This window comes from Cydia pomonella, chromosome 9, assembly GCF_033807575.1.
Source record: "Cydia pomonella isolate Wapato2018A chromosome 9, ilCydPomo1, whole genome shotgun sequence".
NCBI classification, from domain to species: Eukaryota; Metazoa; Arthropoda; class Insecta; order Lepidoptera; family Tortricidae; genus Cydia; species Cydia pomonella.
In genome coordinates this window covers 3,046,479-3,919,975 of record NC_084711.1, presented here as the reverse complement: position 1 = coordinate 3,919,975, position 873,497 = coordinate 3,046,479, and the positions used below count along the sequence as shown (strand labels likewise).

General features: G+C 36.2%; 18 protein-coding genes, 3 long non-coding RNA genes and 6 other non-coding genes across 48 annotated transcripts; 11 read left to right on the top strand and 16 right to left on the bottom strand.

The window, feature by feature from the left end:
* Positions 1–9,969: 9,969 nt before the first annotated feature.
* LOC133521146 (CD63 antigen-like) lies at positions 9,970–36,308 on the top strand. 2 transcript variants are annotated; one of them, XM_061855932.1, is made up of 6 exons: positions 9,970–10,137; positions 27,207–27,392; positions 27,842–28,006; positions 31,155–31,358; positions 32,076–32,171; positions 34,912–36,308. In XM_061855932.1, the coding sequence occupies exons 1-5, from the start codon at positions 10,078–10,080 to the stop codon at positions 32,145–32,147; spliced, it is 687 nt and encodes a 228-aa protein (XP_061711916.1). In that variant the 5' UTR covers positions 9,970–10,077; the 3' UTR covers positions 32,148–32,171; positions 34,912–36,308. The 2 variants fall into 2 exon arrangements, with proteins under 2 accessions (XP_061711916.1, XP_061711917.1); XM_061855933.1 differs by having other exon boundaries at positions 9,972–10,137; positions 32,076–32,134; positions 34,908–36,308.
* A 1,288-nt stretch (positions 36,309–37,596) lies between these two features.
* LOC133521145 (ero1-like protein) lies at positions 37,597–50,897 on the top strand. Of its 2 annotated transcripts, none has more exons than XM_061855930.1 (2): positions 37,597–39,234; positions 50,786–50,897. In XM_061855930.1, exons 1-2 carry the CDS (start codon positions 37,790–37,792, stop codon positions 50,841–50,843), a joined length of 1,503 nt encoding a protein of 500 aa, XP_061711914.1. In that variant the 5' UTR covers positions 37,597–37,789; the 3' UTR covers positions 50,844–50,897. The 2 variants fall into 2 exon arrangements, with proteins under 2 accessions (XP_061711914.1, XP_061711913.1); XM_061855929.1 differs by lacking the exon at positions 50,786–50,897 and adding an exon at positions 46,610–50,474 and having other exon boundaries at positions 37,600–39,234.
* Positions 50,898–56,400: 5,503 nt separating this feature from the next.
* Positions 56,401–671,154, bottom strand: LOC133521123 (uncharacterized). 7 transcript variants are annotated; one of them, XM_061855897.1, is made up of 13 exons: positions 670,214–671,154; positions 483,917–484,322; positions 433,029–433,139; positions 290,555–290,691; positions 96,495–96,585; positions 80,234–80,383; positions 76,560–76,719; positions 76,198–76,343; positions 75,765–75,894; positions 73,489–75,679; positions 73,225–73,357; positions 71,743–71,881; positions 56,401–60,437 (listed from the first exon to the last, which is right to left on the bottom strand). In XM_061855897.1, the coding sequence occupies exons 1-13, from the start codon at positions 670,249–670,251 to the stop codon at positions 60,268–60,270; spliced, it is 4,002 nt and encodes a 1,333-aa protein (XP_061711881.1). In that variant the 5' UTR covers positions 670,252–671,154; the 3' UTR covers positions 56,401–60,267. The 7 variants fall into 7 exon arrangements, with proteins under 7 accessions (XP_061711881.1, XP_061711879.1, XP_061711882.1 ...); XM_061855895.1 differs by lacking the exon at positions 670,214–671,154 and adding an exon at positions 639,317–640,260; XM_061855899.1 differs by lacking the exon at positions 670,214–671,154 and adding an exon at positions 639,317–640,258 and having other exon boundaries at positions 60,296–60,466.
* Positions 108,353–112,924, top strand: LOC133521141 (uncharacterized). The gene is made up of 2 exons (XR_009799867.1): positions 108,353–108,870; positions 112,548–112,924. It is a non-coding gene; the product is annotated as an uncharacterized LOC133521141 (long non-coding RNA).
* LOC133521117 (sodium-independent sulfate anion transporter-like) lies at positions 358,980–361,912 on the bottom strand. Its single transcript, XM_061855883.1, has one exon. The coding sequence runs from the start codon at positions 360,852–360,854 to the stop codon at positions 359,103–359,105; it is 1,752 nt and encodes a 583-aa protein (XP_061711867.1). The 5' UTR covers positions 360,855–361,912; the 3' UTR covers positions 358,980–359,102.
* Positions 510,059–574,178, bottom strand: LOC133521144 (uncharacterized). Its single transcript, XR_009799869.1, has 2 exons — positions 573,523–574,178; positions 510,059–510,185 (listed from the first exon to the last, which is right to left on the bottom strand). It is a non-coding gene; the product is annotated as an uncharacterized LOC133521144 (long non-coding RNA).
* LOC133521116 (uncharacterized) lies at positions 585,530–587,438 on the top strand. Its single transcript, XM_061855882.1, has 2 exons — positions 585,530–586,898; positions 587,351–587,438. The coding sequence occupies exons 1-2, from the start codon at positions 586,079–586,081 to the stop codon at positions 587,371–587,373; spliced, it is 843 nt and encodes a 280-aa protein (XP_061711866.1). The 5' UTR covers positions 585,530–586,078; the 3' UTR covers positions 587,374–587,438.
* On the bottom strand, positions 607,433–607,504 carry Trnad-guc (transfer RNA aspartic acid (anticodon GUC)). The gene has a single exon. It is a non-coding gene; the product is annotated as a tRNA-Asp (tRNA).
* On the bottom strand, positions 643,593–643,663 carry Trnag-gcc (transfer RNA glycine (anticodon GCC)). Its single transcript has one exon. It is a non-coding gene; the product is annotated as a tRNA-Gly (tRNA).
* Trnag-gcc (transfer RNA glycine (anticodon GCC)) lies at positions 657,001–657,071 on the top strand. The gene has a single exon. It is a non-coding gene; the product is annotated as a tRNA-Gly (tRNA).
* On the top strand, positions 659,520–659,591 carry Trnae-cuc (transfer RNA glutamic acid (anticodon CUC)). Its single transcript has one exon. It is a non-coding gene; the product is annotated as a tRNA-Glu (tRNA).
* LOC133521133 (uncharacterized) lies at positions 668,035–682,064 on the top strand. Of its 2 annotated transcripts, XM_061855914.1 has the most exons (3): positions 679,727–679,918; positions 680,722–680,922; positions 681,520–682,064. In XM_061855914.1, the coding sequence occupies exons 1-3, from the start codon at positions 679,852–679,854 to the stop codon at positions 681,957–681,959; spliced, it is 708 nt and encodes a 235-aa protein (XP_061711898.1). In that variant the 5' UTR covers positions 679,727–679,851; the 3' UTR covers positions 681,960–682,064. The 2 variants fall into 2 exon arrangements, 1 of the variants encoding a protein (XP_061711898.1); XR_009799864.1 differs by lacking the exon at positions 679,727–679,918 and adding an exon at positions 668,035–669,288 and having other exon boundaries at positions 680,722–682,064.
* On the top strand, positions 671,594–671,664 carry Trnag-gcc (transfer RNA glycine (anticodon GCC)). Its single transcript has one exon. It is a non-coding gene; the product is annotated as a tRNA-Gly (tRNA).
* LOC133521115 (uncharacterized protein PF3D7_1120600-like) lies at positions 675,671–679,496 on the bottom strand. The gene is made up of 3 exons (XM_061855881.1): positions 678,700–679,496; positions 677,435–677,677; positions 675,671–676,725 (listed from the first exon to the last, which is right to left on the bottom strand). The coding sequence occupies exons 1-3, from the start codon at positions 678,773–678,775 to the stop codon at positions 675,734–675,736; spliced, it is 1,311 nt and encodes a 436-aa protein (XP_061711865.1). The 5' UTR covers positions 678,776–679,496; the 3' UTR covers positions 675,671–675,733.
* A 2,722-nt stretch (positions 682,065–684,786) lies between the features above and the next one.
* On the top strand, positions 684,787–687,088 carry LOC133521130 (uncharacterized). The gene is made up of 3 exons (XM_061855913.1): positions 684,787–684,973; positions 685,497–685,697; positions 686,557–687,088. The coding sequence occupies exons 1-3, from the start codon at positions 684,907–684,909 to the stop codon at positions 687,006–687,008; spliced, it is 720 nt and encodes a 239-aa protein (XP_061711897.1). The 5' UTR covers positions 684,787–684,906; the 3' UTR covers positions 687,009–687,088.
* Positions 687,089–692,228: 5,140 nt separating this feature from the next.
* Trnag-gcc (transfer RNA glycine (anticodon GCC)) lies at positions 692,229–692,299 on the bottom strand. The gene has a single exon. It is a non-coding gene; the product is annotated as a tRNA-Gly (tRNA).
* A 323-nt stretch (positions 692,300–692,622) lies between these two features.
* Positions 692,623–708,035, bottom strand: LOC133521126 (23 kDa integral membrane protein-like). 4 transcript variants are annotated; one of them, XM_061855908.1, is made up of 9 exons: positions 707,845–708,035; positions 706,308–706,412; positions 704,812–704,881; positions 701,057–701,220; positions 699,969–700,157; positions 696,597–696,773; positions 695,705–695,870; positions 694,730–694,812; positions 692,623–692,942 (listed from the first exon to the last, which is right to left on the bottom strand). In XM_061855908.1, the coding sequence occupies exons 3-9, from the start codon at positions 704,834–704,836 to the stop codon at positions 692,844–692,846; spliced, it is 903 nt and encodes a 300-aa protein (XP_061711892.1). In that variant the 5' UTR covers positions 704,837–704,881; positions 706,308–706,412; positions 707,845–708,035; the 3' UTR covers positions 692,623–692,843. The 4 variants fall into 4 exon arrangements, with proteins under 4 accessions (XP_061711892.1, XP_061711890.1, XP_061711891.1 ...); XM_061855906.1 differs by lacking the exon at positions 707,845–708,035 and adding an exon at positions 704,063–704,110 and having other exon boundaries at positions 706,308–706,400; XM_061855907.1 differs by lacking the exons at positions 706,308–706,412; positions 707,845–708,035 and adding exons at positions 704,063–704,110; positions 706,223–706,240.
* A 14,138-nt stretch (positions 708,036–722,173) lies between these two features.
* On the top strand, positions 722,174–758,956 carry LOC133521128 (23 kDa integral membrane protein-like). The gene is made up of 5 exons (XM_061855911.1): positions 722,174–722,397; positions 749,123–749,305; positions 753,922–754,104; positions 755,223–755,468; positions 756,232–758,956. The coding sequence occupies exons 1-5, from the start codon at positions 722,335–722,337 to the stop codon at positions 756,304–756,306; spliced, it is 750 nt and encodes a 249-aa protein (XP_061711895.1). The 5' UTR covers positions 722,174–722,334; the 3' UTR covers positions 756,307–758,956.
* Positions 758,957–761,848: 2,892 nt separating this feature from the next.
* Positions 761,849–766,666, bottom strand: LOC133521113 (23 kDa integral membrane protein-like). The gene is made up of 5 exons (XM_061855878.1): positions 766,510–766,666; positions 765,893–766,081; positions 764,606–764,782; positions 763,905–764,144; positions 761,849–763,568 (listed from the first exon to the last, which is right to left on the bottom strand). The coding sequence occupies exons 1-5, from the start codon at positions 766,570–766,572 to the stop codon at positions 763,473–763,475; spliced, it is 765 nt and encodes a 254-aa protein (XP_061711862.1). The 5' UTR covers positions 766,573–766,666; the 3' UTR covers positions 761,849–763,472.
* Positions 766,667–768,862: 2,196 nt separating this feature from the next.
* LOC133521112 (23 kDa integral membrane protein-like) lies at positions 768,863–774,715 on the bottom strand. Of its 2 annotated transcripts, none has more exons than XM_061855876.1 (6): positions 774,537–774,715; positions 773,763–773,951; positions 773,138–773,317; positions 771,773–771,893; positions 771,252–771,357; positions 768,863–769,550 (listed from the first exon to the last, which is right to left on the bottom strand). In XM_061855876.1, the coding sequence occupies exons 1-5, from the start codon at positions 774,609–774,611 to the stop codon at positions 771,284–771,286; spliced, it is 639 nt and encodes a 212-aa protein (XP_061711860.1). In that variant the 5' UTR covers positions 774,612–774,715; the 3' UTR covers positions 768,863–769,550; positions 771,252–771,283. The 2 variants fall into 2 exon arrangements, with proteins under 2 accessions (XP_061711860.1, XP_061711859.1); XM_061855875.1 differs by having other exon boundaries at positions 771,760–771,893; positions 774,537–774,714.
* Positions 774,716–775,945: 1,230 nt separating this feature from the next.
* On the bottom strand, positions 775,946–807,257 carry LOC133521114 (superoxide dismutase [Cu-Zn]-like). 2 transcript variants are annotated; one of them, XM_061855880.1, is made up of 5 exons: positions 807,148–807,257; positions 785,265–785,332; positions 784,055–784,270; positions 783,250–783,500; positions 775,946–777,418 (listed from the first exon to the last, which is right to left on the bottom strand). In XM_061855880.1, exons 2-5 carry the CDS (start codon positions 785,322–785,324, stop codon positions 777,325–777,327), a joined length of 621 nt encoding a protein of 206 aa, XP_061711864.1. In that variant the 5' UTR covers positions 785,325–785,332; positions 807,148–807,257; the 3' UTR covers positions 775,946–777,324. The 2 variants fall into 2 exon arrangements, with proteins under 2 accessions (XP_061711864.1, XP_061711863.1); XM_061855879.1 differs by lacking the exon at positions 807,148–807,257 and adding an exon at positions 786,708–786,790.
* Positions 807,258–810,963: 3,706 nt separating this feature from the next.
* LOC133521136 (uncharacterized) lies at positions 810,964–822,497 on the bottom strand. Of its 5 annotated transcripts, none has more exons than XM_061855920.1 (4): positions 822,441–822,497; positions 813,439–813,774; positions 811,966–812,084; positions 810,964–811,200 (listed from the first exon to the last, which is right to left on the bottom strand). In XM_061855920.1, exons 2-4 carry the CDS (start codon positions 813,635–813,637, stop codon positions 811,114–811,116), a joined length of 405 nt encoding a protein of 134 aa, XP_061711904.1. In that variant the 5' UTR covers positions 813,638–813,774; positions 822,441–822,497; the 3' UTR covers positions 810,964–811,113. The 5 variants fall into 5 exon arrangements, with proteins under 5 accessions (XP_061711904.1, XP_061711905.1, XP_061711906.1 ...); XM_061855921.1 differs by lacking the exon at positions 822,441–822,497 and adding an exon at positions 818,907–818,941; XM_061855922.1 differs by lacking the exon at positions 822,441–822,497 and adding an exon at positions 814,564–814,690 and having other exon boundaries at positions 813,448–813,774.
* LOC133521129 (superoxide dismutase [Cu-Zn]-like) lies at positions 814,964–827,762 on the top strand. Its single transcript, XM_061855912.1, has 4 exons — positions 814,964–815,201; positions 819,588–819,653; positions 826,314–826,541; positions 827,404–827,762. Exons 1-4 carry the CDS (start codon positions 815,025–815,027, stop codon positions 827,656–827,658), a joined length of 726 nt encoding a protein of 241 aa, XP_061711896.1. The 5' UTR covers positions 814,964–815,024; the 3' UTR covers positions 827,659–827,762.
* A 597-nt stretch (positions 827,763–828,359) lies between these two features.
* On the bottom strand, positions 828,360–830,968 carry LOC133521138 (acyl-CoA-binding protein homolog). Of its 4 annotated transcripts, none has more exons than XM_061855925.1 (4): positions 830,790–830,968; positions 830,334–830,368; positions 829,633–829,750; positions 828,360–829,159 (listed from the first exon to the last, which is right to left on the bottom strand). In XM_061855925.1, the coding sequence occupies exons 2-4, from the start codon at positions 830,346–830,348 to the stop codon at positions 829,020–829,022; spliced, it is 273 nt and encodes a 90-aa protein (XP_061711909.1). In that variant the 5' UTR covers positions 830,349–830,368; positions 830,790–830,968; the 3' UTR covers positions 828,360–829,019. The 4 variants fall into 4 exon arrangements, with proteins under 4 accessions (XP_061711909.1, XP_061711910.1, XP_061711911.1 ...); XM_061855926.1 differs by lacking the exon at positions 830,790–830,968 and adding an exon at positions 830,591–830,712; XM_061855927.1 differs by lacking the exon at positions 830,790–830,968 and adding an exon at positions 830,533–830,654.
* A 915-nt stretch (positions 830,969–831,883) lies between these two features.
* On the bottom strand, positions 831,884–849,278 carry LOC133521139 (acyl-CoA-binding protein homolog). Its single transcript, XM_061855928.1, has 4 exons — positions 849,162–849,278; positions 848,916–848,956; positions 835,046–835,163; positions 831,884–832,487 (listed from the first exon to the last, which is right to left on the bottom strand). Exons 2-4 carry the CDS (start codon positions 848,928–848,930, stop codon positions 832,348–832,350), a joined length of 273 nt encoding a protein of 90 aa, XP_061711912.1. The 5' UTR covers positions 848,931–848,956; positions 849,162–849,278; the 3' UTR covers positions 831,884–832,347.
* Positions 840,789–841,300, bottom strand: LOC133521140 (uncharacterized). Its single transcript, XR_009799866.1, has 2 exons — positions 841,046–841,300; positions 840,789–840,825 (listed from the first exon to the last, which is right to left on the bottom strand). It is a non-coding gene; the product is annotated as an uncharacterized LOC133521140 (long non-coding RNA).
* Positions 849,279–856,262: 6,984 nt separating the features above from the next.
* On the bottom strand, positions 856,263–871,122 carry LOC133521110 (acyl-CoA-binding protein-like). The gene is made up of 4 exons (XM_061855874.1): positions 871,037–871,122; positions 864,657–864,691; positions 861,776–861,890; positions 856,263–856,444 (listed from the first exon to the last, which is right to left on the bottom strand). The coding sequence occupies exons 2-4, from the start codon at positions 864,669–864,671 to the stop codon at positions 856,317–856,319; spliced, it is 258 nt and encodes an 85-aa protein (XP_061711858.1). The 5' UTR covers positions 864,672–864,691; positions 871,037–871,122; the 3' UTR covers positions 856,263–856,316.
* Between the last annotated feature and the right edge of the window lie 2,375 nt (positions 871,123–873,497).

Below are 873,497 nucleotides of genomic sequence, written 5' to 3'. Positions count from 1 at the left end.
ATACCTAAAGCTGATTTATCTATTGCACGAAATACCTAAAGCTGATTTATCTAATGCACGAAATACCTAAAGCTGATACACTTAATGAACGAACTACCTAAAGTTAAATGACCGAAGCTTTAGCGAAGGTCTACGTTATAATTCGGGCAATTTGCTTTCGTATGTCCGGATGTTCTTCGGGATGAAATTTTGTAAGCAGGTTCAGTAGCTACATAGAATTTTCTGTCGTTTCGTTTTTTGAAAATGTTCAAAATGGTGGAAATTGGCATAAAGGACTTAAGTGCCATAACGGTCTACGGCCTTTAAGACAAATGTGAGTACGCTGTAAAAATGACTCAATGAAATAAGTATTTTTTTGTTTTTAGATGTTTTAAGAGCACAGAGCTACTAATATACCTAATAAATCGATTTCAGGTATTATGATATATATTGTAGCCATAATTGGTCCGCCTCTTTGTGGGCCTTTCTGAGTCCGTATGTGTTCACTACTATACGTAGTTAATACCTAGAGCCAGTGGAAACACCGCTGTATGATGCATAATCGCTCGTTTTCGCCGTTCCAAACGTCGTTTAAAACCAATCTTGGTATTACGATTACTGGTTAAATAAAATTTAATTCCAGCACATAATTAGTCGTTTAGCCAGTGCACATTAGCGTTTGTTAGTGGGTGAGTATAGTAATCATTCACGACAGGAAGTATTGTTTTAAAAAATGCCTATGCTAAACGAACCTGTACGTGTATATACTTTGTGTCAGAAATTACTCAGGACAAGTAGGCAACCCTAAAAATCCGAGCTATATTCCGGTGTACTTAGGTACCTTGCAATGGTGAAAAGTATCTAGCTCATTTCCAATTCAATCTCGCAGGAAATCTTTACACCTACAAATACTACATACAAGTAAATAACTGCCTTGACTTCTTTTACGTTTTGCAACCGACATACAATGCAATGCGTCCGACATTGCAATGAAATTTGCTTACATTGGTTAACTGTTTTGAGGAAGCTGCACCTTACACAACTTTGATAGTTATGTCGTATAATTGACAGAAGCAGCTCATTCGGGCAACCAATGTCACTTTGACGTTAGAAATATCGTAGATAGATCTTATTGGGATCACAGCGGAATCGAAATAAACGTCAAGTTTGACATGTCGTTTAGTTATCAATCTTTTAAAGATCTTTCCAAGATCTTAAACGTGTCTTAATCGTTGTTCGAATCGGGCCGATCATCTACCTTCATAGATAAGCATAAGTAAATGTTGATGCCAAGTTTCATGCAATTTAAGCATGTTGTTCTAAAATAAGAGCGTAAGGCCCTCAGCACACGGAGCGTAAGCGTAAACGTCGCGTCAGCGTAACGTAAAAACGTTACGAGTACGAGACGCGTAGAGTTCAGTGCCCCTAGTGTAAGTGTTGTCGATAGCGAAACGTGATATACGCGTTTGCGTTAAGTCTCATTTTGTATGGGTTTTTGAACAGCGCGCCAAGCGGGACGTTTTGGAAAGTCAAAAATCTCATACAAAATGACACTGAACGCAAACGCGTACGTAACGTTTCGCTGTCGAAAATATTTACACTAGGGGTACTGGGCACCATCTCATACGCTACGCTGCGACGACGCTTCGTGTGCGGACTTATTTGAACTTGTACGTGCTCGTAGCACTCTCGTTCTACGCGCGTATTACGATTCGCTTACGCGTCTCTTACTCTTACGCGCCGTGTGCTGAGTGCCTAACTTCGATTGTATGGATACTATGTTTGTGTTTAACATTAGCAACATTGACCCCCACTATTATCTATTTGACGCTGAAAGTATTTTAACATTTTAATCATAATATTCCAATAATTTAACATCGCTTGTTCATTTTATACATAAAATATAGTTTAGTTTAGTATATTCGGAATGTCATTAACCACTTACACCAGCCTATCCGTACCAGTTGCAACTAAATCTAGCCAACTATCTAATCTTAAATTCAGCCTAATCTAGATCCTATACAAGACTAACGATCAGAGAACTAGATCATTGAATATAAGTATAAAATACTGGATCACTAAAGCTGTACCGTATCTTGAATAGCACGCGCCTCCATCTCCATTACGGTCGATTTCTATGTTGTGGTAAATTTTTTGTCAGATTTAATTTGGTAAATATGAAGAGCTCCTCTGAAGAGACAAAAATGTATTTCTAATTTTCCGTTGAATTACTAAAATTCCACAACGTTTTCGTAACTCAGAGGAATACTTCGTACATACCTACGGTGAAATTGCTTGTGAAACTCTATTTACCAATTTTTTTCGAAATGTGACAAAAAAAACCCAATGTTTTGCGACCTTGATCTACTATGGGAGATCTGTCAAATCTGGATCCATATGTCTGGATATATTCTTACTAGTTTAATCCAGATTGCAATAAGGGTTGAAAAAAAAACCAGAAAATTGTCGTTTTTTCTAAAAGCCATGTTTTTAAGTTTTATTCTATATTGTGTCTATATTTTTCCGATAAAAACTAAATAATCAGAAAAAAACGCACTTTGAAAAGAACTTGTGAATTTTTTATTCATATATTTAATCCATAGTTTAGGTAGCTACACCTGCTTAGACGTGTGTTCTGTTATCCAAATGCTGGCAATCTTTCCCAAACAAAGTGAAAAATATGAAAAAAAAAAAAAAAAATTTCAACCCCAATTGCAATCCCTACCTTCCAGTAATCATTTAGAATTAAAAAAGGAAGGAAAGAGATCAAAAGCGTAGGTGAGGTTTATATGAAGTACTTCTAATATCAGGTACTATTTTGGTAGTATGCTGTTATTTAGAGTGAAGTCAATTTGATCTACACTGAATAACAACTACATAGGTAGTCGACACAATTTGTTCAACACAAAACGACTTCATTATATAACCTACAAACATGTATGTAGGTAACATTCGTAAATCCAATGAATGTCGCAGCATCGCCAAAAAGGACGCTGACGATGATATAACACCGCTGTCAGCTACATACTTATGTAATATTATAGTGATAAAAGTATATGTAAAATATTTGCCAATAACAGACAAAATGTACCGCTAAGTATTTTGATAGCTATTTTGTGTGGGTGCTGGTACTGTACTGATTTTGGTACAGTCGAGTTCATAAATATATATACATTTTTTCACCTTATTGCAATGGATTAAAGGTTAAGAAATGTATACATGTTTATGAACTCGGCTGTACCATGCTGTCCAACCACCTATGTCCAATAACCTACCAACAACATTGCTATGTCCAATTTGTTATTTAGGCACGTTTTGTGTTATTTGAATTGGCATATTTAATTTGCACTTTTAGCTATAAGTACTGTGTTAGCAGCTGGTTAGCAGGCTTGAATAAATTTATGAACCCTACTATGATCATGTCAATTAAATGAATTAATCTTTCGTAATATGTGGCGAGTTGGCGACTGGCGGGAGCATGCACAAAGCCGTGACGAGTGGCGGGAGACAGGGAAGGCCTTTGCCCAGGAGTGAGACACAAATTGACACAATGTAGGCTATTCAAAAAAAATATATATATGTGATGGTCAGTAATCGTAAATTCAAACCTCGGTTATGCTGTATCTATAGAGCCGAAAGAATCATTTCAGAAAAAAATGCAAAAAGGTGACCAAAAATTCGGTGACCAGAATCCTTATCATACCTTTGTATTATTCTATTCTTGAAGTGGTTTAATTGTCTTAAGATAAAATTGTGACTTATTGTATTACGTACATAATCTTTACTTCTCAGAATTTGATTATGAGTGTGTTTATTTATATAAGATAGTGATAGGTTGTGATCGTCGATACAAAAGAAGAAAACGTTTTTCCACTTCTTAATATTTTCCATTCTCCATGATTTTTTAGTCTGTTATTGACACAATGAAAAACTAAGTTTATAGGGTATTTTTCAAAATTTGGTGGGTAAACAATAACCTTTAAACCTAGAATATATTATGCTGAAGCGATCGACATCAAAATCAAAGTGATTTGTTAAGATTCAGTTAGTGGAAAACGTTTTCTCCCGAAATGGTATTTCATAGAAAAATTACCGTTACTTCGTTAAATTTAAAAAGCTATTCTTCCTTCTTAATATCAATTCTACTTGTGTTACAACGAAGATAATGTATGGTTGCTAAATCGTAAGTCACTTTACATCAAGCGCAGTTTTAGCTTGTTTCCTTCGCGTCTGATCGCCCAAACTCAGCATTGTCTCACCTACACACTATAAATATTTACCATAGGCCTTCGATTCGAAAGTGGTCGCTTACCACGGCTGTTATTCCGCTTCTAGCCGGGTGAAGGCGAGTGTGTGCCTCAGATAACAAGTACAGGTAAGATCGTAGTGGTAGGTATAGTTAGTGAAGCTGATAGTCTCCAATGATAGCTTAGAATAAGTGATGATCGTGGTTGGAAAAGTGGAACGCGAAAGGGTCCCCCCACCAACTAAATGATCTGACCAAGTTAAGGTCACCTTAAGCAAACTCAATCAAGAGGTGAGAGCTACGGGAGATCGAGACCGACGGAGAACTGACCTCACAGGAACTGCAAAACCAAGGGTCGATCCTCAGTAATGCGGGACCGACAAAGGAGAGAGGAATACGGCGGAATGTACGGAGTTGCACAGTTCCGAGCAATAATATCTTAGATATTTTTTATACTACGTGGCAAAGAAACATACGGCCTGGTGGTAAGCAGTCACCATAGCCTATGGACGCCTCCAACTCCAGAGGTGTTAAGTACATGCCAGTCGCACCCTCGTTGAGCTCTGGCAAAGCTCTCGCGAGCTTTGTGTACGCGTTAAAAACCGACACCCGATGATGGATTGGGCACGAGCGTTGCATAGGTACTGTAATGCTCGTAATGCTGTCCACACGCATAATTCCTGTTACATTACACGATGCATTCGTCTGGACCCGGCTTTACGGCTGGCTCTACAAACATATTATGTCAGATATTTTTGGGCGTTTTGCTGTGGAGGATAGTATTAGAACAGCTGAGGAGCAATGAGGGCTTAACACCAACTACGTAAAATTTAAAATCGTTATCTACTTCTTTTCTCTAACGCTCTTGCATATTCTATTTGCAACAGAGGGGTAGATAACGTTTTTCGATGTTGGCGCTAACGTTGGATCTACACCCAGGATACTTAGCCAACGTGCCAATCGTTAACGCTCCGAAGCGTAGTCATCTCTCTCTATCACTCTTCCATACGACAGTGACAGTTGCGTTTCGTTCATACGGAGCGTTCACCATTAGCACGTTGGCTACTAACGGTGTATTGATTCAAACGCTTGGTAAGCGATAGGAACTCAGACACAACGCCGTCGCCTTCGGCTGTTTACTTACCACTTTCTCGGTAGGTTTGCACTACCTTTTTTGTACGTGTTGTGTAAGCGTTTGTGTGTAATACTTTTGCAGGGCTAATATGGTTTTAAATGAATTTTTGACTGGTCTAAATAAGTACGATGAGGTAACCTAATGAATGTGGTGATTTTGGTTAGATGTGATATTTACTTTTATTTATTCGCATTTGGATTATAATAAGTAATAAAATCATTTATTTCGGATAACCAGACCCATATAGTGCAGTACATTAAGTTCTAATTAAATTAAAAAATATATTAACGATCATTATGGAGTAGGTATTTTTGCAAAATTAAGCCACCGGAGCTAGCGAAGCAGTTTTCAGAGTCGCCTTATATCGGTTATGAAAAGCTGCCAAAAACATCTTATGAATGACAAATAGAGTAGACACAGTGTTAAAGACGAAGCAAAATATCTAAGTAATTGGAATTTGTAAGTAGGTACCAACTTGATGAAAACGTTATTAGGTACCTTAAAAACTTTGAGATACACGTGTAGTATCTGGTGTTTTCTGGTGACCCTTGTTCAATACACCTGTAATATTATGTTATAGATTATTGAAAATAAAGGTTGGCAAAAATACGTACCCTAAATTCGCATTTAATACATAACTTCGCCTTTACTAGCGTTCAGTCATAATTCCACTAACTTGTATCACGGCCCGTTAAGTAATTTAACGTTAAGGGATTTGGAATATGTTTTAGCATAATTTTCATATAAAAAATAGGCGAAGTTGGGGGCCGATATTTTTGATTATTTAGTTTGCAACTTTTTTTATGCAACTGTATTTATTCGAATTCAATTGGCTATTCTATTTTGGTAAAAATATTATTTTAATATTTTACTTGGCCGACGTTGGGCACCAAACGGTGAAAATTTCCCTACGATGGGTAGATAGTTTTACCAAACCTTTTTCCAATGGATTGCAACATTGATGACGGGGTTTTTGTTACCAGTGTGTGTTCTGTAGACTATTGTTCAATTAATTTTCCATAAGTATATCCCATTTCATTTACCATGGCGGGATTCCACTTGAAACGGTCATTAGGCGTAAACAATACAAGTAATGACAACAAAATATACCCGGCAAACTTTTTTGCGGCGTCGTGTCATGTAAGTGTCCAGTCTTGATCCTTTTGTGTTATTATTTAACCACACGCTGGCTTTGAAAAGCAGAGCTCGTAAAGCAATTGTTAAACTATACATCAATATTATGGTTCCCTTGTGCAGTTTCGAGTGGAATCCCGCCAGGGGGCGTCCACAAATTTCGTAACGCAAATTGGAGGGAGGGGGGGTCAGGGCAAGCGTTACGGTCCTGTTACGTTGGGGAGGGGGGGGGGGGTCAAGGTTTGCGTTACGTCACGCACGATTTTATAATAATACATAAAACATTTTTTTTTTGTTTTCTTATGTATTATTATTAAATATTAGCCACAGAAGATGAGATCGCCGCCGAAGCCGATACCGATTGTGAGAGCGATTCTGATTTACCTTTAATAGAATGTATTAAGAAATGAAACCAAAACCCGTTCATAGATGATTAAATTTCTTGATTCCTTGAAACCACAGTTTAATGATTTATTGAAACAGACAGATTTTTGATTAAAAAGTATCTATACTACCACCTGTCTTTCTTTTCTGAATATTAACCTAAAGATTTTTACAAAGCACTTGTTACGTAACGGAATTGAAGGGGGGGGGGGTCCCCAGATAAGCGTGACGGTCCTGTTACATGAGGGGAGGGGGGGGATCAAAAAATTAGGAATTTTGCGTTACGTTATTTGTGGACGCCCCCCCCATGGTAAATGAAATGGAGATATCAATCGTTTCCATTCAATAGTCACACAAACGCAGTCACGTTGTGTTTTACTACTTTCAAGTTACGAAGTGGTAAAACCATACCACGAAGCAAGGGCTCCGACATTGGCCCAGCGAGTTTAACTTTCTCTGGTCGCTTTTCGAGCCACGTAAGGTCGTTCGTTGCGTGGCGACCACTTTTTGCGAATCGAAAGCTAAAAATTGAGAATGCTGTTTGCCCGCGAATGAACTGTGAATACTGCGTTTTATGGTTTAAGGGTGCTTCCACATTGGCTGGTATAAAAAATTACTATTAATATTTTTACTATCATGATGTCCCTGTTCCTGTCACACGATGTTGTATAACATTTTATAACACCCAATTTTCGAGCACCATAACTGTAGAAATGGTTGAACATGGTGAATGGTGATGTTGGTGATGTTATGATAATTTGCCCAAAGTTTCAAAGTACCTACGATATTATAATGAGAATATTGGTTGAGATTTTTTTTTACGCTAAAGTGTTGATAATTTTAATAAACGTTTCGGTTTCATACACAAGTATGAAGGAGAATAATTTAAAGAGAACAATTTATTTGTTTTATATAATATATTTGGTCAAAGACTTGTAAGTAAGAAAAATATTCTTATTTTTTTGTTTTTAAGCCTCGCGGTGCGGAGTGTTAGAGTCGGCAACGCGCATGTAACTCTTCTGGAGTTGCAGGCGTCCATAGGCTATGGAGACTGCTTACCATCAGGCGAACCGTATGCTTGTTTGCCACCGACGTATTATAAAAAAAAAACTTGTAGTTATAATATTGACGGGATGAGCTACTGATAGTTTGAGATACTTCCAAATGAACCGAATTAAACTAAAAACCTAAATCAAAAATTAAATTACAGAAAAATCCTGAATGTCATTTAGCTTAATAACATATTAATATAAGTCACGGCACAAGGTGAACGAAACATAAATAATGGAATTATAATTAATTAATTAATTATGTTTTCCTGTTCATGTCATTAGATCATCATATATTTGGTACCTACTAAATATATACCGGATATACATATAGGTATGTAACTTTCTCACATATGCCCGGAAATATTCACCTTTTGTAGCAAAAATAGTTAAGGAAGTTCTTAATTATTGGCCAAAAAAATTTGGGTTGGAAGGACTGGAAACATTTTGTTTTCAACCAGCTCAAATCGTTATTAAAACAAAATGGAAACTGTCAAGCGGACAATTTGAGAAATGAAGTGTGCTTTAATTCGTCTAGACCGCGGCATTATTATGCGTGTCGCCGTGTCGCGCCTAGCTCAAAATACAAAATGGCGGCCAGAATTATAATTGGAGATAGCAACTTGTTATTTATTGCTTATTCTGTAACAAGTCTTCCAAACTAAATTCCTAAACTAAAATCTGTAATATAATAACTACATATCCTGCCCTTTCCCGGGACCTAGACTATACCATACCAAAGTGCATAACAAACAGAAAGTCAGACAGAGTATACCTACACATTTATAATACTATACTACATTAGCTGATAATTGTGCCAAATATCAAGCTGTCAACTGTAGTCTGTAGCAGATATAAGATTAATTTCAGTAATACAAGTAGCAATATAGTAAAACGCTGGTTTTGACAGATAAATAATTGCATAACTGCAACCGAGTTTATCTATGTAAAAGTCTAGGACATCATATTTCATGCAAGTACTATTTTACATGGAGATAAATTAAATTTATACGTACATATCAATATCAGAGGACTTGTGGTTTATAGGGTAAAACACCTATTAATGGGTCCCAAAACTTGAGTGTTTGTTTGGACTCATATATTTCCTACTATTGTCGTCAAAATTGCCTTAAAATAAACTTGATGGCGTCTATAATCGAATCAGTACAATGCAATTTTAGCAGTTTTAAAACATCTAAACTGTCCTCGAAATGGCAAAATCCACTCATCTCGCATTTTGTGAAAAGTAAGTATAGGTATTATTTATGTCTCTGGTTCACACCCTGCCAACTTCATTCATATATCTATGTAGGTATATCTACAATATATCCTATTCACTCGGACTTTAAGTATTTACCGTGATCCTGTCTGGCTTTTCTCCCCAAGTAACCAAGGGAGCATGACTAACTTCAGCAAACTCTTATCACATCCATGTTTTCACTGGAGTTTCAACTTTATTTATAGAAACGTCTCTAATCGTTTGGGGTTACAATCGAGTAAGACGAGAGCTTGGAGAAGTTATCCTTTGAAAATATTCTGCATTCCGAGCATCTGATCATAACAAGAAAGCAAAGATGCATCATAACGGGCTATTCATTGTCGAGCATGTTCGGTGGATTTATTCTTTTTTTTAGTACCTATTCTGGTCTGTACCCAACTTGGTTCATGGATCACTTTATGTATGGGAGTTATGAGATTACTTCGGCACTGTTCATCAGCCAGACCATAGCAGTAATTTATGTTTAGGTTTCTCTAATCGGCCTGGCCTAAACTGGTTATTGCTGAAAGAAGTGGCCCCATTTCATAATCGACATAATCTTAAAAGCGAACCTTATCTTAACTTGAACAAAAAGTTGTTGCAGAATAGTGTGGCATCTGGTAAATAATAGAAGTTGTAGATTGCATCGCACGCGAGATGAGATAATGCAAGTCAAGCAGGGCTTTTTGTCGACGAACATGTTCGACGATGAATACCCCGCGTGTAGCTGCGAGCGCGGGGCGAGGTGAGGGGGCAGGGGGCGAGCGGCAGCCATCGCGATCATTCCTCACAGAGTCTCCGACGCCAACCCGAGTAGGCTGCGTCCCGTCAGCGCACCAAGTAAACAACCGCGAGTGTGTGAAGTTTTGTGAGAATCAAAACAGTGTCCAACATGGGTTGTGGTACGAGTTTTGTGAAATATGTGCTGTTCTTCTTCAACTTGTTATTCGCGGTGAGTGAGAACCGGTTTTTTGTTCCGGTTCGTGGTCAACCAACAGCCCTGTGACGTGGCCATACCTGTGGAGCCATTAAGGTTCGGAGGCTTACCTGCGGAGGTTGCGTCAGTTTTACAATTTGAACGTAACGCTCGCTCGGATTCGGATTGTCCGAGAGATAACAAAACGTTGAAACAAAAGGATGTACTACTACTACAGAGAAATCGTGAACCGTTGAAACACAAAATTTACTTTATGGTCCTCTTGGATACTTAATACCTTTTACCATGATGTTATTAAGTATTGCCCAACTATTTGCATTAGCGTGCGTAGTTAGACCTAAAAAGGCAATATAATAATTATGTAGGTATGTTTATCCCAAAACACCTGAAATACCACTTATTCACAAAACTACACTTACTTATTGCATATCACCAAAAACGTGAACAATATGTGGTTGTGGTTACGGTTATGTGTTAAAACTGGATACGCCCAATTCTTCAATTCCTAAGTACAAAGTAACTAATAAGTGCACAATACCAACGTAGTAAAAACCTAAAAGCGAGTAGTTTTTAATTAAAACTAACTTAATTTTATTGTTACTTAAAATAAGTAACGACTTGTTTGTTTCTTCTTTCAAAGTGATATTTTCAAGTAAGGTAAACGCCCCAATAAGCGTACCTCCCTAGTACAATAAAATAAATATGTTAACGCGTAAAGTACGAATCAATAAAAACATGCAATAGTAGGACTAGGAATAAAATAATCATAAAATAAAATAAGAAATCCTAACTGCTAAAAGTTTAAAATGCAAATAGAATATTATCCGAACGAAACTTTTTGCACCTGGCGCTCTTTTTTGGTCTCAACAACACAATGGCTCTGACCTTGAATCTCAACGTTTGGTTGGTTACTAGGTCGATTTTAGCTAAGAAACCAATCTTATTATTCTGTTGAGTAATATGAATACGAAATATTTTTACGTCTGCAAAAAGATAATTACTCGAGAGCTCATCAGGTTTTTTTGCCTTGAATTTAGGTTAAGTACTTACTAATAGCTTATGAAAATACCCCTAAGTGACGTATAATAGCGCACCTATTTGAAACTTCACACACATTAATAAATAACAAATAACCTGTCACTGTAATTGGATGACATGACACACCTATCACCCTATTCAAATTAACATTGTCAGTGTACAGAAAGTAACTTTAAGGCGATTTCATTTTTAATTATTGAATAATAATTATACTCAAGAAACATTTGACATACTTATTAAAAAATAAAAAAAGAGCATTCAAGCTGTTTTTTTAAAGTAAAGCCAAACTAAACAGACGCACCTAGCACTGATAATACAAAAAGCCGACAAAACAATTCAAAAATTCTCAAAGGGCGTCCATGTTACCTATTTCCAGTGGGTAAGTCCTTGGTAATGCAGTGCAATGTAATAAAAGGTAGATGTAAACCATGTGTGGCATATGCATGGCGTTTGAAAAGGGGAATACCAATGCATCGTCACCTGCCGGTATGTGAAAAAACGCCATGTGTTCGAGATCACGCGCAGGCCACACAATGGCAACATACTACCGAATGCAATATGCTGAAAAGGCGTGGTATTCATTTATACATTCAACAATTTCAATACAAAGCATAAAGCCTGTAGTAACAGCCAAACAATTTACTGAAAATTGGCAAAATATTTTTGCTTTCGATAACATCCATATTCATTAAGTCAGACAAATGCTCTTCAATATATTGAAAATCCACGTGCAGCTGGTACCTGTTTATTCACCGCTGATGGTGTGACACTCAAAGAAGAAAAATAAACACCTGAATGAGCATTAATCCTGAGTGACAAAACTTGGTTACATCTAGAAATTACCTAGTTGAATTAATTGAATCTTTGATGTCGCGCAGCTTGATTTCCCAAATTTTCACTAATAGAGCTTAAAACATGGTTGAATTTACTAATCATTGGAGGGATGTAGATATATGTAATAGGTATTTTTACTTTACATTATTTCCTGCAGGTGCTTTAGCAGGCAATTGCTTTTTCACAAGTGTTGCATGATTCCTACTGCCTTCCTTATTAGATTATACACAGTCGTTGCCCGTGCACTTGTTGTGCCTTGTAAAATATTTGACTTGCACAGCACCCTGCGCTCCCCTAACTGGGTCGCGGCTCGCGTGACCAAGCTCCCTTCGCCCTGCAGGCAACAGGTGTAGCACCTACTCATTGAATAATTAATGTATCGTAACCCTCCAGTAATTTCCTCGTCGTTTTTCTGTGGCTGAAATCATTTAATACCAGATACCACACAATGACGTTTGGCTATAGGTATCACTGATTCAGCTATTTACTGACGTTATTGGCTTAGTAATGATCGGTGGCATACAACACGACAAAGGGTTGTATACGCAGGTTATATACGCAGGGTTCACCGGCGTTGTACCGGAACGAGTTATTGATTCCCTTCTTAATGCCTCTGTCTGTAATCTAGTAGTCTGTTGACACTGGACTCCTTGGAAATTGTCTCGATAATTTTATAGCATTATGCCATCTATCCTCTATTAATAATATGCAAAGGACAATCTCTAGACGATAAAAAAGATCGTAAACAGCAAAATATACTTATAGGTAATAATTTCGGTAGAGTACGAGGAATCTCATTCGAGGAAAACAAGCTTGAAATCACTTGCGATGCCAAAGATTTCTCATTCGAAGGTTGCTGTTATTAAGGCTACGACTTTCATCGTACCGGATGCCCTTGTAGAAACTCCTTCAAGAAGTAGGTCAAGGAAATATCCTCCGCTCGGAAAATCCAAGGCTAGGAAGTAGGATGTGAGACGTGACTTAGTTTCAAGGGTTTTCCGAGTTTTACCTGGCTTATTATCCTTGTGGACTCTGATTATTGTATACGGATAATCTTTTAATCAATCTAACTTTTAATTTAACTCAAATGATCATACTTCAACTAAACGAATGCGAATTCCACCTTCTGCGTACAATTTTTTGCACATATTCCGCAATCTATTCTGTACTGTCATTGAATAACTGAGGGTTCCAAATAAATAAAAAACTACCAATACCATCAGGATAATGGTAGGTACACCAATTTCTTGTTCGTTGGTTCTTTACAATAATAGTGTATCTAATATCTATAACTATCTTAAATCTGAAATAGGCCTTTGAGGCATTGTACCATTGGTTCTTAAAATTTGGTTTTGATATTACAAAAGATAAATCTATAAACATACCTAGACCTAGCTCAGTTCTCCCACATGACCCGATCCCGTGACATCATCGCATAAACGAGCACTCTCAGACGCCCCACTGGCGCCGCCAATTAAGCTCCAGCTACCAGTGCTTATATGTATAATCAATTAATAAACGTATTGATAGGATTTATTCCTTTTTACAATCTCCTTTAAAATAGGAATCGCAATTTCAAGTGGTACGTTGTTGTTTTTTGTGTTTAAATAATAATGTCTCAATGTTGGCTACACTCTCATTTATTTTATCGTATCAAGATACCGCTTAAACTATCTTTATTTCTGAATATTTTTCCTCCACTTTTTCTTCAAGTCGCACGATGACATCATTGTAATCAAGCAGTCTTATTTACATTAGTAACACGTTCGCACACTACAAGCATAGCATTAAGGCTTCATAATTGAGGATGTTGCGTGTCGACCTTGTTAATTCGATTTTATACTTCATTTCACAATTGCAACACATTTGTCTTGCAATTTGAAGGATCTACATTTATTCAAGATGACATGATGTGAATACATCGATGTTTTATAGGATTATCCTCGAAGCCTGTATAAGTCGTAAAGACTAACGGCATGTTTCTTATTGTATTTGCGAACACCGAATGAAGTCATCGGTAGTTAAGTCCGCCACAATGGCGCGGATCCTTGGCGACACCCTAATGAATATTTTAGACAATCCACTACGAGTTCTGTTTGTTGCAGCTTTTTAAATACGATTGTTTTGTTTCATTGAGTTATACGGTTGGGTAAACATAGTAAGGTGTGTTGAATTCAGATAACCAAACACAACATATTCCAGGGACTACTATAATGAAATAATAGCTGTCCTTATATACACATAGAAGAATTAAATAGGCTGTGACAGACGGATAGACAGACACACGAGTGATAATGGTTCCGTTTTTCATTTTGAGGTACGAGTAGTACGGAACCCTTAACAACAAGTTAAAGAGAGTTTATTTCAGTCTAGATATATTTATAAGATAAAATACTAAAGGAAACAAAAGTAAAACACGCATGGAAACTCCAATATCCAGTTACGCATTCGTCGTGAGCTTGTGACCATGAAAGGGCTTAGGATTACCGTGTCCATGGCTCCTAGCTCGTCTATAGGCCTGCCGCCCCCTCGTTCACGTGGCAGCCATTGTCGCCGGTCGACGACCCGCTTATGCAACGTTGGGACACCTGGAGTTGTGTAACCGGGTCCGCTATTTTCTCTCATGTTAAGTTGATTGGCGCGAAATCGTGTCAGTTTTAAATATAGCTTGTCATTGTCACTCTAAAATAAAAGACAATAGAGCGTCGACAGGATCCTCCCTTTCCCAATTAGAAGAATTCAAAACAGGATCTACTTCTATCGGTGTGTCAATCTTTACAATGGGTACATATACGGCCTCAATTGGGACTTGTATCATTTAGTTCACAGCTAACTTGGCTCAATCAGTCGCTTCATTAAGCAGATAAAGAATGAATTTCCTACTTGTTTATTCGTGCCCTGGAAATAAGGTCAACACCATGATGGGTTGCTGACCGCGCGTTAGCTAACAACGAGCTTGCAGCGTTCTATATTAAAAAAACACTCATTTACGCGCATTTAAAGTCTATTTTTACTTGACTGCACTGCAGTATATCCCTGTGCATTCTGAGCTAAAGTGCTTACTGGTAACCAGTGGCTTTGCTGTAACATGCTATCATGCTGGCTGTAAAAGTGCAATAACAAAGGGCTTTAGAATGCGGTTTTGTAGAACTATAAAATGGCTCGTTGGTCTGTAATTTGGTCTATTCCCACAGACCACTTACACGAATAGTGAACGGTATTTAGATTTTTAAATCTGTTACGGTTTAGTTATAGATATAACTTGTCAGCTGTCAACAGTAATATTTCTTCAACCAAATGTCACTGTTGACGGCTGACAGATCATATCCCTAACCGTTTCATAACAAGATATTACTATCTGAACTCCTCGGCCTCGGGCCTCGCGTTTAGCAGATTCTTTTGAGAAGCCAGTTGTAGTGTTATAAATAAGTATGCCAAACTCAAAATAGCAGAGATTGGTGATTCGCATCTCAAACAAAAATATATTGTGTGACATGCTTCCCAAGCAAAAGTATATTGATGGCATCTATTCCGTTAATGTAAACATCCATAATGACCAAGTCCCTTCTCAGGTCAAACGATCAATATGAAACGATAGCGTCACTATCGCTATACTTGGAAGTTTCAACAGACTCAGTATAATAATAATAAGAAGTCTTCATAGTAAATAAGAATTTATCTCAACATAAGTCTTTAAACAAACGTGTTTACTTCAAATCGCGTAATCTAAGTCCAGTATAAAAGTAAAACCCTGTGTTGCACCGTTGCATTATAAAACATTAAGGAACATCTCAAAATAATAATAATTTAACCCTTTGATGGACCAGATTAAAAATTCTCCATAAAAAATGCAAAAGGATGATGGTATAAGGTGGTCATTTTGCCTTACAAATCTTACAATATCTGATTGTGCCCTATAAAAGGTTAAATATCAATACTCAAAGTGTAATATCATTCAACCTCAGTATGTTTCAGTCAGCTATAAAATAAAAATACATACCTGTTCATTTGATACTAAGACTTTTTTCAAAGTGACATCATACGTTGGTTAAGTTGCTCAACGAGGATTACTCACAGCTGCGGTATCCGCGCAACGTATAATTACGCCAGTTATGCAAACGCGAGAACGTGTAGTTAGTTTTTAGAACTCGTATTAAAATATATCGTCCGCTCATGGGTGCGTTTACCCCACTTTTCCTGTTGTGATTTTGACTGCAAAATACAGTTACCGTTATTTATGTAAAAGTGTCGCTTAATGGTGCACTTACCCTACATTTGGGAATTTTAATGTAATTATAATTCTTAACATTGTGTTTTGTAGCTAATGGAAATATTTTTGTGGGTTGGGTTGTTATTATTGCTGTTTATAATGCGTGGGTTTGCACTCCAAGGTCGACAGTCTGTTTTTTGGGTGTAGATACTAGTTTTGGTAGGGAAACCCCCGAATTAATGTCATAAATTAGACATGTCCGGGTAAAAAAATTATTCCTTACATTAAAAAGGTTTTCCTTAAATATTAGATTAGAAGACTTATTCGGCGCCAAAATTGTATTAAAGACTTTTTTTACTTTACATAGTCTGCAGCTATAATTCACCTGATTATCTTCACTGATGTCCAATTTCAATGAATGAATGAATGAATGAAAGTTTATTCACAAGAACATAATTTAAAATAAGCATCATAGCATGTTACTACATTTTATATAACTTTTATAACAATTATAGGTACAATAATTAAGAGGTAAGGGGACGGCCGTTTTTCCATACAAACGTTCTCCCCATTTTCTTCTCTGAATATTGACATTGTGGAAAATATTTTTATATAATTTGGTGTCTATTAACCATAACCCTACGTTTGACTTTTTTAATTATTGTAAAAATTATAAGCGAAAAACAGATGTTATACAAATATTAAAATAAGTAATTAAAAATTCGAAAAAAAAAATCAAACGTAAGAAAGAGCCATAGCTGTGGTTGATATGCAACAATTTCTGTCAAAATATTCACAATAATGTTATAACCAGAGAGGAAAATGAGGACTACGTTTGTATGAAAAGGTGATTTCGCGCGGGTTCTCCACATTCGTCTTAAAAATTGTAATTACTTAGAAAAAAAACTTGAGAGATATCTTGTTATCTACCTACTATGTAATTATATCTACCTACTTAACTGACGGGCCTATTTTTTCTCTCGGTGTGGCAGGAAGCCAACAAAGTCAAATCATATTATTTCTTACTCGTACCGTAGCTTAGCTGAAAGATGGATGCTCGGATGACTCATTCCAAGAGGGCATCTGTATCTCTCTCAAAGGGGGCCGAGCGATACAATAAATTAGGGTGCATTCCGTCTCGTCTCTGTGAGCTAAGAAAATGTCAAGGATATCTTTCTACGATAGGTACCTACTACTACTACTATACATATATATTGATACGTTTTGTACCAAGGCACGGAACAGGTTTATAAAATACCGGTAAAACCGGTTTATAAGAACGTGGACGTTTTAAGAACTTTATTGTAACCTAAACCGGTTTATTCGACGAGCGACGAAACGGCCTGGTGGTGTGCCACGTAAATATATGGTTTTTGCTCTAAACCAATTTGACAGGAACTGTTCTGATAAAAACCGGTTTTAAAATAACGGATAACCGAATTAAAAAGGTTTTGCGCCAAGTACATAATAACGCTTTGGAAATTTAACCGGTTTCCGAGACTTAATTTGTACTTAATAAGAGATGATTAAAATACACTTGCATTTGTAACAACAGCTTTTGAAAAACGTCTGATACCTCCTTGAATTACTATTTTTATAGCCTGTGTAAAAGACTCGAATGCTATTGATTATAATAATTATACCTACTACTTTTTATACCAATCAAGTTCAGAACCATAAGATTGTTTTCTGTTATTACAAGTATACTACCGTTAACGTCCAAATTATTTATAAATAGCATTTTAGAGGTCATAAATTTATAAGAACTTTAACATCTGGTTGTAATAAAGTTTCACTATACTAAAGGTATATTTATAAGTGGTTTTATGGGTGAAATTCGGAGGTTTAGATGACAGATTTAATACGGACGGGTATCGGATGGGCACGATTAATAACTACGCGATACGTTTGATCAAATTGTAGGTGCCTACGCACATGTTTCTTTATGTTAAGTATACATTTCGAGAAAGCTGGTAGCCTTTTCTATGAACAACTTTTACACATTACTGTCGTTGCTGCCTACATAGACCGCGGGCCAGGAGCATATGCTGTCAGTTATCACCTCCCGGCTGATACTTTGTCAGATAGTTTAGGTAATCTCATGAATAAAAAAAATAGTCATTCGGTTGTACTGCGATGGAAAGACCGTTAGTTGATGACATGAACATGTAAAAAAAATGTTATTCAGTCATCGTCTCCCGATTGATACTGCGTCAGATTATGTTTAATGTTATTTAAAAGAAACCGTCAGCCGGTTGTATCGCGGTGGAAAGACTTTCCACGAAAACATGTAAAAAATACGCGCCTTACCACTAAAGCTAGCACTAAAGCGCTTATTTTTTACATGTGCATGCGACCAGCTGACGTTCTTTCCACCGCGATACAACCGGCTGACGATTTTTTAAATTCAAATAGTATCTAAACTATCATCTGACAAAGTATCAAACGGGAGGCGATGAAAATTTTTACGTGTTTCGGTGGCTGCCATTCCTCAGCCCACTAACGGAGCGGCAGCTAACGTCCACGAGAGTTCATCATATGTATGCTATGTATGCCTACGTAGACTATACGAGTTATCGTACGGGAGGTGATTGGTCGTGGAAATCTGTCTGGCTCGCGGTCTAACATGTGCACGCCATAGCGGCGCCAGGATGGCGGCTATGGAACCTATGCAATATAGCTAGCTACCTATTAGTTATTTGGGTGAACATGTTTCTTGTCACTAGTTACCATGGTTGCCGATGCCTTGTTCACTCTTAAAACCCTTGTTTTATGGTATTTAAATTAATCAAACATGCATATTTGTGGTAGTTATTATACTTTTTCCACAATGGGCTGTCGTTCAAGCACGATAATATATATACATATGTAGTACGAAATATTTTGTAATGGCTCCTCTACACGATGGCCCAGCGCTAGACCAGCGAAATGGCCATGCGATGGTTATGGCTCCTCTACACGATATCCCATCGCTGGACCAGCCAGATGGCTGTATGATGGTTGAAAGACCGCACTATGGAATGGGCCGCGTGTAGATGCATACCCACGGTCGCTGGCCCACTACCTTTGATGTGCGAACGTAAGGGCTCCTCTACATGATGGCCCAGCGTAGGCCAGCCTAAGGGACGCAGCTATGCGGTGGAAGGAGATAGCAATGTCACTTTCTCCCTCTAACGCATAAATGCGTCCCTTGGACTGGCCGACGCTGGGCCATCATGTAGAGGAGCCATAAAACCGACACTATGGCCATCCCATCGCTATCCCGCCGCGCCATAAGCCATCCGACACCACTACGCTAGTACGCTCTCTACACACTGGCCTATCTTAGTGGGCCAGTATAATAGCCCATCATATAGAGGAGCCATAACGAACTATGCTGTTATTGTCGCCTGGGTGACGGGACAGAATAACAACAAGAAATAGTTGATTCACCCATTTAACAATGGAATGGACATACTTATGTCAAATACACGTTTACAATACTTTTTGTAGAATCGGAAGATGCGTACTCATTTTCCCTACGTTTCTACGATATAATGTCATTGTTAACGTCACAACCACAATGGGACCTACTTCTCAAGATACAATGGGTGAAAACCCAGTCCTACGCGACCTTAGTACGTTGACTAATAATAGATGACCTAGAATTATGCCTACAGTTGCTAGTTTTTCCATTACAACTAATGGCTCCTCTACACGATGACCCAGCGCAGGCCAGTCCAAGGGACGCATTAGAGGCAGTAAGTGATATTGCTATCTCATTCCGCCGCATAGCTGCGTCCCTCAGACTGGCCTACGCTAGGCTATCGTGTAGAGGAGCCCTGAAATAGCTTTGTTATGAAAAGTGGAAGTAAGGATTCATCTCAAAGCGAATGAGAATGTAATTCTAGCAAATTATTCCATCGAGGTAATTAGTATTGTAATTAATGAAAAATCTACAATGTACCATAATTGTAGCAAATATAAAACTATGCCTAAATATGACTATGATTATCCATAACTCTACCATTAAACTCGCCCATCTTACCTATCGCATATTTGTTTATAGATTTTTATATTATTATTAATGTTATTTATGTTGACAATAAAAATAATACATTTTGTTATGTTTATGGCTGTTACTTTTTAGTGGAACAGTTAAAGAATTTAATTTCAGTACCATTTCGTAACTTGTCAGTTTCAATCAATATGAAAGTAGGTAGGGACCCAAAGAGTAAATTAAGTTATAGGGACCTCATACAATTGTCACTGTGACAAGATACGAAATGGTACTAAGTTAAATTCCTTGACCGAAGCTACCTGTTATTTTAGTTGAATTCAAAATCTTGTTTGCCTAATATCGGTCGAGTCGCTCTCAGACTCATTACACAGATTGATTACTATGTTTAAAACCTCCGGGCGATATAGTTACATATTCTCTCAATTTCCATGCAATTGACCTCTTAATTGGCGTAATTGTGTAAATTAACAAATGAGGGTGAAATACAGGTCAGGCGCATTCAGTGCACTTTTCTCATTAGGGCGGCAAAGCTCTTCTTAATGACATAAGTAATGGAACGCACTTACTCATACTGTGAAACTACCTATGTACCTAACGAACATTAGGCTTCACCTTATTGGCTACATACGACACGAAGACAAGATTTTGCTTCAAAATTAAATACTACCACATCAAAAGCATTAAGGCTTGTCAAGTGAGTATAAAACTTGTTAGAAATACGAGTACTTTACTAAAAACGTGGACTATGCCACATTTAGCTGACTTTTACAACTGTTACAGTTACATAAAGGAAATCCATGTAATTGTGGCCTATATTAACGTAACATAAGTTGTGTTGACAGGTTGACACCGTCAATTTAAAGTTGGTAGATGCTGGGTGAATAATTTGATAAATTTAATTTTTTTGTTTGCGTTGCTTCAAATAGATGCCAAATTAAACGATCTGTGGAAGCATATGCGCCGTAGACTCAAATGAAATCACAGAAAAACGTCATTCACAGCAAACAGTTTCTAAACAAGGTTAGACAAGGTGACTAATGTGCAAAACATTGAATTCAGCACATGCTCTCACGAACATCTACGAAGCAAGGATGGTCCCTGAATTTTCGTGACAGCAATTTGAAGTCTACTTAAAAAGATGATACAGTACAGTTTAATATACATATACAAGCTAAGTGCTAGAACCGATACCTAGAACTATAACCAATACAATAGTTATTATAATTTTCTCCGTCTAACTGCGCTCCAGAACTGGTATCATAGATGTGGGTGTTAAGGCCGCTAAGCTTAAGTGGGGTTGGGCAGGACACGTCTGCCGTATGCACCCGGATCGGTGGGGTACTTCAAACCGTGATGAGTGGCGGAAAAAAGGGGAGGCCTTTGCCCAGCAGTGGGACACAAAATAGCCTATTTAAAAAAAAATGCTTCTTTTATGCTTAAAATTTTCGTCATCCATACATACTCGTCATTTCTGCATACTGCGAATGCATGACATCAACCGCCGCGAATTGTGTTTGTATCGCAACATGAATCACTGGCCGGTGGACCGTCACGTGGGCGACACAAGCCAGCTAGAGGATTAAAAATAAAACAGTGTCATTAAAAATATCGCTTCAAGCTATCGGATCATTACTAACTCCACTTTGAAACAAAATTGTACTGTCATCACTGGGATATATTTAACTAATATTTTAATGGATAAAAGCACGATAAAAGTCTGTCAAAAGTAGGTAAGGCTCCGATTATGACATGGCATTACTTAATTTCGAAATCTCCCAAAGTAACTTGAAATTACCCAAATACATCGTTTTGAATTTAATTAGCGTTATATTTTTATAAATAAAACAATTAAGAAATGCACTATTGTCTTGAGTCATTGCGCTGTCTTTGTCTCAATTGCAGTTCCTTCCTGTCTAGACGTCTAGCCTAGTCGGCTCAGGTACATCCTACCTAGACCCTCTAGAGGTCACTGGCTTAGCTCGGACATCTTAGCAATTTATTAGTTTTATTTAGCTATTTAAGCTATAGGGGTTTCGATTCATTCTTACACGATTTATCAAAATCAGTACGTCATTTATGTACACATAGTTATATATATAACGACTTCAACTTTCAGTGGGTACCTAAATATGTAAGATCATTTATTCAGGGACCATTATTTAATATCCGCAACGCAGGCTTCGTCAGGTGAACACAAACTATTAATCAGCTACAGGCTTCGTCACAATGTAATACAACAACAATACAATATAATAAATATCTGACATGTTAAAATTGAATCAAAATCGGTCCAATCGTTTCAGGGACCAAAACTATACACTATAACAATAATGCAACAACTTTAATGATAAATACAACATCAATATTTCAAGAAAACTTAAGATTTTCTTATGGTTACTCGTTTCAAGGTTAATTAAGTTCGTTATCAAGCATCCACATGTGGATACTTTAATACCTACGTTATAGCCTACAATATAATAACATAGGCAGCCGGTAAACAACTTAATCACCTTGGATACTAAATATATACTTATACTTATCGAGTACATCGTATAACCATGGAAGCAAGGAAACGCAGATAATAGTGCATTCGTAAGTAAATATTATGCTTTTTCTACTTGTCAACTGTAATAGTTGAATTAGGATTTCGTTTACCAAACTATAATTGCGTACTTTTCATGCATGGGCACCCAACTCGACTATAATATTCGTTTCGATACGCTGTAGTCACTCTTCATACGTAATGGAAAACAAAACTCTCCGTCTTGCTTTTAGGTATGTATGTACAAGCTTTTATTTAACTTGCCCTGTTAGTATGTAGGTATGTTAGCGTGGATCAAATCTTGGAAGCTAAATTTGACCCACTTCCTGATTTCCTATTCAGCTGAAAATTTGCATACATAATGTAAGGCTCGAGCTGATCTGATGATGGAGACAGGGGGTGACGATAGGAACTCTGTGTTGAAGCAACGCAACCTTATTGGGTTGTTAAAAATTGTCTCGATGAATATTAGAGTTACCTGTGGTAAGAAAAGTAAAGTCAGCGATAAAAGCTTGTACCAAAAATGTTTTTTCTACCAAAAACTTATTTTAATAAAGTAATCTAAATACTTATTTCCGATCCATGTTGCAAGATCCTACTGGCATTTCTTCAAACTCTATTAAGTACTGGCTGTGAGCTGTAGACTTCGCGAGCATAGCTTAAAACTGAATAAACGTATTGCTCCGCCATTATTAAAGTTTTTTAAATTATTAAAAATTGAATAGACAAAATAAATCAACGCTCATACAATTTCACGAGACTCTGTTGAGAATTGCGATTTGCGACGTGTAGAGTAGAACATCCGGAATTCCGGCCAATACGAAAGCATTTTTGCTCCAAGCAATTATCCTATTCAACTGAGGTGTTTATAATGCAACAGTGTGACAATAAGTCAGGTTTTGTGTTCTTTAATCTGCCTATAGTTTAGGAAATAGGCGGCTAATTTAAAAAATATAGGCTCGTAGAGATGACTTTGCGCCTTTTTCTATTGACAAGTTGGGTGTGTTTTAGTATATAAATAAAATCTTAAAACAAACCACGTCCCCATAACCCATAAACAAGTCTCAAAGCTACCGAGAGTACGGAGTATTCGAGCCGACATTTAACCCGTTCGCCGCTTGAAAGGTTAACAGCCGGGGCGGGTTAAAAATAGCCCAATCGACGCAGCGAAACCAAACCTTTTTGATTAGGCTAATAAACTCGCTGAGTGATCTCGGCTTTTAACTGGCCCTATTAAAAAATTGTTTTCTATTTTTGATGATGGTAATATTTTCGTAGTCCTACAGCCTACTTATAAAACTTCGTGTGTATGGAAATACACAAATATAGGTACTAGAACGTAGTGATTATATGCTCTTTGATAGGTATGTTCTTTTGTAGTAAAAACAGCATTAGTAACATAAGTATTTGATGCAAAATGTATTGAATTTGACACATGAAGGCATTATGTATGTAACAAATCGGGCGAATGATCAGCGACCATCACTGACCTACTTCAGTGATCAATCTAATTGAAAGAAATAGGTGCCAATTTGCGATATCGCTAATATTGGTCTCGTCTATTTCGCTAGCGGGAATATGACCTAGCTTCGTGACAAAATTTGTTTAGCACTAGCCGTTCTAGATACATGCAAAAACATTGATGACCTCGTCTAACATTCTGAAAGTTGTTTTTCACCAATTTGAAACTTATCTAGTAACAGTCATCAGCAGAAGCGGGCTAGGTGCATCGATTTAAAATACCGGGTATTTTAAATCGAGGGATTTAGAGGAGCCATTTTTTGGTTTATACAGAAAAGTTGTGTCCGTCATACCTATCTGAAAGACAAATCTTTCAATTTATTGTGGGAATTAGGGAAAGATGTATACAGATGCCGGGAGTCTGTCTGCAAAGACATCTGTCTAATTCTGCAAGATAGATCTGACGGACTTATGTGTACGTATATACCTATTAACTTACTTACTGCTGTGGCGCAACAACCCGAAGTGAATTTTGGCCTCCAACACCAAAGATGCTTCTTTGTCCAAACCCGAGTTCGCTAAGGATATTTTTGTACTTCGTCTCTTTAGCCAGGCTATTTACTGTTTCATTATATTCATCTGTAGTAAATAAATCGGTGTTTACTACACTATATTTAACAGTTACTACTCCCAACTAATCTCTCAACTAGAAGTAATAAATTTTAGCACTCACACCAACATAAAATTACAGAATGATTCAATCAACTGACCTCGATATCCCGCATATGTCTGTACCGTTACGTAATGAATACAAACTGCCCTTATGTTAATCTCTCTATCATTCTCTACACGTGTGAAAAGGACGAGAAATCTTAAACTTCACTAATCCATAAGGTTACAAGTACAATTATGAAATGGGTATTATAGTGCCTTTTCAATCGGTGGACTAGTAGTGTAACCATATTCCAAATGCTTGCGAAGTAACGTGAATGACGAGGTTCATAACACCTAAATGTGAACATTCGTTTCCGACCGCAGCTGCACTACTGTCCCGGCATTTCTGCAGCGGCCTGAAATTTGGCGTTATAATGCCGGACCGCAATACTGCGACTGCAGACCGCACGACCTGAGTCCTGAACTGAAATGTTTTTGGTCACAGATATGTTCTAAGTTTGAGTATTTGGAGATTCGCATGTTTATTTTTCATCACATTTGCTAGTAAAGGAAAAATATTTTACAGTACATATGGGGCTACTTTATAGCACTAGTGCGAGAAGTAGCATATTATGTTACTGTGTCGAACATTTAAAGGGCCATATGTACTGTAAAACGTTGTACGATACATGTGCGAATAGGTAATTCGCAACTCGTGTCGATTTAAAACACTCCCTTCGGTCGTGTTTTAATTTATCGCCACTCGTTTCGAATTTCCTATTTTTCGCACTTGTATCGTAATGTACTATTTTAACAAGCAGAAACGTCTGCAAACGATGCTATTAAGCTTAGAATACATTTAAAAGTGGAAAAATTACTGTCTTGGGTGAGACTTGAACTCACGGCCTCCACTTTTAAATTTATTCTAAGCTTAAAATATGTAAATTAAACAAAGTTAGAACAAGCTAACTCTGCATGCCATTTACAATGACAATGTTATTATTTATATTATATTATATTAATTTCGATGAAAATAATGTAAAGTTAGCTAGAGACGGACTCCTTGACAGTCTCGACTCCTCGTGCTAGTAGGGTTACTTCTTATCTTGAATGAATGAATTTTTTTAAATTTCGCCGTATCTACGCTGCACAAAGATACCTCTATAAATTTACATATACTGCCTCAACATTTGACTAAAAAAAAAAATCTCTAAGCAGTTTTATCATACAATGGCATCATACAGTCGCATGAAAAATACATAGTAACGTTACAAATTAGTACAACACCCACTACCTGGGTAAACATTACATTATAAAAATCTAAAAAAAAATAATGACTACAATATAACAGAGATGTATAGTCTCCATAGTTAACAATACATTAAATTTGAAGATGTAAAAGTTCTCCGACCCGCCTCTGATCGGTGCATGATTGGACGAATTTTAAAAGATCAAAGTTACTTTAAGCTGTGGTCACTTAGGATATTTCCAAGGTGCATCTATATGCGCTTGAACATTATTAAGACAATGCCATTTGAGATATAGGATTGTGATTGAATAATTAGGTATGGACATTACCATCTCTTGTAAACATTAGTTGTTGTTGCTACTTCTGCATGAAGATGGAACGGGAACCAGATGTCTAATTATTTACAGATAAATATCGTGATCTATAGGCTTTATTTGTACCTGTCATTAATCCGTGTACAGTCAGCAATATTGTTTGCTTAGCACCTTTGCATTCACATTTTTATACAGGGGGTGCCTTTACTCTGCAGCTGACTGTACATATAAGGTGGATCTTGTAATACGAGCAATAATTTAAATGGTAGATTTTTAGTTTGGTGGTGAAGTTTAGTATGAGGTCTGTATATGAAGATAGTATGTATATCGCAATAATTATAACCTTAATTTATGATAATTTGGTAAATACTAATAAGCCACATTTCCAATTAATGAGATCATTTGTATTTATAAGTAACTCACTCATTAGTAATTGCGGAATATATGATTGTGATAAACAATAGTAGGTAAACTGTGTCATTGAAATCATTGCATTTATTCGTGATAAACTATGACATACAAAAGTATAACAACATAACAAAAGAAAGAAACATACAATAAATAAATAGTTTACCACGAAATGGTCCCGCCTCAGCATTAATGCTAACTCAAAAGTCAGCGCTGATCTTCCTTCATTGATGAGTACTTTTAAGATATTGGTACTCTGACCAGTAGTTTTTTTCTTTGGAGTAATAAGTTCAAGTCGTGCTCATATGGTAAAAAAAAATCATTATAGTTTTGAATGTCGGATACTGTTACTTATCATATCTCCTCTTTCACAGCTGATCGGCATCGCCATGGTGGGCATCGGCGTGGCAGTCGTGCTCAACTGGCAGGTGGTGAAGGACGCCTCCCGAGGCCTCAACGTGGCTCCCTGGCTGTTCATCGTCATCGGGGCTGTGGTCTTCCTCATATCGTTCTTCGGGTGCTGCGGAGCTATCCGCGAGAGCCACTGCATGGTTGTCACGGTATGTGTAGCGTCATTGACATAAGGTTTCAATTTGCCTGGCATCTGGAACTAGCAGGTGGTGCAGGACACATCCCGAGGCCTTAATGTGGCTCCCTGGCTGTTCATCGTTATCGGGGCTATAGTCTTCCTCATATCGTTCTTCGTGTGCTGCGGAGCTATCCGCAAGGTTGTCACGGTATGTGTAACCCTTTGTAGCATTGACATATGGTTTAAATTGGCCTGGCATCTGCTGGTGCAAACGCGAATTTTCTGAAAGATTTCTAGGTACAATAATTTCTTTTTCTGTGACTAACGGACCTAATGGTCTAAAATATGCACAGAAAAATAATCGCCTACTTTAAACACCGAAAAAAAGTCGCAACACAGAAAATAAAATGCGTCCGTACGGGACAGTCCCTGGAATGCTCCCTCTACTTTTGTAATAATTCTCTACTTTTCCGTTTCCAGTACGCGATCTTCCTGATTGTGATCATCATCGTGGAAGTGATCCTGGCCGTGTGCATCTTCGTGTACGCCGACAGCATCAAGCACGCGCTGAAGACTGGCATGGACAGGTCCTTCGAGGAGGGCCGCTCGCTGAACCCCAACCCCTTCCACCAGATTGAGCGTCAGGTGAGCCATCACAACCTAACAACACGAAGGACCAGTCAAACCGTCGGTCATCGTAACAATGTTCGTTAAAATTGTACGGGATATATCATAGTTTTCTGCAGTGACGTTAATCCGTGTTTGGTGCAACTCCCCTTAAGTGCGTTTGCACATCGTTTGATCCGATATCGACATCCGACCAGACATCCGATAACATGCATCCGATATTTTTTTTATCAATTACAATGACACTGTGAAAACGCTCTATGGGTGAAAATTGAGTGAACGCTCGCAGGCGACCAGCGGGGCGTGTGGCGTAGCGTCCAAGTAAAACAAATGCAAACGTATTCGAGGGGCCATAGTGAACGCTGATTCAAGTTTCAAACCCTTGGACGCTCGGTAATGCTGCACGACCTTCCGAACGCGCCGCTGGTCGCTCGCCACTGAGGCCATACGTACACCCATCTGCAAAAGTACATGGTGCCTTTATGAATAAATTCCATTGGTAATATGTGCATGCAATTTTGCAGCTCGCTGTACACTCAACCGCAAAATTTCATAGCCACTTTATGAATGAATTCATTCATAACGTATCCATGTAATTTTGCAGCTCGCTGTACAGTAATCATATACTTTAAAGACGTGTCCTGACAAACAGCATAGTATCATATAATAACTGTAAATATTCGAAAAATGTTGTAGTTAAATCGTTTCATCTATGTTCTTATTCTTATACAGCATATTCTGTTTTAAAGTATAATAATTAAGTCTGATAAAAATAATTAAAAAATAATATATGTATGTACGAGTACGTAACATAATCTTATCACCAATATGCCTGTATAAAGTCACTTTGGTATAATGTCGAGAGATTAAAATTAATAACAACATAAAAATAATATATTATGTGCGATTAATGAATGTGTTCCTGTAATCGTACATTGCATATATTTTAATGTTTACAATCAGTACACGATAATGAAATACATGTTTAAAAGAGTCCCCGGCAAGTCGGCCGAATTTCACTTTCCCATACAAACGGAGTTTCGTTCTCATTTTAAAAGTACGTTTTGGATTGTAATGTAACTTTTCACATGCAATAACAATATACACACACATACGAATTAATCGACATTCATGCCAATATCATTTCTTCCTATTCGCAATTCTACACAGTCTAAATTCCTCACAGTAAGTATTTAACCACATTCGCTATTGTGCACAGTCATTATTTGTGTACAGTAGCGATTCAGCCTTTTCGCAATTCTGCACAATCTGAATTCTACACAACGGCATTTCACCACAGTCGCTACTGTGCACAGTCATTATTTGTGCACATTAGCGATTCTCCCTGTTCGCAATCTCGCACAATCTTAATTCTACGCAATATCATGTGATAATAATATCATTATTTATTTATTAGGATAATGAAAAGACGACTAAAAGCTAAAAAATATAGTATAAATTCTATTAATAGAACATTATTACAGAGGCCGGGATGAAAGGGGTTGCCGGCCGAATGCATATAGTTATGAGGCAGGCAACCTTTTTTCACGCCTAGGTATGTATAGTGCTTCTCTCAAACTAGCAATGAAATTAAAAACAACTATTAAATAAGAAATATTGTTTTCAATTATTTTTTTCATTTCTGAATGTCATGATGCTGTGTTCCTATATCTGTGAAATGAAAATTAAAAAATAGTACTTAGTCGGCCTAGGCCTTTAATTTAATTGCCGGCTTCTTGGATGTGCTCCGCCCGAAACGAAATGTTTGAAGCCTAAAATACCGAACAGAATGACAATATTTCATTGCATGCTTGAGAAAATGATATTGCGTAGAATTAAGATTGTGCGAGATTGCGAACAGGGAGAATCGCTAATGTGCACAAATAATGACTGTGCACAGTAGCGACTGTGGTGAAATGCCGTTGTGTAGAATTCAGATTGTGCAGAATTGCGAAAAGGCTGAATCGCTAATGTGCACAAATAATGACTGTGCACAGTAGCGACTGTGGTGAAATGCCGTTGTGTAGAATTCAGATTGTGCAGAATTGCGAAAAGGCTGAATCGCTACTGTACACAAATAATGACTGTGCACAATAGCGAATGTGGTTAAATACTTACTGTGAGGAATTTAGACTGTGTAGAATTGCGAATAGGAAGAAATGATATTGGCATGAATGTCGATTAATTCACACATACAATAGGTATATCTATGCCTAAAATTTGTTTATACAACTCCAGCTAATAAAACAAACGAAATAGAAGAAAAACAAATTTGCTATGAAAAACTTAAATTCGCTGTATTTTTTTAGTTATGGTATCTGAAGTTCTGAAGCTACTTAAACATGCTCTAAAACTTCGTACTTAATACAATAGGATAAGGTACTTATATACAATCTAGCTAGTCGTTTTAAAATGAGAGCGTAACTACGTTTACAGTACATATGGTGCTACTTTACCGCACTAGTTCGAAAATTAGCATATTACGTTACTATGTCGAACATTTAAAGGGCCATATGTACTGCAAAACGTTGTACGATACATGTGCGAATAGGTAATTCGCAACTCGTGTCGATTAAAACACTCCCTTCGGTCGTGTTTTAATTTATCACCACTCGTTACAAATTTCCTATTTTTCGCACTTATATCGTAATGTACTATTGTATTGAGAACCGAGCTTGCAGCGGACGCTTTATAACACCATTGAGCTATGAGTGTACGAGTATCTGGTATTTGGCTACGCGACACGTGGTTGTGGTTTGATGAACCTAAAGCATATGGCTGCAATATCAATTGAAGCATTGTAAATCGATATTGATGTCGCAATGGCTCTTGATTTCTTTTTTGTATTATTAACCATGTATAGATACTTATACCAACCAAATTAAATGTACATTCCGAGGCCTACATAACATACGTGTATATTTTATTTTACATCAGAATGCATTGTTACAAAAAGCTTCTGATATTTGTTAACTTTGTTCCGGAAAATTACGCTAGGTATATAATATCAAAATAGCCGAATTGAATATTTCTTGCCGTAATTATTTGCTCACCACATTTTTTTTTTAATTATGGATCGCATGTATCTGAAATAAAGAAAATTTATTTTTTTTATTTTTATTTTCAAATTCATACAAAATATGTTAACTAAAATGTTCAATTCTAGTTGTCCTGCTGCGGCAAGACCGGCCCCATCGACTACAACGTCCAGGCCGTCGCCAACCTGCCCCCAGAATGCTGCGACCAGGGCTCTCAAGTGTGCTCCATCGTCAACGCCTACTCCACCGGATGCACCACCAGAATGCTGGACTACTATGACAAATCGCACAAGGTCATCGCTGGAATCACTATTGGAGTCGCTTGTGTTGAGGTAATTTCCCCCAAATAATCCAACTTTTTTCTATTCCGTTGACTTGGGTCCGAGTTTTGTGAGTCACTAAAAAGTCATACGACCTCCACCGTGAATAATCGACTGGATGTACATGTACCACGAAAATGCTGGAATACTACGCTTGTGTTGAGGTAATTTTTCCCAAATAATGTTCCAACATTTTTTTCATCCGTCGATTTCTTGGCGTCAGTGTTTCCTAAGTGTTACGACTAGAAAAGTTAGGTATGTCCCACCGGGAACACCTACTGGACTGAATGCTCCACCAAATTACTTTATTACTATGACAAAACACACAAAATCATCACTGGGATCGCTATTGGAGTCGCTAATGTTGAGGTAATTTTGCACTTTCTTTTTATGATAAAAAAGTCTTCGAAGTTCGAAGTCCGTGTTTCCTGAGTGATGCGACTAAAAAGGCTTCACCAACACCATGAACACAAGTTCATCATTTAAGATGCTATTGATGTTCATTGTATATTTTTTTACTGCCCATGTTATGGCATAGCACTCTTTATAAGTTAACGGGATCGATAAAGCAAGGCACGAATGAAAGGAGGTAGGTTACTTATGGTTAATGGAAGTAAGAGGGAGGTAGGAGTATTAAAAATGATGTTGTCGGGATGTGTGACTTGATGGAATAATCAACATATTTACTTAGGTATTCCTTTTACTTATCGTTTTTTTTTTCTTTTTCAGGTTATAGGAGCGCTGTTCGCCCTGTGTCTCGCCAATTCCATTAGAAACATGGACAGAAGGTCTCGCTACTAATATTTTGTACATTAAAACTGGTACCTATTATCACAATTTATTTTTGTTTTGACTTTTTAACATAATTTTAAGCGGGCTGTGTACTGCATGGATGCACGACAGGAATCTGAAACATGTTTAGTTGTTTTTAATCGTCTCCAAAAATTAGTGTTGCCAGTTTATAAATCAGTTTCAACTAAGCGTGTTTCATAAGTGTTTCAAACAATGATTTTTAATAAAGATGACGTCGCCTTAAATGTAACTTAGTACGTTATTAACTATTATAATTACCGTTGCAAACGGTTTTTAAATCTTGGTAAGGATTGCTTTTTCCGTATAAGGCTTTATACCTACTAACAACTTGCGCAATTAATAATTAACTAAGGTCGATTTTTACGCATCGATAATCAATAGCATACCTATATTGTCTATGGATTATCAATATCTAAAAAAATCGGCCTTAAATTAAATAGAGTCGAAGCGGGGGGATTAATTAATAAATGCATTTAAGTGGTTTGTAATGGTTTGTATTTAATGAAAATCACACTTAACTTAGGTCTAAAAAGGGTCTGATAAAGTTAGACAAAAAATGCACGGTTCGATATAAATTAGGGGGACTGAAACGTTTATTTGGATTTACTAGGATTTAACAGCAATGCATTATTTAGATTTTAAAGAAATATGTTATTGATTTTATTCATTTCCCCAAATTTATAAACCTTCACGGTTTGTGTTTGCAAGTGCTTTGGATGTTTTGCTAATAATTAAAGCTGTCACTTGTTAATTAATAATTAATACTATCTGTCATTATCTTGTAATTAAATAATACTTAGTTGGTAAAAAGCATTATGCAAGAGGCGAGGAGCGAGTCAGTGTAAAGGCTTCTGCAAACGTTGCGACAAATGATATTCGATTTAAGATAATTGCCGGCTAAGTTGGAGCAACGAATTCAATCGATCGGTCAAATGCCGCAATGTATCGCAAATCGCATGCGATTATCGGTGACGTTTGTATAGGCCATAAGTGAGCGTTCCGATGTTTCGCCAATAATACGATACGCTGCCTCGGTGAAGACTCGCATGCCAGGCCGCGTAGCCAACGTTACAATCGTTAACGCTCCCTAGCGTAGCGTAGTCATCTCTCTCTATCACTCTTCCATATTAGTGTGACTGTGACAGTTGCGTTATGTTCGCCACGGAGCGTGAACGATATGCACGTTGGTTACGCGGGCTGACCTTGAACATTGCCTCTGAGGGTCATTTGTCAGAGGGAAAATTGTTTACGGCTCTCGTATTGCTCCTATTTGTAAGGCCTAGAATTTATAGCCTTTGGTGTATTTTAGATGTCGCTATTATATGGAATTGTCCAAGAATCTCGAATAAGTATTTTTTTATTACATTTTGTAGTCAATAAGCATTTATTTCAAAATCGTGCTTATTGCACTTCTGTAATGATTGTGATATTTCTTAAAAATAATTTATAAAAATATATCTTTTTGGTACCATATTTTTGATGATTAAATTACCACATAATTATGGCAACGTAATTTTGCGTACACAATTATTTAAGGCACAGTTGATATTTGGTTATCACAAAAATATTAACCTAATGTGATGGTCTCAATCGGTGTTTTACTAATATTTAATATACTGAACTAAAACATTTTTTAGTAGCTAATAGCCTGACTCGGTACTTAGATTTTGTACGTAATATATTATGACTTTATTCTGCGGTCATGGCCGATATAAATAAACCGGTTTGAGTATTGGGAATTATTTCCAAGTCCATACCTATTGATAGTATTGATGGTTCAATTTCCTAGGATGTGGGTATAATAAAGATGCATTACTAAGATTATAACATAAATCATTAGTAGAGGAAAGCCGCCTGAGATCATTAGTCATGCCCAGAGGCATATTTAAATATTTGGCGTCACGGGCCAATTAGATACGCCGCTCCATTAAGTGATGGTGATAAAAATGTATTTCATGAAAAAAAACCCTGTTTTGCTGCCCTATGCAGCATGCCGCACCGGGTCATGGCCCTCTTGGCCCTAAGGGTAAATACACCCCTGGCCATGCTCACTCGTATACTAATTACGTGCCAAAAACACTCGGTTTTGCTTATTATATCTGCAAAAAGTGTGCCTTGCTGTATTTCGTTGACAAAGAATATTATAAATTCAATAAACTATATGTGTGACTCATGGGGTTTTGATTTACACCTGTATTACTACTGTATGTTCTAAAATTTAGGACCTAAATAATGACAACGTCGTAGGCAGATAAGTCCACACTGCTTATTAATTTATCAGTCTTTTATGTTAAAGAATACTTTAGTGCTTTAGCTCTCACTAAAGCACTAAAGTATTCTGCAGAAATTACTTGGGGTTGTAAAACACCCAATGATTTGCCTATTCATTTTCCATTATTTTGGGACACCCTCTTAACTTATACTTTTTTGCACAAATCGGTTAAAAATAGGTGAGTTCGTTGTAAATACATATTAACATGGCATGTTTGTGTTGTTTGTTCCTAATAATAGCATGTTTATTAGATCAGTGTAATATGTAGGTAAACTTCTTATTTTTTGTTTCAATGTTGTACAAAGAAGTATTTAAAAATGATAACTTTGATTTGGTGATTGTTAAATGTTTTTTTGGTGTTGTTTTTTTTCTGGTTAGCACTATTGGTTGTGGTTATCTATGGTACCAGTGATTTTTTTGTATCGCTTTTGTATGTTGTAAGTTGAACTTTATCTCACGATAATTTATATTTACAGGTACGCCTAAAACGAAGACATCACGAAACATTCGAATAAGAACAATAAGGGATATTTACGAAAGAAACTCACCACACTATGTTATGTACAAGTTAATTAAGTTAGATAACTGTTAAAAAGCTAGAACGGTCAAGTATGGCCAATTAATTACGTGTGTCATTCCTATTGCCTTTATACCCTTTTGTACTTTATGTACTTTAGTATCTATACCAGGGGTCACCAATTAGTTTCGCTCGGGGTCTGTATTAAGAAATGAAATGACCATCGCGGTCCGCACAACATTTTATAGAAAAAATATTTTTTAAACAAATGTAATTACAGAAATAACAAAGGTATTTTTTTACATATCAATGAGAAAAATGACATTTTTTGTTGCGGACTATCTGGACTATCTTAGCTAGTGACTTCGCCCGGCCGTTTTCAAATTGACGTCAACAAAGATAATGCGGGGGATACATTTTTATTTTAAATTACGTACTCTGTAGTGCAAAAGTTGCTGTGTTCTCGCGGTCCGCACAAAATGGGTCGGCGGTCCGGATGCGGACCGCGGTCCGCCATTTGGCGACCCCTGATCTATACGGTATAACATCAATAATTTTATAATCAACTTTAATGCATAATTCCTAATAGAGTTTAAATCAATTGGATTACGTAACCTACGGAATTAGTTGCGCGTAAAAAATACCTACCTCAAAATGTTTTCATGCAACTTTTACACGCACATGTCTTATGAACATTTTGAGGCAAATGAGTTTATTAGAGGCAGTACGAATGATACAAAATATACGCCTACCCTTTAGAATAAACAATGTTTAGTTTTTGAGATTGACTGAAATAGTGCCAGGATTAAATGTGTACTGTTAAAAGGTGGCACAAATTGCGTTTTGCTGTATTCCCTTTTAGAAAATAATTTATCTATGCCGACCATAGTGAATGTATGGTACGCAACATTACAGACTTCTATGGTATTTATTGCGGATCTTCCATTTTTGTTGACCAGCACAGGTTTTATTTTAATTTTGACATGAATTTTAAATATAAACCATGCTCTACCTTCATTTGATTATGTTTGTTGCATTAAAACAATTGTTAAGTTTAGTTAAGAAATTGTTTGTAATTTTACAATACTGTATTTAAGAACTATAATAAAAGTATTTTCATACTATTCAATGTTGTACGTCCAATTTACAATACTTATATTTAAAGTGTTAAAATTTATATGCATTTCTATTACAATGTGATTTAATAGGTGTTGCCTTACTAGCATGTATATAAATAGTTATTTTATCGTATCGGGAACAAGTGTCTGTTTAACGTGTTTTGAATCTCGTGCATTTCCAATGATATCGCTTTTGTGAATGATACTGTTCTGTATGGCGAAATTAAATTTTCTACTATTAATCAGGTGTTTTCTCTTTTATTATACTTACCTTTACTTAAAAATCTGTCTCTTCGCAATCGGCGCATATTTGTAGTGGGCGGGTCCACGCCCGCCCGTCCGGGCATGTGCACCTTTTGGGGATTCACGCGCATCAAGTGTCCACCGAATCTAAAAATCTAAATCTACCTACCTTTTGTAAGCAAAAGAATGGAAAGCATGGGCCGTTCCGGTATCACCTTCAAGGGTTTCAGAAGGTATTTTTCGTAAGGTTTTGCTTAACAAAACCGTAGGTCTATAAACAGAAAACTCGTTTGTAAACAAAGCTACGCTAAAAAAACGCGTTCGAATGAAGATTTCGTTCGGTTTCTTCCCGTTAAAAAAATTACCTAAAGCGCCAATTACATCCATAGCCCGATTTCGGGCCTGATAATCGTTTTCGTGTCACGAAATATCATCACATCGTTAACACTATTTGAAATGTAAAGAATACTTTGTCTCTAATTGCCAAATTCGCTCTAAACAAATTTAATATACTGTTTTGTATTTATCTCGATAAGTGAATTGTAAATTCTTATGAGAATAAATGATCTTAAACCTAAAAAGTGTTGTGTTTGATATTTTTGCTTAAACCCATTTTTTTACATTTAAAATATTGTGAATGATGTGCTGATATTTGGTGAAAAGGAAAAATATTATTTCTTGGGCCCGCAAATGGGTCTGATATAGCCTGATAAAATGTGGATGTAATGGGCACTTAAAAACTGGTTCTAATTCTAATATATACCTTTATTGAAATGAAAGTTATGATTTATTGAATAAACGAGACAACACTGCCATCTGGTCAGTGTTGGTGAACTTGAGTTGCTACTGCCATCTAGTATGCCTTTGTCTAACTAATTTGGCAGGTCTATACAGTCTATGGAAGAACCCATAGATGTTGGAACCCATTACGCCTGATTTACATGCGTGCCGAGATTTGGCGAGCGTCAGGGCTATAACCGCGAAAATCGAAGTTCATCTATTGCGGGCATTTTTCTGTCACTATTAGAATGACGTCTTACTGAGAGTAAAAGAGAAAGATCCCTGCAGTTTACGAATTTCGGTTTTTGTTGTAGGACCCCCAGGGACGAAGTTATTCATTAGAGTGAGCAGGCGATATTGCTATCTCATTCCACCGCATGGCTGCGTCCCGGATGCTTGCCAAGTCTCGGCACGCATGTAAATTAGGCTTTAGGAACATGTTACGAACTAGCCAACCTGGCAACATTTTGAACTGTCAATAGTGTCAGACTCGACACAAATATTGGCTATCTGTGGTCAATCAAACTTTGAGATGTGTGACGGCTCAGTGCTCGTCTCTACTCAATATTGTCGTATTATTCGGTTCAAAATATTCACTTTCACTTTTTATGTTATGTGACTCTGAAAAAGTTCACTTAATATGTTGTGAGAAGTCTTATTGGATTCTAATTATTGTTTCTTGAGACCTTCATGTCATAGAATGAAATCTGAAATGGCATATAAAAATTGTTGTGTAGTGTTTATAATTTTCGCTTTAGCGATAGTTCAAGTGGTCGGTTACGACACGGAACTGTACGAATCGACGCCTTGCGATAGCAATGTGTGCTTCGAAGCGCTCCACGGGGCCTTGGGCGACTGCTCCTGTAATGTAGACACGATAGACTACTTTAATAACGTCAAGATATTTCCCCGCATACAGAGCTTGGTGAGCAAAGACTATTTTCGCTTCTATAAAGTCAATTTGAAGAAAGAATGCCCTTTTTGGGCAGACGATAGCCGATGTGCCATGAAGTACTGTCATATTAAAACTTGTACTAAGGAAAGTGTACCTGGATACGAAAACGGATATGAAAATGAGATTTTAGATGAAACACCAGCTAGCAAATACTCTAAAGAGGCTCAATCTAACTGCAATTCTGATTCTGATCATGACCCGGACCTGGGTTACTTGAATATGACTATTAGTGCAGCCAGTCAGTATGAAATAGCAAAGTGGAAAGCCCATGACGATGCCCTTGAAAACTTCTGTGAATGCGACGACAGAGATGCCGAGGCGGAGTATGTAGATTTATCTCTGAATCCTGAAAGATACACAGGATACAAAGGCCCTTCAGCACACAGGATATGGAGGAGCATATATCAGGAAAATTGCTTCCGTCCTAAGGTTAATCCTTATGAATCATTCCCATATGTTTTGAGTACTGATTTGAGTAACATGTGTTTAGAGAAAAGGGTATTTTACAGAGCAGTTTCTGGCATGCATACCAGCATTAACATTCATTTGTGCTCCAAGTACCTCCTGTCTGAAAAAGCAGTCGGTTTTGTTGCTTCCCCAGAAGGTGAATGGGGACCGAACCTTGAAGAATTCCAGCGTCGCTTTGATCCCTCGCAGACACTAGGCGAAAGTCCAAATTGGCTGAAAAATCTATATTTTGTTTATTTATTAGAAATGAGAGCTTTAGCTAAAGCAGGTCCGTACTTAGAAAGAGAAGAATATTATACAGGCAATCCCACGGAAGACGAGGAGACTAGAGAAGCTATTAGAAACATGCTTGGTGTCATTTACAGCTTCCCGGACCATTTCAATGAGTCTTCAATGTTCAACGGAGGTAGCCAAGCTGCTAAACTGAAAGTTGAGTTCCGAGAGCACTTCCGTAACATATCAAGGATCATGGATTGTGTGGGATGTGATAAATGTAAGCTGTGGGGGAAGTTACAGACCCAGGGGCTTGGCACTGCCTTGAAGATCTTATTCTCAGGCAAATGGGACGGCCCAGAGGATGACCCAGAGCAGGGCCACAGATTGCCACTGAGGCACAAAGCTCATGAAAGGTTGCAGAGAACAGAGATTGTGGCATTATTCAATGCCTTTGCTAGACTTTCTAACAGTATTAGAGAATTGGAAAACTTCCGGAACATGCTCAGGTGAGATGCTATTTGATTTTTTCTGACTTAATTTGAAATTTGTTAGCCAGTGTTTTAGTTAGGTAGCTCTAGTGTTGGTTCTATATAGGTAAAATTACTAGCTAAAGTTGATAGTTTGTGGCATGTAGAAAAATGGTGGTGGCAAATATTTTCCATTAAAGAAAAAATACTAAACTTTAGAATAATCCTAGTATTCAGAATCTAATGATTCTAGTTTCAATTATGACATAATATGTTATGTTCGCCATAAAGAAGTAAATATTTACTTTTATCATTGTTTGTATATAGGTCATGGTGTGAGAGTGTGTTTGTGTGTTTGATATTTTCAACTGATAAATGGACTCTAGACATCTTCACCAACCATTAATTCACTAAACAGTAATTTGGTCTAACTCAAATGATTTACTTGTATTGCATGATCATTTTACTCAACATCTTAAAATAGATCCCTAAACATAAACGTCATACATTTTGTATATGACGAAATTCGACGCAACGTTTCTCTTTCGACGAAATAGAAAGTGATTGGTCTAACGTGAGGATGTCAATTGTCTGTGTGTTCCGTCTTATTAGCAGCTCTTAGCTTGGCCCCCGTTGGCTAAAAACCCTCAAGACATTATACCTACAGTAAGTCTATTGCTTACCACACTCATAGGCTGGTTTGCCTCTGTACACAGTGTTGGCCGGGCGTCAATTACAATTGACAATTAACCATTACAAATTGAACCGTAAACCGTAACGGACGGTTACAGTTTACGGTTCAATTTGTAATGGTTAATGGTCAATTCTGATTAACGTTCGGCCAACACTGTCTGTACACTTTGTAGTGTTCAAAATGGCATAAATTATGGGCGCCAACGCCAAGTTAAGTGTGAATCAATCCCTAAAGAATAATTCAAAACAAAGTAAGTAGATTTATGATAAAAGAGGTTATCAAAAATTCTCAAAACACTGCCGATTTGAGACTTGTTGAAATAAAGTACATAATTTGGATTTCTGTTGTCTAATGTCAGTCGGTTATTCGTTACGGATTGTATTGTATATGAGTATGACATATGAGTAGGTATGACTTTGAAAGGTTGCTTAGATTTTTGAGTGTGCCTTGTGTTGCTATGGTGAAGGTTTTTAAACATATAAAATTAAAGTCGTGATTTTTTTGTAATACAACTACTTAGGACAGTTGATGTAGGTACGTAGGTAGTAGGTATGGATGGAGTTGAATATTTGTAGAACCAATATTAGGCATTCGATCTCTTGAATTCATTTACATTTAAGAAACAAAATACCTACATACACTGATATTTTTTCTACTATTTTGTTTTAACCAACTACCTAACCTACCTACCTTAAAAAAACTAAGTACTACCAATTTCTGCTTCGATCAATGGAAAAACAATAAGAAATTGTACGCGAATACCCGATATTATGGCTTTGAACCGGCATCACCATGGTATACGATCAAACAAGCCATATAAATTCGTATATCGCACAAATCATTTACATATTATAATAAAATTACTGTAAGGCCGGCGCCCCACTGCTGCGCACGCTACATCCACGGCCCACGTTTTAATACAAACCGTGGGCAAGCCCACGAAATTTTGTATAGGAACGTGGGTCGTGTACATAGCGTGCGCTGCAGTGGGGCGCCGGCCTAAGACAATATTAAAAAATAATATAGTGTCCGTCTAAAATGACTCTGTGTTCTCACAGACTTTAAATAAGTGTTCAGGAATAGTATCAAAAATATTTTTATTGGAATCAGCACTTCCACACTCAAAGTCTGTGCAAAATTAAGTTGGTCCAACTATTTTTTTTAATACATTAAATACAAAACGGTCTGTGCAAAGTTGACTTTGTCCGACTCCAATTAAAAAAAATAAAAATAACAGACGTCTTACAAATAATGATATATGCCGGTAAGGTAAAGGCATTTCTTTCCTCAAACGCACTATAATCAGAATGAGTCGTATAAATTCGTACGTTGCAGCAATCACGTAGGGCCTGAGTCACACTCTCTCGGTAACAGGTGGGCGTGGGGTAATCCGACACCTATCACAAGTGTAATATTTCATAAGGAAAAGCAAAGAAAACAAACAAATACAATCTCTTCTTCACTGAAGTCTTGTATTTTTTTAGAGCGTTAGTCTTAAGCGCCCTAAACGTAGGTTCGGTCTGTCTACCAAAATCCGCAGTCTTTTAAATTGAGGTCCTGAATTTGGCAGATTTCCGTGACGTTCTGAATCTCAAGAACGTCGCCAGCTGATGGGCTATTTTTGCTTCATCATTATGTATCTTTAGACGTACTTATTGGCAAGGATATTTTCATGTCCTAAATTATCGAAAACAGATGGTTGTGGAGCCAGATTCGCAAAAAAACAGTCGATGTCCGAAATAGATTAGCTTCGTAACCTTAATAGGTTAATATGGCCAGAATGAAGTTCACTAGACTGTGTAAGTGTGTAGAGCTGTGCACTCGTGTTCAGATAATTTTGAATATTTTTCTCGCGTAGTTACGTTTTCTGCAATCGAGAGAGAGCCACCTGCAATCGAAATCACCAATTTAAGGAAGCTTATAGAGCCCCAAATGTTGTTTTCAATGTGCTCTCAAGGGTTAATTTTATGGGTGACGTCTTCACGTCACTCATAAAATACTTAAATAATTGTTAATAATTATTGGGTTGGTGTAATAGTGCTCCAAAGAGCTGCATGCGACTCGCGAGCCGCGGTTTGCCGACCCTACAAGACTTAACTCATTAAAAATTACAGCCTAGATTCAAGCGCATGTCCTTTAAAACAAGGGTATATTTATTTAAACATTTATTTTCTAGGTCCAATAGCTCATTTAGGAGTAAATACAACCTTTACAAGGTTAATGAGATACGATAGAGCTAATCAATCAAACAGATTAGTGCATATAGCATATCGATTACGTTTAAGCGATAAAAGATCCATATGAGTATTTTGCTTGTCAGATCGCTCGGTTAAAAGGTTTCGCCTTATAGAGGCCATCGACTTAGGGAGGTTCTAATAGGATTTGGTTCGCCTTAAAATGAGTTCGAATTATAGAGGTAAAAAGCATGAAAAATTCTTATTAGAGAGGTAATTATACATACGCGTATTGAATCTTTTTTTAATTATTTATTTAGAAACCAAAAATATCAAAAATGCAATACGAAAGATGTACCGCAACAAAAGGAAAATACAACAAAAAGACCCGGACCCGGACCCAACCGGACGTAGTTTAAGGACCGGGTATGTCCTTAAACTACGTCCACAAGAGAGGTATGGGCATTGTGAATGTCATCTCGCTCTGTGTGGTAGGGCACAGCACAGCGGATGTCATTCCAGATCTAGAGCAGAGCCCAACTGGGGAAGTACCTCCACCTTACAGAAAATCGCAGCCAAATAACACTAGACCCTACTCATAGTGTTGTGTTCCTGCCGGTGAGTAAGCTTGCCAGAGCTCAAAGAGGGTGGGAGGGGGTTAGGGTCGGCAACGCGCATGTAACTCCTCTGGAGTTGCAGGCGTACATAGGCTACGGATACTGCTTACCATCAGGCAGGCCGTATGCTTGTTTGCCACCGACGTAGTATAAAAAAAAAGACCTGGAGGTTCATAATTATAAATATGTTAACTGAAATAAATTAAATTATAGCTGATGCATATTTATATCAGACAGAAAAATAACTAATATCTGCACTTGTTACTAAAACAACTTCCGTTTAACTATATTTTTTAGACTAGTCAACGAATTTTGAAAGCAATCTACTTCGAATAGATGTTTATTATAGTAACTAGGAACTCGTCTGTAAAAGGTATGCCTGGAATAGTTTTTGACAGAAAAACTAATATGAAACAGCGATCAAGGGCGTAAGGGGTGATGCGGACAACTGAAATCACACTTACATACAATTAAAAATATTTTTTAGAATTTTAAATAAAAACATTACGTCTAAGTATATCCTACGGTTAAAAAGAGAAGGTACTCCAAAATGTTTCGCCGCCAACGTTGAATTAATCTATAACTTATCGTCTTATTGACTTTTCGAGTAAGGTATGTTAGTAAATAACTTCGAGATATAGCGGCGATAAACAAATACGCCAATTTTTTAAAGTTATGGAGGTAAAAAATCATTTTTCGAGTAATAGAGGTAAAAATTGTATAGAATAGTCGTGAAGGGAATCTTTGTTTATTTCGCGTTAATGAGGTTAAATTTTTCGAGGAGGTTAGGGGTCATCCATTAATTACATCACACGTTTATGGGGAGGGAGGGGGCCAAGAAAATGTGACGTGTTGTGACAAGGGGGAGGGGGGAGTCAAACTTTGTGACGTCACTTTAAATTTATCAGTATTTATTTGATTTTTTTATTCGCTGTACAGTTAAATAACGAGTTTTTGGAACGATAACCGTTTTATGCGTTTAATTTACTTTCCTAATCGGTTTTGTGTTATAATTACTAATATTTATTTTGTCAAAAATATAAAAATATGACGTCACATCCGGGGGGGCGGGGTTTGCCAAATGTGACCAAGTGTGATAAGGAGGGGGGAGGGATCAAAAAACCTAGAAATTCGTGTGATGTAATTAATGGATGATCCCTTATGGGCTTTGAAGAGAAGGGAATAGCATTATGTTTCGTGCTAACGAGGATTTCGTCTTATCGAGATTAGTTAGGTTAGGTAAGAGTTAACGAAGTTCCACTGTACAACTAAAAATAAATGGAAATTAGACATGTTTTCGTGTTTTTTTTTCTATTGGGCCAACTTTTACCTTTTAAAGTCTGCTCTGGCAAATATAGTTTTGTTTCCATGTGAATTATTTCATGACAATAGCCCTTGATCAAAATGTTCAAAATAAAAAACTACAATTCTGCGTTGGTCCTCTCTTAAACTTTCATGTTATGTATGTTTACATATTATTATTATCAGGAGGTTTTTATTCGCTATTAAAATATTTAACCTACATTTTAAATAGCAATGATCAGTTTCCTAATAGCCAGGTATTTATTTCGTCAGCCTATTTAGCGTGTACACTTGTACGGCGTCACGTATTTAAGGTGCTGCATCAATGAAACTCGAAAATTACTGATAAATTAGCGAGTACTCGGATTGCCAGCCATACAGGTGTTGCAGTTTAGAAAGGGGCAAATAGGACGAATACAATCACACAGTATACAAATTGTGTAGCAAGAACAAGAAGATTATTTCTTGTCTATATTCGACGTGTTATCGTTGTGTGTGTCTGAGTACTCGTAATACTAATTTAATAGAAATGTCACATAGTTTAATAACGACTGAAATGAATCTTATAGTTTGTGCGATCTCAGTTCACATCAGACAGTTGTCTATTTTAGTTTGTAGTGTTTCTAGGATGTATCGTTTGTCAAATCTAGCGATTGTAAACGAATTACATAGTTGAATCGATTTTCACGTCGTATTTTATTAACCGTCGAATTAACCTTTTTTTCACGTCGTATTTTATTTTATTGTCATTTTGTTTTTGTTTTAAATGTATTTTTTATTATTATATAATCGGTTTTTATCAAGTTACGGAAATGTCATACGAATCGAAACGACAGACACGGCCAAAACACGGTTTTAAAAAAAAAAAGACAATAGTTAACTGTTTGCGTGATAAATTACTATAGTAAAATATTAAATAAAAAAAAATGTAACGTTAACTAAGTTATATTTAAGAAAAGCGAAATAGTGTTTTTAAGTACTTGACGAACCCTGATATTACGGGATTTTATTTATAATTTCTGCGGGCGTTGTCATGTGTCAAATGTATGAACTTAGATCTCACAAAGTATAAGGTATCACGATTCATAGTAATTTAAAATAATTTTATTACTACCTTTAAGGGCAAGATTTATTTAAATCTTGTTTTGAAATTGGTTATACTGTATCGTTTTATGACTTCTTAAGGCAACTGCAGGTGGATTTCCTTGCTTTTAGCTGAAGAGTTGTTATAATACTGAGTAAAACGCGAGACTTATTGGAGATTATTTATGCTTTTAGTATCATCTACAATAGTTAGGAATAAATTATTCGCTTCGAATTAACTTTGTCTTATAAAAGAATACCTAAGTTTTTCGCTAGACTTCAGTTCGTCACCTGACGCTCGTCTACGGCTATATTATAAAATGTAAATGTAGCGCTCCAATGTAAATGTAGTGGTGTAGCGCTCCATAAAATATTCGTTTACAGTACATATGGGGCTACTTTATAGCACTAGTGCGAGAAGTAGCATATTATGTTACTGTGTCGAACATTTAAAGGGCCATATGTACTGTAAAACGTTGTACGATACATGTGCGAATAGGTAATTCGCAACTCGTGTCGATTTAAAACACTCCCTTCGGTCGTGTTTTAATTTATCGCCACTCGTTTCGAATTTCCTATTTTTCGCACGTGTATCGTAATGTACTATTTTAGTACGTTTGATAGGCCACTGAATTTACAGAAACCATATTTCTATTAATATGTCTTTCATATGTACCTATATCACGAGTGTATACTGTACCCCGCCGCGTTGTACTGTACTTATTGCTGTGGTGGTAACGTATGATGCACGGTGAATTTTTATAGGTTTTAGTTCCTATAGCACTGGTAAATATTAGTAGATAGTGGGTTTGGTCTGATTTCAACCAAAAAGTAAATTATTACGTTCGTAACTCCGCTGCCCATGGACCAAATCACCAGTTTCCTGTGATCCTAAATGTGATTGTGACCAATTTGGCCGTATTATTATTGAATATTAATTATATCGGCCGCCCTGGTGTAGTTTGGGTAATTTCTTGCAATGAAGTCGGGGTTTCGGAGAGAGAAAAGGAATCTCAGTACGACTTTAGTATACTGCGTGTCTTCCACTATGACGCGCAGATTTGTCAAATCTAACCATTAATAACATGACAATATGAGTCAACCCACGCGTCTTCGTGCATGACACGATCTATACTTAATAAATACTATTTTGCCTTCAGGCGTCTTATAAGAAACACTTACGACACTTTGTATGGACATCGATTGAGTGATTTCTAAAGTGCGTAGTTAGTTCTTCCTAAGTTCATGGCTTAGTGCATTTTGAACCGGGTTTCAAGCTAGGAACGCTCACCATGTCACGTAGTCATGACTCAAACCTTTGTTGACCTGAGAGTTTACTGACGTGGCCCAAACAAACCAGATGACGTCATTACGTCATCAAATGGGAAAACGATACTATTCAACTTGACTCTTATCATCAAAATGTTTATAGATAAACCTGTTATCAGAGAGAGGTTACGCAGTTATTTAATTGGCAGAGATTTTATGTACCCAATATATTATGTGGCATTTTTTTTATATATATGTTTTAATTCTCAACGCAGCTCGCAAAAAGAGACACCGAAGCAAAATATATTTGGCGGCGCTAGAGATTCGAGTGACAAGAGTAAGGTGAAGGAACATTGCGCTTCCAGCGGAGCGAAGCCGCAAATTTGGAGCTAGAGTGTCATTTTTCAGCATACATAAATGTACAGTCAGTTGCAGAGATAGTTAACCCCCCCTACATCGGCTGTTTGTATGCAGAGGGTCAAATATCTCTACAGCTAACTGTACATAGATTACGAATTTTTTGTAATATTGGCGTAAGAAAAGTGAGTCATGATCTCATTATGAACGGGTAATTAATAATGTAACGCACAGGTTGATGTTAAGTAACATGTTCGTTTGAACAATAACAAAAGCAACAATTCTTGGAAGAACTTTTTGGCTATCATGAAGTAACTTGAGGAAAACAACAGTGTATTTTGTACAAATATCTGCGGAAAAAACCCTAGCGGTCGTCAGCTATAAAAGTAATTGCTCTTATCTTGCTAACAACAAGCCAGCAGCCGTTATCGACTAAAAGCGATTAATTGCATTTAATTGCACAATATCGCTAGTAGAAAACTCAATAGAATTTTCTAAAAACGCTGTCTAGGTCGTTAGATTATACTCTAATAGCTATTTTTTTTCTAGTTTGGAAAATATATAAAACTTCTTTAATAAAATAATGTTTCATGAGTATTATGAATGTAATCGTTTGGGTAAACAAATATCTTCGGCGTGTTCAGGTGTTGCAAAAAATCAGTAATGGTGTACTTAAACCTGATGTTTTTATTGCAATAGCCCTTTTACCTATTTCAAAGTTTGTGATTTTAGCATGATTTCAGTTACGAATCGTAAGATTTGTTTCATAAATTAAAATCTCACAAGCGTAACATTCATTAACATGGCATTTTGTTCACTGTACTTTTTTTACGCCAGTATTATGCGGATCATCACAAGACTAATTTATTTATATCCAGTGACGTGTTGAGCTTATTTATAATGCGAGGTAAAGCCGAATATAGTGTTTATGAGAATAATGATTACCTAACAGCCACCCACTATGTATAGATTTGCAACAATAATTTCCTAGAACAGAATGAGTACCTAAATAATGTAAAGTTTATATTTTACTCGTCAAAAAATTCCGTGCCCGGACCGAAATTTAAAATCTAAATGATTTGAAATTTCGGTCCGGGCACGGAATTTTTCTCTCCATGGAAATTTTATTCTGCTGGCACGGAACTTAATTTTCTTAAGTTTACTTTTTTTTCACGTTGACTTATTCACAGCTCAGTGCAGACGTACCTATGAAAATCCTTAAAGGTGTAGGTGCATACGTATAGCGACAGTTTACACAAACAAGTACCGCGCAATACTAATTGCTGTTATTGTTGTGTCGAACTACGACATCATGATAATAATATTCCTCTATAGCTACAGTTACACCTGAAACCATATACTTAATGTATATATGTGTCTGTATGTATGTGTCTTTAATCTGTGGAGTTTTAATATATTTCCCGAATTTTAATACATAAAGACGAAAGTGGAAGACCCGTGGGAAATCGCCTTTCATACAATCGTAGTCCTCATTTTTCTCTCTGGATATTAAAATCATTGAAAATATTAAGACACAATATGTTTAAGCGGCCGACTTTCAATCCGGAGGTCGCGGGTTCGAATCCTGGCTCGTACCAATGAGTTTTTCGGAACTTATGTACGAAATATCATTTGATATTTACCACTAGCTTTTCGGTGAAGGAAAACATCGTGAGGAAACCTGCATACATCTGCGAAGAAATTCAAAGGTGTATGTGAAGTCCCCAATCCGCATTGGGCTAGCGTGGGGACTATAGCCCGAGCCCTCTCGCACATGAGAGGAGGCCTGTGCCCAGCAGTGGGACGTATATAGGCTGAATTATTATTATTATTATTAATATGTTATATATCAAGAACAGCTATGCCCTACGTTTAATTTTTTGATTATTATAAGAGTTAGGAGCATTTAAAAAATTGTATAAAAATCTGGTTTTTCCAAATTTTTGCAGTAATCAGAAAATCTAAAAAGGGCATAAGTAGCTATGGTTAATTATACATCAAATAATATACAAATATCTTCCATAATCCAGAGGAAAATGGGTCTAAGTTTGTATGCAGAAACGGCCGTCGCCTCTCCTTATAACATAATTTCAGTATTATCTTGTAATTCTAGTGAGGACTTGTTCACTTAAGTTGTGTATTGTAAAATTAACCTTTTATGATACCAAACGAACTCTTATGTCGGATATGACTGACTTAATTCTGTCTGATATGATTTAATCTTACTAAGTACACTATATTCGGTTTTACCTTTATCTTTATCTTTGTACTAAGTAGTAGTAAGAATCATAAATTAAAATGAAATAATGCGAGGGATCTACATTCTACGACATGCAACTGTTTGTGTATCCTATTTCCATTAAACCGAATTTTAATATATTCTATTAATTCTGGACCAAAATTATTTTACCACATTATTAAGATCATAAGATTAGAAACAATTAAGAAGCTTATGCAGTTGTGTTTTAAATTTACTTCTAGTTATGTTACGAACGTTGAATATGATGCTATGCTATGAATTATGTATTTACCGAATAGGTTGTTTTAACATAAATTCGAACGAAATATTTAATATTCTCTAGATTCATATGTTATATGTTGTCCAATTTCATAATATTATTACTGGTCCCAGTATCAGTCGTAAATCAAAAATGTCATTTCAGCAGTAAAATTTTTCAAACTTTAAACAGATCCTTATCAAAATGTATCAAATATTAGTACATTCTACGGAATACTTACGACACTATTTCTCAACTCTCTATATGTATATTTCTGAATTATTTTGTATATTTAATTTTAATATTATTTAGTTTTACAATGTACATATTTTTTATTATTATTTGACTTGTTGTTTTCAACCTTGATCTTCAGTTGTACCGGTTATTTTGGCTTTAGTGCAAACTCATTATATAATCATTTTTGAATGTACAGTCACAAATAGTCATTTGGCATTCGCTCAGAGTTTCTTCTAGAGAGGACAAATATACTCGGTGGCATTATTCGCCAAACTCAATTAGGTTTAATGCACAAATGTTATTTAAAGCTATACATTCATGCTAATTGTTGGTCGCAAACCAGTTAAAATTACTCTTCTTTTTATAAGTTTAATGTAAAAATCCTCAGAAATAGCTCTTAAAATTAGACCAGATCTCCAAAATCAAACAATGTAATTGTTTGTTGTATAATTATGACTTTGAAAAATTATTTACTTTCAAGCTGAAAATGTTTATGTGTATATTGTATTGGCTGAACTGTATATTTTTTGTAACTATCCTTTCAATAGTGTTGTATTTTCTTAATCTGTTCATGTGATAATTGTCTTATATTCCCGACTGTTTTTGTCACAAAATCCTATTTGGTTACAAAATAAGTATTAATTAGTATAAATAGTCACTTATAAGTACATCGCACCTTAATAGTTATCAGTAGTTAATTAAGTCCGGCTACAAAAAGTTGTAGCATTAACTTAAATAGTTTTTGATTTGAGCTGTAACTTATTTCGTAGGTTATGTTTGCTCATTTTTAAATGCTTCATAATGAAATTCGACTTCGTTCTATATCATCTTAGTTGTAATGGTTCCTAAAGATGTTACAAATACTATAATTTCATTTAATATTACAAAATCTATTTTGTGGTTCCAAAAAGTAAAACGGCTCATGATTGCTAGCTTAACCTTTGCAAATCAATTAGCAGAGGATTTGTTGTCTGTGATTTTAAGGTCTAAAATACTTTCATGACAAAATTATTTATTTTATATTTTAATTAAATGTTTTTCCAAATACCGTGTGTTGTATTTTTTATTACCCTGCTAATATGGATATTTCTGTGTTTCATTAAACTACAATTTACAATTGTACAAGTCTAAAGCACTATTGGGTTAAATGTTTCCAGATAAAGGTATCGCTTCTAGATTTTTAAATTTGTGATTGTTGTTAACTGAAAATTCTATCTGATGTGTAAGTATTTAAACGAACTAACATTGTGTGAGTATCGCCACATGCAGTGTGTTTGGTAAACTAACCAGAAAACTAATTCAGCTAACATGCGAAAGGCACATGGTGTAGTAATTCACGATAGTTTTGCTCATTTTCAGATCCCACCAAGAGCCACCCGCTTTTCTGGAATGCACCAAAGGGAAGGTTGTACGATGAACTCTGTAGCATTGCTTAGAAATTTAGTTGTATTTTATTACAAAATTGCCAGTATGCGTTGTATTTATTAATTATAGGTTCCCCGCGCCACCGCTACGTTTAAATACACACTCGGGTTAATATTACCCCGAATTTAAACAAATTTACTAATATAAGAATCCTTGGGGTTTACCTACTGATTTTCTATGGCCATTTAGTTTAGAAAACCAGTACCGGGTGCATACTCGTACCTACTATTATTTATTTCGCCCTTCGCTATTGGCGTTGAATTTCGTCACGTGCATTCAAAAATTAAGTCCTTACTGACACGTGTTTTGTTGACTAAGTTGTTATCAGACGCAATACGTTTTTATTTTGTTGTTACCGAAACCTGAATATTGTCTGGGCAGGCTGGGTCTAGTCTTTCGCAACTTTGTGTACTCACAACACTAAGTAGTTTAAGATTTAGATCTTCAAATCCTTTTCCACTGAGGCAGATTTGAGCGGATATGAGAGGAGACATGCAGGAATCAACCAATATCATCGGTTGTCTTCTCCGCTACGCTGGATTACAACAATGCTATTGATTGGTTCCCACATGTCTCAGTATTACAATATTGTCTGTTGACAGCGGGTACGTTAGTATTATGCCCGTTTTATTTGTTGCTTGCAATGCTGGGCCTGTGCCTCTTATCAGGGATTTCGCTATAATCTTATGGCCTGGTACGGATTGAGATAGTCACATATAACTTTGATTTTTTTGTTATCAATATGCAAATATTGGTAGGAAAAATACATATCTCAACTATCTTGCGACATCCATTACTATAAACCATATCTACGTTAGGTCAGTGTATCGTTTCCTCCTTGAGTTGTACGACGCTGATATGCGAAAGGCACATATTGTAGTAATTCACGATAGTATGCATTGCTGAGAATTGTCAGGCAGTATACACCAGGACAACACACGTGGAATGTGGCTTATGACGGATGGTTGTTTTGGTCGCACAATAGTGCGATAATCATCAACATCCTGATTTCCAACTAACAAACTTTATTCCCATTTTCAGTGCCAAGCGCCCCATTTTTCACCCACCCACCCTAAAATGAACCCACCTAGCGGGTAGCGGGGGCAGTGAATATGTTAAGTAATAGACTACTCTTAGGCTTAGGTACATAGTGTAAAATTCTAATTAAGTAGTACGCATTAATTTGAGCAACCAATATGTGATGTAAATTGGTTCATTCATTAAAGTGCAAACTAAACTTAGCTGATTTTGTATGGGGTGCACTATTTTCTCGACTATTTCAGGCAGTTAAATATCGATACATGACTGCGTTCGCCGCGATAGAACGCTATACAGCTATATAGAACTTACCTTCTTCCCTCTCTCGCTATTATAGAATCCCTTATATTAAGAAATGGGGACAAGTTCACCGTGGCCTAGGGGCTATGGAGAAAGTTGCAAATATTGAATACTCTATTTCAAATCCGGTCTTACTGCGGCACTAGGTGTTTATGTCAAATTGTCTTTATATACTACGTTGATATCAATTAAAAATAAACTCACCTCTACCTGTCATAAACGACTACCGGTGTTGAAACGTAACTCCGCCGCACACCTACTAGGTTATCTGCCCACACGTGCACCGGCCATCCGTGAAGATAGTCTGGCTCTGAAGGTTGGGCTAGTCCTGACCTAGGGCTTATCAGTCAGAAAACAGGCAGACAAAAGTCGTTCGTGACTAAACTGTGTTTTTATCCCAAGATACTAAAATGACGATTGGTTAATTAAACACACCCAATCCAACCATCATTTTTAACGAGTTCAAAAAACATGGCGGAGGTTATTAACTGACGAGAATTATGACTCCGCCGTTTTGAAAAAATCCTATAAAAATGAATCGTCAAAATAAATCTCTAACCTTTTCGACGCCAAAGACGGATATATCCGAACCGCAGGTTCAAGGCCAACGACGGATTAATCCGTCACAGACCACAAAGCAACATAGAGCTACGTACATATGCGTAAAGTTCAATTTTAGTTTTGACTCTTCGGTGACGTGTGGCGTCCGAGTGACAGCTTTTTTGTGTGACACGGCGTCGAAAAGCTTAATGACGTGTTGACGAGAATTGGTTGAGAATTGCGACCTATAGAGGACATCCGGACATAGGAAAGTATTTTTATTTTACCAGGCTGAAACGGAGACCTTCGCTAAAGCTCGGTCAATTATTATTATTCGCCTTCGGTTTTTTTTGGGTTTTTACGGGCTTTTATTAGACAACTTGACAAATTGGGAAGTAGGTCAATCCAACCCGGGACTGGGAGATAAACAGCACAGCTTATGGTATCTGCAGAAGAAAATGAGTTTTATGAATGTAACTTATTGTGTCTTACTTGATGAATGGAGTATTTTGGGACACAGACACAGTTGGCCGAGCATTAGAGAAGGTCGCCGTTTCAGGTTGGGCAAAAATAAATGTTTTTTTATGTTCTCTGCAGGTCGCATTTTTTAACCGATTCTCGTGAAATTGTGTGAGCAGGTTCGATAGTTAGATAAAAAAATGTCTGGCGTTTCGTTAATGGAAATAAAGGTCTGACTTAAGACTATTGTGAGTTCGCTGTGATAATGAATACTGATACAACGAAGTATATTTAATATTTAAATTTTTTGAGCTTATTGCACCGTAAGGTCTGCAGCGCATAGCGTCACTAGTTTGTAGAATTGACGACATCCAACATCAAACTTCTTTTTCTGGATGCGTTTTGTAGAATCTGCAAACGGGGGCCTAGCTAAGATGCCAATCCAAGCCAATGTTTAATTCATCTTCTAACAAATCCCGTAACATATATAAAAACAAATATGAGTTATTCGTATTCACACAACTTAAACTGCATTGAAATAACTTAACGTATATTTTTTCAATAACCGATGAAATTTAATTCGTCGGGGTAAATAAAGTATTAAATTCCATGCATAGCCGTGAGTACCTATAGTAATAGACGTACGAATGTGGCCTTCCACAGGTTTTATCTGATACAAAATATAAGGGTACTAAATATACCCATAGGTTAATGGCGTGATCGATAATTGCTCTACATTTTCATGAATTATGTCTACACGCTACATACTAATTATCGATAACAAACTCTGAATTTAGTTATAGCTAAAGGACCTATTTGACTCGAGAAAGTGTCAGATGAGGTGGCTAATATACTTTGGAGGGTGGCATTAACACGATCAAATTGTGAAAGTGAACCGAACTATCGCTTTTTTCATTCATATAGATCCCCTAAGGTGCTACTGTACTTGGAGGATTTAACAACTGGAGTCGCTTTTAAGAGCTTACCCCTCTGTCCAAAACCTCGGCCAATGGTCATATGTATTGTATGGACTGACGTTTATCTGACATGGCTATTTGTACGATACGTACATTTGACGTGACCCTCCTCCGCAAAACTCAGCAGACTATTTTGTACAGAAAATTACAGACGTCTCCAGTTGTTAAATCCTCCAAGAGTGCGTAGGTAATTTGATTAGGTATATGCTTTCGATTTCTACGTTCCACCGGCAGTTTTAATCAAGTAAAGTTATTGCAGGAATGCCATTTTTGCATTAACATGAAAATCTCCGCGGAAATGTAAGCCTGCGTAATGCAACAGTTGGTTCGGTTATGAAAAAACAATAACTTTAAAAAACGGTATCAATTGAGTTCTTAATAAAATACAGTACTCTGCTCATACAATACGTTATGAGGGACAAAAACCTCTCGAAGGTTACGTTAGTTGTTTGGATTTATTGTTTTATTACTTTTATTCAAATACGTGTTTTACGGTAGGTAAGTAAGTACCTACGTACTTACTTTCGGGAGACCGTAGGCACAGTACGTACGTAACGTAACGTTCAGTACTACCGTACAGAAATGACACTTCCTGCACTAGCAACACCTCATCACAAATCTCGTGTGTATGGTAAATCTTTTGCGGTACGAGCGGTTCAGCTTTGGAATGAGTTGCCAAGCCAAAGTTAAGGCAATCGCGGTCCGTAGCATTGCTTAAGGGGCAGTTAAAGAAGCTGTGGCTTTCTGACTAGATTTAACTTATTTGTGACTATAAATATATAATTATTGTATATAATATAGGTATTCTATATATTTGTTATACTATTACTTCTATTTTTTAATTGAATTTTATTTATTTTCGCCCTCTTTTATAATTTTATTGACTTTCCTCTAGTCTATTATACTCAGTGCTATATTTGTCTACCATTCTTCATCAACTCTCATCTACTCAAAGGTTAACTGGAAGAAATCCCTTAAAGGGATAAGTTCGCCTTTGTACTGCTTATCCTGTGCCATATTTATATTTTGTATTTTGTACAATAGTTTATACATACATACATACATACATAATTGCTCGGAGCAATGCTGAGCCGAACGGAGTCAGGAAAAGCTGAAAGGAGGATTGTCGCCCCACTGCAGTGGGGCTGGCGCTTAAGAGGAATTTCATTTGCGATTTTTCCATACAAACGCTCTCGACTGTTTCCTCCCTTAAATTTTAATTTAGAGCAACGATTTTTTCAAATAAGATCAATATCTGTGCCGCTATGCTTTGCTTTTTTGGATTATTTTATTTTGAAGAGTGACAGCGCCTCGAAAATCGCAAAAACGGCTCAATTGAATTGGCTGCAAAAAAGGCACATATACAAATATGACAACAAATATCCAAAAAATTAAAACATAGCGGCAAAGATATTTCTTCCTCTTGCAGTTTTAAAAATTTCATAATGTTTGGTTGCGTTTTGGAGGAGGAAATAGTCAAGAGCCAAACCTCGATTTTTGAGTTTTTTGCGTAGGAATTTTAGTCCGAGCTGCAGTTGTCCTTATCGCACGCACGCGCTCCCACCCATCGCAGCGCGACAGAAACATAGCTTCAAAGTTTCGAGATTTGAAAAGTTGCTCAGCTAGGAATTGCTCTTAACTCTTCCAGCGTATAGGTACTTATCGCTGGCAATACAAAGAGGTAACGCGGCCACCGATGTGTGGATCAATATCGCAGGCGGAGGACCTTCTTTCTGGACTGGGTGTTTGTTTCATAGATAGCAATACCAAGCAAATCAAATATGTATGTCTATACTATAGGTTCTCTTTTAGGTTTGATTTGTATGAGCAATTTTCAAAACCGTTCACACGGCTAGACGGTTTTATCCCGCATAGACACAGTAGGTATAACGATTTTAGAAGTGGCCATACAAATTTTCTGTCGCTACGATATTCGATAAAATCCCGTAAACGATATACGGGAAAAAGTAACCGTATTCTAGTCGTCTCTTTGGATAACGCCGTGTAAACCAAGTAAGGATCCTGATCGAATTTCTAGTCGTGTTTTTGGATTCTTCTCGAGAACGATGTTTTCCGATCTATACAGCAACGGCGGAGGTTTAGACCCACAATTTCTGATCGTAGGTAGTTTCAGCGACTTCTTTTGAATCTTATGTTATTACACTTTATAGGAAATATGAATTGAAAGAATATAGTATCAAATGTAGTAGAAGTAGGTGTAAATCAAACAAAATATCAATTGGGAACGGAATCGTTTATTGAACCCATCTGTTATAGTTAAATTATACAGTTATTCTACACTTTTTGTACTGTTCAAAGTACCTACCTATCTCAAGTATGCTATTTCTTAGGTTAGAATGTACGAACAAATGCACCGATAACCGAGGAATAATTTAATTTTCATTTATGTCGAATTGTGCTCCAAAATTAAGTGGTAGTTACCAATCACAGTACCTCTTGGATCCTACGATTATTTATAATGAATATAATGATTATAATATGTTTTATTATGAAATAAATATGCCAATTCGTTTTAACTATGTATTTTACATGACAATTAACAACTATGGATAGGAATGAAAATAGGAAAATAGGTACATCTGAATATTCGGAATATAAATGATTTAGCGAAAAGGATCCAATTCACAAATAATTTAATTTCAAAATTTTTAGATAATTTTACTTAGATTAAGTATCATCATTTTGTAGGTTGGATCCATTTCAATACCATCGACAATGGTGGTGACATTGTTTTATTTCAACATTCTTTTCAGTCGCGACAAAAAACAACCACGAATTTACATTATTTTGGGTAATTTTCCGGAGGTAAATTTCACTGATGTTATCAAACTTGTTTTACTAACATTACTATTTTTAGGTATGTTTTGATACATCAAACATAGGGTTACCCAACATGGACAATAATATGAAATTAAACTGATATTTTTAAATAATAGGATTCTCTACAATAACTTCTCGATTGTATAATCGTAATAACTATCAATTAGTAAATACCCAAAATGTACAGACGTTTCCTGTCCAATTCGCATTTACAGAATACCAAATACATCGTATCAATAATGTAGGTAACCTATACTAATAAGTTAATATTTTAGATATCGATCGTTTCGCTTCGTTTATATTTATCAATAATTAATAATAGGTATAAATCTTCCTTTATTGTCTTCAATATTAACCATTAAACAAGGCTGGGGTAATTTTACCGGGGATCTGGGACAAAAGTTTACAAACGAAGTTACTAAAAATATTCACTTAGGTAAGAGGTAAGTGAAAATGTCAAATTGGGAAGTGTACATATGTAGATATATGAGTATGACATTCGTAAATTCGTCTGGAAACTTTAAACCAAAGCCCCTAAACTGAAACTGTGTGTGCTTAACGAGTGGCTTTCGTGAAAATGTTAACGCTAAGAAACTAGTAGGTACCTAATTGACCGAAACTTGCAGAAAATACGGAAAAATTCCTATTGAGCATCTATTTCACTTTGTCAAAGTGAACTTTAGATGCATCAATAAACCAGTAGGGACGCGGGTTTGGTGCGTTCAAATGAAATATAATATTGTAACCAATGAGATCAAAGCAAAGTGTAAAGGTCCTGGATATTCAAGTAGGCAAGACTCCATTTCATAGGACATCTAAATTTAGAATAAGTCTAAAATGACCCGTTTTTTTACAAGCTTCAATGGCGATCACACGCGCCTTATCATTTCTTTTGTAGAAATTAGATTGCTATTATTAAAGCCAGTGTTGGCCGAATGTTAATTAGAATTGAAAATTAACCATTACAAATTGAAACGTAACCTGTAATCGTCCGTTACGGTTTACAGTTCAATTTGTAATGGTTTATTTTCAATTCTAATTAACGTTCGAACAATACTGATTATAGCAACCTAAATATTGCTACGCTGTTTTTATGCCATTTCTGTGAGTTCTAACAAAAAATAACTTCTTCATTTCTTTCCACGTTTTTGCTTCTTCGCACGTAAGATATGGTGGGATTTATTATAAACGGATAGTTTATAAAAGGATCCAAATGACACAAATCACGACATACGTCCTAAGCATGCATTTAAAAATGCTTGTTTGATTTGGATCCATATTGCAAAACTATGAAAATAAGCGGCAGGATGATGTCATTATAATTTAGACGCGTTTTTGGACATACGCAATTTAATAACCATATAATAGGCAAAGGTTTACAACCATAAGCAATCAAAATATATAGATATAAACAATTACGAGCAAGTATACATAACAGACGTACCTTGACTTGATCCGATGGTGTGCAAATCAACCGGAAACGAGTAAAATGGTTGTCAATTAACTGATGAAAAGATAACATTTTCTTAGACATGCGCCATACGGGTAGAAAAGACGTTTAAGAGGCAATTAAGAAATTTGCTTGCGTAATTGGGCGTAACTTGGGGAAAAGGATCCATAAAAATCTGTCACTAAAAATTGAACTTTCCGTCAAAAGGAAATGTCATTAATTTAAATGACAAATTTTAGAGGATGGAACCTTTTATCTACGTCCAAACAATTTGGTTGCATAAAGTAGTTAAGTATTACTACGGTATCGTTTCCAGGTTGAGTGTGCACATTACAAAGTTGGAAGCATCAAGTTATATAAATTGTTAATATAATTTACCTATCACTCAGCAGCAGTTCAGTATCAGCAGTTATTTTCCATCGCCGCTATCGAACAGGTGTCCGACATACTGTCCGACAGGTGGAGCTATATTTGCTTAACATTTTTATAAACCCTTTGAGATTCATGTTACAGAGGTAGTCGTTTGCTATATCAAACCAAATTGTGACCGTTCTCAAGTCAAGAATCGCCATAATCACGCCAATATAAATATATAATAAACGAGAAATTCATGATATGTACCTAAGTATACCACAAACGATCGAAGACCCGCAAATGATACAAATCAATAAATAGCATCAATGACAAGTAATATTATGTACACTTAACATACTTTAGTACCCTTCGATTTTAATGGATTCTGTATTAAGGTTAACCGTTACACTATAATATAGATGACTATTCTTTATAATTAATAGGTGTAGTTACTATAGCTCGTTACGCGAATTAATCATCGTCAGTATTTACATAAGTACCTAATAGTTAAAATACGTGGCGACAGTTGGACGTTACAACGAATAATTGGTTTCAAAAAAGTTGTAATTGACAATAGCGCCATCTCTTACCGGATTAGTACAACTTCAAGCATATATCGTGCAACTACCGCCAACGCACGACACTACACGAAAACACATTTTCTTTTCACCCTAGAACCAACAGCTGAAAACGCTTCGTTCGGTTACAAATGAATCCATTTAAATGTATACGAAAATAAGTGGGACTTACAGTATATACAAAAATATCACATTACTTCGAGGCCGCAGCTTTCCATTTTCTTAGTCATTAGTTCGTCTTCTTACCTAAGTCGTTCGAAGCGTAAGCAAGACATCGCTGGGAGTATTCAACCGTTCGTATTGCTATTGTAATAAAAGCTATTATCGCTCTTAAAAGCTGTGTTGCAAGCGTTTACACGCAGATAAAACAATCAAACACAATAATTATGCAAAACAGGATTGTGAATTTCATTCAATGCGGTACGATTTTGTTACACGAATAAACAAACAAAAAAGTTTTACCAATTTGTACATCAAACACATCTTCATACAACTCGGCCCATTTTCTACCCTACTTAGTAAAAACGAGGAAGATTTTAAAGACTAGGTGCTTCGTCGTAGTTTCGAGTTAACGTTACAAGAGTGAAATACTACACCTAAAAGTAGGTACTCGTAAGTGTTTTTCATCCATCCTGATTTTGCCAGAGCAAGAATTAATTAAGTATTTTCAAGATACAGAGACAGTATCCACGGGGCAAAATCAAGATGGATTTACAAATACGTAAAACGTCTAAGAAGCCGCAGCCACACCTGCGTGCAGCAATCAACAACGCTACACTAGAAAAACAATTTGGCTCGCACAAACGCGGAAGCGGACATACTCGTACACTTCAGTCACCGTATCACATAGAAAAATATAGTTTTTAGGAGTCGTTATTGCTAATAGGTACAGTCTTTGGTCTCCTCGTCATCGAGGAAGTCGAAGGTGGCGACGGCGGCGCGCTCGGGCTCGCCGTAGCGCACGAAGAAGCCGTCGCGGCCCAGGATGGACGGGCGTCGCGCGCGCGGCCAGCGCAGCACGCCCAGCCCGCGGCTGCGCAGCGCGGCCGCTGCAACGTACCACACGCTTACGGCGACTCTACGGAGACGGGACGGGTGAGCCGCGCCCGCAGCCAGGCAAGCTCCCGTCTCTCACACGTCTAGCGCCTACTGCTACCGTTGAGGGGGATACCGACAGTTCCAATCTCACAATGACAGACCAGTTTAAGGCTGGTTTTAGTGTCGCATTGACCAGTGTGGAGCGATCCGCACCGACCAACGGTATTAAGTTCATGTCTGCATAGACGACCGTCCACGCGGACTCGTCAGCTTTACTCTAAAACGCTCAATACATATTAGACGGTTCCGATCATTCCGCAGCACGACATCGAGACTAAGATCAGCCAAAATAGTATCCGTCTACGCAGGATCTGATCGGATAAAATACTGAATAGGAATAAAAACACAGTCACCAATTTTTTTATTTGTAAAAAATAATTAGAAAAAAAAAACAACAGTTATTCGTCAGTAGCCCCCTCATCTGTTTCTTAGACCACACCCAAGTCAAAGAACAGTGTCTTGTAGCTTTCCCTGATCTAATTAATATGAAACTTATCTACTTGAAAGTTCATCGGTTCATAAAACGCGAGTTACTCTCAAGTAGATCATTTAATGATCGGCCTACTGCTTTGCAAATTTTATTAAAATAATTTTGAATCAAAATAACTGTGAATTCACTGAAAGTTAAGAACAGAGTCGTGACATGAATGAAATATGACCAGTGGTGACCGGCGAGTAGAAAATAGCGAGATTTTTCTTCGCAGGCAAGTGTTTTTGTTTACAACAAGTTCTCGCTGCATTTGTTATGTGAACAGTATGAATAGCAATCAACGATATATAACGATAGTATGCATCTCCTGTATTCTCAGGGCACGATTATTTTCATTTCAGTATTAAGAGTCCGCAGCAAGCTCGTCCAAAATCCGCCTCCCGGAGTTTCATTCTCATTTTAATTTTTTTATGGAATATATGAAAAGCTTAGTCGCTGTATTTTCTTAACTATGGTACTCGTATCTGAAGCTACATAAACTAATTACAGGCATATACCTTATCCTATTGTACTTAAGTACAATGTTTCAGAGCAATCTAGAAAGTCTTTTTAATATGAGAGCGTAACTACAATATTTACGTTTGTATGGAGAACTACATTCAGATAGCGTAAGATATGACAATGATATTTTTCTGTGAATTTCCATTTGCAAAGCCGTAAGGGATTTCGTATGATTCTACTCGAGATGAGGCGATAGAGTGAGGTGCGTGAGTGAGAGCGGAAACGTGACGTGGCTGGACGTGACAAGACATGACACACACGACGGCACCTGTCACTGATAGATGACGTCGCTATATGACAACACATGACATGACACAGATAAGAATATTGGCGCGTGAATTTGAGAAACATTTGCTCTAAATGGTGTACAAGCTACGTCATTCATTTGAATGCAGATGCAAGGCTCCATTTCAATGAAAACTTTGTTTCTTTTTGGAGTGAGTATTAGTATTTTATGCAACAGTTGTATAAGAAGGGTCAAAAAAGGCGAGTGGCGTGAGTTACAATGTGAGCCGGAGCCGAAGGCGTAGGCGAACATTGTAAAGGAATACGCCACGATAATTTTTTGACCTACTTATACAACGTTGCATACAATATTTTTCCTACGAGTCAACAAAAATAAATCTTAATTTAGGTAAACAAATTACAGCAAAAGTATATAGTCAAGACGCGCGAGCATACCTTGTTACGCGCCCGGCCCGCCCCGGGCCGCGGCCGGCCGGTCGGCGACACCTCCTCGTAACTCATGAGGCCCTGGTACTTGCTACTTGCTAAATTAATTTTTTGGACAGTTTTTTCTCAATTTTGGCCACCGTAGCCTACGGAGACTAACAAGCAACGCTAAGCGGTCTTCGTAGTCTATGGGTGTTGCTATATTACGGGTGTCACATGCGTGTTTCTGACTTATGAAGTAATTATTTTTACTATGCAACCAAATGAATATTTTGTAAGTTGGCATCAATGCACTTAGTTTAAAACTGTATTCGTTTTGGTTTTGTTAGGTTGGTAGCCATTAATCGCAGTAACATTATAGCTTATAAAAGCACAAGAGCTTTTATGGGGAATAGACAATATAGACTTTTCTTGAAATCTTTTATGTATGTTCTTATATTCGTGTTAATGAATGCATAAATGACAGATAACAGTAGAGGAGTAGGAAAACATATTTTACGCTTCGATTCGACATTCAGAACCATATGCAATGGTAATAACTAATAACTCTTATCGCGCGCTTATTTAATTGGAACGAAGTACAATATTATATACACCACTATTATAATCGATTGTAAATGTATTTAAATTATTACGCGTGTTAAATTAAGCAATCCATTTTACCAGATAGTTACTGTTTGTTTCAAAAATTCACGCTTAAAAATAAATGTTAAAATAAAGCTTTAACAAACTAAAATGACAATGAACTTAAACTAAAAGTCTGCACCGTCAAACATGATCAAGATTGAAATGAAAACCTTTTAGCCCATGAGTGTTTAATACATGTTTATCAGTGCCAGGAAACTAACAAAACATTAAAAAAGGAAGACAATCAGTCACATGATTCCCAAATTATACCTAATATTTAAGACCACCCATAGACGAACAGTTTGTATTGCGTCATCATGGGACTACAATTTCTCAATCGGTCTCTGAATAAAACTGAAATTGAATTGGAAATTTGACTTTTTATATGAATTTTCGTCTATGGAAAGCCACAGATATGGAAGGTAGGGGCAAGGAACAGAAACTCTTTAGGCAGAATTGTTGGAAAAGTGTCCAGCTGTCAGCTATAAATAATAGTTCCAAATCTCTCCAGAGTAGCGCTAGAGTAGCTAAAAACCTAGGCGTTATTGACGGAGTGAAGTGCGCTGTCTATGATTAGATTTTTTTCTCAAGTATTCTAGGCATTGTAGCGCCGCCTATTTATGGTATTTTCTCCGGACACTTTTTGGTATATGGAGATTTTGTTCCTTGCCTCTACCTTCCATAGCCACAGAGTTGTTACAAAACGTCACCCAGATCTAAAATTAACAAATACTGAATTACTAGCTGCAAAACCCGGCGTTGCTCGGGTTAAAATAAATCGCATGTTTAATGGTATAAAAAATATTTGAGGATGCATTTTTTAACGTAGATAATATAGATTTCTATCTTAGATATTGAAAGACTTAGTCGACCATTAAATATGCGGTGTATAGAAAGTATATTTAATTAATTAACTAATTAACTAATTGAAATAATCATAAGTTAGAATAAAAAACACCTTAGTAAATGGAAAATTTATGTTTTATTCACACAATTATTTACATATGATATTCTACATACTACATATATGATAAATACATTAACATATTACACGTTATATTATACATTTACATTTTGTTTAATTTTTCTATAATACTTGCTTATAGACTACATTTATTGTTTTATTGCCCGGGCTGTAGATGAACAAATTTCGAGGTGATCCTGCTCGTGAGCATGCAACGTATAATTGACCATGTGCAAAGCATGGTTCCTTTAAGTCAACGCCACAGTATTTGAATGTTTGGCCCTGTGCTTTGTTGATGGTCATACTGTAAGCCAACTTCACCGGGAATTGTAAACGTTTAAACGTAAAGGGCAATCCATTTGATATTAAAGGTATTCGTGGTATAAATACTATTTGTCCTTTTTCTTTACCAGTCATTATACTGGCTTCGATGATGTTATTTTGTAGCTGTTTAATACAGAGTCTCGTACCATTACACAATTTTGGCGAGTTCAGATTTCGTAATAGAATAATTGGTGAACCAACTTTCAATTTAAGGCAGTGCAATGGCATTCCTGGAACATTTAGTGAATTCAAAAATTCAGAAGGAAAATTTACGCTTTCTTGTTCATCAGTCATTGTATCGATTGAGTTGTAGATTTTCTCTTCTCCCGGAATCATTTCCTGGATGATGTTGTTGATGCTATTGACAATGTCGTTTTTCGTGGCTAGAATAATGCGCTCCCGTAACCATTCTGAATTAGTATAATTTTCAGCAATACTTGGATACACTTCATTTATAAGTTGTTCCGGTGTTTCAACAGCATTACATAACTCATTAGTTAGTGTGATTTGGCCAGTATTTTCGTCTATTGGATAAGTGCCCTCTCCTATTTGTAAAAGTTTTTCAGCAAATTCTTGGGCCTTTTCATCTCCTGAAATCTGTGCTCTCATATTTGTTGTTAATTTAATTATTTTTACCTGTTCCCATATGAACGACTTCTTCAGGCAAGCGTTAATTTCATCTGCCGGCGTTGATTTCGGAATGACAGGTAGCGTTTGACGGAAATCGCCTGATAGTATTAACAATACACCTCCCATTATATTCGTGTTGTCGCGTAAATCTTGAAGTGTTCTGTTTAGTGCTTCTAGGGATTTTCTATGAGCCATTGTGCTTTCATCCCATATAATGGCTTTGCACTGTTTTAATATTTGTCCACGTGCCGATGATTTTGTGATGTCACATACCGGGAATTCGTAGTTAGCTACATCTAATGGTAATTTTAAACCAGAATGTGCCGTTCGTCCACCATCCATAAGTGTTGCCGCTATTCCAGATGATGCTAGGGCGAGAACGATTTCTTTATTTGCACGGATTTCAGCTAGAATTAAATTTATCAAAAATGTTTTCCCGGTGCCACCAGGTGCGTCTAAAAATATTATACCACTTCGCTGATTTTTATAATAATCCATTATTATGTCGTAAGCTTGTTTTTGACTCTCAATTAATAAGGGTTTGTTGTGTTGGATGTAAAGCCTCAATTCGTCGATATTATAATTTGTTTCTCTTAAAAATTCACTGTTCATAACATCCAAATGATTTCGTTTAGGAGATTGAACACCTAGTTGTATTAACGTTTGGTTAGAAATTGCTAAACATTTATCTTCTATCAATATCAAAGCTTTGTTAAAAATTTCTTCATTAAAATTAATTTCTAAGTCCGGATTTTGCTGTCGTAAATCAGCCAAGATGTCATCGCTCATATATTCTCGATATTTAAGCCATAGTCGATTTGGATTAGAAGGATTACATGTAGTTAATATGATTGCAAATAGCTCACGAATTTGACTTGCTGTTGCCGTTTGGGCTGCTTCATTCATAGCTAACTCCCAATGATTATCGTTTTCTAGTAGACCCAATCTTTGACATGCTTCACGATATGTCTCACAAATGTAACCATTGACAGTTTTTAGGTCTTCAAAACACGTTGGACCACGAATAGTGTGAAGTAATAAGCGTAGATAGAAACATTCAGCGTTTTTTGGATGCACTGTGTAGACTCGTCCTATTGTGTTACTCTTGAACACTCCATCATGTCCTTCTACTTGCATTCCACGTTTTCGAGGATTAAATTGTTTACTTGTTGTATCCCATGTATAATAGCTGGGTACTTCTGAGTAAAGTAAAGTCTTAGCAAATTGGTCTTTCTGGCATAATTCAAAAAATGCTGTTAAAGTTGTTCGAGTTGGTGGTTCCGTCGCAACTTTTTGTGCTGTTTCTGTTGTAAAAAACACACGTTGTCCATTTTCTAGGTGGACGGATAAATGTTGAACCGGTGGATCTCGATCGTGTATTGGAAAACTTAAAATTCGCCAAATTGCTTCGTTGGTATTAATGTAACGACCCATTTGATACTGTACTATTTCATCATGCTGGTTTTCATTGGTTAACGTAAAAACAGCCATATCACTGCCTTTGTTAATATATTTGCATACATATTTTATAGATTTAACAGAACTGCAGTATTCAACATTGATATGGGCATTGAACATTTTAGATAAAAGTGGATTATATGGTACTACCCATTGATTATTAACTTGAATTTCTGCATTACCTCGTATTTTAATTTTAGCTGTAAATCCGCCTTGTTCTGGTGATCGACGTCTATATTTAGGATATCCGTCTTCGCCTGTAACTGTTTCGTTCAAAAATGGCTTTGGATAACGTTTCGTACATTTTCCATCTTTCATACACGGAGAATTTCTATTTAGCTCACCACACGGGCCATGAACCATGTTTTTTACGATTATACTATAAAGATCAGAATCTTCTTCCGGGTTTGGAAATTCAGCTTTGATGATATCATCTATTTGATTCGGTTGAATTTTATTTTGGAGCCAAATTAAGTTGTGTGAATGTGGCAATCCTCGTTTCTGCCATTCAATTGAAAACATCCAGCAGATAACAACACCAAATATTTGATTTTTCACAATGGCGTCTATAAATTTAATTTGTTTTTGACGGAAAACTCGGGCAACAATATCATGTCGATCGCTGGCCGTCTGACCATATTGTAATTCTTCTTTGATTTCCATCCATGAAGAATTACATGTGAATGTTATAAATAAATCTGGTCTGCCGTGTTTCCTAACATAAGTTATTGCATCTTGAGCATATTCATGCATGTGACGTGGACTTCCAGTGAATGTCGATGGCAAGATGACCAATTTTCCCATGTTATCGACGTTTCCATCATTTATCATTGCATCTTTCAAATGGATGTATTCATCCGAACGCAACTTTCGTTGATTATGGCGAATAAAATCTAATCTTTCCGTTTCAATTTTAGCATACATGTCTACAATAAACTGCTGAAATAGCTGCCGACAGTTTAAAATATGGTTATATTCACCATTTCTAGTCATAATTCGATAAGCATAGAATTGCATAGCTGATACTTTTTTGTTAGTTTCGACACCTGTAGCTGGATTGATTTGTTGAATATTGAAATGATAACCATCCTCACCTTGCCAAAAAATTAGCGGATATTGTAGCGCATCATAACTACGATGTGTTTCAGCAATACGTTGCAATTTATTACTTCGACGTTGAATAATAATATCACGACGACTACATTCGTTATCAACAATGACTACGGCAACTTCGTTCGTTTGAGGTGCATTAAACCTTCGTTCGTGTTGACCGGCTGGTCTTTTATCTGCTCGAATGACGATCTTATAATTATCTGCAGCCATTTGGTCTAGAGAAGTCTTGAACACATTGATTAGTTGATTATGATTATGAAGTAGACGTTGTAATTTTTGAATAATATCTCGTTGCAGTCCCTGAAAGTTAGAGCAACGTTGGTCTGTTTCAAGTTCATCGTTACCAACAAAGTATATTTGAAGAAATTTTGGAGATTCATTAGACATCGGCAAAAGAGAGCCTAATCGGTGATAAATTTGGCCTTGAACCTTAAAAACCGGGCTGAAATTTTCTTCCTGACATATTAATGAAGCTCCAAATGAAGTCATTTGAAAACAACAGTTGTATCGACGTATATTTTGTAGAAAATGATTGGAATCTGGTGTTTCTCCAGTCATATATGCGAGTAATTGAGGTGGTGGTACATCTAGTGCTGGTAAATTGACTTTACCACTCGAGCAGCATATACCAGCAGTTTCGCCTTTAAATTTCCGGGCATGACAATACTCGCATATCGTATCCATTTTTCCGATGACAATATTTGGATGTTCACTGTATTGTTTTTTGCAATCATAATGGAAAGCCTGAAGTTCTAAACTTCCAACTTTACATGAAGCAGCTCGTCGTTGGCGTAAAGTAGCCATTCTTTCTTTTTTTTTGGTATTTTCCAGTTCACGTTGATCAGCAGATTGACGATTTCTGAGTGATCTTACTCGACATCTGGTTTCTTCATTAATACGTGCTCTTTCCTCTTCGGTTAAATTTTCTCTAATTCTTTTTACTCCTTTACGAATGTTTAAAACACGTTTTTCTTTTTGTTCTTCTGTTTCATTTTGACGTGCTATTTTTCTTCTTTTTGAAACCACTTTGGGTTTTGTAAATACTTTTTTTCGCCTTGGCATTGTAAATATAAAAAAAGTAATAAAATTAATCAAAACGAATATCTTGGTTGTTACAATGATAAAACTAACGAAAAGTTACTCACTTTCGGTTTATATACCGTTGAAAATCGAAATTTCTAGTATCAGAACACTCTAGAATAGTCAAATAGTTTTTACTTTTTCATTTGTTCAAATCACTTCAATTTATGTAATCACTGTTCACTCTTGGCTTCAATTGATCTTTTCGCGACTGTAAACACGGTTCAACTGACAAAAAGTCACTGATTTTCGGTTTATATACCGTTGGAAATCGAAATTTCTAGTATCAGAACACTCTAGAATAGTCAAATAGTTTTTACTTTTTCATTTGTTCAAATCACTTCAATTTATGTAATCACTGTTCACTCTTGGCTTCAATTGATCTTTTCGCGACTGTAAACACGGTTCAACTGACAAAAAGTCACTGATTTTCGGTTTATATACCGTTGGAAATCGAAATTTCTAGTATCAGAACACTCTAGAATAGTCAAATAGTTTTTACTTTTTCATTTGTTCAAATCACTTCAATTTATGTAATCACTGTTCACTCTTGGCTTCAATTGATCTTTTCGCGACTGTAAACACGGTTCAACTGACAAAAAGTCACTGATTTTCGGTTTATATACCGTTGGAAATCGAAATTTCTAGTATGAGAAAACTCTAGAACATTCCGAGGTACTTAATTACGATCTGGATCGTCAGGATTAATTTCAATAGTTGCACACATTTCGGAACTTTCTAGAAGCTTCTAGATTATTCTAGTCATTTCTAGAACTATCTAGAGCATTCCATATCGATTTTTACACTTGCAAACAATTTTGAATCTTTCTAGATCTTTCCAAACATTTCTAGAACTTTCTAGATCATTCCAGAAATTTTTAGAACTTTCTGGAACATTCTAGATCGATTCTAGCAGTCACACACAATTTTGGAACTTTTTAGATCATTCCAGAAATTTTTAGAACTTTCTGGAACATTCTAGATCGATTTTAGCAGTCACACACAATTTTGGAACTTTTTAGATCATTCTAGAAATTTTTAGAACTTTCTGGAACATTCTAGATCGATTTTAGCAGTCACACATAATTTTGGAACTTTTTAGATCATTCTAGAAATTTTTAGAACTTTTTGGAACATTCTAGATCGATTTTAGCAGTCACACACAATTTGGGAACTTTTTAGATCATTCTAGAAATTTTTAGAACTTTCTGGAACATTCTAGATAGATTGTTACAGTCACACACAATTTGGGAACTTTCTAGATCATTCTAGAAATTTTTAGAACTTTCTGGAACATTCTAGGTCGATTTTAGCAGTCGCACACAATTTTGGAACTTTCTAGATCATTCCAGAAATTTCTAGAACTTTCTGGAACATTCTAGATCGATTGTTACAGTTGTACACATTCTGGAGTTTTCTAGATTATTCCAGAAATTCCAGAAATTTTTAGAACTTTCCAAAAGTTCCCATGAGTTAGAAAAGGACAGATATATATTTTTTCACATTTTAGCCACCCACAACCACCTACTTCCACCCACCGCGACCAAACTCCCTTACTCCCACCGGGAGACCAAGGGGTATTTACCACCCCAACAGGAAGTTGATTGGAAATAGTGGTGATAGAGAAAACCGTGTCTTTACTTACGCACATTAGCATTTTATATATATATTAAGATAACAGTGAAGTGTGTTGATTTTCTCTTGTCCAATTAGATCCACACTTGGTAACACTCCCGATGTCGGGCCCGATTAGAAACATTTTTTTTAAATTTTACATTTCAGTTATTGTTATCGATGTGCTGATATTTAGTGAACCGGAAAACAACTCTTTTTCGGGCTCGATTTCGGGGGTGTTCGGAAGTGTGGATGTAATTAGCCTATTAGTGGGTTATATAATATGTTTCAAACCCATTTCACGCAAATGCCATTATTTCTTTGATATTAAGTAGTATTTATTTAAACTTTATTGCACAACATATATACAACAATGTAAAAATGGCGGACTTAATGCCAAATGGCATTCTCTACCAGCATGGCATTCTTTACTTTTTTATTTATTGCTATGATTCAGGCTTACAATATTAGGGGTTAGGTAACAATAACTTCCCAGTTGAAATGGTAAACAAAATCTAAAATTTGTCTAGTAGTGTAAGGCTCTCCAAACATTTTGATATCTGTTCAATATGAATATACACGTGCTTGAGCGTGAGAAACTTGGCATTAAAACTAAACTCATGAAAGTACTTTGGGGGGCTTAAAAACAGTTTTAAGTGTTTTAACCGACTTCACGTCAGAAATTAAAGCTTTAAATTGGAATTTTATTTCGCTGCTTTATTTTTAAGCTGCTTTCTTTCTACTGAGCAATTGGTTTGATAGATTATAACTTTGTTTTAATTTGGAGACCCCTGCCTTAGAAGAAAGTGTGTACCACCTAAATTACTAGACGGATTACATAAGAAAATAGAGATCACCACACATACGCTGTTCCGTACCAATTTAGTATGGGAACGAAAGTAACGAAACCGCTTTTTATTTTAAGGTGCCTAGTCAATGTGACAATCGTTTGCGCTACGATAACGAAACGCTTTGTGTTTCTCTATCACTCATACTAATATGGAATAGTACGACAGTGGAAGTTGCGTAAAGCCTAGCGGTAAGAGCGTGCGACTTTCAATCCGTAAGTCGCGGGTTCTAATCCCGGCTCGTACCAATGATTTTTTCGGAACTTATGTACAAAATATCATTTGATATTTACCAGTCGCTTTTCGGTGAAGGAAAACTTCGTGAGGAAACCAGACTAATCCCAATAAGGCCTAGTTTACGCTCTGGGTTGGAAGTTGGAAGGTCAGATGGTAGTCGCTTTCGTAAAAACTAGAGCCTACGCCTATTCTAGGCATTAGTTGCCAAGCGGATTTCAGGCTCCCATGAGTCGAGCCGTGGCAAATGTCTGGACGACACGAGGAAGGAATAGTTGCGTATCGTCCGCTACGGAGCGTAAAAGATTGGCATGTTGGCTATGAACGCCGTACTCGTATAAATTAAAAATATTTACTAAACTTGCTTTAACGGTGTACCTGGGTTGTTACAGTATACAATGGAAGAAGAATATAACTCATTAGTGCTGATTTATCCGTAGAGTTTTACAAGTAAAATCACAGCTATGTGTGATGACCTCGTGCTCTTTGTAAACGCTTCATATGGCTGTGTATTCGCATCTATGGGCGGATAATGATTAGGTTAGGAATGAATCCTTCCCGTCTTTGCCCGGCGGGGACAGATGAAAATAAATTATTGAAATTATTTCCATCTGTGATTGAATCATTACCATCTGTGCCCGCCCACCGGCCAGGGGAATACACCCATAAGGCGGTGTCTATGTAGTGTATGGTGTATTTACCGGTCTTCTGCCTCCGGGAGCGGTGCAGGCGGTGCAGGCGCGAGTAGACGGGCGGCGGCGGCTCGGCGGGCGACGAGCCGCACGACGACGGCGACGAGTCGCTGGACGCCAGCATCACGTCCAGCAGGTTGGCGCGCGCCTGCGGCACGGACAACTGTTACTAAAGCACTGGGGGCCGATTTTTGGATTTCGATTGCTCGATTTCGAGTTCTCCCTTTAATACTATCTCCACTACTAGACATTTAAATTCTACCGATAGAATCGAAAACGAGTAATCAATACCACTAGATTCCCAATTTCTATCACTCGTATTTCAAAAATAGCATTTGTCCGTTTCCCACAGATTTTCGAGTGATTAAATCTAGCGCTCAAAATTCAAAAATCGCCCTGGTCCTTTTTGCATTACGAACACTCCTAGGAATGATAAAGTCAGAGCATAATCCGGTACCCTTGGGCCAAAAAAGGCCGTCATGTGGCCCTCGGGTTAGTTATCTTACCCCTCTCTTACGTGTAGTAAGACAAGTTATAATAGAGCACTGGGTATTTTTTCTACTATTAGTCGAAGTAAGTCAAATAGACTTACGAAACCTACTTTTCCTTGTATTCGTTGGATATTTAGCTACTGACTAGGAAATTGAGACATTGCAATTTTTTTGAAACATATATAAGCACTTTTAGTAACTCACATTTTAGAATAAATTTTCGTTGAACACCGTTGAAGAAACAATAAACAAACAAGCCTTATCGTACGTAGATATTGATTGATCATTTAAAACATTATTGCTAAAACATTCATTTTATTTACAAGTCTTTTTAAAATATAGTTTATACTACGACTAAATAATATATATTAAAACGTTATCAACTAATCAGTAATTTTAATAATCGAGAGCGATAAAATACTCATTATGGGATGACGTACCTACTATATGAATTCAAACAATAATATTTTACTAAATACGTCACAAATTATCACCAATTAATCTACAATTTATAATCGGGTTCTTCCCATTCCGCGAAAGTCCTCGTTTTGCCTTAGCTCTGACCCTAAGGACTGCAACTCTATGACAATACTTACATAACATTATTACTTTATAGGGACCGTGCGCGTTGGAGGGTCTGCCATCTTGTGGCCTGAATCGGAACCATAAATATGTACATTTACACGTCACGTGTTTTCTTGTGCATAGTAGGTTCTGCCATCTTGTGGGCTACATCGGAACAATAAACATCACATTTATGCCTCGCGCCAAAAATCTGACGGCTCCTGTGCTGCCTCCTACAGTTCATGCACGCTAACCTGACAGTATCATAAGATAACTGGAAATAAATTGTGTACCTAACCTACACTGATTTTACGTTTATTCCGCTTGGTCCAAAATCCAATAATGTGACCATTGCGTGGACATCAGCAATTTCGAGAGACATCGACTATTTTGACTTCAAAGGATGTTGTTTGATGCAAAGAGGTTGTGATTTTACCTTAGGGTCGCTGAAGTCGATGTCCTTTTCAACATGGACCCAGCCGGTCGGTGCCCAGAGTGCGCCATCTTTCTGCGCCGGCCCTCGTTCTTCACTCTTCACTTCTGAGGCGCCCTCATTCTGACGGATCATTCTGAAAATAACAAAAAAAAATTGTTTCCGAAATTCAATTGTAGAACAATTTTATCCCAAGGTTGTGAACATCATTTTTAATTTTCTCTATGATTACATTGGTATGAAGCAATTTATAATGATGAAACTAACCTGTTCAGTTCTTCAATGACGTCCTTAGAAGTAGCAGCTTCATGGAAACTGAGCGTGTGCTCCTGTTTGACGATGATCGGCTCCGGCGCCGCTGCCACACATTTCTTCTCCACCACGGGGATCTTCGACCTTCGCGGCGACGACGGCGGCCTTTTCCCGCCCAGCAACATCGGTATACGACTCTTCTCTTTTGGCCTCTCCCTCTCCTTATTACTTACTATCACAGTTTCAGCAGTGGAAGTGCTGGTCGTATTCGATTCCGTCATTTGAGGCGAGCTCGTTTCAGGAGATGAATTCTCCTCTTCTTCGGGAACGGTAACTAAAGCTCCCGTGCTCCGCCTACAAGCGCTCAGCACTTCCTCGACTAAAGACACTTCAGTCTCGCCGCCGGCGAAGGGGAAGCTCGATGATTTTATAAGACACGTATCTAGTTCTGGCCTCTCGCTTAAGCCTTGCTTCAACAATATTTTTACAGCAGTCTCTTTAAAATCCTCTGGTTGACTAGAATCAATATCACATGACCTCTCCTCGAACTTTTCAGACATGTCTAAATCAGTAATTTTACTTAGGTCATTCGTTCTATTGATTTCATTCTTCCGTTGTACTTTTAAAAGGTGATGCTCCTCTAATTCATTTTCATCGTTGTCGGTTCGTGTAAATTCGTCGTAGTAGTCCTCTGACTCTACGTAAGGACCTTCACGTTCGATGAAACGTGGAGTAGACCTTGGCTCGGATACGGTATCACAAAATTGGATTCTCGGCCTCTCAGGAAGGACGTCACAGGAGTCGTTTTCTGAGAAGCTACTAAAAGAGTCTGGTCGTGGCCGGTCTTCTGAAACTTCGCTTCGCGGTCCTATTGAATCATCATCGAAATCGGCAGCCGCGTATGGAGGTGGTAGTTCTCTTATTTCAGATACGGGTCTTGAAGACATGGAATCAGATTCCTCTCTATCACGACAATATTTTTGCTGTTCTGCGATGAAATTAAGTACATTTTGAAGCGCTTGCTCACGATCTTGCAATGCCATAGCTTGAACATCGTGAAACCGTAAATGGTTATTGCCGTCAGCTGTCGGTAAACCTCTTGAGGAATTTGATGCTAAGCTTTTTGTGCTCTCATATTTAACTAGCCTATAAAAGTCCCGGGTGAAATCAAGCCCTACGTTTGCGCAATCGCCATCTTCACTCAGCGCTGTGCTTGATCGTTTGTCTGGAGCGTCCGATGCACTAGACCACGAGCCACCAGGAGAATGAGTTCTGGAACATTCCCACCGCTTTTCTGATGTCTCTAAGTCTTCTCCTATTCTACACTCGTCAATTTCGATTGTCGCGAAACCACAGTCGTTCCATAAACAATCACCTACGTCTTCCTCAAGTTCTAAAGCATCATCTTCTCTTATACTCGGTAGTGTCGATAACGAAATTTGTCCAGGTGTTGTTATTTCAGCGAATGGAGATTGTCTGTCTCTGAGATCCTCACATGATAGTGATAAGCTCCAATCTTCTAATTCCGCTCTGTCGTACTCCAGCTCGGCTATATCTCGATGTCGCTGTTGTAAGGCTGACCTGGCATCATCTAGCTCGAGCCAATGTTGAACATAGTCAGCATCGTACTGCGAACCATCTGCGCGCTCGTCTGCCGTACTCCCCCATGAGACTCGTTCAGAACTCGTTGTTGATACAATTGCTGTTCGCCTCAGTGGTCTCTCTGGGCCTGGGTTTAGATCTAAAACTAACATGCCTGAACTAGGGGTTGGGCTGTCTAGACAACTCGTTGGGCATGTTGTTCCAGCGAGTAGTTTCAGACAAAGATGAGAATCGGAGAAGCTTCTCACAACGTGTTGAAAGGGCAAAACTGGTCGTGAGGGAGGGTAGCTACCTCGCACTCCAGCGAACGCTACACCGATTGGAAAATATATATAATCCGCATCGGTTCCTAGTAGCCTTGCGTGCCGGCGAGATTCTCTGGGGTTTATGGATACTATTGTTTGATTATCTGTTTCATCAGACGCTTCGTTAAGGTCAGGTAGGGCTCTGTCCGCCGCATGGTCACTCTGCCTTGACGCGTCGGCTTGAACATCGCTGGACATTGTGGAGTAGCCCTCATCTTTGGCGCCGCTTTCAGGAGACTCTGCGCCTGCTTCTCCAGTCTCGCAATTTTCTTCTTCTGTCACCTTATCCCCTGCTCCATCTGAAATATTTACGAAAACCATGTGAATGTCCACTCTAAGATTCTTCCTACAGTACTATTTATATGAATCATACTGATATACTACCTCTAACAGGATCTGAACAGGCTTGTGGCATGTTGAGGCTTAACGTGGCTGGTCGGGGTGGCGCTGCCCAAAGGGTCGGGTCTACTGCAGACAATGCTCGGGCCAGGTTAGCAGGGGTCACCTCCAAGCCCTGAAGACACAAAAAAGATAAGCTATAAGGGGAAAGTGTCCAAAAGTCCATGAAACAATTTAATGAGCTATTCATCCGCAATTTTATGGGCTATATAATTCGAAAACATCTGAAGTTGCTGTCAATAATCCGTCAGTCAAAACACGTCGGTTTGCTTAGTAGGTATCGTCTCAAGTCAGAATAATTGTTGGTTTTCTGTCGATCCTCTCACCAAAACCCCAGTCCAAAATCCGTACTGCGTCTTCTTATCTTTTTTTTACATATTTCTGGTTTACTACCCAATTGTGCATCAGTTCAGTTTACCTTAAGTTCAGTCCAAATGTCCGCAAGTATCTGGTGCCGTCGCTTGTCGTCGTGGCAGAGCGCGGGCGCAGGACCGGGCGGTGGAGGAGGCGGGGAGTCGCGGAACGAGATCAGGGAGCCACAGGAGCCTACGTCTACGAGATGCACTGAAATTTGGAGAAGATTAAGGTTAAAAATGTTTTTTAGTGAGACCTTGGACTTCTATAAAGCTGCCTACCGTACAAAATGAAGATAAAGGCTTAAAAGAGAGATCTTCAGTAAACAGAACAGTCAGTCAGTGGGGTGATTCATGACGCCATCGGCATGTTCTGTTTGGCTAGGCTCTAGCAGCGCACTAAGACCATCTTCCTTCTCGTTCTTACCTTGCAGGTCTCTGGCGGGCGTGAGCGGTGTGTGCGGAGTGGCCGGCGAGGGCCGCGGGACAGGGCGTAGCTGGCGGACTAGAAGCGCGCTAAGCGCTCGGTTCTGAGCTTCCAGCTCTCGGACGCGTGCTCGTGCGCATCCCAGCTCTTCGCGCACGCTCTGGAAATTACGGAAGTATTTGGTAAGTGTGGATAGTCAGTTAAATTTAAAGCTTCATTTTACTTATACGAGTAGTACGCTTTAAGGGTTAAAGTTACAACACCAACAGACAAGCACGAGTCTCTCTCAAAATACTAAGACCAGGAAACTATAATTCATTGTGTATTGCCGACTTTACAAACATCTTAGAACTCTTTCGCAGCTGTATGTAAGTTTCCTTACGATGTTTTTCTTAGAATGGCATCAGGTTGGATTAGCTACAACGTGGCGCACAAAGTATCAATTCAAATAAATAAATTCCTATATTTTTTGTGCTCCGTACATAACTTAGTTCACGAAGCACTTATGCGATCAGTTCAGTCTTGCAAAACGGTTATTTCCTAAATCATCTATTAATCTGTATATTCAAAATATGAATAGAGCATAGCAGGAAATAATTGTTTCTGTATTTGGCAGTTCTTAAGCTACGTCACCATTAAACGGGTATAATAAAGCCATTATTATTCACTTTAGAACCCAAAACCGTATAAATGACCCATCAGCGCAGAAACCAGAACCAAATGCTCCAAATTTTCAATAAGAATAATGTTTGCCAAGTAAAGAGGCTATTTCGTGAATTTATATAAAGCTTTAATCAGAATTTTGTACTGAACGATATAAATTACGAGATCGTTTCGACCCCACTCTGGGATCGTCAGACATCTTCAAAACAAACGCGTATATTTTAATTACGCTTCATTAGTTAAATTAAATTCAAGTAGAAGTAATTGACAAGCGGTAATTAGAAGGGGAGGGGAGATGCAGATAGGAGATGGCAACAAGACATTGCTTTCAGTGTTGCCAACTTAAAATTCGAAAGCATGGCCCCTTAGAGTTTGTTTAAGGATTTCCAAACTTTGTTAAATTAGTTTAAACATTAATTAAAGGCGTATGAGTTTAATTAAGATGGTTGAAATATAATATTTTTGAAAGCCGCCAAACGCAGGAGATAATTATAATTACGGAAGTCTCCGAATTTGGACGGCTTCGCGTCGCGTCATTAGCAGGAACTTCAAGACGTCAGCCATATTAAATAACATGCTTTCACTTATTTTGAAGTTTGTAACGCCTCACAAACACATGTATAGGGAGTGTGCATAACTTTAGGGAGCAACACAGGAGACGTCAGATTTTTGGCGCGAGGTGTAAATGTGAAGTCTATGCTTCCAATGTAGCCCATAAGATTGCATAACCTACTATGCATAAGAAAAGGTACTAGAACGGTAGATGGCAGCACTCAATTTGGTGTTAGGTGTCAATGTACATACATGTTTATGTTTCCGATTCAGACAAGATTCCGATTCTGGCAGACCCTCCAACGCGCACACGGTCCCTATAGGTAGGTACTTATGTGCTTAATAGGGAAAACAAATTAAAAACGGACTTTTTTATTAAGAAAAAGGATCCCGTTTGATTTATAACTCTAATGATTAAAACAGATATTTCGTGCTTAGAGTTTTTTCACGGAATGGTGGGTATGTAAAGTCGGAGTGGTCTGTTACTGTTGACTATTATGTTTAACATATTTTATAATTTTATAAATTGCTTCGGGACATGTAAAAAATCTACTACTACCTATTTAAATTGCCAGTTTCACCAGGTATTAGGTTAAATTAATAATAGCCTGAAGTACCCACCTGTGAAATTTCGATAAGCAAAGACAATGATTAATAACCAAGTATCTCACAATTCTCTCATCACAACATTATACCGCCGTTTGACTCATAATATCTCCAGAATATAATCAACGTCACCCAGCTTATGATTTGATTGATCATCCCCTGAGTTTATTGATAATATAATGGGCTTGATATGCAGATGTTAGGGCGCCATGTGTGGAACGTCTTGAGAAATTATCTTAAGTAATAATTAGAGGGTCGAGTCGAGATGAAAGCCTGTCTGCGTTATTGGGTTTCAGCTAAATTAGGTGGAAATTGACATAAAGGTGTTAATTACAAGTAGGAAATTGTGAGTGGAATTAAATAAGTTTTTAGCTAAAATTTCATTTTTGAGACAAACTTTCTTACTGACTGTACTTTTCTTTCCACAGACAACAACCCAAAACACAATTAGTTTACGTTGTTTTAACACAGAGTTTCCAGCGCCACCTCCTGTATCCATCGTCAGATCAGCTCGATGTCATCATAATATTGCATTGTCATCCGATTTACATATGTATGCAATATTTCAGGACAATCGGAAATCGAGAAGTGGGTCAAATTTAGCTTCCAAGATTTGACTCACATCATCATATTAGGCAAGTTAAATTAAAGCTTGTAAAAAGTAATAAACAAAGACTAACAAACAACATATAAACAAGCGTTAAAAAGCATTCATATAGGGTGGTGGGTTAGTGTTATTTTGAGAAAGTTAGTCAAAGGGAATAAAATAAACGCAACCTAAAGCGAGTAACCATTAATACTCGCTCAATCTCAATGTAAAAGTTTCTTCACAAAAGTTAAACGTTCCCACAGAGAACACCTGTTAAACTTTCAAAAACAATCAAATGAACGCAGCCGTTCCGTGCACCCGGCGCCATCTTTGTGAAGTTCGCGCCAAAACTAAAACAACATGGCGGACATTCACAAACTGGATTTAAACGCAAACACTCGCATTATCGGCCAGATTACGTCCAGATTACTGCGGGCCAGGCTTTGGAAATTATTACGGTAACAGCTAAAACCGGGGTGTCCCATTTCAGGCGATTTATGTGCGAATGTAGCCGCATAATCCGCGACGGCGAAACAGGTCGACTATAATTATGAGAAAACAATTTCTGGGATGCATCTTAATGCTTTTACTGGATTAAGAGACACAGAAATTGCGTCGAATTGTGTGAAATATTTGGGTGCCTAAGCGGGTTTTGTTTTTAGCGAATTAATTTTAAGGATTTGTTTTGGGTAAACGACGTGCGTTAGGATTTTCATGCAATATAGTGGATAAGCAAGCTTTAACTGACCTTTAAATTTGTTGCTGTAGCAGAAACTGGGTATTTGTTGTATTTTGAAGACTTTTAGATTGTCCTAAAGTACACATTATTTGTTTTGTTACACGACGTTCTACAACGCCGTCGAGCATCTTGTATCATTTTTAAAAACCTAACACTTTATGCCCCAACTCATGTTGTTGTATTGTATGACCGTTCCTTTGCCTTTGGACCATTCCTTCTTGTTCTCTACTTAGTTTTATTCTGCTAGCATGGCTGGTTGAATGAGTAAGGCCTAGAACATTGTCTAGGTCTGTCTTTAGCAGTAAAGAGTTGTTGATAATTATTAAATACCTTTTGCGACAGTAATGCTCGCACGACCAGCTGCGCGACATCGTTGAGCCGCCGCTCATGCTACCCACCGCCCGCCGCCAGGTGCGTGCGCAGGCGGTCGTTCTCCGCCGTCAGCGCAGACAGCTGGCTCGGTAATGCGCCGCTGAAGCTTACCGCACACCACCAGTTCTAAAGCACTCTATGCTGTTGATTTACCTTTTGTGACAGTAATGCTCGGACCACCTGCTGCGCGACATCGTCGAGCCGTCGCTCATGCTCCCCACCGCCCGCCGCCAGCTGCGTGCGCAGGCGCTCGTTCTCCGCCGTCAGCGCAGACAGCTGGCTCTGGTAATGCGCCGCTGAAGCCTGAAAGGAAGCCATGCTAAAGCTCTTGCCGATTCAAAAAACCAGTACCTATATTTTGGACATTTGTACAATTTTAGATTGACAACATGTTTTGCCAATGAAATGCAGCCATGCTACAGCATTTAGTAATAATTGGACGGAGTATAAATCGGCAATTTTGTAACCATTTTTGCTTGGTAGTGAATATTGAAGATAATTTTTTTTACTCCTCTGAGGGACAAAAGCTACAGCAAATTCCATATATTAAGTAAGGCTGATTTATAACGTAATTTAAAGCTTATATATTTTGCTTCATTCTACTTTCAATTTCATTATTAAAAGTGAGCAGCAGTAGTTTCACATTCTGATTAAATAATACCAATAGGCCATGGTAAATAATGACGTCTTTTATAATAAATCGCACCGAAATGTATACTTGCTTAAAACGCAAGCATCTAGAGTCAGATGCAGAGAGAGGTGACCCCCTGCATAGACTGATTGTATGCACGGGGGTCACCTCTCTCTGCAGCTGTCTGTAACTAATTGAAAACTATTTCGAGAATATTCAAAATATATCCCAAACACATCTAATCAACCTCGCGTCCCAGAGCCCGTTAGTTAACTCCCGGAAACCAATTTAAGCGACATGGCCCGCAAATGAAGCTTCATATTTAGGCGTCACGGCTTCACTCGGCCCATTATCATTTAAAAAACACCCCGAAACTCCCATCATTCGCACTCTTAATTAAGCCGCCCACAGTTACTAAAATAAACAAACCAGTTTTATTTGAACTCCCGCGTTCCAATCGACCAACAGTAAGGTCGATTCTGAGTAAACAATTTGTTAAGGTTTCGATCATGTTTTCATACGACCTTGATCCTTCACGCTGATTGATCCCAGCGCGAACACGGGATAATTCGTGTCATTAGGAAAATCGCTCGTATTGGTGCGCGTGAGATGCACTGCGATCCGTGTCAAGGTAGTATCATAATAAGATAAAAACTATAAGAATGTATAAAATTTGAATCGGCCTCGGTTTAACATTAGGAATGAGTTTTCCATTCATAGTTGAAGGTCCCTGGTGTGACACGGTCCAATTGCCAATTTAAAGCTGCAGTTTTATTGACTAATTTAGTCTTTGGGGCGTCGAGATACGGCCGCGGTTGACAGCATTGTTTATAGTATATGCCTTTCATTAGGGTGAGACACAAAGAGTCTGTTTGTCTGTTTGCGCGCCTGTCTGTCTGAAACAACATGCGGTTGATACAAGGGGAAGGCTTGAATGATGCTGCTGCTAATTTGGACTTTTATTCCAGATCTGTGTTTGGTTTCTAAATGGTTTGTTTTTGAGGATATAGTAAAAAGGCCCTCTGTCTATTTAACGAAGAAATACAATGGTTTTGTCAATTTGGGCGCTCTTTTCCTTTTATTTTTATTCTGCAGGCATTTTGCAGATTGTTTTGGATGCTAAAAGAAAGAGTTCGCTTTGAAGCGCAATCAATAAAAACCTTTGATGTATTTACCGTAATAGTAAACAACATAACACAGTAAATATTTACATTAAATTAGCACTACTGTTATATTTTATACAGGTTACTATTGGAAAAATGAGATGATTTTTGTTTTGAAAGAGTATTGAGTATTTTTGGTTTGACGCTGTCATTTTGCAAGAACATATTTTCTATCAGAAAGTTATATTATACTAAAAAAAGTTAAAAACCATAGACAAATATGTAATTACAATTGAGGACAAAAATAGTGGCCGCGAACTGAATTTAATCAAATTTTAAATTAGCGCAGGAATTTTACCGTTGCAGTGAATTTATAAAATTTATATTTGGAATTCGTGACCGCAGCTGAAGCAGCTAATTAAACTGAATCCCCGTACTGTAATTGCTTTTCCATCAATGACAGAAAATAACTTGAAATCGAAAAGTACTTTGAAAGGTATAAAGCCATAAATCACCGTAAATAACCCTTGGAGTTACGCTTTTAATACGTTACAATTAAGTCTATATTTAAATTTATTTTATCTAGAATTCAGCGTTCTGTTTAAAGTAGATGAATGGAGTTTGGTCGGGTTTCATGTTAAGGTTTAATGAAATGAGAAATATAAAAGGAATTTCACTCATAGCGGGTACATTATATTATAAGTTTAAATAAGGCAAAGTAAGTCTATATTAAGAGTAGGTAAATAAGTAGTGATACAGTAAGAAAAGAGTATAAGTAAGTATGTTTAAACAACACAAAATGGAAATAAATTAAAAGTCGCAATATGTCGAGTTGTGTACAAATATTTGCGTTATCCTTGAAACTATAGACATGACGGGACGGAGCAATTAATTTAAAAGGTTCTGCATTGGATTTTTATATATTTTTGCAACAATCAAGAACTTAAGAATAAATTTGTCATAAGCTTATAGTAAGTACGCAAGGTAAACTTGCACATATTTTTTAATTAAAATACATACTGCAATTTGTAATTTTAGGACTCTGTAAAATAATCATGAAAAACCTATTTAACGTTGATTAACAAAGAAATTGCGTAATAAAACGTGGTTTACCAGCAGAAATATAACTGCAGCGGTCTTTAAATTCTACACCTGCTGGCAGTAATAACTGGCTTATTAAATCCGGAACGAGTAATGTACATGACCATTCCGAATAAATGCATTACCTGTCATTAGTTTCACGCCAGCAACGGCCTAATGCCGCAGTTAATAAACAAACTGACCGTTTTTTAACTTAGTGACAGATACAATAGAGTTAGACCAAGATAAGTCTGTAATGATTTTGATAGCACACGCAGTGCAAGTGTTATTTATACGTCATAATTTCATATACGTTTGACGTTTAACATAACACTTGCACTGCGTGTTCTATTAAAATCGTTGCAGTCTTGTCTTGGTCTGATTCTACTAATATTACAGTAGTTAGTTCATTGTTAACAAACAGTTTCACAATCGACAGGGAATTAAGAAACAATACTAGTAGAATTTTGGGTGGATGTATTGGCAAACAACTTTTTGTTTACGTGTTAACAACAGTTAAGTGTAGGGTCAAGGAGGGAATAAGTTGTAAGTATATGAAATATCTAAGTATTTACAAAAAAAATGGTTTATAATTAAAAAAATGTTTGTCTCATCTAGTATTACAATAACTTGTATTTAATTTTATTTTGTTATATTGTGAATTATTTGTAATTTTGCAGGTTCATTGAAGAAACATGAAAAAGGGGTGAAAATCAGGTTGAACAGTTTTTAATGACTTCTATACGGAAGAAGTCTGAAGATAATTCGGCTACCTAAATTAAACTATGAAATAACTTTAAGACAGTAATTGTACTGGTATATTCGTTATTCGTGGTTAGACATTGCTCGACCCCTAGTGACCGTGTCGATTTATCAAATGTTATTCTTTTGTCATTACCGGGCACGGCATCAGAGTTTGCATTTTTATGCTCGCTATAAATAAATGGGAATAGGAAATGAAATGACATTGAGTAAAAAGTTCTCAGGGACGTTTGTTAAGTTCAATATGCCTATATATATTTTTTACACGCTAACTTGAGATCCATTAGTAAGAAGCACTTTGTCATTTTTCACATGTAGTAGAAAAATCAGAGACAATGTACCTACGATTTCAAGGTAACATGGTCATTTATAAATAATATAATTACTATTAAAAACACACAATACGCAATTATAACTTGCTTTTGGACTACCTGTCAGATCGGTAGTGAATGCCTACCCTGCCTATGAAGCCAATGGTCTAGGGTTCTAATCCTGTTAAGGGCATCTATTTGTGTAATGTCAACGGATATTTATACCTGAGTATTTTCTATGTATTTAAGTATTTATAAATCGTTGTGTAAGCACTCACAACTCCAGCTTTATTTTTTAAGCTGTGGGCCTTAGTCAATTTGTGTACTTAATAATGTCCTATTATATTAATTCTTCTATTATTTACATTGTTATAGCAATTAGGTTATCTTTAACTTGAAGCCTATTAGAACTTTAAAAATCCAATGGATCTGTTATTCACGTAATACGTACATGACATCGTAGTGCACTGTATTCGAAAATTGACTTTCGATACACGTATCTACTATAACCATTTATCCTCGCACACATAATTGAATCACTGACGCAATTAACTATTACGACATGACGTTGCAGAATCCCATCGAATCAACACAAATGGCGTAAGTCAAGATTAATCCGAAAATAGTTTACAAAAGCCCTTTCAGCGCGGGTGGCGCCGCTGCGGCAATAACTGGAATTAAACGCGTATCATTAATCATGGCCTGGAGTATAGGGACCTGGACTTATTTGTCACATATCGAAAACTTTATTACATTATGTTAAAGACTATTTTTGTTTGATTGATGGCTTGGATAAGTTGGTGGGCGTAGACATCATTAGCTTTGTTTGTAGCGACGTGTAGAGTAGATGCTTTGATGAAAGCATTTGGTTCATTGGATTGACTGTTTGCGAATAGGTAGTTCGGTTGCTAATTAATTCGTAGTCATTATTTTGGCTTTTAAACACAGCCAAGGCGGGCTTAGGTGGACGAAGATTGGAATCAGAGTTGCTTCAATCATTAATAACTTTTTCGGTTTGGTTACAAATAAAGACTATTCTGTTGTTTATTGACGTACGTCAGTCTGTCAAGTAGGTATCCGTCATTGTGTATCTATGTAAAGATTTTTACATTGAATTTTTAATAATAATAAGTAATACATTTTCGTATTATGTTGTGTGTTCGATTTTGGTGAGTGATTGTGTAAAATACAAGTACCTATCAGTTACTCTGCGTAAGTCTTAATTCCTTAAATGTCTATTTTGGTAAAGCCTGACCAGTAATATATGATCACGCGCCATATTGCGGAACTGCCACTCTATACATGAGAATAACAGCGCCCTCTTGACAATGATCATATATTTCTGGTCGGGCTTTATACTTCGGGCACTGGGGAATTTCGTAAGCGGGGTAATTTTGAAAATGCTTACTATCTTTATACTTTGGCAACACACGCTACTGCAACGCACGTACGAACCGCATCTTGCTTATAGCTCCTCTATACGATGGGCCATCAACATCATAGTGGCCCACTAATATGGGCCAGCGTGTAGAGTTTCGGATGGCTTGTGGCGCAGCGGGAAGGCGATGGGATGGCCACGGTGTCGGTTTTTCGTCCGCATATCAAAGGTAGTGGGTCAGCGATGGTGCGTACGCATCTACACGTGGCCCATTCCGTGGTGTGTGCTTCCAAACATCGCATTGCCATCTCGCTCGTCCAGCGCTGGGCCAGCGTGTAGAGGAGCCATTACTGGTGCTACAGTAGAAAGTGCTTCTAGTTACCAAAACAGAATAGAATATGGCGGACACATTTATCCATCAATTGGTATTTAGTGCCAGTTCATAGATTTGCTACTACACGCAATGTAACAATAGTATGGACACTTAACACTAAAGATTAGACAATCCGGCCCTAAGATATTTGAAATCTTTATTATTATCCTGCATTCGAAGATACCGCAATATACCTTATGTAATCCAATATGAGTATGTAGATATCCACGCGCATTAATAGTTGAAGAGGATGCGGTATTACCTTCCAATTACATCAAATTATCTTATCGGATTCCGATCCAAGAGGTTTCAAAGTTGAAATGAAGGCAACAAGGCATAATCCGTAGCGGGTTATACACGACTATTGTGTAGGTGTTCTTGTGGTTTAGGGAAATGAGTAGGTTCATTGACATTGTATTTGTAGGTTCAATCAGATCTTTGTGAAAAATCGTATGAATTTGATAGGAATATCGAAGAATCTTTACAATGCCGAGATTAATACTAAAAAGCCGAATTTAAAGTAAGCGTTCATTTGTCAAATATATCACCTACTTTATTCAGTTTCTAAGAGCCCAATTCAAATGATGCTTATAAGATGTCACAGCGATACCCATCCCGTGACATTTTGTTCTAATTGGGCCGTACGTTTCCAATACTATTGCACAATATAGGTTCTAGAAACTTATGAAATGGTGGTGAGGTGACGCTAAAACTCCTTCAGACCCGGTTATTTTCATATTAATAATTTAATGTAGGTTTCCCAATTGTCTGGAAACGCTTACGAATATATCACTAGAAAATTATAATTATAAATCTATCGCTGATTCTTATGATTTAAAACCCAGCAACCGCACTGGCAATATTAGCCGAATAACCGAACTAAAGTTTCAGGGTAGATCATAAAGGGCTACCCCTCAACGGTAGGCTATTAGTAAATATGAAACTTTATAACACGGATTATATGTTTGGTTTGAAAATGCAAATAACCGACGGACCGACTGTATAGGACGAAATTATAAGTGTTCCGTTTTTCTTTCTGCGGCTACAGAATCCTAAAAATGTTTTTTTAGAGAAGTTTTAGCTAGAGGTTATAGATACCAGTAACGGCACCCTTCAGTTTTCTTGCTAGTGAATAAAATAAAAGTTTATTACAACTGGTATTTCTTACAAATGCTAAAAATGAACAACAAGGGGTACCTTCAAATCTTTTGATCTAAGTTGTATTTTTAAAGTTTCTAGACGCATCCAGAGTAGGTTATATTATAAGGGCTGCACCCCACAATGGTTAGACTATTAGAGAAGTTTATTATAACTCGCATTTCGGTTAGAAATGTTGAAAGAGAAAAACAAGGGGCGCTTCCAATTATTTTGAACTTTAAGTTTTGAACAAAGCAAGTTCAGAAAAAAATTTTGGTTTTAGCATTCCATGGAAAATAGAATAGATAAAAATTATAAATATTAGGGGACAATCTTACAAACTAAGCAAAGTATGTACTATGGGTACTAGGCGCCGATATATACATAAATAGATAAATACATACTTATATACATAGAAAACACCCACTCAGGAACAAATATTCGCTGTGCTCTGATGCTCATCACACCAATAAATACCGTTACCGTTCGAGAACATTATGTATAGAACGACATATTTAAAAGCACCTACACGTAGTAAACCTTTTAAAACGTGAAACCCCCAAAACAAGAAACATGTATGCATAGATATCATAATAGAATTATCACCCAAACAATCTTACTCGAAAATACCATCGCGCTTTACGCGGCTAGTTAATTGGTTTCATTAGGGAACTATGCGGCCGATTCCTGCCGCTTGCGTCCCGCTTCCGTCCCGCTCTCGTCCCGCAGCCGCATCAGGGTTGCCATTTTTAGGGTCCCGTAGTCAACTAGGAACCCTTATAGTTTCGCCATGTCCGTCTGTCTGTCTGTCCGAGGCTTTGCTCTGTGGTCGTTAGTGCTAGAAAGCTGAAATTTGGCATGGATATATAAATCAATAAAGCCGACAAGGTCGTAGAATAAAACAAAATTTTTTTAGGGTACCTCCCCTACACGTAAAGTGGGGGTGAATTTTTTTTTTGCTTCAACCCTAAAGTGTGGGATATCGTTTGAAAGGTCTTTCAAAACTAATAGGGGTATTCAACAAACATACTCTGAGCATGGCCCGATATGCTCTTGGCCGATTTTTTCTAGTATGTTTAGGAGTAATGTTTCTTTTGAAAGGTGTACGATAATCTTTTCAGAGGATAATTTTAAACATAAATTACGTTAATTAATTTGCAATATTTTAATTGGAGCTTTAACGCATTCAATGCCAGCGACGGGTTTTCTGTTCGTAGGCCATTGTCGCTACAAACGGGAAAACCGTGTTATCGGTCACGTTCGTAGCGCGTAGCTCGAGCTGGCAGTGAATGTATAAACAGTTTTTCTAAAAACAATGAAACCCTGAAAATTGGGATTTCACTACACCTTATAAAACAAAGTCCCCCACCGCTTCTGTCTGTCTGTATGTTCGTCTATAACAAACTATAGTCTATGACTCAAAAACTACTGAACGGATTTTTATGCGGTTTTCACCTATCAATAAAGTCATTCTTGAGGAAGGTGTAGGTGTATAATTTGTTAATGTTTTGAGTAAACCGTGCGAAGCCAGGACGGATCGCTAGTAAAAGTTAAAAGTAGGGTACTTTTGAAATTAGTTAGGTAAATGATCTGGGAGCCTAGCTAAGATGGGCAAGATTAAATTGAAATAGGTAGTGTATGAATAGTCAGATGACCTTTCGTAAGATATTATACCGATACCGACATTTTTACAAGCTTTTATTTAACTTGCAATGTAGGTATGTATGTAAATTGTAACTATGTTTTTACGGGTCAAATCTTGAAAGTAATGTTTGACCCACTTCCCGGTTTCCTATGAAGCTTAAAATGTGCATACATATGTAAGTCGGGTGACAATGCAATATTATGGTACCATCAAGTTGATCTGATGATGGAGACAGGAGGTGGCCATAAGAACTCTGTGATAAAACAACGCAACCTAAATGTGTTTGGGGTTTTTAGATTTGTCTCGATGAGTATTAGTTGCCTGTGGAAAGAAAAGTACAGTCAACGATAAAAGCTAGTACTAAAAATTATTTTTTTGCCAAAAACTTATTTCTATTCGTTTGCCGTTTGTCTATTCATCAGGGGACCCTGCATAGCCGTCCCACAGCCGTCCCGCCGCCGTCCCGCAGGACGCTAGTAATGGAATTACGTACTACCCGTAGATCGCGTAATGGATAACTTGCCTTGTTCGCAGTTTAAAATGCGAATCCGTTGTTTTGAGCGGTTAGTTCATGTTTTTTTCATATTTTGTGCTGCTCATATTATGAGCTTTGTGTAACATTATTATCTATTCTTTGCGAGTTTTCCGTATCACTTTATTCGACTAATATTACTACTAACTCTGTGAGCTGTAGACCTCGCATATAGATATATTATGTTTGAAAAAGCATGATTATGTATATAAGTAGGATACTTTTTTACCTAAATTCAAATGAAAATTTTAAGAGATCCTAAGAAGTGCAATTTAGTACGAGAGTTATACGCGAATGAAGTCGGGTGTCCTCTACACTAGTTTGTAGGTAATATTTTTCAACTTAGAATCAAAAATTATAGTATGTAAGTGCTAAAAGTAGTCAATTACAAAAACATATCCCTGCGACATATGTAAATTGGCATAAAATTATATCAAAATGCAATCCCATTTCAATACATATGTCTAGTGTAACGATATATGTAATACTTGTAAACGTAGCCATTCCACAAAAGCACTCGACGCCCCCGGACTAGGTACTCACGTATTTAACAGAACCTTTGTAGTTCTTATACCGCCGCAATACGGTTTATATTCGGTTAATTTATTTCAATGGTAGTCGGTTAGGGAAAAATACTCGGAACTGTAATAAACGCACACACGCAACGTACAAATGACAATACAGACAAATTTTCAGTGTGGTGTGAGTCATGAAATAATTTCGTGATTTTTTTTTGTGGGAGTGCATTTTACTAGGCAATATTTTAAAAATAGCCATTCATAAAGGAGGAGGTCATGGACACAAACTAAATCTGTAGTTGGTTTCGTTATTAAACATTTTTCTTATTTATGTACCTATGTTTCCAAATTGTCTAAAACGGCTGGATTGAAAAGCAATTTTTAAGGTCTGCTTCGAGAATGGAAAACGTGTGACCTGTTTTAATATATTTAATTCCATATCTAAATCAAATATATTAAACACCTGCTTACAAGGGAAAGGAAAAGTGGAAAATATGGAAAGCTCTTAACAGAATTAGGATAGGAGTTGATCGGTTGGAAGACTAACCTATTGAGATGGGGAATTGGGCGACAAGGTTATACATTCTGCTAATGTGGAGTCTCCCAAACAACAATACACATGAAACAGCGTTGCTTGTGTTCAACTATGTGCACTGAGGAAGATGTCCTGAGGGCTACACCCCGAGGGTTAGTAGTGGCAAAGCATTGATAACGGAAAAAATAGTTTTAACAAGTTTGATACACAAAGAAGATTATCTAAATTATTTTAAACAGAATCGCTGTTTCTCAGTCCTCAAACCACACCATCCACACTCGGACATTAAAATGGCGGAAGGGAAATCGGCAATGCACAATGCCGGGGTTTCCCGGTTTAAAAGGTCCCCCGCTAAACAATAATTCAGCTTCACCCTTCCGAAGTGCAAGGGCGCAGTTACGAGGGCTGTAGGGATGTGTAACTAATTCTAGGTTTAAATACTTTAAATAGTGGAATTTATATATTTTACTATTCATAGCCGCCAAAGTTAGGGACCTAATTTATAGATAGATGGCGTTTTTATTGACGAATTTTGACAACACTCGCGGTTCAGTGCTTCTACTTTTGACACTGACACATCCAATCCATGTCGTATCTTTAGGACATTTTTGACGTATCGTATAGTTAGAATCAGGCCGTTTGCATTAATGCACTGTTAGTGTTACGTTCGTATCATAACAATAACACAGCAGATTTTTTACTTTGAATAGGCCACGTGAGTAATTTAAAACATTAACAAGTGTTGAAAATACGTCGTATCGTAAATATACATATATGCATGTAATCATTCCATTGATAAGCCACCTTATCATATCTCACCGCGAGCCGTTAATATTAGTCTAATTTAAACAATTTTGATTACAAAAACAACACCAATTGGAATACTTTAAACCTGGAACCGTAGTATAGAAATATCAGTGGAATATCAGTAGAGTATATTTTTACTAGCTCCAAAATATATAAGTACAATCGTTGATACCTAGGTTTGTCTCTGCCCATCCCTAGGGAGGGTGCACCCCTCACGCATCTACACCCGCGCACTAATTGTGTTGCCAGCTACTCGGTTATGGTGTGTGCAAACGAATATTTAAGGTGCTATTCAAATTTGCTAATATGCTAATGTGTCAAACCCAGATTGCGCCGTGACCATGGCGATGTTTAATTAATTTATTTGGGACCGATTTATTTAGCGAAATTTTGTAATTCTTTTGTGTTGCCATTGTACTCAAAATATATTAATTAATATTCCAGTTGTAATATGGGCAAATTTTCCACGATTCGTAAATTTCTTAACTTCCTATAATTTAACCTTACCAAGCTCTGCTTGACTTGAAAAAACCGTGATCCTCTCCTAAACAACTGCTAGTATTTAATCTCTAATAATGGGAGATATAGCGGCCATTTTCTTGAATTTAGCTTAATATTTTCGATCATTTATCAGGAAATAACACTGTCCAATGTGTTTTATTTCAAAACAATCAAAAATTGGCAACTCAGACTTCGCCCAAAATTCACAAAAGTATACGTAACAATAAAAATACAATTGTTACGCATACTACTTCGCCCAACTTTGAAATTACTAATAAATTTCCGCACAAATATATTACACTAATATATTTTTAAGTGAGACGTTACTTGACTGACGCACTTTTGAGGTTTTTTTTCATATGTGGAAAAATAAACTGAATAAAATTATTGGAACACAGTTGGGTGGATTTACCTGTGGTAGCTTATACTGTAGCCCTTCATTATCATAACTTAAGGGCTTTGCTATTGTTGGTGGAGAAATCCTTTCCAATCCTTTCTTTTCTGGACCAGTCTTTTGATTTCCTCATACGACGCGTTATTTTTCACTTCACTGAGATATGTAATTCTAGGCTCTCCTCTGCTTCTAGTTTTTTCACATTGTTCCAGAAAGCCAGAGCACTGAAAGCTAAAAGTACAGTGTTCAGATATTTGAGAGCACCTTGGCTGCTCCGATATATCTGATGGCGACTGTACAACACAAATCTATAAAAGCTACGATTTTTATTTTTAAATACAATTTTTGTTTCAAAATCAATACTGATTTTATTTTAACTGATATATTGATAAGCCACGAAAACTACACTAGTACGTAAAATAGTAAGGTACAAAACTACTAAAATATAAAATTCACAAATCTTTACACTAAAATCTTTGGTACTTAATTATAGCATAAAATACGTAAAATTGTACTAAAAGGTACGTTCTGGCAACAGTGCCGGTGTTCCCAGTCCTGCAGCCGGGTAAAAACAAATAAACATTAACCGTCACAGCCATTTGACAGCCAGCTCACGACACCGTATCAAACTATCCACAGCCGTCCATTATGACCGCCATCTTAGTCTTAAGTATTTCTAATGTGCCATCTCAGGTTATTTGTCGGGCCCCTTGATATTATAAATGTTGGTTTATCTGACCGGGGTAGATGGGATTTGGGAAGACAACAATGTCTAACTATAAATAGTGTTAACTATAAATAGTAATTTGACCGGAGGGAATTATTAGACGGCCAACGAACGACGAGTACGAGTATGTAAGATAAATCATGAAGAACGTTTATTATATTTATATAGTTATATTTTTATATTATACCAACCTATAAAATTTAATATGAATAAGAGTAAGAAACTTAGCTTGATAAATCATTGATGTCTACCGCTTGGATTGGCTTAGAAGACAACTTTGCCACCAACGTCACTTTCTGACGGAACATTTGCAATACATGGACTCACAGGTGTCACATTTTACTTCTAAGCGGCAGACTAATGACCCGATTTGAACTTTAATACACGTCAAAAATTTGCTTGGAATCGGAATATGTCAGTGTCCAAAGTGATGTTTTTGTTTGATGAAATGTCACTTTTGACCGGATCGGACCGAGAGGCAAGTTTTATTTTGATTGATTGTCAGTTTTAGGTTTCTTGTTTTGTTTCAGTTTCAGTTTGATTCAGCGAATTTAATCTTTAGGATGTGCCTAAGTCATACAGAAATTTAGATTTGCATTATGACATATCCTAAGTGAAGGCTTACGTTGTTGTTGTGTTATTTTTTCACGCGTCTAAAAAAGTAAACGAAATAAACATCATGACATAAGTGCAAACTAAGGGGTAGCCCGATGCATCATCGCATGAGTCACTGCAACAACGGGCCACGTGTCCGCCCCTTCATGTCTGACAATACGTCGTGTATTTCGTTTACAAGTCATATTTATCAGCTCTATTGAAAACTTAACCGTGTTACAGTAAAGGCAAGATAAACTGAGCCCACGTACGCAACATATGCAATGCGTTATGTTAATCTGAACTCTGAAATTCGTATGCTTGGAAACATACATGTCATACGCAACGCAACGCATGAATAGAAAATTTCCAAGTATACAAATTTCATTGTTCAGAACCCCTATTGTAAATTTCATTCGACAGTGTGACGAGCTTTCACGTTTGCGATATCTCTGTTTTTGTATGGGATTTTGAACAGCGCGCCAAGCGGGACGTTTTGGAAACTCAAAAATCTCATACAAAATGATACTTAACGCAAACGCCGTACATCACGTCACGATATCGAATTAAGTTTACACTAGGTGTACAGATTATCATAACGCATTGCATACGTTGCGTGCGTAGGCTTTTTTTATGATACTTTTATGATGATTAGAAATCAAATTAAACAATTTAATCTAAGTCTAAGTTAGTGCAAAAACTTCTCGGTCCGGTCTGTTCTTAATTTGGCGCCGGTCGTTTAGCGACATTAAACCCCATTTATCGAGGAGGGGGACAGGCGATCATTTTCGGATTACTGCCCCTACAGATGCGAATTAATTCTCGAAAATACTCACCAACTTGCCCTGACCCCTCACACTTTTAGAACTATATCGAGTTTGGTCTAAGTTCTGAAAGAGGGGTAGACCAAGTTACGTTGGTTGGTCATAACTGGACGTTCTTTGAAGGATTATGAGTGTGTATGAAGGGACGTTTTTGCGTAATTAGTCGTCTTTCTTCCGATAAGTGCTTGGATGCAGGACGTCATAAATTAATTTAATAACTGCTTATAAAAAGCGAGTTAAAAAAAGTTTGGCGCTGACATTTTCTCCCATTCCCAGCAAATAACGACGAGCAAAATAAGTTGTATTTGCAATAAACACCAGGAAAAAAGTCAGCAAAAATATAAAAAGCACGAAAAATCGACGAGACACCTACGCTGACAACGCAAAAAGTTAAGGGCCGATATTAAAAATAGGGGTTCCTTTACAATGGGCACAGGTAGGTAAGTAGGCATTATATTTAAAAGCTCAAGCGAGCACTAAGCTTATAACCATTTTAAATTGAGCCCCAAATATAAATAGTTGTTACAGTTCTCGAGTTCGCAATGACACTGGTTGGTTTGAGTCAAGTTTTGTAAGTGATGAAAATACTGGCAGGTATTGAAAAGTACGGGAAATGGAAAAATCAAAATTCGCGTCCGCCATTCAAATGCGTAGATAACGGTGACGTTGATGGGGGAGCAACAATGACCAGGAGCGAAACGGGAACATACCGATTTGTCCAAATCGTAGCTTGTATCCTTTGCTTTCGGAAAACTGAACCTGCTCCGTTTTAATAAGGTTCTAATTTTAAGTAGTTGTGATTATGTGATAGGAGGTTGAGAAAGTAAGATAGATTATTTTCTATTGTCATTTTGGAAGCTTTGATGTGTCAGATTGTATTGTATCGTACGTAGTGATAGGGAGTGAATATATTAAAATGGACAAAAGGCACCTATAACAAAATGTATATCATAACTGCGGAATGTTAATTTAATAGTTAATGTTAAACGGGGTCCTAATAATAATCACGAAGGCTAACTGGAATAACAAGTGTATTCAAATATTATAGGATATGACGTTAGTGGTTGAAGAAATGTCACTTTTGGCACTGACAGATTTGATCTATCTATTTTGTTAAATATCAAAAAGTGGCGCCATCTTCAAAGGCCGAAGGTATGGCGGCATCGTTTCGAGCGATGGCGCCACAATCTTTATGTTATGCCCGGTAAGATGGCGCCACTTTTTGATATTTAACAAATTTAACATATATCAGTGAAATAATAAGGATCAATGTCAAATAGCGTTCTAAAAGTTTAAATCATGTGTCTATAAATGGCAGTAAATTTACCGTGGCTACAAAATTCTCTTTGTCTATATTTAATGTGAAATGCAAAGCCATTTAATAAAAATGCAATATCCTTTACAATGCAGAATCAGTATAAAATACCAATAGAATTCCATGCTGTAATAAAAAAATAGAAATCGGCTATCATACTACGTACGTCCAGAAAACATTTTGCATATTTTCTATTACTATTACACTGAAAAGCGCCATCACCCGCCAACTTGGACTTTTTCCTGTTATCCCAATTGCTTACATAGCGCAGGAGAAGCAAATGTTAAGATGAACCATTATAAGTGCACTTTAAGCTTACCTATAGTTGTTAGAGAACGGTAGGTCACGTTATACTAGTTAGGGCTAGAGTTCAAAATGCCCTAGCACGTTCAATTTTCCATTACAATAACATGTAACTATAGCAAGCACGTAATGAAACCCGTTTAGCTATTGCAATTGTGACCTTAATGTAAAGAGATACAGTTCAATTTAGTGTAACTTAAATGGCAAGATAAGAGACGAGTGATGTTATTAGTGAATAAAATGAAGGGTTTTTTTAAACTGGTGTTTCATGCAAGCATTCTTACTGAATTTTTAATATGACAAGTTGAGGAATTCGGGCAATTTACGATCAAAAGGGATCGATGCGATATATTTTTATAAATATCGGGGACGTTGTTAGTCATATAATAAATATTTTTTGAAAACGCATTGTGTGTCGAATGGTCGATATCATAATTTCGTTTGGTGGGATATTTTGCTACTATTGACCAGCTTTAAATAAGTATATATATACTTATGTATTTTATTTTTTAGTAATATAATGACAAAAACTGCCTGCTAGATCTAGATTTGCTCATATAACTTAGATGTTTGTTGTATAAAGACTTACCCCCTTATTCATAAAACGTTACGGGCCTGATTTAGTTATGTTTTATCCCTTTCTGACAAATACGGAAGTCAAAATGACAGATAAAGACAAACGACGCGACGCGTTTATGAATAACGCCATTATAATTTATCTTTAAAGAAAAAATAAATAAAATAAAAATACAGTTACTGCAAACCACAGCTTCTTAACTATACTTTTATGTAAAAAAATGTAATTCACCCACGTATAATCAAAAATTTTCACTTTTACAATTGAGTTTGCTATTCCTTTAGCAAACTCGTAACTTGATCCGCCTAGTCATAGCAATTACGACCGTATTCTAAATAGTTAAAGTACAATTTTGAATGTTGCTTACCTCCAGGGCGGAAGATAGCGAAGCTTTCTCTTGCTTCAGAGTTTCCACGCGGCCCTTGTATTGCAGCAGCGATCGCACTGTCTCCTCCATCCTGCAACAAGCAAGCCTAACCTTAATACAAGGAACACAGAGCTCATATTACTAGTGTCTAATGTGTATTAGCGTGTCATGCACGGATTTTGTGGTCACATATAACCTCCTAAGTCCCGATGTCCTTTTAAAAGGACAAATTCAAACCCAACTTGTAATGGAATAAAAGGAGTTATACATTCAAAACTGCAAAAATGACTGTATCTCAAGGACGATAAAATATTTATTATTATATTTTTTTCTTTACATTCAAGAATTTAAAGAAATAACTCATAACTTATATTTACTACTACTGTAGGTACTACAATACTACCCAAAATGCTGTCCGTCTAATAATTTCCTCTGGCCACTATTTATAATTACAAATTTTCAGCTGCCGCCAGTACCACAATGTTCTACTGATAAATAAGTATACTTTGTAATAGGGAGGAAGCAATGCCAACATCACTAACAAAATTTCCGTACACGGTTCGAGCCATCAGTTCCATGTCTGCCAACTTAAACACGTGCCGCGCATAGACAATAGAGGAATATTCACTTAGTTCGTAATTTAGTGCTTCCACACGTAACTAGAAAACTTGCCACTTTGAGCACTGTTTCAAGATTTTCTTTGAGGACTTTGTTGGTTAAGATTGGATTATTTTGAAATGGTGATAAATAATCGTATTCGCAATACTTAGTTAAAAAATATTTTTATAACGGGATTCAAACTGTAATAGATCGCCAGAAACAAATTTTTGTTTTTAACAGCTGTTGGGCGCCAAAGCTTGCGGTTCACGTAGACATAATCAAATGTATCCCTAGCTACGAAATACAAAAAAGGATTCTTTCAAAGGTATTTGAGAGAGTAATGCGAAATAGGATTGTAGAGTGTATAGAGAAACATAATATATTAGCTGAGGAACAAAACGGATTCGTAAAGGGAAAATCGACAACACATGCTGCTTATTCTTTAGTTAGTAACGTTACGCGCAATATTGACAGGAAAAAGTCTGTGGTGGCTGTATTTTTTGATATGTCTAAGGCATTCGACCTTGTTGACCATTGCCTTTTATTAAAAAAATGCGAACATTATGGAATTCGTGGAAATGCTTCCAACTGGATCCAATCATATTTAACCAATCGTAGCCAATGTGTTGAAATTAGCAGACTTAATAGTAACAATGAATTGACCCAGTATAGATCGTCATTTCAAACTACTTTGAGAGGAGTACCCCAAGGTAGCGTTCTAGGACCGCTACTATTTATACTTTATGTCAATGATATCCCTCACGCAACAAGACATCAAATAATTATGTACGCTGATGACATATCGATTATTATACCTCATGATGATACGACGATGACATTTGAATCCTTAATAAATAATGCTGTTAATGATATTGATAATTGGTTAATTAATAATAAACTAATGATGAATGTAAATAAGACTACTTGGGTACAGTTTTCTAATTATAAAACGCCACGAGCCTCTTTAACCATTGATTGTAAAGGACAAACCATAAATGATTGTGACCAGGTGAATTTTCTGGGCATTACAATCGATAGATTTTTTAATTGGAAACAGCACGTAACAAATATTTGTAGCAAGCTAAGTAGATTTGTCTTTGCCTTAAGAAGACTGAGAAGGGTAGCAGATGAATCAACTGCTCTGACAGCTTACCACGGTTACGTCACATCTGTTCTTCGTTATGGAATCATTATTTGGGGAAACTCTACAGCTGTTAATCAGATATTTTTGACGCAAAAAAGTTGTATACGTGCTGTGGGTGGAGTAGGGTCATTAGATTCGTGCAGACCTCTTTTTACAAAATTCAAAGCCTTGACCTTGGCTAGCATTTATATATATGAACAAGCTAAATTTGTGCGGAACAACCCTGAGCTTTTTTTTAAAACCAACTCAAAACCCAAGGTTAAGGAATAGAGATATTAATAGGATAAATCAGCCACTATTTAATTCAGCCCAGTATAATAACAACTGCTACATGATGTCAGGAAAAGTTTATAATAATATTCCTCTAGATTTAAGACTGCTACCAGATAATTTATTTCAACGGAAACTCCGACATTGGCTCATTGATAAATGTTTTTATAAATTGAATGATTTTTTAAATAATTGTTATACCTAGGTTAGAAGTCGACATTGTAAATTTGTATATTCTTTATGACTGTGATTTTATTTTATTTTAGTTGTAATGATATTAATTTTATTTTAATTCAATTAATTCATTTATTTCAAATTGTATATTTTAATTTGCATGCCACTAAAAATGGTGAATTGTGCTGATCCATATTATTTTAAGTCCATCACATTGTACCTGACCATGATTCTAGCAAATAAAAACTTTGAACTTTGAACTTTGAACTTTGATATTGGTAAAAGTACAGATATTTCTTTTCTACAACTCTTCCATATAGAGACCGGCATCTTATTACGGGAAGATCTCTCAATAAAGCTGCTATTCTTCACCACACTTTTCATTTACCATAAGAACGGAGCACTGTGTCATTTCACAGAGAGCCTCGAAAAAAGGCAACAAAAGCCGGAACGATCTTCCTCAACGTACTTCATTACGTAGATGGATCAAACTCGCCAACTGAGCATAATCTCTAGACGCGAGGATTTGCATATTCTACGACGAAAAGAGAAGGCAGGCTATTGAACATGCGTGCGAAAGAGAGACAGAGAGGAAGTGCACTTGACGTCGTCGCCACTTCATTAGCGGGTGGCTTCCGTTCGCGACGCTGTCAAATGACGCGTTCGAAATTTGAATTGTTTTCGTTTGTTTATGATTTTAGATTTGGAACCAATGAGCATTTTAAAAATAAAAGTCGATTTGTGATGCCTTTGCTTGTTGTTTTCAACTTTTTGCTTTTGAAAAGTTTTAGACTTTCCGGCCTTGTGACATGTCAAATGGGTGGTCCTTTGGTAAATTGAGAACAGTGTTTGACAAAAGTTACATAGGAACGGTTACATGTCGTGATAAATTTTGTACCAAAAAATAATAACAATTGAACTCCATAAATGAGTTTTTTTAATTTAAAAGCAATTGACCAGGATATTAATTGAAGCCGAAATCCGACCTGTAATTTTAATCCTTAATTCTCGAAAGCCGAACCAAACAGGGGGTCCCCCAAATCGGCTTACATTCTTTAAAACAAAACCCCCGGCCGGGAATAATCATTCTGCCCTCTTTTAATTATTAATACACCGCTGAGAGCAGATTACAGTATTAAGAAAAACCTAATGGAGTTATTTGAGTAGGTTTATCTTGGATCTGTGAGTGAAGAAAGCTTTGTGAGCGTAAGATTAGTATTTTCATAAATTACGGGAAAACATACCTACATATACTCTGGTATTAGCCAGCTTTGTCTTGAAGGAAAGCTTAATTTGTATTTTAAAGTTTTTACTATACTTAATCAACTTAATGCAAACCACTAATTTAAACGTACTGACGAAAATATTGCGGAAAGAAAATTTTAATAAAGTTATTTCCTGGGTTTTTATTTTTACTGATAGAATTTCAAACTTTGGAATAACAAAAGTAGGTAGGTATTACTATAGTTTTCTGCTGGTCTTTTTTCTGTATTTGAAAATAACACTCAACGTAATTTGAATCGGAATTTGGGTTCTTTGATAAAATGAGTATTTTTTTTAAAGTCAGGGGTGAATGAACTAACATCTGACGAGATTTAAAAAATATGGACGAGAAAAATAAGAACCTTTTAAAAAGATAGGTTGAATGACCTCTCAATAAAACGCAGAAAACTGCTTGGCAACTTGGCACACAGTGCTCGCTCTTTTTCATTCCACCCAGCCAGATTTTTGATTACAATAGAACGCAACCATTTCCAATATTCTAAATTCAAATCCGAAGTATTTGAAATTCGAAATGGCTAGGACTGCGGAGCTATGAAGAGAATTTAATAGGCGGTTTTATTGATATTCCGTATAATATCTTCAATTTAGTTCATACACTGGTAATAATATTGTTGCATACTATTATTATAAATAAAGTTCCGTTTAGCCACTAGTTCGATCGTAACACTGATAAGAACGTTTGGAATTTCGAAAATATGCTGTTATTATAAACGAGATTGCATTGCATCAACACATGTTGGCATACCATAAACAAGAGCTGCGGCCAAATCCATTCTTGCCATCCCTTTACCGTAATTAAAAAAGCGACCATAAACAATTTACTTTTTCGCAAATTTCCCATGTGGAAAATCTAGGAGCGCGCGGTCGATCACCCTGGCTGTTTGGGCTTCGGGCCTTCGGCTTATTACAGTATAATTTAATGTTTTGTTTTTTTCCTACGTTGTTTTTTACTGCGGCCAGTCACGACAATATCGACCAGCTGGTAGGGCGGTTTTTCTATTTCTAGAGCGTGTAGTTTGGCTATTTTTAGTTTTCTAATGGAATGTGAGCTTGACTTTCCATGATTAAATCGAAAAAGGTGCTGGATACAATTGTAGTTTGCGAGATGTAAAAAAATTTAATTACGATACATTTTGGGATATTTCTCAAATATAATAAATAGGAACGATAGGCATGTTATTTTAGTAAGCAGTATCGTTACTCGTATTTTTTGCCTATAAATAAGAGTTATCGCTGTGCCCCAATACGAGGGTTAATTCTAGTAGAAATCATAGAGATTAAATGTAAAATAGGCAGGTTTTTTTATGCTGACCTAGCATACTCGTAATAAAACCTTTCGTGCAACCTAGCCTAACTGAATTGGTCGTTACGTTATTGAATTCATGCCCTGTCAAGCTATGCAAAGAAAGGATGTTTGATAAGAGTTTGCATATTTTTCTGGGCTTTCATTTTTATTTATTTAAGTAACTAACGAATTGCTTAAAATTAATTAAATGATTTTAATCGTTCAAAACTATACAAAAAAAAAACAATGGGTTGCACTCCGGGAGTGCCGGCAGAGGTGAAAATTTGAATATGAACGTAGTGCATTTTTGATATTTTGGAATGGTTTTCCCCATCACAAAAAGTGCACAGCGCCGCTAAAGAAGTTTTCACTTCAAAAATCTGTACATATTCGTGGACAAAACTAGTTTTTTCACCCAACTGCAAGAAGATAGACGGAAAGTACGTAATTTACTTCAGTTATGGACGTATGTTTGTGACGTGTCTTCGACTTTTTCTTGATAGTCTGTGGTCAAAAGTACTGAGTCGATTATGACAAATGTAATAGCAATCGATTCGTCTTTGTTTCCATTTTCACAGACTTTCAAACTAGAGGACGGACTACAAAAAATCGGGTAATAGTTTTCAAAACGTTTAGTTTTATAAACTATAAAACCTTTAAAAAAAGCGATTTTGCGTATGTGGCAGTGTGGCTATACACAGAAATCGCCCCTCGCGACAAATGACCGCGTCCAACCCTTGACCAGATGAGTGCTGTCGTAAATCTTATCTATTAAACCCGCCCGAGCGTTAGCGTGGTCCAAGTTATTAATACAAGCGTGTTGAAAGGCGATATTTTCCCGCTTTTATTGCATAGGCGCGATTTTTGCGAGAGATACCCTGGCAGCCCTCTTATTTAATCATCAATATCTCCCATATAGTCATCTTTCTAGCGTTTAGTCCCGGCTTTTTTCCAAGGCTCATGAGAACCTGGAATTCACTTGGGTACCATCGTTTTAAGCGATTTCCATTTGACCTTCCAACACAGAGGAAACATTATTGGAATTAGTCCGGTTTCTTTAGGATATTTAAGTTCACCGTAAAGCGACTGGTAAATATAAAATACATACATAAGTTTGATACAGGGATTGAACCCGCGAATACCGGATTGAAAGTGGCATGCTCTTACCTACCTAGGCTACGCTAGGCTAATCATCTTAATTCATATAATAAATAAAAATATAAACTTCTTTAATGTCTTGTTATATCTATTAGATACACAGTGTATTGTTCGGTTTCAAGCTGGGAACCGTACAAAATCTGGCAGTACCATTAAAAAAAAATAGAACACAATTTTCCATCCGTATTAAGACGTATACGTAGACGTGTAGCACGTGATCGCCAATATAAAAAAAAAAAAACATTTTTCCACTTCTAAATATGTTCCATTCTCCATAATTTTTAGTATGTTATTGACACAACGAAAAACTAGGTTTATAGGTTTTCCTTTTCTTAAAAATTTGCAAAACAAAAAAAAAATTAAGCGAAACCTATAAACCTAGAATACGTTAAGCTGAAGCTATCGACATCAAAACCAATGTGATATACAAGATTTAGTTAGTGGAAAACGTTTTCTCCCGAAATGGAATTTCATAGAAAAAGTATTGTTATTTCGTTAAATTCACAAAGCTATTCTTCCCTCTTAAACTCGCTACCCGCTATCTATTACACCAAACCCACCCGGCCTGTATCAATGTCCCCTAATTGTATATCCAGGGATTGTATCCGCACCTGAACGGCCGCTGGCCGACGCACCGAGCCAGACGGCCAGCAAAAAGAATTTGATTTTCCGTACAAATCGTTCGTCAAACTTTTTTAGACCCTTTTATTTATTTTTCACGTGTCTCATTTGCTTGTGTGAGAAGTGCGTGCTGGGGAACTAAAAACGAAAGCGGTGATGTGTCAAAAATCCCAAAATTTAATATTGACATCTGTGAACTGTCAAAAAACTATCTCTAATCCCGCCAGGCGGGAGCCACTGTCAAGTTACTCAAACAGGTTATTTTTTTTGTGTGATACACAAAAAATGTATTTTTTTGACAAGTTTAAAAAAAGGTATGAAATATAGAAATAGAAATATATTTATTTGCGTGAAATGTGGTACAACAAATTAGATGGTAACATTTTGTATACGTTCAGCACATCTCGCCGACAACATGGGCATGCAAAATATTTACTTAAATCTAAATATTATTTACATAATATTTAGATGAGATGTGATAAGTGCTAGGTGTAACCAAAATGTATTCTCTAGCTACATAATAATGATCACTAATGATGATATTCAGAACGCATCTTATTGGCGTCACCGAGGACGGCCGATGACCTCCGAAATTTGAAGATTCGGCAGCGATCATCCCCGTATATAACATCCGCCGACAGCAGCCAACGGAAAATCCAGTCAGCCTCTAAAAGACACCAGAGCGACATGTTGTACTGTAATTTCATCCTTATTTATAAAAATAAATCCATGTACAAAAGTTTTACTAAAAAATATTCATTGAAGCTTCGCTTAGGCATCCCTGCTCTACCTAAACAGGAGCCTAGATCTCAACATTTAATCCTTCGAACCGGATCACGCTTCGGAACGGAACACATCATAAGATGCGTTCTGAACAATAGTGATAATAAATAGCTTAACCAATACACTTAACAATCTAATGATTTTGTTTGCTTTATAAGGCCCATACTGTATACTGTAATATATAGTACCCACATCACATATAGGTGAATAGCTTCCCATCACACGCCTACACATACACTTGACGAAAATTCTCGTCAAAATGACAAATGACACCGCCACACATGATCAACATTCTGAAAACAAACTGCGGATAAAGGATAAGGGCGCGCGCACAACGACTCCCAAACGGCAGGTGTGCACCTGACCCACTTCGCTAATATATTAAAAATGTACACGTTCGTGTGTAGATTACCTCCCGCTAGGTAGGTTATGAAGCACCTAATTCTTTCTTCTCGCCTTTTCCTGCGATACGGGGTCAGCTTTTTTTAATCAGATTCCCCACGCAGTTATTTTCTGAGCGTCTTCTTTACGTAAACTTAGGCTTTCAATATCCTTCTCGATACTTCTCATCCATACGGTAATCCTATTCTTTACAACGTCTCGAGTAGTTACATTGCCTTGTAGCCCAAAAGTCGAAGCTATCAGACTTAAAAGAACAGATGGCGCAAGCTGCATCATTGGATACGTTTATGTTCATGACATGGAGGCTTAATAGGACTTTACTGAATAATTTTATTCTGATATCACTTTTACACCTTACTCGTGCATACTCGTATTGGTCTAAGCAAGATGCGCTGCAAGTGAAGCCAAAACAAGGCTAATATAAAATCAAGTTTGTATGTAAGTTTGAATAAACCTCTTAGGCACACGATATAAAGTTTTGTAAAAACTGAGCACAGAAATAAACATGGGCATTGGACAATAAATAATTAATATACCTAAGGCCATAACGGAGTTGGCAACTGCCAAACTTTTTTATAGATAGCGCCAGCATAAGTTTAACCTGAGATTGGGTTTGAGCATCCAGGCGATAAAAATCCAAAAAAGAAAAATTATACTCTATTTGTAGGATTGACAGTTAAAACCTTATGCTGGTGCCATCTGTAAAAGACTTCGATCGGTCAACCCCATTTTTATATATTATGAATTTATGGTGACCGGCAGTCGTCTCGTATACACCATCTAGTGGTAAACAGTGACCTGGCGTTCGTGTAACTAGGCCGTATCTGTGAACGCGCCTAAATTACGACGCCGTTCTAAATTTGAAATTTTGACGTCCACCGACGGTTTATGGAGCATGCTGTTTACCCGCATAGATTATGTTTTGTTTACTATCGTTAGTTACTCAACACGTTCCGTGTTACGCTAGGTGATAATAATTTTTAAAGTTATGTACTTATCTAGGCGGCTTTGCAATTTCAAATTTAAATCGCTAATGGCAAGTGGCTATGTTGGCAATGTCACTTGATAGTCAAGTCTACAAATCGATGGTTGTTGTGTTGCTATATTGCTTAACACGGGTTCATTAGTAGGCAGTGATATCAGATCATAGTGGCTGCCGCTTTGAGCCTTTCTACCTATGTGTTTGTCCCTATAGAATAATTATAGGGTGAGTAAGGTTGCCAGAGCTCAACTAGGGGGGGAGGGCAGGTTTTGGGTCAGCAACGCGCATGTAACTCCTCCTGAGTTGCAGGCGTACATAGGCTACGGAGACTGCTTACCATCAGACGGGCCGTATGCTTGTTTGCCACCGACGTAGTATAAAAAATTAACTTTTAAATTCAAGAAAGTGTGTCAGCGGGTTCGTGACCAAGAGCGATATCAAAACATCAATTAATATACTCAAAATATCAAATGAAGTTGAAACTTAAAGTTAAAATTCCCTACCGAGTCATGGAGTTCGGCCTCGCCTCACTCCTGCATGGGAAGCAATCGTATTAACACATGAGGTCGTCAGGGCCTATTTGCGACCTCTCGTTATCGACAGGTGCCAACTCTGCCTTAATTGGGTTGGTAGCTGAACTTAGGGCTTCTTGCTAGTTCTGATACAATGTTCTGAGAATCAACACATGCTCAGTTGTGTTAGTAAATAATATACCTATGCTATATAGATAACATAAAGAAGCATAATGATAATAATTCAATAATTATTTATCTTACTATAAAACCATTAACCATAGTACAGTACGTTTACGTCCCACATTGCATTAGCGTCTCCCAATAGTCGCCCGCCCATTGGACCCGGGTACGTCCTTAAACTACGTCCACAAGAGAGGTATGGGCATTGTGAATGTCATCTCGCTTTGTGTGGTAGGGCACAGCATAGCGGATGTCATTCCAGATCTAGAGCAGAGCCCAACTGGAGAAGTACCTCCACCTTACAGAAAATCGCAGCCAAATAACACTAGACCCTACTCATAGTGTTGTGTTCCTGCCGGTGAGTAAGGTTGCCAGAGCTCAACAAGGGGTGGGAGGGGGTTAGGGTCGGCAACGCGCATGTAACTCCTCTGGAATTGCAGGCGTACATAGGCTACGGATACTGCTTACCATCAGGCGGGCCGTATGCTTGTTTGCCACCGACGTAGTATAAAAAAAGAAAAAAAAGTCGCCGTCTAACCAACTCTATGGCTGCTCGACGCAACGTTGGCGCAACTGCGCAACGTTGGCGCAACGTTGGCGCAACGCCATTTTCCATAGCGCTGACTAGACGCCGACGCTCAAAAGACGCTAGTGTAGTACCGAGTTCCCGCATTCCCTAAAACTCTATACTACTCGCACTATACTAAAAAGTTATCTTCTTAATATATTCAAGCCAGAAACGAGGTTTAGTTAGGTAGCTAGTTAGGATATAAATCCTAGAGCGTAACAAATTGATCTGGAAGACAGCCAGGAAAACTTTTTCCCGCAATTGCCGGTAATTAACCAGTTTGAAAGGATCTTGGCGTCGAATCTTATAAATGTTCTAGAAGAAAGTATTGATAGATGCATTATAGCATGTAATAAAAACTAAACTTAGACCAAAGACCGCCAAGTTCAGTACCTCATACATGTAGCTTTACTGCAGTGAAAGGGTCTAGCAAGCTAAGCTAAGAAGATTGGCCCCCGCAAGGGATTTGGTTGTAATTTGAGGTGCAGTAGTGGCAGGTCCTAAGAACACTGTATGCGTAATATCAGCCTTCGATCTTCTTTTGTTTCAGACTTATCCACGAAAATGTCAAAAAATCAAGGTAATTTTTAAACTGTTATTGCAGCTAAACCAAGCAAGCGAGAGCAACCAAATAAATTCAGAATTAAGGAGCATAAAATGGGGTTCATAATGCATATTTTTACAGACATTCATTTCCTTGAACTTGGTGAAAAAAATAATGTTATTTTTTTCTGCTCCATTTTTTTGCCACTTCTCGCGGAGACACAACTATCAAAAAAAATTACTTGATAAGCCACAATTGTTAACTACGTGTCCATTTAAAAACATTTTGAAAAATCATGGTGCGTCATGTCAAAAAAAAAAACAATTACGAAGATATGTTTACTATATCATATTATATCAATAGAGTAGTACCAACTACCTAGTGGCAAATGTGTCTGTGGTATAACTTCCTCTTTCGTTCATTATGAAATAATTAATTGACACATTTTCTAGCTATTTCTTATGCAATTTTAATAATGTCTGAAAGAAGGTGTAAATGTTGTAATATATGTTTACGCAAAACAAATGGAACTAAAAAAGTGATAAAGAACGCTGCAAAAATTGATTGCTTTAGGTATTATTTAATTTTTTTTAAATTTATGCAAATAAGAAACGAATTGGGTACATAAAAGTATTGGATGTAAAGTCATTGACAAAAACATTTTTTATTACCATTCCATATTAACAAATAACTCGGAACAGCAAACAGAACAATACAATTAAGTAATAGCTAGAAAATGTGTAGTTGTAAATGTATGACATATGTACGTCATTGATCAATGACAATTAATTATTTCATAATGAACGAAAGAGGATGTTATACTACAGACTCATTTGCCACTAGGTAGTAGGTACTACTCTATTGATATAATATGATGTAGTAAACTTATGTTCGTAATTGTTTTTTTTTTAATATGACGCACCAAGATTTTTCAAAATGTTTTTAAATGGATACGTAGTTAACAAATGTGGTTTATCACGTAATTTTTTTGATAGTTGTGTCTCCGCGAAAAGTGGCAAGAAAATGGAGCAGAAAAAAATTACATTATTTTTTTCATCCAAGTTCAATGAAATGAATGTCTGTAAAAATATGCGTTATGAACCCCATTTTATGCTCCTTAATTCTGAATTTATTTGGTTGCTCTCGCTTGCTTGGTTTAGCTGCAATAACAGTTTAAAAATTACCTTGATTTTTTGACATTTTCGTGGATAAGTCTGAAACAAAAGAAGATCGAAGGCTGATATTACGCATACAGTGTTCTTAGGACCTGCCACTACTGCACCTCAAATTACAACCAAATCCCTTGCGGGGGCCAATCTTCTTAGCTTAGCTTGCTAGACCCTTTGTTTTAACTATGACTCAAGGAAAAATACATAATAAAAATATAAATAAACACATAATAATTATATACAGGTTTAAATAAGTTGTTGGCAAAATTGTAATTTTTGGTAAAAGCTTTTATCGCTGACTGTACCTTTCTTTCAACAGGCAACTAATACTCATCGAGACAATTCTAAAAACCCCAAACACAATTAGGTTGCGTTGTTTTATCACAGAGTTCATCAGATCAGCTAGATGGTACCATAATATTGCATTGTCACCCGACTTACACATGTATGCAAATTTTCTGCTTCATCGGAAACCGGGAATGTATATAACTATGTACAAACATACATAGTTACATTGCAGGTTAAGAAAAAGCTTGTAAAAAGTTCCGAAGTGTCTCCAAAGCAATTCCAATAGAGCAAAGCAGCAAAACTTGGAAATATACGGTTACCTTCCCGCAAAGAACCACGAAAGCCGAATACAGCATGCACCGGCATTGTGCACATAGCGAGTCAGCAATGCCAACCTTCACAATGCGATGTTTGTGCCCCGCATACGATTGTATTGTAGTTCTTTGAAAATACGCTTTCATATTGCATTCGTTGTGACGATGAATTATGTACGATATATTCGGACCACACGAAAACTAAAAAAGGGTAATTTGACATTTGCAGTCTAACATTTTCAGTAGAGTCAGACCAAGATAAAGCCCGACGAGAAATTTATGATCGTGGTATGATCATTGTCAAGAGGGCGCTGTTATTTTCATGTTTAGAGTGACAGTTCAGTTTAGTATGAAAAATTTAGTTTCAATGAAATTGCGCAATATGGCGCGTGATATATAATACTGGTCAGGCTTTAAGTTTTAAACGTCAAACTTTTATGAAATTATGATGTTTACCACTTGCACAGGCTGGGCTATCAAAATCGCTGCCAACTTAGCTTGGTCTGACTCTACCAAGCGCCCCATTTCCAATACGACACGAACCCACCTAGCGGATTCATGGCATTAAGGGTTATCGTCACCAGCGTATAATATATATGTAATACTAGCTTCTGTCCGCGACTTCTTCTGTGTGGAATGATAATAATGATTGTAAAAACGATATCCTTCCCGGGCCTCCAAACGGTTTTCATACCAAAAGTGATCGCGGATTTTGATATCAGTTTAGAGGTAACAGACAGACAGACAGAGTTTTTCGCATTTATAATATTAGTATGGATATAATATTAATCTGGACATTCATAGGCTGATTGTACTCAGAATCGACAGCATTCTTCATCCTACCATTAAAAAAAATGTACCAAAATGCACGTTCCATTACGTCACGTTTTAGTGTGAATTTTAACTTGTATGTGCGTGACGTAGTGGAAAGTTTTGAGACTTTTTTTAGTATCAGGATTTGAATTGCTAGTGATTCTAAGTTGAAACAACCCAAAAACACTAGGATCTGTAAGAATCAAGTCTTCATTTTTTTTGCAAATGCTCTATTAAATTCCTTTCTGGGTACAAAGTGAATTACTTCATAGGTAAAAATCTCAACTTTAAAGTTTTAAGCAAAAATGACCCAATACCATCGCCAATACTTTGTCAATTTTTAAACCTTAATGATTTGATTTACGGTTAGCCAGTTGTCAGTTAAAGGCTGACTCAAGTCCAGGTCGGGGTCGAGGCACTTTAGTTTTCTATATACCCGTCATAGAAACTGAAGTCTTGGAACCCTCGGTTCCGGACTCGGACCATTCCAGCATGAGGCGTGAGTCCTTCCTCTTCCTTCCTCTCCTTCCTCCTTCCTTCTTCCTTGGTCCTTCTTTCTTCATTGACTTACAAATGGATTAAAATTCGTGTCGCCCAAATAACTTCCCACGCCGCTACATGAAAACTTGTAACTCTCAACAAATACATCGCGACTGAAAAATTGCCTTAATTTTTCCTACACGTCGTCAACAGTTCAAGTGAGTAAAGTTAACCTTTGCCATTTCGAGCCAAAATAACATAAGGAAACGGGCGCCATAAACTAAACAGCTAAGTGGGCGGAAAATAAAACTTTCTCCACTACCTTAATGCCTTGATATTTGTAATGGAGGATGTAATGGAATGTATAGTCGTATGTGTAAATGTAAACATTTCTTTTGGTAAGGGATGTTTTAACTTTTGTGTATCATGTTTGCTGTCATGTCTCGGGAGTAGGTACTTAGTAATCGGGAATAGCTATATGGCCGATCATTCTAGACAGCACATTCAGTTGTCGGACGTCAGACCGTCAATATCTCCAGCATCTCCTGATAAAACCATCCATAATAAGTACGCGCGCTGATCCCACAAAACTGTATTGTAAATAAAAATGGCGTCGCTTCAGGTTTTCGTAGCCTTGGCTCAGAATTAACTTTTCAGCCGTGTTCAGCCTTCAGCTGCATTATTAATCACGCTTAACGTCTTTCCGATTTACAAGGGAAATGCTTGGTTTACTCAACGATAAGGTTTTCAGTCGACATGAAATAGCCTGGACGTTAATACGAATGGTCGATCTAAAATATACATACCTATATTATTATTTTGTATCAAGAAAAAAAACACAATTTTATAAATGAGTAAATGCAAATATAGGGTTTTTGCATTTATTTCTTATTACACGAATAAGATCCGATTATTCGGAACACCCCTGTTAGGCATATTCCAGATTTAGTTATTCGATCTGTTTCCGATATGATACTGATCTGTCAGTGTCAAAAGTGACGTTTTTGATTGAAGCATTGGGATTGGCCTGTATGTTACGTTTTATTCCCATATAATGTAATTCACGTAGTTTAAAAAAAAGAAATCAGATCGACGCCAAACTCCATATTTGTATTCATCCCGGACATCCTGTTTGACCTTAGTACCAGAATAATTATTCTGCGTGGAATTAGTATTTTTAACTTTTTGTGCTGCAACATGCATTTTTTACGTGTTACGTTTTACATAAGTACTTACACTGTGTAAAAATGGCCAAACATGAACAAACACGGCAATGTAAACAAGCCTGGTAATAAAGCGGGAATGGTGCGTTTTGCGGCCTGCATTTGATGTCGCCACATATTAAACTTTTATTGCGCTGTTGAAGCGTTTGAGCGAGGTACATGTTACGTATAAGCTTAAAACACGTCATTGACCAATTTATAAACATGACTGTGCCAAAAACAGACAGTTCGTATAGTAGTAATATTGTTTAACAACAAATTATAAATTGAAATAGATGCCGTTTACTAAAAGTGACCAAGCCCTGAGTAGCGGAGTCCGGGTCCAGAAGATTCATGTTTCCCGAGTTGTAGTCTAATAGAGTCTAGTAACATCCTTGATTGTATGGTTACTCTAACCAACAACTATACCTATTTATCGAACGGTATTCGACTACAAGTTAGGAAACAAGGAAGTTAGGGATCCGGACTGGCAGGTATTGGTCACTTTTTCAATTATTTTATTAAAAAAAAACCTTGGGCAGATTATCGACATTCTTGAGGTACTGTCTGTTATATAGAGTTATATACCTCCTTCCCAAGTTTTGGAATTAAAACACTTTTCTAAAACATGCATGTTTAAATGCGGCGCTCCGGCAACGAATTTTCCTACGAAGTTAGCGTCTTAGGCCGGCAAAGTCACTGTGTGCGCACGGCAGGCGCCGCACCGTAACTTTTAGTTTATTTCTGGCTTTTTAGTAGGGAATACAATAGCCGGCCAAACTTCATAACCGGTTTTTGGTTACGGTTAACGGTTATGCCCGAAAAAAAAATCATAAATAAGGGAAGTAAATTTTCGTTATTAAAGTACACGAATGACAAAAATTATAGTCACAGGAATTTTGAATTCAATTTTGTAGTCATTAGAAGATCTACGAATTTAAGTCATAAATATAGATAAATAACCGAAAATAACAGTAACCGGTTAATGGAGTTTCCAATAATCGGTTATGGTTTTAACCTATTATTTCGGTATGGTTGAAACCGATTTGCATTACCTTTTTTTTAAGTGTTTACTTTAATTTGGAGAAAAACACGTGTATAAGTACATTGGAATAGGAATTACCGTCCTCCGGTGTTCATAAAATGGCCTCGCAACGCTCGGTTCTTTTCGACAATTCCCTCTCTCCTGGCTTTTGTAATACTCGTAATGTACTATTATTTAATTATTGTGCCTGACCACAACAAAACACGAGTAGGAGTATTCTGTTTTTTTCCAGGGCATCACATAACCAGTTTGTGGGTTACGGCAGGAAAGCCACTGGAACAAAACAATGGCGCACAATGGAACAATAAGTGGCGAGTGGAGGGGCTTTTAGTGAGGCGTTCGCGCTCGTAGTATGGGTAAGACTGTGGTTTGAGTCCGTTTCCGCTACCGCTTATAAATCTAGCGTGTGTTACTCGTATTACTAAGTAGTGTGGCTGCAACTGCATAAGAATCAGTCGTCCCCCAAAACGACGGCGAACGAGTGGGGCGCGAATGGACACAATATCCACAGCAGGGATGCACAAGAGACCTCTCACATACTCACCCAAGGAAGGGTGTCGAATGAAACCCACACATACAAATTAGTCGAATAGATGCACCTGCGCGAGACGCACCTCTTTCGTTTCCTTGCCCCGCCCCTGTACTCCGACTTACAGCGAATAAGTGGTAGGTATAGTATCCGTAATCTTAACAGACGTCTGCGGTGGCAGCACGGTTCCATTTTTATCACTTATCACTATGCCCGTCACTTTCGCGCTTACATACTTGTTAGAACGTGACAGGCATGGTGACAAATGATAAAGCGCCGACCATCTTAGCCCTACTGAACTCGTAAAAATTACCATTCGCACTTGCATGTTTAGAAGTAAAAAAAAAAAAGATTTTGAAGAACTATTTTGTTAACTACCTGCCACTTAACTTTCATCAAAGTCTGCTTTTATATGTAGTATTCCTTAAATTGTCTTAAGAGCCTTTATTAAGTTTTAATTTAAAGTCTTAACGATTGTATTCCATCCCTTTACCACCAAGGTTTTCACTTAAAACATAAGGTATGGCAATGTCGCTTTCGCTTCCGCTCTCGCTCATGCACTAACCGTTCTAAAAGCATCTTCACACGGCTGACAAAGCGCGGAAACCTCTGAAAGCCGATATATCGGTGTATTGTATATTGACTGCTTGAACGGGAACAGTCTATAATGATCTAGCCACAAGACGTATGAAATCTGATCCAATTACTACATCATGTGCTTTAGCTATAATAATTAGAGTCTAATCTTACTTTGCATCGATTTGAATAGAACAAAGTGAAGGAGTGTCATTATACACGTCATATTTTCTTAGAAATGAATGAAAGCATGCAGAGCATACAGAGTTATACTTATGTTTATTGTAAATAAGGAGGGTGGAAGATATAGCTTTTTAGTGATAAGACCTCCGATCTTCTGCAAATCTTACTGATTGCTTAGGCTTGATTTGAATCTTGTAATATATTGGTGCGAAAAAAAGAATATATAGCTAACTAAATTGTAGAATACTATTATGAAATGAAAACTAGAGTTAAACCTAAAAATAAAATTAAATATAGAAAATAAGGAAAAATAGAAATATACTTACCTGCATATTCATAACTTGTATAAAAAAATAGATAAAAACACATAAATTTACTAATTGAAGATTGTAAACTTTTATGAATAAGATAAACCTAAAAATAAAATTAAATATAGAAAATAAGGAAAAATAGAAATAAATTTACCTGCATATTCATAACTTGTATAAAAAATAGATAAAAACACATAAATTTACTAATTGAAGATTGTAAACTTTTATGAATAAGAAGGTTTAACGTATCAACTTGTAACTTCGCTAAGCGTAAAAAAAAGACTTGCCTACTAACCCAACACTAGCTTTTAATGCTCAAACATACGTCTAAAACTATAATCCCATTTTTCCCATTTCCCTACTCAACCAGCGTAAAATACCTCACATTATCTGCATTCACCATGAATCCGATCGAGCATACCATCCATTATAACCAGACCCGCGACAGTCTATACACTACCAATTTTCTCAAACACTCCCTTTTGAGCTTGGAGATAAGACGGGTCTATTTATACTGGTCATATCTTTAAGGTTCAACTGAGTAACAATGAGAAGGTATGAAAGAGCAATTCTTAAAGGCGTTTGGCATATTAAAAGGAATCTATTACGAAGTCTTTTAGTTTGGATAAAGATTGGCTTCAATTAGAATTTTCTGGACCAAATCTCCTAGTTGTTTGGTTCAAACTGCCACAGTTTCAGGAAAAGTATTGGATTGATTGAAGATTATTTTAGACATATTAATTACACCCAATTAAATTAAGATTTTTATTCTTTAAATTATTTTATTTCCCATGCAAATTTTTAGCTCCCATGAGCCGTGGCATAATGCCGGGACAACGCGAGGAGAGGAAGAAGATTCTTTAAATTATTTTTGTATTTTATTAATTTTATAATTATTCGTTACTATTCTTAGAGCCTGTTTCACAATATCCAAGTAAAGTCCTGAATAAGCTACTTGCCACTTATCTGACGAATAAAGTCATCGTTGGCGTTTCACAATCTTCAAATAAGCTGTACTGGTAGATAAAGTTTTGCAGGATGTTTTATCTGGCAGTTAATTTATTTGCTAATTAGCTATCCAATACTTTAATTGGACATTGTGAAGCAGGCCCTTACCATAATGCGTAATTACTTCTTTATTTTTATTTATATATATATGCTTTCTTAATCTTTTATTATTATTTTAAATATTTATTTAAATTTTCTAATGACTTTCTTGTTATGTTTAAATGCGTTAATATGAAATGTTTGGTTCGATATTGTGTATCTTCTTCGACTTAGAAGTCCGTATACTTTTCCTTTTTGGAAATAAAGAGATGGAATATTAATTTCTGCGACTTGGAACTACGAAGCGATAATACTGTTTAATTATTAATCAAGGTTGAAAGAATAACATACTATTGTAGAGGGAATTAATATTTAAATCATGGTAACACTAAGCCACCAAGGTCTTATACGAGTAATAAATCATCTAGTACACAGTTTATTTTTAAAGGTAACTGTAAATATAACCCTTCAAGAAAACTTAACCACCAAACAAGTAAGAATGTCGTTACAATAATAAATGTATGAGATGTTGATTGTCCCGGATCATAAGATCATCCGTTTTAACTTTATAAAATTGTATCTAAAATAAAATAGGGTCAAACAAACTTAGAACTTCGGCGTTCGCGGAAGGCTAGACTCTAATAAGCTCCATAATACCGTAAGAAAAGCGTACTCCCATCTTAAAGGCTGGCAACGCACTAACAACCCCTCTGGTGTTGCAGGTGTCCATGGGCGGCGGTAATCGCTTACCATCAGGTGATCCGTCTGCTCGTTTGCCTCCTCTACCATAAAAAAAAAGAAAAAAAAAAAGAAAAAAAAAAGTTTCTCTCTAATGTTTAGCTTCTGTGACAAGCGCCTTGGTGCCGATTAAACCACGAAAAAAAAAATCATCACACCAACATGAGAAAAATACTAAATATTTGTCATCATTTAATCATCACTTGAAAGTAAATTGTACTAGCCAACATGAGGAAACAACTTGCATCAATTTACTTTGTAACTCTTGTAAATAAAATGGAACTGTGTCATAAGTATTTTAGTAAAAATCTGTTCCAAATTCGAATCGGCCTTCATTCAGTTCTTTTTATTCATCGATTATAGTATATCTATTAAGGGTCTGTTTCACAAAGTCTCAGTAAAGTATTGGATAACTAATTAACAAATAAATTCAAAAATCTTAGCACTTTATCTACCAGTTAAGCTTATTTGAAGATTGTGAAACGCCAACGATGACTTTATTCGTCAGATAAGTGTCAAGTAGCTTATTTAGGACTTGACAATGACTTTGACATCGTGAAATAGACTCTAACTTGTTTTTTGTGAAAATTTCTTCAACTATTCCACTGGCCTTACACATCACCTATATTTCATAACATTTTCCTACAACTAAGTGGTCATTAGGATGACCATTACGGTGGTTATTATAGCTGATAGGACGGACGTTACTCATTGGGCGCAGGTGGCGGTAATGTGGCGGTTTTCCATCGATGGGGGATGGTTGCGATTATTTGGCCTTATTACAGGTGTGGGGAGATTAATAGTACGCTATATTTGACCTAAGCCCGATTCAGATATGACATTTTGTTAAGGTTTAGATCTTATTTTGATACGACCTTGAAGACCACTCACGCTAATTGGGGCATGCGAAACGAAGTAACAATCGTGCCTGAGATGCGCGCCAATCGACAAGAAGATCGTCAAGGTCGTGTCCAAACCCAAGTACTAAATTTCCTGGATGCACCTAATCGTACGATCAGCCGCCGACACATACAAGACATAACACACAAATATATACTTGACACTCATAGTTTACCACACACAGTGCAAGTCAAACAGCGTGTCCCATGTAATATGACACGGGGAACAAAGAGCAGATAACGCCCGCAGTGTATTGTTGGTGCATCAACCCGATTGATTGGATGCAACAATCCAGGGCCGAAAGGGCTGGGGATTAAATTATTTTACACAAACTACACATAGTCCTACATTGTGTCATCAAGTGACCTTGGTGCCGTGATCATTGTAAACAGGTTAAAATGAAGTATAAACTAAAAACAGCTTTTTAGAAATATCTACGTACATTTCGTATCGTAAAATGCTTATGCATCCATTTGAAACAATTACATTTATTGTACTTAAAACACGCACATGTTTAAACGTCCCAAAGTTCTCATGTTATTAAAATCAAGCGTTCACCCCAGGTACGAACAACATCCGTCCTAATTGTTCAACTGAACTTTGATCGTTACGCTCCTCTTTTTGTCTCGTCTAACAGGATTACGTTCCGTTCCGCGCAGCTCAGTTCCACTTATTAAATTTAGAAACGTTCCTTTTCACGAATAATATGTTTAACGACAAGATTCCGGAGTTATTGGGCGGGAATTAAAATAAGACGCGTTTTCCTTATTGAGTGAAATGGATGTGTATTTTGTCTAACGAGTGTCTTCGAGAAGATTGTTTTTTGTATTGCTCGGGAGAATGGAGTTGTGAGGACCGAGGAGGCATTTAAGACGGTATTTGACGGGAATGGCTTCACATAAGAGTTATTTATCTACTCTTTAGTCACAAGAATTATTATCTAAGCAGGTATCTTATAGCAACGCATATATAGTTGGTCAAACCAATTTGTCAGTAAATAAGAACAATAAAAACTATACTCCTCCTTTTCTTTTGGATGCTAGTACTAGTGTAAGACAAAGATAGTATGACTACCTCTGTCTATGTTTGAAATGAGATAGCCCTTTGACAAACTATAGTTTATTTATTTTTATTTTTCTAAGCATAAAAGTAGAGAGTTGTTGTTGTTGTTGAATTCAGCTTGATCCTAAATATTTATCGTATAAGTATTTTGCGCTAATGATAAATTTAATATGTTTCCTTTGAATGAAAATAATCGAATTACCTTAAGTAAGCATCACATGTTATTCAAAGGTAAATCATAATCTATAATTATAAATCATCTTTAAAAGTCGCAATTTCACCAAAATTCCAGTGAAATGACTAACCAAAATTCCGATAAAAATGACGCAATGAAATTAAAATCCTCATATTCATACGTTGAGCTGCGGATATTAATTTCCCTTTAGCTTTTCCCGAGCATAAATCGCACTAACTGGCCATTGTTGAAAAATTCCATTTAAGCAAACAAATGCTGAAATTTAGCACTGTAACACATGCGATACCTCATTCAAACCAATTATGTACTCTACCGATATAAAAATAAAGTTGAAAGTAGCTTGTCGTTTTAAATCGTGCGTTCATTAGACGGATATGACGTTCAGTTGGCATTTGTCAAAGTTGTTTGAGGTAATGGTGGGACTTGGAAAAGTTAAAAGACGGTTTAAACAATACTGGAATTAAAATGGAGGACGTGTTGCACGTGCAATTGGGATGTAAGGAATTAGTAAAATGGAAGTTTAAATTAGTTTTGGAAAATCATAATTGCAGCAGTTATCTGTAATTGTTATTATTAATATTAACAAGTTATTGCTATGGAGTACTTATACATATTGGGCGCCGAAATAGACGTTATATTGAAAATAACAGGCACTTTTCTATCGGAGGACCACCCATCGCGCCTACATTTTTTAAATTTGCCGCCTTTTTTGACTGAAGGAAATGGTTTGTCAAACTATAACAAATATGTTTTTGCACACACAAAACTCTTGTGGGTACATACGTGTAAGGAAATCAACTTTGCCTGTATAATTTAGAACATCTAGCTTCTTAAATGCAGATGCCGCTGCTGAGCGTGATTACAAAATTGAATTAGTGTGTGTACAAAAAGTTTGCGAATAGATTGTTAACAATAAAAATATTTTACGTGATTTCACTTGATATAAATAACTGCTTCATGAACGCCTACTTCTTAATGTAAACAAAGTTGCTTGTCGCTTTAGCTGCGCAATCTTATGACTCTAAGTCAAAAGCGAGCTGAAGCGGTATTCGAAACTTAGAATATGACATTAATTTCTGCGTTTGAACGTGGCGCAAGACGCCTGGACTGGAACAACTGGAGACGCCTTGTCTGTAATTTTTTGTACAAAGTCTGCCGATTTTTGCGAGGGAGGGGTACGTCAAATGTACGACTATTTACTGATTTAACCTTTCTCGATTTTTACACATTATTAACTAACACAAACGGACCTTAATCGCGTATTATGTTTTAAATTTACTGCGACGTTTCGAGGCCGGCGTTGTCCCCGTGGTCTCGGAGAAGACTGGCTAAAGTTGACATCAACAACTTATAGCCGCGCGAGTTTTTCGAACTACCCGCACTTGATCTTGTTTATTGACTTGAACATTCTGCTCACTAGGGATACTCTGTCGACACACAACACTAACGATATTCGATTTTTCGACTGTCGATATTCGTTCTCGCTTACATATACTAATGACTGGATTCCATGTGGAATTTAAAACTTAATACGCGATTAAGTCCCGTTTGTGTTAGTTAAGAGGCTGTCAATACCTAAAGCGCGCACACTGTCTATTTGTATCGGAGTAAATGAGATAGCACTGTCGCATGTTACTGGGCCTGGGCAAGGGAATAATAAGAAAAATATTTAAATAAAAAAAAGTGGATTACTAGTGTAATATTTTACTCAACCACGGTTTAGATATAAATGTTTTGAAATTGTGATTTTAATTGCAGACCCATAAGTCAAAACAATAAAGACATAAAACCGTTTAATTGTGATTTTAAGACCAATCTTTGCAATTATTTTCTATCGAGCCGATTTCGTTCAATCGTGTATCGAGTACAACCACGGTCTTTGAAATATAATTAATATGAACATATATTTTTCTTACTTGACTAAAACAAATAGTCTTTCTTAAAAAACTGTTTAAGTAACATCAATTTCAAGACCATTGGGTGTTGACAGCCTCTTAATAATGTATGACTATTTGTACGTAACGTACAAAAAGTCATGTCAGATAAACGTCAGTCCATACAGTAAGTATGATGTTAGTATGACCAGTGGCAGAGGTTTTCGACGGAGGGGTAAGCTCTTAAAGGCGACTCCGGTTGGTTAAATGCTCTAAGTAAATATTCGTTCTAGCCAGCGCCATTGTGTCGGGGCCGACTTCCGGTACCACTTCCGGTGTGATCTTGTTATTGATGGTTCAGACTTACCTTTTTTTCTTTCGTACTTTATCTGTCATTTTTACAGTCAAGAAAACTAATATAAGAGGGTCGATCAAATATTTCTTGTTGTTCTGTCCTGTCAGCCAGGAGACAAAAGTAATAGTTTGTTACTTGGGTGAATTGACTTTTTCTTGTCACTTTTCTGGTTTCAGTCTCCTGGCTCCCTGGTTTTATGGCATTTTAATTAACCAACATTATAGTACATTTTTTGTGAATAGTACATTTTTTGTCAGGCTGAGTTTGTATTTTTGTATATGTAAAACCGTATACACCTTTTTATTGAATTCCGTTAACTTCGAGGTATTGGTAAATACGTTAAAAGAAACTACATGACATAGTTAATTTTCAAAAAAAAAAAATTTTCTTAATTTTTTATTTTTATTTTTTTTGTTATAAAAAGTAATTAAATGTCGCATATAGCGTTGTTGTTGCACGGGCATTACATTTATCTCAATCAAACAATTGAAAACTGTGACATGTCAATGTCATTTCGAACATCGATCGTCCGAGATAGTACTTACGTTTAGTAGCAAATGTATTAACCCGTACTAAACACTAATCAATTTGTGAACGGGCCCTAAGGTAAGTGTACACACTCGTAAGGGCTTTATAAGATAAAAATAAAATATTGATTATCTCCGAAATGGAGTTAATTAGAATACCGGTGTCTTTGAGAAAGTTACTTAATTTAAGCTCAGGAATGCACCCTTGAAATTAAAGCAAATAAAAAAAAACACGGTGTATAAAACCGCATAGGCAAAGTATAGGTAGTTTAGGCTTTAATAAACACACTTTCATAAGTTTTACAAAAAACAGACGACTTTTATTTTTCCATACAAAATAATTCATCAATGTATCATAACTTTGTTTTAACTCAAACTACGTCTAGTTTAAGTTTGCGATTATATCCAAAATACAATAATGAATGAAATAAGATAACGATAAGTTCTAGTTTAGATAAGTTTTCATTTAGATATCGTTTGTATGTCGTATAATTGACAGAAGCAGCTCGATTCGGGCAACCAATGTCACTTTGACGTTAGACATATCGTAGACCTTATAAACCTTCAAGAAAAGAGCGTAGTCCTATCTTAAAGGCCGGCAACGCACTTACAATCCCTCTGGTGTTGCAGGTGTCTATGGGCGGTGGTAATCGCTTACCATCAGGTGACCCGCCTGCTCGTTTGCCTCCGCTATAAAAAAAACAGCGGAATCGAAATAATTGTCAATTTTGACATGTCGTTTAGCTATCGATCTTTTAAAGATCTTAAACGTGTCTTAATCATTCTTCGAATCGGGCCGACTGTATATTAAAAGAGCGGTGTAGATAGCAAGCTACGAACGGACCTCTACGAACTCTACAACTTGGACTCGTAGCATTTTGCCGCGTAGCAAGGCGCGGCAACCGTTAACGTTTCGTAGCACTACGAACAATGAAATTATTCAATCATTTTTGTCAGGCCTATTCGAGTTTTAGTTATTAGATATTATTCCGATATGATACTGATCTGTCAGTGTCTGTTACACAGTTTGGGAAATTTATATTACTGTTTATGTATGTGTTTTTTTATATAGAAATAAATAAAAAAGTGACATTTCTTCAACCAAAAACGTCACTTTTGACACTGACAGATAAGTATCATATCGGAATTAAATCTAATAACTAAAACTCGAAGAAGACAGTGTGTTAACACATTAAGTGCCTGGAAGCAGTGAAGTGTATTTTTTATTATTTACGTTTTTACGTGTTTTGACGCTATTCTCGTTTAACAATCTATAATTGTTACATTACTTAATAATACTTGTGACACGAATGCATGATATGCAGAATATCATCGGGTATATGTATGAAAATTCGCATCAACAGCATAATCTATCACAATGATTGCCGTGTTATTGTCGACCATTTATCGTTTCATGACGTCACAGGTGTCATTACCTGTCATCGTTCGGCATCCCCCTGTCATGATACTCATGATATATCAGGTATTTGCAATAACAGGGAATTTATGAGTTTTTGGTGACGTTTGAATGGGTCGGGAACGAAAAAAATACACAAGAACACGACGTTAACGGATGAGAAGACTTGTCAGGAGACAATGGAGACATGTATTAATTTAACTGAATTGTAATGCAAATTGACAAGATGGCTGCAGGAGGGCAGTTCGGACACGACAGAATCGTCAAATACGTTTAAGGTGAACTGCCAGGCCGTGACCTTCGAGTCATCGCGATGGACAAAGGCCGAGGTCTAAGATTTGATCAAAGCTGAGCGCGTCGCGCTATCGTCCGAGGCCGAAAGTCAATTAGCACGAGGCCTAAGATCTGACACTGAAGTTCCACGTATCGTATTCCACTGCAGCTGCCTCCCAGATACAACCTAAAAATACCTGTAAAAAATATTCCTACAGAGAGAAAATAACTATAACAGCCTTAAATGTAACTTATAAAAGATAGAACAAGCACACGAAACGTGTCAAAAACAAGACTCGCACATTTACTCCTGTCACTACAACGCACATTTCAGTCTGTCATTCAAACAAGCTTATACGCTCCTTAAGTTACATACTAAAGGCAATCCTAATATTAGAGCTACAAGGTGCAGTTTTATAGAAGCCGGTATTTTGTAAATGGGGGAGCGTGACAGGTAACATGTTACGCTTGCTAATACATTAAGTCGGTAAACTTTTAAGAAAAGTCGTAGTCATCGAGGTGTGGATACGGAAATACTCGTGTGAACAAATAAGCCCAGAAGAAAATATATATTTTATGTGTAATGTTAAAGATAATGAATATGACAACGTCAGAGATAAAAATGTGAAATAATAGCAAGTAGAAGAGGTTGTCTTTGAGATTCAAGATAGCGAAGACGTCTCGAGTTTTTTTTTTTTTGTATTTTGGTCATAAAATGTTGTTTAAAGTGTATACTGATAGCTTATTATGCAGTGAACTATCGTGGAAGTGTGCAGCTAATGAAAAACGAATCTCGAAACGCGTTTAACCATGTTTTAATCAACACTCGGCAATCCATCGTGGGTTTTAGTAAAGTCCACCTATTCTAAAAGCAACTACCGAACAACGTCATGCTCTACGAGCACACTTAAAAGTTACTACTGAACAACGACACTTGAAATTGGCAAAATCATCATTGATGGAGGCCATACTTTAAAAGAACAAAAAGGTTAAGAAGAAATTCGAGAATATTTAAAGTTGACTATAGATAAATCAGAATGTATAAAAGACAGCTGAATTGGCATTGACATGTGTAACTTTATAAGAAAAAAGAGTAATTTATAAAACTTAAAATATGTACTTATAACTTTGCAACTATCTACTTGCAAACCTCGTCTTTCTAAGATGGCATATATAGTCGAGAAATTGGGACGGGTACCGTCGTGAGCGTGACGGGGTAGCCTAGAGGTCTAGTGCGTTAGTCGCGATGATATGATATCCATCCAGTTTATAAACAATATTAATTTAATTAGAAATAATGGGTAGCTAGCTAATCTAGCATGCCTTGCTAAAAAGTGTTGTAGAGCACATTATTGTGAAAATTTGAACTGCCTTTAGTTTATTAACTTATACAAACGGGACTTAATCGTGTATTAAGTTTTAAATTTACCTCCCATGTTCAAATCAAATCGACGTAAATCCGTGTTTTGCCTTTAGTTTATTTCTATATACTTATTAGCAGTTTTCTAAACAACCCCGCTTCCAAAATTAGCCGAAAATAACTTTAACTATAAAAAAACATCGTTCATCCACGTTAAACCACAAAAAGGAGTTTTGAAAACGTCTAACGAGCAACGAAAATAGTTTATTCAGGCAATTCAAATAACACTTAATGGTGTCGACGGAAAGGCCAATAAAAGCACCATTATTAAGCGATAACTCGAAAACCATACTGACTCGCTGAAATACTACGTAAAAACCAACGAAACCTTGCCATAAAACATACCGCTGGCAACATACATAATTCGCACACACAATATATTCACGTCACCAAAATACCTTTTCAACTACCCAAATACTAACTGAACTAACTCTATCTTATTAGAAAGACACAAGGTTGAAATTTAAGCAAACTTTAGTAAGAAGGCGGAAAATTAAACGCTGTATTTCACTTTCGTGAGCGAAATACGAGAAATGGCGTCACAGGTTTAAACGCTTTGATGACGTCATAAAAACGGAGCGGTTATCAACCTGCCCTATATAAATCAGTATATTACAGCTGTGTACGAATTTAGACTTTAAACTTAAGTGCTTAAAGTAAAGTTAAGATTGGAGGGTGCATATTAAAAATAAGCTCATTGAAATTCAAGTAACAATTGCGTTTTACGCTCGAATCACACCTTATGTGAAGTATTAAGCCACATATGCAAATTTATAACACTTTGACGATCTTAAAAGTCGTAAATGTTACGCCATCTTAATAAAAACAGTTGTAATAATAATAAAATTGTGTTTTAAGGCCGTAACGGTGTATTGGAAGAGATTACAGTGTAGTAAAAAGTGTGTTTAAAGTAGGTATGCAATTTTCTTGTGTTGTTTTTATTTTAAAGGGGCGTGATTATCAGATTTTACGAATAACTGACAGGCCGATATCGTCCGGCGAACTGGTAATCAGTGAGCCCCTTTACGATGTGATGGTGATGATTTTTTGGTACAGTAGCTGAATAAAATTCTAAACTAAAATATGTTGTTACATTAACTACAAGGATGATATTTCAAAAAGTACGTCAAGAACACTTAAATGAGTAATTCTTAATAGGTAGAGCAAACGGAAAACGACCGCGTAAAAGGCCACCTATGCGATGTACTGACCAAATCAAAACTGCCATGCCACCCCTGAACGCATTTTCCAGAATGACCTTCAACCGCGAAGAATGGCGAGAAATCGTACGGCAGGCAACATCAACGCCTGATGTCAGTTGTTGACCACGACACTCTGCATAGAGCACAACTGGAAATAAAAGAACCGGACTATCAAACATTAGGACCATTTTTGAAGCCGACTAAAAGATTCGATCAAGATCGCAGTGATAAAAGCTTAAAGTAATGTAAGTAAATCTTATATTTCTGTAAGCTGTCTAGACAGAGCAATCTTGCGGTATTATGTAGGTACTACCTACTTTGAAAATCACAGTAGTTAGTGATAGATTATATTGGAATGTATAATTTTTGACACTCAGGCCAATTAGAACTTACACTACATCAGAATGATATCTGAATGATAAGTAAGATGATAAAATGTTTAGTTATTGTGCGTCTCACCCGCGCCAATACATGTACGGACAAGTATGAGCGAAATGCACGATAGCTAAATAACATCAGTTAGATGATAACATCAGAATTATCTTATGTCAGTGTATGTTGGAATGGGCCCGATTATATGATGTCGTTTCTTTCAATATCTTCGTATGTAGTTAACTTAAACTTCTAGTATTTTTAGAGTAGTTATTTGCCCCATAATTTTTTTTTTTTTTTTTTTTTCTATTTATTTAGAAACAAACAGTCATACACAATTTTTGATCAAAACTTATAGACAAAAAATAGACCTATAGTTTCATATGTAGAAATAAAATATACTTAAACAGGTCCTTGGCTATTACAAAAAACAAAAATACTTAAATCTGTATTTTATAATAACAAATACTTGAAATATGTAAATCAGTGATTTGATAAGTCTGCAGAAAATAAGTTACATATACATCGTAGTCTCGTAGTACATTAAATTTAAGCAAATAACAAATTCCAGTTATAATCAATATTTAAATGCATTCTTAAGTTGTGTTAGTGAACAGTTAAAAATGTCTAAATCATTAAGTTTTTGATTCTCATTAAAAAGTTTACATGCGCGTTTGATAAATACATTCCCACCGTAACCAGTCCTGCTGAATGGAATAAAAAATAAGTTTCTTTTACGACAACAGCGCTCACGTCTTCGCGGAACTCTAAAACAGATTTTATGTAAAAGAGTAGGGGCTTCTAATTGTGAATGGAAAATCTTAAAAAGCAAAACGGAATCAGTGGAATCTCGACGGTCACTAAGAGTTTGAATATTTAAACGTTTACAGGTATCGGTATAGTCAGCAGTATAAGCTAGTCCAGTCCTGAAGCACAGTGATTTAATAAATATTTTTTGAAGTCGCTCAATTCTGTCGATGTGTACTTTGTAAAAAGGTTTCCACACTGAGCAAGAAAATTCAAGGTGACTACGCACAAAACTATTGTAGAGAATTTTATATGTCAAGCGGCTTTTAAATGGTTTCCCAACACGCATTATGAATCCTAACTGTTTATATGATTTTGTCAGCATTTTATCAATATGTGGGATAAAAGTAAGTTTGCTATCCATAATCACACCAAGATCTCTAATTTCGGTTACTCTATTTAAGGTTTTACCCGATAAGTTGTAAGAATAATTAATTACATTTTTCTTTTTTGAGAAGGTGATAACATTGCATTTATCAAAGTTAAGAAACAAATTATTTATTTCACAGTAGCTGACTAAGTTGTTTAAATCATCTTGTAGCTTTTCACAATCGCTGATATTTTTAACTATCCTAAAAATCTTTGTATCATCTGCGTAAAGTAATAATTTAGAGTTCTGGATGTGATTAGTTATATCATTCACATAAAGAGTAAAGAGCAAAGGACCCAAGTGAGAGCCCTGAGGGACTCCTGAACCAACAGACATCCATTGAGATCGATAGCCCAACAAGACGACCGCCTGACTTCTGTTTTCTACGTAAGATTTAATCCAGCGAAAGAGATCGCCATGTATACCAAGTTTCCAAAGCTTAGATAATAGCGTATAATGACAAATTTTATCGAATGCCTTGGAAAAATCAGTATAAATAGCATCCACACTATGGCCATCGTCCATTGCAGCATAAATTTCATCAGTGAAGGTTAGTAAATTACTGTCAACAGATCGACCCTTATAAAAACCATGCTGATTTGGAATGATATGGCGACGTACAACACCAAATAATTGATCTGTAACAATTTTTTCGAGCAACTTACCAATAATACACAATTTAGATATGGGACGGTAATTAACAACATCACTACTAACCGAACCCTTGGGAATAGGAGTGACCCATGCTTGTTTCCAAGTTTTGGGCACAATGCCCTCTTTAATTGACTTAGTATATAATATGGTGACAGGAGTTGCAAGGGTAGAACTACAAGATTTTATTAAAAGCGGATGAATGCCATCGGGCCCAGCACCTTTATGGACATTAACTGTTTTTAAATATTGTAAAACTATGTTGTAATTAATCTCTACTGTACTTAAGTCGATAATACAATCAGGCGCTGGAATATTTGTTATGTCACCCAGGTGTAGATTACTAGGTTTTTCAAAAACAGATTGAAAATGATAATTGAAAAAATTACATATCTGTTCGCCGTCAGAGCTAGTTATGCCTTTATAGTGCATTGATTGAGGTGGTCTATTTTTAGAAAATATAGACTTTACGTATGACCAGAAAAAATTAGGATGATTTTTAATTTTACTTTCTGAATAAGATATATAATTATTATAACATTCCAACTCTAATTTATTAGCTCGTTTGCGCAGAGTACTAAAAGTCTGATAGTCTAAGGGGTTGCCGTATAATTTCCAACGTTTATGATATTTCCGTTTTTCTTTTAAAACCTTACGTAAGGGTAAGCTGTGCCAAACAGGAGCGGAACAAGTTGGCTGACGAACAATTCGTTGTGGAATATACTTGGAAATTAAATTTTTAACCAAGTCATTAAATTTTTTTACACAGTCATCCATATTCAAATGTTTAAAGAAACTAATCCAATTAATAACGGAAAGTTCAGCATTAATTTTTTGATAATTACCAGCATGAAAGTTAAAAACACAGTGAGGCGCCGGCTTTAAGTGACATAAAGTTTTCAATTTTAGGTCCATACAAATAGCTCTGTGGTGTGCATCTTCCGGCGTGAGTGGTGAATCGCAAGCTGATAAGCGGCATTCATTGTTTGAAAAAATTAAATCTAAAATTCGGCCGTTGACATTAATTATGGAATTATACTGTTTAGTTCCCGTATATGATAAGAATTCGTATATCAATTGAGTACTAAAACTAACACATGCTGTCAACTCCATCTCAGATGCTGAATTCATAACCCAGTTCGCCTCAGGTATATTGAAATCACCAGTAATTAAGAAAACGTCGTCGGGCCGATCAATAATTATTTGACTAGCAAGGTCAACGAAAGTGGTTAGTGCATCTCGGTAATTGGGTCCATTAGGAATATAAATACACGCTATGTTAAGATAAGATTGTTTTTCATTATGATAAGGGAACGATAATGTCATGTCGTGTTTATTCCGTTCAATGGGAAGTGAAACCCATAAACATTCACAGTGGGCAAGCGATGGTACTGGCCAGTCACGGCGCACCGGCTGGTATTCTGAGCGCACGGCAACCGCGACCCCCCCGCCCCGCGATGCACCACTTGCTTCTGCTGACCGATCACAACGAAAAACGCTATACCTATTATCAAAGTACTCTAAGTCATAAAAGTCAGCGGTCAGCCACGTCTCCGTTAAGCAAATGAAGTCATAATCAGACTTAGTTACTTGAGAGAAAAAATCCTGTGATTTTGTTCTTAAGCCCCTAACATTTTGGTAATAACCCGAAAATAATATTCTATTCACTTATAACAGTTAAAGTTAGTACATATATACTCAAGAGCAAGGAAATTGGGCTGCCTTGTATGAAAATTTCTATAAGAAGGGACCCACCGGCACGATTATTAACGTCAATTATAACATTTTTCTGCAAAGACGGGAGTAAATGAACGTATGTAATAAACGTAATAAACAATGATAAGGATAATATGTAGGTGCTACAAGTGAGAAGTAAACAACATGATTGCAATGCAGGCTGTGGCACAGGTGTGGAAATAATATTATTACTTAAATAGCAACGCGAGTACACACCGTTATGATGTATATAACACAATATCTGTAAAACTAAGTTAGGCATTTCAAATACGATAGTAAACAAAAATAGTAAACAACATTTGGATGGTATGCAGAGAAACATTTTCGTGAGAATTAAATAGTACAAATTTGGATATGTGTGAACAAGTTTAACATTATTTATTGTAAGACCGATTAAAAATTTGAAAAATTGTCAGGTAAGGTTTTTCAGAACAGACTCACTGACAATATGGATAACTTTGCATTTTTCGTTTTTACGTAAAAATATTTTACAGTCCCTTGTCCACAAATATTGATAATCATGCTCCGTTTTAAACTGCCTCGCGAGTTTTAATAATAATTTATTTGAAGGCGTAAGGTGATCGCTCAGGTACAACGTAGATGCGGGTCCAGACAGTTCTATGTCAGCGGTAGTAAGGCCGCGTCTCGCTCGCACAGCAGCTAGTAGTTCATCTTTTCGCCTACGTTGAGTGAACTTTACGATGATGGCGGGTGGCCGTATATTAGTTTGCGAGTTGCTATGCAAAGCCTGAAAGCGACGTACTCGATGGATCGTGTCGACATCGGTATCTAAAAGGGTGTATCCGACCTTGGAACAAATGTTGCGAAAAATAGTGTTCAAATTTTCGCCTTTAGTAAGCGGGACACCCGATATTTCAATATTGTTTAACAATGCAAACTGTTTGAGGCTGTTGTTCTCGGCGACCAGGCCCTCGATGGTTTCTTTCACCTTATTAACACTGTCAGCAGCTGCTGACAAACTAGTTCCCTGCTCCTCAACTGACAAGATCCTATTGTTTAACTCTGTTAATTCCGACTTCATGCGGTCTTGCTCTATCGACATTTTTTCGGCGAGCTCCTTGACGGAATTTATTTCAACTTTGATGTCTGCTACTATGTCTCGTCGCATACTTTGGAGGTTTTCGTTGTGTCAAAATCGACATCATCTCCTTCCGAAATGCTGCCAGGTCCTCTTTAATACTGCATTCGTGTTCGTGTTCAGGTTGTTTACGTTTGCGAAGAAAAGAAATGTGTTGTGGTTCATGAACATCCATTTTGGATAGATCGGGCTGCGAGCCACCAATATGTGGCGTAGTATCAGATATATTATCTGGCATTTAAAAGGAAACCGAAACAAATAATCCTTAGAAACACACGGCACGGTAATTGAAACTATAATTCACTACACGAATTACGAACGAAAAACAACTTAATCACTTTAGAATAGGAACTAATTTGCACTGACGCGTTAAGTAACAGCTCTTCGCGATAAGCACACGTCCTCTCGGTAGCTAGTTAAGACGGTTTAGTTAATAATTGCAAGTATCCTAGGTGACCTTAACTAATTAAAATATGTACTTTAAACACACCAATATATAGTCGAGATCTACAACTATGACCCACAAGTTCAATAAGTAATTAAGTATAAATACCAATTATTTAACCATAGAAAGTCACCTATAAACACTTTCATTAGCTTAATCATTCATTTATACTGTAATAGTTTGTTAAGCGACGTACTAATTTATTTCTTAAATAATAGTATAATATAGTACGTCAATAGAAGTCATAATTCACGGCGGCTATTCACGTCAAGGCGCGAGTGGTGCCTTTTATGCTTTATGTGGATATAAATCCGCGCGGTCTCGTGTCGCTGATATTGAGGTTGGACACAGTTATAGCGGAAGCCGGCACTTTTTCCGGCTTTTCACGACACGACAAGTCTCCGCTCCGCTCAATTTCCGCTTGCTTAGCACATGACCTCACGCTTCCTCAGTGCACGAGTGTTCTAAGAGGCGGAGTAGTTAGTGATTGTGGTTATATAAAATAAAATAGGCGCAAATACGGTCTCTTTATGGTCGGAATTTTAAGAGCATTTTCACATTGTCCTATCGGATATCGGATGTATAAATCCTACATCCCCGGGGGCGCCGTTTTTAGCGGTGAGGCACACTACAACAAACATAATACCTACACACACGTACATAAACAAATATTATCAGTCCGACAGCTAACGGGGGGCTCCAACATGGCTGAAATTATTGGAAGCGCCTTTCCGATATCGGATATCAGAAGGCGCCTACGAGAAAAACAGTTGAAGGAGAGTGCCATATGGCATCAAGTCCGCCTTTTTGCGTAAAAACCTGTGTTACAGAAGTCAAATGAATAAAATCAATAAAACACATTGCTACATTTTACAGGTTTTGTTTTTACCCTTTCTTAGTATATATACATTATAGTTTGTAACTAATGTTTAACGAAGGTATGATTACTAGTTTTGGCAAAAAAACTTACTATTTTACTTACATTTTGACATTCGATGTCAGATCGGGCAATGTGAAAACGCTCTAACATTTTGACCGCCAAAGCCGTGAACTGACGCGCGAGTCTGCAGCCCAACATCAAGCTTCCTGCATTCCATTCCGATGACGCACCGTGAAAGGCTAGGCGTTGAAAGGGTTAAAATATTTATCATATTTCAGCAATATAGTACCTATATAAATTATGAGCCGCTCCGCTTATGAACTCGCTTACACTCGCACTTCCAAAGCATTATACTGAACACTTTACGAGTCAATCCGTGCGTTCCTTTTGATGTTATTATGCGTTTCGTTTTATGTCGCCTTCATACCGACCGGCACGGAATCGACGTGGCATTGAATTTTACGATAAATAACTTATTACATACGGCTTTATACCACACAAAAGAGCTTAAGACACGTTATTGGTATATTTAGATATGACCTTTTTTTCTTAGATAAGTTTTTCCCGAAAAAGTCATAAGAGATATTTTTCTTTTATTTAGGATATGCCCTTTTGCAAACAGGTTTTAGGGATGGCGTTATATCGGTAGTCGTTACGTTTAAAGGTACGTAAGTCAGTGTTCAATATGTTTTGTGTCAGGTTTGCGTGGTAATGTATAATGCAATAAGACGGTTTTTATCTTTTTGAATTAAGCGCTATGGTAGAAATAAATTCGGAATTGTTCTTTTGTGATATACTTAATAATCATAATTTGTGTCATGTGAGCTTATACATATGTACCTACTTAAATACATTGACTTACGGTAGAGGGTGCGTCGTTGAGGTAAAATAAATTTCATTTGAAACAACATCTAAGAAGGAGGAAATTAACAATTATTTTTGTATTAAATACTTACGTAATCATGTCCTCTATAAATTTAGTTCAGATGAAAATCAGATTGTACGAGTAGTAATGCTTAATAAACTAAGGTATGTATAGTCAGGAAAAAATCTTGAAAGAAAAATTTAGAAAGTTCCTTAATAAGGAATTTAAAAAAACTTTGATTTTTACTATGATATGCTAAGATATTTTCTAGACTTTATCTCATAAACCCATATGCTCTAGACTTTATTTCTACCTGTGGAAACTTGTAATTGGCCTACTGTTTCTATTTCGCAACCTATTTTGTTACTGTAGCTCGGGGGTCACCAATTAGTTTCTTCAGAGGTCCGGTTCTTAAAATAAAAAGACCATCGCGGTCCGTTTTTACTTGAGTTTATTACATAAGCAAAAAATTTAAATAATCCACACCGGTCCGCCATTGGGTGACCTCTGCCTTAGCTGTAAATTTTCCTAAGAAATAAAATAAAACAAATAAAATAATGCACAAAGTAATTTTATAATTCACATAAACAAAACTATTAGCTTATCATACCTGCTTACAAATATGTATGCAAAGGTGCAAATAATATATGTATGCTAACAGTTTTGCTGAGTATATATTCGTATTGTACATTTGTAGTTTCATAAGGTTCGGCTTTCCTAACTCTCTAGACAGACAAGACCTAAGTGTAACTGACCACAACCGCATTTCACCGGATCCAGTAACTCGTAAGCAAGTCATGTGGCAAGTCAGCAACTTGAGCTAGCATTTGCACTTTGCTAGTTCTGTCATATTATAAACGGTATTGCTCGGCGCTTAGAAATTTGGCGTTTAGCAAACAGTTTTAAGGCATGCCTTTGTGCAAGTTACGTGCGATTTGAGTATTAAAATGTTCACTATTTTTTCATTTTCTATCTTATATATGTTCATTTATGCTTGTATCACTAGTTAAAACTAGTTTTCCGTAAGGTGTAAACTAGTTCTAAGTGGGATTTTTCATTCAAAAATAGTATTCGTAAAGTGCCTTGCGGGCCGATTCGAACTTTAAGATCAAAAAATTACTAGACACGATATGGATCGAATATGTCAGTGTCAAAAGTGACGTTTTTGTATGAAGAAACGTCACATTTGACACTGACATCTAAGTAATCCATACTGTATCTTTAGAATAATGTTTGTCTTTAGAATAATGTTTGACGTATCTTAAAGTTCGAATAGGGCCGTTGGTAAAAAAATAGTTTTGACTGATTCATCAGATATTCATTTCAGTGAAAACCAGTTTTATGTGTGTGTAGTGTATTATGTGTGTCGTCTACGACACACATAGTACAAAATCGTTTTTTTTTTAAGTTGACATAATAAAATATATAAAGTCGGTTCTGGCGCTCGCTGGCCGCTGCCGCGACATCCTCACTTCGCTCGCTCGGCTTCGTGCGCCCACTGTTAATGTTTAACCTAATACGGGTTTTTACTGTAATATATATGACGCAGCCATCTGGTCAAGATAGCCTGATATTTGATTAAATTCCCCCGACCCGATACCGACTGCCTAGGTCGATAGAAACTCACTCAACGTTTAACAACTAAGCGTACTCAGCCAAATGATTTAAATGTAACCTAAAAACTGAAAGAAATGAAATACCATAACATAAAATAAATAATAAAAACATTTACAATAAAATAATAACCTAACCTGACCTAACATCAAATTAATCAATGTCCAAATTAACTAAATAACTACACGACGTTCAGCCATCTAAACGTGGCGATCAATGCCGAGTTGTTCTTCAGCCAACTAATTAGCTGGCTACTTTAACCAGTTGGCTGCAACATTATACATTTCTAAACTCTTCTTGTCAATGTCTCAGAGAAAATGCCTTTTCACAGTGGTTCAGACATAAACGAAACATGGAATACAAAGAAAATCCCAATCACAAAAACAATGGCTCCCGTAATCACGTACCAACCCTAGGCTGACGTGATCGAAGCTATAAATATTCCCCATTCGTCAAACTTCAAAGCGATTCATTAACCAGTCACTTGGAACTCTATTTCCTATGTAATAAGGTTGACGGCTGGAAACAGCACCAAAAGCAAGTGATTAACTCATAAAACCTTGGAACGCCTCTACGGATTCCATTTGGAGCTTAGGGCTGGCGGTCACGAATGTATCTATGGATATATGTATTAAGAAAGTTAATAGAACTTCTTTGACGTAAGAATAATTTTTTTCCTGTGATATTTGGTGTCCTATCAAGGATTCGAAACTACTTATAATACGTATATCTAGTTTTGACATATACAATCTAAGATTCAGTCTTTATTCCACTTAAATTCAGACTTGCACAATACGAGTACGTACACGTATTAAAAAAGCGGCCAAGTGCGAGTCGGACTCGCCCATGAAGGGTTCCTTTATGACGTATTAAAAAAAACTACTTAAACTACTAGATCTCGTTCAACATTTTACCACTTTGGACACACATTTTACCACTTTGGTAGTGTCTCTCGCGCAAACTATTCACTTTAGAAAAAAAATATATTAGGAACCTAAATATCATTTTTGAAGACCTATCCATGGATACCCCACACGTATGGGTTTGACAAAAAAAATTTTTTTTTTAATTTTATGACGTATTAAAAAAAACTACTCACTAGATCTCGTTCAAACCAATTTTCGTTAGAAGTTTGCATCGTAATGTATATCATATATTTTTTTTAGATTTTTCATTCTGTTATTTTAGAAGTTACAGGGGGAGGGACACACTTTTTTTTACTTTGGGAGGTTCTCTCGCGCAAACTATTCAGTTTAGAAAAAAATGATATTAGAAACCTTAATATCATTTTTGAAGACCTATCCATAGATACCCCACATGTATGGGTATGTTGAAAAAAAAAATTTTTTTTTTAATTTCATGACGTATTAAAAAAAACTACTTACTAGATCTCGTTCAAACCAATTTTCGGTGGAAGTTTACATGGCAATGTATATCATATATTTTTTTTTGATTTTTCATTCTGTTATTTTAGAAGTTACGGGGGGGGGGGGGGGGGACACACATTTTACCACTTTGGAAGTGTCTCTCGCGCAAACTATTCATTTTAGAAAAAAATGATATTAGAAACCTCAATATCATTTTTGAAGACCTATCCATAGATACCCCACACGTATGGGTTTGATGAAAAAAGATTTTTTGAGTTTCAGTTCTAAGTATGGGGAACCCCCAAAATTTATTGTTTTTTTTCTATTTTTGTGTGAAAATCTTAATGCGGTTCATAGAATACATCCACTGACTAAGTTTGAACAGTACAGCTCTTATAGTTTCGGAAAAAAGTGGCTGTGACAGAATCGGACAGACAGACGGACATGACGAATCTATAAGGGTTCCGTTTTTTGCCATTTGGCTACGGAACCCTAAAAATGAGTACCTGGGCGACCGAGCTTTGCTCGGTTATAACTATTTATTGTAATATGGTGGTGTATAGGTGATAATCTAAATAAACTTAAAAAGTAAAATGTGAACTGACAATTATTATTATTTACAATCGATTTTAACCTTACAGCACTTGTCACAGAGTAACGCCATCTATTGTCAATTTCTCTTATTACATAGGTAATTTTTTTACTAAATTAAACTTGTCTAAAACAATAATAATTAAAAAATTATATATAAACTTGAACATATAAAAAAAAACAAAAGTTTGACACCGGGCGAGATTCGAACCCGTAACACCCGTTTAGCAGTCCGCGTCTTAACCCGCTGGACCAGACGGACAGTGGCCGGCAACACGAAATTAGCGACCGTATTCTGCGTCGTAAGAAAAACGCATGAAAACTCGAAAACACGCGTTTTCCCAAACATAAGACTAATCTAGATAGATTGTATACCCCCAAAAACCCCCATATACCAAATTTCAGCGAAATCGTTAGAGCCGTTTCCGAGATCACAGAAATATATATATACAAGAATTGCTCGTTCAAAGGTATAAGATAAGACAATTTTTTTCGTACATATCATCTCTATTTTATGTAAAAGAAAATGTACCCTACGCCATCCGGGACGTAAAAAATATCAATTGGTACATCATGCAGCAATCATTAATTTAACATGTTGTACATTGAGCTGCGAAATTGCATGGAGAAATTATAAATGAATTCATTGATAAAGTCGCCATGCACTAATACTACCTGTAGTGTATACGATCAGATATTCTATGGGTACTTAGTATAGGCCACTCACACATACACACGCAATCGTTTTACCGAACTAAAACCTACATTGCTTTTCATTTTGCGGTAGTATTAAATATACGCTATATAAGCAGCGTTGTTGTATAATCTAACACTTCTCATGCCCTACACATGATATTTCCCATAGATTCTCCCTCGGCAAAGTCTGTTTAAACAGATTAGTGTCTGTAGCCTAGACAAAGTAAACGGCCTCAGACTAATCTCGTCTAACAAAGACAGCCCGGTGTTCGTAACCCGTGACTGTCCTCAAGAATTAATTAATGTAATAATTAATTAATTCTTGAGGACATTTTTCGCAGCTTATCTGCTTTGCGAAATGAACTGAGTTGGTTTGTGCTGGAAATTATACATTTTTTTAAAGTTACAATGTATTTACAGGGAATAGGTACATTGTAATTTAAAAATGTCCAATGTCTTTGTTTCTCTGTATGTTCTACTTTTTCCAAATGTAATGTGTTGTGGCGTTAAATAAATGTATTTTCTTTCTTGCTTTCTTTCTTTCAAAAATATACATTTTATTATAATACTATTAAAGAAAAAGTAACTCTGTCTGTTGCCTCTTATTACCACTGAACCGAATTCATCTTAAATAGAAAAATACAATTTAAAATTAAATTTTGATTATCTTGCCCACTGAGATTAATAACTGGCTGGTACTTAATATAAATGCATATAACAATATTCATAACATAATAATTTCAATCAGGAACCCTCCATAAAAATCCAAATTGAATTTAAAAATCGGGATTAATTTAATATCTTCGCCTAAATAGTCACCGAGGGGGCATTAAAGGGGTAAAAAAGGCAGATTGGTGGGCTTAATAAACAAGGAGTCCGCCTTGGGTGAAATATTGAGCCTTCTATGAATTATTATTGAGAGCCCACGGCAAGAACATCAGCGGGTTCATAAGCGGAAAGATATTTTACACTGCTTAAAGTGAAATACTACAAGACAGGTACCAACTATCTAGTTACTTACCTACTTTTGTATAAAGTGGAAATGTGTACTATACAATTTGATAGGCAGAAAATCCAACGTCAATTCGTCTACGCACGTTCACGAATTCATGACACCTCGGTTTTGGCATCGTCACTTATCTCAAATGCAGTCAATTATGTTGTGAGATAAATCGTTGGATGCGTATAATAATGCATTTATTTTAAAGGAGTTCTTGTCTTACATAAAAAATACTGTTTTTTTTTTTAATATTTTATGCAAATAATGTTTAATGTCCCATACTTAAATGAGTAAAAACGGATCACGAGTATTATAGGCTGACTCGCTATAGGCTAAAACTTAAATCACATTTCTCCTTAAACTTCAAATCTTCCTTGCACCTTAACCCTTGCGCTGGAGGGTTGGCCGCAATGTTAGTCCCGGTAATGAAATATCTCAGCTGATTAACTACGCAAAGGACACGGCAGGGAGGGATGTTTTTAATTCTGAGGACTGCTAACTGGTAATGACGTTTCGTATTAAAAATCCTTTGTGTTTAAAAACGGCGATTTTTCTTATTTTGATTTTTGAAAGTGAGATTATTGATTTTTAGAATCCTCCTCTTTGAATTAAATAAAGGATCTGATTTTCTTCTCCCTTTTACGTTTAATTGTTGGGTGCTAAGTAAAGTACTTATACAGATAAACGCCCAATGATTAAAAATATTCAAGTACTTTATGAAAGATAAACATTATTATATACGCAATTAACTAGAAAATAATTGACTTAAAGGTCTATTTTCGACTTCCTCCTTTAAAATATAGCAGCAAACGGTTTCGCTCTGAAATGTAGCAAACAAAAACGATGTAATTTTTTTAAAGCTAAATAAAGTGCGATTTCCCCACTTTTTTCTTTAAAAAGACACTCAAGTAAACATTCTAGCAACTCTCTTAACGTTTTAACTTCAAGTACCGCGAAGACTATCTCTTAATCCTTTCAAACCTTGAAAGAAAACTCATTACCGTCTTCAAAACTTCCTTTTTCCACTTCAATGCTCATCAGCAAACAAGTTATTCCAAAAAAATCCAAACTCATTGAATTAGATTCTCACTTCGTCAGGGGTAAAAAAGTGAAACTGCGTTAGTAATCCGTAGATTTAATTTTACTTTGGACCCGAGAGCATTAAAGGCAGGGATACGCAACCTTTGTGCAGAACAACGCTCCACAATTCTTGAATTCTCTTGAAGTTTAATTGTATGAGTTGTAGGATAAATGTAGAGGAAGGGTAGATAATTTCTTACAGCGTTCGCGTTTAGGGAGAGGCCCCTTGGTTTGATGGAAGTATTCACTTAGTTGATAAGATTTAATTCAAGGCATGACAAAGAATATTAAGTATTAGTAGAACGTTAAGTAGAACGTCAAATATATAAGGCTTCAGAAATAAAATTTGAAGAGGCCATAGTATAGTCCATCAAAAATATTTCTTGTGCATATTACTGAACCAAAGGTCTGACTTATTCCTACCTTATCCTTCAACCACTCAGCTGACTAAACGGTGAACTTATAATATTTATTGATAGGAAATAATTTAAATTTACCTAGTAGCCATATTCTTATTAACTGCCGAATAGCAGTTTAGATTTCTCATCGCTTCTGTTTTTTAAATGATTTTACTTACCAACTGTAAAACCTTGCTTTTAATTTCGAACTCTTCGATTCTCGAGCACATACCTGTAACAAAAAATAGCCAAATGATAATTGAGTTACAGAAGCTTTAAAAACTTCCATTTGATTTTCGAACGTTTCGAATGAGCTTATGGAAAATTTAATTTCCTGTCCGCTTTTGTTGAAGTTATGGAAACCGGGAAATTAGGTATGGAAATCTGGCTGGCTCGCTGATATCGGTCGTGGCAATCAATGGTTGCCAATTATTCTTTGAGCTTTCTTCTACGGCCTCATTTGATAAGAAAGTTATGTGTACGTTTGTTGAAATATCTTATTATTAATATAACCTTTCATGTGTGTGGTGGTCAAATAAATGCTGGTGGCTTAGGGGTAAGAGCGTGCGACTTGCAATCCGGAGGTCGCGGGTTCAAACCCCGGCTGGTACTAATGAGTTTTTCGGAACTTATGTACGAAATATCATTTGATATTTACCAGTCGCTTTTCGGTGAAGAAGAACATCGTGAAACCGGACTAATTCCAAAAGGTCTAGTTAACACTCTGGGTTGGCAGGTCAAATGGCAGTCGCTTTCGTAAAAACTAATGCCTACGACAATTCTTGTGTTTAGTTGCCAAGCGGACCCCAGGCTCCCATGAGCCGTGGCAAAATGCCAGGACAACGCGAGTAAGATGATGATGTGGGTTGTGGTTAAATAAATACCGTGGGTTCAAAACTCGTTGGTGCTGTATATGCATGGTAGACATACGCCCCATTCCCCTTAAAAACCAAATGTACTATAATCCAAAAGTTTCCCTAAGTATATTTTAACGAACCATTTCATCCATTTATAAAAGTATCGAAAAGCAACTTGATTAAATTATAAAAAAGCAAGAGAGATGCGAGGGTTTTCGCCGCCCAAATTGCCGGATTTTACTTAAGAATGTCTCATGGGGAAGTAACTTCACAAGCCAAGTTTGAACGTCTTAAAATTCAGTTTATTCTGCCATTAAGGCATTTGACGAGGTATACATTTTAAATTTTGGTAAAATATTTACTCTGTCGGCTTATTTAAGGTTTGATTTATGTGGGCTCGCGGCATGAGCGTGTAGCGATTTGTTTTATGGTAATGATGATTGATTGATGACAGCTTTGCACGGCATTTGTAATGATTAAGACTATATTTATTTGTGTTATTGACTTTTGAGAATGACTTGTAATATGAACTGTTAGGCAGTGTTAAAGACCCTTTGACGAGCATAAGGGACATAAGGGTGTCAGAAATTATGCAAAATTGAATTATGCAATATAACTTTACTAAAAAGTTGAAAATCACAGTGGGAAATGTGATCTCTCGACTCTCTGACTTCAAAAGATTAAGCAACAAGTAATAACAGAAACAATAACAACAAAGGGACAAAGAAGTAAATAATATAAATAAACTAAAAAGAAAAATATCCAAAAACAAGTGCAGCGATTCGCGTAAATACTTCAAATTATTGTGTACCTGTAATTTTTTGTACACAATTGTTTTTTATCTATTAATTTGTATAGTGCCTTAGTTTTCTTTGTAATGCTATACTAATTTTGTATGTAATTAAAAATAAATAAATAATAATAATAAAACATAAATAAGCTTTCAGTTGAAAGGTTATATCAATCGAAAAAAAGAACTTGATATACCAATAGAAAAAAATTGATATTACTCATATAGATTAAAAATAAGCAAGCATATGAAAAAATCATTAAATATTTGGGTGAATCAACTTTTTTTGTTTTGTTATCCTGTCCCGTTGTCCAAGGGACAACAGTGGCACAGTTTGTTTGAAGAGACGTTGTATGCCGTTCTATTAACATGCTTAGTAGGGGGCCCATTATGGACATTGGTTATAACGACCACAAAAACGCAAATTTAATTAATTTAAGTACCATAAAATCAGTATTTCCATGAACTTTTGTCCCCTGGACAACTAATCGTAACCATGGCAACGAGTGACGCTAAAAAGTTGATTCTCCCATTTACAATTTGTTTTGAATAAATAAAAAATAATAAAAAAAAATAATAATTTATTTCAGGTATACCAACCCATAAGACACATTACAAAAAATACTAAAAATAGAACGTAATAGTAGTCGTAGTATTTATTGCAGTAAGATACATTAGCAGCGATATTTCCAAGTATAATGTCGTGTAAAGATACAAAGCTGTATGTGTTTGTACCCCAGACTAATTTCCCCTGGAGATTAGTAGATATTCCTTCAATATTCATACTCCTGGAAGCCGAGGGGGTGGGGCAGGGGGGATGGAGGTAAAGTTTCCGCCTGAGATGGATTTATTTAGATTGTTTCAAAGTTATCAAGTGGATTATAAAGTATAAGATATTTGGATTAGACGTCTAGTTGGACATTAGCATTTTGCGGTGTAGTGAATTGTACTGTATTGTAAATACATATATTGATTTTTAATTACAAATTGGTCTGTATTAGACTATAACACCTATAATGGATAATCCGAAATATTTAAAGCTAGCTTCTATCCGTGACTTCCTCAGTCAATGGTGATGAATATGATGATGATTGATAAAAACTATAAAGAACAGGGCATCAAAATCTCTCCACACCAAATTTCATCAAAATATGTTCAGCGGTTTAAGCGTGAAGAAGTAACAAACAGACAGACAGAGTTACGTTTGGATTAAATTATCTATCACTTTACTTAACCGATTTGCGAATAGGCAAAAAATTGCTTTTTCAAAACGAACATAGCCAAATAGAGACATGAAGCGACACCAGGGGCTCATTTCTCGAACAGTTATTAGTCTAATATTATTAGTGTGTTGCCATGGTTACCCATACGACTTGACAGTATATTAGACTAATATTATTAGTCCACTAACTGTTAATTCGTATGGGTTACCAAGGCAACACGCTAATAATATTAGTCTAATTCCGGTCGAGAAATTGGACCCAGTTCGTGGACTGATAATATTAGTCTAATAGTATTCGAGAAATGGGCCCTAGTTAAAACAAAAAGGTGAATGTGAAAAAATACAATGGGTAATATTTCAGACGGAAAAAGGATATAAATTAGACAAATGAACGCCGTAAGTAAAGGGAAAAAGCTCGCATTAATATAATTACAGTGAATGACGTTTAGAACGTGATTAGCGCAACCCTTTCCGTCTGTCTGTCTGTCACAATTACAGCCCCACGTATGACGTCGCTAATTCATTACTGACGTGATTTGTATTATAAAATAATGTAATCTAGGCAATTCCACCCGTTATACATCTGGTCATTTAGAATTCTGTATACATATACTATAAACATGACCATTATTTCATGCATCGTTAGCGTTTTTATTGCAAATGCGCTTGTATTGCAAACATAACTGCGTTTTTACTTTATAAATGGTTTTTGATGACGCTACTCTCAGTTGCGCTAGAGTGTACGAATATTTTTATTTTATATAGGAAACAGTCGAGTAGATGAATCTTACTATTGTGTAAGCTCTTTCCTTGCGAATTTGAATATTAACTTCACTTCATTGAAAATATCAATAAATACAAATTATTTTAACACATTGAGTACCGAGAACCCGCTCGGCGGGTTCTCTGTTCGTAGTCGCTTTCAAAGCGGGAAAACGCCGGGATTGGCTACGAGCGTAGCGCTACGAAAACGTTGGTGGCGAATGTGAAATTAACGGCCAGATTCCAAAAATGAGATACGATACCGATAAGTTCTGTTTTAGATAAGTTCTCATTTAGATATCGTTTTTATGTCGTATAATTGACAGAAGCAGCCCAATTCGGGCAACCAATGTCACTTTGACGTTAGAAATATCGTAGATAGATCTTACTGGGATCACAGCGGAATCGAAATAAACGTCAATTTTGACATGTCTTTTAGTTATCGATCTTTTAAAGATCTTTCCAAGACCTTAAACGTGTCTTATTCATACTTCGAATCGGGCCGTTAGATTTTTAAAGTTATACATACAGTTATAGAATATCTTAAGGTACTTAAAGTATTATAAAAAAATAAACCACAATTCGCTCAACTCTCGCTTTCAACTCGCTCGCAAATCACCAGTGTGTCCCTTATTGGGACTAAAACTTTTTTAGTAGTTATGTAGGTAAGGTCTACAACTCTATAGAAAATACGCCGGGTTTCCAAAACATTTTTGAACCTAATAGAATAGACATAGCACAAATACACAACGGTAGTGGTGACTTAATCTCTACGGAGAATCAGTCCCTCTCATCGAGTGCCTAGATAAAACGCATTTAACGTTGGACTGATTGCATCCATTCCTCTCGCATCTGCGGCCCTGTAACTCGTTTAACTTGCATTGCTGTTGAACTGCATTCTAACCCATGGGTATTTAAAAAGTTACAAGGAGAATTCGAATTATAGAATTATATTTTGATTCGATGGAGATGTAGTTTTTCGCTTTGCATCTGTGTCTATTATTAACGATTTGACTTAACCGTGCTGACATATATGAATAGACTCCCAGTAAAATGACATTTTACTATTATGAAATACCAAGATTTTTGAGTAAATATATTACAAGTAATAGAACAAAAGTATCGAAATTTATACGATATCTGATCATTACCGTAAAACACCAGTATATCCTACCTAATTGTTTTATTTTAAACATTTAAGAGTTCGCAGCAAGCTCGGTTTTCCATACAAACGTAGTTACACTCTCATTTTTAAACGACTAGCTAGATTGCTCTGAAACTTTGTACTTACGATAGGATAAGGTATATCTGGATCAAAATTATTTTCGTTGTCTTGTTTTTGACCACTCTGTTAAGCTTGTATTTGTGTCGTGACCCATCTATGCCTGTAATTAGTTTATGTAGCTTCAGACACCATAGTTAAAAAAATACAGCAAATTGAAATTTTTCACACAAAACTTATTCTTGCTATATTTCGTTAGTTTTATAAGCTGGAGCTATATAAAGTAATTGCTGGCATAGATGTACCCTATGTTACTATTTTGACAAAGTTTCATCACAATCCAATACGTAGTTTCAAAATGAGAACAAAACTCCGTTTGTATGGGAAAGTGAAATTCGGCCGATCTTGCTGTGAACTCTTAAGGTATAATACTGTTGCATGCCTATTTACTTAACAACTTAATACAGATTTCAAAATGGATTGTAGGATAAGGATCTTTTAATACGTATAGAAAACATTCATAACTAATGTGTTTGTGATAAAAACACAAATAAATGCCCTTACCGGGATTTGAACCCGGGACCACCAGATACGTAGGCTACCAACTAACATTGGAACCCGTAAAACATTGATGAAATGTTTCATATATGAAACCCAATCAAAGCTCGCGGTTTGTGTTCATAAAGCTAATACCAGACACAATATTGATTTTAATTAATTAATAACCGGCCAAGAGCATGTCGGGCCACGCTCAGTGTAGGGTTCCGTAGTAACTCTTCCGTCACAATAAGCTAAACTGGAGCTTAAAGTATAGTAAATTGTTAACCAAGGGATGAAACGGTACCTTTCACCTGAGTTAAACAAATAGGCAAATTTGCATAATCAGTACCTAATTAAAATAAGTCTTTTTACTATGAAGGGAAAACTTTTTGCGATAACTCAAAAACAGCTAAACTGATCACGTCCGCTATAGTTTTCATTTAATGTCTTTCTTAAGCTCTACTTCCACGATTTTTTTCATATTTTTTGGACCTATGGTTCAAAAGTTAGAGGGGGGGGGGACACATTTTTTTTTTCATTCGGAGCGATTATCTCCGAATATATTCACTTTATCAAAAAATGTTTCTTGAAAACCCCTATTCGTTTTGAAAGACCTTTCCAACGATACCCCACACTCTAGGGTTGAAGCGAAAAAAAAATTTCACCCCCACTTTACGTGTAGGGGAGGTACCCTAAAAAAAAATATTTTTTTAGATTTTATTGTACGACTTTGTCGGCTTTATTGATTTATGTATCCATGTCAAATTTCAGCTTTCTAGCACTAACGACCACGGAGCAAAGCCTCGGACAGACAGACAGACAGACAGACAGACAGACAGACAGACAGACAGACAGACAGACAGACAGACAGACGGACATGGCGAAACTATAAGGGTTCCGTTTTATGCCATTTGGCTACGGAACCCTAAAAACGCTCTACAGTAGATAAACGCCAAATATTTATTCGCAAATACGTGTAGCGAGTCCAAACGACTCCAGTCCACGTATTCCTATTGCGGACGTAATTGTATGATCAGGGCAACCGGTATAATAGTGATCACGAGATCACCACTAGAAGCTTAAATACTAATATGCAGTTTGCGCCTCGAACACAAATTAATTGTAGCAACAATTTCATTTTTGGTACAAGCTTTTATCGCTGACCTCACTTTTCTTTCCACAGGTTACTTATACTCATCGAGATCATCTGCGTTGTTTTATCACAGAGTTCCTCCAGAGTCACCTCCTGTCTCCATTTTCACTCGTATAACATTCGTCTTGAAGTTAGCTTCGAGTCCTATGACGTGACAACATGGCCGACAGCGTTTTCAGATTTAACAATTAAAATAAAAACACATTTTTTTAATTAAAAATATGGTTTCTTATGTCAAATACTACGGAAAATAATCATTTATTGTGCCAAATTTGCTACGAGTCTATCAGCCTATTGAAGATCGCATTTATTACGGTTTTTTTCCGAGCGTTTTGGTTCGGTAAGTGATTGGAAGAGCGTCCCACTGCGTGTTTGCTTTGAGAGCTGATCGCTTCTCGACCGATGCGCATGGCAAACAACGGCCTTTTTACATTGTTCAACCCTTTATTAAAAACAAGCGTTTGTCTGCCCAGTGAAATAAATAAAGTTACGCTTCATCAAACCAGCCAGAAGTCCTCTATCAACAACTGGTCGCTGCGGTCGTCGTGCTTGGACTATGTCAGGAGTCTTCTACTTTTACAATAATAAAATAAGTCAATAACTTCAAAGATTTTTATACTTATAAATGCTTAAGTATTTCGTTTGTACGTTAACAAATGTTAGTTGATAGAGCTCTCTTAAATGATGGGATCGTTTTAACTCACATAAAAATGTTGTTATTTACTCTTCTTTGCAATTAAGTATTTTCTACTACTACCACAACTATAGGTACCCACTTGTTATATATAGCAATACATTGTGACTTTAATCACAATGACGAATAAAAAAGTCACACAAATAAAAATGCTTTTTTTTTCAACCATTGAATAGTTATAAATGTAAAGCTTCATACTGCGAATCTAATAAACTTATTGAATGCATGCATTTCAGAATCTAATTAACAGTAGAAACGGCTCTTAAAAGAATATCTGTACGTACAAATATGAAGTAAATTAGGGCCCAGCTCCCTTGGGGGAGACACTTTGCAGATTAGTGTATGGCATTCGCAATTTGAACTCCGCTTTTTCTGCTTAAATTTAATATGCGTACCTGCAGCTTGGTCTCACGGAAACTCCCTTTTTGCGAGGTAAAATGTTTGCCGTTTTATTATGTGAGAGTATTAGAAGAATATATTTACTTTACAGGATATTAACGGAAAAGTAAATATTTGAGAAAAATATTTTCAATCGTTAGAAGTAAAACTAGCTCATCTTTTTAATGGTATTCTAAAACAGATCAGTGTTAATAGATTCAACATTTCCAGAAACATTTGCATCCTTACATTTTGTAGAATAATCGGTATCACCTAATGTAGAAATAAATATCGGTTAAGCTAAAGCCACTGATGTTTTGTCGCATTTCTTTCCTTCAATTTTAAAGAGACACCAATAGCACCAGCAAATGATATATGTCCTGTACAGTGATTGATGAGCACTGAACGACCTCACAAACTTTAACTCAGCCGAATTCAAAGCATTAATGTATCTTCAACCAGACAGAGGCGTAACGACATTTACATACCCTACATAAAATACATTCAATAAAATTACATCTTGGCAAATAGAAACCTCGTATCTAAAGGGTCCTAAGCACACATCGGCCATTTAATTGGGTTCGTATGTTTGTCCGCTCCTGGGTTATTATCCTTCGGGATATTTGCAAGACCCTTGTATCCACCGGGTTCTTTGCAAATTCAATTTGTATGAAGATAGGATTATTAAAATATTGGTCGAGGTGCTTCTTGTGTAAGGATTTTGGCTATTGAAATTGATGCTTTGTTGAAATGATAAAGGACGGTCAAAATCTGTTCAATTCAATAGTTAAATTATCTTCTTCGCCTGTTTCATCTCGGTCATAGCTGTCAATGGTATTACTGACTCCCAATATATTTTACATTACATTTTACATTTGGATACGGTCTTGGTCATTAAATTGGACATAAGTACATTTGCTATCCACGCTTGGAATCTAAAACTTGTGTTAATTTGTGTTTTAAAAAATTTGTGTGCATTAAGTACCTTGGAACATACAACCACTGGAATAGCCTTATGTCGTATTTGCGTACAAAAATGTCTGTCGAATTTTGCGGAGAGATGAATAAGTAGAAGATTACACATACATCAGAAAAAAGATATGTGTCAAGACACGAAGAGCCACTCGCACATATGCATAAAAATTAAAACATTATCATTTTGACGCACAAAAACATATCACACATGAAAATGTCTTTATTATGGAAGGTAAGGAGTGCAATTTCCATAGGCAGAACTGTTGCAAAGGTGTCCAAGCTGTCAGCTATGAATTATAGTTGCAAAACTCTCCAGAGTAGCTAAGAACCTAGGCGTTTTTAACGAAGTGAAGTGCGCTGTCTGTTTGTTTTTTTTTTTCAAATATTGTAGGTATTGCAGCGCCACCTATTTAAGGTTTTATAACGGAAACTTTTTGGTACTTGGAGATTGCATTCCTTACCTCTACCTTCCATAGTCTTTTTATGATTTTTTGCACACTGTGCAAGGTTTTTGGGAGTGGGGTAAGTTTCTGAAGGGTTAGTTCCGTTATCTATGGTTTAAGAATATACTTATATACCTACTCATATTCCCAATTCCCAAAACAAATCAAATTATTTTTACAAAATATTCTGATTTGTGTTTTTGAGTACACTACTATATATATAACGTTCTACTAGACTGCTTGGTAACTTTTTTTTGTATGACATCTATTTCAGTTTATATGGTCATAAGATTAAAAAAGATTCCTCTTTTATCAGCGCGTTTTCCACCCTCTCTATTTTTCTTCAAAATGCTCCCAATTTCTATTACGCATGTACAGCGGTCTTATTCAAGCATTATATCTATAGATACTTAAACAAATAAATTTCACGGTTAATTACGTATCAGTCGGCAGCCTGAGGGCGGCAATATCCTGGCCTGAGCAAACAGCCCGCTTCGCACGAAAACACTGGACGGGAGAGGATTAGAAGCTATCGAATCTGCAGCGGCATGGCTGCAGTTTGCAGGAAATTATTGTGTATTAGCCTTTTCTCGCGACTTTGTCTGCGTGGAATGATGATGATGAAAAGTATCCTTTTTTCCTTCCCCGGGTAAATTCTCTCCATACCAAATTTCATGTAAATCGTTGCGCCGTTTTAAGCCGGAAGAGGTAACAGATAGACAAAGTTACTTTTGCATTTATTATATTTTAGATTATTGTGTCGTAGTCCGTGATCCACGTATGACCGTGGATTTTAACGTTGATATACAGCAATTGGAATTTATGTCTAGTAACTTAAAGTAAAAAAAAAGATTTCCAAAATCAATAAAAAGAGAATCTAAAGAGGATTCTACTAAAAACAAACACCAATTAAAAACCGGTCAAATAAACCATAAACACGAGAAGTTTATAGAGTAAATAATAATAATAATAATTATTGGATATTAGTATACCCAAATTGACTACCTTTTTATGCATATAGCCATCTAGACATCAAAACTTGCCAAGACAATGCAATTTTTAATTGTGAACATAAAGATTTTAATTAGAATGAAATGGAAGAACTTTTTATGGACCTCTGGGAGCATAGACGACATGTAGAAGATAAATGATAAAGGTACAGTTGAATTTAAAATTTATTAGGTATTGTTTTTGTAAACCTAAGATAAGGAGAATCAAACACTTAGTTGAAATACATAATGTGTCTAATATCTAAGTTTGACACTGCTCGCATCACGCTGCAGCAGTTAGGTACGTTGCAATAGTAATGCTGCTGTACCAATAGTTGCTATCCGAATGTGACCTTTACTTGTATTTTGCAAATATCTGACCGCCAAAGGTCATTGCCACTGCAAACGTATCAAATCAGATTTCTCCGAACCAATCAAAATCACCTCCCTCAGTGGTCAGACCGACCTGTATGTGGCAATCAAATGGCTATATATTCGTATCGAGCTCCGAGCTTGACTCTTTGAGATGCCCGCTTTGATCTGTTGGGCGAAAACGCTGTGGTTTATGAGTTTGTTTTAATTTCAATAGATCTACATTTGCTGACCGAAGTGAAGCAAAAGCCTCCGTTGCAGCTTGGGCAAAATTCTTATGTAAGTACGGCATTCTTCAACCGATTCTCGTGAAATTTAGTGAGTAGGTTCTGTAGTTAAGGTGCAGTAAATAGGTTTAGAAAACTGATTTTTTTAAAAGTCATAGCGCTTTTTTTTAGCAATCTTAAGGCCTTTTTCGAAGGACTGTATCGATTTGAATCCTGACTTTTTGACTTTAGCTCGATGATAGTCAGAGAAGAACATCTACTTACTGGACCTTAAATGAAAAAAAAATGTTGCTTCAGTTTTTGGAAATTTTTCTAAATGGCTGAACCATGGAGTTCGAATATAAAATGAGAATCTTTACGATTATGAAACAAAGGAAGTAGGTAAAAATTAAAACATTTTCGTTAAAAGGGCAGTTTTAACTGTTTACGAAAATAAAGATAAAATTTTACCACCGCGCAAATAGAGGACCTCGGATCGTAAATTGAGTTTTTAAGTAATAAAAAAAATTCGCCAACTTGATTCGTTCGTAATAAATGAAGACAGAAATTGCGTTGACGGCAGACGAACGCCATATTTTTTTTAATTTCGCTAAACAACTTCACAAGGCATGCTATTAGATTATACTGCCGTCTTCAAATAATTTAATTTGTTGGTTGGGGTTCCGAATTCTTTCCGAATATTTCCGTAATTGGATAACGATTGTTTAATACAATATGGTTTAGTGTGAAACAAATAAATGATAGACCTACGTCTTTTACTTATCCTTGATCATGATTAATGCTAAATTGCAATTGCAATATTTCTTTTTCAAAATGAATTAACATATTGGTTGACTGGTAGAAAATGCCTTAAGGCATTAAGTCCGCTATTTGTATCTTCATGTATTGTGTAATAAATATTAAATAAATAAATAAATTTAAATATTAGCGACATTGAAGACAACGAAATCCATTACCCATTTTAGATATTTAATATTGAAAAAGTTATTGATTTCTTCATATTTATATCAAGAATTCAAGCAATTAGCCAATTAGTATTCGAAACTAATGACGTCTAAACATTGATACATATAACTTTTGAAAGCTTGTCTTCATCAATACGTAAACACAAGTGGACACAACTCAAAGAACAATGAGGCAAGTCGTTATTGTAGGTAGATTCGATCCTAACAAGATTAACTTTATCCGTCCGACGAAAAAACTTTTTAATGACGCGAAAGTCCACAGACAAAAGTAATGGTTAAACCTACAGAACAGTTACAATGGGCCTCCTACAACGAACATTAATAAGAATTTCTTTCCCCCGAAATTCTTTTAATTTTTACCCCAGTTTTCCCTCGACTTTATGAAATAAGTTTCTTTAACAAGATTACGTTTTATGACGAAGAAATTGGTGGATAACGAATTTAGAAGTGTATGGTGTCGTCGCTTTGATGAAATTCACTTTTTTCTCAGGGAATTGTTTGAGTCGCTCAGGGTAAGCTACTTGGCCCCATATTTGTTTTGAGGAAGATATTAAAATTAGGATTTTTGATGAGGGGCTGCGTTATCCGTCGTAGCATATTTGACGTATTACGTTGTGTGTTTTATGAACGTTGGGAGTAATATCTTTTATTTTGTAGCCTTATAAGTTACTTCATAAAAACGTTGGCGCGTTATTAAATGAAAGTGAAAGACGAAATTTCTAGCAGGTTTGTTGCCTGGGAAGTTATAGTCAAGCGTACAAAGTACTGTAAATTAAATAACATTTGGAAATTAGACCAGCCGATCAGTATGACTTAGAATTATTGTCTGTTAATAGTTTTTGACATTTACATAAAAGGTATTGTATTTTTTTCACACGCAAAACAGTCGAACACCTCATCACCAACTAAAAGCTCTAATGTAACTACTTAATATGAAAATTATATGGATTAATTAATAGAATGAAATGAATTAATTACTGAAATATATTTTAATTAACATCCGAATGAACAACAAGTAATAAATAATAACACAGCGCAGAGCTACGTATTCAACGGTTCGAGCCGGATTATCATATACATGAATACTTGATAGACGCCGATTGAATTAGAAATGTGGCCCGTCGGGAGTTAACGCGGTAATGCAAATCTCAGCTCGAGTTGTTGAGGTTAGTCCGTTTAAGACTTGCGACTACCGATGTGCCGTCGAAAAGTTTCCAGAATTGAGAAATTTCCACGTTTTAAAATGTCAGAAACTTTGAAATTTTCCGTTTCTTATAAATTTGGACAGATTTCACAGGCCATAAATCCCGGTCTTGTGTAAGCTTGCATGGAGATATAGGTCCAAAACGTATAGACCCTTTAGAGAGCTTCAAAGTCATATCAATTATTATTAAAATATCAAAATTAGAAATATTTCGCTTAACCGATGTTAGAAACCGCTACCTTAAGCTGACAAGAATACTTGTATGAGCAAATCTCATGATTTTTTCTTATTCGTCATTTATTAAGGTTTATAAACACTTACGATACTATCTATAGATAGGAGTTTATGAGTTTGTGCAGTCAATGAATCCAGTTAATCAATTACACTCCAGAAAAAACGTTGAAAAATGAAAACAATAGTTGCTTGTTTCTCCTTTTCTTTGGATACTCGTTTATCTTCTCTTTTCTCATAATTTATCTCATAGTTTTCAACTTTTTTATTCCTATATGTACCTACAGACTGAAAGTAAACAAAACTTCGAAGAACAACTCATTTCTACAGAGATAATGCTTGCGCCGAGCGGGGGTAGTAAATCAGCTGTTTCCGCCATCTTTATGTTTATTCATGAAATAGCTCATCTAACGAAGGGAGCACTGGTGTGGTTTGTTTGAGTCTGTGAATGAAATTACTGGGATGGGTGTTAAAGGCATCCTTGCTTAGTCATTCTTTTATTGGTGTTTACAATAACAAAATAAGACCTACAATGAATAAAGGACAAATTGTAAACGTGCAAGTTTAATATATTGTCGATGTGACGAACGATGTGAACGGATTATATAATGTATAATAAATTTAAAATATGTCCCGACGTTTCTAACCCTTAGCAACGTTTTGTGGTCAACGGGCGACGGAGGAAAAAATATATATTCAAAGTTACAGTATGCAAGCCAACATACAAAAATTATAAAACCAAAAACTATAAAGCGAGTAACGAAATATCGGGATGTGTTTGTAAGTTATTCTACGCGACATAATCCGTTTTGATATTTGTAAAACTTGACAATTTTAAAGAACTAGTTGCTAGGCCTATTTGAATAATAAATATATTAACTTTGACTTTGATTCGACGTAGAATCTTCACTTTGCGCTGTCAAACAGCGAAAACGCTTTCAAAGCGAAGGAACTACATAGATTCGCCACTCGATTTACAGACATCTGGGTCATCTCACCGTTTAAAACCACAAAGGAGGCTTACATCGAAGCACTCAAAAGACTGCTACCAGATTTCACTTAACCTACTTACGGAGGCTCGTTTCAGTGAAAAATGCGCGTTTTGGATCCGGTAGGGATGGTTATGCAAAGTGTTATTATTATTTTTTTGAATTGAAGGCGCAGCGGATGCGGGTGGAGGACTTGTTGTATTTTCGCGACGGGTTTGAGTTCAGGCGATTAGAATAAGAATTGTGAAAGACCGTATGACTAAATTTATATTGACAGACATTAATTTAGATTGTCAGACTAACAAGGTGAATAATGTCCTTAATTTTTTTCCACAATTTTTTTATTATTTACCCAGATATATTTTTAAAACATATGTACATTGGCGTCTATATCTGCCATTAAGATTGTTTGTACTTTTAATATTCGATATTCGGAAACTCTTATAGCCTTCCGGATAGAAATGAGAACAACATGTATAATGAATATACTTATAGGCCAATTCGAACGTACACTGATATCAAAATGATGTCATTCAGTTATCTTGCATTTCACTCATACTTATCAGTACAATGTACCTATTGGTGCCAGCGAGATGCACAATAACTAAATTACATCATTCGCCTGCGGTATTTCCGTACTCCCATCTTAAAGGCCGGCAACGCACTTACAACCCCTCTGGTGTTGCAGGTGTCCATGGGCGGCGGTAATCGCTTACCATCAGGTATCTCTTACCGTCTGCTCGCTTGCCTCCTCTATCATAAAAAAAAAATTAGATATCATTCTGATGTCAGTGTACGTCCTAATTGGCCTCTATGATAACTTAAGCCCATAAAATAACTAAATATGTTAAAATACGTGAGTAACCCGTTTATATGTCTGTGTCTCACGCAAGTTTTATTATTAAAACATAAACTAACTATTTAAAAATAACACATTCCACCATATTAGTTTTTTTTTTCAATAATTCACTGAAGCATACAAATCCGCCAGCAAAGGGCCACACCTCTCCCGGAAGTGTGCAGCATTACGGCCCGGAAATGGGTCAGGCTAGGATTTGGCGGAACAGCCTGATTTAAATATAAGAGATGAAAGGATGCCGACTGATTCGCGGGTTCAACGGCCTGTTCAGATCCTGTTCTTTCCTGAGGAATGTCATTTTAGCTATATGTAAGTTAAGATGGGGTAAGATTATCATTGGGGCACGAGATACACTTTTAGGTCCCGAGCAAAATAAACTGTTTCTTTTACCCCACATGACCTTAACATAACATTACTGTATGTATACATTCAAGTAGTCAAGATATAGTGAATGCATTCCATTCATAAATTGGGTATGCCATTGATATATAAATAAGAACAGGCCTTACGGGCAATAAGAATAAATAAATAATCTAAGGATGGGCCTTACGGGCAATAAGAATGGTGCTAGTTCAGTGGTGTCACGTGGGTGTCACTCACGAATTCGAGCCAATCGTGATGTATCCCACCACATGAGTTCGCTTCACGCGCGCTATTGGTCGCAACTGGTTGCGTTAGATTGCACGATGGGCTCGAATTCGAAAGTGACACCGCTGAACTTCTATCAAATTATGAGGATAAAATAACACTTTCACAGTAAAGATATGTCACTGACTTGAGTCAATGTCAGATGATGTGTTATTTTAATACGTAAATACTGGTTATAAATAAATACTAATTATTATACCAGATTTAAGACAATGTAAATCCTACAAAAACACCGTTACGAATCCCATTTAAATATAAACAATATGCGAGCCCAAAATTAACAATTAATGAAACAATCGTAAAACATAATTAATAACGTTCTCATTGTATCACTTTACCCTTTCAGGGTGAATATTCATCAAATTGTTTTGAATATTGTTTTTCGTTTGAAAACAGACGAAATCTTAATGTTTCCGAGATATTGTTTACAGAAGCATTGTTGCAATAAAGGAAAATGATAATTAAATTTGGGCAGGAGAAAGAGCTTTTACGTTGTACCTACTTACTAAACATTTGTCTTAATTCTTTCAGAGAGCATGACACATTATATATTATTGTCAAGTTTATGCTACATATGGACTTAAATCCTGTACATATCGGCGCTGATACGACGATAATAATATGTAAGTTTGTTTATATTATAATATTATATTATTCAAAACCAAAAAATAAGTAAATATCATGGACCTAGAATACTAAGGACGTAGTTTCGCTAAAATACAACTAGGATTCCATCATCCACCAATTTCCTAGTATTAGCGCGTGACACGTGAAACGTCAGTGCATTAATTGTTCGAATAAAAAATTTGAATACGCCGTGTATGGTCAAATGTAGCAAAAATTATATACCGATTGAAAGAAAAAATCAATTATCACGTTATCTTTCGTAAAATCCGAGATTATTCCCTGAAGTTGTACTTAAAGTGGAGGGCGCTCCCACTTTTTTGCCATACTAAATTGAACCTTATCACCGAGCTGCGTCACAGCTGGTCGTCAGTGACGCGGCTTCTGTCAAATTGTTCCTCTATGTCAAATATCAAATATCAAATATCAAACATTTATTCAGCAAATAGGCCACAGGGGCACTTTTACATGTCCATTTTTACAAACAATAAATTAAAAAAAAAAACAATTACAAATATCGAATCTATGAAATAATAAATACTTTATTAGAGATGTATACTGTCTCTAAATGTCAAATTACACAAAAAAAAACTATGATAAAAAAATAAAACCATAAAATGGTAAATGTAATAAATATTTGGGGACAATCCTAGACTGATCCCCCAAACTACGCAAACCTTGTACTATGGGTACCTACTAGGCGAAGATGTACAAACTTACATGGATACAATCCATAACTCAGAAACAAATGAGTACTTACCTTGTACGGATAAAAAAAATATACCTTATAGGTACGGATAAAAAAGATCTCCTCATAAACTTTACTTCTTCTATGTTTTTTTCTCCAACCGTATTAAACCGCCATTCAGTGCACAAATCAATCGCGATCAAATCCTCGAGGCAATCAAAGGAATGGGCTGAGATAGCCCTCTTGGTCCTTTTTGTCTTCCCTTCTCTAGGGTTCCATGTGAAAACCTTTGAATAAAATTGTTTTTTTTAGGTTATTTATGAGTTATTTTCGTTAGTATCCCGTTAATTAGGACGGATGTTCCGCCTGTTTTCTCCTTTAATACCATCGTTAGGATATTTACAACAGTACCTATTTTACACTGCCTATATTTTTTCCAAACGTTGAATGGTAGAACGCGGGTCCGGCTCCTACACGAAATCTTTGTTTGTTAAGCAATAAACATTACAAAACAAATAAGTAAAGCTTTTAAATATATCGTAATAAAACTTCAATAATAAGATTTAAATTCTACAGTTCTACTTCACTTATACCTTTCTTAAAATATCTATCTGCTTTGGCTCAGCGATCCAAAAAGAATCATGGCCTCCGAAACGAGAGAACGCCACCTGTCCCGATCCAGCGCGGTTTTCTTAAAATATAAAAAGATAAAAAATGTTTATTGCCATAACTACCAAAGACAAAAAATAAAATAACATAGAACGTGAGATAAAACAAAATACACTTAATTGCACAAAAAAAAAAATATACAAAAAAAAACTTAAGAGGATAGGCCGCTTCTTCATTAAAACGTGATGGTCCTCATTTTTCTCTCAGAAAGTGGGGACTACATTTGTATGGAGTATCGATCACGTGACATCCTTCCCTCTCATCTTAAAGATGACAACCTCAGGTTAAGAGCAGTATAATAATAATAAGAGGCTTTTTCATCTATGTGAGATATTTTAAGCAGTATCTTGGTAACGACACCTACGTTCATGGCTGTTTAGCCCTATGCGAGAGAGGAACCCACGTATGCTCCCCCAGGTGGGCGGGGGTTGAAGGCCTGCTCGTGACGCCTCATGCGTTTCTCTTTTAAAGAGGTAAACCAGGCATCGTCGTGCTTGGCGACGCCACATGGGTCGGTCTTCGGCCAGTTTTTGCCATTGGTTACATGAGATATTAAAAGCAACCATATCACGCTTGACGCAATCTTTGAAGCGCAGCATTGGCCGCCCGACCGGTCTTTTTGGGTCTGCACCCTCTCCTAGCAATCCTGCTAGGAGAGGGTGCAGACGCTGCTGTTGATAAGACAGCTGGTGGAACTATATACAATCACAATTAATTAGAAACATGCTTTATACCATCACAGCATATGGAAAAGCCGAATAATCATATCTTCACGCCCGCTCCCAGCCATGCAAAACCTCGCACGTTTTCTCATTTAATTATATCGCTGCAAAACTTCTCCAACTATAGAACCTCCAAACTCCTAGTCAACTCTCCACAACTTCATTCACAATGGACTTTCAACTGAACTTTCCATATAACTAGACCCCTAGTTACTTAAGAACCACGCACAATTGAAGGTCGGGTTTTGCTAGTCGAAATTTCACCGTGGCTGGTATACTTTTGCGAATGGCAGAACAATTCCATTCGAAACTGCGGCGACAATTTACGACGACACCCGAGCATGCCCGAAGCTACCCGAGTCCTAATTCCGTCTCTCATTACTGGATGCATTCACTTAGTCCTTTTTGCCCCAATTCCCTCTTATTTACGATTCTTTTGTGCCTATTTACGACAGTTTTAGCGATGAGTTTGTTTTTGAAGGAAATCATTGGGGTATTGGATGTGAATCAATTGGTGAATGAATGTTTTACGTGTTTTATTCGGCAGTTGAATTAATTTTGTTTTGCTTATGGCAGCTCCTTGTATTTTGATATTGGTGAAAATGCTACATTAAATTTTTTTGTATACTCGGAGTAATACCTGGTGGTAGTTTGATACCAATAATGAAAAATCATTTTTTTATATAAAAATCGGTTAATCTAGGCAACCATGGACTGGACCAACTTTTTAATAAGGCAACCTATTTTCAATTAGATTATATATAAAAAAATCTTTCGTTTGAAATATCATACGATGAAATAACAAACAAACATAGAAGTAAAAAAACTACCTATCTCCTACCAGCAGGGGTCTGGCTTAGCGTGGCTCTACTGTAATTAGATTAAAAAAAAAATTGACAAAATATAACATTATTCAAATTATTAGGAGTAAATCAGCAATAAGTATCATTTCAAATTAACTTATGAAGCAACATTCTAGATCCTAGATCCTGTGTCAATTCGAGTAACAAATAAAGAAGTCTATCCCGAGAAATATGTTGACGTTAAATCTCAATTTAAGCCTTTATTGCACCTAGAATAAATCTATCCTTAGGTTGTAAGTAAACGGTGGTTTACAATTTACTACTAACATTTCGTAAAATAAACACAAACCATTTACAAACCAATAAACTACTGTCATTTACTATTTCTCTAATTTATAGCCACCGTCATAAATCATAAGCTAAATTAAATATTCACTATTATTGACACAAACAGCTGTATCCTTTAATACCTTTACATACGCAATAAAGACAACTCCATAAAGTTTACACTCATGATCCACCAGATAAATTCCTAAATTAAATTAACATACCCTCAAATCAATATAGACTTTGTGGCAAAGAAGATAAGGTTGGAATTCCTTGGAAAATGGGAGTGTGAAATTCGGGCTTGCCTTAAAATAATGCCGGGTATACACTGAGGTCGTTGAGCTAGGAAGTAGGTCAGATAGTGGCGGTTAGTGACGTGACGTGGGAATGTTTTCGTATTCCCGGGAACATTTCTGCAATATAATCGCTTTTTGTAACTATGTTTTTGTGGTACATTTTTTAATTCTATCGAATACGAGTACAATATCAAGAATAGCTGCGTGTCTTAAATAAACATGCGTTGTTCATATTTTTATTTGAGATGGAATTTGACATTTTTATGAAGGATAAGTTATAAGATTCTAATAGGCAAAATAAGAGTTCTTTTTGATATACCTAAGGTATACCGTGATATAACAAAAAGACTTACATATTATAATTACTACGGGACTAATTTCAGAAACATGGGAAATAATTTGAAAATATGCCTTAACCTCGGAACCTCGGAACAGAGGTTGCAGACTAAAAATGAAAATGATGTGATTTGGGTTAAAAAAAAAACTTTTTATGCGACTTTCCTGTGGACATCATAAAATAAACAGTATTTAAAGCCAAATTTTCATACTGTATCCTTCTAATAGGCATGTTAAAAACTTCAATTTATGCATATTTGTATGATGGGAACCTTAGAAAAATGCGTCCAAATCGTCAACTTTTGTAATGTGCAGAGAAAAGACGCTTGTTTTCCCGAATGTTTTTGACGCATGTTACCGCAACTTCCCCATGACCGTCCCATCACTATTGGCGACATTTTCTGTGCCATGGATTTTTTCCTTACAAATGAGTAATGCCTTCCTTGCCTCAGCTCTGCTTGGCCTAATTGGCAGTTTGGGTAATTGGTACGGGAAATGGGCGCGAATGGTACATTCGTTGTGTGATTGAGTTTTGGTGTTTGGATTCTTTGGTTGGTTTCATAATCATAATTAAATACGTCAATTGAATATACTTAAATACAGAAAAAAATTTAGAGGACAAATTTTCTTTCTAAATGTTTTAATTACCTCATAATAATATGATTCCTAATCGCAAGTTAAGTGGGTAGATCCACTTTTTTTGTTGTTATCCGTCAGCCGTGGTTTAATAATATGCAAACCAGGGTTTTATAATGGTCCACGGCGCCATAAGCTCGCAACGAGTCACTAGAAAAAATCGATTCATCCAAAAACCTTTACAATCAGTTAAATGTTACGAATATTCTAAGTACTTTTGTATCCTCTTAACCCGTTATCAAGCAATGTTAGTCATCCTTTACATTTTGGTGAAAGTATGTATAAATGAAGTAAAATTATCAGTGTTTTTGATGCTATTATTGACTTTGAAGTACAAGTCGTCCGTGAGATGCTCGCCAGACCCCAGGATGATTGCAAAGTTCATATCGAAACCGACCTTCCGGTGAAGACCGAACAACAAGGGAGAGAAATAAAATAAGTTTTTGTCAATAATTTCATTTTTGGTACAAGCTTTTATTGCTAACTGTACTATTCTTTCCACAGGCAACTAATACTCATCAAGACAATTCTAAAAGCCCCAAACACATTTAGGTTGCGACTTAAGTATGAATGCAAATTTTTAGCTTAATTGGAAGTCGGGAAGTGAGTCAAATTTAACTTGCAAGATTTGACCCGAACAAACAGATACAAAGAGATACATTGCAAGTTAAAGCTTGTAAAAATGTATACGAAGTATACAAACAGAGTATCGTTATCTAGAAACAGCGTGGCGGGCGAAGTTGGGCGAGACTAAGTTTTGAGGAGATTAAAGGAATGCACGGGATAAGCAAATTGGAAGGAAAATACAATTAAACTAGAGGATATTTTAGTAAGTGAACTTTGTCCTGTTTAAACACTAGAGTCTTAAAACTTAAAAAATGAGGTTAAAACCTTTGTGTACTTACTTCTGAATCTACAATGCATTTTTGTGTAAACATCACGTTTTTTTAATTTCTTAGTGTTTTAAATACCTAACTTACCAACAGTATGACACTATTGCGTTTATTTCCTATAAATTTTCTAATAAGGTGAATTGAACAAAAATTTTGCTGTACCTTTTTAATTTGACTCTGACAGAAGTCCTCATACTCCTATTTTTTACCAATTGTAAATTACAACCCTCCCTGTAAAAGTAACCTAAAAAGTATACTTTAAAGAACGCAGAGTTCAAAAGAATTTTAAATCATAGGAAAACTTCGACACCATATCATCCACAAACCTTAAACTAAAACTTAAAAGCCGCGTCACAAATCGCGTACCCATCAAACTAAAAGGTGCTAAGTCTTTTTACCCTTTAAGTCAGTAAGCTCTTTTAGTATTAAAAATTACTCAAAGAGCCACCCGAGTTGAAAAGACTATTCGGAGATCGATTCTGTTTTGACAATTATGAAATAAAAACAGTTACTGCCAGGGCCAAGTGCAGATACTGCATTACAGAGTACCTTGATAAAATAATTAAATCATCATCACAGGCTTTTGCGTCTATTGCAGACGATTTATGCCTTGGAGGCCGATGCGTGAGTGGCACGACATCCCACATTTTTGGCAGAGATAGCTCATGCCACCTGAGGTTCCAGTCCCGGTTTGCTTTCTGCGACAGCTTATGCTATCTAACGCATTAAAACAGGCTTGGTCGCATAGCCTTCTCCCCTCCAAAATACGCTTGCGCCATCCATCGTGGTCTTCAGCTAAGGCTTCCCAGGAATGGTGGTCGATTTCAAATGCTGACATGTCTCGCTTAACACAATATAATTAAGTATAATCTTAAAAACTAAAGATCATTTTGGGGACACAACAGTTGTTTGCATCGCCTGTTCTGGTGAAAGATTCGACGCCCAAATACCACGCCATTCGGCCAGAAGTCCGCGCTTGCGATGGTTTCGACAAGCTGGAAAAACCTCTACTCGTAACAGAGGGCCTAGCCAAGATGCCAATAATTTGCGCCGTAGCCAACGAAACGGTAATATCTCTCTATCAGAGATACATTAGCATTACGTTATCTACGGCTCAACCTAAAAGATTGGTGTAACTGATTTGTATGTAGCGCCTATTTCCATCTGTGCCCGGCGGGGACAGATGGGAATATACCCCTGAGCTTCTGAGGTCTTCTTGCTAACATACTGATTCCAGGACATCGTCTGATATGATTTTTATCTTATTTTGTTACAACGTTGACTTTAGCTTTAGCGGCTCATGCCGATTGGTGCTGACGAAATGCAATCCAGAGTTTCACAAGGTATTTCTCTCGCACTTCTTGGTGTGCGTGAGATGCTCGATGTCCCGAATCAAGATTGGTATCAAAATGAGGTAAAGATCTTACCAAAACTTTCAATCAAAATCGGCTCCTTGTAGATAAAGTTCGAACAGTAGAAGGCTATTTCCGTGGTAGAAAAGCTAGGGAAAATATCGCCTGCGTTATTTGAGTCCGTTTGAGAACGGTTGAAATACGCTCTCAACGGTTTTTGTGATTTGAAGCTGTGGAGTGGAGAGTGGAGTCCTAGTGTCTGCGATTTGTTATTGTTAGGATTAATATTTGTATCTAGCTATAGTTGTAGCCTGTTTACGCAGTGTCCATTTGTTTCTATATTTATAAGTACATACGTATGCATATATAGCGCATCGCGCGGACCAATAAACGTTAGTTAGCAACCGACCGTGTGCGTGTATCATTCTCTGAGTCCTAACCTCAAACTTAACAGTTATCTGTGTAGATTATTTCAAATTTTGGTTGGTAAACCATGCAATTCCTATTATTAGTTTAATTTTTGTTTGATTATGTCAAACCAAGGTCACATTTTAAATAAAGTTTAGGTTAGGACTACAATTCGATTAAGCATATTAAGCATAAAATTCTAATTGAGGACAGCTAACTACAAAAGCTTTAACATAAACGTATTTCTGTCGTTAACGTATTTCAAATTCAGTCTTTATCCTTCACTAAACTGAAACAGTATATTGTATATACACGTATAACACTTCATTTAAAAGTAAAAATGAAATCCCTATCAGTCGCAAAGAATAAGCAGCCTAAAGATTACCCAAGATCTCACAAAACGCAGACCCTATCCAATGCAAAAGTCGAGACAAATTTATGTGCATATTGAATCGCTATTAAGGAACTTTACCGATATTGCCATTGCATACCAAACGCAAAGTATTAGTTGAACCAGCTTAAGGTTGACCTTGTGTAATGTAATGTATATAGCCTGGTAAAACATCAGATATTATTTCCAACGGCTTGCTATCGGCCCGACATCGACTGACCCTTTAACTGTCAGACATATGGGCCTCGAACTGGCCCTTTAGTTATCAGATTTGATTCCAATACGATACTGGTCTAATAACTAAAACTCGAATTGACCCGATAAACAAGTCACCATGATGTCAGTACACTACACTTTGAGATTTGTACCCCTAGTGTAAATTTATTCGATAGCGAAGTCTCATTTTGTATGGGATTTTGAGTTTCCAAAACGTCCCGCTTGGCGCGCTGTTTCTAAATCCCAAACAAAATGAGACTTAACGCAAACGAGTACGTCGCGTCACCCTATCGAATAAATTTACACCAGGGGTTCTGTAAAATCCTGAGAGCGGTATACTGTTGGGCGGTAAAAAGAGAGTTTTTAAAATGTTTGGTTACTTAAGCCAAGTTGTTCAGCTCATACAAATGATTGCAGAGAAATAACGACTCATCAACGATCTGCGCTTAAATAAATTAAATCTTGCAACAGCTTCACGATCACTATTCACAGCTGCTGCTGTATTAAATTTGAGATGTTCGCAAATGCTTGCAATCGCAATTGCTAGGATGATCGCAAGCTCAGATCGCTAAGGCTAAGTGTATAGTTAGGCTAAGTGTATTTAATACCATTATTTGTAATCTCAAGTATCTCTTTCAGTTACGTTAAAGAAATTTCCTCGGTAAGCTATGAGAATCACAGTCTTGGCAGTGAGTTCGAATTGAATTCTATCCTTCGGTATTGTTTCGCATGCCTTTTTCAGACTTGCTAACTTGATAATAGACGATCGCTATCGTACTGTGTTTATTGACTTTGGAACTTAAACCGCGAATGTAGCCTAATATTTTAAAAAGAAGGTCCCGTTAAAAAAAAACGTCGTGAAAGTGACTAAAGTGATCCTATGGTTGATTCAATGGTTCTTTTGTATTTTTTATTATAGCAGACGTAGCCAGATTTAGGATAATGTTCGTTAATTGTAACTATGTGCGTATGTAAGCATACAACGCGAGGAAGAAGAAGAGGTATTTTTTTTTGTTATGACTATAGTCTAAACACAAAGAAGCTTGCATATACTACGTAGGGTGTCCGCTAGCTGGCGCGGGTGAGCGGGGTAGCGAAAAATAGTAAGGGCAACGCTAACTGTCGCGGACGCGTGCGGCAGATTTTACAAACAATGACACCCGTGTGCGTGCTTGCGCTCCGTTCACCTGCACAGCTAGAGGACGCCCTTATTAAGGTTTGCTACCCATTGTTACCTCTGAATGAACAGTCAGGTGATTTAAAATTTCATGTTTATAATATTTAAAAGATTGTTTTTATTTCTGTAGTAATTTTTGTGTTCTCAGGTACTTTATAGAAATCACCATTACACTTACACCTCACCAAATAACCCTTCAACTGCTAATTTTAATCGCGCCATCCTGCTCTTATTGGTAACACACGCTATTTCCGGTCCGGGCCGTCCCTCACGCTCGTCCGCTTCCGGAAGACAATGTCCGGCCTGCCTACGTCCGATCACCGATTTCCGGTCTATTTCAAATCGTCGCCGGACCATCTCCAATTCCAAGTTTGAATTTTGAATTCGCATTCCAATTTATGATTTCGTTTTGTTTAAAAGTAATGATTCTTTGATCGTTGGAGCGGTATTCGTTTGTTTGATTCGGTTTTCCTTATTTTGTTTATCATCGTACTGATTGATACCTTAGTTTAAAGTGCCAAGAACTTTTTTCAAATTACAGGAAACATATACGAGTAGTAATGGTATCGTCTTAGCTCGTCTTAATCATATTTTGTCAAGTTCTTAAACTCGTCCTGTTCTGCTTTTGTCGCCCATTCTTCATTCGTCATTTTCGAGGGTCGTCTATGTCTTATTCCGGCTCACTTCGGTATTCATCAACATTTTCTTTGGGCGTGTTTGATGTTAAGCTATGTTGTTTTCAGACTCACTCGTTATTCGTAAACTCGTTGTTGGTCCTATTCGGTTTTTGACAAGTTCCTAATTCATCTCATTCTGCATTCGTCACTTTCACTAGTAGTCTTTGTCATCTTTGGTCATGTTTGTTGTTTGTCCTTTCCTAGCCTAGGGCAAGAAGTAATATAGGGAGGCATAAACAAGGAACTTCATGTCTTCATTTCCTGATACATACATTTGGGAACATGTTTGTGAAAATATATATTTCAGCAATCTCCGAAACAGTCCTAATGAATTCGAACGAGAATAATAGAGAATGTGTCTAACAAAGAAATATATGAATTCCAAAAGAAGCGAAAGAAGAAAAATACTAAATAACGAGTGAGTCTAAAAACAACATAGAGTAACATCGAACATGGCCAAAGAAGATGTCGACGAATACCGAAATGTGCCGGAATAACAAATAGACAAACAACAGAGATTACCAAAGATTGTATGGACGACCCACGAAAGTGACGAATGAAGAATGGGTGACGAAAGCAGAACGGGACGAATTTAAGAACTTGACTAATAACGATTAAGACGAGCCAAGATGATACCCAACCGTGCTGCTCGCCGGTCTAACATCGACTGACTGTAACTGTCAGTGACGTCACCATGACGTAAGCACTCAAAACGTCTATACAATACATACCTGTATATTTCGTATTTTTTAACTTCTACTAAAACTTCTATTTTTGTCAGTATCCATGTATAGACAGATCGACGCTATACGTCAATGTGTTCGCTAAATACGCCGTAATTATGCTACATGCTATAATGTAGGCAAATAGTGCTACGAGTTGGCGTTTAAAGGCAAGAGCATGCCGGCTGTGTGTGCATAAACTTACACATGCGCTAAAATGTTGAGGGGGCCTACCGCGAAAACCGAAATTCGCAAATTGCGGGGATCTTTCTCTTTTACTCTCACTAAGACGTAATTAGGGTGACAGAGAAAAATGGCCGCAATTGACGAACTTCGATTTTCGCGGTTATAGCCCTCCACGCACACCTTACGCAAGCAGTGTGCCGTCTTTCATAAGGAGTTGTATATTACAAGGCGCAGTACAAGTGCAAGTTTACGCACGAGCATCTGGTGCGCACAGGCCTGAAGGGTAAAAGTTGCAAAGTACATACAAGTCCAAGCCCATTATATCAACAGAAATATATATTGAAGTTTAGGTAATTAAATATACATGATATTTTACGTGTTTGAGAACGCTTCCAAAGTTTTCTCAATGTCGGATGGTCGAGCGTATGGTAAATTATGTAAATATTTAATGATTAACACTGAATATTGACACCTATTTTTGTAAATTTATATGTCCCCACTGTTTGTGTGGTGTCCGTAATCGCGAATTTTACCCTATTAACGATTGATTTAAATAATCTTTATTTATATAATAGAGGTATTACTATCACTAGTTTAAATCTAAAATAGGCCCTTGAGGCATTGTACCAAGAATACTGGCGGCAATTCCTCGTTGTATCGTAATACTGATACGTTGTGCGAAAAAGCCGCCAGCTCTTCGGACACCAGTTACGTCAGCCAGACGCCTCGCGATATCTGCAAAAAACTTGTGCGCGCTGGGACCCCATGGACCTAGAGTTTCAACACCAACGATTGAATTTATATAATATACGATACCATTTCAGACGCCAAGAATTAACTACCTTAGAAGTTTCAAACTAAACTAGAACTTAAACTATAATGCCTAACACCATTGTATTCCATCTAGAATATTCCAAATGTTCAACCAAGACATTCCACCGCACAATACTATTACAACTAAAGGTCGTAAGCGCCAAGTATTATAAACAAGATACTCCCTTTTGTAAGTGCTGTGGTGGGATTTAACTTCGAAGTAGATTTGGAGTTAGGTTGGATTAGAGATTGCGGTAACCAAGTATTAAAGGAACTAGACGATAGTTGGGATTGCCACAGATACATAAGTAGATCGTCCAAATGCAGTCGTGATTATGAATTTTCAGATTATCTTTCTTATTTTTTTATTTAATTCTTAACAATATACATTGTGTCGAATAATAATTCATACATATTCTTCGTGTTGTCCTGGCATTTAGCCATGGCTCATGGGAGCCTGGAGTCCGCTTGGCAACTAATCCCAAGAATTTACGTAGGCAGTAGTTTTCACGAAAGTGACTGCCATCTGACCTTCCAACTAGGGTAAACTAGGCCTTATTGGGATGAGACCGGTTTCCTCATGATGTTTTCCTTCACCGAAAAGCAATTAGTGAATATCTAATGATATTTCGTACATAAATTCCGAAAAACTCATTGGTATGAGCCGGGGTTCGAACCCGCGGCATCCGGATCGCAAGTCGCACGCTCTCACCGCTAGGCCACCAGCGCTTTTTTTTTTCAATTTTCAGATTAATACCTACCTATAATATGTAATTGAGAATATCATTAGCATTGCTTATACATATTACATACTACTAATTACCTACAGATGTTTCATACATAATATGATTCCAACTTTAAACATGATACCTAACACAACATATACATATCTTAGTGCGTCTAAAACAGGAATGTTGACTGTATGTAAAATAAATTATTTCACACCATGCATGAAATAAAGCACCAGAACATTAATAGAGAAACGTAGGCAGCAGTTATTTTTAGACACAATTTCTATTTTATATATCGTATAGAACTATAAAGAGTAGGTAACTTGACCGTGACGTCATTTGGTAGTGTTTCGTATAAATTCCATAGTGGCAAATGGTTTTGACAGTTCGAAAAAAGAAACTGATTGAATTAGTAGTCAAATACCCTATTATCTAAAGCCCGACCAGAAATATATGATCATCATTGTCAAGAGGGCGCTGTTATCCTTATGTATAGAGTGACAGTTGAGTATAGTATGAAAAATTTAGTTCCAACGAAACTCCGCAATATGGCGCGGGCGCGTGGTCATATACTGGTCAGGCTCTACTTAAATTTTTGATTAAGGTAATTAAAAAAGCTATGTTGCCAAACTTCAAGCTTACAATACAAAGTTTTGTTTAATAAAAACATTTTAATTACATAAAATAAAACTTTATAGACATTCGCAAGAAATAAAAAGGCAAAAGTCTACTGATTAAAACGCACTAAAAATTTGATTTCCAATGCAAATCGCGTTCAGCATTTAACAGCTATTTTACAGCCCTGACGCACTGCGTCTTTGTCATTCCTTGAATGAGGAAGCGAGAGGCAAAATCGTCTTATGGCGCATCAAACTCGAAATAATTACTTACAGAGTAGAATGGTACAGAAAGTCTTTTATATACAAACGTACTTAGTTATTCATTTTTATTCCTTGCATTTTGCGACTGATCAATATCAGTTTTAAGCCTAGGCTAAGTACTATGATAATGCATAGTATTCCACATTTGCAAATGGTAATACATTGTATTTTTGCTTCATCTATAATTAACCTAGAATTTCCAAATCGCACATGTAGAATCCATAAGCAAGTTAGCAAGATTTTATTGAATGCTAGTAAGACGCACTTGGTGAACCGCTCGTTTATATAAATTCTTTAGTTATCAAAAGTGCGAAAAGTAGGAAACTCGAAACGAGTGGCGATAAATTAAAACACGACCGAAGGGAGTGTTTTACATCGACACGAGTTGCGAATCACCTTTTCGCACGTGTATTGTAGAACGTTTTACAGTATGGCCCTTTAAATGATTGACATATGCACGTATAGTGCTACTTACCACACTAGGACGGTAATGTTAACACCATATGTGCTGTAAAAAGCTTTACCTATACTTAAAACGAATTAATTTATACGGAAATGTCTTTAGTGACATGACGTTGTTTTTTATTTGCTCTCTTAAATTTGCCACAAATCATCAATAGCTAGTGTCGCCTGGATGAGTTTGCACGAACTAAATGAACCATCTGCCGCTCACTACGTTGTGTAATTAGGGTTGCCAGCTATAAAATACTTTCTTCATCAACTTAATGGGGCGTCTTGATGGCGTTGCCGTTTTGTGCCAGTCACTCTTTTGTTTTCGGCGCTCGAACTATGAACGATGAGTTTGAATTTAGAAGGTCGGTTAGAGAAAGAGTGTTATTCATAAACACGTCACTGGCCTGAACTAGCTATGAATCTTTTGTCTTTATCTGTCATTTTGGCTTATGTATTTGTAAGAAAGGGATACCTAAAACATAATTTAACTAAATCAGTCTCGTTTTATGAATAAGGGGGTGGGTGGGGGAGTTGTATTTAGAGTCAGACCAAGCTAACTTTACGCGTATTTCGCAATGACAATATAAGGGTGTGGCTATATCCTCATTCATGTTAAATTTTTATGAAAATATGAGATATATAATGGCTTATCATGCTATAGATACCTAAATTCTCATTTTGCTTCATATAATTTATGAAATTCACTTGAAAATTGTAAGTAATTATGACGTTACTGGCAGCTTTTACGCCAGTCATCATTTTGTTTTAGGTGTTGCTTGATGAGCGATGAGGTCGCTTAAATAATATATATAGTTCGTGTCATCCACGATGACGCGCAGATTTGTCGAATCTAACCTTTAACAACATGCAGTACCAGTCAAGGCACGCGTCTCCGTGAATGGCACGATCTATACGGAGTTAAGTTAAACAACCAACTTTTGAAGTTACGATATTATGAAGGCTTTTAGTATTATATTATAATTTTAAACTTAATACATTATTTTATTAAAATATTACCGTGCATTTCCCACGTTAGAGTTAGACAAAGACAAAAATACATATAAGTATTGGACAATCTTACACAAATGGACTAAGCCCCACAGTAAGCTCAAGAAGGCTTGTGTTGTGGATACTCAGACAACGATAAATATAATATACAAATACTTACATAGAAAACATCCATGACTCAGGATCAACGCACGATGCTCATCCCACGAATAAATGCCCTTACCGGGATTTGAACCCAGGACCATCGGCTTCATAGGCGGGGTCACTATCCACTCGGCCAGATCGGTCGTTTGATTTTCATAGCACTCGCAATGCAAGGCAAGTGTTCAAAATTATGACGTATAAATAACACTTGCACTGCGTATGGGCCAGGCCACACTGTGCGTTGCGTTGGGTCGTATCGTATCGTCATAAAAATTAATAATAAATATATGTAAAGCGACGCAGCGTCGACGCTGCAAGGACGCCTGCGGCCAAAAAACGCAACGCAACGCAACGCACCAGTGTGGCCCAACACTATGATATCAACATCTTGGTCTAACTATCGGCCCGATTCGAATAATGAGATACGATAACGATAAGTTCTGGTTTAGATAAGTTCTCATTTAGATATCGTTTGTATGTCGTATAATTGACAGAAGCGGCTCGATTCGGGCAACCAATGTCACTTTGACGTTAGAAATATCGTAGATAGATTTTATTGGGATCACAGCGGAATCGAAATAAACGTTTATTTATCGATCTTTTAAAGATTTTAAACGTGTCTTAGTCATTCTTCAAATCGGGTTGCAATACATTTATTGTCGCACTAATGAACGAATACTGAATGTATTTTAAAATTCATATTTCAAGGCGCGGACAACTTTAAACAAACGGCCACATTCGAACTTTAAGATACGTCAAATATTAGATCTAGATACGATATGGATCGGATATGTTAGTTTCAAGAGTGACGTCTTTGTTTGAAGAAATGTCACTATTGACAGTTTATCGTATCAAGACCTAATATGTGAACGCGGCCGACAAAACGTCCCACTTTGTCGCTTGCCATAAGAACGCCTTGACAGGTTATTCGTACAAAGATACAAGCAAATCTCGTCCTTATGGCAAGCGACTAAGGACGTTTTGCCGGCCGCAGTCACATACTCATACTCATAGTTTATTGATAATGTAAATTACAGGTCAGGCTTACATGACTAGTATAAATTACAGGTAGATAATTATACAACATTCATAAATTTCAGAAATAAATTCAATTAACAAGTTGATTATTACGACATCATTACTATTATTATTATTTATTTAACTACAAATATTTTGAGGTCAAGTATTCCTCGACACTATAAAACTCCCGCTCAATAAGCCAATTTTTGAAACTAAAACTGAATTAACATATTTGGCGTATCTTAAAATTAGGATTGGGCCGAAAGACAGTAATTTTGCTAATAACAGTGTTACCAACATATCCCAAAACCCACTATATTACATGGAACATGACAACGACACGGCAAAAATACGCATTGCCGCACTAGTGAACTAAAACTGAATTAATTTGCAATTGCGGCCGGCAATGTGACTCGCGGGACTAATGTTGCCATAATTAGTAATGTTAGAGTAATTATTGCCTACGGCACTGGTAATGAATTGGAGTTTAGGTGAAAATGTTTTGCTGGAAATACGTGTGGCGTGTAGATTTGTCTTTTTGATGTTAAATGTAATTATATATTAGATTTTGGACTACGTCACATTTAATTCGATTTTTTTTTAGTTTTACCTAATATTTTATGTTTTATGCAAGTGTACATTAATGTGTTTGCGATTTTATATGACTGCCCAAGGAACGGAGTGTAAGTCATGTTTTCATGATATTTCACGTCTCACAGATGAAATCCATAACAGATTCAAAACAAAAAAAAACAGGCTCACGGAGGCGTATTCTGACTGAATAACAGGTTAGGATATGATCAAGTGACATACAAATTAAATTCATAACCTGTTATTACTATCAGAATCGGGCTCATGATGTTTATTAACAGGCGTATTGTTATTTTATTTACTGAAATAGGTTTCTTCAGCCAGAAACGTCATCATTGACACTGACAGATGATATTAATAAACAAATAAAAATAAATAAATATTCTTAACAGGGTACTCAAACCCGGAACGATATATATAATATACAAATACTTAAAATACATAGAAAACAGCCACAATTCAGGAACAAATATTCGAGCTTCGAGGACAAAAGTTCGAGGGATTCGAACCTTGGACCATCGGCTTCATAGGCAGGGTCACTACCCACTAGGCTAGACTGGTCGTAATTCATACCTAATCCGGATCTTATTCATAAACTGTTATTAAAATCAGAATAGGCCAGCAAGACTTATGCGTTTACGCACACATACACGTGTGCTACAGTGCTACGGCGTAGCGCGTGGCAAGTAGAATTCTCGTGTACAGCGAAAACATAATTCGTAGCACAATCATATAATGTAGCATGCTGAACACCGAAACATGCTATATGGCTCGATTCGAAGGTTAACATACGTCAAATATTAGTTCTAGATACGATATGGATTGGATATATTAGTGTCAAACGAAACGTCACTTACTGACTTACTACTGTATAACATTTTTGTATATGTATAACGTAATTTTATTTATTCTTACATGTGCTTTGTGCTTATTTTCTATACAATTCGATGTCTCCCTTCGAAAACAACGCCAGCTGCTTATCATAGCCGCTACATAAGTCAATGGCCAATAAAGACATCAGTGGCGCCGTCAAGCGGAAAGTTGATAATGAGAGTGCGGGTTGAATTAACTTATTTTTTATCCCTGTGGCTTTACAGGTACCGTTTAAACACAAGTATCTTAAAAATAATCGATTTGTTGTACTTTTTTTCCGTTCTATTTTTTTGTATAGTATGCAAACACTATGCTCTTCTTTACTTTGGCAATTTTGTGATAGTTTTTTTTGTCCTATTATGACAAATAATAGAAAAATCCCAAATATAAATAAACCCGGCCCATTGCAATTTGGACTCGCGCACGAAGGGTTCCGTACCATTGTCTATAAATCAGGCAAAAAAAAAAACACGTTTGTTGTATGGGAGCCCCCTTAAATATTTATTTTATTCTGTTTTTAGTATTTGTTGTTATAGCGGCAAAATAAGTACATCAGATAGCCATCAGAGATAAAGCCTAGTGACAGACGGACGGACGGGCGGACGGACAGCGAAGTTTAAGTAATAGTAATAGGGTCCCGCTTTACCCTTTGGGTATAGAACCCTAAAAACTAAGTGTTTTACTTCTTTAAATAAAATAATCCATATCAAGCGGTAATCGCTTACCATCAGGTGATCCGTCTGCTCGTATGTCTCCTCTATCATAAAAAAAACGTTCGGTTTTGCTTACGTTAACGAATATACTTTAAAATAGAAATTACATTATAAATAACATAGAAAAAGGGTCATCCTACTCTCATTCCCAGTGACACAGTCACCAAAATTAAGATTCTAATAAAGCGGAATTTCCTGGGAATTTGCGAATAGGTATGGCCAGGGGAATGAGATTTTTGTAGAATGGCAAAACGCATTTTTATTGAGTTTGTACTTTTACGGTCCTGCCTGAGACGCTTCTTACCAATCCAAAAGAGTGTGTATGAGTTCAATTAGTACCTGAAACAAATAAGTTAGAACATTAGTACAGGGACAGAATCGTTTAGGAAAACTGGCGTCCTTTCTGTGGACATTACAAAAGTTTGCAATATGGGTACATTTTTCTACGATTTATCATAAAAAAATAAGAAGTACAAAGTTCTATAATGCCTATAATAATAAAGTAAGACAACAAGGCCTGTTTATTTTTTACCTTATTTTTTACAAATGAATAAAACTTGAAATATAATTCTGAATAGAAAATATACCATAGCTTAGATTCATAGGGCAATATGATATATATTTTTGAGCAATTTTATTTGTACTGCTGGTATTTTATTAATGAGTTTGCTAAATATTTTGCAAATTATCGTCGTACGCAACGTCACAAAAGCAATACTTACCTCATTCCCAACTTTATTACATTTCCACAGTAAATAAAATTCTAACAAGCAAACGACCCCGGCCTCCAAAAAAAGTATTAAAAGCAAAAAACAAAATGGCTGGTATGCCTCCAAGCAAAAATGTTACAATATTACAGTTATCTAATTCCCATAATATGCGTTAGACGTCAAACTTCTCAGATAGGACGTTTATGTGTGTGTTGCCAGCATTTTTTGGCTGTTTGGCTGAAAGAATGTGCCGCGGGCCGCGCGGTGGGAGCCGTGATAAAAAAAGTATAAAATGTTAGACCCTTGTGCCCTGCAGTGTTATTTGTTTTGTTGACGTTTTAATGAGATTAATAAGTTACCTACTAGGGCTAGTTGAGACGATCAGGGATATTTCTTTTATTCTACATCAGAAATCCTAACAAATAAAATACATACAAACATTACATCAACAAAACGAAATTTTAGACATTGCCTGAGAAATACAGACAAAATTAAATTATTTAAGCACAGAACAGGATACGGCAAAAGAAACATCATGTCCGAGGGAGCACAGATGTACAATAACTTACCTAGTGAAGTGAAAAATTGTAAGTCATTAAAAATGTTTAAAACCAACCCAAATAATGACTGCCAGGAATAATTTCACAAGTAAAACAGTTTTTTAATACCACGCCGGTGGCAAACAAGCATACAGCCCGCCTGATGGTAAGCAGTCACCGTAGACTATGGACGCCTGCAACTCCAGAGGTGTTACATGCGCGTTGCCGATCCTTAAAAACCTGTACACTTTTTTTTTTGAAGATACTGTGTTTTATTCAACTCCGTTAACTTAATTGGGTTATGGCTAAGTACATTTATGGAAACTGAATGGTATAGTTCATTTACAATACATTTATTTCCGTAAAAAGTAATTAATAGCGTTGTTGTACAATCAGCATCAAAAGTAGCGGATCAAACAAGGTTTCAAAAGTATCTACCATTCTGTAACAGCTTAACAAAATGTGATGGTCTTAAATGTAGAACAATTAAGACAGTATAAGATATACTAGTATTGTAGAGGTTTACGAGTATCTATATTTGGAAAAGTTATCCGGAATATCAGATACTTTTGGCGCGTTGTTTCATCCGCTACTATTGACGCTGACTGTAGCACACATATTATATTTAATTCCACCAAACAGTTGAAAACTATGACATATCTATGACATTTCGGGTATCGATTGTCCGAGATTGTACTTGCGTTTAGTAGCAAATACATAACTCATACTAAACACTAATCAATATGTAAGCCAGCCCTAAGGTAAGTGTACATGCTCGTAGGGGCCTTAGTAGATAAAAATAAATCATTGATTATATCCAAAATTCAGTTCAATGGAATACCGGTTTCTTTGAGAAAGTTACTTAATTTAAGCGCAAGAATGCGCCCTTGAAATTAACGGACTTTAAAAAAACACCGTGTATGATATGTAACGCCAAGATTCTTTTTGGATCGCTGAGCCAAAGCAGTTAGTTAGTTATGATATGTAACGTGTTGTCGTTGTCATCATGTCAATAATAATTAATATTTTAATATTTTGGGGACAATTTAAGCTCAGGAAAGCAATGAGTATCAAAAGAAAAACGAATAATACGATACCAAATGCGTAAGATATTCATGCTTCCGCGTCTGCCGAGATTCAGACATTGAAAAAATTCCTTAGGTACTTTACAAATCTAACTTGCATGGAAAAATAAACTTTATGACAATAATGATAGAAATTCTCTTAAATGCATTATGAAGTTGTTTGCTTTACCAAAGAATTTTAACCTCTGAATTTAAACTTTTTTGTCAAGTAAAAATGGGCTATAAGACGCTTCTTTAAACTTGCCATTATATTGAAAATCTACATATAATTTGTATTCACTTCTATTCATCAAAATATACCTTATGCATTTGTAACACGAGCTGTATTAAATGCATATTTTTGGGAAGCGTTCGCCCTAAAGCATGCAGAATATCTTCTAAAAGTATTTGAGGATTCAGCGAGAGAGTCTTATAAAATAACTCCCGAAAACAATGTTTGATCTGCTTGACGGTATTCTTATTAAAATGGGACAACTTTTGGGGCTTTCTTGTATTATATTTTTACCGGTGCTGAACGCCTTTGTCATTCATTTTTGATCGGTCGTCGTCTATTGTTTTAGAATTTTTCATTGTGAAAAGGAAGTAAATTGTAATGTCAAATTCCATTTGCTAATAAAGCTACAAATTGAAGCATACTTATATTTTCTTCCACATCAAGAATGATGATATTGAATAAAAATAAAGAATTAGTACCAACTACTACTCTGATATTTATCATTTTATGTTGTTTTCAAGTTATTGTACCTATTACATATTTCATGAAACATATTATGTTTATTAATACATCGCGTGTAAAAGTATCATACATGTGGCTGTGTGTGTAAATAGTAACTTTTTAGTTACAATAAACACTTAGACTGTCGGCCCGATTCGAAGTTTAAGATCGTCAAATATTTGGTCTAGATACTATATGGATCGGATATGTCAGTGTCAAAAGTGACGTTTTTGTTTGAAGAAACGTTTTTTAGACCTATTATTTGACGTATTTTAAAATTCGAAGCGTACCGTGTTTATTTGACTTAAGAAGATCTGCTAATATATGAAATTGTATTGTTCAAAGAGTTTTAATTATCATCAAAGCATTTAGACAATATATTAATGACTGATACTTTACCAACAAAATAAAATGTACACTCTATACGCTTGGCAGACAAAAAGAATCCCAAAAAGCCTTCAACGTCGGCCTCCGATAGCCCCGAGCATTAACCGTACCGCCTTCTCATTTGTCTCTGGCCTTTGGTACCGGTTGAAAAAAAATGGTTGTCTATTTCCGGAGCAAATTAGCTAGGTTTGTTGGTAGCTAGTAATCATTTGGGCAAGAACTATTGTGTTTAAAATAATTATTTGCGGGTGGAAAATCTCATTTCATCTGGATTGAGCAAACTTCGATTGCTCAATTAGAGCGATCGGAAGGGTGTTTCTATAGGTCGAGTACGAATTGATCGCTTGAGGAGGTGAATTTGTCTATGGTGTGGAAATATTCTTGACTTAAAATAAAACATCGTAAAAACCGAAATAATTCCAATAAAGCCTAGTTCATTACTATTAATTAAATGTATACATAAATATTAAAACGGCACTTTTAAAGTTCTTTCGTTCTTTCTGATAGTATCCGACATCCGATATCGTATCGAACAAAGTGAAAATACTCATATGAATATCAAGAGGACCGCGGCATCCAACACATTTAGGATTTAAGGTATAAATACAATAATAACCCCTATTATATCCTTTAACGTAATTAAATGTATGAAATCCCATTAACTATACCCGTATATTTACTCCCAGCTCGCGTAGCCGACGCGCCAATCGTTATGGCTTACGGAGCTGTAGCGAACGAAACGCAACTCTCACTGTCGCATTAATATGGAAGAGTGAGAGAGAGAGAGATTACGCTACGCTACGGAGCGTTAACGATTGGCATGTTGGGTATGGGCAGGTACCTTTTAATCCCAAATCGTATTTCGGATCTGTTCTTCCGAGTGCCCATAGCGATGTCCATATTAAGAGAAAATTGACGATCCCTTAATCTTCTGCCTATTGAATAACGGAGGGTATTTGATTAAGTAAAGATCTGTCTATTTTATGTAAAAGAGAAATATAGTATATTTCATGTTCAGTGTATTGGGTTTATACACGTAATTTGAGTTGTGTGTTTTAATATGATGGTGTTGTAGGTATTGTTGGTTTTATAAAGTTAAGTATGTATTCAGTAAAAATGTTGCACAAATCTACCAGTTTTACAGTAAACTTAACCCTTTCACTGCCAATGATGTCAACTCACATTAAAAGGCGTACATCAATAGGCGTGGCATTAAAAGGTAAACCGTAAATCCATAAGGCTTGTGTTGTTGGTAAGACGGTACTAGATATTTTAAAAATTCTCATTGTTTAGTGTTTTAAAATAATTTTAGGGGATGTATGATAAAGGGTAAAGATAATTAAGAACTATTATTTGACAGAAAAATTATTATTTATTAAGTATTTGAGTTAAAACGCTTTCTTGTGCTCTAAAAACATTACAAAAGATAACTATGAAAAGTAGGTATTTTTACTTAATACCAAAGTTTTAAGAGCCCAGAGGAACTCGAAAATACAGTTATATTTCGTAACAAACTCATATGAAGCAAAAATAATGAAATAAACCTTTCTGCCAAACTTAATTATTTTTTAATGCTTATTTCAAGACCGTGTCAAAAAGTTCTTTTAAAAAAACATCCTTACCTTTGAAAATATTCCCGTTGACTTTTTTATTCCAGGACGACTAAATCACATCAGCTCGCTCAGAAGATTTAATTTGCAAGCATTGTTACACGACACATGCTCCACATTACTTTTTAAAACTCATATCTCACTATCAACTACATTGTAAAAGCGACCTTACTTGTATACAATAAAGATAACTTTTAAAACAATGCACGTGAAAATGCGACATGGATATATTAAACAGCCTTCGCTTGGAAGTAACAAACGTCCGAATTAATAAAATTACTCAATGTAATTAGAGTCTTAATGAGGATTTTTAAGGTTGAAATTGCAATGAAGTTAAAGTAGACTTAGAACATTTTAGTTGCGTATGTGTACATGTTTGTAAAAAAGTTAATCCTGTGGAGTTTTATTCGCGATGAATAGGGTTAATTTATTCGTGTTGGTTGGTTGTTTTCTTTCTGTGGGATTTTATTTCGTAGTTTCTTCAATGGGAATAAAAATTGTATCAGCCATTTCATTTTAATCCTCTCGTTTGTGAATGTTTTCGATACATTGCTTACAATTGCGACAAAAATAGCTACTTATGATATTGACTACACATGTCATTTGGTAATAAGATTAAAACACATTAAACTCTCGGGTTTTGTACACATATTTAATGTTCTTACATATTTAAAGCTCGACCACAGTGCAACCTGGCTAAAACATAGGATAAAAGGTTACATAATGTAAAATCGCGTTAATGATATTAAATATGGATATTAAGATTGTTTTCTGTAGATAAGTTAAATCGTTCCACAATGGTTATCAAATAAAATTTTACTGGAATAAACAGACAAACACAGGTTCAATGAAATATATTTATGAGCTTTAAATTATAAAGAAAGGAAACAAAAACTAGTCATACCTAGTTGTATAAAAAATATAGAAGTCGGTTAATAAAAATAAGTAACCTACTATTTTTTTCAACTATTTGTTTTGTAATTTTCTCTCCCAAGCTAAGTCCAACCCCTGTCTTGTCACTACAGAACATGCATCTGACAAAACAAACAATTTCCTACAACCATCGGACATTTGGCGGCGTAATGGCCCCTGACTTAAGCCGTAAGTGCGTCTTAAGCCGTGCAGATCATCCGACCAACCCAACTTTAAGAAAATACTAAGTATATTTGTAACACTTCATGGAAAAACGGGCCTAAGTGAGATTGGCGTTTACTGCTTTACGCTGTAACACAAATGCTGCCATCTTAAGCTAAAAATCAGTATTTTAGATGAAAATTGAATGCAAACTGTACCTCAAAATCTTCACCAAAAAGTTCTATTTTCAAGTAAGTTCATTTGTTATTGAGATAACGCCTTTAAGCTTAGGAGGGCGGAACAGGACGGTCGAGGACGTAAGCGCCAGTGTTCTTAAAGACGATTTTCGTATGAATACGAATCCTGTCAATGAGATATAAGTCGTTTACAAGTGAAGCTTTTAAAGGGAAGTAATTCACGGGCGATGGACAGGGAAGAGGCGGGTCTGGGGGGGAAAAATGCTTTTTATTTGGCATATAATGTATGGCTGTAAATTATGTGGGGCCTTTGTTAAGTTTATGACTGCATGGTGAATGTGTCCGTTGCTGCTGGAAACGGACAAACAACGACACACCGACTTTTTATGTGTATTTACTATTTTTTTTACTAATTTCTTTGGAACACATAAACTTTTGGAACACAGCTTTGTAGGTTTTCGAATGTAGAATCTCTGCTTTTATTACTAAATCTTTTAAGAGAGTCTTTGATATAAGTCTATTTAGAATCAAAAACTTCGAATTCTGTGCAATAATAATAATATTTTTTATTTATTTTGATACTTATGAAAGTTAAGTTACTATAATTTTAACTTTAATACGTATTTTTATTCAGTCTGTAATTTTTAATTTCAGTCACAAAAAGGGAAAATACTGGATACAATAAATGGGAAATTGGATTACCAAGGTTTACTGAATACGGTGAAATTTATTATTAAACAACACGTACTTTACATAGGCTACAGAATTAGCGAGAAATAATTCACCCCGTAGGATTACAGCCCCAAAAGGTACCTGCAAACTAATTACTTTTATACCCCCTGTATACTTTACTGTAACATAAGTGAACACTCTCAAGGAGCGGTCGAGACGCATCCTTTCTTGAAAGCCCTTCACACGTCCAGCGAAGATAGACCCCACTTAACACGACCACATACCCTGGCCGCTATCTAAATTAACTAAGCAAGGGAGGTGGGGGAGGTCAATGTATATTGGAAAGCGTGGAAGACATGACCACTTCAGCGGGTCTTATTTGAAGCTCTCGCGCGGCCATTCAAGAAAGACCTTCGCTGTTCTTCTGTTTCGAACGCTCGGAAATTCCTTGACATAATTGCTGCTTGTGCTCTATCATCCAGCGTAACAAGACGCTTATATTAGTTACGTTTCTAAGGGTAGAGAGGTCTTTTTAATTGGTTGGTATATAATGGATTACCGTCAATAAATAAGCAGCATTAGCATTACGTCTGAATGATGGCGGGGCTCATTTGAGCCGATTTTGGCCGGATTGTGGTTTCGCGAAATGCGTTGTGAGTAAAGGGTTATTATATAATCATTGTATTGTTGGTGTGCGTTAATTAATGAAATGAGTGTCTAAATTGATGGGATCATGTTTCATAGAACTGTATATTCTAGAGAATATTGTATTTGGACAAAATTTATCGGATGCATCTAAATGTAAATAATATTTCGTGCATATTTTGTAGAGTTCAAAACAATACAACACAATAATATTCATTGAAGATTTTAGTTACTTATTTAAATTTTTTGAGTTAGGTTTAGTTATATTAGTTTATTTAATTTTGTCCCGACAATGCCCTCTTTGTAATTTATTTATTTATTTTATAAGTAGTTATTATATATTTCTTGTAACTTAAATTTAGTTTGTAAGAGGCTTAGCGGTAAGAGCGTGCGAATTGCAATCCGGAGGTCGCGGGTTCAAACCTCTCGGCTCGTACCAATGAGTTTTTCGGAACTTATGTAAGAAATATCATTTAATATTTACCAGTCGCTTTTCGGTGAAGGAAAACATCGTGAGGAAACCGGACTAATCCCAACAAGCCCTAGTTTCCCCTTTGGATTGGAAGGTCAGATGGCAGTCGCTTTCATAAAAACTAGTGCCTACGCCAAATCTTGGGATTAGTTGTCAAGCGGACCCCAGGCTCCCATGAGCCGTGGCAAAAAGCCGGGACAACGCGAGTAAAAAGTACATTATTTAATAATAAACGTTTTATTTTATTTAATTGAAAATACCACTCTATCATTTTCATCTAAATTGAGTTATACGTATATCTTCCCAAAATTATCTCCCTACAAGTTTCAAAATAAGTAAATTGAATTTTTACGTTATTTCAATGATAACCAATATTTTGTAAGTTTTCGCGGATATTCCTAGAATAAAAAGTTAATATGCCAACAGCAAAAATCGTGGACAATTTTAAGGAAAACGCCATTACCTTACTCGCGGCATAGCGTGAACGCAAAATATTCCCTAGACTCAAAAACTCTAATGACATAGCCAAACTTTTACTACCCTCTGTACTGTGTCAAAAATGACGTAAGTAACATGAATTTTCAGTAAAAATATGCCCTTTTATACAAAGAAGCAATAGTCAGTTGCGACCCAGTTACCATCGCAATAATATTCAGCAACAGCTTACCAACACTCTTATTACTGATTTATATTTGACACACTACCAACCGTAAACGCTTGGAGTAAGGTTCATGTTTGTATAAATAATTCGGTTAGATACGAAGTTTATAAATTTATAAATGGATATGAATATCGGTGAGCCAATAAAAAGTTGTGCAGTAAACGGTCCGCACTTTTTATTGGCATTTCAGCTTATAAAGTTGCTTAACCTTATAAAGTTGCTTCAACTCGTAAAATTGCTTTAGAGTGTAAAGTTCGGTTCGTAGAGATATGGGTCTATGGTATTCGAGCAGAGTGAGTAATGGATATAAAAATGGATAAATAATTGACTGTCTCTATTTAGTGTCTTGATCAACGACAAACGTTCTAGATTTGGACCAAACTAACTCTGCAAGGTATTTTCTGTAAAGGTATTAAATTGGAACCTTGCGACGTGTCGCAACTGCAGACGATACGTCGCCTCGTCACGAGTGTCACGACTGATTTCTATGATATACCATTTGAACTCAGAAGTCAGCGACATATTCGAATCGTAGCGCAGTTGTATCTCTACACAAACATTTGAAAAGTTAAGTAAACAATATTGATCCACGCAAGAATTACTTAAAATAACACTACTTACTCTCAGTTACACAATGATTTATGTCGTTATAAACAATATTAATTGTATGGCATAGGGAAATAAGTAAGAAAAAAACAAAGAACTAGGTAAAGCCTGACCAGTAATATATGATCACGCGCCATATTGCGGAATTCCATTGGAACTAAAATTTTCATACTAAACTGAACTGTCACCCTATACATGAGAATAACAGCGCCCTCTTGACAATGATATGATTTATATTTCTGGTCGGCTTTTGTAAATTTAGATAAAAGCCAGTCAACCCCTTGAAAGTCTTTATACAAATGAAATGATTTTTATTTGGATTAAATTGTTGATGTTTTCACACATAGCTTTACTATACGTATACTTTAAATTGGCATAACAAACTAGTGTATAAAACAACCAAAGAACTCACTTAAAATTCAAGTCCTCTTAAAATTTAAATCGCAACTACATACGCAATCTCCCAGACTAATAAAGCCCCCCACACACGTAAGTCGCATCACACCCGCCTAATAAATCTCCGCGGCGAATTAATTCATTTCCTCGTACGTGACGGCGGACATCGAGCAGTCGGCTTTAAGGGTGGCATTCGGACTTGGTATTCTTGATTCGCTACAAGTAGAATTAAAAGAAAGCTGACTGCGGTTTTGCAAGCAAGTTTAATCTGATATGATTCTTTTCGTTGCCTTTTTTTGGTCTCCAAAAATTTGACGAAGTGGAGCTTTATATAAGATGTAATTTAGTTATACATTTTTCTCATGTAAAATATAATCTACAGTTAGAAAGACATGCGATTGCACTCGACTTCCTTTTATTTATTTGATAGAAAACAGAAATACAAGCATGACAGAGTGGTCAGAGACAACGAAAAAAATTTTGTCCCACGTATGTTACCCGTTTTAAGCGAAAACGCATTTTCCCTTGTTAAAACTAGTTTTCGCAAGGCCCAAGGCGCAGCGGTAAAAACTAGTTTTAGGGAAAACGCGTTTTCACTAAAAACCGTTTTTATGGTAACATGTATAACGTTTCTCATTCCAAATTTTATCTAAAGTAGTGGCTCTGTGTTCTATACAACTGAAGAATCGACAAAAAGAATCTAATTTGTAGGAAAAGTGAATTCTAATTTTTTTTTTGAGAAATAAAGATCTTAGAACCGAATTTTATCAAACCTGCTCTCCAAAGTTCGCGAGGATCGGTTGAGAATGCGTCCTGTAAAAGAGAACATTCGGACAGGCGGACAGATTGCATGCATTTTCCTCAAGCTGAAACGGAGACGTACGCTCTCACTCGGTTGATAAGGGCACACCGTATGCACTAAAATTAATATCAAATTAAGTTGCAACTTTTCAAGTTCGAATGCGGCCCTCGGAGCACGTTTCATTCGCACTGGGGAAATTGATAATAAGCTCAGGATACTTTTCTTGTGGCTTGGTGTTTTTCTGTTTGTCGGACAGTGTGCAGGCGGCTAATGCACGTTTTGTTGTAGCAAGGAAGGATGCAAATTATGTAATAATAAGTTAAGCATGGACTTTTCCTCTGCCGTTTCTAACTTCAGTCGGTTGATTGTTAAAAAAATCAATTAGCCCGTCCCGGGCCCTAGTCTGCAATACACGTCGCGCGCTTGCTACAGACAGTGCTCTTGTCGAAGGTCTTCTAAATAGATCGAAACATGTTTAGCGATTGTTCTATTAAAATTCTGTGTAACCCGCTAATTTTAAAACCAATTAACATTAAATTCGTCATATTTAACCGATTTCAGGTATTATAATGTAGCGTATTATAAGGAAGTATTAAAAAATACAAAGTTTAAACAGCTAATATCAAACAAACACAGTTTTTTTACTAACCAAAGAACGTCAATAAATTAACTATACTAATTTATAAATTAGTCAAAAAATTAGGCATTTTTTATTATTTCGGTACATGCATAATGTTGAAAATTAATAACCATAACTCACTGCTGCTCGTAATCCTACGTTATCTATTTACCCCACATCAGCAAGCCATAAGCGTGCATAACGCGCGCGTATGCATAATACGCATCCAGCGTGCAAACAGCTTAACACTAAATACACTAATTAGTGTTCACTAATTGCGGAAGAAATAGTTACGCGGATGACAGGAATATGATGCAATTTGAGCTTTGAAGTTAATAGGGACCTAGGTAATCAATATAGGTATAGACTTTAATAACAGTTTGCTAATTTGTTTCTAGATAGTTTGTGGAGAACTTATATTGCTATTTATGTTAAATGATGGTTAGTGATGAGGGGCGGAAATAGTACATTATGTATTAAGGGCGGAAAACAAGAATTTACGAACAAAACTATTACGCCCGAGGGCGTAATATAGCTTATTCTATCTCAGCATGCTGGCATATAATAACACCGTTTACGAGCAAGTGTGATAAAAAAATGAGCTTAGCCAGTAATGAGTTAGGTTTCTTCTTTATATTTTGGGTAGGTGTTCGTTTTCTAGGTTATACGAGTAAGTATTATGGTTTTCTTTCTTTTCATTTGTTTGACATCGAAATATTTGAATTAATCATTTGTATTTAGCGTTAAAAAACATCTGTAATATGTCATGCCACAACCGTCGCCTATTTTATTTATTTATAACAAAAATAATTACAAATGTTGTCACAATAAAATGTTAATTTTAAACTAGTTCCCAAATTCAATTTACAGTTCTCATGTACTAGTAAATAGCTCGGTTCCATGCATTCAAGTTAGTTGCGAACTGCGCGATTGCAATTATAAACTTTGCCTGTATTTATCCTGTTATCCTATTAATAATATGGACGGAGAGTTTAAATTATATTTTAAAGTTTTAGGTGATATGTAAAATGCAAATAATTATTATCGTAACATTCACTAACTGAATTAAAACAGAGAATAAATGTATAATGAGTCATATTTATCTAAAATTATTAATTGTTAATTTTGTAGTAATCCTGACAAGCTCGCCATGAAATGGGTTCATAGTTAGAGGGTTGAATAGAGTTTAAGTGACCCATTCATTACGGAAGATTCTTGGTATCCAAGGATTAAGAGTGGGTAAATCGAAACATAACTTATTAATAAGCTACAAGAAATAAAATTGAATTATATAACCTATAAACTTAAAATCTAAATCTTAAAATAAATAATTAAAAACTATCCCCTGCGCATGGTGCCATAGATGCTGGCAGCATTTCCTCGTTTTATCGCAATACTTATTCGTTGTGCGAGGAAGCTGCCAGCTCTACGATCACCGTTGACGTCTGCTATTTTTTTAGCTACTTAATTCCTTAAATAATATTATTGCTTACTTGCTATATAATTACGAGCATCGCATATTTATATTGCAGACAGTATGTTATGTTGTTAGTGTGTTTTATATGTAGTTACTGGTAATATGTTAATTTAAGCATATAGTGTAATACCAATAGCTCTTTTAAATAAGGATGAAGTAATGAATTGGAAAAGCGTGCGTATTATCAGATTAAAAAAAATAGCACCTATTGCCATCAGGAAATAAAATAATAACATTTATATTCCAATCCTTTCGACGATTGATCGTGTGTACACAATTTCTATTCGTATTTTGTTTTCGCTCATGTCATCAGATAGATTCCCTAATTAATTAGAAACTTAAAGCTCTGGTTTCCTAGAATAGCAATACCGTCATATAGCAGCCGTTGTTAAAGCCTGAACTTTGGCCGTAGGGTCCAAATAAGTAAATTTATGAATTAAAAATGCAAAAGTAGGTACGTTTATTACGAATATAATACTGTCCAAGAAGAAAAAAATTTACATTGTTAAATGTTACCATGGAAAACAGTAAAGTTTTTAATGTTGCTATACAATCTCGATTCTGCAACAGCCGACTCATCCATGTTTAGTTGTATTATTTTGTATGGAAACGTCGCTCTGACGGCATCGCTATCCAAGGAAAACACAGCCTAAGCTTTCGACGATTAATTGCAGGCTGTTTAGTATTAAGTAAAGTTAATACCGTATATAATTTGTAATTGTATTTTTCTTTAAATCCCTCATCTGTGTTGTATTGTAACCTTATCATTTATTCAGCGACTCTGTAAAACTACCATACGAATAAATAAATCTCTTAACTTCACTTTCAGCAAGTAGCGTACCCGTATATTGAAGTTAAATAATACATCAATTTTAGATAAACGCGCGGCCGGATAACTGAATGCAGACGTAGGAAATTGCGACGTCTGCGAGGAGTACAGTCGACGCGAGATTGTAGAAAAATTTCAACTAGACAGATTTAATAGGGAACGTGCTTTCGCGAGTTGGCATTTTTGCAACTGCCAGAAATAATTCTTCTCATTACTTAAAAACTGATTTAAAATCTGTCTAATAATAACAGGTAGGTGCTGTAAGGGTATTAATGTTTCGGTTTGTGATTCGTAAGTGCAAAATAGAGAAATGAGAATATTTAAATATACTTTGATATTTAACTCACAGAGTTCTGAATTGTACAGACTTTTTTTAGTGGATTGTTATAAAAAATTTCTATAATATTTATTTTTTATTTATTTTTTATTTTATTTATTCATTTTAATTAACACAGTATAACAGTTAAAACTAAAGCACTGTGAAATTACATATTGAACCTAGACAATCTAGACATGTATAATTGGAAAGAGTTGACATGAAACATCAAAATACTAATTAGAATACAGGTGACACTTATAACACAGAGGAGGGACGAATATCCATCATCTCGCTGAACCTCAGACATTCATCACGCACTGACATCCATCTACTTGCAAACACATCACATTCAGGCGCTGATGCGAGGAGTGAATTCAAGCTGCGTAAAGCTCGAACAAAAGGAGCGTTCCTGCGCGACACAGTTCGGGAACCCGGCACAGATAAAAGACAGCGATTACGAGGCCGAAACTCAAATCTAGAAGGTGTTGGGACAAACAGACGCACTACTTGTGTTGTTAACTCGACACAGTCAGAGTCACCGCGTAAGATATTACAGATTGTAGTGAGAAGTGCTGAGCTGCGTCTTACCTCTAGGGAGTTAAATCCCATCATTCCCAACAAAAACTTGGTAGGATAAAGGAATGGGTAATACCCGTACATTTTTTTGTATAGGAAGCGCAAGAACACTTTCTGTACTTTTTCCAGTTGTAAGACATATGTTGTCTCGTAGGGACACCAAACGACAGAGGCCGTCTCAAGCTTACTCCTCACTAAGGCATTGTAGAGCAGTTTTATTGTTCTTGAGTCAGTAAAATCCCTGGCATTTCGAATGACAAATCCCAACCTCTTGTAACAATTACGGGTCAATGCATTCAGGTGCTCATGGAAATTGAGACGAGAGTCTAGAATGACACCGAGATCGCGGATGGAGCTAACACGAACTATTGCGTCTGAACCCAAAATATATGTGTAGTTAAGTGGATTTCGTGCCTTGCTAAAACTTATAACCGCACATTTAGAGACATTAAAGGATAGTCTATTTTTTACGCTCCACTCGCGCAGTTGGTCAAGATCCTTTTGAAGAGATTCACAATCTGAGATTCCTTGTACTCCATAGATCAACTTCAAGTCATCGGCATAAAGAAGGCATCTAGCGAAACTCGGAACGGATGCCAAGTCATTAATCATTATACCGAAGAGCAAAGGGCCCAGTACCGATCCCTGACTGACGCCAGACCTAGTCTGATAAGTGTTCGATATAAAGCAGCCATGTTGCACATATTGACTCCTATCGCGGAGATAACTAGCGAAGAAACGGAGTAGTTGCGGGGAAAAACCGATATCGCACAACTTGCTCAATAGCACATCGTTATCCACGCGATCGAATGCTTTTTGGAAGTCGAAGTATAACACGTCTACTTGTATACCCTTGTCCATATGATCGGAAACCGAGTCCACCAAAGTTAGAAGATTCGACTCCACTGAACGCCGAGGCCTAAAACCGTGCTGGGAATCGCTAAGAAAGGGCTTAATTTGAGGAGCTACGAGCCTATTTACAATGCTCTCAAATACCTTGGCAATCGACGAAAGAATGGCTATAGGTCGATAGTCTTCCACGCGAGTTGAGTTACAAGTTTTAGGAATAGGTCTCACTCGTGTGACTTTCCACTGATGCGGGTAAACTCCAGTACACAATGATATGTTCAAAATGTGGCATAAAGGTTGTATAAGCCACTCACTACACCCTTTTAAAATATAGGCCGGGACATTATCAGGTCCAGGGGAGCTACGTGGTTTTAACCGTTTTATTGAGGCTTCTATGTCTTGCGGAGATATTTGGTTAACGTGAACGTAATTAGAATTACAAGACAAATCCTCGCGAACAATTTGTTCAAAGTCAAGATTTGGAACATTTGACAAAAAGACAGATGAAAAGAAATCTGCGAAGGCCTGGGCTGCCTCTGTCCCCTCAAACTCTCAAACTTTAATTTAAATATTATAATTATTAAGTTTTGTATTCCTTGGGGCCACCCCACACTAGCGTCTTTTGAGCGCTATGGGAAAAGGCGTCGCTGCGCAGTTGCGCCTACATTGCGTCGAGCAGCAGCCACAGAGTCGACTAGACGCCGACAGTGTCGGGAGACGCTAGCGTAGGGTGTCTCTTATTCTAAAGCAAACCTTCAATATTTATATTATATCTGCCTGATCCGCGACCCTAAAAGTGCAACGAATGCAACGATTATAAAATGTTTGCATTTCAAAAAACCATACTTGTCTCATAATTTTTTTTTATTAATGTGAAATTAACAAATTTTAGACTGTGATCATTGTGCTGCTGTCGCTACACCACTTATGAAAAGGTCTGGTTTCCATAACTCCCCAATGAAATGAGGTGTGAACTTTCCATTATTTCGCCTTCCATTGTGCCCGGAGCGATTTGCGCCTCAAATCCACAGGGATGGGTTTTGAAACATTTTGAAGAGTGTCAGATGAATTTGTTTCACGAATTGAAACATGCATTTCAGCCATGCGTGTACAGGGTGAATGATTTTGCTAAAATGGGGAATAGATTGGACGTGTACTTTTTGTTTTCTGCGCGCTTGAGTTGTCAATACGTTTGGTTTGTTATTAGAAAAATTGCGGCATGGTTTGCTGATGAAATTTTTAAATAAAAACTTAGGTTGAGAAACTCTTTCAGATTTTGAAGCTTTTTTAAAAGCTATATTAACATAGTTATGTTTATCTAATTACACTAGTACAACTTGAGAAATATATACTCAACTGTCCCAATTTAATTTGTTAATGTGCCATTATTGTTTTATAATTGTTAATACTTATAATTATTAGTTAGTTTAAGTTTCGTGACGCATTGGTTCAACTGTAATGTCATGTAAACATTTTTATCAATAAAATAAATAAATAAATATAATGTGTTTATCCCAGTGGTACATGATATAGGCTGGCCTATTCGGTTTTTAATTACTTAACGCGTGTCTTTACTTTCCTGTGGCGCTTCGACTTTAAGTGCATATTTTATATTTGAGTACTTTTTTAACCTTCATTTATTATCGACGGACGGATTTAATATAAATACAAAAATTGTTTTGTATGTAGTTTTAATTTTTTATTTATTAGTTTACTGTTTTTTCTTACGTATCTAATTTTTTATAATAATATGTTTTCAATTTCAATTTCAATCTTAGTTATGTACAGTAGCTAAAATGTTTTTTTAGTATGTATAAGTTTTTCTTTGTGTTCCTTTTTATGTCAGTTTTTTTCTGTTTTCTGTTGCCTTGACGTATGTGCCGCCATTATCATAGTTTTAAGTCAGGTCCCCACTGAAAACCAGCGCCACGGATTGCCGCGGCATTATGCTGAGTGGAGATCCTATTTTAGTGTCCAATGTTTTTCTTTCTCTGTATGTTCTTCTTTTTTCCAAATCTAATGTGTTGTGGCGTTAAATAAATGTATTTTCTTTCTTCTTCTTCTTTCTATTGAGTCTTTTTACAGTATATGTTTTTCTTTATCCAAAGATATAAATAGGATATAAAATCTAGTTTCTAGTTGAAATCTACCTACAAATTTATTAGTGAATGGCAGATAAAGTTGAGATTATAAGATAGTATTAATACTGTACGTATGCTTTTAAACAGTCGTATATCCACTAAAATAATCACAAAGATTACAGTCTTATTGTGTTACGATACAGTTGTCGCGAACGTATTGCGAACCAGCTAATATTTGCCAACGTCATGGAGTAGATGGCGTTAGTAGTCACGTTTAAGTAACCGCTTCTAGGTTATTGGGATTTTTTGAGGGAAGTTGAGAGGGTAGATGAGAACGACAGTAGGAAAAAGGAGGTTGTGTGCGAACAAATCGACGCGGCAGTGATATTTGCTTTTAGATCAAGTCAAGAACGTTCTTATGGTGTTATTAGAATAATGATGTGTCTCTGGTATATTGTGACCAACGTTATCAGTACTCAGAGTGAACAGTGATCCAGTGAGGCTAATATGAACTTAAGGTAAACTTTGTGTGAGGAATGGGGTCGCTATGAGGGGAGGTTTGGAGGCGACTATTAAGCTCAAGAAACCAGGTGGATAATCATGTGATACTCATGTTATATGTAGGTAATAAAGTCGGACACCAGCACAACTCATATCGTCATCTCACTAACATCCAGGCCTCATAGGTATGTAGTACATTAACATATCGCTTTCCAGTATCCGTAAAAGCATTAGCTCATTCGATAGGTTAATAAGTATGGTGAGCTTGACGACAACAGTCTAAGAATTTAATTTCTCTAAAGTCTAAGTGCCAAGCTATTGTTATAGGTAGTTCCAAACAGCTTACTAAACTAGACTTGGACGCACTTGCACCAGTAAACTTTAACGGCTCCCCAATAATATTTAGTCAAAGTGTTAAAGACCTGGGTGTTATTTTAGACAGTACCTTGAGTTGGAGAGCACAGGTTACTGAAATCAGCCGTAAGGTCATGGGCTCACTTCATTCTCTCAACAAAATGAAGCACTTCTTACCGATCAAAACTAAAGTTGCACTAATTAACACCCTTATACTGCCCATTATTGATTATGGTGATGTGTGTTATCCGGACTTAAACGAAGAGTTGCTCGATAAATTGGACCGCCTGCTTAATAACTGCATTCGCTTCGTTTTTTGCCTCCGCAAATATGATCACGTTTCTTCTTTTCGCGCACAACTTGGCTGGCTTCCCATTCGTCAACGACGCAATATTCGCGTGCTTTCCACTCTTTTTTCTGTGCTTAACGATCCACATTCTCCTGAATACCTCAAATCCTTCTTTCAATATTATGGCGTTACCCGCGACCGTCAACTTCGCTCTTCTGGCAATATGTCTCTGTCCATCCCTCTTCACCGGACTGGGTTCATGTCAAATTCGTTCACCGTGCAGGTGGCGCGTCTTTGGAATGGACTTCCTTTTTACATCAAAAATGCGCCAAATAAGTTCGCTTTCAAAAAATCATTACGTGCTTTCTTTGCTAGCAGAATGAAAGATTCTTAATGTATTTATTTATTAACTTCAGATGTTTCGTCTTTATATATATATATATATATATATATATATATATATATATATATATATATCTATATATATATATATATATATATATATATATATATATATATATAGTATATATATATTTATTTATTTATATATGTATGTGTGTATTATGTTTGTATGTATATGTTATTTTATGTATTTTAGCTTGATTTTGTTTTGCTATTGTAATTGTAGCACCGCTCTCAATCTCTCTGCTTAGCCTTAAGGTTGACTGGTAGAGAATGCCTCGTGGCATTAAGTCCGCCTTTTGTACTATAAGATTGTTTTCTTTTGTGCAATAAAGATTAAATAAATAAATAAATTTCCGTTCCATTTTGTACCTTGTCACATTTACAAACCACACTATTGACTGTAACAAGGTAAGGAATGGTACTCAAATTAAATTCCATGGCCGTGTGTATCTTTTTGAGACCTATGGGTATACTTATTTGGCTAGTCCCGTATAACCTAACCCCACTACTCTCGGTACAGTCGAGCGCAATTTGTCAAAGTGCAAATGTCCCTGACGCGTCGTTAGCCGTCGCTGTAGCCCGCGATAATGCGCTTAACCCGGACTGTGTTCAGACATGACTACGAGTACTACAGATTGAAATTTAACATTATACCTATTACATTGAACAGGATTGTAAGAAGAAAACGTAACATATCTGTTACAAAAAATATATATTGAAAGAAAAACAAAAATCAAACACGAATGAAAAAGAAAGGAATTGATCAATGAGTGCCCCTAAAAAATAATACTCTAATAACCATGAAAAATAGATATTGTCAAAGATAAAATATAAAAGAAATTTTCACGAGGAAACTGCTCCGCCGATAAGAATAGCTATTTAATTAATGATGATGATGATGACTTGTATTGTAACTTTCTGCCTACTTGTTTAACTGGTGTGTACTCGTAATACATTTTATTTTCACTAATATACCTGCTTGGTCACTACAGTCACTACAACTGCTTTAAAATTAACAATCGTTGTATTGAATTTATGTATGGAAGTAAAGATAGGTTTTTGGACACATATTACGAAACATACATAAAACTATATCAAAAAAGAAATAAGGAATATAAAAGAAAAGGATGATTCCCAAGGTCACAACACAAACAAATTGACCAATGAAAATGAAAAGAACAGGAGAAGATTAGCTTTAAACAATATTTATTTAAACTCATGCATTGCTCCACTAACAAGTATTGGTGACAAATAATGAGATTGATGAAAATGTTTAATGCTTGGACAATATTGCCTATTTTTTTCCATAACTGTGAAATCTGAAAGCGGTACGTACGGTGTGAATTGTGTATGAAATTAAAGTTTGGGGGCAGAATTGAGGCCCGCTCCATTGAATTGCAGTGAATCTTTAATCTTTAAAATGTGTTGACATTAATCCCATATAGCTCTGACTATAAATGCCACTTTACATATAGAATTTATTTTTAGAAACCGAGTTAAATTGGTTACTCCGGTTTCGTGCTACTCGGAGCGTGTAAAAGCCAATAGGATTTCAATTTTATACGAATGGGGCAAACACATTGACTCTTTGTCCTAGTTTAATAGTTATTGAACACTTTGGTATATATGTAGTTAAATGATTAGGCAGAAAAATACCAACACAATAATACAATATTAAAATAGAGAATTAACGACTTTTGGTATTATTCATAAACGTCTGTTAAGTCTAATACGCCGTTTGCGTTATGCTGAGTCATGGGTGTTTTCTATGTATTTAAGTATTTATAAATAATTATATGTTATATATATCGTTGTCTAAGTACCCTCAACACAAGCCTTATTGAGCTTACTGTGGGGCTTAGTCAATTTGTGTAAATAATGTCCTATAATATTGATTTATTTTTATAACTTCAAAAGCCTAATTGAGCGTACTTACTGTGGGACTACGTCGATCTGTGTAAAATTATTCGATAATATTTATATTTATTAATATTTTTCATTTTTTTTGTTTGACATTTGTGTTTGTTGGAAAGAGAAAAAAATTACGGAGGTTTGCCAAGTTTTATGAATAAATGCCTAAATGCCATTATTCATGACAGTCATAGACGTCAGTCAAATCTTATAAGCTCGTTAGTTCCTCCCTTTTGTTTTTATTTGTTAGAAACAGGTTAGATTTAATAGATGTTTGCTAAGTTTTATGTGTGAATTTTAACACACGGCACCCTTGTTAATTTTGTTTCACGGGCACCCACTCGGCGGGTTCTCTGTTCGTTAGTCGCTTTCATCTGCAAAGCGCAAAAACGCCGGAATCGGCTACGAGCGTAGCTACGGAAATGTCGGCAGTGAATGTGTTAAAGCAATTATTTTGAGGCATTTCATAAAACAGTCTACTTTTTCAGGGACGTGACGCGGTATGAAAGCTATACATGAACAACTTATTATATTATTATTATATTGATTGATAGGTATATAGCTGCCATTAAATTAGAAGCTAATTTAAAATTGTTACCTATCATTCCAAATATTGGCTTCTTAGCTTTATCAGTACCCCTAGTGTAAATATTTTCGACAGCGAAACGTGACGTACGCGTTTGCGTTAAGTGTCATTTTGTATGAGATTTTTGACTTTCCAAAACGTCCCGCTTGGCGCGCTGTTCAAAAACCCATACAAAATGAGACTAAACGCAAACGCGTACGTCACGTTTCAAAATCGAATTTATTTACACTAGGGGTACTGAACTATTATTTTTGGTTACTGCAATAGTTACTCATGAAAAAATTCGTTTTCATAGTTTTATTTATTAGAACTCTTGAAGAATTGTGAGTCCTTTAACTCCGCATTTTGTGTCACATTACATCATGTTTTCCAACTCTTAACTACACAGAATCCGCGCTAATCTATCAAGAAACCTCAGCCTGGTCTTAAGATGCCGTAAGCGATATCGACGCGATCAAGCGGAACCCTCTTGGGGCCCTAATCGGCCCCCAGCGCCAGCCCCTAACCCGTCTATCGTTAACTGCGCACCGGTAAATTAGGGATTGTAATCGGAAATCATATTTGTTTCTAAAATTGAATGAAGGAGAACGGTTTATGGTTGACTGCCCTTTCAAAATTCCCTAGACTGTTGAGAACTATTTTATTTTCTAGTTTAATTTGTTGTTACTTACTGCCCGTGGGTTTTTGTTTAGTTTCACGGGTAAAAATATATTAAAACATAATATATTATTTTGAGTCGTACCTATTAAATAAGCCTGAAATTAAAGTTTTGTCTTCTAAAATTGCATAGATATTTGACCGAGCGTTAGCGAAGTATTCCGTTTCAGCTTTGGCAAAAATGCTTTTGTATGTCCGGATTTTCTCGGTTGTATTTTTCAACCGATTCTCGTGAAATTTTGTGAGCTGGTTGTAGTAACATATAATTTTGCTGTCGTTTAGTTTTTGGCAAAATGCTTAAAATGGTGGAAATTAGTTTAAATGATCAAAGTGCCAAAGACTTTGGGCCATTGTGAGTTCGCTGTCATAATGACTAAACGAAGAAAGTATTTATTTATTTTTACATACTCCGCCTTTGTTGTATTTAATTTACTCTGTAACTGTGTTTTTATTTCTATGTACAATAAAGTATATACATACATACATAGATAATCGTGAGGTCACAGAGCCACGAGTAACTTTTTTAAATTTCCTTGTTTGAAAAAAGAAAATCTACAATTCACCTTCCAATCGAAAAATCCTACAAAAATTACCAAAGTAGGAATGTCTACCTTATAATACGCAAAAGGCATTCCGTTTCATATCGTATAAAACTGGCGGTTATCAGCTATTCTCAAAGTTACGAGGTCAACTGATATTTGCATTGGTCTACAATCTCAGGCGGCTCAAATTCTCGAGCTTTGCCAGTATAACACGACCCCTGGATCCATAACAACAATGCGTTACATGAAAATGTGCGTATATTGGTTCTTCTGAGACTTACTTTTCATTGGGGATCGAATAGCTCTCCAGGGTGTCCCGCACGGTTGTAAATCGCGTCGGTCGTTTCGTCCACGTATCTCCTCGATAAGGGAAAACAACGACGATATGGCGACAAAAGTGGACGGCAGGAACGTGCAATGAGCATTTATCGTTTTAACCCTCTTTTGGCTGTCATCAGTATTGGGTAGACGTACTGTGGTAGTTTGGGCTGGGAAATATGAGATTTGTGTTCAGATTTTAGTATATCTCCAAATATAAGTATTTTATGTGATCTACATTTGTGAGTTTGCGCCATGCTCGGCATCAAACTTCAAGACCGAGTGAGGAATGTCGAGATCCGACGTCGCACCAAGGTGCAAGACGTCGGACACGTCATTACCAAATTAAAATGGAGCTGGGCGGGACATGTTGCCAGGCAGAGTGATGGCAGGTGGGCGAAAATGCTAACGGAATGGTGGCCGCTTTCAGACGAAAGGAGTGCCTGGCGTCCGTTGGCTCGTTGGGTGGACGACATTCGGAAGACTGCGGGTCACTTCTGGATGAGACTGGCTCGGGACCGGGATAAGTGGCGTACTAGAAGAGAGGCCTATGCTCAGCAGTGGGCGATAAAAGGCTGATATGATGATGATGATGATGACATTTGTGAGTCCCGTTTCCGTGTGCTGTACTTATTTGAGTAAATCAAAATATTATTTAACATTTTTAAAGAATGTTTTTATTATAAACCTACTTTAAAAGACGGAGGTACTCAATTCATATGACATCTCACAATTTATTAATTAGTTTTCTGATTTTTTTTGCAAGTTTGATTGTGATATTTGTAAGAATATTATTAATATCATAGTATGCATGCAGCATGTAATATTTAGGTATGATATTGAATTTGTACATCCATATTTGTGGATAAAACATAGTGATCGAAATGTATTTAATCGTACCACCTATATACACCTATGTTGAACAAATAAAAATATTATTAACTGGTTGAGAATTTCCCAATCAGAGCTTTCCCGGATTATTTTTAATACATTTCAAAGTTTACACAGAATTCGAATGGAGAGGGTAACAGTCTCATTTCTGTGACCAATATTATAAAGCATTGCCTGAATAAATACCATTGAGTTTCCGTGCCTATATCTAGGGTCTGAATTACGCACAAGCAGTCTTGGAGTCAGCTGCTACTAATTTAGACCACCAGTTACCACCCAAGAGTATATCTGGAGCTAGGTATGATTTGTTTGTATTGCGTGTTACCACAACTTACACGATGTGTTGGTTGGTTTACGAATAATATTGACGTAAAATTTGCACGTCTCGGTGAGATGCACGCAGCTCGCAGAATTTGATGGTTTCTCGCATTCTGCAGCTGGTACACCGTAACTTGATAATCATTGAGCTACTAAAGTTTCCATTATAGGAGCTCAATAACATTTTTCACATCCCTCCTTTTGGGATTACAATACTAACATAAGAAAAATACGGTACGATTCTCTCTGCCTATGTTCTACTGACAAACGACTCGTACCAAAGTATATGAATAAACGACAATTATTCTCCACCAATTGATTGATGGGTTTTTTAAAGCTAAGATTTTATCTAGTGGCGCAGATTTGCATCCCATTGTTTTGAATAAAATAAAAAATATTACGCTGTTTTTCCACAGTCCTCTTTGACATACCTGAAACCAACAGAAATATACATTAGTTATACAGCTTTCCATAACATACTATGAAAAGAGTTTGAGTCTGAGTACATAATAGCGTAGTTTCATAAGAATAATTATTTCTGCCTCAGTGCTTGACAAAGTCTAAAGAGATGAGAGTGTATTTTACGTTAATCATAGTAAACCTGCCTGTTTATTATGAGAGAAAAGACATACGTCAATATATGTAGTTACAATAAAAACTAGTTCCAAGGGATTTGAACCAACGGCCTCCGACTATCAGCACTCAGTTAAATATTTAATAGCCCTGTTAAATGTAGAAACTGTCGGAACCAATCAATGTTCTGCACCCATAATCAGCTGCAGATGTCCGTCCGTATTTGCTTTGAGCTCAGACAGAGCACACTCATTGATGAAGATATTATGCGTCAACACTACACATTAATTACTGTTCTAAACACTGACCAGGCTACCTAAACCTCTATATCACATCTACATATATATGCTTCAGGGTTCAAATAATGTTGGTCTTTGAGAGCCCTACTAGGGAACATTATAAATGCTTGTCGAGTCGATCGCTCAGACTGATCAACATACTTGTAATGTACGATTTACATAGACTGGGTCAGACCACGTTACAGCAAACGCATTACACCTGGGAGGCCTACCCAAGATGACAAACGTTGATAGAAAATGCCAATCGAACTTGTTAGATACCGGGAAAGCCAGATGTTATCCGCTACGACGTAGCGCTACGACCGCAGATCAGCGGTGAATGTATTAAAAACTACTGTATACTGTGTATTTTTGATACGACCGCATAACTAAAGGGTAGTTAGTTTAGGCTTTAATTAACTTTGATTTTTATAAAATTTTTATTATTTTTTTAAATTTTTATAAAATCAGACAACTTATCTTTTTCTATATAAAATAATTCAGCAGGAAATGTGTCACTTCTTTGTTTTACCTCGAAACATCGCATTTAATGACGCGACGTTACAACTGTCACAAGTCCATATGATAAGTAAAAAAATCTTTCATAATCGTTTTATAGCACTAAACCTACGTTTGGTGTTTTATCAAAAGTACACACTGAATAAGCTTGTTCGTTTGGCATAAGTATGGTAAGCAATGCCTGGCCTGGCGTGGCCCGGTCCAGTCGATTTGAATCGTAGTACCATCACCAATCACGTGTATTTTTTACGCATCCAGTGTTCAATGTGACATACAATCGCTTAAAAACCTGGACTCATGCAACCAATGGCAATGTGGCTGCAAAGTCCACCAAAACTTCTTCATCATACGTCCAGCCGAAGCTACGCGAGCTCAGTATATTTTGGTCAGTAACATGACTAGTTTAGAAAGACCCTTTGATTGCAAAGCTGGAGTACAATTCAGATTGAATAATTTGTTAAGGTTTTGGGGCATTCAAGAGAACTATCGGGACGTGACACTATTTTTCAACACTTCTGATAATAATGAAGCCGATATTTTAGCTGAGCAGCCGGCGATGCTAGAAGTGTAGTTATTCGAGCGTCGTAAAGATCTATTGCAATCGAAGGTTTTGATGATAGGAAGAAAAAACGTAATATACAATTTTCTTTTCCCCAGCAAGCAGGAAAGCGTCTACAGATTTTTTCAAAGTTTGGGGGGTTGGTTGAGGGTTAAAAAATCGTGAAGTAGATTGGGGATATGGTTATTTTGGTTGTTGTAAATTTTTCAATAACTTAATAAGACAATTATTTGTACACATTTCCTTAATCTGACGATCACAATTGCATACATAAAAAAGGGACAGCATGGTTAGTCCCTGAATCGCTGTCAAACTTCGGTTTTGTAGGATTCGTTTCTGTACGATAGTACTACATATATTATTTATTCTATGCCTGAAGATATCCACTATGATTGGTGAATACGGAATGAAGTGAAAGTCGTGCGCTAATCACCCATACGATCGACATGGTCGCATCCAAGCCAGTTTAAACCCATAACCAATTGTTAAATTAGAATCGATCTCCTGGCTATATTCTGATGTATATGTATATATATGTTAGTTTGCGAGCGTTTAGGTTATCAGATTGCAGTGTTTTGTTTGACCGAGCCAGACGTGTCGCAGCATGTGTAGTTAGTAATTGGAATTTAGGGATTTTGAAGAGGGCGGGCAAAGCGAATAGAGGTATTACATGTTGTATGATTAAGCGTGCCCTATAGGAAATTTTAGTTTTATGAAGATGAAGATGAAGAATTATACAGTGCTAAAGGACCGATAGACCTCAATAACATAAACAAATGTACTACCAGCAAAGGTAGAGAATTAAATAGACCTGAAATAGAAGAAAGCGAAATCCTAGAGGCATTGAAAAAATTTAAATCAGACAAAAGCCCGGGCTCAGACAACATAGCAAACGAAGCTTTGAAAATAGCCGCCCCCATACTAGCAGCACCCTTAACAATTTTTTTCAATTATGTCCTTGAAACTGGAGAGACACCAGCTCAGTGGTCTGAATCAAATATCATTTTGTTATACAAAAAAGGCGACCCAAACGATATCGGGAACTATAGACCAATAAGTTTACTCCCAAGTATCTACAAGCTATTTTCCACAATCCTTACCAAAAAAATCAGCTCTACATTAGAGAAAAAACAACCCATAGAGCAGGCAGGATTTAGAAGGGGCTTCTCTACAATCGATCATATCCACACACTGGAGCTTCTTATAGAGAAATACCAGGAGAAAAGAAGGCCGCTCTACTTAGCATATATCGATTATAAGAAAGCTTTCGATTCAGTGTCACATAATTACATTTGGGAAACACTAACAACGCAGAATGTGGAAAATTACTATATACGAGTCATCAAGAGCATATACAAAAATAGCAAGAGTAGAGTTAAACTAGAAACAGCCGGTCCCTGGTTCCCTATCAAAAGAGGTGTAAGACAGGGGGATCCTCTATCTCCTACACTTTTTATAGCTGTACTAGAGTCAATAATAAACAAACTTGACTGGAAAAAACACGGTATAAGAGTCAAAAATAAGTACCTAAGCCACCTACGCTTCGCCGACGATCTGGTCCTTATATCAGAAAAAGCAAATGAACTACAGTATATGGTAGAGTCTCTAAATTGTGCTAGCAAAGTCGCTGGTTTGGAAATGAACCTCTCCAAAACTATGTTAATGTCCAACAGCACCAAGCTACCAATATATGTCGACGACGAACCACTTGAATATACTGAAAAATATATTTATCTCGGCAAACAAATTAGCTTCGATATCTCAAGCAATTACCAAGAGGTGGAACGCAGAGCACAGCTAACTTGGAATAAGTACTGGAGCTTAAAAGAAATATTTAAGAGCAATCTGCCAATCAATCTAAAGACCAAGGTAATGAATACTTGCCTCATACCATGCCTGACCTATGCTTGTCAGACATGGAAGTTTAACAAGGATTTACAAAATAAAATTACTACGTGCCAGCGCGGAATGGAGCGCAGTATGTTAAATATAAAAAGAATAGACAGAATACGCCACACTAAAATCAGAAACATCACCAAAGCAACAGATGGCTTGACATATGCTCTAGCACTGAAATGGAAGTGGGCTGGACACGTCGCGCGCCTTCAAGACCAGAGATGGACAAAAATTGTCACCGCGTGGAGGGGACCACCAGGCAAAAGAAAGCAAGGGAGACCCCGAAATCGGTGGGAGGACGAAATCAAACGTACAGCGGGTCCAAACTGGATGCAAACTGCAAAATCCAGAGACGATTGGTTCACCTTGGAGGAGGCCTTTACCTGCAGAGGGGTTCTTGCAGAATAACTCACAGGAAAACGAAACAAACAATAATAATGCTATCATATTTTTATAATTCTTAAAATTCTAACAAACTTTTTTCACGATTCTTACCTACTAACAACAACTACTTTTTGTAATTAAATATAATATTAGTGTAAATTTAACTCTGTAAGAAATAAAGGCTTTTTTATTTATTTATTTATAGGAAATTTTCGATTGGTTGACCGTTCCGTGGTGATAAGAATTATGTGGTTTTTCGCTTGATTTGAAGTTACAATAAAATGGTCACTGAATCAGTAAAATACAGGCATAAATTAGATACATTGTAAGTAAGTAAGTAAGTAAATATCCTTTATTGCACCAACAATTATACATTTTACATACATGTAAAACTACAAATGAATTTTAAAGGAAAATAGAACCAGGTAACAACAGGCGGTCTTATCGGTAAAAAGCGATCTCTTGGGTATGTAGCATATACGGAAAACATTAATCGTTATTTCTTTGTTTCAATTTGCTCGCAACCTCTCAACGCAGTCAACTCGAACTTTCGCGTTAACTTGGGTTCCGAAAGAAGTAGGTGCCATACAAATTTATTATAGATGTGATCTTTTACAACTCGATATTGTGGCATAGCCACACAATACTGTTAAGCTGCTGATCGATCTAGAACTTTCTCCGTCCTGAAGATTCATTCGGATTGTATAAATTTTTATTTGATTTACATGATAGAAACAATGAATTGTCTACCATAGATGATGGTAGCTACAGTCCAATGTTGATATTAATGTACTATTCGAACATTGTATATACATTGATTGGATTGGAATAATTTTGAACGCACTTTGCTCGGTCCAGAGCGGACTCGACGCAAGCTTTTGACTGCCTTTTGAAGTGACGTGCTCTTGTGTTGGAAGCCAGGACTCATTTTTGGTCATAGCGCCAACCAAGTAAGTAATTTTAAACACAAGAGTAATGCAACAAACGTTGTGCGAACCCCTGACAAGCTAGACCAAGTTAAACTGTGGAATGAACTGCCCCAAGCGGTATTTACCGATACGATCTTCCAAACTTCAGAGAGCGTACCTACTCTCATATTAAAGGCTGACAACGCACTTACAAACCCTCTGGTAAAGCAGGTGTCCATAGGCATCGGTTATTGCTTACCATTGAGCAATTCGTCTGCACGTTTGCCTCCTACATTGTCCATAAATAACTTACCTAAGTTAACCTAACTCGAATCGTGAACGTAGGTAACCAATTTTCATACTCAGACACTTGGTTGAAAGATTTAAAATGAAAATGCCTAACAGACAGAGCTTCATCGAAATGCTTTAAAAATGAGCGCCGGAGATTGGGCCCCGACGGAACTGCGAAACAAATTGCGGATTTGCCGGATTTCAGCTGGATAAAGAATTATACTTTTATATAGTTGGGACTTGCGTTTGACTTAAAGTTCACATCACATTTTTGGTGTGAGTTTGTAAATTGGGTAAAATACATTACTGTTTCGTGATTGTTGCACGAAATAGCTAATTTAACAGCTACGTAGGTATTCTTAATGACAGTTGTATGACAAAACTGTTCGATTACGCCTATTTGCATTATGTATAGTTTTTTTTTTAAAGTTACCAAATTTGTGACTCGTATTTTTATTTTCTAAAATACCTATGAAGCAGTAAATTTATTGAACCTTACTGAAAAAAATCCCTTTTATACGAGTAGATATAATAAAACATGGCAAAAGCATACATGTCATGCTTTTAACTGACAATGCAGTAATGAAATATTGATCTATTTCTCAAAATTTGTGACCCAAAATCATTCACTTAGTCATCAGATTACATATTTCGCCCATCTGTTATCATTCTATTTTAACACGGACATCCTCTACGACATCATGGCATCTATAAATATATATTTATTTTCTTATATATTCCCAGTGCTTGTAAATTTGACTGTCCAAAATAAAACGAATTAAAAACTGTCTGGCCTCAAAGACTTCATATACCTTGTAAAAGAAAAAAGAATTTCATTACCGTTTTATTCACCGACACCGGAGGCGTGGACAATAAAATTGGAATCATCGAATTACTGGGACGTTGGACGATAAGCCGAATCGTAAATTCGGCGTTCGGCTCCCGTTTCGCCGACGGTTCATTGGTCGTACATTGTCCGAAATGTCAGCGTTCAGCGTTCACGCTCCGGAGGAGGTATTGTTTTTCTAAATGACGCGTTCCATTGTTCCGAATGTGAATGATTTATTCATTGCGTCCGTGTGAAAATTGAAAGGACAGTGCGATAGCGTGTTTACATTTGGTTTATTTAAGACCTTTTCAATTTATAGACTTGGTTACCTACGTGGAATTTAACAATGGGGAATAATAATTTGATTAACCTTGAGTTATATGCTATTAGCCTTTTTTTATTGTAAACGACGTAAACCTTGCATAAACACCTATGATGTTATTCATAAACGCGTAACAGACAATCTGCAGTAGCTATTGTTTGTCTTAATCTGTTATATTGACTTATGCATTTAAGAAATCGATAAAACAAAAATTAATTAGTTGAGGCATGTAAAATTTTATGAATCAGGGATTTCTCCGCAAGACTTTTACATCTTTTGATGACTATGGAATAAACAGATCATCTCTACTCTAGCATTAACTTACGGCTCAATTCGAACTTTAAGATTCGTCAAATATTAGGTTTAGATACGACACGAATCGGAAATGTCAGTGTCAAAAGTGAATATTTAACAAATTTAAATGTTTGAATAGGGCTGTTAAACTCAACTTTCATTCTCGTGTAATTAATGAATGGATGAATGATTGTTTACAATAAGTTGTTACAATTTTAGTTCCACCATGATACTCTACTTAGTTAATTTCCATTTCCTTGCTTATAATACCTACCTAGATATTACTATATACTATACCCACATCCCACATTACCACATCTGACTGAATAGTTTAAAATTAGCGGTCGCTGCGTTTAGATTAAAATGGCGGGTGATCAGCAATCATCTAGTTTCAGGGCACGATCCACTAATCCGTGACAACGAATGATAGCCCCACCGCAGAATATTAAATGCGCAGATGCAATTATGGTATGTACGCTATAATGTGGCACATTCACTGTTTATTACATATTTGTTTATTTTGACAGTTTTATACGGCAGGGTGTTAAATCGGTAGGCGGCTCTGAGAGAAAGTCACCAATAATATTTTGGATATAGGCTTATTTTGGAGTGAGGTGAGACAAATCAAAGCTTAAATAATGTATGTATGTCGAAGCAGTCGAAGGTACACTTTTCGATTGCCGTTTTTTGAAAACCGATTCTTTATTATTTAAGATTTATTGCACAAATTTACAAAAAAGAGTACTAATGCCTTAACGCCTTGAGGCATTCTTTACGAGTCATCCATTGGGCTAAACAGAAAGAGCTTGGTATAGGACTGTAATTTTTTTATTTTTATGGTAGAGGAGGCAAACGAGCAGACGGATCACCTGATGGTAAGTGATTACCGCCGCCCATGGACACCTGCAACACCAGAGGGGTTGTAAGTGCGTTGCCGGAATTTAAGATGGGAGTACGCTCTTTTCTTGAAGGTTTGAAGGTCGTATCGGTCCGGAAATACCGCAGGCGACAGTTCATTCCACAGTTTAGCAGTGCGAGGCAGAAAGTTCCTGGAAAAACGCACAGTTGAGGACTGCCAACCATCTAAGTGGTGAGGATGGAAATGTTGTCGCGTAGGGCTATGGCGAAAAGAAGCGGCAGGGATTAATCCGAACAATTCCTCGGAGCACTCCCCGTTGTACATGCGATAGAAAATGCAGAGTTAATTGATATGAAAATAAACACAAGTCGAGACTCGAGACTACTACTTATACAAATATACATTTTAAATATATGTACCTACATTCATACAAATTCAATATATATAGTTAAACATACATACATGTATATATTATTATGTACATAGAGACATTCAGTCGCGAATGTTTTCAAATAAGTGCTTACGCAACTTGCTTTTAAATGAAAGCTTACTCGTACTCTGAGCTTGTCTGATAGGCAGAGGGAAAGCATTCCACCGACGATTTTATCTTGGCAGTACCTACCTATTTTTATTAATTGAATAACAACATCCAACGCTTTATAGTAAGTTTTTATATTGTTTGTATCCCAGCTATGAATTACATGTATTTACTTCTTTAAACGAAAAATGGTGTAATATTTGCACAATCAACGCTTAATCCCAAACAACTCTTGTACCAAAAGGTACCTACATCGTTTTTACAATTATCAAAATCATCAAGTTTATCTAGCGTGACAATTATCCTGACATAAATGACGCTATCAACGTCACATAAAAGCATCTCATCTCCCGGCGTCCGACCACTAGAGGCCTAATTCTGTATTATTATTTTTTTTTTTCATTTTGTTTTGAGACGACCTCAAATCGTATCATTGGGCATCTCACGCACACCAATAAGTACGTGATTGCATTTCGCGAGCATCAACCAATGTGAGCGAGATGAAAACATTAGAAGGCACATCACTTGGACCCGGTTATGTCTTTACACTACGTCCAAAAGAGAGGTATGGGCACTGTGAATGTCATCTCGCTTTGTGTGGTAGAGCACAGAAAGCCGCCGCCATACAATCAAAGTTACGCTCTCATTTTTATAAGATATTCTAAACACAACATGAAACTTGATATTACCATTCATCTAACATATCTATATACATATATGTCTATACAGACATATACAGTCTATACTTGCCGCAAAACTAACTGGCCACTGAGATCATAATGCTATCTCCTTTACCCTTGTTAAGACCAACCAAGAGTGAAAGAGATGGCATTATGACCTGACCGGCCAAATAGTTTTGCGGATAGTATAGTACTAATTTCCGTTGTAACAAATTGTGACACAAATTAAAGCGCGTAGAAGTTTTACATACAAAACTTGTATGCTATTTTATTTGTTTAAATTTTTTTTGCTACTTAAACTAGTAGGTAAAACGTCACAGACATATTATAGACATACTTGTTACGTAAATATTTATGTCAAGTTCCATGTAAATAATTATATCGTTTTAAAATGAACGAACGTAACTTCGATTGAATGTGAGTGGCTTTTCAGTTCGTCCGTGTCTTAATAAATTGTGACATCAGAATCGGCCTATACTCGTATCACCACAAACCAGCCTGGGGATGGCAAGTGTTGAAAGCTGCGTAATGACGCAATACGTCAATAAATACTGAACGCGATCCATTTTAATGAGGCTATTATTTATACCATAACGCGGTATAAATAATACGGGTTATAAGATAAATAGATAGATAGAATACTCTTTATTGGCACACCTCAGTAAAAAGATACAAGAAAAATAAACAATTGATTAAATGTAGAGGCAGACAACAGGCGGTCTTATCGCTAAAAAGCGATCTCTTCCAGACAACCTTTGGGTAGCGGAAATAGAGAAGTTAATCAAATAAGTAGGTGTTGCTAAACCGTTATGAAGCCTACATTCACACACAATTACAGTGAATTAACATACACATATAAGTTTTTGTAGGCTCGTTGATTTTAAATTGTTGAACATATTTCATATGAAAGATTTTTTTTAAACACTTTTTTACTAGTGCTTAACAATAAAATATGATATTTTATAGCCAAACTGCGAAGACCTGACTGGCCTAGTGGTTAGGTTAGGTTAGATTATGATTCGACCCTGATTATGAAGCCGATGGTCCCGGGTTCAAATCCTGGTAATGGTATTTATTCCTGTGATGAGCATGGATTTTTACTGTATTTAAGTATTAATCTAGGTCCATGGGTCCCAGCGCGCACAAGTTTTTTGGAGAAATCGCGAAAAGTCTGGTTAACGTAACTGGTGACCGAAGAGCTGGCGGCTTCCTCGTACAACGTATCAGTATTACGATACAACGAGGAAATGCCGCCAGCATCCTTGGTACAGTCAGCGTCAAATACTTCGTAGCAGTCAAAGTGGTCAAATAGTTCGGTACACCATACTAAATATATGGTGTACCGAACTATTTGGCTACTTTGACTGTTACGAAGTATTTGACGCTGACTGTACATTGCGTCAAGGGCCTATTTTATAGTAATAAAATAATCTGTATATATCATATACCTACCCACAACACAATCCTTATTGAGCTTACTGTGGGACTTAGTCAATTTGTGTAATAATGTCCTATAATATTTATTTTATAAATTTTAACTTCGTGATAAAATGGCATTATTAAGTAACAGTTTTTTTTAATGGCACTGATGAAGAGGGATTTATATAAACGATTAATTACTGTTTTTTTTTAAATATTTTTTCTTAGAAAAGTGCACCTGTTGTATTTAATTAAAGACTTATAGTTAAACAAACAAAGACGCTTAACAGCAGTAAACTCTTGTAAAATTCTCATAAAAAGGCACACTACCTCTCTAAATAAGCAACACGAAAAAAAAGGTGTATTAATTATGAAAAAACGCCAGCTAAAGCGTCTAAAAACCCTGTAAATTTGCTAAGTGCGAAACTCTGCATAATTCCGCTTCTCAACGACAGTTAAACGACTTGAGTGTCGCCACTCGCCTCATTCCGGTTTTTTTCCCTTTCTTTATTGAATACCGGTTTTTAGGAGATATTTTTTAATATTTTGTGAAGGTGGGAAAATTCATGCCGAGGCAAAAGATAACCGTTTCGCTGTATTTTGGAATTGAAAACATTTAAAAGTTTCATGTTAATTAACCTAGCTTTAAGATCTAACGTCCTTCCATACAAGAAAAAACCGGACAAGTGCGGTCAGACTCGCACAGCGAGGGTTCCGAACTTTTTAGTATTTGTTGTTATAGCGGCAATAGAAATACCTCATCTATTTTCAACTATCTAGCTATCACGGTTCATGAGATACAGCCTGGAACAGATGGACAGACAGACAGACAGACGAACGGACAGTCGAGTCTTAGTAATAGGGTCCCGGTTTACCCTTTGGGTTCGGAACCCTAAAAATGCCAGTCAAAAATTAATCAACGGTATTATATTCTGTTTTTTTTTATTCCGTAGACTAAAATGACATTTCATGTGGTACTAAGAAATGTCATGTCTTACATATGAAACGTCATTTTAGTCTACGTAATAAAACAACAGACCTTACATAATAGTAATTAATTTGTTTCGTAGAAATCGAACGCAACAAAACAAAAGCAACTATGTTACATTTAATAATGATTTAAATTTAATTGGAAGTAATTTGTACTTTTTTAAAACAGTGGGACGCAGAAGTTGGCAGTAGAAGTTGAAATACTGATTTTAAATCATATATTGTATTTAGGTAAATAGCACATTGTTTTAGAAATCTTTGACATTAAGATGGAATAAACAAATATATATATAAGTACAATGAAACTTCATTACATTGAGAGCGTCAATCAGAATAAAACAACAAAACAGTTTAACAAAGCAGCTCAAACTTTAGCACTTCTTAAAACTCTAGATTAGCTGAAGCCTCAAAGTTATAACTCTAAAAGCTGTAAAAGAACCGCAAGCTTCAAGTAAAACTTACAAACAGCAAACCAACAAAACTACATTTAACTTAGCGGTGAAGCATAAAAACTGCAGTAAATATTGCACTATTTTATTGCTGTAACGTCACAGAGAAACCGGAGTGGCAGACTTCAGCAAAATTATTCATTTTTTGTCCCTCTTTTACTTACTTTTCTTATGTATTTTTATCTTTTTCTGGCTAAGGGTGAGTTGTGGAGTGAGCAAGAATTGTGTTTATGGTTATTGGATGGAGAAAAATTGCTTATGTTGTGATAGAACGTTTTTTATGCTAAGCCAGCCGCAGGAGTCGGTATTGATAGTTGCTTTCGCTGATATTTTTGTGGCGGTTTTTATCTGTTGATGTGAAATTTGGTGAGGGTGAAAAGGCTGTAACTTTATTATTGTACTAGCTGCGAAACCCGGCGTTGCTCGGGTTAAAATACATCGCATGTTTAATGGTATAAAAAATATTTGAGGATGCATTTTTTAACGTAGATAATATAGATTTATATCTTAGATATTGAAAGTAAGTAAGTAAGTAAGTAAGTAGTCGACTATTAAATATGCGGTGTATAGAAAGTATATTTAATTAATTAACTAATTGAAATAATTATAAGTTAAAATAAAAACCGGCCAAGAGCATGTCGGGCCACGCTCAGTGTAGGGTTCCGTAGTTACTCTTCCGTCACAATAAGCTAAACTGGAGCTTAAAATATAGTAAATTGTTAACCAACGGATAAAACGGTACCTTTCACCCGAGTTAAACAAATAGGCAAATTTGCATAATCAGTACCTAATTAAAGTAAGTCTTTTTACTATGAAGGGAAAACTTTTTGCGATAACTCAAAAAAAGCTCAACTGATCATGTCCGCTATAGTTTTCCTTTAATGTCTTTCTTAAGCTCTACTTCCACGATTTTTTTCATATTTTTTGGACCTATGGTTCAAAAGTTAGAGGGGGGGGGACACATTTTTTTTTCTTTCGGAGCGATTATCTCCGAATATATTCACTTTATAAAAAAATGTTTCTCGATAACCCCTATTAGTTTTGAAAGACCTTTCCAACGATACCCCACACTCTAGGGTTGAAGCGAAAAAAAAAATTCACCCCCACTTTACGTGTAGGGGAGGTACCTTAAAAAAAATTAAATTTTTAGATTTTATTGTACGACTTTGTCGGCTTTATTGATTTATATATCCATGCCAAAGTTCAGCTTTCTAGCACTAACGACCACGGAGCAAAGCCGCGGACAGACAGACAGACAGACAGACAGACAGACAGACGGACATGGCGAAACTATAAGGGTTCCGTTTTATGCCATTTGGCTACGGAACCCTAAAAAACACCAATTTATGTTTTATTCACACAATTATTTACATATGATATTATACGTATTACATATATGATAAATACATTTACATATTACACATTATATCTGTATCCCAATGATTATCGTTTTCAAGTAGACCTAATCTTTGACATGCTTCACGATGTCTCAAAAATGTAACCATTGACAGTTTTTAGGTCTTCAAAACACGTTGGACCACGAATAGTGTGAAGTAATAAGCGTAGATAGAAACATTCAGCGTTTTTTGGATGCACTGTGTAGACTCGTCCTATTGTGTTACTCTTGAACACATCATGTCCTTCTACTTGCATTCCACGTTTTCGAGGATTAAATTGTTTACTTGTTGTATCCCATGTATAATAGCTGGGTACTTCTGAGTAAAGTCTTAGCAAATTGGTCTTTCTGGCATAATTCAAAAAACGCTGTTAAAGTTGTTCGAGTCGGTGGTTCCGTCGCAACTTTTTATGCCGTTTCTGTTGTGAAAAACACACGTTGTCCATTTTATAGGTGGACGGATAAATGTTGAACCGGTGGATCTCGATCGTGTATTGGAAAACTTAAAATTCGCCAAATTGCTTCGTTGGTATTAATGTAACGACCCATTTGATACTGTACTATTTCATCATGCTGGTTTTCATTGGTTAAGGTAAAAACAGCCATATCACTGCCTTTATTAATATATTTGCATACATATTTTATCGATTTAACAGAACTGCAGTATTCGCCTTTAAATTTCCGTGCATGACAATACTCGCATATCGTATCCATTTTTCCGATGACAATACTTGGATGTTCATTGTATTGTTTTTTGCAATCATAATGGAAAGCCTGAAGTTCTAAACTTCCAATTTTACATGAAGCAGCTCGTCGTTGGCGTAAAGTAGTCATTCTTTCTTGTTTTCTGGTATTTTCCAGTTCATGTTGATCAGCCGATTGACGATTTCGGAGTGATCTTACTCGACATCGTGTTTCTTCATTAATACGTGCTCTTTCCTCTTCGGTTAAATTTTCTCTAATTCTTTTTACTCCTTTACGAATGTTCAAAAGACGTTTTTCTCTTTGTTCTTCTGTTTCATTGTGACGTGCTATTTTCCTTCTTTTTGAAACCACTTTGGGTTTTGCAAATACTTTTTTTCGTCTTGGCTTTGTAAATATAAAAAGTGTAATAAAATTAACCAAAACGCATATCTTGGTTGTTACAATGATAAAACTAACAAAAAGTCACTGACTTTCGGTTTATATACCGTTAGAAATAGAAATTTCTAGTATCAGAACACTCTAGAATAGTCAAATAGTTTTTACTTTCTCATTTGTTCAAATCACTTGAATTTATGTAATCACTGTTTACTCTTGACTTCAATTGATCTTTTCGCGACTGTAAACACGGTTCAACTGACAAAAAGTCACTGATTTTCGGTTTATATACCGTTGGAAATCGAAATTTCTAGTATCAGAACACTCTAGAATAGTCAAATAGTTTTTACTTTCTCATTTGTTCAAATCACTTGAATTTATGTAATCACTGTTTACTCTTGACTTCAATTGATCTTTTCGCGACTGTAAACACGGTTCAACTGACAAAAAGTCACTTATTTTCGGTTTATATACCGTTGGAAATCGAAATTTCTAGTATCAGAACACTCTAGAACATTCCGATGTACTTAATTTCGATCTGGATCGTCCGGATTAATTTCAATAGTTGCACACATTTCGGAACTTTCTAGAAGCTTCTAGATTATTATAGTCATTTCTAGAACTATCTAGAGCATTCCATATGGATTTTTTAGAACCTTCTCGAACATTCTAGATCGATTGTTACAGTTGTACACATTTTAGAGTTTTCTAGATTAGTCCCGAAATTTTTAGATATTTCTGGAACATTCCATACCGATTTTAGCAGTTGCACACAATTTTGAATCTTTCTAGATCATTCCAGACATTTCTAGAATTTTCTGGAACATTCCACATCGATTTTAGCAGTTGCAGACAATTTTGAATCTTTCTAGATCATTTCAGACATTTCTAGAATTTTCTGGAACATTCTATATCGATTTTAGCAGTTGCACACAATTTTGAATCTTTCTAGATCATTCTAGAAATTTTTAGAACCTTCTCGAACATTCTAGATCGATTGTTACAGTTGTACACATTCTAGTTTTGTAGATTAGTCCAGAAATTTTTAGAACTTTCCAGAAGTTCTCATGAGTTAGAAAAGGACAGATGTATATTTTTTCATATTTTTGCCACCCACAACCACCCACTTCCACCCACCGCGACCAAACTCTCTTATTCCCACCGGGAGATCGAGGGGTATTTACCACCCCAAAAGGAAGTTGATTGAAATTGGTGGTGGTAGAGAAAACCCTGTCTTTACGTACGCACATTAGCATTTTATATATATATTAAGATTATGTACTTCTTCGAGAAAATAGAACAATCTTCAGATTACAGAAACCGTCATAAATTGAATACCATAATTTATATCATGATTTTTTTATTTTACTGTTGCCTACAAAGTTTTAAAACCATTTTACTTTATAATATGGTTTGATTACTTTAGATATAGGTAAAAAAATTGCTTTTAACACTATAAGGTCTATAAGTTTATGTTAAATAAAAAATAAATTAAATCGAATATATATTGTTAAATTAGTCAGGTACACAAAACAAGTCCATTTTACAAGCTTTTATTTAACTTGCAATGTAACTGTATGTTTGTACGCGTGATATCTTACAAGATAAATTTGACCCACTTCAAATTCAAATTTGCATACATAATGTCAGGTGACAATGCAATATTATGGTATTATCGAGCTGATCTGATGATGGAGACAGGAGGTTGGGGTTTATAGAATTGTGTCGATAAGTATTAGTTGCCTCTGGAAAGAAAAGTACAGTCAGCGATAAAAGCTTGTACCAAATATGATTTTTTAGTTTATGTTAGCTAAGGTAACACCAAAAAAACCAAGTATCCTGTTTATACTTAAACACAATAATGTATTGTAACAGTCGACTTTAACAGTTTGCTGGCAATATTGCCAATTTTTTCACACAATCCTTATTTCCTCTTGCCAAGAATTTGAAAATGGTAGACCGATGCTATAAATCCTTACACATAATCCAGTAGACGGAGGAAATCTATAGGCTTAATTATAGCACTAAAATTTATTGAATTGAATGCAGTTTTAAGTCGTATTTGGGTACTTTGCAAATGTATGTATAGACTGGGAAACAAACTTGTCAGTAGAAAAGGCGCGAGATTAAAATTTAGCCCTTTTCTACGGACTAAATTGGTTTAATGAAGTATTAGAAAAATCATAACAATTGGAAGGGTACCTTTAGGTACACCAAGAAGTTTTAGACGCCGTAATCGATTTTAGTCGTAAACATTTCAAATTTATAGATTTATTCGATGAAAATGTACAACTTTTGTTAACTATTAGAAATAACAAGTAGTGGTTTCTATTAGCACGTCTTGTTATCTTTCATTTTATTTTATTTTTTGTGAAAACAGACTCACTTAATTAGTAATGTTTTTTTTTTCTGATGGACATTTAGGTAAACACGCGTAAAGCACTGATTTTGTCCATCTTATTTGTACATTTCTTAAAGTTTGTACTGCCAAAATAGTAATTTTGTATTACACATATATCCTGTACTTCAACTTTAATAAAATTGTTTTTGTTTTTATAAATTTGAAGTAGTGTTAATGAAAGTTAGACGAAATCAATTTTCTCCAGAAATTACTTCAAAACAAGTGACAAATTCTCTGAAAATCTACTTAATTTCAACGTAATTTTGATACTTAAACAATCTATGGCATTTGCTAAAACTATTCATATACATCATTTTGTATAATTTACCCCATAATTTTTTGATGATTTTTTTATAACTGTCCCTTTTCGTCAGATATTACCGGGGACGCACGCTTGCGACCTCGTTATTAAAAGACATGACGAGAAGACGTGCTAATAGAAACCAATACTTGTTATTTCGATATTACGTAACAATAGGTGTACAATTTCAACGACGAAATCTATTAATTTTACATTTGTGCTCTAAAATCGTTACCGGGCTCTTAACGCATTGAGTGCCGAAAATCCGCTCGTCGGGGTCTCTGTTCGTAGTCGCTTTACAAAGCAGGAAAATGCTAGGATCGGCTACGAGCGTAGGCGCTACGAAAATGTTGGTAGTGAATGCGTCAGTAAAAATATATTCCAAATTTAAAATAGAATTTCTAATTTCGAACGCGATAAAATACGTCATCCTGCACAGATAACAAAGAGATGACAGCATATTCAAAAGGATTCACTTAGTATTGTAGCCAGTAAATTGTAAAAATATTAATGCGTAAACACGCAACCAACCAACAACTTTCAAAAGAGTGTACAAACATTACGTCTTATTGAAAATAAAACTGTAATATCATGTAACAAAGTCTCTATTCGATTGTACCATAAAAGTTGTGAATATACCGGATTGTACGTATTCAAATGAGATACTCTTTAAGGTTTTCGCTGAGTCAATAGCTCTCATTAGCGCCATGAAATTGTAAAAACTCCGAACTGGGCTTCCGTGTTTGTTATGACTTTTGTTTTTAACTGGAACAATGAGTTTTTGGGTGTTGTTGAATTGTTTGCGTGCTTGAAAACCGGTTTGAATTAATGAATCAAAACGTGGAAGTAATCAATGAAAATATCCGGGTAAATAGCGGGTACGTAATAGACGGTGTATTATACTATTACTGGCCACCTTCCAGTGGCCACTGTATGCTAAAAAAGTTTCTGTTTAATATTCACACAATCCAAGTAAATTTTCAGAACTAATGTTACTTGGTTTACTTGAATTGCTGTGTGAATAAATAAATAGAGTAAGACGAAGCTAAGTTGGCAGCGATTTTGACAGCCCAGACTGGGCTTTTTAAAGGGCATAATTTCATAGAAGTTTGACGTTTAAAATAACACTTGCACAGTCAGGGCTATCAAAATCGCTGCCAACTTAACTTAGTCTAAGTTTAGAATTATTATCTTAGCCCTTTTAGTATAATGTGGCCCGTAATATACCTGGTAAGATATAAAAATATTATTTAATTAGGGACTTAAAATACTTATATTATTACTTGTGATGCTGACTAAATATACTTACGCAAAAATCTCGACAGCAAGATAAAAATCTCACGCTTGATACATAAAAACATGAGATTTTTTCTCATTTAACATAACACAAGATTTTTTAATTAAAATAACTCGTATGCCAAATCGTTATAAGAAAGATAACCATATTTTTTTTTCATTCTTCATTCCGTTTTACCAAATTCTTTAATTAGAATGTCAAAAGTGAACAAACAATCAATGCTGCCAAAATTTCACGCAAAATATTCCTAAATTCATGCAAAGTCACGTTCCTGGACCCCCGAATATTTTTGCATGTATCTGTGGAAGTGTTGCTAGCTACCGTCTGTTTGTTTGGGATTTAGAAAAGCTGAGGTGGCAACACTGTTCAGGTGATAATAAGCAAGGGTTAATATTATTAGGAATTTACGTGGGTTCGCGGTGGGATTTAATTTTTGGTCTTTGCTGAGGACAAAGGTTTTAATAAGGTGACGGTGAATAGGGTAGAGATAGGATTCTATAAGATAAACACGGTATAGCTAAAATTAATTGAACTGCTTTTATTAAATTTGAATTAATTTTGTTTCAGAATTAAATATTGTATTAAAAAAAAAACTTGCAATCATATAAAAAAGTAATTATTTTGATGCTTAGGTTTAAGAGGCAAAAGAGTATCAGAAGTAAAATTGAACCCTGTCACTTTGAAATGAAGTTTAAAATCATTGGTATATGGTGGCCATAAAAAATCATTAACATTAACATTGTTTCCAACGTTGTGTTAGTACCTATTGCTTCGAAAACAAAACACACGGTAGACCTCGTCGGAGATGGCGGGACGAACTTGACGCCTTTGACAGAGACTGGTCGAAGACTTTCGAGGATCGGGACACGTGGAAGAATAAGATGCCTTTGCCCAGCAGTGGGACAATATGGCCTCATAATAATAATATTTCGAAATCTAGGTTCGAATTCCGGTAAGAGCATTTATTTGTGTGATGAGCACAAATATTTGTTCCTGAGTCATGGGTATTTTCTATGTATTTAAGTATATATATATATATATTATATATATATATATTACAAATATTATATCGTTGTTTGAGTACCCACAACACAAGCCTTCTTGAGCTGTAGTACTTCGTCAATCTGTGTGAGAATGTCCTGCAATATTTATTTATTTGTTATAAATCCTATGTTTGCAGATAAAACATATGTATGTTACAAATCTACTACAATATATAAATAAATATATCTACAAATGTATTAAAATTTGTTCATACACATTCAACGAGACACAGATTAAGACGAGAGTTTAGTGCGAGCTCATACTACCCCTGCATGTGTTTCACTGACAGGTGGCCAGATCCAAACATTAAGATACGTCAAATATTATCTAGATACGATATATCAGTGTCAAAAGGGACGTTTCTTCAAAATATTTTGACGTTCTTGAAATTTTAAGTTCGGGCCGAGAGTATAAAAGCGAACAAAATGAACTCCGAAATCATTATAGAAGTCTCTAAATTCACGAAAATGTTTCGCCCCAGTTTTTCGGCAAGTTTCATAAGCGCTGCTATCAGCCCACGTCGTTACCCGCTACGTAGACATTACCGTATGCATTTAAAACACAAGATACAAGCTTTTACTTTAAACTGTGTTTATTAATTATTAAGGTGTGTTCATTAGAGCTCCGTACAAAACTTTGTTGAAGGAGCTCTTATGGAATCACTTCGGTCTTGCAAATCGGTTAAATGCGTTTTTTTATATGACGCAACATCAGATGGGTAAGTGCGTTGCCGGTTTTTGAAATGGGAATACGCCCTTTTCTTGTAGTTTTGAAGGTTGTATCGGACAGGAAATACCGTAGGCAACAGTTCATTCCACAGTTTGGCTTTAAGAGGCTGTCAATACCTAAAGCGCGCACACTGTATATTTGTATCGGAGTAAATGAGATAGCACTGTCGCATTATGTTACTGGGCCTGGGCAAGGGAATAATAAGAAAAATATTTAAATAAAAAAAAGTGGATTATTAGTGTAATATTTTACTCAACAGCGGTTTAGATAATAAATGTTTTGAAATTGTGATTTTAATTGCAGACCCATAAGTCAAAACAATAAAGACATAAAACCGTTTAATTGTGATTTTAAGACCAATATTTGCAATTATTTTCTATCGAGCCGATTTCGTTCAATCATGTATCGAGTACAACCACGGTCTTTGAAATATAATTAATATGAACATATATTTTTCTTACTTGACTAAAACAAATAGTCTTTCTTAAAAAACTGTTTAAGTAACATCAATTTCAAGGACATTGGGTGTTGACAGCCTCTTAATGTTAAAGCACTCTTCGTCGACAGGTTTTAAGATTTTATACGACCTTATTCAATTCAACTCAATATCTTTATTTTGCGTACAAAATTTTTATTACAGTATTTTGGTACATAAAAGTAATTTAAAGATATTTACAGGTTCACAAAATTAACCAACATATGGCATGGGTGAAAACTAATATTATTCCTAAGTTTAAGAGCCCTTAATCCTTGGAGCGTTCTCCGATTTCACGAAATAACGCTCGATAGATGGCGTTGGCGCTCGGTACGCAAGCGCCGGCAACGCGACGCGCGTTTCAATGCAGACTAGAATAATCTTGATAGTTTTCAATATAATTTCAAGCAACATTAATTTTAGTGTCATATGATATCATATGGGCACTCTTTATTTTATTGTATATGCACAGTAGTTTTTTTTTTAAGTACACTACTACTAAGTGTACAGACTACAGAGTGTACTATAACCCTTGCTCTTTATTCTGTCTCTTTCACACCAATGGAAAATGAAGAAGTTACTAAATGACTGCAGGTATAAATAAAGTATATTAGTGCGATAGAGAGACAGATAGTGTTTCGTTGTCGTATCGTAAACGATTGGCATGTTGGCCACACACTTGCTTAGTGCCTAGCCAAAATACCAATCGTTTGCGTATATTAGTGCGATAGAGAGAGAGTAGTGTTTCGTTGTAGTATCGTAAACGATTGGCATGTTGGCTACGCACCCATGATACCTAGCCAAGAAGCCAATCAATTGCGCATATTAGTGCGATAGAGAGACAGATAGTGTTTCCTTGTCGTAGCGTAAACGTTTGGCATGTTGGCTATGCACCCATGCTGCCCAGCCAAGATGCCAATCGTTTGTGCATATTAGTACGAGAGAGAGACAGATAGTGTTTCGTTGTCGTATCGATTGGCATGGTGGCTACGCACCCATGCTGCGTAGTCATGATGCCAATCGTTTGCGCACATTAGTGCTATAGAGTTTCAGTGTTATTTGAAATCACGTTAGGGTTTGTATTATTATTTTTGACCCGAATGAAGTCCATCCAGGTTCTTATGATGGAGTCAGGAGTTGGTCACCAGAACTCCTAATCTACTCATTATAATTCCATCGTGCTTGGGCTCAAAAGATTTGCCCTGACGAACACCATCGATCTAGATGAGGTCCAGGGTCTCATGACGGAGTCAGGAGTTGGTCACCAGAACTCCCCAGAACTCCTAATCTACTCATCATAACTCCATCGAGTTTGGGCTCAATAGATTTACCCTGATGAGCACCATCAATCTAGATGAAGTCCAGGGTCTCATGATGGAGTCAGGAGTTGGTCACCATAATTCCTAATCTACTCATCATAACTCCATCGTGTTTGGGCTCAATAGATTTGCCCTCACGAGCACCATCAATCTAGATGATGTTCAGGGTCTCATGATGGAGTCAGGAGTTGGTCACTAGAACTCCTACTCTACTCATCATAACTCCATCGTGTTTGGGCTCAATAGATTTGCCCTGATGAACACCATCGATCTAGATGAGGCCCAGGGTCTCATGATGGAGTCAGGAGTTGGTCACCAGAACTCCTAATCTACTCATCATAACCTCATCGTGTTCGGGCTCAATAGATTTGCCCTGACGAGCATCATCAATCTAGATAAAGTCCAGGGTCTCATGATGGAGTCAGGAGTTGGTCACTAGAACTCCTAATCTACTCATTATAATTCCAACGTGTTTGGGCTCAAAAGATTTGCCCTGACGAGCACCATCGATCTAGATGAGGTCCAGGGTCTCATGATGGAGTCAGGAGTTGGTCACCAGAACTCCTAATCTACTCATTATAATTCCATCGTGTTTGGGCTCAAAAGATTTGCCCTGACGAGTACCATCGATCTAGATGAAGTCCAGGGTCTCATGATGGAGTCAGGAGTTGGTCACCAGAACTCCTAATCTACTCATTATAATTCCATCGTGTTTGGGCTCAAAAGATTTGCCCTGACGAGTACCATCGATCTAGATGAAGTCCAGGGTCTCATGATGGAGTCAGGAGTTGGTCACCATAATTCCTAATCTACTCATCATAACTCCATCGTGTTTGGGCTCAATAGATTTGCCCTCACGAGCACCATCAATCTAGATGATGTTCAGGGTCTCATGATGGAGTCAGGACCTGGTCACTAGAACTCATAATCTACTCATTATAATTCCATCGTGTTTGGGCTCAAAAGATTTGCCCTGACGAGTACCATCGATCTAGATGAAGTCCAGGGTCTCATGATGGAGTCAGGAGTTGGTCACCAGAACTCGTAATCTATTTATCATAACTCCATCGTGTTTGGGCTCAATAGATTTACTCCGACAAGCACCATCAAATTACCATTATGATGAATAGATTAGGAGTTCTGGTGACCAACTACTGAGTCCATCATGAGACCCTCGACTTAATCTAGATCGATGGTACTCGTCAGGGCAAATCTTTTGAGCCCAAACACGATGGAGTTATGATGAATAGACTAGGAGTTCTGGTGATCAACTCCTGACTCCATCATGAGACCCTGGACCTCATCTAGATCGATGGTGCTCGTCAGGGCAAATCTTTTGAGCCCAAACACGTTGGAATTATAATGAGTAGATTAGGAGTTCTAGTGACCAACTCCTGACTCTATCATGAGACCCTGGACTTTATCTAGATTGATGATGCTCGTCAGGGCAAATCTATTGAGCCCGAACACGATGAGGTTATGATGAGTAGATTAGGAGTTCTGGTGACCAACTCCTGACTCCATCATGAGACCCTGGGCCTCATCTAGATCGATGGTGTTCATCAGGGCAAATCTATTGAGCCCAAACACGATGGAGTTATGATGAGTAGATTAGGAGTTCTGGTAACCAGCTCCTGACTCCATCATGAGACCCTGGACCTCATCTAGATTGATGGTGCTCGTCAGGGCAACTCTATTGAACCCAAACACGATGGAGTTATGATGAGTAGATTAGGAGTTCTGGTGACCAGCTCCTGACTCCATCATGGGACCCTGGACCTCATCTAGATTGAAGGTGCTCGTCAGGGCAACTCTGTTGAGCCCAAACACGATGGAGTTATGATGAGTAGAGTAGGAGTTCTGGTGACCAACTCCTGACTCCATCATGAGACCCTGGACCTCATCTAGATCGATGGTGCTCATCAGGGCAAATCTTTTGAGCCCAAACACGTTGGAATTATAATGAGTAGATTAGGAGTTCTAGTGACCAACTCCTGACTCCATCATGAGACCCTGGACTTTATCTAGATTGATGATGCTCGTCAGGGCAAATCTATTGAGCCCGAACACGATGAGGTTATGATGAGTAGTTTAGGAGTTCTGGTGACCAACTCCTGACTCCATCATGAGACCCTGGGCCTCATCTAGATCGATGGTGTTCATCAGGGCAAATCTATTGAGCCCAAACACGATGGAGTTATGATGAGTAGATTAGGAGTTCTGGTGACCAGCTCCTGACTCCATCATGAGACCCTGGACCTCATCTAGATTGATGGTGCTCGTCAGGGCAACTCGATTGAACCCAAACACGATGGAGTTATGATGAGTAGATTAGGAGTTCTGGTGACCAGCTCCTGACTCCATCATGAGACCCTGGACCTCATCTAGATTGAAGGTGCTCATCAGGGCAACTCTGTTGAGCCCAAACACGATGGAATTATAATGAGTAGATTAGGAGTTCTAGTGACCAACTCCTGACTCCATCATGAGACCCTGGACCTCATCTAGATCGATGGTGTTCGTCAGGGCAAATCTTTTGAGCCCAAACACGATGGGATTATAATTAGTAGATTAGGAGTTCTGGTGACCAACTCCTGACTCCATCATGAGAACTTGGACTTCATCCGGGTCAAAAATAATAATGCAAACCCTAACGTAATTTCAAGTGAAAATGCGTTTTTCAGAAAATCGCAGCCAAATAACACTAGACCTTACTCATAGTGTTGTGTTCCTGCCGGTGAGTAAGGTTGCCAGAGCTCAACGAGGGGCGGGAGGGGGTTAGGGTCGGCAACGCGCATGTAACTCCTCTGGAGTTGCAGGCGTACATATGCGGGCCGTATGCTTGTTTGCCACCGACTTAGTATTAAAAAAAAAGTAACACTGAAAATCCATCAATAAGCGAGTCTGTTAGGCATACTGTAAAAAATGAACTTTTATTAAGATTTTCTAATCGCAGTATATAGCACTTCTCGGAAATCCGTAGCTGATTACGATCGCAACGAATGCCTGACAATCGAGCACAGGTCCGTCCTCTAAGCGCGCTCCGCGCGGACTGAGAGCGGGGCGTCGCTGCTGCGTGATTTATACTTGTTTTAAAAAAATATAAATTTACGGTAATGTAGGTCCCATAGTTACGATTTTTTTTTTATAGGTTAACATAAAGTTACAGTTTGCTATAATATTATTTTTAAAGCAAAATATGCGTACAATTTGCGGAAATAAAATATAATAAAACCCTGTTTTCGCCAAAAAAATGAAGAAAACTCGGAAGGTATTTTATCAGTTTTTTCAAATGAATCTTCGATTGTTAATCATTCCAGCCCCTCGTACGAGATATGTTGAATCAAATTGTAGTCATTCATGTACCAAATGATTCTTGTTTATAGCAAAATTGAGAACCGAAACGCCACATCTCACTGCAAAATTTGGAAAAGACTCCCAAAAAACCTCATTAAAAAAGAGGTTTAAAAGAGAAAATGAAAATTTGAACTGTTGGAGCCGCTAGTTTAGGAAACGATTATTTAAGTACGTTACCAGTTTTTGAATAAATACTAATAGTTACGTCGTAATCTTGAATGAAAAAGGAAGCATTTTACAAAATACGCTCGTCTGTAGGAATAAGGACTCTTAAAAATAATTTGATAGATCAAGAATTTAAGAGCTTCAAACCGTGCGAATAACCCTTTTATTTAGCAGCGTTTTCTATGTTAGTTTTGATAAAGTATAATAGGAAATAAAAAAAAAATTGACGTATTTTCTTCCAACTAATAATGAAATCGTTTCAGTATAATAAACATTATTAATTATAATCCCTCGCTACGCTCTCGTCGCTCACGCCATAGCCTCGCGCATGTCGCAATCGTCGTTATCTTTGCCTTCGTTAGGCCGACGCCTCGAGCAATTTACATGACGCTGTACGTGGCGTCTAAGATGTCTGCCGTGTCACTGACGGATTGAATTTGGGTATCTCACGAAGGATTAGTTGAGACAGAGTAACATGATACATCACATAATACGAGTATCATACATTGGTGACGACCGGTCTGGCTTAGTGGGTAGAGAGTGTAGAGACCCTGCCTGTGAAGCCGATGGTCCCGGGTTCAGCTCCCGGTAAAGTTATCAAGTTGTGTGATGAACACAAATATTTGCTCCTGAGTCATGGGTGTTTTCTATGTATTTAAGTATTATATGAAGTATTATATATAGATGTCTAAGTACCCACACCATAAACCTAAGAGACAGACCAAGATAAGTTGGCAGCGATTTTGATAGCCCAGACGGTGCAAGTGTCAAGTATACGTCATAAGTTCAAGTTTGATGTTTAAAATATCAAAATCGCTACCATTATATCTTGCTTTGACTGTGGGACTAAGTCAATTTGTGTAACAATGTCCTATAATATTTATTTATATAAGTAAGCTTCATCTTTCTAAGCTTGTAAGCTAATAACTGGCACTTTACAAGGCATCAATAGACAAGTAGGTATACTGTGCATCGTGGGAACGAAACTATCACAATATCGGCCTACGAATTTGCATGGATATGGCGCCCCGGCCTTCATAATCCCAACTCGCCTAAACTGATTTAAATTTTCACCTCCGCGGAGAGGAGTATTATGAACAAAACTCGGAAAAACACCCGTCATTTTGAAAATATAACCATAATTTAGGACCTATTTATGAGTTGAAAATGTTCGTTCATATTCTACCGACGTCACTGGGGCATATTTAATCACTAGACTTAAATCGGCCAATACAAAAATGCAAAGCCACTTTATTTTATAAATTCCATTCATAATGTGTCCATGTACTTTTGCTTTAAAGATTTATCAGATCACATAGCACGGAATTACTCGCCAGAGACGTAACGCAACCAAACTCACAAAATGTTAATATGTATTATTTTTCCTTTTTTATTGTGGAACGTACCACATTACAATCTGTTGTATACACAGATGTCAACCACAAAGATAGAATAAAGAGGCTGTCAATACCTAAAGCGCGCACACTGTCTATTTCTATCGGAGTAAATGAGATAGCACTGTCGCATGTTACTGGGCCTAGGCAAGGGAATAATAAGAAAAAATATTTAAATAAAAAAAGTGGATTATTAGTGTAATATTTTACTCAACCACGGTTTAGATATAAATGTTTTGAAATTGTGATTTTAATTGCAGACCCATAAGTCAAAACAATAAAGACATAAAACCGTTTAATTGTGATTTTAAGACCAATCTTTGCAATTATTTTCTATCGAGCCGATTTCGTTCAATCATGTATCGAGTACAACCACGGTCTTTGAAATATAATTAATATGAACATATATTTTTCTTACTTGACTAAAACAAATAGTCTTTCTTAAAAAACTGTTTAAGTAACATCAATTTCAAGGACATTGGGTGTTGACAGCCTCTTAACAACGCAACGCATGTCCTAAGGGTTGGTTAAGTTTGTAAACCTTAAAATGCAGATGTCGCTAGTGACATCACAGTTGCAATGGTTTTCGCGGTAAATGACGGATGGTAACGCATTGGACCGGCAATCCAAGGATGTGGGTTCGAGTCCCTCGTTGACCATAGTTGATTATCGTTGATTTCTTCATTGTGATGGACATCTGTATATACAATTTACAAACTCATAAAGTTCAAGTATTTTGCCAAAAGTTTTGCTGCAGCTATTATATTATACCTATTCTAGAATAAGGCTCCCGTATCCCGGCCTATATCCAGGGATAATACGCTCTCTATTTACATTTTCGCTTTAAACAAGTCGGCGGCAGAAGTGATTTGGAAGCGCGAGCGATCGATCACAGAAATATATTCGAGTGTGAAAATATGGGATCAACCGGGCGTTTTTTACCGTCGCGCTTTATGTGAATAAATTAAGATATTTTTTATACTCACTGATTTACTATGGTGCAGTTATTACTGACGTGTAATAAATATGGATGTTATAACACCTGAAACAGAGCCCATCGCCAGAGATCGTGGCGAAGCATAATTTCTACAGGGTGTTAATTTATTCACCTGCAATAATTTTGTGAGGTTAATACTATAGGTCATACTGAGCAAGTTTTACTATGGGACCAACCCCGAAATCGCGAAAAAAAATCATCTGTTTCATACATTTTGGCTGTCTGACCTTAAGATTTTCTATGGGAAAGTTAATTTCTTTTCGCGAATTCGAGGTTGGTCCCATAGTAAAAGTCGCTCAGTATGACGTATATATTCACCCCGTAAATTATTGCAGGTGACTAAATAAACACCCTGTATTACGAGTATTTGATTTGCAGCTATATGTTAACAACGAATCACCGATTCGCGTTATACAGCGTGTATTTACGACCACATAATTAAAGGGTAGTTAGTTTAGGCTTAATAAACACACTTTTATTATGTTTCATAAATAAATTAAGACTTTTATTTTTCCGTATAAAATAATTCAGCAAGCAATGTATCAACTTAGTTCAGCTCAAAACGTCGCATTAATGACTCGACGTCACAACCGTCACAAGTGATCACGATGTACGAAATATATTGCCGCTCGAAACATTATAAAAATGAGTTATGCTGTTGTGGACAAGAATAAAAAAAAACAGAATTATTTCATACCACTAAAACCTACGTCTCATTAAAGTTTGTGGTTATATCAAAAATACACGCAGTATTTACTTTTATTACTCATTAAGTTACCTATCCCCATCAACGACCGATCTGGCCCAGTGGGTAGTGACCCTGCTTGTGAAGCCGATGGTCCTGGGTTCGAATCCCGGTAAGGGCATTCATTTGTGTGATGAGCACAGATATTTGTTCCTGAGTCATGGATGTTTTTCTATGTATTTAAGTATTTGTATATTATATATATCGTTGTCTGAGTACCCACCACACAAGCCTTCTTGGCTTGCTGTGGGACTGAGACAATCTCTGTAAAAATGTCCCTATAATATTTATTTATTTGATGGTTATGGTTCACACAAGTCATAAACTATTTGCCAAACGCCATTCTACCACACTAAACTGACACAAGCCAGCAAGCATATTACGTCGAGACCACTCATGTTACTGTCACCGCCAGTAGTATACTCTACTAAATGCTGAATAAACGTTCTGTTCCTTTATTATACCTCTTCAAGCCAAAAAACCTTATCTTACACAAGTTTCTTAAGCACATACGTCTTTTTGACCTGAAACATTTTGTTTTTAATGGCGAAAATCCTTAGTAAATGTCACAAACAAATGGTGAATTATTCGACTGGTTATATTTAAATTTGTTCTTTGTAAAAAGGAGACATTTGTGCGCTGAGAGCGGAGATGTTTCGGCTCTAGTGCATGAAATAACAATGCAAGATTTTTAAAGTAAAATGTTTGAACAGGAAGCGTATTTTGATTGTAGTAACAGGCTTTGAATTTGATCTGGATTTATTATGGATATAACGTTGGCGGATAATATGTTTGTGTTATATCTATTTGTGAGAAAATTCGTAATGAATGATTTCTAAAATAAACAATTCCTTGCCAGTCTGCCTGCGACCAACACCTGTAATGCCACGTTTGAAAAGTCAGGATCTTCCATTACAGTTGGTTTATAACAACAATCTGAATCTTTATATTAACAAATCAAAACTGCGTTTTTTTTGGAAATTTTTACTAGACAGCAGCGTCTAAAAGATGAAACTAAGCGCACGTGACACACGACAGTTTAAATAATGTGTACTAATAAGAATATCGTATTTTCATCAATGATCACGAATGAATATTCCAACCAGCAAGTAATCACAGCCCCGAATTTCCAATCTGGCGGAGCGTTCAATAACTGACGATCGGCCGTCACACGCATGAACTGTTAACGCATAACACGTGTTTGTGTTAACGTGTTTACACGAAACGTTTGCAACGTCAGTGTGAACAGCTACTATATTGACTTGGACGACTAAAACCAATGATTGCACTTGGTGAAAATCTGGACTTTGGGTTCTGGTTGTCTCATTAGATAGTTATGAGATATAATATGAGTTATGTACTCGTATGTGCTGTTTGTACTGCTCACCGTCTGATGACTGTTTGACAACGTACCTAATCCAAAAGGGGTGCTTATAATACGAGTTTCACGTATTGGCTAATATGTCAGTATTTGAAAAAATCTTGTGATACGGATTAATAGGGATCAGTACCCGTACCTAACACGCCCCTCCTCGCATCGCTCGTTGTCGCACCTATTTTGTCTCTGTCAAATAATTAGACGTTATCGTATTAATTCTTTTTTTACCCAAATGAATGGTTTGGCGAAAGAAATGTATTCCAAATGTTGTATGTCATAAGTAATAGTATTCTACTTAACAATAAATCTACTAAGTAAAACGTTGTCGTGAGAGTTTGTCGAAAGTTGGTTGCCAAAGTAAACCATCTACGAAAAGTTGGTTGGCAGTGTATGAGTCACTAACAGTGTCAAAACTGACATATACGCTATCGAGAACGTAATTTACTTTCTATACATCTCGCTCGCACTTATATGCGAGTACGAGCGAGATGCATACAAAGTAAGTTACGTTCTCGATAGCGTTTATGTCAGTTCCGAACTAGGGGTAGCCACAATGGTAATTATAGTTTCGATTTAACGAAGCGTTTGATACTGATTGGCATTCTCGCATATAAATTAATATGCAATATATGTATAGGTAATATCTAGAAGCTCATAGCTCATTATTATGTATGCACGTAGGGATTATGTTGATTTGTAATAGGTATTATATATTTATTTCAAGACGCTGACGTTAGCTTCTGCAAGCAAGCGTTGACGGGTAGTATGGTTGCGTTTGTTAGATTATTATTTATAAATTGTATTATGTATGGAACTGACCTGTTTCTCTTTGACGTCCAATGTTGATAAATATTCACTACCTATTTAAACACTTAACTCAATATCACGCGAAGTTTACACAATTTGTGATTTATGTGGGTACGATACGAAACCACGGTTGATTAGAGAAACATGGATAGTGGTAACTTTGAGACAGTAGTTAACCTACTAATAAGATTTGTTAACTATTTTAAAGTGATTATATTATGTATTAATATTACTTATTAGTAATTATGTATAACGGTACGGTGTAGGTTATTGAAAAGATGTTGTGATCATTTTATTCTGCATTATTCAATATATCGAATATAAAAGGGCACGAGCCCATTTATTTGGATCATTCTCATTGTGATTCTTCGTTGCGCTGCAGCACTGAGTTAATCGTCGCCACAGGAATATTGAAAGTTAAGTAAATACTATGTTGATCGTTATTTTAATGGTTTTTGTACTTACCTGATTAAATTGTGAATTATAAAGTATTAGTGATTGTATTTACTAGTTGATGACGATAAAGTTAATAAATTGGTTTATTAACTATAATAAAAAGGTTTTATTTTCAATTATATTTGTTCATTATTTAATTTATCATACTAGTAATCCAAATAGCATCTAGTGATTGATTTAGCAGTTTTGAATAATTCTGAATCAAGGTAAATAAATAACTTGATGACAAGTTATGCCAAAATTATATAGTTAACTTAGTGTTATCAAGCAGTATTGTGAATTTAAGGTAATATCGACTATTAATTCTGTTTTAATTGCTTGTTACGTGTGTTTTAATAACAGAGGGGTTTGCTTTTATCTACTCGGACATCCATTTTAACTTATTATTCTTACACGTTCATAATTATAATTTTATTATTCTATGCGACTTGTTTTCTTAATTATTGCATTTATTTGTCTTGCGTATCTTTGTAATGTTTTATATGTACATTTATGTGTTATCTGTCGTGGCATCGCCGAATGGGCCCTACGACCAGCGCTTGCTGACCAGCATTATGCTGAGTTGGGTCCATTTCGTGATGCACACTCATTGATCTGTTCTTTATTTGCTGTCATTGTCTGTACATATTCGTACATGTTTTGTGATCGTCACAAATTTGTCTTTTATCTTTACCTTTTATAGCAGCAACTCTGAAATAACAAAAAAAATCTAGTCCCCTAAAATTGTGTCGAGTCAAACGTTCGTATGTATCTTTTTTGCGATTTCAGAGTTGCTCTCATAACAAAAAATGCTCACAGTAATTACTAGGTACAGTTGCGTACATATATTTTGAATAACCTAAAAAATTACACAACTTATACTAACTACACAAGGTAACTTCTACAAATTAGCTTTATTATAGACATATACGTATTTTCATAAGAATTAAGTACTTCTGTTTACATATGTATTAGTACCTACAGGACGTTCTAATTAACAAACAATCAATCAGTCGTCGTGATTAACAGCGAGATTAACAGCTGATTGGATTTGTGCTAGTAATTATAATTAGTGATGATATTAGTAGTAGTAAAAGCAAAAAGTCGTTTTTCGGAACTTAGGTACTTTTGTACGAAATATCATTTGACGTTTACCAGTTGTTTTCGGTGAGTAAGTAAGTAGGTATTACTAGATATCATACTACTAACTTCAACTTCCTTGCCTTGTCCCAGCATTTTGCCACGGGTTATGGGAGCCTGGGGTCTGCTTGGCAACTAATCCCAAGAATTGGCGTAGGCTCTAGTTTTTAAGAAAGCGACTGCCATCTGACCTTCCAACACAGAGGGTAAACTAGCATTATTCCGGTTTCCTCACGATGTTTTCCTCCACCGAAAAGCGACTGGTATATATGAAATGATATTTCGTACATAAGTTCCGAAAAACTCATTGGTAAGGGCCGGGGTTTGAACCCGCGACCCCCTGCCCCCCGACCAAGTCACACGCTCTTACCGCAAAGCCACCAGCGCTATGTCTACTGAAAAATTTATTTTAATTAATGAAATAGAAAGCTCTTTAACGTAGGTATTGAACTTTTCTTGCTTCACGTTATAGCTTTCTCAGGTCGAAAGACAAAGTAATTTAAAATCAAAACCTTTACTTCGCCTTTGAAGTCTTTGATACAACTTTAAAGTTCTTTTCAGCTTTATTTTAAAAGAGCAAGAAACGGAAATTATAGGGAGCAAGTTAACTTAGTCCAGTCTTTATATTTTTTAATTAATTGTAATAACATTTCTTTATGAGTTCACAAATTAATAACTTCGCTTTCTATAGGTACTTAAAAACATTATATGAATGAAAAAAGCGGTACATTTTTTATGCCCACAGGAAATAAGAAATTAGTACGGCTACAAAAGTACATTATTACAGAGGCCGGGAAATGGCAATTCGTGGACGAGTTTCTATTTTGTCGGACGACGCGTAGACGCGTGCCGAGGCATATATAGTGCTTTTCTCCAAACATAAAATAATCATCAACCAGCACTCAAATCGAACCTTCACATCAAAAACGTCAAAAACAAATTCCTTCTTTAATAATCTAAAAAAAGTTTAAAGGTACAGCTTATTCTGCCATTCAATACCATTCAATATAATTGTGCAATATAAGCTGTATGTGCGGGCACGAGATCCTTATAAAAATTATAAAAGTTATATAGTCTTTAATTTTATTAAGCAGTATTCGCACGATCATACACGACGGTCTTGTAAGAACGAGACATGACACAGCTTGAAGTAATGCTGACCGAGTCGTGTAGACGCGGCGCGCGGCTATAATAATTGGCTGTTTGAGTTTTTCTTAGTGGATACGTGTCTTTAAAAAGTCAAAAACAATACAGTAATAACTTCCCGTCCGCTATACAACACGACAGTAATGGTTTGAATTTTTTTAATTTGAGTTTGACCATAATGAAGACCTTCCTGTACTATTTTTGCTACAATAAGGTGAACATTTCCAAGCATATTGGAGAAAAATGTATACCTGTATAATGTATTTTACTGTTCTATGAAAATACTTAAAGGCAAAGTTATCACATAAGTGCAGTAACTACTACTTGCTCTCTGCCGCTTTGTGCAAGGCGTTACGGCGTTGTGACTAGGGGCAACTATGTATAATCTGTGCTAGTGATGGGAATATCAGAGGGCCTACGGCCAACATCGAAAAATCCTCCTTTGAAATTACTTACAACTCTTATATCACAAATAAATTAGGTAAGCATATCAAAATTAGGAAAAAAATACTTTTAGAATTCAGATAGAAGTCTTTCTACGACACAACTATTTATTTTACGTTCTTAGTAGCAATTCCACTTCATTTCTTTTAAAACTCTACGCGTTTGAAAGCAAAGTTGATACTGGAAAAGAATCTTGAAGCATTTGGTCGTTTTGGACTTAAAGAAAAGTGCTTTCAAAAGAATATTTACATTTCATTCATCGCATAAAGATATTCTCGGAGCGATTTTGTATGAAATATTTATTTGAGGCCGTAAAGCAGCATTAATCTCTAGTAATGTTTCTGAGATTCCGCGCAGTTAGATGCAGAACCCATTATTATAATATTAAGTACTTCGTCCGTGTAGAAGTTGTTAAAAACTCTTTTTAAACCCATTTTTACCTATTTGGGGTCGAAAAAAACATGTTTGTGGTGGGAGAGCTCGTTTGAAGAATATCCAAATATCAGGGTCAATCTATATTATACGAATTAGACTATGCGTTGCGTGCGTTATAGAATTAGGCAATACTCTGTGGAAATTCACATAAATTAAAACAAAAATATTACTCAGCTGATCCGCGAAATAATAACGTGCTAGTCAATCAGTGCTAAGCTAACCCAAAGTCTAGCTAGTGCTAAGTCAATATTTTAACCCTCCCACCGCCAAAATAAAGAGGTACGCAAATTAAGAGTCCACAGAAAGCTCGGTTCTCCATACAAAATGAGTTATTTTAAAACGATTTTCTAGATTGCTCTACTTATAATAGGATAAGGTACATATAGATAAAATTACAGGCATAGGCCTGTATTTAGTTTATGTAGCTACAGATACCATAGTTAAAGAAATTGAATTTAAGTTTTTAACAAAATTTGTTTTTGCTATATTTCGTTTGTCTTATAAGCTGGAGATATATAAACTCATTACAGGCATACATATACCTTATGTTATTGTATGTGTAAGGTTTCATTACAATCCCACACCAAGTTTTAAATGGGAACGAAACTCCGTTTGTATGGGTAGGTGAAATTCGGTTAAGCTTGCCAGACTCCATATCCATATTTATAACAACAACGGAATATAACAAACCACGACCAAAAGTACAAAACTCGACAAGTGTTTGGCTTCTCTACAAGACATCATGGAGCTGATCTGATGATGTAGACAGGAGGTGGCCATGGGAACTCTGTGATAAAACAACGCAAACGAATTGTGTTTGGGGTTGTTAGAATTCTCTCGATAAGTATTAGTAGTTGCATATGGAAAGAAAAGTACAATCAGCGATAAAAGCTTGTACCAAAATGTCATTTTTGCCAAAAACTTATTCTTTTTGTTTGACGTTTGTCGATGTGCGGTCGTCATCTTGTCTAGCCCTGTCTAAGAAGGTAACGGAACTATTTTATATGTAACCACCAGCTTTGCTCAGTTAATAACAGATTAATAATTTTTTTCATGTTCGAATACTGCCCCTGGTGCACCTATAAATGCAATATTTACCAGTTTTGTCTCTTGTGTCAAATGGCGATGTTTCTTCATTGTTTACATACCTGTAATAATAAAATATTATGCATTTAGTACAAACACGTATACTTAAATGTCTTAAATAGATAGTTAAAAATAAAAGATAGGTTATAAAACTGATTCAAGCTCATAATTTATTGAATCATGTGGAAATTCATAATAATGGAACAGTAATATTGCTTTGCCAATTAAAGCTAACCCGTTATACTTACTTGCGGACACGAGACCGTCAATATTTCTAGCATCTTCTGATGTGTGTTATATTAACATTACATTTTTTTTTATACCACGACGGTGGCAAACAAGCATACGGCCCGCCTGATGGTAAGCAGTCACCGTAGCCTATGGACGCCTGCAACACCAGAGGCATTACATGCGCGTTGCCGACCCTTTAAAAACCTGTACACTCCTTTTTTGAAGAACCCCATACTGTAGCCCTTCGGGAAAACCTCGGCAGGAAGCTCATTCCACAGCCGAAGCGTTCGCGGGAGGAAATTCCTCTTAAACCGCACAGTACGCGACCATTTAGGTTCTAGGGTGTGAGGATGAACACCCTGCCGACGGCGAGCGGTGCGGTGATAGAAAGCGGCCGTTGGCATCATGTCAACATTAATTGGATGCAATGCATACGCAAGTAACTATAACGGGTTAGCACGTTATTGTTACGCGGATTGAAAAAATAAATATTGTTATTTTTGTTTTAATTAATTAGGCGCAGAACCTACGCAGCGGCGTGGCACCGCTCCGCCGCGCGGCACGGCGGCGGCGCGGCGCGAAGTTTTGTATCGAGGTGGCGCGGGGTCGTGGGTGCAGACTAGGCGGTTCACTTAACCCATCATACAAGGTTCCCACCGCGCCGCCGCCGTGCCGTGCCGCGCAGCGGTGCCACGCCGCTACGTAGGTTCTGCGCCTAGAGCCGAGACAAACCTAATGATAACCAGCTTTAGCCGGCCATTTAAACCTGCGTGCCAATAAAATTAGCATACAATTTTTTACAGACAAACGTAGATTACTAAAATTGTAGGTGAGTTAAAGTTCGGGAAACCTATCGTCTTTTCAGTGAACGTTAAAAAAGTAAAAAGTTACAACTAACGTTTAAAAGAATTTAGATACGTTTTTTTAAGACTTTCATCATGCAAATTTAAAGAAGTGGAATATTTTAACATGCCGATAAGAATAAAGTACGAAAATTAGGCTTTAAAGTTAGTTCATTATATGATGTCCACAAAAAAGCATCCCTTAACTAATACTAAAATAGTTTTATTCCTGGTGAACCTTTATTGTAACACTTCGGATAAAAAAATCAACTTACAAAACAACACATAAAACAGTGATCAGCGTGCGATAAATCTGCTACATCGCGGTGCGACATACTCGTACGAGCGCGTCGCGATATTTATGCAACGCGGCGCGGTGGTAACGCCAGCGTTGCGTATTAATTGTCATTGGGCGGTGATGTTGCGGTTAGTTGGATTTATTTGTTAATTATTAAATGTATAGTTATAAATATTATGTTATATAAATTCACGGGCTCAAAAATTGAAGTCAACTGAATGAAAAGTGAATGATAACTGTCCTGTTTTTTCTTATATTTATTATAACCTTTCTAAAGGACTGTAAACTGTTTAACTTCTTTGCCTATAAAATGATCTCATGACGTGACTGAGGTTCAAATGAGAATAATTACAAACTAAACGTCAACTCTCCAAACTTCATTAGGCCCAGTGTCACTGAATCTTTTAACCGTTGATTAAACTGTTAATTGGCGCGGGTCGCGCTAAACGTAGTTTACACAAGCACTAGTTACATCCGTTGACTTTTCTCATTTAACTGTTTGATGAAGGACCCTGGCCGTTTGACGGAACGTACGTTGACGTTAATTAAATAGAAATGACAGAAGGATTGTAATTTAATTGGAATAACGGAACGGAAGGGAACGGTTTTCTGAAAAGTAAATGGTTTAATTAAAATTAAGAGCCTGGTATATCATGAATAGAGACTATAATCCTAAAATAAGTCTATGCGATAGACGTAAATTTATAGCAGTAGCCCTTATTCTGGTTTCCTTAAACCAAGTCCAAGTTATTTAAAAACTATGAAAGTGACATTTTAAATATTAAGATGTTACATTTTTACGTTTAGTCAACTTATAGTTAAGTAATAATGACTTTATACCTATAATATCGTTTTTACATAGTAAACTGCAAAGAAATCTCGTAAGTAAAAAAATAACCAAATCAATTAGTAAATATGCGATTTGTCTGCCATTTTCCAAAAAGTAGTTAGTTCTATATATATAGTAATTATTTAAACTTATTACGTATCGTGCTTCAGCAAGTTATCCTCATCCTCAATAAGTCAGTTGTGTGCCAATAAATATTTATTGTTAGCAAGATAAAGTAACAAGCCGTAAGTTGGAAATAGATAACAGTTACCGTGGCCTAAAAACCTTTAAAGGTTTCAATCGCTTTAACAGAACAATTGAGTAACTTTAGATTTAGAAGTATAACTTAGACATATTTTATAATTTTAAGTAGTGGACTTCTGGTCGGTAGTGGCTCTGCCTACGAAGCAGAGAAATAAACTTTTTTTTCAGTTACTCTTTCAAAGTCGTATCTCAAAAAAGCCTTAAGCCCAATTGACAACAATAATGCAGGTATTTGTATAAATACATTTAAGTAGGTTTGCATTATTGAGGTCCAACTCTGCAGTAGTTATGGTCTTTTACCATTAAGAATGAGTAACAAAGTGCGCTATCAAAAAGTCAAAAGTTAGATTTACGGCTCCGTAAATCAAAGAATCGGTTTACAGTCGTCCTACATGAAAAATGGCATTTTAGTCGTCCTATATGAAGAACAATGGTATTAGAAATGTGATCGGAATGGAGATTTAGTGGAAAAAATGCGGTCAGAGCAACCGATACAGCGTTGTTTGCATGGATGGACGTGGTTTCCATTTCGTTTTATGTTCTCGAAGTTGTTAGTTTTTTCCGAAAATGTTGTTTGATGTATTTGGTTGCCTACTATATTTGTGACGATCCACGATAAAAGGTACCTTATGGCGGTTGGCGCTTACGCTGTTATTTACGACGCTCCAATACTAATGCCATGCTATGCAACGTAAGCGCCAACCGCCATAAGGTACCTTTTACCGTGGAACGTCACATTTGTTTAAATTGCATATCTGAAAAACTCAATATGCCTTTCAGATATGCAATTTAAACTAATATAGTAGGCAACCAAATAAATCAAGTCAGTAGCAAAATCGCGCCCTATATTTATTTTATTACCCTTAATTTATTTTGGAAGAAACAGAAAAACACGTGACTGTTTACAGTAACTATACTTATTAAGTTGGTTTGATGGTAGAAAACTATCTGATGGTTATAAAAACTGACTTATTTTACTAATTAATGCAAAGTCTAAATTCCCTTCCCTCTCGAGAGTAATTCTACGAGTTAGAACTATGCTAAGCCGACGGATTTGCCCGTCACTCCCACGTCCGATTACCGACCGCAGAGAGCGGTTAACTCCATTATCTGCGATTAACAGTAATTAATAGCTAATTTTGTGCTACTGGGCCACATCGTTGGGTACGGTACCGGTTTTAAAAACAATTACACTCATTAGCTTAACTATAAGTTAGTGTGAACAAAACTAGTTAAAAAATACACAATAAATACTTAGTAAACTGCGAAATTTACAGGATTTTTTTTCATATCACATTTATAAGGCTTTTAAAGCTAATCAGGCTTAGGCGTATAAGGTTTAACGCCGTAAATTTAAAAGGACGCAATTTCATATAATAGCGGTATAATATGTGCCTTTTGGGGTCGATGGGATAATAAATTTAAGGTCATTATATTAAAATGTACAAGCACGCTATAATACGTACCAGCGTTGACGACTAGAGTGATTAAAACAATAGCTTGTACTAATTTCTAAGCCTTTTTTATCGCTTTTTTTTTGCTGAGCGTTTTGTGGCCTTCACCAAGGTGCTTGCTTTGGCTGAAGAGTGTTAAGTTCCGGCGGCTCTGTGGCCAGTTCCATGACAACGCGGGGTTACTTAGTGCCTTAACGTGTTTTGTAGTTTTTAGATATATTTTTAAATATGTATGCTAGTTAAAGGTGTTTAACTATGGGCCACTATTTGTCTGAAATAAAGATTTTTAATTTAATTTCAATGTCTTGGGTTTTTATGATTATATTAATATATTTGTTGTTAAACATGTAGTTTTCTATAGAAAAATGATAATATATTTGCATAAATACTGCCTAATTTAATACTTACCTAGGTAGGTACATTTATTTTATGTCACACGACACCTTAGAAAAGTCTAGAAAGTAAAACTTAACACAATATCTATGGTTTGTAATATCGCTCCTTCAATCCATTATTGTTATAGCGAAATATAAGACAATAGTCACATTTTCCATTCATAGCACGAGACATAAAACAGCTAAATTGATTAGTTACATCATTAATAATAGTAAACGTTTAAATTCTCCCTTTAATCTACAAAAACCTTTAATTAAAAACAGTCATTTTTGCTAAGTCTTTTAAAACCGTCTTCATTAAATGCAGTTAAGCCGCCAGTCCACTAAAATTAAAGACTTCTGAAGATTTAATAGTTTCAGTAATCCCTGCCTTTACAAAGGCGCTAATTTGAGAAGACTCGCGTTAAAATGCTTTGGGTAGCTTAATCCTTAAGACATTTTCTCCGTTAAAGGCGTTTTAAGAAAATTGATATTTAAAAGTTTTTTTTTGCGTCTTTGTCGCGTAGAGATATTCTCTGTCGCCTGTATAAAATGCTGGCGGTTCTAATTTCCTAGTTGATGTGACAAAAAATCTCCATGTTCATATAAGTATATAGCTGCTCAGAGACCTATAAAAAGGCCTACCGTTCCATTGTATTTTCAATCTTTATTTTGACAATAGGGTTGTTTCCAATTTTTCGAAACGCTTGTATTACGTTCTATATTAACTAAAAGTGCCCCAAAATTCAACTTTAATACTAAAAACGGCTTTAAATATGTTAATTTAACAAAATACATTTTGACAGATGCTTTCGCGCCCAAAACGCTCTTTGAAAATTGTGTGACGTCACAGTTTACGGTTTGACACATAACTACATACACACGCAGAAGATACGAACTGTCAACTGACATTTGTCATTTGTTGTTTATCGCCTAACTGTCAACAGTGTCAATCCGAGAGTTGTGACGTCATCAGAATCTTCAATTACGTTTCGAGTTTGGTCACGTGACGTGTGCCAAAAAATATTTTAAATTCAATATTTACAATAATATGGTCATTACAGGTCCCCTAAAAGTAGTTTAACATGTTCTTATAATCCAAAAGAATTTATTGGGATACAATTCTGCCCTGAGATTTGTAGATGGAAACAACCCTATTCAAAATTGCATTAACTTGGCAATTTTTGATTCGGGGGTAAGTAGAGGATAAGTAAAGTGTATTCATCCTTACTTGCCCTATCATGTAACCAAACACTTCTCAAAGACGTTATCACACTTTTCTCTGGAACAATAATCATTACTTAAAATGTTGTTGTATACTTAAAGAAAGTCACAAAGTATTGAAATCAACCAAATAACAACTGAAAAATATAATTTCTAATAAGATTTTATTAATAATCACAATAACGAACGGTCTGAAATTACGATGTCTAGATTGTCTATAAATCGCATTGTTGTAACGTCACGTTTGTTTATATATAAGACAAGTAAGAAATAATAAAGTGTAATGTTACATTTTCGCCAACTATGATCTAATACATAAGTCGATTCAAAAAAAAAAAAAATCAAAATCAAAATATCTTTATCCTACGTATTATTTGCATATCATGGTCAACGAAACCGCGAGTAAAGAGTTTTCCATTTTCACATGCAGAAAGCAGGGCAAAAGACACTTGCTACATTGCCCCGGGAAAATATGTTCCAAAATAAATCTCTGCCTGATAGAAATTCCAGTTTAATTACAGAGATAATGTGACAAAGGAATTCATTGCACATATTGGCACCAATTTACAGCAAATTTTATGACATGCGACATAAGGCCGTGTAATACCAACCGTTGAGCAACTGCAGGAGAATTATTCTTCAGAACAACCAGCTAAAGGTGGCCTTTCGTTCCGTACCACATATGTGCTATTAGAGACCTCACTTATCCTCGTTATACTAAGCCATTGACTCGCCAAGTGTAGTAAATGTCTCCTAAGTCAGCAAACGTTGAACTATGTTCGCTCACTAGCAAAGTGGAGTCGACAGAGAATTTTATCGACAAGCGATCACCCGATAAATTGAAATTTACTGATGCATTTTTGCCGAGCGTAAGGGCCCGTGCACACTGGCCGTAATTGTGCAATAATCGCCGTCTAGACCGGGTTTTGTGGGCGCGGCTTCATAGGTATTAAATTCCTTGAACTATGTGGGTAACGCGCGGAGATTTATATTTTAAATGTGGAATTTTTCGCAGAGCTCTAGTGGCTTTATATGGGTTTAGCGATAGTTTTTTGTGAGTAGTTCTATGTGTTATCTTACAAAATATTGTAACTCTGTAGTTTGTATTTGCGTTCATATCTAAATACATTACAAGAAACTAGCATATTTGTTAGCAAAAAATGTGAAAAAACGTGAAATATTATAGAAGTAGTCTTTTCACTTACCACTTTCTTTGTTAGGTAATAAATTACGTAAGAATCGGCCATTAGGTACTGATATGCCGTCGTAGTTTCCAAAATTACGAAATTTCCACTTAGAAAAATTTCGGAGTTCCCATATTCTTCAATAGCATCGAAATTTTTCATGTACAAAATGAAAGCTGCCTTTGTTTCCTGTGAACTTTTTCAGAAATTTCCGAGAATTAAAAAAAATCAACTTGCGCATTTATAGCCATAGGTGTGAAGAAAATGTTTTTAATCAACTTCAACCATTTTTAGTAGTTAATCATCAGAGCGCATTCTCAATGATTTATACAGTTAAAACACACCCGTTGTTTGAACTCCGATTATTAATATTGTCACGCAAGTGTGAGGGGCGCTTAATGGGCTAAGATTGAAAATGGACTTGCCAAAGAGATAATGGTTCTTGAAACACTTTATATTTACATTCCGATACAATCGGAGATTTCAGTAATAAAATTGGTTTGATATATGTCTAACCAATTACCAATAAGTGTATCTTATATATGTCTAAAAACACTTTTTTCCTTACTCGATTGCTGTAAAGGATTTTACATACATGTACGAAATCTACAGTACACACTTGGGTTCGTCTTTGACGTCTCTAAAAACTGGTCAGAGATTTTAATTTTAAACTAATTAACACAAAAGTTATGGCCAGTAACAGTTTTTTGGCCTGAAATTGTTTAAATTTGACGCCAAATATCTCGAAGGCAGCGAACTTTGAAGTAAATATGGGATACTATATTGCTTTGCAGCCGTTGTTGTTAATATGATAAGCTACAAAACACATTAGAAATCTAAGGGATTCAGATCGAAGGTCATTGGCATTAGAGACCCCCTTAAATCTATATACTGAACCTTCACAGTCTCGTGGTAGATAACTGGCAACGATTATTTGAATTCAGAAATGTCGCCCTGCTGAAGGAATAAAGATCTGCAGGCGATTCATTCTGGAAATGGCAAGCATCTAAGATAGACCGTATCTCTTTACAATACTATTAACGAGTCATACCGTAGTGCATATCCAACTGTCCTTATATGTATGAGCATTGTATAGTAAGGACGCCGACAGTCGTCTGTTTGTTTACCCGTTCTGTCCAGTTAACTGTATCTTCAAGTCACGTTCTGATCCCCAGCGATTACCCTCTAACGTGTGGCTAAACTGGATGCACTCTTAGTTCGTAAGGCTAGTAGATATACCTAGCTATAGTAATCTAGTAGCTTAGAGCACTGGTGCTACCACATTGGCGTTATAAAGTGTTATAAAACGTTTTAAAAAACGATGACATTCACTAACACTATAACATTTATTACAACTTGTTAGATGTTTTAAATGCTTCCAGACTGGTAAAAATGCATAACATGTTGTACAACAAAATAGATGTTGTATAACAATTGTTTTAACACATCACAAATTTTATCAAAAGTTATAAATTTTTACCTTTTTTATGTTATACAACAATTTGCAAAAAAAAAATCGACGTTCAGTGTGGCAGCGCTTAAATTATGCAACAAGTTTCATGACGTTATGAAAAATTAAAACGATATTTTTTCCCTTTTTGAAATTTAAATCTCAAACTGCATTTGGCACGTTTCATATTTTAACACAATAACATTTCTAGGTGCTTCCAATTTCGTATAATACTTTGTAGGCGCCATTTTTTTTTTTAAAAACGACATTGGTTTGTCATCCACAGCCATACGGATTCCTGTCACGCGCTGCCAACATAGCGGCGGCGCGCACGACCGACCACAGGTTTAATTTGTAACTGTCGAAAGTTTGCGCACGAACTTATTAGAGACGTCGTGCGCAGTGCATTAGGTTTTGATTTTGGAGTGTGTTCAGGGATTTTGATGTCGGGAGTTAATCTGATAATAGGTAAGTATGTATAGGTAAAAAACTTAAGTAAGTCACCTGTTGTATGTAGTTACAAGTTTTTTACCTATACCTATATTTTTTGGGTCACGACACGTATTTTATGCCAGTTAAAAAAAATGTATAATAACTGATTGATATTTTTACGAAATCTATGGTAATTTTAGAGGAAAAAGTATGGTTAGGTAAACGTTTAGATCGGGAGCGTGAAACTGTGTTGAGGATTTTAAAAATAAAAGTTGTAAAAAATAAGGTGCTACAAAAAATGCAAAACTGGTAGAATTTTTATAATATTGACACATAAACTAACAGGCTTTATGAGAAGCACGTTATTAAAACTAAACTACTTAACATGATTTAACCCCTCGTTCATCAATTTAGACATTTACGATGTTTTTAGGGGAAAGCTTTTTCAAAAACCATTAAGCCTGAAATCGAAATATTCATCTAAATTAGGTGCCCGAAGTAATTAATGTGGATGAAACACGCTTTCAACATGAAATAAATGGATTTTTAAATTTATTAGGTGCTGAGTTTACATAACATTAGGACATAATTAGAAAACACACTTAAATACATTAGTTTTCGGGCAAATCTGACCGGCAGTCATAATCATAACCCCAAAAATGAAATAGACGTTATACGTATATTCGTAGCCTTATTTCAAATAAAATAGAAATAAAAGAAACATTTTTTGTGTATCTAGCGCCCTTTTCTCGAATCTTATTAAGCTAATATTATTATTGTTGTGGAAACCGATCCGAAAATTGACATTTTGTGGACTAATTATATTAGTCTAATACCATTCTAGAAATTTGCCCCTGGATACATCATAATTACTAGGTTTTTACTATTGATTCTGATCAATTCAATTCAATTACTCTATTACCAAGTAGGATACAAATGTTGCTTGGTTTAGCATTTATAATTGTAGAATAATAACTATTGTCCGCATCTTTATTCGGATTGATGACACTTCTTAATGCGACTATATATATTTACATATTGCATTGCATTGTATTGTATTGTATTGTATTGCATTTATTTAAACCAACTGGTTCATCAAAGCTTTGAAACATCCTAAATATTAAAATTAAAATACAAACTTAAAATTACCATATTACTAAAATATGCCAGCATATGCAAGCATACGCAAATCGCATAGATACGAGTAGTGATCTCAAATTTAATAGAGCTACAATTAATTGAGCAACGAATCCAATGCGAATACGTTAACTTTGACGTTCAACATAAAAGAAATACCTCCTAACCCACCCATGAAGATCGTAACGAAATAAGTAAGCTTAGAATGGTCACTCCATACATCAGTTTCCTTACTTAATAAACAATTAGTTGTATGGTAAAAATACTATGCTTAAATCTTACCACAAATAATTTTTCGGTAAACTCGCTTTAAAAACTTATTAGTAAAGAATTTCTATAGATGTACAGAGAGAGCAAGCTTACATTCTCTATGCCGTAACTTGCACAGTTTGCCCTTAAGGTTCTAAAATACCAATTCCAAACCACAAATTTGATACCAATCACAAAACATTTCGACTACCAGCTTCATTTAATAAAATCTCAACAAACAATGTCACAGGTACCCACCCATATAACTTACAAGTTCCACAATCGGCCCTTAAGTGATTGTTTAGCCAAGTGTTATTTACTCGCCGATATCACTGTGACGCGCGCCGCGAATACCAAGTAGGCAACGGGAAAAATACTCGGTTTTTACTTTCAGATTAAATTCGCGTTTGCTTGCGGCACGACTGGGTTTAGATAAGTTGGTGTGGTTCGGTGGGTTGGAGGATTTAGGGGATGAGTATTTGTTTTTAAATAGATGTTTGTGTAATTTTAAATCAAACCAATTATATAAAATTTACATCATTTAAAAACATAGATTATAAGCACTTACCAAACATGTTTTAGGCTGGATACAAAATAATCATACTATTTTAATTTTATTTACTCTTTTATTGACTTTCAGCAGCAGGAGTGACCAATGAGGCAAAAATTCCAAATTAGTTTATTATTATTATTATTATTTTGAGCCCACTGTGTCCCACTGCTGGGCAAAAGCCTCCCTCCCTCTTTTTCCATTCGTCTCTGTTTAGAGCTCTGGTCAGCCTCTCAAAAATGAGTCCAAGATATCCCGCCATCACCGACGAGGTCTACCGGCTCCTCGGTTAGACTCGTGGGGCTCCCACTCAGTGGTTATTTTGGTCCACAAGTCGTCCGGCATTCGGCAGACATGACCAGTCCAGTTTCATTTCATCGTAGCCGCTTTCTGAGCTACGTCTATTATTTGAGTCCTATAGCGTTTTTTACGTACCATATATTTTTACAAAATGATACATTTACGTGTCAATTTATTTAACAAGAAAATTAAGTCTTTAAGCGGTTTAGTATCCTTATCTGAAGTAACTATACCCATACTATACCTAAAGATTTGCTATACCAATATTGCATATTCAAGGAAGTTCAACATAGGTACAACATATAAGGGTCAAAATATACTGGTCTCTCTCAACTAATTCTGACTCCGCAAACATTCAGATTTGACTCAACCAATTAGAAGGTTTGCTTTGGTTATTGTTTGACTTGAGAAGGTAGTGTTGGTTTTAGGAATTAGTCAATTTATATTACCATTGTTAAGTGCTGTATGGCAGCTTTTATATATTTTTATGTAATGGTAAATATTTATTCCAGTGAAGATTGAATTTGACTTGATTAGAACTCTTTGTCTGTACTTTATCACAGCACAGAAACACATAAATAGGTTGACATAATTTTTAAGCAACACACTTTTTTATATCGTCACATAGTAAGAAATTATCGTCGACCTTGAACAACACCAGAGAAGTTGCAGCACGCTCTTTATTATGACTTTCCTCACAAAAGAACAACAAAGAAAACAGTTTGACTGGTATCAGATTATTAAAAGGAATCTATTCAACATTAATAGAAATAATTGATTCGTAAACAGTAAGGACAAACACAAAATTAAAATTACACAAAACATAAAAAGTAACAAGTACCACGAAATAGTCTCATCTCAGCATGTTGCTTGCGACTTCCAGCGCTGATCTTTCGATGAGACCATCCGATGAAACAATCAATACAAGTAACAATAATAATTACCATCAAAATGAATGTATAACATACAGAAAACAAAGACAGCAAAAAGTTTTGAAAACATTACAATACATCTGGTTGTATTATGTACAGCTGTCATATCGGGCTTCATCTGTGAGTTTTTGTTAGTCAGTATTTGTTTCATATCATTTCTTGCCATTTACAGTACGGTTAAGATGGTCGGCACTTTATCACGTTCTAACAAGTATGTAAGCGCGAAAGTGACGGGTATAGTGACAAGTGATAAAAATGGAACCATGCTGCCACCGTAGATTATATTTGACATGTCACCAGTAGGTGAAATTGTGTCTTGGCATTTGAAAAAGTAAATAAACAATATTTTTTTCACAAAAATCATGAATTACATTTTGTCCAGCATATCCCATGTTTCTAAATAAGATTCAGTTGTTTATGATTATTAACTTCGAAACTAAAACTATAAAAACCACTCCAGAAATCACTCGGCATCGACCTAATGAAACCGTATATCTTTCTCGTGTGATTCAATTATACGCAACAATCACATCGCCCACTGAACCCGGCAGGTGCATTTTATACTGCCGCTAAGGAACCCTAAAACCATGGTGAGTTGTGGGTGAAGTTAGGAGCGGTAGCGGTTTGGCTTGCCAGGCTAAAATTATCATAATTATACTAGTAGGAGTAAATTTGTGGGGTTATCACGTTTTACGTACTACGAAACGCTTTAACCGATACACAAGAAAGTCATGATAGAGGTGAGAATAAATTAAACAAAAATTCTAGCTATAGATCGTGTTATTTACGACCACGCGCGCGGCTCGCCTCGTATTTTCATGGTATTTAAGGATTTTAAGGTTAGATTTGATAAATCTGCGCGTAAGTTTATTCAAGAGTCTAATTTCATATTTTTATACTCTTAATATGTGTCTATAAAAAGAGTACCTACCCTTTAAAGGCATTTTCACAAACAAGAAATTGACAGGCTCTTATATCCCAATTCATTTAGTGCCAATAACTTTCATTGCGTCTCAAATCTCAGTCGCTAGTCATTAAATTGCGCTAGTCAATATGGCAATGATGGTGCTTGCTGTTCGTAAAAATTGCTGAATCATCTCTGATTAAGAGGGGGTTAACGTTATTTAATTTTCACATGTTTTAATCACGGCCAACTGTCATGATAAAATACGCTATACAAGACAATATTTGTGAGACTAAGGGAACCCGTAAAAGATTAAAATTGAATAGATAGAAAAAAATCACGAAAATATCTCTAATTTTAATATATTTTCGATTATATATAACGACATATACTAGTAATTTTATACTAAAATAGCTAGTGATATAGCCGAGGGAATTGACTAGAAATTTTTAGATCAGAAATATACTTTGAGTTATTGAGGTAAAACGTTAAAATCCACGCAATCGCCGAATCTTCTGTCACAAGTTTCGATATCTTTTGTTCCTTTCTAAGCTTAACGCCATTTTTTTAAACGCTCCCGCTGCCTCTTACACCTGTCCCATCCGACGCGTGTACCATAAATCGCAGAACCCTCCAGACTTCACCGCGCCCATTAACACGGGCCGAGTTAGATTTTACGCCACCAGGAATAGAGTAAACACGAACATGCGACCAGAGGGACTCTGACTTTTTAAGGGCCGAGGGCTGATAAATCATTGCTGGATATGGTTGTGGAAACAAACATATATTTATATAAAATAAATATCCAAGATATCAATCGTTTGCGCTACGACAACGAAACGCTGTCTCTCTATCGCAATAATATGTAAGGGCGATAGAAAGACATCTTTGCGCTTCGGGTATCTGAAGGAACCTAACGAGCCTATCTTATGTTCCTTTTGGTTCAATGTGACTACCGTCAAAACATTACACCGGAACATTACTATCCGCCTGATCTTACGATCGGCCGCCGACATATACCGAGTACTTGATACCTGAGTGCTCTAATTATTTTCAATGTCCGCTGTCATCAGTGTATTTGACGTTGCTTGTCACGCTTTAAACGTAACAAAATTTGCAATACATTGCGTGTTAGAATAAACTTTAAAGTGAAATAAAAATCGAAACGTAAGTAATTATTAAAAGTTGCTGAACAAATGTTGATCAGTTTGAGGAGTTCAGCTTACAGTTTAATTAATTGGTCTTATTATAGGAAACGCCCGGTATAACGTGACGTTTATTTATATATAAAAATAAAGTGAAGAAACAGCATGCATTGATAAAATCCCATCCAAAAGCAATAGTTAACCCAAATGACTCCATACAAAAAACACCATTGCCTCAGCCACCTGATGCCAGATTTATTGCAAGGGGCCAATGATACAGGGCCCCCGAGACGGCAGCTTGACACCTGACACTGGATGTTTTAATTTGCAATAAACAAAATAATGCGGAATAAAAACGACATCGGAGACTTATAGATCATTTTGTACCAATTTTTTAAAGTTGAAAAGAGTAGATGTACTAACGAGATTGTAATATGAAACGGAATCTTACGGTTATTTTTATTAAAATGTGATGTTGCTTTGGAAGTGTTTTTGTGATGCCTTGATTATTTTTCTTTCTTTGTTAAGCGATTTCTCATATTCTCAGTTTACCTAGATTTCGAAGAGTTAGTAGAATCACGTTATTTGTAAGTACTTTAATCGTCTATCGTTCTTCAATTTTGGTCTAAAGTCTACAAAATGAATTAATATTCATATTCCTTATACATTTGGCTGCTGTGATATACTTCTTCAGTCCAATATCTCCTTAATATTCGTAACTAAACGTGATCATTATAGTAAAGCAGGAATAGAAGTGGACCTATTACACTATCTTGCGGAATCCCGCACTTGTCTTGTTTATATAGTAACCTATCTTTTTATATATTAACTAACGACAGCGGTTTAAATACTGGCCACGTACAAATCCTTTTCATTGTGCAAAGACAAAACAAATGAAGCAAACATTGTATTTGGAATGGAATTTTAATATCTTGCGGTTAATAGCATTTCGAGACGTCTGCGAAGTCTGACAATGGAGTCCTCGCTATAGGTTCCACAGTGTTCCCATTGTTCTAGAAACAGCTCTAAAGTAATATAAAGAGGTAAGAGACAGGAGAGAGCGATTGAAATGTAAATGAATTTTAATTAACGGATACGATATTGGTATTGTTATGGCGTTTTCGAAGTGGAAACAATTAGTTTAATCAGAAATTATATTTGGGCTCAGGCTTAATATCTATTGAGCGAATTTTATTGGTTAATTTAGATTCAAATAAATACATTTTAAACTCTATTCATAGATTTTTTAAATCGATTTGAATTTATTGATTTTATGCCTTTTTAGCTTCTCTTGTAGAAAAGATACTATTAAAGTATTGATCACTTTTGGACTCATAAAATGACGATGATGTGGAAATATTTTGCGGTAGTCACACGAAGAAATCGGTATATAACGGAGATATTACTTAAATCCATACAAGACATGTAACTGGGGAAATAATATCTGTGATAAACACACAAATAAAAACTCTTACGAGGATTCGAACCAGGGACTTCCTGCTTCGTGGGCAGGGTCACTATCTACTAGGCTAGGTGGAATTCGCTTTCTCTCATATCTTGCACCAAAAAACCTTTAAAACCTATCGATTACTGACACGTCGTAGATATTTTCGAGCCCGCCATCGCCACAACCAATCACGCCTACAAAAGGCAATCCGTAAACGATAATACACTTGAGCATTGAACATACCGGCAGAAAAGGGTTATTCGTTTGCAAATTATAGCGGCGTTTGTACTGCCTTTTAAAGCATTGTGAGGTAGAAACGAGTTACACTAAGTTTAAGTTTAGAGTAATGTAAACTATTTTAGTGGACCACAAACTGTAACTTTGTAGGCTGCTATAACAATGCATTCATGAAATGGATCCTTGGCGTTGATTCGTTTACTCATATTAGGGTAATTGTCGGTGATAAGCCTATTTACACAAAAATATCTGTAACCCCTTGCTTGAAAACGTCTTCGTAATATTTTTCAAATTATTCCAGAAAAAAAAACATTTATTTCAGACCTTGGTCCATACACTGATAGAATTCTTAAGCACATTAAAAATTGTATTATTATTATTACACTAAATTTAACTTTAAATAAATGCTCTAGTGTCACTCATATGTACGAGTATGTAGCTACCACTGAGTGTAGACTGTCTCATCGAATAAAATATTTTAATATGATAATGTTTTATTAGATTAAACTAGCTATACGCGTCACGTCACAGACACATAGACCTTTTTGTTCAATGTCTCTCATAAGTCCGCGAAAACACTAGAGAATGCAATTGAGATAACCGATAAGATGAGAGAAAAAAAGAGAAGAGTTAAGCTTAACAGCTGTCACGTGTCACCTCGTCATTGCTAACGTTGTAACAAATTCTTTTCAACTAACGTCAGAATTACTTGCGCCACAAAGCGTTAAATCCCTAACTCGAGCATTTAAAGGGTTTAAGGGTGTGTTTATTTTGCACCTACACTAACTTATGTTGAAAGAACATATGCGCCAGTTAAAAGTTGTTGTTTGCTCCACTTGTCGTGCACCCAACTTCAGCGAGACCAATATAGTAGTGTAGTCAAATTTGAGAGAAGAATTACAGATTTGGATAAAGGTAACGCAATTTTAAGTATGTTTTATTTGCCAAATTTTGATGTGATAGAACGCGCTATATTCAGAAACCATAAATATTTCAAAATATTTGAAAAAGGCATGCTGTGAAAGTCATTTAGTTAGGATAGATTCGTTACCATTCTGAAAAACCGAAGTTGTTTGGAACAAAACGACCTCCGGTCAAATAAAAATTTTGAAAATAAAACTTCGGGCATAACTTTTTCAAGTTTGCTATTTGTAACGCTCGATGATAGACGTGAATTGGTTTCAGTGAGGTAAATGGTGGTTTGTACATAATAATGGCCCGATTCGAACTTTAAGATACGTCAAACATTTGCTAAAAATATGATATGGATTAGATATGTCAGTGTCAAAACTGATGTTTCTTCAAACAAAAACATCACTTTTGACACTGTTATATCCAATCCATACCGTATCTTTAGGACATTATTGACGTATCTTAAAATTCGAATCAAGCTGTAAGCTTTGGTAACACTACAGCAAAGCTTCTGTAGATACGACTTTTTGCTATAACATGCTTATATTTGAAGGTGTTTGAAGCCAGAGATACTATTCAAATGGAAATGTGGGTTTTGTTCAAAGGCTTTGGACATTTCATTTGGGTCTGTGGAAAGGAGGAAGTTTGGAGTAATGTTTTTAATAAAGAAAAACACATTATGTATGCTTTTGTTTAAGTAGGTTGGGAAGATTTATACTCAGAGATTATCTTCATTTTGCTTATATTTTTCTATGACTTAATTTACAGGTGCAAAACCCGGAAATGAAAACTTGAATAACGTTGGTATTATATCTCGATCCTCTTTTTATATTTTTCTACTGACTGCAATTAATATAAAATTAGTAGGTATGATTCTCTAGTGCACCAAGTGACAGTGTCATATAAATATACTAACTGAGTATGCCATGTATATTACTTTCATTTTGTATCTGAGCTTCAATAATTTCCATTTTCCATAGGGACATCGACATTGCGGTAAAAAGCCGTATCACATCTTCTCTTTTTTTACAAGATTCATATTTCCGCTTGTTTTCTGTTATACTTATTTCTGTTACAAAAAAAATCCGAGTCTATGAATCTTAGTTAGTATTTGGATTGGGATACATTTTATTGTGGATATAATAGTCATTGGGGGTGTGTCCAGCGCTGTGGCTGCTAGTCTGCACTGCACAACAACAAATCATGAGTTCATCCCTTTTGTCACACTGCCTGTTACTTTCTAGCTTATTTTTAGGAAAACCTGTTTGTGTTTCATTTTCATTTTCTGTTTTATTCTCTAGTATGTGTACAATTATGTGAGTGGCAATAAATCATTATTCTGTTTGTTCTATTATATTAAAAATATGTAAGCAGTCTTTCCTAAAATATACTTGTTGTTTTGCGTTATATGTTATTTGGCTTTATCATGTGGCATTACCTCGATGTATACACCAAAACCATTACTTCAAAACTTCGCCACCATAACTTCAAAGGCTTCAATATTTGAGTAGCGGATTCCCTGCTCAAATAATTACCCAAATTAGGGGAGGGAGTTTTACGCACGCTTAAATAAATGATGATGCTACCTGTGAGGGTCCATAGAGAGAATGTTTACGAAGATGTACCTGATCTTAATTGGTGTTTGCTATATTCATATTTGAAGATCGGTTTATGAATTGTGTCGTGTTTGCGAAGGAAAGTCGGCTCACAAGAAAATACGAGCATCTTGCTAGAAGTATTTTCTGTAGTAAGTAAATTAATAAATAGAAGAATGTGTTGAAAATTCGAATGAAGAAAATTTTTGGTATGTCATCTACGAATCCAGGACATTTTGTATCCTGTTAATAACATTAACACACGTTATAACACAATGATCTAAATTATTGTCATTTGGAAATAAATTAAATACGCTGATACAAATACATGTAGGTACTGAATGTGGAATGTATTCTATATCAATCGATCGACTGGGAAAATTAATAAAATTATAAAAGTCATTAAACTCCTCAATTAAATCTATAAATTATTTTTTAATCGTCTTCTAAAAGACTTCAAAATTAACTTTAAAACCCAGGCATCAAAATGCAAATCGCGGTGAAATTATTCAGGATTTTGGAAGATTCGTTTTAGGGCTAACTCAGGTACTAACCAAGTTAGGGGCGGTGTAATCTGCATACGATAATCGTGAGGGGCGACATCTGTCTCGGATCTGCATGCAACTTTGAATTTCGTCCAATTTCAGCCAACGGGCCTTTTGAATTTATGGCATATCTGTTTTGGAGTGTATAGGGTGATGTGTTGAACCAAAACAATATCTCTTTGTTGAGATTATATATACTAAGTGATTAAGGTTTCTTTTAATTAAACATATCAGGTGTATTTTTATAACAGGTTATGAATTAGATTTGGATTAGTTATGGATCTAATTCATAACCTGTAATTAAAATCAGAATTCGACTGTTTGTCTCGAAAGGTATAATTATATTCTCGGACGTAATTGTTCACCGATGAACTAAACTATTTAATTTATTTATGATTCGGAGAACCAACAGCTATAAATTGCACAATGGTACTAAATGTAAATAACAAAAAGCCAATTATAGGTCCACACCGGTAGGCAACAGGTTAACAATCAATTGGTGGTTCGCACTAAATTTTTTACAACGTGTTACCACTAATATTCTAAATATGAATTGTATGAGGTTCATTTTAACTAATCAAGTAGGTTATTTTTAAATTGACTAAGAATGCTTTTCTTTGAATTTATACAAACTTTTTATTTATATAATCCAAAACTAAATATTGAAAAAATACCAGCAACAATAAAAAGAGTTAATTAATAAGATTAATAAAGTAATAACAGTGAACCATTTTATCCACATAAACTAACTGTGGACCAATTAAGAATTTCAAAAGCCAGACTTGAACCTCCTGTATTTTGATACCATCAACGCACCCTCTATTATTTTCAGTTTTCTCGAATTTTCCCTCAGGTTTTCATTAGTAGGGGTGCGTTTAGTGACTTATGCAAACAAAGGGAAGGGTGCCAATGGTAACAAGTTGCATTCTGTGCCGTATGTTTTATGAAAATTTGTTTTTGGAACTGCACATTTAGATGTTTCCTTCGAAATTTTATCTTACTGCTTGGGAATATGATTTATTTTAGGATGATTATGTGAAGGTTGTGTATATAGTTAAAATTGTGATCCGGTTTATGTCTAGAGTCTAATCGAATGAGGGTGAAAGAATTTGAATCAAGTGTAGAAAATTTGGCACCTTCATTTTTCCCGGTAAGTAGATAATGTAGGTATATTATCTTCCTATCTATAATTGTTTATCTAAAAAATTAAAAACGCGTATATAATTATTGGTTGTTATTTTGTAACGGGTCTTACGTAAACAATTTGAGTTTGAGCGTTGTGTGATTAATATAATCTGAAAATCTGCTATCGGTATGAGCAAATTAAAATAATGATGTCTGATACAAGGATAAGTAATAAAAACACGTAATATCACTTTAACCATTCTTGGAATTTAAGAAGAAACTATATAAAATTAATTTAAATGGGAAAATTTGCAAGTCTTTTACTTCCTGACGTTTTTGTTATCGTTTATTTTTATACCCGTTTTGTCTATTTTACTTTTTGTATAAATTTTGTTTTCCCAAGGAAACAAGTGTCTTTAATTTCATAGCTTATAAAAAGTTGCATGTTTTAGTTATTTGTTTTATTTATTTATACAAGGAATTCCAAAATTAGCAGCATTTTTGGTATTGTTATAGGCTGGCTGAAATTTTATTTTTTTAAACATCTTTTTAAAATCTTTAGTGTTCAAAAGTACAAGGACAGCATTAAAAACTTTCACAATATATTTCGTTCACCATTAGCGCACTCAATGCTCCCCATTTCTGTTCATTTTACTGTCGCCAATACATTCACACTTTTGAACCTTCCTCCATTGTATTAAGGTTTAAATTGTAGACATATATTTGTACTATTCTATGTAACTTTCAGGCAATGTAGAGGGGATCTTTTAATGGCTATGGCTGAAACTTGCCCCCCGAGAATTCAACACCTGAAGTCTAGACGGGACATTTGTGAGTTAAAGTGGGCTCGTTATTTGTTTGGGACCTTTTTTGTAATGCTGAAAGAATAATTAAGAAAGTTATAATGAGAATGAGGGCTGTAAAGAAATATATTGCCAATAATTATTTCAGGAGAACGCAGAAAAAAAATCCAAAATATTTTGTTAAGAGTTTGGGATTTCGTAAAAAAAAAAAAAAAGAATCAATAATAAGAAAACCACGGCGAGTGGTAAATATTAATATTATATTACATAAGACATAATTACAGAAATAGACTAAGACCCACAGTATGCTCAATAAGGCTTGTATTGTGAATACTTAGATGAATGATATATGTAATATAAATACTAAAATACGTAGAAAACACCCATGACTCAGGAACAAATATCCGTGCTCATCACACAAATAAATGCTCTTACCAGGATTTGAACCCAGGACATTCAGCTTCATAGGCAGAGTCACTACTCACTAGACGAGGCAGGTCGTCATGGTAGGTAGTCTTTTTTTGCCTTGAGTGCAAAATTGGCATATGAATCTTTATTTACTTACCACTACGAGTAGCTGTTCTATCAACATTTGCAGTACCATACCAGATATTGTAGACTAGTTGAATATTTACCTGAAAACAAAAAGAAAACATTATGTAATTACTTATACAACTTTCATACATGTGGTCATCTAAGTAAGTTGTTGCATCCACTCGGATGACCACGAAACCACAGAAACTCCTAATTTTTAACCACATTAGTTCACAAATTCCGTGAGAACATACTCCCTCTAACAATCTGTCGCAAAACAAAACTAACACTTACTTAGAACTTGTCGATTAACACCATTAAATGACCACTAGCAACTTTTCTAATCTAATTACATTTTATTTACAACCGTAATGTCTACACATTACGGTTCTTTTCAGAACGAAATTCACAAATAAGATAGGAGTTAGATAAAGTAATCAATTGTAGCTGCATTCGCTTTTCAAAACAGCGCGTTCTTCCCGTTCTATATCTATATTCGACTTTAACTACATGCCATTAAGATTCACTTTCCAACCACTGCTAAAAACCAAACACGCTCTTTTAAACATTGCTCCTCATTTGTTTTCAACACAGATTAAAGTTTCAACCTTATGTCTGGCTGGTCAAGGTACAATTTACAACGAGTTAAGGTAGACGTTATAAGAAAATAATAGTTTTACCAACCAATTGTCCCTTACTGTGATCAGTGATCAGAGAACGGGCATTAAGTGGGCAATTGTCCGCCGCGGGTGGCCGCGAATTGTCGTCAATTCGATGCCTGGCCCTGTCCGGAAGTCGTGATGATGGTGGAATGGGCATCGATTAGTACTAACGCGGTCGGTAGGTTTGAGGCTTAAGTACAGTGATTATCAAATGAAATTAATGTCTATTAATTTGTCTAGCGCTTAGTATGAGAGTTAATTGTGTAGGTAGGAAAATGAGCTACGTGTATAAAAAAAACTACTATAATAAACATCTATCCGATGTAGATTGCTTTCAAAGTTCATTGGCTAGTCTAAAAAATATAGTTAATTGTAAGTTGTTTTAGTATCCAGGTACTTATATATTTATGTTGTATGTAGTTCATTTTCTATCTGATACATTCGATCTATACATAACATATAATCGTACCTATAAGAATTTATTTCAGTTAACATTATTTATAACTATGAACCTCCAGGTCTTATTGTTGCCTTTTTCTTTTGTTGCAGTACATCTTTTTTATTGCATATTTAATGTGTTTACTTTCTGAATGGTTTTATTGAATGACTAAAATAATATTATCAAAAGTTTTCAATAAAGAAGCCTTTATATTATTTAAATAATACAGAACAAATCTTCTTTATGTAACAACAAAATAACGTAATAATCAGACATAGAAGTTTTTGTGGCAAAATAAAGTGATTGACAATATCAAATATCGACATGTCTATTATCGATGTTACCTTAGCGTTATATATATTTTAACATTGTATAAAAAGATAGCTACCGCGAAATACACAACACGTTCGATATCTTCTTTGATACACCCATTGGTAGTTTTCTTATATTTTGACACTGTATTTTACAGTTTACGTTTTTATTTTTAAATATTTAATATATGTAATAAAGAAATAATGGTTGGATTTGTAATGGATTTGCATTTTTGAAATTTCCCGGTATATTTACATCTTTTAATTATTAATCTATGACTGCCTTATCGATGTTATTATTTGTCGATGTTTCATTTTCTCAAGCACTCGTTTTCGCCACAAAAACTTCTGTCTGTACATAATACATAAAGCCAAAACATCAGGCAAAAAACAGCAGGCACGTAAAGGCAGACTAAAAGTATGTGATGCCTTCAGATTTACACGAATGTCCATTGTGCATATTAAGAATAAAACTTGAAAGAAAAAGTTAAATGTTAAATCTAATAACCAACATCAAATCGATAAGAATAAGGAAATATTGAATTAGAGATTTCATAAATTACAATCTTTATTAATTTTTTCATAACTTTATTCCGACCGGAGCCGATTGAAGTCAAAATTACCGAAAAGACTGATTCAGCAGCAAATCAATCCAATTTACTAATTGAAACAAAAGACGAATCGGCATTTCAAATTTTTCAGCAAATTTCTCTAAACGAATAATTCAAAAATGGGGTTCCGTTATTACGTAGGTGGTCGTTGTCAGATGCAAATCGAGTGGGGTTCCGTCTCGCAGGGGTGCTGAAATATGGGCCCAATAAACAGCAGCTACGGTGAGCGGCCCGCAGTTAGGAACACCTGACTGGCATGGTCACCCTATTGGCGTTGATATGAATTAGTATAAGGATAAAAAGTGGTTTAGGGATGAAAAATTGAATAGATTATGTCGGTCTGCGTTTCGGTTCATGTTCTGCGGTGTGTTTTACGTAAGCAATTCGATATTTTTTTAAACTTAAAATGTTTTTCTTTTTACATCGTACGTATCAAACAACAATAACACTAACTAAATAAAATCCTGTAAATTGATTTGTATTTAAATAATGTACTTATTTATACAATGAAAATAATTATTGTTTAAGTACTAAAGTATTTTAAGGGTATTTTAATTTTAATTTAGTTTGCTATTTAGTTTTTTTGCACCTCCTAATTACTTAATTTAAGTTTCATTTCTCCACTACCTATAGGTTGTCTGGAAGAGATCGCTCTGTAGCGATAAGGCCGCCTGTTGTTTACCTCTATCTTCATGTATTATATGTGTTTCCATGTACATTTTTTTCAGAGGTTGTGCAATAAAGAGGATTTGTATTGTATTGTAAAGCCAATGTGGATAAGACCGTCTATCAGGTAAGACTTTCCATAAGCTCTCGTCGCTTCTAACACTTGGGTTATAATTATACATATAAATATATACATACTCCACTCACATAAGGTTGTAAGATCAGAAGGAACGAAGCTCTTTCTTTCTGACTGTCTGAGCAAAGAACGTATACAAATACGGGAGTTCTTGCCCTGTAATAGTTGTCCCAAGCCAAAATGGTATATGCCGGTCTTCCCCACGTTGACTTTACTACGAAAAAGTTAGTAGGTACCGAATCATACAGGTTTTTAAAGGTTGACTGTTCAATTCTGATTTAATGGCGGTTTTATTAAAATGATGTAAACATGATTGGGTCAAAACGTTTTCGTTCTCATGTTTTTTGTCCCTAAAAAATGTGACGGAGTGTAGCTTTTGTTTGAAATTAAATTTATTTTTCTTATATAAATTATAATCTACAGCTAGAAAGACATGCAATAGCACTTTATTTTTTATTTTATTTGATAGAAGCCACAAATACAAGCCTGACAGAGTGGTCAGTGCCACATTTTATGTTATTTAGATGAATTAGAAGTTTTAACCCAATTGGCACTCAGTGGCACTTTTTTAATTTAGCCATGAGATTTTAAATTTTAGCCTCGCTACATTTAAAATGTAACTGCAGTAATAAAAGCAGTAAAACTGCGGAGTAGAACGATTAATTCACGGATTTGCATCACAATTGCATTAAAACAAACCCGTGCAGTTCCGTTTGCACTAGACCCGTTTCCGGCCGGGCATACTTTGAGCTTTGTTCGCTTTTTAGTACAATTAATTTTGTATTTTTCAAAGGTAACAGTTTGAGTAGTTACTGTAGTAAATTCATTGTTGTACAAAAACGAAAAGTAAAAGTAACTTGAAGTATTAAGGGGCCCACTGATTACCACTTCGCCGGTCGATATCGGCCTGTCAGTTATTCGCAAAAGCTACCACCGTCACGTTTTTATCACCGCACCTCCCGCCAAAGAAACAAAGTTCATCCTCACTTTCTCGACACGTGGCAAACCAAGAACAAGTGGGCATCTCGCTCGTTTTTGCCCAGAACGTGCAAGTTGTGGAATGAGCTACCTTCTGAGGTGTTTCCCTTGCGCTATGACATGGGGTTCTTCAAGAAACAGGTATTTAGGGCAACACATAAGTGGCTCCTCCGATGTTGCTTATATCCATGGGCGGCGATGACTGCTTCCCATCAGGCGGCTCGTCTACTCGTTTGCGGCCTATTACATAAAAAAAAGCTATATACAATGCCTTAATTATAATTGTTTTTAAGCACAAAGAGTTTTAGATACAATAGTTTTAAGTTAATACCTTCATTATATTCCATTTATCTTATAATAACATTTGTTTTTTCTGCAGTCGGCTAACAATCTTCAAGTAAAATGCTAACTTCAGCAGATGAAGTTCCGGAGCGTTCATAACTTCACTGTCTCGAGAGTTCATCTTTGTTTGAATTAAATAGAAATGTTGATGCCACTTCGTTCTGAGACGGAGTGAACTTTGAATATTTTCGGCGCCATGATTAAATTAGATGTGGAGTTCAAAATTATTCACAGGGTTCCTTTTCGAGTCGTCAATCCATATGACATGTCGCGAGTATTTTCTTATTTTTAACCGACTTCAAGGTTCTCTTGAATCAAATAGGTTCCGGCTTTCACAAATCGCAACATGAATTGTCAATCGGTCCAATTCGAATAATTATAGGTATTTCTTCAACTAAAACGTCACTTTGGACACGGACAGATCGTTATAGTATCGGTGAGACATCTTATAAGCATTGTTCGAATTGGGCGAAATGTCGTGCGTGATGTTATTTTTGTGCTTTGCATTAAAAATAAAAGAAGTACGAGTAGCCTCTTTCGTACGCTACATTGACGTCGTTTCTTTTTTGATTATCTATCAGCAAACACATCATGATTATCATGAACCACTGAAACTAGAAAATATACGTCTTCGATCAGCAACCCGAGAGGGGTGAAACAAGGCATGATATTTTTTTATAAGAGGGTTGCACAGAAGTATATTTAGATATGTATTTTCCCAAACCTCATCGGAGGGCTACCGACAACACAATATGACACCGCAAAGTTATCGCTCACTTTTTTAAAGTTTTTAAAATTCCGGATTTGAACGTATTCAGCTTAGATTGACCTAAAATCTTTAAAAAAAAAAATCTAAGTAGGTATTAACAGTTTACCATGCTATAGGCATTTAACAAATACTGAATTCTTTGTACCTATGTATGTACCAACACAAGGGTCACTCATGTATATTAATATGTGTCTGTGTATTTAATATGTGTGTCTCACAGAAGTTTTGTTATCAGAATCAAGTTTATTTTTAAAATATTCCAACGGCACGATTGTATTTCTAATAGTGATTCCTTAAAATTGATTGTATTGAGATTGTATGACAGATTTTTTTAATTCTCTTTTTGAGTGTTCTATTGACAACTGTATGAACGTACAACATTTTATTTTGTAACCTGTGCGGCTAGCGTCATGTACAAACCTCGGAACCAGACAGCAAAACGATCAGAACCTAACAATGCTAGAGCACAATAGAAACCAATACAGTGCAGTTTCGTCACTAATCCAAATAAAGCCTGACTACACACAATAACTCAGCAATGCGTCCGGCAAAGTGCCCTTTGCGGCCTTTATAGGCGCGGCACAAAAACATATTCACAAAGCGAAATTTCCGCCCTCGGGCGATATTGACGCAAAAACATTGGTGTAATTTGTCACATAGGCATATAGGGAAACCATAGAGAATAATGTAAGTTATATGTATACAGAGTGTCCTTAGCCATTGGACAAACCCTGAAATCCCACGTAGGGTTACTTTTCAGAAATGCTCTAACATTAATATTTTTTTTTAATTAGAAAAAGGATAAAAAAATAAATTTCCGAACAAAAGTTATTTGCAATAATCGACAACAAAAATAAACACACTGTATTCATCTTTGGCCGTGTATTTGTCAATTTGTTCGAAATATTTGATAATGATGACATTTGTCAAAAGTCAGAATCTTATTCGTGTTATAAATAAAAAAGATAATCAAAAAGGTCGAAGAAGGTTCCATACTATTCTTTGAGGATATTACCTCAGGAGCTACTAACACATACTCGTACAGGCTGCTCCAAAGTAAAAAATCGTAATTTGTTAATTTCTTTGTAATCGCTACACCGGTTGTTAGGATACTTTGTACATTGGTTCTAAATACCCTAATTCATATGTACATTTCGGCTTTTTCCAATGGCTAAGGACACACTGTATAAGTTATAGGTATACATATGTTACATTGAATTACAGGTATTAATTAGGCACTAAGCAATAATTTGACGCAATGTTTTTTTTCTCAAACAAAACGTTGCATTGTATATTTCTGAAACTTAGAACTACTAATTAGGTTTTACATGTTTTCAATAAATGTACTAATTATTAGGTAGGTTACTTAATACGGTGTAACTAAACCTGGTCAGATTTCCAAATGTACTCGTAAAATCATTTCGCATATTATCATCATCATATATTTATCGCCCACTGCTGAGCATACGCCTCTCTTCCAGTACGCCACTTGTCCCGGTCCTGAGCTAATCTCATCCAGAAGTGACCCGAAATCTTCCCAATGTCGTCTACCCAACGAGCCAACGGACGCCAGAAAAAAAAGCCCTTCTTTCATCCGAAAGCGTCCACCACTCCGTTAACATCACACCTGCTATCACTCTGACAACATGTCCTGCCCAACTCCATAGTATACTTAACGTAAAATATACCAGACTTTTGAGATCCTCTGGCTCTAATTCTACATTTATATAATAAAATTGCCACATCCACTGCGTCTGCAGATCGTCACGCTGATATTGCACTTTAACTTATATTTCACACCCCACATGACCGCTGTTGGTAATTCAATTTCCGCCATTGCTAGTTCGTCCGTCTGTTTATCCGGCTGTAATGCAATGTAAGATTGTAAATGCAAGGGTTCAGTATAGTTAGTAATAATTATATGATCTAATATATTTTTTTATAGTCTGCCATTTCATGGAGGTACCTACTTATGCATTTTTTGATTAATTTTAAACTACAAAAGTTTGGGATAAGAGATAATTAAATAAAATTAAAATTAATAAACTTAGTTTTTGATCAATTTCATTTCTATTTTCGTCCTATAACAATTTTGGGTGCTAAGATAAGTAACTCAAATTAATATCATATCGTAGATTGTGTCACAAGGGAGCAAAATTATATATATACGGCAAGGGCGTAAATTTAATCCAGAACGAAGCGATGGCTTCCATAATAAGAAGGCTTCTATAATAGAATCCTGAGCGTAGTGAGGGCTTCAAAGGTTTACTCCCGAAGTGGAAATAATTTTGCTTCCATGTGACACATGCTTTTCACATAACATATGAGAAAATTATTATGTTCCAAAACATTATTTTAGGCAAAAAAAAGAAGTATGTAAAAAATATTGTCCTAAAGTAGAAAAATGCGTCTTTGATCTCACCCAGCAGTGAAGAAAAGTGCCACTTTGATCCCTCCTATCAGGGAAGACAAAGCTCTTTCCAAATAGGTGATGTAAAAACTATTGTATTGTTTTTATAATCGCTGAATAATAACGATTTCTGTGAATTCCTGTAAACATATCGAGCCTTTACACAAAAATATAAAAGATAGATTACTGAAAAATGTATTAAGTGTATTAAAGTTAGCTAACAGTAGTGTTTAATAGAAAGTTATGGCGTTATTAATAAACGCACAACAAGCCTGACTTAGCTATAAATCTTTTAACTTTATATGTCATTTTGTATTTGTAAGAAAGGAGTAAAACATAAATTCACTAGTTGATACTTGATAACCCGTAAGAATAAGGGGGTTATAGTTAATAAGTTGATGCATGGTGTTTCAACATACTTAGGGTAAATACCACACACGTAAGTATATTTGATTGCATTTTACTACGACTCAATTTATTACTGACACTTTTTAATTACGTAATTACAGCTATAAGCGAGAGCCGCCATCTTGGACGACCGCGTCAAAACGCCGGATGCTGCGGTTTCTTAATAAGCAGCGATATTAGTTCAGACGTCGGACTAATTCCTCTCTGTCTAATTTGGTACAAGTCGGTGAGCGTTGACAGTTTCGGAGACAGTGATTGATTTTTGGTTTTAGAATCGTATGTCATTTTAATCTTGATGGAGTTTGTAGTGGTAGCTAATGGCTTAATTTATCATCATAGGCTTGGTTCATCGATAGGTGATGGCTTAACTAGCGTTCTTATTAACAGTGCGAATCTTACGGTATGTGACTAGGGTAAATTCAATTCAATTAAATTCAATACTTTTATTTTATACACAACTGTCCATTTACACAAAACATACAAGTTTAATTTAAATAAAATAAATAAAAACTAATCTAACATACAACGTAAAAACGTAAAAAGAGCGTACCTGGGTCGCCTAGCAGGAGGACGTCCTATCGGACGCCCTAGGTATCGCTGGAGCGACATGGTGGAGGCGCATCTGCGCGAGCTTCGAGTCGACAATTGGCGAGAGGTCGCACAGGACCGAGAAAAGTGGCGCTGTCTTGTGTCGGAGGCCAAGTGTCATTTTGGGTCGCTGAGCCAACGGAGTAAGTAAGTAACATACAAAATACAAACACATCCAAGTCGAATAAATTAACAATAAACATCTATCGATGTCGTGTTGCATCTTTAACATTCTTGAAAATTAACAAACATGGAGAAATTACTGGTCATAATTTGAGTTTATTATAGATTGTACTTAGTATAATAACTTCATGCTTGAACTATTTAAATTCCTAGCGATATAAACTTCCTTTAACGAAATTTAAGAAAAAAACTGCATTTGTGTGTTTACTCCATAAGCGAGTTTTTTAATGCTGAGTTTTGTATAAAAGGAGGCAGTTATAGTTTAATGTAAGAATTTTTTTTAGTTTAGTAATAAGGCATTTTTAGTGCGACTTTCTCGGCCACGAACATTTTATATTTAGATACCTTACTAATTACAGTATCGTGAACTACTGAATTGAAATTATAACAACTTATTTAATAGTAACAACTGTAATGTTCACACCGAGGAACTCCGAGTTAAATATTTCATCTAAAATTACACTTTTAGAACAAAGCAAATAGTACAAAACGTCACAACATTCTAAACGCTCGCTGCTTCAGTATGTTCATATTTTCACATTTTAACAAAAAACAAATGAATGCAGCGCGACAAATAACTCGTTTCCCGCTGTAGACGAGATATCTAATTAAATGTCTAGTGCCAGACCAGAATTAATTTCAGCTAGCTAAACATTTCTAGCTGGCTGAGCGTGTCTTACAGGAAAGCAATGAGTTAAGGATTTTTATTACATTTTAAATTTACTTAGATATAGAGAGTAATGAGTTTGTCGGAATTGCGATTCGTATCTGCACCGGTAAAGTATCATTGCCGTTAACTCTCTCGACGTTAGTCTGATTAAAGAGCTTATTTTAGCTTGATAAGTACCTACGCTGTGTTTAAAACTTTTTTTAAATTTAAATATGTTCTTGCGGGACAGCGCAGCGGCTGGGTGAGTAAAGCTACCGTTTGAGGGTAAACTTAGACTGATTTATAACATATTAATTGGTGCTTATATACAGAGGAGCTATATTCTTAATCTACGCTTTACAAACATTATCTGAACTGGATCAGCGCGTGCGCTAACCTCTTGTAAGTTATCGTTTCGCGCTGATAATATTTTGCTGACCGGCAAATATGTTATTTCAGTATGTAAATTTATTTGTAACTATGAAAATGTTTGTAATTAATTGTATGCAGGCACGTTATTTGTACAGGGGTATACTTTTTTACGTTTTTGAGCTGAAAGTGTTGCTTAAGTCAGCGGGATACCGAACAAAAGAAAAAGCCAAAAAAAAACTCGTAATAAGGGACAGAAAGCAGGAACACCACACCCAATAACAATAATTAAGACAAATATGCTTTGAACCAGGAAAATTTTACTAAGACCAAACTCTTTGGGCGGTCCTTAAGGCCGGTATAAAAGGAAATTCCTTAACTGAAAAGGTTTCTTTGAATACAAGGACTGGCATATATCAAGTGCCCTCACAAATGAAATAGCTCGGGGACGATTTCTCAGGAGGGGGTGTGGTCCCGTTCGGGTATCCGTTTGAGCAGACGAGAAAGTTTTGTTTGAGTCCTTTTATACTTTTTGTGAGTAATAATGCATTTTTGATGTTATACGAAGAAACAGAAAAGTTGAATTTTATTTGTAAACAAATAAGTTCATGATTTTTTTATAATTGTGTAGAAACTGTTTTGTTAAGTAATTTCAAATTCGAGATGTACCCAATCCGGAGTTGTTTTGAAAAAGCGTACAGAGTAATTAATTTGCGGGCTTGGATTGTTTATTCACTGAATTTAGGTACTTTATATTTTGAAAGTTCTGTATTTAGTCAAAAACCAGATTAACAAAATATTTTTACGAACTAAGTACTATCAGTTTCTTTTGTCTCTTTTGGAATGTCCTAAACTTTTGAATATGTTTGAATAAGAGTTAAATATAATCATCATCATATCAGCTTCACATCGCCCAGTGCTGAGCGTAGGCCTCTCTTCGAGTACGCCACGCCACTTGTCCCGAGCTAATCCCATCCAGAAGTGACCCGCAACCTTCCGAAGGTTTGTTTTTCCAAGCCAGGCAAAGGTTGGCCTGGCAATGTCTTACTTAATTATTTAGTTGTACCATTTTGCGTGTATATTTCCCAAGTTTAAGTAAAACAAAAGTTTGTTACCACTGTAGAGGCTGCAACATGATCGCGTTAAAAAAAATTGCAAACATGCCAAACGGAACCACCCAACCGGGACCAACCCTCAGTCGATTCTCTAAGGGACACTCGAAAAGAATCCGACGCATCCCTCCTTACCGTAATCTTGGCGATTATTAAAATCATATATCTCGCGCTGGGGCATGCACCCTGATTTCTTGGGGCGGGGGTTGCATTCTTATACGTCTCGTCTTGCTGATGTTTACTTATTTATTTGTGTAAATGGAAACGGCTGCCTTTTCAACCGGGTTTCCTTTGGTTATTTGTTTGTTTAAATTTAACTGCATGACAAAGGACTTTTCTATCACTCCATATAGCCAAGCAGCCACAAGGTTTATAAATCTTCCCATCGATTAATGTATTTAGGTTATACTCGTAGTACATATGAGAAAAATAGCATATTCGCAATGAGTAGGGATACATTTAAACACGCCCAAAGGGAGTGTTTTACATCGACACAAGTTGCGAATTGCCCATTTGCACAACATTTTACAGTACATTTTACCATTTAAATCTTCAACGTAGTTACATAATGTGCTAATTATCGCACTAATGCGGTAAGGTAAGTTCCACATGTACTGTAAAATTTGTTAATTGTTCTGGAGTCATGTAAAATATAGAATACAACTCAATTTAAATTCTAGTTTTACTCATTCTGCGATATTCTATTCGATCATTACCTTCCTTCCCTTTACCGTAAAGCTACATAATACTAACATAATTCTATTAATATAAAAATAAATCTACTAAACAAAAACTAATTTCCACTCGCATCAACTCTTAAATGCACGGTAGCTAATAAAACAGAGGGCAAAATGCACCAAGAGTTTTCAAAGCTCATATTGTCCTGAAATGATGCACTACGGCATAATGGCGTCCCTGGACGTATTCTCGTTGCTTTCGCAAGAGCAAGTGAATCGAGTTCTTGGGAGAACCAAAGTATCGAGACAATATGCAGTATGCCTACAGATGTGCAAGTTGCGGGAAATTTCCAAAAAGTAGCAAAATTACCGGAAATTTTAGGAAAATTTCACAGGATATCCAGGATATTTGACAGCGGACACATAATGTCATACAATAGAACTAGCTGAGCACATGCGCAGTACTCTATTTAGATACATACGACATATACGATTATGTTAACTATCATTTTTGTCCATATAATTTCATAGATTACAACCGGTGTATGGTCGCGTGAATTGAAATCCTTAAGATGAAAGCCTTTTCATACAAGTAGTCCTCATTTTCCTGTCTGGATAATTAACATCAAAAATATTTGACTCAATTTCTTGTATATCGCTCACAGCTATGCCCCTACGTTTGGTTTTAATCAAATTTTTAATTATCATAATTCATAACAGTTAAGAGCATTAAAAAAATTTGCATGAAAACTGTTTTTCGCTCCTATATTTTAAAATAATCACAAAATCGAAAACGCTCTTTAACGCTCAGAATAAAAAAATACACAATTCAAGCCTCATTGCCTCATCAAAGTCCTAAAATGATGCATAAGATTTTTGCAAGACAATATCGCAAAACCAGTAAACACATAATAATTCCATAAATCACTCTTTCTTCTGGTACTGACGCATCGCCTCGCTCTTGCTCTGTAAGTTGTAATAGCTCCCCTGGAATGTCACGTCTCGTCAAAGGCATGCCAGTCACAATATTATTCTTACCTTTGCCTTTTCTTGCCTTTCATGCCTCTCATTACCATTCAGTCATTCATTCAGTCATTCGTAGATAAGCAACGCGGGGGATGAATTATTTTTGCTCCATTTTGAGTTTAATTAAAATGCGAAGTGAATTATGGGGGGTGTTATCATGACTTATAGAGGTTGTATATACGTGTCAATGTCTTCTGCCATTTGTGTTTGTGTTACTTAGATATTTCTTGCTGTGTTAAGTTACCAGAGAATTTTAATTCGAGCTAAGAAAAAACGTGACATGCTGCCAACTTGTTTTTGTTTTTTTTTTTTTGTTAAGTATATCGTATCAAGTATACATACCTGTCAATATTTAAAAAAATTGTGTTTTAAATAGGTTTGAAAGTTTTTCGTATTTGAATCATTGTCTATCCCTACCAATAATATGTATTATAAATGCGAAAACAAATAGGTCTATCGTTCTTTTACCGCTTCACGCTTAAGAGTAGTAGTTTAAGTTTAAGTGTAGTAGTAGCTTAATTATACCACGTGATCGTCTATACAACACGAGAAAACGTTTTTCTACTTCAAAATATTTTCCATTCTCAATGATTTTTTAGTATGTTATTGACACAACGAAAAATTAGGGTTTTTTTAATGTAATAGGCTGCCATCGAGCAGACGAGCCGCCTGATGGGAATCAGTCATCGCCGCCCATGGACATAAGCAACATCGGAGGAGCCACTTATGCGTTGCCAACCTTTGAGAACCCTAAAAACCTGCTTCTTGAAGAACCCCATGTCATAGCGCAAGGGAAACACCTCAGAAGGTAGCTCATTCCCAGAACTTGCACGTTCTGGGAAAAAACGAGCGAGATGCCCGCTTGTTCTTGGTTTGCCACGGGTCGAGAAAGTGAGGATGAACTTTGTTTCTTTGGCGGAAGGTGCGGTGATAAAAACGTGACGGTGGCACCAATTCAAAAAGTTCTTCAGAATATTCCCCATTGTACAGACGGTAGAACAGGCATAGAGAGCCAACGTCTTATAGGTTGTCCTTTTTTTATGCAAACAAAAAAATCTTAAAAAAGAAAACTAAACCTATAAACCTAGAATGCATTATGCTGAAGCGATCGACATCAAAATCAAAGTGATTTGTTAAGATTTAGTTAGTGGAAAACGTTTTCTCCCAAAATGGAATTTCATAGAAAAAGTACCGTTATTTCGTTAGGATCGCAAAGCTATTCTTCTTCTTTGCCTTGTCCCGTTATCTGGGGTCGGCCCTCCTCGTTCGAAGGCGCCAGGTTTTTCTGTCCTGGGTTGTCTGGGTGTTGATCTGCGCCCGCTCTATGTCCCTGGTAACGGTTGTCCACCACGTGGTAAGCGGCCTCCCTTTGCCGTTCTTTTTCTCTGGAATGGCCAAGGCCTTTTTGACCGCATACTCTTCGTCGCGTCTCATTATATGCCCGAACCATCTCAAACGACTTTCAGCCATCTTTTCTGCAATGGGAGCGACCTTGAAAGAGCCTCGTACATATTCATTTCGAACTCTGTCCAGTCTCGTCACTCCCGCTGCCCACCTCAACATTTTCATTTCATTGGTGTGCATCTTTTGTTCATGTTTCTTGTTGGTCGTCCAGCACTCGGAGCCATACATTAATGCCGGTCGTACTGCGGTTTTGTAGGATCGCAAAGCTATTCTTCCCTCTTAAACCGCAGAACCGATTTGACGTAATTTGTTATGGCGATAGTTCGAGGCCAGGGAAGGACATAGAATAGTTTTTGTCAATCATCATCATCATCCCACGCAGACGAAGTTGCAGAAAAAAAACTAGTAAGCTAATAAAAGTACCTAAAATGGGAAGCGTTAACTAGGGTCGATGTGACAATGATATCTGACAACTGTCAAATAATTGCAATTTTTTAGTTAGTAGATATGGTGTTAAGTCTATCAGTAAAAATGAAACTAAACAAATCTCTTATTTATTTGAAGATGGCGCGAAAGGCAGACAAACCCGAGATTTCCAGACGTTTCCAGTAAATTCCAGTCAATCTTCGCCTTTGCCCACAGAAGGTAATATCACTCATTGTTTACATCCTATCTCTCGTCTACACTTCATTGCAAATGCGACGTTAGATGCTTGGGATAAAGTTCAAAGTTTACTGTCAAGTTGTGGTTTGATAGGAGGTGGTGTAAGATATGTCTGAGCTCGGTAATACCTTTGGCTTGAGATTAGACGTTATTGGCTGGGTTTTGTGGTTGGAAGCAATTTGTTGTAGTAACGGTTTTGTCGTGGTTTCAGGCGTATGTGAAATATACATACTTATGTTTACCTTATGTAGGTACTCATAACATTGATATAATAAATAATACAGGCTGTTTAATCCAAATGACTCTGTCGGCCCGATCCGAAGAATGAAATACGATAACGATAAATTCTGGTTTAGATAAGTTCTCATTTAGATATCGTTTGTATGTCGTATAATTGACAGAAGCAACTCGATTCGGCCAACCAATGTCACTTTGACGTTAGAAATATCATAGATAGATCTTATTGGGATCACAGCGGAATCGAAGTAAACGTCAATTTTGACATGTCGTTTAGTTATCGATCTTTCCAAGATCTTGTGTCTTAATCATTCTTCGAATCGGGCCGATTATTAAGGGAAATTTAGAAACCGTAAGAGATAGCAATATTCCTATATATATAGGAAACAACCCTGTTGTCCTACGTTAAAGTCAAACAAAGACAAGTCTGCAACGATTTTGATAGCAAACACAGTGAAACTGTTATTTGAAATGTCAAACTTCTATTAAATTATGATGTTTAACTAACATTTGCTCTGCGTGTGCTATCAAAATCGTTGCAGAGTTGTCTTGGTCTGTCTAGTCACTATTTAAAATCATTAGTGCATTTCTATTAGCATGTTTACAAACAAGACAGGAACAAATTAGAGCATACAACGCAGACGTTCTCGTTGCTCGTAATGGAACGTCGTAGTGCCGCTGAAATGTTTATTGCCTAGTTATGTGATATAGCTACTTACTAGTTTATCAGTTTATAGTTACAGTAAATGCAACAAGTAAGTGACTATAACTAACTAGAACTATATTCTAGTGACTATGCAAATTGAACTCGACTCGCAGACTTAGGCCCAAAACTTAACAAATGTTTGTAAGTTTTATGAATAAGTGGGTAAGTTATACAGCATTTAAACATTACTGAAGTTACTCCATGCTCATCATTCGCCCATAAGACAGCCGCTTGCGTCACATATACTTTTCAAGGGGCCCATTGATTAACAGTCCTCCGGACGGTATCGAGCTGTCAGTTGTTCGGAACTTTTTGTTCTAACTCACAGGCCGGCGATTCCGTCCGGAGGACTGTTAATCAGTGGACCACTTAAGATTGTGATTAGTATATCTTACAGTTATCGAGGTGTGCAATAAAAAGTACGAGTAATTACTCTGTCATTTCTTCTTCTTCCTCGCGTTGTCCCGGCATGTTTTCCACGGCTCATGGTAGTCTGGGGTCCGCTTGGCAACTAATCCCTAGAATTGGCGTAGGCACTAGTTTTTACGAAAGCGACTGTCGTCGGACCTTTCAACCCAGAGGGTTAACTAAGCCTTATTGAGACTTCACGATTTTTCCTTCATCTAAAAGCGGCTGGTAAATATCAAATGATATTTCGTACATAAGTTCCGAAAAATCCTTGGTACGAGCCGGGGTTTGAACTTACCGCTAGGTTGCCAGCGCTCAGTAATTATTCTGCCATTTGTATGAAATAACCAAGAACTTAGCGGTCATTTAATAAAAATAACCGCACACTCGAAAATCTTCCTACATCTTAAGACAAAATAAATCGCCAGCACACAAAGTCGGCGTGTCACTTCATAAAGGCACAGCTGCGCGACGCCATTTTCTTTATTGCTGCGATGGCGGCAAAATCTCTGTCGTTATAATACGTGTTCCGAGTTTGACTTATTGACTTGTTGATGGTACATTCAGTAGAAACTATGTGGTCCATCTTATAATGGTCATAATTATCGATACACGGTTTATTTTAAGATTTAAATTATGCTCAGATTATGTTGAACATCTCGTTCGCTAATCTACTTCATCTGCCTTTTTTACTTTTTTTCAGTAATCATCTACTTCTGCTGACAGTAGCTCCAATGATAAAGAGCTGAAGCTTATATGTCGACACTACTTGTACTCTATTTACTAGCAGCAGCATATTTCCCGATCGCGATTCAAATTTAAAGTAATTGTCCAAATCTTTTTCTTCAATCGGTCCCTCAATACTGAGGATCGTGACATCATTTACTTCTGTTGAAGACCAGGTTCCTCCATAAGGTTCTGTTCCTTGCCAAGTCCAAATACAACTAAGTTATTTTTTACTCTGAGTGTTTGTTATAGTATCCTTTTTTATAGGCTTTATCATTCAAAAAATTTATCAGTAGAAAATTCTTTAGCAGGTGATATGGGGTTATAAATAAATAATGTTACAAACGCATAGGTATGTTTTTTAATAAAATCTCACAACCAAAAAGAACAGCACAAACATTGTTCTTCATGTCTCAGCTAAATTAAAAAAGAAAGCGAAGTCACACTCCACAAAGACATCTCCTAGACACAGTAGGAGATACAGCTTACCCAGTGTTATTTCTATTGTTACCAACCGTAACCGAGCAATTGCTTCCGAGGAACTAGTGTGAGCTTCAGATCCTTAACAACTAAATATAATTATGCAATCTGTAGAGCCGATAGGCTTAAATCGTATTCGTAATAGTAAAAATGTTTTACGAAATGAACTGCCCGATTGGAACTTTTAGATACATCAAAAATTTGCTAAAGATACGATATGGATTGGATATGTCAGTGTCAAAAGTGACGTTTCTTCAAACAAAAACGTTAATATTCGAATCGGGCCGTAAGATTGAATTCGAAAGTCTTTTCAAGCTCTTAGTTACTCTTTTTTTCTTATTTTCTATTATGATTTTCATGTGAATATAAGAAATGGTCGCCTGCATGTTGTATTTTTAAATTCAAGACAGGAAACTGATAACTTTTTTACTCAACGACACGTATTTTTGGCGATGTGTCTTCATCAAGTTTTTTCAGAGAGTTAGATTTTTAAGCAATATTTTTGCTAGTCAAGGTCAAGTTCTAAAGATGAATTCCACGAGGAATTGAGGATACTTCACAAATCTTATTTACAAATATAAAAAAAAAGCATTTGCATTAACTTAAACAATGTTATTTAGTGAAATTGAGCAAAGGTCAGAATGGAACTCCCATCAAGACAAGAATATATTTTACGCCTTGGGGCTGCCTACTTATAAATACTCGTAATTATTATTAGATGCACTATATTAGTCAAAAGCAATTCAATCTGTGTTGTGAAGTCGATTTTTTTTATTAAAAATTATTTACACGTATGTTAGTCATAATGATTTTATTCATGAACATTTTGTGGTCCAAAATAAATGGTTTTTCTTTCACTGATTCATTCGGGAATAACAGGGCAGATATATACAAACGTAGGTCGTGGTTCCGTGGTCGGAATAAGAATGGCGGCCGTATATCAGTCTGAGCCTCACTTTCAATCGCCGTAAGAGTGCATTCGATGGGTATTGCTTCGTGTAAATGTGCAAGTTTCCAGCTAATCATATTTTGCGGTATATCCTCCAAAGCCCCGACATCCTTTTAAAAGGACAAATTCAAATCAATATTTGAACTATAATGGAATAAGTGAAAGAAGGTCCCAAATTTAAAACTCCAGAATTGACTCTGGAATTAAGAAGTATTTTTAAGTTTTTTGCATGTAGTTTTACTATTTGTCAGACCTCTTAGCGGCCGTTTGGTAAACAATTTTTGGGTGTAAATGATACTTTTAGTGCTTTACATACCTATATGCATACGGCGTGTATGTTTATATAACCGCATACTTAAACAAGACGTAGGATTTTGTGTTACGAAACGATTCTATAATAACTTTTTTAATTTGCTTTAATCAACAGAGCATAATTAATTTCTGAAAATGTTTTGAGTGGCAATGTATTTTATACATCGTGAACACTTGTGACAGTGGTAACGTCGCGCCAGTTTACTATTACTTATTCTGTGGTAAACTCTCATTTGGGTCTAAACTAACTCTAATATTATGCGGTCGTATCAAAAATACACGCTGTTAATTGAATGAAACAACTATTAGTTTCGTAGCTGTCATTATTCGGCCCGATTCGAAGAATGATTAAGACACGTTTAAGATCTTGAAAATATCTTTAAGAGATCGATAACTAAACGACATGTCAAAATTGACGTTTATTTCGATTTGCTGTGATCCCAGTAAGATCTATTTACGATATTTCTAATGTCAAAGTAACATTGGTTGTCCGAATCGAGCTGCTTCTATCAATTATACGACATGTACGATATCTAAATGAGAACTTATCTAAACCAGAACTTGTCGTTATCGCATCTCATTCTTCGAATCGGGCCGTTAGTTTTCGTTTATTCCTGTTCCGCTAATGATTAATTTGTGTCACATCTCATGTTTAGTTACGTTTTACGGTTGAACTTCTTTAATGACCTCAGTAAAAGAGATGTTACATTCGAGACTCAAAGCGAGTCCATTATTTATGTTAAACTCAAATTCCATTTAAATTTAAATGGCAAATACGTGCATTGTATGCAAATCGACCCCTGCAGGTTGTAAAATTGGGGATGTTTATGGTGTTTACCCCATGTTTATGGGTTTCGATACCTTTGGTTCTCAATTCCTTGCCTGGATTCAACTCACCCGAGCATAATTCTCGCATTTTAGGTGAGGTGAGCCGCGGTGGAGCAGTAAAATTTTTGATTCATTATTGCACATTATATTTATTTTTAATATACCTATCTATTACCGAAAACCTAAGACGAAAGTTCCTTCATTTTCCTATAAACACAAAACACATATTGACACAATTTGTTGTATATCGACCACTGCTATGCACCTGCGTTTTTTTTTTTTCGAGTTTTAGATTATTATAAGAGTAAGTATAAAAAATTGTATGAATAATTGTATTGCTAAGCGACATATATACATTATGTAGAACTATTTTCCATAATGTCAATATCCATAGAGGAAAATGGGGACTTCGTTTGTATGAAGAAGCGGCCCCTTTCCTCTTAATTATCTATATCTGTCGAAGACAATACCTAAAGGTACACTAATGGATTCAAATATGCCAGACTACGCATACAGTCTGGCATATTTGTATCCATTTCAAACAGTAAAACGCGGAGCGCTAAATCAAAACTGAATGATATTAGAATTAGAATATAGAAGATTACTTATCTTTCTTGAAAGTTTTGTTAACTAAATACAGTTCAGTTCGGGTTCCACTTCGTCAAGTAACTATAAATCCCTATTTAGACGGTTAAAGGGCTTTCATGCAATGTTCGATACATTGCTAACTACAGAGTATATTGATTTCAGTCAAATTACCAAATACTGCAATTTAACGAAAATGGCAACAATTCTTGAACCGTCTTAATGGGGCTTTAGTTTTTAGGGTTCGGTACCCAAAGGGTAAAACGGGACCCTTTTACTAAGACTCCGCTGTCCGTCCGTACGTCCATCCGTCCGTTCGTCCGTCTGTCCGTCTGTCCCCAGGCTGTATCTCACAAACCGTGATAGTTACAGTTTAAATTTTCACAGATGATGTATTTCTGTTGCCGCTATAACAAATACTAAAAAGTACGGAACCCTCGGTGGGTGACTCTGACTCGCACTTGTCCGGTTTATATAAATAAAGTCGAGAACATATAGTAATCGGAGATGCACCCACGGATTTATCTAACCACGCCTGCAGCGAGCCATAAAGTGAGGCTAAACTTTACTGCAGGCAAATACGGATCGATCCACCATTTTGAGTAATCGACGGTTATACGAACGCTAGTTTCACTTTGTGAGTTTTGGTAGTAAAAGTGCACTTTTTATAAATCTGTTACTAAGAAGCGTAATAATTTTAATCTAAATATTGCCAGTGTTTGCTTTACTATCACTGCATGCGTTAACGCACACTGAAATACCGTTGGTATTTAATTTTTTTCTTCTTGATGACTTAATAGGCTTGAAAATTCCCTTGGCTTATTTAACTGAAGTTTGGTCGATAATCTTGAAATTCTACAGTATATAGTTGAATTTATAAAATACTTATATCATACCAAATTGAAAAGTGTTTGTTGTGTGGTGTATACCTGCAACAAATACAAATAAATATAAGTACGTTTTATAAATTAAGCTAAAGTGGTAAAATTATAAAATATAATTATTTAAATTATTTTGAGGTAATAATCACGCTTATATTAATATTGTTTTCTTAAGTGCCCGATACTAGTACATCACGATACAACTGCGAAAAATAGGAAATTCGCAACGAATGGTGATACATAAATTAAAACACGACCGAAGGGAGTGTTTTAAATCGACACGAGTTGCGTACGTACGTACATTTACAGTACATATGACCCTTCAAATTTTCGACATAATTACGTAATGTGCTAATTATCGCACTAATGCAGTAAAGTACCACCATGTGTACTGTAAAATACTTAAGGTTGCTTCTGTAAATTTCTTTCTATTCTTAATACGTACTTGCTGCTAAAAACGGCTACAAGAAAATGACTTCACGCTTGATTTATTCCACTTAATTCTAATTCATAATATGAACGAGCCCCATAAATACAAATTACACAACACATTTCAACACGCCCATACATCACAAAACGAAAACCTTATAATATATAATCAGAACAAGACACATCTCTCATTACGTACATCGCTAAGAACTAATTGCAAGCGTCGCAAACACTGAGATGAGAGTGCCATATGGTTTCACAAACATAACATTACCGTTGCCACGAAAAACTCATCAGAAAAGCAACTTTAACATTTAATCTTTAAGGTTGCAAACTGCACTTCACTTTTAAACTATAACGCGCTTCAATAATAAGCCTTAAATACTGGTGTTAAGGTTCAGGATGATGCATGAGAAGTTGTGTTTTAGTAAAGACAAAGTTCTGGTGACAAAGAGGGTGTGCTCCGTTTAATTTTCATTGACAAGGAGGCGGATGTACAGACGATGGCTAGAGTTATGACATGCCAGCTGTGTGGTTACATTTGTTTTTTAATTCATACATTACAAAACATCCAACCAGTAAATTTTTACAAATCTGAATCTGATCCGCTACACTAAAGTGAGGGGTAAATGTGTTGATTTTAAAAAGGATTCGCGAATCATCTGTAAATCATCGATAAACTGCCTATTCTAGCCTAAAATTATCTTTAGTATATTTAGAAGGTAATAATGTGGTTAGTATATTTTTCATACATCAGACTTATCGAAACCTATAGTAATAATTCAGTTTCTTGTTTAAATTAACATGTATCAAACAGGGTAGAGTTAGACCAAGCTAAGTTGGCAGCGATTTTGATAGCCCAGACTGTGTAAGGGTTATTTGAAGTGTCAAACTTCTATGAAATTATGACGTTTAAATAACACTTACACAATCTGGGCTATCAAAATCGCTGCCATTTTAGCTTGGTCTAACTCAAATGTAGTTTGTTACAGTGGCTGTTATTCTTCAACCCATTAACGGAGCGGCAGCTGACGTCCGCGAGGGTTCAATAGACGTCGCTCTTAATCACTTTACAAGTTATCCCCGGATGGTGAAGGAAGTCTGTTCCTAGCTCCCGGGCTAACAGAACACAATAAAAATTGTTTATAGGACTCACAAGTACTTATAGTACGTGTCATCCACGATGACGCGCAGATTTCTCAAATCTAACCTTTAAAAACATGACAATACAAGTCAAGCCATGCGACATCGTGAATGACACGATCTAAACATATAGGTAGTTTACACAATATGTTTTCACTTAATAAAACTTCAGAATTATCTGAACTAAATGCTTCACCGAACAAATCCTTTAATCTACTTTCATAATCGAATATAGAAGAAAGTTAATAAAAATGCAGCCTGCACCCTCTAGCCACCCTCGTGACATCACATATCACCCGCCCTTTTGGTCCGTTGCTTCTTTTCGAAGCGGGAAAAGACAAACGCAATATTTAGACTTAAAGGTAGAAGATAATTTAAAAATACAATATTTCTGACATTGACATTATGTGTCTCAAGCTTTCTACAAGCATTAGTGCAAATTTCATAAGACCAATACTAAAACAGTAGATAATGTCAACCGAGGTAAATTCAACAATGGGGTCTTTTCGTCATTTCTCGATGGGGTCTTTTCGTCATTTCTCGAATACGATGGGTCGGAATGCACTTTAATATGTTTTATTTCCAAGTAGCTCAGGTTTTTATCACAAAATGACGGGAGCTGTTGTAATTCACGTTTTAAAAAAGTTTTTTCTCACGTTTTAATGAAATTTTTGACACAAGGCTTTATCGCTAACTGTACTTTTCTCCCAATAGGCAACTAATACTCGTCGAGACAATTCTAACAAACCCGATCACAATTAAGAGTTCCCACGGTCAAGTAGGAAGTCCTATCTCCATCATTAGATCAGCTCGACGGTACCATAATATTGCATTGTCACCCAATTTACATACGTGTGTGAAGTATCGGCTCAATTGAATACTGGGAAGTGGGTCTAATTTAGCTTGCAAGATATGACCTGTACATGTACAAACATAGTTATACAGGTACGTACATTGCAAGTTAAATAAAGGCTTGTAAAAGTGGCGTACTAGAAGAGAGGCCTATACTCAGCAGTGGGCGATAAAGGGCTCATATGATGATGATGATCATTGGGATTATAAGGCAATTTAAATAGTTTTAAAAGTATAAGGCATGTTATATTCAATTTAAAAACAAACAAACATCGTCTATTCACTCAACAAAGTTAATACAAAACTGAGATGCGCTACGTTTATGTTTTATTACAACATTCAACATTGGAATTTAAAACGTAATTATAGTGAAATAGAGTTGAATTTTAACTGAAAAGTGTCTAACATATGGTGACCATAAAGAGGAGTACTTAAGAGTTCGGTATATTATTATAAATTATGCATTATCGTAATGGTAATTACTATCTGTTTATAAATGGATGCAGTATGGTAGAATAAAACAACTGATTGTGGTTTGTGGGAATAAGTTGTATGTGGATGAATAAAATAAAAAGCCGATAGAAAGTAATTACACTAGTTAAGATAATGAGAGGTCTAATGTAACGAATAGGTTATCGTTAGACATGTTAGTAAAACATCTAATTCAATATTTACTGTATGGACTTAATATTAATAGAAGATAAATAAAAAAAAAAGCATAAAGTAATGTGATTGCAATATTACAATATAAAAAGCTGCTACCTATCGTATCTTTTAGAGGAGACATTTTAATTTGTGTTTTTATATATACCGGGTCGGGCCTGTAATACGAGCTACTAATTAAAATATAGATTGTACTCCTTAGGGCCAATTGCAACATCCCTCTAACCTAGGGTCAACCGGTTAAACTGTTAACCCAGTGTCAAATTGTACTGGTAACCATGGCAACTCCAGGTTTAACTGGTTAACCCGGGTTAGTGATTGGTGCAAATGGGCCCTTAGACGATAACACTTTCGAACAATAACTTTAAAAAATTATGGAGTCTTTAGACTTCCTATTTTACATACATCATATTGTAATTTCCGTTGCTTGTCACGCCTTAAACATAACAAAATTCTAAATCAAAACAAGTTATTATATATATATATATATATATATATATATATATAATATGTATTTTAATATATGTATGTATATGTATTTATATATCTTTTTTATTTATATTTGTATATGATAATTATATTGCTTAGTTTTGTGTTTATTCTGTGCTAGACTTCTTTTATTGCATCTGGAACACCTACTGACATACCTAACATATATTTTTTTTTTTAATTCCGCTACCTAAAGGTTATCTGGAAGAGATCGCTTTTTAGCGATAAGACCGCCTGTTGTTTACCTCTTCTTTATGTGTTGTATTATTTGTACTGTTTCTGTATTGAGGTGTGCAATAAAGTATATTTGTATTGTATTGTTATTTTTAAAAGTCGGTGAACAAATGTTGGTCAGTTTGAGCCTACAATTTAATTTTTACTCTTGTTACAGGGCCCACCCGGTATATTGGCGGATTTTGTATTTATAAGAACGTAAGTACTTAATTCAGCAACGTCAAAAATAGTGGACAAAACCTTTGTCCCTCTATTTGTGTTTTTAGGGTTCCGTACCCAAAGGGTAAAACGGAACCCTATTGCTAAGATTCCACTGTCCGTCCATCCGTCCGTCCATCTGTCCGTCGGTCTAACTGTCTGTCCGTCTGTCACCAGGCTGTATCTCATGAACCGTGATAGTTAGACAGTTAAAATGTTCACAGATGATATACGTATGTGATGTAATACGGAACTATCGGTGGGCGAGTTTGGTCGTTTTTTTCTAAAACAAACATTACATGATCTTTTGATTGTTTTGCTAAGAAAAAAAACTTTGCACTTTTATGAGGGCGACGTATTGTCTTCAAAATTAGAACTCCCCATTCCTAACGAGTCCATTGAAAATGACGTAATCCTCAAGTTACCGGCGTCATCAAAATTAGAAAAAACCGTCTTTGAAGTCCTCGGTGTCGGCTTACGGACAGACAGACAATTACAGGGGCTCCCATTATAGCGACGTGTAAGGTTACACTATTTAGGTATTGTTTTAATAGGGATGTTGACTGTATTCTACTTACTCGGTTGCCTCAGCGACCCAAAATGAGACTTGGCCTCCGACACAAGACAGCGCCACTTTTCTCGGTCCTGTGCGACTTCTAGCCAAGTGTTGACTCGAAGTTCGCGCAGAAGCGCCTCCACAATGTCGCTCCAGCGATACCTGGGGCGTCCGATGGAACGTCCTCCTGCTAGGCGACCCAGGTACGCTCTTTACACTTAGTAGGTACGCTTTTTTCTTTGCATTCAGTTAACGTCAATTTTTTGACAATACATCAGCTTGTAAATGCTCTCTTTATCTACAAAAAATGATGAGAAAGTTGCATTCTATGTACAAGAGTGACAAAGTAATTAAATGAAAATTATAAGTTGTTTCCTCACTTCGGCTGGTCGAATGGACGTTTAAGTGATGATTTTGAATTTGAAATACAGGGCGTAAAAAAATACCTTTTGATGCAGTCTATATTTGAATGTGTTAATTTGAATTTTACTTGTAATGTGCAACAGTTACTATTTTCCCCGCGTTGGTCTACTGATTTTTAGTTTTTACTCTATGGGAAGGTTTGCTTAACCCTCGCACCATGAGACCCTCGCAACTGGCTACGCTTTTGGATCAATTTGCCTTCTTGTAAAACAAATAACTATTACGACATTCAAAAATATACACTAGAAAGTAATTGGAAAGTCATACACTACAGGTTATTTACTTTTTTACTGAATTCGGAAAAAAACTGCAAACTATATCCAGTATTTGTAGAAAAAACCGAGCAAAGATTGTGGAATTTTTCATCCAAAAATCAATGTACGCATACGATTTATTTAAGGTAAGGCACAAAAGTGATTACGCAGAGGTATTAAGTTCCCCCAGGGTGTAACGTAGGGGTTAATATCGGGTGTCTTATTATTTTTACACCGCTGCACACAAACGGCTCTTATCTTCGGTTATATGTATATAAACTAGAACGGTATCTATAAAATGAGTGTTGTATTTGATGCATAAAACGCGTATATTTCACCTTTTAGAGCGATGTTTGTATTGTTTTATGATAAATAATAATAAATCTGAAATAATTACGGGAAAATTGACCCTATTAAAAATTCTTTCTTTGCCCAGCGTTTTTCTTTGGCGGTTTAAAGAGGCAACGCCACCAGCATCATTAGCTCCATTCCAGAGGCAGGAGACTTTGGTGAGCTTTGTTTTTATTTAGTTCGTAGTTTCGTTTAGTTCTAAATAATTTACTTGTGTATATAACAAAAAATGTGTAGGTCATATTTATTTATTTATTTATTTAATCTTTATTGCACAGTACATGAAGGTACAAATGGCGGACTTAATGCCTTAAGGCATTCTCTACCAGTCAACCAATGGGTTAAACCAGAAAGATTAAGTAGGTGCAGTGTCTTTTAAAGTAAATGAATTTGTAACCGAGACTATATATGAATAGATCATATGTTTTTAAGTGTGTAATAAATAAATATTATGTGCATATCTACACTAACACTAACGACATACCAACTTTTTACACGATTGGGCGGCTTACTTAATTAATTTATTATGTAAGATTTAATGGATTATTAGTATAACCATGCATGTGTCATTGAACAACTAGGTTTAAATTATGCGTGATAAAACTAGACAAAAAATACAGAACATTTTAGGAAAATAACACTTGCTTGTTCTATATAGTACGAGTAGCATAAAGCGAAATAGAAAAGAATTCGGCTATAAAGTGCATTTTTATGAGTAACGCAGTTGATGTCCATCTTACGGTCCGATATAGTGTTATCGACGAGTGAACGACGTGGACAAAGACTGAATAGGAGAGTGTACTGTATGTTCTTTTTTTATTAAAAACAAATAAACGTTGAACGACAAGTATCAAATTGGCATCTAAGTGTACGTGGGGTCCTGGCGCTCTGAGTCTCTTTGTAGACCTTTCAAATAAAAAAAATAATTTTCAAAATCGGTTCAGAAATGACGAAGAAGTAACAACATTAAAAAAAACATACAACCGTATTGAGAAAGCGCTTGTGGCCTAGAAAGCGCTGGTGGCCTAGCGGTAAGAGCATGCGACTTGCAATCCGGAGGTCGCGGGTTCAAACCCCAGCTGGTACTAATGAGTTTTTCGGAACTTATGTACGAAATATCATTTGATATTTACCAGTCGCTTTTCGGTGAAGGAAAACATCGTGAGGAAACCGGACTAATACCAACCAGGCCTAGTTTACCCTCTGGGTTGGAAGGTCAGATGGCATTCGCTTTCGTAAAAACTAGTGCCTACGCCAAATCTTGGGATTAGTTGTCAAGCGGACCCCAGGCTCCCATGAGCCGTGGCAATATGCCGGGACAACGCGAGGAAGAAGAAAGACAACCGTATTGATAACCTCCTCCTTTTGAAATACATATTAGAACAAGAAAAGTAGGAATAAATTCAGCGAATAATATCTGTCACTATTTGCTTGGAGTCCATTACGTGTTAGAACCTAATCTGAAGATTACAATATAAATATCACTTATTTTCCGATAACTCAGGCCCATATATATAATAGAACGCACGCTGTAACACTTTCTGGCAAATTCTTTTGATATTGGGTGCTTGATTGTTCTATGTCTGTATAAGACACCAATGAGCATTTAAAGATTTAAATCTAACAACATTATTAAATTTTCAACTCAAAAATGTTTTATCCTGTTAAGCAACGTCACCCTCTCTATGTATTCTTATGTTACCCCACGGTTTATTATTTATAAGTTTACGACGCCGTAAATAGGCGGGGCAAGTTCAGGGCTAGCTGATATAGTATGGTGGAGCATGCGAGGAACAAAGATTTGGTTACATTGAAGCTGATGGGTTTAGGATAACTTGAAAACATACAAAATGATGTAGAGAAAAAAACTTACAGTACATATGGTGCTACTTTACCGCACTAGTACGATGAATAGCACATTACGTGACTATATCGAAAATTTAAAGGGCCATATGTACTGTAAATCGTTGTACGATGCATGTGCGAATAGGTATAGTACGTATGTAATTTCCACGATGACGGGCAGATTTGTCAAATAACATGGCATTACGAATCAAGGCACACGTCTTCGTGAATGACACGATCTCGTTTCGTTTTAATTTAATTTTTCGACACTCGTTGCGAATTCCCTATTATTCGCACTGCACATGTATCATAATATTCATAATGTACTATATTTTGTAGATCCGATCCGCACTGAGAGGGTAGACATATCAATAAGTGTAATTAACAACACAGTCTTTCTGTAATCGAAAATACTCAACAGCAATTCTAACAAGCAAACAAATGTTACGCTATCATAAATCTAATCTTATTAAAAATCAAGATACTTAAAGTTAAATAAATCGTATTTGCTGAAGACCAAATAACAAAAATATTGGATTCCATCGCTATTGAAAGTAAAATCCAGCTAAAGCTTCCCAGCACGGTCTAAATACTTGGCAACATCTCAAAGACCTTGACCTAAGCTGCAATGCGGGGCCCGAGATATAACTACGTAACAGAAAGGTCTATTTAGATTTTGGCAACGTTTAAAGGAATAGTAAGCTTTGTATTTTTAAGCATCATAGTTTGCTAAAGTTTAAAATATTTTGTTATACATAAAAGACTATCAAGTTTACAGTATATATCTACAAACCTACTTTATAGTTCGTTTTTCTTGTACAAATCGCGAACTTATTACCTTAAGGCATTCTCTACCAGTCAACCATTGGGTCAAACAGAAAGTGCAGGATTGTACACAATGAGAGGGAATATGAAACACAAATCAGGTTATTCTCAACAATATAACAATATTCTATTTATACACTTACACATATAAAAATAATAGCAATTATATACCTACATACATACAAATATACACAACATACATATATATTATGTACTTCTTTCTAATGCTAATACACAAACTATAGTTATGGGCCTTAACAAATCTCAAAAGATGTGGTCATCCGGCAGAAACTTGGTGTACATTTGTAGCTTATTCAGGTACCTATAAGTGGGAGATTGGTCTACTTTTAGCCTCGATTTGCATATTGTGACTATTACATGATAAACTATGCGGTAAAACTACCCGCTAGTCATCACTCTGTTGATGGCCGTCGCAGCGAGCGGGTGGGCGCAGAGTACACGAGTACGAAGTGTTGTTTTATTTAACCACCAGTCCACAACGGAATCAAGACGTCACACAAATTATCAATATTTTTAGAAACGGTTGAAGTTATAACAAAACTGTCAACAATTTATAATGAAGGACCAAACTATTCGTACTATTACTGCTCAGGCCTTCACCGTTCTTCGATTAGCCTTCATGAATATTGCCGGCGTGCACGGTCGATATCTGATGCCATTGACTACTGTTTATGCTCCGATAACAGCTTAGTTACGAGCTAGATACGACATTAAAACAGTAATAGAATCGCAAGGGAACGTGGTCTGTCGTAAATCTAAACCAAGTATAGGATTGGTCTGTTTAACAAGCCAGCAAACGCAGTTTCAACACAACATTCTTCTCCTTAAGTACTTACTAATTTTCTACTACTGAATTCCTAGTAGATAATGGTAGGTATATATTCTAGGAAGAGGATATCCTCTAGCCGCTCAAACATTTATATTATTCTATGAAATATCAAATTGGTGAGTACTTTGTTCTTTTTTTGACGGGTCACTTTTCTATCTACTTTTTTCCAGGTTTGACAAATTTGCGTTTGTCTCTATATAATCAGCTAAAACACCTTTGTTATGTCAAGTCATAGTTAATACGTTCATCCACTAACCCACGCAACTCATAGCTGTTCTAGCCTACACAACCTTATCCAAAAGGGTCACCATAATAATTTTTCTGAAAAATACGCGTATTATACCAAGATAATCCGTACCCACTGACGTGTGTCAAATGATCATTCGTACCCCCGTATAACCTTCATTATTTATTGAAGGCACCGCGCCAGCCATACAAATGAGCAGGGGTCGGAACCGAACCCGGGCCTACCGCACCAGCGTGCTCTGAATACCAAGTAGATGAGGTCTGGGTATCGCGAATGAAATTAAGTTCAAAGTCATAACATGACGCTTACTTGTTTTTCTTTTTTTAAGACCTCATGCTCGGTTTGACCTTGCTCTGTAGCTTGCATGCTCAGTATGTCTTGTTGAATAATTGTGTATGTCAATCAAAAAATACAAATTGAATAGATTAAAACCATATTCAGTATAACCATAGACAAATAAGCAAGCTTGTTTGCCAATTATGATTATAGGCCAATTCGAGTTTTAGTTATTTCTTCTTCTTTTAAAATATGGCCTCCATCAAATCTATGATGATTTTGCCAATGTCAAGTCTCGTTGTTCAGTAGTAACTTTTAAGTGTGCTCGTAGAGCATGACGTTGTTCGGTAGTTGCTTTTAGTAAAGAGATAGCTGGACTTTACTAAAAGCTACGACGGATTGCCGGGCGTCGATTAAAACATGGTTAAACGCGTTTCAAGATTAGTTTTTCATTTGCTGCACACTTCCACGATAGTTCACTGCATAATAAGCTATCAATATTACATTTCAAACAACATTCATGAGCAAAACATAAAAATATATTCTCGAGGCGTCTTCGCCATCTTGAATCTCAACGACCTTTTAGTTATTTGATCTGTTTCAACCAATTCTTCAACCAAAAACGTCACTTTTGACACTGAAAGATCTGTACCCCTAGTGTAAATTTATTCGATATCGAAACGTAACGTCCGCGTTTGAGTTAAGTCTCATTTTGTATGGGATGTTGAGTTTCCAAAACGTCCCGCTTGGCGCGCTGTTTCTAAATCCTATACAAAATGAGACTAAACGCAAACGCGTACGTCACGTTTCGATATCGAATAAATTTACACTAGGGGTTCTGAATATCTTAAACCTCCCTAGTCCCGGTCGTTAGTTTCGGTTTTGAAATTAGAACCTTGACTTATTTAATCAAAGTTAAAATCACTTTTTGGAATAAAGCGTGTGTAAGGGCCTCTGGGACTGGGGAGGATATCGGAAACAGATCGCATAACTAAAACTCGAATAGGTCTATTTATTACAGTGCTCACTCCATACATCAGTACGGCTACCACGACTTTGACAATGACGTATTCACTAACGTCTGCGTAACTTACTTTTTATATAACTCGCTTGCACTAATATGCCAATACGAGCGAGATGCAGAGAAAGTTAGTTACCCACAGTTCTATCATAAACAGATTTCAGGAATTGTATGTTATTTGATGCACCTTAAAATTTTCTAAATTCATGTTACAACGAAACGCATAATGGAAAAGCTTTTTTTTATTTATTTATGTTAACTCGTATAAATGTAAAATACAAATATTTACACCGCGTCAGTAATCCCTCCATAGCCCCCGGATATTTGACGAATTGAATTTATTTTACAAAGCTAGGACTCCATAAAAATACAGCTTACATTTGCTGTGTCACTGCATATTAGACGCTCAAATAATATTTGACACGTGACATTGAGTCGAATTTCAACTATCTAGAATATGTAGCATAGAACCTGTACCTAATATTGGGCCAGCGATATGCCGATTGGTATCAGGAAGAAATACTGCATATCTGCACGTCAAGAACTATTGACGACCTGTCTGGCCTAGTGGGTAGTGACCCTGCCTATGAAGCCGATGGTCCCGGGTTCAAATCCTGGTAAGGTAATATTCGTGTGATGAGCATGGATATTTGTTCCTGAGTCATGGATGTTTTCTATGTATTTATAAATATGTATATATTATATATATCGTTGTCTAAGTACCCGCAACACAAGCCTTATTGAGCTTACCGTGGGACTTAGTCAATTTGTGTGATAATGTCCTATAATATCTATTTATTTATTATATTTATTATTTAAGAAGGCCATAGCGTTATAATGGGACTTTCATAAAGCGCGTTTTTAACATCTGCGATTAAATGCCTGGTTGTTCCCGCTGTAAATACCTCTATTACATCAGTCCAGATGTGTGCATTCCCAGCATATCTGTTTGACTGACATCGGCCGTGTACCACGGGTCGATGGGCGCACTTATTGTCGGAATGGTGGGAAATGCAGGCTTAGGGTGGAAATGGTATTGGATCAGACAGCGGTATTTTGTGCCAAGTGTAGGGAATTTATTTCCAAAATGTAAATATTATTTTGGCACTTATTTTTTTTCCGGCTGAGGAAATGGAACCTGTTTTATTCCCAAATTTGGGAATACTTCGTGTCTGATAAGCTGCTGAGTCGGTCGAATATGCAAATAAATATATGTTATTAAGAAACATATAACATGTACATACACAACATACTCATCATTAAGACAAAAGGATGAGCTAAATTATTGAATATCATAAAGTTTCACACGTTTATGAAATTCATTTTATTATGTATTATTGAAATGCTCAAGAAATAATTTACGCTCCGTTGCTACGAATTCAGTAACTAGCAAAGTTGGGTTCCAATTTATTTAACCTCGACAAATAAAATTTGTACTGTATCTATGTTTGATGTACATTTTATAATTAATAAAAATACTGGTGGACAATATAAACACTCAAAACAAAACACTGACACGATAAAAAAAAAACAATTCCAAATTCAAAAAACTCATAATTGCTTCAGAATTAGATCCCAAACTCCACGATATCGAACGTAACAGTTCAGTAATTAACGAACTTGAGTTCCATTTTCGAATTTACGTTCTAGCGTAATCGGGCCGGTGTCATTGGGCGCCGATAAGCGCGTCCGATTGGCCGATGGGCCGTAACTTGGTTCGAAATACGAACTTGGGGATTTACGGCATCGAGACCGTTATGGATTTGACCCAATTTGCCGGGGTCCGGATGAATTGAAATTGGATTTTTTTCGAGCCGTTTAAGACTTCATAATGGGACCCTTCCTCCTAATGAGAATGCGGGTAAATAAGGTGCTACGCTATATTTCGTAGATGCTACGCGTAAATAATGTGCTACGAATTTTTCGTAGCAAAGCGTAGTGGATTGTGTTATATAAAAGATAAAACTGAACAGCTACGTAAAACGTTTTCAATTTACAACATATTATGGAGCTCCTCTCTCCTTTATAATTTAGTATTACAAAAGAATGTTCCAACTTCACTTGCAAGTCGTAAAATCTCTAGAATTTTAATGGTTTAAGTGGTTTAATGGAATTTTAATTACCTGACTGACTCATGAAGTGCAGAAAGGAATATTTTTCTATGTATTTCTAACAAATAAGTATTAAATAAATATTTGGTGATAATCTTACACTGATCAATCTATCCCAAAACTAAGCTAGGCGACCTTATACATACGTATATAGGTAAATAAACACTTATATACATAGAAAACACCCATGACTCAGGAACATATATCTGTGCTCATCACACAAATAAATGCCCGGGGTTCGAACCCGGGACAATCGGATCAAAGGGTGTTTTCTATGTATTTAAGTATTTATACATATTTATATATTATATATAACGTTGTCTAAGTACCCTCAACACAAGCCTTATTGAGCTTACTGTGGGACTTAGTCAATTTGTGTAATAATGTCCTATAAAATAAAATAAAAAGCTGAAACTAAAAAAGTTTAACCCTTACAATTTATACAATAGCATGTGAAAAAGACGATAATTTATTAATTTATTTAAACTTCATTGCACAGATACAAAAGGCGTACTTAATAGGTACAGTCAACCAATTTGAATCCTAGGCCGCTATAGAACCTTGTCGCTTTAACTACTCTATACATGACATGCATCACTCAATAAGCACTGTCGTAGAAGTCATTATGACATGGCTCTATAGTGGCCTAGGAATCAAATTGGTTGACCGTACGTGCTGAATAAAGTAAAACTACAAAAGCACAGAATATAAATTAAAATAACTTATTTTATCTAAACTGCGTATATTAACCACTAATCTTAATTACCTGTAAACATTGCCAAAACGCTATCTATATCTTACTATTAATTATCAAGCAAACTACCCATTAACTGGATTGTTCGTAATTTTAACGGCCCGTTAATGTAACGGCAATAACTGTCCGTTATCGACACGTTTGAAATTGGAATGGGTACATCAATTTACAGTACTCGAATGCTGATTAAGAGGAAAGGGGACGGCTGTTTTTCCATACAAACGTACTCCTGATTTTCCTATCTGGATATTAATATTATGTTTTTTTTTACACAATCTGATGTGTATTGACCATAGATATGCCCATATACACCGTGTTTTTATTTAAAAAAAAATGTTTTTTTTTTAATTATTTATTGTTGCATGTAGCGTTATTGTAACACGGGCATTTTATTGAACTCAACCAAACAATTGAAAACTATGACATAACACTGACATTTCAAACATCGATCGTCCGAGATAGTACTTACGTTTAGTAGCAAATGTATTTACACGTACTAAACACTAATCAATATGAAAACAGACCCTAAGGCAAGCTACACACACGCATAAGGTACACGCTTGTAGGGGCCTTATAAGATAAAAATAAATTATTGAGTATCTCCGAAATGGAGTTAATTAGAATACCGGTGTCTTTGAGAAAGTTACTTAATTTAAGCTCAGGAATGCACCCTTGAAATTAACGAAAACCAAGAAAACACGGTGTATATACTTAAATGAAATTTAAATTTAGTTATGTTTGCCATCGACATTAAACAAGTCTAGAATTATAGATAAATAGAATCAAAAAAATTCACCAGACACAACAGTTTCCGATTTCAATCTACAATACAATCCGCAAACATCAAACATCAGTTAAAAACCCCACTGCGTCGCACGCTCGAGCGTGCTAACGAACCTAATATACGTCGTTCTTTAAAAAAGTCCTAACTCAAAACGTTTTTCATACTCACATACGTCCTTTTGAAACGCACGCTTCTGTTTCGATTTTCGAACGCCGATTTCAAAATGGCGTATCTTCAAGGCTGTTCTTATTGGATAGCGTATTTTTTGTTGAAAAGTTACAACTCGGTTTGATTTTCGAACGTCGATTGTTTGTAAAAGGCAATATTTTAATTGGACGGTTTTATTAACACAATCGGATGCCGCAATCCTGTTACGTTGGAGTTAACAACGCGATTTCAACACTTGGACAAATAAGACCAATTTAAATTCTCGCCAGGGAGCAAAAGTTATCTAATTTTGTAATGAATACCAGGTAATTCTGACAAGATATTTCATAATAGTAAATAGTCTAACTCGGATGAAAGGCACCATTCAATCCCTTGGTTAACAATCTACTATTTCTGAGACTTAGATTTGATCTGTATGCTGTCAAAAGAACTTAACTTTCTGAACTACTTCTTCCTAGCGTTGTCAACTAATCCTTAGAATTGGCGTGTATTCGTTTTTACGAAAGCGACTGGCATCTAACCTTCCAACCCAGAGCGGAAACTAAGCCTTTTTGAGATAAATCCGGTATTTACTCACGATATTTTACTTGTAGGTTACTGGTAAATATCAAATTATGTTTCGTACGTTCGTTCCGAAAAAGTCATCGGTACCTAGGAGCCGAGGTTTCGGCGCGGCCTCCGTAATAAAAGTCGCACGCTTCTACCGCTATGCTGCTAACTCTTTCTAAATGTAACATTACAGAAACACAACAATATATATGCGTATTGCGCTGTCGGTTCATTACGTCATAAGTTGCATGTAACGAGCTTGTATGAAACTCTCTAGAGCGCGCATCGATTCATTCCGCGCGTCCCAGGGCACGAAGTGTAATTATAACGGAGCGCTCAAAGCTTGATCGTAGCAGTTTACTACCAACAGTCTCGGAGGATTCACCACGAAGTATGATGTTTCACTGTCAGTTACATACTTGTTTTATTTGTGGAGTCTGTGTATTTAGTTGATAGTAATTTTAATTTTTGAAGGATGAACTTCGTTAAGTATTATTTAAATCATGTAGGTATGTGTACAGGTTTTGATGTAGTTATGTGCGAAAATACTACAGATGTTTTTTTTTTACTTTTTTTATGGTAGAGGAGCAAACGAGCAGACGGATCACCTGATGGTAAGCGATTACCGCCGCCCATGGACACCTGCAACATCAGAGGGGTTGTAAGTGCGTGCGGGCCTTTAAGATGGGAGTACGCTCTTTTCTTGAAGGTTTGAAGGTCGTATCGGTCCGGAAATACCGCAGGCGACAGTTCATTCCACAGTTTAGCAGTGCGAGGCAGAAAGTTCCTGGAAAAACGCACAGTTGAGGACTGCCAACCATCTAAGTGGAGACTTTCCTTTCATAACTACACCAACCTCCAGGTCCAGGCTTACTTTTGGTACATGTAAAAAAATCTAATTAGTAATAAGACATTTTTATTTTGCATTTTATAATGCAATTTAATGAATAGTCTATCGCAGTATCTTCGTCGATATTTAAAAAAAACGTCGTCGGCCTCGGAGCTCGCGCCTCCCATTACCTATAGAGTATTCTCATTAACACTGCACCTGTATATCTCGCGCTGGGCAGCAAACAGCTTGCGGGTGAACTTCGTCGCTCACATATCGTCGCCTAGTACGCATAGTACAAGCTTTATGCTTAGTTTGGGGCTAGGTAGGTATGTGTAGGATTATTCCAAAACCATAATGTGATTTGTAATGTTTAGTTTTAAGATATATTGTTATAATAAGTATGTTAGTTTTAAGGTTTTATTCATGCAATCACTATTTGCCTGAAATAAAGATTTTCATTTTATTAGAAAACATTTATATATTTAAATGTACTGTAAAGAGTGCTCTAACGTTAACACGGTAAATAGATATCTCGCGCTGGGCAGCTTTCAGCTTGCCGGCGAACCGCGCTGCGTCGGCCTCGGCCTCCCAGTCGCTGCGCGCCGCACTTTTACGCTGAAACCAAGGCTCGGAAACTGGTTAAATTTCCAAACCGTTATCATGTACTTGGCGCAAAACCGGTTTCGGTTTCACTAAAAAAACCGTTATTTTTAAACCGGTTTTTATGAGAACAGTTCTTGTCAGATTAACCGGTTTAGAGCAATAAAAACCGGTTAATTCATATGTCAATGTTTATGTTTACGTGGCACACCACCAGACCGGCCGGCCGTTTCGTCGCTCATCGAATAAACCGGTTTTTTTAGGTTACAATAAAGTTCTTAAAACGTTCGGGTTCTTAAAAAAGTTCGGAGGAAAACCGAAATAAACCGGTTCCGACCTTGGCTGTAACAACCTACTGTTACACTGTACCTGGATATCTCGCGCTGGGCAGCGTGCAGCTTGCCGGCGAGCCGCGCCGCGTCGGCCTCGGCGGCGCGCGCCCGCGCCTCCCAGTCGCTGCGCGCGCGCCGCTCGCGCTCCGCATCGCTGCGCGCCGCTCCCTCGCGCTGAAACAACGAAACAAATATTCAGTTAAATGATTAGTCCATCTAAACTAAATACCTATGCATCGACTTAGATATGACAAAGTATGTGTAGTGCCATAAGTCATATTTCCATAGAAATTTGACGTTTATTGTGAAACTTTTACACTTTGTCATCGCAACGTCTGTGCTCATTTAGCTTGGTCTGACTCTAGGAGATTGGAGGCCAAAATACAAGAAATCTGAAAAGCAATGTTTATGAATTTAGCGCTTTATACATAAAAAGCACAGTCACGCTCCGTGGTTGTTGAGCCAGGGTTCTAGCTAAACTGGTGACTCAATACTTGCGCTATGAATGTCCAATTAAGCTAGAACCCTAAATGGCTCATCTATCACGGAGCGTGACTTATGTAGGTTGCCTGGAAGAGAGCGCTGTTTAGCGATAAGTCCGCCTGTTGTTACCTACCAATGTGTATATTTTATCAATTTCTGTATCTGTTTTTTTATGTAGTGTGCAATAAAGAATTTTATTTATATTATTATTTTTGTGTCACATGGTCCACGTATCGTCAAAACCAGTGAGCCGGTTTAAATTGATGTGGTGTCAACCGAATCATTGCTTGGGGGGCTACGTTTTTTTTTCAATAACGGTGGCGGATGGATTTTAAATGTCAACAAACAATAAAGATAATCTTCAGCACTCAGCTGCAAGTACGGTCACAGACAATTGTAGATCCGTCTAATGTTCAAGCTAATTTGTTTGACAAATACTAACGCTATGAAATGTCCAATGTAAAGTAAGCCCTAAATGGCTCAACAATTCAGGTTCGTGACTTTATGGTCACGTCTGAAAATATCGATACGAAAAAAGTGCCAAAAATATATCGACGACGACTTTATTGCCCATATATTAAGGTAGTGTATACATATTTTAGGCCCATTTTTCGTACCGATATTTTCAGACGTGACTGTACTACGAACGGCTTATAGTGGAAATCTATTTGACGACCGGTTTGGCCTAGTGGGTAATGACGAAGCTGATGGTCCCGGGTTCAAATCCTGGTAAGGGCATTTATTCGTGTGATGAGCATGGATATTTGTTCCTGAGTGTTGTATTTGTCATGGGTGTTTTCTATGTATTTAAGTATTTGACTTAGTCAATTTGTGTAATAATGTCCTATAATATTTATTTATTTATTATTTTATCTAATCTAAAACCTAAAATATACACAGACCACATACTGGTTTCATCCGCTTTAAGACCTAAATTCCCAATTCAATCCCTATGATCCGTCAGACCCACTCCCAACTGGCAGCGATATCACTTCATCAGATAAGAATCCTATTCCGCGTCCTCCGGCTGCCTTTTAAAAGTAGTAGAACATAACAGCAACACTTTGCTGACCATCGGTAGACCTTATGTTTTTGCAATAAGGTTTATGAAAGGTCATTTAAATGTGTACAATGGTACATACGACTTTTATACTTGAAGGCAGTCTGGGCCTGTCACACGCATCCCCTGATAAAATATTAATTTAGAACATATCTTGGGAGAGATTTTATGGGTGGTAAAAATCAGTGAATACCAATGGCGGACGGAGATTGTAAAATGATCCAATTTTACTAAAAATTTCTTGAAAAATTTTCAGAAAATAAAGGGATAGCATTTTTAAGAGCTTATTACTCGCTAGATTCAAGTTTTACTCACTTGGACATAAAACTTTATGCACCTGATAAAATAATTCACAGATCCAATTCTAATAATAAAAATTCATCAAAAAATCCATTTTCGTCGCCAGGTTTTATCGCCCGATTGTACAGTCAGCATCAAAAGTAGTGGATCAAACAACGCTTCAAAAGTTTCTAACATTCTGGAACAGCTTAACAAAAAGTGATGGTTCTTTATGTAGAACAATTTAGACTTTAAAATATATACTTCTGGATGTGAAAAATGGCTACCATCCAATTGAAGATGATTTCGCTGATATCAAAAGTGTGCTCGGAGAGCATGACGGTGTTTGGTAGTTGCTTTTAAAGTTATTGTTGGGTTATCCACGATTGCCGGGTGTTAACTAAAGAATGGTTAAACGCGTTTCAATACTAGTTTTTTCTTCATCCACATTAGAGGCCACACCGGTGCGTTGCGTTGCGTTTGCGTCGCGTCGTCGCAATGAATCAATGTGTCATGTCATAGAAAAATTATGTAAAGCGACGCAGTGTTGAAGCTGCGACGACGCTTGCGACGAAACAACGCAACGCACCAGTGCGGCCTCACTCTTAGTCAATCACAAATCTATGAATATTTATGGACAAAAAACAAAACAATATTCTCGAGACGATTTCGCCATTTTGAAGTTTAACAGATAATCGGTTGATATAATGCAGAGTTCTTATGTCTACATGTATAAGCCTCTCGGTACCGAAGTAACGCAGGTATCCAAATATTTCAGTTCAATCGAAATCTGAGAAATGGGTCTATTCTAAAATACAAGATTTGATAAGAAATAGACATACACCAGCCGGCGTATTATGGATGGTTTTATCCACGTGATAAAATAACCAACAACTTTTTAACACCGCGGGATTGAAAGTGACCAACGCAAGTGATAAGCATATCAGGCTGTTACGTAGACAACAACGACAATTATAATCTTTACTGTACAATATCTATAGGTAACAAAATAAAAGCATGTCAAAGAATCACTTTAATATCTACGTATACTTGCATATGAAACCTTTCAAACGGAAACTTTGCTAGGCGCAAGCAATATTAAGTAAAGCTAAATTAGTTTTAGTTTCAAACTAACTAACCATTGCAGTTATTGGGCAATAACGAGCTAACTGGAGCTAAATATTTACTGACAGTTTTCACGCTACCTGCAGTTTTAGTAAGCTTATAGCGGATCTTATCTTGGATTCTGGTATGGTACAAATATAGAAGAAAAGCGGTTGAACTTTTGGAGTTAGTGTCGAGTAAAATTTCGGTATATAATAACTTTATAATTACTAGCAAATAGCGGAAGTAGGATTCGTTAAAAATAATTGTATTGTAAGAGTGATAAGGCAGTCAGAAGTACTTACTCGTACTCCCCTATATCAAAAACCGTTAGAAAACTAAGTAAAAAAGAAAATTCGACCCCTCTTTCTACTTTGTCAATATTAGAAGTTTAAATTTTATGCTATTGTATGCATTGTAAAGATTTTAAACCGGTTAGAAGAAATATTAAAATCAACACAAGTTCATATTTCGATGAGCGAAAATGGACCAGTTTGATAAATTTGCTAAATTTATAGGCATTATATAGCACGAATGATGGACCAGGAAAACCTTAGAGTGGAGGCCCAGGGAAGATCAGAGGGATACGGGTTGCCCACCAGAAAGATGGGTGAACAAGCCAAAACTAGTTCCATGTATGTAGCGAGGGACAGAGTCTTGGCCGGATTTATAGGAGGCATACGTCCAGAAACGGGCAAACTAAATGCTGCAATATATAAATAGCATATATCGCTGCCTCCTTTGAAGCTAGCCAGCCACCAAAGATTGTTCCTAGCTTAACTTTGATGAAGTTTTAATTGAAAATTAGTCTTGGCCGTATCTTGCCGGCTTCAGTTCATTTGGCCCGGTAGACCGGTAAATGAACTCGATTTTGGACTTAATGTTTTCAGCGAAAGCGAAAGTTTGCGCTTTTTAACGCCCATAGGTAATTGGATGCATGTCACTGTGAGTTTGGGAATTTGGGAGTTTTGTGAATTAACTTCATCTAACCTTTGATATGCTTGACTTTTTTTTCTATTAGATTAAATTAATCTTATTAGACTCTATTCGTTGTTTTTTCCGGCTCCTTACGTAGGTACGCCCACACATTTATTAAGTTTCGTTGCAGAAAATATAAGTTTACTTTCTCATCTGTATTACCTTGTATACGTATATACCTACGAGTGTAAGCACCTATATAAAACATTATATAGATTACCTATATTTATATTTTATTGTTGACAAATGGAGTAAAAGTTTTTTTTTTAATACTTCGTCGGTGGCAAACAAGCATTCGGCCCGCTTGATGGTAAGCAGTCTCCGTCGCCTATGTACGACTGTAACTGCAGAGGAGTTACATCCGCGTTGCCGATCCTAATACTCTGCACCCTCGTTGAGCTCTGGCAAGCTTACTCACCGGTAGGAACACAACAATATGAGTAGGGTCTAGTGTTATTTGGCTGCGGTTTTCTGTAAGGTGGAGGTACTTCCCCAGTTGGGCTTTGCTCTAGATCTGGAATGACATCCGCTGTGCCGTGCCCTACCACACAAAGCGAGATGACATGCACAATGCCCATACCTCTCTTTTGGACGTAGTAAACGTACGTACCCGGGTCCCAAAAGTCTAGTTACTACTGTTCTACTGAAATAAATCCTTGCATTTTTAATCTTGCATAACGTCTGAAATCTATGTTTGTACATTTTACATCACAAAAAGTTAACAAAATTCGGATCTGTAGTTCATACCACTCATATCAGTAATCCTAGTCTATATAAGCTGCCATGCTCCCTCCAATGTTGACAGAAATAAGCCCCACGTCAACTCAAACTTAGTTACAAAAAAGAATATCTCACCAACAAAACTCCATGGTTTACGTCTTTTTAAAAATAAAGATATTTCTATTCTATTTTCAGAGGAATTATTCTTAAGTAGGAATGCACTTAGTTTAAGTGTAGGGTTTCATTATTTGTCATTACCATTTGTTAGTTGTTGTTTGGAGATAAATCAGTTTTTTGTGGGCGTAGGTGAGTTTTAATTGGTAAACCAGAGTTAATATAAACTACTTTTTTTGAAGAGCTTGTTTTAACAAATGGTTGGAGATAATGTTGGAATGAATGAAGCAAAGTATGAAAGGTGATGTCATAGAAGTCGTTTGAGGGATTTTATTTATTTAGAACTTTTACCATACTATTAAAAGTACTTAGATATATAAATCAGATAAAGTCACTTTTTTGCTGTCTCCAACTGTAAATAAAGTCTCACATTTGGCTTATACTCAATGTATAGATCGTGTCATTCACGAAGACGCGTGCCTTGGCTCGTATTGTCATGTTATTAAAGATTATATTTGACAAATTTGCGCGTCATCGTGTTCTGTAAATACTCGTACAACGAATAACTTGCGATCAGAATGATTCATTCATAGTAGTCATCGTAAAAAACATTCCGACTTTCTTGATTTTTTTAGTAAGGATAGTACTTTATTTTATTTATTTAAACTTTATTGCACAATACATGAAGAGTACAATTGGCGGACTTAATGCCAGAAGGCATTCTCTACCAGTCAACCATGAGCCAAACCGAAAGATCTTACTTGGTGCAGGGTCAGAATACAGAGTAAAATGACAAAATAAATATAACAAAATTATATAAAATTATACATACATAATTAATATGATACATAAATATGTATACATACATACATATAAATATATACCCATTGTGAAACATCATGAGGACGACCTTTGAACCTTGTCAAACAGATGCTTGCGCAACATGCGCTTGAAGGAGAATTTGTTCTGAACTTGTCTCATAGAGAGAGGAAGATCATTCCACAGCCGGATTGCCTGAATGGTGAAGGAATTTGACATGAAACCTATACGATGTCGAGGGACAATAAGCTGAAGGCTGCGGGAGGTTCGTGTGATGTATTCAATAAAATAAAATAAATCATTCCCGAAAATAAAACAAAAAGACGCCTAAAAATTCAGAGTCAGAGTCTTCATCATAGGTAAACAGACGAGACAGAGGTTAAACTATATTATAGACAACTTAAGCGCAGTAGTTTCGACATCGCCAGTAAAATATAACATACTATAGTATCGGTATTTCGGTAGCAAATCGGCATCGTTCCGTTTTCACCCGGCTATTCCCGTCCGTTTCCGCTCGGCTCAACCGACGTGTTATTTTAGATGAAACCATGAGTGGACGTGTTTTTCTATTAAATAAACATTAGAGAGGCTTACTGGTTCCTCGTAACGTCTTTAGAAATGGATTTGTAATAAAATGTTGTTTGTTTAGTGCGAGTGTAAGTTGAGCTTGAAATATAAATAAGATTTATGGACTTGATAAACATCATAAAGCTTGTATTATGAGCTCGATGAAATATCATAAAGTTTGTTAGAAGACTTTAACTCGCCTTATAAATTATATTAGTGCATCGCTATTATATTAATTCAATTTCAAAAGTAATTTCAAATGACATTGGTGTACGCGTACATGTTATCGGGTATAATAAAATAGTGTTTGTTTATAGAATTTTTTTAGCAAGGTCAAGTAAATACGTAAACAAGCAAAAAACATCCATAACACGCTTCGTGATCATAATATGTACCTATCCTACAAAATATATACCTAGTACCCAATAATAAACAAATAGAAACCTACCCCCCACTCTGATTTTCACCCGGACCAAAAGTGCCCAAAATACTGTCGGCATTGTCTCGCTGAATGGCCAGCGATTAGTGATTGTTTATATATTGTATCTTTCACACATTAAAATGGGGATGTCGTTTTTTACGCATCTTCTCCATGGCGATGGCGTAGCGTGTTGTTTAATAGATCATTAAAAGCTACTAAAACTCTGTAAAAAGCATTACCTATTCAATATAAGGTTCTTTGAAAACATACGAGCTCTTTAATGTCAAAGTATCCTCACAAAATTTCTGAAACAATTTGTTTGTTGAAAACAAAAGCTATATTAGTGTCATTACCATTACCAGTAAGTATCATCATATATCTAAAGGTTTAAATTCCATGGGTTGTTCATTTTAATACTACATACAATTTATACAGATTATTTCCCACTTCGCCCCGACAATTACCACTCGAGACGCCATAACCGTCGAACCATTACCAATAGCTTTACACCTGTCAACGTGTCAAGTTGACGTTGACAGTAGGGTGCGCAAGTACAAATATTGGTGTTAGCTTGGTGTTAGGTTCACGCGAGAGGGTTGTAGGCAAAGATACGTTACATGACAACACTTTACTAAATGATAGTAATGAGCGAATGGTAATTAGGATTCAATATTTAGTTACAGTTTCAAAATAACGTATTATGAAACTATTAGTGATTGCTTATATAGGAATAACTGCAGTTGATGATACCAAAAAAAGTTAATCTGTTTAATACTCTTGTTGTCATTTAGCTGACAGATTGTATGACGTTGCAGTACAAAAAAAAAAGGAGAATTATGTGATTTTCAATAATGTAGCGAATATATTAAATACGATATTATTGCAGCAACTGTCCCCGTTGTTAAATACTGTACTGTAGTTGATGTAGGGTAAATTAATTAATCATATAAATTAAAAATATTGATTTCATTAAATTAATCACCCTATAACTTGATTGATTACAATAATTATAAAAAACCAGACATGTGCGAGTCGGACTCGCCCACCGAGGGTTCCGTACTTTTTAGTATTTGTTGTTATAGCGGCAACATAAATACCTACATCATCTGTGAAAATTTCAATTGTCTAACTATCACTGTTCATGAGATACAGCCTGGTGACAGACGGACGGACCCTAAAAAACAGAGTTGTTTTTTTTCCTAAAGCGAACTAAGCTAATTTTACGTTCATCGTCACTAAAACTTCGATTTCCTGTTTTATCCGTGACACATACATTGTGTACGAAAGTTAAATCTAGCACAAACTCATAAATTGATCTCAGGTCTATGAAGTGGCATAGACGATTGAAGCCGGGTCAGCACCAACCATACCGGTATGTAAAACATCCGCATAGCTCGGTGCGGTCGGCTGATTGATCGCTGGACGCCCGGAATAACTTGCCCCCCGCGCCATAACACTTAGGTGACACGGTTTAAACAGCTTGTATATGTAGGTAGATTTAATGTAAACAGACATGCTATAGATGTGTTTTGTGACAGTGATAGATTTCATCTGACTTATGTCAAAAGGTCTCGACAACATTGATAAGTCTGGAATTCGCTCCCTCTGACGATCAGAGAGGCTCCATGAAAGTTAACTTTCAAACGTTTGCTTTATAACCTGCTAATGTTAAGGCAGGCGTAGTGGTAATTAGTAGGTAGGTAACCCATAACGCACGTGCAATTGTATGTACATGTATTTATCCTTGTTTATTCATATATATATGTATATAATTAGTGTACTCATAGTCATAAGGTATAATTAAACATACCATAGTATTTATTTTACTTCGCTCAAAAGTTACACCTTGTAACTTTTCTGTTTTGCCTTATGACTGACTGGTTGAAAATGCCTATAGTGGCATTAAGTCCGCCTGTTTTACTCTTTTCTTGTGCAATAAAGTTTAAAATAAATAAATAAAAAAGTTTAATGTAAGCGTTTAATTTTCGATAAATTGGAATTGCGCAAGCATATTGAGTACAAAAATGCTTGTGCCGTTCATTGGTGGAATCCCGCCTTTAAGCTAACAGGTATAACGTACGAAATCATTGCTAACGTTATATTTTTGATATAACCGCAAACTTAAACTAGACGTAGGTTTTAGTGGTATAAAAACGATTCTGAAAGTTTTTTTTACTTTAGTCTTAACTACCAGAGCATAATAATTTTTGAAATTTTCCGGCCAACAATGTACATCATACCTAGTCACTTGTGATAGTTGTGAGTTGAAACAAAGTGGTGATACATTGCCTGCTGAATTCTTTTATATAGAAAAATAAAAGTCGTCTGTTTTTTATAAACCCAACCTCGGAATACCCAACTGGCGTGAAATGGCGCAGGATAGGGCAGAGTGGCGCTCTCTTGTGTCAGCGGCCAAGATCCTGTTTGAGTCACTGAGCCAGTGAAGTATAGTAGTATAGTATATATTTTTTTTAAACCTATGAAAGTGTGTTCATTAAAGCCTAAACTTACACTTTGGTTATGCGGTCGTATCAAAAATACACACTGTACGAAAACTAAACAATTACAAAATTAAATAAATGACAATAAAAACAGAAAGAAAATAAATTGAAGTGCTATAATAATTCAAGTCGATAAAAATGGTTTTATGGTTTATTGAAATTTCCCTCGTAAACAAAGATGGCGAATGATAATGTGTTTCTAAGTATCGTGGAATGTCACCGGCAGTTTAATGAAACCTGGCTAGTGATTGATGGCAAATAAAATACGGGTAAATCAGGGCCGTACAATGAAAAAAAAAGGAAAATTTATTCTTTATATACTTTGCATCTTTAGAATTAAAATGTATGGTTGACTGGTAGAGATGCCTTCTGGAGTTAAGTTCGCAGTTAGTATTTTAATGTTTTGTGCAATCATAAATAACGTAAAAGAAACCAAACATTATCTTAAAAATTCAAACCCCTCGGCATAACGTTGAATATAAGATCTTTCTCTATTGTTATTTGAATGCTGTTTTTAATCCAAATAATAATATTCGCTACAAATAATATATATTTTATAAATCTTTAATGCGTAATTTCAAGTACCCATATTTATTTTTAAACACAGTAACTCTTCTCCACGCCCTACATGAATAATTAATTTTTAAAGTTTTGGCCGTTGTAAATACTTATACTTTTTTTTTCAAATTAGTCATTGAACACGCAGACCATAACAGTAGGTACTGTAAAGGTTTGTAACCTTTACAGCCATCTTTTGGACGGCGACTGGCAACAGTTATTTGAATTTAGAATCAGATCTCGCTGTCAGACGGAACGGGCATTCTAGAAGAAGCAGCTGTTATGATTAGACGTGTTGCACGTAGCGAATATATTAGACAAAAAATACAAAGAAGACCATCGAAGAGTGTTTAATAATTACCTTCCACATCCTCCCAGTTAGGTCGACATCTTTTACAGTACACAACGAATCTGTTCTTCCAAAAGTCTTTAATTTTATGTAAACAGATCCAGACACCCCATCTTTAGCCCCTCGGAAAGAAAATGGCAAAAAAGTCGGCATACTTTTTGAGTTCCCGTAATTCGTCAGCAAACATCGATATTAACATTCCCCGTGCTGTCAGGGTCGACTTAGATTGACAGCATACACATAAACAACAGTACTGCAACTACCAATCGTACATTGCATCTACATTGTACACATACACTCAAGAGTTATGTCTGATTTGCAGTAGAAAATACTACGTAATAATATGGATACTTGTATAACCTTACACACAATAATTTAGCGGTATTAGAAAAAAGTGCATTTTATTATTATTTAGTGCTTGTTTTTTTTTTTTTGTTTTTAATTTTTCAGTTACTTGTATCAACCTCACTGTAATTATTAGTGACTGCCGGATTGGTTCGTCTTAACTTGCTATTTTAATTAGCAAATAAGTTCAAAAAGATTATGGCGCATGACACACTGCATCCGATTCACACGTGCGATGTGCAATCGGGATTTCGCTAGAGTATCGCACATAGCGTTGTCTCGCTCAAACTTCGGAGCGGGGTGCGAATTGGATGCAGTGTATCATGCAACTCTCGTCAAGTTTGTCGTTGTAACCTTTAAGTTTTTATTAAATTTTATTTTCAAATGAAACATTTAGGTCTACGTCATACTGTTTCAATCTGTGTACTTTACTTATCTCAGTTTGTTTAGGCGTTAGGTATTAGAATAAACCCCGGCAAGGGTGTACTGTGTAAGGGTGAACTTGCAAATAAATAGTGTTGCCAAATATTTGCCCGCGCGGCAAATCACCCCGCTTAGCATACTGTTTTCGTGTAAATTTATGCTTGTTTTGATATATCTATACATAACTGCGCATAAAAAGGTAGAGCAATACGAGCAGCGGTGCTTGGAAGACCTGGATGCCAAGCGCCATCTCCGTAAGACGCGACCGAGGCCCTCGTATACCAATACCTACAACCCAGCTGGCCAGCTTCATTGCGCACCATGCGATCGCATTTTCAAAACCAAATTTGGCTTTGCAAGCCATATTAGAGCGTTCCATGTTTCCGAATAAAAGCAGTTGAAGGAGTCACCGTCGTCGGATACGGCGAGGAGGACTATATATACATTTATGTACAATAATGTAGGCGCTAAGATTTATGAATACTTATCAGACATATTCGTATTGTTACATGACCAACAAGTAATTTTTTTTTTTTTTTTTTTTTTTTTTTTTTTTTTTTTTTTTTTTTTTTTTTTTAATTGATAAAAATGTTTACATGACATTACAGTTGAACCAATGCGTCACGAAACTTAATCTAACTAATAATTATAAGTATTAACAATTATAAAAACAATAATGGCACATTAACAAATTAAATTGGGACAGTTGAGCACCTAGCATCCATCGCCTCACAGAATCTCAAGCATTCACTATACACTGCCGCCCATCGCCAAGCAAATAGATCGCATTCAGGCGTCGATGCCAGGAGCGCATTGAGCAGTGAGAGGGCGCGGGGCAGCGGCGAGTTCCTGCGCGATACGGTGCGCGCTGGCGGCACGGCCAACAGGTCGCGTTGTCGTGGTCTGAGGGCCATTGCCAAAATATATTGCCGTCTGTCAAAACCTAAAGCATGCAAAAGAAACGAACGAACAGATAGTCAATTTTCTTCTTCAATTACCTATTCTTCTTGAAGAATCCTACAGCAATCATTCTGCCTACTACTGCAGTTTACATGGCAAAAAAACGCCTAGTTACATGAAAACAAAACGAAGTTATCTTGAAAAAATCCAATTTACCATCTTTTTGTTCCATAAACAATACATCATTCCCATGCGATGACGTCACCAAGTCTGGTCAAAATGGCGGCACGTGGCCAGCACGCGTCAATTTGCCCGCCCTATTACGGCCTTTTCCCATCCTTTTCCCGCCTAAATTGCGCCCAATGTCAAACATTAGGAGGAGTTGAAAAGAAAATTTGCATACTTTTCGTGAGTTTTGGTAGTCGCAATTGGTATTTAGAGGGTTAATTGTAATAATTGCGCGCCATTGGTGCGTTAAAAGGGCTGTTTTTAATCGTGATTTGAACAAAAAAGTATGAAATTTTCTTTCAACTATGTCAATAATTATACCTATTTATAGTTAGGTAGAAATAAAAACAATGCAAATGTTGCATGAACGCAGCGTTTGGTTATTAATTCAAGCGTGTAAAATAAGGCCCTATAAAGCAAGCTGGCGTTAAAAACACTTTTCTCCAAGTTCACATTTATATTTTTCTTCGCTTCAACCGTACGTGTTTAGGCAGCTGAATACGCAGACATCAAAGTCCAAATCGAATAGAAACTCACTCCCTATATGCCATTAGAACATCTGCCAAACACCGATACGATTTAATAAGCTTTAAACATAATACCTTTCGCTGCCAATAACTCAAATCAATCACTAACACTGGACCCCATGAGTCATATTAGATACCCTCACTGCGAGATTCTATAAGGATTATTGATATAAATAATTCAATAAGCAATTATGTTTGTCACTGCAGGGTCACCCCTGTAATCTGCTTACTTAAATCCAATATGGCATGCTTTGGTTAAGATTTTTGTTGCAAAAGGACGAAGCCATAGTGGCGAAGGATATTTTTTACTATTAAAGCGTTTACAAATAGGCCTAGGTGACTAGTTATCTGAATGAAATTACTTTTGTGTAACAAATTTATTAAAAACATCTGCTTGGCCTATTTCTGTGCCTAAAATACCATAGAGAAATATGTATTTATGTAAGCTTCTTTAGAATGCTCATTCCATACATGGCTATTCTTACTATAATAGTAATAATGGGAGGTATGGTAAAACTTACGAAGCTTAAATCTTATTATAAATAAGTTTCCGCGAAACTCGCTTAGAACTTATTACATATAGTCGTATAGAGTGAGTAATCTACGCTTACTTATTTCTCTATGCTAATACTAATGGGATTCAAAAATATGGAATTTCCGAGCTCAAATTATGTTGCTTAAATCCGACGTTCGTTTCAATTTTTTTCGATACCTAACGTGTTTTCTCAAGGAATCCCTCGACAAGCATAAGCCACCGCTGTAGCTACCAGGAAAACTGTTCCTATTATTCTCCTATAAATCCTAAACTAACACAATTCGTCGCTGGGCCTGCAAAAATCGCTATGTGTTTTATACCAATTTTTCAGGAGCAACAAAAAACAAGTTTTCTCAGTATGCATTGAAAGCAAGTAAAAAAGAAAAAAAACCGGCCAAGAGCATGTCGGGCCACGCTCAGTGTAGGGTTCCGTAGTTACTCTTCCGTCACAATAAGCTAAACTAGAGCTTAAAGTATAGTAAATTGTTAACCAAGGGATGAAACGGTACCTTTCACCCGAGTTAAACAAATAAGCAAATTTGCATAATCAGTACCTAATTAAAGTAAGTCTTTTTTACTATGAAGGGAAAACTTTTTGCGATAACTCAAAAACAGCTCAACTGATCATGTCCGCTATAGTTTTCATTTAATGTCTTTCTTAAGCTCTACTTCCACGATTTTTTTCATATTTTTTGGACCTATGGTTCAAAAGTTAGAGGGGGGGGGACACATTTTTTTTTTCTTTCGGAGCGATTATCTCCGAATATATTCACTTTATCAAAAAATGTTTCTTGAAAACCCCTATTAGTTTTGTAAGACCTTTCCAACGATACCCCACACTCTAGGGTTGAAGCAAAAAAAAAAATTCACCCCCACTTTACGTGTAGGGGAGGTACCCTAAAAAAAATTAAATTTTTAGATTTTATTGTACGACTTTGTCGGTTTTATTGATTTATATATCCATGCCAAATTTCAGCTTTCTAGCACTAACGACCACGGAGCAAAGCCTCGGACAGACAGACAGACAGACAGACAGACAGACAGACAGACAGACAGACAGACAGACAGACGGACATGGCGAAACTATAAGGGTTCCGTTTTATGCCATTTGGCTACGGAACCCTAAAAAGGGTAACAGAGTTTTATTTTTTACGTAATTTAAGAATATTTTTAAAATTACATAATGGAAAGCAAATTTTATATTTCAAAAAAAAACTTAATTTTGCACATAGCGACAAATATTTGGGTTCCAAAATAACCTCCATGTGCATAATTAGTACATAGCAATTTCAAATTGTTGCTGAGGCAGTCTGAATTGTGCTTCAAATTGCACATAGTTATTTTTGCAAAGAGGACGCTCAGCTAATAAAACAGAATATAAAATAGGCAAAAAAATTTAATTAAATAAAAATGGTCTTCTCCACATTCCTTAAATTAAATTTATCAATTGCACTTAACAAAAAAGTAATCTTGAACTGTATGTTCATTATCGACCTACTCAAAATTTACTTAAAATATCTAAATTTGAACTTCTTCAAAAGTAAGAGAAACAGACCTAATGAGATCCTTAAAAACAAAATATAAAACAAGCTCAAACTTATTTCTTCTTAAAAAAACTTACTAAATCGTCGATATAATAATAATTACTACAAAATTAAAATTAAATAACTTGAGATCAGAATTAATGAGGTAAATTATCATAGAAAGAATGATAGTCTCGGTGCATGTATTTTTTTAGACTTTGTAAATGGTTAAATTTAGTATTGTCGATTTTAACAGGAGAGTTGTACAGTCTTATCGCTTCCTTATCTTCAGAGGTGGGATTTCTTCTTTGTGGTAAAGTGGTCCAGTCATATGAGTGACGGAGCTTGTATTTTACGTCGCCGTCGACATAGAGCAGGCCTCTTATGTCTGTTACAGTTGGATCACCTATTTTCTTACCAGGCCTTATACTATTCGTTAGTTAAGTTGTTAAGTACCAAAAAGTTATGATTCTAAACAAACATCATTTAAACACACCTTAAGCTTAACTGATACCCTTTGACATGCAGATGCGGCCGCGGAAATAACATTTATTATTAAAAAGTATTTATGAAAACCGATTACCACCGTATTAAGCGAGAATTAAAGAAAAAACTCAGTACCAAACCAAACATTTCCACCAGTAGTCATTTTAACTCTAATCAGTAATATTTAATATTAACAGCACTTCCTTTTACTTAAATAAATAGTTAAATTACTTACCCCGTCACACTTTACTCGCATTAACACATTAACTTATTAAATAGGTAATCACGATCTTAACTAAAACGATGTTGCCACAAGAACCGCCAAAACATCAATGAACACTTTACTTTAATAAATACGCATGTGTCAGTTCATCGGATCCTAACGCGAAGTGCGACAGGTCATAACTTGTACTAAAATGTCGCTATGTGCCGAAGATCACATCGCAGGCGCAAACGACCCGATCAAACTAGTACGAATAATTTGCTATGTGCTTCAAAGCACATAGCGAATTATTCGTACACATATCGGCCACAATTTTGCTTTAATAGTATTATACCAATGACACAGTTATGTGATTAGTGAAACTTAGCTATTTTCTAAGGCACTTTTAATGTATGAACTTCACATGCTTATTTTTAGCATGGCCAGAAATAATAATGTTAGCTTATCGCTGTTTTTGGACCATATGAGTATTGACGTAAGGTTCAAAATGGTGCCAAAAACGAAAAAATGAAAAAATGCACATAGCGACTTTTGCAGGCCCAGCGACGAATTGGTGCGATATTCGGAACTTATCGAAGATGGCAACTCTCTAGTTACGTTTATCGGAACCGATAGCTCAGTTCGACATCCAAATTAAGTGCTAGAAGTTAGAATATCCTCACCGTGGTCCAATCTACGCGTTAACTGTGCAAATGTAGTTCGCTGCAGTGAGCGATTTCCCGCTTACACACGGCCAATACGAACTGTGCAAATTTAAACCGAAACTTGGAACTTACGGAGGACTAATTATACTAGCATTTGGGTTGAGTTATAGGTAGATTTGGATTGAGTCAAACGGAAGGATTAATGTTATATGCATTACATTTAATTAAAGTTGAGTTGAGGTTCGTTACTCGATGATCATTTATTATTTACGTTGGTAATCCAATTTCTAATTAAGGCAATGGATATAGGTATTAGGTACTTATTACTGTCATGTATAGATACAGTCAAGAAATTTGATTTTTGTGCCACTTTCTGAGACAGCTAAAAGTCGCGGTACCAACATTATAATAATAAGTACTGATCATCAGTTTGGCTGTTTAATGGACCTGTACCCTCATTGGATATGGCCATTTAAACTTTTGTAAAGTTTTAAACGACATACAGTACCCCTAGTGTAAATATTTTCGACAGCGAAACGTGACGTACGCGTTTGCGTTAAGTGTCATTTTGTATGAGATTTTTGACTTTCCAAAACGTCCCGCTTGGCGCGCTGTTCAAAAAACAATACAAAATGAGACTTAACGCAAACGCGTACGTCACGTTTCGCTATCGACTAAATTTACACTAGGGGTACAGGTAATGAAATTTGTATGCAACATTGAAGAAGTCCTAAAATCTGTACTGCAATGTTTTTACTAACTGCGCCTTCGCGACCTATTTTTTAACCGGCAAAGTCAACATTTCCTTCCTTTTTTGAGAAAAAATATAGTAATTTACAGCTCTAAAATCAGCCTTGCGGTTTCAAACTTTTGTTGGTCTTTCTTCCCTTCTGATTTTTTCTTACTACGTCTTTCGAATTAAAGACCATCGGCCCGATTCGAAAAATGATTAAGACGCGTTTAAGATGTTGGAAAGATCTTTAAAAGATCGATAACTCAACGACATGTCAAAATGGACGTTTATTTTGATTCTGCTGTGATCCCAATAAGATCTATCTACGATATTTCTAACGTCAAAGTGACATTCGTTGCCCGAATCGAGCTGCTTCTGTCAATTATACGACATACAAACGATGCCTAGATGATAACTTATCTAAACCAGAACTTATCGTTATCGTATCTCATTCTTCGAATCGGGCCGCATGACAACGATACCCAGATCTCAAGTGCACTCAGTTTCAACACAGACAGAAGATTATAGAGACGCTAGCATGCAAATGATTCAGTGACCTCTTGACTGAGTTAAATAGGGCTTCCGTGTCGGGTGACAAGGCTCCTGATCCTAGGGTTGAGACACTATTACTTAGTCTGTACGTCATATGGCAACTATGTAGTACGGGACAAAATAAATACAATGAGGTATATTCGTACTTCGCAAATACATCATTTCTACATCACTCTTATTTGAACTTACATCAAAATCTACGGAACGAAATCTCCATGTACCAAAAAGTGTCATCAAAAAACTTTAAATAGGTGGCGCTACAATACCTAGAGTACTTGAACAAAAAAATCAAATCATAGACAGCGCAATTCACTCCGTCAATAACGCCTAGGTTCTTAGCTACTCTAGCGCTACTCTGTAGAGATTTGGAACTATTATTTATAGCTGACAGCTGGACACTTTTGCAACAGTTCTACCATAAGAGATGCCACTCCTCTTAATTCCACACTCCATATCAAAATCCCTGCAAATTCATAAGGCAAAGTCAAAGTCAATATATTCTTTATTCAAATAGGCCTAGCAACAAGCACTTTTAAATCGTCAAATTTTACAAATATCATCTTAATCTAAATATCAGAGCAATTTATTGATGCAGTTATTATTGTTCTCAAAAACTTTTCTCATGCTAATATTATAAAAGCGAAAATATGTACACTTTATGTAGGCATTACAGTTGTCTCTCAAATAAGCAGATTGAATAAAAAAAAATGTGCCCAAATTCGGGTTATAGATAATTTAATTTATTTCAAAAGAAATATTACGTTTCACTTATCACTCACACTCATTTATAGGGTACAGTCAAGTGTAAAAATATGGGTGTACAAAACTTACTCAAAAATATGTCCCATAGCATCGTATTCCAGTGTAATAAGAGCGTAGTACCATATTTATGAGACGATTCTCTCGATACATATTTTCGCAGCTGACTGTACTGAGCGTTAATAGTAATGCAAAATACACGTCATTTTTATTGGAGGGAACAGTAATAACAAAATGAACACAATAATATAAACTGCTGACATAATACTTAACAGGTAATAATTTGCGAATTTACTTGCGAAGTTTTTATTCCAAAGTGCGCGATTCTAAAATATACCGAGGCTCGAGGCGATAACGTGTTGCCGTTTGCCAGGGCTGGATTTAGGTGCCTGAAATATTATCTAAAAGACGTGTTACTTACTAAGCAGACGAACCCGCGGGCAAAAGCTAGTAATTATATAACTAACCACGATCGGAATTCACTGTGTTTTCAAAATGAGTTTCATTTAAGGTTGTTCATTAAACAATCCTTTGTGGTAGTTAGATACATCTAAGAGTATATAAAATAATACATAAACTACATATATAGATGATTAAAAAAATGATGATATTACAAGCGGAATCCTCTTAATCTTTTAATAAACAACTGTGTATCAAATAACAAAATCGAAAATAGAAATGTAAATCATTCTTCGAACTTTAGAAATAGTTTTTTTATTCCCATAATTACAAGTTTAATTAACTCCACGGAGTACAAAGTATATCGGGAAAGTAAACAAATTAAGTATGTCCGTTTTCGATCCGTAGATACATCTCTTTGTTTCGTGAATTCCGTAAATAAGCTCTTCACCAAAAGGAGTCCCACGAAATGCTTTCAGTCCGGATTTGCAGCGATGTTTCTCAGAAATTCGTTCAGTTCAGCGGTTCTGACAGGTATCCTGTGGATTGGATGGTATTATGCTTTATGTGTCAAGCAATAAAAACACGAAAATTCGACTGTCATTCTTTGTAACAGAGCGGAGACTAATCTGGTAACACGAATGGGATTCTGTTTGATGATTAACGTGTCTTTCACTTCGGCTACTCAGGTTATTTTTATTGGATAGTTCGATGCTGCATATAACCGTCCAGTTCGTAGTAAGCTTAATTAATGCTAGCTCATGGATTTTCAATCAGGATGTACGATTGTGAAGAGAATTTGCACCGGCCATCGGTGTTTTGTTTTAAAAGTGGAATCTATATTGTATGATGTAATCTTGTAAAATTAATCTAATGGACGCTCGATATTGGTCTGGTCTGCCATTGCCTTTTAGTTCGTGTAGCTACCGTTGGCGCTTGTTGCGTATGCAGCTGTAATGTTTAGCCAAGGTATGATTGGACCGGACCGATGCAGTGTTCTGTGTACGATGCTTGATATATAAATAATCTTTACTTAATTTAGTCGTTATCTTTTATCTATTTTTCAATTTGTTCACTCTATATTATTTTATGTCTTTCTCCTTCTTGTCTGTTACCTTTCGTGATTTTTCTCACTTGATGGTTTCATCGAAGATCAGCGCTGGAAACCACCAGCAATATGAGGCCATTTCGTGGCACTTTATACTTTCTTTGTTTTTGTTATAATATGTAATATAATGTGTCTTGTTTGTGTTTACGAAAAGAAGTCAACATGTATTTGCGAATTGGGAGCGCATTTTTCGTATGTTTGTAAGTAAAGACTTTTGCTTAAATCGATTAGCTTGATTCAGGTTTTGGGATTACTGATCAACTTGGTCAATATAGGTGAGTGTGGCATGCGGGTGTGGCTGGCCTTCGCATTGGGGCGACATTGGACGAATGTATACATCTCTAATAAAGTATCTAATATTCATTGATTGCATAGTTGTAATTGTATTTTTTAATTTTTGGTAATTTTTAAAGCTTGTAAAAAAAACATGTAAAAGTGCCCTTGTGGCCTATTTGCTGAATAAATGTTTGATGTTGATAATGTCACACTTGTATTGTAGTATATCAATATGGTGCTTGTATATAATATGAAATTAAACAAGCTGGATGTATAATTTGTCTGAAATACCAGACTTTAGCGGGCTACATCCAACACAAACACATGCCTAAATCCAACAGCAGAAATCAGTTGATATTGACTGTTTGGATGCTTATCCGATGATTTCAAATCAACAGCAACTGTCAGACATTTCAGATAATTGGTTAATCAGCTAGCCAGCTAGTTATAGCGGCCTAAAGGTGCATCCACACCGCAGTTACTTTTTTTAGAACAACGTATCCACGTATCCAAGTATTAACTGCTACATTAGGTAACTATCTGTAGCCACAAAAGTTACGTAATCTGTTGCAGAGTGTACGGTATGGATGTAAGGTAATTTTGGAAATTGAATAATCCCGAAAATCATTTTAAAATCATTGGTATCCCGTTGTCTTATTACAAAGGGATACGAGATACGGGAAACGTCCCTTTTCGGAAGTATCCGCCGCTTTTTTAGTGATTTTTTTCCATTTGGATTTAACCGAATACACCTTATAAAATTACTTAAGATTTATATATATATATATATATATATATTTGCTTAGCTTATGTACGCCTTCAACCCCAGAAGAGTTACATGCGACCCTAAGACTCCGCACCATCGTTGAGCTCTGGCAACTATTTTTCCATTACTGAGCGTTTCTTTAAATAAGGGTACTATTATAAATGTGCACTCTGAAAATTCTGCTTAGAATCACGAGCTTTTTTTTATACTTTTTCAGTGGCAAACAAGCATACGGTCTGCCTGATGGTGAGCAGAATTTTTGAGAGGATACTCGTAAGCGAATTTTAAGATCCGCCTCACATATATACAAAACTCCTTGTCTAACAGCGGTAATCCATAAACAAAACATTAATTATTTATTTCCTCATACGTATACCACATCTCTACTTACGAGTATCCTCTCAAAAACAAATACCAACTACCTAGTACAAAACATTCAATTGACAGCTAAATCCTCTTCAAACAGGTTTTAGGGACAGAAAACTATCCCAAGACTAGGGCTATAATCCCTAAGGTACGGTGTGCAAATTAATGCAGGGGTTGTTTTGATGGTGGATGCAACGTAATGCAGTTTTCGTGTTGTGGTTGGTTATGATTATGAGTCATATGCATCTTTGACTAGGTAAGGTTTTATAGGTGTTGTAAAGTTACTTAGGCTTACCATTAGTCCTGTTATGGGAGTTTTAATATCGTATTAGTTTTTTTACGATGTCTGTCACTAATGGTATGATCAGATATGGATTTTTGGGGATGTACTAAGTGATCACTCATCTTCGATATCAGTAAAAATATAGTGTATTCCTATTTGTCCTCGCCCCGCGTGACCACTACCATACATGAGGCGGGGACAGATGAGAATTATTTATATGAATCGCCTATTCCCATCTGTACCCGGCTGGGACAAGAGGGAATACACCAAACAAATACTATAATTTGTATTTTTTGCGGAACATTACAGGTATAAAAGGTTTGTTAATATGTACTTATATGGAATTAAATAACAGTCAGTCAAGTATATATTTGTACAGTATTTCATGCCAAAGTGATCCTACTTTGACCGTCGAGGAAAAATAAAAGTTAGAAAAGATGTTCACTTATTATTTTAAGCACTTAATTTTTCTTCACATATATTTTATTCGTCTCCACTACCCAAACTGATATAGAATTAAGCTCTTAGACCGAATATTGTCTACAATATTTTGTGTACAGTATTGTACGGTAACCTAAAACAGTGGTACCCTGCTGTCCCTCCGTAATCCGGAGTGGCTTAAACAAGGGCTGCGAGACGGCACGGTCCGCTGCCCGTTTTTAACAACCCTACCGAGACAACGCCAATTATTGATGCCAAACGTTTGCTTTGGAGCTCCTGTTTATAGAAAATTGGATGATTGTGGCAAAACTATGGCTGTTTTAACTGTAAGGTTCTGCAAATACCCTTAACGTAATTGGTTGTGTATTGGAAAAATATTCTGATAGAAAGGCCATAGGCTTTTTTAGTAGTAAATAATCCTAGTGAGACAATGCCAATTATTGATGCCAAACGTTTGCTTTGGAGCTACTGTTTATAGAAAATTGGATGATTGTGGCAAAACCATGGCTGTTTTAACTGTAAGGCTAGGTTCTGCAAATACCCTTAACGTAATTGGTTGTGTATTGGAAAAATATTCTGATAGAAAGGCCATAGGCTTTTTTAGTTGTAAACAATCCTAGTGAGAAAATGCCAATTATTGATGCCAAACGTTTGCTTTGGAGCTACTGTTTATAGAAAATTGGATGATTGTGGCAAAACTATGGCTGCTTTAACTGTAAGGTTAGATTCTGCAAATACCCTTAACGTAATTGGTTGTGTATTGGAAAAATATTCTGATAGAAAGGCCATAGGCTTTTTTAGTTGTAAACAATCCTAGTGAGACAACGCCAATTATTGATGTCAAATGTTTGCTTTGGAGTTACTGTTTATAGAAAATTGGATGATTGTGGCAAAACTATGGCTGTTTTAACTGTAAGGCTAGGTTCTGCAAATACCCTTAACGTAATTGGTTGTGTATTGGAAAAATATTCTGATAGAAAGGCCATAGGCTTTTTTAGTTGTAAACAATCCTAGTGAGACAATGCCAATTATTGATGTCAAACGTTTGCTTTGGAGTTACTGTTAATAGGAAATTGGATGATTGTGGCAAAAATATAACTGTGTTACTGTTAGGTTAGGTTAGGTTCCGCAAATGACCGCAACGTAATAGGCTGTGTGTCTTGGACAAATTATTCAGATACAAAGGCTTTATTTTTTTGTCTTAACAACCCTAGCGAGACAATGCCAATTATTGATGCCAAACGTTTGCTTTGGAGTTGCGCTACTAATATGTAGGTATATAAGCAATTGGATGATTGTGGTAAAACTATAGTAATGGAACTTTTAACCTTAATATTAAATAACAGAGCGTAATGTAGGTGTTTTTGTATGTACCTGTTTTTAAATTATCTCTGAAGCTCCAACCCTTTGAACCATTAGGTATTTTTTAACCAGCAAGCAACAATAACGTTATAACTAATTTGAACTATTGAATTTACTGAAAAAAAGCGCTAAAGTATTTTTCGTTTCTCGACCGTAATTTCTACAACCCTATTAATAACTACAAATCCAGCAATTTAACCCCTCTGCTGCTGAAACCAGACTCCTACAATTTTCCTGAACCTGATAACAATTGGGGACCAATATAAATCTTCCTACGTTCACAGTCAGAATGGTTACAGTCAACATATAACAGTACCTAGACTGGCATCACTTTAGTAAACATTGTATTGTATAATCATATAAATACCACGGATGACTAACTGCCTTGCAATTTTTTTGGTTTTTAGGCTTTTTTTAGCGCAGATCAGATAATAAACTTTTAAGCTTATAAATAATTACAAACTCGGACCTGGAAAAGGAGAGTGGGTGAGCTTTTTTTACATTTTTAATAAAAAAGTTTTTTTGTTCGATTTATTTCTTTTTAATAGAAACTAATCATTACATATTTTAAGGTACATAGCGTAATCTATATTATACAATATTTAACGTGAATATCAGTATGTGACTTACGTTATGTTATTTTTACGCCGTTTACGTCATAATTCAATAAATAATTTAATATCAGTCATAAAAAGTCGCGATGTAACGTCGGTACCGCTCTCATCATATTAATTCACAGGATTGCGGTGGGCTTCAATTGTAACAATTATAGTAACTCATCAATATTCATTAGTCTGCATAAACTTACATTTAAAACTGTAACTCTCCGAAGTTTTCTTATAAATCCTAAATCAGACAAAATTTAATAATTTAAAGTCAAAGTACTGAATCTTAACTGCGGAAGGGTCCACTGGCGTCCACTGGTCCACATGAGCTAGCCTATAAAACTGTCTCCTGTGATCTACGGCCGAGGTCTGTGGAGGTGAATGCTGGGTTGATAATGAAATGATTTCTAATTATGCTGTGGCCTATGTTTTTATACCTTTCTTGGAATCTTCTTGTATAAGTAGTAGTAGGTATGTACAGTCACGTCTGATAATATCGACGAAAAATGTGTCAAAAATATGTATACACTACCTTAATATATGGGCAATAAAGTCGTGTGTACATATTTTTGGCACTTTTTTCGTATCAATAATTATATTAATTAATTAATTTAACCATAGAGACTATACATCTCTATTGTATTGTATTAATTATTTATTTTAAGATTATTATAATGTAATGTTTGCCCAGGTATTGGCTGTTGTATTTATAAATGTTGTTATGTATTTTTCATGTCACTATATGATGTTACTATAAATGTTGTATTGACTTGTAAAAGAGCCCTTGAGGCCTACTTGCAGAATAAGTTTTTGAATTTTGAATTTTTTTGAATATTTTCAGACGTGACCGTACATGTAACATTTCCCAAAAAAAGCCCAATTGGCATTAAACTAGCTATTGCCTAAATCTCTATTTACAATGAGCAGGAGCTTATAGATCGTGTCTTGACTCATAATGCCATGTTATTAAAGGTTAGATTTGACAAATCTGCGCGTCATCGTGGATGACACGAACTATATTTATTAAATTATTTTTTGTTTTCGCGACGCACGAGTACTTCACTTTTTTGTATTGCTTATTTAAATTACACAGCAATAACAATGTGATTATAAATTAAAATAAAATTATTAACATCCTCACGACTTTGAATTTACTGCCCCAAATGTAGCGACGACTTTACCTCTTTTATTACATTCATATATCGTTTCGTTTATTAAATAAAATTAAATTGAAACCACAACCATCATCTAAATCCAATGCACAGGCTTCGTCAAAAGCATAGGTAATAAACAGAATCCGCAACAAACTTCGTCCAATCTACATTAGTGATAAATTGATAATCCGCCACAGACTTCGTCATAAATAAATAAATAAATATTATAGGACATTATTACACAAATTGACTAAGTCCCACAGTAAGCTCAATAAGGCTTGTGTTGAGAGTACTTAGACAACGATATATATAATATATAAAGATTTATAAATACTTAAATACATAGAAAACACCCATGACTCAGGAACAAATATCCATGCTCATCACACGAATACATGCCCTTACCAGGATTTGAACCCGGGACCATCAGCTTCGTAGGCAGGGTCATTACCCACTAGGCCAAACCGGTCGTCTAGTAGTCATAAATGATAAAAGATAATATCCGCAAGATTTGTCCAAAAACCTAACACTACTCACGGGGACACCCATTAATTCCCGAGACGACACGTACCCGGCGCAAAAATTCCAAAAATACTTACCGCATTACCGCGCTGTACTGCCAGTGATATTTGCTACCAGGTAAATCATAAATTACATCTATAGCTCAAAATGTTTTGATTATTAAGTCTTCATTCTCAAAAAGTCGGACAAAAACGTTATATTGACACGCAATAATCTAAACAAGTGTTTCATTGCGACTTTTTACGTCTACATTATACGCAATAAAGAAAATGAGGAAAACATAATATAATAAGAAACTCGCAGAGAGGAACGACTTGTGCACGTTTTGTCTCTGGATTCATTTACTTTGAAATAAAATGACAGCGCTACCAACATTGCAAAATATTTTTTGAAAAATGCTGGCATTAAGTTTGCAACGCTGAGTGACAACTTGAAACATCTGATTGGTTTGATATTGCTTTTGACATTACTTGAGACTCAGTGTAATGCAATGTAAATACTATCATATTAAAATATGAAAGTGACCCTGTTCACTCAGCTGGAGGTTGTCTTGGGGTTTGAATCCCGGTAAGGGCATTTAAAATAAGGGTTAAGCATGAATGTTTATTTCTTAGTTATTAATGGTTTCTCTTTACAGAATAATCCGTCAAACCAATTTCTAAGTGGAAAAGGTAGCAAATTTGATAATATGAATTTGCGAGAGGGTAATGTACCATATAAATTTAAAAATTCGCGTCTTTTCCATCGAGAAATTTTCCAGACGATTTATAAGCAAATCATCGCCTACTTCACAACGTACAATTCGTTTGCATTAAAATATTTACAGTACATATGGTGCTATTTTACCGTGCTAGTGCGATAATTAGTATATCACGTAACTATATCGAAAATTTTAAGGGACATAAAACGTTGTACAATACATGTGCGATTAGGTAATTCGCAGCTTGTGTCAACGCAAATTTATCGTCACTCATTACGAATTTTCTATTTTTCGCACTTGTATCTTAATGTACTATTACTTATTCAATATAATTATTTAGGAAAGGAAATCAATCTTTATTTATAATTTTTATAAATACATTGAATGTCTGAAACAGTAGAAAGTTTACGTTCTAAATTCAAATTTGAAAATTGTTTATCTTGAAACATCATGAATGCTTGATCAATGTTGTGGTATAATTTATCGGTAAACAAAAGTTGTACAAACAAGTTGTTTATTAAAAAGCTCACAAGTGCCCTTTGGCGGATTAATTGAATAATTTTCGCGTAAACATTTCAAACCGACAGTTGTCGAGTATTGATTTCCACTACCCTCTAGTGGGGGTGTGGTCTAAGTCATGAGATAATAGGAATACAATTATTTCAAAGCACCTATTATTTTTAATAGCTAAAAATTAGCCTTCATTTACTGAAAAGGATGCAACCTCAAAAACATGGCATTAATTATTGTAATTTTTTGTTGGTTATATCATTTTAGGTTTGAGGAACTTTATTTCTGAAAGAAATTTACATTTCGCTTGATGAGAAAATGACATTTAAATTTTCCCTATAACGTCTAATAGTCAGACCTACCTAATTAAAAATTCTGCAGATATCTATAAGTACTAAGATGTAGGTAAATTATGTTAGTTTCATATTATTCTGAAGCAACTTATACAGACGTCTACAAGAATCTTCAATAAGTGGGTTTATGCCAATAATTTATATCGCCATCTTACTAACAAAACCGCATCGCACCGAGACCGTACACTTGTTGTTAACCACCATCGGTAAAATAAAATTTACCCGCCTATACTCTACCGTTTGGACCCCATCGGCATCACCTCACAAAAACAAGGGTGGATTTGCAGAATTAAATAAAAAAAGTACACCTTTCTGGACACCGAAATGGCGTCAAGTCTATTGGATTTTTTTCCAAGCATCAGCAATTCCTCTAATAGTGTTATTAGGGAAAAAACGGAAAAAAAGAGGGAAAAATGATCGCAGCATTTGATTCGATTGAGATGAAGATGCTTTCTGACGGAAATGGCAGACATTTAGGGGATAAATAATATGACACGAGGAGCTGTCAGTTTGACATGTCGAAGTAGGGAACTATCAATAGAGTGCGCTCTAATAGCAGATTGGTGTGACGATAAATTCCCTTTTACAAATGGCACTTGCTTGGAACAAATTGTCTACAGTAAAGTATTTTCCGGGACTTTTACCTACCGCATTTTTCTTATGAACTTAAAATCAAAGTTGTTATTTCATATACCGAATAAATAATTATTATGGTAGTGTAAAAGATAAATTAATGGTAATAGTTATTTGTTTTACAAGGGGGCAAAGTTGTTGTTTAACCGCTCGTGCTAATATTAATACCCGAGCAAGCGAAAGATTCCAAGGAAGAAGAAAGATTAAACAAATATGACCACGAGTGAAACACAAAAAAAAAAAAAATGACATACGTTAAATAGTTAAGTATAGAATAAGCTTACTGCTAATGCAATAATGGAATAGGTCAATGACACTGCATTCCCGCATCGATCAATCGAATGCGAATAAAACATGTTCCTAATTCAGTCTACGATATAAAATAGATAATATCCTTTCCATATTCAATTCACATGACTATTTCGGTAAAAACAGACTTTGATCAAATAATGGAACGTTAATTGAAATCCCGAATCGACAAGTAATAAGTTTTTGGCATAAACTTCATTTTTGGTAAAAGTTTTTATCGCTGACTTTTTTCCACAGGCAACTAATACACATATACTTTGTACTTTTTACTAGTTGTATTTTACTTTTGATATGTTTTTTTAAGATTACTACGACTACTACTCATTGCTATTCTAAATGCCCCAAACACAATTAGTTTGCGTTGTTTTATCACAGAGTTCCCATGGTCACCTCCCGTCTCCATGAGATCGGCTCCATGTATGCAAAATTTCAGCCCAATCGAAGACCAGCAACGCATTTATTACCGAAGCATAATACATGCTAAGTGGTGACCCTTCGTAGCCATATAGCAGCGCCAATATTTCTTTTACGTGCTGTCTATTTTTGTGTAACATATTATTTTAAGAATCTAGTTTTAAGTGTTTAGTAAGTTCTTTTTTGTAACTGAAGTGGCGCCGTATGTAGAGTCAGACCAAGATGAGTTGGCAGCGATTTTGATAGCCCAGACGGTGCACGGGTTATTTTAAACGTCAATCTTCTATGAAATTATGGGTTCTACTTGACACTTGCACCGTTTGGGCTATTAAAATCGCTGCTAACTTATCTTGGTCTGGGTCTAAGGTTTTTACGAAAAAATATCTTTCTATTCTATTCTAATCGGAAAACGGGACTCACTAACTAACATACATACCTAGATACTAACAGGGCAATTATAAAAGCTTGTAAAACTGTACGTAAATAACAGATGTGACTAAAAGTCACGTCATCATTTGCATACAATATTTAAGTTTCAGTAGACGTTTTCAATAAAAAAATCAAATAGTAGCTTAAGTCTAACTTTTTGGGTAAACATATTACTCTATTTCGTTATCATTAATCAAATATACATGAACTCAACAATAAATCTAATCCAATAATAAAAAATTAAAGAAAGGCCATATCTCACAAGATTATTATAGTCTCTTATATTCTTTTAAATCTAAAGAAAATCCGCATATTCCCGCTAAAAGCACCCTTCTATTTGCTGTCATTCATTCCCATAGCTACCTATCTCAAAACCAAAATATACCAGTGTAATGTGACCCTGAGTTACATGTTATTGTTACAAGAAAAGAGTTCAAACTTATTTTGGTTTTCATAAGGCTTGGAAGCCGTTATGAATGAAAGCGCTGGTGCAATTCATTCGACTTATGCTGCATGATGCATGAACTAGCCAGTACTGTAAATATTTGTATTAATTTCAAAACCTCGCATCTCATTCTATCCTGACATTGTAAAATCAACCATATCATTCGGTTGTTAGGATAACTTTTAAACGTTTGGAAAAAGAGAGGGGTGTGGTTGCAAAAATAGATTGTTGGTAAATATAGATGACGGGCTTTTTGGAAACATATGGGTAAAACATTTGCCAGTTCGCAGTCGCAAAATGTGAATAGAGGCAGATGAGCCGGCTAGACTGACAGTGGCATAATAAAATTATGGTGTACCTAAGAGGAAATCATAAAAAAAAAACTATGATTAGTTTGTTATAGAGTTGACATAATATCATTTATAACTATCGTTCCAAGTTGATGCATTGTTGAATTGCCGTATACTTTATAAATAATAATTTGAATTTCCAAATTACATTTCTACTTGACACTTCGGAATTGCATTTGAGATCATTGTAACCTAAGAATCGCCAGCCCTACAATAACATAAACATGACGTCACAGCTCCCTGACGTTTTATTGGACGCGTAACGCTTTGATCACGTCGCTGCACGTATAGCGTTACCAATTAGAGGCGACAGCGATACAATTGAAGTTAGGGTTGTCAATCAATAAAGGCAAGACATTCAAGATTGGATCAAGACTGCTATTATTGATTTTATATAGGACTGTGATACAAAACATAGCGAGAGACCTTTGCTTTATTTTAAAAGCTAAAAGGTAACTAAAATAACGCAAGAAAAATAGATTCGTTATTAAAGCTGTTATACTAAAATAGACTCCATATTATATTCTATTTTCACAAATGAAACATATCTGTAAGTTAGAGGAAATTGGGGTGAAATGATGTCATTATAACCAGTCTTCATAAAATAAAAATACATATATGAAGAACAAATTATTAATAAATATGTAATAGTAAAAGCTTCATACAGAGCTAAATTCTCATGAGAAATGGAGTATGTTCGAAAACACGCGAGAGCAAGAAACAAAATAGAAGCAAGCACAAAACCAGATGCGCCACCAGACTGTCTTATCGAGTTACCGGCAAATAAGTTTTAGAGTTAGCTCCGTTGCAGAACTGTGTGTAAAATATTCGATTATGGCTTTTATAAAAGGATTTCTAGATCTTGACCTAAGAATTTCGCTAACCAAGTTTGATTTTACTTTAGGTTTTACTAATAATAATAAAAAAATGTGTAGTAGGTTAATAGAACAAAATAACATTTTGACTTGGCAAGTTTCCAATATTACCTTGTTAAAGTTAACTAGTTTTTTTGACTATAATTACATAAATTAATTGCTAAGTTATTTTGACTTCGTAATAAAGAAGGAAGGACAAAGTCAGGAGTTAAAAAGAACCGGGGGAGAAACCTTTGCCCAGCAGTAGGACACTCAAATAGGCTAAGAAAAAAAAAAGTTAAACCGCACGCCGTCTACTTCATATAGTTATATATGTTTATAAAGTGAGCTCTTAAGTAAAATTCGTAAAACCTTAAAAATTCCAACTACTACATAGTTATATTATATGTATAAGACAGCTCAATTTTGATTATTTACTTACCAATACACCGAGGTATATTATAGTCTACTGTTTATAAAATATTTGTATACCAAAACTTTTTAGTCATAAGATATTTGACGTGTAAACTGTATTGTATTTTTATAAATAAATATTTGAAATCTGATTTTACCAATATAAATTTACACCAACAATTGCTTAAATTTCTAGTGCAAGCAACTATTTAAACTATCCCCATTCCTCCCCAACTTCCTCACTAAATAATCAAATATCTTAAATCGAGTAAGTCAGGGGCAATACGAGCAAGTAATCGCGTAATCATATCCACGGGCGGATATTGAATTCTGCCGCCGGAAGATCTGGACTCGTCTTTTTGCTGTTGATGTTGTAACCGTAGTAAGCAAACTTACTGAACGTACAAAAATATTGTTTGACGTCACTTATTGGGTTTGTTTTGGTTGATGTTTCTTTTCGAAGTGCTTTATGTGATTGAGTAACTAATAATTCGTGACTGTCTATTAAAACGTACGTGCATTTGAATTTAGAGGGTTTCAATTTAATAAAAAATAAACTATAAGTAATGTGCAAACCATATTTAACGTGCAATTTTTTTTTGTAGATGAAAAATTGTAATTTCACTAGTTGATTGATACCTCTGATCAGTACGTGTACTTTTTATTATAAATATTTTTTTACTATCATGATTAGCCCATGATGATTACGAGTATGTGTTGTTTTGTGTTATTTAAGCACATAATGTCTACTCGTAATAACAAGCACACTTAGTTCAGGAAAAAGGAATTTAAATGTTGTTATCATACTGTGAAATTGTTACAAATCCTTTGTGAGCTGATAAATAAACATTTTTATTATTTTATTACTCTAATGCAATTTTTATAATAAGTATAGCAAACCTATCACATTATAAAATTCAAGTGATTGCAACGGTAGATTAACCAAAAACCTAAACCTAATTACTGGAAACGCATCTGCACCCCTAAACACATGCGTCAATCGTTTTTTAACCCGATTTCCATCAAGTCATCCATCATGCACAAATGACTGGTGGCATCTGATCGTGATGACGTATCATACAGTGCACAATAATAAGATTTTGAGAAAGTTTAGGTTTTTAAAGTTTCAATTGAAATTAAATTTTTGATCACCCTGGCCGCTCCGATATATCTGATGGCAACTTTACATCTTCTAGTAAACAATATTACTCTGACTATGTGATTCAGTGATAACAACGCCATCTATCAGAATATTCGGTCTCTAATGACAGCATGTTATTATCAAAAGCAAAAGGTCTTTAATTTTGACGCATGTAGAGTCAAGTAAACGTCATAAATTCATAAAAGTTTGACGTTTAACATGACCCGTGCACCGTCTGGGCTATCAAAATCGCTGCCAACTTATCATGGTCTCACTCTAGCGTTTTATCGAGAACTGAACAGATCCTATATTATGCTAATAGTATTAAGCGGGTTCGAAAGTAGTAATAACATTTTGTTCCGTGTTGCCCAACGAATATGTTTGATGCAGGCAAGCATCATACAAATTCTGTGTTAACAACATGAAGTTTTTCTTCATATCTTCGCAATCCTCGATATAAATCCGGTTTATGGCAGTTCCTGGTTCAGCGATACCGACGCCATTAACGTGAGTTATGTGGTGCCACAAACAGCTTGTAAATCAAAGATATTTGTTGGTTTTTGTAACGGGGAAATGTTGAAGATCTTTTTGCACACTTTCAGCCAAGTGGTTTCAAGTAGTTCGTGTTCATGGCAGGTAATATTTCTTAAAGCATTTGACGATAGTGCATAATGTACTAACATATACTTTTGTAATAATTATTAAAAATAAATTCAAATGTTGTAACATTTATTTCGAGTTTAGAGGGCTTTATTTTCACATCAACATTAATTGTTATATATCAATAAATAAGAATAAAATCCCCGCTATCCTCTAATCACGGCCATTATTGAAATACTCTTGCAGAGTTTACTCACTTACGAATAAGAAAATCGTAAGTATTTACAAATATTTTTTCTGAATGAAGGTAACTAATCCTAAACTTAGCTCACAGGCCAATTAGAACATACACTGATATCAGTCTGATATCAGTAATGAAGTCATTTAGTTATCGTTCATTTCGATCCTCGGTCCTGTCACATATACGTATGGCATTAGGAAGGATGTAAATCAAACAAATGTTAGGCTCGAACTCAACTGTACCTATTAGGTACTCAGCACGATTATATAGTGTACATAAAGTTGCATATACTTAGAGTTGATGACTTTACCACTACAGTACTTATTGTCCGTTCATGTATTTATGCGAGACGCACGATAACCTAAAATTAATGGAAGATTCTGATGTCAGTATGCGTTCATATTGGCCTGTCAGTTTCTTAAAGAAAATGTGTGCCTCTGCCTATGAATATTAATATAAACCTAAGGGTGAAAAGGGTCATATTATACTTCAGAATTACAAAGCACCTAAGGTGTGGAAATGTTAATTGGGTCGATTGTGTCCACTGATAAGGAAATTCATTACAAGCTGATAAGATAAAATCTTGCGAAATTTATCCCGTACTAAACTACCAGACTCTTTATTTGTAGCATTCGTAGTAGGTACCTAGATTGTTTTCGAATTGGGAAAGAAATATATTTTTTAACTTCTTGTGTTTTCATAACAGATCTTCAAACCAAACGGAGTCCAGACATATTAAACATACAAAACATGCGGTCAATGCGGCCAAATCTGTCTGTGGAAAATTCCGTACACAAGCGTATTTTTTTTTCTATCTAGAAAATAGAGCCCATCTGCTTCATTTGAAAAAAAGTGCTCTTGTACGAAATTACCCGCAAATAGATTTGGCCGCATTAACTTACTTTTGCTGCTAGTTAATCAGATGCAGTGCACACTTACTTTACATATTCGTAAAGAACCTAACCAGGAATCAACGTCTTCCCGGCCTGTAAGCCGTAGCCTCTCTATTTCCTTTACCCGGCACGGCGCTATGTATTACGTTGGCTGCAGTCGGCACTAACTGAGTTATGGCGCTTAATGGCCTAGCCGGAGAAATTGCTGTTTTGGAATATTTGTTGCCGGATTCTTATATTGTCATAAGTACTTTTGAATACATATTTATATTAGGGACTGAAATTGGTAAATAACCAATTAATAAGGCGTATGTTAACGGCGCCAATCATGGGACTTTTAAGAGAAAATTTGGAGTATTTTTGATACTCGCCGACACAGTTTCAATATTATGAACAAATTAAAACTATGTGTTTTTGACAGATATGGGATGTATAGCGCGTTTAATTTTAAAACTAACAAAAATCTATGAAAAGTAAAACTGAAGCATCTCTATGGCTCTTGTTTATGGTAAAATGTTGCCAGTGTTTAAAAACCATGATAAATATTTATGTTAAAAAGATTCTTCTATACCATCCCATTACTGGTGCCACGTCCATTATAGGCATGTTTACTATACTCTTACACTATTTTATATCTTTATTTTTTTTATTTGAATCGTCAGCCGCCTTGACAGTAAAATCTACTGTTCCAAATTTTAACTGCTTTTCTACGTTAAACGATCTCTGAGAAAAACGCATTTAACTAATTTACTAGAACGAAGAATATACGATAAATACGGAAGATTCTCTTATTAATAAATTCTAGTCAATTAAACAAATAGTAAGACAACAATAAGAGATGGCAAAAGAAAGAAAATTTACAGATCTACGCAATCAAAAATGCAAAAAATGTTAATAACAAACCAAATTATCAAAACAAGCGATGAGCACTCTACAAAAGCCTTAAAAATAGTAGAAAATGATGATACTAACATGATTTACACCGGAGACTCGTGTCTTGTTCAATTTAGATAGGTTAGTGCCCATCCGGAGCCATTAATGGCGGAATTCCAACCTTAAACCCATACACTAAGAGTCCGAATTCCTCTACACTTACAATTAGTTCGATGGTAAATTTGGCACAGTTTTCATACAAAAGTTTTCACTTATTATATCACAATTGTAAAAGTTTGAACACAATTTGTAAATTAGTCTTTTTAAAGCCACTTTGGTTCACGTGGAAGCTGGAAAGAAATAATTACAATTTATTTCGGGTTTATCTCTAGAGAAGAAAATAAAAATGCCAAACACCCATTCGAATCCTTCCTTTAGCGAACTCATGGATAATTTGTTTAATAAAATAGCTAATTTGAATCCTTTTTTTCTCAGATATGCTAGAAGAGTTCGTGAAAGTAAGCAATCGATTTGTTTCACAACTAAGAATTAACCCGTCTGTTACGGTTTACGGTTCAATTTGTAATGGTAAATTGACGATTCTAATTAACGTTCGGCCAACAGTGGTGGTAGTGATATTTAAAGTAATGTCAATATGGGTAAGTGTGGCATACGCTTAAGTGTGGCTGGAATTGACATTGGGGCCTGTTTACACATTGATTAGTATTTATTGCGAGTTCGTACATTTGCTACTTGCTACGTTTGGTGGCAAATGTATGAATTCGCAATAAACACTTATCAATACGTAAATAGGTCAGCCACACTTATCCCACAGCCACACTTGGTTCAATACAGGTGCATTGACCTTAAGTGAACGGTATTGAGATTAGAAATTTCCAAACTGATAACGCTCGTTGTTAGTAATTCTATAGCGTTTTTAGATGTTGTTCTGTTATAGAAGATAAATCCTACAGAATTTTTAGCATATTTTTTTTCTGTTCTATACAGCACAAACGAGGTTTTAACCCACGGTTTTTGACCACCACACGCTTATGAAAGGTTAAGGAGGCGACTGACTTGTAACATTTGCCGGTCAATTATCGTTCACGGTGATCGTGTTACATTACACCGAAATAAGTCAGTCGCCAGCTTTAAATACCACTAAAATATCAGACCATAAATATTACTACATGTATCTGCCTTAATTTACGAAACGTAAGTACCAAAACGCATCATCTCTCGCCATGCATGCCCACGCCGCCGTGGGCGAACATGTTTTGTCTTCTTATTCTGATCATAACCTGATTAACATCACTTTTAAGTTTTTGTTACTAATTTTGGTCAATTTGTTCCCAAATTACATTATAAATGTAATATTAAATAAAAAGCCTTTTATTTCTTGAATTAATACATTGTTTACGTATTTGTTATGTTTTTGGCAAATTATTCAAATCCCCGCTTTACCTATCAAATTACATTACCTATCTTTAATAAAAAAAAGTTTATATCCTGATCTGCTTCCTCAATTATTGTAAATTTGCGAGTTTAGTTCTTCAACATTTTGTCAAAAATAATGATTTTTAAAGATTTCACTACTATGGGGTACCATAAACACATACCAAAGCCCTGAATATTTCATGACAATATATAAATTAATGTCTGTCTTCTCATCTGTGTGTATATGAATACTTAAAGTGTAATAAATACCTCCGTAATCTTTTAGCGTGAAAAACACACTGAACAATTTTTCTATTACACAAAAGCCATCGATAGATCCGAACTATCCGTGTGCTGCTTCAACTAAAACCTATATCCGTCGGCTATAACGGGCTGGCAGCCTAATACTATTAAAGCTCGACGACATGGACTGACCTGACCTGTCACTCAACGCTTGATGTCACTACGTACATATGTACAGACGCCATCAGATATATCGGAGCGGCCACAAATATCTGAACACGCCTCTATTATCAAGGCGCTAGTGCGTGTTCAGATATTTTTGAGCACTTTGGCTGCTCTGATATATCTAATGGCGACTGTACACCGAAATAGGAAATAAATGACGACGGGCATTAAAATATATTTGTGTTTCGGTAACTTTCTGCGTTAACTGATGATACGATTCGATAACTAATCCATTTAGATATTTTCCTATTACAGTTAGTTTCAAGTTAAATCTGCGTCTCAACCTAGCTTCCGAAATAATGAATCCATTTGCGGTATTTTTGATCCGATGCGACCCATCTGTCAATTAGTTTGGTTTTTTGGATCCAGGTGTAACAAATTAAGTATATATTTAAAAATAAAAGTGTTACTGTTACATTACTTTTATATTACGGTATACGAGTTGTAACTTCATTAAGTACGTAGCAGAAAATTGAAAATAAATGTTGTCATCTCCGAATAAGACTTCAATTTAATCCAGTATTGTTGCAACTCTTACTTTGGAATTGGAATAGCCATTTGGTTTCGTAAATTTGCAACACAATTTGTACATTACCTTTTAAAGCCTCGATTTTATAGCACTCTTTAGTACGGAATCAAGTCGTCAATTCTACTTTATGTACAATTATTAAAGACCTTGATGTCTTGTTTGGGTAAAACATAAGTATAAAACGAGTCATTAATTATATTAATGCTATATATTTTCCCAATGCATTACAATTATTACTGGATATTTCGATTTTTAGGGTTCCGTGACTCAAAAGGAAAACAACGGAACCCTTATAGGATCACTTTGCTGTCCGTCCGTCTGCCTGTCTATTAAGCCCCTTTATCTCAGAAACGCGTGGAGGTATCGAGTTGAAATTAAAACCATATATCTATTCAGGTCTGCAGTCCCTTGAAGCTGTGAAAAAATCAAACTTGTAAGTTAACGTAAAAAAAGATATGGCCGTTTATTTTATACCGCATAAAAAAACGTATATTTCGACACTCAAGGGAATAAAAATTTATATAGTTGGCAAGTAATATCGTCTTACACTACAAATACAACGAAAACTCTGAAATGAGTTTCGACTCGCAATTGTCCGGTTTTTTTTTGTTTTACTAATATTCAAGAATGATGTATTGATTTTTTTATTTACTTAATAAGTAGAAACGAGACCACCCTCTGAGACACAATAAGTCACCTAAATATATCAGGGGTACTTCAGAAAGATATCACAAAGTCCATGTTTCTAATTAAAATAATCTTTAAAATCTAACCGCGGGGTATCACTGCCATCCCCTAATTAGTATTCTATCTCTAAATCTATGGGGGCTTGTAAGCCATGACTCACTGTGTACTATGTGTTATACCGAAAAACTTAAAAGGGCATATGTGTATAACCGTGAAATGGTGCATATGCTTTTTCGTTCCGCGGCATTTTCGTTGTGTATCAGAGTTTACACCCTGCAATTTTAACTGGGGAACTTAGTTAATCGAAAACTAACTTTAATGATTTGAAATAAGGTGCTTACCAATAATTGTATTATTGTGGTTTTTCAGTAGGCTTGATTTGTGATCATTGTTTCATGTTAAACTACAGAATGGTAATGAGATCCCCTGTGTGCTATGCAAATTTATTTGATTAAAATTGTTGTAAAATAGATTTAATCGCGTAAAGTAAAATTATATTTCGTATAAAAAAATTTTTTTTTAAAGTATATCTAATTATTTTGATGCCCAATATTTTCAAATCAGCAAGACGGCCTTAATGACATTTCAAAAGAAGGTAGATACTTAACTCAATTAAGGGTCTGTTTCACAAAGTCTGAATAATGTATTGGATAGCTGATTAACAAATATATTAACTTCCAGATAAAACTTCCTGCAAAAATAAACTGCACTTTATCTACCTAATCTTTAATTGTGAAACACCAATGATGACTTTATTCGTCAGATAAGTGGCAAGTAGCTAATTCTTACTTTACTTAGACATTGTGAAACGGACTCCGAGTCCAAGTTTAATGTTTTAATAAAACACGAAATTGTTATCAATAAATATAATTAGTAATGATTTTGGAAAATATACACAAAACTACGTTTAATTAGGTAAATAAACAGTAGCTACCTGTCATACCAATTTACATCGGTGCTGGCCGAAACGTTAATGCAATTGACAATTAACTATTACAAATTGAACCGTAAACTGTAACCGTCCGTTACGGTGTACGGTTCAATTTGTAATGGTTAATGGTCAATTGCAATTAACGTTCGGCCAACACTGCTTTACATATTCGAAGTAAAACCTCTTTCCCTCTAAGACACTATTCATCCGTAAATGGTGTATTCCCAGTACTGAAATTCATCAATATCCGAAAAAAGTTCTTATCTATTACCTACAGTACATATTAGTAATAATTTGCAAAACCCTTCTCCACATTGACCAGTAGGTATTATACTTTAAATTGTCCGATCAATACGGTTAGTTTTAAATACAAGCAAGGGGTTGCGCCCTTCATGATATGATATACGTATAACCGGCCCTCATAACCGAGTTACTAACATTTGATCAAGTTCTAATGAGACTTTTTTATTCAGTTTTGAGTTCAGATTCAAAACCCTACTTAATATAATAATAAATAAATATTATAGGACATTATTACACAAATTGACTAAGCTCCACAGTAAGCTCAATAAGGCTTGTGTTGAGGGTACTTAGACAACAACGATATATATACTATATAAATATTTATAAATACTTAAATACATAGAAAACACCCATGACTCAGGAACAAATATCCATGCTCATCACACGAATAAATGCCCTTACCAGGATTTGAACCCGGGACCATCAGCTTCGTAGGCAGGGTCACTACCCACTAAGCCAAACCGGTCGAACTGTCCATGCTCATCACACAAATAAATGCCCTTACCGGGATTTGAACCCAGAACCATCGGGTTCATAGGCAGAGTCGCCCACTAGGCCAGACCAGTCGTCAAATAAATGCGAATGTTATTTTATCTGTCTGTCTGTATGTCTATTACGTTTCTAATAATTAGATACTCTAAGCACAAATGAAATTCTTCGAGAGTAATATCGGGTATCAAAACAATATGATATTATTAGATTAATATGATTGGAATACCTATCAAAGCAGGCATGAAAGGATAACCGTAATACGGTAAAAAGGTTTTTTATTTATTATTATTTATTGACTTATTATATGAAATTTAATAAAATATTATATGAAATAATCATCCTATTGTTTTTTTTTTCCAAAAATTTATTCATATTTTTAAATGGTTCTTTAAATTTATTTAAGTAAGAATACATAAAATATTTTGAGTTTCGTGTGTGTATACTAAATACAATGTAAACAAAACTGCAGTATCAGTAATTTGTAAACATGCACTTTGTTTTGGTAGTATTAATAAGTAACTAATTTATACCATTCAATGCGGCAGTCAAGTTTGTAAAAAGGATTTTAAATAAAATTGATGTTTATTATAAATGGTAATGAGGAAAAAGCACTTTACTGATATTAATAATATAATTTAATATGATTTAAGTACATCATGAAAGTAAATATTTGTTTATTTCACATCGAATGGTAATTTTATGCCAATCGGTAATAAGCGGTCTTATTCATTATTCATGGGTTCGGGATCATTCCAATTCGCTTCACTTTTAATGGGCTACAATATTTTATTTATTAAAAACGCCTGGAGTTGCAGGCGTCCATAGGCTGCGGTGACTGCTTACCATCAGGCGGGCCGTATTCTTGTTTAACACCGTCGTGGTATAAAAAAATTGACAAATTTGTTTACTTACGTTCTTCAAAAACCTACTTCGACTTAAAATGTTGAGATATTTACCCGAGGTTTACGCACTTAACTCGCAATCAATTAAATTAGTCCCCAAAATTGAACAATTACTTAATTCATTACAGTCTATTTAAAAGTTAAAATAAAGAAATTTATATGTTTATACAGGTATATCGTGTATCATTATTTCTTAAATAATTATAAAAGATTTATTTCATAAAGGGTGTGGCAAAAAAAAAACAAATCACCTTAAAAAACTGGTATAAAATAATTTTCGCTCCTTTCCGTCCTTAAACGCACAAAACAACGCCAATAACGTTGCAACACTGTCCTAGCACTTTCAAGGTCACTTTTGTATCACTGAGTGTTTGTTTGGCTGTCGCAGCTGATTTATGGAACAAACCGGCACGCGTCCGACCTCCGCGGTGGTCGACCCCTGACTGACTGGACTAGGGAACTCACACAGCCGCAACCTCTCGCTCACTCCCTTCCGAGGGCGCTTATTTGGCCTCTTTGTTGTCCCTAACAGGGGTAAATTATTACGGTTTTGCGATAACATAATAGAATGCACTAAATATAATCGAAAGGATAACGCTTTTTACTAGCCTAAATATTGAATTTTCCGGAGCTGCCTATATTTTATGGAAAGGTTTCGATAAATTAACGGTTATTTTCGCGGTACCCTTAGCTAATATTTACAATATTCCCTTTATATGAGGACACACCTAACTAAAGATAAAAAAAAATATATAAAAATATTATTATATTAAGAAACGTTTGATCAAATTTACAAATTGAAAAATTTGTAACAACATTTTATTTACATTTTTACTGCATTATTAGATGAAACTGTAAACAAAGAAAGTGGCAATATATTCTGCTTCAGTCGTCAACAGAGCATCCATTTTCGCAGAAAAATGAAATAAAACCCTGACGAACGGCAGGGCCTGCGCCGTTCAACTTTCTACATTCACATAGAATTTTTACTGGAAGTAAGTGTAAACAGAGCGTACTACGCCGTACTGTAGACCGTTTTCTTAAGACTCCGCAATCACTGCAGCGTGAAGGATAATACGAAGACTCGCGGTTACTAAAAATAATGACACCGCTTAGTAGCACTTAAAATTATTTTTACGTCTAATACAATTTCGTTTATATTTATTTGTATATAATATAACATGAGTTTTGATATTAAGTGCTATAACTCGAAGTACATCTTGATTACACTAGAGTCGAACCAAGCTAACTCTGCGTAGTCTGCATGGCATTTGTAATGAGAAAGTGTGGCAATGACATCATTAATGTCAAATTCTATGAAAACATGACGTTTATAATGCCACCCCTTCAGTTTGTTCTATGCAAATCGGTGCAAAGTTAGCTTAGACGGTGTCTAATATTTGCCGGTGAGGTTAATTGATGCAAATTTTAAATCAATAAAGTTGCGCTCTCGTACTAAATCAAATATAGGATCGATGACCGTGATTCGCCTTCCCTGATCTGTCTAGCACAATGGTCTAGTCAGCGACGGAATATACTTACGAGTATCGAAACTCATAGTACATTTATAACTTCGAAACCGTGGTCCATGACTTGTCTGACCTCTTGCCGCGGCATCACAATATTTGATGTTTTCAACATGCGCGCTGTTACTGAATCGCTTGCGGCACAACTTCCGTGGGGTCATTATTGAGCTCTAGTCAGTTTTCTATAGATCTAGTTCGTCGGGTCTAGAAGGTCTTCTTCTTCTTCTCTTTTTCCTCGTTCCCTATTGCTAAGGATCGCGACCACATGTGATTTGTCTCCATTTTGTCTGGTCATAAGCCAATATGTGAACTGGATGAGTCTGGATGGTGCAGATCGCCGCCAGCCAAACTCTTCATAGCGTTTGACCATCTCATACGCGCCCCACCCCGATTACGTTTGCCATTCATTCGGCCTAATATCATATATTTCTCCACATTCTTCTTACTCTTGTCATAGTAATCTTAGTCATTGAAGTCGTTGTGCGGGCTTTTTTATTCTTCGATCTTGCAGGTAAGTGGTCTGTAATCATACACTGTCTGGTCGTGTATTAAATATGCTCCTCCCGGCGCGTTCTTTCATAGAAACGTCAATGGGCTAGAGAAATGTAGGCACTTTAATGTCGGCATTAGATTGTATTGAGATGCTTGCTTACGAAGTTGTATGGGCTGCATGGGATTCTTATTCAAAAAGAGTGATATTTTAGTACGCTATTCAGCTGATATATATTTACTGCATTTTTTGCTCTTGGTCATCAACCAAGGAAAAACACCTCCACACACATTTATGCAAATTCAATAACTTCAAGACCCTCCGACTTGCAAGTCAACAGGATAAAATGAGAGACAGGGACATATCAAGATGTTTAGCAATTTAGGATATGGGCTTTAGGATATTTACATCGCGAGTATTATAGGTACTGCTTACACGTCTCCGGCTTACGCTTATGCAGCCAAATATGTTGCTTACCTGTGAACAATAAAAAATTTGGTCAAACAATTTATATTTGAACATGCAGCCTGTTCCTGCAATTATATTACCGCAATTTCGGGGTTGGTCCCATAGTAAAAATTGCTCAGTATGACCTATATATTCACCCCGTAAATTATTGCAGGTGACTAAATAAACACTATGTATAATGTGACTATTTTAAAAATACAAAGAAAAATATGTAAGAAAGTAATTTGATTTATTCCCAATAGTAGTAAATACACTTTTACATAATTTCCCTTTATCAAACATCATAATCACAAATCAATTTGTATTTTATTTATGACTGAATAGGAATCATTTTACTATTAACCAGTCATTAGTACAATCGACGTTGATGAGGAAACAATTGAAGAACAACCATTACTCTATCAGCTGGCTGATCAGTCACAATCATTAAGATTTCAGTTATGAAATGGAATTTTAATACATTTAGTGCCGTGTGATGGTTACACTTAATTGATTGGCTTCAAGCAAATATTGCTTGTATTTTTTTTGGGGAAAATGGCATGCTCTGATTGATGTAGGAGTCTTTAACTACATAATAGTACATATAACATTAACATAATATATAGGCTATTTTTGGTTTTGATATACCTCGAAAACCTCGAGATTTTTTTCTTTAGGGTTCGATAAACAAATGAAATAAATAAAAGAATTACAATTTTAATAGTTATTTGTTTTACAAGGGCGCAACGTTGTTGTTTAACCGCTCGTGCTAATATTGATACCCGAGCAAGCGAATGATTCCAAAATTGTACTACGATTTTGGCGAGTGGTTCGAAAAGTGGAAGCTTGAGCGTTGCGAGGGTTTCAAGGCACGATGGTTAAACAAACTTTGCCTCCGAGTGAAACATAAAATTTTTCACCACACCAACGCGAGAAAAGTACTAACTAAGAAATATCAAAAAAATCGAATTAAATGAAATCCAAATGAACGCAATAAAAAAATATTCATGATCATCATTTAAAAGTCAATTCTACCAGCTAACATAAGGAAACAATTCAAAATATGCATCTGATTGCTTTGCCCCACATGTGGATAAAATGCAATTTTCTCATTAGTTTTGGACAATCAAGAGATTGAGTTCCCTATTTAAATATCGTCACACACTCTTCGTTCAATAGCAACCAAATTTTGTTTTAACAACTATTACCGCTATGTATATTTTATACTGACATGTTGTTCATATTTATTAATGACAGGCGAATGAATGGGTACAGTGGGTAACTGGAGTATACTCCATGTTACAACATGTGGTGCCCAAAATAGATCTGCGCGGGAGACCCCCGCGTCGCGAGTTCATTATTGACGTTTGGGATGACATAATAATGGTTATTTATGCACTAAAGTTTATCTGTTTAGTACAGTTTATTATTAATCTCTTAAATACATCTATTAATTTATTCATTGTAGATTTTACTTTAATTAGTCTAATTTTATTGTACATACCTATGGAAAATTATTTCTGGAATTAAACATTTCATTAATTCATTATATAATTTTCATAGAATTGGAAGAAAAAAACCTACATAAAGAAGTTATCGTAAAATGATCGTCGGACATATTTGAACTTAGGTATACATACATTTACGTAAACGTTATTTGATTCATAGAAAATTAATATTTATGTGGCCATTTAGACACAATAGTATATAAATAATAGCTATGGCTAAAATAATTAAATGATGAATCATACAATGTTCAAAATTCAAAGTCGTTTTTTAAGTTTGACGCAATACTGTACGCTCCTTACCAGTGTTAGTCTAACATTAATTGTAATTGACCATTAACCATTACAAATTGAACCGTAAACCGTAACGGACGGTTACAGTTTACGGTTCAATTTATAATGGTTATTAGTCAATTGCATTAACGTTTCGGCCAACACTGCTCCTTAGTGTTACTCATGCTGAAGTATTTAAATTACTTTAAGTTAATAACAAGAAAATATAAATCACTGAATTTCGTCAATAATGGCTGTTTGTGCTGCAGAGTGCCGCACACTGGAATCCCACAGTCAAAGCATTATTTGTTATTATTTAAGCATGAACTTTGTAATTTCATTAAACTATTCTAGCAAAAAGTCGCACCCTCACAAAGCTAAGTGATTATCCTTATTATTAAAACAGGGCCCCGTCCAACATTAGTGCAAACACGTAGTCTAGTCTAGACCCCGTCCGTTCAAGGTTATTCCCACCCTCGGGCATTTAAAAGAGAATATCATATCAACTGTCCAATTAAATGAGTAAAAGCATACATAACTCATTTTAAAACCTACCTTGTTACTTGGAAATACGGCTGAATTTACAGTGAAAGTGAAAGTTAGTTATGACGTTATGATAGTTAATTGTGATGTTTACGTGTTTTGTTGTTATTTGATTTTGGACAGTAGTACGTTGTAAATAAGACTTGAAAGTCTTGTTTTTTTATTGTTTGGGGATAGACGTTTAGCCTTGAGGAAAATTTTATTATTAAAGCACTTATATCAATACTATGTATGTTTAGGATCGAAATTAAAAATGCTCCATTAAATTACTATACCTACTTTCTAATATATACTGTTTTCCTCCGTTCAAGGTAGCTGCAATTAGTAAACGCCTAGATACCTTATAATATGGAAATATATATGTATACCTACAAATATTTTGGTTCGGCATGCAAGTTTAGTAGACGGTTACCGACAATTCTTCTTTGAATAATTTAGAAGGCTCATTAGACCTAATTATAATATTACGCCTTACTGGAAATTCTAACAAACTTATACATAAAATAATCAAATAATCAAGTCCTTGGGGGCTGGAGGCCCTAAAACTTATTCAACAATTAAAACAAATCTTTTCCTCATCCGCTCCACTAGCCATCACACAGCAAGGCTGGCTCGTTCCCCGCTCCGCGCATTGGTATTGACAATTTGCCATCCAGCGAGGAAACGCAACCAGTCGATATAATTTAGATCCCATAAAAAACATACATTTTTTAAGCCAAATAAAGCCATATTCCTTACTTTACATTGTTATTCAGTAGACAGGCTAACGTTAAGATACGTTTAGTTTTGTTGTAAACGTGTGTACAGTCAAGTGTAAAAATAGGGGTGTACACATCTTACCATCATCATTCAATACATATTTTTGCACTTGACGGTACTCGTAATTGAAATAAAATTTATTTTAAATGTCAGTAATCAATCAATCAATCTAAGTATATAAAAATGTCCTTTATTCATTAAATAAAATTGAAAAAAAAAACGAATGTCACACCAACGAAACCCCTTCAATATGAACTGTAAACATTCTTTATCGCGTAATATTGGCCTTCATTTAGAATCTTATTAACAATCATACATCACAAAACGAAACGAAAAGTAAAAATGTAAGATAACATGCTAAGAAAAGTCATGTGAATATGTCCATAAATTATTCAAGTTTATATTCCCGTTTTTTAACGATTACCATCCTGGCTAGGCGTTCTGAGTTCGCAACGTCTAACCAAAACAGTTAACTTTTCGCTACGAAGCTTCCCTACAAGCTGTACACATTGTTTCCACACGCCAGCATCCATCAGGCATCGAGATAAAACCCGGTCCGATTACCGGGCTCATTACGACGGCAGTAAACCAGCCGATCCATCAAACGGACCGACTTACCGACTTAGGGTAACTCAACCTTTACACCTGTGGATAAAAACGAGCGTTTACTATACAGTAAAAACCAAGTGTAGACCAGTACTACAACTCGGTTCAAAGATTCAATACGTAATTACTACGTCAGCGGGCCTAACTGATGGTAACTCACCGGCAGTAACACAACACTTAGACGCACTTGTTACACCAAAACAAATATATTTGAGTTAATTTGGGATAATAGTCGGGAGATTTTGGACTATAGATAGTTGGGTGGAACCTGGAACAACGGATCAGCCTACAAACCAAGCCCCTATGTATCAGTACTATTGCAAACAAGTCCCTTAGCTAGCGAATACCTACGGTCGCAACAAACTCACTGCAGAGTTAATATAGCCTGTTAAACTGATAGAGTGGCTTCACAGAGATGATTCGATGAATTTTACTATGATGATGATGTCCTCCCAGACGTATCCGTCGACGGCGACATCCTGACAAGTTATTTAAGTGTCTAGGCATTACTTAATAAGAGTTGCATGCTTCGCATTTACATCGCGTGCCTAATAGGTTATTATAAATAATTAATTCTAGTAAAAGCAAGAGGCGTGGTTAATCGCGCATAATTCATGCTGCATTTTAGCGCACTTTCATCTAATAAAAGAGACTGCTCATTTGACAATAATCTTAGGTTAATTAGATATGACACGACATATTTACTTAATATCAAAGGTCAACAAACTTACAAATTAAATTAGATTTTAATTAACTTATACCAACACGATTTTTCTGAATATTTTAAGTACATTTATTTAGTAGGTAAACAATTATCAGCTTGAAACGCGGAAAATATTAGTTTTTTCGCATTTCAAGCCCATAATTGCATAATAAATAAGCGTTTATACGTGATAGCTCGTCGAATATTCCATTTACTGGTATTTTCTTTGTTCTTTCGTAGGGTAATTGATAGGCCGCAAATACCCGCGCGTGCTTTTCATTTAGGATAGGCTGTTCTCTTTGGCGCTTGTTAGCAAACGGCCGAAAGGCGGAGAATTACTCGTGCAGGCGGAATGCCGAAAGCAGTTCTACTTATACCTTATATTCTAGTTTTCAGAGAGATTGGTTTAGTGCGGTGAAACGAGGCTTCATTTACGCTTTAAGCTGAATTGGGGTAACTTCCAAAGCGGGGTTATTTAGAAAAACGTTAATATCTACCTACTTAACTAATAAGGCCTGAGTGGAAAGTGCTTCTAGTTTCGTAGATATTTCTTCTTCTTCTTTGCTTATTCCCACATTTAGTGGGGTCGGCTCTCTAATTTTTCTGCACCATGACATTCTATCTAGGGTTGTCGGATCAGTAAGATTTTCCATCTTTAACAGGCTGGTCATACTGGTCTATCATGTTGATGGGGGCTGGCCTGTACCTCTTCTTTTTCCGGCAGCTATAGCCACATACTCATCACCTCTCCGCATAACATGTTCGTAGCGCCTCAGATAACCTTCCTTTTCAGGGATAGAGGCTACGTTGAAAATTCCACGTATGTGTTCATTTCTGATCTTATCGAGCCTAGTAACCCCTCGTTGCGAAAAAAGTAAAAAAAAAATACTTACATTAAAGAATCAACATAACCATTTTTATTTTCTAAGAAGCTACTCACACAACATTCTTATTTAGGTACGGAACTGTGAGTGTCATTTTAAAAGTGCAGTTCTTCGGCCATTTAAAGTCATTTATCATTTGTTTTATTTGTATCTCTCTGAAGTTCAAGGCATACTATCCTTATACCTCGTTTTATCCTCCTCGTTATTATGATTACAAAAAGGGTAAACAATCTTGATGTGCCTTTTATTTTAAAAACACAATTGAAAAATAAGTCCCAAAAATTATATAACAAATATATGGCATATATTATGATCATTTACATTATTTTGGTTTCATAAGTAAAACTAATTAAAAATAAACAAAATTAATAGCTATAGTCCATAACGTTTTCGGCACTGTATTGTCTATATTAAATGTAATATTTTTCAATGTAACTCTTCTGTAATGACCGTTTGTGCCAAAACAAAGAGAAAAAACGTTATTGTTACTGTTTATAATAGCGTTTGCCAATAAAAAGACACGTCTAGATTGTTTACACTTTTTGTAATGCTAAAAAACAAAGTAAGTATATAGAATTCGGACATAGTTCAATTTTCTAAAGATTTTCCTAAATATGTACAAGTACTTGTAACGGACACTGTTAATTCAGCAAATTACTACATAATGTGGCTTTACGAATACATTAGATGTTACACTTAATTAGAATAAATTCATTCCTAAACGCCGAGCGTGTTCAATTTACTTGACATACTACACTGACGGCACGTCATGTCACTCTGTCAGCGTTACCATTGGCAGCAGGTGAAAATAAAGATAAAGATCAAAAGATAAAGATAGTTTAGTATTCAAGTATGTTAACGGCACCAATCATGGGACATTTAAGAGGAAATTCGGAGTATTTTTGATATCTCATCGACACCTGTAAAATTGCTACCGCTTTACGCTTTAAAAGTTGGATGTCCAATTCGTCCTTTATGTTTTCTGTGTATTTAATGAAAGCTACTGTAATTGGTTTCAACATTATTAACCAATGAAAACTGTGGTTTTTTACTCCAGTCATGGCATGCATGGCGCCATTCATTTTCTAACTAACAAATATCAATGAAAAATTTAACTTAAGCAGCCTCTTTGTCTCTTATTTATGGTAAAATGTTGCCAGCGATTAAAAACTGGTGATAAATACTTGTTTTACAGGATTTGTCTATACCATTCCATTACTGGTGCCTATGTTCTATTATAGGGATGATTACTATAGGCATATTACAATGAGCTTATGAACGTCAAATAAATAGAACCCGAAGTTAGCTCGCAAACCGTCTGAGTAACCTCCTTAAATTCTAGAATTGTAGATCCCGTACGAAAGCCGCATTTCTCGAACGCACACCCACTCAACGAGCAAATAGTACCACTTCCGTTGGTTTCAAATATCCGCACCGCAAAGCTTACAGAAACACAAATTTACGCTTTCAGCTCAAAGCGGCGCCAAAAGTCCACAAACTCTCGCTAATTGTAAGCAGTCATCGTCATTCTTCTAGTTCACCATCCGCACAAGTAAACTTGCCAAGCTTACAAAAACACAAATTAACACTTTCAGCTCAAAGCGGCTTCAAAAGTCCACAAATTCTCACTAATTGTTCGCAGTCAACGTCATTCCTCTAGTTCACCATCCGCACAGGTAAATTTGCCGAGCTGTACTTGGGTGTCCTTAAATTTTGGAGCATTTCAGACTTGATATGCTCCATATGCTGGGCTTATTTATGTAGAAGGTTGTGGGAATTTAAATAGACATGCTAAATAAGCTTAGGTGACGTTTTGTAGAAACGTAAGAACAGAATTGAGGGTGATATTTTTGAAGATAAACTTGACAGAAAGGAAATAGAGGTATTTACTTATAGTTGTAACGATGTAGGCATACAAAAACCATAGCCCAGCATCATTTTCGAATTCTGTTAGAAATAGACCTTTGCCATAGACTCGACATCAATGAAAATTAGGAACTTGTATTGAAATATTAATACTGAATGACCTGTTTTCAGCCCCTTGTTTTTATAGATTATATTATACATACAAACAACAATATACATTACAATAAAGTTATTTTAGACAATCGGTTAGTATAGTAATCACATATTATAACTATGTAGTATATATGACAAACGGAATTAAAACAATAAAATTTTCACGTTAATATCAATTTTTTCAAAATGACTCCATATAAGCAATATATTGATTGGATTTATTTATACTACGTCGGTGGCAAACTCGCATACGGGCCACAGAATTCAAATATTGTAGGGTTTCAAAGCATTTACATACAGAGTAACTGAATTGAGTGCATCTAAGCCAAGCCGTGGAAAACTGCATTCCACTGAAAACTAGGTTACCAACCGAAAACACAAACTAAATTCCAGTGCTGCCAACAAACAGAAACAAACACGTTAAACAATTACCGGCCAGATACAATACTGCCAACTTTACATCGAAAGGTCCTAAGTCCTAACTCACCTTCCTTTTATAAAATCTAAGGTATATAAAGTGACCTATAATATACCTTATTGCAACGGCATAAGATCTTTAAACGATCATTCGAGCGAGTTGATGTTTGCATTCACTTTGCTTACCAAGCACAGATGAACTGAGGACCTACCGTGAAAATATAGAACCGACTCGTTAAAATCTGCCTCTCTGTCACTCTTGCTTATTCGAGCGATAAGGAAGCAGATAACAAAACTTTAATTATCAATTTTCGGGGTAAGCTCTCTAGGTAGTAGAAGGATCAGTAGATCGTGACATCGAGATCTGAAGGTATGCTTTATAATATGTAGGTCACATTTACAGGTTAAGCCGACTTACACACTTAACACAGGGCTAATTGTTGGATACTGTACTGAAAGGCAATCAATGGCAATTTCCTAGAATGGTACCTGCAGCTGAGTAGCAGAAGTCCAAGATCTTTCTAGTAATCAATGTTTGGTGACGATCCCTCACTTTGTTAGTAGCTGCAGCCTGTGCGTCTGCAAAAATTTAGACGTATGCGCGCATCTCTCCTGTTTAACGGGACATTCGCTCTCATGCCGGCTGTACACACTCGTCGAGAGATCCCGAGACAGGCCGAGAGCGAGTATGTTCTGCTCCCTTCTCGCGCTCGCTGATAAGCAGGCACTTGCATTGTATTACACGTGAAAGAGCCCTCTTGAAGCCTACTTACGAGTACAGAATATTACAAATTGTGATTTTTGTGTGACGTTGCTGACGGGTGTGCTCGCACTCGGTCCGTCATTGGAATCGTAACTCAGAGATACGTCGTTCCATAATAGTGAGGTGAGGTCGGTGGTCGGCCATTTGCGCGTTTTCCGACCTCTAACTCTGTTAGAGGCTCTGAGGCACGGACGTGATGTAAACTGAAATAAATGTCATATACTCGTACTAAGAAAAAGTAACCAAAGCCCTCCAGTGCCCCAGGATGGAATCGAACCAGCGTCCTCTGCTATCGCGGCAGATGCTTGAGCCACTCGGCCACCGAGTTCATGGCGGAATTGGTCGAATTTTTCCAAGTATATGCATTACTTACTGAAGATTTTCTGAAAATAATTAAATTTGTTCTAATACTTCTAATAGTACCTACGGACGTGATGGTTCGAGTGAAAAAGAAAAAAAAGACATTTATTCGTAACAATTACAACGCATGTACGAATATGTACACATTCAGTGCCGGATTAACCCTTAAGCAAAATAAGCACTTGCTTAGGGCACCACGTCTAGGGGGGGCACCAAAATCGGAGGAAAAAAAAACGTGCAGGTTGCATCAGCATCGTAGTCGTAGTGGAGTATGTACACAAAACTTCATGATACGTGTGCAAGTACCCATCTAATAACGAAGGGTCATAAAAGTAAGAGAGTGAGGACACTTAAGTACGTCTCCAACGTAGGCCTTCGCTTTGACCTTACGCGGAGGGCCTTGTGGCCAAAAACCAAGCTTTTGGCCAAGCTCATGGCCAAATATCTTACCATGGCCAGCCGATTTTTTCGACGTAGATTACCGATATTGTAGCGAACTCTGCTCTCTTGCACGCCAGATTTGTCAGCTAGGCCGAGTTGCTGCAGAGCCGCGATCCTACGACCTAATTGTCAAAATAAAGGGCCCCGCGAATTCCGAAAACCAAAAGCATCTTATCAAGTCGTGCTTTCGAGTTAAGCCAAAGGCCGAGTAGTAGGAGAACCGTGATATGTTTGTTTTGAAGCCACTCTTTTGCAGTTCGGCGTTAGGTCTTATGCGACGCTAGGCTAGTAGGCCTTATACTTTATGCAAAAGTCGATCTTCTGCCTCATTTTCACTTGCCCATAGATCCAATTCCAAGCTTTCTTCTCTCGCAGCTGGGCCTTCTGCCTTGCTCACACTTCACCACTGGTTGTATTGTATGAACACGCTCCGGACGTTCAGCCATTCCAACTCTGCTTTCTTCCAGCTCGACCTTTGGCCTCATTCACACGCGCCGATTGAACGCTCCGCGTCAGCCTTATAAAAAGCTAAACCTTAGACTTTGCCTTTAAAAACACTGATTTAAACTTTCACGACTTAGGTCAATCAAATTAGATCAAAAAATAGCGTGTTGAGGAACTAATTCCCAGCAAGCTGGAAATCGTTTTAATACTTTCATTTGGTCCTAAATACGTGTAATCCGAGTTTACTCAATCCCAGGTGTGCGTACATTTTTATCTCAAAAATTTCTTCAAGAACGATTTGTTGTTGTTGCTAAGAGATCCTTAGGAGATATTTTTTCCTTGGATTGCCAAACCACTCGATAGGTACACCTCCTGAAGGTACACCTCTTGGGATGGAGCAAACTCGGATTACACGCAATTAGGACCAAAGGGAAGTAGGAAAACGATTTCCAGCTTGCTGAGAATTAATTCCTTAAAACTTGTCAGAGCTAAGCCCCCACTGAAGCTCGGCCTTTGCCCTCACATGAATAAGCTTCGCAGGAAAGCTCTTGAGGTTGCAAAACCCCTGTACAAAGCACGGCCTACGTCCTGCGTCTTCGCTTACACTTGCGTAAGATCGGCCTCCGGCCTTATGCGAAGCACGGTCTTCGAATTTGCTTACACTTGACCATTGTTTATTCCAAAGTCTGCTCTAATTATAATCAAAATACACTGTTAAAAACTATCGGGTTACTCTTGGGCAGGTGAATAAGTCATGTTACGCTACGAGAACCTTGTGAACCAAAGCAGGTTTTAATTTTAATCGCATAGTATAAAGCACACAATGATAGATAGGTAATTTCGGTCATTTCGTTTAGGTCAGCTTTGATAAAGGTGACATTCATCATGGTGACTGCAGCAGTATTACTCGTACCTACTGTTGCAACATTACTGCAACGTTGCAGCACTGTCAATTTTCGTGATAAAATGATATAACGGATTGAAAATTAAATTCTCAACAGTAATGCGGCAATAAAAGTCACTCAATTTACCAAGAAAATTCGATGTAATCTTGATGAGGGGGCACCATGGTCTAGAAATGCTTAGGGCATCAAAATATCTTAATCCGGCACTGTACACATTGTACAGACAACAACAGTAAGAAAAGAACAGATCATTAAATGTGCTTCACGACGTGGACCCGACTCACCGTCTGTAAAGCCAGCGCTGGGCTGTTACCGCGAAAATCGAAGTTCGTCAATTGCGGGCATTTTTCTCTGTCATCCTAATTACATCTTAATGAGAGTAAAAGAGAAAAATCCCCGCAATTTACGAATTTCGATTTTCGCGGTAGGCCCCCTGGTCTTCCGTACGGGCGTTCGGTGAAAAACGCTGCTAATTGTAAAGATGAATGAAAAGGATGATAAAAAGTGTGAATTTGTTTTAATTAAATACATTTTAAGCTCATTTTTTACATGTCTTCAAATTGAAAACTCATAGTGTTTGAAGAAGACAGCTATCTGCTAAAGTAATTCTTAAGTAGTGCTTGTTTACAACAGACGTGATATAAAAAAAAAAAAAATCAAATGATATTCTGGCGCTGTTTACTGTCAACCCGAGCAATAAGATCCTAAAGCACTGGACAGCCGTGCACCTGGACGAAAATGGTAAATATGTATAAATGTATATAACAAAGGATCTGTCTATAGCATCTGCTTCAATTTATGTTTAATTTTATGTTATTGTTTTATTTATTTAATTGTATTGTATGAGTTTTTTAAACTTGAAATAAAGAATTTATTATTATATTTACTTACATGCATGTACCTAACTAAAACTTTGAACTGACTAATACTCGTAACACAGTGGAAATAATTAGGACAGTAGGTAAGTGTGGTCCTTTATCTTGTAGGGACGAAATTAGGTTACTGTATAGTGTCATCCACGATGACGCGCAGATTTGTCAAATCTAACCTTTATAAACATGACATTACGAGTCAAGGCAAGCGTCATCGTAAATGACACGATCTATTGATGTAGAGTAAACTATATAAATGGGTACGATTTTATTGCGTATATTCAAGCTATTGGTAAATATTTAAATTAACTAGTAGTTCGCCCTGAACTGAGAACTCGCGGTTCACCAAAAAGATCTTGCTAATTATTTTAAAATCACAAATTAAAAAACAATATTATATGCAATATATCAAGACCCCTCAAAAATAGCTTTTTGGCCTTCTAGGCTCTTCTAGCTCCATAACCCCTTGATCCAGCCTGATCATAATTTAATGAGTAAAATATAATGTCTTCAACTACACGTTTATCCAATTTTATTTAAATTAGAACTAATTTACTTAAGTTATTGTCCATCAAACTATCCTCTGATAGTTCAGCTTAAAAACATCGAAATGCCGGGACGTGCCCCTAGCCAACCGTGTGCTCCAAGTTGAATCTAAGAGCTTGCTTCGCTTTGCTCGCTCGATCGATAAGGTCTCCAATTTTTAAATCATTAAAAATATTTAGAAATACGTCTTAAATTTAATTTATTCTTCGAGCAACAACTTACTGAATCATAATGCGAATAATACACACGCATGTTGCACATAAAGTCCTTCTCACAAAAAAAAACTTAGAGTACAAAGGCTTATAATTAAAAACGTATGCGGCAAAAATCCCATATCCACCGAGCGTCGATTAAACAACTCATAATATGCAATTAAGTCTAGACTGAAATAGTCTAGAACACCCTACAAGTCTATATATGAAACTACATAGCCTATACGATAAGTAACCTACGGAGCATGGTATCTAACTCGACTTCCACAGTTAAAAATAAACTCTTCATACTATTGCATAAGGTTTAAATTTAAAAGAACAACATAAACGCATGTGAGATAGTAAAAGTTAGTTCTGTTTCATTGATGTGGCGATGAAACGTGCGTATTTTTTGTTTAGAAGATAATTGGACTAAGGATGTATGAAACACACAGGTAGTTAAGACCTTTTGGATTGAATACAAGAGGCAGACATCTATTCAAGCGGTTTGCTTCGGAGCCTTGGAAATGAGACTTGATTATATTTTTCAGGACTAGGTGTTGAGAAATAGACAGGTATTACGGATATAGGAAATAAAATAATTGTATTTCGAGTTTGTAGTTGTATATTTACAAAAATTATAATAGGTATCTGTAGTGTATGTACAAGTTTAGACGGGAAAGTACTTGTCTCAAACAGCATGTCATACACACAACATAGAGGTTCTATACCTGTCTCGGGTATATATAGCGCGCGTAACGAGAGGGTCTGTGGTGACCGTTCTGGTAGAGCAACTCGTGGGAGCGAGGAGTAATATATGAGAGTGGACGCGGCTGTGTATATTAGCGAGCCAGGATGTAAGGAACACTTAATAGCGTATAATACAGTATCTATATTCAAACATTCAAACAAGCTTTGATCTGGGTGCTTAACTGCTGCCGATCGTGTTTATCACCAGAGTTTTTGGTAACCTTTTAGAGCATTGCAACAACTGTACGTACGTGTAAGAAACGTAATACTTTTTCTTTTAAAATATGGCCTCCATCAAATCTATGATAATTTTGCCAATGTCAAGGGTCGTTGTTGAGTAATAACTTTTAAAAGTGCTCGCAGAGCATGACGTTGTTCGGTAGTTGCTTTTAATAAAGAGATAGCTGGACTTTACTAAAACCCACGATGGATTGCCGGGTGTTGATTAAAATATGGTTGAACGCGTTTCAATATTAGTTTTTCATTACACTGCAAACTTCTACGATAGTTTACTACATAATAAGCTATCTATATTAAGTACAATTTAAACAACATTAATAAGCAAAAACAAAAATATATTCTTGAGACGTCATCGCCATCTTGAATCTCAATGGCAACCTTAGAAGCACGATCAAATTGGCAACTGTGCAAGTCATTCACATCGGCGTTCTAATACATACGTATGAATTACTTAAAACAAATAAAAGCGTACAATCAGACCAAAATGTAGATTAAAACATACTCAAAACCATTAAAGAGCATAACTAGACATGGACTTACGATACAGTTTCCTGTTATTCCGCCATACAATCTAGTCCAAACGACCAGTTTACAGCCGTTAAGCGACTCTAATACAGCCATTGCTAACAATGACTTCCTGGAAAAAGCACCATTCTCACTTTCTAAACGTATTTTGCTGGATAATGGCTTTCTAGCAGACGCTATTTTGTTTGGTGCCGTAAATTAATAATAATAGCAGATGTGCATATGGCGCCTTCATTTTATTCCTATTAAGTACGATTGTCTACAAAACTTGACACCCATTTAGATCTCTATTAGTGAAGCCGACAAGACGTATCAGTGATGGCCGAACATTAATTAGAATTGAAAATATTAGAAATTAACCATTACAAATTGAATCGTAAACTGTAACCATCCGTTACGGTTTTCAATTCTAATTAACGTTTAGCCAACACTGAGACGTGTTCTTTAGGGAATGCTCCCGGTACTGAGTTTGTATCACGAGAACCCGGAATTCCCGGTTCCTACCTTAAGATATGTGCAATAAGGTCCTGTATACATATTTTTGGCGCTTTGTCCGTATACAAACCGAGTACCGGAAGCACTGCCTAGTTTTCTTAATATTGAACTTGCCTCCACTTTTTTCACAGCCATATTTTGTGGCAATTTCTTTTACTGCGTGCTCGGGAATATAAAATAGAATTACTTGGAAATAGACGAAACATGATATACCTATAGTAAGAAATATTAATTCATCACGACTATTTTTGCATAAAACATTGAAATGCACCATGGGCAAAGAAAACACAATCAAGGAATAAAGCACTTAAAATAAAGTACTAAGGAGCAACACACATACCCGCGATACAACGCCATAACGTTGCACGACGCCGCAACGTGAGACGACGTCATATCGTGGGTATGTGTGTTGGCCCTTACCCAGTGCACAAAGTAAAACAAGTATTCTTACGTTCATTTCATTCCCAAATATTAAAACTTACCCTGAATATTTCATCACCTACAACCAATTCATCCTCCTACGATCAATTTCATCTTCATTTATCCCTCAGTTCTTCAAATGGGTTTATCAATTTAATCGCATACTTAAAACTATCTTAAGTCTAAGCACACTTTCTAGTACGTGTACGTATGATTGAATCTCGAGCTCCAGTTACGCTGTTTCCCTTATCTATTCGTCCACGCACTTGTATCAATGGAAAACAACACGGAGGCTGATTTCGTATAAGCAATTTGATTCGAGTTTCGTCTCATTTTTCGACCTTAAGTCGTGTTATCATTGAAATGTATTTTTTGATAATGCTTAATAATTCAATATAAATAATAATTTCGTCATCACCAATAAGCGTGAGCGGCTAACGCTGATAGCTCAGGAAAAGATCGTATCAAAATAAAATAAAAACCATACCGAATAGCTGAAACAGAATCAGCCGTGCGGCCTCACCGTCATAAAATTTCCATCACACCCACGCGTGTCAAAGGTTAAAAATGTCCACATAAACTATGGGCAACCAGAGTATGGAGTTTATGCCGGGCGTTTGTCAGAATCACCCTTTGCGGCCGAGATGCGAATCTGAGGTTATTATGGCGATCGATAAACATGTTTTATCATGTTTAAAGCTTGTGTGCCTTTATTAAGATAAATGAATAAATATTCCATACAATAGTGCGGTTTTGTATACCTAAAAGGATCTGAATAAAAAAGTAGAATGACTTACTGAAAGCACCTTTTCATTCGTTATTCTTTTTACCTATATTTTTACTTGTTTCTACTTCCTCTATCACTATCATTGTTAGAACTAGAATACGACCTATGTTTTTAGGGTTCCGTAGCCAAATGGCATAAAACGGAACCCTTATAGTTTCGCCATGTCCGTCTGTCTGTCTGTCTGTCTGTCTGTCTGTCTGTCTGTCTGTCTGTCTGTCTGTCTGTCCGAGGCTTTGCTCCGTGGTCGTTAGTGCTAGAAAGCTGAAATTTGGCATGGATATATAAATCAATAAAACCGACAAAGTCGTACAATAAAATCTAAAAATTTAATTTTTTTTAGGGTACCTCCCCTACACGTAAAGTGGGGGTGAATTTTTTTTTTCGCTTCAACCCTAGAGTGTGGGGTATCGTTGGAAAGGTCTTACAAAACTAAACGTTTCATCCCTTGGTTAACAATTTACTATACTTTAAGCTCTAGTTTAGCTTATTGTGACGGAAGAGTAACTACGGAACCCTACACTGAGCGTGGCCCGACATGCTCTTGGCCGGTTTTTAGAAGTAAGTTTTTTTAGAACAAAGTACGGGGTTGACCGGGCGATGTATTTTACAGACAGCGCCAGCATAGGCTTTACCTGTCAATCTACGAATAGTGTAAAGCCCTTCATGTCCCATAGAACAAAACTAAAGACAGGTAGATTGAATCCTATGTTTGCAAACATCTATGAAAACCATTGACAGTGTCCCTCCCCATTCTGAGCTGATTTCATTATTTTTTCCGATACGACTAACACAATCATAGATTTTGTGTTTTTATTGCATTCTTTCAATAAAATAAAAATATAAAGTATAAAGTAACAGGCGCCAGTATGGTATAGACAAATCCTGTAAAACAAGTATTTACCATTAGTTTTTAATCGCTGGCAACAATTTACCATAAACAAGAACCGAAGAGCTCTTCAGCTGCTTAAGTTTAATTTTTCATTGATATTTGTTAGTATGAAAATGAAAGGCGCCATACATCCCATGACTGGAGGAAAAAAACACAGTTTTAATTGTTTAATAATAATGAAACCAATTGCAATAGCTTTCATTAAATATATAGAAAACAAAAACGACGAATTGGGCATTCAACTTTTAAAATGTGAAGCGGTAGAAATTTTACAGGTCTCGGCGAAATATCAAAAATACTCCAAATTTTCTCTTTAATATCCCATGATTGGTGCCATTAACATATATTTTCGAGACAATTTCACACAGATCGACCGAGCTCCAAACTAGGCGAACATATACATTTTTATACAGATAAATACATACTTATATACATAAATAACAAAAACAAATACAAAACGCAATCGAAACTAAACACGAACTCTCTTCATCTCTCCTCTCGATTCGAAAATAATTTTAAATTGCAACGAAATTGCGTACCAATGAAAAAGCAATTTCCTCGCCGAATAAAACTGAAAGTAGAGGCTTTCATAGTGAGTCGTGTTTAATGTCCCTGAAAGCTATTAAACAGCGTTTACAGGACACTTATATGGCCAATGAATATTTTATATAGCCCCGAGTGGCCTGATTTTATTTCGTTACTTTGACGATGCTGAGAGTAAGTGTAGTTTAAATAAATCCTAAAAGTTTTGGAAACTGAAACCGGTTTACAGCGTTCACAATAAAAAGGAGTTAATAGTCATTGTAGGTATTTTAAATGAAGTGTTTTAAAAGAATTAAACAAGATTTGGCTTAATAAACTCGCATCCAGACTATTTTAGTTAAAAAAATTGGTAATTTCGGTTCGACTTTCAATCAATCAAACTAGGCATATGTAACGTAGGTAAATTAACGTCAATTTGATCTCATTTTATCAGCATTTGCCTGTCGGTCCGATTCATAAGATAAGTTCGATAAGTTCTGGTTTAGATAAGTTCTCATTTTGATATCGTTTATATGTCGTATAATTGACAAAAGCAGCTTGATTCGGAAAACCCATGTCACTTTGACATTAGAAATATCGTAGATAGATCTTACTGGGATCACAGCGGAATCTAAATAAACGTCAGTTTTGACATGTCGTTTAGTTATCGATCTGTTAAAGATCTTTCCAAGATCTTAAAGGTGTCTTAATCATTCTTCGAATCGGGCCGTGTGCATCTCGCGAATGAAATCGACGTAAAAAGAGGTCAAAAATAAATGTAACAAAGTTCGAATGTGGCTCAACGACGATTAAATAAATTTGTCACCCACACTGTTACCTCTACGTACTGTAGATTTTACTTCGTTGACGAGTATAATATGTAGTCTGTACCTTACGAGTAAAGTCTGGATTCGTTCTGCGTCGCCAAGATAAATCTCGACATAATGAGAATTTTAATTATTTTACGCTGAGCGATCCGACTGAACGTCTAGCGGTCTTCACCAAGGAGGAATTTTGGCCGAAGGGTGTCGTTCCGGCGGTTTCGAGGTCGGCTCCCCGATACTGTGCATGCATCACAGTCATAATGTGTTTTGCAGTTTTTAGTTAGTTTCAAGGTATTTTTCTTAGCCACTAGTTGTCTTAAATAAAGATTTTTCATTAATTCATTGCGACAATCTACGTAAAATCATGTTTCTTTTTCCAACCGGCAGCGTACTGGACATTCGCATGACCTTAACTGTGCCAACTTTGTAAAAAAGTGATTTCTCATCATTCTCTCCCCAGACTTCTTGGACTTCAGACGGCACCAAAAATAAATTCGAATCTTGACCTTAAAACGACCACTTTTCTAGTTCTAACTCCGACTTTTCCCGATTTTGCCTGCATAGCTACTGCAGTGCGTTCGCGGCGTTTTATTATTCTTCTTATCATTCTTATGCTGATTGAAAGCGACACCGTGTACAAAAGTATGTACTTATATATAAGTGGTGTATGTATACCATAACTGTGCCCCTAGTGTAAATTTAGTGTATAGCGAAATGTGACGTACGCGTTTGCGTTAAGTCTCATTTTGTATGGGTTTTTGAACAGCGCGCCAAGCGGGACGTTTTGGAAAGTCAAAAATCTCATACAAAATGACACTTAACGCAAACGCGTACGTAACGTTTCGCTGTCGAAAATATTTACACTAGGGGTACTGTTGTCCAACAGTTACAATTCACGGGTAAATTTGTAATAGTTAATGGTCAATTTTAATCATAATCATAATCATCTTTATTTGTAAAACCAATTTATACGTCAACATTAAGGATAAATTTATAACTATTTACATTTTACATATAGGTACATTATTCTAATTAAGATAATTAGATTAACGCTCGGCCAACCCTGGTGTATGGTAGATACATATCATCTGACCATTTCTCCCTCGCATATTTCACAACAACCTGAATATTCAAGTTCATTAGACTTATGAATTTGATATTTACCTTCAGTCTAACCGCCGCGCTGTCTAGTCTGTCATGCACACATGTACAGTCTGTATTACTAATTCAAATAATAGTAGTATAGTCGAGTACCATGGTTTGCAACAAATAAATACTTAATATAGTCTAATAAGTCGAAAAGTAAAGGCTAGGCATTATGAAGAGAAGAAAGTTCAACATTGCCGCATGCAGTTATAGTTTATTTGAAAATGCTACCCTATGAGCTAGCTAGGTTTAGGCTAAGTAGGTGTAAGTTTAACTTCATTCCTAAAATGATATCATAGGCTGCTCAATAAAATTCTTCGTACTTATCGGACTATATTTGTGTTGTACTGGTAAATATGTGTATACATATTCCATTATTATTTTTGGTTACCATTAATGAATTGACAATAAAATTTACAGACGCTGAAAGATGTGTGTAAATTTAGCAAAATTTCTTAACTGTTTTCTTCCATTAAATAAATTAAGAAATTAACAGAATGAAGTGTTCTCAGAACAAATTAAATTATTTCATATGAAAATATTTTAATTTGTGTTTTTTTACAAGTATACATACTACTATCCTCGTAAGGCCCAGGGTCCTACCTATAGGACTTATTCAGTTCGATCAAATTTAAATCATATTCAATTAGGACAGAGTTGCATTTGTTTTATTTCGTGAAATTTTCAAACAAAATAAAATCTACCGTATTCCGTGCACTACAGGTTCAAATTCCAGTGGCAAATTTTGGATTTTTCATTTCTATGGCTGGGCCTTAAGAGGATATAACTACTACTACACACTGTATAAGTTACTAGATTTTTAATACTATTTACTCTATTTTATTTCGGTTTTAGAATGAAGTATACGAATTTAGGATTTTCACTTTGACTGATTTCTCGTTTTTAACGATTAAGTAACACGAAAACGAATTATTTACACTTCAATAACTGACTCATAACAGATAATGATACAAATCACAATCATAAAAGTGTGGTAAGCAACACAATTGGCGTTCTTATCGCTAAAGAGAGCCCTTCAGTTATTAGTTGTTATAATGCAGGATTAAAATCTAATGACTCAAACACTGAAGGAAGTGAACTAATCGATCCCCAAACAGTCAATACATACATTCATCAAAGGCATACCTTCAGAGCCCCACTCCAAAACTAAACAAATGAGTGACGCGTTGCTATTGGCAACAATGTATGGCTCATTTGTTAGGTATTTCATTACCTATGTCTGAAGCAGGCACCGTTTGACAAGGGCCGGACCCAAAGCGTACAATTTTATTCAACAACCAAACGATAGTAAAATCAACTTTAGTGAAAATGCAATAGAGACTAAAGATAATGAAAGACCTAAATTGTTGAATGATTTGGAAAGTTTTGATTTTAATAATGCACATGCAAATTCAAATCATAAAATAAATACAGATAAGGTTGATATTGATAAAATTGAGGAAATATTGTATGTTTAAAACGTATCAGGTAGTGTTAACATTAATATGCGGGTTTGTTTAGATGTGACCTCAATTATTCAGGCGTTTAACGGGAAGTAGGGATTAATGGATGGAGAAGGGTTTATTACGGAATTTAAACCGAATCATTGTTTATTCATAAATTGTTGCGAAAGCTATTCATGTGTGATGACACAATTATCCTTTATTGGATATAGTTTTAGTTTAGTTCTACTACTTGTCCAATTAAGTAAAATAAAATATCTGTTACTAAAACTAAATTTTCGAACTAAATTCTCTGAAGAGACAAAAGAAAATCTTCTGTACGAGTAATCCAATCAGAAACACCTTTCCAGGTACTATCATCCTGTTATCTATCGCCTCCATAATTCAATATGACAAAGACTCAATCTTTCACAGATGGCGCATTTCCTTGTAGCAAATCAGTATATAACGCCGGAGCTAATCACCTGGAAACTATTCTCTATTCAGAAGCTTGAAATTTTACACAAAAAATGGTCCACGGTGTCTCTCGTGCCCACCCGGCCAATTTTCGCAGAACTCTGGAAATCCCACGAAAACCCCCGGACGAATAATGTTCGAATTGATGTCAGATAGGGTGGGAAGCTCTAGTGATTCTGGCGCGTAGGGAAGAGAACGATGTGCTCACTCAACCGTTGTTTCCACGTGATTTGACGTGTCATTGCCATGACTCCGTATGACAGATAAAGTTAAATATCAGGCGAGTTAAATCCAAAGTCGCACGCGAATATTCCGTTCTTCAGATGTTCGTGACGACGCAATAATCGAAATGGCTTACTCGTAATGCGATGGTCGTCGTAAATTTTGGGCTTGTTTATGCCTTTATTTTGACAGGGCTTTTGAGGTCAATGATCGTGGTGGGCTTGTTATTGTCTATTCCTCAGTTACAATTGTACCTATATATTCAATTGCACGTCTAACAATGCAAATAGGTATTCCTAATATTACTCATAAATACTTATTAAAGTAATCATAAGGAGTATTTTAAATAGTTATGTGACACAATACTATTCAGAATATGTATTACCCAAGTAACGAGCCATCCAAGTTTCGATAAAAAAACGTAGCCCAACTTTTTCAATAAAAATATTAAATTACCAAGTCACATCCCAGCAGGATGCCTCGGAATCAAAAATTAATTTTCTCGGCTACAAAATATTTTCCTCAAAAACCGTTGATCGGTTCTTTCAAGATTACTATTTTGTGCGGGATGGATTTCCGCATGTTATTGGCAGTTCAGATTAGACGACGGAACCTACTCAGACTTGCCGGTCTTAGAGGCTTTTGATGTAAAGCTAATTTGGAAACGATATATATAATAAATATTGCGTAAAATTTTGACTTACAAGCAAATTTTATTCAATTTATTTTTAATTGTAAATTAGTTAATAGTCATTACACATTCCAATCTTGAAGATGTATGAACAAGCCTCATAAATGATAAATTTACTTATATACATACCGCAAACAATAAAACGTATATGTTGATTACGTTTTTAGTTTATTTGCTTATAAAATAAACTTGAAACCTGTCAAAGTTACATTTCATACAAAAAACATTCATAATCAAATTACGCTGTTGTTCAACTCTAGAATACAATTGAAATTAACCAATCCCTTAAATCTTGCATCAAAAATAAACACGTCACCACATTATCCTAATCGAAACCTCAGCACATATTTAGTTGATGGGATAAAGAGTATAAATCTGTCATTTTCAGAGTGCTGAATCACGTTAATAAATTTAAGGAAACTGCACACCCTCTTTGACGCATCGACATCGACGCAATGGGGGACGGCTGATAAGGGCCCCTTTGGAAACAGGTGACGATCGATTATTGCAAAAATGTAACAAATATTTTGACAAATTTAAAATTTTACCTATATATGTGTAACGATTGCCATTATGGGGAAATACAAGATGTAATGATATTATTTTATAGAATAGAATAGAATAGAATAGAATCATTTATTGCATGTCACAAACCAGTTGTAAAGGTGGTACATATGATGTGGTTAGTTCAAGTGACGCCCTGTAAGGACATAGCAACATTAATACTACAGATAACTTAAAACTAAACAACTTAACAGCTATAATCAATTTACATAAATAAAAATACTTAAATAAAATACTTTTACAATATCCATTATAAAAGTATTTTAATCATAATTTCCGTTAAAGTAATCTTTCACACTGTAAAAGCACTTACTAATAAGGAAGTATTTTAATTTATTTTGCAATAATTTAGGTTTTTCTAAGTTTTTTAGCGAATTCGGAAGGTGATTAAATAAAATAAGGTAAATTAGGTGATTATAAATAAAAATAAAATAAATAAATACGAGGGCGGGATGATAAGTAACTGGCCTTAGCTATTTAAAAAGTTTGAATTTAAAAATAAACTAGCGTAATTTAAGCTTCGTGTCTCTGGCTATCTGTGTCCGAAATTTAAATTTGATGGCTTAAATATTTTATCGATTTTCTGTTATTTGAAAATATATTGTGACGATTGTTTTCAAAATGGATAAAATTGAACAAAGAGCGGTGATAAAGTTTCTTTACATGAAGGGTATGACGGGGATAGGTATTTATGAAGAGTTAAAGAATGTTTTAGGTGAATGTGCTCTTTCTCACGCCATAGTAAAAAACTGGGTGGCTGAATTTAAACGAGGCCGTACAAGTGTCCAAGATGAAGCCCGCTCTGGACGTCCAAAAAGTGCCACAACTCCGGAAATGGTCTCCAAAGTGCACGATATGGTTTTGGCAGATCGACGATTGAAGTTATCAGAAATAGCTGATACTACAGGGATATCAAAGGAACGGGTACATCATATTCTAAGTGAAGAATTAAATATGAAAAAGTTATCCGCCTGTTGGGTGCCGCGATTGCTTACGCACGATCAAAAAAGAATCCGCGTGCAAAATTCGGAAGAATGTTTGGATCGTTTTCAGAAAAATAAAGCTGATTTTTTGCGTCGATTTGTAACAACAGATGAAACATGGGTTCACCACTACACGCCAGAATCAAAAATTCAATCAAAACAGTGGACTGAATCTGGATGTTCGGGTCCCAAAAAAGCTATGGCTGTAAAGTCGGCTGGAAAAGTTATGGCTTCCGTCTTTTGGGATGCTAGTGGAATTTTGATGATAGACTACCTTCCCAAAGGTAAAACTATTAATGGGGAATACTATGCTAATCTTTTAAATAAGCTTCATCAATGCATTCATCAAAAACGACCAGGCTTAGCAAAAAAAAAATCATCTTCCATCAAGACAACGCTAGGGTTCACACATGTGTTAAAGCCATGGCAAAAATCGGCGAATTAAAGTATGATTTGCTGCCCCATCCACCTTATTCGCCTGATCTGGCACCATCCGAGTTCCACCTGTTCCCGAAGCTTAAAACTTTTTTGGGTGGACAGAAATTTGCCACTAATGATGCCGTCATAGCCGCTGTGGAGGAGTATTTTGCAGGCCTCGAAAAGAATCATTTTATGGAGGGCATCGCAGCTTTAGAGCGAAGATGGAATAAGTGCATAGAGCTAGGTGGAGACTATGTCGAAAAATAAAATTAGTTTTAACACCGAAATTCAAGTATTTTCTACTTAGGCCAGTTACTTATCATCCCACCCTCGTAAATTATAAATATAAATTTAGGTGATTATAAATTTATATGCACATAAAATGAGAGCTAGATGTAACAAGCTTTAATGAGGAGAAAGGCAATTCCAATTTGTTTAAATTTCTCGAACTTATATTTTTTCATTATGATAATTACTTTAATTACAAACCATGTAATTTTAGTGATACTGCAAGCTTTAGTATTTAGAAATAAATCTGTAATATTATTGTTTACGTTTATCGTATTATATTAATGCATGTTTGTTGAACCAAACATTTGTAAAACTTAAAAACTTAACTACGCAATGTATAAATAATAATTAAGAATTTTATGTACCTATTCATAAAATTTTATAGAAAAATGTTTCTCATATAAGTGAAATGTAAATTTCTTTTTGAGAAAATAAAAATATTCTTTAATACGCTTCTATTATCTATTAATGGCGAATAAAGATTGGTATGTTTTCTCACAAATTTGCTTGCTTCATATATGTACAGGCAAGAGTGAGTATCTGGTGTTTAATAAAATAAGGTCTACAGGAATCTAGTTGATCAATATTCACTAGTATTCTGATACATTTTTTTTGTAATATGACAATTGTATCAACATCACAGCTATTTCCCCATAATACGAGACCGTAGGATAACCTAGAATAGGCATATGAATAGTATGCTGTAAGGGCAGTCTCGAAGTCCGTAACTCGTTTAAGGTGTTGAAGCGCGTAGATGAAGGAAGACAACTTTTTTGATAGTTTTTGTATGTGGGATTTCCAAGTCATATTACTGTCTAGACCTAATCCCAACCTGAGGGTCATAAGTAAGAAAACGGACTGCCCCATTCTGGGACACTGGGTTCGAACGCATGCGCAAGTGCCGGGTGTTCCAGGGGGTGGCAGATACTTAAACTAAATTATTATTACTTATTACTTTTTTTGGCCTGTACAATACTATCATACTCGTAGCTTAAGTGTTATGTAATTATTATTAATACTCTATGGATTCTGTCTGAAATAAACATTTTTTTTATTTTTTTTACTTTTTTTTACTCATATCGAGTAAGAGACCTACTGCATAGTTCCTATTATTTATTACGCTTTCCTATTATTTTCTATCGACATTATAATAAAAATAGAACTTATTATTGCTTAATTTGACAATCATAGCTTTGACTATGTTTATTCAATTTATATTCTACCGAATATATACTTCTATAAACAGACAAAACACGGTTTCTAATGTTTCAATTGATATGAGAACAAGTTTCTCTTTCAATTATTTGTGTACAAAAACTTGACTTCAATACAATGCAATGCCCTTCGTGTTAATAATACATTTTCAGTTATAACGTTATCGTAATTACAAATAGCTTGTTCTGCAGTTGCACTGATAAAGATGTAATTTAAAAAAGATACTCGACATCGATATGGATTTTATCAATCTTAATCAAGTATACGAACAAATACTTAGATTTTAAGTACTCTTAACAGAGATACGTAACGCTTGAAATATTCAACTGAAACAAAAGATTTTTTATATAAAAAAACGTTTATAAAACTTATACTCATATGTAACATTAAGCATAAAATGTACTGTGTGGCACTCTGAGATTTTTAAACTAGACGCGTAATTTTTTTACAGGTATAGAATTGACCTAACTGATTTTAACTATGTTATAATAACGTAACATGCATTTACTGAATGACAAATGATACCAGGTAAGTACGTACACATATTATCGGGGATGCACGCTTGCGACCTCATTATTATAAGGCAAAATGAGAAAACGTGCTAATAGAAACCAATACTGGTTAATTAGGTATTACGTAACAAAAGGTGTACAATTTCAACGACTAAATCTATTTGACATTTTTGCTCCAAAATCGTTACCGGGCTCTTAAAATCGAACTTGAACAGATAACTGTGTTTTTGGTGTTTTCGATGAAAATGGTAAAAAGTTTAATATTTTGGCTCAATTTTCTAAGTCTGAAATCATCAATCTAAAACATAACAAACAAATCAAATTAAAATACATTTTAGTGTTGTTAAATTTATTGGTCGATCATAATTATTTGTTAATCATCATTTAAAACAGTAATCCGTCAAAATAACTTACATTATATGTAATACAACATGCGAAACTAAGAGTATAAGATCTTATGGTTTTATTAAAACATCTTCAGAGTTACAGGCAATAACAAACCTGTCAGTATATTTAGGATTAATGTCAAGACATAAGTTAACTATACTATTGGAAAAGTTTAAAAAGATAACTTTTCGGCCAGTTTTATCCAAATCTTGAATCACAGACATGAGGTTTGAAGCCACGGTGGAGTCCATTTTTTTGACATTTGATCCATTTATAACAATTGCTGCATTTCTTACATTTTGAGATGCATGTAATACTTTTTTCCGAACATGGTCAGCCGCACAATATGGCAATTTATCAGGTAAAAGTATTGATAAATATTCTCCTTCTTCGCATAATATTGTAGTTATTTCCACAGATGGTTGTGAAACTGTATATAATAATATCGCAGCGTTAACAACTATTCCAGCAACAATCCCGTATTCTAATCCGATTGATAAAGAAAATGCCATTGTAATAAGTATTAACAATAATTCAATTTTGCTGTTCCTCCATAATCTTCCAAATATATCGAAATCTATCATAGAAAACATTGCTGTTATAATCAAACCAGCCAACGATGCTTTAGGTATAAAATAAAACGTAGACGTCAATAAGCTCAAAGCTAATAATATTAAAAAACCAGTAAAGACACCACCTGCCGGGGTTTGTACTCCTGAAGCATTATTTATAGCTGTTCGTGTAAATGAGCCAGTTATAGGCATGCTTTTAGTAAATGAACCAACTATATTGCACATTCCTAATGCCATCATTTCTTGAGTGGCATCCACTGGTTTGCCTCCTGCAAAAGCCTTTGCAATTGCCACGGATTCCAAAATAGCTACTAAGGGTAACACTAGAGATTGAGGTCCCAGGACTGACATCATGTCACTAAATGTATAAGTTTCGTTACCTACGGTTGTACTGAAAGGAGGAGGTTCTATTTTCGGTAGTCCACTCCCAATATCACCAATAAGAATAAGAGGCTCAGTACCTGTCGATATTTTTAGTAAATATGCTATAATCATACCTATTATAACAACCACAGCATTTCTACCGAGTGAAACAAACCACCGAAGTTGCTTTGTTAAGCCGTCAGTACGGCTGCACCCTTGTCCAATATTCTTCAAAACCAAAAGTATACCGATTGTTGAAAATCCAAGAATCGGATCCCATACTTTCATACTTTTAAAATTGTATACAAAATTGTACACTGACTCTGCAAAGTAATTTCCAGATTTTCCGTCGAGGCCGAATATCGATTTTAATTGGCCTGCAGCTATTTGTAAAGCTGCGGCGGTTGTAAATCCGCTAATGACTGGCATTGATATAAATTCCACCATAAATCCAAGTTGCAGTATCCCCATACCAAGCTCCACCAGTCCAGATACGAAAGCTGCCAGAACAGCGAAGTCTGCTGAATAGCCGGAGACATATTTTGATACCATTGCAGACATGATGGCTGTAGGTCCAACAGTAACATCCTTGCAGCTTCCGAAGAATAAGTAGACAAATCCTCCCATTAATCCTGCATAAAGACCATATTCAGGAGACAGACCAGCTACGACGGCATATGCAATGCCTTGAGGAATAGCTGTCAGTCCTACTGTGATTCCAGCAATTATATCTTGGATCAGTTTCGTCAGATTGTATTCGGGTAGCCATTCCGTTATAGGTAGTCTTTTCTTCACTGTCTTTACACCACACAGATCTTTGGAACATTTCTTCAGTTTTCTACGTACTTGATTTCCATTCTCACTTGTTACAGGCAGAACTGTCATTATTTCGACGAGCTTCACGTGATTTAGCTCGAGTGCTACTGGACAAAGATGTTGAAAGACATATCGACAAGACACTTATCGGTATCGTTGGAATGCTGATCGTGATATTCGTGATCTTGAGAGATAATATTGAGAAAAGGAGATTGACAACGGGATTGATAATTTGAATCTCTCTAATATTATGCAAAAATGGTTAGTTACGTGTCCCCCTGTCTGACTGTAGGTATATTTTCACGGTAAAACTGCTGTAAGATGTGTTGGGGTAACTTCAAAACTGTGGTAATTTTAAAAATTGCAAATATGTACTAAACTAGAATCACTTTATACTGTAGCAACAGTAAACAGTAAGTTGACAGTGTATGAAGGTATTGATATCATTTGACATTCAGAAAACTTAAGCAACTTTAGGATGGGTACCTACACAACTACTTACCATTGTACAGTACATATGGTGCTACTTTCCCCAACCCGTGTGGGAATGAGCACTTTCCGTGCATATGGCGAAACTTTAAAGGACCGTATGTACTGTAAAACGTTGTACGATACACGTGCGCTGCGAATAGGTAATTCGTAACTCGTGTCGATTTAAAACACTCCCTTCGGTGGTGTTTTAATTTAGCACCACTCGTTACGAATTTCATATTTTCTGTACTTGTATCGTAAATAACTATTGTAATGCGCTTCTTAGAGAGAGCGAGGAAATAGCTACAGACTAAAAAAATTGTCGAACGCGGAGTCACGGGTACAGCTAATGTAAAATAAATACCTACAAATAGTAGGACAGTTGGATAGAGCTACACGCACAATAGATACTTATGATATGAGAGATATCGTCTGCTTTGTTGATTTTCCTCCTGATAAGTTAATAAAGCCCTTTACGATGAGACATTATTTATAAAATATTAAGACTAATAATATTTTGATTAAGAATAATATTTTGGTTTTATACACATATTTCATATAAAGTGAACTTTATAATATTATTGTAATATAAAAAAGATACTTTTAAAATGTTTACTGGAGGTAGCTAATCTAAGTTTGTACGCTTACACAAAACTGTACAGGCACTTTATGAATGAAATTAATTCATACTAAGATTATGAATTAATTTCATTCATAAAGTGCATGCACTTTTGCTATCGGCTTCTTCTCAGTTCTAGTAGATATTTATCTGATTATGAACATGATAAACCACCTATCAATGAGAAAAATATCAGCTACCTAACCGTCAAAACTGTCAAGTATCACAACGACTATTACATACATACTTGGGAGTATTTTTCGAGTATGTAAATCATTTTGGCACGTGATCCCTGAAATGACGAAAATATGCATTATCAATGCAATGTAATATGACGTATAAATATTTAAATAAAGAAAAGATAAGCGTAATGTTGCCTTCAGTCACTATGGCTGCAAAGTGCAGCGATGTTTATCATAAAATATCAAGTTACAGAATACTGAAGATTAAATCCTCGATTTTAGTACCTACTCATTAATTGATTTTTTGAATTCTATTACCAAGTTTTAAGATGAAACAGGAGAAACGATAGACGCAGCGTTGCACGCATGAGATTACGGCATGTAGCGAAAATGACAATGTGCTTACCGCTGCGTTTACCGCGGAAAGCAATATACGGTCATTAGATTATCTAATGCGTTTATCACAGCGTGCTTCAACCGCGACCTTTAGTGTCAACACTAGTAGTCTACACTACTTTCGAGCAGTTTGAGTTGGAATAGCCCCTAAATTCCTATAAGTAGGTTCATAGATAGGCTCAAATAGATTTCTCATTGAGATTTGCTTTTGAAACTGTCAAAGATATTTCATACGTATATATTGTTTAACAAAAGGTAAAATTCCTTATGGTCCCCTAATTTCCTTTCCGCAATAAGCTCAGATACTTATGTAGGTTACTGTTTTTGTTGTTTATGTTATCCACTATCAAAGATAAGCCAAAATTTCACAATCACCTGAGACCTTACCCTTCAAGCTAAATCCTTAACAGGCCCTTTTCAAAACCCACTTTTTAATTCCACACGCATGTCGCCATACGTCGTGATGCTATCGACATTTCAGCCGACCGATAGCAGGAATTTATTCCTAGCCCTTACTGAGATAACCGGTAGAAAACTGAGCTTCAGGTCCAAACTAATAAGTATAATAGAGGAACAAACTTATACTGGTTTGTTGAAGACCATGCTATTGATGTGCGACGGGAAATTTACCAGCTTCGAGTCCGGGCTGGCCAGATAAGGGTGTGATGGAGATGCACGTGGCTACGCATATGTTTCTGGCATTACGGAAAACCAAGTTGCATGTGCTGATAAACCATTGGAAATTAACCTCTAAAAAGATGGACATAGAGTATCCGCCGATTAGCTTCTATTGTTGGTTTTGGTCTTGGTACAGTTCTGTCTGCGGCTTTGTACTTGTAAAGAAAATTCTAGTGCTATTGTTATAGAGTTGTAAATAGAATGGAGTGGTGCTAGGGCTTGTTTTGATACTTTTTGTTAGGTTTATGCTATATTCGCAAATTAGCTTTTTGCTTCAGCTTAACTAATTGAAAAATCTTTAGCGCCCCGTGGAGACAGTTTACATTAAAAGTCAGTTTAGCAAACTTCGGGGGTCTGATATTGTTAGGTTATTTGTAATTACGACTGGCTAGTTTCATAAACTTTGTGTTGGAGTTTTGTAAAGTTCGTTTTGAAGCTGTACACATTAGGAAAATATCCATAGACGAGACTAGATGGACGAATAATTAGTCACTAAGATGATTTAAGATAACGAAAAATGTGAATGTGGACGTTTTCAATAGTAAAATTTCAACTGTAAGGTGTAATCTAATTTGACGACCGGTTTGGTCTAGTGGGTAATGACCCTGCCTACGAAGCTGATGGTTCCGGGCTCAAATCCTGGTAAGGGCATTTATTCGTGTGATGAGCATTGATATTTGTTCCTGAGTCATGGGTGTTTTCTATGTATTTAAGTATTTATACATATTTATATATAAGTACCCTTGTACCAGTATCGTTGTCTAAGTACCCTCAATACAAGCCTTATTGAGCTTACTGTGGGACTTAGTCAATTTGTGTAATAATGTCCTATAATAATATTTAATATTATTATATTTATTACTAAGTGTGAACATTCATATGTTATTTTGCCAGTACCGGTAGACCTGTAATTGGCTCTTTGTTATTTATGTATACATACTACTATTATGTTATTCTTATATAGCTGTTGGTTCTCCATGCATTAAATAAATAAATAACTAAACATGAATCATTTGGTAAGAAAGTTAAGAACCTGAACAATTGATCATCCTTTGGGCCGTAGTCATCGGACACCAAACGAGTCGTGAAAGAAATTTCTCACAAACTTGTGTGGGTGTCCGGCGACCTTCGTGCGGGGGAATATTTCGCTCAGCGGCTAAGTCTGGCAAACCAACGGGGAAATGCAGCAAGCGTTCTGGGGACGATGCCCCAGGCAACTCTATTAGGTTTAACAGACGAAAATTGCTAATGTGTATATTTTGTATATTTTAAAGGTAGTTTAACTTGTTCTTTAAAAAAATGATCATCCTTAAACGATGGCTATTGAATAATAAACGGATTTGGACTACAAATTAAAAAAAAAAATTTTAACTTAAAATTTAGGTATAAAACTTAAAAAATAAGTTAGTCCTGATAGTGCTATATAAATGTGATCACCATCGATTATGTCGTTGATGTTTCCTGATCAGCGATTAAATTTCACCGTGTACCTAATAGTTGTCGTAGTATTATAGTTGGTAGTGACCCTGCCTATGAAGCCGATGGTCCCGGGTTCGAATTTGTTTGTGAAATGAACACCGATATTTGTTCCTGAGTCATGGATGTTTTTTTAAGTATATAAGTATGTATTTATCTATAAGTATACGTATGTAAATCGTTTCCTAGTACCCATAGCGCAACCTTTGCTTAGTTTGGGGCTAGGTCGATATGTGTAGAATTTTCCCCAAAAAATAAAAAAAATAGTTTAAAATATTTCTTCCCCCTGCACCAAAGTTGCCAAACCATAAATTAATTAACATTAAATATAAAGTTATCTTTTTATAAACTCGGAAGCACTTAAAAAGTAAAACACCATTAATTACTTCCACGTCATTAACTTTAAATCCGATTTTAAGCAACTATTTCCTTTTTAATACGATTAAAGCCCTAGTCAATAGCTTCATAATCATTAGGGGAGTGATGATCAATCATCGTATGATGATAACAATGACTTTCATCAGTAGGGAGGATTTAAAACTTAATGAAAACGTGAGAATTAATATATTTTCAAGCAAAGTTTTCTCAAGGGACTGAATAGAGTGGAGTTCTTAAATAAGTGTACAGATTTCCACAGAGTTGGCAACGCGCACGTGAGACCTCTAGAGTTGTAAGCGTTGGCTATAGTTACCTCGCTTGTCGAAGTGATAACATCCATTTTACGACGTTAAGCGATAAATATAATTGATTTTTAGGGTCCGTACCCAAAGGGTAAAACGGGACTCTATTACTAAGACTCCGCTGTCCGTCTGTCACCAGGCTGTATCTCAAGAACCGTGATAGTTAGACAGTTAAAACACAGATGATGAATTTCTGTTACCGCTAGCAACATTTTTAAAAACAGAATAATATATTTTTTTAACGGGGCTCCCATACAACAAACGTGATTTTTTTGTCGTTTTTATAGATAATGGTACGGAACCCTTCTTGCGCGAGTTCTACTCGCTATACGCCGGATTTACATTTAAAGTGCTTTACTAGTACCGATTACATAGGTACACAAACACATACATAAATTTACTGTCTCTAAAAAAAGAAATAAAAAATATCCTATTTGCTAAATAGCAGTAAAACCAACTAAATTAAATGTAAAAAAATAATTCTTATCATTTTCCCTTTGAACTCTTCAAATACAGTGTGCAATAAAGCGATCATCATCTCATGTTATTTGGATGTCGTGCGTCTCGCTCGGGCCAATACGTGTACGGACAAGTACGAGCGAAATGCACGATAACTGGATGACATCAGTTAGATATCATTCTGATATCAGTGTATCTAACAGGAAAATACATTTTCCTTTATGTAGATTATCTTAAAAACCTACAAGACAAAGAAAATAAAAATATTGATTGGGATGTTTGGCAAGAAAATTTTTTTATCCTCGATATCTATGTGATAAGCTATATCAAATGTTTTTAACCTAAAAATATTACATCATATTATGACCCTTTTATAACTATATAAATATACAGTTAACTGTATTTGGATCAGCTGACAGTCGGAACGGGACATAGGTCTTGATATACGGTTAGTTTGTTATAATTAATTTAGTTTTTAGGTTTATTTCTACTTTTAATTTTATATTAGAATGCATTTTGGACCTATGTTTATAAATAAAAACAAAATAGAGCAAAAAAAAATTGAATTGTATAATCAGAAATAAATAAAGTATGGTAATTGACATCAAAATGTTAAGTTCTAGGAAATAGTTACTAATCGATAACTTTGCGAGTGTATCCCATAAATAAATGATGAAGATTATCAGCGTATACAAATATGAATCCATTTTAACCCTTCCCTGCTTCAGGGGTACCAAAGACCCCAAAACTTGTCTGATATATAGCAGAATTAATACCCACTTAGAATTAAGCCTCCAGAATCCATTGTCGCAAAATGTTCCAAGTTCCAGACAATTGAGTGACAAATACTAAGAGATTTAAGTTTTGAGTTGAGGTCTAAATTTAATTATTGTTGGGAATCAAGCACAAATATATTTGGAACAGTAAGTTGTTGTTAAGTTTAGGAGAGAATGTTAAGAATAGAATTAATTTAATTTGTAGTTCTGTTGTCATGTTAGAAGTTTCTTACCTTATTATGTAACTGTAATTACAATTTTTGTATTGTCCGTTTGCTTACCTGAAAAAAAAATGCAAAATTAGGATTTCATGTAAAATTTACGTTTAAGACGTTAGTTTTGATTAAAAATACAAGCTTTAGGAATATTCCAACAGACAAGGTTCTTCCATGAAATAAACTATTCAAAACTAAGCCAGTTTTTTAATGCCGCATAATGATAATATATTCTCCTTAAGCAGCAATTTGAAAGACTAGAAAAACATTCCTCATCATAGCGTGTATCTCTTTTTCTTACTGCTATTGTTATTATTATCGCCAAATTCTATACCAAACCACGAAATAAACAACCACCAAATATTCCAATTCTTCACGCTCCTTTGTACCAATAACGTTTCAATAAATTAGCAACAACACAAACACAAACCCCAAACAAGACCATACCTCATCTTCGACTCATCGGGCCGTCGGCGGCAGGCGATTAATTCACGGGCCGAATTAATACCGTACGGTAAACGGAACGCGGCGGGTCGGAACAGTCGGAACCCCCGGCGGCGGGAGGGTTAACGCCTCGATTGCTTTGTATGGGTAATAAATGTTTTATTAGTAAGCTTGTGATTAAGATGAGAGAATGCGTAGGTGTTTCTGCGAATTAAATTTTGAAAAGAAAAAAAAAGAGTTTTTTTGGGAGTACACATATTTATATATGTACGCCCGTGTTCATAAACCAAATAATTGCAGATAAAAATCTAAGAAAACACTTTAAGTGTAGATACTTGGCAATGTTTTTAAATCTCCTGGCTTTCTTAATCTGCATTTCCACCGTAAAAATAACATATTCATCCGATTGCGAAAACCGAACCGTTGCCAAGTTTCGAACAACGAAATGAAAAGCCGGGACAAATCTCCGGGACGTCCATACAGACGTTACAAGGTCCGTATTCAGACTTAAAAATAGTATAACAACTTGATATTAGCAACTGTGTATCACACTTATGTCAGTCAGTGAAATATTGGCAGCCAGCACTGGCTTAGTCTTAACCTAGCTTTACACCTATAATTTGGTAAGAGACGCGAATACGATTGATATCATATTGGGCAACTGTTGTTATATTATTTTTGACATCCGAATACGCTTCACGCTCTTGAAATGTGTTGGAATGGTACCAATACGCTGGAGGTCAGTTTTACTCAAGGGTATATACTATTGCACAGAAGAAAAAAGAACTAAGACACACGAAAATTGTGTTTTGATGTCCTTTTTTGAACGAATAAACGATAGGTGAACGTTCTTTTGGTTAAAGTGCTATTGAAGGAGTTTGTTATTAGACCAGAAGATGGGGTTAGTGTTTAGACACGTTAACGTCTCATCAAACCTTAAGCATATGAAGTTACTAATATAACAAAAGTTTCAGTGCAGAAGTTATATGTATAGATGAGTTTTGCTCCTTCATTATACTTATGGTTAGGGCCTGTTTCATAATGTCCAAGTAAAGTCCTGAATAAGCTACTTGCCAGTTATCTGACGAATAAAGTCATCGTTGGCATTTCACAATCTTCAAATAAGCTTAACTGATAGATAAAGTGCAAAATTTTGCGAATTTATTTTGTGAATTTTATTCTTAATTAGCTATCCTTCATTCAGACTTTGTGAAACAGATCTTTAATATTGCATTATAGGTAAAGTATATTTTTTGGGATGAACTTATGTTGCTAAAACTTTCCCTATGTTTTCTATACCTATGTCGTGTCTAATTACTGCAAGTCCATGTACAATTAATGTTAAGTGTAAGGCCTGAGTGGACGCTCGAAGCGGAGCGTTCGGCGGGGCGTGCAGCGTGGCGTCGGGCTCACAAGTGATGTGAGCAGCGTGCACTGCGGCCGCTGCTATACGTTTGCATTTGTTTAACATATACGCCGCACGCCCCGGCTCGCTGCACGCTCAACTCGAGCGTGGGCTTATACGAAGCAATTAGAATCTTTTGCCTTCTTAGTAAATAATTATTTACTATCCGTTGCTTTCCTAGTTCAGCCTAGTAAATACACACTTATAAATACACTCACGATACAGAAAATAATGTTCATAATATAATCGTGATAATAATAAAGTAGTAATAATGGTCAAGAAATGAAAGAAAGTCACGTTATTTGTATTTTTATCATTTCCATGCATATATACCAAGAACAGTCCGCAATGCTCATTTATTTATTGACATGGACCCAATCCAATTTCTTTAAAAATAATATGGCGTACTCAAAACTAACGACATACAAGCACCGTTAAAACTAATATATAGCGAACGCAACGACTATAATAGTAGCCTTGACTTTGCCAAAAATCAGCGTCTAGACACTCTGGGCAGACCACTCATGTGTTGAATATTTAAATTATGTAAATAATATAGAAGAGGACTAGATTTATTACGGTTTCTTTGTAAGATAAGTAGACATTTTTAAAGATGCATTTGAGCGTGCTTGTCATTGAAATGGTCTTTGCTATTTGTTATACAACTTGGAAAAGTCTTGGCATTTGGATATTAAGAAACACCCCTCATGCTCAAGAAGAAATTAAGAACAAGTGTACCTAAACGAAATTTTGCGTATAAATGTGACGTTGTCTATGAAAAGGGACCTTATTGTCGATGGCGCTTCCGCCGTTATAAACGATGCTCCGATACAAATACAACGCTGCACGACGCAGTGCGGCGTAAGCGCCATCGACAATAAGGTCCCTTTTCATAAATAATGCCACAAAAAAAACGTACCTATACCAATTCATATTTCTCATTTCATCAACGAACTGATCAAAGTTAAACATTTTGGCTGTATTTGTCATCTTATAGGGAATCGTAAACTTTTCAAATCATTAAAAACTGACCCTTAACTATACTGTTAATTTTTAGAGTTCCGTACCCAAAGGGTAAAACGGGACCCTATTTCTAAGACTCCGCAGTCCGCCTATCTGTCTGTCCGTCTGTCACCAGGCTGTATCTCATGAACCGTGATAGTTGAAATTTTCACAGATGATATACTTCTATTGCCGCTATAACAAAAAATACTAAAAAGTACGGAAGCCTCGGTGTGCGAGTCTGACTCGGCCTTGTCCGGTTTTTTAGAATCCATAATGTTTTGCTATTTGAAACTATGATAGACTTAACTTAGACCGATTATTTTAGCTGTGGTTATAAAGAAATCTGCAATAATACTTTAAAAATATGCCAAAAAATAGTTGCATTCCTGTTGCCAGGGAGGTTTTGGGCTTATACTGAGCAATTTTTACTATAGAACCAACCCCGAAAACGCGAAAAAAATTTGTGGCTGTTTCATACCACGTTTAGCTGGTCCATTTACTATGGGAGGGTAATTTTTTTTTTGCGATTTCGGGGTTGGTCCCATAGTAAAAGTTGCTCAGTATAATACCAAAACTTCGCTGGCAACGTAAACGCAGATATTTTTCAGCCACCTTGTATATGAAGTTAACTTATTGAATGTTATAGAAATGTCTAAAATAATCCTCAATTGATAAAGAGAAGAAAAAATAAATAAAGAGCTTGTAGGCCTGGTAAAAAACGAGGAAAAACAGAAATTTTTCCTGTCAGTAGACAACCGATGATAACCGATAGCTCCGTTGACTTCAAGATGGGAATTTATCTTTTATCTTCAACGGCATATCTACGTGCTTTCAATAAGCAGCACTATTTTTGATTATTTCCTTAAAGATAAGAAATGTAGAAAGTAGATTTGAGTACCCATTTAAGTTTACTAACGATTAACGATGTCCAATAATCTAATTTTTTTATGTATTTCTACAAGTAAATCGACCTAGCCTCGATCCTAGCTTGTGCTATGGGTACTAGGCGACGATAGACATGTATAAGTATTTTACTAAATCCATACTTAGATAAACCAAATAAATGAAAATATATAACATCCATAAATCAGAAACATGATGAACATTCGTGATGAACACACAAATAAATGCCCTTACCAGGATTCAAACCCGGAACGTCCTACTTCGTAGACAGTATCACTACCGACTTGGTTAGAAAGGTAATTGGGTACTTGACACATGTTGAATATTATAAAAAAAATTAGCTAATTGGATAGAAAACGAGCCATTCATTATAAAAAAGTGTAATTTAAAAATTAATAGGTATTGAGATTGTAAAAAATACAAGGCTTCAAAAAAAAATTTAACTTTCAAAAACTGAAAAGAAACCATTCGATTCCTTACATTTTATTGAAAAATAAATTCTATTACAACTATTCTATTCTAGTATTTTTGGCACTTTTGGTCCGGGTGAAAATCAGAGTGGGGGGTAGGTTTCTATTTGTTTATTGCTTTTTGTTATATAGATGCTAGGTAGGCCGTTGACGAAACTTGTTGTGGATATATATTTTGTATTAAGTGACTTATTCTTCAATGTAGTGCGAAAATAAATGAAGACAAAATTAAAGTATAGTATATAATATAACTCGTCAAAGTTCTAGCTTCTACCAAGAATGGTTATAAAATTAAAATCTCTTATTAAATAGATGAATGAGTATGAATATTACAACTTACATACACATAAACGCATTATTTCAGGGTCAAAATAGCAATTTCTACGAGTATGATCTTCCATACATTTAGGACAGATTAATGTAATGTGACGTCACATTACAATATCATTTTGTTAGAGGCGTTTCAATCGTCGAATGCGAGCGTCAGACTTTAACTCTCATTTCTGACCTTTGTGTTGCTTAAGTGCCATGAGTCCTATATAGACATTTGATCATCAGGAAAATCAAGATCGATTGACATCATTTACAAAAAACTGTCAAGTAGCCAATTAATTATTTTTCTGCCATTAATAAATACAACGAACGAACGTTTTACAAACTCAGTTCAATTCGAGCTATCGAAAGAAATTAGTCACCCATAAGTCCTGGCGCTATCTGAGCTTGACATATTAGTCTCCTTTCCAAAATGACAAACAATGCAGTTTCTCGGGCTGTCATCTATCAAAACTACAAACGCGTTCAAATCGTCGTTATCTTACGTCCCTGGGGCGGGTATTTTTATCTGCGACCGACAAGGGGGTGATTTGTGGCCTGTGGTAACAATACACTTATTAGTGCACGCGTGCGGTAAACGCTATACTTGTGTCAAAAAAAATCGAAAATTGGAGACGTATTTTTGTAGTTTGTGACTAAATTCGTAGACTCGAGTGGTTTGTGGAGGAAATTGTTTGGCAAGACAACTAGACCTTCAATCTCAAGTAGTTCAGATATTTTTTTATCAATTAACAAATAATGAATACAATCAGGCGTTACTTTGCGGAATACCATACTAATTAAAACAACAAATATTACTTTGCTAATCCGCGAAAAAATAACGTGCTAGTCAATCAGTGCTAACCCGTTATACTTACTTGCGTATTTTTACATGCAATTAATGTTGCCACCCTCCCACTGCAAAAAAAAAAAAATTCCAGCTCCAGCTAGGTTTCAAATTCAAATATGAAAACAGCATAGCACAGCATAGCACATTAACTTAATCAGTTCGGCCGTTAAGACAGAGAGAGGGGCATGTAGTACCGACCTAACGGATTTATAAAACACTGTTATTTGAAAAGTTATGTCAAGAAATTCCTTCTTCCCTATACTATAATTATAAATATCAAAGTATCTCTGTCTGTCTGTTACCTATTCACGACTTTAAACCACTTAACCGATTTAAACGATATTTGGTATGGAGATAGTTTGGGTCCCAGGAACGACATACTTATGTTAGTTTTAAACACTAAAATCATCACATCAGATGAAGTCCCGGGCAGGAATTAGTTTTCAATATTTAAAAAAACGCAATTCAAAAAATATCTTTTCGCATAAAGCTTCCAGAAGCATTCGATACACATATCATAGCTGTACCTACTCGTAATATGCCAAACACACTGTCATTTTGACGTTAGAAGTATCGTAAATAGATCGTATTGGGAACACAGCGAAATCGAAATAAATGTCAATTTTGACATCTCGTTTAGTTAACGATCTTTTAAAGATCTTTCCAAGATCTTAAACGTGTCTTAATCATTCTTCGAATTGGACCGATAGTTTGGTTCCCAGGAACGACATACTTATGTTAGTTTTAAACACTAAAATCATCACATCAGATGAAGTCCCGGGCAGGAATTAGTTTTCAATATTTAAAGAAACGCAATTCAAAAAATATCTTTTCGCATAAAGCTTCCAGAAGCATTCGATACACATATCATGGCTGTACCTACTCGTAATATGCCAAACACACTGTCATTTTGACGTTAGAAGTATCGTAAATAGATCGTATTGGGAACACAGCGAAATCGAAATAAATGTCAATTTTGACATCTCGTTTAGTTAACGATCTTTTAAAGATCTTTCCAAGATCTTAAACGTGTCTTAATCATTCTTCGAATTGGACCGATAGTTTGGTTCCCAGGAACGACATACTTATGTTAGTTTTAAACACTAAAATCATCACATCAGATGAAGTCCCGGGCAGGAATTAGTTTTCAATATTTAAAGAAACGCAATTGAAAAAATATCTTTTCGCATAAAGCTTCCAGAAGCATTCGATACACATATCATGGCTGTACCTACTCGTAATATGCCAAACACACTACAACACTCATCGAGTCAAGAGCGTAAATATCAAAGCAACACTTTGTGCAAACACGACAAACCGAAATTATTGATTATTGCATACAAACACGTTAACAAGGGACAAAGACGACCGGCGCCGGGCGGCGGGCTTGTATCGATGGAGTGTCAATCAACGGTGGAGGCGAGAAGAGAGGGATATGGCAATTTTGTGTATTTATATAGTTATTATTTTAAGTGTTTTGCTTACGGATCGATTCGAAGAATGATTAAGACGCGTTTAAGATCTTGGAAAGATCTTTAAAAGATCGATAACTAAACGACATGTCAAAATTGACGTTTATTTCTATGGAAGGTAGAGTTAAGGAACGCAATCTCCATAGGCAGAATTTATGCAAAAGTGTCCAGTGGTCAGCTATAAATAATAGTTCCAAATCTCTCCAGAGTAGCGCTAGAGTAGCTAAGAACCTAGGCGTTATTGACGGAGTGAAGTGCGCTGTCTATGATTTGATTTTCTTTTCAAGTACTCTAGGTATTGTAGCGCCACCTATTTAAGGTTTTTTGATGACACTTTTTGGTATATGGAGATTCTATTCCTTATCTCCACCTTCCGTATTTATTTCGATTCCGCTGTGATCCCAATAAGATCTATCTACGATATTTCTAACGTCACATTGGTTGCCCGAATCGAGCTGCTTCTGTCAATTATACGATATCTAAATGAGAACTTATTTAAACCAGAACTTATCGTTATTGTATTTAGTACGGAAAAGTTAATAAGTAGATTTGATACCTTAAGGCAATCTATATTAGTTACAGTAAAATTAACGATTATATAGTACCACTACCACGATCTTGTTCCTATAAATTTTATACCGAATCGCAGAAATATCAATTATGTGAGAATTCAAGAGTACCTTTATATATTATAAGTTACAAGTTACAAAGGTTTGAATTTGAATTTTTTGAAATTGAAATATCTAGGTAATATTACCCATATACTCCCAGCTTCTTTCATATTAGATTTTCTCTCCACCCATTAAAAGTTGTTAAAAACTATATAAAGACCTTAACCACTATCATCAAAGCAAGCAATCACCCATCTAAATTCTAATACGTTTACACTCATCTAATATTCATTAGAGTACGTGAGGCCGATTATGCTAAAACAATTGAATATAGTTTTGGTCTTATTTTGACACGACCTTGATACGCGAGCGCTGGTGCACAAATCTGCGTGAGCTGCTGGTGTACGAGTTACAGCGTTGTAGCAGGAGTAAAGCTAAAGCAGAGACGCTTGCGTTGGCAGGGGCATGTGCATCGAATGCAACCTTCTCGTTTGCCGCGGCGTGTTTTGCTTGGCGCCATAGCTGATGCCAAGAGAAGCATCGGTCGGCTAATGCTACTGATATAAGCATTGCGCCAAGCGAGACATGCACGCCTATAACATCCCGGTTCACAAATGGGAAGAGCTTCCCGAGGACAGAGTCAAGTGGCGCAAACTGGTATTCGACGGACGTAAAATTCATAACGACGCTTGGTTTAAGACACTCGCAAGTAAGCGAGCCAAGCGTCATCAGCCTGACACCTGCTCGCCACGGGCAAATTACAACTGCCTGGCTTGTGGTCGTGTTTGCCGCTCCCGTATTGGCTTACACAGCCATGAAAAACGTTGTCGCCCTACCTGACACTGCTTGTATAGTCTGTAATAGACTCGAAGGCAAATGATGAGCAGGAGTGTATCATAAGACATCTCACTCGCATTCATTTGGTGCGAGTGAGATGTCTGATCACAACCTAGAGCCGCAAATAAGATGAAAACAGCGACGGAATACGGTCTTATGACCATACACCGTGCTTGAGGAGGCATTTTGCGGGCATGACAGTTAGTAACGTTTGCCAATAAATAAATAAATTTTCCAGGTAATTTTTATATGTAGGAGCTGTCACGTATGTAAATTTATGTATTTTTTTGAAGTTTAGCATATTCATTTAACATGAATGTAACTTTTAGGAAATAAAAATACGGTAAAAAATATCTCCTATTTTTATGAAACCTAGCCATATAGATTTTTAGGAACTGTTATAGGAATCATCATTCGACATATTAAAATCATACGTCATTATGATTAAATACCAGGTTACAAATACTATGTAGAAAAAATATCTTATTCCGACAACTCGAAATATATTGATTTATTTGCAAAACTTACTAACTGACGTGCCCACAAAATGCCTCCTCGAGTGCCGTGTATGCTTATGTCTGACACTTATCTGAAATCAGCTTTGAATATTGCCCAATACTTATAGTTAGTTCGCGATAAGAATGCAGTAAAAACATCATTTTCCGCCGGCCCAGCGATGCTCGTAACCAATCAAATCGTTCCTAATTAGAAAGTATGCCTGCAGCTGGTCACTGTGAACTTGACTTTCTAATTAGGAACGATTTGATTGGTTACGGATGTGGCTAGGCCGGCGGATAGTGATGATTTTACTGCATTCTTAATGCGAATGAACTATAGACCATTTCCCGCTATCAAAAAAATTTGTGATTGGTCAATAAGGCTTTTGATTGGCTGAAATGAAATTCTATGTATTTGTCGATCCTTTTGCCCGACATTACAATGTTAAACGTTGTCAACATGCGCTTAAAGTCGCTCGCGGCACCATTTCCGTGAGGTCAATGTTGAAGTCTATTCATACTTCAGTAGTTATTCTAGTTGGTTGGATGAAAACCATATCAAATTGTTATAACAGAATCAGCATCGGTTTCGGGCGTCAGACCGGCGCCGCGGGTAAAAGTTACCCTGACATTTGAAGGCCTTTGTTTTTGTCGTTAGTGTGGCGTGGCGAATACAAGGGAACAATGTTGACAGGTCACCAAATCGGAACGGGAGACGGTATATGTTGAGGTGATATCTCCACATCATAGATTCATTAAAGTTTGACGTTTAACACTTGCTCTGTCTAGGCTGTCAACTTATCTTGGTCTGACTCTACCTACGCATCCTCGCACAGCTTTGGTGGAAACGCAGCCTAAAGCTAGAGTTTTGTCAAGACAAGACTAACAATAACTTGTTCTAAACGAATTTTAAACCACCATTACAAGTTTTACTGGCTATTGTCCATATTGAGACACTTTCACGAACTTGTTAGAACGCCCCCGTGATCTATTGCTAAAGCGAAATGAAAATAAAAGTTCGCTAAACTTGCCTAGAAATTGTTCGGTGTTTTTGTCGTTTAATAGGTTCTTTGACCGTCTGCCCTGGATGCGTAAGTACCTACATTTATACGGGATATGTATCTGAACAGTTATATATATTTCAAGCCTATTACGAATCCACATATAGATAATAACTATCTACTCTCCTTCTTCGTCGGTATGATTCTAATAAATTCTCTAAGTTCATCAGGCGGGCCGTACGCTTGTTTGCCACCGACGTAGTATAAAAAAAAGTTTAAATAATCTTAACTCACATGGCTACTTAACCGTATCAAATTAAAAAGAAGTAATATTACTTTAATGTCTACTGTCAAATATTTTAAAGTGTATCCTTAAAGTGTCCGTCTGTGTAACTGTACACATAGCCAATTATATACCTACTCGAAAAATCTTAACCCTTTTCCAGGCAATTCCTAGCTGAACAATTTTTCAAATCTCGAATTTTTGAAGCTATGTTTTTGTCGCGCTGCGGTGGGCGGGAGCGCGTGCGTGCAATAAAGACAACTGCAGCTCGGACTAAAATTCCCACGCAAAAAACTCAAAAATCGAGGTTTCGCTCTCGACTGTTTCCTCCAAAATGCAACCAATCATTATGAAATTTTGGAAATTGCAAGAGGAAGAAATAATCTATGCCGCTATGTTTTGATTTTTTTTATATTTGATGTCATGTTTGTATACTGCGCCTTTTTTTGCAGCCAATTTAATTGAGCCGTTGTTGCGATTTTCGAGCTGCTATATGTTTCTTCATAATAAAATAATCCAAAAAAGCAAAACAAACCGGCACAGATATTGATGATATTGATCTTATTTGAAAAAATCATTTCTTTAGGTTAAAAATCCAGGGAGCAAACAGTCGAGACAGTTTGTACGGAAAAATCGCAACTAGGAATTCCTCTTGACGTTAGATCGGTGGCCCAGAACTGCAAGATAAAATTTCACCAGAGGCATTTACTTATCTATTTTTCCTACATTTCAAAATTTCTAACTTCTTTCTGAATAAATAAAAATGACTTGTTGGTTTCTGTACTCTTGTTAATTTTAATCTATTTAGTCCGTTAGGCTGCCCCAGCAGGGACGTTCCGTATGTAAATGCACCGGAAGCCAGGCGCCGGAAGTCCCGAATGCGAATTACCCCGCGCTTTTGTCACCCCTGAAAGCTTTATGATATAGGGATGCGACAGCGAAGAGGTCTGACTTAGAATTTGTGCTTTGCGATATTTCAAAAACAGTGGCATCGACATTATCTATTTAAATTATATTTTATTACACGATATAAAATTGTACAAATGGCTGACTTAATGCCTTCCGGCATTCTCTACCAATCAACCATTGGGCCAAACAGAAACATACAGTTGGTGCAGGATTGTACACAACGAGAGAGAATATGAAACACAAATCAAGCTATTCTAAACAATATGACAATATTGTATTTATACACTTACACATAAAAATAAAAGCAATATATACCTAGATATATACAAAACATACATACATATATGTAAATAAATATATTATGTATACAAGTAACATGCGGATCATTTTAAACCTACGAACCCACAGCAGACGTAAACGTTCAAGGAACTTAGTACCTGGGCGACCGAGCTTAGCTCGGTTATAACTATTTATTGTAATATGGTGGTGTATAGGTGATAATCTTAACTACATTTTTTTACTAAATTAAACTTGTCTAAAACAATAAAAATTAAAATATTATATATAAGCTTGAACATATATAAAAAAAAAGTTAGTCACCGGGCGGGATTCGAACCCGTACCACTTGCTGTTTCTTGCCACCCGCGTCTTAACCCGCTGGACCAGACGGACAGTGGCCTGCAACACGAAATTAGCGACCATATTCGTCGTCGTAAGAAAAACGCATGAAAACTCGAAAACACGCGTTTTCCCAAACATAAGACTTGTTTACCCCCAAAAACCCCCATATACCAAATTTCAGCGAAATCGTTAGAGCCATTTCCGAGATCCCTGAAATATATATACAAGAATTGCTCGTTTAAAGGTATAAGATAAGATATAAGAATTCAAGCCTTGGAGACCCTCTACATCTCTAAGGATAATTTAATATCTTTTTTAGGGTTCCGTAGTCAACTAGGAACCCTTATAGTTTCGCCATGTCCGTCTGTCTGTCTGTCTGTCCGAGGCTTTGCTCCGTGGTCGTTAGTGCTAGAAAGCTGAAATTTGGCATGGATATCATAATCAATAAAGCCGACAGTCGTATAATAAAATCTAAAAATTTAATTTTTTTAGGATACCTCCCCTACACGTAAAGTGGGGGTGAAATTTTTTTTTCACTTCAACCCTAGATTGTGGGATATTGTTGGAAAGGTCTTTCAAAACAAATAGGGGTTTTCAAGAAACATTTTTTGATAAAGTGAATATATTCGGAGATAATCGCTCCGAAAGAAAAAAAATATGTGTCCCCCCCCTCTAACTTTTGAACCATAGGTCCAAAAATATGAAAAAAATCGTGGAAGTAGAGCTTAAGAAAGACATTAAATGAAAACTATAGCGGACATGATCAGTTTAGCTGTTTTTGAGTTATCGCAAAAAGTTTTCCCTTCATAGTAAAAATACTTACTTTAATTAGGTACTGATTATGCAAATTTGCCTATTGGTTTAACTCGGGTGAAAGGTACCGTTTCATCCCTTGGTTAACAATTTACTATACTTTAAGCTCCAGTTTAGCTTATTGTGACGGAAGAGTAACTACGGAGCCCTACACTGAGCGTGGCCCGACATGCTCTTGGCCGGTTTTTATATTTTATCTCTGACACTTAGAGCCTTATACATCTGTAAAGAATTTTAGTATTTGTTGTTTTTTTTTGTGTAATTTGACATTTAGAGACAGTATACATCTCTAATAAAGTATTTATTATTTCATCGATTCCATATTTGTAATTTTTATTGTTTGTAAAAATGGACATGTAAAAGTGCCCCTGTGGCCTATTTGCTGAATAAATGTTTGATATTTGATATGAAAATTATTTATACATTTACATACCTTTTTGACTCTTTTACATAAATTCTATTTACAAAGGGTACATACAGTGTTACGTACTCTTTGGATTTTTTATAGTTTTTTTCTCAGCTTTAACCACATGTTGCGCCCTTTGTCTCATGGTGGGAGAGGTGCTCGGGAGAGAGGCGCGTAATTTAAAAATGCGTGATATTCAAATCGAGTCTTTCTTAAAAGTACTCTCGCGTTTTGGTCAAAGTTAAAACCTAACCTCCTTGCTTCACTCGTCGTCGCAACTGCACCAATGTGAGCGTAGGTCCTTTGGGAAAAGCGTACAGTAAAAAAATGGTTGATATCAAACCAAATCAAGCTTCGAAGATATTTAAATCGTCCCATCCTTAACCCTACTTTATGAAGGGATTTCAGAAAGCGTGAATGAATGGGTCACGACGATTAGGAGCAAATTGTATAATGACCGGCCCCTAAATTACATGCTTCGCCTTTTCATAGTTCCTAACGGCTAGTCTAGACTTCAAGTCTGGTATTTCTCCTGGGGCTGTATTGACGTATAATCTTTCAACCGTTTTTAGAGAAAACGGATAGAAAACAAATACCTACGATGTAGTGTGTTTATTATTTGAATGTTCTTGAAAACGAAACGGTTTCATGCAGAAAAAAATCATTTCGATTATAAGTTCAGCACATCCACACAAAACCGTCGCTTTTACGGGCTGCTTCAGGTATCTCGCAACCAAGTGCTGGAATAATATCCCTCCACCATTAAGATGCCTTAAAACAAAGCAATCGTTTAAGTCTCATTTTAAAATGTACCTTTTAAATAAACAAATTGCAGGAATACCGCACGGGTACTTGGTTGCAGATTACCGAATCTAGTCTGTATGTGTACAAACTCTTTATATTATTGTAGGCCGTTTTATACTCGACATCTGATATAATAAGGTACTATACACCAACACGCACCACACTTTTACATAATCCATACTACGACACTTATTATTATTTTATAGGCATGCTACTAAATATTTATGTATATATATGTTTTTTTTTGTTACATCGTGAATCGTTCGTGATCTGGGTTCTAGCAGAATTATCAGTGCTTCACCCGAAAGAGTGGACACACAGCACACATTACCTTTTATTGATGCTTTTTGTTCTTTATTTAATTTTTATTTTGGTGTTGCTATTGTTTGTATTATTTTTTGTTTAGTTGTGTGTATTGTAGCAAGCGAATAAATGGTTTATCTATCTATCTAAGTTTTTCTAATTATTGTAAACCAATTTCTTAAGAAGAGCTTTACCGCAACTTGTACATGTAAAAGCAAACGTAAAAACAGTTACCGGACCGGTTTTAAAATTACTATTAACATTCGATCGTTACGATCACAATCTTTTTCACAAATAGGCATCAGACTATAGCCGTAGATATCTTATTATTTCAGCCTCAATATCACCCTCAAACATGGTAACATAATCGCGTTAAACTGTACTAGCAACATTAAATATCAGTGGACCTTATCTCGTTCCATTAAGGTCTACAACACGGTAACTGTGAAAGGAGGCACGCCGTCAATAACTCACGGCACTTCCTGAGATTACTCGACAGTGCGGCGCCGTTGACTGTACTGATCGATGTGTGGGACATTGTTTAGCAGAGGTTAGACATGAGGCATCATGTCCATACCCCAGTTTTTCGGGTGCAATTTAGTTCGACGCTTAAAAATTGCGAGGACATGTAAAACTACTATAAGTCGATGTCAACAAAATTATGACATGAGGAGCATCGTTATGTCATTTTTAAATATCATAATTATTTTTCATTTCTCATGCTACACTACAAAAAAAACTATTTAAAACAATTGAAATTGCATTAACGTTTTACACTTTAAACAGTTCCATATGAGCCTATCGAATAAAACAGTAAATTTAACTGTTTCGAAAAGACTTTATCGTTTTTTCAATACCTAGAAATGTTTTCTTAAACAGCTAAGTTACTCTTTTATTTTCAGTGTACCTCGACTGAAATGAGTACCTTTCATGCCTTGGTTAACAAACTACTATTTTACAATAAAATGGACTGAATTATTATTTGATAAATAATTGAAATTATTGTCAGAATGGCTTGAATCCATTTCATATGACAGATATTTAGTTACAGTAAGATTAAATTGTTTGCAAATAGATAGTACAGGATAGCTTTTAATTGGTGAATAATTTCTAAAAATCATATATGGCAGTGTAATGTAAATATTAAAAAACGATTCCAAATCATATTTATAAATTACAGGTAACCGGTGTATTTATAAATCAACTCTACAGGTTTAACATAGTTACTACGATTTTGTTGGTTGCCAAAATTATTTACTTAAGCAAGATCTTTTATTTTTTATAGCACCCAAAATTATTTACTAGTGTACTTGTCAAAAATGAATAGGTAAGTAGAATTTTCATTCATTAATTTACCAGAAAACTTACAAATTTCGGACCTTACAAGATGAAGTTATAAAAGAAACTGCCATAGTAATTCTAAAACCTACACAATTTTAAAAGCCAGTCTCAAAGTTTCAAAGAAACCTTTTCCCTTTTCTCCTCATAAAGAACTTTCGTTGCCACTTAAGATTAAAAAGAAAACTATTTTTTCCATTTTTTTAGTCGGCGCCTGTCAGTCGGCATTCTCTATGCACCCCGCTGCATCCCAGCTTGATCCTTGAAATTGAAGGGGAGACAGGCATGGAAAATTGCAAGTTTCACGGAAATTTATAAGGGTGTTCGCTAGCTACCACGGTTGCACGGAGCGGGTGATCGGGTTCACGAAAAATAACGTGAGCATGAGCGACGCTAACTGGCGCGGACGCGTGCGGATTTTACCTACAATAGCACCCGCGTGCGGGCGCCCTTAAAGTCTTGTTTTTTTTTAGTGAAGGGTTGTGTATAACCTTTTATTTAAGACTGCAGCTTACTCTTTTAAGGGCACACTAAGATATTATACGGCGAAAATGACCATCCTTAATATATCATCCTTTTGTATTTGTTTCTTATGCAATCTTTTTAAAACCTTATAAAGGCGATAAGTTTTTGAATCGTGTATTTTTTTTATCTGGATCGTTATTTAACTTTTAAGCCAACCACAAAATAAAATAGATATAATTTTTGTTGGTCTGAAAAAGTTATATATACTTGCGTCTAAAATTTCCATTTGGAAGATGTCATGCGTAATTGGATCGGTCAATAATTGTAGTTTGTGTTCCAATCAGTCAATTTACTGTCCCTAGTGGCTTTATTCTTTATTGATTTGACCACTGTACATAATTAGATAAGGTTCTTACTCGTAATTAACACGTACCTATTTCTTATTCCAATAGCACTAATAAAGTCACTAATTAATTTCATAAATATACTACTGGTCAGTAAGCTTCTTTTAACTTTAAGTAGGTATCCATGACTAAAGGTTTTTTTTATTAAATGTTTTGTATTTTTTTTAGGTTTGAAAAAGTTATAAATACTTCCGACTAAAATGTCCTTATAAAAATAACAGTAAAAATACTAAAAAATATTTATATCGTTATTATCGTTTTAGATTCGGATAAAATTTGGCTGGTTTGAAGAGCACCTCATTCTGGGTGAAATAAATACGTATTCAAAACATCGTCGTAAAAAAATATATGCAATTTTTCGTTCAGTTACGAAATTACCATAAGTTTTCGTGGATCGGAAGATTTTTTAGGACATACCTGGCTCAAAATTATTTTCGTTATCTTGTTTCTGACCACTCTGTCACGTCTGTATTGGTGGCTTCTATCAAATTAGAGTGCTATTACATATTTTACTTAAGAAAAATTAAAAAATTCAAATTATCCCATACAAAAAGCTACACTCCGTCACATTTTTGGGGACGAAAAACAAAACAATAAAAATAATTCTAACCCACCTGCGGTGAAATTGCACTTAGGTATATTCTATCAGAATGAGGAAACTTATCAATCCAATAAAATCTAAATTTGATGAAAAAACGATCGTCAATACTCGTAATATAAAAATCGGCCCACTAAGTAAGGAGGCTTACTTAAATCTATTGGGGCCTAAAGCTTTTCCGTCGCTACTACTGAGAAGGATTCCCAAAAGGCAGGCATTCGCTCAATAGCAATGCCTATTCGGTATTCGCTTTATCTAACCACCCTTTTACCTAACCCATCTAATAATTGGCCGTGGAAAAAAATCGGAAATCAAACGTCGTCCCTCACAAATTACCTGCAAATACGCGTTTGTGAATTCAAGTCTCTTTGAATGTTTCCTGAATGTCCCGCGGGACAAGCGGTTTCATTGTGACTCTAGACACATTAGCATAAAAGGTTTGGCAGTTATTATTAGTAAAATTGGTATACAAAAAATATTATTTGAGTGATTTAAACACTACTGTAAGTGGCGGGATCGATGGGGCGTTCCAATCGGCGAAAGAAAGTGGTTGACAAGTAGTTTATTTTTAAACGTGGCGGATATTTACAGACTTGGTTACAGTGCACAAAAAAGGCAACGCTCAACGCAGTCTGTGTAAAAGTATAGACCCACAAGAGTATGCAGAAGCAAACACCCTCAGTACGAACTAAACACGTGTTTCGATACATAGTAATCAGTCTCCAAGCGTCAATAGTAAGAAAGCACACAGAATAGCTAAATATTTCGCATAATAAATTGAATCTATCAAATGAACAAATTCAAACTTAAAACTTAACTATTCCAAAAAAAAACAAACGCTTGTGCGCTCAATCTTGACGCCATCGCCATCTAGCGAACGGCTTGCATACTAATGTCTAATACATGCCATGAAACTGTGAAAGACAAACGCTTGCGCGATGTAACTCGACGCTCTAGCGCCATCTAGCGAGCAATTGGTTAAATTTTCCGTATTGTAAGTGGTTATGTTACACTACTAAATATAAATTGTATCCTGAAATAGATGTCTAACACAAAAGAACAAATGACAAAAGCCTCGACAAATACCTATACCACTCGGCCACCTAGGCACCCTGAGCACTAGATACCTTGGAATTTTTTTCTTTCGTATTAGAAGGATGTTTGTTTTTAATTTTCGGATAATGTGGTTCTAAAATTTGATTATTAGGTACATTTATATTATATTATTGACTTCGTCTGGCTTTTTATTTTAGTTATTATATAAGAATATGTAACATAAAAAATACTGAATAGTGATTTTTCTGTTTAATTTAGGTTTACATTAATTAAAGCAGTACTAGAATAAAAATATACCCATTGCAATTAAAACGTAGCCCCAAAAATTGCTTTAGTTAGCCATTATGTATACTAGCGGCAAAACAAATTGCTTTCAAATCATAAAAACCACCAAAAAGAACGCAGGCCATTATGTATTTTAGATCCCCTTTATAAATTGGGTACCCAAAAACAAAACGGTATACTTACGGGAATTATAAACAGACATATGTCTTTTTGAATCTAGAATGGAAGGCGATGAAAAATGGCCGCAGTTACATTTCCGCTGCACACCGCTGCACCCTGATAATGGGTTTACCTTGCTGTGATATGCTGACCGTGCCATCTCAATTGTTTGGCGAAACGTGGGCGAACCGAGTTCTTATATTATCCAGTAAAACTAGACTTCTAGGGACTTAAAAATTACGTAAAACAGTAGGAAGCCTTTACATTGGTCTGATTGAGCGATCAACTAGTCAACTCTTAGAGGGCGATAAGAATGGCATCCTAGTTTTTAGTAAAAAGAAGGACGGATCCGGCACTGATTTGTCACAGACTTGTGACGTTTTGTGAGAGCGATTTATGATTTTTCATTGTTTTTGCGAACGCTCTGCGGCCCACTATATCCGGACTCTGGTCGTTATCTACGAATTTTATGAGGATTTTGGAAATTTGGGGACGTATGTGCAGATATATTTGAATGGGTTGTTTTTTATACAATTGCCTCGGTATTTATGTATAGTTGCGTACCATTTTGACACTAAAAGTTAAAGAAATAAGCATAACGATATGATACAGGAAAAGTCGACCGAATTGAAAAACGAAACCAACTATTTAAATTAGGAATAAAGTACGCTAAAAACGAAATAAGCCTGGTTATTGCCACAGCTCATGGGAGCCTGGGGTTCGCTTGACAACTAATCCCCAGAATTGGCGTAGGTACTACTTTTTACGAAAGCGACTGCCATCTGACCTTCCAACCCAGAGGGTAAACTAGGCCTTATTGGGATTAGTCCGGTTTCCTCACGATGTTTTCCTTCACCGGCGAAAAGCGACTGGTAAATATGAAATGATATTTCGTACATAAGTTCCGAAAAACTCATTGGTACGAGCCGGGGTTTGAACCCGCGACTTCCGGATTTCAAGTCGCACACTCTTACCGTAAGGCCACCAGCGCTTATACTTGTTGATATCGCATTTAAAAAAAATGTAATGAAAAAAAATCGTATGTTTTCGCTGTGAGAAAAATCAGATAACAAAATTTCAAGTCTACATTCAATTAATCTTAATGGATATAAACATGTTTCATGAGAAATGCTTTCTTTTCTATTTCAAATAATACAGTAGGTAACAGTAAGTACAGACCATTTAAGAGGTGAATAGTAAGAGCGATGTAACTGAATTTCACTCCAGCACATAACCAAATGCCTGCGTGTATAATCTGGCAAAGGGATTTATCTTCGGGGGTCGCATGTCGCTAATATACATCAAGTGCCAGGAATTTATGGACCTAGATTATCTTAGTACAGAGGCGGAAATATGTAAGTTGTTTACAAGACCGTTTGACAAAATTAAGCGTTAATTTAGTCACCTGCAATAATTTACAGAGTTTTTTTTTTATCGTATGGCGTTTACACACTGGTTTTTACAATAATGATTACATCAAATTAAAATTTACAGTTTTGCAGATATACACTCGCGTCCTTTGTCAGTTCTTTAAAATCTTCGACAGGTCCGTTGTGTCTAGTGATGGGGCAATCAAAAACTATATGATGTATGGTCTGTTCCGGATCTCCACAGTCGCACGCCGCCGACTCGCTCCACCCCCATTTGTGCCAGAGGTACGCACAGTTTCCCACACCGGTTCTCAGACGGTTAAGCCTGCACCATATTTGGCGGCTTTCTTTAAACCCTTTGGGCCGTGTATATATACGTAATATAGGTCATACTGAGCAACTTTTACTACGGGAACAGCTCCGAAATCTCGAAAAAAAAATTGACTTTCCCTTACAAAATATCAACATCAGCCAACCAAGATGCATGGGAGTTAATTTTTTTTTCGCGTTTTCGTGGTTGAAACTATATTAAAAGTTGCTCAGTATGACCAAACTGGTGCTCGTAGCACATCTTAATCGATATCATACTTTCCAAAGGAGTCTTGTTGATGATCTTCTAACCGATTTCGGCCACAGCAACAGTTTACTGTGTGCTCTGCAGTAGGCAATTTTAAATTCGCGTTATTAGAGTGTAGCTGATCCACTCTGATTGGGCAAGGTACAAGGAAATTCACAGAAAGCAACAATATCAACGCCGCTCCAGTAACGTCGCAACAACGTGTCAATTGACATCCAATATATGTCACCTGCATGACGCTTCTGCAAACCCCATAATCCTTGCCGCCGACTATGACAAACATCCCCTGATATGAGGGTCTTCAATTACATGACGGAAGGTCGGAGAGCGTTAATTTGTAACTTTGGAATAATGCAATTAGATCCTTCGGGACCCGAGATGTAGAAGGTTGGAGGTTAATTCTGTGTTTTGGTAATTAATAAGAGGTTAATGGGGATAATTAGGTTATTTTGGAATAGTTGGAGTTGAATTGTACAAAAAAATCGTTATTTTTATGTTAAACTAATTCTACGGTGAGTGGGATACTCATGTGTTTTAGTCACTCGCGCGACATGTTTCGGAACATGTCAACATGTTTGGCTCTCCGTGAGTAGGATCCGTAGAATCAATTTTATACTCACCAGAGCAGAGGTATTTTACAAAAGTTTTACCCTAAACCCACTTTCAAACCCCCAAACCCCGTCTTTCTAATCTTTAACCCCATTACAAAATCATAGAGCAGCTACATAATTGATGCGCCCGCGTCTGAGTAATGGCGTGGAAGAGATATGACGATGTTGAGGAATCGTTTGAGAAGCAATAAATAACTGATGCGTTGCAGCGTTAGGGTGTACACTCTATCTGAAACGTTCACTGTGAGGAATTTATAGCTTTTGTGAAGGCAGCTGAAGCGACATGATTTTTTATAAACCATCTTCTTTGCATTATAAGTGTAAGTATTATTGTGTTAAGATACAAGTAAACTAATCACTCGTAAATTAACGTATTATTTACCTTCAATTTTTAATATACTTTAGCAGTAAAGGTACATATCCACTTTTACTGTCAATACTCTTCACAGAATGAACTAAAACTCAATATGAATAACTTTTAACGTATATGTTTTATGCATTAACACTTACAAATAAAACATACAATAAAAAATGTTGTCCAACTATCCCAACAAAGTTTCGAAGAGCATTAGTAAAGCAAATACTGTCGTACACGGGTCACATTCAGAATGAGGTCATCTCCCGATCAGGGCAGACTGAGCGGCGACGCCGTGACCTGATCACACCACAACTCTGAACCGAGTACACAGGACAATTCTCTTCACACATAGGTGGTGTAGTTGCAACGGACAGACTGATCGGCGTCACAGTAACCTCATCACACCGCATCTTTGGATGGAGCATCCAGGACAACTCTCGGTCACCCCACTATGTCCACACAAAATTTTGACTTAAAAAAATTGCCATATGACAGACGATTATTCAACTGAAAGTTATCCCTTCTCCATAAAAATACCCCGCCCTCAGCTTTGAATATGACCCAATCCACAATATCCCGATAGTATAAAAAAATATGGTTGGCTAAATAAATTCTATATGTCAAATCTTTTGCGTCACATCAATAATTAAAGCCCGTGGCTGTACAGTTGAATCGCTCGCGGTACAATTCCCGTGGGATCATTTTTAAGCACTAGTCAGACTTCTATATTTATTATCCTTAGTTGGTGTAGTAGTAATTTAGTAACGGACCTTTTATTTCAGCTGCGTCCATGTTTACCAATTGAAATGTTTAATATGGAAATTTCATTGTAAAGTGATCCGTTTTCATTGCCTTTAGTGTAGTTCCATTTTTAATGAGGTCAACTACCGATCAGGACAGACTGAGCGGCGACGCGCAGAGCTGGTATTATATACTTCCATGTTAATACGTTATACGATTTTATGGATGCCATAAAATACGAGGGAGCGACATGTGAGCTTTGTCGCAGTTCAACCAAATATGAAAGATACTAAACGATCGTCATGACATATAATGCGGTATCAAAGTTTCTAAGAAGAGTTGTTTTTGAATGTTTAAAAAATTAACGAAACTTTATGTAATTTTCAGGCTAGCGTTCAATAAGTTCAAAAGTAAAATTTAATTAATTAAGCATTATCCCAATCGCTCAAAGGTGAAATTTATCTCCCAAACGGAAAATAGAATACAGAATACAGGATTCAGCTTGTAAAAAATAATTTGACATGCTGATAAACTAAATAATTCTAGCGTAGGTTTTTTAAATAGTTTTCAAACTAAATATTAAATAGCTAATTGGTTCATTGCTTTAGTTAAGACAATATGAAATTATTTTGATTGCGTACACAGTAGTACTGAAAATAAAATACTTTTTAAATATGTACATAAAGTAGTAGTTGCGTGCGTTCATCAAGGAAACATTCAAAGTGTTTTCGACTGGCAACACCAATGCTCAATTTGCCTGTCAACGTCACATTACCCCTTCCAAGCAAACCAACTTAAACCTCCACAAACCACACAATAATAATCCTTATTTTTGATAAAATAAGGCCCTTGTCAGGTGAAAATTAAAATGGTTAATGCCATAAATACACAATGACTCGGTAAACTTGTTAGCGAGGTGTGGTAATAATTTGTTTTTGGGTAAATTATTCAGTTTGGCTTGCATTTTGACGTTCTTAATTACAAGCGGGTGGTAAATGTTTTTTTGTTGTAATTAAAAGGGTGGTTTCTGGAATTTTGCATGGCAAATACGTATGTTAATGGCGTCTTGTTGCAGGTGTTTGAGAAATGTATGCATTTAAATTAGAAGGTGGGGAGTTCGTGAAAATAGAGCTACAAGCAGGTACGTTTATTCATCGCAATATTTAACAAGACGTAGTCGGTAAAAAAGTAGGTTTAGAATTGAGCAAAGGGCATGTAGTCGAAATAATGCATAATTTAATCGTAGGTAACAACGAAATAAAATGAAAGTAAAAGCAGCTACTGAAGACAGAATAATTAAGCATTTTATAATCTTAGAATCAAACAAAGTATTCGTATTTATAAATGCATTAAATCTATCTTAAACGTGTTCATCAACAAAAACAACAACAGGAATTGTAAGAAAATAGTGAGATATAATTAACTATTTTCCATTATTCAACAATGCTCAAATTTTAAAACACATTGAATGTTTTCATACCACACAATTTTTATAAAATGTGAAGTCCGCCATGCCTACGTCAAGCCAACAAAACATTTTAGCAAATACCACCGTGGACACAGTTAACCAACCATTTCTAAACCTTACTGCATCGACTATAAGGTCTACCCATGTTCATTAAAGTGTTACCGTTAGTACAGTCGCTATCAGATATATCAAAGCGGCCGAGGCGCTCAAAAATATCTAAACGTTCATTTTAACGTCTTGACAATAATGGCCTTGTTCAGATATTTGTGAATACCAAGGCCGTTCCGATATATCTGACGGCGACTCAACAAAAGCCGTCTATTTACAAATATTCAAGTGAAAAATCGGACTTATTTGCAGAATACGGAGGACATTGGTCCGACGTCGTGGGATTTGTTGAAACGCGGACAGTTTATAATGGAATTCTTTGGTATAATATTTATGGGAATGGATAAAACGTGGACTAACGTGTGCGACTTGTGAGAATGTCTAGTGTACTTTCAACTTGACATTGAAAGAAATAACTACGCATAGGTTTACTTTACATTAAATATTTCGTTTCTTTTGTTTATTAGGAAGGTGGAAATCGTGCAGAATGGAGAGCCTTGGTGCACAAAATAACGATCTCATGTGGTCGCGACCCTCAGTCATGAGGAAACTAGGAAGAACAAATATTTCGCGGGATCGGTAGGGATATGGATTTCTAGGACTTTTATATCAAAGTTTTATATCTATAAGAACTTATTTTTGCTCCTGTTTTAGAATCAAACCATAACGTTTCGGCAGAGAAATGTCTTAAAATTGCTTTTTCGGGAACGTCATATTTTAATATGTATTTTTTTTCATTATGTATTTATCCTTCATGGCGTAGATAATGAAAACAATATATTTTATATTAACGTTGGGGACATTTCTCATAATTTTTAATACCACGATTAATGTTAAAGCTAATTTAAAGTGCGTTAAATTGCGTTTTGAAAGTTAAAAAAAGAAAAACACAGAAAAACCCTGCCCTTTATAGTTCATGTTTTTAATGAAAACCAGTATTTATAAAAAAAGCAATCCAGTCCCGCTACCCAGTAAATTAAATGCCGTTTCCCATTTTTGTCACCTTTGTAAACTCGTCAACTGTTAATTTACCAATGGCGGCCCGTGACGTTGCGTTTGACAGCTCGTTTAAAAGTAAAACTGAGGTGTTTCGCGATTTAATTAAGGGTTCTGTTACTGTTACGTTTACCTTGTTTGCTCTGGAATTATAAGATTGTTAACTAAAATACATATAGGTGATTGTAACTCAGGTTACGTGGTTTCTAATTTTTTGTATAAAATAATATAAACATGTCGCTAATACACCCTGACATAAACAATATCGTGTTCGTTAATTTGTCATTTTATCACAGAAGGTTATTGTCACAATATAATACTCAAATCGTATATAGCAATATATAGTTTGCCAAAAGACTATCTCATTTGAAACATAGACAGAGAGAATCATACTATCTTTGTCTTACATTAGTACTAGCACCGAAAAAAAAAAACGATGAGTATAGTTTTATTTGTTCTTTTTTACTGACAAATTGATTTGACCAACTATAGTTGTTAGCATTACAGGAGCTTTGGTATTATACTATAAATTTAATAATAACGTCAAGTGAGCATCTTTGATATAACAAATGCTTCTAAACATATATGTTGCAAAATGCATACTCTGAAATTGACTAAGTCCCACGGTAAGCCAAGAAGGCTATGTTGTGGGTACTCAGACAACGTTATATATAATATACAAATACTTAAATATATAGAAAACATCCATGACTAAGGAACAAATATCTGTGCTCATCACACAAATCAATGCCCTTACCGGGATTCGAATCCAGGACCATCGGATTCATAGGCAGGGTCACTACCCACTAGGCCAGACCGGTCGTCAAACTACTCAGTAACTTTGACTATTAACCATCCGTTTTAAAATGTCACATAATGTAATTCCATCCAAAACTACCTAGTCAATTACAATATACTTAGCTTGTATGTCATAACAAAAACACATTACCCCAAATTGCATGAACATTGTCAATGAATCACGCAAGATGGCGCTGTTTATCAAACTTCAGAAGGGCTGAATCATAGTTCTGAGTAACGCACTTTGCGAAACATAATCTAATTATTTTGACCAGTATCTTGACTCTAAGGGAGTCCGCTAGATGGCGCGGGTGCGCGCGCACTCACGCGAGTGAAATCCATCGCACGCATCCGCGCCAGTTGGACTCGTCTGGTCGCGCCGCATATAATCACTGCACTAAGCTGCAGCAGCATATTATCTTTGAAAATTATATCTTGAAAGCATCCTTAGACATTGGAGATGCAGATATGAGGTTCCGTTATTTTATATCTATCTACAGGATGTAACAAAAATAGTGAGGATCCGTTTAAGAGCATATTCAGCATCGTGTTCTGATTACGAGACAGTAGATTTTTTTTTTACACGAAATAAATGTTTTTTTTTCCAGTCGTTCAAATTGACCAACCCTTCATTGCAAATGCAAAAAAAAATCTCTTAATTTTATTTTCTTAATCAGAACATGATATCGAATATGCCCTTAAACGAATCCCCACTAGTTTTATTACACCTGCATAACAGAGTAAACTGAGCACCGATGCCCAGATACCCCCCACCTTTTGGTATCTGTTATCATACTAGCTTGATGGTCACAATATACTATTTTAAGTAGAAATGGACATCAGATTCTAATGCAATATTTGATCAAACAAACAATCTGACAAGCATTACAATTTAAATAGAAAAAGTCTTCCCACTGCTTCAATCTTTCTCCTTTAAACAATCGCCAAAGATACAAAATCGCTTGGTTGTTTTATCTATCACTACGCTTATCAATTACTCAAGATACTGTTAACATTAATTCTATTGTGAACGCCCTACAAGACCCTTTGAGTTCGCGGAAAAACTGCCCTAATGTCGTAATTCATGTTTCCATGGTAGTTTCAGTGATTATTTGCAAAGCTAGAAAATATTACGGTTTTATTAACAAACCACTTTGTGAGTCACTGTTTTCCAATATCAAGCACGTAAAGAAAAAAGTCCCATAAAACAACAGCCGTTGTTTTAAAAATAACTTTCAAAATCTTAACTGGATATGTAGACCTGTACATGATTGGCGCGACAGTATCTCGCGGCAAGATAGACTATGGTAGTCTATCCCGACGCGAGATACTGTCGCGCCAATCATGTGCCAGCCCAGATGATGTTGAAATGAATAATATTACCCGTAGTGTCACGGTATTTCCGTTGTTCTGACTTTCAAACCTTCAAGAAAAGAGCGTCTGCCATCATAAGGTGTTGGGTGCGAAGACAAGATACCAATCGTTAACGCTCTGTAGCGAACGAAACGCAAACTCTGTCGCACATATGGAAGAGTGATAGAGAGTGATAGCTACACTACGCTACGGAGTGTGAACGATTGGCATCTTGTATCGCACCCTGATACACTTGAGCATTGACTTGAGCAGAACATTGAGCAGTCGCAGTTTTTAAGCGATAATGCTCATTAAGTAAATGCATGAGTCTGTCAGCACCTGTGAAGGCTGGCGACGCATGGGCAACCCCTCTGGTGTTGCAAGTGTCCATGGGCAATGGTAAGTGCTTACCATCTAGCAATTCGTCTGCTCCTTTACCTATATTATAAAACAATCCATCACGAGGTGCTCTCAAATAAATCACAAAAGATAACTTAAGAGTTTATAACACGGCGTAACACGAGGATCCCAAAAGATTTTAACAGTGTATTCCTGATCACATTTAAAGACTAAAATAGATTGCATAGTAAATAACTAATACCACTCGTCTATAAACTCAAATATTGCATCCCAAATCCGTTACATATCTCATGTATATTCACGGAAAATAATTCAGCACATAAAATACGAAATTTAGGTTTCTGCGAGTGAAAACCGAAACTCATTTGAAATCCAATCTGGCAAGTTGTGCTGTATTCAGGCTACTTTTAGTTTACACGAGGCCTGTAGTTAAAGTGACTATTTAAACTCTGTTTTCGTGCACTGCGTTAACACAAGAATAGTTTTCACCACACCAGCGAATGAAGGCTCTTTATTCGTCAAAAATAGATGTTGGATTTTTTCAATAAGAGTGACCTAGTAATGATGAAAATTTATCATCAAGTAACGATGCAAATTTTGAGTTGTTTTCGCATGTTGGTTGGTGGAATTGACTTTTGATTGATGATTTTGTAATAATAAATATGTGACAGCAGTCATTTGGATTTCGTTTGTAATGTTTTACAATTAGTATTTTCCTCGCGTTGGTGTGGTGAAAATTTTTGAAATTTTTTGCTTGGTCGGATATCAATATTAGCAAGATATTAGCACAATATGGGAACATATAAATTTATTGACGTAAGTTGCTCAATAGGTATGTTTAAGGAAATCACCTACAAGAAAATAACAGCATATAGTATAGGACCAGAGGACCACATTTCACCTCAAAATTTTGATTTACATGCGAACTCCAGCTGAGGTTTAAGGTTCTTGGTCTACCGTAAAAAGGGGTCAGAAATCGCGGAGTGAATGGAGAAATTTGAAGATTACAACAGTTGTTGTTTACAAGTTAAACATATTTGTATAACAAATAACTATTTTCGGCCATATACAAAATGCTTCCACAGATCCGGGCCAGAATTCTAACTAGAGTTACCTACATTACCTAGTACAGACGAAGTCCCGCGCAGAAACTAACTTTAAATATTTTCAAGCATATAATTTTCCGCCAATTAACACTACTACCATATACAATAGGCACTATAATAAAGGATATTGGAGGAGTCGTCAACCTCAAATATTATAAGGAACAATATTTCTACTTTCAAAAAGTGAACTGTATTGATTTGTTGCTGATTTTATATTATACATTAGATACTCCTTATCTAGCCAGTGACCGTTTACATTAGAGGCCTATTGTGCACAGATAGCACAGAACTCGACGCTAAGCGCGACGAGCTACAGACCAGACAATTAGGTAAAGCCGGACCAGAAATATATGATCATTGTCAAGAGGGCGCTGTTGTGTCTCATGTATAGGGTGACAGTTCAGTTTAGTATGAAAAATTTAGTTCCAATGAAATTCCGCAATATGGCGCGTGAACATATATTTGGCTTTAAGTTTCATGCTTTAAGTATGTCGTAGGGGTGCTGACCTGCAGCGAGTTTGGTGGCACATTCGCTGCAAAAATTGTCAATGTCAATCACCTGAGAGCGCACTAGCGACACTCTCAGCCGTGGAACGCAGTAACTATGGCCGAAAATGAGTAGAAGGAGATGATGACCCACAGTGTTGGCCGAACGTTAATTAGAATTGACCAATAACCATTACAAATTGAACCATAAACCGTAACGGACGGGTACAGTTTTCGGTTCAATTTGTAATGGTATTGGTCAATTCTAATTAACGTTCAGCCAACACTGATGACACACTACTTAAATATAAATTGTTATTGCAAACTTACAACTTAAAAACTTGTTTTGAAATATATCTCTGAACTGAAATTTGTCACTAGTCTTGCTACTAAGGAATATATTTCACTTGCTAGTTGTTCAGTAAAATGCTTGCTTACTATATTTTTAGTTTGAAACTTATCTCTCATGAGCTACCTGGTGTGGTAAACTAGCTTACTGGAATATTTTGTTTAGAATCAATGAAATATATCAAGTTGGAATTGGAACCACTCTGATGTTGCAGGTGTCCATAGGCGAAGGTTATTTGTATGTCTATCAGGTAATTAATCTTTCTGGTTTAACACATTAGTTGACTGGTAGAGAATGCCTTAAGGCATTAAGTTCGCCATCGGTTCCTTCATTTATTGTGCAATAAATATTAAATAAATAAATAAATCGTCATCTTGTTTGCCTCATATGTCATAAAAAAAGCCAATGTATCCAACACCCACCGGGGTGGCGCCACAGTCATGTACAGAGCGAATCCTTGGTCCTTTCCTGGGTACATATTAATATCCCCCGGTGGGTCTGTGGGGTTACCTAACCCAAGCCTCAAATTTTATGAACCTCAAATCCCTACATTCTCAACATGAATACCTGAACTAATGCGAAACAAACCGGAAGCAAGAGACCTGTAACAATGGCCGCCGGTTCCGTTTCCGTTAGCTAACAACAGCGTAAAGTATTCACGTTTCGGCTTCCTGTATAATTTTAATGTCCTATACGAACACGGCCGCAGATTTAATTTCGCGTTAAATGGTGGAGTGCAAGGTAAAAGCGACCAGCGGAGCCGGCATGGCGAGACCATGCATTGGTCGATTGGCGCATCGGACTACGTCGAGTCCTCATCAAGGAAGAGTTTTGGCGAAAGCCAGCCGGCGGCCAGCTCCCTGACACTGCGACCTGGTGTTGCGTAAAACATCGCAGCCATAACGTGTTTTGTTGTTTTTAGGATTAAGATATTTAAAAAAAAACGAGTAAAAGTAAACCTAGCTAGAAAAATATAGTAAAAATAACTAAAACAAACCCTGGCCTCTTGGCAGGGTGCCCATCACGCAGGCAGCATTCCCGTGCTGTATCGCGATTTGTTATTTACCAATAAAGTACTTATGATGCTAATCATAAACGCGCTACAAGTCTCAATTAGGTAAGTGATATAAAAAAAATTGTTGATAGGACATAGTGTTTCAATCTATAATTTTAAATTAGGTATTTGTAAGAAAGGGAGAAAAAATAATTTTAATAATTGAACAAAGAGCTTTTACGAATAAGGGGATTAGACTCCAGCAGTCAGATTTTAGACGATAAGATAGTTTCGCAATCGCATCTTAATTTAAGTCGTAGGTTCTTCCCGTTTCCGCTTCCGCTCCCGTCTATGCCCCGCGCTCCGCTGTCTCGTTTAAAACATAACATTTTCTGTTAAGTGGAGTGTTCCTGAACGTTCTAACGACGACGTTATTAGGCCTGAAATACGCAACTGTTACATTTAGTGGGACGCGCTAATTCGGATTTGGATTATGATACCATTTTTGCTTTTATAGCTTGCTGCAATAACTGTTTAAGCTGCTGTAGCTTTTTTTAATACCACAACAAGCATAAGGCCCGCCTGATGGTAAGCAGTCACCGTAGCCTATGGACGCCTGCAACTCCAAAGGTGTCGCCGACCCTTTAAAAACCTGTACACTCCTTTTTTGAAGAACCCCATACTGTAGCCCCTCGGGAAAACCTCGGCAGGAAGCTGATTCCCCAGCCGAAGAAAATTCCTCCCGCCTACCCTACCTACCTAATAAAAAATATTTTGTATTTTGAAAATAAAAAATAGGTCTCAAAAACTATTAAATACAAAATAGTATTCTTGAAAACGTATTTAAATACAAAATAGTTTTCTTCATAACGTATTTAAATACAAATAGGTATTTTGCATTTTGTATTTGCATTTTAAATACAAGTATTTAAAATAAGTCACCCCTCTGTATTTTAATTGATTAATAGAAGCGCTGGAGTAGGAAAACTGTTTGGCGTATGTAGCTACTTAGGTACGGTCATGTCTGAAAATATCGATACGAAAAAAGTGCCAAAAATATGTATACACGACATTATTGCCCATATATTAAGGTAGTGTATACATATTTTTGGCACTTTTTTCATATCGATATTTTGAGACGTGACTGTACTGTATGTAGCACAGCACTAACAATAAGCTTAACTTTAGTAAGAAGTTGGTCCATCTATCGAGTTTAACGATTAAAGTTCTGTTTACACAGTTACACAGTTCAGTGAAACTTCTGTTGTGGTCAGCGGGCGCAGGTGTGGGTCAACAAATCAGGTCTTTGGTTGTGACAAACAGATTTAGCTTGTACTGAGGGTGTAACTGTAATCGATCGATGTCTATCCGTTAGAATAGGTGGCTGGATGGGTGCGATTATATGGACTAAAACCGAATGAACCTAGGTATCGATGGGCGGATGTGGTGGACACGGATCTGCGCGAGCTCCAGGTTGAAGACTGGCGAGAAACTGCACAGGACCGGGATCAGTGGCGAGCAGTAGTGTTGGAGGCCAAGACACACTTTGGGTCGCTGCGCCAGAGGAGTAAGTAGTAAACCCGAATGACCCCTATAAGTCTAAGGTTCTTGAAACATTAAGAGAGAAGAAAGAAACACATTTTTAGTCCTTTTTAGGATTCCATACCCAAAGGGTAAAACGGGACCCTATTACTAAGACTCCGCCTGTCCGTTCTTCCATCCGTCTGTCACCAGGCTGTATCTCATGAATCGTGATAGCTAGTTGAAATTTTCACAGATGATGTATTTCTGTTGCCGCTATAACAACAAATACTAAAAAGCACGGAACCCACGGTGGGCGAGTACGACTCGTATTTGTCCGGTTTTTGTTTTTGCATAAGGGCCTTAACGGCGGCCACGACATTGCGCGACTGGCTTAGGTTAAGGCGACAACCATAGGTAGGAACGAAAGGTTTGATCGCTGTGTCTCGCTCCAACCTACGTTTGTCGCCTTAGCCGAAGCCAGTCGCGCAATGTCGCGCTACAACACCAATAGACAGCCGGCAATGAGTGGCATATTATGATACTTGATATTTACTACTTCATATATATTTATACATATATAATATGTATCATAAATTAACATTACGACAAAGATGATTGCTTAGTAGGCTCGGAAAATCAGTATCCTTACCACCAGTTTGAGACATTCATATTCACTAGCGACTGTGTAATAGTTATTTGTTTTACAAGGGGGCAAAGATGTTGTTTAACCGCTCGTGCTAACCCGAGCAAGCAAACGATTTCAATATTGAAAAGTGGAATCTTGAGCGTAGCGAGGGTTTCAAAGCACGAGAGTTAAACAAATTCTGCCACCGAGTGAAACTCATAAATTTTCACCACACCAACGCGAGGAGAATACTAACTGTAAAACATCAAGTAAAATCAAACCAAAGTAAATCCAAAGGAAAGTTATTAAATATTTATCATTCAAAATCATCATTTAAAAGTCAATTCCAACAGCCAACACAAGTAAACAAACAAAACAAACTCAAAATTTGCAATAAATTACTTTGCTACACACACGTGGATAAAATGCAACTTTCTTACCCGTTTTTGAAGTACCAAGACAGCCTTTACCAGCCGGTGTGGTGAAAATTAACTCACAATGCATCTCCTTCGTACCAACATCGGTGCAAGCGAATTGCTCTGCTTTTGAGATTACGCAGTGGTTTGCCTTAAAGGCGAAACTTATGTAAAAACCATTGACATATATTTAGATATATGTCAATGGTTTTTACATAAGTTTCGCCCTTAAGACCTTAGGGACGGGACTTGCGTGCACTTAGAATGGTGCTAGATTACCGGTGTTACTCACGAATTTGAGCCAATCGTGGAGTGTAACGCAACTAGTTGCGACCATTCGCGCGCGTGATGCGAAATCATCACCCAATCTCGTTGTGGCGTTAGACTACACGATTGGCTCGAATTCGTGTGCGTGACACCGCTGTACAGTCAAAAGAAATATTACGTTTCACATATCACTCACACTCATTTATAGGGTACAGTCAAGTGTAAAAATATGGGTGTACACATCTTACTCAAAAATATGTCCCATAGCATCTTATTCCAGTGTAATAAGAGCATAGTACAATATTTATGAGACGATTCTCTCGATACATATTTTTGCAGCTGATTGTACTGGCCCCATTCTTATTGCCCTAAGGCCGGTCCTTAGATATAACATGTTAATGGAAAAAAACGGAATTGAACCTAGTACTGCGGTTTATCTGTGCGAGCCAGCGGTAAATTAGAGCTACAAGATGATATTAATTTTCCAGTCTGAGCCACAATAGAACACGATTTTTCTTTAACAATGAACTTGTCTTTATCTTAATATCAATGTTAATTAAGTAGTCTGGATCTGGATCCCGACTGAATATAATTAACTTTTTCTTAGTGCTTTTATATTGCTTACATTAATAACTGTGGTACGAGTATTATCATTCCTATTAACCTTTTGACCGCCAAAGACGTCATATGATGCGTGTGGCGACAGCCCAATATCAACCTTCATACATACCGACAAGGTTCACGATTACACGCCGCGTACGATAGGCGTGGCGTTGAAAATGTTAAACACTATGAAACATCTTAAAATGTACAATTTTATTGTAATACAATTTTTATTTCGTAATACTAGAGTTTTCCAACAAAAAAAAATTACATATAAAGCCCATCTGATTTTAAATACTTAAGTAAATAAATAAATCCAATTAAATTAAATTATTTATTCATAAAATTAGAGAAGAGCGCTGGTGGCCTAGCGATAAGAGCATGCGACTTGCAATCCGGAGGACGCGGGTTCATACCCCGGCTCGTACCAATGAGTTTTTCGGAACTTATGTACGACATATCATTAGATATTTACCAGTCGCTTTTCGGTGAAGGGAAACATCGTGAGGAAACCGGACTAATCCCAATAAGGTTTATCCTCTGGAAGGTCAGATGGCAGTCGCTTTCGTAAAACCTAGTGCTACGCCAATTCTGGGGATTAGTTGCCAAGCGGACCCCAGGCTCCCATGAGCCGTGGCAAAATGGCGGGACAACGCAAGGAAGAAGAAGGATTCATAAAATTTACATATTGGGGACAGTGTTACACAGATCGACGGAGCCCCAAATTAAGCAAAGCTTGTACTATGGCTACTAGGCGATATACATACGTATCAGGGGCGGCGCCTCCATACAACTCGATTCCCACCGGCTTGCCTAAAATTTATTGCTACATATACCAAACTTATAAATCATCATTAAAATTAAAAATATATCCACATTGAAAACACTACGTATTTACATTACCTTGGAATTGATAACACGATTCACTAAAGCTTCACGAGCGGGCGCGCAAAGTCAAGCTAGTTAAGCCTAAACTTGACTATTCATTCATAAGACACTACACGGATACGAAAACTCACACACACACTCATAAAGTTTGCTATAGAGAGTCCGCGCGAATGAGCTTCAAAGCAACTCGGTCTTGTATCGAGTTATTCATTTGAATAAAAACCTTAAACGTAATAATTAAGGTTTATATTGGAAAAATGCACACACACATTCATAAAGTTCACGCGAGTACTGAGGGGCCTACCGCGAACCCCGAAGTACGCAAATTGCGGGCAACTTTCTCTTTTACTCCAATCATGGTGTAACTAGAGTGACATAGAAAGGTGCTCGCAATATTTGCAAACCAAGGCGTTCGCGGTAGGCCCCGTAGTACACGGTCGCAACAACGTCCGTTATATTAACATGCTGCTTTATTTGAATTTAAACTTTAAATACAAACAGGTAAGATTTATATTAGAGTGTAATGTTTCACAATTTTGAATCGAGTGGCGTTTGCCGCGCGTATGCTTAATATTGCCATACAAAAACATTGAATTGAATAAACGGGTAAAATTTTATTGTATTTTGCTATAATTAATACCAAGGTTTGTAAAAACCTTTAAAAAAAGATACATTTTATTACATAATCCAAGAAACTTATGTAGTTTCAATTTTTGTAATTTGATAACGAACGTTTCTTCAAAGAAAGTTCTGTTTGAAGGTTTGTAGTAATAGGTTTTAGAATTCGTGGGTGAAAATGGAATAATGTTATGACAACACTCCCGTCTCGGTTGTTCCCAAGGCTTGTGTTTTTATGTGATTTTAGTTAGTTTTGTGCATTTTATATATTATTATGTTACTAAACCAAAACCAGTGAAATTTTGTGCGTATAAGTGTTGGATATTGTTCGTAGCGCAGGTGTTTTCAAGGGACTGACCTTGTTTTTAGGAAAAGGTACTTTCTTTTATTTTACTTATGGCCGCGTTAGTCCACTTCGATTGTTGTGTAGTAGATTATTTATTAAATGACTCATTTCGCTCTTGGCTAACAGAGGAGTTTATGAATATTTGATTCCATATTCGAAGGAATTCAAGGCTATAGTGAGCCCCCGCGACGTCGTCGCCGATTAAATACAGAAATGGACTTAAAAACTCAGTATAAACTACTATATCAAAAAATTATTGATAACGTTTTAATTCAAATAGATTCCCGATATCGATCATTGAATAAACTCACTTTCTTGGATTTATTAAACAAACACAAATACACCCAATATTGCAGATTATTCCCCGATGAAAAAATATCCGATTTAATGAACGAGTTTCCAAATGTTTTCAATTTCACGGCCTTAAAAATGAATTAAATGTTATGTACACCTCGCCAAGTATAAATACATTAGACGCGTATGAACTTTATTTGTACCTCCACAATTCATCCTTGAGGGACATATTCGCGCAACTTTTAACTTTGTGTCACATTTTTTTGACTCTTCCCGTATCGGTTGTATCCGCGGAAAGATCGTTTTCGGCCTTGAAGCGCATTCATACCTACACGCGAAATTGTCAAAAAGAAGAAAGATTGTCAAATTTGGCCATAATTTCAATAGAAAAACATTTACTGCTAAAAATTCAAAAACGTCACGAATTTCACGATAGTGTTTTGGCTCATTTTGTTAAAAAAGACCGCAGAATTATGTTACAATACATATAGACTGTTATTTAAAGCCTAAATCAGAAATTATCATTTAAGAAAATCAATCAGCTTTCAACCTATTTTCAGTTTAGGTAAATGCATGTTTTTTTTAATAAATATTTAGCGTTAGCAAGAGGTGTTGAGACTGTTAAGTCTATTACGGCTCGAACACACGGACGCGGATCCGCGCGCCGTGGCGTGGCGTTGTGCAAACGAGACATCGCTATGTAATGACCATAGCGCTGTCTCGCTCGCAAAGCTTTACGGCAGGTTGCTGGTTTCGGTTTAATAATGTGCAAGATAGTTTTTAATTGGTGTTTTTTAGCTGGTGATTTAAGCTTTGCTTTACTGATTTGGTCATTTCTTATTTCATTAAAACGTGTAATCCTTGTGTTTTTTAAATAACGCGTGGAACGTGCAGGGATTAACAAAACCTAAAAGTAGTTTTGATGATATTTGCAGGTTTAGTAAACGCACGTTTTTTGGAAAAACTTTGAAATAAACATACATTTCGGTTTATTTTATACTCTGAATATAGGACTCGGTTGTGTTTTTAGATAACGACTTCGTATTATTAGATTGCCCAATTAGAAAGGGAATAATTAAGAAAGAACGAAAAAATACCGTTTTCGTTCCCATACAAAAAATACCGGTTTCCGATCCCTGTTTGAAAGACGTGTTGAGTCTATGAGGGCAGGTTTCGGTTTAATAATTCAATAATAGGTTTTAATTGACGTGTTTTAACTTGGTGATTTTGTTTCACTAATATGGTCATATTTTAATTAATTTACATGTGTAATGTTTGTATTTTTTAACCAACGTGTGTGCTGCTTAATTCACCGTTTTTTTTTTGTAAATAAGCAAGTTGCGTTTGCAAGAGGTGTTGTCTATTAGAGCAGGTCGTTGGTTTCGGTTTAATGATGTGCATGATAGCTTTTTAAGTAATGATTTTTACTCGGTATTTTAAGTTTCACTGGTTTGGTGTTTTTTTATTTAATTAACATTTGTAATGCTTGTGTTTTTTTTTAAACTAACGTGTGTTACGTGCTGGGATGTGAATGCTGTTCAAAAGGCTTTTTTCAAAGCCGCTTTTGTCATACTCGATATACACTGTTTACGTGAAGTCAGTGATGACTAGTATGGCAAAGGTGGTTTATGCACTAACTGCAAAAGGTCGCGCCCAAGGACACACATAGCGCACGCTTCACTTTTATCACGGAAAAATAAGTACATAATGTCAAGGTAAGTGTTTTTTTTTGGTCCGAGTTGCCTAGCCAAAATTTCCACGCGCCGCTACTGATACGTATATAGACAAATACATACTTCTATAAGTATAAAACACCCATGACTCAGGAACAAATATTTGTGTTCATCACACAAATAAATGTCCTCACCGGGATTCGAACTCGGGACCATCGGCTTCGTACTTATAGGTAGAGTCACTACCCAGTACCCACTAGGCCAGACCGGTCCTTAATTGTAACTGAAAACCTCCAAAACTTTTAACTATACGTAACCCACAATTACAATTGTATCATTCTGTCATTTCTCTTCACCTGTTATATTGTGTCACAAGTAAGAAAGAAACTAAAACACGTAGATTTCCTTTAAACATACGACCTTTAGCTTATCACAGCCATTTTATGATTAATTCGTATGCAAAAACGGACACAAGTATCGTTTAAAATTCCATCAAAATGGCTGTACCACATGTGACACGGGTTACGTTTTATTACGTTTACCTGCATATTATTACAATAATAGTACAAATACTTACATAACCTTGTTATTTTGACTATTGGTTCCTGAGAAAGGGAACTTTGTCAGACAGCCCGATTCGAATTTTAAGATCTCTTCTTCCTCACGTTTTCCCGGCATTTTGCCACGGCTCATGGTAGCCTGGGGTCCGCTTGGCAACTGATCCCGGGAATTGGCGTAGGAACTAGTTTTCGATTCGAACTTTAAGATACGTCAAAAATGTCCTAAAGATGGCAGGGGTCACCAAATGGAACCGCGGTCCGGACCGCCATCCATTTTTTTTTGCTTATGTAATAAACTTAAGAAGAAACGAACCGCGATGGTCACTATATTTTAAAAACTGGACCCCTCAAGAAACTAATTGGTGACCCTGCTGTATGGATTGGATGTGTTAGTGTCAAAAGTGACGTTTTTGTTTGAAGAAACGTTACTTTTAACACTGACATATCTAATCCATATCGTATATTTAGCAAATGATTGACGTATCTTAAGGCGAATGTGGAGGACCCGTGTGAAATCGCCTTTTCATGCCAACGTAGTCCTCATTTTCCTCTCTGGATACGTACCCTGGGTACGTCCTTAAACTACGTCCAAAAGAGAGATATGGGCATCGTGAATGTCATCTCGCTTTGTGTGGTAGGGCACAGCACAGCGGATGTCATTCCAGATCTAGAGCAGAGCCGAACTGGGAAAATACCTCCACCTTACAGAAAGCCGCAGCCAAATAACACTAGACTAGACCCTAGTGAGACCCATAGTGTTGTGTTCCTGCCGGTGAGTAATGTCTTATTTAAAGGTTGCCAGAACTCAACGAGGGGGGGGGGGATTGGTTCGGCAACGTGCATGTAACTCCTCTGGAGTCGCAGGCGTACATATGCTACGGAGACTGCTTACCATCAGGCGGGCCGTATTCTTGTTTGCCATCGGCGTAGTATAAAAAAAAAATATTTGACACATGTTGTTGTATATCGACCACAGCTTTTGAGTGTTTTCGAATTTTTAATAATTATAAGAGTTAGGAGCATTTAAACATTTGTATAAAATGTATTTTTCGCTTTTAATTTTTACTATAATCTAATAAAGTCAATCGTATACGCATAGCTATGGCTATACATCCAATTATGTAAAAATCCTCCATAATGTCAATATCCAGAGAGGAAAATGGGGACTACGTTTGTATGGAGAAGCGGCCATCCCCTTTCCTCTTAAAGTTCGAGTCGGGCCGATACGATAACGAACCATGGTCATACGTTGCAAATCAATCAACGGTTTCCTGCAATATTTTGCAACATTAACAATGGCTAACTCATACCGAATGTACGGTCACGTCTGAAAATATCGATACGGACAAAGTGCCAAAAACATATATACCCTACCCTAATAAATATATATGGGCCATAAGCCATAAGGTCGTGTATACATATTATTGGCACTTCGATCGTGTCGATGTTTTCAGACGTGACTGTATAACCCTTTGTATTAACAGTTCCCGTTTCACCACGTCTGCTTTGTTAATCTTAATTAACCCAAATAATGACTTAATCATACTAATGACAGCTAGTAGTAGGGCAAATCGGGTCAAATGAAACCCAACTGCAAAACGACGTAACTCCCATTATAGTTCATAGAAACTTAGGCCATTTTACGGTTAACCAAATAAATAAGGTCATTCACACCGTATCTTTTATTCACGTCAAGGACTCCCTCGATGACACCGCGCCTTAATTAAGGGGGAGACCCACCTGTGTTTTAATGACAAGCAACCATAATTATGTATGCATTTCCGGGCAAGTTGTAAATGAAATGGAATTTATTTATAAATGGGTTTTGGTTATTTATGACCTTGTGGAGAGGGTATGAGAGCTCTTGAAATGATGATAAAAGAGATGAATTATAAGTATCTTATCTTACCGATACGACAGATATGTTGTAATGGGTTAGGTTATGAATTTACCTGAAACAAAAATAATTGACATAAATATTAAGAACAAACAATGTATAAAACTATGTTTTATCAAGCAGCGATTATTAGCGAGTTATTGTTTTATGTCAGCGAGCGTTACTCGATCTTTTTTAATTAAAAAAAATTACTCCGGCGGCAGGACTCGAACCTTTGGAACACCGGTACAATCGCTTCGCAAGAACAATAACTTTAAAACAATATATAAATTTCTAAATTGTTTAATACACGTTTATTTGAATTTTTCTGATACGAATTGACCCAATCAATTAAAAAAACTGTATTTCAAATCCCGTTATTTAAATAAAACGGTTACTGGCTATGGGTCAAAGGTTTTTTAAAGATTTGTTAGGATTTAACAATTCTACGCTGGATCAATTTCTCTACGAAAAAAACTCGTATCTATATAACACACACCCTTGTGTCTATATTTTTCTAAATTATATTTATCCCCCTGACACCCTCCGTCATTACAAGAACACCGTCATTCACCGTAATGAATCCGTCACTAATCCGTCCCGTCCGTCATAACGGGGTCATAAAGCCGAATGACGTACAAGCTGGTCATAACGGACACCTGACATTTATAAAGCTGTGTCTACACTACGCCTAATATTAGCACTACCTTCGTTTGAACCCTACATAAAAAAATGGACAAACTCATTGAGTAGGTAATTAAAAAATCGGACTAGTAGTTTTTGAGAAAAATGGCAACATTGGTTTGCACAAACATCCTCTCACCCCAAACGCATATACCGTCTCCATTCCGTCGTGGGTAAAAAAAAACTGAACTTGAGTAATAAAGAAAGAAATTTTGATCAATAATGGGCAGATGGCAAATTGAAAGTTTTGTACAGACAGTAGTAGGCGCCAGCATAATTTTCCTCTGTTACTAGTTGTTATTCTTTCCGATTTTGATAAACAAAAAGAATTGGACACTATTGGTAGGATTAACAAGGAAACCCTAGGCTGGCGACATCTGTAAAGAACTCTGACTGGCCAGCCCTATTGACACAATCACTAAGTATTTTAGGGAGAGAATCTGGTTCCTTCGCGATGTTTTCTTTTTTTTTAATTTATTAGAATCAGGTGTTATTTTATACTTACGTTTCTAATAAAAACTAATTAGTACGAGTCGTGATTCGAACCCCGACCCCCTGTTTGAATTTGAATACCGTACGCCTAACGGCTTGGATACCAGCGCTTGTTAAGGCTATGTCTACACTAGCCCACTTAACTTGCTCATTTTTTTTATTGCCAAAAATGCCTTATATTATGTTGGAAAAGAGCTGATACTCTTGAAACTGCTAGATCGATTTGTTTCAAACATAGCTAAAAACCATCGCTATAACGTGAATTAAACCGCATCGAAATCGGTTCATCCGTTGGAGAGCTACGATACCACAAACAGACACACAGACATACAGATATTGGCGTTAAACATATAACACTCCTCTTTTTGCATCGAGGAATAGTAAAAAGATGGCCTTCATAACCATTAATAAAAGATTTGAAGACGGTACCTGTCTTAAATTTAGATGAAAAGCTTCTTTTCTAATAACCATAATGGAATCTCCACTTTTTAACCCGTTACAGCTCGTTAAAATCACCGTCAAACATCTCATGAAAAATCATCTCTCAAATAATTTCCAAAGCTTTCAGGCCCCATAAAGTTCTGAAGCGTCTCAAAACGTCTAATTAAATAAAATAATGAATGGAATCAGGGGTTCATAAAGCTATGGACCCCGTTGCGGAACCCTTATGGAACCCCTGGAAGGGTTCCGTAGCGGTCACGCCCGTTTACCTTCTAATTATGCTTAGCGAATACTTTGGTTCGAGAGGCCACTCCGGGGGTGGAAGGGGTATCTGACAATTTGAATTGCAATTTATGCTTTGTAGGAATGAAAAGTCTACTTGTAAGTCGTATGGAAGTACATTGTGCTAGAAGAGCGGCAATGAGAAAGAAAGTTGTGATTTTTTTAACGCGGTGGTCGTAGATTCGAATCAGGGCTGATTGTACACAGTATACATAATTTAATTATAAATTTAGATATTTACCTACCTAACCTAACCACTGGTAGAGATAATTTTTAGCTATTATAATTAAAATTTCACAAAAAAAAACTATTATCACTCGTAGCAGATAAATAACTACATAATTATGTAATTGTAACTAAAGTAATATTACATTCTAGTTTAAGAAGTTCACGAGTAGGTAAACACTATTATATTTCGTAGGATGCATCGGATCCATCGAATGCAACGGTGTTACTATTTACTAATAATAAACAAAATGAAAATCGTACGAGAGTAAGTAGAAAACGAAACGAAACGCGAAGATAACCACTAATGGATGGAAATTATAGCGTTTCTTTTCGTATTTTGCAAAGGACTGTCACCTTGTGCCCCCCAAGAGTGTCTTGCAGATTCGCATTAGTGTTATAACTATGAAAAAGCCATGTACCCGGTTTATTTTCACGGCAATAACCTATGCGCTCTGAGTCCTTACTAAAGTTTCTAATGTTTTGATTTCAAATGACGGCTCTCCAATATTTCTTCAAAACCCTTCCCTTTACCGTATCATCCAAACAAAAATAAACTTTGCTTATTCGAAATAAGGTCTAAATTTGTAATATCAATGCGTTTTCATGTAAATATATTCCTTAACAAGACTTAAAAGTATTCAGAAGTAACTTAAACGGGTAAAATTACTTGTAGAGGAGAGGAATGAAAGGAAAGGATATTAATTAAAAGATATTAAGTTCTTAGTTGAATCATTTGTTGCAAAAGTATGATCTGCCGGGCTTCCAAGTTGTTAGTTAGCATATTTAATTAAATTAATAAGTTTCAGAAGCTTATAAATGTACGATATTCGTTAAGTACAACTTTTGACCAAACTTTGACATACCATCGTCCACGTGTGTGACGATTTGTAATTTTTAAACCCCTTTATCAATGTTTCATTGAAAAAGGGCTGGCATAATTACGTGCCCTTAACTTGCCTTTAATATGTACATAACTTCGCCTTAACTAAGAAAATAATAATGAGCGTTCACTGATAATTCTCATAATAAAAAAGCTTAGGCGAAGTAAAGGTATTTTAGACATTATATTTTTTACATAAAACTATGTTTACGCTGCTTTGTAAATTGTTAATGCAACGGATAAATATAATATCGACCGGTCTGGCCTAGTGGATAGTGACCCTGCCTATGAAGCCGATGGTCCCGGGTTCAAATCCTGGTATGGGCATTTATTCGTGTGATGAGCATGGATATTTGTTCCTGAGTCATGGGTGTTTTCTATGTATTTAAGTATTTATAAATATTTATATATTATATATATCGTTGCCTAAGTACCCTCAACACAAGCCTTATTGAGCTTACTGTAGGACTTAGTCAATTTGTGTAACAATGTCCTATAATATTTATTTATTTAATACCTTGGTAAAATCAATATGTTAATGTGTTTAATGGGCGAAGTTAAGATTCTCCACGGTAGATATTGTCAAACCTAATTTTCAATTAATTGCAACATTATTTTGGGTAGGTAATGATAATTTTAAAATAATATCTACCTACCGTTATACTCGTAAATACTTATCTATTACGTAGTAGAGAAAGAGAACTCGTTATATTTCAGACTATGCGGATTATAAAAGCTAACAAAAGCCACCATATTACACTATTAAAACCAAAATGTGGTCACAACACATAAGCTGCTTAAGCAGAGCGTCACAATCGTTAAGACCGAAACTGTGCAAAGTGCACTTTGGGTGCACTCACCTGCACTCATTTGCATCCCAGATTGCCAGGAGACTACTAAGCAATTTATGTTGTTAATGTTTATTCTTGAACAAAGTCTTTCATAACTCATGAGCTTAGATGTTAAAAATTATGTCGACGGTGACGCTCACTCACACTGACATTTTAATGAGATGCGAGTACAAAGAATGTAATAATAGTAATAATAATTCAACCTATATACGTCTCACTGCTGGGCACAGGCCTCCTGTCATGCACGAGAGCTTGGGATATAATCCCCACGCTACCTCAATGCGGATTGGGGATTTCACATACACCTTTGAATTTCTTCGCAGATGTATGCAAGTTTCCTCACGGTGTTTTGCTTCACCGAAAAAGTGGTAAATATCAAATGATATTTCGTAAATAAATTCCGAAAAGCTTATTGGTACGTTTTACACCTGTTCAACAATACAATACAAATCCTCTTTATTGCACAACCTTAGAATAAATTTATATGAACAACAGGCGGCCCTATCGCTACAGAGCGATCTCCTCAAGCAAACCTATAGGTAGTGGAGAAATGAAACTTGTTCTACGTTCGAGTTCGCCTAAGGGAGCCGTAACACTTCAGGATAAGTTGGCATTTGTACATTGCCAACATTATTCTCAAATAATTATTCTCATTCATTATTAAATAAATAAATAAAAATATTCTTTATTTCTTTCATTGTATCTTTACCTGTCCCTTATGTAAATAAAGTGATTACATACATACATACATAAACTTCTTATAACTGCGATATTAATTATTATTATTAATAGTTCATTCAATTAATAGTCATACCGTCTACCACCAGTTTGACACGGACATATTCACTAACGTGTGCATAACTTACTTTCTATGCATCTCGCTCGTATTGACACTACTGGCATATTAGTTCAAGCGAGATGTATAGACAGTAAAATATGTCCGTTTGACACTGCTAAAGCAGTCGAGGTAAGGTAACTTAACGAAGATATTTAATGTAGTTTTGTACTTTAGTTACTGCTATGCAAATATTTCTTTCAATGCTTTTCAGTGTACCCATTATTTGAGTTTAAATGTGGAAACAATATAAATAAAATCACAAACAATGAAAGGTAAACATGTAAAGCCCTTGAAAGAAGACATTAAAAACGAGCGAGTTTGTTCATTTGAAAACATTTTACTTTAAAGGTATTAGAACGTAGACTCGACAAGAAACAGCAACAGTAGATGCAGATGATTTATAAATTTGCTAAATAGGTTAGAGACAAGATTATATCAGCGGCAGTATCATGGTCGCATTTTTATCACTTGTCATGTCATGCGTCACTTTCGCATTTACATATTTGTTAGAACGTGACAGGCATGATGACAGATGATAAAAAACCAACCATCTTGGCCCTACTGATTAACTGGCAACTAGACCGACGTGTGGACGCTACCACGCACAAATAAAGAATGTGGTAAGCGGAAGTGGGGGAAGGTTGCTTTGAGAGTTTTATTCAAAATAGTTACTCTTAAATGTGTGCGATGCTACCAGTACCCCTACCCTAGTGTAAATAAATTCGATTTTGAAACGTGACGTACGCGTTTGCGTTTAGTCTCATTTTGTATTGGATTTAGAAAGAGCGCGCCAAGCGGGACGTTTTGGAAACTCAAAATCCTATACAAAATGAGACTTAACGCAAACGCGTTCGTCACGTTATGATGTCGATAAAATTTACACTAGGGGTACTGTATAATAGGGAAACTACATGGTTAATATAAAATTATATCTGAACAATGAAGTGATGAAATATAATTATTGTTAGCGTAGTATTGGAATGTCAGATTTAGAAAATGAGATGGCATAACCAGGACCCGTAGCATGATCGCATTTTAACTGCGTCGTCAAAATGATATTCATATTTTAAGATTTTTATTATTGTATGTATGTTAGTCTGTAAGGTATGTATGTATGGGCCATAGTTGCCTGAAAATAAATGATATTTAATTTTTTCACTTAAAGTGACGGGCATAGTGACAGGTGATAAAAATGGAAGCATGCTGCGCTGCGGCCGCAGCATTCGAATGCCAAGCAATAGTTTGCGATTTATTTAAATTCAAGCAAGAATTTAATTTTCGCCAAGTCAATCAATATCGTTTTTTATTCTCTTTGCATGTTAATACAAATTAACTACACCACATTAGTCGTATCTTTACAATACTCTACATATTCCTATAATAATGGTAGCTATGTAGGTACTCAATTATGATCTAGCAAAAGCTAACCCATTCCAACTGTGTCCTACACCAGTACGTCGGAAGCTGTAGTATTTGCGTCCGCACGCCCCTGAATATGGAATGGGGCTCTCAGAATAAATTTATGGAATTCTCGCCTCTTAATAGTGTACATTTGCGAAAAAGGATGCTAGTAAATAAGAAGCGAAAATTCTCTTTCATATTTACTTTGAATAAAATTCATACTTTAGCCGCGGTACTTGTAAATCTTTGCTGAAAGTAGATACGAATGGGTTTTATTTGTTTAAACTTTATTGCACAAAATACAAAAATAATGTACAAATAGTTATTCTTGAATGGAATGCCATTACTGGTAGATGTACCAGTCAAGCATCGGGCTAAACTGAGACACGTGAAAAAGATGAAAGGAGAAAGGAAGAGATTTACTAAAACTATGGCAAAAAATTGAAAAACTCGATAAACGAGGTACACATAAAATACACATTTCTTTTTTTATTTTCGGTTGTTTCAGTCACTCTCAAAATAAAGTTTCAAAGAAACCATTATAGTTAACTACCGTATTTCGTCCCAAACAGAAAAGGTAAATTCAAAGTTTAGATATGTTTATAAAAAAAGAGAATATTTTCAATTGTCATATGTTTCAATAATAATATTATTCCGAAGCTTTTACTATAACTTTAATTAAAACAGTCTTAATCATTCTCACTGAAAAAGTGAGCACCTACTGGCTATAGTAAGATTTTTTCAGAGGACCTTTGCGATCCTATCGAAATAACGGGACTTTTTCTATGAAATTCTAACGTTTTCTCCTCACTAAATCTTAATAAATCACTTTGATTTTAATGTCGATCGCTTCAGCATAATATATTATAGGTTTTAATTATTTTTTTTCAAATTTTCATAAAAAAACGAAAACCTATAACCTAGTTTTTCATTATAAAAAATATTTGGAAAGTTAAAAAAACGTTTTCTCTTTTTCTTTAGACGATCACGTGGTATAGGTACCTACATCCCTCTTAAGTTGTCTGAATTGAATAATATGTACTTAGTCCGTAAAATAAAACTAACTATCACTAACTGATTCACACACTACAGTCCACATACGCCACACACATGACAAACGCCATCTATCGCATATAATCGTTATGAAAAATGACGGCCATTATTTTCAGGAAATGCTCTCTGACACACAATTTATCGGCCCATTCGCGGGGCAAGCAATATCTATAGGGAGACGCATGATTATCCGGGTAACCAGAAAAATATTGGTAGGTATTGTTTATGGTAATAATTTTTTAATAGCGTAAAACCACTTATCCGAACCCAAAATATTTTGGTACCTACTAATAATTACACAAAAAAGGAATTGCGAACTATATATGTGTTACACTGGCTAATAGCTCGCAACAAAAGGTTGAAGGATATTAATCAATAGTATTGTGTAACGGGGGTAAGTGAAATATTGGAAACGAGGGAATTAAAGGCCTGAGTTTGCAATTTTCTTACCCCTGGAGTTACACACAATGTTTTTCATCACATTTGCGAATAAAAACAATTTTTTTAGCGAAATAATTCTTAGTTACGGTGACATATCAAACATTCGTCCGCGATTGTAATTTTTGACATATTAGGCATCGAAGGCACAGCCTATTCGGCATTCAGCCACGATTAAAATTATTTAAATAAAATTTAAACGGCTATTAAATCAATCAAATTGCAAATACTTTTAAACATGAACAAAAATATTTAAGTATAAACGTCAGTATTTTAAAAGTATAACACTAACGCTACTTGGTTTGTATGAATTAGTGACATAATTTTAAAAGAGGTATAATTTGCTTTTTTCACAATCCACACTCCCGTGGGAACAATATAGGCCTTTGTCCTTCAGTACACCTGCATGAAATAAGATCTTTTTCGAGCAACTATGATGACCAATTATTTATTACTTAAGTTAGTTTAGTAGTCTCTGATTTACTGAATGAGTTTGGCTATTTTTTTAGCGCATACAAATTGCGATAGTTATTTGAAGTTGAAGTATACATACCTGCAGTAACTTGTATACTTAGTAGGCACTAATTAAAGAAGGAATGCAATCTAAAATTATCGCCAAGCATTCTTCAGCGCAGTTCAGGACCCGATGAGAAACGACCGCAGGTGCCACATTCAGGTGATGCAAAACGAAATGCATCGCGAATCGAGGAATCTCTGGACCACATCCAAAAAACACCCGACCATCAACAACCAACCTTATATATTCATCTATAAGACCCTATTTGCATCGACAGCTTTTATCATATAACCCATTTATCATTAAAGTCGTTTTAAATTTATTTCAATTCTAAATTCGACTTTAAATCAATCCATTACGGTTACATTTACTTTGTTAATGATAAGTACTAATAAGTCAATTTGTTTTTAAATGTGGGTAGTGCAAAAACATCCGGCTCGAAGGACCATCTAATTGCGCCGGTCACGCACATTCCAGCGCGCGCGCACCCTTTGAGACGCGTGCCGTCCACCTTTACGGTTAATTGCGAACGAGATTGATTCATTAGCTCGGTTCCTTGGCTGTTTGTTGCGATTTGTTACGGCATCAAAGAGTTCATGAAAGCTGGGTTGTGATTGGTTTAATGAAGACGGATATCGGTTATTGTAGATGACGGGATATCTGTGAAATATATTTTGCTGTTTTGGACAAATCTGCAAATCATAACCATCCTTTCAGCATTTTATCGTCCACTGCTGAGCATACGAGTAGGCCTCTCGATTACGCCACTTTTCCCGGCCTTGAGCTAATCTCGTCCAGAAGTGACCCGCAATCTTCCGAATGGTGTCCACCTCCTGCGCTCCTTTAATAGTCTGTAAGCTTTTTTTGTCTGCGTTCATCTGCTAACTATTTCTATGTCATCAAATCCGCAAATGTTCCCGAGTTCGCTACGTACCAGTCTGACTAAAAGGAATTTTTTTATATAAAAGTCATACTTGTTTCTATCAAAATTTCGTATTCATGAGAAAATCTTTCGATGCTTTTACTTCGCTCTCAGCTCGACTTTAAACTTCCACTAATAATAACATGTCTATAATTTAAGCAAACAAGCGAGGACAAAACACGAGCAGTAAGTTCATGCAATTCAAAACACGATTCTCCTCATTTGTACCTACTCACGTACCAGTTAATCTCTCTTAAAGTTGACTACGTGGCTCAGTGGCGTTTTAAACTTTCGCTCATATATCGTCTGGCATGCGCCTTGCGACGATACAGCCATAGTTCGAGATTTATGCTCTGTTGTTCTAATGAATTGGTATGCTCGAAGCGTTTGAAGATGGCGTCAGTGTGTCTGTGCTGTGACAGCGATCCAGTTAGTGTTGGTTAAGTCCTCTGTGTAAGACTCGAGTCAGTTTTACAGACATAAAATTAAGAAGAAGCTCGAGTCCTTTTCAACTTTTTAGAGACCTGGGGGCCTACTCGACTCGGACCTGTAAAAGACTCGGAAGTTTTATGTGCTGAGCCTCGTAAAAACGAGTCGAGTTCTTCAAATTTAGACTCAAAAGAGTAGAGTTATTTCCAACACTAGAACAACTTATAAGTACATACTTAGAAAAAGATATACATGTAACTTCATGGTTCACAATCAATGAGATGTTTGTATCGGTCTCAACATCTATAGAATTTATAAGTAGATTAATTGTCCTGATACGACTTTGTGAATTCCTGTAACTTATTAGATACGGTATATGTCTTTATTATGTACTATTATCAAAAACCTAGACAGCTCATCAAACTCAAGGGCCAGTTCTTAGCCTACTTGAAGAAAAAAAAATTCTAATTTTAGTTAATGTCAAACTCAAGAATGCCTAGCAGTCATTTGTTGTGGTGTAGCTATGCAAAATGCGAGTGGTTAGTCGGCGAAGTTAAACATCAAGCCAGACATCTTGACCGCTTTGAACCTGGGCAAGTTTGTATCGTCTGGGGGTCGTGTTTCAATGTGATCCGGGAATTTGCATAGATGGTGAGACGGGTATTCTGGCCAGCTTATTTACATACGTAATCCAATCGTCAAGATGTGAAGGGGCAACACTTTTCTAACGCTAAAATTAGGTGTTATTTAAAAAGAAGTAAATAAAATAATTGAATCAGAGATAACAACTTTATTTTTGGTAAATTAAAAAAAGTGCTGTTGGCCTAATGGTCTCACCATTAGGCCAACAGCACTGAGTAAGAGCGTGCGACTTTCAATCCGGAGGTCGCGGATTCAAACCCCGGCTCGTGCTAATGAGTTTTTCGGAACTTGTGTACGAAATATCATGTGATATTTACCAGTCGCTTTTATGGTGAAGGAAAACATCGTGAGGAAACCGGCCTCTCAATAAGGCCTAGTTTACCCTCTAGGTTGGAAGTTCAGATGGCAGTCGCTTTCGTAAAAACTAGTGCCTACGGGGATTAGTTGTCAAGCGGACCCCAGACTCCCATGAGCCGTGGCAAAACGCCGGGACAACGCGAGAAAGAAGATTTTTGTTAAATTTAAAATTAAAATAAAATCATGGTTAATAGACTTGGTTGACTTTTGACATAATATGGAGTCCGACAAAAACACTGTAAGTGATCCAAATGTAAACAATAATGTTGATTTTGAACTTTTTCATTTGAAAAATTATTGTCTATAACCAAGCTAAAAACGTTTCTATTACAAACTAGACTTTTATTATATAAATGATCATAGGAGATAAGTATTATTATTTAAAACCTTACCTCATTAGTCTTGCAAATCTATCATGCAAAGTAATTTGATTAAATTAACTTATTTTTTCAACAGACAATTCAAGTAATAAATAGCTAAAAAGCGGCCAAATGCGAGTCGGACTCGCCCATGAAGGGTTCCGTACCATTTATGACGTATTAAAAAAAAACTACTTACTGAATCTCGTTCAAACCAATTTTCGGTGGAAGTTTGCATGGTAATGTATATATATATTTTTTTTAGATTTTTCATTCTGTTAATTTAGAAGTTACAGGGGGGGGGCACACATTTTTCCACTTTGGAAGTGTCTCTCGCGCAAACTATTCAGTTGAGAAAAAAATGATGTTAGAAACCTAAATATCATTTTTGAAGACCTATCCATAGATAACCCACACGTATGGGTTTGATGAAAAAAGATTTTTTGAGTTTCAGTTTAGTATGGGGAACCCTCAAAATTTATTGTTTTTTTTTCTATTTTGTGTAAAAATCTTAATGCGGTTCATAGAATACATCTACTTACCAAGTTTGAACAGTATAGTTTCGGGAAAAAGTGGCTGTGACATAAACGGACAGACAGACGGACATGACGAATCTATAAGGGTTCCGTTTTTTGCCATTTGGCTACGGAACCCTAAAAAAGCTTGTGAATAAGCCTAGTAGTGTCCAGCATATTGTTACAAGCATCATTAAACGCCATCTGTCTGTTTCCGCACATCAAAGATGTTGGAGTGTAAACAAATGTATGGACCGCCCGGCTTCGACACCTGTTTTCTAAGAACTTTCATTTTAATTTAACGCTTCCTTTTTTGGCAGTTTTGGGTTAAGCGTTCAGTGTGGCATGTTACAGTTGTGTCGATGGTAGGTAACTACCTAACCATATTGGGATGGTATACTGTTGATGTTTATTTAAATTTTATTATTTCATATTTTCAAGTTATACTCTTCATTGTACACATACAAAAGTTGTTTGTGACTTTATTACAAAAAAAAGAGAAACCACTAATGGCGCTCCTAAAGCCAATATGATTCACAGCCAGCGCGAATTACGCGCTACGAGTGTAGCCGATAACACGTTATGCCCCGTATGTAGCGAAAAGCGCCTACCTACTCACAGAGAGCTCGGCTGGCATCGCTGGCAGTGATTATATTAAACATGGGGCCATTTATTTATTTATTTATTTTAAACTTTATTGCACAATAAAAATAAGTACAAATGGCGGACTTAATGCCTTAAGGCATTCTAAGCGCTAAGGTTGAACATTTACTTCCAGAGCCTACGAGGAAAATACTTGTATAATTTTATGCGAAACTTTATTCTAGGTATTTGATTGATTAGTTATTTCATCTGATTATTTTCATTCTGATGGTTGACTGGTAGAGAATACCATTATGCATTAAGTAAGCGAACTGTACATTTTTTTTTAATTTTGTGCAATAAAGTTCAAATAAATAAATAAACTTATTTATTTATTTAAACATTATTGCACAAAACATGAAAATACAAATGGCGGACTTAATGCTAGAAGGCGTTCTCTACCCGTCAACTATGAGTTAAACCGAAAGATTGAGTTGGTGCAGGATAAAACACATTAAAAAAAAGGAAACAACAATATAGGTTATAAGGTCATTGTAAATATTTTTATATGTTGTCATCAAAAAAACACAAACAAGATACTGTAACCTTTACCTTCTTATTTACCTTTGTGTTTTAATGTAGATACCGATACGCTTAGCGTAAACAACATATTGGCTTTATAACTGACCCTTTTATTACCGAATGTGAACATTTATTACCGAATGTGAACGTTTATTATCGAATGTGAAAGCTTCATTAACTATTGTTTAACGTTCGATTTGAATAAGAAACAATTACATAGGGGCACGAACCGTGACTAAGATCACAAGACAAGGAACTCATTTGTGACGCACTTAATGAATAAACGGGTGGTTTTTACGTGCCGAATTTTCAATGTCTCAATTTTAATCAAGAATAGAAAATAACAACTATTATGGCATTGCTTTATTCAATAATTTATAATTCAATTATTAATAAATACCTAAGAATAAAGAAATAATCTAGCGATAAACTTAATAAATGAGATAAAACTTAAACTAACCTATAAATACCTACTAAAACTATTCGAACAACCCGGCATCGCTTCTGACGCAAAATGTTAAACCTTATTGTTCATCCTTCTGGCTATCAAGTTAGTCTAATTTTCCGGGATACTTTGTCAAACCTTTATCGATAGGTATTTCATTTGTTTATGTAGAGGACTTTGATTTATTACATGATGCCTGTTTGTATGTTGTGTAAAATATTAATAAATTCCTAGAGTAGTTAGCAATTGAAAGCATTGAAAAATCCAACCGAGTAAGTATGAGAAGTTCGTATATAAATTACATAATTATGTATTTATGTTGTTGTTTTACAAGCCCATCTTTTGAAGCTAAGCAAGAAAAAAAAAACGCTCAAAAATAAACGTCGCGTTTCTCACAATAAACCATACCCAGTAGGGACAGTAAAGATCTTGTCTCAGTAATAAGGGTCATCTGATGGCGCCGCGTGTAATTGAATCTCCCAAGTTTGATTAGTTGGATGCGTAACGATTATTGCCCTACTGTTCTTTGTCAAGATTATGGTTTAGTGGCCTCTCGGGATGTTTGGTAATTAAAGGCAGGTATGAAATTAAGGCTTGCATGAGATCAACAACTATATGTCATAAGACTGAAATTTGATCTAGCAACTTAGGGCTCTTTAGGAAACAGATTGTCTAAGAGATGAAAACAGTAGAAGCCTTACTATTTGCGTCAAGTTGCATCTAATTTATAGTACCTAACCTATCATATAAATGACATCATTTAGATATCACTGACATCCATAGTCGATATGTAGCCGATGGCCCCGGGTTCATATCCTGGTAAGGGCATGTATTCGTGTGATGAGCATGGATATTTGTTCCTGAGTCATGGGTATTTTCTATGTATTTATAAATATTTATATATTATAATTATATCTACAATAGATTTATTTGAATATTTATGGTATATTTAGAGACCGTCATTCGGATATTCCTATTTCTAGTTGATGTCTATAAATTTAGATTTTTAGAAAATAAATTGCATACATATGTAGTTCCATTTCATGACTTTGGCTGTAGGCTATCGTCTACATATTTTTTTTATTATCTCTCAATCGTTCTTCCCACATTGAATAACAAGTAAGTTAGACACGACGACGTAAACTTTCGAAATATTTTGGTATCCATCAGATCTTTCTTTCTTCAACACTGACGTTAACTGGAAACTATTTTTGCGAGCGCCATTCAGACACCAAGACCAATAAATGATTATAACCTTTCAAACCACTTCAACTGCTCACTCGATCAAACAGGCAACTATAAAACTAAAATACAAGAGCATTCCGGCTACACTTTCATTCCACAGAAGGCAGTAACAGGCATGCTTACCCTATAGACGGCAATCGTTTTATATTGAGAATGTTACTTGAGAGTTTCATCTATCACAGAAGGCAGTAACGGGCACGTTTACCCTATAGAAGGAAAACGTTTTAAATTGAGAATGCAGTATTTTAGTTGGGAGTTTCATTAGAGTTGGTGCAAGTTGCCGGCGGGTCCGTCTCGGCAAACAGGGGTTGTTCACAAACTATCCACCGAATGGAAACCAGTATAAAATTTAACTTTGATTAATAGTTTAAAATTCTCATATATACATCGCAGAAATGAGGCTAGTCAAAGAATACCCAACGAACCTAACTATATTCCAGCTTAATCTACACCATGAGAGGAAGGGCAATGGTTTGTAAAGCTTGCGGCATTTGGTGTTGGCGAAGACTGCTGCGTATACCTTGGAGAGCTAGAAGAACCAATCTCCCTATTTGAAATGACCTCAACATTGATACTCACGAAAAGAGAGCTCACACACACTCCCGTAGATTCATCAGACATAAGGTATTATGCGGTCTCAAATATATAACTTTAGGGCGAATGAATGGCAAAAGTGCCAGGGGTGGGGCACGTACGTATGAGATGATCAAATGCTATGAAGAGGTCGACTGGCGGCAGTCTGCACCATGCAGTTCACATGGCTTACGCTCGCGTACAATTGAGGCAAATTACATGTGGTCACGAAAGCAAGCTCGCAACCGATCCTTATAACGACGACCACTCTGGCAAGAATGGGACGATAAAGATGAAGTTATAAATTAGTACACATATGTTACCAGTCTCTTGGTCACTTTAAACTAGAGTTAAGAGCAGCGAAGACTTTGTGAATCGCAAAGCCGGACATTGAGACAAGAAGATGCGACAGTTGCGGACAGACTGGCGGTTATAAGCTCTTTTGTATGATAGTACTGGCCGTATTGACGATGCAGTTGACAGTCTGTGTTTAAATTTCTGCTGTCTATATATTTATGCTGTCTTATTGAGATTTCTTTAGCAATAATAAAAGAGCTAGCATTAAAATAAAAGTTTAAAGATTGTTGTAGATTTAATTTACCTGCGTTCTTTTAATCAAGTAAAATGTTTTGTTAATGTACCTATAGGTACAGTCAACCAATTTGAATCCTAGGCCACTATAGAACCTTGTCGCTTTAACTACTCTATACATGACATGCATCACTCAATAAGCACTGTCGTAGAAGTCATTATGACATGGTTCTATAGTGGCCTAGGAATCAAATTGGTTGACCGTACATGGAATGAAAAACAAAGAAAAATCTCTTAGAATATGTGTGTACGGGCACGGGCTTGTGAAAGTAGGCAAAATTTAATTAAAACGTGTCACTTTGTCTAAAAATTAGCCATTACATTACTCTCAAGTTTTTGATCGTCATACTATTATGAATTATTTGACACTGTAACGACATGATAAAAAAAAACAAAGTTAAAGCAGCAGTCTGTATTTATTTATTATAGCTATATTTCACTAATCTCTTTCGGTAACCTATCGGAGAAGACATTTCCTGTATGCTAAGATTTTGATGAAAGTGATAAATCAACATGCAAATACAGAGTTAGTATGCAAATGTGTAAGTTAACAAAGGCTAAACGAAGACAATATTGGATACATTGGCAGTATAAAACTAACAGAACGATGTTGTTGTTGCTGTGTTACATATAAACAATAAATCTTTCGATTTACTCGTAATAAAAAATATAGTACAGTCAGTATCAAAAGTAGCGGATGAAACAACGCATCAAAAGTATCTGATACCCCGGATAAATTTACTAAATGTGGGTAAAATAAATCTCTAAAATTCACGTCCTAAAGTATATCTTTTACCGTCTAAATTGTTCTACATATAGAAGCATCACTTTTTGTTAAGCTGTTACAGAATGGTAGATACTTTTGAAGCGTTGTTTGATCCGCTACTTTTGATGCTGACTGTACTTATAGACCTTTTCTTAATCTGAGAGGTATTTTTAGCTCGATTTTTTAAGTCATGACAGAAGACGATAAACGAATGGCCCTCAAATGAACACAGCAGCTTATGATGTCAAAGTGCAGGCAACTTCGTTTAACTTTATTGGTACTTAATTAAAAGTAGATATTCACTTTGGCGACAGGTCAAGGCACAAATTCAGATCCGTCTCAACCAACACGGCTTCTTGAGCTTTAAACACAAGTTGAAACAAAGCATCTTCCAAAAATCCCGACAATGTCAGCATCCTTCAATAAACGCTAAATTACCTCGTCTAATTAAAGCACAGCAAAGCAAACACAAATCACAGAGGAAATATGCAGACAAATTCCACCAGAGTAATAGACAGACGCAAAAAGAAGACCAATCAATTTTACGCGGCAATCAAGGGTATTCCCGTAGGGCTGTGTCGGGCTCGGGATAAATGACGCATTGTGCAAAGTTGTGTCCTGGTTTTGCGAAAATAGTGAAAAAACAACAACATGGAAACCGCGAGTTTACGAAAAGAAATGGCAGGTAAGTAATCATTTCTTTCTTTCTCTCTCCTTTCTTTCGTTTTTAAAAGAACTTTTATCGTGTTGTCTAATATATATTTCTAAGCAATTAAGACAGGTGCAAAAAGAATACCAATTTTACGCGACAATGGAGGATATTCCCGTAGGGCAGTGTTGGAACAACAACACTAGACAATTGTAAGTTCTTTTTGCTTTTCTGGAGAGATCGCTTCTTAGCCATAGGACTGCCTATTAGTACCTAGCTCTTGTTGTTCTGTTCTATTTGCATTTTTCTTCTCTGTGTTCAAACGATAGACTGGACGAAATCATTGTTAGATAGATTGTACCTATGCTTTGCGGTCACATTTGTATTAAATAGGGACACAAACACTAGACCCTACTTTAGAGATGAGAATAAATATTTTTCTCTCAAAACAAGTCTTACTTTAGAAATCCACACATATACACCATGTTTTTTTTTAATTTCCGTTAATTTCAAGGGTGCATACCTGAGCTTAAATTAAGTAACTTTCTCAAAGTCACCGGTATTCTAATTAACTCCATTTCGGAAATAATCGATATTTATTTTTTATCTTATAAGGCCCTTAAGAGCGTGTACACTTGCCTTAGGGCCTGTTTACATATTGATTAGTGTTTAGTATGAGATAATACATTTGCTACTAAACGTAATTACTATCTCGGACGATTGTTGTTCGAAATGACATTGATATGTCACAGTTTTCAATTGTTTGGTTGAGTTAAATGTAATGCCCGTGTTACAACAACGCTATATGCAACATTTAATTACTTTTTATATATATTTTTTTTTAATTAACTATGCCATTTAGTTTCCCTTGACGTTCTTACCGATACCCCGAAGTTAACGGAATTCAATAAAAACACGGTGTATAAGACAATACGACTTATATAAAACCACGATGTAAAATGGCCGAAAGCATACCACAAACAATCCATGAAATGACCGGTCTGGCGTAGTGGGTAGTGACCCTGCCTATGAAGCCAATGATGGTCCCGGGTTCGAATCTCGATAAGGGCATTTATTTCTGTGATGAACACAGATATTTGGTCCTGAGTCATGGGTGTTTTCTATGTATACCTATATAAGTGCCTATGTATTTATCTATATATACGTATGTACCCAAAGTACAAGCTTTGCTTAGTTTGAGGCTAGGTTAGCCCCAAACGTGGAAATTGTTACCAATTTCATTAGTATTCAATTGATCTGCGTTTAATAAACTGGAGTGTCGATCTAATGTGATTAATAAACTACCCCTAAAAAACCATAGTTTTTTTTTTTTCAATAGCAGTACTCATATGAAGCGAAAATACTCTGAGCGAAAATACCAGCCGGTCTGCATTCCGCATTGTTTTTTGGCAGGTGTATTTGCAGAGTCATGGGTCCAATCCTACAATATTTATAAATATCGTGATATAGACCTTTGTGACACGCTCTTCATACGTGCGTGTTTGTTCCTTTCTCATTTTCTGAAAGGTTAGCTGAAAAAGATCCCTTTTACGGATAAGATCACCTTGACCTTGATGAACTGTTTGGCCTAGTGGGTAGTGACCCTGCCTATGAAGCCGATGGTACTGGGTTCAAATCCTGGTAAGGGCATTTATGTGTGTGATTGATGAGCACGGATATTTGTTCCTGAGTCATGGGTGTTTTTTACGTATTTAAGTATTTATAAAAAAATCTATATTATATATATCGTTGCCTAAGTACCCCCAACAAGCATTATTGAGCTTACTATGGGACTTAGTCAATTTGTGTAAGCGCTGGTGGCCTAGCAGTAAGAGCGTGCGACTTGCAATCCGGAGGTCGCGGGTTCAAACCCCGGCTCATACCAATGAGTTTTTCGGAACTTATATACGAAATATCATTTGATATTTACCAGTCGCTTTTCGGTGAAGGAAAACATCGTGAGGAAACCGGACTAATCCCAACAAGGCCTAGTTTACCCTCTGGGTTGGAAGGGCGGATGGCAGTCGCTTTCGTAAAAACTAGTGCCTACGCCAAATCTTGGGATTAGTTGTCAAGCGGACCCCAGGCTCCCATGAGCCGTGGCAAAATGCCGGGACAACGCGAGGAAGAAGAAGACAAATGTATATACACTTACATGTTTAAAGTACTTTGTTTTGTCTTTTTTGTGTATCTATACTTGTTTATGTGGAATAAAATGACATACATATTATACGAGCATGATCATTCGTGCGCGTGCAGCTGCCAAGGAAATAAGAAAAATGATTTGGACAAAAGCGATCACCATATTATCATCATTTCTGTACAAGACTGAAAGAATACAAAGCTAGACCCTACTCATAGTGTTGTGTTCCTGCCCGTGAGTAAGGTTGCCAAAGCTAAACGAGGGTGTGGAGTGTTAGGGTCGGCAACGCGCATGTATCTCCTCTGGAGTTGCCGGAGTCCATAGGTTACGGAGACTGCATACTATCAGGCAGGCTCCGCTCCGTGATCTTTAGTGCTAGATAGCTGAAATTTGGCATGGATACATAAATCATGCATTGCGACAGAACGGGTAAAATAAAAACTATAAAAAAATTAGGATACCTCTCGTACAAAATGTTTTTACTTTGATATTTTTTTGCTTTGACCCTGTAGTGTGGCGTATGGTTGGATAAGCTCTTTCGAAACGAATAATGGTCTCCAAAAACCTTTTTTTAAATAAAGTTATTATTTTCGGAAATAATCGCTCCGAAAGAAAAAAAAATGTAGGGAGGAATTTCGATCTTTTTATTTTTTTACTAATACATTTTAAAAGAGCCTAATTTTAATGAAGTTGTGTTATTTTATCACAGTTCCTTTCTTTTATATAGGTTTCCTCCTTACCTTCGGTTTTCATCATCAGATTAGGTCGATTTTGCCAAATTTTGACAAATGGTCAAAAAATAGTTTGCAGATGGTTTGCAGGTTTTGAAAACAACTTACGAGTATTACAAGTTAAAGCATGTAGGGATACTGTTTAACAACATCAAGATTATTAAGTTTAATAAAAGCTTGTAAAAATAGGTGAAAAGTGAGTCGGACCTAAGAAGTGGAAACTAATGGCTAAGTGAGCCAAAAAACAAGCCCGAAGGCTGAGCCCCACGAGCTGAATATCCGGACCGATCGGACCACCCGATTTCGTAGCGTTCCCGTGCGAAACCGAAGGCCAAGCTGCAGGAAAGCAGAGTCTAGAATGAAATCAATGCCAGAGTGTGAACGAGGCCGTAGGCCGAGCTCCGTATAAGGGTGGAGGCCCGGAGCGTTCAATCAAGGCGCGCCACCATGCAAAGACTGAATTGTAGGAGAACAGAGTTTGGAATTGATCTCGGCTCGCCTGCTGCTCGGCCTTAGTTCTTGCTCGAAAGTGCGACTTGCTGGCATGCTTTGGGTATCGGACCCTATGTAGGGCTTTACATCCGGCTTATGCGAATGCAAAGCCCTGCATAGGGGCCCCGCTGTTTTCTTTTTATAACATTTTGACAATTAGATCATATGTATCACGGCTTTGCAGCAACTCGGCATATTTTGGGCCCGGCCAGCCGTAGAGGAGCGCGTCCTTTGGCCTACTACGGGCTCAAAGCTGATCATCATTAGGCATTAGCTGTAAGGTGCAATTTGTTATTTGAAATAATAATTAGTAAATAAATCATCCTTCCTTGCTTTTCACTAATATGTTTTTAAACACAGTATCTTCTTTTGTTCGTTTCAGAGCTCTGCTCTTTCCTGCAGCTTAGCCATGCACAAAAGTTTGCACCTTCCCCAACACTCTGCACCTTCGGTATTATGCTAAACTCTGCTCTAGGTCTTTGCGTAAGCCTAAAAAAATCTTTAAATTTGGAATCGTTGTAAAGAAAAATAGACAGGATAATAACAAATAATAATAATTGATCAATATTGTTACTGAGTTACGAAAAAAATACATTGTAAATAAAATGTGGTGGTACAGGATCCGCGGAGTGCGAGTTCTACTTGGCCGGTTCCGCGTGCCGAAATCGCATGGTCAGGGTCGGAGCGCGGGGCCCCCCTTAGGCGCGGGGCCCTTAGCATATGCTTTTTCTGCTGTTCGGTTAATCCGCCACTGCTAAAATTCACGTCCTAAAGTATATCTTTTACCGTCTAAATTGTTCTACATATAGAAGCATCACTTTTTGTTAAGCTGTTACAGAATGGTAGATACTTTTGAAGCGTTGTTTGATCCGCTACTTTTGATGCTGACTGTACTTATAGATCTTTTCTTAATCTGAGAGGTATTTTTAGCTCGATTTTTTAAGTCATGACAGAAGACGATAAACGAATGGCCCTCAATTGAACACAGCAGCTTATGATGTCAAAGTGCAGGCAACTTCGTTTAACTTTATTGGTACTTAATTAAAAGTAGATATTCACTTTGGCGACAGGTCAAGGCACAAATTCAGATCCGTCTCAACCAACACGGCTTCTTGAGCTTTAAACACAAGTTGAAACAAAGTATCTTCCAAAAATCCCGACAATGTCAGCATCCTTCAATAAACGGTAAATTACCTCGTCTAATTAAAGCACAGCAAAGCAAACACAAATCACAGAGGAAATATGCAGACAAATTCCACCAGAGTAATAGACAGACGCAAAAAGAAGACCAATCAATTTTACGCGGCAATCAAGGGTATTCCCGTAGGGCTGTGTCGGGCTCGGGATAAATGACGCATTGTGTAAAGTTGTGTCCTGGTTTTGCGAAAATAGTGGAAAAACAACAACATGGAAACCGCGAGTTTACGAAAACAAATGGCAGGTAAGTAATCATTTCTTTCTTACTTTCTCTCTCCTTTCTTTCGTTTTTAAAGGAACTTTAATCGTGTTGTCTAATTTATATTTCTAAGCAATTAAGACAGGTGCAAAAAGAATACCAATTTTACGCGACAATGGAGGATATTCCCGTAGGGCAGTGTTGGAACAACAACACTAGACAATTGTAAGTTCTTTTTGCTTGTCTGGAGAGATCGCTTCTTAGCCATAGGACTGCCTATTAGTACCTAGCTCTTGTTGTTCTGATCTATTTGCATTTTTCTTCTCTGTGTTCAAACGATAGACTGGACGAAATCATTGTTAGATAGATTGTACCTATGCTTTGCGGTCACATTTGTATTAAATAGGGACACAAACACTAGACCCTACTTTAGAGATGAGAATAAATATTTTTCTCTCAAAACAAGTCTTACTTTAGAAATCCACACATATACACCATGTTTTTTTTTAATTTCCGTTAATTTCAAGGGTGCATACCTGAGCTTAAATTAAGTAACTTTCTCAAAGTCACCGGTATTCTAATTAACTCCATTTCGGAAATAATCGATATTTATTTTTTATCTTATAAGGCCCTTAAGAGCGTGTACACTTGCCTTAGGGCCTGTTTACATATTGATTAGTGTTTAGTATGAGATAATACATTTGCTACTAAACGTAATTACTATCTCGGACGATTGTTGTTCGAAATGACATTGATATGTCACAGTTTTCAATTGTTTGGTTGAGTTAAATGTAATGCCCGTGTTACAACAACGCTATATGCAACATTTAATTACTTTTTATATATATATTTTTTTAATTAACTATGCCATTTAGTTTCCCTTGACGTTCTTACCGATACCCCGAAGTTAACGGAATTCAATAAAAACACGGTGTATAAGACAATACGACTTATATAAAACCACGATGTAAAATGGCCGAAAGCATACCACAAACAATCCATGAAATGACCGGTCTGGCGTAGTGGGTAGTGACCCTGCCTATGAAGCCAATGATGGTCCCGGGTTCGAATCTCGATAAGGGCATTTATTTCTGTGATGAACACAGATATTTGGTCCTGAGTCATGGGTGTTTTCTATGTATACCTATATAAGTGCCTATGTATTTATCTATATATACGTATGTACCCAAAGTACAAGCTTTGCTTAGTTTGAGGCTAGGTTAGCCCCAAACGTGGAAATTGTTACCAATTTCATTAGTATTCAATTGATCTGCGTTTAATAAACTGGAGTGTCGATCTAATGTGATTAATAAACTACCCCTAAAAAACCATAGTTTTTTTTTTTCAATAGCAGTACTCATATGAAGCGAAAATACTCTGAGCGAAAATACCAGCCGGTCTGCATTCCGCATTGTTTTTTGGCAGGTGTATTTGCAGAGTCATGGGTCCAATCCTACAATATTTATAAATATCGTGATATAGACCTTTGTGACACGCTCTTCATACGTGCGTGTTTGTTCCTTTCTCATTTTCTGAAAGGTTAGCTGAAAAAGATCCCTTTTACGGATAAGATCACCTTGACCTTGATGAACTGTTTGGCCTAGTGGGTAGTGACCCTGCCTATGAAGCCGATGGTACTGGGTTCAAATCCTGGTAAGGGCATTTATGTGTGTGATTGATGAGCACGGATATTTGTTCCTGAGTCATGGGTGTTTTTTACGTATTTAAGTATTTATAAAAAAATCTATATTATATATATCGTTGCCTAAGTACCCCCAACAAGCATTATTGAGCTTACTATGGGACTTAGTCAATTTGTGTAAGCGCTGGTGGCCTAGCAGTAAGAGCGTGCGACTTGCAATCCGGAGGTCGCGGGTTCAAACCCCGGCTCATACCAATGAGTTTTTCGGAACTTATATACGAAATATCATTTGATATTTACCAGTCGCTTTTCGGTGAAGGAAAACATCGTGAGGAAACCGGACTAATCCCAACAAGGCCTAGTTTACCCTCTGGGTTGGAAGGGCGGATGGCAGTCGCTTTCGTAAAAACTAGTGCCTACGCCAAATCTTGGGATTAGTTGTCAAGCGGACCCCAGGCTCCCATGAGCCGTGGCAAAATGCCGGGACAACGCGAGGAAGAAGAAGACAAATGTATATACACTTACATGTTTAAAGTACTTTGTTTTGTCTTTTTTGTGTATCTATACTTGTTTATGTGGAATAAAATGACATACATATTATACGAGCATGATCATTCGTGCGCGTGCAGCTGCCAAGGAAATAAGAAAAATGATTTGGACAAAAGCGATCACCATATTATCATCATTTCTGTACAAGACTGAAAGAATACAAAGCTAGACCCTACTCATAGTGTTGTGTTCCTGCCCGTGAGTAAGGTTGCCAAAGCTAAACGAGGGTGTGGAGTGTTAGGGTCGGCAACGCGCATGTATCTCCTCTGGAGTTGCCGGAGTCCATAGGTTACGGAGACTGCATACTATCAGGCAGGCCGTATGCTTGATTGCCGTCGCTAAATTAATGTAACGGTTTCAAGCTCCACCTAATCTAGCACCCTAGTTAAAAGGTGCAAGGTTCCCATTCTTCCATGTCACCGTCTGTTACTTGAACAAGTCGAATTGACTCCCAGGCCAATACGCAGGTCCGATTTTTTCGTTTTAGGGTGCTCGCTGCTCGCTGGAAAATGTGTTGAATTTCACAAACCCCCTTTTAATTGAACATTGATGAAGGAACAGGGAAGGTATCCGATATTTTATGACGATTATTGATAAATATTTAATAACGTTTATATCAATGCCATTTTCAACATCAATCGTCGGAGATAGTACCTACGTTTAGTAGTAAATGTATACACTCGTTCTAAACACTAATCAATATGTAAACAGGCCCTAAGGCAAGTGTATACGCTCGTAAGGGCCTTATAAAATAAAATAAAAATATTGATTATCTCCGAAATGGAGTTAATTAGAATACCGAGATCTTTGAGAAAATTACTTAATTTAAGCTCAGGAATGCACTCTTGAAATTGACGGAAATAAAAAAAACACGGTGAATATATTATATACATCGATGTCAAAGTACCCGCAACACAAGCCTTATTGAGCTTACTATGGGGCTTAGTCAATTTGTGTAATAATGGCTTATAATATTTATTTCTTTATTTACCTATTGTGATTATGGTGTAAGGTTTCCTGTAATAATTATATATATATATTATTACCACAGCCGGCCTGTAAATTGACGGATATACGTCGGCAATTCGTCTGTTTCAGGGTCCGATTAAACCTTCGCGGGGGAGCTTAATTAACAGAAGCCAAATATTGACAACCTCTCTTAAGGGCAAGACTGAATTTGAGTTTATTTTTTGGTTATCGATTAAGGAACCGAAAAGATTTTAAATACGCATTCCTGAGGCCAAAAAAAGGAAAAAAAATATATAAGTAAAGCTCAATTTCGGCAAAAAAATTGTTTTATTAATTCGTGTGTTTTAATCTATTTGTACATAAAAATCAAATCTTAGTTGTAAACCTGTCATTGAAAATTATTTTTGGTGAAACCTAGTTTTTACAAAGTGTTATTTGTCACTTTTTTACATCCATCAATGAGGATATTCAAACTACGTCCCATAGTAGCAATATCGCCATCAAAAAGGCGTTTAGCACTAAGTACATTTTTTTTTTCAATTGGCATTAACTCTGAAACTAGGCGAATTCCAGAAAAGTTTACATATAGGACATTTTAGCCATAATACACTAATAAAATCTTTCGGGTTCCTCGTTAAACACCGTGCACAAATAACTTTTATCTACACACGTATCATAAATCCTCTATAATACGTTCAAAAACCGCAAATTAAGGCCAGAATTAAGATATGTCGTTTTGTTACAACAAATTTCTTATCTGTGAACTTGTTATTATTGCGTAATAATAACATTGATACAGATTGAATAATAACATTCAGATATCGAACATCGCTGAAAAACAAAGTAATTTGATTTGACCTCACCTTGCATCAGTCAAGATGACATTTTGCGTTTCTGAACACATCATACAGCACAATTAATATAATTAGGCATCGGAGTTTTTATCACACGGTATGACGTTAGCGAACTATGGAGTCGACATTAGCAATAAAATTCAACTCATATTCATACTCATACTCATTCATGATTTTATTGACTGATTTTAATTTTAAATTTAATGAATGATGCTGCAAACAAGAATCATAAAAACTCCGATGTCTACTTACAATCTGTGTGTAGATAAAGCAGTGTATATGTAACTGTATATAATTAGGCATTATGTAACAGTCACACAAAACTACTAATTCATTACATGAATTTTCTAATGCACTAATACTTCGCCTTAACGAAGCAGGTATCCATAGAAATGAAACAGCTATTGTACAGTCTCCTTATAATTGTTTCAATCTCCGAGGTAATATTTAACTAAAGATTATTCCCCCCAAGATGCAGTGGGGCACACGAAAAATTCAATCAAAACCTTCGAGCTTCGTTCTAACCCTTCAATCAATGACAATGTTCTGTAAACTAGGTGACAGGTTAATTTTACAAAGCTTTTGAATTTTAAACCTTATTTCAGAGAATTTAAGTAGCATTTCGAATGTGCTAGTTGCTATTATTATTGGAAAATAAACGGATTTTTAGCACGTTCGGTATAAATCAATTTCAATTCGTAAAACATGGAATTTATGAAATTTATTGCTTGCAGGAGCAGTTGTGATACGCAAAATCCCTAATTAAAAAGGCATCAAAAATATTAGAACCTATCAAGTTTCAAGCTATCATTGGATTATCAATGACTGTTTTATTTTGTAATGTAATGGGTATCTCACAACAAACGTTGCGTGCTTGTGGCGAATTCATTGCGCGCTCGCCTGGCTTTCAACTCTCCCGCAAATCCACACTATGATAGGCTCTTAAATGTAATGGAAATTACGATGAAATTTCTAGAAGACCTAGCGGGTACCTTAATCAGCTTGTTCTGGAGTTTGGTAACGGTCATTCGTTCACGCTGCGTGCGCGACATCTCTTCCAGCTGGCCCTACAGTTCTTTGATCCGCCTTTCCATAATTTTCAAACAATGAATATTTCTAGAAGATTTTAGCACGTACCTTAATCAGCTTGTTCTGGAGCTTGGTGACGGTCATTCGTTCGCGCTGCGTGCGCGATTTCTCCTCTTCCAGCTGGCCCTCCAGCTGTTTGATCCGCCTTTCCAGCAGTTCCTGAAACAATAAAAATCAAAATGAAAAATTGCATTCTTCCATTTACACTACACACCGCGGTACACCTATGCATCGGTTCTAACACTTCTAGAAGGTTCTAGAAGCAAGTAGTTCTTGAGTTATTTATTTTTAATTTTTTTTATACCTATAGATATAATTTAATAAGGTGAGTTGAATAAAATAGTTAAATTTTATATAATTTGTTGTTACTTAGCGGGACTTTAACACGAACCAAGATCGCAGTAAAAATCGCAAACTCAAAGAAAAGCTACGAAAAGAAAGCACAGACCGTTCACCATTTAGCCCGTTTACTCACAAAATTGCTCATTAAAAGACGCCATTTTGTTTTTTTTATTGTTTCTCCCTGGGCGAAAATCATAAAACGCCAAATAACAGTAGGATGGAAAAGTAAAAGTCGTAGTATAATCATATATAGTATAGTATATGTGTATTTTTTTTATTGCATCTGGAACACCTACTGACATAACATATATATATATTTTTTAATTCCGCTACCTAAAGGTTGTCTGGAAGAGATCGCTTTTTAGCAATAAGACCGCCTGTTGTTTACCTCTTCTTTATGTGTTGTATTATTTGTACTGTTTCTGTATTGAGGTGTGCAATAAAGTATATTTGTATTGTATTGTATTTTACTTTCAGCTCCCGAAAGTGAAATTAACTTATTTATTGGTTATCATTCAACCTGACAAGTGGTGTCGTAAGTATGTGCTTTTTTTGTTCCAAAGTGACGGCCTCCGAAATTCGAAGATCAAATAACCAACGCCGACAGCAACTAACGACAATTAGGTATACAAAATTCAACTGTTACACAATTAAACGAGTACTTTATTTAAGGGGACCCTTAATGTTGCTACATTCTCCATACAAACGTAGTTACGCTTTCATATTAAGACGACTAGCTATATTGCTCTGAAACTGTACTTGTACTTACAATAGGATAAGCTATATCTAGTCCTGTTATTAGTTTATGTAGCTTCAGATACCATAGTTAAAAAAATGCAGCGAAGATTTTCATACAAAACTTGTTTTCGCTCTATTTCGTTTGTTTTATAAACAGCAACTATATGAACTAATTACAGGTCTAGATATACCTCATGTCATTGTATGTGCAAAGTTTCATTACAATACAACACGTAGTTTTAAAATGAGAACGATACTCCGTTTGTATGTGAAGGTGAAATTCGGCCGAGCATGCTGGCGGCTCTTAGTATTTAAATTCGTAATAAATTATTGTACACATGTTTAAATAACCAATCTTCATTGAAGATCCTCTAGGTATCCCTGCATTACCTAGAAAAGAGCGTTGGCCTCGACAGTCAAGTCCCATTCAAATTGGTTCTACTGTAATTTTCTCCCCACAAAGCAGTAACTTACGACAATTTTCTTGATTTCAAAATTAACGACTTGGCCATAATTAGGAGTTTGAAAGGCCATTCCCGAGTTTAATGTCCTGGCTGCATTTACTCGCCGATTTATTGTGTTAGCCTCTGTCATATTCAAATGGGCACGGCTGAGCTCTTTTTTAAAGTAAAATATAAACTACGATAAAATTACGGTAAAGTAATTTTTGATAAAAAATAACATTAATAATATTAGCTTTGTGTTCCTGCAGGTGAGTAAGGTTGCCCGAGCTCAACGAGGGTCGGCAATGCGCATGTAACTCCTCTGGAGTTGCCGGCGTCCATAGGCTACGCAAACTGCTTACCATCAGGCGGGCCGTGTGCTTGTTTGCCACCGACGTAGTATTAAAAAATATATACATGCTGTTAAATCACAGCCTAGTCAAAAGGATACTTGCTTACAAAGTTATTTAAAAATGAATGAGTTCAAGACAATATAAGAAAGCCGTATTTATTAAATTATCAATAAATTGTGTATGAATTCTAATAAAAAAACGCAAATTATAAAAAAAAGACTCAATGATATATAAATAAATATTATAGGACATTATTACACAAATTGACCAAGTCCCACAGTAAGCTCAATAAGGCTTGTGTGGTGTAACTTAGACAACGATATATATAATATATAACTATTTATAAATACATAGAAAATACCCATGACTCAGGAAGAAATATCCATGCTCATCACACGAATAAATGCCCTTACCAGGATTTGAACCCGAGACCATCAGCTTCATAGGCAGGGTCACTACCCACTAGGCCAGACCGGTCGTCCAGAACGTAATTTACTTTCTATACATCTCGCTCGCACTTATCCGCGAGTACGAGCGAGATGCATAGAAAGTAAGTTACGTTCGCGATAGCGTTTATGTCAGTGCCGAACTGAGGGCCTACCGCGAACCACGTTCTACGTGTTGCCTCTCTGTCGCACTTGTAAATTTGTACGTAAGCGTGACAGAGAGGCAACACGTCGAACGTGGTTCGCGGTAGGCCCTCTGGTGGTAGCCACAAAGGCCATATATCTCAATCGATTCTCGTGAAATTTTGCGAGAAGGTTTGATAGTTATACGGTTTTTTTAGATTCGTATTTCGGGAAAATATCAAAATGGCGGAGACATGGGGGTTCGGAACATATAGTCTTGACTTATTGTCCTATGTCCCCTAGATCTAGTACCTAATCATTATTCTCCCTATATCAAATTACCAATATAAAACTTAATTCTTATTAAACCAATTTAAAATTAGAAAGACAATGCCTTATACAAACAGCCGTAGCTATTACTTGTCCAGCACCCACCGGAAGTGACGTCGTATATCCAGCGCCATTAGCCGGAAATGCGACCCCGGCGCCCTCTGTTGTTCCACGGTTGAAATATGCGCGCTTTCATTTAGAAGATAATATATTGTCATTTATAATGCTACCTTTTACTATATCTATACTTAAAACTTTGTTAAGCGTGTCGCATACGGAGCTTTTATACATATAATATTAATATACCTAACATAAGATACCGACAGATATCTTATAATATAGCTAAGCGTCACACACACCAACGATACCATAATATATCATAAGATACCAAAATATATATTATAGATTCGTGTGTGGACTCACGACCCGATTCGAAGAATGAAATACGATAACGATAAGTTCTGGTTTAGATAAGTTCTCATTTAGATATCATTTGTATGTCGTATAATTGACAGAAGCAGCTCGATTCGGGCAACCAATGTCACTTTGACGTTAGAAATATCGTAGATAGATCTTATTGGGATCATAATGGAATCGATATAAACGTCAAGTTTGACATGTCGTTTAGTTATCGATCTTTTAAAGATCTTTCCAAGATCTTAAACGTGTCTTAATCATTCTTCGAATCGGGCCGTCTGTTAAATGTTACATAAAATATATCGTAAGATGCCTTGCTATACGATATCTTTTGGTATATTATCGCTCCGTCTGTGACGGGCTTTATGGACGAATCATGCCAGAATAGTCCGGGTCCGGGTCTGACACTTCCTTTTCTATAGAAAACATAACCGACCTGGGTCCTAGAACCCGAACCGTTCTATAGTTCGTTCTTTTGCATTAGGAAAAAGGTAAGTATTGCAAAATTACTTATTACATTTATTGGAAATTATTGCAAAACCCTTTTAAAAAATTTGATTATATTACTTATGAAAGCAAAAGAATGTAAATGATCGTATTTCATTTATAATTGTTATATATTTGCCGTGACTTATTTTTCATATGCGTTTTTTAATAAAAATACATGTCATGATCACTTACTTTTTTGTAATGATAAAAAACGTCCTTTTTCTTTAGTGTATGAAGTGTGGAATTAAAATGAGGAAAATCTCTTATGGCAGAACTATTGCAAAAGTGACCACTGACCAGCTTTCAGATTTAAATAATAGTTCCTAATCTCTCCGGTGGCGCTAGGTAGGCTCATGGATTACATGAACCATAGAGGTATAATAATATAGAGATGAAATGGGGGAGGGGCAACAAATAACCCGATCAAATTACGTAGGGTGATTTGGGTATGTTGTCAGGAATGTTAAAATGTGTTTTTAATTTTGTCGCTTTGCGTATGTTCTGTCCCTCACGGGCGCACGCGTATAGCGTGGCGCCGCCTATTTAATGTTTTTTGATGGACACTTTTTATACATACAGATGTTCCTCCTTTTATTCCACACTCCATACTTTAGTGTACCTCAAACTGACGTTTTAGCGCTATAAATATTTACAGATAAATTCACTCTTGTTTTAATATAAGTTCTTATTACCGTTTATTTTTTTATGATTGATTTCATGTTATCATATCCCAGTATGAGAACTAGTATTATAAGCATGTAATAAGCTACAGATTTTATGAAGCGCCTACCATTTTTGTTCAAGCAACGGGTTCTATCTGCGCTTTAATCAAACAACAGAATGAACGGGACAATATATCTAAATCTAAAGGCATGATATTCATTATTTGATTTGAAACTTTATTTGCCTTGAAATAAACTTAGTTTAGTAACAAAGGTACCTACGTGACCTAGCTGTATGGGTCACATTTCATAATCGAGGATTTTCAAACAAAATGTCCGCACGCAAAAATAATATACTTATATACAACTCAACTCAACTTTAATAAAATCATTTCAAAATTTATAATCAAATACAAAAGTCATCCGACACAATCATAAATATTTCAAAAATTCTAATGTTCTTCGATTCTTATTAAATAAAATCTTTAAATGAGCTCATATTTTAACCGACTTCAAAAAAGTAGGAGGTTATTAGATCTATCGGTAGCTACACTAAAATCTATGAAAAATAACTTAATCTTACAATAGCCCAGTGCCCAAACCTATCAATTTGTTCTAGAGGAGTTTTTCTTAAACTTCATCATTAGTATTAGCTTCCAAACAATTGGTTATCTCTGACAAAAATACAATTGAGGAAGAAACTTTATTCCTAACGATTTTTTTACACGATTTACCTATTATCAAATCTCAGAGTAATCTGACAATACATCAAAGTTTTCCGAAAGAGTTCTTTCAGACAAAGACACCCTACCACATTAATCATGATTAAATCACACCAAACTGAACTCAACTGTGATTTAATCACACTAAACTGCACTCTAAGGATGCGAAAAAGTAATTTTGATTCCACATTCATTATCGGGCATTAGTCAAATGAGTTAGACTGTATTTTTTGTACTTGGAAGACAAATGGGATTGTTTGTTCGTATATTTTTTCATCTAAATTGAAATTGCCAAGGAACTTACCAAGTTAAAGATATAACTACTTAGGTATGCAGTTTTCAATCAAAAAGGCAGTGTGGTTAGTACGGTAGTCAATCAGTTGACACTACAGAAATACCCAAGAAATATAAAGCAACTGTACCTACTTAATATGTGACCGCGGCCGGCAAAACGGCAAAACCACTTTGTCGCTTGCCATAAGGACGAGATTTACTTGTATCTTAATATACGAATAACCTGACAATGACAATGTGTCCTAATGGCAAGCGACAAAGTAGACGTTTTGCCCGCCGCGGTCATATACAGTCAAGTGGAAAAATATGGGTGTACACATCTTACTCAAAAATATGTCCCATAGCATCTTATTCCAGTGTAATAAGAGCGTAGTACAATATTTATGAGACGATTCTTTCGATACATATTTTTGCACTTGACTGTACATATAAGTATTAAACTATTAAATACTTAATGTTTAAATGATTCCTGTCCACCTATAAAAGCCTATTAACAAATTCATTTTAATATTGAATTTGTCAAATGTGATAACATAACATTTCTATTATGTTCATAAACAATACCTTTATTCCATTAAATATTTCATAAATATTATGATATTTCAACGATCCCTAGCTAAGAATCCTGGCGCCATTGCATAAACAATACCAACACATTCGAGTACTAACTCCAAAAAGACTAAATTAATATGAAAAATACGTCGCTTAGGCCTTTCTTAATGAAGAACTTAAGAAGGGTAGATACAAGTGATACTCATCTACTAGATTGTCCATGATAGAAAACTGTCGCTCACCGGAATTGGCACTCTTATATAAAACCTATTCAAATATTTCAATTGCGTCTACGTTCATGTCCGTTACTCATATATGTATTGTAAACGAATATCAACAAAAGCTATCGAAATAAACGTGGAGATTTTAGTATGAGTAGTACGTTTTAATAGAGCGATGAGATTTGTGTCACAGTTTAGAGGTTTACGAAAACGATAGACTTTTCGCTCCAATTTAGATACTACCACCGCATACATAACTGGTGCGTGGTCACTAGAGTTTGCAATCCGGATCCGAAATGTATGGAATTATCCGGATCTGCATCCGCATCCACGGACCTTCCCATACAAATCAGATCCGACGTGCAAACCCTAGTGGTGACAGTTAAAGATTACATTCTGATAGCGACTGCTGCAGCATTGATGCCAGGGCCGGATTTCCGCCTTCCGCCCACAAGGCTCACAGGCAACCTGGCAATAGTTTGGAGGTGGAATAAGGGGCCTGATACATTTAGAGAGGCCCCCTGGAATTCCAAGTGCCACACCAAGGGGCCTAGTGTCTCTAAATCCAGACCTGACTGATGCGAGGAAAAGAAAAATGTAACTGTCAGTCTCCTTGATAAAATTAGTGACGTATTAAACGTTCTAATCGCGTCAGTATTGCAGCAATAAGAGCAACACAGTTTACTAAATAATTGACCCAACATCGCCCATTTTCCAGAAGGCTACATCAGTAACACAGCTGCAGTCACATTCCAAATGTAACCTGAGCTGAGTCTTCGTAAACGCCTCATAATGCGAAATCTATCGGACTTAGTCTATGCTAAAATATCACGACATCACTTCCGAAGGGGGTGAATCTATGCGGAATGATCGCGAAACGAACAGCCTTCATCGGTGCATGTTCCATTTTCACCCCCGTTCACATTTTGCCAAATTACCCATAAAGATTTGAGAAGGGGAATAGTTTATTTATTGACCTGGTTATTGGAACTAGTGGTACATGGTTTGAGTTCCATTGTGTCAGTTTGTTTCAGATTATACCTATATTTGGTTATTTGTTTCCTTCAAGAGTTTTAAGAAAAAATACGGTACAAAAACAACAAAGTAGTCTCTGTGCGGCAGTTTTGCCACGGCTCATGGGAGCCTGGGGCCCGCTTGGCAACTTATACCAAGAATTGGCGTAAGCACTAGTTATTACGAAAGCGACTGCCATCTGACCTTCCAACCCAGAGGGTAAATTAGGTTTTAATTGGGATTAGTCCGGTTTCCTCACGATGTTTTCGTTCACCGAAAAGCGACTGGTAAATATCAAATGATATTTCGTACATAAGTTCCGAAAAACTCATTGGTACGAGCCGGGGTTTGAGCCGGATTGAAAGCCGAGCGCTTTTACACATAGGCCACCAGCGCACTCAAAAAAAACAGTAGTGTTTTTTCGAAAAAAATTTTTTGATTATTTCTAGCTTAGTCAGTAGTGATCCTGCTTACGAAGCACGAGTTCCCGGGTTCAAATCCTGATAAGGCCATTTATTTGCGTGTTCATCAGAGATTTTGTTCCTGAGTTATGATATGGTTATGATTTCTATGTATTTAAGTATGTATCTATATCTATCTATTATTACTCGTCGTCTACTACTGCATAGACTGATTGTAATTATGCAGTGGGGTCATCTCTCTCAGCTGACTGTACATAAGAATTATTGAGCTTACGCGGGGCGTTGATTTGTGTAAGATTGTCATTTTTAGGGTTCCGTACCAAAAAGGTAAAAACCCTTATGGTGCGACTCTGTCTGTTTTTCTGTCTGTCACATCGCTAAATATCTCGAGAACCACTTAAGCTATTTTTAATTTATAATAATACTTAAATTATGTTAAATAAAGAACTCAAAAAAAAAAAAAAAAAAACTTAAGCTATCGATTTGAAATTTGGAATAGTTATGAAAAACGCTAATCCAGACACATTTAAAGTATTATTATTTTTTTGATTAAGTATGGAAAATGCCCAATATGAAGAGGGGGCAAAATTTCAAAGTCTAGTGACTAGGTCAAGTGGGGTATCATTTGAAAGAGCTCAAATTGTTCATTCCAAAACATTTTTTTTTCATACAGACATTTTTTACATTATATTAACATTATTATAAATTTTACAGGAAAAATATAATCAGTCCTCTATCTTGGTAACTTTTTTTATCAACAAAAAACCTTTCCGAATTCAGTTTTCAATTTAACTAAATTTACGTGTGTTTATTACACCTGAAATTTCTACGAGATTACATTAAATACACCTTTTTTCAAATAAAAGATCAATTTTTGAAATCGTTTCACATGATAGAGAATTATTCTCGAAAAACCAACATACGTGCATTACATCGCGCAAATTAGTTAGACAATTTGCCGATAGATGGCGCTATACACAAATATACTTAGTATAGGTACTTCTGTTAAGAAGTATTTGCCTTTATAGTTACACGAGATAATGCTAAGTTTGTACGGAACCCTCGGTGCGCGAGTAAAACAAACTCGCACTTGACCGGTTTTTTTTTTTCTTTACTCGGTGGTTAGAGTGGAACGGCAGTATTGACCTCTCGTGTGCCGCAAGTTCTTTTTTCAAATATTTCCGTTGCATCCACGTCCAGTATATGAGAAGTTAATAGCGTCGCATGAGGAGAATTTTAGCTCTCATTTTCCTAACATATTTAAGTGGTGTACAAATCCTTTTCGGGTCCACACGCTCCACAGAAAAGTCTATTTAACTATTCCCTGCCAGACATCCTCCAATCTCACTTCTAGGTAAATCCAACTAAAATATTTACGCAAAGAAAAACCACTGCGACATAGGCTCAAAACAGTTGGCAAATTTGAAGTACACCTTAAAAAAAAAAAAAACGTGAGCGGGAACGCCGCTTTCACACGCACCCACACAGGCTCCACGCATTTTCATCGCTTACCGAACTATTGTCTCTAGCAAAATCGAAATAGAACAAACATCGAAATCTCTTGGACAGTCCTGAAATTCGGTATGTATGTAAATAAAATGCTCCTTATTCATGTCCATATCATTTGACATTTGGGGACCTCTAGGAATCGCAGTCATCTTGGAAAATGTGTACCGTGTGAAAATTCGAGTTTTACTCAAAATCTACGTTATCTAGGAAAATATGGTTTAAGACAACATTAAAGATTATTAAATTCTGCACAAAAACGACTAGATATCTTTGCGAAAAAAATACATCTTGTTATGGATAATACTCGCTGAATCTCGGTTTAACGCTTTTACACTTCAAGGGGACATTATTTTAATAGGAAACATGTGGTGAAGCTGCTGATTCGCTTCTTAAAGAGCTTACAGCCCTGTCCAATTTCATGCTCTCGGGATCGGTAAACCCGGATATAACCAATGTCCTTTACGGTGCCAACCTGTGTGCATTGGCCAAAAAAGATGGTGGAATTAGGCCAATAGCGGTTGGGTCAACCTACCGTCGCCTGACCGCCAAATGCTGTTGCACTGCTGTGTCAACCAAATTGTCCAATTATTTCCAGCCCGTGCAGCTGGGTTTTGGCTTGAAGGGCGGCTGTGAGGCGGCGGTGCATGCATTACGGACATTCATTAATAGAAAAGAATGTGAGGTTTTGGTAAAAGTTGATGTTAAAAATGCTTTTAACTCTGTCGACCGTGGTACCTTGCTGGCTCAAGTCAAAGAAAAAACACCGGAGCTTTTCAACTTTGTTTGGCAATGTTACAGTACCCCCTCAAAATTATTTTTCAAAAACAATTCCATATTGTCTTCTGTCGGATGTCAACAGGGAGATCCCTTGGGTCCGGCTTTGTTTAGCTTGGCAATTCAACCCATCATCGAGAGTCTAAATTGTAGCTTTAATGTTTGGTATTTAGATGACGGTACCCTGGGGGGTGACGTCAACGTGGTGTTAAATGATTTGCAAACTCTTACCCATAAATTTGCTGAAATAGGCCTCGAATTCAATTTCGCTAAATGTGAATTATTTTTTCCAGATGCGTATAGTCAAAGAGGCCTTGCGTTATCGAGTTTTCGCACCATCGCACCAAGCATCCAAGTCATAGACACCGCCTCGCTTCACCTCCTTGGGTCACCTGTACTTGACGAATCTTTTCCGGACTTTGTTGATCAAAATTACCAAAAATTCATTAAATTTACCGACCGCTTGCTCCAAATTAATGCCCATATGGCTTACACTCTAATTAAATATTGCCTTTTTGTACCAAAATTTACGTATGCCCTCCGTTGCAGTCACCTTTGGTTGTATCCTGAACTTTTGGAAAAACTCGACAATGTTATAAAGACCACCCTTTCATCCGTCATCAATATAAATTTGGACAACAACCAGTGGTCCCAGGCCTCCCTTCCTATCAGGCACGGAGGTATTGGGATCCGCAAAATTTCGATCATATCTCTTCCGGCATTTCTTTCATCAATCCATAGCACTCAAAGTTTAGTTGCCAAAATCCTAAAAAACCCTAGTGATCTCAAAATTTCTTTTGCTACAGATGCCATAGAGCTTTGGAGAGTCATCTGCCCCAACTCTGACCTGCCTACGACCGCCTGCTCGCAAAGACAATGGGACGAGCCGCTCTGCGTGCTGGTACGGGATCACCTGTATGAAACGTTTACCAGCCCCGCGGAACGCGCTCGCTTCCTTGCTTGTTCCGAGTGGGAGTCAGGGGCGTGGTTACATGCTGTACCCTCCAAAAATCTAGGCACTCTTCTTAGCAACGAAACATTTAGACTCTCGATGGCACTGCGACTCGGTGCGGTCTGTGTTGCCCCGCACAAATGTCATTGTGGTGCCAATGTTACTGGTAGGGGCCTTCATGGTCTGTCCTGCAGCAGGAGCGCAGGCCGCATCCCACGCCATGCCAGTATCAATGACATTCTGCGCCGGGCGTTTACCAGTGCCGGGGCACCAGCCGTCCTAGAGCCCACAGGCTTAGACAGGGACGATGGCAAGCGGCCGGACGGCATGACTCTGGTTCCTTGGAAGCTGGGACGGCCTTTAGTTTGGGACGCCACATGTGTGGATACCCTTGCGCCGTCCCACCTCCCAGGGACCTCGACCAAGGCCGGAACGGCCGCTGATGCAGCCGAGCGTCTCAAACGGCGCAAATATGCATCCATTGATTCCGGTTGTATGTTTGAGCCGTTTGGGGTGGAGACCCTCGGACCCTGGGGACCCGGAGCCCATTGTATTTTCAGAGAGCTGGCGAAGCGTCTCATTGATGCTACGGGTGACCAGAGGGCTGGTTCTTTCCTTGCCCAGCGAATTGGCATCGCCATACAGCGCGGTAATGCCACCAGCCTTCTGGGCACCCTACCATCGGGCGACGAGCTAGCCCCCATTTTTTATTTGTAAATATATGTATTTAGATATGTTTCTTTACTTTAGTTATATTCTTTTTTATATCTACTTCCTTTTGCTGAATAAACTAAGTATTATAGGAAACTCGGAAGAATATTAATTCCACTTTTGTGTATACATTTGTAAATGATCTACTCCAACATCAATATTTTACTTGACTGCGACTTCTCCAGAAAGTAGGTTAAGGTTAGGGTTTAAGGTTTAAGTACTCATGATTCAGTACACCCTGTAGTAAGTAAGCAAATATTCTTTATTGTGCACTATGCAGTTAAAAATAGACAGGAAATGAAAAACACTTAAATGTTAGGTAATAATAATAACAGGCGGTCTTATCGCTAAGAAGCGATCTCTTCCTGACAACCTTTGGGTAGCAGGAAACTATGAACTTACAACATTGAAACGCCTGTAGCTTAGGATACTGCCTGGATTAAATACCTGGATTTTATATCTATGCCTGGATTTCTCTTGCCCTTCACGACTTGTATACACTTGTTTTATTAAAGAAAAATCAGTAGAGTCGCCTTGAGAGGACTCCGAATACTAAATCATATTTTTTCTACTAACGCCTAAATTATAGAGCAGATTTCAATAAATGGACATCTGTAGATCCGTAATTGGTACACGAGTGCTATGCAATTAGCGATTTTTTAAAGTTCAATGATGTTGTATTAGATTATAGATAATAACTAAAATGTATGAAAAATAATTCTAAAGACATTTTTTTAAGTTGTTAAATAATTTTTTTATAGTTTGATATAAGTAGGTACAATATTTTTTAATTATTTGATCATTTTATTACGAACACGACATCAGCCTTTTATTCAAAAATTCACTTACCCTCCGCAACAAGCAATCTCCATAACAAGCATGAAAGTGCGAGTAATGTTGTCCAAATTTATAAATAAGGTATAGTTTTCACGCCTCACTCCGTATACTGGTTGGTCTGAGATGAATGATGAGCTCGCCGCGCGTTAGTAATACAGAATCGCCCATCCGTCCTGTGGAGTGTCGTTGCCGCTTAAACAGACTTTTAACTGGGCGTTTAAAGCAATTACTTTCAAAACCTCACATATCAATCAACTGCATCGTTCTAAAAACAACCTTAACTTAATAGCATTATGTTCTCACTTTGAAAATACAGTTGAGTAGGAATTACGATGGAAAAAGAGTGATGAAACAGTTGTCTTTTGTTTTTACCGGACGGTTTGGAACATACGGCCTGTCGCGTTCGGTCGCCTTCGAATTTCAAAAAAAATATTCGTTTTCTGTTGAAGAGGTTTCAAGCAAAAAGTAGGTGTGAGCGATGTAGGAGAGGCGATATTCTTGTGTGCGTAGCAGCCAAATAATAAGTACAGTTGACATCAGAGGTTATAGGTCTGTCGTTTATTTAACTCAGAAGGTAAAAGTTTGCAAAAAAATAATAAAGAATTATGGTCAGTTTACGAACTGGTTGAAAGCTTGAATGAATTATGTTAAGTGAGTAAGTTTTAGTTTCAAACTCTGCTAACTTCTGTTAAAAAATAACTACGCAGCTTCTTTCCCAACCGCTTGAGATAAGTGACCTTTGAGTGAGCGAGGTTTTTAAAAAGAGCTGAAAACAATTTTGAATTTTATTGTTAATCTACTAAAAGCGTATGAACATTAAAGTTTTGACACATTTAACTACTTCAGGTGCATCCATACCTAAAGAAATGTCATTTCTTTTTCTTTATTTATGAGATATTTATTTTATTAGAATGGTATCCTTTAATAAATAAATGTTTTGAGACAATCTTACACATAGACCTAGTCCCACGGTAAGATCAATAAGGCCATACATAGAAAACATTACAATTCAAGAGCAAATGTCTGTGATAAACAAAAATAAATATCGTGTTTACCAGTTATTTTATGTTATTATATGTCTTTCTTCTCTGTTACCTTCCTTGATTCTTCTCACTTGATGGTCCCATCGGAAGAACAACGCTGGAAGCCACCAGCAACATGCTGAGATGAGACCATTTCGTGGCACTTTACACTTTCTATGTTTTGTTATATTATGTAATTTGTCTTGTTTGTGTTTACGAATAAAATAACTCTATTATATTTTATTTGCATAGTATTAATCGTGATTAATTTTGTATCATTACAAACAATATTTTTTTTATGTTTAACAATACCTGTAATCTACCTGCTGATACCAATTTTATCCAGATCGTAATGGAAAACTTGAAAAAACAACCTCATTAGCGGCGGGCCAGCAAAGCGCATTTTTAAGGCTTTGGCCACCATCGCTCGCTGTCAAGGGAGCTAATGATCGCCTAATGCTATCTGCAACGGATTTGTTCAAACTTAATCAATCACGTATTGCACGCGGCCGGAAAATAAGACATTTTTATATATATCATAATTTTATTTAAAATGTAAATTGTATTTTGAGCCTTGAACATATATTGTATTACCTACTTCATAACATTGAAAATGATACAAACCTATAGTAATTTTCAGGTTTCTCGATATGCATAGGAATTTCACGATCGACCTAATCTTACGATCGGCCGCTAACACATACATAATCAAAGCTTTTTTGTAATGAGAAGGTGTAAACGAGAAAAAAAATACAAGGAGATAACGTGTTTATTATAACTTTTATACCTAATTGAAATATAATAATCATAGTTTTTACAGACAGATGGTATACGTAATAGTAGTAGAAGAAAAACTTCTAAAATTTTCAGCCTAAAAGTAGGTACCTATAGCCGAATTAATCTTACTTAAGGTGAACAAAAAGGATTTAAGGCTACTTCTAAAGTATAAATACAGAGGAAGATAAAAAGAGAGGAAGAGGAAGAGAAAAAGAGAGAAAGAGGAGAACTGCGCCAAGCTTAAAATTTTTCATACTTTTATAAGTGTGATTGGCTTCAAATTTTGCGTCCATCTCCGCTAATACCATAGATAAAACTGCAAGTTTATATTAAACATAATAAAAATAAGGACGGACGTTCTTTGGTGCAGGTATTATTTGTAACTGTAAGACAATGTTTTCCCTATAGCTTGCATTGTCTCAATCTATCCGTATTCCAGGGTTGTCAACAAGGCTGCATCATTTTTCACGCGCGCGATAAATTCGTGCCCTGCCCCTGTCAGCGTGTCAGCGAACGATTGTCGTGCGCGTACGGACTTGGTTTGATTTCTATCATTACATTCAGTATTAATGGTTAACGTTCATTAGAATTGACCATATTGAAAATTAACCATTACAAATTGAACCGTAAACTGTAACCGTCCCTTACGGGCATTTATTTGTGTGATGAACACATATTTGTTTCAGTCATGGATGTTTTCTATGTATGTATTCATCTATAATCGTATGTATATCTTCGCCTAGTACCTAATCATATAATCACACAGGGCCCATAGTGTAATTAGTGTTGGCCGAACGTTAATTAGAATTGAACACATTGAAAATTAACCATTCAATTCGGTTTATAAGTGTGATTGGGTTGGGTTCAAATAACCGCTTAATAAAAACTGATGTCTTTAATATAGAACAAATGAGACGTTAAAGATATACATTGGAACATGAATTTTAGAAATTTATCTATATTTGGAAAAGTTATCTGAGATGTCAGATTTTGGCGCGTTGTTTCATCCGCTACTATTGATGCTGTACACAATCTGTACAGTAGTCCAAATCCGTGCTCACACCACGATTCTCCGCTACAACCTCCCATTGTCCCATTGTCTCCATTTGTCTACGGACGGCTTTATTGTGTCCCCCTTTTTCGGACCCCCATTAAGATCTTAAGGACTGTTTCGATTGCCTATACAACGTACCCGTGGAAAATGTATAATCGTCTTACGGGTAAAATAAAACATATTATTAACAATAACAATTTACGTATTGGATATACAGGGTGTCCCAAAAAGGACACGCCATAGCGACACTGGAGGTAGACCAGCCTGAGAGGGTTCCAACCAACCTAACATGACCCTAGTAAAAGTTGCACCGTTTTCAAGTTATTGGCAATTTAACGTTTTTCGTGAATTTTGACCGTTTTCAGCATTGTTAGGCTCAGTGTGCACTTATAAAGCCCTTAAAATAAGTTTTTTTTATGTGTACGGCACCATGAATAGTTAATTAGGATAATAAAAGAGATATTTCATCGATAACTTACGTGAAATGTAAAAAAACAATGGCTTGATCTAAAGTTTTATTCGCAGCGAAACATCAATTTCATTTTTGACCACCTGCCGTGAAAAAAAACTACTTAAAAGGTAACAAAAAAATAACGGTATAATATTAAGCATTTTATGCAGATTCTAAAATGGTATAAAACATGCACATTTCTGCCATAAAATAATGAGTTATTATCATCTTTCGAATGCCTCATAAAGCTAAGTTGGCCTAGGGAATCTGCAATCCTTTTTGGATATGTTTCGAGCTGCCTCCAATGACGCGTACCTAATTCATCTTGGATTCTTATTGGCTTTAAGTGCAAGTTCTCAAATGGTTAAGAGAGTGAGACAACATGAAATGCACTCGCTCTATCTCGCTCTTTTTATCTTAACTTTGTCACACGGTCAACTGCTACCTGGGATTATCCTACGAATTATCTCTTTAAAAACAGAAGGAGGAGGGATAGCCACTAGTCATCCTTATCGCTAGTAAGTATTTAGGAATCCTAATCCTGATTAGTTCGTTACCGTGTGTTTCGTGCAATTGTTGTGTTATCTTTGCTGCTGTGTATTCGTGGTCCTAAACAAATCTACTTGGCTTTCATCTGGACTCTGATTTCTTTTTGACTTGGTATGTTTGTGGGACTGAAACGACAACTTGGCACCGCTCACGGACACTGATTATTGCTTTTTGGAACCTCTCCATCACAATGGCAGATCACAACTACACCGATCGTGAGTACAGTGACATGCACATGATCTATGGAGAAACTAGGCGTGTCTCTAACAGAGGAATTGTCTCATACAACGCCAGATCGGCTGCAAGATTGTACAATCAAAGGTATGCCAATCGTCATGCCACGAATCATGAAATCATTTTAAGAGTTGTGAATGCATATCGAAATGGCAGAAGGCCAGGACAGGCTTACGCTGAAGGAAGGCCCCGGACTATTGACGACGACGTGGTTTTAAATATGGTACAAAGAGAGCCAGAAATTTCTCTAAGAAATATTGAACGTCGTATCGGCGTAAATAAATCCTCAGCACAGAGAATTTTAAAACGTCATAAATATCATGCGTATCATATTCAACGCCTGCAAACACTTCTTCCGACGGATTACGCACCCCGCGTTGAATTTTGCCGACAAATGCTTCAAAAACTGAAAGAAAATGAAAACTTTTTTAATGAAGTGATGTGGAGCGACGAATCCACGTGTAGAAGCGATGGGTATCTCAATCTCCACAATATTCATAGCTGGCAAATTGAAAACCCACACGAAGGGAGAGAAGACCGGTCCCAACATCAATTTTAAATTAATTTGTGGACGGGAATATTTAATGGCCAAATAATAGGACCGGTCGAATTGCCAGCTATTTTAAATGGGAGAAATTACCTGCAGTTCTTGCAAAACGATCTGCCAGTTTTACTTGAAGACACACCACTCGCACTGAGACAGAGGATGTGGTACCAGCACATTCGCGCAGCATGTTCGCGACCATCTCTCGCAGACATTCCCAAGAAGATGGATCGGCCGATTAGGACCAGTATTATGGCCACCGCGTTCGCCGGACCTAAATCCATTGGATTTTTTTTATTGGGGATGCTTAAAAGACAAGGTCTACTCCGAGCCAATAAGGTCCTTACTTAGTAGCAATGATATCATCAGCTTACGCATTCCGGAATGCTTATTAGATATGGATGACACAATTGTACAAACAAAAGCTTACACTTCTGTCTTCAAAGAGATAAGCCCTACGATAATCCCAGGTAGCAGTTGACCGTGTGACAAAGTTGAGATAAAAAGAGCGAGATAGAGCGAGTGCACCTCATGTTGTCTCACTCTTTTAACCATTTGAGAACTTGCACTCAAAGCCAATAAGAATCCAAGATGAATTACGCGTCATTGGATTGCAGATTCCCTAGTCCAACTTAGCTTTATGAGGCATTCGAAAGATGATAATAACTCATTATTTTATGGCAGAAAGGTGCATGTTTTATACCATTTTAGAATCTGCATAAAATGCTTAATATTATACCGTTATTTTTTTGTTACCTTTTAAGTAGTTTTTTTTCACGGCAGGTGGTCAAAGTTGAAATTGATGTTTCGCTGCGAATAAAACTTTAGATCAAGCCCTTGTTTTTTTAAATTTCACGTAGGTTATCGAGGAAATATCTCTTTTATTATCCTAATTAACTATTCATAGTGCCGTACACATAAAAAAAACTTATTTTAAGGGCTTTATAAGTGCACACTGAGCCTAACAATGCTGAAAACGGTCAAAATTCACGAAAAACGTTAAATTGCCAATAACTTGAAAACGGTGCATCTTTTACTAGGGTCATGTTAGGTTGGTTGGAACCCTCTCAGGCTGGTCTACCTCCAGTGTCGCTATGGCGTGTCCTTTTTGGGACACCCTGTATACAGAGGCATTGCTACAACTAGATTAAATCTAAAATAGGCCCTTGAGGCATTGTACCAAGGATGCAGGCGGCATTGACTCGTTGTATCGCAACACTGATAAGTTGTACGAGGAAGCCGCCAGCTCTTCGGTGACCAGTTACGTCAACCAGACGCTTCGCGATTTCTGCAAAAAAACTTGTGCGCGCTGGGACCCCATGGACCTAGGGTTTCAACTAGGGCTCCTGATATCCGTGATACACGCCGATCCGTAGCTACGGGTTCTTAAGCCCGGCGGTACTAAGATCACGAATTTCACGAACACGGCAAGGTACGTACCTCGTACCTGCGTTCGCGTCCGGATTCACGTGACACGCCGTGACCGTGACACGCCATGATACGTAGCCCGTACCTGCGTTCGTGTGCGGAGCTTCGGGCTCGGTTCCGTTGGATAGGTACTTATCGCACGTCTCGTATGTTCGACACGCCCGGGAGAAAAATAAATAAGGACTAGGTATTGTTGAATTGAGTTACCACTTAGTATATAGAATACGGGACGTTCGTCGGACAAACATTTACGTGTGAATTAAACTTAAATTGTATTTTTGCATCGATTTGAATATAATGGTTATATCTAAATAATTTATGGGGTTATTCTGTTTTTTGTATAACCAGCTATTGATTTTAGTCAAAACTAGTGACCTGCTCGTTGCATTGCACTAATATAAATATAAGGTGTAAAACTCCCTAGTAAGTATCATTATAAAATTATGAACTTAAGCAACGCTGTGCTACTGGTTGTCAAAGTCAAAGAATATAACGTAGCCTAAATATAAACAAGGCAATCCTAATCCAAAGAAACAAAAGGGTAAATTTCTGCAAATCTTTGGTAGGTATGATAAAGATAATACAGGTAAACAAATTCAACAAAAACACATGTACGGGGCCACGGAAAAAAAAGTACGCAGCTGCAGTACTTATCAGTTTCGGACTTTCGGCACATTAAAGAGTACTGTTTTGTTTCTAGATTGAAGGTAATAATGACATATTATTGTTAGAGTGTTTTATTGTATGACTAACAAGCTAAGCCAACATACCGGGTTTTTTTGTAGATAATAAGTGCAGTTGCACGTGCAGACAAAGATAATAAGATTTGCGAGCGACTTATTAAAATGAAACAAACCATATACATAAGTAGCTGTGGGCTTTACCTTTTGTTCGTGCTGTTGAAAGAAGTGACCGCGATGTTTTGTTTTACAAATTCGTGGTATTTTTTATTTAATCTGGAGGGGGCAGTTTAGAATTTTGAACTCGCATTCATTGTCATTAGTTACTCCTGACATCACAGTTGGTCTTCAAGTTTTAATTTAGCCGTGATTTTAAAGTTATTTTTGTTGTTGTTTCGTAATTATTTTTTTTGTTATTGTTAGTGTATGATTAGTGTTACTCTAATGGTGTGTTTAAACTATTAACAATGAAGAGAAGTTGGGTGTGGAGATATGCCACCAGAGTAGGGTTGCCAGATCGAAAGGCGCTATTATCGGGAAAAGATATCAATTTTTCGGGATTTTGGGAGTGAAGTCGGGAAAAAAACGTTCAAATTATAGTAATTGTATTAATAACAACGATATTTTACATTATTGGCACTACGTCAGCTGCTCTGCCCATAGACGTTTTTATATAAAAATAATATAAATTCTTTGAGATCTTGAACAAATAAAAAAAAAATGTCTTCTCATTATCTACCTATACTATCATACTTATACTTATTAGGTATCAATAATCAACCAAATTTATTGAAATAATTTATTTCTTAGCTTGCCACATGTATTTTATATTACTTTTGACCGATTTAACCATTTCTTGGCCTTTTTCGCTATTTAAGCTAGACTTGAAAGTCATGCAGTTTTCGTCAAAGTTGAGTCGAATCATTAATTCGGCTTTAATTAGATCCATTCCCATTCTATTCCTTTCTTTTGTGTAGAGGTAAGGCAAACGCGCTCCCGCCCCGCACCGCACCCCTCACCGCACAATCTCACGCCAGCTCGCCACGCGCGCCCCGCGCGCGCGCAGTCAGACGCCCTTGACGCGGGTCGCTCGCTCGTTCGCTCGGCGACAGTTCGGAACTTGAAATTATTGTTTTATTATAACGTGAAGCTGTTTTTCGGGACAGTCTTCACTTCGTCGGGAATCGGGAACACATGCTAAAAATCGGGAGAATCCCGCCAAATCCCGACCATCTGGCAACCCTACACGAGAGTCGGAGATACAGCTTTATGTACCTTGTGCAATGATCGCACAAATAATGAGTTTTCCTGTCGTATTATTTGTCGTCTTTTAGCAACCCGTTTATTAAAGTAGCTATTCATTGTAATCAATGTTTGGTTCTTTTCATTTATTACTCATTAATATTTAAAAGGCCTTACTAATGGAAATAAATTTTAATTCAAAAGTAATGAAACGGAATTAGAGCTTTGAATAAAAAACTCACGATACATTTTTATTCGTAGCTCTTAGAGACCGCATCGTATCTTCACTCAACGTCGCGGGCGGACCGAACCGGCGTGTTCTTAAGATACGTGAAGCCGTGATCACGCCTACACGGATTTACACGGATTCACGTACCCTAATTTCACGTAGCCGAATGTCACGTGCGGAACGGACCATAAAACCGTTGCCGTGAAACACGAAACCGGGCGCACGGCTACGGGTTCACGAATCACGGTCACGACCGCGAGCCCTAGTTTCAACGCCAAAATTAATTATTTTAAAAATAAAATAACTATTTATTCCAAGATCGTTTTCTCTATTCTTAGAAAACAAGTATTTTTATAGTTGTCAAACATGTTCAATAGTAATATTATCAGCTTTCATTTATTTAGTCGTATGGCATATTTCAATTCTTGGTCGCTTTACAAATTTACAAATTAATATCTAAGGTCTTCACCCAATGGGCTGCGTTTTCGCTTAGCTTAAGTAACTCCAGAGGATCTCCCTTGTACTTTCTTTTTGGACACTCATGGACAATGTGGTAAATGGACTGTACAGGTGCTCCACAGTCGCACTTCGGTGTATTCACATATTCGGTGTATCAGCTTTCATTGATTCTATTTTGTTCAGTATGACGAGAAAACTAGTAATTGAGTAGAGAAACATATGAAGATTGTGAAGTTATACCGCGAGTGTATTTTTATTGTTATACACTATCAGCACTTCTTAAATTTCTAAAATATGATCTAGTCTTTTTGAGAGAGTTCACCGAACGGTGCACTATCAACAATTTCTGGTAGAGAGTTCCACACATTTGCCACACGATTCGGCGAGAAGTGTTTTCTAGGGTTGCCTAGCACACAGAGTTTAGTAATAATTTTAAAGAGTAAGTATCCTCTCAATCTTACATTCTGGGTTAATATGTATATTGTACAGATTTATGTGACGGTGTATGTGTCACTGTTTTATTATTTTTAATCTACAGTTAAAGTTTATAGAGCTAGGTAGCTGTCAAACGAAAGGTAGATTTGTTTTGCGTATATGTTATGCAATAACATAAACACTGGTTCGAATGGGAACCTTCAGAGACAATGAGGCGAGATTAACCCGGAATTAACCAGACTCCGCACCGCGGGTGCGTGAGAGGTTCAAGCGACGAGCGTAAGAGACCTAGCGTCTCCCGAACGCCGACGTCTTGTCAACGCAACGTCAGTGCTCGACGCAACGTTGGCGCAAGCAGTGGGGCGACACTCCTCCTTTCGGGCATTCTCGGCTCCGTCCGGGTCAACATTGCTCCGAGCAATTATTAGGGTTGGCACAATCTGAGGTCCCTATGCGTGCACGACTACAGATAAGATAATGACTTGAATTTTGACAACCCTAAATAGCCGAAAGGGATAGTGCCATACATTAGAAAGGGACAGCATGATTCGTCCCTGAATCGCTGTCAAACTTCGGTTTTGTAGGAAGTATCATTTATGTACGGTAGTACTATTATTTATTCTGTGGCGCAAGTCGGCAAACGACTCCATTTTCCGTAGCGCTGACTAGACGCCGAAGCTCAAAAGACGCTAATAGCGTCTAGGTCTATAACTAAGCGATGAGCATCAAATATAACAATTAGACGCTATAACGGGTCATAAAGCGTTCTTTTAAAGAAAATTGTATATTTCACTTTTTTTAAGTTACCTAAGTAAAAATGTACCATTCAATCGAATTTAATATTTTTCTAGTTAAGTTTTTCACAAATCACAATCATTAAATGTGACAAATTCCATTTAATGATTATACAAGGTGTAAAAAGTATAGTGGGGATCCGTTTAAGGGCATATTCAGGATCGTGTTCAGATTAGGAAAAAGTAGAAGAAAAAACTTTTTGACGCAAATAAAAAAAAAAAACTATTGGTCACGTCGTCCAAGTCGGCCAACCCTCCATACAAAGGCCAAAAATATTTCGCGACAAAAAAATGTATATACCATAGACTAGTCAGTTTTAGCTACCTTACTGTCGCCGAATTTGACTCTGTATTAGTGTATGTATTTGTAACGATAATATCAAGCTGCACCTACTATCTGCCATTTAAGAAATAAAGATAATTATTTGTTTTTTTTTTAATGATTCGCTACCGCTTGTAACTCGCCCCTCAACCCCAAAATACCGTCACCCCCTCTTTCATCCATCATTAGCGGACAATGGCTAATCTAACGTGTAGGGCACTTCATCACATCCCCCTCTGCGCCTCTCCCCTCTACAGATCGAGATAATTAACGGTCCAGATTAAAACGTCAGACCGGCAGTCACTTGACCGGACGTTGGATGACATGTATATTATAGGTACCGGTCAGAGATAAATATTGGTGATTTTTCAAGTTCCTGGCCGTTTAAAGCTGGAGTCGGCAAGATTTTAGGAAGAAGCAGTGGTCTAAAATGCCTAATTTGATGTGTTTACCAAATGTCCTGGCAGATGTCGCTGTTACCATAAAGATAGTTTATTATTCAAGTTTTAGAGCTGAAGTCGGCGAGATTTTGGGAAGAAGCATTAGTGTGAAAAGTTTGCCAATAATCATGGGTTGTTATATAATGTAAATAAATCCGAATACATGTTTTTTAGCGGGGGAAATAAAGTGCCTAGTAGTGTACCGGAGATTAAATTGTATGGTTCTCCACTAAACAGAGTGCAGCAATTTAAGTATTTGGGGCATATACTTACTCCAAGTCTTAAAGACGATAGTGATTTTGAAAGGGAGCGTAGGGCGTTGTCGGTGAGAGCCAATATGTTGGCCCGCAGGTTTGCTCGTTGTTCCAACGAAGTTAAAAAAACGCTTTTTAAAGCTTATTGCACATCTTTTTACACGAACAGCCTGTGGGTAAACTACACTCGAAAAACTTACACCGCCCTACGCGTACAATATAATAATGCGTTCAGGGTGTTGATGCGGCTGCCCCGCTTCTGCAGCGCATCAGGGATGTTTGCGGAAGCGAGAGTTGACTGCTTTTATGCAACAATCAGAAAGAAATGCGCGTCCCTGGTGCGGCGGGTGCGGGATAGCCGCAACAGCATCCTGGCCATGATAGCGGATAGGATTGATTGTCCTTATATACGACATTGCTGCAGTGTGCACATCTCTAACAATGCTCAAGTAGTGGGGTGATGTGCGCACTGTTGCAATGGAGTATTTATTTATTTGTGTACATAGCCATAGTAATATAAAAACCTTAGATATAAGAATACTAACGTAGATAATAAGATAATGAACTATTATGTTACTAACCATGTATTATGAATCCTTGTTATTTGAAATAAATGATTAATAATTAGTATAAAACGCCTAATTTGATGTGGTTACCAAATATCCTGGTAGATGTCGCTGTTACCATAAAGATAGTTTATTATTCAAGTTTTAGAGCTGTAGTCGGCGAGATTTTGGGAAGAAGCATTAGTATAAAACGCCTAATTTGATGTGTTTACCAAATATCCTGGTAGATGTCGCTGTTACGATAAAGATAAAGATAGGTAAAGATAACGATACTTTATTATCCAAATAGGCATATTACAATGCGCTTATGAACGACTGGCAAATATTACATCGCATGAACGTTTGAGCATTGTAGAATCTTTAAGATTTTAAACTTGTCTTTATATATTTGAGAGGATTTGTATGTGTATAGTACAGCTTTAATAAACATACGTCTGTTTAATCAAACTCGGTTGTTTCTTACTTCCCCTTCTAGACTAGTGCAAAATTGTACCCCATACGCAGTAAAGATTAAAAGTTCTCTCTAAAATATCAAAGTTTTTCAGTGATTTAAGAACTAAGAACTTCAGGTACCTATAAAGGTATTTTATTTGTATCTAGTAAAACACCCTACATATTTAACTCAAAGAGTTTGATTTGTTTTTATTTCGCCGTTCGCTGCAACGGCAACTTTGCCCAAGTTAAATTGAAATGAAAACTAATTATCAGAGTTTAATTAATGCAGTTGCTATTCTTTTGTGTCCGCGTGTTCCACTATAACTTGGTTCCTTTTGATTAAAGTAAAAATAATGCAAAATAGACCAAAAGTATAAAAAAAAAACTAAGTTGCCTCATTTTTTTTTGTGTCAGTTAGTAACCTGACAAAAAAGTTAGAAATAATAGTGACGCATTACAAATTAGCAAAGTACAATGATTAATGTAGTATTATTACTTTCTTTGTATATAAATATTCTGTATATAATATATTATATAGATCGTTGTCTAGTGCCCAGATCACAAGCCTTATTGAGCTTTCTGTGTAAGATTGCCCCATAATGTACATATACATACATAATAATTATATGTTTTTAATAATTTGATAAAAACTTCGTAACTTATATTTTTTTTATAAGTACTTATAGACATCTATTTGCCACACAATAAAAAATAATACTGTAATCAACAATGGCCTACATGGGCAATTTACATATTATTAATATTTTATATATTACCTCCCACAATAAAAAACGAAAAATTAACATGTTAATTAATATGTATTGATATGATATATTACCAGTAACGTCGTAATTTTTTATATCCTGCTTTTATATTTTACAGTACATATGGTGCTATTTTACCGCACTAGTGCAATAATTCGCAAATTGCGTAACAATGTCGCAAATTTAAAGGGCCATATGTACTTAACCGTAAAATGTTGTACGATGTACGATACAAGTGCGAATAGGCAACCAGCAACTCGTGTTGATATAAAACACTCGTGTTTTAATTTATCCCTACTCGTTGTGAATTTCCTATTTTTCGCACTTGCATCGTAATGTAAGTACTAGGTACTACGTATATTATATAATTTGTCTGCCTTCCTAGCTTCCTACCATCAATTGTTTCTATCTAGTGAAAATAAAAGAGCACTGCCATTTCTTTGTCACGTAATTTCTATTGCATGTCTGTATCGTATTGTTGTTTCCCTAAAACGTCCCTTTCTATTCACGTTGTCGGGGCCTGATTGATGAAGTCCTTTGGCCCTTTGTAGACAACTTAAGGGTCCGTCTGACCCGTCGAGTTAAAAAGCTATACGCTGTTAGTCTAAGGGTGCGATACTTTGAAATAGGGCACGTTTTGAGGTACATATAATAAAATGAAAAAAAAAAACGAATGGTTTTTTTTTTACACTAAATATACGTAGATATATGTACTTACCTAGCCTACACTCTCACGATTGAGATTAACATACTTTTTCGCTAATCAGACAGTAACACTAGACCCTACTCATAGTGTTGTGTTCCTGCCGGTGAGTAAGGTTGCCAGAGCTCAACGAGGGGGGGTCGGGTTTAGGGTCGGCAACGCGAATGTAACTCCTCTGGAGTTGCAGGCGTACATAGGCTACGGAGACTGCTTACCATCAGGCGGGCCGTATGCTTGATTGCCACCGACGTAGTATAAAAAAAAAGTAACGATGTTCTATGAAACGGTAGACATTAAATAATTCTACTCGCCTTTATAAATAATTATATGAAATTATAATTCCAATAAAAAAATACAGACAAATTGAAATGGTTTATAATGAGATAATTAATCTCATAGTACAAAAGTACACAACATTTTAACACTATGTTTTCATATATGGAAAAACCTCTAGATCTCTAATTAAGATATAACTAGTGTTCTTGTACAGTTGGATATATTTGTTTTAAGAAAATAAAATCGTTGCCTCAAAATTACAGTGCTACATTTTTTAGGTCAACGTGAAGCAACTTTGCCCACTTTTATTTTACTGGAAAATATGTACTCCAATTTTTAGTATGAGAACAGGCAGGTTAGTCAAGTTTGTTCAGTCACGTCTGAAAATATAGGTCCGACGTGACCGTACAAACTTAAAGACAATTTTAACCACTATCTTTTGAGGACGTAGAGGTTCAATGTCCTAAAAAAGAGACATTCTGTACTAAGTGTCCTAAAAAAGTACAATATGGTCAACTAGTAAATCCATCCAATTTCACCTTCCCATACAAACAGAGTTTCTTTCTCATTTAAAACTTCGTGTTGGCTTGTAGTAAAACTTTTCACATATAATGACATGATGTATATTTATACCTGTAATTATTTTATATAGCACCAGCTTATAAAACAAACAAAATTGCGTAAAAACAATTATTTGTGTGAAGAACTTAAATTCGCTGTACCTTGTAACGATGGTATCTGAAGCTACATAAACTAATATAGGTAAAAAACTTAAGTAAGTCACCTGTTGTATGTAGTTGTGACGTGTTCGAATAGACATTTGTTTTGTGTGTGTGTCTTTTAAACATGTATTGTCTATTCGAACACGTCACAACTACATACAACTGGTGACTTACTTAAGTTTTTTAGCTATACAGACATAGATATACCTTATCCTATTGTAAGTAGATTCAGAGCAATCTAACTAATCGTTTTAAGATAAGAGCGTCACTACGTTTGTATGGAGAACCAACTTTGCGGCGGACTTTTAATTTAACTGATATAAACACACATGTAACAAAACTACCGAATAATAACGAACATTGTCCGGACACATAGCATATTTAAAAATTGTAACGTCGGTAAAATTATATACTGCGCTGGTGGCCTAGCGGTAAGAGCGTACGACTTGCAATCCGGAGGTCTCGAGTTCAAACCCGGCTCGTACCAATGAGTTTTTCGGAACTTATGTATGAAATATCATTTGATATTTACCAGTCGCTTTCCGGTGAAGGAGGAAGGAGGAGTTTCTCGTGAGGAAACCGGACTTAATCCCACCAGACCTAGTTTACCCTCTGGGTTAGAAGGTCAGATGGCAGTCGCTTTCGTAAAAACTAGTGCCTACGCCAAATCTTGGGATTAGTTGTCAAGCGGACCCCAGGCTCCCATGAGCCGTGGCAAAATGCCGAGACAACGCGAGGAAGAAGATAACGTCAGTAAAATGGTTCCTACACTTTTTCAAACTGTTCTATCCAAGTTTTTCCGACTGTACACCTGAGCGTGATGGCAGTACATTTGTTAAAGCCGCAGATACACCTGCGCTTTGTTTTAGACAAATCACCTCTAGTGTGCACACGCCTTACACTTGTAGTAGTTTCGTTGAAAAGTGGCTGGATTTACTTTTGCTAAGATTTGTGCTTGTTTTGCTAGAAATATCATTTGTTTGGAGTTTATCTTCAACAGTGTTGTTTTCTGAAGTAAAAATACGTAGTTATTGTTTTTTTTTACCTCATTTTATTACCTATATATAAAAAAAAGATTTTGTTCATCAATTTATTATATACCACTGTAACTGATAGATGCTACAGTTCAAAATATTTGAGTATAGTAATCTAGTTACCTTTTAGTTTTTATTAAAATTACTAAAAAAAGCAAAGTAATGTATTTACAACGTTTATTAGTACCTAAGTTTAAGTACAGGTATTTGTTTTGCTTGTACCTATAGTCTGTATCTTTAGGTATTTAAAAAAAGGTAAACAAAATCTACCCTCAAATTGCTCCTTAAGGCAGCTGAGGGTAGATGAAAACATTACATGATCAAATAATGTAGGTTTAAAGTCAGGTCGTTCAGTGACAGATCCAGGCGGTTTTGTATTTGGTTGGTTAACCAATAAATATTAAAACTACCCGAAAATTTACAAATTGTTTGTTTACCTTTTTTTTATACCTAAAGATACAAACTATATGTATTGTAGTTTACAAGATATAGTCTGACAAGCCATTAACGTCGGTACAAATAAGAGGCAAATATAAAAAGGCGCCAAATCGTCTCGTAGATAATTTGAATTTCGCGCCTTTTTCTACTGACTGGTTTGACCGGCTATAGTCAATCTTCAGATTATCGTTTCTTTCTGTTCGGTGTTTTTGAAATAATTTCTCAGTTAAATAAATACATACATTTTGAAATAATGTATGTCCTTTTTAAACACTACTATATGTCGGCGGCCGATCGTAAAGTTCCTGTGTTTTGACGGTAGTCACATTAAACTAATAGATAGGTAGGATAGATTCGTTAAGTTGCTTCAGATCCCCGAAGGGCAAACTGTTCAGAAACAGAAACCTTGCGTAGCTGCTCTCAGAGAACGAGACAATAACTTTCACGTTTTACGATATGCCTAAGAATTTCATTATCTGGCGGATATTACTATCGGCTGCCAACATATATAAGTAATATAGGTATAAGACACTCGGTCATCACGGGTCAATTGCTCCAAGTGAACGCGTAATTCAACCGACAATGCTTCAATTAGGCTAAACCGATTGTAATGAAACTATCGCTGCTCCTCCAATTTACTAGTTTAGTGCTCGTAACGTTTCCTGCAAGGTTTTGACTGAAATTACACATCGTTACTTTACTAAGATCATCAAAAGACCTACATACGTAAACCTACGTAAATTACATTTCTTTTTTAGTTGTAGGTACATATCCCACACTTTTTATCTAAATATATAGATTGAGATTAGATATATCTTATTCCATACTGTCGAATTAGGATAGCCTGTAACGATGGTTGTGTGTATGTAATAAAATATATATATATATATATATATATATTGACTTGGCAATCACACCAAACTATAATATGTGTTACTTACTTGTGAGATATATAGTGTTTATTAATAGTGTTTTGATGCGATGGCCAAGTCATTCTGTTTATTTAAAACATAAAAAAATTAAATATTGATATGGTCGCTATAAAATGTTGTTAGGGTAGCTAATTACGTAATAACTTAAGACAGAATGTCCCTTAAGTAGGGACTGAGTAAATTAACCGACTTGGTTGGGTTGGGTTGGTGGATCTCACAACTTTTTACAGTAGAAGAACCGAATTGCGAGACTTGTTTTTTTTTTACAAGTTATGTTTTGATGGCATGTCAATTATTTTTGTAGATAGTCCTATTTTTTTTCCTTTCCGGTACCTACTACTTCTTAAATTCCATTAGATTATACATATACAGGTACACTGGATCATTCACTGCAACATTGTAGTTACATAACATTGTAATCCTATACATTTATATGGGATTACAAAGTTAATGTATCTAGTTCAGTAGGTGTATCTAGAAAACTGGACCGAAATTGCAACATATTTGAGTTTTTCTTAGATTTATACACTAAACACTAATTGTATTCTAAATTTGAGCTTCTAAGTCTGCTAGAAGTGCCTTAGAGTTTTGATGATCGGTCAATCAGTGAGTGAGTGACAAAATTAAGAAACTTTGACCAGTTATAGTTCTTAAACTACTGTATAAATATAATGCCTGCTTGGTTACTAAAAATTCAGCCTTCTAGTTTTATCCACAACGAAGTTATAGGGGAAAAAGGGGAAGTTGTCGGGTAAAAGGATGGTACGGCCGTGCCGCTATTTTGCTCGACTTGGCGGGGGCACTGCCGTGCCCCCCAATACATTAAGTGCTGAATAAAAACCTCGCCTGTGAATACCTCGCCTTACTTTCACTCATCTTGAGCGTATGAACAATGAATATACAAACTAACTAGGAACAGTCATGAAATCGTTCCAAGTCGGTGAATCAAACACAAACAAATAAACTAGAAACAAACACCAACTGCGGCCCGTGATACGGGAAACTTTTTATGATATTCGAAAACTCGAGTTACTTCCATTAACTTCCACTTATGTTGATTAACACGCACAATATAAATAACTTCTCGGCTGCAATAGGAATTGCAGGCCTTGTATTTATGACACTCTTCTTCCTCGCGTTGTCCCAGCATTTTATCACGACTCTTAGGAGCATCTATTATCAAGTATCAATACTGATAAATCCGCTACTTGACGCTAGATGGCGACTACGAAAATAAGCGTTTTGGTAAGAAAACGAATGTATGGTATGAGCACTATGCTTACGTACTTATTTCTCTAGGGTGTAACGTGCACATTTCCCCACATTACTTATTTTATTAGAATAATCAATTGTCAAATTACAGGCCTACAAAAATAAATAAATACAAATACATATACCTTAGTTGCTTTCCTATTTGTAACATGAGTAGGTAAATTATAAATATTATAATATTTATGCTCACCTTAACATAATGAGAATTCCCGTTGTTATATGAATACTTGAACATGACACCCACATTTATTTCACAACACGAGACTCTTGCTTGGTAACTCTCAAGACACTGAATAAGTACTTATCGTGTATAATTACTATTAAATCTAACAATAGGAGACATCACCACGAAAACATAAATATCACTAAATATTCACAAAACGATTCGTTCATATTACTAGAAATAATGGCAAAGAAGCGATAGATTTAAATAACCAGTTTTTAAATATTAATGCAAGGTCAAGGATGCAACACTAGACTACTCTATGCAAAAAGATTTCTCGAAGCACACTAGAAAATGTTACAGATTAAAACAACAAAATTCTTTGTTTTTTTAGTAGATGATTTTCACACCTTTACATAGAATACACAATTTATTATTGCACTTCATTCAAGACGTGAATATTACAAAACATTTTATCAATTTAACTTTCAAAATACAAATTTAAAAATGCATATTATATATACAGTACTTAATTTTCTAAAACGTGTACGATGTTACACATATGTAGATCAAAACTTTTTTTTTTTGCTTCTATGTTCATTATGAAACGATTGAATAAAGTTGTATTATGTTAATTAAAACGTCCCGTACGAAAGCAATCGCATTGTTTTCAAACAATCGGTCCGTTACGAGTTTCAATATGAACTGACGGCGCGAGTCAGTCAACTGCCACTGATAGAGTACCATAAAGAATGGCATAACATATTTAATAAGTTTATTTATGCACTTTCTTAAATCAGCAGCAGGGTTTTAAAATATTATACTCTTATCTACTTAATTAAAACGGTACTTGCTATCACTGAAAACCATTGTTTTTTTTTTACTTTTACGACATTGAAATATCAAGAGAATTTATTTTATAAAATTTCATGATACAACAAGCCGACTGTGTTTTTCTTTTAACAGTCTTTAGGTTGATGAGGTTGCGTTTTTTTATCGCCTTGATCTTAAGCTTGGCTACCAATAATTTCATAAGTATATAAATATACATTTTTTTTTAATTAAAGTTCCAAAAAAAAATGCGAATTTCCATGTTTCCTTTCTGCTAAAGTCATGAATGGCTTAATTACAGCAAGGGACTTATTAAATTAATTAATATAACAAAGCAAATATATGTTTAGGTACAAAATATAGTCGTAATTATTTCATATGAAATAATTTTTAATTTTTTTAATTGATTTAGAGTTGGATATGTATTATAAATCTTGTATGTGTTTCGGAAGGCTATTTCTTATTTTTTTAAGTATGAACTTATTAGTTCTCGTTCCGTAGACATTATTATATGATGGTAGTATGAATCTAGATGCATTTGGGATACTTCTTAATCTATTGTTTCTATGATATTCATTTAATTTATCTATGATTGAGCCCAATCAAACGTTGAAAATGGTTATAATTTAAGTTCCAGAAGATTACCGAAACACGAATTAACTGTATGAAAGAGTAATTATTGTATCCTAATAGAACGTTACCGATGACCGACCGACCGACCGACCGTATTACCGATGTTTAATAAAAATTTAAAAACCTTTTTAGTCAGCAAATGTTATTATAATGTACATGAATTTTTTAATGATAAATTTGATTAATAATGTTAATATATGCATGTTAGTTTTAAGTATATTGCTGTGCCCTTGCAGGGTGTCACATTTGAACTCACCTACTTGTAAGCTCCACCTTATAATGTGTAATGTGATATGCAATAAACATTTTGAATTTTGTTATAAAAGCTTGTAAGGCCTAATAGACATTGTAAGTTTTACTTACGTAATTAGGGACAAAGCTATTTGTTAGAGTGAGATAATGATATTCATCTCTCATTCTGTATATTTATTTTGAAGTCTCTACGCCACAATACTCTGCGTTAATTTATGTTCATAGCGCACTTGATACAGCGTGCTCTCAATACGTTTTGCGTTGAATGGACAACGATAATAACATGTAATGAAATAAAGTACGCTTGTCTTTTGCTAGTAGCATCGATAACAAGAGGCCCTTATTTTAACATATACCTATTATAACAACATACAAGTTTACAGGCCTGTAGGCGTGTTCTTAATGTTCTTATTGTAATAATAGTTTATTTATTTGATCTGGATTTGTTAACGACATAACTTTGGTTTTACAATCAGAATATTCTGCCCGATTAAGGAATAGCACCTGGGCGACCGAGCTTTGCTCGGTTATAACTATTTATTGTTATATGGTGGTGTATAGGTGATGAAAACTCGAAAACACGCGTTTTCCCAAACATAAGACTAATCTAGATCGATTGTATACCCCCAAAAACCCCCATATGCCAAATTTCAGCGAGATCGTTAGAGCCGTTTCCGAGATCACAGAAATATATATAAATATATATTTATATACAAGAATTGCTCGTTTAAAGGTATAAGATTAATAGAGAAAATGTCAAAATATTTATTGCAGTATGCCTATTCGTTGGTAAGTAGGTATATATGATAATTTTGTGTGTATGTACACAAATTTTTTCAATACTTATCCTTAACATTTTGAATTTATCCACTAACATAAACATAAGAAACGTATCTAATTGTGTAATGGGAATATTTACCCAACGGTGAAGTCGGAATGTTTGTATTGTTTACATGTATTGTGAATAAATACGTCAGTCTACGCTACGCTCTCGCGTAGCAAAGTATATGAATATATGATGTTCACAAAATTAAAATATCTTCCCTTTCCAAAACCAATAATGAAACACAACATAGATGCGGCAACAGTAATTACAAAAGGAAAACAAACTAATCCCAAGGATTATAACACACAGACGGCTTCAAAGAGACGCATCCATTTGCCAAATTCGTTTTTCCATTACTCAAATTGGGTAGGGGTTAACTTTTGTATGGTAAGTGCGTAACGTATCTGTTTGTAGGTATGCATCTAGTTTTCTTTATGTCTGGTCTGGTACGATTGATTCGTAATGCTAGCATTGATATTATATGCAGATTAAACTCGATTTTGTTAGCAAAAGTTGTTATGTAATAGGTAATTAGAAAAATAAACACATGTTTCATTTTCTTAAGGCATGCTTTTCTGAATAAATCTTAGCCATAATGTTAAACCAACATCTATTTAAACTTTATTGCACAAATACAAGTAAAACGTGCAATAGGCGGACTTCATGTCTAGAGGCATTCTCTACCAGTCAACCACTGGACTAACCACTGAATTTACCTACTGATTGAGCAATTAAAATCCATAGTATAATTTTTTTCAAGTGATTTTTACGCCTAAGACTAAGCCATATCACACTAGCGATTTGCGAGTATCTTAGCATGCAGCGAAATCTTTCCTTTCTTCGAGACATGTAAAACAGCCACATATGACAGCTAGTTTTGGTTTCGAAAGAGACATCGTTGTAAACAACCGTTACTAATTAAATCTGGATCACAACTGAGATGTCCATCGCCATGTGTGGCTAATTCGCGGATCAGATCTGAGACGTGACCGGCGGACAAATCTGTGCGTTTAGCTGATCGCTAAGCTAAATCGCGGACGGACTGACAGACAGACGGAGGCGGAACTATACTTAGTCGACGAAGGAATTCTTAAAAAATGCCCGTTATGTTATAATTAATAAACTTAAAAACACCACGTCTATATACGTAATGTTTTTGAGGAGAGGAAACAAGAAAACGAACACAAGTATATATATATATATATATTGTATTATATTATATTGTATATTTATTAGTATATTAGGTATTGTTTTAATACTTATATAAGTAGTATGTGTGTTTGTATTTAATAGTCTCCATATTTAGCTCCTTGCACTACCTGTTGACTTTTGTATGAGTTCGAAATTTCCTGCTACCTAAAGGTTGTCTGGAAGAGATCGCTTTTTAGCGATAAGACCGCCTGTTGTTACCTGGTTCTATTTTCCTTTGAAATTCATTTGTAGTTTTACATGTATGTAAAATGTATAATTGTTGGTGCAATAAAGAATATTTACTTACTTACTTACAAGTGGGGTAAAGGTACCCGTAACTTCACCCTATGAAGTACATCCAACCAATAACCCTGGTAATAGACGGGGGCAAAATAACATATGCGGTGCTTTACCTAATGTCTCTGACAAGCCTGAGTGGCTAAATGGGACCGTTACCTGTCTATTGTCGTTAATGTGAATGTGTGCTTGTATGGATTTGAGATGGTTGTACCTTAGGAAGATATGTGTTTGGGTACCAATGAGTTATTAGGAACTTATGTAAGTACCTACTCGTACAGTCAGAGAAAACTATTCGCTTAGCACCCGTGCATACAAAAGGGGTGCCAAGCTAATCGCTTGGCTGACTGTACTAATAAATAATCTCATCATGATCTCTATATTTCTAACATCACATGAAAATTGAAATTTGCTACAAGATTTTTCTAATAACTAAAAAATGTGTCTTTAACTTTAACATTGTTCTTTTTTACTAAAACACCCGTAGGTATTAAATTATATTATTTATGATTCAAGTTGGAATGGTACGGTCACGTCTGAAAATATCAATACGGATAAAATGCCAAAAATATGTATACACGACCTTATCGCCCATATAATAAGGCAGTGTGTACATATTTTTGGGATTTTATCCGTATCGATATTTTCAGACGTGACTACCTATACACAAACAAAAATTGTTCCGTGTTGTAGGGGCTTACAGTAAGTAACAATGAATAAAACCGGCCAAGAGCATGTCGGGCCACGCTCAGTGTAGGGTTCCGTAGTTACTCTTCCGTCACAAAAAGCTAAACTGGAGCTTAAAGTATAGTAAATTAACCAAGGGATGAAACGGTACCTTTCACGCGAGTTAAACAAATAGGCAAATTTGCATAATCAGTACATAATTAAAGTAAGTATTTTTACTATGAAGGGGAAACTTTTTGCGACAACTCAAAAACAGCTAAACTGATCATGTCCGCTATAGTTTTCATTTAATGTCTTTCTTAAGCTCTACTTCCACGATTTTTTTCATATTTTTTGGACCTATGGTTCAAAAGTTAGAGGGGGGAGACACATTTTTTTTTGTTTCGGAGCGATTATCTCCGAATATATTCACTTTATCAAAAAATGTTTGTTGAAGACCCCTATTAGTTTTGAAAGACCTTTCCAACCATACCCCACACTGTAGGGTTGAAGCAAAAAAAAGAATTCACCCCCACTTTACGTGTAGGGGAGGTACCCTCAAAAAAATTAAATTTTTAGATTTTATTGTACGACTTTGTCGGCTTTATTGATTTATATATCCATGCCGAATTTCAGTTTTCCAGCACTAACGCCCACGGAGCAAAGCCTCGGACAGACAGACAGACAGACAGACAGACAGACAGACGGACATGGCGAAACTATAAGGGTTCCTAGTTGACTACGGAACCCTAAAAAGGACCAAAAGGTAGAAATTCATATCTCTGATCAAACGTAGATTCCGCTAAACCCAAACAAAAGTACTAAAAACCACTGTCAACCAAAGCCCATAGCACACAAGCCCATACATTTTTAAACCAGGATCTTGCGGCATCAAACTAGAAAATTCGAAAATGGAACACAAAAACTGAACACACCGTTGGAAGCGGGCCAATGGCGGCCATAACGGAATTAATTACCGGCAGATGGCGCTGATCGCCAGGTGTATATCATGTGAGACATGGTCAACATTTGGGAAATATTGGGAAAGTTGGTTATTTATTTACGTAAAAATAAAGGATAGTGGGGAACTATCAATTAATAAATTGCTCTAGCTAAACAATAAAATTTAAAATTTATTGTGAGTAGATGCCGTCGATGAACTATGGTTCATTATGGTATAAGTTATATGACTTTCTAATGTTTAGTTCTACATTTTATTTTCCCCTTACCCTTTGCCTAGGCAATTATCAAATGAAAACTTAAGGTAGTGCCTTTAAAGAGCATTTTATTTTTCCAGTGCGTTTTTTTCGTTTATATTACGATACCCGCTTACCAGAGATGTGACTTATTTGAAATACTTGTATTTAAAATGCAAATACAAAATGCAAAATACCTATTTTGTATTTTGTATTTAAATACCTTTTAAAGAAAACTATTTTGTATTTTATTTCAAATAGTTTTTGGGACCTATTTTCTATTTTCAAAATACAAAATACTTTACAGTACATATGGGGCTACTTTATAGCACTAGTGCGAGAAGTAGCATATTACGTTACTGTGTCGAACATTTAAAGGGCCATATGTACTGTAAAACGTTGTACGATACATGTGCGAATAGGTAATTCGCAACTCGTGTCGATTTAAAACACTCCCTTCGGTCGTGTTTTAATTTATCGCCACTCGTTTCGAATTTCCTATTTTTCGCACTTGTATCGTAATGTACTATTTTATTAGGTGAAGTAAGTTGGAGTTACAATCTCTTCTGACGTTACAATCCTTGCAACTCTATCATTCTTTTATGGCGACCGGTCTGGCCTAGTGGGTAGTGACCCTGCCTATGAAGCCGATGGTCCCGGGTTCAAATCCTGGTAAGGGCATTTATTTGTGTGATGAACACAGATATTTGTTCCTGAGTCATGGGTATTTTCTGTGTTTTTTTTATAGTGTATTTATTCACTATGATTTTTTTGAAACAGGGTTTAACACAATAAGCCACTATTGAAAACCTCTAGGGTTTATGTAATAGTTGGCGAGATCGCGCGGACTGATTCGCGTTTGCTTAATACTATTATTACATACTTAGTTATGTTTTCCTGTCGAAGCTGTTATTGTATCTATCGTTTAAATATCGACCTTATGTATATGTATTTAAGTATTTATAAATATTTATCATTGTCTAGTACCCACAACACAAACCTTAATGAGCTTATTACTGTGGGACTTAGTCAATTTGTGTAATAATGTCCTATAATATTTATTTATTTATTTATTATTTTAAGATGGAACTGGTGAATCTGTTTAGTAACGCCGTAAATGACCACAAGCGTAGCGAGATATTAAAAATGTGGAATCTTAAGCGTTGCAAGGGTTTCAAGGCACGAGAGGTAAACAAACTTTACTGCCCTGGTGAAACACAAACGAGACGTTTTCACCAACCAACGAGAGGTATATACTATACAAATATAAATTAATGCTTTTAATAATTGACCGTTAAAAACCATCACATAAAAGTCCATTCAACCGTTAAACATGGGGAGACACAAAATTTGCAGTCTAGAGGACTGATGTACACACTATTTTTAAAGAATAAAGAAAGCCTTTCCAACTTGTAAATTCCGAGCAATACTAACTTTTTAATTCAGACTAGGTATTCACTATTTAAGAGTACCTTTTATCGCAAAGTATTTGTATTTTAAAAAAGCATTTTGAAAATACCTATTTTGTATTTAGTATTTTAAATACAAATTTGAAAACTATTTTGTATTTTGCATTTGAAATAGTATATCAAGGAAGTATTTGTATTTTGTATTTAAATACTTTTTATAAACTATTTTTCACATCTCTGCCGCTTACTCCCCATTCCATAAATCACGATACTTTTATATAATTTTTTTTTTTTTTAAAGAAAATATTTATTTATTTCAATACAAAAACTATTACATTCTTAATTACTCTAAAAAAAAACATTAAAATGGACTATAAACTAAATAGAAGTAAAAGTAAACAAAAAGAAAGACACAAATACAAAAACTAATCAAACAACCCGCCCCGAGCCCTCCCAGACGCAAAGGTGCCCAAATTGCAATTGTTAATTGAAACTACCCTCAAGAAATACTATGAAAGTTTATACTTAGTCATGTTTTTTTAATACATATATTTATTTTCCTCGTACTCAAAGTGAAAAGTATAGTGTTTAACTCGGGTGAAGGGCGCCATTTCAGTCTCGAACTACCTCGACAGAAATGTGTGCCTTTCATCCCTTGGTTAACAATCTACTATAACAGTAGTTTATGGACAGTTAAATATGTAAAGTGCAATAAAATAATATAATTTGATTTATGTCTAAACTGTAAATATTTGGTTTTTTTCTTTCGTCGCGTATATACGTAGTAGGGTAGTAGGGTTCATGGTTAATTTTCTTCCTTAATTCTAAGAACATTTCTAATACCATGGTTGCAAAGAATAAATGATTTATGATGTTTAACAGAAACGCAGCCGTCAATTTGGCCTCTTTTGGCCGCACCAAGCGCTGCGATCGTTTTTGTTTTTCCTGCAAGAACTTTGCACCCAACCAATAGGGAAAGTATAATACATCACCTAGTCGCTTTTAAAGATTTTACCAATTATTTCTACGAAAAAAGGCAAATAAATCACAACCTCTGATCTCGACCGATACAAACGCATTAATTAAAGGTGAACGAATTTTTGAGCACACGTGACGAGCAACCCTTCTAGTGAATTATTCAGAACGTATCGGCTGATCGATGTTTTAATCTAACGCGGAGGGTTGCCAGATGTTAGGATTTTTCCTGACATATTGGGAATATAATTATTTTAAACAGGTTTCTTATGTTGAGAATTTTGGTTACGCCCAAGAATGGGACAGGCCAATGAAAGTTGATTGTGGAGGACACGTCTTTTGTAAATTTCATACGAACGTTCTCCATTTAGTATGGGGAAGGTTCACACGAGAACATTCACTATACAAAACAGAGAACGTTCCTAACTTACGTATTAACGTTGCATAACTGTATATGAGACACAGAAAATGCATGGTTAACATGTGGAGAAAGTAAAAATCATACAAATAGTTACTTCCTTTTACCGTGGCTCAAATCTACAACCTTGTGTTTTTGAGGTTTTCGTAAAAATTCGGATTAAACATCGAACCATTTTCACTACAAACAACGTTAAATATGGCGGAGGCAGCTGTCATCCCATAAAGGCATAAAGAACTGTAAAACTTTTTTTTTACGAACGACCATGACGTGGACATACATTTTCGTGTAACCAGCCCTAAAATAACTTTCTATCGAATTTTAACAGATTGGATGGACATGAGAAAGTTTGAAATTGAGAAAGAAGTATTGTACCTAATGATGTTTGTCTAATACTTGTAATCGAATGCAACTACAGACTGTATAAAATGAACCAATGCTTGTGACAGTGACAGCGAGTGGCGTCTTTTTTCAGTACAGACGCTAGTTGAAGAAACCGGATAACATGTTTGAGAGCTGCCTACACTTGGGGTTAGTCGATTTTTGACCTCAGATATGTAAAACATATTTTTAAATAATTTGTTAATAAATTCAGTGTTAACGTAACGTAACGAAATGTTGGCTCGTTGGGTGGACGACATTCGGAAAATTGCGGGACACTTCTGGATGCGATTAGCTCAGGATCGAGACAAGTGGCGTACTGGAAGAGAGGCCTATGCTCAGCAGTGGGTGATAAAAGGCTGATATGATGATGAACGTAATGTTCTATTAGTAAACGTTACAGGTATTTCTGAAATTTGTATCAGGTAACCCTACGCGGGCCAAAGCGCAAACAGGCCGGCAATCTATTAAATGACATTTTTTGTAAATGACAGTTATCTGCGTGATTGATTGCATTTGCATGCCCTAGGGCGTCGTTAAAGGTTTCACGCATGGCGGATCAATGAGAATGCAAATTTTGAACGGATGTGTGGAAATATTGTCGTTTATTCTCATGGGGCGAAAATATGGTCGATATATGCCAATCATCTGTGATTCGTGTATGTAGTGTTGGTGGAGTATATGCTATATTTCTCACATGGTTTAAAATAGTTCTAATAATGGACTGTTAATATCCTTTTCTCCTTTTTCCTCGTATTATGAAAAAAATTGCATATGCACAGCCGGGCCAGCAGATAGTGCATAAGCATTCGAAATTGTTCATTACTTTTTTACAGAGGTAGGTTATGCCTAGCTACACGTCAAGATTAGGTACATTAAACTGGATTACATTAGAGTTGCCTGGGGCATTCGGGCATGCCTAGCTAGCTCAAAATCCCTCTTTCAACCTTTTGATAAACTCTGAAACCGAGTGAAGACGCAGCCGTTTGGGAAAAGATTCTAGGTAGCTCGATTCGAAGGACTTTTACGTCATACAGGTTAATAGACGAAAAATTTTGATCTTCAATTCTAAAACACTTTTAACGCAATTTCTTCCAGTCTCTAAAACACGTCACACAATTAAGACAGTAGACAGACTTTAAGTTTCAGCTCAGACTTTAAAGTTCAACGACTGAGACCCCTCCGTCTAGAGAGCCCTTTTAGAGGTTCACATTATTTCCTAATAGGGATATAGTTTATGTACTTCACAGGGCTTCCAGATTTCCTGCGAGAATTGTAAATGTAGACGGCAAATAAAATGGCAGGTGCTTGACAGAAAAAGGCTAGCAGCGAGAGACTCTCGGAGAGAGGTTGAATGTTTGCATATAGAAGGCATCATTGTAGAAGTATCCATATTGTAGAGAGGGAAACATACCAAGTTGATTATTTATAAAGGTTACAAACATTCTGAAAATATATTTCAACTTCTAAAAAAAATAATCTACAAACCAAAAAATATATAATTTTAGAACTTCAGCTCAGGTCCGGGATGCGTGACATATCGACACGAAGGGACGCCTGTCTTCAGCAGTCGGCGACAATAGGTTAAAATGATGATGATGAAGAATTTCGGACAGCAAACAATCATACTCATACGATGTTTAATTATAACAAAATATTCATGACATAAATATTTCAAAGTACTTCATCCTCGCGTTGTCCCGACATTTTCGCCTCGGCTCATGGGAACCTGGGGTCCGCTTGGCAACTAATCCCTAGAATTGGCGTAGGCTCTAATTTTTACGAAAGCGACTGCCATCTGACCTTTTAACCCAGAGGGTAAACTAGGTCTTACTGGGATTAGTCCGGTTTCCTCACGATGTTTTCCTTCACTGAAAAGCGACTGGTATATATCAAATGTATACAAAAAACTCATTGACCACGCGACCTCCGGTTTGAAAGCCGCACGCTCTTACCGCTAGGCCACCAGTGCTTCCCATATATATATAATATTTAAAAATAAAACCGGATTAATTTTTATTTGGTGGATCTAAACAGACTTTCAATCGTGAAGATTTTATACCTATAACTACTACCTCATATCCTTCCCAAGGGGCGCCATAAAAGTATAATTGGAACTGCACCTTAATGTATCCTTAGTCGCGCCTAAATTGTTTTTGAAAGCTCAAGGCGGAGGTTTAGGGGATTCTTCATAAAGTTACTTAAGCCGGGATATACGGTAAGGTTTGTTAGGGTTGGGGAGATAGGTGGAAAAATAAATTGGTGTTGAAAATCTATTGCAGTTTCGATACAAATAGAACAAAAGTTCAACCTAAAATTTGTTTCACCAACAAATAAAGGATGACTTACGATAGACCGGGCCCGGGCCGGGCCGGAGCTTCTGGCGCTTCGTTTTCTTTGAAAAGCAGCACGTGATCACCGATCAGCCGTCATAGAAAATGAAGTGTTGGACGCCTCGGCCCGGGCAAGGGCTGGTCTAGCAGTCATCCTTAAAGTAAGTATTCGATTCCTTACATTTTATCAAAGATTGTATAGCGACTAATATACTCGTACATAAATGCAATATTTCACCGACAAAATCGCAATTTCTGGTTTTCCATACTTCAAGATAGGCTCTCAGTGACCATCAGGTCACGATCACTTATCGTTTTGTTATGAGCGTTTCGCGAGTGAAGTACGAGTACGACTGTCGGACTTTGACTATCATTTCTGACTTTTGTATTGCTTTAAGACAATAGGTCCCATATAGACATTTGATCCTAAAAACAAACCTGATCTATTGTCATGATTTATTTATGCTTACATTTAAGATAGCAGTTAAATAATAAATACTGTGACAACATTATTATGTTACCCCGATTAATACAGGGGTAGTTGGGAAAATAACATTCGCTTTCGTAAAAACTAGTGCCTACGCCAAATCTTGGGATTAGTTGTCAAGCGGACCCCGGCTCCCATGAGCCGTGGCAAAATGCCGGGACAACGCGAGGAAGAAGAAGAAGAGTTGGGAAAATAACATTATACTGTTGGCAACACGGTAGTTTTAGCAAGTGGTGGGGACACGGTAAATGTTGGACAGGCTCGTTCACTTGGGTTGAGGCCGTCAAAGAGGACGCATCGTAATGAACTGGTTAGGTCAGAGTACCTGCAAGTATCCCGATTGTTGTAGTAGTAATAGTTTAGAGGAAGCACTACACTATTGAAGCACGAAACAATTGTCATCTAGCCTATAGGTGGAAAACTTTAATTTTTTTCCAGTTATCGGATAGAATCACGGCTAAAGAATGGAATGAGCTCCCGCCCTCTGTATTCCCTGATAAATATGACCTCGGTCTCTTTAAAGTAAGAGTGAATAGGCTACTACTGAACCGGTGAGCTCCATCTTAGGCCCTGTCTTCACTTTCCATCAGGTGTGACTAGAGCCAATCGCCGATCAGTTTTTAATAAATAAATAAAAAAATCCAAAGAAGCTTACTGTAGAACTAAACCTAGAATTTACGAGGGCAATCACTACGGCTAATAACATTATTTGTAAATGCAAATCACTGCGACCTATTAAGCAGAACTAACTGCAGCCAAGTTCGGCAATTCGAACGAGACGGTCGTGTTAGATGCATACTAATTTAGATGAGATAATATAAGTGGAAAGTTGTAACTAAGCGTTGAGTTGAGAGTAACCGCGCGATTGGAACTTAGATACGTCAAATATTAGGTTACATACGGCACGGCCGTGCCCCCGCCAAGGCGAGACAAAGGGCAAAAGGCAGTGCCTATCTTTTCTGTGTATGTATTTCTTAAAACAAAAACTTCACTGTTGACACTGACATATCCGATCCATATCGTATCTAAACCTAATATTTGACGCATCTTAAAGTTCGAATCGGGCCGTTAGTCAATTCCTAGTCTTAGAGCCTCGAAGAGTCTTAGAGATTTAAGCTTAATATATATACAGTATGTAATAGAACGAAAGGTAAAGAAATAGATCCATTAATGTTTACGTCATACTGAGCAACTTTTACTATAGGACCAACCCCGAAATCGCATAAAAATTTAGCTCTCCTATAGGAAATTTCAGCAACAGACGGGTAAAATGTATGAAACAGCCAAATTTTTTTTCGGTATTTTAGAGTTGGTCTCGTAATAAAAGTTGCTCAGTATGACCTAAACATTAATGGGACCCTTTCTTTGCCTTTCGTTCTGTTACTTACTGTATAATAAGTATTAATAAAATAAGTAGTTTTACATACAAGTGCGAAAGGTAGTCATTCATTATACACGGTGAGTTTAAGCGAGGAAAAGTCAACGGACAAGAAAAATAACACTTGCGTATATTATTTAATACATTTGCTAAAAAAAACTCCTGTATTACGATTTTTTTCTTAATATTGCAATAATAAAATTGTTAATATTGCGCAGAAAATTAATAACAATAGTTCATTTTATACATGTACTAATATGAGTTAAAAGGAACTAGTAAACATAAACTGACGCGCACTTTAATACATAAATTACTTTTTCAGCAGCCGTATTTTACGTGTTTTTAAGTTATGCTCATAGGTATGTTAAATTTAATAGTTTCAATTCAAGTTCCTAATGGCGTATTCAAGTACTTCTACTACTTATTATAAGAGTCGCTTTTATTCGGTATCGAACTCATACCAGGAAAGAGCATTTCAACGTTTTCTATAAATTGATATTAAACTCTATCCAATCCACATAAAGGCGCTTTTCATGATTCATTTGACAGATGTTAAGTTTGTGAAATATCCAGTTCACGTATCTAACCACTCGCTGCTCGAAGAGTGGATGAATTAATGCGTGCACGTTACTGGGTCCTGAGGACTGCAGAAAGTACCAACTCTATAGTTTTCAGATAGAAACCTTAGAATATTAAAATCTAGAAATATAGTTCCGTTAATCCTAATGGTTATTTCTATTTAAGGTAAGAAAGAAGGCTGGTTACCTTCTTTCTTAGAACAGGTAGGTCGTCAAACATGAAAACACAGGAGTTATCTATCCGCGTCACAACCGAATACCCAAATTTGACAGTTTAAATTTAACTCAGTCAAGTTGACAGAGTCAAAACTTACTTGGGGCCTATCTGTACAATGTGTAGGACGTGGGTCGTAAAGCTAATTTGTAATAAAACGTATATCTAGACACTTATAAAGGTATATCGTTCAGAAGATAGAAATTCAATTGGAATAATACCTCTTTTTTAGGGTTCCGTAGCCAAATGGCATAAAACGGAACCCTTATAGTTTCGCCATGTCCGTCTGTCTGTCTGTCTGTCTGTCTGTCTGTCTGTCCGAGGCTTTGCTCCGTGGTCGTTAGTGCTAGAAAGCTGAAATTTGGCATGGATATATAAATCAATAAAGCCGACAAAGTCGTACTATAAAATCTAAAAATTTAATTTTTTTTAGGGTACCTCCCCTACACGTAAAGTGGTGGTGAATTTTTTTTTCGCTTCAACCCTAGAGTGTGGGGTATCGTTGGAAAGGTCTTTCAAACCTAATAGGGGTTTTCACGAAACATTTTTTGATAAAGTGAATATATTCGGAGATAATCACTCCGAAAGAAAAAAAAAAAGTGTCCCCCCCCCCTCTAACTTTTGAACCATAGGTCCAAAAAATATGAAAAAAAATCGTGGAAGTAGAGCTTAAGAAAGACATTAAATGAAAACTATAGCGGACATGATCAGTTTAGCTGTTTTTGAGTTATCGCAAAAAGTTTTCCCTTCATAGTAAAAAGACTTACTTTAATTAGGTACTGATTATGCTAATTTGCCTATTTGTTTAACTCGGGTGAAAGGTACCGTTTCATCCCTTGGTTAACAATTTACTATACTTTAAGCTCCAGTTTAGCTTATTGTGACGGAAGAGTAACTACGGAACCCTACACTGAGCGTGGCCCGACATGCTCTTGGCCGGTTTTCTTCTTTCCATCCTGTTTGGGTGTAGGATTCGAATCATTTTCTTCCACTGACTACGGTCCTGGACAGCTTGGGTAGTCCCACTCAATCCCCAATACACCCAGCTCTTGCTCCACGGAACGGAGGTAAATTTATGGCAACCATGTTTCCGTTTTCTGGGCATCTTCCAGGGCAGGGCCATTTTGGATAACCCACCTATCAGTCAGGCTTCCTGAGTATATGCCCAATCCGACGCCATTTGCGCATTTGGATATCCTTGAGTACAGTTGCTTCTCCGGTTATTCTCCTTAAGTGACCGTTTGTGATCTAGTTATGCCTAAATATGCCTAGAATTTGCCTTAAGCATTTGTTCAAAAACACTTGGACTTTTGTTATTAGATCTTTGCGGACAAACAGGTGTAAGTTTCGCACCCGTACAGTAACACGGCCTTTACAGAATTGAAGATCTTCACTTTAGTTCTTCTAGTCAGGCTAGAGGAGTTCCACTCCGGTTTAAACTGGCTGAATGCAGCTCAGGCTTTGTTTATTCGAGTTTCAATGTCGGCTTCCATTCCTCCGCTCTGGTCGACAATACTGCCCAGATAGCAAAAGTTAGCTACTAGATCAATCTGGTTTCCCTTAAACAATACCTATTGTATGATATACCTACATATAAATACTCGTAATAATAATAAGGTTCAGTAAGTATAATAACAAAATGCATATGTAGAATGTTTATGAAGGATTATATGTAAGGACATCAGCGATAGTTTTAGGTAATGTTACGTTTTCTATTTTTAGTAGGAGAAATTTAATTTAGGATTATATATTATCTAATATATATTCTTTATGATATCTGTGTCTTCATGAGTAGTTAAGACACGTTAGCTCAACTCCGGATAGGACTCACCTACGTCTTTTGTGAGTTGCTTTAATTTCTTGTGAAAAGTTCGAGTGCAGTTTTCCCTAAATGATAATGAAATGCATGAAGTTGGTTAAAATTTTCCGTAGTTAAAATATTCGGTAAGATAATTAATAATAAATAATAATAATAAATAAATAATAAATAAATGAGAATACATGTATGGACGTGTAATCAGCATCAAAAGTGGCGTAGCAAACTATGCGCGAAAATGATCTACCATTATCTGATAGCTATATGACATTACCTGATAGCTATTATTCTTTTTGACATTTCGTTTCGACAATACCTAGGTTGTCCTTAGCTATGTATACATTGACATTTTCTTTTTTGTCGTGACATTTCTTTATTTATGAATTTTAAATTTTTTGTATTTTTTGTTTTAATGTTATGTTGACGATCTTTTAGTGAAAGCCTTTGTTTTATCCTTTTGTGTGAAATAATATGTCTTTTCTTTAAGAAATAAATAAATCTAATCTAATCTAAATATAATCTATGGAACAATTAAGCTGTTGCAAATTTTTTGGAAAGCGAAATGTCGAGTTTTTGATATGAAAAAGTATTTGAGGTTGGCCGATAGGTATGGCCCATTTCATTTACCATGGCGGGATTCCATTTGAAATCACCATACGATTATGTTGATCTATTGTTTAACAATTGCTTTATGAGTTCTGCTCTTCAAATACAGCGTGTGGTCAAATAATAACACAAAAGGATCAAGATTGGACAGTTTCATCGACGACGACGCCGCAAAAAAGTTTGCCGGGTATCTTTTGTTGTCACTTCTTGTATTGTTCACGCCTAATGACCGTCTCAAGTGGAATCCCGCCATGGTAAATGAAAGGGGGTATACTGTTGGTGCGTTGTTTCATACAAGTACCATTAACGCTGACAGCTACGTTCAATTTGTCTAACATGAGCATTGATCACCACATCAGCATGCAAGTACGCGCGAACTGAGCATTTAACTATTTGTAACTGTGCAAACCGTGTGGTTTAGTGCTAGTGGTCAGGACGTTAGCCGCGTAAGCTGAAGACACCGGTTCGATTCCGGCCTCGGCCACTGGAGGGCTTATTCACTTTTTCTTGAGTACCTAACATATATTTCAGTTTATAATCCACGTACGTTCGATATGTCCAACATGAGCATTGAGCACAAAGAAGCAAGTGCAGATTGAGCATTTAACTATGCAAATGTGTCTCCGATATCGTGTAAGGCCTGCGTCTGAACATGTATTAGGTGAGACGCAGTGTACAGAATTTTAACAGAAGGATATGTGTTAGAATATTCTTATTACTGTATGGGGCAATTAGTCTCGTCACATTCTGAAATATCATGAAATTTCAACATTCAAGTAGCATATACCACCAAAAACATTTTCATGTAAAATTTCAGTAATTAAAAAAAAATAACGGCACCTAATGTGGCGTTACATGTATAACTCGTATTAAGTATGTACATATTTTTGGGTACGGTGACCGCTGTTATCTTCATATAATTATGTATTAAACTAAAAGTCTTAAAGCGCGAAATATGTATTGAGATGACAGCTATGACAGTTATACTAAAGCTGTGTGAAAAATACCATACTCGTAATATTCTGTTCCACGGCAGACAAATGATTCTTATTTTAAATCTTTTTTTTTTGTTTCCTCGCGTTGTCCCGGCATTTTGCCACGGCTCATGGGAGCCTGGGGTCCGCTTGACAACTAATCCCAAGATTTGGCGTAGACACTAGTTTTTACGAAAGCGACTGCCATCTGACCTTCCAACCCAGAGGGTAAACTAGGCCTTGTTGGGATTAGTCCGGTTTCCTCACGATGTTTTCCTTCACCGAAAAGCGACTGGTAAATATCAAATGATATTTCGTACATAAGTTCCGAAAAACTCATTGGTACGAGCCGGGGTTTGAACCCGCGACCTCCGGATTGCAAGTCGCACGCTCTTACCACTAGGCCACCAGCGCTGAAATGATTCTTATTTTAAATATCCCACAGAAAGCGTATATAATACTACGGTTTACAATATGTGTAGTGTGCCATCGCGGCCAATGATTCCTTTATTAATATTAATAAGTTGTCTGCACTTTACAGGAAGCCATTTTCAGTCTGCGGCGCCTTTCGTAAAAACTGTCTTGGCTTGCGATTTGCACAGAATTATGTAGTGGCTAGGATTTATATACCTACTTTGCAATGTATTTTATTTCTAGGTACTTATTTTCTTGGAAAAATTGCTGAGTTAATGAATTGCTAATGTCAAAGAAATGTTTTTGCCGCTGCTGGAAAATCAGAGTTTCTTTAGATGAAACAAGCGTTACTGGCCGCGTAGCCAACGTTACAATCGTTAACGCTCCGTAGCGTATCGTAGCTATCTCTCTCTATCACTCTTCCATATTAGTGCGATTGTGACAGTTGCGTTTCGTTCGCCACGGAGCGTGAACGATATGCACGTTGGCTACGCGGCCTGGTGTTTTTGTTTATCTACTGTCTGTCCTAAAAAAATGGCTGTCTGACCTTGATTTTCTATAGGAGATTAAATATTTTTCCACGATTTCGGGGTTGATCCCATAGTAAAATTTGCTCAGTAAGACCTATATATTCAGCCCGTAATATATTGCAGGTGACTAAATAAAACCTCTGTATTGATTAAGTATACAATATACTCTATTGTCCTGTACCCCTAGTGTAAATAAATTCGATTTCGAAACGTGACGTACGCGTTTGCGTTTAGTCTCATTTTGTATTGGATTTAGAAAGAGCGCGCCAAGCGGGACGTTTTGGAAACTCAAAATCCTATACAAAATGAGACTTAACGCAAACGCGTTCGTCACGTTATGATGTCGATAAAATTTACACTAGGGGTACTGAAGACTAATTCGAACGTACATTTTGATATCTACGAGTAGGTAAATGATGTCATAAAGTTCTCATACTCGTCCGACGTCTGTGCAGGTTTTGGCGCCAGTAAGACGTGCGGGCGAATAGTAACTAAATCACAACATTTTGATGTCAAAAAGTAACTTTTAACGACCTCCTGGTGCTATTAATAAATATTATAGGGCATTCTTACACAGATGATCTCACACAAATAAATTATTTAACACGTGCACGTCCATACTCCATACAAAAAGAGAAAACGTTTTCCCACTGCAAAATATTTTCCAGTCTGCATAATATTTTAGTATGTTATTGTTTTTTCATAATTCATATTTTTTTATTGCATGAAAGTGAGTACAAAAGGTGTTAGTATTTACAAAAGTTCATCACAATCTGCCGAAATCGAGCAGGCAATATATTACCTATATATTTTAATTTAAAAATGTTGCTTTTTCTTTAAAGCGAAACCTATAAACCTGGAATATATTATGCTAAAACGATCGACATCAAAATCAAAGTGATTTGTTTAGATTTCGTTAGTGGAAACCGTTTTCTCCCGAAATGAAATTTCATAGAAAAAGTACCGTTATTTCATTAGGATCGCAAAGCTATTCTTCCCTCTTAAACTACCTATCTAGTAAAAGGGAAAGTGCTATTTTTATGTCAACATAAAGATATCTTATTTGTCTTTAGTAATGAGTTTTCAGTGTTTTTAACTCTTAGATCCATACCAATCGAAATAAAATTTATTTTAAATTTTGATATTAATATCAAAATAATATTTTATGTTGATGATATTACATTAACATTACCAAAAAATACCCCTATAAAAGTTTAGCCTATGTATCTATATTTTTCGTTTCAATGTATGATATAAAAGTTTAACCACTTCCAAAGTGCGGTTTCGCTGGGACACACTTTTCCCTTTTAACGAGACATTTTCCCTAGTGTATATTTATACCTCGTTTTCCCTAAAAGATTAAACTGTAAACGTATACAAACAAATAAAAAGTTTTCGAAGCCTTCAAAGATTCCTGATAAGGGTGAACCGCAAGTGTTGAAGATTTGTTCAAATTGAAATGTGATCCCTTAGCTTCTTTTCCTTCGGAAGAATATTATCTGTGGAAACTTTTTAAAACTTTGTAAAAGGTATCGAATATTGAAGGAAGATTTTTCTAAAAGTGTTGAAGTTTTCTTATTAAATGTTGTTTTAGGGTTTTGCTTGCATACAAAGTATAGCCGGTCCAAAGTTGCTCATAGATATAAAATCGAAACCTATTGTTACTTCAGTCTAGGTCTAGGTCGTTTAGGTCGAGATTTTTTTTAATAAGTAGGTAAGTCAGTGTTTTTAGGAATTTAATTGCTGACTGTATTTTTAAAAGGCTATCTTACGTCTTATCAAGACATAATGACCATTACAACAATTGCACACTGTACAGACTTTGCACACAGTTGCTCACTGAAAGACCACGTGTGGAAGTATCATTTTAGTCTAAATATTTGTAACATTGCCTTATCAATGTTATCACACAAGATACCTTAACCATCAAAACATTTAAATTTGTAAACAGCGCCACCTACCTTATCCCCATCGAACTTCTCAGTCGGCTCATCATAAACCCGCTCGCGTTTCTCTCGCGACCCGCGCCGCGCCACCGGCGTCTGCGGTGGCGACACTAACGCCACACTATTCCTAGCGCTCCCTGACGGGGACTTTATGAACTCAATCTTCCCTCCTTCGACACAAATGTTCGGTGTGAGCGGATACATAGGCGACATGGCTACGTTCGTATTCGCTAAATGGTTGTAACTGTAATCCTCTAGAGGGAGCGCTTTAGGTTTCCTCTTGTAAGTGGAATCGTAGGCGAGGACTTGGGTTTTTTCTTCTGGGTGGACTTGGCGAGCCTTTCCGGGGGGGCGGTCGGGGGGTTCGGGGGATATGTTGCCTTCTGCTTCAGGACTTTCATTTCTGTCGGCGTTTGATGTTCTGCAACAAAAAAAGAAATAAATTAGGTGATGCAGCTCCTGAGCTCCTTTGAGATACAACCGTAATAACAATAGCCCACTACTACAACATACACATAAGACCTATTCATTAGCTATTTGATTCAAATTCAATCTGATAAATAAATATGTCATAGCTTTGACGCCCTTAGCAATTAGCCAAAACATAGAAACTAATGAAATAAAACTATGTAAACGGAATGAATTTCAAGTAAGTTCCGACGTTTCCCTTTACAGCGTTCAGAGACCAGGAACGGTGGTTGGGCGGGATGTGTTTTAAATTCTACATACGTATACCAGCAGAGGCGGCGTTAGGCGTGGGCGACGTGGGCCCCCGCCTACGGCCTCGCGGTACAAGGGGCCTCGCGCCTCAAATAAGTACCTATATCTGGGTAAGGTAAAAATGCCAGTGCCACCAGAGGGCCTCGCAAAATGTACCTTGCCCACATAAAATTTTGGTCTTGCCCCTCCACTGCATACCAGTATAATCCGTTTATGAAAACGTGTAGGTTGGCAACGCCCGTGTGACCCATAGGTACAAATGGTACAATAGAGAAATAAGTAACCTTACCTGACTTATTTCTCTAGTCTATGCCCTTACGGACTATCCGGAGTTGTAAGTGATCAAAAGGAGTTACATTTAGGTGGGCCGGACCCTTGTTGACCACCCACGGTCATGAAATAAACAACATAACGTACAGAAATATACATAATATGTAGAATCCTGTAACTAAAACAATTTTGGGTGTATTCCCAATTGGGGAATACACCCAATTTTGGTCTCATAATTCTTCAGTAAGTTAAGAAAAGCGACACTGTTTTGAAGCGGAATTTTCCTGTAACGCAATTTCAGCACTTACTCAACAACGTTTACACGACGATCCAATAGATGACGCCACAAGAGCCACTCACGCTCTTTGTACCAATCTTTAAATAATATATTTTAAAGTAACACCAATTTTGAGTCAAAAAGTACCTTATCATAATTGAATAAGCTCGATTGATGAGTTGACATACATTGTACCAAAGTTTTTGCAATTATTTCCATACAAAATTATGCACATGTCCTACAACACGCTTGTAACATTTTTCAACCTCTCTGTATATATACTTTTCAGCGGGCTGGCACCATCGGAGGTGTGTTCTTTAGTGTGATGCCACTACTGTCCGTATAGATCACTACTAGTTAGACGATCTACAACAGCTCGTGACGTCACGCGCTAGTTGCTGGCCGTCCCTGTAACGTGCGCTGCGGACGATCGCCCGCGCGGCTGCGACGGCCGGTAGCGCATGTTCCTCGGTGGCCTATTCACGCGGTATTAGTTACACGTTAGCTTAGCTCCGGTTAAATTAAGAGCACTTCCATGACTATGGCGGCGAGATAATCTCGAATGCCAGTTTTTGGACTTTTTTGTCTCACTAAACTCTCAGCTGTCGCCGTGTGGTGCCGGCGTTTAGAATAGCACCACCCCATCTCGTCCCGTGGGTGTCGTAAAAGGCGACTAAGGGAAAACCGACGGACGGGCAGCAGCGTCCGTCGTGTATTGAGATCAACACCTACTGCGGTCCCAATTCGCATATTCAACTAAAATATCTACAATCAAACCCCCATCTCAAATCAAAAAACCATTTTATTTAACTCGCCGCTTATCTTACTACATTCAAAAACCAAAATAAAATTATCGCAACACAAACCAACTTCAAAATAATCATTCCAAACACAAATCTCAACCAGGGCCCATGGCCGCCCGTACTCAATGCGGGGACCATGGGTCCATCAAAAGCTCAATCACGAAAACAACGCCGGGCCTCTAAACTGAGCATCACCATTGCTTTTCGTCTGATGGTGATGCCGGGCCCGGCATCGCATAATTCACTACAGCCTTTCACAAACGTCATCGCGGGCACAGGGTCGCCAGTATCCCTAGCGAGGGCCCTGTGTCTTCACTCGACACAATACTAACCTTTAAAAAAAAAACTCTCAGCTGTCAACCTCAAAGATTCAATATTTATACAGAGTTATTTAGTCACCTGATTGGGCTTGCTCCCATAATATAAGTTGGTCAGTATGACCAATATATTCAACCCGTAAATTATTGCAGGTGACAAAATAAACATCCTCTATAAAGTGAATGTTAAAAAAACGGCGAACTAAATAAAAATCGCGCCATCTACTTTAGTTGTGTAAAAAAAAATGGCAAAATAAGTTAAAAAACGCCTTCTACATTGAGAACCTAAAGGTATAGCAGGTAACCTAGGAGTACCTAACACAAGTATAGGACCTAAGTCCTTAGGCACGAAACTGTATGTGTTACTAACTTTTATATCATACATTGAAACGAAAAATATACATAAATTGGCTTAACTTTTACAGGGGTATTTTTGGTAGTGTTCATGTACACATACAGTTAAGTGCGAGACGGGGGATCTAAAAGCAAAGCAATGCAATGCGGCGTGGGAAAAATGTAAACTTTAGCGGGCAGACATTTTCAAGATTATTTTATTTTATTTACACTTCTGCCTGCAGTTCTGTGGCATCTGCGTGGAATAATTATGTTGATTGATAAATTATTTACTTTCGCATTTATAGTAGGAAAACTAGAGATTTATATTGGCCAATATGGGACACTCTGACAACACCGATTGTCTAATGTGTGGCGAAATAGAAGATACGGTAAAACACCTGATGTGTGAATGTCAATTGTCACGCCCTCGCCAGACAAAGAATGAAGGGCTATGAAGCAGGCTATCTAGAACCAAAGTAATTCAAAATGCTTCCCACGAGCTCCATCATCCGGCACATGGAGATGGTCGGAAAATGTCTTGAGTAGTTGACGGATCTTTCCTAAGGGGGTAATTATAATTACACAAAAGACCCCTATGGGTCGAAGTGTATCCGCAAGGGCCCCAAAAATCATAACGCACTGAATGACGCGACGTGACGTCACAACGGTCACAAGTGAAGTTGATGTACGAAATATATTGCCGCTCGAAAAAAATCAAAAATTAATTATGCTCTGGTAATTAAGACTAAATCAAAAAACTTTCAGAATCGTTTTATAGCACTAAAATCTACGTCTAGTTTCAGTTTGCGGTTATGTCAAAAATACACACTGTGTGTCGAGTACCTACATAAAACAATAAGGTCTGTTGTGCCGTAGGAATCAAATTGGCTAACTGTACATTGCCCCACAGAACTATAGCAAGTAGCACAGTTTGACTGTGGAATCCGCATCTACGAAATCCGAAATCTCAAATTAAATAATATATATACATTTTATGTCTCTGTCCATCCCTCTTCATCGGACTGGTTTCATGTCGAATCAAATATTCTGATTTCTGATCCTTACAGTATCAAATATGCTCAGAATAAGTTTGCATTTAAGAAATCTTTAAGTACGTACTTTCTCTGGGAATGAAAAATTCATAATGAATGTATTAGCTCTGTACGTTTCGTCATTATTTATCTATATATTATAAGTAATATATTTATATGTATGTATTGTGTTATTATATTATATTCGGTTGTTGTGGTTAAAGTAGCACCGCCACAATTTCTCTGATGTGGCTAAAGATTGACTGGTAGAGAATTCCTCATGGCATTAAGTCGGCCTTTTGTACTGTAAGGTTTTTTGTGCAATAAAGGTTTAATAAATAAACTTCTTACATCTTCGTATATTTTCAACAATCTCACGCTACAGACAAAACAAACGCGTACAGAATTCAAACATTATGAGGATTCCTTCGATAAAATCTAAAAAAAAGCTCTAGAACTTTATCACAATAAAAAATAACTTCACATCTCGACTCCAACATTGGAAGCATTTAGTAATTGAGTATGAAAAGGTTCTAAGTAGCGTACATTAGTGTTATCAAGAAGTTGATCTGGCTACTGTTATGAGCTTCCTTATCTAACAACCTGTTGACAAATGTATTAAGGTAGCTTCTTGGTTGACAAGCTGTTTTTTATGAAGTTCTCATTGGATTGTTTTTTTTGTACATTGGGTTTTTCATACGTAATAGGTGGCTCAAAAATACGTTGAAGTTATACAACGTATTAAAGATAATACATAAACGAAAAATAATGTCTACGTATTTTTGAGCCACCTACGTATAAAGGTAAAATACTCTCCCATAGAAAATGTCAAGGTCAGACAGCCAAAATGTATGTAACAGCCATTTTTTTTTCGCGATTTCAGGGTTGGTCCTATAGTAAAAGTTGCTCAGTAAGACCTATATATTCACCCCGTAAATTATTGCAGATGACTAAATAAACATCCTGTATAGTAGTGTGACTACTTACAACACAAATCAAGAAATATGTCATAAATACCACAAATTTAAATTATCAAAACAACAGTGTAATGTAATCGAACAAACATCAATATTAATATGCGCTTCCACCCTGCATCGTACCTGGCTCAAAAGTACCCGTAATGCCTGCAGCATTTCCTCGCTTCACTGCAATTGAGATCTGTTGAACCAGGTACGATCGAGAGCGGGGGTCGCAGCCCCTCTCCCGAAGACGCCGACCCAGTTCTGCAATCAGGCGGCGAGCCTCAGAGCCCCAGGGCCCCGCGGTCTCTATTGCGACCGGTACGAAATCATATCTTGATCCCAGGGCGGAGTATTTAGTGTGCTTTAGCTTGGGACGCGGCAAAGGTGTCATAAATTAAATTGATTTGTTCCCTAATTAAAGCGCATATTAATTTGGTACCATAAAGTGTTAAAATAAAAAGAATTTCCATCTCCTCAGCTTTAATCTAACTTTACTTAGGCACTCAATTCTAATTAGATCCTCGTAAGTGCTTAGCATAAACAAGAGCAATAAACGTCGGCGTACACTTAAATTTACGATCCTTATCATTAAGCTATCACCTGTTAGTTGTAAAACTTAAGCTATTTACTTATTACTTAGAGTGACGTTATACTGTAAAGTACAGACTGATAATTTGTAAACCTTTGCATATAAAAAACATAACACTAGACGCTACTCATAGTGTTGTGTTCCTGCCGGTGAGTAAGGTTACGAGAGCTCAACGAGGGTGCGGAGTGTTAACGTGCATGTAACACCGCTGGTATTGCAGGCGCCCATAGGCTACGGAGACTGTTAACCATCAGACGGGCCGTATGCTTTCCCTTTAGAGGTTTTGACAAAAGTCTGCCCTTGTAAATAGAATCTTGTTTCCTTAACTTAATAATGCCTTTAATGAAATGTCTTCCGAATACGAATAAATAACATACAAGGTGCCCGTGAGCATTGCGAGAGATTTTAACGGTGCATTTCTGATGGCAACAGAAGCAAAAAATGTCAAGTATATGACTTTTTGTGAAAACGAAAAAAAAAATTTGTTTGTTTTTTATTTTTCCCTTTTTTGAACACTCCTGTATATCAAACGTATTTTTTATTGATAAACACATAACCTAAAATAAACCAAAAAGTTTTTTTTTTTATTTGGGGGTATCCTCTCGAATACATTTTTTTTAATTTTTTGATGCCAATCAACAACTAGACCTCAAAGTGGCAATACCGCAGTCAAAATGTGTTTTGTACCGACTTATGGCGAAAGAATGATTTCGAAAAACATTTATTTAACTCTGAAACTAGGCCTAATCTAGAAAAAATTATATGACATTTTAGTTTTTAAATATTACCAGGAATGCTTAGTTAAAATGTCTCGCAATGCTCACGGGCCCCTTGTATATCTACTCATATATCTGGTATTAGTTTTCGTTGCTAGGATTTCTGATACACGGAAATTAGTGCGAGTAGAAGCACATACAAAACGTTTACTCGGCCTGGTCTCTTTGTACTGCAATTGTGTTATTTTGATTGTAAATCGGCGACTATGTATTTGTAAGAGTGAAGAATAGCTTTTTGAATCTAACGAAATAACGGTATTTTTTCTATGAAATTCCATTTCGGGAGAAAACGTTTTCCACTAACTAAATCTTAAATCATTTTTTTTTTGCAAATTTTGAAAAAAAGGAATAGTACAACTCGCGGATGAGTTTCGATTTTGTCGGGACGACGCGAAGCGGAGTCCGACCGACAAAGACGAATCCACTAATTGCTGTTTCTGCCGAGGCATATACAGTGCTTTTCTCCAAACATGCGAGGAAATCAGGTAAAATAATCATAATGTAAGCATCAGCCAGCACTCAAATCGAACCTTCACATCAAAAACGTCAAAATAAATTTCCCTCTTTAATTATTTATTTAAATTTAAAGGCACAATTATTCTGCCATTCAGTACCCATTCAATATTCGCTCATTTAATATAATTGTGCAATATAAGCTGTCTTTGCACGCATGACATCATTAAAAAAATATAAAAGTTATATAGTCTTTGATTTTATTACGCAGTATTCGCACGATCATACACAACGGTCTTACACGACCCAATCCTATAGCTTGAAATGATGCTGACCGGGTCGTGTAGACGCAACCTGCGGCTATATTAATTGGCTGTTTACGTTTTTCTTATTAGTGAATGCATGTTTTTAAAAAATAAAAAAAACAATACAGTAATAACTTTCCGTCCGCTAAAACACGATAATAATGGTTTGATTTTTTTTTATTTGAGTTTGACCATAACGAAGAACTTCCCGTACTATGTTTGCTACAGTAAGGAGAACATTTCCGAGAATATTGGAGAAAAACCTATAAACCTAGTTTTTCATTGAGTCAATAGCATACAAAAAAACAAGGAGGATGGAAAATATTTATTAGAAGTGGAAAAACGTTTTCTCTTTTTGTCAACAATATTTATACAACAACACAATACAATATATAATACAAAATACAATTGCAAAGGTCGTCTTTCGCCAGCAAACGGGTTAACTTTTAATAGAGTTCCCAACTTTATGCCTTCAGTATTTATGTATTAAATAGTTTAACCAATATTAAACTTACTAAGGAAATGCAGTTTAAGAGTTAAAGTAAGTTTCAGTAAAGTTAAGCGATGTCAAGCTGTTTATGTTGACGGTTTTTACGAGAATAAATTGAATTTAAAGTTCTAAACAGAATTTAAGTTACAACCCGATTCGAACTTTAAGATACGTCAAACATGTGCTAAAGATACGATGTGATAAAGGTGGATGTTTGTTCAAAAAATAACGTCACTTTTTACACAGACATATTCAATCCATAGCGTATCTTTAGGAAAATTTTGACGTATCTTAAGCCTCGAATCGAGCCGTATGTTAGTAGTTACAACTTCGTGTACTGGAATGTCTGGAATTGAGAATTAGCTATATTTCATGTTGAATTTGAAAATAAAATGGAATTGTACTAATTCATCGTCACAGGCAATATTGCAACTCTCGACCTTTCGAATCACCGAAAGCTTTTCACTTGTATAAAACCCGTAATTTCGCCAGTCTTGATTAATTGTTATCAATGATGACTTGGGGCTTCGATGCCATTAAGCTGCCTTTCCACCGAGGCCGAGATTAGAGTAAACGTGCGGAAACTAACCAACAACATTAAGTAGGTAGTTGTAATTCTGCGGAAAAGAGAACCAACGCTATTGGTTGATGCCACGTTTCCTCTTATCTCCGGCGCTGATCTTCGCCTAAGTGGATAGGCAGCTTTATGGTGTAGACCTCTTTCGTACTACTTTTGTATAACATGATAGGATGTTTCTCAATAACGCCAAGTTCAATAATGTTATATAAATCTTTGTGTTACTTATTTTACTTATTTAGGAGTTAGCTTAACTTTTATCAAATAAATAGAGTTTTTTGACGACCGGTCTGGCCTAGTGGGTAGTGACCCTGCCTTGGAAGCTGATGGTCCCGGGTTCAAATCCTGGTAAGGGCATGTATTCGTGTGATGAGCATGGATATTTGTTCCTGAGTCATGGGTGTTTTCTATGTATTTAAGTATTTATAAATATTTATATATTATATATATCGTTGTCTAAGTACCCTCAACACAAGCCTTATTGAGCTTACTGTGGGACTTAGTCAATTTGTGTAATGATGTCCTATAATATTTATTTATTTATATTCACAATAGAAGTCATCTACTTGTATTTCTTATCGCCCTAAAAAGAAAATCTTACAAGAAGAGACAAATAAGCGACTAAACGTTCACCAAAAGAAACAAATTCCTTTCAAACGCTCAGATACTAAACCCTATTTAAATAAAAAAAAAACTTTTCAGCGTATCTAAAGCCTAAGCACCAAATTATACGAGCCTGCTGATGCAGATAAATACACTAGGCAACCAAGTATCCGAACACAAATACGAACGGCTAAATAAAACTGTAACATCTATGGCGTAAGGTTGAATTCTCGTAAATCTAGAGCAGGACATTTGTTGCGAATTGTACACGCTTCTCGAAATTTCGCGAAGGGATGTTTCGTTCTTATCTTTTCTACGACTTGAATACAGTTTGATGTTGTTCATATTTTATTGAGGACTGCTCAGATAAGTTTTATGACGAATCTGTCAAGTGTCTATAGTAAACACCCCAGTAATTGGATGGTATTTACGTTGACAAATCCTGTGAAACAAATATTTAATCGCTGGCAACATTTTACCATAAACAAGAGCCAAAGAGCTGCTTAAGTTTAGTTCGTTTGAAAATCAATGGCGCCTTACATCCCATGACTGGAGTTGTAGTAGCAGTAGCTTTCATTAAATACATAAAAAACATTAAGGACGAATTGGATTTTCAACTTTTAAAGCATAAAGCGGTAGAAATTTTACAAAACAAAAATACTCCAATTTTTTTCTTCAATGTCCCATGATTGGTTTCGTCACCGACACCTTAAACACGTCATCGAAATCATGCTGCTTTTGCTTAAACGAGTGATAGAGAGGCAAATAGACAAACGAATGATAGTACTTATATTTAAAATATTTCCTATAGGGAGCGTGCATGAACTGTAGGAGGCAGCACAGGAGCCGTCAGATTTTTGGCGCGAGGCGTAAATGTGATGTTTATTGTTGCGATGTGGCCCACAAGATGGCAGAACCTACTATGCACAAGAAAACACGTGACGTGTAAATGTACATGTTTATGGTTCCGATTCAGGCCACAAGATGGCAGACCCTCCAACGCGCACGGTCCCTATAGCATATAGAAATAAGTAAGGATAGAATGCTAACTTCATAAGTACATCAGTTGTCTTAGGAAAAAGTAGGGGATTTATCAGTACGAGTACAGCTACTTGACACCATGTCACGTGTGTCGCGACTGAGGAAAAACGTATTGCTTAAACAATTAGAACTCATATTACAAGCAGGAATTGTAAATGAGTTCCTGTTAATCCGGTTAAATTAGCTGAAAATTGTGCAGCATTAGATTTTTCGTTCGTCGCGACATCTATTATCAAGTAGCAGTACTGATAAATTCGCTATTTGACGCTAGATATCGACTACGAATATAGCGTTTTAGTAAGAAAACTGATGTATAGAGTTAGCAATCCTTACTTATTTCTCTATGCCTATAGGAAAAGACAGGCACATTTTTTATATAATTTAGCTCTTAAATCATAATGTAGTGATCATATTTGACAAACACGACATGGTAATAACAACATAAATTACAATTTCAAACACACATTAATATGACATTCCCAAATTTACGATTATTAAATCTAATAAATGACCAGATACATTAATCAAAATTAATCACAAAGTTACAACATAAAGTAGCCGGCGTTACACGATTTCACACGACATTTCGTAAGAGACGTATTAATTTAGTGTATCAACAAATACTGTATGTATTTTAAACCTTATTACATTTTAAATAAGATCCTACAAAGTCTTTGATGCATTAAATCCGTGATTTATAGTGTTAAAATCGTCATTCCCTAGCTATGCAAAAGAGCGTAAGTGGTTTCATACACGAATGTACATAATACCAACCTTGCTTCACTAGCAAATGGTAAAAGGCCGTAAGCGCCGCAAGATATGAAGGGACATAAGACGTTTTGGGTGAAGTATTTGGCAAGCTTTGATGTAAAGTATTGTAAAGCAAGACAGATGGGCTTTTAGTTGAATTCGGTAGTAACTGTTAATCAAGTTAATCGTGTAGACGGAAATCCGTTGAGTTTCGATTAGTTTCGTAATCTAATGAAATTTATAAAAAGTGTTATCTCACAAACTAATGACAGATAGGTATTATTTGAAAAGAGTATTCAGGTTTCTTTGTCCTTCTTATCCCAGTTTATCTTGGGTTGGGTCTTACCTTACATTTGCGCCAAAGAATTTTATTTCGGGTTGTCTGTGGATTAATGTTCTGATTATGGATCTCTCTTTGCACGTTAGACCACCATGTAGAAGGTGACCTGCCTTGTCCCTTCGGTTGTTCTGGGAGATTGCATATGGACCCGTTTTATGGGATGAGTTTCTTCACGCTGCATTACGTGCCCATACCAATGTAATCGTCCTTCTTTCCAACAACCCTCGCACATACTCATTGCAGACTTTGCCGAGACTGTGAGTGACTGTGACTCCGTCTGCCCATCTCAGCATCTTCATTCGTTGACGTCCCATTGCTGTTCGTGAGTCTTTTTCACTCTTGTGTCATGGCTGGTCTGACAACGGGTTTGTAGATTATGCCTTTTATTTGTATGGGCATCTTGGGACCACATAGCACGCCGAAATGAGCGCCACTACATCCAAGCGGTGTTAATACGTGTACATCTTTATCGACGTTTGCATCAGGAGTTATAACAGAACCGAAGTACTTGAAGTGGTCTACCTTCGATATGGGTTTATTATCTATATTGATGCTACAGTAGTTAGTATTGAGTGTACCATAGTATCATTCCATGTACTCGGTTTCGCTGCGACTGATGCGAAGTCCCCGGCTTTCTATCTTTGCTCACCCATTACCATTAGTCAAGGCTTTTCTGCAGTTCGGCTGTACTTTTGCTCATGAGTGCTATTTATTTGTTTAAACTTTATTGCACAAAAGAAAAACTTAATGTACATCAGGCGAACTTAATGCCATGAGGCATTCTCTACCAGTCAACCTTAGGGCAAAGCAGAAAAGATTGTAGGCGGTGCGTTTAAAACTAAAAGAAATTGTTATTGAAAGAATTAGAGTCCTGTGCTATGTCCTATGTATGTATGTGTATGTATGTATGTATGTGCTATGTCCTCCGCATAGAGCATACACTATGGGACCGGCTCCTTTATGTCTTGAGTTATGTAAAAAAGATTAAATAAAAGCAGAATTAGAGCTGATCCCTGGTGCACTCCGACTCCTACGTTGACAAAAAAGGTTCACTTACTCCTGCTGGGCTTCTGACATGTGTCCTCGTGTTTTTGTACATATCTTGGACAATCAATATATACCTTCTGGGATCGATCAGGCGCTCATGGATTGCCAGACTAGTTAACTTGGGACACGATCATCAATATAGTATTCAGACCAAACATTATATACTTATTGTAAAAGTTCGTTTTACATCTAGGTATAATATTTGAAACCTTGAAATCGTCTTATAGCCTTATGCAATGTTCTTGGCATCGGTATACCAATGGAATAGCTGGGGACCAGTTGAATAAAATTAGACATTGATTAGAGAAAGGAAATATTCTTCAATTATATGAAGCGCACTTGAATTTGGCTGACGGCAGTATACTCTTTACAATGTTTGAATCAAGATTGACCAGTCTTAGGGTAAACTTTTCAACTAACTATATTAGTTTATTAATAAAAAAATACTACAATTATCACATCTGTTTCCCAGTTATCCCGCTTGACGTTACATATAGCATCTCAAATGTCCTTAAAAATAAACTTTGTATGATGTAGCTATGAAGTTCCTTATTTAGGTACAATAAAGAACAATGAAAAGGGAAAATGTTTGTTGTATACTATAGTGTATGAAAATAAATACTTAGAAAAATAAAATACGACGTTTCCAAAGTAATCCGGTGATTTCTATATTCGTCCGCTCGACGGGAAGGAAGCACTTTACAAAACAAATATAAGCAAAAATACAAGCTACAAGCTAAATTAGACTTTATCGCTTGAAACTTAAGTTCAGAATAGCTGTGAGACATTGGTTGTAACATAATGCTTTCCATTTGTCGTGAACATAATTTGGGCACTGTGTCTTTTTGACGTTTTTGGGGCGACTACTGATATAATGAACTTGGAAGTAACGCTTTCAAAGCTTAACATTTATTATTTTTTACAATGTGTTAAAATCTTTTATTAGGTAAGTTTAAATCTTCCTAGCGTTGTCCCGGCATATTGCCACGGCTCAAGGGAGCCTGGGGTCCGCTTTGACAACTAATCCCAAGATTTGGCGTAGGCACTAGTTTTTACGAAAGCGACTGCCATCTGACCTTCCAACCCAGAGGGTAAAACTAAGCCTTGTTGGGATTAGTCCGGTTTCCTCACGATGTTTTCCTTCACCGAAAAGCGACTGGTAAATATCAAATGATATTTCGTACATAAGTTCCGAATAACTCATTGGTACGAGCCGGGGTTTGAACCCGCGACCTCCGGATTGCAAGTCGCACGCTCTTACCGCTAGGCCACCAGCGCTTAGGTAAGTATTAAATACGAGTAAATATGTTTATACAATGATAACACACCAGTCTCATGATCTGGTCTCCATGACTGTTGGATAGGCTTGGACACGTCAAAAAACCTACTTATACACACTAGGGTACGCCTGTGCAGTTTTGCCTGTACAGTTCAACTGCACAGTCGAAGCTGGTTAGAAAACTACAGTTAGCAAAACTGCGCAGGCGTGCCGCGTGTAGTATGTATGGCCAGCTTAAGAGGGAAGAAAAGCTTTTCGAATCGAACGAAGTAGGTAATCGTAATTTTTCTATGAAATTCCATTTCGGGAGAAAACGTTTTAAACTAAATCTTAACAAATCACTCTGATTTTGATGTCGAGCTTCAGCATAATATATTCTAAGTTTAAAGGTATACGCTTTAAAAAAAATTGTTTTGCAAATTTTAAAAAAGAGGAAAACCTGTAAATCTAGTTTTTCATAGTGTCAATAACATACCAAAAATCATGGAGAATGGAAAATGTTTAGAAGTGGAAAAACGTTTTCTCCCTTTGTATGGACTATCATGTGTACTTTTCTCTTAAAATGAGTTTTCACCACCCCAATAAGTACTGAATAGTTATTTGTGTCCCAAGGGAGGAAAAGTAGGAAATTGCGTGCCGCGTGTACAATTGTTATAATAATATGGTATGTCCTACCGTTTCCTCCCGTGGTGCGCATACTATTTTTCTGCTCGAAAGCGGCGGAAAGCGGCAACTTCCTATAGCGCAGCGGGAGCAAAGTTGACGCTTTCCGCCCGGAGGGAAGAAAAGATTTAAGTACATCCGGAGCAGCTAACAAATTTCGGACCAGCCCCGGTTAATATGAATGTAATTTTTTTATCTTAGTTTACTGCATTGACCATAATATTTGAAGGATCGTCACCCATAATAGCAGCTCGTGATAGCGTGTGTGCACTTTATTGGGTCAATAACCTTTTAACTATGAGTTAATATAAAAAACTTATGCGTTTTCCTGTGGATATTATAAAATGAACTGACTTTAAAGCCTAATTTTCTTACTTTATCCTTAAAGGTATATTAGTATTTTTTTGGACCCGGGTACGTCCTTAAAATACGTCCACAAGAGAGGTATGGGCATTGTGACTGTCATCTCGCTTTCTGTGGTAGGGCACAGCACAGCGGATGTCATTCAAGATCTAGAGCAGAGCCCAACTGGGGAAGTACCTCCACCTTACAGAAAACCGCAGCCAAATAACACTAGACCCTACTCATAGTGTTCCTACTGTTCGGTATTATACTGAGAGGAACACGCCAGTCTACGCATGCTTTTTGGACTTGTCGAAGGCATTTGATCGGGTGTCATACCAAGTGTTGTGGAATAAGTTATGCGTGAGCTCAAGTTTACCAGATGAAGTCATAAATATTCTAAGATACTGGTATGACAGCCAATCAAACGTAGTTCGATGGACGGGGGCATATTCTGATGTCTATAAAATGGAGGGTGGGGTTAGACAGGGGGGGTTAACTTCGCCCACTTTGTTCAACATGTATATTAACGGCTTGATTGAGGAGCTCAGCAGTGCGGGTGTCGGATGTTCGGTTGATGGTTGTTTCGTCAACAACATAAGCTACGCAGACGACATGGTACTGCTGAGCCCCTCAATCAGTGGACTTAGGATTCTGCTTGATATATGTGACAGATATGCGGTGGCCCATGGACTAAAATATAATGTGCAAAAGAGTGAGGTATTACTGTTCAAGTCTGGCGCTAAAACATATCCCATTCCGCCAATAATGCTCAGTGGTTCTCCTCTTCAAACAGTAACTAGATTTAAATACTTGGGTCACTGGGTTACTGACACTCTTAAAGATGATGCTGACATAGAAAGGGAGCGCAGAGCACTGTCGGTAAGGTGTAACATGCTCTCTCGCAGGTTTGCACGCTGTTCTAAGGAGGTGAAAATTACCTTGTTTAAAACGTATTGTCAAACCCTATACACGTGCAACCTGTGGAGTGACTACACTAAAAAAGCCTACAGTGCTCTGCGCGTCCAGTACAATAACGCCTTCAGGGGGTTGTTGGGGCTGCCCTGGCGCTGCAGCGCGTCAGGGATGTTCGCCGCATGGAGAACCGACGGTTTCCAAGCCGTGATGCGGAAGCGGACAGCGTCCCTGGGCGAACGTGTTCGGGGCAGTACCAACACTCTCCTGAAAGTGATTGCTGAGAGGATGGACAGCCCTATCCTTATTCACTGGATGTCGCTGCATGCCATTCCAAACTGTAATTATACTTTTTACTAACACACTTAGCCGTAAGTCATTACTAACATAATATGGATGTTTTTGTCCGAAATAAATGTTTTCATTTCATTTCATTTCATAGTGTTGTGTTCCTGCCGGTGAGTAAGGTTGCCAGAGCAACGAAGGAAGGGAGGGGTGTTAGGGTCGGCAACGCGCATGTATCTCCTCTGGAGTTGCAGGCGCACATAGGCTACGGAGACTGCTTACCACCAGGCGGGCCGTATGCTTGTTTGCCACCGACGTAGTATTAAAAAAATATTAATAAAAACCTTCTAGTCTAGTTCTTAAAAGTTGTATGAAAAGATTGATAAGCAAGTCTTGGAAATATCTATCCAAATCTTTAACTCTTGAAATGTCCACAGTAGAGACGCCGGTTTCGCCGAATTTTTACTATTTTCACCTCCAACCTCCAATATATGTCCTTGTAATGCTTACTTCTTATATCTATGTTGTAATGCCTTGCAATAAATAGTACATATCGAAACGTCATAAGCGTCAAAATAAGTATTCTTTTAAAATTCCATATTAATATTTAAATTACTTTTTTTTAATTGCATCAGATGTAATGTTTTGAAAAGATGTGCCCCGCCGAGTTTCTTGCCAGTCCGATATTGGGATACCGTCCTACAATTTTGGAGGGATTTAAATCTTCTCGGGTCAGAGATGTAGGGTTAGACCTGGCGTAGCATAATTTGATGTTCATAAGCGCATTGTAATATGCCTACTTGGAAAATAAACTATATTTATCTTTATCTAATTGACGTAGGTGACACGTCATGGCGCGAGATCAAAGCGTGTCAGTCTCGTCAGAATACGCTATTTCCGACTGACGTGTCATTCGAGCTGGGCGAAATGTAGGGCGAATCCGGGAGACTTGCCCAGGAGACTTAAACCATTATATGAAGAAGTGTCAAAATCAAAATATTTATTTACAGTACATATGGGGCTACTTTATAGCACTAGTGCGAGAAGTAGCATATTACGTTACTGTGTCGAACATTTAAAGGGCCATATGTACTGTAAAACGTTGTACGATACATGTGCGAATAGGTAATTCGCAACTCGTGTCGATTTAAAACACTCCCTTCGGTCGTGTCTTAATTTATCGCCACTCGTTTCGAATTTCCTATTTTTCGCACTTGTATCGTAATGTACTATTTTAGCATGCATGTGTCAAAAGTGGAAATCCAGAGGCCGTGAGCTTAAGTTTTAACCAAGGCAGTAATTTTTGCACTTTTAAATTTATTCTAAGGTTAATAGCATCGTTCGCAGACGTTTCTGCTTTTTATTTTATTTTTTCTACTCGTCGACTGTAATGGTTGAATTAAGATTTCGTATACCAAACTATAATTGCTTACTTTTCTTGTATGGGCTCCCAACTCAACTATAAAAATTTATTTCGATACGCTGTAGTCAACTATAAAATAAATTGACCAATCATGTTCCGCCGCGCTCCCATAGAACGGGGGAAGTGCGGGCGGGGGCGCGCGCGTTTTGTAATACTTGCATGTCTTTTGTAATACTTTTTTGTCTACTAGATACTTAGATACTTACCAATTTTCATTACTTATTTAGGTTAGTAAAAAATATTATTTTTGACGACTCGTAGAAAAATTATTGTATACAATAGTGATATAATCAAGCTTTTCAATCTCGTACCTCACTTAGGCAACTCAGCGAGCTTCGCCTAAACACGGTACTCGACTGAAAAACTCTCTATTATATCACGATTGGATAGAATACTATAAAACCTCATAAGTAGAAAAATCTTAATAGCGCGAAGTAGTCAATAGAACCGCTGTTCTATGTCGCCACATCTAGTGTGATATTGGGCAACTATAAAACGAAACTACATTTAACAATGCAGTGGAACAGAGGTCAACGAGCTGTTATCTACCTAAAATTTTTACATTGACGTAAATAACGTGAGTTTCATGGTAAGATAAGATGTTTTTAATGTAAACAGGATACCTGCAGTTATCACTACCGTGCGATAAGTTCATTGTGACTTGTGACAAGTTGTAGTGAAGGAACACCATTAAATTTATGTTTAGTTAAGTGCAGGATGCTATTAAAAATGGTAATGATAGGTTAGAAGTTGAAACACCTTGTTATACACATTGAACTTGGTAGGGCTACCTATCTACTTACTTCATTATGCAGGTATGCATAGGATTAACTTCGAAAACGGGTTAATTTTGAAAATCACTAATATTTTCGACGTTTTCCCAGTGCACCTCAATCCTGGCCCCTATTTCAAAACGCCTACATTTGTCAGTTAAATTTCGTTTTTGTAATAAACAATAATTGTTTATTATTGTATGCCTGTCATGATTATAAGCATATAAGGCTACGGTAACGGCAACAGATAAATACATTAATATGCACGTATTTAATGCATGTAAAACACGTGGAGAGGATGGAACCTGGAGACTCCGCAGGAACCAGGAGATGGAAGATCTGTTGTCCGAGCCGAACATTATTGGAGAAACGAAAGCCGCCAGACTCCGATGGCTTGGGCACGTAGTCCGGATGGGTGAGGATCGTGCAGTCTGTAGGGCGTACTCTGGAGTTCCAAATGTCCGAAGACCGTCTGGACGCCCTAGGTACCGCTGGAGAGATGAAGTGCAAAAAGACCTTAGCGAACTCGGCGCCGTTGACTGGACAGAAACGGCTTTGGACAGAGAAGCATGACGGTCTTTGGTGTCGGAGGTCAAGATCCACTTCGGGTCGCTGCGCCACAGCAGTAAGTAAGTAAGTAAGTAAAACGTAGTTCAAAAAAGTTTACAGTTGGCACTACTTTTTCATGGTATAGGAGGCATACGAGCAGACGAATCATTATGACGGTAAGCGATTTCCGTCGCCCATGGACACCTGCAACACCAGAGTGGTTGTAAAAGCGTTGCCGTCTTTTAATATGGGAGTACGCTCTTTTCTTGAAGGTTTGAAGGTCGTATCGGTCCGGAAATATCGCAGGCGACAGAGTGCCTACCGTGAACCATGTTCGACGTGTTGCCTCCCTGTCACACCTACGTACGAATTTACAAGTGCAACAGAGAGGCAACACGTCGAACGTGGTCTACCGCGAACCACGCTCAGTTCATTCCACAGTTTAGCGGCGGAAAGGACAAACGCACAGTTGAGGACTGCCAACCATCTAAGTGGTGAATTTTAAATAAATCAATAAATGCGTGGTCCTTAGAGTTCAGAAATTTTACAATATGCGCTTGCATACTATACACATCTAATCCTTCTGTACTCGTACCGGCTATCTCATTACAAGATTACCTGAAAAGATAAAAAATAAGTTTTAGAAAAAATTGCTCACATTCAAAGTGTAACAAAAATAGTATTATTTAGTTAGTTATATAATTAGGAAAAGTAAAAGATTTTTTTTAGCCCGAGACAAAAGAAAATCCGTGGGACAGGTCGTCCAAGTCAGCTAGCCCTCCATACAATGGCCAAAAATGTTTCGCGTAAAAAAAAATCTACTTTTTCCTAATGTGTATAAATTATTTCAAAATGTACTTGCATCTTGGTACCTAAAAAGACACGTAAAAGGTATAAAGTTAAACATCAAAACAACCTGCTGAATTAAATTAATTATAAAGGAAATCACATTTAACCAAAGCCTTGGACATGTCGGACAACTTAAAAACCCTGCAACCGGATACCCTTTAACCATCCTATACATTACCGTGTATAAATAGCACTTTAATCGTCCCCGCTTCGTCCCTTAATCGCCCTCACACCCGACGTAACGATAACGACATAATGATAATAATAGGTCAAAAGGAGACACTTGTTTAATAAGTTGATACACTTGTTATAGGAGCTTGGTAAAGGGCTACTTACTTATGATGCTCCCACACTGGCTTATATACTACGAGTATATAACGTTATAGAACGTCGTGTGACAGGGACAATATGATTGGACCCGGGTATGTCCTTAAACTACGTCCACAAGAGAGGTATGGGCATTGTGAATGTCATCTCGCTCTGTGTGGTAGGGCACAGCACAGCGGATGTCATTCCAGATCTAGAGCAGAGCCCAACTGGGGACGTACCTCCACCTTACAGAAAATCGCAGCCAAATAACACTAGACCCTACTCATAGTGTTGTGTTCCTGCCGGTGAGTAAGGTTGCCAGAGCTCAACGAGGGTGGGAGGGGGTTAGGGTCGGCAACGCGCATGTAACTCCTCTGGAGTTGCAGGCGTACATAGGCTACGGATACTGCTTACCATCAGGCAGGCCGTATGCTTGTTTGCCACAGACGTAGTATAAAAAAAAAATAGTATCCGATATAATTGATAGTGTTTTATTATGTTTTCGCTGTCACACAATGTTTTATAATAAGCAAGAAAATAGCCCTTTTTTGTGTCCAATTTTGCAGTTTTTTTTTGTTATTATTAAAACTGTTGATAACTGCAAAATTACACACAAATAGAGATATGAATCTTTATTGTATAACTATGGAAGTAGATAGTCAACGTTTAAACGCACCGCCTACAATCTTTTCTGCTTTGCCCTAAGGTTGACTGGTAGAGAATGCCTCATGGCATTAAGTTCGCCTTTTGTAGATTAAGTTTTTCTTTTGTGAAATAAAGTTTTAAATAAATAAATAGTCGGAGTTGAATTAATTTACTTAGGTATAAGTACATAGCTCGTTGCGTGCATACTAATATTTTATGAACGGTCTAAAAAATAATAGTTGGCTGAAGGGGGGAAACATCCACTTGACGAGTTGGTTCCACTTCTATTTTTTGCTTACCTACATTAATTATAATAATTATAATTAACCAATATCAATAAACTGAGATAAACGAAAATCAAATGCCGCCGCAGGCGTGAGCGGATGCCGAATTTTGTCTCTGTTACGCGAGCTGTAACAGAATTGAAAAAAAGGAGGCAAATCATTTCGTAAAAAATCATTGGCTCTTCCTGTTATATTTTCTACTTTAAAAAAAGAACTACGACTATTTTGCAATCTTAATTGCAAATAACGGTGTTCAATGCAAATGCCACCTTTGCCGCCACCATCGCAACATTGTAATTTCAGCAGACAAGCGATAACATTTCAACTTTATCGCCACTATAATAACAACTTTATAGAACTTGGCCCTACGTTCCCATTGGAACGCTAATGGTCGCTTCTGGTAACCAGTTTCTGTTAACCAAACCGTTTGATAATAGTTCAGAGCTTTTCAGTCGAGTAGGTACCGCCTAAGTAAGGTACGAGATAGAAAACCTTGATTATATCACTATTGTATACAATACTATTTGTACGAGCCATCTAAAATAATACTTTTTTTTAGTATAAAACCTAAATAATTCGTAAAAATTGGTAAATATCTCAGTAGATATACAGACATACGAAAAAGATTGAAATGTTTCCTTGCGAGAAAAGTGTATTACTCTATTAAAGGTTTCTTGACAGATAGCTTTATTATGTAACATACTTTTCAACACACTTGCTCAAAATGACGTTTTTATTCCACCAATCGGTTTTTTGCTCATAATCCTAGATATTAAACACTCGTGCTCTTTCAGTATATTATAACACTCGTGCTTTTTCATTTTATTATCCGACTGAGTTAAGAAGGCAACTGATTGCTTATAATATGCATGGAAACGGACCCTTCTTAATTTGGTCGAGTAATAATTTTTTTTAACCAACTATTAGGTTTCAAATGTTAAAAGTTTTATCACACCAAATATAATTTATAGATTAATGTTTTTTGAGCCTTTGAAGCCTAAACATAATTTATTTCAAAAACGTATTAAATTTACACAATACATTAACCTATAAAACTTAAAATCTAAATCTAAAAATAAATAAAAACTAATCTTAAAATAAATAATTAAAAACTATCCCCCTGCGGCATTAAATTATGTCGTAAATTACATTAATGAATAAACATAACATTTTATCGATTTGATCTTCATCCGTCGAATAGAAATACGAAAATATGTATAACAAAGTACGAGTAAGTCAACTTTATTCAATTTATGTAAATCGCTGTATTTGGCCTATGTATGTCAGGACATAATAATAGTAAAATAATTCGAGAAAATTTTGACACGTTTTTGATAAGTAACTACGTAACTGTGGTTGACGTAACTGGTGACCGAAGAGCTGGCTTCCTCACACAACGTATCAGTATTGCGATACAACGAGGAAATGCCGCCAGCATCCTTGGTACAATGCCTCAAGAAGATTTAAGCTAGTGATGGTAATCCTCTGTACATATCCATTATGTATATTGTTATTGTAAATAAATTTCCCTTTACTTATCAAAAAAAGTCCTAAACGGACTTTTCAATTGCGCATAACAATTAAATTGTAAGTTTTAGTCCAATACTCTGTAGGTGGTAGAAATGTTCAACAGGATTACTAGACTTTTCGATAAGGCGACGCAATCAAAATTCTATTAAAACACAACCAAGTTCTAAAATTACGCAACAAAGCCAATACCAAACGCAACCAGAATCGACTACCGATAATTTATTATGAAATTCAGACAATTTTAGATTAAATCTAAACCATAACTCGTGGTATAGTACGAGTAATCTGGTATTAAATTATAATAACGTAGATTATGAGCAGTTTTAGCCGACCTGGGTAGCCTAAAATTAGCATAGCCTAGATATGATTCACGCCTGCGGCCAAATATGATCGATTGCAGTGTTGGGATGTTATATAATTGGATAATATGGATTAAACATAGTAATTAGGTATCTAATATTAATAGAGGAAATTACTAAATTACAAGATTTAAAATTTAGGTCTGTGTAAATTGTAGTACATATTATTAAAAAACAAAATATGTACCTAATTAAAAACGAGGTATGAATAACATTTACATGAAAAAAAAAAAATGTTTTTCAGATGGTTTAGCCGTGTTTTTTTTAAGTACCTAAATAACTGACTAACTATTCTAGCTAAGTGATCCAAAAGAATCTTAACCTCCGAAACGAGAGCGTGCCACCTGTCCCGATCCTGCGAAACTTCCTGACAGTTACTGACGCGAAGCTGAAGCAGATCTGCCGCCACACTGTCTTCCCAGCGATATCTGAGCCGACCCACCGCACGGCTACCAGTCGGTCGTCCCAAGAACGCCCTCTTGACAGCACGATCCTCTCCCATTCTGAGTACGAGTAGATGACCGAACCGGCGAAGTCTGTGGGCTTTCGTTTCGCCGATGATATTGGGCTCGGCCACAAACTCCTCGATCTCGGCATTTTTCCGGATTCTTCAGGTGCCATCATCTCTCTGAATAGGATCTTGCAAAAAACTTTCCTTCTACAAAAAAGTACCTACTCAAGTCTAAATAACTAGTAGCTCTGTGAGCTGTAGACCTCGCGAGCATAGCTTATGGCTCCTCTACACGATGGCCCAGCGTAGGCAAGTCCTAGGGGCACATTTATGCGTTAGAGCAGCGGTTCCTAACTTGGGGGTAATTACTCCCGTAGTGGTAAATCTGGTATTTTACGGAGGTACAGAAATTAGACCTGTAAGAAAGAATATTGATATTTATTGGGAGTAGGGGTAAAATCGGGTTCCCTAGTTAGTCATAGGGGTGGCAGAACTGACAAGGTTAGGAACCACTGCGTTAGAGGGAGCAAGTGATATTGCTATCTCATTTCACCGCATAGCTGCGTCCCTTACATTGGCCTACGCTTAGCCATCGTGTAGAGGAGCCCTTAAAACTGAATAAATGTATGGCTCCGCTGTTTAGAAGAATTTGTAAAAACGAAATTGACAAAAAACATAATTATCGAATAGGATGGTCCAACTTTGTATGTAAAAAAAGTTGAAAGGATTTTATCTTCACAAATTGAACTCATTTGCGAATGATTAGGTGGTCGCTATGATTTTGTGATTTGCAATATCCTCATACAAATAAAAAAATGCAAAGTTACCTAAAAAAACGATCGCCATCTTTTTTAGCATACTTATAAATAATAAATAAAATGAATAAAGAGCCCTTAAAGACATTTCCAAAGCAGAATTATTGATGGGTCAATTTATTTTCATACTATTTTGTATAGCAATATTGTTTCATTTATAGCGACCTCTAAATAATGTTAATTGCTCTTAATTTTTTATAGATACTTTTTCGTATATTAGAATTTAAAAAGCCCGCACGGAAAAGGAGTTTTCATTAATTATTAACTAAGAAAACTTTGTAGACACGTAAATTTACTGCCATCTTTGGACACATGATTAAAACTTTTGGAACGTTATGGTGCCATCGCTCGAAACGATGCTGTCAAACATTTGGCCTTTAATCTATTAGATGGCGCCACTTTAGGTCTTTAACAATTATAACATATATTAGTAAACGAATAAGGATCAAAAAGATCATCAAGGAAAGGAAAGTCAAATGGCGTTTACAAATTTTTATCATGTGTCGAAAGATATAGCAGCAATTTTACTGTAGCAACAAAATTTTGTTTGACAATCCACCTCCATTTCAAATTCTCTTTGCCAACGCCTACAAAATGGGAAGAAAAGAGAAAATACTCCCTTTCCCGTTTCCAAACGCCCACAGTTAGTCGGTCATCCCCTGAATGGTAAAAGTAGAACCACCTCCATCTTCGTCGGCAGAAGAAGGGCCATCAGAGCTTCACTCTGTAGTGTTTTATCTCTATAGGATTTGGCAATTTAATCCACTAAAACATCATTTTGCTACATCGAATACCTTGACTAAAATATCAACAGAAGATATATAATGTGTTCCTGCAAATTTGTGCCCTGAATTTTTGTAGACAAGATTATAGCAAGCATCGCTGGCTCTTAGTAATCTATATGCACCTAAATTTTCTAAAAGAATGCCACGAACCGTACCGAAACTTTCTGCGGCGACTGCACGCAGGAAATATGCTAGAAAACCGTTTCCCTCTTTTAGCTATGATAAATATTTTTATTTTTATTAAAGCAATATAACATACATCTACGTTTAAACTTCTATTCCTAATATAATATCAATATTCCAATCTACAACTACGTCTCTATAGCAAAGCCAAAGTTGATAAATTAATGCAAATACAAAAACTGCTCAGATTTTTTTTAAACATGAACCCGTTTTCGCCTGCGCTACTGTCCGTCTCCTTGAACTTTAACGGCTGTAAAAAAAGTTCAGACAATAAAACTGAAACGAATACGCTTTGTTCGCGCTTCGTGCTCGCTTGATCAACAATACGAAATTTAAATACAAAAAAAATACAAAATGTTACAATTCAGGGAATAGATCCAGGGTCCTCTTCTCTCTCCCTGTTACAAAGCTTAGTCAATAAAAAATAGGAAATTAAAGAGCAAAAAAAAAAACAAAGAAGATTTCAATGTTAGGGATTTGAGCCCGGAACCTCATGATTGTAAAGCTAGTGTATTACAATTGAGCCACGAATGGATATATATGATACGGTGAAATTAGGCTACTTATTCTCGAGTAAAATCTAAATATCTAAATACCCCCTAAACCAGCGTTCTAAAATATCTGAATTTTTCGCAAATCACTCTGTAACCATGTCTCACAAGGAGGAAACTTTTATGATATCGATACGGCTATTTGTTTAGGCGCGACGTACCATGACTCCGCCATTTTGAAAAAATTCCAAAAACTGGATCGACAAAAAAATTCTATTTGATCATAGAATATGGTCGCAAAATTTCACGCGAATCGGTTGAGAATTGCGACCTGTAGAGGAGAACATCCGGACATACGAAAGCAGATTGCGCGAGTCAAAACGTAGACCTACGCTACGCTTCGGTCAATAAGTATTAATAATTTATATTATATAAACCAAGGCTAATAAAATGACTAGTCCATTAATCCCGATTTGAAATAAAATCAAGCTGACAAATCCTAGCAAGGACCGGGAATAATATAGCGATGTAGCAATCTATGGTTAATTAATAAATAAATAAAATATTGGTAATAGCCTGGTAATATCCTATCATTTTCGAAATATTTCAACTTTAGGTACGTACTTTACTATTTTGTGTTTTGAAAAAATTGTTGTAAAGTGTATTTCATACGTTTAAATCTCTAATTTAATTGACTAACTTGCCGATCACTCTCCCTGTCATATTACCTAACAACTTTATAACCCCACACAAAGCTGTCAATCTAACGAGACCTCAACAATAGCTGATCTTACGGGACTCGAAGGGCCTAGTTGACCCTACGTCTGTCAAGTAGGGTCTTAAAGACTTTAATGTTGTGAAATATTTACGTCGGTTCTCAAACCAAAGCATGGCTCGCAAACGCCTGTGATATACGGTCCGGGCGATTTAAAGTCAAAGTTGAGTCTAAATATTATAAAAAAATATCAAGGGGCATTAAAACATTACAAGGTTTTGACTTGAGCCGTTTTGCCCTAAAATATCTAAATGGTAAATGGCACTGTGCGGTTTAAGAGGAATTTTACTCCCGCGGATGCTCTGGCTGTGAAATAAGCTCCCTGCCAGGGATCGGAACCGGTTTTTTGCAAAAACATCGAAATAACCATATATTTCGGTTTATTTTATACTCTAAATGTAGGACTCAGTTGTGTTTTCAGATGACGACTTCGTATTATTAGATTGCCTAATTAGAAATGAAGTAATTAACAAAGAACGAAAAAATACCGTTTTCGTTCTCATACAAAAAATACCGGTTTCCGATCCCTGCTCCCTGCAGAGGTTTCCTAAAGGGCAACAGTATGAGTTTCTTCAAAAGAGGAGTGTAAATACAGGTTTTTAAAGGGTCAACGCATGTAAAGCCCCTAGAGTTGCAGGCGTCCATAGGCTACGGTGACCGCTTACGTTCAGGCGGACCGTATGCTTGTTTGCTACCGATGTAGTATGAAAATAAAATTCTCGGTTTTCAATCATGAACCCTCGAAGAATCGAAACAAGTCGTGTCAATTTTTTTTTAATACTACGTCGGTGGCAAACAAGCATACGGCCCGCCTGATGGTAAGCAGTCTCCGTAGCCTATGTACGCCTGCAACTCCAGAGGAGATACATGCGCGTTGCCGACCCTAACACCCCTCCCTCCCTTCGTTGAGCTCTGGCAACCTTACTCACCGGCAGGAACACAACACTATGAGTAGGGTCTAGTGTTATTTGGCTGCGGTTCTCTGTAAGGTGGAGGTATTTCCCCAGTTGGGCTCTGCTCTAGATCTGGAATGACATCCGCTGTGCTGTGCCCTACCACAAAAAGCGAGATGACATTCACAATGCCGATATACCTCTCCTGTGGATGTAGTTTAAGGACGTACCCGGGTCTAATTTGTGTTTATATACATAATAAGCTAGATTTTAAAACGTTCCATACACGCGGCTGCCTATAAATACTGACTTAAATACTCAACATTTTCGGCCTAAATTATTAGCTAAGTCTGAGGAGGAGAAAGTCAGGGAGCAGGGGACAGTTTGAGAATAGCTGGTTTAGAAGCTTAGCTTTCGGCATTAACAGTCAGATAAAGGTTTATTTAAACAGAAAGAGATTTCGAAATAGAAAATAAATGCGATAACTACAGCAGATATTCTCTATTTTCATTGAGTGCTTGTTTCTACTGACTCATGAAACAACCTGCGAATAGCTACTGTTGTAGTTATCAACTGTGATGAGTGAAGTCGGGATTGTCCCGAAGGGCCTTAAAACTACTTAATAAAAAACTTAAATCTGACTGTAGGTAGTAATAATAATAGCTACCTGTGTATATTATTACTCGTACTTATATTTTGGTGCAAAGCCTTTCCCAGTAGTATTTATTATCTTAATAGAATGAGGAGAAGTTGAGTGTCATTGTGGATGTCGAGATTGAAATGTTCATTCTTTGAAGATTATATATTATGCATAAGAATTCCTTATGAATATTAAAGAGACTAGCACATTATTACTAAGTGCCACTTAGTACTAAACACACTTAGAAAACAGTTATGATTGCCCACTTGACCTATAATGAAACAACTTAAAAACGAAGCCAAATTTGGTCAGTATCAAACCACCAATTAAACAAATTGACTAACTCAAACTAATAGCCAAGTCATTTAAAACTATCAGAGATCTGAACCAATTGAAAAAGATCCTAAGTGCCCATGTAACATACTACCTTAAGCCCTTTTCGATTGGTATAGTTAGATGCATGCATTGCATGCATCATGTTATTCACATAACTTAAGTAAATCCACGGTAAGAATGATCCCTGACAAAGCACAGTTGTTATAGACGCCAGGATCCAGCTTATGATGGTCGTAGAACATTACAAGGCAATGGGGATAGACAGATATATGCACTTATTAAGTCGCTGCACAGCGCAACGGAAGTGCACTGATTGCGATTAAGAATGGCGGTAAAAATAATTTAGCGTTCTAGTATGTTTTGTAATAGCGCGGTTTTGATACTTGGCATGTAAAAAAAAATTGATACCTCATACATATTGTAATACAGTTGACATGGCTCTCCACGCCGTCCGAGACAGAAACAGATGGAGAAAGAGAAAAGTGATACAAAAGAGAAGTCATGACCTTCAATGTTGAGGAATACGACGCAAGGATGATGGAAGGAGGACATAATATTGTAATCTGTCAAACTGTAACTGATATATAGACACATGCGCTCGAAAACGTAATATGTATTACTTAGGCAGCTTCGGACTCAATTTGTGTTATTGACTATGAGGAAACTGACACCAAGAATTTTACAATAAAAACTTTCCAAACTTACTAAGTCTGATCTGATGGCAAGATGAGAAGTTTTTTTATGTTTGTTATGCTAAGGTACGTTCTCCTCAAAATCAGCAAATAGGCCACAAGGGCACTTTTACACGTCAACATGGAATTTACATATAAGCAAAAAAGCACATCAACAATTATTAAGTACAACATTGGTTTCATTCGTTTTCATCGCAAAAGCCAATAATTAACTTAGTTTTTAAAAATAAAAAAATCTGCAGAATCTCACTTCATCAATAGATTTGAACGTAGCAAGTACCAAGACTATCCTGGTGCACGGTAACCGCAGATTCTCACCGGCGCGCAGGCTAATTGCGCACGCGCCAGTTCAACGCTCCGTGTCTATGCGCAGCTGAATGCATAGGACGTGTTGCCAGTACACTTCAATTCATGGATGTAGAGCGTTTCACACCCCTAACTTAGGTAATAGGTACTCGCGAGCTGAGTTTCCGCAATTCGACGTCAATTAATCTCGCCTATTTTGCGTGGTAGGTTGTCGGGACTACTCTTGCCAACCCAACTCTACCAAGAAGCCTACCAGACCCTTGATGTTGCCGACGACTTCTGGCCCCGGCGAATCGAGGTGTTGTGCCCGGTACTCTGCCAGCCCTGGGCATTCGAGAATGACGTGGACGGCTGTCTATTCTGCCTCCATGCACGCCCTACAGAGGGGGCTATCTGTAACACGTAGACTACGTAGAGTTAACAGGCCACACGCCTAACTGACTAAAATTCATAATCTTAAACAGTAAAGGTGTAAACGCGTTTAGTAAAAGTCTGACTGCACTCACTAGAGTCACTAGGAACTTGCTCGTGCTACAGGCCACACCCGGTATTGTCTCCAAATAAATATTTATTTATTAAGATGTCTCTCATTCTCAAGCACCACAAAACCAACCGACTATAGTTTAATAATAGAACTATGGTTTACAGTTGTATATGTGATTAAGTATGAATAACAATTTTATTTTAGTTATTTCTCAAATTTATAAAAATATCTTTCCTCAGAACTGCGCTATTTAAACAATTGCAGGTTGTGCTGTATACGGTACTTATATATCCCGTAGGGCAGCAATGGTTAAATAGATAAATAATAATATAAATAGTTAAAGGTTAAATAATACCTAGCGCCAAGGAATTTTTAGTTTTTCTCACTTACACATCTTTTACAATGTCATTAAAAATAAAAAATATTATAGAAAATATTTTGAAGATTCGTTTTGTTTAAATTCAATTATTGTATTTCTTTACCTTTGATACAAAAACGCAACAATTACTTACTTAGTTAAATTTATCAAATATGCCACAAAAAAAAAACGTTTGGACCACCTGTATTGCATACAGCAACTAAGTATCAAATGGCTTGAAGAACTTATTTCAACATAAACCGCTATCTAACAACTGCTTAATAAACACAAAGACACGGATAATTAGATAACAATAGTACGCGGAACCATCAAAGATGCCGCGGCGTGACCTGCGTATACGCACTATATTCACATTAACTACAAGCACGCAAGCGAGGCGAATACTCAGAAAAACCAGCGTAACTGTGACCTTTAGATCCCTGATAATGATGTGTAAGTAGAGACCAATACTTTTAGTGTTTGGAGTTAGTTTTAGATTTTGTCTGCTTGATAAATTGGAATAAAACCATAATACTACAGGTTGCCGTAAAAGGTACGGTACGGTGCAAATGTGGTCACAGAGCGGTGCGCTACAGACTGATCTATCGATAGTGTCTATTGAATTAAATCTTTTAGGATTAGTAAAAGTTTGGTTCAATGTATGTATTATAATTTCATCCATGAGAGTTTGACCCAGAATTACGTTTACAAGAAGTTCATAAGGATTTTTCAATTTATTTAACTGCTTTCATATAACTACAACAAATCGTATTATTTAAACAAACAGTAAAATTTTTATCTGCTTATTTTGGGCCACCATTTAATTTTTCAAACTTCTTCTTCTTCGCTTTATCCCGGCATTTTGCCACGGCTCATGGGAGCCTGGAGTCCGCTTGATAACTAATCCCAAGATTTGGCGTAGGCACTAGTTTTTACGAAAGCGACTGCCATCTGACCTTCCAACCCACAGGGTAAACTAGGCCTTGTTGGAATTAGTCCGGTTTCCTCACGATGTTTTTCCTTCACCGAAATCGACTGGTAAATATCAAATGATATTTCGTAATTTTTCAAACTTTTTCTTTATGAATAATGTAATGTCTGAATTGTTGCAATCATCCTCGCGGTAAACCCATATTAATCCATCTTAATATAACTAGGTACAGAAAACTGAGAAAAAATCCCTAAATTATAATGTCTTGCCGTAATTACACACTAAACAAACACCTACATAATATGGGTAAAACGGGACCCAAGAGCGTGCATGGGAGAAGAGGAAACAACGAAACATATTCTCCTAGATTGTAAACAGGTAGACGTATACAGGAACAAATACCTTGGGACTCCGTGCACACTAAAGGAGGCAGTTAGCACCCTTTTTTTTTTTTTTTGGTATCGCAGGGGTGAATGCATTTACGCATCATCGCCCCCCGGGCGAGGGAAGCCCATTGGGGGGGCGGTATGTGGGACTCGCTCCTTCCGTAACCCCCTCTACTATTCACCCCCCCGGCGGTCCCGACCCGGATGAACCGGGACTTCACACCAGTTTGGGGAGAGTCAGCAAACGCATAACTGACTCTCCCCCCTCCCATGTAGGGCCGTGTTGTGCGGGTCCCTCACCCGCTGCCCTACTGAGGTATAGCGCGATTCGCAATGGCGAACCGCCTAAGTCTCCTGCCCATTCGTCTTCGCCTGATCGGGAGCGCGTTTGGGTCCTCCTCGCGCTCCCGCTCCTCGACCTCCTTTTGCGAGACAACCGCGTCACAAAAGGAGGTCACCGCCTCCCAGGATCTCTCGCTGTCCAACATGGCCGCCACGACGCTGTGCAGCGAGAGATCATTTGTCCCGATGGCTGCCACCAGCGCGCTCCGCTAGGCAGTTAGCACCCTGAAAATACTGCTAGGTTTCGTGGAGGAGCTGGTGTGGCTAGAGTAGTGCTACCTCGTTTTCACGCAAAATAGGCACATCGATTTGCGGAAAAATGTCCAGCATAATTAACTAACTAACTAAGTAATGTCTTGCCGTGCCATTATAATTCAGCATTTTAAAATAGTAAGTCGCACGCAAAACGTGAAATTAAAAAAGATATACTATTGTACTAACGTCGTATCTTATTTGTACGAAGAGACATAAATTTATACGACAAAACATTTTGTAGAATAACTTACTTACAAAGTAGGTATCAGACATAATATAGTTAGTAAACCTATCAGATCAGAACTTTTTATACTCGTCAAAGTAACAGCGAAACGGTCTGCACCGCTAGAGCGTAAGAAAATAACGTACTCAGAAAGTATCAGTCCTTTTAGGCAACAACATCGCACCTATTTTAATCTTTGCCAAACTAACAGTCAAGCAGTCTGCACCGCTATTATGTAAACCTCATTCGTATTGAGCGTGCGAACTCGAAAGTGCCACTTTTTACGCGCTCCGTTTGAGGCAATCTGATAAACCCATATTAGTCCAATAGGTGAAGTAAAACTTATTGCCTTGTGTGGCACATTGTACTAGATCAATAATATTAAGATTGTTAACGTAACTTTGCCGTACGGGGTTTAATGGACCCCGTACGATAGTGTCCTCGTTCATTTTAATTTTTCATCATTTTGGTGATCTTATGAATTGAGAAACTAATCTTTTTACATTTTACCCAGTGTGATAAATATGTTATAAGTTATGTCTTCGATTATATAAAAAACAACTGAATACAAACTAACACTCAAGCAATGAGCCCCGCTATTATGTAAACGTCATTCGTATCGAGTGTGTCACTTTTTACGCGCTCCGTTTGAGACAATCTGTACCCCTAGTGTAAATAAATTCGATTTCGAAACGTGACGTACGCGTTTGCGTTTAGTCTCATTTTGTATTGGATTTAGAAAGAGCGCGCCAAGCGGGACGTTTTGGAAACTCAAAATCCTATACAAAATGAAACTTAACGCAAACGCGTTCGTCACGTTATGATGTCGATCAAATTTACACTAGGGGTACTGATAGACCGATATAGTAGTTTGAAATTTAAATGACTACCCCAAACTTTTTCATACACTTTTCGTCAGGTAGTTATAGTTATTAGATTTGTAGCTGGCCCCCAACGGCTTATCTTTTGTCCATTGTTAACTAAAACGGCGCATGCGACTACCTGCAAAAAAAGGGTTTTTTAATTACAACTCCTATGGTAATTGAAATAAGATTCAAAATCAACAAATGGAAAAATAATTTGCGATTTCTTGTGTGGTCCCTATACGGTTACTGAGTGCCGGCAAGTCAAACGCTACCGAACCAGTCTAAAATGTGTCCTCGATATGCGTAACAAAGGCGCGTTAACGGAGAGCAGACTACACTGGTTTTTTGAGTGTTGGACTAGCCCGCGCTCAGGTGACAATTAGAATTATGCGACTCTTTTTTTGCAGGTAGTGGCACGCGCGGTTTTAATTAACAATAGACAAAAGATTAGCCGCTTCGGGCCAGCTACAAATCGCACGACTATACACAAATCTCTGTTTTGATATTTTGCTGGAACATCAACCACGACCACGACCAGTGAAACCTGTGTCGAATCGTCGGAAATAAACGTAAGAAAAAACATTCGCCATAGACCCGGTTTTAAATAAAATAAATAAATAAAATAAAAATACAACAACAACAACAAGTACAAGTACAAGTTTTCCTTAACCTATGACTGCCACACTAGGCTATGCCTGTCTTGTGGAGTCAGATTGAAAACAATATTTTGACGACCGGTTTGGCCTAGTAGGTAGTGACCCTGCCTACGAAGCTGATGGTCCCGGGTTCAAATCCTGGTAAGGGCATTTATTCGTGTGATGAGCATGGATATTTGTTCCTGAGTCATGGGTGTTTTCTATGTATTTAAGTATTTATAAATATTTATATATTATATATATCGTTGTCTAAGTACCCTCAACACAAGCCTTATTGAGCTTACTGTGGGACTTAGTCAATTTGTGTAATAATGTCGTATAATATTTATTTATTTATTTATTTTATTTAATACTAATTTGAATTACATCCTACGCTGAAGTTTTGGTTTTCTAATACGTATCTAATACTAAAATATTAAAATACGGTCTAGGAAGTTAATTGCAGTGCCAATATGGTCTTTAGCGACTCTCATATTGATTGGCATTGTAACAAAGGTAGGTACGAAACTAAAAATTCTTTGACAATACGCACAAATTATATTAATTGTAAACCGTAATTTAAAATTCCAAATTCAAACAAGTTTTCCAATTGGATTTTAGAACCTAGAGTCTTAAAAATATCAAAATGATTATATTTTTTATGTTTAAAAACTTGCCTTTGCTCTTGTGCGCTTTTTATTTGCTACTGTCTTAGCATTTTAACATTTTATGGAACCCTCAATTGTGCATTTTTCAATTTTTCTTTTTTGTTACCGCCATACAAAGAACACCAATGGGGAAATGGGGAAATGAAAAAAACCCTGGAACATTTTTTTATCCTATTAGAATCGAAAAAGCTCGTGATTCCGAGTAGAAAAAACCCAAAATTTTTGAAAAATTACAAAATAAATAAAATGGGCATTTATTATGTAAAAATACAGAAAACATGAGCAAATCTCAGTCACCACACTTTCCACTGCTATGCATATGCTATTTTGCCTTGTATGGCTCTAAGCCATACAAAGTATATGGGGAAATCGTAACACAATAGGAAAAAAACTCTGGGACATTTTTTTATCCCATAAGAATCGAAAGAGCTCGTGATTCAGAAAAAAATACACAATTAATGAAAGTGGTTTTTTAAGAGACGCTCTAACAATACAATAGGTACTCTGTATTGCACATTTTAATAAAAAGCTATCTCTTCTAGACAAACTTGGACTACGTATTTGTAATGTTACATTCCCAAACTTCCTACGCATTGTTTCAAATAAGGTCCAGAGTTCAAAACGCGCTTTTAAATATCGTTCTTGGAATTTCTATTTTCATCGTAAATATGAATAGATGAATAATACAAATTCTTTTGAAAGTCATGCAGAATAACATTACCTACGTTCTTGGAATTTAGTGGAGAGTGTGGTGACTGAGATTTGCTCATGTTTTCTGTATTTTTACATAATAAATGCCCATTTCATTTATTTTGTAATTTTTCAAAAATTTTGGGTTTTTTCTACTCGGAATCACGAGCTTTTTCGATTCTAATGGGATAAAAAAATGTTCCAGGGTTTTTTTTCATTTCCCCATTTCCCCATTGGTGTTCTTTGTATGGCGGTAACAAAAAGGAAAGTTTGAAAACTGTATGAAACTTTTGGTACACTTTTTTTCCTATAAGGATGAAAAGGGCTCGCGATCCGGACTAGAAATTACACAAAAATGGCAAGAAAGGTCACATACAAAAATAGCAAAAAAAAGAAACGCTCAAATATCAAATTTTTCATGAACTTAAATGATAGTAAAATAGTGGTCGTGGTGATGGGAAATTAGAATTTAAAATACTATATTGTACACCCTAGCAGGGTATCATGTACATACTTGACCAAATGTAAGACCAAAATTTACAACATGGTTTCAATGGAATAAATAAAATGAAATAATGAATTGTCCCCATATATTTGGCCACTGTGTCCTTTACTATCTATTTGATGGTAACTGTTTCCTCTAGAAACATACTACTCAACAATGTTTCTTATTTACGAATTAATACCTACGTGCATCGCCATATCGTCAACCTTGAAACAAAAAATCAACAAAATCACTTATCATATCATTTTCCTAAATGCTAGTCGATAATCAACCCAATTGCTTTCTCCTGGAAATTCACTTTTAACTATTTCGTAAAACCAGATACGATGTTGTCAAATTAAATACGCAAAAGCCATTAGGGTTGTCACAATATTTTATGCACAGATTTAGATAAGCGGAGAACATAAATTTGCTACACTTATGGTTTAAGAGCGATTCCCGATAGTTCTTAAGTGGTTATAAAAAGAGAAAGAATGCTAAAATGCTACATGTGTAAAAGTGTACACCCAGGTAGTGTCGAGTTCATAAATATGTATACATTTCTTTACCTTGATCCATTGCAATAAAGTGTATATTATTATACGCATTTTCGCTAAAGTATATATGATATCAATCAATCAATCAATCAATCATTTATTTATTTGCAAAAATACAGTAACATAAGGTGTTAGGACTATTCAGGTACAATGTGTATTTTGCTTGCATGCAAGCGTGCAAATATAATGTGTCAAATCTAAGCATTGAAAAATAACAAAATTGAAATTAAGACATTAGCATAAATAGTTAGAGATTTAGAAAAATTAGGAAAAAAGTCAGTCAGTCGCCATAGAATTATAAAAATAATCATTAAAAATCAAGAGAAAATATATTCATATATATATATATGAATGAATGAATGAATTTGAAAATAATTAGAAAAATATGATAAACGTGACGACCGGTTTGGCCTAGTTCCCGGGTTCAAATCCTGGTAAGGGCATTTATTCGTGTGATGAGCATGGATATTTGTTCCTGAGTCATGGGTGTTTTCTATGTATTTAAGTATTTATAAATATTTATATATTATATATATCGTTGTCTAAGTACCCTCAACACAAGCCTTATTGAGCTTACTGTGGCACTTAGTCAATTTGTGTAATAATGTCCTTATAATATTTATTTATAAACAACACGCTTTCCTCGCGAAGTGCCTTAAAGATTTCAAATTAGGTAGCACAGCCGGAAAGCCCTCCATTCCCTGCAGCCAGACGTCCTCCAGCGTGCTTCAGTTTAATTGCATGCCACGTATACTTACTTATGCTATAGTGTTAAAATCCTCTCATGTGCGAAAAAATGTTTGCTGGGATTTTTGGCCTAGCTGCTAAAGCTCAGGTTACAGCTGGACCGCATAAAATTGAGGGTTTTGGTACCTACCCACAACTAATATAAGTCAGTTATAAAAACTGTACAATTGTGACAGAAATTCACTTGTGTGTTTCGAAGAAAATTTGAAGGATAAAAATACTAAATACGTGTAATACATAGTATATGCTATTACTAGTTATTTTTATCATTTAAAAACCTATTGTAAGCCACAATTAATGCTAAAAAAGAACTTAAAATAAATGTTTAGTTTATACCACAATGGCTACGGTACTGTATATGTAAATCCATCCATACAGAGTAAATACCTTGGCATTTCGGTTTGAAAACGGGACAAAATCGTGTCAGAGCCAATTCCATCACCGAATTCGTGAAACAGATTATATCAGAGATCACGAATAACGAAATTATGGGGAAGATCATTTCAGTATTGGCATTAAAACAATTCGTGGTATAATTTTAAATTCAACAAGGTTGCATTAAAATCTTTATCTGACATAAAAAAAAACATTAAAAACATTTCTTTTTTTGTTCTAACATATCAAATACGCAGATTGCATAGCTGTATATTTAGATCAGCCACCATTGCCATCAACATCCGTAAGAGGATATATTACGAGTAGCTAAGCCCTTGCTCAACAACGATTTTTTTCCATCCTGTATAACATATCCAAGTGGTTAATTCTCGCAACTGATAATTCTCAAATTATATTAAACGATGAAACGTGTTCTTCTTATCTGTATTATAAGTTTGGGCAATTTGCGGCTTTCTGAGATTAGCCCGAATTCTGACGCTGACGCTTTCTCTGTAACTGATCTGGTTTAAGATTAAGAGACTGACTGTTTTTTTTAATCTGAGGAAAATAAAAAGAATACAGTAAGTGGGTTGTTGGTATTTAAATTGTAAATACTTATCCCATCAAAAACATTTTCATGTAAAATCTTGCCAAGACGAAACCATAAGGGTCGGACTGTCAAAAAGTTATCAGATTTCTTGTAGAGTCAAGCTTCTAACTCTACAAGCACTAATTTCGCAATACACCATTTCACCCCCCTATTCACCCCCTTAGGGGCTAAAAAATCCAAGTTTTAGATTATTTATGTTGTTTGTGGACTAATACTAGCTTAGATACCAAATTTCAGCTTCCTAGGACATCAGGAAGTACCCTAAGGATTTTGATGATCGTCAGTGAGTGAGTGAGTCAGTAACAGAATCGAGGTTTTTTTAGATATGAATACAATCTTAAGTATAAGAGCTATACAATTGAAATTTTTGATGCTTGATAAGTTCACTATTGATAGTATATCCCGAGAGTTTTGTTTATCTGGTATAATCCAATCCAAGCCCAAGTTACGAGGGTTCAAAAAAACGACAAAGCGCCTTAAACGGATCCCCACTACTTTTTGTTATATAAAAAACTATGTATATAAAAAACTATGGCATGCGAAACTAATTAAATCAAGTAGACAAAATCCTAACGTAAATTGTGTTCTAAATAGCGGAACTATTAATCTTACTTTTAACAGGATTATCTAATAACCTCAATACCGAGACGATATATCATTAATTCGACACGATATATAATCAGATTATAAATAAATTATAGATGAAGAATGTTATGTGTAAAAAACGTGCGAACTTACTTTAGGCTCAGTATCAGTAGGTCAGGCGGGACTGTTATTCGCTCCAGCGGTATTTGAACTAGTGTCCGAACGAAACATTTTTTTATGCCGAAACCGAAACCGAAGGTTCGGCTTTGGCTCTAGTTTTGGCCGAAACCGAAACTTTTGTAGACATGTTAGAATGCCATAAAACCGCTTTTAATACACATATTAAGACTGCGCACTCATTACACTGTCGCGTCAGTGGCACTGTCATTAAGGGAATTGTTTTTTTCCAATAAACCAATTAATTTCTGAATACATAAAGCAGTATATTGATATTGTTGTCGTACTTCTTCCCCAACTTATGATCTTTGTTACATAGTTTAGTTTCATAGCATGGTCTTTACCATTTCGTAAGTTTTTTTTTTTTTTTTTTTTTTTTTATAACGATAGGCAAGCGTTTGACCACGATCTCACCTGATGGTAAGTGATGATGCAGTCTACGGTGGAGCACGCTTACCTATGAGATACCTATTTACCCTAGCCTTGAAGAGACCCAGATTGTACTCATGCGGAAACACAGACTCGGGCAGGGCATTCCACTCCTTGGCAGTTCGCATAAGAAATGTTGAAGCAAAACGCTTCGTGCGTATTTGTGGAATACCTACCATGAAGCGGTGCCGGAGTGCCGATTGTCTGGTAGTCCGATGGTGAAATGGGGACGGAGGAATAAGGTTGTGCAGTTCCTCGGCACACTCTCCGAAATGTATCCTGTAAAAGATCGTTAAGCTGCCTTCGTTAAGCGTTTCGGCCTGATAAGACTGCGTCGACCGTCCAGTGGCACTGTCATTAAGGGAATTGTTTTTTCCAATAAACCAATCAATTTCTGTATACATAAAGCAGTATATTGATATTGTTGTCTTACTTCTTCCTCAACTTTTGATCTTTGTTACATAGTTTAGTTTCATAGCATGGTCTTTACCATTTCGTAAGTTTCGGCCTGATAAGTTTTTTTTGGCCGAATCCGAAACTACGGTCGAAACATGATTTTTTGGCCGAAACTGGCCGAAACCGAATCTTCGGTCGGACACTAATATGAACTTTAAGAATACGGTATAATATAAATATGACATTAATCGTAGTACACCAATATTATAAAAGCGCAAAAGAATGTGCATTCAATTCAAAGTGATGAGCCAATGATGTATTGGTTTTCTGAAATGTACTACTTATTGTTATTTCTCTCCTTATCTGATAGGAATATGTAGTATATAACATGAGCTTGTTTAGAATTGAGACAGTTTCAGCAGTGACTCACGCGCAACAAAGATCGTAAGACCCGTTACGCACACACATACATTAGTATCAATTAATGTTCCGCTACCCACCTGTCGACAATGCATTTGATTTAAACAAGAGATTCTGCCGTTTTCAAAAAAGGAACTGAGTAAAGGTTTCCGTAGAAAGATCTTATCTCACTGCCGCGTTCGATTACGTTTCAATTTCAACTACAAGACTTAAGGTTGTAATTGAAAGCGTTGTTTTGGATAAGAAATGAGCTTGGAAATATATTCTTAAGGTAATAAAAAAGCCGTTTAAACATGTGGCACGAGCCATGGCAGCTGCGCGATTGGACTACTTTTTGTTCCATTTTTCCACAAGCAATGAATAGCACCTGACTGCATTTTTTGAATGCTTTTTTAAACGGAGTGATTTTATAAGGAATGGTAATGTTGTTTAAGTGGGATTCGTGTTATTATTGTCATTATGTCCTTTTGGAGATTTTTAGGTGTTTTTGTAACAAAATGTAAAGTGGTTTGGAACCGTTTTTACGCTTACCAGTTTCACTAATTAGTTTAATTTGTATGCCCTTTCGTAGCGAAAATGTTCACTCATTTGCGTAAAGTTATATTTGTTCACTCAGTCAATATTACCAGTTAAGTTAATATGACGACCGGTCTGGCCTAGTGGGTAGTGACCCTGCCTACGAAGCTGATGGTCCCGGGTTCAAATCCTGGTAAGGGCATTTATTCGTGTGATGAGCATGGATATTTGTTCCTGAGTCATGGGTGTTTTCTATGTATTTAAGTATTTATAAATGTTTATATATTATATATATCGTTGTCTGAGTACCCTCAACACAAGCCTTATTGAGCTTACTGTGGGACTTAATCAATTTGTGTAATAATGTCCTATAATATAAGGAAAAAAAAAATTAAAGGATTTCAGGTGGATTTTTTTTATATGTTATTATTATATGTGTACACACAATTGAGAATCGAAAGCAAAGTTCAAATGTAATCTAGAACACAAAAAATCGAGTAGATTCGAAGGTCAAATCAAAAAACTGCCTGACTTAACAACGACATCATAATTTTATCAGCCGAATACATATGCTGTATGTATTTCGTTTATTTTTGCATCAGAAAATACTCCATAGAAGTAAGCGTGCAGTTTTTATCAGGCTCTTTAATTGTTAACAATAATGGAATTATCTAATGTAGCATGGTCAATCCTAATAATTTACTTCAAAATTTTACCACAAAATTGCCCGATTTGGAACCACAAGTTAACTTCTGTGAAGTTCTTTCTAATACAAAAAAAATGCAGTAAAGACAAAGGAGCTAATGACCTTCAATAACAGCCGTTCGTGTGCACTTGTGCAGACCTGGTGTTGGTTCCCTAAGAATCAGAACCTGGGTGCCGTACAACCACCGAATGGATAGTGTCATTCACGAAGACGCGTGCCTTGGCTCGTAATGTAATGTTATAAAAGGTTAGATTTGACAAATCTGCCAATCATCGTGGATGACACGAACTATATAGTCCAGAAAAACCCAACTATGGTGCAAATCTCGAATATCTTCGTTCAGGCGTAACTTTTATTTGAAAGTCGGAGTTCTAAGGTAAAATAATTTCATTAATGGAAGGATAACTCAGGCAACACCAAAAAAGAAGATTGCTAGTGATACTTAACTACATACTGAACTTGTGGGACCATAATTAGGGTTGCCGTACGTCCCGTACATACGGGACTGTCACCTTATTTAAGTATCGCGTCCCATATATTTAGTGTTTACCTGTCCCATTTTTGTCCTGTATGTCAATTATATCGTCATATATATGTAGAATACCTACAGAAATTGTCACAATCAACATAGTGATAGAGCAGCAAACCTATGTGAATATGTAATATGGAACTCCTCTCGTATCAGTTCTGAATAATTATGGCAACCCTAACTATAATCGTAATACTGGAGTTGGGTGGTTTCATGGTACGGCTTTTTGAGGACCTTTCCGTCCTAAACTACACTGTCTTCAAGTAAGTTGTTCATCGAAAACGTTCTGACTTTGACCCCGCGGCTATTATTTCAACGAGCATGAACAAGATATGTACACCAATTTAAACAAAGAATACGATTTAATACCTTATATTTATTCAATACTCGCAAACAGGTTCGAATTATCAATGAAAGCATTCATACATAATGTATACGGCTGGTTCTTTGATGTGATTCTATCTATTCACAAAAAATATCTGTAACTTGTTTCTACCATAACTTGACCCGAAAAAGTGTAATGACTGTACTGAATTGGAGGCTAAACTTATACTGGAGATGAATTGGTCGGTGAATAACGGCTTGGTTCAAGTTTCGGACAGACAGACAGACAGACCTGCACCTGCGCTTCCTGTGGGGCTTTTTGTTACAATGGCATTTCCTAAGGCTTTCGATAAAGCTTTTAAAATTAATGTTTTTCGCGATTTGTCGTGTGGGGTCCAGTCTTAATTCAAGGTCTATATTAATTTAATAGTACTTAATTATTATCTGTTTTTGCGCAATTTTCTTCAAGGCAAGATTTAATAGACCAAAGGGCTACAGACGCTACCCATACGTTTCCATGGTCACTTTGTGTTTGTACTCAATTATCTTCATATAGAGTGGTACAAGTACTTAGATACTGATACTGACAGACAACGCACGGCCTAGAACGTCCAAAGCCACGGATAGACTAGGGACAATTGTCCCACAACACGGGTTGCCAGCGACGTTGACTGAAGTGCCGCGATACTTCGCTCAACATGTCGGGGGCGACATCATATGTAAGGGTCTCCCCAAACTAGTCGACGCCATTTCGGCAAATCGCGTACGGAAAAAGCTTTATGTCAACGCAATAAGAGCGAATAAGTCGTAAATCGGCTCGGCCCACGCGAAACGACGTCTTTCGACGGGAAAACGGCGTTTTGCCGTAAAGCTGTTCGCATTCGTACGACGCTGTTTGCAGCCTACCGCACACGTTCGCATTCATAAATCTCCTTATACCGCCGTACGGTGCCGGAAAGAGTTGAACGGCTCCGATCATGGCCGAGTACCTACGATAAGGACCGGTCAGAGCTGGCGGAAGCCGTTCAGCGTCTTCGACGGCCGAACATAGCTGACGACGGCCGAACAGAGCCGATGACGGCCGAAGTAGCTACTGATGCGTTTGTATTTGTTCATTTGAATTATTACCCTACCCACATTAAAATCTGCAATAGATCTGACAACACGGAAGTAGTAATGACGGAGGAACATTTAATAATATTAGTCGGTAAATATAAGTGTTTATATGACGTGTCTGACTCTAAGTATAGTGATGAAGTGTGCAAGTAAAATATCCATCATTACAGGTTATTATATAATAATATGTAACAATTACCAAGGAAAATAATCTTACAGGTCTGTTCAATTTCAAACTCAGGTTGTTACTAACAACCAGTCTCCAAAAATGAGATTTACGATTGCCGATCACCCGCTGTCCTACATCTGTTCGTCGGACTCAACGGCTGTACGTGTGCTGTCTGACGTCTCGACGGCAGGACGGAGCACGGGAGAGCCGACCGTCGCTTTACAACTGTTGCGATAGCAAGTCGCAGGCGATCGGGCGTCTCTACGGCCGCAAGGAGGATGAGACTGCTAAACGCAGGTGTACAACCGCGGAGACGGTCGATCGGCTAAATGCGAATAGTGTGGTGTAAAACACTCGGCGAAAGCCGACTCCGCGTCGACTGGTTTGGGGAGACCCTAAGGCGCGCAATTTCACCTGACATGTCGATGTCGACGAAAATCCGTGGGTTAATGTAGCATTTACCTTTGAAATATGTTACAACCAAAGTCCAAATCCGCTCAGAAACGGTTCTTGAAACTGAACTCACACCCTAAACTATCCAAAATATTCTAATGTAAAAAAAAAAAAATTGTTGAATGTTATTAACGACATTGAAAAATAATCCGTTAGATCCTTTGCAAGTTGTTGCGTCAAATATCACTCCTACCGTTATGGTATCGCGAACATTACGAACCACAGCGTGATGTGGTAGGAAATCATAGTCATAGCATTTATTGCAACAACACTTTGTATAGTTCTTACAATTAGGTATATTTGGGCTATTAATATATGGGCCCTGGTAGGACGTGAGAATTCGAAAAATTGTAATCTATTTAATCTACAAGTACATATAATTACATTTAATTAATTACTTTCACGAATAAACTGTGAGAGCAGACACTGTAAACACTGTCCAAATTATCATGTTTGTTTTTCAATATTTAAACGCACACCGATGACCAGTTTGATAAAGAAAATACTATTATTATAATATTTATAATATTTAAATAGGTCACCTAATAAAATGTACCATTTCAATCATTATGAAGTGTTCATTTACCACTCATTCGAAAACGAAACTTATTTGTATTTCCTGTTTCAAGAAATATGAGTGTTTTATAACTGTAACCTCTAACAAAGTGCAGATATCTTAATTTTGATGCAATTAACTGAATCATGTATAGCATCATAAAGTTGTAACATCTCGTAAGGTCATTAATTTATCAATCTTTTATTACACCCACATCATTTCCTTTATTACTATATCGTAATAATAATAATTATAAGCCTAGAAAGGTGTTATTACAAATTTCCGTTATGACCAAACCCGGCTAACACTTAATTACTATCAACACTTCTTAACAAGAAATTATCATAATCTGATGGTAATCTTCAAAACCACCGTTTAATTACTTACTTGGTAATTTATTCATAATTTGTGCTATCTGATCAAAAAGGGTATTTTACTTGGTAGGATTTAAGCTATTTTCAACTTTACATTCATTTATATACGGTTAGATTTTAAAATAAACATATATCAGGCTGTAAAGCACTTTTATTTTCTTCCATTACTTTTAAGGTTGCCGTTAAAATATTACTCTTATCCGCTAGACACTAAGGTATATTTTGAATAAATTTTCAAAAGGTCATGTTGAAAAGTTTAAAGTTATTTTAATCGATTCCGTATCCACAAACGGCTTACAGAAATCAATCACATTTGAACTTTCATTAACAAGCATTTCACAAGTCTTTACTTTGTAGCCAAAGTAAGTCAAAGGCATGAAAATATTTATGAGAATATGGGATTTATTTTATTTACTAATTAGTGTCATAATCGTATGTGTCACAAACTTTAGTTGCGCCACTCTGGATTGAAGCACTCAAATGAAAATGCGGGTGAAAGTAATTATAAATGCAAGGCGAAATCATAGCCCTTTTAGAATGGAGTAGTAAGCAGGGTTATTTTATAAGAATTAGCGGAAGCGGAAGCATTAGCGGATACCTGTAACTTTAGTAAGGGTGGTTTTCAAAAGATTTTGTCTTCGCTTTACCCTCTTGTATCCTGAACTGAACTAACAAGCCTGCATGAGAAAATTATGATCATACAGAATACATGAATCTCTATTTACCTTACTGAACTTTGTACAAATAAAAACGCATACGGCTGTTTGGTTGATTGCTGCAAATAATGTGGTTGTTGTGTATTTAGATTCAAACGTACACTGACATTAGAATATTTGAATATAAATAATGTATGGAAACAGTAGTAGTAGTAGTAGTAATAAAACACTTTATTGTACAGAAAGAAACATAAAACAGGACAGAACATACATCATTTGTACAAAGGCGAACTTATCCCTTTCAGGGATTTCTTCCAGTTAACCTTTGAGCAATTGAGGAAGAATTGGAGAACGGTAGACATCAAAACTGTACTAAACGGTATAAAAGAAAATATTTAATTTCCTAAAAGATAGGTAAACTAAGACTAAGATAAGTCCTATAACTTACAATATAATAAAAGAGATATGAAATGAAACAAATATGTCAATAGAACTGTGTACTGTACCGTACTGTACTGTGCGGTTCAAGAGGAATTTCCTCCCGCGGGCGCTCCGGCTGTGGAATGAGCTCCCTTCCGAGGTTTTCCCGAGGGTCTACAGTATGGGGTTCTTCAAAAAAGGAGTGTACAGGTTTTTAAAGGGTCGGCAACGCGCATGTAACACCTCTGGAGTTGCAGGCGTCCATAGGCTGCGGTGACTGCTTACCATCAGGCGGGCCGTATGCTTGTTTGCCACCGTCGTGGTATAAAAAAAAAAAAAAAATAGAACACGTGAGTTTTCGTAACATCTGTCAAGCCGATACATTTAATTCATTTCGTTTGGCGTTCGTCGACTGATTGATGTCTTGATGACGATTGTCATCTTGGGGTTCGGGTCCCCTGGTATGGTCACAGACATTAATTTTTTTCCCATTTACGGTTTACGCTAATTTGGATCTCAATACTAACTATATGATAACTCCAATGTACTAGAGTAAACCCTAAATGGCTCAACTATTAAAGTCCGTAGCTGTACAAGCTTACAAAAATAGTTTGTTTAATTAATAAAATGAAATCGCTCCGTTTACGCTTCCGCGCCCGCCTTTCACTATATTCTATTACTAATACGGTACCGGCCACGTCGTATGAATACCTAATTAATAACACATTGTCATTTCCCACACTATATCTTGTAAAGGGCTGCGCCGCATGCTATACGAACGTCAGATTTATTGTCTACGCGATAAGGTGCCTTTCAGGTTATTTATTTGAATAACTTTTTAAAATGTAATGTACTGTATAGTATAGATAATGGGTATTTAGATTCTGAATGTCGAGTTTCTGTTGTTGCAGTTATTAGTGTTATTTCCTGTATATGTCGTGAACTTTTGAACATTTTAAGAGTCCCCGGCAACCGCGGCCGAGTTTCACTTCCCATATAAACGGAGTTTCATTCTCATTTTAAAACTACGTGTTGGATTATAATGAAACTTTGCACATACAATAACATGAGGTATATATAGTTCTGTAATTAATTTATATAGCTCCAGGTAATAAAACAAACGTAAAAGAGTAATGTATTTTTTTTTAATTCGCTGGTTTTTTTTTTTACTATGGTATCTCAAGCTACATAAACTAATTACAGGACTACATATACCTTATCCTATTGTAAGTACTAAATTTCCGAGCAATCCAGCTAGTAGTTTTGAAATGAGAGCGTAACTACGTTTGTATGGAGAACCGAGCTTGCTGGGGACCCTTAAGTCGTGAATAACTTATTCAATAGGGTCATAATTCTAATCTTTATTGTATGGCGTACATAATAGGTGTGATAAGTATCTACCCTATGCACCTGCCTTTTCAGCACCTTTTAAAGCAGGGGAAGTAAATACAGAAATGTATGGAGCGGTATGCACTGTTATATCAATACAAAGAAATTAGAGCGAGTAGAAGTGTTACAAACGTAATTTCTACTCACTCTATTTTTTAATAAGTCAGTGACAAACAAGCAAACGGCCCGCCTGATGGTAAGCAGTCTCCGTAGCCTATGGACGGTACGCCTGCAACTCCGCATCCTCATTCTTTGCAGAACAATTTTTAGAAACTCTTAGTACCAACGTTAAGTAAATGACCATGCCAAGTTTCATGTAATTTAAGCATGTTGTTTTAAAATCAGGAAATCTACCGCGAATTGCGGGCATCTTTCTCTTTTACTCCAATTAAGGCGTGATTAAGGTGACAGAGAAAGATGCCATCTGAGCGTAACTTCCATGGTATTGAAGCAGCTTTCTGCCGGCTGGTTCGTGTGACTCTTCGGCTCTCGGCACGATTCGAACTTTAAGAATCGTCAAAAATTTCCTAAAGATACGATATGGATTAATTATTTGAGTGCCAAATGTGACGTGACTTCAAACAAAAACGTCACTTTTGACTGACTATTTAGGAAATTTTTGACGTTTCTTAAAGTTCGAATCGGGCCGTCTGTTTTTGGAAATAGTATAGAAATTCATTACATTTGAGTTGTGTATTTAATTTGAAAAACTGTTTCAAAATTTCGATCCAAAGTTAATTCTCATTTCCTTTTAATATAAATATTAAGTGAATAAAATGTATCTAAATGTATTATATAGGATAGGGACATTATTACACAAATTGACTAAATCTCACAGTAAGCTCAATAAGGCTTGTGTTGTGGGTACTTAGACAACGATATATAATATATAAATATTTATAAATACTTAAATACATAGAAAACACCCATGACTCAGGAACAAATATCCGTGCTCATCACACAAATAAATGCCCTCTATACTTCGCCGCCACGTCAATGAAGTAATAAAGTGTCATCAACACCACGTCAAAAACCACGACTTGATATGAAGTTGTGGCGTGTGGGGCACGAAATGTACACCACGTCAAAAACCACGACTTGATATGAAGTTGTGGCGTGTGGGGCACGAAATGTATTGACTTTATACTCGTATAGCCAATAGCGGCGAAATGGTTTAGAAATATAAATGATCATATTTCCAAGGAAGTTCGCATTAATTCAAGGAATAAAGAACGAAAATGATAAAAAGAATCAGGATTTTGTTTTAAAACAATGAGCTTAGTGGAAAGATAAGGCAGGGACGAGAATATCGCCTTTGTTTCGGTTTACGAGAGACAAAAAGTCCGCAGAGGCTTAACAATAGCTGTGCCGAGTACTTGGTTCTTTACTTTTGACTTCACTCTGTGTAAAATTTTATAAAGTCTAAATATGAAATAAAACTACATATTATACTCGTATAAACGGATTATATCGTGTAAAATATTTTTTTTAGTACATCCCGGAGTTTCGAACCCTGTACAGCATTCGTGTATTTCGTGGTCAATGGGAGACTAAGGAAAAATATATTATACCTCTGTCAAAATTCCAATGTGCAAAACCACTGACATACAAAAATAATTAAACAAAAACAAATACTATATTTTTTAATTACGACAATATTAAGTCGAAATATGTATAACTTATAGTCCTATTACACACTGCACGAATACATTATAAAACGCACTTAATACACAGACAACCTATTGATGGTAGATTTTTTTTAAATAATTTATTTTACATTCCACATCAAAGGGATGTCAAGTTGTACCAACCCTAACAATTATTGCTCGTAGCAATGCTGGCCTATAACCGAGCCGAATCGAAGTTGGTCAATTGCGGGCATTTTTCTCTTTCACTAATTACATCTTAGTGAGAGTAAAAGAGAAAGATCCCCGCAATTTGCGAATTTTGATTTTCACGGTAGGCCCCCTGAGCCGGGAATGCCCGAAAGGATCAGTTTCGCCCCACTGGCGAGAGATACGTGCTAATCACCAAGCCTATGGAAGGTAGAGGCAAGGAACAAAATCTCCTTAGACAGAACTGTTGCAAAAGTGTCCAGCTGTCAGCTATAAATAATAGTTTCAGGTCTCTCCAGAGTAGCGCTAGAGTAGCTAAGAACCTAGGCGTTATTGAAGGAGTGAAATGCACTCTCTATGATTTGATATTTTTCTCAAGTATTCTAGGTATTGTAGCGCCACCTATTTATGTTTTTTTGTCGGACACTTTTTGGTATATGGAGATTCTGTTCCTTGCCCCTACCATCCATTACCAAGCCTATCATCGAGGTTGTATCAAACCCATAACAATTCGTCAAATCAGAATCGGGACTCTGTTTATATTCCATGAACACCATTAGGGTGTTATCGCAGGTCAACAACCGATTGTGATGCGATATCGATTCATGGGTATTTTATAATCGATACCAATGAAGGGTCAATGGTTCATAAGTAGAACTAAATGTATTCCTTTGAATTACAACATTATTTGTAGGATATGCTAGGGTAAGGTCACGGACTTTAATTGTTGAGCCATTAAGGGTATATTTTACTTTAGACATTTCATACCGTTAGGCATTACATTGGACATTTCATACCGTTAGGAATTACATTGGACATTTCATACCGTTAGGAATTACATTGGACATTTCATACCGTTAGGATTGACAAGCAAATTAGCTTCAACCCTAAATGGATCAGCAATTAAAGTCCGTGACTGTACGACGCTTTTGTATGTTCAGAATTGGAAGTACCTAGTATAAGTTTGGCAAACCATTTCCGTCAGTAGAAAAGGGCGGTACATTTAAAAAATGAAGTTGCTAAGGGTACTCCTTCCATAGAAAATATGAGTTTAGCGCATTTTTCTATTGACAAAGTTGATTTTCCAGACTATACCTAATTTTCTCATACTAATACAGGTACATACAATATATCCCTAATTATTTCGTACTATAAGTGCTCGGAAAAGGGCTTTTATGTTCAATTTAGATACCTTTACCAAAAATACGTTGATTGAGTAAAATCTGTAAACAATTTCATGCTTTGAATTTAACAGGTAAACATTGACATAGAGGTACACATAGAGGTAGACATAGATTGCTGTTTGTCAAAATTGACAAATGTTGACGTTTGATAATTCAGTGACCGGAAAACATATGGCGGAGTACAAAGTACAGCACCTTCTGTTTTGGAAGTCAAACTAAGAGGCACGTTTTTAGGGTTCCGTGGCCAAATGGCAAAAAACGGAACCCTTATGGATTCGTCATGTCTGTCTGTCTGTCCGTTTATGTCACAGCCACTTTTCCGAAACTATAAGAACTATACTGTTGAAACTTGGTAAGTAAATGTATTCTGTGAACCAAATTAAGATTTTCACACAAAAATAGAAAAAAAAAAGTTTTGGGGGTTCCCCATACTTAAAACTGGAACTCGATTTTTTTTTTCATCAAACCCATACGTTTGGGGTATCTATGGATAGGTCTTCAAAAATGATATTGAGGTTTCTAATATAATTTTTTTCTAAACTGAATAGTTTGCGCGAGAGACACTTCCCAAGTGGTAAAATGTGTGCCCCCCCCCTGTATATGATGTACATTACCATGCAAACTTCCACCGAAAATTGATCTAGTAAGTAGTTTTTTTTAATACGTCATAAATGATATGGAACCCTTCTTCCTTTGGCCACTTTTTTTCTTATACTTTACCTCTCTATATAATCACATTGCAATCAATTCTCTTTGTCTTTACTATATGACAATTTATGATTTCAGCGCAACCTTAAGGTATAAACCTGATAGTGTTTATTTATTTACTATTTATTGAGCGAATAAACGAGTTTACAGTTATATATTCTCGGAGAATTGGAATCCTTAAATAAGTACCTATATCTACTTACTTAGTAAGTATACTTACATTAAAGTATTTTATTTTAATACTACTAACCCTTGTAACAGCTTTTTACTTTCACCGCTTTTACTGAATTATTTTATTACCTGAAACAGAAAAAACCGTTATTAAAAAAAAAACAGCAAAAAAAGTGCAAACAACTATTGTGCATCCACAAAAAATGAAAACATCTTGTCAATATAAACACACTTCTTTATTACCTTACCAATATACATTTCGCTTTAAATCGCCATAATTTATAACAATGGGTCAAAAACAAAAGACACTCATCTTCTTTTGTTTTAATTTTCGTCCTAACTAAAAGGCATATGTCATGTGATACCGAGCCCCCGCGGTGAGGGTCATTCGGCCAAGAGGTCAATTCTGATTTACCAATTTGTTCCCGAATGAAGGTTGAGGGACTTAAGGGAGGCGATGGCTGAGATACGCGTCATACTCTTACACACTTAGAGACTTTTACACCTCTAAAGAAGTTTAGTATTTGTTGTTTGTACTTTTTTCATCATTTTTTTTTGTGTAATTAGATAATGAGAGACTGTAGACATGTCTAATAAAGTATCTAATATTTCATTGATTCCATATTTGTAATTGTATTTTGTTGTTTTTATTGATTGTAAAAAATTTAACACGTAAAAGTGCCCCTGCGGCCGGCCTATTTGCTGAATAAATGTTTTTTTGTTTGTTATTAAGCCCCGACGCGAAAAGATGGGTTTGACAGCTGTATGTGTAGCGCAGTAGAAATCATCAGTTTTAGGAATCTCAACGCAATTGTACCTCCCATAGAACCAAGTGCTGCGGATCGCGAGCCACGGTTTGACGTCCCCTAGTTTACGGCAATGTAGCTCTTAAACAGGTGAACCGATTTGGAAGCGGTTTATTTATTTATTTTAAAGCAAGTTTTCAGACATGGTTTCTCCGTTTCATACACTTTTTATGTCTTGGTTTTAAATGACAAGGCTACCAGTGCATGTCACGCGTACCAAACATGATAAGCTATCATAACCTTCAGTTCATCAAGTTAATTACAAAACAAGATCAAAACCGATTAAAAGTGTTAGATCAGAATCAGCTTCCACGTTATGGTCGTTTGGCTAATAATTTATGGCCTATGTGTTTAGGGTTTTATGTGCAAAATTACTTGGAATAGCATATGAAAGTGGCTTAATATTTCTGTGGATTTATTTTTGTGCCGGTTTGCTCGTTAACCTACCAAGTAGCAGTGCTGTTTACCCACCGAAATTACGTAAAAGCTTCTAATTAAATGGTCTAATTTACTCAAATATTCTAGTTGAAGTGTGACTTTAGGCTAGATTTCTATGTAGTTATTTAAGTATTTATACATGAGTGTTTGTATTTGTATATACACCGTGGGCAAATAAACCCGACAGATTTTAACCATGCATTCCTGAGGTCGTAAGGAGCGAAACATGTTATATGAGTCTTGGGCAAGTTCTACAAAAAAAATCTTTTTGGCGTATTTTTTTTGCGTTTTCTGCACACGACACGTTATTTATTTTTACACCTTAGTGGAAAAAAATAATATTATTAATAATAAGTAAAGTTTTATTATTTACAGATAAAAATTGCGAGTATACTTTAAAACTTTAATGTCTGGCAGAGGTAGGTAAGTCTAAACTAAATCACATATATGTATATATGCATATGTCTAAGTACCCGCAAGACAAGCCTTCTTGACTTACCGTGGGACTTAGTCAATTTGTGTAAGAATGTCCCTATAATATTCAATAATTTATAGATGACATATTTTCATTAATGGTATCAATCGATCAACCTGATGTTTTATTTTTCATTTATTCAACATTAGGATCAAATGACTATATTGGACACATTATATTAAAACAATACAAAAGTCAGAAATAATAATCAAAGTCCGACGGTCGAACTTCACTCGCGAAACGCTCCTAACAAAACGATAAGTGATCATGACGTCACGGTCACTGAGAGCCCATCTAGAAGTATGTAAAATAGGAAAATTGCGATTTTGTCGGTTAAATATTGCGTTTTTTTTTTTCTTTTTTTATGGTAAGAGGAGGCAAACGAGCAGACGGATCACCGATGTTAAAATGAGATCAAATTATGTCCAATTCGTAAGGTATAATAGACTTCTTGGTAAGGTATAATAGACTTCTTGTAATTTACCTACAATATTTAAAGAAGGGATTTAATTTTTCTTTTCCATGTTTTTAAGTGTAAATTTTAAATTATTTAAGAGAAACTTCTATAATACGCTCTAATAAATATTAGCTTGAAATTTTCCTGTCAAAAACTTGCAAATAAACAAGATAATGTAGAGATGCATTCAAACTGCACAATACACTGTTATTGTTCAATATGAACTCGAGCGCTTCATTGTTATGTTATGGTCATTTTGCGAAGACAATTTATTGCCAATGCATTCAATGTGTTTATGGCTTTATTTTGAGCCCGATGTGTTTTTGTCGAGACACATCTTCCAGACCTAAATGATTTCTAAGTATGTTATACTCGTTTTTAATGCGTCTTTCCAACTTTGGTTCATTAGTATTCTGTATTTCACCATTGACTAAAGTGTGCCCGTAAAGCATGACTTTGTGTTTGTGTTTTCTATGTATTTAAGTTTTTATAAATATTTATTTATTATATATATCGTTGTCTAAGTACCCTCTACACAAGCCTTATTGAGCTTACTGTGGGACTTAGTCAATTTGTGTAATAATGTCCTATCATATTTATTTATTTATTTTTAGTTGCTTTTAGTAAACGCATTTCAAGATTTTTTTTCATTAGCTGTACATTTCCACCTTATATAGTTCACTGCATAATAAGCATAATATATATATTATGATAGAGAAGGCCAATGAGCAGACCAGACGGATCACCTGATGGTAAGCGAATGATGATGATGGTTTAAAATAGGGTTACTTAGACCGAACAAAAGGTAATTTGGCTTACATGAAGTACACATACATAATAACATATATAAATATTATAAATACGTGGACGGTTAGTTAACACGAACCAATGTAAGGACTAATATAACCCGACCTATAGACGACGGTTTATATTTCATGTAGACGGTACATCAGTATATAAAGGGTTAATATAGCCTGCAATAACCTAACTCTAAAATAAGAAGTGGATTCATCCATCCAGGGTCGGATTGCAGACATTTATCAAAGCTCGGATAAACGCTGGCGATAAATTTCAGAAATTGGATACAGAGCCCGGCCCTGTTATGTACGGCCGTTTTCTAGGGTTGTTACAAATGCAGTTTTGTAGGAAACGAACTATATCTATGTGTTATAAAAAGTACCTATTTTTATAAACGTTAAAGATAAAAATAAACCAATTTATAAATGGATTTAACAGGACTTTTAACCGAAGAATACGGTAAGCGTGTTTATTACGGGGTTACGGTAAGTATAGGTTTTAACATTGTATATATATTATTATATAGATTTTAATTTGGAATTATAGTCTTCTTGATTGCTATTGCTACCTACCTTTTATGTGATAAATTTGTTCCAAACATTTACCTATGTAATTAGACGGTTTTACATACTTTTATTTCAGCTTTATTTTTTCTCTTTTATAGACAAAATAATTGTTTAGAATTCGCAAACATAATGGTTTTCGGCAACCCTGTAGGAAATAGAGTCGATACACTCTATGATTGAAGACATCGATTAAAATAACTGCAGTTATACAATATTATACATATTATACAGATTCACGACTGCTATATTGAAAACGGAGATTAAGTCGTCTATTTCATGATTGCAGACATTCAGTTATTACTTAGGTATAAGATTCTGTATAAGATTCATGACTCTGAATAGTTTGAGTTCAGTCGTCAAGGTAATTTGTACCATGTTGTTCAATGGATAAGGTAGATTGTTTTGCTTAATTAACAATTAAGCTATAGTTATTTGTTTTACAAGGGGGCAAAGTTGTTGTTTAACTGCTCGTGCTAATATTGATACCCGAGCAAGCGAAAGATTCAAGATTCAAGTGGTTCAAGAAGTGGATTCTTGAGCGTTGCGAGGGTTTCAAGGCACGAGGGTTAAACAAACTTTGCCTCCGAGTGAAACACAAAATTTTTCACCACACCAACGCGAGGAATATAATAACTATGAAATACCAAAAAAATCAAACCTAATTAAATTCAACTGAACGTAATAAAAAATGTATCATTCAATATCATCATTTAAAAGTCAATACTACCAGCTAACATAAGGAAACAACTCAAAATTTGCATCTGATTACTTTGCTCCACATGTGGATAAAATGCAACTTTCTCATTCGTTTTTGAACAATGATGAGGGCCTTTACTTTAGTGTGGTGAAAAAAAAATGTACCTTATCCCTCATGCAAGCAAAAAAAAGGTCATATTTTGGATTTTTAACTTTATAGGTTATTTTTTTATACCAGGCTTATATACTTTGTATTTTGTGCTTGCGTTGTAGGTTTCGCACTAAGATTTTATATTCACATCCCTGTTTCTACAGTTTTCTTTATTTTTGCCCTGTTGCTTTGTGTTATTTTGATTTGATGTGTTGTCTGAATAAATGATTTCTATTATATTCTAATATATCGTAAGTGATTTGTTGAAAATCCCTTAATAAATTTAATATTCGTAGTATCAAATTTTCATTGAAAATAAAAACAGAAAGCTACAAAACGAACGACGCGCGTTGCATTGTCCCAACTTCGTAAATGAAGAAATTTTTCATTAGTTCATTACTTATTTCGTAAAGTTAATTAAAGTTTTTATATGTACTAACAACACAGTTGACCTTTCATAGTTGTTATGTCGTTACCATAAGATCTACGACTGTTCAGCTAAATGAGTCGTCGATGGCACAATAGACGTCAAAGATATGTATACATATTGTACCTTATTACAAAGGACTAAAGTTTAAAAACGTAAAAATATATTTGTCGACGAATCTTGAAAGCTTGGGTTGCCTTCGCGATTCGTCACATCGGCCAATTCGTCACAGTGTGCAGCAAATCACAACGCACTAGGAGCTGCTATGTTATGGAGAGTCATGATCAGACATCGGAATTTTCATTTTTGTTTTCATAATATGTACCTACAGATGGCAATAAAAATGGGGCCAGTACAGCGATGTCACGCACACGAATTCGAGCCAATCGTGCAGTCTAACGCCACAACGCGATTGGTTGAGGAGTTCGCATCACGCGCGCGATTGGTCGCAACTAGTTGCGTTAGACTGCACGACTGGCTCGATTTCGTGAGTGACACCGCTGAAATAGCACCATTCTTAGTGCCCGTTAGTTCTAAAGAATGGATTGCGCTCCCGCTATCGTGCATTCCCTGATAAATTAGGTTCTGTCTTCACTTTCTATCAGGTGTGACTAGAGCCAATCGCCGATCAGTTTTTAATAAATAAATAAAAATCCCTTCCTTAGATATAATACGAGTATATCTAAAAGTTTCATAGCTAAACTTTTACCTCCTTACTGTACTTACAGTAAACATTAGAAGCATTAGATCTTTTCGTCTATTGGTTTGCAAATCAATCGTTTATTCTTATTGCAATCGTAAATATCTGACATTGACTTAAGTCATTCTGACAAATTAACTTTTAATAGACATCAATTTTTCATCTAATTTCCAAATTTTGTTATAAATATAAATAAATAAATAATTATTATAGGACATTATTACACAGATTGACTAAGTCCCACAGTAAGCTCAATAAGGCTTGTGTTGTGGGTACTCAGACAACGATATATATAATATATCGATATTTATAAATACTTAAATACATAGAAAACACCCATGACTCAGGAACAAATAACCATGCTCATCACACGAATAAATGCCCTTACCAGGATTTGAACCCGGGACCATCAGCTTCGTAGGCAGGGTCACTACCCACTAGGCCAAGCCGGTCGTCACCGGCCGGTGTTATACTTACTCGAATGTTTTTATAATTATTTTCAAGACAATAAAGTAATAAATTAAATAATGAAATCCGTGTAAGCATTTATCGCTTTCATAATTCATCTTTTTCCGCCGCAGTATTTTGTTTTAAAAGTCAATGACGTATTGTCTGTTATGATAAATTGTATATTTATGTACATACATTTAATAAGCGCTATCGAAAGTTGTTATAACTGTTACCTGTAAAACATAAAGAGAACACCCGAGGGATGTGTATGTAAAATAAATAAGTTGCATTATCTTATCATGATGCGTAATAAGTTGTTGACAAAAAAAAATATTCTTGGTTTAAGATTTTATTCTTGACTGTACTTTTCTGTCCTGAGATTCTAACAACCCCAAACACAATTAGTTTGCGTTGTTTTATCACAGAGTCCCCATAGCCACCTGCCTCCATCGTCAGATCAGCTCCATGTCATCATAATATTGCATTGTCATCCGATTGCATTACATACATGTAAAAAAAATTGCTCAATCGGGAATCGGGAAGTAGGTCAAATGTAGCTTCCAACATTGGACCCACACTGACCGCGGGCCAGGAGCATATTTCGCCAGTCATCGCCTCCGGGCTAATACTTTGTCAGATGATAGTTTAGATGCTGTTTTAAATGAAAAAGGAGACCTCACGTGTATTTTTTTATAGAATAGAATAGAATAGAATAGAATATTTTTTATTCGTAGACACAAAGAAGACACATTAAATTACATGATATAACAAAAACAAAGGAAGTATAAAGTGCCACGAAATGGCCTCATCTCAGCATGTTGCTGGTGGCTTCCAGCGCTGATCTTCCGATGAGACCATCAAGTGAGAAAAATCACGAAAGGTAACAGACAAGAAGGAAAAAGACAAAATAATATAGAGTGAACAAATTGAAAAATAGATAAATAGATAAAAGATAAAAGAAAATTATAGTGAACGAAACAAAGATAAAATATCTACTACACACTTTTTCTCGGTTTCGTAAAACATAAATCTTCACTTAGCACTTCAAAATAGCGATTATAAACAGGATTTGCTCTATACAATACTATTTATCTTAAAATTAGGTCGAATGAAAAAAATAAAATAAAAATACACGTGAGGTTATGTGGGGGAGGGGGGGTTAGCCAAGAATCTCACCAAATATCACTAGGGGGGAGGGGGAGTCAAAAAAGTAGCCGAAAAAACCTCGCGTGATTTGTGCACAAGCCCTTAGGGGTTGCATATCAATAAATCACTTTTTTTTCTTTCATGGTCCTATTTGTAATAGTTACCTTTTTAAAAATAATCTAAAAACAGTAATTTCAACTTTAACGACTTTTAGACATTAAGTCGCATTAATAATAGGAGTGTAAGAAGTAAATTTTACACTGTATTTAAAAAATAATGTTATTAATGTATGAAAATTAATCATCCATAAAAGTTTCATAGCTCCACGTACCCAAGCGTTCAACGTGTTAGTCATAGCAAAGTGGTTTCATTACAAATACTCAAAAGTATTACTTTTCTGTAACTTGAGTAAGGATCGTTAACACTATTTACGTTATCGAGCCAACCAACCGTCAAATTTGGAGAAAGCGATTCGATAAGGGGCCCTATTCGGGAGATTTTATCTGGCTCGTGACATCGCCAATCGACACGACTTAATACGATATACCACTACCCGTTCAATGTTGTAAGTTCGTAGTTTCCTTCTACCTGAAGGTTATTTGGAAGAGATCGCTTCTTAACAATAAAACCGCCTGTTGTTACCTATTAGTTTTAACCGTATTTCATTTTCTGTGTGTTTTGAACTGTATGGTTTTTCAAAAAAGGAGTGTACAGATTTTTAAAGGGTCGGCAACGCGCATGTAACACCTCTGGAGTTGCAGGCGTCCATAAGCTACGGTGACTGCTTACCATCAGGCGGGCAGTATGCTTGCTTGCCACCGTCGTGGTATAAAAAATAAAAATAAAGAATATTTACTTACTTTATGCCTCTTACATGTTTAGGATTTCGAAGAACAAAAGGTGTCAAATAACGAATTCCACTGTTTTACAATATTATTTTAGAGAATCTTGATATAAAAGAGAGACTTGATTACAATACTTCTACGAGTTATCTAAAACACTGTTTTTACTAAATAATTAATAAAAATTGATAAGTATCTCAGTAGACAGAAAATGTAGTACAAAAGACATAAACGCGCGACTTGTCGCCCGTTTAGTCTTTTCTTCAGCAGCTCAGATAGATATATCTATTGTTACTTAAAGTTCCTGTCAAATTTCATGTTATCACAGAATATCGTATGGCTTAATCCTACCCTCATCTGTTATTTATTTGTGATAAGAAATAAATGATAGACAATATTCACATTGACACATTGCAAATAGATTGCCTAGTAAAATTGCGTACGGACAGTTTCTTTTTGTTTTGTTATTTAATCGTATATTATATCAAATGAAAGCTTATTTTATATAGATTTTAGATAAAAATCGGTTAATTTAGGCAACCATGGACTGGACCAACTTACAATAACGCAACATGTTACAGTTAGATAAATAAGTTTTCATTTCATATAATATACGATTAAATAACAAAGCTAAAAATTTAAAAAAGTTTCCTTTCGGTACGCAATTTTAGTAGGCAACCTACTCGTATTTGCAATGTATCAACGTGAATATAATCTATTATTTATTTCATATCACAAATAAATAACATATGAGGAAAGATATTCCTTTTAAAGTATTTCCTACTATCTTCAATTTTATGACGGCGGCTAGATTCGTGTAACCCTTAATAACATTAAATACACTTTTGAACAGTTACATCATGAGTTATTAAATAATGTTGAATAGGCCTCCGACGTACTCGTAGAAATTGTTTAAAGTTAAATGACAAGAGTTTTCAATAAACCTCATTGAGATTCTATAAATAGAATGTATTTGTATGCAACGTTGTTCGTAAAAACGGAAAGTCTTGTTTATAAAAAACCTTTTAAGATAAAGTCATTTTTTTAAAGGTTTCAAATGGGGAGTGATGAATTGGAAATTGACCATTTATTTTGATGGTTTAGTACTTTATGATATTTGTTTAAGAACTTTAAGATAAAATTGTTATGGTTAAGTGGTTGTATTTCTTAAGCGAACGTCTAAAAATTTAAAGTGTTGTTATATTCTTAATAAAAGAATGGTCTGTACCCCTAGTGTAAATAAATTCGATTTTGAAACGTGACGTACGCGTTTGCGTTTAGTCTCATTTTGTATTGGATTTAGAAAGAGCGCGCCAAGCGGGACGTTTTGGAAACTCAAAATCCTATACAAAATGAGACTTAACGCAAACGCGTTCGTCACGTTATGATGTCGATAAAATTTACACTAGGGGTACTGATCAAAAAGTTGTGAAATGAAGATACATTACTCATAATTAACGGAATACATTACATTTTTAACTTCAAATAAAAACTTTTCACAAGAAAAGTAAACCGATTTCAAAAATGATAAAATAAAATAATACTCTTTTAAGTATATGTTTGAAGTGATATGTTCCAACTGATATGTTTGAAGTCGGTGCCAAGCAAGTAACAGTACCGGTCAAAAATAATCCGCTTTATGTCTATAAACACATTACAACAATACACATTACAACTGTAGTAATAGTTAATAAACGTGGAATTAATTGTCTGTCTCTTTTCTTACTATGCACACGCTATATCTAATATGTCAGTGTTGTCACTGACAGTGACTCGTGGTAGGGCTACAGAGTTGTCACGAGTATATAATTATAATAATATAATTTGACGAATCAAATCGTAAAATGACAATGAACAGAGGTTTTCCCAAACGGTACCGTGTTGACCTCTAACGTTTACAATCAGCTTTAATTGACCTTTGCATATGAACTGTATTTAATTTGAAGCTAAAATGGCATAAATTAACAAGGATTACGTGAGTACAACATTGTCATGTTAGATTTTAAAAGAATAGTTAGTTAAAACCACTTTTTATAGAGAACTACTGTGCGATTTAAGAGGAATTTACTCCTACGCTCCGGCTATAAAAACAGTTAAAGAATAAGTGACGTGAGTGAGTTACGGGAGCTGGGATTTAAATACTTTAAGTGAATATATCCGTCTCGCTAACGGAACCGGCTCCTAAAACAAGTGCGATAAGGACAACGCCAGGTTAGGCGAAAAATCCTGCATAAAAATCTTATAAAACGATGTTTTGATGTCTCGAAGGAGAGAGGTGAGTGAGTTACGGGAGCTGCGATTTAAATATTTTAAGTGAATATATCCGTGTCGCGAACGGAACCGGCTCCTAAAACTAGTGCGATAAGGACAACGCCAGGTTAGGCGAAAAATCCTGCATAAAAATGTCATAAACCGATGTTTCGTACTCGACTGCTTCGTCCTCCAAACCTTAACTAAATGTAACAAAATGTTGATATTTTTATGGTAATGAAATTATCTGTGTCGGACTGTTTTGCTTTCTAAGCTAATTGATGCCAGTTTTGAATACCATGCCTCTCGTTGCGGCCTAGTAAATTAGGCCGTTTTTGGGAATATTTGAAGTGCACTAGCGCCTTAAGAAACAAATAATCGGACAGACAGACGGACATGACGAATCTATAAGGGTTCCGTTTTTTGCCATTTGGCTACGGAACCCTAAAAAGCAAAACAACCGACATATTTGATTGAAAAAAATCATTGCTCTAGCATCAAAAACCACGGAGGAAACAGTCGGGTACGTTTGTATGGAGAAATGGTCCGTCATATGGCTTCTTAAGAGGAATTTCCTCCCGCGGACGCTCCGGCTGTAAAAATAAAAGCAGTCGAAGAACTCGTGATAAACCTACTGATTGAATGTATCATAACATACCAAGTGTATCGACATAACTTTTCTCATACTAATGAAGGTATCAAAGATGAAAGATATTAGCACATGCTGCAAGATAAAGATATAGCAACTCGTTCATCTAATTAATTTAAGCATCAGCCTACAAGATTAACACTTGCTACAATAAACAAGGTTAAAACAGTAAGTTACTTTTACCAATGAGATTTGTATAACATTAGCACATGCTGCAATAAGATAGGACAGCAACTCGTTCATCTAATTATTTAAAGCATCAGCCGGCGAGACTTGCCAAAGTAAACAAGATTAAAACAGTAAGTAAGTAAAACTTTAATCCATAAGAATTGTAAGCCATTAGCACATGCTGCAACAAAATAAGGAGTAGGTATCTTATCATCCATTTATCTGAAGCATCAGCCAGATCATTTGCAGAATAAAATCATACTGTTCCCAGTTAATATACTGCGGGCAACGATGCCAATGATGGCGCCGTGGGAACTCAGTACTCAGGGTATCGACCGCTGTGATTGCGCACGATTGGCTGATTGTTTCCTAGTTCGCGTCCTACTTGTACTGTAGTTCCTAACAGTGTTTCTTAGTACCAATCAATGTACGAGTACACCGATTTATACCTTACCTGTGCGGATCTCAGGTAAAACAAGTGATGACGCGACAGATTTAAGCAGGTTTTCTACAGGAGCCCACTGATTGACTGTTCGCCGGACGGTATCGGCCTGTCAGTTGTTCGGAACTGTCAACTTTTTGTTCTAACTGACAGTGACAGGCCTATACCGTCCGGCGGACTGTTAATCAGGCGCCCTGGCGCCCCGTCGACGGCGAGCAAATGCGTTCGAGATTTTGAATTTCGAACGAGAATTATAATTGTTCGAAGTTGGACTACTGGCTCTAAAAGATACTTTCCTTATACTGTGTTAGTACTATGGAACAAATCACATTACGTATAGAATGAATTTTTACCCAGCCATACTCATAGTGGTTTTATAGATGATAGTGAACCACTTTCAGCGAAACAAAATTTGGCTGTCCCAATAGAAATCTCATCACATCAGCCGGAATGTATGAAGCAGCCAATTTTTTTTCGCGTTTTCGACATTGGTCCCATAATAAAAGATGATCAGTATGACCTATAAAGTCACTACGCAGAGCATGGCTGGTGATTAAAATTTCACCAAGTATAAACATTTCGCTGGTTCGAATTAGGCACAGGGCACTGAAGGTGTTGGTTACTTTGACGTTTATTTTAGTTCTAATGATAACTCACGCTACAACGATCCGGGTCCCGGCTGAGGCGTGTGACACTTCAGTTTTCTATAAAACATCACGTAATCACCTTCACCCTTGAGTGTATAAGAAATACATCACGAATCTTTCACTAATTATCTGCTCCTAATGATCTATTGTTCCACTTCTTACGCTCAATATTAATTCCAGGAAGTATAAGAACAAAACACAATCATAACAAACGCCATGCAGTGTGACAACTAAAACAAAAGAAATAAAAAGCATACGTATAAGGTCTGATGGACATAACACGATCAGGACAGTATGCGACTTTATTTCTTGATGCTAGGTTACATGGCACTGGGTTTTAAATCTGATCTTGTATATTTCTTTAAAAATATAACGCTGGCCATAGATGAGGTCTGGGTGGCTACGTTGGCAGAGCGCTGGAGTATCGATCCAGAGGCCGTGAGTCTCACCTAAGGCAGTAATATTTCCACTCTTAAATTTATTCTAAGCTTTAAAAAACGAAACATAAAGTAGTTAATTATTATATAAAGGGAAATCCAGGGGGCGCCACAAGCCCTCAGGAAATTGTCACATACTTGGAAAGTTCGACCCATGCCACCGTGACGGGATGGCTGAGCGGTCTAGGCATCTGTCGCGTAAACAGAGAACGCTGGTTCGATTCCAGCGGTGGCAGCATGGTTCCATTTTTATCGGTTGTCGCTATGCCCGTCACTTTCGCACATACATACTTGTTAGAACGTGACAGGCATGGTGACAAATGATAAAGACCGGCCATCTTAACCCTACAGCTCTGAACAATCGAGACTGGTCAATATTTCCTTCGTTAAAAAAATGAACTGTTTATGTTAAAAAAAACTAATCAGTACATGTTTTATAGGTATAGGTGGGGTCGGCAAAGTAAAAATACGTGTTGACTGTTCAACGTTCTGTATTCAAGTGAGGCAAGAATAATGATATTGAGCGAATGACAGATTGAGCGAATGAGTGAATGTATTTATACAATGAATGAATGAATGGAAGGTAGACTTGGATTTTTGTAATATACCAACAGTCCCCCTCAAAAATTCAAGTATTTTATACATTTAATATACACTCTAATCAAACGCATTTTAAATACATTTTAATCATTTTATATTATTATCTTATGCAATCATATTAGATTTATATAATTCAATTATAATAGAATCAAATTAAATTAAATTTTACTCTTAATTCGTGAAACTTGGTCATTGGAATCGCCTTCGTGAACATATCTGCTAGTTGGTTTCCTGTGGAAATATAATCTAGCATTATCACATTATTATTTATTTGTTCACGGGTGAAATGATATTTTATATCAATGTGTTTTGACTTTTTGTGATTCGTGGGATTATTAGCAATGCTAATGCAACTATTGTTGTCTTCATAAATAAGTATAGGCTTAGTTACTTCTATATATATACTAATAAGTAACGATTTTATCCATATAGCCTCTTTTACAGCTTCAAATAAACCCATATATTCGGCTTCTGTTGAGGAAACGGCCACTGTATTTTGTTTACGTGTGCACCACGAAATTGTACAATTATCAAACATTTGAAATAAATATCCTGTTGTACTTTTTCTATCAGTTTCATCGCCTCCCCAATCAGAGTCCGCATAGCCGGTCATTAGCTGTTTATAATCACATTTATAATAAGTCAATTTAAGATTTAAAGTTCCTTTCACATATCTTAAAAGATGCTTTAAACATTTCCATAATTCCTCATTGCCTTTACTTTGAAATCTACTTAGAATATTAACAGCCGCACATAAATCAGGGCGCGTACAAAGCATTGCGTACATTAGGCAACCTATGACTTGTCTACAGGGTGCATTGTATTGGACATCACTATTCAATGCGTCATAGTTTAATTTATTTTGGAACGGTGATTTTGAGGGATTGCAATCACTCATGGAAAATTTGTTTAAAACATTTTGGAGATATGTTGATTGGTCCAAAGTTATTTTATCTTTGGTTCTCTCAATTCGTATGCCAAGGAACAATTTAATATCATTTAAATCGGTCATTTCAAACTGTTTCATTAGACAGTTCTTAAGTTGTTGCATTGTTTGTACACATTTGGTTACTATTATTAAATCATCAACATATAAAACTATATACACATTCAAATCAATCGAATTTTTATTCAATGTGTACAAACATGGGTCAACTTTCGAGCTTTCAAAACCCATGCCCTTAATCGCCTGATCGAAACGTTCGTACCAGCACCGTGAAGACTGTTTTAAGCCATAGAGTGTTTTATTTAATTTACACACTTGATTAGACTTAGAGGAAATACCTTCTGGAACCTGCATATATATGTCCTCCTTTAAGATGCCATTTAAAAATGCAGTCTTCACGTCCATATGATGGACAAGTAAATCATTTTGATTCGCAAATGCTAAAATCATTCTAAACGTAGTAATCCGCGCAACTGGGGCAAACGTTTCGTCATAATCTTCCAAATATTGTTGACTAAAACCTCGCGCTACTAATCGGGCCTTATATCGTATCGGTTCACCTAACTCGTTATTTTTAATAGTAAAAACCCATTTGCTACTTACAATATTTACACCACTAGGCTTATCCACAAGACACCAAGTTTGATTGCTACGTAATGAATCAATTTCACTTTTAATTGCACTTAACCACTCATTTGTATCTGGCCGATTGAAAATATCATTAAAATGCACCGGTAATGGTAACTGTTGTTTAGAACAAAGCGATAAAACTGCTAAATCTGGGTCATTCATTAATTCATAATTTTTAGAGGGTAGATTACGAATTCTATCGCTACGTCGTAAACAACTGGATTCGGTGTCGAGTGACTTGCTGCTAACGTCAGTTTGTAACTGTTCATTGTTGTTATTTAGCGACTTGTTGTTTACGTCACTTTGTGTAATGCCTATCAACTCCACCGAATTATTTGGCTTGTTGATTTTGGCGGGAATTTCATTATTGCTGCATATTGGCTTGATCAACTCCACCGACTCATGGTTCGGCTTGCTGATTTTATTAGGAATGTCATCACTGCATATTGACCTAGATTCACCAAAATTTGACTCGTCAAACAATACATCTCTGGCGATCAAAAATTGATTATTTTCAGTGTTAAATAATTTATAACCATTAGGCACATAACCAATTAAAATTGATTTAAATGATTTTTCGTCAAATTTGGTCTTTCTAGCTTTATTATGAACATATGCAGTGGAACCGAATACCCTCAAGTGACTTATTTTCGGTTTTATACCATGCCACATTTCGTACGGGGTTTTGCCAATTAGTGCTTTAGTGGGTAGCCTGTTTATTAAATAAGTTGATGTTAACACGGCTTCGCCCCAAAACTGTTTACCCAATTTCGCACTTGTAACCATGGTTCTAGCCATTTCGGTTAACGTACGATTCATGCGTTCAGATACTGCATTTTGGACAGGTGTGTAGGGCACAGTTAAATGATATGATATTCCCTTGTTTACACAATAATCTTTGAACTCATTTGACAGATACTCTCGGCCATTATCGCAATATAAATTAACTACCTTACAATTAAATAGATTTTCGCTTTTAGCAACATAATCTTGAAAACATTTTAAGACTTCAGATTTCGAATGCAATAAGTAGGTAACCGTGTAATGCGTGTAATCATCGATAAAATTTACAAAATAGTTTTTATCATCAATTGTAGTGGGAGTTATGGGGCCACATACGTCACTGTGAACTATAAATAAGGGCCTGTTGTTTGTGCGTTCTGGTTTTGATTTTGCAAAAGGCAGTCGAGATTGTTTACCTAGAACGCATGGCTCGCATAACTCGTCGGTAGGTGGAATTATTTTATCAATTACAGAATAATCATCAATCATATTTTTAAGATTAATGAACTTCTGTTTATGTATATGTCCAAGCCTGTTATGCCATAAATTGTATAAATTTGAATTTCTATTTATATTTACACTCAACGCCTTTTGCAAATTAATAGCAAATGTTATCTTAGACAGGTTATTGCAAGTAGTGCCAGACATAATACACTTATTATTTTGATAAACACGAACGCCTTCCTTATTAAAAACAATTTCCATACCTGCTTTTTGCATTCGACTTACTGACAGTAAATTATCGGGAACCTCCGTCGAATATAAAACATCTTCGAGGGAACCTTGTATTCCCATGTTGGTTGTGACATCAATACGACCTCGTCCTGTTGACTGTATGAATGCTCCAGTTTTAGCTATATTTATTTTCAGGGGTGAGGTAAGTTCTGCATATGATGAGAAAAAAACCTGTGTGTTTACGACGTGGTCCGTGGCTCCAGAATCTAGAAGAAAAGTAATTTCATTAGTATTATGATTAGGTTTTGGTAACTTACATTGTGAGAACATAAAAGCGAAACTGTCCTCGTTTTGTTCCGGCACGGCAGCAGCGTGAGCGATGTTTTGCTGCGTCTGTTGCCCGTTGTTGCCGCCACCATTGCTGTTTACTTGTGATTTCTTGAAGTAACGGCAATCTTGTTTGAAGTGATTACGTCGTCCACAAAAGTCACAATACATTCTAGATATATGATGCGATGAATTTCTAGTTTGTTGATTTGTCTTGAACTGGTGATGATAATAAGGTTTCTTCTTTTTGTAATCGGGAACGTAGCTCGATGAGTGATCCACGTGTCTCTTCCTTTTATGATATGGGATGTGAGAAGAGAATTTGTCACTTGCCGCATGAAGTACTTTTAATCCGGTGACTGTCTCGTTCTTTATTTTAACCTCTTGATCCAAAAGGCGCGTTTTGACAAACGATAGGTTTAAATTATCTTCGCCGAGCGTCTCCAAAGCAGTAATAACGCCATCGTAACTAGCAGGCAGCGTAAGTAACAAATGAGATATTTTATCCATTTCCTCGAGTTTGGCGCCAGCGGAAATCAATTCAGTGATTAAACTATCAAAATTTGTGAAGTGCTGGATCAGATTCACGTCAGGTTGCAATTTTAAATTTAACAATTGTTTACGTAACGCCAATTGTGTAGCCAAGCTTCGCCGTTCATATATTTTATCGAGATTGTCAATAACGGTTTTTGCGGAATCCGTATCTTGGGCGAAATTTAAAAATGCGTCACCCAAATATTCCACTATTGTACCTTTAGCGATGAGATTCTTTCGCGTCCACACGGCGTCAGGGTTTACGGGAGCTGGTTCTTCGATAACGGACGAGACTTGCAGTTCCGCTAAAAGTGATTTAATGCGAAACTTCCACGTGCTATACCGGTCGCCATTAAACGGTTGAATATTTCTTTTTGCACGTTGATCCATTTTTACGTATTTATATTTGAACGTAATTTTCAAACTGATTTTTAACAACCACGTGGCCTGGGCCCATAACCTATAGGTATAGGTGGGGTCGGCAAAGTAAAAATACGTGTTGACTGTTCAACGTTCTGTATTCAAGTGAGGCAAGAATAATGATATTGAGCGAATGACAGATTGAGCGAATGAGTGAATGTATTTATACAATGAATGAATGAATGGAAGGTAGACTTGGATTTTTGTAATATACCAACATGTTTTAAGGTAGTTAGCTTAATCTATATTTATTTTAGATTCTTAGCCAAGACGAGTACTTAGCTAGAGTTCAATGCCGGATTTAGAGGTCTGGAGGCCTGGGTCAATAAAGGAGTGGAGGCCCCCTGGCCCCAAATTATTTTCCAAATAAAATAGTAAATTTTCCGAAGTCTCTATTGTGCGGGCCCCTCTTTTGTGGAGGCCCGGGGCTGTAGCCCCGGTTGTCCTCCCCTAAATCCGGCCCTGCTAGAGTTGTAGGCATTATGGACGTATATGACATTTGTTGGTATATTACAAAAATCCAAGTCTACCTTCCATTCATTCATTCATTGTATAAATACATTCACTCATTCGCTCAATCTGTCATTCGCTCAATATCATTATTCTTGCCTCACTTGAATACAGAACGTTGAACAGTCAACACGTATTTTTACTTTGCCGACCCCACCTATACCTATAGGTTATGGGCCCAGGCCACGTGGTTGTTAAAAATCAGTTTGAAAATTACGTTCAAATATAAATACGTAAAAATGGATCAACGTGCAAAAAGAAATATTCAACCGTTTAACGGCGACCGGTATAGCACGTGGAAGTTTCGCATTAAATCACTTTTAGCGGAACTGCAAGTCTCGTCCGTTATCGAAGAACCAGCTCCCGTAAACCCTGACGCCGTGTGGACGCGAAAGAATCTCATCGCTAAAGGTACAATAGTGGAATATTTGGGTGACGCATTTTTAAATTTCGCCCAAGATACGGATTCCGCAAAAACCGTTATTGACAATCTCGATAAAATATATGAACGGCGAAGCTTGGCTACACAATTGGCGTTACGTAAACAATTGTTAAATTTAAAATTGCAACCTGACGTGAATCTGATCCAGCACTTCACAAATTTTGATAGTTTAATCACTGAATTGATTTCCGCTGGCGCCAAACTCGAGGAAATGGATAAAATATCTCATTTGTTACTTACGCTGCCTGCTAGTTACGATGGCGTTATTACTGCTTTGGAGACGCTCGGCGAAGATAATTTAAACCTATCGTTTGTCAAAACGCGCCTTTTGGATCAAGAGGTTAAAATAAAGAACGAGACAGTCACCGGATTAAAAGTACTTCATGCGGCAAGTGACAAATTCTCTTCTCACATCCCATATCATAAAAGGAAGAGACACGTGGATCACTCATCGAGCTACGTTCCCGATTACAAAAAGAAGAAACCTTATTATCATCACCAGTTCAAGACAAATCAACAAACTAGAAATTCATCGCATCATATATCTAGAATGTATTGTGACTTTTGTGGACGACGTAATCACTTCAAACAAGATTGCCGTTACTTCAAGAAATCACAAGTAAACAGCAATGGTGGCGGCAACAACGGGCAACAGACGCAGCAAAACATCGCTCACGCTGCTGCCGTGCCGGAACAAAACGAGGACAGTTTCGCTTTTATGTTCTCACAATGTAAGTTACCAAAACCTAATCATAATACTAATGAAATTACTTTTCTTCTAGATTCTGGAGCCACGGACCACGTCGTAAACACACAGGTTTTTTTCTCATCATATGCAGAACTTACCTCACCCCTGAAAATAAATATAGCTAAAACTGGAGCATTCATACAGTCAACAGGACGAGGTCGTATTGATGTCACAACCAACATGGGAATACAAGGTTCCCTCGAAGATGTTTTATATTCGACGGAGGTTCCCGATAATTTACTGTCAGTAAGTCGAATGCAAAAAGCAGGTATGGAAATTGTTTTTAATAAGGAAGGCGTTCGTGTTTATCAAAATAATAAGTGTATTATGTCTGGCACTACTTGCAATAACCTGTCTAAGATAACATTTGCTATTAATTTGCAAAAGGCGTTGAGTGTAAATATAAATAGAAATTCAAATTTATACAATTTATGGCATAACAGGCTTGGACATATACATAAACAGAAGTTCATTAATCTTAAAAATATGATTGATGATTATTCTGTAATTGATAAAATAATTCCACCTACCGACGAGTTATGCGAGCCATGCGTTCTAGGTAAACAATCTCGACTGCCTTTTGCAAAATCAAAACCAGAACGCACAAACAACAGGCCCTTATTTATAGTTCACAGTGACGTATGTGGCCCCATAACTCCCACTACAATTGATGATAAAAACTATTTTGTAAATTTTATCGATGATTACACGCATTACACGGTTACCTACTTATTGCATTCGAAATCTGAAGTCTTAAAATGTTTTCAAGATTATGTTGCTAAAAGCGAAAATCTATTTAATTGTAAGGTAGTTAATTTATATTGCGATAATGGCCGAGAGTATCTGTCAAATGAGTTCAAAGATTATTGTGTAAACAAGGGAATATCATATCATTTAACTGTGCCCTACACACCTGTCCAAAATGCAGTATCTGAACGCATGAATCGTACGTTAACCGAAATGGCTAGAACCATGGTTACAAGTGCGAAATTGGGTAAACAGTTTTGGGGCGAAGCCGTGTTAACATCAACTTATTTAATAAACAGGCTACCCACTAAAGCACTAATTGGCAAAACCCCGTACGAAATGTGGCATGGTATAAAACCGAAAATAAGTCACTTGAGGGTATTCGGTTCCACTGCATATGTTCATAATAAAACTAGAAAGACCAAATTTGACGAAAAATCATTTAAATCAATTTTAATTGGTTATGTGCCTAATGGTTATAAATTATTTAACACTGAAAATAATCAATTTTTGATCGCCAGAGATGTATTGTTTGACGAGTCAAATTTTGGTGAATCTAGGTCAATATGCAGTGATGACATTCCTAATAAAATCAGCAAGCCGAACCATGAGTCGGTGGAGTTGATCAAGCCAATATGCAGCAATAATGAAATTCCCGCCAAAATCAACAAGCCAAATAATTCGGTGGAGTTGATAGGCATTACACAAAGTGACGTAAACAACAAGTCGCTAAATAACAACAATGAACAGTTACAAACTGACGTTAGCAGCAAGTCACTCGACACCGAATCCAGTTGTTTACGACGTAGCGATAGAATTCGTAATCTACCCTCTAAAAATTATGAATTAATGAATGACCCAGATTTAGCAGTTTTATCGCTTTGTTCTAAACAACAGTTACCATTACCGGTGCATTTTAATGATATTTTCAATCGGCCAGATACAAATGAGTGGTTAAGTGCAATTAAAAGTGAAATTGATTCATTACGTAGCAATCAAACTTGGTGTCTTGTGGATAAGCCTAGTGGTGTAAATATTGTAAGTAGCAAATGGGTTTTTACTATTAAAAATAACGAGTTAGGTGAACCGATACGATATAAGGCCCGATTAGTAGCGCGAGGTTTTAGTCAACAATATTTGGAAGATTATGACGAAACGTTTGCCCCAGTTGCGCGGATTACTACGTTTAGAATGATTTTAGCATTTGCGAATCAAAATGATTTACTTGTCCATCATATGGACGTGAAGACTGCATTTTTAAATGGCATCTTAAAGGAGGACATATATATGCAGGTTCCAGAAGGTATTTCCTCTAAGTCTAATCAAGTGTGTAAATTAAATAAAACACTCTATGGCTTAAAACAGTCTTCACGGTGCTGGTACGAACGTTTCGATCAGGCGATTAAGGGCATGGGTTTTGAAAGCTCGAAAGTTGACCCATGTTTGTACACATTGAATAAAAATTCGATTGATTTGAATGTGTATATAGTTTTATATGTTGATGATTTAATAATAGTAACCAAATGTGTACAAACAATGCAACAACTTAAGAACTGTCTAATGAAACAGTTTGAAATGACCGATTTAAATGATATTAAATTGTTCCTTGGCATACGAATTGAGAGAACCAAAGATAAAATAACTTTGGACCAATCAACATATCTCCAAAATGTTTTAAACAAATTTTCCATGAGTGATTGCAATCCCTCAAAATCACCGTTCCAAAATAAATTAAACTATGACGCATTGAATAGTGATGTCCAATACAATGCACCCTGTAGACAAGTCATAGGTTGCCTAATGTACGCAATGCTTTGTACGCGCCCTGATTTATGTGCGGCTGTTAATATTCTAAGTAGATTTCAAAGTAAAGGCAATGAGGAATTATGGAAATGTTTAAAGCATCTTTTAAGATATGTGAAAGGAACTTTAAATCTTAAATTGACTTATTATAAATGTGATTATAAACAGCTAATGACCGGCTATGCGGACTCTGATTGGGGAGGCGATGAAACTGATAGAAAAAGTACAACAGGATATTTATTTCAAATGTTTGATAATTGTACAATTTCGTGGTGCACACGTAAACAAAATACAGTGGCCGTTTCCTCAACAGAAGCCGAATATATGGGTTTATTTGAAGCTGTAAAAGAGGCTATATGGATAAAATCGTTACTTATTAGTATATATATAGAAGTAACTAAGCCTATACTTATTTATGAAGACAACAATAGTTGCATTAGCATTGCTAATAATCCCACGAATCACAAAAAGTCAAAACACATTGATATAAAATATCATTTCACCCGTGAACAAATAAATAATAATGTGATAATGCTAGATTATATTTCCACAGGAAACCAACTAGCAGATATGTTCACGAAGGCGATTCCAATGACCAAGTTTCACGAATTAAGAGTAAAATTGAATTTAATTTGATTCTATTATAATTGAATTATATAAATCTAATATGATTGCATAAGATAATAATATAAAATGATTAAAATGTATTTAAAATGCGTTTGATTAGAGTGTATATTAAATGTATAAAATACTTGAATTTTTGAGGGGGACTGTTGGTATATTACAAAAATCCAAGTCTACCTTCCATTCATTCATTCATTGTATAAATACATTCACTCATTCGCTCAATCTGTCATTCGCTCAATATCATTATTCTTGCCTCACTTGAATACAGAACGTTGAACAGTCAACACGTATTTTTACTTTGCCGACCCCACCTATACCTATAACATTTATTTCGGTTTATAAGAAAGACCCCTTTTTAAGTCGATGGTTCAAATTGTTCAAAAAGCGTATAAAACAATATGTGGAATACTTCTATCATTGTCATATTACACAAAACATCAAACACTACGTAACCTAAAACATACGTCACAGACGTATATGGAGTCGATCTAATATGATCAGATAAGCCACTACCTGCTCCAAGTGCCATAACCATATTAGTAACAATGCCCTATACGGCTAGGACGTTCACTCTCGTCGTAGGTCAGGTTTGTTAATGATGATGGGAAACCATGGTATTTGAAAGGTGAGATGCTTATTTAGTTAATGACAAATTTAAACTTAAAAGATACCCAACGTAATGAAACAGTTGAACGTTTGATAAAACTTGTCTAAAAAACAACACTAGAAATAAAAATGCCAGATCCCAATCGGTTTACTAGTTTAAAAGCTAAGTTGCCAAACACACACACATAGCGGTCTAACTTATAACATCACACCTCGTTTAGGGTCGCGGGTATAAAATACTAAGGACTGCATTATAAAATAAATAAAAAAACAAATATTTGAAACCTTTGAACTGTAATGTGATAAGATTTTTCTTCCTCCTGTTTGAACCATCAAAATTGGTTGTTTTGACCAGGAAGTGAAACCTCCAATGGTACAAACGTTTAAAGGTCTCCCTGGCGCCAATGATCTTCGATGTGAATACCTTAGTTTTCTAATGTTTTTTGTAGCTTATCATATTAACAGCAACTGTTTTAAGCAATATACTGTCATGGGTGTTTTCTATGTATTTAAGTATTTATAAATATTTATATATTATATATATCGTTGTCTAAGTACCCTCAACACAAGCCTTATTGAGCTTACTGTGGGACTTAGTCAATTTGTGTAATAATGTCCTGTAATATTTATTTATTATTATTATTATACTATCCCATATTCGTTTTAAAGTTCATTATCTTCGAGATATTTGGTATCAAAATTTAACAATTTTAGGCAAAAAATCTGGTTTCCTGGCCATAACTTTTGTGTTAATTAGTTAAAAATTTAAATCTCTGACCAGTTTTTAGAGACGTCAAAGACGAGCTCAAATTTGTATATGTAAGATCATTCAAAAAAATAAATGTTCATTTCTTTCAAAATCCGGCAAACCAGAACGGAGATAAAAGTTTGAAGAACCAATAGCCCTTTGTCTAATAATTCTATCTGCAGTGCAAAAACAACTCAAAACTTGTTAAAAAGAGAGCCCCTTAATGTATTTAATTAAGTATATTAAGTGATAAATATGATTTTAATAAACCCATAGATCCATAAATTTTGAGGAACGAAAGGATACAAAAATAAAACATAGAACATTGAGGTGCGAATTTTATAGATATAGTTTGCGTGAACAGCTTTTGTTGTAGCTAATGTAAATATTGCAGTTAACCTACAGAGGCCGGTGAAATTTACGTTCAATAAATCACAATTATCTGTTTGCCGGTCCTAATCTCAAGAATGTAGCACAAACCAGATTTCTATACAAGCTTATTCAAATTTCGTCTTACCTTAATCATTATTTGCCCAAGTCTTACCCAAAACGGGACGTTTGGAGAGGCTTTCATAAATCAACGTACTCTGAAATGTACTCGTAATATGCTTGGTTTAGACTTTAGGTCACTACTATACTGGGACCTTCGACCAGCAAGTTTTATTAAGGTGACTTGAATCTATAATGACCTTTTAGGAAATGCCAGACCGCCGCCCAGCACTTCAAATATTTAGAGACAAATTATTTTTAGCAAATATTAGTTTAGGTTAAGTCAGATTTAGTTTATAAACGGGATATATGGAAAGACTTTTATAAATCAAAGTACTCTGCAACATAATACGCTCAGTCTAACCTCAGGTCACCGTTAAAGCCCTTTAATTTAAGCCCAGCAAGTTTTATTAAGGCGACTAGAATCTATAACGACTTTGTATTTATTTATCGTATGGCTTTTTTACATGTCACTGAATACGAAAGTATAGAGAATATATATTCTAGGTAACATCTTAAAATTAATAATGTCAACAAACCAGTCTTCGATCAAGGTATTGAAGTCATTCACAGAGATGTATTTTATAAGGGGATATTACAACACTGTGTTCAATGGTCTAGTCTGGTGTAAACACTCGGAGGTATGATATGGTTAGGTAAGGTTTGACTTTTTCCTAAATTGGGCAACCGATCATTTCATGAAATGATTGCCACACTACGAAATGATCAATTCTAAGATTTAGCCACGAGACACACATGTATCTGATTGATTGCTGCGAAATACCTACATAATTAATTTCAATAATATTAAGCTGATTATTTAACTTGAATGTTATATTATCTTGATATGTAATATTTAAAATATTATAAATAAATGACTATCTCTTATTCTTCTTCCTAGCGTTTGGCCCGGCTTATTGCCACAGATCATAGAATCCTGGGGTCCGCTTGGCAACCAATCCCGAAAATCGGCGTAGCCACTAATTTTAACGAAAGCGACTGCCATCTGACCTTTCAACCCTGAGGGTAAACAACGCCTTATTGAGATTAGCCCTGTTTCCTCACGATTTTTTCCTTCACCAAAAATAAACTGGTAAATATCAAATGATATTTCGAATATAAGTTCCGAAAAACTCATTGGTACGAGCCGGGGTTTGAACCTGCGACCCCCGGATTGGAATTCGCACGCTCTTACCGACGACCGGTTTGGTTGGCCTAGTGGGTAGTGATCCTGCCTACAAAGCTGATGGTCCCGGGTTCAAATCCTGGTAAGGGCATTTATTCGTGTGATGAGCATGGATATTTGTTCCTGAGTCATGGGTGTTTTCTATGAATATATTTTAGTATTTATAAATATTTATATATTATATATATCGTTGTCTAAGTACCCTCAACACAAGCCTTATTGAGCTTACCGTGGGGCTTAGTCAATGTGTGTAATAATGTCCCATAATATTTATTTATTTATGAAGCGCTGGTGGCCTAGCGGTAAATAAATAAATAAATATTATAGGACGTCATTACACAAATTGACTAAGCCCCACGGTAAGCTCAATAAGGCTTGTGTTGAGGGTACTTAGACAACGATATATATAATATATGAATATTAATATATAAATGACGATTAATATGACTAAAATACAGACATGCTTTGTTACCTGAGCTGTGTCATAAATGTTGCGCTATTCGCCTTAAACAAGAGACCGAACTAACCTGGTCTTAGCGGTCTACATACATCTCCGTGTATATTGCGTATTATCACTTTGACATTGTGATTTGTCTGGGGTCACATCGTGGGCGCGGGTCGTAATGCATTAATTCCTTGCAAATTGTGCTCTTGAGCACGATTCAGACTTTACAACTTGTTCTAGTATTTTTTTCGTTTTTTTTTTCCTTCCATGCTATTGACGTTTCAAACCAATCCTCTTTTAACAAAAATAACTTGTATCCCAATACGACAAAAAATACTTATCTTCGTAGCTTAAAATATCTCATTATATGTACTTAGGTCATAATAAAAGTTCCTGGATTCTTGAAAAGTAGATACGAAACTTTTTTTTATTGACTGAAACGTTAGCGAAGGTCTCCATTTTAACTCGGGCATTTGTTCTCCTCTACAGGTAGCAACAATAAGTTATATTTTCAACAAATAAACATTTTTATCGCATGACCTCTAAGTGGTTCATTCCAGAAACTTTCAGTATTACCCGTGACACAGATCTCAAATTTATGTTATAAAAATAAAAAGATAAATTTCAATATCGTTGACTTTCATTATGTAAAGCGGAACTCAATTGCAATAGAGTTGGACTCTACACATATCGAGCGAATCGATTGCGTTCGTGTCAAGTCGTTTTAGTCGCGTCAAATTCTGAAGCTTAAAAATATATAAATCATCACCAAGATAATCGATTATCTGGCTTTTGCAGATTTAATCGAGAATTGTAAAATATCGATCCTAATTTGCATTGTCACAACCCTATAATCACAACTCATACAAAAATGTAAACGAATATTTGAATCGCAGTATTAATTAAGTAGTCTAAATTAGTGATTTTATATATATTAGGTTAAGTAATGGTTAATATTAAGATTGGAATTTATTGGCGAACGCTGTAATTACAATGTTTTTTTGAATAATAAACAATAATTGTTTTTTGAGATGTGTCAGCCTACCCTTCGGTTTGAAAAAACTATAGGGTTTTAAATCGCGGCAGATGCCTAAACCCCTCGGCCACCCGGGTCACAGCGGCATGGGTCGAATTTTCCCAAGTATATCCAATTCCTTAAGAGGATAGGCCACGGCTGCTTCTTCATACAAACGTAGCCCCCATTTGCCTCTATGGATATTGACATTATGGACACTGAACATTTATTTTGATATATTAGCTATCTATATTTGACTTTTTTAGATGTTTTTAATAGGAACGAAAAACAGATTTCATTCAAATTTTTAAATGCTGAGAGCATTTAAAAATTAGTACGAAATCTGTTTAACTGTGTACTTATATAATAATTAAAGATTGTAAAAAAAAATCAAGCATATAGGTAGCTGTGCTTGATAATATACAACAAACTATATACATATGTTTTTATACGATTTTGACGATTTTGGAGATTGTCGCGCATCTCATCCGCGAGTATCACTTCATTATTTGTTTAGCATCGTACAGTGAAGGTATTAAATATATATACGGACAAAGTGCCAAAAAATGTATACACGACTTTATTGCCAATATGTAAAGGTAGTGTGGTAGGTCTACTTCTAATGCTGTTTTCTCACTGTATTGTTTTTATTGAGGTGTGCAATAAAGAGTATTGTAGTGTGTACATAATTTTTTCACTTTGTCCGTATCGATATTTAATAACTTGATTGTACACGAATCAGCGTGAGCGATCTTTATGGTAAAATCAAAATACGATCAAAACAGAATAAAGTGAATCGGGCTCCTTGTGAATATAGATTGCAGTGCATTTTACACAGCTGTTGCCGATTTATCAAGGCTGTGTGTTAACATGAAATTAGTACGTGGTTTACATGGATTTAAATTGTGTTACACGCTTTAGTAGCGGAAGGCGGGCAATGATTTTCCTGGGTGGGTGGTTTTCTTGCTTTTTTGTAGTAGCGATGGAAGCGAGATTATTTCAAAAGTTCAAAATATCTGTAAAAAGTAGTATAAAAGAAAACAGAGTAAAACATATCAAAATAGTCAAAACATGGCCAACTTCGTCAACCAATACATATCAATCACCCATACCGTGCGCGAGCGCCGGCAATAAAAATGATTGTAATTCAATCAGTGTAAGTCACGCCAGGGTGACCATCGGGGGTCGTGAAAAGTCTCAAGCTCAAGGTCAAGGTCACAATACAAATCCTCTTTATTGCACAACCTCAGAACAAATGTACATGGAAACACATATAATACATGAAGAATAGAGGTAAACAACAGGCGGCCTTATCGCTACAGAGCGATCTCTTCCAGACAACCTTTAGGCAGTGGAGAAATGAAACTTTTAATTTAACTAATTACTCACTCACTTAATAACTTAGACAGCAAAGGCATAGAAAAACATTCAAACGGCATACATGCGTAAGTGTATTAATTAGGTAACGGGAACCTATTTCGGGAGAAATAAAAGTGTAAATAAAGGAAAATATTGACTTATATTCAATAAATCGCCAACTACGTCGACCAATACATATTAAACACCCAGGACGTGCGCGAGCGCCGGCAATAACAAATTAGCGTGAGTCACGCCAGGGTGACCATCGTGGGCCGTGGGAACGGGACGAGTCTCAAGTTCAAGTTTGAGGTTGTCATTTAACATAGGAATCTCTAGCAAGTAGAGTTGCGTAATACAGTTTAAAAGAAATAATAATGAATAAATAGCCTATGAAAAATGCGAAATTTGCGCAGCTACGTGAATATTATGGGCCGTGGGAACGGAATAATATATTTCAAGTTTCAGATTATTTGGATAAAAAAGGCCGGCCCATCTGGGATAGGTAGTAAAAATATTCCGCTATTAATTCCGGAGTTCCGGCCAATATCGGATTTCAATACCAGTATTGAGAACCGTCCGATTTTGGATGCCCTAGAAATAAGGAACAACTATTAGTTAGGGTAACCATTGTAAGCCATGAGAAAGGGACGAATCTCTTTCAAGTTCATGTTGTAGGTCACTTGTGCAACAAAGGTATGTAACAAGTTGTAATACAAAACAAATGACGGTTTATCTTAATTAATTAAATCTAAGATAAAAACAACTAGGTAAGTAAAATGCGTTAAATTAACATGAGTAATGGAGTAACGTTCGAGTGATCATTGTGGGCCGTGGGAAATACGAGTTCAAGTTTTAGGTTCATTATTTGGGTAAGTAAAGAATGACTTGCGTAATACGTTGAGTACGTATCATGCACTCTTGATAATGAGAGATCTAAGATAAATAACCATGCTATTCGTAACTGCATACAATTCTTATCTAAAGATACGACAATTTTTAAAATATACATTAATAAAACCTTGGGAAAGAGTAGATAAAACGTATCTACTATTCATATTTACAGGCCAAAAAATATAAGAGATTTTTTTTTTGCAAAACAAATCAAGAAGTAGCATATAACTTTTATTTATAGTACCTACAAAGCAAAACAAATGACTCGCGGAAGGATACATTGGCCATGAGAACCGGGTGTTATATCCGTGTTGCATACAGTCGTGTGGTCACACTTGTGAGATCGGATATTGAACACCGCCACTGTTCTTTTGTTTTATTTGACACTATAATTCCTGGTATCGCTTTTTGATACTCACATGTTAGGTAACATTACTCGGAATTCTGATCTATATATATTCATTGTATAGCTTAGAATAAATGGTGATAACAACAGTGCTACTTTTGATAGATATTTTTTTAGTAACCAATTGATCATGCAGTCTGAAGAGCGTATTCTGCCCTACTAAGCCAAATAGCGCTATCTCAAAAGAAAATTCATTGCTAACTTATACTTTAGTTTCTGTAGCTGAAAATTACATTTTCTAAATCAATTGTTATTAAGATAGCGCTATTTGAAGACCGTCTGGAGTCTGGACATCCTAGGTACCTACCGCTGGAGAGTCTAGAGATAACTAGGCGCCGTCGACTGGACAGAAACTGCTTTGGACAGAGAAGCATAGCGGCCTGGCTGGCTGTATCGGAGGGCAAGTCCGACTTCGAGTCGTCGCACCACGGCAGTAAATAAAGGAAAAACTCGAATTGAAGCCCACCAAACAGTAAGACCGAAGTATGTATTCGTGCCGATACAAAACCAAAGTTACCAGGATTAATTGATCAATTATAATTTAAAAAAATTATAAACGTTTTAACAAAAACCATTTAACATTTTCAATTCTTAAATTAAATAACAAACTCATAAATGTTCTACTTTTCCACTGTCAATAATAGTACACAGAAAACTTTCAGACATACCTTTAGATATACGTTACGTAAATGTTCATTTAATTTAGAGCATGTCCCTCTATAATAAGAACGTAACTTCGATTGTATAGGGGCGGCTTTCTGTCAACGGGTTCGTGACTCTCAACAGTTTTCACACTCATTAGCGCCCGATAAACTCACACTTTACCAGCAGTTATACAAACAGCGATTTCCCGGACGGCGTTATCCGTATCAACACTATCAACCCCCGCACGCAACGGCTAGCAATTTTAAATATGTATATCAGATAGCGACGGCATCTAAACTTGAGAGCAATGAAAATAGGTTACGTTAGATGGGAATGTAAAATTTGTATAAACACAAAGTGACCGATTGACATTCCTCATGAGTGTGTATAATCAGCTGTGGTAAACAGATCGGGAGATCCGATGTCAGTTAATTAGGAAGCTTGCTAGGTGAAATAACAAATTGTACCATGTGTGTAATATTCTAGCAAAATAAAAAAATCTGATTCTGAAAGTAATTTTTAAAAACAGAACGTGACAAAATATCAAATTGACAGTATACTTAAATTGTCATTGTCGCTATATCGTGTCGTTTTCGAACCTTAAGCTGTTTAAAACTCCACAATTAAGATTAGGCTTAAGTACTTCTAAACTAATCAGCGGTTCATAAAATACTAAAATACGCCTATGTTCCAAATTTTATTACAATATCGCTACGGAATCCTAAACATGAATGCCCGTTAGCCTGTTAGGATCAGGTCTACTGGCAAGATATGTGCTCATGCGTGCACTTTAAACATTTTTTTGCAACAATATCACCTTCTAAAAACAAAGAGACTTTTTTCTTTACAATTAGCATAACAAGTATAAAGTCACAATACTAACTCGTACCTCTAGGGGTCTAGACACTATCTCACTCTAGTCGCTGTCAAAGATAAGACTGTCCTTATCAGCCCCTGACGCGTTGTCACCACAACCTTATTAAAGTGTCCAAGATTCCGGTTTCTCAGGTCGGGATTAATAATAACATTGCTTTATCGTATTTTTTGCCTTGGCGCCACTGGACTGACCAGGCCGCGTAGCCAACGTGCATATCGTTCACGCTCCGTGGCGAACGAAACGCAACTGTCACAGTCGCACTAATATGGAAGAGTGATAGAGAGAGATAGCTACGATACGCTACGGAGCGTCAACGATTGTAATGTTGGCTACGCGGCCTGGCCATGACTTCCCATTGCATATCACGTGGAGGCAAGTTGAATGCTTAGACCAATATAAGTGTACTTTTAGACAGATTTTAACCGTTTACACAAAGTTGTTACAGTTCTCGTGGATTTATTGAGTAGCTACTTTGTAGTAGGAAAAAGATTCTCGTTTATTTAAATATTGATTGAACGTTATCGATTCTTGTGAATACCGAGCACATAACGATAATACAAAGGTTCAGTCATACAAACTGACTGCGATTTGAAAGATGACGAGTGAAAAGTTTTTAGATTTTAATACCACGTCGGTGGCAAACAAGTATACGGTCCGCCTGATGGTAAGCAGTCACCGTTGCCTTTTAGTATGAGGTTCAAACTAATATTAATGAAAAATAAATAAATAACACTGTTAAAGCAGAGGTTATATTGTAGGTATTTTGTAATATGGTCGGTGCCCAACTTAAGCAACCAATTAGCGATAATCAGGGTCCATGTTGTGACAATTTAATTTAGAATTAACCACTGTATGTACCATGGAATTCAATAAATAAATGAAATTAATACTAGTTGTATTCAAAAGTGGACTTATGTTAGGGAACCGTGTACGTTATTTACTGTGCACAAGTTCTATTGCTGCTACTAATCGATGCAACGAACCATCTTGTTATTAATCGATTTATTGAAATCGATAAACTAAACAACTGACTTCATACTCTGGTTAACTCATATGTTCGCTTCACTTCACTACTACTGTATGCTAGAACAACACACCGAGACTTTAATGAAGTTTTTTACCATGTTTAATTAAAAATAATAATTTGGTGAAGCTATGCGGAAATTTGACGGGCATTTTGATGCGACGATGAATATCTTCGCGATTGATTTTCTTTTTTGGGTGCTGTTTAATTTGTAGAGGAATGAAGGTACTTTTAAGGTCTTTGAAGGACACCGTAAGCAGATAGTTTTCCTGTTTACACTACTTAATATATCGATTACTAACGACCCTCCTCCTCACGGTTCAACAGATATACACCTAAACCTTCCTCAAGAATCACTCTATTGATAGGTGAAAACCGCATGAAAATCCAAATATACAGACGCGGCGGGGGACTTTGTTTTATAAGGTGTAGTGATGAACAATTTTGAATATTGTGTCTATTCCATAAATTACACTTCATATCATGAACACACATGACCGAGGGAAAGCGAAGTCTTGGTTTCAGCTTGGGCAAAAAATATTTCGTATGTCCGTCTGTTCTCGTCATTTATCATCCGATACTCGTGAAATTTGATGAGAATTTCTATTTTTTTTTCGATTGGGGGTTCGCGTCTATTGCTCACAGAGCTACTAAGTAGGTTTCGATTCTCACTGAAACTTATCTCTTAAACAAAGAAATATTGATACTAGTAAGTAAACTAATATAAAATATTGAAGCCGCAAACTTGACTGATAAACTAGATGGCAATATGTACAAGAACTTCTTCTAATTAATTTAGTTCTTATAAGTTGTTATTATGCGGCCAGTATAAGCCAATATGTCAAACCAGTTACGAAACTGTCAAGCAATTAAACTTCCATACATATTCCGTACGCACTCGTTCGCATATAAAGGTACAAATTGGAAGCCGGCGACGTGTCGCAGCGACGCATCCCCGCGACACTTCGCCGGCAGCCATGTCGTATCGTTGTGTTATTTAGTTCCGAACCCGACCGCATATCCATCGTGTAAATCGCTTACGCTCCGTGGCGATCGAAACGCAACTGTCACTGTCGCACTAATATAGAAGAGTGATAGAAAGACACAAAGCGTTTCGTTGTCGTAGCGATAGCGATTATCACCTTGGCTAGGCCGGCTGATCTGCGGTCGGGCTCGGCGACGTGTCGCTGAATTCGAATGGTATTTTATAGGCCTAAAATATAGGAGGGACACAGACGACACAGCTATACTAAAGAATGAGAGATGAATATTATATCTCTTTCTAACAAATAGTTTTCTCTCTTACGTAAGTAAAACTTACAAGTGTATCTTAGGTCATAAAAATACAGTCTGCGGTCGCCTCACGTCGCCGGGTTCCAACTTGTACCTTTACTAGCCCACAGTGTCGCATTACACAAGACTATACCGTTCCATCATTTTTACTCATATTTACTCTGTGACGGTTACACTTATACAAACCATTGTATCTTGACCTTTCCGCTCACACTTTTTGAAAGCAATAAGGGGTCTTTTCCTAAGTAAAGAAACCTCCAATGTATAAAGACCTGTCTTAACGTAACTATCTATCATTCGAAAGAAGTCTTTGGTGGTTGTTTAAAGACCATTTTCTCTTGATCTCTAGCATATAGTAATGGTATAGGCTTCGTAGACTATGTTATATTGGGCTTGTTACTCTCTATTCAAACAAGTTAACCCAATTTTCGTGTTTGCACATGTGGTGGAATTTGAAAGAAAGTTCTCTATAATAGAAGACAGGCATTTCTATTCTATTTATAATTTGCTATGCGTTGCTATATTAGAACAGCCTTAAAAAAAACATAAATGAATGAATGGAATTTTAGGATTAGTTATGGCATAAATCGCTTTTTGTTAACTTAACCTAGTTGTCTGTAAAGACGGGAAAGTTTAAAAGGTTCAGGCCTTTCAATTCAGCCGGCTTAGGAATGACAATGACTACACGTTTGGTATTTGTCACTTAAAACCTGACAGGATTGTATTTGGCCCTTACCATGTTACGGGTTTGCAGTGGTACTAATTTATTATACCGGCAAGCTAGCTTTGACGATACACGTCGAAAATCTTCGATAATCACCGATGTAAACAATGGATAGATAAATAGATAGAATTTTTATTGATATTAATCATACACTGTCAGTTACATTATAATAATCAATAACAAAATCATGATAAAATTTTGATTAAAATGTCGATACACTTAACTATAAATTAATAATGTCAACAAATTACATAAAAAAACGACTTATAATTTAAAAAAAAAAATGTGACAAGATTTCGCAATTATAAAAGATTTTACCACAAATATGCCGAAAAAAGACTGTAAGAGATACAAAAAAAATGTTAACTACGAGTATAATACAATAAAATGACGAACGATGGCGTAGCATTCCAATAAACATTATTTTGAAATTAGTCGTTGGCATGACCGGTCCTAACGTTTTATTTGACTTTATACCCGGACCCGGATATATCCTTAAACTACGTCCAAAAGAGAGGTATGGGCACTGTGAATGTCATCTCGTTGTGTGTGGTAAGGCACAAAATTCATAATTCAAAAAATTATTCTGCAAGTAGACCTCAAGGGCTCTTTTACAAGTCAATACAACATTTATAGTAACATCATATAGTGACATGAAAACTACATAACAACATTTATACACACAGCACAGCGGATGTCATTCCAGATTCTCCTTACAGAAAACCGCAGTCAAATAACACTAGACCCTACTCATAGTGTTGTGTTCCTGCCGGTGAGTAAAGTTGCCAGAGCTTAATGAGGCTGTGGAGTGCAAGGGTCGACAACGTCCATGTAACACCTCTGGAGTTGCAGGCGTCCATAGGCTACGGAGACTGTTTACCATCAGGCGGGCGTATGCTTATTTGCCACCGACGTAGTATAAAAAAATACATAACGTACGCACATTATTGCCATATGTAATAGAATTTTATCAGGCCACCAGTAACATGAAATCATCGCATGTCAATTCGTGAAACCAACTCTCTATTTTCTCTCATACTGAATGCGCCATAAACGCCAAATAAAGCAAAGAAACTGCCAATGCATTGTCACACGTGCATTGTTCGCTGTTTATAGCTGAACAGACTGACATACATATGTGCAAGTAGATAGAAGACGCATTCTCACGCGTCTTACTGTTATGTTCATAATTTGTGTTATGTTTTAAGCTCAAGCGATAGTAAAAAATAAAAAATACGGAAAAACAGCGACTAGAAGGAGGTATACGATGTGATCGTCCATAAAAATGGGAGAAAACGTTTTCCACTTCTAAATATTTTCCATTCTCCATGATTTTTTAGTAAGTTATTGACACAAACAAACAATGAAAAACTAGGTTTATAAGATTTCCTTCTTTTTAATTGCAAAACAAAAAAAAATATTTAAAAAAAAGCGAAACCTATAAACCTAGAATATAATTATGCTGAAGCGATCGACGAAATCAAAGTGATTTATCTAGTTGAAACCGTTTTCTCCCGATATCGAATTTCAGAGAAAAATTACCGTTATTTCGTTAGATTCAAAAAGCTATTCTTCCCTCTTAAGAGGGGTTTTATATTATAGCATTACTTGTACTTTGCTCCCGTGGATCGATCTTTGAAGTCAAAAATACACTAAGAGCTTCGTTTATATTCCGTCACTGGTATAATTTCATCGGCCAAATGAATCAAGGTAAGAATACTGTTAGGTAGATAAATTATCATTTTATCATTTATCACTACTGCTCACTTCTCACATCGTCTTTTCCCAGAACCATCCTCATAAAACTCGCATGTATCTGATCTAAGTTTCTTATTAAGAATGCGCGTATTTCAAAAAGGTCCTAACAAACGAGCATCATGCGATCTTACTGCTTTCTTTTTCCATTCGATTTTGCTATTGATTTTGCTCAATTAAAAAAGGTCGTATCGAAATACAAATGTCATATAAACTTAGTGCATTTTATTTTGAGGGCTCTAGGTGTCTCTGCGCAACTTTTATTTTGCAATCGCGTGCGCAGACGCAGATTGTTCTAAAAGAGTTTTTGTTTGGTTCGCTAACTATTCACACATATTATGATTTATGGTGTAAAGTTTCTCATGGTATTTCATATAAAAGGATTGTGCTCTTATGACACGTAATATACTTGAAGAACAAATTAATTTAAGTACTTTCTATGATAATGTTTTAATTTGTATTATTTCAAGTATACACACTATAAACGTTATTTAATCTATAAACCGAATTGTAATCACCTAAGTTGATTAGAAGGTCAATCCAGACTGTTTTACCTTAGGGATGGCAGGGGGCGCCACGAGCCCTTAGGAAATTGTCCTATAAGTTGGTGGAAAATTTCGACCCATGCCACTGTGATCAGATAGCCGAGCGGTCTAGGCATCTCTCGCATAAACAGGACGCTGGTTCGATTCCAGCTCTGGACACTCGAGGCCTTAGTCGTTTTCGCTTCGTATATTACATTTATTTCGGTTTACGTAATGTACTTGTAGCACAAAAAGTATATCAACTTCAAAAGTCAACACAATAAATCTTCTCCTTCCTCAGCGAGTACTCCTCCAAGCAGCCCGATTTGCTGCTTCTCTCCTCCACAGAGGAGTGGGCCTGTGGGTATTTTTTATAACATCCTCCCATCTAGTTGGAGGTAAGTGATCTGGTCTTGTTGAACGAGGCCTCCACGCTAGGGCACGCTTGCTCCACCTCATATCATCTCTACATACATGCCTGGCCAAGGCCCATTTCAAGAATAAATCACATCTTTATATCGAGCTATATTCGGTTGCTGATTGGAACTGTTGGAAATAGTTAAAAACTATACATCAACAACATTATAAAATGTAATGTACATAAAAGACATCCGTCAAGTTCTGACAAGTCTGGGTGATGAGGGTTTTATCCACAACGATAAGTGTTAAAATTCCGGGCCACTAGGACTGGATGGCAATGACTTTCAAGAAAACAGACCAATTATATAAAAACTAGAAACGTTCGCAATTCATCAATCATATCAATGAATAAAACGGTGTTTCTTGCAAAAACGGTCATTTCAATGTACCAATAACCGGAACGTTATTCCATCTCTTTCTAGTACAACGATGTCACTTGAGATCCTAGATATGGCAGTAAAAACACACAGACAGATGTAGGACAATAGATTATTTATAACTAGCGTAGGAAAGCTCATTATGCTTCCACTTATCGGGCTATAAATCTTTTTTTCCAACGCTTCTGGAAAACTATAGTGGCTCGGATGCCAGTGGCAGCCTTCGCTGCATACTAAATATGTCAAGACTGACTATCCTTCAAATATAGTTTGTCAAGCCATTTCCGTTAGTAGAAAAAAGCATGAAATTTAAATATGTCGCCTACATTTTTTAATAGAAGGGTTATCGTCCCACAGAAAATTTGAATTTCGCGCCTTTTTCTACTGACCAAGTTGTTTGACAGACTATATATTATCAGCTCTATTCATTAGTTGTTGCGATAAAACGTATAGCTAAAGACAGCTAGTAGATGAGGTAAACTATATAGGTATGTCTATGAATATACAGGTGAAGCAGATACAATTGATAATTCAAGAGCAAAGAAAATGTGACTGTTTGTGCAAATAATTATTCTGATGTGCATGTAGCGTAACGATTTAAAAAAGTTGGTAAAGTTCACGGATATTTCAGGAAATTTCTTAGGAAATTAAGGAAACTTTCATTGTGGAGACGGAAAATTCCAATTTCATTTCATTGTAGAAACTTCGCACTTTTCCGACAGAAGCATATTAATTCACATTATATACCCAACATATATCTATCTAACTTTGTTTTTGCCATCGGATCCAAAGCTAATGCTAATGTAGCGACTGCATACTAATATATACCAGAATTTGTTAAAATGGCAGGGAATGAAAAACTTGTCGGTCTACTAACAATTAAGATTATCATGAATCCAACTATCCCGAACCAATCAAATAATTCTATTGATTTTTTTAAAGTAGTCACACTACTAAATATGAATTATAAACTGCAATAGATATCATACACTAAAGAAAGTGACCAAATCCACCGGTGGCCGGTGCAATACGTATGTAATTATGTAAATGGTAAATGGGCTATAAATGTCGTCTTATGTTCCAGGGGTCCACTCAAATTTCACTAGCGTCCCACCAATGGCTCGCGGTCGCGACTCGCAAACGCAACCCATAGTTTGGGAACTGCTGAGAAGTCGCACAACGCACATACCTAAGGGCTCGTGGGTAAGGACGATAAACTCTCGATCTTCTATTACCAGTTTATAGGACATTCGAATAAAACATACAAAGAATAAAGACTATGACGACCTTTTTACGAGCCCGGCCGAGATTGCCTATAAAAAACCTTTTATAGCTTTATGATGCGTTCTGACGTGATATATGACATGACGATGTCCGATATGAAAAACTCATAAAACACTCGAAATGTCTTTATGAAATGTTGAAGCTGATTTAAACGATGACAAGCGCTGGCGCCATTTAAAGTTCAATCGCCTAGTGGCACTGGCTTTGAAGAGTTCGTAGCAAGCTCGGCCAAATTTCACTTTCCTATACAAACGGAGTTTTCGTTCTCATTATAAAATTACGTGTTGGATTGTCATATCTTCATTAAGATGTTAATATATTTTTTATAAATGAAAGTAAAAATTAAGCCAAAATCGAAAATAACATTGGTATTTATGTCGGCAGACGATTGTAAGATCAGGCAGATCGTGAAATTCCTAGGCATATTGTGAAACGTGAAAATATTTTCTCGTTCCCTGAGTCGACAGAGCCTCGCTACGCGGAACTCCTAATTCTGGACAGTTTGCCCTTCGGGCGTCTGACACAACTTATGGAACCTATCCTACATACTTATGTATTGGTAATGTGACTACCGTCAATATAACATAATCATAATACATGGTCATATTTTTTTTTTACGTTATTTTACAATCAACCGTCGACATTTATACTTAATTTTGCCCCTGACAACAGTCATGGTTGTATTTTGTAATATTCTAGTACAAAAATTGTATTAGGTTGTTTTACAGTACATGGATATAGCACGTACCCAAAGAAAACCAAACTATTAGGCTGAGCCTCTCTAGGGAAAGTGACATAATAGAAAAAAAAACATGCCTAACTATGACTTAGTAACAGTACTCCACTCAGACTTCAAGCCGTGCCGGTCCGCCGCCTGACTCTCCTAACGGTTGCGGTCGGCTCGAGTTACGGCCGACACTTCCCTGCTTTGCCCTACTAGGATAGTCAGGTTTAGGTTTCCACGGTACACTGAAATACAAGCCCTACCGGGATCGGAGTAAAAAGAGTTGAAAGCGCAATGCTCTGTTTAGCTAGGGATACATATCCTCGGTACAAATCACAAATTCCAAGATTGCAAATCAAATTTAAAATGAGACTCGAGCTGCACGTCATGATATTTATTTATCCTATTTTTTACACTACGTCGGTGGCAAACATGCATACGGCCCGCCTGATGTAAGCAGTATCTCCAGAGGAGTTACATGCGCGTTGCCGACCCTAACCCCCTCCCACCCTCGTTGAACTCTGGCAACCTTACTCACCGGCAGGAACACAACACTATGAGTAGGGTCTAGTATTTGCAGTGATACACTCTTTTACAAATTGAAACTAAAACTAAACTAAACCTACCTTAACCTATGGGGTCTAGATTGCAAAAATATTTTATCTTCGTAAGGCCCAATGTATATTACAATGTACACTCCGTTTCAATCTAATTAGAATCTTTCAGAAACCAAATAAAGTAGCATTTCTATTATTTCGTTGCTTTCTCAAACAAAGAGGCTAAACAGAAAAGACGCAAATGACTGAAGATGAGTATACCACGCGATCATCTATACAAAAAGAGAAAAAAAAACCACTTGACTTTATTGACGGAATGAAAAACTTGGTTTATAGATTTCCTTTTTTTTTCAAAATTTTCAAAGCAAAAATAGATTTAAAGCGAAACCTATAAAACTTAAAATATATTAATTATGCTGAATATATCAAAATCATAGTGATTTGCAAGAATTTAGTAAGAGAAAAACGTTTTCTCCCGAAATGAAGAAAGAGTATCGTTATTTCGCTAGGATCGCAAATCTATTCTTCCCTCTTGAGGCCCGGTGACGTCATCTTTTTGAAACATATTTTAACTTTAGCACTGTATGTATAAAGTCCAAACTCTATGTAATATACACTGGGCCTCACGAAGGTAAGCATATAATGCAATAAAATTAGTACCTATGACCCACTTATACTATAAGACCAACCCCGAAATCGTAAAGCGACAATCCGGGCCATCTCCTGTAAATTCGTGGTGTACCTACCAAACACTTCCTCTCTGCGTGGGTTGATTACTCTTAAGAGTTTGTATTATGTACCTGGAACAAAATTATTAACTAATTAATATTTGACAATGAGTTGTGAGTCATCTTTGATTGAGATAAACCCACAGAGGCCACAGACCGACGGTTTTCTGTGTTTAAACCTATAAGAAAACAAACACAACGAAACGAAACTTAACATTTATTAAAGCAATAGTTGTGTTCAATAAACTAACTTTTATTTAAATTAAACATATATAAACCATATAAAATAAACTATATTTAATCACTAACCCTAAATATATCTAAACTTTAATAAACTAGTAACTTTTATGACTTATAATAATTGAGATCTAGATTGGGGTATTAGGTACCTACTTACCTTAAAAAACCGGCCAAGAGCAGGTCATGCTCAGTGCAGTCTAGGGAACCGATGAGGTTCGCTACAGTTTTTCTTGAAATTGTTTATCAAGCTTTACTTTCACGATTTTTTTAATATTTTTTGGAAAGTTAGGTCCCCCACTTTCTTTTCTTTCAGAGCGATTATTTCCGAAAATATTACGATTATCAAAAAATGGTTCGTCAAGACCCGTATTCGTTTTAAAACCATCGGGTAGGCGAGCCACCCCAACATTTTTCTTATTCTCGGCGTAACTGATTTATACTTATCGTGCCAAATTTCAGCTTTCTAACATTAAAGATCACGGAGCAATGCCTCGAACGGACAGACAGACGGACATGGCGAACGTATAAGGGTTCCTAGTTGACTACGGAACCCTAAAAGTGTAAAAAATTCTAAGAAGATATCAAAATTAGAACCACAAGGAACCCCGTGACAACACCCACTACAGTTTTACCCAGTTACACGTTATCGCAGGCTATTATCATCTGTATTTTCGTATAACGACGCCATCTTGTATTTTATGACAACCTAATAAAACGCTTTCTCCAAACATTCACGTTTCTTTTTGCGACATTAAAATTGATACACCTACTTAAAAGAAAACACAGGGCGTAAAAAGAGGCCTTAGTAACAAGATTCTGTTTGGTACAGTCACCTGCAATAATATGTTACTCTTCGAAGGCCTCAAAAATATGTAACACGTTCTTATGGCTCTACAAATAAGGGCTTGTGCACAAATCACGCGAGGTTTTTCACATTGGTCAAACAATTTCACCCTGCATTTCTTCTTCCTCCTCCTCGCGTTGTCCCGGCATTTTGCAACGGCTCATGGGAGCCTGGGGTCCGCTTGACAACTACTCCCAAGATTTGGCAAAGGCATTCGTTTTTACGAAAGCGACTGCCTTCTGACCTTCCAACCCAGAGTGTCAACTAGACCTTATTTTGGGATTAGTCCGGTTTCCTCACGATGTTTTCCTTCACCGAAAAGCGACTGGTAAATATCAAATGATATTTCGTACATAAGTTCCTAAAAACTCATTGGTATGAACGGGGGTTTGAACCCGCGACCTCCGGATAGCAAGTCGCACGCTCTTACCGCTAGGCCACCAACTCTTCGATTTCGCCCTGTATTTACGAGCCTAAATGATGTCTCCATAATCAGTTGCTGTATATCTACGTGATGTAAAACATTTTGTGAGTTAATTAACCCCTGAGTTAATTTATTGTATGTTAGCCATAATTCATTGGTTAAGTCATAAAACTATTAACATAGTTTAATAAGGTCATTAGAATGGAAATATCGTAATACTCTGCGATACAGCCATAATTCTATTATTGCTGGAAATTACTTGGTGATATTATCAATTCGCTACACACGGTTTATGTACGACTTGGTATAAATATAATATATACTGTGAACTTTGGGTACTTAGAAACCCTTCACTTTTAGCATAAGTCAACGATATACACAGATAGGTTATACTCATACAAAAGGAGCACAAAAAATACTTCCATATTTATTTCTATGCCTATGAAGAAATCTGTTATTTTTGATTAATTTTCGCATTCCATTCACCTTCTTTCGGTGAGCGGGAGCTCGTTAGCGTGTGCACATTTCTCGCTTGCCCAGGTGTGACTAAAGGCAACTTGTACGGTCAACCAATTTGATTCCTAGGCCACTATAGAACCATGTCATAATGACTTCTACGACAGTGCTTATTGAGTGATGCATATCATGTATAGAGTAGTTAAAGCGACAAGGTTCTATAGTGGCCTAGGATTCAAAATGGTTGACTCGCGTATAACCTACTCATAGTGTTGTGTTCCTGTCGGTAAGTACGGTTGCCAGAGCTCAACGAGGGTGCGGAGTGCCGAGATCTACTTATACCAATGACTTATTATAACTCAAGATAGATTATTTTAATACTACGTCGGTCAAGCATACGACCCGCCTGATGGTAAGCAGTCTCCGTAGCCTATGTACGCCTGCAACTCCAGAAGAGTTACATGCGCGTTGCCGATTTTAGCACTCCGCACCCTCGTGCGTAGTCTAGTGTTATTTGGCTACGGTTTTCTGTAAGGTGGAGGTACTTCCCCAGTTGTGCTCTGCCCATATATTACCTCTCTTTTGGACGCAGTTTAAGGACATTAAAGAGAGGTATGGGCATTGTGAATGTCATCTCGCTTTGTGTGGTAGGCCACAGCCTGTGGATGTCATTCCAGATCTAGAGCAGAGCCCAACTGGAGAAGTACCTCCACCTTACAGAAAACAGCAGCCAAATAACACTAGACCCTACTCATAGTGTTGTGTTCCTGCCGGTGAGTAAGGTTGCCAGAGCTCAACGAGGGGGGCGGGTTTAGGGTTGGCAACGCGCATGTAGCTCCTCTGGAGTTGCAGGCGTACATAGGCTACGGAGACTGCTTACCATCAGGTGGGCCGTATGATTGTTTGCCACCGACGTAGTATTAAAAAAAAAAAAAAAAAAAAAAAAAAAAAAAAACCGATATCTAGCAGCGAACACTACGAGTACCAAACATAGAAAGAAGAGAAAATTATGATCGAAACATGAAAAATCTCACCACCCGACTAAGTGGAGCATTTAGCCTATTATCTGCACACGTGTGGGGGTGACACTGACAATGCAGCATCCCTCTCATCTACCCCACACAGGACGCACTCGAAAAATCGATATCTATTGTGTGTGGGATTAGAAATATCGATTGTTGCTGTTTCGATTGCTGTGGGATAAAATGCTTGGGAAGTTTAAATTTCTATATTGGATTGAATTTGGAGTGTTTATAGAGAGAATAACTGAATAAAAGTAAATGGTTTGATGATCAATTGTCCACCTTTAAGACTCATGTTAGAACGGTCCGGCTTCGGTCGAGGCGTTCGATACTTCGTTTTCTAAAGAAAAAAAGATTTCGAGAATAAATTATAATTATTTTATGTTGACATATGGTAAACTAATGGCATTTAGTAATTAGTGATTAAAGTTGTGATTTGTGTTTACCCGAATATTTGTTAATTAATAGTCGGTAGTAACAAAAATTACCCTTCTTCTACCAGCCAATTATAATCAAAAAACCGGCCAAGAGCATGTCGGGCCACGCTCAGTGTAGGGTTCCGTAGTTAAGTGGCTGATAGACGGGCGAGTAAGTTCGCGAACTTATGGCTCGATGACTTTTTTCGCTTGTAAAGTACGCGTACTTAGGCTGACACACGAGCGAAAAAGGTCGTTGAGCTGTAAGTTCGCGAACTTACTCGCACGTCTATCCGGGACTTTACTCTTCCGTCACAATAAGCTAAACTGGAGCTTAAAGTATAGTAAATTTTTAACCAAGGGATGAAACGGTACCTTTCACCCGAGTTAAACAAATAGGCAAATTTGCATAATCAGTACCTAATTAAAGTAAGTCTTTTTACTATGAAGGGAAAACTTTTTGCGATAACTCAAAAACAGCTAAACTGATCATGTTTGCTATAGTTTTCATTTAATGTCTTTCTTAAGCTCTACTTCCACGATTTTTTTCATATTTTTTGGACCTATGGTTCAAAAGTTAGAGGGGGGGGGGGGATCTCCGAATATATTCACTTTATCAAAAAATGTTTCTTGAAAACCCCTATTAGTTTTGAAAGACCTTTCCAACGATATCCCACACTTTAGGGTTGAAGCGAAAAAAAATTTTCACCCCCACTTTACGTGTAGGGGAGGTACCCTAAAAAAAATTAAATTTTTAGTTTTTATTGTACGACTTTGTCGGCTTTATTGATTTATATATCTTTTTATTTCTTTCTAGCACTACCGACCACGGAGCAAAGCCTCGGACAGACAGACAGACAGACATACAGACAGACGGACATGGCGAAACTATAAGGGTTCCTAGTTGACTACGGAACCCTAAAAAGTATAAATATAACGTACCATGGGGTATGTAGTGTATAGATGTTTCGAGCGCTTACGTCATGGTGACGTCACTGACTGTTACAGTCAGTCGATGTTAGACCGCCAAGCAGAGCAGTCATACCGTGTGTGTGATGTTTGTGTTGCCGAACCGTTGGAAATACATTTTATCGTATGATTTAAGTAAGTAAGTAAATATTCTTTATTGTGCACCATACAGTTAAAAATAGAGAGGAAATGAAAAAACACGTAAAAGTTAGGTAAAAACAGGCGGTCTTATCGCTAAGAAGCTGTCTCTTCCAGACAACCTTTGGGTATTTACTGAGGTAAATACAGTACATTACATGGTGGAAGGATCATTCTCGCTATGGCGCTTGAACCAGTAACATTTAGCACGAAGGCTACTGTTTGTTAAGTTAAGAGTGTTGAAGTAAGAACTTGGAGTAAAATAAAAGTAATTGATTGTACCAAGGACTTTGTACACATGCCATGGAAAATCCTGACATATATCAACCCTACGCTCGCTCGCAATTACTGCAAATCGTATTTCGAATTGCACAAACACTTGTACCAACCTGCCATGCGACATTTTAACTTATCAGCTCAGTATCTCCAATTCATAACCAACAGACAGCAACAAGCAGGAAATGCTAAATACATCGCACAAGGATTATCCGTGCGTCGCAGATAGAGCGTATTTACGATCGCCTTATTAATGTATGGAGATAAAAAGACGGAACGTTTCATATTCGTATTTTATTTCTGGATCTGTGGGTATTTATGGTAATAAATATTTATAAGCATTGATTTATGCTTGTTATTTAAATTCGCGTAAGAGTAAGTACCTGGTTACCGTTCAGAAACATAATTATCGTACTTATAGGGATATCACTTATGATAGGAATTGTTTGAATTAAGTTCCCATCACGCGCGCGATTCGTCGCAACTTTATTAATTACATTATTAAGTATCATATTGAGGGGTGTTTACTTGGTTAGGGTTGATTTAATAATAATACTTTTCGTAATATTACGTTGCTGATATTGGGGAATCATTAATGCCATTTTGGCTACAGAAAACACAAAGGTCTATTCGAGTAATTTCGTGCCACGTGCCAGGCATGGTGACAAATGATAAAGAGCCGACCATCTTAGCCCTACAGAATATACCTGGGTATGTTACACATAGCAACCAATCTCGCACTTTTTGTGGACAACAATGATTTTATCAACAGTTTATACACTTAATTAAACCTTTTAGTTATAGCAATTACTAGACGAAATATACATAGGTATGTTAATTTTTTTTTTTTCCTGGCTTTCCCCTCTTGTGTTTTGGCAGGAGGGATTTTGCCAATGACGACGTTTTAAGACGTACCACGCACGATAAGAATGTTCGGTGTATGATAAATTTTGGTATTAATATTTTAACGAAAACATCCATCGTAAACTTTTAGGTAATACGTCAAATGCTACCAAAATCTGTCATACCTACTTGTTTCCATTATTTGCCATTTCTATTTAGGTGTTAAGTTTATAAATGGAATACAACAAGGAATCGATATTTTATCGTTATCGACTCGTGTTCAATTGGATTCGATTGAAATGGCTCTTATTATTGATCAAATATCAAATATCAAATATCAAACATTTATTCAGCAAATAGGCCACAGGGGCACTTTTACATGTCCATTTTTACAAACAATAAATTAAAAAAAAAACAATTACAAATATCGAATCTATGAAATAATAAATACTTTATTAGAGATGTATACTGTCTCTAAATGTCAAATTACACAAAAAAAAACTATGATAAAAAAATAAAACCATAAAATACTAAAATTCTTTAGAGATGTATAAGTCTCTAAGTGTCAGAAGAAATGATTCGCAGAATTAGGACAGCCAGCCAATAAGGCTGTTTAATGGTATTTAATTGATATTTATTTCTGGTATCATGATCTTGAGAGACACAGATAAGAAAAAATACATCTTTCTCACCAGTTTGCGTTTCTGTTTTCAATGACTTTCTAAAAAGAGAATGGACATCATATTTCCCCCTATGTTCTACTATATTTAGACCCTGTTTTTACGAATTGCGTAGGTCAGTAGGTGGTAGGGTGGTTAGGAATTTATTTTGCGCTAGGACATGGGTTCTTCAAGAAGCGGGTATTCAGGGTTCTCACTCAAGGGTCGGCAACGCGTAAATGGCTGCGATATTGCTTATATATCCATAGGCGACGGTGATCGATGTGATTTAATACCACTTTTTTTATATTTTGTTATAATGTAAATAAAAAGGCATAATTCATTAAAATCTATAGGAATGTACAACATTATATCATTGGCCACACAGACATAAAACTGCACAATCCTCAACGCATCGGCGCGTAAAATACGCATGGTTACGCCACCCGAGCGCTTCCTATTGTCTAACTGCAGTTCCCGGTACAGACAATACCGATGTAAGACCACACACTACGCTCTTAAAGAAAGTATCTATACTGAGTACAGTATAGGGGTAACATCAGAACAAAATTAAGGAGTAAAACGCTACTACGAGTTGCAGCTTATCAATTATCATACTGAGGTTTATGCAGACCTAATAAAAGATAGGTAGTAGGAATATTATCCACCGTGGGCCAATTACGCCCGACAGATTTGAACCTAGCATTCCTGAGGTCATAGGGAGCAAAAAATGTTATATGTGACGTTATTTATTTAAAGGGACCTTATTGTCGATGGCGCTTCGGCTGTTATAAACGATGCTCCGATACAAATACAACGCTGCGCGCCGCAGTGCGGCGTAAGCGCCATCGACAACAAGGTCCCTTTTCATAGATAATCCCAAATATGAGTTTTAGCCAAATTCGCCAAAAAAAATTTTTTTTCGTTTTCTGCACACGACACGTTACTTACTTTTACACCTTGGTGAAAAAAAAAACATTACAACGAATATTAAAGTTTTTTTTAAAATTAACCGATAAAAATTGCGAGTTTACTGTAGGTACGTACGTGTAAATAAAGTCATAGTGACAGCGTCACAACTAAAAATGCGGTTTTCACTAAATTATAACAGAAACACCAGTGTCTCAGTGGCTAAGGAGACTGCTTACCATCAGGACGGCCGTGTGCTTGTTTGCCACCGACGTAGTATTAAAAAAAAACAAATGATCACGAAAATTCACATTATCTCTGAAACAAAAACGATTTCAGGAAACTTTGTATAATTTCTATATACAAGATCGATTTCAGGAAACATTGTATACTTAATTTCTCTAAATGCGGTCAAGAATACACTTTTAAAATTTGTCGGGTTTAATTAGCCCACGGTGTATATGTATATGTATGTAGTTGAAATGCAAGTAAAATGCTGTAAGTAGTACGGATGCACTCGTGTAGAGGTGTGTAAACATGTTAATTCCGTCCCGCTTATTTATCCCGCGCGTTAATTACTATAATTGATGGAGTTATATTTCAAAGTGCACTTTACGAGTAGACAACGGGTATTTGTTTTGTTTTGTCTGTATGTTGGGAAAGTATAGACAAAGTATAACTCTTCAAGCAGCAGTCGTTTTTGTTGTTGGAGTTAGATTATATTTAATAAATTTCAAATTTAAATGACGTAATAGCTGATTATTTTCCAGTAAATATCAAAGTGTGACACATCATTTGATCAAGTCAGACCAGACTAAGTTGGCAACGATTTTTATAGGACAGTCTGTGCAAGTGTTAAGTAAATTTCATATACAGATAAGACAATGACTTGAATTTTGCAAGAACTAGGCAAGGATGGGAACCGGTTTTTTATTCAATATAAAAAACACCGGTAATTATTACGTTATCTGTCGTTCTTCTAATCATTTATTTAGGCATGATTCAGTCCTACGTAAAGAACATAAAATAATTTAAAAAAATGGTATTTTTCGGGGTTTAGAAAAAAAACCGGTTCCGAGCCCTAGGAAGCCATAGTGCGATACATTAGAAAGGGACAGCATGATTCGTCCCTGAACCGCTGTCAAAATTCGGTTTTATGGGAAGTTTCTTTTCTTTGCGGTAGTACTATTATTTATTTTGAGCTATAACAGACTCGGATTACTGACATCGTTAATCCGCATGTGGGTTGTATGAAACCCGATATTTTAATAGAGGGATCTGAAGTAGCCCGTTGCATGACATACCTAACATCAAAGCAAAAGGATAATATTATTTAACGTTTTAGTAGTATGAAGTCTTTAGACTTCCCATTTTACATAGAAATTAAATATTATTATGTACACCATTATCATTGTACTTGGCGTTGCTTGTCACACCTTAAACATAACAAAATTCGAAATACATTAAGTCTTTGAATAAACTAAGTGTACTAAAAATCAAAACAAGAGCGTCGACGTCTAGTCAGCGCTATGGAAAATGGCGTCGCTGCGCAGCAACGTTGCGTCGAGCAGCAGCCATAGCGCTGACTAGACGTCGACGCTCAAAAGACGCTAGTGTAGGGTGGACGTAAAAGTCGCTGAATAAATATTGGTCAGTTTGAGGAGTACAGCCTACAGTTTAATTTTTTGCTCCTGTTACAGACCACACCCGGTATAATGTTAACGTTCATGCCAACTATCATGTAATTTACTTAATGCATGTCGTTTTATTGTATGGGAGCGGCTTTTTGGCAGCAGGTTCGTGTGACCCTTAAAGCACTCAGGATACTTATTTTAGTAACTTCAAAGATATTTTCAAATACAGAATGTAGAACAGAAACACCTTCATTTCACATATTATATTATCTTGTTACAAGTTTTGTCCTCTGAGACCGCGAAATATAACTTTGACTACCTGTTTACCTTTCTCTTTACTGAAGATTAAACCAAACTAACCAACTCGTTTAAATTTAAATAACCTATATTCCTATATAAAGTTCCATATATCAATACTCTGCGCAAGCGTCTAAGCAATAAACACACAACCAAAACGACTAAACAGCCTAAAAGTTCCCATTTAATTATGCCCTTTCTTGTAAATAGGACACAGTTGCTTGCATACCAGTTTCATAGAGATACGCCCTTTACTAAGGCACTATTACACTCCGCTTGGTAAGAAAAGATCGTATCACCATACTACTATCATAGAGAGTTACGACCTTTTAGTTTTAGAGAGTTAGTACAGTTAGCCGCAATATTTACTATCGGAACCGGTGCGCGCCCACGCGGTGTCGCAATCGCGATGTGCGTGTAAGGATGAACATGTTTTGATAGTAGCGCTACTTGGGGTTAGCCAAGATGATTAATTGGGTACTTGACACATGTTAGCTAAATGGATAGAAAATGAGCTATCGATTATAAAAAAGTGGAATTTAAAAAGACATATTGAGATTATAAAGAGTACCAGGCTCCAAAGTGAAAAAAAATATTTTTTTAACTTTTAAAAAGACAAAAGAGTATGGTACAATTCGATTTCTTACATTGTATTAAATAATAAATTGTATGATTGATAACTATGTACATAAACGCAAAATTTTGGTCCAACATTTAGAACAGACTAATAATAATGTGAGGTCACATTATCATTTTGTTAGAGGAGGCGTCTCAATCGTCGAGTGCGAGCGTCAGACTTTAACTCTCATTTTTGACCTTTGTGTTGCTGAAATGGCATGAGTCTAATATAGACATTTGATCTTCAGGAAAATCAAGATCGATTGACATTATTTACAAAAAACTGCTAAGTACCCAATTGCACATCGACAAACGCCAAACAAAGAGAAATAATGTATCGGGATGACAGATGGTACGAAAAGTCACGTGACTATTACCATACGGTATTTAAGTTTCGAATGGCGTTGGAGGTTTGAAAAACGTAGAATAAATTGTGATATAAGTAGTAAATTTATTTTACAGTCAAAAGATTTAATTTGTGAGCCATTTCGTACCTTGTGAGAGTGACAATGGTATGAGGTCTCTAGCGACTTTCATGTTGTTTGTCATTGTGACTGTTGACAGTACTATCTGGGTACATCCAGCCACAACATTTTATGGGCGCTTTATGAATGAATTCATTCTAATGTGTTTATACAATTTTGCAGCTTGCTGGACATCGTCGTCATTGTAATTTATTACCATGCATAGATAGGTAATAGATTAAGACGTGCAATTTACAAAACTTTTAGTCCTGTATAGGCGTATTCTTCACAATCTTCAAACAGAAACGGCACTTGACACTAATAGTATATTAATTTGACAATAGATACTCGCAGTGCATTTCACCCGTACTAATATTTGAGTGTAATGCCACTGATAACAATGCCTTAGCCCGGACCCGGACCGTTCTAGCGTGAATCATGCTTGAAATAAATAAATATTATAGGACATTATAAATACTTAAATTCACAGAAAACATTTATGACCCAGGAACAAATATTTTTGTTCATCACACATATAAATGCTCTTACCTGGATTTCAACCCGGGGTCCCGGGACCATCAGCTTCATAGGCAGGGTCACTACCAACTAGGCCAGACCGGTCATCATATCCACTTTTCCTCAAAGAAAAAATAAATGTCTCAAGATCTGCCAGTCGCGCTACACACGCCGCGCCAGACAGTCTGGAGTTGTCGCTAAAATGGGGCTTCATAACAATGATGAACACACTTTTGTTTTGATCATCGTATTGTTGAATCATAATCTCTAATCGCTATCAATCGGATTTGAACTCAAACAACATGTGTTAAGATTCAAGTTTAAGATTGAATGTGTTTTCTGTTTATTGTAATAGTGAATCCTACACGGTATTTAACTCTTTAAAGCTGGATTGTTAGACTTCAATTGTATCGTTATCGAGATAATCTATTATGTTATCTAACAGTATTTAGGCTTCATTATTTAAATTTCAGATTGAAGATTGTGTTCTGTATATTTAAACATAGCCATTTTTTCTGTGGCATGTATGTTAGAAATCGTGTAGTATACCCTTTACATGTATTGTCTATCAATATAAACAGGCAACACTTATGTTTCTTCTTTATGATACCGCTCTATAAAAACCTATCCGGTTTGTCTTTGATCTCCTCTCTGTTCGATATATGGCTCTCCATGAAGTCACTCCCAATTATACATTTTATTATATTTAAATATGTGACATTTTAATCAATGTACATCGTGCTTTGACGAATACGAAATGTAGTGTAATTTGTGGTAAATTAAAACTACTATTTTGTTGAGCAAGGATATGATTTTATTTCCGACGACATAAACCACAATCCTTCGTGGCACTCTTACGCCGAGCCCTGCGCCTGCATCCTGCACATCAGATTATGCGCCCAGATGCTTGTGCCGCGAGGAAACTGGAAATCAAAACCTAAGAAAGGTATGTCGGAAACATTGATATTCTGAGGTTATAATCGCATCGCCCTCGTGATATTATAACCTACTAATTCTTCGCTTGCTCAACCACTATCACAATTTCGTTGTCAAGAATGTCGTCACATAATGAACATAACGGACATATTCCCGTCGAGAAGCTGGATGGCTTGGGAAATTATTCAAATTGGAAATTTGCCGTGAAAATGTTACTTACGCTGGATGGTCTATGGGGCTGCGTGGAAGGTACGGATACCGATGCGACCCGCGAGAGCCGCGCCTTAGCTAAGATATGTTTAACGATTAAGCCCGCGTTGTACCAGTACGTGCGAGATGCCACGTCGGCAAAGGACGCCTGGAAGAAGCTTGCCGATGCCTTCGAGTCCAAAGGTCTATACAGAAAAGTGCTCTTGTTACGTCAACTGCATAAAATTGAATATAATCAGTACAGCGGTATGTCGGAATATATCGAGGCGGTCATGCGTCTCGTTCAACAGCTCGACGATATAGGCAAGAAAATAGACGACGATGAGGTAGCGGAAATCCTGTTGAGTGGTTTATCGCAGGAATTTGACAACCTGGTGTCGGGTCTGGAAACCGCCTGTCTTACGAGCACACTCACGGTGGAGCTTGTGCGGGCCAGATTGCTGCAAGAAGAACACCGGAGAAGTGCGGGTGACCAGGAGGGTGTGAAGGCCTACCTAGGAAGCAAAAAGAAGAAGTCATCGCCTATGTTCTGCCAGTTCTGCAAGAAGAGCGGACACACTATCAAGCGTTGCTTTAAACGCAAGAAGGAGCTGAAGAACAATGAAGAGAACCACACTATGTTTGCATCAGCCATGGTATGCAGCGGCAGCAGCAGCCATGACTTTGTGGTGGACTCCGGCGCATCCCAACATATGATTGCTAATAAGGAGTTACTAGAAGAACCTAGAGGTAAAAACTCTACTATTTATATAGCTAATGGTAATAAGTTACATAGCAATTGTACTGGTAGGGTCCCTTTGTGCTCCAATATTAGCCTTATAAATGTTCTCCATGTGCCTGACCTCTCCAGCAATTTACTGTCTGTTAGTCAAATTACTGAAAAGGGTTATACTGTCATGTTTGATAGGGATCATTGTAAAGTCTTTGATGATGTTAAAGTCACTGGCAATCAAGTATTAGTTGCTTCTAAGGAAAATGGTCTGTATAAATACAAGGCTCAAATGCGACACATCCTTGAGGAGGAGTCTTCCAAGCTCTTGCAGACTAGGCAAGAGACAGTGAATGCTCACACTGTTTCAACTGTGCCAATGGACCTAATCCACAGACGCTTAGCTCATTTGTCTGAACCAGGTATGAGGGTTCTTGGTGATGGGAAGAAATGCATGAACTTACATTTTCAGAAAGAAGACACCATCAGTGGTAGATGCGAGCCATGCCTGACAGGCAAGATGGTGCGAACACCATATCCTGCTGTCAGCATGAAGCGCACTACCCAACCTTTAGAACTCATCCATTCAGATGTGGCTGGACCTATGCAAGTCAAAACTTGGGGTGGAGCTCGTTACCTTTTGACCTTCACAGACGACCATACCCGGAAAACTTGGGGCTACCTTATGAAGCACAAATCAGAGGTGAGTTCACATTTTATTAATTTTAAAACTATGATAGAGAAACAATCTGGTTTATCCATTAAAATTTTGCGCAGTGACAATGGCCTTGAGTTTACAAATAATAAACTGGCCAATTATCTTAAAGACCATGGTATTTTACACCAAACCACTGTCCCTTACAATGCTGCTCAAAATGGAACAGCGGAACGGGCTTTTAAAACGATTTTTGATAAAACTAGGGCTATGCTGCAGGAATCCGGCCTGTGTAACCGTTACTGGGGAGAGGCAGTTATGACAGCCATTTACCTGAAAAATAGGTCTCCTACCAGAGCGCTTTCAGGTGGAATTCCCGAGAGCTTATGGACTGGGTCTCCTATAGACATCAGTCATTTACGTGTCTTTGGGTGTACTGCTTATGCACATGTACCTAGTCAAAAGCGTCAAAAACTTGATGCAAGGGCAAAAGCGTTAATTTTTGTTGGTTATGGTGAAACCTTTAAAGGATACCGTTTGATTGATCCCACTAATCCTCACAGAGTTATACAGTCCAGATCTGTTATTTTTAATGAGGATAAATTTATAGGAAAACATGATAATTGTAAAACGACTTGTGGAGCCAATTTCTATAATTATTATATCGATAAAGACAATTTTAATATTCCAATGCCTAATAATGAACATAATTCTTTGAATGCATTGAATAATTTTAATGATGACTCTAACAAACTTTGTGATGTTAATGATGTCATTCAAAACAATGAAAAAGATAAATCAGCTGAGTGCTCATCCTCTTTTAATCAATTTTCAGATTCAAAGACACCAACGCGACCGGCGTGGTCTCCGCTCTCTGAACCTTACTGTACGGGCGATGAAGGTGAAAGTGACAGTCCCGGTGATGAAGATTGCGTCCCAAAGGGCGCCTTGTCTTCTCTGCCGGAGTCATCATTTGATAATCATGACAACGGTGATGAAGTGGGTGTACCAGAGGGTCCCATGTCTTCTCTGCCGGAGTCTGCACCAAGTGAGCCGACGCTGCCGGCTGTTTCCGACACGTCTCGTTCACGTCCCGTACGTAAAACACGAGGTAATGTGCCACACCATCTCAGAGACTATGATTTATCTATGATAGCAGAAGGTTATTCGCCAGATGAGCCTACATCATACCGCGAAGCCATGCAATCTTCTGAAAAAGATGAATGGCAGAGGGCAATGCAATGTGAGTATGATTCTTTAATTAAAAACAAGGTATGGGTCTTGGTAGACAGACCTTCAGATGAAAATATCGTCAAATGTAAATGGGTTTACAAGAGAAAACTTGACACCTCAGGTAAGCCTGCCAAATTTAAAGCTAGGTTGGTTGCCCGTGGTTTTAGTCAAGTAGAGGGCATTGACTACACGGACACCTTTGCACCTGTAGTGAGGCATAGCACATTGAGGATTCTATTTTCTATTGCTACAGAATTAGACTTAGACATAGACCATATTGATGTAACAACTGCATTTTTAAATGGCGAATTAAATGAAAAGATTTATATGGAGCAGCCTTCAGGCTTTAAAAACTGTGATAAGGTTTGTTTGCTTAAGAAGAGCTTATACGGCCTTAAGCAGGCAAGCCGAATGTGGAATATCAAAATACATGATTTCTTAGCACAAAATAATTTTACTCAGAGCAAATGTGAGCCATGTATTTATACAAAGAAAACAAAGACTGAATATATTATTATTGCATTGTATGTTGATGATTTTTATATATTTCACAATAATTGTATTAATAATATTTTACAACTTTTACAAACGAATTTTGAAGTCCGACATTTGGGCAAATTAAATAATTGTCTTGGAATGAATGTTTGTAGAGAAAATGGCATCACAACTTTAGACCAAACTGAGTACATAAAGCGTTTATTATTAAAGTATAATATGTCAGATTGTAAATCTGTTTCTACACCTTTACCAGTTAATTGTAAATTACAGAAATCAAATAAGACATGTTTAGATGATGAAGTCTATCAGTACAGACAGTTATTAGGAAGTCTAATGTATTTATCAGTCTGTACTAGACCTGACATATCTTTTGCATGTAGCCAACTTAGTATGTTTAACACATGTTTTGATGAAAATCATTGGCGCATGGCAAAGCGTGTGCTTCGTTACCTAAAAGGTACTATTAATTATGGCCTTTGTTTCACAAAGAGCAATACTTTTAATCTTACTGCATACGCTGACGCAGATTGGGCCAATGACCTTTCAGACCGCAAGTCCTATACTGGCTTTGTGATTAAGTTAGGATCTAATGTAATTAACTGGGAGGCAAGAAAGCAACAATGTACTTCTCTTTCAAGTTGCGAATCGGAATATGTAGCTCTTGGAGATTGTTGTAAGGACATATGTTTTGTACGAAATTTCTTGTCAGAAATTATCGATAAAACTTTTGACACTGTCATTTATAATGATAGCCAAAGTGCTCAAAAATTACTGTTAATAAAAGAGCACTCCCACAAAAGAACAAAGCATATAGACCTAAGATATCATTTTATTAAAGACCTGATTCAAAAAGGACACTTAAATGTAAGGTACTTGCAGACTGACAAAATGGTAGCAGATGTTTTACAAAAGCTTTATGTGCTGAAAAACATTGTAAATTTATTCAAGGACTTAATGTTAAACCTTTGAAATGTTAATAGCTATACTTCTCTAGTTGTGATTTTTTTAATGTGATATTCATTCCTGTGTTACATAATTATAGCTGCATGCCTTATCACGATATTTATGTCTATGTTTTTTTTTTACTAGACTAAGCTTGCAGCATGTAATTAATTATAACTATTATAAGTATGCTTTATGTAGAGCCATACTTATAGAGTTTTTATTTGGCATGTAAAGTGCAAGGAGGAGTGTTAGAAATCGTGTAGTATACCCTTTACATGTATTGTCTATCAATATAAACAGGCAACACTTATGTTTCTTCTTTATGATACCGCTCTATAAAAACCTATCCGGTTTGTCTTTGATCTCCTCTCTGTTCGATATATGGCTCTCCATGAAGTCACTCCCAATTATACATTTTATTATATTTAAATATGTGACATTTTAATCAATGTACATCGTGCTTTGACGAATACGAAATGTAGTGTAATTTGTGGTAAATTAAAACTACTATTTTGTTGAGCAAGGATATGATTTTATTTCCGACGACATAAACCACAATCCTTCGTGGCACTCTTACGCCGAGCCCTGCGCCTGCATCCTGCACATCAATGTAAAAGGAAAATAAACAAATAACAAAGTTTTCTATGTTTATGAATATCTATACAATGTGGATCCTACAGTGTTAGGTACCTATTTTATGTCTGAGACTTAGAATATTAGAATGCGTAGGAATGGGAATGAGGGAATCAGGTATATGCCTTAGTTTATTAATGAATTTGTTTTGAAAGCCTAGTGGGTAGTGACCCTGTCTACGAAGCCGATGGTTCTGGGTTGAAATCCTGGTAAGGGCATTTATTCGTGTGATGAGCATCGATATTTGTTCCTGAGTCATGGGTGTTTTCTATGTATTTAAGTATTTATAAATATTTATATATTATATATATCGTTGTGTAAGTACCCTCAACACAAGCCTTATTGAGCTTACTGTGGGACTTAGTCAATTTGTGTAATAATGTCCTATAATATTTATTTTTAATATTATTACACACTTTTATTTAGCTTCACCGCGTATCTTCTTTGTATAAATCTACATAAATATATATGTGTGCTTCAAATCTTGTAACTTAAATTTGAACCACTTCCTGGTGTCTGTTTGAGCTGAAATTTGGTGTACTTCCGTATTTCCGATGACAATGCAACAGTATGCTAACATGGAGCTGATCTGATGATGCAGTCGGAAGGTAGCCAAAGGAACTCTTCGATAGGAAAACGTAAACACATTGAATTTAGACTCATTTGAAAGGTCTCTAGAAGTACTTGATATACATACAAAAAAGAGACAGTGCAGTCGGCAATAAAAGTGTGTGTCAAAAATATTTTTGACGGTTACTTGTTATTACGTTAAGTAAGTAAAATAGTAATATAAAGAGTTAGATTTAGTAAACTTCTTTACTAAGCTTCTTTACCTGTATACTATATTTTTATTCAGTTATTAAATGTTAAATTTTTGTAACGCATATTTATGATATACTAGCGATCCCGCCTTTGCTCGGGTAGTTCAACCAATTTACATAAAATCTTAACAAATTATACACTTAACCTTCCTCAAAAATCACTCTATTGGTAGGTAAAAACCGCATGAAAATCCGTTCAGTAATTTTTGAGTTATCGCGACATACAGACATAGAAGAGCCTGCTAAGTGCAGCACAAGTAAGTTAGTCCTGCTATATATATATATTGGTATTTATATAGCAATATGTCTATACCTAGTACCTAATATAATTTGTGTAACATTGTAAATAATGTTATTAATGACGAAAATTGTAAATAGTTATTTAAAATTACTTTTATAGTCGTCATTTCTATTGAATTATTTTTCTCACTGCACCCACGTACGAGAATTTCTGTTTTGCCCTATGGTTGACTGGTAGAGAATGCCTTAAGGCATTAAGTCCGCCATTTATACTTATTTTTATTGGGCAATAAAGTTTAAATAAATAAAATACAAATAGACAGAGCGGCAAGGGACTTTGTTTTATCCTATTCAAAGTTTTAATTAATATTTTAATTTAACCTCTTAACTCCCGAGTTCCTTTTAAAGAGACAACTCAAATCGAATTTTTTACTCTAACGAAATAAAAGGTTCGAAATTCAAAACCGCAAAAACGACTCTGAGGTGAAAATAACCTTTAAATATACTTTAGGCCTAATCGAATAGTGCAATCGACCCAACAAATCTTGTGCAATTCTCCGATCTTACGCATATTCAATCAATTCGCTGCGTGTTCTAAATGTTTTAATCAAAGATAACCTTTTACTGTGATTGCTGTATGGCAATCTCATAACTGGTTACAAAATTAAAGAAATCTCACACTGTTCACAGGTACCTACTGCTGTGTTTAGTGATGCTGATAATGGTAATAAACCTGCGTTTGCATCGTGTTATTTAATAGTTCGGCTTAGTAACATTTACGAGTATAATAATTATGACGTCAACATTGAATGTATAATTTAATGTTTTTTTACACACTTTTATTTACACACTTTTACACACTTTTATTTAGCTTCGCCGCGTATCTTCTTTGTATACATCTATCTTAAACTAAACCTTGTAACTTAAATTTGAACGACTTCCTGGTGTCTGTTTGAGCTGAAATTTGGTATACTTCTGTATTTTCGATGACAATGCAATAATATACTAAAATGGAGCTGATCTGATGATGCAGTCGGAAGGTAGCCAAAGGAACTCTACGATGGGAAAACTTAAACACATAAAGTTTAGCCTCATTTGGGTCTCAAGGTCTCAAGAAGTACTTGATAGACATACAAAAAAGATAAAGTGCAGTCAGCAATAAAAGTGTGTGTCAAAAATATTTTTGACGGTTACTTGTTTATTTATATGAGCCTAGAATTTCCCACTGCTGGGAAAAGGCCACGTATCCCGGTCTTGACCTGTCTCCCACCAGTTCCTGTCGAAGGCGTCAAGGTCATCTCGCCTGCGCCGTCGAGGTTTGCCGCGATCTCGGGTTCGATTTTGTTGGGCCCAATTGGTGGTTGATTTAGCCCATAAGTCATCCGGCATACGGCAAACGTGTGCCGTCCAGTCCCACTTCAGTAGGGCTAAGATGGTCGGCTCTTTATCTTTTGTCACCATGCCTGTCACGTTCTAACAAATGTGTAAGTGCGAAAGTGACGGGCATAGTGACAAGCGATAAAAATGGAACCATGCTGCCATTGCAGCTTGGTCGCTGTTTGAGCCACGTCAGCTATTTGGGTTTGGGAGCGTAGTACGAGTATAGTGTTTCTGATGCGATCGGTCAACTTCACGCCGAGAATACTACGCTCCATGGCGCGTTAATATGATAGTTTATTTATTTGTTATTTAAGTTTAAGGTGTTTTATCATTTTGTGTTGTCCCAATAAAGTACACCTAGATAAATTTAATATGTAAATCGGTACTATAACCTCAAATCAAAACTATTTATTACCAACTAATATTTTTAGACATTGATCTATAAGTTCCATAACCCAAAGTTCGCAAAAAAGACGTCACAACTTTCATATTAAAATAACAAGCCCCAGTTAACTTTTACTAAACCACTCCAACATTGCGAATGACTCATTTCCACAGTTTTTTTTTTGCACCGCAATTTTCCGCACGAAATCCAATTTTAAATATCTATAAGAGGATGATAAGAGGACGAGTTACCAGCAGCACTTTGACCTATAGTAGACTTTATCTCGTTGAAATAAGGGTTAGGAATAATCACTATAGTCAGATTAACAAACTGAACTGACTGGAGGTAGACCTTATAACGTTGCAATAAGGTTTACGAATGGTGAAATAATATCAGTGGTAACGACAAATGACAAAGCCCATTGGGATGCGGAGCGCGTAGTTACTTCTGCAGTGCAGGGATCGGAACCGGTTTTTTGCAAAAACATCGAAATAACCATATATTTCGGTTTATTTTATACTCTAAATGTAGGACTCAGTTGTGTTTTCAGATAACGACTTCGTATTATCAGATTGCCTAATTAAAAATGAAGTAATTAACAAAGAACGAAAAAATACCGTTTTCGTTCCCATACAAAAAATACCGGTTTCCGATCCCTGCTGCAGTGTGCGGATTTGTTCGATAACTTTTGAACATAGTTTGCATGCATATGGTTTTTTTCATTGACTTCCTCCACCTACCCAGAGGCCTATAAAAAGGTCTTCCGTTCCATTCTAATTTTTCATCTTTATTTTGACAAATCAAAATTGTATTTGTCTTGACAAGTGTTGATGTCTCAGCTGCATACACAGTCTTCAATTATTTATGTAAGTAATTGTTTAGGTAACCGACATTTTTCAGTTATACCTAATTATTAACCCTAAGTAATTCAAAAACACAATAACAACCTACCAGTAACAACAACACAACAACAACAACACAACTTACAACACAACAACAACCAACAAAAAAATGGACCTATACAACTTTGTTTTTGTATTTTTTTGTTATTATTCGACACTACTCCAGTCTTTATTTATCTTTATCTAAGTATTTTTCTTAGTAACTACCTATCTTTTAAAATTATAATTTTTGGCAATAACTACAAAAATTTAACAACAGTCTAGGTTACTCCAATTTCAATATATACTTACACGAATTATTAATGTATTATGATAAGTTAATATCTAAATACTCTAAATACAGTAATAAAATAGTAGTTTATGTGACTGTTACATAATAAAAGGCACTAAAGTACGAGTGTGGGTTTATGAAGCGAGCTGAAAGCTGTTTTTGAACGCGTCATAGATGGTTTATGATATGTGTGTAGATAAACCTACTTTATCGCCGTATGCCAATATTGTTTCAGTGAGATAGTAGGTTTCTTAAAATTGTGAGAACATGTTTTGTTTCGCAACTGACAAACTTTGACACGTAGGCGTTCCGAAAAGGGACCATCTTATATGTTAATGTAAATTATGATTCTATTGCACAACAATGTGATATCTCATGCATAATGTTAATTCGAATCATCGTGTCACGAAGATAAAAAACGTTTCGAACAACGTGTAATTGATGACATTATAACGAGTTCTATTTTAAAAAGACTTAAATTTAAACTATTCCAAAATCTGAAGCAACACTGTGCAACACGGTAAAATTAGGTGTCAGGTCTCAAAGCTCTAATCTTCATGAGCCCCCATAGTACTCTATACAGGGTGATTCATGAGACGTGAGCTGGACTAAGCCTACACAATCAGTAAATGTTAATGAATCGTTTACCGTCATATTTAAGTAAAACAATCACGCTTTTTATCTGTTATTTAACTTTTTCTTAAGGACAAATTTGATTATCGACAATCATGGACACCCTATAACACTTAATTAACAAAGATAAAACGAATTAATCGACATTCATGCCAATATCATTTCTTCCTATTCGCAATTCTACACAGTCTAAATTCCTCACAGTAAGTATTTAACCACATTCGCTATTGTGCACAGTCATTATTTGTGTACAGTAGCGATTCAGCCTTTTCGCAATTCTGCACAATCTGAATTCTACACAACGGCATTTCACCACAGTCGCTACTGTGCACAGTCATTATTTGTGCACATTAGCGATTCAGCCTTTTCGCAATTCTGCACAATCCGAATTCTACACAACGGCATTTCACCACAGTCGCTACTGTGCACAGTCATTATTTGTGCACATTAGCGATTCTCCCATTAATTCTACGCAATATCATTTTCTCAAGCATGCAATGAAATATTGTCATTCTGTTCGGTATTTTAGGCTTCAAACATTTCGTTTCGGGCGGAGCACATCCAAGAAGCCGGCAATTAAATTAAAGGCCTAGGCCGACTAAGTACTATTTTTTAATTTTCATTTCACAAATATAGGAACACAGCATCATGACATTCAGAAATGAAAAAAATAATTGAAAACAATATTTCTTATTTAATAGTTGTTTTTAATTTCATTGCTAGTTTGAGAGAAGCACTATACATACCTAGGCGTGAAAAAAGGTTGCCTGCCTCATAACTATATGCATTCGGCCGGCAACCCCTTTCATCCCGGCCTCTGTAATAATGTTCTATTAATAGAATATATACTATATTTTTTAGCTTTTAGTCGTCTTTTCATTATCCTAATAAATAAATAATGATATTATTATCACATGATATTGCGTAGAATTAAGATTGTGCGAGATTGCGAACAGGGAGAATCGCTAATGTGCACAAATAATGACTGTGCACAGTAGCGACTGTGGTGAAATGCCGTTGTGTAGAATTCAGATTGTGCAGAATTGCGAAAAGGCTGAATCGCTAATGTGCACAAATAATGACTGTGCACAGTAGCGACTGTGGTGAAATGCCGTTGTGTAGAATTCAGATTGTGCAGAATTGCGAAAAGGCTGAATCGCTACTGTACACAAATAATGACTGTGCACAATAGCGAATGTGGTTAAATACTTACTGTGAGGAATTTAGACTGTGTAGAATTGCGAATAGGAAGAAATGATATTGGCATGAATGTCGATTAATTCGATAAAACGATAAAACCTCTTTAACCATTATGACAGCACTTTGGTTATGAAGAAAATAAAATGTCACACTTGAGTGAGATACGATTTTATAAAAGTAACCAGACTCCGATGACATTCAATTTGTCACTTATTATGGATAAAACAAAGAGGGTGACCATAAATATCGTAAAAAAAAAATAAAACTTTTTTTTTGAACAGTAAAAATTAAATTAACGTTAATCTCACAAATACTGGTACGAAACAGTTGCTGATAATTTACCGAATATGCAGGCTTGATCCTGCTCACGTCTCCTGAATCATCCGTATAATTATTATCAATCCTGCTCACAAACATTCTCAGGAATCGATTGAGAATAGCGACCTGTGGTCGAAAACACTCCAACGGATATATGTTTATACCTATATTTCTTGGTTTGGTTATCTGAGGTACGTATTGTGAGATTTAAGAGAAAAAATTAAGGTTTAATTTAACAAATACTGCCATTTCTAATATATAAATACACGGGAAGGTTAAAATTTCCATTTATTTGAATTTTTCCGAAGCTAAAATGAACACCTTCGCTTCATATGGTTAAATTTTACAGATTTCTCGTTTACAAGAAAGCCATGTTCAAAAAAAATTAAGCAATGATTACCCTCTTTGTACTAAACACGTAAATATTAGCTAACGAATCAACCTGCCAAAATCAAAGCATAAAACTATTGCAAACATTACAACAGACTTCTCAATTACGTCAAAAAGTCAGTGCATCTGAAAAAAGCAATTATGAACTCTCTTCCCTTATCCTAAGTACTTCCATATGCGCATAATTTTCTTTGTTTTAGCTTGACATGAACAGTGTTTATTTGGCCTACTCTTCATGATAGCTAGTCATCCATTCTAATTTATAAACCTCGTATAACGCTCAATAGCATTATGCCAAAATGGACTGTGTTGTATGGAACATAGAATTGAAATTCTAATATCGTTGAGGAAAAAGATGTGATAGTGATCAAATAATGCAAGTGCAGTAAATATTTGAGCAGTATTGGTGGCATTACTCTGTCTCTAGAATGTAGCACTTCATAATATATGTGGATAGTAATGAGTACATGTACTTTGTGAGAGGTGTGATTAATGATGGGTCATTATCGGTAATATTTCCAAAGCGAGTATTTTCTCAGTAATGCTCCCAGTAATATTACGGCTCAACGGAAACAGAGTAAAATAGAAAAACTTAAATTTTGAGTTTAATATTTTACAACAAAAAATACATAGGAAACCTCGGTGAGTAAATTACCAATCTTACTAGTAATATTCCCAATACGACCGAGTATTTTACGGGTACTTTTTGGCAAGGGAATATTTCCAGTAAGATTGGTAAATTACTCGGTAGTATTGGGAATATTAAGTAAGATTGGTAATTTATTGGATTGGGCAGCGGCGAGAAATGCTTTTCATACAAACGTAGTTCCTATTTTTCTTTCTGGATAACTTTATAGAAAATATGTTTACAATTTAAATATATTTTTTAATACAGTTGCTCAAAAAGTGTTACTTTACGTAGCTGTTTAGCGTGCGGAAAGTTGGATTGTTCCAATTTATGACTACTTATTGATGAGTGTTAATGTTTATTTCCTTTAAAAGTCGTAATCAACATAAAAACCTACTGTTAATGTAAAAATAATAAATATACGCATATTTCATATTTTATTACTTACCTCTTCATCATTATAACACGTTTATTTTTTAATATTGAATATTGAAAAACCGTTCTTGATAAGTTGTCTGAATGGAACGGAATAGCTGCCGAAACGCCTGTCAAAGCAGAGGCGTTTTTTCTTACTGCAAGAATATTTTAAGTTTCCAAAGGCAACATTCGATATTGTTTTCATACAATTTAAATATACGATACACAAATAATCGTAAATAACGATACTTAGGTAATAATAGTATAATATTTTATATTAACAATTGTTTCTGTCTTATAGAACATGCATAAAAAAGTACTTGTTGTTTTTCTTATTTTTTCGCAACTGTATTCAAAAACTTCGTTCGATACACGTGCGGAAATGTCATTCTTGTGTCTACTAATGTCTAATGTCATACTTTCCGCACTAGCATCGACATGTACCATTGTATAATGTCAATATACAGATACAGGGAGGAAAATGAATAGGTACTACGACGTTTGTATGGAGAAATAGTCGTTCACTATTCTAAAAAGACGCGTGCCTAAATCCCTCTAGATTTACTTACTAATACACCTACCTACGGTGCCACTATCATAATATATGTATTATAATCGATATGATTGAGCGCAAATATTTAATATGTACCTGAAACAATCAAGCATGTATTTTATTATTAATATAAGTTATTATACAAGAACAGTTTATAATAATGAAACTTATATATAGATTATTAATCAATAACAAACATCAGTAGTCTTATACATAATAGAGATTCCGATTAATATTAAAACGATTTCATTAAACATAGATGTATTGTGAGTATTGTGACAGATTTTTATTCATTTACTTATATATATATATTTAAAATACTCGCATCACATTTTATGCTTCATATAATTAAGTATTCCGGAATCTATGAGTACGCCTATAAAACTAAAATTCCTGAATGAAAAATAAAAATAAAATGTTAGAGAGACTTGATTTTCGCAAATGTACACTTTCGAAATAAACAATAAAAACAAATGGAAACAGAACAGAATTCGCCAGTTTCGTGAAACTATTAAACTTTCTAATCCGTTCGAATCCGCAAATCTAGCACGGAATTGCAGTTCAATTGTGCGAAAAAGCGGGTTGAAAAGTGTACAAAGGAAAAAACTAGTCCAACTCTAATCAGCTAATCACGATGATGTGACCTTTATAAATAAAAAAACGTTTTTAACTTTAGGTAAATACAAAGCATTTGTAATCCAAATGAGGCATAAGTTATGGTGGGGTAAGACGAATATAATTTATTTTGCTCGGGGCAAGACAAACAGTATGAGGATTCCATACAAGTGTTTGTCTTGTCCCGGTAAGTCTTACCCCACCTTAACTTAGGTAGTTTCCTCTCTGGGATGAAAGTTAATTTGACAGTCACTTTCGTAAAAAAACTAGTGCCTACTACTTTATTATGTAAATTGTGTCAAAATTCTTTTCGTTGGGTTGTTTCTGATCACTTATAATGTCTTCTATCAAATAAACATAAAAAATCGATTGCCATTGCATATATTTCTACATGAAAGTCATGAAACATAATTTCATCTCATACAAAAAGCTCCGTACACATTTTTGGGGACAAAAACCAAGACAACGAAAATTTTTACACAATTATTTGAATTACTTTGCCGAGAGGGCCCCAGGTTCCCCAAGTAAAACGATATATATACGATACGAACGATATACTCGCTCAAATTTATTTATATTGTAATTTCTAGCAATGAAAACTAGCACCTATTTAATAGTATATGAGATATATACAGATGTTACTTGAATGTTGGTGTCAAATTTCATATTATTTCATTTCCAACTTTGAATTTATGGCGGCAGCTAGATCCGTGTCACTGATTGAAGTATAACAACCACAGGCAACAACATACATTATGTAGTAATAAACATAATTAAAGCCTGACCAGTAATATACCTACAATAATTATATGATCACGCGCCATATTGCGGAATTTCATTGGAACTAAATTTTTCATACTAAACCGAGCTGTCACCCTATACATGAGAATAACAGCGCCCTCTTGACAATGATCATATATTTCTGATCGGGCTTTAAAAGAGAAATGAAATGAGGGCTCGATAAGACTAATTATAAATTATCAGATATAATAATGTAGGCGGCGCACGGCGCTTACAATTGATAACTCACGAAACACGCACTTGACCCACGGGTCAATGATATCAACATTAATTAATAAAAACTTGATAAGTTATCAAATTAGCCTCATTAATGAATCGAACTTCTGATGCTTGTGCATTATTGTTTCGCCGGTTTTGAAGGTCACACAAAACCATATCCTTACATTCCTTACCACGAGTTTGACAAGGACATATTCGCTAGTAGTGTAAACTCACAATGCATCTCCGTCGTACTGGTATTAGTGCGAGCGAGATGCACTGCGTTTGAGTTACATTACAGAATTTGCCTTTTCATACATTTACATTAATTATTGAAAATATTTAAAAACAATTTGTTGTATATCAACCACAGCTATGACAAAAATCGCAAATAAGTCGAACCCCCTACGTTTGATATAGCTAAGTCATCATCATTGGCCACAGCATCTTGACAGATGATTGTTGCAGCGACAGGTTATTAAGAAGAAGAAGATATCCGTGCGCCGTCGGAGATCGGAGGTGCGGCACATCTTTTCCTGTGACTGTAAAGTTTCCTTAATAAAATGAGTGACGTTCGTCGCCGGACGTTATTACGGCCGTGTTTTTTTAATACCACGACGGTGGCAAACTCGCATACGTCCCGCCAGATGGTAAGCGATTATCTCGAATATATTAAATAGGTACCTTATATTCGCCAACGGGCCTAACGACCTTTAATAAGCCACCTGGGGACATGAATAATTAACTTGGGAACTTAAGGTTTGTTCAGTAAATTTGTCCATTAGTAAATTAGCTTTGTTAAAGTATTTGCCATTTGTCATTGTCCTGGAGTTATATATGTAATTCCTGGGGGAATAAGTATAATAAAAACTAAAATATGGCTTTATTATCATTTATTAATACAAGTTTATTACATTTTCTCATGGATAAAAAAGTTCATAAGTTAAGTTCTTAGTTGCTTCAAATAAAAATGATTGGGAAAAAATGCTGCTTATCAACTTAAGATATTTTTGCCTAGCTTTATATATGTATATATTAAAAACGGGTCAAAAACTACAAGCACAATCAACAACGTTCTAAACACATGATGTTTACATATAAACCTAGTAAGTGCGCTAAAATTACTTACTGACTGGCCAGCCAAAAACATAGATATCACTACCTGTAGGGCTAAGATGGTCGGCTCTTTATCATTTGTCACCATGCCTGTCACGTTCTAACAAGTATGTAAGCGTGAAAGTGACGGGCATATGGACTGTTTCAAATATGCCTTTAGCATATTTGACCAGTACCTAGACAAAAAACTCGCGATGACTTTATACTTCCTTAGCGTCGAAACGGTTTAGCTTTATAATCTGGTTTTCAACAAAAAGAAACCTAAGTAACTATTTGTTGTCATTTTCAATATCCTACACATTTATTAACAATATTAACCGACGCGAAAGGTCATTAGAATTTGACATTTTAACCTCAAAGAACTTGAAAAATAAGCAAAAAAACTGACAATGCAGGCAATCAGCGTCCCAAATATATTAAGATTTGCATTGTCATGTTTTTTGCTGAAATTTGTATTGCATTTTTTGGGCATGTGGATTGCAACAACTTTAGCTGATCAGTATACCTTATCTCCTTGTAATAAAGTCCAATATTAATTAGTTAATTGTGTCTGAAGGGACAATTGGTGATCATGATTAATTTGCCTGAGTCTAACACACGTCTAACATGTTCCGTGAGAAAATTTAGAGATTTTTTTAGACAAGGATTTATTATTAGATTTGAAATATTTAATAAGTAGGTAGTTTCCAATTACATCCATAGTAATCCCTACTCATATTATAAAATAAGTAAAACATGGGGTATATTTTATCAATTGTCATAATTACACGCATCAGACGAAGTCACTAGCAGAAGCTAATTCCTCATAAAAATAACTCACACACTAGACACGACATAAATTACAATTTATCTATTTAATAAAATAATACAATGTAATATACGTATGACAAATTATCCATTAACATGGCAGCTATAGTCCATTGAATGAGTCCCTCCAAGGGGGGTCTAGAGTGCGTGAGTTAGTAACGTAAGATGTTTCTTCGGAAACATGTCAAGAGTCCCTAGGTAATAAACATACTAAAACCCCGGGACGCTAGGAGGAGCCCCGGAGTGGGGGGAGGGGGGGAAAGGGTCCATTTTTTCATTTTTCGCTTAAATCTCAAAAACGGTACATGTTAGAGAAAAACTTTCAAGGAAAAGTTGAAAGGCCATAAACTTATCTACAAGTTGTACCTAAATCATTTTTTTCTATTCCCAGCCGTTTTCGAGCTACATCCCATGAAAGGTGAAAAATTCGAAAACTTTTTATTTTACCAACTTAGGGTGCCCACAGACGACCGTTTTTTTCTCCGTTTTTGTTGTGGATTGTAAGAAATGACGATGATAATGATGATGATGATGATGATGATGATGATGATGATGACTACTTTTTCATCCTTTTGGTTTGGGACGGTCCTGTTAAGAGTTCTTCTTCTATTATTTGTTCATCCTCAGATGTAGGTGATTCGTGGTGAAGCTCTTCGTCATCACCGTCACCATCATCATCATCTTCCTGAATGGATACGCTGTTAAGGCATTTCCCTTGGCAATGAAGGCATGCCGCTGAACATTTGAGCATTGCTTTTCGGCATCCACATTTGCCGCTAGCACAATCTTTAGTGCAACGGCAAAATATGGTCTGTAGTAAGGCCTCTGGTGCTGGTGGATCTTCGGTTTTTATGGGCTCCAGGGTGTTTCCTACAGACTGCCATCCCCCCATCAATGTCCCAACATTATCCCCACACGGATAATGTTGGGACATTGATGTCATATGAGAGGCACTAGAGGAAAAAAAAAAAGTTCAAGTATCGTAACTACCCTAATAAAATTCAATTCCTCCTAAACGCCTCCATGGTGGAATCTGGTTTTTTTATCAATGATAGACCTAATTATGAGCAATCTATTGGTACCGGTCACAAGTTGCACTTTTGAGCTTTTTGGAAGAAAAAAAATAAAAAGGTCAAGTTGCGTAACTACCCTAATATAATATTTTGACAATCGATTCCTCCTAAAGGCTTCCATGGAGGAATGTGTTTTTTTTTACCAATGATAGACCTAATTAAGAGCAATCTATCAGTACCGGTCACAAGTTGCACTTTTGAGCTTTTTGGAAGAAAAAAAAAAAAAGTTCAAGTATCGTAACTACCCTAATAAAATTCAATTCCCCGTAAACGCCTCCGTGGTGGAATCTGGTATTTTTATCAATGATAGATCTAATTATGAGCAATCTATCTGTACCGGTCACAAGTTGCACTTTTCAGTTTTTTGGAAGAAAAAAATAAAAAGATCAAGTTCAGTAACTCAAACTACCCTAATATAATATTTTGACAATCGATTCCTCCTAAAGGCTTCCATGGAGGAATGTGTTTATTTTACCAATTATAGACCTAATTAAGAGCAATCTATCAGTACCGGTCACAAGTTGCACATTTGAGTTTTTTGGAAGAAAGAAATATTTTTTGATCGATTGATGTGATAAACATGGGTATGTAGTATGGGGAAATTGTTTGAGCCAAAATCATTTTTTACTGCGTGTAACTCAGAAACGGCTGGGAATAGAAAAAAATGATTTAGGTACGACTTGTAGATAATTTTATGGCCTTTCAACTTTTCCTTGAAAGTTTTTGTCTAACATGTACCGTTTTTGAGATTTAAGCGAAAAATGAAAAAATGGACCCTTTCCCCCCCTTCCCCCACTCCGGGGCTCCTCCTAGTGTCCCGGGGTTTTAGTATGTTTATTACCTAGGGACTCTTGACCTGTTTCCGAAGAAACATCTTACGTTACTAACTCACGCACTCTAGAACTTTTTATTCAATGGACTACTATGACTAATCGGACGTGAATTAGCAATTAATTAGGTACTAAAATTGAATTAGCACATGATTAGCACACTTATAACAATCCATGTCTCAGTACATACACGTACAGTATCTCAGTAGTCCAATATTAATAAATAACATTTTTTTTTTTCGGTGGTGGCCGAGTGGATATGACGTCCGACTTTCAATCCGGAAGTCGTGGGTTCAAATCCTGGCTCGTACCAATGAGTTTTTCGGAACTTATGTAGGAAATGTCATTTGATATTTACCACTAGCTTTTCGGTGAAGGAAAACATCGTGAGGAAACCTGCACACATCTGCGAAGAAATTCAAAGGTGTATTTGAAGTCCCCAATCCGCATTGGGCTAGCATGGGGACTATAGCCCGAGACCTCTTGCACATGAGAGGAGGCCTGTGCCCAGCATTGGGACGTATATAGGCTGAATTATTATTATTATTTATTATTTTCTGATCTGTGTGTATGAAAATAAAGGGCAAACATAATATCAACTATATTCTGGTTTATTTCTCCGAAACTATTATTTTTTGTTGAACATACATAGGGGTATTAGGGGTCAAATCAGTAACTCTAATGGTCCTGTCATTGGCTCTCGTTTGATCCATACTGACACTACACCGTGTATACTTGTACAAAAAAAACTAATATCGACAGTAAGGTCACGAGGCCAGCAACTGCATATAATTCAACCTCAACTTAAATTCCACGGTCGATCCATAAACTCGTTTAAGTGGCACTGGACAAATAACACAAACATAAACACGGAGAAACGGAACGTAAATTAAAAAGTTGTAAAACGGCACGTGGATCGACCGAGATGGCGCGTTCCCATTCGAAGACGACTTTTTGATGGATTTTTAGGGCGTTTTCTAATGAGTTCATGAAATTTTGAAAATGCTCTTTTTGTTATCTTAAATAACACATCATCATATATTGATAAAAATACACAATGCATTTATAAACTCGTTTAGGAGTAACTGACACTAAACAAATACACGGAGAAAAGGAACGTAAATTAAAAAGTTACGCTCGGCACGTGTACTTATCGTCCAAGATGGCGCGTGGCGTAGAAAACTTGATATTTGCAGAATTTTCTGGATTTTCTAATTACTTTTGTGAAATAAGCAAGTTAATGGCATCAAATCTTAAAGAATTTGGATGGATATATCACATAAGATCAAACTGGAAGTCATGGTTAGCACCTTTACTTGTTAGGTCAGGGATAGGAAAACTAAGGAAATAGCATGACGTCCATTTCAAGGATATCTAAGACTAAGACTTTTCCATTGGGCTCTCTAAAGTAAATTGTATTTTTTTTTGGGAAAATAGCCGCAATTGCATCTCATTCTCAAACAAAGTTTTGTACGGAGTTCTAAAAGCCATAGTTTATAGACGTACATAGGTAGTTCATTTTAGTGGATTATATTGGTATAAAATCACTAAAATCAGTAATTAGGATTCTCTAAATATTAAAATAATCAAACCATATACCGACAAAAGGAGAAATCTCTTTTTAAAATCGGTTAAATAGACTGACTTGACATATCTTCTGCGAATCTCAAATGTCTGTTCCTCGGAACGTCAACAACATTAAAACCTAAACAACAGTGACATCATATTGCAACTGCAGCATGGAAGCTTGCCAAAGCTGAACAATACGAACGGAAGCTAGCGATAAATACTGACAAGTAACAATATCATTCGTGGGCCTTAACTTGTTGGAATAAAGTCGATGATATCTCAGTTAACTGTGCCCATTTTAATAGGAATACTCTTAGCCATAGGTGAACCTTATGGCTCATATAATAAGGTTTACGAATAATCAAGAGATTACATACTGACTTGTTTATCACTTGTTTCCGTTTGTTCTATGAAATGCATAGGTGAGAAGTATATCAAATTCTGACTAGCGAATGAAACAAATAGCCATTAATTAAAGCCGTTGCGACGGATGGGTTGGTATTGTATACATTTTGTAAAATGGAACGTGGAATGTAGAATTTGGTTTGTGAAGGGAAAAGTTTTTGCAGCTTTATGGCGTATCCTATATTAAATATTTTTCAGTTGGTCAAATCAGATAAACTAAGTTAGTGATGCGCGAAGTTGATACAATTCACAGAAGATTTTTGTGTTTAAAGTATTTCACTCACTTTATGTCAATGTTATAGGGTGTAAATTTAGTCACCTGCAATATTTTACAACCTGATATGGATGAACTAAAAACTTCAACGAAAATGCTCAAACTTTTCGCAATACAAATTTAATTGTCATGACTTTTCTTGACCTGGTTTATTCATTAAAAGCTTACACAACACACCGTATATCTTAAATGGGGAACTTAAATGGGGTCAAGGTTTCTTTTGTACAAGCTAGACCGATTTTTAACATCGCAGAGAACTGTGGGATGAAGACAGTACACGGCCGGCCGTTGTGGAGATCCTTGTTGGACTATGCCCAGTTCTTTCTTGACCGTACGATGTGAGGTATCGTATTTATTTCAGTGTTTTTATGATTTTACTTACATCACCTATTTGTTTTTTAGGGTTCCGTAGCCAAATGGCAAAAAACGGAACCCTTATAGATTCGTCATGTCCGTCTGTCTGTCCGATTATGTCACAGCCACTTTTTTTTAAACCGTATCGTCTCTTAACTGGTAATGGAAACGCGCGGCCATCATCCTAAAATACCCTGCACATTTCCCAAGCTGATTTACAGACTATAAACAACAACTTCACAGAGCCAGATCTGCCCGTGTCCGCGTATTGCGCAAGTGTTAATAATACTTGGATATAGAACTGGAAAAAAAAATATAAAAAAAAAACATTTATTTTTGAAAATTAGAAACATCTAATGTACTATAGCTTGAACAGTGCCAGCCGGTATAAAAATAAAATGCAAAAAGTTCTCTCCGGCGGGGAATCGAACCCCGGTCTCCCGCGTGACAGGCGGGGATACTTACCACTATACTACCGAAGACTTGATGTGGATATTGAAATTGTTGAGTATATGCTTTCAACTAAAACGCCCACTTATTTGTCATTCTTGAATATTACACTATTTTATTGGTATTTCGCAACATATCGCCGAAACTGGACGACGAAACGAGGAAACGCGTAATAGGCACCATGCCGCAGGCGGACCTGCTAGATGGGCTGTTCTTTTTATGATTAATTTTTTCTGTGTTAGCTTTGATTTATTTTTAGTTTTAGCTTTTGTAAGTTATTTTATATTCGTTTTATTTAAGTTATCTTAAATATGAGTTAATTTATAATTCAAATTATTGTGCAATCAGGTTGTTAACCTGTCTTATTAAAATAAAATAAATTATATGTATTTTGTCTATACACACGTATTTTCTTTTTCTTGTGTAAAATTAAATTAAACATGTAATGTAGGTACTTGTTAAGTTTTTTTATATGTTATTTGATCTTTAAATATGTACTGAATAGCCGAGTGAGTAATGTTTGCTTTTCGCAGTTCCCTTACGTCTCTATAAACGCCCTTCTTGGTAAACAAACTTCTATATACGCTCAGAATTCCGTTGCAGCTCTCAAATCTTTGAAAACACAAAGCAAATTCAAAGACACCATTCAAAATTATACTTTATTACACATCACCAAGGCTCTATTTTGAGTGACATAGATGACACTTACGCTTACGACAAATACAGCTGAAATTTATCTACAAATAAGCATTTAAAATTATACTTTATTACATTCAGTCAAGGTTCTGTTTTGAATTACAGAAATGCTGAAATTGGTCTATAAATAGAGAGAATGAAACTCATTGAGGAGACATCGGCGTGCGCAGGCGGCACTGATTTATTGCAATACGATAAATAGTTATGGTAAAAATGACGCAAATAAGTACTATGTTTTTTATACATATTAATTAATTTACTTTTAAGACCTTTTGACTTTGGATGAAATACTATTAGAACAAATTAAATTATATTAATTTGTTTTTATTTCAAGTAGAAATACTACTATATAATTTATGAACTGAAATAAAAGTCATATACTATGGAGGCCTTGGTCACTTTTTCTTAGTATATGACATTTATTTCAGTTTTGATGAAATGTTATAAAAAAATCTATGAGACTTAAGGCAGTCGCTTTCATTAAAACTAGTGGCTACGCCAGTTCTGTGGATTAGATTTCCAAGCGGACCCCAGGGTCAAGACAAAAAGCAGGGACATCGCTAGGAAGATGATAATAGTTATACCGAGCTCTCTTTAGGTACTTTTGTAACCTAATTATTTGAAAAAATGTAAGTCGAAAGTTAGGTCCGACGCCGAGCGAAGTGAGGATGAGAGTGTTAAGTTAACCTTGAACAAATACCATCTAAGTATTTTATAATCTTCTTCATCGCATTGTCCCGGCATTTAGGGTCGGCAACGCGCATGTAGCTCCTCTGGAGTTGCAGGCGTACATAGGCTACGGATACTGCTTACCATCAGGCGGGCCGTATGCCTGTTTGCCACCGACGTAATATAAAAAAAAAAATTGCCACGGCTATAAAATATATAGACAGATATTGGCGTCAGACGTATAAATAAATAAATATTAAGTATATGACGAGTTTTACGCTAACATATCTAAAATACCTAAACTGTATACTAAAAACGTCTTGAATAACAAAGCAAGCGTCAATTTTATATATTCTTCTTAATGTATATTTTCCCACCACCCAAATGCAGTCGATAATTATATGTCAAACATGTAGAAAAACAGTGTTTTATTCATTACGCGTACAAATTTAGTGTCCCGAAAGACGTATTGAGAATAAATTAAGTCTTTGTGCATTACCGAATGCATGACAAGTTGACAACTGACATGACAATACTGAGAAATAACCGTTGTTGCACTTGTGTAATATAAAATATAAGTAATATGTCTGATTCATTTTAAAACGACTAGCTAGATTGCTCTGAAATTTTGTACTTACAATAGGATAAGGTATATCTAGTCCTGTAATTAGTGTATGTAGCTTCAGATTTAATTTTTGCGAGACATTTCATTGCGAGGAAAGACAGTGACAATCTCGAGAAGCTCTTTGTGACCGGCAAAGTAGATGGAAAAAGACCTCGTGGACGCAGCCCAATACGCTGGACCGACCAGATACGCTCCACTTTTGATTCCACATTTCACAACACTCTTCACACCGCCAGAATAGAATAGAATAGAAGAATAGAAGCGTTTATTTGCAAGAATACGTAGGTACAAGGTGTTACATTAAATATTGTCACAGTATTCAGCCGAAACAGCATGCAAATATTAAAATATACTTATAATCTACTTATTGTAATCCCTATATGCTAATATGACATATTCATATATTGCTTCACTGAATAAAAACAATTTTCTTGAAGCCACTTAGTCAATACATTCTTAAATTCTAAATCGTGCAAGAGCTTGATACTATCAGGTAGTTTATTTAAAATTTCTATGCAAGTATTGTAGGCATTCCGTTTATATATATCCGCACGGCAGGGAGGCTGATACAGAAGGGTCCTATATTGAGCTCTTTGGTTTCCTTTAAAAATCTCTGAGCGCAACTTAAAATACTCCATATGAGTCTTTACAAAGATACAAACTTTTTTACTGTACATGCACGCCAAAGGTAGAATATTGTGTTTTTTAAAAATAGGTTTGCAACTATCTGTGTACCACGCATTTGTAATTGCACGTACGCACTTTTTTTGCAGAGACAGAGATAGATGGAGGGAAATCATACGCGAGAAAGTGATGCAGAAGGGAGGTCACGACCCTCAGCATTGAGGTATACGACGCACAGAGAGAGCTTCACATACCATAATAAAAAAATATAGCAAATTTAAGGTTTTCATACTAAGCTTGTTTTTTTGCTCTATTTCTTTTGTTCTAGTTTATAAAAACTAGAACTACCTATATACAATTACAGTACTAGATTTACCTCATGTCATACGTGCAAAGTTTGATCACAATCCAACACGTAGTTTTAAAATGAGAACGAAAGTCTGTTCGTATGGGAAGGTGAAATTCGGCCGAACTTTCTGCGAACTCTTTACTTGAAGACTTGAAGAGTCAGACGAACCTCGCTACCTCATTTTAAAAATTAAAACTAAAACATGTAAGTACAAAATTGACGACCGGTTTGGCCTAGCGGGTAGTGACCCTGCCTACGAAGCTGATGGTCCCGGGTTCAAATCCTGGTAAGGGCATTTATTCGTGTGATGAGCCTGAATATTTGTTCCTGAGTCATGGGTGTTTTCTATCTATTTAAGTATTTATAAATATTTATATATTATATATTATATATATCGTTGTCTAAGTACCCTCAACACAAGCCTTATTGAGCTTACTGTGGGACTTAGTCAATTCGTGTAATAATGTCCTATAATGTAAAAAAAAATAATCCAATTTCAAATAACATAAAATAACGGTCATTATATTTTCCTATATCCGGCTAAAAATTTCCACCTGCCGGCACCGTATTTGGCACCGGCTTATGAACAGATTTGGCACGCCGCCGCGCGGTGCCAATGCCAAGGCTGATTACGTAACTACTGATGGCGCGGGTATTGTTCCGGCGTATGAATGAAACAATTGGGATTATAAAACCTAATTCATACATATATACTGATACATATATATATATATACTGATTGGTGAGTCAAGTGACACATTTACTTTTAAAAGTGACGTGCAGGGCTCTAAAAGCTGGTTAGACCATGTTGTGGACACGGAATATGCATATTGGCTGTGTACTAATGCCAGGGTCCTATACGATGTTTATTGGTCTGACCATTATCCGTTACTTATTGAATGTGACTTAAATCTCATAGAAACAAAGACGAATCCTAGTAACAATATTGTAGTAAATACCATTTTATGGGGAAACCGATATAATGAGCAAATAGAAGGTATATATATGTACTAAAATTATAGGTTTTAGCTTTGGTACGATAGGTACGTAATGTAAGGCCTTACAGGTGAATGAGAAGGTGAAATTCGGATGTCAACTGCAGCTAATTGTTGTGGCGTCTTTATTGTCCATGCCTGTATAAAATGTGCTACGGAATGGCCATCAAAATTGCAGTAGTAATGCGGCAGCGATCGTCACATTTTATTTTAAGCCCAGTTTTTTTTTCATCACACTTGGTCGAAAAAGATCTTATGTCATGCAGGTGTACTATAGGTCAAAGGCATATATTGTTCCCGCGGGAGTTATGGCTTTGTTTTAAATTATGTCACTTATTCATGTAAACCAATTGGCATAAATGAGTTTTACTTTTCAAATACTGACGTTTATAATTTAATATTTTTGTTTATGTTTAAAATTATATTATTTGATTAATTTAACAGCCGTTTAAAATATTTTTACATAATGTTCAATCGTGGATGAATGCCGAATACTAATAGGTCTGTGCCTTCGATGCCTCACCTGTTAGGACGGACACCGTATTTAAGAATAAGATGTCACCGTATTTAAGAATTATTTCGCTTAAAATTTAGTTTTTTCTCCGCAAGTGTAATGAAAAACATTGTGTGTAATCACACAATGTTTTTCACAACAAGCGGGTAAGAATATTGCAAACTCGGGTCTCTAATTCTTAATTACCATCCTCGAGTCCAAAATTTCACTTACCCCCCTTTTTGCACAATGTACTATTAAACAGTGCATGTTGGCAACAAATAAATTGATACGAACAACAAAATAAATGACTTTTGCAAATACCGCCAAAGGTTTTGTAATAGAAATACTAAAGAGTTTATTATAAAACATTTATCTCTTGAGTGAATGACATTTACAGTGAAGTGATGGTTGTAAAGGAGATAAAACGTTTTCAGTTTTATAGGTGAATATTTCACTACCACTATACCTTAGGGGAATAGAGGGTTAGGATCGTAAAGTGAAAGACATTGCAATTTCACGAGTGTGCAAAAGGATAAGCAAATTGCACGGTTGTAGAAAAAAAACTATGCTTAAAGTACCTTTTAACCCCCGATCCAAAAGAAGGGTGTTGTGTATTTTAGTATGTATTTATCTATGATATGTATACAGTATATCGTCGCCTAGTACCCATAGTACAAGTTTTGCTGAGTTTGGGGACAGGTTGATGATGTCCATAAGATGTCCCCTTATTTTTTTTTTATTATTAGTCTAACAGCTATGCTATATAGCTCTTAAACGGGTAAACCGATTTTGATGCGGTTTTTTATATGAAAGCATCTTTTCTAGCGATGTTTTATCAGAACCGGTTCATTCGTTTGCGTGTTGTTGGGGTTCTTTTTTTAATTTAACCGGTTTGAACATCACATCTATGTCAATTTAATCCCAGTTTGACATATTCCACATCATTCACCTGTGCATATCGTTCGAACTTCCGCGTACGTATGTAACTATTAAAGATCTGACAGTTGACACTTGGTTTCAAAAATTATATTATTACTATTATTAGACAGAAGTACATTAATCTACAAAAATAAAAACATTCCCGTGTTACATTTGATCTAACGTCTAGAAACCACTTTACACCAGACCAGACTTATAATGAATTCCATCAAACGTTAGTTGAACTTGGTACGCCAAGTTAGGTAAGTGGTGAGGCAACGCAGCCTAGATGAGACCTGTTCTATGGCTACGGGTTAGTTCGCGAATTGCGTATTGTTATGTAATGGATCGGATGCGGTAAAAATATCTTCTTGTCTATATCAGCCTTTACATGACGCGCCAACTTCGGCGAAAAAAAATTTGAGAATCCCTGACGGACCCTGAAATATATATATAAAGCTTAGACTGAGTTGGTTAAAGGCTTCTACGGTTTCAATTGCTAGCTAAGTAGGAGGAACGAATTCAATCGATCGGACAAATGCCGCAATGTATTACAAATCACATGCGACTATCGTTGACGTTTGTAAAGGCTATAACAAAGATACACAGGCTTCATAAACCTGTGTAATTACCTAATTACTTAACATAATTTCGGCCCGATTTGAAGAATGATTAAGACACGTTTAAGATCTTTAAAAGATCCGACAACTAAACGACATGTCAAGATTAATCCGCTGTGATCCCAATGAGATCTATCTACGATTTTTCTAACGTCAAAGTGACATTTGTTGCCCGAATCGAGCTGCTTCTGTCAATTATACGACATACAAACGATATCTAAACCAGAACTTATCGTTATCGTATCTCATTCTTCGAATCGGGCCGTTTGTGGCGATTTTTGTTTTCAAACAGAAGTGAAAAGTAACTTTTTGAAAACAACGCGTTGAAATGTTCTCACTATTTTATACTTAGTGTGTTCTTTTAGTGTTTCGTGTAAACAAACCATGAATAGGTATAACAAAAGACTGTTAATTCTCTAAACCAACACAGCAGACATGTAAACACAATTCAATTACAATTATAAAATTTCCTTTTGCGCGCACAACCGTTAGACTCCCACACATACATAGGTTATTTGTTTACACACACACCTACATATCGTATACGCATTTAGTTGAACGTTATTTGGACAGTCGCTCATCATAAACATTTTAAAATAGGTTCGACTAAGAGACTCTGACATAAATTTCTTTGGCCCAAATGATACGGGAGTTGGGAAATCTATTTGCTGAAGCTTACGACACTTTTCCGTTCTATTTGAGAAGAAAAGAAATTCGACCACACTTATGTCAATTATAAATGTTTATACAGGTTTACGGTTCCGCTTCTTTGTTTCACTATAGTGTCAAGCCATTTCCGTCAGTAGAAAAAAGCGGCAAATTTAAAAAATGTAGGCGCGAAGGATTATCGTCCCATGGAAAATTTGAAATTCACGCCTTTTTCTACGGACAAAGTTGTTTTGACCAGCTATAACTTACAAATACAGATGCGCAAGTCGTGGAAAGTTTAAAAAAAGTTGGAAAAACATCTTAGAAATATCAGGAAAATTTAATTAGACATTAAGGAAACTTTAATTTTGGAAACGGTCAATTTCTATTACCACGACAGAAATATGCGAGGTTTTCAAAAAAATTCAATGACAAAATTTCGCAATTTGGAATCTTTCCAACGGCACATCGTACTAACTTTTATTTTTAGTTCTATGTATTTTGTCTCAAATCATCATTACCCTTTACAAAATGTCATTAAGGGGGTCCCTAACGCCAATGACCTTCGATCTGAATCCCTGAGTTTTCTAATGTTTTTAGTAGCTAATCATATTAACAGCAACGGCTGTAAGCAATATAGTATCCCATATTTACTTTAAAGTTCATTATCTTCGAGATATTTGGCATCAAAGTTGAAGAATTTTAGACCAAAAAACTGGTTTTCTGGCCATAACTTTTTTGTTAATTAATTTAAAATTAAACTCTCTGACAAATTTTTAGAGACGTCAAAGACGAACCCAAATATGTAGATCTGATATATGTAAGATCCTTCATAGCAATCTAGTTACGAAAATAGTGTTTGTTTAGACAATGTATATAAAAATCTTAAAAAAATAAGTACCTATTAATTTCTTTCAAAATCCGGCAGACAAAAATGGATATAAAAGATTAAAGAACCGAAAGCCGTTTGTCTTATAATTCTATCTGTAGTGCAAATGAAGGAGTAACGACTCAAAACTCTCCAAAAATCGATGAAAACCGCGGGCCCCTTAAAAGTTAAAATTATCTGAAACAAAACGTATTAAGTGTCTTTCAAAATAATCTTCTTTGACTTTGATACACAGACGTAAATCTTTGTAAAAATTTTCAACAACATATGCTTTATGTGTAAGTTAGCTTTTGTCAACGTATTTTTGGGCAAGATATACTTATCTCCAATTTTTAGGGTTCCGTAGCCAAATGGCAAAAAACGGAACCCTTATAGATTCGTCATGTCCGTCTGTCTGTCCGATTCTGTCACAGCCACTTTTTTCCGAAACTATAAGAGCTGTACTGTTCAAACTTGGTAAGTAGATGTATTCTATGAACCGCATTAGGATGTTTACACAAAAATAGAAAAAAAACAATAAATTTTGGGGGTTCCCCATACTTAGAACTGAAACTCAAAAAATCTTTTTTCATCAAACCCATACGTGTGGGGTATCTATGGATAGGTCTTCAAAAATGATATTGAGGTTTCTAATATCATTTTTTTCTAAAATGAATAGTTTGCGCGAGAGACACTTCCAAAGTGGTAAAATGTGTGTCCCCCCCCCGTAACTTCTAAAATAACAGAATGAAAAATCTAAAAAAAATATATGATATACATTGCCATGTAAACTTCCACCGAAAATTGGTTTGAACGAGATCTAGTAAGTAGTTTTTTTTTAATACGTCATGAAATTAAAAAAAAAAAAAAATTTTCATCATACCCATACGTGTGGGGTATCTATGGATAGGTCTTCAAAAATGATATTAATGTTTCTAATATCATTTTTTTCTAAACTGAATAGTTTGCGCGAGAGAACCTTCCAAAGTGAAAAAAAGTGTGTCCCCCCCCCCCCGTAACTTCTAAAATAACAGAATGAAAAATCTAAAAAAAATATATGATATACATTGCCATGTAAACTTCCACCGAAAATTGGTTTGAACCAGATCTAGTAAGTAGTTTTTTTTAATACGCCATGAAATTAAAAAAAAAAATTTTTTTTCATCATACCCATACGTGTGGGGTATCTATGGATAGGTCTTCAAAAATGATATTAATGTTTCTAATATCATTTTTTTCTAAACTGAATAGTTTGCGCGAGAGAACCTTCCAAAGTGAAAAAAAGTGTGTCCCCCCCCCTGTAACTTCTAAAATAACAGAATGAAAAATCTAAAAAAAATATATGATATACATTACCATGCAAACTTCCACCGAAAATTGTTTTGAACGAGATCTAGTGAGTAGTTTTTTTTTTAATACGTCATAAAATTTAAAAAAAAATTTTTTCATCAAACATATACGTGTAAGGTATGTATGGATAGGTCTTCAAAAATGATAGTTAGGTTCCTAATATCATTTTTTTCTAAACTGAATAGTTTGCGCGAGAGACACTTCCAAAGTGGTAAAATGTGTGTCCAAAGTGGTAAAATGTTGAACAAGATCTAGTAAGAAGATTTTTTTTAATACGTCTTAAATTGTACGGAACCCTTCATGCGCGAGTCCGACTCGCACTTGGCCGCTTTTTATTACTAAATTGGTCTTTATCCGTGAATGAATAGATTAGTCAACTATTTGTAATTTATTTTGTTAGTGTACGTTCGCAAATTCTCTATACGTAAAGTGTACTGCTCTTTGGCAATGTCTAGTAAAACGAACTGTAAGGCTTTATTTGCCAAGGTTTTGAATAAATTATAATAATATTTCCATTACAATGCAGTTTAACTGGCTTACTAAGATTGATTAAATTGTTTGATAAACTATTCTAAACGTGCACGCTTAACTACCATTAGCTTTTTTCAGCTAGATTCGGACCCTAGTTTATTAACTTATCCTTTACGTGTATATGTAATTAAGAACAAAATAATATTCTAAGTTTGGAGGAACTCTATCTATGTATATATTTCATGTGTTATTGTGTGAGACCTCTTTACGATTCAGTACCTATGCCGGCATAGTTGGCAGGTAAATATGAAGCTTATATTAAACACGGAAACTACTCTACATTGTCTATGGCTAACAAATCTTTAAAAAGCCATTTGTTTCTAACTTTATAGTCTTTCGCTACAAACTTGCCAGTTTCAATTATTTGGAATCACCGGTAACACGTCAAAACCCTCGAAACTAAAACCCAATAACTCACCAAATTTTTACAATGCAAATTCAATCTTAACACCTTCCTGATATGTCTGAAATTTGATTATATTACATGGTCATCTGCCGCTCTTTCATTTTCGAATACACTATTTGAAATTAGAACTTGATATACAGCCATTTTGAAACGAGCTCCCTCGTTGCCCGTGATACGAGAAATTATGTCAGGAAATGGGGGTTGTTAAGAGCAATGCAGATCAATTTATATTGGATGAGGAGTGCATTAAAATCCAACATGTTGGCTGCGTTCCAATATGGCGTGTCGAGGCATTTCAGTGGAGTTTTATTATTGTTTTACGAGTACTGTGAGGTAATTGGTATTGTATCAATTCGGATTTAGGTACGTCATGTTTTGTTCGAGATCTTTCCGAATAAAGGATCTGATCATTAACCTGAACCATAACAATAAATGTGTTCATTAATTAGCTTTTTATTCAGTTTTTCGTGGCCCATTTTCTGTTTACGTTTGATCCAAATAAGTATAAAATATTGAGTACTTATGGAATTATTGTCAATTGTACTCGTAACAAGTACTGTTTATGATTTTTTCTTTCATATATGTTAACAATATTGAATAAAAAACAGCCCATAATTTCTAATCTTAAGGACTTCGCTTGTACTTTAGTACTTAAGCTATGAATAGGAGCAAACCTTACCTTACAATTCCTAAGTCTCATATATCGCTATATGTCTATTAGCTTATCAAAACAAATTATAATCTCTACCCGCCCAGAAGCCTATAAAAAGGTTTCCCATTCCATTTTATTCTAAACCTTTTTTTTGTGACAAATCAAAATTGCATTTGTAGTGGGAACTAAAGTTCGTGTATATATCTGCCGCCTCGCCCTCGCCCCGTTTTGGCCCTATGGCATGGGGTAAGTTCAGCGCAGGAAAAGGAACAAGTTCTATAGAATTTGTATGAAACTTATACCCCATATCAGTGGAGTCATTTACACATCATCTTCCTCGCGTTGTCCCGGCATTTTGCCACGGCTATGGGTGCCTGGGGTTCGCTTGCCAACTAATCCCAAGCATAGGCATAGGCATTCGTTTTTACAAAATCAAATGCCATCTGACCTTCCAACCCAGAGGGTAAACTAAGCCTTATTGGGATTAGTCCGGGTTTCCTCACGATGCTTCCATCACCGAAAAGCGACTGGTAAATATCAAATGTTATAATAGAGTTATATATTTAATAAAAGTATGCTGGTATAAACGCTATTCTAAACATTCATACGTTCATTAAAATTACTTAGCTACCCGCATACAATGACAAAGTTTTAATTGCTGTCTTTTCTCTCATTACCTACTTCAATGTAATGGAACTGAACAAGTTTTCGGTAATAGGACTGGATCTTGACTATTCTTTGTTAACTTTATCTTAAGTTTTTATTTTTCATTGATATTTGTCAGTTTGATAATTAATGGTGCCATACATCCCATGACTGGAGACAAAAACATAGTTTTTCACAACACCAACTGGTAAAGGCCCTCTTGATTGTTCAAAAACTAATGAGAAAGTTGCATTTTATCCACATGTGGGGCAAAGTAATCAGATGCAAATTTTGAGTCGTTTCCTTAAGGTAACTTGTAGAATTGACTTTTAAATGATGACTTTGGATGATAAATATTTAATTACGTTCATTTGGATTTGATTTGGTTTTTTTTGGTATTTCATAGTTAATATTTTCCTGGCGTTGGTGTGGTGAAAATGTCGTGTTTCACTCGGAGGCAAAGTTTGATTAACCCTCGTGCCTTGAAACCCTCGCAACGCTCAAGATACCACTTCTCTTCTCTTGTAAAACTTTCATTGAATACATTGCATAAAGGACGAATCAGGAGATTTAACTTTTAACGCATAAAGCGGTAGAAATTTTACAGGTGTCGGTGAAATATCAAAAATCTTTTCTCCGACTCCAAATTATTTCTTAATTGGCTACTTGACTGTTTTTTGTAAATAATTTCCAACGATCTTGATTTTCCTGAGGGTCAAATGTCTATATAGGACTCATGGCATTTAAGCAACACAAACGCACTCGACGATTGAAACGCCTCTAGCAAAAAGATAAGGTGATGTGACGTCACATCATATAAGTCTGTCCTAAATGTATGGAAGATCAAGGAAATTACCATTTTGACCCTGAAATATTGCGTTTGTGTATAGTTGTCATACAGTTTATTTTTCAATAAAATGTAAGGAATCGAATGGTACCATTTTCTTTTCTATTTTTGAAAGACAAAAAAAAATTTTTTTTGGAGCCTTGTATTTTTTTATAATCACAATATAATTTTTTAAATTCCACTTTTTTATAAAGGATAGCTCATTTTCTCTCATTTAAATTGTGTTATAATATTTAACATGTGTCAAGTACCCAATTGTCCCACGATTGGTGCCGTTAACATTACGCGAACAAACCCGCGATTATAGGCTCGTAAAATACTAAAAACACTCGCAGTTTTCTAGCAACGACGAAAATTTGAAGCAATTTCCCTTTGGACCTGGAGGAGATTTCCTTTGGGACTAAGCCTGAGGTAAAATATTTTCGACGTGTGAAACGTGGAGCATATGAAATAAATGTAGCTTTTATTATAGTAGGTATGTTTAATATAGAGTTTGGTCACGTGACGTGTGCCAAAAGATATTTTAAATTCAATATTTACAAAAATATGGTCATTACAGGTCCCCTAAAAGTAGTTTAACATGTTCTTATAATCCAAAAGAATTTATTGGGATAGATGGAAACAACCCTTTTGCAATCGCAATCCAGCACAGGAACGCTGCCTGCGTGATGGGCACCCTACCAAGGGCGCAACATTTTAATAGGTATTTTTAATTTTTAGCTTTAGTTATTTTAATTGTAGTTAGATTTAGTTTAGTATTCATTGTGAGATTTTTGTATTTTAATAATATATTTTTATTATAATATGCTTGACATGTAATATTTAAATTATAGATATGGTAAACTTAGCATAAAAGCAATGAAATAAATGATATACCTAAATTACTTTTGTAACAGTTCCATAAAAACCAACATTGCAAAATACGGAATTAAACAGAATTACCGTTTCTTCTAAACTGTTACGAGTAACGGCTCTTCAAAGGCAAACCTGCCAATTTTTCGCACAGCACCCTAATTACTATTGTTACAACTACTATTGGTTAAAACTGACCTAGCGCAAAAAACTTCCTATCTTGATAAATAGAACAGTTGGAAAAGCGACCCTATTCCTAATCCTTTAAAGTTAAAATTGACAAAAACGCTGGAACGCTATACCCTTTGCATGAAGATAATCACTTGAAACAGTTCTTTGTAGTACAGTAACAACCAATTGAGTGAGATCTGTGTTGTCCTTTATAACATTTTAAAACGCAGGTCTTTTAAGTTGGTCGTATTGTCCAATGTATAATGAACCTCTAACATCAAGAAATATACCAAAATCAACGTTCATTACGTTTTGGTTGTTCATTGACACAAAAGAAAAGTGTATCAAGTAAAAAAGGTTACCGTTTATAATCACAACTCTAATTTCTAATTAATAAGGTTGAATTTCAAATAGTAATAGCAGATGACTCATTCAAGACGTGAAAAAATCGATTAGCGCACAAGTTTTTCGCCATTTTTTTTAAAGATAATAAAAAGTTGTTGAGTATGACTTACTGACTTAGATATTGATGAAAGTGCAACCAGGATGTAACCAGTGTAATATTAAGTCATATAATAGCCATGTTGGATGAATTTTTACGGTTTTGAACGTAATGAATGTTCATTTCGCTTTTAGTTATGCCATTACGTTATTTGGTCGAGTAATTTGAAATGCTACTACTTCATTATGGAGAGTTTTAAAATAGACATATAGTTGAATCTTGCAGACTTCAAAAACTTATTAATGGCCGGGGAAATTATTACACGGTCCAACCGTCATTTTGGAAGGCAATACAACAAAAAATCCGGCCAAAAGCATACCGGGCCATGCTCAGAGTGTAGGTACTTTGGTAAATGTATATTCATGCATGTTGTGGGTAAGCATATAATAAATGAGGATTAGTCTTGATCTGAAACTGGTGTTTGATTGTCGCTTCCCAAGTACTTTAACATGGCGCAGCCGAATTGAACCTTTTGTAGAAATATAAATGTGTACATTAGTTAACGCGGGTGTTGAAAACTCGGGAATTGTAGTGATTACTGTGATTTTGTAGACATTTAAATTACAAGATCGAAAAGTGCTGGTGCCGTAATGGAAGCTGTGTTGCCGCCGCCATTGCCATTTAGTTTTACAAATAATTTAGAGAATGTCACATCGGGGAACCTCTCCAAGGAATGGGAAAAATGGAGAAAATCATTCCAAGTTTATTATGAGGCGTGTGAATTATCTAAAAAAAGTGCTCAGGTGCAGATGAGTATATTGTTGCATGTGATTGGTGAGCAGTGTCGCGAGGTACATGCCCAATTTGAAGGTACATTTGCTAGTGTTAAGGATTTATTGGACAAGTTCGAATCTTTTTTCTCACCGAAAAAAAATATTACGATCGAAAGGCACAAATTCTTTACTCGGTGCCAAAAACAAAGCGAATCAATTGAGCAGTACGCATTCGAGCTGAAAAAACTAGCAAGCGCTTGCGAGTTTAAAGAGCTAATAGATGATTTGATAAGGGATCGCCTCATATGTGGAATACAGGAGAACGCGCTGAGGGAGCGTTTATTGCGAGAACCGGACTTAACTCTAAAAAAGTCCTTGGAAATATGTAATATTGCACAAATATCGAAGTTGCAGGCGGGGGCAATCAAGAAAGAGTCCTGTGAACATGAAGCTTATACTTATAATATTACTGCGAGTAATAGTCAAGCCCGGGTTATGCTAGAGAATGAGGGTAGCCCGTACGGTCAGGTGAATTGGATATCAAGACGTGGAGGGTATCGAGCGCGAGGCGCGCCGAGGGGCAGAGGCCGCGGCTGGTCGCAACCGGCCCCGCGCCCCGCGCCGCCGCGCCGCAGCGCCACTCCTGCGCAAACAACTGCTTCATCGCGAGAAATAAGACACCAACATCAACAAATGGGACCCTATGGTGGAATTAGATCTGAAGTGCAGTGTCTAAAGTGCGGGCTAGCTCACGGTGTGTACATGAAGTGTCCGGCTTTAGGAAAAATGTGTTTGAGTTGCAATAACTATGATCATTTCTCACGCATGTGCACGGTGTATAACGTAGAAGCTGTGGAGCCCTCAGTGGAGCCTATCGATCAGGTAATCTATTGTCTTAGTAATTCGCGTAGTCATTGGTCTATAGATTTAACTTTTGGAGCAGAGGTTACTATTAAATTTAAACTGGATACCGGGGCCGATGCCAATGTTTTGCCGGTAAGATATTTAAGCCAGGTTGGTTTAGCAGAACAAGATTTAACTAAGACGAGTACAAAGTATAAGAGTTACTCAGATAACGACATCATCGTACTAGGCGCGTGTCATTTGAAAGTACAGTACAAAAATAATTATTACATACTGGAGTTCGTGATAGCGGATGTACCGTCAGCACCGGTGTTAGGCCGCGACTCGTGTTGTGAACTTAAGGTAGTTAAGTTAATAAAGAACATTAGCGTCACACGGGAATCACAGGATTATGATTATATATTTCGCGAGTACAACGACGTTTTTGAGGGATTAGGATGTATGCCGGGTGAGTACAAGATAGAAATTGATAGTAGTGTTAGACCCGTAGTTCACGCTCCGAGAAAGATGCCGGTAGCCTTAAAGGATAATATCAAGGAAAAATTAGATAACATGGTAGATGAAGGCATAATTGCAAAAGTGGAAGGCCCTACCGACTGGGTCAACAGTATGACCGTAGCGCGAAAATCTAACGGTGACTTACGTCTTTGTCTAGACCCACGTGACTTAAATCAGGCCATTAAAAGGGAACATTTCAAGCTGCCGACCTTGGATGAAATTACTGTAAATTTATTGGGATCAAAATATTATAGTACGTTGGACGCAAAACAGGGATTTTGGCAGTTACGTTTGCACAAAGAAAGTACGGATCTTTGCACGTTCAACACATGTTTCGGTAGGTATAAGTTTTTAAGGTTACCGTTCGGAATTACGTCCGCTTCAGAGGTTTTTCATAAGCGAATGTTTGAAAACTTTGATGACATTCCCGGAGTATGCCTATTTATAGATGATTTACTTATCCACGGCCGTACTAAAGAAGAGCACGACGACCGGCTGAAAAAGGTGTTCAACAGGTGCCGGGAAATCAATTTAAAGTTAAATAAAAATAAATGCAAATTCGGTTTAACAGAAATCAAATATTTAGGTCATAGAATTAGTGCGAAAGGTATATATCCAGATAGCTCACATACCTCTGCCATAAAAAATATGCCACGACCAGAAAACATAAAAGATTTAGAGAGATTTTTGGGTATGATTAATTACGTAGGCAATTTCATACCAAACTTATCGGATAGGAATTTTGTATTGAGGGAGTTGTTACGTAAGGATACCGAATGGCATTGGACAGAACACCACCAAAAAGCGTTCGAAGACTTAAAAGATTGTTTGACAAAAGCTCCCGTTTTACAGTTTTATGATCTCAATAAACCCGTAGTGATTTCAGTAGATTCGTCTAAGAATGGATTAGGATCTTGTCTTATGCAAAATGACTTACCGGTTTGTTACGCTTCGCGATCGCTTACCAAAGCTGAGCAAGCTTACGCTCAGATTGAGAAGGAGCTTTTGGCCGTGGTTTACGCGTGTGAGAAATTTTATACCTATATATACGGTAGGGGTGACATAGTAATAGAAACCGATCACAAGCCCTTGGTTAGCATAATTTGCAAGCCCATAGCAACCGCTCCAGCTAGATTACAGCGAATGTTGCTTCGTTTACAGCCGTACACGTTCAAGTTAGTTTATAAACCGGGGAAATATTTGTATATGGCAGATACATTGTCACGCGCTGTAGAACCGACGTGCGGTCCAGTTGATGTGCCGCGAGATCAGCTGGATTTGCAAGCACAAGTTTGTACCATCGCGGTGAGTAACCCGTTACTGGACACGCATTTTGTAAAAATACAAGTTGCTACGCAAAATGACGTGGAAATACAAACAGTACTGAAGTATGTCAAGGATGGGTGGCCAACACACAAACATGAGGTTGACACTCAAGCTAGGTCTTATTGGGGTTATCGCGACGAACTTTCGTTAGCATATGGCATGTTATGGAGAGGCGATAGAATTGTTATTCCAGTTGCAATGCGTAACGAAATGTTAAAGCGCGTGCACACAGGGCACTTAGGCATAGATAAATGTAAATTGCGTATTAGGGAGAGTATGTTCTGGCCAAATATAAATGCACATGTAGAGGACCATATTAGTAACTGTCAGGCATGTTTGACATTTAAAAATCAAAATAGAAAGGAAACCTTAATCCCACATCCAGTGCCTGAAAGAGCGTGGTCCAAACTAGGTGTTGATATATTCCATTTTCAGCAAAACCAATACTTGATAGTAGTAGATTATTTTAGTAAATACGTTGAAGTTGCAAAATTAAATTCTCTAACCTCTGATCACGTTATTAAGGAATTAAAAATAATTTTCAGTCGACATGGTATTCCTAACACGGTGATCTCTGATAACGGACCTGAATTTAGATCCAATAGTTTTGAGATATTCTCGGCAGAGTGGAGTTTCCAACATATAACCTCATCGCCACACTTTGCACAGTCTAATGGTCAAGTTGAAAGGACGGTTCAAACGATCAAAAACTTGCTAAAGAAAACTCACTATGAAAAAACTGAATTTAGACTAGCTTTACTAGAGTATTTGAATACCCCTATTAGTAACAAGCTAGCTTCTCCTTCTGAGCTTCTCAACAGCCGTAAACTAAGAGGTATTGTACCATGTCCTCCAAAACTGCTTTTGCCTAAAATTCAGAGAAATGTAAAAAAAGAGTTGGAAATACGTCAAGAAACACAAAAACATCAATATGATAAGAATGCTCGCGACATGTCTGAATTACACCCAGGCCAAAATGTAAAAGTAAGAATAGACAAACGTTGGGTGAGTGGTACCGTAATATCATTGCGCGGTATACGCTCGTATTTGATAAAAATATGTGGTGGTGGCACTTTGATTCGGAATAGACGACATCTCATTAAAGATTCTGATCAGCGCCCGGCAGCGCAAAACACTTCTGTGTGCTCCCTGCCTTACGATGATATCGGTACCTGCAGTGATAACGCGGTGACGTCACCGAGCGGCGCGGCCAGCGCGCCGCGCGCCACCGACATCGACACCGGGTTCGATTCTCGTGACACGGTCGCTCGCCCCGGTCCATCCAGTTTACTATCTGCTCCCACCAATAATAATAGTAATAACTATGTTACTCGCTCCGGCAGGGAGGTGATCGCTCCTGATCGGTGGGGTTCCTGGGGCTGGTAAACTGTTTGGAATGGTAATGTATTTTAAGATGTATGTTGTGTACCTATAATAAGTTCTACAATGATCAATGTTATCTAATATCTATAATAATGTACCTATTGCCTGTACATGCACTTCAAGGCCTAAGTTGTTGTTTATTATTACTAAATTAAAATGAGTTTCGTTGTAAGTTCTTACACTAATTTCAATCAATTATATCATTATAATGTAATTAAATTAATATTGTTATAAACGTTACATAATTATTACTTTTAGTATCTGAATTAAGTACATTGTCTCACGAATCAATGTTTTATCTGGAATAAAATATGGTTTGTCATTTGAACACTGCTACGTAACTATGCATAGATATAAGAAAATCATTTAGCATGTTGATGTGTTGTGTCATGTGTTATAGCAATTTCATGTTTTAAAATTGTACACCAAACAAGTTTTGTTGTAGTCTTTTTAAATTTACCTATAACAGTCAGCATTTATTTCTTAAACCTTTCACCTAGTTTTTTTTTTCTCTCGTTTGAGAATACAAATAACCAAAAGTAAAGTAAACATTACTAGGTATTATGTACCTCTTGTTTATGTCAGTTTTACCTCATACACTTTTTTTTGTATTTTTTTTTAAAGAGGAGATTGTAGGTACTTTGGTAAATGTATATTCATGCATGTTGTGGGTAAGCATATAATAAATGAGGATTAGTCTTGATCTGAAACTGGTGTTTGATTGTCGCTTCCCAAGTACTTTAACACAGAGTAGGGTTCCGTAGTTACTCTTCCGTCACAATAAGCTAAACTGGAGCTTAAAGTATGGTAGATTGTTAACCAAGGGATGAACTGTGGGTGTACGTCTTTTTACTATGAAGGGGAAACTTTTTGCGATAACTGAAAAACAGCTAAACTGATCATATCCGCTATAGTTTTCATTTGATGTCTTTCTTAAGCTGTACTTCCAAGATTTTTTTCCATATTTTTTTTATGGTTCAAAAGTTAGAGGGGGGGGGACACATTTTTTTTTCTTCCGGAGCAATTATCTCCGAATATATTCACTTTATCAAGAAATGTTTGTTGAAGACCCCTATTAGTTTTTGAAAGACCTTTACAACGTTATCCCACACTGTAGGCTTGAAGCAAAAAAGAAAAATTCCACCCCCACTTTACGTGTAAGGGAGGTACCCTAAAAAAAATATTTTTTAGATTTTATTGTACGACTTTGTCGGCTTTATTGATTTATATATCCATGCCAAATTTCAGCTTTCTAGCACTAACGACCACTGAGCAAAGCCTCGGACAGACAGACAGACAGACAGACAGACAGACGGACATGGCGAAACTATAAGGGTTCCTAGTTGACTACGGAACCCTAAAAAATGTACCTATATGCGAAAGTAAAGGGGCCCACAGATCGTAGCTCGAAGTGGTTCGTGTAATATTACACACGATTGCGACGTCGCCAGTTCCTTTTTCTTTGAACTTGGCTGGACACGCTACCGCGTGTCCAGATATCTTCAGTAACACTATTTTCTGACGGAATATCTTTTTATTTGACACTCAGTCATGATACAATTCCTTTATTTATTAGAAACAACAATAATTACTTATAGCAATATAAAGCAATTTCACAGCTAGATTTTAGTACTGTTCTGAACAACGGTTAACAGACCACCAGCGCATTTAATATTTTATTGTTTACCGACCACAAAATAATGGTTTGTGCTAGTTGTGAATAAATGAACAACTTGCGGTATTCTACGTTTTATTTCCGTTTAGATTGCGGTTAAATTGTCACAAGCGGGAGCGGGAGCGGGTTACGGTTGACCTAGTTTGACGTCGTAGATATCAACACCTGAGAACCTACCGCGAAACACGATTCCTAGGATCCTAGTAGATGGACTAATCTAGACCCGATAATGTGAACAGAGGATGAGGATCTACCGCAAAAATCGCAACTTCGTTACCTGCCTCTGTCGCTCGAATATGCAGGAGTGATAGAGAGGCAGATAACGAAATTTCGATTTTCGCGGTAGACCCCCAGATAGTCAAAGAGAAGAATAGTCACGATTATCACAAGTTCATTAATTTCATAGTAAACATTTCACGGGCTCGCGACCTTTCGAAACCATTGGTCAATATCAAAGTTTATTTGACCTGTATGAATCTGTATATCTTATCTACATCACTTTCTTCTTTGTTTATACTCCCTTAGGGCCGGCCTGGGCGGTGTTCAGAAAGGTCGTGAGTCCGAATCGCCCCCATGAATTATTCAATTTTCTCTTTAATTTAAAATTAATCAATCAGGTACTACGAAGGGTATCTGCATAAGTGATTACTAATAGACAGTTCGCGATAGTTTCGTCTCTCAATTAGAATGACGGTTTGACATCTGACCTCCACGCGTCTGCGATCGTCTGATCTTGATATTGAAATGAACAACAAAGTTATCTAAATGTTCTCTTTATGTGCGTCACGGAAAATAATTTATTCGCTGATTAGTAAAATATAAGTCAAGGGCATACAGATATTGTTGACTTTTGATGCAGATGTCTTCCTTCCTCATCTGAACGATTGTCAAATAATTAAATTAAGGTCCAACGGACCTTTTCATACTACTTAAGGTGGTAAACTAGTGCATTGTCTTCGTTATGGCAAAGGGTTTCCGTTTCAGCCTAATGACGTTCGCCAGTGGTGTCCCATCGTTCCCATGCACATTACATTACCGATACCTCCTTTAAATTTACTCTAAGAAATTGCTGCATAATGCCAATTCTTTACAAATGGTGTGGACAACAAGCCTAGGAAAATGAAAGAATTCATACGCAATCGGATTTTACCACACTTATATAAATCGTGTAACAAATGAAATGGTTTTCTAAAAAGCTTGTTAAAAATACTTTTTCAATACATTGACCTGTACCATACCATGATAGATATATCCATCGTTTGAGCAACGATGACAAATGATGGGCACGATGAAATAGCAAGTATAAAACGCTACAGTTGCCTACGAAGCCCATATATACTTACGACTTTTTTAATTCAACGTTTTGCATGACGGCTGCGCAATACTTGGCAGCGCCGTATTTTTTGTTCTTTAAAGAAAAATGACGTATGTGTTATTTTATGGTAAAGACACTTACAATGTTTTTCTATTATATCTATAATGTAATTTCTTCTAGGTGCGGTTAATGGATGGTGGGTATATTTGGAATTTGCATAGATACAGTACATCGATCATTGGTTGCGACAGTGGTGAAAATGATTCTTTGTTTCGTATTGAATCTCTGGCAATTTATTTTCATTCTAATTACAATAAATTCTTGATTTATTGCCTGCTCCTATTTATCATTATAAATAGGAGCGAGTTATAAATCAAGTAAGGTGTAAATACGAAAGAGATAATTTTGAAAAACACATATCTAGTAACCTAGGAAACTACCTACTGTAGCAACAACAATCAAAATACATGCAGCAAGCGTTAAGTTACGTAAATGTCGCCTAGGTATAAAATGCCTGATTTAGTTGATATAAGCGATTTTCAAAATTACCCCGCTTTAGTTATCCCAAAGCACCTTAGAAATCATAAACGCATGTCGCATTTTCCAAGTTGAAAATGCGACATGCGTTTATGATTTCTATTTCAAACCCACTTTAATGGCCCGATTCGGATTTTAAATACGTCAAATATTATATCTAGATACGATAGGGATCGGATATGTTAGTGTCAAAAGTGACGTTTCTTCAAACAAGAACGAAATATTTGACATATATTAAGTTCAAATCGTGACGTAAGGAAAATCAACATAAAACTTGAGTTTCTCTAAAACTTATTATACTGCGTAATGTTAACACATCCAAAAGTGTGATATATAAGATATGTCATATGAATATGAAATTAAGTAAAAACATTTTTCAAAAGGATTAAACCTATCCCTACAAAGGGAATATACTTCTCGTAATAGAAACGTTTTATTGTCGCGATAAAATGATTATATGCCTGTTAATTTAATTCACTATCAAGTTTTATGCTCCTCGTGAAATTTGAATTGTTAGTTTGCCATATCCTAGGTGAATTTTATAGCCAAGTCACGCTTGCCGAATCGAGTGGGCAGTTATGCAGAAATACTGGCACTAGGTGTTTCGTTGTTCAATACGTAATTAGAAGGAAGTTAATGTAGCTAGGTTACATAAAATTACATACATAACTACTAGAACAAGCCTTAATAAGATATGTTAGCGTAACGTCATATAAATAGAAGCAAAATAACTAACTAGTTACTGTTTTTTTCTTACTGGTTTGTAAGCTTTTGCTGGGTTTATTTTTCGTATTTTCCAAATATCGCATTTTATCGTCCTCCTCAAGTTTCAATCGAAATGTATTTTTTGCACTATTCAAGTAAATTATCAGTAATCGCCTATTAAACAAATCCTATTAGTTTTAATTTATTCAGTATAAAAAGCAAATTTTATTGTATTTTCATATTTTTTATAATTTAGAAATATATAATTTATAAACTTTCCGCTTCCGCTGTCGCTCCAACATTACACCATAACCCCACCCCAAACCATGTCGAAAGACCACACATACAGCTATGAAACTAATTGTTCCAGTCAGGGGCGGATTAAGAAGGCGCGGGGCCCTTAGCACAATAACTCGCGGGGCCCCCCTGGTTAAAAAAAAAAACGGCTACTTGCGAGTCAGGCTCGCACCCCGAGGATTCAATACCATCACAACATTTTTACAATGTTTAAATTTGCTGGAACTATTTTTAATCATGTTAATTATGCAGTGTATTTTTCTTTATTATCACACCAAGTTCGAGGTCTGTATTTTATAACCGTAATAGAGATAGAAAAAAAAACATATAAGTAAGCTCAACCGTTATAATAAATGATAAATACGAAACGATGATGTAATCCTGTTATCTCTCATTAGGGATATAGGGCTCGCAGAAGAATTTGCCATTAGTCGCGACCCTGAGAGGCTATTTCTCAACTGATCGCCCAAGTCCAAGCAGGGTCCAGGCGGCCTCGTACCTTGAAATGTATATCTCTATTGTCGTTATACCTACTACCTATATGGAAATCGTAATTATTTGGTTTTTGTTCCAATACCGGTACTCTATACAAAAATCGTGTTCATTAAATCTGTCGTTCAGTGTGCTCTATCATATGACCCATAACAGTTAGACAGTCGACATTTACACCAAGTGTGTATTTTTATTGCAGCTATAACAAATAATAAATAATTTAATAGTTTTTTTAAACGAAACATCTGTATATCGTCATTTAAAATCGGGATATTTTCCATATTTATTTATTTTCATGAATTCCTGATATTGTATTATTTTTTATTTACATTTAGGCATTTTAAAAGAGCCTAATCTTAGTAAAGTTGCGTTATTTTATCAGAGTACCTTTCATTCTATAGTAAACATCCCTATAATGGAACAGGCACCAGTAATGGGATGGTATAGACAAATCCTGTAAAACAAGTATTTACCGTCAGTTTTTAATCGCGCTGGCAACATTTTACCATAAGCAAGAGCTAAAGAGCTGCTTAAATTTAATTTTTCATTGATATTTGTTAGTTCAAAAATGAATGGCGCCATACATCCCATGACTGGAGCAAAAAACCAGTTTTAATTGGTTAATAATATTGAAACCAATTGCCGTAGCTTTAAAATCTCATTAAATACATAGAAAACATAAAGGCCAAATTCGACATATAACTTTTAAAGCGTAAAGCGGTAGAAATTTTACAAAACAATTACGAAAATCGCAAGTTAAATTCAAGCATGTTCGGATACTGTTTAACAACATTCAATAATAATAAGTTAAATAAAAGCTTGTATAAACAGGTGAAACGTGAGTCGGACTTAAGAACAAAGCGGGTAGGATGTATCAGGGACGCAGTGGGAACTGGAAACCAATTGTCAAGTGTGTCAAAAAACAAGCTCAAAAGCTGAGTCTCTCCTATTTCGCCGCGTTCCCGTGCGAAACTGATAGCAAAGCTGCAAGAATAAAATCGATGCCCTAGTGTGATCGAGTCGGTAGCTTCGTATAAGGACGGAAGCCCGTAGCGTTCTATCACGGCGCGCATCCATGCAAAGGCTGAATTGTAGTAGAACAGAGTTTGGAATGGAACCAGTGTGAACTCGGCTTGCCTGCTGCTCGGCCTTCATTCTCGCTCGAAAGTACGACTCTAGGGATCATTTGGTTTTCCGGCCCTGATGGGATGGGATGGGATTCCGGCCCGGATGCAGGGCTTAAAATTCGGCCTACGCGGAGCCCCGCTGTTTTCTTTTTATAATACTTTGACAATTAGGTTGGTTCGATCACGATCACGGCTTTGGAGCAACTCCGCATATTTTGGACTCCCGGCCGGCCGGAAGAACGCGCCCTTTGGCCTCCCACTGCCGCAAAGCTGGCCATCATCCTTCCTTGCTTTCCACCAGTTTGTTATTTAACACAACTTCTTTTGTTCTTCTCCGAGCTCTGCTCTTTCCTGCAGCTTAGCCATGCACAAAAGCTTTGAGACACTGCACCTTCGGTTTATGTGAAACTCTGCTTCCGGTCTTTGCATAAGTCGTAAAACTCCATGCATTCCTCAACCTTACAAACTTGGTACCGTAATAAAGTAAATTATGTCAAAATTGCCACTGACTTACCAAAAAAATACATTGTAAAAAAATTGTGATGGTACAGGATCCTCGGAGCGCGAGTTCGACATAACTTGGTCGGTTTCGTCGGTCGGTCGGTCGTGCCGAAATCGCATGGTCAGGGTCGGAGCGCGGGGCCCCCCCTAGGCGCGGGGCCCTTAGCATATGCTTTTTCTGCTGTTCGGTTAATCCGCCACTGGTTCCAGTTCATTAACCTTTAGTTAAACGACTTTATCAGCAAAGTCAATATTTTCCTACGAAAATGCGAAAATTTACATTACTATCAAAACTAAACGGGCAAAAAATACATTGCAAGATAAACCATAATGCTACAAGTAGAAGCGTTTAATTTGAATTTGGAATGAAGCGATCGTTCTTTTCTAGTAATTCTTTTGTTTGAAGTTCGATCAAAAATATATGTCAACGGGGCGCTATTATTCTGATGTATAGGGTGACAGTTCAGTTAAGTTTGAAAAATTTAGTTCCAATGAAATTCCGCAATATGGCGCGTGATGATATATTACTGGTCAGGCTCTCAGGCTTTACTGAAGAAGCTATTTTGAAAAAGGAAAAGATAATAATTATACGTATGATATGGTCAGACAAGTTTGCCAGTAGAAAAAGGCGCGAATTTCAAATGTTCTAAAATAAAATAATATAAAATAAAATAAGCCTTTATTGCTCTTCTACAGTGATAACAATATTATGTTTTTCTTTTCCGACGACTGAGTTTTGTAACAACAGCTTGTCTTTCGACAAAGGCCTCCTCTAAAAAGTTCCATTTCTCCCTATCTCTTGCGAGTCTCGTCCATCCTGGGCCGGCCACTTTCCTGAGGTCATCTTCCCAGCGTTTCCATTGGCCACCCTGGTTCCTTTCACAACCTATTGGGCACCATTCTGTTATCTTCCTATTCCATTTATCAGTTTTTTCTCTTATCATGTGTCCTGCCCACTTCCATTTTAGTGTTTTACATACTTTGTTCGCATCTTTGAATTTGGTTATACCTTTAATTTTGTTTAATTTTATTTTATCTATTCTTTTTACTCCAATTACACTTCTCTCTATTCCATTTTGGCATACTTTAATTTTTTTGGTTAATTTTTCAGTTAGTGACCATGATTGGCAACCGTATGTTAAACACGGAAGGATGCATGTGTTAAAGACTTTCCTTTTTTCCTTTATTGGCATGTCTTGGTTTTTCATTACTTCACTAAGTGACCAAAATCTTTTCCAAGTGTTGGCAATTCTTCTATCAATTTCTTTAGCCATAGTATCACTGGTCGCTATTAGCTGACCCAAGTATACATACTCGTCAACATAGTCTATTTTTTCCTTATTTACCATGATGGTGTGACTATGTGAACCGTTAGTCATAATTTTGGTTTTGTTTGTGTTCATTGAAAGGCCAGCTACTATGCTTTGGTCTGATAGTTGTTGCAGCATTTGTTCTAGATTTTCTGGACATTCTGAGAATAGAATCAAATCGTCTGCAAAACGCAAATGATTCAGATTTTCGCCATTTATGTTGAGTCCATTATTATACCTCTATAATCTCAAATGTTCTATGGGACGATAACCCATCGCGCCTACATTTTCAACATTTGCCGTTTTTTTTTACTAACGGAAATGAATTGACAGACTATATGTACAAATATAAGTGTCTTAGGTTTATAATAGGCTGTACACTTTGCGAGGGTAATGAACCATATTATATGGCAAAGAACAAAAGATGAATGTCACTCAGTTAATAATAACATTATAATAGCTTATGATTAAATTTAATTGTCTTGAGTGAAGAGCGAATAATACATAATATAACCGGGTTGTATTATGTACAATCATCGAACTGATCAATATTAACGATGATCAAGGAACCTATTATACCATAGATAATAATAAACTGAAATGCCAAACCGGACATATAAAAAATATGGAAAAAATCATGAAAATAAATACAATACAATACAAATACTCTTTAGTGTACACCTCAATAGAAAAAAAAATACTTTCAAATACTTTCTACGAAAAAAATATATTTAATAATCGAAACTGCTAATAAATTTTCACGAGTATGGGTTAAAAATTGCGATTGGGGCCGATTTTTGAATTTCGAGTGCTCGATTTCGTGTAATTCCCTTCAATTTATATCTGCTACTAGGCATTTGAATTCTACTAATATCATTGAAAACGAGTGGTCAATACCAGTAGATTCCCAATTTCTATTGCTCGTATTTCTAAAATATCAATTCGCCGTTTTCCACAGATATTCGAGTAACAAATTCGAGCGCTCGAAATTCAAAAATCAGCCCCCTGGGGCCCGATTTGGAATTTCAATCGCTAGATTTCGTGTTCTTCCATTAAAAATATATGCATACTATACATTTAAATTCTACAAATAGACTTTAAAATGAATTGTCAATACCCAATAGTTTCCCAATTTGTATCGCTCGTATTTCATAAATAGCATTTCGCCGTTTTCCACAGATTTTCGAGTGACGAAATCGAATGCTCGAAATTCAAAAATCCCCCTTGTAGAGAACCTCCGGACATACGAAAGCATTTTTGCCTAAGCTGAAACTGAGACCTCTACCGCTCGGTAATAATACATCTATGATGAACTCATAAATATTTAATTAAATGTACAGGAAAATATAGAAAACTAGAGCAATTTTAACGTTACAAACAGAAGGAAAACCTAATAAGTAATAATCTACTTGTACATAAACACATACACATGTATATACTTACAATGCATTTATTATAGTTATTATAGCTAGGGCATAATAATCAATCGTTGCAACAAAATGTGATGTATTTAAAATTCCGTATTAATTAAAAGCTAATTAGTAATAGGTACAGTAAGCTGCAAAGTTAAGTGACCAAAAGCACTCAGTTCTCTCATTATTTTCACTGCGTGTTGCCATTTCCAAACTACATTTGCCGTGTAGGCCAAAATAAAAACTACGCGTGATATTTTCCTTAATCATATACCGTTATGAGAATGTAAATTGTTCGTGGAAAATTATATTAAGTACAGCACGCACCAACGTTTAATCAACATTTAATACAATATATCTTTCTTGATAATTTATGTTTTCCTAGTATGTAAGTGAATTGGTCTGACACTGTAAACTTGCATTGTGTTCAATAAATAAATATAAATAAATAAATAAATAAATATAAATATCAGCTTATTAGCCCGTAAAAGCTCAAAGCAAAAACTGAAGTAATCAATTGTCAATCCGTCTTTAATGAGATGTACCAGATATAATTTACAGAGAAATAAGGAAGCTTAGGGCTCCTCTACACGATGGCCCAGCGTAGGCCAGTCTAAAGCACGCAGCTATGCGGTGGAATGAGATAGCAACATCACTTGCTCCCTCTAACGCATAAATGCGTCCCTTGGACTGGCCTATGCTGGGCCATCGTGTAGAGAAGTCATTAGAGTGCTATCTCCACATATAGATAAATTACGTGTTATAAAATTAAAACTTAAATAAATATTAAGTTTTGTGTGAGTTTGAAACTTATTAATAATACTATTTTCCTAACCTCCCATAAAACGAATTATTTATTTATTTAGTAAGGAACGTGATGTATAGAGTAAGCTAATATACCAGTTTTTGTATTTATTTGATTCTATATTATGATTTGTCTATTATGTTTTGCGCAAATTAGTTTTATTTAAGTACCTAATAAGTAACGGCTACACGATGGTCCAGCGCAGGTCAGTCCAAGGGACGCATTTATGCGTTAGAGGGAGTAAGTGATATTGCTATTTCATTGCACCGCATAGCTTCGTTCCTTAGACTTGCCTACGCTGGGCCATCGTGTGTAGGAGCCCTAAGAGCACGCACTATGGGATGGGCCACATGTACATGCGTCCGCACCATCGCTGGCCTACTACCTTTGATGTGCGGACAAAAAACCGACACCGTGGCCATCCTATCGCCATCCCGTCGCGCCATTAGCCATCCGACACTACTACCCTCTTATCTTAGTGGGCCAAAACGATGGCCCATCGTGTAGAGCAGCAATAAAATTGTCTCTACAGTGTCTCTCCACTTGCAATATCTGCAGTATGCGCTCTCGCGTTCCGCATACATTCACCGTGAGTGCACTTTTTGCAGTTAATGCATTTTTGCAGCCGACTGTATCATTAGTTTAAATAAAGGTGCGTTGCCCTCAACGTTCAGAGCGAAAAGGTGGCAAGTACATTTAAGTTTTTGGGTAGATATTACGTTTTTGGCAAAGATGTGGGTTATTATCAAGAGATGGAAAATGTCCCGTTACTTAAATTGTGTGACATGATGATGAAGGAGACATCTTACAAAAGTGAGTTAAGGAGTTATTTTTTTAAATTAAAGATTGTCAAATCCTTTCTAAGCTTACTTGTACACAGTTTTTGAAGTGATAACGTGCCACTGCACACTGCATATTTGTATAGGAATTTGTATGTAATTATGTAGTACATGAGACAGATTACAAAATACTGTAAAACAAAATATATACAACGTACAAAAGCGAACTTATCCCTATAAGGGATCTCTTGAGTAGGATAAAGAACTCTTGATCTCTTGATTTGACTAAGGTACCTCTACCTACTTACTTTATTGTACCTATAGGTAATATACTAATCTCATAGTGACACTCCACACTCAGTCGCTGCAGTGTGTGCACAGTAAGCTTGGTCCCACTCTACTCAATGGCCAACCCCGAGGTGCCAAATGTATCGGTATCGGTATGACAAATGGTAAGAAAAGTTACGTGACTATTTCCGCTTGGTTTTTAGGGTTCCGTAGCCAAATGGCAAAAAATGGAACCCTTATGGATTCCTCATGTCTGTCTGTCTGTCCGTCCGTATGTCACAGCCACTTTTTACCGAAACTATAAGAACTATACTGTTGAAACTTGTTAAGTAGATGTATTATGTAAACCGCATTAAGATTTTCACCCAAAAATTGAAAAAAAAAACAATTAATTTTGGGGGTTCCCCACTTAGAACTGAAACTCAAAAAATTTTTTTCATCAAACCGTGTGTGGGGTATCTATGGATAGGTCTTCAAAAAAGATATAGGTTTCTAATATCATTTTTTTCTAAAATGAATACTACTGATAATACTAAAAAAATATATGATGTACATTACCATGCAAACTTCCACCGAAAATTGGTTTGAATGAGATCTAGTAAGTAGTTTTTTTTTTGATACGTCATAAATGGTACGGAACCCTTCATGGGCGAGTCCGACTCGCACTTGGCCGCTTTTTTCTATCAACGATTGTCATTTTGACTAGGCCCCCTAGTCTCCTTACCAAACCAACTAGAGTAAGACTGACGACTTTTATTTATATTCCTAACTAAAAACAAAACGAGATGTAAACAAGGACCCTATTTTGCATCGCAAAAGACGCGAATTCCGTACACCAATCACTCGGATCACATCTGTCGCCGTTTGTTCGGCAAATAATCGATCGCGACTCGATTCTAATTGGCAACTCGTCAAGGGATTACGACTTAAGGCGTATTTTGTCAGTATTACGTACGATAATATATAAAAAATATTTATCCTATGTAGGTTATTTACTATTATTAATTATTTTACCGATTTAACCGAAAAATAATAAAGCCCGCGTCGGTTCTTATTAGCATCATTTCTTATTAACCTCACTGTATTTCCGCAAATTACACATTGATGACTTTACATTGTACATATTTATTTATTTTTTTATCTAGTTACTTGGCTTAGAATCTTTAGAATAAGTATGTAAGAAAATAAATACAAAAGGGATATTACAGGTGGGTATATTGTATACCGCGGAGTGAATAGGTATGCACTGTGACTTAGATAGGATATAGGATCTATTACGATTGTAGTGACGTACCTCATTTGTTTATTGACATGCTTCGTACTGTTTACGATTTTTGTATCCCACGTAGATTGATTGAAAGCGCCAGTCGGAACTTAAATAATGTATAATGTTCAAAGTCACATGACTTTTCGTAGAATCTGTCATCCCCATAACTGTTTCTCTTTTCGTTTAGCGTTTGTAGGTGTTCTATCAGCCAAAGTCAGAATCGACCAGTTTCAAAATAGTATCGCTTGCAAACGTTGATTTTGGACTTGACCTGCCCCTAATAGGTACCTACGATTGTAGCCTGTGGTTTCCAGCTGCTGAAGCAACTCGTATAGTTTCTAGTGATGTGCTAACTTGTTATTAAATTGTAAATTAGCCTTGCCAGTATAAGATCGTTGAAATAATCGGTTACCTCATTGGCAACTCGATCGATTCTGGATTTACGATTTGTTATACGTTCATTGATCCTTTTCTATTTTACTATGTCATAAAGATACTTATTGCTAGTGCTGGCCTTCAAGTAACAAACATCGATATTTTCATTTCATTTTACGTGACAGATAATAGAAATTCTAACCAAAAATAATAACCATTCGTATTCAAGGTAACAACTATTAAATAGGTAAGGTACGTAAGTATGTTTGATATATTTTTTAGATAACAAACTACACAACAAAACACAATGATTACTGAATAATTTGCACTTACTTACGTTTGAAGAACAAGAGGTCATTGCCCAGCGGTGGGTGGACGTGGGCTATTTGATAGCAAGAAAGATCGTCATTTGTAGTGTTATGAAATGGAAATGATTTAGGGATTTTATCATTTTGGCAGGAAATGTTAACGGCCGTTAACAAGTTTTATTCGTGTTTAAACTCGGATGTTTCGCTCGGCACGACGATAAAAACCGTTTCTCTAGTAACCCTCTGATTAAAGCACTGAACCGTCCATGTTAATTTAAGTTTTTATGGCCAAGATTATTACTTTCTATTATTAGTCTCGTACCAAACAAGTTGTGTCAACTAACTCGCATGTGGATGTTTATTTTGAGCTAAAACTAATATTTAACCAAGACCATACACCCACCTTTTAGGCTTCCAACGTCTTATGAAAACTCCGAACATGTTGTCAAATACAATTCACATCACTACCACACACCACAAGCACTGCACAACACTATTTTTAAGTTTACACTGAGGGGCGAAAATATTTCCGAGCGCAAAACGATCACCGAATTGCAACTGTTTACAAACACTATTTAAAAATAGAACGTCGTTTGCGCAATCGTAATCGAATCGATTGTCATTTGTTTTTTGTAATCGTCAAACATGGAACGTCATACGAGCGACACGTGGAAACGCCGCGGACGTTGCACGGAGACTGAACTCGCGGTCGCGAGCTCCCTTGCACTATGCAAGTATGCAGCTGGTGTGTATCCCGGTTGCTTAGTATTAATAAATTTTAGATGTCAACCACTCTGCGTGGTGGCCGGCTAGCTGGCTGAATGGGCTTGTGTCACCGCCTTGCTTTGGAGGGCTATTTTGCAAGATAAAGCGATTGTATCGTCGGCGATTTAGAATCGCAACAATGTAATCCCGTTTTATCTTTGTAGTTAATAAAAGAAGCTTGTCATACTATTTAATTTTAATTCATCTATCAATGTCATGTCTTCAAACATAACAAACACACCTACTTATAAAGAATCTTGTCTCGTCAGGAAGTAAAATAACAGGTGTATTCATAAACTTAAGCTTATTAACATTAGAACTGTCATCAATCACAATCATAACAGATGACTTTACTTTTTTTCTTAACGAGCGATAAAAACTTGAATGAACTTCCCTTCTTCCTTTCATTTTGCTTTTATTATGATGTTGCGTGAGAAGAAATGTAAAAAAGTATGTCGCTCAAAAAGTTTAAAAGCTAATGCCTTTTAATGTTGTTAGTTTGTAAACAATAGTGCTTAAAGGTAATAATCGATAAAATCGCAGTCGATAATTTATCCGATTAATCGTAATAATCGTAGTAGGTAACTAGTAATTTGATGGGCGCGGAAGTCGCGGTACAACACTACTGATATTTATTTCGTGTTCATTTTGATAGGCAGTATTTATTAATATATTATTTTTGTGTTATTGGATCTTAAATTACTATATTAATTTTTCCTTATAGGAATGCTGCTTAGCAATATTTTTTTAATCAGCAAGTTAACAACGTTAACGTGGTAAGTAACTAACTACTAAATTTATAGACTTTATACAATACAATACAATACTCTTTATTGCACACCTCAATGCAGAAACAGTACAAATAATACAACACATAAAGAAGAGGCACACAACAGGCGGTCTTATCGCTAAAAAGCGATCACTTCCAGATAAACTTTAGGTAGCGGAATTAAAAAAAATAAAATGTTATGTCAGTAGGTGTTCCAGATGCAATAAAAGAAGACTTTATATTAGAAATCTTGTTTGCTTACATTTTGTTTCCGTCTTCTGAGTTCACACGCTCGTTTGAAAAGCATAAAAGAACGCCACCAATCATGACACATTTCAGAAAATTGGATTATTGTTGATATTTCACTGATACCTGTAGTACAGTAAGCAAAACTATTTTTCTGCATACATTTTTATATTCAGGGGTGCTAATCTAATAGTTTTGCTGTCTCTACCTACCTACCTTAAATTTCTACCGATTTGCGCGTTAAACTTTGAATGTATAAATATTTTAAAATTAATGAAACGTCAAAAATTTATTTACGGTAAAATGTTGCCAGTGTTATAGAACTGATGATAATACACAATTTTATAGGATTTATGGTATACATCCCATCAACTGTTGCCACGTCCATAATAAGGGTGTAATTACTAATACATGTTCGACAAAATCAGAATCAATTTATCTGTGGGCACGGTAGTGCCAGCGCCAAGTTGAACAGAAACAAACAAAGATATACGTAAAAAATTTAAGTAAGTCACCAGTACCCCTAGTGTAAATAAATTCGATTTTGAAACGTGACGTACGCGTTTGCGTTTAGTCTCATTTTGTATTGGATTTAGAAAGAGCGCGCCAAGCGGGACGTTTTGGAAACTCAAAATACTATACAAAATGAGACTTAACGCAAACGCGTTCGTCACGTTATGATGTCGATAAAATTTACACTAGGGGTACTGTTGTATGTAGTTGTGACGTGTTCGAATAGACATTTATTTTGTTTGTGTGTGTCTTTTAAACATGTATTGTCTATTCGAACACGTCACAACTACATACAACAGGTGACTTACTTAAGTTTTTTATACAACAGTAAGTATCAGTACAGTAGCTAGATCTTTTTCTCAACACTATTCAGGTATTTTCGTTTTTTATTTTATTTTGAATAAAAAATTACAGGGATCGGCGTTTTATAGAGTTAGTAACATCGCACTGAATGACCGACCTACGCATACCCTTTAAAATTACGCCACAACCCCGCAATGATAGAAACACATAACTTTATGTGATCGTAAATAAATGTCGGCCTTTCTGGGAGGCTGTTAGTCAGGGCATGGCGCAGACCACTTTCCGTGGACTACGCACCATACCGTAAGGGTCACCACATTTATGCACTTATATGTGACCGAGGCCGGAGAAACGTCCCACAGGTTGTCAGGTTATTCATATAAAGATACAAGCAAATCTCGTCCTTATGGCAAGCGACAAAGTGGGACGTTTTGACGCGGTCACATATATTTGTTTGTACAGTCGAGTTCACAAACATCTTTCAAAATGTGTGTGTTTTATACATATAAAACTCTCTTGCGTTTTGTAATGTGTACAAAACGCAAGAGTTTATGAGTGTTATATTTAATATTTTATTTTTAAACTCTTTTACGCAGTTCCAAGTATTGTGAATTATATTGATATATATTTTTTGGTAAAATTTATGTTAACTTGGGCTAAGTTGGGCACCAACGGTGAAGTTAGGGTTCCCTGCGGCAGTTTTACCAGCCCTTTCTTTTCAATGATTTGCAACATTCATAACGGGGTGTCATTTTATATGTTCTTTGCACGGGCAGTTAACTCTGGGGGCACGGCAAAAACCGGGCCGAGTCGGAGTCCCTACGACCGACTGACCTACTTACGGACGGAATAACCTGGAGGCTTGTGGGATAATGGTGAAATGTGGAAGTGTTATAAAAGTGCTCTTTATAGTTACGAGTTATATGAACCTAATAGCCACCGCCATACAATCTAAGTTTTACGCTCTTATTTTAAAACCAACGAAGCAACATGAAAATTCAAGGAACATAATCATTATGCCTGATTTTTGTTTTCTTTGCTAGAAACTGTACGACAAAGAAATTAGAGCGAATATGTAGAACTTTTTACATACTTACAAAACTTCAACTCGCTCTATTTTCTTTGTATAACAATTTTTAAATAGTGCCTATGCCTATTCTTGGGATACGATGCCAAGCGGACACCAGGCTTCCGTGAGTCGTGGTACATAATAAGCAGGGACAACGATAGGAAGATGATGATGATCTTATATGCTCTAGCAGATAAATGATCTAGGGGCACGGCAAAAACCTGGCCAAGTCGGAGTCCCTACGGCCGACTGACCCACTTACGGACGGGATAAAAGATTAAGCGGTTTCATTTACCTGGAGGCTTGAAGGGATAATAGCGAAATGTGGAAGTGTTATAAAAGGATTAGTGGATGCTCTTTTGAGGTTAATGAGTTTTCCAAACTTTTTTGCGCGGTAACAACATAGTAATATAAAAATAGGAGGAGAATACAGATACAGATGTAGTGTATATTTATTATCCATCGTATTTTCACGGAAACTTACGAACGTGTCTTGCTATTTCAGTCAGTCTCGGTACAGAAAGTACTGACATGACTGAACTAACATGTCAAATACGAAAGCTTCCGAGAAAATACGATGGAAAACAATTACGCATATATCTGTACAGAAGATAATTTCGCCTTTACTGAAGGCGAGAAAGACACTAGCAATCAACTACTCCCTTAGTTGTGTGACAGGTCTGCCCCTAGAACGCTCAGGTATGTGGTGTCGCTACTCCCCAACAGGAGTAGCGAGTGCCCTAAGTTGATTAATTGCACTGGTAAAAACTGTGAGCGAAGGGATCAGCCCATCCCTAGGCCAAATAATAAAGATATATTCATGTATGTACTTATCGCTGACTGTCAGCGAGCGAGTCAGTCTCAATAGTAACTGAGATATTTTTCTTAGAAAAATCGCTCGTCTTCTCGCCGGTCGCTGCCAAATAAAAGCCACGTACATACCTGAAAGCAGCAAAAAAAACGGAATTAATACAATAATAGAATTTAAAGTGTCATTATTAACAACAAAAAGGATGCATCGGCCGGGAATCGAACCCGGGCCGCCCGCGTGGCAGGCGAGCATTCTACCACTGAACCACCGATGCTTGTGAGAACCATGTTGAAAGTACCGTTCGAATAGCTAATTTTATGCAATAACCACTGAATATACTGCAACTGAATAAAGTTCATGTTAAGACACGCGATAATCAACTTTATACGTAATTAAATAAAGTACACTCGTAGATAGTCAGTTATTGATATTTTAGACAAACTGCGGTTATTACCGATAACGGAACGTAGCTTGCGTAACGAAAAAATGATAATAATATAACATGAGAAAGAACATTTGAATCAATATTGTAACGTTAAAAATAAGACCACCTGTACATATATTGTAGCGAACAAGGTGCTTTTAAATATCTGAACGAACCCTTTAACGTCTTTACAATAGAGGTGTGTTCAGATATTTATGACGGCAATGGACTGTATATAGAACTCTTTGGTATAATATTTAATTTTATAAACACCAACTATGTATTTCACTCCATAAATGTAACTGTTCTATGCACATAGACAATAAATATGTCTACTTCTTAAGACGCTTGCCTTAACTCATATTGCCTTGTTATTAAATGTTAGATTTGACTAACCTGCGCGTCATCGTGAATGACACGAACTATACCTATTTATTTCTGCTTCATATTCTTTTTTGTTTTGAAATTCCACGCTCTACAAAGTTCAAGAGACCTTTAGGTCACATGCAATGCACCAATCGATCGTGTGTATAAATATTTTCCCATACATTCTCCACAATATTTCCCATAATCTATCAAAAACTATGCAAATTGCAGGTACAAAGATATGCAATTTACTGAGCATGAGGTATTATATGATGAGCGGCCTACACTCGACATCGAAAAATTAAAAAATAGTTATTTGCGTCTCTATCTCTCTTGCATATTCGAGCGATAGAGAAGCAAAAAACGATTTTCGATTTTTCGATGTTGGCGCTAGGCCGTCAAGTAGGTAGTACTAGGTAGGTACCGAATGATATGCGGTATGCACGGAAAGTGAACAAGAATTAACTTGACTATTGATGAATAGAAATCTAAGGGTTGCATTAAATATTAAAGTACTTAATCACGGGAATTCTTTTGCATGTAGGTACCTAGAATAGTATTTTATACAATAATGAGCTGTTCGGCCGAGTACCGCTGTTTAGGCAACGAAGCTTGCTGAGTAATTGATTATATCACTATTGTATATAATATTTTAATAATTATAAAGCCTAAATAATTAAAAAAAATGTAAAAAAAGTAATACAAAATACAAAAACACCCGACTCCGCGCGATCCCGTGTCCCGCGCCCGTTTAGTATTTTCTATGAAAGCTAGGCGGCACGTGATTGGTAATTTTTTTTATAGTTGACTACAGCGTATCGAAATTAATCACAGGTGAGTTTCCGGGAGCCCAGACATGAAAGTACGCAATTATAGTTTGGTATACGAAATCTTAATTCAACCATTACAGCCGACTAGTAGAAAAAAATGTATTTTCATCACACTTTTTCGAAAAAGACCTTATTTCATCTAGGTGTACTGAAGGACAAAGGCCTCTATTGTTCCCGTGGGAGTTATAGATTGTGAAAAAGCTCCCTAGGGAGTTATAGCATTTTTTAATTATTATGTCACTTATTCGTACAAACCAAGTAGCATAAATGAGTTTTACTTTTAGAATACTGACGTTTATAATTTAATATTTTTGTTTATGTTTAAAATTATTTCTTTTGATTAATTTACCTGCCGTTTGAAATATTTTTACATAATTTTCAATCGTGGCTGTATGCCGAATAGGTCTGTGCCTTCGATGCCTAGCCTGTAAAAAAATCCTAAATGGCGGACGAATGTATGATAAGTCACCGTATTTAAGACCGTTTTTTCTTCGCAAGTGTGATGAGAAACCTTGTGTGTAACTCCGGGGGTAATATTGCAAACTCGGATCTTTAATTCCACTTACCCCCCTCGTTGCACAATGTACTATAAATCACTCGCAGTGCATCGCATCTCCATAATCCTAGTTGTAGATACCCAAACATTATATTTTGGAACAACACTAACGCAGACATTGAAAATTGTCCGTTCGATGCGCGTGCCGCGGGCGCGCAGGGCGGCCATTACGAAAATATCAGGGTACTCTACGGTACCCTAGACTTGCTGGCAGGCTGTTACGGTACCGGGAATAGTACGGTTTGGAAATTATGGAATCTTACAAGGAACAAGAGGTTTCGTCTGTTTAGAAGTCGTTGAACTCTCCCAAATGTCGCAGTACTTTCGAATTTTCAGCTGTCATTCTCAGTTCCACAAGTATCAATTCTGGCATAAATAAGATCCTACGTATTTGTCCAGATTATAAACTATTAGTATACTTAATAATACTGATTACTGATTAAGGAACAAATTATAGTAATAAAAAAAAAAACGCGATATACTGAAATTCAACTGCTATAAATTAAAATTAGACATGGTTTCATGATTTTTTTCTATCGAGTCAAATATAACTTTTTAAGGTTTTACTTGAAGTTTGCCCACGGAAATATACTCTAGTTTCCGTGTGATTTTTTTCAATGCATTTGCCTTTTATTAAAATGTTTAAAAATTCAAAATAAAAACTGCAAATTTTGCGGGAGACCCCTCTTAAGATACCTTAGATACTATATATCCTATTTCCTGGAGACCTAGACTTAAGGATGACTGACGTTAGAACGACCCGGATTCGGGCCGGAGCCACTTCGTTTTCTACAGAAAGCATCACGTGATCGCCGATCACCTGTCATAGAAAATGAAGTGTCGGTTGCCTCGGCCCGGACGCGGACCGTTCTATCGTGAGTCATCCTTTAAAAGCGTTCCAAAACTACTGACCGATTTCCATTAAAAAAACCTCGAGCTTGAACGACACCGTAGTATCATTAACGCCATTGTAGCCAAATAAAGAAATTGACAGTATCAAGCACCTTTCTATTTCGATAGCTCATTTAGATGACTAAGCGAATCGAATCGTATCTATTGAGACGTGACACAGTCGATTTTAGTCAAAAAGTCGTTCACGGTGACTTTTTGCATCGATTCCTACAGCCGAGATGTAATTGAGATTTAGCATTAGCTATCATATTTAAGGAGTAGGTTTTAGGACGAGATGAGTACTGAGGCCATAACGAAAAACATCGAAAATAGAAAGGTTTTTTGCCCCTCTATCGCTCGAATATGCAAGACTGACAGAGCAAAAGATAACGATATTTCGATTTTCGATGTTAGGGTCTTTTTTTTATACTACGTCGGTGGTAAACAAGCATACGGCCCGCCATTATGGTAAGCAGTTTCCGTAGCCTATGTACGCCTGCAACTCCAGAGAAGTTACATGCGCGTTGCCGACCCTAAACCCCTCCCCTCGTTGAGCTCTGGCAACCTTACTCATCGGCAGGAACACAACACTATGAGTAGGGTCTAGTGTTATTCGGCTGCCGTTTTCTGTAAGGTGGAGGTACTCCCCCAGTTGGGCTCTGCTCTAAATCTGGGATAACATCCGCTGTACTGTGCCCTACCACACAAAGCGAGATGACATTCACAATGCCCATACCTCTCTTTTGGACGTAGTTTAAGGACGTACCCGGGTCCGACTCTGTTAATTGTCATCCAATTACGAACAAAGGGCATACTCTATGTTCGTAACTAGACTCGAAACTCACAAGTTTTAATTTTTCCTAAGTGATACCGTTATTGGCTGCTAAGTTTAATTACAGCTCGCAGAAACTCTATGCTGAAGACCGGAGCGAATGGCAGTGAGAGGCCGAAGAAGAAGAAGGCACCTAGACTTTTTTGTTAGTCTTCCTTAGTGTCCCACTGCTGGGGAAAGGCCTTCCCTCGTTTTCTCCACTCGACATTTTCATTTTTATTCGCATTGGCATTTTCCCACCATTTTGGATACAATGCGTCCAAGTCGTCCCGCCAACGCAGTCGTTTCGGTCTGCCTGCACCCCGTCCTGCACCATCTATGGTGTTCCGTGGGTCCCACTCAGTAACAATTTTGGCCCACCTTTCCGGGTGCATGCGGCAGTCATGTTCAGCCCAGTCCCATTTGAGCTTAGTGGTCATCATCTAGACTTATGTGCAAAAAAGTCAACGTATGTTATCTACCGGGAAAATTTGCAAGTACCTAACTTCTAACATCGTATGCATCAAGCTATAAACAGTACAACCAAGTACACGAGTGTGAACATCCCAGCACGTGAGTGTTACCTACACTACATGGAACCGACAATTTCTCATGGCAAATTGTATGGTCTCCATGCGTATACGTCGTAAGTAACCAGTCATTTTATACCAAGATTACGACCTTTCAAGAAAGCAGGATAGCGGCTGTTTTAGAATTAAAAAGTCATAACTTGTTAGGGAAAACAATGGCTTATAAGATGTTTTAGAACCTAGGCTAAATAGTTCCGTCTGCTGGTATGTAGATTTGATGGGTTATGTCTTCGTAACTTAGTGCTTAGTAGAAGTCTAGGTTGAAAGCGTTTAAGGAGGTTTATTATGTTTTTCGAGGCCCTTAGTCTAATTTAGAGGTTTTAGGAACTCTTTACCTATTTAGTATCTTATTTATTATTTACCTACCTAATTGCTTAGACGACCCGTCTGGCCTAATAGTGGGTAGTGACGCTGCCTATGAAGCCAATGGTCCCGGGTTCCAATCCTGGTAAGGGCATTTATTCGTGTGATGAGCATGAATATTTGTTCCTGTCCCTTTTCTATGTATTTAAGTATTTACAATTATTTATATACTTATTATATATATCGTTGTCTAACTACCCTCAACACAAGCCTTATTGAGCTTACTGTGGGACTTAGTCAATTTGTATAATAATGTCCTATAATATTTTTTTATTTAATTGTGTAAGTACAGGAAAACGTCGGTTATCCGAACCACGATTGTCCGAAAAACCATACTTTATTCGTAGTTTTGTTCAAGTGTTATTTATTTTAACGTTATAAGTACGTCGAATTTTAATATACGGCACTGTTTTTATGTAAAAGGGAGTTGATTTTGTTTAATCTCGTCCAAACAAACCCACATTCCGATTATCCGAACTTACCTTAGTACCGATTAGTTCGGTTATTTGAGGTTCTACTGTGGCCGTTAAGACGAATAACAACTTTGCACTCAATGTGAAAAATAAGATTGAAAATGGGGAGAAGTCTGGATAAGGGGTTTATAAGATAACTTGTGACGATTGTCGAGTGTCGATAGTGGATACAAAAAAAAATGGTAACGAATGTTTAACAATCATAATTAATTTAACATGATGTGACTAATATCTAAAATATATATGTTATAACTTTAAACGAGCAATTCTTGTATATATTATATATTCGGAGATCTCGGAAACGGCTCTAACTCTAACGATTTCGATTACTATATGGGGGTTATCGGGAGTGAAAAATCTATGTAGCTAGATCTTACCTCTGGGAAAACGCGCATTTTTTGAGTTTCTATATGTTCTCGGAGCAAAGCTCTGTCTCCCAGATATTATATATTTTTGTACGTATCTACTATCTACAATTCCACACTATCTACTATTATAAGTAGTAAAGTAACGGACCAAATAGTAGGTACCATGAAATATAACTTTCCTTAATTTCATATGAAGAATTATTAACTATCAGTGAAACTCCCACAAACCGATGAAAATCTAAGTTTATCTACGCCGTACATAATCTATAACTTTGTATTATTAAATTGGTTTTCCTCAACAAAACACTCTAGGAACTGGGTCAAACCAACGCTATCACCTTAAAGTATACATGATATTCCATCCTCAAATCATAGAGAAATAAGTAACAGATTGCTCACTCCATGCATCAGTTTTGGTACCAAAACGCTTATTATTAATATCGAGTAGCGAAATTATCAGTACTGCTACTTGACAATAGATGTTGCGACATACGAAAAGTTTAATGCTCAACTATTTTCAGCTAATATTATAACCAGATTATTCGGAACTCTATTTTTTTTATACTACGTCGGTGGCAAAAAAGCATACGGCCTGCCTGATGGTAAGCAGTATCCGTAGCCTATGTACGCCTGCAACTCTAGAGGAGTTACATGCGCGTTGCCGACCCTAACCCCCTCCCACCCCTCGTTGAGCTCTGGCAACTTTACTCACCGGCAGGAACACAACACTATGAGTAGGGTCTAGTGTTATTTGGCTGCGATTTTCTGTAAGGTGGAGGTACTTCCCCAGTTAGGCTCTGTTCTAGATCTGGAATGACATCCGCTGTGCTGTGCCCTACCACACAGAGCGAGATGACATTCACAATGCCCATACCTCTCTTGTGGACGTAGTTTAAGGACATACCCGGGTCCAAAAGTATTTTTAACCTGTTTTTAACTCCTTCTGCTTGTAATATTAGTTGTAAATTGTTGAGCAATACAATTTTCGTCAATCGCGACACTTGAGACATCTAGTGTCAAGTAGCAGTACTACTCGATGCTAGATGAGTGAGCACTCTGTGTTACTTATTTCTCTATGCTCGAATTTACCAATATTAGCATAAAGGTTTTGCCTTCGTTTGCCAAAAGGACGTAAGAGACGTTACAATTTAAAGGAAAAAGTATATTTTGGGTTTGGATTGTGAAGGAGAGGGCCTTAAATGGAAAATTGATTTTCACGTAACCGAAAACCTATTGGCGTTATCGGTTTTCATAAGGCATTAGGAAGGAGTCTTATTAGGAATTTATGGGAGGATATGATGAATTTTCGTGGTTGAGTGGATTTTTCTTTTATTGCTCATGGCAACAATTATCACACTTTTGTTTTACTTCCGAAAAATTATTGATAAGTCATTGATAAGAAATGGCATTTAGTGATATGATATATGTGATGGCAGGTGGGGCAAAATGTTGTCAGATTGGTGGCCGCTTTCGGATGAAAGAAGCGCCTGGCGCCCGTTGGCTCGTTGGGTGGATGACATTCGAAAAATCGCGGGACACTTTTGGATGCGACTAGCCCAGGACCGGGATTAGTGGCGTACACCAAAAGAGGCCTATGCTCAGCAGTGGGCGACTGGAGGCCAAAAATGATGATGATGATGATGATATAATGATATTCTAATAATATCTTTTGATTTTCGTATGTAAGTAATTAGTGATAGAGTATATTTTAGTATGCTATTTCTTTGGTCAAAGAATAACAATATACATAATGGATATACAGATGATTACTATGACTAGCTTATAACTAAAATAGGCCCTTGAGGCATTGTACCAAGGATGCTGGCGGCATTTCCTCGTTGTATCGCAATACTGATACGTATGATGCGTATTATCAAAGAATTGCACGTTTTACTAACTATATATAGTGTTTATTTTGACGTTCGGTGAGGTTTAGTGGGTAGTAACCATGCCTATGACGCCGATGGTCCTGGGTTCGAATCCTGGTAAGGGTATTTATTTCTGTGATGAGCACAGATATTTGGTCCTAAGTCTTGGGTGTCTCTATGTATTTATGTATCTGTATATTATATAATACTATATCGTTGTCTGAGTACCCACAACACAAGCCTTCTTGAGGTTACTGTGGGACTTAGTCAATCTGTGTAAGAATGTCCAATAATATTTATTTATCATCTATTTTCATACACATATATATCATATCCAATTCAATTCGTAAACAATATATTGTTGCTTATTAACTAGCTTATTGTTAAGTGATCTCAGATGTATTATATCTTAGAAAGAGCTCAAATTCTGTCTATGAAAGCACGTATCTCAGAATTCCGAATTTCGTAAGAGCCAATTAGGTTGCGTTATTCGGCGCACGATCGACCGATAAGCCCACGCTCCCAGATCCACGGTCAAACTTGAAAACTTGACTATTTACCCGACTGAGGAACGGCCATTCCATCCTAGCATACACGCTATATATGTCTAACCATACACTTCTATAGTATATTATTCTGTTACGGTGAGCAGGGTAACGATATACAACAGAAAATACCTAAATGAAAGTTAGATATGACATGCCCTTGCCCAATTTAATATACGCCCACATTAGAACTTTAAGATTAGGGTTTCTGCTCGAGAAATTTGTCCTTCGTCGAGACGAGAAAAAAACTCAATGCCTCGAGAACTCGAGAAATAAATCTCTTGTGATAAGTGACGAGAATACGCGTATAACACGTGATAAAAGTGTATTACTCTATTAAAGATTTCTTCGCAGATGCCATTATTATGTAACATACTTTGTTTTATTTAGTTATATCATTGAATACGATGCTACCTTTGAGCTTAATTGCATGACATATGTAAATAGTTTATATATCTTAGTTTAAGGAAAAGTTTGTCATACCCTTTTAGGGTCCATCATGAGATGCTTGCATAAATACTGTAACAACTTTTGATTTTTACCATGGAGCAATAAATGATGATTGATTGATTGATTGATAAATCAAATCATCCCGCTATTTTATACTCGTATTCCTATTAGGAAAATAGCACAATTTAGCTGCCAGCTTCATTATTACGTTGAATAAGGAGTAAAGTATTAATATTACGTATTAAAACTTCTGTAAGTTCGTCACATCGAGTCACATTCGTCACATTAAATTAATTGACTTGAATATTCTTGCCTTATAAAATACCATATTGTGGTTTGTTTTAATTTTGTTAAATACCTTAATAAGAAATACACTATAGCATATCACATCGCCGGCGCGCACTCCAGCACCTATAGTTTTTTTTTTGTTTATTGTTGAGTTTTGATTAAATGCAATTGATATAAACTAGAAATTTATTTGTTTGATTATTGATCTCACCAACGACTCCTTTGAATCCGATTTGCAATATAGCAAACAAAGTTATATAAAATGATGTTTTTTGAAAACTTCAATATTTTTCGAGATACTTGAGTAACTCGAGAAATCCTGGTCGAGAATTCCCGTGCCTCGAAAAATAAAAAAGGTCGAGAAACCAAAAACCCCATTTAAGATACATCAAACATTTGCTAAAGATACGATATAGATTAGATTAGTATAGTGTAACGTACTTACATAATTTACCTTTGCCTTATTACCTAGCCTTCTTGAGTGCCTCCATCACGGTAAGTACTAAATATATGATAAAATATAGCATCAAAAATGCGGTTTATATTTTCCGTTAAAAACTAGGTCGCTTGGCGTAGCCTCCGGGAACACGCTAGGGTTGTCACTTTACTGTATTTTTAATAAATAAATTATTAAGGTTGTTTCTAATACCATCTTTTCAAAATTTTCCTCGCGTTTTTCCCGCCTTTTCTCCACGGCTCATGGGAGCCTGGGATCCGGTTGTACATAAATACAATCGTACATAAGTTCCGAAAATCTCATAGGTTTGAGCCGGGGCTTGAACCCGCGACCTCTGAATTGAAAGTCGCTCTTACTGCTAGGCTACCAGCGCTTTTTTAATAATCGGTAAAATTAACCCATAAAAAAAGAAAACATTTTTGAAAATGTTCATAAAAAGTAAAATTTATGTACTCGGGTGTTCTAAATTAGCTACAAGTAAACATGCCCTTAGTATTTAATTTACATAAATTATAATGCAATTATCAGTTATCCTGACGGTGGGTAAGTTACAGAATATCGACAGGTACAAAGACTATATAGCAGTTCGATTTTAACCTCGGATAAAAAGTAAGTACCTAGATTTTGTATGTACTTCATTATTTAAGATAGAAGAAGGCTCAAGAAGGCTAGATAATATAGGTACGTAATTATGTATTTCCTTGTCACAATACATAAATATGGACTCATGCACGAACACAATTTCAATTTCGAATTCCACGCTTTAACACTGAAAATTTCTTAATTCGGCAAATATAAGCTACTCATGGGCGACACGGGCACCCTTGGGCGAAGGGGACAGACCTGGGGAACTTTTCATAGGTTAGTCTAAGTATATTTAATAATATTATATTTTGTTTGTCGTACCTTAATATAGAAAAATATAACAAATGCTTTTTTTTTTAAACCCTGGTGGAAACCCTATTCACCTGTGTCCTCTCGTCCTAATTAGGGGCGTAAGGACACTAAGGATGTCACACAGTTCGAGTAGCTGACGCTTCACTTATAAGGGTTTTGCTGACGCTGACGACGCTGTCTAAGGGACATGGAGAGGGAAATTTATTATTGAGTTTCGCCCATTGCGGCCTTTGAAAAGGATTTGCTGTTTTGAATAAGGAAACGTCCTTGGCAGATACGTGGTGTTTGATAAGTTTAGCTTTGATCTGACGTTCCTCAACGACATTTTAATATTTTTCGAGGACAAGGGCAATCTCACTAGGGCTTTAGGGTTTACGGTGCATGAAAATAATCCGATAATTTTCCGGTTCAAATTAGATTTTACAGATCGATATCTTTCGATTTGAATAGGACAAAAAGAACATATAACAATCACGATAGATCATAGATGGTAGGATTAACTAGATGTGCTAAACACGGGGATGAATGTCATTCGATACCTCCCTGGAAGGGAGGTATGAGTGACCGCTCCCCACCGATGTGGGGAGGTCAAAAAATACGCGATGCTATACGCTTGCGCACGTCAGAGACAGAACATACGCCACATGCGCCACATTAAAAACACGTTTTGTCATTCCTGACAACATACCAAAAACAATAAGCCATTCTAAAATTTACGGTGGGGAATAAAAAAAATGAGACCGTGACAAGGACAAACAACCATAGCGCTGTCTCTGCTGCCGGCTCTACCGTTTCATCTCTATACTTACGACAGCTACATTTTTTTGTACATCCCATTACGTTGCCTTCATACGATACAGTACTTGTACCCATATCCGTTAAGATGAGACAAGAAACTATTTGCACGCTTTTTGTACACATTTTTTTACATTGACAACCCTACTCTGCATCTCGTAATGCAATGCTACTCGACGCTAGAGGGCTCTCAGCCAACGAATCTTACCCGTATACGTCTTGAGATTGCTGCAAGGAAATTTGTGAGCTCACAAATTTTCTGGTGTAAAAGCTTTTTCGTAATTTATTTTATGATGATGTGATATTTAGTTAAAATGTATTGGGCATTCTAGACCACTGATTGCCTAAATGGAGAAATCAAGCATTTATTCATTTTGTCGTTTCACTTTTTTTTAATACCACATCGGTGGCAAACAAGCATACGGCCCGCCTGATGGTAAGCAGTCACCGTAGCCCATGGACGCCTGCAACACCAGAGATATTACATGCGCGTTGCCGACCCTTTAAAAACCTGTACACTCCTTTTTGTTTTTTTTTTTCAAAATGACGGTGCCTACAGCTCACAGTGCCACTAGTTTTACTTTTTTAGAAATGCTCGTAAAGTACAATGACAACCCTACGCTGCATATCATAATGCAATACTACTCGACGCTAGAGGGCTCTCAGCCAATGAATTTCACCCGTATACTTGCCGTATACTGTGACCTTGAGATTGCTGCCAAGGAAATTCATGAGTAAGCTAAAAGTTAGCTTACTGTGGGTTATTTCATATCTAAGGAGGTTTATGATGATGCAATTGACGCACAATTAGGTTGGCTGACATTCCAGGGGCTACCGCTCCCTGCACACTTATGTACGCGTTTACAAGTGCGACAGAGAGGCAACACGTCGAACGTGGTTCGCGGTAGGCCCTCTGTGTTTGTTCAGTCGGTGCAATGTTAGCTCACAGGCCAAATCGAACGTACATTTGATATCAAAACCATATCTAAATGACATCGTTATTTGCGTTCATTTCGCTCGGACTTGTCCGTACATGTATTAGCGCGAGCGAGACGTACGAGCCATTGATAACTAACTGATATCGTTTTGATGTCCAGTGTACGTTCGAATTGGCCTCTTAGACAGACTGGAGTATAATACTCAATTCATTAAATTCATAATTATATTTTAGTGTTTGAAAATTCACGTGACGTGACATTACCCTTTGACCAGCATACCTTCGTGAAAGTTACAATTTGCATAGTTTTTCAAAGAAAATTGCGGTCGTGCTAAGTGCGCGTGACGAGCGAACGTCGAACCTATGCTCGGGTTCACAAAACATTTCTACCCGCCTTCAAGCAATGTCTATTATCGTAAGACCCCTTCATTACGACAAGTATGTATACCATCACGTGATCGTCCATAGAAAAAGAGAAAACGTTTTTCCACTTCTAAATATTTTCCTTTCTCCATGATTTTATTGACATGTTATTGACAGAATGAAAAACTAGGTTTTTAATTTTTTTTCCAAAATTTTCAAACCTATAAACCTAGAATATATTATGCTGAAACGATCGACATCAAAATCAAAGTGATTTGTTAAGATTTAGTCAGCGTCACCGTTTTCACCCGTAAATTCATAGAAAAAGTATCGTTTTTCGTTAGGACCGCAAAGCATTTTTGGAGGTTTTCGAGTTTTCGAGGAATTAACGCCTGATGGTAAGCAAATAACGTCACCCATAGACACCTGCAACACCAGAGTTGTTGCATTTGCGTTGCCGCCCATGGGACTCGGGATACGCTCATTTCTTGAAGGTGCGGAGGTCGTAACGTAACCATCCGGAAATACCACGATCGACAGGGAAGTTGCAGGGAAGCGGTTCGCGAATTTCGAGCGCTTGGTAATGATTTCGTGTGACTTCCTCTAAATGCTATCTCCATTACTAGGCATTTAAATTATACTAATAGAATTGAAAACGACAGGTCAATACCACTAGATTCCCAATTTCTATCGCTCGTATTTCAAACATATTTCAAAAATAGCATTACACCGTTTTCCGCAGATTTTCGAGTGACGAAATCGAGCGCTCGAAATTCAAAAATCGGTTCCAAGTTCATTCCACAGTTTAGCTGTGTGAGGCAGGAAGTTTCTGGAGAAACGCAGTTCGTAACTCAGAAAAATATTATCTAGGACACACGGTGTAAATTGCGAACTCTATCCAGCAAATTTCACAGAATACTGACAAATAAAAATCTGCCCAAGTAAGCAATTAAGCAAACGGTCAGAGCACATTACACTTTGTGAATTGCACGTTTGAACACGAAACGTTGTGTGATTTGCTAATGTAATGAAGACATATGACTATTGATAGACCTTACATCGTCGAAATAAGGGTTATGATAGGTCAGTCATTCGTCTTGTAAGATATTGTTAGAAAAACATTGTTTAAGCTTGAAATATTTATACACAAATACTCGTAATTGAAAGTAACCGGCTTTGATAAATTTATAGGTACCAAGGATTTATATTCGTTTGTAATTATTTAATTTGGTTATAAATAAATAACATTATATACTCCATTTTTATTTTTATATCGTATTCGGATGAACTAAAGTATATTGACCGGACTCCAATCCCAAATTTCATTTCATTATATCAAGCATCGGTGGTTCAGTGGTAGAATGCTCGCCTGCCACGCGGGCGGCCCGGGTTCGATTCCCGGCCGATGCATAGTGTTTTTGCATCTTTTTTAAAACTATTTTTATATACAGAATGATTTAGTCATTTTAATTGTAATTACCATACACGTACAGCACATGTACGTATTTGTCATAGCCCATTGAGTATGTATCACTGGAGTATCGATTTACCAATTGAAGGCAATGGGGTCAAGTTGCGGTCTCACTGAGGTCAGTTAATTATACAATTAGATTAATAGGTAATCATGATTACTACTTGTTACGTCTTTGGTTGGATGAATTTAAATGAATGTCTTGGAGCCATTGTAGGAAGTACATAATAGTTTTTTTAGTGTAGGTACCTAATTTATAGGGCAATACAGATTAACAATAATTTTAAGGGCCTAATTTATTTTTTATTGGCAAAAGTGACCATCCTAAACCATCATCTTGTATTTTTTTTCTTATGCAGAATTTTAGGACTATAAAGAGGCGGATCGATCGTGTATTTTTTTAACTGGACGGTTAAGGGTTAAAATTAGTCTACATCTGTCTGTTTCTTATGGCTCCTCTACACGATGGGCCATCACACTGACCCACTAAGATGGGCCAGCGTGTAGAGAGGGTAGTGGTGCCGGATGGCTTATTATGGCGCGGCTGGATGGCGATGGGATGGCCACGGTGTCGGTTTTTCGTCTGCATATCAAAGGTAGTGGGCCAGCGATGGTGCGTACGCATCTACACGTGGCCCATTCCATAGTGCGTGCTTTCAAACATCGCATGGCCATCTCGCTGGTCCAGAGCTGGGCCATCATGTAAAGGAGCCATTACACGGCTGCCTAAATAAATACAGGTTGTTTATTGAGTCACCTGCAATAATTTACGGGGTGAAAATATAGGTCATACTGAGCAACCCCGAACCAGCCCCGACATCGCAAAAAAAAAATTACTCTCCCATAGATAAATGTCAAGGTCAGACAGCCAAAATGTATGAAACAGCCAATATTTTTTTCACAATTTCGGGGTTGGTCCCATAGTAAAGTTGCTCAGTATGAACTATATATTCACCCCTTAAATTATTGCATGTGACTAAATAAACACCCTGTATAGGTTTGACGACCGGTTTGGCCTAGTGGGTAGTGACCTTGCCTACGAAGCTGATGGTCCCGGGTTCAAATCCTGGTAAGGGCATGTATTTGTGTGATGAGCATGGATATTTGTTCCTGAGTCATAGGTGTTTTCTATGTATTTAAGTATTTATAAATATTTATATATTATATATATCGTTGTCTAAGTACCCTCAACACAAGCCTTATTGAGCTTACTGTGGGACTTAGTCAATTTGTGTAATAATGTCCTATAATATTTATTTATTTATAGGTGCTTAAATGTTTTGATGTTGCCCCGTGTAGTTCCTAGTACGTGTGCTATTCTTTAAAGGAGGTGAAACTGATTTGTAACATTCAGAAGTTTTTGTTCTTGTCTGAAAAAGGGGGGTTAAAAGGTAGGTTAAAGGGGGGATAGTTGGTACTCTAACCAAACCTATATGTTAACGGCACCAATCATGGGACATTTAAGAGAAAATTTGGAGTATTATTGATATTTCATCGACACCTGTAATAAATAAATTTCTACGGCTTTATGCGTTAAAAAATGAATGTCCTAATAGTCCTTTATGTTTTCTATGTAATTAATGAAAGCTGCTGCAATTGGTTGTAATATTATTAAAAAATTAAAACGTATTTTTGCTCAAGTCATGGGATGTATTATGGCGCCATTAATTTTCAAACGAACAAATAGGTACCAATGAATTTAACTTAAGCAACTCTATTGCTCTTGTTTATGGTTAAAATGTTGCCATCGATTAAAAACTGATGGTAAATACTTATTTTACAGGATTTGTCTATACCATCCCATTACTGGTGCCAGTCCCATCATTAGAGTTGTTTACTATAGGTACTTACTTCAAATTTAAATGGAAAATTGCCTAGTAAACTAGTTTTATAGTAATAAGAACCCTATAACTAATAACTATTTTGATAATCATTAGGAAAAAAGATTTAAAACTATACTTCCCGCGACGCGTTAGTTAAAAACACGTTAACTAAAATTAGATTAAGTATAGACGACTCATTTAGGTCAATGGGCACTCAGATCATCTAGTCACAATTTATTTTAATTTAAACTGAAAGAAAAGATTAAAATGAAGTACCTAACTAATCTAACCTTTACCAATAAAGAAGCAGTGTTTTAATATCAATAAACATATTATCGCTATCAGATATATCGGAACGACCAATGTATTCACAAATATCTACACAAAGCTTCTATTAGCAAAGTGTTAAGGTGCATGTTCAGATATTTTTGAGCACCTTGGCCGCTCCGTTATATCTGACGGACAGCGACTGTATCGTAAATTATACAATTTATAATTATCATGTAATGAAAATGTGTTTAGTATTTAAGCTTGTAATGTATAATTTCAGTATAATCCTCAATATCCGATATGGTCTAGTGGCTAGGATACCTGGCTCTCACCCAGGAGGCTCGGGTTCGATTCCCGGTATCGGAATAACTTTTTGCATTTTTGTTTCTCCAATATAATTCTTAATTATTGATACCCTTTATCATCGTCACATTTTTATGCACTTCTCTTTTTACTTTCACTTTAAATTTTAAATTCCGATCACGTAATCAAAATCGATTACTAAACATCCTAAAAAACAATAGCTCAAGAAACAATACCAACATATCGGTAACTTGAAACAATCAGTCTTCCGTGGCAGCACGCCCGACTGCCCGTGACGCTCGACCGAGCTGGCCAGGAAGCAACCTGCGTTTGTGGTAATGGCTACCCTAGTTTGTGCCGTTAGTAATTACTGTTATCGCTAGATGGCGCTCAATTAAAGTGGCAAGGCGAACAGTCAACGCCAAAATACTTGTAGCCTGTAGTGTGTCAGGCCAAGTTAAACGAATGCCGAGCAGACACAGGAACGGAGCTAGGAACATCTAGTTTTTTTGTGGATCGTATCGCGAGTGACTTAAAATACGTGAGTGAAACCGTAAGATTTGTTAAAGCTTTATCTACCTCTGTATAAACTTTTGTTCGTTTTTTTATTGTAAGAATATGAACTCGATTTTGTTTAATTCTTTTGTATTACGGTTTATTTCATTTCCAAAATACATATAATTTCGTGTATGTATTTACCATACTATTGCCATATTTTCATAGCATACCTATTAAATTACTTAGCTACAGACGATTACATTTCAATCTTCGATAAGATAATAAACGATAAAAAAAATTATAATCGGAAAATGCATGCCGTATTAGATATTAAATTATATATTGGCATTGACCTTAATCAATTATTAACCTCAGAATGCATGTTTAAGTTCCTCTCTCTCTCTCTTTTCCTCGTGTTGTCCCGGCATTTTGCCACGGCTCATGGGAGCCTGGGGTCCGCTTGACAACTAATCCCAAGATTTGGCGTAGGCACTAGTTTTTACGAAAGCGACTGTCATCTGACCTTCCAACCCAGAGGGTAAACTAGGCCTTGTTGGGATTAGTCCGGTTTCCTCACGATGTTGTTTAAGTTCCTATAAGTATTGAATTACGTACGTGAATATTGATTTTTTATAGACTTCAATTCATTTAAGTAATATATCTTCTAAAATGTAGAAAACGATGTAAAATATGACGTATTCCGATCTAGGCCACAAAATAAGTAATCGTATATTATAATCATTCTAGGTACCTGATACCTGATGAACTTTTATATTCGGCCATTACTTCAGCTTGTTTAATACCTATTTTAGACTGATAGAGTAGTAAATCTGCTAAGTTTGAATATTTTCACTGTCAACTTCACGATTCGATCAGTAGTCGAAACTCGAAACCTGACGCATAAATTCTTTAAATTAATGTACTTCGATCCAGGGAACTAACATTAACCTATTTTCTGAAACTTAGACAAACCACAGACTAAAAACGTTCCATAGATCGCGAGCGGAAACAGCTCATCATTCAACGCATTTAAAAAAGGAATGTTTTCTTTTTAAACAGAAAAAGATCTGTCACAGGCGACCGGCTCGCGACAAAAAATAAATTCGTTCTCATTCATTCCTTTGTCTTTTGCGAGATTTCGGAGTGAAAGGAATGGTGCATTTTTTGAGTAATTATAGTCATTTATGTGGTTTTGTTTTAATCTAATGTTGTGGTAAATATGTCAGTTTTAGTTCCTTGTTAGTTGTCATTGCAGTATAAGCAACGGTATTTTTTCATTTCATTATTTCCCATGAGATAGCATCTAATCTAACCTAACCTTTACTTTACCAAATAAATTCATAATACTGGTAACAAGAGAAAATAATGAAATCCATAACCAAGCTGTAGGGCTAAGATGGTCGGCTCTTTATCATTTGTCACTGCAGCAGTGGCAGCATGGTTCCATTTTTATCACTTGTCACTATGCCCGTCACTTTCGCACCTACATACTTGTTAGAATGTGACAGGCATGGTGACAAATGATAAAGATCCGACCATCTTAGCCCTACTGGAGTCCGAAGGGTGCATTAGAAAGCAGTATGCGAACGACTCATGCATTATCATAATCGTATGCGTTATGCACGCTGGGTCCACTCTTTCAACTTCTCATTTCTGCTTACCTGAGTGTGTGTGCTTTTCAAAATCATTAACGTAGATGTAGATTCGATGTCAACATATTTAAGAAATAGTAATTTTCAATGCTCTTTTGTAGTCCAATTTTTCGAGTGAAAGGTAGATAAGTCTTTCATGACGTGTCCCGTCATGCAGTGCCAACAAGTGCCTGAAATCTTAATGACTTCATAAAATGATTAGTTAGATTATTATAGAAACTCCTAATTTCGTTGAGCAGATAGCTAGTTAGGTGCCATTCACAGTCAATCTGTCTTTCCTTTAGCATTATTCGAATTCGACAATGAGAAAGCAAGCAAGGCCAATTGTAATACGCTCCTTTAAACCTCGTGTCAACTGTCAAAGTCAAAGTCTTGAGTCAAGCGAACAAATTAACACTAAAACCTTGGAATTGTAAGTAGGCAGTTGTGTTTATTCTCGTTGAAGTACGAAAATAAAGCATTCGTATGCTAAAGAGTCATTGACCAACTTAAACAGTAACCGTCAAAATTTTTAAACTCCCTATTCACATGGTTTAAGGTTTATTTTTGGCTAATTTTGTCACAACAATACGCAAAGTTAAGTATCATTTGTAATGACAACTTGACAGAAGTGACGTTAGATAGACGTTGCAATTGTTAGTGTAAATGGACACATTTAGCTTAATATTGAGTGGCTGAGGAATATGTTAACAGCGCAATAACCTGTATTAATGTAAACAAGTCGTTTGAGTCCAATGTATGAAACACACAATTTTTTGTTCACGAATTCGGGGTTGATCCCAAAGTAAAATTTGCTCAGTATGACCTATATATTCACCCCGTAAATTATTGCAGGTGACTAAGTATTTGAATCTCAAAAAGGTAAAAAATGCATACCGGCTGTAAGAGTGTATCGCAACTTTAATTTAAATTAGCTTTCAATGCTCTTAACTTTACTATGTCTACAGGAAAGGCGCGAAAGAGTTACGCTATAGTTAATAAATATTAACCATATTGCTTATTATTTCAATCTATTAATAAAATAACCTTGACATTTAATATTTACCATCATTATTTTATTAATTTCATAAACGAACTTGACATTTTATATCTTATATTGCATAAACGTCGATAAAATATAACGTTATAAATATAGATTTCGTTGCGATAAGTATTAAATACATGTACCTACCTACCTAGACATAAGAAATATTGTGTGCCCTTACAGGGTGTTATGTACGTACCATCTTCAAATTGTAACACCTAATGTATAATGAGCATGACAGCAATACAATAAAGAATGAAGAATAGAAATCACTAATGTGGCTTAAAAGCACAATCCAGAACTTAGCTAAGAGTTAATCTATTTTGTTACTAAATACCTGTAACGCTAATAGTACTTTCAACTAACAACTTGAAACTTCCAACAAGAGCAGCCGATTTAACGGAGCCATGGCGTTTTGTAGTCTAAATAGTGTTTAATTTAAATTTTACATAATGTATGTATATGTATGTTAGTCAATAGAAGATGTATACACCCATATTTTTACACTTGACTACAGTCAAGTGTAAAAATATGGGTGTAAACATCTTACTCAAAAATATGTCCCATAGCATCTTATTCCAGTGTAATAAGAGCGTAGTACCATATTTATGAGTCGATTCTCACAATACATATTTTTGCAACTGACTGTAATATGGGCTTGTTGAATGAATCAAATTTTCAAATTAAATTAAATTTTAATTAAATAAATAAACTACACACATTAGCACAGAATAAGTAATAGTATTATCATAACATTAGACTCAGTAAGCATTATACTTTCTCCTTCGTTACTCGAGTAAAAATATAGCCAAGTTCGTAAATAAACAAATGAGATCATCATCACGTGATCCGGCGTTCCAGTATTAAACATTAAAGTCTTTCAATAATGAACACGTCACAATTAATTCTTTATAAACATCATGTTTACTCACATTTTTAAAAACAAACACCTTCCTTGATCAGGAAAGGGTAAGTATGCGTGCGTCTTGTTAACCTCGGTGCCCTTCACTTTAGAATTAAAAAGTTATAACTCCATTTGAGCATCATATTATCATTTGTAATTTAAAACTTTAAGGCTAAGTATTAAGCTTCAAAATCAATTTTTTGAAGCCCTGATGAACATACATACTGCGTTTTTAAGGTTATTTCCACGTGCGTGTATTTTATCGTTTTATCAGTGCCATAAGTCAACAAGTGACGTTTCGCCTTATCGGTCGATTCCTGATCCACTAGTATTGAACTTATCTATGTGTCAGTTTTATTACGTGTGAGAAAAGTTCAGCATTATTGGAAAATTACATGTAATGTCTTGCGCTGAATCTAAATATAAACATAATACATATTATATTAGTCAATATAATTGTAAGATTTAAGTTAAGGATTTGGTTGGACTTCATATTTATTTCTACTTATCTGTAGGTTATATATAAATAAATAAAACTACTTGCTTAAAGATAGGTAATAGTAGTAGTGGTAGTCTAAATTCAAATCACTGTTAAAAAAACATTACCATACGTTGTAGTAATTGATTATTTTTCTTTGTGTACTGCAGAATCTTAGTTATATATCTAGAAACTGGTGCCCCTTGAGTCGAACTCATTGACGAGTTTTGTGGGGCTACGATTTTATTTAGGATTATACCATGTGTCTTATTAAATAAAATAAATAAATACCACACCTACGTAGGAATCACAAATTTAATTAAGATAAAAATATATCAATAAGAACCATTTTTTTGTCAACACAACCTCAAGTTCATCTTAATATCCGATTTACCAAGGGCATGCTAATTTTAGATTAAATATTGAAGCGGATAGTTTCAAGGCAACACAGTAAGTACAATCAACTAATTCGATGGCAAATGAGACTTTGTCGCAGCAAGTCAAAGGATTACTTTAAGCAGTAATTTGTCTTTACCTCACCTTTACGCTATTGTGAAAAGGTTCTACAGTGATTTACTACTTTACCAAGTTTGTCTTTCACAAATTACGTCAGGTTTAATTTAATCTGCCGACGAAGTAAGTCTGCCAGTTTGTGTTTTGCCTATTTGATTAAATGGCTGTCAGATGTTGTTTTAATTAAGCGTGTTTACCTAATAACTATATTAACATAAATGTCGATTTTACTGGAATTTTATGCTAAATATACAAGTTTGCAAACGGTTATTGGCATGAAGAAAAAATATGAAGATAGAAACAGGAATGGCGAGAGAAATAGAGAAATTATAGTCCCATAGCAAGTTTACTAAGCTAGGCATTTTAATATGTACGTTATATTATAATTTTTTTACAAACTTAATTATTATCATAATATCTATGTCAACATTTTTATTGGTACTGAGAAAACAAAGTAACAATTACAACAGACCAGAAACAAAAGAGTAATAAATGTTGATAAAACCTTGCAATTTCCAATTAAAACAAATAGGAAAGCAATAGCAATTATTGGGCCCCCATTCTTTACAACCTGACACTCTATTAGAGCGTGAGGGTTATAAATTAATCAGTTATTAAATTGTACAAGAGCAATTGCAATTTGTGTAAAATGTATCCATGCTTGTTACCCTCGGGGGACGACTGAATCGTGTTAGCTCAGAGAACTAAAAAGCATAATACGATCCGTGAGGATAAAGAAAGGGTTCTTGTTAGTTTTTTTCTAGTCTTAGGTAGTATTATGTAGATTTTATAAACTTTTAGTAAGTAACATATAATTATTTATAGCTTTATCATAATTTTCGAGTATTAAATGTTTGAAACACATTGATAGAGTCAGACCAAGCTAAGTTGGCAGCGATTTTTATAGCCCAGACGGTGCAAGTGTTAAGTAAACGTCATAGTTTCATACAAGTTTGACGTTTAAAATAACACTTTCACCGTCTGGGCTATCAAAATCGCTGCTAACTTAACTTAACTTAGCTTTAATCTAACTCTAGCCGTATTTCTTTCAAATCACTAGTAGGAAATTATTTGCCGGTTGGAAGTTGAAAAAATGCAAGCTAATTATTCATTTTAAGTCAATAATTTTAATGGTTACCGAAATTCGTCATAGTTTGGGTCTGGAACGTTTTGATTTTTTTTGTTATTGACGAGACGAATAAACATAATCAACAAAATTGTTTAATAAGAATTAGCTATGTACATTTAGATAGTACAAACTAATCTACTTTTACTATTACAGAGCTATTGAAAAAAAATCATGATCAGGTATGAAGGTACCCTAAACCAAGCTCGTCTATTTGTTCGCCAGCGGCATACACTAGTCCAGAAGATACGTTGGAAAGGCTTTTATGGGAGCCGCAAAATAAAAGTAAGGTTTTACATCGATGATACTGCCAGCCATGTGGAAAATGACTTCACAGGGATGTTATTTAACTACATTACTGTCCTGTTTTCTGTTTAACAAGATTGCTTTGTCGGTCTTGCTTTCATACAATATAGTTATATTACAATGTATCAATATGTAAGTTTAACGGATTCATAAAAAAGGAAGTTTAGAATGCATTAGTATTTAATACATTAAATTCATATATCAGACATTGATTTACATTTATTTCTGTATTCTACAAGGTTTTACAACAAGGGTGGTCTCATTTCAGCACATTTTTTTGTAGAAAAACCTCCACAATGATTAATAAAACATATATAAGAATCTTAATTGGCATTTAGATTCCAATATATGTTTTATTTGAGGTAGGTTAGACACTCGAAGAAAAACTAGTATGCGCCGGACCACCGCAGTTTTTCTGCGAGTGTCTGACTCTGATGCAGTTTATATCACAAGAATTACAAGTAAATATATTATGCCGTGACATTCGTGGCAACATGCCTAAGATAACCGCCGGCGCCGATAAGATCGTGTGTGATCATACGATTCTTACTAGTTCTTCCACGTAAATACCTTCTGAACGGACGTTGTACTAAAGTAACTTTTGAATTCAGCGGTAATCACGACACTTTGTCGTTTTGCCTCTACAAAGAGATTCCTCTACATACTGGGAAACCTATGTTATTGGAAACTACGTAGCGCTACAACTGTAGCTCAGCGGTGAATATGTTAAAGTATTTCTTGAAGGCAAACATCGTTACGAAGTAAATAATTAGGAAACAGAATTCTCTAAAATGGGTGGAATAATTAAATAAGCTCTTTTTGTTTATTTTTGCATTTTCTATGATTTTTGAGTTAGCAAAAATATTAATTTAAATGATTAGGAATGGTAATTGTGAGCGTCAGGATGGCGGGTGGACCTCAGCAAAATTGAACGAAATATTTGTAAACATATTGTACCTTCGGTGTACCTCAGTGTACCTTTAATACAATCCAGTGTACCTCTCCCTAAAACAAAAAAGGTCCACCCGTCATTCTGACGTCAGGATAGCGGGTGGACCTATGAAATCTTGCATTATACTGCACTAAAAGTATGCAGTTATATTGTACCTTCAGTGTAGCTCTGTAAATTGTTAATAGAAATCAGAATATCTATCCCTAAAACGAGCTAGGCTCAAAACAAGGTCCTACGCCAACCTGACGTTAGGTTGGCGGGTGGACCTCTTAAATCGTGCATTATTTCACGCAAAATGTATGTATTTGTATTGTACGTTCAGTGTACCGTACCTCATTATATTACATTACCTGGGTTTATCTTACACTTTACCTACTCAAAATGACTACATATAGGTATCTACTACGGAGTTTAGTCATTACCAAGCAATCACAACGACACAGTGAATGACTGACAAAAAAATTAAGCAGATGTATTTTTTGTGGTTTATATTTGAGTGTGACTTATTCTTCCGTCCATATGTAGCTTATTTCTATTTTTAATAATGCCGAAAATTAAAATTATCACGGACAAGCCTAATCACCACAATCGAAAACGCGTATCGCCGCTCATTTCCGCTGCTTTAAACGTAAAAATCACAAAAAACATAGTTATAACTGCTATGATGAGGCGATTAAACTACGTGTGGCCCGCGGTTCTGTTTGATTTGGTATTTAAAGTTACTTGGTGTGATTGCTAGTTATTAATTTGGTGATAAAACAGCTGGAGGTTTTTGTTTTTGAACTTGGCTAGTTTTTACGGTCACGCGTTTCTTAATTGACGAATAAAAAAGTAATGAAAAAGGTTGAACTTAAAGTTACTGTGAGTACAATTAATATGCGAGTCTTGTGATTTGATGTTATCAAATTACAAGATTGATAAAAATAATGAAAGCAAGGCGTTAATTTACAAAAAAGATAAATAACGTCTTGATTTCTTGAAATAAAACTCTAGTCAACAATGTCAAAGTTTTATCTCGACATTCAGCATTACATATGATCTGTGGCATTACCAATCGAGACTATGTTTAACCGACTTTCTAGATTTCAAAAGGAGGAGGTTCTCAATTCGGTTGTATGTTTTTTTTTTACTCAACACCAACAGTAGCACCAGATATCAAACAGATAAAACATTTAAAAATACACCTATACATATCTAATAATTAAAATGACTGAATCAGATATCTCAACCCTTCGATCCAATCTATTCCCCAGTACTGCCCTCTGGCGGACCACATGCAGCGCCTTTAATTGGAAATTGGCCCTCTATTTGTAATGCTTACGGCCTTGCAGGGCTTCACGCTGTGTGGTCACCCTAGCGTTTTTTACTTTTTAAATAATTTGTAGGGCTGCTACGGTTTTGATTGGTTACTTTGGTTGCCGAATGATGAATTATACGTTTGAGCGATGGGAATTGTGATATAGTAACTAAATGGGATGTTTAGTGCCGGCTGGTTAAACTTGTGTAGACATTTACATATATTTGATGATGGTAGAAGTTAAAAATAGAATGAAAAGATAATTTGTTTCTAAAATGAATAATCATGTATCTTAAATATACTTAAATACATGATCAAACATACAGATAATGGTTTCCTATTATAGTCTGTCAAGCCATTGCTGTCAGTAGAAATAAGCGGCAAATGTATTAAAAAAAAATAGACGCGAATGGTTATCATCCCATAGAAAATTCGAATTTCGCGAATTTTTCTACTGACAAAATTGTTTGACAGTCTATATATTTACACTAGGCATACATATACATTCAGTGTAAATATACTTATATATATAAATTACATGAGTTAATATGGTGTTTACAAGAAACGTCAAGAAACGATTAATAATATTTTAAATACCTTTTCAGCAGAACATGCGTACCGAAAACGCCTAGTAGCAAATTTTATGCCACCTACGTAACAAGAAATATGACACCTGGCTCGTCGTTGTTTATTTGCATCGCAATGTTTTCGGTTGTCATGTACCTGACACCATACAAATTAGCTGACGTGCTCTAATTAGCATAAACTTTTAGTGAGTTAGCACATCACAATTGTACACGTGTTTTATAACACTATAGCTAACTGGACTGTAAAGCTGTAGTGTGCCTAAAATGTTTTGTAGTGAAATATTCGTGTTTGAGGTTAATTAATTAGTAGCATTTATTAGTAACCGAAGTTTTCAATAATTAATTAATGAATTGTAAACTGTTACCGTGCACGTCCTGTAACGTTACGTGTTTACATCATGTAAAATCACGTTTAATATAAAGGTAAGCTAACATATACATTAACCCCCTTATTAAACGTGACCTAAAGTTACGATGCCGCTAATCATCGTTTGTCCCTTTCCATCATACCAATACGTCGGAAAGGGACAAACGATTATTAGCGGCATTGTAACTTTAGTACACGTTTATGAATAAGGGGGTTAATATGTCTGAATCGTTATATATATAATCGTTCCTTTGTTATCAATCACTGCGGGAAGTGCGGGACACAGTAAACATGCCTAACTGAAAATGGAAGCTGTCTATTTAGGTTTAGATCTATAAATAGGAAAAAATACCTTCCAAACACGTGTAGACATTTTGCTGTTAATTTTCTCGCGCATAGGAAGTATCAAGAAAAACACAAACATTTTGACATATTGTTCACGTGAAGTTTTTAAAGAAGAAAAACTAAGGCAGACACATATACTATTTCAATGTGGTACTCATATGCAGTTGTTTGCTAACTACTTCTGTTACACAAACTACAAGGGACTCCAGGCAGACCATGTCAAGGGTAGAGCAAACAATATGCAAATATAAAGTACACTGATGTGATCATGCTAAAGCATTGTCCACAAAAACGACAAAATAACTTCTTCGTTTTTCATTAACTTAATGAGACTGTAATGTTTCTGTCAGAATTCGTAATTAATTACTCATATATTATACGTGTTTCCCCGAAATTTAATTAAAAGTAGGCAGCTGTAATTGATAGCCATTCATATTAAATTAAAATAACGTTCCTACGTACATCATAACAGAGCATCATAATCATAAACCTCGGACCTCAGGTCAAATTTAGGGGTCAAGAGGCTAATATCAATGAAGAAAATTATCATAACATAACACTCCCATACAAACATAAATAGGGATAAATCCCTATAAGAATTCGTTGAGAAGACTAAAGTGATTACAAAACACTTACCTTTTTGGTTTCCATCGTTTCATGAAAACTCCAAACATTTTGCTGATTTTCGACGACAAGCAATTATCCGTTAACAATAGGTCTCACAAAGAAAACAAAACACTTTCACACACTTCTAGAAACCCGGGCTTCACAAAACAACACTAATATAAGGTAATTATGAGCTACATACGTATTCACAAGATTTCTAAAACTACAAAAACACTTACAATAGCGGTCTAATACGAACTGTTATCAATTCTAAATTGATAATCATAAATCATTGACTACTATTTTCTGCTATTGACATTGAATCACAAGAATTAATAATTGCACCGTTTGATAAGATAGACAATACTTGTCAACGCATTTCAACTGACCTAGACACAGTGACAGCTTCGTTCTACATTTCGAACATCTTTATAATCGATAAAAATCATACATATAATTTATTATATATCCTAAAATCTGTCACTAAACCTTAAAACACATCATAGATCAAACGTTAGATAACGTTTATTGTTTTGTTTATCATACGATTCAAGACCATTGTTCGATTTATAAACAAACAGACTGGATAGCCTTTGATTGGAATACGCGTCTGTTGGTTAGTATGGCGAAATTGCAACTGAGTTATGTTGATAGCCGTCCTCTGCTGAGCGAGAGGCTCGAGTGCCCGATCCTTTTTCGATTGCTGACTAAACGTCTCCAACAATCCAGTATACTGTAATCTGCTATAGTTTATTCTTGTTACGGACACGAAGGCCACGTTTTTATTGGTTTTTACGGCGATGCTTTCGGCGATGGAAATAACAGACCCGCACACTTGTCCGTCAGGTGCGCGGTCGATCAGCTGCTCGCAAAGCGCCATCTAGGTTTGAGTTCCGCGCCATCTATCGGTGACCTCTACAACTAAACAAACTACCTAATTTGCGACGTAATTTGCAAACTTGGCTTATTTCACTTTAAGTAGTATTTTGGAATTCTAGTTTTTATTAAGATTTTTCTACAATTTACTATTGTATTAATTTGAGTGAAGAGTAGATGTACCTAATAAAGGTGAATTTATTACTTCCAGTAGTTACCATGATAGGTATTTACGTCGTTTTATTTGATGTTCTTAAGCCAATGCCCTTTGTGATCTAAATTCTAATTCACACTTGAGTTAATAATCAAATCAACATAGTCTCCTAATATGAAAGAATACCATATCTTATTCTAGAGTACAGTACTATTTCATAACATTCTTAACACAGCTGGATACATAATATTTCATAATGGATACTTACGAGTATTTGGGAACAATGAACTTTATACTTAGCTAACATTGTCATTACAATTTTTCTTTAGTTTACACTTGTGTTAATGATCTGAACAAAAATTTCACTTAATCAAACATCAGCATCGGTGGTTCAGTGGTAGAATGCTCGCCTGCCACGCGGGCGGCCCGGGTTCGATTCCCGGCCGATGCATGTTTTTTGCATTATTCAACTTTCTTTTCCTTACGCAATTATTTTTTTATACTTTAGTTATAAATAATAATTATTATTTTACTTACAAGTTACCTATACATATTTACTATTTACGCCCGCTCTAAAATTGGGTGGCTGTAGTGTTTTTGGAGCTAAATTCCTATTTCTTATGGGAGCATTAAAGCACCCCTATAAAAGAGGTCGGGTGACCTTGACATTTAAACCCTTTTCAAGGGGGCCTAAATTACTGTGCTAATGCCAAAAGAGCTTAAGAGCATTGGGGCTAAGAATAATTGTAAGTCCTTTTGTCTTAAAGCAGTTAATAAGTCTGCAATGCCATTGAATAATAGATGTAAATAGTTAGAAGTAACCTAAGGATATGCTTAGTAGGGTATTTAAGGGTCCCCAGCAAGCTCGGTTCTCCATACAAAGATAGTTACACTCTAATTTTAAAACGGCTAGCTAGATTGCTCTGAAACTTTTTACTTACAATAAGTTTTTTTAATACCACGTCTGCGGCAAACAAGCATACAGGCCGCCTGATGGTAAGCAGTAACCGTAGCCTATGGTCGCCCGCAACTCCAGACTCCAGAGGAGTTACATGTGCGTTGCCGACCCTTTAAAAACCTGTACACTCCTCTTTTGAAGAACCCCACACTGTAAAATGTTGCTGGAGACCTTTCTTCCTTTTGAAAGACCTATCCAACGATACTCCACCCACACAACTGGATTAGAGAGACAAATAAATAAAAATAAAAACATTTAGTATAAGAGGTTCTTTAAAAAAAATAGTTTTTATTTTACCATTCTGTCGACATGCATAATTTATGTATTCATGCCAAATTGCAGCTTTCTAGCACCAACGATCACGGAGCAAAGCTGAGCAATGGACAGACGGACGGACAAGGCGAAACTATAAGGGTTCCTAGTTGACTACGGATCCCTGGAAATGGAAATAACCTCAATTTGCAAGGTGGTGACTTCAAACCTTGGCGTTCAATAGTCGTAATGATTCTGCTTACGAAAAAAAGGGCAAAAGGTTATGTTCGGTATTATGTACATTATCGAATTAAAATTATTAGCTACATATTGTACCATGTACTTACATTACGGTAAAACATTTTTTTAATCCCATCCCATCGGTAGCTAAAATTATATACCATTAACTGCATTATTAGGCATAATGAACGCTTTAATGGGATTTCCAAACTCTGTTTAAATCCTACTTTTATGTTATTACACGATACGCAGTGTGTACAAAGTAGTAGGTACAACTTAGCAGTAGGGCTAAGATGGTCGGCTCTTTATCATTTGTCACCATGCCTGTCACGTTCTAACAAGTATGTAAGCGCGGGCTTAATGTGTGTGACGGGCATAGTGACAAGTGATAAAAATGGAACCATCATGTTGCCACCGCAGGAGTACTTATTGACAATATTAACGTATTAAATATAATATACCTAACAAAATCGGTTGATTTATCAGGTAACAGGCGGCAAGTTGAAGAAATGTAATAAAAATGTTCGATTACCCGTAGTAATTTTGATATTCGTTCTTTTTTTAAAACGTGCGTTCCAAAGCTATGTAACTTACATGAGATTATACCCTATTATTGCGAACCAGTTACTACCTATCAAAACCCATAAATATCTCAAATTACTGTATTTAAAAAATGAAATCGTAACGATGAAATGATAACCAAAAGAAGTAAATATGTCGACCGCGCCGCCATTATGGTGTCAATTACGATTGGTATCAATATTATCTTTAATCGGATAAAGTTTATCGGATTGCGGGTCTATTGTAAGTGTTTCAAGTTTAACCCTTTGAACGCCACGCTTAAAACATGGGGCGCGCCGTTGTGAGCCTTGTTGCAATTCACGAAGGTTGATTTTGGGCTGCAGCCGCGAGCATTCGTTGACGTCTTTGGGGTCTTTGTGCTTCTACATAAATATAAACTGGGATTATATCTTCCTAAACTGTTAGGTAATAAAAATAATAATATTATGAATACGCGCATACTTACTGGAACAAGTAAAAAAACCGGCCAAGTGCGAGTTCGTTTTTCTCGTACACCAAGGGCTCCGTTCAAATTTTGAATTATCTCGTGTAACTATAAAGGTAAAAATAAGATAAAGAAAAAATAAATTTATTCGTGCCAATCACAAACATGTACAGGCAACAAAAACAGAAGAACAGAGCAATAAGTGCGCATCACGACGAAATGGACCCAACTCAGCATATGAAGCCAGCGCTGGTCTTCCGTAGGACCCATTCGGTGATGCCACGAAAGATAACATGACATATAAACAGAATGATCAGAAGTACCTTTACTAATGATTTTTTTCCATTACATAATAAAAAATTGTTTTGGAATAACCAATTTGAGCTATTTCAATCACTATTAGTCTTTGAAATTTTGCCCCCTCTTCATATGGAGCATTTCCCATAGTTATAAAAAAAAAAACTTTAATTGTGTCTGGGTTAATGTTGTTCATAACTATTCCAATTGTCGTTAAAATCGATAACTTAAGTGGTTCTCGAGATATTTGTCTGACAGACCGACGGACGGACGGTTTTTTGAGTTTGAATTTGAATTTATTATAGGAATTTAGAGGGCTTCCTCTATCTTATCCTTGGAATGACGCCGGTAGGCCGGTAGGAATGACGGGGGAAGGACGGACAGAGTCGCACTATAAGATTCCTTTTGTAACTTTTTGGTACGGTACAGAATCCTAAAAAGAAATGTTCAAGTCGGTACAATGGTTAAACGATTCAAACGCATTTTTACAAAATCAGGCTAGTGGTTTTTGTATGATTTAGGATGTAAACGAGTGGATCGTCTGATGGTAAGCAATTAGCCATGGTCGAGGTGTCCATGTCCACACTTGGACCATGGCCCACGGACACCTGTATTGTATATTGCTATTATAAGTTAAGAAGTAAATATACCTACCTAAATGTAATCTGAGTGTTAGCATGTAAGGTTTATCTGTTAGTGCTAATATTATATATGTACTGTATATTAAATAAAATAAAAAAATAAACACCTGCAACACCAGAGGGGTTCTAAGTGCTTTGTCGACCTTTAAGATGGAAATACGCTCTTTTCTTAAAGGATTGCTGGCGATAGTTAATTCCATAGTTTCTGTATCTACAAGGTGTCACAAAAATAGTGGGGATTCGTTTAAGGGCATAAGTATTTGGTATAATGTTCTTATTGGGAAAATTAGAAGAAAAAATATTTTAACAAGAAAAAAAATCTATGGGTTAGGTCGCCCAAGTCGGCCAACCCTCCTTGCAAAGGCAAAAAAAATTTCACGGCAAAAAGTTTTCTTCTACTTTTTCCGAACACGATCCAAACTATTTCTGTTACTTGTATAGGTACGAGTATGTATGCTTAATACTAATAAATGAATATGAATATCCAAGTACCTAGTGCCATTGTAGCATAAATTGTAATTTAAATAATACTCATCACGACAATCTAGCAACCCCAAACATGAGCGTTGTTTAATCACAGAGTTCCTGTGACTACCTCTTCCATCATCAAATCAGCTCGATGGTACATAATATTGCATTTTCACCCGACTTACATATGTAGGTATGCAAATTTTCAGCTCAATCGGAAATCGGGAAGTGGGTCAAATTTAGCTTCTAAGATTTGACATACACTAACTTACATACATACATGCTAACATCAGTGGCTCGGCTCTATATCTTTTGTCACCATGCCTGTTGCGTTCTAATAATTATGTAAGTGCGAAAGTGACGCATGACATGACAGCTGATAAATATGCGACCATGATACCACTGCAGGGCAAAATAAAAGCTTGTACAATTTACACTGGCACACGTATTGATGTACCTACCTATTCTTTAAGTGTCCCCCGTTGCCCGTTGTCTACCATAGTCTAAGTTGTGTGTTTAATTTGTATGTCATTATGTTCTTTTCATATTTGTATTGTATTGTATCATACATAAATAAATAAAAATAACACTATAACATTTTACTTATGTGTGCATTTTTCATTTGACGTGAGATGAGCCCTGCGTTTAAGTTTTTTTTCTAAATTACATATTCGTCAAGTAACATCAAATCTATGTATCTATCTGCAGAGCGTTCCTCCAATTTAATATTGGCTTTAATAAGTTTATATATAAAGTAAGCTTTTGCGTCCAAATCAATGGAATTTCCCTTTTTCAATGCTTCCATTTTCTCGATCAGCTTCTTATAAACATTTGAAACTTTTTGTATCTTGAATTTAGCCTTTTCTTCCAGTTCATTTTCTTTATTCGGCGCATTACAATTCTCAATCAACTTCATTCGAATATTAGAAGCTTCTTGTACCTTAGATTTATCATTTTGTTCAATTTTATTTTCTTCATTCGGTGCATTACTTTTCTTCATCAAATCCTTAAGACCAATCGAAAATTCTTGCATCTTTGATTTTTCCTTTTGTACCAGTTCATTTTCTTCATTCGGTGCATTAGATTTCTTATTCACCTGCTGAAGAACATTTGAAGCTTCTTGTACTGTGGTTTTATAATTTTGTTCAATTTTATTTTCTTCATTCGGTGCAACTGCATTAGTTTTTTTCATCAAATCCTTAAGATCAATCGAAAATACTTGCATCTTGGATTTTTCCTTTTGTACCAGTTTATTTTCTTCATTCGATGCATTCGATTCCTTAATCACCTGCTGAAGAACATTCGAAGCTTGTTGTACCCTGGATTTTTCCTTTCGTTCCACATTATTTTCTTTATTCAGTGCATCAATTGTTTTAATCAACTTCTTTAGAACATTCGAAGCTTCTAATACGTTGGTTTTATCTGTTTGTTCCAAGTTATTATGCTTTTTTTCTTGACAGTGATGTTGACATGACGAGATATCAGGAAACATGTTTCCAGTAGGACATCCTGCCCATAAGGCCGGAACGCAGGATTTTATTTCATCACTGAAAGTGTATACTAACTTCATCTGCTTAGTGCAACGACTGGTGTTTAGGGGGACATCACATAGGTTGCTTTTTACCGACTGAATTTCCGTGTTGGTTTTTACTGCTGCTGAAAGAGTTAAAAGAACGCAAAAGGGTTAATTGTTGACTATGACTACATAAACATAAGTAAACGTTGTGTTTTTATTTGAAACCTGGCGTTAGAGATGTTTGTCAAGTCCGACAGTTTTATGCAGTCTAAATTGTAATTTCGAGGTTGCACTGTTGACACCTGATTAAAATATATTAATTCTGTTTTGAACAAAATTTCCGCTATTTTTAAAATTTTGCTGAAAACAAAACAACATTTTTCTTAAGTAACTATCGAACCTGCTTACAAAATTTGACGAGTATCCATTATGAAATGCGACCTGTAATGATATCCGGACATATGGAAGAAATGGAGACCTTCGCTAACGCTCGGTCAATTATTCCTGCACCAGAACAGGTAACGCAGCAAAGAACTGTTGAGTCGCCAAAAGGATTTTTATTTTATTTTAAGATTATATGTAATTTAGTCTGTTACTTCTGTATGTTGTTCTAAAACTCGCGCGGCTAGATGTTGATGTCAACTTTAGTCAGTCTTCTCCAAGACCACAGGGGGCAACGCCGTCTTCGAAACGTCGGAGGTAAATTTAAAACTTAATACGCGATTAAGTCCCGTTTATATAAGTTAATAATCTGTTACTTCTGTTAAATAAATAGCCTTAGTGGCCTGATAATAAATGATTTTAAATTTGATTTTATAACCCCAATTTCGCATTAATACTTACCCGGCAGTCCCTGCACTTTACTAGCGATAGCATCCATTTCTGATTTCGGTATAGGCTCAGTTACTTCATAATCCATAACACAGGATTTGAAGCACAGGTCCTCGTTGTCAAATTTGTTGCTGGTCGGACACCCCCGCCATAAGTCCGGGTAGCAGATAGAACTGGGGCTGTAGTAGGTGTATACGACGGTAGAGGACAGCCCGCAGTCGCTGCTATTGAGAGGAGTCTGGCATTTGGAAGGCACTAAAATGTATCGGGACATTAACCTTTCGTATACCTATACGTGGTGGTCAAAAATCGTGGGCTCAAATTACCTGGATATATACAGCAGAAAAAATAGTTCTAAAGAAAACACTAAAAGTTTGATAATTTGGTCAGGATCCTTATCATATTACATAGACGAGAGGTCTAAAAATGCGGAAGCTAATATGAAAGCATTTAACTGAATAATATGGTATATATGGCTGTTAACTGAACTGTTACCATTTTCATTGTAGTCTTCTATACTGTCCTTTAAGAACGCAAATGCGACTGGAACTGTTTCTTTGAAATATATCTATTTAAAATTTATATTATAGCTGGCTTTGTTCTTTGACACAATTATCATGAGCTACTCGGAGATAAACAAAGACACAACACAGAAGTTAGCACATTTTATAATTATAAGCTTTTATTTAGTTTCACCTGACCCGTTGTCAGTCGGTCTGTAATGAAATCTTGCAAGTTAAATTTGATCCACTTCCCAGTTTCTGATTGAGCTGAAATTTTGCATGCATATGTAAGTCGGGTGACAATGCAATTATGGGACCATCGAGCTGATCTGATGATGGACACAGGAGGTGGCCATAGGAATTCTGTGATAAAACAACGCAATCTAATTGTGTTTGGGGTTTTTAGAGTTAGTTCGTTAGTTGCCTGTCTAAAAAAAGAATAGTCAGCGATAAAAGCTTGTAACAAAAATGAATTTTTGTAGTTAAGTAGCCTTGTGTCTTCTGCCAACATGCGAAAATGCTACATAACCTAGGACGTTGTTGCTAAAAAGGCTTTTTATGTGGGACATTAATACATTCAGAAAAAAATGGGATTTAGTGACCCCTTTGATATTTGACAAACGCAGATTTGTCAAATCTAACCTTTAATAACATGACAATAAGAGTCAAGGCAATGACACGGTGAATGACACGATCTCTGTTAACATACTCGTAGTATCAAAAAGAAGAAGAAGATTTAATTCCTGCCCTATTACACCGTGTCTATATTCTCACCTGAATCAACAATGGATACATAAAGAATGGATATAATCAATTTTAATAGCAATTTAGCACCGACCACTTCCATCATGGGACAATATTTTATCTTTTAGGTTTCTTTTACTACACTGTTTCGATATGCTTATTTACAGCACAAATTAACGGAAATTCTGCGCAATTATTTTAGGCGATAAATTACCGTTTTGTACGAATTGATATGGGATCCCTCTTTCAGAAATATGTGTCGTATGAAATCTAAAAAAACACCCATAAAATACTAATAATGTATGTAATACTAGTATGTAGTATGTGTTTTGTATGTATGTATGTCACTTCATTGCACATAAACAGGTTAACATAAAACAGACAAAATTAAACAAGAAAAACAAATGTTATGTACAAAGGCGAACTTATCCCTAAAAGTTATGTTTTATACCTCTATAGAATTCTATACATACATACACATAATCACACCTATTTCCCGGAGGGGTAGGCAGAGACCACGGATTTCCGCTTGCTGCGATCCTGGCATACCTCCTCCACCATGACATTCCTCATACACGCTCGTCGATTTAGGGTGCTCTTGACCTGGCCTTTCTTCTGGATTTCTCCGATTTGATTAGATAAAATCCGCCGAGGTCTACCCCTTCCAGCTCCCTCTTCTACCTCTCCCTTATACACTCTCTTTGTTAACCTTCTTTCACTCATTCTTTCCACGTGTCCAAACCATCTCAACAACCTTTCTCAATTTTTGTCACTAAATCTTCGTTCAGTCCACACTTTTCCCTTATCACACTGTTCCAAATTCTATCTTGTAAAATAGTGATTGATTTAGAATTCTATACTTTTGACAATTGAGAATATGATATCGAAAATGTCCTTAAATGGATTCATACATTTTTTTTTATAACTTTCATAAAGTATTTCAAAAACAGAACAACCAAAAATTCTTTATAACATTGCAAAAATATTACTTATAGTTAGCATTACAATATGGCACTCTTCTTCGATAGTAATTACGCCAGTGTTCTTAAAACTTTGCATTTTATGAACTGATTTAACTTTAAAAGTCAATTTCATGGTTCATTTTTAATAGCCACTTAACTTTCTTCATTAGTAGTAAAGTAAGGATTTTGATTAGCACCGGGTTTTATTACCTGAGGCACAATGAAACTGGAATTTTCCTGTTTTCGACTTATTTTAATAATTGTTTTTTTGAAATATGTTAAATTAGGTAAGTAATTGTATTAATATAACCATAATGTTCATTGTGATTTGTTTATTATGATTATGAATATTAAAATTTGTACTTAGACACATTATCAGACATTAGGTAATCAGTCATGAGCATAAATTTCATAAGTCTCGCTTGATTTCCGTGTCAATAACTATTTAAAGCGAGACGGGGTAAGGGGTAAGAGAAACATTGAAATAACTAAAATATTTCTAGGGTATCATCATATTGTGTGTCTCTTGCCCCGAGCAAAATAAACTATGTTTTTCTTACTCCACATGACCTTATGAAATGAAATGAAATATTTATTATGCACAGTTTTAGGTACAGTTTTTATGAATATATATATACAAAGTATGTACATTGATGGTATCACTAAAACTACCTTACAGGCATGCATAATGTACAATTGACATATACTTATTGAGCTACTTATAGTCTAGAAATTCATTTATGCTATAAAAACATTTATCTACAAGCCATTTTTTTAAAGCCTTTTTGAATTTGATGAATGGTAAGTCTTTAATCTCATCTGGCGCTTTAGTATAAATCTTATAAGGAAATCTTACCTTTCCAACGTGAATTTTAATCGTAAAAATCATCGTGACTAAGTATACAACTTGTATAGCAAAGTTATAATTGTACCAATGACCCACTAGATGGCACTGTTCCTTCCACGCTGATTTGTAGATCGCAGTGTTGAGATTTTTCTCAGATTTTATAAGTATTCTGTCATGTTTTTGTTTACCAACCTCAATAAACCACCTACTTCGGATGAACTGTTTTGTTTGATCTGTTTCCAGTACCCGACGAATACTGCCTCTCCCCCCTAAACCGGAGCGACTGCGGGACACCCCCGACCCCCGTATTCTCATACTTCAAGTACGGCTCGAGGTGCGAGATCGAGACCTGGCGCGGGTGTCCAACAGATAATATGTTCGAAAACGAATACCACTGCTCCCACTACTGTATAGGGAAGACGAAGTATTATGGACGGGAACGAGGTCTCTTATTTATATAGTTAATCCTTGAACTGTCTTTCACTTTTTAGTGTTGGTTATTTTCTCATTTTCTTAAAGGTTAGCTGGAAAAGATATTTTTTATTTAGGGATAAGTTCGTCTTTGTACATATACCTACTTACATCTTTTACTTTGTTCCGGATTTTTTGGGTAAACTTGTTTATATTCAGTAAAGTGTCGTATATTATACATTGCATACTTTACTAGCTCTAGCGGCGCTCCTCTTGCGTGGGATTCAATAGAGATAGACACCACGATGGTCTAATTTTGGTACAAAGCTAAATAATCATAAGTGTCATCAAATTAGTAGACTGTTTGCAAATAATCCTAGACACAGAGTTAGTTTGGCATTTATAACAATATTAATAGACACTTTATGGCCTCTACATGTTAGATTTATATCCCCACGCAAGCCCATCAAAAGACCGGGATTTATAGGCCCGTGTAATCCAAGGAAAGCCAAGGATAAATACTTTATTAGTCTAGCTTTCCTCAAAGTAAGTTTTCAAGCATCAGACTTTCCTATACCTATTTATTTATTGCTGTGATAATTGACACTTAAAATCAGAATATTGTTACAGGATCCTGGAAAAGGAAAGTCAGAATTTCCATAGAACATTTGAGTTTTAACGAACTGGAAGAAATACAGCGCATTGTAAACAAAATAGATATCACAATTGAATCAAAAGAAATGTTATCGCTTAAGAAACGACCTAAGATACCAAATAAAACTACAGTTAAAGTCATTGAAGACACAGATAAAGGAACTACCGTTGAAGCCAGTGAAGAAAATATGGATGAAATAACTACAGTTGAAGCCAGTGAAGAAAATATGGATGAAATAACTTTAGTTGAAGCCAGTAAAGAAGATATGGATGAAACAGCGGAAGAATATGGCGAGCTTGACGAAACCACACTAGTATTTTTGACTCAAGAACCTGTTACAGGAACTTATGTAATCAAAGGAGAAATTCTAAAATTTAAACGAAATAAAAATAATTCAACCAGACACTTTCTTTAACATCAAGTCAAAAGTCTACAAATTAACAGTTGATGAAATCGATCTTGATGAAATGGGAAAATAAACAAGTTGTTTTTCAAAAATAAACCATTTTGATACAACGTTTTATTGCCAACTGTAGTCTGTAGATCTAAGTCAAAGTCAAAGTCAAAGTCAAATCTTTATTGCATATCACAAATCACATAAGATGGAACAGAAAGTGTAGAAGTACATGTGACGCCCTGCAAGGGCACAGCAATTTAAGAGGACTAAATCTACTTTAAACAATGAGAAACCAATAATCTAAACATTGCAATTAAATACATGAGTTTTAGCATAAACCATCTGTTACTTTAGTATTTCAAAGTTAAGTATTTTATAGGTAGAAAATTTTCTAGTCAATACCAGTGAGTCAATATGATCTAAGGTAAAACTATAAATGTATCCTTCTATTTGAAATCCGGGTGTATCATACGGGCAAAAAAATAAATACATTTTCAACACATTTGGGTCATATACAGTTTATACTATGCTAAACTCCTGTAGAAATCGCAACGTTAAGATAATTTTCTCGCTACACCCTTTCAGGCGGCATATACTTTTTAGGGTTCCGTAGCCAAATGGCAAAAAACGGAACCCTTATAGATTCGTCATGTCCGTCTGTCTGTCCGATTCTGTCACAGCCACTTTTTTCCGAAACTATAAAAGCTATACTGTTCAAACTTGGTAAGTAGATGTATTCTATGAACCGCATTATGATGTTTACACAAAAATAGAAAAAAAACAACAAATTTTGGGGGTTCCCCATACTTAGAACTGAAACTCAAAAAATCTTTTTTCATCAAACCCATACGTGTGGGGTATCTATGGATAGGTCTTTAAAAATGATATTGAGGTTTCTAATATCATTTTTTTCTAAACTGAATAGTTTGCGCGAGAGACACTTCCAAAGTGGTAAAAAGTGTGTCCCCCCCCCCGTAACTTCTAAAATAACAGAATGAAAAATCTAAAAAAAATATATGATATACATTGCCATGCAAACTTCCACCGAAAATTGGTTCGAACGAGATCTAGTAAGTAGTTTTTTTTTAATACGTCATAAAAATTAAAAAAAAAAAAAAATTTTCATCAAACCCATACGTGTGGGGTATCTAAGGATAGGTCTTCAAAAATGATATTTAGGTTTCTAATATCATTTTTTTCTAAACTGAATAGTTTGCGCGAGAGACACTTCCAAAGTGAAAAAAAGTGTGTCCCCCCCCCTGTAACTTCTAAAATAACGGAATGAAAAATCTAAAAAAAATATATGATATACATTACCATGCAAACTTCCACCGAAAATTGGTTTCAACGAGATCTAGTAAGTAGTTTTTTTTTAATACGTCATGAAATTTAAAAAAAAAAAAAATTTTCATCATACCCATACATGTGGGGTATCTATGGATAGGTCTTCAAAAATGATATTAATGTTTCTAATATTATTTTTCTCTAAGCTGAATAGTTTGCGCGAGAGAACCTTCCAAAGTGAAAAAAAGTGTGTCCCCCCCCCTGTAACTTCTAAAATAACAGAATTAAAAATCTAAAAAAAATATATGATATACATTACGATGCAAACTTCCAACGAAAATTGGTTTGAACGAGATCTAGTGAGTAGTTTTTTTTAATACGGCATAAAATTAAAAAAAAAATATTTTTTCGTCAAACCCATACGTGTGGGGTATCTATAGATAGGTCTTCAAAAATGATATTGAGGTTTCTAATATAATTTTTTTCTAAAAAGAATAGTTTGCGCGAGAGACACTTCCAAAGTGAAAAAATGTGTGTCCAAAGTGGTAAAATGTTGAACGAGATCTAGTAAGTAAATTTTTTTTAATACGTCATAAATGGTACGGAACCCTTCATGCGCGAGTCCGACTCGCACTTGGCTGCTTTTTTAGTATTTGAGACTCAAATAAAACCGGCCAAGAGCATGTCAGTGCAGTGTTCCTTAGTTAGTTACCCATCCGTCACAATAAACTGCCTTAAACATGGGCTATTACTATAGCGAAGTAACTTCTTTTTGCCTGTACATAACAAGCAAAAAGAAGTTACTTCGCTTAGGCACAGCTTAGGCTTAGGTTTTAATTCCACGACTAAGTACTTATATGTTTTATAGTGCACATGGTTCCAGAATTTGATTGGAGGCGGAGATTTGTCAGGAGCTTTTATTTCCGAAAATATTTACTTTATCAAAAAATAGTTTTTGAAAATCCCTAATTATTTATTTTAAAAAACCTATCTAATGAAAACGTACACCGTCCGTACACCATAAAGCGAAAAATCAGCCCCACTTAACTAGTAGGGGAGATACATGGGAGATATTTTACGACTTTGTCAACATTATTCATTAATATATCCATATCAAATTGCAGATTTCTAGCACTCACGATCACAGACCAAAGCCGCGGACGGACTTGACTACGGAACCCCAAATGAAAAACGAGACATATATGATTATAAGAAATATGAGACTTGTATTAATGGTATGAGATATAAAAAAAATAGTGGGGATCCCTTTAGAGGCATGCGGTACTGTGTTCTGAATGTAAAAAATAGAAGAAAATAAATTTTTAGGCGAAAAATTTTTAGCCTTTGTATTGAGGGTTGGCCGACTACGATCTGCCCCAAAGAAACAAATTTTTTTTTTCACGTCGAATTAAATTATCTTACTTTTTCGTAATCAGAACACGATACCTAATATGCGCTTAAACGGATCCCACTATTTTTGTAACACCTTGTATGTAAATTGCGGCTGAAAGAAAATTAATGAAATGTCATTAATTCTCAAAATTGTGTTTTATGTAAATTGTATTTGTGTTTTATGTAACTTTAATAGTTAATTTAATGGTCTATTTTGAATGACTATGGCCAATTAACTTTCTTAATTCCGTATTAAAGTTAGGACGTTAGCTCTGTTACCCGAGCCAAGATGAAACTGGAGTTTTCCTATTTCCAACTTTTTGTACTAATTGTTTATTTTAAATATGTTAAACTAGGTAAGTACTTAATTGTAATGAAATCTCATCATAAACTACAATATACATCGAAAGGTCTCTTGGTAGGTGTTGACTTAGGCAACTGCCTAAGAAAAATAGGTGACAATTTTTTTTAGGAATGTTTTTACTTAAATGTCTTTACAAAAATGAAATTAAAATTGGAATCAAAATGTTCAAAATATTCTCCTTCACTTTGATATAGGTACAAAAGCAAAGTTTGTTAAAATTTTCAATAATATGCCGCAGTAAAAAGATCTACGTATTTCGGGCCACCATGTGGTCTCTGCTATAGCAGATATTAACTATTTGGGACGAAGTAATTTCAATGTGCCTTAGTATTAAAACTACTTATTAGTATTTTCAGTTTTCTATTTGTTTAGTTATTCATTTGATGGTCGTCTAGATTCTCATGATGAGATTCTGAAGAAATCAAGGGAACTCATCAAATACATAAGTATCTACATTTCTAGTGATTTGGGTATTTCGTATTTCAATCATACAGATCAGTATTGAATTTCCCCAGTGCCAGACGAATACTGCCTCTCTCCCCTAAACAAGAGCGACTGCGGGGTCCCTCCAACCCCTGTATTCGCATACTACAAGTACGGATCGAGGTGCGAGATCGAGTTTTGGCGCGGCTGCCCCACCGAGAACATGTTTGAAAATGAGTACCACTGTTCACACTACTGTATAGGAAAGACGAAGTACTATGGACGGGAAAGAGGTATAATACTTTAGGTACTAGTTGCACTTGTATATCTGCCCGCGGGAAAATACTAATACTACTCCTGCTGTGGCATAACGACCCGAAGCTTCGCGAAGTACATCTTGGCCTCTGACAAAAAAGACCGCCACGCTTCTCTGTCCAAAACCGTTTCTGTCCAATCGACGGCGCTGGGACGAAGTGCAAACAGACTTTCCCTAACTAATAACCTTTCGTATGCGCCTGTCAAAAATTTGGCATTTATTTAGAAACCATGACATCTTTATGTTTAAATTGAATTTGGTTGAATATACTTGGAGCAGATGTACTCATAAGCATACCAACGGTTAAGGTCTGTATGCACTTCGTCTCTCCAGCTTAACGTAGTACGTCTGCGAATGTTTGTGCCCGCGGGAAAATAGACCTTTGAAAAACAGACAGACACACACGTTGAGGTTATATTATATATATTCCTGTATAGACACGTCGAAGTATTACGGACGAGAAACAGGTGTTGTTTATTAATTTAGATTTAAAGATGTATTAAATTGATAGCTATTTCCACAGCTTTGACCTCGGAGGTTTCAGTCCCACGACCGGAAGTCGCTTTAAATAAAATGAACAGACAGGTCCAGCAATGGTTAAATGTTGACACAAACAAGTTTCAAGTTTCATACAATCGCTTTAATGGACAAGTGAAAAGAAGATCAAACAAAGAGTAACTTTCGCGTTTCATAAAATACCTGGTCTTTATCACTATAAAGACCAGGTATTTTATTTTTCGCTTTGCACCAAAGCAGTCAATTTGTTTGTAGCAGCACATAGTTTTGGCACATACCTATTACTACTAGGATACTTAATAAGTTTAATGATTTTATAGGTCTCTGGAAAGGAAGAGACAGTATTTCCATAGAAGACTTGAGTTTTAAAGAGCTCGAAGATATAAATAAAATTCTCCACGAAATCGACAAATCAGAAGAAAAATTGGTTTACATAAATCCTGCTCGCAAACCGGCTACTAAAACTACAGTCAAACCCCAAACAGAGGCAACAAAAACTACAGATAAAATCAAAACTACAGATAAAGCTAAAACTACAGATACAAGCAAAACAGAGCAAACGGAAACTACAGTTGATGCCAAAACTGAGGAAATAAAAACTACAGTTGAAACTACAACAGAAGAGGATGAATCAGAAGAAGAATCTGAGGAAGATGATGACACTGAAAAGCCTGGAAGAACTAATGTCACTATAACACAAGAGCCTGTGACAGGGCCTTATATAAACAAACCAACAGCTCTAAAACTAAGACAAAATAGGATGAGTACGTAACAAGTTATTTCAAACAGATTATCCCTTTACCATCAAGACAAAAGTCTATAAATGGAAAATAAAAGTTGTACATGGGTAAATCAAGTTGTTTTCATTAAAGATTTTCATATCTTCTAGACCTCCGGGTTGGCAAACTTTTTAGAGAAAAAGAGTCAAACGCAGTAAAAAGGAGTAATAATATAATTATAGTTCAAAGAGCCACAAGTGTTGTTTTCAATGGTCTAAGAACTCTCAGCGAACCGCGGTTGCCGAACCCTGTTCTACTCGTAGGCGTACAGAGTTAATACTTAATAAATTCGTATTGCCACCTTCGGTTACTATCATCATCAGACCATTTTGATGGTACCTACCACTAAATTGCATTGCACTTCTGCCTATTCTTTCTGTTAAATCAGTAGGTAACGCTTACGTGCTCAGCGACTTACGTGAGCGAATATAGCGCGGCGCGGCGCGGGTGAATCAATCCATTGATATGATACCTATGGAAGTGTCCGACATAGGGCGATCTCGTTGCGAAACTTGCGAACACGAATGCCGTGGGCCGCAACGCCACGCCGCGCCGTTTCGCGTTCGCGAGTTATTCGCTCACGTAAGCCGCTGCGTAACCGTAAAGTGTCAAAAATCACAGAATGATAGTTATCGTGCGTCTCGCCCGCGTCAATACATGTACCGACAAGTACGACCGAAATCCACGATAACTGAATGACATCAGAGATGTTATTCTGATATCTGTGTAGGTTCGAGTTGGCCTGTAAGTCAATTGGTTGCGGAAAATGTAAGGGTATTTTTTAGATGATACAAGATATATATACGTGACTGTACTTCGTGCTTCTGGACATTTTCCGCAAGTCGACAACCATTGTGCCTATTTTGCGTGAATCGAGGTAGCGCTACTCTAACCACGCCCAGCTCCTGCACGAAACCTAGCAATGTTTTCAGGTTGCTAACTGCCCCCTTTAATGTGCACGGAGTCCCTAGATATTTTTACTCCTGTATACTCCTACTGTTTATAGTCTAGATGAATCTGTTTTGTTGTTTCCTCCTTTTCCATGCACGTTCTTCACATGGGTCTGTCTGTTTTACCCATATTGTGCAAGTGTTTGTTTAGTTTGTTTATATCCTGTAATTAATCCTAATATCTTACGTAGTTGGTGTTTAGTGACTGTATTTGTATTCATTACTGTGCGCAATTTTTGTAATGAGAGCAATCAAAAAATCAGGTATTCAGTACAAAAGTTAAATTCGATACAATTGTGTGGAACCCCATATTTTTGGGGTTTTGATAAAATTATCAACCCAAAAAATGAGGTTTCACGTAATTGTATTGAATTGAACTTTTGTACGGGACATCTGCTTTTTTAGTATAACAACAATTTTGTTGCTATAGCAAAAATTGATCATAGAAGTGAAGTTGAGTACAATCGCGTATGATATTGTATATTTGTATCACCTAAAAATGTCACCCAGAATGTCACGTGTAATTTAAATTCCGAGTGTAACCGGCCGAATATTAACAATATAATGTAATATACTATAATATAATATGTATAATACAATATAATATCTTTACAATATAGACCTTTTCAGTGACGCTTAATAATAAATTGGTTCTGTCGTCTAATGTATTACATAAACTTAAGCATTTTCTGAATAACTTTCTTCTATTCTATTCTAATATACATAATAGGTACTATAATATAATATAATATACATTATTCTCGAATATACCGGTAGAAACAACAAAGTCTCTTAATTCATCGCCAGACGTCGCTGAAGAAATTTTGAAGACAAATGTGGCGGAATGTACAGAAATTTTCAAATTTTCGTATGTCACTCCGAACATAGTTCTTAAGACTTTTAGGTCATTAAATATAAAGAAAACAGAAGACCTATGGGGTCTGTCAGTCAAAGTATTACATTCCATTATTGAATCGATTGCACCATACTTAGCTGAGATTTTCAACAGATGCATTGATGCTGGAATTTTTCCAGATATTATGAAACATAGCAAAATTATCCCGTTGTTTAAATCAGGAACAAGAACCGACTCCACAAACTTTAGACCTATTTCAATACTACCGGCATTAAGCAAAGTGTTCGAGAAACTTATTCTAAATCAACTATCGTCACATTTCAACAGAAATAAACTGCAATCAATTTGGTTTTACCAGAGGTCGATCAACTACTGACGCCGGTGTGGTACTTCTAAAACACATCTTTGACGCTTGGGAAAAAGCTCAAGATGCTATTGGAATTTTCTGTGATCTGTCGAAGGCATTTGATTGCGTTGATCACGAAAATTTAAAGAGAAAATTAAGCCACTATGGGATAAAAGCTAGTGCCCTTGACCTTGTCTCATCGTACCTTTCGAATAGAACTCAGCGAGTAGTTATTAATGGAACTCAATCGGCTGGGTCCCCGGTAGCCCTCGGAGTGCCGCAAGGTTCAATTCTTGGTCCCTTCCTGTTTTTGGTATACATCAATGACCTACCAAAAGTTGTGCAAGAAAGACATGATATAGTGTTGTTTGCAGATGACACTTCCCTTATATTTAAAGTGAACAGAAAGGAAAATAGATTCGAGAGCATTAATGACGCGCTATCTACCGTATTAAACTGGTTTACGGCAAACAATTTGCTTTTGAACGCAAAGAAAACCAAATGCATCAAATTTACGCTACCTAACGTCAAGCAGGTAAATAACAGCAAGATTAAAATAAAAGGTGATACGCTGGAATTTGAAGAATGAACTGTTTTCCTGGGAGTCACTTTAGACTCAAAACTGCAATGGCATGCACATATAGCCACTTTAGCCGGCAAACTTAGTTCAGCAGCCTATGCAGTGAGGAGAATCGGACAGCTAACAAACGTAGAGACGGCCAGGCTGGTATACTTTAGTTACTTCCATAGTGTTATGTCGTATGGAATTCTGTTGTGGGGAAAAGCGGCAGACATTCAGACAATATTTGTACTGCAAAAGCGAGCTGTACGTTCCATCTATGGACTGGGCGCTCGAGTATCCCTAAGAGAGAAATTTAAAGATGCAAGCATTCTTACCGTTGCATCTCAATACATACTTGAGAATATTATGTATGTTCGGAAAAACATTAACGAATTCAAGCTTAACAGTGATATCCATAACTATAACACTAGAAACAAGCATAAACTTGCTGTGCCCGCCCACCGCCTCCGTAAGGTTAGTACGTCTTTCGTCGGGAACTGTACACGTTTTTATAACAAAGTTCCCACTGATATAGTGAATTTGCCTCTTAACAAATTTAAGTCACACGTTAAGAGCTCTTTGTTAAGTAAGGCGTATTATGCTGTGAATGATTTCATAGATGATAAGGATGCCTTTAAGCCAGTAGCTTGATCTTGATAGTATGATAAAAATGTCAGTAATAGTGTTTTCGTTTTCTTCCTGTGAAATAACCATACTAGCGTCCAGTAGAACTGACACAAGAGAACATCATGTTCTCGTTTGATTGTATTATTTTAGTTTTGGACACTTAGAGACCTTATACACCTCTAAGATTTTATTTTATTTTAAATTTTATTTTATTTTAAATTTCATTTTATTTTAATACCTATTTTAATGATTTGGACACTTAGAGACCTGTACATCTCTAAGTCAATTTAAATTTATAATTTAGTTTTATAGGTAGGCACTCCTTATGAATAATATGTAGTCGCGGTTATGTGGCGCTATGCCGTCTTTAATGTAACTTACAAGCACAAATGTTGTATCTCACATTTTTTTTTATTATATTTATATTAATACAACCCGGCAGCTTGAACATGTCATGCTCGCTTAAAAGTCTTTACTTACGGTGGCGTCGTTGATCGGGTCGCCACTTTCCCGAATGAAGGTTGAGGGAGGCGATGGCTGAGATACACGTCATACTCGTGAACGGGTGTGGTTTGTGGAGACCGGTCTGTTTAAGCTTACACGGGGTACAGGTTATGTTAAAGTATGTAACTTTACTTTTGAGTGACATTAACGTGAGACACTTCATTCGGTTCTTGTCTGTTTTAATTTTTTTGTCTTTTAATTATTTATATAAGAATTCAAGCCTTGGCGACCCTCTACATCTCTAAGGATAATTTAATATATATTTTTATATTTTATCTCTGACACGTAGAGACTTATACATCTCTAAAGAATTTTAGTATTTTATGGTTTTATTTTTTTATCATAGTTTTTTTTGTGTAATTTGACATTTAGAGACAGTATACATCTCTAATAAAGTATTTATTATTTCATAGATTCGATATTTGTAATTGTTTTTTTTTTAATTTATTGTTTGTAAAAATGGATATGTAAAAGTGCCCCTGTGGCCTATTTGCTGAATAAATGTTTGATATTTGATATTTGATTAGAAAGTTTTGCAATAGACAAATATGAAACAAACAGGTGGCCTCTCACATATACTTTTAAAAACTATATTTCCATAGATAAAGATTGGCTGAAAAAAAAAACTTTCTTTTTAAATTTTCTTACTTATTAAAAAATCTTAAATTTGTATGAAATGAAAATGTATAAAATATGCGTAAATCGCCCTTAGCCCACGCCGACGTTTTCAAAGTTTAAATCTATTTTTTAATAAGTAAATTTTAAAAATAAAGTAAATGTATTCCGCCCAAACATTGTCTATGGAAATATAGTTTTAAAACTTATATGTGATATGCCACCTCATTGTTTCATAATATTTGTTTATTGCAAAACTAATCTGTACCCCTAGTGTAAATATTTTCGACAGCGAAACGTGACGTACGCGTTTGCGTTAAGTGTCATTTTGTATGAGATTTTTGACTTTCCAAAACGTCCCGCTTGGCGCGCTGTTCAAAAACCCATACAAAATGAGACTTAACGCAAACGCGTAGGTCACGTTTCGCTATCGACTAAAATTACACTAGGGGTACTGGTGACCTACGTATTATATTATGTTGTTTAATACACTAGCAGCTGAAAGCACTTGTTTTATTACGATTAATGTTCATTTTGATAATTTAAAGAGTGTGTCGAGTATGTAAGAAACCTAACCTATATTTTATTATCCGTGCCAAATATCATACTAGGCTCAGTAGTTTCGACTCTCACCACTACGGTGGAAAGTATACGTGCATTCTTAGACTACTAGAATCAGTAGTCACGTGGGGTAAAAATCATTGTTAAAATTCGAGATACATTATTCAAAACCTATAAATTTAAAAAACAAATTGCATCGGCCGGGAATCGAACCCGGGCCGCCCGCGTGGCAGGCGAGCATTCTACCACTGAACCACCGATGCTTATAGTATAGAGTTGGAATTAATCCGTCTGCATAGTTATAATACGAATAATCGAATGTTAATAATTAGAAATCAAATGAGAATTGCATGGTATTTTACTATGAGTAATTTGCATGATTTCTGTGATATCCATTTATTTTAACGAGCTCAATATCGGAATAAAATTGCCCTACCAACAGGCAAATTTTTATTATAGCGCCATCTATGTGTCACCTAATGTACTAAGAAGAGGTTAAGTAGTCAGATACGTTTAGTTGCAGGTTGACAGCAGGTTGAACACTGTAGGGTGGCCAACTAACGCGGCGAATAAGGTATAGATGGCGCTAATCTCAAAAATTTATTTTAAGAAATAAATGAAATTCTTGTATAAAGTCGCACTGTAGTTTACTTTTTAACTCGTAAAATAAGAAAATTTCTACAATGACATTTGCAATAAAAAATAAATTAAGTTAGTAATTTCAAGTAATCCGAGATCTTGGCCAGTTTTTTATGCTATTTAGCGGGTTTGGCACATTATGTAAGGTGTTTTGTTGTGAGATGATCATCATTTAGCTTCCTTGTCGTCGGGATTTTCCTTCTCGTTCGCTTTAGCTAATTCTTTTCGCCTCTTGACAAGAATACATCCAAACGCAACCGAAAGCAACTGAAAAAAAATGCAATCTTTAACATGTGAGAGGCAGTCGAGTGGTTTTGTTTTCTTTGGATTAGGTTATATATTTTTAAATAATAACCCATTAATATTAAATAAAATTCTAGATTATAAGGTCATTTGCCAAAGTCTACAGTGTCTTAATTTGATAATAAATTAAATAAAAATATTTTTTTTAATGGCTATCGCCACGAAGGCATTTGCCAAATAAAAATATTATAAAATAAATATTTAGAAAATAAAATGTCAAAATGATAAAAATACTCGTAATCACGAAAAAAAAGGCTCGTGGTATTGAGTCGGATTAAGAAAACTCTTGTTTTGCTAATGCAATGCATTAGCAATGTCAAAGTGAGGAATGTTATCGATAATCTTAAATTTTTATGTCAGTATAACGTTAACAATGATACTTCCTCACATTGTTCCAGCGCTTGTGACACGCGCGCTACATTTACGTCGGTGGCAAACAAGCATACATCCCGCCTGATAGTAAGCAGTCACGAGGAGTTAGCTAACAGTCCGTGAACCTTACCGGCAACCTTACTCACCGGCAGGAACACAACACTATGAGTAGGGTCTAGAGTTTTTTCGCTGCGGTTTAATCATAATCATAATCATTCTTTATTGCAACCATGGTACAGTATAGATGTTATACAATATGATATACAATGTCTCACATGGACCCTGCAAGGGCACAGCATATAATATCTTATTATTCATAACTCATAACATTTATCAAAATTATTTACTTATTTAAGAAAATGAGGCAATTCTTATATTACACATGAGATCACTAATAAATGCCAAACAAATAAATAAATTAATGTACAATATTCATAATACAGATTTAGTTTTCTGTAAGGCGGTACTTCCCCAGTTGGGCTCTGTTCTAGGTCTGGCTGTCTCTTTCCTCTGCTGTGGCTTTCCTTTACCACACAAAGCGAGATGACATTCACATTGCCCATACCTCTCTTTTGGACGTAGACGGGGCCAAAACGAGCTTATAGGCGCGTATGAAACCGCCCTAAGAACAATTTGTCAGGTAACAACCAAAAATCATGAATTATTACTTCAAGTTCGGAGCCATCGGCAACCGTACTAGTATTCAAACAGTTGATTTAAAAAAAAAATTGTTTGTGACTTTTGGTTGTCCTTTGACGAAATTTACCTTTCCTTTAGAGGAAAGAATAGCTTTATGAATCTAAGGAAATAACTGTAATTACATTCCGAGAGAAAACGTTTTCTACTAACTAAATTTCTTTCTGAAACTTTCGCGTTAAAAAAAAATTGTTTTGCAAATTTTGAAAACAACCTATAAACCTAGTTTTTCAATGTGTCAGTAACACACTAAACAATCATGGAGAATGGGAAAAGGTTTAGAAGTGGAAAAATGTTTTCTCCTTTTGTATTGACGATCATGAGCTATGCTTCCCTCTTAATAAGATTGGCAACGGTTTATACAGGAAGTAACAAAAATAGTGGGGATCCGGTGAAGGGTAGGTATATTGGGTATCTTGCTCTGATCTCTGATTAGGAAAAAAAGTACAATTCCACCTTACAGAAAACCACAGCCAAATAACACTAGACCATACTCATAGTGTTGTGTTCCTGCCGGTGAGTAAGGTTGGCAGAGCTCAACAAGGGGGTGGGAGAGGGGTTAAAGATCGGCAATACGCATGTAACTCCTCTGAAGTTGCAGGCGTACATAGGCTACGGAGACTGCTTACCATCAGGCGGGCCGTATGCTTGTTTGCTACCGCTGTAGTATTAAAAAAAATTACCTCAAAAACCAACAGGGCAGTAGAAACATGGAACACCCACTGAGCGGTCTCTGATATGAACATCAGAACATCGCCGCTGCATCCTGCATTAAAAAATATTGATATTTATTCAAAAAAACATAAATAATCTTCGACAATAGCAGATAAATCTAAAAAAAATATAAAACAAAAGTCTCGTCAAAATTGTTATCTTTTCTAATGTTATCCAAAACGAAGTCCTTTTGTCCGGGTCTGCCTAAAACGTAGTCTGACAAATTCGCATTATGACAAAACTTCATTTGAAATTCGCTTATATAATTCCGCGTAGCGAAATTCGCAGTCGTTTTTTCCCCCAGGTAGGTTAGGTTTGTTAGGTAGCTTCAGATGCTCAAAGGGCAAACTATACCCAGAAATAGGAGCCCCGCAAAGTGGGGCTCCGTCTAGTTACGTTTAAGAGGATATGTTTTTGGAAAATAAACGATTAGAAAAGACCTATTATAGGAGCTTTTGGATAAAAACGTAATACATAAATATTAGTCTCACTGTGCCAGATTCGCTATTGGACAATAATGCAAGAGGCCTAAGTCTTCTTGTGCCAAATTCCCATTTGGCCTTAGTCTTAGTGCGACTATTTCTCGGTTGGTCTAGGCATGACGCGAATTAGTCAGACTACGTTTTAGACAGACCCGGATAAAAGGATCGCTCTTTCTCTTGAAGCAGGTCTGAGCGCTCCGAGTCATACGTTGGGCAGCATGAGATCGGCACGTCGGGCGTTTGCAGCCCGTTGTGGGTGTAGTCATATGAGAATTGATAATTAATAGACAAATACCTGTGTCAAAGAACTCTCTTCTGTCCTTGCACATGAACCGCACCTTCTCTTGAAGCAGGTCTGAGCGCTCCGAGTCGTAGGTTGGGCAGCATGAAATCGGCACATCGGACGTTTGTAGCCCGTTGTGCGTGTAGTCATATGAGAATTGATAATGAATAGACAAATACCTGTGTCAAAGAACTCTCTTCTGTCCTTGCACATGAACCGCTCCTTCTCTTGAAGCAGGTCTGAGCGCTCCGAGTCATAGGTTGGGCAGCATGAAATTGGCACATCGGGCGTTTGTAGCCCGTTGTGGGTGTAGTCGTAGGGGGATTGGAATCCGCAGCAGTGGAACTGTAAGGATGATCATTAGTATAAGTACAATAAGTCACATAAAAGAACTTGGGGTGACGATAGGGTATATAGTAGAATGATAGAGAAGCGTAATAAAGAGCGCACTTCATAGAAGGTTTCGCTCTTTATATGGGAAACTAACTCTGTTATCGCCATTTGTTAGTCTTGTGGCACGTTAACATTGACAGAGTTCATAGATATTTGGAGCCGCAGCCAAGTTAAAAACCTTACTACCTCAACAGCCATCAGTTCTACGAGTAATGTGCTCCGCCCACTGGAATTTAAGTCTGGCAACTCTCTGAACTATTTCGCCCTTCGTTTTCTTGCGGATCTCCTCATTTCAGATTCGTTTTTAGCATCTTATAGGTTGCTTTCTGGATTTAATAGTACCTAATGAAATAATTAGGAACAGTTACCTCAAGTTAACAGCAGGACGCACACATGCTTCAAATTAAATTAAATTGTATTTTAGCGTGTAAGCAATTGCACTCTTTTGGGAGGGTTTCCACGAAAGACAAGACAAGCGTCAAGATCCTTTGGAGGTTCCTTGACATTAAGCTGAGTGGAGAAGTTTGCAGTGACGCCTTATAATAAGTTGGTTCTATGTCTCATGTTGTACTTTAATTTAATTAGAAGTTGGTAAATACCTCATAATGACGCAGCATCGAAGTTAGATGTATTATTAGCTTACCTGAAGAAAGATTTTATAATAATTCTAGTACTCACAGTAGACTGTGTCGTAGCCCACATCTTGACATGCCTTGGACTGTGCTGCTTGGCTGCCAAGTCGAAGGAATCTTTCAGCGACTGCTGTATATGGTCTGCGTCTTTCGGCGACACCCGCACGGATGCGCCGGCGATGATGCCCTGGATTACAATGAGGATTGACAGCACTATCGTCGCCTGGAAAGATAATAAAATATGAAGAAAATAAAAAAGGACGAGTGACAAGTGATGGATCCTAGTAGGTATGATTTCGGGAAGTGACGATGTAATTGGGTTGATGGTAGTTAGGTGCCTTGTGATCAGGTATCTCTGTATATTTTCAGAGTTGATTAAAAATAATAAGTACGATCAATTCCGACAGAGATGTTTTTACGATTACGTAAAGTTGGTTGGGAACGTAAAGTTTAATCGAAGATACTTAACACAAATCAGCCCGGGTAGATAATAGTATTTTTAATTATGAGGACAATGAAATGGCAATTTCTTTCACATAGTCTGGGTAGTGAGTACAGTGCCAGCTGTCACTTCTATATGATGTGAAAAATATTATCGCAAAGACAATCATACATAAATCGACAAACGTCAACCAAAATATTTATTTATTTATTTAAACTTTATTGCACAGATTTACAAAAAGAATACAAATGGCGTACTTAACGCCTTAAGTTATTCTCTACCAATATTTGATATTTGAAAAAGTAAAAATGTGTCGGGAAGTGACTTGACCATTTCCATACATTATTTAAGTGTCCATTGGCATTTTCTATCGACAATTTGTCATCTTGGCCAATTATAGGTAAGCTACAAGTTGTCTCATATCTGAGTGTGAATCTGAGACACCAATATCAATCTTATTGTCCCCCGCTTGACGGTAGGTATTTATATTAGAGTGCTCACTCCGTACATCAGTACCACTAGTGTAAATAAATTCGATTTTGAAACGTGACGTACGCGTTTGCGTTTAGTCTCATTTTGTATGGGTTTTTGAACAGCGCGCCAAGCGGGACGTTTTGGAAAGTCTAAAATCTCATACAAAATGACACTTAACGCAAACGCGTACGTCACGTTTCGCTGTCGAAAATATGTACACTAGAGGTACAGTACCCCTAGTGTAAATAAATTCGATTTCGAAACGTGACGTACGCGTTTGCGTTTAGTCGCATTTTGTATTGGATTTAGAAAGAGCGCGCCAAGCGGGACGTTTTGGAAACTCAAAATCCTATACAAAATGAGACTTAACGCAAACGCGTTCGTCACGTTATGATGTCGATCAAATTTACACTAGGGGTACAGTATTCTTATCAAAACGCTTATGATTTTCGTAGTCGACTTCTCGCTAGATGTCACGAGTGTCACGACAATTTACATCTAATATTATAAATAGAGATAATAGAGTTCCAGTTGATCCAGTTATAATATTAGCTGAAAATTATTGAGCATTAGAATTTTCATTCGTCACGACATCTGTTCTTAAATTGCAGTACTGATAAATCCGCTACTTGACACTAGATGTCGACTACGAAAATAATAAGCGTTTTGGTAAGAAAACTGATGTATGGAGTGAACATTACTATGTATTTAGTAAAGAAAAGTGAAATTACCGGACATTCAATTAAGCGATTTCACCCGAAGCCTTCAAGGATCGCGTGATAGGCTACACGTCCAGTGAACTTGAAGGGGTATTATTAACACAAGGCCTTTACCCTGGCCGATTAGCATAACACTACATACGGAGGTTCCAGTGCCTATAGTACTTCTTGGTCTGAGTAAACTGGATCTATATAAGAAGGTGAGTCGGACCACGCTAACTTTTCATGCCAAGTGCTTCGTCAAGTTTTGCGCTCGTCATAATACCAGAATATGGGCATAGAATCGAATGCACAATATTGCCTGTCAAATGTCAAAAGTGCGACGAAAATTGGAATGATGTCAAGTGTCTTTGGAAGTATTGCATTCAGGGGCCTATTTTTCGAACGGTATTAGATTAGTAATATTAGTCCACGAGCTGGCAAGTCGTATGGGTTACCATCTTCTTCTTCACGTGCCATCTCCGTTCAGGAGGTTGGCGACCATATGTCTATTTCTCTATGTTCAGTCATGCGAATTAGTCCATCCTATGCTCTTCACTTTTAACCAGTCTCTTATATTTTTATTCTTATGTTTTTAGTCCATGATGATGATGGGTTACCATGGCAACACACTAATAATATTAGACTAATACCGTTCGAGAAATGGGCCCAAGAAATAATATTTAATGTATTGCGTAAATTATTTGCTTTTGTAACACGGCCCGATTCGAACTTATAAATTCAATTCGGATAATAAGTCCAAAGTGACGTTTCTTCAAACAAAAATGTCACTTTTGACACTGAAAATTATTTTTTGATAAGTAATAAAATGGTAATAAAAAATATGTTTACCACAATACAAAGGTTTGCCAAACTGCGGAGCAGTTACCATAATATCAAAACACTGTATAGCAAGCATATACTTATTAATTTTCCACAATGGTTTTCTTGCCCCCTTTTTATACCCTTTTATTGTTCATATGCATGACGGTATATATCCTAGATACCTATTTAGTAATGCATACATACCTAGAAACATTTTTATGACCGTTCATTGTTTTACATAACATTGTTCTTTTTAATATATACCTACTACCTTAAAGGTCTCGTTATCCTTTATGGGTAGCAAATAGCAATAAATGATTTACTTAGGTATGTACTGACATTTATGCAATTTAAAATGATTAACTAGCCACACGATTACATTTAAATAAGTTGGTATATCAATTCTAAAATCATGGACAAATTTAACGGTCATTGGGAATTGCAACCTACCATAACTAATCTTTTAATTTAATATATTTAATTTACTTTGTTTGTCACGTTGTACAAACGTTAAAGGGACGCAGTGTTGATCACAAGTACCACTAGCGCCAAAAACGCCCCCTGTCCCCATGCACTTACCGCAATATGTCGGCCTAATTTTAAAGAGCACGTCGTTATTTGCGTGTAAACGACCGGTGCATACTACTATAGTGCCTATAGAGCCACCAGACGCCCCGAGTCGTCGCTTACCACATATATGGGCCTAATCTTGGACGAACACGTAGCGATCGGTGCATACAGGATCATGGCAATAGTAACTGCAGCAATTACTGCCAGTACTTACTACAAACGCCAAAAACGCGTCGAGTCGTCAGTTAACTCTTACTTAGCAAAATATCGGGGGAATCTCGCATAAACAACCTTAGTCTTAATCCATTTGCTGTTGATTATCTCAAATGATTATCTTATCTTATTTGCGAATCCTTTGTCTATGGCAAGAGTGACTACCAGACGCCCCGAGTCGTCATTTATTTCTTACCACAAATATCGGCCTAATCTTCTTCGTACACGTAGCAATTTGCGCATAAACGACTATCGCGATGGTGACCGCAGCCGTGACCGCCAATACCACTAGCGCCACCAGACGCCCCGAGTCGTCCTGGGCGTCCATGGCGCTTGCTGCCACGGCCGACATCGTCGATACGGCGATTAGGGATATCGCTAGGAGCTGAAAAGGTTTTTAGTTTTTAGTGTCGATAATAAATAGATGAATTTTTAAACAGACATACAATTTAGAAAAGGTCACTTCTGTTAATAATACATCAAAGTTAACGACTCGAGATATCCCGTTATTTTTATCCCAAACTAAAACATAAATGTGAAATGAGAGCCAAGTTCAATATTATGAATATGTGTCGGTGTTGACTCGCCGACAAAAGAATTGAGATGTATATGGGTGCCAAGTTCTGTGCTGTGTAGAAAACCCTGTAATTATAAAGGGTTTGACTTGGCTAGTTTTTACCACAGGTTTTTAGAAAAGTAACATAGACAAATATAATACATACGTAAAGGTGCCGCGTAAAAACACTAAAAACTAGCTTTAGGCTCCCTTAACTTTGCGATGTCTACAGGAAAGACGCGAATGGGTTTGCTAAAAAATGTGTATGACCCAGCGGACATACCTATGATTAATTTAGGTACATCAACTTTGTTTTTTTTTTCTTTTTGGTGGAAAAGTGTTTTTATTGAACACATAATGTGAGTATTTACATTTACAAAAATATCCCCAAAAAATGTTATCCAACTTTATATAACCAATATATTATAAAAAATGTAATATGAAATACTCGTATATATCCCAATACCGACGACCGGTTTGGCCTAGTGGGTAGTGACCATGCCTACGAAGCTCTGCTGGTCCCGGGTTCAAATCCTGGTAAGGGCATTTATTTGTGTGATGTGCATGGATATTTGTTCCTGAGTCATGGGTATTTTCTATGTATTGTCTAAGTACCCTCAACACAAGCCTTATTGAGCTTACTGTGGGACTTAGTCAATTTGTGTAACAATGTCTTATAATATCTATTTATTTTATTTTTATTACTTGTATATAGATTAAAAACTTACTGCAGTGACTACAGTGATCACGCTGAACGCGATGCCGACGGCTTTCGCACAAGCTCTTAGCTTCTTCACGTCTTTCGCATCCTTTTGTACATCTACTTTCAGCTCGTTTTCTTTCTGCTCCATATTCTGCTTCATGTCTTCCAGGGTTTGGCCTTGTCCGGCGACTGGTAAAGATTCAACATCACTAGTTACAATACATTACAAATACACATACGACCCGATTCGAAGAATGATTAAGACACGTTTAAGATCTTGAGAAAATCGATAACTAAAAGACTTGTCAAAATTGACGTTTATTTCGATTCCGCTGCTATCCCAATAAGATCTATCTACGATATTTCTGACGTCAATGTGACATTGGTTGCGAATCGAGCTGCTTCTGTCAATTATACGACATACAAACGATATCTAAATGAGAACTTATCTAAACCAGAACTTCTCATTATCGTATCTCATTCTCCGAATCGGGCCGTTACTAGTACATATGGCGCTACTTTACGGCATTAGTGAGATAATTAGCACATTACGTAACTATGTCGAAAATTTCAAGACCATGTGTAGTGTATAAAACTCGTACATGTGCGTTTGTAATAAATTCGCAACTCGTGTCGATTTAAAACACTCCCTTCAGCCGTGGCCGCAACGCAAAAATATCAACGTAATATTGAGCCAACCAATTCATTCCGTAGAATTAGACAATTTAAAAAACTTTATAAGATATAGGTCTTAAAAAACATACAATAAGGCATAGTATTTTAATTTAAATAATTGCTTTACTCTGCGTTAAATTAGAATATTAAATATAATAAAAAGCATTGACAGAAATTAGAAAATAAATGTAATTAACATGTACTTAACGACATAGGTAGGGCGTAAAACAGCATAAATATTATATTTAGTAATATACATTTCCAGGAAAATTGATGTCGTGCTTATTGTTGTGTGCGTGTGTAAGTATTCTATTCTGACAAGTACTGTGACGTGAAATTAATGAGTTACGTAGTGAATAAATTAAGTAGGTAGGTGTTAATTAATTATCCCTGTAAATACGAATGTTACATAACCAGCGTCAATAGTAGATTGTTAACCAAGGGAATGGTGCCTTTTGCCCGAGTGGAACACTCTAATGTACTTTTAATTTGCAACCTAGTGAAGAGTACAGAATGGAAACTGTACCAAAAATCCATTTAAAACCAAATTTACATTGCTTATGGTAAATAAGGAAAAAAACGTACTTGGAAAGTAAAATGCTCTAGAGCAGAAACGTATCAGTTTCTGCATACTTTATAGAACAACAATGTTCCACTTTCAGATGAGAAATGAAAAGTAAAGTATTATTGACTTAAGACATAGGTTTTTAAAAACTTACAATTAGCTAATGCCCCACTTGATTGTGTGGTATATTACTTATGTTCAAATAGATGTTCCATCAGACACACAGGCGTATTCTAATTTTAATAACAGGATAGGAATTATATCCGGATTAGATATATTAAATTAACCACTTATGTCATAAAAAAAAGCGTGGTCGTGCCAGATAGCATCTACCCAGCACGACCACGACCCCGGTGTCACAGTGCCTAAACCGTATGAGTAATTTTTTTTAATACAAGTAAAAAAAAATGTTTTTTTTTTTCGTAAATTTGTACCACAAAAGAAAATACTATAAATCTGCGGTCATACTGTATATCATCACACTTGCTAGTTGAAATCCGCATGAAAATTTGTTCTGTCGATTTTGACTTAATCGCGAACATACAGACAGACGCGGCGCGGGACTTTGTTTTATAAGGTAAACATTTTTTTTTTTGATGTCATTTTTAAAAAATGTGTAAAAAATAATTTTTTTTCCAAAAAAAATTATTTTACGTACTTTTGGGTCAGCCTGTGTGTTAATATCCTGTCCGCTTATAATTTACTTTTCATTTCTCATGCTCTGAGAGAGGGACATTGTTGTTCCAAAAAAAGCGCAGAAAGCGATATGTTTCTGCACTAGAGCATTTTACTTTCCAAGTACGTTTTTTCGTACTTCAGATGGTATACTAAGAAGTAATTTCTACTGTACTAGAAGTGATTTCTACTGTGCTAGAAGTAATTTATACTGTACTAGAAGTAATTTATACTGTACTAGAAGTAATTTCTACTGTACTAGAAGTAATTTATACTGTACTAGAAGTAATTTCTACTGTACTAGAAGTAATTTATACTGTACTAGAAGTAATTTCTACTGTACTAGAAGTAATTTATACTGTACTAGAAGTAATTTCTACTGTACTAGAAGTAATTTATACTGTACTAGAAGTAATTTCTACTGTACTAGAAGTAATTTCTACTGTACTAGAAGTAATTTATACTGTACTAGAAGTAATTTCTACTGTACTAGAAGTAATTTATACTGTACTAGAAGTAATTTATACTGTACTAGAAGTAATTTATACTGTACTAGAAGTAATTTATACTGTACTAGAAGTAATTTCTACTGTACTAGAAGTAATTTCTACTGTACTAGAAGTAATTTCTACTGTACTAGAAGTAATTTTTACAAGATGCCTGGATAAGCGTCGCAGTAAGTAGCGTAAGTTTTTCCATAATATGACGTGTCTTTCGTTTAGATATTAACACCTCACACATAAGGTTGGGTTAGGTTAGGTTAAAACATATTTAAAACTGGGTCTAACGCGAATTTATAATGTTACCTTTATTTCCGACGTTTCGACGCAGGTGTCACGGGTAAACTTTTTTATAGACTTTTCGTCGGGTATTACACAAATCTCTGTTTTGACATTTTGCTGGGACATCAGCCGCGACCACAACCAGTGAATCCTGCGTCGAATCGTCGGAAATAAAGGTAAGAACATAAATTCACGATTGACAAAACCAGGTATATGTTGTAAAATGTGTTCACAGCGCGAAAGTTTTATATGTTAAGTAGGTTAGCTTTAGTTTAGCTTAGTTTTTTTGTTTATCTATACATATATTTTGGTGCGAGCAATTTGAGATGATTACCTCGATCTTTCCTGAACCCGTACAGGGCGTAGAGCCGTTGTAAGAAGTCTGGATATGCAAATAATGAATAAAATGCCCGGTTAATTATATGAATGTATAAACCAGATGTTAGTTACTATGATGTTTTTTATATATGTAAGCGTCGGTTTTATAAAAATGCCATTAGATGGCACAGAGTGATTTTATCAACTTTTATACCAGACCTACTCTGAGAGATAAATATATGGTTTAAGGTGACCGGCGCGCGGGCGAAGTGCGCCATGCCGCCTAAGTGCGCCTACCTTTAATATATCGAATACTGCTTACAGAATACTAGTAATATTACTAGTAGCTTACAGTTTTATTAGTAGTACAAATAACTAGTATTCTATAAGCAGTTTTGCAATGCATATTAAAGGTGACTTAGACGACATGGCGCACTTTGCCCCCCTCACCTTTGCATGCCTTATATAGAATATAAAATACTTTTGGTACCGCATGCCGTTAGCGTAACAGAAAGTTGTTTGTTCAATACAGAATTTCAATGTACAAACAAATGCCATTTTTTGACAATATTCGTGAGCAATATATTGCATTCGTTCAAAACATTTATTTATTATGAACACGAGCTTTGACTAATATTTATAAAACCGAATCTTATATGATCAGTGTGGAAAACATACAATTCTTTATTGCAGTTATTGAGAAAATATATAATATTCAATAAGTACATGCTTATAAATTATGAAATATAATAATAAGAAACTTACTTGAGCTCTTCTTGGTGTCCGTCATTTTGAATTTGGTCTGCAATAATACCCAGGGAGTGGCGAGTGCGCACTAAAAACATGGCGTCGTTTTAACAAACGAGTCAAATCAACTGAGGTCAATGGTAATGTTGGTAAGAGGCGGTTATTTAAACAAATAAACATATGTTGACATTTTAAGAGTCCCCAGCAAGCTCGGTCTTCCATAAAAACGTAGTTACGCTCTCATTTTAAAACGACTAAGTAGATTGCTCTGAGGGTATAAGGCTGTAATTAGTTTATCTAGCCTCAGATATCATAGTTAAAAAACACAGCGAATTTAAGATTTTCATACAAAACTTATTTTGCTCTATATCGTTTGTTTTATAAGGTGGAGCAATATGAACTAATTTCAGCCCTAGATATACCTCAAGTTATTGTATATGGAAAGTTTCATTACAATCCAACACATATTTTTAAATTAGAACGCAACTCCGTTTGTATGGGAAGGTAAAATTCGGCCATGCTTGCCGGGGTCTCTTAGAGTTATAATAAATAAATCGTTTTGTAAGAAATGTTTTCTTTTGGTCTATGATGAGTTTAGAAGGTGAACTGCATAGAGGAAAACGTACTAATGTTTTACTTGTATGGCCCAATGTGCATTTCAATATACTCCGTTTCAATCTAATTAATTAGGATCTTTTACAAACCAAATAAAATAGAAAAAAAGAAAAAAAATGGAAAATTTGGTATGGTGGGCCTTACGAGGTTATAATGCGAAAGTAACTCTTTCACGCATAAACCGCTGAACCGATTTAGATAAAATATAGATGAAATCAAATCCTCCTTGAAATCTTTCTAATGATATTAAACTCAATGTGGCTGCGTTTTATCATTGAGGAGTCCTTCAGACTGCGTCATCAAATCAGTTTCGTGTTAACATACATTGTCATCTAAGTTACAAAAGTTTACTAAAAAATCAGCTCTGACACCTTACAGGCCAATTCGAACATGCACTGACGTCAAACTGATATTAGAACGATTTTGGAATCATAGCAGTTAGGTGTCATTCGCGCGGGCATCAGTGCACGTTTGAATTGGCCTATTAGTTTGATTTTAACTTTTAAAAATGTGTAATAAAACCATAATTTGGATGAGTGACCGAGGGGCCACTTTTTGACAAGAAAAACTAGATCTACCTGTATAACGTCAGTTGACACCAAAACTCACTAATTACTACCACAAATTCAGAGCCATAGTGCACCATAGTAGTACAAAAACAAGGTTAATTTTTGATTACTCCTTTTGTAATTAATTAGTTTTGGTTACAATAATAACATAATGTTAGGTGGGGCAAAAGAAACACTTGTATGAAAAAAATTACATTACTAAAATAAAACGGATGCATGAATAAAATTAACTTAAAAATACTTACGGACTTTCCTCATAGTGTCTCTTGCCCCGAGCAAAATAAACTATGTTTCTTTTACCACATAACATTATTTATGTAATATACATACCTTAGGACGTGAAATATCCCATGTCTCGCACGCCCAGCTGGCACACTACCTCCATTTATACTTGCTCACAATGGCCCACGGTCCAACGCTCCATCGGTTCGACTCCTGCGCACAATACAGCATTTACTTTACGCGCTGCGGTGTATGGCGTATTAGATGATAGTGTATTGTTAAATAGAAGCAAATACCTAACAAATATCATGTGTTCAATTTCTCGTATATTTTAATGTTCCACACCCATTACTATTAATTTTGTTTGGCCTGAGGGTTGACCGGTAGAGGTTGATGCAGCTTTTATTATGATTGCCACAAGGTACGAAATAAGACAGAAACTAAATTCCTTGACCGTATATCTTATAGGGTTGAAAGCCTATTCAGAGTTAAAAATCATCCTAATATGTCATCTCACTCGTCCTAGTTTGTATGCATCAATCGATAACATGTTAACATTTAACTCATATATTAACAACTGGTTACCATGACATTTTAAAGTTTACTGGTCCATGTTATAATCAGAGGGCTTACCGCGGACCACGATCGACGTGTTGCCTCTCTGTAGCACTTATAAATATGTACATATTAGTACGTAACGTCAAACGTGGTTCGCGGTAGGCCCTCAGTAGCCTAGCGCAGGGGGCTCCCAAAGTTTTTGTAGTACGACTTCCTTGTCTTGCGCGTATCTCTAGAATCTAGAGCCGGTGAAGTACCTAATCATACCAGTACCAAACGTCCTTGAGACAGTTGAAACAACGCTATAATGTCCGGGGCGACAAGTTTAGGAATCCTTGGCTTATCGGGAGTGATAGTAAGAGAATCACTACACCTGATAAAACAAAGTCCCTCGCCGCGTCTGTACGTCTGTATGCTGGCGAAAAACTCCAAAACTACGGAACAGATTTTGATGCAGTTTTCACCAATCAATAGAGTGATTCTTAAGGAAGGTTTAAGTGTATAATATAGTACCTAAATACTAAAACATAGTGTCCTGCCGAAACATTTTTTGAGAAAACTTACTTAATCAATGTTAGGTTCCGGTATATTTTAATACGAGTTGTTCTCGATGTATTCTGATTGAAAAAAAAAAAAATTGTGAGTTATCGAATGGCAAAATTCTTTTTACCTCAGCAGCTCGAACAACCCTACTATCGTCACTTCAGGGATTGAGACAAAGTAGCTTTTTAATTTAAAGAAAAGGCCATGAATACAGGAATATTTCTAGAAGTTTTCGTCATAATGATGATTGATGATGCCTTTCATTCCTGAATGTAAATAAATGTGGTTAACTTTACTTTATGTTGAACTTTTTTAACCTTTGATATGTTCTCACTATTGAGGTGAAAAGTTGTAAGTGTCACACGAGAGCAAAGTTATTTTACATCTCGTGTTTTTGAGTCCCTCGCTACGCTCAAGATTCTAACTGAGAATCACACTCGCAAACGCAAAAAAACACCTTTCCTCTCTTGTTGCACAAATATCTATTCCGGCACCGTACTAATTTCAAAGTCACAAGTTATTTTCAAGTTCAATAGGTATCTACCTATATTACACTCTTGGTGTTTTGAAATTTCCAAAAAAATATCACAAAATACTCTCAACTAAATTTCAAAGCACCAGAACTTTAACAGAATCACTATATTTACACTTTTTCAATTATAATAAAATTTATAATATAAAATAAAATGGCGTGAGATTGGCAGCGAATTCAAGTCCGTACTAAACGCAATAAAATCAATGGAAGACAATGGAACCCATCAAATGATCGTGTTATATGTAATTGGTGCTAAATATATAACCCTCCGTTGTTTTGATATTTGCGGGTGACGACAAGACACACCTTCCATGAGTCTGTAAATATTACGTGCGTCATGTACCTATGTAATACTAGTAAATACAAGTATGTATTATAGGGAAAATACGTTGTTTTACGGTACATTAATATGAAGTTTAAACGTCATATCAGTTATTTAATATAAGTACCTACAATCTCCATTGCCTATTATATCTTACTGATGTATGTTCGGAAAGTTTACAGAATTTCCACATGGAAAATATTCGGAATATTCTCATATTTTTGCATGGGAATTGAAATATTTCATTTCCAAATTGAAAGTGTCCTTCATTTCTTGTGATGTTTAGGGTTCCGTAGTTACCTAGGAACTCTTATATTTTCGCCATGTCCGTCCGCGGCTGGGCTCCGTGACAGAAAGCCGCAATTTGGTATAGATACATAAATTATAAGTATATTTATTAAATTAAATTATAAATGGCGACAGAACGATAAAATAAAAAGTATATTTTTTTTAGGATACCTCCCATACATTTTTTTTTTAAATTATGGCTTTAACCCAATGATGTGAGGTGTCGTTGGATAGATTTTCGGAAATAATCGGTCCGAAAGAAAATAAATGTGTGCCCCCCCCCCCCCCTTTAACTTTTGACCCATGGGTCCAAAAATTATGAAAAAAAATCTTAAAACAAAAGCAGAACAAGTACTTTCAATGAAAACTATAGCGAACATGACCGGTCCAGCCGTTTTTGAATTATTATAAAAAGTCTTCTCTTTTTAGTGAAAAGACGTACAAAGTGCTGTGAAGGTACTCCCTTATGCTAATAATGTACATGATACCAAGTCAACGGGGGCTGTTTAGGTAATTCTGACAGAATGGTAACTGTGGAACCCTACACCGAGTATGTACTGACATCCTCTTGCCCGTTTTTTTTATTCCTTTAGTTTCGCCATGACGTACGATGACGATGAACAATGAAAGCCCGTCATTTGCTTTGTTCCAATTTATGATCCGACTTTCCTGGGAAAGTGTTACTTGGAACAGGTACTGTTAGCATGAAAACTTTTGTGTAATATTTAAATATTACTTCCACTAGATATCTGTAGTGAGCCTTTTGTAATAAGTACAGACGCGCAGTAAAAATGTATAGGTACCGTGCGGACAGCTGCCCGTTTCATCTTGCCCAAAGGGGGCCTCCTCTCCTCAGTAGTGGTGTTAGACTCCTATTCTGACGCTGATTATCAGACAGATGTTTTAAGTACCTAAGGAGTTCGTTTATAAGTTTAATATATCATTTGTACTAATATTGTGTCAAAAATACCGTTTCTAGCTTAGGATTTTTTTTTATCGTACACAACACCCACTCCCCTTCGATCGACTTAGCCCCAAACTAGTAAAGATATGGGTACTAGGCGACGATATACACACTTATATATATAAATACACCCTTATAAGTATATACATAGAAAACACCCATGACTCAGGAACAAATATTTGTGTTCATCATACATATAAATGCCCTTACCGGGATTCGAACCCAGGACCATCAGCTTTATAGGCAGGGCTACCCACTAGGCCAGACCGGTCGTCATTTTTTCAAAATAGTTTATATAAACTCCGACCACGCTAAGTTAGCACATGTTGTTAATAAATGCATATGTCGTGGCCAGATATTCGAATTGTTAATTTCATTATGAGGGAAACATTTTAAGAAACGATCACATTCTTTGATCTGTACCCCTAGTGTAAATAAATTCGATTTCCAAACGTGACGTACGCGTTTGCGTTTAGTCTCATTTTGTATTGGATTTCGAAAGAGCGCGCCAAGCGGGACGTTTTGGAAACTCAAAATCCTATACAAAATGAGACTTAACGCAAACGCGTTCGTCACGTTATGATGTCGATCAAAGTTACACTAGGGGTACTGGCGAGGACACATACATATCCCAGGATAGGACCATCGTATTTGACGTAGCACTTGGCATAAAAAGTTCGAAAATGTCACATAGATTCGAAAATGTTCCATCTTTGCTGTAACGCAATACTAAAACTACTAAGTAAAACAATGGTTTAAACTGTCTCGATTTTTTGATTATTTATGAAAAAGAGACGATCGCATATAATTGGCTACTTGACAGTTTTTTGTAAATAATGTCAAACGATCTTGATTTTCCTGAGGATCAAATGTCTATATAGGACTCATGGCATTTAAGCAACACAAATATCAGAAATGAGAGTTAAAGTCTGACGCTCGCACTCGACGATTGAAACGCCTCTAACAAAATGATAAGGTGATGTGACGTCACATCATATAAATCTGTCCTAAATATATGGAAGATCAAGGAAATTGCCATTTTGACCCTGAAATATCGCGTTTATGTGTATAGTTGTCATACAATTTATTTGTCAATAAAATGTAAGGAATCGAATGGTACCATTTTCTTTTCTATTTTTGAAAGACAAAAAAATTTTTTTTTGAGATTTCGGAGCCTTGTATTCTTTTTAAATCTCAATATAAATTTTTAAATTCCACTTTTTTATAATGCATGGCTCATTTTCTATCCATTTAACTAAATTTTGTTATAATATTCAACATGTGTCAAGTACCCAATTAAGTCAAATTTAGCCATTTTTCATTGTGACCCCGGTGACGATGCCTTCCTCGAAACCACGGAGGTAATTTTGAAATGTACGCGATTAGGTTCCAATGTCGTAAATAATAAAATAACTACCTATTATACTACTTTTGACACCGACAGTCCTCGTAGGTCAAAGCTATCGACCGTCACCATGCCAACGTCACCACAACACCACGCACAAAAGCAACCCTGGCGATACCATCGTTCGCAAATTTATACCTCTACAATATGGCCTTTCAAGGCCTTTATTACAGCAAATGGGAAAGTCAAAGTCAACGTTGAATGTACCGCAGTTAAATTAAAAGAAAATAGAAGCAACATGTCTGAGTTTCTGTAGATTCAAAGACAAACACTTTACAATTCCTACATTTGTATCATTTGTATTTTTTTACTGACATTTTATCACAACCCCAGTAGGTAAGGTGTCGGCTTACGTGAGCGAATAACTGGAGAACGCGAAGCGGCGCGGCACGGGTGAATTCAATCCTTAGATACCTATGGAAGTGTCCTACGTGGGCGATCTCGTTGTGAACGCGAATGCCGTTGGGCCGCCGCGCCGCGTCCGATCGCGAGTTATTCGCTCACGTAAGCCACCGCGTAATAACATGGTAAAACACCCTTTTTCGGGTTTTGTTTAACTTGCTTAGTATTACCGTTTTTGGATTACATATGTAGTTATTGGTATCCGATGGCGACAAATTTGGATTGCTTATGAAAATCATACGGCTCGATTCGAACAATTCTTACAAGAAGACACAGCGGTACGATACCGATCTGTCAGTGTGAAAAGTGACTTTTCATCATCCAAAAATCGTCACTTTTGACACTAACAGATTGGTATCGTACCGCTGTGACTTTAGTCAGCTCTCTCTCTCTATCTCTATTAGTGCGACGGTGACAATTGTGTTTCGTTCGCTACGAAGTGTAAATGATTGGCATGTTGGTTACGCAGCCTGATGATGGAGAATGGAGACCGAATAATATAGGAAATCTATTGAAAAAACAACGCGAACTTACTGAATTTGGGTTTGTTACAATGGTCTAGAGATGTCTGTGTATCTACTAGATGACTGTTGAATGGAAAGTACAGACTACAATAAAAGCTACAACAGCATCGACAACATCAATAAACTAATTATTAGAAATAATAAAAACTATAATATATCTTAAAATAACAGCTTGTAAGTATCAATAATAAATAAGCTACAAAATATGTAAACACAAAGACCTCGACGAAATTGTAGTGGATTCGAAACATTACGATAGCAATGTTTTGACAGGTTACTGTATAAATGACTAATGATTACAGGAAGTGGTGGCTGTCGCGAGGGTTCAGTGTTTTCCCTTAACAATCACTTGCGACAACTAATTGGATTATATAGAGTCCGCTTAAACGGGTCATATTTCCGGGGCACTTTAATATATATATACAAAAATGCTAGGTGAATGAACTGTTATTATCCAATACACGGTGAAGAATGTTTTTATAACACAGATTAATTTATATGACGTTGAAATTTGGTATATAGTCCAAAGTTACAAATAGGCCAGGGGTCGGCCAGGACTCTTTAAAAGCAATTCCTAGCTAAGAGTAACTTTTCAAATCTCGAATTTTCAAGCTATTTATCTGTCACGCTGCGGTGGGCGGAACTGCGTGCTTGCGATAAGGACAGCTGCAGCACAGACTAAAATTCCCACGCAAAAAACTCAAAAATTGAGGTTTCGCTCTCGGCTGTTTCCTCCTTCAAAACGCAAAAGAAGAAATAATCTATGATATTTGTTGTCATATTCGTATACTGCGCCTTTTTTTGCAGCCAATTCAATTAAGCCGTTTTTGCGATTTTCGAGGCGTTGTAAGATTCTTCGAAATATAATAATCCAAAAAAGCAAAACATAGCGGCACAGATACTGATGATATTGATCTTATTTGAAAAAATCATTGCTCTAGGTTAAAAATCCAGGGAGGAAACAGTCGAGAGCGTTTGTAACTAGGAATTCCTTTTAAGTCGCCCATAAAATAACCCTTGAGAGGTCTTACACACTGAAAACGACATTTGCGGATCTTTTAGCTTCCTAAAACTAGTGATTTCTGCTTTACCCTTCTTCTCAAAAGTTTGCCGACTCCTGAAGCAGGCAATGTACTCAGCAGCTGACAAGTAGCAGACTGCATTGCTGCAGGATACGTCAAATCGTCCCGGAAAATTAAGATTTCTTGCTGATAAACCGATTGCAGTGTCGAACCGTGTTCGTCGACGTCACCAACCTCCTATAAGAAACTCGTGAAAGCCGAGAAGGACAAGTCCAGCCATTACCTAGACTTGGCTCATGCGATAACCGCCATGTGGGATGTTGACTCGACGATAATTGTTCCGATAGTCGTGTCAGCGAACGGTCTCATAGCGAAGTGTATCGACCAACGCCTAGAGAGACTCTCGCTGGGTGGCTGGATCAAGGGTCAGATGCAGAAAGCGGTAGGTAATTTTGAACGCGGCGCGTATAGTACGTCAGTTTCTCACTCTGCAGCGCTGACCATCGACAGCTTGGGCCACGGCCCGCTGCTGGCGGCACCCTTGCAGTCCATAACAACACTAGAAGACTACATCAGCAGTAATGCTGGAGCAGTTACAATCTGAATATAAGTTAAATAGAACTTTTAAATGCCTTACTTAAATATGAAAATAATCTGCTTTCTTTAATAAATTAATTTAATTCATTAATTGTGGGACATTTTTAATATTTTTTCCTACTCCTCTACTGTTATCTGTCATTTATGCATTCATTAACACGAATATAAGAACATACATAAAAGATTTCAAGAAAAGTCTATATTGTCTATTCCTCATAAAAGCTCTTGTGCTTTTATAAGCTATAATGTTACTGCGATTAATGGCTACCAACCTAACAAAACCAAAACGAATACAGTTTTAAACTAAGTGCATTGCTGCCAACTTACAAAATATTCATTTGGTTGCATAGTAAAAATAATTACTTCATAAGTCAGAAACACGCATGTGACACCCGTAATATAGCAACACCCATAGACTACGAAGACCGCTTAGCGTTGCTTGTTAGTCTCCGTAGGCTACGGTGGCCAAAATTGAGAAAAAACTGTCCAAAAAATTAATTTAGCAAGTAGCAAGTACCAGGGCCTCATGAGTTACGAGGAGGTGTCGCCGACCGGCCGGCCGCGGCCCGGGGCGGGCCGGGCGCGTAACAAGGTATGCTCGCGCATCTTGGCTATATACTTTTGCTGTAATTTGTTTACCTAAATTAAGATTTATTTTTGTTGACTCGTAGGAAAAATATTGTATGCAACGTTGTATAAGTAGGTCAAAAAATTCTCGTGGCGTATTCCTTTACAATGTTCGCCTACGCCTTCGGCTCCGGCTCACATTGTAACTCACGCCACTAGCCTTTTTTGACCCTTCTTATACAACTGATGCATAAAATACTATTATAGTGCCCATTTTTTACCAAATATTAGATCACTTATTTGCTAGAATACAGTCAAGTGGTTGTTGTCAAATACAGTTCAAAGAACAGTGGTGTATGTATACAGTTAACTAATGGGCATGCAAATCTTATATAAATAACATAAATCTAATTTATACTACATTATACCTACTAAATATAATAAATATGCGGCATAAGTTAAAAATATTATTTTAAACAGTATTTTTCTTAAGTAATGTACATTCATAATAATCCATTCTTAATAGGGTTGTTTCCATCTACAAATCTTAGGGCAGAATTGTATCCCAATATTTTTTTTGGATTATAAGAACATGTTAAACTACTTTTAAGGGACCTGTAATGACCATATTTTTGTTAATATTGAATTTAAAATATCTTTTGGCACACGTCACGTGACCACACTCGAAACGTCTTTGAAGATTCTGATGACGTCACAACTCTCAGATTGACACTGTTGACAGTTAGGCGATAAACAACAAATGACAAATGTCAGTTGACAGTTCGTATCTTCTACGTGTGTATGTAGTTATGTGTCAAACCGTAAACTGTGACGTCACACAATTTTCAAAGAGCGTTTTGGGCGCGAAAGCATCTGTCAAAATATATTTTGTTAATTTGACGTATTTAAAGCCGTTTTTAGTATAACAGTTGAATTTTAGGGCAACTTTTAGTTAATATAGAACGTAATACAAGCGTTTCAAAAAATTGGAAACAACCCTATTAACAAAACCTACCGTTCCAAAATTATGTAAATTAAATGTAAGTAAGCCAAGAGAATTCACTGAAATCGAGGTTAGGTTAGGGGTGTCTTCAAGAATATTTTTAGACAGAAACGAAACCGGGGCGAAGATTGTCTTGCCCTAGATCTAGCACTTTGATTTAACCTTTGAGAACTTTGGCCGAATATTTTGAGGAGCTAGAGCGGATAGTATTATGAAAATACTGAACCAGGACCCCATTTAACATTTTAGGATTTGTTGATTGATTGTAGAATTTTAAGGTTGTTGTTTGTTGATTGGTTGTATGAGATTTTTTTGAGAGTTGTTCATTTGCAACTTGTAGATTTAGAAAAGATGGCATACTTAGTTGAGGAACCTAAACAGCTTTCTCAAAATTTCATAGAAAACTCTCAAGTATACCAGTATCCCCTTTAGTTCCTACTCAATGTCCTTAACTGCTGACGACTGTTTTATTTAATATTTACGTAACTCATTGACTATTATTTCATATTTTACAGAAATCGAAACTAACTGTAAGAATACTGAACTTACGATTTTACGAGTTTTGAAAGAAAAGAAAATGTCGAAAACGAAACCTCGATGTCATTCTCGACATTTTTTGTTGTCAAGTTGTCCTTATCGCACATTTTTGAGGCTCCGCTCACGCCTGCGAGATTGCAACATTGATTAAAAAAAAAAAAATCTGAAAAAGGCCTTAACAAATATTTCCCCTTAAAAAGGTAATCAATGCCCTAAGATATGATTGTATAGGGAGCGTGCATGAACTGTAAATAGGAGGCAGCACAGGAGCCGTCAGATTTTTGGCGCGAGGCGTAAATGTGATGTTTTTTGTTACGATGTAGCCCACAAGATGGCAGAACCTACTATGCACAAGAAAACACGTGACGTGTACATGTGCATGTTTATGGTTCCGATTCAGACCACAAGATGGCAGACCCTCCAACGCGCACGGTCCCTATAGCTATTATAGAGCATGTTTGACTTTACGCACTTTACTACACAGCCATTTCTAGTACATCTTTAAGCCTTCAACTCTGATCGATAATGTATAGGACACAGTGGAAAAGTAAAATTAAGTAGTTTCATACATACATAATATATAATATAACACAGTTATTTAGATAACATCGGGACCTCGTTGTCAGTTCTATTTACATCCAGGTAGCAATTATCTTGTGTAATTATAAAGTAAATTATAAAGTAATAAGTGTTTTGGTGTTTTGGATTAGGATTTGAGGGCAATGGTCGGTTAAAGCAAATTTTAATGTTTTTAGTAATAACGGTATTCATGTACAGTCAAGGTATTAAATATCGATACGGACAAAGTGCCAAAAATATGTATACACGACCTTATTGCATATATATTAAGGTAGTGTGTACATATTTTTGTCACTTTGTATCAATCAAACAGGTATCAATATTTAATACCTTGACTGTACCTACCTATGAAAGTCATGATGTAAATCATGCTTATGACCTCATGATGAATGAAAACTAAAACACTGGAAAAAGGATCCTAGTCGATTGACTACAATGTGTGGGAATGTCATTATAAACTGTTTTTGATTAAAATATTCTTAAACGAAAAAGTTAAAAGTATGATTTTTATTATAGAACCACCGTAATGAAATAACACTTCAAGCTGTTCGAAATTTTCTTATTGTATTAAAATGGGACAACCAAATTAAGCACATATTTGTTAGAAAGTGACAGGCATAGTGACAAGTGATAAAAATACGACCGTGCTTCAGCCGCAGAATTAAGTACCTATAAAAATAATTATAAAAAATTATTTTGTATCGTAATTTGCAATCTGTCTCAAAAGTATTAAAAAAATACAGAATATTATAATATAAAAACGGAATAATGGCACTGGAAAAGCTTGGGTTTAGTTGTATCGAGCTAGAAGGAGTATATGTAGAAAACTAAATCCACCAAAAACATTTTCATCCAAATCATAAGGCTCGCACTGTCAAAAAGTTATCGGATCTCATGTAGAGCCAAGCTTCTAACTCTACAAGACCTAACTTCACAAATTGTACACGTTAGTTCAAATATGTGGCTTGGCCGTTTCGCTACCGTCACATGGGCGTAACGTGAAAAAAATATTCACTATTCATTCCTGTTTTGTTCTTAGGTTCCTACAATACTTCATGTAACGAACGCGCTTCGCTTGGCTCGTCTTGGCGGGGACACTACCGTGCCCCCCAGATTAGTCAGATTGAAATATCTTGCCTTTTTTGTTCATTTCGGATACTTCTCAATCAGTCGTTGTATTTTATATTAGTTGACATGAAATATGCACGCGCGTTTACAAGAGGTTAATAGCCAATTTAATTAAACACTTAAATATACCTAGAAACAATCATAAATATGAAATAACCTTTCCTATTAAAACTTAAGTAATATTCTTCTAACATGTTGCCACATTATATTAGCATAACCATTTTCGTGTCAGGTTCATTGCTACTAAGCGACCAGGTAAAATTTAGGGCTAGATTTATAAGACCTAGGTCCAATGATCTTGACATTCGACAGACTTCTTGACACGCTATTAAATGAATTATGTTATTAAAAGAAGGAATAAAAGAAAATATAATTTAAATGGACTTAGAAAAACATTTTAGGTACTTATCGGTCATTGGGCAGGGCCGTACAAAGTTACCGGACGTTTAATGAATTAGTTATCAAATCAATAAAATTTAACGCAATGGCGTCGTTAGACACAAATACGTTCACGAAAGTTGTTGAAAATGTTTAGTTAGTTAGTTAGTTAGTGCTTCTGGGCATTTTCCGCAAATCGACAACCATTGTGCCTATTTTGCGTGAAACGAGGTAGCGCTACTCCAACCACCCCAGCTCCTCCACGAAGCCTAGCAAAGTTTTCAGGTTGCTAATTGCTTCTCCTAGTGTGCTCGGAGTCCCTAGGTATTTGTTCCTGTATACTTCTGTCTACCTGTTTGCAGTCTAGGAGAATATGTTTTGTTGTTTCTTCTTCTTCCATGCACGCTCTGCACATGGGGCTGTCTGTTTTACCCATATTGTTGTTATGTCCTGTAATTAATCCTACTATTTTACGTAGTTGGTGTATTAATGTTTAGTTAAAACGTTTTCAATAATTGCGATTTTTTTCTTAACTTTGCCCTTACGTGGCATGTTCAGATTGAAGGAGGGTGGGCAAAGTGGCCTGTTTGAGCATTAAGGGCAAGCGTAATGTCACCGGACAGGTAATTCTAAGTTGTAAAACTTTTACTATGGCACGTAGTCCCAATTCTTTGTGTGAAAAAAGTTATCGCCGAAAAAAGTAGTGCGAGTCGAAACGTGACTATATAGTTTTTTTCGATACTAAGTTCCTGTGTCTCAGATCATGAAGTTTTTGTTATTGTCGATGATTTTGTGTCACGATATTTTAGTTTTTTATTCGTTTTCTTATGTTTTTTGGTGTATTTTTCTTTTCAACAGAGATACGAGTATGACAAGTCTCGCGATACAAAAAAATGGAGTATACAAAAAAATATTTCCGATACTGGCGCTTATTCTTATTGGTTCATAGGCCAGTGTCCATACAAATCTGCCCATCCTCCTTTGGTCTTGTAGTGATATCTTCAACACTAAATATGATTCAATCTACTAGTATTCATGATTGAATTCAATAAAGTCAACAAATGGTTGGCCTGTTTATATTTTCGCGGACCTTTTCAGGACTACCGGTTAACATTCACAACCACTAAGGGCCTAGCCAACATGACAATTGCACATCGACAAACGACAATAGAAAAATGGTACGAGAAGTCACGTGACTATTTCCATTTAGTTGGTACATGTTTATGAATAAGGGGGTATTCATAAACGTGTACTAAAGTTACGATGCCGCTAATAATCTTTTGTCCCTTTCCGACGTATTGGTATGATGGAAAGGGACAAACGATTATTAGCGGCATCGTAACTTTAGTACACGTTTATGAATAAGGGGGTTATTGTTTAAGTGTCGATTGGCGTAACCACGATTGTCATCTTAGCTTGGCCCCCAGATTAAACTTTTATCATTGGGAGGAAACTGCAGCGTTTTGGCGTTCGGGGTTCGACTCAGCATCGCTACGAGCAATTATTAGCGTTAGCACAACTTAACGTTCCTTTGCAAGCACAAGCATAGATAAGTTAATCACTAGAATTTTGACAACACTAAATAGCCGAAAGGTATAGTGCCATACATTGGAAAGGGACAACATGATTCGTCCCTGGATCGCTGTCAAACTTCGGTTTTGTAAGGAGTTTCCTTTCTGTACGGTAGACTATTATTTATTCTGTGCTTTTATCTAGACTATAAGATAGGCTAATCCAATCTGCTTTCGTGTATTTTACTAGATTCGGAAGGAAACAGTAAAATCACTAGTCCCATGGAAATCAGTACATTGAACTCCTTAGACATGGGTGTTGCCACCAAGGTGAAGGAACTCGGTGGTTCGAAAGCGTTGCCATGGCAATGCCGTAATACGACGGTTTTGACTGCATCCAATAAAATGTTAACAGGAATGTTGGACGAAATACATGCAATTTTTAGGGAAAATTAATTGTAGTGCTTGAGAATTTTAAGTGTGCATTCTTATCGTTGTTTGGCCGTCATGTAATAGGTACAATCTTTATTTATATTAATGTTATATTTCGCTACAGTTCATGGAATATGCTTTTTTAAATTTATTTTTATTGTTTGGTTGGATTCCAAATATTCAGTTTTTAATCCCAGGAAAACCATTACACCATATAACCAGGCTGTTGTTTAACTTCAAGCTACTTTTGAGACATTTGGAGATAACCTCAATTACCTAACTTGAAAATACAATACCTAAGACCCAACCAAAAACGGCTTCTTGGCTATTTCCCGTGTGTTAATTGAGCCATAGAAGTATGTAGGTAAGCGAGACTATTTGAAAGCTCCAATGCCAAAGTCCTGTCCAGAGGGTTGTATTTAGAACATGTGTTGGTTCGACTCTAGAAAGTTATGAAAATTATGTCCAATTGACTTTATACAGACACTCCCTGACTTTGTTCTGTTTAAATCGGTCCAAAGTAAGCTTAGATGGACTGTAATACATAAGTTTTTGGCAAAAAAAAAAACGTTTTTAGTACAAGTTTTTAACGCTGACTGTACTTTTCTTTCCACAGGCAACTAATAGTCATTGAGAAAATTGTAAAATCCCCAAACATAATTAGGTTGCGTAGTTTCATCACAGAGTTCCTATGGCCACCTCCTGTCTCCATCATAAGATCAGCTCGATAGTACCATAAAATTGGATTGTCAACCGACTTACATATGTATGCAAATTATCAGCTAAATCGGAAATCGAGAAGTGGGTTAAATTTAGTCTCCAAGATTTGACCCACATTAACATACATACATACTAACAGGGCAAGTTAAATAAAAGCTTGTAAAAAGGGAAACGTTAGCTTACTTAACATGCAACCTCGATCACCTGTATCCTAAGATTTTGATACAAAATCCCAACACCAAAGCGGGTAATAAAGAAACTCAGTAATTAAAGCACTTGGCTCAGGACACAAGTCACACAAATCAGTAAAGAAGTCTTTGTGACTCCGGAATGCCGAATGAAATCCCAGCTGTGCATTCCCGGAGCTAATTTAATAAATCACGTTACACTGTCCACTGTAGTTTGACCTAAATTAATAAGACCACTGGACCGGCGTAAAATGGTGCTACTTTGCTCCAATATTTGCTCCACTTTAAGGAAATTATCAATATTTTTTCAAACTACACATTATTAAATATTCAACCGAATTGATAGTATGCAGAATATCTCATCTAACTTATTTTTATCGGTAAATCGACGTCATGAACTATTGTTTTATATTTCTGAAGCAATGAATAAGGAGCAAAAGATATTTGGTTTATTTTTGCTCCTAACTATGGTTAACATAGGAGCGCAAAGTTACCCCATTGTGCTCCAGAATAATAAGCACCACAATTCAGAATATATATTCAATTTCGTTTATCTGGGTATACGAGTATAAATAGTAACACGGAAATTTTATATTTGAATACAGTATGTTTTTTTAGTTACCTGCAATAATTTACGGACTGAATAGATAGGTCATACTGAGCAACTTTCACTATGGGACCAACCCCGAAATCAGAAAAAAAATGTATACTCTCCCATAGAAAATCTCAAGATCAGATACCCAAAATGTATGAAACAGCCAATTTTTTTCGCGATTTAGGAATTGGCTCCATAGTAAAAGTTGCTCAGTATGACCTATATATTCACCCCGTAAATTATTGCAGGTGACTAAATAAACAGCCTATATAACGTCTAAGTAATTTTACTGAATTGGAGCGTGGTTACCCAGAGGGGAGCAAAGTAGCACCATTTTACATACTTTACGACATTGATACAACATTTATTCTTTTGCTTCCTAATTTAACATTTATAGCTAGAGTCAAACCAAGACAAGTTTGCAACGATTTTGCAATGCAGTGCAAGTGTTTTTTACACGTCAAAGTTCTATCAAATTATGACGTATAAATAAAACTTCCACTGCGTGTGCTATTAAAATCATTGCAGACTTATCTTGGTCTAACTGTACAGTTGTCATCTGATATATCGGGTCGGGTCTGATCTCGGCGGCCAAGGTACTCACAAATATCTGAGCAAGTTATTGGCAAGGCGCTAGAGTGCATGATGATGATGGTGACTGTAAAAAATCTCATGAGCCAGATCATAATTTTACAGCTGCATTATTTTGGTATCAATGTTTTTATGACAGTCTATAAATGTATTAATTACTAAATACTTACCTATGTATAAGAACAGTAAATGTTTATATGTATAATAATTACATTAATAAAAAACGTGTTAATGATTTACTTGTCCACTGACTTAGATAAGATTTACGATGCGTTCAAAGTAAATTGCTTGTCACCATTAGTAAAATTAAATCGCATCCAAACCAAATTCCTAAAAAAACAAGTACCTACCAACCACACGGAAGTCAATTATCTTCGAACTAACGAACCCGCCTACACCGTCACACATTAATAACCGAAACCCGGGACCAATAACCCAACCCAAAACCATTTCACTGCGATCCTTTCACATACTTTACACCCTTAAATAACGAGGTCAGACTAATTTGGGGGTAGTTGAGTCAACCCCGCACGCGATTTCACACCATCAAACTACTGGGGTACTAAATACCGAAATCGTAGCAACGGAGCGGCACTTTATTTCAACGCCACTGGCTTGATACACAGACCTCGTCGCGTCTCCGCCGAGTGAACGCGTCCGTGAAAAATAAAAAATAAACTTTTAAATTTGGAACTGTCAGTTTTGGCGCGCTTGTTTTGAATCCGGTTGTGTGTTTGTTTTTCAAGATGGAGGGCTGCGGTAGTAGATGTATAAAATATTTGCTGATCGTCTTCAATGGATTGTTTATGGTGAGTTAATAGTTTAATTATTTGGTGTTGGGAAGCGTGCGTGAATTATTGTTTAGGTTATTAATGATCTAACATAGTATTTATTAAAAATCAATGGGATTTCTAAGTATTTTTATTTCAAATTAAATGATGATTGGTTATTTAATGAATGTAGTATCGAGAGTCAATAATAAAATCACAAAACATAATGGATTACTTAATTATAGTTTTATTCACATTGTATATAACGTGAAATTTTGGTTTTTTATTCGATATTGATTCCACATAATCATGATTGATTACATGTAATACAACATGTACTGTAATACGTACATGATCTATATTAAGGAAATTGACATCATGACAGTGCACTGTCAATACATTTATGAGAATATTCTGTATGTGCATAAAAATATTGCCGATTTTAAGAAAAATTGTGACATTCATAATATTAATACTAGAAATAAACATAAGCTCGCCGTGCCCTTCACTCGGCTCCATAAAATTAAAAAATCATTCATGGGTAATTGTGTGAGATTCTATAATAAACTTCCAAACTATATTACTGAGTTATCAATTAATAAATTTACGAATCATGTAAAGCGTAAAATTATTTCTAAAGCTTATTATACCACACAAGACTACATGAATGATAAAACAACGTGGGATTAATTGTGATTCGAAATGATTAAGTATATTTGAATTGAATTAACAATTTGTTTTTTGAAAATTCGGGTAAAAAAAACTAAATGCAATTGACAGAAAAAGATTTGTGCACAATACTTACTTTCAATTAGGTACAGTTGGACAATGAAAGGTTTGGTCACTTAGTAATTTGTCTTAGAAAACTTCTGTGATATTCAACAGTATTTTATCGAAGCTATCTTCTTAATTAAAAATAAGGTAAACTTTTTATCAAGCAGTTACGTCTACAAACAATACTAAAACTTATTAAATTAAAGGAAAAAAAAAACGAATTTAAAAATTCGCGCGCTTCTTTTAAGTTTAGTCTCGTAGCTCAGGGGGCCTACCGGGAAAATCGAAATTCGCAAATTGCGGGGATCTTTCTCTTTTACTCTCACTAAGACGTAATTAGAGTGACTGATAAAAATGCCCGCAATTGACGAACTTCGATTTTCGCGGTAGGCCTCCAGTTGGTTAAGAGCGATCGGATCGGTGTTCTAATCTAAACCGTTGCAAGGTTGAATCTTGCCCGAAGCGGGGAATTATTTCTTTAGGTACTTATAGCATGTCTGATTTCTAAGATCAAGTTCGCCATACATTTACTATGGCGTAATTGATCTTAGAAAAGCGGACATACTATAAATAAATAAAAAATAAGGTAAAGGTCCTAGTGCGCGGCACGTTGATGCCCAATAGATGACAGATGACACCCTGTTTTCATCTCTATAGCCAATGACGTAAGTTGACAATACGTTCAGTAACGATGACATTAACCTACTTGGACAGAGACTAGTACTCCGATACCTTAACAAGGTTTTATATAAGTTTCACTAGCCAACTGTACTTATTATTTATTTACTTATTTAGATTTCGAAATTTATACTCATAATATAAAATTACGCTATAAATTATGCTAAACTAATTTACATGAATTTATATTCTGATATTTAACCTTTATTGCACAAAATAAAAAACCTTACAGTACAAAAAGTGGACTCAATGCCATTAGGCATTCTCTACCAGTCAACCTTAAGGCCTTAAGGCTACAATTACGACGGCAAAAGCAAATCTTATGACAAAAAATCAATGGAAACATGATTAGGGTCACAGATGTCAGCCCTTATTAAGACCTTATAAATCTATTGCAAACTTACATATCAAGTTAAGTAGGTTGGGTGTCACCGCGCTGTCTAAGGCATCCAAGGCTCAACACGTTTTTGCTGAAGATAACCAAATACGTATTTAATCGAGTATATTAATAAAGCTCTACAAATAGTTTTATCTGCATTAAAAAACCTTGGCATCTGGGTGCGTAGGCATCATGCCAATCGTTAACGCTCCGTAGTGAACTAAATCCAACTGTCACTGTCGCACTAATATGGAAGAGTAATAGAGAGAGATGACTACGCTATTCTTCGGAGCGTTAACGATTGGCACGTTGGCTAAGCATACAGAGCAGTAAACGTTATCATTGTTTAACCTAATGGTTTTATGATTAATTTAGTATACTTACTTTAATATAATACGATCTGCATTTATCCAGGTTTTTTCCATGCAGATGATCTGTTCTTGTCTGAGCCAAACGAGACGACTTCAGATTTATTTTTTGTGACATTACATGAACAAAGGTTTTAGCTTTTGAACGATTTTTTTCTTAAGTCTCTAGTGCAAGATAAACATCAAATAATTAGGCATTAAGTTTGCCATTTGTACTTTATTTGATACTCGTATATTGTGCAATGAAATTTAAATAAAATAATAAATATTTGCCACCATGTTACCAATAATTGACACCTTGTTATTCACTTGCGATGAATTTTGAATAAAGGTGCATCCTACTTACTACTAGGACGGTGTCAAACAGTGTTGTACTCGTATTTACCTTATAACTTAAGGATGTTGAGATTACCATTACCTGATGGGAAGCAACCACAAAGAAAGCATTTATTTAATAGTCCTGCACATTTTTCAGCGTTCACATAATTTTGCTTTATTTAAAAACCGTCACTAAAGATTCACTCTGTTTGACACACATTCCATAAAACTGTATCATCAAAACTAGAGATAATTTAATTTATTTCACGATAGACACACTTAAACTTTGAACTATACACTTGTAAATGGCAGACGCCAAGTATTGGCACAGGCAAACATCAAACCTCAGCTGTCAGATTACTGGGTCAGTACGAGTAAATCGGGTAATTCCAATATTACTCGATAACCGCCACCTGGAAGTTTCCCATACGCCAGAAATTCCCGATATTTGAATGCGATACAATAGTATGATATAATAATAGTAAATTGTGCAACGAGGGGGGGGGTAAATGAAATTTTGGAAGCGGTAATTAAAGACCCGGGGATGCAATATTCTAACCCCCGGAGTTACACACAATGTTTTTCATCACACTTGCGGAGAAAAAACTAAATATTAAGCGAAATAATACTTAAATAAAGTGACATTTCATACATTCGTCCGCCATATTGTCATTCTTTGACAGGTTAGGCATCGAAAACACAGGCCTAATCGGCATTCAGCCACGATTGAAAATTATGTAAAAATATTTTAAACTGCGATTAAATTAAACATATTAAATATTTTTAAACATAAACAAACATATTAAATTATGAACGGCAGTACTTTTAAAGTAAAACTACTAACTCATTTACACTACGTGGTTTATATGAATTAGTGACATAATAAATAAAAAAATGTTATAACTCCCTGGGGAGTTATAGCTTTTTTTTTACAATTGATAACTCCCGCGGGAACAAGTACTTATACAAATGATTAATAATTGAGGTAGTCAAATAATTAGTTAGGTCAAATAATAGCTAAGCTAACATTATAAGGGGCCTATTTTATTGAATAAAAACATTTTTCGATTAAATATATAGTCAATTGTTAGTTAATGACGAATTTTGACAATCAACACAAGTACCATCATCACACATATACTTCATTTCATCCCAGATAACTGAGACAGATAACATTAGACTAAAAGATCGCAGAATTAGAGTTTCTTAAAATTTTCTGTAAAGTTGTACGTGAACGTGAACGAATATAAAAGCAAATTGTACATATTGACAGTAAAATGACACCTGACATCAAACGTTGTTGACTTGCCTCTTTAGGTGTTTTACAGGAAACTTTCTGTATTTATATTAAACTAGAATTAGAATATTATTTACAAATTTTAATACTGCTTATTGAATGATCCTCCTCAAACTCGGTGTGACGGGTCGGCACTCTTCATATTTATAAGCATTCATTGTATTTTTAATTAAAAACAATAAAATCTTATCTTCACTGCAATTCCCTAAAAAAATCTATAGATTATAAAGCCATACGAATATGCTTATGGCCTGACGTAGTAAGAAACTACAGGACAGGTGATTCAACCACAATCTTAAGTCATGATCATGACACATGCAGTCGTAGTATAGTAACCCAACTGGCCATTACGGAGTTAGTCATAAATCATACATTTCCTACACTTTAATTGAACGCCCTTTTAATATAACCTACGCATTTATTAGGGTTGTGGGGAATTTTGACTGTTATTTATTAGATGACAGGTGGCGGGGTTTCAGACGTTAAATGGTTTTGATAATAAATTATTACGGAAAGGTTAAGCGGGGCGAATGGGATTCTTATGCGGGGTGAAAATAGGCGGGATAAAAGCTTCCTTGTATTAGATAATTGGTATGGATCTGTACGAATTGGTGGTTCAATATAAAAACATGCATTAAAAATGTAGGGTACCTACATTTGGAAGGCAGTAAAATAATTTCATTATGCTTAACTTTCTAGGACTATTATAGGACTGAGTTTTCGACCCAAAACAGTAGCTTTACCCAAACACGTGAAGGGTTGATTCTAGCGGTCTACGTATAAACGTCATGGCCCATCCATCCATCTATCATGGGAGTGGTCTAGAGGTCACTGCGTTAGCTACGTCGTAAGACACCGTTATAAATAAATAAATCTAAATTGGACCCGGGTATGTCCTTAAACTACGTCGAAAAGATAGGTATACTCTGAATGTCATCTCGCTTTGTGTGGTAGGGCACAGTACAGCGGATGTCATTCCAGATCTAGAGCAGAGCCCAACTGGGGAAGTATATCCACCTTACAGAAAACCGCAGCCAAATAACACTAGAGCCTACCCATAGTGTTGTGTTCCTGCCGGTGAGTAAGGTTGCCAGTGCTCAACGTGGTTGCGGAGTGTTACGCTTTGCAACGCCTCCTCTGGAGGCGTCTATAGGCGACGGAGACTGCTTACCACTACAGCTACAGCTTAGTATAATAAAATCTAGAATCCACCCGGTCTCCGCCACAGATCGGCTTGAATGACGTTTTCTTTAGTGGATAGGTAAATTACATTTATTTCAGTTCATAGAAACAATTTATTTTTACAAAAACCGTATTCGGATAGTTTTTCAAACACTTTTCTTGTGTTTTTATCATCAGTTTTCCTAAGCTTATATTTTAAGAACACTTTCATGTTCCTTAGATAAATCACCCTCGATAGTGTTTCTGTAGTGGCCAGTTCGTGGCAGGCGTCACGCGAGGTCCCGATTATGGCTGAACTATGATTTAGAAACTGGCTTTATGCTGGTAATAACTTTAGTTATACGCTTTTTTTAATCACCATTTCCCTCGTAGTGCGAATGCGAATGGTTGCTTGAGTTACGTTAGCATAGAAGAAGAATTATTTGTAACATTTTCATCACACGCTCAAAAAAGACCTTATTTTATGCAGGTGTACTGAAGGACAAAGGCCTATTGTTGCACACTCTTTGCAGCATCAGGCTTATTTTTCATATTTGTCTATTATAAATTCAAATTCAAAATTGACTTAAAAAGTATTTGTCATTCGGATTACTTCAGGTTACTTTTTTATACTGATTTGGTTGTGTCGTTGATGTGATTTTCTGTTTATTGTAAATATTTATTAAAACAATATCAAAGGTATATTCCTCCCTTTTATTCATACAGTCCACCATACCATACCATCTTTTTTACCTATATTGTTACCGGGGGAGTTATGGATTGCGAAAAAAAATCTATAACACTCTAGGGAGCTATCTTTTTTTGTTACTAATTCATACGAATTAACGAGGTATATTTTTGTTCACGTTTAAAAATATTTAATTTGGTTAATTTAATAGCCGTTTGAGATATTTTTACACAATTTTCAATTGTTGCTGAACGTCGGATGGGTCTGTGCGTTCGATGCCTAACCTGTCAAAGAATTACAATATGGCGGACGAATGTTAGAAATGTCACCGTATTTAAGAATTCTTTCGCTTAAAATTTAGTTTTTACTTCGCAAGTGTGATAAAAACAGTGTGCAACTCGGGGGGTAAGAATACTGTTACTCGAGTCTTTGAACATATTGTAAATAGGTACATAATACTTAACTAATTAAAGGAACAATTTCCGATGCAAGAGGAATAATTTTTTTTTTAATGCTTAATACCAAGAAAACATACTTTCAGCATCAGTAACATCCCAGACTTTATATTCAATATGATCAAATGTTGTTGCGTGAATATTGCGTAAACTGTTACAAGAATATAGGCAACACTTATAATTTTTAAATTAAATGCCTTTAAGGGGAAACTGGTAGTGCTAATTTTTCCATAAAATCACTCCTGATTTTTTGGACCTCTGGATTGTAGCCCTAGATTAATATATTTTTTTATGTGATTTCAATATTAGCATTACCTGTGTCTCTTAATGTGATGGTATAGACAAATCCTGTAAAATAAGTATTTACCATGAGCTTTTAAAACATTTTACCGTAAACAAGAGCAATAGAGCTGCTTAAGTTTAATTTTTCATTGATATTTATTCGTTTTAAAATTAATGGCGCCATACTTCCCATGGCTGGAGCAAAAAAAACATATTCATTAATAACTTCAAACAGCGCTACAGCCCAAAAAATGCCCCGTAAATAGACGCCTAGCATACAAAATCGTGGAAGTAAAGTTGTTAAAATTACCTTTCAGAACATCGGTCCGATCGCTCTTAACCAATAAGTTACCGAAGCTTACCAGAAGCTTTCTATTTTTTCTTGCATATAACTACGAGTATATATGGTATCGCTCACAACCATATCTGCTTGGTTTAAAAAATAATAATAAGTATAGTCAGGCCACTGGTTACAGGCTCTCCCATCCAGACAAATCGGCACTGTTCTGGACCCAAGTAGCTTAAGAATAGCAATATGCTTGAGGCTTGGGTCTAGAATATGTGTTCCCCATACGTGCGCCTGCGGCAAGGATGTGAACCAGTTGGGCCGCCATGGCCTCTCATGTTCAAGAAGCGCCGGCCGAATATTCCGCCACGGCACTATTAATGATTTGGTCCGTCGCGCGCTCGCCACCGTGTCTGTGCCTGCGGTTTTAGAACCCGTGGGCATGGCGAGGGACGACGGCAAGCGTCCTGACGGAGCCACGTTAGTGCCGTGGAAACTAGGAAGGGCCCTGGTGTGGGACGCAACGTGTGTCGACACCTTTGCACAGTCCCACATTCAGGGGACCCGCATTCGAGCCGGCGCTGCCGCTGACCAGGCCCAAGTACTCAAGCGCCGCAAATACTCGACGTTGCTCGACGACTATGAGTTTGCGGCGCTCGCGGTTGAGACTTTGGGTCCCTGGTCAGCCGACATGAAAATATTCATGGCAGCACTGTCGGCGCGGCTGGTCGACACCACAGGGGACCCCAGGGCTGGCGCGTACCTCTCTCAACGTATTTCCCTTGCCATACAGAGAGGTAATGCCGCCAGTATCATGGGGTCCATGCCGCAAACAGACCTGTTAGAAGGGGTATTCTCTTTATAATTGGTTCCTTTTTTTTGTAGGTAAGTATATTTTATAGTAGATAATTTTATTTTATTTCTAGGTTTAATTTTAGTTTTAATTTTGTAATATTATATTTTAGTTTAGTTAGTCAAGTATACCGGATGATGTTGAAGTTATAACTTATATAAGTTCCAGTCATAATAGCTATTTCTGTATAACGGAACACTACAGTAATTAATTAATTGTCGACATAATGTAACAAACTGGACGATAAACCCCAAAAGCTAAAGGAGTTAATTGCTATTCGTGTTAAAAGCTAGAACGAAACGCAATTTCTTTCGTTATCGCTTGTCTAGCGGACGAAGCTTACAAGGTCAAGTCGATTTTCATTTGATCAGTTTACTAGTAAGTAGTAAGCTTATACTTTCTATGGTTACAACTTTACATATATATAGATACACACACATAACAAATAATCATCAACAAAATTCATCAAAACTAAAAGCGCAAAACAAGCTGATCGCAAAAATACCTAGGCCTGATTGAGGCACGTAAATAAGGGGAATTTGAGACTGTTATGCGTATTCTGATATTCTGTATCAGTTTTTTTTACCTGGCTTTTACTCCTTGCCAATTTGCATAGTATGAATTTGCCAATGTCGGTGTTGACTTTCACACGTGAGGAGAATGTTCGTTATGATATTTTGAACTTGTGGGAGGATGTAGGTGGGAAAACCTAAAATCAAATAATTGTTATGAGCATCACAGACGAACACATGACTGACATGACGTATACAAACGTTAGCAAGCGGGAAGCGGATGACAGAACTTTAGTAGTGCCAACATAAAGGAAGTGGAAGAAAAGAAAACTATAAAATGCATAATATACAGTATAGAAAGAAAAGTATATAGGTAATTAGATCTGAAAAGATAAGACGTTATTTATAGTTTAATGATATTAGTTTATGAATATTTCATTAGGATAGTTCTGGATCAGTTATGGATCTGCTCTGTCAGTGTCAAAAGTGACATTTCTTCGACCAAAAACTTCGCTTTGGTACTGCCAGATCAGATCTATAACTGAGCCAGATCTAATTTGTCGCTTGATATTAAAATCAAAATACATAATATGTAGAATTGTATTGCACTACCTTTACTCGTATCAACAAACTGTTTTGGTATCAGCGTAATTCGTCCCATTCGTTTTTCGTTCATTTCTTATGTCCGTCTCATTCTGTGTTCGTCACTCATTCTTTAGTCGTCTCGATCGCTATATGTCCCTATCGTCTTAAGTCCAATTATGTAGCCTGTCTCTTTCTTAATAAGTCTTTTTCGTTTTTCGTCACGGTCTTCCTATGACTCATTCTTAATTATTCCCTTTCGATTTTGGCCTCATTCACTTATTCGTCTCATTTTTTTTCATGCATTCGTTATTGGTCACATTCGTGATTAGTCTCATCTCATGAGACTCTCATTCATTTTCAGTCTAATTCTAAGTTCGTTACATTCGTAAGAAATGAACGAAAAACGAATGGGACGAATTACGCTGATACCACTGTTTTCACGGTTAGTCAAAACAAGTTTTTTGGAAACATTCATAAATATATTTGGATCAGTAGTAGCCTGGCGAAATGTAACTTGGAGAGTCGACCCCAAATAATGGGAAAAGGACAAGGAGAAGAAGAAGTAAATCCTGCCATTGGAAAAAGTTAGGTGCTTATTACAGCCCCTGCGACTCGTACGGAAAACATTTTTGGCAGATCAGTACCCCTAGTGTAAATATTTTCGACAGCGAAACGTTACGTACGCGTCTGCGTTAAGTGTCATTTTGTATGAGATTTTTGACTTTCCAAAACGTCCCGCTTGGCGCGCTGTTCCAAAACCCATACAAAATGAGACTTAACGCAAACGCGTACGTCACGTTTCGCTATCGACTAAAATTACACTAGGGGCACTGTTTTTATCACATTACAGGTGATTGTTCTTGCTGTTCGATTTTTGTTTTTCTTCTACTAACACTTAGGTGTTTATTGAATAAATAAATTGAAATTACCTATAATTAATTGACTGAAATACGTCAACATTTATTAACCAAATAGCTTTCTGTTTTACATTTATGCAGTAAAAAGCTAGAAAAATGTTCGCTTGTGAACTGTTAAGTCGGGGTTTTTACATATTATGCTTGCGATCAATCATTCAAAGTTAATTATTTTTACAATAGCCTGTTTGCACCATGGGACATTAGGTCCATGGAACCGATTCGGTTTTTGTTCTGTATTCTATACATGTATGACTGTGCGTTTGTTCATTTCAAAGCGTGAAGGTCAATAGTTTTTATTCAATGTATAAATAAAGCTAGGGCTTGTACGTTTCGGTACGGTGTTTCAATAGAATTGATTTGATAGAAATACTCATACTAATAGTAAAATTGGATAGTTATCTGATATATTATTAAATATAGGTAATAACTTATAACTAATAAGCGATATGGAGCTATATGTGAGTGAGGAAAATACTTACCAAAAAGTTCCTAAATTTTGATAGACATTTTTTTCGCAATTAACCATTTATTTATGACCTGAAATCGGGTTACTTTAACTTTCATGGGGTTACTTTATCTGTCATGTTATACTTCTCGAAGATTTAGTGAATCTTGAGTAAGTCTTCGTAGTCTCAAAAGCCTCAAAGCGTTGGAGGTCAATTTAAAGTCTCGTGTTTCTTCGTTATCAATGCAAGTTACATAATATTAATAACAAGCAATCTAGTTATGGCAACCCTAATACCAAAACCATGGCAGCATCCTACTGGTGGATTATATTGTAAGTTAACCGAAGGCAAACATCTAGAATTGTGTCAAACACATTTCTGAAAAAGGTCACTTCTGTGGACAAAACATCGAAAGCCGGGTTTATGTATACAAGTTCGAGTCTTTCCTGTGTACATCGATGAGTTATTTGAGTCTCAAAGACTGAAAAAATGTATCTCACCTGTAAGGGTGCAGTCCAAAAATAAGCTTTAGATTCTCTTACCTTGCGATGTACCTATACAGGAAAAAAATCGAACGAGTTAAGCCATATAATAAAAAATAAACCGTGTATGACCTAAATGCCAACCCTATTCCTAAATCCACAGCAGCGAGTGGATTATGTAACATTTACCGGAGGCGTCTAAGTCCGTGATTCACTCATGCGCACACTTTATACCATAAAGACGTAAGTCGCATTACGATACTAGCATTTACTCCCTTTTGGAGTTAAGTGTGGTGGTGTCCAGTGCGTGATCAGTTGACTAATGGGTTTATTAATCTTGATTTTTGTTACAATTGTATCATTCGGCATATTTATTTGGTATGTGCATTGAATTTTAAAATTGTCATTATCTTGTGTAGACCCTACATCGGTAGGTACCTGTTATGTGTAAGTTGTACGTAAGCAGGTACAGTGAGCTACGAAATTGCATGGAGAAATTATGAATGAATTCATTGATAAAATCGCCATGCTCTTTTACGGCTGATGGTAGGTTGGTACACGTACGTTGTGTTGGATGGTACGATCGTCCGAGTTTCTTGCCGGTCCCATATTGGGATACCCTCGTACAGTTCAGGAGGGATTTAAATCTTCTCGGGTCAGAGGTGTAGAGCCGGCGTAGCTTTATTTGATGTTCATAAGCGCATTGTATAAAAATATCTGAACACGCACTCTTGCGCCTTGACAATAGAGGCGTGTTTAGATATTTGTGAACACCTTGGCCGCTCCGATATATCTGATGGCGACTGTAATATGCCTACTTGGAAAATAAACTATCTTTATCTTTACAGTCATAGGTACATATTTGTCGTTAGTCATGTTTAATGTTATATAATATTTATACACATATTTTGTCACGAACCTGTAATTCCGATTACAAGCTATGCAGACATTTGACCTCCGATGTCAACGGTATGGTATCTTCATTAAGTTCATTCTCTAAATGAACCCACCATGAAAAAAATTAGTAGTTTTTCATAGTCGTAGTCATAGTTTTTTATTAGCTAGAATTATGGTACATTGGAGATGGTAGACATCATTTGGTAGTTCAACATAATTCACTAGTATTCTGGCATGCAAAACTTTTTACATACATCGAGGAACATCTTCAAAAATCGCTTAATTTATAATCGCCCAAATCGAACGTTTAATTTGTGTTCCATTTTTATTTGTATTTTATTTCGTTTTGTAGTTTCGCAGTGCCATGCTAGTAATACTGTAATACTGGGTAACTAATTTGAATACTAACATAAACCAACTAGGTATAATAAAATAAGAAATAAGTTCTTAATCATATTTGCATTAAATTGCTCTTTATGAGTCGATAACTTGGCACCATATTCCTTGTACCACAGATTATACATATAATTGTTTACCCTGTATGAAAGATGAATGTAGGTGTTCGTCTATTATTCTACTTTTTTTCTTACTTGCTATTACTTGACTACCCATTGACGTATATGTGTCAAGCACTGCCTTTCTGCAAAAGAAATATTTTCCAACATTGGCAAGTCTCCCGAACTCTCTCCACAAGTTACAAATTTCGAAGTCAAGACTTACTGACAAAAGGTTTTATGAATGGTATAGGCTTTATGATGGTTATTTAAGTAGGCACGTGCTTATAAATTTTAATGACGGCTGATTCAATGTCCATTCTTCTGTCAGTCTTGCGTGCACGCACAGCTATATTTGGAAAAGGTAATGTGTATAATTTATTGACAGGTCACCTGGGTAGCTGGGGACATGTGATTTTTATATTTGTCGATATATTATAGTTTTTTGTGTGGGTGGAGCCTAATGTTGCGTAGGGTAATCTAATCTATTACATTTTTGAACTGCTATTATTTAATGGTTTTCGTAATAAATCCTGTTTACTGTTAATCTCGCGAATGTTTCAGAAAGCATTGTCTCCATTTTCAAGCACTAAAACATATTTAAGTAGATTCAACTGATTCTCATAGATCCAAATAGCCCCGTTCTAAGAATTTCTAATAACCTCGCGTGACTCGTCCTTACTGTTTTGTCATAGACAACTTTGTCTAAGATTTTGGGAAATAGAAATTCGGTTGTAGAAACTAAAGCTAAACTACGCCAAAAAGGCTTTTGATGATTGTAACCCAAAATAAGTGTTAACTACTCATTTATTTCCATTATTTTATTTTATTTATTTTTAGACATAGACATAGACATAGAATATTTTTATTTAACACCACATTGAAACATGTTTACAGGCAATACTACAAAACATTACAAGCCTTAAAATGAAACTTAATTAGGCACAAATTTATGTTTACATGTAGATATAAAAAAACTTTTAAAATTATGATGCTAAAAAGGAGCGAACCTCAGCATGTGTTGCAGCAGGCTTACCTACTACAAATTTATTAATTTATTTATTTTATTTTTTTGATCAAATAAGTAACACAGCATTACAGAAAAAAATACAAGGAATAAAATAAAAGAAAATACACGGAGACAAATAGGTACAGTCACGTCTGAAAATATCGGTACCAAAAATGTTCCAAAAATATGTATACACGACTTTATTGCCTCATATATTAAGGTAGTGTATACATATTTTTGGCACATTTTTTGTACCGATATTTTCAGACGTGACTGTACTAGTGTCTACACTAGATTTTGTATGAGACTTCCCTCAAAAAGTAATGTTTTGTCACGTGGTCACACGGCCATTTCATCACTACCTAGATACAATCATAAATAACAAACAAACATCCTACACTTAACAAATGAAAACCCATTAAAAATAAACTATGGGGAGCGACATTTAAGTCATTTTACAATCGATACTCAGGTCAGTGGAGCATAGCTATTCCGGCACACTTCGTCACAAGAACACCATCCTAATATGACCTGTGAATGTTAATAGTTGTTTCAAGCATAGGGATCAAGATTTAACGATGAGACAAAATGTTTTATGAATAGACAGGTAGCGGGCGTATGATGGACAATTTAATAGCTGTGACAAAGACGATGTCACTTTTTAACACCGCACGATGGAAAAAGAGAAATACTATCAGTATCAGGCTATCATGTAGACGACTGTGACCATCATAACCGTATACAGGTCGTGTCCTAGTAACGCCGGTCGATTCCATTAACGAATCCACGATTGTCATCATGACAAAAGACTGCATCAAAATGGGTCTGCCATGGCTTGTATAGGGACCGTGCGCGTTGGAGGGTCTGCCATCTTGTGGCCTGAATCGGAACCATAAACATGCACATGTACACGTCACGTGTTTTCTTGTGCATAGTAGGTTCTGCCATCTTGTGGGCTACATCGGAACAAAAAACATCACATTTACGCCTCGCGCCAAAAATCTGACGGCTCCTGTGCTGCCTCCTACAGTTCATGCACGCTCCCTATAACCATTTTGCTTCTATGATAGAGCCAAACACAAAAGAGTGCATTTAAATATAGCTACCATGGGTGTACTTAGGTCCTGTGATGATAATAGAATGGCTTAGGTTGACATACTTTGCGTTCATATAAGTAGATATAAATTAATTAATAGGCAGATATAAGTATATATCAATATTTGTATGTATTTTACAGGATGGCGGACGCCTGAATATTATTAGTTTATTTATTAAAAGCTAGTTGAAAATACATATATTGAAATGAAGTAGGTAACTGATTATTGCTTAGAATAAACTAGGCCTTATAGGGAATATTACGCGAAACTCTGCGTAGGGGGCGCCATTTCCACAATCCATCCAAGAAAATCGAAATTTCGTTATCTAACCTCTCTATCACTCTTGCATATTCGAGCAATGAAGAGGCGGATAACTAAATTATAATGATTATAATAGTTAGGCCCTTTGTAAACAAACCGCCTTGATGCATCAATGTCATATTTTATTATCTGTGAAGACTAGTCAAAAACAGTTTAAGGCACAGTATGTATAAATTACCCTATACAGAACATTGCAGTAATACTCCCTATTGGGAATAGTCCGGTTTCCTCATAATGATTTCCTTCACCGAAAAGCGACTGGTAAATATCAAATAACATTTCGTACATAAGTTTCGAAAAACTCCTTGGCACGAGCCGGGGCTTAAACCCGGCGACTTCCGGGTTAACAGTCACACGCTCTAACCGCTAAGCCACCAGCGCTTCGCAGGACAGCAAACGCAACTGTCACTGTCTCACTAATATGGAACAGTGATAGAGAGAGATGACTACGCTGCGGACCGTTAACGATTGGCACGTTGGATACGTGGGCAGGGATGTCTATTTAGTATTAGAGTAGTATTTCATGTCCTCGTGAAAATCTAAATTAACCAATCAAATGAATCTTGAATCGTCTCCTTCTGATGTCATACCCGGATCGGAGTTGTAATTGAGACCAATTTAGCGAACACCAAGCAAAGACTTAAATTGCGAAAGATGACCGTTGGAAACAATGAAAACTATAGTCATAAACTAATAAGTTAGTCAAAGTAACCTTTAGTATAAAAAACTTTAAAGAGTTCAGTACCCCTAGTGTAAATAAATTCGATTTTGAAACGTGACGTACGCGTTTGCGTTTAGTCTCATTTTGTATTGGATTTAGAAAGAGCGCCCCAAGCGGGACGTTTTGGAAACTCAAAATCCTATACAAAATGAGACTTGACGCAAACGCGTTCGTCACGTTATGATGTCGATCAAATTTACACTAGGGGTACTGATTTATCTTATGGTCAAAAGCAGAATGATTTATAGCTCCCGTCGTCAATTGTTTGAATAGGATTTATCAGGATTCCAGGCATGAAAAAACAACAAAATTTATAAGTTTATTTCTCTCCTTTCTCCTCCGAGATCAGACTTCCGCCTTGACATGAATGAAAGACGTTTCAACATATTTATTAAGTAATATTAAAAAATAAAACAATCAACCTTTGAGTACTTCCTTTTTTACTCTTTAAATCGTTCCTACATGAAAAACACATAAGACCATGGAAATGAAAGCTTTAACTTATACGGATATATGCGAACCGCAGGTTCAACGCCAACGACGGATTAATCCGTCACAGAGACCACACAGCAACATAGACCTACGTGCATATGCATAAAGTTTAATTTCAGTTTTGACACTTCGGTGACGTGGCGTCCGAGTGACAGCTTTTGTGTTTGACACATTTGATCCAGATTTCAAAAGTTGGCTAGTCCGATAAAACTACATCTGCATAGACTTTGCTGTAACAGAGTGGGAAAGAGTCACCATAAAGGTCAAATAACTAAGAAAATATGACGTTTATAATGGTACTTTCACACTTTGCTACGGCAAAGTCGGTTCAGGGTTAGCTTATGTATACACAGACTGCAATTAGTTACTTATATAAACATTTATTCTTGATAATTATTTACAACATAATATTGTACAAATATAGTAGATTAAAATAAAGCTAACTAAAAACTTACATGTTAATTTAATACTAGATTATTATACACCGTGTTTTTATTGAATTCCGTTAACTTCGGGATAAGTACGTTTAAGGAAACTAAATGGCATATTTAATTTAAAAAAAGTTTTTCTTAATTTTTTTTTATACCTATTTTATTTTTTAAAAAAAGTAATTAAATGTTGCATATAACGTTGTTGTAACACGGGCATTACATTTAACTCAACCAAACAATTGAAAACTGTGACATCTCAATGTCATTTCGAACATCGATCGTCCGAGATAGTATGTACGTTTAGTAGCAAATGTATTAACTCGTACTAAACACTAATCAATATGTAAATAGGCCCTAAGGTAAGTGTAAACGCTCGTGAGGGCCTTATAAGATAAAAATTAACTATTGATTATCTCCGAAATGGAGTTAATTAGAATACCGGTGTCTTTGAGAAAGTTACTTAATTTAAGCTCAGGGATGCACCCTTGAAATTAACGGAAAAAAAAACACGGTGTATAGGTATTAATGCAAAAAAAATCCCTACAAACTAGCCCCGTCAAAAATTAACTTTTAAGCCCCGAACTGTTCCCTACGTAGCCCAAACGTGCCTAAACGTTTCAAAAATGCCGGCTGCGTTGCCACGCTGAATGGCTAAAGATATTTGTTGGACCAGATAAGATCCAATAGTTACTTGTACTCTGTCGTTAGCAACTTAGCATACATTTTATACGCTCGAGGTTATTGTCAGTGACGGCTAGACTAGACCCGCCCACACGTGGAAAATAATTTACATGACAGTCAATGTGGTCTTGTCAATCAAAAGTTTGGCCGTGCTGATTTTTTGTTGACTTACAATTGTCGTTAAATACACTGTATTGTATGTATAGGTATACTAAAACAATAAACATGCTATAGGTGTCTTGTGCGATCTGTCCAAAGCATTTGATTGCGTGGAGCATGACACACTTCTACACAAGCTGAAGCACTACGGTCTGTCAACGGAAGCTCTAAGCCTTGTTAAGTCTTACTTAAACCAAAGAACCCAGAAAGTGGTTGTAAATGGAATGGAGTCTACTGGAATGACTGTAAAGCTCGGAGTTCCACAGGGTTCAATTTTGGGTCCTTTTCTCTTCCTTGTATATATAAATGATCTGCCGAACCTTGTAAAACATAAATGTGAGATAGTCTTATTTGCTGATGACACCTCACTAATTTTCAAAGTTGACAGGAAACTGAGCGATTATAGCCAAGTCAATGAAACTTTGGAAAAGGTACTAGAATGGTTCACAGCAAATAACTTACTTCTTAATGCGAAAAAGACGAAATGTGTCAAATTTTCGCTGCCGAATGTAAGAAAATCTGAAACTATCATCACATTAAATGGCGAAACGCTGGACCTTGTCGAGAATACGGTTTTTCTGGGCCTTACTTTAGATAGTAAACTGCAATGGGCCCCTCACATATCTGCCCTGGCGAAAAGGTTGAGCTCTGCCGCGTATGCAGTAAGAAGAATCAGGCAGTTTACTGACGTGGAGACAGCTCGCCTAGTTTACTTCAGTTACTTTCACAGTATTATGTCTTATGGCATACTGGTGTGGGGCAAAGCAGCTGACATAGAAACCATCTTCGTTCTTCAGAAGAGGGCAATCAGATCCATTTATAACATGGCTTCTCGTGACTCACTGAGAGAACGATTCAAGGAAATAGATATTCTCACAGTAGCTTCACAATACATACTAGATGTGATAATGTATACGCATAAGAATATAAAGTCCTTTAAGAAACTGTCTAATATCCATAGTTATAATACGCGAAATAAACATAAGTTAGTAGTCTCCAAGTTTCGTCTACAGAAAGTTAAAAAATCGTTCATGGGAAACTGTGTAACATTTTATAACAAAGTACCCTTAGAGGCATGGAACCTGCCCTATACTTCATTCAAGCAATACGTCAAAAATGCACTTCTCAAAAAGGGATACTATAAAATAGATGACTACTTGGGAGACACGGAATCATGGCCAAGGATCCAGTCTCAAAAGCTGTAATAGTTTTGCGTGCAGTGTCCCGGAGAGGCATATGGCGCTGTTGTTTCTGGTTGTTCAACCTTATGTATTAATGTTTGTTATGTTTTAGTTATTTTGATGATGACATTGACATATTAAATACATAGTAGTTATGTATTCTGTAGAACTAGTTTTAAGATTGTTAGCTTAACAGTCTCTTGACGTGAAATATGTATTTCATACAATTTTTTATTTTTTTTATTCTTTGACATTTGGAGAACCTTTACACCTCCAAATCTTATTATTGTGTATTATTATTTTTCTCAGACCGTGGGGACCTTATACATCTCCAAACTTAATGTATTAACCGTGGAGACTATACGTCTCTGTCATATTGTATAATATACTTGACTTGGTACATACTAGTTATGTACAGAATGTAGCATTAGTTTATGAGACTGCTAGTTTAACAGTCCAGACGCGGTTTATTTATTTAGTATAAATTTTATTTTGACACTTGGAGAGACTTTACACCTCCAAATTTTATTAATATTAGTACTCTGACATTGGGGACCTTTTACATCTCCAGATTTAATGTGTTTTTAACCATAGAGACTATACATCTCTATTGTATTGTAGTAATTATTTATTTTAAGATTATTATAATGTAATGTTTACCCAGGTATTGGCTGTTGTATTTATAAAATGTTGTTATGTATTTTTCATGTCACTATATGATGTTACTGTAAATGTTGTATTGACTTGTAAAAGAGCCCTTGAGGCCTACTTGCAGAATAAAATTTTGAATTTTGAATTTTGAATTTTGAATTTTGAATTTAGAGCAGAGCCCAACTGGGGAAGTACCTCCATCTTACAGAAAACCGCAGCCAACACTAGACCCTACTCATAGTGTTGTGTTCCTGCCGGTGAGTAAGGTTGCCAGAGCTCAACGAAGGAAGGGTGTTTAGGGTCGGCAACGCGCATGTAACTCCTCTGGAGTTGTAGGCGTACATAGGCTACAGAGACTGCTTACCATCAGGCGGGCCGTATGCTTGTTTTCCATTGACGTAGTATAAAAAAATATGGAGATACTTAGTAAACAATAGTTTTTATATTTCAATTGTGGCGTTGAAACTCCAGGTACATGAGGACCCAGCGCGCACAAGTTTATTGCAGAAATCGCGAAGCGTCCGGTTGACGTACTTGGTGACCGAAGAGCTGGCGGTTTCCTCGCACAACGTACCAACATTGGGATACAAAGAGGAAATGAGCCAGCATCCTTGGCCCAATGCCTCAAGGGCTTATATTTAGATTTAAGCTAGTTATAGTAATCCTCTGTATATGCCCATAATGTGTTTTTATATTTAAATTTTAATCCTAATTTAATAACTAGCTAATATATCAAGAGCAGAATAGCTAGGGTATAAAAACAATACCACTCCCTAGCACTCCTTGAACTAGACACGAATGAAGAGTAATTAAATGATGCACTGCTGTATATGATGCAATATGATGTCATACCCGACCCGGAACATGATGCATCGTAAGTGGTCTCGCGAGATTAGTACAGTCGGCATCAAATTGATTGTTACAGCAAAAGTGGCAAAATATATCGTGACATACCGTTGTTAGCATAGAAATAAGGATGTGTTCGGATATATTTGGCCGGTGTATGACGACCGGCCTGGCCTAGTGAGTATTGACCCTGCTTATGTAGCCGTAAATCCCAAGACCGAGTCGCTAAACGCATCTTCTACTGCGAACTGCAAGATGGAAAGCGCAACCAAGGCGGCCAATTCTTGCGGTTCAAAGATGTGTTGAAACTGCATATGAAGAGAGCTCATATACAGCCAACGAAGTGGGAGAGTCAAGCCAGTGACCGTCCACGTTGGAGGCATATTGTGCAGACTCAGGTGCATCAGTTTGAAGCCAGGCGGCTCACAGAACTCGACGCTAAGCGCGACGAGCTGAAGGCCAGACCACCTGCGGCCATACTTTACAATTATGTCGGAGGGGTGCTGACTTGCAACGAGTGTGGTCGTAGGTACATTTGCTGCAAAAATTGGCTATATCAGTCATCTGAGAGCGCACCAGCGACGCTCTCAGCGGTAGAACGCAGTCGCTGTGGTCGAAAACGGCTAGGAGATGATGATGATGAGCCGTAAGTAAAAAAAATCCTGGTAAGGGCATTTATTTGTGTGATGATACGAAAAATCTTGCCAACCTCAAATGTTAATGTTGTTGCAAAAAAATTAAAATGTTTCCAACTTTTGTGGGTTTTTTTCGAAAAGTAGTGTAACAACTAGATTTTTATTTATAAAAAAAAAAACTGTGGGTTATTGTACAAATAAAAACTTTTATGCCTACAATTAATTACTTCCTGGCCGGGAACCCGGGTGCTATAATTGCTTTTTTTACCATAAAACTACAAACAAACATCCTGTTCTATCATGTGTAATATTACGATGTCCGGTGTCAAAGTGTAATCCAGTGCTCTGTTATCTGCTAAAATTGATTAAAAAATCCTGTCAGCAGATAAAAAAACTGAATTACTACCTAAACATTGTCATATACCTAGTTGCTAAAAATTCCATTATAAACAATCCCTTAGTACTTTTTTCTGTTTATAGGATAATCTTATCATTTCATTTAAAACCAGTTTTACTGGAACACAGTAAAGTAAAGTTACCATAGATTATATTCGCTATATACCAGTTACCTACATGAAAGCCCCAATAACGCTAAATATAGAAGCGCATCCATCATAATGTCCGGCGAGGGCCTAATTAAGGCGTTAGAGTCTCAGAAAAATATGCCCGCAATTTGCGAAGTTCGGTGTTCGCGGAAGATCCACTGATCCCCTATCATCAAGTGCGAGAGAAGTGCTAAAGAGTTTATAGCTATGTGCCTTTTACAAGTAAAAGAGGTAGGTCTAGTAAAAAGGACTGGTTCCTCATTATACCGAGACTATGTCATGATGTTTTCAACTAGGTAGGCATCCTATGGGCATACCACAAAGCTAAACAATTGCATACAAAGCCATCGTCACGCTCAATCTTCATTATAATGATTCGCCCTTCGCGCACCGATGCAGGTGGATCAACGGAAATTCGATGCACCTATTTTAGCTCAAGGTAACCCTGGCCTATACATAATACTCAAGTACATATTATGTATATATGTATTGTTATAACACTAGTTGCTCTGTGAGCTGTAGACCTTGCGAGCTAGTTTTGTAGCTCATTGTTTGATGTTCATGATCGTTACAGCGGTATGGGGTCGAAAGACCCCATGCAAAGTACGTACCTATGCTTAATGCGGCAATAAGTATAAATTATGAGTTATACTTATTGCCGCACAAAAGGTTAAGCTCTACCACAAATAACTTTTTCTCCAATATGCTTGGAAATGTTCACCTTATTGTAGCAAAAATAGTAAGGAAAGTTCTTCATTATGGTCAAACTCAAAAAAATTCATACCATTATTGTCGTGTTTTACCGAACGGGAAGTTGTTACTGTATTGTATTTCACTTTTTAAAAACATGTATCCACTAAGAAAAACGCAGACAGCCAATTAATATAGCCGCGGGCTGCGTCTACACGACACTGACATGCCTCGTTCTTACAAGAAAGTCGTGTATGATCGTGCAAATACGGCTTAATAAAATCAAAGACTATATAACTTTTATATTTTTATAAGGATCTCATGCGAACGAATAAACGAACATTGAATGGAACTGAATGGCACAATAAGTTGATTAAGTTGTGCCTCTACCTCCCATAGTTGTCCCATAAATTTATTAACAATAATTAAAGAGGGAAATTGTTTTTGACGTTTTTGATGTGAAGGATCGATTTGTGTGAGTGAGTGCTGGTTGATGCTTAAATTGTGATTATTTTACCTTATTTCCTCGCATGTTTGGAGAAAAGCACTATATATGCCTCGGCAGGAACAGCAATTCGTGGATTCGTCTTCTTAGTCGGACAAAATCCTTTGCCCTTTCCCGGCCTCTGCAATAATGTACTATTAATATTATTCACATAAGTTACTTAACAAAAATAAGAAAATGAATTTCCGTTATGTTTTTTTTCCATTTTCCATCCTCTATCAAAATACATCTCTAGTAAAACGACTTGTTTATCAAAATCACTATAGCAACCATCTTTACAAGGTTCCCCATTAATGCAATAGCCATACGAGCACCGAAGACTCTTGCCTCACGATCGAATGTTTCGTCACCAGTTTTACGGCCCATTTCCCCCGCCTAGCGTCGAATAAGGTAAACTGACCTATTTTAACTACCGAAGATGACGTGGGACTGTATAAATTGTGGGTGAAGGCACGTGTTGAATGTGTGAGGCCCCAGACGATTAGGTAGTGAAATAATCATGAGGCGACTACCGAAAGACCACCCAACTAGAATCTAAAATGTCCCGACTATTTATAGTCCAAAACTTACTCCGATATCTTACAATTAGTGAGATTATTATTCTGAGCAGGGCTCGGAACCGGTGTTTTGAGAAAACCTTTGAATTATTTAATGATCTTTACTTAAGACTCAATCATGTATTAACGTAACAACTTCGTATTATTAGATTGTCTCATTAAAAATTAAATAATGAACCAAAGAACCAAAAATAACGTAATAATACAGGTATTTTTGATGGAGAAAATACCGGTATCCGACCCCTGGTTCTGAGGTAACATAGATATTTCGCAGATACAGTAAGCTGCAGATATATCTGACCCCCGGCATAGAAACAGGTTTGCAGAGGGTCAGTTATATCTGCAGCGTAATGTACCTAAGTTGTAGAAAACAAATTGGTACGAGCCGGGGTTTGAACCCGCAATCTTAAGTTTGAAAGTTACTGATCATATCGATAGGCGCAACGCTACTCGCTAAAAACAAAAAGTATTTCTCATCTATCACAAAGCATCTACATCTCAAAGTTGTCAGATAGGTCTCTGGCGCCATCTGTGCGCTTTAAATGAATGGGAATCTAACCAAATGGGATATGTAAATGAGAATGGTGAGACGTGTAATCACGTTGAAGTTACCCGTCATACGATTACTCGTGTCCGAAAACGATTAGATATAAGATGCCGTTAAGTATGGCACTGACAGCTGTCATTTAATACAAAACATACGATTAGTGACGGTTTTAGACAACCAGCCTTTTGAAAGGTATTCAAAGAAGTTTTAAGAAAATCATAGAGAGTTGAAATTAGAGTCAGTCGTCGTCAAAGACACAAAACTTTTTAACCGACTTCAAAAAAGGAGGAGGTTATCAATTTGACAGATTTTTTTTGTATGTATGTTACTCGATATCTCCGAGAATCGTGAACCGATTTTCAAAAATTTTTTTTAATCGAACGGTCATAATCATAACTGTTGATGGTCCCGTTGGCACCAAGTCGGGGTCTGATGATGGGATCTTGGAGAAATCGAGGGAACTCTTCAAATGGTAACATGTATGGCGCTTTTGGTAATTTTTGAAGTCGGTTTTATTTTTTGTTAAAAATTTTTATTAATAAGGCGAATATTGTAAACATATTTTTACATTGAATGTACAAGTACAATATGCTATATTATGGAAAAGAGGATACTTTGTTTACGTATAAGGTAGGGTTGGGTGGGTTGGTGTTGTGGTAAAAATAGCAGATAATACTTAGTAATAATAATAAAACCTAATTTAGGGGTTTCCATCGTCCTACCTCGATTTTTGCTTTGGTATTTATATTAATCTTTGATAAAATTCACTACTATTTCATGGTGTATCCGAATAAAACTCCAAAAGCAGAAATAATTGTTGTGTAATTCTAACAATAGGATTAGGCAACGAAGATATCAGCAGATGCGTGGGCGTCGACAAATGAGAGAGAACAGCGATAATTGGTAAACGCTGCCCACTTGAGATTAGCCCAACATATCATTTGAACTCATGGTCGTGAACTTATGGTGTAAACTTTAATTTAAAATATTTGTCAATATTCAATGCTGAGTGCTGTGAGAAGAGCGTATGTGGGGTACCCGAGTGGAAATCTTCCGTCAGGGCGTCCCAGATACCGCTGGAGTGACGAAGCCCTGAAAGACCTGTCCGCCCTCGGAATACCCAACTGGCGCGAAGTGGCGCAGGATAGGGTAGAGTGGCGCTCTCTTGTGTCAGAGGCCAAGATCCTGTTAGGGTCACTGAGCCAGTGAAGTAGTAGTACATTAAAAGACAGGACCTGATGTGGGCCTGCCCGCGGTCGTATGATGATAGTGATCCCGCGGCGCTCCTCTACAAGGCGGAATGGATATTTGTAAGGGTGATATTTCGACGCGCAATCTGCAAAAGCCGATAGAAAAAAGCTTAATGTCTGCGAAATAAGAACGAAAAGGTTTCCTTCGGCTCGGATCGCCGACGCCAGCCGGCGCATCGACGTATTTTTCGTCCTTATTGCGTGAAGACAAAGTTTTTTTCTATCGGCTCTTGCCTACCATTGGTCAGTCCGTCATCGCTTCTGGTTCCCCAAGACTAGGTGGCATGCCTAAACGCATTTCCTCAATGTTAAAAAAAGGACCTGGGAGGCCTATCCAGGATGACAATATTTCGTTATCAGAGAAACGAAACAAAACGCTATGTCCTGTCTCTTTTGCACTAATATGGAAGAGTGATCGAGAGACAATAATAACGTTTCGTTTCTGGCCCCCTGATTCTTTGAGATCGGTATGGTACTTCAAAGTCCCTAGTTGTTTATTTTATAAAAAATGGGAACTTAAATTACAACTGATCTAAAATCGCTGATTGCGAATTTGAAACCTAATATTTAATGTACCTACTTAAGTACATAAACAAAGGGAGAACATTATTAAATTGTCGCAGGTCGAAGATGCTACAGACGAGAAAATAAAAAACCCAAGTGCTTAAAACTCTGTAGGTATATGACTAATTTTATGTAACGTAAAATCAATAGAAAATATATCATGACTATTTTAACAAATTAGCAACGAAACGAATTTAATAAGATTGTCGTATAATTGATCCCGTCTGGACTGGCCTTAAGCTTTTGTTTAAAAATCTATGTATGACCCATGAAAAATTGCCTACTGTCGAATGTCGACAACATTACAAGTACCTAGTAATGAATACCTGTCCAAAGCCAGTTTTTTGGATAAACAGATGGCTTTGGATTGTGTAATGTCGTGATGTGTGCGTAATACAGCTTTTTCTGGTACTGCACCGTTAATTTGACAGACGTGTCTCAATGGTATTTCGTCAGCAGGTTTTAAGTAGGTTCAATCTTTAATATAAAAACACCGGTCAAATGCGAGTTCGTTTTACTCGCGTACCGAGGGTTCGGTACAAACTTTGAATTATCTCGTGTACTTAACTATAAAGGCGAAAGACTTTTGATCAGTACCCCTAGTGTAAATAAATTCGATTTCGAAACGTGACGTACGCGTTTGCGTTTAGTCTCATTTTGTATTGGATTTAGAAAGAGCGCGCCAAGCGGGACGTTTTGGAAACTCAAAATTCTATACAAAATGAGACTTAACGCAAACGCGTTCGTCACGTTATGATGTCGATCAAATTTACACCAGGGGTACAGAAGTACCTATAATGAATATAATTGTGTACAGCGCCATCCATCGGCAAAATGTCTGACTACTTTGCGCGATGTAATGCACATATGTTGGTTTTTCGAGGATAATACTGTATCATGTCAACCGATTCAAAAATTGTTCTTTTATTTGTAAAAAGTTGTCTTCTCTCAAAATCTCATAGAAATTTCAAGTGTAATAAACACACTAAAGTTGGTTTAATTGCAAACTGAATTCGTAAATGTTTTTTGTCAATAAAAAAAAAGTTATCAAGATAGAGGTCAGATTATATTTTTCCTGTGAAAATTATAGTAATATTAATATAATGTTATAATTTTCCTTCGGCAAACTTCTGATATAAGGGTGGAGGGGGTGGGGGTATTCCTTTTTTTTTAAATTTTTTTCACTATTAAAAGTATTTTTTGGAATGTGCAATTTGAGTTCTTTCAAATGATACCCCATTTGACCTAGTCAATAGACTTTGAAATTGCCCTCTGTTTATAATGGTCATTTCCCATAGTTAATAAGAGTAAAATAAAAAAATAATACTTTCAATATGTCTGGGTTAGCGTTGTCTATAACTATTCCAAATTTCAAATCGATAGCTTAAGTGGTTCTCGAGATATTTAGCGATATGATAGACAGACAGACAGACGAACGGGCGAATAGAATCGCACTACTCGCACCATAAATAAGGGTTCCTTTTCTACCTTTTTGGTACGGAACCCTAAAAATCAAATTTTAGTTTTTAAGTAGTACCGTTTATTAGGTTTTAATAACCTAATTTTTTCTCATCCTCAAAGTACTACTTACTACTTGCTTACTTACGATGGATACTAAATTCTCATAACCAACAGTACTCAGTACAAGTAGTAGGTGATGCGTGATGCTTTAATTATTTTACCTTATTTCCTAGTAATTCCGAATGATGAAAACCTTCGAATAATTCCGAAAAGGGACTCATATTATGAATCTTATAGTGCTTTTCTCCATATAATTAATCAGGTCACGGTGGGAATAGCAATTCGCGAATAAGTCTTCATTGTCGGACTAGGCTTCACATCGTTCGACAAAATCGACGCACATCCACGAAATGCCATTTCTCGGCCTCTGCAATAATGTACTATTAAGGTCTAGGCGACCAAGAATTTTTTTCTGCTCCAATAATTATTACAATGTTTATTTAGTTCCTATATTCACACATTTTGATCACGTCTTTTCCTTCTTTCCAGATCTTCGGCATCGTCATAATAGCGACAGCATGCGTGGACATGGGCATGATACAGGGGTTTGCCGACATGCAAACCGGGCATGAAACGGACGCCGTACTTATAGCAGTCGGCGTTCTTATCATCATTGTGGCTGCGTTTGGGTGCTTCGGGGCGTGGAAGGAGAGTCCCAAGCTGCTGTATATTGTGAGTATGAGTAATATGTGAATGTTAGGTAGGGCAAGCGACGATTTGTGCTTATACTTATCCTAAAACTAAATGAGCTATTTCTACATCATGAGATCATGACCAAGTTATCTACATGTCATCTCAGTCTTTAACTCACTACAGTTACTTTTATAATTCTCACCTCACACATACTCGTACCCATACATTAAAGAATACGATTGTATTTTTATAACACAATTATAATACAGGACAGATTATTAAAAATAAAAACAAAACTGCTTGAAATTGGTGCTGCATTCGGTAAAAAGATATACCAAATATTCATGACCACTTTTTATCGTGGACAGTCTTCGATCAATAAATTCGAATATTATTTGGATTACCAAACGTTGCTAGACGATACGAGGATTCTGTCAAATCTATTTCTCGCATAATCATATGTTCCGTGTCCCAAATCTCGATCGCGTCTATTTTCGTACCACACTCTCCGTTATTCGGTCACCAGGTCCATTATTTAAGACATTTCAGTACTTCTGGGAATGTTTCCCATAGCTCATTGACATTGGCTAACCCATCCTGGTCTCGAAGTCTGTAAATAATATGGACAATAGGAGATCACATTAAAAATGGCTTGTTAGTAAATCAGAGAAGCGATGGATGTAAGTGCCAGGAGAATGTCTCCAGCGAAATTAGCTTCATGACCTGTTTCATTATCATTCACTTTTGATAGTGTTGTTCAAAATAAGACCTTAAGTATTCGGAATAAAGCATATTCTGCTGGTATTTTAGCACTAAATAAATATGTAAAGAGATTGAGTGACTTTTAACGAGGTAATGGTTATGTTATTAATGAATGGTTTTGTAAGGTTGAAGAACGTTCTTAAAGTGAGGTAAAAACGGTAAGTAGTTTGTAGTTGTTTTTCGTGGCAGATCACTGTTCCTGAATTTAAATAGAAGTATTCCCTTTTCCCGGTGCACCTTTTACCCCACGTCAGCTACTTGTCACATTTGTAGTTGGAATGTGACAATTTTTGAGTTAAAAGTCACAGTTCCCTCGTGAGTACACTTCGTAGGTGTTAATACATCACGGTAAATTAATATTCGCACGCGTCAAAACCTCGCCTATTATATACCTATTGAAATACCTACTGTATGAATGTTTAATTTAAAAATTTCGGGGAACAAAAACCGACTACATCCTATAATACAGTACTATCCAATCTAATGTACAACTATTGTACCTATACCTACCTCCTACTTCCAATAACTGTAATATTCACATGCAATACGCAATGATGCTGTTTTCTTTTACTATGAAAATATAAACATTGTAAAACTTGGCTAAATAATAGCAGTTTTAGAGAAATAATTTAAAAACAACGCAAAATATTAAAGCCCGACAGAAATATATAATCATTGTCAAAAGGGTGTAACGGTTCAGTTTAGTATGAAAAATTTAGTTGCAATTAAATCCCGCAATATGGCGCGCGATCATATATCTTTCAGGCTTTAAGTAATTTGGTACAGAAGATTTAAATTTATTGATTACACAACATACGATTGCATTACAAATTACATTCATGTCAATTTATTCGAATCTATATCTATATTGTGATTGTGAAGTAAACCAAAAATAAATTTTGTCAAAGACAATGTTTCAGCTGGGGCAAGAATGCCTTCATATATCTGTTCGGCTGTTCCCCTCTCTAGGTCGCATTTCTCAACAGGTTCTTATAAAATTTGGTTGCAGTTTCGATAGTTTTTTTTCGATTCGTTTTTTTTCATTTTTCAAAATGGCGGTGCCATGGGGTTTCGCGAGATCGCGAGGTATACAGCTCACAGAGCCACTAGTAAAAAATTTGACCAAAGTTTGCGAGGTCAATCGGTGGTTAAATTTCCATTTTTACTTTTAGAAAACAATCTATTGATTTACTAACGTAGTGAGTAATCAGTCCATTATTAATGTACATGAAACGTAGTTAAGCTAAACGATTTCTTGTACAGAAACGTAATTGTCGAGGTACGTTTAAAAGTTAGCGTTCAAATACCGTTGTAACTGCGTGGGTTACTATTATTACTGAAACTGAGTGAATAACTCCTAATAGTCCTAATGTACTTCTTGACTTTCGTGATTCCCTAAAATAAATATACGTGTTTATTTTAATTCGTGTTGTTAAAAATATCTCTTAAAATTAACACAAACATATTACTTAGCTTATACGCGAAATAATAACGTTAACCAGTGTTAATCCGTTAACTTACTTGAGTTTTTATTGTATGCATGTTTTTGTAGGTATTAATGTTCCCACCCTCCCACCACGAAAAAACATAAATACATACGCAAATAAATATCAATCCTCCATAAAAAGTACAAAATTCGACACGTTTTTCCTTTTTCTGTGAGATGCTCGAGTGACCAGACCGTTAACGTTTCCGGACGAATAACTAAAAATATCTCTTTTAATAAAATTAAAGTATAAAAATAGTCGGTAAGTCTTCGAATATTATATATATTTGTAATAAAATAGTTAATTCTCATGGCAATAAAATTGAAGCTCGCTCTAGAATCCATCTAAGCTTACTACACCGACATTTCAATTTCAATTTATTTCCTTTTAATAGTTTAAACTTTACGGCATATTATTGATTCCTCCGTACTAGTAAGAACTGTATGACATTGACATGACAAAGTATTTTTTCTTCTTTTTTTTTATTCTATATTAAAATAATATATTTAGAGTAACAGAAAAGCGCCGTGAAACCCTATCGGGTTTGTATCGACATTAGTGTGTACCATATTTGTGACATTATGCTGAGTGGAGATCCTATTTTAGCGTCCTATGTTATTTTATGTCCGTTTGTGTTATTTTTATGTACTACCTAACCTACGTTGTGGCGTTAAATAAACGTATTTTATATATTTATTTCTTTCCACATTGAAGCATTCCTATTAATATTATACAATTAAATTTGGTCTCCTGGTATGGAGATAGCTTGAGGCTTGGGGAAGGACAAAGCCTATACTTAGATACTATAGGCACTTTATAATAATAGTTTTTTGAACAAAGTTTTTTATAGTATTTTATGCAACAGTTGTAAAAGAAGGGTCAAAAAAGGCGAGTGGCGTGAGTTACAATGTGAGCCGGAGCCGAAGGCGCAGGCGAACATTGTAAAGGAATACGCCACGAGAATTTTTTGACCTACTTATACAACGTTGCATACAATATTTTTCCTACGAGTCAACAAAAATAAATCTTAATTTAGGTAAACAAATTACAGCAAAAGTATATAGCCAAGACGCGCGAGCATACCTTGTTACGCGCCCGGCCCGCCCCGGGCCGCGGCCGGCCGGTCGGCGACACCTCCTCGTAACTCATGAGGCCCTGGTACTTGCTACTTGCTAAATTAATTTTTTGGACAGTTTTTTCTCAATTTTGGCCACCGTAGCCTATGGAGACTAACAAGCAACGCTAAGCGGTCTTCGTAGTCTATGAGTGTTGCTATATTACGGGTGTCACATGCGTGTTTCTGACTTATGAAGTAATTATTTTTACTATGCAACCAAATGAATATTTTGTAAGTTGGCAGCAATGCACTTAGTTTAAAACTGTATTCATTTTGGTTTTGTTAGGTTGGTAGCCATTAATCGCAGTAACGTTATAGCGTATAAAATCACAAGAGGTTTTATGAGGAATAGACAATACAGACTTTTTTTGAAATCTTTTATGTATGTTCTTATATTCGTGTTAATGAATGCATAAATGACAGATAACAGTAGAGGAGTAGGAAAAATAGTTTATTTGTCTGTAAATTTGTTCAAAGGACAGTTTTTACCAATCATCGTCTTCATTTCTCGCACACGACGTCGCGGGAAAAAGGTAGCAGTAAATATAATACTACGTATTGAAATATAATAAGATCTGCCAGTTTGTCAATATTTAAAACAATTTTTGATTCAATTTAAGTAACCTCTAGGGAACAGTAATAAACCGGAAATATTGATCCGGGTTAGTAAGTAGGTGTGTACAAGAAAATATTACTAGTGCGTGACTGTCGATAATTTAGATTTGACCCGTGAAATCAGGCCATGTTCTACACCCACTCATTTCTTTTGTATATACATGTACTTCCAATATGGATTCTAATACTATAGCTACTTTATTAAATAGTTCGTTGAACCCAGTTTTTTTTAATAGTTTATTTATGTCTGTAAATTCGTTCAAACTTTTTTTAACTGAGTCGCCAGTATCAATACGCCTACACCATTTCGTTCGCATAAATAAAATATTCATTGCTCTGTAGACTGCTAAATATACGATGAACGATGTAATAATGTATTCCTAATAAGCTAAACACCGAATACTTTGTTTTTGCTATGGACTAATTACTCATTTTTGTTTGTACTACTAATTTAATAAACAAAGTCAAAAATTGCTTAGATAGGTATTTTACATTGAAAAAATTCTAAATTTTCTAATATTTTTTTAGGAAAATCGACCTTTTACCATTTCCAAAATGAAACTTTCCTTTGTTTACTGCTACAGTTTACTGAAATTTCAGATCTCTTTTCCAACTTTTTGAAAACTTTTCACAACTATAACAAACTCACCTTGTATTTCTATATTGCCATTCAGTTCGCCGGTTTGCTGATCATCATCATCCTCCTGGAGCTGTCCGTGGGCATCGCGGCGGCAGCACTCCGCCCCCAAATCGAGGAGTCCATGAAGGCCAACCTGCGGAAGTCCTTCATCAACAACAAGTCACTGCGCGAGGAGGACAACGATTATCGTGCCTTCTGGGACCGGATTCAGTCTAACGTGAGTTTTGAAATGTTTACCTACTTTATTTACTATTTATTTTATTCTTAACGACATGTTTAGCCAAAAAATCTTTGCTTGGTTTATATTGATATTTCTTATTTATTTTAATTTTCGTACATTTTCATTCAATGTACAAAGAGTATTTTACATATCCTGGACAAAAAAAAGTGGAGTAGTGGTTTATATACGTCATACTTTCACAAAAATTTGACATTAACGATGACATACATCCACACTTTTTCATTACAAATGTCATGCAGATATAGCTTTGTCCAACACTAGCCATAAGCTAACGTCATCTAAAACCACTTTACGATTAAACAAAAAGAAATACTTGACGGTCGCAGTATCTATATTTTTTCCATCATCATTTTTGGTAACGTTGTCGGCTACATGCATGCTATCTTGTATGATATCTTCTAGTTCTAATTCTGCACCAACCAACACAGATTTTAAGAATTATCTCACTGTCTCATGTTTCATTACTTTGCTTCGTTCGTTTGTTAGACATATTACGTCAAAGGGAGCGTGCATGAACTGTAGGAGGCAGCACAGGAGCCGTCAGATTTTTGGCGCGAGGCGTAAATGTGATGTTTTTTGTTCCGATGTAGCCCACAAGATGGCAGAACCTACTATGCACAAGAAAACACGTGACGTGTACATGTGCATGTTTATGGTTCCGATTCAGGCCACAAGATGGCAGACCCTCCAACGCGCACGGTCCCTATAGGTACTATAATAGTACCTTCCAGTTCTATTACTATTTTAGCCAACACCGATTCTTAGTATATTTAAAAATTCACTCCCTAAGGCCTAGGCAGAATCACAGCGTTGCAGTTTGCCTCGCTTGCGTATTGCAACAAAATGTTGAGTCAAAGCCTTTTCCTTACTGCACACATATGGGTTCAGCAACTCAATGTGCAATTTTCTGTTTGGGGTTTATAATTTTGTCTGTTTTTGTATTGTTGAGGATAAATTTTTAATTTTTTCTTCTTGTCCTCTGTTTGTGTGCAGTATGAAATAAATTACTTCACTTCTCTTCTTTCTATTTCATTGAAAACTCATCTGTGACAATTGTTAGCTGCTTTTTTTACAGTTTATCTATCTCTTTCCAGCTCCAATGCTGCGGCATCACCGGCCCCAACGACTACCGCGCCAACGACCGCGGCCAGGCCGCCATCAACCCCACCTACAGCTGCTGCCCTCCTGACAACTCCGACAAGTCAGCCGAGATCAAGCGCTCCGAGTGCCTTAACGCGGGATCGTATTACGAGCAGGGGTGTGAAGACAAGGTGCTCAGTGCGATCCATAGTGCTGGAATGAGTGTTATTGTCTGCGGGCTACTTTTCTGCTTTTTGGAGGTGAGACTTTTACTTCTTAGATTCCTGTTTCTTCTTAGAAGATTTAGGCGGAACAGTTAGAGCCACTCCAGTGAAATCACTGGCGATTGCCACCAGACATATGACTGGTGGCTTTACCTACTCGATTAACGGTCAACACCCCTGTTATGCCACCATTAACCTAACCTCTCTCCATTGAGTGTGTTTTTTTTTACGACAGTTAATCGATTAGGTAAGGATCTAAGGATTTTTCTTCTATTTAAGTGCACCATGCAGGCACCGCTGAGAACTTTTCGACAAGACAGATATCAAGATCTTGCGGTCTGACTGCTCCCCCCTGCTTTTCTACCGGGTTTACAATTGGTTTTCTGTCATGAGACTCATTACATATGTTGGTATATCTTATTATACCTTTAAACGAGCAATCTTTGTATATTTATATATTTCGGAGATATTGGAAACGGGTCTATCGATTTTATGCTATATGGGGGTTTTCGGGGCGAAAAATCAATCTAGCTTATATCTTATCTATGGGAAAACACGTATTTATAGATTTTATATGTTCTCCGAGCAAACCTCAAGATTAGCTTAAGTCAAGTAAGTCAGCTCAGATTAAGTCATTAATAGCGTATAATGGACTAATCAGGATTAGGACTATAGGCCACAAAATGTATTCTAGACTAGCTTCTTCCCGTAACTTCGTCTGCGTGGAATGGTTATGAAGATAACTGATAAAAACTGTTCTTATATGTTAATTATAATTTATTGCTTTTATATATTTCAGGTTGCTGGTATCATCCTCGCCCTCTGGTTGGCGCACGCTATTAAAACTCAAGGAAAGAGCCGAGACACTGCTTAAGTATTTACTTGAATTGTATTGGAAGAAACAGAAACTTCAGTATTCTTACTATTGGAGTTGGTCTTGATAGAATCTTAATTCGTTTGTTGCAATTTTTACTGGTTGAAAAAAAAACAAGATTTTTCTCAAATTTTAGTACCCATCAAATACTGTATTCTAGCTCTCTTGAACTCTCTATAATATGTTGTCTCAATTATATTTAAGCTATTAGTATAACTATTTTTCATTGGATGGTTTAATTTGACATAGTATTAAATAACGAGTACTTTAATTATTGTTTTAATATTTATAGATTACCTATTTAATAGAAAAAAAGTCACTGCATTGTCTACTTCTAAAATACGAATCTGTTAATCTTAATTCAATATCATATTATCACATATCATTATTATAAAATAATGTACTATTTTGATGTAATTTTTCCTTAAAAAGAAGCAACATTTAACCCTCCAAGAATTAATAGACAGATAGTTATAATTATTATACCTAATATTTACTGAATCCACCTGAATGTAAAGAGTTTTAAGTATAAAGTTTTATTGAAACCGTTATTTAAGAATAATTTATAACAATAGGTTTAATCTTTGTTACCTCGAATAGATATATACGTAGATATAAATATGTCTATGTTAGAAATTAGTTGCTTAAAATTAGAGATATATGATATATCTTACGGTCACCTCAAAACGTAATATTGTGATAATTATTAGTTTAATTTCTAAGAACAACCTTATATTGAGATCTTCGTTTGGCCTCCTTTTTTTTATTCTTCAGAAATTCACTTTCAAAGTTGAAAACATATAGTCTGTCAAGCCATTTCCGTGACTAGAAAATGAAATGAAAATGTTTATTTCCGACACCAGGTATCCATATTTTAGTATACAAGACTATATTATTAGTTGGTAACAAAGAAAAATAAAACTATAAAAATAAACGTTAATGTTAGTAGAACATATAATGCTCATTGGATCGGACATGCATTGACATCCAGTGAACTATAAGAGGGCTGTCGACCCTTTCCGCAATCACCTTCAGGGACGTTGCCTCAGGGACGCCACCCTCTTACTACCACTGCGTGAAAGCCGTCTATGCTCCACTCGGCGAACATTCCTGACGCGCTGCATCGCCAGGGCAGCCCCAACAAACCCCTGCGTTGTTGTACTGGACACGCAGACCACTAAAGGTTTTTGTGGGATAGTTACTCCACAGGTTGCACGTGTACAGGTTTTGGCAGTACGGTTTAAATAGTGTTATTTTGACCTCGCGGGAACAGCGTGCAAACCTGCGTGACAACATGTTACCCCTAACCGATAGTGCTCTGCGTTACCTTTCTACATCTTCATCATCTTTGAGAGTGTCTGTGACCCAATGGCCCAAATATTTAATTTGTCTGAAGAAGAGAACTGTCTAGACTAGTAGGTGGTATGGAAAAAAGCGGAAAATTTAGTAAATGCAGGCGGGAAGGGTTTTTGTCCCATGGAAAATTTGAATTTCGCCTTTTTCTACCGACAAAGTTGTTTGACAGACTATAGGTACTTAACAATTATTCTTGTTCTCTAAAACCTCACCTGACTGACTTAATGTTTGATTTTACTTTCATGGTCTACATTTCATCATTTGACTTCATCTTGTCTGGATGAACCTTAAAATTGCTGTATATAATGCATTTAGATTGTAAAATAATATTAGTATTAATGCACTTAACATCTAAACCAAAGGCTACTTGTTTTTAAGTAGAATTAAATATTGTGTATCTGTATTTCACGTCAAGGTTTGTGATACATGCACATTTGTATTATCAACTCCCAATGTATTCTTGTTTTAGGTAATTTGAAATTATTATTTGTTTCAATTACTTATTCTCTTTATTGTGTATATAAATCATCTGTATTACAAATGATGATTGTAGGTGTAGAATGCAATTTAAAATAAAAATTTATTTGATCCTGAGTGTTTTCTATGTATTTAAGTATTTATATATTGATTATATTTATCGTTGTCTGAGTACCCACAACATAAGCCATCTGGAGCTTATTGTGGGACTTCGTCAATTTGTGTAAGAATATCCAATATTTATTTATGTTTATTTATTCAATTTTACGTAACGCTTGGTTATCTAATACATACGTCAATCTATTGAAATAGTCCGTGTATACTTCAATAAAAAAAATTCTTACATGAAATTATGCACTTCGAGCATAGCTTACTAACATAACTTAAAACCATTTTTTGATTAACATAAACTCCGAAATTTTCCAACATCTTCATAGTTTATCAGAAAATTATTTAAAATAAGGTTAGTTTTTCTGCTTTTAAGACATCTGTAGTAAGGAATGTTAACCGGTTTATATTTTGTATGAAATTTCGGTTACTAACCTGTTATTAACATCCCATACAATTAAAAACCGGTTTGCATTCCCTAGTGACCATGGAAATTATGTAAACTCTATACCTACCTTAGTATAAATAAGTAATTATTTTTATCTAACATATGATTTAAGATATTTATTCACTAGTCACTGTTTCAAGATTTGTTGTTTATGCAAAAATCTGGGATGTTAAATTTTAGTTGGCAATATGTTAAATTACCTTAAACTCATAACAAATGTTAAATATAATTTTGTTACAAAATAAACGTGTTCCAACTTAATGCATTTTATTTACAATTATAAACTGGATATAGTTATAATTTAGACCTTTATATAATTTTCGTAAGAAGAAGGAAAGAAGAAACTTTCAATTTTAGAATTATTTTTATTTTCATATAGTGTTTAACTTTCGCTCGATAGAAAACGAATATTTCTAAAAGTAAGCAATATTATGCTTGAGTGAACTCAGTGATTTATTTTAATATACAAAAAAATAAATAAAAAAACAAGATATCCGCGCTCCCATACACGGATTTCCATCTCGCTCACTTAGTGAGCGTGAGAGGGCCTTAAAAAAATAAGAAGTACCTAGTCTCTGTATTCGACGTTTTAATGCCACAAAGACAACCAGAACGCCTAAAGTAAACACAGCTTCCCAAACATTTCGACTAGCCTGAATCAAGCTACGTTATTTGTACAAACAAACAACCCATTACCCAATCGCTCTATACACGGTTGTATCTGTAGTTAAACGAAGCTTACTACACGAGCCTAAACTATGTAATACTAGAAACAGATTCATCCAATACTATTGTCGAAAACGAGGATTATCGATAACAAACAATCGTAGTAAACGAGCTGTACATACCTGGAATACAATATACAATCCGGCGAAATGATTCAATAGATCAATATCTGGAGGTCGGCATAGAGCAGTGGTGTCACGTATGAGCCCCGAGGCTTCTGGTCCGCTCTCGTATTTGCTCGTTTACACAACACGTGTTCTGCCTTTTGTCTTAAAACAATATTTCCTAATTCAATTTTTGTTAAATCGTGTTAACATTGGCCGGCTGAGGGCTCGGGGCTGTATGGAAAGACGCTGGGCGAATACGAGTGGCGGTATTAGGTACACTTGACCCTTTTTGCAGATAGTGTTTTACATGTTACGTGGACAAGAACTGTGCTACTGAAAATATCTGTACAAAACTTAGTAATAAAACTCGCGGTTGGTGTGAATATTTATTTATTGAACCATAAATATAGCCATAATTACGTGACAGAAGAAATGGCTGCATACATTCAACACATAAGCATACCTAACAATACACGTTTAGATTTAAATATTTAATTCAAATTTTTATTTTATCACAAACACCTTCATAGTCATTATTCATTATGAAACATGCAATATTATTTTGGCATTTTATTTTATTTTATTATCCCCATTCAATCAATAATTTTAAACCCATATACAATTTCTAAAGTCGTATGAAGGTTATCATGTTGTATTAAAAATATACATATATTTCATAATTCTTAACACTTTGCAGCATGAACCAACCTTAATTTAAAAATAATACGAATGAAAATTTCCTCTTACATCTAATTATATATTTATTATTCCTTAACAGTAAGCATTATACATTACCATTGCTCTGTGCACTGAAAAATCATGTACAATAGTCACAAGTATACATAGATTGGACTTGGTAATTACTACGAGTTTTTAAATAAATTATGTTAAAATACTACTGATCATTTGCCTACAATCATAACGACAAAACTTAATTCTATGACAAAATACGAGTAGTACATTGTGCAACGAGGGGGGTAAGTGAAATTTTGGACACGAGGGTGATTATTCCCGACAGCCGCAGGGTGGAGGCAATTAAAGAGCAGAGCTTGCAATATTCTTACTCCCGAAGTTACACACAATGTTTTTCATCACACTTGCGAAGAAAAACGAAATTTTAAACGAAATAATTCTTAAATACGGTGACATATCAAACATTCGTCCGCCATTTTCTAATTTCTTGACAGGTTAGCATCGAGGGCACAGACCTATTCGGCATTCAGCCACGATTCAAAATTATGTAAAAATATTTTAAACGGCTGTTAAATCAATCAAATTATTTAATTTTAAACATAAACAAAAATATTAAATTATAATTATTATAAACGTCAGTATTTTAAAAGTAAAATTCATTTATGCTACTTGGTTTGTATGAATAAGTGACATAATTAAAAAACAGTTATAACTCCCTAGGGAGTTTTAGCTTTTTTTTCATAATCCGTAACTCCCGCGGGAACAAAATAGGCCTTTGTCCTTCAGTACACCTGCATGAAATAAGAACTTTTTCGAGCAAGTGTGATAAAATATATCAATATAATCGTTTAGGTTTTTGCGAGGTGTCAGAGTATCTACTGTTCTATCTCTGTGAGTGTAGTATACAGCCTATTGATGGGCTATTAATACCTTATTTATTAAAAATGTTATAATTATGTAATAGCTTCTTACAGTTGTTACTACCCATTGTTCTTTAAAATATTTCAGTACTACTGCAATTCATCATCAGACAATATTAATATTAACTTACTTACTTAAAAACTACTAATAGAAATTTCTATAAACTTAACACCAAAATCACCATTAACATAAAAATAATTGAGATTGAGCAAAGTAAATCATTTTCTTTTAATAAGAAAAACACATTGTGAGTTGGAAAGCAAAACCTTATGCCAGAACCGAAATTAATAATTATTTTGGTATCCTTTACTGGACAATTAATTTACACATGACAATGACACAAGATAATGACTATATGAGGCCAGTCATAAAAACGTGATTAAGGTAAGAAAAAAATTATGTCACTTTTAATTAATGTAAAAAAGAGACGAAGGCCTACAGTAAATTTTAGCTTGAAATTCGTTTGCCAAGAAATAAAATAATTAACAACTAAACAATTTACTAAAATAAATATAAACACACGTACTTATGTAAAATAACATAAGTAGCCGAAAAACTCTACATCTACAAATTATACAACCTTTTAGAATATAAGTATTTTACAAATCAAGCATGACCACTACAATACACAGCGCGCAGCACGCAAACATAACGCGTAACATACCATGTAACACCCAACAACTATTAACAGTAACTAACAGTATTAGACTTAAACTACGTAAATTCGTTTTCGATCGTTTGCTACACGGTAAAGCTATGTACCTATAGTGCATAGTGCGACTGGTTAAAATTAATAATGCACTGCGGGAATCTAACATCTGTTAAGGCATTTATAAATAATCCAGTTGAATTGATTACTGTATCTTTAATGGTGGATAGCTACACAATAAGGTCACATTTGGCGTAAGTTACTTTCCCCTTAGAAGATAAAATGTTAATGAGTATTAGTTTGATGATTTCTAATTAGGTATAGTTCTAAATATACTATTGACGTTTAGAAGAGAGTCATACGCACTAAAGAATCACTAACAAAAATAATGATAGCGAAAATAGTGTTTCTACAAAAAAAAAATATTATAAAAGTTATATTATAGTGCGTGTAATAATATTGTTCGATTCATAAATTAAAGTGTACTTATTAATATATCTATAGAATCACTAATCTATAACCTGTTTTTAATGTAGCAGGCTTTTTTGAAAATTAAGACAATTTTTTTTACCGTGAAATATTATATATTACTAACAATTTACCAACCATCGAATTACTACAACTTCTTAATTGAGAAATGCACTGATGCGACGAAAATATATATTTTACATTACTAACTATGAAGAACTATATAATCCTTCAGATATTGATGCATAATTCATATGAGAAGCATACAGCTCAATTACTAATGTGATAACAAGTGAATGCACTAGATTCGACTGAAGAAGAGAAAATGGCGATACAGATTAATTCAACTGTGCGTGTCTTAATAGTTCTAGATTCACATAATTGGTCCCATGTGGCTCTATAGCCTCAGCTGATTTGCTTAAACCTACTTATTATCACAGGATACAGCTACGGTTCATAGAACTCTGTTGTACGTTTCAAGTGCAAAAGGTAACATCTACCGTGACAGCACCCGAAGTTCAATTTCATTGTGCATTTTAACTATTACGAATTAAAATCTTAATTAGTAATATTCGACCGAAATAAACACGACTAATTTCATTGCTACATTGACAAGTAAATATACAGCAACATCAATACTTATCATATTTAAGTAATTTAAATTATAAGTTCATTCTCAGATACTCATCCGAAACATTTCATTCTAGTAAAAAATCTCAAAATCGCTCTCTTTCTTGATGCGAATGACAAATCATATTACTTTTTGGCAACCGGGTTTTTTTACCTAATTTGACCCCGCTGAATCCGAATTGCAAATTGCCGTTGGCCCGATCGATATCATGACCGGAAGTAAGATATTCAAGACGGCGGCCATAGCGGCCCTAATGAGTAACTTGTATGGAGACCCATATTTTTAAATATATTTTTTTATAAGAATTATTGCAAGAAATAACAGTGATAATAACACGTGTTATCTGAAAGCTGTGGGAAGTTAGTCCTTCAGCCTTTGCTACATGCAAAGTACACTTGCATTATTATTCTGAGTGTGAACAAAAATGGCTACCAGACCAATTATAATATAGGTACTGTTTGTTTTTAATATAAAAGTGTCAGCCAATTCTCAATCATACTCAATTTTACATAAAAAATTGTTCTTAAACATAATGGTGTTCTTAAACATTTACTTACATCCTATTCAGTGCGATGCTGATTATTAGTTTTCGAAATGTGCTTGTAGATTTTGCTGAAGCTTTCGACGTTCCACTCGTATTGTCCTGGCCATCCAAAGCGCCAATACGATGCAAAGTATCTGTTGAACAAAACAAATAACAATTATCAAATTCATAAGATCTCGGACCAAAAAATATTTGCAATTTTTTCTTGCTAAGTATTTGCTAGTATATGTCAGGAACATACCTGTAATACTAGCAATATATAATTCTCTTATTCTCTCTTACTTTAAGTAGGTACCTAAACTTAATTCAATAATAGCAGAAGGGACTTAAACCAAGCAATACATTATACAATAATATACATTTTGAAGTTGCTTTCCAATAGCAACAGATAAGGTATCTTAGATGAAGAATGTACTGATTTCATGTTTGATCGTTTTACTAAACTGTTACTAAAACATTCCTTTACTCACCTCTAGCAAAGCAAATATAACTCCAGTAGTAATGAAGATATTTCCTTTCAAGGCCTTCTTCTGTCTCATCGCTTCCTCACATCCCCTTGCATAGTAAGACCGATCAGCCAAGCAGGTAGCATGAAGGTGTTTTCGAGCACCACCTTCTCGAAGGCCATGAGCGCGGGAGCAGCACGAAGGTGGGATGTCACGGTGGATGATAGCATAGTCTTGAGGGCCGTCGACGCCGCAGCATTGATTCTAATCGATATCAGAAGTTTTAATTGGTTTGAAATTGAAAGTCCATTAGAAACTTTGCTAAAGTATCATTTGGTTTTAATTTGATTTCTGGAAAGTTGTTTTCGATCCTAGGAATTTTTGATGATGTTGTAATTAAATTTGTATTTTCTATAGTCATCCGAAAAGATTTTTGTACATATTGTTGATGAAATATAACAACTATCCGCCGTATAAGTTGTTCAAGGTATCGGTGCTAAGCTAAATAACCGAATCGAAGCGAAGGTCTTCGTTTCAGCTTGGGAAAAAATCATTCGCATATCTGGATGTTCTACAGATCGCAACCAACCAAATCAACCGATTTTCGTTAAATTTTATGAGCAGGTTTGAACAGTTTTTTTTGTCGACTCAGATTTTGGAAATTTTTCAATATGGCGGAGCTATAGGGCTAGTAATATTTCGTCAGCTAAGTAACGAAGTCTTACCTCTGACTGCAAGTTATCCCAATAATTCCGATGGCTGACAACTTCATCATCGATCGTAGCGTTGCGGTAGAACTGCATGCGCATCTCGCTGCCCCCTCCCACCCAGGCACTGAGCACGGCTGCCCCCACCCCTACTACAACTTCCACTGATACGAGGAATATGAAGAAGCAGGCATGCTGAAAGTAAAACATAAAGATTATTGATAAAACCCAGGAATTTTGTGATTATCAAAAATAAGAATATTTATTCACTACAATTTTATTATCACCTGAAATTGTATTACGTATTAATCAAACAATATTAATTTGTTGAATACTTGGAACTACCCAAAAACAGAACAAATCGTGTGTAATATAAAAAATAAAATAAAATAAAAATCTTTTATTTCTTTTATTTTCTTTTTAGAGACACATATCTTCTTAAACTAACTAAAACTAACTAAAAATCTAAATTTTAAAAATCTTAATTTATTAAACGGGCTTTACCATTCGACAGTACTAGTGGGAGAGTGTAATCTTCCACAGTGTGATAAATAGACACAATCCACCCTCTCGGCTATCATCTTCAGAATGATGTTGAATATAGCAAGCGGTCCCTCAGAGAGTCACAAATTATTGAAAATGAAAAATGTTTTATTTGTTAATATTTATTATGGTACTGTGTTTTGGATGTAGTGTACAGTCAGCATCAGTTGTAGTCGGTGAACAAGGGGCTAAAAGTATATGCCACCCTCGAATACTCTTCCAAATAGATTCATCTCTACAAATCGCGTTTAAAAGTATTTTTTCACCGTCTGATTTGTCTACATATAGAGACATATCGGCACTACTTAAAAAAAACTCGTATTTTGACTTGTCAATAAAAAAAAAAAGTGGTATCTATGTATAGGATGCATGCAGAGTTAAGCAGCCTTAAAAGTTTGAGTAGCAGTGTGAGATACGAGATTTTTCAAAGCAGTGAAGATATCTTTTTTGTTAAGATATTATAGAATCTGCCTTTTGATGCATAGTCTGACGCTACTTTTGACATACCTTTACCACTACTAATACCAATTGACGATCAATATTAATTGATTCGATAACCCAAGGTCACCCGACAACTCCACTTATCAAGCTTGCTTCAATGATAATAAGTGGCGTAAATAAACAAGTTCTAAGATCGTATTCTGTATTCACCAGTGTAATACAAAATTCCTCACTCTTTGTAACAATTAACCTTTTTTTAAAGAGCTCCACAGGGTACTCTTCTAGGTCCCATACTTTTTGTACTGTACTCAGAGTACTTACCACGTATAATATTTTCACATGCTCCCGAAGGGCTCCAATACAGCCCAGCACCGCAGTGACTACGAGAAATAATCCCAGGGTCAAAAGGAAAGACAGCACCCCTCGTGACAAGGCCGCCTGTTCGTCGGGGCGAGATTTGCGTTCACGCATGTTCATCACGCAGATCGCCATTAAGATGAGACCGAAAAGCTGGAGACAATATATTTAGAAGAGTAATATTCGCTTTAGATGTATATCTTTTGTTAACTATGACAAATAACAAAACAAGACATATAATGATATCTAAATATAAATTGTACCTAAATAGATAAAACATTAAAGTGATAACAAAATATTGAAATTTGTGGATTTTTAACCTTAGGCTTTTTTAGCTTTCGAGGAATTTGAGCAGGTTTCTTGCATATTGTAATATTTATAATAAAGTAGTTTGAAATATGTATGTACGCAAGCAAAAAATAAACTGCAATTAAACTGGAAGCAAATGCATGCATCCACGTCCCACAACTATTTCACCTCTTTCAGTCAACGCGTAACATGGACACATAATACCATAACATCATAAAACAATCGATAACGCTACGCCCGAATTAGATATTGATTCAAAACAAAATACTTACGATACATATAATATTGAATAATGTGAGGAAAAACTTCATGCAGCGTATGCTTCGGGGCTTCATGCTGGCGGAGGCCGAGAGGCCGAGGTGACCGATGTCCGAAGCTTAGGACGAGACCAAAGGAAGTGAGGCTTATGGACATCGTATCGATCATCTGCATTTGACGACCCCTTGGGTGATTATAGGAGCGCTTGGTGGCGAGCGGAGCGGATATTTATGAGCTGTCTATTTACTTTTGTATTATGTTCAGGCTTCAGTACCTATAGGGAGAAAGTAACAAATTGAAATAAAAAAAGTGATTTGAAATGCATTGAGCTCGGAGAGTAAATTGGTATTCAACTGGAATTAAAAGAAAATTCCTCCTAGTTCGAGTACTTTGTTTTTTACAATTTATACATGCGAAATGACAGAATTTGCTTAAATCCTGTCACATGTTCTATAGATAACTTCATTTGAATATCAAATCTTTGATATAATCACTTAACTTTTTTTCTTAATAATACAATACATACATTTGTAATTCACATGTGACGAAAGAATATAAAAACAAAACTAAACTTAAATAACTACCACTACTACATAAGTAAAGAAACCAATCACCTTCAAAGTAAAGGTACCTCCTAATCGAATAACCCACCATGAGTACCAAACCAGACGCAAAAATAACCAACATGTTCGCTGCGTTTCCGCGCTAAATCGCAATAGATAACCTTTGCACCAGAAATGACCCGGAGCGGGAATCAAATCCCCTCTCGCAAGTAATCTTTGAATCGATTTAATTACATAACAAAACCAACGATTACACAATAACAAATTATGTCAGACACGGTTTTGTATTTTACCTGATTAAAAGTCCCTGATCTTGAAAAGTAATTTGACATTTTTTTTAACTTCTCTTTTTCTTCGTCTGTACTCCGTACTTGGTGAGTATGAAGCACTGCTTTGAGGATATTAATATAGTCATGATATCCACTACCTTGCCCTATTTATAAACCGCTCCGCTACCCGCTACGCTCATCGCCAAGCGGCAATATATAGAGCGTGAGAATCCAGGTGTCCACTTCCCCACACATCGGGGCCTGTCTTTATCGGTCGCGCATCATTCTTTGTTCTGTGACACAACTTCTTGTGCATCTACTGTGACTTTTATCTCTTTAACATAGGGATCAATTTCCATTGCTTTTATATCATCTTTCCGTGGGCCGCAAGCACCTAGGGTTTCTTCAGCAACAATTTTACCTTGCGGTTAATTTGGATCATGTCACATTGGTTTAAGGATTATAATTGTTTGAAAAACGTATGCCATTCTAGTTTGACAGTCCTGCTTTGCTTCTATTGCAATTAATTCATTGATATTGATTTTCGTTTGCCAATTAGTAAAGGTATGTATTTGTCGTCATAATCTCTTGAAAATATGCCATATTCTATCATTGCGTTACTTAGAGTTACTATCACTTTAATATTATTAGCGGTAAAAGTGTGGAACTTGCAATACAAAGGTCGCAGATTCAAACCCCGTCATGTACCAATGAGTTTTTCGGAACTTATGTACGAAATATTATTTGATATTTACCAGTCGCTTTTCTATGAAGGAAAACATCGTGAGGAAATCGGACTAATCAGAATAAGGCCTAGTTTACCCTCTGTGCTGTGTAACTTGTGCCTACGCCAATTCCTGGTGCCAAAAAAAATCAAACGAAGCTGTTGTCAATATACATAAAATTGTGTAAAAAATATCGAAAATTTTGGATAAATATCCAGAGAGAAAAATGGGGTTTACGTTTCGGAATTGGGTTTGGGGTATGGAAAAGCGGTCGTCCACTAATATCGTCTTAAGTGGCTTAATATAAGGTAATTGGAGTCCAAGAAAAGAGCGTACACCTCCTCTGGTATTGCAGGTGTCCATGGGCGACAGTTATGGCTTACCATCAGGCGATTTGTCTGCTCGTTTGCCTCCTATATCATAAAACTGTCACTGCAAAGTCTGTGCGTAGTTTTGTACTGTAACATTTGTAATAAAAGTGTTATTCATTCCCCTGGATTCCCTGGAATCTCGTTCCCCTGGCTATATATATTCCCAAATTCCCAGGAGATTCCGCTTATCTGTTTTGATTGTAGCTTGTAGATAAGAACTTAATTGGCATGAGTTACACAGCTATCAAAAATGAGATGCTTATAAAGCGGAATCTCCTGGAAATTGCCGAATAGATATATCCAGGGGAATGAGAATAGAATGATCCTTTTTATTACAAAAGTTATAGCTAACTAAAATCTCAATGATTTTTGTAGAATGATCCAAAATGAACCTGTTTGCTAGGTTGGTCAGTCTGAACCAAAAATTAAAAACAATAAATCGTTTTGAATCATTTTTATTAAAAAAAAGTCTTATGTGCGTAATCTGCTCTACCTGTTATAGGTATAACAGCCTCAACAGCCATTGGATAACTTACTGATGTCTGGAAGTTTCCATAATTGTCAATTTTGCAACACTAGACCCTACTGATAGTGTTGTGTTCTTGCTGGTGAGTAGGCTCACCAGAGTTCAACTACGGTGGGTGCGGAGGGACCCTTAGGTCGGCGACGCGCATGTAACACCTCTGGAGTTGCAGGCGTCCATATAGGCTACGGAAACTGCTTACCATCAGGCAGGCCGCATCGTATGCTTGTTTGCCATCGACGTAGTATTAAAAAAACCTATGACAGATTTCCCATGCGAGAATATGACATTCTCGGATGGGAATCGGCATTTTTCAATTCCATAATGCAAGTTTCCCTTGTTACTAGTAAAATAGAAATTCCCAACTCTTTGGAAACTTCCAACAACTGCAGGAGAACTTATATATTTTTTCGTATAATAAATTATGTGCGGTAGGGCAGAATACGCCTGATGATATTGAAATCAAAGTAGTATCACATTTAAAGTTTTTAAATACGCTCCTTCCTCTGTTCGTTGAGAGCTAATATTTAACTGTTTTCTTGTAAACTTGCACCCTGTTCTTCAGATTGTGAGCCACCATCAATGATAGTACCGTCCCAGTCACCTGAAAGCAGATATTATCTTAGGTTATTGGAACGAAGTTCCTTATCGGACGGTATGCGGATGGGAACTAGGCGAAAAAAAAAAAAAAAGTGTAAGTCGGACTCGCGCACGAAGGATCCATTATCTATATAAAGTAGCAAAAGTATCACGTTTGTTTTATGGGAGCCCCCTTAAATATTTATTGTATTTTGTTTGGTATTTGTTATTATAACGGCAACAGAAATACATCATCTGTGAAAATTTCAACTGTCTAGTTGTCACGGTTCATGAGATACAGCCTGTTGACCGACGGTCCGATGGACGGACAGCGAAGTTCCGTTTTACCCTTTGGATACGGAACCCTAAAAAGGTCAATCGAATAAAATTAATTATTAAAAAAAATTGTCCACAATGTTAATCCACTGCGGAAAATGGCGACTACGTTTGCATGGAAAAGCGGTTGTCAACTTCCCTCTTAAGAGTAACGCTTTTTTTAAACTTATCTGTTTGGTCTGATAGTTGACTGGAAGAAAATGCCTTCTAACATTGTACCTAATTTCTTGTCATATTTGAATAAAAAATATTATAGTAAGCATCTAAAAAAAATCTTTGGGCCGTAAAAGTATTTGCTCACATTATTATTGCAGGCAATGGCATATATTGATCGGGAAAGAGCAATAGGACATGTAATTTAAATTAAATTTGGCCCGAGCCTAGCATCACATGATGAGAACGATTTAAATAATAATATCACACTGAAGAATACATAATATTGTCTCACATATCTATCGCGCACACAATATTACGAACAAGATCTACATAACTTACTTATACAGGAAACATATTTACCGAAATGGTTTCCGATTTAGTCCACTTTACAAATTTTGAAATGTTGTCAATTCATTTATGGTATCACATTGACACCATTCCGAAGGAAAAACATATAAAATACAAAAAAACCTCCACACTTCAACCGTAAATGTCATATACTAAGAAAAACTGACTTAGTCACTTTTTCTAAGTATATGAGTTATGACATTCCTCCAGGATATTGTAGTGTTTTTACTTGAAATAACTAAATTAAAATACATTCAATATTTTCATGTTGAAATTTGGTGTAGAGATAGTTTGAGTCTCCGGAAAGGACTGAGGTTGCTTTTATTCCAAAAATTCCTTAGGGTGTAAAAAGAAGAGTGGAAGTTTTGTATGAGGAATCAATAACCGCTGAAACGATTTAGATGTAATTGGGTATGGTCTAATACTTGTAGTTGAAAATAATAACAAACGTGACTTGGAACCTAAACTTAAACTTAGACGTCGCCGAAGCTGAAACCCTATAGCTTGCATCAAATCTGGGTGGGTCCACTCCGTCTTAAATACAACTTAGGAACACAAAGACTAATTCTGCCAAAAAAACCTTTGATTCAGAGAAAGCCGTATTTGGCCTTTTTATATCGTGGACAAATGCAACTAATTCGGATAGCGACTATGCAGTTTACTCAGGATATGTCACTGTCAATCTCCTTGATGAAATGAGTGACGGATTGAACGTTCTAGCTCACGTGCGCGTGCACTGAATTGTTGGAGCCGTGCACGCACACGTCACGCAAGCGGCGTGCCATCTCTCATAAGGAATTGTAATGTTACAACGCATAGCAGCAGTACCTAATACTGCTATAGTCGCTACTGGAATGTAACCTAAGATAGTATTAAACTAACTGACCTCAAACCAGAAGCACATGGAGGCGACCCCGATCATGCAGTCAGCCGAGTCGCGCAGCGCGTACAAAATGGCGTCCTCACACCCTTCCGTGTAATAGGCCTTGGTGCTGGAAACATAATGCAATACTTTGAGATTAAATCCAGCTGCGTCTTATGTTTACCACTTACTTTAACTATAGTCATGGCAGGGTCGCCATGAGATGTCAAATGATAATAAAATAATTAGCAACAAAGATGAATGGATGTATTCTGTATTAAGAATAGTGGCATAATAATCGAATCAGCGATTTTTAAGTTCATTCATGCAAAAACATAAGGAAGAAGAAGGGTATGTTCAAGTGAATGAGCAAAGTTATTAGTCGCCCACCGTCATTTTGCTATCATTTCGTCGGTCGCCGCACCAGCGGTTCGGAGATGTGGATTCGACCAATACTTAAAAGAGGTTGATGCAAAAAAACTTAGGAACACTCGGTCTGCTAGTAGATCTATTAAGAAGTGGTAATAATTACTTAAGACAGTTACGGTAGAGCGTGTTCTGCGCAGCAGCGGTGCGGGAGCGGTATGCGCGTGGACAGCAAGCCACGCTCACAGGCGAGTTCACGATCTGGTAGTCATCTGGCCCGTTCAGACCACAGCACTCGTACTGAGAACAATTTTGAACTTTATCAATTCAATTCAATTCAAATATACTTTATTCATGTAGGCCTAGCAACAAGCACTTATGAATAGTAAGACAGTATTACATATAATTATCTTAATCTAATTATCAGAGCAATTTATTGATGTTGTAAATATTATTCCATATATAATACTAATGAATATAATTCATAGATCAAATTTAATACTAAAACTTTCACAAAATACAGTCATACAAAAAAAAATGTATAAAAAATACTTGTCTAGATTGTTTCTAGAATAAATTCTAAATGTCAAACAAATATAATAAAAACAACAAAGGAAATACATGCATTGGAATATCCATTTCATCATCATTATTCAAATATAATAAATAATTAATCATTTCGAATCACAATTAATCCCACGTTGTTTTATCATTCATGTAGTCTTGTGTGGTATAATAAGCTTTAGAAATAAGTTTACGCTTTACATGATTCTTAAATTTATTAATTGGTAACTCAGTAATATGGTTTGGAAGTTTATTATAAAATCTACTATCGGAGAGGGATCGACAAGCTACTCCCCGCGGCCCACCTGAGGGATTAGATTTTACCTCTCACGTGAAATAAGAGTTATAATTTCGTCAGTAAACTTATTCACAGCATGGTGGGAATTAAGTTTATTTCGAAAAGACTATCTCTTTCATTCTCTCCGAGTGTTTTGCCACAAAGTTGTGAATCAGTAAGTCGACTACTTTGCAAGTTAGGTATAGGAAGTTTTTTTTGAACCTCATATGGACGGATCCATGATCTAGGGTTTCAACGCCAAATGGTAATAGTCTGTCCGTTTTTCTACGATCAAGTACGCCATAGTAAATGTATGGCGAGCACTCCGCTCACTTTTACGTTAGTCCGTTGAAGGTGGGACAGTGCCAGTGTCTCTACGCAGGTAGCATCCCACACTAACATCCGTCCCAATCCCAAGCTCCAAGGACCTAAGGCCCTTGTCACCATCCCTGATAATGCCAGTCGGCTCAAGAAGAGCAGGCACGTTGATAATGGCAGGAGACCGACGGATTCTGTCATTAAGCGATGGATGTCTTGAAAAACGCGCTGCTTTTATGTCAAAATAATAAATAGAAGTTTTATAATATTTAGCTGAATTTGCACATGTAGAACCAGTACGAGTACAGTAACAGTAACGCCATCTGTTTGTAGCTGTAGTGTGTTGGTAGAATTAGGAGCGATAGAAGAGAAGCCACAAACTCACGTTAGCCTCCAAGAACTCCCAATACTGCTGATGTGTCGCCACATCCTCACCGGTGACGTTGCGGAAGAAGTCCTCCCTTAGGTAGCTGGTAACTCTGTATTCGAGCCCGTAACGCTGGAGGGCCACGTAGATGGCCAGCATCACCCCTATCAACATGAGGATCACGTGGAAGCCGACGTACTGGAAACAAGAGGTGCTGTTAAAGTTTCTTGGATGTCGGATGCCATTTCATTGGAAACTCATACTTATTTACCTCGCTTCATATGTAATTGCGCAATATCCAGAGTCAAAATTAATTTTAGGATCCTCCTATTGTAATTAACAGACTTTCATAATTCCGTTTCGCAATTTCAGTAAATACTATCACTTTTTAGCGAATGATATTTACCTAAACGCAAAAGCAGAATCTGAAACAGTACCTAAAGATATTCGAATACAGTAGGCGCTCAGCAATCTGCCACCTGAACCTTTCCTCTTATCCCAAATTGTTTTTTTGTTTGTTTTGAACTTCCAGATAATTGGATTTGTATGGGAAATAAAAGCTTATAAAAAACAATTCTACATAGGGCATACCGAATTGGCGAGCACCAGAATACCGTAGTTAGTTTAAAGAGATGTAGCTTACCAAGTAAAGCAACTTGACGCTGTTCCGCAAAACCGCAATGATACCAAAAATGCCCATGATGACCAGCAGTGTACAGGCGGCAATGATCAGCAAGTCTCCCACGTAAGTGCCTGCTGCTTCTTCTTCGCCATACTGGTGGAGGATACGGGTGTCGACCACGGCGAAGCCGAAGATGAAGAGTGCCGTGACCTGAACATCAGTGAACTTTTAGGCCCTTCGCCGACTTGAAAAGGTTAACGAAAAATAGTATGAGAAACGCTTACTGGCGCGAACGTGGGTGACAGATTTTACCTACGATGGTACCCGCGGGCTTGCATCTGCTGCTTGCACCTGATCAAGTCAGTGAATGGTCTTAGGAAGAACCAACAGCAGCTCAATTAAATAGTTTTTAAGGTTGTGAAATTACAAGTAAGTGAAACGTTAGTTATTATTTGGAGTTTTTCTTTTCATTAGAGCGATAAGCAAGACCAGGTTCTACGTTGGAGTTCTGTTCATCTTAGCCTGTTTAATGTTAATATATACATATCATTATATCAAAACAATAATTTTCTAGCATGTTACTTGAATTTGATATTATTATTAGATCATAAAATCATTACCAGCTTATATGAGTGCCATGTTGGTATTTTTTAAGCAGTCAGGTTTACTCATGATGTTTTCCTTCAGCGAAAAGCAACGGACTTATGTCGTAACTAGATCTGTTTAAAAGAAACTAATTGGATAGCTACGATTTGAACAAACAAATAACAATAGTTGTTTCAATCAAACACTTACTATACAAAGCACGTTCAAGGCCACAAGCAATATTCTCGAACATCCGTGTCCAAACTCTGATATTTGGAACACCATCTTGCCAACGGTACTGTACCGCGTTTAGAACGTGTTGTCAAAACTCCTTTGTATACGGAGACCCGTTTGGGTCCACACGATGACATTGATTGAGTCCAGTGGAAGGTGGAAGAGTAAACTAGGTGTACATTCTGGGGAAACACCAGATGGCTAATAATCTAGTGAATTATTAAACGGTAATGATATCGATTCGCTTGTCAGCTTTTTGTATGCATTTAGTGCTGTCTTTATAATTAAATTTTTCAAGTAGGCATGTTACAATGTGCTTATGAATGTCAAATAAAGCTACGCCGGCTCTAATCTTCCACCTCTGCCCGAGAAGATTTTAATCCCTCCCAAATTGGAAGAGGGTATCGTATCCCAAATACCCGTGGACCAGCAAGAAACTCGGCGGGACACATCTTTTCAAAACATTACAACATATTATTTACATGCATAAGACTTTGTGTAATGAATCCACTCTTAAGACAAAAGTGGACGAACGCCCCGAAACCGCTTTTCCATACAAACGTAGTTCCCCTTTTCCTCTCTGGATATTAAGATTATAGAAAATATTTTTATAAATTTGATGAAACCACAAGAATTAGGAGCGAAAATGAGAATTCTATAAAAAAAATTAAATGCTCCTAACTCTTGTAATAATCAAAAAATCAAACTGAGGGGTATAGCTGTGGTTAATATACATCAATTTGCATAAAAATATTTTCTATTATGTATTATCCAGGGAGGGAAATGGGGACTGGGTTAAAATTATTTTCGTTGTCTTGCTGTTTGTCCCCAAAAAATGTGACTTTGGTATGGGATGAAATTTATTTTTTTAATTGTCATCATACAAATTCAAATCTACAGCTAGAATCTACAAATACAAACGTGACAGAGTGGTCAGAAACAAGCCAACGAAAAGTATTTTGACCCAACTACGTTTGACTGGAAAAGTGGTCGTCCCTTTCCTCTTAACTTTTATACCTGCAGTTATTTATTCTGATCTACGTAAGGTGGTAGGTATAAGGTTTTATTTATGATTTATTTACATATATTATTTTATATTCGGTTTTAGAACCATGTCATAATGAAATAGAATAATTTGAATGTATGTAGCCATAACAGTCTGAAAAACATCTTCGTAACAACATTATCTATTCAATGTGATTCGTTTTAAATATATTTTATATGCTTTGTTAATCTATTTCAAATAAATATCGCGAGTTCATTGTACCTACGTAATAACTTATACTATATATGTATGTCCACTGGAAGGACACCGTATATTAGTTTTAACTGTAATATGACGAAGTAAACTTAATATTATAATTTAAGAACAAATAATAACGCAATTGCACGTGGAAATAACACGCTTTATTCGTAAAAAATCTGTACAATGTTTTGCAAAAATAAATACTTACATAGGCATTTTACTTACATAACTAGTCGTAACTTACTAATTATAAAGCACAGATAACTGACAGGTTAAGTACAGGTGTAAAAGCAAACAAAACGTGCGATAATAAGCCCTCACGAGACAAAAAAATCAATTAAAAAAGATTTTACGAAAACCTCTAGTATAGACTGTAAATAATACTGTATCATTGAGATAATACAAATTTGCAAGTATAGTAGAGTTCATAAATAGGTTTTCATCGCACTTGCAGCACTTGCTCGTAATACCAAACAGAATTTGAAATAGAGGTGGTTTGTCAAAGAAAATTTTGTAGCCACAGTAAATTTACTGCCATATTTCGGCACATGATTAAAACTTTAGAACGCCATTTCACTTTGATCCTTATTCTTTCACTGATATGTGTTAAATTTGTATATTAACAAAAAGTGGCGCCATCTTACCAGGCATCGGGTAAAGGTTGTGGCACCATCGCTCGAAACAATGCCGCCATACCTTTGACCTTTTATCTATTAGATGGCGCCACTAAGATACTTTTTCACGTAGGAGAACTTTAGTTGCCATTAAAATTATACAATAAAACAATATGCACTCAGGACTCAGATACTTTGGATATTAAAAATAATAGCCAGGATTAGATACAATAAACTTATAACAGTTTACTGTATGGTAAGGCACCAATCATGAGACAAGATAAAATTTGGAGTACTTATTTTTTGATATTTTACGAATACCTGTCAAACTTCAACCGTTTTGCGCGTTAAAAGTTGAATTTCCTATTTGTCAAAAATACTGCAATTGGCTTTAACATAATTAACACATTAATTATGTTTTTATTCTCATTTTAAGGATAAAATGGTGCCATTTTTTAAATTCAGACAATGAAAAATTAATGATACATCAAACTTAAGCAGCTCTATGACTTTTGTCCTGGTGAAAATGTTTAAAAACTGATGTTAAATATTTATTTGGAAATCTTTGTGGTTTACGTCTCATTATTGGTGCCACGTCCATTATAGGGGTTACTGTATCTAACTAACTAACTAACTAGCGTGGCGCAGTGATCCAAAGAGGGTCTTGGCCTCCAAAACGAGAGAATGCCACCTGTCCCGATCCTGTGCCACTTCCTGCCAGTTGTCGGTTACTGTATCTATTTCTGAATTTCAATGGATAGTAAATAAATATAGATTAGCAAGCCCTTTTCGTCAATAGAAAAAAGCCGCTTTAAAAAATGTAGGCACGAACTTGTCCTGCCAAAGAAAATTTGAATTTCGCGCCTTTTTCTACTGACAAAATGGGTTTGTCAGAGTAGATATATTAACGCAGCAAGACTGTTAAAGATGAGAGGAGGAGCATGGATGGTGCGATGGAGGCTAAGGACGCTGTGTTGCTCCAACCATCGACGGGATCCCTGGAACAGAAAAAAGTTTATTTGTCAAAAAACATTTTGATGACAAGCTTTTATCACTGATTGTACTTTTATTTCAACAGGCCACTAATGCTCGTCGAGACAATTCTAACAAACCGAAACACAATTAGGTTGCCTTGTGTTATCAAAGAATTCCTATGGTCACCACCTTAGTGCATCATCAGATGAGCTCGATGGTACCATAACTTTGCATCATCACCCAACTTACATATAGGGCTTGTGCACAAATCACGCGAGGTTCGCGGGGGGGGGCTGGAAAAATCACGAGAGACCACGTTGGGGGAGGGGGGGTGTAAGAAAACCTCACGTGTATTTTTCTATGGTGAACAAAAGCAAAAAAAATACCTACTACTTACTTTTTCTCGATTTTGTTAAACATAAATCTTCACTTGGCACTTCGAAATAGCGAGTCTAAACAAGATTTACTCTATACAATATTTATCTTAAAATTAGGTACAACGAAAAATTTTAAAAAAATACACGTGAGGTTATGTGGGAGGGGGGGTTCGCCAAGGTGAGGTTCTTGGTTCTTCAAATATCACCAAGGGGGAGGGGGCTACTTCAAAAAGTAGCCGGAAAAACCTCGCGTGATTTGTGCACAAGCCCATAGATAAATCGTCAATTACTGGCCACTGTGTAATAACGGGCCACCTTATAAAAAAAACTTAAAATTATTTGAATTAACGCAATCTTAATAATTATGTGTAAATCTTTGTACTAATTTGTTATTTAGTTATAAGATTGCTACACGCCCTTACAGTTATTTAATATTATGACGACCACTTTGGCCTAGTGGGTAGTGACCCCGCCTACGAAGCCGATGGTCCCGGGTTCAAATCCTGGTAAGGGCATTTATTCGTGTGATGAGCATGGATATTTGTTCCTGAGTCATGGGTGTTTTCTATGTATTTAAGTATTTATAAATATTTATATATTATATATATCGTTGTCTAAGTACCCTCAACACAAGCCTTATTGAGCTTACTGTGGGACTTCGTCAATTTGTGTAATAATGTCCTATAATATTTTTTATTTATTTATTTATGTAATATAAATAAATAAATAACATAAATACATAAATATTATACGACATTATTACACAAATTGAGTAAGTCCCACGGTAAGCTCAATAAGGCTTGTGTTGAGGGTACTTAGACAACGATATGTATAATATGATTGCAATAAATGCTTTGTCTTGTCTTGTCTTGTCTTAAAACTAGCAGATGTTATACATGTGACTTATGCATTTTGTTGGCCCAAAAGGGATACCAATCAGCATGTGTCGGAGCACTTAGTACAACGAAGCTGATTTTCTGTGGTCCCAGTTTTTGATTTCTTTTCACTTATATTAAGCATCTATGACCCTTAAGACCATTGTGAGTTTACTATAATAATGACTTAACGAACTAATAAGTATTTTTCATCACACTAGCTCGAAAAAGATCTTATTTCATGCAGGTGTACTGAAGGACAAAGGCCTATATTGTTCCCGCGGGAGTTATGGACTGTGAAAAAATAGCTATTAGTCCCTAGGGTGTTCTAACTTTTTATTTAATTATGTCATACGTTCATACAAACCAAGTAGCGTAAATGAGTTTTAATTTAAAAATACTGCCGTTTATGATTTAATATTTTTGTTCATGTTTAAAATTATTTAATTTGATTAATTTAACAGCCGTTTAAAATATTTTTACATAATTTTCAATCGTGGCTGAATGCCGAATAGGTCTGTGCCTTCGATGCTTAACCTGTCAAGAAATTACAAAATGGCGGACGAATGTTTGATATGTCACCGTATTTAAGAATTATTTCGCTTAAAATTTCTTCGCAAGTGTGATGAAAAACTTTGTGTGTAACTCTGGGGGTAAGAATGTTTTTATTATATTTGTTTGACATTTAGAATTTATTCTAGAAACAATCTAGACTAGTATTTTTTATACATTTTTTTTTTGTATGACTATATTTTGTGAAAGTTTTAGTATTAAATTTGATCTATGAATTATATTCATTAGTATTATATATGGAATAATATTTACAACATCAATAAATTGCTCTGATAATTAAATTAAGATAATTATATGTAATACTGTCTTACTATTCATAAGTGCTTGTTGCTAGGCCTACATGAATAAAGTATATTTGAATTGAATTGAATTGAATTGAATATTGCAAACTCGGGTCTTTAATTCCCTCCAGCCTACGGCTGTCAGGAATTACCACCCTCGCTTCCAAAATTCCACTTACCCCCCTCGTTGCACAATGTACTATTGCACTTTTACATTTTTTAAGCTTAACGCGAGTTCTATCAATAGTTTAAATATCTTGTTATTCCAAGGTTACGAAAACTAGCCATAATTCCTGACTTTAACTTACGGAAGGCAATGAAGATTGAAAAAGAGGTCACTTACTAAATCTATCTGCTTTGCCTTAAGGTTGACTGGTAGAGAATGCTTTTTGGCATTAAGTCCGCCCTTTGCACGAAAAGTTTTTATTTTTTACGATATAGATTAAATAAATAAATAAATTAATATTTATAGTATACAGCGAACTGTACCTTCTTTATAAAAAAATCATATGCATGCGACATGTGTCTGTAAGTTTTTTTCCAAGATATTTTCAGGGGAAGTCAGAAGATATTTTTACATCATGATTTTAAGTCGCTGTTTTATATAATCAGTTTTGCCTAGTTTAATTAAATATTAATTCAATAGAGTCCCAATTAAATTAGACAGGCGGAACAGCTAGCCAAGCAGAGTACGAATAGTTGTTAATAACTTACCGTAAACTGGGGTTACTTTGAATCGCGGGGAAACATTGGTCATCGATTTTTGAGAAATAGGGAGTTAATTTTTGAACGCAAGCTTGTTCGATTATACCTCGGAAACTATGCGTCTTAGCGACATGGTCACTTTCACCAAGTTTTTTGAGATCTTGTATAGTTTTTGAAAACTCTCAAAAGTTTACTCTAAGCTCACAATTTTATTTTGATATCTACATCAATGAAGCTGCTTGGCCATGTTTGGTATCGTTTTCGTATAAATCGGGGGTGCTGAATTTATTTATGGTACACCATTTCAAAGTAAAAACAAAATTTACAAAAGGTACTTTATTAAACTCCTCTTCACGCTTAACCCGCTGAACCGATTTCGTTGACATTAGGTAAAGATATAGTTTGAGTCCCGGACCGGACATAAAAATATAGGAGTTTTTATAACCAAAATATAATTTGAGGGTGTGAAAAGTGGGGTAGATATAAAATTGAGAGCCCTAAAATAAACTTTCAAGACAGAATATCTGGACGACTAAAAAAAACTTCACTAAATTAAACTTGTAGCAAATTTAGTCAAGTCGCCAAGAGACGCAAAGTTCCCAAGATATTAGTGACACAACGAAAAATGCGACCCTCTCCCCCCCCCCCCCCTCCGGCTAAAGCATTTCCCTCCATACATTGTTATTGCTTGGCCTATAGGAATTTATTTGATGTCCATGGCCATTTTAACAGAATTACATTCGACGTCAAACATATGTTTATACTTTTGCACCTTACTCCTTTGTGATGAGGATGAGGCGAAAGATGTACACGTATCTTTGACGTCGACTGTAAGGTTAACGAAATATAAAGTGAGCTGATCTCTCGAACAAGTTTAAACAAGATCAGCTCACTTTACATTTCATCAACTCTACATGATGAAAGCGTTCAAAAAGCAATTCCTCATATTTTCAAATCGATGGCCAATGTTTCCTCGCAATTCAAAGTGACCCCAGTTCACGATATCTTATCATTGTCTATTTTGTTGTAATTGTTGCCTCGTGTATGATAAGCGAAATGCTGAATTTACATAGTTTCTGCAAAATCAGCTCACCCGTGTTAGCATTTGACCTTTTATCTGTAGCCATTTAATATGATGCGTTTTATTTTCTAACATAGAATAACAAAAACGCATCGGCCACAATTCTGGGAGCCTAGCCATGTTGCCAATAGTTGACAGAAGATATAGGCAGGGACTGTAAAGGTTGGAAACCGTCACAGTCTTTTTGAAGATAACAGGCAACAGTTGTAGATTTGAATTCGGAACTATCGTCCTGCCAGATGAATTAAGATCTGCAGACGGGCATTCGGGGTGTGGCCGTAATTAAGGGTAGTTTTATTTTATAATCTTGCAAAAAGAAGAAAAAATATATGATATTAGAAATCTACGTCTACGTTTATATTCCACCACGGTTAGATCGCATTCGCTCGTTACAGTACTTTATCACGCGAGAACAAGATAGGTATACAATTGAATAAGTGTTCAATGCAGTATATGGTTGTTATGTTTGGTGGGGCAGTGCTCGCCCGTATCGCCGATTGTATGTTGTTTTTATACTTAAACTACCATGACTCAAGATCCTGCCAACGTTATAATGAATTTGCTTTTTTGTTTGAAGTGCAAAAACAGCCAGTACATCTAGGTACAACGAGCTTTACGCCCGATCAGTCAATTTTAAACTCTATGACAACTGGAAAAAATGCTGAATTTGATCGATGAATAAAATTATAGGCTACTTATATAAGCGCTTGAGACGGCGAATGAGATTTATACTATATCGCTATTGTAACTAAGTGTGATTTAGGTTGCACAATATGAAGTTGTATGTAAAGAGTCTAGTAATGCGTGAATCGTGATTGTGTTCTGTTCACCTTGGAGACTTCACTGATTGCATCAGATATGTGCATAGGCTCTTGTCGTGACTGGCTTCACAGTGACAATGTCAACTTTACTCGACTAGGTACCTCAGAAATGCAGGTTAAGTAGCTACGTTCAAAGTAGGCATTGATTTTTCTAATTTTTCTGGCAGAGGCAAGTAGGTAACATACATAAGTGACTATTTTTATAGCTAAATTTTTGGGACCAAATATATCTGGCTGTATGTATGCATGGTTATTACAAAATCTATACTTTTGTGAGTGATGAATAATTTGTCTATGCATTAAAGCGTATTAAAGAATGCCTAATTGTCATTACGAGACTATTTATGTTCATTTCATTTGGATTATTCGTTATTTTCTGTTTTTAGCCCATACGCTTTTAATTTTAATATCTTCAAAAAAATATTCTACAGATCTGATACAAAAGAAACACACCATTACACATTTATCTTTATTCACTTTAATACAAAAATCGTCTACCGAACCTACCTCGAGTACATTGAGAAACAAACCAGTTCATCGTTCTTTAATATTGCGTTCGGTCGCCAAACCAGTCTTTCCAGATATTTAAACTATTGCAACCAACGGCTGCCCATTGATACAAGATAAATCTCTCAATTCATCACGTGTTTTGTGACCACCTGGTAATAAACGTGATAAACGATAGTCTGTCAAGCCAATCCCGTCAGTAGAAAAAAGCGGCAAATTAAAAAAGTGTAGGCGCGAGGGGTTATAGTCCCATAGAACATTTTAAATTCGTGCCTTTTTCTACTGACAAACTTGTTTGACCGGCTATAATAAGTTACATTACACAATTTCTATTTTTAAAACCAATAGGCAACTTAGAGAGCAGAAAAAATTACGGTGGAAAAGTATATCGAGATTAAAGCAGAATGTCTTTCAATCTTTTTCCTAACCAATAAGAGACACATTGAGCACTTTAAAATGTTCCCTATATCCATTATATTGATCTTCATTCTGGCATAAAATAAAGCAATCGAAAACCAAATTAGAATATGAATTTTCACATTGACCAGTACAAAAAAGTATAACCATTTTAAACTTGGAACGTCATACTGGCCAGTGCGAAAATGCAAAAACAAATGAATAAAAAAGCGCCTACAGAATGCCAATGACGCCACAAGCGACTCGACCGCCAGCGTTGCCAGTCTTCCTCGAGTCAGGATGTTCAGTGCGACCGAAGTCATCAGCTCTCTCGTGTAGCACTACGGCGCGGCCGAGGATGCTGTGCTCGCCAACCAGGGAAATGAGGGAATCGGTGAAATCGATGCGGCCGATGCGGGTGTCGTCGAACTCTACGTTGCCGAGGTCACCGACGTGGCGCTCTTCGTCGTTGGGGTGGCCGTGCTGTTTCTGGAAGGGTTGGGAGATGGTTTTGTAAACAGCCGGCTTAGAATAGGTTTCCCTCTCTAATGAATACAGTTAGAAACAGTCGGGCAATCTATCTCATACTGTCACGGCGCTCCTGTCCTAAGCCTACAGAACAGAGCTCGGCTTTTGAACTGAGGTGTTTTTAAATAATCAAAGGTTTCTCCAATTTTTTATTTCTATAACCAATTGTCTACTGATGAAGTCTTAAGAGATGGCTAGATCCCTATAGATGAAACTACATATATGGGACAATTTTTTCGATGATGTGGGGAATGGGGATGGAACTGGACAATACTTCATTAATTCATCATTTAATCACCATTGAAGTAAATTTTCTGATGAAAATGGGAAGCCTTTTCTATTGATTTCTGACTTGAAGTGACTGCCAGTTATCAAAAAGCGTTTAATCAAATTTCCTTTCAATAAAACCTGTCTCAACCCCTACATACATTGCTCTGGATGCTAGTTGTTGGATACCACGAATGATGCCATAAAGTACCTAAGCTACGAGTAAGCAAAGTTAGACAAGAACTTACATGCTCCGGGTTGAAATGTCCGCCGGTGCTTAAGCATCCTCCAGTCAGATCTCCCTTCTCATGGACATGGAATCCGTACTGTCCATGAGGCAGACCAAGAATTGTTCCCTCGATACGGACTTTGCCGTCATGAAGCTGGGTGAATGTCACGTTGCCTTGGATGTTGGCTGGGTTGTTGGGGTCACCCACTCGGGCGATGGCACGGAGCTCGGGGACCTGTTGGAATTACTAGAAATACTGAGACCCAATAACAAAAATTTAAAAACTATTGTTGAGGTGGATTTATATGATTTTATTGGTCAAAGCAAGAGTTCCCATTATAATGGGAACTGCAATTAAGCAAACTTTACTAAGCTGAGTAATATCAGAGAGGAATGCAACGATTATTTAACAAGTACAAAATGTTCATGTACTTAGCGGAAACGGAGAAAATGACAAATAACTTAATATTTATCTATCTATAACGCTACTTGATAGTAATCCTACAATTATGATCATATACCTTGAATTTGTTCAATTACACTATCATAGGTTTGTCATTTTTCAATGACTCCCATATCTATGATCACATTTATAGAAATGTAAGTATCATAGGATAATGTAGGTAGGTACGAGTAATTGCAGCCTAAGTATGTATATAACGTCGTCTAAATACCCAAGTGCAAGTTTTGCTTAGTTGGGGCTAGGTTGATCTGTGTTAGATGTCCCCTAATATTTATTTGTTAACTAATGTTTGTAATGTTTTTTAACTAATTAAGTAATCGATAAGTAATTGATTTTACCAAAATATCTCTAACTGTATATTATCAGAACTCAATTAATAATTGATGCAAATGTAAAGGTAAATTAGGAGAAGTTCTGTGTTTAATAAGTTTCTTTTTCTGAAATGGGATTGGTCTGTTGAAAAATTTAATAATATTTGTGTCAAATTCTTGTTTGTTTTTTTTATGGCCTGGATTCTAACCCTTTAAGCTATCTCATAGAACAAAACTAGAGGCAGGCTAAACTTGCTGGCGCCATCTATGCAAATCTTTGACAGTTACTAACTCCATTAAGCTGTTCCGGCAATTTCAAAACAAGTAACTTACTAAACAAAGAACTCCTTCTAACTTCGAGTACCTAGTTAATTTCCTGTCGCGTTTGCTTATAAGTGGTGCATCAAAACTGCCGTAGTATCGATTGATAAACACCGTATAATTAGCACACTTACGTGTCCATGGTGTGCCGCCGCCATGGCGACGCAGGCTGCCAACAGTACGATGTGCTTCATGGCTGCTTCTAGAAGACATTAAAAACACTGCTAGAAGAATCACTCATAGTAGACTGTAGGACTTCAGGCTAATCTAATAGGAGGACTTAAAATATAAGTACAAACAGGTTTGGTTATGCGTAACAAGCTAGATCTCAATTGATCACTCGTGACCATATTTTATCTCAGCTTGTTCCTAATATGAGTATTTCCTCCTTGATGCTAACCCAACGATGTTCGAAACGAAATATTATCGATTCTATTTCTGTCTGATGGACACAGCATTAGATAATTTATGAATCGCAAATTCTCGAAACATAACCGATTTAATGACTACATTCTGCACGTTTTTCCGTCCTCATAATACTAAAAAAAATTAGAGCTACGTTGGAGTCATCCGTGTGCAAAAAATAATATTAATAATATTTATAAAGAAGAAAGAAAGAAGAAATGTTGACACTTGGGCGGGGGTGTTAATGGTGTAATTTCTTATTTATACCTATTCTGCACGTCGATTTTAACTATGCGAAAATGTTTTCCCTCACTTTTCTGTAGTAATTAATTTTAAAAATGTATTTTTTCCGACATATATATCTGCAATGGAAGCCAAGTTTCCCGATCCACAGAGTAGACTAAATAAGCTCGATACCTGGCCACAAATTAATGCCTGTAAAATTCACTAGGTATTCCTAATAATGATGACTCAATAAACTTAAACTTCTATCGTAAAAAAACAAAGATGTGAGAAACGGAAGCCACCACAAACCACAATACAAATAACTACCTAATTTGTGATAAAAACAAATTGGTTTTTTGCTGAACGTCCATTGTTAGGACATGGGAAGATAGAAGTAATGTTTAAGCTCATGAGATTTAATGTCGTATCGTATCCCATGGATTATCCTATGGGAAACTACTTTTAATGGACATTATACATAATAAAGAAAATTAACTAGTCAAAGAATTTAGAGCGTTAAATTAACATGTTATTAAATATTTAATCAGTATATAAAAATAGAACGTGGCCAATGTAAATAAGGATAAGTGTAGTCAAATAACAGTGCATAACAAAAATAAAAACAACAACTAGGTAACATAATACGCCAGCAACGAAATCGGATCATTTTGTAAAAAAAATATTTACAAAATTACCTGTTTTCTTTGCCCTTGAGTGTAGTTCGATGCTCACAACACCACATCACAAGTTGTCAATTGTCAAAAACAAGATCGAATATTCGAGATTTTTTAAAGTTGTTCTGATATAATGTAAAGAAAAATACTACATTTATCTTACCATTTGTCCAACTAATATCCAGTCCCGAAACCACTATTTAATACATTACGAAATATTATTAACAAATATCAAAACACAATATTCAGATTTGAATAATAAATACGACTTACCTCTCTGAGATCTCACCGAGAATGAGTGGTTGAATCCACGCAAACACTCCTCCCTACGCACTAACTATGACCATTATACCAAGACCCCTGTTGTCCTATCTAATTATACCAATTTGCAGCCTACTAAGGCCTACGGTCCTAACCATAATACTAATTACTTTAATGTAATTGAAACCATTTTCAATTGGGACTAGAGTTGCATATCTTTTGCATTGTTCAAATACAGAACAAAACAATTTCAACCATATTCGCTACACAATTGATTTCAAATTCAACTGACAATTTTTCTTGTATCATGGTAGCTAAGGTCCTATGACACTGTGAGACAAGAGGGTCTTATTTGCTGGTCGGTGGACCGGTCTGTGAGATTAATGGATTAATAGTCTTGCGCTGCAGTTTTCCTCGATACAAGGTTGGTTTAAAGGTTTTTTCATTTATTTAATAATAAGTCAGTTATTGAAGAAGACGATGATAGTAAATTGATGCTTGTTAATAAAGTTTGTCACAGTTAAAATTATAATAAACCGTTTTGTGACTCGACTATGTACCTGCCTAAACATTTGACTTAAATAAATTCAAAATAGGGATCATACTTTATAAAAAAATTCTACCAGCTTTTCAAGCAGTTGTATGACCCCGTTTTCTTTGATAATTCGTGATCTAGGTGACTAATAGGTAACGTGCCAATCGTAAAACGCTCCGCAGCTTAGCATAATCGTATCTCTCTATCACTCTTTCATATTAGTGCGACAGTGACAGTTGCGTTTCGTTAGCTACGGAGCGTAATCGATTAGCATGTTGGCACTTACAAATTAAACTTGAGCATATAATCTGAACACAGATGTAATAAGTTATTAAGTAAACAATTACTCGCGGTTAATCGAGAAATTGATAACAAATGGGTGGTAAACATAATTAACGAATAGTCAGTTATTAACTAACGATTTGATTGTACTCAGTGCATGCGAGGTTTCACAAGGTGACGAAATACATATGAATGAATGAATGAATGAATGAATGAATGAATGAATGAATGAAAATCTTTAATTCAGGCAAACTAGTGGCCCATTGATAAATCCTTAAAACTAACATACATATTATTACAATGTATTTTTAAAACTAAACACTACAAATTACTTATTAATTAATAGTTAAGTTCAATAACAACTAGTTTATATAAACCTTTTTGCGGTTGGGAATATGTACGAGACGGTACATGAGAAATTATAATGACGTCTGTCAAAAGGGTCAATTCAATGTCAGTACAGAACTAACCACAAGCGCTAACGGTATACGAACCTTTAAGTTTACATCCATAATGTAGTGTAATAATAAATGGGTGGAAATATGGTTCATTTTCAATATATATAAATATGTTTCATTAGTGCCTTAACATATTTTAATATAACATATTTTAACATATTTTATTAATTAATTATACCCATAATTATAACCATAATAAATAGGTTGCAATGCATAACGCAACCCCGCAGTGTCAGGGAGCCGGCCTCGGAACCGCCGAACACCCTTCGGCCAAAAGTCCTCCTTGTTGAAGGAAGGTAAGGTTGTCATATATACTCTATTATGTTTATGCGTTCAATAACAGCACTTGTACCCCGTGCTTTATTAACTATACAATAACCCTATAGCTTGCTACCCGAAAGCCATCGTGAATATGGAATTTTAAAAATAGCAGGAATGGAAGAATAAGACTTTTTGTTTTATATTGTCGATTTTTTTTTCGAACAAAATATGACAATAATTAAGAGGCTTTAGTAAGCCAATAATAAAAAAAGTCAGAACCAATACATGGGCTATGCCAAGTGCAATGATAGATGAACTAAACGTTACGATCACGATCACCTAAACCGTAACAACGATGATAACAGGAGGTTAATCCTAATTTAGCAATTTGTGATTTTGATATGACCTTGGCGATCATCGTCGTGATTAAGGCGCAATTCATGCACGGCATTCACTTCATTCCGCATGCACCATTCAGCGTGAGATCTTCAAAGAAGTCAAGAAGTTCAAAATCATAACAAATTGATTAAGTTTGAATCGGGCTTCATGAGTCCATGATCTTCAAGGGTCCCCAGCAAGCTCGGTTCTCCATATAAACGTAGTTACGCTCTCATTATAAAACGACTAGCTAGATTGCTCTGAATCTTTGTACTTACACTAGGATAAGGTATATCTAGGGCTGTAATTAGTTTATGTAGCCTCAGATACCATAGTTAAAAAAACACAGCGAATATAATATTTCATACAAAACTTATTTGTTTGTCTTATAAGGTGGAGAAATATAAACTAATTTTATCCCTATACCGTATGTCATTGTATGTGCAAAGTTTCATTACAATCCAATATGTAGTTTTAGAATGAAAACGAAACTCCGTTTGTATGGGAAGGTGAAATTCGGCTGAGCTTGCTGGGGACTCTAAAAAAAGGTCAACTATTCGTATAGGTAACGTAGCAAGTAATAGCCACCAGTTGTGCAGTTGTTACCTATGGCTATAACCAATAGCGCTACAAACCTACATACATACAAAAAGGATTAAAACATTATGCTCCACCTTGAGTCGAGTCAAGGTGAAGGTCAGTGCGGAATTATTCGGACCTTAGATACAATGAAAGTATATTAAACCAGTATTTTAACTTAATCAAAACGCTTTAAATCGTACAAAGATCAATGCTTTTTTTTATAATGTCACTTACAGTATTGATGTTTACGTAACATATCTACTTATAAATGTAGCACAATATTGTTAACATTCTTTAGATAAGGAAGAGCGGTACCTCCTGGCACAAGCTATATTAAAGCTTAAAAGGAGGTTCCAATCACTAACTTTAAGATGATTATTGTGAAAGTAAAATAAACATTTTGATTTTGATTTGATTTTTGAGTATACACCAAACATGACACATAGGAATATAAGAATTGAATAATGACATAACTATAATAAATTACTACCAAAAACAGTTAGTCAGAATTTAAATATAAGTACATATTATCTAATTAGTGCTAATGGTGCTCCGGGCGACTATAGCCTCGAGCTAGCGCCCGGCTGTGGCTAAGAATCTCGATTCAGGAGTCGAAAATAGGTCCAATGAATCGTCCTGGGTCAATATGCCGTTAATAAGCTTTAGAGCTCGGTAGAGAGGTGAGTGGGAATTCGACTTGGTACTGGTGTTCGGGAGGTTGAGTAAGGGTAGTTTACGAGGACGGAGATTGTGGTTTGAAACAGGTGGAACGTTGAAAGCTACTTGCGCTAATGATTACTATTTTAGCAAACCAAGTAGTTAAACACAATGTCAACTCTTTGAAGGTGTGATAGGTTCATACTGTTCGTAGTAAACAGAGAAGGTAAGGTGTAAGATATTATAAAAATGTATCCACCATAATTCTCACTAGGATACCAGTGGTGTATGATAATTGATACTGTTCAACTTAGGATACTGGTGATGATATTTTAAACGTGCCATAAAAACGAGTTATTTTCGCGACTGGATATGTATGCGATTTTGGGTCAGGCCCTATTCGGGACAGCCCTCCTGATACTCTTTCGCCAATCTTCGCGGTTTTGCATCATTTCTGGCGTCAAGCCTGTCGTCAGCGAATCTTTTTGGACTGTCTTCATCCAGGTGGTTGGTGGACGGCCTCTGCGTCTGTTTATTAAGTAAGTATATTTACAGTAAATGACCAACTTTTTAATGTTGGTACCTTAGTTTATTTCCCATGAGTACCTACCTAAATACCTATATTAAAATTCATATATTCGAAATTTGATTATTAAGAGAAAGAAGATAAAATTACATAACTAGCTCAGTGGTGCCCACACTAGGCTAAGTCTATATCGTGGTGACCGTTCTACAGAATTACTACATACGTTTTTGGGGTATCCTCTAAAGTCTGAAATGAATCTCAAATCTCAAAATCTTTTTATTGTTTACCAGTAACAATTTATCCACAAAAGAAATGTTTGGTGGAACCCAAACTAGGCTAAGCCTGTATCTTGGGGCCCTGGAGTGCAATATGCTATACTTATATTTAACATAATAGCATTAACTATACCAATATAAAAACAATTACATAATATATAATTTAATATATATATTTATACTATTATGGATAAACTAATATGACTAATATGATTAAAATAGTTATTTGTACAACAAGAGAGCAAAGTTTGATATTTCTTCGAGTGCTTGTTTTGAGTCCCGTGCAAGCGAAAGATTCCATAATAAGTAAGTAAGTAAGCAAAATGCGATTTTGCTCACTGTTTTTGAGCAGCAAATTACCCTTGTTCCAGCTGCTGACGTGAAAATGAATATATTGCACCCATCATACCTTACGTAGACCGTCACTCCACCTCGTAGAAGTGTAAGGCATCTTACGGTTTCCGGCTCACGGTTACCATTTAAAATATCTATAAAACAAATTGGCTACCTACTATATTTATTTGATTGAATCAAATAAGTGCATGATAGTACTTAATCCTTGTGTTGTGAGGATGGAAAAGTCGTGGTGGAAAAAAATAGTTTATTCAATTAGATTAAAGAAAGCGCGTTTGTTTAAATTTGATATGACTGGTTTGAAAAAAATATAATTTATACACCTATAAGTAGAATAGAATAGAATAGAATAGAATAGTTTATTGCATATCACATTACAAGCATGGATGGAATGGAACATATAGGTATACATGTGACACCCTGTAAGGGCACAGCAATATAAGAGGGCTACAGTAGGTAATTAAATTACAATTATTTCGCACATCATTAAAATAATATTACACATACATTCACGCATGATCATTTGATTGTATTATAACATTATTTCCTTATATAAACGAAGCACGGTAATATTTTCATTTACTGACTTTATCAAAATATTCATTAAGATTATAAAAACATCCATGAATTAAAAACAGCTTCAGGTGTTTTTTAAATTGACCTACATTGTCCAGATCTTTGATAGAGTTTGGGAGGTGGTTGTAGATTTTCATAGTCATATAATGTGGGCTACTTGTGACAAGTTTTAATTTTGAAAAAGGCACTTTTAGTTGATTTATGTTGCGATTATTTCTTTTGATTTGAGTTGTATCTTTGAATGAATATAAGTTTAAATGTTTCCTAACGAATTTACATGATTCGAATATGTACATAGACGCAACGGTCAGTATTTCATGTTTAATAAAATAAGGTTTACACGACTCCATTTGATCAATGTTTACTAGAATTCTGATGCACTTTTTTTGCAGAATAAATATTTTTTCAATATCGCAGCTATTTCCCCAAAGGACCAGGCCATACGATATTCGCGAATACGCATATGCGTAATATGCCGCAAGGGATGTCTGTAGGTCTGTAACTCGCTTTAGATGCTGAAGGGCGTATATAAAAGACGATAATTTTTTTGACAATTTTAGAATATGGTCTTTCCAGCTCATATTTGAGTCTAATTCTATTCCTAATAGTGTGGCAGAGCTCACGTTATCTAATTTTGAATTATTATATTTAAAGTCTATTGGCAATGATGATTTTTGATGTGGTTTAAATTGGATAATTTTAGTTTTATTTATGTTGAGCTGTAGGTTGTGGGATTGCAACCAATTAGTAATTGTATTTAAGGTTGACTGTAATTTATTCTGAGCTTCTAAAGTAGTAGCGCATGGCAATAGTATAGAAATGTCATCTGCAAAAAGCGTGCTATGCACATCAAGTATGTCGGGAAGATCATTTATGTAAATAATAAATAGAACACAGCCTAAGACGCTACCTTGAGGGATAGAGCCCTTTATGGGGACTCTATCAGATCTAATGTGCTGTATTATTGCTCTATCAAAGTCTCTATGCTCTATTTCTACATATTGGGAGCGATCACTCAAATAAGACTTAAACCAGTCCAGCGCAATACCTCTAACACCTATGTTATATAGTTTATCTAAAAGGATTTCGTAACGGACTCTATCGTAAGCCTTACTCATGTCGAGTAATAGACCCACAGCATATTTTTTGTCGTTTATAATACTGAATATCTCTAGGGCATACTTATAGATTGCTAAGGTAGTTGAATGATTTTTTCTAAAGCCATTTTGATTTTCACTAAAAATGTTGAATTTTTCACAGAAACTATAAAGGCGCTTTACCATCGCGGTTTCAAAAATTTTAGATGACGTGGGTAATAGAGAGATTGGTCTGTAGTTATTTATCTCTGAGATATCTCCCTTTTTGTGAATAGGTTTTATTAGTGAGATTTTCAATGCATCCGGAAAGATGCCTTGTGAAAAAGATTGATTTATTAGTAAGGTGTAGGGGCCGCATAGAGATTCTGCGCAAGATTTTAATAGAGCTGGGGGGATTTCATCTATGCCGAAAGACGATTTATTTTTGAGATTTTTTAGAATTTTAAATAATTCGTTAGGTTGCGCAGGCCAAAGGAAAAATGAGTTTTTTATTGAATTTTTGAAAGGTAGTCTGTTTACAGGGGTAGGGTAATTATTTCCAGTGGAGGAGAAGAAATCATTGAAGATGTTGGCTATTTTATGGGGATCGTTTATTGTGCCTTGATCAGGTGTTTTTATTTTAAAATTTATTTTATTTTGTGGTGTGTTTTTATTTGTCTCATTATTTATTATGTGCCACATAGTTTTGGTTTTATTTTGGGAGTTACAGAACTGATTTTTATTGTGTAGTTTTTTAGATTTATGAATTGCTTTTTTTAGTATTTTGCAGTATAATTTGTAATAGTTTTTTAAAGTATTATTTACAGAAAAATAATTTAAATAAAATTAAGTAAAATATAATACGTAGGTATACCTAAAATTGTCTATAGCTTTTCGGCAGAGGCACTATTTTTTGAAGCGAAATTGTTTGGCAAGGTTATGGTGAGAAAATTACGGTAAAAAAAGTTGTAAGGCTGATGAATGGTTAGGTAGTTAATATTCACTCTGTGCGGCCTAACAATGGCGCCGCCGCCCTAGCTAGTAAGGGACACATTAAATATTTGAAAGTAGACAACTAATTCAGTAGGAAGATATCGACTCCAGAAAGTTCACATTTTTTCGCCGTGCGTTGTTCCCGCTTGTAATTTCCCTCGCACTTCGCACATAAGTACTAATATTCACATAATACAATACTAAAAATCTAGACTAAATAGGTTCAGTCACTCCCTATATAGATCACAATGTAATAAGTACAATAGGGTGCCTTTTATTATGCAAATTTTGGCATTACGTGGGTACACTGGCGTGGCAAATAATACAATGCACTGGCGTGCATTAATATGAGTCATATGCTGGTTGATATTTAAATTAGCTGCATTTTAGATAAAGACTGTTATCGTGAAGGCTTGTATTTCGAATTAGTATTTCATTAGGGACGTTTAAACACTTTAAACTTATTCTGATGGAGTATTCTTGAAATTTTAATCCTGGTCCTTAAACTGCATTAACCACTACTTAAATCAGACGGGGTGTACCAATGCTTGTTTATCACCGAAGGGATGGAACTATTATAATAATTAGGAACGTCCAAGGTCTGCGAAAATTGTTGAACTTTAAGTTAAGAATCTCAATTTCCGATCCTCAGCAAGTTTAATCAGTGAAATTTTTCGAATTAAGGAAAACAAAAGGACCATGACCAAATTCCTCCTAAAATTATTTTTGTTAGGAGTATTTTTCTATGTCGAATTTGGGGATGGAAAATTGAGGGCCTAAGGTCAATGTGAGAAAGACCGACATATAAATTGTATTACGGGGAAGACCATCATATGGTAAGAACTCGTATTTATATTGCAGAAAGGAGGAGCTTCACTCCTGCTCTACCGATTTTCTGAACAAAAACAAAAGTTAAAAGCGATGAAATAGCTTGTATACGGTCTTCTTTCTTCCCTTATACCGGGTGTGGCCTGTAAGATGAGCAAAAACTTAAAAATGTAGGCTGTACTCCTCAAACTAACCAACATTTGTTCAGCGACTTTTAAAATAAATATAACCATGTATTTACATTTTTAGCACACTTTAAAGTTTATTCCAAGCCGCAAATTTATGTTTAAAGAGTAACTGATGAAGTACATTGAAGATAATATTTCATTTGGATGAAAAATATGAAGTATAAAGAGTTCATAATTTTTAAAAGTTATTGAACAAAAGTGTCATCGTTTGAAAAGCATAATCTATGTTTAAATACAGCGGATTACTATAACTAGCTTAAATCTAAAATAGGCCCTTGAGGCATTATACCAAGGATGCTGGTGGCATTTCCTCGTTGTATCGCAATACTGATACGGTGTGCGAGGAAGCCGCCAGCTCTTTGGTCACCAATTCTTCTTATATCTTATAGGTCTTCCCTATGGTTGACCATACTAGTCTTAATACTATAGCCGAGCTACTACTTGGGGCTGTTTTACGGAGCCAAAATCGGTCCGAATCCGAGACGCAGTTGTCCCTTTCCTTTATTCGTGCTTTATGTGGTATACGAGCAAGTATATATATATATATATATATATATATATATATATATATATATATATATATATATATATATATATACAGTCCTCATCGTTTTCAATGATGGCGACCCCAAATAAACATTATGTAGCCCTAAAATGTTGCTGGCCAGGCCGAACTTGCGCTTAAAGTACTCTATTGCAAGCATGACAATAAATTTGGTCATCAGATTCGTTGAATGTGTACACGTAGGAGGGCTTTGTACAGTTGAGTTCACAAACATTTTTACGATCCAACGTCCCGAACACATATCTAACACATTGACAATAAGGTCGTGTAAATATATTTTTGGAAAATTGCCTTGTATGATTGTGAACTCGGCCGTACCCATATTGGTACTTTTTCAAATTTTCCGGTGCTACACATCTCTCTTAAAGCAGAAATAGAAATAGTTTATTCGTGGCAAAAATATACAGATAAAAAGAGGAACTAAAAGAAGCTTGTAAGTACATAACATTACAACGTAAAACATTACATTACATGACACATATTAGCCACGAAATGGTCCCCACTCAGCATGGTGTTAGTCTGGATGGACCAACCCTATCTTCCGTAAGTCTAATGATACCTTTTCTTTTCCCGACTGTAATACAATAAGGTACTGTTTGTTGTTATAAACTTTTTCACGATCAATAACGGATAACGGATCTAAAGAGCAATGTAGACCGACTCTAGGTCTGTTCTCAAAGGTCCATTGTGAACTCCATAATAGAGCATAACATAACTGTCAAGCGACCTAGACTAATGTATGGTCTAAGTGTTGGTCTAAATACTAACCAGAGCTAATTAACGTTTGCTAGCTAATAGCAAACGACAGGCGGACTTTCTCATAGGAACCGTATGGTTAGTTATCTTCCGTATATGCTGTGGCATGTATACTATTAGCATTCGGTGAGTTATAACGCCAGTGATTAAAAAAAACTCCTATAAAAACAACTTATATGGTCTGAGGTAGGAATATATATGTGCTCTATCAATTGATGATAGTTGAATGTACTGTATATATGTATAAGTAAGTCGGTTCTTCGTGCTTCTCGTACTTTGAAGCTGGCTGTCCTCCCTCATCGGACTGGATTCTTGTCCAACTCATTCACCTGACAAGCAATTCGTCTGTGGAATGCTCTACCTCTGCCTTTTTTTTTTTTTTTTTTTGTTGACGGAGTGGGAATGCATTTACGCGCGGTGTGTGGGACTCGCCACTCCTTTCCCCTCTCCAGGGAAGAGGGGGGGAGAATTTAGCCCTACCCACTAAACCCACTCCGGCGTTTCACCCTCTTTGCCGTTAATGAGGGCGCACTGGGATCGATGATGACATTCACCACGGCGCCCTCCGGCAGCCCCAGCTTAACGCCAGGGCACCCTCACAATGGAGGGGGGATCAGAAACGCGTGATCCCCCGCCCCCCGACGACGTCTGTGCAATGCGGGTCCAGTGCCCGCTGGCCCTAAGGCTCGAGGCGAGCATGCGCTCTCTGCCTTTGGCCCTGCCGCCTGCGACGGAGAGGAATCGCGTCAGCAGACGTTTCTCGCTCCCTCTCCGCCTTCTCCTTCTGCGACATGACTTCTTCGCAGAAGGAGGCCACCGCTTCCCAATTCCTCTCGCTACCCAGCATCGCCGCTATTATGCTGTGTAGCGAGAGGTCTATAACCCCCGTCGCCGCCCTAAGGGCCGCTCTTTCCACGGCCCAGCGGTTGCACTCCTCTAGAGTGTGCTGGGCCGTGTCGTCCCTCGCACCACATTCATGGCACTGGGGCCCCGGCTCCCTCTGTATTTTGTGCAGGTAGTGCCCGAAACAACCGTGTCCGGACACCACCTGCGTTACCCTAAATGTAAGGGCCCCCTTTCTTCTGCCCAACCACTCGTCCATTACTGGGAGGATAGCCCCTATGGTTCGGGTTCCATAATGGCTATCCTCCAAGGCATCCCTCCACCTTTGCTTCAGGCGCTCCGCGGCTGCTCGGGCCAATCTCTCTGCCTCCTCCGCATCTGTGGGCTCCCCGCGCCTCCTGGCCTCCACCCTCGCCCAGTATCTTTCAGCCAGCACCCCTGCGTCTAGTTCCCACGCCGGGGTGCCGGCAAGGAGGCATGTCGCTGCGTGAGAGGTGGTGCGGTAGGCCCTCACCATCCTCTGGGCCACGTACCTCTGCGGCCGACGGAGCAGTGCCTTCGCGCGTCTCGTCAGCCGTCCGGCCCAAATTGGTGCTCCGTAGAGCGCCATGCTCCGGACTACCCCCGCATAGAGCCGCCTACATGGGGCATTCGGTCCCGCCAGATTAGGCAACAGGCGGCCCAGAGCCGAGGCAGCACCCACGAGACGAGGAGCCAGCCTCGCAAAGTGCTCCTCAAAATTCCACTTTCTGTCCAGGACAAGGCCCAAGTACTTGATGTGGGCGTTGACCTGGACAGATTCACCCCCAACCCTCACTGCGGTGCCCTCCGGCAGCTGCCCCCACCCCCTTGTTCGCCCGAGGACCATGGCCTCAGTCTTCGGCAGGGCGACCCGAAGCCCCAGGAGTCCTATGCGCTGCACTGTAAGCTCGGTGGCCACCGCCGCCCTCCTGAGAACCTCTTCCAGCTCCTTTCCCCGCACGGCCACTAGTGTGTCGTCCGCATAACACACGGTGATCATGCGGGGAAGCTGCACCCCTCGGAGCACCCAATCGTAACCGAGGTTCCACAGGAGGGGACCAAGGACAGACCCCTGCGGAACCCCGCACGCCATAGCCCTCGCGCCCCGGATACCCCTTTGCTCATAGAGCACTAGCCGCCCCGTCAGGTAGTGCTCTACAACACGCCTCAAGTAATGAGGCACTCCGTGGTAACGGAGTGCTTCCCCAATGACTGTGTAGGGGAGGGACCCGAACGCGTTGGCGATGTCCAGGGACACCGCCACCACTCCCTCCCTCTGGCCTGCCGCAAGCACCCCGAAATCCCTCAACGCGGCCACCGCGTCTATAGTAGACCGCCCCCTACGGAACCCGAACTGGTTGTCATGTAAGTTCGGGCCCGTTTCCACTAGGTGCTCTACCTCTGCCTACCAGACAAGCTCCGACCAGAGCAAGCTTGCATTCAAAAGCAAATTACGTATGCACTTATTTGAAAACATTTACGACTAAATATCTGCGTGATATCTCACACTAGGTATATAATTATTATGTATATATGTATGTTTGTTTGTGTAAGTATAGTATCATAGTATTCTCGACTTGTGTCTATTTTCATATCAACTCTTTACAATCCTGCACCAAACTAACTGTTTTTGTTTAGAGAATGCCTCAAAGCGTTAAGTCCGCCATTTGTACTCTTTTTTGCAATAAAGGTTAAATAAATAAATATATTATATATTATATCTATATAAGTACAGCATATATACAATACAGGAATGTATAATTCTACAGTCAGTCAGCAAAAGTATCTATTACCACCCGCCTATATAACTTAGAAATTCATGGAGATAATATAACTCCACAATTTCGTAGTGATCAGAGAATAGTTTACCTACTTTTGACGCGTAGACTTATCCGCTACTATTCATGCGTACTGTACCTTTTTTATGATATAGGAGGGAAACGAGCAGACAAATCGTGTGATGGTAAGTGATTACCGGCGCCCATGGACACCCGCAACACAAGAAAGGTTGTAAAGCCTTTGAGATGGGAGTACGCTCTTTTCTTGAAGGTTTGAAGGTCGTATCGGTCCGGGAATACCGCAGGCGACAGTTCATTCCACAGTTTAGCTGTGTTTTTCTGACGACTGGTCGGGCCTAGTGGGTAGTGACCCTGCCTATGAAGCCGATGGTCCCGGGTTCAAATCCTGGTAGGGCCATTTATTCGTGAGATGAGCACGGATATTTGCTTTCTGAGTCATGGGTATTTTCTATGTATTATTTAAGTATTTATAAATATGTATATATTATATATATCGTTGTCTTAGTACCCACAACACAAGCCTTATGAGCTTACTGTGGGACTTTAGTCAATTTGTGTAATAATGTCCTATTATATTTATTTATTTATTATTTTGTTTCTGGAGAACGCACTGTTAAGGACCTACTACAGTGGAATCCAAGGTTATTATAATATTTTTTTAGGGTTCCGTATCCAAAGGGTAAAACGGGACCCTATTACTAAGACTCCGCTATCCGTCCGTCGGTCCGTCTGTCACCAGGCTGTATCTCATGAACCTTGATATTAGTTGCCGCTATAAGTACAAATACTAAAAAGTATGGAACCCTTGTTGGGCGAGTTCGACTAGGATTTGTCCGGTTTTTTTTTAATGAATTAAAGTTACTTTTAATTTTATGGGTAAAACCATCTTCTCATTTTATTTAGCGGTCAGACTTGCCATTATTATGGCTATTACCTTTTTATTATAAATCCAGTACTTGTTTGCCTAGCAATTATGTTATATCCGCAATTTTTTTAAACTTTCCTATATAACATCATCAACAAACTTGATTACCTCAATCAATCCAAAACTACGTCCGGTGCAATGATCATAGATCATCGATCATGTCATGACACTGTCATCGGCCTCGCACGGGTTGTTGAACTTGACACAGTTACTGCACAGTCAAACCAACAGATTTTGAATAATAGTTTATGATTAATTGCAAATAATTGTTACTACATCTGTATTAAGTGAAAACCTTATTCATATCCATACAGAGACTAATATTCGTAACCACCCATCTATAAGTAAGCTTTTCTCTCGTGCAATTAATATTTAATAAGTGTCTCTATAGTTTCCCATAAAGTTTTAAATCATAATGTATTGTTTGTCCGCATATTCGTTAGTCATAATTTGGTTTTTCTCAGAAACGCATGTTGTAACCTAACCTAACCTGCCCTATCTAATAAGATAACCTTACGAAAATCCTGAAAAGTTAACGGTTTCAGAGTTATGAATGAATGAAATTTAATCCAGAAAATTATTTCCATATACATTATACATTTACACATAATTACATTACATAAAGAATTAAATTAAATTAAAATACAATTAAATCAAATTAAATAACATCCTAAAATTTAAATAACAATATATTATATTACATTATACTAATTACATTATAATAATAATAATAATATTCTTTATTGTGCACAACGAAAACATGATTAAATACAGTAATTAACATAAAAAAACTAAGCAACAACAGGCGGTCTTATCGCTAAAAAGCGATCTCATTATTTATTATGACTAATGATAATCTAACTATCACTACATTATGACTTTCAATAATTATGTCAAACAAAGGGATCCGATTTAATAAATAAAATAGCCAAACTATTCCTTTTTTAAATATTATATTTATACTTCCGACTAAATATTTACGCCGAAACTGCAAAAAATCGTCCCGTGTGGAGAAAGAGGACAAGAAGAGCCGATTATCTGGATAATTAAAAGATTTAGGTAGAAGAAGATGTATTTCCGACTGCCGAACAAATACCTCCCTTTCTCACTGCATCCGTCTGCTGAATAAATAGATTCCGTCAACCCGCCGGAACGGAACACATCTTGATTTTCCCTCTGTATTTTCACGGAACGATATAGCCAAACTGGAAGGCATATTAGAATTTAAAAAAAGCTTATTTAGATTTTTAGTAAGGAAAGCTTATTATTCACTCACGGAATATCTGTCTGATGTATAATTTAATTGTTGTTAGTTTGTTTTATATTTATAAATTGCAATAGATTATACATATAAGCTATAATAATTGCATGCTCCATCTTGACTTGAATATTTGTATGCCTAATGGCTAAACATGGTGATACGCTACTATAATTATAAGACCTATTATGTACCTGTGTTTACAAATAAACGTATTGATGGATTGATTCATTGATTGATTGACTGTCCTTGCCTCAATCGGCTAGAAATAGTTTAGGGAACTTTGTTAACTATCGAAATGATACCACCAACACATATTTCTTCATTTTTATCCACAGTTTTTTCCAAAAAACGTAAATGAAAAGTAAAACAAACAATTTAGCTTAAGTGCAAAAATTGTTACGTTTTAGACCTATCTTCGTGTTTGTTTTTTATCGAACGAAAGTTAAGAATGTTTGGGGAGAATCGATGAAGTTTTTAGAAAAAGGCCTCAAGACTGTTCATTAAATTTTTGGCAACCGTATTCGGGTCTAAAAAAGCTCTACGATTTTTCAAAAACTCTGCTGGCTGAACCTATTGCACCTTCAAACAGCGAAATTTGTAAGACAGGTAGTATTTTGTGTTTTTTTTCGCGAAAATTACGAAATTTCTCGAATTGCCCTGAAATCCATCGATATCCCTAATTCCTGGCATAACTTTCTGGTTAAATTCTTTTTTCAGATCTTCTGTCAGTTCTGTCTCTATTTTCATATAGAATCTCGAACATCATCATCATCCACAATTACCTTTTTTCGAAAAAAACTAATGCTGACTGTATGATTAAAAGTCATTATGTTGTAGGCCGTTTGGTCAAGTCAGTTCCATTAACATACTCGTTCAAAAAACCAATTACGCGCGAATGCGATAAAAAGCAATGGGTTTCATTACTTCTGCTAATACCAAGAACTTAAGTACCTACAATAGTTTGACCGTAGGTAGGTGAAGAATTCCTTTTGTGTTGTCACATATCATTTTGTATCGTAAGTATATATAACTAACATCTGCCCGCAACGTTGTCTGCGTGGTATGATGATGATGGCGATTGATAAAAACTGTCCTATTTATTTTCTCGGGCTTTAAACTACTTCCATACTAAATTCCATCTAAATCGGTTCAGCGGTTTAAGCGCGACGAAGTAACAGACATACAGACAGAGGTACTTTCTGCTGTGACGTACAGAGAAAGATATATTTTGTTCCCCGTACCTCTCAGCAGCAAGATAGCAGAAAGAGTCCAGTGAATAGCCCCGTAACTCAACGGAAAAGCCTAATTTCGGCACCATTCTCAACAGATGGCGCTACAGTTCACTGACACGCTAAAACGGAACTAACGAGCCGAAGATCCTGCGCGGACGCTCCTTTGTTACACTCCAGCTTTAAAAGGTGCTATATGCCTTTGAAAAATATTTAAAATTAGCTATTTTAGATCTGGGGTAAAAGAGTCGTCGAAATGTGGTAGCAAGTTTTGTAAAAAAGGATAAAAAGGATTTTACAGTACATATGGGGCTACTTTATAGCACTAGTGCGAGAAGTAGCATATTACGTTACTGTGTCGAACATTTAAAGGGCCATATGTACTGTAAAACGTTGTACGATACATGTGCGAATAGGTAATTCGCAACTCGTGTCGATTTAAAACACTCCCTTCGGTCGTGTTTTAATTTATCGCCACTCGTTTCGAATTTCCTATTTTTCGCACTTGTATCGTAATGTACTATTAAAAGTATTGTGTTAGGTTTAATAACGGTTTGCAGTATAAGTGCGTATGGTAAAGTTACTTATTAACATGCATAAGGGCTAGAAGAGTTTGCAAAATGCCGTTATTTAGCATGACACGCAACATGATTGCACATCGTTTCGACAACAAACAAGTACACACACAAGTAACCTAACCTTATTAGGAAAATCCTATGTAAGTATTTTTAAGTTACTTTGATTTATGCATTAGTTGATTTATTTATTTATATTTTGATTTAAACTTTATTGCACAAAAGAAAAACTTAATGTACAAAAGGCGAACTTAATGCCATGAAGCATTCTCTACCAGTCAACCTTAGGGCAAAGAACAAAAAATAAAATGTATAGTAGGTATTATCATTATTTACGTTTTTCATATCTTTAAGTCTCTCTATTTATTTTCCTTACAAGTATTTATCTTGTCCTAGGGTTTGTCTTACCCCATCTAACTGACCTAACCTACATATTATATCTAAGGACAGGCCTTACGGGTACTAAGAATGATGCTAGTTCAGTGGTGTCACTCACGAATCCGAGCCAATCGTGCAGTCTAACGCAACTAGTTGCGACAAATCGCGCACGTGATGGGAACTCATCAACCAATCGCGTTGTGGCGTTAGACTCCACGATTGGCTCGAATTCGTGTCACGCCGCTGTACTGGCCCCATTCTTATTGCCCGTAAAGCTCGTCCTATGACCTTAAGACAATATTTGTCTCGTGACAAGTAATAGTCTATGCCTTAAGATCTAGATAGTTCTGGTCAAATTGGATATTTCATTGCCGTTTAATATTATAGGACATTATTACACAAATTGACAAGTCCCACAGTAAGCTCAATAAGGCTTGTGTTGAGGGTACTTAGACAACGATATATATAATATATAAATATTTATAAATACTTAAATACATAGAAAACACCCATGACTCAGGAACAAATATCCATGCTCATCACACGAATATATGCCCTTACCAGGATTTGAACCCGGGACCATCAGCTTCGTAGGCAGGGTCACTACCCACTAGGCCAAACCGGTCGGTCGAATCTAGATACTTCTGGTCAAATTTCATTGCCGTTTATAGCCTCACTTGAATGTACAAAGCAGAGTCAAAATAATTGTTCCAATTGAGTCCGCTCAATAAAAATTGAACAACATTTTGGCCAAAACGATAACACAATATTAATTGTTCTCGCTTGTATCAATTGTCACACAACACCAACAAGATAGGAAAGTTAATCAGTCCAGAGGTAGGCCCTCTGTCACGAGACAAATATTGTCTTAAGGTCATAGGACGAGCTTTACGGGCAATAAGAATGGGGCCAGTACAGCGGCGTGATCGTGACACGAATTCGAGCCAATCGTGGAGTCTAACGCCACAACGCGATTGGTTGATGAGTTTGCATGACGCGCGCGATTGGTCGCAATTATTAGTTGCGTTAGACTGCACGATTGGCTCGAATTCGTGAGTGACACCACTGAACTAGCACCATTCTTAGTGCCCGTAAGGCCTGTCCTTAGATATAATATGTAGGTTAGGTCAGTTAGATGGGGTAAGACAAACCCTAGGACAAGATAAATACTTGTAAGGAAAATAAATAGAGATACTTAAAGATATGAAAAACGAAAATAATGATAATACTACGTATACATTTATTTTTTGTTCTTTGCATACACACCAACAAGATAGGAAAGTTAATCAGTCCAGAGGGCCTACCGCGAACCACATTCATCGTGTTGCCTCCCTGTCACACTTACGTACGAATTTACAAGTGCGACAGAGGCAACACGTCGAACGTGGTTCGCGGTAGGCCGTCAGAGCGCCGGCGCCATTATGTGCTCTATAATACATGTATACTTACGCTTCTTATCAAGTCACAGTGACAAACAATATGAAAGTAACTATGGATCTCACATTATTGTCACCGTGAGAAAGGTACGAAGTGGCAAAGGAATCATATTATTTGACCAAATAGATACAGGCAAGTATTAGAGGTCCGAGGAGCCACGAGGGTACGAATAGAAAGTATCTAAATACAAGATATTTAAAAAAAAAGTATTTCAAATACAAGATGAAAATACGTATTTTGTATCTTGTATCTGTATTTTAGATACTTTTATCTTAGATAAGTCACATCTCTGCTAGTCACTAGGCTTTGAAATTTTCCCCCCTCTTCATATTGGGCATTTTCCATACTTAATAAAATAAAAATAAAAATACTTTCAATGTTTCTGGGTTACCGTTTTTTGACTATTCCAAATTTAAAATCGGTAGCTTAAGTGGTTCTCGAGATATTTAGCGATGTGACAGACAGACAGACAGACAGACGGACAGAGTCGCACCATAAGAGTTCCTTTTGTACCTTTTTGGTACGGAACCCTAAAAATCAAGGAGAATGGAAAATATTTAGAAGTGGAAAAACGTTTTCTCTGTTTATATGGTCGATCACGTGGCATAGTGGGTGTATTGTTGTGACCCCATGTGACCACCGCCATACAAGAGGCGAGCACAAATGGGCATGATTTGAATCTAGCGCCTATTCCCATCTGTGCCCGGTGGGGACAGATGGGAATACGCCGTTTACTTCCCTCGTAAGGAATGTTGATTCTGCTCCTCGTTTAGCACTTGTATTGTATTGTAGTTCGGGCGATTTTCCGCAACTCGACGACTGGCGCCTATTTTGCGTGACCACTTTAGCGTTTAGCACTTTCCAGGTTGCATCCTAAGAGAGCCCAGGGTGCGCTCAACCTAATTAACTGCCATCAGCATCAAATTGCCAACAGAAATACGTATTATATAGTTTATGGCTTATAGTCAAAGGTCTCTATTTAAAAAGTTAATAACGAAGTAAATAGTTCAGGTACCTAAATAAAACACCTACCTAATCTACCTATCTAGCAAAAAGTACAATAAGTGTTTGGCAAAACATCAGATCGACGGTATTCACGGCATATTATTCACGGCGAACATAATAAGCAGCTAGGTGATGAGTAATCTTTATGGTATTTAAAAACAGTCGGTACTGATGATTCAAGTGTAACTTACTCAGAATCATAGAACGATTTAAGACGAAAATGGAGTACCCGCGTGAAGTCGCCTTTTTATTCAAATATAGCCCTCATTTTCCTCTCTAGATATAAACATTATTGAAATTATTTTGACACAATGTGTTGTATATCAACCACAGCTATGGAATGGAAAAGAATCAAACGTAGGGAGTGTGATTTTTTTTTTCAAATTTTTATTATCTGTTTTTCGCTAGTAATTTTTATAATAATACAAAAATCGAAAAAAGTCAAACATGGGGGCATAGCTATGGTTAATATACATCAAATAAAGTAAAAATATTTTCCAAAATATCTATATCCAGAGTGGAAAATGGGGATTACGTTTGTATGGAGAATTGGCCGTCCTCTTTCCCCTTGAGTAATTATTGAGTCAATGGTATGGGCTATTGTGAGTGCGAAAGATCCCTACTAATGTAATAAATGCGATAGTAACTACTGTCTGTGTGTCTGTTACCTATTCACGCTTAAGCTGCTAAACCGATTTTGGTGAAATTTGGCATGCAGATAGTTTAAGGCCCAGATACGAACATAGGATAGTTTTGATCAATCATCATCAACATTCTACGAAGACGAAATCGCGGGTAGAAGCTAAGTAATCTTATATTGTCAATGCTTGACATGACAAGCATCGACAATAGCCCACGGGCTCCCTCGGGATGTCCCGGTGTCAATCCAGGGATATAATAGACAAAAAAACTCTAAACTCCCATAATTAACCAAAAAAATAGCTTTTTATGAATACTTGAGAAAGAAGTACAAACACGGACTTTATTATCAAAGGACCTTAAAATCGTACAGATATGTCTTAATAAATTGATGACTTGATGTATAGTGATCATTTTGAGTTCATCTCTGTAGATCATGCCTCTGCATCCTTACTCTATAAACAGTCACCTGCATTAATATGATACTCTTCGAAGGCCGCAAAAAATATGTGACACACTCTTATCGCCAGAAATAAGATCGTGTCAGATATTTTTGCGGCCTTCGACGTGCAACATATTATTGCAGGTGACTGTACCTACCTAGCTATCAATAATTGGTATCATGTACCTATCAAAATTAACCAAACTTATGACATCAACTTCACTCATAAACAGTGCTTCTGATATCATATACTTAATATATTTGGTTTTATTGACTTTTGAAAGAGCCTCCTCGAAATTCTTTATGCTATACAAAATGAAATTATTTTTCATTTTAACTACACTCTCTAAACGTTTTCAAATTAAAATAGTAGAGCTCCTTATTAGCGACACATTTTCATCAATTACCATAAACAATTTGATATGAAACAATCTTTGCACTATAATTATCACAGTATTACAGTATCTTTTACGAGATTTTTTATCTCAGACCTACTAAGATAAAACAAAGGAGAAAACTGCAACAACATTTTCACCGGCATACCAACATCAATTATACTAAAGCAGCGAAAATGACGGTTCCAATTTTAAAATAAACAAAACACTTACCAAAACTTTTAAATTACACAAATCACTGGCCACTGCACTAACTTTTTAAAGTTTTTTTTTAGTTGCGCGTAACGCTGGCTGGACGGACAGCGGCGGTAGTGCGCGTGGTACTGAACGCGGCGCGTACGCATCCGTTAAACCTGTCTGACATAACATAAACATAGCTAGCTATAGGATCTTTGAGGGGTTCCCATAAGGCCCCATAGGTGAGTCATTGTGTTGTATATGAGATGAATGGATGTGCAAACGCGTTTAATCAGTCTCAGACTGCACGATTGGCTTAAATTCGTGTGCGTGACACCGCTGTACTGGCCCCATTCTTATTGCCCGTAAGGCCCGTCCTTAGATATGTCAATGTCTCAGATTTAATTTAAATGACATTTGTAAATCATTTTACTGTGGTGTGGTTTTGTTTAATATCAGGATGTTTTCAATAATCCCACTCATTAAAAAAAATTATATAGTGTAACCAACTATATTAAAATGTTTTTTTTTTTGTTTTAATAATTTTACGATAATTATACAAATGAGACGTTTATACCATGAGAACAATTTGATTTTATTCACTATTTCTGTACAACAAAGTACGTTTGTCGATTTGCGGAGATGAAAAATGATATTATAAAAATTAACAGGGTTAAAATGTTTGCTCGCAAATAGGACAAATGGACTAGTACTACGAGTAATAACGGTGACCACTGACTATCGTGTGAAACTGACTGATATTTATAGCTATACATGGTGACATTTTAACTACCAGCCATACTCTACGTAGTCTTTATAGGTCATTAACAACTTTTATTATGGGTCCCATTCCGAAATCGCGAAAAAAAGGCTGTCCCATTGAAATCAGCGGCATCACATCAGCCGGAATGTATTAAACACTTTAACAGTATGGCTGGATTGGCTGGTGCTTAAATTTCACCCCTGTATTATAAATACCTACATACCCTAAAAACAATCATAGAGAATTAATAATAATATAATAGAGAAATAAGAAGTTCTTTTTGTCTATGAAACAATACAATGTTCTTTGGGCAGTTTTTGATATGCTTATTTATTTATATGTGCGCCATCTTTGAAAAACTTTACGAACTACTAGATTAGGTACCTAATCTAGTACGTGTTATACACCAGTCAAGACGCGCGAACCACGATATGCATGACTCAGTACTTGATACTCTTGGTAGAGATATAAAGATACTACTTCGCTTCATATAAGCTAGATGTCGCTTTTAGACAATATAGGAGCTTTCAGCCGTAGTTGTTTTGCATGATAGTTAGGGTTACCATAATTATTCGGAACTGATACGGGACAATGGGGTACTTGGGGTAAAAAAGGCGTTACACGGCAAATACATAAATTGGCTCTGTTATGCCCCTTTCTTTAGTTACATAGGTAAACAAACTGGTTACACAGAGATTATTGTTACCATTTCTCTAGGCATTCTACAGCGGTATCGATATACGGGACAAAAACGGGACAGGTACAAATACGGGACAGTACCCTTCAATACGGTGACAGTCCCGTATATACGGGACGTATGACAACCCTAATGGTAAATACAGACGAAGCTAAGTTGGCAGCGATTTTGATAGCCCAGACGGCGCAAGTGTTATTTTAAACGTCAAACTTCTATTAAATTATGACGTTTACTTAACACTTGCAGTCTTGCACTGTCTGAGTTATCAAAATCGCTGCAAATTTAGCATAGTCTGACTCCACCTAATTAGTTGAAAATAACTAACGGCCCGATTCGAACTAAGATAGGACGTCAAAAACTTCCTAAAGATATATTGCGGATTGGATATGTTCAGTGTCAAGTGACGTTTTTTTTTAAGAAACGTCACTTTTGACACTGATATATCTAATCCATATCGTATTTTTAGCAAATGTTTGACGTATCTGAAAGTTGAATCGGGCCGTTAGTATTCTTCTCTCTGTCTCACTGAGCTCTTGAGCAACACAGATGTGGGTCCGAGCACCCACATCTGTCTTGCTCAAGAGACTGCAGATATCATGTTTTTGAATTTTAATTTATTGGGTGTTTTAATAATAGTAATCGCTGATTTCCGTCAAGCATAATATTGCTCATTTTTTTTAATAATTTTCATATTTTGAGTTAATGTAAAAAATATTACAATTTTTTAATGTACACCAATGGTCGTGATTTTTTTTCTATCGAGCGAAAATCAAAAACCTCAAGGCCTCAAGATTGCTAATTAAATTTTTGGCAACCTAAAAAAGCGCTAGGTACGACTTTTCAAAAACTGCATTCTCTGAGCCTACTTAATAAATAATACTATTGGGTAATTATACCTTAATAAAATACAACAATATTTAGTAACTACTTTATTTAAATAACTGCTAATCTACTACAAAAGAATAAATCAATAAAAAGTATAACATTAAACATACAAATAACACTGTATAGTTCTTATCCCAAAATAATATTTCAGCACTGAATCTGTTTCCACAGATGCCACATATGTAATTAGTTAATTACTACGCTTTTTTAAATAACGTCTTTTATTAATATAATCCGGAGATACATTAAGAAAATAAACTTTCAAATTCTTGAGCGTCATTCTTCGTCAACATCGATCAACATCAACATCACGCAAACGCTAACATCTTTTGCACAACCCATTCAAAGAGAGACTAAGAGGCCAATTCGAACGTACACTGATAATAAAATGATATCCAACTGATGTAATTCAGTAATCGTGCATTTCGCTCACACTTGTCCGCACATGTATTGGCGCGAGCGAGCACCATAACTACACGGTGTAACACGACAAACCCGAAAGATTTTAACCACGCACTTCTGAAGCAATAAGAAGGAAAAAATGTTATATGTGTTTAAGTAAATTACGCAAATTTTTGAATTTGTATATAAAAAGTTAATGTTATGGTAAAAGTGGCACTGAAAATGAATTTTAACGATTTTTTTTGTTAAACCTAGGTTTTGCAAAGGGTTCTTGTCACTTTTTGAATTTTATCAATAAGGATAATTGGAATACGCCCCATAAAGGCATCATCGCCATCAAAAAGGCGTTTTGCACTAAGTTACAATAAGGTTTTTTTTTTATTGGTATTAACTCTGAAACTAGGCGAAATCCAGAAAAGTTTATATGACATTTTAGTCTCTAAATGTGATCAGGAATACACTGTTGAAATCTTTTAAAATATCATTCTGATATCAGTGTACGTTCGAATTGGTCTAAGGCCTTAGTTCGTGGCGTTCAAATGTTTAATGCCTCTACTTTTAGGACCATGGTAAACACCCCTATAATGGACGGGGCATAATGAGACATAAACCACAAAAGCAGGCACATACACTACACAGTATACCAGTACGTATACGCTAAACTTGCTCAACTTCGCAGTGACAATGTAAGGAAGTGCCCGTACTCCGTGGTTGACGTGCATTTCTGGCGTGCTTAACATACACGGCCTCTAGGTAAGGAAGTGCCCGTACTCCGTGGTTGACGTGCATTTCTGGCGTGCTTAACATACACGGCCTCTAGGTAAGGAAGTGCCCATAATCCGTGATTGACGTGCATTTCTGGCGTGCTTAACATACACGGCCTCTAGGTAAGGAAGTGCCCGTACTCCGTGATTGACGTGCATTTCTGGCGTGCTTAACATACACGGCCTCTAGGTAAGAAAATGCCCGTACTCCGTGATTGACGTGCATTTCTGGCGTGCTTAACATACACGGCCTCTAGGTTATCAATTGCTAACGTTTTGACATATAATGCGGTCCAAGGTCCAAAGGAGAAGGGAAATAGACGCGAAAGAAAAGTCACATAATCCTTTCAACACATTCTTTACTTTTCAATAGGCTTGGCTACGTGTCCTGTAACCTCAAAACGTCGTCTTCAGATGTCAAAGTTGCATTACAAAGCGTTACTTTATGCAATTTTTTAAGCTTTTTCTATGTTAATTAGAAGAATGTAACCTCACTGCTGTAGAACGGCATCGGCCTTTGCATCCCGCTTGCCGCTCTCTGAAGAATCTTTGCCGGGCAGAGGCGGAGCCGGCTCACCCTAAAAATAAAACAATGAATATTAGCACGACAACTTAGTGTCTCCGCAGTCTTGCACACCTACGGGTAGTACGGGTATCATCGATTCATCACGCTCAAGCGGATTCCCGGTCCATATGCCATTCGGCAAGCTAATAGTATTTTATGCAACAGTTGTATAAGAAGGGTCAAAAAAACCGGACAAGTGCGAGTCTGACTCGCCCAACGAGGGTTCCGTACAAATCTAACTTATTTTTTAAATATTTTATTTTTACAAATTTATAGTACATATTTGACATTTTCCTGTACTTGTAGTGTAAGACGATATTTCTAGGTCGACTAGAAGTACCCTATAAATTCCCTTGACTTGAGAGTGTCGAAATATACGTTTGCGGCATAAACGGCCGTATATTTTTTTTGTGAACTTAGAAGTTTGATTTTTTCTGCTTTAGACCTGAGAATATGGTTTTAATTTCAACTGACAACAAAGAGATCCTATAAGGGTTCCGGTTTTTCCTTTTGAGGTACGGAACCCTAAAAACGACGGCTGCTATTAGTGACATCCATTGCATATCAGCGGAAAGCAACAGGCTGCAAAAAATACTAAAAAGGGTGTATAAAAGCGTCTATAGACCTCGCAACAAATGGCATGCGATTTTAGATAAAATATAGCTATATAAGCAAGCTAACGGATTCAACCAATCAATCAAACGCCGCAATGTATTTATAAATCACATGCGATTATCGGTGAAGTTTGTAGAGGCCATGAGAAAAGTTTGTTCCATACTTGTAGTTGTGAGAGCGCGCAGCGCACGGCGCTAAGCATCTCTGGGGTGGACTTGCGGCCGCCGGGTGCGTGAGGCCGGTGCGGTCGCGCTATACGCTCCGCCGCTGTGCCCGTTGACTCTGGAAGATAGAATACGAATAGATATGGGCCAATTACATCCACACTTTCCGATATCGGGCCCGAAGACAGTCCCGGTGTCGGGCCTGATAATCGTTTTCGTTTCACGGAATATCAGCACATCGTTAACAATATTTGAAATATAACAAAAAATGGTTTATATGCAAAAATATCAAACATTTTTGGCAATTAGAGACAAAGTATTTTTTACATGTCAAATATTGTAAAAGTGCTGATATTTGGTGAAACGGAAAAATACTTTTGCTTGGGCCCGACGTCGGGATCATAGGGAGTGTAGATGTAAATGAAATTGGCCCAATAATCAGATATTAGACCTCATAGATAGGTATCTTAAGCTGTGGCAAGACAAGGCCTGACAAATGATTTTGATTAGAAATAATGCAATTTAAGGGTTAAAAGTTCTAATCGATTACATACAAAATCATTTATCCCAGTGCATTTAAAGTTACTTACTAAATAATATATTTACAGGAGGGCCCAGTTTTTAAAACCACGGTTATAGAGCAGTTTTCAGTCGATTTATTAATTAAAAAACTTTTTAATAAAAAATAAAACCGACTTCAAAAATTACCAAAAGCGCCATACATGTACCTAAAACATTTGAAGAGTTCCCTCGATTTCTCCAAGATCCCATCATCAGACCCCAACTTGGTGCCAACGGGACCATCTGGGGGTTATACCCGTTCGATTAAAAAAAAAATTTAAAATCGGTTCACGATTCTCGGAGATATCGAGTAACATACATACAAAAAAAAACCATCAAATTGAGAACCTTCTCCTTTTTTGAAGTCGGTTGATAAAGACAATACTTATACGAAGACAGAGTAAATAAGAGACACAAATGGCCTTGTGTACCTGTCGTTTACCTGCACTTCGACTCATCGTAAGTGTTGGCACAACCACAATAGGTAGGTAGGTGTGTTTAGGTATGACAATGCTGGGGATAACTGAATATTATATTAGAATTAGATTATATTAATATTTTCTGCTCTACGTAGATTCTAGAACGAACCCCATTCGTCTAGACTTGATCAATTTGATCATCTGGCTAGAAATTATTTTACGATGACATATTCCTTAAAAGAAAGTCAAGTCTCCATCAGTTGACTAAAGTCTACCATATTCGAGCCTTTAAATAACTTTACCACGTTCAGATAAATTCTGTAGAATCTGTCACACAGCAAGATGCAACTACATCAGTTTATTGATAAAATGCCGCCAGTGGCCCGCTTGGGGATGCATTTTTAATATCTGGATGCATCCTTGCCTGGACCTGGATGTCCGTCCATCGCTCTGCTAGCCGTAACATTGCGGTATCAATATTAAATCATGTACCAAACTTACGATGCACTCTAGTCCTTTCCCGATCCCTGTTATGATCAATCCTCACGCAGCAATTACAAAAATAGCATGGTATCCCAGGCACGCCGCAGCACAGCGCGACCCACAGCCACTTGTTCAACGTAGTGCTCGTCCGCGACCACAGGCTCGGCCGGCTGTCGTCATGGATGTCGTACACAAAAGGCCGATTCATGCCTGCATGCCATTTTTGTTGGATGACGTTTGCCGGGGTGACGTTTGACTGATTGACGTTTGTTTTCTTTTGGATGCCGGTGGGTGCGAGGAGGTTCAATAATGAACTAGTTGGTTATGAAAAGAGTGATCCTACCTCTGTGAAAAAAAGGAATTCAAATTTTACCCTGGCAAATCAATTTGTCTGTAGAAAAAGCATGAATATAGTATATAAATGGATTAGACGTTGGAGGTGGGGGGTAATGACCGTTCGGGATGGTTTTATGGATTTATGGAACTTTCAGAAGGAGTAGCAGAGAAAGCGCTATTATTGTTTGTCCTTGTTATGCTATTAGTCTTACTTTTCATTTCTGCCTACTTCTAAAAACTCCTAAGTGACGTAGACGCTTTTTGTTGTCTACCGTTGTTATAGTGGGGAACAATGAACCCGACCAAATTACGTCAGTTGGTTTTGGTTTAATTTCTCTGCCCCTCACGGGCGCACGCGTATGGTCTATAGAAAATACTAAGTTTATAAGAAAAGGACGCGAAACATAAAATTTATATGCGAGAGTGACCCGTTCCGCATATATCTTTCAAATTTGCCGCTGTCTACGTTTTCTCTTTAGTACTATTTGTGTTTGAAGCAGAAAATATGTCATAGTAAAGCAACATAGTGACACAGCCACTACAACGCAGTGTTATATAGTCCGCGATCACGAAAAGAGGGTATACCGGATGAACTTAAATTTAAACACCTCCAAAGTGCCTCCTTAAATTATCTCAATTTGCCCTTACCATTAGGTCTCTATGTTTTAAGAAGACAAATGGACACTTATGTTAAACATCAGATGATACTTCATTCATGTCAGCCGTAATTCGATTTTGTATACCTATTAATTTATTTATAGACCGCATAACAAATTTTAGCTGTAACGAATTTATTACCTTCAAATTTATCAATTGTACTAACACAAGTAATTAATGTGTTAAAACTTAATATGTCCGTAGAACGCCTATTAATCAAAAGCCACCACGATCACGACGCCAATCACACGTTTCCTCTTATTTTACATATTAACGACGAATTAACTTCCCCTCAATACCTCAAACAATGCCGTAACTAAGTTATCATTACATCATGCCTCTCAATTACGGAGCCTTGGTGATCCCACGAGCAAGTAATCATCACTACCGCTTAGCCGGTCTAACGATACACCCGTAAAAACATCTTGAAAAACGTAATTGAGTTCTGCTAGGCGAATATCATTGATACCCGGCTGTTTGGCAAGATCACACGTCTGCCTTAAAAAAAAAAGAAACTTCAAAAAAACATCCAACCCGCGCGCCTGTCCAGAGAAGCGGAACAACATTAATTTGCCGCGCATTTTTTAATTATTTTTTTCGCGATGAATCTGCGACTGCATGTGTTTTTCGGCCAGTTTGTGTGGCTAATTGCGGCATTGAATGGGAAGACGTTGCAAGGAGTCCCTGGTTATGGGAGGAATTTGGTTATAAAAGCTTTGCCAGCAATTGAAGATTATCAAAGCAACGTTTATGAGGTGTTCATGGAGCCATATCTATATGTAAGTCCTATATGCTACATTTTCATTTTTAATCGTTATATAGAAGTAAAATCATTGCTAGTACACTAAAGAGACTTTAGAAATAATCCTGGGCGTTGCGATGGATTTAAAACATTGGCTCTATAAGCTCAAAATGATTTTGCTTCTGTCCTTCCGATTTTTTGGTTTCGTTTTGGAAAATAAAATTTATACTGAAGCATGGTTATGGAACAATATCACGGTGTAAGTTTCAGTGTTTTGCATGTTATCATTTAACCTTAACTACTGGTTTTCAAGCAACAGGTAATAACAGGTTCGATCCTTACTTACATTCTACTCATTAAAACTAATGAATAAATCATTTGGTTGTTCTACTATAATAAAATAACTACTAATACTACTATCTAATACTAAACAGTAGCCTTTGTAGTATTATTTACATAAATCTGTCATATATTTTTCATATAGTCAAATGATACAGGGAGAGGATGTAGGCCGTGCCAAGGAATTATATAAATACGCTCGAAAAACGTAACTTTCCTACGGGAGCTGAGTAAAAAAGTCTTAAATGCGTCAGTCACATTTTGACCCACCTGTCCCAATCCAATCATAACTAGAAACGTTACCTAAATTAGTTCACACTATAAAAATAATATTAAAACTAGGCAAGCTAAAGAATCGGGCCGTCTTAGGCGCAAGTGACTCTAGAAATAGACTGTACTTTTGTTTAGGGCCAGCAATGTTAGTTCTATATTCTATATATAGAAAAAAAGATTGACCATAGTATTAGTTACGCTAATTTCCCTAACAATTAAATAAAAATATAGTCCCATCCGGAAGAAAGTATGAAACTTGGCACACTACACCACCTTAATATTATGAGCAATAATTTCGTGTATACATATTTTTGGCACTTTGTCCGTATCGATATTTTCAGACGTGACTGTAGCTTACTTCAGGTGAGAAAAAAATTGAAGGGGAAACCACTTGTCAAGTAGGTACCTATTTCCCACTTTTATGACCCGCCCAAAAATGGTTGTTTATTTATTTAATTTATTTAATATTTTAATATATATATACAGCATTACAGTCGAGACCAAAGCACTGTACAATTCAGATTATATGATAGGATTACATACTAGGAAAAACAGATCACAATCATCTTTCGTCCATCACCTCGCAATACCGCAGACACATCTGATACACAGCCGTCCATCGACTTGCAAACATATCACAATCTGGTGCCCATGACAGAAGGGAGTTCAGCAGCCTTAGAGCCCGCACAGCAGGCGAGTTTTTATGTGCTACAGTGCGTGTAATTGGGACGGCCAAAAGCTTGTGACTTCGCGGTCGCAGGAGATTTTTGGGCACAAATGGAATAGCGAGTCTAACAGTTCGTCCTACCAGTTCAGGACAGTCTGTCTCGCCACGTAAAACTCCACATGCTGTCACCAGGAGATTGTAATTGCGTCTGACTGCAAGGGAATTAAAACCTAAAGATCCTAATAAGTACTTGGTCGGATATAAGAATGGATAGTAAGTATATAGCTTCTTATACAAGAACCTAAGAAATGTTTTTTGCACTTTTTCTACGAGAAGGGCGTATGTGATTTCAGCTGGGTTCCAAACAATACTTGCCGCCTCAAGCTTACTCCTCACAAGAGCCGTGTAGAGCAGTTTGATGGCTCTGGGATCGTTAAAATCGCGCACATTCCTGATGACGAAACCAAGTCGCTTATAACAATTGGCAGCTAATCCTTTTATGTGGCCATGAAAAGTAAGAGAGGCGTCGAAGGTAACACCCAGGTCTTTGACAGTTGTTACACGAGCTATGACTTCTGAACCAAGGACATACTGTGCAATTAAAGGTTTTGGCGAGCGAGTATAGGACATAACGCAACATTTGGAGACGTTGAAATGCAGTTTATTCGCAACACTCCATTGCAAAACCTCATTGATGTCTCTTTGCATCGCTTCACAATCCGCCATTAATATTTATATTAAATTGTGAATGGACACTATATTCTGCCTATTATGTATTTATGCTTACGAGCCGTATTCTGATTATAATAGTAGGTTATGAATTTGATCTGGATTTGTCATTGATATTAATCATGTTTCGGCCATTGTTTCGGTTTCAGCCAAAGAACGGCCGAACCGGCCGAACCTTTCGACCGGGCCGAAACTTGCGAAATGGTATTTCTTACTATGAAACTAAACTATGTGGCAATGACCAAAAGTCGGGGAATAAGTAGGACAACAATATTAATATACCTACTGATTTATGTATAGGGAGCGTGCATGAACTGTAGGAGGCAGCACAGGAGCTGTCAGATTTATGGCGCGAAGCGTAAATGTGATGTTTATTGTTCCGATGTAGCCCACAAGATGGCAGAACCTACTATGCACAAGAAAACACTTGACGTGTAAATGTCCCTGTTTATGGTTCTGATTCAGACCACAAGATGGCAGACCCTCCAACGCGCACGGTCCCTATAGGACAGAAATTAATTTGTTCATTGGTAAACATAATTCCCCTAGTGAGGGCACCACTGGACGGCCGACAGTGTCGACACAGTCTTAATATGTGCTTAAATGCTGTTTTATGAAATTTTTTCAACGTTTTTAACATGTCTACAAAAGTTTCGGTTTCGGTCGCCGAAACTATAACCAAAGCCGAACATTTCGGCAAAAAAACATGTTTCGGTCGGACACTACTAAAATTCTCCGGTACTATTGAAGCCGACTGTACTGTAATTTCTGCCTTGTATTATAATAATCTGTGACCAGTTCTCAAAGTTTATTGAACTTGTGTACTAACCGTATCCATTTTTGCTATCATTTACTTTTTGCAATGGGTCCATGAACTAACAACACATTAAAAACGACTTGACAGTTTTCTAATGCGCTTTGACAAAAAATGGTCAGTAAATTGACATGACTTGGTCATTGACTTCAACCACTACTACTAGTTAGAATAAATTGATGCCTGGTTTTGGGTAGCTAATAAGTATAATTAATTATTGGTAATAACTAATACCAATTGACTAATTATAAAGGCAATTATAAAGTAACAAAAAATAACCTACGGAATTAATAAACTCCAGTACCTAGTTCAGCTTTTTGTTGGTCAGAGGATTATTGAAAAAAAAAATAGATATTGTATATCTTATAATGTAAGGTATAATATTATATTTTGTAAGTATTTATACACCGTGTTTTTTTTCCGTTAATTTCAAGGGTGCATTCCGGAGCTTAAATTAAGTAACTTTCTCAAAGACTCCGGTATTCTAATTAGCTCCATTTCGGAGATAATCAATAATTTATTTTTATCGTATAAAGCCCCTACGAGCGTGTACACTTGCCTTAAGGCCTGTTTTCATATAGATTAGTATTTAGTAGGAATGTATACATTTTGCTACTAAACGTAAGTATTATCTCGAACTTTCGATGTTCGAAATGACATTGATATGTCACAATTTTCAATTGTTTGGTTGAGTTAAATTAAATGTTACAACAACGCTATATGCAACATTTACTACTTAATAAAAATAAAAATAAAGTTTTTTTTTTTCGAATATTACCTATGCCATTTACTTTCCTTAAACGTACTTACTCATGCCCCGAAGTGAACGGAATTCAATAAAAACACGGTATATAGGAATTATATTTCAATCATAATCTAGTTTTTTTTTTTGTTTACTTTCCCTGTCTCGCTACACTCACCTTGACGCATTTCTATTTCGTCCTATGGTTAACTGGTTGATAATAGTGCTGAAGTAGAAAAAAATATCATACATATTACTTAGATTAATATTTATAATATTAAAATAGTAGAATTTCGGTTTGTGTTATTATAATTAATTAATTACTTACTAATAGTACATATATTTTTTACAATAACAATATACATAATGGATACATACAGATGATTACTATAACTAGCTTATATCTAAAATAGGCCCTTGAGGCATTGTACCAAGGATGCTAGCGGCATTACCTCGTTGTATCGCAATACTGATACGTTGTGCGAGGAAGCCGCCAGCTCTTCGGTCACCAGTTACGTCAACCAGACGTTTCGCGATTTCTCCAAAAAACTTGAGCGCTGGGACCCCATGGACCTAGAGTTTCAACGCCAAATGGTACAAAACTTACTAACAATGTGGCTGTTTCATAATATGCATGAATTAATTTAACAATGGTTAAGATAAATAGTTCACATATTCTTCATAATAAACTTCTCTTTTAAAATACTACGCACTGTTAATTATTAATACGTACAGATTTATATAAAACAAAAACCTTTTTGGATCCCGATGGGTAAGTTGTCTTGACAACAGCGCCATCTTTTGAATAATTGCATTGTTTTTGAAAACCATAATCACTAAGAGAAGTTATGTATTGCAGGACCTCAGCCGGCCAGCCTACACGTTTTCAGGGGATCGGTCGCAAAAACAAATAGATTTAGCCGCTGTAAGTTGATTTACTTTCATAAAAATAACCGACTAACAGTATTTAAGCAATACCTACTAAAACTCCTAGTTAAACTAATTTATGAATTGAACTGTATACCTATTGCTTGATATACCCTTTTCAGGAACTCTAGGTCAGTCAGCACGAAAAGCCACGTGGACAAAATACTAAAATCGATTTACAAGGTTTGGTTACACCAATCAGTCATCAATTGACAGAATTTATTATTAAATTAACTTCGGATAACTAGATATGAAACGTATATAATAATAATAATAATGTTTATATTTTAGAAAATATTACTTTAGCGCTACTTGACTATTCCACTAACCCGGGGTTAACTGGTTAATCCGTTAGCCCAGTGTCAAATTGTACTGGTAACAATAGTAATTACACACTATTCGCCGACAAACTGTCTTCAGTTTGGCGAAGCTTTTGTATTATGTATAATAAATTTTTTTAATAAGTAAAAAAAATCTCCTGGTTTAACCGGTTAACCCCGGGTTAGTGGAATGGTGCAAGTGGCGCTAAGGTGCATTGGGATAATTTCAAATTCAGGTTAATTTAGAAAATTGCATATATCTACTACACCAGAAGCACTTTTTTACTACGGCAATCGTCCATCAGTTACACAAACTCTAACCGGATCAAACCAAACCCAAAACTATCCACACTTACCTACTTGAAGATTAATATGAGATACATTTGGCTTCGGCCCGTGCATCCCATTACACCAGTATTCTATGAAATGCTGAGAAAATAAAAGAAACAAATAATAATAATAATATGCCTTATTGGTACTCTTGGTAGGCGTTGCAGTAATTGACGTAAATTTTGACAAAGTATGAAAGAATGGTAAATTTCCAGTACTTGTGACTTGGAACGCCGGTAGCCGTTTAAGAAGTATAACACAATTACGGTGGATGTCGCTGCCAGGGCTCATGTATGGCGAAAATATTCGCTGTGTTGGATAAGGTCTTGGTAGCTCAGATGGCAGAGCACTGGGCTAGCGATCCCTGGGGGTTCAAGTCCCACCCAAGACAGTGAATTTTTCTACTTTTAATTTGTTTCTAAGCTTAAAAGTATGAAAGGCTTTTGGTTTAGTAGATATTAGCGATATTCAAATGAACCCCGCTTTCTAAGTTATCCTAATACACTTTACAGATGGTTTGGCGCAATCGATTCTTAACCTTATTATACCTAATAGATAAGTACTGATAGATTTTTGAGTCCATCATCTGCGTAGCTGATTTTGCTGCTGATCACATATGTACAGTTGCCATCAGATATATCGGAGCGGCCGAGGTGCCCAAAAATATTTAGACATGTACTCGTGTTCAGATATTTGTGAATACCTCGCCCGCTCTGATATATCTCATGGTGACCAGGTTTTATTTATATGAAGCTATTCTCGAATCTCTGCACTGCTGAGCGCTTCAAGGCTTGAATCGAAAACCCTGCAAGTGACATCAAAGTTACAGGATGTAGCCCGTGACTAAAAATATCACGTTAGTGACGCGAAAAAACCGTAAAATCAATTTAATATTCACGACAATTTAAATTAGATGTAATTCTTTTTTGAGCTAATAACAAGTGTCACATATAATCTGTTAATTTAGCTTTGTCCATTGTTAAATACTAGGTAACTTGAGTCATCATGGCTCGTGACTAGATCATATTTTGGAATTGATGCTGCAACGGAAACACCAAGGCTTTAGGTCGCACGATTATGACATTGTTACGTCATAAACGTGTGCAGAAGTTTGTATGAATGACTTTAGTGGTAGGTTGACGTAGGTAAGTATACCTACTATATTCTGATACTTAAGGCAACTTACGGCACCAGCATCCACTAACTCGGGGTTAACCGGTTAAACCTGGAGTTACCCTGTGTTAACGGTTAACTCCGAGTTAGTGGCTAACCCTGGATGGCGTAAGTGGCCTTTACATAATTATACAATGTATTATTTTAATTATTATTGCGCTCTCTATGCCCCAGAATCCATGGTTGTACAGTCAGCATCAAAAGTAGCGGATCAAACAAGGTTTCAAAAGTATCTACCATTCTGCAATAGCTTAAGAAAAGTTGACGGTTCTATATGCAGAACAATTAAGACTGTAAAAGATATACTCTTGAAGGTGAATTTTAGAGATTTATCTATATTTGGAAAAGTTATCCGGGATATCAGATACTTTTGGCGCGTTGTTTCATCCGCTACTATTGATGCTGACTGTACGTCCGTATTTCTTTGTCATCGCCATCGGTAACGTTTGGATAAGCCGTGCACCGTCTGAGCTATCAAAATCGCGGCTAACTTATCTTGGTCTGACTGTAAAATAAAATTCTTTAAAACTGGTAAATATTTCAGAATTTCAGTTATTAAGAATGCGTTTTACTTTTTTTGTTGATACTACGTCGGTGGCAATCAAGTATACGGCTCGCCTGATGGTAAGCAGTTTCCGTAGCCTATGTACGCTTGCAACTCCAGAGGAGGACTTTTTTTAGATTATTAAAATACTCACTGAAAAGTCCTTAACATAAACGGCATTTTCTCTCTTGACAATGTCGCAATACCCGCAATCATACTAAAACATGGGCGTCGTCCAGGGGGGGGGGGGGAGGCAATTTTATTTCCTAGGGGGAGCAGCAGCACTAGAAAATAAAACTCTCCCTCCCACAAAACATATAAAGTGCCCCCCAAGCGTATCAGCTGGCGACGGCCTTGATAATAAATTATGTTTGATAACTACGGTACCTAATAAATAATTTATATTCAGTGTACTTACAGAAATCCTTTATCAATATGTATGCTCACGATAATCATTAAAACACCTACGCATGTCAGTTGTCTACATAAATCTAACACATGTATTAAACCCTGATTATACCTTAGTACTTATAGTCGTCATACTAGTAGACATCGATGTTAGCAGTATATTGTGTCAGAAAAACCAGTAGGTGTTACAAAAACTAATTTTTATTTTAGAGAGATAGGGCGGAGCCAAATGTCATCTCGCTCGAAACTGGAGCAGCCTACTGTCGACGTACAACACTAAGACACTCTGGTCCTTGGTCTGGACTATCAAAATCGTTGCCAACTTAGCTTGGTCCTGGCTTGGTCTAACTCTACTGGTTTACTTGGTTACCGATGTCACGCAATCAGTTAATAACCTGACATGGACATAGTATTACCAAGTATGATTTTCTGTTAAAGAAGCTGAAGATCACGTAATACACCTTAATGGCTTCCATCCTTAAGATCAAAATGACATAAGTTTCCTACGATTATACTTCCAGTAGTTCCAATCACGTGACTAAAGGATATACTGAACCGGACAAGGTGCTCATAAATATCGAAACATGACTTAATTCTCAAGATAGTTAGAACGTATAACGGGCCATAACATAACACTCGAAAAAGACCATGTGGGATAAGACAAATATAGGTAGTTTATTTTGCTCAAGGCAAGAGAAGCGGTGTGAAGATTTTTATAAATATATTTTTTTTTTATTTAAAAAAAATCTTGCCCTAATGTTTGTCTTACCCCATCTTGCCCTAAGTTATTCTTCTTGTTTCTAAAATTAAACCTAATTGCTAGTTGCCAAATTGTAGCTGTGGTTAGAGCCCTATACCCCAGCAGGGGGTAACAGGATGGAAAGAAGAAGAATAATTACTAGTTGTGACTTATATTGCTCAAAACTGGCCCCAATGTGGGATATCATTGATATATTGTGATATTGATATAATATCAATGTCAACGTCTTTAAATTTGTTGCATTAAAACTTAAACTTTTGGGTACACAAATCAAATGAGAGTGTTTTTCCCGTTTTACCCTGTATTGTATACACATACAGTCTCTCTCTACATAGTATCTCTCTAGAATGTATCAGATCTGTATACTTTAAAGAGTAAATAAATCAATAAACGCTATGCATCCAGCCTTGTCGTGCGAACGGCTAAGAAGTGAAATTCACTTCCTGAAAGCTATTCCGAGTCTACCATAACTTGGATATTTTTAAATCGAGAGTGAATAAACATTTTGTTAACTAAGCACGCTCCATCCTATACTGCATCGGCACATACCATCAGTTGAGATTGTGGTCAAATGCCTACCTTTTTCTAATAAAAAAATGTAAATAGCACTTCTTACACAAATCAATCTTACTGTGGGCCTCCACAGTAAGTTCAATAAGGCTTGTGCTCAGGGTACTAAACGACGCTGTATTATGTAATAGATAAATAAATTAAATACACAGCATCACGTAAACATTCGTGTTCTTGGGTGACACGAAATGGTAACCTAACATGTTTTTAACGTGCATCTTCGCGTGTCAGTAATTGGGACTAAATCTGTCATGCCAAGGACTGTTGATTGGCATTTAAGTTTGGCACGCTTTTAGGTGGCTATTGTCGCATCGTGAGATGACATCCTAAACACGGTCATGAGATGTCTATCGTTTACGGTTTGTGACTTTTAGGGAGGTGTCTTGTACTTACCTTGAATATTGTTACGAGTTATAGCCTCCTAAGACACAGCACACAGCCATACAAGACAAAAACCGGACAAGTGCGAGTCGGACTCGCCCACCGAGGGTTCCGTACTTTTTAGTATTTGTTGTTATAGCGGCAACAGAAATACATCATCTGTGAAAATTTCAACTGTCTAGCTATCACGGTTCATGAGATACAGCGTGGTGACAGACGGACGGACGGACCGACAGCGAAGTCTTAGTAATAGGGTCCCGTTTTACCGTTTGGGTACGGAACCCTAAAAATCAAAAATTTGTCAGTGTAATTTGACCTTTTTCATAGACTTTCGCCGGGTAGGTACACAAATTTGTCATTTTGCTGGGACATTAGTTTTCCGCGACCACGACCAGTAAAACCTGCGTCGAAATTGTCGAAACCGAAACGTCGGAAATAAATGTAACAAAATAAATTTGGTATAAGTTAGACCCGGTTTTAAATATTTTTTCAAATGTGTTCAAAACGGGAGTTTAAAATGTTATAGTGTAATTTGAATCTACATTGTAAGAAACAGAGTTGATTTTGATTTGCAAATGCAACTCTATTCCAACTAACTTGCGTGAACCCATATTTTTACACTTGACTGTACGAGACGAAAAATGCAACTTTGCTGCCGAGCTGGATGTAATACAGGTGTGTTGTCAGCAGATCTATCATCATATAAAATAATTTGTTTATTTCCGTTCACTGTGTTTACCTCTCAGTAATCGCAAATAATAATATTACTTTGAAACACCCTGTTTAAAAGATTACTCACATAGGTACAATTAACACATTAAGTTTTTTACTTGCCCACTCCTATCCTATTACAAATTATATCTCGCTGACTTGTTAACCAGAGACATGGAAATAATGCAGACTGATAATGTACTTAAAAAGCCGGTTGTTTTTGTTTCCTTATTTCTTACATATCAAACTCATAAAATATGATAAAGTCTGCTGAGTATTTGATAAAGCTCTGTAAAACAATATACCTATGGAATAACAATTTCAGTTTGTAATCAAAAGGGGTACAATTTCATCGACTAAATCTATCAATTTGACATTTTTGCGACTAAAATCAATAACGGCCTCTAATGCTTCCTTCCGTAGAAGAAAACAATTAAAATTAACTCTCAAGTTTTTATGCTTAATTCATATTATCCGACGATAACAGCTTTTATTGTAAGTATAATAAACATGTCTATTGTGGGGTTAGAACTCGATATTATGATCGTTTAAATCGCTTTATGATTGGACGCTTTGTACAAATTATTGGTTATAAGTAGATGGATGTTTTTGTTGATGTATTTCGAGCGATCGAACATGCCAATCATATATGCAAATAGTTCTGTATAATGCGTTAGTATAAAAAATATTAATAACTTTTAATATCGAATTTCATCGAGATTAAAACGGTATAGGTAAACTACTTAGTAGAGTCAGACCAAGATAAGTTGGCAGCGATTTTGATAGCCCAGCCTAAGTAAGTAAACGTCATAATTTCATAGAAGTTTGACGTTTAAAAAAAACACTTGTCAGAGCCGCCAACTTATCTTGGTCTGCCTTTACCTACTTACGATTATAACAATAAAATATACACCTATTATGGTTTGTAATTGTGGATGTTCGGGACGGCGTGAGTGTAGCAGGTTTTTATCTAATTAAATTAGGAATTTAGGCACGGAGATAAATGAGACGAAAGCCATGTTCAGATCAAAGACAATTTTATTTCTACCCTTTAACGGTCAGACGAGGAAATATTGAACCTTGTCATTTTGAAATTAAGTTTAAAATAATTTTTATAGGGTATTTTTGCCATATAAAATAGTAATTGTCCCGTTAAAGGGTTAACATAGACCAACACCGACACCATAGACACCATACCGAACATGGTTGACGGAAAAAAAAATTCACCGATCTCTTGAAACACTTGGTATGTCCAATATGTACAAATTATATTTCGTCAACTATGCGAAAAATTCAATTGTCCATTTCAAATGGTAGTCTCCTTTTTCTCCACAAATGGATGAGGAAGAAGTAACTATCACGGCGATCACCACATCAGCATCACCATTTAGGTTTTGTTACTTAAAACGCCTGCTCAAAACGAATAGCAAGAACTTTACGCTAGCACTTAAATTCTTACAGGCGCCGCGTTCACTGCCCGGGCTTCAAGCTATCGCTTATCTCAAGGCTGACGAAGATTCTGGAGTTACTGGAGAGCTACTATTCACACAGATCGTACCCAACGGTCCGGTGACCATTGAGGGCAATATCACGGGCCTAGCAGCGGGGTTGCATGGACTTCATGTGCACCAGTCAGGAGCTATCCAGGATAACTGTAAAGATATTGGGCCGCATTTCATAGCTTATTATGTAAGTACCTTTATAGCAAAGAGAATTTAAGATACAGGTGGATTGTCAAAGAAAACTTTGTAGCCACAATAAATTTACTTCCATTTTTCGACACATGATTAAAACTTAGATCGCCATTTGACTTTGATCCTTATTCTTTCACTGATGTTTTAAATATCAAAAAGTGGCGCCATCTTACGGGGCATAAGCCAAATCGCTCGAAACGATGCCGTCAGACCTTTGGCCTATGATCTATTAGATGGCGGCACTTTTTGATATTGATTTTTTGAGATGGCAATAAATTTACTGTAGCTAGAGTGTTCAGTGTACAGTGTTCTTTGACAATCACCTCTATTTCAAATTTTCTTTGCTTTACAGATATGGCAATTAAACTCTTTTTCTCATCAAGAATATACTAACAAAAATGTTTCACCGGTTGTACAGCGGTCGACAACATATATAATGCCACCAATACCAACGCTCAGAGCATTTTGTTTTAATAGAGATTACCTACTAAAGAATCGCAGATTTAATCCGGCGGAGATTTTTAGGAAATATGTTTCTAATTTTGATTACAAATTCAAGAACGCATTTTGCCAAAGTAGAAATAGTATACTCTGCCAGTTACTGTTACAATAGTGATCCCATTTAGGACTTTAAAGTCTAATTTATAAAGGCTTTACCAACTAAGTAGATAAGGATTAGCTCTGCCTGAAAGGCAATACATTATTTCTTATAAATATTGCACACCTATTACATCTATTATAACTAAATTATCTTTACTACATACCTTTATAATTTTTTACAAGCAACTCGCAGTAAACCCTCCCATAAATCCGCTAAACACTAGGATGTGATCAACTGACCAATTATCATTCCCCAGGGCCGTCACGGCGGGCCTCGCGACCACATCCGCCACGTCGGAGACCTCGGCAACGTCAAAGCGGACGAAGGCACGCTGGCCGTGAAAATCGTCGACCATCTCATTTCTCTGGCCGGTCCGAGGTCAATAGTTGGGCGGTCTGTGGCTATAAGTAAGGGGGAAGATGATTATGGCAGAGCGGGGACTGAAGATAGCGCGTTGACAGGAACGTCTGGGCCTGCGGTCGCTTGTGGTATCATTGGTTATATGAATTGAGTATTAAGTTATTTTGAAGATTATTTCAGATACTATGCCTTGCCTATACATACATTGTGTATTTTTAAGTAACTTTATGTAATATATACCTTATAGGTAATTACCTTGATACGTTTTATTGTTCTGATTTCCTATATTGCCGACATAAAAAATATCAATGCGAATTAAAGCATGCTGGCCGTGAAAATCGTCTACAATCTCATTTCTCTGGCTGGTCCGAGGTCTATAGTTGGCCGGTGGTGGTGGACTTGTGTATTATGGGAAAGCGGGGACTGAAGATAGCGCGTTGACGAGGGCCTCAGGGCCTGCGGTCGCTTGTGGTATCATTGTTGTGGTTATTCTAAAGATTGTTTGAGATATGTATAGAAAGAAAGTAATGTGTATTTTAAGTAACTTTATGTAATATTACCCTATAGCTACTTATAGAGCAAGATTGTCTCTGACATTTGGCATGGCCCTGTCCATTAAGCGGTAACTTTAGTCCTTATATACTTACTTTACTCTTTGCTTTGGTCACATTTTAGTAAAAGGTGAAGTTTGAAAAATTCAGTTACCAAACAAACATGGCGTCGTAGGTATGGCATCATCTTTCAGTTGTAAACTCGAGATCAAGATTTTTTCCTAGACATTTCACCTCTTTAACAATACATATATGCTCAACACACAATAAAGCATTTAGTAGACAAATAAAACATTTAAAATACATTTTCAAACTGATTTTATTTCATAAGCAATATAAAAAGTTTATAACAAAACTGAAGTCATTGCACCAAAGACCATAAACACAACATTGTGATGCTTATTATATTGTGATGTTCAACATCTTATACTAATTGTGCCTAAACCGAAATTATAAATAGTTTACTTATAAGAGTTTAGAGACGGGCGGAAGAGCAACGGAAGAATTATCAAGAGGTTTTACGGTATAAATGCAGTAATATATCTTTACTTTATCTGTACTTTTACGTTCAGTCTCGCATAAAAACGTCAGTTATATACACGATGTGTAGATGCTTATATAAATGACCTTCATATTAAAAGAAAACCTAACTGACTTTTCAAAGTTCTTATCTAAATGCTATTAAAAACATTGGAACCAACAAACAACTGTTTGTAACCATAGACTACGTAAAAAGATTATCATGTAACCCTCTGAATGCCATGCCTATCGAGTGCGTCGATCCATCGTCAACCTTATCGCAAAACATGAAAGTTGATAGTGCAGTAGCCGCACGCGACAGTTGACAGCTTAGGCAGTCAAAGGGCTAAGTCATTAAGACAGACGGTTCTAGAATGTTCTATTAATATAATGGTCAAAGCACACACCCGAAGCCATAGTTGCCTCGCCTCTGCTTTTTTGTTTACTGGAGACCGATGGAAGCAATGAGGCTCTCAACCTTCGCGATGTAGGCCTTCTGGGCCTCTTCCTTGGACTTGCCCTTGTTCTTCGACCACGCCTCGAACTTGGCCTTGCCCTTGAAGTCTAGGAACCCAGGCTTGTCTGTAGGAAATAACTGTTTTTAGTTTAATGCCACAAATGAAAAAAATAAAAATATAGAAAGTTACTTTTGTGAGTTGGTAATACCACAAAACTGTAATGATTCTTAGACTACTTACACTATGTTTATTTTTAAGGATTTTTTATTTATTCCGGCCTGTGTGTGCTCATCCTAATTGTATGGAACCAATTTTGTCAGTAGAAAAAGGTGGCCAACTTGAAAAATACCTCTATAATTGTGTATTAAAAATTCTCTGACTAAAAATCTGTATCTGTATCATCAAATTTCCATTAAAACAAGAACAACCAAAAAGAAACTATGACAGTTTTCAGAAAAGTTGTCTGTAGCTTAAATCCATACATTCCATCATCAGTTCATCAGCCTCACTGTCTGTGTGAGTTAGACGTTTACACATTAGTGTCAATTATTGAGTGGATATTTTAGTAGCTGACTTCATACATATTTTAGTACATACTGGCAGGATCAGCATCCCCAACGGTGGCTTGCTTAAACCACCCGTAGATCTCCAGAAGGTCAGCATCAGCAGGAGACGTCTTTAGCTTCTTAACATCCTCGGCAGCTTTGTCGAATTGCTAGAATCACAGAATTATGTATTAAATACATTTGTTTATTATAAGCGGTTTGTAACCAAAAAGACCCTGAGTTTCTTATGGTGTGACCTGTCTTCCCCATATACACATATTTTTGCTTTAGCTGTTTGGCCTAAGGCCGCATTCCCACCATGGTGTACCAATAGTCGTCAGTAAATATTCAAGCCACTACAAGACAAATATATTTTATATGTGAACAGCACAATTTAAATGTACAGGCCATGACTCACAAAGGCCTAATTCTGCACCTTGTATAATGTAAAAAATGCTAAGATAAAGAAAAGAGTTTGTGCATAACACAATATAGTAAACCCAGGTTAAACAAGTTACTGTTTTTCTTGAATAATTCATGAAATACTTACCACTTCCATATCTGCCATATTGACAATGTAAATTATGTAAAAACAATGTCAATATGACAGATTCTAATACAATGGAAAATATAAAAAAAACAAAACTACAGAATTCATGCAAAATCTGCCAGCACAGACAAATCATTTTGACCTCTACGTTAGACTTTGGAATATTAACAATAATACTACATACTTATACAAATACCACTTACCTCCTGTAGAGACATTGTGTTTACTAGCAGGTAACCTAGAAAGCAGAATAACTCACGTTATTATTCACCAAATAGAATTCATTTTCGCATAAATCGAGGTGCGTGACGTGAGATACCACTATATTATCGGTGGCTGACAAGGGCAAGTTAAGGTCTTAATGTATATTTTTAATTTTTACTTTTCTAATTTCAAACTAACCTTACGTCAACGCGGCTTGTATAGCGAAAGAAAACTTTCTAAATGCCACAACTCTTACCCGGTTAAATAGGACGGAAGCCGGTATTTCTATAGCGGATACTTCCAATGCACTGGCTAAGTGAATTGATTATCGGCTAGGTAATAAAAACACGTCACCCAACTCGATAAATAGATGAACACTTATTACCTACACTTTACGTCGTAAGGAAATATTACAACTTCATCTAAAAGTTAAATGTAAAAGAAACAATACTTACTTCTATTTTTGAATAAAGACGGATTTTTTTTAAGTAGATCGGCGGGCGGATTCGATTTCTATTTTGAAGCTCGAGTAAACTTTATCTGTCAATGTCACTTTGACAGCAACTGTGACCCCGGTTTTTGGGTTACCGTTCTCAATATTTTATTAACAAGGGATCATAACCTAAAAAAATAAAAACGCCGATAAAATATACAATTAATTTTAAATAAACAAAGGAAGCTCCTACGTAAGCAAATATGTTATAAAACCTAGAAATGATATGATAAGAACCGTATTAAAATTATAGGTGGCACCACTACAACTGAGTTGCTTCTCTTGTTCATACTAGATGGCGCAAATGGAGGTTGCATTATACGGTCCGCAAAATAAGCGAAACTTTAGATCTTTATAAATGAACCGTATTGATATTTAACATCTTAAGTACCTACAATACCTACGTCTCGTATTTTTTTCTTTATTCTACATCCGCATAGAAAGTATCTAACTATTAAAACTGAATTTAGGCACCTACTCTTCAAATTGAACTTCGGTTTTAGACAAACTATTTTTAATCGACAAACGTCGATTACATACTTAGTTTAATTCCAGTACCCCTAGTGTACATTTATTCGATAGCGTGACGTGATATGGGATTTAGAAACAGCGCGCCAAGCGGGACGGTTTGGAAACTCAAAATCCCATACAAAACGAGACTTAACGCAAACGCGTACGTTTCGCTATCGAATAAATGTACACTAGGGGCACAGTTCCATTTGTATTAAACGTAAGTTGAAACATTTTAACTAATTTAAAGGGATTTCTACACTAATAAAAAGAAAACATACAGTATAACTTCGATAAATTAAATTTCGACAATGTACCTATTGTGAAAAACCTTCATAATTCAGGTTGTTTTATGTAACTGGATTTTTAACACGACAAATGTCGTATCGTGTCCACTAAAATAGATGGTTCAAGTAGATGGCCCGATGTTCCTTTTCCCCCACTTAAATCCAGATTACACATTTCATTAGTAAAATAGAAAATTATAATTCAAATATTAAAGCTTTTCAACGATCTTTAACTTATCGAAGCACTACTGCTCAAAAATAACAGTTCCCAACTGATTTTATTTCACAGGCAACATAAAAAAAGTATAACAAAACAATACCAACTCAAAACGAGCGCATCCCACAATATAAACACAATAACAATATGTGATGCTTACAATATTGTGATGTCTAACATCTTATACTAATTGTGCCTAAACCGAATTTATAAATAATTGACTTATGAGACGGGCGGCAGGAAGTTTAAAGGAAGAAGTTATTTTGACGGTATAAATGGTTATAAATATTAGTCATGTTCAGTCTCGAATAACGTCAGCGTTCCTTATACCGAAGGGCATGCGTAAAAATTCATAATTACCTCTTATTGACAAAATGCAGTTTACAAAACTAGAGAATTCTTCATAAGAGATAAAATCTAAAATGTTCTTATTTGACAATAATACGATCATATTACGCAATGCCCATACTGACAGTGGTTCCGCTCGCCCAAACTGTTTTGTTTTTTTATTGGAGGCCGATAGAGGCGATGAGACTCTCGACCTTGGCGATGTACGCCTTCTGTGCGTCCTCCTTGGAGGTGCCCTTCTTCTTGGTCCACGCTTCGAACTTGGCTTTGCCCTTCAGGTCGAGTAGGCCGGGTTTGTCTGTAAGAAAAAAACATTTAAAATTAAATGGGATAAGATAAACATTGGGGCAACACTTGTAGGGAATCCTTACACTGTTTTTGCTTCGAACAAAATAAACTATGTTTACAGTAGTACATATTGTGCTACTTTCCCGTACGCGTGTGGGAATGAGCATTTTCCATGCATATGTCGAAACTTTAATAGTACATTACGATACAAGTGCGAAAAATAGGAAATTCGACACGAGTTGCGAATTACCTATTCGCACATGTATAGTACAACGTTTTACAGTACATATGGCCCTTTAAATGTTCGACACAGTAATATGCTAATTTTCGCACTAGTGCGATAAAGTAGCGCCATATGTACTGTAAACAGACATATGATGTGATTCGCAACTCGTGTCGATTTAAAACACTGTTTTCGATCGTGTTTTAATTTATCACCGCTCGTTGCGAATCTTCTATTTTCTGCACTTGTATCGTTAATAACTATTCTCTTAACCTAGATTGACCTAAGTCTGTTGTTAAGAATCGTTTTTGAAATTCATAATTCATATTTTTTGCATAATCAATGAGATCATAAATTAATTATTGTATTGTACGAAATGGTACTTTGTACTGATTAAATAGGTACCTTCTCAGACACTAAGTGCGATAATATTTATTTAGGTGTATGCGTTTGATGCTCGGTAACAATACAAGGTAAGTTAAGGGAGCAATACGTAAAATAGTCATTTACGATAGGTGCGGAAAGTAGGAAATTCGCAACCACACGAGTTGCGAATTACCTATTCGCACGTGTGTCGTACAACGTTTTACACTACATATACATATATGACCCATTAAACTTTCGACATGGGCACGGAAAGTGCTCTTTCCCGCATTAGTGCAATAAAGTAGCACCATATGTACTGTACACAATATTAATTAATCATAAACGGTAATAGATCGTTTCAAGCTATAGTTAATACCCACCTATACAAGTTTTAAAACACAATGTTATTAAAAAAAAAAACCTCTTCGCTATGAATAATCCCCAGCTTGTTACTATTTGCATAAAAATATTAAATAACACTCATAAATTATGTGGTTTTTAAAACGGCAAGTTTTTGTTTTCAAAATCGTGGCATTGAACTTTAATACCCATGTCAAGTTAACCTTGAAAAGTAAACTGGTTGTTTGGCGTCAAAGGGGTTATTAGGGGCATAAAAACCTCAAAATGATTTAAATGATTAATTTTAGTTAACTTTTTGTTTTCAGTAGTCACGATTCTACATATCTCCCTACTCCGAGCTTGTCTTAAAAACAAAGTATTCCAATTTGATATCGAAAGCTTAAACAATGATTTCATAAACAAAATTAGTCTAACAAAATATAAAGTACAGTTACCATAATACCATAGCCTCACGAACTTTTTTTATTGAACCGGTGATTAAAGTATAAATTTTAACATTCCCGTAAGTCATGAGTAAAAAAGTATTTTAAACGTTAAATCAAAACACCTTTGATGTGGATGACTTATATACTTACCTAAATAGCATATATTTCTGGTTTCTGGTATATCTAACTGTCATAATCCAAAAACATTATTTAAGGAAAATATTTTATTCAATGCCTGTTTTTATATTTACGTGCTAAGTATTTATAATTTTGTCTTTATTCGCAAGTGTAAAATTACCTATTTAAGTTAATATTTAGCTGTCTGGAATACAGCTGAATAAAAAAAACATAAATAGGTACATTATCAGTTTTGGTAAAGAAACTAACTTTATAATTACTCGTTTTATACGCCTATCTTGATAAAAACGATCAGTTAAAGCTAATTCCAAGATAAGAAAGTAAAAATTCCATGTACTATTTGTTATCAATGGATAGCAATTGCGATCCATCACTGATTTATCGTGATTGAAGTATCATGTTTGTTGTAAATAACAATAACATGTCGACACTACATATTAGCTAGAGCTAGAGACTCCTAGTAAAGTGTACTAGCTAAATATTTTTTCACCACACCACTGGTAAAGGCCCTCTTGATTGCTCAAAAATGAATGAAAACCCTCGGCAGGGAAGCGGAAGGAAATTTCTGTTAAACCGCACAGTGCGTAACCGTTTAACCTTTAAGTTCCAGGGCGTGGGGATGAACACCCCGCCGACGGCGAGCGGTGCAGTAATAGAAAGAGTAGGCTTTTGACATCACGGCATTCTACTACGGGGAGTCTCATGTCGGCAAGGCTCGGAAACCGGTTAAATTTCCAAGCCGTAATCATGTACTTTTTATTTTGGTTTCGCTCGAAAAACCGTTATTTTTAAATCTGTTTATCAGAACAGTTATTGTCAAATTCACCGGTTTAGAACAATAAAAACCGGTTTCTTCCTAGGTTGGTCTCTATGTTTACGTGGCACATCACCAGGCCGACCGGCCGTTGCGTCTCTCGGCGAATAAACCAGTTTTTTAGGTTACAATAAAGTTCTTTAAACGTTCGCGTTCTTATAAAAGTTTGGAGGAAAACCGAAATAAACCGGTATTTTAAAAACCGGTTCCGAGACTTGCATGTCGGGGATGTTGATACGTACTAGCAGGGTCGGCGTCTCCTACGGTCGCCTGTTTGAAGAGGGCGTACAGCTCCAGGAGGTCGGTGTCGCTGGGCAGAGCCTTCAGCTTCTTGACATTACCGGCGGCCTTGTCGAATTGCTGGAAAGAGACAAATATAAATCTTGATAAATTTTTCAAAGTCCGAGACCAAAAACCTATGATCAATAACACACACAAAACCGGATGTCGGGGAAGTTTGGCGTGTTCTCACCGTCATAGGGTAGAGCCCCTAAATATGAACATTTGATTAAGTATGCGGTATTGACCGTTTGTCTGGTAGTAGTCCGGCGTTTACTACCAGTAAACTGGTATAAATAATGTCTGTCTTTACTTTGTTAAAATAACTTTTCTTGAAATTTGTTTACATAGATGCTGGGCAAATATTAAAGGCACTATGGATTCTGTTTTGTTTCGAATGGTCAACGTACTGTATCGTCTAAAAATTCAAGTAAAATAATTTATCCAACGCTTTTTTAGAACCTACAGTTAATTAGCTTGTAGAATTCTATAAATCTTAGTCAATGGCATTTTACACTTGAAATCTTCCAAAAACCAGTTGTTTAATGCGATCAAACCAGTTGAATTAAATGAAGCAAGTTTCGCTTCACGCTCGAACGGGTTCTGCCGAAAACCTTTCTCTGGCGAAATCTGAGAAAGTTGCACTGGCTAAATTTATTAAGATTACGGTAGATATAATATGCACGCATCATTAATGTATCCAGTTATCCGTGTCATTTTACATATAAAACGGTATACCTTTATCCATAAATAATATTCAGAAGATGCGTACAAAATGTAACATTTTAAGTTAGCGTGTACGTATATTTATCTACCTACTTTAGAATTTTGAATAGGTACTTTGTTTAACAATTTTTGGACCACTAATCTTATGAATCACATTTGATCCTCCGCCGATTTTCTTTTATACATCATTTTATTGATTAAGATTATGGTTACGGTCACTCAAACAGGTTTCTAAAACGATGGCGAATTCCAGTACACTGGCGTGCTCCGACGCCATGGTCGAATGGGATTTAACGTCAGTACAAAAACCTCTAACGGAACAAAACAACGGACGTAACATGCGACAGTGTCTGCTTAAAACAAGACAAGACACAACGAAGAATTAAACGCCATATAATTTTTCCAGAGATTTTAGGTCGCTCAATATTTTTTACTTTATGTTTTTAAAAGCATCTCGGGGCGGCCTAAATATTGTTCTGTTCTGCTAAAAAGGCCAATTGCCTTTGCATGTGTTGAATATAAATTGATCATACGAGGGGGCTCGTTCACATACATACACGACTCTAAATAACGTCCGGTCTGCCTAATACATACTACTGTCTGTATCATACTATGGATCGCAGTTGCAGTTCGTATGGCGTTACTATTTGGGGTAACTCTTGTGATATTATTGACGTGTTATTTAAACTTAACTCTTCAGTCCTAGCTGGATCAAAGTCTCTAGTCAATATGAAAAGGATACACAATACGCCTAGTGACCTTCGGTCTGTCTAATACATTGTAAACGTCATGACGTCATAAACAGAAATCAATCGTGTTTGCCTATTGCATTAATACTTTGATCATAATTTAGGAAGTGTAAACATCTTATATGATCGCAAATTGGACTTTATTCTATGTGTATTTAATATTTAAGTTGACATTAGCACCTTGATTGTGATTGATTTACCTAACAATTAAATGATAGTAGATTACGTGAATTTTGACTAGTGGTCGATAATTATTTCATTTTTTTATATTAGTTACTCCGTTAGAGTTATTGTGGTCACGTCGATTATAATACAGTCAGCATAAGAAAAAGTTAAGCGAAGAAGTGTTCAAAATTATCTGGAAGCACTCTTTTCCTCTTAGCTTTTGCTGCTGACTATATTGTGCCATTGTCATAGAAGTTGACAGTAACTTGTAATTTCAGCAGGATAAAAAAAACTGTACTTAATTTTATGCAAAATTACAAAATTTACATCATAAATCATAACTATGGTGCAAACCTTGACATCGGTTATAAAGAACAATGATTTATTATGATCAAAGGTTCGAGGTTACACTCGAATCAGACGACAATGTAACCGCCACGTCATCCTAATTTGTTTAAAATGGTAATTAATTGTCTATTGTCATCTACCAATAAGACGCTAGTGTCATAAAAATACATTTAGAAACCGTCCTTAACGACAGGGTAATATAAGTCGGGCGCCAAAACGTATCATTAATTCTTAAAGACTTTGACTTTGACCCTGCCCTGACTTGTTGGTTACGTTCGTCTGTTAACCTTCCAGACTTTAATCGTTACCTACATTTTATCTTTAATTGCTCATGAGGAAACCGGACTAATCTCAATATGGCTTGGTTTCCTTACATCAAATGGCAGGCTTAAGAAAAATCACGTCAAGATTGATTACCTTCTTTCTAAATGCAAAAAAAAAAACAACTATAGTTGAACAAATAAAGCTGATTCGTACCATTATTTCTCGAGTTATTTTTCAAAGATTAATTTGGTCATTTCAATTTGAAAGTGGAGGTAAGATAGGGACAGGTAATATATCAGGCAGGGATACTTTCGAATATGCTACTCATAAATTTCAGCGCCAAAACTATAAGTAAACAGGAAAGAAGCTAAGTGTACTCTGTAGTACTAAGCACCATTAATATTGTGCCATAATCGCATAACATCAGATGGTCTCTTTGACAATAATCGCCATCTTTGCAGGTATTAACGTCCTTCGTAAAGAACAATAGGCTCAGAAATATGTATTTAAACATTTTAAACGTAAGCACGTCACTGTAATTTATTCATAAAGACTAAACTTGATCTTTCGCCTTGACCTGTTTGTATTTGTTACCTGCGGGCGTATGATGGATTGACTTATCCACGTGATAAAATAATAAAAATGAATGGGAGATAGACCAAAATCATCGGAATTCGTAGATCTGCTAACTCTAAGTATCTTTTTAAAATCTGAAGTAGGTTCATATACGTACACATTTTTACCATTTTCAGTCAAAGGGGCGCTACAAGTCGACTGTTGCGTAATAAGGCGAAAATGCCGTAAAAATTCAATTAGAAATCAACAACCGATAGAACGAAACCTTTAGCCCCAAAACGTCACATTAGTAAGTTTCTGACAAACGCGCCACGTCAGTGTATCATATCTGACGTGTCGTTTAGTCACAAAGATGATATCTTTTGATAAGTGATAATTAATTAATTTAATTAGGTTAATCCCGGTCAAGTGTGAGTCGTCGATGATTACTAAATTAATAAAATAAAAAATAAGGGTGACTTGCAAAAAAAAAGTACACAGTTAAGAAGCTGTGATTAGTCTTAAGTGATTAATTTGTGCTACCAAAATTAACCAAGTAAATTTGTATTGTATTGTATTTATTTTACTTAATTCATACACATAAATGTATAGCATACACTTACACACTTTGATGCATATAACTTAATAATAAATGAAACTTTTTAAAAAATTGCCTTTGACTAATTACAGGTACAACAATGAAATTGTATTTTGCAATTCACTCATAAAGAAAAACGCGTTAAAATATGTTTAATAATTCAACTTCGCGATTTGAAAAACTACACACCAGGGTGCCTAGCCAAGGTGACAATCGCATGCGCTACGACAACGTAACACTTTATGTCTCTCTATTAGGGTCTCCCCAAACTAGTCGACGCCGTTTCGGCAAATCGCGTACGGAAAAAGCTTTATGTCAACGCAATAAGAGCGAATAAGTCGTAAATCGGCTCGGCCCACGCGAAACGACGTCTTTCGACGGGAAAACGGGGTTTTGCCGTAAAGCTGTTCGCATTCGTACGACGCTGTTTGCAGCCTACCGCACACGTTCGCATTCATAAATCTCCTTATACCACCGTACGGTGCCGGAAAGAGTTGAACGGCTCCGATCACGGCCGAGTACCTACGATAAGGACCGGTCAGAGCTGGCGGAAGCCGATCAGCGTCTTCGACGGCCGAACATAGCTGACGACGGCCGAACAGAGCCGATGACGGCCATAATAATCGTAAAACATTTTTGGATCGAGTCTCAACCGAGGATATCGTAAATTAAATTCACCTTCACTTAATCTATATTGCCACAAAGAATCAACCCACGGTCGCCTCCGCTTTTGCTGCTGTTCTAGCTCTTCCAACAAGTAGGCTACGATAAAAATGCTGGTAAGCCTTTTTTTCCATGCCCGTCGTCTACGTAAATATCCATCATCACAGGTTATTATATAATATGTAACAATTACCAAGGAAAATAATCTTACAGGTCTGTTCAATTTCAAACTCAGGTTATTACTAACAACCAGTCTCCAAAAATGAGATTTACGATTGCCGATCACCCGCTGTCCTACATCTGTTCGTCGGACTCAACGGCTGTACATGTGCTGTCTGACGTCTCGACGGCAGGACGGAGCACGGGAGAGCCGACCGTCGCTTTACGACTGTTGCGATAGCAAGTCGCAGGCGATCGGGCGTCTCTACGGCCGCAAGGAGGATGAGACTGCTAAACGCAGGTGTCCAACCGCGGAGACGGTCGATCGGCTAAATGCGAATAGTGTGGTGTAAAACACTCGGCGAAAGCCGACTCCGCGTCGACTGGTTTGGGGAGACCCTTACTCTTCCATATGAGTGCGACAGTGACAGTTGCGTTTCGTTCGCTACGGAGCGTAAACGATTGGCTTATTGGCTACGCAGCCTGAGAGTATCTACTGATGAAGTTATACATAGTAATAGCATTTCAGTAGATAATTGTATACCTATAACCAAAGATTTATATAACTTCGTATCTATAACTCTATAACAAAATATATGTGGATTAACATTATGTGTTACATCTCTATTATGTAGGGGGAGTCCGGGAGACTTGAACCTCTTTTTACTCAGAAGCCACTAGAGGTTTATCCGTAAGTGTTAGCAACTCGATATTTCGTGTATAGATGACATATCTAAATAGGTATCTTTAGAGCATAGCAAAGTGCTGATAAAGTACAAAATTTAAGTTCTGCAAAAATATTTTTCATAAACGGGGTATTGGCTCAAGTCTCCCCAACCTATGGGAGAGTTGACCAGGGGGTGTGGGAGATATGACTATACATATGTTAGGTAGGAAAAACAGTGAAAAAACTGCTGTTTAATCCAATATATTTATTAAAAAAGGAAAGTAGTTGTAACAAAGTATTTTTACCCATAAAACAAAATATTAAAATTTAATAAACTTTATAAAATTTTAAATCGGCAACATTAAATGAAATTCAAGAGATCAATTATCTTTAAATTATTATTATTATGAATTATTTCTATGAGATCAATTCAGTCAACAAATTATCAAAGGCACATGCAAGGTCCTTTTCAATTTACATAACATAATTCTTCATGTCAAATAAAGTTGTCCACATCTTTGCCAGTTAACCCATCGCAAACTTCGTGAATATACCTATCCTTTGCAGGAACCACACATTCGAACATTTTTTATGCAACTTACGTGGGTGGCAAACAAGCATACGGCCCGTCTGATAGTAAGCAGTGACCGTAGCCTATGGACGCCTGCAACTCTAGAGGTGTTTTATGCGCGTTGCCGACCCTAACACTCCGCACTCCGTACCCTCGTTGAGCTCTGGCGACCTTACTCACCGGTAGGAACACAACACTTGTTTTTTATTTTATTTTTGGATTTTTTTCTCTTGTCGCTATCTTGCAACACCTTCCTCTTACCTCCTTTGACGTTTGGCCTGCATAAAAATAAAGGAAACCCTTATTTAAGCACAGTGTGGGAGAATTGAACCACTGATCATGTCTCCCTACCACCATGCGGCTCAACTCTCCCGCACCCCCCTTTACTTTATATAGATTATGTTTTCTTTATACTCTTAAAATAAACATTACAAATGATCACTGTTAGTAAAACTACATTAACCAACAAGTACAATAAGATAAAATAATACTACTCACCTGTTTAATTTTCAAAATAGTGTAAAAATATAAAATTGTAATTTTTTTCACTTCGCGACAGCGAAACCACGTTTACTCCAGTCATTTCCAAACCAGACTAATAGCGGCCAATATGGCGTCGCCAAAAGTTGCGCCTTCTGTTAAAGTACGACATGAGCTGTCAACGGCGTCGGTGGCGCGAAATTTGAATTGAAATATTTGTCGTGGTTCAACTCTCCCACCTGGTCATATCTCCCGGACTCCCCCTAGTGAAACTTTCGTTTCAAGTGGCGATACCTGCCTTATACACCCAAACATGTTTTTTTTTTTTTTTTTTTTTTATTTATTACAACATTAAAATATAAAATATGTGTACCACAAAACAAAATATTCGCCAAACTGCGAGACAGTTTGTTGGCGATGAGCTCGCTCGTTATACTTATAAAAAGGTACATAATTTTGCACTGTCCTACCGTCCCGGCATGGCCAATTTTTATGTAGGTATTACAATTATGAAGTAGGTATAACGTAGGATTGGTGACTCAATACTGGTGGCGCGGGCGCGGGACAGGAGCACAGCGGTGCGTAAAAAACTACCTTAACGCTAATTACTACGTTTGTTTATAAACTAACAACTCGTTATATTTTTACAACACAAGTGGCAAGAGGCACTACAATAGTTGATTTATATGAAGTTATTTTATGATACTAATATTAATGTTAGGTATTTAATTTACTATTCATGCTTTATGGAGTTATCGAATCTGTCTATTAATATTTCTTTAAATTTTTCTTTCAGGCTACCTATTTTTAATTTAGGGATATCTAGCAATATTGGGTATTCATTGTAAATTTTTGGGATTAAGTATTCTTGGGTTCTCCGACCATAATAGTTTTTGGCTGCAGGTTGATACAATTTTACTTTTTTAGATGAGCGAGTCACACGTTTATTCTTTTTCTGTACTTTAAAATCATCTGTATAATACGTATTGATAACATTTAAGTATGTGACTTTGCAATGCACTGGGAGAATTCTACAATATGAGAACAGTGAGTCATACTGATGTTTATACCTATTCCTTGTGTTTCGCCCAACTAAATATTTAATTAACCTAATTTGGAGTTGTTTTATTTGGTCTAAATATGTTTTGAAGGTACGTCCATAGTAACTGAGTCCATAACTTAACAATGCGTCCGCCAGGGCATGATAGACAATATACAAGGTGCGCTTGTTGACTATTCTGCTTAAATGATAAAATTGCCCCAATATAGCTCGCAATCTATTACATACCTGATTGATATGCAATTTCCAGTTGAAATGTGTATCAATTAATAATCCTAGGTATCTAAAACTGTCAACTAATTCAATTTTACTACATGTACAATTATTTTTATTCCAATGAAGACATTCATACGTGTGTCCTATAATACTAATATCATTCGACGTTATTTGATTTGCTTTGCATGTGTTTACTCAACATACAACCCTTAATAATTTCTCACTAATACAATCGAATTTATAAACAAATATTATAGGACATTTTTACACAAATTGACTGAGTCCCACATTAAGCTCAATAAGGCTTGTGTTGTAGGTACCTAGACAACGATATATATAATACATAATTATAAATACTTAAATACATAGAAAACACCCATGACTCAGAAACAAATATCCGTGTTCCTCACACAAATATATGCTCTTACCAGGATTTGAACACGGGACCATCAGCTTCATAGGCAGGGTCACTACCCACTAGGCCAGACCGGTCGTCATTTATTCAGTAATGTATTACACATTAACATTACACAACCAGTATAAAGAATATACATAATATTATTTATTAACATATACTTATTTAGGTTCATAATGGTGTTTTTCCATTCAATCATATTTATATTATTTAACATATTAATTTAATGCAAAGTAGTCATATAATATGCATTTTCCAAGTGTTAGTTAGGTATGCAATATTGTTAAAAACAAAATGAATGGTTTATACTTTTTATAGTACATATGGTGCTACTTTACCGCACTAGTGCGAAAATTAGCATATTACGTTACTATGTCGAACATTTAAAGGGCCATATGTACTGTAAAACGTTGTACGATACATGTGCGAATAGGTAATTCGCAACTCGTGTCGATTTAAAACACTCCCTTCGGTCGTGTTTTAATTTATTGCCACTCGTTTCGAATTTCCTACTTTTCGCACTTGTATCGTAATGTACTATTATGATTTGGCTATGGAAGTTTTTGTACCTACATATGACTACATATATGAGTCTATTGTGACAGCTTATATGCCTACTTTGTCTCATAAAAAACTTATCATATAAATATGCAATGACTTGTAAGCTAGTAATTTTTTTTATAAACTGAAATAGATGTCATATACGAAATAAAAAGTGCCTGAGCTCAAGTAGATTAGTGATAGATCATCTACGTTCAAACTTCTCTCTGTCGTCTCAAATCTAAATGAAAAGGTTTCATAATAACATTAATAACCGGATTTTATGAAGAGGCGAATATGTAGTACAGTCATCGTCTAATAAAGTACCCGCGTAGCCAACGTGCCTATTAGTACGGTCGCCAAGCCGCTCCGAGGCCAGATTTAATTGACTCAGCTCGGCCTTACCCACAACCGGTATCAATGTGTTCGGACAGTTCTCCTGATCACCGTACATGCGGTAGTAAAGCGGAAAAATGGTGGAGGGGATAGTAATGACGTCACAAAGATGGCGGCCGGACCTATTCTTTTTGGCGGTGTATCTCGAAAACCACTTAACCGATTTTAATCATCGAGGTGTCAAATAATAGCTTATATTATGGAGATTATTTCCTTTTCTACAAACATTTACGTGAAACCTATAGGAAAAAAAATAATCACAAAAAACAGTTTTTTTATAAAATTATTATTTTTTATTTTGTAAAAATCTCCGTAAATATTAGCATTTCGCAAATTTTGTTTAATATAAAACATATTGCTTCATTATCAAGGAATATAATGAGCCTTAAAACATACAGATCGAGTAATAAACAATGAAGCTACACTCATTTATTTGCGCATGGGTAACGATAACTAGCTTTTACCGGTCGAAACTGTGGTGACTGTTACGATACGTATTGAATGGAATTTATAGAGTATCGGTTTTAATTACTGAAATTATAATTAAAATTATAAAAACCAGACACAATAATGCTACCTTACTTCGACGTTTAGTCTCTTTTTTCGTCTTAATCATAGGTAGGTACATATTTCTTTTTACTTAAAAATTTTATACAGGGTGAACTTTTAACCACCAGTCATACTCTGCGCAGCGACTTTATAGGTCATACTTAACAACTTTTACTATGGGACCAATTCCGAAATCGCGAAAAAAATTTTGACTGTCCCATATAAAGGTGCGACCAACTTTACCAGACCAACACTTTTCCAAACTGAGCTACAGCTGTCCGATGAAGTTAAGTACTTAGGACTAACTCTCGACAATAAACTCAATTGGAACAACCACATCAACAAACGGATAGACAAGGCGGGAGTTGTCTTCTGGCAGTGCAGAAGGATGATTGGTAAGAGGTGGGGACTCAACCCGAAAATTACCCTCTGGCTCTATAAGACGATAATCCGCCCCTTACTCTGTTACGGTGCTCTGGTTTGGTGGCCAAGAACAAACCTAGGCAACGTACGAGACAAACTACAAAGACTTCAAAGGCTCGCATGCGCGGCCACCACTGGCTGCACGAGGTCTACCCCGACTGCAGCCATGGAGGTCATGCTAAACCTTCCACCGCTGCACCTACACATACAGCAAGAGGCCAGTCTCTCAGCGGTAAGGTTGCGAACCCTCAAGATATGGTCTAAAATCACAGGAGCTCTTCACACAAAATGCCTGGAAAAGGTGTATGACGAATTTCCAGTGCTTAGGTCAGGCACGGACCGGATTCACAAACAAGCTATCTTCGATAAAAGGTACAAAATACAGTTATATGAGGACGACAATCATGAAGGACTCAATCCCCGGGAGCTGAGAATCTTCACTGATGGGTCCAAAACAGACAGCGGATCGGGCTCTGGAACCTTCTCAGAAGACCTGAACATGTCGATCACCACTCCGCTAGGAGCCCATAACTCGGTATTCCAAGCTGAGTGCATGGGCATCATAAACGCGGCGGCTGCCATCACTGCAAGGAAGGTAGTAGGATCCTCCATCCGCATACTCTCCGACAGTAGAGCAGTCTTAATGGCTCTAAATAGCCATATAGTTACATCCAAACTTATACACGAATGCCACGAACGACTAATGGAGGTATGTCATAATAACAAGATCACCCTACAATGGATCAAGGGACACAGTGGATCCCGAGGTAACGATGCTGCGGACGAGCTTGCCAGGCAAGGATCGAATGCGGGGGCGATTGGTCCGGAACCGATTCTTCCGATACCATTTAGCAAGGTACGCTCAATGCTGCTGGCACGTACAGAGAAACTACACACAGAACACTGGCTGAACCAGACTGGATGCAGACAGGCAAAAGAAGCCATGCCTGGCATCAACGGAAAACTCACAAGGGCGCTCCTGCAACTAGGGAAGGTCCGACTGAGTATGGTAACCAGTGTCATAACAGGTCATGGACTATTTAACAAACATCTTTTCACAACAGGTGTCACAGACAGTCCCCTGTGCCGAGGTTGCATGGAGACAGAAGAAACAGCCTCTCACGTGGTGCTGGAATGCAGCGGAGTGACTCAATACAGGGCTAAACATCTCGGATCTCCGAGAGACCTCCCCGAGGTCCTACTGAACATCAAAGGTTTGATAGGATTCCTCGAGGAGCTGGGCTGGCAGGACTAGCCCACCCCCAACATATCACGCAAAATAGGCGCAAGTCGTCGAGTTGCGGAAAAATCGCCCGAATACAATACAATACAATACAATACAATACAATACAAGGTGCGACCAGACCGCAGCTTAAAAAACGGTCACGATACGGAATCGCAGTGACGCGTCGTATGCGTACCGTTTTTGACGCATGCTCCCCACACCGCTGTTTAAAAAACGGTGACGGTACGGAATCGCAGTGACGTGCTTCACGCGAATCTTTTTTGTTCGCAAAACAGTTGCGTCTTTTACGTCACCGGTACGGTGTCTGCCATAAGATCTCCGTGTAATATTTTTTGCGATTTTTACGCAGTTCAATTTACGGTGCGTCAGCTTATTTTAAGCAGCGGTGTGGCGAGCATGCGTCATGGACCCGGGTACGTCCTTAAACTACGTCCAAAAGAGAGGTATGGGCATTGTGAATGTCATCTCGCTTTGTGTGGTAGGGCACAGCCAGTGGGTGTCATTCCAGATCCAAATTTTCTTGCGTGATTCGGCATTGGTCCCATAATAAAAGTTGTTCAGTATGACCTGTAAAGTCACTGCGCAGAGTATGGCTGGTGGTTAAAATTTCATCTTATACCTATATTCGACACAAGTAGTAAGTACTTACAGACCAACTATGATACACATTTTGCCTGTATAGTGATACATAGTGAATAAATTAATACCTGATTTAAAAAATAAAACAAAAATAACAAATAGCATGTTATTTAATTCAGTAATCACTAATCAGTCTTAAACAATGAACATCATACTTTTAGATTAGACAACAAAATGTATATTTATACTGTGTTTCGACTTGAAAGATTTTACTGCTTTAAAACATAAGACAAACCTACCAACCAAATGTATAAAAAAAAATGTTTTTTGTGATTATTATTTTCCTATAGGTTTCACGTAAATGTTTGTAAAAAGGAAATAATCTCCATAATATAAGCTATTAGTTGACACCTCGATGAATACAATCGGTTAAGTGGTTTTCGAGATACACCGCCAAAAAGAATAGGTCCGGACGCCATCTTTGTGACGTCATTACTATCCCCTCCCACCATTTTTCCGCTTTACTACCGCATGTACGGTGATCAGGAGAAACGCCCGAACACATTGATACCGGTTGTGGGTAAGGCCGAGCTGAGTATAAAATTTTTAAGTAAAAAGAAATATGTACCTACCTATGATTAAGACGAAAAAAGAGACTAAACGTCGAAGTAAGGTAACATTATTGTGTCTGGTTTTTATAATTGTCATTATAATTTCAGTAATTAAAACCGATACTCTATAAATTCCATTCAATACGTATCGTAACAGTCACCACAGTTTCGACCGGTAAAAGCTAGTTATCGTTACCCATGCGCAAATAAATGAGTGTAGCTTCATTGTTTATTACTCGATCTGTATGTTTTAAGGCTCATTATATTCCTTGATAATGAAGCAATATGTTTTATATTAAACAAAATTTGCGAAATGCTAATATTTACGGAGATTTTTACAAAATAAAAAATAATAATTTTATAAAAAAACTGTTTTTTGTGATTATTTTTTTCCTATAGGTTTCACGTAAATGTTTGTAGAAAAGGAAATAATCTCCATAATATAAGCTATTATTTGACACCTCGATGATTAAAATCGGTTAAGTGGTTTTCGAGATACACCGCCAAAAAGAATAGGTCCGGCCGCCATCTTTGTGACGTCATTACTATCCCCTCCACCATTTTTCCGCTTTACTACCGCATGTACGGTGATCAGGAGAACTGTCCGCACACATTGATACCGGTTGTGGGTAAGGCCGAGCCGAGTCAATTAAATCGTGTTTCTAGAGGGCTTTTGAGATTTGGCGACCGTACTATATCGTTCACGCTCCGTGGCCAACGAAACGCAACTGTCACAGTCGCACTAATATGGAAGAGTGATAGAGAGAGATGACTACGCTACGCTACGGAGCGTTAGCGATGTAACGTTGCCTACGCGGCCAGATTACGCGTAAAGGACTAAGATAATGGTACTCGTAGCATTACCTAACCGTAACAAAAAGAGATAAGTATGTATCTCTAAGCAAAACAATTAGTCTGCAACAGATACTTTGGAACGCGAATTGTAGAGGTATAATATCATAAAAAATGATAAAATTTAGAATTCCATTAATGCAGACATAATTTAAGAGGTTTTTTCCAGAACAAATCTAACGTTTTATTGAATTACTATTACCAATAAGGAAGTTACGTTCCGTTCTACCTTTGTACCGCTCTCCTGCAAAATCCTGATTCTGCACTTGCCTCAGTATAGGTACTTAAGATATCTCTATTTGGAAAAGTATTTCTTTTACTCTCACTAAGACGTAATTAGAGTGACAGAGAAATGCCCGCATTTGACAAACTTCGATTTTCGCGGCTATAGTCCTGGGTGGCAGATACTTTTGGCGCGTTGTTTTAACCGCTACTATTGGTGCAGATTGCTGACTATACGGATGATTACTTAGTGAAATAATGAATGGAAAATGATTTGTATTTTTTTGCGATTTTATTTACAATTAGAAAAATTACACACAAAACAGTAACTTAAATAAACTATGAGTACAATGCTAAATTAACTATCATATTCTAAAGTACCTCCGCGAGCTGTACCGGGTGAAATTGTCAATTGGGGCTGATTGTTTCATGTCATATCTTCTAATTCGTGGCCTCTACTTATGGTGTACTACCTATAATGGTTCGCAAGGTTTCACAATACTAACTCTCAGATAATCAGCAACATTCTGCTAAATAGCACAATTACGGCTGTTTTACAGCTCACCTAACCGGCAAATACATGGGCGGCTATAATGGGTTCTTAGAAAAAAAAACATTTCGCAGAAAAAAAAATCTAACTGTACCAATATTTGTCACGGGAACTAACAACCGGTTACAATTCTAAATAGGTAGGTACATATTCTTTGAAACTTTAACACTGCAAAACCAGCTAGCTGTTTTAACTTTAAAATACAAAGAAATACATAAATAACACTCACCTCCTGGAGAGACATGGTGTGTGGTGTTGTTAGTAGGTTATCTGTAAAATACAAACATTCAATTATAGAACATGCAATATCATTAATTCAAAATGTGTCCAGTGAAATTCGGTGTTACGCCCGGCGAAATCGTCACAACTCTTTCCAAAATACTGATACTTTTTTAAACTTTGATTTAGAGATAACGTTAGCATATGCGGCATGCCTTCGCCCCGATTTTTTTTTTTTTTAAGTTGCGTCACTTACTGGTATGGAGAATGAAAGCGGGTGCTCCTCGCGGATACGACCAGTGGACTGAGGTAATGGAGCGGCTGAACAAAACTTGTGCAGAGCCAAAAACTCGTCATTCAACCTAATCGACACTTGCTATCGGATTTTTGCGTCATAGCGTTGGGTGGCATGTATTTTTTTTATCCTGAAATCAAAGGACCTTTAGACCGATGCGAGCGAAATCTTTTACCCGTTTTTATTTACTAAGCTAAATACTTACCTAGTTGTTTCGAATCTAAAATATGACGATTATAGATCGTGTCATTTTAATTATCCAAATATATTATATGTATTTAGTAACTTTATTTTTGAATATAATTACAGTGAGACACCTCATACGGTTCTCGTATGTTTCTTTTGTCTTAATGAATGTTTTAATTATATAGGATTTTGACTCTTGGAGACTCTATATATCTCTAAGGATAATTTGATAAACGATATAATATTTTGTCTAGCCTAGTGGGTAGTGACCAGGTAGTGACCCTAGCCTATGAAGCCGATGCTCCCGGGTTCAAATCCTGGTAAGGGCATTTATTTGTGTGATGAGCACGGATATTTGTTCCTGAGTTATGGGTGTTTTGTACGTATTTAAGTATTTATATATTATATATATCGTTGTCTAAGTACCCACAACACAAGCCTTATGGAGCTTACTGTGGAACTTAGTCAATTTATGTAATAATGTCTTATATTATTTATTTATTTATTTTAGTTCTGACACTTAAAGACATTACACGTCTAAATATTTTTTTGATTTTTTAAATATCTATTTATGTTTTTTTATTATTATTAGAATAGTTCTTTTTGTAATTCGACATTAAGGGACTTTATACATCTCTAAATAATAGTATTTTAGTTTTGCATTGATATTTTCAGTTGTTGATGTGCTTTTTTGCTATATAAATTCCATGTGGCCTATTTGCTGAATAAATGTTGAAGTTGTAGAAGAAGAAGTTATAGTGGTCATTCATGAAGACGCGTGCCTTGACTCGTATTGTCATGACATTAAAGGTTAGATTTGACAAATCTGCGCGTCACCGTGGATGACACCAACTATACCACAGATGACATGAAGTATTCACTTATGTTGGAGGGTGTGAATAAAGATAAAATCCATATGCTTTTTTTGTCCTCTAGCGACCAGCTCCGGCTTTGCACGGGTTATATACCCACACTTTAATGTTTCTCAAGGATCACTCTATTGATATGTGACAAGTGTGACAACCGCATGAAAATTCGTTTAGTATAGTTTTGAGTTTATCGCGAACATAATACAGACAGACAGACGCGGCAGGAGACTCCGTTTTATAAGGTGTATAGATACGAGAACCTATATATAGATATTTGTGTAAGTATAGGTACTAATAAGTATATAATCGTATTCGTCTTGACTCTCGACTTGCCTTGTCTCATATTTCTTTAGCCCAATAGTTGACAGGTAGAGAATGCCTTAAAGCGTTAAGTCCGCCGTTTGTCCTCTTTTTTGTTAAATTGTGCAATTAATTTTACATAAATAAATAAATAAAATTTACATAAATAATTAAATAAATTTTGAATAACATCTAAATCCCGTTGCCCTCTCTTTGCCCTTTAAATGTCCATAAAAAGCATCCAAATTTGTTTTGTTAAAATTTAACACTATATGTATAAAAGTAGTAACTGATAAATAAGTTTAGGTACTATATTAAAATATATTATTTAGACAAAATATTTTAGTAGACAAATTTGACGCCATTTATTACGTAAGACGATTTAGTGATTAGGCATTTTTATTCTCAAAATTATTGAAAAGAAATAGAGTTAGAACAAGCTAAGTTGGCAGCGATGTTGATAGCCCAGACTGTGCAAGTGTTATTTTAAACGTCAAACTTATGAAATTAAGACTTTTAAATAGAACAGTCTATCAAAATCAAAATCGCTGCCTGTCTGTCTCTAGCAACTTAACTAAACTTAACTTAGACTTAAGGAAAAAAACAATTGATTAAAGATAGACATAGACATAGACGACAGGTGGTCTTATCTTATCTTGGGCTGTCTCATCAGACAACCTTTGGTTAACGGAAAAAGACAATTTAATAAAAAAGCGGCCAAGTGCGAGTCGGACTCCCCCATGAAGGGTTCCGTACCATTTATGACGTATTAAAAAAAACTACTTACTAGATCTCGTTCAAACTAATTTTCGGTGAAAGTTTGCATGGTAATGTATATCATATATTTTTTTTAGATTTTTCATTCTGTTATTTTAGAAGTTACAGGGGGGGGGGACACATTTTACCACTTTGGAAGTGTCTCTCGCGCAAACTATTCAGTTTAGAAAAAAATGATATTAGAAACCTCAATATCATTTTTGAAGACCTATCCATAGATACCCCTCACGTATGGGTTTGATGAAAAAAGATTTTTTGAGTTTCATTTCTAAGTATGGGGAACCCCCAAAATTTATTGTTTTTTTTTTTCTATTTTTGTGTAAAAATCTTAATTCAGTTCATAGAATACATCTACTTACCAAGTTTGAACAGTATAGCTCCTATAGTTTCGGAAAAAAGTGGCTGTGACATAAACGGACAGACAGACGGACATGACGAATCTATAAGGGTTCCGTTTTTTGCCATTTGGCTACGGAACCCTAAAAATAGGTGTTACAGAAAAAGTTACGAAGCCCACTTTTATACACACAATTATAGTAAATAAACACAGACATATAGTGATATAGGGACACTTGTGTAGTGGTGTAAAGTCCTAGTAGTAGTAGTAAAGTGTCTGCCTATACGAGTATGTTTATGATAAACTCGAAAACTACTGAACGGATTTTCATTCGGTTTTCACCTATCGATAGTGTCGTCTATCGAGTGATTCTTGAGGAAGGTTTACAATGTAAGTGTACAATTTGTTAAGATTTTGTGTAATCCATGCAAAACAAGGGCTGCGCTGGTAAAAAAAAATAGATATCAACATTTAAACATACATAATAAAGTCAAAGTCAATACACCTATTCTTTATTCAAATAGGCCTAGCAACAAGCACTTTTAAATCGTCTAAAATATATAAATATATATAAGATATAAACATAAAAATAGCTAAATATAACACTTATAACAGCAAAAGTAGATCATACTACATCAATACATCATACACTTCAAACTTACTTCACAGTCATAGGTGACAGTAGGGTGTCATTTATTGAGCATTCGCGTGTCGAGCGCTAGGAAGTTTACCTATTATTAAATAAATATACACTAATAGGGTATCCCCCGCGGCATGGCACTGTAGATGAATCAATCATCAATATTGAACTAAGTGGTTAACGGTCATAAGTAAGGTCATATTTAGATTTATAGAACTTTATTTTTATCAAAGAAATTATAGATTTCACTTTAGAGAAACTTAACTAAAACAGAAATAAATAATCAGCAAGTATAGCGAGTGCATACTCACTTACAAAGCACTTAACTAAAATATAAATAAAAACTACAATAGTATGTAACCGAAACTTGTATGTTGCCGAAAGGTTGTCTGGAAGAGATCGCTTTTTAGCGATAAGACCGCCTGTTGTTTACCTCTTCTTTATGTGTTGTAATATTTGTACTGTTTCTGTATTGAGGTGTGCAATAAAGTATATTTGTATTGTATTGTATGTTTGGAGGTTAAACAAACAAAGTTTCTTACACGCACAACGCTTAAGAAAACCCCTTAGTGTAATGCAGGGGTCGCCAAATGGCGGACCGCGGTCCGCATCCGGCCCGCCGACCCATTTTGTGCGGACCGCGAGAACACAGCAACTTTTGCACTACAGAGTACGTAATTTGAAATAAAAATGTATCCGATCTACTGTTGCATAATAATGTGAGATGGTTAAGCAAAGGCTGCGTTTTAGAAAGATTCTTCAGCATTTTAGAACACTTGAAGACATTTATTTTCAACAGTGACCAGATTTCAGCAAACGCCTACTTAAGTTTCCTAAACGAAAAAGAAAATGTAGCTGCCATTGCTTTCATGACGGATATTTTTAAACATATCAATGACCTGAACCTTAAACTTCAAGGCAAAGGAAAGCTTGTATGGGAGCTCATGTCAGATGTAAAAAGTTTTTCGCGAAAACTCGATCTCTTTATGAATGATCTTGGTAATGAATGCTTACACTTCCCCAATTTAAATAAAATAAACAGCAGTGACAACGAGATTGACGTCGGCCAATACAAAACGTTCATTACGGATCTTAAATCGGAATTTAAAAACAGGTTCGCAGACTTTAAAAAAATTGAGAATGTTGTAGAAATCCTTAGCAGCATTTACTCTCTGCATCCTGATGGTGAATGGAGCAACGAAGCTGCAATTGTTTTCGGGAGTGATAAAGCTCCTCTGCAAATAGAAATGATAGATTTCCAAGAAAACACAGTTTTAAAACACAAACATACGGAAGTTTCCAGTGAAGACTTCTGGATAAAATTTGTGTGTGGCATTCAATATCCAGAACTACAAAAATTAGCTTTGTAACTTCTTACTTTGTTTGGGTCAACATATATTTGTGAAGCAGCATTTTCGAAGATGAACTTCATTAAGAATAAATTTCGATCACGACTTACTGACGAACATCTCCAGGATTTAATGTCAATAGCTTGCACCAATTTTACTCCAAACTTCAGACAGATAGTCCGCAACAAAAAAATGTAATTTTTCTTATTGATATGTAAAAAAATACCTTTGTTATTTCTTTAATTATATTTGTTTAATAAATATTTTCTCTATAAAATGTTGTGCGGACCGCGATGGTCATTTCATTACTTAAAACAGACCCCGAGCGAAACTAATTGGTGACCCCTGGTGTAATGCTTACTTACTAATTTACTAGTTACCTATTATACAAACAATAATTAGTTAACTAAGTATAAATGAGTTCGCAACAAAAACAACAAAACCAGTGAACAGTGGGTAGGGAAGGATCTATAAATTGTAGTGTAAAATTAGTGATATGCCGCAAAAAACTACGCACTTACGGTAATTGGGTCATTTTTGCGCAAACTTGGTTTTTGTTACTAGCAACGTTTTTTATTGTCCTTCTGGAGTCATAGTCGGCACTGTAAGAAAGGGTTTTATGTTTTATTAAAGTGATTTGTAGAATATATAGTATCCTTATTGATAATAGGTCGCTTAGTTGGTATAATGATTCTGTCGGTAAACGGTTTTTTTTTAATACATTGTTTATAAGAGTGCACGCTGAGCTCTTTCCAGGCTAATAAGTCGTGTTATAGCAGATTTCTATACATTTCGCTCGCACTTATATGCGAGTACGAGCGAGATGCACCTCAATAGCATCTCATGAGCATCAGCGTCTAGACAACTCTATGGCTGCTGCTCGACGCAACGTTGGTGCAACGCAGCGATGCCATTTTCCATTCGCTGGCGCTGCCTGACGCTCATAAGACGCTAGTGTTGGGTGGCCCTTACGCACACACTAGCGAATGTCAGAATCAAACAGTACCCCTAGTGTAAATAAATTCGATTTCGAAACGTGACGTACGCGTTTGCGTTTAGTCTCATTTTGTATGTGAATTAGAAAGAGCGCGCCAAGCGGGACGTTTTGGAAACTCAAAATCCTATACAAAATGACACTTAACGCAAACGCGTTCGTCACGTTATGATGTCGATAAAACTTACACTAGGGGTACTGGTGCTAGCCGTACTGTACCCCTAGTGTAAATATATTCGATAGCGAAAAGTGACGTACGCGTTTGCGTTAAGTCTCATGTAGTATGGGATTTTATAATTTTTATATTTCCAAAATGTCCCGCTTGGCGCGCTGTTTCTAAATTCCATACAAAATGAGACTTAACGCAAACGCGTACGTCACGTTACGATATCGAATAAATTTACACTAGGGGTTCTGATCATTGTGTATTGTATCCAGACGAGTAACACCGCCTTCCCAGCGCAAATGTAGAAAATATTTAACCCGATATTAATATGACTCAACGTACTAGAGATGCTAAGGATATTTAAAAAAAATTGTTAATTATTAGCGATTTTTGATACGACTACGGACTCTTATCGGACCCCTGGCTGCAATGCCTATAGGCGATACCTATATTATATTATCGGTATTATAATACCGATACTACAAAAGTTTCATACAAAAAATTATCAATTATCAGATAAAAATATATATTTATGATCACTGATATTTAATATCTTGAAACTTAAATGGGGATACATATAATTAGGGGAACGTGGGGCAATTAGATTCCGAAATGGCAGTAATCGTATTTATACAAATTCGAGGTCATAAATATGTATACATTTCTTCACTTTAATCAATTGCATAAGGTGATTAAATGCACAAATATTTATGAACTCGACTGTACCATCCGGTGTATTTAAGTAACTAAATAATGTTTAACAGTTAACTTTATGACTTGCGTATCAAAACAGAAGTTTCTACTAGCCAATAAAAAAGTTAACGCTTCCTACGTTTTTTCACCACATCTATACTAGCTCGTAAAGGCTATCTTTATTCACCAAAAAGTGATGTAGTTGCATTATATACACAAGAGTGCAATTTAATGTTATGCAAATTGTGTTTAATGTTAAAATTGTAATGTTTTAGCTAGTATTTTCATCGATGTGGTGAAATTTTTTGCGTTTCACTCGGAAGCAAACTTTGCCTTCTTTATGTATGAAAACATTGGAAACATTTATTTACATTTGCGGCTTTTCTAGTGCCCCAACCTAGGCTGGTCTCTAAGAAGTTTTCAATCATTATACATATTGACTTTTTGGTAAGTGCCCATCATCCGTAATTAAAAAGTTGATAATTTTCTAAAACTTTGGCGTAGTTGCACGGGATCTGGTTAGGTGCCTTCATAGTCTACGATTTAAAAAAATCTATCCTGTAGGTTAGGTACTTCTGTACGCAATTTCCAACCAATGTTCGTAAAATGTTGAGTTCAGTTTCGATAATTATATAGATTTTTTTGTGAAATGTTCATAATTCTCGAGCCCTGGGGGTTCGCTAAGACGACAACTTTCTGAGCGACTAGGTATACTCGTAGTGGATTACACATAGAAAAATGCGCTAAAAAATTAAGTTAATATTTTATTAGTAATAATCCTTAACAAATTAACTTAAAAAAAGATTCAGGCGTATTTGCCCGCCCACTGCTGCGCCAGGTCGATGTACTGTTTCTTGGCGTCATCGGCGGAGATGCCCTTGCGCTCGCTCCACGCCTTCCACTTGGCCTTCTCGACAATACCGCTGGGCTCAGCTGAAAAAAGAAAATTTCGTTAAAAATCTATACCGTCAAATTGGGTCACTTGTAATTTTTCCTATCTGAGTGAGGAAGACTATTTAAGATCCAAAACCTGTAAATCATACAGAATAACAATTAAATTAATTACATTAAGTGTGAGTAGAGTATTGTATATTTACATACAAAAATTATAATCGCTTTATTTCATTTGTGTTGCGATTTCTAGCAACGAAAACGAATTTCGAGCATGGATATATGCAAAGAGAAAAACTGCTTGAGACTGCGGGTGACCTTAGGGCTGGCTCATTCCTAGGCCAAAGAATAGGCATCGCCATTCAACGAGGGAACGTAACCAGCCTTATGGGCACACTTTCGCAGGCGACAGACCTGGGGGACTCTTCGTAGGAGGGGGTTTTTAGGGTTCCATGGCAAAAAACAGAACCCTTATAGATTCGTCATGTCCGTCTGTCTGTCCGTTTATGTCACAGCCACTTTTTTCCGAAACTATAAGAACTATACTGTTCAAACTTGGTAAGTAGATGTATTCTATGAACCGCATTAAGATTTTCATACAAAAATAGAAAAAAAAAAACAATAAATTTTGGGGATTCCCCATACTTAGAACTGAAACGAAAAATTTTTTTTTTTCATTAAACGTGTGTATCTATGGATAGGTCTACAAAAATGATATTGAGGTTTCTAATATCATTTTTTCAAAACTGAATAGTTTGCGTGAGAGGCACTTCCAAAGTGGTAAAATATGTGTCCCCCCCCCCCTGTAACTTCTAAAATAAGAGAATGATAAACCTAAAAAAAATATATGATGTACATTACCATGCAAACTTCCACCGAAAATTGGTTTGAACGAGATCTGGTAAGTAGTTTTTTTTTAATACGGTATAAATGGTACGGTGGTACGGAACCCTTCATGGGCGAGTCCGACTCGCACTTGGCCGCTTTTTTAATATTCTTATTTATGTTTATTATTTTATTAAATTTAATTTAGTTAGTTTATGTTAATTAAATACTATCTTCAATATAAAAGAGAATTTGAAATAGTGGATTGTCAATGTAAACTTTGTAGCCACAGTAAGCGGCATCGTTACAACCGATGTCACCATAACCTTTGGCCTATGCTCTTTAAAATGGCGCCACTTTTTGATATTTAACAAATTTAACACATATCACTGAAAGAATAAGGATCAAAGTCAAATGGCGTACTAAAAGTTTTAATCGTGTGTCGAAAGGTGGCAGTAAATTTACTGTGGCTACAAAGTTTTCTTTGACAATCCGTCTCTATTTAAAATTCACTTTGATATATGTTACTTCAATGTTCATGCCAATTTTCATATTATTCCAGCATGTAGTATTAAAATGAGAACGCAACTTCAATTGTATAAAAAGGTAATTTCGGCAGCTTTGTACTGGCGATTCTTAATCAGTTTTTCTCGACAATATTATCCTTGGTTAATTAACTAGCAAGTTATCTGTCTGCGAATCGGTGGCAAATAAGTATTCAACATTAATTTCTAATGAAGCGGTGGAAAAATATCTACAAAAAAAGTGGAAAAAAAGTTTGAAATTGTAAAAATTTAATTAAACTTAAAATTCTACTCGGAAATCTACTCGGAAGAGTACTATCAAACTTAAGGCCGATATTGTCCGGCGAAGTGGGTCCCTTAATGAATTACGTAAGAACGTTAGGAGCCTGAGTAGAAATCATTTAGTGGATGCAATGTTACTGTGCAGTTGCTCATCTTCCAGCAATCAACTTTTAATTATTTTATAATTGGTCTATTGTGTCTGACTGACGCAATGTTAATATTACAGGAGGCCAGCTACACAAGCGCCTTAAGGTGACTAATAGAAAGATACGTGTACCAATGACTAACATTCAAGTGGCTATCTCGAGTAGATACTCATTAAATTGATGACTAACTTTTTGAGGTAGAGATCTAGACAGTCCTTGAAAAACTAAGTAGGTTAGCAAATAGAAAGTGCCAGGTGTTTATCACTAGTTTTGTCTTAAGTCAACTCTTGACTTGACTCACATTACGGACGACTCACGCTAGACCGGGCTGGGGCCGAGTCGGAGCGCCGGAAGCTCAGGCCCGGCCTTGGCCCGGTCTCGCGTGAATCATCCTTTAGAACGATCCCGGTCTGGGACTGGACCGCGGCGTCCGACAGCGACACTTCAGTTTAATACCACGTAACATCATGTGATTACCGATCAGCCGTCATAGAAAACGTAGTGTCGGATGCCTCGGCCCTGACCCGTTCCAATGTGAGTCATTCTTATGACGTTATGACACAGTACCTATACGTTTTAAGTGGGCACTAATTAAAGATATTTGAATATCTTCATTCTAGAATACATAAAACCTCTAGGAAATTATTTGGAAATACAGGGTGACATTGTTATGTTTGACCATGGTCTGAGTGTTATATATGTAGGTCATACTGAGTAACTTTTACTATAGAACCATCCCCGGAATCGCGGAAAAAATCTGCCGTCTCATACATTTTGGCAAATCACATATCAACGTTTTCTATGAAATAGCTTTTTTTTCGTGATTTCGGGGTTGGCCCCATAGTAAAAGATGTTCAGTATGACCAACATATTCACCGTGTATGGTCAAGCACGATAATTTTCACCTTGTATGTCTGCATCTGCGTCCAATTGCCATGAACTTTTCATACATATTTTATAAGTCGTGACAATTAGACTTTTTTTATGATAGAGGAGGCAAACGAGCAGACGGATCACCTGATGGTAAGCGATTACCGCCGAGCATGGACACCTGCAACACCAGAGGGGTTGCGTTACCGGCCTTTAAGATGGGAGTACGCTCTTTTCTTGAAGGTTTGAAGGTCGTATCGGTCCAGAAATACCGCAGGCGACAGTTCATTCCACAGTTTAGCAGTGTGAGGCAGAAAGTTCCAGCAGAAACGCACAGTTGAAGACTGCCAACCATCTAAGTGGTGAGGATGGAAATGTTGTCGCGTAGGGCGATGGCGAAAAGAAGCGGCGGGGATTAATCCGAACAATTCCTAGGAGCACTCCCCGTTATACATGCGATAGAAAATGCAGAGCTAGGTCACATCTCTACGCAGCGCCAAGAAGTCAAGCCGATCCGAAATACGCTGGCAGTCGACTATTCGAGCCGAGCCGAGCTAGACTGTAGAAATATTTTCCGAGAAAGGCCGCAAACATAATATGCACCTTAATTCATTAGATGCTTAATGCGTTTGTTTACGTTGGGATGGTACCTCGCATAAATAGGGACTTGAGAGCTAGTCATGTCTTATAAACTGAAATAGATATCATACACTAAAGAAAAAACTGATCAAGTCCACCGGTGGCCGAGGCGGGAATCGAACCCGCGTCTTCAGCTTGCGTGGCTTACGTCCTGACCACTAAACCACCCGCCACGGCGGTACCCGTGAAACTATCTATCTGCTATCTGTGAAAGGCTATGCGCCTTTGACCAACTCTAAGGGCAAGCAATGTGTGTTTACACCTCCTATATCTTAACGGCACCAATCATGGGACATTTAACCTTTTGACCGCCAAAGACGTTATATGACGCGCGCGGCTACAGCCTTCATGCGTACCGACAAGGTTCACGATTGCGCGCCGCGTGCGATCGGCGTGGCGTTCAAAAGGTTAAGAGAAAATTTGGAGTATTTTTGATATTTCGCCGACATCTGTGAAATTTCTACCGCTTTATGCTTTAAACATTGAATGTCCAATTATTAACCAATTAAAACCATGGTTTTTTGCTCCAATTATGGGATGTATGTCGCTATTAATTTTCAAACTAACAGATATCAATGAAAAATTAAACTTAAGCAGCTCTTTGGCTCTTGTATATGGTAAAATGTTGCCAGCGATTAAAACCTGATGGTAAATACTTGTTTTACAGGAATTGTCTATACCATCCCATTACTGGTGCCTATTCCATTATAGGGGTGTTTACTATACGAATCCTTTACTGGATTACGTTACGGTATAGCGAGGGGGAAAGGTGGAAAGGTCGTCCCTAGTTAGTCATGTCCTCACGAAATGTTATAATGTTCCTCAATAATAATTCTCACTACGATAAGAGTCTTACGTTATACTCTTTCTTTGCAGAAAAAAGCAGGTAACTCGTGAATAATTCTCCGTTTCCTAGTACTTACTGTGCATTATTGTCTTTACATTATACCATATAGGTATACAACAGTTGCGTATGTAGTTAGTGAGTATTATTAGTAGTATTAGAAGTATTAACTTTCAGCCAAGACAGACGTTGTAAACACAACCTGGCCGCGTAGTCAACGTTACAATCGTTAATGCTCCATAGCGTAGCATAGTCATCTCTCTCTATCACCATATAAGTGCGACAGTGACAGTTGCGTTTCGTTCGCCACGGAACGTGAACGATATGCACGTTGGGTACGCGGGCTGCTCACGACACGTCATTAAATCACTTTAATGCATACGTCATTAAGTCACTTATAATGCAACAAATAACTGGCTGTAGAAACAATGTCCTTGCCGCACCGCACCGTGATCGGACCTCTCTTAATGATTTGTTTTTTTGGGATGATCTTGACTATAATTTATACACAGCAATAATTAAATCTACGATATATGACGTCGGCTTTACGTTAAACGCTATAAATTGATGTTTATATGTTATAAGACTTATAAGGTTCCTTAACTCAAAACTTGTTTTTGTGACGTGACAGACTTAAATATAGCGGCAAAAGAATATTTTTCTCGAAGGCACAATAATAATTAATAATCTAATGACAAGAATATATCTGACAGACAAATTCGAATTTTAGTTATTCGATCTGTTTCCGATGTGATACTGATCTGTCAGTGTCAAAGGTGACATTGAATCAACCAAAAATGTCACTTTTGATTTGACACAGACAGATCAGTATCATATCGGAAACATATGGAATAGCTAAAACTCGAATTGGCCTATGATTGACAAGTGATAACGAATATTGATTTATTAAATATATTTTTGAGGACATGACTAAATCTAAACCCAAATGCAATACATAAACGTACCTTAATAAGTTAATAATAACGCAAGGAACCATGCTCAATTTGGGATAGTTAGTATGGCTCTCCGGCGATGGCCTGCTTGTACAGGGAGTACAGGACAAGGTTCTTGGAGTCGCCACCGGGCTTGTTTCAATTCTAGACGGGTGTTTCACGGATGTATCCGGATACTTACGGATGTTGATGTCTCCGTCGATGGCCTGCTTGTACAGGGCGTACAGGACGAGGTTCTCGGAGTCGGCGCGCCTAATCCAATTCTAGACTGATGTTATCCTTGTACTTACGGATGTTGACGTCTCCAGCGATAGCCTGCTTGTACAGGGAGTAGAGAGCGAGGTTCTCGGAGTCGGCAGGCCTGGTCTTCCAGTTCCTGACGGACTCGGCGACTTGTTTGAATTGCTGTAACGGAAATTGATAATGTTCAATCAACCAATCTAAAATAAGCTGCAGTTTCCTAGATCAATTCTTTTTGCAAGATACGTATTTATAGATCGTGTCATTCACGATGACGCGAGCCTTCACTCGTATTGTCACGTCCTTAAAGGTTAGATTTGACAAATCTGCGCGTCATCGTGGATGACACGAACTATACTCGTATTAAAGGTATATTTGTGAGGTATTTAATAATTAATTTAAATAAAACAGTTCAATTGCAATATGTTAGGTACAGTCGTGAAATTTAATTTCCGTACCATTTCGTATTTTGTCACACTTACAATCAATATGGAAGTCGCTAGTGACCTCATGCTGTTGGTACTGAATTTAAATTCCTTGACCGTACCGTACTACCATTTAAATTTATTAACTTGGTGGTAAATAAAAAAATCTGTCTAATTTTGACATTAAGTAATGCGGCTGTTAGCTTTTGTTATAAAACTTGGCGGATTTAACAACTGGAGACGCCTTTTATGTAATTTTCGGAACAAAACAGTCTGCCAATTTTTGCGGGGAAGGGGCACGTCAAATGTATGGCTATTTGTATGTATAAATGTCAGTCCATACAATACTACATATTTGGCCATTGGCCGAGGTTTTCGACAGAGGGGTAAGATCTTTAAAATGACTCCAGTTGTTAAATCTTCCAAGTTATAAAGTGCATTTGGTACAAAAAATCCAAATAAAAAAATTGCCAGCGTCACGCTACCATAAAATGATAATAGTATATCTAGAATCGATAACATTCGAGTGTAAAAATTAGTGCCACGTATGCATTACATTACATTACACGTCAAGTTACGCATTTAATTTTTTTCGCCTTATCACATAAGTACTTTATCTTTAATCAATAATCAATAAATATTAATAAATCAATGACAAATCGATTACGTGGACTCTGTTTGTTATTTTATTGATTATAAAATACGACATTGTACCCTGATCAGAGTGGTCCAATGGATTAAAATAAAAATATTACTTTGCTAATCCGTTATACATACTTGCGTATTTTTACATGCTATTAATGTTCCCACCCTCCCACCGCAAAATGAATACGCAAATAAATATAACAAAATACCACCAAAAGCACAAAACTCGACGCGTAAAAATCAAAATAAATTTATTGCATGTAAAAATACGCAAGTATAAACGAGTTGGCACTGATTGATTATTAGCACGTTATCTTTTCGCGGATTCGCAAAGTAATATTTTTGTTCTAATTAGTATGGATTTCCGCAAAGTAACACCTGATTCTATTCATTAGGTCCATGGACTTTTGTATAGGAACCGTGCGTGGTTAGGGTCTGCCATCTCCTGACCTGAATCGAAAGCGAAAACAATCACGCTTCTAAGCAGATGCTGGGCTGTAACCGCGAAAATCGAAGTTCGTCAATTGCGGGCATTTTTCTGTCACTCTAATTACGTCTTGTAGTGAGAGTAAAAGAGCAAGATCCCCGCAATTTGCGAGTTTGGGTTTTCGCGGTAGGCCCCCTGCTCCTACAGTTCACGTTGACTCTATTTCGCATGAAAATTTGATTCTATGATTCACGCCAATGAAGCTCCCTGCTTCTGTGGCACAAGAATCTGTGCTGCCGTCTACAGTTCATGCACGCTCCCTTTTGTCTGACAGTGACAGTCTAGTGGAGAAATATGTCAATGAATGGCGGAATTAGAGTCCGTCTAAGCTAACACTGCAGTAACAAAGTTTCAAGTGGCTCAACAAATGACATATTTTCATAGATCATATACAAATGTATAGACAAAAGTGGAATGTATATTCCTCGGAGTTTCCCATTAAGAGAATGTCCCCTGGAAGTGTATAAGCGCTAAATCTAGATTCAGCAAGTATTTTTCATAACAAGATGTATTTTTTCGCAAATATATCTAGGACTTTTTTGTATAGAATTGAATAAGCTCTAATGTTGTCTTACACCATATTTTCCTAGATAACGTGGCAAAAAAGCAAAATGTGAATTTCTTCAGGATGGTACACATTTTCCAAGATGGCTGCGATTCCTCAAGTTCCCCAAATGTCAAACGGTGTGGACATGAATAAGGGACCTTTAATTTACATGCATACCAAATTTCAGGACTGCTCCAGAAATTTCGAGGTTTGTTCTAATCCGATTGTGCTACTAGAAAGATTTAAATGATTCATCCGTATGTATCAAAGATACTTGATTGTAATAGAGGGGTAAAGTCTAAGAAAAAAACGTGCTCCTTACTTCACATCCAAAACAGATGGCGCTGTACTGCGCCATATGTTTCGCGGTCACTGAATTGTCAAACGTCAACTTTTGACAGAGTTACCGAAAAATGTATGGAGCTGTACAGCGCCATCTCGTTTACCTGATGTTAATTTCGAAGCACTAAATTGTCTTAGATTTTACGCAACTTAATCAATAGGCGGGTTTGGCGAAATATTATGTAAATGTATATTGTACCAACTTTTTTTTTTGATAAATAAAAAAAAACAGAGCGAGCATAAGCGCGAGGCAATTACCTCGCGCACAAAACGGCCAGTATAGACGTGCCTCGGCGCCTAATGTACATACGAGTATCTTCGGTACCTATGTATATTCTATAGCTTGTAACCATGAATTTTATGATAATTGCTTATGCAACCGCAACCGTTGTATTTCATTTAAATAAAGATTATTTTTAGCCTCATGCTAAGGTGTTGGAAGAGCTCAGTCTAAAGGTTAATGACAATTGTGGTCACGTCCTTACCTCGTCGAGAGACATGGTGAGTTAGTGGGTGAGATCTGTGAAGGAGAAGAAAAAATAATATTTTAGTGAAGTAGGTACATAAAATACAAACAGATCAACATTCAAGATTGATCATCGTTCGGGTTAAAACTAAATCCAGGTACAAATAAAACATAGATTTAAAAATATCGTAAAGCTCGACCAGAAATATATGACCATTGTCAAGAGGGCGCTGTTATTCCTACGTATAGGATGACAGTTCAGTTTAGTACGAAAAATTTAGTTCCAATGAAATTCCGCAATATGGCGCGTGATCTATCGATCCATATATTACTGGTCAGGCTATACATTAGACAACATAAATAGGTATTATATATATATATATATATATATATATATACCTACTATGTAAATCGAAAACCTTAAATAATAAATCGACCCCAAAGTTTAAATATATTTAAATATACTTTACGTTCGTCTCGTTGATTCTAATAACACCTATTTGAAGATATATTTTATGGAAATAAGCAAAATACAAAAACAACAAAATTTCACTGCATGGCCATCTTCATAAGAATGAATCTAATTTGCATAAAAAATTACAGGGTTTACATTTCGTCCGGTTTTTAGTAGACATATAAGGTCTCAAGATTTAACATACACTTTAGAGCTACCAATCAAGCAAACTGCAATATCTCCAATCACCTATTTACATCATACCTACAGATGTGGTGCACGTCAGATTAGCCCGCACACATAGCGATATATCATCATATCATCATATGTATGCATAAGTATACCTATTTAACATCCAACATAACTGTGGCGACTTCTAATTTTTGCATGCTACCTACTATTAGAGTAGCTAAATTAACCTAAGATCTTCAGTGGTCACTTTAACCTTTTACTACCACGTCAGTACTCGGTACCAAACGATCGTGGCCTTCGAACGTAACAAACTCCACGGGTATCATACATTTATACTATTGACATATATCTAAGGACGGGCCTTACGGGCACTAAGGATGGTGCTAGTTCAGTGAATTCGAGCCAATCGAGCAGTCTAACGCAACTAGTTGTGACCAATCGCGCGCGGGATTTGAACTCATCAACCAATCGCGTTATGGCGTTAGACTGCACGATTGGCTCGAATTAATTTACGTGACAGTGGCATAGCTGTACTGGCCCCATTCTTATTGCCCGTAAGGCCCGTCCTTAGATATATGTCAATGTATTATACGCGTTGTCGATCCTTTAATAAATTTAATAAGATATTTCCAATGGAAATATACTGAGTAGGTATTAAATTGCGATCTTGTTCACTGACTTGCTTTAGTGAGCTACTCATCTCACTGCAAAATGGTGGTATGTAAATAAAAACCAAGGTGTAGTAAAAAAGTTACAACAGTACATGAGAGTCTGTTTCTAGCGCTATCTTGATAATCACGCCTTTGTTTTTTGCTCATTAATATTGTTTAATGTGTAATATCGATAGCTTATTAAACAGTAAACTAATGTGGTAGTATGCAGTGAATGGAGAATTAATCTTGAAACGCGTTTACCACCATTTCCAACGGCCGGTAGTCCAAGTGCTACTTGTAAAGTCCAGCTATCGCTTTACAAGAGCTGATAAAATCAATGTCTTGTACTAACCGTACAATTTTAGTCGTATTTAAAGCTCCTAATACCTTGACACTGGCGATATAGTCCCACTGGACTAAAGCCATAATTTTAAAAGAATGAATGAATGAATTATAGTTATATGAATGGTCAGTCATAGACAAAGTACAACTAGACCAATTATCTGGAAAAGCGATGCGCTGATTTTCCCCCGCGCACCGCTTCAACCGTGACCATAGTGAAATTCTGTGGGGTCAACGAACGCATGTGCGGCATTCGGAGTTTAAATTATGTTACTGTTTTGATGTTGATCATTTTAGGAAACAAACAGTCGCATACAATGTGTTATAATTTATAGATATACATACAATTAGACCTATAGTGCCAAGTCGAAACATGGTCTATTAGCACTGCCCATAAATAGGAAGATAAACAAAAATAACAATAAAAAGTTAGTATCAATCTTTACCATTTAGGTGTTTACAAAAATACATGACAGTAAACAATTTACACTGCTATGGAAATATATATATATTATATAACTCCGTATAAGACAAAATAAATCCTAAGAAAAAAAATGTGCCTCGAAAAATCAAGAAAAATTTATACACACGTAGATGACGACACCGTCTGATATATAACACATATCAGTGAAAGAACATGGGTCAAATAGCCATTTATCGTTCTAAGAGTTCTTGTCCTGTGTCGAAAGATGGCAGTAAATTTAGTCGACTACAAAATTTACTTAATTCTCTTTGCTAAATACTCTCTATCAAAGAAAGAGTTATTAATAGTGAAGTAGATGTAAAATGTAAGAAAAATTTAAAAGGCCCAAATTTAAAAGCTAGATGTCGCTGTAAGGCCCAGCTCGAGCAAGATGCATGGAATTAATATCATATCAGAATTAAATTAAAAACAAATTTATAAGGCGTCATTCATTTATTACGTAAGAAGATTTAGGGTTGGAGGGAGCTTGACGATGTCTTATTTTATTCTTACACGATACCCCTTTGCGGGGAAGAGGGGACTTCATACTTCTTACGTAACATCACAAAGATGCGATAATTTAAGTTATGGCATCCCCGCAAGTGCCGAAGAGTGAATTTTACCAAAAAATAAAAGTTACTCCTTTGTAGGTACAAATAAACGTTCCAAATCCAAAATAAAAATTAAAACAAACTAAAAGTGTACGCATTTTTGTCTTTAAAATCTATAGATTCTGACGTAATACAGGAGGGATCAGCCTATTTTTTTTCTTCTTACATAGGAGTTGGCGGGGGTAAAAAACTGGCAACTTGGCTGGGGGTAAAATATTAAACAATCGTCTTACGTAATAAATGGATGGCGCAAGGGGTTGGGGGGAGGGCGTCAGGTCGACCATGCCTTATTTTTCCTTAAAAGGGGGTAGGAAGTCTTGATATTACATAAGATTACATAAATGCGCGGACAGATCAACATCTTATACAAAGATAAAGAAAAACTTTAAATTAAAACAAGAGTTGATTATTGCCAAAAAATTAAAATGACAAGTACCTTTCTAAGTACAAATAAAGGTTCTTAATTTTTTTTTTTTGTAAATTAAGAATTAAAACAAACCAAATGATTTCATTTAGATTGTTACGTAATAAATATAAAACAGGGAGAGGGACTCGGTCTATTCTTTATTTCTTCTTACATAAGGATAGATCATTTTTTCAAGAAGGCATATTCCAATGCGCTTATGAACGTCAAATAAAGCTACACCTCTAACCCCAGAAAATTTAAATCTCTCCTAAATTGCAGGAAGGTATCCTTATATGGACCGACAAGAAACTCGAAACATAGCGGTGGGAGGGGGTTAAAAAACTGGCAAAAATCGTCTTACGTAATAAATACATGGCGCCAAGGCGTTAGAGAAAACTGATGTTATATCATCCGATGATAACTCTGCCTAGAGGCTAGACTAAAGACTTATCTGCTTTATTAGGGTGATAATAAAAGATAATTTATGTTTTTATTACAAGCCACAAGCCTCTAGGCTGTAAAGTTTATATTTATTGTTTTATAACTAACGTCATATTTGGAGCTAGTGGAATTTTAAAAATTTTCTTCACACTTGCTCGAAAATGTCCTTATTTCATGCAGGTGTACTGAAGGACAAAGGCCTAGCTATATTGTTCCCACGGGAGTTATGAGCGATTATTTTTTTAATTGTGTCACTTATTCATACAGACCAAGTAGCATAAATGAGTTCAACTTCTAAACTACTGAGGTTTATAATTTAATATTTTTGTTTATGTTTAAAATTATTGATAAAATATTTTTACATAATTTTCAATCGTGGCTGAATGCCGAATAGCAATAGGTCTGTGCCTTCGATGCCTAACCTGTCAAGAAATTACAAAATGGCGGACGAATATTTGATATGTCACAGTATTTAAGAACTATTTCGCTTAAAATTTATTTTATTCTAAGTTGTGATGAAAAACATTGTGTGTAACTCCGGGGGTAAGAATATTGCTCGTATCCAATGTTTCACTTACCCCCCTCGTTGCACAATTGAAAGTAGAAGTAAGAGTGAGAAAGTAGACACTTAGTGCTATCTTAACTTCCGTTTCTAAATGTTCTAAATACACAGGCCAAACTATTACTCGTAAGATATTATTCGTAATAGTGAAAAATATATATTCAGTAAGTAATAAATAAAGACAACTGAATTCCTGGAAATGCCATTAAAAAGTTTCCGAAATTGCTATTCATGTCATTAAAATTGAAAACTACATATTAAATTATATTTTAAAAAGCAGAAGCGTCTGCGATCGATGTTATTATTAAGCTTAGAATAAATGTAAAAGTGGAAAAATTACTGCCATGGGTGAGACTTGAACTCACGGCCTCTGGATACATATTTGTATCAGAACGAAATTTCCTAAATATACTTATTTAAAATATAAACGCCCCCTTATAAGTACCCCTAGTGTAAATTTATTCGATAGCGAAACGTGACGTACGCGTTTGCATTAATTCTCATTTTGTAAGGGATTTAGAAACAGCGCGCCAAGCGGGACGTTCTGGAAACTCAAAAATCCATACAAAATGAGACTTAACGCAAACGCGTACGTCACGTTTCGCTATCGAATAAATTTACACTTGGGGTACTGGAATATCTGAGAACTTTACCAATTTTTTTTTAATTGTTCACAGTTAGCAATCTGCATAATACAAAGGAAAAAATTACCAAGGCCGTCAGTGCCCAGGTGTGGAAAGTGAAATCGAACAAGCGTCCTCCGTTTACGCGACAGAGCGCCTACCGCGAACCACGTTCGACGTGTTGCCTCTCTGTCGCACTTCTACATTTGTACGTAAGTGTGACAGGGAGGCAACCCGTAGAATGTGGTTCGCGGTAGACCCTCAGATGCCTGAACCGCTCTGCCACCTGGGCTGGGCTGGGCTAAGCTTGCGGAAATGTGGCGTGTATCAATTGACAATTTAGGTAAAAGTATCGTTATTTATAGAATGGAAAATTAAATATCAGAATGGAAAGTGTACAACAAATTTTACTTATCAGGGAGGGTATCTATCTACTTATCAGGAAGCTGTTTAAGTGCTTATCGGAAAAAAAGCGTACTTGTAAAGTATAATGCTCTAGAGCAGAAACACGTCACTTTCTGCACACTTCAGAGAACAGCAATGACCTACTTTCAAAGCATGAGAGAAGAAAACATATTTATAGACGTACGGGACAACTTGAGACTATCTGTCAGCGTAAAGTTATCTATAGAGTAGGTATTGTTATTAATTATTAGGTACGTACGAATCCTGATACTATAGTTATGGCATTATTCAGTACCCCTAGTGTAAATTTATTCGATAGCAAAACATGACGTACGCGTTTGCGTTAGGTTTCATTTTGTATTGGATTTTGAGTTTCCAAAACGTCCCGCTTGGCGCGCTGTTTCTACATCACTTACAAAATGAGACTTAACGCAAACGCGTACGTCACGGCACGCTATTGAATAAATTTACTTACACTAGGGGTTCAGAATCGCACTACTAGGCTCAATTACATATTAATTGTTTGTTTTAATCTATCATTTTGACTTACGTATCATTAAGAAAGGGATAAAGTATTAATTAACTAAATTGAGGCTTATAAATTTATTCATGCATGTATAACGCAGTCACGATTGATAAAATATCCATTCACACTAAAATGCATGTGCATTAAACTTTGCGACGTAACAAAAATCTAAATGGGTGGCATAGCTAGCTAGTATTAAAAAAAATATATTTAAAAAACAAGTAAACAAACAGAACTACATTTAAGAGGCTGTCAACACCCAATGTCCTTGAAATTGATGTTACTTAAACAGTTTTTTTAAGAAATACTATTTGTTTTAGTCAAATAAGAAAAATATATGTTCATATTAATTATATTTCAAAGACCGTGGTTGTACTCGATACATGATTGAACGAAATCGGCTCGATAGAAAATAATTGCAAAGATTGGTCTTAAAATCACAATTAAACGGTTCTATGTCTTTATTGTTTTGACTTATGGGTCTGCAATTAAAATCACAATTTCAAAACATTTATTTCTAAACCGCTATTGAGTAAAATATTACACTAATAATCCACTTTTTTTTATTTAAATATTTTTCTTATTATTCCCTTGCCCAGGCCCAGTAACATGCGACAGTGCTATCTCATTTACTTCGATACAAATAGACAGTGTGCGCGCTTTAGGTATTGACAGCCTCTTAAGAGAGTTAGCTAAGTTTTGAGCACTATGTAGTACTTACTGCGGGGGTGGAGCTAGGTTGGAATCGGCGTCGGCAATGACTGAAAATCGCAGAGGCTTCGCGTTAAATTCCCGCGCTGTCAGGACTTTTGCGATAGGGTTGACACTATCATGAACGTTATCTCGTTTTGATAAAAATCTACTACCTAATAATTTATAAATATTTTAACTGAAAAACATCAAAAGCAAAACAAAATGAACGTTCTTAAATAATTATTTATTATTCAAAATCGCAATTTAAAAGTCCGTTCTACCATCCAACATAAGGAAATAACTCAATATTGACGTCAAATTACTTTTCACGTCAGCAGCTAGAACAAGGGTAATTTGCTCCTTAAAAACAGCGAGCAAAATCGCATTTTGCTCACTGAGTGAGACAAAATAACATTCAAGTGACCTTTATTCGAATGTCATTTCAACGTGCGGGGCTTAATAAAAGTTTGAAATATTTGGAATATATTGTCTTTGTCCCTTTCACGTCATTAGCAAGAAGAAAGAGACAAAAAAGTTCATACGTAATTCAACAATATATTGACGGTTTATAATAGACCACCGAAATAAGTCAGACCGCATTGTTCCAAAACACCCCGAGAGTATTAATTCGTAATAATTAATAAATGTTTCAGATTTAATAAAAACATCATATTTTACGTATTGTATAATACAATCAAAACAATTAACTTATAAAAACTTACGCAATTGTTACGCAAAGCAAATAATTCTACTTTTAACGATCACTACTATAGTTGACAAATAGTAGTGTCCGCAACTCGGAACGTATCTTACAAAGTTTTTTTTTACGCCCGGTTACTCTACCCCTAAGGGGCAATTATTGCCCGAAAAAAACCTTTTACACCAATTTAAAAAATATTAAATTACACCCGACGATTTATACGACGATACAAATATGGGTTCGCAGGGCAATGTTAACCCTGTGGAAATAATTTAACCCGCTTTTACAATAGGTAACCCAAAAGGTCCAAGTTGCCTTAGGAATTGTCTGATGCCCCACCACAGCTTTGTACTTACCATGTATTTCAGTGAAATAATACGATTTTTAACATAAATTAAATTTTTAAGTTTTAACAAGAAACTAAATATTGTTTTAAATAAGCATTAAATAATAAAAGTACATATAATTTTTAATTTTTCATATTTTTGTTTTAAAATATATATTATTTAATAGGCACCTCCCTACTTAGATACTTGCTTAAATTTTACATAGCATATGATGCGCGTACCTTAGCAAAAAATATGTACCTACTAGAAAAACTAAGATATTTTTCTAAGTACTTAACAAGAATTGATAGGTCGTCTAGAACTCTACTCAAGGGTAAAACTGCATAATTTTACCTATTTGTGTAAATCGCATATTTTTTTTCTAGAAGTTTACAGAAATACCTATATTATTAATAAAGACAGACAGACGGACGTTCCAGATCATCCTACGTATAGTCAACCTCAAATAGATAATAGTGACTATCTAAGTGATTAAATACACAAATGTATACTATAAAGTTTTTTTTATACTACGCCAATGGCAAACAAGCATACAGCCCGCTTGATGGTAAGCTATCACCGTGTTACATGCGTGTTGCCAACCCAAACGCACCCTCTTTGAGCTCTGGTAACCTTACTCACCGGCAGGAATACAACACTATGAGTAGTGTTATTTGGCAGCGGTTTTTGTTAGGTGGAGGTACTTCCCTAGTTGGGCTCTGCTCTAGATCTGGAATGACTTCCGCTGTGCTGTGCCCTACCACACAAAACGAGATGACATTCACAGCGTCCATACCTCTCTTTTGGACATAGTTTAAGGACATACCCGGGTCCAGGTACAGACTACAGTGTACTGTATACTACAATACTATACAGTATATACTTATATTGTAACACCTTTTTTACCATAGGAATAAGAATGTGTTCCGAAATTCATTATATTTAATTATTTAAATATGGAATTTTATCATCTAGCCGCCCAGAGGCCTAATAAAAGGTCGCCCGTTCCATTTTAATTTGAAACTTTATTTTGACAAATTAAAATTGCATTTGCCTAGGCAAGTTTTGATGTCTGGGCGTATAGAGGTTCAGACGTATTATATTATATGATAAATTTGTGACAACCCTATTTCGTCACAATTTTATTTCGTCATAAAAATATGCTATCTGTCAAAACTTCTTATCACTCAATCATAAAATATTATTGTATCTTTAGTGCGCTTACGCTTTACACACGATATCGATACCAAAAAAAAACCGGTCAAGCGCAAGTTTGTTTTACTAGCAAAACGAGGGTTCCGTACATACTTTAAATTATCTCGTGTAACTATAAAAGCGAAAGACTTAATCAGAGGTACTTATTATATTTGTGTACAGCGCCATCTAGCGGCAAATTGTCTAACTATTACCTAACGTGTAATGCACGTATGTCGGTTTTTCGACGATAATTCTCTATCATTGAA

Coding starts and splice junctions, on each gene's coding strand:
- LOC133521113 (XM_061855878.1), bottom strand. CDS start 766,572: ATGAAGCCCCGAAGCATACGCTGCATGAAGTTTTTCCTCACATTATTC. Junction 764,145..764,605: donor GGGATAACTTGCAGTCAGAG/GTAAGACTTCGT, acceptor GATATCGATTAG/AATCAATGCTGCGGCGTCGA. Junction 763,569..763,904: donor TTATATTTGCTTTGCTAGAG/GTGAGTAAAGGA, acceptor TTTGTTCAACAG/ATACTTTGCATCGTATTGGC.
- LOC133521138 (XM_061855924.1), bottom strand. Junction 829,160..829,632: donor TGGGGATGCTGATCCTGCCA/GTATGTACTAAA, acceptor TATTTCCTACAG/ACAAGCCTGGGTTCCTAGAC.
- LOC133521116 (XM_061855882.1), top strand. CDS start 586,079: ATGTCGTCACATAATGAACATAACGGACATATTCCCGTCGAGAAGCTG. Junction 586,899..587,350: donor GTTACTAGAAGAACCTAGAG/GTAAAAACTCTA, acceptor TTACATTTTCAG/AAAGAAGACACCATCAGTGG.
- LOC133521136 (XM_061855920.1), bottom strand. CDS start 813,637: ATGAATCGGCCTTTTGTGTACGACATCCATGACGACAGCCGGCCGAGC. Junction 812,085..813,438: donor TAGAGTGCATCGTAAGTTTG/GTACATGATTTA, acceptor TCTATCTTCCAG/AGTCAACGGGCACAGCGGCG. Junction 811,201..811,965: donor GCGCGCTCTCACAACTACAA/GTATGGAACAAA, acceptor TTTTATTTTTAG/GGTGAGCCGGCTCCGCCTCT.
- LOC133521114 (XM_061855880.1), bottom strand. CDS start 785,324: ATGAAGCACATCGTACTGTTGGCAGCCTGCGTCGCCATGGCGGCGGCA. Junction 784,271..785,264: donor CGGCGGCACACCATGGACAC/GTAAGTGTGCTA, acceptor TAATTCCAACAG/GTCCCCGAGCTCCGTGCCAT. Junction 783,501..784,054: donor GACATTTCAACCCGGAGCAT/GTAAGTTCTTGT, acceptor CAACCCTTCCAG/AAACAGCACGGCCACCCCAA.
- LOC133521129 (XM_061855912.1), top strand. CDS start 815,025: ATGAATCTGCGACTGCATGTGTTTTTCGGCCAGTTTGTGTGGCTAATT. Junction 819,654..826,313: donor AACAAATAGATTTAGCCGCT/GTAAGTTGATTT, acceptor AAATTCTTACAG/GCGCCGCGTTCACTGCCCGG. Junction 826,542..827,403: donor CGCATTTCATAGCTTATTAT/GTAAGTACCTTT, acceptor ATCATTCCCCAG/GGCCGTCACGGCGGGCCTCG.
- LOC133521123 (XM_061855897.1), bottom strand. CDS start 670,251: ATGTTTGGAGTTTTCATGAAACGATGGAAACCAAAAAG. Junction 484,323..670,213: donor AAACGATGGAAACCAAAAAG/GTAAGTGTTTTG, acceptor TTTTTGTTGCAG/AACATCAAACGCCGACAGAA. Junction 96,586..290,554: donor GCCCAGCGCGAGATATCCAG/GTACAGTGTAAC, acceptor TGCTTGTTGCAG/GATGGAGGAGACAGTGCGAT.
- LOC133521128 (XM_061855911.1), top strand. CDS start 722,335: ATGGAGGGCTGCGGTAGTAGATGTATAAAATATTTGCTGATCGTCTTC. Junction 722,398..749,122: donor TCTTCAATGGATTGTTTATG/GTGAGTTAATAG, acceptor CCTTCTTTCCAG/ATCTTCGGCATCGTCATAAT. Junction 754,105..755,222: donor GGGACCGGATTCAGTCTAAC/GTGAGTTTTGAA, acceptor ATCTCTTTCCAG/CTCCAATGCTGCGGCATCAC.
- LOC133521139 (XM_061855928.1), bottom strand. Junction 832,488..835,045: donor AGGAGACGCCGACCCTGCTA/GTACGTATCAAC, acceptor TTTTTCTTACAG/ACAAACCCGGCCTACTCGAC.
- LOC133521145 (XM_061855929.1), top strand. CDS start 37,790: ATGAAATCTGAAATGGCATATAAAAATTGTTGTGTAGTGTTTATAATT. Junction 39,235..46,609: donor AACTTCCGGAACATGCTCAG/GTGAGATGCTAT, acceptor TTCTCAACGCAG/CTCGCAAAAAGAGACACCGA.
- LOC133521126 (XM_061855906.1), bottom strand. CDS start 704,836: ATGACGGACACCAAGAAGAGCTCAA. Junction 700,158..701,056: donor TGATCACTGTAGTCACTGCA/GTAAGTTTTTAA, acceptor AAACCTTTTCAG/CTCCTAGCGATATCCCTAAT. Junction 696,774..699,968: donor AGATTAGGCCGATATTTGTG/GTAAGAAATAAA, acceptor TTATCTTTCCAG/GCGACGATAGTGCTGTCAAT.
- LOC133521130 (XM_061855913.1), top strand. CDS start 684,907: ATGAAACTGGAGTTTTCCTATTTCCAACTTTTTGTACTAATTGTTTAT. Junction 684,974..685,496: donor TTTTAAATATGTTAAACTAG/GTAAGTACTTAA, acceptor GAATTTCCCCAG/TGCCAGACGAATACTGCCTC. Junction 685,698..686,556: donor GTACTATGGACGGGAAAGAG/GTATAATACTTT, acceptor ATGATTTTATAG/GTCTCTGGAAAGGAAGAGAC.
- LOC133521117 (XM_061855883.1), bottom strand. CDS start 360,854: ATGACAGTTCTGCCTGTAACAAGTGAGAATGGAAATCAAGTACGTAGA.
- LOC133521112 (XM_061855875.1), bottom strand. CDS start 774,611: ATGGTGTTCCAAATATCAGAGTTTGGACACGGATGTTCGAGAATATTG. Junction 773,952..774,536: donor CCTTGAACGTGCTTTGTATA/GTAAGTGTTTGA, acceptor ACTGATGTTCAG/GTCACGGCACTCTTCATCTT. Junction 771,358..771,759: donor CTCTACCGTAACTGTCTTAA/GTAATTATTACC, acceptor TTATGTTTCCAG/CACCAAGGCCTATTACACGG.
- LOC133521115 (XM_061855881.1), bottom strand. CDS start 678,775: ATGATGGAAGTGGTCGGTGCTAAATTGCTATTAAAATTGATTATATCC. Junction 677,678..678,699: donor TGTATCCATTGTTGATTCAG/GTGAGAATATAG, acceptor GATACATTTTAG/TGCCTTCCAAATGCCAGACT. Junction 676,726..677,434: donor TAAAGTGCAGGGACTGCCGG/GTAAGTATTAAT, acceptor TTTCAGCAGCAG/TAAAAACCAACACGGAAATT.
- LOC133521133 (XM_061855914.1), top strand. CDS start 679,852: ATGAAACTGGAATTTTCCTGTTTTCGACTTATTTTAATAATTGTTTTT. Junction 679,919..680,721: donor TTTGAAATATGTTAAATTAG/GTAAGTAATTGT, acceptor ATCTGTTTCCAG/TACCCGACGAATACTGCCTC. Junction 680,923..681,519: donor GTATTATGGACGGGAACGAG/GTCTCTTATTTA, acceptor ATATTGTTACAG/GATCCTGGAAAAGGAAAGTC.
- LOC133521110 (XM_061855874.1), bottom strand. Junction 856,445..861,775: donor CGCTGGAGACGTCAACATCC/GTAAGTACAAGG, acceptor TTCTTTTTTCAG/CTGAGCCCAGCGGTATTGTC.
- LOC133521146 (XM_061855932.1), top strand. CDS start 10,078: ATGGGTTGTGGTACGAGTTTTGTGAAATATGTGCTGTTCTTCTTCAAC. Junction 10,138..27,206: donor TCTTCAACTTGTTATTCGCG/GTGAGTGAGAAC, acceptor CCTCTTTCACAG/CTGATCGGCATCGCCATGGT. Junction 31,359..32,075: donor TTGGAGTCGCTTGTGTTGAG/GTAATTTCCCCC, acceptor TTTCTTTTTCAG/GTTATAGGAGCGCTGTTCGC.